Raw genomic sequence first — 1,051,012 nt, 5'->3', positions numbered from 1 at the left:
CCCCGATCACTGGAGGGCGCGGTTGCGCTGGGCGAGGTGGGGTCCCTCTGGAAGCCGGGGTACGCAGGGCTCCCGGGAAGAAGCGAGCGGAGAGGGCCGAGCTCCTGGCAGCCTTCCCAGCCAGGGTGCTCAGAGTCAGCTCCTGGCACACTTGCCTCCAGTTCGTCACGAAGGAATCGAAGGCAGCCCCAGTGCTCAAGGATTTTCCCTTCCTTTGAGCTCCTTGAAGCCAATACATGATTCATTCTTTCGCAGAATAATTTCGGAACTCGGTCTGCGCTAAGCATAAACTCTAGCCTTGCCCTAAAGGAGCGCACAATCAAGTAGCAAAAATAGACATGTAAACAAATTTCGACACAGTGCGATGACTGCAACAAAAAGAAGCATTGCGAGGTTAAATGTAAATGGGTAACATTAACCGCGGGGGGCGGGCGGGGAGCGGTAGGCCACTTGAAAGGCTTCGGGAGGGTAAGCACTGCAGTAACGAGTTTTAAAGACGAAGTGAAATTTGCTCCAGTGCATTTCCCGTAGAAAGATTGCATGTGGTCCCTGGTCTGACTGAATGGCGCAATTGGAGATAACCTGAACAGGTAAACTGATCGTAATAAAGGGTTTAAGATGGGTTAACCTGCACTCTGTCCTTCGGGCCATTGGGCTCCACTGCAGGATTTTCAGAGGCGTGCAGTTTCAGATATTTTTATTTTGTTTTTGTTGTTTTCTTAATTTATTTTTGAATATGTAACACACGTACTTGGTACAATGTTCAAGTTATAAAAGGGTATACACAGTGATCAGCCATTCTGTTTTTTCTGGTGGCAACTATGTTTCCCATTTCTTGTGTACCTTTTCAGAGTCTACAAATAGTACACATTTTATAAAAGATGGTCTTCCAAAAGATATCCTACAGCCCACTTACTCAAAGTTTGTTCCTGATCAGCAACACCCGGGAGCTCGTCAGAAATGCAGAATCTCAGACTCCATCCCAGAATCATAATCTGCCTTTTAACGAGATCCTCAGATGATTGTACGTTAAAGAGTGAGAGGCAATGCTATACAGCCATCCGTTGATAAAGAGGGATTGGAAGGAGGTAAGACAGAAGGCAAGGAAAGACTAGAATGTAAGGTCCCTAGGGCACAATCTGTCTTTTATTAAGTTATATCTCCAGCATTTGGCACAGTATCTAATACATAAGTAAATATTTTATGAATTAATAGAGAAGAACACCATCCTAAAGCAAGGCGGTGGCCAAAGAGGAAGGAACCAATCAGATAAATAGTTAAGGGTCAGAATCAACAGAATTTAGTGACTCTGATGATTAATTTTATGTGTCATCTTGGCTAGGCCATGGTACCCAGTTTTTGGTTAATCACTAGTCTAGTTGTTGCTGTGAATGTATTTTTTGTTTATGATTAACCTTTAAGACACAGATTTTTGGTAAAACAGATTACCCTCCATAATGTGGATGGGTCTTATCCAATGAATTGAAGGCATTAAGAAAACACACCGAGGGCTTCCCTGGTGGCGCAGTGGTTAAGAATCTGCCTGCCAGTGCAGGGGTCACGGGTTCGAGCCCTGGTCTGGGAAGATCCCACATGCCGTGGAACAACTAAGCCCGTGTGCCACAACTACTGAGCTTGTGCTCTAGAGCCCCCGAGCCACAACTACTGAAGCCTGCGTGCCTAGAGCCCGTGCTCTGCAACAAGAGAAGCCACCGTAATGAGAAGCCCGCACACCGCAATGAAGAGTAACCCCCGCTCGCCGCAACCAGAGAAAGCCCTCACGCAGCAACGAAGACCCAACACCGCCAAAAATAAATAAATTTTTAAAAATTAATTATTTTTATTTTTTTTAAAAAGGGGGGCTTCCCTGGTGGCGCAGTGGTTGAGAGTCCGCCTGCCGATGCAGGGGACGCAGGTTCGTGCCCCGGTCCGGGAGGATCCCACATGCCGAGGAGCGGCTGGGCCCGTGAGCCATGGCCGCTGAGCCTGCGCGTCCGGAGCCTGTGCTCCGCAACGAAAGAGGCCACAACAGCGAGAGGCCCACATACCGCAAAAAAAAAAAAAGAAAAAGAAAACACACTGAGGGACTTCCCTGGTGGCACCGTGGTTGGGAATCCGTCTGCCAATGCAGGGGACACGGGTTCGAGCCGTGAAGATCCCACATGCCTCAGAGCAACTAAGCCCAATGCACCACAACTACTGAGCCTGTGCTCTAGAGCCTGTGAGCCACAGCTGCTGAGCCTGTGAGCCACAGCTGCTGAGCCGTGTGCCACAACTGCTGAAGCCCCTGTGCCTAGAGCCCAAGCTCCGCAACAAGAGAAGCCACCGCAATGAGAAGCCGGTGCACCGCAATGAAGAGTAGCCCCCGCTCTCCACAACTAGAGGAAGCCCACGCCCAGCAACGAAAACCAAAAAAATAATTAATTAATTTTTTAAAAAAAGAAAAGAAAAGAAAACACACTGAGGAAAAAGGGATCCTGCCTACAGACTGCCTTTGGACTCTGCAGCATCAGCTCTTCCATGGGTCTCCAGCCTGCTGACCTGCCCTGCAGATTTGAGACTTGCCAGCTCCCACAATTACGTGAGCCAATTTTTCTTTCTTTTCCTTTCTTTTTCTTTCTTTCTTTCTTCCTTCCTTCCTTCCTTTCTTTCTTTCTTTCTTTCTCTGCACTGCACAGCTTGTGGGATCTTAGTTCCTCAACCAAGGATTGAACCCGGGCCCTCAGCAGTGAAAGTGCCATGTCCTAACCACTGGACAGCCAGGGAATTCCCTGTGAGCCATTTCTTAAAATAAATCTTTCTCTCTATATATACACATGCTACTGGTTCTGTTTCTCTGAATAACCCTGACTAACACAGTGACTGACTGGATATGGAGGAGGAGGGGAGGGGAGCTGTAGAGGATGATGCCTTTGGAGATTGAGTGGAAGTAACATCCAGCTATAGGTGCTCAAGTCAAAAACCTGGGAGCTATCCTTGCTTTCTTCCTCTCACTTACCCCTTAAATTTAGTCCATCACCAAGGTCTGTGAATTACTTCCAATGTTAATCTCGAATCCATGTCTCTTGCTACCACCTTAATCCAAGCTTTCTCTAGGCTGTTCTACTATAATATGCTTTCAATTGGTTTTCCTTCTTCTACTCTTCCCTCTCCACAGTCCATTCACTATACACCAGGCAGTTTATTTAAAAAATGTAAATTAGATCATCACACCCCTTCCTCCTAGTTGAAATCCCTTTAGTGGCTTCTTGGTGTTTGTTTGTTTGTTTGTTTTGGATTTAGATTCTGAAACTCCTTATGATGGCCTACAAGGCTCTGCACCATCTGACTCCTACCTCCCACCAACCCCCTTATGATGCCATTCCGTCTCATTAACATCATTGTTACTGGCCCTCTGAGGCTACTAAGCCTTTTCCTATTTTTGGACTTTGTGCTTGCTATTCTTTCTGTCCACAGTGCTCTTTCCACACCTTTACATGGTTGGCTTTTCTTCCTCCAAAATTCAGGTGTTACCTTTGTAGAAAGTTCTTCCCTGTTCTCCCTCCAGCAAGGGGCCTCTCCCAGTTACTCATCTTGTCGCTCTGGTTTTATCATAGCATTTATCACAATTTCTCATGACCTTGTTTCCTTATTTAATATCTGTTTGGAGCACAGGTATTTTGTCTGTGTTCTTTGCTACTGTATTCCCAGTGCCTGGCATGTAGTAAATGCTCCGTAAATGTTTCTGAAGATGCCTGAATGGTGTTTCTCATCATAATAAGGAATGAGGATAGGTTAAGTTTTTGGCCACACAGATCTTGACATTCCTCTGAGGCATCCAAATAGAAATGTCTAGTATATATTTGGAACTAGAGAGGTCTGAGCCACAGATAGAGGATTAGGAGTTATCTGATGATGGGGGTGGATGGAATCAAGTGAAGTAGAGGCCATCTGAAGATAGGATAGAATGAGAAACCTTGAAGGACATCAACATTTAAAAGTAGCCAGGAGAAAAAGGTATATAAAGGATAGTAAGTTAAAAAAAATTTTTGTATCCTTCCAATTCTACTACATTTTTTAATACAAATTTTAAAATGCTATGCAATATAGTATCTTTGAAAATTCACTGTTGTAAGTCAGGAGACCTGAGTTCTAAACATTCAAATGATCAGATTATATTGAACTGAACACTGGACACTTATGGTGAGGAGTGGGGAAAGCTCACAATGATTTCTCCTTTTCTGGAAATCATCCTAGTATACAAGAGTAGGTGGGCTCCCCAAGCCATTCTACTCCCTTACCATAGCTGATTTGAGAAGGGGGGTCAGAAGCAGATTATCTATGAATCTAATGAAGCTGTAGCTTCAGGGCCCCTCATTGCATAGGCCCCTTCCATTCTTCAAGAAAGCCCTCCAAACTGTATATGCTTCAAGCTGTATAAAATCTGAATCTGCCCCTAAGTGGGATATAAATAACCCAGTGGAACCATCAAATTATCTGGTAGCTAGTCTCCAAAGGTGGCCCTTTAATGAATAGTATCCAAGCCCTTATATAATTTTTGAGTCTGGGGTAGCCCTATGATTCATATTTAACCAGTAGAATAGGACAGAAGTGACACCCAAGGTAGGCTATAACAAGCCTTGCAGCTTCCACCTGTGCCTTTTGGAATGCTCACTCTGGTAGAAGCCAGCCACCATTTAAGAAGTCTTATTACCCTAAGATTGCCATGCTGTTTCAAGATAACTTTACAGAGAGCCTGTTTAGGGAGAGAGAAGTATTCAGCAAGCCCCTGGCTGTTCCAGATTATCCCAGCAGAGATGCCAGACATGGGAGCAAAGAAGTCATCTTGGACATTCAATCTAGTTGAACTGTCAGATGATTCCATCCACAGCTACCCTTTTTTTTTTTTTTTTTGCTGTGCAGCTTGTGGCATCCTAGTTCTCTGGCCAGGGATCAAACCCGGGCCCCCTACAGTAGAAGCTTGGAGTCCTAACCACTGGACCACCAGGGAATTTGCAATCCACAACTACGATCGCAACCACAGAAGACCCCAAGCAAGAGCTGTCCAGTTGAGCCCAGCCAGCCCACAGATCTGTGAGAGATAACTTATCTTAAGCCTCTTAAGTCTTGAGGTGAATTGTTATACAGTGATAACGGAAAGATTCTCTTTCCCAGGACTTTAGAATTTGGAACTCAAGACTCTCAGGGCCTGGGAGTTGGTGGCAGATGACAGCAGCCTGAAGGAAAGACCTCCTGATGAAGTGATGATTTCCCAAGCGACCTTACTTCCTCTTGCCTTCCCTTGAGGTCCAGTTGTCTAGCTCTTCCTTAAATGCCATGAGGTACGCCAGTATCTTTCTAGTAAATTCCATTATTGGCCTCAGCTAAAATTTTTAACAAATACATCATAGTAGTCTTATCTGCAGATAAGAAATCTTGAGAGGCTAAGCTCTGGTATACTTCAGTCTGTTTGGCACATAGTGGGCACTTAATAACTGTTGAATGACTGCATGAATAAATTTCTAGGCAAAACTGGTTTTTTCCTCAAAGAAAAACTCGCCCATGAGGCCATTGTTTCTCCTCATGAAAGGTAGTCTCAAAAGAAAATTAATACAGCTGCACCCCAAGGAAAGCTGCTTTTTTAATATATTACTAGTAAGCCCACAGCATTTTAGCAATGACCTGAACTAGGAAATAGTAAATAATTGGCTAAGAAGGTGCCAGATTCAATCGAATATCCCAAGGTGAAGACTCAGGAAAGCAAGCTTGTATATTTCTGAAGTGGTAGTACAGTCATCTGTATTTACTTGCCTGAAGATGTTCTAAGACAATGTACCTTCAAACAAACAAAAAGTGTTAACAGAAAGAAGGTGAAATATAGGGGAGGTGAGGCCAAAGAACAAGATTTGGACAGTCCCCAGAGAAAAGGCTAAGCTGACCTGCAGACTTCTGGCAGATACCTAGCAGAGATGAAGATGAGGGCATCCTGTTGACTTGATATTAGCCGTTATGATTCTCTTTCAGTAGACCTTCTCTCTGGTTCTACCCTTACCAAGCTGGCATCGGACTGTGATTTAGTTTCATAAGGAGGTAAATGAATGGAATTGATATTTGGTCTAAAAATTAGTGTTTTGTGAGTTTAGTTAGTGTGAACCAATTCCTCTGAATTTCATCAATTCTGAGTTGCACATTCAGAATCAATTTTCTGGACTTATAAATTGAAGTTCAAACTTTGAAATATGAGCTCATTCATTATATCATGTATTCAACAAATAATTATTGACGGCCTACCCTGTACCAAGTACTATTCTAGGTTCTGGGGTGTTAACTTCACGGTATTAAACCACATGCAATTGAAAATAGGGTGTGAGAGTTGGAGGTGCTATGCAAAAAATATGTGGGCTATATGTATGCTTCATTGATAAAGTTTTGAAACAGAAATTGAGAATAGAATTTATTCACAGAATTGTGCATGCTGCTTTTTGAAATAAAGAAGCTGGGAGACAATTGTCAAGAACTCTGTGCTGGAGACTTCGATTATTCCTTAAAACTAATCTGTGATCCACACGCTAATCTCTAGGGAAACCCTATAATCACACATAACACTATTCCCATCTTACAGATGAGCAGAGTGACTGATCAGTGTTTGTTGAACAAATTAACATCAAAACCTCTGCCTTTAAGAAGCTTCATCATTAAAGCCATAGGAGAGTAAATGCCAGCAGAAAAGAAGCAGGGCTGCTTATGGCTTATTTTTAAGTGAAGTGCCTTAAGCACCAGACTCAAAATCTCCTAAAGATGAAATAAGGCCAGGCTGAGGAGGCGGTTTTAATTGCAAATAGAACCAGATTAAAACTCATTTATAGGGACTTCCCTGGCGGTCCAGTGGTTAAGACTCCGCACTTCCAGTGCAGGGGGCACAGGTTCCATCCGTGGTTGGGGAACTAGGATTTCACATGCTGGCCTGCTTGGCCAACCCCCCCCCCAAAAAAAAACCACTCATTTATAAAATACCAAAATCACTGATTTGATTTACATGATTTGATGTAGAAACAACTAATGACTTTTTCAATTTTAACCCTCCTCCCCTAAAGAGCCTACCCAAGACGTGAAATGACGGCATCTGTCTCCTTTCAACTCCTATACATTTTTCCATACTTAACTTTTATATGGTGCCATAAAATCCTAGAGTACCTTCCCATTTCTATCATTAAGCTGGGCAAGCCATACTTTCCCTAGAACTTTACCAATCTCCGACCTCATATTGTCCATTACGATGCTACCCAATACATTAATACATTACATTACATTGGGTTAATACATTAACCCAATACATTAACCATATTATCGTGGAGAAAGGAAATTCTTTGTGTGGAACGAATTAAGTCAACGTCTGTATTTCTTCAAACTGGTCTCCCACTCAATCTATTCCATATTCAGCAGTCAAAGTGATCTTTTTAAAACAAATCTGATTATTTACCCCCTTGCTTAACTTCACCCCCTCCCCCAACCAAGCCTGGCTTAATATTCTTTCAATAAATGTTCTACAGATCTCAACTTAATACTTCTTCAGCCAATCCAAGCCTGACTTCAGATTAGATTGTGTTATTAGCCCTCAAAGCCAGTCTTTTCGTTCGTGTTCCTTTTCCCAGCAAATGTCAGTCTCCACTGCTAGCCTGTTAGCTTGAGGGCAGTGTCAGGTTTGCTTTCTTCTGCCATCCACAGAGCCTAGCACAGTTAAGGCAGTGTTTTTAAACGACTTTTTAAACGACTTTTACTGTCATCAGAAAGGCTACTTACAGCTACCTTCAACAATTGTCATACACCAAATATAACATTAAAGCTCAGTATATGGGAGCCACTAAAAGCTCTAGTTCATTTGGTTCACTGATTACTAAGAGACTTCTAACTCGGCAAGTCATTTACATGAGCCTGCTACCCCAACTACTTACTTCTCAAGCCATTTAATACTCACTCTTTAATTTCCTCATCCTCCATTTCTTCCTTCGCAGTTAGCATTATTTTCATCCAAAATGTTCTTAACCAGGGGTCCCCAACCCCCGGGCTGCGGACAGGTACCGGTCGGTGGCCTGTTAGGAACCGAGCCGCACAGCAGGAGGTGAGCAGCCGGTGAGCAAGCGAAGCTTCATCTGTATTTACAAGCTACTTCCCGTCGTCCCTCGTATTACCGCCTAGGCTCCGCCTCCTGTCAGCATTATGGTGAGTTGTGTAACTATTTCATTATATATTACAACGTAATAATAATAGAAATAAAGTGCACAATAAATGTAATGCGCTTGAATCATCCCGAAACCATCCCTCCCGCCGCCACCAGGCCGTGTTAAAACCGTCTTCCACAAAACTGGTCTCTGGTGCCAAACAGGTTGGGGACCGCTGTTCTTAACAATCATAGGTGACCTCTCCATTACCACTTCTCCAGTCTTTCTTTCCAGACTGCTTGCTGCTCATGTCTTTCTTAAAAAAACCTCCCTGACATCTGTGGTATTACAATAACCTGATTCTACTGCTCATTTCTGCCCCCTCTAGCTTCAGACATCTCCCAACACCCTGTATAGATCTCACACACCCTCAAGAAAATTAGCTGCTTTAACATTTCAGTTCTGGTAGTTATTTGTATACATGTTTCACCACCCATTTTACAGATGAACAAATTAAGGATCAGAGAACTCCTTTGTCTAGTAAGTGGATGAGTTCTTAAGTTCTTTTGAACTTCAGGTCTTTTGACTCTGAACTTTCCTTTTTATTACCCATACTCCTAAGTCAGCTATTCCCAAGTCCAGTCATTTATTTCTAAAGGCCTACTGCAGTGACACTCAAACCAGTCTGTGTGCATTACACTCCTTTCAAGCTCAGGGAAAATAGTTATCAAGTCTCATCCCAGCCAGGAACTGGGGCGGGGGGGGGGGGGGATGAGAAAAATGAAGAGATGTTGGTCAAAGGGTACAGACTTCTAGTGGTTTGAGGATCTAATGTTCCAAGGATCTAACGTATAGTATGGTGACTAGAGTTAACAATACTGTATTTAAGTCTCATCACAGAGATTGGGGTGGGACCAGCTTGCTATTTTGTTGTTATACTGGTTCAAGTTATTTAGCCCATTACATCAAGTATAATTTCATTTTAGCTCACCATAATCTGGTTCTTTCTTGCCATTTTCTCTCTACTTTTTAAAGCTAACCACTTCATTATTCAGGTTTTATGCAACTTCTGCACTTCTGGTAGTTCCAGAAATTAAGAATGTTATTCCTCCTAAAGTCATTACTTTGAGTAATGGTAATTAAGAGAGCTAGATTCTAATCCCAGCTTTGTGATCTTGGGAGGACACTTTTCTAGACACATTTTACATCTGTAAAATAAAGATGTACCCTTAGAAGATGGAATTTCCTTCTAGTTTAAATATTGGATTGTTAAACTCTAGGGCCTAGTTTGTACCACAAGCTTTTGCACTGAGTTAATATATTCTTTTATAAGAACACTTTGTTGGCTACATTCATTTTATAAACTAGGGAAAGCTTTGTATTTATGTACAAACATGATTATACAAAATGCCAATGCCTTGGGAAATAGCCTGTGGTAATGATACTTGAATTCAAGTCTCCTAGAACAGCTGTGAGGTCTTGGGTCACAGCCCTCTCTGAGCTTGTTTCCTTATCTGTTTTTTCTGTATCTGTAACATGCTCTATGTTCCTTACAGATCATCGAAAGAGAAAGCAATGTGAAAAAACTGTGTACTTGTAAACAAAGCACTATACAAATATAAGTTGTTAGATATTATATTGTTTCTAATGGCTGATAAAATATCACCAAAGAAAAGTGCTTCCATAAAAGTTTTATTTATCCCCACAACAACCCTGTGAGGTAGGGTGATCAGGGCATTTGAAGATGAGAAAACTAAATCTACATTACTTGTTCACGGCTATACTGCATAGTAAATATGTAGAAATTAAATTGAATATTTTAAATGTCCATGACTTTATATTGATTCATGTGGAAAAAGGCAGAGAGAATATTAACTCCCCCCTACCTTAATGCCAAAAGGACACTGCCTTGAAAAATCCCATTTCAAAAGATGAAAGTAGTATTTCATTGCTTATTTCTACAAAGATTTATAAAATAAAAAAATAGTGAAATATTTTACAGTTAATATATATAATGGTCTCATTCAGGGATATGTCCTTCAGCTGTGTATATGATCAACTATTCCAAGTGCTAGAAAATGCAAACTCTTAAAAAGTATGAAAGACATGAATGATAATAAGCAGTAACCTCAATCTTCTTTATTATTCCTCCATGCATCTTGAATAAGTTCTGTGAAATCTGGTCCCAGTTAAAACAAGAAAAAAGAAAACTCTACCACAAAGAGATGTCTGGTAAACTTAATTTTGTTGCCTATTCTCAACTCCCAAACCACTGTCACATTAAGTAAAGTAGTGATTTCCCAAATCTATGAGAATCACTTGGAGAGCTTTCAAAAAATACGAAACTCTCAGGCCCCACTCTAGACCCAGTGAGACAATTTGGCAGAGGTCAGGCCTCAAGAATCTGTATTTCAAAAGCTCCACAGAGTAATTCTAATGAAGAGTCAGGTTTGGGAACCAGTGATATATTTTAAAATACTAATAACTAATATAAAAACCATAAAGTAAGTATAAACTTGTTGCTCTCATCTCCCCTTTTAAAAATTTCTCAAAACACATAACCCTGGAACTCTTGCCTCTGGGCAAGTAATTTCAATTCAAGATACAGAGAAACATTTTATAAAAATGTATCCTAGTGAATGAGACTTGGATTCCAATAATAATTTAAATAGCATTTAAATATAAGATACTGAGTTCTGTGGTTCTTATTCTGAAATTTTTAAAATGTATTTTATACAGGTTCTTAGCAGGCTTTTAACTCAGGGGACGACATGAAAAGTAATGACATAATCAAGCACATAAGCACTGAAAAAATACTATACTCAAAAACAGCTCATGAGAGGAATAAGAAAGTGAATGAATGACAACCTAAGGCCTTTTGGCCCATACATTTTTGTTCCCAGTCCACTCTTCCCCTATAAGGGGAAATAAAATAAACATTCTTTCCTAGTTACTTGGCATAGTTATTTGGTGGGTGACTATTAACACTAAGTTAATTTAGATACACAAGTTTAAAAGAGATAACAAATAAATACCTAGGAAGACAAAGAGAAGTCAGGTCAGAAAACCTTAACTAGCTAATGATGTAGTATATAACACCATCATGTTAGGACAATTAAATGAAGGCTTCAGTGTCCTTTACATTTCAGCTTTATGTGACTGACACAAGACGTGGAAAAGATCTGGTCCTTATGAAGAAGTCTGTGCTCGCTGCAAAGATTTGTAGGGATAATGAAATGCTTTCTTCACCGATGAGATGAAGTCTCTGTTTTTCAGCAAGTTGACTAAACAAAACAGTAAAAAACAAACTTCTTTAGATGGTTGAATGCAAGTAATATCTAGTTGAAAAAGTCATTGGCCAAAGATAACTTTTTTTAAAAAAATGATTCTATGTTTAACCATCCCCCCCCAAAACCCAAAAAACAAACAAACCAGGAAAACCAAAGTAATATAAAAACACAATGTACACATCCATTTTCACTGACAGTTACAAGAAAATAGCCATTTATAGAAGTTACAATGCTTTCAACAAATGCCCCCAAAATTTTGGGAAACAATAAAGCCATCAGGTAAATAAATATACATACTAGCTAATATAAAACAATTTATGCTTTTAAATTGTTGTCAACTCTCTTTTAAGACCCAAGGAGAAATATGGTGCTATAAATCTGATTAGGGCTACATATATTACATGGAATTAAAAAACACAACTGATTAAAACATCCTAACAATAATACAAATATTTAAAAGAATGTCTTTAAAAGTCAGACATTTACCACTGGAAATATCACAATTATAATATGTACTTCAGAGTCGTAATGTGTATATAGGTCACTTTTGCTGTGTCTTATCAGGTATCCATCTCTCCTGCATTTACTAGTCAGTTTTTAAGAGTTCATGTTTTCTGTGTGAACTGAAGAGGCTGGGCACATCTCAATTCATAAACACCTCCATTTAACTAATGGAAATGTTTAAGGTAATATCTACCAACAGATAAAGGAAAGAAGGGGTAATAAGATAACACATTTTAAAGTGGAGGAAGCTGGATAACTGTCTCTATAACTTATTTTAAATTTTGTATTAATAACAAATTTAAAATGACTCAAATCAAGTAATGAAGAAAAAGAGACTGAATTGATCTCAAGAAATTTTCTCAGGATATATAAAATTCTCCCTTAGTTTATTTCTTTACAGAATCTTGTTAGGCTTGATTCATTTGTCAGTCAACTTAAAGGAGCTCTGCTAGCAGGGGATCAAAAACAGCTTTACCAATAAAAGATGATTAAAAGTTGTTTTTAAAGTGCCTATAGGCACAGTGGTATATATAGGTGCTTACATTTCCCTTTTAGTTGTGGGAAAGCCCGTTGAGACTGTCTATTTACTTAATCAGAAAAGCTTTCAGCAATTATAATGCAAGCTGAAAGTTTAGATCCTGTATAGGTTTTGGGTTTTGCTGTTTGAACATAAAAAGGGAGCAAGGAGAAATGTAACCAGGTTCACAATTTTGAGCAAGAGCATATGTAAAGGTAACATATGTACATTTTATTTCAAGAAAGACAGAAGACAAACAGCATAAAGATGCCCAGATGCCCTAAAGATAAATACATTTCAAAGATTCTCATTAAAATGAATCTGTAGTATTTTTTTCCTGCAAGCAAAATACCTTTCTTTAAATTAAAAACAAACAAACAAAAAAACCCCCAGTATTCTGAATTGCAAATGCTTTTGCTTTTTTTTTTTGCAGAAAATCTGCCATGATTATTTTTTTAATGAATAAGGATTTTCCACAAAACAGGCTTGCTCTACATGCTAGATTTTTAAACAGTTCAGTGACACAATATGCTAACTACATACACAACAGATAATACAGTAAGAAAACACTCAACCTGATGAAAAGTTAAAATCTTCATTAATACACTGAAAATTGACATAACTCATGCCTTTAAAATCAAAAATACAAAAATTAAATGTTTTCCTAAAAAGATTTCCTTATTTTAAGGATTCATTTGAAAATGAAGCTGCATGTAATTTGTACAATAAGTTGTACAAGTAAACAGGTAATATACATAAAAAATTAAGTGACATACTCCTCAATTATCAGTTGTCCACCTTTAATTTCCAATACTGTACTTTCTTAACAAGCATACAAAATATCAAACTTCTCTTTAGAAAAAGTGCCGTTCTTTGACATCCTTTACACAAAAACAGTCTGAGCCTGTGGCATGATAATGCAGTTGAGAGGCAAAGCATACTAACTTTTACAAATTCTACCTTCCATAAAAAGCCTCCCGAAAAAGAGATTACACGCCACTATAAAAATATCAACCTCTTGTGGTAGCTGCATTAGAGAACCAAGGCTTGAAGACTATTTTCATATAGCATAGAAAACCACTATGAGAACATATTAACTGCATTGGTGGCTTGGGAGTTTACTGTGCCACAGGATTATGCATAGCTACTGTAAGGTACCAAGACTGTTACACAGAGTTTTAATTGATTGTAACTGAGAGCATAACAGAGGTACTACCAGCCCATGCAAAGTAACTAAAAATACTGAATCACTGTGCTGAATACTTCATTCCTGGAGAAAACCAAAGGCATCAGTAACCAAATCAAGCCCAACAGGTGACCAAACTCATTCTCCTCAAAGATTGGTGAGCACAGTGAAGTCTGAGGTATACCTTTTATCCATCAAATCTGTGTGCCACTGCAAGATATTACCACTTGGGAACACATGCCATCACAATGGTTTAAATCTTTTGAATATTAGTCATTCATATATTCTTATCTACCCAGTCTCTTGATTTTTGAAAAGATTTCACCTACAGTAGAATATTACAGAAACAAAATATAAATGCATGTTCTAAATGAAACTTACATGGACTAAAAGTAGAGAATATTTTTAAACAAATATACAATATGCAGGCAGACAAAGCAGGAAAACGGCCATTCAAATGTATAATAAAAAACTAAAAATTGACTATTTCCAGAAAACTATGAAGCGCCTCAACTAAAAGGAATGCATAATGAAATTCTAATCTAATACAGGTCAAAAATGTAAAAAGGTTATAAACCTTAACAGGAAAAATAAAACAACTTTTACTGGCCATTCCTGTTGAAATGAGAATTTTAAAGTAACAGAAAAGTGGCTACAAACCCACTTAGAGCACCAAACAGAGAGAAAATAAAAGTCCATTTTCATCTCTGTTATTATCATAAAATCCTGTGTGACTACAGGTCAAACTGCTGGTGGCAGAAACAGAATTCTTTATAAACTGCAGATGTCCTGTACATAAAAAAATTTCACTGGAAGTTGCACTAGTTCTAAAGACTCTTCTGTTTTAGCCTACCTACTGTATGTATTCAATCTGAGATAAAGTCTCTTTCTGTAACCCTTGATTATTATTGGGCACCAAGATAAGAAAAGCAAGACGGGGTACAAAAATGCAAAATTTCAACAGTAATGGCAATGTTTTTGTCTTAGTCCAAAAGGGTCCTGCATTCTCTCCCCCTTCAGTGATTTGACAAGTCTTTGTACTTAATCTGGGGGCAGCAAATCATGCAAGCGAAATCGGTCTCTGATGTGAGGTCGAACATCTTCATTCTGTGTGGAGAAATAGACATTTTAAAAGCCACGTAATTTCAAAGACATGATCCTCATAACATTATGAACATTCTTACTTTGCAAAGAAACTATACCACCATTTATCAATATTTTATAATTTACATTATTTTGTTTGCCAAATAAAAAGATACTACACAGAAGCAGTTAAATTTAGATTAAAAAAAAAAGCCTATCATTAATGTATTAATTTTGTAAGAACAATTATGCAATAAGAGGTCAAACCAAAAGACAGGTAAAGCATTCAGCCAATGAATTCTACTTTATATAGTAGTTTTAAAATTAATCCATGGACACAGAGGAAAAAGTTCCCAGAATAAAGTTTCAGTACCATAAGCATTAATTCTAGACCTGAACTACAAAATCAATTTAACACAACTAGTTAGTAACAACTAGTTAGCAAGAGGAAGTCTGATAAAATAAAACATTCGATATATAAATTTTTAAATACTGATAAACATAACTTTATATAGTAGTTTTAAAATTAATCCATGGACACAGAGGAAAAAGTTCCCAGAATAAAGTTTCAGTACCATAAGCATTAATTCTAGACCTGAACTACAAAATCAATTTAACACAACTAGTTAGTAACAACTAGTTAGCAAGAGGAAGTCTGATAAAATAAAACATTCGATATATAAATTTTTAAATACTGATAAACATAATTTTAATATAATTTATAAGTTTCAAAAATGCTTGTAATCTTTTTTCAATCTCTACCCTAATGTCCCACCATGTTGACTTAAAGTTAGTACACATAAAGCAACTGAAAATATTTATTTCAACAGAGTTAAAGCAACAAAAACCTAATAAAAAGATAAATGATAAGATAGACTTACCAGTTCTACTAGCTTCTCCAGAAATGGAATCAATTTTAGAAGTTCATTGTCATTTTTATCCATAAACCAGCTTTCTATAGGGATTCCATTAGATAGCTAAAGTGAAAAATAAGTAATTAACTCTTTTCATTTACATTTTGCCTACTTTGGAAAAGCTTAAAAGTAACAGATTTTAGTAAACATTAATCAGTAAGTTCCTCTGAAAAAAGGAATGCCATCAGAGTTTATGTCTGTCATATTCTTTGACAGCTTAATAGTGCAAGAGACAGATGTTAAGGAAGGAACTGAAACATAATTGGTTTTTCAGAGTAATTTATTCTTAGTGTATATAAAACTTAATAAGAAATATTCATTAAAACAAGTTTTGCATTAACATAACTAAAAACATTATTCATTCAAGAAATATTATTAGTCAATGCTAGGCATTCTGAATAAAGGAATTTTACCAATCTCAACAGAGAATACTATTAGAAAGCATATACTCTTACACAGGGACTGTGTCCCATTATTTTATTCCCAGCAACTAGCAAGATAACCTGAAACATAGTAGGAACATAACAAGTTGACTCAAAGGTATTTCATTGGTCTAAAAACAAAAATACAAACCATATTTGTTTTATAGTAAATATTCTCTAGGATAAAATATCTTTTAACATTTATGCAGAACACTGTGTTTGAGATGGAGGATAACTGAAATTATTTTATTGCCGAACCAATTACCAATTCTTAAAAACATTATTTCAAAATGCAAGTGAATAAAAGTAGTGACCTAAACTGAACATACTTCAATACCATATGCAATTTTTCCCCTTGTATTCTTTTTTACGTTTTATTATGGACATTTTTGAAACAGAAAAGTTAAGGGCAAAGCTTGTTTCATCTACACCCAACCCACTTTCCACCATTCCAATTCTGCACTGATTTATTCTGAAGAAAATCTCAGCCATATCACATGAACATACTCATAATGTAAAATATATCTTGCAAGGATGGCTAATCTCTTGTCTGTCTGTCTGCTATCTATCTATCTATCTATCTATCTATCTATCTATCTATCTATCTGTCATATGCTGTGCTGTGTGGCCTATGGGATCCTAGTTCCCTGACCAGGGATGGAACCTGGGCCCTCAGCAGGTGTAGGTGCTGAGTCCTAACCACTGGACTGCCAGGGAATTCCCTCTAGTTGAATTTATATTTCTAAGAATCATTGACAAAGGGTACAAACATATTGACAAAATAGTCTAAGAAAATATTTTGAAACGCCAAATCAAACAGACCAGAAGAACATGGTTAAGCTATTCATAATTCTGAAACATGTTTACAATCAAATTACTGATTTAACAATAGATAAGAATGCTATTAAATGATATATATCTTATAGTCGCTTCTTAGGGATTTACTACTTCAGATTTACTACTCAGATTTTTATGTATGTTGTACTTCATTTAAAAGAAAAATTTCCACAAGGAATATACTAATTTGGCATTCCTAATTCTAAAAGATGACACTAAACAGGGAAATTCCACCAGTGTAAATTCTGTTATCCCATCATATCTTTTGGCAGCATTTGTCTGAGTTTGTTTAGCAACCCTCTTCCTACCTGATATGCAAAGGCTTGTGGTGAGTTGTCAATTATTATAGTTTTTGAAAGATCTCTTCCAAGGATATTTAAGTCCTTTATATAGTTTCCTTGTACACAAACACAATGTTCGCGGAAAAGCCGGTGCCTAAACATAAAAGTAAAAACAAATTAACTAAAAAAAAAAAATATATATATATATGTAAAAAGCACAACATATACTGAAACACATATACAATACACATACCATAGGCTTTTCAAGTTAAGCCTTATCATTTTCTCTCACAAAGGAAATTCAAATACAAGTGTGGGCCTAAGCTTTGGGCTATAGTTTTATTATAAAAATTCTTAGCAGGCTTCCCTGGTGGCGCAGTGGTTGAGAGTCCGCCCGCCGATGCAGGGGACACGGGTTTGTGCCCCGGTCCAGGAAGATTCCACATGCCGTGGAGCGGCTGGGCCCGTGAGCCATGGCCGCTGAGCCTGCACGTCCGGAGCCTGTGCTCCGCAACGGGAGAGGCCACAGCAGTGAGAGGCCCGCGTACCGCAAAAAAAAAAAATCCTTAGCAATTATTGAAACCTTACAACCAAATATTACCATGCCTTAAAGAACTTTGTTTTACCCCAAAATGTTATATTAAATGATAAAGAGGGATTAAAAACTCTGTAAATTGTTTTTGTAATTTATTTACCCAGGAAAGCTCAGTTCAGATGCAGCATCTGGTTGTCATCGAGGTCCTGCTTTTTAACCAATTTTCCAGATGGTTGACTGAGGCACAAGGAGGTCAAGTGACTTGCCCAAGGTCACACAGTAAGTCAGTGGTTAGCCCCGCATTGGAACCCAGGATCCTCCTGGCTCCCAGTCCTTTGCTCTAACCAGAAGACCACACAGCCTCCCTATCCCTGCACATGCCAGAACAGAAAATATAAGAAGGAATGTTTCCGTGTTGGCATTTTAAAAAAATGTTTTTAGTTTCTCTTATAGTTTTTGAGGAAAGGTGCAGAGGCCAAAACATTCCATCATTTCAACTTTTCCCAAACACCCATCTTTATTTTAATTGCATGCGTGTATGTGTGGGGGGTGAGAGATCATTTGAAAAAACAAGGATTGAATGAAAAGATGAATTCAGATTTAAGTATTACAAATGTAAACTTATCTTTCACCAATGAAACTGAAAAATGCTATATCATTTTAAAAAGCTATTAAGGTTTTATAATAATATTTATATACTTGTAATAATTAATCTCCATTTAGCACTCAGAATATTAGATTCTGACTATTACTAATAACTGATACAGATCACCTTGAAATACTCCACTTTGCATACATTAATTTATTTGGTAGTTTGGCTTCCTTGTGTCTTAATCCCACTATACAATTTTTCAGGAGCTAGGGCTTACACATACCTATATTTTGAATTATCCAATTTCAAGAAAGGGGAATTTTCTACCAACAAAATCTGCCATAGCTCTAACAACAACAAAACTGATATTTTAATCAGGGCCAATGGTGATGGAAAAGTGGAAGAATTTTAAAACCAGACAAAATGTAGTATAAACAGTTCTTTTTCCCTTATTACAAAGAATGCTTTTAATTAAATGTTCATGAGTTAAATGATCACCTACCTCTGAAAGGTTTAAAGACAGTCCTACTTTGAAAAACATAAGACTAGGCAAAAGAATTTAAGTCCTGGTTGGACCTAAATAAGATTCCATATTTTATTTGTATAAACATTTAGATACAAGGAAATTGGAGAGGCAGGTACAGCACATAACTGCAAATCACTATTGATAACTCTTCTCCAATAGCAGCAAATTCATCAGACACAGGAGACAGCTGAATATATATATATATATATATATATATATATATATATATATATATGGATACTAATGATTATTTTAATTAAATTATACTAAACCCCTTCCAGTTATTCAGGAATCTGAGGGTCAATAGCATGTATTTGCAGTTTTAGAAAGAAACTGCTTTTGCTAGTCATCAAATTTGCATTCGGGATTCAGAGATCACAGGAATTTCTGAGTCTACCTTGTCACCAACATAGATGATTCCCTAAAGCACTCTAACGCATTCAATATACTGTTCAAAAAGTTTTTCCTGTTTTAACTTTCTCAAAATACAACTAGATAAAACAAGTTTAAACTCCCAAATGTGTAGATTTTATAAAACTAGTTTAAAAGAGGGGTTTTAATTTGTAACGTAACTGTGTGACTATGATTTGTCCCCTAGTAAAAATGAAAGCTCCAAGAAGGAAGGGCTTGTGTTGCTCACCACTATTCCCTGGAACATTGGAGGTGCTGAATAGAAATCTTCAGAATAAATGAAGTCATGAGAGCAAAATCACTTGTATGCTTTTATAAAAGTTAGGTAAAATGAGCATAAATTATAATATACTTTTATGAAAAGAAAATACCATTTTCATTTGTGTGTCTGAAGCTTGCTTATATGGAAGATAAAGTGGAAACTGACTACAGGACACATTTTGATCCTTTAGATTAAAAAAAAAAATCACATTCTATTTACAAGGGGAAAATCTCCTAAATGTGGACATTAGGAAAAGCCTTTCACCATAGCTGAAACCACTCAATAATATAGGTACTTTTAACAGTAGAAATTAAGTTTAGGATTTTCCACTAAGACAGTATGGGAGAAAGTATTCAAGACAATGAACACCCAGCTATTAAAGCTTTTAGGAGGCTTTTGTGGCATCTCAGCTCTTGATCAAAACTCAAACATTAACTCCTATACCTTAGAGGATGCAGCAAGACTGCTGAGTCTGGGTATCTCACTTCAGTTGACAGAAATAATGAAACTAATTTTCAAATTGTTTTAAATTCCCATCTAACCAGGAAAACACTCCCATCTAACCAGGAACACACTGCATCTGCTGGCTCAGGACACACACAAGGAACTGAGTCCAGATCAGCAAAACCTGAGTGACTAAACCAACTGCAATTTCCAATTAGATTTCATGTAACATTTTCTTTCCATGGAAGATAAATTTGCTCTTGAAAAAAGCAAAAGTTTAATTTGATCCTTTTTTTTAAATTAACTTTTATTTCTCTAAGCCATTAAAAAGATGACAACACATGCATTATCTCAGAGACAGAAGGAAGTGAAAACATCATGCACACAGTGAAAAATTCCACATACCCCCAATTTCCCCTCAATCCCAAAAGAAGTGAGGATACAGATGTACAAGTGAATAAATACATTTGATCTTTGTATCCTTTAAAGAACGTCTGTCTGGAGTTAAATAATTAGGAACTCTTAAAGACTTCTGGGGCTTAAAAAAAAATTCACTTATTTTCCCCATTTAACACACAAATCTCTATATATGCAGCCAACTGAAAATGGCTATCAAAATTAAGTAGAAGCATAGTAATTTCATAGATCAGTGTGACAGACATTTCCACTATTTCTTAATTAAATTTACCTGACCAGTTGCTTTTTAGGGTCTAGTATGTTCAGTAACTTGTCTGCATACACCTTCTTAGAAGCAGTAAAAAGAATGATCTATAAATTCAGGGGAAAAGAAGTAATCATTATACATGATCTAAATATGGGTACTATATTGAATAAAATAAAAATACTTATATAATTAGCTTAAGTATATTTACCTCATACATCTGAGACATTCGTTCCAGGAATTCCCTGAAGAATGGTCTTAATCTCACGTAAACCTGAAAAAATACAAAGATAGGCTTCAGCAAACAAACATATAAAACAGGAACAACTTATTTATAAGGTATGTTCTAACTTTGGATATAATTTAAAAGTTCATATGTTAAGGTAATACAAAAGTTTACTAAGTACCACTCAACCAAATATATTTCACATACACCAAAAGTTACTTAAAACAATCTTTTGGTAGGGTAATAATAATCGTTGGTGATCATTTCACTTTTTAATAGTTAAATAGCAGCATATAATAGTACTTCATGGAATATAATTTTAATAAACATTTAAACTAAAAATGGCAGGTTTCCCTCTGAGATTTTGATCCACCAATCAGCTCCATCTTCCAGCCAGGTAGCATCCATCCAATTATTAGGCAGGCTGTATATCCACCTCTAGCTGACCTGTCTCAATGACCTTCCTCAATAATTACTCAGAATTTCTTCTTAACAATCACCTGCTAAGAGTACCTTTATTTTAAATTTCTATTAAGGTAAATAATGTTCAAGAAAGAGATGTCTGGATTGGTGGGTTTAAATAACTGGAATTTTTCAGAAATCAATCTTGTTCTATACTTACTGATTCAGATGTGGTATCTAAATTAGCACTACTGGGCTACTTGAGATTGAAAATGTAACAGTCAAACACACCAGTTATCAAAATCAACTGACAATATCAGGAAAGACTACAGTACCCAAAGAACTGACTTAAATACATTATTTTCTTATTTCTGTCTTCTTTTTGCCTACATTTAATGTAGCTCTTGTAATATACTCAATATTCAAAAAGCACAGAAATATAAGCCATGAGCAACCACTAAAACTGATTTACAAAAGAATATGACTCCTTTAAATTGTATTTATTTTGTGACAAAAATTTATAAAAAGAAAAGTTTGTACTCTACTCAAAGGTGATTATTAACATCAAAAAACATGAACAACAAATACTTATAGAATGCCTATGCACCAGATTCACTTGATTCAGATTTTTTTTAAAAAGCTGTGGTGGCAACAAATTCAAAATTTAGGCTTCATGGAATTTAATTTTGTTGTCAATACACATCTAAACAAAAATGCCCTTATGATAAAAATCTAGTTCTAGGAATATTTTAGGGCAGAACAGGGAAATCAGGCAAAGGATATTAGGAGGTAGGGACTATGTACTACCAGTCTTTGTAAGTTCTGAAGCCCAAAGGGCGTAAGACAGTGCCAAATATATAGTAAGTACATGATAAAAATCTGTTAAGTAAATTAAATATAATTGCCTGAACTTAAGCAATATAAACAAAATAGAGAAAGAGAGGCAAGGCTACATACTACACAGGGACAACTACTGAATTTCCTTAAGAACCGATCACTTGTGGAAAACCAATTTCAAACATTAATATGCTAATAATATCACTCTATCCCTGCCTACAGGCTAGAATAATAAAGGTTTACTCATTTTTAAGCCTATTAGGCAGTTTATCTCAGTATCTTGACTAATCAAAAACCAAGTAAGCCACACACCCCCACCCCTAGCAAATAAATATGACGAAATCCTTAGTATCCAATCCCTATCACTTAGGATGAGGTATAAAATTTTTAACTAGAGTTGTGCTTCTAATTAATTTTAACATTTACATTGTGAAATATTTGGTATAGTCTGGTTTAGTTTTCAACACACCTTATTTGTTTGATAATCCAAGTAACTGATAGATTTAGATATATTACTACCTTAACTGACAAAAACCCACAATTCGGCCAATACTTTTTTTCAATTACCTTATCTCATGGAGGATGATAAACCATGAACCATCAGAGCCTTCTGTTTATTGCTAAGAAGGCTTATCAGTTAAATGCATTTAATAACCAAAAATACTTCATTTTTGCATATGTATAAATGTTTTCATTTGCTTTCAATATCCCTGCTATCACTTGCTCCATATTGTAAAGTAAAATAAGCAGGGCCTCTACAATTTGGGATTTGTCTCCTTTGAACACTAAAACACTTCCACTGTAAAGGAATACTTCTATTTAAACAGTATTATCTAAGCATAATAAGTGGAGCACTGTACAAAGGTGTCATTTTCCAACTTCTTACACAGTGACTTCCAGATTATGTCAAAACTATAACTTCATTATGCATTCTACTACTTTGACTATACTTAAATATAAAACACATCTTAAAATTTGATATTACTTTCATAATGTACCTGTTCACTGGGGATGAAAGGTGGCACTGAGATAGAGGAATATAATGCTAGAGTGTTTCCTTACCATGAGAATAGAATAACTGTTGACTGTAAATGTTCCTATTCTCAGAACAGATTCACCATTTGAAACACAGGAAGGTGTTTCAGGATTAAAAGACACAGGCAGAAACTGAGATGGTTAGCGGCGGGGGGGAAAAAAAAGGACTGTAGAAAGGTACAAAGTAACAGCAAGCCAGGATGTGGTTGGGACCACAGGAGGTTCTGCCATGTGCTGAAAAGGTAAAATCTCAGAAAGAAAAATAGAAATAGAGACATAAGGCTTCCCTGGTGATGCAGTGGTTAAGAATCTGCCTGCCAATGCAGGGGACACGGGTTCAAGCCCTGGTCCGAGAAGATCACACATGCTGTGAAGCAACTAAGCCCGCGCACCACAACTACTGAGCTTGTGCTCTAGAGCCCATATGCCACAACTACTGAGCCTGCGTGCTACAGCTACTGAAGCCCGCGTGCCTAGAGCACATGCTCCACAACAAGAGAAGCCACCACTATGAGAAGCCCATGCACCGCAACAAAGAATAGCCCCCACTCGCTGCAACTAGAGAAAGCACGTGTGCAGCAACAAAGACAAAACACAGCCAAAATAAATAAATAGATAAATAAATAAAATTTAAAAATTATAATAAAAAAAGAAATAGAGACATAATGCCAACAAGGTCTAACTCATTTGGATGGATATATTAAAGCAGAAATATATAGAAGTTAAGAAGCACTAAGCACTGTCCAGTAGGAAATAAGAACAATTTTAAGGTATGTATAATACAGTGAGACTACGATCACTTATTGTATTAGGTCAGAGATATACAAACATACAGATACACACATAGACATGCTTCCAAATGCTTCAAAATCTATTCCACAGATGCTCTTAACTCCATTTTTCTTCTCCTAACCTTCTTGTAACAAAGATTCCTGTCCCAAGCTGCCTACTTCCTATTTTCTACATTCTTCTACTACTTAGTACTTCAGAAACCATCCTTCTTCAAACCTGCAATTCTTCAAAATGATGTAGTCTCTCAAATGTAAGACTAGGCCATAAGTTTCATTTCAGGCTGGTATACATATATTCCTCCAAATATACAGCAATTATTCTATCTACACAACAAAGTTTTAATCTATCACTAAACCAAATATATTTTGAAAAAGTCAGTTTTAAAATAATGCATAATACTGTAATAATGAACAACTGTTATACAAAAATACCATACCCAAAACATGTCTTAAATAAGACTGCCTACTACCCAAAGATGTTCATGTTATGAAATGTTTATTATGTAAAATTTTTGTACATTTCATGCTCGTGACTCTATTTTGTAACTGGAAGTTTGTACCTCTTAATCTCCCTCACTTACTTCATTATATGTTCATGATGTAAACTTTTAAAACAAAATCTACTAGAATAATGTCTGCAAAATAGTGATAATGGAACTAATCTTGTATAATATATTGTGGGCTGATTTTACCAAAACTTAAATTTTATATAGAAAAATGATAAATATATTATAGAAAAATAATATTACATTAACAGTACACGAACACTACTTGATTTGAACAATATCTGACAGTCAGCCTGTACTTTCTTTAGTACAAGAGGATGTCCTATAACTGTGCATGATCCTAATAGGCAATAAATGGTTAATGGAACTAGATTTAATAGTCATTAAAATAGCAAGCCAGTTATAAATTAATTATAAATATTTTCTGACAGTCTGCCTAAAGTCAAATTCATGTCTAAGTATGCAATGTCAAGTTATATATACGAATTTCTGACTATTAGTTTACCAAACCATTATCTAAGTTATCTAGGTAACTTTATGAGCACGACCAAAAAAAGGGGTAGGGGGAGAAAACATCCAAAAGATAAGCAATTTCAATTTGTGGGCAAAATTGAAAAAAAATTTCTTATATGTGGATCTTTTTAGGAAGAATATTTCTAAATGGTTTTAAGCACAGATAATATGACCCTAACATATTCAAAAAGAAGTATCTTTAATAGTTTTTCCATGAAATCCTTTGAACTTATTGCTACACTGTTGCAGAAAGGAAAACAAAAAGATAAATTTGGTGGTATTCACCTACTTAAGAGTAGGCACCTTTAAATAAAAAGATGATTGGTGGATGCTATCTATTTAATCAGCAGTAATAAGTTAAAACAGTAGAAAACTAACAACACTGAACAATGTGAAGAAGAGATGCTACAGGTATTAGCAGATACCACAGGCATACAAGGGGCTCTACCATTTTTTTTTAACCCTTCTGCACACTTCTGTTTCTTTATCTATAAAATGGGTATAATAACAGTACCTATATAGTGTTGTTTATTAAATAAGTTAATACATATAAAGCACCTAGAACAGTGCCAGCACACTGAGACTCCTAATAGCTATTATTACTATCCACTTTATTATTTAAAAGTAATCAGCCATAAGGAGAATAGCTGGAATGAGTAGGATTTTATGTGGGCAGAACTGGGCAACCTCAACTCAAAGAGAAAGCCATATCTATACTTTAAGAAGACGTAAAGTCAACTGATTACTTAACTATTTAACTTAGTTAACATTGTCTTAGCATCAATACCAGATCATAGAGACAAAACCCAAACCTTCTCCATAGAAAGAGGGTTGCTCAGATAGGCCTTGTGGAGGCCTCAACTTCATAACCCATTGGGTAATTTTACAAGTCACCTTTTGCTTCACACAGTTCCAATAAGAGGCTGCTGGGGATAGTATTTGTAGGTGGATCAATCTGAGGATGAATAGGTAAATACTAAAACATCAGAACCAATAAAAATAAAAACAAACAAAGCCCCCAAACTAAAACCTTCTGCAAAACCTTATACTGTATTAAACAGAAATAAATTTGAAAAGATATTTTCTTATGGAGTCCCAAAGGGATAAAGTGCTTAATGTATTCATACAGAAGGTATATTAAAAATTAGCAACGAAGCATACTTTTCAAGTCATGGCCATTTACATACATATATAATATATATACAAAATACATATACAATTTTTGAATTTAAATATGTATGTACACATATTTGTGTGTATATATAAAATATTAATGTGTTTATCTTAAAGTCAAGTTTACTCATTTTAAGAGCAAAAAAAAAAAACCCCCACAAATGTTGCCTTTAAAAACAAATTCTAAATTTTGAAGCCTCCAATTTAATATGCTTAGTAATCAACTGTCACATCTCCTATATTTGCAGAATATTTTTAGTTACTGAACAAGAATTTTCTGTATTTTTAAATGAACTTCTTCTAATTTTAAGATACATTTATAAAGAATACAAACCATGATGAAAAAATTAGTGCCAATGACTAGCTATAAGGATGGAAAAATTACTTTAAAATTATTTAAAATATTGACTCACAATTAGTTATCAAAATATTCTTCCCTACCAGATATAAAATATTACTTTTATCCTCAATACTGTGTCCATGACCCCAGATGTTTTAAGGAACAAAATACATACTACTTTTTTTTTTTTTTTTTTTTGCGGTACGCGGGCCTCTCACCGTTGTGGCCTCTCCCGCTGAGGAGCAGAGGCTCCGGACGCGCAGGCTCAGCGGCCATGGCTCATGGGCCCAGCCGCTCCGCGGCACGTGGGATCCTCCCAGACCGGGGCACGAACCCGTGTCCCCTGCATCGGCAGGCAGACTCTCAACCACTGCGCCACCAGGGAAGCCCTACATTCTACTTTTGTACAATAAAATTATACTTTATGAATGTCAAAACAAAATGCCTCTTATTTAGTATCAATTTAAGTCAGAGCTTGAGGGGAGGAAAAACTTGATTAGGTGTTTACTAACAAAACTCTTCATTTAAACGATTGCTTTGTTCTTCGTGAAGCAAAAATAATGCTGACTCTTCTTCCTAGACTGGAAAAGAGATGCCACTGACCCTCTACTTCTATTTTTCTGTGGTATAAAATATTTGAGATCCTTATGAAAATTATCCTAGGTTGTAAGTTTCCCAAGAAAACAAACTATAATAATGAGGAAGAGGCTGAGCTTTGCTAACATGGGGCTTCCCACCCACCTCTCCCCCCAACTTTTCCCATAAAGGCAACCTCTACTATTAAAACAAAGCATCCTTTATCAAGTAGCTCCCTACAAGATCCTATCTCTCCTTGAGTGCTTACCACAATCTGATTTCTGGACAGCTGACCCAAAGTTTGTTGATTTTACTGATCTTCAGAAAGCCACTGACTGGCTAAAGTCTTATTGGTGAACAGAGTCAAAAATCAGATGCCCCTGCCATACTTTACAGAATGAGGAGTTGGACAACACAGTTACGTTTGGTTGCACTGTAGTGAAACATATGAGGCATCTTCTTTTTGTCTTCAATTAGCCACGTTTGGGCTGAGTAGCTCTATTACATCTTCAAAAAACTGAGCTCCAGTTCTTGATGGAGACAGAGGAAGGTCATTGAGGAGGTGGTTCAGCTCAAGAGCTAAGTGAAAAATCTGTCTTTTGATTCAGTCCTGCTTGTGGATAGAAGTCATCTTCTGGATGGAAGAGGGAGTGAGATGACCTAGAGTCTTGAATTGGTGGATCTGCAGGAACAGAAACTAAATACAGTGGAGACCTCTTAACTGAGTAACACCACGAGATGGATTTCCTGACAATGTGTCAATATAAGCTAAATATAAAAATTAAAACATGTGCATTGGAACTGATCACGCACTTGTTTTTCCAGATATCAAATGCATTTGTACCATTCTATGAATAAATACGTTTCCCAATATCTAACGGTAAAACAATTCATGGAAAAGCTACCAATTAAGGGAGAGGAAAAGACCCATTCAAACAAAAATCCATATACTTTGCCTTTGTGAATGCCACACCCTCACTTTAAAAACTCAGTTCTTCTTTCAAATGACTTTTTCTCCATATACACAAACTATGATCTGTCTATCCGTATAGTGTCAGTGGTAACATATATCAAAATTTTAATTTGAGTTGGATCTTTTAGGTTTATCTCCTAGAGAAATGGAAATTCAAATACATTCAACGTACTAATTGAGGCTTGAATAATCTACATCCTCATATATTCTAAGTCTTGCATTAACTAGGTTGAGTCCTACTTATCAATCAAAAGAAGAGTGTATATCATGAAGTAAGGCAATCTTTAAACGTGAGTAGTGACCACCTTAAATTTCCCTCAAACTTTCATCTGAATAAACCTAAGAAAGCCCATAAGCAGGTTACAGTGGACCTAATTTTAAATCTCTCTATATATTAACAAGAATTCTAACGAACATTTGATTACTTACTTCCACTTAAAATTTGAATATGTAAATTTATTGCATATACTCTCATAATTATTAGACCAAGGGTCAGCAAACTATGGCCTTTGGGCCAAATCCAGATCATCATTTATTTCTGTAAATAAAGTTTTAATGGGACACAGTCATTGCTTATTCATTATGTATTGTTTAGGACTACTTTCATGTTACAATGGCAGAAAAAGTAGTTGTAACGCAGACTGCAAAACCTAAAATATTAACAACTGGCCCTTTAAAGGAAAAAGTTTGCCAACCCCTGATACAGACCATTATCAAAACATACATAAGACAACTTATATTTTAAATTGTTTTGAAAGAAAGAGAATAACAAATAGAATTAACATTAGATATGGTTCTACTATAACAAACTTACCATAAACAAAAAGCAAAAGTAACAAAAGTCCCAAGAGGAAACTTTATCTAGCTTTGATTCAGATGAAGAATTTGATCCTATCTTAACATTATCATTTTATTTTTAAGAGTATATACATAAATGTTATGGAATTGACATATTCAAGAGTATGTAAATGCCATGAAACTGTTCCCCCTTAAAAATGGTTAATTTTATGTTGTGAATTTCATCTCAACAAATTATTTTTTTAAGAGTATATACAGTATTTTACAGGTTTCTACCTTTAAGTGGGCCACATTATACTGTAGTGGTTAAACATGTAAGTTACATCTTACCTAATAATGTGGTTTCTCCAAAATCTCTTAGATCATCCCAGACCCTTGTGTATATTTCTTCTTTGCCAGTAGATGGAGACAACACCACTGAAAGTTTAAAAGACATCATTCCCTGTTTAAAGGGAGCTTGCTGGTCTGAAAACTGGGGGAACCCTAACCCAAGATTTCTTCAAAGTTATTTTTTAAAAAGCAGACAGAATGGCTATGCCAAAACTAGAAATCCAGTATTAACTATGGACATCCTCAAAACTTACTGAAAGGGAACTAAACTCTGTACATGATGTAGTAACTAAATCATTTTAAAATACAATCATCTCTATAATTTTTAAGATTCAAATTTCCTGCTCATTGCTCCTGATTTAGGTTAGCTCATTTAATTTTCCTGTTTCAGAAAGTATAACTCAGATATATAAGAAAAAGAGTTCTTTGAATTCCACAGAGGTAGATGCAGTACATATGAAGTTATTTTTATATTAGTCATATGCACTGCTAGGAGCCTTTTATTCAAAATAAGACAACTGTCTGGATCCATAGGAAACAGTAAGAATTTTATAAAGAAGAGAACTAAAGAAGAAATGGTGGAAGCAATAAGAAAAAAATTCAATTTTATGGTCACACTGAAAAGAAATACACTCATGAAAGGGAAATCAAACTCATCTACTCTCCAAGTTTCTTATTTCACTACTAAAAATTATGTAAACAGACCAAAACCATCCATCAGAAATAAATTTCAAATCTGGAAGCTTAAGAAATCACATCAAAATAATTATTTATAGTTTTCAGTAACAGTTTTCTTTTCCAAATTCAAAAGCCTGAAAGCCATTGTTTTTAAGGGCAATTTTGAACATAAAAACAAGGTTATCAAGCTAAAAAGAGAGAACATATTGCCATGCTATTTATATTTGCCACAAGACTCCTGTCCTTGAATTACACTAAACAAGAACAACCTATTTGGCAGAAAATGTCTTAAGAAAAAGATTTACCTTAAACAAGTAATATACAGTTAAAAAGGAATTCAAAACCCTAAAATCCCTCATTTTTATGTATATTTTGCTCATCCTCTGATCTACATCAGAACTAAAATCAGTTTACATAAAAGGGAAATAAATATATTGATAGTATCCAGATATTACCATATCTACAGTACCTTTCTAGGTTAAACCAGAACTGACAATAACTGCTTAAATCCTCTTATGACTGATTACAAGATAACATAGGTAAAGTAGATCCTGAACCACAAACTATTCAACTCTAAAATTTTATGATTTCCGAGCTATAATAACTATTATGTGCCAAGAAAACTATACACATATTCTAACTGCCTATTAAGAGCACATAAACAACCATAAACACCTTTTCATTGTTCACATGGTAAATGTTCTGTGACTTTATTTAGTTAATCCTTGGGTTGGCTTCCACCTGCTAAACAACAAAGTTTTTGACCCTTTCCCAATCCTTCAACAACTGGTATATAAGAAGGTAATGCTAGTTCAACAACAACCTCCATGAACAGAAAGGCACGTCGTAGTTTTTGAAGTGTATTCATATATATTAATTCAAATTATATGATAGGAAAATCTGAAACATAAAGTAAAACCTATGGTCAACACACATAGTCTGCAGTGAAATGTAAATGGTATTTGTATTTTGCACTGTTACCTGTCCATCGACACAGAGGAGGAAGAAATACTTATACTCTAATTTTTTAAGTAAAGCAGTAACTAGAAGAGTGTCCTGGAATTCTGTGATTAAAATAAAGTAGATCTACTACACTGCAACCTACACACCATATTACTACAAAAGGCAATAAAAATGACCAACAAGGAATAAGGTTTCTTCCTATTAATTGGGTTTTGGAAAAACAACAACAACAACGCCAAGTGTTAACCTGGCAAGCTCTCGGGGACCTAAGATGTCAGTGTTCCTGCCTCCACCTGCTGGCAAACAGGTTATGAAACTAGCAGAGAGCAATGGGTAAAAAAAGTTCACATTTTTTGGGTAACATTTATGTTGTTTTATGTAGTTATTTATTTAGCATGATGCTACTTTGTGTTACTAAATCATTAAAATACAGATGAAATCCATTAGGAATAAACACATTAAATTTCACCAAAAAAAAAATTACAAAAGATTTCTTTGTTCAAAATATCTAACAGGCCAAAACTCAAGTTAAAAAGTTTTAATTACCTGATAAATGACATCTTGAAAAAGGACTGGAAAAGTAAGTGCTGCATCTTCTAGCTCATTTAAACTACAGTGTACTAGTGTTTCATCCTTAAAATAAAAAGGACATATTGAATGAACCAAGATATTACGACATTTCAATTGATAATTTTATGTATTCATGATCACCAAAAACATTTATTAAAGCACCCATTCATACATGGAATTTTATATTTATAATACATTATTGTGTGTGGCATAGCAATCTGGGATAGAATTTTCTAAGTCACTTGTTCTCATGTGTGGCTGCTAGAACAGCAAGCAGCATCAGCATCATCTGGGAACTACTAGTTAGAAATGCAAAACCTCCAGCTCCATTTTTTATCATTCAAACTCAGCAAGGAGTAGAGAGGAACTCAGCAATCTATGTTCCAATAAGCCTTTTAGGTGATTAGGATGCATACGCATGTTTGGCAACCACTGTTCTGAGTCCTGCAGTTGCCAACTTTCTGTTAAGTAAACCACATATAAACTTTCTTAATTTTTTTTTTTACAATTTGCCAATGGAAGTTTAGTATCTAACTATTAAAAAAATATATCTTCTATTTATATATAGCTCCTTATTCTTAAACCTTTTATAAAGAATTTTATTTTAGAAAATGGATATTTCAGTATCTGTTGAACATGTTTCATAGACATAAACATTGTTTAACTAAATTAGCAGTCAATCAAGACTTCTTTCTCATCTTTGATTACCAAGCCCTGTTTTCTCATGAGGAAAAGAAGGTAAGGATCATTCAACGTAAGGTATGTGCAAATATGTATATTTCTCAAATCCTGAAGGATAAAAATAAAGGCTTCCATTTGTAGAAAGTGACAACACTTAAAAAAATAAAGCTGCTAGTAACTACCCCCCAAATTTTTCGATATGTTTAAGATGAATTAAAATGAAACACAAATGCTCATACCTTGTGATTCCACATCTTATTAGCTGGAGTGTTTCTTTTAACCTAAAGTTAAACTCTGGGGAGGCAAAGAGCAAAAAATACTCTAGATATGCCTCCTTTTCTTTTTCTTTTTTTTTTTTTTTTAACATCTTATTGTAGTATAATTGCTTTACAATGTTGTGTTAGTTTCTGCAGTATAACAAAGTGAATCAGCTATATGTATACATATATCCCCATATCCCCTCCTTGAGCCTCCCAATCCCACCCCTCTATGTGGTCACAAAGCACCGAGCTGATCTCCCTGTGCTATGCAGCTGCTTCCCACTAGCTATCTATTTTACATTTGGTAGTGTATACATGTCAAAGCTCACTTTGTCCCAGCTTCCCCACCCCGCCATGTCCTCAAGTCCATTCTCTACGTCTGCATCTTTATATCTGTCCTGCCACTAGGTTCATCAGAACCATTTTTTTTTCGATTCCATATACATGTGTTAGCGTATGGTATTTGTTTTTCTCTTTCTGACTTACTTCACTCTGTATGACAGACTCTAGGTCCACCCACATTTTCTTTTAATAGCATATCAGAGTACACAATTCAAGGTATTCCCTTAGTATCTTTAAAAAAGGTATTCTCTTTCTTCTAATTGAATCATAGCTAATTCTACTTTCTTCATCTACAGCCTATCTAAATTTTGATCATTCTTCTTTACCCAATTCTGTAAAATTACTCATTTATGCTCACCAATTCTTATCTTTCCCTCTCTATTTACCTCCACATTGGATTAAAAATTATATGGCAAAACTTGCTATCATGACATCAACTGCTAACATAAAAATCTAGCAAAATCTTTTTCAGTTTCTGTACATCAAATCTAAACTACTCATAATCAGTTTCAAAATTTTTCTTTTTTTGCCTACTTATCCTCTAATAAACACCTTAAATACTTAGGCCTTCTGGATGCCTATTTTATTTATATCTCTTTGGCTAGGCAAAGGCTAAGGTGCTCAACTCTCAAAACAACTATATATGCTAGTTAAGATTTTAAAAATATGCTTTCCCTTAAGATAAAAAAAAATTTTTTTAATAAGAACTAAACCACATTTCCAACTATAGGTTACTAGTAACAAAGGCTTTTAAATAGTAAAATGTTTTCCAGTATTATATAATAGATACATATTTTTGCTAATATCAAGAAATTGCCAGCAGATGGTAAATAATGGTGACCATATATTAAATTTGGTTAGGAAAAGATAAGAGATACTCAGTTTTCAAAGCTCTTCTGGTACCCTAAAAAAATATAAATTTTAAAATTCATACCAAGAGAGCATATTAAAGGTTTTATTAGTCAGCATTAAGAAGTCATGCTTTTGAGAGTCTATTAATAAAGTTATTAGTATTAGATAATACTAATACTTAGTATTAAGTATTACATAGATTGCCCCTCCCCCCAAAAAAGGAACAAGAAAAGGAGTATGGTCTTGCATGAGGTTAACTCATTAAGACCTAGGTCCTTCAGGGGAACATGACTGTGACTCCCCCACACCCCAAAAAGGTTGAAATCTAGCCATGAAATTAGAATTTATTGGGACATTAAAAAACAAAACAAAGGGTATAGGAGTATGGGGGCAATAATTAATTTAATTTAAATAGAAAAATAGTGAAATAGCGGGGGTTGTTGGGGGAGAAAAAGAAAGCCTAATTTATTTTCAAAGGGTACTGGAAACCAACAAATTGGGGAGGCCCTGGCATTAGACTGTGCTTAAAATAAAAACATTTCAGAACACCTAAGACATGTTTTTATAGTAAATGTATGTGTAAGGCTATTCATTCACTTGTATTCTTTTAGGTATTTTGGGCTAGTATTTTTAAAAAAGAATTTAACGCCTTTATTTTCCCTAACTCTACAGACAATATACTTACCAAGTCTAAAACTAGGGAGAATTCTGGTGTGCTTCTTGTCTTCAATGGAAGGGCAGGTTTCCTATTTAGTTGTTCTTCTGTCAGTGGTGGAACATGTTTGATGAAATAATAGCTATAAATCAAATTTTAAGAAAATTTCAACATTTCTACTTTTTTGTAAATATAAAACATATTACTAAATTCAGCCCATCTTTAAGTTTTTAATTAAATAATGCATATTTAACCGAGTAAACCAAACTTATAAAACACATAAGTAAAACTGAAAATATACAAATTAGTATTTCAGTAACTCAGCAAAGTATTAATACCTACAGGTCAAATGCTCTTTGCAATATACCATTTAGCCACCCCTCTACACATGTACTTTCATTCCTTTCAAAGAGAGAAAGGGAAAAAAAAAAAACTCACGGGTCAAATACTTCCCAGTCTTCTTCATAGGTGGCCTCTGCGTGGGCTGATGAATAACCACTATCTGGAGTTACTGGTGCTATTTAACAAAGTGAAAAACAAAATGTTGCTTTTACTCACTTAATGCTTCCATGAAGTATACATTTTTACTGCTTTTATTAAGATCTTCCTGAAGCCCTGTGTATTTTAGGTTAAAGATAAGACAGAAATAATTTGTAAACAGTATTTAAAAGTAAATTTATAAACACATAGATCTAACTCTGGATCCAAAGGAAAAATTTACCATTACAGACAAAGTGGCAAGCTATATCATGGCTAGCAAAATTTAAATCCCTAACAGCTAAGAGAAAATTTACTACTTACACTATTTCCTACTATTTACTACTTACACTGTGGAGTATATTATTAGGAAAATACACTCCACAAAATTTCCATTTCTAACTGGATGATGTTTGTATGTATAACCATAAAAATTTCATGGTGCTCATAGCAGTAATACTTCACAAAGTGCACAGTACATACAGGCAGTCAATATATGTGTGCTGACAACAGATCCCGAAGGTAGTTTTAAACCTAAGATCCATGAACAGGCTTTAAGAGGTCTACAAACACCTAGACTTATGAAAAAATGTTTTATGTACATTTTTACAGGATTCTCAAGGTTGTCTATGATCTTAAAAGTTAAGAAATTATGCTGTATATAGAAATCAGTGCTTTAGAAGACCCATTATTTTACTTCTCATTTACAAGCAACTTAAAAATAATCAAGAAACAATTCTGTATTCCACGACACATAGTCCATTCTAAGTTTGAATTAAAATTTGATCAATTGATAAAGCTTTAGAAATTATGTTAGGAATTTTCTAAGACAATATTTACAACTTAAATTCAATGAGACAATGATAACTTACAAGCTAAACAAGTAATGTCTTGGAGATGAAAGTTTAAGGTGGATGCTAGAGACTGAATGTTTGTGTTGCCCTAAAATTCATATATTGAAACCTAATCCCCAATGTGATGGTGTCTGGAGATGGAGTCTTTGGGAGGTCATGAGGTCATCAGGTCATGAGGGTGGAGCCCTCATAAATGAGATTAATGCTCTTTAAAAAAGACCCCCAAAGAGCTTGCAGAGCTTCTGGCATAAGAGGACACAGTAAGAAGACAGCTATCTATGAACCAGAGAGCAGATCTTCACCAGACACTGAATCTGTTGGGGCTTTGATCTCAGATTTCCTAGACTCCTGAACTATGAGAAATAAATTTCTATTGTTTATATGTCACCTAGTCTAATGGTAGTTTTTTACAGTAGCCTGAAAGGACTAAGACAGTGGGCCTCAATAAAAATTGCTGTACTCTCTCTATAGGAATGGAATACTGGTGGATAGTAGTCTTTCAGGATAAAAACTTATGTTTTTTGCTATTACCATGTATTAATACCTTCTGAGACAGAGCCAATACAGTATGTATGTTCAATAAATGACAACAGATATAAAGCAGAATTTTTGTTCATTTCTAACAACTTTATGCCAGTAACAGTTCATTAGCACAAGGGGACAAATGGAAAAATATATCTTCCTACCACTTTACTATTTCAAATTCCTATTAATCTCAGAGAAAGGGGGACAGGAAGTAATTAGTATTTGAGCACCTCCATGCTAAGCATTTTTCATATTTCACCTCATTTAGCTTTCAAAGCTCTAAATTATTATTACCATTTTAAAGCTAAGAAAACTGTCTCAGAGAGCTTAAATAAGTTATCTAAAGTCACACAGATAAGTAAATGGTAGAGCCAGCCTCCTTCCTTCTTGTTCTCTTTGGCTATGTTCTTGAAGTTGGGGAAAAGTACCACTTTTGTCACTCATACTCATATTTGAAGATCAGCAAAACTTTTACTTCTTCCTTTCATGATCCTCCCAGAGTAACTGCAATGAGCCACCTCAATATCTTGCTCATTTATTTGTAACAGCACTCACCACACTGTACAGTAATTTTTGTGTATACTTGGCTCATCAATTAGATCATATACTCTTCAGGGTCAATGGGCACATCTTAGTCATCTTTATAAATAGTGCCCATCACAAAAAGTACGTGTTCAATTAAATGTTAGAAAAACGAATGAATGAGACAAATGGAGTAAATCTTACTATTCCCCTCTAGAAACTAAAGTTATAGAAATCCCTTCCGGTAGGCACAGTTGTCAGAAAAAAATGAGTACAAAGGTTTATGTAGAAGCACAAAAACAGAAAAAACATCAAAGAAGTCAAAAGCCCTGGCTTTGGGGCTTCCCTGGTGGCGCAGTGGTTGAGAGTCCACCTGCCGATGCAGGGGACATGGGTTCGTACCCCAGTCCGGGAAGATCCCACATGCTGCAGAGCAGCTGGGCCCGTGAGCCATAGCCACTGAGCCTGCACGTCTGAAGCCTGTGCTATACCTTATCATTCACTAGCTTGTAACAACAGGCAAAGTAATCAGCATTAGATTTGCTTGTTACGTTAAGTATTATTCTTAAATTATAACATTATAATTAAACATTATCAATATTAACATTTTATTTATTATTGATTGATTGAGTGCCGCACCACACGGCTTGTGGGATTTTATTGGGTTGGCCAAAACGTTTGTTCGGGTTTTTCCCTCAAGATCTTACAGAAAAACCCAAACTTTCTGGCCAACCCAACAGTTCCCCGACCAGGGACTGAACCCGGGCCCTCGGCAGTGAGAGCACAGAGTCCTAACCACTGGATAGCCAGGGAATTCCTTATTTGACAAATTTAAAATAAACCTTGGACTTTCCTGGTGGCACAGTGGTTAAGAATCTGCCTGCCAATGCAGGCAACATGGGTTCAAGACCTGGTCTGGGAAGATCCTACATGCCTCGGAGTAACTAAGCCCATGCACCACAACTACTGAGCCCACGTGACACAAATGCTGAAGCCCACGTGCCCTAGAGCCCACGCGCCGCAATTACTGAAGCCTGCACACTCTAGGGCCCGTGCTCCGCAACAAGAGAAGCCACCTCAATGAGAAGCCTGCGCACCGCAACGAAGAGTAGCCCCCACTCACTGCAACTAGAGAAAGCCCGCGCACAGCAACGAAGACCCAATACAGCCAAAAATAAATAAAATTTAAAAAATAAATAAAATAAACCTTAACTCTATTATGCTGCTTTTCTTTCATACTGATACAGGGTTGCACTGTATATAAGTTTCATAGTTGTATGCATTTTTTCTTTAAATGTATCATGCTGTTTCAATGATTTTTTTTCAAGTTTCCCCTTTATATCAGAGAGATCATCATTTTGCTTCCTTTGCCGAACTTATTTCTCAACCAATATATATGTACTAGGCTCTCTCAAATATCTGGCACCATAAGGAAAAACAAACAAATCTAAAATAAAAGTCTAAGAACTTCTCCTGGGAAAAGATGTCCATCCTCAGTTTTATTTCTGCTTTTAATCATAATGGAATACAATTTCATCTTTTAGCCTTATATGTCTACCTACCACAACCCTCAGAAGTAACAAATGCTGACCTCACATGTTTCTACATTTCCATAACAACTGGCTCAGGGACCTAACAATTATGTTAGGCCTTTAAAAGCATCCAGAATTAGGCTGCAAAGTTTGTGTATAGGAGAGACCCAAGAACAGAAGCTTCTTCTTTGGGAATGTCATCTGTATATGAAACAAATCTGAAGGTATGAGACTACCTCTATGTAGGGACTTCAGACCTTAGGGATCTAAGACTCGTGCAATTATAATAAATATGTTCATAAATGTAAGCATATTATTTTGTTAGCTGTGTTAAATTTCTCTAAGGGGTAAGACCGGTACACATAATTAAACTGTAAAGTGACTAATATGCAGTCAAAATAACCTTAAAAAAATTCAATTTCAAAATGACTGGATTTGGGGGGAAAAGTTTTATTACCAGTTTTAATTTTATTAACTTCAAGGAAGAAAAACTTATATATTTAATCTGCCTATTTAAGAAAAAATACAGTAGTATTTTTACAAACTATTCATGAAAATGTATAAGAAAAAAAGGAATCTTATTTACCTGTAAGGGGTGGGATATCACGATTAACTGTTTCTTCTGCTTCTTCTAAACCATTTATTGATGACCTCACTTGAACTGCTTGATTTGAGTAAGCTGCTCCATTAGCTGATGTAGTAGTACTGGTAGTGATTTCATCCACCTGTTCCATATCAAGCTGTTTTACTATCTCTTCAGCTTCCACAGCCTGTCCTGGGGAATCGGATCCTGATGTTCCTGAAATCATGATTAATTGTACATTAATCGTCACTTAAAAGCTCACAGTGGGTGGGAAAAGACGGGAACAAACTTAAAACAAGTAATAAATAAGCCTTAGAGAGCTAATGCACAGTATAGTGAATACAGACAACATTATATTATAATCATCAAACCTGCTAAGAAACTAGTACTTAATTACTCCAACCACCAAAAATAAAGAATAATTATATAACATGATAGAGAGCATATGCTAATTATCACTACGATGATGATCAAATTACAATATATAAATTATCAAATCAACATGTTGTACACTTTAAATTTATACAATGTTACATGTCAAATATATTCAATAAAAATTCATAAATATTTAGAAAAACTAAATGGAAAAGAAACAAAGCTGAGGATACCATTATTTAGTGACTCTTTACTAGACATTTCAAAAATAAGGAATAAAGACTATTATAAGCTAGAGTAATATTTGTGAGCAAAGTTTTCTTAAGAGTGTTCAAATAGCTTAGAAACACCCATTTATAGTCAAACAAGTCAATTTAGAAGTTTAAAATTTTTAAATGAGATATAATTAACATAACATTGTATAAGTTACAGGTGTACATATTGATTTAATACTTTATATACTGCAATATAATTACCAACTGAGCGTTAGCTAACACCTCTATCCTGCCACATAATTATTTCTTTTTTGTGGTGAGAACATTTAAGATCCAGTCTCTTAGGAACTCTGAAGTATATACAGTTGACCCTTGAACAACATAGGGGTTAAGGGCACTGACCCCCATGCAATCAGAAGTCTGAGAATAACTTTACAGTCAGCCCTCCATATCCACAGTTCCACATCCTCAGATTCAACCAACCACAGATTGTATACTATAGTATTTATTGAAAAAAATCCTTGTATTAAGTGGACCTGTGCAGTTCAAACCCATGTTGTTGTTGGGTCAACTGTCATACAGTATTTTTGACCACAGAACTTCTCTTCATTAAAGCAAATATCATTTATTAAGTACTTACTATGTGCTGGGCAATACACACAGCACGCGCGCGCACACACACACACACACACAATTTTCCATTATCCTCAAACAGCTCCTGATCTTTCTAGTACTAAGCATCCTAGCCATTTTGTGCAGTTGTAATTTTTAAACCAGAGACAGTTCTCTAAAAATGAGCTAACTGTTCCCCTAACCATGAGAACCTTTTTATTCAAAGACACAAGAACAATTTCTCAACGAAATTCCATCTCAATAACAAAGATAGAAGCTAGTTTCCTCATTATATTCAACCATCCCCTAGATGAACCCACTGCCCAATTTTTCTTCCACTATGGACTGACCCCAAGTCTCCATTTCTTTATGAAATCCTCTGAATGTCATTGTCAACAACAAAATCAACCGCCAATAACTCTCAACTTCCTCACAGAATATTCTTTCTCCCTCATTGCCTCACATTTAACCTTTTTCCAAAAGACATCTCTTTTCCTGATACCCTTCCCTCAAAGCTGTTTATTCTCCCATACTTGTTTCTCAATCAGAATTCATTTACCTCCACTGCCGCCACCAGATCATTGGTTTTCCACTAATGTGTAAAAATGTTTGCTCCTTCGAGATTGCTGTCACCTGGCTATACAATTCTTCGCTTATGCCCTCTGCTGTCACCTACCATCTATTGCCAGCATCCTCTCTCAATCTCAGAGGAATTTAACACCTAGATACCAGTTTACTGCTCTATTAAATGCCTATATAGTTATTACAGGTGATGTCAATGACTCATCCAATAACTAACCCTCAAAGGTCTTGCCCTATTTAGCCCCAACTACATTCGTAATGCTCTTTAGTAGTTATTACCATGGTTACAACCTGGACACTATCACAGAGAAACTGTTCACCTCTGAAACCTATAATTCAAATAATTAATCTCCTACCACGACCTCCTAATCTTCTAATTAGCTATCTAACTATCTATCTAATATTTCTATTACATGTGATCTTCACTTTTGATAAAAGCCAATCTCTTTTATCCAAACACATCCCTCAGTGGCTTCTTCTCCACCCTCCTCATCTAGTTAGACTTCATGGTGTATTATTTAAACCACTCTCAAGCCAGCAGCCTCACTGTCCTCGCTTCCTTGTCTTTCCACTGTCATTCATCATAGAAATCCCTCTTGAATCAATCTAACAGGCTTCTCAGGCACTAGACCCAGGTAATAAAGAAAACAATAGAATTATAAAGACTGATTGTACTCCAAATAAAATCCTCTAATCTTAGCTACGCCTATAGCATGCTGCTCAGTATTTCTGTGTGTGAGTCATTCAGCTTCTTTTACTTATACCCAATAGCAAACATTCTAAACCTTCATTCTCTTCAATCCCTGCCACCAGGACCATCTCAGCAAAATGATACCATGTCCTCCTTCAAAGAAAAAATTCTATCAAACATGAACTACTGTTGCCCAAATGTTCTTTCCTCCAGCATCAGAGAAAAATGTCTATTCTCCTTGTTTCAATTCTAATCCTTCTACCTGTTCTCTTGATCCCATCCCTATCAGTAGATCCTAGAAACTTTCTTCATGAGTTTTTCTTTTTCCCTTATGTTTAACCTATTAGACCCTTCCCTGAGGCTTAACAACATGCTTGCTTCTCACAAACACAAAACATCCCTTGAGGCTTCATGACCTCTCTAGTTTTTCTCATATTCAAGTTCCTCATAACAGTAATCTATATGTGCTGATCCCTTTCTTACTCTCCATTTCACTCTTTTAACCCATGGATTAGGCTGCCAACTCCAATCACTCCTCTGAAACTCTTCTGGCAAACGAAACCAATGACCATCTAATTACCAGGTTTAATGATACCTTTTCAATGCTCATTTCCTTTCCTTCTATCTTTACAATTGTTTGACCCTCGGTTTGACAGTCTCTTCTTTTGGCTTCTATGACTCAGTTTCTCCTGGTTTCCTCCATTTCTCCTTTGTTGGCTTCTTTAGCTTTGTCCAGTCCTTAAATGTCTTTCCCCAAGATTCTGGTCTTAGTTTGATGAACCAAATGGACCATTTAGTCCACTGGTTTCAATTAATATTTGTAAGCTAATAATACCATGCTCTACTGCTTATTCAGATTTCTAAGCCCCATACCTGAATGACAAATTGTTAGTAGACATTTTTATTTGGTCGTTTCAAGGCCTCTCAGGCTCAGCATGGCCCAAATTAAATTCAATTATCTATCTCCCAGGAACTTACTTTTCTCTCTTGAAAATCTAATGTGTACATCTTACTCTCTCTCTTCCTTCACCTCCAATCTGTTTCCAAAATTTGTCCATTTGCATCTTTGATCCTTCTTTTCTTCTCTAATACTACAAGTAAGGTTGTATGAAGTCTCACATGGACTACAAGTCTACTAATGTTCTCCCTGCATCCAGCCTCTTTAGAATTTAGCCTACATGCTACTGACAAATAGATCTTTAGAAAACACAAATCTGGGCTTCCCTGGTGGCACAGTGGTTAAGAATCCACCTGCCAATGCAGGAGACACGGGTTCAAGCCCTGGTCCGGGAAGCTCCCACATGATGCAGAGCAACTAAGCCTGTGCACCACAAATACTGAGCCTGCACTCTAGAGCCTGTGAGCCACAACTACTGAGCCTGTGAGCCACAACTACTGAAGCCCGCACGCCTAGAGCCCAGGCTCCGCAACAAGAGAAGCCACCGCAGTGAGAAGCCCGCACACTGCAACAAACAGTAGCCCCCGCTCGCCGCAACTAGAGAAAGCCCACACACAGCAACGAAGACCCAACACAGTCAAAAATAAATTAAAAAAAAATAAAAGCTGTAAACTTAAAAAACAACAACAACATAAACCTGTTCATATTACTCACAGTTTAAAACCTTTCATTCATCCCCCCATGACTAAGGATAAAGTTCAAAAACCCTACAAAATTGGCTCTATAATCTGACTTCTTTATAATTCTCCTATCTTATCCCTTCCCATGCACTCCTCAAATCTGATGCTCCATCTGTGACAAACTAATTTGTTTCTGAAATACACTGTACCTTTGCTTACACTGCTCCTTCTACATGGAATGCCCTTTACCATCTTTCAAGATTCAGCTTTTCTATGAAGCCTTTTGTGAGCCACCACCCAGAATACAGGACCATTCCATTCTTTGAATACTGTTCCATACCTCTCTCAAGGCACCTATAAAAATTTATTATACTTATCACAATGGCTGGAACATAGTAGATGCTCAATATTTGTTGAGTGAACTGGACTCTTCACTCCTCACATTTAAGTATAACTACCCTTTCTCATGGATTAAGAGGCTCAAGAGTTTAAAGAACTGGTCCAGTGTAACATAAGTAAACAGTGGCAGCTGGGAACAAATTTAAAACAAGTTTATCTAACTCCAAAGCCTGTTCTTTTCCCACTACACCAGCATTTCCAAAGATGTTTTAGGAGGCACTAGTTCTAAAAGATGTTAAGATGTTAACAGATGTTCCACACAAGAGTACTTGGTCAGATATGTCTAGGGAATACTGGGTTAAACAAAGTTAAAGGTAGTTTTTTGTTTCTATTCTAGGACTTCACAGTTCTTTAATGTGCTAATATACATTACTTCTGCCCCTACATCATCTTGATTTTACAGTGCACCATTCTGCCTTTTAAAAATTGCTTTATCATCCAGAAATCAGGCAATAGTTATTTAATGCCTATTTCCCATGTGCCCAATACTGTATCAAACAACATGGCAGATGTAAAAATAAAGACATGACCTCTTGCCCTCAAATAATCTAGAGACTAAATTATCATGTATGAAATTAGACATTAATTATCAGAAAAAATAGGACACCAGATAATTTTAAAAAGATATGTTGAGAAAGAGGCCATTTTTAATTTTTTTGCAAAGGCATACAATGGGAACCTTCAATTCATGTGAATTGGGGTAGTTTTACTATTTGTCTAAACTGAAGATTCCCTACGGGGGGAAAAAACAAGCAAATGATAATAAAAATAAATTGTATTACCAAAAAAAAATCTGGTTTCAACTCACTCAAAATATTCAACAAATTATACTTTACTAATCTAGAATATTGAAAATGCTTCTCAATTCTCTCCTGTACACACTCTAAAGATGCAGAAGTCATCCCAACACAGAAAAAATAATACTTTCCCTCCAGCCCAAAGTTTATCATCTAGCTTTTCAGATAGTTAATTAAACATAACCTACATTTATTTCAGTCACTAAAAAAAAAAAAAAAATGCCTTTTAGAAGCTGTGTATTTTGGGGACTTCCCTGGTGGTCCAGTGGTTAAGAATCCACCTTCCAATGCAGGGGACTTGGGTTCAATCTCTGGTCGGGAAACTAATAAGATCCCACCTGCCGCGACGCAACTAAGCCTGTGTACTACAACTACAGAGCCCACACGTCACAACTGGAGAGAAGCCCACGTGCCGCAATGAGGAGCCCACACACCGCAACGAAAGATCCCGTGTGCCACAACTAAGACACGATGCAGCCATAAATAAATAAAGTAAATAAATATAAAAGAAAGAAAATATATTCTTTAAAAAAAAAAAGTCTGTGTATTTTTAACGAGGCTGAAAACAAACATAAGATGCTAACAAAAATACGCCAAAAAAATCAAACAGATCTTTTAAAAAGCCAGGAAAACGATTAATCTTTTAAACCCAAATTATGGTTAATGACTTATATTTACCATTTTTATTTGCTGGTGAAAAAAAGTTGAAGACAGGAGAAAATATGGTCCCCAACAATGTAGTCCTTGGAGGACTGCCAGAGGAAGGATTATCTTCTAATTTTCCATTTTGTTTTACATGCTGATTTGTCATTTCATAACTACCAGCTTCTAAGAAAGAAACAACAAAAATAGTTGCAATCTAGAAAACATGACTTTCATAAATGTGTTCTAAACCATTATTATAAAAATAACTTTTTCCCTCAAAATACATAAGGAAAACTGATGAACATTAATGTTAAAAAGCTTATTATTTCAAGAAATCCTGAGGTAAATCACTTGTAAATCAAATGATCTTTACAACAAATTTATTTATAATGGTTTATAAATGCTAAAATTTACTGAGTTTTTACAAAGTAGATTTATATCTGGAATTACACAGACTGAAAGTCTTCAAATCAACACAGTGTAACAGAAAATGAAATAAAACTCTTTGTAAGTAAAGCAAGCAAGTTACAATATGAAAAACACAAATGCAAGATTTTGTCTTTGTTTATTTACATTTTGGGATGCTGCCTACTTCACAAAACTTACCCCCCAATCTATTTCTAATGAGTAACAGCTAAATAAATAGAGGCAACTAGTTCTACTGAAGCAGAAGACTATATATACAGCAGTGTCAAAAACTACTTATAGATATTGTGAGGCACCATTTCAGAGTAGTTAGGAAGAATAACCAGTTTTTTTTTAAGTTTCTTATAAATAAAAGAAATTTAATGGGTTTTGGGAAAATATAAAATACAAATGTCTTAATAAATCATCCTTGACCCTCCACAACTTTAGCACATTTCTTTCCTTCTTTGTTAGTGCTCTTTTAACTTGTCTATCCCTTTTCCCCCTTATGGTCAATTCTAACAATGGAGATACATCACTGCATTAAGAGGAAAGAGGTAGGGAATTATTATCACTGCTGTGTTTAAAATAGTATTGGTTAAAAGGTAGCACTCCATGCTCTAAAGTGCTATTCTGTATAGGTTTCTCTGCTTGTCCATCTTTTTTTTCTCCTTTTTGACTTTGAGGAGCTTGTCAGCAATACAATAAGATACTGATCTAGAAAAGGATTTATAAATAGCAACAACACTATTGGCTTTTGGGCTGGATAATTCTTTGTTATGGTAGGATGTCCTGTGCATTGTAGGATGTTTAGCAGTGCCCCTGACCGTCACCTGCTAGATGCAAGTAGCAATCCCTCCACAGGTTGTGACAAACCAAAAAGGTCTCCATACACTGAAAAGCATCTGCTAGGGGACAGAAACACCCCTAGTTGAGAACCGCGGACCTGAGAGCTTCAAGCCCCCTCTATAGCTCTGAAATTCCATAATCCAGAAACAAATTCTTTGTACATATTTCAAATAAATTAAGTCACAATTATTACCGCTTTAAGAAATGAGTTTCATATACATTTTCATGCTAAACAGTATAAAGCTAGTTGCTCTGCCTTTGTCACTTTAATTCATCAAAGTAGATTTACATTAGGAAGGTAAATTTTTATTTACTTCATGCCACTAATATTTAATACAAAGAAGATTACAAAAATAAGGCAGAAATTGCTCAAAGTAGATTTTTAAAAACAGAACACAAACATGTCAAGTGAGAACTCTTACACCTAATAAAGCAATATGTAAACATTAACAAACCTCCATTTACTTGACTTTTCCGTCTTACTCGAGATATCTGTTTGTTAGGCTTTTCTCCTGCTCTTGGTGTTGATGTGATCAAATTATTATCTATATCACGTTCAATTCTACTCCGTTTTGAAGGATTTTCTCTCTCTTCCTTAAGATATAAAAGGGAAAAACATGCATTGAACAGTCATTCTGCTTTACAGGTTACTTTTTTTTTTTTTGCCACACCACGCAGCTTGTGAGATCTTAGTTCCCTGACCAGGGACTGAACCCGGACCCATGGCAGTGAAAGCACCGAGTCTTAACCACTGAACTGCCAGGGAATTCCCTACAGGTTACACTTACCATTATCAATTGATGGACACTTAGATATGGTTGTTTCCATATCTTGGTTACTGTAAATAATGCAGTGAATATATATATATATATATATATATATGCATATAACACACACACATGTATACATACATACATAACAATGGAATATTATTTAGCCATAAAAAAGAATCAACTCTTGCCACTTGCAACAACATGGATGAACCTAAAGGGCATTACACTAAGTGAAAAAAGTAAGAGAAAGACATATACCATATGATCTCACTTACATGTGGAATTAAAAAGCAAAAACAAACAAAAAACAAAAACAGCAAGTTCACAGATACAGAGAACAGACTGGTGGTTGCCAGAGGCAGGGAGGTGGGGATGAGTGAAATGGGTGATAGGCGTCAAATGGTGCAAAAGGTTATAAAATAAATAAGTCGCAGTGATATAACGTACAGCATGGTGACTACAGTTAATAATACTGTATTGCATATATGAAAATTGCTGTGAGAGTAAATCTTAAAAGTTATCAGAGAAAAGAATTCTGTAACTATGTATGCTGACCGATTTTAACTAGACTTATTGTGGTAATCATTTTGCAATATATAAAAATACTGAATCAGACTTCCCCGGCAGTCCAGTGGTTAAGATTCCACGTTTCCACTGCAGGGGCACAGGTTCGATCCCCGGTTGGAGAGCTAAGATTCCACATACCGTGTGGAGCAACCAAAAAACAAATTGAATCATGCTATATATCTGAAACTAATATAATGTTGTATGTCAACTATGCTCAGATTTTTTTTTTTTTTTCTTTTTTGCGGTACGCGGGCATCTCACTGCTGTGGCCTCTCCCACTGCGGAGCACAGGCTCCGGACGCGCAGGCCCAGCGGCCATGGCCCACGGGCGCAGCCGCTTCGCGGCACGTGGGATCCTCCCAGACCGGGACACGAACCCATGTCCCCTGCATCGGCAGGCGGACTCTCAACCACTGCGCCACCAGGGAAGCCCAGATTTTTAAAAAGATAAAATATGTTGTAATATGCTTTCTCCTCTTTTTTCATATCCAGGAGAAACAAACAGAATTAATACCTAACAGTAGAAGAAAACACAGAAAAAATCTGACAGTCGTATTTATTAACGTTATTACAATACACAAATATAATTACAGCATCCTCACAATTCAGATTCTTTCCCCAGGGTCCGTTAAATTTTCATGCTACTGAAATACTGAATCTCACAATGTGGTCTAAGTTTCCAGCAATTTTCCTTACTTTTAGAATTACTCAAAAGAACAGGAGTCATTTCCTTGAGCGAACCCGACTGGAATTTGCTGGCATTATCACACAGTCCCAAAAATGACACAAAATTAATAGGGCCTGCCACTGCCACACACCTAATGTCAATTCTCAAAATGTCCAAATTAACACTAAGGAGTCTACTCCTTAACAAAGCTCTCTATTCATTTCCTTATATGGGGCAAATTCACATGACCAGTTTACACTATTTTTGCAATATAGAGTTATCATAGTTTGACTTAAAGATTTTTTGACTTTACAGTGATGTGAAAGCAATACGTATTCAGTAGAAACTGTACTTAGAATTTTTAATTTTGGTCTTTTCTCAGGCTAGCCATTTGCAGGTACTATACTCTCTTGTGATGCTGGGCAGCGGCAGCAGTAAGCCACAGTGAGCCACAGCTCAAAGTCAGCCACTTGATCATGAGGGTAAATAACTGACACACTTATAACCATTCTGTATCCATGCAACTACTGTTTTTCGCTTTCAGTATTCAATCAATTACATAAGACATTCAACACTTGTGATTTTGCCCAACTGTAAGGTAATGTAAGTGTTCTGAGCATGTTTAAGGTAGGCTGGACTAAGCTATGATGTCCATCCAGTAGGTTAAGTGTCTTAAGTGCATTTTCAGCTTACAACATTTTCAACTTACAATGGGTTTATCAGGACTTAACTAAAATATTATACTCCATGCAATAACCTGATTTTTCTCCATTTATACATCCATCTTCCTCATCTGTACAATTTTTCTAGAGTCACCATCACATGAGCAATCTTCTTCCATTACTGTAATACTGGCCTATAATTCCTTGCTGTTTTAATGAAAGTACCCAAAATCTTTTGATAAGGATTAGATTTTTCTACAACAAATAATAATACAGTATACTACTATGCATTTTCTGTAAGTTGAATATTATTATTTCTGAAACAAACCTTGGTATTGTAAATGGCCCAAATTACAATTCCCTACCAGGATCAAAATAGAAAAAAGATAATACTGTAAGTATCATCCAATACAGAATTTTACATTTACTCACCAGTTTCTCTAATTTTAGGTAGGTTCATCAAAACAATCTCATTAGCACAAAATAAAGCCTCAGTGATCCACAACATAATTCCTCAAATTTTTACTGTTTATTATTCCCCTGCATTTAAAAATGATGAATAGGAAGCCTCAAATCCCAAACACTGGATCTTTATTACAGGAGAATTATAGGGGCTCTTTTTATAAAGTCCTTCAAGAACAGAAACAATGCTGTAAAGCCTCACTACACTAAGCTCCAGCATTTTCTTGAAGTCTCTTAGTACATCTGGTATAATGTAAATACATACATACATTCCTGGAAACTTTGCACTCTGCAACCCTAAAAGTAACAAGGCTTATGGGGAAAAAAATGGGTCCAGAACAGTAGAGAGGGGTACATTGGGGCAGATCAGCCAATGCCCCTGTAACTCTGTAACCACAGCACTAAGAAAACCAATGATTGGGACCTCCAGAGATAACTTGCACACCCCAGTTAAGCAGCTAAGAGCAGCTGAAATGCTTCCTCAGAGCTTAATAAAAGGTATTAGAAGCAAAGAAGTAGAGGGGCTTCCCTGGCGGCGCAGTGGTTGGGAGTCCACCTGCCGATGTAGGGGACACGGGTTCATGCCCCGGTCTGGGAGGATCCCATATGCCGTGGAGCGGCTGGGCCCATGAGCCATGGCCACTGGGCCTGTGCGTCCGGGGCCTGTGCTCCGCAGTGGGAGAGGCCGCAGCGGGAGAGGCCGCAGCGTTGGAAGGCCTGCGTACCGCAAAAAAAAAAAAAAAAAAAAAAAGGAAGTAGAAACAAGGGTTTATGGGAGCTGAGAAGTGGAGCTTTAAGCCAGGAAGACTGCTAAAATGGACAAAAAAGGAAATGCAAACTGCCATATGAAAAGAAGAGTCCCTGCTAGAGCAGGGTGTACCTCTCTGAGAGGGAACCCCTTACACAACTTACCACTTTTAATTAAAAACTCTGTGTGCAGTATAAAATTCTACCCCCATTATTCAGGATCCCCCTGTCCAGTTTAGAAAAAATCACGTATAAACCAAAACCCACCCATGTTATACTGAAACTACTTCCCTATTTACCAACAGTATATATAAGCTAACTTATAATATGCAGGTGCCCCATATAACAGAAAAGGTTATACTGTGGTCAATTGAGAATATATTCAAATACTTGAGCTTACATCTCTAAAGAGAAAGAGGAAGCTGTTAAGATCAGGATTCAAGGTCTGCAGTCATTGACAATAAAATTCCATCCTTCAGAATAATGCATTCAAATGTCTGATGATGCTCCAATTCTGAAATGTGTCACCAAATCCTACTCTTCCTTAAACATTCAAGTATATAATTTGGGGACATTTTTGGATATAGTATGATTTTTAGAAGAGGAACTAGGAAAAACAAGATTTCTACATTACTGTACATTTTTAAAATTTAATAACCCTACAATGTCTTGTCTGGAATTTGTATTTTTCAAAGTTGTCTCTTAAGATAGGCTTTTAAAGGGAAAATCTTGGGAAGGTCATATTCTTAAATCTCTGAATCTCAAAGGAAAAATACAGAGAACTAAAGAGGCAACAAAACCCCAAAAGCCAATTTACAACAAAAGCAGGAAACAAGGTTTCTCCCCCAAACTCCAAGCAGATGAGAACAAACCAACAGTCATAACACTGGAGTAACCATCTGTACCAGTGCAGAAGAAAGCAAAGGAATGCAACATGGCATGAGACACATCTGAGAACAGGAGAAGCCCCAAATAGCTAACAGGCAGATATTCAATTGAAAGCATGGCAGGCCAATTTAATGACAGCAGATGAAATAAGAGGGACTTTGCTGGTGGTCCAGTGGTTAAGACTCTGCACTTCCACTGCAGAGGGTGTGGATTCCATCGGGGAACTAAGATCCCATGTGCCGCGCAGCGTGGCCAAAAAAAAAAAAAAAATGCACACGAGAACAGACAAAAATTATATACCTTTATTTCAAAAAAGACAAAAAGAGTTAAGAAAGTGATACGACATATACATCAGAGTTAGAAAAAACTCAGTAACAGAACAAAATAATTAGAAATAAGAGAAAAAAATTTTTGGAAATAAAGACCAAACTAGAACAGACATAAAAGTGAGTAAATAGAATAGATTATGCCTTTAAGAGAAAGAGAAGGTAAAATGGGGGAGGGGGGCTGGATTTTAAGACATCAAAATGTGTCTAGCACTGAATATGGACAAAGAAGATCCAACAGACAGAAAACAGTAGGCCGAGACGGAAGCCAAAACAAGAGCATATCAGAAAGTTTTCCTCAAATAAAATATCTGAAATTACATACTGAAAGAGTACACTAGTTTATTTATTTATTTATTTTTGGCTGCAACCACTGTGCAGCTTGTGCAATCTTAGTTCCCCAACAAGAAACTGAACCCGGGCCCTCGGCAGTGAAAGTTTGGAGTCCTAACCACTGGACCACCAGGAAATTCCCAGAGTATACTGTTTAACTAAAACTATCAACCCAGAAAAACAACTACCAAGATCCTAAACTTAACAGAATTTAAAGAAAACAAATCCTTTGGAGAACAAGGCAAAATCCATTTATCTACATAGGGAAAATTAGAGTACCATCAAACTGTGAAAGCAATGCTTTTTATGCTGGAAGAAAATGGAATAACATTTTAAAAAATCAAGAAGAGAAACTGTGAGACAAGGATTTCATATTCAGTAAAACTGATTTTTAAGCACAGAACTCAGATAATAGTGCCCATGAGTGCTTTGTGTGGCAGCTACCAGAAAATGAGCTTTCAACAACAAAAATGACTACAGATCATAACTAGAGGACTGAGGATAAGCATTAAACATACAGAACACATGTAGAACCTGTGTAAGATAAATGAAGATTAAAAGATAGTATGTAGGACTTCCCTGGTGGCGCAGTGGTTAGGAATCTGCCTGCCAATGCAGGGAACACGGGTTCGAGCCCTGGTCTGGGAGGATCCCACGTGCCGCGGAGCAACTAAGCCCGTGAGCCACAACTACTGAGCCTGCGCGTCTGGAGCCTGTGCTCCGGAACGGGAGAGGCCGCGATAGTAAGAGGCCCACGCACTGCGATGAAGAGTGGTCCCCGCTCGCCACAATTGGAGAAAGCCCTCGCACAGAAACGAATACCCAACACAGCAAAAATAAATAAATAAATACATACATACATACTTTATCAGACCACGTGTTGTAATTTAAAAAAAAAGATAGTATGTAATGGCTTCAGGCTCAGAATATATAAACTGTTAAGAAAAATTGGCAAGAGATAGTAAATACATAAATTTTTTAAATTGTTCACTTTAAAAACATTCTGAGACAGAAAAGCTGACAATTCATTTCCAGCTGATCTCCACAAGAAATAACAAATGAAGTTCTTTAGGCATAAAATAAATAATACCAGATGGGATCCTAAATTTGCAATAAGGAATGAATACCACTACGGCAAATCTATGAGTAAATACAAAAGATCTTTGTGTTCAATATTTCTACTGTGCTTTTACTGTCTTCAACACTAACACCTGCTATAGTCTCTGTAGTCTCATTATGATCCAATAAATTATTCTGAAGTCTCAAAGTTTTATTTTTTTTCTCTCTCTCTATGTATATACGGAAACATAGTAAGAGTACTCTTGTTTTGCTTTGCAATATTATTAAATTTGGTTTTTAAAATTTCACCTAAAAGTTATTTTAGAATTTAGTAACTCTTTTTAAATAAAAGAAAATTTATAATTTAGAACTAAGAATAGATTGTTGGATTGAAAAAGGGAGCTGGGCGACTTGTAAATTCAATCCATTACTGCAAGTGATGAAAAGAAACCGACATAGAATTCTCTAACTCATGAAAGGGGGGAATATACTCTAAGAAATAACTGAACGAAACTGTAAATTACAAATGAAAATATGATAAAACTAATGTCCCTTTGGCTGTAAAATTAAGTTGTCTTATGCAATAGAACATATTCAAATAGAATTATGGTGCCGATTCAGTTGCATTTGAGAACAATCATTCCGTTTTAAAAACAGAAACTCAATATTTTAAATGTACACATGATGAGATCTTTAAAAGCCAAAAAGTTATAGCTTTTCAAACTTAAATTACAAAACCCAGTGAGATATCTTAAAAAGTTATCATATTGCATTGTTCAAAGAAGTGTACATAACTTACGAGAAACTTATAAACTCTTGCACAGTAGTTTGTGCTGAAGCCTGCTCAATAAAAGTCGATAAAAGAGGGACTTCCCTGGTGGTGCAGTGAATAAGAATCCACCTGCCAATGCAGGGGACACAGGTTCAAGACCTGGTCCAGGAAGATCCCACATGCTGTGGAACAACTAAGCCTGTGCGCCATAACTACTGAGCCTGCGCTCTAGAGCCCACAAGCCACAACTACTGAGCCCGCAAGCCACAACTGAGCCCACGTGCCACAACTACTGAAGCCCACGTGCGTAGAGCCCGTGCTCCATAACAAGAGAAGCCACCACAATGAGAAGCCCCCGTGCTGCAACAAAGAGTAGTCCCCACTCGCCACAACTAGAGAGAACACGTGCGCAGCAACAAAGACCCAACACAGCCATAAATAAATAAATATATAAATTATGAATCTGGAAGGTCTTACCTTCCAGATGAGTGTATGTTTTAAAAAAAAAAGTCAATAAAAGAAACAGGCACTTCCACTTTCTAATGATAAAGTAAATCATTGAATTAAAGACTTAACTGTAAATACAGAAAATGAGTTAAAATCTGGTGTGTTGAATTGCACTTTAGCCTTACTAATGTGGTTGGACTTTCTGTTTTGACTGTACTTGTCTGATACTAGTATCAACTAATCATCAAAAATTGTCTTTACTGTGAATGCGTGGTAACAAACACAAGTGGTAAATTATTTTTTTAACATCTCAATTTATCCTAGAATTACTTATGCCAAAATTTGCAATGACTGTGCAAAAAAAATGGTTTATAACTACTGCCACCTTAGCACAAATCAAGGCACTGACACCCAATAGTTATTTTTCACTGCCATGCACCTGCATGGGGGAAAAAAAGCCAGCTCTACTTAGGAAGGTCCATGATGAAAATGTAAAATTAATTAAATCTCAACCCTTAAATATGTGTTCAATTCTATATGACAAGATGGGAAGTACACACAAAGCGTTTCTGCTGCCAACTGTGTTTCCACAACTGTCTTGAGAAAAAGCATTAGTGTGACTGAATTGTAAGCTGAATTAGACCATTTTTTCTGATAGAAAACTATCTTTACTTGAAGTAGATTATTTTCTGAAAAGTGAACAAAGCAAGCCTGTCACTTCAAGAAAAACTGATACTTCTTGCTGCCAACAATAAAATTTGAGCATTCAAGCAAAAACTGAGATGTTTGAAAACTTGGACAAAGCACCATGAGACTGACAGCTTCCCAATACTTAAAGATTGTTCTGTTGAGATCAGTGGGGTTGTTTAGAAATGTGATTTTTAAGTATTAAATAATGAACTATGTCAATGTGGACACATATGTGGAAGATCTACATAATTCAGTGAACCAATATTTTCCAAATAATCAGTGCATGATGTTACAAAATCATATATAGATAAAAGATTCATTCCAAGCACAAGACAGACCAATGAAAAGATCATTGTAGTGCTCTCAAATTCAATCTTGGAACAAGAACTTAAGATACTGCACAATTTGTCAAGTTTTGGTATAATATCTGCAATTATCTACAAAGAATATTAAAATACTCTTCCCTTTTCTAAATACATGTATGATTTTCTTTATATGCTTCAATGACAACAAACTACCTTCTATGAAGTTTCGATTAAAGAGGTTTATAAAACTGTAATGTCATGTTTCCCACTAATTTCCTTTTTGTCTTTAGAAAATAGTTAAAATATTATTTGTATCAACATGTAGGGTTTAGAATTATAATTTTGATATTTTCAAAATTCCTCAGTTTTAATATCTAATGAGATATATTGACAGATATAACCCACATAAACAAATGTTCTTTAGGGTTTCCAATCATTTATAAGAAGGTAAAGGATCCGAAGTTCAAAAGGTTTAAGAACCACTTGCTCAAGAGGGACTACTGATGAAATCACAAGAGAAAATTTTAAAAGTCACCCCCAACAAATGAGAAAAAAATTTGAGCTGGAAGGTGGAGCTGACAAGTGAGAGCCAAAGGGTCCAGAGTTTCTTTGGGGAATGATAAAAGTGGTCTAAAATTGACTGTGGTAATGTCTGCGTAACTTTGTGCATATACTAAAAGCAACTGAATTTATACCTTAAATGGGTGAGCTTTATGGTATGTGAATTGTATCTCAATAAACCTACCATAAAAAAACACACATATATCATATAATCCAGCGATGTCAATCTTAGTTATTTACCCACGTTTAACCTAAATATATGCCCACACATGGATTCAAGACTGAAATATTCATAGCAACTTCATTCATGATAGCCAAAAACCAGAAATAATCCAAGTGGATAACAAATTATGACATGTGGTATACTCATACAACAGAATACTACTTGGAGTACAGGAGAGGGAGGGGATAAATTACGGATACATGCAGTAACATAGATGAATCCAAAAACTTTATGTTGAGTGAAGGAAGCAAGACATGTTATATTCATAGGTCACTCTAGAAAAGATTTATGCAATCTAGAATGATAGAAAGCAAATCAATGGTGTTTAGGGTGATGCTGTGAGACTGTCTGCAAAAACTCCAAGGGTACTTTTTGGTCATGGGTGTACAATTCTGTTAAAATTCATGAAAACATATACTTTAAATCAGTGTGTCTTATTGTGTTTCATTATACCCCATAAAGTTAATTTTTAAAAAGTCAACATAGGAGAAAAAGTGGAATTCTAAAAGATAACTAGTTCACCAAAAAGAAGGCAGGATAAGAACAGAATAACAAATAACAAATGGGATAAACACAGAATAAATAACAAGATGGGAGACTTTAAACTCAACCATATTAATAACTACATTAAATGTAAATAGACTAACCATGCCAATTTAAATATAAATACACAGTGGAAAAAGGTGTATCATGTAAATGGTAAGCAAGAAAACTGTGTGGCTTTATTAATATTAGGCCAAGTAAACCTCAAGGCAAATAATATTACTAGAGATAATGAGGGACATTTCACAGTGGTAACAAGAACAATTTACACCCAACAATCATAAATGTGTATGCACCTAACAGAGCTTTGAAACACATGTAGCAAAACTGACAGAACTGAAAGACAAGGCAGACAAATTCACAATTAAGAGTTGGAGATTTAAAATAAGACACAGAAAATTGGAGTATTATCAACTAACTTGACCTGATATTTATAGAACTGCACTAACCAATTCCAGAATATGCATATTTTTTCAAATACATAAGACATTCACCAAAATAGTCTATATGCTACAAAATATCAAGACACCAAAGAAATGAAATCATACAGAGTATATTCTTAGATAACAATAATATTAGATTAGAAATAAACAATTAGAAGATATCTAAGAAATGCCCAAATATCTGATCTGGAAATTAAATAACACATTTCTACATAATCTATGGGTCAAAGAATAAATCACAAATAAGCTAACAAAAATATAGTCAGAGGACTTCCCTGGCGGTCCAGTGGTTAGGATTCCGTGTTCCCAATACAGGGTGCTCAGGTTTGAACCCTGGTCGGGGAACTAAGATGTACCACATGACACACCCCCCCCAAAAACACACACACACACACACACACACACACACACACACACACACACACACACACATAAAATCAGAATATGTGGGAAAGCAGTACTCTGAAAATCATAGCTTTAAATAGTTGACTTAGAAAAAAATTAAGGTGTAGTATTAATGACCTAAGCAAGGGGCTGGCAAGCTACAGTCCAAACGCCAAGTCCAGCACATTGTTTTTGTATGGCCAGCAAGCCAAGAGTAGTTCTTATATTTTTAAATGGTTGGGGGGGGGGAGAAAAGAACGATAATATTTTATGACTCATGAAAATTATGGTGAACATCAAATATCAGTATACAAAGTCATGCTCATTCATTTACGTATTGTCTACAATGGAAGAGTTGAGTAGTAACTGCAATTACAAACAATATAGTCTGCAAAGTCTTAAATATCACTTATCTGAAATATTCACAGGAGAAGTTTACTAATTCCTATTCTAAGCTCCCACTTCTATGAGTTAGAAAAGTAGAAGTAAACCAGATAAAATAGAAGAAAATATTAAAAATAAAAAGCAGAAATCAATTAAACAGACACTGGAAAGAAAAGAGAAAATGAACAAAGACAGATGTTGGTTCTTTGAAAAAGTAATGAAATTGATAAAGCTCTAGGAGCAAAACGAATCAAAACAAAGATAAATCATAAATTATTCACATCAGGAGTGAAAAGAGGAACATATCATTACAGATCCTGCAGACATTATTAGGTTAATGCAGAAATACTGCAAAGACTTTACACCTAAAAATTTGATGACTTTGATGAATAGACAAATTCCTTGGAAAACACATGACCAAAACTGAAGAAGAAATAGAAAAGCTAAACAACCCCATATATATTAAAGAAATCAAATTTATAATAAAAGCTATTCCATAAAGAAATCCCAGTCACATTCCAGAAATTCCTCTCCAGAATTCATCAGTGCATTCTACTCATAATTTAAGGATGAGATAATACTTAGTCAACACAAGTTCTTTTAGAAAAAAAAAAGCAGCAGAGGAACAGTTCTTGACTTGTTTTATGATACCAGAATAATCCTGATCCCAAAATCTTAAAGCATTACAAATCAAAACTACAGACCAAAACCCTCATGAACACAGATGTAAAAATCCTTAAAACAAACCCAGCAGCAAATCAAATCCAGCCATACAAGTTTGGTTTTCCATTCAAAAAAATTTATGTTCTACTCCACATTAAAAGAGGAAAATCTGAAGAATATCTCAATAGATACAGAAAAGTCTTTGATAAAACTCAACAACATAATAAAATCTTATAGCAAACTATGAACAGAAGGGAACTTCCTCAAACTGATAAAAGATAACTACGGAAAACATTTAGCTAACATCATACCTAATGTAAACAAACTCTCTTCCCCTAAGATCAGTAACAAGTGTTTGCTCTCACCACTTCTACTAAACAATGTACTAGAGGTCCTGACCAATGCAATAAATGAAGAAAAAGAAATAAAAGGCCTAGAAATCAGAAAAGAACAAGAAAATTATGGTTATTTGGTATACGATTATGTATGTATAAAACATTATGAAATCTTAAAGAATAGAATGATTAAGTGAATCTAGCAATTTCACATAGTACCTGGTCAATATAGAAAAATAAATTATATTTATATATATTAGCAACAAACAGAAAGTAAAAACTTTAATGTATTACAGCATTTAAAACAGCATTGTAAAACATCAAATGTCTAAGAATAAAACTAATGAAAGGTATGTAAGACCTTGATATTAGCAGGAAAAAATTAAGAACACCTATATTAACATAGAGATATATCACGATCATGAAGTGGCAGACTCAATATTGTTAAGATGTCCAGTCTCACTAAATGATCTACATGTGATGCAATCTCTATTATAATTCTAGTAGGCTTTTCTGGAGAAACAGACAAGCTAATTCTAAAATTTACATGCAAGGGGACTTCCCTGGTGGTGCAGTGGTTGGGAATCCGCCTGCCAATGCATGAGACACAGGTTCGGGCCCTGGTCTGGGAGGATCCCACATGCAGCGGAGCAGCTAGGCCCGTGCGCCACAACTACTAAGCCTGCGCTCTAGAGCCCACGAGCCACAACCACTGAAGCCCACACACCTAGAGCCCATGCTCTGCAACAAGAGAAGCCACCACAATGAGAAGCCCATGCACCACAATGAAGAGTAGCCTCTGCTCGCTGCAACTAGAGAAAGTCCTTGTGCAGCAACAAAGACCCAATGTGGCCAAATATAAATAAGTTAATTAAAAATAAAAATAAATGGTAAATTAATCTAGTTGTTAAAGAACTCATCTAGAAAGACGTTCTTTTACACAAACAAATGAGATTTAACTTTGGAAGGAAGAAAATTCCCAAATATAACTATGAAGCTTAGTAATACAAAGGTTAAAGAGAACAAAGTTTTCATCTAATCATGTTTTTCACACTAAGGAGCACAACCCATCAGTGGATCATAAAATCAACTTAAAACATGAAAATCACCTTTAAAAGGAGAATAAGAAACAACAGCATAGAAAAGAAAAATCAGAACACATTAAGTATGTTATGGGTGAGTTTTGTTTCATATGTATGAATGTAGTATATAAGATGTTATTTCTTTCTGTGGATCATAGTTAAAAGATCTAAAAACACTGATTTAATGTAACAGGAAACTGATGACTCCTAACTATGACAGTGTAACAGTATTTAGGTAACAGAGAAAAAGACAATTTTGTTATGGGAAAACTCTAGAAACCACCTATTTAGAAAGGAATAGAGAGATCACTGGTATAAAGCAAATACATTTTAGTTGTGAAGTCTTCTTTCACTTCAAATATATATTAGGAATCTCATCATGCTAAAAGCAGAAAGACTGAGTATGAACACTTCCTGAGTACTCTTACTGACAATTCATAATTCTGAAATGAGAGAAGTGGTATATCCTTGAATCATAAAATCTAGATCTGGAAGACATGAGAGATTTCATTCATTCTATTACAGTCTGAGTTGTGTCCCCTAAAATTCCTATGTTGGAGCTCTAACCCCAAAAGCCTGAGAATGTAGTCATACTTGGAGACAGGGCCTTTAAAGAAGTAATTAAAGTGGGATCATTAGGATGGGCCCTAATCCAAATATGACTAGTGTCCTTACAAGAAGAGGAGATTACAAAACAGACAACACATACACCAAGTGGCAACCATATGATGCCACGGCAAGAAGGTGACCATCTGAAGTCAAGGAGCGAAGCCTCAGAAAAAAACCAACCTGGCAACACCTCATCTTAGATTTCAAACTGCCAGAACTGTGAGAAAATAAATTTCTGCTGTTTAAGCTACCCAATCTGTGATATTCTGTTATGGCAGACTATTACATACCCTAGTAAACTAATACACACCTCTTAGATGAACAACATATGTTTAAATTATCTAAATACTCTCATGGCTAACTTATGCCAAGTTAGGACTAGAATACAGATTAAAACTTATAAGGAAAATAAAAATAGGTCAGTGAGAGTAAACTGGCAAGAATACCAGCAGCCATTCAAACTGGAAATCATACAGTAAAGAAGAGCAAAAAAGTTGGCCCATATGCAGAGACCAAGTTTCAAAAAGCCAGATTCATAAGACAGGCATGAGAGCAATGTCAGACACCTTAGAAGAAAGACAACTCAAAGAAAAAAGCAAGAAGACTTGTCTATAAAGTTCAATTCTAACCACATAACTTTAAAAGTCCAAAAGAAGAGAAAGGAAAGGTACCAAAGAAACCAGTGGCTGCATAGGGAGTTATCTAGCTAACTTGGATTTTAAAAGGACACTTGTAGAAATAAGAGAAGCCGTCTATCATCCAGTCAGAAAGACTGAAGACAGAGGATGATGATACATGCAAAAAGTACTAGGGAAAAAAAAATTTCCTAGAAGAATAAGCCTCAAGCTTTGAGCTGATGATAGAATATAAATAAATGACAAAATCAGCAGCATAGAAAGACTCAATTCTTATTTACTTTCATCAAGAAAGTTTTCAATCCTTACACAAGACAGGTGATGCTATAAAGATATTATCTAGCTACTTTGAGACAGAACGGTATAGGAAAAAGAGCACAGATATCAGAGTCAAATTGTACCTGGGTTAAATCCCAGCATTGTCACTTATTGGAAAGGCAGTAGTGCATATTGTTAAATAATTGACAACAATTACTATAGAAAAACCCTGAGTGTTTTAATTGACATGGGCAAAAATGTGCTGACCAACAAAGAAGATCTAAAACTACTAAAGGAGAAAAAAGAAAGCATGACATGATATATGATATAATATAATCCCACATTAGTAGAAGTATGTCCAAATCAACGGAAATAAATATGAACAGAAGTCAGAAGACATAGGAAAAACCAATGTTCGCTTCTGGTTGTTACCTTTCATGAACAACAGAAAAGGGTGACCAAGGTGGTGATCTATATCATATATGTCATATAATGAAAACTAGAAATATTTAGCCAGGACAGTGACTGAGGGTTTGTACTTGCACATGAAGAAAAAGAACCTATGAAAAAGTAAAGGGTACGGGCTTCCCTGGTGGCGCAGTGGTTGAGAGTCCGCCTGCCGATGCAGGGGACACGGGTTCATGCTCCGGTCCGGGAAGATCCCACGTGCCGCGGAGCGGCTGGGCCTGTGAGCCATGGCCACTGAGCCTGCGCGTCCAGAGCCTGTGCTCGGCAACGGGAGAGGCCACAGCGGCGAGAGGCCCGCATACCGAAAAAAAAAATAAAAATAAAAATAAAGGGTAGGTATATTTTCTTCAAGATAAGGAAGAACTTTACAACATTTAGAAGTGTTCAGAGAATGAACTGACATATAGTGATGTTCTCATCAACAGAGGCTAATGATAACCCATACGGAATTTAAAGATTCAGGAATTCATGTTTCTGGAAGGAATTTTATCATTGTTATACAATAATACTAGAATACTTCTAGGCTCATGTAAATTAACTCAAAGAAACTTAAAAATTACATTTAAAATTAACAAAAGAAATTTTACTTATATTATTAGAAAAACAAAATAAAACCACCAAAACGAAAAGGAAAATTCTAACACAGAATACTTCTAAACCTTGGCCAATAGTTCACAGTTACTAGGCATTTTTAGTTCTATGATGACAAAAATCTATCACTATGAATAAACCGTCACATTGATTTATTTTTCTACTTATCAAAGTGACAAACTTACATTATAATAAGAAATTTATCATATATATAATAATCCCAAGAAAGAACATAAGAGTAGGCAACAGTGATAACAAAATCTACATACAATGAATGATAATAACATTATCATTAATGCATTAAAATTTCTCAAAATGCTTTTCCACCTGTTTGCCATCTAATCTGAAAACAACTCTGAGGCAGACAAAGCAGTTAGTATTAGTCCCATTTTACTGTCTTCCTGAGGCTAAGAGGGGCAAATGCCTTTCCTCAGATCATTTAAGTTGGTCCAGAGTAAGAAGTATGAATCTAGAGCATATGACTCCTGGTCAGTGTCCACATGGCTTGCGGGATCTTAGTACCCCGACCAGGGATTGAACCCGGGCCCATGGCAGTGAAAGTGCCAAGTCCTAATCACTTGGACCACCAGGGAATTCCCCATTCTTTCTTTAATAACTTTTGTTTTCTCATCAATGAATAATACATTTTCATTGTACAAATGTTAGAATTCAGATAAATCATCTCCCTAATTAGACAATGTATTAATATTAACAAGAAACTTTAACTTATCTTTGAAATGAAAAAAAATGTAAGTAAAAGAAATAATTCAAGTAAATAAGAAAAAATTTATTTTACTTCCCATAATTCTAAGTTGAGAAAACAGAAGGCTAAGTGGATCAGTTAAGTAGAATAAATAATGTTTTCTTGACTGACCATTAAATATTTTACATGTCAATACTCTTAACATCAAAATGTAGACACATTCCCTTAAATAGGGCTCTAGCAATATTAGATTTCTCATCTTTACATGCTTAAAGAAAACAACCTAAACTTCATTTTTAATGATATAATTAAAAGGTAAAACCATTACTTTGGGTGTGCTTCCTTTAATGAATTTTTTAATTGAAGACAACAAGCCAGTTTCATTCTTCGGTGGTTTTTCTCCTCCTGAAGGCAGGCTATCATCAACCTCTGAATATTTCCTCTTTGCTCTGGCAGTGCGTTGTGTTTGGATTTGATTTGATTGCTGAGAAGCTTTCCGTGTTCTCAGCCTCATCTTTTATGGGTGCCACATGTAAAACTATAAGAGAAAAATAATACAGGTTATTAAAATTAAACCTAGCATACCGATATGTGCCCAGCTTATATAATAAAAATATCTTGATTAAAAAGAAGTCCAGGTCTATAAGGGATTGAAATAAGAAACTGACATTTTATTTATTTATTTATTTTGGCCATACCACACATGACTTGTGGGATCTTAGTTCCCCAACCAGGGGTTGAACCCAGGCCCTCAGCAGTGAGAGCACGGAGTCCTAACCATTGGGCCACCAGGGAATTCCCAAGAAACTAACCTTTTAATTGAAACGTGTAGTGCTTTGAATTTTATTCCGTTCTCCCAAATAACCTTCCCACAACTTCTGAAATATTATATCCTATGATCTAATAGAGCGTACATGTTCCTTCCAGGGCACTATGCTGCCTCCACCCATGCTGACCTTATCATTCATTTAATCACTCATTCATTCATTCAACAAGTATTTATTGGGCACTTACCATATTCTAGGCACTGGGCTAGGTAAGTGCCTAGTAAAACAAGATAGAGAAGGTTTTTACCCTCTGGAGCTTACAATGTAGTGGAAAAAACCCTTAGTCAATGAATGAATTAATTCCAAGAGCACAATTCTAAATATCAACAAGTATACAAGTATCAATATAACAAGAATGACTGGATCATTTTGTGGTATTTGATGTTACCATATGTAATGATCTTTTTAAGTGTTCAATTCAGTAACATTTATTAATTTGTGGTGTTGTCCAACCATCACCATTATCTATTTTCAGAACATTTTCAATCACCCCCAGAGGAGACCCCATACCTATTGGCAGTCAATCCCCATTTCCCCCTGCCCTTAGCCCTAAGCAACCACTAATCAATCTACTTTCTGTTTCTATGGATTTCCCAATTCTGGACACTTCATGTAAATGGAATCACACAATATATGGTCCTGTATAACTGTTTCTTTCACTTAGGATAATGTTTTCAAGGTTCATCCATGTTGTAGCATGTATCAGTACATTATTCCCATTTATGGCTGAGTAATGTTCCATTGAATGGGTAAGACTACATTTTGTTTATCCATTCATCTACTGATGGACATCTGTGTTGTTTCTACCTTTTGGTTAAGTGTGAATAGTGCTGGAGGGAACATTCATGTACAAGTTTCTTTTTGACCACCTGTTTTGAGTTTTATTGGGTATGTAACCAGGAGTGGAATTGCTGGTTCATGTGGTGATTTTATGTTTAACATACTGAGGAACTGCTGTTTTCCACAGCAGCGGCACCATTTTATATTCCCACCAGCAATGTACAAGGTTTTCACTTTTTCCGTATCCTCACCAATACTTGTTACTTGTTTATTTTTTTATTATAGCCATTTTAGTGGGGGTGAAGTGGTATCTCATTGTGGCTTTGATTTGCATTTCCTAATGGCTAATGATGTTGAGCATCTTTTCCTGTGCCTGTTGGCCATTTGTTTGTAATGATCCTTTAAATACTAAATTCACATCAGACAGAAAATATGAGGCCATCGATTTGAACTCTCTCATTTCACTGGTGAGAAAATTAATGGCTGGCAAAAATTGTCCCAAGACTTAGAAGTAGTTGAGAACACTGCCTGAATTATAATCTGTGAAACAGAATACAAAAACTACTACACTAATAATTAAGAGATATTAATTAGGTCTAATCCTACTTCAATCATAGCTAAGCTATAGCCACTTAAATATTTTTTCACCTGTATAATGAATACATTATTTATCTTACCATCTTGACGCTCAAAATGAAAAAGGAATTAGAAAAGCTATAAAGTGCAGAGAAGAGTAAAACTACTCACAACAGTGAATGCATTAGCAAAAAAGTCTAACCAGTTAAGCACTCTAAACTCCTAAAGGTGAAGAAATTCTTGGCAAAGAGTAGGGTCTTCGCAGACAAATTAGGAAGCTTAAGAAGTCGTGTCTTGGGCTTCCCTGGTGGCGCAGTGGTTAAGAATCTGCCTGCCAACGCAGGGGACATGGGTTCGAGCCCTGATCCGGAAAGATCTCACACGCCATGGAGCAACTAAGCCCGGCACCACAACTACTGAGCCTGCGCTCTAGAGCCCGTGCGCCTAGAGCCCATGCTCCACAACAAGACAAGCCACCACAAGAAGCCTGCGCACCTCAACGAAGAGTAGCCCCTGCTCACCAGAACTAGAGAAAGCCCGCGGTGCAGCAATGAAGACCCAACAGAGCCAAAAACAAAAAACAAACAAACAAAAAGTCATGTCTTTAGTAATGCAACACAACAGTCACAGAAAAAAAGTTAGGACCCCTCCCTTTTTTAACATATAGAGACTACACACACACACACACACACACACACACACAATCTACTCCAACAAAAAAGTCCCAACCTCAAAGGCTTCACCAGAGGAGTCCTAAAATATCTTTCCAAACAACCATTTGTTTTTCATCACCAAATAGTGTTCAGTTTTAAGTTGTCATCCCCAAATAAAACATACTGCCTTTTCTCCTAAAGAGTCAATGTTAACTTCTAAAGGGATTTACTCAAGGTATGTATTATTTACTTAAATAACTCTATTTACAGTGTATAAATTTTGTCTAATTCCTTTGTTCTTCAGCACAGCACTCCTTAAAAAGGAAAATTCCCATAAAGCAAATGCATGGGGTAATTTTTCAAAAAGAAAGTTATTTGTATTCAATTTCTTTAAAAATCTGTAAATTTTTTTTTAATATTTTCAAAAATACCTACGGGTGAACCTATCTTAAACCCAGAATCTTTAATGGAAATTTAAAAATTTTATGAAATAATATCTTCATATAAAGTAGGTCTTAAAAGACTAAACACATATAGCTAGTTCAGTCCAAGGGGTTCAGCTCATTAAAATTTAAATATTGGTCACCTGCTACCTGTATGGTAATAAAAGGATAAAAATGATACCTCTTCCCATGAGAATCAAAAAGTCTAACAGGCTAAGGATAGATACACATCATAGTGTATATATAAAATGCTAGATCACTCTTCATGGAGAGTGAAGATTTTAGGCAAGCTTAGGAGAAAGGTCCTCTGAACTTAAAAATAACCAGTCACTGGAAAGAAAGACAAGAGCATTTAAAGAAGGAGGCTGAAATATAGAGGGTTTTAGTCCATTCCAATAATGAGTTGTAAAAGGTATACTTAATAGTTATAAAAGGGCTGGAGCAGTAAAGCCCTCATGAACTTTTGAAACTGACCATCAAGACTAAAATCTTACAAAGTATGTTCCTTGACCACAATTATAAATCAAAAACAAAAGAAATCTTAAATAGTACCATATACTTGAAATTTTTTTAATTTATAAATAAATCATGAGTCAAACAAGAATTCACAAGGGAAATACAAAATATTTTGTAATGAAAATTAACAAAAAGAGAGCACATCAAAATTTCTGGGATGTAATAAGCAGCACTTAGAGGGAAATTATAAACATACATGTATCTAACAAGAGTCCTCAAATATATAAAGTTAAAATTGTCAATCAAAGTGAAAAACAGGCAATTCAACAAGAGTTGGAGGCTTTAATACTCCACTTTCAAAAACGGATAGAATAACTAGACAAAAGATCAATAAGGAAATAGAAGACCTGAACGATTCTTGAGACCTAAGAGTCATATACATAGAACACTCCATCCAACAACAGAATACACATTCTTCTCAACTTACAAATGGAATATTCTCCATGAAAGACTACATGTTAAGACACAAAACAAGTCTCACCTTTAAAAGAACTGAAATCGGGTCTCCCTGGTGGCACAGTGCTTAAGAATCCACCTGCCAATGCAGGGGACGTGGGTTCCAGCCCTGGTCCGGGAAGATCCCACATGGTGCAGAGCAACTAAGCCCATGTGCCACAACTACTGAGCCTGCAGTCTAGAGCCTGCATGCTACAACTACTGAAGACCACGCGCCTAGAGCCCGTGCTCTGCAACAAGAGAAGCCACCACGATGAGAAGCCCGCACACCACAACGAAGAGTAGCCCCCAGTCGCTGCAACTAGAGAACGCCTGCACACAGCAATGAAGACCCAACACAGCCAAAAATAAAATAAATAAATTTATAAAATAAATAAATAAAATAACTGAAATCATACAAGTACATGATTTCCAACCACAGTGGAATTAAATTAGAAATCACAAGGAAGGAAAGTTGAGAAATTAACAAATGTGCAAAAATTAAACAACAAACTCCTAAATAAACACTGTGTCAAAGAAGAAATCACAAGGGGAATTAGAAAATACTTCACAATGAATGAAAACAAAAACACAGCACACCAAAACTCATAGCATGCCCCTAAAAGCAGTGCTCAGAGGACAACTTATAGCTGTGAATGCTAATATTTTTAAAAAGACCTCAAATCAATAAAAAAGCCTTCTAGCTTAAAAAACTAGAAAGAGAAAAGCAAACTAAATCTAAAGCAAGCAGAAGAAAGAAAATAATAAAGAAATAGAACAAAAATAAATCAAACAGATAATTTTTTAAAAAACAATGAAGCCTAAAGTTGGTTCTTTGAAAAGAGCAACAAAATTGACAAATCTTTAGAACTAGACAAGAAAAAAAGAGAAAACTCAACCTACTAAAATCATCAATGAAAGAAGTGACATTAATACCAACTTCACAGAAATAAAATGGATTATGAGAAAATACTATGAAAAACTGTACAACAACAAATTAGATAACCTAGATTCAATGGACACATTTTAAAGAAGACACAACTAAAATGACTCAAGAAAAAACAGAAAAAGACTCATAACAAGTAAAGAGATTTAATTAATAATAAAAAAATACTTGCCACAAAGAAAAGTCCAGGACCAGGTGGCTTCACTGGTAAATTTTACATAATGTTTGAAGAAGAATTAACACCAATCTTTCTCAAATTCTTCCAAAAAATTGAGGAACACCTCCCAACTCAATCTATGAGGCCAGCATTACCCTGATACCAAAGTCAAACAAAGACACTACAAGAAAACTACACATCAATATCCCTTAGGAACATAGACAGAAATATCCTCAACGAAATACTAGCAAACCAAATCCAGCAGCTTAATAGGAGGATTACACACCATGACCAAGTGGTATTTCTCTCAGGAATACAAGGGTGGTTTAATATGAAAACTAATCAATCTAATACACCATATTAAAAGAATAAAGGAAAAACTCCACACAATCATCTCAGTTGATACAGAAAAAGTATCTGACCAAACCCAACATCCTTTTCCAATAAAAATACTCAACAAGGGGCTTCCCTGGTGGCGCAGTGGTTGAGAGTCCGCCTGCCAATGCAGGGGACACGGGTTCGTGCCCCGGTCCGGGAGGATCCCACATGCTGCAGAGCGGCTGGGCCCATGAGCCATGGCTGCTGAGCCTGCGCGTCTGGAGCCTGTATTCCACAGCAGGAGAGGCCACAACAGTGAGAGGCCCGCGTACCGCAAAAAACAAAACAAAACAAAACAAAAAAAAAAACACCTCAACAAAGCAGGAGTAGAAGGGAATTCGTACCCAATAAAAGACATCTACAAAAGCCCCAGAGCTAACATCATACTTCATAGTGAAAAGCTAAATGCCTTCCTCTTACGATCAAAAATAAGACAAGGATGTCTACTCTCACTACTTCTATTCAACATTTTACTGGAGGTTCTAGTCAATTAAGCAAGAAAAGAAAAGAAACCTATGTCAGAAAGGAAAAATAAAACTACCTCCTTGTAGATGAAATGCTCTTATACAAAGAATAACTATAAAAGCAATAACCATAAAAGGAAAAACTGAATAAACTTGGCTTAATAAACATTAAAAATTTTCTGTTCACCAAGACACCAGTAAAAAAAAATCAAAAGGCAAGCAACAAACTGACGCAATATTCATAAAACATGTATCTTGTAAAGCACTTGTATGCAGAATACAAAGAAATCCTAAAACATAACGAAGACAAACAGTAGAAAAAAATGAGCAAAAGATTTGAGAAGATATTTCATAACAGCTAGATAACTTGCCACAAGCATATGAAATGATACTCAATATTATTTATTATCAGAAGTGTAAGTTAGAAACATAATAGCATACTAATCCGCATCTACTTGAATCGTAAAAAGTATTGTACAAGACTGACAACAATAAATGGTAGCAAGGATGTAGAACAATGAGGACTCTCATATTTTGCTGATGGGAATGTAATTTTGGTAAAAGTTGAGCACTTTCTAATAAACAACACATAGCCCTCTGATCCAATAATTTCACTTCTAAGTTTTTAAACAAGAGAAATATAAACATGTCCACAAGGTACTTTTACCAAAATGTTCCTGGCAGCTTTATTTACAATAGCCCCAAACTGGGAACAACGAAAATGCTCAGCAACAGAAAGATGAATATTGTGGGTTTTGCTTTGTTTTTTACAGTGGAATAATAATCAGAAACAGAAAGCAACAATTACTAATATCATCAACAACATGAAAGAATCTCACAGACACTGAGCAATGGCAGACACAAAAGAGTATGCATTTGGTGATGGCATTAAAAAGGCAGAGGCAAAAATAATCTAAGGAGAAAAAAAAATCAGAATAAAAGTTGCCTTGAGGAAAGGAAATGTCCTATATTGTGATACGGGTGTAGATTTGTCAAAACTTACAGCTAAGATCTATGTATTTCAAAGTATATAAAATTTACCTAAATAAACACCTGTAAAAAGTTCTTATGAATAACAACTAACCAGGTAGGAGTGGGTGGAGGTATAGATCAAAGAAGACAGACAAAGTGTTAATAACTACTAAAACTGAGTGATGGTTATATGGAGATTCATGATACCATTGTTTACTTTGTGCATATGTTTGATATTTTCCATTAAAAAATAAGAAGAACAAAAATCCTGACTATGAGAGCTACTGACAGGGTTCAATACAAGGAAACTGCCGAATATAGTCAAAACAGAGTAGGACAGAATCAAATGAGAAAAGCAAACAGAATACTAGAAAAAGAGGGAAAGAGGAACATAAACTAAGCAATCTCAGAGAGCAGTCCTCCACATTTTCAAACACTATAAGAAAACAAAAGAAAGTTCCACTTAAGCCAAAACCTGTCTTTAACCAAAGCTCCTTCTAAAAGTTTAGGAAGACAAATTTCACATTAAAAAGTAACAGAAATCAGACCAGAGCCCATATAGTTATCATAAGAAGAAGAAAAAAGAGAAGCAGAATAAAATCCCTAATTTCCTACAAACAATAAAATTATAAAAAGTAACCCCATAAAGACAGATCACAACTATAAACCACTTCCAAGGAAAGGTTAAAACCACTAATATAAAAACAAATTTAACTGGAATTCAGGGGGTGGGGATGAAGTGACAGAAGTCAGAAAAAAATTAAAAAGTAAAAAAAAATTATTTCATAAATGAAGACTAAAGAAAAAAGAACAAAGAAGTAAATGAACACAACAGAAAAAAGACATATTTCTAAACATTAAAAAAATGCAGATTCAAGAAAAACTGATCAAATATTGAAGAGAGTCAAAGATCAGACACTCAAAAGTACAACAAGAAAACTTTCCAGAAACATAAGTTTGAAACCATGTATTGAAAGACACAGACATGAGAATAGCAACCCAAAAAGACAAATACCAAGACAGTCTAGTATGAGCTACTAGAACTTTAAATTACTGAATTTTAAGAAATGGGGGAAAAATTCTTTGGACATATAGGCAAGATAGACATAGGCAAACTTTTTCTTACAGAATCAGAAAGCAAATATTTTAGGCTTACAAACCATACGGTGAAAGTTATATGAAATTCAAATATCAATGTCCACAGCCATGCTCACTGGTTTCCAAATTGTCTATGGCATTGCATAGCATAAGCAGCCAAAGACAATATGTAAATGAATAGACATAGCTGTGTACAAAAAAAGTGTTTACAAGCACAGGCAGTCAGCCCATGGGCAGTAGTTTGCAGACCCCTGATTTAGGCATGCACTAAGTGACTTTATAATGGACAGAATATGAGACTATTCTAAATTTTTCAATAGCAACGCTTTATGCCAGAAAAAAATGGAGTAACATATTTAAAATAAATTAATCAAGGGAAGAACATGTAAACTGGCCTTCCCTGGTGGCGCAGTGGTTAAGGATCCGCCTGCCAATGCAGGGGACATGGGTTCAAGCCCTGGTACAGGAAGATCCCACATGCTGCAGAGCAACCAAGCCTGTGCGCTGCAACTACTGAGCCTGTGCTCTAGAGCCTGCAAGCCACAACTACTGAGCCCGTGCGCCTAGAGCCCATGCTCCACAACGAGAAGTCATCACAATGAGAAGCCTGCACATCACAACGAAGAGTAGCCCCCACTGGCTGCAACTACAGAAAGCCCACCTGCAGCAACTAAGACCAAACGCAGCCCCACCTCCTGCCCAAAAAAAAAGAACATGTAAACCAAGGATTTTACATCCAACAAAAATAACCTGTAAAGGGACTTACCTGGTGGCCGAATGCCAATGCAAGGGACATGGGTTCGATCCCTGGTCCGGGAAGATCCCACATGCTGTGGAGCAACTAAGCCCGCGAGCCACAACTACTGAGCCTGAGCCCTAGAGCCCGTGAGCCACAAGTACTGAGCCCACGTGCCACAAGTACTGTATGTAGCCCATGCACCTAGAGCCCACAACAAGAAAAGTCACCACAATGAGAAGCCCACACACAGCCCCCCTCGCCACAACTAGAGAAAGGCTACGTGCAGCAACGAAGACCCAATGCAACCAAAAATAAATAAATAAATTTATAACAAAAAAAACAAAAGATAACCTGATCAGCCCCATATTTAAAAAAAAATTAAATTGCAGGAAAAGTCTCCAACATAGAGAATTCCAGACCCAGATGACTTCACTGGAGAATCCTACCAAACATCTTAATAAAAACAAAACAAACAACAAACTCTTCCAGAAAACAGAAGGGAACACTTCCCAACTTGTTTTATGAGGCCAGCATTACCTGACCAAAACCAAAAATACATATCAATTGGGCCAAATACTGATCAGAAATTGCCTACATAATATCTGCAATAGTCTAATTTTATTACCTAAACATAAAATATAAAAGGAAGAGTTTTACACATACATATACAGCCTCATCTTGCTAACTCCACTACTTATGTTAGAAATTAACCATCCTCTAGGTTCTTTAGAGCTCCATTACTAGATAAATTCTTTTCTATTACCAGTAAAAATAGAATTAATACAAGTAAAGATTGGGAAATGAGTACATCAGGGAAATAAATCTACTACTAATGAATGAAGTAGATACAATTTAAGTAGATTACATCACAAAACAAACATAGCAATGGGTGCAACAACATTTTAAGCTTAAGAACTCATGACATTGGGGGGCGAGTATATAATGTAAAACATTTCCACTTTTCAACATTTGAACCAGATCTCATCTCAGGAATAGAAAAAGCTGATTGTTCAGCAATTTAAAACCAAGCAATTAAGTTTGCTTTCTATGTATCTGCAGCCCAGCTAAAAAGATTGGGCGTGGGGGCCTCTTCCAAATTGCAACATTAATTCTTCTAGCTTTTGTATCATCTATAAATTTCAGACTATCATCCAACAGCTTTCTCAACACTTTCACTCTGCACCTCAAATTCAACTTACCCAAGGCTGAATTCACCTTTCTGATCCCACCCCATTCCCAAACCTGCTCTTCCTTTTGTATACTTCCTGCTGTATTCCTTTTTAGTTCCCTGAGCAGGGATGGAACAAGAGCCTCCTGCACTGGAATTGTGGAGTCTTAACCACTGGACCGCCAGGGTAGTCCCCCTACTATATTCTGTTTTTTTTTTAATAAAATGAGCTCAGCTTTTTTTTTTTTTTTTTTGGCTGCATTGGGTCTTCGTAGCAGTGTGTGGGCTTCTCATTGTGGGGGCTTCTCTTGTTGTGGCTCTAGGTGTGTGGGCTTCAGTAGTTGTGGCATGCAGGCTCAGTAGTTGAGGCTTGTGGGCTCTAGAGTACAGGCTCAGGAGTTGTGGCACACAGGCTTAGTTGCTCCGCGGCATGTGGGATTTTCCCGGACCAGGGCTCGAACCCATGTCCCCTGCATTGTCAGGCGGATTCTTAACCACTGTGCCATCAGGGAAGCCCCCCCCCACTATATTCTTAATCACAAGTAATCTGCCTAATCAATGAAGCCAGAAACCATCCTAAACACCTAGTCATTCTTCCCTTCCCTTGTCCCCTACAGTCAATCACCAAATCCTCATGATTCTACCTCTAAAATATTTCTCAGTCTTCCCCCTTTAAATCCATCCTCTGCACTCTACAAATCTGCCTGTTCCATCCCACGAACTCTCTTCAAAATAAAGACTAAACTCTAGCAATATATATAAAACCCTCCAAGATCTACCTCTCCAAGTCTTTTTTCACTGCTATTTGCTGCCTCACTCTTTGCACTCCAGTAATAATAGTTTCTTGCCCACACTGTGCTGTATCATGCTTCTGCTTTTCTCTATACCTCAAATATTCCTTCCTTTCAACTAATTCTTATCCTCATCATTTAAAGCTCAGCCCAAGTATCATGCACCCCAATAAGTAACCACCCCCACATGCCCATGCCTGTGTAAACTGGTGATTATCTCTCCTTAGCTCTTAACAAATCGTACTGAAATAATCTATTTATATTATCTTTAACTGCACTAAACTGTAAGAGTGTTGAAGGCCGAGATCTTATCTGTAACTCCAACAACCCGGTACACATGAAAGCTCAACCTTTGTTGAACTGAACTATAATTTTTCTCATTTCCCTCAAAGAGACAAGAGAATAGGGGAAAAAATATGTCACTGAAACACAAAATCCTCACTGCAGTAATCAATTCTTGCTCACAAAAAGAGCAAGAATAAAACTAAAAATATTCCTTCCTCATAAGATTTCCTTCCTTTTCACAAAATCCCTGACCCCAAGCAATATTTGATGACAATTATGGCTGCAAATTGTCTTGTGCTAACAAGATTATAATAATGATACAAGCATAAAGTCAGTTGATAGTTCGCTGTTGAGGTCTTTAGTACACAATTTTCTATCAAAACAACAAAACAGCACATTATATATGAAGGATTCTTAACAAATTATCTAGGACTAATCTAATGTGCATTCTTTCAAATTTTTGCTGAATAAAAGAGAGAAAAGGGAAACGAAAGTGGACAAAAAATATGAATAAGAAAATTGTAAAAAGATCACAAATCAAACTTTAAAGGCAACAAAGTCTGGGTTTCCCCATAAAATTTAGGCATATATAAGTTATAAATTGCCTATATAAAGAAAATATGCATGCAAAGTTCTGGAGTAGGCTCCTGAGGGAGTTACTAGAGGAAGAGCCCCTGGACTGGGCGGTATCAGTCCTGAATCTATCACTAGTTAGCTGTAACACTGATTAGACACTAATTAAGTCATGCAATCATTCTAGCATTTCATTTCCTCAACAGCAAAAGAAGTTATTGGACTTCAGATCTATGCATTTTACTACATGTAAATTTTACCTAAAAAGAGAGCTGTCACAACAGGAGATGAGTCATTAATTAATCTGAGCTGTTTTCATCCTTCTATCACATACAACTTATCTAGAAGCACCCTAATTAAGACCAACACTTACTACATGTTAAAAAGTCTTCAGATCACTCATCATTAAGGAAACAAAGACTAGACGACCCTTTTAGTCTCCTCTAGCTCTAAATTTCTGAGTTTGTTAATTTATAGTCTATTATAAATGGTATCACTACTCAATTTACACTGATGAAAGAAAAAGCTAAAAATCACTGCCTTAGTTGACACCAAATGACAAAAATATCAGTATCTGTTTTCACTATATTTCCAGTTGAATAATCTGAAATCAACAGGTTCAGATACTACAACTGTCCACTTTTACTCTCCTTCCTTTACTACTTTCCCAAGCCCTTCATTGAATGACTTTACAGAAAGAAGAGATTTCTTGGTCCCTCCCACTTATCACCTAATGAAAGTCAAAAGTCAACTAGGGCAGGAGGATTAAGTAGAGGAGGATTATATAAAGCATCAACTCCAAGACAGGGAGATTCTTTTCCTTGAACCCTGCCCAACAAAGTATGTGATAAAGTGGTCTTTTTAGGTTATTATTATGTGATACATAACTTTCTCTCCTTTTTTAAACTAGATAATGGAATTCTTCAAAAACTACTAAATATAAACATAATCAAAAATATTTGAAAAAAAAAAAGCTGCTGAGTTGGGTTGATAAAATTATGGCTCTTCTTCCTCTTAAAGTTTTCTTCAATGAACAACAACCAAAAAAAAAAAAGAGTTTTTTCTAAAACCATGGTCAATTAATTTTCTCTGGGTTGTTAGATTATTGATGACTAAAATGCTCAATGAAAATATGAAATGATTTTTTAAAGATGGCATTATTTCGTTTGTTGATCACTGAAAATACAGCCACTCACATACATGTTTTAAAATACTATTATCAGGACCCCAACTTAAAACTTTGCATGTACTCACCAGAAATACCATTAGGGCAAAATCAATATTTGTTATGTACTGAATGAGACAGTATGTACTTCTGCTGAGGACAGACTTGTATTTCTCTCACCTAAGCTTTAAAGCAACAGTAATTTGGAGACTGTTCTAATTTTAACTAACTGCAGTAAGTATAACGTACACATCTTGTAAAAAGAAGCATTCTATTACACAGCATGAAAGAAATTCATACCAATAAAACTTTATAACAAAATGTGCTATTTTAGAAAAAATATAGTTATGAATTCATAAGAACTGAGTACTATAATATTCATTAGAAACTTGTCAAAAGCACATGGGAGGGCTTCCCTGGTGGCGCAGTGGTTAAGAATCCACCTGCCAATGCAGGAGACACGGGTTCGAGCCCTGGTCCGGCAAGATCCCACACGCTGCAGAGCAACTCAGCCTGTGCGCCACAACTACTGAGCGTGCACTCTAGAGCCGGCGAGCCACAACTACTGAAGCCCACGAGCCTAGAGCCCGTGCTCCACAAGAGAAGCCACCGCGATGAGAAGCCCATGCACCACAGTGAAGAGTAGCCCCCGCTCGCCGCAACTAGCGAAAGCCCACGCAATGCAACAAAGACCCAATGCAACCAAAAAGAAATAATAAAATCATATTAAAAAGCTATTAATGAGATTTAAAAAAAAAAGCACATGGGAAACCTGTCACTCCAGTGTATCACTTTTCATCATATTACTATCCTTTCTATGGAATATATTCCAATATATGCAATTTTTAAAATTTACAGGAGTTACCTGTATACATGCAAGTTACAGTGTACTTATCGGATACATTAAAGAAAATTTGAAGAATAAAAAAGTGAAGTTAATTTTGGCAGAATTTTCCTAAGAATGCTTTTTAAGTAGTTCTCACCAAAATTGGGCAAGGGGAGAGATATAACTATTCCTTCAATAAAAGCTTCTATTTAAAGAAATTAATTTTATATTCAACTTACTCTCAGGCCAGCAGAAATACGGAACTCTCAGAACACATTAAGTTGATAATAAAAGAATCAATGAGATGTTGGCAAAAAGGAAAAATAGTTATTAATTAAAAATCTTTGAGTACCTGAAATAATTTCCTACTATTCTTATTAATACTACCTACCAAAGAAAAACTAATCATTATGATTGAGATAAACCGAAGACAAAAAGTTTTAAGAAGAGTTTTAAGAATTTTAATCTAAATTACTAGTCAAAGATGAGGTAAGATCATAATTCTCTAACAGAAGTGCCCTCTTGTTTGCTACTACTTAAAAAGCAAAATAAAGTAAAATGGTATATTACCAATGAGGGAAAAACGCATGATTGTTTGAAATGTGATTATATTTTTCAAATAATTTTTATCAGTACATCAGAAAATTAAAGGATTTTACTGTATAATTATCTTATTTAACAAAATACACTAAAGCAGGTACTTGTAAAGTCAGTGTGAAGTTAATCAATTTCAACTCAATAGAATAAATCATATATATTTGGGGAATATCAGAAAGAAAGCAATTATTACTGAAACAAATAATCACAGTTGCTCTCAACTGAAAAGATACTTATTGGTTCTGTATATTTTTCTTTAACAAATAATATACTCTTCTTTTAATAAAATATATTTTGAATTCCTACTTAAACATTACTTTAACTGGTCAACACGAGAAACTTAAAATATCATGTCATGATGCTAACAGATTCTTAATATCCCTTTCTTATTTATTTTTAGCAATGATTCTGCCTTTTTAGTTTCCAATTTCTCCATATAGAAGTATTTAGTCCAAAGAAAGAAAACATTCTTCCTAAACTATATATAAGCCACTATTACTAAGTATAATCCCAATTATTTCTGAAGTATTCAAGTGCCTTCTATTAGTACAATTTTACATTTCTTTAATCAAAGTAATAAACACAGTTCCTTGTCCTAAAATTATTATAGCTATTATGGAAACCTGACTGCTAGAACCTCAAGTCAAAGCACAGTTGATGATTCATGTTTAATCTAGATAAACTTCCTTTTCTATAATTTCTCTAAATGAATACAGGAGAGCCTATGATTACCATAAAACCTGGGGTCCCTAATATAGTTAACTGGCCTACTGTGACCTTATATTAAAGTTAAAAGACTTTTTATGTAAATATTTTACAACACTTTCTTTTTCAATGGCATTTTAGTGCTTTCCTTCACTCTTTTCTAAAAATACCATACTAAATGGGGACCTGCAGATGAGGTAAATAAACAAAAGGGCAGGCCAAAGCTATAAACCACGTTTGTCCTTAAGGTCCTTCTTTTTGGGACCACACTTAGTCTCACTCCTCATTACTGTCAGTCAGATTCACAAGATTCCCAAAGGACCCCAAGAGGCCCAAGCTTCCCACTATAACTCTACTCCCACCATGCCTTTCTCCCTCAGACAATGTTCCTACATGCCACACCTCTCCTGATCACAGCCAATGCAAAGAAGCTTACTTCTGTTGTTCCACTGCCTCTGAACCGTCACCTGTTTGTGGTATCAGCAAATTTATTTGATAAACTAATCTGTGCTAATATTGCCAATAAAAGGCAATAGTTTAAAGTTTTTCTTCCAGAGAATCTGTAATTTTAAACGAAACATTTTAGAAAGAATTCCATAACACAAAGGAGAGACACAAATAAAGTTTGGCATTGGCAATTCTCAGATTATACCACACAGTCAACCACCTAGTCCACCTATTTGTAATGTAGATCCAATTATAATTTAATACAATTTAAATTAAAAATTAATGTAGTCATAAACCAGTAGTGAATATATGTCTGGCTTAGATATATGTCTCACAGCAAATGTAAAGTGGAAACTAAAAGTTGTATGGTTTTATCTTAAGTCCCATCTCTGTTAAATCTTCTCATCTTCAAAGCAGAGCAAATGACCCCTGTAGCCAATCCAGTTAAAATGGTCAGGTAACCTACACAAAAGAATTACTTAGAGAATATCATATATGAGGTCTTCTTAGAACATCTGGTATTTATGACTTTCTACTTTATGCTTTTACAACAACTCAGTAACTTACAAATTTAGTTAGATATTGTTTATTCAAACCACTTTTTCTTTATCGCATTAATCGAAAAATCTCTTATGAATGAGATAAATTTATACCATTTTATTCAATCTGCAATTAATCCTATAGTTACAAGTCTAGAGTCTAGAACATCCTTTCTGAACAAAAGAGCCAAGTTTTTTTTAAAATCAGAATTGGATGGATTCTGCTAATATAATAATCTTGTGAGGAATCCTCTTGACCAGAAATCTCAAACATCGGATCAGCTAGATGAATTTCGGAAAGATAAAACACCCCTAATTCTTAATTTCTTAATAGTGAGAAAAGAATAACCTTACTAGCTCAAATGAAGTGTCCAAGAGACACTACGTAGAATATTATAAAACCCACCAATTCTATTTGGTTTTTCTATGCAATCCTATTTAGAACTTCTGTACAGCTACAAGTCCACAAAGGTTAAGGACTATACCACTTAGAGCTTTCACAGCCTTTCAACGTATACTGGGAAGAATATTAAAAGAATCAAATGAATGAAGAATTAAAACAATTTGGAAGAGTTCTTGAAGACGAAGTCTACAAACAGTGCTCACTCAGCGATCCGTAAAACAAATTTTATTTAAAACATTAATGCTTCATAAACTACCCAAAAAGATCATTAAAGTACAGATAAAACCTACACTAGACCAATAATTTATTTTACATCCTTTTAAGTCAAATATTTGGCCCTATTTTTTAAACAAATTGACTGAGCAAGTACCCAGTATGCCCTCACCTCCACTTCCCACCCCCTGTTCTTTTGGTTTTGAAGAGAAGTATGAAGTTCAACACAATCCTAAAAGACTGCTTCACCTAAGAGCTACATTTTGCCTTGACTTTCTTTATGACCTTGGGGGGGAATCTACTAAATGACAATTGTAATAATGTTTGTGTGTTCCTGTTTATTAATGAAATTTAATCCTAATATGCAAACAACAGTGAAGTCTTTTAAACTGAACCTAGAGAGCTGAAAGCCTTTGAGTTACAAACATCAAATGACGTGTAATGTGAACCACATTTTCAAAACTTAATTTAACTAGTTAAAAAAAAAAAAACTACAAAGGCCCCAAATTCAACAATATTGAAAAAACAAATTCTGAAAAATACCAACAGTCTCCTTATTACTTCTCTTTATGGACAACCGGTCTGCAATGTGGAAAAGAACAAGAAGGAGGAATAAAAGTAGCTTTAACTAGCCATTTCCTTGCTTTTATAAGGATAACAGCTGGACAACAAATGAAAACTTAAAACTTGGCAAAGAATGGGGAGAGAGTATATAAAGAAATCTACAACCTGAAAATTACGAAGATAAATCTATCTTTTAAGTCACTAATTGTATACCTATGTTAGGCAGTAATCTTGGTATTGCCTTATTAGCATTGGAAAGGTAAATCCCTGCCTTGGAGGAACATCTACTAAGTACATTTCATTTCAGGATCTTAGTGCAGTTTACGAGCAAGTATCTCTGTACGTTTCCCTAAGGTACTCTAAAGTGCTTAACATCCTTCACACCTCCAGCCACCACTCAAGTGATAAGTAAATAAAGACGATTTACTTATACAATTATTTACCATGGAATTCTAGTCAAGAATACAAAAATAAGCATCTATACAGGCATTTGATACCCAAAGAAAGTGTAGAATACGAAGTACAGTAAGATTCACCCTTAATTGACCACTACAGAAACCAGAGGCCTTCCACATGGGCTGTTCTTTACCACCACTCTTAATTTGAAAAAGTTAACAATGTCAACTCAACATTTTAACAGTAGACAAACAGAACTTAGTGAAATCTCTTCTTCCAGATCCTCAAAAGGTATTTATAAAAACTGAGATAGAGCAACGCCCTCCCCCCGCAAAAGCACCCTACTAGAAAGAATGAAATACCTAAAACGTCAGACGGGTCAAGGTTAGAAAAGCTGATCTAACCCAATTACCGGGAGGGACGACCACAGGTTTTGGGACTACGAACGTGAGATCGGGATGGGGGTGGGTAGCAAAGTGAAATCTAACCCCAGAAATCACAACACAGGCCGCAGCCTGAGAGCCGAAGCTGGCGGGAAGTGAGCTCCCTTTCTGTTCCCAGGGGAAAGTCCAGAGAAGAGCGGCTCCACACAGCGGACGTACGAGGCGCCAACAGTGCATGACTACCAAGGCGCCGCAGCCGCTGGAGAACCCGGTTAAGAAGGGGAGGAGATCCCGGCAGACGGCCCTGGAAGAGAAGGACTAAGACTGGGAGCAGCGGCAGCGTCTGGACGAGTGGGATTACCTAACTGTGACGACAGAGAAGTGTCCTCAGGCTCCGGCGATGGTCCCGACTGCGCAACGCGTGGTGTCTTTCCCGCTTAGCCCGCAGCAGCAACAGAACCAGCTCCTTCAGCCAGTCGCCATTTCCCGCCTACCGACCTGCTGCACCGCACGGACGGGGACCCGGATGGAAAGCGGCCTCTCCGCGCAGGCGCTTTGACTTTCTCCTCCCCCTCCCGCCACAATTCCGCGAGGTGGGAGGGAAGGAATGCGGGCAGCCCCAGCGGCCAAAAAAAAAAAAAAAAAAGCCACCTCCCCCCCGCAAAAAAAAAGCCAACAAAACAACTTTACTTCCGTGAAAAGCGTTAGAGTTCCTGCCGCCGGAAGAAACTCAGGAGCTCGAGAACGCAGGACCCTGGAACGGGATGAAGTAACAAGGACAAAATCTATCAGGCTATGGCAGTGCCTGGGGGATATTTGTACTTTAGGGGCCTCCGTAGCTGTGTGTAGTGGTCGCAAGGGGAGTAGGGAGTAAAGCGTTGGGAGCGGAGAGGCGGGGACCCGAAGGACGGTTTTTTCCTCCCGCTGCTAACGGAACTGTTTAGGCAGAACTGGGAGGGGGAGGGCGCCCTCGCCCCGGAGGCGGGGCTTAGGAACGCCTCGCGCAACCTGGCGACTAGGGTTTAGTAACCCGGGCTCGCCAGGTGGGTGGAGCCGAGTGGGACCGGGTGGTACTAACGGCTTGGCGCGCAGGAGGAGGTAGTGTGTAGACAGTACTGCCAGAGGCCAGGTTAAGACGAATCTTTCGTCTTTCCTGGGATACTGGTGGCCCCTGAAGATCCTCTTTCCACCTTGTTACCTAGAGGGCATAGCAGTTGCTCGTGGGTCATAGAGACCCACGCCACGCGTGTCGGCGGTGGTTCTGCTAAGTCAGATCATTCAGATGAATGGGTTGCTACCTGCAGGCCTGGTCGAAGGGCTGCCAACCTCACGAGGTGAAAATATATCAATCCGGAGCGTCCAGTCCTAGCTGAATGGCAGAAAACCAAGCGTAGTGATTGGTATCTGTCTACTAAAACTCCGGACCACTCTCGTTATTCAATCAAGAAATATTTATTGTAAAACCATAATGTGTTAGAACCATACTACATGCAAGGGATATAACAGTGAACAAGGCAGACACAGACACTGTCTTCCCAGAGTTCACAGTTTATTGAAGAAGACAGACAAACAGAATTTAAATACCGTGTGATAAAATGACTACAAGAAGGAGTTCATGACAGGCCTTTGTAAGAGCACAGGAGGTCTGGAAAGGCTTTTCATGAGATGATATCTAAGAGAGACAGAAAGACTTGATGTTACAAAGGAAGAGTGTCTAGGTAAAGGAAACAAGAGATGGAAAAGTCCAAATATGAGATTGCGTTGAGCATTTGGGGAAGTTGTTCTGTGCACCGGGGATGGAGAAGTTGAGGGGAAGACAGTGGAGAGAGATGAGGCTGAGAGGTAGGCAGAGAACATTGTGAATCTGGTTGTTGCTGTTTGAAAGTGTGGAGCAGGTGGGTTGTCTTCTGAAAGCCTTATATTCTACAGATCCTGTCTGTCAGAGCTCAGAATTCATTTGGATCCTAAATCTTCCTGCTACAAGAATGCTCTGTATGTGACATTTATTGAGAGCCCGTGGTATACAGCATGCAGAACTGGCAACAGTCCACAAAATAATAGGTTACTGTAAAACTAATTGAAAATCAACAGATAATTAATAATTATCCAGTGTGTATTATGGAAAGCAATAGAATATAAAGTAAACAGTTACCCCAATTGATTACTAAAATAATTATTAAATCAGGTTAAAATTGGAAATATTTCTGAAGAAAAAATTCAAGTAGTAATTGTTTCAAACCTTCATTCCTAAAACTTAAGTAAAATATGCTATTTACAAAGCGCTTTTATATGCATTTTGATTCTTCCAACTCTGAGGGATAGGTAGGTGATATTAGTCCCCCCATTCTTTAGTTGAAGACACTGAAAATTTTTTTAAAGGGGGGAAGAAAAAGGGAAAAACAGATACCTTATCCAAAGACAAGTGCAGTCAGCTAGTAAGAAATACAATCAGGATTAAAGTCCTCCTCCTGCTCACTACATCACATCCTACTGTGTCCTATGACAGTGTTACTATTGTTAGATGTTAAGATTAGAAAGGTTACTGGTAGTAAGCCTAAATGCTTTTGCAGTTTCGTTAACATTTTAACACCGTTTACATCCAGCGGTCACTTTCTGCTAGCCTTTTTTTCTGCAGCATCAAAAGATCAAATGAGATTATTTATGTTTTCCTTTCTCCTTAAATGGTAGTTGTTAATGTCATTAAGCTTCAATAGCCCTGTCCAAGATTTTAGAATAAAATAAAGGTTTAAAAATATGGACTTTAAAAAAAGTGTGAAGTATATTTAGATGGAAAGCATTAACCATAGGAAAAAAATAATGCAAAAAACTAGCGGCATGTATCTTTTTTGGTTTTTTAAATAAATTTATTTATTTTTGGCTGCATTGGGTCTTCGTTGCTGCGCGTGGGCTTTTCTCTAGTTGTGGCAAGCGGGGGCTACTCTTCGTTGCGGTGTGCAGGCTTCTCATTGCAGTGGCTTCTCTTGTTGCAGAGCACAGGCTCTAGGCGCATGGGCTTCAGTAGTTGTGGCACACAGACTTCAGTAGTTGTGGCTCATGGGCTCTAGAGCACAGGCTCAGTAGTTGTGGCGCATGGGCTTCGTTGCTCCGCGGCATGTGGGTTCTTCCAGGACCAGGGCTCGAACCCGTGTCCCCTGCATTGGCAGGCGGATTCTCAACCACTGTGCCACCAGGAAAGCCCCTGTTTTTTTTTTAAATTTAATTTATTTTATTTTTTTTATACAGCAGGTTCTTGTTAGTCATCCATTTTATACACATCAGTGTATACATGTCAATCCCAATCTCCCAGTTCATCCCACCCCACCCCCCACTATCCCCCCTTGGTGTCCATACGTTTGTTCTCTACATCTGTGTCTCTATTTCTGCCTTGCAAACCAGTTCATCTGTACCATTTTTCTAGATTCCACATATATGCGTTTATACGATATTTGTTTTTCTCTTTCTGACTTACTTCACTCTGTATGACAGTCTCCAGGTCCATCCATGTCTCTACAAATGACCCAAGTTCGTTCCTTTTTATGGCCGAGTAATATTCCATTGTATATATGTACCACAACTTCTTTATCCATTCGTCTGTCAGTGGGCATTTAGGTTGCTTCCATGACCTGGCTATTGTAAACAGTGCTGCAATGAACATTGGGGTGCGTGTGTCTTTTTGAATTATGGTGTTCTCTGGGTATTTGCCCAGTAGTGGGATTGCTGGGTCATATGGTAATTCTATTTTTAGTCTTTTAAGGAACCTCCATACTGTTCTCCATAGTGGCTGTATCAATTTACACTCCCACCAACAGGGCAAGAGGGTTCCCTTTTCTCCACACCCTCTCCAGCATTTGTTGTTTGTAGATTTTCTGATGATGCCCATTCTGCATGGTGTGAGGTGATACCTCATTGTAATTTTGATTTGCATTTCTCTAATAATTAGTGATGTTGAGCAGCTTTTCACATGCCTCTTGGCCATCTGTATGTCGTTTGGGCGTGTATCTGTTTAAACTGTTCAAAACTATGCTATATGAAAACATTAAAAATAATCCTATTTATCATTTAATCACTAAGTAATGTAATACAAGTATCTTGAATCTTCAACAGTCTTTCAGTAGATCCCTTATTCCAGAATATATGGAATATATATTTACATTTTACCTGATATATAAGGCATGTGCACTTCAGAATCCATTCTAATTAATTCTATCTCTATGAGTTATATGTTTTTTATCACTCTTATAGCAACTCACTAAGAAAGTAATATTTATAATAAATATTAAGATATCAGAGCTGTCATCTAGCTCCAATTTTGCAATCACTTGATGGCAATGACCATCTAAAACATAACATGGTCAAAACTAAATTTAATTTTCTCTCAAACTTGTTTCTCTCTCAGTGTTCTCCAATTTACAGAATACAGTTTTTCTTTCTTATGTCTAACATCCAATCCATTGTAAATGCAATAATCTAAACCTTTGAAATATATCCTGAATCTAAACACTTTTCATCACCTCAGCTACCTCCCTAGTTCAAGAACCATCATCGCTCACCTGGAATACTGTTACATCGCTCATCTGTAAGTCTTTAAAGTCTTCCTGCTTCATTCTTTAACCTCCTTCAATCTTTCCAACACAGTAGTCAGACTGATCATTTTAAAAGTCTTTATAAATTTTCCATCACCCTTAAAAAAAATCCAATGTCTTTACTATGACATGAAAAACCATTAGCTGACTCTTGGCTACTTCACTGACTACATTCCCTACCTCTTGTACTCCAGTCATATTGGCCAACTAACTGTTCTTTGAAAAAGTGTATTCTTGCATAAAGGGCTTTGTATTTGTTGTTTCCTCTGCCTCTAATTCTCTTCCCCCAGACCTGTGCTATTCAATAGCCACTAACCACATGTGGCTACTGAGCACTTGAAATGTGGCTAGTGTGGTGGAGGAAGTTAATTTTTAATTTTATTTAATTTTAATTAACTTAAATTTCAAAATTAATACTTGAGTGACTGCTTAACAGTGTTTACATTTAGGGTAATGAAAAAGTTCTGGAACTAGATAGTGGTGATGGCTGCACAACACTGTGAATTTACTTAATGCCACTGAATTGTACATTTTAAATGTAAATGTGCAACGGTAAATTTTATGTGTTTTTTACTACAAGGAGCTGAAAACTTAGGTCCACACAAAACCTGCACACAAATGTTTACATTAGCTTTATTCCTAATTGCCAAAACTTGGAGTAAACAATATGTCCTTCAGTAGGTGACTGTGTAGAAAACGGTGGTACATCCATACTATGGAATATTATTCAGCTAAAAAGAAATGAGCTATCAAGCCATGAAAGGACGTGGATGAATCTTAAAATGCATATTACTAAGTGAAAGAAGCCAATCTGAAAAGGCTATATACTGTATGACTCAAATTATATGACTTTATGGAAAACTCAAAACTTTGGAGACAGTAAAAAGATAAGTGGTTTCCAGGGGTTTGGTAAGGGAGGAGGAATAAGTGGAACATAAGGGATTTTTAGGGCAGTGAAACGATTATGATACTATAATGATGGATACATGTCATTATACATTTGTCCAAATCCATAGAATGTACAAGTATTAATCCTAACATAAACGAAGGACTTTAGCTGATAATGATGTGTCAGTGTTGGTTTATGAATTGTAACAATTTTACACTGGTGCAGGATGTTGGTGGGGAAAGCTGTGTGTGTGTGTGCATGTGTGTGTGCACGCAGGAATAGGGTATGTGGTGACTCTGCTTTCTATTCCATTTTGCTGTCAAGCTAAAACTGCCCTAAAAAGTAAAGTCTATTTTAAGTATGCTTGGAACCTGAGTATGTAAATATACTTATTCAACTGTAAGTTTAATGAACTCTAAATACCAATAAAATATTTTCAGTGGCAATTTAGTGTCCAAAATGAGATGTACTGTAAGTACAATATATACACTAGATTTCAGATTTAGTACAAAAGAATGTAAAATATCTCAGTAGTATTCTCTATTGATTTCATGTTGAAATGGTAATATTTTTGGTTAAATATCAGAATTTCACCTGTTTTTTAAAGGTGGAGAAAAATTTATATAGGTGACTTGCATTATTTCTATTAAGTAGTTTTGCATTATTTCTATTAAGTAGTATTTCTATTAAGTAGTTATTCAAATGGCTTGTTCTCACACCACCTCTTCAGAAAGGCCCTCCCTGATTATCCTATCTAAAATAGCACTCTTCCATCACTATTTATTCAGATCTATTTTTCTCATAGCATTTATCACTGTGAGTATAGAAAATAATTGTCTATCTCTCCCTCTGGCATATAAGCTCCATGAAGGCAGTGACTTTGTCAGTGTTGTATCCCCAGTACTCAGAACAGTTCTCTACTTAATAAGTAATTGAAAACATGATCCATGTTCTTTCATGATGGACTCTTTAGGCTTATGTGTTAGGGAATGGAGTGGACAGCATCTTGAATACTTAATAAATATTTGAAAAATGAATCCCAAATCCACATTTCGGGGTCTCTCAGCATTTCAGCCCTTCATTTCCAAACACTTACAGAACAACTACATTTATATTTCTTTAAGTTCATTCTATTGCCATCTCCAATCTGCTATTAAACCCATCCAATGAATTTTTCATTTCAGTTATAGTACTTTGCAGTTCTAGAATTCCCATTAAGGTTGGGGAACTCCTATAAGCCGAGCAGCCAAAAAACAAAAAAAAGATACACACACACACAATAGAATTCCCATTACATTTTTTGTAACTTTTGTTTCTGTGCTGAGATTCTCTATCTGTTCACTCATATTTTCATTTAATCTTTGAACATATTTTTAATACCAAGGCCATCTCAATTTTTCTAAATATGGATCACAATTTCTTGTGTCTTTGTACTTCTAGTAGTTTTCCATTGAATACCAGATATTGTGTATATCTTGTAGAAATTCTGAATTGTGTTATCTTCTTCTGAAAAGTGATGATTCTTGTTTTAGCAGGTACTTCAGTTACTGAGTGGTCACCTTAAACTAGTGTAGGCTTGGTTTTATGCTTTGTTAGTTCTTATCTGTGGAAAGGAGTTTCATAAGTTCTAACTTGGCAGGACTCAAATCTCCATACTCTGTCTCCCATGTCAATGGTGTCAGAGCATGTTAGGGCAGTCTACAGTAGGTCTTACTCTAGCGCATGGTCTTTACTCCTAAGGTGCAACCTTTCTAGTGTTTCAGCTGGATGCCACAGTTGTTAAGGAGATTTCCATCATGTCAGGCCCAGACACCCAATGTCCCTTAGCACTCTTTTTATGCCAACACTGCTTGACCTCTGGTATCTGTTCCATTCTCAAGTTTGTCACAACTGCTATTCGGTACACATGAGGTGGTTTTGCTATGGTTATATACAGCCCATCCTCAGCCATGGACTTGTGGGGACCCCTCTATATGGATTTCTGGGGCCACCTCTCTGAATTGCTTCCTTCTCCCATAATTTCCAATATTTCAGCTGCTCCCCACTGTGATCTCTATCTTCCTGGCTTAGCACTCCAGCCTCTTTACACCACAGGAAGCCTGGTGATTGTGGGGCTCAACTGCTTAAGTTTCCCTTATCTCAGAAATTTCAGTTTTGTGCTACCTGAAAACAGTTGCTTAATATATCTTGTCCAGTTTTATAGTTGCTCCTAATCCAGGAGGTCTAGGTAAGTTACTAAATCATAGCCGGAAGCAGAAGTCTCCCTTCCCTCAAATTTTCTGAAGTGGAACTAAGAGGAGGAGCCCCTTTAAAGTGGCAAAACTAGGAAAACATGACCTGCTAGAAATCTTGGTTAGAGCTTTGAGCAGGGGAGCCGGTTGGAGAGAATGAAGAACAAGTAGAGGGAAGCAGAAATGGGAGCTGGTGAAACAAGTTGGCAGCATTCAAGTCCTTGTTTCAATTGTCTTCAAGTCCAGGAGACACCTGCCCTATATGCAGTTTGCTTACATGGACCATTAAATTCCCCCTTTTTTTCTGGGATAGTTGGTTTAATTTTCATTTGGAACCCTTAGCGAGGAGAATCTTTTAAAACGAACTAGATGTATTCCAATTAGAACTGAATGTTGATGGCCCACATGTGATGTTAAGACTCAGTAACCTAAACTTTGGAAATTTGTGTCACACTGTTTATCTTATTAAAACCATACGGTAAGACATGTGAAAGAACGGAAGTTTCCAAGGTCAGCCATTATGGGAAGTGACTACCTCCCTCATGTTTTTGTTTTTATTTTTTTTTTAAACATTCTCTGCCCTCATATTCTAGCAAATTTTGTTGTTACAGGATGATACAAATGAGAAGTCAAAAAGTCATACAATCTTATTTTTTTAAATAAAGGTATATGTTTGAGAAATGACTTTGAAGTCATATTTACATTTTCCCTGGAACCATCTTCCCATGTATATTTTATATGCTGCATATTCTCTTTATGGGTCAGTAACAAATAACCTAAACTTACGAGGTTCTCCCTAATCTTACCCCTTCCATACCTCTTTAGCCTCATTTGTCTTCTCCTTGCTCATGATACTCTAGCCTTACAACTGCAATGTTTCAGTTATGTGAAAACCTGATTATTTGGAACTTTATAGACCTTGGAACCTTGGAACTTTGTTTTATTTATAATAGCTCATCACTATTTAAAATTATCTGATTCAAGTATTTACCTGTATATTGTCTGACTGCTCCCACTTGAATGTAAGCTCCATGAGAACAGAAACCTGGTCTACCTTATTTACTACAGTATTCTTACTACGTAGAACAACGCTGGACACATAGGAAGCACTCAGAATTTGTTGAATAAACTAGCATTACAGTAAACAGTGCTAGTGTAAAAATTTCTGCCATTCCAGTTTAGCTTAGCTTAAAATGAATTCTAAATTTACTCAAATTTTAGTGTTAAAATCTAACTGCATCACATGAGTGTGATGTGTGTATATGTATCAGAATCAGCAAAATAGTAAAACAAGTTTAATTTTTAATTTATTAGAACCCAGTAAGTGATGGTTTTAAAAGCAGAGTTTCCATCAAATTAACACTTAATTCAGGGCAAAAATACATTTAAAAAACGTAAATCTTAAGGCAGAAGTAAAACGTTATAAAACCAGCATGTCTAATACAGACTGTAGAATGTCAGAATTTTAAGAGATTCACATAGTATTTTATAGCACTAAAATGTTAATACAGTCAAAAATATTATCAATTGATCCAAGATTTCTCAGTTTATAAAATGTCTAGACTGCTAATTGAAGAAATTTTGCTGTGTAAGTAATAGCTACCATATAACCAAGTGATTGTTTTTATGACAAAGGAACTAAGGCAGGAAATTTCATGGTTTTCATTTGTAAAGATTTTACAGTATTAAATATAAAGTATTACTAGGAATTTGTTTTAGATTCATCTTCCCACCCTAACTTCCAAAAGGTGTACATCAATTCCCTTTAACTCCACTTAAAAAAATCTTGTGAACTATCATACCTATTCATTATAGGCCTGACTCTACAGCAAAGCCATGAATTACTAACTTTGATATGGTAGAAAAAACAATTTTAGTAAGTCACTACATCTTTTCTGGGTTGCTAAATAATTTAAAACTGAAGTCTAAGAATTTCTGCACCTCCAATAATTGAACAACCTTTTTTTGTTTTGTTTTTTTTTAATCTCTGTAGGTTTGAATTTTGACTAGAACCTGAGTACGGGGGGGAAAAAAAAGCATCTCATGTTCATGTGCAATTAACAGTAGCCCTTCTGAAACACAGAGTTAACAAGCTTAAATTTCTCATGATCAAAACCTTTTATTTGGGGGGAGGGGGATAAGATTTAGAAGTTCTTTCAATCAGAAAACAAGGATTAGCTAGCTTACACGTTCTACTGAGGAGTGTCAAAAAAGACAAATGCATTTAAAATAATGTTGTAAGTCTAGCAAATATGAGGTTTATGGGTTCTTAACTAACATGTTAAGTAAATACAAAGGTTCTTCATCTTTATTACAAACTTTTAAGCTATTTTAATAAAATGGCTGTAGATCTCACTGTACTTCTACTTATCTGTGCATTAATAAAAATCTGTTAAAATTGCTTATTTAATACTTCTGAAAAAGTCTAGTCAAATAAGATCACTAAAACTACCAGAGATGCTTTGAAATACTGATTGCAAATTCATTTCAAGGTTGATTTAGCCTCTTTCAGAATCTGGCATTTAAATCATTAATATCTTCACCAACTTTAACTCTGAAAATATAAAAATTTTAGCCAGTAACGGTTAAACCGTACTGGTATTACCTGAAAAACTAAAAATTGAAAATACATCATCGATCATGCATTTCACAATTTCATGAACTAAGTAAGGTAAAACTCATAAATATTATTATGTCTTTGCAGGTTATCTCAGCTTCCATCAGGCCTCAGCTGAAAGCTTATCTGCCGAAACACATCATTACTCATGTAAAATAAAAAGAGTAGGGAAGTGATTTTGTACATTGCTGCCCAGTGTTTGGCTTTCAGGTTCCCCTCTTTCATGCAACTATTCTAGGTATGATTCCTTGAACAGCATGAGATGAGGGGTGGATAGAACAGAACACCTGTTGGGCTAACAGCATGTATTAGTGTATTAAAAGTTTTCCAGTTGAATAATTGTTCTCTTTGTGGTTATGCTATGTGCAACATATAAACTGTACAATCATTTTTCCTGTTTGTCTATTTGTGGAACGAATTAGCCTCAATAAAATGTAAAATATACATTAGTTTGCTTTAAATGCAAAGATTACAGTTTTGCTTACTTTGTTTTTGGCTCAACTGTAACATAACCCCAAAGTCTGCTTTAATAATACAATATGAAAAGTTCACATATGTACATGGGTACATTCTTCCATTTAAAATTTTCCTTAAATCTATCTCAATGTATCTTTACAACTGATACAACTGATCTTTACAACAAAAGTCAAAATCGACAAAGTAGAAATGATTCCATTTTACAGCACTTTAGGTTTTCTGAAGTTTTCCTTTACGGCTTAAAGGGCATCATTGAAATGTTGCTTTCCATAGTCTGCAGGATCCATTTGCAGTTCTTGTTCTTCATCATCTGTAAGGAAAATAATCAGGTATCAAGAATATTATTTTTAAAATCACTTACAGAAATCCAATCAAATAATCTCTCTCTTTTATTTTTTTCCTTCAGCCTTAATGTAGTTTTCTACTCGTTATCTTACACCTCTGTAAATGCTGTTCTGTTTCTTAGTTGCTTGGCAAATGAGTGAAAAGTCTGTAACTGTTTTGGAAAATCACTTAATTTTAACAAATCTTTTGATGATAGAGAAAAAAGAAAGGAGGGAAGGAAGAAAAGAAGAAAAGGTGGGGGGAGAGAGAAAGGAAAGAAGAAAGGAAGAAGGGAAAAGAAAGAGGATGAAAGAAATAAGTAGAGCTAGATAGTTAGCAAAGCTTTAGGATTCCACAAGCACTGAGGAATTGATCCTTTTATGTAAATATATTATTTCTATATAGATGAAAGTCCTTTAAATTAAAGCTTTGGTAGAAATTGTTCTTTATACATTTTCATGCCTTTAAAAACCAAACATTTTTTCTAATAGTAAAATTAATTCATAGTCATCAAGTAAAAATTAGAAAATAAAATAAAAGTTACTCATGATCCCCAAATTTAGCGTTTAAATGAATTTCTTTGCTATTCTGCAAATAGCTTACCAGCAACTTCCTAAATGGAGTATGTTAAAAAACAACCTTTTCTTTACTGAAAAGAAAAAAACTATTACACAATATTATTAGACACTAACATCCTCAAAGTCACTTTGAGTAGCTATACTAAACGACTCCATATAGTGCTTCAGAGTTCGACTTATTTGGCTATTGACAGGTTTTTCTGGGTCCTTCTCGGCTATCACCTGTCACTTCACTACTCTCAGCTTAACTACCAACAACAATTCTTCTCTTCCTTTCTAATTTTATAGTTATTTCTATCTTCAAGTTTTGAAATAAGAATGCTCAGAGTATTAAAATTAGTATTTTAATTAGAGCTTAAGAGGCTCCCTTTTTAGTACATTGTTGTTTTTTTTTTTTGCGGCACGCGGGCCTCTCACTGTTGTGGCCTCTCACGTTGCGAAGCACAGGCTCCGGACGCGCAGGCTCAGCGGCCGTGGCTCACGGGCCCAGCCGCTCCGCGGCATGTGGGATCTTCCTCGACCGGGGCACGAACCCGTGTCCCCTGCATTGGCAGGCGGACTCTCAACCACTGCGCCACCTGGGAAGCCCGTACATGGTTTTTAATGACATCTTTTGGCTCCTCCACAGCCTTAAAAATTACTTTTGTTACTTTCTGGTTCACAGTTACAATTACCCAATAGTTTAGTTTTTGATATATTGAAGTATTACTATCATAACTGTCTGGGTATATATTTTAAAGAGGGGTTGGATTCCAAATTCATATGTATACTATAGCTATCTCCAATCTATTCTTTTAGGTTTGATAGCTTTTCCACTCTCAGCTTCTCTAGTATATTGTATGGTAACATTTTGTTCAAGAAAGATGCCATGTGGTGTATGTACTCTGTACGTGTATTTGTATGTACCATGTAGTGTAAGTACTATGTATAAACTTTCCATAATGACGTGTTCTTATTTCTTCTTTACATTTAGTTATTAGAAATGCCAAACAAACCAACTTTCTCTCACCTTTCAATAACTTTCCTGTTAAATTTACAGAAATTCTCTTTTAGAATTGCAGGCAATCATTCTTCATATTATAGCAAATTGATCTCATATTTTTAATACTGTAATTCAATAGCAATGATAACCCCAAATCTGTTAGGTGCAAAGGCTGAAATTACATCCATAATCACATTTGTATTTTGAAAATATACTAATCATTCTCTTATCAAAGAACTCTTTGTACTTTAAAAAATCATCTTGGTTTTAAAAAGGAAAATAATCACTGGCACCTCTCCAGAAAGCTCTCCTTAGAACCCATGTTATGGGACCTCACCGTATGGCTATAAACACATCTTTTAGGACTTTAGTAATTAAACGAAGACAATCACCATGGAGCAGTGGGAAAAGCTACTACATAAAGAAGAATTTCTAGAAATTTACAGGAAAGTTATTCAAAGGAAAAAATGATGTTACTTTTTGAGATTTTTAAATTAATTGTAAAGAGAAAACAAGATAACAGCAAAGGTCTAGGAACAGAAAAACAGAACCCTAGTCCTGGCTCAGGCACTTAACAAACATGATCTAGTTCCTAAATCTCTTTAGACTTCTAATTACCTTCTCAGTAGACTAGGGTAACAACTATTTTTCCAACTTCAAAGTAAATTAATGCATAGGAAGGCAGTCTTTACTTCCAAAGTCCTCTATAAATATAAGGAGGAGTTCGTTGGTTTTATTAACTTATGCTCTTTAGCAAAGTTTTAATATGGCGCCTTCACATTGCTTTTTCATAATTTCATAGGACTTCTGATTGCCTTTCTCTTACACTGAGCTACCATTTACATTAACTAGAGTCTACTTTCAGTGTAGCTATTCTAACCAGAATTCATGTTTCTACCAACAACCTCTTTGCATTTATCTATGACAAAATTACCTAACCAAATCTGATATACAATAACAGCCACTAAATACAATTATATGGACTGATATTTTATTTCATTTTACAAAGAAGCAAAATCTGTAAATAACTCATCAACATAAAGTGACTATTAAATATAAAGATATTTATAATTTATCAAATAATTTCTAAATTCCCTCTTAAGTCAAGAAAGGACCACCTCCATAAAGCAAGCTCTACCAAGCAAGAATGCCTTGGGGAAATAAGGCAGTGAGCCTCCATTAAAATGTACAAATTAGGGCTTCCCTGGTGGCGCAGTGGTTGAGAGTCCGCCTGCCGATGCAGGGGACACGGGTTCGTGCCCCGGTCCAGGAAGATCCTACATGCCATGGAGCGGCTGGGCCCGTGAGCCATGGCCGCTGAGCCTGCGCGTCCGGAGCCTGTGCTCCACAACGGGAGAGGCCACAACAGTGAGAGGCTCGCGTACCGCAAAAAAAAAAAAAAAAAAAAAAAAAAAAAATCCACAGGCCAAAGTGCAATTGTCCTCTAAAGCAGGCATCCCAGGGAAAAAACTCTACACTTGCTTTTACTTTTTAAAAAATTATTTTATTTAACACTTACACAGTGCTTACAGTGTGAAAGATCCTGTTCTAAGTGCTGAATAAATATTTAAATCATACAATCCACATAACAATTGTTGAGTTAGGTAACTATATTTATCCCTATTTTACAGGTAAGGATTTCAAGGCATAGAGGTATAGGTAATTCACAAGGTCACAGAGCTAGTAAGTGGTGGAGCTAGGATTAAAATCTAGGCAGTCTGGCTCCAGAATCCAGGCACTTAGGCACTATGCTAAACTTCCTTCCATAGGTATACTTAGTAATGTGCATTTCATATTCTATTAAACAAACTTGGAACTTCTATGGCATTAAAGATAAGAGTAAAGGGAATTTGTAAACATCCATATCCTTTTTATAATAAAGAATAAATTAAAAGATATATCTATCAGATGTGTAGTGTTTCCAGAGTTAATCTTTTAGTTAACCTTTTCATTGGATCATTAGCAGAAGTCAGGGAAAAAATGTTTACACCAATGTAAATAAAATATTTCTTTTAGGATGCTTCAGGAAACCAGGAATTAAAAATCAAAATAAACCAGGATTGTAAACACAGGAAAAACAGGCTTCACTTAATTCTACAGAAAACACTCTGCAGGCAGTACTGACCCAAATGATCAATATGCACAAACAGGCATCAGAGATAAAGCTGGAATTCTTTAGCTCCCTATTGGCAGAGATGCTGTCAAAGCCTCCATTTCATAATCCAGAATTTCGGAGACCAAAGTCAGTGTCTTTAGCTGAAGCTAGAACCTCAGTCCTGCAGCTGGAATGTCTAATACTAGGGACCCAACAGCTTGAGAAAAAACAAAACAAAACAAAAAAACACAACTGCTTCTAATACCAGGGAGAGCAGAGCAGAGCCCCTACTGGTAGAAACATTAAAGTGCTTCTGAAGTGCATGCCTCAATTTTTGAAATCTCTTGCTGCAGAGTTTCAATGGGAGCATAAAGTTTCCACTTTTCTTTCTAGGGTTTGGGGGAAGATGTTATTTTAGATGCTGAAATATGAAACACATTTGTCCCTAATACATGTGTTACAGTGAATCCACTATGAATGTGACCACAAAATTTTAGAACTAAGAAGGATCATCTATGTATTCTAGTTCAACACCCTTACATTACAGATGAAGAAATGGTGGCCCAGAGAGTATAAGTGACTAGAAAAGCAATACACAGCTGGTCTCCTAGTTCTAAGGCTAATGGTTTTTTCCACTCTACTGCCTGCTTTCGCTGAAAATGCAAACTGACCTAGGAACCCAACCATTATTTTTACACTGAAGCTATGAAGAAATGCTTTTAAATACTCTAACTTAATAATAAACATTTGGAATACATATTGTTGATAAACTAGGGAAGAACCATAATTCTCACTCTCCACTTTTTAGACAGTTAATACTATACCTAAAGAATCTCTGAAAACATGTTTAAAATTATTTGGTTTTAAATATTCAAGTCTCCAGTGTTCCTTTTTAGTCAGTTCACCCAAACTTCTCTCTCTGTATTTGCTGGAGCAGATGTTCTTACATCTTTCTGTTCCCTATGATGAAGGAGTCCCTTAGTAGCTGCACTATCCTTCTGCTGCTATCATTTAGTGAACCTCAAAATGGGATAAAAAAAATGTTAAATGGCAATCTCCAGCTCAAGTAAGATTCACTTGCAAATGAGGAAACCCCCAAATTTAACCATCCCCTCCCTACTTCATTGAGAATATCATCTTAGGTCATTTCCTTATATTCCTTAGAATCAATGGATTTATTCTCTTGTGAAAGGAAAAGGAGGGGTTGAATGAGGGTACCGGGGACCTAAAGTAGAAAGTGGCAATGAGAACTAGGGGTGGGAGAGGGAGAAGAGCATAGGAAAGAGAGAGAGAAGGCACTGAAGATAAATGTATCTATTATGGATAAAAATCATAAAAATATCAAATGAGAACTTTGTGATAAAAGTCATCAACATTAAGATAGCCAAAATATAAGAAATAATTTTCAATACCACTGAAATTAATTGTTCTAATAAAAACCTCAAAATTATACAATGAGATGATAGAAACTTCTATGAAAGAAAAACAGAGAATGTTTAAAGTGTAAACCAAGCAAGATTATAAGACAAGAAGTTAATGGGTTATTAACCTAGTCACAGTTGTAAGAATAAAAACTCAATGAGAAAGGCATAAAATGATCAGTTAACAGTATTTATTGAGGGCCCTAGGTACGCTAAGGACTACTGTGGGGGTGGGGGCTGAATATGAAGGCAGAAAAGGATACAAACAAAATAGAAGGCAAAATAAATGAAAATTCCTGCCCTCCAAGAGCTTACAATCTAATTGGTGATACGATATGCATGCATGAAAAAGCCTTAAAACTAAGTTATAAATAATTGCAAATAAATATAATCCAAACAAATTACAAAAGCAATGAGAAAGAAATGGTAAGATTTATGAAAAATGGATGAGATTTTAGAAAAATGGATGAGTACAATTTTTTCACTGATACCAAAAAGTGTTTGAGAATTTCTCATTAACATCCACATATAACTCCTAGCATTTATTAATCTCTTTCTAATCCAATAACCATTCTTCCCAAACTAGAATGTACTAACAAAATAATGCCTAGGTGGAAGTCAGAGTCTCTAGTTTTCCTTTTTCTATTAACTATGTAGTATTCTAGGACAACTATATTTTCTTCTGAGTTTTACAGAAACAATTCTTGTCAGGAACCTAAATAACATTTAATTACTTTAAAAAGAGTTAAGGAAGAAATCAAGATAGGTTACATTGAAAAATATTTCATGCAATGTATTATAAAATTGAATACTTCACACATTAAGTTCATAGTCAATTTTTATAGAAAAGAGAAAAAGCTCCATAAATGCTACTAAATGATATAAGCAGGCAGAAAACAGGCCTAAGAACTTGCAATAAAGCAACATACTCTGATATGCATGCGTGGGTAGGGGTGCATGCAAACAAGTGGATTCTGAACTTTCACTAAGTTAAAAGTTCAGAAGGAACACAGTTAACAAGGAAAATATGTTGAATCTGTGTATTAAACACAAAACAGACAAAATCTTCAAAAACTGATTGTTTAGTATAAAGTTTAAGCCTCTCAGAACAAATGTCAAAAACAGCCTTCCTATGCTGAATCATTAGTGAAATAATCCTGTCTTCAGTGTGGATGAGACCATTCCCTTTGTGGCTGTCTGGTTAATATCTGTACTTAGAATGATGAAATGCTTTCAGATGAGAAATTGGAAAAGATTTTTTTTCTGGGAGTATTTGCCTTAGGTAAAGTCTAGAGCCATTTTAAACAATTTAATTCTAAAATTTCTGAAGAGTCTGAGTTTCAGATTGTAACTATAAACACTAATATATATCACATAATAACTAAAAATGAAAAAAATTAAAATGATTTATTTAAAGGTCTACAAATACCACTATCATAAAATTGTTTTCCAAAATAAAATTGAAAAACTGCACAGAACCTCTCTGTATTAAGACTGTACTGCTATTAAGTGGGGAAAATTCTACACAAATTCAACCAAAAAACTTAGAGGTGGGTTTCACGGTCACAGCATGGAGGCCAGGCCCACGCTCACCTTGGACGTCTTCCTCTCCACCATCACCATCTTCTTCCTCATTGTAAGCCAGCTCAGCCTGCTTGTCTGCCTCATACTCACCTACGTTACCATCATCCCCATTATAATCCGCCAGTTTAGAGCCATGCTGCGGATCAACAGGGGATTCATTCTCATCAAAGAATCGGCCTGTGAAGTAGGTAGAGGATTAATTCAAGAGTGAAGAGAGAAGAAAAGAAGGGACCTATACTGGAGGTAGACCAGAAAGTAGATAAGTGAAACCTGGCAATTTTCAGGATACTGGTTATAAAAAAAAAGATACACTTTCTGAAGGTTATCCAAGATAAAAGGAAATAAGAATGAAGACCGAAAATAATTTTATTTAAGAATTTCTCTTTTGTATTAATTCCAGTACTTGCTGCTTAAGGTTTGAATGTTTTCTAAAGAAAAGGGCACAATTTTCAGAATTGTTTTCCTAATAACCAACAACTTCTCTGATAGAAGTATTTGTCTAATTTAACACTTTAGGAGAAGAATAAATAATTTTATTACTAGATACAATACATATTTGAAATCTGTAGTCATTTACTGCTTTGTGAAATATCACTTTCCACGAATAATTTTGATAACTTTTCTTATCAGAATAAATGAGTACCGTGTAAGCTAGTTTTTTTTTGGAAAATAAGACAAACTAACATACTGGAGGGCTATTTTAAGTTTCTTCACTAACAGTGATTCACTATAGTCATGGATTTCCAAGGAGGGATGGCAAAGAGAGTAAACTATCAGAATCCCTAGTGGTATGTGTTTTGAAAAACATCCCAAGTAATTCTGATTTATTCTTTCTCATTTCCTGAACAATATTTCTAAAAGTCAATGACAGAGGAAGCTTAAGAAAGTTGACTGACATGAGGCTGTTATATTATATTCATAGCAATTAGAAATCAAGAAGAGCAACAGACATAACACCTACTGTAGAAAGCTATTCAACAATATTCAACAAATGGACATTGAAAATAAAAATGCTAGGCAAACTAAGGTGTGACTCACAACACAAGTTAAACTCTACTTTGACACTGAAGTGGCAAAAAAGTAAATTTTAGTAAATCCCTAAAATATGAATAACATTAACTTACTGATGATGTAAGAATTTAAGACTTTTTTAGAAATTATAAACATTTTCTATGATAGGTTTAAAATTTTTCAAATTATATTTTTAAAATCCACATTGCAATGAGACAAACTTCCTCTGCTTGGAAAGAAAAGTTAAGTACAAAGAGAAAGAATTATGGAGGTATTGGTCAATTCTACAGATGGCTCACCACATCATCAGGCCAATATATTTCTAATTGCTGTGTAAAGAGTCATTCAGGAAACATCAAAATACATAAACAGCTTATACAACTCAATATCAAAAACACAAACAACCTGATTAAAAAATGGGCTGAATAAACATTTTCCCAAAGAAGACATACAGATGGCCAACAGACACATGAAAAGATGCTCAACAATGCTAATTACTAGAGAAATGCAAATCAAAACCACAATGAGGTATTACCTCACACCGATTGGAAAGGCTGTCATCAAAAAGTCTATAAATAATAAATGCTGGAAAGGGTGTGGAGAAAAGGGAATTGTTGTGCCCTGTTGGTAGGAAAAAGTAAATTGGTGCAGCCACTGTGGGAAACAGCATGGAAGTTCCTTAAAAAACTAAAAATAGGGCTTCCCTGGTGGCACAGTGGTTAAGAATCCACGTGCCAATGCAGGGGACACGGGTTTGAGCCCTGGTCCGGGAAGATCCCACATGCTGCAGAGCAACTAAGCCCGTGCGCCACAACTACTGAGCCTGCACTCTAGAGCCCGCGAGCCACAACTACTGAGCCAGCATGCTGCAACTACTGAAGCCCGCATGCCTAGAGCCTGTGCTCTGCAACAAGAGAAGCCACAATGAGAAGCCTGTGCACCACAATGAAGAGGAGTCCCCACTCACCACAACTAGAGAAAGCCTGTGCACAGCCAATGAAGACCCAACACAGCCAAAAGTAAATAAAATTAATTAATTAATTAATTAAAAACCTAAAAACTAAAAATAGGGCTTCCCTGGTGGCACAGTGGTTAAGAATCTGCCTGCCAATGCAGGGGACACGGGTTCAAGCCCTGGTCCTGGAAGATCTCACATGCTGTGGAGCAACTAAGCCTGTGCGCCACAACTACTGAGCCTGTGCTCTAGAGACCACGAGCCACAACTACTGAGCCTGCATGCCACAACTACTGATGCCTGTGCACCTAGAGCCTGTGCTCTGCAACAAGAGAAGCCACCGCAATGAGAAGCCTGCGTACCGCAATGAAGAGTAGCCCCCGCCCACCGCAACTAGAGAGAGCCCACGTGCAGCAATGAAGACCCAAGGCAGCCTAAAATAAATTTAAAAAATAAAACAAAACAAAAAACCCCCCTAAAAATAGGGACTTCCCTGGCAGTCCAGTGGTTAAGATTCTGCACTCCCAATGCAGGGGGCACAGGTTTGATCCCTGGTCGGGGAACTAAGATCCCACATTTGGCACTGTGTGTCCTAAAAAAAAAAAACAAAAAAAAACCTACCATATAATCCAGCAATTTCAGTCTTGGGTATATATCTGAAGAAAATGCAAACACTAATTCAAAAAGATACATGTACCCCCCAATGTTCATAGCAGTATTATTTACAATAGCTAAGATACGGAAGTAATCTAAGTGTCCATCAATAGGTGAATGGATAAAGAAGATGTGGTATGTATATATATATATATATATGTATATATATATATATATACATATACATATATATATATATATAATGGAATACTACTTAACCATAAAAAAGAATGAAAATTTTGCCATTTGCAACAACATGGATGGACAGGGAGGGTATTATGCTTAGTGAAATAAGTCAGACAGAGAAAGATACATACTGTATGTTATCACTTATACGTGGAATCTAAAAAATAAAACTAATGAATATAACAAAACAGAAACAGACTTGCAGATACAAAGAACAAACTAGCAACAACGAAGACCCAACGCAGCCAAAAATAAATAAATAAATTAAAAAAAAAAAAGAACAAACTAGTGGTTACCAGTGGGGAGAGAAAAGGGGGGAGGTGCAAGATAGGGGTAGGGGATTAAGAAGTACAAAGTACTATATATAGCATAATTAAGCTATAAGGATATATTGTCCAACACTGGGAATAGAGCCAACATTTTATAATAACGTTAAATGGAGCATAATCTATAAAAATTTTGAATCACCACGTTGTACACCTGAAAATAATGTAATATTGTAAATCAGCTATACCACAATAAAAAAAATAGTCAATCAGGAAAATAGTTAAAGAACAAATCATACTCACATAGGCTTTTTTTTTGGCGGGGGGGGCGCAGTTTACAACAGGAGACTGAAGTAAATGGGGATAATGAAAAAGAGCATAAAGTCATCTTAAATCTATTCTAGAATAGAGTTGGGTATGTACAATAAATAAATGGAAAAGTTGATAAAACAGAGTTAGAGAAAAGAAATGGATATACACGAGTTAAGAAGGAAAAAGAGTAACAAGAGAAGAATAGGTAAGCTATTTGTGAGAAAGACCCTGTCTCCTAATGATAGTTATACAAAACAAAACATTTTGGTGTCTTTTATTATTATCTGTTTCTCTAATGATAACATAAATGATGCCAATGTAAGAAAGAAAAAAGGGAGATTTATAGAAATCTATATTTTCTTTTTTTAATATGGAATATTATGGACAAAATACCTGGAGCAGTTAAATCATCTTTATGCAATGTGAAATTGCTGTTTTAAATATATAAACATTTTGATATGGTACTTACTAGTGAGTTTCTCAAGGTACACTATTTCCTCCAAGAAAATATTTTCATTTTTTATGAAATTATGAAATATAGAAGACCAAAAAATTAGTCTAAAAAAGTTATTGCAAAATATAGTTAATTTAACTAAGATTATAAGGACATGGTATATTAATCAAAGAAATGGTCGACCTGTACCTATTATGATATTCCAACAGAACAATTTACAAAGTTTCTTCTCTTTTTTTAAAAGGTGTTTGGTGTTCTGACTAGCCTGAATTCACTCATAAAATTTCCATACTACAATTACAGTGACCTACAGAGATAATAAGAAAATCACTAACAAGAATGGATGACCACAATAGTAATTCATACAGTACAATAGACAACAAGAGACAAAAAATCAGAGCCAACTACATAAAATTGCCAGTCAAGTTGGGGATATCAAACTTCACAGTAGACAGTGAATGAATATGGCTATATAAATAAAATGCATGATGCTGATCAATGTAACAGACTGCTAAATTATATATTAGGCATCATATTTGCAAAAAATTATACAAGGGAGAAATCAGTGTGGGTTAGAGCTAGAAAGGAAGGTTTCAAAAAAGAGGCAATCAGGTTTCTATAGTGTAGTGGTTACCATGTTTGCCTCACAAAAAAGAGGCAAATATATTGGACCATGACAGAGAGAAGGAAAGGAGCATTCAAATAAGAACGAAGATGGAGTATTCAGGAGACAGTAAAGAGATTAATTTGACTGGATTTATATTAGGAAGCAGAAAGATGAAGTCTGAAAGATGAAGTTTGAATTGGGAATAATTATGGAAGACCTTTAAAGTCAGAGATTTTAAAAGGCTTCCTATATCTACTTCACAAGGTCATTGTACACTGCAAAGAAAGGCTTGTCTTCAGGACTGGTCCTTGGCTTGATTGTGGGATATAACTTCTGAGTCCTTGAGCCATGCTTACCAGTTTGATTGGACAAATTTATCCTAATGAAGTGATTCATGGTGAATATTTTTTTGCTAGGCGGAGGCAGGCAGGTCTAGAGTCTGAATAGCTGACCTCAGTCACGTGGGCACTACATGACTACATGAGGATACTACATGAATGACCCCAATAAAAACCCTGGACACCAAGGATCACATGAGCTTCCCTGGTTGGCAACACTTCACATGTGTTTTGTCACACTTCTTTGCTGGAGACTGGAAGGAGACACCTGGAAGCTTACATCTGCTTTTTCCTAGACCTTGCTCCATGAGCTTTTCCATTTACCAATTTTAATCTCTGTCCTTCTGCTGTACTAAACTATAACTGTGAGTATTATAACTCCTCTGGGTCCTGTGAACTCTTCTATTGAATCATCAAGACTCAGGGTGGTCTTGGGGGACTCCCAACACAGCATCTTAATATATCTGTTCTGCAACTTGCTTTATTCCCTCCACATTATGCTTTTGAGATTTACCAATGTTGATAAATGTAGCTTTATTCATTTATTTTAACTCCTATGTGATTCCACTGTATGTCTGGTACATACACCTTGATGTTATCATACTGATGATTGTTTTCAATTTTCAATGTAATAATAAATATTCTTGTACATGCCTCCTTATATATAAGAACGTTTGTAGGTAACATATTAGGTGCTAAATTGCATGGTATGTACATCTTCTCACACTTATGATCGATTTTTTTGTTTGTTTTTTTGTGGGTTTTTTTGCGGTACGCAGGCCTCTCACTGTTGTGGCCTCTCCCGTTGCGGAGCACAGGCTCTGGACGCGCAGGCTCAGCGGCCATGGCTCACGGGCGCAGCCGCTCCACGGCATGTGGGATCTTCCCAGACCAGGGCACGAACCCGGGTCCCCTGTATCGGCAGGCGGACTCCCAACCACTGCGCCACCAGGGAAGCCCTATCATAACGTTTTGAAGGTTCATCTATGTTGTAGCATGTGTCAGAATTTCATTCCTTTTTAAAGCTGAATAATATTCCATTGTACATATATGCCACATTTTGTTTATACATTCTTTTGTTTAATACTTGGGTTGCTTCCACCTTTTGGCTATTGTGAATAATGCTGTTATGAATATGAATGTACAAATACCTGTTCAAGTCCCTGTTTTCAATTCTTTGGGGTGTATACCCAGAAGTGAGAAGCCTCTTTTATAGTCCTTTTATTTTCATGTTTTCTACATGTTTGTGTTTAAGATTTAGTTGTAAACACTATATATAGCTGGATTTGATTTGCATATCTTTTTATCATCTCTTATAACAGGTAACTTTAATCTGTTTATATTTATCGTGGTTTTTGTAGTATTTGATCTTAGTTCTTTGACTTTACTGTTTGGATGCCTTTCTTTGAATTTTCTTCTTCCTTTCTTTCAATATTATCTCCTATTCCTCCTCTACCCACTTAGTACATCTTCATTTTGTCCTTGTTGTCCTCATTAGCTGGTATAATATTCTATGTTGATAGTTATTTTCTACTCATCAGGATGAAGATATTATTCTATTATTGTCTGGCATTTAATTTGCTGATGAAAAATCTGCTGTCAATATAATTGTCATTCCCTGGAAACAATCTATATTTTTTGGTATCATTTAAGATTTTTCCCTTTATTTTTGGATACTCTGAGGTTTTCCTACAATGCCTAAAAGCAAAGACTTTTTTCATTTATCCCAGGCATATCTGATCTAGCAATTCATGTCTTTCTTCAACCTCAGAAAACTCTGAGCACTTTAAAGTTTTCAAATATTGATTATCTACCATTTACTCTATTCTCTACCCAAAACTCCTATTAGACACACATATATATTCTGTCTCTCTTAACATCTCTGTCACATATACATATGATATATACTTATCTCTATGTCTTTGCTACTCTGTGCTACGTTCTTGTTGAATATCTCAGTACAAGATTCCTAATCAGTCAGTCAATTATGTTCATGGTCTATCTCATAAGTTGATTTTTTATTTCAATGATTATACTTTTCATTTCTAAAATGTATAACTGGTTTTTATAGCTAACTGTTTTTGTTTTATTTCTGCCTGTTTCTTAATCTCTTCTTTTTTTGAATAAGTTATTTCGTCATCTCTCTTTGAGGACCCTTAAACACAAAAATAATTTTCATGTTTCAATTGTTGGTATGTTGGCTCTCTTAGCATTAACATTTTTCATATATTTGGGGGTTTTGGTTTGCTGATTAATTTTCAGTGTGGATGTGTGTATGGGGGGTGGGGTATTTGTGTTTTTTCTCTTCTACCCTCTCTGTGTTCACCTATATTATCTATTCATTTTATTTTATTTAAAATAAAATTATTTTGTTTTATTATGTATTCATTTTAGAGATGTCCCAGTTCCCCAGTCTAGGATAAGATTTTTAAATCACATTTCTGAGTTTCTATACCATGATGCTATTTGGGATAGCACAGATTCATTACAGAACTAATAGTGATGTGGTATGACCATGCAGTATGGTCATAAGGCTGCATCTGCAGGTTTCTGGCTCCATAAGCCTTCAGGTTGCTAAACACTGTAGTTCTTGATGGCAGTCAGCAACATTTATTTTCTGCTTCCTCTGCCAAGGAAGATGGGGCCTTATTTAGATCCTGGCATTAAGCAATAAGCCTGGCTCCCATTATATTCTTTTGCTCTTAAGAGTCAAATTCCTTGAAGCCTCATTTCCAGACCTGGAACCTAATAGGTCTAATCATTCATTTCCTTTCATCATCGTGTATTTTTGTTTCATTTCTTTTTTCTTTCTTTTTTTTTTTTTTTGCGGTATGCGGGCCTCTCACTGTTGTGGCCTCTCCCGTTGCGGAGCACAGGCTCCGGACGCGCAGGCCCAGCGGCCATGGCTCACGGGCCTAGCCGCTCTGCGGCATGTGGGATCTTCCCGGACCGGGGCACGAACCCGTGTCCCCTGCATGGGCAGGCGGACTCCCAACCACTGCGCCACCAGGGAAGCCCCTGTTTCATTTCTTGACCACAGTAATTTTTAACATGTTTTTGAGATTATCAATATCCTTTTAGTTCTCTCTTTTTACATTTTATCGATTGTTATCTGTGTGAGCAGAGTGGATATCTCAAAGGTGATAAACCCACTAAGCCATCTAGATCAGAGGTTGAAAAATACTTTAAAAAATCCATACATAAAATCATGTACTCTCTGATACACTACCTTGTCTCACCAAGTTGTTCAGGGGAATCATTAACCACAGTTAAATAAATGAATTTCTGCTGCTACTCACCCTGGAGCAGGCATACAGAAAAGCCCATATTGATCAACAATCACCACCTACTGTTTTGAAAGTCCTTGTGACTTTCAGTACAGGGCTGACATTTGAAATGAACTGTTTTCTCAGTTCAAGGCATCTAAATATATAGAGTACAGCCCTCCTAATTGGCAAACAGGTGGGTCTTCCATGAATTCTCCATTTCAACTACTTTGGAGGATGTCTGACTATTTCTTTGAAGTGTGCCTCCAGGATACTCTGAAGTATCCCCTAAACTATATTTTGTATCACCATATAGACTACATTCTATATTTTAAATTAAACCAACACAAATATATTTTCTAAATAATGGCAAAACATGCCAACAACTTACCTAGCCATTTTTGCATGATGTGGCAAGACAAAATTAAATTTATAAAAAATGTATCAATGTAAGTGTGATATATTAAGTTATAAAATATGCTAAATTTAAAACTGTCAAAAAAATTGTTGTGGTTATTGTATAAAATCTAAGATTAAAAAAAAAAAAAATCTAAGATTTTCCCCCTATGTCCAGTAGTCAGTTTCAACAAAATTTTCAACTTGTTCTAACAGCATATCATTTAGTATCTACAGGATCAAATACTTTTATATTCATTACCTACTTACACTTCTATTATTTGTACTTATTGATCTCTATATATACCTTTGGTCTCTAGATGAAGTAAAATTAGATGACGATATGGACTGAGATTATAACTGTCTCCATGATGCAAAAGGAGTCAGGACAGAAAAAGAGATTTCTTCACATACTCAGACACTTTCTTCCTACTCCTACTTCATACCTTTCATTTATCAATAAGGCCTCATTATGATAACAGTGTTCTGTCTCTGGCATTTTTAACGCAGTACCTTTTTTCTCGAGACTACCATCTCCTCACTTACCATTTTTCAATATTACTTCTCAGTCTAATACCCCTTGCTCGCTAACTTTCAGGTAATACTTCCCTCTCAAGCCCAGTCTAACCTCATGTACCTTTCTATACTGCCATGAGGTTAACTACAAGGTTTCTAACATACAGCTAAGCCCCTGCCCTGGATCAACTACAAGGTTTCTATTCTATATTCTCATGTTATAGAAAGGGGTCACAAACTCAAACGCCTCCAAGTATCAGACAAGCAAGATAACTGGATGTATTATGTCAAAGTGGGATTATGAGAAATGGGACAAGGCAAGTCTCATTCTAAACAGAATAGTCATAATCAGTTCCAGTGATTATGTCAAACAATCTGGTTTAAGAGAATTAGAGACTGGGAATTTTACATGAAATCTCTTGACTTTTAAATACTGGCAACTATTTCAGATTTTTAAAAATCACTGTGTGGACTGAACAAAACTAATATGCTAGCTGGATATGGTGAAGTGTCATCAGTTTTCAATCTCTGCAAAGAATTATTTTTGCTATTTAACAAAGTTTTGGAAACAGAACATATAGATCTAGCGTAACACAAGATCACTTTCTTCAAATTCCACTAAAGCCTGGCCATTCCTATAAGCCTTAATCTCCCTAATGAACAAATACACTTATCCCTCATCTGCTATTCTAAACATTCTCTTTTACCTATTTTGAATACAGATGGAAAAGTGAAGTTAACAATTAAAACTATAGAGGGAACTCCCTGGCAGTCCAGTGGTTAGGACTCCATGCTTTCACTGCTGAGGGCCCAGGTTCAATCCCTGGTCGGGGCACTAAGATTCTGCAAGCCACACAGCATGGCCAAACAAACAAACAAAAACAATTAAAACTACAGAGAAAAATAATGCCCTTAATGCTTATTCATGAAGAATAAAGTCAGAATAAAATGGCAAAATATTTTTAGAAGACAATAGAAATGGAAATTTAGTATATAAAAACTTAATACACACAACGAAACAACAGAGGAAAAATTGTGGTTACAAATGCATAATGTTTTGCCTAACAGGCGTTTGATAAAAGTTTGTTTATAAGTTAATATATTAGTAAGAAAGAATTAAGTGTGAAGAATTAAGTATCTGTCCAAAAACTTAAAAGGGGAATAAAGTGACAAGTCACAAATAGCAAAGAATAAAATAAAAGGCAGATTGAAAATTAAAAAGTGGCAAAATTAGTAGTTGGGTGTTTGGAGAATAAAAAAAAATTTAAACAATCCATAAACTACAATTTAAAAAAAGAGAGAGACTATAAAAGATTCAGGACTAAGAATTTTAGAATAAAGAAATTAAAAGTAGGGAACTTCTCATGTATCATATAATTTATGACCAAGTAATCATTTTGATTGTGTGACTAACTACAGAAATATAAAATTCCAAAAGTAATGCAGTAAGTTTAACAAATGTTTACTATGTACATGCAAGGCTGGGAAAATAAAAAAGAATAAGACACAGTTCCTGCCCTTGTGAGTTACCACTCTAACAGAGAAGACATGTATACAAACAGTTATAGGATTCAGGACACACTACCCAACATTGAGGTACTTTAATCTTTTGTTTTCCAGATTTAAGGAAACCCTTTGCTCTTATCTCTTAAGCTATCTGTAACACAGCAATTTGGTGTTATTTATCTTTATTCACAAAAGTATACTTTTGTGAATAAAGATAAAACAACTACTTTTTCCGCTACCTAATCCCTCCAGAATTCAGGAGCTCTTAGTCAGAAATCTTGTTTTCATGGCAATATAGTTATTTTAAGTTCAGTAAGAATCTGCTCTCCTTGTAATAGAACACATTTGGAAACTTTGGCTATATTACCAAGGCTCTGACTAGAATGTCATATTTGAGAATGATACATAAAATCAGATATGACCAGACAGCTTCATGGAACTAGGGCTGGGTTTAAAGTGTCAATACTTATAAAGTGCCCCCATCCCCCCTCGGAAAAACCAGCTTATACCTGGTATACAAAGTTCCCAGCCTTACAGATGAATAAGGAATGTCACTTCCTGGCAGGCCCAGGAACTTCAGGATATCTTGTGAACCTCAAGAAGATAGGAATTGTCTCTAGGTACTGCAGGCGAAGTCTGAAGGCGAGTCTCTGGCTTGGCTTCCTCACCTCTAGAGGCTTTTAAAAATCCAATCTGAGAATCCTTATGAAAAGTTCCAGCAAAGAAAACTCAAAAGACCTATGTGGTCAATCACTATTCTTGTACTCACATAAATAATCAGGCCAAGTTTAATGAGACTAGACTTATTTTGAAAAATAGTCTTTGATTATCTTTGATAGAAATGGGGTGACTATAGAGAGAAAAATGATGCTTCAATAGAAAATGACAGTAAACCCTTGTGGCTATTAAATACTAGTCCTATTTATTGTCTTTAAGATCTTGTTACCTACCTGCAAACTAGACTAGATGCGGAATCCTTTTAGTTTCCTTCAATATCTGGCTGCAACTCTCCAAATTAAAGTTTCCAATTTTTCTCAGCCCTTCTAACTTTGAATCATTAAAACTTAAAACTGTCCTTTTCCTAAAGCCTTGCAAGCTGAAGATGGACAGTTTGATATAAACTTCAGAGAAATCACCACAACAGTTCATGTATGGACAACCTTTGTGCCTGTTGCCATTTAGGCCACTTAGAAAGTTCAACAGATCACCTGATGACATTACCAGATATTCAAGGAAAAGCTGTTATATTGCCAATGCAATATAAAGCATCTGAAGGTGGTTCAGGTCCAACATCTAGAAAATCTTCTTGATTGACTGTCTTCTGGACTAAAAAACCGAGTTTACAGTTTGTACCAACCATTAACCTTTGTTTTTCTTATGTTTTCCTTGAAATACCCAGGACTGAGACTAGTTCAATGGGTTATGGAGCAAGCTAACAACTCAGTTTCTGGATTGTGAAACTTCATATGGAACTTTCAGACAGGGGAATGACAGGTTTCAGGACATGCAATCTGAAAACACAGCACCTTGAAATATCAAATATTTCAAGCTGAAGGAATTTGAGAAATGGCATGTGCAGAAAGGACTTTCTGACCTTCCCCTGAAGCAGGTCATAAAACCCTCATGTGAGTGGTATCCTCCCTATACCTGGAGTAAAGGAATATCCTTATATCCAAGACAGAAGAACATCAAGAAGAATCTGAACAAATGAGCCTTGCTAAATTTCTCCCAGTTTACTACAGTTACTTCATATCCTTTGTCCTATCATATCTTTCCACTCTTCATCAAGCCTATTACAAAAACATTCAAAGCTAAGTATTTAGCATTGATTGGAAAAGGAATAGTTGGTCCTAAAATCTGCCTGTACCATAGTGAGATACCAGATTGCACTATTTAATTATGTAGCAGCTAATTAAAAAAAACCCAAAGGATTTGGAAGGAATATTCAGCTGTCTAAGACTCCCATTAATTTGGGCAAGATAAATACATTTCTTTTGAAGACCGAATAACAAATTTGTTGAAGGGTTCTCAATTGGAGGGGGAAATGGAATATTACTCAGCCATAAGAAGGAACGAAAATGGGTCATTTGTAGAGACGTGGATGGACCTAGAGACTGTCATACAGAGTGAAGTCAAAAAGAGAAAAACAAATATCGTACATTAACGCATATATGTGGAATCTAGAAAAATGGTATAGACAACCTTATTTGCAAAGCAGAAATAGACACAGACATAGAGAACAAATGTATGGATACCAAGAGGGAAGGGAGAGGTAGGAGGAATTGGGAGATTGGGACTGACTTATATACACTATTGATACTATGTATAAAATAGATAACTAATGAGAACCTATGGTATAGCACAGGGAACTCTACTCAGTGCTCTGTGGTGAACTAAACGGGAAGGAAATCCAAAAAAGAGGACATATATGTATACGTATAGCTGATTCATTTTGCTGTATGGTAGAAACTAACACAACATTGTAAAGCGACTACACTCCAATAAAAATTAATTAAAAAAATAATAAATTGGAAGGGAAAATTAGCCTAATAATATAGATTTGCACTTTGAACACTAATCTAGAGGAAACAAAAAGTAGGCAAATATGTTCCCAATTCTGAGTTAATTATTAACTCGGAGGGCTGAGCCCATGAAGTTCCAGACATGAATAATGATCACTCATTTGTATCAAATCTATAACTTGTTTATTGGCAAAGGAAACCTCTTCTTTATGAACGGGTCACTAAACACGTTTTAGACTTCAGAGATAATTCATGAAAAAAGGAAACTTTTGCAGCATATTGACATTCTCATTTACCATTTCAGTTACTTGGAGGTAAAACTTACCCTAATGTTAATCTAAAATATTAATCTTGAAAATGGATTTTTAAGAAAGAAGATATCACTCAAAATAGAAAAAAGACAAAAAATACTACATATACATTTCATTGATTCTAAGATGGACTTTTTCACATTTAATACTGCTAACATCAGGATACATCTTCAAATCAGTGATGTGTCATAGTGTAACTGGCAGCAACTTTTTTCCTTTCTTGGTGGTAAAAAAAAAAAAAGTGTGTTGGGACTTCCCTGGCAGTCCAATGGTTAAGACTCCACACTTCCTTTGCAGGGGACACGGGTTTGATCCCTGGTCAGGGAACTAAGATCCTGCAGGCTGTATAGCGTGACCAAAAAAAAAAAAAAAAGTGTTGAACTTAAAATTAATGACTTTCAGATTCAATGAAATATGTGATCTGTCTTCTGCCTTTCTCTGTTTAAACTGAATGGATATCTCTCCCTCTGCCTCTTTTTTCCTGCCTTTAAAAATGTATCTTAGGGATTTCCTGGTGGCACAGTGGTTGAGAGTCTGCCTGCTGATGCAGGGGACACGGGTTCGTGCCCCGGTCCAGGAAGATCCTACATGCCACGGAGCGGCTGGGCCCGTGAGCTACGGCCGCTGAGCCTGCGCGTCCGGAGCCTGTGTTCCGCAACGGGAGAGGCCACAGCAGTGAGAGGCCCGTGTACCGCAAAAAAAAAAAAAAGTATCTAAAAGAATCTCTTACTTTTCTCTAATATTTGCATGAGTATTAAGTGTTGTGTGTATGTATATATATTTTACATATACATATTATGTAAACATATAATTTTATAGTTAGACATATTATTATGGAATATGTTGAAATTAGGGAATTTGAAATTATTTCACTAAGGGGAGGAGACAAAAGAGGAAATTCTCAGTAAAAGGGCGGGTAAACTCATACAGTATTTCCATAATCATGTTTTGGTTTGTACCAGTAGTTTATTGCACAATGACCTGTAGAGAGCCACCTTGATACTGACTGAAAACAAAACGAAGATTAAAAACTTTCTTGGGGGCTTTCCTGGTGGCGCAGTGGTTGAGAGTCCACCTGCCAATGCAGGGGACACGGGTTCGTGCCCCAGTCTGGGAAGATCCCACATGCCGCGGAGCGGCTAGGCCCGTGAGCCATGGCTGCTGAGCCTGCGTGTCCGGAGCCTGTGCTCTGCAACGGGAGAGGCCACAACAGTGAGAGGCCCGTGTACCGCAAAAAACAAAAACAAAAACAAAAACAAAAAACAAAAAAAACTTTCTTGGATATCATGTTCCAAAAACTTTTTATTCATCTTATATTTTTTCTCAGTTATATCCAAATGATGTCAGTAATAATAATGCCAATTTCTCTAAACTAAACCACTTCTGCATAAATCATTTTTATAATGTAAAATGATTAAATTTTCTGTACTACTACAGTAATTATTTCACATATATATTAAATTTTTAAAAAAATAAATTTTAAATTTATTTAAATTTTTAAAAAAATAAAAATTCAGGTTTAACCATTTATTTGGGTCTCCTTTTCCTTATGAAGGGCCCTGTGTCACGTTAAATAAATTTGTAGGTTTTTTTTTCCTGTTAATCTTTCTCAGTTTAATTTTCAGACCCAGCCAGGGATCCTCAAAAGGTCATGGAAAAATTTTTCCTCCCCTTCAACAGTTAATTACAAAATGATGTGGTATATACACTAATGATAATATGTTCAATGGATTGAAGTACAGTTGACCCTTGAACAACATGGGGGTTAGGGGTACTGACCCTCTGCATAGTCAAAGATCTACATATAATTTAAAGTTGCACCTCCATACATGCAGCAACCACATCCTCAGATTCAATCAACCACAGACTGTGTAGTACTGTAGTATTTACTAGTGAAAAAATCCACATATAAGTGGACCCATGCAGTTCAAATCCATGTTGTTTAAGGGTCAACTATACAGTGAGAGGGGAATGATTGATTTGGTCAAGACAGTAGGGATATGAGAAGGGCTTTATCAAATAGATGCCAGCAGAGCACAGCTTTAAAGTACAATTAGGAGTCTGCCAGAAATAGAACAAGAAAAGGAACTATTAAAGAATTTTTCCAAAACTTTAAAAGTATAGAGGAGGTCGTGTGATACAGTGAAAAAGCAGTGAACCTGAAGATAAGGGACCTAGATAATAGTCCTGGTTGTTCCACTATTTGCCTCAAGTAAATTAAACACTCTGGATCTAAATTTTCTTGTCTGTAAAATGAAGAAATCACATAATAGTGGAGTCTCAAACTTTAATGTTAATATAAATAAGGTCTAGGGTAGGGTCCGAAATCTTAACAATCACAGGTGATGTGGATGCTGCTAGTCCAGAGTAGTGAGTAATAGGGCATTAGATTATCTCTCATGGTTCTATTAGGAAACCATTGACCAAAACCACCCACCTTGGCCAGACATGGTAATAACCACCTGCATGAGTAGTCTCACAACAGGAGGTCCTGATAATGAACACAGTGCTGCCACCACAAACCAACCAGGAGAATTTGGTTCCCAAAGAAGGGAGGAGACACCAGTCCATAATATGTCCTGCCAACCTCCCAGAAACCCTCCTGCTGGAAACCATCTTGACTGAGAGATGCACACGCCATCAGGAAGGGCCTTGAATAGGACCAAATATGGGCACAGGCAAGATGATTGGCCAGAGACAACCCAGAAAGCTAACCCTATTACCATAAAACCTGAGACTGCAAGCCAAGTGGCAGAGCAGTTATCCTGGGTTCCCTTACCTTGCTGCTCTCTGCTCGAGCACTCCTTTCCAATAAAGTCTTTTGCTTTGCCAGTAAATGCATCTCCATGGACAATTCATTTCCAAGTGTTAGACAAGAGACCACTCTAGGGCCCTGGAAGGAGTCCCCCTTCTGGTAACAGTTCCTTGTATATACCTTAAATATTTGTTTTCTATTCTATTCTATTTTATTTTTCCTTTTTGGTCACTCTGCACAGCATGCAGAATCTTAGTTCCCCGACCAGGGATGGAAACTGCACCCCCTGCAGTGGAAGCACAGAGTCTTAACTGCTGGACTGCCAGGAAGTCTCAAATGTTTATTTTAAATAATTCTTCTACTATATAGAAACTTTTAGGCAAATAAGATTTTGAGAAGGATAAAACCAAAGAAGAAAACAGTAAGGATTTAAAAAAAGGATAAAATTGTAATTAAAACTACATTTGAGGCTAGTCATAGAACTTGATAAACTGACAGTGAAATTCTTCTGGAAGAACAGAGAAAAATTTAGCTTTTTAAAAATTTTAAGGTAGGTTCAGATTCTTATAAAGCAATGTAATGAATGTGTATTTCCTATGTAATGAAGCCTCCATAAAAACCCATGGAGATTTGGGGAGATTGGCATGCTTGGAACAGCATGGAAGCTCTGTGCTGTCCTATGCAACTCTTCCATATAGCTCCTCCTGAGTTATAGTTTTTATAAGCTGGTAATCTAGTAAGTAAAATATTTCTCCGAGTTCTGCAAGCTGCTCCAGCAAATTAATTGCACCCAAGAAAGTGGCTGTTGGTACCTTAGATCTTCATCCAGTCAGTTAGAAATATAGGCAACAATCTGGACTTGTAATTGGCATCTGAAGTGGGGGAGGACTGAGCCCTTAACCTGTGAGATCTGAGGTTATCTCCAGGTAGATAGTGTCAGAATTGAGTTAATCTGTAGATACCCAGCTGGTGTTAGAGAATTGCTTAGTGGTGTGGGAAAAACCCACACACATTGGAACTGGCATCAGAATCGTACCATATGCTAGGGATAAAGACAAGAAATGGAAAAAAATGGAAATTCTAGAGAGAGATAAAAATAGTGAAAGAATTTAATGTGAATTTATGTGTGTACAAGATAAACCAGAAGTAAATATCACAAAGGGAAAATAAATAATAATCCTGAGACAAATGGTTATCAAGATAGAGAAAACTAAATTTGGATCATTGTATATTCCAAAGAGGTCAAAGAATCCATTCGTGGTAAAAAAAAAATAAATGAAAATTAAGTAGTATATTTACGGCCAGAAAAAGGACAGATGATTTTCAATAAAAGAAATGAAAGTTGTCGTAAGAGTCAAGATGGATATGTTGGAATATACACAAATAAAAACCTATTGTGTTAAGTTCAGCTAAGTTGCAGGATACAAAATCAACAAACAAAAATCAGTCATTACTGGAGAAACGTGGAGGAAAGGGAACCCTTATGCTCTTGGTAGGAATCTAAATTGGTGTAACCGCTACAGAAAACAGTATGAAGGTTCCTCAAAAAATTAAAAATAGAATTACCATATGATCCAGAAATTCCATTTTGGGTATTTATCTGAAGAAAATTAAAACACTGACTTGAAACAGGCACCCCCATGTTCATTGCAGCATTATTTACAATAGCCAAGATATGGAAACAACCTAAGTGTCCATTGGTGGATGAATGGACAAAGAAAGTGTGGTATATATATGCAATGAAATATTATTTTGCAACAAAAAAGAATGAAATCTTGCTATTTGCAACAACATGGTTGAACCTTGATGGTATTATGCCAAGTGAAATAAGTAAGTACCATATGATCTCTTTTATATGTAGAATCTAAGAAAAAGTAAAACAAACAAATAAAAATCAAGCTCATAGGGACTTCCCTGGTGGCACAGTGGTTAAGAATCCGCCTGCCAATGCAGGGGACACAGGTTTGATCCCTGGTCTAGGAAGATCCCATATGCCATGGAGCAACTAAGCCCGTGAGCCACAACTACTGAACTTGTGCTCTAGAGCCCGCAAGCCACAACTACTGAAGCCTGCATGTCCTAGAGCCCAGCCCGCGAGCCCGCGTGCTGCAACTACTGAGTCCACGCACCGCAAATACTGAATCCTGTGTGCTCTAGGGCCCATGTGCTGCAACTACTGAAGCTCCTGTGTCTAGAGCCCGTGGTCCGCAACAAGAGAAGCCACTGCAATGAGAAGTCCACACGCTGCAATGAAGAGTAGCCCTCGCTTGCCACAATTAGAGAAAGCCTACAGCAATAAAGACCCAATGCAGCCAAAAAGAAAAAAAAAAAAAAAAATCAAGCTCATAGATACAGAGAACAGATTGGTGGTTGGCAGAGGTTGGGGGTGGGGACATGGGAGAAATGGGTGAAGGGCCGTCAAAAGGTAAAAAGAAAAAAAAATGTAGTTGATGTAAAATACTCATAAAATTTTTGAATCATATTCAAAATATTGATTTTTTATATATATATACACATATGTTTATGTATATGCTAATGTATATAACATAGGTATATTTTTACAGTATATTTAAAAACACTATTATTTCTAAAAGAGTGAAAATAAAATACCATTCTAAGATGAACCCAAATATTAGCAATTCTTAGAAATCTGCATTAAAAATTTTAAAACCAAAAGCCAAGTAAACAAATAAATCAGTCATATTTCTATGCACTAGCAATGAACAATCTGAAAAGGAAATTAAGAGAACAATTTGATTTACAATAACATAAAAAAGAATTAAATGTTTAGGAATAAATTTAACCAAGGAGGCATAAGACTTGTACACTGAAAACTACAAAAACTGCTGAAGAAAATTAAAGATACCCTAAATAAATGGAAAGACATCCCATCTTCATGGATTGGAAGACCTAATATTGTTCAAATGATAATACTCCCCAAAGTAATCTACAGATTTAATGTAATTCCTATTAAAATACCAACTGTCTCTTTAGTAGAAATAGACAAGCAGATCCTAAAATTCACATGGAATTGTAAGAGATGCCAAACAGTCAAAATAATCTTATAAAGAAGGGCAAAGTTGGAAGACTCACAGTTCCCAATTTCAAAACTTACTACAAAGTGACAGTAATCAAAACAGTGTGCTCCTGGCATCTGGTCTCAATGGAACAGAATTAAGAATCCAGAATAAACCCATACATGTGTGGTCAACTGATTTTCAACAAGGATACCAAGACTGTTCAATGGAGAAAGAAGGTGTCTTCAACAAATAGTGCTAGGACAACTGAATACTGATGCACAGAAGAACACAGCTGGATCCTTACCTCATATCGTATATAAATATTAACTTAAAATAGATCAAAAACTTACATATAAGAGCTAAAACTATTATTGTTGTGACCATTTTACAATGTATACAAACACCGAATCATCATGTTGTACACCTGAAACTAATATAATATTGTAAATCAATTATATTTCAAGTTAAAAAAAGAGCGAAAACTAGAGGTTCTTAGAAGAAAACATGACCTTTTTGATTTGGCAAAGGTTTCTTAGATATGACACCAAAAGCATGAACAACAAAAGAAAAATAGACAAACTGGACTTCATCAAAATTTAAAACTTTGTGCATCATAGAACACTATCAGAGAGTGAAAAAACAAATGATAGAATGGGTAAAAATATTTGCATATCATACATCTGATGAGGGTTTAGTATTCAGAATATATAAATAATGCTTAAAACTCAACAGCAAAGACAAACAACCCAATTTAAAAATGGGCAAAGGACTTGAATATACATTTCTCTAAAGAAGATATACAAATGGCCAACAAGTACGTGAAAAGATGCTCAATGTCATAGTCATTAGGGAAATGCAAATGAAAATCACAGTGAGATACCACTTCACAGGCACTAGGATGGCAACAGTAAAAACAACAGCAACAGTGGAAAGTACTGATAGTGCTGACAGGGATGTCGAGAAACTGGAGCTCTCGTGCATTGCTGATGGAACCGTAAAATGGTGCAGCTGCTGTGGAAAATAGTTTGGCAGTTTCCTATAAAGCTAAACATAGAATTACCATATAATCCAGCAATTCTACATCTAGGTACACACTTAAAGAATTGAAAACAAGTGTTCAACAAAAGCTTGTAAATGAATGTTCATCGCAGCACTATTCACAATAGCCAAAAAGTGGAAACAATCCAAATATCCATCTACAGATGAATAAACAAAATGTATTCATACAATTGAATATTATCCAGCCATAACAGAAATAAAGTCCTGATACCTGTGACAACATGGCTGAACTTTGAAAACAGTACGCTAAGAAAAAGAAGCCAGACACAAAAGGCTACATATTGTATGATTCCATTTACATGAAATATCCAGGATTCCAGGTGAATCCATAGAGTCAGAAAATAGGTTAGTCATTGCCAAGGACTGTGGGTAGGAGAAAATGGGGAGTGACTGCTTAATGGGTACAGGGTTTTCTTTTGTAGTGGTGAATACTTTCTGGAACTAGACAGTTGTAATGATTGCACATTATAAATGTACTAAATACTGCTGAATTGTGCACTTTGGTGAATTCTATATGTATTTTACCACAATTTTAAACTTATTTTTAATTTCTAAAAAAATCATTTGCATGATATAATAAAGTCTCATATCACAAAAGGCAGAAGAGGAAACTGCAGTAAAGTTAATTTATCAAAGGTTAGCATCTGAATTATTGATAAAGATTTGACAGAAAGGTACAGGATCAATCTCCAAAGTTATCAGGCTCAGTGGTCAAAACTGATGCACAGATTATATACCAAGATATAATTATAATATAATTCCTCACATAAAAATGGACAGGCCACCAGAAAGTAAATGCCTATTAAAACACCCTTAAGGAATCATTATATTCTAAATGCCTTACAAAAGAGTTAAAAAGCAAATGTGGCCAGGCCTTAGGGAAAGAAATAAATATAAACATCTCTAGTGACATTGTAAAACTGTTCTAGAGAACAATCTGACATTATGTAACAGGAGCTATAAAGTTAGTCAAGTACTTTGACCTAATAAATTCAGTTAGGGGACTACACTTTTAAAGGAATACCCAAAGTAGGAGAAGCAGGAAATAATTTGAAAAAAAGATATTCATAATCACGACATCTAACATAAGAAAATACAAAATAATTTAAATAATCAAAGAGTAGAGCTAAATGAACTATTATTATTGCCTAAACACAATGGAATATATGCATATGTCTATGTGTGTGTATATGTATATATGTATATTTTTAAATCATAACTATTTGATAGGTTAAAACACAGGTAAGAAATAATGCCAAAGTAAATCACAAAATAGTGCTCACATTGATTTCAACTCAATATATACATTGAAAAGAATTCAGAGTAAGATTTTAAAACTCAATAGGCTCTTTTAGAAATGAATTGTTGGGAATTCCCTGGTGGTCCAGTGGTTAGGACTCCATGTTTCCACTGCAGGGAGCATGGGTTTGATCCCTGGCTGGGGAACTAGGAACCCACATGCCACACGGCACAGACAAAAAAAAAAAAAAAAAAAAATTGTGGAATGTAGTAATTTCCTGGTGATCATTTTCCAATCACATTCTTTACCCAAAGACTGGTTAAAAAAAAGAGAGGTAAGACAACAATAACAATTTTTATAGAATAAACTATAAGTAGAAGAAAATCTTAAGTGATCAAATTAAGATATTTTATCTTAGTAAGATTCTGACCTTACTATAAACCTCTTTTTGTTGAGAAAAAAGTTTTGAAGCCAATTCCCCAACAAGATTTGGAGGAAATATTTTTTCACTGTATTTAAAATGTTAACCATATTCTTGTAAAAAAAAATATTTTTTATATAATACTTTAGTCAAGATACATGGATACGCTTTAAAATGTCAAGGAAGGAAAGTCAATTAAATGTACACAAACTATATATTCATATAGATGCAGAAATATGAATAACTGTCATAAGACCAATTTAAAAATGTAACACTGTGCAGTTATCACAGTACAAACAACCTGTGTACAAGTAAATACCTAAACACTGCTCTGAAGAGTTGTTGCCATAGAAGCCATCATTAAAAGTAAACAAAAGCAAACTGGAGCTTTCAGACATTCTGTCTAGTCAGAAGTTGAAGGGAAGAAGCCTTAAAAAGCAGAAGCAGTGAAAAGTACAGTTTAAGAGAGCTGGTCTAAGAGCCACTGTCCTGTCCCCAATTGTGTCTACTACTGGAATTTTTTTTTATACATCTTGAAAATCTACCAATTAGAAAATTATGCAGATTAACAGGTACTGTCCATTTATCATAATCAATACCTCTGAAACAATTAAGCAGTCAAACATTATTACACAGTATTATGAGTTTGTTCAATTTCTTTCACTTCTAGCACCTAAATGAAGCAAACTGCCATTGCAGGGAATGGAAAAGGAAACAGCATTGAACTTTCTACCATGGCAGTCTTTATTTCTTCCAGAACTCATTTTTCAAAACTCTTTATCTTCCCTCCTTTCTAATCAAAGTTTTCATATATTAGCCTAACAAAATATATCTTCTCTCACTTCTCAGAAAAATTTTACATTCATAAGAACTAATAGCATTTTTAAAAATCAACTCACCTGAAATTTATTTTTTAACACTGGAGAACAAGAGAAGTTTTTGAAAGTGTTCTTTAAAATATCTCTATCCGTTTAAAACCTATTTTTCTTTTAAATTTTATAACCGTCATACTTTCTCTTTGTATGTATATAACTTCACTATACATCCATTAGTTAGAGATTATAATAATAAAGACCTTAATTCAGACTTGTAAATAAATATATTATATTTAAAGAAATCTTTTCAGCATAATATTCATCAACTGATTCTTACTTTGCTTCAATTTATGGAGATCACCGGCTCGATCCTTAGTAGCCTGCTTTAGAATACCTGCTTGAATTCTGGGTTCACTCTCCAAGTTAGGGCCTGGAATTAAATGTTGAAGAGGATTGGAAGGCTTCTGTTTTGAAGTTCTGGGGTTTCCATTGTGGTTTACATGAGAATCTATGGCATAAAAACATCAAATTAAGGTCATATTTTGCAGAAGAATTTCATAAGATGTATCTGAGAAAAGGTAAGACACTTATCTGATACTGGGTAGTCAGGTAGCTTTTTTTTAAAGCTTTATTTCATTTCTTTAATCAAATCTTATAACCATTGTGATTTTAGTTGTGTGAAGTTTACTAATCATTCCCAGGTGGGTATCTTTAGTATTGATTATAAACCTATTCATCAATGGAATATACATCAATAGTAGAAACCCAAAGATTAAAATGGCAGTGATACCTGTAACTTTTCTTCCCTCCAAATTCTATATTGCTGTCAGAAATCTCCAAAATCCAATAAGGTTTTTAGAATTTCTAATCTTAAAGTTATTTTCATCTACACAGCGACATAACTGTTAACTCTTGATTCTTTCTTATTAGTATCTCCTGGATATAACTTTTCTTTCCCCCACCTCCCTTTTTAACTCATCAAAGCCTCGATTTAGATCTTTATTACAATTAATTTTAATCATACCAATTCTCATTTTAGGGGAACATTTCTGTAAAACTGAGTAGGTATTCAGTAGAAAACACACAGATAAGTACAGAGTAGGGAGTTTAATACAGGCGGATCTCATTTTATAGAAGGCCTCTGTGAGATAAACTTGAACACATTTTGGAGAAGGTAAAGACATATATACTGGTAGTGATGAAAGGGAACGTAGTCCAGAGTGGCAGAACAAATAATTCTCCCACTCTTAATAGTCCAGTAGACAAAGTTCATTTTGTAATGATCTCTCCCTGAGCTTTTTTTTTTTTTAATGAATCAGTTATATATACACATATGTTCCCATATCTCTTCCCTCTTGTGTCTCCCTCCCTCCCACCCTCCCTATCCCACCCCTCCAGGTGGTCACAAAGCACTGAGCTGATCTCCCCATGCTATGCGGCTGCTTCCCACTAGCTATCTACCTTACGTTTGGTAGTGTATATATGTCCATGCCACTCTCTCGCTTTGTCACAGCTTACCCTTCCCCCTCCCCATATCCTCAAGTCTGTTCTCTAGTATGTCTGTGTCTTTTTTCCCGTCTTACCCCTAGGTTCTTCATGACATCTTTTTTCCTCTAAATTCCATATATATCTGTTAGCATACAGTATTTGTCTTTCTCTTTCTGACTTACTTCACTCTGTATGACAGACTCTAGGTCTATCCACCTCATTACAAATAGCTCAATTTTGTTTCTTTTTATGGCTGGGTAATATTCCATTGTATATATGTGCCACATCTTCTTTATCCATTCATCCGATGATGGGCACTTAGGTTGTTTCCATCTCCGGGCTATTGTAAATAGAGCTGCAATGAATCTCCCTGAGCTTTTATCAGTCGTTTGACAATATACAAAGTTACCTAGAATAATGAATGATACTTCACTGTGCTGCTAAATGACATGTTTTATTCACTATGTAACAATACATGACCAGAAAATTGATTTTCAAATGGAATTTTAAGAATAAGACTTCATACCTGGAACCATATTTGGGGAGAGAGGTTGTCCAATTGGCAGATGGGAGATTACTTGATGACTTTCATATTGAGAAAAGGAAACAGGGGGTTTCTTTAAAGCTAAAATTAAAAACAGATCCATATTATTCCCCGTGATATTTTGGTTTCTAAATACCAATCACCATGAATCTGTTTACATTGCACTAATCCTATGATGCTTACTCTAATTTTGTAATCCTTATAATTGGTATATTAACTAACTAATTTATGGTTACTAATTGATATATTGCACCATCCATCACAGATTTTGATGATCAATAAATCTGACCAGAATACAAGATAGGAATTCTGTCTTGTTCATCACTATATCCCCAATACCTAGAATAGTGCCTGGCATATAACAGGAGCTCAATTAAAATTTGATGAATGAATAAATAAATGAATCTCTTCAGATACAGTGAGACCTTTTTATATGGATAGCATAAATAAAAATTGACATTTATAGATTAGGCAAAGCTATGAGAATATGCTACTCTAAGCTGCTCAGATTTTAAATAAAAACTAAATATGACTGATTCAACAAGTTCAGATTTTAGTTTTGAAAAGGGAATTTTTTTTTAACATCTTTATTGGAGTATAATTGCTTTACAATGGTGTGTTAGTTTCTGCTTTATAACAAAGTGAATTAGTTATACATATACATATGTTCCCATATCTCTTCCCTCTTGTGTCTCCCTCCCGCCCACCCTCCCTATCCCACCCCTCTAGGTGGTCACAAAGCACGGAGCTGATCTCCCTGTGCCATGTGGCTGCTTCCCACTAGCTATCTATTTTACGTTTGGTAGTGTATAAATGACCATGTCACTCTCTCACTTTGTCACAGCTTACCCTTCCCCCTCCCCATATCCTCAAGTCCATTCTCTAGTAGGTCTGTGTCTTTATTCCCATCTTACCCCTAGGTTCTTCATGACCTTTTTTTTCCCCTTAGATTCCATATATATGTGTTAGCACATGGTATTTGTTTTTCTCTTTCTGACTTGCTTCACTCTGTATGACAGTCTCTAGGTCCATCCACCTCACTACAAATAACTCAATTTCGTTTCTTTTTATGGCTGAGTAATATTCCATTGTATATATGTGCCACATCTTCTTTATCCATTCATCTGATGATGGACACTTAGGTTGCTTCCATCTCCTGGCTATTGTAAATAGAGTTTCAATGAACATTCTGGTACATGACTCTTTTTGAATTATGGTTTTCTCAGGGTATATGCCCAGTAGTGGGGTTGCTGGGTCATATGGTAGTTCTATTTGTAGTTTTTTAAGGAACCTCCATACTGTTTTCCATAGTGGCTGTATCAATTTACATTCCCACCAGCAGTGCAAGAGTGTTCCTGAAAAGGGAATTTTTAAGTTTTGTACAAAAAGCTTTACTAGCCAAGATGTACTTATTTAGAGCTGGGACTTTCTTCTCCCTTAAGAAATAAAGGCAATAGGGAAAGAGATCATTTTTCACTCACTCCACTGCAACCTTGGGCAGCTTAATGTGACAGAAAGGCAGAGAGCAAGAAGGAAACTAGACAGAAGGCAAACAGATAAAGAGAAAAAAAAATAGAGAGCCCATCTATAAGATATGGTTAGTGGCACATTTTATTCTTCTAAAACTTTGGTGTGGCAGACACGATGCTTTGTGACCCCATTTCATTATATTTTTCCTAGGCACAGAGGAAGATAAGCCTTCCTTACTTTTATGTGCCACGAAACTGGGTTCTAACCGTAAGACTGTAAGTGAAACAGAATGTAAGTGAAACAGAATGAGTCACTTCCAACTATGCCAATAAAATCTTCTGTGCAAATCACCTACAATCTCTCTTCCCTTCTGTCACAAATTAGGAGGCTACATATGAGGATAGTGGCATCAAATAATGGAAGAGGACACTGCTTAGAGAGAGCTGCAAAGAGAATCATGCAACCTGCATCAGTCTGTAATGTGAACAATAAATGAAACTTTATTGCTTTAAGCAATTGCAATTTGGGGATTATTTGTTAGTACATAACAGCCTCGTCAGTCCTAACTAGTATACTTGGGTTATTTTTATAATCCTCAAAGTTTATTTCGGTGACTGTATTTCATTTATTATTATATAGATTTCTAAACTTAAGGACCCAAGAAGTTTAAAATTCACTCTAAGAAAGCAACCCATTCAAATTTACAGAAAGTTGAGGTTTTCTATATCTTACTGTGTTCCCCCATTTCCTTGTTCGTATTGCCAGCTGCAATGCCCAACACTCACCACTGCACGTAAGACAGCTAAATAACAACAATCAGCTAACATCTTTAAAGAGCAGTACTTTCCCAGGTTTAACACCATTTTGATTTGCTAACAGACTCTGAGAACAACTAAGCATCTGGTAGATATACTGGAAAGAGAAGTCAGTCACAATGTACAAACTTGTGGATCACTGTTGGACCCTAGCTGGCTCCAGTACTATATAAACCAAAAGACAAGAGAGGGTACTTTCAATACTAAACAGGAAGTGATCATACATGTTCTTAGCTTTATTTAATAATGCCTCCTGCCCAAGAACAAGATGACTATTCAGAGGCAAAACTATGAAGATTTATATAGGTAGAAAAAGCTGGATTAAAAAGAGCCTTTATATATGGGTTCGATCCCTGGTTGGGCAACTAAGATCCCACATGCCATGTGGTGCAGCCAAAAAAAAAAAAGAGTCTTTATAAAACATCCAGAGGAGTTTAGAACTGATATACAGGCATACCTTTGTATTGCAGGTTCAGTTCTAGACCACTGCAATAAAGTGAATATCACGATAAAGCGAGTTGCATGCATGTTTTTGGTTTCCCAGTGCATATAAAAGTTATGTTTACACTATACAGTAGTCTATTAAGTGTACAGTAGAATTATGTCTAAAAATCAATGTGTACACAACTTAATTTAAAAATACTTCATTGTTAAAAAATACTAAACATTACCTGAGCCTTTAGCAAGTCGTAATCTTTTTGTTGGTGGAAGGTTTGAAATATTGCAAGAATTACCGAAATGTGACGCAGAGGCAATGAAAAGAGCAAATGTTGTTGGGGAAATGGCACTGATAGATTTGCTTGACAAAGGATTGCCACAAACCTTCAATTTGTAAAAAAACACGATCTGTGAAGTACTGTAAAGCTAAGCACAATAAAACACGGCGTGTCTGTAGCAGAAACTATACAGTCAAGCCTTGACATCCATGGGGGACTGGTTCCAGGACACCTGACCCCACCCTCATGCTCAAGTCCCTTAGTCAGTCTTCCTTATTCATGGTTCTGCATCTGAGGATTCAAACAATCACGGAGTGCAAATACAGTATACAATCTGAGGCTGGTTGAATCCACCAAGGAGGAACCTGAGGACATGACTGTGGTAATATGGAGCCTTATAAGTTTGACGTGAATTACTACATTTCTGTAAAAATTTATAAAAATATAAATGGGAAGAAATTTAAAATGAGCTGTAATTCCACCACTTAAAGATAACCACTGCTACCATTTCAAGATTATCTGTTTTGTTTGTTTTTTTCTGTACATTACACCATATACCATAAACAAAATTAGGATACCATCATATATACTATCTTATAATCTGATTTTTTATTTAATATTTTATATACATTTTTCTATGTCATCCCATTTTCTTCTACAGCATTCCTAAATGGTAGTACTGAATCAAAACTTCCAACTTACTAGGTTTGGCTAGAAAGATCTGGGTAAAGAATTGCCACAAGGACTTTAGAGTGCCATAAACTGCATCAGCTAAGCTAGTTGGTGGACAGACTTTTACTACTTAGGAAAAAGTAATGTGTGTTCTGTAAACACTTTGGTTTCTATGCTTTCACTGTGACTTTTTTGTTTATTTTCTTAGAAAAGTTCCTTTAAAAAAAACTCCAGCCTTTTTCTTTTGTTGAACTAAGGGGAGAGGTGATTTATTTATATCCAGGACAAGACAGAGGCTTTCCCAGGAGCCAGAATTAACAGTTACAGTTAGTGGTACCAAAACAAATGAAGATCCGGAAAATTACTAGTGGACTTGGACACAAAATAAGACTGCTAATCTTGCTCTCCGATTTTGGATAGGATTCTTCAGACTTTTTTTCTATACACATTCAAGTATCTAATTTTTCCTCCACAAAAATGAAATTATATTGTACGTGCTTCCTTGTAACCTGCTTTTTTTCATTAAAAAAATCATAGGTATATTGGGAATTCCCTGGCAGCCCAGTGGTTAGGACTCTGCACTTTCATTGCCGGGGGCCCAGGTTCAATCCCTGGTTGGGGAACTAAGATCCCACAAGCCACATGGCTGGGCCAAAAAACAAAAAAAAAATCATAGATATATGTATATGTTAATAAAAACAGCTCAACACTATCTTTTTTAATGACTACATATCACATCTATGGATAAAACACATTTAATGAACTAATAAGCTTACCTATAACATTTATATGGTCTTCAATTTATTATTATAAATAATTTTATGGTGCGAATTTTTGTAACTACATGATAGAGTGAGTTCTCAGGGAAGTACTAAACACTAGGTCAATGACTATGTGTACTTATTAAACAAATTAAGAGAAACAATAAATGTGAGCTCAAAGACAACTGAAGTCTGGGAAAGAATTAAGACACTGAAAAGAATGCAAACAATTATATATGATATTAAACTTATAATCTGTGATATACTTTACTCAGGTCCTCTCCATTGACGACCACTGAGAGCCAGGGGAAAACATACAAGTCAACAGAGAATAGCATGCTGCTATCAGATAATATCATGAATAACTAGGCTGTTAAAATATATATCATTGATAAAGCCATTATTAAGCAAAATTACCAAACATAAAATGGTGAAACCTATTTAACATAAAGATAAAATACCGGATACACTAGAGCACATAGCTTTTATCCTACCACTATGATACTGGGTTTTGTCTTTTTTATAAAGGAGAGCTATCAAATATGGAAATTCAATCTTTCAGCAATACTTTTTTTTTACATCTTTATTAGAGTATAAGTGCTTTACAATGGTGTGTTAGTTTATGCTTTATAACAAATTGAATCAGTTATACATATACATATGTTCCCATATCTCTTCCCTCTTGCGTCTCCCTCCCTCCCACCCTCCCTATCCCACCCCTCTAGGTGGTCACAAAGCACTAAGCTGCTCTCCCTGTGCTATGCGGCTGCTTCCCACTAGCTATCTACCTTACATTTGGTAGTGTATATATGTCCATGCCTCTCTCTCGCTTTGTCACAGCTTACCCTTCCCCCTCCCCATATCCTCAAGTCCATTCTCTAGTAGGTCTGTGTCTTTATTCCATTATGGCCATTCTGACTGGTGTGAGACGATATCTCATTGTAGTTTTGATTTGCATTTCTCTAATGATTAATGATGTCTTTCATGTGTTTGTTGGCAGTCTGTATATCTTCTTTGGAGAAATGTCTATTTAGGTCTTCTGCCCATGTTTGGATTGGGTTGTCTGTTTTTTTGTTATTGAGCTGCATGAGCTGCTTATAAATTTTGGAGATTAATCCTTTGTCAGTTGCTTCATTTGCAAATATTTTCTCCCATTCTGAGGGTTGTCTTTTGGTCTTGTTTATGCTTTCCTTTGCAGTACAAAAGCTTTGAAGTTTCATTAGGTCCCATTTGTTTTTTTTTTTTTTTTTTTTTAACATCTTTATTGGGGTATAATTGCTTTACAATGGTGTGTTAGTTTCTGATTTATAACAAAGTGAATCAGCTTTACATATACATGTGCTCCCATGTGTCTTCCCTCTTGCGTCTCCCTCCCTCCCACTCTCCCCCTCCCACCCCTCCAGGCTGTCCCAAAGCCCCGAGCTAATATCCCTGTGCCTTGCGGCTGCTTCCCCCTAGCTATCTACCTTACTACGTTTGTTAGTGTGTATATGTCCATGACTCTCTCTCGCCCTGTCAAAACTCACCCTTCCCCCTCCCCATATCCTCAAGTCCGTTCTCCAGTAGGTCTGCGCCTCTATTCCTGTCTTATCCCTAGGTTCTTCATGACATTTTTTCCCCTTAAATTCCATATATATGTGTTAGCATACGGTATTTGTCTTTGTCTTTCTGACTTACTTCACTCTGTATGACAGACTCTAGGTCTATCCATCTCATTACAAATATCTCAATTTCATTTCTTTTTAAGGCTGAGTAATATTCCATTGTGTATATGTGCCACATCTTCTTTATCCATTCGTCCAATGATGGGCGCTTAGGTTCTTTCCATCTCCGGGCTATTGTAAATAGAGCTGCAATGAACATTTTGGTACATGACTCTTTTTGAATTTTGGTTTTCTCAGGGTATATGCCCAGTAGTGGGATTGCTGGGTCATATGGTAATTCTATTTGTAGTTTTTTAAGGAACCTCCATACTGTTCTCCATAGTGGCTGAACCAATTCACATTCCCACCAGCAGTGCAAGAGTGTCCCCTTTTCTCCACACCCTCTCCAGCATTTATTGTTTCTAGATTTTTTGATGATGGCCATTCTGACTAGTGTGAGATGATATCTCATTGTAGTTTTGATTTGCATTTCTCTAATGATTAATGATGTTGAGCATTCTTTCATGTGTTTGTTGGCATTCTGTATATCTTCTTTGGAGAAATGTCTGTTTAGGTCTTCTGCCCATTTTTGGATGGGGTTGTTTGTTTTTTTGTTATTGAGCTGCTTGTAAATTTTGGAGATTAATCCTTTGTCAGTTGCTTCATTTGCAAATGTTTTCTCCCATTCTGAGGGTTGTCTTTTGGTCTTGATTATGGTTTCCTTTGCTGTGCAAAAGCTTTGAAGTTTCATTAGGTCCCATTTGTTTATTTTTGTTTTTATTTCCATTACTCTAGGAGGTGGGTCAGAAAGGATCTTGCTGTGATTTATGTCATAGAGTGTTCTTCCTATGTTTTCCTCTAAGAGTTTGATAGTTTCTGGCCTTACATTTAGGTCTTTAATCCATTTTGAGCTTATTTTTGTGTATGGTGTTAGGGAGTGATCTAATCTCATACTTTTACATGTACCTGTCCAGTTTTCCCAGCACCACTTATTGAAGAGGCTGTCCTTTCTCCACTGTACATTCCTGCCTCCTTTATCAGAGATAAGGTGACCGTATGTGCGTGGGTTTATCTCTCGGCTTTCTATCCTGTTCCATTGATCTTTCTGTTTTTGTGCCAGTACCATACTGTTTTGATTACTGTAGCTTTGTAGTATAGTCTGAAGTCAGGGAGCCTGATTCCTCCAGCTCCGTTTTTCATTCTAAAGATTGTTTTGGCTATTCGGGGTCTTTTGTGTTTCCATACAAATTGTGACATTTTTTGTTCTAGTTCTGTGAAAAATGCCAGTGGTAGTTTGATAGGGATTGCATTGAATCTGTAGATTGCTTTGGGTAGTAGAGCCATTTTCACAATGTTGATTCTTCCAATCCAAGAACATGGTATATCTCTCCATCTATCTGTATCATCTTTAATTTCTTTGATCAGTGTCTTATAATTTTCTGCATATAGGTCTTTTGTCTCCTTAGGTAGGTTTATTCCTAGATATTTTATTCTTTTTGTTGCAATGGTAAATGGGAGTGTTTTCTTGATTTCACTTTCAGATTTTTCATCATTAGTGTATAGGAATGCCAGAGATTTCTGTGCATTAATTTTGTATCCTGCTACTTTACCAAATTCATTGATTAGCTCTAGTAGTTTTCTGGTAGCATCTTTAGGATTCTCTATGTATAGTATCATGTCATCTGCAAACAGTGACAGCTTTACTTCTTCTTTTCCGATTTGGATTCCCTTTATTTCCTTTTCTTCTCTGATTGCTGTGGCTAAAACTTCCAAAACTATGTTGAATAAGACTGGTGACAGCGGGCAACCTTCAGCAATACTTATTAAGTGCGTACTGTATGCTAAGCACCGTTCTAAAAATCTGGAGATTCAACGGTGGACAAAACAGACCAAGTTATATAACAAGTAAATTTAAAAGTATGTACATGGGGTGACCCAACACTGGAGCCTGCCTGGGCTCTTTGGTAGGGCTGGTGGCAGACTCTGGGAGGGCTCACGCTGGGGGTTGCTTCCCCAAACTTCTGCTGCCGGTTTCCTTGTCCTCACGGTGAGCCACGGCGACCCCCCACCTCTGCAGGAGACCCTCCAACAGTAGCAGATTCCACATATAAGCGATATATGATATTTGTCTCTCCGTGCCTGAGTTGCTTCACTTAGTATGATAGTCTCTGGGTCCATCCATGTTACTGCAAATGGTATTATTTCTTTCTTAATGGCTGAATAATATTCCACTGGTATGTACCACATCTTCTTTGTCCATTCGTCTGTCAGTGGATATTTGGGTTGCTTCCATGTCTTGGCTATTGTGAACAGCGCTGCAGTGAACACTGGGGTGCATGTATCCTTTCAAACCATGTTTTCCTCTGGGTGTGGGCCCAGGAGTGGGATTGCTGGATTGTATGGTAGCTCTAGTTTTGGTTTTTGGGTAAACCTCCATACTGTTCTCCATAGTGGCTGTACCAATTTATATTCCCACCAACAGCATAGGAGGGTTCCCTTTTCTCCACACCTTCTCCAGCGTTTGTTGTTCGTAGACTTTTTGATGATGGCCGTTCTGAATGGTGTGGGGTGATAACTCATAGTGGTTTTGATTTGCATTTCTCTAACGATTGGTGATGTTGAGCATCTTTTCATGTTAATGACAATATATTTTTAACAATATTCACCAGATCCAATCAGCCCTTGATTTATTTCTATTGTATTAAAATGCTATTTTACACTTGAAACTAATATAAAATTGTAAATCAACCACACTTCAATAAATTAATTAATTAAATGCTACTTTAAAATAAGTATGTACAGAATATAATATAAATGTCAGAGTGAAAATGTTATGCATAAAGTAAAACAGGGACGTGTGATAGAGAGTAGTGGGACACTCTATTCTAGTTGGTTGGTCAGGGGAGGTATTTCTGAAGAAGACATATTTGAGCAGAGGTATGAATGAAACGTGAAGGAAGACTATTCAGGCAGAGATCAGTAAGTACAAAGGCCTTGAGACAGGAACATGCACAGCACATCTGAGGAAATGCAAACAAAGCAGTGGAGGGAAAGCATAGAAATGAAGTCAGAGAGGAGAGGAGGAGCCATATTAGAGACAACGAACAATAAAAAATGTTAGGATAGGTAGTTAGGGGGCTGAGGGCTGGTACTAAACTGGTAATTCCAAAGGAAGCAGTAATAGTACTAATTATAATAATAGTAGCTCCCGCTTTCTGAATACTTAGTATGAACCAGGCAATAATCTCATGTCACTCTCAAATCTATCTGAGATAGATATCCCCTTTCACAGATGAGGAACTGAAACTCATGACAGTAGAGATGAGACATACCTCTCACTTGACTTAAAAATTCAAAGTAGTCATTTCTGGAGAACCTGGCTGATATGCTTACAAAAGGTAATAGGAAGTTTAGGGCTAATCCTCCTCAACTTCTCTATTAGCCCTCAGCTGCAGTCTTTACCCTGAGAACCAAAAAAGAAGTATATTTGCCTTTCACTCTCATTTTCTTATTTCAGTGACAGCTACAATCTTTAAAATGTTCACATTCCTAGTTTTCTGCCTTACAGGGCTTCACAACCCAGTGCCTGTGACGATGGAGAAGGAATATGGCACTAGTAACCAGTGGTGCTCAAATCTGGCAACACTTTAGTTTTACAGATACCACCCCGGACATACTGAATATCGGGATGGTACCTACGTATCTGTATTTATTAAAAGCTCCAAACGTGGTTCTGTTGCACAGCTAAGAGAATAAAAGATAGAATAAAAAGCATGGGCTTTAGAGTTAGACCAGGGCTCAAATCATGGCTCTGTAATTTATTAACTGTAAGACTTTAGTGCCTAACTTCTTAAAGCCTCAGTCTTCATCTGAAAAACAGGGATAATGCCATCTGCCTTGCATGATCAATGTGGGAAATAAGTGAGAATATTTGCTAATAGATTATGATAGATGCCTAGAAAATAGTAGGTGTTCAACATATACTAAGTATTTAGAGTTGTCAAAGTTAAGCATTTATCACTAAAATGAAAAAAGAATCCAAGATTCAGGTTGAGGAAACAAAAACATTTAAATGTAAAACTACCAGCCCTAACCAATTTATTGAGCCTCCTGATTACACAGTTTGCTCACACTTAGGAATCCTGATGAATGTTTACTTATAGTAATGTTTCTGGAAGTTCACGAAACTCTGATCAGTAATTACCCATTAAAATAGTAATCATTCAGAAGCATGAATGCTCAATACAAAACAATGATGTAACATTCTTATGTTATTTTGTTCTGCGTACATAAACAGATGTAACATGTTTGTAACTGCTCAAATGTTGACCAGTGGAGCCATCTCAGCCCTCTAAGAAATACAGGTACATGTCTATAGAGACTATTAAAATGATGTTCTCATATGGCTTCTAAGACCTGGTCTGTGAACTCAAAATTCCTTCATACTTAAAAATCCATTTATATAATTTAAAAAGAATAACATGGACTTCCAATGCTAGCCATGATGTAATAACCAGTACTGGACTTACCCTCTCTCATATCCTAAACAATTTTTAATATGGACAAAATAGATAAAGCATTGGACAACCAGAGTACAAGACCAATTCTTAAAAGAAGCGATATACATGAGATGAACAGTCTCAGTGAGCAGAGGAAGCAGATTGGGCTGCTGAGGTGGCTGGAACCTGTAGGACAGAATACTATAGAAAAAGAAGCTGTGTGAAATGGGGGACAGAAATCTGCATGGATAGTCCCCTTGGGTCTCTGGCCAAGACCTGGGCTGTGTATACATACGGTGAGATTCTATGGGGCCTAACACACAGTACCTGCTGCAGGGCTGAGAGCTGAACAAAAAAAACAGAGGTCATGTAGCACTTGGAGACGACTGGATCTCCGGCCCACAGTACAGAATCTTCACTGAGCATCTTGGGCATTCAAATGAAATGCTAAAAGTCTACTTTAAAAGAAGGGATCACACCTTAGAGTTAAGGGCCATGTCCTCAGACTAAGAACAAAATCAACACTGACCTGCCCAAACAAAGCATAAAACCAAGCCTAACAGATTTAACTGTCTGTAACTTAACTGTCTGCAAGAAAAAAACTCAGCACCCTTTAAAAGAAGACAACAAAATCCATTCATACAGTACATGATAAAGTTACTAAGCATATAAAGAAATAGGCAATACCACCCGTAATCAAGAAAAAAAGCAATCAACAGAAACAGACTCAAAAATGATCCATTTGTATAAACTAGCAAACAAGGACTGGTAAACAACTGTTTTACACACACAAACACACACACACACAAAGATTTAAAGGGAAAGATAGGGATATCCAACAGAGAAGTGGAAACTAAAACAAGAACCAAATGGAAATTTTAGAGCTGAAAATACATCTGAAATGAAAAACTACACTAGATGGGTTCTGAACAGCAGTCTAAACACTGCAGAAAAAGGGGTCAATGAACTTGAAGACAAATCAAAGACATTAAAAAGTTGAAAGAGAAAAATTATTGTAAAAAAATGAACAAAAACTTCAGTGACATGTGGGACAATATCAAGCAGTCTGCAATGCATGTACTTTGAGTCTTAGGGAAAAAATAGGGCAGAAAAATTTCTAAATAATATTCAAATTTGAATAAAGGCTGGAAATTCACCAAATTTGGTGAAAAATATCACCCCCCAGATTAAATAACCTCAGGGAATTCCAAGCAGAATAAGTACAAAGAAAAACGAGACCAAGGCACACCTTAGTCAAACTGATAAAAATGAAAACTAAAGAGAAAAATTTTAAAGCAGTTAGAGAAAACGAATACACACTAATACAAAAGCACAACAGAAAGAATAATGGTTGACTTAGAATCATTGTTGGCTAGAAGGCAATGGAACTGTGTCTTTAAAGGGCTGAAAGAAAAAAAAACAACCATATTTCTATATCCAGTAAAAATATCCCTCAAAATAAGTATGAAATAAAAATGTTTTCAGATAAACAAGAGTTGGAAAAATTTGTTGCTAGAAGACCTGCATTTCAAGAAATGCTTAAGGAAGTTCTTCAAGCTGAAGGGAAAATGATAATCAAGATAGAAATTAGAATCCATGGGAAGGAATAATGAGCACTGTTTAAGTGGTAAGTATGTGGTAAATATAAGAGACCATAATATTTTCTTCTCCCATTTTCTTAAAAGGTTTTTTTAAAAAAATTATTTATTCATAATTTTGGCTGCCTTAGGTTTTTGTTGCTGCACGTGGGCTTTTCTCTAGTTGCGGCGAGTGGGGGCTACTCTCCGTTGCGGTGCACGGGTTTCTCATTGCGGTGGCTTCTCCTGTGGCAGAGCACGGGCTCTAGGCACGCGGGCTTCAGTAGTTGTGGCTTGCGGGCTCAGTAGTTGTGGCTCGCAGGCTCTACAGCACAGGCTCAGTAGTTGTGGTGCACGGGCTTAGCTGCTCCGCGGCATGTGGGATCTTCCTGGACCAGGGCTCGAACCCATGTTCCCTGCATTGGCAGGCAGATTCTTAATCACTGCACCACCAGGGAAGCCCTTAAAAGGCTTTTTAAACCAAAGTAATAATGGAAACACTGGGATTTTTAACATATAGAAATACCATATATGATAACAACCGCACAAAGAATGAGGCAAAGTAAATGGAATTATATCTCTGTAAGGTTCTAACATTTTACCTGAAGTAGTACAATACTATTTCTAATTATACCATGATACGTATAGGATGCATATAGTAATCCCTAGAATAACCACTAAAACACAATACTTTAGAAGTATAGTTTTTAAAAAGTGAGAGAAACAGGTACCAATTAAACCCTCAAACTCACTGAGTCCTATTCTATCCTATTCTCCCTGGATGATACTTGCTGGTTCAAGGCTATTTTGATTCCTTTTTTCTTAATTGTGGCCAATATAAATTGTGGCCCCATAAAATATGACACTGAAAGAAATGTCTTTCAATTATAAACCAAATGTATCATTAGAAGTTTATGTAATTATGTACCTTTACTAGCAGTTTCCAGGAATATGTACAATTTGATAATGTGCTAGTATTTCTCCCCTACAACAACAATAAAAAATGCCCAATTTTACCTGATTTGTTTCTTCTATAACAGGGATCTTTGAAAACTTTTTCTTAAAGCGCTAGATAGTGAATATTTTAAGCTTGTAGTCCATACTCAATTCTGCCGTTCTAGCACAAAAGCAGTCACTGACAATACACAACAAATGAGCATGGTAATATTCAGTAAAACTATTTATTAAAACAGGCAACCAATCTGTAGTTTGCCAATTTCTGTTTTACAAGATGCCTAAAAGTCTATTTACAATGATTTAATTTGTTAAAATATTTTAATGTGTTTTTATAAATTTATATAATTTTTCCTCTAAAAGCTCTAAACTTTAGAGAAAGAACCTTTGCCCCCCCAAAAAAGATTAACTACACTGCTTCTTTAAAACATAATCTTCTTTTTTCTTCTCTCAAATATTGCTATAATTATCTCTTTAATTTTTAAAAAAATATTTATTTTTGAATAGGTATTTAATAAAATTACCTCATAAAAGTTTGAAACCAACATTCAAAAGGTTATATAATGAAAAGTCCCCTTTTCATCTCTGTCCTCAGTCTTCTTCCCCAGAAACAAACCCTATTACCAGTTTCAATTAGAGCAGCACTATCCAATAGGACTTTTTGCAATGATGGAGACGTTCTATATCTGTGCTGTCCAATACAATAGCCAGTAGCCACGGTGACTATTAAGCCCTTGAAGTGTGGCTAAGTTTGATCAAGGAACTGAAATTTTAGTTTTATTTAAGTTTAATGAATTTAAATAGCTACATGTGACCAGCGGCTAATGTACTGATATTAGGCAGTACAGACCTAGAGAATCCTCTGAGAGCAGTGGTGTTCTAGGTTGGCTACATAATACAATCACTTAAGAAGCATTTAAACATTCAGAGCCCTAGCCGCAACTCAGATCAAATATATAAAAATCTCTGGAGTGGGACTCAGGCATCGGTTTTTTTTTTTCTTTTTTAACTCCCCAGTGATTCCAATATATGGCCAAGGTAGAAATCTTCTGTTCTAGAAAGTTAATTATCTTATAAATAGAGTAGCTCTACCTAGAAAGAAAAGCAAACTTTTAGAAAACCAAAAAGGTTTTCTTTATAAATTATTAATTATAAAAGAACTTCTGACTGCTTAGGTACATAAAAATCTTTATAACTTTATGAGGTTTTCCCCAAAGTAGACCATTAGAGGCAATTTTTACTGAGATTAACTAGCTCTTAAAACTAGAAAGAAGTTTCCAAGTAAGAAATAAGATTTTCCTCTCTGTTGATATGCATGATATGGAAAAGGTATTTGCATTACATACTATTAAGGAACTCTTAAAAATCAATAAGGAAAATACTAACAATCCAATAGAAAAATGGGCAAAAATGATTACCAGGCAAATCACAGAAGAAGGCAACAAAAATGGCCAATAAACATACGAAGAGATGTTTAACGTCACTCATACTAAGGCAAATTTAAGGTACCATTTCAGATTGGCAAAAAGTTTAAAGTATAGCAAACCCAAATATTAGTTGAGGATGTGGATAAACAAAAACTGTCATATATTACTAGCAAAAGTGTAAACTGATATAAGTATAGTAAAGCTGAAGATACTCTATAATGTAAGAATTCTACTTTTAAGTTCATATCCTTGTGCACAGCTTTGCAACTACTGTGCTGGGAATTGTTTACAGACTACCAGTGTGTTGACCTACTGATCTCCTCAACCCTCAGTGACTGGGTAGGACTTGGGACAGCTAGATCTCTAGGCCTGTCCTCTAGTCAGCAACAAGCTCACCTTTTAATCTCAATGTACTAATCAAATACTAGAAGTATCCAGAGACTCTCAGGTGCGGAAGAAGATATACATGAGAATGTCCACTGTAGTATTTGTTTGAAATAACAACAACAAAATAAACACCTGGAAGTGGCCTAATTGTTTATTATATATGAATAGATAAATTGTGGTATATTTATACAGTGAAATAATTATAACTGTTAAAAAGCCACAGGTATAACGCAGGTAAGTCTCAAAAGCATAATACCGATGGGAAAAAAAAGTTGCAGAATCATATAAACAATGACATCATTTATTTAAAGTTTAAGAAAGCAAATAAAACAATACGTCATAGTTTTACAGATGTTTACAAGTGCAGTAAAAGTCGAAAAACATGTATGGAAATTGATACACACCAATCTCAGCACAGTAGTTACCTCTGGGGAAGAAGAGACAGGATTGAGATCTGGAGGGTACACAGGCAGGCTTCAGTTTATCAGTAATGTTTTATTTCTTTAACGATAACATCAATAACAGAAATATCTGAAACTAATGTGGCAAAATGTTACATTATCTTTGTGTATTTTTTTAAAGGGCAGTGGATACTTGAGTATTCACTATGTTATTTTCTATCTTTTTCTGTATGTTTGGAATGTTTCTGAATCTAAAAAAGTTTAAAAACTAGTGATATAAATATGTAACTGCCTAACATCACAGGTGCCTAAAATATCCAGGTCAAGAAGGTAATGGGTTAAACTACAAGACTCCTGTAAAATCTTGTGACAAGCTCCAAATCAACATTAAAAACAAACAAAACAGGGTCTCCCTGGTGGCGCAGTGGTTGAGAGTCCGCCTGCCGATGCAGGGGACACGGGTTCGTGCCCAGGTCCGGGAGGATCCCACATACCGCGGAGCAGCTGGGCCCGTGAACCATGGCCGCTAAGCCTACTCGTCTGGGGCCTGTGCTCCATAGCGGGAGAGGCCGCAGCAGTGAGAGGCCCGAATACCGCAAAAAACAAAACAAAACCAAAACCCATTAAGGTTTTTAGCTCTATGGCTTTGGAAGCTGAGAAGCTGAAGCATCGTGCTAACCATAGGCGCATGCTATATAGCCCTTTACTGTTTCAGAGCTGTATTTTAAGATAGTTCAGCACTGCTCTGCTATAGTTTCTAGTACAGTCTTGGCTATCGTAAACAAAACTGCTATTAACACATAAGGGTCTGTTTTTAAATTACAAGGATGGAAAAAAAAATACAAGGATGAACTGTTCTTCCTTCTACTTCCTCTGTGGGATTATTGCCTCATTAGGGACTCCACATACACACCAGAACTTGTACTGGCATTAAGAATTATGACATAGATTACTTCAGGGAGAAAAGACAATACTCAGTAAAAGGAGTGACAAGGAGATAAAAATATGTTTCTAATAATATAAAATAATCATGGTAATAACAACAGCAGCTAAGATTTATATAGCACAGGCTATATGTCAGGCACACTGTTCTTGGTGCTTTACATTTAAACCTCACATCCACCCTATGAGGTTGAAACTGTTGTCCTATTTCACTGATAAGGATAAGGGCAAATAAATGATCACATGCCTGTTAAAAGACAGAGCCAAGGGTCTGAATCCAGCAGTTTGACTCTAGAGACCATTGCTCCACTGCTAAAGATATTCTGGTAATTCAGCCATACACATTTACTGGGACCTTGCCATGTTTACCATACTGAGAGCTCAAGGTACGAAGGTACAACATGGCTCTCCTTTATGTTTGCATCTAACTAGACTCTACAGCTCAAAGTTTCTTTTTACCAGTGACTATATCAAAATAACTTTTATACTGAAAACAATTCTCTAAATAATTAAGGATAACTGTTATGAACAATGATTCTCAAAGCAAACACCAACAATTCAAAGAGGTTCAAAAATTAATCCAGAAGACTTCTGGTTTCTGGTTCTGCATACAAGGAGCTCAGAAGTTGCCACTCTATCCTAACAACAAGAAAAAAGCTAAACAGTCTGAAAAATCAACAACTCTTCTTGGGTCCATAAGAAAGAGTAGGACACAGGGCAAACTACTACCACCATGATTAGAGGGACAGGCAAATATGGGAGTCTTGGTTTACAAGAGAGACTAATGAACAGAAACTGCCATAGAAGGCAGTGACGGTACCAAAACCTGAACTGTAACTAATTAATTGCCAGAGGCTCAGTATGGGCAACTCATAGTTAAAACTCTAGGGGGACCCAGTCACAGAGGGGGCTCCCTCAAAGCTGTGAAATTTATCTCCAGGAGCTCAACTAGGTTCCCATAGTAAATACCGAGAAACATCCCCTCGGGCAGGGGGAGGGCAAAAGGAACCATTTTTGAAATACACCAAAGCACTCAGTTCTCTGTCTGCCCTCCGCAGAAACTAGTTGAACAGCGCCTAAACTGCTAGGGCATTATCAGAGTCTAAATGACCCGGGGAAGGGAAATACCCAACTCCAGCCCACTCTAGCCACTCTGTCTCACCTAAGGGGGGAGGAAAAAAACTGAAACACTTGTGAAGTTCAGAGTCCAGAGACACAGGCTTGCTAAAAGCCTGGGACCTAACATAGGACTACAGAATGCTTTCCCTCCCCGACACCTCACCACCACATTACTAAAGACCTATTTACAACAGTTTCTTTTCCCTGGTATATCATGTTAAGGTATCAAGGAAAAATTACAAGGCACACTGAAAGGCGAAAAATGCAATTTGAAAAGAGTAAGCTTCAGAACCACACACAGCAGAAATGTTGCAATTAACAGACCAGGAATTTAAAACTGTAATTAATATGCTAAGAACTCTAATGGATAAAGCAGACAGCATGCAAGAATAGATAGGCAATATAAGTACAGAGACAGAAATCCTAGAAAGAATCAAAAAGCAATACTAGAGATCAAAAACACTGTAACAGAAATGAACAGTGCCTTTGATAGGTTTATTAGTAGACTGGAGAAGGCTGAGGAAAGAAGCTCTGAGCTAAAGGATATATCAATAGTATCCTCAAAAACTGAAAAGCAAAGAGGACAAAGACTGGAAAAAAACAGAACCAAATACCTAAGACAAGTACAAAAGGTGTAACATATGCATAATGAGAATACCAGAAGGAGAAGAGAGAAAAGAACAGAAGAAATATTTGAAATCATAATGACTGAGAATTTCCCCAAATAAATGTCAAACCCCAAACTACAGATCAAGGAAGCTCAGGGAACACCAAGCAGGATAAATGCCAAAACTAACAAACAAAAACTAAACAAAAAAACTGCTCCACAGTATATCATTTTCAAATTACAGAAAATCAAAGATAAAAAAAAATTAATTCACTTGTACACTGTTGGCGGGAATGTAAATTGGTGCAGCCACTGTGGAAAACACTATGGAGGTTTCTCAAAAAACTAAAAACAGAGCTACCATATGATCCAACAAATGAAAGGACTAATACTTCATGCATTTGGACCTCAGACACTCAGCAGTTTCAGCCACATACAATGAGCTATATAACCACAGAAGTGATCACAGAGATGGAAAAGGAACAAAAACAGCTAAGAAGGACCAAAGACGTGCTGTTTCTTCCTATTTTCCACCATAATATATTGCAGTCAGCAGGGAGGGGTACCTATGATAGCTAAGAAAAATAGAAAAACTGAATGTGATTAGGATAGCAGCAATGATACAGACCAAGTGGAAATGGACAAGAAGTAGACACATTAATGGAGAAAAAGATATACACTGAACAGAAGTAGCCATAAAACAAGGGAAAAAAGTGAATAAGCTATTTAAAGTGTCGGGTGATTAACTGAAAAGAAACGCCAAGTCCTAAAAACCTATATAACGGTATTACTATGCCATATTAAAGCACATCAACAACACAGCAATCTAGGAACATTTAGCCTGAAAGAAATAAGCCACACATACTTTTAGTAAACATAAGTAACTAACATAGCATAACTGTCATGAGAAATAACTCTGAGTCATCAAGAAAAAGTTCAAATATGTTTAACGCTTTTTTCTTTATGCTTGACTCTTAAGGCAAAAACAAGTACTTTATACATTTTAGCAAAATTTTTCATAAAAATATATCCAAAACATTTATATCTTGAGTTAGTTAACTGGAAATATCAATCATCCAGATATCTGTGACTTTTCTCAGGTGTTACTCAGAAAAACAATAGTCACATGATGGGCTTCCCTGGTGGTGCAGTGGTTAAGAATACGCCTGCCAGTGCAGGGCACACAGGTTCGAGCCCTGGTCCGGGAAGATCCCACATGCCGTGGAGCAACTAAGCCCGTGCACCACAACTACTGAGCCTGTGCTCTAGAGCCCGCGAGCCACAACTACTGAGCCCACATGCCACAACTACTAAAGCCTGCGTGCCTAGAGCCCATGCTCTGCAACAAGAGAAGCCACCGCAATAAGAAGTCCATGCACTGGGACTTCCCTGGTGGCGCAGTGGTTGAGAGTCTGCCTGCCGATGCAGGGGACACAGGTTCATGCCCCGCTCCGGGAAGATCCCACATGCCGCGGAGCGGCTGCGCCCGTGAGCCATGGCCGCTGAACCTGCACGTCCGGAGCCTGTGCTCCGCGACGGGAGGGGCCACAGCAGTGAGAGGCCCGCGTACCGCAAAAAAAAAAAAAAAAAAAAAAAAAAGTCCATGCACTGCGATGAAGAGTAGCCCCAACTTGCCACAACTAGAGAAAGCCCATGTGTGACAACAAAGACCCAACGCAGCCAAAAATAAATAAATAAATTTATTTAAAAAAAAACAAACAATAGAGTCACATGAAAAATAACATGATCACTTCAGTTAAATATTCTAATAACTTTTACTTACCAATGGGAAGATCTTCAGCTTTTGCAAGGTCATTCTCTTCTATTCCAGGCATTCCTGCATCACCACCTCGTTTGATTTGTTCTGCCCAAGTAACAGTAACAAAAAATATAATTTTATATTTTTCATTACATAAATTGAAAATATTTTGAAGGAATGTTATAATAGTTTGTAGAGCAATAGGCTATATCAAATGAATATCTTTATATCTTGCTTTGGACATAGTTGTAACTCTATAAACTTACTGTTTTTTCTTCTCTATTAAAGGATCCAAATTTGAAACAGACACCTAATCATAATGGAAGTAAAATCAAACAATATTCTTTATGATTCAATAATCCACTTCAAAATGAGAAAAATAATAGTTTTTCTATTAACACAAACTATTAGAAACTATTTCTAATAGTTTTTCTATTAACACAAAATAATAGTAATACCTTTCCCATGTGGAATATGATTGCTTGAGGGTTCTTCATGCTTGCCTGCAGCATTCTCAGCAACTTTTGGAATGTTTTTAGGTACTGCATGATGGTTTATATCCAATCCATTTCCATCTTTTGATTCAAACTTGTGGGCCTCTTGCTGTAAGATTTGGTAACAGTAAGTATTTTTCAGTTCAAAATGTGAAACTACTGAAACAACTATTAACTTAATATTCTGAAACAATTCATGTTTTTGAAATACATACCATGGGTCTAAATTCTAAACACTTAGAGATGTGGGATATATTATTTTCTGTTCAGTTTTCATACCTGATATGAATTCAGAGAATAAGTAATATTTTTTAAAAGTCTCTATCATAAATGGCCTAAAATTTTAGGCAGAGATAATTCCCTTTGGCTATGCTGATAATTCTCTTTGGTGATTCTGTGAGAAGACAGTCTTGCTGAGCACTGTAGGTTGCTGTGGAGGCCTACAGTTTGGCACAGTCTTGGGTGCTGTGGGCAGAGTGGATTCTGTATAGGCATATGTTGTAATCGAGTAGGATAGCAGAGAGCAGGAGGATGGCACACAGGTGTCCCCTCAAGTGTGATAGATGGCTACTGACATTGTCAGGCTTTTCCCCAAGTAGAAACAGCAAGGGTAGAAAACAAGCAAACTTCTTCCCAGGTGCACTGGCCACTCAAGCATAGGAAGGAACGGCAGAACAATGCACAAGCCAGTGCTCCCTGTAACCTGCTTCAACTAACCATATCTCCTCCTTGGAAACTTGAATCTTCAGGTTTATGATTAGGTCTGACTCAATTCTGTGGGGGGCCAGTTTCCTCTTTTATATTGGTTGAGTTGCCTCAGTGGAAAACTGGGAGAGGCAAGGAGTCAAGTACACATGCTTGGGTTGCCATATTAATATTTAATGCATAATAATATTAACATTAAATGTTCTGTCAACTCTAAAGCATTATGCAGTGCAATCATTGGTAACATTATAAAAAACAATAGTACTAAAAAATCTATAGAAAATCTAGAAAAATAGGAGGCAAATTGTAAGAATTTGTCACAATAAAGAAGAAAGGGTGCTTTGACAATCAAGTGTAGGTATTCCAGTGTATCTGGCAGATAAAATCAACAACAAACATTTGCACTGTGTTTCATAGTTTACAAATTGTTTTCAAGTCTATCCTTTAGTGGAGACAAATGAATAGTTTTGGGAAAAACAAAATAAAACTGAGGCTTAAAGAAGTTTAAGCAGCTTGTTCAAGATTACAAAGCTAGAGAAGTGTGGAAAAGGGATTCAAACCACAGTCTTTCTCACTCCCACAGTTTTTGGGAACTTGGTAAGCGATAGCCAATTCTGAGAGCTTAATTTATGATGAGTGAAATGATAAACTGAAATTTCTGAACATGTCAGTATGAAGGCCAAAGGTGAGAAAATCGTTGAGGTACAACCTGAGCAGCCATCCTGCATCTCTCTGCATTTTTGCTATAATGCTACATCATAAGGCTACTTCCATAATATTCCACTGCTTTTTGATGTGGATAAAACAAACAATAATAAACAAAACTTAAAAGTCAACAAACTAGTGGTCAAAAATACTTCTCCATTTAAAACAGTTAATAAAGATGTTGTCCCTTTGATGCATTATTAACGGCAATACCTTTACGTGAATGGACAATATTAAATACTATTAACAAAATAAGATGGCTTCCTAAATGCAGTACTGTTGATTTGGTAAGGGGGCCACCTAATTGTTTTTTTGTTTTTTAATAAATTTATTTGTTTTTTTATTTTTGGCTGTGTTAGGTCTTTGTTGCTGCGCGAGGGCTTTTCTCTAGTTGCAGAGAGTGGGGGCTACTCTTCGTTGCGGTGCGTGGGCTTCTCATTACAGTGGCTTCTCTTGTTGCGGAGCGCAGGCTCTAGATGCGTGGGCTTCAGTAGTTGTGGCACGTGGGCTCAGTAGTTGTGGCTCGCTGGCTCTAGAGTGCAGACTCAGTAGCTGTGGCACACGGGCTTAGTTGGCCCACGGCATATGGGATCTTCCCAGACCAGGGCTCGAACCCATGTCCCCTGCACTGACAGGCGGATTCTTGCATATGGGATCTTCCCAGACCAGGGCTCGAATCCATGTCCCCTGCACTGACAGGCGGATTCTTAACCACTGTGCCACCAGGGAAGTCCCCCTAATTGTTTTTTAAATAAACTTCTTACTCTGAAATAATTTAGATTTACAGAAAAGTAATTACCCATCTCCCAATTTCCCTTAATATTAACATCACAATAGCACAGCACATTTGCAAAACTAAGAAACCAACATTAGTACATTATTAACTAAACTCCAGACTTTACTTAGACTTCACCACTTTTTCCATTAAGACCTTTTTCTGTTCCAGGATCCAATCCAGGATACTACACTGCATTTATTTTATTTTATTTATTTAATTTTTTACTACATTGCATTTAAGTACTCAGGTCTTCTTAGTCTCCTCTGGTTTATAACCATTTATCTTTGTAGTATGAAAGCAATAAACAAATGAGTGTGGATGTGTTACAATAAAATTGTATTTGTAGACACTAAGATTTGAATTTCTTACAACTTTCCCATGTCATAAAATATTCTTTTGACTTTTTAACCATTTTTCAATGTAATGACCGTTTTTTGCTGATGGGCAGTTAAAAACAGGCAGGAGGTTGGACTTAGTTTGCTGACCCCCTCCCCAGAGTAATTTCCAAGACAGGAATGTACTTAGTTAAAAAAAAAAAAATCCCTCAATACAACTTATGCTTGTTTCATATAGCTTACAATGGATTTGTTCCTACGAAAAACAACTCAAATTTCACAGAATCAACTAGTTATAGTAGTCGAAGAACAGAGAATGAGAATGAGGAGTAGATTAGGCAGCTGGTATGTCACCCTACAAAGGAGAAATGCTCTTAAGCATCTCCATTCCTCCCCACCTTGCTCCATTTAGGGCAGGATAAGTGCAAAGAAGAACTGGAGTAGATATTAGCTAATTAATAATGTAAAAATAGCCTAATATAGAAGAGCAGAAAGGGAGAACTACACTTGGCAGGAAAAAGGAAAAAGCTTATATACGTGCTTCTTGGGAGAAGAGAAGAGAGCAAATTCATCCCATTATTTATATACTGGGCTTGTAATAACACAATTGCAACAGCAAGCCTCTTGTTCCCTTCCTTCCGTGTTCTACTATGCTCCTCTAACCATCCAGTGTTTCAATAATACCTTCTGGCTGCCCTCAATGCCACCTAGGTAGCTCACTCAGGCCTGCCATCTTCCAGCAATCTATCCCCATGTCTCTTCAAGGAAGACTGCAGATAGGCAGCAGCCATTCCACTTTATAGATTAAAAAAAATGATGCCCTCAATATCATGCTGCAAAATAGTTGAAAGAGCAAAGAATGAAAACCTGGTTTCCTTAGCTTCTAGTCCTTTAGATGAGATGCTGCCAAAGACCAAGAAAAATACTTTTCACTATTCAATCTCTCTTAACTCTAAATCACAAGACTTTATACAAACCACAGCTAGTCAGATTAGATTATAGTGTATAAAAAAATGAATGTCCTAATGACTAGTAAACTTCAGACAAATTCCCTCCATTTCTAGCAGGACTTTCATAATATATATCAACTGGAATTGTATGAACTAAAAGAATTTGCCACCCCCAAAATATGAATCAAAATAGTGGCTAGTGTTTCATTTCTGTGTTTTAAGAAAGGAATTCAGAATAACAAAGACTGATAATTAAGGAAAAATTTTCTCAATTTTTTTCTATTTCTCAAAAGCATAAAATAGCAAATAGTTGATTTTCAAGTAAAATGATCATCCACTTTACAACCTAAGAAATAAATAGCAAAAATTATTTTTAAAAGTCAGGTAAAAGATATTTAGCTCAAAATTAGTTTTAAGAGTTGAGGTTATACTTTTGTAAATGTCTAATTTACTCAGCAGTAAAGCCACTGCCAGTCACTTTTAGAATTAGGCAGGCTAAAATACTTAAAAATATAATGTTTTATAACAAAAATACAAATTTTAACTTCTAAATTTTAAGATTTATAACAAGAACATATTTTAAGTATTTTAAAAATTTACCTTTTGTTCCTGCAAAAACTGGTCTGCTAACTTTTTAATATTTTCTTCATGCTGTGCTCTTAATTCCTTGATCTGTTGTCCACACTGAAAACTAAATTACAAGTCATTCTTTTAGACTATTATTTTGGATTGATTCTCAAAGATGTCTAGAAGTTGAAAACATACATTTATAAGGATAAAGCATTCAGTTAGCAGGGGAGTGGGTAGGGAAGGACAACGAGCAGACATAAAAATAGCTCACAGTCAAAATTCTTACAATATTTGAACCTTTAACAGAGGATAAAAATATTGATAAAACTAATTAAAAAGCAGAAATTAGAAAGATGAAAATTTATTTTTATAAGTTGCATTTATAAAGAAACAACTGTCAAAGTCAACTTCAATCATAGAAGAGAAAAACATTTTAGAAGAGAAAACTGTAAGACCAATATATAGTAATAGATAAGAAAAGCTAGAATTATAAGAGTTGATAAGGAGTGGCAGCAGATGATTCATCAAATAGTACTTTCAACGCAATAATAAAAGCCTAAACCATAAGAAGAGCAACAATGGAAGAAACTAATAAAGAAGAGAGAATGCAACCAGCAAGAGAAAATGTAAAGGAACAAAACACATAAAGATTGTGAATTTCCACTGGACGAGTGGTCAAAGAATACAAATAGATCATTCATGCAAAAAGAAACAAAGAATACATACACAGAAAAATGTTATCTTCCACCATTTAAAATGCAAATTAAACTTCTTATATGTATATATAGTACCATCTTATTACTATACTAGCAAAATTAAGTTAGAAATATAAAAGCCAATGTTGGTGGGGCTACAGGGAAACATTTACATTATAAATAAGTATAGTCATTTTACAAAGCAATCTTTCATATATGTGATAAGAGCAACAAGATCAATAAAATATTCCACCTCAGAAGTTCTATATTTGAGAATATAACCAGTGAAATAATGTAAGAGGGAGAAAATGCTTTTTGCACAAAGATTTTTATAGTTGATAGTCAAAGATTTTTATAGTGATAGAAAAGGAAAACTCCTACAATGGTCCAGCAGTTGGGAGAGATTAAACAAGCTTTGGTACACTAACATGCTGGAATAATATTTCTTTAATCCTAAAGATATATGTAAAATTACTGAATACTATTAGATTAAAATACATATATGTAAGTAGATGCATATTGATAACCTACAAGAGTAAGAAGTCAGAAATGGATAAACAGTTTAAAATACAGTGAATCTTTCTAATTTTTGGTGTGTAGACCCAAAAATACCTTTAACTGTAAAACTGATTTAATATACAATAAACCCTTTTAAAGAGTAATTCTAGAAAGGCCCCTAAGAGGCTTCCCAACCTCATCACCAACAGTGCAGAGGTGTAAGCAAAGGGACTGAAGTGCAGAACAGGAGAAGCAGCTGGTGCTTAGTCCCTCAGCTAGTCTGGGGATATCTTCCACTGCCAGCTTTATCTTCTGGATTGACCCTCAAAAAGAACCACAGAATCTTCTTTCAGTCTTTGCCACATCCCATTCAATAAAACTCAGACCTTGAAAGATTTTCTGTCTCACAATGAACTCTACTACATGGGTAGATTCAACATGCCTTGTAAGAGATATTTTCATGTTGTTCAACGTATCAAAATAAAAGAGTGATTTCAAAGAGGCATAGAAAGATAACAGAAAAGGAACTTAAAAGACCTAGTAAAATGAAAGAAGAGAAGAAAAACAAAAGCCAGAAAGGAAGAAATGAATTGAAAGTTGGACAAATATTCAAGATTCATAAATATCTGTTGCATGTAGCATCTTACCTCTCATATTCTAACCTCTTCACGAGGTAAGTACTGTTCTTCCTATAGTCCTGGAGCTGGTCTTCTTGTCGAAGAAACTCCTGACGAAGCTCAGCGAGTTGCTCTATCCACAGAAGGTAAAAATCAAAGGAATGAAGTTTACTTTACTGCTTCCCATTGAGAAGGTATGGGATTTTCAAAAATTATATACAGGAAGTTAAATTTATATAATTAGTACCACATTTAATTGCCTTTCATACACATGCATGGGCAATAAAACAAGATAGCCTCAGTGGTTTCACATAAATCAGAAATATTAAAAATATATACATCTTTTCACATTATGTAGACAATATGCTAAGTTGTAGAAATAGTACAAAAAGAACTATCTCTCTAAACCTTATTGCTTTATAAAAGTAGGGAAAAAATCATATTTTTTAGGTGTATTGGCTATGGGTACAGAATTCAATTCATTCTAAATCATACTTGATTCCCAAATTAGGTACCAATCATTTTAGATCTCATTTCTAGTTCTGCTACTGAGGTTTAGGTCCACATATACCAAAATTCCATTTTCAAAGCTTATAACCTCCAGACTACAGCTAAAAGTTTTAGCTGTAATGAATAACATGAAATTTCCAACTGGACAGTAAATTAAAAGCTGGACCAGATCCCCTTTGGGAACCTTTAATCCATCATCACTGGCCCCACATTTTCTAGTTACTCCCTCTTTATCTAACCCTACAAATAAAAGAAATTCAGCCAGAAAAGAGAAATGTCAGTTTCTTGGATAGAGGATTAAAAAATTAGCCAACAGCCTTAGAAGTTAAGCAAAAGTAGTAAAGAAAGTTTTAATTTTTATAAATGGGAACAGAGGTCTATTCTGTATAAGCAATAATGACTTATTAAGATTAAAGTATAATATCTAACCATAATGTACAATATTATAACGATAACATAACATCTACTTTTCATAGAGGGCTTACAGAAATAATCTTGTTACTTTAAAGGCACTCAAAAAATGCTTGTGATGTAAGTTTTTAAAAAGATATAGGGCTTCCCTGGTGGCGCAGTGGGTGGGAGTCCGCCTGTCGATGCAGGGGACATGGGTTCGTGCCCCGGTCCAGGAAGATCCCACGTGCCGCGGAGCGGCTGGGCCTGTGAGCCATGGCCGCTGAGCCTGCGCGTCCGGAGCCTGTGCTCCGCAATGGGAGAGGCCGCAACAGTGAGAGGCCCACATACCGCAAAAAAAAAAAAAAAGATATAAACATATATTTATAATATAAATCTTTATAAAAAGATATATATCTTTATACCTTTATAAAAAGATATATCTTTATAAAGATATTATCTTATAATATCTTTATAATATCTTATAAAGATATTATATCTTTATAAAAAGATATAAACATATATTTATAATATAAAATATATCCATGTAAAACAGATGAGAATAAAAATACATCAAAATGCTATCAGTGATTACACTTAGTGGTGGGATTCTGAGCATATTTTTTTCTCTACTTTCTAAATTTTATTGTGGAATCATAACTATGGATGACAAAAAGTAAAAATGATAAAGTCACATGAACATTTGCTGAAGTATATAAAGTTTAACAATATGCATAATAACAGCTATTGTATAGTATTAATAATCAAATATGAAAAGTAAATGATTTACATAAAGTGCTTATAGGTAGTAAATATGCTTGCTTATTCAAGCCACATTTTTATTATTATTTTTAAAATTTATTTTTAAAAATTTATTTATTTATGGCTGTGTTGGGTCTTTGTTGCTGCACGTGGTCTTTCTCTAGTTGTGGCGAGTGGGAGCTACTCTTTGTTGCGGTGCACGGGCTTCTCACTGCGGTGGCGTCTCTTGTTGTGGAGCATGGGCTCTAGGCACATGAGCTTCAGTAGCTGTGGCATGTGGGCTCAGTAGTTGTGGCACACGGGCCCTAGAGCACAGGCTCAGTAGTTGTGGTGCATGGGCTTAGCTGCTCTGCGGCATGTGGGATCTTCCCAGACCGGGGCTCAAACCCGTGTCCCCTGCATTGGCAGGTGGATTCTTAACCACTGCGCCACCAGGGAAGCCCTATTATTTTTATTTTAATTGAGATATAACATTGTGTAAGTTCAAGGTGTACAACATGTTGATTTGATTCACTCACGTATTGTGAAATGATTACCATCATAGCATTAGCCAACATGTCCACCATCTCACATAATTACCACTTTTTTGTGGTGATAACATTTAAGATCTACTGTCTTAGCAACTTTCAAGTATATAATACAGTCTTGTTAACTATAATCACCATTCTGTATATAGATCACCAAAACTTATTCATCTTATAACAGTTTGTACCCTTTGACCAACATCTCATTTTCCCCACACACCTCCCAGCCACCTCCCAGTAGAACGGTAGCCACCATTCTACTCTCTGTGTCTATGAGTTTAGTCAAGTCACATTTTAAATTTCTCTGCTTACTCTATTAATTCTCCAATATATAAACACGGTTGATTTCTGTAGTTTTTCACATTACTCCCACCTTAGATAAAAGTAACAAATCTGAGGTCAGGTATCCCTGAATAACATATTCAGCTTGTTACCTGATCTCTGGTCCCATTTACTAAGAAACAGAGGGCTAGAGGTAGCAGAACTCTGGCCTCAGCTATGGATGTTGAGTCTACAGAAACAATGAGATCCCAGCAGGAGGCAGTGACAAAAAGCCTTGTAGTTTACAGACAGTGTTAGCCAGTTCCCTGAAACTGTACTCAAGAAGGAAATATTTTAGAATTGAAAGTTACTACAATTTAAAAAAAAAAAAAGAAAAATCAAATCAGCACTACCTAGTAGCTACTAGGGAATGGACCTCAACTGGTGGTCAGGACTCATTCAGGCTTCTTTTTCCTACACAGTAAACTAACTGAAGCAGCTAAGTTTACCTTCAGAATGAACCTGAGGCTTAGTATGATTTTAAGATTTGGGATGGCTTCTCTGCCTCCCCACAAAGTTTCTCACTAACAATATTTGAAATACCTTTATCAGGAAATAAAGTTTTCATTTTTAAATGGAGATAAAAGGCTTAAAATTCAATTGACAGAAAAATAGAACATCAGTATGAGTGAGTTCCAGTCCATGTAAAATATCAGATTCTAACCTATTTGAATACAGGGAAAGGATTAAAAAGCATGCAGCAGATTGATGCTTTGAGTGGGCCAAAATAAAGACTTGAAAGGGGACAAGTAGAGTTCTCTGGTGGTATAGTGGTTAGGATTCGGTGCTTTCACTGCAGTGGCAAGGGTTCGATCCCTGGTTGGGAAATTGAGATCCCGCAAGCCGCGTGCCGTGGCCAAAAAAATGGGGGCAAGGGGAGTAAACAGATCAGAAAGCAAAACTAAAGACAAAATTTTCCTATATCACAATTTTACTTTCAACTGATTGCCATGTGTTTTCTTCATTTTAAACCCAAAGATACTCTGTGTCTAGTGTGGCTGCTCTAGGTCACCACAGCAGGATGCTCAGAGTAACTTTTTTTTTTTTAATTTTTGGCTGCGTTGGGTCTTCGTTGCTGCACGCGGGCTTTCTCTAGTTGCCGCAAGTGAGGGTGCTACTCTTCGTTGCAGTGCACAGGCTTCTCATTGTGGTAGCTTCTCTTGTTGGGGAGCACGGGCGCTAGGCTTGCAGGCTTCAGTAGTTGTGGCACGTGGGCTCAATAGTTGTGGCTCGTGGGCTCTAGAACGCAGGCTCAGTAGTTGTGGTGCATGGGCTTAGTTGCTCCGCAGCATGTGGGGTCTTCCTGGACCAGGGATCAAACCTGTGTCCCCTGAATTGGCAGGGGGACTCTTAACCACTGCAACACCAGGAAAGTCCCCAGAGTAACTTAATATGAGATCAGGTCCAAGGTTGATTGTGCAGGGTAGTCTAGCTCTGACAGTAATATCATGGTATGCTATAGAAAGATATGGCCATAATCTCTCAATTTAACTTCTAGGATGATCTTTTAAAGCCAAAAAAAAAATTTACTTCTGGAAATTTTTTATTGCAAATTTTCTTTCAGTAATAGGAATAAAAATAAGGTAAGCTACTCAAAATAAATCAGTGTATAGTAGAATGTTAATTTACTTTCTCAGGCATTAAAAACCAACCCTAATCCTCTTATTTCCAAGAAAATATTAAAAGATTTTTTTTAGGATCTTGATGTGTATTAATTCCATTATATCCGACATTAATGTCAATGAAAACAGTCAAATACGGATTTTACTGTCAACTTGTCAAGAAGTTTGTTTCAGCAGAAAGTTTCCAGGGTGCAAAAGTCACATTAATGAAATTCAGTCTCAAGCATCCAAGCTTCAGTAACTGCACTAAAACCAAAAGTTGCATGGTATGAGTTCAAATCAAAGCTTTTTTCTCTGCTAAAGATCATCATCAAAATTTCAAAACATCTCAAGATCTACTTCAACACATACAGCAAAATAAAGATTTTTACTCAGTAACATAGGCTGTCATTTTCTCTGACATGTACTAGCAAAACCCATAGGACTTCCTATTCAACGATCTATTACTATTTAATAAGAAATATACTTTGATGACAAGCAAAATCATTTGTAAAAATTGCAAGCTGGAAGCAGCACTGACAGTGTGCCATCTTCTGTGTCATCCTGTGCACTCCTGTGAGTCAAAAAGAGTAGAATATGGACACAAATGCAACAACAATTATTGTGGCCAACCAGAAAGTAAATTTTTAACAGAAAATCAAAGCTGTTCTAAATCATAGATAGTAAAAAATTAATAATTCCTATGTCTGGGTTATAACACACAAATGATATTTCCTAATGGATTTGCTAGGTGAGAAGCAAAATTTACATAAATTACAAAGTCAACTTAGGTTGACTTCTTCAAGAGGATGTTTGAAAATATATTACCTGGGATTTCCCTGGTGGTGCAGTGGTTAAGAAGCTGCCTGCCAATGCAGGGGGCACAGGTTCGATCCTTGGTCTGGGAAGATCCCACATGCCGAGGAGCAACTAAGCCCGTGCGCCACAACTACTGAGCCTGTGCTCTAGAGCCCGCAAGCCAAAACTACTGATCTCGTGCGCCCCAACTACTGAAGCCCGTGAACTCTAGGGCCCGCATGCTGTAACTACTGAGCCTGTGTGATGCAACTACTGAAGTCCATGTGCCTAGAGCCTGTGCTCCACAACAAGAGAAGCCACTGCAATGAGAAGCCCACACACTGCAATGAAGAGTAGCCCCAGCTCATGGCAACTAGAGAAAGCCCACATGCAGCAACAAAGACCCAATGCAGCCAATAAATAAATATAAATAAATTTGAAAAATATATGTATATATTACTTAATTCTATCTAAATAGGTTTAAAATGGTTATATATAGTTATGAAATTAGAGAGCAAGTATTACCCACATATATAAACTCAGAGTCACTGCATGCAAAGTTTTAAAATATATAGGGTTGTAATCAAAAGGTATGAGGGAAAAGCGGGATAGTCCTCAGACCCCAAACTCCAAAGGCCAGTGACAGTGTGAAGTAATGTAAGCAGGCGATAGAGCTTGTTCTCTTTACCTATTATTTTTCATAAGAGCTTTAGTCATCTCCTATCACTTCATCTAAGTGAAAAAAAATCTGTCTTTCTTTCTATCTATCTATCTACCTACCTACCTATCTATCAAATCTGTCTCCAGGTTTCTTCCCAGTTTTTGTTGCAGGTTTCTTTGATCCTGGGGTATGTAAAACATTAAGTTTGGAGGATTTTTCCAACGCATCCCTAGATCGGAATGGATTATTTTAGCAGACTGGACACAGAACAATCATCCTTAATCTTTTCCCTAGAAATCTGACAGTCTCCGAAGTTACACCTCAATTTTCTTTGAGGATTCTTCTAACATTTCATTGCATGAACTCTGTCTACAGCACAAGATTAAAATGCAGACCTCAAATATTAACTTGCACTTATTATATATAAAGTAACATTAAAAAATTTTCAATATATCTTAAGACAAAAGGATAAATGTTTTGCCATCAGAGGAGCTTTGTTCAAAAATCCTATTTCATTTAGCTGTTTAACTTGAGGATTTCTTAATTCTTCAGGATTTTAGACATTTAGTGACCTTTATCTTTAATCTGTAATTAAGTTTCTTACCCTTTAAATGATGTATGTCTGCCATCTGATATGATATGTTGTTCTGCAGTTTAACCTGAAAAAAAAAATCATTTTCATTTTACTAAAGAATATGTAGTTTTGCTCATATTTACTTTTGTTCCCTCATATTCATTTTGAGCTTGATCATAAGTACAAAAGAAAAATCCTTAAGTTATGCATAACACACCACTTTCCAAAAAGAATTAGAAATAAGTTCTGATTTTGTAATACTCATTTTAAATTTGCACAAGAATATTCATTTTACTTAATATATAGTATAACAATTTTCAAAAGTTTTTAAGTTTGATTCCAAAGGTGATTTGGAGGATGAGACCATATGAAAAAGAACAAACATCTTCCTTTCTTCATCTCCCAAACATTCAGAGGGTACCTTCCTTTGGAGAAGAACCACCAATGCTTCTCCAGCTCTTTTTAGGGTAAAGGCAGTCTGAAATCTCTACCTAGAACTTGAACAACAGTGAAGAAGAGCACCTTTATCATCAAAGCCGTGTGGATGAAAGGCTCTTGGTGCTGCAGCCAGGAGTCAGTGCTGTGCCTCTGAGGTGGGAGAGCCAACTTCAGGACACTGGTCCATAAGAGACCTCCCAGCTCCACATAATATCAAACGGCGAAAATCTCCCAGAGATCTCCATCTCAACACCAACACCCAGCTTCACTCAACGACCAGCAAGCTACAGTGCTGGACATCTTATGCCAAACAACTAGCAAGACAGGAACACAACACCATCCATTAGCAAAGAGGCTGCCTAAGATCATAATAAGTCCACAAAACCCCCAAAACACACTACCAGACGTGGACCTGCCCACCAGAAAGACAAGATCCAGCCTCATTCACCAGAACACAGGCACTAGTCCCCTCCACCAGGAAGCCTACACAACCCACTGAACCAACTTTAGCCACTGGGGACAGACACCAAAAACAACGGGAACTACGAACCTGCAGCCTGCAAAAAGGAGACCCCCAAACACAGTAAGATAAGCAAAATGAGAAGACAGAAAAACACACAGCAGATGAAGGAGCAAGATAAAAACCCACCAGACCTAACAAATGAAGAGGAAATAGGCTGTCTACCTGAAAAAGAATTCAGAATAATGATAGTAAAGGTGATCCAAAATCTTGGAAATAGAATAGAGAAAATGCAAGAAACATTTAATAAGGACTTACAAGAACTAAAGATGAAACAAGCAATGATGAACAACACAACAAATGAAATTAAAAATACTCTAGAAGGGATCAACAGCAGAATAACTGAGGCAGAAGAACGGATAAGTGACCCGGAAGATAAAATAGTGGAAATAACTACTGCAGAGCAGAATAAAGAAAAAAGAATGAAAAGAACTGAGGACAGTCTCAGAGACCTCTGGGACAACATTACACGCACCAACATTCAAATTATAGGGGTTCCAGAAGAAGAAGAGAAAAAGAAAGGGTCTGAGAAAATATTTGAAGAGATTATAGTCGAAAACTTCCCTAATACGGGAAAGGAAATAGTTAATCAAGTTCAGGAAACACAGAGAGTCCCATACAGGATAAATCCAAGGAGAAATACGCCAAGACACATATTAATCAAACTGTCAAAAATTAAATACAAAGAAAACATACTAAAAGCAGCAAGGGAAAAACAACAAATAACACACAAGGGAATTCCCATAAGGTTAACAGCTGATCCTTCAGCAGAAACTCTGCAAGCCAGAAGGGACTGGCAGGACATACTTAAAGTGATGAAGGAGAAAAACCTACAACCAAGATTACTCTACCCAGCAAGGATCTCATTCAGATTTGATGGAGAAATTAAAACCTTTACAGAAAAGCAAAAGCTGAGAGAGTTCAGCACCACCAAACCAGCTTTACAAAAATGCTAAAGGATCTTCTCTAGGCAAGAAACACAAGAGAAGGAAAAGACCTATAATAACAAACCCAAAACAATTAAGAAAATGGGAATAGGAACATACATATCGATAATCGCCTTAAACGTAAATGGATAAAATGCTCCTACCAAAAGACACAGACTGGCTGAACGGATACAAAAACAAGAACCATATATATATTGCCTACAAGAGACCCACTTCAGACCGAGAGACACATACAGACTGAAAGTGAGGGGAGGAAAAAAGATATTCCATGCAAATGGAAACCAAAAGAAAGCTGGAATAGCAATTCTCATATCAGACAAAACAGACTTTAAAATAAAGACTATTAGAAGAGACAAAGAAGGACACTACATAATGATCAAGGGATCGACCCAAGAAGAAGATATAACAATTGTAAATATTTATGCACCCAACATAGGAGCACCTCAATACATAAGGCAAACACTAACAGCCATAAAGGGGAAATCGACAGCAACACATTCATAGTAGGGGACTTAAACACCCCACTCTCACCAATGGACAGATCATCCAAAATGGAAATAAATAAGGAAACACAAGCTTTAAATGATACATTAAACAAGATGGACTTAATTGATATTTATAGGACATTCCATCCAAAAACAACAGAATACACATTTTTCTCAAGTGCTCATGGAACATTCTCCAGGATAGATCTTACCTTGGGTCACAAATCAAGCCTTGGTAAATTTAAGAAAACTGAAATTGCATCAAGTATCTTTTCCAACCACAATGCTATGGGACTAGATATCAATTACAGGAAAATATCTGTAAAAAATACAAACACATGGAGGCTAAACAATACACTACTTAATAACGAAGTGATCACTGAAGAAATCAAAGAGGAAATCAAAAAATACCTAGAAACAAATGACAATGGAGACATGACGACCCAAAACCTATGGGATGCAGCAAAAACAGTTCTAAGAGGGAAGCTTATAGCAAAACAATCCTACCTTAAGAAACAGGAAACATCTCGAATAAACAACCTAACCTTGCACCTCAAGCAATCAGAGAAAGAAGAACAAAAAAACCCCAAAGTAAGCAGAAGAAAAGAAATCATATAGATCAGATCAGAAATATATGAAAAAGAAATGAAGGAAGCAATAGCAAAGATCAATAAAACTAAAAGCTGGTTCTTTGAGAAGTAAAACAAAATTGATAAACCATTAGCCAGACTCATCAAGACAAAAAGGGAGAAGACTCAAATCAATAGAATTAGAAATGAAAAAGGAGAAGTAACAACTGACACTGCAGAAATACAAAAGATCATGAGAGATTACTACAAGCAACTCTATGCCAATAAAATGGACAACCTGGAAAAAATGGACAAATTCTTAGAAATGCACAACCTGCCAAGAGTGAATCAGAAAGAAATAGAAAATATGAACAGACTAACCACAGGCAATGAAATTGAAACTGTGATTAAAAATCTTCCAACAAACAAAAGCCCAGGACCAGGTGGCTTCACAGGCAAATTCTATCAAACATTTAGAGAAGAGCTAACACCTATCCTTCTCAAACTCTTCCAAAATATAGCAGAGGGAGGAACACTCCCAAACTCATTCTACGAGGCCACCATAACCCTGATACCAAAACCAGACAAGGAGGTCACAAAGAAAGAAAACTACAGGCCAATATCACTGATGAACATAGATGCAAAAATCCTCAACAAAATACTAGCAAACAGAATCCAACAGCACATTAAAAGGATCATACACCATGATCAAGTGGGGTTTATTCCAGGAATGCAAGGATTCTTCAATATACGCAAATCAATCAATGTGATACACCATATCAACAAACTGAAGGAGAAAAAACATATGATCATCTCAATAGATGCAGAGAAAGCTTTCAACAAAATTCAACACCCATTTATGATAAAAATCCTTCAGAAAGTAGGCATAGAGGGAACTTTCCACAACAGAATAAAGGCCATATATGACAAACCCACAGCCAACATTGTCCTCAATGGTGAAAAACTGAAACCATTTCCACTAAGATCAGGAACAAGACAAGGTTGCCCACTCTCACCACTCTTATTCAACATAGTTTTGGAAGTTTTAGCCACAGCAATCAGAGAAGAAAAGGAAATAAAAGGAATCCAAATTGGAAAACAAGAAATAAAGCTGTCACTGTTTGCAGATGACATGATACTATACATAGAGAATCCTAAAGATGCTACCAGAAAACTACTAGAGCTAATCAATGAATTTGGTAAAGTAGCAGGATACAAAATTAATACACAGAAATCTCTGGCATTCCTATACACTAGTGATGAAAAATCTGAAAGTGAAATCAAGAAAACACTCCCATTTACCATTGCAACAAAAAGAATAAAATATCTAGGAATAAACCTACCTAAGGAGACAAAAGACCTGTATGCAGAAAATTATAAGACACTGATGAAAGAAATTAAAGATGATACAAATAGATGGAGAGATATACCATGTTCTTGGATTGGAAGAATCAACATTGTAAAAATGGCTCTACTACCCAAAGCAATCTACAGATTCAATGCAATCCCTATCAAACTACCACTGGCATTTTTCACAGAACTAGAACAAAAAATGTCACAATTTGTATGGAAACACAAAAGACCCCGAATAGCCAAAACAATCTTGAGAACGAAAAATGGAGCTGGAAGAATCAGGCTCCCTGACTTCAGACTATACTACAAAGCTACAGTAATCAAGACAGTATGGTACTGGCACAAAAACAGAAAGATCAATGGAACAGGATAGAAAGCCGAGAGATAAACCCACGCACATACGGTCACCTTATCTCTGATAAAGGAGGCAGGAATGTACAGTGGAGAAAGGACAGCCTCTTCAATAAGTGGTGCTGGGAAAACTGGACAGGTACATGTAAAAGTATGAGATTAGATCACTCCCTAACACCATACACAAAAATAAGCTCAAAATGGCTTAAAGACCTAAATGTAAGGCCAGAAACTATCAAACTCTTAGAGGAAAACATAGGCAGAACACTCTATGACATAAATCACAGCAAGATCCTTTCTGACCCACCTCCTAGAGTAATGGAAATAAAACCAAAAATAAACAAATGGGACCTAATGAAACTTCAAAGCTTTTGTACTGCAAAGGAAACCATAAACAATACCAAAAGACAACTCTCAGAATGGGAGAAAATATTTGCAAATGAAGCAACTGACAAAGGATTAATCTCCAAAATTTACAAGCAGCTCAATAACAAAAAAACAAATAACCCAATCCAAAAATGGGCAGCAGATCTAAACAGACATTTCTCCAAAGAAGATATACAGATTGCCAGCAAACACATGAAAGAATGCTCAACATCACTAATCATTAGAGAAATGCAAATCAAAACTACAACGAGATATCATCTCACACTAGTCAGAATGGCCAACATCAAAAAATCTAGAAACAATAAATGCTGGATAGGGTGTGGAGAAAAGGGAACACTCTTGCACTGCTGGTGGGAATGTGAATTGGTACAGCCACTATGGAGAACAGTATGGAGGTTCTTTAAAAAACTACAAATAGAACTACCATATGACCCAGCAATCCCACTACTGGGCATATACCCTGAGAAAACCATAATTCAAAAAGAGTCACATTCCACAATGTTCACTGCAGCTCTATTTACAATAGCCAGGAGATGGAAACAACGTAAGTGTCCATCATCGGATGAATGGATAAAGAAGATGTGGCACATATACACAATGGAATATTACTCAGCCTTAAAAAGAAATGAAATTGAGCTATTTGTAATGAGATGGATAGACCTAGAGTCTGTCATACAGAGTGAAGTAAGTCAGAAAGAAAAAGACAAATACCGTATGCTAACACATATATATGGAATTTAAGGGGAAAAAATGTCATGAAGAACCTAGGGATAAGACAGGAATAGAGGCGCAGACCTACTGGAGAACGGAATTGAGGATATGGGGAGGGGGAATGGTGAGTTTTGACAGGGCGAGAGAGAGTCATGGACATATACACACTAACAAATGTAGTAAGGTAGATAGCAAGGGGGAAGCAGCCGCAAGGCACAGGGATATTAGCTCGGGGCGTTGGGACAGCCTGGAGGGGTGGAAGGGGGAGAGAGGGAGGGAGGGAGACACAAGAGGGAAGACACAGGGAGCATATGTATATGTATAGCTGATTCACTTTGTTGTAAAGCAGAAACTAACACACCATTGTAAAGCAATTATACCCCAATAAAGATGTTTAAAAAAAAAAAAAAAAAAAAAAAAGAAGATGTGGCACATATATACAATGGAATATTACTCAGCCATAAAAAGAAACGAAACTGAGTTATTTGTAGTGAGGAGGATGGACCTAGAGTCTGTCATACAGAGTGAAGTAAGTCAGAAAGAGAAAAACAAATACCGTGTGCTAGCACATATATATGAAATCTAAGAAAAAAAAAGAAAAAGGTCATGAAGAACCTAGGGGTAAGATGGGGACAAAGACACAGACCTACTAGAGAATGGACTTGAGGATATGGGGAGGGGGAAGGGTAAGCTGTGACAAAGTGAGAGAGTGGCATGGACATATATACACTACCAAACGTAAAATAGATAGCTAGTGGGAAGCAGCCGCATAGCACAGGGAGATCAGCTCCGTGCTTTGTGACCACCAAGATGGGTGGGATAGGGAGGGTGGGAGGGACGGAGATGCAAGAGGGAAGAGATATGGGAACATATGTATATGTATAACTGATTCACTTTGTTATAAAGCAGAAACTAACACACCATTGTAAAGCAATTATACTCCAGTAAAGATGTAAAAAAAAAAAAAAGAAAAAGTTTTTGAGTTGAATATTGGTTAATAGTATGGTTTTTCGAAATCTTACCAGAAGATTTTCAACTCTATATTAAGAAAAGAATTGTTTGAATCAATTAATGTCAAGTCAAAAATAATTATTGTTTATCAACATCCCACAGGATGACAGATACTACACAGGACTCATTGCTGCAGTCACTGTCCTGTAGGTGCCAGTATACAAGAGCTCCAGGAACTTAAAGTGTACCAAAATATGACTCAGGTTAAGGCTTACCACTTTATTTAAAAATTAAGACAAGGCCTTGGATAGCCAGGATATCAAAGAACTACTTTGTCTCCGTTCTTGCTTAAACAGGTTTCATCTAATTGTAAAATGCAACTAAAATACTATAAACAGGTTATCTTGTCATCCTCAAGAGTAACATTATTTTGAAAGGTGCAGACTGATTCATACTGATGAAAAAGCAGCACCATGAGTGGCAAAATGATTATGCTAAATACCACTTCAATCTCTCAAGAAAAAAACTTTAACTTTTCATTTTGAAATAATTATAGGTTCATAGGAAATTGCAAAGATAGCACAGATAAATCTGATATACCCTTCACACAATTTTCCCCAATGGGTACATCTTATACAACAATATGACATCAAAATCAGGAAACTGACATTGGTACAATGTGTATGTATATAGTTCTATGCCATTTTATCATATGTATAGATTCATGTAGACACCATCAAAATCAAGATACAGACCTATTCCACTGTCACCAATATCTCCCTCATGCTACCCTTTATAGTCAAACCTATCCTCCTTCCCCACTATACCTGATCCCTGGTAACCACTAATTTGTTCTCCATTCCGTAATTTTGTCGTTTCAAGATTATATAAATGGAATCATATAGTATGTGACTTTCTGAGATTTTTTTCAATCAACATAATTGTATACATCAATAGTTCATTCCTTTTTATTGCTGAGTAGTATTCCGATATGAATGTACAATAGTTTGTTTAAGCATTCAACTACTTTAGAACATATTGGTGGTTTCTAGTTTTTGGCTATAACAAATACAGCAGCTATGAAAAACTGTGTACAGATTTTTACATGAATATTAGTTTTTATTTCTCTGGAATAAATGCCCAGGAGTGAGACTGCTGGGTTGTATGGTAAGTCTATGTTTAGTTTTTAAAGAAACTGTCATGTTATTTTCCAGAGTGTCCATGACATTTTCAACTACGTTTTAAGAACTTATTGTGCCAAGGTACTGGATGGGAGAGTATAAAACAATTAGAAAACATGAGAGCAGTCTCAAAGAATCAGTAGGCAAGGTAGCACCTAAACTAGTATAATTACTGTAGGATTTCAGAGATGATTCCTACCTAATATGATCAGGAAAGTTTCTTGGAAGGGGTCTTATCCGAATTAGGCATTGAAGGCTAGGTAAAACTCTAAATAAGTAGAAAAAAGCATTTCAGATAGAGGAGGTGGCATAAGAAAAGGTACAGAGGTAAGAAAGCATGAGACATGTATGAAGACCCCACCAAGGTACTGTTTGGCTAAAGCACATGATACAGGGAAAACTATAATAATGAAGAAGGTTGGGAAAAAAAAGACTGGAGGGCCCTTCCACTGATATGAAATGTCCAGACTAGGCAAATCCATAGAGACAAAAAGTAATTAAAGGTTGCCAGGGGCTGAAGGGAGGGGGAATGAAGGGTGACCTCCTAATGGGCGTGGGGTTTCTTTTTGGGGTGATAAAAATGTTCTGGAATTAAATAGGGAGATGGCTGCACAACTTTGTGAGTATACTAAAAACCTCTGAATTGCACACTTTTTAAAAAAAGGGCGAATTTCATGCTCTCTGAATTATATCAACATTTTAATGCAAAAAATAAAAATGCTGAGGGTACTATGGGGCACCATATAGGAAACTGGGGATAAAATAATGGATAAACACTAGGCACTCAAGTTTACTATTTAGAAGACACAGTCAAGTAGACAGGCAATTATAGTAAAATAAGTGCTATTATTGGATTCTACAGACAGGATGGCAGAACTTAGTAAAAGCATTTAAATCCAGCCTTGGGGGAATGAGAGGAGGTTTCTGGAGATGATGATAACTGAAATAAGTCCAGCAGGAAGAATAGTGGTTAGCCAGGTGGAAGTAGGGAGAGGGTAAGGAAACATGTGTCAAAATTTCGAAGTGAAAAACACTGCACATCAGAGAAACTGCAAGCACTTCTAAGCAGTTTTAAGCTGGAACAGAGAGTTGGGGGAAATGACAAGAAATATGTCTAGAAAGATAAGCAAGGTCCACATTACAAAGCGTCTTGCCAAGGAATGTGGATACATTCCACTGGCTATGGTCAACTTTTAAAGGACTTCAAACAATGTAATGAAACCAAATTTGCATTTTAAAAAGTCAATCTGGCTTCAGTATGATGAGTGGACTAGAGAGACAAGACTAGAGAGACCAGGTAAGACAGTAGGAGAATGGGGGACTACTGTTGTTTTTCAAGTGAGAGAAAATGTTCCTTCAAGCCAGGGGTGGGCAAATTATGCCTGTGAGCCAAATCTAGCCTGCTGCCTGCTTTTGTATGGATGGCAAACAAAGGATGGTTTTTACATTTTTAAATGGTTGGAGAGAAAAGCCAAAAGAATATTTCATGAATTATATGAAATTCAAATTTCAGTGTCTATAAATAAAGTTTTATGGGAAATAGCCCCATCCATTCATTTCCATATTGTCTATGGCTGCTTTGGAGCTGCAGTGATTGCAAAAAAGATCATATGGACTGCAAAGCCTTAAGTATTTACTATCTGGCCCTTTATAGAAAAAGTTTGCCAATTCCTGGTCCAAACTAACAGAATGAGAACAGAGACATAAATATATGTGAGAGATATTAAAGGGGAACAATGAATAGTCTAACTGATTGATTAGATAGAGGAGTAAAAGAAGAAACATTAAGGATGATGTTTAAATTTCTAGAGTAAGGGGACTAAGGTAAGACTGCAATACTCCATAATAGGGAAACACAGGAGAAACAGACTTGGGATGGGAGGGAGAAGTGGGGACATGATTCTTTTTCAGATTTGGACCTACTGAATTTGAGGCACTTGTGACACACCCAAGAGATCTTTAGTAGGAAGTTGGACATATGGGTTTAGAGCTTGGGCATAGATGATTTGAGAGTTATTCGCATACGGATGGCGATTAAAGCCATGGGAATGATATCACTGATGAAAAGCTGCAAGAGGCAGCAGGAAAATCTGATACCAACAGCTATGTGATCTGCTGACTACTAAGAACTGCTTTCTAATAACTTCTAATTAGCCTATGTCTATTTTCTTTCCCGTTTCTTTCATAGTAGGCCCCCACCCACCCCAATCCGTGGTTTTGCTTTCTGTGGTTTCAGTTACCAGCAGTCTGAAAATTCCAGAAATAAACAATTCATAAGTTTTAAATTGCGGGCTGTTATGAGTAACGTGATGAAATCTGGGTGACACGCTCCGTCCTTCCTGGGATCCCTAACCATCAACATCACCCGCTCCTAACATCCAACCACTCACAGTGCCATGGCTCGATGGTCCAAGATCACCCAAAGCAAGTGATCCTCCTTCTAACCTAGCAGCAAAAAAGTCAATAGTAGTTTAATGCTACATCATTCATCTCATTTCATCTCACCACGCAGGCATTTTATCATCTCACATCCTCAAAAGAAGGGTGAGTAAAGTACAAGATATTATATTTTGAGAGAGAGAGAGACCACATTCATGTAACTTTGATTACAGTATATTGTTATAATTGTTCTATTTTATTATTAATCTCTTACTGTGCCTTATTTAGAAATTAAACTTTATCGTAGGTATGTATGTATGTATGTAAAAAACATAGTATATATAGGGTATAGTACTATCCATGGTTTCAGGTATAAACTGGGGGTCTTCATATGCATCCCCCAAGGATAAGGGGGGATTATTGTATTTTCATGATCCAATTTCTTTTTACATTTTTTGCCCCTCCAAAGAACATAGCCATCCTTTATTTTTGTTTTCAACAAGTTTGCATTACTTTGTTTTTTATCCATTTTTATGATGCTCTTCCAGCTTCCTGTACTCTATTTTAAATTTACTTTTGAACAGCTAGAGAGATGCTATTCTTTTTCTTTTTTTATTATTAATTAATTAATTAATTTTGGCTGTGCCAGGTCTTAGCTGCGGCCTGCGAGATCTTTAGTCATGGCATGCGAACTGTTAGTTGCGGCATGCATGTGGGATCTAGTTCCCTAACCAGGGATTGAACCCGGGCCCCCTGCATTGGGAGCATGGAGTCTTAGCCACTGGACCACCAAGGAAGTCCCCTATACCCTTATACTCTTAAAAATTTTTTTAATGGAGATGGGGGAATTCAATCTACAGACTTCAAAAATAGTAAAGGATATTATGAGCAGTACTACTTTATTCTTATCACTTTAATTTTCTCTTCAATCTTTTTAATTGAGAATGGAGACGCTGATCCCAATGGCTCGTATATAAAGTCCTCCCATTTCAAAAGCTGCTCTGGAACTATATATTTTACATGGTATTAAAGAGAAAATCACAGCTTGTCTAAATAAAAGCCTTTCTTAATCCAAACAGAATGAATTTATTTCCCACCTCATTCTTTTGCCATGCAAGGATTTTCCAGTTAGCTTCTAAGACCCACTTTATGGCATATTGTTTCCTTGGCATCTCATGTTCTCTATTATTCCTGTCAGTCTTTCTTTGCACAAAAATCTTATATTCAGGGTTCAGTATTATCAGGTACCAGTTCCCAATTTCTCTCACTTCGTATTAATACTAGTTTCAGTGCGATGGTTATCTCACCTTCCATATGCCTTTGAACAGAGGCACAACAGATTTGCTCATAGATCTCTAGTAGATCATTAATCCCAGTTCTCTTCCTTCTAGAATAATTTTATTATGCTGCTCAGTTTTAGAATCTAGATGTCTGCTACTAAATTACCTGTTCATCTTTTTGACACTGCAATATTACAGGCATCTGATATCTCTTCTCTCCACATATACAACCCAATCCCCAAAATTCTTATCTAGCTCCTAAAACAGTTTGACAAAGAATTCCTCTAACTTTCAATCTTATCCTTTTAAGGCAATCTGAATGTGTTTTTACCTACCATGGCACTCCCTTGTATTTTTGCAAAATCTAAGAATGTAAAGCAATGACTTAATTTTGGCTTTAATCTTATGTTTTCTACCATCTTGGATCTGTTTAAAGACTTCTTCCACTTGGCTTCTGATTTTTAATGTTTTCTTCAATGTCTTCAATCTGTTTTTCTTTACTTTTATGCTTCTCATTAATCATTTCTGCATATAGATAGGTCTCTTTAGTTCTTTAACTTCTTTGGGTTTAACCCTCTGAGATCCTTCATTTCTTTTAATACTTCTACCACCTCCTCACCTTCAAAAGGAAGCTGATCATTCCTCCTCATAGTTTTAATTTCCTTGTGTTCTACCAGGAATTTGCTTATGTTCTAAATTACTCTATCAAAACTTCTGAGCTGCTGAGAAATTAATTTGAGTTCTCACTACTGCATAATTAGAAAAAAGGTATTTCACTTTACCACATATATGCTCTGTTGAACTGGCAATGCTATAAAATACAGATGGTCCTCTGCACCCACCATTTTATATAAGGAACTTGAGCATACATCTCTGCACAGGGGCTCCTGGAACCAATCCCTTCAGTACCGAGGGACGACTATACTTTCTTTTCTTTCTAAGTATATTCCAGACAAGTAACAGTATATAAACCCTAAGAAGTATTATTTAATCCTTATTTTATAAATGGATTCTCATTAGCTTCTTAGGTCCTTTCTTGGTTACTTTCAGACTTTCCCCATAATATCCTTATTTACAATATGCAAGAAAGATACCAAATAATCATTTTCTTTTTAAATTTCTTTGGGGATGAGAGATAGATGTGTTTAGACAGACACACACACACACATACATTCAGAAACACAGCCCCATCTCTTTGCCTAATGTACATCTATGGTCAGATAGACTCCAACCCAGATTCGAATATATCCTCCAAACCCCCGCAATGCTCAAAACGCCTTGCCTGGCTTCAGAGTCTACTGAGGAAAGCTCATATTCAGTCCTTTCAAAAACAAAACGTTCTTTTATCACATGCAGCCCTATTTCCAACCAGACTGTCACTTTGTCTCTTTTCTACCCCCAAGGTTCATCAGAAATGAGAATTCCATGAGACCAGAAACTGTCTCTCGTTCATCCCTGTGTCCAGTGTCTGGCATACTGCCTGACCCCAATAAACACTCAATAAGTGTTTGCTGAATGGCTCCTTAGACTTTTGTGTTCCATATTCTTTGTACTACATGCTATCCTACCTGAAGCTGTACTTTAGCCCTATTTATATAATTCTAATTATCCTTCAATACTTCTGAACTACCTCATTTATTTCCCTTTGTTATCAACTTCACTGCTGTAGTTAGGCTTCACTTTCCCTCTCTCCTTCTGTAATACTTGTTTCTCCGGGATTTGGAGTCCATCTATAACAGGCCGATTATCCATGCTTCCTTTGGCCTTTTCCATGTTAATCTCTCAAAATGTGTTTATGACCCTTCCTGCAACCTCTTTTTTCCTTCTTCTTCTGAGGCATGTGTTCTTTATCTCTTTTTTTCAGTAAGAATTATCCTCTCCTGATATTTTCCTACAGCACTTCTTAGAGCTCACCCTCAGCTACTTCATTTATTTTCCTCTAATCTTTGTTCCTCTAATACCTAAAACTTAATCTTTATATTTCTACCCCCTCTTTTCTGAAGCTCTCTTAATGCTTTCCCCATCCCACATGGCTACTGTGAATTAAGTTTGGGAGCTGTTACCAGCTCACTTGCTCTGCTTTTCTTTTCATTCTGGGACCTTGAAAATGGCTCAGCTGTGCATGCTTCACTTTCATTATGACCTGTTCTCAGGCAATCAGCACAACTATGACCACTGATCCCAAAGATTACATACAATTGGCTTTTTAGAGATGTCATTTCTGGCTCCTTTTTCTCCACACTAGAAACATTTTTCCTGATTATATCTCATACTCAGATGATTTCTGGAAACAAAACTATTTTCTGTAATATAATTGCCAAACCTGGCTGATGCTCAGAATCACCTGAGGAGCTTTAAGAAATATATATCCTTGCCTCCCCAACACCACTTCAGTCCAATTCAGCAGTCTGGGGATGAGTCCAGGAATCTTTTTTTCTAAAAAGCTAAAGTGATTCTGATAAGCAGCCATGTTTAGCAATTACTCATCTATAGTATGTCTCTGGCTGGCAACTATACCAGCTGGATCAAAATGGAATAACATTAATAATAACTATTAAATGCTTATTCTGTGCCAGGCCTTGTGCTAAGTGCTAATCAAATATTATTGCATTTAGTCCCCACAACCACCCTCTGAGGTGGACTCTCCATTTCACAGATGAGGAAACTGTGCTCTATATCGTATGCCTACAGTAGATTCTGGATATTCTCCCAAGCAGTCCCAGACCAAAGTCTGTGCTTATGACTCCCATGCATATACTAGATCAGTAGTTAGTAGGTGTCTATAACCTTTTTTTCTTATTCCTCATACATTGCACACATGTAATTCAGTCAACATTCCAAACACACTTGCAACTTTTACTTGATCTGTCAAAGAATTAGTCTCTCTTGAAGCAAGTTTTAGTTTAAACTAGACCCAGTTACATTTTTAAAGAGAATAAGATAAGCAAGGTCTTTGGTCTTAGTTGGCTACAATGAATCACTACAAAGGTTTTTTATTCACTCATTCTTTTTTTTTTTGATAAGTCATTTATAATGCATTTACTGAATATGCACTATGTGCTAGGCCTGAGGATACAAAGTATTTGGTTTTGGTCTGTTAAGAAGAGTCACAAAAAAATCACTAAAGTTTGTTTATTCATTCATTCTGTCAGCCAGTCATAAAGAAAGCATTAATCGAACACCTACTAAGTGAAAGACAGTGTAGAAGGCCTAGAAATACAACAATATACAAGAAACAGGAGAGAGGTCTGGATAAAGGATACACATTTTGGAGTCATCAGCGTAAATGAAGTTTTCTGAGTGATTATGATTACTTAGGAAGAGAGTAGAATGAGAAGAGGATCTCAAATAGAAAACTATGAACTATAACACTTAATGATGAATAGGAGAGAAGCCAGTAAGGGAGACTAAGAACTGAGAGAAGAAAAACGGGAGAGTCTAGCATGATGGAAGCCAGGAGCACAGTGCTAGGTAAAAAGATGCTGAGAAGTTGGGTACAGGGAGAGAAAAATGCAAATGTGGACAAAGACAATTCTCTGTTCAAGAAATGTGATTGGGAAGGGGAAGAAAGACTCAGGTATATTTTAAGTGCTGAGGAGCAAGTATAGACAAAGGGATTGAATATAAGAGGGAGACTGGATTAATAACAGGACGAGGTCTTTGAAAAGGTAGAGGAGATTGGACCCCGAGAACAGGTGGAGAGGCTGGTCCTGGAGAAAGGATGAACCCTTCTTTATTCTAACAAGGAGGAAAGACATACAGGTGGAGATGTAGGTATGCCTGCAGATTTGGTAGGGTAGTAGTTCCTGTTCAATTCTTGGTCAAGCGGGAAACAGGATCACCTGTTGAGCTCAAGGAGAAGAGGAGTTTAAGGCAGGCAGGGGCTGAGGAGGGTAGAAGTTTGAAAGTTGTTGGAATGAGTGTGTTGACTAGATATATGTAATCTGTAAGGTGCTCATGAAAATCCAGTTGGGGTAGCTGATCATAAATTTCTGTAAGTACCAGTATGGTTGTATGAATTTCTCCACCTGCACTTGAAATAGACATGTAAAAGAATAATGGCAAGAAACTAAAACAACAGACCATTGAATCTTAGCTGTATAGAGAGGAAAGTAAAGAATGAATAGGGATACTGGAAAGGAAGAAGAAAAGGATCAGCAGTCTAGGTGAAGTTGAAAAACAAGTATAGTTTGTTCGGCAGTTCTAATCCTTTTTTTTTTTTAACATATTCTCCCAAGAATATGCATGTTTGAGGTTCACAAACTTTCAGTTTCAAGGATTTGAAATCTTATGTCAGGTTCATGTTACAATGAATTAATAATTAAGGCCTTTGGTAGTCATTAATGTTGGCAAATATTTCTAGCTCTCATCCCAGGCACTTTGTAGGATTGCTCCTCCCCATTCTTCTGAAATTGGGTTAAGGGAGGGGCAATGAAATGTGAGCAAAATGACAGGAATTGCGTCCAGGCATAAGCAATTATAGGGAGCACAGTTCACTATTCTCTCATTCTACCAAAGCCACCAATGTTTCAGATGGTGACTGCTCAGTCCTCTAGGGTCATAAAAAGACAAAGACACAGAGCAATGCCTCCAGTAGACCCACAAAGGGCATGATGAATGAGTGATCAATTTTAAGCCACATAAGAGGATGCAGATGGAGGACTATGAAAGGGAAGGAGAGAATGAGAGATAGGTAGGGAAATCAAGGCAGATTTGGAAGGGAAAGCAAGGCAGACCTGGAAAGTATGAGAGCAAGAGTCTCTTCCCCACCTGCCATATCCAGCCCATAAGACATTTCCATTTGCACATCCACTAATACCTGAAACTTGAAATGTAAAAAAATCAAAAGAGTTTCTCCACAAATTAGCACCCTTGTCAACTTTCCCATTACTTTCAGTGGCATCATCATCCTTTTGGTTCTCCTGCCTCTTACCTCTTCTCATCCTATTCACCAGTCCATTAGTGCCTACAACTACATGCCTTCATATGCTGCACAGGCTATCACCAAGTCCGGGGAATTCCCTGGCGGTCCAGTGGTTAAGACTCGGCACTTTCACTGCCATGGGCCCGGGTCGGGGAACTAAGATCCCACAAGCCTGTGCGGCATGGCCAAAATAAATAAATAAATAAAATAAATAAAAGCTATCACCAAGCCCTGGCAATTCTTCTGCAGTTTCTCTCAGATCTGACCCTTAACCTATTCTGTGTTCATGGCAACCACCTACATGGACTATTCTCATCTAGCTGCACTAGAATATAAGCTCCATAAGAGCAGAGAACTTACTTCTTTGGTCACCCCTGTATCCCCTGGAATACTGCAGGTACTCAACATTATTACTGAATAAATAAGTGAAGATATCTAATCTATCAATTGTCTTTTCCCACTTTTATTTATTTTCTAGCCATAGTGAGTAACATCTTTGGAAAAACTTTGTTTTCCATCATCTTTCTTCTAGTCAAGATCTAACAATAGAATACTACTGACCCTGGCATAGACTATAAAATTCTTCTACTGAGGATTTAATGCCTTCCATAAGGTGGGCACCACTTTCTCTAGCCAGTTATCAGAAATGATCACTTTGACATAGTCAAGTTAGTTTTACCCATCTCTAATAATTAAATTTCTCTTTCCTATGTCCATTTATCATCAGCAAATGGAGTATCCTTCCCTTTCCTTTTTACTACTACAAATTACATTGCCTCCTTTAAAATCAGAACCAAAACTTAAATTGATTCTATAGTAGCATGATGTTAATTTTTACAGATAAGAATGTCATTACATTCACTGTCCCCCATCCTTCCAACAAGCTCCCAATTTTTTACGCTATTAGGCCCTATTCATACCTTCCACTTCCAGGTCCCCTCTAATTTAGTCATATCCAGCTACCTCCTGCCAAGACTACACACTACTGTTGCCAAATCCTGTTTTAGGTCTTGAGGGCACATTTAATTTCTTCCTATGTTGATTATTCAGTATATATTTATTGAGTACCTATTTTGCATAAGTCACTGTTCTAAGCACTGGGGATACAGCAAATCAAAAACAGAAAAACATTCCTGCTCTTGTTGATGGGGGTGGCTACAATAAACAAAGAAGTTACAGAACACATTAGAAACTGGTAACTGCTGTGGAAGAAATACATTAGAGATGGAGAAGAGGGGGGAAGGCCTCACCAAAATGGTGTTATTTGAACAAAGACTTGCAAGAGTGAGAATTACCATGTAGCTCTCTGGAGAAAGAGTGTCCTAGGCAGAGGGCATGAAGCCCTACCACAGGAGAATGATTTCTATTTCACAGAACAACAAAAAGGCCAGTGTGGTGTGAATGTTGTGAGCAACAAGAAGGGTAGTAAGAGACAAGGTCAGAGAACTGTGAGCAAAGCAGATGGTATGGGGCCTGTGGACCACTGTAAAGACTTGGACTTTTCCTGCAGTTGAGATGGAAGCCACCGGAAGCATCTTGGGCAGATAAAGAGCATGATCTAATTGACATTTTAACATGATACTGTGTTGAAAATGCATTGAAGTGGAAGCAAGGAGAGAAGGAGGCCAGATAAGCCATCACCAATACTCTAAGCAAGAGATAGTGGTAATTCAGACTGGGGTCGTAGTAATGGGGGTAGGGAGAAGTGTTTGGATTCTGGATATATGTGTTGTAACCTGGGCCAACAGAATTTGCTGGTAAGTTGGAAGTGGCGGTGAAAAATAAGGAGTCAAGAAAAACTCCAAAGTTTCTGGCCTGATAAAAGAAGGAGTTGCCATCAACTTCGTTGGGGATGGCTCTGAGTATAAGATCTGGGGTATGGGAAAGATCAGGGGTTTGGCTTTGGACAGGTTAAGTCCAAAACTGTACTTGCCATCCAAGAGGAAATAATGGGTAAGGAGTTCAAGATGAGTAGGGATATCAAGCCAAGAATTCAAGAGAACAGTTTGGATAAGAGATATAAATTTGGAAATCAACAGTATATAGGTGATATTTAAGTAGGTGTTAGTAGGAGCTCTCCAAGAGACTGAGTATAGATAAGGAAGAGGTCCAAGAACTAAGCCGTAGTTCTTGAGGAGGAACCAGAAAAAACCTCCTCCTTTGAGGAGGAACCAGAAAAAAGTATGAGAAGGACTGGCTAGAAGGCAGAAGGAAAGCTGGATTTCCGGAAAGCCTGTTTCAAAGAGGAGGAGAAGGAAGGAGTAACCAACTTATCAAATGCTGCTCATAGGTGAAGTAAGATGATGACTATGAATTAACAAGTGGATTTAGCAACACTGAAATCACTGGTACCTTGAAAAGGACACTGGTGGTATGGCAGGGGCAAAAGCCTGATTAGAGTGGATTTAAGGGGAATGTATTTAAGCTGTTTCCAGCATAGGCTGCGAGAGGAATTTACTTCCACCAATAATCCTTCTACTTAGCAGAAGGCCAATAGGATTTCAGCTCACTTTCTGTGAAAGTTACCTCAGTTGATCATACTCATTACTTTCAAGTAAAAAATTCTATGGTGGAATTAGTCCTTGGTCCTCTGAAATGAATTTTTCCAGAAATAACTGTATTAGAAAGCTCACTTCAGTTCTTAGCACCTAGAGTGAGTATACATCCTTGATTTTCTAAAGGTTCCAATTTAATATAATTTTGTCCTGTTAATGAAGGGGATTCTTTGTATGTGCAATTAAACATGATTTAATTTTATGCCACTATAAGAGTTTTCATATTAAAGTTTTTTCTCAAATAAAAAAGAAATTCAGGGGACTTCCCTCATGGCAGAATGGTTAAGAGTCCCCCTGCCAATGCAGGAGACATGGGTTGGAGACCTGGTCCAGGAAGATCCCACATGCCGCTGAGCAACTGAGCCCATGCGCCACAACTACTGAGCCTGCGCTCGACAGCCCATGCTCCATAACGAGAAGCCACGTGCCGCAACAAAGACCCAACACATCCAGAATTACATAAATAAAATAAATAAATTTATTTTTTTAAAAAAAGAAATTCATTTTCAGCCAGGGGGCTGGGACAAGGGGAAAAGGGGAGTTTTGTTCATTGGGTATAGCATTTCAGTTCTGCAAGATGAAAAAATTCTAGGGATCTACTGCACAACAATATGCATATAGCTAACATTACTGTGCACTTAAAAATGATTAAGGTGGTAAATTTTATATTATGTGGGGTTTTTAAATCACAATTTAAAAAAATTCTTTTACAGACATCATATCCTGCTGTCAAATAAATCTCTAATTGGAGGCATTGCAGGTACCAGAACAATGTTTGAGGAGTAAAATGTGTTTTGTTTGGGGGAGGGGCACCATTTAAGGAAGTAAAACCTGTTAAGAAATTTTTCTCACTAAGCTGTAATATAGTTTCCTCCTTTCCTCCAGTTAAAGAGATACTGTACGGCATTAGGGCAGCAGCATAAGCTATAAGAATGGGTTATTTATAAGCAGAATATGTATAAGTACTAAACTACCTTGCAGAATTTTATATGAAAGTTCATATCTATATTCTTTAGTCATATAGTCTTTCAAGTTTTTTCCCAGGTCTTTTTAGTTGGAACTCTCTTTCATCCCTTGATCTTAGCTGCTCTTCTCTGGATCTTTCTTAAAACTTAAATCATGTAATCGATACTGAACAAAGTTTTGCAGGTATGGAAAGACTGTGATTATACAGAGGCCCAATAGCATATTGCTTAAAAGAACAAGCTGTAAGGTTAAATTGCCTGAGTCTGAATTCTGAATCCATGACTTATTGGCTCTGTTACCTTAGACATACTGCTTAACTTCTCTGCACTTCAGTTTCCTTATCTGTAAAATGAGAATATGATCTGCCTCATCGGAGACAAATGAATGTTTACAATATCTCCTCCTCCCCCCCACAAGTAGTAAGTTCTTCATAAATGTTAGCTATTATTATTATGTAAAAGAGTAGAATGTCTACTTTATTGTTCCCAGGACCTAGCACAGCAGTCCCCAAAAGTTAGCCTTTTTGTCTAAAGTAGTATATTGGAAATTTCACAGAATTTCCCAATTTATTACTTTATCCCCACTTCCTTTTTTTGATAGCTCAGAGCTAATTATCCTATAAGTACTGTGGATTATTTTCTCCTAAATGCTTCCACTGAATCTTCAATTTTTTCCCCCAATGCATAGTTAATGATCTTTCTGTGGTTTATCCCCTTCAACAGTACCATCTGTACACTATGAACTTTTTCTAAATCATTCATTAAAAATGTTAAATATGACCAGTTGCAAAAATGATCTCATCCTCCACCGTTTATTATTCTCCGAGAAAGTAACCATGGTACAATGGAAAAAATACTGGATTAGAAATCAGAAGACCTAGGTTTTAATTCCAACAATAGGTATGAGACCAGAGGAAAATCACTTTTAAAAGCTTTAGTTTTATCTATACAATGGGAACTACAAGCCCTATCTACCTTATGATTTCATTGTAAATATCAAATTAACCAGCCTTTCAGATCTATTATTCTCTATTCTTGCTGCCATTGTTTTAAAATTAGGCCCATAGTTCTTGCCTAAAATTCTGCAGTAACATATTTCCTAACTGATCTTGACTTCAATTTCTTTTCTCTACAATTATTCTCCATACTATGCCCATAATTATATTTTCAAAATACAAATTTGATTATATTGTTCCCCATCACCAAGAGGGTGATTAGTATGGCATTATAAAGATTCTAAGAGTCTGACTGTAGACAGCCCAGAAATAAACCCCCACACATATTGGTCAACTGATTTTTTTTTTATGGTGCAAGATACTTATTTTTTTATTGGAGTACAATTGCTTTACTATGTTGTGTTAGTTTCTGCTGTACAATGAAGTGAATCAGCTGTATGTATACATATATCCCCTCCCTCTTGGACATCCCTCCCCCGCACCCATCTGGGTCATCACAGAGCACTGAGCTGAGCTCCCTGTGCTATACAGTAGGTTCCCACTAGCTAGCTTTCTCACACATGGTAGTGTATTTATATCATTTGGTAAACTGATTTTTCAATGCTAAGACCATTTAATGGGAAAGAAGAGTCTCTTCAACAAATGCTGCTGAGACAACTAGATAACCACATGCAAAAGAATGAAGTTGGACCCTTACCTTGCACCATACAGGAAGATTAACTCAAATGGATCAAAAACCTAAATTCAAGAGCTAAAACTATAAAACTCTTAGAAGAAAACAGGGGAAAATCTTCATGACCTTCAATTTGGTAATGGTTGTTTAAATATGACACAAAAAGCACAGGCAACAAAAGAAAAAAATAAAACTATATTTATCAAAATTTAAAACTTTTGTATATCAAAGGACACTATCAACAGAATGAAAAGACAACCCACAGAAAGGAGAAAATATCTGCAAATCATATCTCTGACAAGGATTTAATATCAAGACTACATAAAGAACTCCTACAACTCAACAGAAAACACATCAAAAATGAGCAAAGGACTTGAATAGAGATTTCTCCAAAGAAGATAAAAATGGCCAAGAAACACATGAAACAATATTAAACATCATTAGTCATTAGAGAAATGCAAATCAAAACTACCAATACCACCAGGATGGGCTATTACTTAAAAAAAAAAAAAGGGAAAATAACATGTGTTGACAGGGCTATGGAGAAACTGGAAACCCTGTGCATTGCTGATGAGAGTGTAAAATGGTGCAGCCACTGTGGAAAACAGTTTGGTGCTTTCTCAAAAAGTTAAACATAGAATTACCATATGACCCAGCATTTCACTCCTAGGTATATACCCAAAAAAACAGAAAACAGAGATTCAGACAGACTTATACACCAGTGTTCAAAGAAGTATTATTCACAATAGCTAAAAGGTGGAAACAACTCAAGTGTCTATCAACAAAAGAATGGAAAACAGAATGTGGTATATACATACAATGGAATGTTATTCAATCGTAAAGAGGAATGAAGCTCTGATACACGCTAAAACATAGATAAACTTTGAAAACATTATGCTAAGTGCAATAAGCCATACACAAAGGACAAGTGTGGTATGATTCCATTTATGTGAAGTATCCAGAATAGACAAATTCATAGAGACAAAAAGTAAAATACGGGTTACCAGAGGCTGAGAGAGGGAGGCAGTTATTGCTTAATGGGTACAGAGTTTCTCCTTGGAATGGTGAAAAAGTTCTGGAAATAGATAGTGGTGATGATTAAACAATGTTGTGAATGCCACTAAACTGTAAACTTAAAAATGGTTAAAACAGTAAATTTTATGTTATGTAAATTTTACCACAATAAAAAATTAATAATAAAGAGTCTGGCCCTAAAGAGCTTTATCTGCAGCCACAAATTCCCTTCCTTCTCACCAACATGTACCTTGCATTCCACTCTCCTATTGAACTGCTTGACCTGTGAAGGTACAACACACTTTCAAGCTTTCCTGGCTTCATTTATGTTCCTTCTGTCCTTACCCCTTTCTAAGTTTGGTGAACTACTCTTCATTAAGATTCATCTTTAGTGAATCTTTTCTTTCCTGACTTCCTGAAGCAGTTAATCAATTGTTCCTTAATACTTTCAAATCCCTTTGTAAACAGTTCTGTGGCATTTAATCATGCATTATGAATTATTTCTCTATGTGTATCTCCCCCATTAGATCAAGTTCCTTGAGGACTAGTAATTTTTTTTAATATTCTTTTTTTAAAATTGAAGCATAGCTGATTTATATATCCACTGTTGAGGACTAGTATTGAATCTTATTTTTCTATCCCTAGCACCTAGCACATGGTAAATACTCAACTTTCCCATATAAATGACTTATGCTTATAATGTGCTTTGAAAAATCACAAAGCACTATATCAGGAAAAGGACTTATTTCATTTTACCCTTTGTGAATTTATTTTAAGTTAGTTTCCAGTTTATGCAACAAGTCCCTGATGATATGCAGTATACAAGACAACTCAATTTTTTTCATTATGCTCCCATTAACTAATCCTAAGGTTTTCTTCTCTTCATATAAATGCTAAATTGAACCAGGAGAATATTTTTGAGTTCCTAAATGAACAAAATACTAATCTAGATGTACTATCATATGTTACAAAAAAAGGATACATTCTATGTATGCCAGAAAGATAATGAGGTGATAATGAGTGCCTTTACATCAGAATATTTTGATTATGTCTTCCAGAAAAGTAGTGTAATCAGATATGTGGATAATATCTGTGGTAGCCCCAGCACATATCTATGCATGCTTTAAGAGCCAGTGCAGGAGCTTCCCTGGTTGCGCAGTGGTTAAGAATCCGCCTGCCAATGCAGGGGACACGGATTCAAGCCCTGGTCCAGGAAGATCCCACATGCTGCGGAGCAATTAAGCCCAATGCACCACAACTACTGAGCCTGGAAGCCACAACTATTGAAGCCCATGTGCTTTACAGCCTGTGTGCTGCAACTACTGAGCCTGCGCGCTGCAACTACTGAAGCCCGCACGCCTAGAGCCCGTGCTCTGCAATGAGAAGCCACCTCAATGAGAACCTGTGCACCACAACAAAGAGCAGCCCCTGCTCGCCACAACTAGAGAAAGTTCGCGTACAGCAACGAAGACCCAACGCAGACAAAAAAAATTTTTTTTTAAAGTAAGTTTAAGAGCCAGTGCAAACTGCTGAATCAATCATCAAATATTTACTGAGTCCATACATAGGGCATAGTACCAAATATGTTAAGTGTTTACAAAGTTTAGACTAGATTTTTTTTTTTTTTGCGGTACGCGGGCCTCTCACTGTTGTGGCCTCTCCCGTTGCGGAGCACAGGCTCCGGACACACAGGCTCAGTGGCCATGGCTCACGGGCCTAGCCGCTCCGCGGCATGTGGGATCTTCCCAGACCGGGGCACGAACCCGTGTCCCCTGCATCGGCAGGCGGGCCCTCAACCACCGCGCCACCAGGGAAGCCCTAGACTAGATTTTTATAGTCAAGAAACTCACAATATAAAATTGGAAGACATGAAAAAACAGATCCAGTATAAATGTTCAGATATGGTTATTCACTCAACAGTTATTTATTAACTGGGTATAAACCAGGTACTTAAAACATATGCAGATTAAGAAATATGGACTCTTCCTCAAGAATCTTAAACATTTATTAAGCAATATTATGACAGGGACTGTGGGAATACAAAGATGAACAAAACATACAGCCCTATTTGGCCCACAATCTAGTTATGGAGAGACAATCATAAGTAAATAATTGCAGCAATTAACACTGGTGACTCTTCCTCAAAACTCTTTCCCTTGACCTACATGCCACCACAGTATCCAGCTTTTTCTTCCTCTCTCAGGCTACTCTTTCTCAGTCATTTAAACCTGCTCCTCCTCTACTATACCCTTATATGCTGCAAAGCTCTGTCTTACATATTCATCATCTCACTCTATAACCTGGACCATTCCTATGACTTCAACGACGAAAATCTTTTCCTAGCTTGTCTTTTCTACTGAGTTCCAGAAGTGTATTTTCAACTGCCTACTAGATATTTCATAGATTCCTCAAACTCGACTAACCTAAAATTGCAGTGTTCTCAAACTAACTTCTAATCTAAGGTTCCTACCTCAGGTCATGGCACCACAACCAGTATCACCAGTATCACAGGATTCATCTTTGCCTCCCCATCACACATCAAATGTATTACAAAATTTTGTTAAATTCTATTTCTCTCCATTTATGTGCCTTAATGACCCAGTATTTCTCCATCAGTGTACCACTGGCATTTGGTGTGAAACAGTCCTTCATTGTTAGGACTCTCTTCTGCAATACAGAACATCTAGCATTCCTGGCTCCACACCTAAATGCCATTAACACTCCCCAGTCATCAGTACTAACAAAAATGCCTCCTGAGGCTGGTATTGCCCAGGTTAAGAATTATGCTGTGGGCTTCCCTGATGGCGCGGTGGTTGAGAGTCTGCCTGCCGATGTAGGGGACATGGGTCCGTGCCCCGGTCCAGGAGGATCCCACGTGCCGCAGAGCGGCTGGGCCCGTGAGCCATGGCCGCTGGGCCTGCGCGTCCGGAGCCTGTGCTCCGCAACGGGAGAGGCCGCAGCAGTGAGAGGCCCGCGTATCGCAAAAAAAAAAGAATTATTCTGTGCTTACCTGAAGACTCCATTATCTCTCATCTGTACTACTAAAAAAATTCTTTAATAAAAATTTTATATTTATTTTCCCTACATCTACTTTTTCTCCCTTCTAATCAATTCTCTATTCTGCAGCCAGAGTAGTGTTTTAAGCTCAATTTGCTCAAGTAATTCCTCTACTTAAAATCCTTCAATGTTTCTGATCTGAGGAGAAAGCATTTAGTCTTTTGCCATTAAATATATAGTTAGCTGTGGGGTTTTGATAGACATCTCGGATGAATATGAGGAAGTTTCCTTCTATTCCTATTGTGCTGAGAGTTTTTATCATGAACGAGTGTTAAATTTTGTTAAATGCTCTCTCAGCAAGGATATCCAATCCCACTTCTATTTAACATTGTACTGGAGGTCTTAGCCAGTACAATAAAGCAAGGAAAAATAAAATAAAAAGCATCCAACTGGAAAGGGGGGAAAAACTGTCTTTATTTGCAGATGACATGATCCTGTCCAGAAATAATTTTAAAGTATCTACCAAAAAAGCTACTACTAATGAGTTCTAATGGCTTTTTATAGAATCCTTAGAATTCCTTAGATTCCATTAGTGCTAGAACTAATAAGTTCTAGTGCAGGGAAATGACCAATATATAGAAATTAATAGCACTTCTACACACCTGCAAAGAAGTGGAAAATAGAATAAAAGACACAACTCCATTTTTGATAGCATCAAATACATGAAATACTTGGGGATAAACATAATAAAATATGTGAGTCTGAAACACTGAAAATTATAAAATGTTGCTGCAAGAATGTACAGAAGACGTAAACATAGATATACCACGTTCATGGATTGGAAGATTCAATATGGTTAAGATTCAGTTCACTCCAAATTGATTTATAGACTTATTATGGGTTGAGTTGTATCCCCCAAAAGATATGTTTGAGTCCTAACCCCCCCGCCAATACCTGTGAATGTGACCTTACTCAGAAATAGTGTCACTGCATATGTAATCAAGTTAAAATGAAGTCACACTGGATTAGGGTAGGCCTTAATCCAATATGACCAGTATCCTTATTAGAAAAGAAAACAGAATTAGGGAAGAGAACACCATGTGTAGCGACAAAGACACACAGACGTTTTGGGAAGACAGCCATGGAAGATGAAAACAGAGACTGAAGTTATGCTGCCATAAGCCAAAGAACGCTTGCAGTTATCAGAAGCTAGAAGAATCTTCTCCTAGAGGCTCCAGTGACAGCATAGCCCTGTCAACACCTTAATTTTGGACTTCTACTCTCCAAAACTGTGAGATAATAAATTTCTATTATTTTAAGCTATCCAGTTTGTGGTAGTTTGTTACAGCAGTCCTAGGCAATTAATACACATAGTGAATACTCAAAAGTTATTTTATTTGTCGGCAAGATAACTACTCTTATATAATAATATATAATTTTATATATTTTAAAACAATATAGATATAGGTATATAATGTGTGGCAAAATAGTTTATTGGAAATGACTTTTGAAATCAAACAGACCTTTGAGTTTAGAATTCTGCCATTCTCTCACCTGCTTGTTTCTTCCACCACAAAATGAGAAGGATTAATGGAAATACATAAAAGCCTGTCCAGTACAGATTTTTTTTTTTATAAATTTATTTATTTTTGGTTGCATTGGGTCTTTGTTGCTGTGCGCGGGCTTTCTCTAGTTGCGGAGAGCAGGGGCTACTCTTCATTGTGGTGTACGGGCTTCTCATTGTGGTGGCTTTTCTTGTTGCAGAGCACGGGCTCTAGGCACGCAGGCTTCAGTAGTTGTGGCGCACGGACTTAGTTGCTCCACAGCATGTGGGATCTCCCCAGACCAGGGCTCGAACCCATGTCCCCTGCATTGGCAGGCGGATTCTTAACCACTGCACCACCAGGGAAGCCCTCCAGTACAGATTTTGACATTTAATAATGTTAGTTTCTTTATTTCCTGGGTGCATTGCTATAGTTAATCTTGAAGAAATTTGGTCTTTTTTTTTTGGCCACGCCACGCAGCTTGCAGGATCTTAGTTCCCCAACCAGGGATGGAACCCGTGCCCCCTTCAGTGGAAGCATGTTGTCCTAACCACTGGACTGCCAGGGAATTCCCTGGTCTTGTATTAAAACCCTAATATATTAACTGACAAAAATATATTGATCACATAATGTACCCTGTACTACAAAGTTCTTAGAAACATGTCCCCACTTTTCTTTTTTTGGCTTCCTTTCTTATTTCCATATTTCTCTGCATTTTCTTTTTCCCATGATAAGGGTCAGAGTAATCCCAGGAGGTTTCATGGAGATCATAAAACTAACTGATTCTTGAAAAATGTTGGCTAGGATTCAGTTATGCAGAGAAAACCTAAAAGAACATTCAAGGAGATTCCTTCCACCCACTGCACAGAGGAAAAGAAACAATTCATGTTCTATAATGTGGCAATGTAGTATATGTCCTCTGAAGCAACAGGGAGTACTTGTTTAACTGTGACTTCATAAAGCAAAAACTGTTTTTTGTGAATGAAGACCTAAGGTTTCCGCATTTTGGCTTCTTACTTGGAAGAGAATTAACGCTCCCTTTGACTAAAGTTTTTGTCCATCTTGGCACAGGCAAGGCATGGAGTAATTTTAATTTCTCACAGTGCTTCAATTTTCTCTTTCTGATTCTTAAAACTTTATCTAACTTTCTTGCTTTATTTTTTCCTGGCCAGGTAGCTCCTTTTGAACAGTGTTTCCTCAGAGATTTTGATCAGTTGCCTTCCATGTCCCATTCTTCCTCTCTGCCAAACTATGTCCTTCCCTTAAGGATGACTTCAAAACTTAACTCTAGGAAGACTTTTCTATTTAATATGAAATAATTTATTTTCTCTTTACAATTTCAAACTTACATATCTAATTTAAATCAACTTGGGAAAAAAATTCTTCTCATTTGATGATTAACAAAGGCCTAATCCACTAACATTTTCCACTCTTAACTATCTTAAGTTAACAGCTTGACTATCTTTAGCATTTTGTACTATAGATCTCTCTGGTCCCTCCTTCCTGCAACTTTTCTCCTTAGCTTCAATAACACCCATTTCCTCTCATCTGATCCCTCTCCCACTCAATGTTTATACACCCTGTGCTTCCATTTTTAACCCCAATTTCATTTCTTTATTTATATTTGAGCCTCTATTTGGGGTCAGTTCCTATGCTACATGCTGTGGATACAGCAGTGACCAAATGAACAAGAGACAGATACAGTATACCTATGGAGTTTACAATCTAGCAGGGAATATGAGGGGAGGTCCTAACATTGCTTAAGGGGTTGGGGAAGACATTTCTGAGAGAGTTTTAGATGAGTCCTAAGAAAGATTAGGCTTTAGTGAGGTAAAGAATTAGTGAGAGGTTTGAAGAAATAAGGAGCTTGGGAGAGATGAGAAGGGGGTTCTGAGTGTAGGGCACTATGTTTCAAAGCACAGAATAGGGAAAAACATGGAAAGTTTGAGGATCTGAAAATTCAGTATGTGGTGTGGAGGGAGCTAAAAGAATAGTAATATTTGATACTGGACTGCAAGGCTGAAGTCATACTGTGAAATTATCTGTGAGCTATGTTAAGGGTAATAGGAAGCCATTGATTGGCTTTCCCACAGTTCTACTGCATGTTTTAATTTTTATTTTTTAACAACTTAGTTCTTGTATAATTTACATACAGTAGACTGCATCTATTTAAAGTATGCAATTTGATGACTTCTGATAACTTTATACATCTGTGTAACCACCAGTACAATCAAGATATAGCACATTTTTACCACCCCCTCAAAGTTTCCTCTTGCCCCTTCGTCTTCCCTCCCTCCACCTCTGGCTTCAAGCAACAACTGTTCTATTTTCTACTATTATGGATTAGTTTGCTTTTTCTAGACAATTATATAAATGGAATCACAAGTATGTACTCTTTTACATTGGTCTTCTTTCACTCAGCATAATGTTTTGAGATTCATCTATGTTGTTGAGTGTATCAATAATTCATTCCTTTTTATTGTTGAGTAATATTCTGCTATATGAATTTATCACAATTTGTTTATCCATTCACCTGCTGACGAACATTTGGGTTTTTCCAGTTTTTGGTTTTTGTGAATATAGCGACTACGGGTATATGTGTATAAGTCTTCGTGTGGTCATATGTTTTAATTTCTCTTCAGCAAATACCTAAGAGTGAAATGGCTGGGTCATATTTATAACATAAATACTTAACTTTAAAGTTATATTTAACTTTATAAGGAACTGCTAAGTAGTTTGCTAAAGTGGTTGCACCATTTTATACTCCCACCAGCAGTAAATGAGAGTTGTAGCTACTCTACGTCCACACTAACACTTGGTATTGTCAGTCTTTTTGTATTAGTCATTTTAATGGATATGTAGTGGTGTCTCATTGCAGCTTTAATTTGCATTTTCTTGATGACTAATTTTATTGAGAATCTTTTCATGTGCTTATTTGCTATTCATAAATCTTTGATGAAAAGTCTGTTCAAATTTCTTCTCATTTTAAAAAATCGGGTTGTCTTATTATTGAGTTGTAAAGGCTTTATTCGGACGCGCAGGCTCAGCAGCCATGGCTCATGGGCCCAGCCGCTCCGCGGCATGCGGGTTCTTCCCAGACCGGGGCACGAACCCGTGACCCCTGCATCGGCAGGTGGACTCTCAACCACTGCACCACCAGGGAAGCCCATGTAAAGGCTTTTTATATACTCTGGTAAAATTTTTTTCTTCCAGTTTTAGTCAGATATAATTGACATACAGCACTGTATAAGTTTAAGGCGTACAGCATGATTTGACTTACATACATCATGAAATGATTATCACAATAAGTTAGTGAGTGTCCATCATCTCATATAGATATAAAATGAAAGAAATAGAAAAAAAAGTTTTTTTGTGATGAGAACTTAGTATTTACTCTCTTAACAATGTTCATATATATAACATAGAGCAGTGTTACTGATATTTATCATTTTATACGTTACATCCCTAGTACATACTTATATTATAACTGGAAGTTTATTTTGATCTTTTGACCACCTTCATCCAATTTCCCCTCCCCTCATCCCCTCCCTCTGGTATGGTAACCACAAATCTGATCTCTTTTACTATGAGTTTGTTTGTTTGCTTGTTTTTGAAGTATAAATGACCTACAACACTGTGTTAGCTCCTGTTGCACAACACAGTGATGTGGCATTTCTATACATTTCAAAATGATCACAATAAGTCTACTTACAATATGTCACCATATAAAGATAACACATAGTTATTCACTATATTTTCCACACTGTACATAACAATCTATATCTATGTATAGATATGATTATTTTAAGTTGCTGGTCTCTTAAGTTCAAACGCATTTTAACAACCCCGCATTTTTACTCCCTGCCCCCACATTCACTGGTTTTGACACCATATTTTACATCTTTTTCTTTTGTGTATCCCTTAAACTGCTCATTACAGATATATACGATTTTACTACTTTTGTCTTTTAACCTTCCTACTAGCTTCATACATGACTGATTTACTACCATTATGGTATATTTGCCTTTATAAAGAGACTTTTCCTTTTGTAATTTTCAGGTTTCTAGTGGTGGTCTTTTTTTTTTTTTTTTTTTCTAGTGGTGGTCTTTTATTTTTCACTTAGAGAAGTCCCTTTAACACTTTTCTGTAAAGCTAGTTTGGTGGTACTGAACTCAAGGCTTCTGCTTGTCTGTAAAACTTCTGATCTCTTCATCAAATCTGAATGAAAGCCTTGTCAGAGAGAGTATTCTTGGTTGTACGTCTTTCCCTTTCATCACTTTAAATATATCGTGCCACTGCCTTCTGGCCTGCAGAGTTTTTGCTGAAAAGTCAGCTCTAAGGGAGTTCCCTTGCATATAACTTGTTGCATTTCCCTTGCTGCTTTTATTTTATTTTTTAACATCTTTACTGGAATATAATTGCTTTACAATGGTGTGATAGTTTCTGCTTTATAACAAAGTGAATCAGCTATACATATACATATATCCCCATATCTCTTCCCTCTTGCATCTCCATCCCTCCCACCCTCCCTATCCCACCCCTCTAGGTGGTCACAAAGCACCGAGCTGATCTCCCTGTGCCATGTGGCTGCTTCCCACTAGCTAACTATTTTACATTTGGTAGTGTATATATGTCCATGCCTCTCTCTCACTTTGTCCCAGTTTACCCTTCCCCCTCCTGTGTCCTCAAGTCCATCCTCTAGTAGGTCTGCGTCTTTATTCCTGTCCTGCCCCTAGGTTCTTCATGACCTTTTTTTGGGTTTTTTTAGCATCTTTATTGGAGTATAATTGCTTTACAATGGTGTGTTAGTTTCTGCTTTACAACAAAGTGAATCAGCTATACATATACATATATCCCCATATCCCCTCCCTCTTTTTTTTTTCTATTCTTTTTTTTTAAACATCTTTATTGGAGTGTAATTGCTTTACAATGGTGTGTTAGTTTCTGCTTTACAACAAAGTGAATCAGCTATACATATACATATATCCTCATATCTCCTCCTTCTTGCATCTCCCTCCCACCCTCCCTATCCTACCCCTTTAGGTGGTCACAAAGCACCGAGCTGATCTCCCTGTGCTATGCAGCTACTTCCCACTAGCTATCTATTTTACATTTGGTAGTGTATATATGTCACTGCTACTCTCTCATTTCATCCGATCTTATCCTTCCCCCAACCCCGTGTCCTCAAGTCCATTCTCTACATCTGCGTCTTTATTCCTGCCCTGCCCCTAGGTTCATCAGAACCCTTTTTTTTAGATTCCATATATGTGCATTAGCATACAGTATTTGTTTTTCTCTTTCTGACTTATTTCACTCTGTATGACAGACTCTAGGTCTGTCCACCTCACTACAAATAACTCAATTTTGGTTTTTTATGGCTGAGCAATATTCCATTGTATATATGTGCCACATCTTCTTTATCCATTCATCTGTCGATGGACACTTAGGTTGCTTCCATGCCCTGGATATTGTAAATACTGCTGCAATGAATATTGAACCACTGATCTTTTTATTCTCTCTGTAGTCTTGCCTTTTTTAGAATATCATATGGCTGGAATCATATAGTATGCATCCTTTACAGATTGGCTTTTCACTTAGTAATGTGCATTTAAGTTTCATTTCTTTTTAACTGATTAATATTCTTCCATTGTCTAAATGTACCACCATTTATTTATCCATTTACCTACTTAAGGACATCTTGTTTGCTTCCAAGTTGTGGCAATTATGAATGAAATGATATAAATGTATGTGTGCAGGTTTTTGTCTGGGCATAAGTTTTCAACTCCTCCTGGTAAATACCAAGGAACACGACTGCTGGGATGGTACAATGGTACAAATGTAAGAAACCCCAAAACTGTCTTCCAAAGTATCTGTACCATTTTGGATTTCCAGCAGTAATGAATGAGAGTTCCTGTTGCTCCATGCCCTCAACAGCATTTGGTGTTATCAGTGTTCCAGATTTGGGCCATTCTAATAGGTATGTAGTGGTATCTCATTGTTGTTTTAATTTGCGTTTCCTGATGACATGTGATATGGAGCATCTTTTCATATGCTTATTTGTCATCTGTGTATCGTTTTTAGTAAGATGTCTGTTAAGCTCCTTGGCCCATTTTTAAATTGATAGCTGTGTTTTTTAGAGATGTATCTCTATAGCCCCATACATTGCACCCTTCTACCCATACCCTATGACTTTACTTATATTGAAATTACATGTTGTCTTCTCTCACGCTAGGCCATGAGCTCCTTAAGGGCAGGAACTGTGGCTGATTAATCTTTTTATTTTCAGCATGCCTCCCAGCTCCTGGTATGTCTGGGTGTTCAGGAAAGCTTTGTTGGACAGAACTGAACTCAGGCCAGTTGTGAGGTGTACTGTATCCTTGGTGACATGGGTGGGTGGGGAAGGCTGGAATATGTGATTACATTTCAACACCAATTCTCTGACGCTGACTGGGTTGATTCAGTTCTGACACTAACTACCCAACTACCCAGAGTTAACACAGTCCCCACAAGTTAAGGACACAGTCCCACAGGATTACCCCTTCCCATATCAGACCCCAGCCACAATTTTCAGGTATCTCCAAGAAACCCACACTTCTGCCTGGCTGTCTACAAATTGGGGGATTTGCATGATCTCCTCAGGTTCGGAAATATTTTAGAATACCTCACAGAACTCAAGAAAAGCAGTAAACTTGTGATTGCCCTTTTATTATAGAGGATCCAAATGAATAGCCAGGTGAAGAGGTACGTAGGGCAACAGCATGGGGGAGAAGAGGGTGCAAGAGCATCCATCCCTGTGGAGTCAGGGTGCCCTCCAGTACATCAATATATTCATCAATGAGGAACCTCCCCGAACTTCACTGTTCAGGGTTTTTAATTGAGGTTTCACTGCATAAGCATTATTTTTTTTTAATTTAATTTATTTTTTTATACAGCAGGTTCTTATTAGTCACCCATTTTAATGTCAATCTCAATCTCCCAATTCATCACTCCCACACCCCCGCCGCTTTCCCCCCTTGGTGTCCATACATTTTTTCTCTACATCTGTGTCTCAATTTCTTCCCTGCAAACCGGTTCAGCTGTACCATTTTCTAGGTTCCACATATATGTGTTAATATACGATATTTGTTTTTCTGTTTCTGACTTACTTCACTCTGTATGACAGTCTCTAGATGCATCCACATCTCTACAAATGACCCAATTTCGTTCTTTTTATGGCTGAGTAATATTCCATTGTATATATGTACCACATCTTCTTTATCCATTCGTCTGTCGATGGGCATTGAGGTTGCTTCCAGGACCTGGCTATTGTAAATAGTGCTGCAATGAACATTGGGGTGCATGTGTCTTTTTGAATTATGGTTTTCTCTGGGTATATGCCCAGTAGTGGGATTGCTGGGTCATATGGTAATTTTAGTTTTAGTTTTTTGGGTTTTTTTTTTTTGCGGTACGCAGGCCTCTCACTGTTGTGGCCTCTCCCATTGTGGAGCACAGGCTCCAGATGCGCAGGCTCAGCGGCCATGGCTCATGGGCCCAGCCGCTCTGCGGCATGTTGGATCTTCCCAGACCGGGGCATGAACCTGTGCCCCCTGCATCGGCAGGCGGACTCTCAACCACTGCACCACCAGGGAAGCCCTATTTTTAGTTTTTTAAGGAACCTCCATACTGATCTCCATAGTGGCTGTTATCAGATTACATTCCCACCAACAGCACAAGAGGGTTCCCTTTTCTCCACACCCTCTCCAGCATTTATTGTTTGTAGATTTTTTGATGATGGCCATTCTGACTGGTGTGTCCCTTGCTGCTTTTAACATTCTTTATCTTTAATTTTTGCCACTTTAATTACAATGTGTCTTGGTGTAGTCCTCATTGGGTTGATCCTGTTTGGGACTCTCTGTGCTTACTGGACCTGGATGTCTGTTTCCTTTCTCAGGTTAGGGAAGTTTTCAGCTATAATGTCTTCAATTATGTTTTCTGTCCCTTTCTCTCTCTCTTCTCCTTCTGGGACCCACACAACGTGAATGTTAGTATGCTTGATGTTGTCTCAGAGGTCTCTTAAACTGTCCTCATTTCTTTTTTTTTCTTTTTTCTGTTCAGCTTCAGTAATTTCCACTACTCTGTCTTCCAGCTCACTGAGCCATACCTCTGTATCATCTAATCTCTTGTTGATTCCTTCCAGTGTATTTTTCATTTCAGTTATTGTATTCTTCATCTTTGTTTGGTTCTTTATATTTTCTAAGTCTTGTTAAAAACTTCAAACATCTGCTCATCCAATCTTCTCCCAAGTTCCCTGAACATCTTAACAATCATTACCTTGAATTCTCTGTTGGGTAGATTGCCTATGTCCACTTCACTTATCTTGTTCCTTCATTTGGAAGATATTCCTCTGTTGCCTCATTTTGCCTAATTTACTGTTTTTATTTCTAAGTATCTGTTAGGTTGGTTTCATTTCCCAACCTCGGAAAAGTGGACTTTTGTAGATGTCCTATGCGTCCCAGCAGTACACTCCCCTCTGGTCACCAGAGCTATATGCTCTAGGGGTGCCCCCTATGTGGGCTACATGGGCCCTTCTGTTGTGGTGGTCTGTCTACTGCAGGCAGTCTGGTAGGTGTAGCTGGACCCCAGCCCTGTTGGCTACCAGGCTGTGCCTTGTGTGGAGGCTGCTGGCCACTGGTTGGTGATGCTGGGTCACAGGCTACTAGCTGAGGGCCCTGGGGTCCTAGGACTAGTGTTGGCCCACTGGTGGGTGGGGCCAGTTCCTGACACAGCTGGCTGCAGGGTCCAGGGTGTCCCAAAGCTGGTGTTGGCCCACTGATGAGTGGGGCTGGATCCTAGGGTAGCTGGCTAAGGGGTCCAAGGTGGTATCAGCCTGCTGGTGGCTGGGTTTGTGGCCCAGGGGGTGCCGGGGGCTAGTGCTGACTTGCTAGTGGGCTGAGTGGAGTTCCCGGGTCTCTGGTTGTAGGGCCTTGGTGGTCTAGGAGCTGGTGTTGGCCTGCTGGTGGGCAGGGCTGGGGCCAAGTGGGTATTAGGGCTGGTGCTGCCCTGTTGATGGGTGGGCTGGGTCCTGGTACAGGAGACTGCCTTGATATAATTCTTCTATCAGATAAATGTATCGTGAATATTTCTTCCAACCCATGACTTGCTTTTTCTTTCTTTCTTTTTTTAAATAGTGCCTTTTGAGGAGGAAAGTTCTTAATTTTGATAGTCACATTTATCTGTTTTTTTCTGTATGGTTCATGCTTTTTGCGCCCTCAAAATCCATGCCTATCCAAAGTCACAAGTATTCTCCTGTGTTGTCTTCTAGAAGATTTATAGTTTCAACTTTTACATTTAGGTCCATGATTCATTTCAAGTTAATTTTGCATATGTTGTGAAGCAGCACAACAGTATACAACACCACCACCCACCCCACGACCGTAAAGATATCCAGTTGCTTTAACATCTTTCGTTGAAATGTTTCCCCATTAAATTGTCTTGGCACTTTTGCCAAAAATCAATTGACCATATATCTGTGTGTCTATTTCTGCACTCTATTCCGTTCCAGTGATTTATATGCCTATTTTTTTCAATAATTCCACACTGTCTTGATTACTATATCTTTATAATAAGTTGTGAAATCAGGGAGTATAAGTCCTCCTACTTCGTTCTTTTTAAAATTGTTTTGGCTATTCTAGGTTATTTGCACTTCCATATACATTTTAGAAACAGCTTGTCAGTTTCTACAAAAAAATAAAATAACTTTTAAAAGTCCGCCAGAGCTTTTATTGAATCTTATATTAGTTTTCTACAGCAGGGGTCCCCAACCCCCGCGGCACAGACCATTACTGGTCCACGGCCTGTTAGGAACCAGGCCACACAGCAGGTGAGCGGCGGGCGAGCAAGCAAAGCTTCATCTCCTGCTCTGCATCGCTCACATTACCGCCTGAACCATACCCCGCCCCCCTCCCGTCTGTGGAAAAACTGTCTTCCACGAATGCAGTCCCTAGTGCCAAAAAGGTTGGGGACCGCTGTTCTAGAGCCATTATAACAACGTACCACAAACCCAGCGACTAAAACAACCAAAAATTTTCTCTCACAATTCTGGAGGCTAAAAGTCCAAAATTAAGTTGTCTGTAGGGCCATGCTTTCTATTTGAAGGCCCTAAAGGAGGATCCTTCCTTGCCTCTTTCTTAGCTTCTAGTAGTTGCTGACAATCCTTGGCATTCCTTACCTTATAAATGCATCACTCCAATCAAGGCCTCCATCTCCACATGGCCTTCTTCCCTGTATTTCTTTTTTTTTTCCCCTGTATTTCTTTATGTATCCAAATTTCCTCTTCTTATAAGGACACAAGAAATTGGATTACGGTCCACTCTAATCCAGTAACCCATAACACTTTGTATCAGCACTAAGGACTATCAAGAGATTATTGGAAAATTTTTAAAATATGGTCCTTCCTCAAGCAACTTAAGATTTTGTTGAGAAGACAAAGTCAACACCTAAGAAACTATTAGTGAAAAATGAAAAACAAAATAAATTAGTGTGGCTCAAACAATAAATGTTACTTGTGTACAAAGAAAAAAAAAAAAAAGCATCCTCCAGGTCAGAAGTCCCAGAGGGCTTCATGGTCGAAGTACCAAAAGATTAGTATAACAGAGAAACAGAAAAGAGGCAAGAGGTAAGAGTCATTAACAGGAACAAAGGTACAGAAACAGAAATTAACATGACACAGAAAGGCAGGTGGGGAGACAAAGGTAAGCAAAGCAACATGTCTGGAACACAGTTTGGGTCAGGAGACAGTGGGAGACGAAGGTAGATGGAGGCACTCCATGGAAGACCTTAAAGGTTAGACAGCAGAATTCTGATTTGACACAGTGAGTGATACAACTACTCTGAAACTAAGGTTTGAGGAAGATCAGGTTTGATTAAGGGGGAGAACTAACTGAAAGAAATAGAGTCCAGGGCAAGGAGGCTAGTTAGGAAGCTCCTGCTTCCTTTCCAATCAATTCTCTATTCTGCAACCAGAGTGATGTTTTTATAAACTCAATTTGATCAAGTAACTCCTCTGCACCTTCACTGAATATGAGATGCTGAAGGAATCAAAGATGACACCAAAATTTCTAACCTCCACCTTAATAATAGTTGCATGAGCTTTATAAAGACCAAGAAGGTAGGAAAGGGATATATAGTTTGGAGAGGAGGTATGAGTTTTGTATGGCTTATGAATAATTTGAGGTAGCAATTAAACAACAGCTAGAATTTGGCCAGATTATGATGGGGGAGGCAGAGGCAAAGGTAGGAGTTTTCATGTGCAGCATATTAAACAACCGTACAAGGCTGATCTTCAAATTACAGAGGGATAGGCAGGCTTCAGGGAGTCAGCTGAGACAAGTATGAGAGGAGTTAACTAAGCCTAATTAGAAGTGGCCCAGGAAAGGTGGCAGGGGTGGAGTCAGACAACCAGGAGCAAAGGGTGAGGCAGGTTGGCTAGAGCTGGGACGGATCTTAAGCAGGAACACGGACAGAATCCCATCCTGGAAAGAAGTCAGGACAGAAATAAGGAAGAGGTTGTGGAATAGTAATAGCTAACATAACACTTATTAAACATTTCTCTTTTTTTTACTATGTGGTAGGCATTGTTCTAAACATTTAAAAGAATTTATTCACTTAAACTTCAAAAGAGTGAGAGAGCTAACTATTACTGTCCTTATTTTACAGATGCGGAACCAAGGCACAGAGAAGTTAAGTGATTTGCCCGGGGTTCTACACATAGCAAATGGCAGGCCAGGATTTGAGACCATGGTAATGGACATCTACTCTGTGCTAGGGTTTTTACATATACTTATTTGGTATGTGTATGAGTGTTGTGTACACACACAAACGCAACGAGGATTTTTTTGGAAAAAAAAAAGTAATATGCTACCCACCCTCCTTTCTGGCACATGACCTTTCCCCTATTCAAGCAAAGGTACAATATATTACTGCCATCAAGGAGGATTATGGTTGTTAAAGGGAAAAAGAGGTCATTTACTGTTCAGCTTCAAACCTAAAAACTGACTTTTTTTTTTCATCTGTAATAAAACAACAGTTTTGGGAAGGTCTTTTTCTACATTCTAACAGCTTCTTTTATTTATCAAGAGCTTGACTTGGCCCACCTGGATCACATAACTTTGGTACAAGATACAGGCAGGAAGAATTCAAGTTAGGAAAAGAGAAATAACCAACACCTAGAAAATAGAAGAAAGGGTCTTTCTCAGTCAGTGTGTGTGTCACTGATTCCCCCTTGTTATGGGCTGAACTGTATTCCTCCAAAACCCATATACTGAAGTCTCAACGCCCAGTACCTCAGAATGAAACCTATTTGGAAATAAGGTCTTTAAAGAGGTAATTAAGTTAAAATGAGGCCATTAGGGTGGGACTGTAATCCAATACGACTGGTGTCCTTGTAAGAAGAGGAAGAGACCCCAGGGATGCAGGAGCACAGAAGGACAACCATGAGATGAAAAAGCAGCAAGAAGGTGGCCATCTGCAAGCCAAGGAGAGAGGCTCTAGAAGAAACCAACCTGCTGGTACTTCAACCTTGGACTTCTAGACTCCATCAGAGTTTATGTTACATCAGAACATAAATTTCTGTTGTTTTTAGCCAACCAGTCTGTAGTATATTGTACGGCAGCCATAACCAACTAATACACCCCTCTAGGCTGAAACTCCTTAGGGAGGAAGGCAAAAAAATAAGGTAAATGTGGGGGGAATCCCAAAGAAGTGGAGCTTATTTCTCACTTCCATGGACAATTTCAAGCTCCCTTAAAGAATTTCTGTGTTCTAACAGCCCAGATAACAGACTGAAAATGGCAGGATAGAATAATAAATTAGAAGATGTCCAATGTCACCTTTCCGATTCCTGTGGAGCAGGGATTCCTAGATTCCCAAAGATAGCCTGACAGTTGCAATGAGTACACCTAGCACCTAGACTTTGGTCTCTAATACCATTTTCCAATAAAAGTAACTAGGGCTCCGTGGAGAAGGAGTCTAGGACTGGGGCAGGAAGTATATAAGATAAGCCAGAAGCATCTTGTAGTGCCAGAAAGTAGGGGTTTGTCACAATGATGGGGTATTATGTCAGAGGGATACAGGAGGCAAATGAAAGAGCTCCCAATGGCCAAAGTTGGAATGATTTGAGCAACAAAATAAAGTAGCACTGGATTATAACCTAAAGTATAAAATAAATATCCATGAATCCATACTGATATAAATAAATGACTGAATAAATAAATAAGGGAGAAGAGATAAAGGTCCAAGTAATTTATATGCAGAAGAATTCCAAGTAATTTATATAGATACTCTGCCCTTAAGGAGATAGAACATAACTCCCAATTCATTAAGTGTACATAGTAACTTCCTTCCAAAGAGCACAGCATGGAAAAGGAGAAAAAGAGAGTAACTTTACAGTGGAGAAACCTGACAAACACTACCTCAAGCCAGGTGATCAAGGTTAACATCTAGTGATAAGTCATTTTGAGAGATGTTCCCTTGATACGATGAGTATGGCACTTTATCTCTGTGGTCTTCCTCCCCAAAACCATTACCTGAGTCTAATCCTGAGAAAAGCATCAAACAAATCCCAACTGAGGGACATTCTACAAAACACCTGACCAGTGATCCTCAAAACTTTCAATATCATAAAAAACAAAGTCTGGGGACTTCCCTGGTGGTACAGTGGATAGGACTCTGCGCTCCCAATGCAGGGGGTCCATGTTCGATCCCTGGTCAGGGAACTAGATCCCACATGCCTGCCAGAACTAAGAGTTCGCATGCTGCAACTAAGGAGCCCGTGAGCCGCAACTAAGGAGCCTGCCTGCCACAACTAGGACCCGGTGCAACCAAATAAATAAATAAAAAACAAAGTCTGAAAAAACTGTCACAACTAAAAGAAGACTAAAGAGACATGACAACTAAATGTACTGTGGAACCCTGGATGGGATCCTGGAACAGAAAAAGGGCATTAGAGAAAAACTGAGAAAATCAAATTAAGTATGGACTTGTTATTAATAATGTATCAATAGCGATTCATTAATTATGACAAATGCACCATATTAATGTAAGATATTAATAACAGGGGAAATTAGGTGTGGGGTATGAGGAAACTGTTTGTACTATCTTTGCAATAATTCCATAGATCTAAAATGTTCTAAAATAACAGTTAAAAAAGAAATGGTAGCCAGAGCAAGGACTGCCTTGCCAACACCCCCTCAAAACACATCATACCTAAGGCAGCTAGCTCATCAGGGCAAAGGGATTTTTGGTGTGGAACATCTATGGAGTGGAGGCGGGAAGGGTATATAGGGAGGTGATGCCGCCATAAGATCCTGGTCTCCAAAAAACTGTGAAGCAAATACCTAGTCAGGCGTCCAAACACCACTGTTGATACTTAAGATAAAGACCCTTGAGGAACCCCAAAACCACGTGCAGATTTGAGGTCACTGCCCACATTGCCCTGGGGACACATAAGATTTAACCTATACCTCAGACACTACGGTGACAATGAGAATATTAACAGTCAGGATACCTTACTTAGCTAAGGAACTCTCAACTTGACTGGCTTAAACAATATGGAAATTTTTTTATCTTATATAACGAGTGCCAATATTCTATTGTAACACTCCACTCTGCCATCTTCAGTGCCTCAGCCATTCCTTAGCTAACTCTCGTGGCACTCCGGTTGTCTCAATTTCAGGTATCACATGCAGAAGCAACACTATCTGGCAGAAGAGACCATCTCTTCATTTTGAAGAGTACTGCTCAGGTACTTTGTAGAATGTCCCTGAATATGAGTTTGTCTGATGTTTTCTTATGATTAGACTGGAGATTTTTGATTTGGGGTAAGATAACCACAGAGGTGCAAGTATGACTCTTTTAAGGAGCAAGGAAACTTCCCTTCATGACTCACTAGCCAGCCCCTTCCTAAACTAATCACTGGGAATAATGAAATTACCATAATCAGTTTAAACCAATCAGGACTTACCCCTGAGTCACAGAGAAGGATATATACCAAACAAAGGGGGTATAAATGATTATTGAGGGGGCCAGCACCAGTGTGTACTATAGGTAAAAACCCTGAAAGGCAGAGAGAGCCTTTACTTTAAAGAGACTACATTAATGATTAAACATTAAAACAAGTCTATTTCAAAATGGAAGACACTTTTAATTGTCAAATTTACTTCAACACTACCACCACCCAAAGGGATTTTAGACCATTTATAGAAAATAAATCCCTCCTCTCAGCTATTGAGGGAGTAGCAGGAATAAAGGAAACACCTCTGAAAGACAAATTTCATCTACAGTTCATCTAGACCAAGACAACCCTTTCTATTAGCAACTCAAAGCCTCCTCATTAACCCCAGGAACATACACTCACAAGCTCTCCAACGAAGATGCTATAGCTAGTTCAAAATATAAAACTGACATGCAAAGAAGAGGTACAGATTTGTGAGCCAGCTGCATAGAATATTAGCCAAACAATAGTTAAGATACCTGGGGCAACATTTCCCAAACTAGTGTGCTTTGCTACATTCTTCTGTACCATGGTAACAAGTAGGCCATGAAGACAGTAGTCGGTGATCAAATTAACTGACAGAGACTAAGTTAAACAAAATTAAATAGGTTTCTTTACTAATACATTTCTCAGAGCCTTTATATGCTAGCAGGCATTATGAATTCCAAGAGGAGGATATACTGTTTATATTATTTAACATTTCCCTCCAAAAAGAAGGCTTTTCTCCTGACCATCTACAAACGATTTCTAGGACAGCATTCTGTTTAACACCACCTTGAGAAATACTGCTGTAAGGGGAAAGCAAAGGCCCAAGAATAAAGTCCATTACTATTACACTGTTGGAGGGGGGAAAAAAAATCCATCAAAGAATATAGTGAAGAAGGCAGGAAGCAAAGCCGGAGAGTTCAATGATACAGAAGCAAGAAAGGAGATAGTTTCCGAAAAGCTAGAGACAATCAATTACTGAGAAATTAAACAGAATGAGAATAAAAATGTTTTTTTGGATTTGACCAGGAAGACTGACACCTGTGACCTTCAAGAGAATAGCTTCAGAGAAGAGGAGGAAAGAAGGATGGCATACAGAATTTAAAAAATTAGGATGGGGATGAAAAAAGAAATAGATGAAACATTTATAGACCACCCATAACCGAAGTTTAAAAGTGAAAATTTAAAAAGACATTGGTTGGGGCTTCCCCGGTGGCGCAGTGGTTGAGAGTCCGCCTGCCGATGCAGGGGACACGGGTTCATGCCCCGGTCCGGGAGGATCCCATATGCCGCGGAGCGGCTGGGCCCGGGGCCCGTGAGCCATGGCCACTGAGCCTGCGCGTCCGGAGCCTGTGCTCTGCAGCGGGAGAGGCCACAACAGTGAGAGGCCCAAGTACCACAAAAAAAAAAAAAAAAAAAAGACATTGGTTGATTGGGAGAAGGGAGTATATGGAAGAATAAAAAAATTTTAGAACAGCGAACACCTACATATGGTTGAAGGTAAAAGTGAAAACCTACTGAAAGAAACTGATAATTACAGTCCAGTAGATGGAAGAAATGGAATCCTGAGTATAAATTACTAAAAAAAACTTATCTTTCTTTCCAGATTGGAGAGAATTTGAATAGTATGCCTAACCATTCCAAGACTGAAGACCTTGTTTTAATACTACAAAATTTCATGGATTTCTGCCTATTCCACCCAACAGAATTTTTCAGTCTATAGAGTTCAGTATGTATTATGTTTGTAAGTTTGCTGAGCTCTTGCTCCTCTCAGAAGCTGTCTCTGTTATGGTGAAGGTGTAGGTCATAGAAAAGCACTTACCTGAGGGCTTCAATCTTCATGAAATAAGAAACAAGGTAGAGGTTGGTGACAATAAGGAAGTTGGAAGCTCAGGAGATTTTAATTTATAATGACTTACTACAAATGATTTTAATATACAAAATAGAAACTTATAATAGGAACACACACAAAAAAGTGTGAAGACTACCAAAAGAGGGTCCAGAAAGAAAGGCATCTACTTATCCCACCCAGAAATTTACTGTGGTAAATCAACAGAAGTTGCATAGGTCATAAGTTAACAACATAGTTCCCAATATGCTGGTGAGAACAAAGACTATTCAGCGGCGGGTCTAATTACAGTCTAGCTTTAAACTTTTAAAATTTAAACTTAGTATGGCCTTCGAACACCAACCCTAATAGTCAGGCATACAAAATTTCATTTTTATTTCCTTTCAAGATCAATGAGGACAATGACATGAGATTCTGTTGCTTAGAACTTATTTCTAGGTTCTACCTTTTCGGCTAATTTCACTAACCATTCAAACTGAGTACATAATTTTGGATTATCTATGTCCAAGTCACAAGTGGCTCACATATGGCTCCAGAGCCCATCTATCGTAACATTTCCATCACAAAAAAGGCAGTAATATCCGACTCTTTGCTTAATACATAGCCCCATAGAGATGTAAGAAAACTCAGACTGCTTTAAAAAATATATGGTGACCATCATAAGTAGAGGAGGCCCCATCCTTTAAATAAATTAGTTAATAATAATCAGTGTGCACGGAATAAAGGATAAGGTAACACACCAAATCCGGCAGCCTCCAGATTTGTGTATCTGTAAACGTAAGGCGGCCGACCACATAGGCCAGATGATTACTACTGCCAGCTCAGCAGCTGAGCTTGGAGAAGAGGCGGCATCCACGCACAGGCCACTCTTGAGAACCAAAACTTACAGCCAGTTTCATCTGGCAGGGACTGGAAAATGTGGCAGTGATTAAACCGGTTAAAGTCCGACAGAAATAGGGTTGTTAGCGGTAAGGGGAGCCTCTGAGGCTTCAATTCTGGAAGGCATAAGGCAGCCACGGCTGGGCGAACACCCCCACCGCGGAGCTGGAAAAAACTGGGGGTTGAGGGGAGAGGGCTCGTCCTTACCTTGTCATCCTCGCATCTTTTCCCAAGGCCCTCCCTGGCCTGCAGCCGGCTGCTGAGCCGGCCGTAATCGGCCTCTTTCTGGTCAATCTGTTTCTTGTGCGAGTCCACCAAGAGCAGCAGGTCCGAATTGCGCTTCTCCAGGCGCCCGCGAGCCACCTCGGTGCGCTGGACCTGGCCCTGCAGCTCGGCCACCTCCTCCTGAAGCAGGACGTGGCGGGAGGAGATTCTCCAGTAGTTGAAGGCGAGGACCGCGATCACCACCAACAGGACCACCAACACGAAGGAGGGCAGGCGGCCGGCCCGCCTGTTCGCCCCGAAACCCACCATGGGGCCGAACCAGGCTGTACCCCGGTGCCTCGGCGCCGACGCCTGCAGGAAGACGCTCAGGCCGAGGTGGCTGAGTTGCCTGGGGGACACGGCCCCAGGGCCGGCTGAAGCCGGAGGCGGGCCGATTTGCCCGCCCGCGAGCCGGAGAAGGGGGCGGGGCCGCAAGCCGCAGGCCCCTCCCCGCCCCCCCCTTCAAATCCTGCCGCAGCGCGTTCCGCAGGCGCTGAACTAGACCCCGCACCAGCTGGGCGGAACCAGGAGAACCCAGCTGCCCGAAACCCAGGTCCAACACTTCAGGGTTAGGGGGCGGGGAAAAGAGCCGGAAGGGGGTGGATTTAACTCTGGCCCCGCCCATTGGCTGGGTCTGGGTCGCCAAGGGGGCCATTTCCTAGTTTCCGCCAACGCCCCCTCTTCTCGCGAGAAAGTGGGCTTTTCTCGCTCTTCTCAGTCTTATCTCGCGAGGGTTATCTCTGTCTGGAAGAGTGTTGTGATGATTTTGGCGGTCTGGGTTAGTACTTGTATACCTGAACTGGAGCCCCTTCGGCTTTTACCTGCTCAATCCCCTTGACCCACGGTCTAGGGAGTGCCTACCATGCCAGGGCCCTCGTGAGTGTTTTTGTTTTTGAGGACATCTGAGGTTGCGACCGCTATGTAAGGAAAACTTAGGTGAGCTGCGGGCAGAATGGGCGACTAGATTTTGTATTTGCTTCAGTAGGTTTTCTTGCTTGTGCTAACGATGTGGAGAGAAAACAATAACCAGATAGAAAAATACCATGAAATTGTGGTGCCCCAAACATTACGGGGGAAAGCAAGAGAAACTAAGTTTTATGACTGAAAGAGGTGGTACCAGCCTGGTCTCCAAGGTTACTGCTTTCACTAATGGAAAGAACTTCAGAATGTATGAGCCCCTGTTCCTAAACTCACTGCTGCTTTTGCCTCGAACTGGGTTTCCAAGTAGAAAGTCCAGAAGCTGCCCACAATGAATGATAACTTATGCTGTTACTGACAGCAAGCACGGTCTGGGTTAGATATAGTAGCTCTCTTACAAATTGTTTTTGCATACTTAGTCTCATCTTATCCTCTCAGCAACACAGTTTTACAGATGAGGAATCCAAGACACAAAGATGTACCAAAAACTTTCTCAAAGTCCCATATCTTGTTTGAGACAGAATTAGGCTTGAATTCGAGTCATTGGTCTCTAACATCATTGCTCTTTGCATTATACCAGGCTAACTGTTGCTATACGTTCGGCATTAATTACAGTGAGGCAGAAAAAGCCCTCACCTCTTTTGTGTTTTCTGCATATTTGTCCTCGCATTAAAGTTTTTTTTTTAACATCTTTCGCATAGAAGTTTTAAAAGTTATTTGGCTCTTTCCTGTTTAAGGAGAAGATGGAGTTGCTTTATTTTTCAGACCTCAGGTTCAAGAATGAACATAAACCAACCAAACGCAAGAACTTTGGTATTTTCATTCAAATCAGAGTGGTATGATTTTGAAGTAAGAAGACTTGTTATCTTTGAATAATTATTCTATGTTTCCTGTCCATTTCAAAAATAAAGTTTCTTGCCTAATAGTCCTAGAGTAGCCTGGAAGAATTATTGCACCCTGAAAGAGTGATGATTTCTCTCTCACAAATACAGTAAAAAAAACACCAAAATTATTAATATTTAGTCCACATCAAACGTGAGCCCTTTGCTCTGGCTTCATAAGATCTAAGAAATCCCCTCCAGTCTCAAAGGACAAGCAGACCTTGGCAAAAGGGAGCAAGGCAAAAATGGGAAATCCTCGTCTATCAATTTCATATTGACTTTGCTTTGCTTAGCCAGCAGTTGAAACTATAAAGTGACGTTAAACTGCTTAAGATGTTTCAGATAATCTTTCCAAAAGTGTTTTCATTTTTATGTGGGATTCTAGCATGTAGAAGTATAATATTATTGTACAAAACACATTCACATACATTTTTTTCATCAGATGCTTAAAAGAACTATTTGGTACCATTATTCCATTTTACAGATGTGGAAGTAACTTGCCCAAAGTCATACATCTAATAAGTGGCAGGGCTGAAGCTTGAAAAACAATCCTCTTTCCACTCCTCCCCCAGGGAGAAAACATTTTTTATCTGTTTTGATGGTTACCTCTTTGAGTTCTTCCCTCTACTAACAAACCCAATCAAGATATCATGAAGACAGTGTATAAGTGCTCTCCTATAGATGGTTCTGGATTAGGCTTTAAACTAATTGAGGTAAAAGTCAATTCCTTAAATCAGATGATCGAGGTTAACAACAACAGTGGTAAGTCATGTTGTTAGCATGTACCTTTGATAGGATGTGATGGAAGTAGCACTCTGTGGTTTTCCTCCCCAAAACTCATAACCCTATCTAATGGAACTCTGGAACTCTGTAGTATTTTTACAGGTTTTCTGTATTTCTAAAAATTAGTTATAGAAGTTCCTATTTGGGGGGATATCTTTTATGATATCAAGTATGGATATAAATATATTCATATAATTGGAAAGGCAGTATAATCACAGATAAATAATGTTTTAAGATTTAATAGAGGACGTCCCTGGTGGCACAGTGGTTAAGAATCCACCTAACAATGTAGGGGACATGGGTTCGAGCCCCTGTCCATGGAAGATCCCACATGCCGTGGAGCACCTAAGCCTGTGCACCACAACTACTGAGCCTGTGCTGTAGAGCCTGTGAGCCACAACTACTGAGCCTGCGTGCCACAACTATTGAAGCCCCCGCGCCTAGAGCCTGTGCTCTGCAGCAAGAGAAGCCACTGCAATGAGAAGCTTGCGCACCACAACAAAGAGGAGCTCCCGCTCAACGCAACTAGAGAAGGTCAGTGCGTGTCAATGAAGACCCAACACAGCAAAAAAAAAAAAAAAAAAACAACCCTTTCTAAAAAAAAAACGATTAAATTGAAGCGTAAGAATCTATTACCCAGTGGCAAGTGAGGTTAAATCATAGGAATTTTGCTTTTATATGGAGCTCATTTTCTTGAGCTCAAAACACTGTTTGCCATATATTGTCTTCAATATATGTTGACTCATAAAAAATTTGACTTCCTGGATTTGAGCAGAGGAGTAGTTATTTTATAGCTTATTCTTCAATATTTAGGACATTGAGTAGGACTAGGTTAGAGAAGGTAGCAGCTTGTAGAAATAGAAAATACACAGATGTGTAGGCAAGTTCTTTCCATTGTAAATAAAACTAACCTAAACTGGTTTAAGCAATAAATAAGTAAAATTATATATGTGTGTGTGTGTGTGTGTGTGTTTGTGGGTGGGTGGGTGGGTGGGTGCATAGATAGATAGATACTAGGGTAATTTACAGTACTATTGGAAGAACACCAGGAACTGGGGTCTTTCTGTTTCCACCCTTTTCTTGGCTTTATTCTCTCCTACTTCAGATGGCCCTTTTCCTTGTAGACAGGAAATGTGGCCCCAGCATCCAAAGGGACACATCCTGCCAGTTCCAAGATCTGAGAAGCAAAGGAGTTCAGTTTTCTAGCTGTCAGTACAAAAATGACCAAGGAAAGGTTCTGGTTGTCCAAGCCTGATCGTGTGCACGCCAGTTGTACTTACCACTGTGCCCAGGGAGCTGGGGGATTATGATTGGCCCAACATAGGGCACTCCTCTATTGCTAGTGGGCAGTCTGATACCAAGAAACAGAAAGAGTTGGGTAGAACTAAACAAATAATGTCGTGGCTTGTGGGATCTTAGTTCCCCAACCAGGGATTGAACCCGGGGCCCCGGCAGTGAAAGCACTGAGTCCTAACCAATGGACCACCAGGGAATTCCCACAGTTTTCTTGACATGTATTACCTCCCTTCCAATTAAGAACAGTGACTGAATAAAGACATGGTGTCACAGGTTGGGTTCCCCAGGAAACAAATTCTGAGATGGAAGTTAGGAAGGTTTTTTTGTTTTTCGGGTTTTTTTTTTTTTTGCGGTACACGGGCCTCTCACTGTTGTGGCCTCTACCGTTGCGGAGCACAGGCTCCGGATGCGCAGGCTCAGCGGCCATGGCTCACGGGCCCAGCCACTCCGCGGCATGTGGGATCTTCCTGGACCGGGGCACAAACCGGTGTACCCTGCATTGGCAGGCGGACTCTCAACCACTGCGCCACCAGGGAAGCCCAGGGAGGTTTTTTAAGGGAGTGTACCTAGGATCACCACCCATAGAAGAGAAGGGAAGGGAAGAGAGGAAAACAGGATGGGCAGAGGGAGAAGCTGGGCTGCTATAAAGTCTCAGTGAAAACCTCAGCCAACTCCCTGAAGAGCACTGGAGCTGGGATGTCCCTTCAGAGCTGTCCTGCGTTGGAGGGGTCCAGACCTTTATACCCCCAGATCAACCAGGTTTTGGATGGCTAGGGGGAAAAGTCACAGTCACAGGAAGTGGTATGATGTCATGCATGGAGATGGATGCTATGATGTGCCACTCAGATCCCATTTCAGGAATGAAGGACTTTTTTCCCCAGCTGCTGGGAGTGCTGTCAACAGATAGCCCTCAGCTATCAGCCCACTTCAGAATTACCTCAGCTGAAAAGGGTTACCTTGTGAAAAGAATGCCCCCTTCCCATGGCAGCCAGTACTAGTCAAGAGAAAACACAGTCAAGTTACTTCCCTATGTCAAACCCATTTCCTACAGTTGTATAGCAAGAGGCAGTATACTGTAAGGGGTAATATGGGCTCTGGAGTAAGAATGTGTGAATTAAAAGTCTCTCTTTGCCTCTTAATAAGTTTGTAACATCAAGCCAGCTACTTAAACTCAGAACCTCAGTGTTCTCATTTCCAAAATGGCCTATCAGTTAGGATAAAGTTTGGCTCCATTGAAGGGAAAAAAAATAATAACTTAAACAAGATAGGGTTTTCTCCTTTCTCACATAAAATAAATTGAGAAGCAGGCCATCTGGAACTGGTATGGCAGGCTCTTTCCAACTCAGTGCTCTGTCATCCCTACAGTATGGACCTCATCTTCACTTCCAGACATGACATTCTTGGTCCAGGAAGCAGGAAGGAGAAAGGGTATGCCCTTCTCCAACTATTAAGAAGACTTCTCCAAATGTACATTTCCACTTCTCATTGCTCTGAAGCTAGTCACACAGTCACCACCCTGAGACCAAGGAGGCAAGGAAATATATCTTACAGCAGCAATGTCCTCATTTGAAAATTAGGGTCTTTTAGTGAAGGAAAAGGGAAGAAAAAGTATAAGGAAGCAAAAACAAACTGTCACAAAGGGGGGTAATCATAATTCTTATTTCATATGGTTGTTGTGTGAACTAAATGAGTTAATACATGTGCAGTACTTGGAACAGGCACTTAGCAAGTATTCAATAAATGTTGCTACTACTGCTGCTGTTACTAGAGCAGTGGTCCTCAGTTTGTGGTGGGGGCATGAATGAATCTATACGTTCACTAACCTTTGTCTATATATTGAATAAATAATTTCTACAAAATCTAACTACTTTTTTAAAAAGAATCTGAGATGATATTGTGATGAATAAAATAAAAACTTATTTAAAATTACTAGTGACTTCATAAACTTTTCCATTATATATTTTCTTAATCAGTGAACACTGAAGGTATAATTACTGTCACATGAGTATCTGTACAGTTTCTGACATTAAAAAAGAAGTTCTTAGAGTCAAAATATTGGTAATTTCGGGACTAAAGGGCCGTGGTTTTGGTAGGACTGCAACCCAGCATCTATCAGCCTTTCCAGCCTTATTTTTTTCCCTATATCTCATGCCCTAGCTCTAAGGATATCCTGTTTTTCATGCTATCTTATGTCTCTGATGCTTTGTTTGACTATTTCATATTGGAAACCTTCCGTAACTTTCTTTTTTCACTACCATTTATTCATTAATTTCTTCATTATTAATAACAATGTTACAAATATCTCAGATACCCATGTGATCACAATTATATTATTACTATAATAGTTGATTAAGAAAATACTTAATTGAAAAGTTTATTATGAAGTGAGTAATGCTTGTTTTTTTTAATTGAAGTATAGTTGATTTACAGTATTGTGTTGGTTTAAGGTACACAGCAAAGTGATTCAATTATATCAATATATGTATTTCAGATTATATTACATTATAGGTTATTACAAGATATTGGATGTAATTCCCTGTGTTATACAGTAAATCCTTATTGCTTATTTATTTGATGTATAGTAGTTTGTATCTATTAATCCCATACTCCTAATTTGTCCCTCCTTTCCTCTCCACTTTGGTAACCATAAATTTGCTTTCTATAAGTCTTTGTTTTATATATAGATTCATTTGTATTATTTTTAAATTCCACATATAAATGATATCATATAGTGTTTGTCTTTCTGTCTGACTTCACTAAGTATAATATTCCCTAGGTCCAACCATGTTGCTGAAAATGGCAATATTTCATTTTTTATGGCTGAGTAATATTCCATTGTATACATACACATATATATACCACATCTTCTTAAGCCAATGATCTGTTGATGGGCACTTGGTTTGATTCCATGTCTTGGCTATTGTAAATAGTGCTGCTGTGAACATTGGGGTGCGCATTTCTTTTCAAATTAGAGTTTTTAATTTTTCCAGATATATATCCAGGGGTGGGATTGCTGGATCATACAGTAGCTCTATTTTTAGTTTTTTAAGGAACTTCATACTATTTTCCATAGTGGCTGCACTAATATACATTCCCACCAACAGTATACAAGGGTTCTCTTTCTCCATACCCTCTCCAGCATTTATTATTTGTAGACTTTTTGATGATAGCCATTTTGGCTGGTGTGAGGTCATACCTCATTGTGGTTTTGATTTGTATTTCTCTAATAATTAGCAAAGTTGAGCATCTTTTCATGTGCCTGGTGGCCATCTGTATGTCTTCTTTGGAAAAGTGTCTGTTTAGATCTTCTGCCTATTTTTTGATTGGGTTGTTTGTTTTTTTGATACTGAGTTGTGTGAGCTGTTTGTATATTTTGGATATTAACCTCTTGTCAGTTGCATCATTTGCAAATATTTTTTCCAATACTGTAGGTTGTCTTTTCATTTTGTTGATGATTTCCTTTGCTGTACAAAATCTTTTAAGTTTGAATAGGCCCCATTTGTTATTTTTGATTTTATTTATTTATTTGCTCTGGGAGACTGATCTAAGAAAATATTTCTATGATTTGCATCAGAGAATGTTTTGCCTATGTTCTCTTCTAGGAGTTTTATGGTGTCATGTTTTATATTTTGATCTTTAAACCATTTTTTTTTTTTTTTTTTTTTTTTTTGCGGTACGTGGGCCTCTCACTGTTGTGGCCTCTCCCGTGGCGGAGCACAGGCTCCGGACACGCAGGCTCAGCGGCCATGGCTCACGGGCCCAGCCGCTCCGTGGCATGTGGGATCTTCCCAGACTGGGGCACGAACCCGTGTCCCCTGCATCGGCAGGCGGACCCTCAACCACTGCGCCACCAGGGAAGCCCCCTTTTAAACCATTTTGAGTTTATTTTTATATATGGTCTGAAGAAGTGTTCTAATTTAATTGATTTACGTGCAGCTATCCAGCTTTTCCAACACCACTTGTTGAAGAGATGGTCTTTTCTCCATTGTATATTCTTGCCTCCTTTGTCGTAGATTAATTGACGATAGGTGCATAGGTTTATTTCTGGGCCTTCTATTCTGTTCCATTGATCCATATGTCTGTTTTTTAGGCCAATACCACACTGTTTTGATTACTGCAGCTTTGTAGTATAGTCTAAAGTCTAGAAGGGTTATCCCTCCAGCTTTGTTCTTTTTCCTTAGGATTGCTTTGGCAATTCTGGGCCTTTTGTGGTTCCATATAAATTTTAGGATTGTTTGTTCCAGTTCTGTGAAAAATGTCATGGGTATTTTGATAGGGATTGCGTTAAATCTGTAGGTTGCTTTGGGTAGTATGGCTTTTTTTTTTTTTTTTTTGGCTACATTGGGTCTTCACTGCTGCACACGGGCTTTCTCTAGTTGTGGAGAGTGGGGGCTTCTTCATTGTGGTGCGCATGCTTCTCGTTGCAGTGGCTTCTCTTGCTGCAGAGCACAGGCTCTAGGCGCACGGGCTTCAGTAGTTGTGGCATGTGGGCTCAGTAGTTGTGGCTTGTGGGCTGTAGAGTGAGGCTCAGTAGTTGTGCATGGGCTTAGTTGCTCCACGGCATGTGGGGTCTTCCCGGACCAGAGCTCAAACCCGTGTCCCCTGCATTGGCAGGCAGATTCTTAATCACTGCACCACCAGGGAAGTCCCAATATGGCTATTTTAACAATATTAATTCTTCCTAATCCAAAAGCCTGGAATTAAATGAAAAATTTTAAACTTCACTATTGTGGCACTTTGTTATTGGAATCCTACTTTGTTCAAGGCTTTATATCATAAAATGTGCATTAATTAAAATTGACTAATTAATTAATTAAATATTATTTGAGTGCCTGCTGTGTACCAGATAGTGTTGCAGGTAGGAGGAGTTGCAGAGCATACAGCAGAGACAGAAATGTCCTCCTGAATCTTTCAGTCTCTTCTTCCTTTACCAATACCCAACAAGGAAACTACTCAGTCTACCTCCTTTAAAACACCTCCTTTTGACACCTCCTATGCCTTGCTGCTCCCAAGTAGAAATGACCATTATCTTATTGTGCCTCCACGATGTTCTTTAGATTTCTACCATAGCAGTTTATTTTTCTGTGACATATCTGCCTCCTACTAGACTTTAGTAGGTGTTTTTCTGAAGGACCATATTAACTGATAGTATGGAGTAGGCTGTGATTTTGTTTTGACCTCACATCATTAGGCTTTCTTCCCCTTCTCCAATGACTGCTCACTTCTTTCTTCCCAGTTTCTTTGGATTTGTCTAAAACACTTTCTGAATACTCTCTTAACCATTTCACCTTTTAAAAAAATATTCTGGAATTATGGAATTTTAGAACAGGAAGAGATTTTAGAGACTACCTGATTTAAAATTTCCAGTTTATATGTGAAGATGAAAATCCAGAGAAGTAGTGTGACTTGCTCAAAATCATTCTAATGGTTAAAGACCAACCTCGGATTAGAATCCAAGCTTTCTTCAAGATCTAGTATAAATCTTCTCTCTCTCTCGCTCTGAGATCTTCAAGTTCCAGCTCAGCTCATGTCTTTCTCTTCTGAATTATGCACTAATTGTCCACAAACTGCATCACTTTGGCAATAATCATTTAACCTTACATTGTTACTCTACTCTTTCACATTGGTGTATCTTGCCTGGCCAGTTAGCTATGAACTCCAAAAAGCACACATTTTGTCACTTTTATTTTCTCTCTTCTTAGCAGGTAGCACAGTAGATAGTAGACACATAGTAGGAATTCAGTAAATATTTTTACTAATTAATCACCACTTCTCACATACCTTTCCAAAATATAGTGGGTCTTGTTCCTTAACATTTCGCTTCTATTTCCTTTGTAATTTTTAAAAACCAGACTTAGATTCTCGGCAACCAATGAAAAGACGGTCATGCCTCGGCTCAGTATGCTGCAATGTATTTTTTTCTGGACTTGGCAGAAAACCCAAGGTTTCTGCCCTATGTTTTTTTTGTTTTTACTGCATTTCATCTAATCTTCTAGCTCTTGGTGGCTTTCTCTGCTAGACATTGTTCTGTAATGACCCAATTAAATATGGCCCCATTTAATGTAGTGGAACCTTATGTGGGGCTAATTTCAAGTGATCATCCTGTAATTTTCCAAACCTTTATTTGTTAATTTTGGTTCCCTGAAACAGTGTCCTTGCTGCTGATGCTAGTATGGCACCACAATAAATCCTCTTGCACTGATGTTCAGGCAGAAGACACAGCTGTGAGGAGAGCTAGTCATGTGTCATATAGTGCCCTTTAAGGGATCCTTGTTTATCCGTTGTCTGAGCTTTAAGTAGAAGCTAAAAGCTTTTTTTTAAAACCTACATAATTTTTCACTGAATCTGTTAGTTTCAGCATGTTGTTTGTGTTGTTTTCAGCAGTCCAGTCCCCTGATCTATATCAAGTAAACATGATGATGGATTGAACTCACTTCGCTGTTCCTGTTCAGGTACTATTTTGATTTGTCAGTATCTTGGAGAGGTAGCACATGACATCCCAAGACAGAACAGAAGCCAGTGTTTGCAAAAGAACACATTTTTCAGCACAGTAGTATAGTAACTTTGAAATACTAATATGTTTTGAAATATGTCTGTGAACACTTTCTTATTAACATTATATCAGTGTACACAGTGTTCTTTCTTTTGACATCTGGACATTATTAGGCTTATTTAAAATCTATATTAAAAATCATTGGTATTTTAAAGAAAATCTGTTCATTTCCATAGCAAAGTAACTTATGTCAAATGATATGTGATTAGATGACGCCCTGTGTACCCTGTGCTATTTCATGCCTTCGTGCCTTGAACGCACACCCTTCTCATTCTCTTCCCTTGAAAGCACTCCCTTCTCATTCTCTAAGCCTTTTGTGATCCTGTTTGAATGTCTCTTCCCCAACGATTTCTTCCTTGTGTCCTGCTACACCTAACATACATGATATTACACTTATTATACCTGTATTACAGCTATTAGTTTACATATTTATCATCTTGTTAGACTTTGAGATCCTTAAAGATGAGAATTTTGTCCTGTTTATCTTTCCATCATCTAGTGCTGTGTCTCACATATATTATGTTTAATGAATGAATGAAAAAGATTTATTCCCTCTGGATGTAGTTGGCTCATCCTTAGTCACTCTACCACATATAAGGAAAATCCTAAAAGTCTAAATTTTTCTTGTTTTTTTTTAAGAATGGAAATAATTTAATATTTTCTCTTCATAAAAATGAAAAAAATTTAGTAGTTTACCTTCCTGTTTCTGAAAGTAATGCATGCTCAAAACAACAGCAAATCAGATAATCAGAAAGGAAAAACAAAAAGTGAAAATTGCCCACAATTCCACCCATCCAAATGTAACCACTACTAACATTTTATATAGATCTTTCTTTGTATAGATCTTTCCTGATTTTTTTCTGTCTACATACATACACATACAAAATATTAAACAAAATTTTTGTGACCTACTTTTTCACTTAAAAATACCTTGGAAGCAACTTTCCATGTTAATCAAATTAGCACTACATATTCACTTTTTTTTTTTGTTTACGTCTTGTCTTTTTAAGCAAATGAATACTTTTATTAACATGGTAAATTTTTTTTTAAACACACGGTAGGGTTTTGACCTCAAATACTTGTCAGGTCTGCTACTGAAATGAACTTACAGCTAGACAACTTATGAATCTTGAAGAAACCTCGTCCCTGTTCTGTCTAGGGTCCAAAACAGACAGCCCTTGCTTTTCTTCCCCAGACCCTCAAAGGCCTTTGCAAATATCTCTTTCATTTTATGTCCAGAATCCCCTGAAATGCATCAGGGTATTACATCGATTATATAGAATACCAAGATCTATCTTGTCTCCTATTCTAGGTTCCATGTCACATAAAGCTAAGTTAGGTTGTCCAAACAATATGACCAGACAGGTTACATCAGTGTGCCACATAAAACTTAAAATTTGAACAAAATACATCTCTCCTCCTTTGTTCTCACGGAGAAATTAAAGTTCCCAAATACAGTACCATCCTTCAGCCCTTCTTCTGATTCATCAGTCCTAGCCAGATCAGTCCCATTCACATTCCCAGTTGAAGTCTGATCCCTTCTTCAGCTTCTTTAGCAATCACTAAAGAAGGAGTCGTCTTCTAGAAATAATGCAGCTCCTTCAGCACCTTCAGGGCTGGAGAACTCCAACTCTGAGTCTCTTCTGTTACACACAGACCTGAAGTTCCAGGGAGCTATCAGGTCACACAATAAAGAGCAAAGCACCTCAAAATTTTAGGTTAGAAATAACGAAAGCCCAGGAACAAATGTGACTGCTGCAAGAGCTTACAATCTAGACCCTAATTCTTGTGAGAGCATTTTCCAAATAAAAGTTACCTCCCCAAAGAAAAACATTTAACAGTCAAAACTCACATTGAGGTCATTAACCACAGACCATAGCAGAAACATGGTGTAAGTGAGGACAGAGCGTAGACAGAGAAAAAAAGAGAAAACAAAAGGCTCTCTGGTTTCAGCTTCTCCAGGGTGTCAACCAACCTCCATCAGTTGACCAGAATCCATTGGCTGTAAACGGCTGACCCTCCTTCAGGACGACTCGCTCTTCTCTATCCCCCAGAGCAGCTCCACCAGCACCTCTGCCATCATCGCGATCTCCTTGGCCTTCTCCTCCGCCTTCTTGCACCGTTTGGTCCCTCTGCCCTCGACTCCGTTGTCCGCGTTGTGCGATGGTTGAGCGTGCTCTCCTCTGAGGCCTCCACCTGCATCTTGATCTGAATGAGCATACTATCCATCTCCCACAGCTTGCTCCCGTTCTGCAGGTAGGCTCTCCCGTGCTCGCGGGTGAGCGCCGCGATGTCCTCGCGCATCTCGTTGATGACCGGGAGCAGGAACTGCTCAAAGTCCTCCTCGGGCTCCATCACCTCCACCTCCTCCGGCTCTGCCAGCTCCGCGATGTCCAAGGACCGCATCTTCCCAGCTATTCCGGAACCGCAGGATGCAAATCGGGCGCAAAGAAGCAGAGGACCTACATATTCACTTTTGGTAAATGCATAGAAAGGTATATTTTATTTTCTTTAACCAGTCCCTATAGATGGACACCAAGGTTTTTAGGTAGATTCTTACGGTTGCATAGAACAAATACCACTCTTCCAAGACATTTAAAAAATATAAATAAGACCCTTTTCTCAAGGAAAAGGAGGGTGTATTATAAGGATGTATATAGATTGGAAGTAGAACCAGAAGTGCATCTATCAGGAATAGAGCTCTAGGAGCCACCTTCTCTTTCCGGTGCCTCTATCTTTCTTTTCCCCATATTTCCCTAATAGTCCCTTCTTCCTCAGAGTGTTTGCTTCCTCTAGACATCCACTGGCACTCCAGACTCTTAATGTATGCCATTTCTTCAGCTTCTGTTCCTGCTTCTCAATCTGTAGAAGTTCAAATATTTTCATCCCACACCCAAAGGATGGTCTTGTACATGCACTCCACTTTGGATCCCCTGGTGTAGAGACTAGAAAAAGAAGTGGCAAGAGATGAAGATGAAGAGATAAGTGAGGGCCAAATTATGGAGAAGTTCATATTAAGGGGTCTGGATTTTTACCTAAGAGTAATAAGAAGCCATGAAAAAGTTTTAAGAGAGAGTGATGCAATCAGATTTATGATTTAGAAAGACTTTTCCAGCCAAGTGTGATTGTGCCTCAAGTATATAGATGGTATACAGAGGGCCAGTTAGGAGACTGTTGCGATAATTCAGGTGAGAAATGATAGAGTCAGGGAAACAGTTTTTAATTTCGGCCACTGGATCACTCCTGGGCCATTCACTGAAATAGAGAACCCTGGAGAAATGGTCAGAAGTTTCTTTGTAAATTAACTTGCAGCCATTTTTATAGCTGCAGAAATCTTTCCAGCTGTAGAGAAAACTGCACATTGCTTCACTACCTCCCTGAAGATCTTCACCTGACAACCTCAGATCTTTCTGTTTTCTCAAATCTATGCAAGAGCTGTATGGGGATGTAGTTGTCTTCAGTTTTAAGCTGTGAATCTCACTTTCACTCCTCTGGCTTTATCCTCTATCATATTGAAATCAATTTTCTTGACTGAATACCATGTCATACCTTTCACCTCTTCCTGCCAGTGTGTAAGAGATACATAAGAAAAAGTACAAAGTTTTCTTCTAATAATGAACTCATAAAGTGTGATCATCCCTGTGCCCCCTTATTTCTTCTTCTTCTTTTTTTTTTTCACTCTCTGGGAGGCTGCTTTGGAGGAAACATCTGTCCAGGCTGTTCTTCACTTCTAGGAAATATTAGGGATGATTGACTGAGGCTTTGAGAAATGAATTCCACAGGAAAAGGAAACAAGGTTCTGGTTTAGTCAGCTAGCTTAGTTAACATGACAAAAAATTCCCTTAGCCCAGGAGGGGAATAGTAGGTAGCACCTGGAAAGTTTCATTATGCCTGGTGCTCCGCGCATCTGCCTTTTATTCCCCAAGCAGGACCTATACGAGCAAGACTGATGGCCAGTTCTCCATCATGCTTGCAGCAGGAGACCTCTCTCCACTGCCTTTCTTCCTTTTCCTCTTCCACTAAGGGGTAATTTTTGAATGGGAGCAAATTAAGTCAAAGAATTTACTACCTTGAAACACTGCTTGTTAGAATAAATGTTTTATTGCTTTTCTGCCCTTGGGGTAAGATCAAGCGTAGAATATATGTCTTAGCTATAGTATTATTTACATATAACTTCGGGTAAAGTAGCAAGACCTGGCCCATCTCACCTAAATCCATTGAATTATTCCTTCAAATCGTTATCCAAGGATTAACGAGTATTTACCTCTTGATTAGAACTTCTTTAAAGATTGTTTATATGTCCTAGATTAGAGCTTTCTTAATGGATACATAGAAACACCAATTCCATGGGAATGCTCAAAAAGTAGATGGGGGTGGGGAGCATGGGTCCATGGGGCAAATCATTTGGGTAAGCACTTCATTCTCAACCTTCCTCTTGAAGATTCACAAATTACATCAAGTTATTAAAGTCCTGAGAAGTTTTATAATAAAGAAACCTATTAACTTTTTAAACAGTTTCATTAAGATACAATTTACTTACCATAAAGTTCACCCATTTAAAATGTATAATTCAATGATTTTGATGTATTTTCAGAGTTTTACAACCATCACCACTAATTTCAGATCATTTTCATTATCTCAAAAGAAACCCATAAGACGTCATTCCCCATCCTTCTGCCCCACAAGGTCTAGGCTTATTTCCTTTTTCTACAGGTTTGCCTTTTCTGGGCATTTCCTATAGAGGGACTCATACAGTATGTGGTCCTTTGTGACTGTCTTCTTTCACTTAGCCTAAGGTGCACTTAGCTGTCTTCTTTTTTTTAATTTTTTTGGCTGTGTTGGGTCTTCGTTGCTGCATGTGGGCTTTATCTAGTTGCAGCGAGTGGGGGCTACTCTCTGTTGCGGTGCACGGGCTTCTCATTGTGGTGGCTTCTCTTGTTGCAGAACACGGGCTGTAGGCACGCGGGCTTCAGTAGTTGTGATGTGTGGGCTCAGTAGTTGTGGCTTGTGGGCTCTAGAGCGCAGGGTCAGTAGTTGTGGTGCATGGGCTTAGTTGATCCGTGACATGTGGGATCTTCCCAGACCAGGGCTCGAACCTGTGTCCCCTGCATTGGCAGGCGGATTCTTAACCACTGTGCCACCAGGGAAGTCCTAGCTGTCTTCTTTCTTAGCTGTCTTCTTAACATAAGGTTTGAGGTTCATACATGTTTGTAACCTGCATCAGTACTTCATTATTTTTAATTTATTATTTATAAATAATGCTGCTATAAACATTCATGTACAAGGAAACCTATTAACTTTGCATGTGTTGAATAGCAAGATGAGACTGTAGCCATATGCCTGTGAGCATTTAGACATCATAAACTGTCATTTGATGAGCTAAGCTGTCACTGGAAAAATATTGTATTAGCTTAGGCTTAGGTTGTTCTTCTTCCACAAAATAATGTATATAAATTATATCAAAGGGAAGGAAAGAATATATCAGATGTACTATCATGTTACAAAAACGTTTGCATGCTTACCACTTTATAATATTTCTAGTAGAGAAGAGAGGAAACCTATCTTTTAGTGCTCCAGATGAGAAGGAAGAAGTAGTGGTTGGATGTCTTCATTGTCAATCTTTTTTTTTTTTTTTTTTTGGGCGGTACACGAGCCTCTCACTGTTGTGACCTCTCCCGTTATGGAGCATAGGCTCCAGACGCACAGGCTCAGCGGCCATGGCTCACGGGCCTGGCCGCTCTGCGGCATGTGGGATCTTCCCGGACGGGGGCACGAACCCGCGTCCTCTGCATTGGCAGGCGGACTCTCAACCACTGCACCACCAGGGAAGCCCTTCACTGTCAATCTTGATTAAAAGAGACGAAGGCAGGTCATCCGGGAGGCTGCAGTGACCAGGTCATGTCTTAAGGAAAATGTGGGGTCAATCTCTAGCTCTGCTTTCCAGAGAAAAGCACCAGGAGCAGGTGGCTAAAAAACCAGTGTGGGTAATATCCAGTGATTACTTAATGCTCTCGTGAGTAAAAAAAAATCAGGGAACTATGTTTAAAAATCATTTTAACTGGGCTTCCCTGGTGGCGCACGGGCTTCCCTGGTGGTGCAGTGGTTGAGAATCTGCCTGCTAATGCAGGGGACACGGGTTCGAGCCCTGGTCTGGGAAGATCCGACATGCTGCGGAGCGACTGGGCCCGTGAGCCACAACTACTAGGCCTGCACGTCTGGGGCCTGTGCTCCTCAACGAGAGAGGCCGCGACAGTGAGAGGCCCGCGCACCGCGATGAAGAGAGGCCCCCACTTGCCACAACTAGAGAAAGTCCTCGCACAGAAACGAAGAACCAACACAGCCAAAAATAAATATAAATAAATAAATTAAAAAAAAATCATTTTAACTGATGCCTGCCTCTTCGAGAACTGACTTTTTCACTTAACTGAACCTACTAATTAATTTGGGTCTTGGTTTAAAAATCCTCCTCTTTTTTTTGCCATATCAATTGCCAACTTCCTTGGAATTAATGTTCCATGGAGCGTATTTAGGAAATGCTGCTCTAGTTGCCTCTATTTTTAACATCATTCCATGAGCTAATCACTTCTCTTTGGGTCAAAAGCTGTGATCTTTTTCCAACAACAATCATTTGAGCCTTCATAAAACATCAAATACAGAACCTAACAACCTGGCCATTTCCCTATATTTGTGTCCTAGGACAGTTCAGTTAGTTTCTAATGTATTCCTACCTAGGGTCAAAATGATTTATGCTCTTTAAATGAGTAGTCAAAGTCCTGAAATTTAAAAACTGATCTAACATCACTCTTAAAGGAAATGTGGATTAACTGAACTGACAGTGTACACGGTGGCCAAAGTAGAGCTATAAACTCCAGAGGTTATATTTCTTTCTTTCTTTATTTTTATTTATTTATTTATTTTTGCGATACGCAGGCCTCTCACTGTCGTGGCCTCTCCCATTGTGGAGCACAGGCTCCGGACGTGCAGGCTCAGCGGCCATGGCTCACGGGCCCAGCCGCTCCGCAGCATGTGAGATCTTCCCAGACTGGGGCACGAACCTGTGTCCACTGCATTGGCAGGCGGACTCTCAACCACTGCGCCACCAGGGAAGCCCCTAGATTACTTTAAATCATATCTTTTCTAAAAGAGAACAGGGATATAACTTCTAAAAGCAGGTCATATAATACTATTGAAAGCTGTTTACAACGCATATTCTTTACTATAGCAAATTTACCTTTCTAATTATGTTTTGTTTACAACACTGCTAAATTTTTCTAATAAGCCAATTGTTCTCATCGTTTTCATTGTTGTTGTTCTTTGGCACACATGAAGGATGATGATCACTGATGTGACAGTGTTCTAGGGTTATCTGCAATTGCCAGACAAGCTGCAATTCTATCCCTTTATTTCCAATTCATGAAAACATATTAGAATGCAGTGATGTTATAAAAGGAACTACTACTTACTTTTTCTGGTAGGGAACTCAGCTGGGTTTAACCAAGCTAGTAGTCCTCTTTGAAAAAAGATCTCAAACAAGTCAAAATCAGAGCCAGACATATTTCCAGTAAATTAAGGATGAGATGAGATGGGAGTAATCAAGGTGCAATAGAAGACAGATTTCAAGGAGAGATTGCCTCTTAGAAAGAACTCATCCCAAAGGAAAAAGTAATTAAATACTGCCTTTCTCAGTTTAGACCTCTTGCCTTTTGGACTGGCCTTTTAAATATTATACTTGTACCACTGATAAACCTTGTACTACAGGAAGGGTTATTAAATGACCATTACCACAGAATCAGAGAGCAGAGCAGTGAGGGCATCACCACACGGAAATGTTCACAGCTCATCCTTATTTGGTTTATACACTTTATCTGCCCAAGCCTTGCTGTTTTTCGTTAGGTTTCAAAACTTTCCCAATCTTGCTGCTACCACGTGTCTCCATTGCTGAGAGTGAGAGACATTGAGTCCCATATTGATTCTGAAATTTAAAAAATTTAAAGTTTTAAAAATTTAAAAAAAGCAAGCATTCTTAAAAGTGACCCTAATGACATTTTGGGAAGTTAAGTCTGTGTGTGGGGCTGTCCTGTGCACTGTGGGCTGTTTAGCAGTATTCCTAGCCTGTACCTGCTAGATGTCAATAGCATCCCCTCAGTTGTGACAACCAAAAATGTCTCCAGACATTGCCAAATATCCCCTGAGGGGGAAGATGGCCCCCAATTTGAGAACCACTGTGATAGAGGCGTGAAATATCCTTTACCTTTTAATTTAACTGACAGAAAGAGAAAATGTAATTAAAATAATATTTTCTAAGGAAACTCTGGGGGAGAAAGCAAAACACAAAAGCATAGCATTAATAAATAGCTGTGAAGGTTATTCAACATTGATAATGTACATCATGCCACTGAATTGTTCACTTAAAAATGGTTAAAAAGGTGAACTTCATGTTATGCATATTTTACTACAATTTTTTAAAAAAGCATAGCATTGGTCAAGTATAGAGATTTCTGAATCTAATTGAACTAAACTTTAATGACAGATGAGCATTATAGTATAGTTTGTCATGTACCTAGATTGAGGTTCTTTCCCTTGCCTTAGCGTTGTCTGAGGAACTCTATCTGAAAGCCCATTTCTTTTTTTTTTTTTTTTTTTTACGGAGCACAGGCTCTGGATGCGCAGGCTCCAGACGCACAGGCTCAGTGGCCATGGCTTACAGGCCCAGATGCTCCGTGGATTGTGGGATCTTCCCGGACTGGGGCACAAACCCGTGTGCCCTGCATCAGCAGGCGGGCTCTCAACCACTGTGCCACCAGGGAAGCCCTGAAAGCCCATTTCTTAGGAAGCAAATATTTTAATATCTGTTTTGTGCCAGGTATCTGAGGCAGATCTCCTAGCATCAGATTAGGACATTAGGCTGCTGATTAGTTTATGGTTCACCATCTGAAAGGACCATTATAATAGAAGGGATATTGGAGATCATCTTGTTTTACAGGTAAATAAAGTTGAGGTCAAAACAGGTTCAGTGACTTAAGCAGGATCTCGGAGCTCCTTGAAGGACATGCTCCTTGAATGATCAGGACCGAGATATCCTGCTTAGAGTTCAGTATTCATGTTGCCAAATCACTCTAAAGCCTGTCCATAGAGATATATTTTTATCAGAGACTGCCAGTGCCTTTTGTGAATTATAGTCATTTTTATAAAGGGGGAAAGTGTCTAATGGGAAGAAAATGAATGCAGATTAACTGGAGTGAAATCATCTAAATATGTCATTGAGAAGTGACTGAGGAGCAACAGCTTCTGTTTTGAGGAAATAAGATATACTAGTTCTACACAGTGAGATGGATATACATTTGCAGTGTTTTAAAAGATTTTGAAGACTCACTTTCAAAAAACCCTATTTCAACCATGCAGTTTAATTTCTGTTCTCTGGGCTTTCGCAGCAGTGTTTCCTGGCTTTGTTCACACTGCATCCTGACCTGGAGGTGCCTCCCCCTCTTCAACACCTGCGGACACCTTCTCTTTACTTAAAACACAGATCAAATATGAAACCTTCCCTGAACTTCAGTTTCCCTCCAAGAAGGAATTAAACATTTCCCTCTCCATATTTCCATAGCAACTTACACACACAGGCATTTCACCTACAGTTGGTTTTCATATTGCAAACTGGATGTAATTAAATACATAGAGAACGTGAATTGCAGTGCCTAGACTGGTTGCAGGTTCTATAACATGATGGTGCTATGGAACTGCTGCTGCTTGTTGCTATAGAAACGTAAGGCTGAATGAATGGCTGGCGGCTCATTTTGTGAACTGGGCTGGAATTTCTTTTGCATCTTATTTCACTTGTGTCTCATATCTTTCATTACAATGGGTAATAAAAGTGATAACAGTGTGTATAAGAAGTCCTGGTTAATGATAACATTGTGTAGAGCTAGGAAAATAAAGGCCATGACTTATGCAAAAGTCAAGGGTAATAAATTCTTTGAAAAGATATGCAATGTCATTAGAGCTGCTGGATTTCATATCATTAGAGTAAATGTTAATAAGATTTAAAAAATTATCTTTCTGGAACATAAGTGCTTGGAAAATTTCAGGGCCAAAGATGAAAACAGAAATAGAAAAGCTTCAGTGTGTGAAGTTAAAGGCCCATGAGAAAGGTTCAGGCTTGTTTTTGTCTGTTTTGATCAACCAATCTGTTATTTTTAGGCCACAATAACAAAAACATCTTCATTGCTGAAAATACTGAAGAAAAATAACTATTATTTTTCTTTGTTATATCTCAATTCTTCCCATTGAGACAATCACTTAAAAATTTTTATTGAAATATAGGTGATGTACAATATTATATAAGTTACAGGTGTACAATATAGTGATTCATAATTTTTAAAGGTTTTACTCCATTTATATTTATTATAAAATATTGGCTATATTCCCCGTATGGTACAATACATCCTTGTAGCTTATTTTCTACATAATAGTTTGTACCTCTTAATCCCCTACCCCTATATAGCCCCTTCTCCCTTCCCTCTCCCCACTGGTAACCACTAGTTTGTCCTCTATATCTGTGAGTCTGCTTCTTTTTTGTTATATTCACTAGCTTGTTGTATTTTTTAGATACCACACAGAAGTGGTATCATACAGTATTTGTCTTTCTCTGTCTGACTTATTTCACTTAGCATAATGCCCTCCAAATCCATCCATGTTGCTGCAAATGGCAAAATTTCATTCTTTTCTATGGCTGAGTAGTATTCCATTGTGTGTGTGTGTGTATATACATACATATATATACCACATCTTCTTTGTCCATTCATCTGTTGATGGACACTTAGATTGCTTCCCTATCTTGGCAATTGTAAATAATGCTGCTATGAACACTGGGGTACATGTATCTTTTCAACTTAGTGTTTTTCAGTTATATACCCAGGAGTGGAGACAATCACTTTTATAATGCACTTTTTAGATAATATAACATTTAGTAGGAACCCAACTAATGCAAATAGCAGAATGGTATCTTTATTTGCTGCTCACTTAATCCTACCTTGTAATACTTTGTGTATCTCTCATCCTTATAAGATTATAAGCTTCTTAAGGGCAGTAATCATGACATGCATCTTTGATTGCCATTCTTCCCTTGGCTTCAGAAAAGGAGCACCAAACCTAACATATAAGTGGTCAATACTTTTCTCCCCTCTATGGAACATAACGGGGATTAAAAAGATCCTGCTTTTTTTAAAAAACCTTTTTTGTTGTGAAATAGAACTATCATTTAGCAAAGTGCACAATACAAAAATGAATAGCTCATCAAATTATCCCAAAAATAAACACCCATGTAACCACTGCCGAGCTCAAGAAAAAGAACATCACCAGCAACTCTCTCTCAATTACTATCTCCTTTGTTCTCCCAAGGGTAACCATTTTCTTGACTTCTCTAAGCATGTGCTCTAAAACACTGTTGTTCAGTCTTGCCTGTTTTTTTCAAACTTTCTACAAATGGAATAACACATTATGTATTCTTTGGTATCTAGTTTCTTTTATTCATCCTTATGTTTGTGAGATTTATCCTTAATGTAGGTATAGTCTGTTTGTTTTCATTTGCTGTATATCATTCCTTGTACAAATATATCACATTACATTTTTATCCATTCCACTGCTGATGTCATATTTGGGTTGTTTCCAGTTTGGAGAGGTTACAAATAATACTTGCATGAACATTTATATACATGTCTCTTTGGCATATATATGCACACATTTCTATTGGGTATCAGAGTGTTGAATTGCTGGGTCATGGGATATGTCCTTAACTTTAGTAAAGTCAAATTGTGGTTGTATCACTTCTGCCAACAGAGTATGAGAGTTCTTAGAGCTTCACCTCTTTGCCAACAGTTGTTATGGTCAGTCTATTTAAGTTTAGCTATTCTGGTGAATATGTAGTATTACCCATTTGCAGTTTTAATTTGCATTTCCCTGATTACTAATGAGGTTGGGCAAATTTTATATGTTTATTGGCTATTTGATATCCTCTTTTGTGAAATGCCTGCTCAAATCTCTTGCATACTTTTCAACTGGATTGTTTACCATTTTCTTGTTGATTTCTAGCAGTCCTTTATGTACTCTGGATACAAACCCTCTGTCAGTTATATACATTGTAAAGTTCTTTTTCTTTTTGCCGATTGTTTTTTCATTCTCTTAATAATGTCTTTTGATGAACAGAAGTTCTTAATTTTAATTTGAGTCAGATTTATCAACTTTTAAATTTATGTGTCTTGTTTTTGGTGTTTCCTTACACCAAAATCATGAAAATGTTCTGTATTATTCTCTAGAAACATTTTTTGACTTTTAAGTTTAGATCTGCAATCCACCTTGAATTGATTTGTATGTATGTTATGAGTTAAAGGTTAAGTTTCCTTTTTTCTCCCCAAGATTCAAGCATCATTTATTGAAAAGATTGTTCTTTCTGCACTGCTCTGCAGTAGCACCTCTGTTAAAATCAAATGTTGATCAATGCATGAGCTCTGTATTCCATTCTATTTGTCTATCCTTGCACCAACACCACACTGTCTTAATTCCTAAAGTTTTATACTGTGTCTCTATATCCAGGAGATTAAATTCTCTTTTCTGGTTCTTCACAAGGGCCTTGGCTGTTTTTGCTACTTTGCCTTTCTATATAACTTTTAGAATCAGTGTGTCAAGTGGCGCTTTCATTTCTCTCATAAGGCTGACTTTCAGCTAAGTTTCTCTGGGATGATGTTTAGTTAGAGCTTTACTGGCACTAGCACTTTGAAAGGATATGATATAGTGGAAAAAACATGGGCTGTGGAGTCTGACTTGAGCTGGAGTTTATCCCTGCCACTCTCTCTTAGTTGGGCCATTAGAAGGGTTTGGGCTAGTTTTTGTCTGTCTTGATCAACCATCTGTTATTTGTAGTCCACAGTAACAAAAACATCTTTATTACTAAAATTACTATTAAAATTCAACACTGCACAGGTTTGTTGACATCACGATAAATATTTCTCAGCCCAGCTCAGGAATGTGTCAAAGCTATCACAACAATGCTGCAGACATCGTATCAGTCAACTCTGAGCATCCTTACTCATGTATCATAACTGTAGCTTGTGCCTCGACTTTTTAAATTTAAACATTTGTAGTTGCTTATAAACCAATTAAAATTTTTTTCCTATTATCTTTTTACCATACTCCCAGGACAACATTTTGACTCACAAGACATATATATCATATATTGAAATTATAAAGTTATGATGAATACCCATGAATCTAACATCTGATATCCAAACTACGTACTCCTCCTCTATTATGTTAACTGGTTGCTTACTCAAGCATCTTTGAGAACTCGGCCTCTCTAATTTCTATTATTAGATTATTTATTTATTTATTTTAAATGAAGACTTTCTTTTTATTTTATTTCGATTTTTCTGGCCGCACTGCGTGGTATGCAGGATCTCAGTTCCCCCACCAGGGATGGAACCCTCGCCCCCTGCAGTGGAAGCGCAGAGTCTTGACCACTGGACCGCCAGGGAAGTCCCAATTATTAGTTTAATAGTCACTTAAAATATTCTCAAACTTAGTGTAGACAGCTGCATCCAGCTTCAATATGTGGTTACTTTTCAGTTCATTAGTGCTATGAAATCTGTGAACATATTTATTTAGAAGAATTGGCAGGCAGGCAGTTTTGTCTCCAATTCTATCTACACCTCTAAGTGTCTGTGTGTAACTGTGGCTGCATATGGCCTCTTACACACATTCAGAAATGGATCCCAGTCTCCCCCTTTTCTCTGTATCTCTCTATCTTTCTCACACACATATATATTCAGACACACACAAAGAAAAGGATCTAGAAAAAAAAAGATAAAAACAACTCTTATCTGATCCACTTACCATCTGCCCTTTCTATCTATCACTGAAAAATTGGGTAAAATGTTCAGTCTTGTACTCATTTCCCTCTTTTAGTCCCTATTCTCTTATTCGTGCTGGGTGGGAGACAAAGTTGGTGTGCAAAAAGGCAGTCTCTTATTTCCCACTGCATGATTTCCCTTTTCAGTCATTCCATGCTGCTGTCAGCTGACAGAAACCGTCAAGAGACTCTGTTTTATGGTTATGCAGGGAACTCTGAACATTTTGTGGGAGGTGTCTTATAGGAGAAAAGTAGAGAGGCTGTCAGCCACTGCTATTATTGCCATCCTGTCACCAGGTGGCAAAGGTAAACCTGTTCTGTCAAATAGCCCAAAAGCTTATCAGAGAGGAAAAGACTGATGTGTTTATAGCATCTGAGCTTATACAACATGCTCAATTAATTCATGGGATGTTTTATTTTTGAATTTGGCTCTTCAGTTTCAGGAACACATGTCTTTATGGTTGTAATCTTTTGCTTCCCCCTTACCTTGATATATGCATATGTATCTGTGTGTGTAATTATGTGTATATGTAATATACATCTATATATGCATCTGTATAGCATAGTTCAGTTCAATAGGCATTTATTAAGTACTTACTATGTGCCAGGCATCAAGGATGCAGGATGAATAAAATGTGGACCCTGCTCTCAAGGAGCTTATGATCTAATAGTATTTGTCTTTCTGAAGGGAAGATTTCATACGTAGTGATTGTGTTTGTTAAGTTATACCACACAGAGTATTAAAACTTAACAGGACTTTCCTTCAGCTATAGGAAGCAGAAGAGAACTAATTTGTATATTATTTACATACAGCTTTTACTTTTAAAATTAAATACAAAATAATTTTAGGCTTACAGAAGAGTTGCAAAGATAGCACAAATCTATATTCCTTACATCCTTCCTATACACCTATATAAGAATTCCTATATACCCTTTTCTTAGGTTCCTCTAATGTTGGCATGTAGCCATGGTACATTTATCAAAACTGGGAAATTAACGTTGGTACATACTATTAACTAAACATAGACTTAATCTGGATATCAGCAGTTTTCCACTAATATCCTTTTTCTGTTCCAGGAGCTGATCTAGGCTCCTACATTGCATTTAGCTGTCATGTCTCTTTTAGTCTCCTCTGATCTCTGATAGTTCTTCAATCCTTCCTTGTCTTTCATGACCTTGACACTTTTAAGTATTGCAGATCAGGAAATTTGTAAACTGCCCCTCAATTTAGGTTTGTCTGATGTTGTCTCATTATTAGATTGAGGTTATAAATTTTTGAGAAAAATCTCACAGAGACAATGTCCTTAACACATCCTTTATCAGGGGTACGTGATATTGACATGTCTTATTACTGGTGATATTAACCTTGATCATCTGGTTAAGGTGCTGTCTGCCAGGTTTCACACTGCAAGGTTACGTCTTTTTTCTCATTGTAATTGAGAACTGGAATTTTGTCTTTGTAATATTCCACAAATATTTAAGTTAATAGTTTTAAATTTACAGGAAGATTGCAAAAATAGTACATAGGGTTCCCATATACCCATTTCCCCCTATTGTTAACATCTTACATATACATTTGTCACAGCTATTGAGCCAACATTGATACATTACTATTGACTGAACTCCATACTTTATTTGGATTTTACTGTTTCACTCAATGATTTGATTGATCTTGCCTGTAGCAATTGTTACTGTGGTGTTCTAATGGTGATTTTCTATTTGCCTCATTTTTTCTACATCATTAATTGGAATTCTTCTGTGAGGAAGAATTGTTCCTTCTCCCCCATTTATTTGTTTATTTACTTATTTAATCATTTATTTATATCAGTGTGGACGCATGGATATTTATTCTATTCTTCAGGTTATAATATAATGCTATTATTATTTATTTTGTTTGATCAAATTCTTCCAGCTCTGGCCACTGGAAGCTCTTTCAGGTCACTTCTGTGTCCTTTGGACATGCTCCTATCTTTTTTCCTTTTTTGTGGGGGAGCCCTTCCTTACTTTCTGGCACTGTGTATGCAATTTTTATGTAGAGCTAATAGACACTGTCATTTAGGAGGCTATCCTTTCGTTAAATACTTATTAATTTCTTCCTTGGTTGACATTTTAACTATTTTTCTTTCCTTACTCTTATCATTCAAACATTATGAATATCCTAAATTACACTGAAAAGTCAAGTTGTGGAAAATACACTGAGAAGGGAAAGAGGGTGAGATCTATGTGGACAGGGCTTGCTTTCCTATTCCTTCCTTTATTTATGGTTGTGGGCAAGTTGTGCAATCTCTCTAAGTCTCAGTTTACTCATCTATAAAATGGTGATGATAGTACTAATATTTACTTTGCAGAGTCATAAAAATTAGATGACTTAAATTTAAATTTACCTGGTGGTCCAGTGGGTGAGACTGTGCTCCCAATGCAGGGGACCCAGGTTCGATCCCTGGTCAGGGAACTAGATCCCACATGCCACAACGAAGATTCTGGCACAGCCTAAATAAATAAATATCTAGATGAGTTGTGTCTTAAGATAAAAAAGTACCTTGTTATTTATAAAATTTTATATAAAGGTTATAGAGTTATCTCTGTATCACAGCACAAGGGCACTGTATCCTATCCTTTTAATTATTTGGTACTGGTTGTTAAGGAAATGTTTTTATGATTACACAGAGAGGTCCATTCAAGTGAGAATAATGAACAATTGAAATTGTACTAGCCAAAAAAAATGTGCCTGGAACCAGATTAATGTATTTACTCAGATGCAATCTCATTTCTATAACTCTATTCATTCGGAAAACCCGAGGATTATACTAGTAATAAGCATGACCCATCTGTCTTTCAGACATAAAATGAAGCTTTTGTCCTTATTAAATAAAACTATGTCAGGATCAAATTCTTTTTTTCCAAAGGCATGCAATATGTTTCCTCAACCAATATAAAACATCATACGGAAGCAATTCAAGTTGTGGAGTCTGGTTGTTTGCTCAGAGCAATCACCCACCTGTTCATCAGTCAGTGAGATTTTTAAAAATTAATTAATTAATTGTTAAATAAATAAATGAAGACTGCGTTGGGTCTTCATTGCTGTGCGCGGGCTTTCTCTAGTTGCTGCGAGCGGGGGCTCCTCTTCGTTGCGGTGCGCGGTTTCCTCATTGCAGTGGTTTCCCTTGTTGCAGAGCATGGGCTCTAGGGCGCGGGCTCAGTAGTTGTGGTGCACGGGCTTAGTTGTTCTGTGGCATGTGGGATCTTCCCGGACCAGGGCTCGAACCTGCGTCCCCTGCACTGGCAGGTGGATTCTTAACCACTGAGCCACCAGGGAAGCCCCTGACTTGACCAAATTCTTGATGGACAGCGAATGACACTGAAGATCAAATAAGTGTTCTATGGTGCAATGTTTGAAAGAAATTCAACATAGAACATTATTAATCCTTTAAAAATGTTTATTAGAAGCACACAGTTCCCCCGATGGTTTAGTAAATCTAAAATAACCCAGTTATATACCATCTAATCTTTTGTATGTGGTAAACTAAAAATTGGGGCTAATACAGTGATGCTATTGAAAACCTCCAGCTTCTGATTCTAGCCTCACTTTGGGCCCTTTTCCCTCTCCCATGAAGTCTTAGGAATGGCACGAGGACAGTGATTTTGAAAGGATCTGCAGCATTATCTATAAAGCAAAGAACACAGGCCAAGAACCCAAACTGGTTTACCACATAGTAGCCAGAGGGTCTCCTCTTGACTCCAACTCTGGCCTTATATTTCTTGCCTGCATTTTTTACTATTTTCAGCACAAACACCGAAGGATTTGAACTTCAAACTTCTCAAATTGAACATGATTGCTACATATCTGCCTAAAACAGAAAAGTGGTCGATAGTTCACCCCTTCCTTGATTTTTATGGCTGTGGAAAAACGGAACCAGGCTGCACTATGACATTTCAGCACTAAGTGGAGCCAGACACCCAACTGCCTTAAAACTTACAAATCAGCAAAGAGCACAGCCCTCTTAACCTGAAAACCTGACTTTGCTGGGGTTTTACAAATGGACAGAACTGGAGTTTTATGGTAAATCATCTGTTTAGTGTATTTGAATGCTCAGGCCTCAGGGGACAGACACCAGGTAAACAATTTGTTTAGCTCATCTCACGTGGATTAAAGAAAATGTATCAAATAAATACCAACTAACCAACTTGTTCGTACCTCAAGATTCCCACACCCTCTACCCTTTGTTACAAGCTTCTGCAAGACAGGGGGCTAGCCTTTGGTGGTTCAGATTCTGTTCTGCAAGGCTAGAATGGGCCCATTTGGGGAAGAGCCCTGGCTAATAGGAAGATTTGTGATAGTGTTTGGGTAATGCTTTTGCAAGTAACTATGTATTTGACATGGGGACAGATTTGTCCAGTGCAGACTACTGGGTTGTGGGAGTGGGAGCCTGTCATGGGGTGATGAGTATCTGTAGGTGACTGATGGAGAATAGAAAGAGTCACAAGCCAATCTCATCTAGAAACTTGGCACAGACTGAGCCACCATTTAATTCTTGAGAGACCCTGAGAACCTAAGTATAAAAGAGATGAGCTTCTTGCAATTATTTTTCTGCTTTCTGCCTTAGTTTCCTTGTCTGTGAAAAGGAATAAGAATGCTTATTCCCACTTCCACTTCTATTTAAGGATACGGTGAAATGGGGTTACAAGGTTTAAAAATCCCTATTTTTCAGCTTCTGGAGACTAAGCAGACTTTAGCTTTTTAAAAAAATTTTATTATTATAAGCAGACTTTATCTTATGGGTGAGGAACTTGGTGTGATATGCCACATTAAAGTCAAATGCATGTGGAATCTGGGGGGTAGGATGAACTGGGAGATTGGGACTGACAAATATACACTACTAAGTATAAAACAGATGACTAATGAGCACCTACAGTGTAGCACAGGGAACCCTACTCAATTCTCTGTGGGACCTAAATGGGAAGGAAATCTGAAAAAGAGGAGATATATGTATATATATGGCTGATTCACTTTGCTGTACAGCAGAAACTAGCACAGCATTGTAAAGCAACTATACTCCAATAAAAATTAATTTTAAAAAGTCAAATGCATGTGGAATCTAAAAAATAAAACAAACAAATGAATATAACAAAACAGAAAGAGACTTACAGATACAGAGAACAAATTAGTGGTTATGAGTGGGGGAAAGGGAGAGAGGGCAAGATAGAGGTAAGGGATTAAGAGGTACAAACTACTTTGTATAAAATAGTAGTAAATAAGATAAATAAGCTACCAAGATATATTGTACAGCACAGGGAACATAGCCAATATTTTATAAAAACTTTAAATGAACTATTATCTATAAAAATATTGAATCATGTTGTATGCTTGGAACTAATATAATATTGTAAATCAACTATACTTCAGTAAAAAATTAAATTAAAAATTAATTAAATAAAGTCAAATGACTATTGGAAGCCCAGTCCTGAGCTTGTCCTTACAGGATGGCTGATGGACTGAATGGACAAATGAAGTGCTTCCTGAGGCTTTCTAATCCTACTTTCCTTTATTTACACCTTTGTTCAATGAACACTTACAAGTGCCTACTTTATGTCAGGCTTGTGTTTGGCATTGTGAAGCCAGCCATGAAAACCTTACTCTCTTTCCACAAGAGATTGTCATCCATGCGTGGAGACCAATAAAATTGCTAACAGTTGTAGGGGAATAAAGCAGGTGCTATGACAGTGTGGGAACGGGGTTCTGTGGGGATAAAGTCTCACTCAGACTGGGGTCAGAGAAAGCTTCGAAAAGACTGTGGCATTTGAGTCGAACCTTGCAGAATATAAACAGACAACAAAGTGGAAAAGCTCAGAGGCATGAAACAGCCTACTAGTAGCAATATCTAAGCTACAACTCAAAAGAGTATATAAAGAAGGGCTAGAACGAGTAGTACAGAACAGACTTGCCCTGAAAGGGATCACAGAACTCACAATGAGATCCTGTTTGTCCATTTACTAATGCATCGGTTCCATTTGACTTATTAAAGGAGGAACTTCTGTGGACATTCTCTTCCAACTTAATGGTTGGAAGGAGTGGAGTAACTGTCTATGGCTAAGTCCCTAAGGGCAGCAAAGAAAAGTGACCTTGCTAACACTATTAGCTCAGGCCCTTTCTCTCTCTTCTTTCACTGTCAATCTCCTAAAATGTGTGGTCCACAGTCACTGTCCCTACGTCCTCCTCTCCCATTCTCTTAGTAACTTCCTGGACTTTGACTTCCATCCCTAAGAGCGCTTTCTATAAGAAAACCAGTGTTATTTTTTCTGTCAGTTTTATTTAGTTCATATTCTCTCTCTCTCCTTTTTTTTTGGCCGTGCTGTGCAGCATACAGGATCTTAGTTCCCTGACCAGGGATTGAACCCATGCCCCCTGCATTGGAAGCTCAGAGTCTTAACCACTGGACCACCAGGGAAGTTTTCATATTCTCTTTTCAGCAACATTTATTCTGATGACCACACTCTCTGATGGACAAACCTCTCTTTAGTGTCTTTTGATGGTTCATCACTCTATTTCCTTTGTCAGCATGGCTTCCCCCTTTTGTCCCCACTGTGTGTGCCCCTAAAGCAGTGTCCTTGGCCTGGCTTTATATTCATTCTCTTGCTCATTTTTATGCCCTCCTAGTCTTCTATATCTTCCCCTCCCAAATTCTAAGAGTTAACTTTAACCTGTGCTTAATTCAAAAGTCATGATAGTATGCAGGTTAAAAGCATGGATTCTGGTGTCAGAGTTCAAATACTGGCTCTGCCACTTACTAGCAGTGTCACCTAATTTCCCTATCTGTAAAATGTGGATAATAATAGAACTTAACTTCATTGGATTGGAGGATTAAGTAGGCTCCTGTGATATGCATAGAATAGTGCCTGTTACATAGTAACTACTACATAAATATTAACTATCATTATTATTATGTTCTAGATCAAGTTTTTAATCTGCTTTTAGTACATCTCCACTTGCATGCCCCTTGAATCTATTTCTTACTTTCAATTCTACAGCTTCTTTCTTCTCCTTGTAGAGAAGTGGCTAAGAGTACGGTCATTTGAGTCAAACATGGATTAATCTACTTCTTACCAACCATATGACCTCCTGTGACATACTTCAACTCTCCAAGCCATCTCCTCATCTGTATCTATATCATAGGATTGCTGTGAGGATTAAATGAGGTAGTATATGTGAATAAGATGATATAAACAAAGTAAACAATTAACAAATAGTAGTTATTCCATTGTTGTTACCACCAGATCTTCTGCATTTAGCACAAATACTACATCTTCCACAAAGCAGCCTCAGTGCTCCACCCACAGTGCTTACCTCCTGCTTCTGAATGTTTGTAGCATTTGTGATCTGTCCCACTTATTTGACAGTTAGCTTATTTCACTGTATATTGTCATTTACCATTTTGTTAATTTGTCTTCTCTTCCTGGTTTAAGTGTAAGCTCTTTGAAGATAGGGACCTTGTCTTACACCTCCTGTAGCTTTAGCATCTAGCCCAGTGTTTGGTAAATAAACTGTGATGGACAATCCGTATTCTCGTCAAATTTCAAATGCCAAATTGGAGCTGATTATCCACTCCCCATCGCAGTTCCCCTGACTCTCTGTTAAGAACCACTTCGATTGAAACTGGGCCACCAGCAGTGCAAGGGCCAAGTCCTAACCACTGGACTGCCAGGGAGTTACCAAGAACCACCTTTATTTCTAATCTCCTAGTTTAGAAATCTTTGACACTGCTCATGAATTTCTTCTGTACAGAATCTTCCTGAGTTCCATTCATTCTGCGTGTGCCTGGCTCAGTGCCTAACACATAGTACTTGATCAATAAATGTTGAATAATGATTGAATAAAAATTACTAGATTTTGGGCTTCCCTGGTGGTGCAGTGGTTGAGAGTCCGCCTACCGATGCAGGGGACATGGGTTCGTGCCCCGGTCCGGGAAGATCCCACATGCCGCGGAGCGGCTGGGCCCGTGAGCCATGGCCGCTGAGCCTGCGCGTCCGGAGCCTGTGCTCCGCAACGGGAGAGGCCACAACAGTGAGAGGCTCACGTACAAAAAAAAAAAAAAAAAATTACTAGATTTTAATTTTATATGCTTCAGATTTGCCTCTTTTCTTTATCTCTAATGATACCACCCTAGTCCAGGCCCTCATTGACTGTGTCCAGAATATTGAAATAGCTTTCTATCTGGCTTTCTAATTTTCTTCTTTGATTTTAATATAGTTTACCTGTTACTGTTATACAAATATTCCTAAAATACCATTTCTATGCACAAATATTACCTCATTTAATTCTCACAACGACCCTATGAAGATGGTTTCTCTACTGTTTGTGGAATCAGCTTATCCTCTGAGGCTAGTTTTCAAGATCTTCCACAGTTTGGTCTCACTCTACTTATGCCAGTATTTTCTCTCACCAATACCCCTCACAAACTCCATGCTCCATCCCAAGCTTACAGCACTAGTTCTACATATTTTCCTTCACACCCCCTCCTGATATCATGCCAAATCCTGCTTTAATCAACATCTCAATCATTAAACACCTTTATCTTTTTTTAATTTTTACTTCAAAATTTATCCATCTTTTAAAAAGAAAATAGGATCCCATCAGAAAACTTTCTTGGACTGTCGTAACCTTCATTTATTTCTGTCTTCATATAACTCCCTTGTAAACTTACATAACTTCCATATAAAATCTTTATTATCCTATTTACCTTTTAAGTATTTATTCCAATTTATTACTATATAATTATTTTATGTGGGTTAGTTAGCAGAGTCTGCCTATTTGTATCATACATCTGTTAAGAGAAGAATACATGAGTTATAAGTCTTTGTGTGTTCTTCTGTGTCTATGTGAGCTGAGTATATAGTAGAAGCTCAAAAACACTTGGTTGATTAATATTGTAGAAGTTAATCTGATGAAGTTGGTATTTCGGGAAACACAGCTTTCTCAAATCTTAATCCAAGATAAGATCCGTGATGTTTCCAAATAATTTAATCAAATGTCAAATTATATTGTCTCTAATATTGACTAGAAGGTAAAATATCATGGTATCATTTATTTTAATAAAAGCAAAGTTTGCCATTGATGAAAGCTCTGTCACAGATTTATCCTCTTTTGTATGAATGTGATACCTAAAAAAAGTTTCATAAAAGGAAATGAGAAATTACAGAAACCAAACACCATTTAAAGTTTCTGTTTCTAAATGCCAGATCAACAAGTAAACTCAAGGATGTTCATTTTAATCCTTCTAACACTAATACCATGGAGAGCTCATGGCTACTCTCCTACATGATGCATCCAGGTTCTGGACATGCCAAGACCTTAGAATTTAAAGGAATCTGTTAAGTCCAACCGCAGTGCTAGTTGTGATTTTTGTTGAATGCTAAGAAGGGCATTCTGCTATGAGAAAGAAAAACAGAGACTATGAAGTATTTTCCTTTTAAATCCTGGTAGAAATCTGAGGTTCTGTGTCTTGACATAGTGTGCTACACTGTTTTATTCAGTTATGCTTTAGGGAAATAGTACATGTATTTGTGTAGGGAAAGGGGGAGCTTTAGATGCTATCTTCTTTCAGGCTATCCTCTATCTCTCCTTGAGTATGTGGAAATTACCTGGACAAGGTTTCCTGTGCTTAAGTAATCCTTATCTCACCTTTATGGTTTTCGCCAACTATTTTTCCTTTAAATTGATTATTTTTATTTACATACATTTACCTTAAAAGAAGAATGTCTCTATATCACTCCTGAAAATAAAAAAAGTTTCTATTTTCATAAGTAGAATGTAACCATAAAGATAAATGTAACAAACACAAAACCTTTTCATCAAATTCCAGCTAGACACTTTTGGTCTCTGAGCCCAAGACTTGACTCACTCTTTGTTACAAAGGAAGATTAGTAGATCTTAGAGAGGTGTTAACACGGATTGATGGGACTTCCCTGGTGGTCCAGTGGCTAAGACTCTGCACTCCCAATGCAGGGGGCCTGGGTTCGATCCCTGGTCAGGAAAGTAGACCCCACATGTATGCCACAACTAAGAGTTTGCATGCTGCAACTAAAGATCCCATGTACTGCAACTAAGACCCGGCACAGCCAAAATAATTAAACAAATATTTAAAAAAGACATATTGATGTTAAAATGAAATTTTTGTTCATGCCAAAATCAATGTTACTAAAAGAAAAGTGAAAGGAAAATAATTTTCTCATTGCCCAAGTTAGTTATGATGTCATCACTGCAAAGCACTTAAAATTATCTCCAGCATGCCCCAGCTTGGGATACACTAGACTAGAAGAGAATTTAAATTGAATCACTTTTTTAAAAAACTGAGGGAGAATCCCAAAAAAGAGGTATCCTTATGCCGTCAAAGACTGTCATACACTTCTATTTTCAAATCTGTAAACACAATTTTGTTAGTTTTCATTTTTATTCTAGGATCCCTCATTACAAAGGCGAGGGCTAAGAAAAGAAGGCCTTTCAATGTACCTACATCACCTTTTCTGAAAACTCAGATAAAATTCATAGAGGTCATTTACCTACTTAGAAGTTAACAAATATAATCAATATTAAGCTATAAACCAAACCTTGTCTTGTAAGTCCACTACAAGCTGAAGGGAAACAAGTCAGTAGAGGTACAAGAGAGAAACATTTTAGAATTGTAATAGAGCAATTGGGAAAAGACAGGAAGGAGAAAAGAAGTGCATTAGGAAACCTGGGTAGGTCCAAGTAAGTTTTCTATTATTATTATTATTTTTAACCCCACAGGAAAGCCATTTTAATTTCAATATTTACCGAAGACTTTCTGAGTTACAAATTAATGCTGACCAAGTAGGAATACAAGTGCATGTTTGTAAAAGTTGGCCCCATCAGTGACTTTTTTTTTTTTAACGTCTTTATTGGAGTATAATTGCTTTACAATGGTGAGTTAGTTTCTGCTTTATAACAAAGTGAATCAGTTATACATATACATATGTTCCCATATCTCTTCCCTCTTGCGTCTCGCTCCCTCCCACCCTCCCTATCCCACCCCTCTAGGTGGTCACAAAGCACCGAGCTGATCTCCCTGTGCTATGCGGCTACTTCCCACTAGCTATCTATTTTACGTTTGGTAGTGTATATATGTCCATGCCACTCTCTCACTTTGTCACAGCTTACCCTTCCCCCTCCCCACATCCTCAAGTCCATTCTCTGGTAGGTCTGTGTCTTTATTCCCGTCTTACCCCTAGGTTCTTCATGACCTTTTTTTTTTCCTATTATTTTTTAAAAGGAGCTTTCAAAGTAGGATGATTAACTGTCCTAGTTTTCCTGAGACTGGGGGATTTCCTAGGACATATGACTTGCATAATTGGGAAAGTCCTGGCAAACTGAAAGGAGTTGGTCACCCTCTTTCAAAAGCTTCCTTCAAGCATACATAATAAGCAGCACAGAAGTAGATGTTTTCCTCCTGTGGGTGTAGGAGGGTGTACGAGATTATGCGTATAGAGCATCTGATAGACTGCCATTCCCAGAGTCCAGAAATCACTTTGGGAATATTAAGTATCCAGCCTTTTTCCTAAAATTATAATTCAATTTTATTGAATGACGAAAGGGATGTGTCCTCTTCCAACACTTTCCCCCTCTATTTACTATCTGTCATCTAAGTGCTAAGTGCCACACACATAGTAATCCTTCTAGGGATTTTGGGGCATTATCTGTATATGGTGGAAAAGTAACCAAAGGCATTTGAATAGGAAAACTCTCCAGTTCAGCATGGCAGTGTCTTTTCACAAATCATCTACTTGTCTTTTGAACTCTTGACAATTTATGACAATGTACTTAAATTAATCACTGAAATGCCTTCTCTGTGAAAGACTTTTGTTAATTTAATTCTAAGATCATTTTATAAACCACATGTAAAACTGAGTTATACATTTCTACTTTGTTGAAAATCAAGATTTGAGGTTTTTCCAGATCTGTGCCTTGAAGATATCAATTTTCTATAGGGAAATAATTACCATGAAATTTTAAATTGTACATTTTCCAAGCACGTCTCATTAAAACTCTAAAAGAATTTTCTAGGTGGAAAATACAATACAGTATTAATATTCCACAATTCACTATATAGTAACATCATTTCTTCTTCTTAATGACATTCTTCTCATTCATTTATTGCATTTTTAAAAAATTAGTGAACACCTTCTTTGGGCCAGACAGTAGTAGGAACTGTGGATACAGGAACAAGACAAAGTCCCTGCCTTTGTGGAGCTCACATTCTGGTGCCCTTGCGACATTTACAGTGGGAAGAATAGGAGAAAAAAAGTCTCTAAGGCATGAAGCTCTGACTACTTAGGAGAAAAGGATTAGCTAGCCAAACAGATCTTGTCTATTTTTTAGTCTTCAGACCTTGGGAATCAAAGGAAAGGAAATCAGAATAGTTTAGAACAAGAAATTATTCATATTGGAATAGAATCAGAATAAGAAGAAAATAAAAAGCTAGACTCGCTACCCTTTCTGTCTTCCTTGGAGTAGAGTTCCACAAAAAGCAATCATTTGATATGGACATAAGGTTACCTTCTCTTGTCCCTGAATCTTTTCTAAAGTTCTTGATAAACAGCTTTGTTTAATATATCTTGTTTCTTAAAAAAAAAAAAGTTTCACTATTCATCTATTACACACCTTCAACTTTGCTTTCATGGATAAGCTGCTATGTCCATGAAATTCTTCAGAATATCAAGAATTTTACTGGGCTGATTTTTTCAAGCAAAATTTCTTTCTATTGTTACAGGGCCTCACCTCTAAATAAAGAAAGAAAACTATAGGTCATTTCGAGATTCTTTTGGCAAAGAACACAACCACTATTATACACAATAATAATATATTTATTAAGCATCAACTATGTGCAGGAAATTAAAGATAGTAGAAAAGATAAGTAAGGCACAATCCTTGGTCTTAATGAAATTACCATTAGTGTGTCATGTGCTAGGGACTAGTGGAGTTGAAAAAGTATTCAGGAGGATTCTGGAGTAGGCAGAAATTATTCTGTTTTTCCTTACTAACAAAACTCTGATTTTGACCAAGAGTTCAGCCTTCCATATGCCTGAGGAGAAACAAATCCAATTCTATATTGAATGCTTGATTAATCTAAACTGATCAGGATAATCCCTCCCCTTTTCATGTAACTGGCTTAAAAAGAGGTATGTGAACCAGTTCTAACAAGTCATAGATGTTTGTTGGAAGCTTCTGGAAAAAGACACTCTTATTGTTCTGGCTGGATGTTAAGAGGTAGGATGTAGCCTCGATAGCTATTGACAACTATCTTAAGACCACTGAGGAAGAGGAAAGGGTAGCCTCAGAATGAAGCTGATATTAAGGAAGACAAGCAGATAGACGGAAAAAACTTGAGTTTTTTAAAAAATAAATTTATTTGTCTTTATTGATTTTTGGCTGCGTTGGGTCTTTGTTGCTGCGTGTGGGCTTTCTCATGGTTTTGAGCAGGGGCTACTCTTTGTTGCGGTGGGCGGGCTTCTCAATGCGGTGCTTCTCTTGTTGCGGAGCACGGGCTCTAGGCACACGGACTTCAGTAGCTGTGGCACGCGGGTTCAGTAGCTGTGGTACGCGGGCTCAGTAGTTGTGGCTTGCAGGCTCTAGAGCGCAGGCTCAGTAGCTGTGGCGTACGGGCTTAGTTGCTCCGCGGCACGTGGGATCTTCCCAGACCAGGGCTCGAACCTGTGTCCCCTGCGTTGGCAGGTGGATTCTTAACAACTGCGCCACCAGGGAAGCCCAAAACTTGAGTTCTTGATCACATAATTTTTCCACTGGGTTAACCAACCCTGAAAGCTTCTCCCACATCACTCTGGCTTTCCAGTTTTGTGAGCCAATATACTTTCTTATTAGGTCAGTTTGAATCATGGTGAGGTTATTTACAGAGAACATCCTACTTGGATGCAGGTTCCAACTTTCAAAGACTTATAATCTAGTTGCGGAGGCAGGACTTACCATATTTCATTGACTCTGTGATGTATTTCCTTTACCCACACATTAGCATCTCTGAAATCAGGATGTATCTCTGAAATCAGGGTAGTGTCGTAAAATTGTTCTCAGCCAAACGGCAGCCTTAACATAGTTGTCAATGCTTGTGCATGCGTGCATAACCTTCGTTATACCATTCATATTACTAATGTTTTAATTATAGGTATTACTTGAAATACATATATTAAGTTTAATTGCCATTGAAAATTAATCATAATTACGTCGTGATTCAGAACTGAAATAAAAGCTTGTTAAGTCTGCAGAAATGCACAGAAACAGCAGTGAAACATACATTTTATATAAATGGGGCAATATTCATCCTTGGAGGAATTACAATTCCATAGTTTCTTGCAAATACTTTATATAGGATCTAGGAAAGAAAGATACCCACAAATATATGAAACTGCATACACTCTGTTACTGAGATGCATGCAAAAGGAATGCCCATCATACGCCAAACAAAGCACCTGAAAGTAAGAAAAAAAAAGTCAAATTCTTTAGAAAAGATGTAAGAAATTTCAAAGTTGTGAGGGGCTTGTGTTACGAATTCATGCATAAGGCACTGTGCCATAGAAAATAGAAATATTATCAGCCGTCTTTTTTTTTTTTTTTTTTTTATGCGTTACGCGGGCCTCTCACTGTTGTGGCCTCTCCCGTTGCGGAGGACAGGCTCCGGACGCGCAGGCTCAGCAGCCATGGCTCACGGGCCCAGACGCTCCGCGGCATGTGGGATCCTCCCAGACCGGGGCACGAACCCGTGTCCCCTGCATCGGCAGGCGGACTCTCAACCACTGCGCCACCAGGGAAGCCCTATCAGCCGTCTTTTGCTTGTAGGAATCTAATTGTCAAATTGGTTTTTTAGGTAGATTGTGGCTATACCAGCTGTGTATGAAAATTCATTTTCCTGAAATAGGGGAAGAGTTTTTAATTATTCAACTTTCTACTATTATTTTTGTACTCAAAATCCAGATCAGCGGGACTTCCCTGGTGGCGCAGTGGTTAAGAATCCACCTGCCAATGCAGGGGACACGGGTTTGAGCTCTGGTCCTGGAAGATCTCACATGCTGTGGAGCAACTAAGCCCACGCACCACAACTACTGAGCTTGTGTGCCACAACTACTGAAGCCTGCGCGCCTAGAGCCTGTGTTACATAGCAAAAGAAGCCACCACAATGAGAAGCCCGTGCACCGTAAGGAAGAGTAGCCCCCACTCGCCTCAACTAGAGAAAGCCCACGCGCAGCAATGAAGACCCAATGCAGCCATTAATAAATAAATAATTAATTTTAAAAAGCCAGATCACCTTCTTTTCTTTAGATAATTGAGGCATTTTGTTCTTTAAATGAAAGAGCAGCACTGTTACTGGAGATAATGTTATTCAGCCCTGATAAAAATCTGTTTCAAATACTGCATGGTATCACTTATATGAAGAATCCAAAAAGAAGTCAAACTCATAGAAAATGAGAATAGAAAAGTGGTTGCCAGGGTTTTTGGGGTGGGGGAAAAAGGGAGAGGTTGGTAAAAGGGCACAAACTTTCAGTTATAAGATGAATAAGGCCTGAGGAGCTAATGTATAGCATAGTGACTATAGTTGATAACACTATTGTATAATTGAAATTTTCTAAGAGCGTAGAACTTAGATGTTCTCACACACACACACACACAAAAGAGAAAAAGAAAAAGAAAAGACAAACGTGAGGTGATGGATGTGTCAGTTAACTCTTTGGGGGGAATTCTTTCACAATATATACACGTATATCAAATCATCACAATGCAAGCTTTAAATATCTTACAAGTTTGTCAATTATACCTCAATAAAGCTGAAAAAAAAAACCTGAGAAAACCACTCGAACTTTGGAACTTGCACCTCTCAGCATAAATTTAGCTGAATAGATCCTTTCTTCTCTTGGAATTATCATCTGTAGTATCCATAGGATAACCTGCATTCCCTTGGAAATGCTTATGTGCAGCAGGACAGAGGTTTCTTTATTGCTTGTGTGTTTAAAATGCTTACAGACATATTGAGAGTGTGGAGAGACTGCTATCTACTGGAACTAGATCTCTAAACAGTCCCTAAGTGATCTCTCTTCCACTTTTCTCCTCTTTTATTTAATTCTATACAATAGAGAATATCCTCTAAAGCCAGATCTGATCCTCCTGCCTGTGGAATAAGACACAAATACCTCAGTCTGATATTCAGTTTGATAAAGCCAGCCTACCTTTCCAGCTTTGTCTTGCACCATCCCCTTCCAAACGTGCCATACCTCAGTCACAGTGGAGTACTTGCCTTTGCCCAAATCTACCTGTAGTCTCTTCTCGGCATACCTTGGCTCCTCCTTCCTTGTAGAATCCTTTCCCACCATTCTTCCTGTTGGAGTTCTTCCCATCCATCATGTGTCAGCTCAAGTAGTGCTATTTTACATCTTCTTACTAAGAGTTAATGTTTCCCTTCCTTATTTTCCTATCACTCTCATTGCATGTCATGTCCCTCCTACGCTTAGTTTATCTTGTATTAAAATTAAAAGTGGGGTGTGTGTGTATGTTTGCTCAACTAGACTGTGGTTCTTCTGAGGGCAGTGAACAAATTTTTAATTAATTTTATTCATTCAATAGTGAATGGAGGTAGCCACTGTCTTAAATGCACTAATGAAACTTCTGGTCAATCAGAAAAGTCAGACATTGGGACTTCCCTGGTGGCACAGTGGTTGAGAATCTGCCTGCCAATGCAGGGGACATGGGTTCCATCCCTGGTCTGGGAAGATCCTACATTCTGTGGAGCAACTAAGCCCATGCACCACAACTACTGAACCCGTGCACCACGACTACTGAAGCCCGAATGCTCTAGGGCCTGTGTGCTTCAACTACTGAGCCCGCATGCTGCAACTACTGAAGCCTGTGCACCTAGAGCCCGTGCTTCACAAAAAGAGAAGCCACCGCAATGAGAAGCCTGTGCACCACAACAAGGAGTAGCCTCTTCTCGCTGCAACAAAGACCCAACACAGCCAAAAATTAAAAAAAAAAAAGAAAGAAAAAGAAAAGTCAGACGTTAACCAATAATTATAAGTGTGTTCAGTATAATGATGGAGAAATGCAGGTTTTAACAGGAGCATACAATAAGGGGACATAATTTAGTCTGGGGAATTAGGGAATGCTTCCTGGAAGAAGTAATGTTTAAAGTGAATTCTAATGGAGAGTAGGAAATAGCTAGGTGAAAGTGAGAAGGAAATTGAAAAAGTAGACGGAACAGTATCTAAGATTTCAGAAAAAAACGATGTGTTCTAAGTACTGAAAAAAGTCAGGGTTATGGAGATTTAATGAAGGAGGGGGAGTGTGGCATGACATGAGACTGATTGAAGTAGGCAGGGGCTTCATCATGCAGTCCTAATAATTTATTATTTTATCCTGGGGGGAGTAGGAAATAATTGGAGTTTTTAATAAGGGGAATGAGGTCAGAATTATGTTGTTAAAAGTGCACTTGGCCTTTAATCCATTTTGAGTTTATTTCTGTGTATGGTGTTAGGTAGTGTTCTAATTTCATTCTTTTATATGTAGCTGTCCAGTTTTCCCAGCACCACTTATTGAAGAGACTGTCTTGTCTCCATTGTATATTCTTTCCTCCTTTGTCACAGATTAGGTGACCATAGGTGCACGGGTTTATCTCTGGGCTTTCTATCTTGTACCATTGATCTATATTTCTGTTTTTGTGCTAGTACCATACTGTCTTGATTACTGTAGCTTTGTAGTATAGTCTGAAGTCAGGGAGCCTGATTCCTCCAGCTCTGCTTTTCTTTCTCAAGATTGCTTTGGCTATTCGGGGTCTTTTGTATTTCCATAAAAATTGTATAATTTTCTTGTTCTAATTCTGTGAAAAATGCCATTGGTAATTTGATAGGGATTGCATTAAACCTATAGATTGCTTTGGGTAGTATAGTCATTTTCACAATATTGCTTCTTCCAATCCAGGAGCATAGTATGTCTCTCCATCTGTTTGTGTCATCTTTGATTTCCTTCATCAGTGTTTTATAGTTTCCTGAGTACAGGTCTTTTGCCTCCTTAAGTAAGTTTACTCCTAGGTATTTTATTCTTTTTGTTGTGATGGTAAATGGGATTGTTTCCTTAATTTCTCTTTCTGATCTTTCATTGTTAGTGTGTAGGAATGCAAGAGATTTCTGTTCATTAATTTTGTATCCTGCAACCTTACCAAATTCATTGATTAGTTCTAGTAGTTTTCTGGTGGCATCTTTAGGATTTTCTATGTATAGTATCATGTCATCTGCAAAGACCTAAATGTAAGGCCAGATACTATAAAACTCATAGGAAAAACACTCTTTGACATAAATCACAGCAAGATCTTTTATGACCCACCTCCTAGAGTTATGAAGATAAAAACAAAAATAAGCAAATGGGACCTAATTAAACTTAAAAGCTTTTGTACAGCAAAGGAAACCATAAACAAGATGAAAAGACAACCAACAGAATGGGAGAAAATATTTGCAAATGAAGCAACAGACAAAGAATTAATCTCCAAAATACACAAACAGCTCACGCAGCTCAATATCGAAAAACCAAACAACCTAATCAAAAAATGGGAAGAAGATCTAAATAAACATTTCAGCAAAGAAGACATACAGATGGCCAAGAGGCACATGAAAAGATGCTCAACAGCACTAATTATCAGAGAAATGTAAATCAAAACTGCAATGAAGTATCACCTCACACTGGTCAGAATAGCCATCATCAGAAAATCTACAAACAATAAATGCTGGAGAGGGTGTGGAGAAAACGGAACCTTCTTGCACTGTTGGTGGGAATGTAAATTGATACAGCCACTGTGGAGAACAGTATGGAGGTTCCTTAAAAAACTAAAAATAGAACTATCATATGACCCAGGAATCCCACTACTGGGCATATAAGCTGAGAAAACCATAATTCAAAAAGACACATGCACCCCAATGTTCACTGCAGCACTATTTACAATAGCCAGGACATGGAAACAACCTAAATGTCCATTGACAGATGAATGGGTAAAGAAGATGTGGTACATATATATAATGGAATATTACTCAGCCATAAAAATAATTGGGTCATTTGTAGAGATGTGGATGGACATAGAGTCTGTCATACAGAGTGAAGTAAGTCAGGAAGAGAAAAACAAATATCGTATATTAACGCATATATGTGGAATCTAGAAAAATGGGACAGGTGAACCTACTTGCAGGACAGGAGTAGAAAGGCAGATGTAGAGAACGGACGTGTGGACACAGGGAGGGAAGGAGAGGATGGGATGAATTGGGAGGTTAGGTTTGACATAAATACACTACCATTTGTAAAATAGCTAGTGGGAACCTGCTATATAGCACAGCGAGCTCAGCTTGGTGCTCTGTGATTGCCTAGTTGGGCGGGATGGATTGGGGGAGGGAAGTCCAAGAGGGAGGGGACATGTGTATGCGTATGGCTGATTCACTTCGCTATGGGGCAGAAACTAACACAACATTGTAAAGCAATTATACTCCAATTTAAAAAAAAGCACACTTGGCTGCAGTATGAATAGATTGGAGACACACGAGTAGATGGGGGAAGGCCAGTTTCTTTAAAAATTTAATTTATTTAGTTATTATTTATTTTTGGCTTCATTGGGTCTTTGTTGCTGTGTGCGGCTTTCTCTAGTTGCGGTGAGCAGGGGCTACTCTTCGTTGCAGTGCACGGGCTTCTTATTGTGGTGGCTTCTCTCGTTGTGGAGCATGGGCTCTAGGCTCATGAGCTTCAGTAGTTGTGGCACATGGACTCAGTAGTTGTGGCTCGTGGGCTCTAGAGCGCAGGCTCAGTAGCTGTGGCACACGGGTTTAGTTGCTCCATGGCATGTGGGATCTTCCCAGACCAGGGCTCGAACCCGTGTCTGCTGTATTGGCAGGCGGATTCTTAACCACTACACTACCAGGGAAGCCCTGGAAGGCCAGTTTTTTGTTTTTGTTTTGTTTTTTGGGGGGAGGGGAGAGGTTGGGACTAGTTTTATTTGTTTGTTTTTTGTAATAATCCAGGCAAGAGACAATGTTGACTTAGATTACTAGATCTTTTTATGTCCTACAATATTGAATACAAGTGCTTGTTTCCAGTATAGTTAAGAAATGTTTCTTGAACTGAAGTAAATTAATTGACACATCTCATATAAACCACAAGACAGTGTCAGGAAGGCATTTCAAACAGTTAGGCATTCTTCTCCAGATGACCTCCTCAGGTCTGTGAGCCCCAGGTCCGATCAGCCCAGAGCAAACCATTCCTTCTTAGGTGACTCCTGGAGATTCTGTATCAGGAAGAAAATGCTGTAGCTTAAACTACTGCCAGCCACATTTTAAGGGAAACTTCTCTGCAAAGGTCACTTGTTAAGTATTGGTGGAAATGACATTCCTTTCAGCTTCGAGGAAGGACGCTCATACTTTCTCATTAGCTGCCTCTTGCTTTGGTTGCTAATGTTTCAAAATATGCAAATAAAATCTCTCCCTTAGCTTACTGCATAAAAACAACAGCTTATGCTTTTAATCTTTTGTGAAGTTAGAAGATCAGTCCAGGTGTGATATTTGATTATCTTGTGTCAGAGATTTCTTATGCTTAGTAATTTTTTTTATAATTTCAAGATAACCATTTATCACCAAAAAGGGAAGGTGTGTATGGGTATGCATAGGTGCGATTCAAGAAGAAAAGTAAAGGAAAATTCTTCTTTGTTACATTTTTACCTTGAAATGAACATAATTATAACATATTAGAAAATATTTTAAATATTTTTTAAAAAGAAAAGAACATATGAGCAGATATCAGAGGACAATAGCCAGTTATCTAAGGCATAATTATTCAGGGCAGCTGGGAGATATACCTATATCTATATCTATATGCTTTCAGATACCAAATATTACAATATAATTTTTTTATTGGGGTATAGTTGTTTTACAATGTTGTGTTAGTTTCTACTGTACAGAAAAATGGAGTTCCCTGTGCTATGCAGCAGGTTCTCATTAGTTATCTATGTTACACATATTAGTGTATATATGTCAATCGCAATCTCCCAACTCCTCCCACCTCCCCGTTTCCCCGTTGGTGTCCATGCATTTATTCTCTACATCTGTGTCTCCATTTCTGCCTTGCAAACTGGTTCATCTGCACAATTTTTCTAGATCCCACATATATGCGTTAATATACGATATTTGTTTTTCTCTTTCTGACTTACTTCACTCTGTATGACAGTCTCTAGGTCCATCCACGTCTCTACAAATGACCCAGTTTCGTTCTGTTTCACGGCTGAGTAATATTCCATCGTATATATGTACCACATCTTCTTTATCCATTCATCTGTTGGTGGACATTTAGGTTGCTTCCATGACCTGGCTATTGTAAATAGTGCTGCAGTGAACACTGGGCTACATGTGTCTTTTTGAATTATGGTTTTCTCAGCTTATATGCCCAGTAGTGGGATTGCTGGGTCATATGATAATTCTATTTTTAGCTTTTTGAGGAACCTCCATACTGTTCTCCATAGTGGCTGTATTGACTTACATTCTCAACAATACAAGAGGGTTCCCTTTTCTCCACACCCTCTCTAGCATTTCAATATAATTACCTTTTGATTAAGTTTCTTTTCATTGTGACAAAACAAAAAAAGTTAATCCCTCCTTCAAACCTAGTGTTCTTATCTGTAAAATGGGGATAATATTATGTACTTCATGAAATTGAAAGGATTAAAATTTTTAAATATTATATTTTAAAAGTACATAAAATATTTGATTAATGAAATAATATATAGAAATCATACTAAGATGCTCTGCATAGCTAGTCTCTTCTACTCAACCTGAAAGATTTGATATTATTAGGAATGATTACATTACAGATTGGATTAATGGAAATTTTTAGACAAAAATTTTCTGGCTTTATTGAAATATAATTGATATATAATATTGTGTATAAGTTTAAGGTGTACATGTGTTGATTGATACATGTATATATTGCAAAATGATTATCACCTTAGCTTTAGCCAAAAGTATCCTCACATCACATAATTACCATTTCTTTTTTATGGTGAGAACATTTAAGATCTTCTCTCTTAGCAACTTTCAGGTATATAATATAGCATTATTAACTATAATCACCATGCTGTACATTAGATCCCCAGAACTTATTCACCTTACAACTGTAAGTTTGTACCCTTTGACCTAGACAAATTTTTAAATAGTTGCAATTAGTCTTTGGTTCACTTGTCTGCTCCTTTTCATTCCTCTGCTACTCCCTGGTTCATCCTCTTCCATATTCCTGGTGTCCTCATGATGATTTCCGGTTGCTCTTTGCTTCCTTCTGCAGCCTTTTCATACCTAACCGCTCCCAAGGTATTTCATGATATATTCCAAAATGAGTTATTTTTTCCCCTAACCTTATTTAAACTCTCAACCTCTTCATGGGGCTGACTTTAGCTAAGTGTTAGGAAGAAAGTACTCTTACTAAGCTAATTTGAATCAAAGCATTGGTTAATTTAGTCTTTATGAGTATATTTAATTTTGAAAAGAGAAAAGTCATTAATGTTACTTGTGTCTTGGTAGTGGAATTTTAAACTCTGTAAAGGAGATTTTTTTAGGTCAGGTAACAATTTAACTAGCAGTAGTTCTCAAACTTAGTTGCACATTGGAATCATTTGAGAAGCTTTTTAAAAGATGCCTATTGCCAAGACCCTACTCTCAGAGATTCTAATATAATTGGTCTGGAGTGTGGTCCAGGTATTGGAATTTTTAAAGCTTCCCAGAAGGATTCTAATATGCAGCTAGGTTTGAGAACCACCAGGTTAGAATGAGTGCCTTGATTTAGCTTTCAATACTAAAAACTTTCCATTTTTCTGTTATGTGAGTTCCATACATATTAATTGCTGTATCTGGTAAAATGAAGACTGGGAAAAAATTTAGCTGAAAGATAATAGAGAATAATTATAATTTAAGTGTCATCAAATCCAAATCCCATATTTTACTAATGATGAAACAGACTCAAATGATTAAGGTTACACAGTTAGTTGTAGAGCCAGGAAATATTTACATGGCAAACAACAGGATATTTTAAAATATCCTAAATGCTTCTTTTTACTTTTAGAAATTTAATTTATTTACTAATGGACTAAACTTACTTTAAAATAAGATACATTATGCAAATGACAAAAATTCAAACAATGCACAAAGATATAAAATGAAAAGCAAATCTCCAAACCCACTTCAAATCTCACTTTCAAAGTTACTTTTTAAAAAATAATTTCTCCACGAGGAGTATAACCATTACCTTCCACAAGGCGGCAGTATTGCTTACTCTTCAACAATCTCCCTGAAGGCCTGATACTTCCCTAATTGTCCAGGGTGGGCTATGAAGACTCAAATTCTCCCAGAGGCAGAATTGGGCCCTGGTACTAAAATGCCACATCAAAGCCAGATTCCTGATTCACAGTGAAATGCAGATGTGAGCAAAGAACTGCACCGGACAGAGCTGTAACTGTGTGGAGAAACATTAGGAATAGATCAGGGACTGAGGAAACAAATGGAAGCACAGGGCAAGGTGCTGTCTGGAAACCTACCAGTTGCCTCTCTCTGTGGAGGTACTAGAAGGGCTTGGGTCCAGTTTTGTGAAAACGTGCATCCAACTCTGTCTTGCACAAAATTTTCCCTTTACAACAAACTGGTCTGAGGCTGTAGGACCCAGTCAAGGGCTTCTATGCTATCCCTACAGCTCCAGGAGTCTGTGGGCTACTGGAAAAAAGCCTGGATCTTTTGATAGTGTCCTTGTAAAAAGTGCTGAGGCGATCATGTTTGGGTTTCCCAAACCTGGTAGATTCCCAGCCAGGAACAGGTGATAAAAATCACAGATGCTCTGGTTTTTGTCATTAACTTCTAGAGACATATGATGTAAGGAGAATGATTTTTAGACTTTCTATGTGGTGTAATGTATCTACTAGAATAAAAAGTTTATTACTGGTGACATCTTTGGGATCCTAAGACAATGACCCTTCTTTGTGACGTTCAGGAATAGGCTTCTCCATGACCTAGCAGGGGACGGAACTGAAGAAAGTCATAAAATGATTAGATCTTAGGAAGAAAAACTCTTTTCATTTTTTAAAAAAAGTGTTCCTTTATTCGGCTTTGCCAGCTCTTTGTTGCAGCATGTGGGATCTTTTTACTTGTGACATGCGGGACCTAGTTCCTTGAGCAGGGATCGAACCCCAGCTCCCTGCATTAGGAGTGTGGAGTCTTAACCACTGGACCACCAGGGAAGTCCCAGAAAAACTCTTTTTAATGTCCTCAAAGCCTTGAGATTGTTGAGGCAGGGATGGGGCCTGGGGCAAGGAATGGACTATGAGAGAGAAAGGGTTATAGGAGGGAAGCTCTGTCCCCAAGGTGAATCCAGACAAACGAAAGAGAAAGAGATATGTGAGAAGCACATGATGGAATTTGCAAGATAAAGCTCTAATAACTTCGGATCTACAGTGATCTATTAGGGATCATTTGGTGTAAAGGGTTTATTCTCCAACACAGAACATAGAGCAAGGACCGAGAACTCGGATTTTATTTTTCCTAATCAAAGGACTCTCTAAAACCGTCCAAATGCTTAGACCAACTTGTAGTTCAAAAGGTCTTTTGGTAACCAATGGCAGTTGGCGTGCCTAATCGCAACAAGAAACAAGACAGACATCATGTTAAATATTCCTTGTCATAATGTCAATTCAAGTTAAAATCCTTACTTTCCACAGGCATTATTCCTTTCAGGGCCCCCTCGCTATATCTAAATGATATGCCTGATTTTAATTATGAAGTTATATTCTTTTTTGTTTTGTTTGTTTGTTTGTTTCACTGTATCCAAACTTAATCCTAGATTAGGGCACTTGGCAATGTGTCCAGTCATCATGGTTTGTAATTCTGACCATTTCCTTCATGAGGCTTGGAAATCTTATATAGTCCTGGCAGAAACTTGATTGATAAACAAAAGAAGTGAGATGTTGACCTGCATTTTCTGGGTTTGAAGCTACAATAAGTTTTGCACAGGGTATATAATGTAGTTAATGTGTATTTCCAAACCTCAAACTGGAAATATGAAACCTGATCAAAAGTCAGTGAGGAAAACCTGATCTGCTCCAAAAGACAATTAGGAGTATCCACTAAAAGGATTCTTGACAATAATGCAAGCAGAATGCCATGATTGTTGCTACAGAGTTAGTAGAACCATGAAAAAATATTTTAAAAAATGACCACTGAGTTCTTTTAATTTCACCTTAATTCAAGTAAAAGATAGATGTAAAAACCAAGAAGGGAATAGCATTGCCAGTGCCATGCCATGCCCTTCCTTGCCGTGAAACCAGGTGCATGGTAACCAGGAAAGATGCTCTTAGTGATCAATAAGAGCGTGTGTAACCCTTTCTTATTGTCTGAGAGGATTTCCTGCTTTGTATACTGCCCATCAATATCTGGTTCCCCTTCTTGTGGGAGGATTAAAGTCTGATGAGCTCAGGTGTCACCATGTGACTTACTCTGGCCATTGAAATGTGAGTGGAGGCTTTGGGGGTTCCTCTGGCATAAGTTTTTTTTTTTTTTTTCAAATACAGGACTTCGTTTATTAATAAAGTAATCATTATTATGCTTTTTGGAAAAAAAGTCTAAAAATGTTCAGCCTTCATGTTAATGTAGGTTAGGTCACCCAAAAGACAAAGCAAAGATAACATTAAGTCATGGTCCAGGGTTACCCTTATGAGAAACAAATACAAGACTTATGGGACTTGATATATAAAAACAACCAAAGTAAACTGTATTTCAAATTTGTTTATATAAAAACACATTAGGGGGACTTCCCTGGCGGCGCAGTGGTTAAGACTCCACGCTCACAATGCAGGGGGCCTGGGTTCGATCCCTGGTCGGGGAACTGGATCCTGCACGCATGTTGCAACTAGGAGTTCGCATGCCACAACTAAAGGAGCCCACATGCCGCAACTAAGGAGCCGGTGCAACAAATTAAAAACAAAACAAAACAAAACAAAACAGTAGGAACTTCCTCGGTGGTACAGTGGCTAAGAATCTGCCTGCCAATGTAGGGGACACAGGTTCGAGCTCTGGTCCGGGAAGATCCCACATGCTGTGGAGCAACTAAGCCCGTGTGCCACAACTACTGAAGCCCACGCGCCTAGAGCCCATGCTCCACAACAAGAGAAGCCACTGCAATGAGAAGCCTGCGCACCGCAACGAAGAGTAGCCTCCGCTCACCGCAACTAGCGAGAAAGCCCGTGCATAGCAACAAAGACCCAACGCAACCAAAAAAAAAAAAATATATATATATATATATATATATATATATATAAAAGATCACTTTAAAATAGTGTCCATCTTTTCTTTAAATGAGCATAGACTAATCTGCAGTCATGGCATAAGTTTTAAGAGCCAGAGCATGCTTTTTTTTTAATGTTCCCTCTTTCCTCTGCCATGATTACTGGTAATATTCCACATAGAAGTTGCTCCAGCAGCCTGGGTTCTGGAGTAAAGATCATGATGTAGAGCTGGGCTCCTTTCCTGGTTTCTAATGCACATGTTGTTGCAAGCAAGGTGTATACTTTTTTTGTTTTAAGCCACTGAGATTTTGGGTTGTTTGTCACTGCAGCGCAACTGACCCATCCAACTTCATTGATTTGTTCAGTCTACTACATACATTCTCAGTGGGAATACTACTGCCCTCAAGGGGGCAAAAATTGGTTCTTAGAGGGCAAAAGAGCCTTACTCTTCTTGTGTATAAAGCACAGATATACATGCAGTAACAAGTATACAATATATCTGTGGTATTAAATTTTCATGGGGCTGGGGATGGGGGAGACCTAGGGAAAAAAATGTCTAAAAAGGCTCATTAGGAGGCAATAATGAAATAATGGTTGAGAAACATTGGTCTTTAAGGCAAAAAGTAATGCTCAGCCTGTCTTTATAAAGTCTAATCCAGAGATTCTCAACTCTGGTGGCACATTTGAAGCTCCTGGAGAACTTTTAATTTAATTTAATTTATTATTATTATTTTGTTGTTTATTTTTGGCTGCTCTGGGTCTTCACTGCTGGGCATGGGCTTTCTCTAGGTGCGGCGAGTAGGGACTACTCTTCATTGTGGTATGCAGGCTTCTCATTGCAGTGGCTTCTCTTGCTGCAGAGCACGGGCTCTAGGCACATGGGCTTCAGTAGTTGCAGCGCGCCGGCTCAGTAGTTGCGGCACACGGGTCCTAGAGCACGTGGGCTTCAGGAACTGTAGCTTGTGGGCTCTGGAGCACAGGCTCAGTAGTTGTGGCACACGGGCTTAGGTGCTCCGTGGCATGTGGGATCTTCCTGGACCAGGGATCGAACCCATGTCCCCTGCATTGGCAGGTGGATTCTTAACCACTGCACCACCAGGGAAGTCCCTGGAGAGCTTTTTAAAAACACTGATACCCACGTGTGGTTCTCAGAGATTCTAATTTAATTGGTAGAATCCACACATTGGTATTTTTTTTTAAAGCTCCCAGGTAATTCTAATTTGCAAACAGGGTTAAGAACCACTGGACCAGACATTCTCAAAGACAAAGCAGCATTGCTTCCCCTGGGAGAGGTGCCACACAAATAGCAGAGAAATAGCACAGTGCACTGGAAATGGCTGGCATGGAGTACAACTCACTTCTATTTTAGAAGGGCTATTCTGGCCTCACACCAGGTAACAAAAAGCTGGATTCATCAAGAAGAGACAGCAATGTCCAATTTCTGTATTTTATCTTTCCCATTTCATGACGCACTATTTGAATGCAGAGGGTCCTTTATGACTCATTTGGAAAACATAAGAAGGGAAAAAATATGGCTGTAGTTATTCCTGGGCTAGTACCCATAGTCAGCATTTTCTTCACAGATGCAATTTGGAAATCATCTCTGTCTTCATCTCCTAAAATTTAAAATTCTTACTGAGTTAAAAGCTATTCAGCATGGAACCTTCTTTATCGTCTATAACTAGGGAAACTCTAGATGCCAGGGGGACACTTTCACATAGATTGTGAAACTTAAAACTTAAATTAACTTTTTTAAAAATTAAGAAGATAAAACACTTTCTCCTTCTTAGAAAGGGGTCTCGGTGGCTAAATGACAGTGATGAAGGATTATCATGGCTGAATTTGGTCATTAGATGTATCATCACTTATTCTTTCCTGAAATGTCACTTGGAATTGACAATGATATGGCTGTATTTTTTTTCTTTTCTTTTTCTTTTTCTTTTTTTTTGATATGGCTGTATTTTAATGAAGTGACTCCATTTCCAACCAGGAAGTCAAAATTATAATGTGTTGATTAGCAAGTATATGACTTTATATTTTCCTTTTACACATCTTCACAGGAGATAGCGTTTACATTGTTCTCATTTATTTGGAGGTTCTAACTAAAAGGTGTAGATTGTCTTTCTTGATGTTATTTTTGGTCACTGAGTACCTAGTTTAAGAGCAAGGGTGGAGATATTTGCAGGCATTTCTTGTGAAATTTCTTGAAGCTGGAAAATAAAATTTCTAGGAAATTCTTCATGAGGAAGAGAGAGTCAGCATCAGTTGTACAAGTTGACATGTGCTTACAACTAGCTTGTCAACACTTTGTTGATGATTTTGGCACAGGCAGAAAAGAGAAAATCAAGTGTTTAAGGTTACCTTTAGAGACAAGGATGGATTTGAGATGCAGAGATGGATAAAATGTGGATCCAAGAAGGTTTAAATGCTAACTGATCTGTAGTTCTAATTCTAATCTAATTCTAATTCTAATCTAGTTCTAATCTAATTCTGAAGAATGGCAACAATGTGTTGTAATAAGTCCCTTTCAAAATGCCTACCGGCTCCACTTACTAAAGGGGGGAGAGCCGCTCAGTGTCATATGATGCTGCTCCCCTAGCCATAGCTGATTGGACAAGGAGTAGACATGTGACCTGAGGTTGGGCTAATTACATTCTCTCTCCTGGATATTTGGAATTGGGATGCAATCTCTAGCTAGTTTTTCTTGGGCAATGGAGCTAGTAGGTGATAAAGAGCTGGGGCTAGACTGCCATTTTCTACCAAGGGGATGCTGAAGCAGAGAAAGCCAATCTTCAAAGAAAAAAGGTATTACTGAGCTTAGAAGAGATGAAAAGAATACCTTTAGTTCCTGACTTTCAAGTTCCATGTCAAGTCCCTTGGCATGTGAAGTTCCATGTCAAGACCTGGCTGCCCCACCGGCTTTGGTTCCACTAGATACTCCTGTATCCTTTTAATAAGCATCACCCCCTGTGCTTGAGTTAGTTTGAGTGGGTTTCTGTTCCTTGCAAGCAATTATTGCTGATTACAACAGTGTTCTTCTCCACAAAGAACAGCTAAAATCTATGAAAGACATAGGCCACATTTACTGCAGACGTTCAGCTTCTTAAAATTTTGCTTGAATTATCCACATTAGTCTTCTGGTGGATAAACTGGCTGTTTAGTGTAACGGATGTGGCAGGCTTTGTGAGCAAATGGGTCAGAAAGAAATGCTGAATGCCATGAAATCTTTGGAACAATGGGCACATGTTTTACCATACATGTTCTAAACAAAAGGGCAAAGATCCAAACATGCAAAACCTTATGGTTGCGTTTTTCCTTCTTTAACCTAATTAAGCTCTTAATAATATAGTAGATTTAAAGGAGATATGCATAGCAATTTAATGTCTCCATTATAAAGGGTTTAAAAAGATGCTAAGATGGATAGAATAATCAGCTCTATCAGTTCCATTAATTTCTAGCCCCCTTTTGCTTCTGCTTTAGACCCCTGACACCAATTATGCAAATTTGCTCACACAGTGCCTGGTTGCTTTTGCATAGTAATTTAAATGTAGGTGTCTTATGGAGACAAAAGGAAATGCACTGTCCTTTTCAAAATTTAGAATTTGAACTGATTCACTGATTTTCTTCCTGTGGAATTACCAGGCAGCTGGAGAAACAGCTGGACCAGTTTCTGAATACCAACAAAAAACCTCAAGTCTGAATTACAATAGGGGTTTTTATCAGAATTTTATAGTATTGTTTAATAAATACAAAACACACTTTAGTAGTAATTGGCTACTTTCCTGTTTACATTAGCAAATGAATTATGAAGATGAAGGCAAATGTGCTAAGAGTTGCTTGATTCACAGAGAGAAATCGTTTTGGACTTTATTTTAAGGATTACAGAGTCCATTTTGAAGGAGGATCTAAATTAAAGCCCTTACCTAACCTGTCTTAGTTTCCTAGGGGCAGTATAGCTTAATGGTCCTTGAGGATTGCTTGGGTTCAACACCCAATTCTACTAGCTATGTGACCTTTGGTAAGTTATTCAACCTCTGTGTGCTTTAATTTTCTCATTTGTGAAGTGAGGATAGAACAGTGCCTACTTCATTGAGTAGTTGTGAGGATTAAGTGAGTTAGTTTATATGAAGCACTTAATACAGTGCCTAGCATACAGTAAGTGTTATTAGTCATTATTGTAACCCCAAATGCAAAATCTTATGTTTGCCTAAAATTTCAGCCAGTGGAACTAATTATTCCGATTAGTGCAATATCCTTTCAAACCCAGTTAGTGACTCAAAAGTAGGGAAATAGACATATGTTTGCCTTTTTACAGGCAGACCAGTGTGCGTAAGGAGGGGTATAGAGTCATGCATGTATAAGCTGCCTTGATCTCAAAGATCAGGCTTCCTACTTCCTTATGAGAAACACATTCTTCCCAGTAGGTTGGCTGGATGACTGTCTTATCTTCAGACAGGGCCAGCATGTTCTGGTTAATGGTTAGTAGACAAGGTACACTGGGTCAAGATAGGTACAAGGTGGACCCAACTCTGCAGATTCTGGGAGGAAATCCTTGCCTCACTGATACACATCAGAAGGGCATGGAAATAAGGAAGTGAGGGTATCTTGGGGAAGCGGTTGATAATAAGGAGAAATAACTCGAAGTTAGAGAGTTTTTCTGAGTTGGATATCACAGTGCTAGGTAATACAGGAGAGGGACTATTCAGAGATCTAGAGAGACAACCTGCTGTTTGTCTTTTTTTTTTTTAACATCTTTATTGGAGTATAATTGCTTTACAATGGTGTGTTAGTTTCTGCTGTGTAACAAAATTAATCAGCTATACATATAGATATATCCCCATATCTCCTCCCGTTTGCATCTCCCTCCCACCCTCCCTATCCCACCCCTCTAGGTGGACACAAAGCACTGAGCTGATCTCCCTGTGCTATGCAGCTGCTTCCCACTAGCAGCCTGCTGTTTGAATCAGGGCTGTTTGCAAATAGCAGCATCTGGAATGGGAGGGACTATTAAGAATACATTAAACCCTTTCTCAGAGGGACTGTGATTTTTCGGTGTATCAAGATGAGGGAGCTAATTAAAGGAGCCATAAGGGAATTGAGATACCAGAAGTTGGGGCTGGATCTCACCAATTGGACAGAACTGTGTGTCAGAACTGGAGCGTGTGACTGGAACCATAGCAGCAATGACAGATTACACTGGTTGTTGGGATAAAGATTGGTTACGATGGTCCTAGGGGTGGTTGGGGTAGAACCTTCATGTCCAATGGGTCTACCCGTATGGATAAGGATAAAAAAGGCTGGAAGGGGGAGGGAGAAAAGAACACCAGGATGTTTATGAAGGAGTGAGGGAGTCCTTTAGGTAGTTCCTTTTGTCTTCTAAACTTTGAGTCACAGAAAGTACCATTGATCTTCTGGACATTTTCTCATTTAAGGAATGGTGGTCTTAAAGAATGCCTTACATCAGTCTGGGCAACATCTCTGAGTGACGCGTAGGAGAAAAAAATAAAAAGAACTGTGGTCCCTACAGAATTACTAGGCTTCTCCTGGCAATAAACTCTAGAGATTGGAAGTTCCCCCCCACTCTCTCTCTCCCTTTCTCTTATGTCCTTAAAATACCTGCTTCCTAGCATGCAAGGAAGAGCTAGGCATGACATAAAAATCTACTTTGAAAATTCCTATTTTTTGATTACCAGATTAGGGAAGCACAATGGCTCTTGGAATCAGAATTGCACTAGTTGCAAAGGAAAATGATCTTCTATGAGAGTTGGGTGCTGCGCAAATATCCTTGTGGTTGCTCTTGAGTTAATAAGCCTCCCTAACTATCATTGATTATAACTACTTCCTGTTGCAGAAAAGAATTCCTTTTCATAACTACAAACATAACCTGTTGCCTAAATTATGTAAGTAGAAACCAAGCACATGGAAATCAGAGACTAAAAGAAGAGCATTTGGTATTCAATTTACATTTCTGAATGAATGAGATGCTCAGTGTGCATTACAAGATAATGATAATGACAATGGTTAGGAATGAAGGAGGAAAAGGAAAGGGAAAGGGACAGAGAAAGGCAAGAAACAGCTGTAACCTTATGGCAGCTGGCTTACCAATTACTGCTGCTGAAGCAACTGCAATACACTGTTTTCAATTATTCGGAGGCTGGTTCTCCAGTTTGTATATCACCTCAGGTTTTTGCTTCAGATGTCCCCTTCTACCGATTGCCCTTTAGTCATCCATTTAATGGCTATTAATCCACAGGGAAGATGAGGGAACAAAAGAGATTAATGTTAGCTAAAACTTTCCCAGTGTTTTCTTCATTTCATTCTCACAGCAACTCTATAAGAGAGGGTCTATTATCCCTGTTTCACAAATGAGGGAACCGAGGCCTAGCAATAGTCCCAAGGTCACAGAGCTAGTATGGAGCAGAGCTAGAATTTGAACCATGGGCTGTCTGAAACTAGAGACATGCTCTTACCCATTACATTCTCCTACTTCCACGCTACTCAGACTTCTAACTTGTTTCCAGTCATTGTAAATGTTCCCAGTGCTTTATAGTTTATAAATGTTTCCTTCCCTCCCTCCCTTCCTTCATCCTTTATTTTGTGTGTGTAAATGTGTACTACTTTGGTTTATTATATTCATTTTCTTCTTGTATCTTTTGAGTTGTTAAGCCTCAAGATGCCCCTGTGTTGCAATGTTTTGCAGTCAAAACGTTCTATAAGGCCTATTAAAGAAAACAGCAATTTCCTAGGCCCCAATTTTCTCAGTCCCCTCCCCCAGAGGCAATAGCTGTCAGCTAGTTCTGCTGTTTCTTTTGGTATTTGTCTCAGTATTTCTAAATAATATGCTTATATTGCTTACTTGTTGATTTTTTTTTAATTAGGTGTTTTATGAAAGATCTTTCAACTACCTCAACCCCAGCCTACCCCAATCACACACCTACACACTTTCCTATCCATTCTTTCAATATAGTTATATCATTATGTTGGTTAAGTTAAATCAATATTTATGTTATTATGACTATGTAAATGCCTACATACTATGATTACCTTTCTTTTTTGTTTTTCATGGAGTTATACATGCTTTGTTTTTATTTTTCACTTACTTTGTTTTATTATAATTATCACTACCTCATAACCAAATTCTCCCCCAAAGGTGTATTTCTTTTCAATATAGTCAGACACATTAGGTAGTCTATAAATTTCACCTTCTTTGAAACATCTAAGAGCCTTCTGATTTTCTCAATTCGAAAGGATACATGCACCCCAATGTTCAGTGCAGTGCTGTTGACAATAGCCAAGACATGGAAGCAACCAAATTTCCATTGACAGAGGAACAGATAAAGATGATGTGGTACATACATATACACAATGAAATATTACTCAGCCATCAAAAAGAATGAAATATTGCCATTTGCAGCAACATGAATGGACCTGGAGATTATCATACTAAGTGAAGTAAGTCAGACAGAAAAAGACAAATATCATATGATATTGCTTATATGTGGAATCTAAAAATATATATATATATACAAATGAACTTATTTACAAAACAGAAATAGACTGACTTAGAAAATGAACTTATGGTTACCAGGAGGGAAAGGGGGGTGGCGGGGGAGGAACAGATTGGGAGTTTGGGATTGACATGCTGTATTTAAAATAGATAGCCAACAAGGACCTACTGTATAGCACAGGGAACTCTGCTCAATATTCTGTAATAACCTAAATGGGAAAAGAATTTGAAAAAGAATAGATACATGTGTATGTATACTGAATCACTTTGCTGGACACCTGAAACTAACACAACATTGTTAATCAACTATACTCCAATATAAAATAAAAGTTTAAAAAAGTAAAATAAATAAATAAATAAATATTTTTAAAATTTATTTTTGGCTGCATTGGGTCTTCATTGTTGTGCATGGGCTTTCTCTTGTTGCAGAGCATAGACTCTTGGCGCATGGGCTTCAGTAGCTGTGGCTTGTGGGCTCTAGAGCGCAGGCTCAGTAGTTGTGGCGCATGGGCTTAGTTGCTCCGTGGCATGTGGGATCTTCCCGGACTAGGGCTTGAAACCTGTGTTCCCTGCATTAACAGGCGGATTCTTAACCACTGCGCCACCAGGGAAGTCCCATCCATTTTGACTCTGATTCTTCGAGTAGACTTGCTTCACAGCTGTCATTCTGGGATCAAACTTGACCACTATTCTGAGAATTTACACATCTCTTTCTTGTGTTAGATCTCATTTCCAGAATCTTACATCTTAATCAGCTTTTGATAATTTTTTCTTTCTTTTATCTTCTTTCTTTTTTTTCCTCTTTTTCAGTAATGATTCCAAAATTTCAGTGGCTAACAACAAAAAAGATTTATTTCTCACTTTCATTAGATATCCTCTGTAGGTTGGCTGCAGCTCTGCTCCATGTTGGCTTCTTCTCAGGACCCAGAAGCAGTCCTGATCTGGCCCACACCAATCTTTTGGGAGAGAAAAGAGCAATGATAGCCATCATTTCCACTTACTTTTAATTGTTCAAAGCAAATCAATAGCCAAGTTTGATGTCACTGGGATGGCAAGTAAAATTATAACCCTGATAGAGAAGGGCAGGGAATTTTTTGAACACATAACACAATCTACTATGTGTTCCTATTTCTTGGTTTGCTCCAACATTTTTGGAGAACCATCCTCCAGTAGCTTCCTGAGGAAGGGTGCATAAGAGTTAAATTTGTTGAGATCGTGTATTTCTAAAATGTCTTTTTACCTGATTGACAGCTAATTTATATTAGCTTTGTATAACTTTTTTCCCTTCTGGAAGTTTATTTTTGTTCCTTAAGTTCTGAAATTTTACAGTGGTGTGTCATGGTGTGGATTTGTTTCCATACATTGTGCTGGATAGTTGGTAGACCCTCTAAATTTGGAAATTCATGTCCTTCAGTTTAGAAAATTTTCTTGAGTTATGCTTTTGATAATTTCCTGCCCTCCACCTTTTTTTCCTTATTTGTAATCATGTTTATTTTTCATGTCTCCTATTTTATTTTATATTTATAAAGGTTCTTTTTAATTATCTGAATGTGTTTTTTTCCTAAATGGCATTTGGTACTTATTTCAGGAATGCCTTATCTTCTCCTATCTCTATTAGGATATTAACTAATAATTTGCTTTTTGAACATTTTATTTTTCCTGCTTAGTCTTTTCATCCTTCAAGTTGCCTGTTTCCTTTTCGTTTTGGTCTCTACATTTTATGTTAGAGGAATTACTTAAACTCCTTAAATTTCTGGTGATGCCACCCCCAGTTCAGCAACTCTATTTTGCTCTCTCCAGAGAATTATTTTCCAATAAATAGACAAAAGAAGTCTCTTGGCTGCTTAGAGTTAGGGAAGGGAACTGTTTGTTAAATGGACTTTCAAACAATCTTCCTGTTTTCAGTCCTGTCTCCACTTCCTAAAGCACCTGTTGCATCAATTTCTAAATATTTTGTGGGTTCTACATGCAAATCAGATTGCTTCTCAGCTTTCTCCTTTGCTGGATATGGATTCAACTTTCTTGGGTCTGCTCAATTATTACTCACCCATATGCTTTCTGGCTCCCAAAATGTTATTATTGTGGTTCCTCTTCACTCACATTGGTCATGTAGGTTTATGTTTTTTAAAAATCCCTTACTGTTGTTTTAACAAATTTGGAGCAAAAGTAGAGGTAAATGCATGTGTGTTCAACCTGCTATTTTTAAGCAAAAGTCTTATGACTCTGAGAACAACCAGGGAAAACATTAGCATCCCCATTTTATAAATGAGAAACAGAATTCAAATGACTTGTCAGGATTACACAGCATATAATGCTAGATCTAGGGCTTGTATTCATTCTGGACTTTTGACTCCAAGTTCAATGCTCTTTCCACTAAATTCCTAAAAAAGAAGGTTGTATAATGTAGTTGTTAAAAGCACAGTCTTTGGCACCAGAGACCTGGGTATGAGTCCAGGTCTTGCTTCTTCATAGCTGTATTCTTTTGACGAATTGTTTTGTCTCACTACAATGAAAATTCCTCATTTATAGAATGGGGATGATATCAATAGCACAACCTCACCATAGTGTTGTGAGGATTCATTTAGATAATTCATGTAAAGTACCCAGCAGAGCTTCTGGCATATAGTAAGTGCTCCCTTATTACTATAATGGAAAAATTGAAATGATAAGATATAATAATGATTTGCAGTTTTAATTAACTGAACTATGTTCAGGGAAACTTTTAAATTAATTCTGCAGACATTTACTGAATAATTAGCATGTACACTGTGGAATGTTTATTTTTGCTTTCTCTTGTATTTGAACCTCTTTATGAAAACATCTTTGATTAGTAACTACTCCAAAACTAGTTGAGCTTGGATGACAAATTTCTGAGTAAGGACAGAAGAATCGGCAGGATCACAGATTTTCTATCCATCAACCTAATTAACAATAACAACAAAAAATGCATTTACAAAGTCCAAAATTCACCAGCAGCTAAAACAAGGTAAAGGACGAAACCTTACACATAAATGAAAAAATTTTAAAGGCGACCAATATGAGAAACAGTATTCTGGTTCAGTCAGGTGTGGCTACTCACCCTGCCCCTATTCCTCAGAAGCAGAATGAGAGGAAAAAAGGGTGGGGGATTTTTAAATTATTTTTTTTAATTGGATTATAGTTGATTTACAATGTTATGTTAGTTTCTGCTGTATAGCAAAGTGAATCAGTTATACATATACATATACCCACTCTTTTTTAGATTCTTTTCCCATATAGGTCATTACAGAGTACTGAATAGAGTTCCCTGTGCTATACAGTTAGTTCTTATTAGTTATCTATTTTATATATAGTAGTGTGTATATGTCAATCCCAATCTCCCAATTTATCCTTCCTCCCGAGTGGGGGGGATTTGACAACATTCTGAGGTTCTCCCTCATGCCTTCACTAATGTGTGAAGAAGAATTCTTAGGGTGTAGATAAGCAACCTTGGGGAGGGTGGAGAAATGGGGGAATCTAAGAAAACTGTTTTAGAATGGAAGCCACCATAAACCACCATGGGACCTCAGCAGTGACAATAAGGGCCTCCAGAGCTTTCCACTTCCTCTTTCCACTTTCCAGCTCACTGGGCTGAGCAGAAGGACTGATACAAATTACACAAAAGTGTAATATACCCCTGGCTGGTTAGATTGGGCTGGGTTTAGTCATTTACTGACTCCCACAAGAGAGCAGAAAAATAAGGGCAACACTCAGCACAACTTCCCTCTTTTCTTCCCCTTATCCCACATCTTCATTTTAGAGCAAATTGACTAGAAAACAACTCCAAACTGGGAGAAGAAATACTGGCACATATCAGAGCAAATTGAAAGTCTGAAGAGTCTGTCCATGCTGAGCATGAACTGGATAAAATATAAGGACATGACTACTATTCAAGCATGGTAGAAAGAAACATGATTTTTGAAAGAGAGGTGAAGAATCTAGTTTAGATGGAAACAGCTGTTAAAGGAAAAACCAGAGCTGGATGGTAGTTAAAGTGTTTAAAAACAGATTTTATTCAGAAAAACTATTGTAATAAAGGAAAATAGTCCTCAGTATAGAACTGGGCTCAATTCTGAATACAGCAAGGAAAAGTGGAAATTTATAGCTAAGGAGCAGGATGGGGATTGGGGGGGTGGAGTTGGGGGTCAGTGAATGAGAAATTACTAAGAGGAAGCATCAGGCATAAGGGGGGATTCCACCTAAACCAACCTAGCAATATTCTTGCTGAAGGCAGGCCAAGGTGATCAGACATTATCTGGGGGATGATAGGTTATGAGAAATTTGGTAAGACGTTGAGGATGACTGGATATTGAGTTTGGGGGATTCTGGCTAAACCGACTTAACAGGATTCTTGCTAAAATTAGGTATACAAAGACAGACAAAAGTCCAAAAGATGGAAAAAAATCCAAAAGGTGGAAAAAAGTCCAAAAGTCGAGGCCTGGTTAGGAAGGGGATCCATAGGGGCCAGACTAAAGTTTGGTCAAGGACAGACTCTTTGTTATAACCCAGAGAAAAGAAGCATATTCCTTAAGACTATTTTGTTCCATAGACTCAGTAAGAAATAATATTCAATACAATAAGAGGTCCAAGATGAGATGTTAAACAATAGAATGATTGAGAACCAAAATAATATCATTACAGATCATATAAATAAATTTCAACAGCAAGGAACAAAATAAAATTGGCTGAATATTAGGTTAATAGCATGGAGGAAAGATTTGGGACAATCACAATGAATAAAGAGGGAAAAGACATAGAGATTTAAGAATTTAAAAGAAATGAAAGATACAGTCAAATATAATCCAATATTGGGCTAATTGGTGTCCCAGAGGAAGAGAACTCAACAAATTAAAAAATAATAAGAGCTATTGTACCAAAAAACCCACCATCTTACACCAGGGAAAATTGATTTAGAACAATTAACATAGAGGTATGTTCTGATTAAGTTCTTGAACTTCAGGGTTAACTATATAGAGCCTTCAGCCATCTTAGAAGAAAAGAAAATCACCTATAGTGGAAAAATTTTGACTCAACTCAGACTTCTCCATAGCAAATGTCAGGAAAAAAAAGACATAGGAGCCATGGCTACAAAATTCTGAGAGAAGGAACGTGAACAAAATGTGAGCCACAAGTAGTATTTCTGTTCAAGTATTTGTTCAAGGCAACAGGCAGACAAAAGAAGAACTCAGGGAATGTGGCCATTAAGCATTCTTGAACAAACTACTTAGCGAAGAAATCCCACCTATCAGGATGTGAATAAAAATAAAAAACCCAGAATGATGTTGCTAAGATAAAAGGATTGGTGGTAAGCACTGAATCTATTTGAACACAGAAGTGAGACTAAACAACTAGAGTAAATATGGTTGCCAAAAGCTGTTAAACCCTGACAAAATAGAAATAATATAAGCCACAAAAATTGGATGTTGGTGTACAGAGGGTGGGAGGAAGTATAATAATGTTAATTATTTCATTTTCTGAGCATGTATTGACACTATTAAGAAATATGGGCTATTCTGATTTCTTCTTGTTTATATATTTTCTTTGCCCATATTTTTGGGCTATTTCTCATATCTTTGCTGCCATGCCCCTTTATATCTTTTTTTAAAACCAATGTGCATTGAATATTAATCTACATAAACTGAATACTTAATAAATGTTGCTGAAGTAATTTTGCAGACTGCATGGGACTGTAAATTCTATGAGGATGGAGAATATGTTTTATTCATCTTTGAATTCTCTCAGTACCTGGCATAGGGACTTGCATATTGTAGATCACTAGTAAATTATTTTGAATAAATGAATTAATTTGCTTTGTTTCATATACATTTTGTTGCTAGAACAATGGCTGGCTGGAAATATAAGGAAAATGAACCATAATTGGAGAATACGATAAAGCCTGTCACCCACATCTGAGAGACCTATTATAAACGCTTCTGATGCCTCATTAAAGATATTCTATTGTTTTCAGAATGCATTTTCCCCCCAGTAAATAATCTCCATTTGCTCTAATTTAATCATTCATACAGCTATAGGAATGATCATTTCCAAACACAGATCTGATCCTGTCACTTCTCTCCTTAAAAACCTCCCATGCTCCCCTACTGTCTGAAAAACAGAATCCAAATTCCTAAGCATGGCATTGAAGGTCCTATATGATCTGGCTTCAGTCCATCTCTTTCCAGCCAATTCACCTCACATGTTGTCCATCCAGGGGTACTTGCAATTTTGGGAACATGCTATACACATTTGTGCTTCTATATCTTTGCTCATGCTGTTTCCTCTACTTAAAATGTCACTTCTCATCGCATATCCTTCTCTTCTCCTCCTGTCTGCAGCCATCATGACACTACTCCATTCCTTAGGACCCAACTCCATTGCTTTCTCTTTTAGGCTTTGCTGTCTCCCACGTGTAAATAATTGTACCATTTGTTGTTCTTCCGCAGTAATTCGTTCATGCTCCATGTATCATATTATACCTAATTGTACATATATTGAACACACTCTCCTAGATTGTGAACTTCTTGGTTTGTACATTTCCTTTTCCCATGTTCTTTGGTCTGTGTCTTATGTGTTCTAGAAAACTGTCACGGAGTATGTGCCTGACACATAGTAAATGCTAGATAAATGTTTGTAGTTTGGAATTTAAAAACCACATGCATTTCTTATATTTCCATATAAAGATAATTCTTTTAAGTAATGAGGGCTAAACTGAAAATCCTAAGGGTTGGTAGAAGGTAGAAAATCTGTCTCTTAAACTGTGGTTTTCTGTCCTGATAAAAGGGAAGCCTTCAGAGGTAGACTGCTCTGGGAAAACTCTGTGAATTGTTTAGTTCCTCAAATTAAAACAAGTATACATGTATTACTCTTGGAAAACTATAAAGTAACCATTAAACTGAATGTAGATGCTTTAGGCTGAGAAGCAGTGCTCCATTTGGATACGTAAATCTTTGTGTGTAGAGCAGGAGCATGGCTTCCCCAGACATTGTTGCAGAAGAGAAGAGAACTGTTTCTTTCTGTTGATTTAGACCATGTATGTGTCAATATATTGTTGTTTCTGTAGAGATGTGGATATCCTTGTTTGAGCCCATGCCCTTAGGAGAACAGATGCTGAGATCTAAAGGATATAGGAAAGCAAAGACAGGCATGATCCTTACTGTTTCCTGGAGAAACAATTACGCAAAGGTACTGAACTGGCTTTGGTGAGGCTCTACCTGTAAAGACTGAGGACCTACATGTAAAGACTGAATAACTTAGTCTTTGTGAGAAATGTGCTGCTGCTGGACTGTTATGTTCTAAGGTGATAACCCAGTTGGGTCCGAGATCAAGGCCACACCCCTGGGGATGTAGGGTGGGGTTTCCTCTGAAGGAGTAGATATTCCCATGGTTAGTCATCCTAGGGAGAAGTTGCACCTGGGACAGAAAATGGGAGTTTGAAAGTGGACCTTTAACTGGGTGAGGAGAGTTGTTTTCTTCTCTGAGCTTTATAGTGGTTGGGCCCATATGCGCAAGACATGGTTGGAGGAACTCTTGATTAAGAGGGGAGATGTATGGACCCAGACATATGGACCCAGGCTGGAAACTCAACAGTAAGGCAGGCCTGATCTAGTCCATAAGGGCTCTGAGAGTAGCCATGTCATTCTTATGTTTGTGATGTCCTGGGGAAGAGAGGGCACTGCCCCTTCCTGCCAAATCCCAAGGCAATGCTGAAGATTGCATTGGTTGGAGAGAGCTCAGTGTTCCAGAACATCAGGGTATGGGACATCTGAAGCAGAGGCAGAAATAGTTCAGTTATTTCAGGAATATGTGGGTGACAGCACCTCTCCTGGGGACTCCTCTATAGTAGAGAAGGGAGGGGAACTCTAAAGGGGGCTGGCTGACATCCTGATAATTTGGAAGGTGGGAACTCAGAAGTATTGTAGTTGGGGTTTTTTTCGGGGGGGATTTTATTTTAAATATGACCTCCTTTATAGTCAAAAACTTGAACGCTATGACACTCTGATTCTCAAGGACATATGAGGCCTTTTATTGAACAAATCCTTTCCATCTTGGGCATCCTGTTCAATAGACTTGAGAAAACCAAAGGTAAACAAAGTATTCTTCCATTTGATTTTATATGAACCCTCTCTTTTTAGTTCCCCTTAGGCCTCTGTTCTCAAGTCTTATTGTAGAGGCATACAAGAAACCAGAAACTGATAGATTCTTGCTTTTCTTCCATTATTTGTCCATCCTCTGTTTTCTTTACAAAGTGTTCTGTTTCAGAGAGTAAGGGAGAGTTTTAAGTTTTTTCTGGATATTATGCATAAGCATGGATGAGTATCTGACTGGTCTTTCAATGAGGAGAACATCTAAGCTGACATGATTTTCTTAGGCTGAGCAGGAATGTTACTTGATGCATAGGCATAGCAGCCACAATCTTATCCCTGTTGATTGTATTTGTGGTCATACTTTGAAAAAAGGCTGCATTCAGTTCTGTAGAGCTTTTCTGGATTCATGGTGCTTTGTCTTTTTATTCTGACAGCTGATTATTTGCATAACTTGGTAAAGAGGCCTCCCTACCATCACATTACTGGCTTTCCTCTAGCTTTTTGAATATTTTTTCTTGCTCTCTTAGATTTTACATCAAATACCAACTTTTCCCTCAACAAAAGTTCTGCCTGTCTGAAATCTTTCATCATCTTCTTCCAACTACACAACAAAGCTGAACTCTGTAGAATATCACTTTGACACATTAATAATTGCACTTGTCTCTAAGACCTTCCTGAAATTCTCTTAGTTTCTTCTCTTGGGGTTTAGATGCTGTATAGTATCTATCAATTCCATTTACTTCATTTAAAAAACATCTATTGAGTATTATGTTGCAGGCACCAGGCTACCTGCTGGAGCTATGAAATAGAGGAGCTCACATCTGGTTTTATGGCTAGAATACTTGGCTCACTGCTTCTAGTTTCTAAACTAACTCATCCAGGATTGCATTGAGAAGAAGAACCTCCTCTTATGGCTCCTGAATGCCATAGGGGAGAATGTAACTAATGAGGAGAGCAATCCAGGTTACTGAGGTGATAAGCAATCCAAGATACAAAGGGGGGCAGGGTGGGTCACATGCAAAAAAAAAAAAAGGATAAATTCTGGAGTCCAAAGACACTAGGGAAGAAGCATACTTTAATGGTCAGGCTTTTTTCTCAGTTAACATTGGGTTTTATTTTTGTTATGTTATACCTACAACCAACAGTGTAAATGAAAATAACAGGAAATTATGTGTATTTCATTATTTTCAATTAATATATTTATTACAGCATTAACGTTGTTGATTTGATCCTTTTGTAACATTTCCTTCCATTAAAATTTTTTGAGGGAGAATACTGTCTCTTAGTGAAATTTTTATAAAGAACATGAGGTCTTTAGATATGAGGTCAGAGAAGGCAGGAGACAATTTTTTTCCTTTGTGATGTATACCTCCTTACATACTCTGGCGTTTTGTTGAGGAAGTACGAAGACACGATAATTCTAGTTCTAAAGGTGTAAGGAAAGGGTTGATCCTTTCCTCTGTATTATACCGGCGGAAGGAGCACGTCTCAGTCTCTTCCTTTTGTCTTCTGAAAATAAAAGGAAGGAGGCAAAGGGTGTTTGAGTGGAGGGTTTTCTAGGGGTTAAACCCTGGTGCTTCAGACCCTCTGCGAACCCAGCAGGTTTTCCTTAAGTAGCTACTGTAAAACATATGTTCTCCAAAATAAGAGAGGTAGAGCAGAGGAGACCGTCGGGCTGCCTTGCGATACAGCGCAGGTCGGGGTAGCCGCCTGGTCCAGAGCCGAAGGTGCTTGCATTCTGCAGGTGCAGGGATTGTGAGCTCTCACCGCTCCGGCTCCCGAGAGGCGAGAACCGAGGCGTTGCAGAGTGTGGGACTTGGCCCCTGAAGCAGAGGCCAAATGTATTCCAAACAGCTGACAATGATCGAGCCGGGTGCCCACACCTGGTCCGGGGGCGGGGAAGTAGCATCTACAGGAACCGCAGGGAGAAAAGGAGCCCCTGGTTTGGGACGCCAGAGGGCTGGTCCGGCTTGTCTCGGTCCGACTGCTTTCCCGTGATTGCTTCCCCAGCTTGTCCATCATCGCAGTGCCCTATTTCTACTGGCTCTACTGTCTGCCACTCGGTTCCGCCGCGCTGACCCCCATTGGGCCCCTCCGGCCGAGGCCCCGCCCCACGAGCAGGACACGGGCAGTAGGGCGCGGAGGAAAGAGAGCCGGGCGCTTGTTCTGGGCTGTGGGGAGGCGGTGGCGGAGAAGGAGGAGGAGAAGGAGGAGGAGCTGGGTCAGCAGGAGGCAGCGGCGGTGTCCGCGCTGGGGTGATGGTGCAGGTGCTTGGGGCCGGTGCGGAGCTGCCTGGCTGAGGGGCGCCTGGTCCGGGGTCCGCAGCGCCGCCGCGTCTCTCCCGGGGGCGGGCGGGCGGGCGGGAAGATGCTGAGCAGGTTGATGAGCGGCAGCAGCAGGAGCCTGGAGCGCGAGTACAGCTGCACCGTGCGGCTGCTGGACGACAGCGAGTACACCTGCACCATCCAGGTCAGTGCCGCGCCGCGCCGCCCCGCCCGCGGGACCCCCTCGTCCCCCGAGTCTGGCCAACTTGGCCCGCGCGTCGCTCCAGACCCCAGCGCTTTGTCCACCCCTGGCTGCGGCGGACGGCCCCGGTGCAGGGCGCCTCTGCCTGAGCCCCAGTCCGGGGCTGGGCACTCGGAGCTCGGCGCTGCTGAGAGGCGAGTCCTCGCGTTCTGAACCCCCACCTCGCCCCCTGCCCTCTCCCGAGGTGAGGACGCTCTATCCTGGCTCCTCGAACCCGCCGGTGTGGGGAGCACCTTCCTCGGGCGTCGGGAGGGAGGCTCTTTCCCCGGCCGCCCCGTCGGGGGGCGCAGGTTTTGACTCTCCGGCCCGGCAAGGACGGCTGGAGGCTTTTCTTACATCTCTTTGGCTGGAACGATAATGGTGTGTGTCATAATTTGCCCCCCGCCCCCCCCTCCCCCCCCGCCCAGCATTTGTGAGTCAGAGCTCTCAGAAGGTAGAATTGAACGCGTAGCCCATGCAGAGTGGCCTATTGAAGGGGATACCAGCCCTCTGGGCTTTAAAGACTTAGGCCCCCCTCTGGCCTTTCTCTCCCCAAATCTTATTCAGCTGGGCAATTCTGGGGGGCGTGAGGTAAAGATTTAGCAACAAGTCTCAGCGATTTGAGGGTTGGCGTTGGTGAGAATCGGTGACTTACAAAAAAACGCCAACAATACGATAAGGCTGCACAGCATTTCTTCAGAACCTGGTATTTTTGAAGGGATTTTTACAACCTCTCGCTGCGTGGCACGTCAGGAGTAGTAGTCTTTCCCAGGAATGCAGTCACAGCCCTCTTCCTCCTTTATAAAGTAAGAGATAGAAAACATTAACAATGCTCCGGTGTTTAGTTCACCAGCCAGGAGGATCCTGCGCTCACTGCCGAAAACTGCCCTTTCTGGAGAAGCAAATTGAGCTGGACCCAGAGGGTCTCACCTCATCCCTTGCCTTTGCAGCAAAAAACCCGAAAGGGCTTCTCACCTCAGATGTGGCAGACAAAAACTGACGGCCGGGGTCCTACTCTCTTTGTCTCTTTCCCCGCCCCCCTCCCCCATTAATTTTTTTCGCTGACAATGCTCAATAGCGGAAAATAGCGGTGGGTGAGAAAGACGCTGGATAGTATATGAGAGCAGCTGCTCTCTGCTGACTCTGTGCTCAGGTCAGCCTTCTCTCCACTTTCCTTATTCTCCCACCTCCAAAACCAACTCTGGGCATGAGTGCTGACTGCTGCCAAAGATCTATGAGGGTAGAGAAAGAGAACAAAATCTCTTTTTCAGGCCACTTAAATACAGATTAAGCAGTCATAAAGATGCTAGCCATCAAGTGAAAGGATTTTTGTAGTTGAATATGATATAGAGATGTTGTGTATTATTTCCTTACTGAATGAGTGTCATGCTACTTTTTGTTTCTATTGTATCTTTATGTGTCATGTACAGTTTTTTTTTTGTTTTTTGGTGGTGGGCTTAGAGGAAACATGGATTGAGTGGACATCCTTACCATTTGAATACATTGTGCAGAGCTTTTAAAGTCTTTATTCTTTGTTTTAAAATTTAAAGCATTTACACAATAGCATATCAAGGGCAGTGTGAGATTTAGACTTCATGAGTCCTAAAAATACTTTTGGGATATATGGTGAAATAAAATTTCTGGGACAGATCATTAACTTTTGCCAAGATATAAAGTACAAATGAAACACAATTCATGTCACCTGTCCATTTAGTGATAACCTTGTGGTTTTCAGGTATCACAAAAAGGCAACTAGTTATTTTTCCCAGATAGTGGAAAACCCAGTTGGCTTATTGGTATTATACTTGTGGGTGGTATTTATTACTGTTGCGAAAAATATTTTTAAGTTGAGGATGACTTATTGGATTTATGCTTGCTATATGCTACTATGGTTGTATTTATTTTCCTGCTGGTCTTATTTTACATTATTACAATTTAATATGTTATAAAAATGTAGGCCACTTAAAAAAATTAAGCTTGGTGTAATATGACCATACTGTAGTAAGTGTTCACTATCTAGATATGTTAATGATTGTGCATTGTGATTCTTGCATGAAATTTAAAAAACACATGAATTCTAAAGTATGTAATATTGTCATTCTTTGGCACTACTATTGTGAATTGCTTTTGTTTTTACCCATGTGAGGAAATGTGGAAAATAAGACAATATTTTATGTGAAATTAATATTTTGTGCATACACCTTTTTTGAGCATTAGAGATTGAGCTTTTCTTAGCAACTTTTCCCGCTTGTATATTTCTAGTGTGTGTGTGTGTGTGTGTGTGTGTGGTGTGTGTTGGAGGGGTGGCGAGAGAGAGAGAGAGAGAGAGAGAGAGAGAGAGAGAGAGAGAGAGAGAGAGAGAGAGAGAGAGAGAGAACGAGAGTGAGCACATATGCGCTTATTTGTCAGACACTGGGCACAGGGTCTTTTAAATCAGTATGTGAGCTACTTACTGGGTTAAAGCAGTATTTACAACATTTAGGAATTGCAGTACTGTATATTTAAAAAATTGGTGATAATTTGACCTCCTTTTCCTAAAAGTATTGTATGGCATATTTTTCTTTAAATAAGGTATTTATTTTAGAAAAATTTCAGTGCCTCTTGAGATCATCAGAGACCACTTAGGGTATTACAGAATCAGAAATGTATCACTGGGTTAGAGTCATAATAGCTACATTTGGTAAATTTCAGTTGTAGGAAATTCTATCAAAGTGTTGGTCTAGCCTTTCATATTGCAGCAGTTATACTGATCTGGCATTTAGGATGTGATTATTAAGGTAATGAAAATGCCTTATATCTTCTCAATGAAGGTTGCCACAGTTACCAGACTATTCTTTTATTCTTTCTGATATGTGAATGTAGTTGTAGACCATGAGAAATGAAAGTATACATAGGAGGGTTGAAGTATAATTGCTCCCCTGTGAAGAACATTGTTAACAGCTCCCTGCCAGTTTTGAAGGTCATTGCCTCATAAATGCAGATCTGGTCCATATTTTTCACACATCTGTTTCATTTAAGCACATATTTATTTACTTACCACATTTACTATCTTACTTTGTTATTTTATTTGGGAGAAAATAGGAAAAACGAAAAGGCTACCTACTATCTTTGAACTCTCCGAATGGAGTCATTTAGGTGCTTAGGCATGTAATATCTAAAGAATAGATTTTTAACTATCTTTCAGGTTATAACAGCTTATAAAATATTAAGAATATATTGCAGAAATGCCAGTAGAAATATGTATTGAAAAATATATATTGCCAAGTCAGAATATTAATCACTTTTTTTTGGTTATTGCTGAAAAGTAAAGCTACCCTAGAAATGAATTTGATTTTACTGGGAACACATTAAAATAACAACTGATTAAGCAGCTAGGTTAGATTAGTTTTTGCAGTTAAATAAGGTGCAACCATAAATGAAATGTGTGTGCAGAGGCAGTTCTAAGTGGAACCAAGATGTGGATTTGATTGTGGCTCAGCCATTTAGTAACTGTGGGACATGGAGTAAGGGAGAGAATATTGAGGGAGAGAACAAATGTATTGATCCTTGCACCTGCCAGGCACTTCGCCTGTATTATTATCTCATTTACCTCACATCAGTGTTATGGATTGATTTTATACCCATTGTACCAGCTAAAGAAAATGGGATCATGGATTGGTGGGAGAGCCTATATTTGTTGAATGGCTAACTATGTACTAGGCTTTGTGCTAGGTGCTTTGCTTATACCTTACATCAGCCGTTGAGAGGTAGGTGGTATTATCCTCATTTTACAGATGAAAGATAGTCCCAGATGATGGAACTTGCTCAAAGCTAGTAGGTGGCTGTACTGTATTTAAACCCCAGCCCTTTTGTCTCTAAATCCCATCGTTATTCCCTCTATCCATTCTGACTCCTTAAGTTACTTCACCTGTCTGTACCTTAATTTCCTCATCTATAAAATGGAAATTTAATACTTATTTCTCAGTAAAGAGAAAGTTATTTGGAGATATCACTACAAATAATAAGGAACATTTAAATAGACTAATATACTGTACTTATATTGTGCCTTATTCTATTCAGTTCAGAAATAGAATTGAGAAATGTTTTACTTTTTTAGAAAAATAATTGAACTTAAGCTGTAAGGCCCCGTAAAATGATTTCTGATTAATTTCAGTAAAATTGTGAAATCCAAGACTGGCATAACTGAAATCTTTATTAGAACTCTTCTTTAAAATCAAGAGTTCAGGTTTGCTTTCCTTCTGTTCTACCAAGTCTTAGGCTTTAGAGAGGCATTTATTGCTTGGACCGTGATTTGTCTTTTCTAAGAACTTCTGCTTCTTGGTAAGTGGAATCCTTGGTTTCATTAATGCAAAAAGGATGTTCTTAGAGAATTAGGATAATTTTATTCACAGAGAAAAACACAAGGCTGTTGTATTTTCATGAATATTGGTTTTTAAAAACTTTATTTTAAAAAGTAATTATGCTGTCTCAGGATCTCTGTTACAATAGCAAGTCAGTTAGAATCTAATTCTTAAAACTAAGTTCCAAAATTAGCCTTCTAGGATCCTAAAAGCACTTGTATTCTGTTTCTTAATTTGTATATTAAAACATTTATTGTATAAAACTAATGCAAATTAGTCTTTTCAGTACAGAAGGTAAATTCTAGATGTGTATTTATGCTTTCATTCTTTTTGTTTTTGAAGAAGTCCTGTTTAAGAAGTGTCATTGGCATCCAAGAGAAACCTAGATGCAATCACTACAACAGATTTTACTCAAGGGTATTTGTATGAACTTGCATTCTGTTAGGTGCTTGGAATGAATATGCTAGATGAGGCAATTCAACATAGTGTACAGAGCATGTGATTTTGAGTCCTCTGTTTATACATTGTCCAGAGACTCGTGTATCATGTCTGTGATATTAATATCATATTTAAAAAAGGAAATGTTTGCCAAAATAAAATCAGACAACCTGAAGGCAATAAACATTTTTCATGTTTGTAGTGGTTTATGTGTAATTCTTAAAATGTGTAATCCAAAATAAGTAGCAAGGCATTAGCTTTAGAGGCAATTTACCAATGATATAATAGTTACTATATTAAAATATTTTGGATTATTTTAAGAACTTTATTTTCTGATAGATTATACTTTAGAATTTATAAAGGAGAGAGTAAGAGGAAGCTATAAATCTTAAACCCCAAGAATCATAGCACCTAGTTCAGTGCCTTACATAGTTCAGTAAATACTTTTTCTAATTTGTTTGTGCTACATGATTGCTGTGTTAACTACAACACTTTAAAATTTCTTCTGCCTGAAAACAATAAACATTTTCTAACAATCGTATATCCCTTTTTGTAGTTTCATCCCATCCCATTTCAAACCATTTTGCTCTGTAGCCCCTCTCTCTGGTGAGAAGTACAGTATGTAAATGTGGTATTTTATGAAGCCTGCTAACTTTTTGCAGTTATCCTTTGTTGAATTAGTGGAGCTTCAGCCCACAGCTCCTATGATTTTTTTCATTTGTCTGTTAGGATTTCAAGCCTTTCAGGTGCCCTCACTTCCCCCATCTCTGCAGGTTCAGAAGGCTTACAGCAAATGAATACTGTGTAGTACGGTGCTTCATGGAGCGTTAGAGGTCTGGCAGAATTAGGGTATTGAGCATACGGTTCACCACAGCCACAGAACCCTCCTGCACTCCTTTCCTCCAAGTCAGCACTACATAAAGCAACTTCCTCACAGCCTCATTTTCTAACCTGTTATCTGGACAGGAAGTGCACCATGCTTTGCAATCTGTTTCTAATTTTGTCTATTTTATTTTATTATTTTTTAAAATAAATTTATTTATTTGTTTTTATTTTTGGCTGTGTCGGGTCTTCATTGCTGTGCTTGGGCTTTCTCTAGCTGCGGAGAGCGGGGGCTACTCTTCGTTGTGGTGCACAGGCTTCTTATTGTGGTGGCTTCTCTTGTTGTGGCTCACCGGCTCTAGGCGCACGGGCCTCAGTAGTTGTGGCACACGAGCTCTAGAGCGCAGGCTCAGTAGTTGTGGCGCACAGGCTTAGTTGCTCCGCGGCATGTGGGATCTTCCCGGGCCAGGGATTGAACCCGTGTCCACTGCATTGGCAGGTGGATTCTTTTTCTTTTTTTAACATCTTTATTGGAGTATAATTGCTTTACAATGGTGTGTTAGTTTCAGCTGTATAACAAAGTGAATCAGCTATACATATACATATATCCCCATATCCCCTCCCTCTTGTGTCTCCCTCCCACCCTCCCTATCCCACCCCTCTAGTGGTCACAAATCATGGCAGGTGGATTCTTAACCACTGTGCCACCAGGGAAGCCCTATGTCTATTTTAAGTTGAATTCATCTTCTCTCTGATAGCCTCATCTGTAACATTCTGTTGGACTCTGCAGATCCTGTTTCTTGGAGCAGCCTCCTGTGGGTCACTCTTCCTCAGCTGTGCCTAGCCAGAGCTTGTACAAGATATATGAATATCATGGAGGATTGGCAGCAACCTTATAGCTTCTGTATCTCACCTACATGGTGCTCAGGGAGGAGGGTGCTGCTCTCCAGGAGGCCCAGTGGCAGTTGTTGCCCCTCTGTTTTATGGCCTTGATCCTTGGGGCTCAAGCCAACCACCTGAATGGTTTTCTTATGCAGCTGAGAAATTTGGAGAGTGCTGAAGCATCTCCATCCTATGCTGTACAGTGAGTGGTATTTCCCCTAAGAAAGCAAAACACCTTGTCATACGTCCATCCTAGCCATTGAAGCAGGCCTTCCGTTCCTTTAAGACCCTAGGCCCTGGTGGCCAATAGAACTTTTGAAGCTTTTACAAACATTTTACATGTATTAGAGCCAAAGAAAGTCTAGGAAGAGCAGTTTCTCTGGGAGGATAATCCCCAGATTTAAATTATGGAACTCTTGCCTCCCAAGGCCATCACGTGACGCTCATTACTGTTGTCAATATTTTGAACAAGATAGGCCCCTGTATTGGTCTTTCACCAATTATAATTACTGTACTATTTCTAGGGATGGTGTTTTACTCTGTGGTCTTTCCAGCTTAATTGCATCATATCCTAGATTTGGAAGGTAGGAACCTGTAAGGAATCTTAGGTTCAAATTCTCTAGGCTTTTGCTTGCTACTGTCAGAGTAAACATCAACTGTGTGAATCAAGTCCTCTAAGGAGATCCTTCCGTGCCATGCTCATACAGGCAAAATAATTGGGCCACATGCTTGGCAACCACTGAGTTTGTGTACAATAGCTCCATTCACTTGTCTACAGAAAACACCCCTTTGACAGTGATTATAGCTTTCATCCCCCTCCTCTACTTCTGACTCCCTGCATTACCATGACCTCATCTGTTGGTCTGTATTTAGAGGCACTCTGGACCACTCCAGAAATGCTTTAGGACTTGTTCTTGTATGTTAAAGATCATTTCAAGTTAGGCAACGACTGCCCACCAGGGGAAGCCATTCAGGATCAGGACCAAACTTAGCTATTCTTATGCCTTATTTGAGCCATCTTACTGTGTCACAACTCGGGTTTTCTTCCTTTTGTAGAAATTGTGAACCTTGTGAAAAGCAAGGAGAATAGAGTGGGGGCGTTAAACCTTCTCAGTGGTTTAAAAGTGTGGTTCCTGGATGAGCAGCATTAGTTTCACGTGGGTACTCGTTAGAAACGCAGACTCTTGTCCCCACTGCAGACCTAGCAAACCGGAAAGTTGGGGCATGGAACTCATCAGTTTAAGTCTTTCAGCTGAGTCTTACGCTTGCTGAGGTTTGAGAATAGTTACTACTTGGTCACACAGATATTTAGTAGATAACATTGATGAGTATTGTTGATTGACTGGATATAAAAACTGAGGGAGAAGGAGAAGCCAAGAGTGAATCTCATATTTCTGACTTTTGATTTATTTCTGAATGGCCTTAACTGATTCTCTACCCTTAAAAGGTAAAAAGTTATTTGCAGATATGCATATCTGTCTTCAAGTGGGCAGGATTCTAAAGATGGTTCATAATTCCAATTTGATGCTCTTATATTTATTGGTTAGTTTTATTTTTTGTCTTTCCTGACCTACAAATGATATGATTATTTCATATTTGTATACTGTTTTTCAAAGAAATCTTCACAACTTAAAGCACTGGGGGAATAGGAGGAGTAAATCTCCCTGTCGTCCAAGGACTTACAACCTAGAGAGGGATTATAAACATGTAAATAGCAAACTATAAAACATCACAGAATTCAGGGCTAGGGCAAGGTGATATGCTGTGGCAGTGCACATGTGGGGGACTTGAAATTAAATATTTCTCAAAGGAGGTGAGATTTGAACTAGGTCATGAAAGATTGCCAAAAGCAGAAAATGGGCTGTGTGGATGGGTAAAGGGCATTCCAGGCTAAGGTAACAGCAGGCTACTTCTAGGTAGAAAAGCTAAAAATGTAAAGCCAAGTATGCTTAGTTTTTCCTTTACTATGTTGATTTGACTTACTCTGGTACAGTTGAGTCAAACGACAGAAATCTACTTGCCTAGGAAAAATTACTGTCAGCAAATTTCAATCATTCTTGACATGCTCAGAGGAATCAGTCTAAACTAAAAATAAATGCATAAAGCTGGCAATGAATTAAATCTAATTCCAAAACTGTGTAACACAGATTAAGATTCTTCACAAAGCAATGGCATCATATAAAGAAAAGGTAGATTGGGATATCAGTCTTAATTCTGTGACTGCAGCAACTAAGTATGAATTTTATTTTCAAGAGACGTCATCAGTTTAGTTATCTGACAAAAAAAAGAGGGTATCAAATTCCAACATTCAGCTGTTGTTTGAAAATCCTTTGACTAATACGGTGTAGCCTAGACTGTGCATTAACAGTTAGGAAATGTAACCCGTGGAGCCCTAAAAGGCACTTTTCAGCATCTCTATTCCCAAACCTAAGTGGCCACCCAAAATAGCTTTTCTGGAGGACAGAGGAGTGCTTCCCTGGATTCTCGTGTGAGCCGCTGCCTGCTGGCTCCAAAGTTCCCAGCCCTACACAGGGTGCACTTTTAGCACTCAACACAGTGCCAGGCTGGAGCTTTGGGGATGGGAACCTCCAAGAAAGCACTGTTTGGCATTTGGGCAATCAATGTTCGGCAGAATGCCAATGCTAATAGGTTATTTTGCTCTGGAAGAGGAGAATAAGGAGGGATAGTCTAAAGACTGATGAATAGGGGAATGACTGACAATACAAGCACTCCATTTTTTTGGCAAGTTTAAGGAGGCTTGCTGTGAAATGGTATTATGGGGGCCAGTTAAATTAGCAAAGGCCCACAGGCCCAAGGCCTGAAAGAAATAGTGGTACCTCAAAACAGCATGCCCTAGGGCACACTCAAATGTCTGGCCACTTTCATTGAATTTGTGGTAGGAGAAAGCCAAATCATTAGGAATCTTCTCAGTCTGGTACTCCCTCCAGGCACTGCATAATCAGGCAAATTATCCTTTGCCTCTAGGCAGGTGCACAGCCTTATTTCTCTATAGCTTGATTTAACTCAAGGGCCTCTAGTCTGGGTCCTAGCTTAATTCTGAGGACACCTAAGTGGAAGAGTTGGCTTCAGGAGTCCCAGAGGATTCCAGATACTCTAGTGAGGAGGTGCTACCAAGATTCTTATTTTGTCAAACATGAGCCAAGCAGGTAAGAACATTGATAACAACACAAGGAAGCAGAATTAATCAATTCACCTAAGGATCTCAAGTACTTCTGGGGGATAATTGAGGCTGGAGAAGGCATCCAGCCTGCCCTGTTTCAGATTTTTGCCTCTAGAAAAATCTAAAAGCCCCTGGAGTTATTACGGAATTGGAGGTTTGTAGGTCCGGAGGACCTATGGACTGGCAATGATGTGTGGGATGTTATAAGACATGTTGAACCTACAATTTCACAGTATACTCTCATCTGTACAACAGAACATCCCATCAGCTCTTTGGGAGGCCACTCAGGAAATTTGGCTGTTGAGAGACAAAAATCTGATCGAAACAGAAAGTAGTTCCAGTCCTACAGTGCAGCTTCTTCAATCTGTGTCCAGTTTCAGGTTCTGGTACATATGAAGTAGGTTAAAAAAAAAAGTGAATGAGAGTTTGCTTGGTATAGCTGTAGGACATAAGTTACTGAGCTAACTATTGTAATGTCAGATTTTATAAGCAGAATAGCTAATCAACACTTTCTTTGCTTGTTTTTGCTTATTTTTAAATACACCTTGGATAATTTAGACAAGCTTGTTTAAATGAATACCCATAGTACAGAAAGCACATCTAGGAATTGTCTTCTAATAATTTTTATGGTAAAGGAGAACACATATTACCTGTATTCCAATTTTTGATTTTGGGTATACTAGACAGCCTGATTATTCTAAGGAGACAGATAGAATGCTATTATATTGTCTTGCTGCAAATTAGATCTTTTAGTGTATCATTATAAAATATTATGGACTATTCCTACTAATAATGTATCTCATATAAGATACCTTTAGCTTCTGGTCAAAAGAAAATGACAAAAGAAGTAGAAAAACCTTACTTTCTCGTTCTGGTTTCCACAATTTTATTTCCTACCATCTTTTCTGACATGATAGCTCTTCTGTCCATCTCTTATTATGTCCTCTGTTTTATGCTCATTTATACTTTGGGCCATTCATTTAATACAATCTCTTATCACCACTTCTAATTGGCATCACTGCCAAGGTATACCTTTGCTTATGGTCAGATTCTTTGTGTGGTGGCCACACCTTCTGTTGGTGGGGGGAGGTGTTAAAAAAAGATATAATCATAGTGTATGTATATATACACTGAGGCATAATGTGGTCCATATCCTTTAATTTCATTATTTAACACAAAAGTGTATATTTTAGTTAATTGGAATTTGAGATAAGACAAACAAATGAAAGTCTGTATTGTATAAAATGGTATCTTGAGACTGGGCTGAGTATTATATGTTTAGAGTTTTCTATTAAATTTTTTGCAGTTTTTTATACTTAATGGATTAATAGACCTAATGAGACTCTATGTCTACTGTGACTTCAGGTCTGGTTCTTAGGGAATGGATGGACATGGTAGGGCTGCCCATGACCAGGAAAGTCTTTACTCTGGACAGCTAAAGTCAGTGAAACTGGATGGAGAGTTAAAATAGTTGACTAAAGGAAGAAACAAAAGATTAAAAGCAGAGAAACAGTCGGGATAAAGCAAGATGAGCCTTATGCAGAAATACCTGGTCAGAATTTGGAGGGAGAATCTGGAGAAGAAAGTTGGGGATAATGAAAGAATATTGAAGATCTGTGGGTTGGCCAAAAAGTTCTTTCGGGTTTTTTCTGTAACATCTTACGGAAAAACCCAAACGAACTTTTTGGCCAACCTGATATTTTTTGTTGTTGCAGCTGAATGTGATAGAAGAGCTTAATGGTTTAAAGGAGGCCTCTGGGCTTGGCCCCCATGTTGGGGTGATGTTTAAAATATTCAACAATCAGTGAGTCATGGTGAATACCTACTTCACTGACCAAGACTCTGCCAGAGGGCACTGAAGTTGGGTCTAGAGCCAGACACTAAATAGTTAGTGCTGAATCATGGGAGGTGGGGTTGGGATTGGTCCCAGGGCAGAAGGGAGAAGCCTCTCAGGGCAGAGGCTATTTGTCAACTGATAGAGATTTCAACATTTTAATGACCGTCATGGTCTTATCCATAGCACACCAAGCTGAATTCACTCCTCACTCCCTCAGGCTTCTTCTGTTAGGTGGGATGAGATGGGAACTTCCAAGAGGCCACAAGAGCTCAGGTGTTTCTGAGGTAAGATAGGGATCTGGATGAGTTCAGTTTTCCTCTTTGAACTCTAGCCTCAGTGATGGCAGGAATCAGAGCTCCTACATTGCCTTCCCTGGCTCTCCATTTGTGCTTGCCAGATATGGGGTCCTAAAGGTCTAAGTTTTACCCTCCTGCGGAGTGGCGAACCAATTCTGACCTTTCTCATGCTTCCAAAATGCACCTCTGATCATTTTCTTTTTAAAATTCTTCAAGCTTTTCCCATTGCCTACTGGCTTACAGCCTTTTAGCTTGGCATAGGAGGTCTTCCATCATCTCTCTGCTGCCTCCCTTCCAGCCTTGTCTCCTATCATCTTCCATATGCATTTTCTCCTGCTGCATGAATCATCAGCCTCTCATTACCTCCTTATTCCACGGTAGACTCACTCCCCAGTGTTGCTGGGCAGTGCCTTGGGGGACCTTATTGTAGCACTTACCACATGTAAGTAAGTGTAAATGTAAATGTTCATTCACGTTTTCCTCTCCTTAGACTGTGAACTGTTGGAAGGGCACAGATTATATCTTTGTACAGTTAGTAGGTAAGGTCTCATGTTGGGGCCCAAGAAATGTTGATAATAGATGTGCATGAATGAAAAATGTTATCTCTGATAAAGGGGATTATTAATAATGCAAATGTAAGGTTACCTCTGACTTGAACTGAATAGATTTTTAAAAATGAACAGTGATTTCCCTGGTGGGGCAGTGGTTAAGAATCTGCCTGCCGGGCTTCCCTGGTGGCGCAGTGGTTGAGCGTCTGCCTGCCGATGCAGGGGACACGGGTTCATGCCCCGGTCCGGGAGGATCCCGCATGCCGCAGAGCGGCTGGACCCGTGAGCCATGGCCGCTGAGCCTGCGCATCCAGAGCCTGCGCGTCCGGAGCCTGCGCGTCCGGAGCCTGTGCTCCGCAACGGGAGAGGCCACAACAGTGAGAGGCCCGCGTACGGCACAAAAAAAAAAAAAAAGAATCTGCCTGTCAACGCAGGGGATGCGGGGGTGAGCCCTGGTCCGGGAAGATCCCACCTGTGGCGGAGAAACTGAGCTCATGCGCTGCAACTACTTAGCCTGTGCTCTGGAGCCCACGAGCCACAACTGCTGAGCCTGCGTGCTGTAAATTCTGAAGCCTGCAGGCCTAGAGCCTGTGCTCCTCAACAAGAGAAGCCACCACAATGAGAAGCCCGTGCACCACAAAGAAGAGTAGCCCCCACTCGCCACAACTAGAGAAAGCCCGCACGCAGCAATGAAAATCCAATGCAGCCAAAAATAAAATAAACAAATTTATTTTAAAAAATGAACATATCAGATTTTCTGGTCTTTAGAGATACGTTATGGTGACTTCAAAAGGTGGTGATTTAGTGGTGATGGTTGCACAACTCTAGGAATATACTAAAAACCTCTGAATTGTACACTTTAAAATGGTAATCTTACGTTGTGAATTTTATCTCAATTCACACGTCAATTTCTTGGTTTTGACAGTGTACTGCAGTTATGTAAGTTACCACTGGGGGAAGCTGGGCAAAGGACACATGTGACATCTTTAAACTATCTTTACAATTTTTCTATTATTATAATAAAAAGTTTTAAAGAGTGATTAAATTAGTTTTCTTGAGCAAATATGTTTATTATTTAGTTAGGATTTATGGTTTAGAATGACTGTAGAAAGTTTTCTCACTTGATTAGGATCCAGTTACTTTTTTTTTTTTTTTTTGTGGTACGTGGGTCTCTCACTGTTGTGGCCTCTCCCGTTGTGGAGCACAGGCTCCGGACGCGCCAGCGCAGCGGCCAGTCACTCCGTGGCATGTGGGATCTTCCCGGACCGGGGCACAGACCCGTGTCCCCTGCATCAGCAGGCGGACTCTCAACCACTGCGCCACCAGGGAAGCCCCCTAGGATCCAGTTAGTTTACAAAATTATGTAGGATTATTTATAAGTAGATACATTTTGACATATGATAACTTGAAAATACAGTAAGTTCAATTATATTCTAATAAGATAAATTAAGGGTTTAGAAATATCTCAGTAGTCTTTTTTGCATCCTTTTTTTCCTGTTCCTCTCCTTATAATGTTTCCCTGACATAATTAATTACAGTTAAAATGAATGTACTGACAAATTATGCATATCATAAATGGTGCCATTCTTATGTGTTAGAGAGTTATATAATGACCATATTATGTATCTTAATTGTAATATGTGTTAATTGATCCATTTAAAAATTTATTGAGTACTTAACTGTGTTTCTGGGCTCTGTGGTAAGCACTTTATATGCATTCTTTCATTTAATCCTACCTATTTAATAGAAAATATTATTGCCCCTAGTTACAGATGAGTACAATAAGGCTTAGAGATGTTAAACAGCTCCCCCAATGTTACACAGCTAGTCAGTGTGGGAGCTGGGATTTGAACATGGGTCTCTGACCTCAGAGTTGTTCTAACACACTGCTCTGTGATGAAGCAGGCAGTATAGTCCAATGGGGAAAACACTGATGTTGGGGAGTCAGGAGACCTGTGTTAAATGCCTGACTCTGACTGGTTAACTTTGAGGCCTTGAGCAGGTAACTTAAGCTTTAAGATGCAACTTAACCTCTCATCTGCAAAATGAGGAGGCTCAAATAGAAGACCCCTCAAGTCTCTTTTAGCACAGACATTTGTCCATGGCTCAGTAGTGTTTTTCTTTGTGTTCCCTCTGTGAAGGATATTCTTTATAAATGCAAATGTTCCTTTTAAAGAAAGAGATGTCAAAAAAGAGGTTGGTGACTGCTTCAGTCTATTATCTGGCCCTAGGTTTTGCAGAACACAAAATATAGTTTTATCTACTCATGCAACACATTAGATTCTGGGGGATTGACTCATGCTAATCAAAGTCATAAGAATTTTTTTTTTTTGTAATCCAGAATCTGTTTGTTAATTATATAGTAGGGTACTGAATACTAGTTTCTGTCATTGTAGGCACTTCTTTTAGCATCAGAGACTTTGGAAAACCAAATTAAAAGCTTTTTTGGAAGGCAAAGAAAATCAAACTGTTTTGAGGGATATTCTTCTAGGTTGTGTAAAAGCCTTATAAACTTATCCCTGCTCCATACTAGAGTTCTAGTAATGATGTATCTACCAGAATCAGTTTTTCTATCTCCCTTGAGGAGTACTTACTAAATGCTGATAAAGTCTTCTCTTTAGCCCTCCCCCATTTCATGAAGATTATGCATTAACATGTACATATGTTAATAATACATCTTCAAATTTTCTTTTTCTTTTTTTTTTTTTAAAGTTATATCCAGTCTAGAGGATACTCTGTTTACTTTGATTAGGCTTAGGTGTTTCTCAGGACTCTATTTGAAATGCCATTTTCCCCCCTAAGTTAGTGGACTTAGCCAGAGAACTTTCTTTAATTTTGCCTGTATTTCAGAGGGAGGCCTTTTTTTAAACTTTGATCTCAAATTTTAAGGGGGGGTTCTGCCATAGTCCTCATATATCACTCTATCATAGACAGTATTATCTTGATGACATCAATAGGAGGCATCCTCTACATATGCTATGGAATGTATTTTAAAGGTTTCCACTATTTTTTTGCTCTCAAGTTTCCAAATAGTGTTTTCTGCATTTTCTATAATGTAAACTTGCCTATTATAAAAGTCAGTACTTGATTTACATAGACTAAAAATTCACTCCTTTATAGGTGTACAGTTCTTTGCATTTTTTTTTTTTTTTTTTTTTTTTTTTGCGGTACGTGGACCTCTCACTGTTGTGGCCTCTCCTGTTGCAGAGCACAGGCTCTGGACACGCAGGCTCAGCGGCCATGGCTCACGGGCCTAGCCGCTCCACGGCATGTGGGATCTTCCCAGACCGGGACACGAACCCGTGTCCCCTGCATTGGCAGGCGGACTCTCAACTACAGCGCCACCAGGGAAGGGAAGCCCCTCGGCAAAGGTTTTAATTTCTCCATCAAATCTGAATGAGATCCTTGCTGGGTAGAGTAATCTTGGTTGTAGGTTTTTCTCCTTCATCACTTTAAATATGTCCTGCCACTCCCTTCTGGCTTGCAGAGTTTCTGCTGAAAGATCAGCTGTTAACCTTATGGGGATTCCCTTGTATGTTACTTGTTGTTTTTCCCTCGCTGCTTTTAATATGTTTTCTTTGTATTTAATTTTTGATAGTTTGATTAATATGTGTCTTGGCGTGTTTCTCCTTGGATTTATCCTGTATGGGACTCTCTGTGTTTCCTGGACTTGATTATTTCCTTTCCCATATTAGGGAAGTTTTCAACTATAATCTCTTCAAGTATTTTCTCAGTCCCTTTCTTTTTCTCTTCTACTTCTGGGACCCCTATAATTCGAACCTTGTGCCCTTTTGTGGTCAGTCTCTTCCCCCTTCCCTGGATCTATGTCAGCCACTAATTTGGTTTCTGTCCTTATGGTTTTGCCTCTTCCACAATGCCATATAAATAGAATCATACAATATGTAATCTTTTTTTTTCTTGCAGTACACGGGCCTCTCACTGTCGTGGCCTGTCCCGTTGCGGAGCACAGGCTCCGGACGCACAGGCTCAGCAGCCATGACTCACAGGCCTAGCCGTTCCGTGGCATGTAGGATCTTCCCGGACCGGGGCACGAACCTGTGTCCCCTGCATCGGCAGGCGGGCTCTCAACCACTGCGCCACCAGGGAAGCCCAATATGTAATCTTTTGAATCTGGTTTCTTTCACTTAGCATAATGCGTTTTTGAGATGCAAATTATATATCATAAAGTTAATCTGTTTAAGGTGTACAATTCAACAGTTTTTATTATTTTTACAGAGTTGTGCAGTCATCAGCATAATCTAATTTTAGAACACTGATATCACTTCCAAAAGAAACCTTGTACCCATTAGCAGTACCCTATTTCCAGTCTCCCTCCTCCCAACTCTCTGCCCTAGGCAAACTCTAATCTACTTTCTGTCTATAGGTTTGCCTATTCTGGACATTTCAAATAAATGGTATCACACTATATATGGTCTTTTGTAACTTTCACTCCCTCTTCCCAACTCTCTGCCCTAGGCAAACTCTAATCTACTTTCTGTCTATAGATTTGCCTATTCTGGACATTTCAAATAAATGGTATCACACTATATATGGTCTTTTGTAACTTTTACTTGGCATAATGTTTTTGAGGCTCATCCAGGTAGTAACTTATATTAGTACTTCTTTTTTATTGCCAAATAGTTTCCCATTGTGTGGACATATCACATTTTGTTTTTCCATTCATCAGTTGATGGAAATTTGCATTGTTCACTTTCTGGCTTTTAAAAATAATGCTATGATCATTTATGTACAAGTTTTTGTGTGGATATGTTTCCATTTCTCTTGGATATGCTGTGAACATTTGTATACAAGTTCTTGTGTGGAAATATGTTTTTATTTCTCTTGGATAGATACCTAGGAGTGAAATTGCTGTGTTCTGTGGTAACTTGATATTTAACGTTTGAGGAATTGCCAAACAGTTTTTCAGAGTGACTGCATGAGAGCTCCAGTTTCTCCACATCCTCTCCAATCCTCACTGTTGTCTTTTTGATTATAGCCATGCTATGAGTGTGAAGTAGGATCTCATTGTGGTTTTAGTTTGCGCTTCCCTGATGACTAAAGATGCTGAATATCTTTTTATGAGTTTATTAGCCATTTGTATATCTTTTTTGAGGAACATCTATTCACTTTTGCCCATTTTTAAAATGGCTTGTCCTTATTATTGAGTTGTAAGAGTTCATTATATATTCTGGATGCAGGTCTTTTATCAGACAGATGATTTACAGATATTTTCTCCTATTCTGTGAGTCGTCTTTTCATTTTCTTGATGATATCTTTTGAAGCACAAAAGGTTTTAATTTTGATGAAGTCCAACTTATCAATCTTTTTTATTGTTTGTGCTTTGGGTGTCATATGTAAGAAATCACTGACCTAACCCCAGAAAATTTTCCTGTATTTTCTTCTAAGAGTTTTGTAGTGTCAACTGTTACACTTGGGTCTATGGTCCACTTTGAGATAATTTTTGTGTGTGATATGAGATAGGGATCTAAATTTATAGTTTTACATGTTGACATCCAGTTGTCCAGCAGCTTTGGTTGGAAAGACTATTCTTTCCCCATCAAATTATCTTGGTCCCTTTGGTTCAGGCTCAATTGACCATAAACGTATGTGTTTATTTCCGGATTCTTCTATTCCATTGATCTATCTATATGCCAGTACCACACCACTGTCTGGGTTACTTCAGCTTTGTGGTAAGTTTTGAAATCAGGAAGTGAATCCACCAACTTTGTTCTTTTTTTAAAAAATTAATTTATTTTATTTTATTTGCTTTATTTTTGGCTGTGTTGGGTCTTCGTTGCTGCATGTGGGCTTTTCTCTGGTTGCGGCAAGTGGGGGCTACTCTTCTTTGTGGTGCGCAGGCTTCTCATTGTGGTGGCTTCTCTTGTTGGGAGCACGGGCTCTAGGCACGCGGGCTTCAGTAGTTGTGGCACGTGGGCTCTAGACTGCAGGCTCAGTAATTGTGCCGCACAGGCTTAGTTGCTCCGTGGCATATGGGGTCTTCCCCGACCAGGGCTCGAGCCTGTATCTCCTGCATTGGCAGGCGGATTCTTAACCACTGTGCCACCAGGGAAGCCCCCAACTTTGTTCTTTTAAAAGATCATTTTGGGGACTTCCCTAATGGTCCAGTGGTAAAGAATCCGCCTCCCAGTGCAGGGGATGTGGGTTCAATCCCTGGTCGGGGAACTAAGATTCCACATGCCACCATGGCAACTAAGCCCCCATGCCACAACTACTGAGCCTGTGTGCCTCAACTAAAGAGCCTGCGTGCTGCAAACTACAGAGCCCACACACTCTGGAGCCCACGCACCACAACTAGAGAGAGAAAACCTGCACGCCACAATTAGAATGAAACCTGGTGGAAGGAAAGATCCCACATGCTGCGACGAAGATCCCACGTGCTGCAACTAAGACCCGATGGAGCCAAAAAAAAAAAAAAAAGATCATTTTGACTATTCTTAGTCCATTGCATTTCTATATGAATTTTAGGATTTGCTTATCAATTTCTGCAAAAAGTCTGGGTGGAATTTTGATAAGAATTGCACTGAATCTGTAGCTCAATTTGGGGAGTGTTGCAATCCCCTTAACAATATTAAGTCTTCTAATATATGAACATAGAATGTCTTTCAATTTATTTAGATATTTGAAAACAATGTTTTGTAGTTTTCAGTGTAAGCATAATGCTTTTGAGATTCCTTCATGTTACTGCATGTATCAGCAGTTTGTTCCTTTTCATTGCTGAGTACTATTCCATTGTATGGATGGATCACAGTTTGTTTATCTGTTAACCAGTTGATGGATATTTGAGTTAATACTATTTTTGGCAGTTATGAATAAAGCTGTAAAAGATATTTGCATACAGGTTTTCATTTCATTTGGGTAAGTACCTAGAAATGGAGTTACTAGTTGTACATAAGTGTGTGTTTACCTTTATAAGAAACTGCCAAACCGTTTTCCAAAGTGGTTGTACTATTTTGCATTCCCACTGGCAATATATGAGAGTTCCAGTTGCTCCAAATCCTCAGCAACACTTGGTATTATTAGTCGTTTTTTTTTTTTAAAAATAACTATTTTGATAGGTGTGTAGTGGTATTTCATTGAAATTTTCATTTGCATTTCTCTAATGACATATGCTATGGGACATAAAATTCATGAAATCCTAGACTTTTGGAGTCAGAATAAACATGAAAGAGTTCATTACTGGTTTTTATGCAGTGTTCTTCAGACATATCTCATGGGCTGTCTGAGGCTGGGGGAGTTGGGGGACTGAGGAGCATTCTGACTGGGTGTGGATCTGAGTTCCCTGACCAGAAGAGCTGTACTTTTATCATTTTTTATATTGAATTTCCATGTAACACGTCACTAGAAAAAAGATACCTCTGTGAAAAAAATAATGTTTGAAAGCTAATGAACTCACTCTCTTTTTTAGAGGACAAAACTGCGACCAAGAGAGGTAAATTGACTTAAGCTCATATAGTTAGTTTGGAGTAGGCTCATAATCCAGTGATCTTTATTCTACATTATATTATCTTGTCATAAGTAAAATTCTAGTATTTGTTGGCCCATGGAAGAATTATGATAAAAAGCATCAAGATTTATTAAAATCATAAGTATTTAAAAAAACAAGTTTCTTTTATGCTGAAAAATAGTACATAGAAACTAAGTCATCTTTCATGAGTTAGTTGCACTAAGGAAGTGTTTTTCTTTCTTTAGGAAACCAGTTTCTAGTACAAAACCTTTTAAAATTATGTGCTTGGTTTCTCAGTGTTGTAGAAAATGTGGCACAACTGTCGGAGGTTATAAATGACAATACATTATGGAAATAGGTGACGGAACAAGCAGGGATTTGCCTTGGGGAAACAGACATTATATTTTCTTATCAGTTTTGACAAACACCGGCAGTGGCTCATCAATGTTGAAAGGGTAAAATTGAATTCATTACGCACAATCATAAGGTTAGAATAAGTTATGTTTTATAAGAAGCATTCAGTTCTGAGATCCTTCCTTTATTGAGGTTTTTCTAGAAATTACTAGAGTGTGAAAGCAATTCTCTATTGACAGTTCTGAGATTGGCTGCAGGACTGATGAGTAGGCAGTGCATGGTTAGATTGAGCAGAATTTTAATAGAATGCCTTTGGTGGATTTGAGTAGAAGTTTTATTTAATAATGGTATTGTGAAAGGTGCATCATATTTGGATTCAGAAAACTTAAAGTCAAATCTTAGTTCTGCTTCATACTACCTCTGTGACCTTGAATGAGTCACTTCTGTGACTTTTTCATTTTTTTAAAAAATTCAGTTAGAAAGGATGACAGTGATATCTGCCCAGGCTACTTCCCAGAGTCATATGAGGAGAGAAAAAAATAAGAAAAACATATAAGGTACTTTGTAAATTTTAAAGTATTGCTCAGCTATAGTATCATTATAAATAATAATTTTTAGAATTGTGATATACAAGGTTTTTAAAATGGTTTTTCTTCCTGATATTTGGCCACAATTTACTTGCATTCTTTTTTTTAAATTGATGTATAGTTGTTTTATAATGTGTTTCAGATGTACAGCAGAGTGATTCAGTTTCATATATATCTATTCTTTTTCAGATCCTTTTGCCTACAGGTTATTATAAGATATCAAATGTAGTTCTCTGTGCTATACAGGAGGTCCTTGTTTACCTGTTTCATATATAGTAGTATGTATCTGTTAATCCCAAACTCCTAACTTATCCCGCCACCCCCCTTCCCCTTTGGTAACCATAAGTTTGTTTTCTATGCCTGTGAATCTATTTCTATTTTGTAAATAAGTTCATTTGTGTCATTTTTAAAGGTTCTACATATAAGTGATAACATATGATATTTGTCTTTCTCTAACTTACTTCACTTAGTATGATAATCTCTAGGTCCATCCATGTTGCTGCATTATTTCATTCTTTTTTATGACTGAGTAATATTCCATTGTATATATGTACCACATCTTTATCCATTCATCTGTCCATGGACATTTAGGTTGCTTCCATGTCTTGGCTATTGTAAATAGTGCTATTATGAACATATGGGTGCGTGTATCTTTTCGAATCAGAGTTTTCGTCTTTTCCAGATATATGCCCAGGAGTAGGATTGCTAGATCATATGGTAGCTCTATTTTTAGTTTTTAAAGGAAACTCCATAATGTTTTCCATAGTTTCTGCACCAATTTACATTCCCACCAACAGTGTAAGAGGGTTCCCTTTTCTCCACACCTTCTCTAGCATTTATTATTTGTAGACTTTTTAATGATGGTCATTCTGATTGGTGTGAGGGGTTACCTCACTGTAGTTTTGATTTGCATTTCTCTAATAATCAGTGATGTTGAATATCTTTTCATGTGCCTGTTGGCCATTTGTATGTCTTCTTTGGAGAAATGTCTATTTAGGTCTTCTGCCCATTTTTGGATTGGGTTGTTGTTGGTTATTTTGTTTTTTGTTTTGATATTACGCTGTATGAGCTGTTTGTATGTTTTGGAAATTAATCCCTTGTTGGTCACATCATTCACAAATATTTTCTCCTGTTCTATAGGTTGTCTTTTCATTTTGTTTATGGTTTCCTTTGCTGTGCAAAAGCTTTTAAGTTTAACTAGGCCCCATTTGTTTATAATTTGCATTCTTTTTGCCTCTGTCACATGTCTCTAGTTTCTGGGGGAAGTTCTGCTCTGTCCTTTGTCTTCTTCTTTCTCTTTCAAATAGGTGACCCTTTCTCACTGCTGTCTATTAGAAAAGATGACTGTGTTAGTTTTTTCTTAAGGACAAGATGAGTTGTTTTTTTTAAATTTTGTACAGATATTTAGCTTAAGACGCCTGGCTGAAGTATTAAAGCTGTAAACTGCATGTGGGTTTTCTTATTTGGTATTGAATTTCCCTTCCTCGTGGTTGTAGAGTTTCTTGTACTACTGCCTTTTCTCTGGGCTCTCCGCTTCCTTTAGGTGTGTTTGACACCTAATATACTTTTGCCTTGGTTATGCCCATTTGTTGGTTTGTAATGGAATTCATGATACCTTATCACGATTTAGTTTGTGGACATGAATGGTGGAATCATATATCTCAACTCCCCCAATACTGACAAGAAGAGATTTCATTTGCTGATCTGACTCCTGTGTCTTAGATGGAGTTAAGGGTCTTTGTCAGTCTTCAGAAACCGTAGACACTGGAAACAACTTTCTTCTGTGTTGGTGAAATGGAAGTATTTTCTGTTTCTGATATCTGAAGCTGATGAAGTTGTAAATTGTAGTGTTGTTTCTTTTTCTTCCTGGTTAAGAGAAGAATAGAATTTTACCAGAGGGTTTTCAAAGTCATTTTGAGTGGCCACTATCTGTCTTATTTCTTTTTATTCAAGTTAATTTAAAAAAAGTTGTATATTTTAAATATTACTGATACAAATGAATATCTTGGAGAACAGTCATATCTGGCATGAAATACTGTTTCATTGTTAGGAGATTTATTTATGATTTTTGTTAGGCTTGCCTTCATCATTTGGAGTAATATTTTTAAAGTAACAAAACATTTCATTTTTTAAAATTAGAGGCTAGTTTTTAAAAAGTCACTGAATTTAATTCTGAATTAAAGCAAAGGAATAGAAATACTAGTGTGTTCATGGTTTATTTAGAGTTACTACTGGGTTACGTTATACTTTGTATTTTAGAAAACACCATTTGTGTACTTCAATAAAAAGGATATATAGGTTACAAGTTTGAGATTAACAGATACACACTACTATATTTAAAATAGATAAACCCAAAGAACCTACTTTATAGTACAGGGAACTATATTCAATATCTTGTAAAAAGCTATAATGGAAAAGAGTTTGAGAAAGTATACATGTACATGAAACTGAATCACTTTGCTGTATACCTGAAACTAACACAACATTGTAAATCAACTATATTTCAGTAAAAAGAAAAATTATATATAGGGACACTGTGTTAAAAGGCAACAGATAGTCATTTAAGGAATATTCTTTTCAGTGATGATGTTCTAGGGTTATTTTGTTCATGACAGTCTTTCCTGAGGGTTGGGAAAACAGAGCCTGGGATGGAGTAGATGAAGGTGCCTGTGCCAGTTGAATTCCTCATTGAGAATTCAAAGGTTGGCATATGCTGTAATCATTCATATGTAGGGGAAAATCATATCTTGGCCTAGAGAAATCTAATTTCTAAAAATACTACAGGGCCAGCATTTTCAGTGTGCATTATTATATGCTCCATAGTATATTAAAAACAAAAACAGAAATGCTGGGTCCCTAAATACAGCCTTGCAATTATAACCAAAAGCTTACAGTGTTGAATACTAAGTAGATCAGAGAAATTCATAACCAGCAAAATTGGGCAGTTTGAACAGCTTGATCAGTAATTTGGCTGCCAGTAGAATGACTTCTCTAAAATATCACTTATCAGACTTAATTATGGCGGGAATTATAATGCAGCTTTCATATTTTTCACTCATGTATACATTAAATTGTATTCTAAGAGTGTCACAATTTTGTGATAACAGTGTATTTTGTATTTGGATGTTTTACACAAAAAATGTGCATTAACGTATTTTAAGAAGAGCAGGTTCTTCTGCTTAGGGCTATAGGGCATCTTTGTGGGCTCTTAAACATTTCTGATTGTAGGCATGTATCTCCTGACCAAGCTGTGAGTACTGTAGATTTTAATAGTTATGTGTGTGTGTTTTTAACATAGCAACATAAATAGAATATATCAATTAAAGCATTATCAGCTAGAGTAATATAGGTATATCTTGAGTCACAGAATAGATGACTTTCTAAAAAAACTGATTGTAAATGGAAGCGTTTTTAAATGAACTATTCATGAAAATCTGTAGCAAATCCTGTTGTTAAATGAAAAATCATATATAAAGTAATACATAACTCAACCTAGTTTTCATGGTAAAGGTGTTGTATAACCAGCTAGGTAAGATAACTCTTTCTGGAATAGCAGACAAAAGCCAGTGGTTTATCTAAGGGCATAAGCTCCATCAGAAGTTGCTGACAGGGGTCAAAGACAGCCTGCTTTGTTTGCAAGAGGTCCTGGGCCTCGAAATGCTTTGGGGGCCAAAAAGAGACTGACAGTAAATGTAAGGACTCTCAACTCTACTGAAAGGGGAAAATCTTGGGAAAATGGAGATTTATTTCCATGTTTAAAGAGACAGCTGAGAACAATTAGGTAGTCTTAAAAAATGGTGGGAAAAGCAAGTTTTGGGAAATCTGTATTTGAGAAGAAAACCTCCAAAAGTAATATTTAAAAATCAGAAGGAAAAATTTATACACTAATCCTGTATTCTCTCCAGGCATAAAAGGGCCTGTAGCTTCTATATACAAGGCAATAGGCAAAAGACTGAATATTATATTCCACCTCTGCATGTGTTTCAGTAATGATAGTATTTTTTTCTATAACATGAAGGGAGTATTAGTACTATATATAAATAGGGAAATAGCTATAGTTACCATATTTTTAAAAAGTATATTCAGGGCTTCACTGCTGGCGCAGTGGTTGAGAGTCCGCCTGCCGATGCAGGCGACACGGCTTCGTGCCCACGTCCGGGAAGATCCCACATGCCGCGGAGCGGCTGGGCCCGTGAGCCATGGCCGCTGAGCCTGCGCGTTCGGAGCCTGTGCTCCGCAACGGGAGAGGCCGCACAAGTGAGAGGCCCGCGTACCGCACACACACACAAAAAAAGTATATTCAGATAGTCTAAATTTGGTATTATCAGAAATTATATGCAAATAGTTACCATATTTTTGGCTAAAAAAATTCCACATTTTGTCATTGTGTTATATTGGAACGCACATATTTTGATGAGTTGTCTCAAGCAAGGGTCTCCAGAAATCTGCTGCTGTCAAGTAAACCCCTATAAAATCTGACACAGCAGGTCCTGGAGTGGCTTCATATTACACCTGCATTTACTTGGAGGAGATGTGTGCTTGAATATTTTCAGGATAACTGTTCTCAGCAGCTCTCTGCCAGCCCCTTTCCCTCCTTTCAACTCTATTTTCTTAGGAACTTCATTTCTCTCAACTCCCCCTTCTACATGATGATCTTAGGTCTCAGGGATTTTTTAAAAAAGAGGTCTTTTCTACTCAAAATATTTTTGGGGGATTCCAGTTTCAAAGGAATCATTTTGTTAAAGGTAATTTTCCTGTAGGGTCTGGAGGAATGGAGGAGAATCTAAGGGACCATTTTATATTTTCTTTTTTTAATTTTATTTTATTTTTATTTTATTTTTTTTTGTGGTACGCGGGCCTCTCACTGCCGCGGCCTCTCCCGTTGCAGAGCACAGGCTCCGGACGCACAGGCTCAGCGGCCATGGCTCACGGGACCAGCCGCTCCGCGGCATATGGAATCTTCCCAGACCGGGGCACAAACCCGTGTCCCCTGCATCGGCAGGCGGACTCTCAACCGCTGCACCACCAGGGAAGCCCCATTTTATGTTTTCTTGATGGAAGACAAAGGATGTAGAGTGTCCTGAAGGAGTACATGCAAGGTGAGTATAAGAAATGATTAAAGCCTTTCAGGAAGCCTGGAGTAATTGGAGTTGAAGAGAGTAAGTTCAAGTGTAACACAGAAGTAAGTGGTTTATTAGGTACATATGTTTTATACTTGTCAATTTCTATTGAATAAAATGAAAGCTGCCTCATCCAGGGCTCATGCATTTTCCACGTGAGTTCTCTGGCCATGATTACATGTGAGCACAGGAGAGATCAAATAGAGCAATTTGAAGTAGTAAGTGATAGGGAGGAGTAGCCTAGGAGATCCTGAAATGGTATCGATCAAGGAACAACAGGGAGAGGAGAAACCTTTGAAGTAAAGGAGGCCTGTAGCAGCAGGTGAGTGTATGATGGAGTAGCACTTATTTAGTCGGCTTGGCAGAAGAGGAACTAGGGCATTAAGATCAGCACCTAGGAGGGAATCAGAAAAAGGGTGGGTAGAGGTGGAGTAAATGTAAAATCTGGATTATCAGACATGAACTATCTGGGGGAAATCAGTCAATTCCAGTTCTTTGCATTGTCCCAGCCTCTAAATATAATTGCACCTACAATTTGAACTCTTAACTCCCATATACATTTAAATTGATTCCTGGATTCTGATTGGGCAGTAAAGATACAGTTTATGCTCACTTTCAAATAGTGGAGCTGTTTAAAAAAAACAGGTTTTACACCAAATTAACTGTTCTTGTCATTACTATTATAATTTCCGTTGTGTTTGCCACCAAAAATAAAACTGGCTCTAACACACAAAAATCAAACACAAGAATTCTGAAATTCCTTTTAATTTGGCAGTGAGCAAGTCTGTATACATGTGATTTTTCCCACTAGTCCTTGTGAGAACTTAATCAAATGAGTGATCTTCTATGTGTGAAAGAACTTTAAACTCAGAAGGATCCTCATACACAGTGTGGACTTCAAAGTTTTAGAGATTAAAAAAAAGATATTAATTGCATTATAACATTAATTTCCTCTTAATTGAGAAATCACTCAGCATGAGACTTATGTTTAAACAGCTGTATAAACTAAGTCATGGTCATTTCTGTTTAGTGCAGTCATTCTCTTGCTGCAAGAGGTGTGCTTTCTCAGTGCAAACAATTTAATTTATTCTAACAGTTGTCCTAGTAGTTAAGTAAATTATTCCCCCTTTTTAATGAAGAGTTGCTTATCTATTATTGATTGGCAATAGAGTTTCTAGTCACTTTACTTGATTAGAAGATTGAACTGTTAATTGACATTAGCATCAGATTTCTTAGAACAGAGGATAAATAGGATCAGTGTTCTGCTTTGTTGAACATGGACTTTCAGTGACTTAACTACAAATTTGAAGTTAAATTTTATTAGTACTATGCCTCATTAAAGTGCTTAGAATGCCTCAGAGAGAGGGGACTTGGAATGGATATCATTGTCACCCATAAAATACTCAATAAATATCTCTTATATGCTAGGCACTAGGCCAAGTACAGAGGATGAAGAATGAAGAAGAAAGTCAGGGCCACCAGGATCCAGGTGTCTGGGGAAGAGAGCATTGTTGCTGTACGCTCCTTCTTGGACCATTGTCAGTAATGCAGATACTCTTCTCTGCTGAGCATTTTTCTTAATCCAGTGCACCTAGGCAGTCCATACCAGTTGCTTGGCAGTGAAACCTGTCGGCCCGTTTGTCTACTTATTATTATATTGAAAAGTCCAATTGGTAAAGACAGATTTATTAGGAAAAAATTACAAATTAAGGAGTTAGTTGGATTGAAAAATGCCGAAAGATATTAAACCTTTGGTCTTTGCTTCAGTTGGAATGATTCATTGACTTTCAGAAATATCTGAGTTTAGATAAAAGCAAACTCAGAAGGCAATTTCTCACTTTGGAAAAACTTTAATTTCTAAGTTAGCAGTAATAGGAATCACTAGAAGAAATTAGAAATATTTGTTTAATCTTTGCATGGGGAGAGCTTTCTAAGCATAAAGATAATGGAAGAAATAAAAAAGAAAGAGATCAGGGCTTCCCTGGTGGCGCAGTGGTAGAGAGTCCACCTGCTGATGCAGGGTACACGGGTTCGTGCCCCGGTCCGGGAGGATCCGCATGCCACGGAGCGGCTGGGCCCGTGAGCCATGGCCGCTGAACCTGTGCGTCCGGAGCCTGTGCTCCGCAATGGGAGAGGCCACAACAGTGAGAGGCCCGCGTACTGCAAAGAAAAAAAAAAAAAGAAAGAGATCAAAAGATATATCACATGAAAATTAAAATTTTCTTCATGTCAGAGACATCAAAAACAAAAGCTAAAAGGTAAGCAAAAATTCAGGAGAAAACTTTGTAGCTAATATGGTAAAAGATTTATATCCTTAGTAATAATAATAAAAACTCCACATATAAACACTAAAAAATAACCCAATAGCTCAATGGGGAAAATGCCACAAAGTGGACAGTGCAGTTGGGAATTATAGTTGGCCAATAAACATGTGAAAAATGTTTACTTCACCTTCATTCATAAGCAAAAAACTATAAATTAAAATGAGATGCCAGGTATTATGATTTAAGTTAGCAAAAACTAAAAAATAATTCTCAATTATGGTAAGAATACACTGAGTAAAAGTTTAAATTGGTGCGGTCTTTTTTGAAAAGATTGGCAAGTTTATTCCTAGTTCACTCTCCCAAGGAAATGATTAAAAATACAGGAAAATAATATTTATACTAAGGTGTTCATTAGAACATTATTTATAAGAGTGAAAAAATTAAACTTATATATAAAATAGAAGAATGGTTAAGTAAATTACAGTATGTCAGAAGATAGAATAATAGAGTTAATCATGTATACAAGGATCTGGTAATTTGAAAGATAATTTTATAAAAATTTAAATGTGTATTATAATCTGAACTATACAAAAATATCAAAAGATACACTAATTTCCTGTGACTGCTGTTGTTACCACAAACTTGGTGGTTTAAAACAACAAGCATTTATTCTCTCATAGTTCTGGAGGCCAGAGGTCCAAAATTAGTATCACTGGGCTGAAATCAAGGTGTTGACAAGGCTGTATCTCCCTCCAGAGGCTCTAGGGGAGAATCTGTTCCTTGCCTCTGCCAGCTTCTCGAGGCTGCAGGCATTCCTTAGCTTGTGACTGCATCACTACAGTCTCAGTTACGCTGCCTTCTCTTCTGTGTATAACCTCTCTTGCCTCTGTTGTATAAAGACACTTGTGATTGCATTTAGGGCCCACTTGGATAATTCAAAATGATCTCCTGAATTTAATTTAACTTAATCAATCTTATAAAGACCTTTTCCAAATAAAGTAACATTTTCAGGGATTAGAAATGATATCTTTGGGGGCAATTATTCAGCCTATTACAGAAGGTTATACATCAAAATTTTGATGGTTATTATCTCTGGGTGTTGTGATTATGGAGGATTTAAATTTTATATCTTATATCCTTGTCTTCCAGGAAGACTCAGGGAAGTAATATTAACTCCATGAGCTTCTCTCAAACTCATGATTTAAACTTATGATTTAAACTTTTTTGAAATCTTTGACTATCAGGTCACTCTGCTTGGAGGTTCAGAAGGGATTTAAAACATTAGAAATATGACTTTTTTCCCCTTCAGTTTTATGATGGTTATTTGATTTAGAAGTTGTACCCTATTGGGACAGATAAACAGAACTCCATTATTATTTGTCCTCCTATGGATTGCTTTTCAAAGACTTTTAACCACTAAACTATATTTACTAATAATTAAATTTTTCCATTTTAATTAATGAAGGACATATATACATGCCAACTAGAATTTCTGATCATTATGAATAGCCAAATACAAAGAAATCTTGAGTCAATATAGAATTTTCACTGGGCTATTTGAAATATTGAAAATACCTCATAGATTATCACTATTATTCTCTTTACTGGTAGTGGCTTTAATGGACATCTTTATTCCTAAATGTTCTGAGAACTCTGGGTTGGGAGCACCCTTAGAATTTATTTCTTAAAATATTTTTTTTTTTTTTTTTTTGCCGTACGCGGGCCTCTCACTGTTGTGGCCTCTCCCGTTGCGGAGCACAGGCTACAGACGCACAGGCTCAGCGGCCATGGCTCACGGGCCTAGCTGCTCCACGGCATGTGGGATCTTCCCGGACCAGGGCACGAACCCATGTCCCCTGCATCGGCAGACGGACTCTCAACCACTGCACCACCAGGGAAGCCCTCTTAAAATATTTTAAATAAATATTTTAAGTTATTCTCCTCTTAGGGAAGTGTAGTATGACTATAATCTACAAAATTAATCATTGAATCAAAAGTTAAACTTGTAAATTCCTCCATCATCTTTGATAAAACCATCTCTACTTTTGTCAGCATCCTTTAACTTTTGGACATCGTTCAGAATTTGTTTTTATATTATTAGCTACCCCAATCTACCTTTCATCTTCAACTCACTTTCTACTTTGCTTAAACTGTCTTCTAACTTTAGAAAGAAGCAAGTGTTCCATTTCATTTTGATGGACAGATAGCAATGTGGTGAAATTTTAAGATGTAAAGACAAGAAAGCTTAGCTGTGTTTGTAACTGTAGATGCAAATAAGATCTCATCCTTTCATTTCTGCTCAAATTTGGTAGTTCTTGAAGTATCTTCATTCATTTCCAGAGCCATGCTGGAGTTGGGTACCCCAGGTTGCTGGAAGGTTGAAATTATTCCCATCCAGCTGAAGATTTCTATCACTAACATTGCTGCAGTTGCTACTATTATGAAACCCTGTTATTCTCTACTCCTTTGAATTCCCCAAGTCCTTTCTTTAAGAAGTAAAGAAAATGAGGGGGAACTTGAATATTAGGTTTGAGACTATATAAAAAATGGTTAGCTTGTGGGGTAGAGAGTGGATTTCAATTCCTTAGTTTACTTTGTTTTGTTAAAGGTCAAGGTGGCCTTTGATAAGTCACATATAACAAATATAAAACAAAATATAGCAAATACATGTTACATTTTACAGTAGAATTGTAACATGGCAGGAAGATTTCCTGCCTCAAGTAGTAAGTGTGATATAACCAAGTTCAAGATCTCATTTCTGCGGTTTATTGAATGCTGCAGTATCTAGCTTTCCCTGATTTTATACATATTGGATAATATCTCCATAATTTATCCAGAATAGTATTATTTCACCAATACTAGTTATTTTAAGTGAAATAAATTGACTTTCCTTAGTATGGGTATAAATATGTACCCTGATTACCTGGGGATTTTAATTTTATTATTTTTAACCTTAAGTTACATTTAATTATGATCAATGTCTTTGACTGGAATCCATGTGCTTGGGAAATATGTTTGCAAAATTTTTGACCACAAAATAATAGGGTTAAGCAAATCTATAATTTTGAAAATCTCAAAAAGCCTTCCAAGACATATTAGAATCTTGACAAGTCTTGACAAGGATGCTTATTTTTAGTATGACCAGAGGGAAGTAGAAGTGGAGAGGTCAGCGTTTATGTCCAAACCGCATCAGCAGAATTAGGGTTAGAATTCTTTGTTTCACATAGAAGTGTTAAGATTTTTTTTCTGAGCCAGTATTTCTTCTACATATTGAAATGTATATTAACTGTATCTGTTTTAATACTTAGGGGTCAAATGGATTGTAACAGCCTTAGACCATATGTTCATAAACTTGAGAGTCATGAAGATAGATTAGGAGTATGATTTTTCTCCTATAGGATGAATTACAAGATGAAAACAGCCTTGGAATTGCTGTCGAGTTAGGAACCTAGTTAATTTAAGAGAGGAGGTGTTACTGAAGTAGCATTCTGCTTTTTATTGCATCCTGCTATAATGATACTGCTAGGCATAGGAGAAACAAAAATGTACATATATATATTTGTTGAATTTTTTCTCCTGAAGAATTTTTCTTATAATTTTCTTGGAAATTGGGAGGGATGCTGTCTTTATTTTCATAAATGCGCCGAAAGGAGATATTTGAAGAAAAATATATACATCTGAGCATATATCAGTTTTAAAAATAAAACGTTTTATGCTAGAGAAAATACCATATTTCCTCTGTTTTGTCCTAAGATTCCCGCCATTTAAGCTTCCAGAAGGTAGAATATAACTATTTTGATATATTTCTATGTTTCAAAAGAGGTTGCTGTAGGAGAGAGCTCAGATATACATCAACTGGTGAATGGATAACCAAACTGTGGAACAGCCATAAAATGGAATAGTACTCAGCAATAGAAAGGAACAAACCATTGATTTATGCAACAAGATGATGAATTTCAAATGTCTTTTGCTAAGTAATAGAAGCCAGACACGAAAGGGTTTTGGATTATATAATTCTATGATATGACATTCTGGAAAAAGCAAAAATATAGGGACAGAAATCACATCAGTGATTATCAGGGGCTGGGGCCTGGGAGAAGGAATTGACTAAAAACGTACAAGGCAGCTTTTCTAGATGGTGGAAACATTCTGTATGTTCATTGTGATAGTGGTTATATGATTGTAACATTTGTCAAAGCACATAACTTAAAAAAGGTGAATTTGACTTTTTGTAAATTGTACTCCACTAAATCTGACCAAAAAAGTGTAAGGTATACTGAGAGGGTCCTCAACAAATATTAATTTATGGGAATTAGATTAATATCTGCTACCTGCTAGCCATTAGCCCATTGTATCAAAGTTCTTACTTGCAAGCAACAGAACTGACTGGCTGATTTTAACAGAAGAGAAATTTATTGATAAGACATTACACGGCTCAGAAAACTTATAGGGAGGATACAAAGCAGGTTTGGAAAATGGACAACAGCAAGGGAAGCTAGAGAGCACCCAGAACCAAGAATAACACTGTAGAGCCTGTCTGGAAAAGACACTGCTGTCTCTGTCTCTGATGCCACAACTTGCCTCACTGTCACCAAGGATACCGGAAACTAGGTACCAGTGTCACATTCCTGCCACTTCTGCCCCTGTACACTTGATATTGGTGCTGCAACTGTCTTAGCTGCCTGTGTCTGCCACCAGCATGTATTCTCTTTGGTCCCTCCTTCTTCACTGTCACAGCTTCAGAGTAAAGGTCCAGGGTAGAAGTGTTTGGTTGGCCAAGCCAGAGTCATATGCTGTATTCCAGCTGCAAGGAAGGCTAGGAAAGTGAGTGTCTGATGTTTTCAGTTTCTACAGTATCTCCCACCAAGACCCAGAAAGTTAGAAGGCAGTTATGCTGGGCAGAAAAATCCATTATTTCTATGCATCCATCAAAATATGAACTAAATTTTAAACTTTACTTTCTGTAGCCCTTATCCTGCTAGTGAATAGGCTAGCATTCTGTTAATTTTTATTATTGTATGATGCTGTTTATGATTGTCACAGTCGACTTTCATATATGATCTTTGATCTTTAGGCTAATTTTTGAAAGACTTTTCTTTTTTTCTTAGAGCAGTTTTAGATTTATAGCAAAATTGAGAGGAAGGTAGAGGGATTTCCCATACACATGCATAGCTTTCTCCATTATTAAGGCTGCTTTTTTTCTTTTAAAATTTTATTTATTGAGACAACATTGGTTTGTAATATTATATTTCAACACTACAGCATGCCTACCACCAAAAGTTTAGTTTCCATCTGTCACCATACTGTTGATCCCCTTTACCCATTTCTCTCACCTCCTCACCTCCCTTCCCCTCTGGTAACCAATACTCTGTTCTCTGTATCTATGTGTTTGTTTTTTCACTTATTTTCATTTATTTGTTTGTTTTTTATATTCCATGTACAAGTGAAATCACATGATATTTGTATTTTTCCATCTGATTTCTCTCAGCATCATACCCTCAAGCTTTATTCATATTGTCACAAGTGGCAAGATTTTATCTTTTTTATGGCTGAGTAGTATTCTATTGTGTATATATATATATATATATATATATATATATACCACATCTTTATTTTATTTTATTTTTTAACATCTTTATTGGAGTATAATTGCTTTACAATGGTGTGTTAGTTTCTGCTTTATAACAAAGTGAATCAGTTATACATATGTTCCCATATCTCTTTCCTCTTGCATCTCCCTCCTTCCCACCCTCCCTATCCCACCCCTCTAGGTGGTCACAAAGCACCGAGGTGATCTCCCTGTGCTATGCAGCTGCTTCCCACTAGCTATCTATTTTATGTTTGGTAGTGTATATATGTCCATGCCACTCTCTCACTTTGTCCCAGCTTACCCTTCCCCCTCCCCGTATCCTCAACTCCATTCTCTAGTAGGTCTGCATCTTTATTCCCGTCTTGCCCCTAGGTTCTTCATGACCATTTTTTTTTTTTAGATTCCATATATATGTGTTAGCATATGGTATTTGTTTTTCTCTTTCTGACTTATTTCACTCTGTATGACAGTCTCTAGGTCCATCCACCTCACTACAAATAACTGTTTTGTTCCTTTTTATGGCTGAGTAATATTCCATTGATATATACCACATCTTATTTATCCATCATAAATGGATAAATTTATCCATTCATATGGTTGTTTCCATATCTTGGCTATTGTAAATAATGCTGCCATGAACATAGGGGTGCATATTTTTGAATTTTTTTTGTATTCTTCAGATAAATATCCAGAAGTGGAATAGCTGGGTCATATGGTAGTTCTGTTCTTAATGTTTTGTGGAGTCTCCATATTGTTTTCCATAGTGGCTACTTCAGTTTACATTCCCACCAACAGTGCATGAAGGGACATTCCCTTTTCTCCACATCCTCACCAGCACTTATTTCTTGCTTTTTCAATAATGTAGGCTGATTTTAGTTTAAAGAATAATTCTGAATCTGCAAAGAATGACCAATAATATGTGCTTCAAACATGGTGAGTAGTCAGTAAATGTTGTTAAACAAATCCATAAAAGTTAGAAAAAGTATATTTTTCTATAACCAAAAAAGTGTGATTAAAGATACAAAAATAATCAGTACACAAAGAGAGTGTACCGTGATCAAGTGCTGGAATCTCAGGCTAGATCATCATTTGGAAGTGCATTAGTAGACTATTATATCAGACGTTGAAATGAGAAAAATCTTGGACTTGTCTTCTCGCAATCTGCTAAGATGACCACCACATACATGCACTAGTAAGGAAGGATGTTCCGGGAAACCAAAGAAAACATGATGGGGGTGGGTAGACATTGTGTGGAAGGAAGTGAGGCTGTAGAAATGAAAGGTGGAGAGGATAGTGAGGAGCAGGAGATAGAGAAGCCTCTTGTCTTGCTTTCCTAAGAGACGGTGCCCAGGTTAAGGAGCAGCATAAAATGGAGCATGCAGGTTTGAAAGACTTCTTGCTGGAAGAAAGGCAGAGATAGAGAATGTGGGGTTAAAAATGGATAATGATGTCTGTCGACATTTAATTTGGCTCTTATGACATGAAGTGGAGGCACTTGACTAGGCAACCTTCAGGGCCTCTAATCAGCTGCACATTCACCCCATGCAACAAGAGAAGAGGCCTTGTTAAAAATCTTAGCACAGTGGAGAGGAGAGGGAGACAGCAGCTTTTGACCCTAACGTGAGACCCTGCAAAAGTTCTGTTCATGAGACATTCACTTTCTTCTCTTTCAGATCTGGTTAAGAATGAACACTTGGACGTTTCACTTTATGTGGATTTAGTTAGCATCTTGGCAATCTTACTTTTTTTCTGAACAATGTGTTTGTTGTTAGTTTCATGATGTTGGTCGTGTTTGTAACTTATTGCTGTTTTCCCATATACAAATAGATATTTATGCACTTTCTGAGGTCTTACCTTAATCCTGACTTTCTAAATGTTCTTAAATGTCCCAGATATATATCAGCACACTTTGTTTACTAGCATTTGCCTTTTAAAAAGTGAAATATAAAAGACGTAATTTAGTTACCATACAATTCACCCTTTTACAGAGTACAGTTCACTGGTTTTTAGAATATCCACAAAGTTGTTTGTCTATTTCCACTTTATATTTTTATTTTCACCACCCCCAAAAGAAACCCTTTACCTATTAGCAGTCACTCCCCATTCCCTCCTATCACCAGCTCCTGGCAACCACTTATCTACTTTCCATCTCTATGAGTTTGCCTGTTTGGGAAATTTCATACAAATGGAATCATGTAGTATGTGGCCTTTTGTGAATGACTTCTTTTACTAGCATAATGTTTCCAAAGTTCACCTGCTTGTAGCATGTATCAGTACTTCATTTCTTTAAAAAAAAATTGTGGTAAAACATAAAAAATACAAATTTTATCATATTAACAATTTTTAAGTGTACAGTTCTGTGGCATTAGGTACGTTCACATTGTTGTACTTCATTCCTTTTTATTGCTGAATAATATTCCATTGTATGGATATACTACATCTTGTTCATCTACTCATCGTTTGGCAGACACTGGATTGTTTCCACTTTTTGGCTGTTATGTTCTGCTATGAACATTTGTGTACCAGAATTTACTTTCAATCTGAAATATTTCAATCATGGTGAAGAAGATTGAACTTTGGACTTGTATTTTAAGTGCACCTCTTAGACTGATGAGGTAATGTTAATGTATTCCTGGGCAATCACCTAACTTCTCTTGGTCTGAGAGCAGGTGGTATTGTCCCCATTTTCTTTCTGGTTTTTTTTTTTTTTGGCCGTGCCATGCGGCACGTGGGATCTTAGCTCCCCAAACAGGGACCGAACCTGTGCCCCCTGCAGTGGAAGTGCAGAGTCCTAACCACTGGACCACCAGGGAATTCCTGGAAGTTGGCTTTTAGAAAAGAGGGAAAGAAAGGAGGGATGCTTGGGCAGCTGTAGACTGAAATTCGAAGTGAATCTTTGGGCTCCACACAGTTTCCTTCCTCTTTCTGTTGTCATCCCTTATTCTCTCATCGCCAGCACTCTCTTGCTGCCTCATTACAAGAGTTCCATATGACCCAGCAATCTCACTACTGTGCATATACCCTGAGAAAACCATAATTCAAAAAGAGTCATGTACCAAAATGTTCATTGCAGCTCTATTTACAATAGCCTGGAGATGGAAACAACCTAAGTGTCCATCATCGGATGAATGGATAAAGAAGATGTGGCACATATATACAATGGAATATTACTCAGCCATAAAAAGAAATGAAATTGAGCTATTTGTAATGAGGTGGATAGACCTAGAGTCTGTCATACAGAGTGAAGTAAGTCAGACAGAGAAAAACAAATACCGTGTGCTAACACATATATATGGAATTTAAGAAAAAGAATGTCACGAAGAACCTAGGGGTAAGACAGGAATAAAGACACAGACCTACTAGAGAATGGACTTGAGGATATGGGAAGGGGGAAGGGTGAGCTGGGACAAAGTGAGAGAGAGGCATGGACATATATACACTACCAAACGTAAGGTAGATAGCTAGTGGGAAGCAGCTGCATAGCACAGGGAGATCAGCTCAGTGGTTTGTGACCGCCTGGAGGGGTGGGATAGGGAGAGAGATGCAAGAGGGAAGAGATATGGGAACATATGTATATGTATAACTGATTCACTTTGTTATAAAGCAGAAACTAACACACCATTGTAAAGCAACTATACTCCAATAAAGATGTAAAAAAAAAAGAGTTCCCACTGCTCCTCCTCTTCCTCACTTTCCCTCGAAACTCTCCCCCAGTATGATTAATTGTCAGCTTCTTTCAACCACCTAAGTGACCAATAAACCTATTTTGCTTAGTTTGCTTTTGGTGGCAGGAGGTGTGTGTATATGTGTTTATTTGTTAACTTAAATGAAGGTGTAAATGATGGAAATGCTTTGTAATCTAAGGGAGAGATTTTGAGGCAGGACAGGTTTTCTTCATTCATACCACTCAACCTATTGCACCTATTTACTAAAAAAAGACACTTCAAGTAGGGAAGGAAAAGAGGAGTCTGAGGTTCTTATAACCCTTTAAGAAAGTGTGTCTACCTAAAAATCCCAGGAAGGAATGGCAGAACGTGAGGCTTGTAAAGGTGACAGACAGTTCATTACAGATTCACAGAAAGCAGTCTCTCAGCTGAATCCCATATCCAGAGAAAATAATCATTGCAGTGGAGAGTGTGTAGAAGGAGGGGAAGGTATGGTGGAGTAGAGGGCAGTTTTAGAGTTTGGGACATTTAAATAGAAGCAGAACTAGTTAAGATCAGTCCCATCTTTGATGGAGAAAGAAGTTGATCACCGTATAACATCCCAGTGCCTTCCTGGAAATTACCAGTGGTAGTAATTTATACAATCACTTATTGTTTGCTTAATTACCATGCATCACAGCAATGATTATGCATTGTAAAATTATTGTGTTTTATTTTATTAGAAAACGGTACATAACCTTTTTAGCTAGGCATGTTGCTCAATTACTCTCAATAGAAAGCATTACTGGTGGGTAAGAGTATTGATATGCAGGTGAGACTTTGTGGTGCTCTTTAAGTCATAGCATGTTTTTTGGCAATCATTTAATGAAGCAATGTGCTAGACCCTGAGGGTGTTACAGTGAAAGCCAAGGTCTTAGCCTAAACAGGCTTATGATTAGGTGGGTGAATGTCAAACACCATAATAAACTGTGCTAAGTATTCAGAGGTATAGACAGGATACTTTGGGACGCTTGGCTCAGCATGAGACTGGTCAGGGTAGACTTTCTAGAGAAGTAACAGTTGAACTGTCTTGAATAGTAAGTAGGAGCTGTTTGGGCACAGAAATTGGGGGAGGGCTTCCCTGGTGGCACAGTGGTTAAGAATCTGCCTGCCAATGCAGGGGACAGGGGTTAAAGCCCTGGTCCGGGAAGATCCCACATGCCGCGGAGCAACTAAGCCCGTGCACCACAACTACTGAGCCTGCGCTCTAGAGCCCGCGAGCCACAACTACTGAGCCTGCGTGCCACAACTACTGAAGCCCGTGGGCCTAGAGCCTGTGCTCTGCAACGAGAGAAGCCACCGCAATGAGAAGCCCACGCACCTCAACAAAGAGTAGCCCCCACTCGCGGCAACTAGAGAAAGCACAGGTGCAGCAACGAAGACCCAACGCAGCCAAAAATAAATTTAAAAGAAAAGAAAAGAAATTGGGGGAGCTGTGGGACATTACAGGTAGAAGGAATAGCATGGGCACAGGTAGAGGCGTCTTTGCCTACATGTGTTGCCACCTCAGGAAGGGACCGATAAGCATCCATGGGATGGTAAAGGAGATAAAAAACAATACATTTGATCCTGCTGACAAAGAGCACATGGTTCACTTACTAGAGATGTATTTATTCTTTTGTGCCACCAGGGTGTCCTTTAGCAAATTACCTGCCTCTTCCATTGTGCAATATGGTACGCTAGTGGCTTGATAAAATTAACACCCCCTCCACAAGTGAGCAATTTACTTTCTTCTTATAAAATCAGGGCTGGTAAATTGCTTTGTATTCTTTTAGCTGGTTATATAGGGTTTTTTTTTACAAGTTGTTTTTTTTTTAAACAAAAATCCAAAGAGAATTTTATGGACAAAGAATCTTCAAACAAAATGCTTAGATATTCCTAGTTGTCATGAAAATGTGCTTAATTGGTGATGATGGATTTAATATTTAATAGTTTGAAAAGCTCCATTCAAACCTAAATGTCCAACAATAGGGGACTGATTGAATAAATCATGATATATTCTCAGATACTATTTAGCCTTAAGTATGAAGTTATGGAAGAATGTTATGACATAGATGCTCACCATGTTGCTGAATGTCCAAGAGTGGTCTACAGATGGGTTAGTGAATAACATGGTATCACTTTTCTAAAATGTGTATTAACTGGTAAGCTCCAGGCCTCAGTAGCCTGGAAGAATGAAACAGGTCCTTTTTATGTTCTCCCAATGATAATAACCCATCTTGCCCTTTCCTTCTTACCAACCTGTCAGATTCTGGTCTATCCTGTAATACCTCCCAGTTATTTCTGAGAGTCCTAAATGTGCCATATTATTCGTCTTTGGCTCATCCTTGTTGATAGATGCTACCCTTGATGAGCCTCACTGAAGGTACTGCTGAGAACCTCAGGGCCTTGACAGAGAAGCTGCCTCTATTCAGCATGAGTCTATCAAATCCCTTAATTCTGGTGTGCCAGAGAATTGCTTGTTCTTTTCAGAGGTGGGGAAAAGTGGCTTCCTCCACAGAGCTGGGCTTTGTTGCAAAAGTCCACAGACCTACTTAAGAAATCCTGCAATTCCTCTAACTGCTGGTCTTCATCCTTTATTCACAAGGGTTCAAACTTGGAAGATCACAGCAGAAGTTACCGTGCTGCCCAGTCCACCTGCTTTCACTCTCTGGGTGAATGGCATCATCATCTGCCTCCTTGTTCCAGTCAGAAACCTGAGGCATTCCAGACTCATCCCGATCGCTCACATTTAGCCTCCAAATTTTCTTTATTCTTTTGTCTTTCAGTCTTGGAAATCTGTTAATCCTTTTTGTCTCCACTGCCTCTCCAGAGTTCAGGCCTTCATTTCTCATCTGGATTATATTAATAGCCTCCTAATCATTCATGAAGCTTCCAAGTCTTTCTCCTCTTCTGAGTTAGCTTCCACATTCCATTAGCATGGAACACATAGCCCTTTAGGGTCTAGCCTTGATACAGCTCCATCCTTTTCCCTGCCACTCAGTCTCTCTATAGATACCTTATTTGGTGTTTCTACTCTCTCAGACATCTGTGTCTTTTAAAAAATTTTTAATAAAATATATATAACATAAAATTTACCATTTTTAAATGTACAATTTAGTGGCATGAAGTACCTTCACAATATTGTGTAACCATCACCACTGTCTATTTCCAGAACTCTTTCATTGTCCCAAACAGAACTGCTGTGTCTCTTTTGCCTCACTGCATGGCACGTGGGATCTTAGTTCCCCAACCAGGGATGGAACCCATGCCCCCCGCAGTGGAAACGTGAAGTCCTAACCATGGCACCGCCAGAGAATTCCCTGAACTGCTGTGTCTTTTACATGCTGCTTCCTCTAAGTAGAATGCCGTGTCCCTCCACTCCCACCCCTGTTCCTCCTAAGGATCTCTCCAGACTTGAATCAAATGCCACCTTGTCTGAGAAACTTTCCACGATTCCTTAGACTTGAGTTTGGTGTATGCTTTTTTGTCTTCCCATGCCACTCTGGACATACACCTATCATGACACATCTACAATATTATGATTGTTGGCTTATGAGGCTCTTTTCCACTAGACTTTGAGGTCTTTGAATGAGAAGTCTGACTTTGAATAAAGAGTCTTTTTTCTCTGCATCCTTAGCTTCTAGCATTGTGCCTGCTGTGAATAAACGATTGGACTCAGCTTCCTATCAGCTAGGCAAATTAGCACTTGCTCACATGCTAGCATTGAATGAAAATCAGGTAGCAGGTCTAAAAGAAATTTCATAAATATAGGCTCTTTCTCCTTTTCATTAGATATTCATGGAAATTTGCTTTTGAGGGCTGCTTTGAGTATGTAATTTCTCAGGCAGTTAGACATAGTCTCCTATACTTATGATTTTAATGGGTGAGTGATGGGTTGAGTTAGGAGTATACAGTAACTGGGTAAGGGGGGATGAGAATTAGGGAGAGTAAAAATATTACAAAATGCTGAAAGTATAATATGTGTGGTCTTCAGTATCCAGAATAGTGAGTTTCCAAGACTGCTTTTTGTCAGGTTATGAGGTATAAAAGAAGAAAATGGATGTCTTATTTTGGTGCTATTGGATGGAAAATCAGAGAGAAGACACTGGAATGAGTCAAGGTACTAGGCAGGGTTTAAGGGCACAGCAATTTCTTTTTTTCCTTCTGTCCAATTTTTTTTTCCGAGGACAGAAAAATAGACAGGGACAATTCTTAAAAGACAGAGCCACTACTAATTCTGTTATGGCGTCCCTAACTTCTCATGGTGGTAGTTCAACGTTTCACTTCCGGTTATACCTCACCCTGATGTGAGATGCTTTGTCAGAAGGAGTGGGACAGAGGCTCCAAAATTCCTAGAATAAGGGCTTCCCTGGTGGCGCAGTGGTTGAGAATCTGCCTGCTAATGCAGGGGACACGGGTTCGAGCCCTGGTCTGGGAGGATCCCACATGCCGCAGAGCAACTAGGCCCGTGAGCCACAACTACTGAGCCTGTGTGTCTGGAGCCTGTGCTCCGCAGCAAGAGAGGCCGCAATAGTGAGAGGCCTGCGCACTGCGATGAAGAGTGGCCCCCGCTTGCCACAACTAGAGAGAGCCCTCGCACAGAAACGAAGACCCAACACAGCAAAAAAATTAATTAATTAATAAAACTCCTACCCCCAACATCTTAAAAAGAAAAATTCCTAGAATAAAACTTAGATATGTGGATCTATCATTCATGCACTTTTATTTCACTTCCTTTTGCCTTAAATTGAGTGGAGTAAAATGCTAAGCATACCATTTAAAATCCTGTTCAGCCAGCTGCTCAGCTAGAAAGGTCAATCTTCATCACTCCATTTACACTGAACAAACATATTTGTGGCAGCAAGAGAAGAGATCTGAATCAAGAAAAAAAAATGAAGTCCAGTAAAGTGATTCAATTGTCTAATCAAGCATCTGACTTGAACATAATTTGAAGGGTCCTTGAAGTTTCTTTTTTTTAAAGGCTTGAAATCAGAAATTTGCAGTTGGCACAACATGAGTCATGCAGATCTGATTGAGGTTCCTGCATTTTCTTTTTCTTTCAGCTCTTGAGTTGTACTCTTTTATTTTCTTTCCTGTTTGGAGTCCAGTGGAAAAAGGAAGTGAGAGTAATTTAAAGTGAAATTATATGGTACATTTGCATATTGTAGAACTAGTGGTATTTTGGATTTGCAATTTATGATATAAATGACTTTGCAGTCATTGTTTTTCACACAATACGTTTAGAAATTTCTGTTTCAGCACATTGAAAGAGTAGTGCCTTGGTAGTGTGACTTACCTGTTTAGGACTTTTAAAGTCATCATTGTTACTTAGATTCTTTTTTTTTTTCTTTTTTAGCTCTCTAACTTAAATACCGATAAAACAACCTGATTGTCGTTGTAAAATGCCTGCGTCTAAGAATTTAGCCTAATTCACCCACTAGTAATTTAGGGCCACATTGTGCATTGATGTAACTGAATGTCTTTTGCTCGCCAAAGATGTCATTTCAAAAGTAAGTAACAACTCAGAAGAAGGGTGTTCAACATGGATCCTTTCTTCTAGCATGCTTAGCAAAAGCATTTGGTTTAGGGATGTTCTATTTTTTCTGAACAAAGCTGATGTTGTAATTTTGTTGATTTATTTATCTGAAAATGTGTATAATTTAGACGAAATGCTTTTCAAGAAAGAAAGCATGTAGGCACTGCTGCCTGCAGGGTACTATAGTGGTACGAATAATTTAAACATCTATTAGGACTTTGATATAATCAAATGATCCACAGTTATTTAAAGAGGAGTAATTCTGAAGATTTAGTCCTTAATGTGAGGGAACCTCATAGATCACAAATATAGAATATGTCTTACACTGATGCTGATGGATTATTCTTGAACATTTGGCCAGTGGGGAGTGCTTTGGATCCTTTAAGTGTTTGTTGACATGAACTGTGCTTTGTAAATAGAGGTTGAGGGTGGGGACTTCTGAAGAAAGGAGGCTTCATGCAGAGACTTAGGAATGAAACGTATCTGAAGGCATTTGAATTCAGCTCAACATAAAAATAATGTGTGCAAAAATTATTGTGTATGTTTAACATGATGTAGAAGATGTAATCATAATGACATTTGAAAATTTGAGAATAGAATGAAAAGTTGATCTCTGTCCCATCCCTGACCTCTCGTCTCCCAGCTTGCTTTCTCAGTGGCAACTAATGTTACTAGTTTCTTGCATATCTAGAAGTGTCAATTTAAAAGATGTTTTCCCAGTGTTTATCACAGTGCCAAACAAAATCCCATTTTCATATTTCCAAATAGCAGGGGAAGAATGTGCCTTAGCTTCAGAAGCAAGAGCCTACCTGGGGCATATAGGTATTCTTCAACTTTAATACATTATGTGTTACTGGAAACACATATAAAAGTCAAATATGTGAACCTCAAAGGAAAGTTTGAGTGCCAAAGCTACTACAAAATCCTGAACTTTGTGCTTACTTTTTAAATTTATTTATTTTTTTATTTTTTGCGGTACGCGGGCCTCTCACTGCCGCGGCCTCTCCCGTTGCGGGGCACAGGCTCCGGATGCGCAGGCTCAGCGGCCATGGCTCACGGGCCCAGCCGCTCCGTGGCATGTGGGATCCTCCCGGACCGGGGCACGAACCCGTGTCCCCTGCATCGGCAGGCGGACCCCCAACCACTGCGCCACCAGGGAAGCCCTGTGCTTACTTTTTAAAGAACAATCTTTGATGACCCATATTTACAGTTTAAAAAATTATTTGTACATGTACTTTTTGTTTTGCTTTGTTTTTGCAGTTGGGCATTTAGTTGACTGGCTTTTGTCCATTGAGACAAAACATGGTCTTTTTCGATACACTTAAGGTTTTCATCTTTGCCTCAGTGGTTCTGCCTTTATGATAGTATACTGTTTATCATTACTATCAACTCTTTTTTTCTCCTTTCCTTTGGAGAACTTTCTGCATATTTCATTACACTCCTTACTGCATCTAGACAATGGTCACTGTAAAAAAGTGGGGGAGGGATTAAGTTAGTGAATTTAAAAAGTTTAACCTTTTGAGACCATAGAATGTTATTATGGATGCAGGTTTAGGGATATTTTAAAATTGAGAAGATAATTCTAGGTCAGAGTTTCCCAAACATGTTGACCATGGAACATTTTAAAATGTAAAAATGAAATATATGAGATGTATAATTAACATGGATTGACATATAGCAAAACTATTTTACAGAGGAGTTAGTTATTGCAAGAAATGATCAGAATTTGAATCTTTTGCTGTTTTCTTTGTTATAAATATATAGTGTTAGTCCACAAGCAAAAAGTTTAATTAAGAACAAAAATAATTAAAATATTGCAAGATAAAAATATTTTATAGTTTTTTTTTGGTTTTGAAATATAACCTAAAAACCACATTAAAAATGAAAACAGTATTTTTGTATTTTATACATATCCACTGTTTACTCTTAGGAACCATGTTGCTCAGTCTGATTCTCATAGCAGATGTAGCATCAAACCTATTCATTAATTTTGTTGGGAGTGTTTTCTTTTTGTAAAATTTATTTTCTTTTATTTTTTGTGGGAATCTTAGTTGCAGCGCGCGGGGTCTTCATTGAGACATGCGAGCTTCTCTCTAGTTGTGGCGCACAGGTATTTTTCTTTCTAGTTGTGGTGTGCGGGCTCCAGGGAGTGTGGGCTCTGTAGTTTGTGGCACGCAGGCTCTCTCATTGAGGCGTGCGACTTCAGTAGTTGTGGCGTGCAGGCTTAGTTGTCCTGTGGCATGTGGGATCTTAGTTCCCCGACCAGGGCTTGAACCCGCGTCCCCTGCATTGGAAGGTGGATTCTTTACCACTGGACCACCAGGGAAATCCCGAGAGTGTTTTCTTACAGCATAAGAACATTTCAGAAAAGATTTTTATAACAAAGGGGAGAACATGAACTGCAGGTTTACAATCATCTACTGCTCTTGAAGTATGCAGCTCTGAAAATCATAAATTGTTTCATGTTGGACAGCTCACCTTCCAATTTTTTAGAAACCAAGTGCTATGATTATTACTTTCACATTGAAGGGGTCTGGCTTTTTGCTCGCTTGGGTCATCATGTATGGATTATGAACTAGCCATAGGTCTGTGGGGAATAACTAAGAGTGGTATAAATATTCAATGTAATAAATAAAATATCACAAATATATGCTGAAACAAAATGACAGGATTCACAACATAGACCAGCATTTATTTGATTGGCAATACATGTTCTGTGTAACTGTTTGTTGGAAAATACTCTGGGTAAATGACAGGTCAAACTTTCTTGGCATTGTCAGTTATTTTGCTGTTGTGTACCATTTCTTTTTCTCCCTCACATTTTAAAAATAAACTTTTAAACCAAAGTACAGTATTTTTTACACACATATATTTATATAGGAAAGTACAAATAATAAATATATAACTAGATGAGTTATCACAAAGTAAACATATCCATGTAACTAGCACCCAGATCAAGAAACAAAATATTACCAATACCCTGAGAAGCCTTCCTCATGACTCATCCTTCTCCCCCATTACTGCCTTTTTTTCCTACCAAAAGGTAATCGCTATCATAATTTCCAATAACACGTCACTTTCGCCCATTTTAAATTATTTTATTATGTGTTCTTTTGTATCTGTTTTTATCCTCAATGTAATATTAGTCCAATTTATCTATGTTGTATATGTCTGTAGTTTATCTTAATTACTGTGTTGTATTGCAGTGTATAAATATACCATAGTTTTCTATGGACTTTTGGGATATTCTCTTTTTAGAGCTATTACAAATAATCCTGCTATGAATATTCTCATACGTATTTTTTGGTGTGTATACATGGTATATATATCTAGGAGTAGAATTGCTAGGTCATACAGTATATTTATATTCAACTTTAATAGATCCTACCAAAGCTTTCCTATGTTGCTTTACAATTTAAGTTCTTTTCAGTGGTGTATGTCTGCTACACTGCATTCTCACCAACACATGTTATTATCCATCTTTTATTTTAGTTGTTCTGGTAGGTCTGTGGTGGTGTCTCATGTTCGTGTTAATTTTATATTTCTCTGATACCTAATAAAATTGGACATCTTTTCATATGTTTATGGATGTCTTTTTAGTGAAGAATCTGTTCAAATACCTATTTTTCTTTTTACATATAGCTTTACTGAGGCATAATTCACATACTACACTATTCACACATTTAAAGTGTACAATTCAGTGACTTTTAGTATATTCACAGAGTTGTATATCCATCACCACATCAATTTTAGAATGTTTTCATTGTGCGAAAAAGAATTGCTCTCCTTAGCTGTCACTACCCAACCCCTCCTCTCAGGACTCTCCTCCCTGACCCATTGGGCCCGTGGCAACCACTAATCTACATTCTTTCTGTATAGATTTGCCTATTCTGGACATTTCATCTAAATGGAATCATACAATATGAAGTCCTTTGTGACTGGCTTCTTTCACTTAACATAATGATTTCAAGGTTCCTCCATATTTCAGCATGTATCCTGTACTTCATACATTTTTATTCCTGAATAATATTCTGTTGTATGGATATGCCGCATTTAATTTACACTTTCATCAGAAGATGGGCATTTTGGTTGTTTCTACTTTTTGGCATAATTATGAGTAATGCTGCCATGAACATATGTGCATCAGTTTTTGTGTGCTAGCATATGTTTTTATTTCTCTTGGGTTGTGCATTGTTTCTTAAAGATTTGTGTACGACAATAACTGTGTAAAGGTGTTTACCGTTTTGCCTAGATATATTTAAAATAAATTTAAAAATAAACATTGCTAACATCTATTATGTTGAACACACATTTTTGTGGAATACCATTGTTCCAAGGAGCACAGTTTGAGAAAGATTTCTAAGTGGTCGTGCTCTTCAGTATGATGGGATGTGAGGACAACAAGGGTGTGAGCCAGGAATCAGAGAGTAGTAAGTACCAAGTATTGGACTCTCATTTCACAGAAGCTATTTTAGTTTGGATTTCATTGTTGAAGGAACCGTAGTCAATACTGTGTGTTATTATCTTCTCTTGGAATGGGATAGAGGGTAAATAAGGATTTTATAGAGTCCAGAAGATCTAAGAAACAGCCTTTGAAAACAATTAGGAAAGAGCTGTGTGATTTCTAGAATTTTTCTATGAGGTATTTAGGGCTTTTCATCTTTCAAAGTTGTCATAAATTTATAGAATTTGCTTCATACAGGCCCTTTCTATAATGCATCAGAGTATGAATTATCAGAATTTCAATGTCAAATAGAAAAGACATTGTATAGTGGTTGCAATAAAGGCTTTATCCATAAAGTGTTGCCTGTTTTGCAATGAAAACAGTTCACTAAAACTTAATTAGCAGTATATACCAAGCAATTTTCACTCAGAAGCATCTTATAAATCTGCTCTGATTATAAATCATAAATACTGTTTTACACTATTGAGTATGATTAAAATCCAAATTAATCTCAAAGAAAAAGCTTTGGTTCCCTAAGTAGCCAAACATGTAAGCAGATAAAGAAGTAACATGGTGATTAGGGAAAACTAAAAACTTGTGTACTGTATTGGTTGGTCTGTTCTTAACACCTGTTTTCTAAGTCATGTTAAAAGACAAAGTTATTTCAAGTTAAGTTCACATCATAGTGAAAATTCAATTCCATTCTCAGTGTGTGAAATCATAATGTATTAATTTTTTACATGGTAATAGAGCATTAAATTTTAAGTTGCCATTTCCGTATGGTAAACTTCTTTAGTATGATGTATTTTTTTTCTAATAGAGATGATTAAAATGAAAGACAAGGAGCCAATTATATTTTATTAGTGGCCAAATGTGTTCACTAAATTCCATGTGTTAAATATTGAACTTTCTCATTCAGTTTGGCAGAATTATCCTTGGTAACCATGTGTCCCTGTGGCTTATTAAACATAATTGGACTCCTAGTGTGTGATCAGAACTGTAACTGTAACATGCTGACGAATCCCAGACTCTAAGGAGTGACTTTTAGGATTGGGTTTCTTAGAACTGAAGTCCTGTTCAGATAAGTTTTACACTGAAATGGATTTCACTCCCAAATTTTGTGTTTTGTAGTGTATGTTTCATCTATGTTTCCATTTACCTTTCCTGCCAAACCTTATTCTAAACCCTTACCAGCAATTAAGCCCTGGTAGTTTTAGTGATATAAGAACACCACGTTTATGAAACTCTTGTTCTAGCAAATGCAATAGTGAAAAGTAATATACTAATTGAAACAGCGATTTTAAAGAGATGCTGGATTTTTTTTTTAACATCTTTATTGGGGTATAATTGCTTTACAATGATGTGTTAGTTTCTGCTTTATCACAAAGTGAATCAGTTATACATATACATATGTTCCCATATCTCTTCCCTCTTGTGTCTCCCTCCCTCCCACCCTCCCTATTCCACCCCTCCAGGCGGTCACAAAGCACCAAGCTGATCTCCCTGTGCTATGCAGCTGCTTCCCACTAGCTATCTACCTTACGTTAGTTAGTGTATATATGTCCATGCCTCTCTCTCGCTTTGTCACAGCTCATCCTTCCCCCTCCCCATAGAGATGCTGGATTTTACAGAGTTAAGTGCTAATGAGCACCCAAGGTGATGGTGCCATAACGGATAATCATTTCTCATTCCCACCTTAGCCTATGGTGAGTAGTTGGTGCGCTCAGTTCTGTACAGCTATCTCCCAGCTCTCTGATGGCCTGGAGCATTAGGACTGCAGGACAGATGTTTGCAGGAGGCCTCTATGGGTAGGTCTGTGAACCAAAATCAGTAGTGAAGCAGCAAAACCAGAGAAGTAAACTGCTGTAGTTTATATATCTTCGTGGGAGTCTACTCCAGATATTTTTATTGTAAATCTTAGTAAACTGAAAAGAGTAAGAGTTTTCTGCCTCCAGAACAACTTATTGGGATAAATTCATCAGTCTGTGATGGTGTGACTCTCATCAGGTTTCAACCAAAACTCTTTTCCTCTCTTGCTTTCCAACAAAGATCAGCTTTCTTTGCAGCCTGCCACAGTAAGGGAACAAGCATGGGCTTCCTCAGTCTTCTCACAGTTTGGAAGGCTTGGACATCATATGAACTTGACTCACTCTGTTGCAAGTTCCCCTTCTAAAAGGATTTTGTTTGGAGAAAATGAATGGAATGTCTTAAATATAACAGTGGAATATTTATGAATTATGCAAGCATTCAAATGTCAGTTGCTGGGGACTTCCCTGGTGGCACAGTGGTTGAGAATCCCCCTGCCAACGCAGGGCACACGGGTTCGAGCCCTGGTCTGGGAAGATCCCACATGCTGTGGAGCAGCTAAGCCCGTGTGCCACAACTACTGAGCCTGCTCTCTAGAGCCCACGAGCCACAACTACTGAGCCCACGTGCCACAACTCCTGAAGCCTGCACGCCTAGAGTCCGTGCTCCGCAACAAGAGAAGCCACTGCAATGAGAAGCCCATGCACCGCAACGAAGAGTAGCCCCCGCTCACTGCAGCTAGAGAAAGCTCGTGCGCAGCAACGAAGACCCAACGCAGCCAACAAAAAGAAAAAAAAGTCAGTTGCTTATGGGAAAATGTGTTTGAAATAGATTTGCACTAAATGGTGGTTATGTTTTCAATCTAGTCCACAGAAACCATTTAGCTCAGGTTGTACCTGTGAAGAGAAGTTGTTATCATCTAGGATCTTTTAGGGTGCCTGAACCACCAAGTCCTCTGGGCCCAAGACACTTGATAGCTTAAAGCTTTGTATCACATGAAGTCCCATGAGTGAAACAGTGGTGACTCCTAAGTGCATTCCTTCCTCTGCTCACTGATTCATTGCCAGGCCTTTCTGTCTCCTGTGTCTCAGCCTTGCCCATGTCTAGTTGGATAAGAGGCAGTGAGCAGTCAGCCCAAAGGCTGATAGAATCAGAGGCTGAGTGGGCCTTGTTTATTTACAAGTTCCTTTTCCAGAGGGGTTTTACTTAAAAAAAAAATTTATAAAAACAACATCTACTCTATAGATATCCTCAACTTACAAAGCTCCTGTTCTTAAGCAGAAGCTATGTTTTTTGGTTTTGTTTTGCCTTTTTTTTTTTTTTAAGGGAAACAAAGAGAAGAGAAGCCCTGCAATGACGTGTGAAGAACACTGGCCTGGGAATCAGTACAGTCAGTTCTTAATTCTGACTTTGTGCTCCACATTTGGAGCTTGTGCCAACCCCTAACCTCTGTTTGTGCATGTGTAAGAGGCAGAGATGTGAAGGAAGAATCTAAGGACTCTTCCAGTGCCCAAATACTATGACCATAGGGCCCAATGTGTTCTACACCTTCCTAGAGTTTAAGGCTTTTGTGAAATGTCATTGCAGTGTCTGATGATGGCCAGTGAAGCTCGAGGAGGATGAAAAAGAATGAGTCCTACTTACAAGAGTGAGACCTTAGAAAGCTGTGATAGTGGAGCCTCATGGCCTGGTTCTGGTTCCAGTTTCACTATGAAGTAATCATGAGACTTCGGGCTCTTGAACTCTTTGGGTCTGTTTTTTCCTCTTTAATGTTTAAAGTTTAGGTGGCTTCTAGATTATCCTTCAGCTCTCAGATTCTACTGATATCTCCAAGGAAATAGGTATTGAATGGTAATCCTAACATCTAAGTGATTCAGTCTTCTTTGCAAGGCTTCTGGTGTAAAGGAAATCACTGCACAGAAGCAGACAAAGTACAAAATTTTGAACACCTACTGTATTAGACACTGATAGGCTCTGGGAGACTTTCATAGTCACACACAGTAGCTGGCTGTAATGTTTAGGTTTAGGAGTTCTGTGTTTCCATTTCTCATTTACAATCAAGAAAAAGAGCTTCAGGCAAAGATAATACTGTCTATTATCCAGTATTGCACCGGACCCCTCTCATGTAGTTTGTTGGGAAATATCATGTTTCTTTGGTCTCCAGAATTAGTTTTTACAGTTAATAATTCTCTAATAATATCTTGCTTATTAATGGAACCCTTGGAAAGGTGCTTTAAGTAGCAAAATGTTTATTCTAGCTCATGGTTCTATATGGTTGGTGAAAATTTTGGGCTGTGTGTCCCTCTCTGTATACACAGTATCTTTATAGACAGCTGATTTCTCAGTCCCAGAGTAAACAGCCTGGATTTTTGAGACACTAAGAAAGCTAGATGGAAGTAAATCTTGTAAGTGCTCGTGTGAATTCAACATGAAGATCAAATGAGAAGTGTTTCAAAGTTGGCTGTGTGAGGATGGCAGAGTATTTTCTAATCTCCAGTTTCAGTGTTTGGGGTGTGCTGTGCGTGATACTTTCTTTGTGGTCAGGCAGGGCACCTCCTGTTATCTTGGAGCTGAGTTTTATAACTCTTTCTGGACTTGGAACACATTGTTTACCCTCCCCTTAGGAAGAAGTACAGAATTTGTCCAGTTGTATTCCAGTACACCTTCTCCTAATTTAAATAATCAAAGTAATTATTAATTCAGTTAACCTTTTATATTTATCACCCTCCCCATACTCTTTTCCTTTCCCGAGGGGCTCCATTTCTTAGAGTTATCATTACGAGAATGACAGATTTTAAAGAAAATTTCTGGCCTACACATTGTGGAGATGTATATACATATTTTCATAATTGTAAGTCCCCCATAGAGATTCTAGTAATTATGTTATAACTGTGTGGAGTCCTCATAATTTGTTTTTTTGTAATTTATGCTAATTTATAATGAATATACTTATAAAATTCTTAATAAATTGTTGTGAGCACCTAAGAGAAGAAGCACAAGTTATTTATGCTATCATGGATTCACCAAAACCAAGTTATGTCGGACTCATCTCACTTCTTCTTGGAAAGGTTTAGTAGACCGATCATGGAAATGCAAAAAGCAACGTTTAGCTAGAACTCAGTAGGACATTTACCCACATGTCATAATATTTTTGAAGGCCAGATGGAAAAATATGGACTAACTGCTAATATAATTAGGTAGATTAGTATTAATCAATGGAAGAAATTTTCTGTTATCATACCTCTAGGGTTCTCTGTTTAGAACTTCTTGATCAACATTTTTATCAGTTCTTCACATGAAGCCTTCTATCAAAGACATGCTTATTGATTTTGTGAATGATGTAGTGTGGGAAGGGATAATGAATATATTTGATGACGTAGGAAGATATGGAAACGGTCCCCAAGGATAAAGACAACTGGCTTAATTTAATGATAGCATTAAATAGATTTAAGAATAAGGCCCTGCACATGGAGGAAACAAAAAAACCCTATACAAATGAGCCCAGAATATGAGAGACTTGCTTAAGTGTAGCAGGCATGAAAATGACTTAGAGGTTTAATAGATGGTGTGTACAGTGTTCATCAGTCCTATATTGTCGTGACCAAGTAAAGCTAATGTGGGCTTAGGTAGACTGTGTTACTAGAAGTCTAATAACAGGACTGGGAAAGTGATGCTCCCACTCTACAGCTTCCAAATTACAAGGAGAATTCAGTTTGAGTACAGAGTGCCCTTGAGGAGAACAATTAGGATTGTTTAGAGCCTAGAAACTGAATCAAGAAAGAAAGTCAAAGGAACCACAGTGTTATAATTCCTTTGGAAACTTTTACAGTTTTGCTTTCACATTTAGGTTTTTTTTTTTTTCTTCTCCCATCAGTTTTACTTGGCTGTATGGTGGGTATCTAATTTGCCATGTACATAGCCAAGTATCCCACCAACTTTTATTGAATAGTCTATTTCCCCCCTCAGTTTGGAGTATCACCAGTGTCCAATATCCAGTTTCTGTGTGTGCACTTGTCTTTCCATTGGTTTGTTTGTCTATCCTTAGGCCAGTATCTCATGATTTTAATTATTTTACCATTTTCTTCAAAATTATCTTGGCTATTCTTGGCTTTTTATTCTTCTTTGTGAATTTTAAATATTTATTTATTTATTCATTTGGTTGCGCTGGATCTTTTCTTTTTTTTTTTTTTTTTGTTTGCGGTACGCGGGCCTCTCACTGTTGTGGCCTCTCACGTTGCGGAGCACAGGCTCCGGACGCACAGGCTCCGGACGTGTAGGCTCAGCGGCCATGGCTCATGGGCCCAGCCGCTCCGCAGCATGTGGGATCTTCCCGGACCGGGGTATGAACCCGTGTCCTCTGCATCGGCAGGCGGACTCTCAACCACTGCGCCACCAGGGAAGCCCAGCGCCGGGTCTTAGTTGTGGCAGGTGGGCTTCTTAGTTGCAGTAGGAGGGTTCCTTAGTTGCGGCTCGTGGGCTCCTTAATTGTGGCATGCGAACTCTTAGTTGTGACATGCATGTGGGATCTGGGATCTAGTTCCCTGACCAAGGATTGAACCCAGGCCCCCTGCATTGAGAGCACGGAGCCTTATCCACTGCGCCCAGGGAAGTCCCTTCTATGTGAATTTTAGAATGAGCTTGGTGAGTTCTATAAAAATTCCTTATTGAATTTTTACTGGAATTGTGTTGATTTTTTTAAATGGAGTAATTTGAGGAAAATTGATATAATTATTCCATCAATTATTCCTGTTTATGAACATGATATATTTCTATCTTTAGCTCCTCTTTGAGTTTTTAATACAGTTTTATACTTTTCTTTAGCAGATTCTTACACATAATTTGTTGAATTTATTTCCAGTTGCCTTATAGTGTTTGTTGCTTATACTTGATTTCTTTTTATTTTTTCTTTTTATTTTTTCGGTACTTGGGCCTCTCACTGTTGTGGCCTCTCCTGTCGCGGAGCACAGGGTATGGACGCACAGGCTCAGTGGCCATGGCTCACGGGCCCAGCCGCTCCGGGCATGGGGGATCTTCCCGGACCGGGGCATGAACCCGTGTCCCCTGCATTGGCAGGCGGACTCTCAACCACTGCGCCACCAGGGAAGCCCTTTGATTTCTTTTTTTAAATGACATTTTGAATTGGTTACTACTGGTACTTAAGAACACTATCAATTTTTATAAGTTGATCTTATATCCAGCAACCTTGCTGAATTCTCTTTATTCTGATTGTCGATTCCCTTGGATTTTTTATGAGAGTAACGATAACATGCAAATAATGACAGTTTTGATATATCCTTTTAAATTCTTTTATCTTTATTTTTTTCTTACTTCATTACACTGTCTGGGACCTCCAAAACAATGTTGACTAGAAGTGGTGATGGTGGATATCATCATTCTATTCTTGACTATCCCTCTTTACCACTTTAGTTGCATTTTTACAATGTTTGATATGTATTGCTTTCATTATTGTTCGGTTCTAGTATTTCATAATTTCTATTTTGATTTCATCCCTATGAGTTATTTTTTAGTACATTTAAAATTTTCTAAACATATGATTGTTCTCTATTTACTTTTTTTTTTTTTTTTTGCGGCACGCGGGCCTCTCACTGCTGTGGCCTCCCCCATTGCGGGGCACAGGCTCCAGACGCACAGACTCAGCGGCCATGGCTCACGGGCCCAGCCGCTCCGTCTATTTACTTTTTATTGTTGATTTCTGATTATCTGTATTGTGCTTGAGGAATGTGATTAGTATGGGATTTATTCTTAGAAATTAGTTGATGCTACCTTTGAGACCTAATATGTAGTCAATATTATAAATGTCGTGTGTGTGCTTAAAACCAGTGGTTTTTCTTTTTCTGTTTGGTATTGGGTTTTTTTTGTGTGTGTGAGTGTGTATGTATAACATCAAACTTAGTGTTGTGTTAAATTTGCTATATCCTTAGGGAATTTTTGTCTGCTTGATTTGTCAGTTTCTGATAATGTTAAAATCTCTCACCACAATTGTAGTTTTGTTACTTTCTCTTTGTTAATTGCATAAGTTTCTGTTTCCTATACATTTGAGAGCCTATATTATTAATTGTATAAGTTCATTATATCTTCTTTATTATTATATAATGTCTTTTTTGTTCTTATTTTTGTTTTATATCTTAAGTTCTATTTTGTCTGTTAATATTGCTTTGCCAGCTTTCCTTTGTTTAATATTTACCTGATAAATTTTTTCACCATCTATTTTCAAATTTTCTGGATCATTTTGCTTTAGATGTGTCATTAATTGGATTTGTTAACTAGTCTGTCTTTTAATAGATGAGTGTGTCTGTGTTTGTGTGTGTGTGTAGAGAGAGAGAGAGAGAGAATTGAACTCGTTTTTGCCATTTTTACTTTCTCTTTATTTTCTTTTATATTACTCTTGTAATTTAGATTGATAAAATTGTCAGTATTTTGGTTCCTCCACTGATTTTAGAATCCATAGATGGCATTTCTGTTCTTATCGTGGTTGTTCCTAAGTTTTTAATATTCACACAACTATAGAATTTTATATCAGAGTTTAAAAGGATCTTGGTATACTTGAACATTCCCTTCTTCTTTTCTAGCTCCACTTGTAAAAACTGCTTTATTAAGATATAATTTGCATACCTTACAATTCATACATTTAAATGCACAATTCAGTGTTTTTTAGTTTGCTCATAGGGTTATGCAACCATCTCAACAATCTAATTTTATAACATTTCTGTCCCACTTAATTCTGTACCCTTAAACAGTGTCTGGCCTACTCCCCATTTCCTCTCCTGTCCTCCCAGTCCAGGCAACCACTAACTTCGATTTGCGTATTCTGAATATTTCATATAGATGGAATTATATAATATGTGGTTTTGTTTGTTACTGGCTTCTTTCCACTTAGCATAATGTTTCAAAGGTTCATTCATGTTACCACTTTTCTTTTAATCATGAAAAATTAGTTATTTTATTTATAGTCTATAATTAGGTACATTTGATAATACATTTTCTTCTCTTTATTTTTGTGTGTGTCGGGTTTTAGTTGCAGCATGCGGTATCTTTTGTTGCTGTGCGTGGGCTTCTCTCTAGTTGTGGCGTGCGAGTTTTCTCTCTCTAGTTGTGGCACGCGGGCTCCAGAGCACATGGGCTCTGTAGTTTGCAGCACACAGGCTCTCTTGTTGAGGCACGCGAGCTCAGTAGTTGTGGCGCGTGGGCTTAGTTGCCCCGCGGCATGTGGGATCTTAGTTCCCCGACTAGGGATCGAACCTGTGTCCTCTGCTTTGGAAGGCAGATTCTTTACCACTGAACCACTAGGGAAGTCCTGGTAATACATTTTATCAGTTTGTGGGAGCATCAGTATATCTTGATTCCTTTTTTGAGCTCTTCTTTCTGAAGTTCATCCTAAAATATATCAATTCCTTACTGAGAATCTGTTAGTGGAAAACTCAGTCTTTGTAGGTCTTAAAATGTCTTTATTTTGTCCTCATTCTTATGAAGATTAACTGGGCATTGAATTCTGGCTTGACAGTTCTTTTCTTTTAACACTTTGAACATATTGAACAATCTAGCTCCATTACCTTCAAGGCATCTATTATTGTTGATAAAGTATCTGCTGTCAGTCTAATTGTTATTTTTTGGGTAGGTAATATTTTTTATGGCACCTTGATCTTCTGCAGTTTCACAATTATAGGTCTCGGTGTGGATTTATTTGTATTTATCCTGATTAGTACTGAGACTGCACTTTGTCTGTGTTTTATGGCTGTTTTTCCTTTATCTCTTTGAGGATCCTAAACACATTTATTTTAAGGTCATTTCAGATTGTTCTATTATTTTCATTTTGTCTTGAGTGAATTGATTTCTCAGTAGCTGATTTTTTTGGTAATTGTGGTGTCAGTTTTCTTCATGTATTTTGGAATTTTGGTTTGAGAGCTTACCTTGAGTGAGAATTATTACCTATCTCACCTTACCCAGTCTTGACTAACAGTTTTGTGGTTGCCTCCATCTCGTTCCACTAGGTAACTCGGATTCCTGATCTTCATAATAGTCATGATAATGCACATCCAGCCATTGAGCTAGCAAGTGGCTGGCTTGGATCCTGCCTTTTTTGGTGTACAGTTTCACATAAACTGATTTTTTTCAGTCTCATTTCTGGAGTTCTGCCCACTCCCTGATTTTAAGCAATGAGCCTGGCTCCAGTTCCATGCCTTAAGTGAGGCACTTTTAATTCTCATTAACCTACAGAAGCTGAATTCCTGGCCCTCTTTGCTTGATTCCAGACCTGGAGCTCATTAGGCCTCACTCACTGCTTTATGTTTCTGTTCCATTTGTAGTCCCTGGAAATATGTGTTTTAACCAATGTATTACAATAGAATTAATATGATTTACTGTCATCTCCTTGTATGGCATTTATGGTAGGTGGAATAACTGAGTATCTGTTTGAACCTCCTTCTAGTATGCCTTCCTTTACCACAGAGACTGAAAAGTAAAAATTACCACATAGGTTTCCTTACATCTAGGGTTCCTGATGTGATTCAGATTGCACTAACCATATTCAGTTCTATGAGACTTGAATTCAGAGCTGAGTTAAGTGTAGTATATAGTATAGGGATAGGATATAGTACACGTGGCATCACTTTTGCTGGAGCAGATCCAGTGGCTTAAATTTATGGCTATTTTTGGTCCCCAAGTTGCAGCCCTTAGTTTGTTACAGCCAGCATTTCTGGCAGCAACTTCCTGATCTCTAACTGAAGCTAAGGCATTGTGTTCTTAGAGCCAACAATCACATTGGTGGCTGCCTAATTCCTGGACTGTGGCTAAGGAGGTGTAATCTGGGCCAGCACTTGGCACAGGAGCACCCTGCTTCCTTAACTTTCTGATGGTGGCAGAGGTGGCAGTTCCCTTGGCAGGCCAGTTCTGTGTGGATTCTAAGACTTGTTCCTTAAAGTTCAGTATAGAGGCTATTCTTCCAACCCTCCCAATAATTGTGTTAGCATCTAAGTATTAAATCTGATTCTGCTTAAAATACTAGAAGATTTTCATACCTGCAACTGAACCCTAGCTAATACAGCAGCTAGGATTTTACATTTTTTACCTTTTATTTTTTGTGTATTGCTGTTACATGAGTAGTGCAGTAATGTGGGGGTCGGGGGGTGGGGGAGTAGGGAGCAGTGTGGCCTCAAAGTGTAAACTTACACAACTGTCTTATTCAGACTCTCTGTCTCTAATATTTTTCAATTTCAAGCACTTTCCTTTAGGTCCTCAACATGTAAAACTCTTTTGATTTGTATAGTTGTCTGAACCATAATATTATGAAACTGAAATAAAATGGTCTTTGTTACCCCTAAGGAGAAAGAAGACAGTATGTATTCAAGATTCCAATACAGTCTGATTGGCCTAAAGAAACTTAGAAGATGTAACACATTTTTCTACCACTGGAAGGTAATGAAAGGTTATGCTCTTTGAAGACTATGATGAATTAATATGACCAAAAAGTTAGAAAACACCATATAGGAGTAACTAAATCTTACTCTCCCTGTTTTCTTTCTACTTTTATATTTTATCATAGCCAGACTGCTAGTTATATACCTAGAGAAATAAAACTCTTCTCTAGGATTTATAGAATAAAAATAAATATTCACTCTAGCCATCTTTGTGAAAGGGTTCTGGGATTTCTGACATTCTGTTTTTATTAAAATGTTATTTGCATTTGTTAGGAAATCTTCTATTTCATAATTTTCCTGGCATGACTTTGTGGTTACCAAAACTTACCTGTATCAGGTTTGCATTTTAAATAATATTGTGACTCCTGTCCAGGAAATAGGCAGAAGTATCTTTAAAATGTTATGCCTCATCTACAAACACGTCTCATTGTTCCCTTTCATTTGTAGTTATTTAAAAAATTATGCCAGACTCATAACACAGAGACAAGTTTATAATACAGTGAAATCTAAAACAATTAGGCCTTAAAAACATGTCTACATTATAATTACAACTTTGAAAAATTATTTATGCATAGGACTAAGGACTGGAAAGAAATATGAAAACAATTGGAAAGAGATGATGCATTCTAGAGGGCTTGTTTTGTTCAGAGTAGGCTTGTTTTGACTCCTAGTTTCTGCAATCTGCCTTTCCGCTCCCCCGTTTGTGAGAACTAGGAAAACATTTATCTCTAGGCTTCTGGCACTCTTTTTTGTCAATTGTAAAAAATTATTGAGAGTAGTTGTGTGAACAACATGTCTACATTTTTTTCGATATTCCGAGATGTCATTTATATAGACTTGGGGACTCAGGCTCATTTAGCTACAGTTATCCCTGTTCTGGAGTTCCAATAGCTCTTCTTAGATGCATAGAAAGTAGGGGGAATAAGGGAAGGAAAGGACCACTGTATGAGGCAGAGAAAAAAGAAGCTCTCAGTTCCTGTTTGTCTCTCTCCTTATCCAGATTGAAACTCCACTTGGCAAGGATAGAAAAACCTTGATTAGAAAGAAATTAAACAAACGCAAGTAATAAATTCCATATATTTGGTAAGGGAGCACTTCATTCATCGAGCACCTACTGTGTCCCGGGTTCTGATCCAGGCACTGAGCATGTAACGGTGAACAAAGCAGACAAAATCTTTGCCCTCATAGTACTTTTGGTCTAGTGGAGTAGATAGACAACAAACAAATAAATATAGAATATAATATTCAGTAGTGATAATACTTTAAAGAAAAATAAAGCAAGGTAAGAGGATAGAAATACTCTTTAGATAATCACTGAAGGCTTTTCTGAGATGGCATTTGAGCAGAGAGACTTGGACTGAGATGAGGGTCCGGGCTATGGGGGAGAGGCCCTGCAGCCTGAAGCAACAACAAATGCAAAGGTCCTGAGTTGGCAGGATGCCTAAGTGAGAAACAGCAAGAAGGCTCCTGTGACTATAGAATGAGGGAGCAAGGGAAAGAGCAACAAGAAATGAGGTTAGAAACATTAGACCAGATAGCTTTTTGGATAGACAGAAAGTTTGGGTAGCTTTAAGGCTAAAACCTGGCTTGCATTCATCCTTTGGTCAGTAGAGGTCATCTGTGCCAAAGAAACAAAGCCCTATTTATTTATTTATTTACTTACTTAACTTTCTGGTAGTGACATTACTGTGAAATTTGTAGCATAGAAATAAGAATTTCTTTTCAATGTTAACACCAACAAGTTTATGCCAACTGGTTTCCTGCTTGCCTGAGTCAAGGTTGTAAGTAAATCTGTGTATCTGTGTACCCTGTGCTTCGAAGTTCTAATAATGAAAAGCTACACAAGAGATGCTACGTTCTCTCCCTTTTATTTAATTTATTTATTAACATCTTTATTAGAGTATAATTGCTTTACAACGGTGTGTTAGTTTCTGCTTTATAACAAAGTGAATCAGCTATACATATACACATATCCCCATATCTCCTCCCTCTTGTGTCTCCCTCCCACCCTCCCTATCCCACCCCTCTAGGTGGTCACAAAGCACCAAGCTGATCTCCCTATGCTCTATGGCTGCTTCCCACTAGCTATCTATTTTACATTTGGTAGTATATATAAGTCCATGCCACTCTCTCACTTCGTCCCAGCTTACCCTTCCCCCTCCCCGTGTCCTCAAGTCCATTCTCTATGTCTGCATCTTTATTCCTGTCCTGCCCCTAGGTTCTTCAGAACCATTTTTTAAAAAATTCCATATATATGTGTTAGCATACAGTATTTGTTTTTCTCTTTCTGACTTTCTTCACTCTGTATGACAGACTCTAGGTCCATCCACCTCACTGCAAATAACTCAATTTCATTTCCTTTTATGGCTGAGTAATATTCCATTGTATATGTGTACCACATCTTCTTTATCCATTCATCTGTCGATGGACACTTAGGTTGCTTCCATGACCTGGCTATTGTAAATAGATGTGCAGTGAACATTGTGGTACATGCCTCTTTTTGAATTATCGTTTTCTCAGGGTATATGCCCAGTAGTCGTTCTCTCCTTTTAGTTTATCCTCAGTGGATCCATACAATTATAAACCAGTTTCTATCCTATAACTTGTGTTAGCTACTCAAAGTTTGGAAGAAATAGGTACCTTCTGAAGTGCTAACCTTACAAATTCCCAAATAGGCTTCACAACTCTAACAGATGATACATATATATTATGGAAAGATTTCTTCTAGAGTCATTTGCTGTAATTTTGAACAAGTTTCACTTTGCCTGGACTGCACCAGACTTACCCCTTTTCTTTTTAGTTTCCCAGAGTCACCTGAGAAGAGCTTTCCCTTTGTGGGTGGTATATAAGTCTCACTTGGAACTACCTTGGAGTAGTAAGACTGAAGTATAATCCTTGGAAAAAGAGGTAGACAAGAATGTAATCAGAGTCCTGAGGGAGGGATCTAATCTGCATTGCCCGTTTGGGAAAGAAGGCTACGAAGATGAAGCAGAGCCATTGAGGTCCAGTGGGCAAGTCCTGTTGCCTCCAGGGATTGACGGGGATGCCAGTCTCTCACGGGTCTCACTTTGCACAGGGGCACAGATGTGGTAATGACAGGTGGTAGCAACCTGCTGGGGCATGATGGATTTACAGGGGAGAGGATGGTTCTGGTAGTAGTGTAGCCCACTTGGAGGTAGTACCATTGGCTGCAGGAGGAGTGATCTTACTAATCACCAAGCAAGGCTCAAGGCATCCCATCATCTTTCAAGGGGAAGGGAGGGATTTGTGTGGGAGAGAGCATCAAGTAAGGGATATCTTAGCTGACATTGTGGATATTGACATTGAGGATCCTTGGTTGAGCTCCCCAAGCTGGGGTTCCTTAAGGAACACCTATTATAAAAGTTACCTGAGTCATTTGTGTCACCCGTGGCTCATTTGTTCCTTGCCAGAAGTCCACGAGAAGGGTCCTATTCACTATCCTGGGGAAATACTGCAAGTCAAAGCTTCTAGACTGACCTTCCTGCTGGAGGAAGAACAGTGCTGTGAAAATCAGACAGCAAAAGGTTCTTCCTTCTGTTCTTGGCTCTAGTTAAGTCTATTTTTGTGGTGTGGACTGTTGTGGGGAGCTTTATTCTTAAAGCTTATCCTGCAGAATCTCTTGATGTCCTTGGAAATGACTTTAAGCTGTCTCTTCTTGTTTGGAGCTAATGGGATATTGAAGCGGAAATTGAGTTATATTGTCATCTGGGGACTGCAGGGAATCTCTAAGGATTACTTTCACTTTTTGTTTATTTTAAATAAAAAAATACCTTTGAGGTATGGATGGCAGGGTAAAGACACAATTACAGGAATTGCTGTCACTCCTCACTGGATTCTTCAGTCACAGCACAAAGTTGTTGCTATAGTTCCATAGCCCTGGGGATAATGTCTGTGATTCCTTTGCTTATTACATTTTTGGGACAATGCTTCTTGCACTTGCAAAGTCTGACTTATGGTAAATCAGAATGGTCAGATTCCAAGTGTATGAAATGGTAATTAAAGTGCACAAAAATTGGGGTTTTGACTTTAGAGGCAAAATTCCTTTTTACTAGATGGAGTTTCTTGAATTGACTTTTAAAAATGGCATGTAAGTAGGTATCTCTTGGTTCATTTTACGTTGGGGAAAAATGGTGAGCATCTTGAACATTTTTCCTATATAATTGACTTTGATCCTTAAGGGCTATTTGGATTAGGGTTAGCCTGTGGTCTCAGTTGTGTTATCTTTTTCAAAGTAACACTTGTTTGAGATCTTATAATGTAGAAATATTTTATGCCCAATACTGTTGACTTTTGTTTCTGTAAGAGTGTTAGATCTCGACTAACATTCTGCTTCTATATCTTAATCAACTTCATAATCCTGTTCCTTTTTCACTGATACTTCTTTGTGAAACTTAATTTCTTAACTCTTTAGTACTAAATAATACAGACATAAAAATAGTTGCCCATCTTGGACATTTTTTGATGAGTACCCTTTTTCTCTCAGGAGAATCATTAAAATATGAGTTTCTACAAATTACTGCCATGATCCCATCTGTACGTTGGGGGTGAAATTTTTACCTTTTCTGTTCCTTGGTACAGCTGCTGAAGAAATTAATCAAACATGGAAGTATAAGTAAAAATGGAGGCAGAGTGGGAAAAGCCAGATTCCTCCAGCTGCCTCCTTCATAGTACTAAAAGCTTGTTCTCTTAGAATGACAATAACATCTGCTGGGTTATTTTTATTAACGGGTATCATTAGGGAAATAAGAGCCAACAGCAACGAAGTTGGGATTGTTTAGTAGTCATGGAAATGGGGGGTGGTAGTGGTTAGTCAGTGCTTTTCCGTTTCTGGAATGACCAGTGACCACTCCAGATTGAGATTTGGATATTTGTCTCTTATGACTTCCATAATAAAAAAGCATTTATTAAATGACTCTGTGTGAAACATGTTCTGTTTTGTGCTATATAGAGAGAGTGCTCCTTTCTGGTTCTTTGTGATTTGAAGTGAACAGTCACAGAATGAACACTCACTAGGATCAAACATCAAACAGATACTTGAAGTGCTTATAATGTGTGAATGCAATAGCCCCCAGTGATTGGTATGAGGGAATTTTATTAATTTAACAATCCAGTGGCTGGATGTTCCCTTCACTTCTTGTTACTTAGGAACATTTTTGTAAAGAAGACTGATTTCCACAACGATTTAAGTAATGGCAGGTTGAAGGATTGGTTGGCTGAGAGTAGGAGGGACACAGTGTGTGAGACTGCCAAGAGACAGGATAGAATGATGGGCTGGCAAAGAGAAAGAGGATTAGAAACATTCTAATGAGGAAAGAGTCTATAGGAGAATAAGAAGAGCTGAGGGTCCTTGAAGTGCAGTGACAGGAGTGTGAAACTCAGATTAAGGAGTTGGTTCCTAGTCAATAGGGTAATGTAATGTTCCTGCAAAAGTTTGTGAAGGGATCTCACCAGTGCAGAGGGAAAAGAATCTGTGTTTTTTTAGACTCCCACATTTTATTAGGAGCTGTATGACACTTTCTTGAATATATCATAGTCTCTAGAACTGTGGCATTTAGTCTCAGATAGCATGCTCTAATACAGATCACATACAAACTTACACTATTTTAAAGATTTATTGTATCAATTTATGCATTTTAGTTTTTTATCATGAGGTTTAAGAAGAAGGTTAAATCAAAATTTGTAGAAAGTAAAACCCGTCATAGGGGAATGCTAGTATCTCTAACACTCAGCCTGGATTTTGAAGCTGTCAGTTGGAGCCATATTTCTTTTTTTTGTTTGTTTGTTTGTGGTATGCGGTCCTCTCACTGTTGTGGCCACTCCTGTTGCGGAGCACAGGCTCTGGACGCGCAGGCTCAGCAGCCATGGCTCACGGGCCCAGCCGCTCCGCGGCATGTGGGATCTTCCCGGACCGGGGCACGAACCCGCGTCCCCTGCATCAGCAGGCGAACTCTCAACCACTGCGCCACCAGGGAAGCCCTGGAGCCATATTTCTTGAGATTTTTTTTTTTAACTGACCTAGCTGGATTGTGTCATTTTAATATGGTAACATATATATCAGATATAAGGACAAAATGAACCTCTTACTGATTATCACTTGGGAGAAGGTTCAGAGAGGTGAACTTTTAATGATACTTTGGTGTACTTATGATACATTTGTCCCACAAAATCATTGAAGTAGCTGACCTGACTTATATTAGTTTTTTGATACCATCTGATTGCAACTCTGTGGGAATTTCTTCAAGTGAAAGGTAATTTATGGAACTTACTGATAAAACTACTTACATTTGAAAAAGCTTCTTATTGCTTTTAGATACACTCAGGAAAGGCCAAGATGTCCTAGGCTTCACTGTTAATGTTGTGCTTACCCCATAGTCAGTGGTGGCACTGTAGCAGTGAGTCAATTCAAAATGACAGGAAAAAGAGGACTACTATGGCAAGATTGGTGCCGGTGCTTTATTCAGTGATCATTGACACTCAAAAGAGGTCATAAAAATGATGGTGGAATTTTGAAGATTGATGAGAAAGAGTGAGATTTTTTTTTTTTTTTTTGCGGTACGTGGGCCTCTCACTGCTGTGGCCTCTCCCGTTGCGGAGCACAGGCTCCAGACACGCAGGCTCAGCGGCCATGGCTCACGGGCCCAGCCACTCCGCGGCATGTGGGATCTTCCCAGACCGGGGCACGAACCCGTGTCCTCTGCATCGGCAGGCGGACTCTCAGCCACTGCACCACCAGGGAGGCCCAAGAGTGAGATTTTATCGTCTTCATATTCTTTTTTTTTCTTTAGGAAAAAAGAGCTTTTATTTCTTCTGAATGTCAAATCAAAAGTACTTAGTATTCATCAGACCACCCTCCTCCCTTCTAACGTCTAAGAATTTCGGGATCTCAGAAGTTGTAGCTGAAACTTTATCCTCAATTCCAAAGGCCTCGAGGTAAAATAAAGGAACTTAAAAATCAGCTTACGGCTTTCCCTGGTGGCGCAGTGGTTAAGAATCCGGCTGCCAATGCAGGGGACACAGGTTCAAGCCCTGGTCTGGGAAGATCCCATATGCCGCGGAGCAACCAAGCCCGTGCACCACAACTACTGAATCTGCACTCTAGAGCCCGTGAGCCGCAACTACTGAAGCCCACGCGCCTAGAGCCTGTGCTCCGCAGCAAGAGAAGCCACCGCAATGAGAAGCCCGTGCATCACAACAAAGAGTAGCCCCCGCTTGCCTCAACTAGAGAAAGCCCATGCACAGCAAGGAAGACCCAACGCAGCCAAAAATAAATAATAAATTAATTAATTAATTAAAAAAATCAGCTCAACCTCAGCATTTAGAGAGAAACTGAACCAAATCATCTATCATCTACCTTGGAATCACTTAACAAGAGCACAAGGTACTAGGGCAATAATCAAAATGACTCTGTGAAAATCAGTCATATCAGATCTATTTCCTGTTCTGTAACAGAACGAAAGACCCATAGACAAGGATGAAATAGTTACTTTCTTTGTTTTAAATAAATTTATTTATTTTATTTACTTTATTTTTGGCTGCATTGGGTCTTCGTTGCTGAACACAGGCTTTCTGTAGTTGTGGTGCGCAGACTTCTGTTGTGGAGCACAGGCTCTAGGCACAGGGGCTTCAGTAGTTGTGGCACGTGGGCTCAGTAATTGTGGCTTGTGGGCTCTGGAGGGCAGGCTCAGTAGTTGTGGCACACAGGCTCAGTTGCTCCGCGGCATGTGGGATCTTCCCGGACCAGGGCTCCAACCTGTGTCTCCTGCATTGGCAGGCGGATTCCTAACAACTGTGCCACCAGGGAAGCCCTAGTTACTGTTTCTTAATTTCAGTAAGCTTTCGATTCTGACTCATGAGACATTTTCATTGAAAAACTAGAAAGCACCCTTTCATGAGTGTAAGAAACTGCACAGAAAAAAAGAATACAGTAAAAACAAAAATTTATTTATATTTTTCCAAATTAATTGCTGTCCTTTGTCACCAGATGTATTTTTAATTTCTGTGTCAACGTCTGTCTTACTGATATATTGTAGTTTTTATAACCATTCTCCTACTGAGGGGTACTTGTGTGATTTCTAGTTTTTCACTATTCTAAATAGCACATCTAAGAACATCTCTATATAGATTACAGTCATCCCTTAGTATCCACAGGGGATTGGTTCCAAGATCCCCATGACACCACAATCTGTGGATGCTCAACTACCTTGTATTAAATGGCATAGTACAGTCGACCCTCTGTTTCTGTGGGTTCCACATCTGTGGATCTGGAGAGCCAACTGTATTTTTCTTTTCCCTTCTTCCTTCTCTCTTCCTCCCTTCTTTCTTTTTTTAGGGTACTGAATATTTCTTTACATTCCTCATATTGCCAGTTGGAATTACTGAATCAAAAAATATGAACAATTTTATAGTTCTTACTGATTCTGCATTACTGATTATTTTTCAGAAAGATTGAATTGACTAATAATGTCACTAAGTCAAAATACAGTTCATTCAGCATCAGATTTTATAATTTCTATTTTGTTAGTTAAGCAGTAGTACTTAAAACCAATTTTAATTAGCGTTTCTTTAATTTCTAATGGTGTATTTTCCCACATGATTGCTTTCTCATTTGTATTTTCTTTTTCAAAATTTTTTCCTTTGACCACTTGTGAGTGATTTTTAGATGTTGTCCTTATATAATTGTATACTTCTTTTACATTTTTGGACAGCAAATCACATTTTCATTTATCACATTTCATTTATCACATTTTCTCAATTTGTATTCCTTTTTGTTTTTCTTTATTACAATTTAGTAAACTGATGTTTTTATTTTTTTTCTGTGAGATATCTTCTTAATCACCACAAAAGGTTAATTTTCTGGTTTATTTTACTATTTTTAAAAATATTCAGTCATACACATATACAGATATACTAGGCAAAGTATGGATCCAAATAAATTTTTTGTACTAATATTCAGTTATTTCAACATCTCTTAAGTGGTGAGTCCTTCTCCAAAATGTTGGGTTGCTACTGATTTCTCACTTGCTATGTATTAAATAAACAATACCAAATAAATCTATCCCATTCCGTGGGTCACTTATTCTCAAGTCTGTGTCATACAATTTTGATTAATGTTCATTTTATTGTATCCATAAATAATTCTTTTTTTCATAAATAATTATTGCCATCTTATTTTCCATGTTTCATCAGGCTGATAATCAATGAAAATACAAAAATATTTTAACTGGTATTAAATTAAACTTATTTTTACTTTAGGAGTTTTATCTTTACAATACTTAGTCTTATCAGCTTGAAGTGTAGCTTTTATTAATTAATGTCTTCTTTTATTCTACCATTAAGTCTCTTTCCTTAAATAAATGTCTTAAATTTTGTTAAAATAATGTCTGTTTCAAGGTTTTTTACCTTTTGTTAATGAATTTTTATTTTTCACTACATCTTTATTAATGGTTACATGCAATTTGAATGCAATAGGAATGCAATTTGAATAAATGTATTTTATATCTTATAGTGAGAAGTATGGTATTGACTAGACTATTTTAGCTATCATATAAGGAATATTTTTTAAAAATGTTCTCCCATGAAGCCTGGAAATACCCAAGAAGGGTACAGCAAGTTATAGAATTTACCAAGAAAGGGTCTGACAGAAGGTGAAGAGGGGAGGGAATAGAAGTCAAGAAACAAGCCTTAGAGATTTGGTGATCGGACTGTTGTCTACCTATTAGAGACTTCCCGTCTTAGTTTTACTACATTTAGACCAATGATCATTGGCTTAAAGATTGAAACTAGGTCAGTAGTTCAATACTAGTGTGGCAGTACTTTTTTAGTGGTCTTTCTCACTTTGTGAAAGTCCTTTTCTCCCTCTGATAGTTGTTTGTTACTCTTTTTCTTCCATAGCCAACCACCTTGAAAGATAGCACCTTCTCTTGCTGTTTTTACTTCCTTGGCATTTATTCACTTCACACTCACCAGAATCGGGCTTTTGCTCCCACCCTACTGAAATGCTGTAGTTAATGTTGCTAGTGATCTTCTAACTACTAGATGCTGGAGATGCTTTTTAGCCCTTATCCTATTTGGCCTTTTTGCAACATTTGACACAGCTAACAATTTCTTCTGTGATGCTTTCCTTTAAATCAATCTAAATATTTCTTTCTCTTTTTCTGTTCATTCTTTTCCACTTCTCTGAGTTTTTTTTTGCAAGTTCTTTTTCCTTCCTACATGCTGGGGATTCACAGAGGTCTATACTTGAATTTCTGTTTCTCACTCTATACTTTCTTTCTGGGTAATCTTACCCTTGGCCTCAGTTTCCACTACCACTTAAGACACTGATGACTACCGAACCTATATGTTGATTGAGTTCAGGCTGTGTTCCCAAGCATGAGGCATGTACACTCAAACGCAACACGTCCAAATTGAACTCATCATCATACCTCCAAAATCCTCTGCTCTGACATAATCCCTATTTTGAGGCAGTGTCTTTATTGTCCATCTGGTTACCTAAGCCAAATCTATTACTTATCCTATAATCCTTCTTCTGTCTCACTTATGCATCAATCTGTTACCACATTTTGTCAGTTTCATCTTTGAAATCTCTCTTAAATCTGGCCCTCCCACCCTACCTCCTCTGCCACTATCTTATTTCAGGTCTTCATTATTCTTGCTCAAACTACAGTGGCCTCTTACTTAGGCTCCTTGCCTCTAGACAGTTCTTTCCTAATTAACCTGTGCAATGATTACAGAGAGATCTTTCTAAAATCCAGTATGCTTATGCCATTCTTTTTCTTGGAATCCTTTAATGGTTTCATTATTGTCAGAATAAAGCCCAGACTCCTTAGCATGATCTATAGGTCCCTTTATGATCTGAGTCCTCTGCACCTGTCCACATTATGTCCTGATCATCCCTGACAGGTGTTCTATGCTCCGGCCATATTGAATTATCTGTACATCTCTTGACCATTCCTACTTTGTGTTTGCACATTCTGTTCCCTTGAGATATGTTCCCTCTTCTTTACTTAGTCACATCCTTTGAGAGGCTCACTCATTCATTCAATAAATACTTTTTACTACTTGCTATGTGTAAAGTACTATTCTAAATGCCAGAGATAGTAATAAATAAAACAGAGAGGAGGGGACTTCCCTGGTGGCGCAGTGGTTAAGAGTCCGACTGCCAATGCAGGGCACATGGGTTCAAGCCCTGGCCCCGGAACATCCCATATGCCACAGAGCGACTAAGCCCATGTGCCACAGCTACTGAGCCTGTGCTCTAGAGCCTGCGAGCCACAACTACTGAAGCCTGTGCGCCTAGAGCCTGTGCTCCGCAACAAGTGAAGCCACTGCAATGAGAAGTCCACACACCGCAACGAAGAGTAGCCCCCGTTCACCGCAACTAGAGAAAGCCCACGCACAGCAACGGAGACCCAACGCAGTCAAAAAACAAAACAAAACAAAACAAAAACTTATAAAAAACCCCCCAAAACAGAGAGGAATCTTTCTGGAGCTTTACATTCTAGTAGAACTAGAACTGGGTTAGGTGCCTTTGTCCTCTCACAGTGCCTTACTCCTCTTACAGTGCCTTACTCTTTTTTTAAAAAATTTTTTCTTAAATTCAGTATGAAGTAGATGAAGTTAGTCTCTGTGATGCTGGCGTTTCTATCAAGGGCCTTTCTTCTCATATCCTTCCCTGGAGATAGCATCACTGCTAATGCATAAAAATTGCCCTCTCTGTCATCCATTATCAAAACCTGTTCTTATGAAAGGACCTTAAATTTATTCCTTTTATAGAAGGTAAAAATGAGAGTTTAAAGTATTGTCTCTCTCAGAGATATTCCATTCCAAAAGGCCAGAGAAACCTTACACTTGCATCAAATTGCTTAAGATCAAGTTTAAATTTTGGAGCAATCTGCATTTTTCAATACTGTTAAAACTGAAAAAAAGAGAAAGAAAGAAAGAAAAAGGCATCCTGATATAGAACCAGTTAGGTTATGGTGGGTAGTCACTCTGAGTCTGAAGTCAGTGGCCTTCAGTTTTTTACATTGTGACGATTTCATGAGGAACCTTGAGCCCATTCATACTATTTATTTTATCCCTAGTTGTCAGCTAGGGAGAAAAATACTGTTTACTTCCTTTTCTTGGATCTTGGGAAGGTTGGTGAGCCATTTTGGAGGAAAAGTGCCATATAAATCTAATAAATCAACGATAATAATTTAAAACTATTCCTAGAGGAGAGGCTGTATACAAAGTTCTCTGTAACACCTTTGTGAATCACGTTGGGGATCTGATTGAATTTGAGTTTGTGACTGCCTAGTTTATGAAGATTATCTGCTTGGGGCTTGGGTTTGAATTGTATTTTGAATGAGAGAAGGAAATAATCTGATAAATTGAGGTAAGAATTCAGTGAAGTGAAAAATATAAGGGTAGGAAAGGAAGAAGAGATAGGTTCTTGGAAAAGTGAATATGGGCAAAAGTGATTGAATATGGATCTAAGATATTGTAGAAATGGTAAATGGCGTTCCTATGATAAAATAATAGAGAGTATTAAGCAAGGTTGGCCTTGTAGTGGTCAGAGGAGGAGACTGTCAACATGTTTTGGATTTTTAGGAGCACCAGAAAGACATCTCCCTCTGCCCTAAAGTATATTTTCCATTTACTAGGCTAAACATTCTTTGAAAGATGTCTTTGACCTTGTGCAATGCAAATGTGTGTAGAAAGAAAAACACCTTATGCTCTCTATAAATTAACTTGGTCTGCTTTGAAATTTGGCTTAGATGCTGCCCTGGAGTTATGTACTAATATCGAGTTGCCTGTGACCTATTAAAGAAATTTAGGTACCAGAGTTTTCATAATTGCTTCTTTAGTTTCTTCCTCATAGTTTTATTCTAAATCACAAGTGGAGAATTACTAGAATATATGAACCCGCTTCAATCACTACCCCTAGTAAACTTCGTTAATCTTTGAGATATTTGTTTCTGCAAAGAACAGTGACAAAAAATGAAATGGAATCCAGGTTAACTAATTTTTATTTATTCCTTCCTCTAATTCCTCAAAGCAGACTGTTAAGGCTGTGTGTACGTTTTAGAGAGAGGGTAGAAGACATATTAATGATTGAAAGCTGCTGCTATATTTAGAAATGCCTTTTATTGTTTGGAACATACGTATCTTAGACAAGGGAAGAAGTACATATAGCTGCTAGAACCCCTGACTATACCTACACCCTGTTCCCTTCTACCTCTCCTGGCCACCCCAAGTCCCTCACCTTCATGAAGGACTAAGGCCCTGCTGGATCATCTCTGCAGAGTTGCATACAGAGAAGCACAATCCAGCAACCAGGAGGAATTTAAAAGGGATCTCAGTCTTGACTTGCTTCTCTCAAAGAATATGAAATAAAAGTCTAGTTATGTTTTTCACAATCCTCTTTATTCTTTTCTCCAGATTCTTTACCTTAGGGCTGCTCAGACACCCCTCCCTCACTAAAAGACTGAGCTATTTCTAGCACCTCAACCTGATTTTTTTGTTCTCAGCTACTCTCTCCAACTCTTTATTAGATGGGCAAACTTAGTTTTTCTGGCTTCTTTAATTATTTTTCTCTATTCCTTGCCCATTATATTACATTCTCTACATTACATTGTCTGCAACAAAGGTGAATCCAGAAACTGACAGAATAAGCAGGCATTCTTCCTTCTTCCCTCTCTGGTTCTGCCCTTCTCTGTCCATTCTCTGGATTCTGAACCACAATAAGTCCTGGGAAACTGGGCAGTACAAAATAGAACTTTCCTTAGAGGGCTGTGAAAGGGGTTAGGGCAAGTTGAATGTGTGGAGACAAAATGCATTTTAGTTTTCTCCTCCTTCTCCGAGGAGGAGTACATTCACACTTTAATAAATCTTGTTGTGGTCATATAAGGTTGCTTTGAGGATCCCGGAATTCTATTTTCTGGGTCCAAGAGAGCAAGGATGCAGACAGAAAAGAAGAGAGCAGTAACCAGCAGCAGGGGAGGGGGGAGCATAAAGGAGATAGTGCTGACCTTTTCTCCCTCTCTCCCAACCTTATTCAGTTGCAAGCAACAGATTCCTTCTTTAATCCTTTAGCTGTTTAATGGAAGTCTTTTATGCTGGCAGCATCACGTCTAACTGGCACATTCAGATCCTCCGGCTGTTATAGCCTCATAGTCAGGGTGGAGGCTCTGCCAGTTGTTAAGCAAAAAAAATATCTATATCTGTATCTCTGTATATATCTATATATCCTGAAACATTCTTCCATATCCTCAAATAAATCATCTTTCCTTCTCTTCCTTATGCCTGCCACTTCCTCTGGTTAACACATATTATAAGACACTGTCATATTGGAGAAGGCTGGCCGTCAGATAGGGGTGATGGGAGAGGGCCTGAATTGTCAACAAGGGATAGCTTAGACTCCTATGCTAATATTAGATGCTTTGATCAGTCATCTTATTAGCATAATCTGGAGAAGAAATGACCCTGTCTTACTGTACCTGGTGTACCTTTTCATCCTGACGATTGCCTCAGAACCTCCATATGCTCCTCATTCAACTGACTCTAAATTTGAAGCCCCCTGAAACTGCACCTACCTTCACAGCAGTTTTTTCCTACAAGTGTTTAGAACTCAGTTTTCCTCTGATCTTTTTCTCTGATCTGAATCCACCTGCTTCCTATCCTTTGAGAAATTCTCAAAATTTATGATCTGCTTAGCAGCACTCTTCCTTGCTTTCACTGAAATTCTGAATTTATTCTTTTAAAGTATTTTCTTTCATCTCATTGGGTTTAGGATAGGAAGGTGTTTAGATGTGTGTAAAGCCTATCATCTCGATCCAGTCTTAGTTTTTATTATTTTACATATATTTCTGTGGTTTTGCTTAATGTCACCCTTCTATGTGTGATTGACTCAAAACATTATTAAAAATCTGAACATTATTTATAGTTTTCTTTGCTAGAAAGAAGCACATTTCCAGCTCAAGCTTATTAAAATGTATAGAATTTGTTAAGTTGATTTTGTAAGTCAATCCCAGATTTAAAAGAATAAAGTGCATAAATGTGTGAGTAATACAAATGACTACTGTTTTCATGGAGATAAAAGTTGACATTGATAACAAACTTTCTTACTGCTTTATATTACATGTGACTCGTGGACAGTTTTGATAGATCTCTGATATGATAAGAGTGCATTGCATTTGTATAATTTGACTTATGTCCCAGTATTTTTTGTTTTTAAACATTATAACACAAGCATTTTTCAGAGTTGCAGAGCAGAGTTCAAACTGGCAGACTCCAGGCCAAATCCAGGCTATACTCATGTTTTGTTTGACTCTCATAATATTGGCTCACTCGGTGTTGTTGTTGTTTTAGATTGAATTAATTGCCAATGTGTGAATGTCAAAATATTTCACAAAGAGATCCTGACTTCCAGATGCTTTTGAAAAATCAGAAGATTTGGCAGCACTGGGTCCACCTTCCCCCATGGCAGTAAATGACTGGAGCTGAGTAGTGGCTGCCCTTGTTAGCTAGGAGTTCACCATAGTCGTCATCATTCCCTGTTGTCTCTTAAACCAGTCTGCTTCTATCTTTATTCTTTCTTTCCTGATCCTGTGGGCATATGAGTTTGTGACCCCTGCTCTGTGTAGTCTTTATAACCATTGTTTTAAATTATTATGAAACATCTATAGAGTAAGTATACTATTATAATGATCAGTTTCCTTTTTTTTTAAAGTGTATATAATTCTGTGATTTTCAACTTTGTAAACATATTTTTCCACATTGGCATTATACCCTAGATGCAGAAGTATAGATTCAGAAGAATGAGAACAGTTATATGGTTCTTGATAAATATGCAAGTACCTCCTCAATAAAGATCGCTAAGGCTGGCTTCCCACCCACGCTGTCCTGGTGGGGATGACATCAGTTTAGTTCTGGTTTTTACTTTTGTTGATCCAATTAGTAATCAAAAGATGGCTTGATGAACATAGAATCAGAATAAAGGGCTCCAAGTAGTCTTCTTTTTTAAATTTGATTTTTATTTTATATTGGGGTATAGTTGATTTACAATATCATGTTAGTTTCAGGTGTACAGCAAAGTGATTCAGTTATACATATACATATATCCACTCTTTTTAAGATTCTTTCCCCATATAGGTTATTACAGAGTATTGAATAGAGTTCCCTCATTTATATTATATATGTATATATAGTATATGTTAATCCCAAACTCCTAATTTATCCCTCCCCACCGCCTTTCCCCTTTGGTAACCATAAGTTTGTTTTTGAAGTCTGTGAGTCTCCAAGTAGTCTTGAAAGTACGTTTCATTATACTTCAGTGGAGACTGATATGTTAAAGTTGCTTTTATAATACAGAACATCTGTCTCTCAAACTCACAATGCCTGCTGAGTCAGTATCCGTTTCCCTTGGACACAGCAGGGTAAATAGCACCAAATTCTTCTTTGTAACACCTTTCTCACCTTTCTAAAGTATCCACTTATACTGTTATCTTCTTTTAACACATTCTTGCTTCATATAAATTTCAATAACATTAGGTTACAACTTTGTTTTAAATAAATCATTTTTGCTGAGATACCAAATCATCTTATTGGACTTGGGGTAGAGGAACCCAAATAACCCTTTTAATGATCGATGACTTTTACAGAGAACTAATGCCATCCATTATGTTTACCCTTTGTAGATTCATGTTCAGTTTTATCTTCCAAGCTTTGGGTAATCTTTATACCGGCATTTGTTTAATACTTCACAGTTCCCCAAATAAAGTTCACATATATTATTTTATCCCTTTCAGTCCCTTTGTCAGTCCTCTGAGACAGAGTATCATGATCCCTATTTTTGAAAATGAAGAAACTGATGATCAGAGCATGTAAGTGACTTGCTTAAGGTCAAAAAGACAGTATGTAATGGAGTTGAGAATTAAACCATGATTTTCTGACTTCAAGTCCCTGTATCCAAAGTAAGCAGTAGTCTGGAGTCCAGGAGATCAAGTAGAACCCGACAGTGATCTCAGTGGTTCAGAAACTAGAAGGAGGCATGATCCTAAGGTGCAGATTGTTCATTTGAAGGTCTTCTGTGCTCCTGCTGTGACAGCAGGGTTGTCTGGATATAAGTGGTGGAGAACTCTACAAGAGGGTTTCTCAGGGAGGTAGTTGCAGCCTGTTTGTGAGAGTCCTGCAAATTTGGTATGTTTTGGTCCTGTTGGGGCAGCTGCAGGGCAAAGGCTGAAGAGAGACTTTCTTACAGAACCATTCCTAGAAAGCCCCTCTTCTCATCTGGCTAGACACAAAGATACTCGCTAGTAAAGCTTAACTTGTCCCTGAAGCATTTTTATTTTAAAAGATGATTTAGAGATAAGACAGAAGGGAAAAATCAGAGAGGGTGGGATGGTAGATAGGGGATTCTTTTCTCATTAAGGTTTTTTTCAATATTTTTTCAAGATACTGAGAAGATAGAGTTATGAATTTTAAAATAATGAACAAAATGCCTAATATAAGGAATTCCTATATTCCCTTTAGGCTTTTATTCTCTTAAAATTATTTCTAAAAGCATATAATAGATTTTTGGATAAAACTAATTTTATTATAAGTTCATTCTAATTCCTGTACACTTAAGATAGTCATTACAGCAAAACTTAAATATAAAAATGAGATCTATTTCTGTCTCCAGGGACCTCTGGCATTTTCATATGAAGAGGGAGGGAGAAGTATTCAACAAATAATTTTTCTGGCATATGGGTCTCCAAGTTGGTGAATATATTTCCTACCTTGTTATTACACCCCAAATGACTGAGAATGGAGCCCGGGGGGGATGAAGTGCATCCACTTCTTTTGTAGAGATTAGAAACAAGATGCTTATTGTCCTACTTCTTCAAAATGTTCAGAATATGTGATTAAGAACAACTCTAAATGCTTTAGAGTTGAAAGAAAGTTGGAATCTGGCTCCTGTAGGCCTAGTGACCTTGAGATTTACAAAGAAGCTTAAAGAAACCATATGTCTCTATTGAATGGTATGTTTTTGAAATCTTTCAAATGTATCCGTACATTTTAGCTGAATTAGTTTATATTCAGAGCATATATAAATCATAATTAGAACTCAACTAATCTCTATTGCAGCAAAATCATCATTCTAATCTTGGTGGTTGAAACCTTTGTAGGGATGGAAAATTGTTTTCCATGAAGTCTGAAGTGATTACTAGATTTGTATTTAGCTTTAGTAAAAATTTGAGACTACCTTCAAACCTATGGAACTTTTCAACATGCAAGTTATTCTAAGGGAAAAAACCTTCACATGATCTGCAAATGGTACCAAATGCATTTCCAAATGCTACCAAGACAAACAGACATGTCTTCATAAATAAGAAGTGTCCTATGGACATTAAAAATTCTTTATATTTTTAGATCTAGAGGTCTTCTTCCTATGAGTCTTTTTTAGCCTTAGGGTAACTATCATGAAAGGATGCATACACAGTCAGTATCTCAAGGATACTGCTAGCAGCTGCATCAAAATATTCTTAGGGATTTTGTTTATTGACAGGATAAAACCTGAAGATCAAGAGAAATAAATTGATCAGGGCCTTGCAGGAGCAATTTATCACTCTGCAATACCTTAGGCAGTTTCTGAAAATGCATGCTGGCCGGAAGTTTTTTAATTACCAAAACCATCAGATCATTTGCTTGGTTCTTGTAGAGTCAGTGAAATATGTGACTGGGTAATGGAGTCTGTCCAAGAAAAAATGAGCTAAGCACTGTGCCTGGCCCTGTCCCTGTTGCAGATGGAAGGCCAGATGAGCAGGGGCAGTCAGTCGCCAATCATCAGGCTCATATATATAGAAACACATGCACATACATACACGTATATATGCTACATATATATATATATATATGTATACATGAGAGTTAAAATAAGAAAGAAAAGATATTTTGTAGTGCATAACAAGACCTTATATTTTCAGTGGGTTGCATTCCTGGAAAAGGCATTCTAAGTGGAAATGATTTTTAATTCTAATTTGGTTTTCCTTTCAAAGTAACATTATTATAGGGGTTATGTTCTTGACTAGAGGAGAGATACCTGAGTCTCTATACAATTGGCTATAACTCTAATATATAATCAGCTATTAATGATAGAAAAGCATAATAATAATAGCCAAGCACTTTTCAAAGATAATATATTTTCTCATTTAACTTCTCACATTGTTATCTTCATTTTGCAAATGAGGAAAGTAAAGTTTGGAGAGACTCAATAATCTGAGGAAGATCATAGGGCCAGGAAGTACTACAGCATGGATTCATTAAAGGGATTAGAAAATGCTTATTCCTTGAGAGTTTCAGGGATAGAGATATAAAGAGCAATGAGAAAAATTGAGGCTAGGTGGATTATAATGGAAAAGAAGGCGTGCTCTGTGCTTTTGCTGAATTGAAAGCAATAATGGGATGTCTTTGCCAGAGGGTTGTATGAGTGATTTACTTTGCTGAATGGCAGTAAATTGAGGACTGTCTGTACTATAGTCGTAAAATATATGAAATTCTGCAAAACGTAGCTAACAGGAAAGAATGTGTTTTGCCTGGGTAACAATGGTAGCATCTTAAAAATAGCTTGGGGCATCATAATGGATAAATACCTGCTTATTGCAATAGGATGTGTACTCTATGGTGCAGATTTGTTCTTGGTGCATGATGACATCAGGCATATCTATAAAATAGATTAGAAGAGTGAAGGTAATTATGAAATGTCTATGAGCTATTCTATGAGCTGGAGTATTCTAGAATAGTCAGGATGGGACAGACTTATGCCTAGTATGTAGAAAACTGGATAGAGTGTTACTCTTATACCACCAACAAGAAAAAGAATATAAAAACCATAACTTTTCTTGAACCTATCAGATAACTGAGGTTGCAAGGCAATCAACTAGCCTAAAAGCTAGGAATATATAGGTACCTCCAAGGAGAGACAGGATGCAACCACTGTCTTACCTGTGGCAGAGCATGGGAGGAAGATGGGACCACTACATAAGTGAATAAGAACTCAGCAATAAATTTTAACAAATTATTAAAGGTGGAGTGTGGGCTAGGATGAGAGCATAGAACACCTAAGAGTTGCAGACACAAAGGGTATTTGTACCTACTTATAGTTCATATCCAAGGCCTTCTGCTGTATATTCTTTGGAAAGTTTTGGAAAAGGGGTGGGAGACCAGGGAAATCCTCCCTTAGTTCTGCCGGACTGGGGAGGGGAGTAGTTGCTGCAGTGGAAAAGATACAAAGCTCTACCCATACCGTTCTCTAAGAAAAAAAAGCCTTCATTTGTTTGGAGAAAACAGCAAACCCTGTTGCACCCCAGGGGACATGTATAAACCTACTGTGGCTGGGGAAAAAGGAAATAAAGTACCCTCTACCTGTGGGGGAATAAGCGGAAACCATCTGGGGCCCAGACCATTAAAGGTCTCCTACATGGTGTATTCAATAAAAAAAATTATGAAACACACAAAAAAGCAAGAAAAAAACAACCCACTGTCAAGAGACAAAGAAATAAACAGAAGAAGACTTAGAGATGAGCAAGATGTTGGAATACTTATAGAGGGAATTTAAAACAACTACGATTAGTATGTTAAAGGATCTAGTGGAAAATATGGACAACATAAATGAACAAGCAGGGGGTTTCAGCAGAGAGATGGAAACTTCAAGAAAGAATCAAATGGCAATGGTAAACATAAAAAACACAGTAATATTAATGAAGAATGCTTTTCATGAGCTCATCAGTAGACTTGCCATAGCTGAGGAAAGAATCAGTGACCTTGAAGATAATAGAAATTACCCAAACCAAAAACACCAAGAGAAAAAAGAACGGGAGAAAAGCACTCCAAAACAGAACAGAGCATCCAGGAGCTCAGGGGCAATATCACATGGTCTAACATTCTAATGTACCATATAATTGGAATCCCAGAAAAAAAAAGACAGAATGGGCAGAAGAAATATTGGAAGGCACATGATTGAGAGTTTTCCACAACTGGTGAAATGGAGGATGTTAAACCATGGATCCAAAAAGCTCAGAAATCCCAGGTAGGATAAACACACACATATCCTGCCTAGCCATATCATATTCAAATTTCTGAAAACCAAAGATGAAGTGAAAATCTTGAAGGCAGCCAAAGAAAAAGGCACATTATATACAGAAGCAGAGATATTAATTAGAGCAGACTTCTAGTCAGAAACCTGGCAAGCCAGAACACAATGAATAACATCTTTAAAGTGCTGAAAGAAAAGAAAGTCTGTCAATTCAGAATAGACTTTAAGTGAAAAACTGACACAAGAAACAAAGAAGGATATTAAATAATGATAAAGGGTCAGTCATCTAGGAAGATAGAACAATTGCTTATGCACCTAATAACATCAGAGCACCTAAATATATAAAGCAAACATTGACAGAACTGAAGGGAGAAATAGACAGCAATACAAAAATAGTTGAAGATTTAGTACTCCACTTTCAATAATGGACAGAACATCCAGACAGAAAATCAATAAGGAAACGTTGGACTTGGATTATACTTTAGACCAAATGGAACTAAAGTCATATACAGAACATTCCATCCAACAGCAGCAGAATACACATTCTTATCAAGTGTGCACAGAACTTTCTCCAGGACAGATCACATGTTAGGTTACAAATCAAGTCTTACAAAACTTAAGAAGACTGAAATCATACTGAGTATTTATTCTGATCAAATGGAATGAAACTGGAAATCAATAGCAGAAGGAAAACTGGAAAATTCACAAATATGTGGAAATTAAACAACATACTCTTCAACAACCAAAGGGTGAAGGAAAAATTTAAAAAGGAAATTAGAAAATATCCCAATACAAATGAAAACAAAATGCAACATACCAAAATGTATTGGATGCAGCAAAAGCAGTACTAAGAGGGAAATTTATTGTGATACATGCCTACATTAAAAAAGAAGAAAGATCTCAAACAATGCAACTTTACACCTTATTATGGAGCTAGAAAACTTCTTAGATTCCTTAGTCTTTAGAACAGACTAAACTCAAAGTTAGCAGAAGGAAGAAAATTATACAGATTAGAGCAGAAATAAGTGAAATAGAAAACAGAAAAACAATAGAAAATCAGTGAAACCAAGAGTAGTTGTTTTTTTTTTAAAATTAACGCTTAGCTAAGAAAAAAGGAGAGAAGGGTAAATTAATAAAATCAGAAATGAAAGAGGAGACATTATAATTGATGCCACAGAAATAAAAAGAATAATGAGATTACTATGAAAAACTATATGCCAAAAAACCCAGATAACCTAGAATAATTGGATAAATTCCTAGAAACATGCAGCCTATCAAGACTAAATCATGAAGACGTAGAAAGTCTGAACAAGCCTATAACTAGTATGGAGATTGAATCAGGAATCAAAAACCTCCCAACAAGGAAAAGCCTAGGATCAGATGCCTTCACTGGTGAATTCTACCGAATTAAGGAAGAGTTAATGCCAAGCCTTTTCAAACTTTTCCAAAAAATTGAAGAGGAGAGAATATTTCCAAACTTATTTTTTGAGGCCAGTATTACCCTGATACCACAGCCACACAAAGACACCATAAGAAAAAACTACAGGCCAATATCCCTGATGAATATAGGATGAAAATCCTCAACAAAATACCAGCAAACTAAATCCAACAGTACATTAAAAGGATCATACAGCATGAACAAGTGGGATTTATCCCTGGGATGCCAGGATGGTTCAACGTACAAAAATCAATGTGGTGCAGTACATTAACAGAATACATCTCAATAGATGCAGAAAAAGCATATAACGAAATTCAACACCCTTATGCAAATACAACACAAAATGGTTTAAAGTCTTAAACATAAGATATGAAACTGTAAAACTCCTAGAAAAAACATAGGGGAAGAGTTTTATGACATTGGTCTTGGCAATGATTTCATGGATATGACACCAAGAGCACAGGCAGCAAAAGCAAAAATAGACAAGTAGAACTATATCAAACTTAAAAAAAAAGCTTCTGTACGGCAAACGAAACAATCAACATATGGAAAAGGAAACCTATGGAATGGCAGAAAATATTTGCAAACCATATATCTGATAAGAGTTTAATCTCCAAAATATGTAAGAAACTCCTACAGCTCAATAGCAAAACAAACAAACAAACAAAACCCCACCTAATAACCCAATTAAAAATTAGTTAAGGGGCTTCCCTGGTGGCGCGATGGTTAAGAATCCGCCTGCCAATGCAGGGGACACGGGTTCGAGCCCTGGTCTGGGAAGATCCCACATGCCACGGAGCAACTAAGCCCATGTGCCTGCACTAAAGCCTGCACGCCTAGAGCCCATGCTTCGCAACAAGAGAAGCCCCGCAACGAAGAACAGCCCCCGCTTGCCGCAACTAGAGAAAGGCTGTGCGTATCAACAAAGATCCAGTGCAGCCAAAAATAAATAAATAAAATTTATAAAAAAAAATAGTTAAGGACTTAAATAGACATTGCTCCAAAGACTACAAATGGCTAACAGATACAAAGACTACAAATGGCTAACAGATACATGAAAAAATGTACACCATCACTAATTATCAGAGAAATGCAAATCAAAACCATAATAAGATATCATTTCACACCTGTCAGGATGGCTATTATAAAAGATAACAAAAAACAACAAGTGCTGGTGAGACTGTGAAAAAAATTGGAACCCTTATGCACTGTTGGTGGGAATGCAAAATGGTGCAGTCACTATGGAAAACAATATGGAGGTTCTTTGAAAAATTAAAAATAGAACTACTGTATTATTTAACAGTCCCACTTCCGGGTATTTATTCAGAAGAATTGAAATCAGGATTTCAAAGAAATGTTAGCACTCCTGTGTTCATTACAGCACTATTTCCAATAGCTGTGATACAATCTAAATATGCATCAACAGATGAATGGATAAAGAAAATGTATTATATACGTACAATGAATTATTCAGACTTTAAAACGAGGAAATTCTGCAATATGCAACAACATGGATGAATCTTGAAGACATTATGCTGAGTGAAATAAGCCAGTGACAGAAAGACAAATACTGCAAGATTACACTTATATGAGATATTTAAAATAGTAAAATTCATAGAAACAAAGATTGGAATGGTGGTTGCCAGTGGCTGAGAGAAAGGAGGCTTGGGGAGTTACTAATCAACGGACATACAGTTGCATTAAGCAAGATGAATACATTTTAGAGTTCTTTTGAACAACATTGTACCTGTGGTCAACAATATTGTACACTTAAAAATTTAAGAGGGTAGTTAAAAAAAATTTAACAGGGTAGATTTCATGTTGAGTGTTCTTACGACAATTAAATAAAAGTTAGAAAAGGGGAAAAAAGATAACTTCTTTGTTATGTATATTTTACCACAGTATAAGATAAAAGAGGAAATCAAGATTTTTCAAGAGGATACAAAATAAATGGACAGAAATCTCTGGCATTCTTATACACTAATGATGAAAAATCTGAAAGTGAAATTAAGAAAACACTTCCATTTACCATGACAACAAAAAGAATAAAATATCTAGGAATAAACCTACATAAGGAGATAAAAGACCTGTATGCAGAAAATAAGACACTGATGAAAGAAATTAAAGATGATACAAATAGATGGAGAGATATACCATGTTCTTGGATTGGAAGAATCAACATTGTGAAAAATGAGTCTACTACCCAAAACAATCTACAGATCCAATGCAATCCCTATCAAACTACCACTGGTATTTTTCACAGAGCTAGAACAAAAAATGTCACACTTTGTATGGAAACACAAAAGACCCCGAATAGCCAAAGAAATCTTGAGAATGAAAAACGGAGCTGGAGGAATCATGCTCCCTGACTTCAGACTATATTTCAAAGTTACAGTAATCAAGACAGTATGGTACTGGCACAAAAACAGAAATATAGATCAATGGAACAGGATAGAAAGCCCAGAGATAAACCCATGCACATATGGTCATCTTATCTTTGATAAAAGAGGCAAGAATACACAGTGGAGAAAAGACAGCCTCTTTAATAAGTGGTGCTGGGAAAACTGGACAGCTACATGTAAAAGAATGAAATTAGAACACTCCCTAACACCATACACAAAAATAAACTCAAAATGGATTAAAGACCTAAATGTAAGGCCAGACACCCTCACACACTTAGAGGAAAACATAGGCAGAACACTCTATGACAGAAATCACAGCAAGATCCTTTTTGACCCACCTCCTAGAGAAATGGAAATAAAAACAAAAATAAACAAATGGGACCTAATGAAATTTCAAAGCTTTTGCACAGCAAAGGAAACCATAAACAAGACCAAAACACAACCCTCAGAATGGGAGAAAATATTTGCAAATGAAGCGACTGACAAAAGATTAATCTCCAAAATTTACAAGCAGCTCATGCAGCTCAATAACAAAAAAAAACAACCCAATCCAAAAATAGGCAGAAGAGCTAAATAGACATTTCTCCAAAGAAGATATACAGATTGCCAACAAACACGTGAAAGGATGCTGAACATCATTAATCATTAGAGAAATGCAAGTCAAAACTACAATGAGATATCATCTCACACCAGTCAGAATGGCCATCATCAAAAAATCTACAAACAATAAATGCTGGAGAGGGTATGGAGAAAAGAGAACACTCTTGCACTGCTGGTGGGAATGTAAATTGATACAGCCACTATGGAGAACATTATGGAGGTTCCTTAAAAAACTAAAAATAGAACTACCATATGACCCAGCAATCCCACTACTGGCCATATACCCTGAGAAAACCATAATGCAAAAAGAGTCATGTACCACAATGTTCATTGCAGCTCTGTTTACAATAGCCAGGACATGGAAGCAACCTAAGTGTCCATCGACAGATGAATGGATAAAGAAGATGTGGCACATATATACAATGGCGTATTACTCAGCCATAAAAAGAAATGAAATTGTGTTATTTGTAGTGAGGTGGATGGATCTAGAGTTTGTCATACAGAGTGAAGTAAGTCAGAAAGATAAAAACAAATACCGTATGCTAACACATATATATGGAATCTAAGAAAAAAAAAAAGGTCAGGAAGAACCTAGGGGTAAGATGGAAATAAAGACACAAACCTACTAGAGAATGGACTTGAGGATATGGGGAGGGAGAAGGGTAAGCTGTGACAAAGTGAGAGAGTGGCATGGACATATATACACTACCAAATGTAAAATAAGTAGCTAGTGGGAAGCAGCCGCATAGCACAGGGAGGTCAGCTAGGTGGTTTTTGACCACCTAGAGGGCTGGGATAGGGAGGGTGGGAGGGAGGGAGACGCAAGAGGGAAGAGATACGAGAACATATGTTTATGTATAGCTGATTCACTTTGTTATAAAGCAGAAACTAACACACCATTGTAAAGCAATTATACTCCAATAAAGATGTTTAAAAAAAAAGAATAATCAGAATGAAAAGAATGAAAAAAATAGTGACAGCAATACTTCATAGTTAATGTGATTAGACAAGGTTCAAGCCATGTCCTCAGAGTTTAGAAATTAAAATTATTCAAGGAGCATAATCATTAAGGATAATCACATACAGGAATAATAATATTAAACTTAATAACAACAGTAGCTAACATTTATTTAGTATGTGTTATGGACCCAACACTATGATGAATGCATTAGCAAACACTTTTTTGTAAGGGACGGTAAATATTTTTGGCTTTGCAGGCCACATACACTTTCTTTTGCATATTACTCTTAGTTTTTTGGTTTGATGGTTTGGTTTTGTTTTTACATACTTTTTAAAGCGTAAAAACTATTCTTAGCCTGAGGACTATACAAAAAGCGTCTGCAGGCTGAATTTGGCCTTGGCCTGTAGTTTGCCTATGCCTGGTCTTAACGTTGAGTTTTTGACCCAGCACATATGACTACTTAACAAAATTCAAACCAGTTGTATATCCCTGAAAAGTTTGTAGAAAAGACCAAAGCCAAATGTAAGTTGAAATTTAATTGTCATATTTCCATGGCTTTTGTGGCTGTAGAAAGGATACTATCACAACATTAATGAAATAATTTAAATCATCTACCACCCTAGCACTGTAACCAAGTTCGTATTACTTTCCAATCCTGGCCTTCATGCAGCATATTTTAAGGACACTAACTTTTAATGTATTTTCAGCATGTAAAAATAACTTCAGCATTCCTATTTTTAAAATCTTATCATTTTTTATGATCTAATAGAATGTTAAAATTTTTATCAGTTGGATTCCAATCATGCAGCTTCATCAGAGCTGTCACTTTTTTTTTTCTTCTCTAATCACATAACATTTGAGCAGCTTTTTTCAGCCAATGATTATAAGGCAAGAGAGAATAGAGTTCCACAGAGGAGAGTCCTGTAAAAAAAGAGCACGTGAGGATTGAGAATGTCAAAAAAGGTGGGAATGGGGTGGGATAGAATAGTCAAAATGGTGCACTTCATACCTAAAAGATCAATTTCTATTTAAGATTTTGTTCAACTTTTGGCCTTCCGTGTCTTTCTTGTTTTTGGTTTTGTTTGTGCAGTTACTTGTAGCTTCTTTATTATTTCTCCTAAGACTGGTGCTGATGTACTTTATTACCACTCTTCCTTTTCTTTACCTTCCTGTCTCCAGCAGTTTTCTCTACTATGGCAAGGTTGTATCTCCCTTCCCATCTTAGATCTTTTCATTTGCCCATTACCCTTCCCAAATACTTTAACTATTTTGTGAATGAAGATACATTTTCTAATTTAAGAAACAAATGAAAACTCCACTATACCCTATGTTGTGGTCTGGGGCTCTTGGGGGTCCCTGAGACCCTTTCAGAGAGTCCTTGGAGTCACAGCTATTTTCATAATAATGCTAAGAATTATTTACCTTTCTAACTTTCTTGAATTAATACATGTTTTATTACAAGTTTATCCATTTTAATTTCTAATATGGTACATATTTATTGATATCCCATATAAACAAAAGCTTTTAAAATCCTTAATTATTTTTAGCAGTGTAAAGGCATCCTGAGACCAAAAAGTTTGAGAATGACTGATGTATCCTATCCTATCAGCAAACATTGATTAAGCACCTTTGTATTTTCAGGCAGAGTTCTAGTCCCTTGGAATAAGTGGCAGAACTTTCCCTCAAACATCTCACAGTTTAAAAAGGGAGAGGTTGGTAAAAAGGTACAAACTTTCATGTTTAAGATGAGGGACTTCCCTGGTGGGGCAGTGGTTAAGAATCCACCTGTCAATGCAGGGGACACGGGTTCAAGCCCTGGTTCGGGAAGATCCCACATGCCACGGAGCAACTAAGCCTGTGTGCCACAACTACTGAGGCTGCTCTCTGGAGCCCGCGAGCTACAACTGCTGAGCTTGCAAGCCACAACTACTGAAGCCCGTGAGCCTAGAGCCCGTGCTCCGCAACATGAGGAAGCCACTACAATGAGAAACCTGCACACCTCAATAAAGAGTAACCCCTGCTCACCACAACTAGAGAAAGCCTGCACGCAGCAACAAAGACCCAACACAGCCAAAAATAAATAATAAATTAATTAATTAATAAAAAAAGATGAATAAGGTCTGAAGATCTAATGCAAAACATGGTGACGGTAGTTGATAACACTGTATTGTATAATTAAATTTGCTAAGAGAGTAGTACTTACATTTTCTCTCTCATACACACTCAAAAAGTGAGGTGGTAGATATGTTAATTAATTAGGTGGGGGCCTCCTTTCATAATGTATATGTATATCAAACCAACCCTATGTACACTTTAAATATCTTACAATTTCATATATCAGTTATACTTCAGTGAAGCTGAAAAAAAGAAGCACCTCACAGTGTAGTGGAGAAGACAGATTCCTCAAGGAATAAGTATAGTTGGAGGCAGTAAGTGCAGAGATAATCATATATCATGGGAATCCAGAGGGAAGGACACTTAACTAATCATAATTATGGTGATGGTTGTAGAAGGGATCAGTGAGAAGCTGGAACCATATCTGTTAAGCCTTCCCAGAGGAGTTGACCACTGAACCACTGATTTTAGAAATCAGAATGAGTTAGCTAGGTGGAGGACTGTGATAGGCATTCTCAAGGAAGCAGCAGGAGCCAGGGAATGGAAACAAAGAAGAGTGCAGTGTGTGCCGGCAAACACAGCCAGTCTGTGTTATTGTGTGTTGGGTGGGTCTCAGGGAAGAGTGGAGCAGAGGCTAGAGGTGGCAGCTAGAGGCTAGAGAGATCTTAGCCATTTTTGGCCTGTTAGGAGTTTGGATTCCATCTTTAGAAGGAAAGGACCTTTTTAATTTTTTTAAGCACATATTCAGTTTTAATGCTTCTTTCTATACTTGAAGAGTTTGGTTTATTATAACAATATTAGCTAATTATTGAGCGTCAGGTTAACTTCTGAATATTTCACATATATCAACACTTTACAGTCATCCTCATTTTACATATGAGAAAATGAAAGCTCAAAGAGGTTAAGGATACATAGCCATCTAGAGGGTGAAATGATAAATTTAAGTCCAGGCAGCCTTGCTCCAGAATTGGCACTCTTCACCGGTATGCTGTCGCACCTCTTGTATAAAAGAAAAGGAGAAAGGGTAAAGTTCTGAGAGGTGAACAGCTGGTTACAAAACTGTTCTCAAAAATGAAAACTAGCTCTGTGAATGTGCTAAAAACTACCGAAGTGTGCAGTTTGAAGGGGTGAAATTTATAGTTGTGTGAGTTATATCTCAATAAAGGAAGATCCTTATGTTGAGATGCATAGAGCTTTTATAGATACAACTCAGATAATAAGTCTCTGGCTTATATTCTAATAATAAAGCCCTTTTATTAACATTCGTTGATAGACATTTAGCAAATGGGATCTTAATAGGCTTCTGTGACAATAACCCCTTGGGAGCTTCAAATGCAGGTTATGAGGTATATGTGTAAATTGGGTCACAGCCCCTACTTGGTTATATGTGGAAATTCAAAGGTTTCTGCGGTGAATGTGTATGAAATAAGCTTGTTCCATATTGTGAGTTTGTCCTTCTGCTTACTTTTATACTACTAACCTTCCAGTGCATTCTCTGCCTTGTGTTGTCCATATATGGATTTATGTTTTTGCTTTAAAATCAACGGCTAATGTCTTTTGATGTTTGCTTGTAAATATTGGTTTCTCATAGGCTCTGTGATACCTTGAAACAATAGGCGGAAAAATAAGCTTTAGTACCTACTTGTTTTACTACAAATTGAAAAACATTTTTGCAAGTTTACTGTCTTTCTTTGGCAAGCACTTAACTTAATTTTTCTGTGGAACAAATTTAACCATAACTTTAAAAAACACAGTAATAAGCTTAATAGGAAGGAATTGTGTGGTAAATATTCACCATCCATTTAGTTCTAATGGGCAGTAATGTTAACATATTTTCTTGTTAAAGCTAATGAATGTAAAAAGTATTTCCATTTTTTGAAAGGCTAAATTGAGAACTGCTAGAGCTAAGTAGGATAGCCAGGAGAGCAGAATGACAGGCAACACATAAATAGTGGAAAGATGAACCAATCTTAAATTCCTCAACTCAGTAATAAATGACAAAACATGTTAGCAAATCTGCATCTTTTTAAAATTTTTGCAGCCATTTAAATCTAACTCTTAACAGTTTCTTACAACTAGCACATTTGTTTTTTAAGACATCTTGCTTTTCAGACCTTTGAAATAATTTGAGTGATAGGCTCTTGCCTAATGTATATCGTAGTAATAGTGGTATTGATATGAATGTTTTAGCAACATTATTCATAATAGCCAAAAAGTAGAAACAACCCGAATGTCCATCAACTGAGAAACTGGGTAAATAAAATGTGGCATATCCATACAATGGAGTACTATTTGGCAATATAAAGAAATACACGTTGCAACATGGATGAGCCTTGAAAGCATCGTGCTAAATGAGAGAAACCAGTCACAAAAGACTACATACTGTATGATTCTATTTGTATGAAATGTCCAGTATAGGCAAATCCATGGAGACAGGAAGTAGATTAATGGTTGTCTGGGGCTGAGGGAGAGTGGAGCTGGGAAATGGGTATGACAGCTGATGGGTGTGGGGCTTCTTCTTGGGATGATGAAAATGTTCTAAAACTGATGGTGGTAAAGGTTGCACAACCCTGTGTATATACTTAAACCCACTGAATTATATACACTTTAAATGAGCGAATTAGTCTGAGTTATATCTAAATAAAGCTGTTTGATCTGTCTATTCATCTATCTCTATCTCAACAGTTAGAGCGATAACTTGAAGATTGAAAAGTTTGAAAATGCATGTTGTGAGGGGAGGTAGAAAGCCACAGACTATATAAAGTACAGAATATGTCTAATCAAAATTATTCCATAAAACTGCTTCATAATTTGAATTAGAAGGACGTTTTTCCCCTTGGAAGGTAAAAAACCCCTATATCTTGTGGTCATTTTATTACTATTTAATTCCTATTTTCTCTCTTTCTGGGGGAACTTTGGACTCTGACAGGTCTATGTTGATCTGACAAGGTCTCAGAGACTAGCACTGTTGCAGCAGTGGATACCCGAGCTGGCTCTTTTCCTAAGGCTATACTGGCATTTGGGCAAGTGACATGCGGACAATGAATGCAATATATCAGCCACAGAGAGGTTTTTCTTTCTGAGTGACCATATGTGTCTTCTTGCCCTAGCCAGGTCTCTCTTTCTTGGACAACAGAAGGAAAGCCTCCCAACCATAACTGCTGGTATTCTCTTCTATCCCTCTCCCAGTGTCCCAGGGTATGAGGGTAGGCACAGCATTTGTTCCAAAGTCATCATCTCCTTTTGTCCATTTCCCTTCATTCCTTTTAGGTCTCCAAGCCTTGGACCAAAAGATTGTGATTGATGAGCTTTCTGACTTTTTTACTCTTTCAGGCACACACAGTGGACAGCTGGGAGCCCAGCCAGGTTCTCTGTCCAGTTGCTTGTCTAAGTGATCCCCAAGTGAGTCAGTGAGCCCTTAAGTCCAACTCTAACCATCCATTTGATTAGTGGGGTGGGTAGGCTGTGGACTGGAAATGCTTTTCACCTCTTACAAAGTACCTTTAAATTCTTTTTTGTCCTCAAGACAGAATGAAAGTTTACTTGGGAGTTTCTGGAAAGTCTCTTATCTTCAAACAAACAAGCAAATAAATAAAAACTACGTTTCATTTCAAGCTAGGTAAATTTCTTCCTTTCCTTTTCCTATCAAAAAGTAGTCTTCATTTTCTTACCCTGATTTCTCCATGGCTCTTTCAATTTAGCTTTTATTTCTATTGATTTGCTAGATCTGTTTACCAGAAATAACATTCTTATAAATTGAGGACCTCCTTCACGCCAAAATCCCCAATCTGCATTCTACTTGACATTAGTGATAACATCCAGACGACTCCCTCCTTCTCAGAACTCTCTCTTCCTTTGACTGGAACTCAACTGATGCTTATTGGATTCAATAACATTTCCTCACACTGAAGCATCGAGGCTTACTTGTTACTTTTCAGCTGATCCATCTTTGTCTCTTGCAATGAACTATGTATTTCTCTCATCCCCTAACTGGAGTATTCTCTTAAGGCTCTACATGTGGGTGCATGACCAACTGCATCTGGTTTAAATCTAGACCTTGTGGTCCAGGGTAGTGGGTGTGTCCAACAGGTTAAAGGTACCTGCAAAGAATGGATAATGGTGCCAAGTGGACTGCTTCTTCCATTGAGTGTGATGTGGCAAGCACTATAAAGATCGATTAACAAGGCTTTTCAACAAGTCAGTATCACAAAGCTTTTCAGCCCTAAAGTACCTTAAGCCAGGGTTCTCTAGACTTTAGAGAGCTCAGAATCACTAAGGGTAATGGTTTAAAATAGAATTCTGGACCCTCTCCAAACCTGTGATTCATGCTCTCTTGAAGTGGCTCCCAGGAATCTGCATTTTTAAAAAAGCATCCAAATGATTCTGATGCACTTGTTCCATTCATCATTATCAGAGCAAGCAATGCCACAATCCCCTTTCCTTTAGTTATAGGCTACATCCCTAGAGAATAAGGAGGAGCTAATAGTAATTTGCAAAATATGGTATAAGTTGCCTAGGGCCTGGAATATATCTATTTCTGAAATAACACAGTACTCACCACCTTATATTTCTTCATCCTCACCCTGGGAACAAGTACATTCATTGCCATTCTTTATAGTGAAGATCTAAAGAGAGCAGGCATACCAGTTCTATCAGTCTATTTCTACCTTCACAGGAGTTTCAGAATCATCTGTAAAAGGCCTGGAATCCAGAAGCACCCAAGAGAATTAGCAACAAGAAATATATAGTAAGTAGGTTAGTTAATGAGGTTATGGTGTTAGTGTTGTTTCACATCGTTTAAGATACTCCACTATGCGTATATTTTGGGGAAAACATGTATATCCTCTAACATTCTGACTTGATTTGGTTTGATTTCCTACACTGCCCACTATCTACAAGATTTCTCTGTGCTCCCCTTCCTGGGGGAAAGCCCCATGGAGTTATATGTATAGCTGCTTGGTCACAAAGCTGGCTTCTCCAGCTTGGCAGTGCAAGGCCTGAAGAACTAGTTTATTTACAGCTGCAGGAACTAGTTCTCTGGTCTAGACCCTTTAGTCTAACAAGTAGAAAGAATCCAGAAATATCAGGGTTCTGTCCCTTCAGCAAATTCTTTGGGAGGTAGACTCTCAACGTCAGAAGTCAAAGTGCCTGTGGTTCACATCTGCCTTTGGAGATACCAGCTCCTCACGTGGTGTCTCATTGACATCGTTGTCACTTTCTTTTGTTACAAGAGACCTTGGGTGTGATGTGAGGTCACTAAGATGAATAATGTAGGAGTGGTTTTTAGTTCAGAGGAGCAACTTGTCAACAGCTTGTATTTTTATTATTTTATTTTTTAACATCTTTATTGGAGAATAATTGCTTTACAATGGTGTGTTACTTTCTGCTGTATAACAAAGTGAATCAGCTATAAGTATGCATATATCCCCATATCTCCTCCCTCTTGTATCTCCCTCTCACCCTCCCTATCCCACCGCTCTAGGTGGTCACAAAGCACTGAGCCGATCACCCTGTGCTATGTGGCTGCTTCCCACTAGCTATCAATTTTTTTTTTTTTTTGTAGTACGCGAGCCGCTCACCGCTATGGCCTCTCCCGTTGCGGAGCACAGGCTGCGGACGCGCAGGCTCAGCAGCCATGGCTCACGGGCCCAGCCGCTCCGCGGCATGTGGGATCTTCCCAGACCGGGGCACGAACCCGTGTCCCCTGCATCGGCAGGCGGACTCTCAACCACTGCGCCACCAGGGAAGCCCCTAGCTATCTATTTTATGTTTGGTAGTGTATATATGTCCATGCCACTCTCTCACTTTGTCCTAGCTTACCCTTTCCCCTCTCCGTATCCTCAAGTCCATTCTCTAGTAGGTCTGCGTCTTTATTCCCGTCTTGCCCCTAGATTCTTCATGACTGTCCTTTGTTTTTCTTAGATTCCATATATATGTGTTAGCATACAGTATTTGTTTTTCTCTTTCTGACTTACTTCACTCTGTATGACAGACTCTAGGTCCATCCACCTCCCTACAGATAACACAATTTCGTTTCTTTTTATGGCTAATATTCCATTGTATATATTGCCACATCTTCATTATCCATTCATCTGTCGATAGACACTTAGGTTGCTTCCGTGTCCTGGCTATTGTAAGTAGAGCTGCAAATGAACATTTTGGTACATGACTCTTTTTGAATTATGGTTTTCTCAGGGTATATGGCCAGTAGTGGGATTGCTGGGTCATATGGTAGTTCTATTTGTAGTTTTTTAAGGAACCTCCATACTGTTCTCCATAGTGGCTGTATCAATTTACATTCCCACCAACAGTGCAAGAGGGTTCCCTTTTCTCCACACCCTCTCCAGCATTTATTGTTTGTAGATTTTCTGATGATGGCCATTCTGACCGGTGTGAGACGATATCTCATTGTAGTTTTGATTTGCATTTCTCTAATAATTACTGATGTTGAGCATTCTTTCATGTGTTTGTTGGCAATCTGTATATCTTCTTTGGAGAAATGTCTGTTTAGGTCTTCGTACCATTTTGGATTGGGTTGGTTTTTTTTTTGATATTGAGCTGCATGAGCTCCTTGTAAATTTTGGAGATTAATCCTTTGTCAGTTGCTTCATTTGCAAATATTTTCTCCCATTCTAAGGGTTGTGTTTTGGTCTTGTTTATGGTTTCCTTTGCTGTGCAAAAGCTTTGAAATTTCATTAGGTCCCATTCATTTATTTTTGTTTTTATTTCCATTTCTCTAGGAGGTGGGTCAAAAAGGATCTTGCTGTGATTTCTGTCATAGAGTGTTCTGCCTATGTTTTCCTCTAAGAGTTTGATAGTTTCTGGCCTTACATTTAGGTCTTTAATCCATTTTGAGCTTATTTTTGTGTATGGTGTTAGGGAGTGATCTAATCTCATACTTTTACATGTACCTGTCCAGTTTTCCTAGCACCACTTATTGAAGAGGCTGTCCTTTCTCCACTGTACATTCCTGCCTCCTTTATCAAAGAAAAGGTGACCATATGTGCGTGGGTTTATCTCTGGGCTTTCTATCCTGTTCCATTGATCTGTCTTTCTGTTTTTGTGCCAGTACCATACTGTCTTGATTACTGTAGCTTTGTAGTATAGTCTGAAGTCAGGGAGCCTGATTTCTCCAGCTCCGTTTTTCGTTCTCAAGATTGCTTTGGCTATTCGGGGTCTTTTGTGTTTCCATACAAATTGTGACATTTTTTGTTCTAGTTCTGTGAAAAATGCCAGTGGTAATTTGATAGGGATTGCATTGAATCTGTAGATTGCTTTGGGTAGTAGAGTCATTTTCACAATGTTGATTCTTCCAATCCAAGAACATGGTATATCTCTCCATCTATTTGTATCATCTTTAATTTCTTTGATCAGTGTCTTATAATTTTCTGCATACAGGTCTTTTGTCTCCTTAGGTAGGTTTATTCCTAGATATTTTATTCTTTTTGTTGCAGTGGTAAATGGGAGTGTTTTCTATATTTCACTTTCAAATTTTTCATCATTAGTGTATAGGAATGCCAGAGGTTCTGTGCATTAATTTTGTATCCTTCTACTTTACCAAATTCATTGATTAGCTTTAGTAGTTTTCTGGTAGCATCTTTAGGATTCTATATATATAGTATCATGTCATCTGCAAACAGTGACAGCTTTACTTCTTCTTTTCCGATTTGGATTCCTTTTTTTTTCTTTTTCTTCTCTGATAGCTGTGGCTAAAACTTCCAAAGCTATGTTGAATAAGAGTGGTGAGAGTGGGCAACCTTGTCTTGTTCCTGATCTTAATGGAAATGGTTTCAGTTTTTCACCATTGAGGGCAATGTTGGCTGTGGGTTTGTCATATATGGCCTTTGTTATGTTGAGGTAAGTTCCCTCTATGCCTACTTTCTGGAGGGTTTTTATCCTAAATGGGTGTTGAATTTTGTCAAAATCTTTCTCTGCATCTATTGAGATGACCATATGGTTTTTCTCCTTCAATTTGTTAATATGGTGTATCACATCAATTGATTTGTGTATATTGAAGGACCCTTGCATCCCTGGGATAAACCCCTCTTGATCATGGTTTATGATCCTTTTAATATGCTGTTGGATTCTGTTTGCTAGTATTTTGTTGAGGATTTTTGCATCTATGTTCATCAGTGATATTGGCCTGTAGTTTTCTTTCTTGGTGACATCCTTGTCTGGTTTTGGTATCAAGGTGATGGTGGCTTCGTAGAAGGAATTTGGGAGTGTTCCTCCCTCTGCTATATTTTGGAAGAGTTTGAGAAGGATAGGTGTTAGCTCCTCTCTAAATTTTTGATAGAATTCACCTGTGAAGCCATCTGGTCCTGGACTTTTGTTTGTTGGAAGGTTTTTAATCACAGTTTCAATTTCAGTGCTTGTGATTGGTCTGTTCATATTTTCTATTTCTTCCTGATTCAGTCTTGGCAGGTTGTGCATTTCTAAGAATTTGTCCATTTCTTCCAGATTGTCCATTTTATTGGCATAAAGTTGCTTGTAGTAATCTCTCATGATTTTTTTTATTTCTGCAGTGTCAGTTGTTACTTCTCCTTTTTCATTTCTAATTCTATTGATTTGAGTCTTCTCCCTTTTTTTCTTGATGAGTCTGGCTAGTGGTTTATCTATTTTGTTTATCTTCTCAAAGAACCAGCTTTTAGTTTTATTGATCTTTGCTATCGTTTCCTTCATTTCTTTTTCATTTTCTGATCTGATTTTTATGATTTCTTTCCTTCTGCTAGCTTTGGGGTTTTTTTGTTCTTCTTTCTCTAATTGCTTGAGGTGCAAGGTTAGGTTGTTTATTCGAGATGTTTCCTGCTTCTTAAGGTGGGCTTGTATTGCTATAAACTTCCCCCTTAGAACTGCTTTTGCTGCATCCCATAGGTTTTGGGTCGTTGTGTCTCCATTGTCATTTGTTTCTAGGTATTTTTTTATTTCCTCTTTGATTTCTTCAGTGATCACTTCATTATTAAGTAGTGTATTGTTTAGCCTCCATGTGTTTGTATTTTTTACAGATCTTTTCCTGTAATTGATATCTAGTCTCATGGCGTTGTGGTCGGAAAAGATACTTGATACAATTTCAGTTTTCTTAAATTTACCAAGGCTTGATTTGTGACCCAAGATATGATCTATCCTGGAGAATGTTCCATGAGCACTTGAGAAAAATGTGTATTCTGTTGTTTTTGGATGGAGTGTCCTATAAATATCAATTAAGTCCATCTTGTTTAATGTATCATTTAAAGCTTGTGTTTCCTTATTTATTTTCATTTTGGATGATCTGTCCATGGGTGAAAGTGGGGTGTTAAAGTCCCCTACTATGAATGTGTTACTGTTGATCTCCCCTTTTATGGTTGTTAGTATTTGCCTTATGTATTGAGGTGCTCCTATGTTGGGTGCATAAATATTTACAATTGTTATATCTTCTTCTTGGATCGATCCCTTGATCATTATGTAGTGTCCTTCTTTGTCCCTTTTAATAGTCCTTATTTTAAAGTCTATTTTGTCTGATATGAGAATTGCTACTCCAGCTTTCTTTTGGTTTCCATTTGCATGGAATATCTTTTTCCATCCCCTCACTTTCAGTCTGTATGTGTCTCTAGGTCTGAAGTGGGTCTCTTGTAGACAGCATATATAAGGGTCTTGTTTTTGTATCCATTCAGCCAATCTGTGTCTTTTGGTGGGAGCATTTAGTCCATTTACATTTAAGGTAATTATCAATATGTATGCTCCTATTCCCATTTTATATATTGTTTTGGGTTCGCTACTATAGGTCGTTTCCTTCTCTTGTGTTTCGTGTCTAGAGAAGTTCCTTTAGCATTTGTTGTAAAGCTGGTTTGGTGGTGCTGAACTCTCTCAGCTTTTGCTTTTCTGTAAAGGTTTTAATTTCTCCATCAAATGTGAATGAGATCCTTGCTGGGTAGAGTAGTCTTGGTTTCAGGCTATTCTCCTTCATCACTTTCAGTATGTCCTGCCACTCCCTTCTGGCTTGTAGGGTTTCTGCTGAGAGATCAGCTGTTAACCTTATGGGGATTCCCTTGTGTGTTATTTGTTGTTTTTCCCTTGCTGCTTTTAATATGCTTTCTTTGTATTTAATTTTTGACAGTTTGATTAATATGTGTCTTGGCGTGTTTCTCCTTGTATTTATCCTGTATGGGACTCTCTGTGCTTCCTGGACTTGATTAACTATTTCCTTTCCCATATTAGGGAAGTTTTCAACTATAATCTCTTCAAATATTTTCTCAGTCCCTTTCTTTCTTTCTTCTTCTTCTGGAACCCCTATAATTCGAATGTTGGTGCGTTTCATGTTGTCCCAGAGGTCTCTGAGACTGTCCTCAGTTCTTTTCATTCTTTTTTCTTTATTCTGCTCTGCAGTAGTTATTTCTACTACTTTATCTTCCAGGTCACTTATCCGTTCTTCTGCCTCAGTTATTCTGCTATTGATCCTATCTAGAGTGGTTTTAATTTCATTTATTGCATTGTTCATCGTTGCTTGTTTCATCTTTAGTTCTTGTAGGTCCTTGTTAACTGTTTCTTGCATTTTGTCCATTCTACTTCCAAGATTTCGGATCATCCTTACTATCATTATTCTGAATTCTTTTTCAGGTAGATTGCCTATTTCCTCTTCATTTGTTAGGTCTGGTGGGTTTTTATCTTGCTCCTTCATCTGCTGTGTGTTTTTCTGTCTTCTCATTTTGCTTATCTTCCTGTGTTTGGGGTCTCCTTTTTGCAGGCTGCACTTTCGTAGTTCCCGTTGTTTTTGATGTCTGTCTCCAGTGGCTAAGGTTGTTTCAGTGGGTTGTGTAGGCTTCCTGGTGGAGGGGACTAGTGCCTGTGTTGTGCTGGATGAGGCTGGATCTTGTCTCTCTAGTGGGCAGGTTCACGTCTGGTGGTGTGTTTTGGGGTGTCTGTGGCCTTATTATGATTTTAGGCAGCCTCTCTGCTAATGGGTGGGGTTGTGTTCCTGTTTTGCTAGTTGTTTGGCATAGGATGTCCAGCACTGTGGCTTGCTGGTCGTTGAGTGAAGCTGGGTGCTGGTGTTAAGATGGAGGTCTCTGGGATATTTCCACCATTTAATATTATGTGGAGCTGGGAGGTCTCTTGTTGACCAGTGTCCTGAAGTTGGCTCTCCTACCTCAGAGGCAGAGCCCTGACTCCTGGCTGGAGCACCAAGAGCCTTTCATCCACACAGCTCAGAATAAAAGGGAGAAAAAGTAGGGAGAATTAGTAGAAGTATGAGTAAAGAAAGAAGGAAAGGAGGAAAGGAAGGAAGGAAGAAAGAAGCAAAGAAGGAAAGAAAGGAGGGAGGAAGGAAGGATGGAGGGAAAGAAGGAAAAAAGACAGAAAGAAAGATGATACAGTAAAAATAAAATAAAGTATAATATAGTTATTGAATTAAAAAATATTTAGAAAAAAAAAAGGGACGGATAGAACCTTAGGACAAATGTTGGAAGCAAAGCTATACAGAGAAAATCTTACACAGAAGCATACACATACACCTTCACAAAAAGAGGTAAAGGGGGAAAAATCATAAATCCTGCTCCCTGAGACCACCTCCTCAATTTGGGGTGATTCGTTGTCTAAAGGAGGGAAGGAAGGAAGGAAAGAAAGAAAGAACGAAGGTAAAGTATAATAAAGTTATTACAATTAAACTTAATTATTAAGAAAAAGAATTTTTAAAAAAAAATCATGGACGGATAGAGCCCTAGGACAAATGGTGGAAGCAAGAGTATACAGACAAGATCTCACACAGAAGCATACACGTACACATTCACAAAAAGAGGAAAAGGGAAAAAAATCATAGATCTCGCTCCTAAAGTCCACCTCTTCAATTTGGGATCATTCCTTGTCTATTCAGGTATTCCACAGATGCAGGGTACATCAAGTTGATTGTGGAGCTTTAATCCGCTGCTTCTGTGGCTGCTGGGAGAGATTTCCCTTTCTCTTCTTTGTTCTCACAGCTCACAGGAGCTCAGCTTTGGATTTGGCCCTGCCTCTGTGTGTAGGTCGCTGGAGGGCGTCTGTTTTTTCGCTCAGACAGGACGGGGTTAAAGGAGCCGCTGATTCGGGGCCTCCGGCTCACTCAGGCCGGGGGTTGGGGGATGGGGGAAGGAGGGGCACTGCGTGCGGGGCGGGCCTGCGGCGGCAGAGGCAGCGTGACATTGCAGCAGAGGCCGGCGTGACGTTGCACCAGCCTGAGGCCCGCCGTGCGTTGTCCCGGGGAAGTTGTCCCTGGATCCCAGGAACCTGGCAGTGGCGGGCTGCACAGGCTCCGCGGAAGAGGGGTGTGGAGAGTGACCTGTGCTCGCACACAGGCCCCTTGGTGGCGGCAGCAGCAGCCTTAGCGTCTCCCGCCCGTCTCTGGGGTCCGCGGTTTTAGCCGCGGCTTGCGCCCGTCTCTGGGGTCCGCGGTTTTAGCCGCGACTTGCGCCCGTCTCTGGGGTTCGCGCTTTTAGCCGCGACTTGCGCCCGTCTCTGGGGTTCGCGCTTTTAGCCGCGGCTCGCGCCCTTCTCTAGAGATCCTTTAAGCAGCGCTCTTAAACCCCTCTCCTCGCGCACCAGGAAACAAAGAGGGAAGAAAAAGTCTCTTGCCTCTTCGGCAGGTGCAGGCTTTTCCCCGAACTCCCTCCCGGCTAGTCGTGGTGCACTAACCCCTTCAGGCTATGTTCAAGCTGCCAACCCCAGTCCTCTCCCTGAGCTCCGTCCAAAACCAAAACCCGAGCCTCAGCTCGCAGCCCCGCCCGCCCCGGCGGGTGAGCAGACAAGCCTCTCGGGTTGGTGAGTGCTGGTCGGCACCGATCGTCTGTGCAGGAATCTCCCCGCTTTGCCCTCCGCACCCGTCGCTGTGCACTACTCCACGGTCCCCAAACTGCCCCCTCCGCCTCCCGCAGTCTCCGCCCGCGGAGGGGCTTCCTAGTGTGTGGAAACTTTTCCTCCTTCACAGCTCCCTCCCACTGGTGCAGGTGCCGTCCTTATTCTTTTGTCTCTGTTTTTTCTTTTGCCCTACCCAGGTACGTGGGGAGTTTCTTGCCTTTTGGGAGGTCTGAGGTCTTCTGCCAGCCTTCAGTAGGAGTTCTGTAGGAATTGTTCCACGTGTGGATGTATTTCTGGTGTATCCGTGGGGAGGAAGGTGATCTCCGCGTCTTACTCTTTCGCCATCTTCAAGGTCCCCCCCAGCTTTTAGTTTTATTAATCTTTGCTATTGTTCCCTTCATTTCTTTTTCATTTATTTCTGATCTGATCTTTATGATTTCTTTCCTTCTGCTAACTTTGGGGTTTTTTTGTTCTTCTTTCTCTAATTGCTTTAGGTGCTAGGTTAGGTTTTTTTATTTGAGATGTTTCCTGTTTCTTATGTTAGGTTTGTATTGCTATAAACTTCCTTCTTAGAACTGCTTTTGCTGCATCCCATAGGTTTTGGGTCGTCGTGTCTCCATTGTCATTTGTTTCTAGGTATTTTTTGATTTCCTCTTTGATTTCTTCAGTGATCACTTCGTTATTAAGTAGTGTATTGTTTAGCCTCCATGTGTTTGTATTTTTTACAGATCTTTTCCTATAATTGATATCTAGTCTTATAGTGTTGTGGTCGGAAAAGATACTTGATACGATTTCAGTTTTCTTAAATTTACCGAGGCTTGATTTGTGACCCACGATATGATCTATCCTGGAGAATGTTTCATGAGCACTTGAGAAAAATGTGTATTGTGTTGTTTTTGGATAGAATGTCCCATAAATATCAATTAAGTCCATCTTGTTTAATGTATCATTTAAAGCTTGTGTTTCCTTCTTTATTTTCATTTTGGGTGATCTGTCCCTTGGTGAAAGTGGGGTGTTAAAGTCCCCTACTATGATTGTGTTACTGTCGATTTCCCCTTTTATGGCTGTTAGTATTTGCCTTATGTTTTGAGGTGCTCCTATGTTGGGTGCATAAATATTTACAATTGTTATATCTTCTTCTTGGATTGATCCCTTGATCATTATGTAGTGTCCTTCTTTGTCTCTTGTAATAGTCTTTGTTTTAAAGTCTATTTTGTCTGATATGGGAATTGCTACTCCACCTTTCTTTTGATTTCCAATGCATGGAATATCTTCTTCCATCCCCTCACTTTCAGTCTGTATGTGTCCCTAGGTCTGAAGTGGGTCTGTTGTAGACAGCATATATACGGGTCTTGTTTTTGTATTCATTCAGGCAGTCTGTGTCTCTTGGTTGGAGCATTTAATCCATTTACATTTAAGGTAATTATCGATATGTATGTTCCTATTACCATTTTCTTAATTGTTTTGGGTTTGTTATTGTAGGTCCTTTCCTTCTGTTGTGTTTCCTGCCTAGAGAAGTTCCTTTAGCATTTGTTGTAATAATGTCATATTTTTGTTATCTGACTACTGTCCTGCTCTACGTTAATAGATACATCAAGGAGGTGGAAAGCAGTCCACTTCTCTTCATCTGCAAAGCAAGCACCTTTACTATAAATAGCAAATAGTTGTTTTAGAAACTCAAAAGATAATTTTTTACCATCTTTATTGGAGTATAATTGCTTTACAATAGTGTGTTAGTTTCTGCAATATACCAAAGTGAATCAGCTATACATATACATATATCCCCATATCTTGTATAAAGTGTTGTTTTGCATGGTTTGTAGACTTGTTGGGAAAAGGTGGCTTTGTCTAATTATGCCTGATATGTAGACTAATTACTCTAATATGTGATTTTTAAAGGAATTAAATGCATGTACAAAAATGTAAGCAGTAAGTTATGGAGTAGGGTCTCCCTTTGAGTCACAGTTGTGACTGGGTCTCTTTATGAGGCATCAGAAATATCAATCAGATGACCGTGGGTGAGGATATGACACATTTGCAGTTGGGGTTCACAGGCATCCAACTCTGTGAGTGAAGGGAGACCCAAGGCCCTGGCAGAAGCTACCTCCTGGACTGTTTTTCTGTTGTTTTCTCCTTTTGAAGAGAATATGCTTTCTGTTCAGTGAAGAGTCAAGTGACCAGGGAGAGTCACACACATTGGCGTTGAAGCTTAGACTTTTTATTTTGTCTCTTTTTTTTGTTACTCTGAACTTTTGGTAGTGTGACGTTTCTTTTTTTAGCTGCTTTAGGCATCTGGCTCCCGCTGATGCACATACCACAGGGTCAGGCCAGGTCTATACTGCTGCAGGGCCTTTCTCCTGTAGTTTAAGAACATGACATTTTACATCAGGATGCAGTATACATGTCATTCAAAGGCCATGCTGCAGCTCCTGGAACACAAAGACTCACTGAGTTTGCCATGGTTGCATGCAAATATTTGATAAGTCAAATGCCTGTCTGAAACAGTTTGTTAGGCTGTGGTTGGAGGAAAACAAGAACAAGCTAAAATCAGTTGTTTGGGAGGAATATTTGGCATGGTTTCTCTGCAGTTGGGCAAACATAATTTGTCCGTGTACTCAGCTGGGCGCACAGTAGCAGTCCTTCTTTCCACAGAAGGAATTTGCACACATTAGACAAGTTACTGGTCTGAATCTCCAGGACATACATAGATCATTCCCATATGTGTATTTGTTTGTACACACACTTGTATATTATCTTAATATATAGCGTTGAAAGCAGAGCCTCCCCTGGGCTGCCTTGCGTTCTTCAGAGAGCCTCCTTGTAGTTGACACTTGCAGCACCTTATACTTCTTCCAGAGTGAGTACACGTGTCAGGCTGCTGGGTGCTCTGCTTCTCATCTGCCTGACCTGGACACTTTCATAGCCATGTCATTCCAGCAGTTCAGATCTGACCTCGAGGAAGTCTTACGGCCCTATCCCTCCCCTTAGGTTTACTGTATGCTCACTCATCAACCTTGGCAAAGTGGATTTTACCATCAGAAGTATCCATTTATTTTAGAGAAGAGGGTAGTTTTATTGGACTTCTTGTTCTCTCACTAGCTTTTGTGGAGAGAAAAAAGAATCCTGTGTTCCATAAACTAAAATGATAGCATTATAATTTTGTATAAAATTGTCCGTGATTTAATTAACGATTATCAGTACGTCTGTGAATAAACTCCTCTTTACATCCGTCCTTTACTTTTTGGCGGCTGACTCACTATCACGTTTTTTTGTACTTTCCAAAGCAGACCCCACACTTTGTGGTCTGGAGCCCCATAATCACAAGATGTGACAAGGGTCACTCACTATCATCCCTCCTTCTTACTGTCTCTTTTCTTGATTCTGACGTTTCCCAGGGAGTAGTAGACATGTGGAAAACACAGTGCCGACTGTTTGCACAGTGACCTTAAGCACATTTGCGGTTTATGAAATGGGCTGATCAAGGACTGCCCTTTTGAAAACTCCCTTCTACAAAATTTATTTCAAAGAAATATACGACTAATTAATTCTTCAATAGTACGCTGGGGAATCTGCTTCAGTATTTTTAAAGTGTACATACAGGAAAAGTGCTGCATGTGTGATCAAATAGATCACCTTGAGTTGGAATCATGGACATGATTTACTCTCACATTTATGGATGGCATGTTGGTCAGCCTTCCTGGGGTCTGTTTTGGGTTAAGGTGGGCTGTCAAGGCCGGGCCATACCCCGTCAGGGCTGCTTCTGGGGGCAGCATACAGTTGGAGGGGCTAGGGCAAGAAGGGGAGAACCTAAAGGGGCAGGTCGTTTATTATGGGTTTCCAGTCAGCTACGCCAGGAGGAACAAGGTAGCTGAACTCTGGGAAAGCTCCAGAGCCTTGTTGCAGGAGGGTGCATTTGGAGAGGAGCCAGAGGGTTTAATGAAGGTCAGAAAATGTGAGCCAGAGGGACGATGAAGTACAAAGGGGAGTCAAAGCCTGGTTCAGCAACATCTGACAGGGCCTTCCTCTTGAGTGTGAAGCTCAGGGGTCATTCTTAAAGTCTTGCTAAACTGTTTGGGGAAACTGAATCCTCTGGGGATGTTCATTATACAGAGTCCTCAGCCTGTTTCTCAGAGATTCTGACTTAGTAGGTCTGAGATGGGCTTCTGGAATCTGTGTTTACCAGGGTTCCAGGTGAGTCTTATGATTGGGTAATTTGGGGAAACACTCTGCAGCTAGACTACATTCATTTTGTTAGATGGCTGTGCTGGCTAGCTCCTCAGGGGTCCAACGAGTGATGAACAGTGAATCACTGCATCATGGTAATATGAAATCTGTGGATGTGATAATTCCATTGATGCTTTCTAAAGAGGCCATTTCAATGTGTCCCTCAATGAATTTTCCTAGAACTGTTTATTAGCCCACTTGAAATTTGTTAGATGAACTTGGTCTGATTAAAGACAGGAAAAATGGCTTCTCTGTACTCATGGCCCCTTCATGTTCCAAAATGTCTTTCAGAATATTCATGTCCATGTATCAGCAACTCAGAGTGAATACTAGCTGTAAAATGAAACAGGAATCATAGGCTTTGGATTTACATCGTGGACATAAAACTTCTAAATATGTGTAGCCTAAAATAATTTGTGCTATAGTCAAAATAAAATGTTGAATGGAATGGAAAATAAACCTCTTAGCGTTCTGTACACTGATGGTGGACAACTTGTGAGTTGTAGGAGCTTGATTAACACTGGAGGGTTTCCAACACACTGGTAAGTGGGAATTTTGTGGCTCAGTACAATGTTTATGTCTTAGTTAGGACTAGCTGGCTATAGGTGTCTGAAGGAAACTTGAGCTAGCCTTAGCAGATAGAGGGGTTTATTATAAGGATACAGGGGTTGGAAGACCCAAGAACAAGAGAGCAGATACTGCAACTAGGGAACAAATAGGAAGCCAGCACAGACCTAAGGGGTTCTTGTGTTCCTTCTTCCTATGCTTTTATTTGCACATCTGCTTCTTTCTTATCTATGTATAGACCTAATTTCTCTGCACCACTGTCCATTTGGTAGAAAAAGGACTACCTGATAGTACCCAAGTTACTGTATTATCCCTGTTACAGTTCCAGCCTCATGGAGACCTTCCTTGACTTTCTCATGGTTCTTACTCCAGAGTCTCAGGAGAGGAAATCTGATTGGCCTGGCTTTAGTCAGTGTGCATCCCTGGGCTCATGGTACATCCAAGGCTGCCAGAGTCCATATATCTCTGGAAATATGGAATGGAATGTGGAAATGCGATCCCTGAGAAAGGAAGATCCTTGTGATGTGACCTGCTCACCCCAAAACACAACTACTGCCAATATATATTGTTGAAGATTTCTGTGATTTTTTTTTTCCAGTGGGGCTGGATTATATTGCTCCATTAAGATATCAGCATGGTGGCAGATATCAGCATTGCTTCTCTTCTGTGCTTTTGCATACGCTAACAAATTTAGTCATTCCTGCCCTTCTTCACCTGACTGACCCCTATTCATGTTCAACTTTCATATTACATAACTCTTTTCAGGAGAAGAACTCATCAGTCAGTTTTCCTTGCTTCCGTATGCCCCTCCCTTCCCTTATCCCTGATGAGATAAAGTATTTTTGGCCTGAAGGATGAAAGGAAAAAGAGTTTAGAAAATGTACATATCCTTGAAAATGAGCCCTAGGCCCTGTACTTCCTATCTAATTTGTACAAGTTTCCATGCTGATAAAAGAGAGCAAGACAGGGCTACAAGTAATACACGATTCCTATAACATGAAGCAAAATGGAAGTTCCAGAAGAACAATATAGGAGGAGATAGCATTAGGATATAGGGTCAGTGAAAGACTTTATGAAGGAGATTTCACTTGGGACAGGCCTTGAAATACAAGTTGACTTGCTGGAGGTTGAGGTAGGAGGAGAGAGAGGATTCTAGGTACAGAGGTCAGAATAAACAAGAGCATAGATGTAGCAAAATTCAAGGTGTGCAAAGCTCATTTCACTAGAACAGAGGGTAAAGGTGCATTAGGAGAGTAATCTAGAAAGGGTCACTTAGAAAGGGTTTCCTTTTTTGGGCAATGGGGAGCCATTGACAGATTTTGGACAGAAGAATTACATCATTAGAATATGTGAGGTCAAAAACCTGTGTGCTTTTTTCTCTGAATCTTTGGAGTCTAGCATTGTATCTGATACAGAGAATGTGTGCTTAATAAATATTTGCGAATACAGGAATGATCAGAACCATATTTTAGCAGCATTAATCTAGCAGTACCAGATGGAGTTATAGGGGAAGACTGGGAACTGCAGGAGCAGTTTGGAGGTGAATAAAGTAGTTTGCATGAGAGTTAATGAAGACCTCTCAGCTAGAACAGAAAGGATGGAGGCTTCCTGTGAGATACTGTGGAGGTAGAATCTGAACGACCAGAGATACACACCAGAGGGAAGAGACCCTTTCAATTAAGAGACTGGATTCCTAAAGAGATTGAGGACCACACAAAACCTACATATTACTGTTTTATGAGAGAAAAATATGAAATATTTTATTCACCTGACTTTTTAAATTAAAAGTTGAGAACATTAAACCTAGACCAATCAGAAGCGATTTTTTAAAACTATACACTTCAAGGTCTGCCTCTTTCCCATCCTTGTGTCGTCATACAGTACGGCTCTCTGTTGATGTTCCATGGAGGAGGCCTGAACTTTATCCTAAAAATCTTTCATACATGGGCCCTCTTTGTATTTTCCCCTTCTCCTGTTGACTGAGGGGGAACAGGAGAGAGGGGAGGAGGGGCTCAGGCCGCACACTGTTCTAAAGAAAAATAGCACAAAAACTGCCAGTCAAAAGAGAAAACTTCCTGTGGGCAGAAGGAAATTAAGAGTTTGAGGTGGCCTAGGGTTTCCTTTCTCCAACAACAAAGTTTGTGGAAAAATGAGTCTTTACTGAAACAGCCACCCTTTTTATAGGGGTAGAGGTTGTAAACCTCCTAAAGATACCCTTCTGGAGTTTAGCACTGTAGGGCGCTTTCAATCACCGATTCCCATTTTTTCCCCCTCTTAAAGTCTTGTTCACATTCATGTGCTGTGATTTATCTTCTTCCAGAGCCACTTGTGTTCAGGAAGGAGGAGGTAAATTACTAAGAGAAGCATTCATTAAGGATTGTATCATAAGCCCTCTGCTAGGTAGTGGTGATGACGAGTCAGTTGTTCTGGTTTCTTGCACTTGAGGAATTTATAACCCTGGTTAAGGAAACAGGGGAAAAAAAAAAAAATATATATATATATATGAAGTAAGTAATATTACAAAGCATATACTAAGTGCCAAATAAGCCTGATTTCATACTGTTTGCTTCATAAATGGATCAGAACCACCAGTCAAGTACACTGCACCACTTAAGTGGATTTAATTTATCATTTTCTTCTCCTTAAGAAAAACACTTAAGGATTTCCTAAAGATCTCATTGAGAGAGAAAATCATGTTTGACAAATTAAATAGAATACAATTATTAATAGCTTACCGTTGCTGTAAATTGATCTCAATGGCTTGGGACTTGAATTATGAAACAGGTTCTTTGATTTATGTTGTAACTCCGTTGCCAAATGTTTCCATAGTTACAGTGCTCTTTGTGCAAGGTCCCGGAGCTGGTTGTGTTAGATAGTCTCAAATTGTCCATTTTCTCAGTTTGCATATTTGCAGTCTGTAGCAATGGAAAGAATTCAGTAGTTGTGCTAGGGATTCATAGTGCTGTTTTTAAAAATTTAAAACAAGGAGGGTAGAGTGATTAAAATATAGCACTTTCTTTGGAAATGAGTACAATAAGACTTAAAGACGCACATCTTCAGGGGAAAATTGCAGTTATTCATCTCTCTGGTAATTCAGAGAAGGCTTCCACTGCATTTTGTCTTTGGTAAAAAAGTATCGAGCGGGCTGAGCTGGCTGTTGTGGCTAAATATTGTATGTGATGAAATATAGTTACACGTCAAAGTGTAAAATCTGGCTATGATACACATAACTAATGCTGGTAACACATGTGGGGCATCTAAAGTGAGAAGTACTCAGTTATTTTTTTTATGTCATCTCAATAATTTTACAGGTGAGCCTTCTGAAGCTCTAAGAGAGGAGTTAACTTGCTTATTTATGGCCTTGCAGCTCAGAGGTGGGATCTAAAAGTGTCCACTGGTGTGTCTGACGTTCACCAATACCACAGATTTTCAGATTCCTGGCATTGCCATAGTCTGCCTCTGGCTTTAACTCCAGAATAGCTGAGTTTCACGTGGAGACTGGAGTAGTTCCCTAACTCACAAATTTAGTTCAAGTAAAGTAAGTGATGGAGGTGAGTGTTCATGTGAGCCTGTGTGCATGCATACACACACTCATGTGTACACTGCTGAGGGACAGTGTAGGCAGTCTTTGCTGTGCTCTCTCTTTAAGATGAAAGGAAGAAGGTTGGAAGACAAAATTTCATTAGGCCCTTAGGTCTAATCAGCTACTTTCTCATCTCTGTAGACTTATAATATGCACTTCTGATGTCTTGACTTAGCTGGCTGCATGCACTGTGGACATCCTCCAATGAAGGTGTTGCTATTCCTTACATCCCAATTATTTTCCTTCTGCCTGCTCTGACTGCTGAAAGCTACCCCAATAAAATGCCACCTGTTAGGAAGTGATCAACTTTTTAAAGGACAAACAAGAGCATGCCTGTTTATCTCCTGGGATCTCTGGTATTGACAAGGAATGGTCAGTTCCACATTACATATAAACCGTTGTAATAGCTTTATGTCGGCTTTTTTCTTTCTTATTTTACATAGAAGAATGGACCCACACAGAAACATTTCAAAGCATGTCTGAAATTGTGAAGTAGGTTAGCTGAGGGCAAAAATAAATGTGGGAAATATAGGTAGATCTGGAGTCCCAGAGGCACTGCCTTTCTTTTCCTTATTTATACATTCTTTCTGTTATATCAGACAGCCAGCTTTTATTTTCTCTAGAATTCTATCTCTGAGTTTTTATTATAAGTATACATATAAAAATAGAATTAATATGAAAGTTTATCTACAATATCAGATGGATCAAGTATCCATTTGCTTTTTTACACTAAGGGATTCCTTGAATAAGCCATTTTGATTAGCCATTTTCAGGAGAAAACCACTACTCTACTGAGTGGTAGAGCTTAATGGTTTAAAGGGGTAGGGCCTTGAAGTCAGACAGAACAGGATTCAAATCCCACCTCTGACAGTGCTGCTGTGTGACTTCAGGGAAGCTAGTTAACCTTTCTGAACCTCAGGTCTAATAGTAGATCTTGTTTCCCAGAGTTTCTGTAACAGTGAAAGGTCATGCATAGTGCCTGGCCTGTGATATGGAATGAATAAACGGTAGCTGTTAGAGTCATTTTCCCTCCTTAACTCTAGTCCTCAGTACCTCTAGGACTCAGTACCTCTAGTCCTCCTTAACTCTAGTCCTCAGTACCTCTCTGGACACATAGGTTTTGAAGAAAGGAAGAAGATAACAAGCTAGAAGGGATGACCTGGAATAGTTGGTGCCACTCAGAGGTGTGCAAGTAGAATCAGACTTGTGGAAGAAGAATCAGGGCATCATTTCTCTCTTTCAAGTCCCAATATTGAACCGAAAAATACTTAGGTAAGGGAGTATTATACTTATCCTGGAGTGGCCTTAAAATGATTGAATTGTTACCACGTATTTATGATTCCACTTATATGAAATGTCCAGAATAGACAAATCTGTAGAGACAAAGTAGCTGAGGAGTTGCTTAGGGCTGGTGGGGAGAGGGTTAGAGGGAAGTGGGGAATGACTGCTAGTGGGCGCAAGGTTTCTTTTTGGGGTGATGAAAAATATTCTAGAATTGATTATGGTGATAATTGCACAACTCTGTGAATACACTAAAAATCATTGAATTGTATACTTTAAAATTAATTGTATGGTATGTGAATTGTATCTCAATAAATTTGTTTAAGAAATTGTTAGATTCTTCCCTGTTTTGTCAACTAGAATTCAAGTTCAGGGGGGGAAATTGAGGAAAAGCCACTTGAAAGGTCATACAGGTAGTAGATAGCAGAGTCAAAGTTCAATGTAGCTCCAAAACCTGCACTTAAGTAGAGAATGGACTTGAGGACACGGGGAGGGGGAAGGGTAAGCTGGGACGAAGTGAGAGAATAGTGTTGACATATATACACTACCAAATGTAAAATAGCTAGTGGGAAGCAGCTGCATGGCACAGGGAGATCAGCTTGCTGCTTTGTGACCACCTAGAGGGGTGGGATAGGGAGGGTGGGAGGGAGACACAAGAGGAAGGAAGTATGTGGATGTATGTATATGTATAGCTGATTCACTTTGTTATAAAGGAGAAACTAACACACCATTGTAAAGCAATTATACTCCATTAAAGATGTTAAAAAAAATCAATAAACTCTATTTTGTCTGATATGAGAATTGCTACTCCAGCTTTCTTTTGACTTCCATTTGCATGGAATATCTTTTTCCATCCCCTCACTTTCAGTCTGTGTCCCTAGGTCTGAAGCGATTCTATTGTAGACAGCATATATACAGGTCTTGTTTTTGTATCCATTCAACCAGTCTATGTCTTTTGGTTGGAGCATTTAATCCTTTTACATTTAAGGTAATTATCAATATGTATGTTCCTATTACCTTTTTCTTAATTGTTTTGGATTTGTTTTTGTAGGTCTTTTCCTTCTCTTGTGTTTCCTGCCTAGAGAAGTTCCTTTAGCATTTGTTGTAAAGCTGGTTTGGTGGTGCTGAATTCTCTTAACTTTTGCTTGTCTGTAAAGGTTTTAATTTCTCTTTTGAATCTGAATGAGGTCCTTGCTGGTAGAGTAATCTTGGTTGTAGGTTTTTCCCTTTCATCACTTTAAATATGTCCTGCCACTCCCTTGTGGCTTGCAGAGTTTCTGCTGAAAGGTCAGCTGTTAACCTTATGGGGATTCCCCTGTATGTTATTTGTTGCTTTACCCTTGCTGCTTTTAATATTTTTTCTTTGTATTTAGTTTTTGATAGTTTGATTAATATGTGTCTTGGTGTGTTTCTCCTTAGATTTATCCTGTATGAGACTCTCTGTGCTTCCTGGACTTGATTGACTATTTCTTTTCCCATGTTAGGGAAGTTTTCAACTATAATCTCTTCAAATATTTTCTCAGACCCTTTCTTTTTCTCTTCTTCTGGGACCTCCATAATTCAAATGTTAGTGTGTTTAATGTTGTCCCAGAGATCTCAGACTGTCCTCAGTTCTTTTCATTCTTTTTTCTTTATTCTGCTCTGTGGTAGTTATTTCCACTATTTTATCTTCCAGGTCATTTATCCTTTCTTTTGCCTCAGTTATTCTGCTATTGATTCCTTCTAGAGAATTTTAAATTTCATTTATTGTGTTGGTCATCATTGTCTGTTTGTTCTTTAGTTCTTCTAGGTCCTTGTTAAGGGTTTCTTGTGTTTTCTCCATTGTATTTCCAAGATTTTGGATCATCTATACTATCATTACTCTGAATTCTTTTTCAGGTAGACTGCCTGTATCCTCTTCATTTGTTTTGTATGGTGGGTTTTTACCTTGCTCCTTCATCTGCTGCATATTTCTCTGTCTTCTCATTTTTTTTTAACTTACTATGTTTGGTGTCTCCTTTTCGCAGGCTGCAGGTTCATAGTTCCCATTGTTTTTGGTTCTGCCCACAGTGGGTGAGGTTGGTTCAGTGGCTTGTGGAGGGGACTGGTGCCTGTGTTCTGGTGGATGAGGCTGGATCTTGTCTTTCCTGGTACACAGGGCCTTGTCTGGTGGTGTGTTTGGGGGTGTCTCTGAGCTTAGTATGATTTTAGGCAGCCTCTCTACTAATGGGTGGGGTTGTGTTCCTGACTTGCTAGTTGTTTGGCATAGCGTGTCCAGCACTGTACTTACTGGCCGTTGGATGGAGCTGGGTCTTAGCGTTGAGATGGAGATCTCTGGGAGAGCTCTCGCTGATTGATATTACATGGAGCCGGGAGGTCTCTGGTGATCCAATGTCCTGAACTCGGCTCTCCCACCTCAGAGGCTCAGGCCTGACACCCCGCCCGGAGCACCAAGACCCTGTCAGCCACACGGCTCAGAAGAAAACTTTTATTTCCCTTTTCCTTCCTGCTTCATCTAGTTTCACTTGCTCATAGGGTGCAACATAGAGGGCTCGGACCCAGCACTTCAGACCAGAGTTCCTAGTGCAAAATGGCTGCGCCTGGCACCTCAGGTCAGTGGGCGTGTGAGGAAGTGCTGCGCATAACACTCTTTAATCATTTTCAAATGTACAATTCAGTGGCATTAAGTACATTTACAGTGTTGTGCAACCACCACCACTATCTAGTTCTAGAACATTTTCATCACCCCCAAAGGACACTCCTTATTCATTAAGCAGTCACTCCCTGTTCTGTCCGACCCAGGCAACCACTAGTCTGCTTTCTGTCTCTATGGATTCACCCATCCTGGGTATTTCGTATAATGGAATCATACAATATGTAACCTTTGGTATCTGGCATCTTTCACTTTGCATAATGTTTTCAAGACTCATCCACATTGTAGCATGTATTAGTACGTCGTTCCTTTTTATAGCTGAATAATATGCCATTATATGAATATACCACATTTTGTTTATCCATTAATCTATTGATAGGCATTTGGATCCTTTCCACGTTTTGGCTCTTGTGACTATAAGCATTCATGCACAAGTATTTGTTGGAACACCTCTTTTTAGTTCATTTACGTATATACCTAGGAGTGGAATTGCTGTGTCATATGGTAATGTTATATTTAGTTTATTGAGGAACCTTTAGTATCCCTTTAGTCATGTTAAGATATTGTATAACCCATAAAGATATTGCTACTTGTATTATAATTAAACACCTCCCTTTCTTTCCTAGAGCTAATTGGTCAGCAGGGCCTCTCAATTCTACCTCTGAAACTCCTTTTCTCAACTTCACTTAAGCCATCAGACTCTTAATGTATCTTACCAGACCAACTGATGATTGTGTGACTTGAGCAAGTTATTTATCCTCTCTGTCTCAGTTTCATTATTGATGAAATGTGGAATAATCTCTATATAGAGTTATAATAATTGAGATAATACATGTAAAGCTCTTTATGCTGTCACATTAGGACTCAGTGAATGGTAGCTGTTATCAGTAGTCTTCTGACTTGTCTTTCTTCCTCAAGTTTGGTTTCCTCAGATCCGTTAGCCATATTGCTGCCAGAATAATTTTCCTAAAATGCAAATTTGATCATGTCGCTTCCCTGCTATTTTCAGCTTTATTGAGGTATAATTGATAAATATTACTTTATGTCACAACTCTCTTTGTCTACAAGATAAAGTGCAGACTCCTTAGCTTGATTAAAGACCATATTATTTGGCTTCTCCTGTCCTGTGTGGACCCTTATATTTTCAAGACTATTGTCTGCACACCCAATATCCACAGGGTTTCCAGAGCAACAGATCATTTATTTACTCTTCTGTTTTCTTCGCTTAATGTTCTGTTTTGGTCTCTGACGAGTTTCCTTATTTTCTTGAAAACTTAGCTATATATTTAAAAGTATCTTTGCTAAATTTTATTCTGAGTTTCACTGAGCTATGTTGGAGGAAGCTTTTCAGGTTCACTCTATTGTCATAAATAAAAAGTCCTTTTCATAGTTCTAGTCTCATCTCCTATCTGTCCCATTTGCCTTCATACAGGACTCCTCTGGGACTAGAACTGAGGTTAATTCATCTTTATGTGCCTAGGGTCTGGAACACAGTGGTTATATAATATCTCTTTAGTGAATTAATGTGTATTCTCCAGGCTACAATGTTTATTTGGAAGACTTTTTCACTTTTAAAAATTCACAACAAACTAATGGCTGCAGTTGTTAAATAATGATCTATATAAATGCCAGCTGCTAAGTGAAGTTTGTGCATATGGGAACATTTCCCAGTAGCTGTATTAGACTTCAAAGGGTACATGTCTTCGTACTCAGATCACAGGCATTTATGTATCCTGATCCCGGGATGTGGTTTACGCATGCTGCTTCCCCAGATTGTGTACTGTAGTCACACTCTTCTAGCAGAATTATATTTATAATTTTTATGTGAGTGATGGCCTCTGAGTTTTATAACTCATGGAAGTATTCTTAGTGTTGCTGTCAGTTATTCACTAAGGACATAACAGCAATTAATGTCTCAGGTTTCTATAGTTCTTTTTAAAAACTTTATAGAGGTATAACAAATATCATACAATTCATGCATTTAAAGCGTACCATTCAGTGTCTTTTAGTATATTCACTGAGTTGTGCAGCCATCACCACAAGCAATTTTAGAACATTTTTATGCTCCCCTGAAAAGAATCCTTGTACCTATTTTTAGTCTCTTCTTCCCTCAGCCTGCAAACCACTAATCTACTTCCCGTCTGTATTTGCCTATTGTGGACATTTCATAGAAATGAATTCATGCAAAATGTGGCTTTTTGTGTCTGGCTTCTTTTACTTAGCATGTTTGAAAGAGTCATCCATGTTGTAGCATGTATCAGTTCACTTTTGAGGCTAAATAATATTCCACTGTATGAATATTCTATATTTTGTTTACCCATTCATCCATTAATGGCTATTTAAGTTGTTTCTACTTTTTATTTTTTTTAATTTTTAAATTTTGGCTGCGTTGGGTCTTCAGTGCTGTGTGTGGGCTTTCTGTAGTTGAGGTGAGCGGGGGCTGCTCTTCATTGCGGTGCGGGGGCTTCTCATTGCGGTGGTTTCTCTTGTCATGGAGCATGGGCTCTAAGTGAGTAGGCTTCAGTCGTTGTGGCTCAGGGGCTCAGCAGTTGTGGGGGCTGAGCACAGGCTTAGCCTGTGGGCTCAGGGGCTCTAGAACACAGGCTCAGTAGTTGTGGCACATGGGCTCTGTTGCTCCATGCCTGGTGGGATCTTCCCGGACCAGGGATCGAACCCATGTCTCCTGCATTGGCAGGCGGATTCTTAACCACTGTGCCACCAAGGAAGTCCTTGTTTCTACTTTTTAGCTCATATAAATAATGCTGCTGTGAACATTTGTGTAAAGTTTTTTTTTCTGTGTGTGGATATATATTTTCATTTCTCTTGTGTATATACTTGGGAATAGAATTGCTGGGTCATATGATACCTCTTTGTTTAACCATTTTAGGAGCTGCCCGACTGTTTTTCATAGGTCTTTTAACTTAAGAAAATAATAAGTACATCTACTGATTTATCTTTATAATATCTTAGATATTTAAAAAAATTGTTCTCCTCTCCATTTTAGAAATGAGAAAACCGGGGCACAGGAAATGGAACTTGTTTGCCAGAGGTCACACAGCTAATAAGAGTCATGTCTTCTAACACCTGTAGTGGCCATCTTTCTCTTTGTGTTTCTCAGCTGCTATCTGTATCTGGCTGCAACTATAAGGTGGGGGAAACAGAGCTGGATAGCAATGCATTACAAATATTAAAAAGTATAAACCTCATAAGTTAATATGATCTTAGTTATGTTAATAGAAACATCCAAATACATGTTTGAAAGAAGGGAAGATATAATCCTTTTGTCTTTAGCACTTAACTGTCCCATGGCTAAAATGTTAGTTTCCATCTGGGATGACATACATTAAGACAGGTACTGTCAACCTGGAGTTCGTTCAGAGAAGAGCAGCCAATGAAAGGCTTCAACACTATGATATAGGAATAAAGGCTATATTCTCCAGTGATTGGCATGGAGAAGAGAGAAGACTTATAAGAACATGATAGCTGTGGGAATTCCCTGGCGGTCCAGTGGTTAGGACTCTGCACTCTCAGTGCCGAGGGCCTGGGTTCATTCCCTGGTCAGGGAACTAAAATCCCACAAGCCACACGGCGTGGCCAAAAACAGCAACAACAAAAATTCTGAAGTGCTGGGGGGTCAGGAACACCATTCAGTCCTCAATAAAGGTCATTATAAAAAAAAAAAAAAGAATGTGTTAGCTTCCTTCAGATTAGAAGATCTGTCATGTGAAACATTTGGAAAAAGGTTGAGAGCTGTGCTATCTTGCCCCAGAGGGAAGAAGCAGGAAGTTTCAAGGAGATAGATTTATTCCAACATTTATATCTGAATTCATATCAGAATAATTTCTGACAGTTGGAGTTAATTGCAAATGAATTGGGCCGCCTTGGGAGTTCTTGTAATTCTCCATCAATAATAGTATCCAAACAGGAGCAAGATGACTGCTAGTAGGGAATTCTGCAATGGTGATCCAGCATCCTGTGGGTTGTCTTAGATCATTTTTGAGGTTCCTTTCAACCAAGAGAAACTGGTTCTTTTATGTCTGAGAAGACAAAGGTAGAGGAAGTTAACTACAGCCTGGAAAACGGTGGGCAAGTATAAGGTAAAGATGGGTATATTATCATTCTCTTGGAATTTGGTAGCCAAATCATAGAATTTTAGAGCAGTGAAGGACCTCATTGATCAATTTGGCTATGCCTCATTATTATATAGATGGGGATACAGATACAGAGATTATTCACCATACTCATGGTCAAATACTCAATTACTGGCAGAGTCTGGACTAGAATCCATGTTATTTAAAAATAAATAAAATTTTTTAAATTAAAAATAATAAAATAAATGAGAATTATTCATTTCAACAATTAAAAGAAAACACAAATAACTTGATAGAAATACCAATAAATCCAAGACTGGATTATGACAAGATCCTTAATGTATTATTAATGAAAGCTAGGTATGTTCAGGATGTCTTTCTAACCTTCTGAGGACAAGATCAAAGAGTGAATGACAAGCTTTACCACAAAACTCACCCTGATGCCGCTGTCAGAGAGAAGACATTGAACTGAATGAACCATTGATTTGACACAGTATGGCCCTTTAAACTGTGTTCTATGTCTTTGTGTTTTTTCTGTCTTTGCCTTTATCATTGTTTTTGAATGTCTTATTGTTTTCCTAGTTTGATCCCACCAATCTTGTTTTATTCCAGGTTCACCTTTTTCTGAGTGTCTTGAATGTGTAACACACACAACAAATGCATTAAACAGCAAAGGATTCAAAACTTCTAACATTGATAACAGTAAAGCATTCAAGAACAATGAAATAAAAACAATGGGGAAAAAATCTTGGGCTCAGCTGAAGCCCTGCTAGGAGCATGCCAGCCAGTTATGAGGCCTGTGCAGGACGACTGAAGTGGTCAGGTTACAGGTAGATGTGCCAGACTATGGATAGACAGCAGTTCTGTCCCCCAAATTTAAATACATAGCCTGAAAGTATTGTAACAATTAGTAACCTTGTAAGACTGTCATGAGAAATGAAATCTAATCTTGATCATTTTAAAAAATATTTTAAGAGGAGTTTATCAAATAAATTTTTTTCCTTAAAATGGATGCTGTTTAGGGTACTGGGGACATCTTGATTCTCTTCTGCTCTTCCCTGTGGGATTTCATTATCCTAATCTTTCCCATAGCATCCTAAAGAGAGTATTAGGATAGTTTGCATATTTCCAGGTCTCTTTTCACTGTTTGTTATCACAGGAAATATCCTGTGATACTTATACATGTCCACTGAGGCCCAAAGGTAAAAGAAGGGCATTTTAATCCGTCTTTTAAAGCATATGATCAGAAAGTGTTTGAGAAGCCTGTTATGAATTATGAGCATTTTCAGTAAGTCATTGACAAACTATCTTCAGCCACCAAATCCTGTGAAATTTAGTTTCATAATTGCGTCACACTCTTTGATACTCCTGTTGGAGTCAGTATTTACTGGGGAAAACACTAACTTAATTGCCAAACTTTCTCTTGCCTCCTTTCAGCACACCTGCAAAGTGCTTATCATAATGGGGATTACGCTTGTTCCAAACGCTTGTTCCAAGGAGAAGCTCTCCTTTTGAATTAGCCAATTAGCCAGTGTTTCATATCTTATCTTTCATTCCCACACCTATGAATTTTTTCCCTCCAAGTACCGACACTTATCTGTGAGCTTGTAAATTGAAAAGTATGTATTCCTTTGCTAGACATCTCATCACTGCATAATATGACCTTCAGCTATGCTTTCAGGAAGTGATTATTTATGTCTGGGTAAAAAAAATCTGCAGGCTGTATGTGGAAACAGATTTAAAAAAAAATTTTTTTTTTTACAGAAACCTCCCATCTTACAGTGTTTCTTTTCATATGAAACAACATAATCTTCAACAGAAATAAAAGAACACTGGAATGAGATTTGTGCAAAGCATGTTTCTGAAAAGTCAGCACATTTAGCTGTCAGTTATGGACAAAATCACCAGAGATAAAAGCACTGATCCCTCCAGGGAGGAGGACTGATTGTTACACAGCAAGAATCCTGGCTGACCCAGCATGGTTCAGTGAGGGAATCTCACCACCAGAAAAGTCACCCGAGAGTACTTTTTTATTTTTTTAACATCTTTACTGGAGTATAATTGCTTTACAGTGGTGTGTTAGTTTCTGCTTTATAACAAAGTGGATCAGCTATACATGTACATATATCCCTATATCCTCTCCCTCTTGTGTCTCCCTCTCACTCTCCCTGTCCCACCCCTCTAGGTGGACACAAAGCACCGAGCTGATCCACCCGAGAGTACTTTTAAAAAATGCACTTGTTTGGTTTTGCCATTTCAGACTTATTCTTGGTTGGTGGATAGAGTGTTTTTGAAGGAGATTTGCTGCAACCTTGAAAGTCACTTTCCTTGCCTCTGTTCTGATGTGGGCTCATGGAGGAAGGGGCCCTTGACTTTGTCTTATAGAGTTAACATGAGCAAGAGAAAACTGGATGAAACTTTGATCAGTCTTAAGAATGACCATTTATGAAAATGAATAGTTTTATTGTCCCCATAGTACCAAGAAAATGAAAGAATTAATGGGAAAAGCAGGTTTTAGAGTAATTTCAAAGCCTACTGCCATTTTGCAGATCATGAAAGACCTTAGGATATTGGTGTTGATGTTTTGGGTTCACTTTCCTTCCTCATTGTCCTCTGAGGCTGTATATATGCAGCAGATGGACCAGATTGTGGCACAGCTGACCTATTAATTTTTACCATATTCATTATTGGAAACTTTCATTGGTTGTGCTGCAATTCACATCAGCCACTAAGATGGCCAAAAGTAATGGATTTTTCAATGCCTTACAAGCCATTCAATTATGGCACCAACAGACGGACAAAATGTCAGTTCAGAATTTTATTTGAGAAGGGATATAAATCAGTGTGAGTCATAGTAATAATTTTTTTTATTAATCCTCTGAGTTCCTAAGCAAAGAGAAAGAATCACAAACGATCTTAGTAAATGTGAAATACATTATAAGTAAAGGAATGACCAAGTTCATTTTTGTATGTGAAAGAATATAACTAGTGACATCTTTGTGTTTATTATTACTGGCTTATTGCTAGATTCCACCTAACAATCTCTTTGTTTCCTGGAACAGATGATCTCAGATCTCTTAAAGAATCACAATACTGACTTGCCTTTTGATGTGTAGAACAGTGAATTTCGAGGTTATACATCCTTTCCCAAGTTCGTAGTTGAGGATTTTAAGCAGTCAGTAAAGGCAGAACATTAAAGGAGAGAAAATCCAGAACAAGCTGTTCAAAACTAGGAAATTATGTAAACTTAATTAACTAGGGCATCAAGGGAAGGGCTATGGAGTATAATGAAATATTTTTGAAATGAGGCAAAGCAGCCAAACTAAAACAAGGTTAGCTGAAGTTAGTTGAAGTGTTTCCAAAAGGAAGGGAGGGAATATCCTCTCTGCAAAAGGAGCACTGCTTGACCTTGTGCCTTATTTTTGGCTGTGAAACTCTGTGCCATGATTCTCAAGAAGGGGTGGATGTACAAGGAGAGTCTGGAGCTTGAGTGAACCAAAAAAGGGGAAATTCCTGGCTTGTACTTTTTATTGAATGATATTCATGCAGTAAAATGGGTTCTGAAATATAGACTTTATGGTCCAGCTGTAAACCTCTGACCTTCCATTTACAAATGAGCCAAAATGATTAGCCAGGATTTAGAAGAAATCTGTATATTTCAGGTGTAAGTAGGCCAGATGGAGAAAGACTGAAGGTTCTGTCTAGTGCTCAGATTCAGTTCAGTTTTTTTTTTTTTTAAAGGGAAAATTTATTTATTTTTGGCTGTGTTGGGTCTTCGTTTGTGTGCGAGGGCTTTCTCTAGTTGTGGCAAGCGGGGACCACTCTTCATCGCGGTGCGCGGGCCTCTCACTATCGCGGCCTCTCTTGTTGCAGAGCACAGGCTCCAGACGTGGAGGCTCAGTAGTTGTGGCTCACAGGCCTAGTTGCTCCGCAGCATTGGAACTGTGAGGTACCATTGACATGGATGTGCTATAACCTGTCATCCTTGGCTTATAGATCTCCCCAGGGGAAATGTTCCAGGACAGTGAGCAAAAGAAATGTTTTCTGGGGAAAGAATCAGGGCAAGAGCATTGTGATTTCAGACGTCACAATTTTTCCCTCTAGCAGTCTATATCCAAGAGCAAATCTATGCCAGCCAAGCAGATGAATCTGGCATTTCTGAATATATGTGATGGCTGGAATTAAGATTTCTGGTGAAAACTATGGGCCTCTATCAGATACCCCTTTCTGGACATCTCAGACTGAGAGATGACTGGAAGAGGGATTGTTTTACACCCAGAGACCAGGAAACTTCTATTCTTATTCATAGAGCTTTTCATTTTTCTGAGTGTTTCCCTCTGCCTGTCAGGCCTTGTGTTCTCACAAATTCCTGCCCTCACACCAGGGGAGAGAATAATTGAATTTAGATAGTTGGTTTTTGAGTTGGACCAATACTTTCCATATGGAACTTCCATAGAAGAAATGGGTCAAATAGAGGACATGCAGGGGAAGCACCTCTGAATGCTCACATGGACACATACATATTTGTTTTGATATGTTAGAACCTATGTAAAAGGAAAGTACTGTCTAAAATAAGAGGATAGTGTTCTATAGTCATATCATCATTTGAGTATCACTGAATGTTTTTAAAAATAAATTTATTTATTATTTCATTTATATATTGTTTCTGGCCTCATTGGGTCTTTGTTGCTGCGCGCGAGCTTTTCTCTGCGTGACAAGTGGGGGCTACTCTTCGTTGCAGCGCGTGGGCTTCTCATTGTGGTGGCTTCCCTTGTTGCAGAGCATGGGCTCTAGGCACGTGGGCTTCAGTAGTTGTGGCACATGGGCTCAGTAGTTGTGGCTCATGGGCTCTAGAGCGCAGGCTCTGTAGTTGTGGCACATGGGCTTAGCTGCTCTGCGGCATGCGGGATCTTCCTGGACCAGGGACCGAGCCCATGTCGCCTGTACTGGCAGGCGGATTCTCAACCACTGCACCACCAGGGAAGCCCTGAATGTTTTTTTATTAAAAGTTTCAAAAAGCAGATTGAGTCAGAGCTCACTTAAATTAAGAGGGGAAACACTTGTTCTTTTATGATGCTTAAACTCTATATTTGCAAATAGAGGATTAAGAAACATATCCTTTAATATATGTAATAAACTACAACTATTCAAGGGTTGAACAGCATTTTGTTGGAAGCAATTTATTTTCCATTAAAACTGACACCAGGGGCTTCCCTGGTGGCGCAGTGGTTGAGAGCCCGCCTACCAATGCAGGGGACACGGGTTCGTGCCCCAGTCCGGGAGGATCCCACATGCCGCGGAGCGGCTGGGCCCGTGAGCCATGGCCGCTGGGCCTGCGCGTCTGGAGCCTGTGCTCCGCAGCGGGAGGGGCCACAACAGTGAGAGGCCCACGTACCGCAAAAAAAAAAAAAAAAAAAAAAAAAAAACTGACACCACTTAGACTTTGCATTTTGAGGTCTACTTGTCTAAGACCTCATTTCTATCCTATACTTTAAAATTGTTGCTCTCCCAGCCAGGGAAATGATGTTTTCTGGGCCTGTGTATGATGGCTCTGTACCAAACCAGCAATGTGTAGTAACCTTCCAAGGCCTGTGTGGTTTTTTAGAGATTTATTATATAGAGGGAAGAAACAAGCATGTTCTATTTTATACTATTTAGGAACTAAGAATCACTCTTTTCCCTCAGGATTCACTTGCACTGAGGCCTAGACAGAGAAAATCTGGCTCTTTGTCATCCTGAACTGCCCCAGTCCTTGCTTTAGCTTGTAGCCTACAGCCTCAGGAGGGACCCCAATACTCCATTTCCTTGGTGTTTGAGGTATAAGTTCTAGATTTCTGAAATGTACACCTAGGAATTCCTGGTGATGGCATAAAAGCTGACATCATTATGAAAAGTGGGCAGGAGGTATTGTGCCCTTTGTGAGGAAGTTTAAAATTTCTTATATCCTACCTACAATTAAGGGGGGAATCATAAATTAAAACACCACACCACCAACAACCAACTTCCCCATTAACAAATAAATAGACTTCCTATACCACAATTGGAAGACACCTAATAGATCATCCCCTTTATTAGACTGTGGCCGTGGGCTTCTCAATGTTATCCTTGTAATACTAAGGCCTAGAGGAAAACCTGGTACAGGTAAATAATAAATATTAGCTGAAAGAATAATTCAGTGACCTAGCTCTGTGATTTGCACTTTTTTCTTTGCAAAGATCTTTTAAATTAATTTTGTTTCCCATGGCCTCCAAATTTTGAAAGATTTCCTGCTCTGCATTAGGTAATAATTTATTTGTTTTCTAATTTTATTGACCAAAGCCAACCAGGATTTCTGGTCAACGTGAGAAAATCATGGTTAGTTAGGACTGTAATTCCAGCTCAGAAAAAAAGAAATTTGACATTTTAGTTAGATGATGTAACAAATAAGCTTTTTGAAATAAAAGTAACTTCCAGCCCAGTATTACTTTTTGGAAGTCTCCTCTGAGTCTGAGCATGCAGACTGAAAATTAATGATTTAGTCTAACCTACTCATTTTATAGATAAACTTGCTAAAGTGTAAGGAGTTAGGGTGAAATGATTTATGGTAAAGCCAGACTAATTGATTCCCATTTCGCAGTTTAAAGAGTCTGGTTAAGATGGGTATATAGGCTAAGGCTTAGAGAGGATATTTAGAATGAGGCCTTAAGCACCTGGCTCTTTTTTTTTTTTTTAACATCTTTATTGGAGTATAATTGCTTTACAATGGTGTGTTAGTTTCTGCTTTATAACAAAGTGAATCAGCTGTACATATACATTTATCCCCATATCTCCTCCCTCTTGCGTCTCCCTCCCATCCTCCGTATCCCACGCCTCTAGGTGGTCACAAAGCACCGAGCTGATCTCCCTGTGCTATACAGCTGCTTCCCACTACACTTGGCTCTTTTTTATGAATAATTTTTGGATTGTGCTGATTAAAATAGGTTACAGATAGAATCTCATTTTAATACACACTTTATTATCTCACATCTAGTTACATATAACATAATTGCATATTTCAGTGATCTAGCTCATAGTTCATACTAATGTTTTATTGTTATGGATCACAAAGTTCTTCCAGGTTAAAATAATTCATATGAATAGATGTCATAGAGCAGCGGTCCCCAGCCTTTTTGGCATCAGGGACTGGTTTCATGAAAGACAATTTTTCCACAGACCAGGGGGAGGGATGGTTTCGGGATGATTCAAGCACATTACATTTATTGTGCACTTTATTTCTATTATTATTACATTGTAATATATAATGAAATAATTATACAACTCACCATAATGCAGGATCAGTGCGAGCCCTGAGCTTGTTTTCCTGCAACTAGATGGTCCGATCTGGGGGTGATGGGAGACAGTGACACCCGAAGTGTGTTGCTTATGTCCAGTCTACTCCGTAAGATGCGGCTTAATTGTCACTTGCCACTCACTGATAGGGTTTTGATATGAGTCTGCAAGCAATTGATTTATTATGGTCTCTGTTCAGTCAAACCTCCCTGCTAATGATAATCTGTATTTGCAGCCACTGCCTAGCATCACCGCCTCAGCTCCTAGATCCCTTGCATGTGCAGTTCACAGTAGGGCTCGAGCTCCTATGAGAATCTAAAGCTGCCACTGATCTGACAGGAGGTGGAGCTCAGGCGGTAATGCAAGCAATGGGGAGCGACTGTAAATACAGATGAAACTTCACTCGCTCACCCACCACTCACCACCTGCTGTGTGGCCCGGTTCCTAACAGGCCACAGACCAGTACCGGGAGTTGGGGAACCCTGTCATAGAGGACCCATTTTGTCCAAGAAGGATGTGGGAACACCCTCCTTATGGCCCCAGGAGAGGGAATTGCTTGAGGGTACATGTCATCAACTTGAGATCAGGCCAATGGCAGCCACAACATATAGACTCTTGAGAACAGTGGCATCAACCTTTGTAAAGCCTACAGAGAAAACCAGGGGTGAAACTATGCAGCGAAGCAAGGTCAAGGATTTGAAGTGGGTCAAGATTCTAGTGTCTATGTTGTTTTGCATTTTTGCTGTTATTAGCATGTCAACATGATAATAGATGGTCAGTTAAGTTTGAGTGTCAAAATTATTATTATTATTTTTGCGGTATGCAGGCCTCTCACTGTTGTGGCCTCTCCCGTTGCAGAGCACAGGACGCGCAGGCTCAGCGGCCATGGCTCACGGGCCCAGCCGCTCAGCAGCATGTGGGATCCTCCCAGACCGGGGCACGAACCTGTGTCCCCCGCATCGTCAGGAGGACTCCCAACCACTGCGCCACCAGGGAAGCCCCTAGTGTCAAAATTATTAATCACAAATCCCTATTCATGCAGAGAATATGAGGAAGTCATACAATGGGGAGAGAAATACCAAAATTTATCTGAAAGATGAACTCTTTACAATTTTCATGTTTTAAAATGTTATTGAGGTATAATTTATAGATAATAAAAAGCACAGATTATTATTTTTTTTGCTAGCAAAAATTTGGGACAGTTTTATCTTTGAAAGAGGCAGCATCTAGCATCCAGAATCATAGTCCAATTAATGGAATGAACATCTTCCAACCTGAACACAGTCTTTTTTTTTTTTTTTAAGGAATTCCTTTATTATTTATTTATTTTTGGCTGTGTTGGGTCTTTGTTTCTGTGCAAGGGCTTTCTCTAGTTGCGGCAAGCGGGGGCCACTCACTATTGTGGCCTCTCTTGTTGCGGAGCATAGGCTCCAGACGCGCAGGCTCAGTAGCTGTGGCTCACTTCGGGCCCCGTTGCTCCGCGGCATGTGGGATCTTCCCAGACCAGTGCTCGAACCCGTGTCCCCTGCATTGGCAGGCAGATTCTCAACTACTGCGCCACCAGAAAAGCCCTGAACACAGTCATTTTGACGTTAGTATGACATAAAGGAATATAACACAGCAAATTCTGGAGCCCTACAAAAGCAAAAACAATGAGTGCTTGTCACTGGAAGTTTTTATAATGGAGGTAAGCAGTAACCAATTCTGAAGTTGATTAAATTGTCTGTGACAACATTTCTTTAATAAATTTTACCTTTTTCACTTCTGAAGGACAGGATAGTCTAGCGATGTTTCAAAATCCCTTATTTAATTAACAAAGGAGAATCATGCAGGCACTATTGTGACAGACAAGTAGCAGGAAGGTGCAAACATTTGCAAGGTGGTGTGGATTGGTCTCTTCTTCCACCAGGCAGTCACAACACATAAGAGGCATACCCTGCTCTTTGTTTTGAGTGTTTTATGTCACACATAGGTTTTAGAATTATTAAAAGAGAACTGATGAGGTTGATAGGTCCAAAACATGTTTTCTATCTGTTTGTACAATAAGAACTCTTAAGAAATATCTTAAAGTTAAAAAGAAAATCCAGCATTAATAGTAAGGAAGCAGTTTTTGCATATAAGCACTTGTGTGTAGTGGAATATGAAAAGATTTTTTTTAAAAGTTTTCCTAATTGTTAAGAATATGATTAGTGTACCTTCATTAAGATAATGAATGACACAATTAAGATTCAAATAAAGCTTTATGTCCTGCAATGATGGAACAAAGCTTAAAGAGATGACATTAAACAAGTAAATATAAAATCCTGAACTTAAATTCCAAAAGTCAACTCTGTGTATACAAGATGGAGACGATAGCATTTTATGGCAAAACCCCCAGAGATTTTAGTTAATTATAAGCTCACCTAAAGCAAAGTGGTAAGACAGTAGCCCCAAATGCTTATATTAAGTTACATCTAATATGGAGGAGGGAGTTTTACAGTACACTTGACTATTGTTGCCAGAACTTTAGTATTGCGTTCCCTTCTGGGGGTTACATTTTAAGAAGGATGTCAACCAACTGAGGCATACTGGACAGATGGTGGCAAGGTAATGAGGGGACTGAAAAGTTCCCGAGAGGCCAAAGCAGAGTAACTGGGGGAAAGCATAAGTAAAATCATAGTTCTTGCCTCTGGGGAAAAAAACCTTAGAGATTATTTAATCTGGAGCTCTTACTTTTGACCTGAGGAAACTGGTTCAGAGAGCTGTGTCCTGAGTCATAGGACAAGACAGGAGCAGACTAGTTTCCAGAAGTGCTACATGATGAGAGAGCAGGTGCCAAATATGTGACATGCTGTGTGGAAGAGGGCCCAGATGTCTTTCATAGCTTGAAAAGGCAGAACCAAGACTAGTGTTTGGAAGTTGAAGGAAAGATTTGAAATAAAAATAGAAGCAACAACTTCCTAGTGATTACAGATGCCTAAAATTGGAATAGATTGCCTTGAAAAGCAGTGAGCTGCCCATCACTGGATATGTTCAAGTAAAGGCTGAGAATGTTGTTGAGGTGATTCCTTCTGTGCAGTAAAGGTTGGATTACACTAGTTTATTATTATAGCCCCTTTTAATTGCTAATAAGAGCTAACATTTATTGAGTACTTATGGATTGCTATGCTCAAGTAGTGTATATGTATTATCTCATTGAGTCTTATAATATTGATGATACATGAGGAGGCTGAGGCCCAGAGAACCACTTATTTTTGCCTATGGTCACATGGTTAGTAATTGATGAGGTGGGATTCATATCCAGGCAGTTGGGCTCCAGAGCCAGTTTTGGTAATTTCTGTGCTGCAGCTGACCCTTAACTGCAGTTCTCTGACTCACATAAATATGTATTAGATTTATTTAGATCCTTTCTTTCATGACTTACAACATTTTTGAACGGAAGGAATCTCTCAATGAGAGGGCCCAGCTTGCATTCGGGGGTCTGGTTTCTTATGGGATTTAGTGTTATGAATGTGCCCTGCAAGCCTGTGTGCATTCACAGTCCTTGATAATAAATCCTCTGGAAACAGCCAGCCGTTTGCAGTTCCTGAGCCATTTCCGTAATGGTAGAAGTTATATTAAAGTACCATTTATCATTAAGAGAACTCATGTTCCCAAATCTACTCACTTTACATATATTTTTAAAAATTCTCCTTAGTAGGTATTCTGATCCCTGTATTATAAATGTGAAAACTGTATGTTAGATTTTGATCAACCTGACTCCAGCCCAAACTGAACTATTTTTTAATTGAACTTTTTATTTTGAGATAATTGTAGATTCACATGCAGTTTTAAGAATTAATACAGAGATATCCAGTGTACTCATCCAATTTCCCCCAATAATACTTTGCGAACCTATAGCACAATATCACAAGGAGGATATTGACATGGATACAGTCAAGATACAGAACATTTCCATTACCACAGGGATCCCTCTTATTGCCCCTTTATTGCCACCTTCCTCTCGTCCACCCTCCTGTCCCTCACCCTTGCGACCACTAATCTATTCTCCATGTGTATAATTTTTGTCATTTTAAGAATCTCATATAAATGAAATCATACCTCATATAACCTTTTGGGATTGTTTCTCTTCACTCAGCATAATTCCTTAGAGATTCATCTAGGTTGTTGTAGTTAACAATAGTTTTCTTTTTATTGCCCAGAAATATCCATGGTGTAATGCAGTTTGCTTAACCATTACCTGTTAAAGGACATCTGGGTTGTTTCCAGTTTTCAGTACTATGAATAAAGCTGTTATAAACATTTGTGTAAAGGTTTTTGTGTGAACAGAGGTTTTCATTTCTCTGAGATAAATGTCCAGGAGTGAAATTGCTAGGTTATATGGTAGGTTGGTGTTTAGTTTTATAAGAAACTGCCAAACTGTTTCTTAGAGTGGCTGTACCATTTTACAATCCTACCAACAGTGTATAAATAGCCCAGTTTCTTTGCATCTTTACCAGCATTTGGTGTTGTCATTATCTTTTATTTCATTCTGAGAGATGTGTAGTGATATCTCATTGTGGTTTTAATTTACGTTTCCCTGGTGGCTAATGATGTTGAACATCCTTTCATATGCTTATTTGCCACATGTGTATTCTCTTCAGTGAAATGTCTGTTCTTTTTTTTTTTTGGCCTGTGTCCTCATTGGATTGTTTGCATTTTTACTGTTAGGTTTTGAAAGAGCCTGAACTTTTATAGATATCCATTTCAACAATGTGCTCTTCATTACCTCTGTCATACCTGTCTTGCCAATACCCTGCTCAGGGTAACTCCCATAGCCTGACTTGTGTGACTTCTTATAGCCTGGAAAAGTTGTGGTTCCATTCTGAATATATGTAGAACAAAATACAGGTTGTCTGAACTTACAGCTGCCTAACAATCTTTTTTTCTTAGATATAATTCACATGTCATAAAATTCACCTGTTTAAATTGTACAAATCATTGATTTCTAGTATATTCACAAAGTTGTACAACTATCACACTGTGTAATTCCAGAACATTTTCATCACTGCAAAAAAGAAACCTTGTCTCTATTAGCAGTCACTCTGAATTCCCCCATTCTCCCTTTCCTCCAGTCCCTGGAAACCACTAATCTACTCTTTGACCCTGTGGATTTATGTGTTTTGAACATTTAATATAAATTGAATCATATAGTATGTGCCCTTTGTGTCTGGCTTCTCTCAATTAGCATAATGTTTTCCAGGTTCATTTTTAAGGTTCATCATGTTGTAGCAGGTATCAGTACTTCATTCCTTTTCAGGACTGAATAATACTCTACGGACACATCCCACATTTTGTTTATCCATTCATCAGTTAATAGATATTTATTTCCACTTTTCAGCTATTATGAAGAATGCTGCTGTGGACATTTGTGTACAAGTTTTTGTGTGGACATACAATTTCATTTCTTTTGAGATATACCTAGGAATGAAACTGCTATGTCATATGGTAACCCTATGTTTAACTGTTTGAGAAAATGCCAAACTCAAAATGGCTGCACTGTTTGGCATTCCCACCAGCAATGTATGAGAGTTCCAAGTTCTCTACACCTTCACCAACACTTGTTATTTTTATTACAGCCATTTGTTTTTGATTATGATCATTCTAGTGGGTGTGAGATGATACCACATTGTGATTTGCATTTCCCTAATGACTAGTGATATTGTGTATTTTCACATAGGCTTATTGGCTATTCGTAATTCTTTGGAGAAATGTCTATTCACCTCGTTTGCCCATTTTTAAATTGTTGAGTTGTAAGAGTGTTTTTTTATGTATTTTGGATGCGAGACCTTTATCAGATATAGGATTTGCAAATATTTTCTCCCGTTCTGTGGCCTGTATTTTCGCTTTCTTAATGGTGTCCTTTGAAGCACAAAGGTTGTTAATTTGGAATAAGACCATTTAAACTATTTCTCCTTTGGTCGCTTTTGCTTTTAGGTATCTTAGCGATTTTTAAACTATGTTCTTTTACTCTTTGTTATGGCCCCTTTGATCTTTTCCAAGTGCCCCCCATTCACAGCAAGTACCCTGTCTCCCTAGTTCCTTTACGCAGATGAACTTGCCTCCTTCTTTCTGAGAAGGCTGCGATTATTGGCCATAATTTCCCCAACTTCCTTTGTCTCAACTTCATAAGTTTCTATGTATTTTCACTCTCCCTCCTCTTGTCACATCCTCCTTTGAAATACAAAGTTTTGCTTTTCCTTGTTAAGATGAACACCTCCACTTGGGCTATTTCATCCTCTCCTCTCAGACTTTGATTCAATGATTGGACTCTCTCTCCTTCCTAGCGTCAATAATCTCTCCTTCTCTACTCATCTTTCTTTTCTGCCTTCATATAATCTCAGGTCTCTGTTTCCCCTTTAAAGAAAAATAAGGGAGGGGGGACGTTCCCCAGTTTTATTTTTCCTTTAACCTAACAACCTCTTTGACTTTTCCCTTTACTTTTTTTTTTTTTTTTTTTTTTTTTTTTTTTTTTTTTTTTTGCGGTACACGGGCCTCTCACTGCCGTGGCCTCTCCCGCCGCGGAGCACAGGTCCCGGACGCGCAGGCTCAGCGGCCATGGCTCACGGACCCAGCCGCTCCGCAGCACATGGGATCCTCCCGGACCGGGGCACGAACCCACGTCCCCTGCATCGGCAGGCGGACTCTCAACCACTGTGCCACCAGGGAAGCCCTTCCCTTTACTTTTAATCTTGAAGATGTTTCACCTCATCTAAAATATTGCAGTAACCTTCTCAATGGTCTCCAAGTCCCCAGTCTCCTGCTTTGACTCATCTTACGCACTTTCCATCAGATAAATCTTCCCAAAATGAAGTTCTTAATCACCTAACTCTCCAGCCTAAAAACTTTTGATGACTCATTTAATACCAAGTTATCTACAGGACTCCCCAGACTAATTTAATTCAAAGTCTTTATAACATCCTCTCAACTCTGACACATCTGGACAACTCACTCTGCCCTGAACACAGCCCCTTAGCTTCCTGCCTAATGTCTGCTCCCCAGAATACCTGTTTTCCTTACTCTTTTCCTATGAAAATTCTGTCTTTACTCAGAGGCCTCTGTCTTTTTTCACCATCTCATCCCCCTTCCACCAGAGGGCACTCTCTAACCTGTATACCCCTACCACACTGCAAACTTCTATGTGGCCCTGATTATTCTGCCTTGTATTATAACTCTTTAAAATAGATTGTAAGCTCTCTGAAGGCAGAGACTACTAGCTTGTCCGTCTCTGGACCTTCTCTAGTAACCAGACAGGGCTTTAGATCTGTAGGTACTGAGTAAGTATCTCTTGAATTGATGAAATTTGAATTGAAAACAAGAACCAGGGCACCCCACATCCTTGGAGAAAAATCTGGAAAAGATAAGGCAGAAAACATGAGGTAGACAGGGATTGGTGAAGCTGGGCAAGTAATTTCTGCTTTAGCTTTACAGTGAATCAGAATATAAGCTCAAAACCTCATTTTTCTGAATGTCAGTTTTAAAACTGATCATTGCATAGCAGATATATTCTTTATTTTCAAAACACCAAGGGTAAAAACCATATATATATGTGCATATATAAATATGCACACACACATACACACATATATATATGTAGCAGAACCAGTTGAGTAAAATGATGTAGAGTCACTTTATGTGACAAGTTGAATAATCTGTTCAGAATCATGGCCCTAGAATTGTTAGGAAGGGTGTCATGTTCATCTCCCAATTACGGAGAAAGGAAGTAGCGAATTGCAGGAACTTTTATTCTAAGTTATTAATCTACTTATGCCTCTCTAAAGGGAGAGGTAGAGGCAACTTTCACATTTTCTTTATATCAAATTTATTGGATGAGAGAAAAAATAAATATAATTTTAAAGACTTTTAAGGAACCTTTGCTTTATCTTCAGGTAAGAGTGCTTTCCAATTTTCTACTGCTACTTTTAAGTACATTATGAGTATCCATACAGTGAAATACTATGTAGCAATTAGATATGTTTTCACAAGGAAAGATGTCCACAATATATTGTGTAAAAAGAGCAAGTCCCAGAAATATATTCAGTATTCTCCCCCTTTAGAGCCTATTAATATATAGAAGATATATTTGTAAATGTATAGAAAATTATCTGGAATAATATACACCAAGCTCTCAACCATGGTTAACTCTGGGGAAAAGACTGAGATTGAGGGAAGGAATGAAGTAGGACTTTTTATTCTACATATTTCTGTTTTATTTAAAATTATATGTGCTTTTATTTCTGTTTTGGTTGGGTTGGGTTTGTTTTTCTTGAAAAAAAAGCTTCCTAAATACAAAAATGTACAAAGATAATAATACAAATGAGATATGTTATTTTCATACTAAAAGTGTGTATTTTATACTTACAATACACCCATGCACCAATCACCCAAAAGGAAGAAATGTACTTTTTTTAATATTTGCTTTAGAAATTTTTAAAAATTAAAATTATATGGTTGAAATCACCTATATTCTCTTCCCAATTCTATTCCTTTATTTCCCTCCCTGAGGTCAATAACTAGCCTCAATATCTGGCCATGTCAGTATCTTCAGATCTAGTTCAAACATTTTTAGTACTACAGTGGGCCCTCCATATCTGTGGGTTTCATATGTGCACATTCAATCAACTTCAGATCAAAAATATTTGCAGGGGGGAGTCCCCTGGTGGCCTAGTGGTTAGGATTCTGGACTTTCACTGCTGTGGCCTGGGTCCAATCCCTCTCAGGGAACTGAGATCCCACAAGCCATGCGGCATGGCAAAAAAAAAAAGGGAGGGGGGAATTCCAGAAAGTTTCAAAAAGTAAAACTTGAATTTGCCTCGTGCCAGCAACTATTGAAATAGCATTTACAGTGTATTTACAACTATTTGTATATCATTTACATTGTATTAGGTGTTACAAGCAATCTAGAGATGATTTAAAGTATATGAAAGGGTGTGCGTAGATTATTTGCAAATACTATGTCATTTTATATAAGGGAAATGAGCATCCACAGATTTTGGTATTCATATGGTCCTGGAATCAATCCCCCACAGACACTGAGGGAGGAATATATATAGTATCCAGTAATATGAATATATCACAACTTATGTCACCTTCCACAGGTGGATACTTGGGTTCTTCCCATATTATTTTTTGTCTCATGGATGGTTCTTCAATGGACATCCCTGTACGTGTCCCTTTACATACCTGTGTGAGAGGTTTTCCAGGGCAGGGCTTCCCAAACTTTTTGTCTAAGTCAAAGACAGAAAAGGATTTTTGCATGGCAGACTGTGCTAAACAGATGAGAGGTAAATGGCAGGGTCTCTGGCTAAGCCCCACTGCCATCCTGAGGGCTGAAGGAGTCATTATTTAAGTATACCAGGACCATCTTACCACATCACACCTTTTGAGAAATTCTGCTCTTGGGCCTTGTCTCTCAAACTTTTATTTTATTTAAAAATTTTTATTGGAGTATAGTTGATTTACGCTGTTGTGTTAGTTTCAGCTGTACAGCAAAGTGAATATACATATACATGAATATACATATACATGAATATACATATACATATACATATATACACTCTTTTTTAGATCCTTTTCCCATATAGGTCATTAAAGAGTATTGAGTAGAGCTCCCTGTGCTATACATTAGGTCCTTATTAGTTATCTATTTTATATATAGTAATGTGTATATGTCAATTCCAATCTCCCAGTTTATCCCCCCCTTTACCCCCTGATAACCATAAGCTTGTTTTTTACATCTGTGACTCTATTTCTGTTTTGTAAATAAGTTCATTTATACCATTTTTTTAGATTCCACATAAAAGTAATATCAAATGATATTTGTCTTTCTCTGTATGACTTCGCTCAGTTATGACAATCTCTAGGTCCATCCATGTTGCTGCAAATCTCAAAGTTTTAATCTTGTTAAAATGGAGATTTTGATTCTGTAGGACTGGGGTTGGGTCTGGGATTCTGTGTTTTAGGTAGTGCTAACGCTTTGAGTAACAAAGCTCTATTGCTGTGTTGTCCAGTATGATAACCACTAACCACACATAGCTATTGAACACTTGAAATGAGGTTAGTCTGAATTGAGACATGTTGTAAGTATAAAATACACACTTTTTGTATGAAAATAACATATCTCATTTGTATTTTTATATTATTACACATTGATTATTAATTTCATATTGAAATGATACTATTGTGAAATGTATTGAGTTAAAGAAAATATATTATTAAAATTAATTTTCCCTATTTCTTTTACTTTAGTTTGGCTGCTGAAACATTTTGAATTACATGTGTGGTTTGGTTTACATTTCTTTTTTTTTCTTCCCCCTGCAAAAAAAACAAAACAAAAAACAACTAATGCCCAGGACCTACCCCCAGAAACATGGACTCATGTTTTCTTTCTTTCTCTTTCTTTCTTTCTTCCTTCCTTCTTTCCTTACTTTCTCTCTCTTTCTTTTTCTTATTTAAAAAATTTTTAATTTAATTTAATTTATTTTTTTATACAACAGGTTCTTCTTAGTCATCAGTTTAATACACATCAGTGTACACACGTCAATCCCAATCACCCAATTCATCACACCGCCATCCCCCCCCCGCGGCTTCCCCCCCCTTGGTGTCCATACGTTTGTTCTCTACATCTGTGTCTCAATTTCTGCCTTGCAAACCAGTTCATCTGTACCATTTTTCTAGGTTCCACATACATGCCTTAATATACGATACTTGTTTTTCTCTTTCTGACTTACTTCACACTGTATGACAGTCTCTAGACCCATCCACGTCTCAACAAATGACCCAATTTTGTTCCTTTTTATGGCTGAGTAATAGTCCATTGTATATATGTACCACAACTTCTTTATCCATTCATCTGTCATGGGCATTTAGGTTGCTTCCATGACCTGGCTATTGTAAATAGTGCTGCAATGAACATTGGGGTGCATGTGCCTTTTTGAATTATGGTTTTCTCTGGGTATATGCCCAGTAGTGGGATTGCTGGATCATATGGTAATTCTATTTTTAGTGTTTTAAGAAACCTCCATACTGTTCTCCATAGTGGCTGTATCAATTTACATCCCCAGCAACAGTGCAAGAGGGTTCCCTTTTCTCCACACCCTCCCCAGCATTAGTTGTTTGTAGATTTTCTGATGATGCCCATTTTAACTGGTGTGAGGTGATACCTCATTGTAGTTTTGATTTGCATTTCTCTAATAATTAGGATGTTGAGCAGATTTTCATATGCTTCTTGGCCATCTGTATGTCTTCTATTTACGTCTTCTGCCCATTTTTGGATTGGGTTGTTTGTTTCTTTAATATTGAGCTGCATGAGCTGTTTATATATTTTGGAGATTAATCCTTTGTCCCTTGATTCGTTTGCAAATATTTTCTCCCATTCTGAGGGTTGTCTTTTCGTCTTGTTTATGGTTTCCTTTGCTGTGTAAAAGCTTTGAAGTTTCATTAGGTCCCATTTGTTTATTTTTGTTTTTATTTCCATTACTCTAGGAGATGGATAAAAAAAGATCTTGCTGTGATTTATGTCAAAGAGTGTTCTTCCTATGCTTTCCTCTAAGAGTTTTATAGTGTCCAGTCTTACATTTAGGTCTCGAATCCATTTTGAGTTTATTTTTGTGTATGGTGTCAGGGAGTGTTCTAATTTCATTCTTTTACATGTAGCTGTCCAGTTTTCCCAGCACCACTTATTGAAGAGACTGTCTTTTCTCCATTGTATATCCTTGCCTCCTTTGTCATAGATTAGTTGACCATAGGTGCGTGGGTTTATCTCTGGGCTTTCTATCTTGTTCCATTGATCTACCTTTCTGTTTTTGTGCCAGTACCATATTGTCTTGATTACTGCAGCTTTGTAGTATAGTCTGAAGTCAGGGAGTCTGATTCCTCCAGCTCCGTTTTTTTCCCTCAAAACTGCTTTGGCTATTTGGGGTCTTTTGTGTCTCCATACAAATTTTAGGATGGTTTGTTCTAGTTCCGTAAGAAATGCCATTGGTAATTTGATAGGGATTGCATTGAATCTGTAGATTGCTTTGGGTAGTATAGTCATTTTCACAATATTGATCCTTCCAATCGAAGAACATGGTATATCTATTCCTTTGTTGGTATCATCTTTAATTTCTTTCATCAGTGTCTTATAGTTTTCTGCATACAGGTCTTTTGTCTCCCTAGGTAGGTTTATTCCTAGGTATTTCATTCTTTTTGTTGCAGTGGTAAATGGGAGTGTTTCCTTAATTTCCCTTTCAGATTTTTCATCATTAGTGTATAGGAATGCAAAAGATTTCTGTGCGATAGTTTTGTATCCTGCAACTTTTCCAAATTCATTGATTAGCTCTAGTAGTTTTCTGGTGGCATTTCTCTATGAATATATCATGTCATCTGCAAACAGTGACAGTTTTATTTCTTCTCTTCCATTTTGTATTCCTTTTATTTCTTTTCCTCCTCTGATTGCTGTGGCTAGGACTTCCAAAACTATGTTGAATAATAGTGGTGAGAGTGGACATCCTTGTCTTGTTCCTGATCTTAGAGGAAATGCTTTCAGTTTTTCACCATTGAAAATGATGTTTGCTGTGGGTTTTTCGTATATGGCCTTTATTATGTTCCCTCTATGCCCACTTTCTGGAGAGTTTTTGTCATAAATGAGTGTTGAATTTTGTCAAAAGCTTTTTCTGCATCTATTGAGATGATCATATGGTTTTTATTCTTTAATTTGTTAATATGATGTATCACATTAGTTGATTTGCGTATATTGAAGAATCCTTGCATCCCTGGGATAAATCCCACTTGATCATGGTGTGTGATCCTTTTAATGTGTTGTTGGATTCTGTTTGCTACTGTTTTGCTGAGGATTTTTATATCTCTATTCATCATTGATATTGGTCTGTAATTTTCTTTTCTTGTGGTATCTTTGTCTGGTTTTGGTATCAGGGTGATGGTGGCCTCATAGAATGAGTTTTGGAGTGTTCCTTCCTCTGCAGTTTTTTGGAAGAGTTTGAGAAGGATGGGTGTTAGCTCTTCTCTAAATGTTTGATAGAAATCACCTGTGAATCCATCTGTTCCTGGACTTTTGTTTGTTGGAAGGTTTTTAATCACAGTTTCAATTTCATTACCTGTGATTGGTCTCTTCATATTTTCTATTTCTTCCTGGTTCAGTCTTGGAAGGTTATACCTTTCTAGTAATTTGTCCATTTCTTCCAGGTTGTCCATTTTATTAGCATAGAGTTGCTTGTAGTAGGCTCTTAGGATGCTTTGTTATTTCTGCAGTGTCTGTTGTATCTTCTCCTTTTTCATTTCTAATTTTATTGATTTGAGTCCTCTCCCTCTTTTTCTTGTTGAGTCTGGCTAATGGTTATCAATTTTATTTATCTTCTCAAAGAACCAGCTTTTAGTTTTATTGATCTTTGTTTCTATTTCATTTATTTCTGCTCTGATCTTTATGATTTCTCTCCTTCTGCTAACTTTGGATTTTATTTGTTCTTCTTTCTCTAGTTTCTTTAGGTGTAAGGTTAGATTGTTTATTTGAGAGTTTTCTTGTTTCTTGAGGTAGGCTTGTATAGCTATAAACTTCCCTCTTAGAACTGCTTTTGCTGCATCCCATAGGTTTTGGATGGCTGTGTTTTCATTGTCATTTGTCTCTATGTATTTTTTGATTTCCTCTTTGATTTCTTCAGTGATGTCCTGGTTATTTAGTAACATATTGTTTAGCCTCCATGAGTTTGTGTTTTTTATGTTCTTTTCCCTGTAATTCATTTCTAATCTCATAGCATTGTGGTCAGAAAAGATGCTTGATATGATTTCAATTTTCTTAAATTTACAGAGGCTTGATTTGTGACCCAAGATGTGATCTATCCTGGAGAATGTTCCGTGCACACTTGAGAGGAAAGTGTAATCTGCTGTTTTTGGATGGAATGTCCTATAAATATCAGTTAAATCTATCTGGTCTATTGTGTCATTTAAAGCTTCTGTTTCCTTATTTATTTTCATTTTAGATGATCTGTCCATTGGTGTAAGTGAGGTGTTAAAGTCCCCCACTATTATTGTGTTACTGTCAATTTCCTCTTTTATAGCTGTTAGCAGCTGCCTTATGTATTTAGGTGCTCCTATGTTGGGTGCATATGTATTTATAATTGTTATATCTTCTTGGATTGTTCCCTTGATCATTTTGTAGTGTCCTTCCTTGTCTCTTGTAATGTTCTTTATTTTAAAGTCGATTGTATCTGATACAAGTATTGCTACTTCAGCTTTCTTTTGATTTCCATTTGTATGGAATATCTTTTTCCATCCCCTCACTTTCAGTCTGTATGTGTGCCTAGGTCTGAAGTGGGTCTCTTCTAGACAGCATATATATGGGTCTTGTCTTTGTATCCATTCAGCAAGCCTGTGTCTTTTGGTTGGAGCATTTAATCCATTCACGTTTAAGGTAATTATTGATAGGTATGTTCCTATGTCCATTTTTTAAATTGTCTTGGGTTTGTTTTTGTAGGTCCTTTTCTTCTCTTGTGTTTCCCACTTAGAGAAGTTCCTTTAGCATTTCTTGTAGAGCTGGTTTGGTGATGCTGAATTCTCTTAGCTTTTGCTTGTGCATAAAGCTTTTGATTTCTTCTTCAAATCTGAATGAGATTCTTGCCGGGTAGAGTAATCTTGGTTGTAGGTTCTTCCCTTTCATCACTTTAAGTATATCATGCCACTGCCTTCTGGCTTGGAGAGTTTCTGCTGAGAAATCAGCTGTTAACCTTATGGGAGTTCCCTTGCATGTTATTTGTCATTTTTCCCTTGCTGATTTCAATAATTTTTCTTTGTCTTTAAGTTTTGCCAATTTGGTTACTATGTGTCTCGGCGTGTTTCTCCTTAGGTTTATCCTATATGGGACTTGCTGTGTTTTCTGGTCTTGGGTGGCTATTTCCTTTCCTATGTTAGGGAAGTTTTCGACTATAATCTCTTCAAATATTTTCTCTGTCCTTTCTCTCCTTCTTCTCCTTCTGGGACCCCTATAATGTGAATGTTGTTCGTTTAATGTTGTCCCAGAGGTTTCTTCAGCTGTCTTCATTTCTTTTCATTCATTTTTGTTTAGTCTGTTCCGCAGCAGTGAATTCCACCATTCTGTCTTCCAGGTCACTTATCTGTTCTTCTGCCTCAGTTATTCTATTCTGCTATTGATTCCTTCTAGTGTAGTTTTCATTTCAGTTATTGTATTGTTCATCTCTGTTTGTTTGTTCTTTAATTCTTCTAGGTCTTTGTTAAACATTTATTGCATCTTCTCCATCCTTGCCTCCATTCTTTTTCCGAGGTCCTGGATCATCTTCACCATCATTATTCTGAATTCTTTTTCTGGAAGGTTGCCTATCTCCACTTCATTTAGTTGTTTTTATGGGGTTTTATCTTGCTCCTTCATCTGGTACATAGCCCTCTGCCTTTTCATCTTGTCTATCTTTCTGTGAATGTGGTTTTTGTTCCACAGGCTGCAGGATTGTAGTTCTTCTTGCTTCTGCTGTCTGCCCTCTGGTGGATGAGACTATCCCCATTAAGGAATTTTTGCTGAATAAAGATTTTCTTGTACTAGTTTTAAAGTTTTACACCTCAAATTTAGACCTTCTACCTATTTGGTGTTTATTTTTGTATAGAATGTGAGGTAGAGATCAAATTGTAATACATATAATTTTGCATGTGTGTTTCCAAATGAAGAGCCCGTTATCTCACCCATTTATTGAACAGTCCATCGTTTCCCTGATTCTTTGAAATCTTTCCTCTGTCATATGCCCAGGACCATATCTATTTCTCTGTATTGCTTTTCTTTCCCAGGATAGTTGAAGATAGGCTTTCAAGGTCACTAAAGTGATAGGAAAAGGTTAGAAAGTCATCCTAATAGTGATATGAGCAGTGGATTATGCCTGAGTTGACAATATAATTTTTCCTCCTAATTCACTTTTGAGAATGAAAGTGGATTCTTAAGATAATTAAAATACATAATTTTTAAAGTATTTATTGACTGAAAAATGGTTTTATTACATTAGTGGACTGTAAAATAGCCTGTTCAAAAACTATTTTCCTGAAATATTTTTTTCTAATACACATATACATTAAAACAAAAATTAAAAAAAACTGTATATTGATTATCCAAACTTGCAAAAATAACAGTCAGAACAGTTATTCTTGGCATACTCACATACTCTATTTTCTTAACTATGTCTGTATCTGTTAGCATGTCACTGGTCTTTTTCTGAATTATATATGTCAAAATGAACTTACTGTTTTTAGTATTCTTACAAAATTGCTCAGTTGTCTTCACAGTTACATTTTATGGCTCATAAATATGACCTTATTGACTCTTCTGTATAAACCACAATATTATTAATTGAAAAAAATACTTCCTCTAAGATGCTGAGGTACTTGATAAACTCATTACAAATTCTTTTAAATGGAGAATATTTTCACTTTTGTTTTTATATTAAAATATATAAGTACATGAATAAATTCATGCCAGTAAGTTTGACAGCTTAGATGAGACGACAAATTTCTTGAAAGACACAACCAAAGCTCACTCAGGAAGAAACAGATAACTGGAGTAGCCCCATCTTTTAAAGAAAGTCACCTGATAGTTAAAAACCTTGAAACCAAACCAAACAAACAAAAACTCTAGTCCTAGGTCTTCCCTGGTGGTGAAATGGTTGAGAGGCCGCCTGCCGATGCAGGGGACACGGGTTTGTGCCCCGGTCCGGGAAGAGCCTACATGCCACGGAGTGGCTAGGCCCGTGAGCCATGGCCGCGGAGCCTGCGCGTCCGGAGGCTGTGTTCCGCAACAGGAGAGGCCACAACAGAGAGAGGCCCGCGTACCGCAAAAAAAAAAACCCCAAAAAACAAAACTCTAGTCCTAGATAGATATACTAATAAATTTTACAGTCATATACAAACTCTTCCTGGGTGGCTTTTTAAAAAAGAAACTGACAAACTGATGCTAAAAATCGTATGGAAGTACAAAGAACCTAGAATAGGTTCATAAAGGACTTATGTCCAGAATATATAAATATCACAAATCATTAAGACAATAAACTCAGTTTTTAAAATATGCAGAAGATTTAAACGCTTCACCAGTGGAAATATATAAATGGTCAATAACCACTTGAAGAGAACCTCAACACTGTTAGTCATCAGGCAAATGCACATTAAAACCACAATGGCAGCAATACACACCCACTAGAATGACTGTAATTAAAGGTTTATAATATCAAGTGTTGTTGAGAATCTGGAGGAAGTAGAGTTATTGTGTACTACTGGCAGGAATGCAGTATGATACACCCTCTTTGGAAAGCAGTTTGGCCATTTCTTTTTTTTTTTTTTTTGCGGTACGCGGGCCTCTCACTGTTATGGCCTCTCCTGTTGTGGAGCACAGGCTCCGGACGCACAGGCTCAGCGGCCATGGCTCACGGGCCCAGCCACTCCGCGGCATGTGGGATCTTCCCAGACCGGGGCACGAACCCGTGTCCCCTGCACCAGCAGGCAGCCTCTCAACCACCGTGCCGCCAGGGAAGCCCGGCCATTTCTTATAAAGGTCAACATACACTAAGAATATGACCCTGCAGTCCCACTCCTAACGTATGTCCACATAAAGACTTATATGTAAATGTGCGTATCAGCTTTAATCATGAAAGTCCCTAAGTGGAAATAGCCCATATGTTTTTCAGCAGGTAAACTGCAGTAAATTCATATAATGAAATGCTACTCAGCAGTACAAAGGCAGAAACTTCTGATACAGGCTACAGTATGGATGAATTGCGAGAGCATTATGGTAAATGAAAGAAGCCAGAAACAAAGGATTATATACTGTACTATCCAATTTATGTGAAATTCTAGAAAAGGCAAAACCTTAGGGACACAGAACACATCAGTGGTTGCCAGGGCTGGAGAGCGGTGAGGGGATTGACTGCAAAGGATACAGAACTTTGTGGAGTGATGTGAATACTTTATGTCTTAATTGTGGTGATTTTTACATGATTGTACACAGTGAGTCAAAACTCATTGAACTATATATACTTCAGTATTATTATTATTTTATAAATTTATTTATTTTTCGCTACATTGGGTCTTCTTTGCTGTGTGCGGGCTTCCTCTAGTTGTGGTGAGTGGGGGCTACTCTTCATTGCGGTGCTCAAGCTTCTCATTGCTGTGGCTTCTCTTGTTGCGGAGCATGGGCTCTAGGCACACAGGCTTCAGTAGTTGTGACACATGGGCTCAGTAGTTGTGGCTCATGGGCTTAGTTACTCTGCAGCATGTGGGATCTTCCCGGACCAGGGCTCGAACCCGTGTCCCCTGCATTGGCAGGCGGATTCTTAGCCACTGTGCCACCAGGGAAGTCCGCTACTCACTTTTGTTGAGGTATAATTTACATATAACATTGTATTAAAAATAAACTTTTTATTTTGGAATAATTTTAGATCTACAGAAAAGTTCCAAAGATAGTACAGAGAGTTCTCACTTATCCCTCACCTAGTTTTTCCTGTTGTTTACAGCTTATATTTCCATGGTACATTTGTCAAAATTAAGAAACCACTGTTGCTACATTACTGTTATCTTAACCAAACATTGTTTGGATTTCACTTGTTTTTCCACTATCGTTCTCTTTCTGTCCAAGGATCCAATTCAGGGTATCACACAGCATCCTGTCTCCTCAGTTTCTTCTGGTCTGTGGCAGTTGCTCAGCCTTTCCTTGACTTTTATGACCTTGACAGTTTTGAGGAGTATTGGTCAGGTATTTTGTGAAATATCCCTCAGTTTGGATTTGTTTGACGTTTTTCTCATGATTCAACAGGAGTTATGGTTTTAGGAAAGAATACCAGACATGTATTCAGTCATTAAAAAGAATATCCTGCCTTTTGTGACAACATGGATGTACCCTGGAGAGTGTTACGCTAAGTGAAATAAGTCAGACAGAGAAAGACAGATACTGTACATTTTTACTTACGTGTGGAATCTAAAAAAGCTGAATTCAGAGAGTAGAATGGTGGTTGCCAGGGGCTTGGGTGTGGGGGAAATAGGGAGATGTTAGTCAAAATATACATACTTCCAGCTATAAGATGAATAAGTTCTGGGGACTTAATGAACAGCATGGTGACTAATTAACAATACTGTATTATATAGTTGAAAGTTGTTGAAGAGAGTGGATCTTAAATGTTATCACCACACATACACACACACACACACACACACACACACACACACACACAAGTAATTATGTGAGGGGATGGATGTATTACCATAACTTTATTATGGTAATCATTTCATTATATATATATGTATACATATGTGTATGTGTATATATATATATATATATATATATATATATATATAAATCTTTGCAATAAACTTACATATATTATATGTCGGTAATATCTCAGTAAAGCTGGGGAGGGGGAAGAACCCCAGAAATGAAGTGTTCTCATTAAATAACATAAAGGGATATACATGCTATCAGCATGACTTATCACTGGTGATGTAAACCTTGTCACCTGGCCAAAGCAGTGTTTGCCCGATTGCTACACTGTACAGTTACTCGTACCTGCCCCCCACAGCCTACCACCATACTATTTGCTATACTTCTTTGGAAGCAAGTCACTAAGTCCAGCTCACACTCAAGAGAGAGGAGGGAAGAATTAAGCTCTACCTCCTGCAGTGGGAGTGGCAGTATCTACATAAATTATTTGGAGTTCTTTTATAAAGGAAGACTTATCTTTTCTCCCCCATTCATTTATTTACTCAATAATCTATTTATATCAGCATCAACTTATGCTTATTTATTTTCTACTTTGTGTTATAAACCAAACTATGTTATTTATTTTATTGCTCAGACTGTTTCAGCTTTAGCCATTCTTTCGGGTTGGCTCTAAATCCCTTTGACATGCTCCCATCCTTTTGATTTTTTAGTACTTCCTTACCTTGTGGCACTACTGTTTGCTCCAGGCTTATGTTGCATTTTCCCCCAGCCTTAGGATCATTCATTTATCCAAGGAACCCTGATTTCTTTTATTGTAGAATGGTATTTAGAAACCAAGATCTGGGTGTGCTCACTGCTGCTAGAGTGTGACTGCTTCTAGTCTCCCTCAGCAGACAGAGCCAGGAAATGGCTCCATGCAAACCCATGTAAAAGGACATATCTATAATTATTTCTGCATCTATCTTCATACATATATTAAGCTGAACATGAGTTTATACTCATGTCTTTGACTCTAATAACATCTTTAACTCTAACCCAGGACTACATGGTTTATTCTGGCCTTCTTCCCTTGCTTCCTCTCTAACAGTAAAAAAACTGGCTCCCACCATCCACCACTCATTTACTTATTTGTTCGACTCCTCTGTATGTGCAGCTACTAACTTTTGATGTAAATGCCAATACTTCTTCAAAAGGATTATATCTTCTAGTTTTAGTATGGATGGTGATATCTCTATCCCTCCTATGGTAGATGGAAGATGTCAACAAATACTTTGTGTAGGGTACTTGCTCATAATCCACTTACTTGAGAAAGGAACTTGGGACTTAATTTTTCATTAAGCATGCACATTTTAAACGCTCATTGATGCTGAAAGAGTTTATTACAAATTTAAAAAGCATCACCAAGCAATAAAATAGTCTTTGTTTACACCAGTAAAATAAATGACAAAAGCACTGTAGAAGGAATGCTCTACTGTTCAAATATTTTACAGCAGGACTGCTCAGGTTGTATTTTCTTCACGTATATCTAACCTGTGACTTAATATATTTCCCACTGACCCTGGAGGCCTGGTAGCTTTGTGCATCTCACAACACATGGATGGCATGGGTTACAACATGATTGGCTGGTTTATCAGGCAGATGGCAGGGGACAGCAGCATCAAATACTTCTCCTGTGAACACTCAAGACAGGAAAGAATGAGTTGTGCCTAGCCACTTGTGTTCTTGCACACTTCATTTTACCAGCAGGCACCTTGCATGATGTCTTTGAAAGGGCAATGTTAGTTATTTGTATCAGGAAATGGTGGTGGAAAATGATTGCTGGTCATCATGCAGATTTAACACCACTTGTCACCACTAGACAAGACCATGGGAGAGGCTGGAAGTTCAAAGCAAAGAGCCTGCTAAACCTGTCCCAGCCCATCCAAGTGTATTTTATTGCAGTGAAAAATACTTTTTGAAAAGTAGATACTCTGATTCAAATGTCAAACTCTATGGAATTCCCTGATTGGCAGCTGTAACCTGGACTGGGTGACAGTCCAGGATGAATGATCACACATTTATGACCTAGCCGAAGTTTTAAACACTTTAAAGTACAGTGGATGATGATAACACTCTAGCCAAAGGGTCAGACTAATAGTGGCAGACCATGGGTACCCTTTACTGCTTTTTTTAAAATAGATCTTTATTGGAGTATAATTGCTTCACAATACTATGTTAGTTTGTGTTGCACAACAAAGAGAATCAGCCGTATGCATACACATGTCACCTTATCCCCTCCCTCTTGAGCCTCCCTCTCATCCTCCCTATCCCAACCCTCTAGGTCCTCGCAAAGCACCGAGCTGATCTCCCTGTGCTATGCGGCTGCTTCCCACCAGCCAAATACTTTACATTCAGTAGTGCATATATGTTGATGCTACTCTCACTTTGCCCCAGCTTTGCCCTCCCACTCCATGTCCTCAAGTCCATTTTCTATGTCTGCCTCTTTATTCCTGCCCTGCAACTAGGTTCCTCATACCTTTTTTTTTTTTTTTACATTCCATATATATGTGTTAGCATACGTTATTTGTTTTTCTCTTTCTGACTTTACTCTGTATGACAGACTCTAGGTCCATCCACCTCACTACAAATAACTCAATTTTGTTTCTTTTTATGGCTGAGTAATATTCCATTGTATATATGTGCCACATCTTCTTTATCCATTCATGAGTCGATGGACATCTAGGTTGGTTCCATATCCTGGCTATTGTAAAGAGTGCTGCAGTAAACATTGTGGTACATCTCTTTTTGTTTTTGTTTGTTTGTTTTTTAAAGTGTTTCAGAAAAACATTTTATATACTACAGACAAATTATTTTTATTATCTGCTAAAATAGTTTCCTAAGGCCATTTTCTTTTTTTTTTTTTTTTTTTTTTTTTTTGCTGTACGCGGGCCTCTCACTGTTGTGGCCTCTCCCATTGCGGAGCACAGGCTCCAGACGCGCAGGCCCAGCAGCCATGGCTCACAGGCCCAGCCGCTCCGCGGCATGTGGGATCCTCCCGGACCGGGGCACGAACCCGTGTTCCCTGCATCGGCAGGCGGACTCTCAATCACTGAGCCACCAGGGAAGCCCTTCTTTTTTTCTCTAATATCTTTATAGAAGTATAACTGCTTTACAATGGTGTGTTAGTTTCTGCTTTATAACAAAGTGAATCAGCTATACATATACATATATCCTCATATCTCCTCCCTCTTGCATCTCTCTCTGCCACCCTCCCTATCCCACCCCTCTAGGTGGTCAGAAAGCACTGAGCTGACCTCCCTGTGCTATACAACTGCTTCCCACTAGCTATCTATTTTACATTTGGTAGTGTGTATATGTCCATGCCACTCTCTCACTTCATCCAAGCTTACCCTTCCCCCCCCGTGTCCTCAAGTCCATTCTCTACATCTGCGTCATTATTCCTGTCCTGCCCCTAGGGTCTTCAGAACCTTTTTTTTTAGATTCCATATATATATATGTTAGCATATGGTATTTGTTTTTCTCTTTCTGACTTAATTCTCTGTGTGACAGACTCTACGTCCATCCATCTCATTACAAATAACTCAATTTCATTTCTTTTTATGGCTGAGTAATATTCCATTGTATATATGTGCCACCTTTTCTTTAGCCATTCATGTGTCGATGGACATTTAGGTTGGTTCCGTGTCCTGGCTATTGTAAATAGTGCTGCAATAAGCATTGTGATACATATCTCTTTTTGAATTATGGTTTTCTCACGGTATATGTCCAGTAGTGGGATTGCTGTGTCATATGGTAGTTCTATTTTTAGTTTCTTAAGGAGCCTCCATAGTGTTTTACATAGTGGTTGTATCAGTTTACATTCCTACCAACAGTGCAGGAGGGTTCCCTTTTCACCACACCCATTCCAGCATTTATTGTTTCTAGATTTTTTGATCATGACCGTTCTGACTGGCGTGAGGTGATACCTCATTGTAGTTTTGATTTGCATTTCTCTAATAATTAGTGATGTTGAGCATCTTTTCATGTGCCTCTTGGCCATCTGTATGTCTTCTTTGGTGAAATGTCTATTTAGGTCTTCTGCCCATTTTTAAACAGGATTGTTTGTTTTTTCAATATTGAGCTCCATGAGCTCTTTGTATATTTTGGAGATTAATCCTTTGTCCTTTCATTTGCAAATTTTTTCTCCCATTCTGAGGGTTGTCTTTTTGTCTTGTTTATGGTTTCCTTTGCTGTGCAAAAGCTTTTAAGTTTATTTAAGTCCCATTAGTTTATTTTTGTTTTTATTTCCATTACTCTAGGAGGTGGGTCAAAAAAGATCTTGCTGTGGTTTATGTCAAAGAGTGTTTTTCCGGGCTTCCCTGGGGGTGCAGTGGTTGAGAGTCCACCTGCCACTGCAGGGGACACGGGTTCGTGCCCCAGTCTGGGAAGTTCCCACATGCCGTGGAGTGCCTGGACCCGTGAGCCATGGCCGCTGAGCCTGCATGTCCGGAACCTGTGCTCCACAATGGGGGAGGCCACAACAGTGAGAGGCCCACGTACCGCAAAAAAAAAAAGACTGTTTTTCCTATGTTTTCCTCTAAGAGTTTTACAGTGTCTGGTCTTACATTTAAGTCTTTAATCCATTAGGAGTTTATTTTTGTGTATGGTGTTAGGTAGTGTTCTAATTTCATTCTTTTACATGTAGCTGTCCAGTTTTCCCAGCACCACTTATTGAAGAGGCTGTCTTTTCTCCATTGTATGTTCTTGCCTCCTATGTCATAAATTAGGTGCCCATATGTGCGTGGGTTTATCTCTGGGCTTTCTGTCTTGTACCATTGATCTATATTTCTGTTTTTGTGCCAGTACCATAGTGTCTTGATTACTGTGGCTTTGTGGTATAGTTTGACATCAGGGAGCGTGACTCCTCCAACTGTGTTTTTCTTTCTCAAGATTGCTTTGGTTATTCAGTGTCTTTGTGTTTCCATACAAATTGTAAAATTTTTTGTTCTAATTCTGTGAAGAATGCCATTGGTAGTTTGATAGGGATTGCATTGAATCTGTAGATTGCTTTGCATAGTACAGTCATTTTCACAATATTGATTCTTCCAATCCAAGAACATGGAATATTTCTCCATTTGTTTATGTCATCTTTGATTTCTTTCATCAGTGTTTTATAGTTTTCTGCGTACAAGTCTTTCACCTCCTTAGGGAGGTTGATTCCTAGGTATTTCATTCTTTTTGTTGCAGTGGTAAATGGGAGTGTTTCCTTAATTTCTCTTTCAGATTTTTCGTTGTTGGTGTATAGGAATGCCTGAGATATTTGTGCATTAATTTTGTATCCTGAAACCTTACCAAATTCATTGATTAGTTCTGGTAGTTTTCTGGTGGCATCTTTAGGATTTTCTATGTATAGTATCATGTCATTGGCAAACAGTGACAGTTTTATTTCTTCTTTTCCAGTTTGGATTCCTTTTATTTCTTTTTCTTCTCTGATTGCTATGGCTAGGACTTCCAAAACTATGTTGAATAATAGTGGTGAGATTGGACATCCTTGTCTTGTTCCTGATCTTAGTGGATATGCTTTCAGTTTTTTGCCATTGAGTATGATGCTTGCTCTGGGTTTGTCATAATTGGCCTTTATTATGTTGAGGTAAATGTTGCCCAGTTTCTGGAGAGTTTTTATCATAAATGGGTGTTGAATTTTGTCAAAAGCTCTTTCTGCAGCTACTGAGATGGTCATATGGTTTTTATTCCTTAATTTGTTAATGTGGTGTATCATGTTGATTCGTTGGTGTATATTGAAGAATCCTTGCATCACTTGGATAAATCCCACTTGATTATGGTGTATGATCCTTTTAATGTGCTGTTGGATTCTGTTTGCTTGTATTTTGTTGAGGATTTTTGCATCTATGTTCATCAGTGATATTGGTCTATAATTTTTTGTGTGTGTGATATATTTTTCTGGTTTTGGTATCAGGGTGATGGTGGTTTTATAGAATGAATTTGGGAGTGTTTCTCCCTCTGCAATTTTTTGGAAGTTTGAGAAGGATTGGTGTTAGCTCTTCTCTAAACGTTTGATAAAATTCACCTGTGAAGACTTCTGGTCCTGGACTTTGATTGTGGAAGATTTTAAATTATAGTTTCAATTTCATTACTTGTGATAGGTCTGTTTATATTTTCTAATTCTTCTTGGTTCAGTATTGGAAAATTGTACCCTTCCAAGAACTGTCCATTTCTTCATGCTTATCCATTTTATTGGTGTAGAGTTGTTTGTAGTAGTCTCTTATAATCCTTTGTATTTCTGCAGTGTCAGTTGTGATTTCTCCTTTTTCATTTCTAATTTTTATAATGATTTGCATCCTCCCCCTTTTTTCTTGATGAGTCTGGCTAAGTGTTTATCAATTTTATCTTCTCAAAGAACCAGGTTTTAGTTTTATTGATGTTTGCTATTGTTTTCTTCGTTTCTATTTCATTTATTTCTGCTCTGATCTTTATGATTTCTTTCCTTCTACTGACTTTCTACTGTAATATTTTTTCTTTGAATTTAATTTTTGTTAGTTTGATCAATATGTGCCTGGTGTTTTTTTCCTAAGGTTTATCCTGTATGGGACTCTCTGTGCTTCCTGGACTTGGGTGACTATTTCCTTTCCCACTCTAGTGAAAGCTTCAGTTGTGAAATGCAGGGGAGAATGTGGCAGTTTGGAAAGTTATATTGCATGTGAGACATTATGTCCAAGGGCTATGGAGGATAGAGAGAGAATCATCAAATAGTTCCTTCCTTCATTGAGCTTATATTTTTAAAGGGATTTAAAATGTTTTCACATAGGGTCCTGTCTCATTTACTCTCTAGAGCGCAGGCCCTTAAGCCAAGTATTCTTAGATTCAGATTTGGAGAATAAGTTAGTATGACAGGGATTTTTTTTTCTTATTTTATGTAATTAAATGGCTTCTGACCTTGTCTTCTTTTAGATCGCCCTTATAGAATTGTCATTTCTGTCTTCTTATCCCATTATGGAATGAAATTTCTATTGTGTGAAGTCATTAGGGAATAAGCCATTTGAGGACTAAAACAGTACGTTTTCCATATAGTTGAGGATTTGATGATTTATGTTCCCAATTTTTTACTTTAATTTTGAATGAAATTGTTTTAAGAGGTGCCTTTATTATTATTATTGGGGTATAGTTGTTTTACACTGTTGTATTAGTTTCTGCTGTACAGCTGAGTGGAGTTCCCTGTGCTATATAGCAAGTTCTCATTATCTGTTTAATACATATTAGTGTATATATGTCAATCCCGATCTCCCAATTCATCCCACTACCCCTTTCCCCCTTGGTGTGCATACGTTTGTTCTCTACATCTCTGTGTCTATTTCTGAAGAGATGCCTTTTTAAACAGAGATTTTTTTTTTTTTTTTTTGGCCACAAGGCATGTGGGATCTTAGTTCCCCAACCAGGGATCAAATCTGTGCCCCCTGCAATGGAAGCTTGGAGTCTTACCCACTGGATCACCAGGGAAGTCCCTAAACAGAGAATGTTTATCTTGACTTGATCTCTTCTTGACTCAGGGTCATGTTTAGGAATGTTAGTATTTTGTGCTGTGCATATATATGGCATGGGGACATGGAGCTGATTGATGTAGTTTGCAGCTATGTAGCTCTGCACCGTGGACAGCCCCTTCTCCCCAGGGGCCCTTGAACTGCCTTGGCTAGCAGGCTTCTGGGTGGATGTGCATGTCCTTAGGCACCTTTTGCTTTCTGTTTCTCCCCTGCCTTCCAGGGCTGTTGGTGAGCTGGTAACTCACTGTTGGTTTAGACCGTAGAATGAGTTTCTTTTCTGCCTCTTTTGTAACTGGCTTTCTTCTGTGCCAGTGTCTGCCACTTGCAGCCTTGCTGCCTACCCTGTCATTGTTTGTAATCTCTGCTTCTGCTTCCGGTCTCTGTTGCTGTCTGACAGCTCTCTCCCCTTCCCTTGTTATCTTTTTCTATCCTTTCTCTTCTCCTTTGTGCTCATGGACATTATCAGCAAACCTGAGGAAGCCTTTTCCTACAAATAGCCATCTGATCAGTCTGCAGCTCTTTAACACTTTGGGCTGTTTTTGTAGCCAAGTATTCAGGGGCTGACTCTGAACGTCAAATACTTTAAGAAAAATGGTGCTTCTGAATTTGAAAACAAGGACTTGTCGAGACTTGTCTCTATATAAACGACGTTTTATTCTACCTCTTGTGAAGTGTAGTCATCCTAGAGTGTATTTCTTGTTTACATAAGGTAGACTAATTTAGTGTTTATATTTCTTACTCTTCTTGAATGGATCCCATTATTTGTTTAGTTTTCCAGGGTACGGCAGCATATTGAATTGATATTCTCAAATGTTTGAGGCCCAGAGAAAAGGCCAACTCTTCCATGAAGTCTTCCTTAACCTTCCTAGTACCTGTTCAGACTCTATCACAACAGTTATTCACCTGGCCTCTCAGTATGCATGTTATCTCTTTACCACGTTAGGGGCTGTTTGAAGTAGAGGAGGGAGTGGGTATATATTGGTGTCATTTTTGAATTTCCTTCTTTACTACTGCTCTTAAAACAGTACCTTGTATATAATAGTTGTCCCAAAAATGTTCTGTTGAATTGAATAACCCACTGTTTCTCCCAGATCCCTTTTGTAGTTTGTGACTGTTGCTAGTTGAAGGCCTCTCCCATTTGTGTCATTTTGCACTTGGTCACACTGAATCTCCTCTGCCAGTTGCCCAAATTCCTAAATTCTTCTTGATAGTCTGTCCCCAAAGAGTCTGGCTCTTTGCTGCTTAGGGGAATTTAGTGTCAAACAGAAACCAGATAAAGTTACTATGTAAGTCCTCTTCTACAGCCTTTTAAAAGATATAAATAAGTTCTTTACAATTCTCTGTCCTTAGAAATAAATGCTCATTTGTTCTTCACACATTTTTTTTTTTGTCTCTAAGCCAGTTCACTCCCCACAATAAAATAGGCCCAGTACTTTTAAAATAACTTTATTGAGGTATAATTCACATATTACACAATTCACACATTTAAAGTATATAATTCAGTGTTTTTTAGTATGTTCACAGAGTTGCGCAACCATCCCCATAAACTAATTTTAGGATATTTTGATCATCCCCGAAAGAAATCCCCTGCCCATTATCAGTCAGTCTCCATTTCCCCAACTTCCAGTCCCAGGCAATCATGAATCTACTTTCTATCTCTATAGATTTGCCTTTGCTGAACATTTCATATAAATGGAATCATACCATATGTGGTCTTTTGTGACTGACCTTTTTCACTTGATACTACTGATTTTTAAAAATACTCTTATATTTATAACTTTCTACAGAACACATGTGTCCTTATAACTCTCATAACTCCTTCTGTGGCCTACTTTTATTGGATTTGTGATATTTGGTTAAGTTGCAAAATATACTGTCACACATCAAATAACACTGGCTGCTGATGGTATTGAAAATGGCCCTGTTTCAGAGCTAAGAGAATTTTGCACAAGATTCAGTTAAAGTTATATTTCATAAGGCTGTTCCAAACTATTGCTGTGATCAAATGAATTGGAATATAATAGGACTCCATGGTTTTCACACTGACCCATCTTCTCATGGGTTATGTGAGGCTTTGGATTGTATAATTCCTAAGGATCATAAAGCACTGGAGCTGGAAGCAACCCAGCAGTCATTTGGCTTAATCTCTTTTCTCTAACTCCTATCCCATTTCACAGATCTCAGAATGTTACAGATCCCAGAAGGTCAAATAGCCAATTAATAGAGCCAGTCATAGCAAGATTAGAACCAGTGTATCTCAATTACTAATCCAAGCTTCTTTCCTTTACTTCTTTTTGGCCTGATTGCTGTTTTAGCCTGGGTTCTCTAGAAGCCAGAGCCTGAGGGCAGGAATTAAATGAAGATTTATTTGGAGGTACAATCCCAGAACACTGAGAGTAAGGGGAAAGAGATGAGAAGTAAGAAGCTATGAGAAACAAAGTAAAGTGATTGGATTGCCGTGACTGTGTCATGATGATCCTCAAAGGGATTAAGCTGGTTGTTCAGCAAGTGCATATACTTGACCTCATGTGGTGTCTCCAGATAGGGTAGATGAACAGTTCGTGGGAGCAGGGAGGGAGAGGAAATGTATCTGTCTGGACCCTTTCTGCCTGCTGTTTCCGATTATCAAACGTCATCCTGTGGTGAGTTAAATTCATAGTTCTGAGTTGTGTCATCCTGCTTCACCAGTGGTCACTTGGAAAGCCAGATTCCATGCCCTGGTGTAGGATTTTATCCAAATTTGGAAGTAACAGGAGAATCCGGAAACTTAGGGCATATGGCTAACTAGCCATCAATATGGGGGATCACCCCCTCACCCACGGTGTCCCTGGTTGGCTTCAGGAACAATGAAATAATGGTCTGGAGGGGAATTGAGGAGGTGCAGAAGCTATGTTTGATGTCTTGGCAAGATAGTATCCTTCCTAGCCTAGGTTTCTGAAGTCATTTATGAGCTAATATATCTGAAGGATTTATTTAGATTGACAGTAACAGTCTTTGTTCTAACAAGATAGTTTTTCACATTGTCGTGGTTGAGACTCTTCAGAGTACTGAATATTTAGAAACCGGTAACGAAAACCTTGAGTTAGGAAACTTGTTCTCTCGACCACCTCTCTTCTCTACAATAAAGAGAACATCTGGAAAGGCTTTTCATAATTATAATTGCTCAGTACCTAGGTTTCTGTATCGTTTGCCCCACATGGAGAGATTTCCTCCGCCAGTTACATTCTTATTCTTCTCCAGCCTATATTGATATTTCTCCTGCTCTGACCACTTAAAGTTTGCTTTCCCTGTATTTACCCTACTCTCTCTCATTTATATATCACTTCAGAATTATTCTCTCCTAGTTTGATTCTATGCTAATTTGAATGTCCTTTACTTTTTGTAAATCCTCCCACTGCCTAGAATTATGAATGCTTGTTGACTGTCCAAACATAGGTTGGAGTATTGGGTTTATTTAGGCTAAGCTGTCCAGCAGAATCTGGACAGTGGACAAAGAGATGATTAAGTCTTTAAGCTTTCCAGTGAATAATTGCTAATGAAAAATTTAGTGAGTTTGAAAAGGTTTGAAGATGAGAGAGGATCATATATTAGTTAATGAATAAGAGAGGAGGTTATTTCATTGTGGGGACAAATGGTAAGAAATACCAGAACAAGAAGGGCAAAAACAGTGGTTAAATGATAACTGTGGTATAGAAAATGAAGATCACACAAAGAAAAGGGGATTTGTAACAATGACATTTGTAGAATTAGAGAATGTCAGAGCTGGAGGAGACTCTAGATATAATTTAGTTCAATCCAGTTCGTACAAGTAAAAAACTGAGGCTGAAAGAGGTTGAGTGACTTAAGGCCAAACCACAGGTTCAGATCCAAGTTTTTGAACTGAGGTTTTCAGTCAGGTGGTTGTTTCATACCTGCTTTGTACCACAAAGTACCACATCTACTATAAGTATGTTCCATACTTCTTTTCCTGAAAAGCTTCTACAGAATTATTTTTACTATTTGGTGTTTTTTTTTTTTCTTTTTACCACTGTACTTGGTAAAATGAAAGGTACCTGAGTTTTTATTTACTTTTAATGTTTCCAAATACATTTGGTATTAAAGCTTAGAGTTTATGTAATGACTTCACACTGACAGTGTAGTGTCAGGTGAAGGGTTTCAACAAGAAAATCAAACCATTTTTGTAGCTGAGGATAGTATTAATAGTTTAATAAAAGCATTTTAATGGTTGCTTTTGTCATAAGCTTCCTTTCAAGACCGCATATAAACCCAAATCAGATCTTAAAAGAGTCCAGTGTTTGTCTGGAGTTCAAACAGTTGCTCTTGTATGATCCTTCTGCAGTGCTACTATAATATGTTGGTGCCAACGGCGCCAATTCTGGGCCAAACAAAATAAAATCCACCCCCCATCCCCTGTCTTTATCCAAGCTATCCTAACCCTGTTCCTGGTCACAAGACTTTATGAGAGGAACGTGGGCTGAATTTCAGACCCCTATGGCCAGGTGCCTGGGGCAATTCACAAACTGTGAAATCTTAGGAGACAGCTCAACATTTTTGGAGGCAGATCCTTGTGTACCTTTCACCTTTGTGATTCTGGGATTACCATTATGAAAACTGACATATTAAAATTGTATCCTAAAGAGTTTGCATCTGTTTAAAATATGGGTAGAATCTAATTTTTAAAAATATATCCAGTTCTCTATAAAGAAGCTAATTTCATTTTCTGGAGGACACCCCTGTGAAAATAGCATTTAGCTGATGGTCACAATCTATTAAGGAAATAATTCTTCGTATTAAATGTTTCTTCATTCAAATCAGTTTCTGTAATGAAGATGTTACTTTGTCACTTATGTTTAATTAGTTAATGTGTATTTGAAGAGAGTCTTGGTAAAATCTGGCAGATTTTTCCAAGTTACAGTGTTTCAGATTTTTGTGGTTCCAAATGGCTTTGGAGAGCACACAATTGCAGGGAAGGTGATAGGATGGAGGCCAGGATGTGGGCTGTTCCTGCACCTTAATTCTTTCTTCCCTCAGTGCCTCATTTTCCACCTATGGGCCAATAAGTGGGAAAATGAGATAACATTAAGCCAATCTTGTTCTTCATATCATTAATAGCTGTTAGTCCTTTACTGTAACTACTAGAGATTTTGTGTTTTTCAAATAATGAGTAATGGTATACACATTATGTTCTGTTAAGTGGTTGAACACAAGAAGGTAAACAACCGTACACATATCCCATTGGAGTGTTTTTTTTAAAACGCACAATTTTAATAGTAGTAACTAACATGGTTGTTGCTTACAGTTTGCCACTTGCTTTCACATATGTGATGACATTTAATCCTGACTACAACTTTGTGAAATAGGAATTATTATTAATCTCATTTTGTGGGTAACTTGATTTCTCCAGTGCCACTTCTCTTCCATTCTGTATCCTTTCTTACGCTATTTTATCTGTGTTCATGGCTTCAGTTATCACCTAACTATATCAAATTTTTATCACTAACCCTGAGCTGTAGATTTTTTTAATCCAGTGATATTTTTGGCCTCTCCATTTGGATGTCTCATGAATGCCTCACATTCAACAGACCCAAAACTGAACTCATGGCCTTCCTGTCAAACTTGGTTCTCTTCCAATGTTTTCCTTATTAGTGAATGACATCACCATCCACCATCCAATTGTGCAAAGCTAGAAACTCAGTTCTTGCCCTTAAACTGTTCTTTCTCTTGCCTCATACCCAAAATGTCAGAGTTCCCTCAACTTTGCTTCCTATGTACTCCTCAAATCTGCCCACTTCTCTGCATCTCCACGGCCACCACTCCAATCCAAGCTCTCCAGCATCATCTCTTTATCCTGCTCCAGTAGCTTCGTGATTGGTCACCTCATACTGGAGCTTTTCGCCCACCCATAATCCATTCTCCACGCAACATCCAGAATGATCTTTACAAAACACAAATCTCAAGATGTCTCTACCTACTTCCACTCTGCTTAAAACCTCAATGAATTTTACTTCAGGAACTTCCCATTCCTCTTAAAATAGAGGCAAAATCTTTATTTGGCAAGGACTTGTGTTCTAGTCCCTGCTTCCCTTCCATCCTCATCTTTTGCCAGGTTCCTGAGCTCCCTTCTCTGAGCTTTTCAATACACCATGTTCCCTCCAGCCACTGCCCATTGCACGTGCTTTCCCTTTGTTTGGAATTGTCTTCCTTCTGCCTTTTACCTAGTTACCTGCTACTCTGCCTGATTTTAGCTCCCTGAATCCTAATCTACAACAGATCTAGACTCCCTGCAGTACTCTCTCATGCTGTCTTTTACCTCTTCTTATGCACTTAGCACACTTGCATTGCTGTGATATTTTAAAATTAATATTCATCATTCTCACAAGACCATGAGCTTCATGATATCAGGGACTGTGTCTGGTTTTGTGTACTCTTACATCCGTATCAGCTAGGATTGTACCCAGCACATAGTAGGCCCTCAACGTGTGTTTATGAATGAGTGAACAAATGAATTTGATATCCTCTAAAGCCTTTTCTGGTCCTAACATTCTATGATTCTATAAGAGGCAGAGAAGTATAGGGCTAGATAAGTATTGAATGGAGTCTAATTGTTCACTCTTTGTAAGAAATGGTAACAATGTCTTTTGTTGAGATGGAAACTGACCCACGAGAGTGGTGCTTCCCAGAGATCAGAGTAGAAGGCTCTAATATCCTTCCTAGGCTCTATCACAGGGTGGCCTGATCAACATTTTGATTCTGGAAATGGAGAGAAATATTGTATAAAAAGAAGTGGCTGTAGAAGCAATGACACTCAAGTAACAACAAGTAGAGCTAGCACACAGTTTTTTGGATGCTACTACCTTTCTCCAGTAAAAGGAACCCAAGATCCTTGGAGAAATGGCTGATTCCAGGACTGGGGCAGGACATATACAAGATGAGCGTAGAGCATCTTTTAGTGCCAGAGAGTAAAGAAGCGCTCAAAAGAAACTCATATGGTGGGATATGTTAAAGGGACACAGTAGCCAACTGAATGAGTTCCTAATGGTCAAAGCTGCAACAGTTTGAGCAACAAAATAAAGTAGTGTTATATCATAACCCAAAGTATGAAATAAATATACATGAGTCTATACTGATATAAATAAATGAATAAATGGGAGAAAATAGAAAAATCTGTAATAAATAAATGGTGATGAAAAGACAAATCTCCCATACAGGAGAACCCAAGTAATTTATGTAGCTACTTTGCTGTCAAGAAGGTGGAACATAAATCTCTACTCCTTAAGTGTGTGCTGTACATAGTGACTTCCTTCCAAAGCATACAGCGTGGAAAAGGGAGGAGAGAAAGAGTAACTTTACAATGTAGAACCCTGACAAACACTACCTTTGCCAGGTGATAAAGATTAATATCCACAGTGAAGGTAGTGTTCATAATACACACCCTTGATATGATACAATAAGAATGGCACTTTAGCTCTGTAGTTTTCCTCTCCCAAACCCATAACCCCAGTATGATCATGAGGAAGACTTTAGACAAATCCCAATTGAGAGACATTCTGCAAAATACCTGACTAATATTCCTCAAAACTGGCAAGATCATAAAAAACAAGAAAAATCTGAAAAACAGTCACAACCAAGAGAAGCTTAAGGAAACATGACTACAAAATGTAAAATGGTTCCTCGGATGGGGTTCTGGAACAGAAAAAGGACATTAGGTTAAAACTAAGAAAATATGAATAAAGTATAGATTTTGGTTAAAAATAATATATCAATATTAGTTCATTAATTGTGACAAATGTGCCATACTAATGTAAAATGTTTTAATAGGAGAAGAAACTGGGTATGGGATAAACGTACTATCTTTGCAAATTTCTGTGTCTCTAAAACTGTTCTAAAAATGTTTTAAATTATTTAAATGTTCTTTTAAAAATGTAGCTGAATATATAAACTAATTAGGAGATGAAAGATAGGGAAAAGTTAAAGAACACTCTGAATTTCAGGGTCAATTAAGAAATCATCAGTTTAAGATCTAATTGTTTGCTTTGTCAGTTTATCTATTGCCCATTTGGGGTAAATTTGGGGAAAGTTTTTCTTAAAGGAAAATACTCTTTATTCATCAGATACCCCTCAAGTATAACTTTCCCATAATTTTTTGTTTCTAGCGTTTTTTTCTTTCACTTGAGCTGAAAAATTCTAAAAATGTAACCACCCCCTTTTTGGCAGTCTGCTGAAGTTGAGAAGAAACCATTTATATGGAAACTAGAATAGCTGGTATTCCAGACGAAAGTAATAAGCTTCGGCATTAACAATTCATGGATGTAATTTTTTGTGACGGTTATGCTTTATATTAATCTTCTACTGGTGTTTCTAAATTTGATATTTTAAAAACTCCATTCACTCAACTAAAATTGATTGTGTGTTCATGTACAGGGTGATATGGTGATCAGGAAGGTGACTTGTACACAGATCCTGCCCACAAAGAGTTTATAGTTTAGTGCTGGAGACATGACATGTTTATAAACAAATATACTATAAAGTAGAGGGTTGTAACTTTCCAATAAAGGTGTAGATAAAGTGCTATCCAAGATGATTAGTGGAAAAGGTTACTCCAAACTGGAGGGCTCATGAAGGAAATAGTAGTTTGACTTGGTCTTAAATAATTGCAGACTCCACTAAGGCAGAGTTTATGTATTATTAGTTTCTGTACCTTTAGCACATAGTAGGTATTAAATAACATTTGTTGGATGACTGAAGAATTTGTAAATGTGGAGATGGGAGGAAGGAAAGACATTATAGTCCTACCTATTGCTTCTAACAATGTGATATAAGACTAACGTCTGTGTATCGTATTTTTTCTTTGCCTCATTGATTATTTAGTTGATAAATTAGTTTGATTCTGTCACTTTCCATTTCTGCATCTCAACAAATACATTATTTATGAATACATTATTTACAAAGGCTTTTACAGTGACTTTCCAATGGCTAGGATATGGAATGAAGGAGCAGAGCCAGTCCTCTATTCAATAAGGGGGCTCTATTTTTTAGGAGTCCACTGTCCAAGTTGAGATTTATTCAGGTAGCTTATACTTTCATTTGCCTTTCTTCTTTGGGCTACTTTAAGGCTTGTGGAACTCTCTACCAGATAGTGGTACAAATTCAGGGAGAAGTAATAAAAATCAAATGAGTCATCTACTTCTTAGCAACTCTGGTCAGGGTTCTGGTGAAGGAGGTTAAAACTATATCTAAAATAAATATTGCATATCATCTGTGGATTTCAGTTACATGGGTTCTTTCTCTCATTTCTGTGGATTAGTAAGAGGTAGCTGATAGCATATCTCAGCCATTTTTAGGAGGGTTTCCCTGTTGGTTGCACTATTGTAATTTGGTTTTTTAAGTGACCCAAGTTTTTTATCTACAGGTAATAGCAATAATGCGTGCTGCCTTTCCTTCAAGAAATACAAAGTGCTTTAACAGTGGGTCTCTAGGGATACAGCTATAATAAAAACCAGCATAGGTATGACACCAAAATCATAAGTGACAAAATAAAAAATAGATACATTAGACTTGATTAAAATAAGAAACTTTTGTGGTGCAAATGATACCATCAAGAAAGTGAAAAGACTGTCCACATAATGGAGGAGAATATTTGCAAATCGTTTAACTAATAAGGGACTTGCATCCAGAATATATAAAAACTCTTACAACTTGATAATAAAAAACCAACCTAATAAAAAATGGGTAAAGGATTTTTAACACACATTTCTCCAAATAAGATATACAAATGGCCAATAAGCACATGAAAAAGTGCTCAATATCATTAGTTCTTATGGAAATTAAAATCAAATCAAAACCAGAATGAGATACTGCTTCACACTCCCTAGGATAGCTATAATAAAAAAAGTCGATAATACAAGCCTTGTGAGGGTGTGGAGAAACTGGAGCCCTCATATATGATTGGTGAGAATATAAAATGGGACAGCAACTTTGGAAAACAGTCTGGCAGTTCCTCAAAAAGTTAAATATATAGAGAGTTACCATATGATCCAGCAATACAACTCATAGGTATATATGCCCAAGTGAAATGAAAACATATGTCCACACAAAAACTTGTGCACAATAATTGGAAACAACCCAAATGTCTATCAACTGAGAAGTGGATAAACAAAATATGGTGCATCCCTACAATAGAATATTGTTTGTCAATAAAAAGGAAGTACCAATACATGGTACAACACAGATGAACATTGAAAACATGCTAAGTGAAAGAAGCCAGACCCCCAAAGGTCATGTGTTGTATGATTCCATTTATATGAAATGTCCAGAGGGAAGAGATATGGGAACATATGTATAACTAATTCACTTTGTTATAAAGCAGAAACTAACACACCATTGTAAAGCAATTATACTCCAATAAAGATGTAAAAAAAAAAAAAAAGAAATGTCCAGAACAGGCCTATCCATAGAGATTGAAAGTAGACTAGTGGTTACCAGGGGCTGGTAGGTGTTGGGAGGAATGAGAATTAGCTGTTAATGGTTTCTTTTAGGGGAGAACAAAATGTTCTAAAATTAGATCCTGGTGATGGTTGCACAACCTTGTGAATATACTAAACACCACTGAATTGTACACTTTAAATGGTGAATTGTAAAGTATGTGAAGTGCATCTATCTTAATAAAGCTGTTGTCCTCACAGTAGAGACAGTACTGGCATGGTAGACACCTACAGCTAAATCTAAATGTCTTTAAGAAAGGTTGCATCCAGTATTGGTGTGGAAAAGTTATAGGGTAATCTTTTCTCAGCCTGCATGGATGCTCTACTTCTTGAATTTTAGAATTAAGGGAAATTGAATTTGGCTAACCTTAATATAGCTTTCAAATGTATTAAATTTATACATTGTGTTTCCAAGAATTAGCAAACTCCAAAAATGTGGAAAGGTTAGGAACTGCTTAGAAAAATTGTAGTGACCATTGCTATTCTTAGAAAAGCAATTACACCAACACTGTATTTCAATTCCAGAGCCAACAGAAACTGTGTCAAAGTAACCTTGCAAACACTAGGAAAGCTGCTAGGGAGGAAAATTGGGAAATTAAATTAATATTAGCCTCTTGAGTCAGTTCTTTTGTGTGTGGTCCATTGTACTTTTCTGTTTGCCTTGAATTGGCTTTGGTAATTAGATATTGAATTAAGGAAATAGATGGAAATGTGTACTATATGGAAATGACCTTGTAGCAATAAAGCTCATAATACATTTTCCATCATTTGTCTTCAAACATTTTTTCTGCATGTGTGATTTGTCTACTTCCATTCTTAATGTAATGTAATAGCACATCTGTAGCTATTTATTATTTTTCCCCCTTTTTATTTTCTTTGACTTCTCTCCTACTTGGTCTCTATTCAGAGCTAAATTTTATTTTATTTTATTTTGATTCTTTTCTCTCTCTTTTTAAAAAAATTAATTATTTATTTTTGGCTGTGTTGGGTCTTTGCCACTGTGCGTGGGCTCTCTCTAGTTGCAGAGAGCAGGGGCCACTCCTCGCTGCAGTGCCCGGGCCTCTCATTGCGGTGGCCTCTCCTGTTGCGGAGCACAGGCTCCAGGCACGCGGGCCTCAGCAGCTGCACCGCATGGGCCCAGTTGCTCCACAGCGTGTGGGATCCTCCCAGACCAGGGCTCGAACCCGTTTCACCCGCATGGCAAGTGGACTCCCAACCACTGTGCCACCAGGGAAGCCCCAGAGCTAAGTTAAACATGCCAAAATCTTTTCCTTTTGTGGAATATTTGTACAGGGAAGAATGAGACACCTCCCTCCCTTCTTCAATGAAAGGAGATCCTCGTTCATTCATTCAGGAATTGTCTATTGAGTGTCTACTCTGTACAAGGCATTAGGCGAGGTTGTGGGTTTTTCTAAAATAATCAAGGAGATTACTGCAAAGCTGAGCTCTGAAGTACATTTTAATGTTAACATCACAGTGCTATAAATGATGGTAGCAGCAAAGAGACAATACCATTGTAGGTAAGAAGAAATAGATAATTCCATTGAACTCTCTGTGACAGAGTGACAAATGGCAACAGACCTTGTTCAGGCCCTAATCATGAGCTGAAGAATGACTGTATTTCCCAGGGGTGAGATAGTGCTTTGACCTGATGTTAAAGCCAGCTGTTCTCATATTCAGGATATAACAGCATTGTATTCACATATCAAAGAGAGTGGATGACAAATATTATATTTCTCCTTTCTACTCTTCTCCTTCTGCCCTTTTCTTATACTTCTAAATGTCCTTTCTGACCATTCTTATCTCAATTTTATTTCTCCTCCTTCCATATTACTCTCTGTTGAATAATAGGCTTTATTACTAGTTTTAGTGTCACTGATATTCCTTAACAAATTGTCTGGTTTTCCATGTTGAGCTTAAGGGACATATGTACATGTATGCACAAATATTTACCTAGGCATAGTCAACTTTTTATTCCATTTTCCCATTCTCTTTTTGCCATTTTAAGTTGTTTTAACTATGGTTGATGTGGGTTGAGTAGTCTTTTGGTATGAATCATTTAAGCATAGTCCGAGTACAAGATATACACCAGAGGGGGAAGTGAATCTGTCATAACATCTTAGCCATTTCTCTCATGTTAGGAAAGACAGCATGACAGGAGAATGAGTCCTTGCCGTAAATGCCATATCTAAAAATCTAAGGTTAAATTGAAAAATATCTAGGAAAAATGGTGGAATTTGCTAATTATTCAGTAATGTCACTTGTAATCATCTTGGAGGAGAACGATTGCCTTCCTGGACACATCTGACTGTCTAATCCAAGAGAGACTGAATTCCACCTAATAGGATTTTATAAATTATTGGATAAGACTGTACTTCAAGCTGAATTGGATAGTTAACTAATTTTTCCCACTAACCAGTGAATATAGGTTTGGAAGGAAAGTCAGAGTAGTTCTAAACAAAATAAAGGAATTTTATTTTCCTTTCCACATCTGAGTCGTAGTGTGAGCTGTTATGTATCGCAGTTATGTTTAAGGGGTGGTCAGAGGAAGTGCAGTCATCAAAGGAGTTTGAGACAGAATGTTCAGAGGTAGGAGATCAACACAGGGCATGTGTTAGTGGGAAGTAAAGGAAGCAAGAGTTTAAAAAAAAAAGCTGTAGTCATTAATGTTGAATGGTGCTTAACAGGGAACATGATGATTGAGATGTGCCTGTTGGATTCAACAACAAGGAGGTCGTTAATGGCCTTTGTCAGAACCTTTTAGTGACATGTGGGGCAAGGATCCTCATTAAAATAGAAGAGTGAATAGAAGATGATAAGGTTGCTGACCAGCACTGCTTCTACTCACTATTGTACTGGAAGCCCATGAATAAAGCAAAACAAACAAAAACGTGTAAGGCTTAGAAAGAAACAAAAGTAATGTTGTTACAGATGTTATGGGTTTTTTTAAATTTTCTATTAGAAAAATCCAAGAGAATCTACAAACTACTGGGTACAAGAATACATAAAAATCAGAATTTGATTTTTCTTCAAGTGCTTGGCATGTATTATCTTGTTTATTCCTCTTAGTAACTACAATGAAGTACAGTGATCATCCCCATTCTATTGGTAAGGAAATTGTGGTACAGAGAGGTTAAGCAACTAACACAGTCACACAGCCATGTGGGTAAGAGGATTTAAGCCCAGGCAGTCCAGCTGCAAGGACCCAAACTCTTAACCACTGCTCTCTACTGTCTTCAAGGACAGGGACAAACTACTACTACAGTAGTAGTTTCCAGGATACAAGGAAAGTTTTTCTGTTTGTTTGTTTTCTTAGTTTAAAGATAGGTGAATGTTGAGTGAGTGTGTGAGTGATGAGGATGAGAGCGACTGATTAATGAAACTTAGGTCTGAAGGAGACAAAAAGAACGAGATTTTAAAAGCCCTCAGGACACATTCATCCTTGGTCAGAGAAAGGATGCCTCCTCCTCTGACACTAGTTCAAGAGTGGTTATGTCTGAAAGAGATGCAGAGTTTGGAGTAAGGCATTTCTGGTGGTGTTCTATCCCGTTGACAAGTGCTGTCTGACTGGATGTATTAGGAGCTATTCCTTTGATTTTTGTGACATGTGGCGCAGTTTCTCTCGCCAGCGGCTTCTCTTAGGTCAGCACACATTTCTCACTTAGTTCATCCAAGCAGTGCCTTTGGAGAGAGTTTACTATGGGGAAGGTCTGTCAGGAACACACATGTGACATTTTTGAGTCATTCTATTTAGTTGGCTCCAGGACAGAATAAGAGCCTCTCAGCTGATGAATAAAAAGTACTGGACTGACCTCACCTTCCTGAGATGCCTGAGAATAGCACAGGGCTGCTCGGGTTTGTGATATATAAACAGCAGATAGATTTTTCAATATAGGATCAGAATTGTTCAATCGGCAAAGAAACAATGGGTTCAAAGGAAAATATAGTAAGGTACCAACCTCTAACAAGAGAAGCATCCACATAATTGCACATCACTGATGGTATAGATCCAAAGGTGTCTCCAAATTCTGTTAGGTCTGTGGTATACTGACAACACTCGTAGGCAGATAATAATCAACAGACATTCTTTGGATAAGAAAGTAAAATATTCTTTAGGAAATAAAACACATTTTGACACCTTCAAACAAACGCCAGAAGAATTTGGCAAAAGACGTTGCGGCAAGTGCCAGAGTCTCAGTCAGCCAGGATGCTGGGTGCTTGGCTCACAGCCAGTCAGGCACATGTAAAGATTAAGGGGTACTTCTTTACACCATCAGAGTAGCACTTAGGATAATGCTCCAGATGTATGTGTTCAAAATTTGAACTCAGACCAAGCCTCAGTGGTGTAGACTTATTCCATGGTTGATTTCATTGCTCAGTGATTATAAATTTCTTAAGAGACTCTGTGGCCTTTTGTCAGCATGCCATGGCAAGACAACAAAAAATTTAAACTATGGATTTATGTAGAGTATCCTCTGGGCATGGGTACTGTATCTTGTAACTCAGCCAGCTCTGGAAGAGCCACCTGTGGCAGAAATTTTTTTTTTTTATAATGGCAGTTTGTACAGAACATGACCAGTGTTGGAAGAGTAACATTTTTTAAAAACTTATTTATTTTATTTATTTATATTTGGCTGTGTTGGGTCTTCGTTGCTGCGCGCGAAGGCCACTTGCTCTAGTTGCGGCGAGCAGGGGCCACTCTTCGTTGTGGTGCGCGTGCTTCTCATTACGGCAGCCTCTCCTGTTGCGGAGCACGGGCTCCAGGTGCGTGGGCTTCAGTAGTTGTGGCACGTGGGCTCAGTAGTTGTGGCATGTGGGCTCTAGAGCGCAGGCTCAGCAGTTGTGGTGCACAGGCTTAGTTGCTCTGGGGCACGTGGGATCCTCCCAGACCAGGGCTCAAACCCGTGTCCCCTGTGTTGGCAGGTTGATTCCTAACCACTGTGCCACCAGGGAAGGCCAGGTCTTGGACTGAAGTCTGGAACCTGCTGCGTGTGCTGGGAGGAATTTGGCAATTCTAGTTGTAGGACAAGGTCTTTGGCAAATATGGAAATGGAGAAAAGGAGGATTCCAGCAAGAAGCCAGTGGAAATGGGGACTCTTGGAGTAAGCATCATTCAGTGTTTCAGGGAGTCATCTTCAGGGCCTGAGATCACCAAAAGAGGGAATAGATACATAAGAGGACAAGGACAAGTTCTCTAACCTGGGTACAGGGAAAGTAGACTCCTAATTACAAGCAACCAATTGCTAGGTTAGAGCTAGACTGAGCCTGATAGCAGAACTCATCAATATTGGACTAGGGCTTCCTAAATCTCTTTGCTTTCAGCTCCCAAGTTTCAGACTGCCCTAAAGCCTAGAGAAAGAGCTAAATCTGAAATAGCTGATGTCTCTGAGGATTTGGTTTGGAGGTTGGGGCCCGGGTGGAGGGACAGGGAAGTAGGCAAGCCCTACATCTCCCTGCCCCAAGCAATGCTAAGTAAGGGGGATATATTTTCCCTGAGATAGACAGATAAGCCCATTAACTCTCAAAGGAGTAAGAGAGGGAACACAGCTTTCTGTCTATAATCCCTTACTGTGAAATTGATGCAGAAACAGGTGCTAATGCAGGTGGTAAATGAGAGGAATATGACTCAGTTTACTGGTCTATAGAAGTCTGTGAACTTGAGTGTAGGCCAAGTGGGCCGTCAGGGAAAATACAGATGTTATTAGGTCAGGGGAAAAAACCATTTAAGTAACTAGTCAGATCATTATAACTAGAAGGCCTGAAAAACTAAACTACCTTGCTGGAAAAGGAGGGTTGAATGAACAGAAGTCATCCCTGCGTGATAGGTGACCCTTAAGATCCTATTGTGGCAAATTATATCACTGTTCTTTTCAAGGAAGCCAGATTCAATTAGATACCTGCCTGAAAAGTATATTTTCATTATCGAAATTGGAATCTTTTTCCCGACCAGACTATTGCCAAGGAAGCAAGAGCAACAACTTCAACTCTACAGCCTGACTAAATTCCAGAACCCTGTGTGACCAGGCAAACTCCTGAAATCTTTCTAACCACCAGTTTTAGATATGCTGTGTCTGTGACCTATTGTGTTTTCCTGTATGTTGTGAGTGCTGCATGGGAAAATTTATGCTCTAGATCAAGTAGGTACAAATGAATCATAATCACCATTTACCGAACACTTATTAGATATCAGACACTGTGCTAAGCCCCAAACATGAATGATCTTATTTAATTTTTGTAAATCTTTAGGGACAAACTATTTTCCCTGTTTTATAGAGAAAGCTAAACTTAGATCATATAACTTGCCCAAAGTCACCAAGTTAGTAAAAGAGCCAGAATTTGAACTCAAGGAGTTTGACTGCAGTGCCTATGATTTTAATCATTATATTCTCTTGCCTTTCCTCTTTCCACTTTTGAAATTAAGTCAGAACTAAAACCATTTTTTAAATATTAGAAATGTTTACCTGTGTCGTTTCCTGAAGAAAAAAATCTTACAAAACAAAAGGAAATAAGGGGATAAATGAAAGCCTCTATTGAATATACACAGTGCAAATTATATCACATGAAAATATTAAGCATAGAGCTCACTAATGCCATATCAAGAAAGGGGCTTGTGGAAAAACGGTCATTTGTGATATTTGTGGAGACGCCTCTTAAAAGAGAATTTGTCCTTTATCATCGTTTGAAAAGCTTTAGTAGTCTATTTTCTGGCCTGCTGCAATATTTAAAAAGCTTCCAAGGGACCTGGTCAGTATGTGGCCTGCTTCTGGCCGTATAATCTGTAGAACAGGGACAGAGTAATCATTTGAGAAATACAAAAGTTGTCCTTGTCTTTAGTTTCTCTAATGTCTTTGTAACATTCAGGTAATCTTAAAGTTAAGGCGGGGACTTCCCTGACGGTCCAGTGGTTAAGACTGTGCGCTTCCACTACAGGGGGCACGAGTTTGATCCCTGGTGCGGGAACTGAGATACCACATGCCATGCCACAGCCAAAAAAAAAAGTGAAGGCAGAAGAAGGTGTATGGTGATTGAGGAATACCATAGAAATAGCCACCAAATACCGGAGTGCACAAAATAGAACAAAAGAGCATTAACATTATTAATTTTGTTTTAATATTTTCATTGGGCAATAATGGGATCGCTATAATATCCACAGTTTTGTTTTTTTCCTTCTTGGCCCTGCACAGACTTTAGGTTCTTGCTTATTTCAAGAAATTCAAAAACAACCTTCATTTGCACTGTCTCGGATAATTGCTTTTGTCAGCCAGGGCAAGGTAGCGACGTGTGTGGCCGCACCCACCAGGCGGGCAGGGCCCAGAGCTCTGCTGCCGAGCACATGGGTGTCTAATCACTCTGCCAGGCCTTCTGGTTAGGACACTCAGTCAAACTAACAGCTCTCCTGCATGCTCAGGTCTTCTCCTTCCTTCCCTCTTTACACTGGCCCTTTGTGGAAAACTACTAGTAAGACAGCTCTTATCGTTTTAACAGAGAATAGATTTCTTCTCCCTCTTTATTTTTTTTATTATTTCTTTCCTGAGATTAGATTGTTATTTTTATTGGAGTATGGTTGCTTTACAGTGTTGTGTTAGCCTCCACTGCACAACAAAATGAGTCAGCCATACACATACAGACATCCCCTCCCTTTTGGACTTCCCTCCCATTTAGGTTGCCACAGTGCACTAGGTGGGTTCCCTGTGCTATACAGCATGTTCCCATCAGCTGTCCATCTTATACATAGTGTCAATAATATATGTGTGCCAATCCCAGTCTCCCAATTCCTCCCTCCACACCCCTTTCCCCCTTGGTATCCGTACATTTGTTCTCTACGTTTGTGTCTCTGTTCTGCTTTGTAAATAAAATCATCTATACCATTTTTCTAGATTCCACATATATGTGTTATTATACGGTATTTGCTTTTCTCTTTCTGACTTAATTCACTCTGTATCACACTCTCTAGGTCCATCCACGTCTCTACAAATGACCCTCTTTAGTTCCCAGCCATTCTTCTCTCCTGCCTGCCTCAGACTTCACATTCTTTTGTTCAGTATCCCTCGTCCAGCACTTCCATCCCCCTCCCTTCCATGTAAGCTCAAGTGTCAGTGTGACAGGAGACTGCAGGACCTCCTTCAAACTCTCCACAGAGTCAGGCCATTCCAGCCTCTCCTCAGCCTCCTCCTTCACCTCCTCTTTTTGGGGAAACGGAGTGGGATCTGTGGTGTAGCTGAGCTTTGCTAACAAGGCGGAGTTGCCTGTGATTTAGCATTTAACTAGGAAGAGAAACATGCTCGCTTTTCCCCAGCATAGGTTCTGTTACCGCAAAGCTTGAGCATGAAGCTTACGGGGAGCTAGAAACTTCACTGAGCCCATCCGTGTTTGCTTCACTCATCCGGGGCTTTGGAGTTATTAACACATTAAACATTTCTATAAAGCAGTGCTGCATTTTATCATAAATCATATCAGTAACAGTAGGTATTTTCAGCTGTACCTTATACTCCTGCTCAAGGAGAAGTAAATATAGAAATAAACAAATAGTAGAGGGCAGAATGAGGCGGCTTTGTGATTCTGCTCTTTTTCATATCCTGGGTGTAGGATTTCATTATGCAAATCTTATCATAGCACCAATTTCCTCTGTCCCCCTCCCTTAGCACCCCCCCCAAGTTCAACAAAAATTAATTTCATTTAATTTTTTAAAAATTAGTGTTCTAATGACCACACATGTTCATTCTCATTTAGTCTGTCTAAAATTATGCCAGGAATTCTGTTAAGGAAGTATATACAACAAACATCAGCTATCAACTTTTTCATTTGTTTCCCATGTTCAAAACTCCCTGAGAGATCAGGCTACCCAAGGCAGAGTATTCATGACTCATTCATCCACTTATTCATTCATTACAGGAAACATTGGAGGCTAGCATATAAAAATGAATAAGACATAGTCCATACGCATGAAGAATTTATAATCCCAAGGAGCTTTTTCATTCATTGATTCATTCAGTACTTGCTGATTATGTCCTCAGGTGTTCTCACTTGCAGAACACTCTGGCTATGCATCAGAATTACCTGCAGAGCTTTTAAAAATCAGTATTACCCAGGCCCCACCCTACTTAGAACTGCCAGGCATCTGTCTATTTTAAAGCTTCACAGATGATTCTGGTGTACAGCTAGGATGCTGAGAAACATAGTTCATTGTGGAAGTTCATTGTTTCAGTCAGCACACATCTCCACCTCAGTCCTGTATAACCTTGTATTTTATTTACCATGTTTTCTCTGTCATTCTTTGTGATGTTCTGTGTTATGAATCCTAGCCACTGCAATGCCGACAGCCTGTGTAGCTCCAACGCTGAAATTGACTTGGGACAGGTAAAATCAAGTTGCCACTAAATGCCAAAGTTAGTTTATTGGTTCAGACATCACCCATTCTGGTTCCATAATGCTCACTGCTTTTCTGTTGTGACTGCAAGGTTGAATCCTGCACAGCTCTTCATGTTTTTCTCTTGAGGCAAGAGGATACTGCAGTTATCCAAAGGGCTTTGAAATGGGGAACCAGATGTAAGTTAAATATGGTGGTAGGAGCCATGTCATAAAGATTATAAGCTTGTTTTAGGAATGAAGTGGGGACTGTGTTGGCTTAATACCAAGAGGATACTGGCATTGTCTTTTTTTTTTTTTTGGTAATTAATTAATTTCGGGCTGTGTTGGGTCTTCGTTGCTGCCCGTGGGCTTTCTTTAGTTGTGGTGAGTGGGGGTTATTGTTCGTTGCGGTGCGCAGGCTTCTCATTGCGGTGGCATCTCTTGTTGCAGAGCACGGGCTCTAGGCACGCAGACTTCAGTAGTTGTGGCACGTGGGCTCAGTAGTTGTGGTGCACGGGCTTAGCTGCTCCGCAGCACGTGAGATCTTCCCGGACCAGGGCTCAAATCCGTGTCTCCTGCATTGGCAGGCAGATTCTTAACCACTGCGCCACCAGGGAAGCCCCAGCATTGTCTTCTTAATTAAGTCTGCCTGGATGATATAGCATTACCTGTTGATCAGTTTCCTCTCACGGCCTCTCATTCATTCCTTCATTCAGTGAATATTTATTGAATACTTACATCAGGCACTGTGTTAGGGCTGCGTATATAGTGGTGAACAAAGTAGAAGTGGTTCTACTTATTTCTTTGAGCCTTCCCAAGAGACTATATAGCTTCATAATTTTGTCAGTATCACAGTGTCCTTTCTCCTGAGCTTCTACCCGCTGATTAGCAGGGAAGACAGATTACCTAAATATCCAATCTCGTTTAAAGCTTAAGCTGATGCAGTGACTCAAACTGTCCCTTGAGGTAGTATCACAAATGACAGGCCTGTCCGTCTCTGGGTCTCAAGGGCAATGTCCCTCATCCACCTGAGTGCTGCTTCTTTTGCTGGCATTACAGCTGAAATATGGCTGTAGGCTGCCTGATCAGAACCCGGTAGCACTCTTGCTGGCTGGGCTTCACCTTGGCTTCTACTGGTTGCATATCCCTGAGTCTGTGCTGCATCTGCCGTCCTCTCTCCTCTTGTAATCTTTCAGGGTCTGTGCCTTATATGACCTATGGGAGCTCAGGACACCTGAATCTCAGGCTCTTCTCTGCCAGCCCTGCTACAACACTGAGTCGCTGTGTCTGTGCCCCATGTGGTGGTGAAGGCCACTGGAGAGTTGATCTTGTCCTGGAGTCTCAAACAAACAAGAAGAGAGGGCAGGCACTCAGCATTTGGTTTCATCCTCTCTTAATAGACTCTGCAGGCAGAGGAAATGAGAGCTGCTTTGCCGCCCTTCCCCCAGTCTCTCAGAGTCTGGAAGGACTGGGCTTTCTCTGACATTATATCCTCTTCCTTCCATAGACCTAATGTGGCTGAATAGCTGGATGGAATATCTTCTCCACATTCTCTTTTATGTAGACTTGTTGATATAGCAAAGGGAGAGGTAAAGAATTTTGGAAAATCCTCTCGCAAGACAACTTGGCTTGCCAGGCTGCTGTCTTTAGGCACGTTGTAGATTCTGTTGTTGTGTGCAGTTGTTCATTCTCTGTTCCTGTTGCCATGTGACTTGTAGCACCTCCTATGAGAAGAGTACACATCCTTGCCCCATTGAAGTGGGGCTGAGACAAGTGATTTTCATTGGTCAATGGCATGTGAGCGGATGTGATAGAGGCCACATCTGAGCAGAAGCTTTGAGAGTCAGTGCAGGTCTCTTGCACCACCAGCCCTCATGTTCTATTTCTTCTGCCATGAGGGTGGCATGACCAAAACAGGGACTTCTTTGTCAGCCTGCGTCACAGGATGAGCTGACACTGGATGTGGCCAAGCTCTAATGTGAGTAAGAGATAAAATTGTGTTGCTATAAGCCACTGAGATTTGGGGTTATTTGTTACTGTAACAAAGCTGACTAATATACGCCATAATATTTTGCATATCAAAAGCCAAATGTCACTTCCTTCTTTCTATTTCTAGTCCTTCTCTAATAAATCGTAATCTTTCCCGGAGCAGATGGATGCCTTGAGCTAGACAGGGTGAAGGTTATGCATTCAGAAAGGCAAAAGAATAAAGCATCTTAATTCTTTTCAAAATATTGCCAAGTTACATACATAAAGAGAGGAACTTCATATGGAAAACAAACTGTGATTTTTTGGTTTTGTTTGTTTTTGATTTGTGTATGTTTTGCTTTTGGGTTGTTTGCTCCAAAAGAAAGAAGTAATCACCATTGTATAAATACATGGTGGTATATGCCATGCATACAGCACATCTAGGTGACAATTAGAAAGTGGTTATTAAAGAATAGAAAGTAACATTTTGAGGTTATGGTATTGTTACAGAGACGTAATATGTAGAAGAGGGTGCTAACCTCATACAGTGGCGGGTAAACTCTGGGCTGTGATCTCAGAGTTGTGGTCCATAGTTTGTGACCAACCACAGGATCCCTTCTGTCCTTATGCATGTGATTGAGTTCAAATTCCAACAGACAGCAAGGATTCTTCTTGCCATTTTTCATTCTGTTGTATTTTAGGGACTTGCAAGCAGGTAAGACTTATTTAGTGGTGAATACACCTGCTGTTCGTTTACTTATTGCAGAGGCAAACAAAAGAACTGGAAAACAATGAGGAAAGAACTGTTGGTCCCGCAGTGATTATTTTAGCTACATCTGTGCACACAGAGTAGTCACCATGAGCAGATAAATTTTGGAAAAGGTAGAAAAACGTAGCTTTTTCCTTTAGAAATGCCTAGGGTTCTGCTGGATTTGAGTGATCAGAATTTCCCTGCTACTGTGGTTCATTTCTGGTTTTGTATACAGAACTGCCCACTCTTTTCTGTTCGAGAAAAAGCATTTCGCCATGCTCAAACCTGAGATTTTCTAAGAAAAAAAGTGAAACTGAGCAGGACCCCGTGGGGCCCTCCTGGCTACAAAAACCCCTCTTTGTTCCCTGTTTTCTTGTTTGTAGAAAAAATTTTAAAAGGCTTTCTCCTAGGCCTTCCCTGAGTTCCAGAGAGCAGGCTCCAGCAGTTAATAGGACAACAGAGTCACAGGACTCTTAGTTCCTCCTGAAGAGCTATAGATAACAATCTGATGCATATCTTTGAGTTATTCTGCAGAAACTAAGACCCCCCCACCCAGGTGGAGGATGATGACTGCATGCTGACCACAAGCACATAGACCCCAGACAGGTTGGAACCAGAAGGTTCAGATTCTGGAGACATCACCCTACTACCTCACCATCAACCAATCAGAAGAGAGTCACATACCCTGCAGCACTCACCCCAAATTTTGCCTTTGAAAATTCTTCCCCGAAAGAATTTGGAGTCTTTTGAGCATGAGCCACCCATTCTCCTTGCTTGGCCCTTGCAATAAACCTTTCTTTGCTCCAGACTCCAACATTTCTGTTTGTTTGGTCTCACTATGCATCAGGCACATGAACTTGGGTTCAACAACAAGAATAACAGTCCTACTGTTATTGAAGTCCAACTTCAGATACTTTGTCTTGATGGACAAAGTTTACAGCTGGACCTGATAACAGGTTTGTAGGTCAGTTCTCTCATGAGTACATAAAGTATAAACTTTTAAGAAAACAGTAACATAAGGCCTAATTGTTTTTAAAGTAATTGATCACGTACTATGAATTTGGAAAGAAACAAACTAGCTCATGAGAAATATAGTAATAGATATTTTAGTATATTCCAGTACAGTCAAATGCTATTTTAAATTTAAGTAGATAAAAGTAGATAATAAGTGGAGCACATTTTGTTCAAGACAAAATATATGAAATTTTTTTTTTTTTCTTTTTTGCGATACGTGGGCCTCTCACTGTTGCGGCCTCTCCCGTTGCAGAGCATAGGCTCCGGACACGCAGGCTCAGCAGCCATGGCTCATGGGCCCAGCCACTCCGTGGCATGTGGGATCTTCCCGGACCGGGGCACGAACCCGTGTCCCCTGCATCGGCAGGTGGACTCTCAACCACTGCGCCACCAGGGAAGCCCAAAATATATGAAATTTGTTTCATTCAAAAAAAAGAAAATTAGACTGACAATGATTGCCTGAGCCTATATAAGCAAAGGCAATGAGGCAATGAGAAAAGGCTGTTTTTTTTTCTGGGTCAGATTTCAGAACTCATCTTGTTTAAGAAAGAAAATCATACCTGCTGATCCCCAGAAACTCAGTAAGTGAGCAGCCACCAAACCTGGCTTTTCAGAGCAGCAGGCCCCTTACCTGTCACTCATTTGGCATCTACATCTATTTGCTTTACCTGTACTTGTCAGATGTTCCATCTCCTATTCTCCTAATGCACCTTTCTCTGAGTAATTCTTCCACTGAGTCCTGTGCACCAAATTTTATTCCAAAGACAACAGTATTCCATATTTATACTCAGAATGCTAATTAATCCATGAGTTACCTTTTAGTGCATAGAATACTCTTATAACCAGAAAAATGAATGCTCACTTCCTGAGTCTGATTTATTCGGTTGTCCCTATACCTTGGCAGACTGGAGATAGATGTATCTAATCTCCACACCTCTGCTTTGTTTCCTAGAATGTTCTTCTCCTTCGTTTCTATCTTCCTCCAAGGCCCATTCGCACTCCATTCCTCCATGAAGCCTCCCTCACTCCCTCTGGACCCCAGCTGGATGTTATCACTCTCATCTCTGCATTGTGATAGCATTGAATTACTATTTTTCTCATAGGGAATGTTAATGATATTTGGGTCTATGTTATGGTTATTTGTATACATTGTGTATCTCTCCTGTTAATGTTGATGGTGATAGCAGTTACCATATTTTGAGACCTTTCTGTTTGCCAGACCCTGGGCTAAACACTTTATACCTCACAATAACTCTGTGAGTTAACTATTATTATCCCATTTCTGCAAATGAGGAAATTGAGGCTAAAAGAGCTTAAGGCAAGGTGAGCCAAGGTCATAGAGCTAAATATAGTAAAGTCTGTTCAACTCCAGAACGAATGATTTTTTTTTTTTTTTTTTTTTTTGCGGTACGCAGGCCTCTCACTGTTGTGGCCTCTCCCGTTGTGGAGCACAGGTTCCGGACGCGCAGGCTCAGCAGCCATGGCTCACGGGCCCAGCCGCTCCGCGGCATGTGGGATCTTCCCAGACCGGGGCACGAACCCGTGTCCCCTGCATCGGCAGGTGGACTCTCAACCACTGCACCACCAGGGAAGCCCTAGAACCAATGCTTTTAATCACTCCTCTGCTACTGAGTTATGAACTTCTTAAGGTTGGGAATTGAGGGGGAATGGAGCAAAACACATTTACTGAATATCTAATCTGTGCCTGATGCTTGAGTAGGGGCTTTCAGGTGCATTGTTTGTCATGTGAGGTAATGCTATCTTTTCCATTTTCAGATGATTATCGTTCACTATAAACAAAATTTGAAAAGACAAGGAATAGACTTTGAGAAGATACTTATAGTACATGTAACTGGGAAAAGACCGAGAGCCAAAATATAATCAATAAGGAGAAGACCGATTTCCCAATTTAAAACATGAGCAGAAGACATGAACAGGAAGTTTACTGCAGGAGAAACCTATAATAGACAAAAACACATGAAATGATACTCAGCCTATTTAGTAATTAGGGAAATAAAAGTTAAAACAATGAGATACCATTTCATACCCATAGTGTTGGCAAAAATTAAAACACCTGTTGAATGAGAATGCTCCTACAATGTTGGGTGCAAAAGAAAATGATGGAGAACAATTTGTGATGGGAAAATTATCATGCCCTGTGACCAGCAATTCCACTTCTAGATATATACCCTAGAGAAATTCTCTCAGGAGGCAGGTTCAGTGCCAGTATTATTTGGGGAATGGGTAAACCGTGGTATTTTCATAAAGGAAATCATAGGGAATTAAATGATCTGCCAGACATCTGGGGTTTTTTCCCCTGTATTTTTTCTGTGACTGAAATATCTTATAACTTAAAAGATGAAACAAAACCTAGATTGTAGACCATGTTTTGTATATTGTAACACTTAATGATCATTTATTGAATTAAACATTTGTGTGCACAATGTTAACTGCAGTCATAGGATACTGAATGCTTACTTATTCCTAGGTGCTGTATGTACCTCACACTCTTTTCTTCTTTTCCCCACAACAACCCTGCAATGCAGGAATTGTTAGACTAGCTAGTAAATGAGGAAAATGAGGTCCAGGGAGGTAAAGTATGTCTTCTTTCTTGATCTTGCTGATTCTCAGAAATCCACAAAGTATTACTTTTGTCTCTTGAAAGCATCAATGCTCCATATCTTAAAATCAGGAAATAACTTGATCTCTCAGAAGAGTCCAGTTTAATATTAGTAAAAATGAAATTCAAACACTATAAATGTTCTCAAAGACTTTCATGTTTGGTAATTCCCCTTATAATTTCATTTTTAGACCCTTGGAAGGATCTCTGCTTTGTTGGGAGTGTGAGAACCATAAATAAGTCCAACTTCTTTTAAAAGGGGCTTTAAAAGTTCACTCTACAGTTTTAAAGTCTAGATGTAAACAGATGTTGAGGGAGGAACTTATTTCTGAAAAAAAAATAGATGAAAAGGTGTTGTGCTAAAACAGCATCTTTCTCACAATGAGACATGTTCCTCATCACAGGGTTCAGGATGCTTTGCAGTGGTCTGCCTGTTGTTAACCTCCCTGTCTGGCAAAGCTGTTTTCTATCCAAAGCCCTTGGCTTTCTTATTCTTGCCTCTGAGCCTTTGTACATGCCATTTTCTCTGAATAAAGTGTTTTTCTCAACATCATGGCTTAGGACTCCTTTGTCAGGCTATCACTGGTAATGCCTCATTTGTAGCAATTCCTAAGACAAACTCTAGATGGGAGGTACTAGAGGATCTGGGGAAATTTAGGAGAGATGAAGATATCCTTGGATATCTGTTGTCGAGGTGGTAGCTACATTTACAAGGCAGGGACATCTCTCAGAGACCCTTGATCACAACCTAGGAGTGTACATAATTGGTGAGGCCCAAGAAGGGGACTTTTTTTAAAAATTGAAGTATAGTTGATTTACAATATTGTTTTAGTTTCAGGTGTACAGCATAGTGATTCAGTATTTTTGCAGATTATACTCCATTATTGATTATTAAAAGATAATGGGGGGCTTCCCTGATGGCGCAGTGGTTGAGAGTCCACCTGCCGATGCAGGGGACACGGGTTCGTGCCCTGGTCTGGGAAGATCCCACATGCTGTGGAGTGGCTGGGCCCGTGAGCCATGGCCACTGGGCCTGCGTGTCCGGATGCTCCGCAACGGGAGAGGCCACAACAGTGAGAGGCCCATGTACTGCCAAAAGAAAAAAAAAAGATCATGGGTATAATTCCCTGTCCTATACAATAAACCTTTGTGGCTTTTCTATTATATATAGTAGTTTGTATCTGTCAGTTCCATACCCCTAATTTGTCCTTCCCCCTTTCCTCTCCCCTCTGGTAACCACAAGTTTGTTTTCTGTATCTGTGAGTCTGTTTCTGTTTTGCATATATATTCATTTGTATTATTTTTTAGATTCCACATATGTGATATCATACAGTATTTGTCTTTCTCTGACTTATTTCACTTAGCATAATATTCTCTAGATTCATCCACATTGCTACAAATGGCAGAATTTTATTCTTTTTATGGCTGAGTAATATTCCAGTGTGCGTGTGTGTGTGTGTGTGTGTGTGTGTGTGTGTGTAAAACTTCTTCATCCAATTATCTGTCGAGGGGGCACTTGGGTTGCTTCCATATCTTGGGTATTGTATATAGTGCTGCTGTGAACATTGGGGCGCATATATCTTTTCAAATTAGTGTTTTCATTTTTTCTGGATATATACTCATGAGTGGAATTGCTGGATCGTATGGTAGTTATATGTTTAGTTTTTTAAGGAACGTCCATACTGTTTTCCATAGTGGCTGCATCAACTTACATTCCCACCAACAGTGCAGGAGGGTTCCCTTTTCTTCACATCCTCTCAAACGTTTGTTATTTGTTGACTTTTTGATGATGGCCATTCTGACAGGTATGAGGTGATTCCTCATTGTAGTTTTGATTTGCATTTCTCTAATAATTAGTGATGTTGAGGTTCTTTTCATGTGCCTGTTAGCCATCTGTATGTATTTTTTGGAAAAATATTTATTCAGGTCTTCTGCCCAGTTTTTAATTGGGCTGTTTGGTTTTTTTTTTTCTTTTTTTTAAATTGGAGTATAGTTGAGTTACAATGTTGTGTAAGTTTCGGGTGTACAGCAAAATGATTCAGTTGTATGTATACATATATTCATTCTTTTTTAGGTTCTCTTCTCATATAGGTTATCACAGAATATTGAGTAGAATTCCCTCTGCTATACAGTAGGTCCTTGTTGGTTACCTATCTTATATATAGTAGTATGTGAATGTTCACACATTACTGATTTATCAGTAAGCTGCTGATTTATCCTTCCCCCTCAAATTTCCCCTTTGGTAGCCATAAGTTTGTTTCCAATATCTGTTAAGTCTGTTTCCATCTTGTGACTAAGTTCATTTGTATTATTTTTTTAAAAACTAGGTTCCACAAATGAGTGATACCATATAATATTTGTCTTTCTCTGTCTGACTTACTTCACTTAGTAAGATAATCTGTAGGTCCATCCATGTTGCTGCAATGGCATTATTTCATTCTTTTTATGGCTGAGTAATATTCCATTGTATATGTACCACATCTTCTTTGTCCATACCTCTGTTAATGGATATTTATGTTGCTTCCATGTCTTGGCTATTGTAAATAGTGCTCCAGTGAACATTGGGATGCATGTATCTTTTCAGATTATGGTTTTCTCCAGATATATGCCCAGGAGTGTGATTGCTGGATCATATAGTAGTTCTCTTTTTAGTTTATTAAGGAACCTCCATACTGTTCTCCACAGTGGTTATACGAACTTACATTCCCACCAACAGTGTAGGAGGGCTCCCTTATCTCCATACCCTCTCTGGCATTTATTGTTTGTAGACTTTTTGGTGATGGCATTCTGACTCCTGTGAAATGATATCTCATTGTACTTTTAGTTTGCATTTCTCTGATAATTAGTGATGTTGAGCATCTTTTCATGTGATTTTTGGCCATCTGTATGTCTTCATTAGAGAAATGTCTATTTAGATCTTCTGCCCATTTTTTGATTGGGTTGTTTGTTATTTTGACATAGAGGTGCATGAGTTGTTTGTATATTTTGGAGATTAATCCCATGTTGGTCGCATTGTTTGCAGATATTATCTCCCGTTCTGAGGGTTGTCTTTTTGATTATGGTTTCCTGTGCTGTGCAGAAGCTTTTAAGTTTAATTAGGTGCCATTTGTTTATTTTATTTTCATTATTCTAGAAGGTGGATCAAAAAGATATTGCTGCAATTTATGTCAAAGTGTGTTCTGCCTTTTTTTTTGAGTTTTATTATTATTTTTTAAAATGTTAACATCTTTATTGGAGTACTGTTGCTTTACAATATTGTGTTAGTTTCTGCTCTCATTTCTTTTTATGGTTGAGTAGTATTCCATTGTATATATGTGCCACATCTTCTTTATCCATTCATCTGTCAATGGACGTTTAGGTTGCTTCCATGTCCTGGATATTGTAAATAGAGCTGCAATGAACATTGTGGTACATGTCTCTTTTTGAATTATGGTTTCCTCAGGGTATATGCCCAGTAGTGGGATTGCTGGGTCATATGGTAGTTCTAGTTTTAGTTTTTTAAGGAACCTCCATACTGTTCTCCATAGTGGCTGTATCAATTTACATTCCCACCAACAGTGCAAGAGGGTTCCCTTTTCTCCACACCCTCTCCAGCATTTATTGTTTGTAGATTTTTTGATGATGCCCATTCTGACCGGTGTGAGGTGATACCTCATTGTGGTTTTGATTGGCATTCCTCTAATGATTAGTGATGTTGAGCATCCTTTCATGTGTTTGTTGGCAATCTGTATATCTTCTTTGGAGAAATGTGTGTTTAGGTCTTCTGCTCAGTTTTGGATTGGGTTGTTTGTTTTTTTGATATTGAGCTGTTTTGCATATTTTGAAGATTAAACCTTTGTCAGTTGCTTCATTTGAAAATATTTTCTCTCATTCGGAGGCTTGTTTATGGTTTCCTCTTGTTTACGGTTTCCTTTGCTGTGCAAAAGCTTTTAAGTTTCATTAGGCCCCATTTGTTTATTTTTGTTTTTATTTCCATTTCTCTAGGAGTTGGGTCAGACAGGATCTTGCTGTGATTTATGTCATAGAGTGTTCTGCCTTAGTTTTCCTCTAAGAGTTTTATAATGTCTGGCCTTACGTTTAGGTCTTTAATCCGTTTTGAGTTTATTTTTGTGTATGGTGTTAGGAATTGTTCTGATTTCATTCTTTTACATGTAGCTGTCCAGTTTCCCCAGCACCATGTATTGAAGACACTGTCTTTTCTCCATTGTATATTCTTGCCTCCTTTATCAAAGATAAGGTGACCATATGTGCATGCCTTTATCTCTGGGCTTTCTATCCCTTTCCATTGATTTATATTTCTGTTTTCATGCCAGTCCCAAACTGTCTTGATTACTTTAGCTTTGTAGTATAGTCTGAAGTCAGGGAGCCTGATTCCTCAAGCTCCATTTTTCTTTCTCAAGATTGCTTTGGCTGTTCAGGATCTTTTGTGTTTCCATACAAATTGCAAAATTTTTTGTTCTAGTTCTGTGAAAAATACCATTGGTAGTTTGATAGGTATTGCACTGAATCTTTAGATTGCTTTGGGTAATATAGTCATTTTCACAATGTTGATTCTTCAGTCCAAGAACATGATATGTCTCTCCATCTGTTTAATCCATCTTTTTCTCCATCATCTTTAATTTCTTTCATCACTGTCTTAAAGTTTTCTGCATACAGGTCTTTTGTCTCCTTAGGTAGGTTTATTCCTAGATATTTTATTCTTTTTGTTGTAATGGTAAATGGGAATGTTTCCTTAATTTCCCTTTCAGATTTTTCATCATTAGTGTATAGGAATGCAAGAGATTTCTGTGCATTAATTTTGTATCCTGCCACTTTACCACATTCATTGATTAGCTCTAGTAGTTTTCTGGTAGCATCTTTAGGATTCTCTATGTATAGTATCATGTCATCAGCAGACAGTGACAGTTTTACTTCTTCTTTTCTAATTTGGATTCCTTTTATTTTTTTTTCTTCTCTGATTGCTGTGGCTAACACTTCCAAAAGCATGTTGAATAATAGTGGTGAGACTGGGCAACCTTGTCTTGTTCCTGATCTTAGTGGAAATGGTTTCAGTTTTTCACCATTAAGAACGATGTTGGCTATTGGTTTGTCATATATGGCCTTTAATATGTTGAGGTATATTCCCTCTATGCCTACTTTCTGGAGAGTTTTTATTATAAATGGGTGTTGAATTTTGTCGTGAGCTTTTTCTGCATCTATTGAGATTATCATATGGTTTTTATCCTTCATTCTGTTAATATGGTGTATCACATGGATTGATTTGCGTATGTTGAAGAATCCTTGCATTCCTGGGATAAACCCTACTTGATCGTGGTGTATGATCCTTTTAATGTGCTGTTGGATCCTGTTTGCTGGTATTTTGTTTAGGATTTTTGCATCTATGCTCACTAGTGATATTGGCCTGTAGTTTTCTTTCTTCATGGCATCTTTTTCTGGTTTTGGTATCAGGGTGATGGTGGCTTCATAGAATGAGTTTGAGAGTGTTCCTCCCTCTGCTGTATTTTGGAAGAGTTTGAGAAGGATAGGTGTTAGCTCTTCTGTAAATGTTTTGTAGAATTCACCTGTGAAGCCATCTGGTCCTGGGCTTTTGTTTTTTTGGAAGATTTTTAATCACAGTTTCAGTGTCAGTGCTTATGATAGATCTGTTCATATCTTCTGTTTCTTCCTGGTTCAGTCTTGGAAGATTGTGCTTTTCTAAGACTTTGTCCATTTCTTCCAGGTTGTCCATTTAATTGGCATATAGTTGCTTGTAGTAATCTCTCATGATCCTTTGTATTTCTGCAGTGTCAGTTGTTAGTTCTCCTTTTTCATTCCTCATTCTGTTGATTTGAGTCTTCTCCCTTTTTTTCTTGATGAGTCTGGCTAATGGTTTATCAATTTGGTTTATCTTCTCAAAGAACCAGCTTTTAGTTTTATTGATCTTTGCTATTGTTCCCTTCATTTCTTTGTCATTTATTTCTGATCTGATCTTTATGATTTCTTTCCTTCTGCTAACTTTGGGGTATTTTCATTCTTCTTTCTTTGATTGCCTTACGTGTAAAGTTAGATTGTTTATTTGAGATGTTTCTTGTATTTTGGGATAGGATTGTATTGCTATAAACTTTCCTCTTAGAACTGCTTTTGCTGCATCTCATAGGTTTTGCGTCATTGTGTTTTCTTGTCATTTGTTTCTAGGTATTTTTGATTTCCTCTTTGATTTCTTTAGTGATCTCTTGGTTATTTAGCCTGCATGTGTTTGTATTTTTTACAGTTTTTTTCCCTGTAATTGATATGTAGTCTCATATCATTGTGGTTGGAAAAGATACTCGATATGATTTCAGTTTTCTTAAATTTACTGAGGATAGATTTGTGACCCAAGATATGATCTATCCTGGAGAATGTTCCATGGGCACTTGAGAAGAAAGTGTAATCTGCTGTTGTTGGATGGAATGTCCTATAAATATCAATTAAGTCCATCTGGTTTAATGTATCATTTAAAGCTTGTTTTTCCTTATTTATTTTCATTTTGTATGATCTGTCCATTGGTAAAAGTGGGACATTAAAGTCCTCTTCTATTATTGTGTTACTATTGATTTCCGCTTTATGGCTATTAGCATTTGCCTTATGTTTTGAGGTGCTCCTATGTTGGGTGCATAAATATTTACAATTGTTATATCTTCTTCTTTGATTGATCCCTTGATCGTTATTTAGTGTCCTTCTTTGTCTATTGTAGTAGTCATAATTTTAAAGTCTGTTTTGTCTGAAATGAGAATTGCTATTCCAGCTTTCTTTTGCTTTCCATTTGCATGGAATATCTTTTTCCACCCCCCGACTTTCAGTCTGTATGTGTCCCTAGGTCTGAAGTGGGTCTCTTATAGACAGTATATATACAGGTCTTGTTTTTGTATCCATTCAGCCACTCTGTGTCTTTTGGTTGGAGCATTTGATCCATTTACATTTAAGGTAATTATTGATATGTATGTTTCTATTACCATTTTCCTAATTTTGGGGGGAGGGGTTTTGGGGGTCTTTTCTTTCTCTTGTGTTTCATGCCTAGAGAAGTTCCTTTAGCATTTGTTGTAAAAGCTGGTTTGGTGCTGCTGAATTCTCTTAGCTTTTGCTTGTCTGTAAAAGTTTTAATTTCTCCATTGAATCTGAATGAGATCCTTGCTGGGTAGAGTAATCTTCGTTGTAGGTTCTTCCCTTTCATCACTTTAAATATGTCCTGCCACTCCCTTGTGGCTGGCAGAGATTCTGCTGAAGGATCAGCTGTTAACCTTATGGGGATTCCCTTGTATGTTATTTGTTGCTTTTCCCTTGCTGCTTTTAATATTTTTTCTTTGTATTTAATTTTTGATAGTTTGATTAATATGTGTCTTGGAGTGTTTCTCCTTGGATTTGTCCTGGATGGAACTCTCTGTGCTTCCCGGACTTGATTAACTATTTTCTTTCCCATGTTATATAGACTATTTCCTTTCCCATGTTAGCAAAGTTTTCAACTATAATCTCTTCCAGTATTTTCTTAGTCCCTTTCTTTTTCTCTTCTTCTTCTGGGACCCCTATAATTTGAATGTTGGTGCGTTTAATGTTGTCCCAGAGGTCTCTGAGACTGTCCTCAGTTCTTTTCATTCTTTTTTCTTTATTCTGCTCTGCAGTGTTTATTTCCACTATTTTATCTTCCATGTCACTTATCCATTCTTCTTCCTCAGTTATTCTGCTATTGATTTCTTATAGAGAATTTTTAATTTCATCTATTGTGTTGTTCATCATTGTTTGTTTGCTCTTTAGTTCTTCTAGGTCCTTGTTAAGTGTTTCCTTTTTATTTTTCCATTCTATCTCCCAGATTTTGGATCATCTTTACTATCATTATTCTGAATTCTTTTTCAGGTAGACTGCCTATTTCTTCTTCGTTTGTTTGGTCTGGTGGGTTTTTACCTTGCTCCTTCATCTGGTGCATATTTCTCTGTCTTCTCATTTTGTTTAAGTTACTGCATTTGCTGGCTCCTTTTCACAGTCTCTTGTTCATAGTTCCCGTTGTTTTTGGTGTCTGTCACCAGTGGGTGAGGTTGGTTCACTGGCTTGTGTAGGCTTCCTTGTGCCTGTGTTCTGGTGGGTGGGGCTGAATCTTGTCCTTCTGTTGGGCAAGACCACATCCAGTGATGTATTTTGGGGTTTCTATGAACTTAGTATGACTTTAGGCAGCCTCTCTGCTAATGAGTGGCGTTGTGTTCCTGTCTTGCTAGTTGTTTGGCATGGGGCATCCAGCACTGGAGCTTGCTGGCCATTGGGTGGAGCTGCTTTAACCCCCTCCTGTCTGGGTGGGGAGCAGATGCCTGAGAGCGGCCTACACGCAGAGGCAGGGTCAGAACCAAAGCTGAACCCCAAGAGCTGTGCGAACAAAGAAGAGAAAGGTAAATTTCTCTGTGCAGCCTGAAGAGAAGTGGATTAAATCCCCACAATCAACTTGATGAACCCTGCATCTGTGGAATACCTGAATAGACAATGAATGTTCCCAAAATTGAGGCAGTGGACTTTGGGAGCAACTGTAGACTTGGGGTTTGCTTTCTGCATCTGATTTGTTTCTGGTATTTATGTTTATCTTAGTTTAGTTTTTAGTGCTTTTTATCATTGGTGTATTTGTTTATTGGTTTGGTTTCTTGTTTTTTATATTTTTTAATTTTTATTTTATTATTATTTTTTACTTAAAAAATTTTTTTTCCCTTTTTTCTCTTTTTGTGAATGTGTATGTGTTTGTTTCTTTGTGTGATTTTGTCTGTGTAGTTTTGCTTTTACCATTCGGTTTGGGGTTCTATATGTTCTTGTTTTTTTTTTTTTCCTTTGTTTTTTCTTTCTTTTCTTCCAAGCCATGTGGCTGGCAGGGTCTTGGTGCTCCAGCCGGGTGTCAGGCCTGAGCCTCTGAGGTGGAAGAGCCGAGTCCAGCACCTTGGACCACCAGAGACCCTCCGGCCCCACGTAATATCAATCAGCGAGAGCTATCCCAGAGATCTCCATATCAACACTAAGACCCAGTTTCTAAGAGTTTTATAGTGTCCAGCCTTACATTTAGTTCTTTGATCCCTTGAGTTTATTTTTGTGTATGGTGTTGGAAAATGTTCTAATTTCATTCTTTTCCATGTAGCTGTCCAGTTTTCCCAGCATCACTTATGGAAGAGACTGTCTTTTCTCCCTTGTATATTCTTTCCTCCTTTGTTGTAGATTAATTGACCATAGGTGCGTGGGTTTCTTTCTGGGGTTTCTATCCTCTTGCAGTGATCTGGGTTGTTTGTTTTTTTGATATTGAGTTGTGTGAGCTGTTTGTATGTTTTGGATACTAGTCCCTTGTCAGTTCCATCATTTGCAAATATTTTCTCCCATTCTATAGATTGTCTTTTTGTTTTGTTGATGGTTTCCTTGGATGTTCTACAAAATTTTGCTTTTAAGTTTAATCAGGACCCATTTAGAAGGGTGCTTCTTCCATCTCCCCACTGCAACATTCCTGCATATCTACAGATCTAACAGCTATTGGACCTACAGACTCCTCCTACCCTAGTCTCCCATCTTCATTCTCTCCAGAACTTGCTGCATCTTTTTTTTTTTTTTACCAAATTCAGCATCTTTATAGAGTTTAAGCTTTGGGGCATTTTTTTCTGATCCCCATACAGCTGTTCTATAACAAACAGATATACCTCGGAACTTTCTGATACCAAGCTGATAATTACTTGCTTATACGGAAAACAGTATGCTGCTGTAGAAATAGTGCTAGAACGCTAGAGGATCTAGAGTCAGGGCTGGCTCTTCCATTTCATGTATGACCCTGAGCCAGTCTCTCTTTTCCCTCCCTACTAGAAGGAAGGCAAGCTCATTGGTGTGCTGGAGCCAGGCTGTCCTGGCTCACAAAATCTGTTAAATTTTCAGTAACATTGTCAGCTGTTGCTTTTCAAAAATTATTCAAGCATCAGAATATTCCTTATTTATTTCCTGCTGTCTCTTTTGTAACTGTGTCTATATATATATAATATAAAGTTTTTCATTTTAATCATTTTTAAGTATGAATTTCAGTTACATTAAAACAATTCTGTGAGTTGCCTTTTGTGAGCTAGTAAAAAACATGAAAATTATTAGAAATTAAATTATAAAGTTATATTTTAAAAATATAGGTGGAAGGGAGGTGCAAGTGGGAGGAGATATGGGATATATGTATATGTATAGCTGATTCACTTTGTTATAAAGCAGAAACTGAAACACCATTGTAAAGCAATTATACTCCAATAAAGGCGGTTAAAAAAAAGAAGAAAAATATGAATGCTCAAAACTTACCATTTTATGATTATCTATGCTCTTCAGTGTATTTACATCTATTACATCTAAATTGTGGAAATACTATACAATGGTGTACTACTGTACTTTTTTTCCCAACTCTGAGTTCACTGACTTCATATTGATAGCATAAAATTGGTCATGGTAGGAGTATTTATAGCACTGAAATCATCAAACCTACAAATCAGCGTTTGGTTTATTGTTTTGTTGATGATCTAAATTTAAGAAAATGGTGGATAAAATGTTAATAATTTATTGTCTATGGCTATTACATAGCGAATAGCACAAAAAATTGAGAAAATATTCTTCTAATGTTTGAAAACTATTAATTTAGCAAAGAAGTCACTCAGACTATTGAGAAATGAGTGAAGTTCCAACATATGACTTTGTTATTTCAATTCTGTCTTATTATAGTAAAGGAAATGTTAAATCATAAGTTCTTGGTGACCCTACACTCAAAGAGCTGGTTGTTAAATATTTATAAATATACCACTGATAAAGCTCCATAAGAGCAGGAACTTAGTCTTGTTCATCACTGTAAACAGGGATCCCAGAAAAGTACCTGGCTTGTTGAACAAATGAAGACACTTAACTTCTCAGTGTCTCAGTTTCTCATCTGTAAATTAAGGACAGTGTTCCTAAGCTGCTTCCTAGGACAGTCTTCCTTTGAGACCTGGGGTGAGGGAAGAGCCAAGGTGATAGTAAAGATGAAAGTGCTTTATAAACAAGCAGCACTAAACAAATGTAAAGTAGTCTTATTAAAATATGGTGTGATATGATAACATATATTGAATATATACTTTCTTCATATGTTGATTAGAGGACTCTTTAATGAAATAAGGATTTTTATATAAATCATTTGCTTCACCCAAAGAAAACATATATTCACTTTATTTCTTTAAATACTTGGCAGTCTTTTCTTTTGCCTGATTCAGTTGTAGGTGGTCTAGAAAATACCAGAGAAATATATTCCTTGCACTGAAAGAGTGTATGATCTGCTACTCTGCCAAGGACTCTAATTTTTTTTTCTTAATGAGATGCCAAAGATATTGTGAGCAGCCTTTCTGGTTATAAAAACTCTTCTTCCCCTGCCTTTAAAGTAGCATAGATTTTCTTCTCCAGGGCATCTTGGATGGTGATGTTTGATCATCATTAGTAAGCATTTAATAGATGATCACTGTGTGCACTCACTGTGCTAATAAGAATGTCAACATTATGATTTACAAACTTGGGTGAAATACAGCCTGTTGGAGAAGAAAAATAGGCAAGCAGAGAGGCATTAGAAATATATATCCACAGCAACTATTACCCATCTCTCTGCCTCTTAACAGTCTGTCTTACTCTACCAAAAATTATTTCCCGGAATAAATTGTGTATGTCGGGAGGGACATGGGGGACAAAGGGATAGTGCTGGCTTGAGATTTATAAGACAAAAGGCTCTTTTGAACTAAATGAGAAAAAAGAATGGAAAAGGAGAGGATTAGGGCTGTGGAAGCTAGGGCCCTCTCTTCCCACCCTATATACTTTGTCTCACCCCGTAAAATTGGACTAGAATTCTTAGGGGTACAGTCACTGGCTGGTGCCAGTGGACTTGGTATTAAACAAGTACATAGTTTGAGAAGTTAGTGACAGGACATTTTTAATGATTATGGCCCAAAGTGGTATTCTTTCTTTTCAAGGCTCCATATGCATAGACCCCAATCAGATTTTCCTGCTAAGGCTTAATCACCCACCTGCCTAACCTTAATCAAATTGTTCCTCATCACTTTATAAAGAAGGCCATTAAGAGTAGCTCCACACTTTATTAAAGGAGTTGGCCCTCCCCCTTTTAAAAACCTATATCCCACTGAGACATGGAACAGAGTTGTGTTTACAGCTTAACCGTTCCTTTGAGACAGAAATGATATTTCATATTTATGTATTACATTTATATTAACTTTTGTGGAAAGTGCCTTTTGAAGTTTATTTCTATTAAGGCTCAAAGTCTAATCCCTGGTTCTAAACCACATTAAATACTTTGATGGCAGCCTGTGCTTTGAACAAGTATTTCAAATAGATAACATTAACCTAAATAATCCTGCTGCCTAATATACTCTCAGATAAAATATTGATTTAAATGCTAATATAGATGTACAAGATTCCATTTGCTTACTGCTCTTTCCTTATACACAAAAATGTATGAACATTTAGCCTTTTCTAGACAGTGAGACTTGTTCTGCAGCCTGCAGCAGGGTTTGAGAGCCATGTTTAAGTTCCCAAAGGCTTCATGCTATTAGATCAGTGACTTGCTAAAATCAGCGCTTGATTGATTTACAGTATACCCTGTGACCCATACTGATTAATATACAAAATAAGCAGTCAAATACAATCATGATAATAGAGTTGGATCTGAAAGGCCTTAACAGTTTACAAAGTACTTGCAGATACATGATCTCATTTGATCCCCTCAAAAATGCTGTGAAGTCGATACAGCAGGTATTATCATCATCCCTTTTTATCGAAGGCCACCCTGTTTCTAAATAATGGAGCTACACTTGAACCCAAGTCATCACGCTCCAGGACCTGTGCAGTTTCCACAATACCATGCTATGTCTATCACCTGTTTCAGGATATAGTGAAGAAATACATTATTTGCATATAAAAATATTAACTATGTTATAAAGACTGTGATGGTTTCTTGGAAAACACTTCAGTGGCATAGCAAATTCCTGTTACATGGCTTGGTACTTGTTGGTCTCAGTGTTCTAAGCAGTTTTAGTCATTTTTAGTGTTTTCCCCTTTCTGATCAGATCTGCCACGTTTTGTCATCACTCTGGGTTTGCAGATGTTGTTTGATGAGATTGCTCTGCAGAGGATGAGAGAATGGTGAGGACACCTAGCATAGCTGATAAGCAGCTTGGTTTTGAGGCAAAAGAGAGCAATGCTTCTTTGGGTCCTGTGAACTGGTAGGAAACCAAGGGGTTAGTCTTTTCTATTAGAAACTCTGTAAACGGAATTTCACCACATCTCGTCACTCCCTAGACCCAAATACTGTATTCTAAACCTTACTCTGTGCTCTAGCAAGATAATAAGGGTAATGCACATATAAATCAACCTTTCATTTACTTAAAAGGATAATCCTGCAGTAAAGGAGGAAATGACAGCTAGTCTGATCTTCGAATACTGGGCAAAGGGAAACCGTTCCTAAGCACACAGTCCTTCAATATGACGTAACCTTTTTCATTTAACAAACAGTTTCCCCTAGTAATTCTTTGTGCTGGCAAACCATGAAAGGAAGCATGTGGACTTGGCAGTCCAACCCTGAAGTTTGTGTCTAAAAAATTACTGCAATTTATGTACCAAGGGTCCAAATGACGTTTGTCATTTGGCTGGGCAAAGACATTTCTGAAATTAAAAAGGATGACCTTATTTCACTTAGTGAAATGAGATGAACTCTTTAATGGAACCCATTTTGAATAGTTGTTCATAGGGCAGCACTGTCAAAAAAAAAAAAAGAGCTGAATTTATATTCTTCTGTATCATCAGAAGAAAATACACTCCTAAAATAAGTCTAAGATTTGCTTGGTTCTCATTGAGAACCTCAGAGTACCATTTTACAATTCCTATTCCTAGATGGTGATTTGGCACAATTTTTTTCCTTTGAGGTAAAAACAGTGGTCCCAGTACAACTGAAGATAGTACTATGCTTTTTATTGATATTTAGTAAACAGTACCCACCTTTTTTTCTTCTTGCTCCTTAATCCTTAGGAAGGCCTATAGTTACCGAGGTTGAATATGTTTTTAATATTCATTTAATATCACATGTATAACATGTAATTAGCAACTTATTAGAAGCCTAATGTGTTTGTTTAGTTAACACTTAAACACCCCTTGTACATCACAGGCACTGTGAATTTATTTAATCCTCCTACAACTCTTGAGGTAAGGACCCTTATCCCCATTTTACTGGGATACAGAGAGGTTAAATACCTCATCTGACATCACAAAGCTAATAAGTTGGGAGCTGCGGTTTGAACCCAGGAATTCTGGCTCCAGGGGCCTTGCACTTGACCACTATGCTATAGTGCTTTGGCCTTAGATGGGCTGCCACAGGAAGACTCCTTTCCTCAGTGTTAGCCCTGCCTGAGACAAGTGCAGACTCTTTGCTACCTTGACCCCTACCCACTCCAGTCTCTGTCCTCACCTGCTCCAGTCATGCTAATGTTGAACATGTACTGACAAAATAGGTTGGACCAACCCTAATGATAGTCTCTGTTGAATGTGTCCCAAACTCTCCCATCACTCTCCTCTCATCATCCCCTTCCTTTCACCCCTCTTTCTTTATAGGACTTCCTATAAAGTGAGAAGTGAGAAAATGTCAAGGATAGCTGGTACTTAATTTGAGTTTTCTTTCAGAGCTGAGGGAGAAATTCCCGTTTGGCAACCGAAGTTAGAGGATGAACCATAGGAGAGGTCATTCCTGGTGACTAAGCTGGGACTCAGAACACATTTTCCAAAAGAAACATTTTTATATATGGTAGGTCGTTTTTATGAGTTATTTACTTTCAGGACAGCATAGACCTATACTTCATTTATCTGTTGATTCATCAGATCATTTGTTCAGCAAGTTTTTAAAGAGCACCATGTGCAGGACTTCCCTGGTGGCGCAATGGTTAAGAATCCGCCTGCCAATGCAGGGGACACAGGTTCAAGCCCTGGTCTGGGAAGATCCCACATGCCGTGGGGCAACTAAGCCCATGCGCCACAACTACTGAGCCCGCACACCTAGAGCCCGTGCTCCACAAGAGAAGCCACCACAATGAGAAGCCCACACACCGTAACAAAGAGTAGCCCCCGCTCACCGCAACTAGAGAAAGCCCACCCACAGCAACGAAGACCCAACGCAGCCAAAAATAAATAAATTAATTAATTAAAGCTAAATAAATACGAGGCGCTAGGGACCCAGATTGCCACCATTGGATTAAGTCCATGGCTTGGCTGGTCTGTAGAACCTAACGCATTATTTATGGCATTGAATCTATGAGAAAAGAAGCACTGATGAACTCTGGGAAGGTACCTCTTTCATAATGTAGGTATTGTCAGTAATGACAGTCTTAACTTCAGATATTTGAGAAAAATTTAAAACTTGGAAATGCAAACTGCAAAATATTGACTTTTAGAAATCAATGTGTGCTTTCATTTGAGAATGAACTTTTTAAAAATATGATACCTTTCCAGTAACCAGTTAAACCTGGATTAATTTATATACCCAGCAAGTGGACATCCTATTAATTGAGATCAGTGAATGACACTAGTGGCAAATACTGTGATTCTTTCCCCCAATGCTTCTCAACATCATATCTTTTCAGTGCAGATGTTTTAGAAGTTGGTCACTGAATTTGGAAGAGCTATATCTGTGTTATGTTTTTCTTTCATCTATAAATAGAATGGTTAGGCGTATTTAATTTGGTAGGGAAACTTTATCGTTTAATGCCATTTTCTGTTACAGACTTGATATGGCTAAATACGCTTAAGTTCTAAGATGGTTTGTCACTAAATGTAATTAGAGTGTGTAGCTTTGCAAAACCTAAAGGTGTCAAAAGAATGATGCTGTCTGCAATCTTTAGGGAGATTTAGAGTCTCTGCAATACCCAGGAAGACTTTGGAAGTATGCACACATATAACCATTCATTCACTGGTGCACATATACGTACTTGTGGCACTGATATCTGCCTGTCCCACTTCTGCCCCAGCTCCCCTGATGCTCCCTGTTATCTAAAGGCTCAAGATCCAGATTTATTGGTTCATTAGGAGCAAATCCTGTCTGGAATGAGTCTTTTGCTTCCAATCCTGGCTGGTATTCAAAAAAGTATTTAGTCCTCTGGACCCTTGCATGAGCATCAGACTTCAGTCTGCCTATCTGATTCTGCCATGTGAGGCCAGTCTCCCTACCAGGTCTTTCTGCCCACCTCCAGATAGACTTGCACGGACTTCCCAACGATAGCCACCAAACACCGAGAACTGTTGTACTAAAGTCTTGACAGGATCCATCCTGCCGTAAACAGTTTCATATGTAGTTACTCCTCATCACTTATCTTCCATGTTCAGGAAGCTGGTCATAAGTGACCCCAATACCTGCATAGGCATTTCTGCATTAACACATTCACCCATCCTCTGGACTACTTTCTGTCTCTCTCTCAGTAGCCTATCAAAAGTATCTTCATCCCACCTCTGTTTTGAATCTCCAGTGATCTCCACCTTGTCCTCATTTTCCTGTTTCACATATAGACATTACCACACCACCTAGCACCTGTAGGGTATTGTTCCTTTATTTTCTCATCTATGTCAGCCTTGATTCTTCTAATGAGGTTGTAAACTCCTGTGAGTTCAGAAACGATTTCAAATGCTTCTTTTGTGTTCCTTATTGTCTCTATCAATAATAAATACTTGTGGGAGGGAGGGAGACGCAAGAGGGAGGAAATGTGGGAACATGTGTGTGTGTGTAGCTGATTCACTTTGTTGTAGGGCGGAAACTAGCACACCATTGTAGAGCAATTACACTCCAATAAAGATGTAAAAAAATAATAATAATAAATACTTATTTCAGTAAGTAACCTTGATAATGTCCAGTGACATAATAAAGAGTGATACAGTTTTTGAGCCCTTATTATATATTAGGCACCATGTACATTATCCCAGTTAGTCCTCACATCAGCTCTATGAAGTAAGAACTATTATTATATCCTTTTTCAGTTGACACATTGACATTACACAGTTAGGAAGTGGTAGGGGTATAAGGATTTAAACCCAGACCTGTCTGACTCACAGCCCATGAAAATAAACAGCTACATTTCTTTGTCTTCAGTATATCTTTGCCTGGGGAACAAAATCTAGATAAGCAATAACCTGCTAGGAGCCTGGGGTTTCCTAGAGGGACTTACTCATTCGTTTTGTCAATATTTGTCAGTGTCTATTGAATCCTTAATAGGAAGAGGCTTTAGAAACTTGCACATAGCAGTGAGGAGTGTGGACAGATGGTGAGTTCAGTGAGGAAAAAGAAGAAGCAAGCAGTAAAGATAGATGGACGCTCACAAATATGAATTGAACAATGCATACGTTCCCTCTTTTTTGTTTAATTTTATTGGAGTATTGTCGACTTACAATGTGTGTTAGTTTCAGGTGTACAGCAAAGTGATTCAGTTATACATATACATATATCATTCTTTTTCAGACTCTACCCATATAGGTTATTACAGAATATGGTGTGGAGTTCCCTGTGCTATACAGAAGGTCCACTCATACGTGGAATCTAGTTGTAAAAATGATACAAATGAACTTATTTACAAAACAGAAACAGACTCACAGATTTCGAAAACAAATTTATGGTTACCAAAGGGGAAGCCTGGAGGGGGGCATAAATTAGGAGCTTGGGATTAACATACACACACTACTATATGTAAACTAGATAACCGTTGCTCCCTCTTTAATCCTTGAACTTGAAACCTGATTTGTGATCCCACCACAAGTCTAGTGAAACTGCACCTCTAAGCCCTACCAGCATTTCCTTAAGTCCCATACTCTGATCTCTGTGTGGCACTTCCCATTGTGACCTCCCACTCCTTCCTGAGCCACTTGCCTCCTTTGTTTTCTGTGACAGTCTGCTGAGTCTCAGATTATTTCTCTGATGCCTACTCTTTTCGTTTTGTTGTCTGGCCCTTTTTCTCATCCTATATGCAGGCATTCCCTCAGGTTCTGTCCTTGACCCTCTTCTCTCCTCCTCCTAAACTCCCTCCCTTGTAGATCTCATGCATTTTCATGGTGTCAGCTCCCATTTGTATGCAGAACGCTCTCTAATCTGTAGTTTCAGCAATCCAGACCTCTCCCCAGGGCTTTAGCCCCACATGTCCAACAGCCTGTCAGGTAGCTTCACTAGCACTTCAGTGTGTCCAAAACCACACATCGTATGTTTCTCTCAAGCCTCCTCTTTCTCTCCTGGGGACCCTATTCTTGAATGACATCAGCATTCTCCAAGTCACCTTTGACTCATCCTTCTTGCTGATCCCCACAACAGTCAGTGGCCTGGACCTGTTGATTTTATGTCCTAAATATCCGTTGCCTCTGTCTCTTAATTTCCATTCCCACAAACTTCATTACTACCTGATTAATCTCTCCAGAGAATAGTTCTGATCATCTTTAATTCTCTATTCAAAACTTTCAAGGATATAAAGTATTAAGGAGAAAGAAATGAAGAGAGGGAGACAGGGAGGAAAGAAAAGAGAAGAGGCCTCCTTAGCTGGCCACCCAAGGACCCAACCTTCACTCCTTCCTTCCTTGATCCACCAAGCACAAGCAACAGACCCTGCTGCCAGTAGCAAATATTCTCACCACCTCTTCTAAGAACATGTATCTGTACCTCTCTTTCTCACTTGAATTACAGTTATTAGCATTTATGTTTATCTCTACTACTAGAGATCTTGGGCTCTCATCTTGTTCACTTAGTACCCCGCGTACCCAGCACTGTGCTTTAACGCCTAGTAGATACTCACAGAAGCACTGAGAATGAAGTGTGACCATGACTACACCTGCCCCCAGTTACTGCTCTTTTGCTCAGCATAAAGGGTAAATGGAAGATTTCTCCATTGTATGCATGTTTGCTTTACCCCTTTTTTGCTTCTTCCCTTGCCTCTGTCATAAACATGGTTTGTGGGGTCTGATTTAGGGGAGAGGTTCTTGTACAGCTTCTTCTATGAGGTTAGCCATCACTGTCACTGTGGCCTTAAAGAACCTGAGTCATGATTATTTCTGGGCAACTCACTGGGTTCTGTAGCCACTTTGGTCTATTGCTGAGTGTCAATTGGGGACAGAAGGCGGCTTGCTGCCCTCTGGAGTATTTTGGGTAATTCATAGCCAAGCCATCCGTAGCAGAAATTTCCCTCAGCAGGACAGATGCAGCCAATTCCAGAGATTGAATCTGTCCTCAACCACAGCCTGATCAATCTTAGTGGATAGTTCTCTTATAAATAGAAATGAATCCTTTTGGCCAACACGGTGCATAAATTGTGTAATAAATATTTCAAAATCCCTTAGAAGTTCAGGGTATGCTATTAGAGGAGTAGCCTCTGTGCCCTGACTAATATATTCACATTCCAAAAAGATACCTCATAAATCCCTGTTTATTCCTGGACAGGGTTCTTGTTCTTTTTGTTGCTTTTTTTAAAACATCTTTACTGGACTATAACTGCTTTACAGTGGTATGTTAGTTTCTGCTTTATAACAAAGTGAATCAGCTATACATATACATATATCCCCATATTTCCTCCCTTTTGCATCTCACTCCCACCCTCCCTATCCCACCCCTCTAGGTCACAAAGTACCGAGCTGATCTCCCTGTGCTATGCAGCTGCTTCCCACTAGCTACCGGTTTTACATTTGGTAGTATTTATAACTCCATGCCACTCTCACTACGTCCCAGCTTACCTTTCCCCCACCCGATATGCTCAAGTCCATTCTCGACCTTTGCGTCTTTATTCCTGTCCTGCCCCTAGGTTCTTCATTACCATTTTATCTTCCTTTAGATTCCATATATATGTGTTAGCATACGGTATTTGTTTTTCTCTTTCTGACTTATTTCACTCTGTATGACAGACTCTAGGTCCATCTACCTCACTACAAATAACTCAATTTTGTTTCTTTTTATGGCTGAGTAATATTTCATTGTATATATGTGCCACATCTTCTTTATCCATTCATCTGTCCATTGACACTTAGGTTGCTTCCATGTCCTGGATATTGTAAATAGAGCTGCAATGAACATTGTGGTACATGCCTCTTTTTGAATTATGTTTTTCTCAGGGTATATGCCCAGTAGTGGGATTGCTGGTTTGTATGGTAATTCTATTTTTAGTTTTTTAAGGAACCTCCATACTGTTCTCCATAGTGGCTGTATCAGTTTACATTCCCACCAACAGAGGAAGAGGGTTCCCTTTTCTCCACACCCTTTCCAGCATTTATTGTTTCTAGATTTTTTGATGATGGCCATTCTGATTGGTGTGAAGTGATACCCCATTTTTGTTTTGATTTGCATTTCTCTAGTGATTATTGACATTGAGCATCCTTTCATGTGTTTGTTGGCAATCTGTATATCTTCTTTGGAGAAATGTCTGTTTAGGGCTTCTGCCCATTTTTGGATTGGGTTGTTTCTGTTTTTGATATTGAGCTGCATGAGCTGCTTGTAAATTTTGGAGATTAATCCTTTGTCAGTTGCTTCATTTGTAAATATCTTCTCCCATTCTGAGGGCTGTCTTTATGTCTTGTTTATGATTTCCTTTGCTGTGCAAAAGCTTTTAAGTTTCATTGGTCCCATTTGTTTATTTTTGTTTTTATTTCCATTTCTCTAGGAGGTGGGTCAAAAAGGATCTTGCTGTGATTTATGTCATAGAGTGTTCTGCCTATGTTTTCCTCCAAGAGTTTGATAGTGTCTGGCCTTACATTTAGGCCTTTAATCCATTTTAAGTTTATATTTGTGTATGGTGTTAGGGAGTGTTCTAATTTCATTGTAGCTGTCCAGTTTTCCCAGCACCACATATTGAAGAGGCTGTCTTTTCTCCACTGTATATTCTTGCCTCCTTTATCAAAGAAAAGGTGACCATATGTGCATGGGTTTATCTCTGGGCTTTCTTCTATCCTGTTCCATTGATCTATCTTTCTGTTTTTGTGCCAGTACCATACGGTCTTGATTACTGTAGCTTTGTAATATAGACTGAAGTCAGGGAGCCTGATTCCTCCAGCTCCATTTTTCTTTCTCAAGATTGCTTTGGCTCTTCAGGGTCTTTTGTGTTTCCATACAAATTGTGAAATTTTTTTTTCTAGTTCTGTGAAAAATGCCAGTGGTAGTTTGATAGGGATTGCATTGAATCTGTAGATTGCTTTGGGTAGTAGACTCATTTTCACAATGTTGATTCTTCCAATCCAAGAACGTGGTATATCTCTCCATCTATTTGTATCATCTTTAATTTCTTTCATCAGTGTCTTATAATTTTCTGCATACAGGTCTTTTGTCTCCTTAGGAAGGTTTATTCCTAGATATTTTATTCTTTTCACTGCAGTGATAAATGGGAGTGTTTTCTTAATTTCACTTTCAGATTTTTCATCATTAGTGTATAGGAATGCCAGAGATTTCTGTGCATTAATTTTGTATTCTGCCACTTTACCACATTCATTGATTAGCTCCAGTAGTTTTCTGGTAGCATCTTTAGGATTCTGTATGTATAGTATCATGTCATCTGCAAACAGTGACAGCTTTACTTCTTCTTTTCCAATTTGTATTCCATTTATTTCTTTTTCTTCTTTGATTGCTGTGGCTAAAACTTCCAAAAATATGTAGAATAATAGTGGTGAGAGTGGGTAGCCTTGTCTTGTTCCTGATCTTAGTGGAAATGTTTTCAGTTTTTCACCATTGAGAATGATGTTGACTGTGGGTTTGTCATATATGGCCTTTATTATGTTGAGGAAGGTTCCCTCTATGCCTACTTTCTGGAGGGTTTTTATCATAAATGGGTGTTGAATTTTGTTGAAAGCCTTTTCTGCATCTATTGAGATGATCATATGGTTTTTATTCTTCCATTTGTTAATATGGTGTAGCACATTCATTGATTTGCGTATATTGAAGAATCCTTGCATTCCTGGGATAAACCCTACTTGATCATGGTGTATGATCCTCTTAATGTGCTGTTGGATTCTGTTTGCTAGTATTTTGTTGAGGATTTTTGCATCTATGTTCATCAGTGCTATTGGCCTGTAGTTTTCTTTCTTGGTGACATCTTTGTCTGGTTTTGGTATCAGGGTGATGGTGACTTTGTAGAATGAGTTTGGCAGTGTTCCTCCCTCTGCTATATTTTGGAAGAGTTTGAGAAGGATAGGTGTTAGCTCTTCTGTAAATGTTTGATAGAATTCACCTGTGAAGCCATCTGGTCCTGGGCCTTTGTTTGTTGGAAGAATTTTAATCACAGTTTCAATTTCAGTGCTTGTGATTGGTCTGTTCATTTTTTCTATTTCTTCCTGGTTCAGTCTTGGAAGGTTGTGCATTTCTAAGACTTTGTCCATTTCTTCCAAGATGTCCATTTTATTGGCATATAGTTGCTTGTAGTAATCTCTCATGATCCTTTGTGTTTCTGCAGTGTCAGTTGTTACTTCTCCTTTTTCATTTCTAATTCTTTTGACTTGAGTCTTCTCCCTTTTTTTCTTGACAAGTCTGGCTAATGGTTTATCAATTTTATTTATCTTCTTAAAGAACCAGTTTTTAGTTTTATTGATCTTTGCTATCATTCCCTTCATTTCTTTTTCATTTATTTCTGATATGATCTTTATGATTTCTTTCCTTCCGCTAACTTTGGGTTTTGGTTAATTGCTTTAGGTGTTAGGTTAGGTTTTTTATTTGAGATATTCCTTGTTTCTTAAGGTAGGCTTGTGTAGCTATAAACTTCCCTCGTAAAACTGCTTTTGCTGCATCCCGTAGGTTTTGGGTCGTGTTTTCATAGTCATTTCTTTCTAGGTATTTTTTGATTTCCTCTTTGATTTCTTCAGTCATCTCTTGGTTATTAAGTAGTGTGTTGTTTAGCCTCCATGTGTTTGTATTTTTTACAGATTTATTCCTGTAATTGATACCTAGTCTTATAGCGCTGTGGTCAGAAAAGATACTTGATACAATTTCAGTTTTTCTTAAGTTTACCAAGGCTTGATTTGTGACCCAAGATATAATCTATCCTGGAGAATATTGCATGAGCACTTGAGAAGAAAGTGTAGTCTGTTGTTTTTGGATGGAATGTCCTATAAATATCAGTAAAGTCCATTTTGTCTATTGTATCATTTAAAGCTTGTGTTTCCTTATTTATTTTCATTTTGGATGATCTGTCTATTGGTGAAAGTGGGGTATTAACGTCCCCTAATATGATTGTGTTACTGTTGATTTCCCCTTTTATAGCTGTTAGCATTTGCCTTATTTATTGAGGTGCTCCTATGTTGGGTGCATAAATATTTACAATTGTTATATCTTCTTCTTGGATTGATCCCTTGATCCTTATGTGGTGTCCTTCCTTGTCTCTTCTAATAGTCTTTGTTTTAAAGTCTATTTTGTCTGATATGAGAATTGCTACTCCAGCTTTCTTTTGATTTGCACTTGCATGGAATATCTGTTTCCATCCCCTCACTTTCAGTCTGTATGTGTCCCTAGGTCTGAAGTGGGTCTCTTGTAGACAGCATATATGCAGGCCTTGTTTTCTTATCCATTCAGCCAGTCTATGTCTTTGGGTTGGAGCATTTAATCCATTTACATTTAAGGTAATTATCGATATGTATGTTCCTATTATCATTTTCTTAGTTGTTTTGGGATTGTTATTGTAGGTCTTTTCTTTCTCTTGTGTTTCCTGCCTAAAGAACTTCCTTTAGCATTTGTTGTAAAAGCTGGTTTGGTGGTGCTGAATTCTCTTAGCTTTGCTTGTCTGTAAAGGTTTTAATTTCTCTTTTGAATCTGAATGAGATCCTTGCTGGATAGAGTAATCTTGGTTGTAGGTTTTTCCCTTTCATCACTTTAAATATGTCCTGCCACTCCCTTGTGGCTTGCAGAGTTTCTCCTGAAAGGTCAGCTGTTAACCTTATGGGGATTCCCTTGTATGTTATTTGTTGTTCATCCCTTGCTGCTTTTAATATTTTTTCTTTGTATTTAGTATTTGATAGTTTGATTAATATGTGTCTTGGCATGTTCCTCCTTGGATTTATCCTGTATGGGACTCTTTGTGTTTCCTGGACTTGATTAACTATTTCCTTTCCCACATTAGGGATGTTTTCAACTATAATCTCTTCAAATATTTTCTTGGTCCTTTTCTTTTTCTCTTCTTTTTCTGGGACCCTATAATTCGAATGTTGGTGTGTTTAATGTTGTCCTAGAGGTCTGTAAGACTGTCCTCAATACTTTTCATTCGTTTTTCTTTATTCTGCTCTGCAGTGTTTTTTCCACTATTTTATCTTCCAGGTCAGTTACCCGTTCTTCTGCCTCAGTTATTCTGCTATTGATTCCTTCTAGAGAATTTTTAATTTCATTTTTTGTGTTGTTCTTCATTGTTTGTTTGCTTTTTTAGGTCTTCTAGGTCCTTGTTAAACGTTTCTTGTATTTCTTCCATTCTATTTCCAAGATTTTGGGTTATCTGTACTGTCATTACTCTGAATTCTTTTTAGGTATACTGCCTATTTCCTCTTCATTTGTTAGGTCTGGTGGGTTTTTACCTTGCTCCTTCATCTGCTGTGTGTTTCTCTGTCTTCTCATTTTGCTTAGCTTACTGTGTTTGAGGTCTCCTTTTTGCAGGGTGCAGGTTCGTAGTTCCCTTTGTTTTTAGTGTGTGTCCCCAGTGGCTAAGGGTGGTTCAGTGGGTTGTGTAGGCTTCCTGGTGGAGGGGACTAGTGCCTGTGTTCTGGTGGATGAAGCTGGATCTTGTCTTTCTGGTGACCAGGACTGCATCCGGTGGTGTGTTTTGGGGTGTCTTTGACATTATGATATTAGGCGGCCTCTCTGCTAATGGGTGGAGTTGTGTTCCTGTCTTGCTAGTTGTTTGCCCTAAGGTGTCCAGCACTGCAGTTTGCTGGTCATTGAGTGGAGCTGGGTCTTAGCCTTGAGATGGAGATCTCTGGGAGAGCTTTTGCTATTTAATATTACTTGGAGACAGGAGGTCTCTGGTGGACCAATGTCCTGAACTCAGCTCTCCCACCTCAGAGGCACAGGCCTGACACCCACCAGAGTACCAAGACCCTGTCTGCTGTATCACTTCCAGAGATGAGCCAAAGGAAGTACTTAAAGAAAAGATCAGCAAATCCATTTTTCAGAAGGTGTCCTTGCTATCAGTTTGTCAAGGATGTCTGAATCCTGTCTTCAGAGAGCATAGTAGAGACAGGCTCTCCAGTTGAGACTCCTGGGCATATATCTGCTAGTGTTGGAGGGTCTCCTGCAGAGGTGGGGGGTGTCTGTGGTTCACCACGGGGAAAAGCACACTGGCTGCAGAAGTTCTGGGAAATACTCCTTGGCATTGAGCCCTCCTGGAGTCCACCATTAGCCCCACCCCTAGACAGCATTCTTATTTGAATTTCTGCCTTCTTTCCTACCCTGATGAACGACTTAGAAAGGAACATAAAGGTATTATCACCTTTTCCCATTAAACTGAGGACCTTGGGCAAGTTCTTGCACCCTATACTCTGGGCCTCTCCTCTTAGTACCCAGCAGTACACAAAGCCCCATAGCCCCTAGGAACCCAGTGCCTCCAAAGAACACCATAACTTTAAAAAGCTAAGGAAAGACAAAAGTCTCTCCCATCTTTAACATTTCTTTTCCACTCCTATGAAGTTTCCCTCACTCAAATCTAGTGATAACTTCTTAGAGTGGTTCTTACTTTCTGAAACATTATCATTCAGATTTTCTTGATGTACTGCTGGGGTCCACCTCCTCAGAAACCTGGAGGAAGGGGAGAGAGTGTGAGCTGAGGCAGCAGTGACTCATTCATTTGTTCTTTACTCATTCATTTATTTTTGATGGTTCAACAAACATTTTTTATGTATTATTTTCTAGGCACTGAGATTTGATGATGGGAAAGACATGGTTCCTGCCCTCAGGAAACTGTTAATGGAGGTGTGCCACTAAATAGTGAAATGTAATGTTTCTTAATTTTTTTTTTTTTTTTTTTTTTTGCGGTACGCGGGCCTCTCACTGTTGTGGCCTCTCCCGTTGCAGAGCACAGGCTCCAGATGCGCAGGCCCAGCGGCCATGGCTCACGGGCCCAGCCGCTCCGCGGCACGTGGGATCTTCCCGGACCGGGGCACGAACCCGCGTCCCCTGCATCGGCAGGCGGACTCTCTGCCACTGCGCCACCAGGGAAGCCCTCTTAATTTTTTTAAGTCAGAGTCTCCTTTGAGAATTTGAAGAAAGTATTAGCTTTTCCTTCCACCGCTGAAAATAGATACACACAAACTTCTGTATACAAAAACCGTTGGTGAACCTGATATTAAAAATACCTGGCCTGGTAGGTGCTGGGAAATGCAGTGTGTTAGGATGTTAATCTCCATTTTGATCGGTAGAAGGAGAACTGGAAGGTTTTGTGTGTTTGTTTGTTTGTTTCTTTGTTTGTTTTTAAAGAGTGCAAGATACTCAAGGACAGGGTTTGCGTCATGCACATTTGCACTGTGCACGATGCCTGGCACATAGTAGGTGCCCTATGAATACTTGTTGACTAAGTCAATAAACACTATCGCCTTAGGTAGTTTCTCTGGGGCAAAAGCTATGGGTTTTTAAAAAATATTTATTTATTTTATTTATTTGGTTGTGCCGGGTCTTAGTTGTGGCAGGTGGGCTCCTTAGTTGTGGCTTGCCAGCTCCTTAGTTGTGGCATGTGAACTCTTAGTTGTGGCATGCACGTGGGATCTAGTTCCCCAACCAGTGATTGAACCCGGACTCCCTGCATTAGGAGCATGGAGCCTTATCCACTGTGCCATCAGGGAAGTCCCTGGAAGGTTTTTAAATAGTGCTCTTAAAATTGTCAAGTTTGTCAAATGTGTACATTAACTCCAAATGAAATTATAGGCCCTCACAGTATTATAGAAATTAAAAGCAGAAGCCTTACGTGTAGATTCACACAGGTTCTATAAAAGCTATACAATTTTCTCTGGAACTTTTTTTATTTTTATTTTTTGCAACACGCGGGCCTCTCACCGCTGTGGCCTCTCCCACTGTGGAGCACAGGCTCCGGACGCGCAGGCTTAGCGGCCATGGCTCATGGGCCCAGCCGCTCCGTGGCATGTGGGTTCCTCCCGAACCGGAGCACGAACCCATGTCCCCTGCATCGGCAGGCAGACTCTCAACCACTGCGCCACCAGGGAAGCCCTTCTCTGGAACTTTTATTTGACATTTATTGAAGTCCCTTGGATCACTGGTATGGTTGTGTTACTTATTAAATATCTGTCAAGGACACCTTCCTCCTTGGGAGAATATTAGTCTGAAGTATGAATATGAGAGTCATTGGCCCAAACTGCTGTTATAGGTTAAAGACCAAATTATGGTTTATAGGAAATCTTTAATCAAACTACACAGCCAAAATAGGAGATGAAGTAATTCTTGAGGCTAGGTCTCAAAAATTGATTCATTCAACATCACCAAATATTTGTTGAGTGTCCACTGTATGCCAGGCACCATTCTGGACACCTGGAATATATCAGCAAACAAAACAGACAAGAATTCATGCCCTCATGGAGCTTAAATTCTGGCAGAGATTCAGGGATGGAGGATAAGCAATAAATAATTAACATAATCAATGAGTAAATTACATGGTATGTGAGAAGGTGATTAGTGTTACAGAAGAAAAAAACTTAGAACAGCATGAGGAGGATAGACTGCTAGGGGGGTGGAATGTAATCTCAAACCCAGGAGTCAGGGTGAGCCTCATTGAGAAAGTGAGATTGAACACTTGTGGGAAATGAAGGAATTGTTTTTAACAGAGGATTCAGAGCAAAGGGCTTAAACGGCAGTGTGGCTGGAGTGTTTGACAAATAGCGAGGAGTCTAGTATGCCTGGAGTAAGACGATGGAGACAGAAGTTAGAGATGAAGTCAGAAAGGTGTAAGAGGCCAGATCATGTAGGGCCATTTTAAGCCATTGACTTTGGCTTTTACTGAGTAAAAGAGGAGGGCATTGCAGGGTTTTAGCAGACAAGTGATTTACACTTTATTTTATTTCTGTTTTTAAAATTTTTTTATTAGAGCATAGTTGATTTACACTGTTGTTTTAGTTTCTCCTGTACAGAAAAGTGTATCAGTTATACATATATCCATTCTCTTTTAGATTCTTTTCCCATATAGGTCATTACAGAGTATTGACACAAGTTCCCTGTGCTATACAGTAGGTCCTTATTAGTTTTCTGAGTGAAATAATTCAGAGAAAGACAGATATCATATGATATCGCTTATATGTGGAATCTAAAAAAATGATACAAATGAATTTATTTACAAAACAGAAATATAGTCACAGGTGTGGAAAACAAACTTATGGTTACCAGTGAGGGAAGCGGGGGTGGGGGATGGTTGGGGATATACTGGGAGACTGGGATTGAAAAAGACACACTACTATATATAAAGTAGGTGACATATTTTAAAAGGACATCTCTGGCTCCTGTGTTGACAAAAAACTGATTAAGAGGCAAGTAGACCAGTTGGGAGAAATCCAAGCCCAAGACAGTGGTGGTGGCTTGGATCAGCATGGTTGGTAGAACTGGAAGTAATGGGAAGTGGTCAGATTCTGAATGTATTTTTTTTTCTCTTCATTGGAGTATAATTGATTTACGATGTTGGGTTAGTTTCTGCTGTATAAAAAAGTGAATCAGCTATACATATACGTATATCCCCATATCTCCTCCCTCTTGGGTCTCCATCCCACCTTCAGTATCCCACCCTTCTAGGTGATCACAAAGCACCAAGCGGATCTCCCTGTGCTATGTGGCTGCTTCCCACTAGCTATCTATTTTACATTTGGTAGTGTATATATGTCCATGCCATCCCCTCACTTCGTCCCAGCTTATCCTTCCCCCTCCCCGTGTCCTCAAGTCCATTCTCCACTTCTGCATCTTTATTCCTGTCCTGCCCCTAGGTTCTTCAGAACCTTTTTTTCTTTTTTTTAAGATTCTATACATATGTGTTAGCATACAGTATTTGTTTCTCTCTTTCTGACTTACTTCATTCTGTATGACAGACTCTAGGTCCATCCACCTCACTACAAATAACTCAATTTCGTTTCTTTTTATGGCTGAGTAATATTCCATTGTATATATGTGCCACATCTTCTTTATTCATCTGTCGATGGACACTTAGGTTGCTTCCATGTCCTGGATATTGTAAATAGAGCTGCATTGAACATTGTGGTACATGACTCTTTTTGAATTATGGTTTTCTCAGGGTATACACCCAGTAGTGAGATTGCTGGGTCATATGGTAGTTCTATTTGTAGTTTTTTAAGGAACCTCCATACTGTTCTCCATAGTGGCTATACCAGTTTACATTCTCACCAGCAGGGCAAGAGGGTTTCCTTTTCTCCACAACCTCTCTAGCATTTATTGTTTGTAGATTTTTTGGTGATGGCGATTCTGAACGGTGTGAGGTAATACCTCATTGTAGTTTTGATTTTCATTTCTCTAATGATTACTGATGTTGAGCATCCTTTCATGTGTTTGTTGGCAATCTGTATATCTTCTTTGGAGAAATGTCTATTTAGGTCTTCTACCCGTTTTTGGATTGGGTTGTTTGTTTTTTGATATTGAGGTGCATGAGCTGCTTGTATATTTTGGAGATTAATCCTTTGTCACTTGCTTCGTTTGCAAATATTTTCTCCCATTCTGAGGGTTGTCTTTTCATCTTATTTATGATTTCTTTTGCTGTGCAAAAGTTTTAAGTTTCATTAGGCCCCATTTGTTTATTTTTGGTTTTAATTCCATTTCTGTAGGAGTTGGGTCAAAAAGGGTCTTGCTGTGATTTATGTAATGGAGTGTTCTGCCTATGTTTTCCTCTAAGAGTTTTATAGTGCCTGGCCTTACATTTAGGTCTTTAATCCATTTTGAGTTTATTTTTGTGTATAGTGTTAGGGAGTGTTCTAATTTCATTCTTTTATTTGTAGCTGTCCAGTTTTCCCAGCACCACTTATTAAAGAGGCTGTCTTTTCTCCACTGTATATTCTTGCCTCCTTTATCAAAGATAAGATTACCATATATGTGTGGGTTTATCTCTGGGCTTTCTATCCTGTTCCATTGATCTATATTTCTGTTTTTGTGCCAGTACCATACTGTCTTGATTACTGTAGCTTTGTAGTATAGTCTGAAGTCAGGGAGCCTGATTCCTCCAGCTCCATTTTTCTTTCTCAAGATTGCTTTGGCTCTTCGGAATCTTTTCCATACAAATTGTGAAATTTTTTTTTCTAGTTCTGTGAAAAATGCCATTGGTAGTTTGATACTGATTGCCCTGAATCTGTAGTTTGCTTTGGGTATTATAGTCATTTTCACAATGTTGATTCTTCCAATCCAAGAACATGGTATATCTCTCCATCTGTTTATATCATCTTTAATTTCTTTCATCAGTGTCTTATAGTTTTCTGCATACAGGTCTTTTGTCTCCTTAGGTAGGTTTATTCCTACGTATTTTATTCTTTTTGTTGCAATGGTAAATGGGAGTGTTTCCTTAATTTCCCTTTCAGATTTTTCATCATTAGTGTATAGGAATGCCAGAGATTTCTGTGCAGTAATTTTGTATCCTTCTACTTTACCAAATTCATTGATTAGCTCTAGTAGTTTTCTGGAGGCATCTTTAGGATTCTCTATGTATAGTATCATGTCATCTGCAAACAGTGACAGCTTTAATTCTTTTCTGATTTGGATTCCTTTTTCTTCTCTGATTGCTCTGGCTTACACATTCAAAAGTATGCTGAATAATAGGGATGAGAGTGGGCACCCTTGTCTTATTCCTGATCTTAGAGGAAATCGTTTCAGTTTTTCACCATTGAGAACGATGTTGGCTTTGGGTTTGTCATATATGGCTTTATTATGTTGATGTAAGTTCCCTCTGTGCCTACCTTCTGGAGAATTTATGGCATAAATAGGTGTTGAATTTTGTCAGAAGCTTTTTCTGCATCTGTTGAGATTATCATATGGTTTTTCTCCTTCAATATGTTAATATGGTGTATCATATTGATTGATTTGCGTATATTGAAGAATTCTTGCGTTCCTGGGATTAACTCCTTTTAATGTGCTGCTGGATTCTGTTTGCTAGGATTTGGTTGAGGATTTTTGCATCTGTGTTCATCAGTGATATTGGCCTTTGGTTTTCTTTTTTTGTGACATCTTTGTCTGGTTTTGGTATCAGAGTGATGGTGATCTTGTAGAACGAGTTCGGGAGTGTTCCTCCCTCTGCTATATTTTGGAAGAGTTTGAGAAGGATAGGTGTTAGCGCTTTTCTAAATATTTGATAGAATTCACCTGTGAAGACATCTGGTTCTGGGCTTTGTGTTTTGGAAGATTTTTAATCATAATTTTAATTTCTGTGGTTGTGATTGGTCTGTTTATATTTTCTATTTTTTCCTGGTTCAGTCTCAGGAGGTTGTGCTTTTCTAACAATCTGTCCGTTTCTTCCAGGTTGTCCATTTTATTGGCATATAGTTGCTTGTAGTAATCTCTCATGAGCCTTTGTATTTTTGCAGTGTCAGTTGTTAGTTCTCCTTTTTCATTTCTCATTCTGTTGATTTGAGTCTTCTCCCTTTTTTTCTTGATGAGTCTGGCTAGTGGTTCATTAGTTTTCTTATTTTCTCAAAGAACCAGCTTTTAGTTCTATTGATCTTTGCTATAGTTTCCTTCATTTCCTTTTCATATATTTCTAATCTGATCTTTATGATTTCTTTCCTTCTGCTATCTTGGAGGGTTTTTGTTCTTCTTTCTGTAATTGCTTTAGTTGTAAGGTGAGGTTGTTTATTTGAGATTATTCTTGTCTCCTAAGGTAGGATTGTATTGCTATAAACTTCTCTCTTAGAACTGCTTTTGCTGTATCCCATAGATTTTGGGTCGTCGTTGTCATTTGTTTCTAGGTATTTTTTGATTTCTTTGTGATCTCTTGGTTATTGAGTAGCATATTGTTTAGCCTCCATATGTTTGTAGTTTTTACGGTTTTTTTTCCTGTAATTGATATCTAGTCTCATAGTGTTGTGGTTGGAAAAGATACTTGATATGTTTTCAATTTTCTTACATTTTCCAAGGTTTGATTTGTGCCCCAGGATATGGTCTGTCCTGGAGAATGTCCCATGAGCACGTGAGAAGAAAATGTATTCTATTGTTTTTGCATGGAGTGTCCTATAAATATCAGTTAAGTCCATCTTGTTTAATGTGTCATTTAAAGCTTGTGTTTCCTTATTTATTTTCATTTTGGATGATCTGTCCATTGGTGAAAGTGTAAAGTGTTAACGTCCCCTAGTATAATTGTGTTGCTGTCGATTTCCCCTTTCATGGTTGTTAGCATTTACTTTATGTATTGAGGTGCTCCTATGTTGGGTGCATAAATATTTACAATTGTTATATCTTCTTCTTGGATTGATCCCATGATCATTATGTAATGTCCTTCTTTGTCTCTTGTAATAGTGTTTGTTTTAAAGTCTATTTTGTCTCATATGAGAATTGCTACTCCAGCTTTCTTTTGATTTCCATTTGCATGGAATATTTTTTTCCATCCCATCACTTTCAGTCTGTATGTGTCCCTAGGTCTAAAGTGGGTCTCTTATAGATGGCATATATACGGGTCTTGTTTTTGTATCTATTCAGCCAGTATGTGTCTTTTGGTTGGAGCATTTAATCCATTTACATTTAAGGTAATTATCGATATGTATGTTCCTATTACCATTTTCTTAATTCTTTGTGTTTTTTTTTTTTTTGTAGGTCTTTTCTTTCTCTTGTGTTTCCTGCATAGAGAAGTTCCTTTAGCATTTGTTGTAAAGCTGGTGATGCTTAATTCTCTTTAATTTTGCTTATCTGCAAAGTTTTTAAGTTCTCCATCGAATCTGAATGAGATCCTTGCCAGGTAGAGTAATCTTGGTTGTAGGTTTTTCCCTTTCATCACTTTTAATATGTCCTGCCACTTCCTTCTGGCTTGCAGAGTTTCTACTGAAAGATTAGTTGTTAACCTTATGGTTTTCCCTTGTATGCTATTTGTTGATTTTCCCTTGCTGCTTTTAATATTTTTTCTTTGTTTTTACTATTTGATAGTTTGATTAGTATGTGTCTCAGCATGTTTCTCTTTGGATTTATCCTGTCTGGTACTCTCTTTGCTTCCTGGACTTGATTGACTATTTGCTTTCCCATATTAGGGAAGTTTTCCACTATAATCTCTTCTAGTATTTTCTCAGATCCTTTCTTTTTCTCCTCTTTTTCTGGGACTGTTGTAATTCGAATATTGGTGCATTTAATGTTGTCCCAGAGGTCTCTGAGACTGTCCTCAATTCTTTTCATTCTTTTTTCTTTATTGTGCTCCCTGGCAGTTATTTCCACCATTTTATCTTCCAGCTCACTTATCATTCTTCTGCCTCAGTTATTCTGTCATTGCTTCCTTCTAGAGTTTTTTTTTTTTTTTTTTTTTTGCAGTACGCGGGCCTCTCACTGTTGTGGCCTCTCCCATCGCAGAGCACAGGCTCTGGATGTGCAGGCTCAGCGGCCATGGCTCACGGGCCCAGCCGCTCCGTGGCATGTGGGATCCTCCCAGACCGGGGCACGAACTCGTGTCCCCTGCATCAGCAGGTGGACTCTCAACCACTGCGCCACCAGGGAAGCCCTAGAGTATTTTTAATTTGAGTAATTGTATTGTTCATCACTGTTTGTTTGCTCTTTAGTTCTTCTAGATCCATGTTAAATGTTTCTTGTAGTTTCTCCATTCTGTTTCTGAGATTTTGGATCATCTTTACTATCATTAGTCTGCATTCTTTTTCAGGTAGATTGCCTATTTCATCTTCATTCATTTGGTCTTGTAGGTTTTTACCTTCCTCCTTCGTCTGTAACGTATTTTTTTGTCGTTTCTTTCTTTTTTTCTTTTTTTTTTGAATTGTGGTGCTGTATTCCTGTCTTACTGGTTGTTTGGCCTGAGATGTCCAGTCCTGGAGTTTGCAGGCAGTTGGATAGAGTTGGGTCTTCATGCTGAGATGAGGACTTCCGAGAGGCCTCACTCCGATTGATATTCCCTTGGATCTGAGTTTCTCTGTTAGTCCAGTGGTTCGGACTTAGAGCTCCCACGATAGGAGCTCGGGCCTGACCTCTCGCCTGGGAACCAAGATCCCACAAGCAAGTGGCAGGTGAAGTAATGGTCCCTCAAAGACACAGACATCCAAATCCCTGGAACCACCTGGGTGGTGTGTGGTGATGGACCCAGATCCGCTGGAGTGGCAGGGCGGCAGCCTGAGGCGCACAGGGTGGCCTGATGTCCTCAGGATCAGAGCCAGGTCATCTGCGCTGCCTGCACTGCCCAGTGCGCCAGGGACTCTACTTGGGCTTGATAGGCGTCTGTACCCTGGATTCATGTCCAAGGCCCTGAATGTATTTTGAAAGCAGAAATGTCAGTGTTTCCTGACAGATTAGATACAGGGTATGAGAAAGAGAGAGAGAGAGAGAGAGAGGAAGAGTCAGGGATGAATGCAAGGTTTTGTCCTGAACAACTACAAGGATGGAGTTGCCATCACCTGAGATGGAAAAGGCTATGGGTAGAGCCCATTTGGAATGAAAGATCAGGAGCTTAACTTCCAAGGGTTATATGACTTGGGAATTCTTAGACTACTTTTGGTGTCTCTGGGATTTAGCTCATAAGTAAAGTGAGAATAATAGGAGCCAGGTCTCTCACTGTCAGAAAAGGGAGTTACAAGTATGGCAACAGGGAAGACCGGAATAAACCTTGTGATGTTGCATTGCAATTAGAGATATCGTTGTGAATTCATGGTTTTTAATATATAGATACATAGGTATAGAAATGGATATAAATATACACTCTCAAACATACTTTCTTAACTCCATCACTGAAAAGGCCGGAAAGGAATGACATTCCACTAACAGTGAGCACACAACACCTAGATGTAGGTTTTTAAATATCATTCTGCACTAAAGACATCAGGTACCCTGGAGAAACAGCTGATTCCAGGCTGGGGCAGAGGAAGGTTCAGATGAGCCTGGGACATCTTACTGTGCCAGAAAGTACTCAAGTAATGATAAGGACATTACTTACGTCAAAAAGACACAGGAGCGAACTTAAAAGGATTCCATTGGCCAAATCTGGGACTATTTTAGCATCAAAATAAATAGTGATAGTAATAGATTATCGCTCATATAATAAAATGAGGTCCATGAGTCCATACTGATATATAAATAAGTGAATTAAATGGGAGATAAAGAAAGCTCTTCTTTATAGTATAATGCCAGATGATAAATGAGTAAGGAATGGTAAAGTTAGAAAAATCACCATTTGACAAATATGAAGGTAATAATTGATTTATGCAAGAATTATCAATGGGTCCTAAACTAATGGATAAAAATTTGATGAGGAATAGCATCTCTACATAGCCTCAAAGCACTTATTACAAAGGAAAATAATAATTTTACAGTAGAGAAACCTGGCAGCTATCATCTAACCAACATTCATATCACCAGAAAGGGGACAGACTAACATCATGACCTCCTTATATGGTGCACTGAGAAGGACATAACATCACTTTTGTAGAATTCCTGCTAAAAATGTACAGCCTCGATCTACTCATGAAGAAACCTCAGACAAACCCAAATTAAGAGTCGTTTAATGGATCTAGAGTTTATTTTGCAAGATGAAAAGAGTTCTATAGAAATTGGTTGCACAACTATATGAATATGCATACTACTACTGAAGTGTGTACTTTGAAATGGTTAAGACAGCTCTATATCAAAACAACAACCCAATCCAAAAATGGGAAGAAGACCTAAACAGACATTTCTCCAAAGAAGATAGACAGATTGCCAACAAACACATGAAAGGATGCTCAACATCACTAATCATTAGAGGAATGCCAATCAAAACTACAGTGATGTATCACCTCACAGCAGTCAGAATGGCCATCATCAGAAAATCTACAAACAATAAATGTGGAGAGGGTGTGGAGAAAAGGGGACCCTCTTGCACTGTTGGTGAGAATGTAAATTGATACAGCCACTATGGAGAACAGTATGGAGTTTCCTTAAAAAACTAAAACTAGAACTACCATATGACCCAGCAATCCCACTACTGGCCATATACCCTGAGAAAACCATAATTCAAAAAGAGTCATGTACCACAACGTTCATTGCAGCTCTATTTACAATATCCAGGACATGGAAGTAACCTAAGTGTCCATCAACAGATGAATGGATAAAGAAGATGTGGCACATATATACAATGGAATATTACTCAGCCATATAAAGAAACAAAATTGAGTTATTTGTGGTGAGGTGGATGGACCTATAGTCTGTCATACAGAGTAAAGTAAGTCAGAAAGAGAAAAACAAATACTGTATGCTAACACATATATATGGAATCTAAAAAAAAAAAAAGTGTTCTGAAGAACCTAGGGGCAGGACAGGAATAAAATCGCATATGTAAAGAATGGACTTGAGGACATAGGGAGGGGGAAGGGTAAGCTGGGACGAAGTGAGAGAGTGGCATGGACATATATACACTACCAAATATAGAGTAGATAGCTATTTGGAAGCAGCTGCATAGCACAGGGAGATCAGCTCACTGCTTTGTGACCACCTATGGGGGTAGGATAGGGAGGATGGGAGGGAGACTCGAGGGAGTAGATATGGGGATATACGTACACGTATAGCTGATTCACTTTGTTATAAAGCAGAAACTAACACACCATTGTAAAGCAATTATATTCCAATAAAGATGTTAAATTAAATAAATAAATAAGATGGTTAAGATAATAAACTATATTATGTGTATTTTACCACAATTTTTTTAAATCTTCAAAAATTTAAGGAACATTCGATAAAATATCTTCAGTAAATCATGAAAGGCGAAGACGAACTGTGAAACTGTCCCAGATGATAGAAGACTAAAGAGACATGACAACTAAATACAGTTTGTGATTCTGGATTGAACCCTGGTTAAGGAGGGAAAAAATACATATAGTAAAATATCGGGACAATTGGCTAAATATGAACAAGGCCTGTAGATTAGATAAAAATATTGTGTCAGCATTACCTTCCTGATTTGGATAATTGCACTGTGGTTATGTTAAAGACTGTTCTTGTTCTTAGTAAACATCACAAGCATTGGGGGAGTAATGAGCCATTATGTTTTCAACTTACACTCAAATGGATCAGAAAAACAATAATATATATGCATACATATATGGGCAGAGAAAGTATGCTTAAGTAAATATGGAAAAATGTTAACAATTAGGGAATCTGGGTGAAGGGAATACAGGATTTCTTAGTACTATTCTTGCAAATTTTCTATAAATCTGAAATTATTTGAAAACAAAAAATTCCAAAAAGGAGTTCATTGTTGGACATGTGGAGTTTGAGATATCTAGTAGACATCTAAATGGAAATGTCATGCAGGCAGTACCATGTTCTGGAGTTTGAGATACAAGTCTGGGCTGAAGATAAAAAATTGGGGGTCTCCATTATAAATGGAGTTTAAGGCTATGAGAATTGACAAGATTACCAAGGGAGTAAGTTAAGGTAGAATAGAATCAAGAATTGAGTCCTGGAAGAGTTAACTACTTAATTTATATTTCCCTCAATAATGCTCTTTACTTCACTTTTAGTCAGTTATCCAAGATGAAGAACTTGGGATTTGTTTAAAAGCCAGTTGTGAAATGAGAAGAAACACTGTTAACAGCTGAGGAATGGAATTACTGTGTGTCTCCTATCTCCAGTATTCGATGACCCCAGCTCATTTTTTTCCCCAGATGTTTTGGTGCCTAGTTGCCAGCAGGTTGTCCACAGAGAATATCTGTGTTCTAGAAAGTGAAGTCATCTTGCGTGGCAGATGGCAGCTGGATAGAAATAGGCCTGCCTGTTTCACAGCAGGGCAGAACTTCGGAGTGCAAACAGTCTTTCATTCAAATCACAGGCAAACTTTCGGATGCTAAAATCAGCCCTCATCTCACAAGCTCCTCTCATCAGTTTCCTGGTAGAAAGCAGCTGTGCTGCTGTGGATAGAAACCCCTGGCTATCCATGATTAGATCTGAAAGAGCACCCTCTTGTTTCCCCTTTAGTGTGCAAGCCCTAGTGTCAGCCATTGTGAACAGCAGTGGGATTTGGGGGGTTGTACTTAGAGTGAACTAGAGAGCCTAACAGTCATGACAGACATCATCCCCGCCAAATGCTGGATCACATATGCATTGCCTCTGATCAGTCTGCTTGTTTGAAACTAATGTCAAAGGCAATGTGTAGTGTTGGCACTAATCTTTGACAAGAAATGAGAAATAAAACCTTTGTTCACTGGTCCAAAGATTTGCCATCAGAGGACCTCTGTCTATCCTTTGATACCTTCAGCGTGCCCTGGAAATTATTTCTATACTCATCTTCCAGGAAGCATCATTCTTTCCAACTGACCAATAACAAGCATATCTAAATCTCATAGAGCACTTTGTAACTTACAGGCCCTTGTGTATCCTTTATCTCATTTAATCTTGATAACAGAACTAAAAAGGAGTCTTATCCCCATTTTGTAGAGAAAGAAACAAGCTAAAGATCATATACCATTGGTAAGCAGCTGTGACTCTTTTCCCTGACGAATTGGTGTAGAAAGTATCAAAGTTTCCACATTGAACCAGTTAAGGAAATGTAGTTTTATTAATCCCATTGTCTAATAAAGTCTCTCCAATGTGATAGAGAAAATACCTCACAGAAAACAGAGGAGAAAAAATTTTAAAGACCTACTAGATGCAGATGGGAAGTCTCAATCTCATGAATCTTGAGAAATGTATCTTTTGTTGTTGTTGTTGTTCAGAAATAACAAGTCATTTGGGCTGAAATGATTGTTGCTTGTGTTGTGTATGACCATCCTGGTTTTTCTGAAAGAGTGGAGATATTTTCTTGTCATCATTGGCAAGTAGCCTCTAAATTATATGGAGAAAACCTATCATTGTTAGACTTCACTATCATAAAGTCTTATCACTGGAAAACAAGCCTAAGGAATACAGTCGCTCACTTTGGTGATGGAGCTACATCAAGAAAACTCAGGGGAAGGAAGACAATAGGCAAAGAGACAATTTCTTGTGTGGAGAAAGACTAGGTTTCATCGGCAGTTCTGGCATCCTAGGTTGTTGGCGGTAGGCACCCTGAAGGGGATGTGATGAACTACAGGAGAATGCATTGGTAGGAATATATCCTTTACAGCTTTACTGCAGAATGAGTTATTTCTATTAAGTGTGATCCATTCTGCTTTCCTAGAACCAGAAATATGTTTTCTTGAGAAATGTCAAGAGTACTGTTTGTGTGTGATTTGGGGAGAGGAGTGGGCAGAGAACAGGACAACAATGACACCTGGTTTTAGAGATATAGAGCAAAGATGCTGTAAAATACTGATATATGTATTATTTTTTTAAAAAAACTCTGTACATGATTCTAATATGTAGCTAAGGTAGAAAATACTGTTCAAGAGCAGTGATTCTCAAGCAGTGATATCAAGCAGTGATGTGCAAGTGAGTCATCTGGGGATCTTGTTAAATGGTAGTTTCTGATTTCAGTAGATCCAGGGTACAGCCTGAGCTTTTGCATTTTTAATAAGCTATCAGGTGATACGGAACACTTTGAGTAGCAAAATTCTACAACAAAGGTCCTCAAACTCTGGCCACACAGTAAGATCACCTGGAGAGACTTCTAGTATCCCATTCTACATGTAAGGAGCTTGGAAATCGCCATCCTGTCCCAAAAGTAAAAAGCTGAATAGACTAAAAATTCAACAACTCTTCTTGGATCCAAAAGAGAGGAGAGAATACAGTGCAAACTACTGCCTCCCAAGACTGGAGAGACAGGTGAATACAGGAAGTCGCAGCTTACCAGAGCAGAAACTGTCAACGGAACCAGTGTCCTGGTAGAAAAACCTGAGCTATAATTGACAAATTGCTAGAGGCTCAGTATGGACAACTGTGAGGGTTGAAAACTCCAGGGGACCCATTACAGAGGAGGTCTCCCACAGTTTTGTGAGATTTACCACCAGGAGCTCCTCCAGGTTCACACAATACATGTCAGAGAAAAATTCCCTCATGTTTCCTGCAGAGCGGACTGAGGGGTGGGAGTGGAGGTGAGGAGGGGGACCATTTTTAAATACACCAGAGCACTCTCTTCTTCTTAATAAGGCTGACCCTCAGGAGAAACTAGTTAATTAGAGCCTAAGGTACTCAGATAATTTCAGAGCCTAACTGACCTGGGGAAAGGAAATACCCAACTCCAGCCCACTCTAGCTATCCTATTCCCCCTAAAGGTGCCGGGGGCGGGGGCGGTGGCGGGAGGGGAGAAAACTAAGAAATACTTCGGAAGTTCACAGTCCAGAGGCACAAGTTCACAAAAAGAATGAGACCTAATCACCTAATCATAGGACTTTAGTATGCTTCCCTCTCCATACACCTTACCATCACATTATTAAAGGCTTATTTAGAGCAGTTCCCTGTACCCAGTACATCATGTCCAGCCATCAAGAAAAAATTACAAGGCATTCTAAAAGACAAAAAGCACAATTTTAAGAGATAGAACAAGCTTCAGAACCAGCCATAGTAGGGATGTTGGAATGATCATACTAGGAATTTAAAACACCTGATTATTATGCTAAGGGCTCTAATGGATAAAGTGGACACCAGGCAAGAACAGGTGGGCAATGAAAGCAGAGAGTTAGGAATCCTAAGAAAGAACCAAAAAGAAATGCTACAGATAAAAACCACTATAACAAATAAAGAATGCCTTTGAGGGTTTATTAGCAGACTAGACATGGCTGATGAGCCATGAGCTTGAGAATTTGTCAATAGAAACCTCCAAAACTGAAAATCAAAGAGAAAAAAGATTGAAAAAAAAAAAAAGAACTGTATATCCAAGGACTGTGGGACAACTACAAAAGGTGTAACATATATAATGGTAATACCAAAGGAGAAGAAAGGAATAGATGAAATATTTGAAATGATAATGACTGAAAATTTCTCTGAAATTAATGTCAGACACCAAAACATAGATCCAGGAAGCTCAGAGAACACCAAGCAGGATAAATGCCAAAAAAACTACACTGAAGCATATGATTTTCAAATTACAGAAAAATCAAAGATAAAGAAACAATCCTGAAAGAAGGCAGAGAGAAAATAGCCTTACCTATAGAGGAACAAACAATTACGTAAACTTCTCAGAAATCATGAGAACAAGGAGAGAGTGGAATGAAATATTTAAGTGGTGACAGGAAGAAAAAAAAAAAACCGCCAGCCTAGAATTCTTTATGCTCTGAAATTTTCTTCAAAGTGAAGGAGAAATAAAGACTTTCTCAGACAAACAAAAATTAAGGGAATTTGTTGCCAGTAGACCTGCATTATGAGAAATGTTAAAAGTTCTTTAGAGAAAAGGAAAATGATATGGGTCAGAAATTTGAATCTACATAAAGAAAAGAAGACCATCAAAGAAGGAATAAGTGAAGGTAAAAATAAAAACTTTTCTTAATTGATCTAACAGATCACAGTGTTTGTATATACTTACATATATAAGTGAAATGAATGACAGCAATGATATAAAAGACAAGAGGGAGGAATTAGGATTATTTTAAGATACTGCCCGTGGTACAATTGACCCTTTTACTTATTTTTTTTTTTTTTAGTTGTGTTGGGTCTTTGTAGCTGTGTGCAGCTTTCTCTAGTTGCATCAAGCGGGGGCTACTCTTTATTGCACTGTGCGGGCTTCTCATTGCAGTGGCTTCTCTTATTGCGGAGCACAGGCTCTAGAGCACAGGCTCAGTAGTTGTGGCACACGGGCTTAGTTGCTCCACAGCACGTGGGATCTTCCTGGACCAGGGCTCGAACCCATGTCCCCTGCATTAGCAGGCGGATTCTTAACCACTGTGCCACCAGGGAAGTCCCACAACTGGCCCTTGAGCAACATGGATTTGAACTGCATGGCTCCACTTATATGCAGATTTTTTTCAATAGTAAATACTACAGTACTACATGATCCACAGTTTGTTGAATCCCCAGATGCAAAAGTGTGGATTCAGAGGAAATGCAGATATGGCAGAACCGTGTATACAGAGAGCTGACTGTATGTTATATGTGGATTTTCAACTGTGCAGAGGGTCAGTGCCCCTAACCCCCATGTTGTTCAAGGGAAAACTGTATATTGCAAACTCTAGGGTAACCACTAAGAAAAGTAGAAGTCGAGTATAACTGATATCCTAAGAAAGGAGAGAAAATAGAATCATATGAAATGTTCAATTAAAACCACAAAAGTCAGAAAAAGAGTGGAAATAAAAATACGAACAAAGAACAAGGGCAAGTAGAAAACAGTAACAAATATGGTAGATACTAATCCAACTATATCAATAATCACTTTGAACATCAGTGGTCTAAATGCAACTATTCAAAAACAGGGATTGTCAGAGTGGATCATAAAACAACACCCAAATATATGTTGTCTACAAGAAACCCACTTTAAATGTAAAGACACATATAGACTAAAAGTAAATGGATGGAGAAAAATATACCATGCTAACCTGAATCAAAAGAAAGCAGGAGTGGCTATATTAACTTCAGGGCACACAGAGCAGATTTCCAAGAAAGTTATCAGGGATAAAGAAGGGCATTACATAATGATAAAGGAGTCAGTTTTTCAAAAAGATATGACAGTCATTAATGTGTATGACCTAACAACAGAGTGCCAAACTATGTAAGGCAAAAACTAATAGAAGTGCAAGGAGAAATAACTCCATTATTATGGTTGGAAATTTCAGCACCCTTTTATCAGAAATGGAGAGATCCAACAGGCAGAAAATCAGTAAGGACATAGTTGAACTCAACACCATCAATCAACTATATAGAACGGACATCTATATACTACTTCACCCATCAGAAACAGAGTACGCATTATTCTCAAGCTCACATAGAACATTCAACAAGATAGACCACATTCTGGGCCATAAAACACACCTTAAAATATCAGAAATCATACAGTGTCTGCTCTCAGAACACCATGGAATTAAACTAGAAATCAATAACAGAAAGGTAAATCTCTGATAACATATGGAAATTAAATGACACACTTCTAAATAACACATGGGTCAAAGAAGAAATCTCAAGAGAAATTTAAAAACATTTTGAACTAAATAAAAATGAAACACAGCTTATCAAAATTTGTGGCATATAATGAAAGCAGTGCTTAGAGGGAAATTTTTAACATTGCATGTACTTATTAGAGGAATGATCTAAAATCAGTAGTCTAAGTTTCCACCTTAGGAAACTAGAATAAGAAAAACAAGTTAAGTTCAAAGTAAACAGAAGAAAAGAAATAATAAAAATTAGAATGGAAATCAATGAGATTGAAAACAAGAAGTCAATAGAGAAAATCAGCAAAACCAAATCCTTTTATGGACATTAAAAGGATAATAAAGGAATACTGTGAAGAACTCTATGCCCACGAATTTCATATCCTAGATGAAATGGACCAATTCCTTGAAAGACGTGATTAGCCTAAACTCTCACAAGAAATAGACAATCTGAATAGCCTACATCTATTAAAGAAATTAAATAAATAAATAATAGCCTTCCAAAACAGAAAGCACCAGGCTCAGATGAGTTCTACCAAACATTTAAGGAAGAAATTATACCAATTTTCTGCAATCTCTTTCAGAGGATAGAAGCAGAGGAAATACTACCTAAGTCATTCTATGGGCCAACATTACTGTGATACCAAAACCAGAGAAAGACATTACAAGAAAAGAAAACTACAGACCAGTATCTTTCTTGAACATAGATGTAGAAACCCTCAACAAAATATTAGCAAATTGAATCCAACGATGTACAAGAAGAATTATATGTTATGATCAAGTGGGATTTATCCCGGGTTTGGAAGGCTGTTTCAACACTCAAAAATCAATTAATCCTTCAGATCAACAGGCTATAAAAGAAAAATCAGATGATCCTATAAATACATCCAAAAAAAGCACTTGACAAAATCCAACACATTTATCATAAAATCTCTCAGTAAATTCGGGATAGAGGGGAACTTTTTCAACCTATTGAGACTACCTACTAAAAACCTTCAGCTAGTGTCATGCTTAATGGTGAGAAACTGAAAGCTTTCCTACTAAGATTAGGGTCAAGGGAAGGATATCCCCTCTCTCTATTCCTTTTCTTTTCTCTTTTAATTGAAGTATAATTCATCTACAATGTTGTGTTAGTTTCAAGTGTACAGCAAAGTGATCCAGATATATATATATATATATACACTTTTCATATTCTTTTCCATTATAGGTTATTATAAGATACTGAGTACAGTTCACTCTGCTATACAGTAGGTCCTTGTTGTTTACCTATTTTATATATAGTAGTGTGTATATCTTAATCCCAAGCTCCTAATTTATCTTTCCCCCCTGCCCCTGCTATCCCCTTTGGTAACCATAAGTTTGTTTTCTATGTCTATGAGTCTATTTCTGTTTTTTAAATAAGTTCATTTGTATCATTTTTTTAGATTCCACATGTAAGTGAAATCTTATACATATATTTGTCTTTCTCTGTCTGACTTCACTTAGTGTGATAATCTCTAGGTCCATCTATGTTGCTCCAAATGGCATTATTTCATTCTTTTTTATGGCTGAGTAATATTTCATTGTATATATATACCACATCTTCTTTATCCATGCATCTGTCAGTGGGCATTTAGGTTGCTTCTCTGTCTTGGCTATTGTAAATAGTGTTTCTATGAACATTGGGGTACATGTATGTTTTCAAACTATAGTTTTCTCCAGATATATGCACAGAAGTGGGATTGCTGGATGATATGGTTAACTCTATTTTTAGTTTTTTAAGGACCATAATGGCTGCACCAGTTTACATTCCCACCAACAGTGTAGGAGGGGTCTCTTTTCTCCACTGCCTCTCCAGCATTTATTATTTGTAGGCTTTTTCCTTTAAAAATTGTTTTTCATATTTTATTTTGTGGGAACAGTGAACATAAGGAAACCAATTTTTCCACCTTTATTGAGATATAACTGATATACAACATTGTGTAATTTTAAGGTGTACAATGTAATGATTTGATATGTATATATATTACAATATGATTGCCACAGTAAGGTAAGTTAATATGTCCATCACCTCACATAGTGACAATTTTTTTGTGTGTTGTGAAAACTTTTAAAATCTATTCTCTTAGCAACTTTCAAATATACAGTACAGTCTTGTTAACTTTAGTCACATTGCTGTACACTACATCCCCAGAACTTATTTATCTTATAACTGGAAGTTTGTACCCATCACTGCTCTCAACATTGTACTAGAAGTACTGGCTAATGCAAAGACAAGAAAAGGAAATAAAAGATGTATGGATTGGAAAGGATGAAATAAAACTGTCTTTGTTCACAAATGGTATCATCATCTATGTAGAAAATCTGAAAAAAAATTGATGAAAAAATTTCTGGAACTAGTAAGTGAATATACCAAGGTTTCAGGATATAAGGTTAATATACAAAAGTCAATCGTTCTATATATCAGCAATGAAAAAGTGGAATTTGAAATAAAAACACAATACCATTTACATTTGTGTCTCAAAAACGAAATACTTAGGTATATATCTAACAAAATATGTACAAGATCTATATGAGGTAAACTATACAACTCTAGTGAACAAAATAGAAGGAGAACTAAATAAATGGAGAGATATTCCGTGATTCATTGTTAAGAAGACTCAAAATTGTCAAGATGTCTATTCTTTCCAACTTAATCCATAGATTCAATGCAATCCCAATCAAAATCCCAGCAAGTCATTTTGTTGATGTTGACAAACTGATTCTACAGTTTATATGGAGAGGCAAAAGGCCTAGAACAGCCAGCTCAATTTTGAAGAAGAACAAAGTTGGAAGACTGGCACAGCAAGACTTACTATAAAGCTACAATAGTCAAGACAGTGTGGTATTGGTGAAAGAATAGGCAAATTGATCAATGGGATAGAACAGAGAACATAGAAATAAACTCACATAAATGTAGTCAAATGATCCTTGACAAAGGAGCAAAGGCAAGGCAATGGAACAAAGATAGTCTTTTCAACAATGTGGTTGGAAACCTGGACATCCACATGCAAAAAAAAAGTGTGTAGATACAGACCTTGCACCCATCACAACGATTAACTCAAAAAGGATCATAGACCTAAATGTAAAATGAAAACACTATAAAACTCCTGGAAGATAACATAGAAAAAAACTTAGATAACCTTGGGAATGGTGATGACTTTTTAGACAACACTAAAGGCATGATCCATGAAAGAAAAAAATAAGCTGGACTTTATTAAAAAGAAAGACTTTTGCTCTAGGAAAGACAGTGTCAAGAGAATGAGAAAATAAGCCACAGACTGGGAGAAAATATTTGCAAAACACTTATCAAACACATCTGATAAAGAACCAAAATACAAAGAACTCTTAAAACTCAACAGTAAGAAAACAGCAACTCTATTGCTAAAATGGTCCAGAGACCTTGACAGACAACTCATCAAAGAAGATGTACAGATGGCAAATAAGCATGGGAAAAGATGTTCCACGCTGTATGTCATCAAGGAAATGCAAATAAAAACAATGAAATACCACAACATCAAATGCTGGTAAGGATGTGGAGCAACAGGAACTCTCATTCATTGCTGGTGGGAATGCAAAATGGTACAGCCACTTTGGAAGACAATTTGGTGGTTTCTTATAAAACGAAACATACTCTTACCATACAATCCAGGATTTGCGCTCCTTGGTTTTTACCCAGAGGAGTTGAAAGCTCGTGTCCACACAGAAACCTGCACACAGATATTTGTAGCAGCTTTGTTCATAATTGCCAAAACTTAAAAGCAACCAAGATATCCTTCATGAAGTGAGTGGATAAATAAACTGTGGTACAACCAGACAATGGAATATTCTTCAGTGCTGGAAAGAAATTAGCTAGCAAGGCATGAAAAGACATGAAGGAAACTTAAATGCGTATTACTAAGTGAAAGAAGCCAGTCTGAAAAGTCTACATAGTGTATGATTCTAACTATATGACGTTATGGAAAAGGCAAAACTATGAAGATAGTTAAAAGATCAGTGGTTGCCAGGGGTTAGGTGGATGGAGGGATGAAAAGTCAGAGCACAGAGGATTTTTAGGGCAGCGAAAATACTCTGTATGATACTATAATGATGGATACATGTCATTATACATTTTTTAAACTATTTATTTGGCCACACTGGGTCTTAGCTGAGGCACGCAGGATCTTTGTTGCCGCACATGGGGTCTTTGCTGCCGCGTGTGGGATCTTTGCTGCAGCATGCAAGATCTTTAGTTGCGGCATGTGGGATCTGGTCCCCTGACCAGGAATGGAACCTGGGCCCCCTACATTGGGAGCGTGGAGTCTTAACCACTGGACCACCAGGGAAGTCCCACATTGTCATTATACATTTGTACAAACCCATAGAATGTATAATGCCAACAGCTAACCCTAATGTAAACTATGGATTTGGGGTGATTATGATGTATCAATGTAAGTTCATCAGTTGTAACAGTGTACTAATCTGTTGGGGGTTGTTGATAATGGGTGAGTCTATGCTTGTTGGGGAGCAGGAGGTATTTGGGAAATCTCTGTATCTTCCTCTTAATTTTGCTATGAATTTAAAACTGCTATAAAAAAAAAAGTTGTAAAAATCACCTGGTGAGCTTTAAAAAAAAAAGAATAGTGGTCCCTACTCAGACCTATGAAGCCAGAATCAATAAGAGATATGGTTCAGCAAGCATGGGTATTTTTTTAGGCTCCCCTGATGATTCCATTCTGTGGCTAGGTTTGGGCACCTTGGTTCAAAATCTGCATTGTACTAGCATCTAACCACTTGTGGGTATTTAAATTTAAAAAAATTCACTTTCTCAGTTGTATTAACCACATTTCAAGTGACTTAGATAGTGCAGATGTGGAACATTTCCATTAACACTAAGTTCTATTGGCCAGCACTAAAAAATCTAGAGCAACTCTATACAACAAATATTCTGAAAGGAGAAGTTCTCTTATTTCTAAAACTGTTGCATTCTGTTCTCTTAGTTTAAAAAAAATCAAATTTCATCTAAAAAGAGGCTGGATAATAGTAGTTACTGTTTTATTTTAGTTTATAATAGTTATTTTCAGAGAGCCCTGTTCTCCCATCTCCTAGTAGAATCTTCTGTGAGCTTGTGAAAGAACACATTGGTTGAACAGTATTGTCCATTCTTTGTAAGTAGAGATACTTATATCAGAAGTTGAAGCAAGGTTTGTACATGTGTGATAGGGAGCAGGCTGAAGCATCTCTCTTTTAAACTCAAAGTGTTTGGTGACATTTGTATATTAATGTCAACATTAAATTTAAATGAAAAATTAAGTAATTAATCTTATTATAATTTTATAATTATTTCTTTTAAGAATTCACAACTTCCTCTTCAAAGAGACAATTGGTCATTCTCAGGAATGCCCAACCAAAATTGGATTGTTTCTGCTGTAGGGACAATTCTCAAGTCTGAAACTACACATCAAATTAAAACAAAACAAAAGCAAGGAAAACTGAGAAAAGCCTCCCATTAGAAGCCTGCTGAAAGAACAGTTTCAATTCTGATGTGACACTCATTTATGGAGAATATTTGTAGTCTCTACTTCTAAATCCAAATTTATAACAGAAAACAAATATTCTACTACCAGTAGTATTTTTTTAATCAAAGACACCTTGTCTTCAAGTAACTCATAGTTTAATGAACTTCTATGTCTCTCATATTTCATCTTGTTGGGAGCTATGTGCAGTCAGGGTTTGGGTTTTGTCTATCACATGTTTTCTCCCTGGAAATCTAGTAATTGGAAGAAGGCTGCAGGGAGCTAGGACATTATAGTGTATTAGAGATTTCATTATCGAGCCATCCCCTGAAAAATATTGGAGTAGATCTCAAGTTTAGCAGAGCTAATACATAAATGGAGATCAGAGAATGGGAGAATGGAGAACAGTTCAATGTCCTGTTTAAAAATATCAAGTATTCCCTCGCTTGGTCGCCCCGATCATTCTTAAAGGTGAAGAGATTGTGTGTTTCTTGTGGCAACAATTGTCTGGATTATAGTTCAAGAATTGTCAGTACTGAAGAGAGCTCCAAAGGTCCATTTTTGTCCTTACTGTGAATGATTTGTCCTGGGAGGGTGTTTATAAGCCTGGTTTGGCAATAGGTTTTTGTGAGTATCTATGCTTCAGACCCAAGCCAGGGCTCTGAAGCAGTGCTGGTCTGAGTGCAGAGAATGTAGCAGTGGCAGCAGCAGCAAGGACCTGTCCCAGGCACTCAGGGCTCATTTGTATGGATGCACTGATGCTGTGGGAGCTGCATACATCAAAGTTACTGCAGTCCCCACCATAGAGCCTCATGGAAAACAGGATTGTTCTACAGCTTTGCTTTCCCATCAGAGTTCCGCTTCATAATCTAACGCCCTTTAACTAGAGAGGATCTGGGACAAAGAGAGCTGAATGTACAAAGCAAAGAACAATTTAAGTACAGTGCTCAGAAATAATTGGCAGCTTAGGGTAAGATAAAGTCCCACAGTGGTACAAATCATAGCATCTTAGCTCTGGCAGAGACCTTAAAAGGTCATACAGACCAGCTTCCATTGCCTGTCTTCAAAACTTAAACCATTCCAGGTGGATAAGAACTGATTCTACGTTTTAGGCCTTCCAGAAAGAAAATTACACGGCTCCCTTTGGAACATGTTCTGATATATAGTACCTTTTTCACTGTAAGTTCATTCTTCATTGAGCCCACATCAGTCATATTGCAGTTAAAATTAGTTTTTACTTGTTCATTCTTTAGTGGAGAGGTATAATGACTAGTCAGTATCCCTTATATAAAAGTCCCTGAAGATCCGCCGTAGTTAAATTACCACTTCAACCTTCTTTTCAGTGACAGAAATCTGTTTCCTTACATATTTTACTATAGCCTATTTTTTTAGTCTCTTACTTATTATTACTTTCATCTTCTCCTTCAAGTTCTTCATGTCAGTCTTCGGTTGTAATATCTCAACTGGATCCTGTATTGTAGGAATATCTGACAAGTACTTAGTATAATGAGAAAATCACCTCATGATTCCTAAATACCAGAGGTTTTTGCTTTGCACAGTAGTGTACAGTCTCCTGCAGGCTGAGACTGTACAGTGTGGTCTTAATAATCAGTGGGAAAATTATGATACATGAATGTGTGTCAAAACCTTTAAAACACTGTTCCTGTTGGTTATAAATGTATAGAGAAATAAAAAACACAGTCAAACTAATATTAGTATACTGTAATTTAAAACATTAAGAATTTAAGTGTTTTATTTCTTTGTAAAAACTTATCCAGAGTAGTTCGAATGGTGCTTGCCTTCTTCTTGTCGTGTAACTTACCATACTGGGCACACATGCTTTCCATGCCTTGGCAATTTGTTAGACTCCTTCCCAAGTTTGGATCAGCTTCAAACACTTTTTCCCTTGTGCTATCAATGTCATGCAGTAGCTCCAAGAGTTCCTTTAATGTGAAGTTTTTTGCCAGCTTCACTTCCTCTGGGACATCTACTTTTCATCACAACCACTTTCCTCATTTACGTTGATTAGTTTGCCTTCCCTCAGTTCCTTTGGTGCATATCTAGTCTCTCGAATGGTAGCAGTGTCAACAGTCCCACACTTAGCTCTTTCTTCTATAACACTGTATACATTCCAGCATTATCGCTTTTTTATTCTTTGGTGCACATTCGTCTTTGTTGGCCAATTCTGTTTTCCCATTATCAGGTTCATCACTGGGAGACAAGGAGACAACCCCACCGGACACTTTGTTGTTTGTGTGTGAACTTGAATAACAGGCCCACAGTGACCAATCACCAACAGACTTTGAAAGAAGAGATGTGATTTGTCACTGATCATGACGCACATTTGTTTTTTATGTTGTGATTTGTGAACTGAAGAGCTAGCAGTGAAATGAGTACCTTATGCTACTATCCCATGGCAGCTGAAATTTAAACCCTGTTCTTGGAGCACTTGTGTTATTTAGCTAAACTATTATAACTGAAATTCTTGCATTTTACAACCACACAAAATGAGAATGGCCTTATTCAATTCCTACATCTACCCCCAGGTTAGTGCTAATGTTCTGGTTCCTGGGTCAGTTTGTTATCCACTCTAATAACACTTAGGTCTTTTTCTGACATACGACCTTGCCAACTTCATCTTAGTGACATTTCTTTCTTCGCCAGGGGTACTATTGATACATTAGGTCTTTCCTCTTTGATTTTATACTTTTGGTTTCCACTAGAGAGCACTCCTTCAGTCTCTAAAGTTTTTTGGAATACTGATTCCCCTCCCAAGTTTATTAGCGTTTGCAAAGTAAATATTTCCCCACTCATTAATGTGAAATACTAATTATCCTCACAGAATGTCAGTTCCTTATTACCTCCCAGGTTGACCCAGCCAATTCAGAGTAATCATTTTGGTCATACAGTTCAGTCAGTTCTGTTAGCTTAAGGCTAGTGGTTCCCAGATATGGTTCATCATTGGGTTCTTCCAAGGAGCTTTACAAACAGCTTCCCAATCCCTGTAAGGGACTGGTGAAGGGCCTGGGAATCTGTATATTTGAATGCTCCCCTGTAATTAGCTAGGTTTGGTCTGTAATATAAACTATGTTTTCCTAGTTCTTAGTAACCTTATCATAGACTCATAGAACTTTAGAACTGACAAATACATTAGAGATCATTTTGTCAAACATACTCATTTTATAAATGAGAAAAGTAAGACACAAAGATGCCAGATGACTTGGCCATGGTCTCATAGTTACAGACAGAGTGCAGATTAGAACCCATGTTTCCAGACTCTGAATCTAGTACTGTTTCTACCTAATTTCCATCAGTTGGGTCACAGTCAGAATCACTGACTATCATCTTCAAGCTCTGCTATGGCAGTCTTTTTTTTTTTTTTTTCTGGTTATGAGTGTATCTGTGCATTAACTTTTGAGGAGAGATGCTTAACTAAGGTTCTCCGTAGCGGATGGGACAGTGGTTGAGGCAAAGATTTTTTATGTAATAGGTGCTGTGGGCCCTGGAGAAGCTCTGGGAGCCTCAATTCAGTCCTGCTCTGGTGCTTACTCTCTGCCTGCTCTGTGTCTGCCCACTGGTGCCCAAGCTGCTGCCTCTGATGTGCTTAGATATCTGTTTGAGTTCTACACAGCATTTGTTTCCGGAGGCTGTTTGTGTAACTACAGATACTGCCTGACAGGAGAGGAGGAAGGCTGGGTGGGGTGGGAATGTCCTATTCTGTGAAGCTTTCTCTATTTACATCAGCCGTTCTTACAGCTAAACGAAGACTCTAGCCTTCAGGTTTGTTGACAAGGGAAAATGAGTCTGTCTGTAAATCTGAGAGAAGAACTAAGGAGTCAAGCATATATCCCTTTGATATGTTTTATGAGTTCATGAAAAATGAGTGGGAACGCTGAATAGAGTGTATGAACAGTTAATGTTTACATACTGAGCCTGGCATGAAAAAAACAAAAACAGAATTTGTCTACCTCCTAATCTCTCTGAGCTGCCCTGTCACAGGCAACGGTGTTTGAAATGCTAATGTGTCTAGTAGCCATTTTATAGGAGGAGGAGCTGCATAATCCTAGAAGCTGAAATCCAGGGACTTCCTTATAAATTTTCCCACCTTCTCTCAAGCATGTGCTGCCCTCATCCCAGCCTCCTGCTAGGCCCCAGAGGATGAAAGATAGTATTTCACTGAATCATGGCATTTTAGAGCTGGAAGAGGTATTAGCATTCTGTTTCAATTCCACATTCTTAGTTTTCTCCCCTGAGACCCCAAGTGGTCAACAAACTTGGCTACAGTCACACAGCTTGTTTGGAGCTAGACTTGACTAGAGCTCAGGTCTCCTGATTCCCAGGCCAGTGTGGTTATGGCTGCATCATATTGCACATAAAAACATTCTCAGACTTCTTTTAATATGAAATCCTAGTGATTTGGCAATTGTGAATTTTGGTAGCTGTGACAGACTTTTAGAGAGATGGGACTGCATTGTTATAGCTGGAGAAGTCAGATCAATACTTTTCTGCTAAATAGAAGATAGAATTTGGAAAGTATTCAGTGTGGCTGGAATTGAGATAGTAGGTCCCTGCAAGTGGCTAGGAGATGGACCTGGGCTCCTTGCCTAAAACCAGGGGCCAGAAAGGAACTGTCCAGTTTCTGGTAAGGTACTACTCATTTGGTGCGGGGTCCCAAAGTTAGGCTACTTGCAAAGTGCACAAGCCGCAAGCCAAGGAAACTAATGTGTAAACTGGTCCAAGGACTGAAGACAAAAAAAACAAAAAAACCCAGCCATGCTCACAGCCTCTCCATTGAGATAACTTTTCAACTCAGGGCACCAGAAGGAGTCTCACAAAAGGCAGCTCTCACTGGAGATGAGCTCACAGAGGGAAAAATAAAAACCCACTTGCAGACAGAACCAAGAACCTACAGGTAATAGAGCAATGAAAGGAACTTTAACATAAGTCTGCTTAAAATGTCAGGAGGTAAAGGAAGAAAGTCTTTATGTGAACAGGACATTAGGAAGGATGTTCTTCATTAGCCAGCTGATTCTAGGCAGGGGTATTTACCTCAAAGGTAATGTTTCTGGGATTGATTTTATAGGCAAATCACAGATTTGAACCCATTGAGTATTCCTTGTTGGTGGTGATTTTCCCCCTTTTAAATCATTTTTGCCTTTTCCTAACTTCACCAGAACTGATGAATAAACACCATTCAGCTTCTAAAAGCACACCCAGCTTCCCTGAGAGTGGGTTCCCTGTATAGACTGCCATTGGGATTACTTAGTCCTTGGAAGAACTGGTTCTGCAGTGTCATCTCCTCCACATCCCTGGTGTGTTCCATCTCTGATTTATTCTGACATTTCCAGCTTAGTCAGTATTGCAGGCTGAAGCTATTAAGGTGGCAGACCCTACCTTCCACATTCTTTTACATGACTCAGGTTTCCAGAAAGTTCTTTTAAGAAGTTGAGACACTCCTATCTGGGCTACAGACTGGAACCGTGAAGAATTATCCGTGAGGACCTTTCATAGTAGCATACTCTTTTAAAAACATTAACAGGCCCTACTGAGTAGGTGCAGAAAAGGTTCCATTACTTGTTTAAGTTATGGCTCACCCTGAAGACTGAGACCAAAATGTACAGAAAACACCTATTTTGATTATGTATAGATGCATCCTATCCCAGGATAATGAGAAGGGAACAATCATCTTAAAAAGCTAGAACATTTGAAAAAGAAAGCGGGGGAAATTTAATTTGCAAGTGAATGCTCAGTTTTATCTTTCCAAGTAAAGGTTAGCATAAATTAATAAAAATTTTTAACATCAAGTCGTACACCCTGATAAACAAAGAAACATTACCTTCTGTTCTCTGGGAACTATACCAGCAGTCTATTTTAGGTAATAATTTTCTTTTTATTTTCTATTTTTTCTCTAAAAGCTTTTCAGTATAATTTGTGAAACATCAAAGTGTTCTTTAAGAACTTCTTAGTCGGGTTCTTGAAGTCCCATTTTTCCCCCAGTGAAGTATGAAAACTGAGTCCTCTGAACAGAAAGTAAAGTCTGCCGGCAGGTTCCCTGTATGTATATAGAACCAGGTGTCTTCACCCCATTCTGTGAATCCTGTATAGTTCTCAGTAGTCCTGCAGTCTGCACACTATATTTAGTTACCTGATGTTTTCCATCACTTTCTAGTCCCTGACCTTGCCTAAGCAGAGACCAATTCAGTCTCAATTTGGTATTTTTAGCTGGTCACTAGTTCAAGAGTTTCAAAATGGTATCTGTCAAAGACTTTCTTCATAACATTTAGTGAGGACCAGGGATAATATTACTGGGTTTTCCTGTAAGTGGTGCCTTTCCAGTGAAACTTTAAAGTAAGATACGTTTAAAGGTCTTCCAGTGCTGCTTTTTCATTTTCTCCAAAGAAAAACCATCATGAGAAAAAAATAAAATAAAATAAATTAAAGGCTGTAGTGTCCTGGCTTCATTCTACATGAAAGTGTTTAATTTTGCAATAAGTAAAACCTTTTCTTCACTACTTTAAAATTCTTGGAATCCATGCTTTCTTTTACTTTTGAATTTTATTTTATTTATTTTTTTTATACAGCAGGTTCTTATTAGTCATCCATTTTATACATATTTAGTGTATATATGTCAATCCCAGTCTCCCAGTTCATCGCACCACCACCACCCCGCGACTTTCCCCCATCCATGCTTTCTTTAATGAGGTAGATTATATGGCATTTTATAAAGTTCTCTGACATCTTTATAAGATAATTTTTCTACTACTATGAGGTATTTTTCTCTTTCTTCTCCAGAATACAAGATGGTTCTAAGAGCTCACACAATCTTACTATTAATGTAGAAGATAGATATTCATTAAGACTTGTATAAACTTCAGAATGAAACTATGCTTTTTCCCCCCTCTGTAGAAGTATTCTTTTTTTTTTTTTTTTTTTTGGCTGTATGGGACTTCGTTGCTGCATGCGGGCTTTCTCTAGTTGTGGCGAGTGGGTGCTACTCTTTGTTGCGGTGCGCAGGCTTCTCATTGCGGTGACTTCTCTTGTTGCAGAGCACGGGCTGTAGGCGCCTGGGCTTCAGTGGTTGTGGCACGTGGGCTCAGTAGCTGTGGCTCACGGGCTTAGTGGCTCTGTGGCATGTGGGATCTTCCCAGACCAGGGATCGAACCTGTGTCCCCTACATTGGCAGGTGGTTTCTTAACCACTGCACCACCAGGGAAGTCCCTGTAGAAGTATATATATATTTTTAGATTCCATATATATGTGTTAGCATATGGTATTTGTTTTTCGCTTTCTGACTTACTTCACTCTATATTACAGACTCTAGGTCCATCCACCTCACTACAAATAACTCAATTTCGTTTCATTTTATGGCTGAGTAATATTCCATTGTATATATGTGCCACATCTTCTTTACCCATTCATCTGTCAGTGGATGCTTAGGTTCCTTCCATATCCTGGATATTGTAAATAGAGCTGCAATGAACATTGTAGTACGTGACTCTTTGAATTACGGTTTTCTCAGGGTATATGCCCAGTAATGGGATTGCTGGGTCATATGGTAGTTCTATTTTTAGTTTTTTAAGGAACCTCCATACTGTTCTCCATAGTGGCTGTATCAATTTACGTTCCCGCCAACAGTGCAAGAGAGTTCCCTTTTCTCCACACACTCTCCAGCATTTATTGTTTGTAGATTGTTTGATGAGGGCCATTCTGACTGGTGTGAAATGACATCTAATTGTAGTTTTAATTTGCATTTCTCTAATGATTACTGATGTTGAGCATTCTTTCATGTGTTTGTTGGCAATCTGTATATCTTCTTTGGAGAAATGTCTATTTAGGTCTTCTGCCCATTTTTGGATTGGGTTGGTTGTTTTCTTGATATTGAGCTGCATGAGCTGCTTGTAAACTTTGGAGATTAATCCTTTGTCAGTTTCTTGATTTGCAAATATTTTCTCCCATTGTGAGGGTTGTCTTTTCGTCTTGTTTACGGTTTCCTTTGCTGTGCAAAAGCTTTTAAGTTTCATTAGGTCTCATTTGTTCATTTTTGTTTTTATTTCCATTTCTCTAGGAGGTGGGTCAAAAAGGATCTTGCTGTGATTTATGTCACAGAGTGTCCTGCCTATGTTTTCCTCTAAGAGTTTGATAGTGTCTGGCCTTACATTTAGGTCTTTAATCCATTTTAAGTTTATTTTTGTGTATGTTAGGGAGTGTTCTAATTTCATTCTTTTACATGTAGCTGTCCAGTTTTCCCAGCACCACTTATTAAAGAGGCTGTCTTTTCTCCACTGTATATTCTTGCCTCCTTTTTCAAAGATAAGGTGACCATACATGCGTAGGTTTATCTCTGGGCTTTCTATCCTGTTCCATTGATCTACATTTCTGTTTTTGTGCCAGTACCATACTGTCTTGATTACTGTAGCTTTGTAGTATAGTCTGACGTCAGGGAGCCTGATTCCTCCACCTCCATTTTCCTTTCTCAAGATTGCTTTGGCTATTTGGGGTCGTTTGTGTTTCCATACAAATTGTGAAATTTTTTGTTCTACTTCTGTGAAAAATGCCATTGGTAGTTTGATAGGGAGTGCATTGAATCAGTAGATTGCTTTGGGTAGTATAGTCATTTTCACAATGTTGATTCTTCCAATCCAAGAACATGGTATATCTCTCCATCTGTTTATATCGTCTTTAATTTCTTTCATCAGTGTCTTATAATTTTCTGCATACAGGTCTTTTATCTCCTTAGGTAGGTTTATTCCTAGGTATTTTATTCTTCTTGTTGCAGTGGTGAATGGGAGTGTTTCCTTAATTTCTCTTTCAGATTTTTCATCATTAGTGTATAGGAATGCAAGAGATTTCTGTGCAGTAATTTTGGATCCTGCTACTTTACCAATTTCATTGATTAGGTCTGGTAGTTTTCTGGTAGCATCTTTAGGATTCTCTATGTAGAGTATCATGTCATCTGCAAACAGTGACAGCTTTACTTCTTTTCTGATTTGGATTCCTTTTATTTCTTTTTCTTCTCTGATTGCTGTAGCTAAAACTTTCCAAAAAAATGTTGAATAATAGTGGTGAGAGTGGGTTGTTCCTGTCTTGTTCCTTGTCTTGTTCCTGATCTTAGTGGAAATGGTTTCAGTTTTTCACCATTGAGGATGATGTTGCCTGTGGGTTTGTCATATATGGCCTTTATTATGTTGAGGTAAGTTCCCTCTATGCCTACCTTCTGGAGGGTTTGTATCATAAATGGGTGTTGAATTTTGTCGAGAGCTTTCTCTGGATCTGTTGAGATGAGCATATGGTTTTTCTCCTTCAATTTGTTAATATGGTGTATCACACTGAATGATTTGCGTATATTGAAGAACCCTTGCGTTCCTGGGATAAACCCCACTTGATCATAGTGTATGATCCTTTTAATGTGCTGTTGGATTCTGTTTGCTACTATTTTGTTGAGGATTGTTGCATCTGTGTTCATCAGTGATATTAATTGGCCTGTAGTTGTCTTTCTTTCTGACATCTTTGTCTGGTTTTGGTATCAGGGTGATGGTAGCCTCATGGAATGAGTTTGAGAGTGCTCCTCCCTCTGCTATATTTTGGAAGAGATTGAGAAGGATAGGTGTTAGCTCTTCTCTAAATATTTGATAGAATTGGCCTGTGAAGCCATCTGGTCCTGGGCTTTTGTTTGTTGGAAGATTTTTAATCACCGTTTCAATTTCAGTGCTTGTGACTGGTCTGTTCATATTTCCTATTTCTTCCTGGTTCAGTCTCAGACAGTTGTGCATTTCTAAGAATTTGTCCATTTCTTCCAGGTTGTCCATTTTATTGGCCTATAGTTGCTTGTAGTAATCTCTCATGATCCTTTGTATTTCTGCAGTGTCAATTGTTACTTCTCCTTTTTCATTTCTAATTCTGTTGATTTGAGTCTTCTCCCTTTTCTTCTTGATGAGTCTGGCTACTGGTTTATCAATTTTGTTTATCTTCTCAAAGAACCAGCTTTTAGTTTTATTAATCTTTGCTATTGTTTCCTTCATTTCTTGTTCATTTATTTCTGATCTGATCTTTATGATTTCTTTCCTTCTGCTAACTTTGGGGTTTTTCATTCTTCTTTGTTTGATTGCTTTAGGTGTAAGGTTAGATTGTTTATTTGAGATGTTTCTTAAGGTAGGATTGTATTGCCATAAACTTTCCTTTTAGAACTGCTTTTGCTGCATCCCATAGGTTTTGGGTCGTCGTGTTTTCATTGTCATTTATTTCTAGATATTTTTTGATTTCCTCTTTGATTTCTTTGGTGATCTCTTGGTTATTAAGATATATAATTGATATCTAGTCTCATAGTGTTGTGGTTGGAAAAGATACTTGATACGATTTCAGTTTTCTTAAATTTACCAAGGCTTGATTTATGACCCAAGATATGATCTATCCTATCCTGGAGAATGCTCCATGAACACTTGAGAAGAAAGTGTATTCTGTTGTTTTTGGATGGAATGTCCTATAAATATCAATTAAGTCCATCTTGTTTAATGTATCATTTAAAGCTTGTGTTTCCTAATTTATCTTCATTTTGGATGATCTGTCCATTGGTGAAAGTGGGGTGTTAAAAGTCCCCTACTATGATTGTGTTACTGTCAATTTCCCCTTTTATGGCTGTTAGTATTTGCCTTATGTTTTGAGGTGCTCCTATGTTGGGTGCATAAATATTTACAATTGTTATATCTTCTTCTTGGATTGATCCCTTGATCATTATGTCCTGTCCTTCTTTGTCTCTTGTAATAGTTTTTGTTTTAAAGTTTATTTTGTCTGATATGAGAATTGCTACTCCAGCTTTCTTTTGATTTCCATTTGCATGGAATATTTTTTTCCATCCCCTCACTTTCAGTCTGTATGTGTCCCTAGGTCTGAAATGGGTATCTTGTAGACAGCATATATACAGGTCTTGTTTTTGTATCCATTCAGCCAGTCTATGTCTTTGGGTTGGAGCATGTAATGCATTTACATTTAAGGTAATTATCGATATGTATGTTCCTATTACCATTTTCTTAATTCTTTTGGGTTTGTTATTGTAGGTCTTTTCCTTCTCTTGTGTTTCCTGCCTAGAGAAGTTCCTTTAGCATTTGTTGTAAAGCTGATTTGGTGGTGCTGAATTCTCTTAGCTTTTGCTTGTCTGTAAATGTTTTAATTTCTCCATCTAATCTGAATGAGATCCTTGCTGGGTAGAGTAATCTTGGTTGTAGGTTTTTCCCTTTCATCGCTTTGAATATGTCCTGCTACTCCCTTCTGGCTTGCAGAGTTTCTGAAGAAAGATCAGCTGTTAACCTTATGGGGCTTTCCTTTTATGTTATTTGTTGTTTTTCCCTTGCTGCTTTTAATGTTTTTTCTTTTTATTTAATTTTTGATAGTTTGTTTAATATGTGTCTTGACATGTTTCTCCTTGGATTTATCCTGTATGGGAATCTCTTCACTTCCTGGACTTGATTAACTGTTTCCTTTAACATATAAGGAAATTTTCTACTATAATCTCTTGCAGTATTTTCTCAGTCCCTTTCTTTTTCTCTTTTTCTGGGACCCCTATAATTTGAATGTTTGTGTGTTTAATGTTGTCCCAGAGGTCTCTAAGAGTGTCCTCAATTCTTTTCATTCTTTTTTCTTTAATCTGCTGTGCAGTAGTTATTTCCACTATTTTATCTCCAGGTCACTTATCCGTTCTTCTGCCTCAGTTATTCTGCTATTGATTCCTTCTAGAGAATTTTTAATTTCATTTATTGTGTTGTTCATCATTGTTTGTTTGAGTTTTAGTTCTTCTAGGTCCTTGTTAATCGTTCTTGTATTTTCACCATTCTATCCAAGATTTTGGATCTTTACTATCATTATTCTGAATTCTTTTTCAGGTAAACTGCCTATTTTCTCTTCATTTGTTAGGTCTGATGGGTTTTTACCCTCTTCATCTGCTGTGTGTTTCTCTGTCTTCTCATTTTGCTTAACTTACTGTGTTTGGTGTCCCCTTTTCGCAGGCTGCAGGTTCATAGTTCCCATTGTTTTTGGTGTCTGCCCCCAGTGGCTAAGGTTGGTTCAGTGGGTTGTGTAGGCTTCCTGGTGGAGGGAACTAGTGCCTTTGTTCTGGTGGATGAGACTGGATCTTGTGTTTCTGGTGGGCAGGTCCGTGTCTGGTGGTGTGTTTTGGGGTGTCTTTGACCTTATTATGATTTTAGGCCACGTCTCTGCTAATGGGTGGGGTTGTGTTTTTGTCTTGCTAGTTGTTTGGCTTTGGGTGTCCAGCACTGTAGCTTGCTGGTCATTGAGTGGAGCTGAGTTTTGGCATTTAGATGGAGATCTCTTGGGGATTTTCGCCATTTGATAGTAGGTGGTGCTGGGACATCTCTGGTGGACCAATGTCGTGAACTTGGCTCTCCCACCTCAGAGGCACAGGACTGATTCCTGAATGGAGCACCAAGACCCTGTCATCCACATGGCTCAGAATAAAAGGGAGAAAAAAAGAAAGAGAAGAAAATAAAATAAAGTTATTAAAATAAAAAATAATTATTAAAAATAAAAAAATCTGTAAGGTAATAAGAAAAAGAAAGAAAGAAGAGAGCAATCAAACCAAAAAACAAATCCACCAATGATAACAAGCGCTAAAAACTATACTAAAAAAAACACAACAGACGGACAGAACCCTAGGACAAATGGTAAAAGCAAAGCTATACAGACAAAATCACATACAGTAGCATACACATACACACTCACAATAAGAGAAGAAGGGGAAAAAATATATATATCGTTGCTCCCAAAGTCCTCTGCCTCAATTTGGGATGATTCGTTGTCTATTCAGGTATTCCACAGATGCAGGGTACATCAAGTTGATTGTGAAGATTTAATCCACTGCTCCTGAGGCTGCTGGGAGAGATTTCCCTTTCTCTTCTTTGTTCGCACAGCTCCCGGGGTTCAGCTTTGGATTTGGCCCCGCCCCTACGTGTAGGTCACCTGAGGGCGTCTGTTCTTCACTCAGGCAGGACGGGATTAAAGGAGCAGCTGATTTGGGGGCTCTGGCTCACTCAGGCCGGGGGGAGGGAGGGGTACGGATGTGGGGCGAGCCTGCGGCGGCAGTGGCCAGCGTGACGTTGCACCAGCCTGAGGCGCACCGTGTGCTCTCCCGAGGAAGTTGTCCCTGGATCACAGGACCCTGGCTGTGGCGGGCTGCACAGGCTCCCGGGAGGGGAGGTGGGGATAGTGATCTGTGCTCGCACACAGGCTTCTTGGTAGCTGCAGCAGCAGCCTTAGCATCTCATGCCCGTCTCTGGGGTGCGCGCTGATAGCCGTGCTCGCGCCCATCTCTGGAGCTCCTGTGAGCGGCGCTGTTAACCCCCTCTCCTTGCACACCACGAAACAAAGAGGCAAGAAAAAGGCTCTTGTGTCTTCGGCAGCTCCAGAATTTTTCCCCGGACTCCCTCCTGTCTAGCTGTGGTGCACTCGCCCCCTTCAGGCTGTGTTCACGACGCCAACCCCAGTCCTCTCCCTGGGATCCCACCAAAGCCCGAGCCTCAGCTCCCAGACCCCACCCGTCTCAGGGGGTGAGCAGACAGGCCTCTCGGGCTGGCGAGTGCTGGTTGGCACCGATCCTCTGTGCGGGAATCTCTCTGCCTTGCCCTGTGCACCCCTGTTGCTGCACTCTCCTCCGTGGCTCCAAAGCTTCCCCCTCGACCACTAATGGTCTCTGCCCGTGAAGGGCCTTCCTAGTTTGTGGGAACCTTTCCTCCTTCACAGCTCCCTCCCACTGGTGCAGGTCCAGTCCCTATTCTTTTGTCTCTGTTTATTCTTTCGCCCTACCCAGGTACGTGGGGGGGGGTTCTTACCTTTTGGGAGGTCTGAGTTCTTCTGCCAGCGTTCAGGAGGTGTTCTGTAGGGGTTGTTCAGATGTATTTTTGATGTATTTGTGGGGAGGAAGGTGATCTCTTCCGTCTTACTCTTCCGCCATCTTGAAGCTCCATTCCCCTGTAGAAGTATTCTTAGGGAAGCCCTATCTCAATAAATGGAACTTCCATCTATCCATCACCCCTCATGGTCCTTCTATCACCAAGCCCCACCCACTTTACTTCCTAAAGAACTGTCAAATCCATCCACTTCTCATCTTTTGCCAGAGCCATTGAAAGAGCCTCCTAACTAGACTCCTGCTGATAATCTTGTTACTTTCTGATCACTCACAGTCTGATCCTGTCACTCCTTTGCTTAAAAAACTCTTCAGTGGCTTTCTTTTGCTCTTTGGATAATATCTCAGATCCTTAACATTGTCTCCAAGGCTCTGCACCAACTGACCTCTATCTCCTTTCGCACATCTGCCCCACTCGGGGCTCAACCATAGTCTTCCATTTTCTTGAAAGTACCTCATTCCTTTTTGATTCATGGCCTTTGAAAATCTGTTCTTTATACCTGGAGGGCTCTTCTCCTCATTCCCTTTAAACTTGGATATCTTCTATACTTCCTTCATATTAGAGCATTTCCTCAAAGACTTCCCTAAACCCCAGTCTAAGGCAGATCTCCCTCATTATTTCTATCCTGTTGTCCCTGTAGTTTTCCATCATGAAACTTACATAGTAGATTTGAGGATTTGTAGACTTGTGGATTATTATTGTAAATTCAAAGACAGCGGAGGTTATACCATTTTGCTTATTATCCTATCTGCAGCCACAAGCATAGTACCTGGCAGGGTAGGTCGTGAATAAATGTTTTTGAATGAATAAATTAATTAATGCCTCTTACATATAGTATATAATGAATACATGAAATGAGCACCATCCACAACTATGGTTGGCCAGGGTCAACTCCAGCCCTAACTTTACTGAAACCCTTTCCTCCATTAAAATAGCATGTATTGGGCTTCCCTGGTGGCGCAGTGGTTAAGAATCCGCCTGCTAATGCAGGGGACACAGGTTTGATCCTTGGTGCGGGAAGATCCTACATGCCACGGAGCAGCTAAGCCCGTGCGTGCACCACAACTACTGTGCCTGTGCTCTAGAGCCTGCAAGCCACAACTACTGAAGCCTGCTTGCCTAGAGCCCGTGCTCCACAACAAGAGAAGCCACTGCAATGAGAAGCCCACTCACCGCAACAAAGAGGAGCCCCCGCTTGCCACAGCTAGAGAAAGCCCGCACGCAGCATCAAAGACCCAATGCAGCCATAAATAAAACAAACAAACAAATAAATTTTTAAAAGTAAAATAGCATATATCTTCATTCTCCTAGGATGCTTCCAACTGGGAACCAGTCTTAATATCAAGAAGACTCTGATTTCTGATATATGGTTTAGGTGTTTATGTTTTCAGTGATTACTTCATTTCACGTGTAAGGGGGAAAATGATCAAGAGACTAGATGGGATGTCAAAGTAGAACACCGTAAACCAGGGAGTACTGAGAGACAGCCAGGGCCAGGTTCTAATTGAGTGCTTCCTTGGGTCTGATCTTAAGGGACCAAAACAACTTCAGTGGTGGCAGAAAAGACATTAGGAAGTGAATAGGGAATTGGTAAAGACTTAATGGGGGATATCATGTTAGAGATAATGAGTTATTTTCACTAATACTAACTATTCGTAAAGAGGGGCGCATTTGTTTTTCTAATAAGAATAATCTAAAGATTGGACGACTTACACCCAGCCAGCATTGTCCATTTTCTGAAGGAGTTCTGCACAAGTGGAAGGGAGAGCTCTCTGTTACAGGAGCTGAGATAGTTGAGATTCTAGTTATTGTTAAGCAGAGGTGGGTTTTATTGACTCAGAGAAGCACTTAACTGCTAAGTGTAGTGAATTAGCTTTGATTTGGGGGGAAGCATACTTTGTAGGGCCTAAATACCTTATTAAAAGCAATATAATACTACATAAAAAGAATAAACAAGTTTCTTGGGAAATCATGGTTATAACCGACTAAATTTATAGACTAGTATTTCAAAGTGGCAACTGGAGGAATTCAAATGGAACATCGGCGATTCTGGGCAGTGCATTGGGCTTGGAATTCAATCATAATCTGTTATTTCCTGGTTGCCTTACCCTAAATACTAAATACTCTGTTCTCCAATTGGAGATTGGTTTTGTTCTTCAAGTCTTGATTTTCACATCATTGCCCAACACCTGTGTTGTTGTTGTTGAATAAGAAATATTCTGCCTTATCTCACTATTTTATCATTCTGGGGTACTTTCCAGGCTTACCTAACATTTGTGAAAAACAGTGAGTAAAAGTAAGCAGAGATCACTCCAGAAATTCTTAATGAAACAGAAAATATACAAACATATTCAGAGCATCTGCACTAATGCCTCATGACAATCCATTTGGACTTTTAGGGCTGGAGAGAAAGAAATCACCCGACAGTTTTGTGTATCACCACCTAGGTTTCTTTCTGGTCAGTAATGGTGGTGATGTTTCCAGATTTGCTATCTCCTCCCCTGACCCCTGCCCCAATCCATGTGGAATAAACTATTTTAAATCTGGAAGGAGGTTGCCTCTTTTAAGCCATGGAAGACTGAGTTTAAGTCCCAGTCCCTTGACTTTAGTGTCTATCCCTTCTCCTGGGAATGGAATCCAAATCATTATGGGTCAGTATATACCTGTAACAGTCCAGGATTATAGAAGCTGCATGAACATGCCATGGGAAGCAAATTGAACCCTTTGTGTAAGCAGTTTCTACAGTGCCAGAAATAGAATGTGTTGCCCTCAAAAGTACAGGCTTATTTATTTAGGGAACAGTACTTTGCCAATACAGGGAATTGTACTGCCAATTTAGGGAACAGTACTTTGCCAATACAGTTCCATATTCCTTTAAGCAAACTTCACGTGTAAAAACTATGTTTATTCAATAGTGAGGGCTAAAGAACTTTTTGTTTTAAAGGCTTTTTTTTTAAAGTTGGCCCATGTTTCATCTAAAAAACAAACTTCCTGATGTAGTTTTTAAAACCTTTTTATTATAAAATAAAACACAGACATGGAAGACCATGTAAACCAAATGTATGGCTTAATACATTATTATAAGGTGAACACCACTGCTTTGGACTGAATGTTTGTTTCTCCTTCCAAATTCATAGGTTGAAACCCCCATCCCCAATATGATGGTATTTGGAGTTGGGGCCCTTGGGAGGTAATTGGACCATGAGGCTAGGGCCCTCATGAATGAGATTAGGGCCCTTATAAGAAGTGACACAGAGAAATCACCTGTCTCTGCCATGTGAGGACACAGCAAGATGACCATCTGTAAACCAGTAAGAGGGCTATCACCTGGTACCCTGATCTTGGATTTCGCAGCCTCCACAACTGTGAGAAATATATGTTTGTTGTTTATGCCAGTAATTTATTAGAGCAGCCTGAACTGGCTAAAACAGTCATGAAGGTCATGAAAAAGAACTTTGCCACCTGTTGGATAGTCCCATCTGTATGCCCCAACTCAGTCATAGCCCTTTCCTTTCCTGATTAGTAACTACTGTTCTAACTTCTATAGAAATCACTTTTCCTTGCATTTTTATCATTTTATCACCCAAATGTGCATTCCTAGACACTATTTTAGTCATGTCCATTTTTCTTAATGCATTTTAAAGTATTTATTTAATTTCTAATTAACTTACAATTTTTTAGGGAAAATCTGTTGTATAAAAGAAGGTATACATTAAGTCCACTTATCTTTCCCATTGTAGTAAAGGCATTTGTGGACTAAAATGTGTTACCCTCACTTTTGAAATTCATGGAGAATAGCCTAAGCAATTTGCTTGCCTTGTTCGTATGGGCATGTAAAGGGCATCCCCAGTAGGTATGACTGACTGTCTTCAAAAAGGAAAAGAAGAGAAAGAAAAGGGACAGCCCTGAAGAAGAAAATCTTAAGGGACAAGGAAATACATCCTCAGCTGTATTAGTGTAGCAATGTGAGAGTAAACGGAGAGAAGGGAAAGGAGATAGTGTCGCATCCTACCAGCTCTCAATTTGCTTAGACTCTGAATTCTAGAAAGCATAAATATTATAGAAAGAGTAAATGGTAGATGAAAGATAGAATTAGGAATCAGGATGTGATCATTGCAAACATTCCCATACCCCATCTCAAAGGGAGATTATCAATATAAATTATACAGAAGAAATAAATATGACCAAATGAGTAGTTTGGATATAGGGCTAATGGTATAAAGGATAGTCCCTAAAACTTCAGTTGGAACCACATAAAAGTTTTTAAATGAAATTAGATGTATTAATAAATAGCATCATTTTCCACAGCCCTTCAAAAGTGCAGGAACTTTTCCAATTTGCACATAGATTGTATTCAAAAACTTTATTCTAAATTGGTTCATAGAAACCTACAGTATATTTCTCCAGAGACATAACATTGTAAGTGGTGATGTAATTTTTAGGTTAGCCCACAAAATATCATTGAACTCATGGGACAACTGATGAACTGTACTTTTGTGATAAAAAACAGCAGAAATACAAGTAGTACAGTACAGGTTGTAAAAATGAAACCCAATATTGAATAATGCACGTATTGAAAATTTTGAATGAGGTACCTAATGAAAATCACATTATCAGAGGCTAATATGGAAGTTTTTTTAAATATATTTCTATATTTTATTTATTTATTTTTGGCTGCGTTAGGTCTTCATTGCTGCATGGGGGCTTTCTCTAGTTGCGGCGAGCGGGGGCTACTCTTCATTGCGGTGCACGGGCTTCTCATTGCGGTGACTTCTCTTGTTGTGGAGAATGGGCTCTAGGCGTGCAGGCTCAGTAGTTGTGGCTTGCGGGCTCTAGAGTGCAGGCTCAGTAGTTGTGGCACACGGGCTTAGTTGTTCCACGGCATGTGAGATATTCCCAGACCAGGGCTCGAACCCATGTCCCCTGCATTGGCAGGTGGATTCTTAACCACTGTGCCACCAGGGACGTCCGCTAATATGGAAGTGGATGGAAAGTTTTACAGTGATTTTGAAGTAGGCTTTTGGACATTTTCAGGAGCTGTATACATGACTCACTAATTTTTTATCTATCGTTGCTGCAAGTCATGTTGCTTTCATGTTCATTGAAACCAGTATATAACTAGATCTTATTAGCTATAATTTAAATCATTTTTGTATTTACAAGTTGAATGAAGAGTGAGAGGAGGAGAAAGGAAAAAATGATTTAAATGTTTTGAGTTGGAAAAGAATGTATGAGGATATAGGAAAATAGAAAGAAATGTGTGGGAATTGTGGACACTTTTTATTTTCTTTATTAAGCCTTTAACAGTAAATGTGTTTACTTTTATAATGAAAAAAATTTTAATTTTCTTTTTAAAGAATGTGTAGTATGAGGAAAACATTGCCGAGGTGGCATTAACTAAATTGGAGTTCAGGAGGGAGATGAGTCATCTCTTTGCAGGGACAATTGAAGCTATAGAAGTGGATGGGAAATCTCAGACTTCATAGAATAAGGAAAGAGATTAGAAGAAGAAACCATGGGGAACACCAACATTTAAAGGATGGAAAAGAGAAAGAGCCTAAAATATAAAACAGGAGACACATCAGACAGGATAGTATACTGGAAGCCGACATGGAAGAATGCTTAAGACGGAGGTATTTGTCTATGATGTCAATCCACAGAGATGAGGAAAGGCCAGGGGTGCTCACAGGCATGGCTAAAAAGACCAAAACCATCCCTTCCATGCTCCCAGGATTCTCTCAGTTGATTCCTGGTGAGGAAAAGATGCTCCTTGCTGACTGGCAAGATTGTGGGCACTCATAAGAATGTACCTGTTCATCAACCTTATCATTACAGGCCCACAGCACTGTACAACCCAATCACAAATTACACATAGTAAAACTGATCACATATCCAATGTCAGGAGGACCATTTTCTTTCACCTACACAGGGCTCAAGTCACAATTAGCTTTCTTCCTCCAAAGAGTGTGATGAACAAACAGTATATGAATCAAGAGGATGCTAGCCTAGAGCAAGCAACCTAGGAAAAAAGTGTACGTCTGTTTCTGGGCTCTTTATTCTGTTGTGTTGATCTTTTTTTTCTTTCTGTCAGGACTACACTGTCCTGATTACTGTAGCTTTATAAATACATTTTGAAATTAGGCAGTATTAGTCCTCCAAATTTGTTCTTCTTTTGCGATATTGTTTTGCCTATTTTAGGTCCTTTGTATTGCCACATGAATTTTAGAATTGGTTTGTTATTCTTCAAAAAAGAAGCCTGCTGAGATTTTGACAGTAATTACACCGGATCCATAGATCTGTTTGGAGAGAATGGGTATCTTAACAATACTGAGTCTTGAAATCCCTGAACACAATATATCCCTGCATTTGTTTAGGTTTTCTTTAATTTCTCTCAGCAATGTTTTGTAATTTTCAGTGTAATTGTTAGAGTTTTTAAAATTGCTAATCACTTGCATGTGAAATGTTATCTCATTGAGGTTTTAGTGGAGGTCCCTGATCACCACTGAGATCAAGCATCTTTTGAGTGATTATTGGCCCTCAGGTTTCCTCTTCCCTGTATTGCTTTCATGTTGACCCTACATTTTATTTAGCAAGAATATCTCCATTTGGGTGTTCTTAGGGTCTCCTGTTTTTCATCTATCTTTTGTTTTTATTGATAGTTGAATTTTTTGTTGTTGTTTAGCTCTTGAATTCTGATATAGTAATTTAGACTTTGGGGCAAATACCTCTTTACATCTTTTCATTTCTTATTTATCCTCTGCTATTTTCTGCCAGTAGGGAGTTCCAGCCTTTCTCATGTGCCCTGGATGCTCTAGCTTAGATAACTTTTGAGAACTCTGATTTGAAAGCAAAGCAGGAGGTCACTTAACTTGTCAGCGTCCCTTGGGCAATGCCTAGTTTATCTCTTTGCTCAGCTAATCTGCTCATTCCTCATGGTTCACTGCGCTGGACATTCTGCGATTCTGTTCCAACTGAGCATATTAAAAGAGAGAGACAATTCCGCATCACTGGGCAGAACTTGGGCAGCCTGAGATTCTCACCTTTGAGGCAGCAGGCACCTTGGCAGATTGCTCAGCAGCTCTGGGAGAGGGTTGTCAGAAAGCACAAGAGCCTCAGTCATTGTTCTGTGAACTTGCTTTGAGCAGCAAAAGGGATCTGCAGATAAAAATTTCTCAAGAAAAATTTGGTGATTGATTTTTTTGATGATCCATGTTTCTTTTTTTAATTAATTAATTTATTATTATTTTTTGGGCCGTGCCACGTGGCATCTTGGTTCTCCCAGCCAGGGATTGAACCCGTGCCCCCTGCAGTGGAGGCACAGAGTCTTAACCACTGGACCACCAGGGAAGTCCCTGCTGATTGATTTTAATTAAAAAGTTTGATTTCTGTTGGTTATAAAAGAGGCTGTCTGTGATTTCTAGGTCAGAGTCCTACATGGATCTGGTTATGTCTTACAGAATATTCTTTATGTTATTAAAGTTTGTAAATAATTACGTTTTGCTTTTCAATACTTCAAACATTTGTTGAGTACCTACTGTATGCCGAGCAGTGTGTCAAGAATCTACACTATCAGGGTGAAGACAGCATGGTCCTTCCCCTAAAAGGCTTAGAGATACCAGAATGTAGGTAGGAGTTAACTAACTCCAGTGCTTTCTCAGAAAAAGAAAAGGAAAGGTAAAGGCATTCTAAGGCACAAAAAGCAAGCAGTCTTATAGAAACTTGGTCAGGAAGAGTAGATCTAGAGAATTAAATGAATACCTGCAACATGTGATTTCTAGACGACTGGAGACCAAAAAGAAATATTGAAAGAAGTTGGCAGTCAGAGATTTCTGTGCTCCCAGACCCTTGCTCATGCTGTTCTCTTCCTAAAATGTTTTCCATGACCCTTTTCATTTGGCCACCTCCCACTCATCCTTAAGGACTCACCTTAGATTTTATTTCCTATGGGAAAGCTTTCCTCCTTATCTCCCATTTCAGCTAGGGGACCTTCTTATGTGCTTTCATAGCACCGTAACATATGCCCTTACTGTTCCACTTATCACACTGCATTGAAAGTGCCTCTTTATTTGTCTGTCTCCTCCCAGTAGACCACAGATATATCTTGCTCACCATTGTATTGTACCGTGTTGCGTCTAGCACTGTATAAGGCACGTGGCAGGCACTCATTAAATATCTGATGAATAAATGAATAAACAGTGAAGTGTCTGATAAGTAAATGAACAAACTGATGAACAAATGAAGGGTGGGGAGGGGGAGCGTTTAGCCCAGAGAAAGAAAAGGCCCAAATATAAGCATAAGGCTAAGGGCCCTGAAGCTGGAGGGGTACGTACTACTATTAATCAGTAATTGGAGGAGTGTCTCATTTTCATCATGCTACTGATTGTTGTTGGCCCCAGTCTCCTCCACAGTTCAAGTTCAAGACTTGGCAAGAATTATCAAAAATTGATTATGTGCCTAGTTGTGTATTAGGTGTCCTGGGAATTATGGTCTCTCCCATAAAGTGCTTGCAGATCAAGCTGGTGCCTTCTGTTGTTATCTAAGTGAAGGCACTACTGAAAAAGATGGGATTAAGACATAGAGCTCCCTTCTAGACTTATTTGATCTATTAAGCAACACCTTTCAGAAATGGTTGTTCAAATGGCTGTAAATCAAACTCACCTAAAAGATGACTCTCCAACTTGGTGAAGTACCTTGTTCAAAGTCAGTTCACCATAGCTATGACCTTTTCCTGGCTTAGCTGTGGAGTGACTTCCCAAGAAGTTAATTTGATATGTTTTAACAGGACCCTAACATACTGAAACAGTGGGCTAACATCAACAAAAAGAAATGTACTAGCATAATAAGTCTCACATTTAGTTCTAGCAATTGATTGCACAAGTAGAAGATAGTGGAGGTCTAGCTTAGTAAAGGAATGCTTGAAATGGGGTTCTAGATATCCACAAATTGAACAATGTAAGTTTCTCTTAAATCAAATACTGGCTTAGGTTTTTTTAAGGGAACTATAATGTTCAGATCAAGATTTAATAGCTTTGGGGCTTCCCTGGTGGTGCAGTGGTCAAGAATCCACCTGGCAATGCAGGAGACATGGGTTCGATCCCTGGTCCGGGAAGATCCCACATGCCGTGAAGCAACTAAGCCCGTGTGCCACAGCTACTGAGCCTGCACTCTAGAGCCCGCGAGCCACAACTGCTGAGCCCACGTGCCACAACTACTGAAGCCCGCATGCCTAGAGCCCTTGCTCTGCAACAAGAGAAGCCACCGCAATGAGAAGCCCGTGCACCGCAACGAAAGAGTAGCCCCCGCTCAGTGCAGCTGGAGAAAGCCCTCAGGCAGCCACGAAGACCCAACGCAGCCAAAAATAAATAAATAAATTTATTTTAAACAAAAGATTTAATAGCTCTACTATCTCATAAAGCTCTAATATACTTGGACTATCATGTTCAGTATGATCTTCTGAGTTAACGAACATTAGCAAACCAGAGAATAACACAGGATATTGACCAAGATCTAGAAATAAGTCATGTGAAGATCCAGTTGTAAGAATTAGGTATTTAGCTTGGGGAAGGGAAGACGTGGAAGACATGGTATAGTACAGTGTCAAGTATCTGAAGGGGAATCTTGTGGAAGCCTGAGTAGAGGATATTTCATTTCTTTCAGAAGCAGAGCTAGGATCAGTGGGTTGAACTTACAGGAAGACATTTCTTCTCATTGTCAAAAAGAACTTGCTGCAGTTAACAGTACTCAGAGGTGCAGTGGAGTATGTATGTGAGCTGATGAGCTCTCTATCACTCAAGTGGAGAGTGGAAAGCCATCACCCTGAGATCAGGGCTGTATAGTTGTATAGGTTGGTTGGTACACAGGGCACCCGGCCAAGGGGGCAACTAAGGCTGAAATCCAGCCAGTGCTGCAGTAGCTGTATCATGCATCCTGGCATCGGTCCCGCAGAGGAAGAGGCATCTTTTTATAGTTCACCAAAAGATACTCCACGTCTAGCAGATACAGAGAGATTTTCTCATCAGGTGAGAGAACAGATTAGTAACTGCTAACTCCCTGCCAACTTTTATCATTCAAGAAAATAAAGTAAAAAAAAAAAAAAAATCCAAGCAAACAGATTCCATTTAACCCAGAGAAGCATAATTTAATTATGCCTTTCAAAGTATTGATGCATTTGAAGGGCTCCTTAACTCTCTCCACATGACATTCTTTGCTGTGCTGTGCAGGAGGGAATGAGAGGGATGGAGTTCGGTGGTCTTCCATGCTTATTAGTAAGCTCTCCCAATAACAAGGTTTGAGCTCTGCTACATCCGAGGCATATCCAGTGCCTGTCATATCTTTCTTTGGAGATGAAGCACAGTTAAAATGTTTTCCACTGAAAATCCTTATATTTAAGTGTAAATTTTTAAAAGCAGGATATAAAATTGTACATATAATATCATTTCCACTCCACTGCATAGAAATTTTCTTGAATCAAAGACAACAAAATAATAACAGAGATCTACTCCCTGAGGGATGGAATAATTGGTGAGTTTTATGTATTTTGTAAACGGAAAACAAATACTTTAAAACAATCTTTCCTTCACCTTGAAAAATATACATTTTAAATGTTTCATTTCACCTTATGCCTCCACATATGATATAAGAAGAAAAACGGTCTCTTCTTTTTTAACTTCGCATGACCCAAACTTGTCTATTATACTGAGCTAATGGGTTGGGTCAGTTCGGTGAGTTACCCCTGGTATGTCTAGGTTGATCGTTGAAGTATAGTAGTATCTAGTAGCACAACAGAATTTGAATTTGATTCATCCTCCCACCCTGTCAGCAGATTACTCACCAATGGGATTCACACCTTCTACATTCTCAATTCTTCGATTGCATTACTACCACATACTACCAAAACAAAGTGCAATTAAAATCTTTGGGGGAAAAAAGACACCTCATCGACTGAGGAATTGATCCTGGAAATGACCTTCAGAAACAGATGGGGTAAAATGCTATATCCAAGAAGAGTGAGTTTTCCTAGATTCCATACATGTTGAAGCAGGAGAAGGCATAAGTTGCAAACAAACATCTGATGCAGTACTTTCGACTCCTAAGCTGTGTTCTGTCTCCAGTGCAGTGCTGGAAGAGGAGCATTTCAAAGACAAAGAATGGAAGCATGAAGCAGTTAGCAAGAGTAAATTGTCGGAACTGCTGGCAGCAGATAGGCCACGAGCATCAGGCCAGCAACCCAGGGTGTCTCTGATATTTCTGGGAATAGAGGTTCATCTTAAATCTCCACCTGGTTCTTGTTTTAATTTTAGACCTCTCTTTATCTAGTTCATCAATCACATTACAATGGAGTAATTGTAGAAAATTAAGCACAGAATCCAATTTCCCCTTTTTCTTCTACCCTCCCTTTTGTGATTTGCGTTTTGTCAGGTGCAGTCTGTGTCTCAGCTAGGACACTCGTGTGACTGTGTGTGTGTGCAGCAATCTGCTTTGACTTCACTCTTGTATATGATCCAGGCGCCTCACCAGCTAAAGGGCGTGTTCCAATTGCTAAGACACTGCCAGGACAGAGATTTGCCACAAGTTCCTGCAGACTCCCACTGAAAACGGATCCTCACTCTGGGGAAGGGACAGAAAAACTGGCAATAATTAAAGCCAGTTGGCAGGTTTTATGATGAAAGGCGCCGGCTGAGGGAGGAGGTACTTATATTAGAAAGTACAAGAAATAAAATTACATTGCTCCAACAAAAACATATTTATAACCATTATAGTTCTTACCTCCAGAAAATCTTAGAGGGTTAGTGTCATTCATCTCTTTTTTTTCAGTTGTGGCATGCGGACTCTTAGTTGCGGCATGTGAATTCTTAGCTGTGGCATGCATGTGGGATCTAGTTCCCCGACCAGGGATGGAACCCTGGCACCCTGCATTGGGAGCGCGGAGTCTTACCCACTGGACCACCAGTGAAGTCCCTTATTCATCTTTTCTTAACCAGGAAACTATCCAGTTAACTAGTAGAGGCCCTTCCTATTCCCACAGGCGCAGGCTTATCAGTGGCATACGTTCTATCTGGAACATTGTATGGATTTGGTTACAGGCCACATACAATCCTCTCAGATCCTAGTTACAGTTATTTATTTGCTAAGGCATTTAAAATGAGCCCCTTTTAAGAAGACCTTTCAGTGTTTTTGAGCATATGTGACAATTTTCAAGAATCAAGTATTGCAATATTTATTTGTAGAAATCCTACTAATTTATATGGAGAAATACCACCTAGGGGGAAGGACCACATCTGTCTTGTCCATCATCTGCATCCTCAGAATCTCACACAGAACCTGGGCACAGTAGATGTTGATCAAATGAATGAATGAGTCTGCAAAGCTATCAAATTCTGAATAATTAAAGAATCAAGACAATTTAAACCTCTTTTTTGGGTGTCTGTAACAAAGTATATCCTTCTCTCTAAATCTGAATTAAGGCCTCTGGATATAATCGATCAGTCCTTATTCACCCACAGTCCTGTCTCACCCCAGGTAACATAAAATAATGTTACTTTAGGTACAAATTCAGAATAAAAAGACAACTTACAGGATTTGAGGTGAAAGCAAAGACTTTTCAGTGTCTTTCAGTTATTAACTTTAAAATTCTAAATAGAATTTTTTTCCTAAGCAATGTAAGAATAAATGATTGTGGGAAAAAAAAGAATAAATGATTTTGAAATGATCATGCCCTTAGCAAAAGAAATCCTTTTGCAATTTTAGGAAAAACTTGTTAAATATAGGAATATATTTTTCCCTCTGAGTACAGAAAGAAAAACAGTTTTCCTTTAGCCAGTAAAATTGCCCTGCATATTCCATACACATTCAAACACAGTAGAATGACATAGATACAAGGCATTCTATTAAAACCACCTTTAGGAAAGCTACAAGCGCCTCAGGTACAGTAAACGGACTATCATCATTCCAGCTTGGAAAAAGGAAACATACAGAATGAGAGTCAGAAGAACAAAAGAAATATATTTCATTTTTCATGTACCAGAGGTAGCTCGAAAAAATGAAATTCCCAGGAAATTCTGAGAAAGGGGTCAGTTGCTTTGCTGTTCACTTTCTCACATCTCTGTAAGAAAAGAAGTGCTCTGCGAGGCAGCATACATCCTCCTCAGTTTTTCAGTTAAAGCTAAAGATAGAAAATATTCCATTTGTAAGGAATACAACTGATTTTGAGTTCTTCTTTAAAATATCAGCTGAGCCTTAAATGTAAAAGAATCATGATGTGATTTGGAGGATTTGCTTCTAATAATCAGGGATAGGTAGAGTACAGATAGGTAGAGTACAGATGAGACTAGATTAGCTGTGAATTTATCATTGATGAAGCTGGGTGATAGGCACACAGGAGTTCATTATACTGTTCTCTCTACTTTTGTGTATGTTTGAAATTTTCCATTAAAAAAAAACTAAACATATTAATCCTCCAAAATGGAAAAAAAATTTTTTTTGACATTGGCATGGTAAATAGCAGACACATGGAATATGGAATCAGAAGTCCATTATATGCAGGTCTCCGTCCCAAAATGTACTAACAGTGTGGCCCTGTATTAGGTACTGCAGGTCTTCAAACCTCAGTTTCAACATCTAAAAAATGGAAACAATGCCAAACTTATCTAGCTCATAGGGTGTCATGAGGATAAATGAATGAATATTTCTGAAAATACTATGTAACTTGTAAATTTCTACAAAACTGTAAAGTTAAATAATTCTTTTTTTTTTTTTTTTTTTTTTTTGCGGTATGCGGGCCTCTCACTGTTGTGGCCTCTCCCGTTGCGGAGCACAGGCTCCGGACGTGCAGGCTCAGCGGCCATGGCTCACGGGCCTAGCCGCCCCGCGGCATGTGGGATCTTCCCAGACCGGGGCACGAACCCGTGTCCCCTGCATCGGCAGGCAGACTCTCAACCATTGCACCACCAGGGAAGCCAAATAATTCTTAATTGAACTATAAACCTGTCCAAAGTTGTTCGTGCTTTACTTTTCCCACACTTAACTAAACCAGTTCCAGCCAGAACCAAGTTCACGTCTTTCTGTATCTATAGCAGCAGAACAAAACTGAAGTATCATCTTCTTCTTCCTTCCTTCTGCTTCCATCAGAGATCTGAGCTGCTCCTCTAGTCAACTCCTAACTGACTTTCCTGCCTTCTTTATGGCCCTCTGCAATCTTCCTGCAATCTACTGCCAGAGAAATCTTCCTAGAACACCACTTGGATCATGTGATTTCCTTGCTCAGAAACATTCCTGGATCCCCACTGCCCATGAGATTAAATCCAGTTTACTTAACCACCCTTTCAAAGTCTTACTCTGTGGTGCCTTTTTTCCCCATTTCTCCTCTAAGGATGCAGTACCCTTTTTCTCCCTGTCTGCCCAGAGTTTATCAATTCCTAAGAATCAGTCTAAATCCTTCTTCCTCCAGGAAGTCTTCCTAAACCTTTCCAGACCATATAATGTCTCCTTTTTCTCAGTTTTAAATATATTTGATTTGGCAAGTAATTGTGTATTCCTTCATGATATCACTTTTATTGTTATATTAAATAGTTAATTATCCCTGTTGTTCCTTAACTTCCTTCGTGGCCTTTTCTATTAGATTACAAACTCTTAGAAGGCAAGAACTGTAACTTTTGTGTCTTTCTGCATCAAGGCCCAGTGCTTTGCATATAGCAAGTACTTTGATTAACCTTTTCAAATATTACCCTCTGCTTCCATCATAGTCCCTGGTGAGGCCAATAGTTAGCATATTAATACTACCCTCATTTGTATTTCTTTGGATCTTAAAAATGACCTCAATTTTTTTTTTTTAGTTTTGCATGATACCTTGTAGAGTGGCATCATGGGGGAAAAATTCAGTCTTAAGTGTTACACAGATCTAAATTCAAATCCCAGCCTAGAGACATTAGCTATGTGAAATCCTGTCAATTTACTTGACCTTCTGATTCCTTGTCTTCCTCAATCATATAATGGAAACGCAGTAATAATACTTGCTTTGCACAGTTTGGCACAATAGATGTATAGTACCTGGCCAGTGATCCGCAAAAGACACATATTATCTTAGTGTACATCATATGGTTTTGACAGGTTGTCAAAGTGAAGGATCATGGTTATATCTAACTCTTGTGGGTTAGGATACAGAAAATAATAAAACAGAGTCAGGAAAAGCCTCTACCCACTTCTCCAAGCCCTGCCTCCGTGCTCTCTATTTGCTCTTGTGCATCCTTAGCCATAAGGATTATGGGCTAAATATAGCTGGAATCCCTAATGGTCAATTTAAAAAGTCCTAGGTCCCCAGGCCATTTTTCATCCCATTCTGTACCAGGTGAGTCCCTTAGTACTTCTTTGGAGGCTCCCCCTCAACCTAAACCATAGCTCAGTCATACCCTCATTATTTCCTTGCTCCTTTATTTCATATCAACCCTAATTATACTTAGTTCTCCTGAATTCTTCTACCTGCAGTTACATGAGGTTTGCCAGCTCTGAGTCTGAACCATGGGCTGTAAATCATAGTGTTTTCATTTATTTAGTGATCCAAGGTTGCTTCTTCTAGGCAAGACCCAAAGCAATGATAAAGACAGACTTCAGTCATAAAGCACAATGTTGTCAATACTTGAGGATATGAAACTAGCAAAATACAAGGTCAAAAGAGAATTATCATCATCTGGAATTGGCCGTTAGGTAATATTTTTTCTCCACTGAGGGCAGGCTTCTGGACATGTGCTTGCTTATGCATAAGAAAAAGAGTCACTATGTGAAAAAGGCCAAAATCTAATATGCCGTAATAGAAAAACCTTGTTATATCAGGATTCTGTCGTTATGGGCATTTTTTTTTCAATATTTAATGCTGTATTATTTCATGATTGAAAAAGAAAAAGTTCAGGAAAAATGGCCATAAAAACATTAATTATCAAAGAAGCGAATAGGGAAAATAACATCACAAGATTATCATGTTATTATATGTAAGGACTTCTGATTGTGAGTCTGACCCACTGTATGGAATGACATTTCTGAGATGGAGCCCTTGTGGCTAATCTGTTTAAAGTTGATCTATAACCAGTGAATGGTCAGTCATCTTGCTTAATCTATGGTTATAACAGAAGTTGCATTCACAAATGCTTTTAAATTTTATATAGGTTACATTTTTTTTTTTTTTTTTTTTTGCGGTACGCGGGCCTCTCACTGTTGTGGCCTCTCCCGTCGCGGAGCACAGGCTCCGGACGTGCAGGCTTAGCGGCCATGGCTCACGGGCCCAGCCGCTCTGCGGCATGTGGGATCCTCCCGGACGGGGACACAAACCCGCGTCCCCTGCATCGGCAGGCAGACTCCCAACCACTGCGCCACCAGGGAAGCCCTAGGTTACATTTTTTCAAACACAGTATTAGACTTCAATTTGTTCACTTTTGCTCCTCAGCCTTGAGTCATAGAAAGGGACTCAAATTCTAAATTATATTTGTTTTTCTACTGCTCATTATCACTGATATGTTTTTTACTTATCTTTACTTATCTTTTATCTTTTATTGATTGCAAAACAGACCGAAGGAGAACTGTTAGTTTCCATTATATGGATCTCTTTTTTAAAAAATAATCATCTCATTGAAGAATTTTAGTGAGTGTGTGAATGTAAATAACTTGCTCTTTCATTAGTACCAAGTAATGGGTCTTGCCAACTAGAACCCGTTAAAAGGGAAAATAAATATTGACTAACTCCACTCATTGTATTTGCTGGTCTTCTAACAAGCAAGAAGGTCCAGAAAAAATTTCAGAGGATTGCCAGGAATCTCAATAGAGACAGTATAATTGTCAGTGAAGTCCCCTTGAAATCCAAAGGCAGCCATATGTCTGTGGATCTAAATCATACACCCATAGAATGATGGAGTATTAGTCCTGGCAGGGACTTTGGTAATCAGCTAGACCAGCTGATTACCAAAGAGACATAAGGTAGTTGGTGTCCCAGCCAGAGTAAGAACTCTTGGGTCTTATCTCCCAGTTCACCACGCGCTCACCTCACTACTTTATTTGCAAAGTTTTCCATGTCAACAATTAATATAAGTCAATTGTGATTATTTTCAGGCATGTAATAGCAGCTTTGCTAACACTACCTCAATATCAGTCAATTTCTTTGGAACTGCCAGGACTGTATTTGGTTTATTTTTAAAGCCAAGCAGTTCTTTAAACCTTAAAATATTTTGTTTTCAAAACCTAAAAGGCTCTTTATTTAGTCCATGATGAATATTTGACTAGTGTTAAATTTATCATTCTGGCAGTACACACATTGTACTTGTCAATTAATTGTGACTCATCAAAGAATGTTTTGATGTTGAGTCCTTGGCTAACAGATGGCTCTCTTGAGAGGAATTGAGGTAGTGAGCTATGAGGTCCAAGGAGAGAGACTTCTTACATAATTAGTCACTAGAGGTTGTTTGAATTTGTAAGAAAGCACAGTCTTCTGTGATGGTGGGGGCTGGGCTTTGTACTAAGGTCAGGAAGGCCTCTTCTTTTCTACTCTGTTCATAGAACGGATGGGAGTTGACAGCAGTGTTGCTGGTGTGCCAGGTGTGATTTGGATTGACATGAGTGGCCAGCAGAGAGGCACAAAGTCCAACACTAGGATGTTCTGTTTCTATAGGGTCTGTCATCCTGGAAATTCTTAGTCACAGAGACCACCACACAGGAAAGAACAGGCACTCGAGTAATAGTGGTACCAATAAGAACTTGGTAACAGAATGTGAAGCAACGAACCCTGCTTTTAAAAAGCATCATTTCAGAGGCAACAGAAACATGCAAAAACATATCCCCTTTCTTTTTACTCTTTCTTTCACCTTTTCCTTTTTTTTTTCTTTCCAAGATTACTTTTCCCTACCTTTTTACTTAGGTCCATCAATGGTACTCAAGGCATGAGCAGCCCTCGGTACCACATTATTCAGCATCTATGTGCCAGCCACTATGTTAGCATGAATCTGGCTACATGAGAATTAGTCTGATAGTCTGAGTCTAGTGCGTGCACCATTGAGTCATTCTTTGGGATGGCATTTAGTGCTTTTTTAATTTATGTAAGAAAAAAGGAACATATATTATATCATAAATGGGATGAAGAAAAACCTGAAAAAAATTCAAATTCTCTTAGATGTATTCTAGAAATGATCACAAACAGCTTAATAGGTGACACACACCTAACCTCTCTGAGCCTCAGTTTCTTCATCTATAAAATAGGATAATAATACATACCTCATGGAGTTACATGAGAATTAGGTAAAATGAAATTATCACAGTGTCTTGCCCACAGTAAGGACTCAGTAGGTGGTCTCTGAGTTTAGAAAGGGAAGTAAACTAAGTAAGTAGCCAGTGATGTTTACTTGCTTGCTAGCACAAGGAAACATGGGGGAAATGATAAGGAATCAAGGCAGACTGGCAGTTGAATTAATAATCAATGAGAAGAGGCTATTTTAAAAGGGTGTTTGGCAAGAACATGGCATTCAAAATCAAGTGATCATGCTTTCACTGTACATCACTGGAGTGTTACTTCCGTTTGGGGCTACAAGACTTCAAAGCACTAAGAGAAGAATTAAATTAAGTAATACAAATGTCTGAATGCCTTCTGGAATGTCAATAAGGAACCGTGGAGAGAATCAAGGATTTGGGGTAGAGAAAATGGATGTGAGCCTCTGCTCAGCATTTTCTAGGCACCTAACTAGAAATTATCACAAATACTTTAATAGGCAACACATAGCCTCACTTAGCTGTCACATCTGTAAAAAAGATTAAAAATAATTTTTAAACCTCTGATAATTTCTGTGAATATGCTTTGCAAATTGCAAAACATTGTATGAATCACTTTTTAAGGCGATAATGGGGGAAGATATTTACTCCCCTCAAAAAAGGCTGACTAAACTGCCTCCTGATATTACAGCTAAAAGAATAAATAAGGGATAGATGATGGTAATTCTTGTGTTCATAGAGGGTAGAGTACAATGTACAACTGTACAATCAATGTTGCAGAGACAAAAGAAAAAAAGCCTAAATATAAAGTTATGTAAACAGTGGCCAACAATGAGCATTAGTAATCCCCTCCTTGTTTATACCTTTCCTAAAATTCATAGACTCATAATTCCCAGCCTTTTTGGAAGGAGACACACACACACACAGGAAGAGTGCTATATAGCATCTTTAACAAATGAAAATGGTTTAAAATACATTTTGTTTGATGCCTTGGAGTGCTGCAAAGTTAAGGTTCAGAGACCATAATATAGGCAGTTTCATTTAGGGATATTTTAGTTGACATATGACCCAGGAATGGGATCATAGATTGAATGACTTTTTGAGATTACTTCAATCTATTTTTCTTAGTGGAGCAGATGTTTCTAAGTAACTGACACATTGAAAACTTTGGAGCAGAAAATATGTCATCTCACATCATGTGTATTTTAATTGGTTTGATTTCATTTATTTATTTATTTTCTTACATCTCACAAAACAGCTGAATTTAAAAGAAGTAAATGAGGAAAATTCTGATTTCCCTTCTGATGAGCTCTTTGTATGAGAGCTGATTTAGTCCCTTCAATACTTGAAGGGACTTAAGGGAGGAAAACTGTGTCTGGATTAAAACGTTAAAAATAGAAAACATAAATTCCAAGATTAAGTCCCTTGAGTTACTTGACATTTGAAGTAATTTCCCCAAAGTAATTTCCTTTGTAAAGGTTTATAAATTTATGAGAGAAAATACCTTATCCTAGCTAGAGATTACTGTGTCAATTAAGAATAAATAGGGATTAGAGAAAACCAAGCATTAGTTTCGAAATGGATCTACTCTAAGTGTGATGGGACCATATTCAAATTATTAAGTGAAACAGTGAATGTATGCCCTCCTTTCTTCTTACCCAAGGCTTGAATAAGTGCATCTGTGAGTGATTTTCTAAAAACTCCTTGTTTGCATGTACTAGTTACTTATCCTTATATCTTTGCCTTGTTTGTCGGGAACTTCCCACCAAAATACATGAACTCCAAATGAATCCCAAGTTATCCATCTGCAATTCTGAAAACATTTTGGTTCTCTCATACAGCCAAGACCTCAAGAAAACAGTCTCTGAAGTTGCCACCTTATTCTTGGTTATAACCAGAGTAGATACAACCCATTGGAAAACAAGCAACATACAGAATAGAAAAATAATGTGTTCCTTTATTGAAAACTAATGTATTTTTCCCAGAGGTTGATTGCTCATGAAATGTATTAAGAAGCTGTATACTTAGCAAAACAAACCTCACTCAAGTTTTATGGTTTGCTAATCTACACACAAGAACAGCCCTTTTGCAAAGCAGGTACCCTTCAGCAATTTTTCCATAATACCCTATATACATACATATGTATGTACATACATACAAAAATACAAATCAGACTTTCAGGCGTTCACTGTAGAAAACTCATAAGATCAACAAGAAATCCCTCATGATAACTGAATCTCTATTGGCTTTCTTTTCTTGGTCAAATGCATAGCATTTTTGGTTTGAGATGATAACTTTATTTTAAGCCTGAGAGAGCAGTTGACTTGCCCTTGGTCTAATGATACTGAGCAGCTGCCAAAGCCTGTTTCACATCCACGGGAGAAGACTGTCCCCGGAGAGGGGACACATAACCATGCATGTCTCTTTCAAGATGTTTCTTTGGGTACCATGTCAAGAAATGACTTTCCAAGAGGAGAGAAGGATGTGTGTTTGGCTTTTTGATTACGCCTCTGTGCACAAAGGAGAGACTGTCTTAAAAAGCCGAGACTTTAAGAAAATTCTTGTTACTTCATTTGTATTTACAGTGCACTTAAAGCTCAGGACAAAATTTTGGTTCGTTTGATTTTTTAAGCAAAATATACCAAAGGCCAATAAGTGAACTCACATATACAATAAAATGACATTTTTTCTTCTAAGTTCCAGAATCAAAAGGGACATAATTTGCAGTGGGGGATGCAGGAAGGGGAGGCATAGTCCCTTTGACCAATAACAATTATAGCTTCCATTTTCTGATGATTTATCATGTAAAATGCTTAGCAAACTTGGACTTCCCTGGTGGCACAGTGGTTAAGAATCCACCTGCCAATGCAGGGGACACAGGTTCGAGTCCTGGTCCAGGAAGATCCCACCTGCCACGGAGCAATGAAGCCCGTGCACCACAACTACTGAACTGTGCTCTGGAGCCTGCAAGCCTCAACTACTGAAGCCCGCGAGCCACGACTGCTGAGCCCGTGTGCCACAACTATTGAAGCCCGCACGCCTAGAGCCCGTGCTCCACAACAAGAGAAGCCACCGCAATGAGAAGTCCGGGCACCGCAACGAAGAGTAGCCCCCACTCGCTGCAACTAGAGAAAGCCTGCATGCAGCAACAAAGACCCAATGCAGCCAAAAATTAATTTTTAAAAAATGCTTAGCAAACTAACACATACAAGATACACAATATTTGTTAAATGAATGAGTGCTAGGTGTTGTGCTAGCATTTTGTATCATTTATCTCCTTTAATTTCATATGAAGATGCATATATATCTTCATGATAAACATAAAGAAACTGAAACTTCAGTTAAATAACTCATCCACTGTCACACAGCTACTGAGCCTGGCAGCTGGGATTCCACACTAATCTGATTCCAAAACCTATACTTAATATATCACATCTACCTACACACACACACACACACACACACACAGTGTCTGAGTTCACTGTCATTTCAGATTGTCACTTGTTTCAGACTGTCTTATTGCCTTTTCTGTACTCTCCCTGTCAGATTTACTCAACACTATTTTATATTCATTTGATCTCATTTCAAGACATTCCCTAAACCAGACCCTGTTGTACTAGAAAACACCACTTTTTCTGGGAAATGTTCTTCCCGTTCTTCATGGAGCATCTTAAATTATGTCATCCCAGAATATCTTTCCTGAATATGTTGTATTTTCCTTGAGCCTACAACATACCCAACTCCTTTTTCATCTATTCATTATTTCAGTATTTATTAGTCCCCCTCCACATTCACTAATCTCCTATTTTCATTTATCCAAAATTTTAGAATTATTGTTTCAGAACTAGAAGGAACTTCATCAATCACCTATTCCTAACTCCCAATCAGTTTGCCCAGCTTTGCTCACAGCACATCCCTGAGAGAGGAAAGCTGTGCCTCTGCTTAGTTACTGCCATAGTATGTGAGTGCTCAGTATGGTCAAGGCTACCTGGAAGAATAGCAGGGAGGTACTGTGAGAGGTTCCAGCCTAGATAAGATGAAAATAATCCACGTCTCTTGAGCAGTATTCATGGAGCACTCACCATGGACAGGGCATTACTGCCAGGTCTTGGGGTGGGCAAACAGTGAGTAAGACACAGTCTCTCCCCCCAAGAAACATAGTCTAATGATTATTCTTTGGAGGGGAATGAGCGTACTGCACAAATGTCTGTAAAAAAAGGCATGAGTTTAGAGGTGAATGTTTTGAGGCTTTAAAGGAAGGAAATATCATTGATAATTGGAAGGAATCAGAAAAGACTTCATGAAGAAAGGTAAATTTCATGTTAGGCCTTGCAGGACGGTGGGAACAGTCTTGCTAAAGGGACCCTTTCATCCCCTGCTAGACAAGCCTGTCTCATCAAGCTGAGGGAAGGTGGATGTGGCCAATGCCAAGCTCAATAGAAAGACATGCTACAGAAATGCAAAGTAAAATGTCATAGTTATTGTTCAGATATGGCAAGCCAGGATGAGTCAACTCCCCTCCCCCACACACATTATCACGTATCAGCGTGAGTAAAAAGCAACACCATTCACCTTTTAGAGTCATTCTTTGCCTTACCCTTTAATATTACTCATCGTACTTTGACCCCCAAATTCTCACTTTGCCTTCTTGCTCAGCCCCTGTATTTGGGGTAGGGAAGCACATAGGGCCAACTGAATAATTTGGGGTCTGTAAAATAACTTTTGAGTCACTGTCTCTCACAGTGCCTGGATGAGCCAGGGGTGATGCCAAGTGCAATGATGAGCTTGCCCATCTGCTTTGGGCTTCAGCCTCCAGCAGGCCTCCATCTCCTAGGTAAGCGTACAGACAGAGGCGTCTCTAGACCAGAAGGTCCTGGATCACAGTCTGTGCAGTTCTGTGCCAGTCCCCATGACAGCATGAGAGCAGGAAGGGACGAGAGGTGCACAAACTGAATAGCCCTCTTCCTGATGATATTTAATTGAATCTGGACACTGACAAGGCTTGGCTGAGTAGCTTTCTTCCCATCACGTGCCGCTCAGCTCTGCCAGATTTCTTCTGTAATGAGCATTCCACCCAGGTAGCACAGAACTTTTTCATTGAATGAGACCTTGGGTGAGGATCAAGAAACCTGAGAATTGGTTTCAGTTGTGCCATACACTTTAGGCAAGTCACTTAACATCTGCGAATTACATTTTCTTCATTTATAAATTAGGAAGAATACCCATCCTGCCAGTCTCTGTGAATTTTTTATCTGAGACTGTAAAAATCACATAATAGTTGAGAATGCCCTTTGAAGGGTTAAATATGTGCTGAATATTACGATTACTAGAGTCTTACTATTAACACACCCAAGTGCAAAAAATACCACTCATGCAGGTAACAAATGAAAGGTACAATGTGGAAACTTGCTAAGCAGTCTTTCTGTTTACACAAGGAGTATAAATTGTAGCTAAGGTGTGAGGTTACTGTCTGTTGTTATTGGCCGAGGAAGTTGGAGATGAAATGTGAGGGAAGTGGGTGTGAAGGTCAGATGTGTAAGGAGCAAAGAAGGATCTACAAGGCTTAGTGAGCAACGTGGTCTATGGTTGATCAGTGACATCAGTATAGAACAGTAATCGGCAGTGTAGACCATAGGAGTAGAGATTCTCCATTTGTGTTTTCCTATTACTCTCTGACAAAGCCTTCTCATTATTGATCTTCTTTTGGTTGTGGAATGGGAGCGATACTTGCTTCCTAAGTCTGCCTGCCTCTACCACCAAGAACTGGGTCTTGCTTGGACAGGGCAGGGGCGATGCTACCAGAGAGAAGCCCAGAAAGCAGGAGCGGGGACTCCGTAATGCAGCTGTCCTGTCCCCTCTTCCACACTCTACCTCGGCAGCTTCTGTGGAGTTTTGCTTCCCTGGGAATGCTCTGAGAATTCTTTAGCAGAAACCAAGACTGTGCTGCATGTCCTCTCTCTCATGGCCCAAAGCAGAACTGCAAGTAGAGAACAGTCATTCCTGAGACCACAGGACAAAGCCTCAGTGGAACTTCTCAGGGTCTAGCCCCTGGCTTCTGGGGTTCCCCAGCAATAGGAGGCAGAGGCCCATCTTGCTGATTTAGATAATTTCCCAAGACCAGATTTAACCTGCTTCCAGCAGCACTGTCTTTATGCTGCTTTCTGTTGACCTACAGTCTTCCTCAAGGAGGCAAATAAACTATTTTTCAACTCCATCCACTTCTCCCGCTCTCTACCCTTCCCCGATGGATTGTCCCAGGTTCCAGCAAAGCTGCATTCGGCAGCCTCTGAGTGAGGTACACGCTGCCACCCGTGTCCCTTTGACCATCCTGATTAAAGAGGACCCAGCTTAGAAGTTGCAGGCTCCCTTTCTTTTCATAGAACATTTTCTTGAGAAATGTCAGGAAAGTGCAGTCCTTATCCCTGAAAGCTATTCTGCGGTGCTGAAGCCTGGGTCACCCAAGCGTTCCCTCTGCATGATGGCCACGCTCCCAGACTATCGAAAATGCAGCAGTGCACTGAGAGAGACAGTCTGCTGAGGTGTTGTTGGTTTGCAATACCCTGATAAGGAGATTTCATTCCCTCCTTGCTGGCAGAGTTATATAGAGTAATTACATAAGTACTGCTGTGACACTGGGTGGAATCTCATTAAAAACTGTGTAAAGAACAATTGAGTTGTGGTGGAGAATATTCATTTTATTCCAGTTGACTATAATCCATATAATAGAGCATTAGCCTGAGCACAAATGCTGGTGTTGCTCTGATAAATGTATTTGGAATATATATTCAGTGCAGCATTTGCTTATGTGGAGCATGATAAAAAGTCGGTATGGGGCTTCCCTGGTGGTGCAGTGGTTGAGAGTCCTCCTGCCGATGAGGGGGACGCGGGTTCGTGCCCTGGTCCGGGAAGATCCCACATGCCGCGGAGCGGCTGGGCCCGTGAGCCATGGCTGCTGAGCCTGCGTGTCCGGAGCCTGTACTCTGCAACGGGAGAGGCCACAGCAGTAAGAGGCCCGCAAAAAAAAAAAGTCGGTATGGGGCAGCTCCAGATTTTCCCACTTGGGAAGGAAGCTGCTTGCTGTGCTGAGCAGATTGTTATGTGACCCCACTCGTCCTGGAAGAGCCACTCAGCCAGCTTGGATGGGACACTGTATGGCAGTCTGACCACATGGGAACTCCGAACCACTCACACATATAGACAGATGCACTTACAGACTTTGGCCTAGAAGAATGTGCTCCATTCACAGTTTAGGCTTCCCCCCAAGACGGGAGAGAGGCCTGGCCAGGATAGAATTTGTCATAGGTTAGTGTTTATTTTTAAAGAGATAGTGGGCAAGCCCTTTTTTAGTGTAAGGGTGTTTTTGGTTGATGGCATGTGAGTTATCCCTACTGAATATCACTCACCATAACAAACAAGAGCCATTCTAAACAGTTTTCTGATATGGCAGCCTAATACTCAAAAGCACTGAGGGGCAATAATATCCAATACATTTATACACCTTTCTGTGTATAAGGTGCTTTCACATATATTATGTCATCTGGTGTGTGGAGAATTGAGTATCTATGTTTAATTATTCCAGAGCACAGATTATTTAATACCTGAAGTCTACATTATTTTAGTTTAAATATTTTTCATCACAAAAAAATTACATCATGGAACATTGAGAAATTATGAGAAAAGTTCTCAACCTCAGCATCTTAATACACTAACATAATTTGCTCTTATTTCCTTCTAGTCTTCTTTCTTATTCACTCTTGTACGTGTAATCATAATGCTCTACATTGTTAAGTGCTTTTCCTCTGTAGGTCTCCAGACTGTCCCACTTGAATTTTATCTGTTCTCATACCATGTTTAAAGGAAAGAAACCAAGGTTAATCAATCTCTGTTTATATGAAGAGCATTATATTGTAGAGTATATATCCCCCTTGTTCAAAGTCAGTGTCACTTTGCTCATAAAGTACCAAAAAGATGGTTAGGGGAGCATTCATTCTGTTAAGCACTCAGTTTCCCTCTCTGGTTATGGAAACATCTGGGCAAGGCAGCTGGAGAAAACCACTTGAGAATCTGGAATATGCTGTTTCTAGTAAGGATGCCCCAGCTGCGCTTTGTTGTGCAAGATCTCTTCATCATCTCAGGATGCCAGGTCCCAAGCTGAGCTCACTCGGGGGACTCAGCTCCATCGAATGGGAGTGCTTGGCCTCTGCCTGCGTCATTTAGGAGCCGCAGGTAAAACTGAGGTTAAGAAGCACAGTTGATGCCTCTCTCAGTGTGACCCTGCCAAGAGAAGAGTGTGTGTGTGTGTGTGTGTGTGTGTGTGTGTCCATCCACAAGCATTCCTGAGACAGCTGAGAGAGAGGGCACAGATCCATCATCCCCAGGGACCTGTCATCAGCTTCCATCCTGGTGTAGTTCAGGCATGGATGTTCATCTGTGTGAATGCATCTTTTAAAGGGTGAAGCCAATATCCCCCCCAGACTATATCTGACTTTAAAGGGTGAAGCCAATATCCCCACTGCTCCCCTTTTTCTTGAGGAGAATAGGAATAGGTGTAGGATCTCCCTGGTCACACCCCTCCAGCCTCACCCCTCCAGCCTCCCTGTCCTGCAGAAACACTTCAAGCACACAGGGCCTCTAGACCAGATATTTGAGTGGGTTTCTGCAGGCGCTATACCAACTGCTGCTACCTCTGCTGGGAGGGCTGAGGCCACGGAGCAGCAGGCTTATAAGACAGTGTAAGACAACCTCCTAGACCTCCTTCATGCCAGGAAGGAAGAAGGAAGCAGTTAGAGACACTGAGGCATCCTTGTGTTGAGCAGCTCATCGTTGCGATGGCCAATACAAGTTCCAAAGCCCCTGGCTCCCTGACAGGTGCCTCCGTGCCAAGCCATGGCCTCCAAGCAGCATGCAGATGTATTCTTTCTTCTTTCATCCCTTTTTTTCCTTTTAAGTAAGCAGAGCTCCCTAAAGCGCACTTACTCTCCAAATATGTACACGGCAGGATGTGAGAGATCACTTCTGTCTGTAATGGATGCCTTGTGTCCAAGGTATTTTCCTGTGTATCGTGCTGTTCAATTTAGGACTCCTAATGCATGATTAATGTGTGTTTAAACAGTCATTGCCTAATCAGACTGCTTCACCTTTGGGACACTGGTAAGTATACAAAGCAGACCTACAGAAAACACCATCAGCTTGTGCAGAATAATCCCCCAATTCCAGTGTTATACAAGGAGTGAACATTCTGAGGCTCAAAAGGTGCCCATCCAGTGCTATGGTTTCCACTGAGCTGCATATGACTTCTCAGTTTTCAGAAACTGGATTTCAGAACCATTTGTTTAATTCAGTATTTGTTGAACATCTACTGGGCAAGGCTCCATGAGTTCCAGAAAGGGGAATTGGATGCGGGCCCTACTAAAGGGAGCTTACAGTCTAGTGAGAAACAGAATATGTTTATGAATAGTTACAGCGCTGAGTGGAAAGTTAGGAGGGCCTTAAGACTGATTTAGAAAAGGGATGGAAAGGCCATTGTGAAGGGGGCCTCGTGTGGACCATGAGTGTAGATGGCAGCAGATGGGACTGAGGGGAAGGCAGGGAGTAAGGAGCTTGCAGTCACTGCGGGGGTGTCAGAAGCCTTGTAGGGGCTTTGCAAGGCCTGAGTCATCCACACAGGCAGGAGGAGGTAAACTCGCTTGAGGGCCTGCAGTGCCCCCAGCTGTGGGCCTCCTTGAGTTCTTGCCCTGCGGGCTTCACCTACTGGCCACTGGAGCCCTATAGCTGCTGCTTTTGGCCTGTATGGCTGTGAAGTGGGAGACGTGTCCCAAAGAGAGGTCCCCGAATTCTAGATACTTATTCACAAAAATGTGATTTGAACCTAACGATCTGTGGACAGATGGCAAATAAGAAAGAGACTAAGGTGGCTGACTGAACATTTTAGTCATTTTCATTTCATCTCATTTGCAGCCCATCCAGGTCCTTAGAAGATGTGCTTGTGACTCACCATGGAGTCTGAACCCTTAAAGTGGGTCATGCCTGAAAAATGGATGAGGACTCTTGCTCTGAGGGATGTTAGTGAGGGGACAGTGTCGGACCTGTCCTTTTCTGAGAATTCTTAGAACTGCTTGCATATAAATAGAGTCTGAAAGAAATGGAAACTTGGCTTGAAGATGTCTTATAGGGAGAGAGTATTGGTATGTGTGTGTATTTATACGTACTTTGAAAAAAAATTGCACTCTCTTTCTGGAAACTGCTTTAGAAGTTAGGCTTATGATTGCTACATGATTCAACCACCAAATTACTGAAATGTTCCCCTCAAGGGGTATTTCACATTTTGTAAAAATTTTAGTATAATGAAGTGAATATGTCAAAAATTCAAACATTTTAAATTCTTTCACTTATTCACGTTTGAATTTAGAAGAAAGGATACCTTCAGGTAGGTTTCTTTTTCTTCCTTGACTTAAAAATAATAGTGGGTGTCTGAGACAAACACCCAAGAGGACTCGGGACTTCTACTACGGTGTCCTAACAGATTTCCCAGGTAGCAGCCAGGTGTTTGAGTACCACACACTTTCAGTCCCTTTTATCCTGTCAACTAATTTTTGGTTATTTTAGTAAATGCCATATGGCACAGTGATTATGTATTTGGGTTCTATGGTTAAATTGCCTGGTTTCAACTCCCAGCTCAGTCACTGACTGACTATGTGATAATTATCACATTACCAACCTTCCCTGTGCTTTAGCTTTCCTGTCTGTCTAATGGGCTTGATGATAGTGCCTGTCTCATATGGTTGCTGTGAAGATGAAGAAGTACATTAGTGGAGCGCTTAACATGGGGCCTGACACACAACTAGCACTCAGTCAGAATTGGCTTTGTTTCTCCTTCCCTCCCCGCCTCTCTCATTTATCCACCTGCAGGAGGATAAACACAAGGATGGCTATTTATAAAACATCAGCCTGGCCACTTTTTAGCTTTTGCTAACAGCTGGGGTAGAAGGTTTTGAGTGCTAGAGGTATTTGAAATGTGGTTAGGGTTTGAGTTGTCTCTTAATTTTCAAATATCCCAGCTGCCTCTGCCTCATCAACAGGAAAATTTAATTTATCAAAACTTAAACTTTCCCAGGACTACACTGTCTATCTGGCATAATGTGCAGCTGTGCTTTCTCCCTGGATGTGCAGTTTCTCCCGTCTTTGCCTTTCTGAATCTCTCTGTCAGTGATTCAACTCGCCAATTCCCTTGACTCCATCTCCCATCTTCCTTCATCATTTGTTCATTCTTGTTTTTTTTTTTATGCCTTCCTTATTCCTTGAAACCTCCTTAAAACCAGAGATCATAAAAACCATCATTTTAAAATCAGAATTTTAACTTTTGAATGGATTTTCTTTTGTAAATTGCTTCTTATAAAACAACACCTAAACTCTATGGGAAGGCAGTTTTAACTGTCAATGTTTGCCTAACTCAAAATTATCAGCATGAAATCGAGATGACAGCTTCTAAATATATGGAGTTTAGAGCACAGTATAAATGGAAATTTTTGTAGCCACGCATGGCTTTTTGTAATCTACCAATAGTATATTTCCTAGCTAATATTCTTCACACATAGGCTCAGATCCAAGATAAATATCCAGCAGCCATCCCTGGGTAATGCTTGCTAAAAATGAATCATTCAAGACATTTATGCCAGGAAATTTAGATTTTAAAGGATATCATATGATAAAACAGAAGTTACTTAAGTACTAGTATTCACTAAATTCTACTCAAGTGATAATTTTAAAAGCAGTCACTTCTACAGATATTTTTTTTTCTTTTGGACCAGTTCACCCCAAATTGACAAGGTGTTTAGGAATTTAAAAGCTCATACTCTTTAGCATATGGGTGAACCAAGATAAGTAGTTTACTGTTTGAAATGGTGTCATTCAGTGTTTTAAAGACTGAAATTGCCTATGAGACTTCCAAAGTATCTACTTTAATTAGCTTTAGTACATAAATTAACCAAGTCATCATTCAGAGGGTCTCTGTCTTTAAAAATGAGCTGGAAGAGTTTGAGGAACAGAGAGGTGGCCATTTGATCACCATATGGGCAAAGAGGAGAACAAGACGAGCCCGAGACCCTCTTGCGCCCCTGGAGCCCCTGCCCCATCTAACAGGACCCTTCCTTTAAACAACCTTTTCCCTCCACTGCCCCAGCCTCCAGACCTTCCCTCCCGAGCACAAGACAACCCAGCCTCTACTCCGTTTCCTCTCCCCAGTCACTCCCAGACGTATCTTTCATGTTTTCTTTTGCATTTTACATTAATATGTTAGCAACATCCCAGAGGCTGTGTGCTGGGCGAAAGAGAATGAACAGTGGCTCTGAGCCTGAAGTTCCTCATCTGAAAGATGGAGAGGATTAGAAATAATGTGTGTAAATTAGAAATAATGTGTGTAAATACAGTGTCTGGCATATGGTTAGCTCAGACTCTGCTGTCCTGAAATGCTCCCCTTTCCTTCCAGTTATTTCCACGTGTATATGAATATGCAACTATGACAGGAGAAAGCTATTAATTTATAACTGTTTACAGTCATGCTACACACCCACACACATATACACACCCCACCACACAATGAGGAAAAGAATCCTGCTGTCGAGCAGCTTGACTACACTGTCTTTGTTGTGATGAGCAGAGAACTGGAGAGAGCTGCAGATTTGAAGCAGTCGAGAGCTTTGCCTCAAAAAAGAGAAGGGAAGAGAGCGAAGGGGCTGGACGAGCCTGGAAGAGGGAGACATGAGGAGGGATTTGAGTAGCTGCTTGAGGAAGTGAGACTTGGGGGAAGACATTTTAAAAGTCACTTGGGGGAAAGTTTTACTCTCTGTCGTGCTGTGTACCCCTTGCTCCACTCCCTAAGAAATGTTCACAAAGGCTGCATTACAGTTCAGGATGTTTGGAGTTGGGTGCATGTGGCTGAGCATACGTGATATTGAAGGTGTTTTTGGTATCAGTGTCCTTGCGGTTGGCGCAGAATGGGAGTGTGACAGGTTCAGGTTCCAGCAGCTTCTTCCTTCCTATTTAATATTTAATGTTACAGGCCAATGTAAGTTCGTATTTTTAAAAAATTAAATTGAGACTTCCTGAGTGGTAATTTAAATCACTTCCCCTCTGCTTGCAAGTGGCTATGACGTTGGCTTTTGTGTAGTACTCTTTCTAGTTCTTTGGGTTCAGGAAAATTTTTATTTAAAAAAAAATAGCATCAGAATTTTTAGTGAAGGAGGTTTCTGCTTCCTTTAATGGCCAAGTACTTCCTATTGAACCCACTCTCCACAGACAACAACTATAAATGCTGGACAAACTATAAAACACAACCACTTTAAGCCACTGGAGCATGATTGGAAAGCAGCAGAAACTGAAGGAGAGTCTACTCTTGGGAGAAGGAGACAGCAGTGGGCAAGCTTCCCATTCTTTTATGGCTTTTAGCTTGAGGGCATGTCGCATTTGGTGTCACGTAAGGCAGTTAAAACCCATAGAAACCCACAGTTTCTATCGAACCCACAGAGGTCAGAGTTTGAGTCAGCCACAGCAGCTGGAAAGTGAAGAGGAAAATCCCAGAAAGGAGAGATGCAGATAAGGGAGCCCCAAATTTTGTGCATAAATTCTGCCTAAATCTCTGGCTGACCCTTGACTATGCACGCCTGGGACAGACTCCAAGGAGCCCAGCTAAGCCTAAAAGAATCGAAACTTTATATCCTCTCTAGGTAGCATCTCCTTTTTTAAACAATGCAAATAAACTCTTGGTTTATTGAGCATTTAGTTTGGTGTGTGGCTGTGTGCTGGGGGAATTTAAATATTGTTGAAATTTGACTTTGAGACTATCATTTCAGATACTAGTTGAAATTCCATACACATATGAAACCATAACACACATGTATATGTGAAAACATTAAATAACACAAGACCACATTCAGTGCCAAATGTCTGCCATACACAAAGTGGGACTTTGCCCTGAAAGAGTTGTATTCGTTCCCTAGAGCTGCTATAACAAACAGTCATAAACTGAGCGGCTTAAAACAACAGAACTTTACTTTCTCACAGTTCTAGAGACTGGAAGTTTGAAATTAAGGTGTCAGCAGAGCGATGCTCCCTCTGAAAGCTCAGAAGACTCCTTCCTTGCCTCTTCCTAGCTGCTAGTGGTTACTGGTATAGCCCTGCGTCCATTTTCATATGGCTCTTCTGTCTGCGTGTCTGTCTCCACATGGGCTTCTTATAAGGACACTATCCACTGGATTTAGGGCCCACCCTAATCCAAGATGACTTCATTTTAACTAAATAAGTCTGCAAAGACCTTATTTCCAAATAAGGTCACATTCTGAAGTTCTTAGGTAGACATGAGCTTTCAGGGAGGGAACGCTATTCTACCCAGTACAGAGGGGAATAAAAAGTATTGTGAAATATCCAGAACTTTAAGTTCTGGGTCTAATTAATCCTTAAGTATTAAAGTACTCTCTGTCTTATGGAACACTATTATTCAGGAAAGTGTATCGTGTGCTATGATTACCTAATTACTCATGACTCATCTGTATTTTAACTTTTATATATGTCATCATTGGAAGTAACAATTTATTTTTATCATAAACATTTAAAATTAAGATACCGCTAATTAATCCTGGACTTCTCCTGGCCCCTTCCCCCTTCCATTGTTCCAAATGAGTAAGGTTAAATGAAGCAGGGGGAGAATAGTGTTATAAAGCCCTTGACAAAATCTGTTCTCTAAAGCAAAGCCATTCCATTAAGGAGACCTAAATTTAGATTGTCAAAGCCCCATAGACTGAAAAGCAAGTTGTTAAAACTTATAATGAGTTTCAGTGTTGCTACATTTGGAAATGTCTGCATCTCAGCAGTAGCCCTTGTACTAGTATGCTCTAGAAGAGGGAGGGGACAGTAAAGGACTCTTGTCTTTGAGGCTATAATTTCAGATATTAGTTGGAAGTCCATGTTTTTAACCTTCACTGATTCTTAAATTGTAAACTCCTAGCAGCTGTAATTTGTAAAAAGCATTGGGGCAAATCCCCTAATGACAGATCAGAGATGACTGATTTAAAATATTTAATTCAATTTAGAAGAACCAAAGATGAAGCATCCTCTTCCTCCTTCTCCCTCCACCCCTATGCCAGCCACCCTGGCTTTTTCTTAACAATATCCCTGGAGTTAGAGAAAATTCAAATGAAGCTTTTGAGATTCAGCTTAAAGTGAAAACATTTTTTTTTGACATCTTTATTGGAGTAAATTGCTTTACAATGGTGTGTTAGTTTCTGCTTTATAACAAAGTGAATCAGTTATACATATACATATATCCCCATTATCTCTTCCTTCTTGCATCTCCCTCCCTCCCACCCTCCCTATCCCACCCCTCTAGGTGGTCACAAAGCAGCGAGCTGATCTCCCTGTGCTATGCGGCTGCTTCCCACTAACTATCTGTTTTACATTTGGTAGTGTATATATGTCCATGCCACTCTCTCACTTTGTCCCAGCTCACCCTTCCCCCTCTCCATATCCTCAAGTCCGTTCTCTAGTAGGTCTGCATCTTTATTCCAGTCTTGCCCCTAGGTTCTTCATGACCATTTTTTTGTTTGTTTTTTAGATTCCATATATATGTGTTAGCATACGGTATTTGTTTTTCTCTTTCTGACTTACTTCACTCTGTAGGACAGACTCTAGGTCCATCCACCTCACTACAAATAACTCAATTTCGTTTCTTTTTATGGCTGAGAATATTCCATTGTATATAGGTGCCACATCTTCTTTATCCGTTCATCTGTCGATGGACACTTAGGTTGCTTCCATGTCCTGGATATTGTAAATAGAGCTGCAATGAACATTGTGGTACATGACTTTTTTTTTTTTTTTTTTAAGTATCAGTTGTCTTCCAGTGATCTGACTCTTACTTTATTTATTTAGTTATTTATTTATGGCTGTGTTGGGTCTTCGTTTCTGTGCGAGGGCTTTCTCTAGTTGCGGCAAGCGGGGGCCACTCTTCATCGTGGTGCGCAAGCCTCTCACTATCGCGGCCTCTCTTGTTGCGGAGCACAGGATCCAGACGCGCAGGCTCAGTAATTGTGGCTCACGGGCCTAGTTGCTCCGCGGCATGTGGGGTCCTCCCAGACCAGGGCCCGAACCCATGTCCCCCGCATTGATAGGCAGATTCTCAACCACTGCGCCACCAGGGAAGCCCCATAGCTCTTTTTGAATTATGGTTTTCTCAGGGTATATGCCCAGTAGTGGGATTGCTGGGTCGTGTGGTAGTTGTAGTTTTAGTTTTTTAAGGAACCTCCATACCGTTTTCCATAGTGGCTGTATCATTTTACATTCCCACCAACAGTGCAAGAGGGTTCCCTTTTATCCACACCCTCTCCAGCATTTATTGTTTGTAGATTTTTTGATGATGGCCATTCTGACTGGTGTGAGATGATATCTCATTGTAGTTTTGATTTGCATTTCTCTAATGATTGCTGATGTTGAGCATTCTTTCATGTGTTTGTTGGCAATCTGTATATCTTCTTGGGAGAAATGTCTGTTTAGGGCTTCTGCCCATTTTTGGATTGGGTTGTTTGTTTCTTTGATATTGAGCTGCATGAGCTGCTTGTAAATTTTGGAGATTAATCCTTTGTCAGTTGCTTAATTTGCAAGTATTTTCTCCAGTTCCAAAGGTTGTCTTTTCGTCTTCTTTATGGTTTCCTTTGCTGTGCAAAAGCTTTGAAGTTTCATTAGGTCCCATTTGTTTATTTTTTATTTTATTTCCATTTCTCTAGAAGGTGGGTCAAAAAGGATCTTGCTGTGATTTATGTCATAGAGTGTTCTACCTATGTTTTCCTCTGAGTTCGATGGTGTCTGGCCTTACATTTAGGTCTTTAATCCATTTTGAGTTTATTTTTGTGTATGGTGTTAGGGAGTGTTCTAATTTCATTCTTTTACATGTAGCTGTCCAGTTTTCCCAGCACCACTTATTGAAGAGGCTGTCTTTTCTCCATTGAAAGTTCTTGTCTCCTTTATCAAAGATACGGTGACCATATGTGCGTGGGTTCATCTCTGGGCTTTCTATCCTGTTCCATTGATCTATATTTCTGTTTTTGTGCCAGTACCAAACTGTCTTGATTACTGTAGCTATGTAGTATAGTCTGAAGTCAGGGAGCATAATTCCTCCAGCTCCGTTCTTCTTTCTCAAGATTGCTTTGTCTATTCGGGGTCGTTTGTGTTTCCATACAAATTGTGAAATTTTTTTGTTCTAGTTCTGTGAAATATGCCAATAGTAGTTTGATAGGGATTGCACTGAATCTGTAGATTGCTTTGGGCAGTATAGTCATTTTCACAATGTTGATTCTTCCAATCCAAGAACATGGTATATCTCTCCATCTGTTTGTATCATCTTTAATTTCTTTCATCAGCGTCTTATAATTTTCTGCATACAGGTCTTTTGTCTCCTTAGGTAGGTTTATTCCTAGATATTTTATTCTTTTTGTTGCAATGGTAAATGGGAGTGTTTTCTTGATTTCACTTTCAGATTTTTCATCATTAGTGTATAGGAATGCCAGAGATTTCTGTGCATTAATTTTGTATCCTTCTACTTTACCACATTCATTGATTAGGTCTAGGAGTTTTCCAGTAGCATCTTAAGGATTTTCTATGTATAGTATCATGTCATCTGCAAACAGTGACAGCTTTACTTCTTCTTTTCCGATTTGGATTCCTTTTATTTCTTTTTCTTCTCTGATTGCTGTGGCTAAAACTTCCAAAACTATGTTGAGTAAGAGTGGTGAGAGTGGGCAACCTTGTCTTGTTCCTGATCTTAGTGGAAATGGTTTCAGTATTTCACCATTGAGGACGATGTTGGCTGTGGGTTTGTCATATATGGCCTTTATTATGTTCAGGTAAGTTCCCTCTATGCCTACTTTCTGGAGGGTTTGTATCATAAATGGGTGTTGAATTTTGTCGAGAGCTTTCTCTGCATCTGTTGAGATGATCATATGGTTTTTCTCCTTCAGTTTGTTAATATGGTGTATCACATTGAATGATTTGCATATATTGAAAAATCCTTGCATTCCTTGGATAAACTCCACTTGATCATGGTGTATGATCCTTTTAATGTGCTGTTGGATTCTGTTTGCTAGTATTTTGTTCAGGATTTTTGCATCTATGTTCATCAGTGATATTGGCCTGTAGTTTTCTTTCTTTGTGACATCTTTGTCTGGTGGTGGTATCAGGGTGATGGTGGCCTCGTAGAATGAGTTTGGGAGTGTTCCTCCCTCTGCTATATTTTGGAAGAGACTGAGAAGGATAGGTGTTAGCTCTTCTCTAAATATTTGATAGAATTGGCCTGTGAAGCCATCTGGTCCTGGGCTTTTGTTTGTTGGAAGATTGTTAATCACAGTTTCAATTTTAGTGCTTATGATGGGTCTGTTCATATTTTCTATTTCTTGCTGGTTCAGTCTCGGAAGGTTGTGCGTTTCTAAGAATTTGTCCATTTCTTCCAGGTTGTCCACTTTTTTGGTATAGAGTTGCTTGTAGTAATCTCTCATGATCCTTTGTATTTCTGCAATGTCAGTTGTTACTTCACCTTTTTTATTTCCAATTCTATTGATTTGCGTCTTCTCCCTTTTTTTCTTGATAAGTCTGGCTACTGGTTTATCAATTTTGTTTATCTTCTCAAAGAACCAGCTTTTAGTTTTATTGATCTTTGCTATTGTTTCCTTCATTTCTTGTTCATTTATTTTTGATCTGATCTTTATGATTTCTTCCTTCTGCTAACTTTGAGGTTTTTTTGTTTTTCTTTCTCTAATTGCTTTAGGTGTAAGGTTAGGTTGTTTACTTCAGATGTTTCTTGTTTCTTAAAGTAGGATTGTATTGCTGTAAACTTCCCTCTTAGAACTGCTTTTGCTGCATCCCATAGGTTTTGGATGGTCGTGTTTTCATTGTCATTTGTTTCTAGGTATTTTTTGATTTCCTCTTTGATTTCTTCAGTGATCTCTTGGTTATTAAGTAGTGTATTGTTTAGCCTCCACGTGTTTGTAGTTTTTACAGATTTTTTCCTGTAATTGGTACCTAGTCTCATAGTGTTGTGGTTGGAAAAGATACTTGATACGATTTCAGTTTTCTTAAATTTACCAAGGCTTGATTTGTGACCCAAGATATGATCTATCCTGGAGAATGTTCCATGAGCACTTGAGAAGAAAGTGTATTATGTTGTTTTTGGATGGAATGTCCTATAAATATCAATTAAGTCCATCTTGTTTAATGTATCATTTAAAGCTTGTGTTTCCTTATTTATTTTCATTTTGGATGATCTGTCCATGGGTGAAAGTGGGGTGTTAAAAGTCCCCTACTATGATTGTGTTACTGTCAATTTCCCCTTTTATGGCTGTTAATATTTGCCTTATGTATTGAGGTGCTCCTATGTTGGGTGCATAAATATTTACAATTGTTATATCTTCTTCTTGGATTGATCCCTTGATCACTATGTACTCTCCTTCTTTGTCTCTTGTAATAGTCTTTGTTTTAAAGTCTCTTTTGTCTGATATGAGAATTGCTACTCTAGCTTTCTTTTGATTTGCATTTGCATTTGCATGGAGTATCCTTTTCCATACCCTCACTTTCAGTTTGTATGTGTCCCTAGGTTCTTGTAGACAGCATATGTACAGGTCTTGTTTTGTATTCATTCAGCCAGTCTGCTCCAGGTTGGAGCATTGAATCTTACATTTAAGGTAGTTATCGATATGTATGTTCCTATTCCCATTTTCTTAATTGTTTTGTGTTTGTTATTGTAGGTCTTTTCCTTCTCTTGTGTTTCCTGCCCAGAGAAGTCCCTCTAGCATTTTTGTAACGCTGGTTTGGTGGTGCTGAATTCTCTTAGCTTGTTTGTGAAGGTTTTAATTTCTCTGTTGATTCTGAATGAGATCCTTGCTGGATAGAGTAATCTTGGTTGTAGGTTTTTTCCGTTTCATCACTTTAAATATGTCCTGCCACTCCCTTGTGGCTTGCAGAGTTTCTGCTGAAAGATCAGCTGTTAACCTTTTGGGGATTCCCTTGTATGTTATTTGTTGTTCTTCCCTTGCTGCTTTTAATATTTTTTCTTTGTATTTAGTTTTTGATAGTTTGATTAATATGTGTCTTGGCATGTTTCTCCTTGGATTTATCCTGTATGGGACTTTCTGTGCTTCCTGGACTTGATTAACTATTTCCTTTCCCATATTAGGGAAGTTTTCAACTATAATCTCTTCATATATTTTCTGCATCCCTTTCTTCCTCTCTTCTTCTTCTGGGACCCCTACAGTTCGAATGTTGGTGCATTTAATGTTGTCCCAGAGGTCTCCGAGACTGTCTTCAATTCTTTTCATTCTTTTTTCTTTATTCTGCTCTGCAGTAGTTATTTCCACTATTTTATCTTCCAGGTCACTTATCCGTTCTTCTGCCTCAGTTACTCTGCTCTTGATCCCTTCTAGAGAATTTTGAATTTCATTTATTGTGTTGTTCATCGCTGTTTGCTCTTTAGTTCTTCTAGGTCCTTGTTAAACATTTTTTGTATTGTCTCCATTCTATTTCCAAGATTTTGGGTCTTTACTATCATTATTCTGAATTCTTTTTCAGGTAGACTGCCTATTTCCTCCTCATTTGTTAGGTCTGGTGGGTTTTTACCTTGCTTCTTCATCTGCTGTGTGTTTCTCTGTCTTCTCATTTTGCTTAACTTACTGTGTTTGGTGTCCCCTTTTCGCAGGCTGCAGGTTCGTAGTTCCCGTTGTTTTTGGTGTCTGCCCCCAGTGGCTAAGGTTGGTTCAGTGGGTTGTGTAGACTTCCTGGTGGAGGTGACTAGTGCCTGTGTTCTGGTGAATGAGGCTGGATCTTGTCTTTCTGGAGGGCAGGTCCACGTTTGGTGGTTGTTTTGGACTGTCTGTGTCCTTATTATGATTTTAGGCAGCCTCTCTGCTAATGGGTGGAGTTGTGTTCTTGTCTTGCTAGTTGTTTGGCATTGGGTGTCCAGCACTGTAGCTTGCTTGTCATTGAGTGGAGCTGGGTCTTGGCGTTTAATGGAGATCTCTGGGAGATTTTCGCCATTTGATATTACATGGAGCTGGGAGGTCTCTTATGGACCAGTGTCCTGAACTTGGCTCTCCCACCTCAGAGGCACAGCCCTGACGCCTGGCTGGAGCACCAAGACCCTGTCATCCACACGACTCAGAGTAAACAGGAGAAAAAAAAGAAATTAAGAAAGTAGAAGGTAAAATAAAAAAAATAAAGTTATTAAAATAAAAAATGATTATTAAAAAAAAATTTTTTTAATTAAAAAAAAGAAAGAGCAACCAAACCAAAAAACACATCCACCAATGATAACAAGTGCTAAAAACTGTACTTAAAAAACAAAAGAACCCTAGGACAAATGGTAAAAGCAGAGCTATACAGACAAAATCACACACACAAGCATACACATACACACTCACAAAAAGAGAAAAAGGGACAAAAATATATATATCGTTGCTCCCAAAGTCCACCTCCTCAATTTGGGATGATTCGTTGTCTATTCAGGTATTTCACAGATGCAGCGTACATCAAGTTGATCGTGGAGATTTAATCCGCTGCTCCTGAGGCTGCTGGGAGAGATTTCCCTTTCTCTTCTTTGTTCGCACAGCTCCCGGGGTTCAGCTTTGGATTTGGCCCCGCCTCTGCGTGTAGGTCACCTGAGGGCGTCTGTTCTTCGCTGAGACAGGATGGGGTTAATGGAGCAGCTGATTCGGGGACCGTGGCTCACTCAGGCCCGGGGGAGGGAGGGGTACGGATGCAGGGCGAGCCTGCGGCGGCAGAGGCCGGCATGACGTTGCACAAGCCTAATGCGTGCCGTGTGTTCTCCCAGGGAAGTTATCCCTGGATCCCGGGACCCTGGCAGTGGCGGGCTCCACAGGCTCCCGGGAGGGGAGGTGTGGATAGTGACCTGTGCTCGCACACAGGCTTCTTGGTGGCGGCAGCAGCAGCCTTAGCGTCTCATGCCCGTCTCTGGGGTGCGCGCTGATAGCCGCGGCTCGCGCCCATCTCCAGAGCTCCTTTAAGCGGCGCTCTTAATCCCCTCTCCTTGCGCACCACGAAATAAAGAGTCAAGAAAAAGTCTCTTGCCTCTTCAGCAGCTCCAGACGTTTTCCCGGACTCCCTCCTGGATAGCTGTGGTGCACTAGCCCCCTTCAGGCTGTGTTCATGCCGCCAACCCCAGTCCTCTCCTTGGGATCCGACAGAAGCCCGAGCCTCAGCTCCCAGCCCCCACCCGCCTCGGCGAGTGAGCAAACAAGCCTCTCGGGCTGGTGAGTGGTGGTCGCCACCGATCCTCTGTGCGGGAATCTCTCCACTTTGCCCTCTGCACCCCTGTTGCTGCGCTCTCCTCCGTGGCTCCGAAGCTCCCCCCTCCGCCACCCATGGTCTCCTCCCAAGAAGGGGCTTCCTAGTGTGTGGAAACCTTTCCTCCTTCACAGCTCCCTCCCACTGGTGCAGGTCCTGTCCCTATTCTTTTGTCTCTGTTTTTTCTTTTGCGCTACCCAGGTACGTGGGGAGTTTCTTGCCTTTTGGGAAGTCTGAGGTCTTCTGCCAGCGTTTAGTAGGTGTTCTGTAGGAGTTGTTCCACATGTAGGTGTATTTCTGATGTATTTTTGGGGAGAATGGTGATCTCCATGTCTTACTCTTCCGCCATCTTGAAGCTCCTCCTTAAAGTGAAAACATTGTACACCTGTCATAGCTAATTTGACAATAAGTGCCAGTCATTCTCTTAATATATCTCTTGAATAAGAATCTTAGAAATGAAAAAATATTGCCTCCAGAACGCCTGCTGATGGGCTAAATCTTGAGATGTACTGTGTTTCCTATGCCTGGAATTGACTCTGCTTGGTGTGAAAGTTTTCACCAGTATACCACTTGAAGTTAGTGCTGAGACTCAGCTGCTGGGACAAGAGGAGCATTCACATAGGTTTTTGTGCACAATTAGTTTCAGTTCTACTCGCCAGTCTAAGGAAAGGGCAGTTGGAATGGGGTTGTTAGATATACTTTACTACTTTTATTTTATTTATTTATTTATTTTTGCGGTACTCGGGCCCCTCACTGTTGTGGCTCCGGACGCGCAGGCTCAGCAGCCATAGCTCACAGGCCCAGCCGCTCCGTGGCATGTGGGATCTTCCCGGACCGGGGCACGAACCCATCCCCTGCATCGGCAGGCAGACTCTCAACCACTGCGCCACCAGGGAAGCCCCACTACTTTTATTTTTACAGCTTTTATTGAGTCAAGATTATTTCCTTGAGTGCCTGCTATGTTTCAAGGATTAGGCATACCAGAGAAGTAAGACAAGGTCCCTGTTCCATCCACCCTGCCTCCATGACAAATTAGTAGATCATTACAACACACGGAGAGGGAGGGTATGCCCAGAATGCTATGGAAGATCAGAGAAGGGCATCTAAAACTAACTTTAAAGAAATGTACAAATCTCTGTTGATACAAACATGACTTATATGCCTTGAAAATTGAATTCAATCATGGTACCTATAAGAAGGAAATGTATTCTAGCAAATATTTTTTTGAGATAAGATTTGCCAAAAACAGCGTGCTCTAAAAATAAATCAATGTAATGACTGATCTAGGAAATCTTAATTATTTCCTTAATTAATTCAATAGTTGGAGCCCTGAAAGAATTAATGACCCATTCGCCAAAGTCATTGTGATAATACTCAATTTAAAGATAGCTTTTCAACCTATTCTCCCAGCCTCCTTGCTGAACTGAAATTGTGGAAATTGTCCTCCGTTTCTACGCATTCACAGCCCTCTTCAAACTGGTCACTGAAACACTGTTTATTCTGCCACCTAAATAGTTCTTTAATCCATCCCATTTTTATTCTCATCACCATTATTGTAGTCTGTGTGTCCATCAAAGCTCATTTGGATTGTTACAATGATTTTCCATCTGGTCTTCCTGCTTCTAGTCTTACCGTCTTCTAATCCTCCTCCACCAACATGAAATCTACTTACATCTTATTCCCACTTAAAATCTTTCCAACCTTTGCCATCATTGACAGAATAAAGCCCTTAGGATGGCATATGTGGCCATTGACCACCCAGCCCTTGTCTGCCTCTCCGTATTTCACCTTGATCTCCTGCAACAGACCTCCTTGTGCCATGGCAGGTGGTAAAATTCCTAGAACGTGCCCTGCTCTGGACATGCTGTTCCCTATGCCGTTCTCCCACTCGTAGGCTGGCGAGCTCTATGCATCCTTCAAGACTCAGTTAGTAAATCCTTCTCTTTGTGAGGTCTTTCTGGTAGTCTAATTCCATCACACTATCCCTGTACCTTGTACAATACCTCTGTTATGACATATATCTCCTCACCGTAATTTGTGAGAAATTCTTCCACTCCCCAAAATAAGGTTCACCTCTAGTTAATGGAAAATTGAGGGGATCACCCCATCACTCTTCATCTTTGGAGTCCTCCTGGGCAGGGAGAATAGGTATCAGTAATATGGCCTCAAAAGATTTCTTACTTGAAGTTCAGGGAGGACTTGAACACACTGAGGGGCTGCTCCAGAGCTTATTCCACTGACTGTGTCTCTTACACAGTCTGATGTCACATGCTTTCCTAAGTAAGTACCTTTGATGAATTGAAAAGAGCACCTCAGAGAACAACATATAAGACACTCTGCCTGGGGAGAAAGACCCGCAGGGCCAAGTAAACTTGCCAATGATGCATCGTTTTGCTGAGGCAGCAGATTTTCTTGTCGTGAGCCGACGACTTCCTCTGGCCTATAGATGTCATGTTAAACTTTAACGATATCTGGGCTTCCCTGGTGGCACAGTGGTTGAGAATCTGCCTGCTAATGCAGGGGACACGGGTTCAAGCCCTGGTCTGGGAAGATCCCACATGCCACGGAGCAGCTAGGCCCGTGAGCCACAACTACTGAGCCTGTACGTCTGGAGCCTGTGCTCCTCAACAAGAGAGGCCGCAAGAGTGAGAGGCCCGCGCACCGCGATGAAGAGTGGCGCCCGCTTGCCACAACTAGAGAAAGCCCTGGCACAGAAACGAAGACCCAACACAGCCAAAAATAAATAAATAAAATGTAAAGTTTAACGATATCTGGAGTGTACAAAGGAAGAACAAAATAGGGACTTCCCTGGTGGTCCAGTGGGTAAGACTCCACGGTCCCAATGCAGGGGGCCCGAGTTCGATCCCTGGTCAGGGAACTAGATCCCACATGCTGCAGCTAAGGTCCTGCATGCTGCAACTAAGACCCGGCGCAGACAAAATAAAAATTTTTTTTTAAAAATTGATAACAGCCTTTGGGGGTATAGAAAGAGTGCATATGACCTCTTGTGTTACACCCAGCTCTTGCCTCAGCTCCCCCAAATACCTAGAGATTTGGGATTGGTTACCAGCTGATCTCTAATCTCCTGGATATAAAGATTTGGAAATGTTCTGATCCAAAAAAAAACCTAAAAGAAAAGTAAGAAGAAATCTGGCTTTAAATGCTGCTTATTCATCATCTTCAAATATTGTCGACTGAATTACTGGCTTCCTGTTAGGTTTTGAGGATTTTTCCCCTTTGTGTATCTTCATGGAGAAGCCTGGCATCTCCACTTTTTCCAGCAGGAGTGGTTTTCTGCTTGAAGCAGGCCAATAGTGTCCAGGTCTAAGAGATCTAAAGAGTCAGAAAAAAATTCAAGCAATGGGCTTAGCTATGCATTTAGACATAGAGTCAGAGGATTATAAATCCAACCCAAAGCTGCATAGAAGTATGGAGCTGTAGGTTGCTTCCGCAGGGGACATACGAGAAAAATCGAAGGATGGCAGTTCAGCATAATGGAAGGAGTGTGAACTTTGGGGCAAGGTAGGCCTGGATTTGAGCCCCACATACTAGTTGTGTGGTCTTAGATATGTCATTTAACTCCACTAAGCCTTGGTTTCCTCTTTGGTAAAATGGGATTAATAGAAACCTTTGTTATGGAATTGTTAGCATCAGAGAGAATGCTTGAGGAATGCTTTGCACATTTCTCTTAAGAAATGGTAGTTATGATTTTGGGTTTGTGTTGAGAGTGATATGATAGACTCTGATGTTCCACCCAATCCTCTGGGAGTGCTGTTGGCAGTGGTCTACATCCAGTGACTGCTCAAGCAGGGGTGTACAAGGCCTGGCTATTTTGGTTCAACTTGAAATAACTCTGAAGGACCATTCTAGCTCCAGAGCTCTCCATAGTTCAGCCAAGTCGACACTAGGCCTGCATCGCAGCTCACCTTCTCCCTCTGCCCACTCCACCTTTCTTTCATAACTTTCCATGGGTGTCAATTCCAAGAGCACTCCTTAAAAACATCCTGCATGCTAAACTCCATCCCAGAGTCACTTCCTGTATAACCTGACCTGTGACAAACGACAAGGCAGGTATCCAATCCTATGTTATTAATCACCCATTGATCTGAAGCCCAAAGAAGATCCTGGGCACCTAGGTGCTAGGTGTCGGGAAATATTTTAGAAAGACAGGCAAAGCATCAGAAAAACTGTAAGGGAAAGAGGAAATACCTAGAGACATGTGGAATTTGCCCATGGGAATGTGTCTGATAATTTACAGAAATTTAAAACATCCTAGGGCTTCCCTGGTGGCACAGTGGTTGAGAGTCCGCCTGCCGATGCAGGGGACACGGGTTCGTGCCCCGGTCTGGGAAGATCCCACGTGCCGCGGAGCGGCTGGGCCCGTGAGCCATGGCCGCTGAGCCTTTGTGTCCGGAGCCTGTGCTCCTCAACGGGAGAGGCCACAACAGTGAGAGGCCCATATACTGCAAAAAAAAACATCCTAAATCCTATTCCACGTGATCCCAGGAGCATGAAAGTGTTTTCCAATATCAACTTCCTGAAAGGAACTTGGCTCTGAGATTCACATCAATATAATTACACATATGTAATGATTAGTCTTTTCCAGTATCGAACTTTTAATTCCCTTTTCAATGGCAAGGACCCAGCTAGAGACCTTCCTGGAAGCAGAGCTGTGTTTCCCTTTCCCATGACTGTGTGTGGGTGACCGAGCAGTTATTTTGGAGCCGAGCTGTACTGCAGGCCACTTTCTGTTGCCTGGTGGCGTTTAGGCTGGGAGCCCCTTGTACCACTCAGGTGCAGGTGGAGTTAGAATCAGGAGGCCGGACAAAAGGTAATACTTGGGACTCCAATCCTGGAATAAGTTCTAGGGTTAAGTTTGACTCTGCTTTGGACAGGGACTCCATCTCCAGGAGCAGTCTTATCCCAACACGATCCTTCTCTGTTCTTTCCTACACTGATCTCACTGGGTATTAGGAGTTGAAGACCCAGGAGGACCTCATCAGGGAAGATGAGCTACTGCTAGTCTTCAGCTAATAGCCTGGTCATATCATTTAGTAGCTAATCAACAAACACTTCCTGAGGATCAGGTACAAGGCCCTGGGCTGTGCGCTGTGAGCGCAAACACTGGGGAGCACACTTCTACCTCTCCTGGTAACAGACAGGAACGGGGACATGAACATGGAGAGGCAGCAGTAGGACGGGTGCATGGTACACACAGTGAGTGCCAGGAGATTGGAGGAAAGAAGATGGCTTTTCCCAAGTCACTTTTTCAGATGTCTCTAAATCCCATGTCTCTGCAGTCCTGAGAATGCTCAGGCAGTGCCTTGCCCATGGGAGGCCCTCAATAGATATTTACTGAGTTGAGCATTTTTCCCAGGGGTTCGTCATCCATTTTTTGGCCTTCAAATGACACAATATTCAGTTTGCAGCAGATGTGCAAAATTTTTTTCAGTGGTGACTTCTCTGCGCTGCCATACGACCCTCAGGGGACTCTTGGTCTCAGTACTGGTGGCCTTGCTGTGCAGAGGCACAGAGATGACAGGGGTGTGCCAGAGACCTCGGGAGTGCTGCTGAGCTCAAATCTCCCACCTCTCCTGCATTCACCGCTACTCTTCAGGCCGAAGAACTGCTGAAGGAGCTCTGGCACACGTCCACAAGTCTTGCCACCTCCGTTTGCTCTCTCCACCATACTGCAAGGCCTAGACCGTGGTTTCACCTGATGTCCTGGGGAGGTGATCACCCCACCCCACCTCCAGTGCATGTGAGGAGATACATTTCCAAGCCCAGGAATTATTCATAGACCAAGAGGTACCTGTTGCCGCTCAGCCACTGAAGTAATTATATCTGGAAGAACCCTCAGGAAACTTAAGCTCAGGGACTGGGAGGGCACTTACCTCAAAGCACATCCTTGACTTTTATCTCAGCCCAAGTTCAGAGGCTCTGCCTCCGGGCAAATTTAGGATAGTGTGGGATGAGGTTGGAAGGAACACCTTATCAGCCCCTTCCCATCTCTGTCATTCTCTACCCCTTCTTTACTAGACGGTTGAAGAGTTCTCAATCTTATATTCAGGGTCATGCAAAGAAAACTTCATTCCCCTCCCCAACCCCAGACTGTCACCCCTAAGGCCCTTTCATACAGAAATTCAGGAGCCCCACTGCCGCCTGGGATGTAGTCTAGGAAACAGTGGGCCTGGGGAGGACAGAGGGAGGCACAGCCTCAGCATCCAACCTGAGAAGACCCTGCAGCAGTTCCCTCTGTGTGAGGCTGGAGGTGTGCACTGGAGGATCTAAGAGGATTTTTTCTGTAGTTTACAGCGGAATGTAAAATGACCAGACTCGTAGTGGGATAACAGTTTCACATAATGGTCTTCACTGTCTGAGGCCTGCTAGAGGCAGTTTCCAGAATTGAATGAATTCTGTTTAGTTACTCTTCCCATTTACTTTGAGCAATGGCCCTGAGTTTTTCAAATTAATTAAACTAGTGATAAATGTCTTAATGAACATCCACCTTGTAAAGCTACCTGATTACTCTTTTTTGTTTTTTGGTTTGTTTTTTTTTTTCCACTTATTTTATCCTCACTTAAGAGAAGATGGACCTGTAGTGTGATTACTCTGGTCAGCTAAGAACAGAATCAGAGACTCTGGGCACATAAAGGCATAAAGGGACACAAGGTCATTTACACAGAGGGAAACTGAGACTCAGAGAAAGAAAGGACTTGCCCAAATTCTCTTGGGCTCAGAATTTGCTTTTCCTTACTCCCTCATGTCCCTGCTGCCCCAAACTCCCTGCTCAAAGCTGAACACAGAAGACTTTCCTCCCTGGCATGGAACATCCTCAGGGCACCTATCCCATACCCATCTACTTCCCCACCCACTGATGGAGGAACGTCTGAATCCTCGCCCAGGAAAGAGGAAGGAGAAGGCTGGTCATGACAGCCAAGACGGAAGTCTGACTGAGAACCTTAAAGAGCACAGATGCAGGAAGGAGGCAGCAGCAGGCACGGGCCTGGGGCAGCCACCAGCCCACCTGCTTCCTAGACGAGAGACCCTAGAGGCCAGGGGAGGAAATGTTCTGGAACAGACTCCCTGCCACTGATGGCAAAACTGGGGTGAGAAGGGAGCTCTATCTCTGAATTAGGTTTGATGATACTTGCCAGCTTTATTTTCTGATGATGTAGCTCATGGCAAAAGGGCAGTGAATTTTGTGCTACTTAGCCATTGAAAGTAAATGGTGATTGGGGACTTGAACTTTCCAGCCAGAACTGGGCAGCTGCCCACTGTCATGAAAGGTAGAGTTTGAAAAATCTGGCAGGAAGGAGCAGAATTCCTCTGTAGTATTGAACCCACAAGCCTAGTGCTCTGAAGTTGGTACTCTTGGTACATGAGAACATGAAAACTGAATAAAAAGTGAGAGTTGTGGGACTTCCCTGGCGGTCCAGTGGTTGAGACTTCGCCTTCCAATGCAGCGGGTGCAGGTTCGATCCCTGGTCAGGGATCTAATATCCCACATGCCTCACGGCCAAAAAAACACCAAAGCATAAAACAGAAGCAGTATTGTAACAAATTCAGTGAAGACTTTTAAAATGGTCCACATCAAAAAAAAATCTTTAAAAAATAAATAAATAAACTGAACACTTGACAAAAAAAGAATTGTGCTGACAAAGCAGGAGCACAATTCTAGAGTGGTATTAGTCCTGGAGTTCAAATATCCACTTTTTCTCCCCCTTATCCCTGCAGTCCTTGCCCCGAGAGCTGCTAGTGACCAACAGGTGCTGGAGAAGGGTGGATCTAGTCCCATGATCCCCAGACCATCAGCATGGGCATCACCTTGATCTTGTTAAGCCCCATCCCAGACCCACTGGGCCAGATACTCTGGGAGAGGGGCCCAGCATTCTGTTTTAACAACTATCCAGGTGATTCCAATGCAGGCTCCAGTTAGAACCACTGGTCCAGAGCATGGTATGGTTCTGAATTTGCTTATTAAGGAAACTATTTTCAAGAGAGCTAGCCATTGCCTCCTACCTTACCTCCCCGCTCCATCCCCCTCCACCACTGGGACAGCTGCTATTGGGAGATCTGGGGTTTGCCCTATTGCTTTCCCAGGCCTCAGCATTTGTAAAATAAACCATCTTTCCACCACCTGCTTGGTTTCTGGCCCCAGCTGTCTCACTCATCTCCTGGGACTTCCAGTTTTGTTGTTCCAGTGAGGTTGTCTCCACTTAAATGGTGGGAAGGGGGTCATTCATCAGTGTGGCTTTGTACCATCAGTGGGACCACAGACCAAGAGCCGGGCCCTGGACCCTACCTCAGAGGCTTCTCTGCTCTGATGAGAGACTTTTCAAGGGAGGCCCTCGTTGTCCTTCTCAGGAGAAGCAATGAGAATGACCTGCCTGGTCCTAGCTAGGGACACCAGCAGCTGTGAGTGACTGAGTGAGCTCTGGGGAACTTGGGACTCCAATCCAGGAGCTGTGAGCTCTGCTTGTTCGTACCTCCCCCTTTACCTGCCAGCAGGATGGGCAGTCACCTGCGGACTGCAGGGGGAAGAGTCTGAAGCTACAATTCACTCTTGTAGCTTTAATGCCAAAGAGAACCAATTATGGTTTTTGAAAGAGATCGGCGCTCTGGAGTAACTTAAATACACTTTTCCAATTTTTTTCTTTTTTTTCTAATTAATGCCAAGGCATTAAAAGGTATGGTGGCTGTTGGAACTGTGTCGTGTCTCATCCTCCACCTCACTCACTCCTTCCCGAGTGTTAGGAGCGTGTCGAGAGCATTATCAGAAGAAGCTCTGCCTTTGTCCCCGTGGAATTAAATACAGCTGCCAGGCCTCCGAGGGGTTTGGGTTGATGGCATATATTTGATATTTTATACTTTTCTTCTGACCTAGTCTGGGGAAAATAGCCTTGGGATATGGAGAAGATGCAAATCTGTGCCTTGAGAGCCCTGCGGGGCAGATTTCCAAAACAGTAGCCAACCCCATAAGCTCGGGGACACTGCACAGGTGGACGTGTAGCCAGGACCCACCTGAGCATTCTTGTCCAGGGAGGACTGGCCTCTGTTCCGTGAGTGCACAGCCCCATCGCTAAGGCTGTGTTATGTTCAAGTCCATTCAGCCTAAGGGAAGAAGGGGCCACAGGAGACAGAGGAGGTTGGTAGGGAAAATACACAGGGTTTTTATGTATATTATGTCTCTTGTTTTGAGCCTCACAATAATCCTTTGAGAGATGTAGTGTTAATCTTGTTTTGTAGCTAAGGAAACAGAAGCTCAGAAGGATTAAGGGACAGGTCTGAGGTCACAAGCTGAGAAGTGGCAGAGCAGGGCCTTGACTCCAAGCCCAGGGCTCATCCTCAGTGAACCTTCCCAGGGCCCTTCCCCTCTCTGCTCCCTTTGCCTCCACGTCAACTCCAAGGGAACGTGAGTGACCTGATAGGGTAATTGAAAAGGAGACTGCACCAGGACTCGGAAATCCTGGACTCTTCATTATTGGATGTGTCCAGCCTAGAACCCACCACATTTGTTGGTACTGGCCAATAAACAGTTTTCTGCTGAGGGGCAAGGAGACTGGGGGGAAGGCTGCAGGATTATGAGAACCAGTGAGGATGCTGAGCTTGACATGGTGCTCCTGACCGTGGCCACCGAGGCCACTCCCCTTAACCCCAGAAATTCCCAGGCTTGACAAATAGCATGTGCATTTGCCCTTTACAAAAAAAAAAAAAAAGGCAATAAAATGTGTTGTCAAACTGTCTTTAGGGTTGGGTGCAAGGGGATGTCTATTGTATTTCCTTTTTAAGTAATTTATTTTACTGAAGTATAACTGATTTACAATGTTGTGCTAATTTCTGCTGTACAGCAAAGTGACTCAGTTATACACATAGAGACATACTTTTTTATATTCTTTTCCATTATGGTTTATCACAGGATATTGAATATAGTTCCCTGTGCTATACAGTAGGACCTTGTTGTTTATCCATTCTATATATGATAGTTTGCATCTGCTAATCCCAAACTCCCAGTGCTTCCTTCCCCACCCCCACCCCCACCCCCTGCCCCTGGCAACCACACATCTGTTCTCTATGTCTGTGAGTCTGTTCCTGTTTCGTAGATAAGTTCATTTGTGTCATATTTTAGATTCCACATATAAGTGATATCATACGGTATTTGTCTTTCTCTTTCTGACTTTCTTCACTTACTATGATAATCTCTAGGTCTGTCTATGTTGCTGCAAATGGCCTTAATTCATTCTTTTTATGGCTGAGTAATATTCCATTGTATATATGTAGCATATCTTCTTTATCCATTCATCTGTTGATGGACATTGAGGTTGTTTCCATGTCTTGGCTATTGTGTATAGTGCTGCTATGAACATAGGGGTGCATGTATCTTTTTGAATTATAGTTTTTTCTGGATATATGCCCAGGAGTGGGATTGCTGGATCACATAGCAACTCTATTTTTAGTTTTTTGAGGAACTCCCATACTCTTTTCCATAGTGGCTGTACCAGTTTACATTCCAAGGGGTTGTCTATTTGCCCCAAAACGCTGGGCTTTCTTTACAAATTATCTGAAGCAACGTTGTAGGCATAGTTGTATGAGAGGGTGAGTGTGTATGTGTGTGCGTGTTTGTGTGTGTGTGTGTGTGTGTGTGTGTGTGTGAGAGAGAGAGAGAGAGAAAGAGAGAGAGAATATGAGCTTCACACAAATACAAAGTGTTGAGTTTTTTTCTAACAAGCCTGGCTGAGTTTTCAGTAATTCTATAGCTGTGATATGACTAGTCCACTGAGGTATTCAGCACTGGCTGGAAAAATACAACCAAAATTTATTCCATCAATAGCAAGAAACAGTGACGCTTCAAAGAGTCACTTTACTGTAAAAGTGGCCTCACCATGAGAAAGATAGACGAGTTTGCTTTCCTTCAGGCCCAACTCAGGTTTTTTGTCCTTCTGGTAACTTCACCAGATACAAGGAATCCACATAGGAATGGGGACACCTTGGCTCTTGAAGCATTGTCACTGATATCTCAGTAAGTCTAGCCCTCTCGTTAGCCCTGCTCTTACAAGCTCTACGACAGCAGGTTTGAGGATCTGCTCAGAGGGTCTTAACTGCCCTTGTTGAGTCTGGCTTGGACCATCTATGCTAACAGAACACGTAGTCCTCCCTCCCATGCCGTTGACTTGCACACAGTGACCTCCACGTTCCAGACGGAATGTGTTTTGCCTGCCCCACGTGCATGTCCTCTGCCTACCACACCATGTGGCGCTGAGCTCAGCCAGTTCTCTGACCCAAGCAAGGACTGCCAACAGGGCTGCCTGAGGCCCCATGCCTGGCATCTGAACCTACAGATATCTATTTGCATCATGAAAAGCACCCAGTTCCCTCAGTTTGCCTGTAGAATGGCTGGTTATTGGTGCAAGAAGGTGCTGCGTTTGTTAAGGACTAGCTGGGGCCAGTGGCTGCAGGAGTCTGGGTGACCACTGTTCCTCTCTCCCTCTGAACTCTCTGGGTGACCACTGTTCCTCTCTCCCTCTCTTCCTCTCTCCTCTCTCCCTCTGAACTCTGCCTTCCCTCCTCAGGGCCGGACCTCTCCCTCAGGAGCCACATGGCCACCTGGCTCCAGGGCAGCCTCCTGGTGCTACATTCTAGGTACCAAGTACCTGCACGGGCTCCATCGTTCCCAGCCTAACTGCCGAGCTCTCGAGTCCATCTCCTCTGAGAGTAGGGAGCGAGGGCCTGCATGGGGCTAAGCTCTGGCCCTGCTGCACGGGGGCAAACAGCTATATGACACAGTACAGCTGCATTTCTCCCTGCAATTACCCTCCCTCATCTTCTACCAGAGCGAGCTGGCTGCTTTTCTAGCCGCAGCCTCAGCAGTTCCTGGGCAGATTTTGTTGGTTTATGACTAAGCAAGAAAAGTGGGCTCCTGGGCCAGAAGCTCGGCAGGAGTTCTGTCCCTTCAAAGAAAATGTAAATTGGCATGGAAGGTGCAGAGGTTAAGAAATCTGGGGGCCTGCTGTTAGCATTTGTGCCCCTCTCGTCCCTGAGCCTCAGAAAGCCAGGCCACTTGTAGTGTGCGAACACAGGGGCAGGACCGCACCCCAGTGATTGATTCACACTTCTCAGCTCAGTGTACTCATGCCCCGGCCCTGAGAAGATGAGCTGATGTGGCTGTTCCTCTGTGACATTAAAGTGCCTTTTTTTTTTTTTAATTTATTTATTTATTTTTGGCTGCTTCAGGTCTTCGTTGCTGCGCGTGGGCTTTCTGTAGTTGCAGCGAACGGGGGCTACTCTTTGTTGCGGTGCACGGGCTTCTCATTGCGGTGGCTTCTCTTGTTGCGGAGCACGGGCTCTAGGTACACGGGCTTGAGTAGTTGTGGCACATGGGCTCAGTAGTTGTGGCTCGTGGCTCTAGAGCACAAGCTCAGTAGTTGTGGCACGTGGACTTAGTTGCTCTGCGGCATGTGGGATCTTCCCGGACTGGGGCTCGAACCCGTGTCTCCTGCATGGGCAGGCGGATTCTTAACCACTGCGCCACCAGGGAAGTTCCGACATTAAAGTGCTTTTACACAGCACCTGCTCCTGAACCTGGCAGACGGCTGCACACACATGCCTTTAGACGACACGGATAAGGAAAGCCAGCAAGTCTTTGGCCTACAAGAAATGTAAATGTAAAGTTAAGACAGAAAAGAGGCTAGGATGCCATCCCACCCCTAGGGTGCTGGGTGCCTTGTCCCTCCCTCTCAGTCCCCCAAGGACAACTTGTTCAGCTCTTGCTTCCTCCCCCAGGCACCCCCCATCCTGGCATGGCCTTTCCGCACCCCTGGACTCTTGTGCTTTTGGAGGGCAGGTGCCCACCTCCTGCAGCCTTCCACCTCCCCTCTGCCTTCTTGAAGGGCCGTGAAACCATGGCCAGCTCCCCTTTAACTGCATGTGGCCCAGGATCTGAGAAAGTTGTGATGGCTCGTGCCCCCTTCACGACTCAGGTAGTTTTTACTTATAATCTACCTGCCTCACAGGTAAGCTGGATTGAATAAGGCCCAGTGAGTGGGGAGCTTTCTACATGTTAGCTCCTCTTATCTGGATGCACCATGCCAGAGTCCCTGGGATTGACCCTGTGATGGGTTAAAAAAAAAAGCGGTTCTCCTACCCAAGGGTGTTGACTGTGAGGCAGAAAATGCAATTAACCTTGACCAGTTTAGGTCACTGGCCCAAGCCTGCTTACTGCTTGCTGCTTCAGTGCCTTCCCTAAAGAACAGACAAACCATAGAGAACTAGAACCAGGCCCTCCAGGAAGGAGCACCAATATGAATTCTCTTGACCTCTGAGTTTCAAAATGATTCTAAAGGGCTCATGAATCATTCTGAGCACCATATAGAGAGAATTAAAAGGATGCATGTGTACGTACTATTATTTTCAAATGTGTGTAGGTGCTATTGTGGTTCATAAAATGTAAATTTAGTTTTTAGATGGGTGCTTAATACGTTATTTTGACCCACTAATGTCCTTGTGAAGAGAATAACCTCTGAGGTTTAGCTGGATTAGGGTGCTCTGCCTCAGCTCGCTTGTCCTGAAGATAAACGGCCTCAGGCTTGGAGCCCCGACTTCGTGACTAAACAGTAATCACCTGTCAGCGTGAGTGCCTGTTTCTCCAGTATAATCAATGGCACAACATTGAGCACACAACACACGGGTTAGCATAGCACCAGGGCAACTGCCAGCAAAGGGAAAAGGAGACAGAACTCACTGGACTTTGCCGTCCCACCAAAGGAGAAAGCTGGCTGCCAGAGAATATTCCAGAAAGCCCCAACTTAAGGCAGGGAGACCACGGAGAGGGAATCCTAGGACACGGCTGGCATCTGGAAGTGCAAGGCCAGGAAGTTTTAAATTCCTAAACCCTAGGCCCTGCCAGAGGCTTGCTGTAGAAACCCACCATGAGGGGGCAGCTGAATGTGACTTCCCCCCCAAAGACTGCCTGGGGCCACTCCACCAGCCACAGGAGTGGGTGCTCCAAGGGAGGGGCGATTGCAACTCTGTGTGAAAGGTGTTCCAGCGGCTCTCAGTAGATCCTGCCTTTGTGTTTCTTCTGGGGTTTTAAACTTCATGGGATTCCGCTCTAAGGAGGAACTCTGCTCCTACCTTTCTCCCTTCCTTCCCTCCAGCCTTGGAGACACAGCAAGGGAAGATGCTTGTCTTCATTGGTCTCCACAAGAGCCTCGTAGCTCAAAACCATGCCTCCACCACGGGTAGGTGGGAACCTGAGGGAACTCTGACTTCATGGTGGGGAGCAGGGGTTTCACCAGATGCTGAGAAATAATGATAAAAAGATCCTTTTTCACTGATAAAGGGAATGTACAATGGGATGTGTCTTTTTTTTTTTTTACAACTACCTAAAGAGAAAAGCCATGCTTCCTTTTTCTTCCTGTGAAGTGGAAGAACTCTGAGGTTGGATCTGCTGAATTTAATGTTCTTACCAGCTAAGAGCCCTACAAGTGTATTTGAGCTGACAACCCATGAGTATGAGTTGTTTTTGTGGAAGACATGATTCTTTTTTTTTTAAACATCTTTATTGGAGTATAATTGCTTTCACACAATGGTGTGTTAGTTTCTGCTATATAACAAAGTGAATCAGCTATACATATACATACATCCCCATATCCCCTGCCTCTTGCATCTCCCTCCCACCCTCCCTGTCCCACCCCTCTAGATGGTCACAAAGCACCGAGCTGATCTCCCTGTGCTATGCGGCTGCTTCCCACTAGCTATCTATTTTACGTTTGGTAGTGTATATATGTCCATGCCACTCTCTCACTTCATCCCAGCTTACCCTTCCCCCTCCCCGTGTCCTCAAGTCCATTCTCTGTGTCTGCGGGAAGACATGAGTCTTATCAAAAGTCCATGTGATTTCTATCACAGAGGCGCAATTTCCCCATGGCTGCCCCAGGCTTCTGCTAATATGGCTGTTGTATGTAAGGAAGCGAACTTCTTCAGCCATTAAAACTCACACCAGGAGGGACAAATTAGGGGTATGGAATTAGCAGATACAAAGTACTATTTATAAAATAGGTGAACAACAAGGATATACTCTATACCTCAGGGAATTATACCAATTATCTCGTAATAACCTGTAATAAAGTATAATCTGCAAAAGTACTGAATCACTGTGCTGTTCACCTGAAACTAACATAATATGTAAATCAACTATACTTCAATTAAAAACAAAAAAATCACCCCAGCTGATCACAGTACAGTAGCCAGCTTGGTGCAAAGGACAATTTGTAGAGAAAAATATTCATAATATGCAACTGTCTCTTAGTATTCCATTTCAATTGCTTTGAGAGAGATAATAGTACAGGACATGCTGCCTGAGACAGGGTTAAGCATATTTTCTCTGTTCCCAGAACCTTAAAAATGACTTTAAACTCTTCCCACACTCTGGGGCATCAGTAAGGAAAGAGTTGACAGCCCCTGCCCACAGTGACAGTTGTTGACGGAGTCCTTTGAAAGACCTGGTTTGTGGCCCACTGCCCTGAAGTCCCCGTGTGATTCATAACAAGGCTCTGTTGTGAGAGTAGCTCTTGCTGGTGGGAGACAGAAGGGTGTAAGAATGGGGCCAGCTGCCTCAAGGTTATGTTGTGGGCGGGAGTGTGAGGCCGGCAGAAGAGCAGGGGAGGTGCCCACATGGCACCACCTTCCTTAGTTGAGCTGTCCACTCACTCATCCTTCCAATCCTGCAAGGGTAAGCTTCTTAAGATACTTGCTGAGAGATCTGATATCCTGCCCTAGTTCTCCTTGGCAAAGTATAGGGTGAGCTGGCAGAAGGGACAGAGGTGAGGGGTAAACCTTTTGAGGTCTTAAAGATCTGTCCATTCCAGGAGCAGGGCCAGGTCCTTCTGTAATTACCCATGGCCTTGGGCCTTGTCATAGGTGAGATAGTTTGGATCTTATAAGACCACCTTGATTTGCATGTGGAATTAAACACAGACCCACCAGAGACGGGCATCTCAGCTGAGCTGTGGAGACCACTGGGGACAGGCCCAGAGATGCTGTCTTGCAGAGCTCCAGCTGTTCTGACACTTCCCTGCAAGTCATTCTCCCAGCTCATCAGAGATACCCAGGCAGGTCCCTGAAGAGAAGGTTATGGGTTTAGAAGTGGCCTAATTTCTTGACATTGTGTAAAACCTTTTAGCCACCCCTCCACCTTCTATCCATTGATTCAACAAATAATTATTGAGGACACACCGGCCATATGCCAAGCCCTGTGCTAAATTCTGGGGGAGGGCTCCTACCCTCATGAAAAGTATGGTGTAGAAAGGGAGCAGATGATAAATAAGTAAACAAATCAACAAGATAATGACAGACTGTCAGTGCCATGAAGGAAATAAACAGGATAAATAAATGAGATAGACAGTGACAGGGAGGGGCTGTTCTGTAGGGAAAGACCTCTCTGCAGCAAGGACATTTGAGTTGAGACCTCAAGGAGATGAAGAGCTGGAGGAAGGGCATCCCAGGCAGAGGGGGGTACAAAGACACAGAGGCAGAAAAGCCTTGGCATGCTCAGGAACAGAGAGATGGTGGCCGGAGAGTGGTGAGAAGAATGATTTGGGGTGAGTTCAGAGAGGAGGCAGGAGCCAGGTCGTGTAGGGCCTTGGAGGCCGCGGTCAGAGCTTGGATTTTATTCGGAGAGCAAGAGAAGCCCCTTGCTGACAGTGTCACACAGGAGTGGCAAAGTCATTAAAGATCACTGTGTGCTCGCTGCAGTTAAGAGCTGTGAGGCATATCTATATGTGCTGCTACAGAAAGAGTCACAAGATACTCTACGTGGGGAAGAATCCCAAGAAGCAGAATACAGTATAAAATATGCTGCTGATGTCTTTTTAAAACAGGAGATGTATATGTATATAGGCTTGCCCGTGTATAAAGTAACCTCATTAAGGATACCCAAGAAGCTGGTGAGGGTTTGCTTCTGGGGATGGGGAACTGCAGCCTAGGTAAAAGGGAGACTCTTCATAGTATATTCTTTTGTAAGTTTGAATATCTTACTACGTGCCTGTATTACTTATTCATTAAAAAAAGACAGTTTGTCTAAATTGCAGTCACCCTGGCCGTCATGTGGAGAGAGGGTGAGCACAGAAGCAGAGGACTGGCTAGTAGGCTCTGGCCGTGGTCCAGTTGAGAGGTGGTGGTGGCTTCACCTAGGGAGTTGGTGATGGGGATGCAGAGAAGCAGGAGGATTCATGATGCACTTTAGAGGCAGAGCCAGCTGGACTTGGTGAGTTCCACACGACAGTCCAGAGGAACGCTGTGTGCATTATAGGTGGGAACTGGGCCTACCTGACTCTTATCTGCCTTCTCTGTCATCTTTGTGGAAGGAAGGGTTCTTGGGCTCCTTCCAGGTGCTGAAAGCCTCAGAATTCCTGAGAATGTTGAATCCATCACAATATGGAGGACATAGTTATGGACATGTGCCCCTTTCACATCCTCATGCAACTGTTACAAACGATTTTTAATGACCATCAAAACAAAGTTACACTGAAGAAGCCCGCCCATTTCTCAATGGAGCTTGCTTTCTTTGCAGAGAGATGCCAAAGGCCAATACCTGTTTGACCTTCTTTGCCACCACCTGAATCTGCTTGAGAAAGACTATTTTGGGATCCGCTTTGTGGACCCTGATAAGCAGCGGGTAAGTCAATATTCAAAGCACAGTTGGAGGAGAGGGTTGGTCAGTAAGCCTGAGGCCCTGAACGGTCTGTGTCACTCATGTTCAGAGTTTAGCCGCAGGAGTCGGGGACCAACCGGACCCTGCAGTTCGGTGTCATCTCTTCAGATCATATTGTGAGACGTGGAAGACCCCATAGCAGAGCTCAGCCGGAGTGGTCCATCGTTTTTTAGATGCTGAAATGGCAGCCTCGAGAGCTGAAGTGATTTGCCCAAAGCTGCCCAGTTAGAGTCAGGGCAGCTGGACAGGTGTTGTGGTCTCAGAGCCCAGGTAACAAGCTGAGGCTGTCCTGCCCGTCTCTAGTAAATGGGCTGATTCGCCTTGTTCTGGTTAGGAAGGGTCTCACCTGAGTGCCACAAGAACCCAATCTGGGCAGGACAGAGATGGAGCCGAACTGACGCGGGCTTTTCAGCCCTTGCAAATCCTGCAGTTCTTGTTCTGCTCTACACAACGTGGGCGGCTCTACAGACACAAGGCATTGACAAGGACTGTGATATTCTGGACAGATACAGAAACAAGGCCCCTGACTACTCCTCCAGCTTCATCTCCCCAACCGTCTCCACCCTGCTGTGGCCCTACCAGATGATACTGTGGCTCTCCACACACGTCAGACTTCTCCTCTTCAGAGCCTTCACCTGTACAGTTCTCCTCTGGAACATCGCTTCCCCTTTCCTCACTTCTCTACTCTCCACACTTTCCTTCTGGCTAACTCCTTCTCACGTGTAAGGTCTCAGCTTAGGCTTTGACTTCTTCCCGGAAGCCTTCCCTAACCCCTACGCTGACTGAGGGGCCCCTCTGATGTGCCCCCATGTGCCCTGTTCTACCCCTATTGGAGTAGAACTTATTACACCATGCTGGTATCGCCTGTTTGATTACCTGTGTTCCTTGCAAAAATATGAGTTCCACGAGGGCATGGACTTCATCTCATTCATCACTGTAACCCATGGAACTAGCACAGGGCCTAGAATGCAGTGGATTCTCAATAAATGTCTGCTGAAGGGATGATGAGTGGGTGAGTTAGTGGGTTATAGTGCCATGTTCCTGCCCTCCACTTGCCCAGCTACCCTTCAGGCCCACACCTGCAGTTTCTATAACTTCCGTCCATCAGCCCTTTGCTCTGTGTGGGGAGGTTCTCTCTGGCATCCCCACCGAAGTGGGAAAGTATGCAGAAGCATTCAGGCCTCACTGCCTCCCTTCCCCTCACCCACTGTCGTCTACCATCCTCCAAAAGCACTGTCACCACGAGCCCCAGAGGGCCCCCCTTTCATGGGTCCACACATTTTTTTCATAGCTCCAAACATAAGCTTCATCTCTGTCACCACTGGGGACCTTGGAGCCCCGGAGGGTGCAGCCTCCCACCAGTGCCCAGGGCCACAGGTAACTCCCTCTCCAGGCCAGAATCAGGTTGTGTTTTTTGTTTCATTCATTCACTTATTAATTATTTGGCTGCATCAGGTCTTCATTGCTGCTCCCAGGCTTTATCTATTTGCAGCGAGCAGGGGCTACTCTTCATTGCAGTGAGCAGGCTTCTAACTGCAGTGACTTCTCTTGTTGCGGAACACAGGCTCTAGACACACGGGCTTCAGTAGTTGCAGCACGTGGGCTCAGTAGTTGTGGCTCGCGGGCTCTAGAGCACAGACTCAGTAGTTGTGGCTCATGGGCTTAGTTGCTCTGCAGCATGTGGGATCTTCCCAGACCAGGGATCGAACCCGCGTCCCCTGCATTGGCAGGCGGATTCTTAACCACTGCACCACCACAGAAGTCCCCAGGTGTTGTTTTGTTGTTTGATGCTCTGAACCGCTGTGTCTCCAGGTCACATTTAGGGTTTTATGCTGAAGACTTGAGCTGTAGGAAAGAAACCAAAGCCTGAATCTGTTTCCTTTGACAAGCCGTGCCCCACTTTGCTGCCATGTTTCATTCCTCCTGGCTCAGCAGAATTTTGAGCATCACCAGTGTTTGAGGAGTGTTGAGGTCAGCCCCTCACCCTGTAAAGGCCCCACTGTCTTGGCATAAATACTATCCTTAGCTCTGGACGATAGTATAAGACCCCCCAAAGTGCCACGACACCAGGAAGCTACATGTCCTCACATGCTCTAGGTGTCCATTCACTCTGTAATGGTAGAGTCTTAGACTGTTTTTACAAAGGGATTTTGTTGTTGTAGTTTGTTTATTTTTGGGAGTCAGAGCTGTTTCTCCTTAAGAAGGAAGACCAGTTACCCCAAGGTCTCTTCATCTCCCAAAGGCAGTTGGCATATGAAGAAAAAAGGGTAAAATGTATCCTGTTCATTATTTTTTAGTTGGATCAGCATGTGCTTGAGGAGGATAAGAGAGTATGTTGAGATGACAAAGATTAAAAGCCAAAGGAGACAGAGAAAAATAAGGAAATGGGGAAAAGGAGAAATAAACTTTCACGGAGTGACTCCTTTGTGCCAGGCTCCACGCTGGGCACAAATCTAGATCTTTCAGCCAATGGACGTTGAGTGATGAGGTGTATCAGGCACGAAGCGAAGAGCTTCACATGTGTTATTCGATCCTTATCATGAATGAGATGAGTATCCGCAGTTATACCATCCATTCTCCAGATGAGTGGACGGTCTCGGGCAGGTTATGTAACTTGCCCAAGGCAAGTGGCAAAGCCTGTCTCCTGCTCAGACCTGCCTGATGCCAGAGCCTGTGTGGTTTCTGGGGGTTCCATGCTGAATTCATACCCTATAACCTCTAAAGTGACATGATTCTGTGCTTTTATTGAGGGTTTAAGGAGAGCAGGGAGGCTTGAGAGGGTCCTTGAGAGCTGTGGGGTAATGGACCTGTAAAGAATTGTCCTAGATCTACTGATCACGATAGAGATGGAGGAGATGAGCTCCCTGCCCCGCCCCACCCCAGACCTCTTCCCCTGAGCACCAGGGCGGCAGAGCCCAGCGCTCACATCCATCCCATCATCGCTTGCTCTGCAGGGGTCTCCATGGGGTCTGAGATTTCTCTGGTCCCTCCTGGAGGAGCTGCCCTCACTCCCTCTCCCCTGTTCCTGACTCAGGCCCTGGTCTCAGACTATTCTCACCCTCCCCTTCAAGCCCCCAGAGTCTGAAGATTGTACCACCTTGGCTCCTTCACCCAAATGCAGGAGGAAGCTCCGCTCTCTGAACCTTCTTTTTACTCTTCTCCTGACCCCAACTCCCCAACCCAATGTTATCAATTTGCTAGTAATTCTGGGACCCAGATATAGGCAGACAGCTGCAGAAGGTAACTCTGGCCATCACCATATTTGGGGGATCCTGTCAAGATTTCTCTACCAGACCCTCTCTTGGACAAGCTTTCCGCCTTCTTTCCACCTGCTCCCGGTCTCCTCCAGCCTCACTCCTTTCCGGAGCTCGCACTCCAGTACAAACTAAAGTCTTCTCTCCAGCTATTGCCAAGGGGAATAGCCTTTCGTCATCCAGCCTCTCTGCCTTCTGCTGATAATGGATCTATCATTGCACTTAGCTTCTATCTATCTTCGTTTATTTATTTTAATCTATCGGTCCAGTGCCTCAGGGCATTTAGTTTTCTGAGTCCCCAACACTTGCTGTGTTCTTCTCACTGTCCAAACTTCTGGTGTGCTCCACACAGACAGGCCTCCTCCACCATCACAGGCATGGTCTGGAACCCCAGTTGTTTCCGTGCAGTTTCATCTCCTTGCCTTTGCTTCCCTGTGAAGCCAAGCCGCGGTGGGCCGTGTAATGTGAGAAGGACCTCTTAACCACACTGAGTGGCTATAATGAGTTGCCAGCCTCGTGGGAACTCAGATCAGAGGAAGCAAGAGAGCAGGATGTCAGCCCAGATTATCCATGTGGAGCTGACAGGAGAACTAGCTCTTGGTGGGTCCATTAACTGTGTGACCCACGGCCCAGCCCAGAAGGTGAGAGCTGGGCATCGAGGGAGGCCAGGATGCGTCTGCGTGGCCCTGCCTGCTTTCCTGCCAGAGGGAGGACTCTGCCAGACGTTTTACTAAATAGGAGTAGTCAGAAAAGAGGGAGGTGTGGACCTGGTTCCTTCTCCTGTTCTACAGCTGCACATTGAACACTGAGCTGGGCACCAGTGATACAGTGGTAAACAAGATAGAATTTTCTGCCCTCACAGAGCAGTGGTTTTAAGCTACTTCCAGATAATCAAGCCCCAAATATCAACAGTTCTAGCTCTCTGCAAATTAGCAAGGTTCCTGATTATCATAAAAGCAACAAGCATCAATAGTGCATTTTATAAGGCATCCATGTAGAAGTGGGAAACTGATATAGAACGTTCTTGTTGCTTCCTTTCCCAAACGTAAGTGCCATGGGAAAAAATGCATTGCTACTATGTCCTGCCTCTGTGAAAATCCAGGGGAAACAGGATACTACACATTGATTGTGGTTAGTTATCTTATGAAACTTAGATTTTAAACATCCCTGGATGCCAAGGAATCCTGAGGATGTATTCCCTAACACAAGGGTTGGCAATGCGTTGCTCAAACAAAGATCAGATATACACCAGCCATCCCTGCCTTCTCCACATTTATGAAATTCCACCTGCCAGTGCTTTCTAGAGCTGCTACCAATAGCCTCTGTGTGTCATCCTGTCCCCACTGCATAACACAAACACAACCCATTAAAGGGAGTATTTCCCTACTAAAAAGCCAGGTGGGGCTCTGTCCCCATCACACATAGGTGCATTCATTTGTGCCTACGGGCATGCCAGAAACATGGCTTGGAACTCTGGCGCCCTACGTTGGAAGGCGGCATTGCCAGGGAAGCCCAGAAATGGCATCTGAAGCTGGATCTCTTCCCCCCTTCACAGCTGGTTCCATGGGGAGCTTATTTCAGAAAATCATATCATTCTGTACTCTCCAAGCCTACATATCACAAGCTTCTGAGCTGCTTTCACCCTGGGCTACAATCTGTCTAGTTTTTTAAATTGAATAAAACAAGTTATATTTGACACTGCTTCTCATTAGGGCTTTCTTGTTCTGTGTTCTCTGTTTCAGCATTGGTTGGAGTTTACAAAGTCTGTGGGGAAGCAGTTGAGATGTAAGTATTGTCCATGAAAAGACGGAAGCCTCACCCCTGGGGAGGGTGGGAGGAAACCTCCCACTTGCAGTGAGTCTTGGGAATTTTCCACTGTTCTAAGTGTAAGTTGGCCCTAAACATGTGAAGATTTTCTTCAGATGGTTCAGAGACCTGTGCATCCCAGTGGGGCGGGGAGCCCAGTCATCTTCCTGGGAAGGTCTTCCCGATGGGCACCTCTTTTTCTCTGCAGCCCAGCCTCCATTCACCATGTGTTTCCGCGTGAAGTTTTACCCTGCAGACCCTGCTGCCCTGAAAGAAGAAATAACCAGGTAAGGCTGAGCCCATGTCCCTCAGCCTCTAAGACTTGTTGGAGAGGATAGGAAAGAGGGACTGTAGCTTCCTAGATCCTCTACTTTGGAAGCTCCCAACTCTGATAGGCAAGGAATTCTTCCTAAATATAGCCTTACTTCTATATTTCATTTCCACATGCTCTCTTTGCTCATCCCCTCAGCAGAACTGCAACGGAGTGAGCTTCTTTCCTTTAAGAATACTTCACCTTAGGGCTTCCCTGGTGGCGCAGTGGTTGAGAGTCCGCCTGCCGATGCAGGGGACACGGGTTCATGCCCCGACCCGGGAAGATCCCACATGCCGCGCAGCGGCTGGGCCCGTGAGCCATGGCCTCTGAGCCTGCGCGTCCGGAGCCTGTGCTCCGCAACGGGAGAGGCCACAACAGTGAGAAGCCCGCGTACCGTTAAAAAAAAAAAAAAGAATACTTCACCTTAAACTGGTCATCTGCAAAAGGGTCTGGAGTAATGAATTAATCAAAAGCATTTTTTCTTTTACCAATGATGTGGCCACCATGGATGTTTTTGGAGACGGCCGTGTTGCTGCTTATTTGGGGGCTTGAAATAGACTCCAGCGGCCTAATGTACTTGGGAAATGGCAAAGTAGGACGCTGAAAAACGAGCTGGGAAACACTGAAGATTTTAAATCCAAGTGGGTGACCTCCCATGTGCTTATGGATCAGGCCCGTGATAAACTCTTCATTGTGGGGATCGTGTTCTGTGGCAGGCAGCTACAGGGAATGAATCCTGTCTCATCCAGCACCACTTGGGGATGAGAAAGAACCTCTGTGCCCACACCATCCTACAAGAGGGTCAATGAATTGGAGCTTCAAAGCTCCCCCACGGGTTTTGTGTATCTAAGCCAAATTCACTCTAAAAGTCTGACCTCAGAGATTTAGAACTCTCTGAAATGGGATCTTAATTTTTATATTAGAAAGATGTAATTTGGACATTAGCAAAACCTTGATGTTACCTTGTAAAGGGTGGAGCCCGAGGTGAAGAGGTGATGCCAGGGAATCCTAGAGCCGTGGAAGAGACAGCTCAGCCAGCTCTGCCCCCACTCCCTAAAGCCTTACAGACAGCAAAGATTGGGATGAGGCCATTGCCTCAGAGACTGCTTGTCCTCTAAGGCCTTGAGACCTATTTCTAGATCCCGAACTCCACATGAGCCCCAGTGGAGGTTGAGGGGAATCTTGCGAAGGAATCAAAAGGATCAGGAAAGTTGTTTCCTCCAGATGCTCTGAGTGCACCCACCACCCACTTTAAAGCACTGAGGACAGTGAAGTGTGTAGTTACAACCAAGTCTCGTGCTCCTTACTGGGCACATGGAAACTGCAGGCTCTGCTCATCCATGTGGAAGTGGGTGTGGCCCCTACTTTGCCTGTGAAAACCAAGCTCATCCATATTAATGAGCAATCCTGTAGCTTTAGGCAGGAGAGTGAGGGTAGAACCACTGTGTTTAACAACTTAAACAGAGAGGAGTTTTGATAAAGCACTAGCCTGCCCTGCTCATGACTTCCAGAGTGCTTGCCACAGTTCTGTACCTGCCCCTCCTTCCCCGCTTCCCTCCGCCTCCCCCCTTTCCTTTCCTCCCTCCCTCCCCACCTTTCTCTCCTGAAAGAGGTGATGGTGCCAGGGCAGACCCAGAAGTCCACGCTCCTGTCCACATGTCAGGGCAGATTTAACACAACTTTGTTGAGAGCCTAGCACCTAGCCTCCTAACACCTCGCATCAGGATCACCTTTTCTGCACCTCACTGGACCAACAGTAAGGATGAGAGGGTTTGATCTAACAACTCAGAGGGCTGCCAGTGACAGCACGACAGACACACGGCTTTCTGATTTGATTAAAGGACAAAAATATATAGTTCTCTTGGCCCTTAGGAGGAGGTCTTTTTCTTTTTTAAGATTTCTTTTTGATGTGTGGACCATTTCCAAAGTCTTTATTAAATTTGTTACAGTATTGCTTCTGTTTTATGTGTTGGTTTTTTTAGCTGTGAGGCATGTGGGATCTTAGCTCCCTGACCGGGGATCAAACCCACACCCCCTGCTTTGGAAGGCAAAGTCTAAACCACTGGACTGCCAGAGAAGTCCCAGGAGGAGGTCTTAACAATACAATTTTCTAAAACAAATGTCACTACATGATACTAATGTACAGACCCTCCTACCCAAGGAGCAGCATAGACCAGGAGGCTCAGATCCTGTTTCTGCTACTTCTTGGCTATGTGGCCTTGGACATAAAATAGTTAACTTCTCTGACCTTCAGATCCCTTATTTATAAAATGAGGATAGTAATAGTACCTCCCAGCTTCGTTGGGAGGATTAACCACTACATGGGGTCTTGTACTTCTTAATACACCCCCAGGGAGCCTGGCACTGAGCAAAGGCTCACTGTTTACTGCCAGGTCGATTACATGGTCCGTGGACCTCAGGGGCTCTGCATGGGGCACAAGTACAGTTGGTTCTGGCTTTTCTCCCTTGTTTATGTGATAATCCCCACTCCTTTTCTGTCCTAGCTAGAGTCCTAACACTTAAGCAGCTAACTTGTGAGGACTGGGAAAGCCATGGCCAGGCCTCTCTCCAAGTCAGCAAACTTCAAAGACACTGGCAAGCATGTGAGCTCCTGCCCCTTCCGCATGCAGCTGTGCCCATCATCCTCGACTATTTTCCCCTTGCTCTCTGCCTCACCAGCCTTCCTTCCCTAGAGGGCATTTTCCAAGCGTTGTCAGGTGTGCGGACCTCAAGGTGCCTGGGCCTGATTTGGAGTCTTTGTGCCTCCCCCTCCCTGAGGCGTTCTGTGGAGGCCCTGGTCTTCGCTGCGTCTTTATCCTCATTCACATCCCTGCTGCTCTTAAAAGAGTGGGTACCTGCCCCGGCCTCATTCAATACCCATAATTCATTACTGGCTTAGAGCTCTCCACCCCACCTTCCTGCCAAACTAATTTAGCTGTCAGTGTGGTTTTTTCCCTGGCAATATCAGTCCTAAATTTCGCTGCCGTCTCAGCTACTCCCATAAAGCCAGGCTTAGAGGAGGGGATGAAGAAGAACTGTGCTTCAATTTATCTCTTGGACTCTTCCCAGATGATAAATTTAGTTGCCAAATCCTGATTAATCTCTTTTGTCATTTTTTAAATAAATAAATAGATTTTCTTGTCTGAGCTAGAGACAAGGCAGAGAAAATGGGGATTAGGCACCAGATAGGCACCAGATTTAGCTTTTAACAAGGGCTGCAGGTGTTCGAACTCATTGAAAGATCAAGTAATAGAAGGAAACTGAGTGCACATGGGGCCCCGCCTTCCAAGGAAGCAAACTGCCTGACACATGTTTGAGCAGGTGCTCAAAAAATGTTAATAGACTTTTCAGGTCATTTATTTTTTTTAAAAAGTTAATAGAGTTTATAGGTAATGTATTCCATCAGTGAACATCACTTGAGCCTAGCTTAGGCTAAGATGGGTTGGCAAACTTTTTCTGTAAAAGACCAGATAGTAAGTATTTTAGGCTTTGTGGGCCATATGGTCTCTGTCGCAACTAATCTGTTCTACCATTGTAATGCGAAAGCAGCCACAGACAGTACATACATGAATGAGCCTGGCTCTGTTCCAATAAAATGTTATTTTTATCTCACTGGGGACTCTGGTGGCAGGTTTGGTGTGCCAATCCTGGGAGAAGGAATCAAAAAGATCTGAGTTCAAATCCCAGGTGGTTCTTTAACTAGATGTGTACAAGGCAAGCAACAATATCTCTGATCACTCCCTTTCCTCATGTATGAGACAGGGATAAAAACAGTAGTCACCTCATAGAATTGCTGAAAGAGTGCGCGTGTGTGGCACACAGCATGCACTCAGTAAATCACTGCTATATTGTCTCTCTCCACTGGAATGCAAGCTCCATAAGAGTAGGGACTCTGCTTCGTTCTCTGCTGTATTCCCAGCACCTGTGGCTGTACCTGGCACATGTGTGTGCTCAGAACTAGATGGATAGATGGATGGGAGGTTGGATGGACGGATAGAGGGATGGTTGAATGGATGGATGGATGGATGGATGGATGGGTTGGTGGTTGGATGGATAAATGGATGGATGGATGAATGAATGAGTGGATGGGTGGGTGGGAGGGAGGGTGAATAGGCACAGGATGTATAGGCTTTCTAGAAGAATATTAAAAGTGACAAAGCGTATTCTCTAACTCCAAGGAGCCCGCAGTCTAGTTTGGGGGAGGAAGACATACTAAACGTGATCATAGTTAGGAAAAGGGATGGCAGAAAATAGAGGAAACCAGGGGCAAAGAATCTAATGAAGGAAGACAGGGCCAAAGGATCTTTTGGAAGAAACTCTTCAGGAGCTGCCAGTGCTTTCCAGAGTTCAGAACCTTTAATTGTGGAAACATCTCTGGATTCATCCCCATCCTCTGATATCAGAAATCAGAATGCCAAAGCCAGTTCCTTGGATGTACATGTTCCAGAAATACATAGGTTTTTCTTGGTCATCTTTTTTTTTTTTTAAACCCTGAAGAATCTCTCTTTTTTTTTTTTTTGGCTGCATTGGGTCTCTGTTGCCACATGCGGGCTTTCTCTAGTTACGGCGAGCGGGGGCTACTCTTCATTGTAGCACGCGGGCTTCTGACTGCAGTGGCTTCTCTTGTTGCCACTGGCTCTACACGCACGGGCTTCAGTAGTTGTGGCTCACAGGCTCCAGAGCGCAGGCTCAGTAGTTGTGGTGCACCGGCTTAGTTGCTCCACGGCATGTGGGATGTTCCCAGACCAGGGCTCGAACCCGTGTCCCCTGCACTGGCAGGTGGATTCTCAACCACTGCGCCACCAGGGAAGCCCTCCTTGGTCGTCTTTTAGGCTCTCACACACTCTGCCTTTGGATGGTCCTCCATCAATTTAGGACAACCTGGCATTTAAACAAAAATGGAGGTGAGGTAAAGCCTCTTTGAAGCCAGAAGGAGATAGGCAAAGTTTAACCAAAAAAGTGTCCTAAAGAGAAAGCTTTTTGTCTTAAATCTGGTCTAAAGCTGATTTCTTTTTCATTCCAGTGAGAATTTCTCTCTGATGACAAAGAGTTCCCCTGACTTCATTTAGGACCCTTTTCTCCCTAACCATAGCTCACTGAATCACCATGCGGGTTCTGCTTCCTCAGCTATAAAATGCGAGAGTTAGGCTCTGTAACTCCTACTATGAGGGTCTGAGACTGGGGAGCCCAACCAGCCTGCTCATTATGAGCTGCTCATTATAAGCAGGCTGATCCCTTGCCTGACAACTCAGTGGCCCTGGTGACAATGACTCAGGCAACAAGATAGTCTTCCTTAGGCCCTTATGTCACAGGGGAGACCATGCCAGGGCCTCTTGGGAATAGGTCTAAGGATGCTATGAGTCATGTGGGATGTATTTTCATGACCAACAACACTGAGTCATTGGTTACCTCCTTAAATGAACAAAACACAAAGCTTGACGGAAGCTGCTGGGGGAGAAAAGGGAGGGGGGACCCCTAGTTAGTGTAACTGTCAGTTGATTCTTTCCTGAGCTCATCTCATCCTCTGCAGACTGTGGTGTGTTTCTTTAGGATGTTGACTTGCCCCTCCATCCCCTCCCCCTCCAGTTGCTGCACCATTGCTTGACAGTGTTCCCACGGCCTTACCCTTGACCTCCCTGTAGCTGTTCTACCTTCTGAGGTCTGAAGGAACCCCGCCCAGCAGCGGAAAAGCCTTGTTTCCTTTCCAGCTCACCTGAGGCACCTGTCATGCACCTGTCATGCACCTATCGTGGTTCTCACTGCGAGGAGGAGCGTGTCCCCCTTGGAGCTCTAGAGGAGCCTTTTCAAACCCAGCAGCACCCATACACTGACTCTCACATGCTCCTCCCCGGGGTGGGGGGTGTTCTCACCACCACATTGAGGACCACCATCCAGAGCCTTTGAAATATCTCCTTCAGTCCTGTACATGCAGCCCCTGAATTTTGGACACAGACAAGCAGAGAGGTGTGGGAGGAGTGATGCATCAACTCAGGCCCCGGGAGTGATCTGTAAGTAAGAGGCCAAAGGCTTGCTGCTACATCCTGCCAAAGCCGGTGGAAGGTGGGAGTTGAAGCAGTGAGAGGCAGAGAGCACTGCCCCCTTCCTTCCACACACCTGTGGCATTTCTTCATGGGAAGCAGAGTGAAGAGAAGCTTGATCTGGTAGATCCAACTTAAAAAATTACTACTCATTGCACGATGTCTTTTTCCTTCAGTTTTCCTTGGGGCCGAGTGGGAGTGGTTGGGATAAGAAGGGGAGTTCTTGTTAACTTCCAGACCACAGTAGTCACCTTCCCCTCGGTTTGGGGAGGGCAGTCCATCCTGATGTGGTCAGAAGGATGCTTGCGAATTTTCTTAGGACAGTCCTTCATGCATTTTAATCTATGTACAGATCACCTGGGGGTCTTGCTTAAATGATTCAGTAGGTCTCAGATGGGCCTAATTCTCCATTTCCAACAAGCTCCCAGATGCTGCTGATACCCCTGTCGTGTGGGCCACACTTTGAATAGCAAAGCTTTAGGAGAAAAGGTTCGATTGCGCCTTCGTTTCTATTTAATGACTTGAATCACCAAAAAGCCCCGAGCTCTCAGACACGTGCTGGTGCCCCTCCTCACCCCAGAAGTTGTGCTGTCATTGGTCCTCTTTCTTTTGAGCATTTTCACATGATCAAGTGGGCATGGAATCCTCTGTTTTATTCTTCAGCCTGAAAACAGAAGCAATAGAAACACCTCTAGTTGTCCAGGGAGTGCCCAATTTCTTTTTGGTTCAAACTGATGGAATTTAAGGGAATTTTACCATATTCCCATTACTCCTGTGAGGATGCTGTAGTTATCTATGGCTGTTTAACAAAATGCCACAAAACTTCACTTAAAAGTATTTCTCATCTCTGAGTGTCTGTGGGTCAGGAATTCAGGAGTGGCTTAGCTGGGTGCTTCTGGCTCAGGGTCTCTCCTGGGGTTGCAGCCAAGTGGTTGGCTGGGCCTGTGGTCATCTGAAGGCTTGACCAGAGGATTCAGTTCCAAGATGGTGTACTCACATGGCTGTTGGCAGAAAGCTTCAGTTCCTTGCTAGCTGTTGGCAAAACGCCTTGGTTCCTCACCATGGACCTTTCTATAGGGCTGCTTAAGTGTCCTCGAGCAGAGTGAGTGATCCAAGAGAAGGAGAGCACAAGGAGGAAGCTGCAGGGACACTATGACCTAGTCTCAGATGTCAGACACTAACTACCACTCCTGCTTTAGTCTGCTTGTTAGAAGCAAGCCACTGAGTCTAACCCACCCTCAAATGGAGTGAATTAAGCTCTACCTCTGGAAATGAGGAGTATCAAGGAATTTGTGAACTTTTTTTTTTTTTTTAACCATGCCACGCGGCTTGTGGGATCTTAGTTCCCCAGCCAGGGATTGAACCCACGACCTCAGCAGTGAAAGTGCAGAGTCCTAACCACTGGACCGCCAGGGAATTCCCTGTGGACATATTTTCAAACCACCACAAATAACCCCCTGTCAAGGAGCCGCTGTGGTAGGTGACTCACTTAAGGGTGTGATACCCCAGGCCTCTGCTCTTCTCAGGGCACCTGTGAGGTTGTGAACATCAGAGACCCCACTCCTTGTAAAGACCTTTCAGAATACAACATCAACAGTTCCATTCCATGGCAACAGAGTCCACCCAATTACTTGTGAAACTACAAAGCACTTATAGTGCAAAGAGGGTAGAATAACACAGTGATGAAGAGCCAACCTCAGTCCTGAATTTGAATCCTGGTTCTGCCACTTACCAGTTATGTGCCCATGAGAAAATCACTTAAGCCTCAGTTTATCTTAAAAAAGGGAGATAATAACAATATATATCTCAAAGTGGTATGGAAAATTAGGTGAGATGCTGATGTCAAGTGTGTAAGTCCTGGACTGGGAAATAGTAAGTGTTCAATACACATCAGCTACTATTAGCTGTTCTTGATAGCCTGCTTCCACCTGAGGTGAGCTTCCTACGGTTGAAGAAATATTAGCCACAAGTTTGTGCATTTCCTTCACCGGTGCCTCTTCTTACACCTTATTCAATTTCTGAGAGGTCTGGTTGACCTCTGCCCATAATGAGGGCCATTCCACATATGGACAGATTGACTTGGCAAGCCGAGGCAGAACTCTCCCCAGGGCTAGTTCCTTCACCACCTCTCTGCTTCTTAAGAGGCAACGTCAGCGAGAGTCCAAGGCGGAGAGAGGCCCCATCAGCCCCTCTCTTATGACACAGGTTTCTTTCTCGGCACTGAATTGAGCGGGGCCGGCTCCTTCCAACTCCCAGCACTGGGGGACGATGCTTTTAACCAGGAAGTGCCATTTTTGTTTTGGTTTTTGTTTTTGCGGTACGCGGGCCTCTCACTGTTGTGGCCTCTCCCGTTGCGGAGCACAGGCTCCGGACGCGCAGGCTCAGCGGCCATGGCGCACGGGCCCAGCTGCTCCGCGGCATGTGGGATCTTCCCGGACCGGGGCACGAACCCGTGTGCCCTGCATCGGCAGGCGGACTCGCAACCACTGTGCCACCAGGGAAGCCCGCCATTTCTGTTTTGAGCTACAGAAGGAAACTGACAGGTTGTTTTGAATTGAACTTCAAAATCAGTTCAGGGCAAAGTGCTTGAAAGAGCCTTCAGGGAAATGGAAAATGTTATTTGTTTTGTGGTATGTTTTGAGATTTTTGTTTTAATGTAGTAAAAGTGTCCTGACAGAGATTTTGATAGGCTTATATTACATATTTATGTCTTTAAAGCAATCAAAGAAATCCTTTATAGTTCATTTTCTGTTTTCTCTCCAGGTATTTAGTCTTCCTGCAGATCAAAAGGGATCTGTACCACGGCCGCCTCCTCTGTAAAACATCAGATGCTGCCTTGTTAGCAGCTTATATCCTTCAAGGTAATGACTTTTGACAGGATAAATTTGCCTTTCATGCTAAGTACTGATTACATTATTTCAGTTACCGCAGGTGACTACTTCTTGGATATAAACAGTATCTAACTTGAAACAGAGCCCAAGTTAAAAGACTTTGCCTGGACTCCCTAGTCCCAGGAAGCTCTGACCACACAACCTTAAATCGTTTGTACCTAAAGTCTTTCTGGCAGCCCCTTCAGACTCTGTTTGGGGGGGTGGCTTTCCTTGCACCCTTGGTCGATAAAGTTATCGAGACTCTGGAGAGTAATCCAAATCAGCTTTTTCTTGTCTTTTTATTCAAATCTCAAAGATGTGAAGCACCTTGGAATTCTGGTATCTGTTTCAGAGACCTTTCCATTCAGAGTGCTCTAAGTTAGAAATGTTTCCAAGTAACAAACCCATTTTCTAACATGCAAAGAAGGCAGAGTTGGGGTTGTACTCAGCCAATACCCAGACTGGCGGTTTTTGCAAAACAGTGGGAAAGGTACGTACTCTTCGTAGGTGATCCTTTCTCCTTTCGTGAAATGCAGGGGACTTCTAAGTATTCTAAGTTCGTAGACTTCTCTTAGTCCTTTGGCCTGAAGCTGTCACTGGGTTATTTTGGACCATAGCACTAAAATCATGAAGTTTCTATCAAAGAATCTGAATTCATAATCAGAAATCTGTGAACTCCAGGAAGCTACTTTGTGAACAGAACCTAAAAAAATGCTTGCCAATAAGAAACGAAAGTTCTTCTGGCAAAAAAAAAATATCACAGCTGCGTTAAGAATGTAAAAGTCAGCCTATTGCAACTTTGACTTCTGAGACTCCTGTTTTTAAAAACCTCCTAAGCCTGAAGTCTAGAAGGTACTTGCCAACTTTAAGGTACCCAAAGATACTCCTTTCATTTTTTAAAGGAAAACCTGGTCCCATCTAAGTGAAATTTTAAACTCTAGTTTTACCCTGACAACCATATTGAAATTTTCTTTTTTTTTTTTTTTTTAATTTAAAGAAGTTATTGGTATCCAACATTGATGTTTCCCATTTGGAGCTTTCTAAGTAAAATCATAATAAATGACTCCATGGCTCAAGATCACTTCAGACTTTAAGCCCAGGGAAACCTTTAGTCTCTTGCTAAATGACAGAAATTCCCGAGTAGTCTGGAAGGCACTGTGAGGAGACCTGTGCCACAGGACAATATTCAGTTGTGGAAAAAGGGCACATTTTCCTCTTAATATTTACTCCCCACTCAAGACTTCTCACCTGCACTGGTTGTGGTTCTCACTAGGGGAGGAGAAAAGACAACCACAAAGCAGCTGAACTTCTTAACGTCCTTTCTCCTGACACACACAGTGTTCCCTGTGGAATGCTGCATGTGGAGAAGGCTGGATTCTGACCTAGGACCACATTGTAGGGAGTAGCGTGGGCCCACTGGCCCCCCCCCAGATCTGAGATCTCAGCAGCTTTGGGGATGGACTCTCTCTGTGAATCTGCAGGACGAGAAAGCCCCACCCCCTGCTGGGAACGGAGAAGTCAGCCTTAGGACCTGGTGCTCCTGAACTCAGCGGCCCTTTCTGCTTATAGCCAGTCTTCCCACTCTGCAGCCCTCTCCGGGGGGCCTGGCACCTGTTCAGCCCTCAGTGAATATTTATTCAAATGTGTTCACTTGATTTGATTGGGACTGAGAGTTGAGTTCTGAGTTTGGGTCATGGTTCATTCATCATTTTGCTGTGTCCCTGCTAAAATCCTCAAAACGAGATTTAGTCTTTGGATGTGGCTCAGGCCCAAAAGCTTTCTGATCAAGCTCACAGTTTTCTGTGCTGCCACAAAGAGCATTGTTCTCAGGCTCTCTTCTGGGAGCCTGTGGGCCATGGTGCAGACTTCTGCTCTTTTATTGCAAATTTACATGTGGTGACCTCAGAACGCAGGGTCAGCTCTACCTTCTCTACTTGGCCTTGATAGCAACTCAGTGTGCACACCTGGGGAAACAAAGGTGGGCCTGCTCCTGAGGAACATGCCCTCTGCCCGACTCACAGCTGTGCTCGGATCCACTGTTCTTTGCAAATGTGGTGCAGACTTTAGCTTTTGCTCTCTGTGTTAATCTCTTGTTGTTTTGCCAGTGATGATTTACCTATCTCCACAACTGTTTTCCTCTACTTTCCTTTTGCAAGCGGAGATTGGGGATTATGACCCAGGAAAACACCCTGAAGGCTACAGCTCCAAGTTCCAGTTTTTCCCTAAACATTCAGAGAAGCTGGAAAGGAAGATTGCTGAGATTCACAAAACAGAACTCAGGTGCGTGACACTCGGTTCAGGCCAGGCCACCGTCTCCCTCACAGCCTGAGCACACAGCCTCTGCACTGCATCCTCTGCTCCTGCAGACCCAGCCTTCCTGACTCTGGGATGTACCATTTTCAGTGATCCACTGACAGTACAACCTCAAGGCTCCCTCTCCAAGAACAGTGGTGTAGGCTGAGGCTTAAAGGCAAGAGAGAAGCTATATAGGTAAGGAAAATGGAGAAGGATTGGCCTCTGAAAGGTATTTGCTTCACTAAGATAAATGAAGAGACAGAGGGAAGAATCATGAACTGGGGAAAAGGAAAAGGAAAACGTAAACAGCAGAAGAGGGAAGAGAGGAGTGGTTAAGTGGGGATGTGAAAAATGGGCAACCCTCTGACCTTGGTCCGTGACAGTGACAGGTGGCTTCTGGATCAGTGGATGGGACCACACAGGGCTGGCCTGATTCATAGCTGGTGTGGGTACCTTGAGAGCACCTCACTCAAGGGTATGTCTTCAGCACTGCTTCCTCAACCCCACACCCCTGCACTGAGGGAAGGAGGGGGGATAGAAGCAGCTGGAAGCAGGAGGCTTGTCCTCCTCAGACTCTCCTAGGTCACCCAGAATGTGCCACATCCCATAAGATAGCATCAGTGCATCCTCTCACCCATATGAAATAGTGTTTTCTACAAAGGTTGGTTTTTCAAAAAGCCACAAAAGGGTGTTTAGGCTCTACTTTGTATGGCACACTGGAGCACAGATTCCCCAAACTGATAAACTAAGAAAAAATTTATGTACAATACAGCATTGTAAAATAAAACCTGCTATCATATTAATACCATGCAATTAAAAAAAAATCTTTTCAAATGTTTGTGTAACTACCTTTCTGGGGAATGACAATGTCCAAGGGGTGGGAAAAAGATATTTCTAATGATAACATTAACCTTAAACTAGTTCCTACCTGATGCCCCCCAAACAAAAAATCTTCACCTTCACTCAAAGATTTTACCAACAAATACGTCCCCACAGCCTCTTTAGCCATATAAACAGACCTCCTGCCCACTGTATGTGGTTGGACTGGTCCCCACCCTCCAGAGGAATGGAGACACCTACCAGAGGTGGAATCCTAGCCGCCTCCCACCCCTCTCCCTGTGCAGGTGCTGCCCCAGCTCCTCCCATCACTCTTAGGGAATAGTGGCCCCTTGTGGTACAGGTCAGAATAAACACATCTGTGAGGGCTCCTGGCTCATTAAAAGGAGAGATCAAGGGTGTGCTGGGACAGCCGGAAGCCCCTGCCAGGAGGGTTTTAGGAGATGTCAGAGCAGTGGGGACAGTCCTCCAGAAACCTCATAGAAGTCAGGGGATTCCTCAGGAAATGATGCCCACTTTGAGGGTCCCAGAGGGTTGAGGGTGAATGCAGCCCACGGAGCCCTCCAGTCTCCACACAGGGAATAAGGAGGCTCCCTGGAAAGGGTAGCGGTGCTCAGCTGCCTCTGGTGCCCGGTCCTTTGCCTGCTGCGCCAGCATTTTCCAAACACCTTCCCCGTGTCTCAGGTGCGCTGGTGGGTGTAAACATCTGCATTGTACCAAATGCCTCCTTACACAGGTACTACTTACACAGGCTCGGCCTCACCTTCGTAATGTAAAAGTGTGTCTGTGTTTCCTTTCTGCAGCTCTAACGTGTGTTCCTTGAGGGCCCAGGCTGCACTATAGTTTATGGTGTATTTCATACAGGGCAGCACAGAAGCTGCTGAGGTGCTGATTGATTGATGCCTCTCCAGAAAGACACTAGAGGGAATCTGGTCTTCTTCTCCCTCAGGCTGGCTTGTCTTCCTGCCCTGCCATATTACTTGAGACAAATGATAACTTAGAAAGTTTCAGTCCTGCCCACCAGCCGTCAGAGTTGTTGACTTGACAAACTGCCCACACCTCCTCATACTGAAGCCAATCCCACATCTGTAGAAGGAGGTCAGCTTCCCAGGGCACTGGACCCTGAGAGAGCCTGTGGTGATCCTGCACTGGTTCTGCGTGGAGCCCATCCACACCCCTGCTAAAGAGGCAGCCAGGAGGGGAGTGATGCTGAAGGCCTCTTCTTCAGATGGCTTGGTGTCAGCGCTGGTTTCTTCCATTTTTCTGCTTGTTTCCTTTTCACAGTCATCACCCTGTGGGCAGACAGAGCTATTGTGGAGTCTGGGGAGCTCAGCACTGTCTTCTGTTGCATTTCTTTACCCTCCATTCCTGTGTTCCCATTTGGTAAAGGAAGAGGGTTAGGCAGCAAGATATACAGGTCCCTTCTTTGTGTTTCAGTCTAGATCAGATGGCCTGCAGCCAGCCTACAGATGTATTTTTTTTCTGCCCCCATAGTACTTAAAACCGAAATGCCACATAAAATTCGGTATCTGTGAATTCTCTTTAAAAATCACACCTGGGCTTCCCTGGTGGCACAGTGGTTGAGAGTCCGCCTGCCGATGCAGGGGACACGGGTTCGTGCCCCGGTCTGGGAAGATCCCAGATGCCGCCGAGCGGCTGGGCCCGTGAGCCATGGCCCCTGAGCCTGTGTGTCTGGAGCCTGTGCTCCGCAACGGGAGAGGCCACAACAGTGAGAGGCCCGCGTACCGCAAAAAAAAAAAAAAAAAAAAAAAAATCACACCTAGCAATGATGGTGTGACCACAATCCAAGACTGCATTCCAAGACTATAGCTGAGGAGCAGCTGCCCTCATTAGACGGGGTGGCACTCCCAGTTTGCCCTAGTCCCCACCACTCCCTATTGTATTACACTCAGCCCATGTCATTCATTATGTAGCCTGCCTCACTCTGAAGACTTACAAGGTTTTGACCCTAGATAAGAGTCTCTGAAGTCGGTCCTAGGACGGAGCAGGGAGCACACTCTATGGAAAAATCGGAGTGTGAGACACCCTGAGCACTTCCTAATTGAGTTTACCTCAGGGGAACCTATGGGAGCAGGAAATCCTGAAATCATCCCGTTTTCTTTATTCCAGTGGCCAAACACCAGCAACATCAGAGCTGAACTTTTTAAGAAAAGCGCAGACGTTGGAGACATACGGAGTGGACCCTCACCCGTGTAAGGTAAGACCCGCCCCCATGGCCGGAGACTGTGCTGACCTTGCCCCCTCTAGGCAGGGGTCCCCGGTCCGTGGCCTGTTAGGGCCGCACAGCAGGAAGTGAGCAGCGCTTCATCTGCTGCTCCCCATCGCTCGCATTACGGCCTGAACCATCTTCCCCCTGCCCCCATCCATGGAAAAATTGTCTTCCACAAAACTGGTCCCTGGTGCCAAAAAGGTTGGGGACCGCTGCTCTAGAGGGTGACAGGCAGGGAGGGACCACGCGCCTGTGCCACCCGCCCCTTCAATATTGGGATGATTGGCTTTTTTAGTGACAGACGCCAGAGAAAATGTCTCGTTGTGAAAACTCCTCTGGTTTCCACGCTGCATGATCTTGTGGTGCCACATCGATGTCAGAGGGTCCGGGGCAAAGTCCATGGAAATAACAAATTGGAAACCGGGGCCCCACTTAGGCAGCAGTGGGTAATTTGGTGGAAGTGAAGAGAAGAGGAATGGGGGAGGCCCCCCACAGGGAATGATCAGAGGCTGCTCAGCGCACTGCCCACCCTTCCCTGACCCGTAATCTGTTTTCTTTCCAAGAGTGGGTTTTTATTGACTGCAGCGGCCTAAGTCACTGCATGGAACTGCAGTGGAGTCACGTTTAATTCCCTTATGCGCGTGTGAGGGCAGGACAGGAACCAGCCAGGGAGGCTCTGCCCAGAGAGGAACCTCTGTGATTACTCACTAGCATTTCAGAGACGAGCTCGGGCAGCCACTCGAGACTGTGGAAAGCAGTGAAGACCCGTGGCCTCTTCCTGTCTCTCTGTGGCCGGGTCCCTGCGCTTCATCTCCTCATCCCAGCTGCTCTGACACTTCTGGTCTCTGCCTCAGTTTCTCCAAATCTTTGCCTCTCTCTTTCCACTACTGGAGAGACCCCAGTATCACAAGTAAAACTGATTCTCAAACACTTCTTCCTAATAAGTGAGGGGCACCATAAGTTTCCAAAAAAAATTAATAGAATAGAAACCGAGGAACCCAGTGATGTGGAGGCAGAGTTGCGTTTCCCTTGGCCACTTGGTGAGGAGATGGTGATGTTTTTGTTGCGTAGGATTTAATGCCAAAACTTCAAATATGAACTTTGAGAACATTCTGGCACTCAGAAACCTGGTCACCCTCCCAGCTCCACAGTTCCCTATCTACCAGCACAGCCTACTGAAGATAACCCCTGTGCTCTTGGGGGCCAGCACTGTCAGAAAACACATTCATGCCATTTTATACCAAAAAAAAAAAAAAAGAAGACATATGGATATTTACAAATGAATTAGCAAAGCTTCCTGAATAATGCCTTGTGTACAACCGATGTAGTTTAACTTGCATAAATTCCTCAGATACTATCAGCAGGGGCCTGCAGAGGACTGACTGACAAGAGCTTTGGAGTCAGCTGGCCTTGGCTCCAGGGCTGGTCTCCTCCTTCCTGGGGCCTTCAGAAACTTCTCTGAGCCTGGCTTTCCTCATCCGTGTTAAAGTCAGCAGATACTCCGCACCTGTGCTCCCTGAACTGCTGAGTCACTTCAGGACCTGAAAAGACAACAGCTGCCTTCTTCTCTTCTCCGCCATCCTATGTGCGGCTGGATTTGCTCCATGTCTTCTCACAAGGCTCACAGGTCTTGTCTTCTCACAAGACTTTCAGGATCAAGCAATTCCTGGCCAAGAAGCAAAAGCAGAATCACCCCATTCCCCAATGGGTTCGAATGAAAACTGGTAACAAAATGAGGTACAACTCCAAGAGAAGACATTGGAGAAGAACCACGCTGGGTCTGTGAGGAGCCTCGCCTATGAAGTGGCACACATTTATGCTGTGTCAAGGTCACTTGCATCTTACCATATCACTTTGAGAACATCACTACCGTCTGACGAGCTGGGTGTGTTTTATTGGGAAAATTATTTTTCTCTTTGCGTGTTTCTGCACTAGTGCTTTGGTTTAGTAGTAAATATGTGAGACCTTTGGTTAGAAGGAAAAAAAAAAAAAGACATAGCTGCCTAAAGATAGATATGGTCAACAGAAGATGCCAGGTCACCTCTGCATTTAACCCCACATCTGTCCAGTCCCATTGAGGCCACACAGAGTGCCCACCTCTTCAGAGATGGGTCCCTAGGCAGGGCTGTCACCTGATGGCACGTGGAGGTGGGCTGACGGTGAACCTGAGCATGACAACTGAGTGTAGCAGGGTGGGGATTCTCTGCTGTTGCCTATGGGGGTCTGGAAGCTACAGCGGCACCCAGCTTGGTGTCCAGCCCAAACCCACATGCACCCTAGGACTGCGGGGGTCCTGGCTCAGGCCTGTCTTTTGATGACTCTGTCCACCAACAGACACAGAAGTGAAGAGGCTACAGGAAGGAACCGGCTTTCATACCAGGCACTGCACAAGGCCCAATCCCATATATCCTATCATTTCATCCCCACGGCACCCACTCCTAGAAGGAGAGAGGGAAGAGAGGTTTGTGGCACACCTTCCCTAGCAGGCCCACTGGAATCCTTTCACATTATTTTCTTATCTAATCCTCATGCCAGCACCGGGAGGTAGATATTATTCTTCCTGATTTATAGACAAGAAGATGAAGAAGATGAAGTTTCCAGGAGGCCACAGTGTACAAGGCCCTGAGTGGCAGAGCAAGAATATATGAACTAAGGTCACTTCCTGTTGCTGTGTATCTCTATGGAGCAGAAGCCCCCAGGAGACTTCCTCTGGGGAGAAGGTGGGAGCAGTCATCTTGCTGGGATTCCGCTCCCTTGTTCCTGGGCCCCGTACTTCTTGCTCACCCGGGGCCACGTCAGCGCCCTGCTGCAGACCCTGCGGCTCATCTCATTAGGCTCTGGTTCAGGATTCCCTCGGCCCTCCTGAGGAAGGAGAACAGTTTGGGAGCCTTTACTCTTGTCATTAAGTAGAGTCACTTTGGTGATAGGCTACCAAGCCCTCGCCTTAATGTTGCTACAAGGAGAGCCGAAATAAGCTGGAGTGCTTGGTGTAATAGATACTGATGATTTCTATTAACAGAGAGGCAATTACTGGAGCTCTGGGAATCTGGGGCACACAGCCCTAGGGAGGACAGAAGAAGAGGAATCGTTTCGATAATTAAATGAGATCAGACCAACGCTTCGGATGGGCTCTGTTCTCCTGGACTGATTAAGAAGCTGCTGTTCTTTCTGATGGTTTCTTTCTGCCCAGAGGGCCCTTGCCTGGCCCTGGGACTAGGAAGAGGATATCCTACCCACTCTGGGAGGGACAACCAGAGGGCTCCAGTAGCTAGCTGTCTTACACTAATACCCAAACTCTGAACTTGCACAAGCTGTCCTGAGCTCTCTGCCTTTCCACTGACCCCCAACTCCTGGCAGGAGCCCCTAGCAGACCAAGCCTACAGCTGCTGGATGAGGAGGATGGAGCAAACCACTGACAGCACAGTGTTGCATCTGCTCCCCGGCCCTGACACCTCTCCAACCTCTCACCATCTTGTTCTTTCCAGGGGGCCTGGGACTGGTTGTTTGCCTTGGGTCTCCTGCAGGCCCAGACTGTGGCCTCCTGCCCTGTCAAGGATTTGAACTGGTCGGACCCACCACATGAGCCCAGCCTTATCATGAATCATGAAGGTGCCATTTATCGAGAGCCTCCACATGCCAGCCACTTACACTATCTCATTTAACCTTATTTATTTATTTTTTTTGGCCACGCCACACGGCATGGGGGATTTTGGTTCCCCGACCAGGGATCGAACCTGTGCCCCTGCAGTGGAAGTGCAGAGTCCTAACCACTGGACCACCAGGGAAGTCCCAATCTCATTTAATCTTTACAACAACACTGCCAAGAAGACATTCTTGGGCTTCCTTGGTAGCGCAGTGGTTAAGAATCCGCCTGCCAGAAGACCTAAATAGACATTTCTCCAAAGAAGACATACAGATTACCAACGAACACGTGAAAGGATGCTCAACATCACTAATCATTAGAGAAATGGAAATCAAAACTACAACGAGGTATCACCTCACACTGGTCAGAATGGTCATCATCAAAAAATCTACAGACAATAAATGCTGGAGAGGATGTGGAGAAAAGGGAACCCTCTTGCACTGTTGGTGGGAATGTAAATTGATACAGCCACTATGGAGAACAGTATGGAGGTTCCTTAAAAACCTAAAACTAGAACTGCCATACAACCCAGCAATCCCACTACTGGGCATATACCCTGAGAAAACCATAATTCAAAAAGAGGCATGTACCACAATGTTCACTGCAGCACTATTTACAATAGCCAGGACATGGAAGCAACCTAAATGTCCATCGACAGATGAATGGATAAAGAAGATGTGGCACATATATACAATGGAATATTACTCGGCCATAAAAAGAAAGAAAATTGTGTTATTTGTAGTGAGGTGGATGGACCTAGAGTCTGTCATACAGAGTGAAGTAAATCAGAAAAACAAATACCGAATGCTGATACATATATATGGAATCTAAAAAAGAAAAGGGTTATAAAGAACCTAGGGGCAGGACAGGAATAAAGACGCAGACGTAGAGAATGGACTTGAGGACACGGAGAGGGGGAAGGGTAAGCTCAGATGAAGTGAGAGAGTGGCATGGATATATATACACTACCAAATGTAAAATAGATAGCTAGTGGGAAGCAGCCACATAGCACAGGGAGATCAGCTCCGTACTGTGTGACCACCTAGACGAGTAGGATAGGGAGGGTGAGAGGGAGATGCAAGAGGGAGGAGATAATGGGGATATATGTATATGTATAGCTGATACACTTTGTTATAAGCAGAAACTAACACACAATTGTAAAGCAATTATACGCCAATAAAGATGTTAAAAAGAAAAAGAATCAACAAAAAGAGTAAAAAAATAAATAAAAGATGTGGCAAATATATACAATGGGGTACTACTCAGCCATAAAAAGAAACAAAATTGACTTATTTGTAGTGAGGTGGATAGACCTAGAGACTGTCGTACAGAGTGAAGTAAGTCAGAAAAACTAATACCGTATGCTAACACGTATATATGGAATCTAAAAAAAAAAATGGTTCTGAAGAACCTAGGGGTAGGACAGGAATAAAGATGCAGACATAGAGAATGGACTTGAGGACACGGGGAAGGGGAAGGGGAAGATGGGACGAAGTGAGAGAGTAGCATTGACATATATCCACTACCAAATGTAAAATAGATAGCTAGTGGGAAGCAGCCGCATAGCACAGGGAGATCAGCTCCGTACTTTGTGACCACCTAGAGGGGTGGAATAGGGAGGGTGGGAGGGAGATGCAAGAGGGAGAGGATATGGGGATATATGTACACATATACGTGATTCACTTTGTTATAAAGCAGCAACTAACACAACATTGTAAAGCAATTACACTCCAATAAAGATGTTTAAAAAAAAGAAGAAGAATCCGCCTGCCAATGCAGGGGACACAGATTTGAGGCCTGGTCCAGGAAGATCCCACATGCCACGGAGCAACTAAGCCCGTGTGCCACAACTACTGAGCCTGTGCTCTAGAGCCCGTGAGCCACAACTGAGCCCACATGCTACAACTACTGATGCCCGCGTGCCTAGAGCCCGTGCTCCACAACAAGAGAAGCTACCACAATGAGAAGCCCGTGCGCCGCAACGAAGAGTAGCCCCCACTCGCCGCCACTAGAGAAAGCCCACGCGCAGCAACGAAGACCCAATGCAGCCAAAAATAAATAAATAAAATAATAAATTTATTTTAAAAAAAAGAAGACATTCTTGTCTTTTTAAGATGAGAACACTGAGCTCTGAGGAACTAACTAACATGTCCAGTGTTAGTGGCAAGGATGGTACTGGGACTCAAACTTGGAGTTGTGGAGTTTCAGTGCTGTGCTCTTTCAGTTATCATTCATGGTCTTCCATCCGGAGAGGTGGCATTTATTTAGGAACAAAGCGGGACTCACTGCCAGTTCTGATCAAGAGAGGACGAAAGACCTACGAGACTACTGAAATCATCATAGAAAAATGTAATGTAAATTCACCAAATGGCTTTATGTCTGTTTTGTATAGATAGACCAGGAGAAAATTGATTTCAGCAGGGTCTAGGTTAGGTCAACCACACAAATAAAATGATAGTGTCACTCCGTTGCTCTTAAAACAGGATCATTACTTTCATAATCCAGCTACCAAAGCTCCTCTCTAAATAAACCCACTCCCCATTTGACACGTTGCCCTTGACCTCAGAGAAGCAGAACAAGAAGCATCAGTGATGGCTTGCCCTCACCCTCAGGTGGGCCCCTCTTGGCTACACTGCGGGGAGCGTGTTAGGTTTATTGCCAAAATGAAGAACTAAAGCCACTTAAGTGGCAAGTTTCTGCCCAGATTTCCATTTCTGAGCTGTCACGGGTTGATGCCAAGCCTCTTCCAGGGTGCCTGCCTCCTCCTCCTCCTCATTTCCACTCTGGTTTCTTGTGGCTGTGTTTCAGTGTATTAAAACTGGGTGGTTTTCATGATTGATTGAATGTGAAGGTCCCCAGCTGTAAGCCCTTTCAGGAATGGGCACCACTGTCTGGAAGAGCGTATGGAATCTTCTTCTCTCAGGTTTTTTAAGGATAATAGAGGCTTCGTCCACCCAGACTGAATTAGTTTCAGTTGTGCACCAGAGAGGGGATGGCTGACTTTGAGAGGCATAACAACCAAGAATGCTGTGGTCCTGACTCAGACACATCCAGGATGTCCTCTGGGGAGCAGCAGACAGAAGCCTACTTCATTGTATCCAGAGGTAGATCTGGGCAAAGATGGCCAGATGTCCCTATTTCCAAGAACCAGTCAGTACTATGATTTCCAAAAATCCTTTTCCAGACAGAGTGATCATCTTAGGGTGAACATTTGATGATGATGTATTGATGCAGGTCAAGTTTGATGGTGGGTTCCCTATGAACATGAATGACTGTGCAAATCCATCCCCTCCTCAAGAAAAACACAGTGGCCTTGTCCTGGCAGTACATCATTTAGGCCATCTCCCTAAAATCGGATGGAAGTATCGATAGTATTTCTTGGAGTATGTATTATTGTCCTCATCTTACAGATGAGGAAACTGAGGTCCAGAGAAGCAAGTAGAACCAAGGCTGAAGCTTCTTCCACAAGGATGAAAAATTGAAAATAGATTTGTCACCTCACAACCATAGAAGCAAACTAAAGTCTTTTGACTGTTACCTGATGTAGAGCAGGCCTGGCGATATCTGCTGTGGGGCTGTCAAGACCTGAGTTTTTATTCCACCTCCCATATAGTTAATGGCTCAGTCCTGTGGGTGCTGATTGCATTGGGATGGGCAGGGGACAGGGAGGAAAGACAGAATCCAGCTTGATAAGATGGAAGAGCTGAGGAGCAGCTTCCTGCCATCTGTGTCACTTCTCTCCTCATCCTCATTTCCTTCTCTTTCTGTCACATAGCTTGTCCTTCCACATACAAATCCAAAGGGCAGGCTCACAAGGAGAATGGCTCGTTAGATGAAAGAAACTGGGAAACTTGTGGCTGCCTGTTTGTGTTTTCACGCTGGTCCACGCTCTTTTTTTTTTTTTTTTCGGGTGTGCTGTGCAGCTTGGGGGATCCTAGTTCCCAACCAGGGATTGAACCTGAGCCCTCAGCAGTGAAAGCAAGTGTGGAATCCCAACCACTGGACCACCAGGGAACTCCCTGATGCTGGTCCAGATGTGAGGTTTCTTGCTGTAATTCCAATCCCATGCCTCATGTGCCAGAGACGAGTAGCAAACATCCCAGCTGCCCGCACTGTGGATGCCCACGTGCCAGGGCCTTGCAGCTTCATCTGCCACTATTGCCTTGGAAGCAGTTTGGATAATTGCTCTCTTCAAATGGGAGGATGGATTGGGATTGCACAAGGCGCTATTATTACTTATTGGGATAATAAGTAATACTTATTGGCATCTAATAGGGATTTACTCCCAGTTTGTTCCCTGTTCCAAATCAGCCAGTCTGGTCAGGAGAGACTGTTCCCCTCTAACTCCAATACCTGCCTTCACTTGGAGGCCGGCCCTGTGGTGTACGGGCGGTGCAGATGGCCAGCGCCACCCAGTTCATGGGAGGACCTGCCCTTCCCTTTGCTCTGGCCAGAGACAGGCCTGTCACTGCGATGACTCTCACAGATGTCCTTCCCCTCCTGCCCACTTCACTTTTCCCCCGGACCCTCAATGTATCACCCACATCCCCCTTCTCCATGGTCCCTAACAATGAGTAACTTCTCCCTTTCTACCTCAACTTCCCACACCCTCTTTTCCTAAATAGCAAAATTTAAATCCATCAGCATCAGGAAAAATAGTAAAATGTTAGGCTTTTTGAAAAGAGATTCTGTATTGAGTTCAATAAACTCAGCTAATCAGTAGCAGCTATAATATTATTAACAAGAACACAACCATTAGCATTTATTGGGTGCTTACAGAGCACAGCCTAAGAGGCAGATGATATCATCAACCCTGACTTGACAGCGAGGGGCCTGAAACACAGGGCAACGAAGGGACCTGGCTGAGGCCACACGGGCGGTGAGTGCAGAGCCAGGACCTGGGCTGACTGACCCGGAGCCCGTGGTTCTGGTGCAGGTGCTCTTCTACCGTTGCCCACAGGGGCCTGGAGTGTGAGACCTGGAGGGAGGCCTTCCCTGCCCACTTCGCTGCTTCCCCTCCCTCCTCTACCATCCACAATCCATCCACAAGCCTCTGCAGGCCCTGCCCTTCCTTTCCATCCTTCCGCCTGTTCTTCCTCCTGGGCCTGTCCTTCAGCAAGCAGCAGAAGACACCTTCCCCCCTCTGCCCCACTGTGCCCTCCCCTCGTTCTGCTCACGTGTGGGCTTCCCCCCGCCCCCGGCAGCCACACTGGTCCCTCTGGCCCCCACCTCACTGCCTCACACATTCTCCTGATAAACGTCTGCTGCAGGCCTGTTCTCTGAGTACAAATAAGGTAAGGCCTCCACCCTCGAGTCTCTGTCTAAACCCGCAGTTGTAGGCCTTCCTCGGGTCCTGCCTGCACAGTGAGCTGAAAGCCGCCCGGTGCCCACCCTCCAACCCTGTGGGCAGAGCCCTCCCTCACCCACTGCCGCCCCGCCCCCAGGCCAGCCTGCCCAGTTAGTGCCGGTGCCCCCTGTGAGGGACAGTGTTTGTGTGCAGTGCTGGCGCTCAGCTGTTAGCACCCACCACCAAGCCCTGATGACAGGCAGGGGGAAGCCCAGCCCCGTGGCTTCAAAGTATCTCCATTCAGGTTATTTTTAAACAGCATTTTGCTGTGCCCATGGGTTGAATGACACTGTGCTTGCAGCCAAATGTTGGGGTCACGACAGACCCTGAGGAAAGGACAGTAACAACTATACATTAATTCAAATGTCTGCAAAATATATATTTAGTTTATTTCCTGGGCCCAGATGCTCACACCTGTAATCCTGACTCTAAGAGATAGCTTTAAGGCAAAACTGCACTTTTCCTTGAGGCAAGGCTCATGAGGCCCTGCAGAGGCCCCACTGTTCTTAGGACTGATTAGGCTGAAGATCTGTGCCAGGGAGGCAAAGCCTGAAGGCCGGAGAGACTAGGAGAGCCTGACAGCCACGGCCCACACTTGCACCCATCACACCAGGGGCCTGGCCCCGACGCCATGGCACTATCTGAGCTGTGGCCCAGACAAGTGGCCTGTATGCCCATTCGATCAGCAGCATGGCATAATTTTCTGGCCACCTGAACACACACCCTGACAGAGCAGATTCTCACCTGCGGCCGCTATCAGGTGAGAGAATATAATCGTCACCCAGCTTTCTGTGCCCCATCCCAGGCTAGAAAAGACCTGGGCCTCCTAGAGCTCATTTCCCACGTGATGGAACCAGGACCTACAGCTTCTGCACCTTCTCCCCTCTTTACCCAGTAGAACCTTAAGCCTTGTGTTTACCAACTGATAGTGACAGGTGACCAGGAGGCCTCTTTGTTGGTTCAGGCACCACAGGGCTGGCGATCGCTGTTCCACTTGGCCAGTTGCTTCTTATATTTTCTTCCGCTAAACTTTCCTGAGGGAGCCCAGTGTGTCAGGCCATCATGATAATGATAACTGCTATTCTCTCTCTCATTCACACAGAACAGCTTTCTCGAAATATAATTCACACATCAAAAAAAATCCATCCTTTTCAAAGTGTGCAGTTCGATGGTTTTTAGTCCATTAACAGAATTGTGAAACTTGTGAAACAGTCACCACTATCTGATTTTAGAACATCTTCATCACCATCAAAAATAAACCCTGTACCTATTAGCTGTCACTCCCTACCTCCTCTTCCCCACAGCCCCTGGCAACCAGTAGTGTACTTTTTGTCTCTCTGGATTTTCCTGTTGTGGATATTTCATATAAATGCAAGCATACAACATGTGATCTTTTGTAACTGGCTTCTTTCACTTAGCATAATGTTTTCAAGGTTCATTTGTGTTGTTACAGGTATCAGTACTTCATTCCTTTTTACTGCTGAATAATATTCCATTGTGTGGATGTACCACATTTTGTTTATTCACTTATCAGCTGATGGACATTTGAATTATTTCCACTTTGCAGCCGGTATGAATAATCCTGCTATGAACATTCATGCACAAGTTTCTGCGTGAACATAGTTTTCAGTTCTCTTGGGTACATACCTAGGAGTGGAATTGCTTGGTCATATAGTAACTCTACGTTTAACAATTTGAAGAACTTCCAAACTGCTTTCCAAAGTGACTGCACCATTTTACAATCCCACCAGCAATGTGTGAGGGTTTGTGGTTCTCTTTGGATATTCACCACAGCTTTCTAAGATTGGTAGTATAATCTACAACTTACAGTTAAGGCCACCGAGGCTCAGAAAAGGTAAGTAACTTGGCTATTACTTCCAAATGCCAGGCTCTTCCCTCTGTGACCAACGGCCAAGTATTAACCCTGTATCCCCAGTGAACAACTGTGTTTCTCACCCTTTTACCTCTATGCCTGCATCACCCTGATGAGAAATCTTTATGTGTTACAGGACGTGTCAGGAAATGCTGCATTTCTGGCCTTCACTCCTTTTGGGTTTGTTGTTCTGCAAGGAAACAAGAGGGTCCACTTCATTAAATGGTGAGTATCTTTATTTCCAAAACAGGCTTTTTATACCTCACCAACTGGGGAGGGCTGTGGTTCCCATGTCCTATGTCTGTGATTGGGCGAGTTCTGGTTCTGAGCCCTCTCCAAAGCCTTGCATCCATAATGGTAACTGACGAAGGTAGTGGTCTCTTCTAGGGATCCTATGCTTCCACAGGGGTGTTCCTGAGAGCCAACAGCCTCTCCAGAGAGAGAAAGGTATGGAAAGTTGGTTTCTGGGTAGGATGAGACGTCTAGAGCTGGAGCCAATGTTAGGGAAGCAAAGTTCCCATGAGAACTAAGTCCTTGGGACTGTCCCCCGCTGAGGACCATAGCATCTGCAGGGATGTTTACTCCTTACCCACTCTCCTAACGAAGGAGGGCTTGCAATGACCCCTGGGGCAGATACAAGTTACCCTGTTGCTCTGGCAAAACACCCTCCTCAGACCAAACCCCACGGTGGGCACTGCCTGCTGGAGCACAGATGCTGCTCTGTCTCCTGTCCCTCTTCAGGGCTTAGGTGTCCTCAGCCTCCAAGAGTCACATCCCCACTCTTTCTTCCCTCCCCTGCCTCTCCCACTCCCAATTCTAGCAGGCAAGAGCCACTGCTGCAGCCACAGCTGCTCGGAACTGCTTCCTGTCCGCCCACCTGTTGGGGTCTGTTCTGCTGCGTGGCTCTGTGAGCCGATGCAGCAGACTCTGGTTTGTTGATGGACGTTTGGCTCTCCTAGAGACCCTTTTTCTGGCCCATGCAAACATCTTGCAGCCTCATGTTGCATATTTTACTAAGCCCCTGTGATCTCTGAACCTTCCTGGGCCTTAGACTGCCAAGTCTAAGCTGGCCAGCTCCTCTCAGGGGCTTGGACAGGTGTCTTTCCTTGGCCCAGCAGAGCTCAGCCAGGGAAGCCTGCTCCTGTCTTGTTTCCTCCGCCTTCTCAAGAAGAGCTAGCGGGGACCCTGATGACAGAGATGCTCCCTGGTGAGCTTTCTGCTGGGGATGCTGCAGGCTAGCTCTCCTGCGACATCCTCTTCAGCTCCCCTGTGCGCTTGTGGACAGACACCCCCTTTCCAACCCTTGTGGCTCTTGTGAAGCTTGGCGACATGATCAACCACAGTGCTTGTGAAACTGCTCCCCAGACATGCCCGGCCAGGCCCCGTTCCCCAGAAACCCCCTTCCCAGGGCGGCCCGCTGCACTGGGCTAACCGGTGTGCTCCCCAACACGCCCATTTGCTACCCCTTCTCAAGCTGGCCCACTCACTGCACTTCTTGGGTGAAGATGGTGAGGGTTTGGGGTCTTCTGTCCAACAAGATACTTTTCAGAAAAAGACAGTGAACAGGGTCAGGCCACCGCTCTCCCAGGGAGGAGCACTTGCTATTTGGAGACCTCTGGGTCATCTGATGTTCCTTAGAAGGCCCGGATCCTGGCCACACTCCAACCAGGGTAGCTGTCTTTATGAGGTGGCTGGTAGGGGGCATTTTAGCTAGAAACAGGTAGGACACACCGGGGCCTGTAGTCCCTAAAGTATCTTTACCCTCCAGAAGCCCTGCTGCTCACTGGGTTGTCCCAGACCCTTTTCCTTCTATAGCTTCTCTCACAGCCCATTTCTTCAGGACGTCTCTTCATATGCCTCAACATTAAAGTAATAGATGTAAATTTAATCACACTTCCAATAGAAAATTTCCTACTTTCCTATCTTGCTTGTTGAAGCCTAGGATGATCTGTGTGCTTGTTTATATATCAATCAATTGATATTTACTGTATTCTGTATGTGTATGAGAGATTGATTGATTGGGAGGGAATCTAACAGGGAAGGAATCCCATGTGGGATTACTAGTACTAGCTCAGAACTGGTGGTCAGAAGTTGTGAGCTCTCATCCTGACCCAGCTATGATTTCCAGGGAACAGGTGACCTTCCTCTGTCCCCTGAGTTTTGTCCTGTAGTAAATTGGGTACATTGTTTTCACTACCTTTCTGCTACTTTCTAGGATATTGAGGAAATCTCCCTAGAAATCGCAAAGAGGAAGAAGCCAAGTGGAGGCAGATATGCATGGTCACACCTCCTTGGGGGGTCCCAGTTAGGTAGAAAAATAAAGGCTCTGCCCCCAGTGAGGTAGGAGGGCCTTCAGGCTCCAGAGGGTAGCTGTGTCAGGCCAATGGAAGGGAAGTGAGGAGTGACCAATGCTGAGGCCTAGTTCTCTGGCTCTCAGGGACATCCACCTAAGACCCCAGTCATTTTTCCATTTTGTAAATGTAACCAAGGCTGAGAGCAGTATGTGGAGGTGAGGTCTAAGTCGTGCCATGTACAGTAACCATGTCACTTCTTCTGATTTGTGTCTGTCCTGCGGGTGGATGTACCCCAGTATCCTGTTTGCCTCTTTTACTGCAGCCATTCACTGGGCTGGTGGCTTCAAGGATTTTTCTACAAAAACCCCTAAGCCCCTTTCCTGGTCAGTACGCTGCATGACTGTTCCATGTAATCTGTTCTCTCTCTTTGGTATGTTGCCCTGCCCCCCTCCCTGAGATCGTTTGACATTTGTCTGCATTAAACTGCATTTTCCATCCAGTGGCACAGTCACCTGAAAGACTCAACTCCCTCAGAACCTGGTCGCATTGTTTTTCATTATTTGCTGTTATCTTGAACTTTGGCCTCATCAGCTACCTGTGGCATCTTACATTTGACAGTCCCATCAAGATAATGCACCTGTGTTATGAACCAAATCCCGAAATGGCCCAGGACCACTCTACCTAGACTCACTTCCCATGCAAACGTTTCCCTTTTACAGCCACTGTTGATGAGCCCGAAATCCTCCTATCACCCTATTATTATAGTGTGATTGACCAGAAAACTGTGGATTGAACTGTTTCAACAACTGTTCTCTAAGGCCCCTGCGCTGCTGTCTTGTTTCAGTTCTAATTTTGGCTAAAACTGTGTCTGTGCCTGGAGCCCCTTCCAGTCGGGGTGGGCTGTGCATCTACAAGACTTAGCTGTGAGCAAGCAGCCCACAGTGAGATGACGGGCGCTCTCTTTGTGCTTCTAGGAATGAGGTGACCAAGCTGAAATTTGAAGGAAAGACTTTTTATTTGTACGTAAGTCAGAAAGAGGTGAGTGCTGGCTTCCTTCTCTTCAGGGAGGGCTGGGGCACTGGGGTGGCTCCTGATGGCCAGGGCTGAACCAAAGTGGTCCATCCAGGCAGAGCTAAGCCCCCTGCATGCCAAGCCGGGACCAAGTTCAAGGCTGGAGGTGAGGAGACATGAGATGACGACAGGTGGCTGTAGGTCCTGGAGCACAGGGACTTCCTCAGGGATGCTGGTGACCCTCACAGGTTCCATACCTCCAGGAAGTACAGAGTAAGATTCTTTTACTTCCATATGAAAATTCCAGGAAGATAATACCAAAAAAAAAAGAAAGAAAGAAAGAAAGAAAATTCCAGATGAGAGTGCCACTTTCTCTGGGGAGGGCTCACTTGGTTCAAGCGGTGCCAGCAGAGACTTACTCTGATTGGACCTGCCAGGTGTGCCCTTCTGCACTGAACTCAGCTCTGTCCTGTGGGTGCTGCAGGCTTCTCTTCCAGCCAGCAGCCCCTTCCCCGTCTGAAGCCTCTCCCTGAGAGCACTGGGGAGCCTTCAGACAGCTCAGGGCTCAGTGTCCTGGGCCTCTTCACCCTTCGCTTTGCCATCCACACTCAGCTGTTTCTATGTGGGATTTTTTTGTAGGAGAAGAAAATTATTCTCACATATTTTGCTCCAACTCCAGAAGCCTGCAAGCACCTCTGGAAATGTGGGATAGAGAACCAAGCCTTCTACAAGTGAGTGGACACCTGGGATGGGAACTGCCTTTATCAGGGCCAAAGCCATAGAAGCTACTTTTAGAGGAACAATGGGCAGGAAAGTTTGAGAAACTCTGACAAAGGAGACATGAGATGACAAGGCTGGGCTTCCTTATAAAACTCAGACCCCTTTCCGGGTGGCTGTCTGTACCACCTGGAGGGTCAGAGCTGATGTCTGGGAATGTGTGTCAGCGGAGTTGCCCAATGTGTCTACCTTGCGATGTCGTTGGACAGCCCCAGTGGCAAAGCAGTTCTGGGTCTTTTTCCAGGGTAAGGCTTGGGCCAGAGAAAGCCCACAGGTGCCTGACTTGAATAAAGCTGGCCCCTTGGAGCCATTCAGAGCCAGAATACAAGAGCTCCATGAAGGAACAGGCACAGCCCAGAGCAGCTCCCTAAGCCTTGGAGAGACTCTGAGGCCCGCTCCCCAGTGGGTGGCCTGGTGCTGAGCTGGGGTTGCTACCAGCCCTTCCTGGTGTGTCACTGACAGAGGTGTTGCCAGTGACAGGCCAAGTGCTCAGGAGCTGGGGGTGGGGTAGCTGGAGGAAGCAAGGACTTGACTGTTACTGAGATAGCAGCTTTGGGGCAAAGGAGAGAGGTTAGCTTACCAAATGATTTTGTAAAGTATATTGAGGCTTTTGTGCCCAGTTTTCTTTGATGAAAAAAGTTGTTATAAAAGCATTACGGAGCAACGAAATAGCCCATCGAGAAACGGGTGATGCCAGATGAAGTATATTTCGCTAAAACCCTTGGTCTTGTTCTTAAAATAGAATGCCATGACTTACGCTTTAATAAGCTGCATCTTAATCAGAACAATGTAAGACAGAATGTGTGGTATACTCCTCTCCTGACAGGCCATAGCTCTCCCTCCAGTAAGGAGGATCCAGAGCAGCGTTGCTCTGGGCTGGGAGGGCACCGTCTTCCTCTCCACTCAACAGACTCTGCTACCTGCTGACTGCTGTGGGATGCTGGCCCCCACAGGCTGTTTCTTGGGCAGGCTTTCTGAGTTGTATAATAAATTCTGTGCATTTGATACCAGAATCAGGGGTGAGTTGAATGGGCAGCCTGAATTCTCACCTGAGTGGGCTTCTTTCTTCTCATGGAGAAGACACTCGGAAGACTTTCATGTGGTCACATTTCCCTCCTATTCAGTCCCTGGCTGTCCAAGGAAAGCCGAGAAAACATTTCAGTGCCATTTCTGGAGGCCCTCCTTTGTTTTTCCGTCTGAGCCATGGGAACAGAATTGTGCTTCTGAGCCTGTGACCAAACTCAGTTTCTGAGTCTTTCCTTAACAGATTGCCCACATCCACACTGGAAAGCAAGGCCGCTTTTCACTGTTCTCCATGACTACTAATTAGGTGTTAAAAGCCTCTAGCCTGGGTCAGACCCTCATTTATGCCAAGTCGCTAGCAGGAGCCACTTCGGCCTCACTCAGAGTGTCTGTCATGGGCAGATCCCTGCCCCGCTTTTGGCCTAGTGCTTTGAAGGGAGCCGGTCAGGCTCAAGAAGGCGCTCAGAAAAAAATAACTTTACGTGTCTAACACGTATTAAATATTTTAAACCAAAAAAAAAAAGAAAAGGAATGTGCTCAGACAGGAGAGTAAGTAGGCTCAGAGCCTCATGGAGCCCTGAGACAGGTGGGGATGGTGTCCCCAGCACCTGCTGTTCATGGATTATAGGGACAACTCCCTAAATATTCACTGCCCGCTCAGGACAAAGGCTTCAGACCAGTTCAGTTCCCAGCTGGGTTAGCACTACAGGCACCCAGGACATGTTGTGGATGGGGTCAGGTCTTAGGAGATTCAATCTGGGCAGCTCTGCCCATGCTTCCCTTTCTAAGTGAGAGGAGTACAGGGATCAGAGCAGTCACTCAAGGGTGGCTTCCAGAGTCTCCACCTCAGCTGTTCACAGCCTTGAAAGTGGTGTTAATGGGCTTTCTGGGGGAGGGCAAATGGTTCCAAGTTCAAACAAATGGTGGAACTTTTATTAAAGTTCAGCTAGTTTCTTCACTTCACGACTTCTCAGAGTCTCTAATGTGACAATATACTTTAGGTTCTCTCCAAGAAGGAGATGGAATAGGAAGGGCACTACTCTCTTCTCCACCCACAGTTACCCAGACATGGACACGAATTCTCAAATACTAGGACTGGAAGGGACTCCTGAGGTCAAGCAGTCCCAGCTCCACCATTTTATAGATAAGACTGAGGCTAAGAGAGGAAAAATTTGCCCAGGGTCACACTGCTAACCAGTGGCCTGGCTGAGATTCAGCAGGTGGCATTCTCTTTCCCTAACATTTATTCTCTCAGTCCCCATGGTGAACCCATGAGGCACTCTTGGGGAGCCCTCACTCTCCTAACGTGGAAGTGGATTGCAGCACGCCTGTCCATAGCACTGAGACTGTGAACACGGCCCCCAGGTGCTAAAGGAGTCAGAGACAAGCAGGGCTGTGAAGGGCCTTTTCCTGAGGGGTTTTTTCAAGTAGCCTTTGGAAGGAGCTGGGGACACAGCCTTAGGCTGTAAGGCATTGCAGACCATCTCTCACACTGGACTTTGCCTTGCTGCAGGCTGGAGAAGTCAAGCCAAGTCCGCACAGTGTCCAGCAGCAATTTATTCTTTAAAGGGAGCCGGTTCCGATACAGGTAAATAGTGACAGTAAGTAACCGTTATGGACCTATTTTCAGACCTTCTCTGGAGAAGGGTGGCCCAGTGGTCCTTATCCTGAGAACAAAGACACTGGGAACCTCCAGAGAAGTGTGAGGTTTCCATCCGATTCTCCTGTCTCCTAACCCTTTGACTATTTCTTTCCTTCCCTGCAGCCGTTTGCCTGTAGGGGTTAAAATGTGTGTCTTCTCCTGCCCTTACAAAAGCAGCAAAATAAGAACTGTACGAGTGATTCCTTTCATTTCTATCTAAAGATTTCATTTTTTTGCAATATTTCTGGAACACGCTGGACAATGAGGAATCATCCCTAAATGAGGATGGAAGATCCCAAAGACCGCAGAGACAGAGAGCTGTCAGGACGCCTTAGAGCTCTTTACCCCAGCAAGCAAGCCCTACTCAGTGGCCTAAACATTGAGAAGGGGTAGGCCCAAGAGGCCACTTCCCAATTCAGCTCAAGAATCTGAGATCTTACAGAGGAGCTCAGTCCTGGAACACTGTCTCATTTCTTGTTGCTTGTTTTATTTATACTACTTATAGTGGCCGAGTTGCAAAGGAAGTGATGGAGTCCAGTGCCAAGATCAAACGGGAGCCACCAGAAATACACAGGTAGGCACCAGGGGCTTATCCCCAAACCAGGTCCAGCTCAGATCTCGGACTCTTAAAAGAGCCAGCAGTTTGAGTACTGTGAAGATTCTGGCCATGATGGCTTCCAAACAGGTCAGCAGGGTGAAGAGACCCATCTCAGCCAAAGGCATGGGAACAGGATAACCCTGGAGAATGAGGGAAGGTGGGCTAATGCAGACAGTAGTACATCAGACCCAGGAGCCACCTTCCTGGGTAATTCTCTACCATCATCCCAAGCCCTGAAATTGGTCATAGACCTTGGAGGACATGCCCAAGCAGCAAGATTTCATTGGCTCTGGAAACAGTGCATTACAGGAAGCCAGTCACACTAGGTCTGAAATAGTTTCAGGATCCATGCTTTATGTATAACTGTAAATCCTAAATTTCCAAGAGGCCATCTCCTAAAACCTGGTAAGACTGAGGGAGAATATGATTGGCCAAAAGGTCTGGGGTTTGCCAACCAGACTGACCTCTGGGAATGGGAGCATTACTACCTGCCTTCACACGGACCCCCCCCCCCCCGCCCTCTGTGGGAAGTCAGGGGAGGCCGCATATCAGTCTTAGGCACATTTTTAGGAGCACCGCATATCCTGGGGTTCTACTCTCTGACAATCCTGCCCGGGGACCAGTGGCACCACTGCCACACTAAAGAAAGGTTCGGGTAGGTCTGGGATATAAGGAGGTTGACAAGTTTGAAGTAGTGTCTCTGACTGGGATTCAGGGACTAAAGGCAGAAAGCAGGTATTAAAGATTTTTAAAAACAAAACAAACCTTAACACAGCCAGGCAATCCTCAGGCAATTCTAGTAACCAGTCCTCAACTCTGAGTCCTGACCACATTTGTCAGTGCACTAAGTCAACAGAATTCTTTTTTTCTTTAACCTCAGAGCAGGGATGGTCCCCAGCCGCAGCTGTCCCTCCATAACCCATGGCCCAAGGCTGAGCAGCGTCCCCAGGACCCGGAGAAGAGCTGTTCACATCTCCATCATGGAAGGTGAGCATGAGCTCTGGAGAGGACCTGGGGTTCCTCCAAGTTGTCACCTGGACCGGTTCCTCACAGGGACCTTGAAAAGAAGTGAATTTCACTAGAGACAGCAGCAAGTTTCTCCAATGGTAGGGAGAATGTTTCATCCAGTCAATGGGAACACCAGCTGGGTGTCAGGTGAAGGGTAATTCCATCCAGCCCTGATGAGCTGTGGTCCAGGAGGGGTTTGTAGATCTGAGAGTATTAGACTAAACCTTTGGGAGAGAACCACCATCAAAGGCCTTATTTATGTGAGTACCTTAGTTGCTGCATTTGTAAAACCCCATGGGTTTCAAGGAAGCTGATGTACATGCAAGTACTTTAAAGAGATGAAAGCATTTACTGGGTAGGCAGCAAGCACAATGCAAAGAGCCCTGGTTAGGAAGTCAAGGATGAGGTCAAAATAGGAGCTCTGCCACACATTTTCTGGGCAGGTTGCTTAACCTCTCTGAGCCTGTTGCCCCCACTGTAGAAAGGGGTGGGGGGTGGGGGAAGGTGCCTTGGAAACTCCCAAGTATAATGGCTATGCAAGGTATGGAATTATTGAGGTCTGGCCATCATCAGACACAGCCCCCTGGTTTTCCCTCCTATCTTAGGCTGAGCGGGAGAAGTGAGCCCAGCTGTCTTATTTTGGGGTGTGCATCTCAGGAAAGTGGACTGTCTTCTCCTCTTTTGAGGAAACATAACTTTCTCCCCTCTCTGTGGCCCTTGTTCCCGTCTGTCCTGAGGCTGAAGCCACCAGGTTCATCCCAAGGCTCTTGCAGAAAGTCGGGACAGCTGTCCTCCCAGAGAAAAGGCCACCCCCTGGGGGAAGCTGGCCCTAATGTAGGTATCGCATAGGAGAGCAGCCTCAGGCATTACTGCTCCCCAGCATATGGAAGAATGTCCAGTAAAACCAGCATTCCCAGAAGAGGGAAGACTGAGGCCATCCATGTGGGGATATAACTCATTTGGAGTAGCTGCCAAGCAGGGTTAGCAAAACAACTCAGAGGTGGGGAGAACCATCCTCAAGCTCCCCCAAGACGAGCTGTGAGGCTGCCTCAGTTCCCAACCAGCTCTGGCTGTGCCTTCAGCCTCCTCCCAGAACCTGTCTTCTCCCATTGTAGCAGCAGTAGGCTCCTCAACATCCAAAACTGTCACCCATGCTTACAAAATGCCAGGGGAGGGTGCAGAAAGCTATTAGAGCAGAGACCCCCCACCCCACCCCAGGGCCAGGGCACGGCCTCAAAAGCTTAGGCTCAGAACTTCACAGCTGGCAGATTATAACACAGCAGGCCTCCACGTGCTACTCCCCAAGCCAACGTGCTCCTTACACCCCATGTCCAGTGGTGCCTATAGACAAGCACAGTCTTCATCCCTGGTCATGGCCCTCGAGGCCCATTAGACTCAGAAGGGCGTGGGTAGAAGCTCAGAACTGCCCTGGCAGGAATGAAACTCACAGGCAGAATGTAATTCAGGGTGAGGAGAGGCAGATGTACATCTGGTTTGGATGTGAAAAAAAATACAAGATTTTAGCAGTTGAGCAGCTCTATCAGTGCAGGGATCATCAAGCCTGGGGAAATAAAGAATGGATTATTTCAGGAGGTGAGAGTTCAGCTGCAGTTTTGCCTTTAAAGCACCTAACACGGCTGACCCTCACTGTTCACCCCAACCAGGCAGGGAAGGGTGAGAGGGACTCAATGGGGACCTCAGAGGAAGGACACAAACCATCAAAACGCCCAGGAAGTTATGGACATTTGAAATTGGTTCATGCTCCATCAGGGATTGTCTTTCCTATAGTCCATATGGCACACAAATTAATATCACAGAAACCATTTGCCTTTTCCAGGGGAAAGCTTTGTTTGCTATCTCCAAAAACAGTGGGGAAAATTGCAAAAGACATTAACGTAACGTTACAGTTTGAATGAAACCATGTAATCTCAATGAACTGAGACCCTTAAAAAGAAGACTGCGTTGGTTGGCCCTGCCCTCTGCTCTAGGAGATGCCAAGATAACACATGTTATTAGCACAGGCCTGACCCAGAGAGGACATTCAGGTATGTCAGTTCCTTTCACCCATTGTGCCCCATGGGGCAGCCAGATAAATAGCGTAGATCCCAGTGGAGGAGGGGACGCAGCCCATTTCCAGCCCCAGAGCCACCGCCTTACACTTCAGAGCCACCCAACCCAAAGCCATTTTCTTTGTAGCTTCACGTCCTGGATTTTCTGGTACAGTCCCGATTTCCCCTACTCTCTGGGATTATTCCCTGCCCTCTCTGTTCCTCACCCTCTGAGAGGTCTGGGGCCCTTATACGGGCCTCAGGGAAACAGCTACTGGCTGGGAAACCATTACCTTTTATAGCTCTAAGTCCTTCTGACTGAATCCAGTCCCCTGATAACGCTGGCCTCTCAGAGCTGCTCTTTCCCTGCAGCTCAGTCTGCTCTGAGACTCTCAGAGCCAACCTTTTCTCTCCAGCATGGGAGGCACTGCGAAAGGGCTGCCATGGCGTGAGATCAGTTGGTTTCCCATCCTTTCCCTCTGTACCTTCCCCGCCTGGCTGGTTCCCATGAAGAGATCAGCTGATTTCCACTGAAAAAGTACCTGCCTTCCTGGGCCACTATGGGGAAGAGTCTGATTAAGATTCACACCAGAGTCCGAGTTCAGCTCCGGTTGACTAATCACTGCCTTCGGCCCCTGAGTGTGCGCATCCTGAGGATGGGGCCCCGGCTCCAGGGTAGGCTCCTGACCACTGTGCCCCCTGGCCCACTGGGAGCCACCTCTGGGCAAGGCGATCAGCTGGAGCACCTCCAAGGTAAAAAGACACCCTCTGTTTTGCTGTGCCACTCACCCAGATCCCACCCACGGCACCCACCCCATCCATCCCAGAATAACAGGTTTGAGGCGAGTGGTGGTTTCTAGTGAAACCTGAAATTCTGTACAGGACTAACCTAGCATAGGAATAACCTTAACTTTATAGGTGAGGTCTGTTGGGGGAACAGAAGACTAACATTTACTGAGTAATTTTGTTTGTCAGGCTCTCTACTTAGAAATACATATGTAGCCATTATCTTGTTTACTGAGAGCACCAACAACTCACTATAATGTGGCTTCTGGTGTCCCTCTGATTAGCTCTTTCTGATGTCACAGCCTTTGCCCCTCACCTTCCCCAGCAGGCTTAGGGCTGAATTGTAGGCCAGGCTATGATTGCACTAAGTGGCTTCCGGCAGCTATGCTGGTCATACATTGGAAGATCTGGTAGTCAGAGCTGTCCTTGTGAGGGGACAGCCCTTGAAAGGGTGTGAGGTGCCCTGTGCAACAGGGCTGAGGTTCCAGAGAACAGGGAGCCAGAAGAGTACTTGGGAAAGGAGCTGAGCCAGCAACATGTAAGATCAGAGCCTGGAAAGGTTTGTTTTATCCGAAACCCATTTCACACTCCCAGGTACGTGTTTCTCATGCTACACACACGCAAATGAGGGAAGAAGGGAGGAACACTGGGGAAAACAGAGAACAGAGGAACATCAAAGGCTCTGGAACAAGGGACAGGCTCTTAATTTCACCTTATTTCACAACAGTTTCTTGGGCAATTGGGACCTAAGTCTAAGGCAGGTGCAGGCTGTTGACTTAATTCATCCTGGCCTGTTGTTCCACTCCCCGGAATCCAACTGCATGATCATTAGCACCATGGAATAGAAAGAGGCTTGGATTCTAACCTTGTCTTTGCCAGTAACAACCAACCACGTGACTGTAACCTCTTGCCCTCACCACTTCATGAAGTTGTTTAAAGATAAAATGGAAGTGCTTTAAAAAGTTTTAAACATTATACAAATTTAAGTATCTTATAGCATAGGGACAAAGGAAATACAGCCAGGACCGTGCAGCTTCTGAAAGCAGGAGCTGAGAGCTGCTGCTAATATACTAATGGTGAGGTGGTGGGGAGCAGAGGCAGATAGCAGGGGGCTGCCATCTCCCCTACCCATGCCAGCCACTCGTTCGTAACCCAGGGTTCGTTCCTATGGAGAATCTTTTACTGTGTGTATGCCGAGACGGGCTACAGCAGGCTGGGCAGGCAGGCGGCCTGGCTGCAACTGGCTACCTACCAAGGAAGCCAAGGAAGACGAGATACACTATTTCTGAAATGTTACTGGCACCTTTTAAAAGAGACCTTGGGGCTTCTGAAGCCAGCCCAGAACCAGAAAACTCTGTAATTGGCCCTGGTTAGGTCTTACCTTTACTAGCTGGGTGTCCAGCTGTCTGGGGCAGTCAGGGTCGATTTCAGAACAACAGAAGGGGACGAGCTTCTCTTGATGTGGACCACAAAAGCAGGGAGAGCCACTCTGGGACCACCAACATGGCCAGGAGTAGAAAATACAGACACTGAACTTGAAAACAAGAAGCCATTTCCTTGGGAGCACTATGACATGGGCCACACTTGGTGACTCAGCTCTGACATCCTCTGGCCTGGGTGGCTGCTGTTTGGTTGAGGGGGGTAACCAGCTCCTGTTCTTCCCTACTAGAACTTTGAGCCCTGGAAAGAAAGAAATGTTCCATCTAAGAAAGTAAAGAGATAATGAGTAGTTTTAGGGGTAGAAGACCCTTCCTCCTAACTAATGTAAGAGAATTTCCCACTGATGCAACAAGATCGTCTCAGAGACCACTCTGTACTCTGGAGTAGCTAAAGCAAGGGGAGCTGTCAGCCTGTTCTGGACCCGGCTCAGTCTAAGGTGAAAAGAGAGGGAGAGCACTTAGGAAGAGATCAGGTTTTTACCTCCCACAAAGTCAGGACAGCTAGAGCTGGGTGGCTGAGGAGACTGATAGCAACTGCAGAAATCCAAAAGATGAGCTCATGAGCTCAAGGAGCTGTGTGCCGTGTTGTTAGGAGGACACTCGGCTCCAGAATCTGTATTTGATGAGGCCCAGCTGGGCAAAACACAGTCTCCTCCACATTCCTGCCTCTCAAGGCCCTCGGCTCCCTGAACCATGACCCCAGCTCTGGTTGGGTCAGGGATAGTCTGCGATTCTCTTTCAAATTGGGCTAAAGCCAGGCCCAAGACACCAAAGGCAAGAAAGGCAGAATCTTTAACCAATATGGCCAAAACTATAAGCAAAAAGAAAGAAACTTGCAACCAATGCCACTCTGGTTCCTGCTGCTTCTCTTGTCCTATTCTTGATACATCAAAACAGAGTGCAGTGGCCATTGCTACTGGTCACGTGGGGCGTGCAAAGGGGCTTCTCCTAAGATTTTAGTGACCTGATAAAGCAGGATAGGTGCTGCCTCCGCCTGACAGCGAAGTGGGTGCCGGCACACAGAAGGCCTGCTCATTTTCCTTTTGCCTTTCCAGGCCTCGAGTCCCTACGGGACAGTGCCCACTCCACCCCGGTACGTACCTCCTCCCACGGGGACACTTTCCTGCCTCACGTGAGAAGCAGCCGGGCAGACAGCAATGAGCGAGTCGCCGTGATCGCGGATGAGGCCTACAGCCCTGCAGACAGCGTGCTGCCCACCCCTGTGGCCGAGCACAGCCTGGAGCTGATGCTGCTTTCCCGGCAGATCAATGGGGCCACCTGCAGCATTGAGGAGGAGAAGGAGTGTGAGGCCAGCACCCCAACTGCTGCAGAGATGGAGGCCCTTGGGGGAGAGCTGAGGGCCCTGTGTCAGGGGCACGGCAGGCCAGAGGAGGAACAGGTGAATAAGTTTGTTTTAAGTGTCCTCCGTTTGCTCCTTGTGACCATGGGACTCCTCTTTGTTTTGCTCCTCCTCCTGATCATCCTTACTGAGTCCGACCTTGACATTGCCTTTTTCCGCGATATCCGCCAGACCCCCGAGTTTGAACAATTCCACTATCAATACTTTTGTCCCCTCAGGCGATGGTTTGCCTGCAAAATCCGCTCAGTGGTGAGCCTGCTCACTGACACCTGAGAAGGCATGAATCCTCCCAATAACTAGCCAGGTGGACCAAGGAGCCCGGCTACCCATTCCCAGCAATGGGACCCATCGCGGAACCATCGGCACATGTACCAAGTCCTCCTCTCATGACTCAAAGTCCACAGCCTAGGAGGGTCGTTTCCCAGAAGAAGAAAGGGATAGGCTCATGCCTTGTCTAAACTAACTGGGAAAACTCATTTCCTTCAGAGGTTCTTTCAAGAAAGGCTCGGCAACTCTGTTTCTCATCCTCCCAATTTGCAGGATAAAATTTTTGGTTTTGAATTTTGATTTTTCATAGATGTGTATTATTTTGAAAATATCAAAAATAATTTATTTTATTATTACTGATTCTCGCAGTAGTGTCACCTAGTAGATGGGACACTAGTTGGAGACTAGAGAGCTGTTGTCTTCTGTATTCTGCAGGAGCTTTCCTACTCAGTTCCAGTAGACTCATCACTGCAGCCTCAGCGGGGCAGGCCAGGGGTCTGGACAATGGGGACTGTCTAGGTTTTCTTCCCAGACAGAGCTTTTAAAAAAAAAGTAAACATCGTGTAGAATGATTAAATGGAAAGTTGCTTCTTATGACGGTCTGAGTTGGATTTTCTTTTCCTTTTATTTCTTTCAAATCTGAGCAGAGTGGGCATCTGAAGGGACCACCACTACAGCAGCAGGGGTGGGGTAAGTCTGTCCCCTTAGACTAGATCCTAGTGGGCATCACCATGAGTTTTGTATAATGAACTTAGACTTCTGTGAGGGTTTTTTTCTGAAGACCCTCAAGACTTTTACAGTGCTCCAGAAGCATTAGGTGAATTTGGTGGTGCCAGGGATAGAACTGTCAGAAATGCAGGACTAAGTGTAGTTAACAGAAACCAGAGCTAAGGTACCTGAGAGACCATTGAGGTCACAGAGCAGTACTTATTTTGTACAACACCATCCCCCCCAAAAAAGACTATTTCAATTTATATTTTAACAAACAAAATGTATTTTCTTATCAATTCGTATTTTGTTTTTACTTTATGGATTAAGAAAAATAGAGCCTGACGAACTTAAACGACACAAGGAAGAAACTGATCCTGAGAATAAAAAGCTTCAGAAAATAGAATTCCAAGATCAACAAACAGCCTGGGAAGGGACCAGGAAAAGAATCTCTTTAAATAGGAGTTCTAAGAGATGCCTACAAAAGGTGAATGTGGCAGAGACCAAGATTTAGATGTAGAAATACTGCCCCCTAGCGTCATCCTCTGCACTGGGAAAATGAAAGTTGTAGGAAAGCACTTACCATCCTTGCCGAGGCTCCATGCAGAAGAGCAGCATGTGGAGGGTGAGTGTGGGGTCCGAGGCCCGAGCTCTGCAACTCTTACAACCACTCACACACAAGATCTTGTTTTCATCTCAGGGAGAGATTTCTAAGTCATCTGGGGCCTGAGGACTTACGTAAGGACAGTCAGTGGACATATTCCTGGGACCCACATAACAGTGGAGCAGCTGCTGACACCCTGTGAGGCTGGGGAGCCTCAAATGCAGGACAGAATGAGTCACATGTAGATCTGCTTTCCCCTAGTTTGTCCTCTGAGACAGCAGAACCATGTCCATATATAGAATCTAATAGCCATGGATAAACGGAGTTTTTCCTTTTTTAAGGTTGGGGGTGGTGCTGTGTTTCAAAATTTTAATTGCCCTTTTATCTAGACCAGGGGTCGGCAAACTTCTTCTGTAAAGTGCCAGATAGTAAATACTTTTTTTATTTATTTTGGTTTTGTGGGCCATACTCTTCGGCAACTACTCAACTCCGCCATCTTATCACAAAACAGCCATAGGTAATACATAAACAAAGGAGCAAAGCTGTGTTCCAATAACATTGTTATTTATAAAAACAGACAGTGAGCTGAATTGAGCCCACAGGCCATAATTTGCCAACCCCGATCTAGACAGTAAAACTGCTCCTTACCAGTGTGTAAGCAGAAAGAGGGTCAGCTCTGCTCCAATTCCTGACATGTGTTAAAGATCCGGGATCATTTCCCAGTAGAGGCACTGGGGTTGCTTGTTTAAAGGGTGCTCGAACAACCAACCAGCAAAGAGATGTCTGATGCCAAGATGAGCAAGATCAACCGCTGGAATGCTCAAACGCAGCCAGAATCTAAGCATGGAAGAGGGCCTGTCTGATCATTTCCATACCAGCAACAATTTGGGCAGAATTACAAACATCTATTTTAAAAGTGACAAGACAAAATATGAGGGAGAGCCTAGTAAAGATTAGGGATCGCTTAGAACCAACTAGCCACTGCCACTTGTCATCTACACAGGAAAGGCTATATTAGCACAGGATTGGAGTAAAAAGTAGACTCAGAGAAGAAAAGGCTGTCAGGAAATAGGGGGCTGGTTTTAACCTGGATATCTACTGTCTTATGCAACATAGCAGATTACCTTTTAGTGTAGTGTTCCTACCTCAGTCTGTAGAATATGGTGTTTCTATGCAGTGAGTGATAGCCTCGACTCTCACCTTTCATATTCACATTAAAGAAAGATGCAGTATTCCATATCCTGGTACGTACTTGTGTCTAGAGTTCTAACAGTACAATAGTCCATGCCACTTCCTACAGCTGGATTTTGCTCTCTGAACAGAAACTTTTGGGTTATTTTTTTCCAGGGCTTATCCCACAAAATACAGATAGAAAGTTTCCTTCAATTTGCTTTTCAAATAGTGCTTGAATAACAAACTTCCTTTGTTGGTGACTAGTCTTTTTTGCTATCTCCCCATCATTAAAAATTGTTCAAGTTTTTAATCTGATTTTACTGTGTTCCACTATGTCTCCTATTTTCTCTCAAAATTAGTTTTGATCTCATTGTAGAAAAAGCAGTGGTTTCCACAGCTTCATCTATCAGAGGAAATAAAACTCTTACTAAAGAATAGTGTACTGCATCTTTAAGCAGAAGGTAAACTACCTGCAAATGTGAATTTCTTAGTTTCATTAAAAATATATATAGTTGTTAACCTTTTGTGTGCCAAAAATTCTAAGTTACATTTTCCTTCAAAGCAATGTACTTTTTTCTACATATGCAGTATGTAGTTAGCGTAAAATCATTGGTGCCATGAAAATTATTTTTAAACGTAAATAAATATTTAAATATCATAGAAGAGTGGACTCTTTTTTTTTTTTTTTTAACTTACAGCCTATCTCACTTTCTCCTCCTTAAAATTAACAACACATAGATAAAAGGATACCAGTGGGATTTACACAGCTGACTGCTGTCTGCGACTGGAATTATTTAAAATAATCATTTTGTTTATAGCCATCTATTATCCTTGTTCTTCCCCCCAAAATAAATACTATTAAGAACTTAGAAGCTGTAAGTGTGGAATAATTTTGGAGATGAATTGGACCACATTTTTCTTATGAGGAAAACCAAGAAATGATTTTCCCAAGGTTACACACAGTCTCAGAGCCCAAAGGAGAATCTAGATGGTCCAGCTTCTGCACCAGTGTTTGTAAGCCTGGAGTAAGAGAGAGAACAGCAAACACTTCCTATGAAGGGAACAGAATGATATCACCACTACAATTACAAACCTCATATTTACAACTTAACAACATACATTCCTTTAACACTATCTCTTCTGATTCTGTAACCATCACTCTGTAGCTATGGACTGGTAATGGCCTTCTGAATTCCATGAGGATAAAAGGTGAGACTAGGGTCCACTGTACTAGCTTATTATCTAATCTTCCTATTTTCAGTTCTACCTGCCTTCCAACCTTCCATTCTGCCACTAGATCATTTTCCTAAAGCACTGATCAGGTTATGTCACTTACTTCCAAATTTTAAGAGGTTCCTATTACCTTTAAAATGATATCCAGGGACCTCCCTGGTGGCACAGTGGTTAAGAATCCACCTGCCAATGCAGGGGACACGGGTTCAAGCCCTGGTCCGGGAAGATCCCACATGCCGCGGAGCAACTAAGCCCGTGCACCACAACTACTGAGCCTGAGCTCTACAGCCTGTGTGCCTAGAGCCAGTGCTCCACAACAAGAGAACCCACTGCAATGAGAAGCCTGCACATCACAACAAAGAGTAGCCCCTGCTCACTGCAACTAGAGAAAGCCCATGTGCAGCAACGAAGACCCAATGCAGCCAAAAATAAATTAATTAATAAAAAAATAAAATGATATCCAGTGCCCTGTCCCCAGGGAAGTTGTGTTTTTTTTTTAATGACAGGAGTCTCTGCTTAAAGTGATCTGAAGAGTAAAAAAGCGTGAGAACCACTGGATGCAAGTGGTTTCCCATGATCCTACAGACTTACAGCTACAGCCCTTTTTATAAAAAAAATTAATTTACTTATTTATTTATTTTTGGCTGCATTGGGGTCTTCGTTGCTGCGCACGGGCTTTCTCTAGTTGCGGCGAGCGGGGGCTACTCTTCATTGCGCTGCGCAGGCTTCTCATTGCAGTGGCTTCTCTTGTTGTGGAGCACGGGCTCTAGGTGCGCGGGCTTCAGTAGTCAGGGCACGTGGGCTCAGTAGTGGTGGTGCCCTGGCTTTAGTTGCTTCGCGGCATGTGGGAGCTTCCCTGACCAGGGCTTGAACCCGGGTCTCCAGCATTGGCAGGCGGATTCTTAACCACTGTGCCACAAGGGAAGTCCCTACAGCCCTTCTTTGGATAACTAATGACGACTCACCTATGCACACATCCTTTCAAGGCCCCTGCTTAGGGTGCCTCAACCACAACCAAGCCCCTCTACACCTGAACACACTTCTGGTTTTAGCTCATGAACAGGCTTCCTCTACACACCCCTACAACATGCTGATGGAGTGGAGTAAAACACACAAAAGATACTTTTAAAACATTTCCTCTTGCACAGCTTCCATTTTAGGAAAACATACCTTAAGATGTTTTACTCCTCCTGTGTAACTGTGCTAAATATTATCTTCCTCACAAAATTCCACCTTTTCATTTGAAAAGTCAAACATTTACAGCCACATGAACCAGAATTATGGGTCTATGCTGTCTTAAAACTAAAACTCATTACTGGCCATCAACTCTGTACTAACAAGGAAAAACAAAAGTACTAAATCAGAAGGGACAGCCTAACAAACGAGACGCCTACGTTTTTGGAATCTGAAGACAGAGTGCATATACTTCTTCCTCTCAAGTTTGATACAGAAGGCACATGTTTCTGCCCTCCTCCTCTTCTCATGTACTGTACACTGGCTGAAAGTATTTAAACCTTTGTATCCACAGCCCTAAAGCTCTCTGCTTTCCTGGAGAACTACCTTTGCAAAGTCTTCTCTGTGGAAAGGTTAACTCAAAGGACAGAATACTAAAATGGGTCTTAAGCAATTCAGATTCTATCAGTTCCTAATCATTTGTGGTCTCTCTTAGTCTGACCAACTCTCCATCCACCCCAAATGAGATCATCTCCTTCCTCCTTAACATCACATTAAAAAAGGTCAGGCATCTCAAAGAAAATAACCACAGAAGAATTCAGAGCTTACATGCTTATGAGATGTTATAAAGGCCAGCTAACAAAAAAGGTTTATCTGGAAGGGAGAGAGCAATCATAATACACACATAATTACAGAAGCCACACAGCTTTAAGCGAGTCTCTGGGAGAAGTGCCTTTCACAACAGAATACAGTTTAAGGATGTCCTAAGGGAGGCAACTGTCCTTTACGTGCTTTCTAGATTTAAACAATTGCTCCTTTATAGAGCTTATCACCAAGAAACAAGTCCCCCACTCACCCTCCTTCTCTCCTTCCTGCACCGCCTCAAGAAGACAGAACTCTGTTAAGTAGAATGGGATATAAATAGCACAGCTGATGAAGCTACAATGGCAAAAGAAACCAGAAAGGTGAGAAACATCAAGAATTTGCTAACATTTAGTGCAGAAGCCAGGCAATTAGCACCAAGTATACCACCAAGTATTCAAAGCTTAAGTGATAGTACTAATTTGATTGAGAGTAGTTTTCAACATCTTAAAAGAACAACTCCCACAGAACTAGCTACTCTAGAACCTGTAAAATTAAGTGGCGTGGAAAAGGGAAAGGGAGCCTAAAGGTTTCATTTACTATTTCCAGGACAGTTTAAATATACCTCAACCTCACATAACCTTACTTTTTGCATTTCATAAATTAATATTTCCACCTTGCTTATCAATTCCTGTATTCATATCACCAAGAAAATAGAGAAATCCTATTCCTTCTAAACTCCCACAATGTATTAATAAACTAAGCCTCAAAACTTATTTAGACTTTATTTAGAAGGAAATTATTTAAGAAAAAAATGTTCTTCAAGGAAATGAAACACGTCACTTTATTTCTGTGATATACAAATATGAAAAGTTAATATTTCCTCTTAGAAATCAAACATATTGCTGAAGCTATTTACAACAGGCTTTCAGTAGTAGTTTGGCAATGAAGAACAATGGAAAAAGTTGGATAGGTAAGGTCACACAGTAATATTAGTCACTGATTTAGCAATATCCAACAACAGACACATTCAAATTGCCATAGCTTCTGAAAAAAAAATTTCATGAAGAAATTCCAAAAATGGTATTTCATAACACTTCCCCAGGTTATTGAATCTCCTCTGGAGAGTTTAAAGACAGGGACAGATAAGGCTGTCTATGACTTTCTAAGTCAGGAGCTTTTACTTCTTTAACCATGACCCACAGTACCACAGTAATAAAGAAATACATTTTACATCAGAATATACGTATGCATGTATACCTACAAATATGTATGCATAGGGAACTAAGTTTCACAAAAGAATACTTACTCTAAGTTTGCTATTCTTTACTATTTCTCTCCTTTTCATTTTTGTAGACACTGTTCATGGCCACTTAACTGATTTCATGTGAACAGCTACAAACCACAGTCTGGGAAACACTGGTCTGAAGGTAATCTCATACTGGATTACAACAATCAGGTAGATCCAAACCCTGTGCCTACAAGCCCTGGGATTCCTTGGCTGTGTCTCAGGAGCCATGTAGAGGAGCGGGAGGGAAAGGGTCAACACACACAGACACAGGCCCTGCCCAAGTGAACCAAAGCTTCTCAGCAATTTCTTGGGATTTCATGTAAGATTTAATTTAGAGGCAAGGGGGAAAAAAGGTGCTCAGTTTAAAAACTCAAAAGTTTCAAAGTCACTGAGTTAGATGACCTTTCAGGACCCCTTCCAGTGTATGAGTCTAGAAATAAATATTTACTGCAAACTATAAAAAAAAACCCCACAAATCTATATATCACTATAGAATCAAAACCACAAAAACAACCAAAATACTGATCACCCAAAGCTTTATAATTTATGTTAGAATTTCTCAACATTCTGCCTGATTAAAAGTGCTGAAGGCATCACAGTCTCCCCTTTTAATTCCCTTGCCATCCTATAGAAACAACCTCCAAGCCTTCTCTTACTAAAAGTACCTTCTGCTCACAGTTCTTATTAACAAAGCAATTTTATATTTGCTAAAAATAGAACATATTACCAAGTAAACAGACTAAGCCACGTGAATTACTGGGCTCCTTAGACACTGATTAATTTGAACAAATCAGTGTTGTCAAACCAAAAACTCCGCAACTTTCTTAATTCATAAAAACATGTATCCTCCCACTGGAGTTACCTCCAGCCAAAATATACCGAGTTGGGTGCATAGCGTTGATGGAACACACAGAGGAAAGGCATTCTCCACCAAGAAAAGAGTGCACCCACTTTCCTCTCTCATGGAAGATTTCCACTCGCCGTGGATGGGCCATACTGCCGACTATGATACAGTCTTCTTGTTTAGGGTCCCACACAGCTTGGAACCTGGTCAGCCATCTCCCAGTAATGGTGTTGTGCCTAGTGAAAAAAAACGATTTTTTTAAAGGACAGTAGTGTTAAATAACTCCAGGTAGCATGGGCAGAGGGTTAAGATGGCATTGCTCCTAAATGCTGATATTCTCTGCCAAGTTTCTTTTCATTAAGTTACTGCATCACCAACAACCTAATCTCATCCTTCATGCAAGACTGAAACTCAGGACAGAGATGATGTATTCTGCATTTTTGAATCTCCAGTGCTGGATATAGTGGTTTGTGCTCAGTGGATGGTCACTAAATGTCTATTGAAATGGCACCTTTTTGTTCACTATTTACTAGCTCAGTGGACTCCCCTCCTTTTTTCTAGCACATGCAAACAGAAGAAGACCTAGAACAAAGAAATATATAATCTAGGTTTTTGCTGTTTTAACAGGATCTGCTATTTCCCATATTTGTATTCCCCTAATAACCAAACCCTGAAATCATTTTATGTTCCATACAACCTTAAAGTTAAAAATACATCTGGAGCTCAAAGAAGAAATCACAAGGGAAATTAGAAGATATCTGCAGACAAATAAAAATGAAAACACAACCTACCAAAATCTATGGGATGCTGTGAAAGCAATAGTAAGAGGGAAATTTACAGCAGTAAACATTAGAAAAGAAGGAAGATCTAAAAATCAACAATCTAACTACCCCTCAAGGAACTAGAAAAAGAAGAACAAACAAAACCAAAAGACAGCAGAAGGAAGGAAATAATAAAGATTAGAGCAGAGATAAATGAATTAAAGAATAGAAAAACAACAGAAAAAAAATAAACTAGGAGTTAGTTTTTTGAAAAGATCAACAAAATTGACAAGCCCTTAGCTAGATTAAGAAAAAAAAGAGAGGAAATGCAAATCACTAAAATAAGAAATGAAAATGGGACATTATAACTGATGTCACAGAAATTAAAAAGATTATAATACTATAGACAATTATACACCAATGAACTGGACAATCCAGAAAAAAATGAATGAATTCCCAGACAAATGACTTCCCTGGTGGTCCGGTGGTAAAGAATCTGCCTTGCAACGCAGGGGACACAGGTTCGATCCCTGGTGGGGGAACTAAGATCCCACATGCTGAGGGGCAACTAAGCCCATGCACAACTACAGAGCCCACACACTCTGGAGTCTGCACGCCACAACTAGAGAAAAGAAACCCCACATGCCGCAACTAGAGAGAAGCCTGCATGCCACAACTAGAGAGAAGCCCGCACACCTCAACGAAAGATCCTACATGCCTCAATGAAGATCCCACATGCTGCAACTAAGACCCAACACAGCCAAAAAATAATTATTCTTTTTAAATTCCCAGACACATACAATTTACCAAGACTGAACCATGAAGAAATAGAAAATCTAAATAGAACTATAACTAGTAAGGGGATTAAAATAATAACCAAAAACTTCCCAACAAAAAAATCCCAGGACACGGGCTTCCCTGGTGGCGCAGTGGTTGAGAATCTGCCTGCCGATGCAGGAGACACAGGTTCTTAACCCAGTCCTGGAAGATCCCACATGCCATGGAGCGACTAGGCCCGTGAGCCATGGCCGCTGGGCCTGCACGTCTGGAGCCTGTGCTCCACAACAGGAGAGTCCACAACAGTGAAAGGCCCACGTACCGCAAAAAAAAAAAAATAAATAAAAATCCAAGGACCAGATGGCTTCACTGGAGATTTCTACCTAACATTTAAAGAAGAATTAACACCAGTGCTCCTCAAACTCTTCCAAAAAATTGAAGAGGAAGGAACACTTCCCAATTCATTCTGTGAGGCCAACACTACCCTGATACCAAAGCCAGACAAGGAACCTACAAGAAAAAAAAAAAAAGCCTACAGACTAATATTCCTAATGAATATTGATGCAAAAATTCACAACAAAATACCAGCAAACCAAATTCAACAGCACATTAAGAGGATTATACACCATGACCAAGTTGAATCTATACCTGGGATGCAAGGATGGTTCAACATATAAAACTCAGTTAATGTAATATACCACATTAACAGAATGAAGGAAAAAAATCATAAGATCCTCTCAACCAGTACAGAAAAATCATTTGACAAAATTCAATACCCTTTCATGATAAACACTCAACAAACTAGGAAGAGACAAAAACTATCTCAACGTAATAAAGGCCATATATGAAAGGCCCACAGCTAACATAATACTCAATGATGAAAAACTGAAAGCTTTTCCTGTAAGATATGGTAAAAGGCAAGGATGCCTACTCTTGCCATGTCTATTCAACACAGTATTGTAAATTTGGTAGGACTAGAAAACTGGGTAGGACTAAAGACTCCACAAACACACAAAAAAACTATTTAAACAATTTCAGCAAATTTACAGGATACAAAAATCAACACACAAAAATCAGTTGCATTTCTACACACTAAGAATAACCAATCCAGAAAGGAAATTAAGAAAACAATCCCATTCACAATAGCATAAAAAAGAATAAAATATTTAGGAATAAATTTAACCAAAGATGTGAAAGATTTGTATACTGAAAACTACAAAACATTACTAAAACAAACCAAAGAAGACACAAATAAATGGAAAGACATTGTGGTTGTGGACTGGAAGACTTAATATTGTTAAAATGTCTATACTACCCAAAGTGATCTATAGAATTCAATCAATGCAATCCTTATGAAAATCCCAATGGCATGTTTTACAGAGATAGAAAAAAAATCCTAAAATTGATATGGAAACTCAAGGAACTACAAACAGTCAAAATAATCTTTAAAAGGAAGAACAGGACTTCCCTGGTGACGCAGTGTTTAAGAATCCACCTGCCAACGCAGGGGACACGCGTTCAAGCCCTGGTCCAGGAAGATCCCACATGCCACAGAGCAACTAAGCCCATGTGCCACAACTACTGAGCCTGTGCTCTAGAGCCCACAAGCCACAACTACTGAGCCCGCATGCCGCAACTACTGAAGCCCATGCACATAGAGCCCATGCTTCGCAACAAAGAGAAGTCACTGCAATGAGAAGCCCGCACACCACAATGAAGAGTAGCCCCTGCTCGCCGCAACTAGAGAAAAGCCCACGCACAGCAACAGAGACCCAATGCAGCCAAAAATAATTTTAAAAAAAGAACCAAGTTGGGGGCCTCATATTTCCAGATTTCAAAACATACTACAAAGCAACAGTAATCATGACAGTGTGGTACCTGTATAAAGACAGATACTACAGACCAGTAAACAGAATAGATCCCATAAATGTACATGTACATGGTCAAGTGATATTCAACAAGGGTGCCAAGACCACAAAATGGGAAAAGGACAGTTTCTTCAACAAATGGTGCTGGGAGAACTGGATATCCACATTCAAAAGAATAAAGTTGGACAATAATCTTATATTATATACAAAAATTAACTCAAAGTGGATTAAAGACCTAAACATAAGACTTGAAACTATTAATGAAACAGAGAAGAAAACATAGGGGGAAAGTTTCAGGACACTGGATTTAGCAATGATTTCTTCAATATGACACCAAAAGCACAGGCAACAAAAGCAAAAACAGACAAATCTACATCAAACTTAAAAACTCTGTGCATCAAAGGAAACAATCAACAGAGTGAAAAGGCAACCCACAAAATGGTAGAAAATATTCACGAATCATATATTTGATAAGGGGTTAATATGCAGAATATGTAAGGAATTCCTATAACTCAACAACAACAAAAACTATGCAATTCAAAAACGGGCAAAAGACTTGAATAGACAGTTCTCCAACGAAGATACACAAAAGGCCAACAAGCAAATGAAGAGATGTTTAACATCACTAATCATTAGAGAAATGCAATCAAAACCACAATGAGATATTACCTCCTTAGGATAATCACTAACAAAAGAACAGACAAGAAGTGTTGATGAATATAAAGAGAAATTAGAACCCTGGTGCACTACTGGAATGTAAAATGGTTTGGCTGCTATGGAAAAACAGTACAAAGATTCCTCAAAAAATTAAAAATAGAATTATCAGATGATCCATCAAAATCCCCCCTTCTGGGTATATATCCAAAAGAATTCAAAGCAGGATCTTAAAGAGATATCTTTACACCCATTTTGTTCACTGCATTATTCACAATAGCCAAGAGGTAGAAGCAATCAAAATGTCCATCAGCAGATGAATGGATAAAGAAAATGTGGCACATACAGACAGTGGAATATTATGCAGCCTTTAAAAGAGGAAGGGACTTCCCTGGTGGCGCAGTGGTTTAGAATCCGCCTGCCAATGCAGGGGACATGGGTTCAATCCCTGGTCCAGGAAGATCCCACATGCTGCGGAGCAACTAAGCCCATGTGCCACAACCACTGAGCCTGGGCTGTAGAGCCCTCAAGCCACAACTACTGAGCCCATGTAACACAACTACTGAAGCCCGTGCGCCTAGAACCCATGCTCTGCAACAAGAGAAGCCACTGCAATGAGAAGCCCGCACACTGCAATGAAGAGTAGCCCCAACTCGCCTCAACTAGAGAAAGCCCGTGCGCAGCAACGAAGACCCAATGCAGCCAAAAATAAATTAATTTTTTTAACATCTTTACTGGAGTATAATTGCTTTACAATGGTGTGTTAGTTTCTGCTTTATAACAAAGTGAATCAGTTAAACATATACATATGTTCCCATATCTCTTCCATCTCCCTCCCTCCCACCCTCCCTATCCCAACCCTCTAGGTGGTCACAAAGCACCGAGCTGATCTCCCTGTGCTATGCGGCTGCTTCCCACTAGCTATCTATTTTACTTTTGGTAGTGTATATATGTCCATGCCACTCCCTCACTTTGTCACAGCTTACCCTTCCCCCTCCCCATATCCTCAAGTTCATTCTCTAGTAGGTCTGCGTATTTATTCCCATACCTAGAGTCTGTCCTACAGAGTAAAGTAAGTCAGAAAAAGAAAAACAAATACTGTATGCTAACACATATATATGGAATATAAGAAAAAAAAAGAAATGGTCATGAAGAACCTAGGGGCAAATATGGGAAAAAACAAATTAATTAAAAAAAATTAAACAGGAGGAGATCTTGTCACATGCTAGAAATATGGATGAACATCGAGGACATTATGTTAAGTGAAATGAACCAGTCACAAAATGACAAATACTGTATGATTTCACTCATATGAAGTATCTATAATAGTCAAAATCATAGAAATGGAAAGTAGAAAGATGGTTGCCAAGGTCTGGGAAAAGGGGGAAAGAGGAATTAATGTTTAATGGGCAGTTTCAGTTTTGCAAGATAAAAAAATTCTAGGGCCTCCCTGGTGGCACAGTGGTTGGGAGTCCGCCTGCCGATGCAGGGGACATGGGTTTGTGCCCCAGTCCGGGAGGATCCCGCATGCCGCGGAGCGGCTGGGCCCGTGAGCCATGGCCGCTGGGCCTGCGCGTCCGGAACCTGTGCTCCGCTTCGGGAGAGGCCACAGCAGTGAGAGGCCAGCGTACTGCAAAAAAAAAAAATTCTAGAAGTCTGCTGCACAACAACATGAATACACCTAACACTATTGCTCTGTATACATATAAATAGTTAAGATGGTTAATTTATGTGTTTATAACCACAACTAAAAATAAAGTAAAAAAATTTTTTAAATATATTTGGGGCTCTTTACTGCTCTCCAAAGCAAAAAGCAAAGCACTGCCTTTTTATTCTCTATATTGTAACACCATTAGCAACCCTTTCTTACTAAAGAAGTATGAACAATGGAGAACCACATTTCCCTCTGCCACTCAATGACCCTATCTCTACTGACCTGTGAATCATCACACTGGATAATTTTAATATGCATTAGAAACCAATAAACTGGAATTAATAAAGTTTGAAAAAGGAAATGAAGAGGGAAATTCTGTGAAAAAGAAAACAAACATGCTTAAATATAGCCTCTATAGACTATAAAACTCATGAAGCAACAATCAACATACATTGCACACCCTGTCCCCAACTTCATAAATACTAATAAAGAGGTATGTCTAGGAAGAAGGCATTGCATAAAGTTTGATGTAAAATACATACATTAAAAGTAGCAGATGCAAAAAAAGGGTAACCAAACAAAGTAAGTGGGAAGGTGGAGAGGCCCTCCAAGCCCAGAACAAACAGGTGCAAATAAACAGAGCTTCAGCTAGCCTCCCCAGCAAGTAAGTCTCAATAGGATAACATGAGTAATTCAGGTTGGAATAAAGTCACTCACCTTAACCAAAAACAACCACCCAGAGGCAGAGAACAGCTACTGACTAAAAGAGATTGAACCTCTTTACAGAAACAGGAAACCTGGAAGCAAGAACCCTTCTGTATAGGATAGGAACTAGCAACCTGGAACACTGGAACAATGTAATACAAAATCAGACCTATTACATCTCCTTGACAATCAGATGTCCAATGTATGCACTCCAACAAAGACCTCATAGTAATCCAGGGTCTACTTTATTTGGCACATGGAAACCTACCTGATGGTGGTGAGAAGAGGAATCTTCGAGGATATACAGCTGCTGTCAAAGATTCTACAAAATAAAGAGCAAGAATAAAGGAGCACACTCTTTATTGTTTCTTAATAATTTTCTGAAATATTATCAGTATATTTAACAAGCTTTTCACTGGTTCATGATATGAAATATGATTGTTATCTTAAAATATATAGGATCAGGCTCTAACAAATCTCAGCTAATATATTTACAAAAGTTACAAAGAATATTATAAAATTCAGTGCTTATAGTTTAGTGTGGAAATTACTTACTTAGACATTATTACTCCAAACTTAAATGTACATTCTAAAGTGATAATCTAGACTCTATATTCAGATTCACAGTAATATAAGTCATACATAAGGGATGTAGTCTGAAAATGCAAAAATAACCTAAAAGTGTATGCATGTATCAAGGGAGACTCATCAGTTGAGGGCGTGATAGTGTCACTTCCAGATTCTGGCAAGACTAAGACTGTCCAGTGACCAAGGGGAGGAGTTCTTGTGGGGCAACTGGAGGTATCCAGAAGCCTCCACTAGGTACCCTGGCAGACAGAAACTAACCGAATCATCACCACCTCCCCCTTCTCCTTGTGCCTAGCTATTCCACTGAAATTTCTTGGCACTAGAGCTTATTAACTAATTAGATTACTAGAAAGCCAAATCACTAATGGCTAATGTAACAAGAGTAAACTCTGCAGTGCAAATGAACAGGAATGGGACAAATAAGTAGCCCTTAACACAAAGAAAACTACATGGGTGGAAAGGGGACACTGAGCTGCCACTGTCTGGTGACTAAATCTCTTAATGTATTACCTGGTAATACTTACACACTTTACTAGAAATTAACCGGGTACCTGTCACACACTATAAACCATGTTCTTCCCAATAGATGTGTCTAAACAGAAATTAGGTGCCTTTCTAGAGCCTGGCCCACAGCATACATTTAACAGATACTTGTTGAATGAATAATGAACGAATTCCAAAATCACTTAAGGTAAAACTCTCATAAACAGAGAATTGCTTGCAATGTTAAGCAAAATCAGAGATTTCAGAAGAGAACAAAATCATTTCCTTTGTGATTGCATTAACATTCTCCACATCTTTTTTAATTGGCATTATTTTCTATTTTTGTTCAATTGGTTTATATTACATTTTAAAATCCTTTTTTAGGAAGTAGCTATAGAAAGGTATCAAAGCTAAAACCATAAAATTTTATCCAGTAGTTTGTATAAAAGCCCAATTTTTGCTACCTTTTCTGCCTGCCCATGGCCTGGGGCTCTGCAACTTCGATTCAGCACTTCACTTGTGGGGTAGACCCCACTATCTCCAAAGTAAGAGCTTCTCCCTATGCTAAAATTATCTCCCTTCCAAGATATCACAAGCCTGATTTCATCTGATTTCAGTGCTAAAAGCAAAGACTGACATCACTCTCCAGGGTAGCTACAGACCTTCCCTGCCAATCTCAAGGAAATCTACAGATCCCAAAACTGCTGAAAAGCCATTAAGTACAGGTCATTGATCTTTGGAAACCTAGACATGACTATGAAACAATAACGCTAGTGATTTAATAAGGAGCAATAGTCAACAAAGCTACTGTTTAACACAGTAACTACAGACTCTAGATTCCTTAACAAGTATTTCTGTCTTCCCAATTTACCTCAGCTTACAATCAGCACATGTGGTTACTACTCTGTTACCAGTAAGAGGTGAAAAATAGGCAGAAGCGATGCTCTTTGTGTGTTCAGTCAAAGAAATCAAAGGCTTGATTCTACTGCGATTCAGGAACCTTGCATCATAAATATGAATATCCCTGTAACAGGAGGAATAATTCTCAGTGTTGTCACAGTACACATAGTAAGACTCTACAATAGCACTGAACATAAATTAGACACTCAAATACTCACTACATTGAAGAACAGTTAAGACAGAACCCTCTAATCTTCTATATTAATTTAGAAAACACTGGTATAGAGTAAGAAATAAGAAAAATTTCAAAATTATAGCATATATATGTAACCAGGTGGGTACAGAGAGACAAGATTCTAGCTGGTTTTCTAATCTATCCAAGAAAAAAGTTAACACAGACCAAGAAGTTATAGGTCACATGGAACTTTTATATTTTTTACGTACGTTCTTCTCAAAAGACTAGAAGTAAACGCATGAGGCCAAGGAAAACAAAAATGTATATTTTTTCAACACTTGCGCTATTAAATCCAAAAGAATCTCTCATTTTAAAAATAATCACGTTAAAAAAAAAAAAAAAATGCTCAATCAGTGTAGAAAGGAAAATTATTTGGTCTGTGGGTATTACAAAAAAAGTCAGAAGTCTTTGACCACCAAACTAAAACATTACTCCTAACATTAAAAGGCCTAAATCATAAAATTTCATGAAGGACATACCTTAATCCCGCAGTGATAAAATACTGTCTATGCACTGGGTGGACATGTACAGTTCTTATTTTGCTCAAAGAAGAATTGATAAGTTTCTCACAAGAAGTTCCAGGCGTCCGCCTATCCACTAGTGACATACTTCCATCCCAGTGACCTACTATTAAAGTGGAGGCGTCTTCTGCCAAGAAGTCAAAGGAGGAAAAGCTACTTCTTTCATCTCTATATACCTAAGGATATAAGTAACAATCAACTTATGTAACACTCTTCTTTTAAAGAAAGCCAATGCATAAATTCTTTGTTAAAAGGGTAACAAAACACTTAACCCAAATAACCTCATTTATCCTCCCATGATCCCCACAAGAAGCATAGGGCAAAATGGTAATCTCCTTAGATGGAAACTAAGGCACTGATCAGCTGTGAGACTGCAATCAAACAGCCCATCCACCCATGTCAGGGCTACATCCCAAATCTCTTAAATCCAATAAACCTCAGATGCAGATCTACCCTGTGAAACTTACTAGGAAATGGACTGAATCTGAATCTTACCCAGTTGAAATACCTTAATATACCAAGTAACTTTGCCAACTAAGTCCAAGGTATATGGCTTGAATGCTCACCTACTCTTGGTGGAAGTGTAAATAGATACAAAATTTTTACAGCAATCAGGACACATCTATCAAAATATTTAATGCTTATACATACCCTTTGACCCAGTAATTTCACTAAGATATATATAAGGATGCTTGCTGCCAGACTGCTTATAACAGCAATAAAAAGCAACCTAAAACGTCCACCAAAAAAGATCTGGTTAAATCATGATGGTACATCTCTACTTTGAAATACCATGCAATGCTAAAAAAGAATGAGGTAGATTTGTGCTATTAACTGTTGAAGATATACTAGTAAATTAAAAAAGCAAGTTGCAAAAAACTATGTATATAGTGTGAACCCATTAGCACAAAGAAAAAAATCTGTATCTATATGCTTGTAAGTATATGTGTACTTTCTGGAGGCATACACAAAAAATACAAAGGTTACTTCGGGAGAGTGGGAATGGGGAAAGGGCAAATTTAGTTTGCACACCCTATTTACTGTAAGTTTGTGGGGGTTTTTTGGTTGCACTGGGTCTTCGTTGCGGGCTTCTCTCTAGTTGGGCGTGCAGCTTTAGTTGCCCTGCGGCGTGTGGGATCTTAGTTGCCCGACCAGGGATCAAACCTGTGTCCCCTGCATTGGAAGGTGGATTCTTAATCACTGGACCACCAAAGAAGTCCCCTACTGTAAATATTTTATCATGAGCATGTATTATTGTTATAACTTTTTAATCACTTACAATCCACAATGTTATTACTTTGGGCTTAGGGCTCACACATATAAGGAGTAAAAAATAAATGTTGTAGAATGTGTCAGTACTCAAGTAAGAGAGAATTACCACAATTCTTTTCACTTAATCATGAATTGCTACTGACTTTTAGTTTTAATAACAAGTATTACTATAAACTGAGATTAACAAATTAATACACCAAAGGTATCCCAACCCCTATACCAAAAAAGCCCAATATACACAAATGAAACTTGACGTATTCAGTCATTATATTAAAATGGTTAAGTGCAGGGGATTTGGAGTCAGAGAGACTCAAGTGCAAATTCTAGTTCTGCCTTTTCTGTCCTTCAGCAAGCTAATAAACCACTTTACCTCAGTTTTTTCAACTGTTAAATGGGGAGAACATTACCTATTTCATAGGGTGTTATTAGGCTTAATAATATATACAAAGCACACTCAGGTTAGTACCTAACACAAGGTAATTGTTCAATCAGTAGTATCAGAAGCAAATTACTGATACATGCAATATCATGGATGAATCTTAAAAACATTATGCTAGGTAAATAAAGCCAGACACAAAAAGCTACACACCATTTGATTCCATTTACTTGACATTTTAGAACAGGCAAAATTATAGGGACAGTAATCACATCAGTGGTTGCCAGGGGCTTGAGGAAGGGGGAGAGGACTGACTACAAAGGGTCATGAGGTAATTTTTCCAGGTGATGGAAATTTTTTATGTCTTGATTGCAGTGGTGGTTAAACAGGTATATACAACTTGCCAAAACTTATAAAAGTGCACACCTAACAAAGGTACATTTTTCAATATGTACTGTATACCTCAATAAACCTGACTTTTAAAAAAATAAATAAGTGGATAACTCTTACAACTCAATACTGAAAACACAGATAACCCAATTAAAAAATAGGCAAAAGATCCAAATTTCTCTAAATAATTACAAATGGCCAATAAGCAGATGAACATGCTCAGCATCATTAATCATTAGGGAAACGCAAATCAAAACCACAATGAGATACCACTTCATACCCACAAGGTTGGCTATACTCACCAACAACAACAAGCGTTGGAAAAGATGTGGAGAAATGGGAACCCTCACATATTACTGATGAGTATGTACAACAGCGAAGCCAGTTTGGGAAACAGCTTGGCAGTTCATCAGAATGTTAAACATAGAGTTAGCATATGACCCAGCAATTATACTCCCAGGTATATACCCAAGAGAAATGAAAGCACACAAAACTTGTGTATGAATGTTCATAATGGCATTATTCGTAATAGTTAAAAATGGAAACAACCCAATTGTTCATCAACTAATGAATGGATGTGTAAAATGTGGTACAGCCACACAAGGGAATACTATTCAGCCACTAAAGAATGAAGTACTGACACATTCTACAACATGCATGAACCTTGAAAACATTTTGATAAGTATAGAAGCCAGTCACAAAAGACTATAAACTGTATGATTCCTTTTACATGCAATGTCCAGAACAGGCAAATATGCAGAGACAGAAAGTAGATTAGTGGTTTTCTAGGACGAAAGGGGAAATCGGGAGTACTTGATAAGCAAGGGGTTTCTTTTGGAGGTGATAAGTATTCTAAAATTAGATTGTGGTAACAGTTTCACAACCCTATAAATACACTAAAAACCACTGGATTTTACACTTTCGAATGGTATGTGAATTATATATCTCAACAAAGTTGTATTAAAAAGTAAGTACAGGGCTTCCCTGGTGGTGCAGTGGTTGAGAGTCGGCCTGCCGATGCAGGGGACATGGGTTCGTGCCCCAGTCTGGGAAGATCCCACATGCCACGGAGTGGCTGGGCCCGTGAGCCATGGCCGCTGAGCCTGCGCATCCGGAGCCTGTGCTCCGCAACGGGAGAGGCCACAACAGTGAGAGGCCCACGTACCGCAAAAAAATAAATAAATAAGTACAATCAGTTATTATTAAGTGGCTGATAAAACATAGATGTACCTTCAAATTTCAAACTCCAACCTTCCTGTAAGAACATAAACAAATACAAAACAGAATGTGACTTGCATACATAACTATATGGTATGCATTAATAACCAAATTGCTACCATTAAACAGTTTAAAGAGGACTTTTCACAAAAATTATTTCATTTAATCCATGATTAACAGCCCATCCATTTCCAATAAGGATTTTAAATATCAATGTTGCTCTTAAAAACCTATTTTTTAAAAGGTAAAAATAGAAATTAAAAGAAAAAAAAGCAAAGACACTAGTAAAAAAAGAAACTGTTTCTTCTAATTGTCAGTAATTAGGAAATCAAGTCTGACCAGCAACACATTAACAGTCTTGAAAAGTCTTTTTTTCATATGGTTAAAAACAGACTTAAAAGAAATTAAACATCCTCATTTTTAAAAGAAAACTCAAAAACTATTAGCTCTCAAGAAGAGAGAAAAAGCCTTCCCAACTGTAAGAAAGATCATTTTAGGAGTTCAGTGAAGAACAAAAGCAGTTACATATTATACTATAGCTATTAAAATAATTAGTTAAAAACTCTTTTATAAGTAATTATGAATCATCTATACATAGAATATTAAAATAATGACAAAGACAGAATGCGTTAACTTTGAGTACTGGCTTACATAAAAAAATTAAGGCATAAAATTAGATCATCAATTAGTATTTATGATGATAAGCCATAATCAGTGATGATACCCTGTTTTCTTCATTGTCTATCACATATAAAATGCTCTTATACGGAGGACCTCTAAAAACTTTAAAAGTCCCATTCGAAATAAGCTAAAGAATGAAAACCTACATCTAAACCATCCTAAATTTCACAAAGATTAAAATCCATATAAAAAAGAGTTTGATTTGTAGGAATTCTCTTAATGAGGAAATCTGATATGGTTAAGCAAATCTGAAAGCTCACTTGAAATATGTTTGTTGTAACATTAAGTAGTAGATATTTAAGTAGTAAACCAAAATGTAATCACTGGGATCCAATATTGTGAGGATTCCTCAGGCCTTTGGAAGCTTCTGGCCTACCCAACCAGAGATCAAACCAATTTGAAAACCTCCAAGGGGTAAGTAGTCTGGTTAACTTGGTAGGCTATCTCTGGGAGGATGGACAGTCACGAGTAATGAGACCAACATCTTTCAACTATTCTTAAACTTCAACTTAATCTTACCTTGCAGGGGTTAGGCTAGCCCAGGAAAAGACCTTATCCTCAATAGGTGGTTATGAATAAACCTGGCCTAAGATGTTCTGATAAACCCGCTTAGGTGTCCATTTCTTGCCAGAGTACAATTATATGACATCAAATGGCAGTTTTTCATTCTAACTTCACCAGATAAAAACAGCTGAGCTAATCTCTCTACCATCAGCTATACATGGCATATAAGAGATGATAAATCTTAGCTAGAAGACAGAAAACCAAATTTTATAGTTTCTGTGTTATATTACTGGCCAAAAGTTTTGGACAATGTATTATAGAACTGTTATGTGATGAATTTCTCTAGTCTTTGTTGTCATATCTAAGACTCATCCCCACAAAATTCATATCTGCCAAGGCTAGAAATAATGAACAAAAGTATAATAATATTCCAATATTTTTTCCTGAATAAAAGAGGACAAGTTTTAAGCCTTAAAACAGAATAAGTTATTTTATTTAAAAGCTTTCTGCAAAAATAAAAAATAAGAGCAAAAACTTACTATGTACCAGGCTCTGTTTTAAGTAAATGCTTTATCTACATTAACTCATTTAATCCTCATGACAATCCTATAAGGTAGATACTATTACCATTCCATTTCAAAACTAAGGAAATTGAAGCACAAAGAGGTTATGCAACTTACGAAGTTCACACAAATAGTAACAGATGGGATTTGAATTTAGGCAGTGTAGTTCTAAAGTCCCTATTCTACACCATCTCACCCAGTTTGATGGTATAATATAATCATTCATGTGGCATTTCATAAGGAATCCAGAATATCACCTGAGGTCCATATGCAAACATGTTAACATTTACCTCCTCAAAAACAGCTCTGGAAAAATCCCCACAGCGTAATGTGCCATCATAGCTCAGTGACAGCAGGTGAGCTGGATTGGCAGGCGAGAAGTAAAGACAGCTAACTGGTTGACTATGGGGTTGAAAAATATAAACTCCATCTTCTTTAGGTTGGTGAGTCTGGAATAGAGTTGGGGGGTGGGGAGAGAGACAAAAACTGGTGAAAAGCAGTAATATTTTCTACATCATTATGTCATTAAACTATTTGTTTGTATTATATTCAGTCTTAGTCTATAATTGTACCCACCTTCCCACTCAGAAAGTCAGAACTAGAAACTTTAGACTCTCACTAAGTTACTTTTTCCTAATTTTCAATCCAACAAAATTAAGTCACATTTATTTTAATAGTTTCCAGCTTTTTGCAACTAGCCAACTAGTTTTTCATAATACAGAGGGGAAAAAATTACTGCTTATAATGACTTCAGTTCATAAAATTCTCAGGAAATGTGAAATTTACTTTTATTTCACATGCAGGATAATTCCTGACTACCAAAACTTCTATCAATACCACTCCCACTTTGCTTGCTAAGTGTGCTTCTATACGAGTATGTCATTCTCAGCTCAATTTTCATAAGGTGTTTGGTCCTGGCACAAAATGAGTTTTAAAAATATTTTAACCCCTAAATGCCCCATGAAAAATGCATGTGCTTGAGGGACCTCCCTGGTGGCGCAGTGGTTAAGAATCTACCTGCCAATGCAGGGCACATGGGTTTGAGCCCTGGTCTGAGAAGATTCCACATGCCGCAGAGCAACTAAGCTCATGCGCCACAACTACTGAGCCTGCACTCTAGAGCCTGCAAACTACAACTACTGAGCCTGCGAGGCACAACTAGTAAGCCCACATGCCACAACTACTAAAGTCCACGAGCCTAGAGCCCATACTACACAACAAGAGAAGCCACCGCAACAAGAAGCCCATGCACAGCAACGAAGACCCAACCAAATATAAATAAATAAATAACAGCCAAAAATAAATAAATAAATTTATTTTTAAAAATACATGTACTTGAATTTCAGTAGTGATATTACTACTTCTAAGGATTATTGTTTCCACAACTGGATTAACAGCTCCGAAATCATCATTTTTTGGATTTTGATGTTATATTCTTATGCCATATGTCATATTATGAACCAGAACAACTTTCATCTCTAAATCTAGCTTAGAGGGCTATGAAATACTCAAACACTTTTGTTTTCGTCTTTTTTATTTAAGTTTTTAAATAAAGAGAAAAAAAATTTAAAGAAAATAAAGAAACATGAAAAGAGAAGGAAGGAGAAAAATTACAATCACACAAACTCCTCCTCCTACCCAGAGTTAACCACTGTTAACATTTTGGCATATTTATCTATAGCATATATTTTTTAGAAAAACAAAACTCTCCATTGTTATAAGGAACTCAAACAAATATACAAAGAAATATACAAAGACAAAAGTTTTGAAAAATCATTCAAAACCCAAAATTGACCAAAATTATCATTAAAATACTAAGTGATCATTAAAGATGTCTATACATGGGGCTTCCCTGGTGGCGCGGTGGTTGAGAGTCCACCTGCCGATGCAGGGGACACGGGATCGTGCCCCGGTCCGGGAGGATCCCACATGCCGCGGAGCGGCTGGGCCCGTGAGCCATGGCCGCTGAGCCTGCGCGTCCGGAGCCTGTGCTCCGCAACGGGAGAGGCCACAACGGTGAGAGGCCCACGTACCGCAAAAAAAATAAAAATAAATTAAAAAAAAAAAAAAAAAAAAAAAGATGTCTATACATGTACTTATTTATACAGATAGGACGACAGAGAAGAAATATAGAAAAAAAAATAAAAAGGCCACTTTAAGTAGTATTAAATTTAACTATACTTTAGGGGCTTCCCTGGTGGTGCAGTGGTTAAGAATCCACTTGCCAATGCAGGGGACACGGATTCAAGCCCTGGTCCAGGAAGATCCCACATGCTGTGGAGCAACTAAGCCCATGTGCCAGAACTACTGAGCCTGCACTCTAGAGCCCTCAAGCCACAACTACTGAGCCTGTGTGCGACAACTACTGAAGCCCGCATGCCTAGAGCCCATGCTCTGCAACAAGTGAAGCAACCACAATAAGAAGCCCACACACCACAATGAAGAGTAGCCCCCGCTCGCCACAACTAGAGAAAGCCCACGCACACCAGCGAAGACCCAATGCAGCCATAAATAAATATAAAAAAAATTTTAACTATACTTTAAAATAATAAAAGAAAATCAAGCTGAAGGAATTTTTGAACTTCGAGTATTTCTTTACAAGAGCTATCTCCTAAGAAGGAAAAAGTAGAAAATATAAAGCAGTTTTAGTCATTACGCTTTTTAATTTAACTATGTATGTCTCAATTTTAGACAATTTCTATTGACTGAGAACATTATTCTCATGCCTCCTTCAATCTCCCCTTTCTCCATCTCTATATTTTGTTATTTTTGTTTTTTCAAGGTTAACAACATTCATATCCAGTTCTGTAACCATAATTCATATGGCTGTTTAATATTAGTTCTGTATTTAAATATTTATTTCATTTATTTTTGGCTGCGTCAGGTCATAGTTGCGGCACATGGGATCTTGATTGCAGCACGTGGGATCTTTCATTGCAGCACACAGGCTCTTCATTGTGGCACGCGGGTTTCTCTCTAGTTGTGGCGTGCGGGTTCTCTCTTTCTAGTTGTGGTGCGTGGGCTCTGTAGCTTGTGGCACGCGGGCTCTCTAGTTGAGGCCCGCGGGCTTAGTTGCCCCACAGCATGTAGGATCTTAGTTCCCCAACCAGGGATCGAACCCACGTCCCCTGCATTGGAAGGCAGATTCTTTACCACTGGACCAGGGAAGTCCCAGTTCTGTATTTAAATAGATTCAATACTCATCATCAATTTTTCTGTCAAGCTTCTCCATTCCTGAATCCTTAATTTTGATTTACTTTCAACTGGCCAAGATTTGTTATCAAGCAGTTTTTTCCAAATAAACTCATAGGTCTTCAATTTCTTGAATTTTTTCAGATGTGAAAAGACCTACCTGCTGTCTTTACATTAGAATAATATCTTGGGCTGGGTATGTATTCCAGGCCACACTTCCTTCTCTCAGAACTTTGTAGACATTACATGAAATGTTGCTGTAGAAAACTGAGGCAAACCTGGCTTTTCCCCTTGAATATAATTTGTTTTTCCTGCCTAAAGAATTCTTTATCCTTTAAGTCCAAATCTTCCTAGAACATGGCATACACACTCAAATCTGCCAATCTAATTCTGTCTTTGCAGAAAAGTTCTCTTTGAATATATTTTCTGTTACATTTGTTGGGTCATCTTTGACTGGCTTTCCTTTCCTTTTTTTTTTTTAATGAATTTATTTATTTATCTATCTATCTATCTTTGGCTGCCTTGGGTCTTGCTACTGCACACGGGCTTTCTCTAGTCATGGCAAGTGGGGGCTACTCTTCATTGTGGTGTGCGGGCTTCTCATTGCAGTGGCTTCTCTTGTTGCGGAGCACAGGCTCTAGGCACATGGGCTTCGGTAGTTGTGGCTCATGGGCTCTAGAGTGCAGGCTCAGTAGTTGTGGCACACAGGCTTCATTGCTCCATGGCATGTGGGATCTTCCTGGACCAGGGATTGAACCCGTGTCCCCTGCATTGGCAGGCGGATTCTTAACCACTGCACCACCAGGGAAGTCCTGGCTTTCCTTTTCTATTGGCTTTTCTCAAAAAACTTTTTTCATCTGTGTTTGAGATTACCTCAGATATTTCCTTTAATATCTATAATTTCATTTTCAGCCATGTCTATTCTGTTCCTTTTGTCTAACTTATTAGTTTTACTGATCTTCAATTTGTTTCCTTAGTTCTACAGTCTCCTTTTTCATTTCATTCTGTTGTTTTATCACCTTATCTTTGAGTCTTATTTTACCAAATTAATGTTGATATTAACTTGCTCCACAGCAGCACTGTCCAAAAGAACTTTCTGAGATGACAAAAATGTTTTATGTATGCACTGTCCAATATGGTATCCACTAGTCGTGTGTGGCTATTAAGCATTTGAAATGTGCCTGGTGTAACTGAAGAACTGAATTTTCTATTTTAATTAATTTAAAAATAAATACACATATCCCCCACTTTTCAAAAGTTCGCTTTATGCCACTTTGCCCTTACAAACACCTATATTAGTACCTATTTTTGCTAACTGAAGGGAATCCAAAGAAGATTTTTGCTTTTGTGAGAAAAGGTGAAAAATGAAAATAGTATTCAATGTTTGTTTTGCAGGAAGTTGTTACAGAGGCTTTATGTATAAAGCTATACATCTGACCTCTACCCACCTGTACAGCTTCCCCCTATTCCACTCATCCCTTCCGTTTATGCCTCTGCTGTTTATGCTCTAGCCACAGAGGCATTCTTTCAGAGGCATTCTTCAAGTCCTTAAATGTATCAAGCCGGCATCCTCCTGCCTAAGGTCCTTGACATGCTGTTCCTCTTGTGTGAAATGCTCTTTTCCCTTTCTTTGCTTGGCTTACTCCTACTTAGCTTTCAAATCTCAACTCAATTCTCACTTCCTCAGGGAAGCCTTCCCTGATCCTCAAAATCAGGCCAGTTCCCCTGTTATGTGTTTTTATAACACTACTTTTCCTCCACTCCATTAATCACAGTATATAATTCACTCCACTTATCAAACATGTAATTATTTCATTCATGCTGCTTTTGCCACTAAATTCTAAACTCCATAAAGACAGAGACAATCCTTCCTCACAAATATGGATGGGGAGTCATTAGAATAGTACTTAGGGGACTTCCCTGGTGGCTCAGTGGTTAAGAATCTGCCTGCCAATGCAGGGGACACGGGTTTGAGCCCTGGTCCGGGAAGATCCCACATGCTGTGGAGCAACTAAGCCCATGCACCACAACTACTGAGCCTGTGCTCTAGAGCCTGTGAGCCACAACTACTGAGCCTGCGTGCCACAACTACTGAAGACTACACACCTAGAGCCCGTACTCCACAACAAGAGAAGCCACCGCAATGAGAAGCCCGTGCACCGCAATAAATAGTAGCCCCTGCTCGCCGCAACTAGAGAAAGCCCACACGCAGGCTTGACCTGATACAGCCAAAAAATAAAGACCTAACACAGCCAAAAAATAAATATAGAAATAAATTTATTTAAAAAAAGAGTACTTAGCACAAAATACTCTATAAGTGTGGAATGAATGAATGGGTGGGGTGACCGAATAAATGACAGCTCATCTTTTGATCCTAGGTGAGACTAGGAATCTGACAGAAGGTTGAGAGGAAAACTGAGGGACTGCCAAGACAGTACAATGAAGTAAAAGGCTTTTCAACAAATAGTGCTGGGACAACTGGATATACACATACAAAAAGATGAACTTGGGCCCTTACCTTACAGCATATACAAAAATAATTCAAAAAAAACAATTCAAGATGGATCAGTGAACTAAATGTGAAAGCTGAAACTATAAAATTTTTACAAAAAAATTTTTTTACAAAAAAACATAGGAGAAAATCTTTAAGACTTTGGGCTACACAAAAGATTTCTTAGATATGACACCAAAAACACAGTCCATTAAAAGTTTGATGAATCGGACATCACCAAAATTCAAAAATTTGCACTTCAAAAGATAGCATTAAGAAGATGAAAAGAAGAAATATTTGCAAATCACATATCTGATAAGGATGTGTATCTAGAATATACAAAGAATTCTTACAACTCAACAAAAAGACAAACAACCCAATAAAAAATTGACAAGATTTGAATAGACATTTCATCAAAGATCCAAATGGCAGGAAAAGATTCTCAACATCATTAGTCATTAGAGAAATGCAAATCAAAACCACATGGAGATACAACTTCACTAGGAAGATACCACCCACTTGAAAGGCTATAATCAAAAAGACAGATAATAATAAATGTTGGTGAGCATGTAGAAAAATTTGAACCCTCATACATTGCTGGTAGGAATAGAAAATGATGCAGCCACTTTGGAAAGCAGGGTGACAGTTCCTCTAATGTTAACCAGTTACCATATGACCTAGCAATTCTACTCCCAGATACCTACCCAAGAGAAATGAAAACACAGACCTACACAAAAATGTGTACACAAATGTTTATAGTAGAATTATTCAGAATAGCCAAAAAGTGGAAACAACCCAAATGTCTATCAAATGATGAATGGATAAACAAAATGTGGTAAAATCAAACAATGGAATACTATTCAGCAATAAAAAAAGAATGAGGTGCTGATAGATGCTATAAAACAGATAAACCTTAAAACTATGCTAAAAGAGGGACTTCCCTGGTGGTAAAGAATCCACCTCCCAATGCAGGGGACACAGGTTCAATCTCTGGTTGGGGAACTAAGATCCCACATGCTGTGGGGCAACTAAGTCCACGTGCCACAACTACAGAGCCCACGAGCCCTGGAGCCTGCACACCACAACTAGAGAAAAACCCACATGCCACAACTAGAGAGAAGCCTGCGCGCCACAACAAAAAGCACTCGCCTCAATGAAAGATCCTGCACGCCTCAACAAAAGATCCCGCATGCCTCAACAAAGACCCCACATGCTTCAACTAAGACCCAACGCAGCCAAAATAAATTAATTAATTTTAAAAAAACTATGCTAAAAGAAAAATGCCAATATAAAAAACCACATATTTTATGATTCTATTTATATGAAATGTCCAAAAAGTGCAAATTTGTGGAGATTTGCCTGGGGATAAGGGTAGAAACAGGGATTAAATGTAAGTAGACACGAGGAATCTTATAGGAATGATGAAAATGTTCTAAAACTGAATTATGGTGATATTTACACAACTCAATAAACTTATTAAAAATCATTAAACTGTACATTTTAAATGTGTAGATTTTATAAAATGTTAATTATACCTCAATAACGCTAAACTTTTTTTTAAAAAACGAGGGGAGTTTCGGAGTGAGCACAGGATAGCCAAGATAATGGTTTTAGACTCGCTCAGTCTGTTAATGAGATAGCCAGGTGTCCTGAAAAATTAGAAAGTTGATAAAAATATTGGACTACAGACACCCAATAATACAGATTTTTGGAGTCACCAGAAAAGACATGACAAAGGGACTTTCCTATATATCTTCAACACACTCTGAAAAGATCTTCACTTGACTATGCTAATTCTCTATTTTTCCTTTTCTAAGTTCTTCAACAAATAGTCTATCCATTGCTTCCATTTCTTCTTCCACCCCATACTTTTTTTAATCTCCTAAAGTCTGTGTTCCTTTCTTACCTTATTGTTGAAGCTATTCTCTCAGCTCACTTATGATACCTTATTTTCAAAACTAATGGCCCTTTTTCTGTTCCCATTCTTTTTAACTCATCTAAAAAAAAAAGCCCTGTCAAACTCCGATGCTTGAAATTCATCTCTTAGCTTATACAACCTTATACCATTTCTGGTCCTCTTCCCACTTCTCTGCTTCTGTTTTCTTTACCAAATCCTTTCACCTCCTACCCCCACTCACATTTTATCAAAATAAGGGAGAACCTAATGCTCCCAAAATAAGAGAGAATTTGGTTTTCATTTCTTCTCTTCTCACTTACAAAATCCATTTTATTTATTAACCCCAAACCACTGCAAGTCACCATGATTTCTCCATCTCCATTAATTGTCCTTATGGCATTTTTCAGGTCTTTGTTCTACTTCCCCAATTAAAAACTAAGTTCAGAGAACATTAACTCGGCTTTCTTCAATTCTGTAAACACTGAAAGCAATCAATGCATTATTATATGTACAATGAATGAAAGTCAATATCTGTTTCTAACTCATCAAAAAATGACTAGGGGTGCAGTGGTTAAGAATCCACCTGCCAATGCAGGGGACACGGGTTCGAGCCCTGGTCCGGGAAGATCCCACATGCCACAGAGCAACTAAGCCCATGCGCCACAACTACTGAGCCTGCGCTCTAGACTCCGTGAGCCACAACTACTGAGCCCATGTGCCACAACTACTGAGCCTGCGTGCCTAGAACCCATGCTCTGCAACAAGAGAAGCCACCACCATGAGAAGCCCGTGCACCGCAATGAAGAGTAGCCCCCACTCCCTGCAACTAGAGAAAGCCCACACGCAGCAATGAAGACCCAATGCAGCCAAAAATAAATAGACAAAAAATAAATTAATTTTTTAAAAAAATTACTAGGATCATCCTAAGAAGATCCTTGGGAAGATATTTTGATCCAGCTTGGAAACTATATATATATATTTTTTTTTTTTTTTTTTTTTTTTTTGCGGTACGCGGGCCTCTCACTGCTGTGGCCTCTCCCGTTGCGGAGCACAGACTCCAGACCCGCAGGCTTAGCAGCCATGGCTCACGGGCCCAGCCGCTCCGTGGCATGTGGGATCCTTCTGGACCAGGGCATGAACCTGTGTCCCCTGCATTGGCAGGCGGACTCTCAACCACTGCGCCACCAGGGAAACCCTGGAAACTATATTTTAAACATAATTAGAAACCTAAGAACTTTGTATGATCTTTTCATATACACATTTAAAGTTGTAATAAACTTTCCTGGCAGGAATTTATGCCCAGATGACTAAAGATATTCAAGCTAAAAATGTTAAAGTTCTACAAAGCAAATTTAAATTCCTCTAGGTTTCTAAAATTTGGAATCACAAAGCACAAAACTATAAATCTCAAGTGACATCTAGAAACACATGGCTCTAGGCTATTCTTTCACAGACTATTTGCTTCAAATGTTAATATCTTCAAAACAATTAATAATAACTTACCAAATCCCAAAGCCCAACTTGTCCAGATCTGGCCCCAGCTGCCACCAAAGTTCTAATTTCTGATGGGTGGAGAGCCATTGAGAATATTGGGCCTTTGGTAACTTTATAAACAGTATCTTCACTAATGATCATGCCATTTAAATTGGCTTTGTAGCTGAGAAGATTAAAAAGTTAAATTTTAGAAGTAAAACCAAACTCAGTAGTCAAGACAAGTAAAAGATGATTCGAAAAAGTAAAATCACAATTAGTAAATGTGGGAAAATATGCAACTTCCTGGCAACCAAGGAAATCAAACTAAACAATGGGGTACTATTTTTCACTTATAAAAGCTAAGAGGCTATAGTTAAACATACATTCATATATATTGCTAACAGCAGAGTAAATTCATTTAAGATTTTCAGAAATTTTTTAAGAAGATTTTGGAAAACAATCCGGCATTTCCTAAAAGCCATGAAAATGTCCATAATATTTGACACATTAATCTCACTTCTGGAATCTATCCTAAGGAAATAATCGACTATCACAATATAAATTTCAACAAACACACATACAAACAATCAAAACTAATTAGAAAACAATTTCAAATACCAAGGGAGTAAGAGGAGGTTAAGTAAATTCTACCTGCTAAATCAAATATTATGCAATTATTCAATAAATTTAAAGACTCTAGTAACATGCAACCACAATGTTAATAGAAAAGCATAATGCAAAACTGTACATATATTAGAACATAAAAAAGTAAAAATGTATGTGATATCACTCATTTATTAAACACTGAATGAATATATACTATGTGAAATGCACTTTTCTGGTTATTGAGACAAAATCCATGCATTCATGAAGCTTATATCCTAGTGGTATTGCATATGGTGATACACGAAAGGAAATATACAAAAACAACAGTTGTTAGGGTAGAAATACGATGGATAATTTTTCTCACCTCTTTCAAATTTCCTGTTATGGTATAGTCTTTAAGTTATAAAGATCCCAGAAAATGTAAAACAAAGGCAAGGAATTTTAACTCACCTTTTAATGCTAGATAACTCCTTCTCAGTGTTTTTACTTCTTGTCTGAAACAATGGGAGAAACCAAAGCACTAAGTTAATATATGTACTAGAATTTGCTTAACAGATGATTCTAAAAGCTTGGGCTTACCCTCCCAAGTGATACCTTGCTCACTTCTGCCCAAGTCTGCAGAAATCCTTTAAATAGTTCACTGTTATCATCTCGATTTTCAGAAGTCATTTCTAAAGGCCCAGGAGGTAACAAAGGCTGTTATAAAAAATAAGAAAAAAAAGTTGGTTGTCGCTCTGCCCTAGAATGTAAGCTTAAGATTTCTTACTACTTTACTTTCAATACCAACAACAGTGGTGACACATAGTTAGCATTCAAAAACAGTTGTTCAATGAATGAATGCCAATTATCCTGTAAAGTAATAACATGTATTATCTCATTTAATCCCCTTAATAATCTAGTGAATGAGATATCACATTATAAAGACAGTGGAATGAAACTTAGAGAAGTTAATTTGTCCAAAGTTACACTGCCAGTACCTGGGAATTGATTCAGATCAATTCAATTTCATACCTCAAAGTTATTACTCTATGTGTTTTTTATTTTTTTAACTGAAGCATAGTTGATTTACAATGTTGTGTCCATCTCTGCTATACAGCAAAGTGCCTCAGTTATACACATTCTTTTTTCCTATTCTTTTCCATTATGGTTTATCACAGGATACTGAATATAGTTCCCTGTGCTATACAGTAGGACCTTGTTTACCCATCCTATATATAATAGTTTACATCTGCTAATCCCAAACTCCCAGTCCTTCCCTCCCCCACTGCCCCCCCCGCCGGCAACCACAAGTCTGTTCTCTGTTTCTGTGAGTTTCTGTTTTGTAGATAAGTTCATTTGTGCCATATTTTAGATTCCACATATTAAGTGATATCATATGATATTTGTCTTTCTCTTTCTGTGTGTCAGTGTTTTTTAAATCACAGGTTGTAACCCATAGGTCATGAAATCATTTTAATACATTACAACCAACAGTGTGTTTTAGTAACTGAGAAAAGAACAGACTAGGAAATACAAAAGTGTATCACATGTAGTAAGGATAAGTATCATTTCACAAAAGTTTTGTTTCGTGTGTGTGTGTGTGTGTGTGTGTGTGTGTGTGTGTGGAACGGGTTCAATGCAAATGTATTTCTTATCATGGATGGATGGAGGCTTCAAAAAAATTTGAAAGCTACTCTTCCCCTAGTAACTTAATTTGCAATTAGCTCTCAAAGCACCAGGCTAATCTTCCAATTTAATTAAGCACTTAGATACAAAGTATTAAAAACAGTAGGTGCAATTAAAAAAAAAAAAAAACCAGTAGGTGCTCCTGAATAAAAAATATACTCATAATCTTATTTAGACAATAAATTTGGTAAATAAAACTCTTTCCACTCACTGACAGAGTAAAATTAAACTACAGTAAGAGAACCCCATCACTACTGACATATATTATTTATTACTAATAATATTAATAACTACCATTTATTGCTTACTAAGTCCTTAATATAAATGTAAGAAACTTTATAGATACTATATCATTTATCCCTCACAACACCTCTTTGAGAGGTTTCTGCTATTGTTGCCATTTTAAAAATGGGGAGGGCTTCCCTGGTGGTGCAGTGGTTGAGAGTCTGCCTGCCAATGCAGGTGACAAGGGTTCGTGCCCCGGTCCAGGAAGATCCCACATGCCACGGAGCGGCTAGGCCCGTGAGCCATGGCCACTGAGCCTGCGCATCCGGAGCCTGTGCTTAGCAACAGTAGAGGCCACAACAGTGAGAGGCCCGCGTACCGCAAAAAAAAAAAAAAAAAATTGGGGAAACTGGGGCTCAGAAAGACTAAGGAATTTACCCACAATCCCACACAGGGTAAGTCTGCAGAAATATAGAATCCAAGCCAGTCTCTTACGAGTTTGAAATCTTACTCATTAAACCATACAACAGCCAAGTATTAAATTAATGATGCACAAATTAAACATAATTTAATGACTTTTTACTCTACTTTCAAACACTTCAAATTTTTGAGTATTTTATTGGTTAATATATTGTATTTGCACTCTTTCTTACATTTTCATCTGCTACTAATATTGGCTGGGTTGGAGTTGCTGGTAATGAAACTCCTGAAGGATCGACTTTTAGTAATCGCATTGACCTTCTACATCCAGTCTCATTTTCTTTCTTCTTAGGCTTCTTTCTAAAGGAGTGGGGGAAAAAATCATGTTATACTCATAAAAGTTATATGTATTTATTAATACCAAGGAGATAACGTCTAGTAATCTATCTCACAGATATATTCACACATTGCAAAGATGTATATACATGGCTACACTGATTTTTTTTTTTTTCTTCGCCACACTGCACAGCATGTGGCACTTTCCCAACCCAGGATCAAACCTGTGCCCCCTGCCATGGAAGCATGGAGTCTTAACCACTGGACCACCAGTGAAGTCCCTACACTGATTTTAATTAAAAGCCTGGAAACATCATAAATGTTCATCATGGGGAAGTGAGGGGTGTTAAATAAATTATGACCTACATACCTAGCACAATATTATGCAGTCATAAAAAAAGAAATAGATTTTTGTGTGCTGATATGACATGAACTTTAAGATACAAGAAGCAAAAACAAGGTCCAGCACATGTTGAATATGGTTCCATTAGCTTTTGTTTTGTTTTGTTTTGTTTTTTGTTTTTGTTTTTGTTTTTGTGGCACATGGGCCTCTCACTGCTGTGGCCTCTCCCGTTGCGGAGCACAGGCTCCGGACACACAGGCTCAGCGGCCATGGCTCACGGGCCCAGCTGCTCCGCGGCATGTGGGATCTTCCCGGACCAGGGCACGAACCCGCGTCCCCTGTATCAGCAGGCAGACTCTAAACCACCACGCCACCAGGGAAGCCCCCCATTTGCTTTTTTACAAAATATATACACATACATTTGTAATTGCTGAGATTACCTATGGAAGAATACACATGAAACTATTAACAGTGGTTTCCTCCAGGGAAAAGGCCTGGAGAACTAAGGTCCAGGATAGGAAAGAGACTTAAATGTTTCATTGCATTGCCTTCCATATAGTTTACTTTTTAAAATCATATACATACCCTACTTTTTTATGCATTATTTTTTTATTTTAAAAAAGTAGTTCAGAACTTCCAGTTTCCAGTTCCAAATTTAAAGAGCTTGAAAGTCACTGCACTGTCTATCAAGTAAAAAGCTGAACAGACTGAAAAATCAACTCTTCTAGGATCCTTAAGAGAAATATAAGGGCACAGTAGAAACTGCTGAGCCTACTATTGGAGAGACAGACAGGCAAATGCAAGAAGTCATGGCTTATTGGAGTAGACTTAGAAATGGAAACCATCATGGGAACCAGCAGCAGGGTAGGAAAGCCTGAACTGTAATTGACCAATTGCTGGAGGTTCAGTGTACACAAGTCTGAGAGTTAAAAACTCCATGGAAAACTAGACAGCTACATGTAAAAGAATGGAACTAGAACATTTTCTTACACCATATACAAAAACAGGTTCAAAATGGATTAAAGGCGGGCTTCCCTGGTGGCACAGTGGTTGGGGGTCCGCCTGCCGATGCAGGGGACGTGGGTTCGTGCCCCGGTCTGGGGGGATCCCGCATGCCGCAAAGCGGCTGGGCCCGTGAGCCTATGGCAGCTAAGCCTGCGCATCCGGAGCCTGTGCTCTGCAACGGGACGGACCGCAGCAGTGAGGGGCCTGCATACCGCAAAAAAAAAAAAAAAAAAATGGATTAAAGGCTTTAATGTAAGACCTGAAACCATAAAACTCCTAGAAGAAAACACAGGTACTACACTCTTTGACATTGTTCTTAGCAATATTTTTTGGATGTGTCTCCTCAGGCAAGAGCAACAAAAGCAAAAAATAAACAAATGAGACCTAATCAAACTTAAAAGCTTTTGCAAAACAAAGGAAACCATCAACAAAATGAAAAGGCAACTGACTGAAGGGAAGAAGATTTGTGCAAATGATATGTCCAATAATGGATTAATATCCAAAATATATAAACAGCTCATACAACTCAACATCAAAAACAAAAAAAATCTGATTAAACAATGGGTAGAGGACCCAAAGAAGACATAGAGATGGCCAATAGGCACAAATGAAAAGATTAGATCATCAGGGAAATATAAATGAAAACCACACTGAGATATCACCTCACACCTGTGAGAATGGCTATCATCAGAAAGACCACAAATAACAAGTGTTGGCAAGGATATGGAGAAAAGGTAACCTCTGTACACTGTTGGTGGGAATGTAAATTTGTGCAGCTACTGTGGAAAACAGTACAAATGTTCCTCAAAAGACTAAAAATAGAACTACCATATTATCCAGTAATTCCACTCCTGGGAATTTATGCAAAGAAAAGAAAAACACTTGTTCAAACAGACACATGCAGGACTTCCCTGGTGGTGCAGTGGTTAAGAATCTGCCTGCCAATGAAAGGGACACGGGTTCGAGCCCTGGTCCGGGAAGATCCCACATGCCACGGAGCAACTAAGCCCGTGCACCACAACAACTGACCCTGTGCTCTAGAGCTCATAAGCCACAACTACCGAGCCTGTGCGACACAACTACTGAAGCCCATAAACCCTAGAGCCCGTGCACCGCAAGTATTGAGCCCATGCACCACACCTGCTGAAGCCCGCGTGCTCTAGGGCCCGCATGCCACAACTACTGAGCTTGTGTGCTACAACTACCAAAGCCCGTGTACCTAGAGCCCATGCTCTTCAACAGGAAAAGCCACCGCAATGAGAAGCCCACACACCGCAACAAAGAGTGGCCCTCGCTCACTGCAACTAGAGAAAGCCTGCACGCAGCAACAAAGACCCAGTGCAGCCAAAAAAAAAAAAAAAAATACATGCACCCCAATGTTCATAGCAGCATTTTTTATAATAGACAAGATATGGAAGCAACCTAAAAGTTCATCAACAGATGAATGGATAAAGAAGATGTGGTATGTATGTATGTATGTATATATATATATATATATATATATATATATATATATACACACACAATGTAATACTACAGAGCCATAAAAAAGTGAAGTTTTCCCATTTGCAACAACATGACTGAAACTGGAGGCTATTATGCTTAGTGAAATAAATCAGACAGAAAAAGACAAATACTGTATGTTATCACCTACATGTGGAATCTAAAGCATAAAACAAATGAATTAATATAACAAAACAGAAACAGACTCAGATATAGAGAACAAACTAGTGGTTACCAGTGGGAGAGGGAAGAGGGGAGGGGCAAGATAGGGGTAGGAGGTTAAGAGATACAAACCACTTTGTACAAAATAAATAAGCTACAAGGATATATTTATAGCACAGGGAATACAGCCATCATTTTATAGTAACTATAAATGGAGTATAATCTATAAAAATTTTAAATCACCTGAAAATAATATAATATTGTAAATCAACTACACTTAAACTGTACTGCTATGAAACCTAATATGAAGACCAAAAATCTGAAATGATCTCTGGCCCATGGCCTTAAAAAGACTGTAACCAGTTCCCTTTAACTTAAATGTTACCACTTTAGCTTAACAATGAGGTATAAAACAAAACCAAGTATACTTGTTATATACTTGGTTAAATACTGGTTAAATTTACCAAAGACTCCTCCAGAAGTCTTTGGTAAATTTAACATTCATTATTAACTTTTATAGTATTAAAATATTATAAGTAATGTGCCAATTTCAAAGTCCTCTAAATCTTTTGTCACAAAGATATTTATAGCACTGTAAACAGAACTAAAGCCTGATATCATATATTATTAAAACTGACATTTATCTCCAAAAGAATTTGACCTATGGTGACTGAACTCCGAAAAAAGTAAAAAGACTGGTAGTTGGAGAAAAGTAGATCTCTCACATTACTTAGTCAATGGCAGCTCCATTGTAATCTAGCCTTAATCTTTTTGCTGAAACGATCTAAATAACAAAAGATCCATAATAAAAATATTTTTTAAAAAAGAAATGAGCTATTAAGCCATGAAAAGACATAGGAGAACCTTAAATGCATATTACTAAAAAAAGCAGCCAACCTGAATGAAACTACCTACTGTATGATTCCAAATACATGACTGACATTCAGGAAAAAGCAAAACTATGGAGACAAAAAAGATCAGTGATTGCAAGGGGTGAGGGTGATAAGGGATGAAAAGGCAGAGCACAGAGGATTTTAGGGCAGTGAAATACTCTGTACATTATAATGATAGATATATGTCATTATACATTTGTACAAACCCAAAGAATGAACAACACCAAGAGTGAACCCTAAGGTAAACTACAGATCTGCGGTGATTATGATGTATCAAGGTAGGTTCATCCTTGGTAACAAACGTATCACTCTGGTGAGTGATTCTGATAATGGGAGAAGCTATGCATGTGTCGGGCAGGGGATGGAAATCTCTGTAACTTACTCTCAATTTTGCTGTGAAACTAAAACTGCTCTAAAAATAAAATCTTAAAAAAAAAGAAACCTCAAGGGGGCCTCACCCCCACAATTTTGTAAGATTTATATCCAGGAGCTTGACCAGGCCCTCAAAGTAAATATCAGAGAAAATCTCCTCATGCTTCTAGCAGGGGGAGGAGAAAAGGAAGAATTTTGAAATAGGCCAGCACTCTGTTCTGCCCTCAGGAGAAATCAGTTAACCAGAGCCTAACCTGCTAGGGTATTGTCAGAGGCTAACTGACCTGGGGAAGGGAAATACCCAACAGCAGCCCACTCTTGCCATCTTGTCCAACCTAAGGAGAGAGGAAAAAAACTAAAACACTTGTGAAGTTCACAATCCAAAGATATAGGTTCAGTCAGAGACTGAGAACTAATAACAAGACTACAGAATGCTCCCCTCCCCCAACATCTCACCACCACATTGCTAAAGACCTATTTATAACAGTTACTTTTTCTTGGTACATCATGTCCAGTTATCAAGAAAAAATTACAAGACACACTGAAAAGCAAAAAACACAATTTAAAGAAACAGAGCAAGCTTCAAAACCAGACATGGCAGAAATGTTGAAATTACCACACTAAGAATTTAAAACAACTGTGATTAACATGCTAAGGGCTCCAATGGATAAAACAGACACCATGAAAGAACAGATAAGCAATGTCAACAGAAGGATGTAAATACTAAGAAAGAACCAAAAAGAAATGCCAGAGATCAAAAACACTATAATAGAAATGAAGAATGCCTTTGATGGGCTCAGTAATAGACTGGACATGGCTGAGGAAAGAATCTCCGACCTTGGGGATATCTCAATAGGAATCTCTAAAACTGAAAAGCAAGGAGAAAAAGACAAAAAACAGAACAGAATAACCAAGAACGTAGATAACAAAAAAGTATAACATATAAATAATGGGAATACAAGAAAGAAAAAAAGTAACAGAAGAAATATTTGAAATAATAACTGAAAATTCCCCCAAATTAGTGTCAGACACCAAACCACAGATCTAGAAAGCTCAGAGAACATCAAGCAAGATAAATGCAAAAACAAAAATGAAAACAAACAAAGAAATCCTACAACTAGGCAATTCATTTCCAAACTACAGAAAAATCAAAGATAAAATCCTGAAAGGAGCCAGAAGGAAAAACCACTTTACCTACAGAGAACAAAGATTGAAATTAAATCTATCTTCTCAGAAACCATGCAGGCAAGGAGAGAGTGAAAATATTTAAAGTGTTGAGAGAAAAGAAAAACCCAACCTAGAATTCTGTACCCTGGGAAGTTATCCATCAAAGGAAAAGCAAATTAGGAACTTCTGAGACAGTGAACACGGAGAGATGCTAGAAGAGTGATGCTCTCAGAGAGAGATGGAAGCTCCGTGCCATTTCCCCATGCCTTGCCTGATGCATCTATCCCATCTGGCTGGTCCTGAGTCATATCCATTGTAATAAACAGCACAAGGTGAGTGGTGCTCTTGAGAACCTTCTGTGATTACTACTCACACCTTTTCCAGGGACACTTTCTTAAAAGGACCAACAAGCATCCAGTTTACTCAGATATAATCCCAGATTCATGGAGTTGTTGCTGACCAGATTACACCTGTATCACTAAGACTGGAGTTTCCAGACAAAAAGACAAGATGGCACAGTAGAAGGAACTGAGCTCACCTCTTCTTACATAATCACCAAAATCACAACTAACTGCTGAACAACCATCAACAAAAACACGCTGGAAGCTACGAAAAGATACCCTACATCCAAAGACAAAGAAGAAGCCACAAGGAGCTGGTACAAGGGGCACAATCACAATAAAATCAAATCCCATATCTGCCAGGTGGATGACTAACAAACTGGAAAATAATTATACCACAGAAGTTCTCCCACAGGAGGGAGAACCCCACATCAGCATCTACAGCCTGGGTTTCTGGCAATGGGAGAAGAAGCCCCCAGAGAACCTGGTTTTGAAGGCCAGTTTGATCGCAGGAATTCCACAGGACTGGGGAAACACAAATTCCACTCTTGGAGGGCACACACAAGGTCTCATGTGCACCAGGACTCAGGGAAAAAAGCAGTGACCTCATAAGAGACTGTGCCAGACCTACCTGCCAATAATGGAGGGTCTCCATTGGAGGCAGGGGTGGCTGTGGCTCACTGCAGGGACAAAGACACTGGCAGCAGTAGTTCTGGGGAGTACTCATCAGTGTGAGCCTTCCTGGAGGCCACCAATTTCTCACCAAGACCTGGCCCCACCCAACAACCTGAAGCTTCCATTACTGGGACCCCATGGCCAAACAACCAACAGGGTGGGACACAGCCCCACCCATCAGCAGACAGGCTACTTAAAGTCTTCCTGACCACACAGCTGCCCACTAAACACACAGCATGACCCAACCCTGCCCAACAGAGGGACAAGACCCAGCTCCACACCCCAGTGGGCAGTAACCAGTCCCTCCCACCAGAAAGCCTGCACAAGCCTCTTAGACAGCCTTATCCACCAGGGAGCAGGCAGAAGAAGGAAGAAGAAATACAACCCTGTAGCCTGCATAATGGACACCGCAATCACAGGAAGTTAGACAAAATGAGACAGGAGAGAAACATATCCCACACTAAGGAACATGATAAAAGCCCAGAAGAACAATTAAATGAAGTGGAGAAAGGCAATCTACCTGAAAAAGAATTCAGAGTAATGATAGTGTAGATGATCCAAGATCTCAGAAAAAGAATGGAGGTACAGATTCAGAAGATACAAGAAATGTTTAATGAAGAGCTAGAACTAAACAACAAACAAACAGAAATGGACAATACAGTAACTGAAATGAAAAATACACTAGAAGGGGGCTTCCCTGGTGGCGCAGTGGTTGAGAGTCCGCCTGCCGATGCAGAGGACACAGGTTCGTGCCCCGGTCTGGGAAGATTCCACATGCCACAGAGCAGCTAGGTCCGTGAACCATGGCCACTGAGCCTGCGTGTCCGGAGCCTGTGCTCCACAATGGAAGAGGCCACAACAGTGAGAGGCCCGGGTACAGGAAAAAAAAAAAAAAAACACTAGAAGGAAGCACCAACAGAATAACTGAGGCAGAAGAAAGAATGAGCAAGCTAGAAGAAAGAATGGTGGAAATCACTGCTGCAGAATAAAATAAAAAATAAAAAGAAATGAGGAAAGATGGTGGAGGAGTAAGACGTGGAGATCACCTTCCTCCCCACAAATACATCAAAACTACATCTACATGTGGAACAATTCCTATAGAACACATACTGAATGCTGGCAGAAGACCTCAGACTTCCCAAAAGGCAAGAAACTCCCCACATACCTGGGTAGGGCAAAAGGAAAAGCAAAGACAAAAGAATAGGGATGGGACCTGTACCTCTGGGAGGGAGCTGTGAAGGAGGAAAAGTTTCCACACACTAGGAAGCCCCTTCACTGGTGGGGATTGGGGGAGATGGAAGTTTCGGAGCCACGGAGGAGAGCAGAGCAACAGGGGTGGAGAGGGCAAAGCGGAGAGATTCCTGCACAGAGGATTGGTGCCAACAGTACTCACCAGCCTGAGAGGCTTATCGGCTCACACACCGGGGTGGGCGGGGGCTGGGAGCTGAGGCTCGGACTTCAGAGTTAAGATCCCAAGGAGAGAACTAGGGTTGGCTGTGTGAACACAGCCTGAAGGGGGATAGTGCACCACAGCTAGCCAGAAGGGAGTCTGGGAAAAAATCTGGACCTGCCTAAAAGGCAAGAGACCATTGTTTCAGGGTGCACGAAGAGAGATGATTCAGAGCACCGCCTAAATGAGCTTCAGAGACAGGTGCGAGCCGCGGCTATCAGCAGGGACACCAGAGACGGGCATGAAATGCTAAGGCTGCTGCTGCAGCCATCAGGAAGCCTGTGTGCAAACACAGGTCACTATCCATACCTCCCCTCCTGGGAGCCTGTGCAGCCCACCACTGTAGGGTCCCATGATCCAGGGACAATTTCCATGGAAGAACACATGGCATGCCTCACACTGTTGCAACGTCACACCGGCCTCTGCCACCACAGGCTCTCCCTGCATTCCATACCACTCCCTCCCCCAAGTCTGAGTGAGCCAGAGCCCCCTAACCAGCCACTCCTTTAACCTGTCCTGTCTGGGTGAAGAGATGCCCTCAGGTGAGCTACACGCAGAGATGGGGCCAAATCCAAAGCTGAACCCCAGGAGCTGTGTGAACAAAGAAGAGAAAGGGAAATTTCTCCCAGCAGCCTCAGGAGCAGCAGATTAAATCTCCACAGTCAACGTGATGTACCCTGTATCTGTGAAATGACAACAAATCATCCCAAAATTGACACAGTGGACTATGGGAGCAACTGTAGACTTGGGGTTTGCTTTCAGTATCTCATTTGTTTCTGGTTTTATGTTTCTTTTAGTTTAGTATTTACAGCTTATTATAACTGGTAGATTTGTTTACTGATTTGGTTGCCCTCTTCTTTTTTACATTTTATATAATTTTTTTCCCTTTTTCTCTTTTTGTGAGTGTGCATGTGTATGCTTCTTTGTGTGATTTTGTCTGTATAGCTTTGCTTTTGCCATTTGTCCTAGGGTTCTGACTGTCCGTTTTGTTTTTTGTTTTGTTTTGTTTTTTTGCGGTACGTGGGCCTCTCACTGTTGTGGCCTCTCCCGTTGCGGAGCACAAGGCTCTGGACACACAGGCTCAGCAGCCATGGCTCACGGGCCCAGCTGCTCCACGGCATGTGGGATCTTGCCAGACCAGGGCACGAACCCATGTCCCCTGCATCGGCAGGCGGACTCTCAACCACTGCACCAACAGGGAAGCCCCGTTTTGTTTTTTAGTATACTTTTTAGCGCTTGCTATCATTGGTGAATTTGTTTTTTGGTTTGGTTGCTCTCTTCTTTCTCTCTCCTTTTTTTTATTACTTTTTTTTTTTAATTTTTTTCTATTTTAATAACTTTATTTTACTTTATTTTTTTTTTCCTTTCTTTCATTCTTTTTCTCCCTTTTCTTCTGACCCATGTGGCTGACAGGGTCTTGGTGCTCTGGCCAGATGTCAGTCCTGAGCCTCTGAGGTGGGAGAGCGTAGTTCAGGACACTGGTCCACCAAAGACCTCCCAGCCCCACGTAACATCAAACAACAAAAGCTCTCCCACAGATCTCCATCTCAACGTTAAGAACCAGTTCCACTCAACGAACAGCAAGCTACACTGCTGGACACCCTATAGCAAACAACTAGCAACACAGGAACACAACCCCACTCATTAGCAGAGAGGCTGCCTAAAATAATAATAAGGTCACGGACACCCCAAAACACACCACCGGATGTGGTCCTGCCCACCAGAAAGACAAGATCCAGCCTCATCCACCAGAACACAGGAACCAGTCCCCTCCACCAGGAAGCCTACACAACCCACTGAACCAACCTTACCCACTGGGGACAGATACCAAAAATAATGGGACCTATGAACCTGCAGCCTGTGAAAGGGAGACCACGAACAGTAAGTTAAGCCAAAATGAGAAGGCACAGAAATACAAAGCAGATGAAGGAGCAAGGTAAAAACCCACTAGACAAAACAAATGAAGAGGAAACAGTCCACCTGAAAAAGAATTCAGAGTAATAATAATAAAGGTGATCCAAAATAATGGAAATAGAATGGAGAAAATACAAGAAATGTTTAACAAGGAACTAGAAGAACTAAAGAGCGAACAAACAAGGAAAAACAACACAATAAATATAATTTAAAAACTCTGGAAGGAATCAATAGCAGAATAACTGAGGCAGAAGAATGGATAGGTGACCTGGAAGATAAAAGAGTGGAAATAACTACTGCAGAGCAGAATAAAGAGAAAAAACATCAAAAGAATTGAGGACAATCTCAGAGACCTCTGGGACAATATTAAACACACCAACATTTGAATTATACAGGTCCCAGAAGAAGAAGAGAAAAAAAAAAAGGGACTGAGAAACTAATAAGAACCTGCTGTATAAAAAATAAAATAAAATTCAAAAATTCCCCCCCAAAAAATTAAATACAAAGAAAAAATATTAAAAGCAGCAAGGGAAAAGCAACAACATACAAGGGAATCCCCATAAGGTTAACAGCTGATCTTTCAGCAGAAACTCTGCAAGCCAGAAGGGAGTGGCATGGTATAATTAAAATGATGAAAGGGAAGAACCTACAACCAAGATTACTCTACCCAGCAAGGATCTCATTCAGATTCGAGGGAGAAATTAAAACCTTTACAAACAAGCAAAACCTAAGAGAATTCAGCACCACCAAACCAGCTCTACAACAAATGCTAAATGAACTTCTCTCAACAGGAAACACAAGAGGAGGAAAAGACTTACAATAACAAACACAAAACAATTTAAAAACTGGTAATAGGAACACACATATGGATAATTATGCTCCAAACAAAAGACATACACTAGCTGAATGGAAACAAAAACAAGACCCAAACATACGCTGTCTACAAGAACTCACTTCAGACCTACGGACACATACAGACTGAAAGTGAGGGGATGGAAAAAGATATTCCATGTAAATGGAAATCAAAAGAAAGCTGGAATAGCAATTCTCATATCAGACAGACTTTAAAATAAAGACTATTACAAGAGACAAAGAAGGACACTACATAATGATCAAGGGATCAATCCAAGAAGAAGATATAACACTTGTAACTATTTATGCACCCAACATAGGAGCACCTCAATACATAAGGCAAATGCTAACAGCCATAAAAGGGGAAATTGACAGTAACACAATCATAGTAGGGGACTTTAACACCCCACTTTCACCAATGGAAAGATCATCCAAAATGAAAATAAATAAGGAAACACACGTTTTAAATGATACATTAAACAAGATGGACTTAATTGATATTTATAGGACATTCCATCCAAAAACAACAGATTACACTTTCTTCTCAAGTGCTCATGGAACATTCTCCAGGATAGATCACATCTTGGGTCACAAATCAAGCCTCACAAACTTGAGAAAGTAAAAATCGTATCAAACATCATTTCCAACCACAACGCTGTAAGATTAGAAATCAATTGAACAAAAAAAAAAAAGTATAAAAAAACACAAACAGGGGCTTCCCTAGTGGCGCAGTGGTTGAGAGTCCATCTGCCGATGCAGGGGATACGGGTTCATGCCCCAGTCTGGGAGGATCCCACATGCCGTGGAGTGGCTGGGCCCGTAAGCCATGGACGCTGAGCCTGCACGTCCAGAGCCTGTGCTCCTCAACGGGAGAGGCCACAACAGTGAGAAGGCCGCGTACAGCAAAAAAAAAAAAAAACAAAAAAAAACCCCACAAACACATAGAGGCTAAACAATGCACTGCTAAATAACCAAGAGATCATAAAGAAATCAAAGAATAAAGAAAAGAATACACAGTAACAAATGACAATGAAAACATGATGACCCAAAACCTATGGGACACAAAAAAAGCACTTCTGTAGGGAACTTTATAGCAATTCAATCTCACCTCAAGAAACAACAAAAAACTCAAATAAACAATCTAAACTTACACCTAAAGCAATTAGAGTAAGAAGAACAAAAAAAACCCCAAATTTAGCAAAAGGAAAGAAATCATAAAGATCAGATCAGAAATAAATAAAAAAGAAATGAAGTAAACCATAGCAAAGATCAATAAAACTAAAAGCTGGTTCTTTGAGAAGATAAACAAAATTGAAAAACCATTAGCCAGACACATCAAGAAGAAAAGGGAGAAGACTCAAATCAACAGAATTAGAAATGAAAAAGGAGAAGTAACAACTGACACTGCAGAAATACAAAGGATCATGAGAGATTACTACAAGCAACTATATGCCAATAAAATGGACAACCTGGAAGAAATGGACAAATTCTTAGAAAAGCACAACCTTCCGAGACTGAACCAGGAAGAAATAGAAAATATGAACAGATGAATCACAAGCACTGAAATTGAAATTGTGATTAAAAATCTTCCAGCAAATAAAGGCCCAGGAGGGACTTCACTGGTGGAGCAGTGGTTAAGAATCCACCTGCCAATGCAGGGGACATGGGGTTCAAGCCCTGGTCCGGGAAGATCCCACATGCCGCAGAGCAGCTAAGCCCGTGCACCACAACAACTGAGTCTGTGCTCTAGAGCACATGAGCCACAACTACTGAGCCCACATGCCACAACTACTGGAGCCCACACACCTAGAGCCTTTGCTCCACAACAAGAGAAGCCACTGCAATGAGAAGCCCACACACCGCAGCAAAGAGTAGCCCCCACTCACCAAAACTAAAGAAAGCCCGCACGCAGCAACGAATACCAAACACAACCAAAAATAAATAAATAAATAAACAAACAAACAAACTAAAGGCCAAGGACCAGATGGCTTCACAGACGAATTCTACCAAACATTTAGCGAAGAGCTAACATCTATCCTTCTCAAACTCTTCCAAAATACAGCAGAGGGAGGAACACTCCCAAACTCATTCTACAAGGCAACCATCACCCTGATACCAAAACCAGACAAGGATGACACAAAAAAAGAAAACTACAGGCCAATATCACTGATGAACATAGATGCAAAAATCCTTAACAAAATACTAGCAGTTTGTCCTATAGTTTCTTAACTATAAATGAAAAATGGATCTTGAAAATTACACATATTGGTTTTTTCACTTGATATATCTGATTTGTGCTCCTCCAAAAAAAAAAATACTAGCAAACAATTCAACAGCACATTAAAAGAATCATACACAAAGGGCTTCCCTGGTGGTGCAGTGGTTGAGAATCTGCCTGCCAATGCAGGGGACACGGGTTTGAGATCTGGTCTGGGAGGATCCCACATGCCGTGGAGCAACTGGGCCCGTGAGCCACAACTACTGAGCCTGCGAGTCTGGAGTGTGTGCTCCTCAACAAGAGAGGCTTTGACAGTGAGAGGCCCGCACACCATGATGAAGAGTGGCACCCACTTCCCACAACTAGAGAAAGCCCTCGCACAAAAATGAAGACCCAACACAGCCAAAAATTAATTAATTAATTTTTTTAAAAAAGAATCATACACCATGATCAAGTGGGTTTTATCCCCAGAAGGCAAGGATTCTTCAATATACACAAATCAATCAGTGTAATAAACCATATTAACAAATTCAGGGAGAACAACTATATGATCATCTTAATAGATGCAGAAAAAGCTTTCAACAAAATTCAGCACCCATTTATGATAAAAACCCTCCAGAATGTAGGCACAGAGGGAACTTACCTCAACATAATAAAGGCCATATATCACAAACCCACAGCCAACATTGTTCTCAATGGTGAAAAACTGAAAACATTTCCACTAAGATCAGGAACAAGACAAGACTGCCCACTCTCACCACTATTATTCAACATAGTTTTGAAAGTTTTAGCCACAGCAATCAGAGAAGAAAAAGAAATAAAAGGAATCCAAATCGGAAAAGAAGAAGTAAAACTGTCACTGTTTGCAGATGACGCAATACTATACATAGAGATGGTGAGATATACCATGCTCTTGGATTGGAAAAATCACTATTGTGAAAATGACTATTCTACCCAAAGCAATCTACAGATTCAATGCAATGTCTATCAAATTACCAATGGCATTTTTCACAGAACTAGAACAAAAAATCTTAAAATTTGTATGGACACACAGAAGACCCTGAATAGCCAAAGCAATATTGAGGAAGAAAAATGGAGCTGGAGGAATCAAGACTCCCAGACATCAGACTATACTACAAACCTACAGTAATCAAGACAGTATGGTACGGGCACAAAAACAGAAATATAGATCAATGGAACAGGATAGAAAGCTCAGAGATAAACCCACACACATATGGTCACCTTATTTTTGATAAAGGAGGCAAGAATATACAATAGAGAAAAGACAATAAGTGGTGCTGGGAAAACTGGACAGCTACATGTAAAAGAATGAAATTAGAACACTTCCTAACACCATACACAAAAATAAACTCAAAATGGATTAAAGACCTAAATGTAAGACAAGATACTATAAAACTCTTAGAGGAAAACATAGGAAAAACACTGACGTAAACCACAGCAAGATCTTTTTGACTCACCTCCTAGAGTAATGAAAATAAAATCAAAAATAAGCAAATGGGCGGTCCCTGGTGGTGCAGTGGTTGAGAGTCCGCCTGCCAATGCAGGGGACACGGGTTCATACCCCAGTCCGGGAGGATCCCACACGTTGCGGAGCGGCTGGGCCCGTGAGCCATGGCTGCTGAGCCTGCGTGTCTGGAGCCTGTGCTCCGCAACAGGAGAGGCCACAGCAGTGAGAGGCCCGTGTACCACAAAAAAAAAAAAAAAAAAAAGGACCTAATTAAACTTAAAAGCTTTTGCACAGCAAAGGAAACCATAAACAAGACGAAAAGACAACCCTCAGAATGGGAGAAAATATTTGCAAATGAAGCAACTGACAAAGGATTAATCTCCAAAATATACAAACAGCTCATGCACCTCAATATCAAAACAACAAACAACCCAATCCAAAAATGGGCAGAAGACCTAAATAGACATTTCTCCAAAGAAGACATACAGATGGCCAAGAGGCACATGAAAAGATAATCAACATCACTAATCATTAGAGAAATGCAAATCAAAACTACAATGAGGTATCACCTCATACCAGTGAAAATGGCCATCATCAAAAAATCTACAAACAATAAATGCTGGAGAGGGTGTAGAGAAAAGGGAACCCTCTTGAACTGTTGGTGAGAATATAAATTGATACAGCCACCATGGAGAACAGTAAGGAGCTTCCTTAAAAAACTAAAAACAGAACTACCACATGACCCAGCAATCCCCCTACTGGGCATATACCCTGAGAAAACCATAATTCAAAATGACACATGTACCCCAATGTTCACTGCAGCACTATTTACAACAGCCAAGACATGAAAACAATCTAAATGTCCAATGACAGATGAGTGGATAAAGAAGATGTGGGAACCCCGTCCTGTCTGAGCGAAAAAACAGACGCCCTCCAGCGACCTACACGCAGAGGCAGGGCCAAATCCAAAGCTGAGCTCCTGTGAGCTGTGAGAACAAAGAAGAGAAAGGGAAATCTCTCCCAGCAGCCACAGAAGCAGCGGATTAAAGCTCCACAATCAACTTGATATACCCTGCATCTGTGGAATACCTGAATAGACAAGGAATGATCCCAAATTGAAGAGGTGGAATTTAGGAGCGAGATCTATGATTTTTTTCCCTTTTCCTCTTTTGGTGAATGTGTACGTGTATGCTTCTGTGTGACATCTAGTCTGTATACTCTAGCTTCCACCATTTGTCCTAGGGCTCTATCCGTCCATGACTTTTTTTTAAAAATTCCTTTTCTTAATAATTAAGTTTAATTGTAATAACTTTATTATACTTTACCTTCGTTCTTTCTTTCTTTCCTTCCTTCCCTCCCTCCTTTAGACAACGAATCACCCCAAATTGAGGAGGTGGTCTCAGGGAGCAGGATTTATGATTTTTCCCCCTTTACCTCTTTTTGTGAAGGTGTATGTGTATGCTTCTGTGTAAGATTTTCTCTGTATAGCTTTGCTTCCAACATTTGTCCTAAGGTTCTATCCATCCCTTTTTTTTTTTTCTAAATATTTTTTAATTCAATAACTATATTATACTTTATTTTATTTTTACTGTATCATCTTTCTTTCTGTCTTTTTTTTCCTTCTTTCCCTCCTTCCTTCCTTCCTCCCTCCCTCCCTCCCTCCTTTCTTTCCTTCTTTGCTTCTTTCTTCCTTCCTTCCTTTCCTCCTTTCCCTCTTTCTTTACTCATACTTCTACTAATTCTCCCTACTTTTTCTCCCTTTTATTCTGAGCTGTGTGGATGAAAGGCTCTTGGTGCTCCAGCCAGGAGTCAGGGCTCTGCCTCTGAGGTAGGAGAGCCAACTTCAGGACACTGGTCAACAAGAGACCTCCCAGCTCCACATAATATTAAACGGTGGAAATATCCCAGAGACCTCCATCTTAACACCAGCACCCAGCTTCACTCAACAACCAGCAAGCCACAGTGCTGGACAACCTATGCCAAACAACTAGCAAAACAGGAACACAACCCCACCCATTAGCAGAGAGGCTGCCTAAAATCATAATAAGGCCACAGACACCCCAAAACACACCACCAGACGTGAACCTGCCCACTAGAGAGACAAGATCCAGCCTCATCCAGCACAACACAGGCACTAGTCCCCTCCACCAGGAAGCCTACACAACCCACTGAAACAACCTTAGCCACTGGAGATAGACATCAAAAACAACGGGAACTACGAACCTGCAGCCTGCAAAAAGGAGACCCCAAACACAGTAAGCAAAATGAGAAGACAGAAAAACACACAGCAGATGAAGGAGCAAGATAAAAACCCACCAGACCTAACAAATGAAGAGGAAATAGGCAATCTACCTGAAAAAGAATTCAGAATAATGATAGTAAGGATGATCCAAAATCTTGGAAGTAGAATGGACAAAATGCAAGAAACAGTTAACAAGGACCTACAAGAACTAAAGATGAAACAAGCAACGATGAACAATGCAATAAATGAAATTAAAATCACTCTAGATAGGATCAATAGCAGAATAACTGAGGCAGAAGAACGGATAAGTGACCTGGAAGATAAAGTAGTGGAAATAACTACTGCAGAGCAGAATAAAGAAAAAAGAATGAAAAGAACTGAGGACAGTCTCAGAGACCTCTGGGACAACATGAAACGCACCAACATTCGAATTATAGGGGTTCCAGAAGAAGAAGAAAGAAAGAAAGGGACTGAGAAAATATTTGAAGAGATTATAGTTGAAAACTTCCCTAATATGGGAAAGGAAATAGTTAATCAAGTCCAGGAAGCACAGAGGGTCCCATACAGGATAAATACAAGGAGAAACACGCCAAGACACATATTAATCAAACTGTCAAAAATTAAATACAAAGAAAGCATATTAAAAGCAGCAAGGGAAAAACAACAAATAACACACAAGGGAATCCCCATAAGGTTAACAGCTGATCTCTCAGCAGAAACCCTACAAGCCAGAAGGGAGTGGCAGGACATACTGAAAGTGATGAAGGAGAATAGCCTGAAACCAAGACTACTCTACCCAGCAAGGATCTCATTCACATTTGATGGAGAAAATAAAACCTTTACAGACAAGCAAAAGCTGAGAGAGTTCAGCACCACCAAACCAGCTTTACAACAAATGCTAAAGGAACTTCTCTAGACACGAAACACAAGAGAAGGAAATGACCTATAGTAGCGAACCCAAAACAATATATAAAATGGAAATAGGAACATACATATCGATAATTACCTTAAATGTAAATGGACTAAATGCTCCCACCAAAAGACACAGATTGGCTGGATGGATACAAAAACAAGACCCTTATATATGCTGTCTACAAGAGACCCACTTCAGAACTAGAGACACATACAGACTGAAAGTAAGGGGATGGAAAAAGATATTCCATGCAAATGGAAACCAAAAGAAAGCTGGAGTAGCAATTCTCATATCAGACAAAATAGACTTTAAAATAAGGACTATTAAAAGGGACAAAGAAGGACACTACATAATGATCAAGGGATCGATCCAAGAAGAAGATATAACAATTGTAAATATTTATGCACCCAACATAGGAGCACCTCAATACATAAGGCAAATACTAACAACCATAAAAGGGGAGATCAACAGTAACACATTCATAGTAGGGGACTTTAACACCCCACTTTCACCCATGGACAGATCATCCAAAATGAAAATAAATAAGGAAACACAAGCTTTAAATGATACATTAAACAAGATGGACTTAATTGATATTTATAGGACACTCCATCCAAAAACAACAGAATACACATTTTTCTCAAGTGCTCATGGAACATTCTCCAGGATAGATCATATCTTGGGTCACAAATCAAGCCTTGGTAAATTTAAGAAAACTGAAATTGTATCAAGTATCTTTTCCGACCACAACGCCATGAGACTAGATATCAATTACAGGAAAAGATCTGTAAAAAATACAAACACATGGAGGCTAAACAATACACTACTTAATAATGAAGTGATCACTGAAGAAATCAAAGAGGAAATAAAAAAATACCTAGAAACAAATGACAATGGAGACACAACGACCCAAAACCTATGGGATGCAGCAAAAGCAGTCCTAAGGGGGAAGTTTATAGCAATACAAGCCCACCTTAAGAAGCAGGAAACATCTCGAATAAACAACCTAACCTTGCACCTCAAGCAATTAGAGAAAGAAGAACAAAAAAACCCCAAAGCTAGCAGAAGGAAAGAAATCATAAAAATCAGATCAGAAATAAATGAAAAAGAAATGAAGGAAACAATAGCAAAGATCAATAAAACTAAAAGCTGGTTCTTTGAGAAGATAAACAAAATAGATAAACCACTAGCCAGACTCATCAAGAAAAAAAGGGAGAAGACTCAAATCAATAGAATTAGAAATGAAAAAGGAGAAGTAACAACTGACACTGCAGAAATAAAAAAAATCATGAGAGATTACTACAAGCAACTCTATGCAAATAAAATGGACAATCTGGAAGAAATGGACAAATTCTTAGAAATGCACAACCTGCCAAGACTGAATCAGGAAGAAATAGAAAATATGAACAGACCAATCACAAGCACTGAAATTGAAACTGTGATTAAAAACCTTCCAACAAACAAAAGCCCAGGACCAGATGGCTTCACAGGTGAATTCTATCAAACGTTTAGAGAAGAGCTAACACCTATCCTTCTCAAACTCTTCCAAAATATAGCAGAGGGAGGAACACTCCCAAATTCCTTCTACGAAGCCACCATCACCTTGATACCAAAACCAGACAAGGATGTCACCAAGAAAGAAAACTACAGGCCAATATCACTGATGAACATAGATGCAAAAATCCTCAACAAAATACTAGCAAACAGAATCCAACAGCACATTAAAAGGATCATACACCATGATCAAGTGGGGTTTATTCCAGGAATGCAAGGATTCTTCAATATACGCAAATCTATCAATGTGATAAACCATATTAACAAATTGAAGGAGAAAAACCATATGATCATCTCAATAGATGCAGAGAAAGCTTTCGACAAAATTCAACACCCATTTATGATAAAAACCCTCCAGAAAGTAGGCATAGAGGGAACTTTCCTAAACATAATAAAAGCCATATATGACAAGCCCACAGCAAACATCATCCTCAATGGTGAAAAACTGAAAGCATTTCCACTAAGATCAGGAACAAGACAAGGTTGCCCACTCTCACCACTCTTATTCAACATAGTTTTGGAAGTTTTAGCCACAGCAATCAGAGAAGAAAAGGAAATAAAAGGAATCCAAATCGGAAAAGAAGAAGTAAAGCTGTCACTGTTTGCAGATGACATGATACTATACATAGAGAATCCTAAAGATGCTACCAGAAAACTACTAGAGCTAATCAATGAATTTGGTAAAGTAGCAGGATACAAAATTAATGCACAGAAATCTCTGGCATTCCTATATACTAATGATGAAAAATCTGAAAGTGAAATCAAGAAAACACTCCCATTTACCATTGCAACAAAAAGAATAAAATATCTAGGAATAAACCTACCTAAGGATACGAAAGACCTGTATGCAGAAAATTATAAGACACTGATGAAAGAAATTAAAGATGATACAAATAGATGGAGAGATATACCATGTTCTTGGATGGGAAGAATCAACATTGTGAAAATGACTCTACTACCCAAAGCAATCTACAGATTCAATGCAATCCCTATCAAACTACCACTGGCATTTTTCACAGAACTAGAACAAAAAATTTCGCAATTTGTATGGAAACACAAAAGACCCCGAATAGCCAAAGCAATCTTTAGAACGAAAAAAGGAGCTGGAGGAATAAGGCTCCCTGACTTCAGACTATATTACAAAGCAACAGTAATCAAGACAGTATGGTACTGGCACAAAAACAGAAAGATAGATCAGTGGAACAGGATAGAAAGCCCAGAGATAAACCCACGCACATATGGACACCTCATCTTTGATAAAGGAGGCAGGAATGTACAGTGGAGAAAGGACAGCCTCTTCAATAAATGGTGCTGGGAAAACTGGACAGGTACATGTAAAAGTATGAGATTAGATCACTCCCTAACACCATACACAAAAATAAGCTCAAAATGGATTAAAGACCTAAATGTAAGGCCAGAAACTATCAAACTCTTAGAAGAAAACATAGGAAGAACACTCTATGACATAAATCACAGCAAGATCCTTTCTGACCCACCTCCTAGAGTAATGGAAATAAAAACAAAAATAAACAAATGGGACCTAATGAAACTTCAAAGCTTTTGCACAGCAAAGGAAACGATAACCAAGACCAAAAGACAACCCTCAGAATGGGAGAAAACATTTGCAAATGAAGCAACTGACAAAGGATTAATCTCCAAAATTTACAAGCAGCTCATGCAGCTCAATAACAAAAAAACAAACAACCCCATCCAAAAATGGGCAGAAGACCTAAATAGACATTTCTCCAAAGAAGATATACAGAATGCCAACAAACACATGAAAGAATGCTCAACATCATTAATCATTAGAGAAATGCAAATCAAAACTACAATGAGATATCATCTCACACCAGTCAGAATGGACATCATCAAAAAATCAAGAAACAATAAATGCTGGAGAGGGTGTGGAGAAAAGGGGACACTCTTGCACTGCTGGTGGGAATGTGAATTGGTTCAGCCACTGTGGAGAACAGTATGGAGGTTCCTTAAAAAACTACAAATAGAATTACCATATGACCCAGCAATCCCACTACTTGGCATATACCCTGAGAAAACCAAAATTCAAAGAGAGTCATGTACCAAAATGTTCATTGCAGCTCTATTTACAATAGCCAGGACATGGAAACAACCTAAGCGCCCATCATCGGATGAATGGATAAAGAAGATGTGGCACATATACACAATGGAATATTACTCAGCCTTAAAAAGAAATGAAATTGAGCTATTTGTAATGAGATGGATAGACCTAGAATCTGTCATACAGAGTGAAGTAAGTCAGAAAGAAAAAGACAAATACCGTATGCTAACACATATATATGGAATTTAAGGGAAAAAAATGTCATGAAGAACCTAGGGGTAAGATAGGAATAAAGACGCAGACCTACTGGAGAACGGACTTAAGGATATGGGGAGGGGGAAGGGTGAGTTTTGACAGGGCGAGAGAGAGTCATGGACATATACACACTAACAAACGTAGTAAGGTAGATAGCTGGGGGGAAGCAGCCGCAAGGCACAGGGATATTAGCTCGGTGCTTTGGAACAGCCTGGAAGGGTGGGATGGGGAGAGTGGGAGGGAGGGAGACGCAAGAGGGAAGACATATGGGAACATATGTATATGTATAACTGATTCGCTTTGTTATAAAGCAGAAACTAACACACCATTGTGAGGCAATTATACCCCAATAAAGATGTTTAAAAAAAAAAAAAAAAAAAAAAAGAACTGCTGCAAACATTAATGATATCTCTGGCAAATCTTCTTTCAAAAAAAAAAAAAAAAAAAGAAGATGTGGTACATATATACAAAGGAATATTACTCAACCATAAAAAGGAACAAAATTGGGTCATTTGTAGAGATGTGGATGGACCTAGAGTCTGTCATACAGAGTGAAGTAAGTCAGAGAAAAACAAATATCGTATATTAACGCATAAATGTGGAATATAGAAAAATGCTACAGATGAACCTATTTCTAGGGCAGGAATAGAGATGCAGATGTAGAGAACGGACATGTGGATGTGGCGGGGGTGGGGGGGAAGGGTGGGATGAACTGGGAGATTAGGATTGACATATATACACTACAATGTGTAAAACAGATAGCTAGTGGGAACCTGATGTATAGCACAGGGAACTAAGCTTGGTGCTTTGTGATGACCTAGATGGGTGGGATGGGGAGGTGGGGGGTGGGAGGGAGGTCCAAGAGGGAGGGAATATATGTGTACATATAGTTGATTCACTTCGTTGTACAGCAGAAACTAACACAACATTGTAAAGCAATTATACTCCAATTTAAAAAATAAAAGAGGGGACTCACTACAGATCCTATGGACATTAAAAAGGTAATAAAGGAATAATATGAAGAACTCAATGCCCACATATTTGAAAACCTAGATGAAATGGACAAATTCCTTGAAACATACACTTTGCCAAAACTCATACAAGGAACAATCTGAAAAGGCCTGTACTTATTAAAGAAATTGAATTAGTAATTAATAACCTTCCAAAACAGAAAGCATCAGGCTGATACAGGTGCACTAGTGAGTTCTACCACACACTGAAGGGAAAAATTAAACCAATTCTCTACAATCTTTTTCAGAGGACAGAAGCAGAGGGAATACTACCTAACTCATTCTATGAGGCTAACATTACTGTGATACCAAAACCAGACAGACATTACAAGAATAGAAAACTACAGATCAATATCTCTCATGAGCCGAGATGCAAAAAACCTCAACAGAATATTAGTAAATTGAATCCAACAATGTATAAAATGTATTATAAACCACAACCAACTGGAATATATCCCAGGTATGCAACACTAGCTCAACACACAAAAATCAATTAATGTAATCCACCCATCAACAGGCTGAGAAAAAAAATTGCATGATCTTATCAATAAATGCAGGAAAAGCATTTGGCAAATCCCAGCACCCATTCAGAATAAAAATTCTCAGTAAACTGAAAATAGAGGGGAACTTCCTCAACGAAATAAAATCTACAAAAAACCCTATAGCTAACATAATATTTAGTGGTGAGAAATGCCAAGCTTTCCCACTGAGATCAGGTACAAGGCAAGAATGTCCTCTCTCACCACTCCTTACCAATACTGTCGGACTTCCCTGGTAGCGCAGTGGTTGAGAATCCACCTGCCAATGCAGGGGACATGGGTTCGAGCCCTGGTCCAGGAAGATCCCACATGCCGTGGAGCAACAAAGCCCATGCGCCACAACTACTGAGCCTGCACTCTACAGTCGCGAAGCACAACTACTGAGACCACATTCCACAACTACTGAAGCCCGTGCGCCTAGAGCCCGTGCTCCACAACAAGAGAAGCCACCGCAATGAGAAGCCCGCATATCACAAGGAAGAGTAACCCCCTCTCGCCGCGACTAGAGAAAGCCCGTGCGCAGCAACGAAGACCCAACACAGCCAAAAATTAATTAATTAATTAACTAACAACAACAAAAAAATCGCACTGTGGTGAAAGTTCTAGCTAATGCAATAATAGAAGAAAAGGAAATAAATGGTATAAAGATTGGGAAGAAAGAAATAAAACTGTATTTGTTCACAAATGACATGATAGTCTATTTAGAAAATTCTAAAGAATGGATAAAAATATTCCTGGAAGTAATAAGTGATTATAGCAAGGCTGTAGGATACCGGGTTAATATACAAAAGTCAACTGATTTCCTATATACCAGCAAGAAACAAGTGAAATTTGAAATTTAAAATACAACCCATTTAAATTATAAACCAAAAAAAAAAAATACTTAGGCATAAATCTAAGAAAATATTTATAATATTTATATGAGGAAAACTACAAAACTCTGATGATAGAAATCAAAGAACTAAATAAATGGAGAGATTATCCATGTTCTTTGACAAGAAGACATATTGTCAAGATGTCAGTTCTTCCCAACTTAATCTATAGATTCAAAGCAATCCCAATCAAAATCCCAGCAAGTTATTTTGCAGATATTGACAAACTGATTCTACAGTTTATACAGGGAGGCAAAAGACACAGAAGAACTAACACAATATTTAAGGAGAAGAACAAAGTTACAGGACTGACTACCCAATGTCAAAACTTACTTTAAAGCCACAATAAGCAAAACAGTGTGATATTGACAAAAGAAACAATTCAACTGTCCATCAACATAGCACATTCATACAGAAGAAAACACATGATGAAGTAAAGCTGTACACATCAACATGAATGAATTTTAAAACATAAAGATATAAAAATGAGCAAAATAAAATCGCAGAATATAAAAATGGCACATTATATGTCAATATAAAAAACAGGACAAAATAAGCAAAATACTTTTTAAATATACATTCACAGGTGGTAAAACTATAAATAAATGCAAGGAGTGATTATCACAGAATTCAGCATAATGGAACTTCCTTGACAGTCCAGTGGTTAAGAATCAGCCTTCCAATGCAGGGAACATGGGTTCGATCCTTGGTCAGGGAACGAAGATCCCACATGCTGCGGGGCTACTAAGCCCGCGTGCTCTAGAGTCCACGCACCGCAACTACAGAGAAGCCCACGCACTGCAACAAAAGATCCCGTGTGCCACAACTAAGACCCCACACAGCCAAATAAATAAATAAATAAGAATTCACATAATGACTGTTATCTGGAAGGAGGGCCTTAAGAGGCACTATAAATTTCTATTGACCTGGATGGCAAGTACATGGATGGGTGCTTGAATTACTATTATTTTTTCAACTATACAAATACTTCATATGTGGGGACTTCCCTGGTGGCACAGTGATTAAGAATCCGCCTGCCAATACAGGGGACACGGGTTTGATCCCTGGTCTGGGAAGATCCCACATGCCACGGAGCAACTAAGCTCACATGCCACAAGTACTGAGCCTGCACTCTAGAGCCTACTTGCCACAACTACTGAAGCCCGTGTGCCTAGAGCCACTGCTCCACAACAAGAGAACCCACTGCAATGAGAAGCCCGTGCACCACAACAAAGAGTAGCCCCTGCTCACTGCAACTAGAGAAAGTCCACACCCACAGCAACGCAGACCCAATGCAGCCAAAAATAAATAATAAATTTTTTAAAAAATAAATTGATTAATAAAAAAATACTTCACATGTACTTCTTTGTATGTATAATATATTTAGTAATTTTTAAAAACTTAAACCCCTCCAGATTGGCATAATGCCAACTTTACAGATAAGGAAAGAAAATTACATAAATTGTCCAAAGTTAATACCATAGCTATAAGTTGCTGGATTGAAACTTGAAATCATGTTTGCCAAATTTCAAAAGCTATGCTCTTTCCTCTATATTACATAACTTCTGCTCTATCTACTGGATACTAATACTTATACAACTACTAAGTACTGGATTTCTGTGACTTAGGTGAGAAAAACACCACTAATCTTTGCTAATAGGGCTTCCCTTAGTGCAGTGGTTGAGAGTCCGCCTGCCGATGCAGGGGACATGGGTTCGTGCCCCAGTCCGGGAGGGTCCCACATGCCATGGAGCGGCTGGGCCCGTGAGCCATGGCCGCTGAGCCTGCGCGTCCAGAGCCTGTGCTCCGTGGCAGGAGAGGCCACAGCAGTGAGAGGCCCGCGTACCGCAAAAAAAAAAAAAAATCTTTGCTAATAAAAAATATGCAAATATAAGCTAATGACCAATTGACAACAGAACCGGTGCTATTATCTTCCAGTGTTAATGATGTTCCTCCTGTAACAATTTTTCACACTCGCGGATACCTGGTCATAATTAAAGGTTTAGCTTTTCTCAAGCTAGCTAACCTGCATGAGAATCAAACCAATTAAATGATGCTACATTTCATTAGCATCTAGCACTAAAAAAATGGTCTACTGATGCCAAGATTTTCAGTTTCTTCTCTTATACATAAGCCCTGCTAAAATGAAGAGCAGAGAACTTAACCTAAGGAATCCTGGAGTTCAAATCCTGAAGCTTCCACTTAAGAACTACTTTGACCTTGAGCAAATTATCAGTACTTTACCTCTTTGAGCCTGTTTTCTATCCCACAAAATTTTTGCCAGAAATAAATGAGATAATGCAGTATAAAAATTTTAGGTCACTGCACTGTATTTCATAGATGTGCAACAAATGCTCATTTCTTTCCTTTATTCTAGGAATGGGAAAGAAAAAACAAATTGAGAAGCAAAAAGATAGCCAGAAAAATAAAGTAGAAGAATCTTTAAGAACAGTTTCTCAGGCAAAAATAAGAACAATTTAGTGGTAATAAAGATTTCCCTCCATTAGCAGCAGTAATAAATATAAACAAAATTCAGCTCTCAAGATTCTATTTCCTGTATAGTCCTTTGATGAAGATGAGAACTTTACAGTTATTAAAAGGTAGCATTCCCTCAGAGTTCCTATAAAGGATTAAGATTAAATTACATTAAATTACAGAGTTTCTGATCTGCTATTTATTTTACTATGTTGAACCAGTTTTTCAAATTATAAAACTCAGCAATATATCATGGTACAGGAAATGTAAACCAAATCTTTTACCTTTTGGATTCAGGAGGCTGTCTCTTCTTTATCATTTCACGGAGTCTTGCAGCTGACTGCAAAATACACAAAACATACACACGTAAAAAAACACTATCTTATAACTACACAGCTTACCTTCTAAAATATTAGGTATCTGCTACTGTTTCCACACTAAACCAAGATCTATATAGCAACTAAAGAACCGTGAGATATACCTGTTCTTCTAGTAGACATGAGGCAAATACACTATCAATAATAAAGACAAGTATATAATACTATCTAATGTACTGACATTCTGATACCTTGGACCAAGTTGCTAACAAGTTTACATCATTAAACATTTATCAAATATACTACAAATTTAAAAGTTTAAATTCTACTACAGGCAATCCTACTTTGGTGTTTTCCAGAAAAGTTGCAGGTTATACTTCCACAAATCAAATCAGAATTTCTGTTAACTAAAATCAAAATCAGATATACTTTTGTCTAAATTATGAATTTTCAACTGTTAGTGACTCAACAATTTAGTCCCTTATATTAACTCACCTTCCCTCCCCTCAAGATGCAAATACACACTGAATATTTAGGAATCTGGTATTCAGAGAAACCAAATGGTTATTTAATAAAGCCACGGATTTAATGTATTTTGGGGGAAAACATCACACACCCTCCTAAACAGCTATTCTCTCATACATAGAAATTTTACCCCAGTGTGAAGACCTTCAGTGTAAATTATACCTTTAGTAATAATGATTATAAAACATTAGCATACTTCTGGCCACTTATCCTTAAAGTTTCCTATACAAAGCATATTCCCATATATTCTTTTTTTTTTTTTTTTGGCCTTGCCACGCTGCATGAGGGATCTTAGTTCCCTGACCAGGGATTGAACCTGCACCCCCTGCAATGGAAGCTCGGAATCTTAACCATGGGACTTCCAGGAAAGTTCCTCACATCTATTCTTAAAGTTTAAAAAAAAAGCCGTCCTCTCTCTCCTCTACCACACATCCCTTAACCCATCTCTCCCACTTCACCTTTAACCTTTAGTTAAAGCAACCTCTTGGAACATACCCTGTTTCTTTGAATCCAAGACAACTATTCATAAGACACCATTATCTTATGTACTACCAAAATGGGGTGAGGGGAAGCTGCCAGTTATAGTTCTAATATGCCAATTTCAAAAAAAAATGTCTTGGAATCAATAAAATATGGTAACCTCTTTCTATTAAGTGAAAATCTTGCTCCTAGCTTTACCCTCCCTCATTTGACACTATGAAACCTGATACTATGAGTATTTTATCAACCTACTGGCAAGAGGAATAGTATCTCAGTTTTAATTAGAAACTCCACACAAACCTCAGACAACTGAAGAGAAGCAAAAAAGTTTGCATTTTCTGATATGTTCTTCAGTCTCTTCTTTTCGTATGGTGACAATCCTGAAAAATCATCCTATGAAATTACACCAAAAAGATTATGTTACTTTATATAATCCATAGCAAAAGTGCCTCGCAAAACTAGTTGTTGCATTCTCCACATGTATATTTTCCTTTGAATTGCACCTACTCTAATTATGTTATCTTATCAAACAGGACATAATCTTTGCTGCATTGAATATTGAGATAAAGAGTCTGAGTTTCAGATAATCACAGAATATATGTATGGCTTCCCAATTAAATAACAAGTGATCTGATGTCAGAAGTCAGGTAGTGTAACCTAATAGCACATTACTTCCTACTGGCCGTTAATTGTACTATTTCTCAGTTATCTTTTTATTAAACAAAACAAGAAAAAACTCAATAACAGAAATTTTAAAATTCATTGAAATGGTTAAAGAAATTCAGAAAAGAGAACAAAGAAAGAGAAACACATGGGCAAAAAAGACAACTTTGAACTAGAAAATCTTGGAGGTCCAATATCCAACTAATAGTTGTAGGGGGAAAAAAGGAGCAGAGAAAATGGAGAGAAAATCATTAGAGAAATAATACAAGAAAATTTCTCAAAACTGAAGAAATGAGGTACCAGATTAAAAGGGCCTGACATGTATGCAACACAATGAATGAAAAAAGACTCAAGCCTAGGCACATCATCACAAAATTTCTCAGTTCCTGAGATGGGTGAGTTAAGAGAAGATCCCAAAAGCTTGGAGAGGGAAAAATAGACCACAAAGAACCAAGAATCAGAATGATACTAACTTCTCAATATTGAGGAAGCTAGAAAACAATGAAAGAATGTGTTATAAATGATAAGGAAAAATTATTTTCAACTTACAGTTCTAAATCCAGTTAAGCCAGCAATCAAATAAAAAGCATAAAGACTTTTTCAGACATGCAAACTATCTTTCATACACCTGTTTTCAGGAAGTTACTATAAGCTGCACTTCATCAAAATGAGATAATAAACCAAGAAAGAGAAAGACAGGATCCAGGCTACAGAAGCTCCAACACAGGACAGATAAAAGAAATTTAAAGGAAAGCAGTAAAAAGAAGGCCAAGAAAGAGTAAAACAGTCCAGAAAGAAGTAGGAAGATGGAGGGCCCCAGAAAATATTTCATGAATAAAATATATATATACACATGAAGCCATTAGAATTATGTGATTTACATTGAGAGAAATTTTGCAACTCAGGTAAAGCTTGGACTATACGTAATAAGGATCTGGGAAGGGAAAACATGGGGTGGGGCGAGAAGGGGACAACACACATGTGTAAACTTCACTTTCCATAGTAAGTCAATAGATAATATGGGGGAGAAAAGCTAAAATGGCTTAAAGTGCAATTTGTCTGTTGAGCAGCAACCACAAATAGAGAGGTATGTGACAGAAAACTGTTGGCTGTTTTGATTTGTTCCTGTGTATACATGTGTGTACATATGGAATTACCTCTATGTAAGATACATATACACACACACGTGGAATTATATGATGTAAACACATATGTACATGCATCAATTTGACCAAAATAAAGATTTTTCTCACACACACATAAAATAACAGTGGCAGCAAAGGTTATTTTGACATTGCCTTTAAAATTGCTTCTCAGAGAAAAACATCACCACCATCATCATCAAGAACTTCCTAAGAATCTATTTCGAAATGGTGCATTTGGAGATCAAAGAAACAAATTTAAATGATTCTACTTACCACAGGAAAAATTAAGAAAATTAACAAAAATCATCAGACATTTTTTTGAAGTATGTGTAATTCAAACTATTCTCACCCATTACACACCCCTCAAAAACTTGCAACATCAAACACTGAGCAAAGAATATCAGACAAAGTGGGCTCTCAAAGTAAATATATTATAGAAAATAGATATCTTTTTAATTCCATTATCTTGACACTTGAGAAGTTTCTGCATCTATAAAACAGGAAAAGAAATGCTATCTTTAAAAAAACGAAAGAAGGAAAATAACTTGAATTTAAAATACGCAGGGGCTTCCCTGGTGGCGCAGTGGTTGAGAGGCCGCCTGCCGATGCAGGGGACACGGGTTCATGCCCCGGTCCGGGAAGATCCCACATGCCGCGGCGCGGCTGGGCTCGTGAGCCATGGCCGCTGAGCCTGCACGTCCGGAGCCTGTGCTCCGCAACGGGAGCGGCCGCAACAGTGAGATCCGCGAATCGCAAAAAAAAAAAAAAACAATAAAATACGCTTGGGGGCTTCCCTAGTGGCGCAGTGGTTGAGAGTCCGCCTGCCGATGCAGGGGACAGAGGTTTGTGTCCCGGTCCAGGAAAATCCCACATGCCGTGGAGCGGCTGGCCCCGTGAGCCATGGCCGCTAAGCCTGTGCATCCGGAGCCTGTGCTCCACAACGGGAGAGGCCACAACAGTGAGAGGCCCGCGTACCGCAAATGCTTCACGCCAAAAATTTACAAACTGTATGAAAACAAATACAACATTCTCCAAATGACAAAACTGTAGAGATGGAAAACAAATTAGTGGTTGCCAGGGGTTAAGGATGGTGAGAGGGAGGGCAGTAGGCATAACTATAAAGGGGTAGCCTAACAGAGATCTTTGTAGAGATGGAGTATTTCTGTATCATGATTGTGGTGGTGGCTACATGAATCTATACATGTGATAAAATGATACAGAACTATACACACACCTTATACCAATATGAATTTCCTGGGTTTGATATTGCAATGTAGTTATTTAAGATGTACTCATTGGGGGAGTTCCCTGATGGCCAAGTGGTTAGGACTCTGCACTCTCACTGCCAAGGGCCCGGTTCAATCAAAAAACAAACAAGATGTCCTCACTGGGAAAAACTGGGTGAAAAATACATGAGACCTCTCTGTACTACTTTTGCAAATTGCTATGAATCTGTAATCACTTTGAAATAAAATTTTTTAAAAATATACATTTCTCAGCTAACATCATACTTAATGGTGAAAAACTGAAAGGTTTTCCCCTAAACTTCGGAACAAGATAAATATGTCTGCTCTCGCCACTTCTGTTAAACATTGTACTGGAAGTTCTAGCAAGGACAATTAGACAAAAAAGGAAATAAAAGACATCCAGATTGGAAAGGAAGAAATATAACTATCTTTATTGCCAATGACATAATCTTATACGTAGAAAATCCTAAAGAATCCACACAAAAAAATTAGAATAAATGACTTCAGCAAAGTTGTAAGATACAAGATCAACATACAAAAATAAGTTGTATTTCTATAATTATCAATGAACAGTCAAAAAATGAAATTAAGAAAACAATACCATTCATAATAGCATCAAAAAGAAAAATATACTTTGACACAAATTTAACCAAAGAAGTGCAAGGCTTGTACACAGAAAATTACAAAATATTGAAGGAAATTAAAGAAGATCTAAGTAAATGGAAAGACATCTCATGTTCATAGATTGAAAAACTTAATATTGTTAAAATGGCAATACTTCCCAAATTGACCTACAGATTCAGTGCAATATCTGTCAAAATTCTAAATGTCATTTTTGCAGAAATGGATAAGCTGATCCTAAAATTCATATGGCAATGCAAGGGACACAGAATGGCCAAACAATCTTGAAAAAGAAGAACCAAGTGAAAAGACTCACACTTCCTGATTTCAAAACTTAACTACAAAGCTACAGTAGTTAAAACAGTGTGGAACTGGCATAAGGATAGGCAGATAGATCAACTAAATAAAACTGAGTCTAGAAATAAACCTATATACCTATGGTGAATTTGTTTTCAACAAGGAAGTCCAGACATTCAACGTGAAAGAAGAGTCTTGAATACAAATGGTTCTAGGACAAAAAGATATCCATATGCAAAAGTATGAATTTGGACCCCATCTCATATCATATACAAAAATTAACTCAAAATAGATCAAAGACCTAAATTTAACAGCTAAAGCTATAAAATTCTCAGAAGGAAATATAGGTGTAAGTCTTCATAACCCTGGCGTAGGCAATGGTTTCTTAGATATGACACCAAAGCACCAGCAACAAAAGAAAAAATAAACTGACCTCGAATTAAAATTTTTAAATGAAATTTAAATTTAAAACATTTGTATGTCAAAGAACATTATCAAGAAAGTGAAAAGAAAGTCCCAGAATGAGAGAAAATATTTGCAAATAATATATCTAATAAGGACCTAGTGTCCAGAATACATAAAGGACTCTTACAATTCAACAAGACAACTTAGGGGCTTCCCTGGTGGCGCAGTGGTTGAGAGTCCGCCTGCCGATGCAGGGGACACGGGTTTGTGCCCTGGTCCAGGAAGATCCCACATGCCGTGGAGCGGCTGGGCCCGTAAGCCATGGCCGCTGAGCCTGCGCGTCCGGAGCCTGTGCTCCACAACAGTGAGAGGCCCACATACGGCAAAAAAAAAAAAAGGACAACCTAGAGGACACCTTCAAGATGGTGGAGGAGTAAGTCATGGAGATCACCTTCCTCCCCACAAATACATCAGAAATACATCTACATGTGGAACAACTCCTACAGAACACCTACTGAACGCTGCCAGAAGACCTCAGACTTCCCAAAAGGCAAGAAACTCCCCATGTACCTGGGTATGGCAACAGAAAAAAGAAAAACAGAGACAAAAGAATAGGGACAGGGCCTGCACCTCTGGGAGGGAGCTGTGAAGGAGGAAAAGTTTCCACACACTAGGAAGGGCAAAGCGGAGAGATTTCCGCACAGAGGATTGGTGCCGACCAGCACTCACCAGTCTGAGAGGATTCTCTGCTCACCTGTTGGGGTGGGTGGGAACTGGGAGCTGAGGCTCAGGCTTCGGAGGTCAGATCCCAGGGAGAGGACTGGAGTTAGCCGTGTGAACACAGCCTGAAGGGGGTAATGCGCCACAACTAGCAGGGAGGGAGTCCAGGAAAAAGTCTGGACCTGCCTAGAGGCAAGAGACCACTGTTTTGGGGTACGAGGAGAGGGGATTCAGAACACCACTTAAACAAGCTCCAGAGACGGAGGCAAGCCACGCCTTTCAGCGTGGTCACCAGAGATGGGCATGAAACACTAAGACTGCTGTCGCAGCCACCAAGAAGCCTGTGTGCAAGCACAGGTCACTATCCACACCTTCCCTCCCAGGAGCCTGTGCAGCCCGCCACTGCCAGGGTCCCGTGATGCAGGGACAACTTCCCAGGAGAACACACAGCACACTTCATGCTGCTGCAATGACACGCTGGCTTCTGCCACCACAGGCTCGCCGTACATTCTATACTCCTCCCTCCCCCCAGCCTGAGTGAGCCAGAGTCCCCTAATCAGCTGCTACTTTAACGCAGCCCTGTCTGAGCGAAGAACAGACGCCCTCAGGTGACCGACACGCAGAGGCAGAGCCAAATCCAAAGATGAACCGCAGGAGCTGTATGAACAAAGAAGAGAAAGGGAAATTTCTCCCAGCAGCCTCAGGAGCAGCGGATTAAATCTCCACAACTTGATGTACCCTGTATCTGTGGAATACCTGAATAGACAACGAATCAACCCAAAATTGAGGCAGTGGATTTTGGGAGCAACTGTAGACTTAGAGTTTGCTTTCTGCATCTAATTTGTTTCTGGTTTCATGTTTATCTTAGTTTAGTATTTAGAGTTAATTGCCATTAGTAGATTTCTTTATTAATTTGGTTGCTCTCTTCCTCCTTTTTTTATATATATATATAGAGAGAGAGAGAGAGATAGATAGATTTTTTTTCCTTTTTCCCTTTTTGTGAGTGTGTACATGTATGCTTCTTTGTGTGATTTTGTCTGTACAGCTTTGCTTTTACCATTTGTCCTAGTGTTCTGTCTCTCCGTTTTTGTTAAGTACAGTTTTTAGTGCTTGCTACCATTGGTGGATTTGTTTTTTGGTTTGGTTGCTCTCTTCTTTCTTTCTTTTTTTATTATTTTTTCATTTTTTTATTTTTAATAATTTTTTTTTATCTTAAGAACTCTATGTTTTTTTCTTTCTTTCTTTCATTTTTTTCTTGCTTTTCTTCTGAGCCATGTGGCTAACAGGGTCTTGGTGCTCCAGCTGGGTATCAAGCCTATGCCTCTGAGGTGGGAGATCAGAGCTCAGGATGTTGGTCCACCAGAGACCTCCCAGCTCCATGTAATATCAAATGGCAAAAGCTCTCCCAGAGATCTCCATCTCAACGCTAAGACCCAACTCTACTCAACAACCAGCAAGCTACAGTGCTGGACACCCTATGCCAAACAACTAACAAGACAGGAACAAAACCCCACCCGTTAGTAGAGAGGCTGCCTAAAATCATAATAAGGTCACAGACACCCCAAAACACACCACTGGACATGGTCTTGCACACCAGAAAGACAGATCCAGCCTCATCCACCAGAAGACAGGCACTAGTCCCCTCCACCAGGAAGCCTTCACAACCCACTGAACCAACCTTGGCCACTAGGGGCAAACACCAAAAACAACGGGAACTACGAACATGCAGCCTGCGAAAAGGAGACCCCAAACACAGTAAGTTAAGCAAAATGGGAAGACAGAGAAATACACAGCAGATGAAAGAGCAACATAAAAACCCACCAGGCCAAACAAATGAAGAGGAAATAGGCAGTCTACCTGAAAAAGAATTCTGAGTAATGATAGTAAAGATGATCGAAAATCTTGGAAATAGAATGCAGAAAATAAAGAAACGTTTAACAAGGACCTAGAAGAACTAAAGAGCAAACAAACAATGATGAACACAATAAATGAAATCAAAAATTCTCTAGAAGGAATCAACAGCAGAATAACTGAGGCAGAAGAACGGATAAGTGACCTGGAAGATAAAATAGTGGAAATAACCACTGCAGAGCAGAATAAAGAAAAAAGAATGAAAAGAATTGAGGACGGTCTCAGAGACCTCTGGGACAACATAAACACACCAACATTCAAATAATAGGGGTCCCAGAAGAAGAAGAGTAAAAGAAACGGACTGAGAAAATATTTGAAGAGATTATAGTTGAAAACTTCTCTAATATGGAGGAGGAAATAGTCAATCGAGTCCAGGAATCACAGAGAGTCCCATACAGGATAAATCCAAGGAGAAACATGCCAAGACACACATTAATCAAACTAACAAAAATTAAATTCAAAGAAAAAATATTAAAAGCAACAAGGGAAAAGCAACAAATAACCTACAACGGAATCCCCATAACCTTCCAAGAAACAAAAGCCCAGGACTAGATGGCTTCACAGGAGAATTCTATCAAACATTTAGAGAAGAGCTAACACCTATCCTTCTCAAACTGTTCCAAAATATAGCAGAGGGAGGAACACTCCCAAACTCATTCTACAAGGCCACCATCACCCTGATGCCAAAACCAGACAAAGATGTCATTAAGAAAGAAAACTAAAAAAAAAACTAAAACTAAAAAAAAAAAAAAAAAAAAAAAAAAAGAAAGAAAACTACAGGCCAATATCACTGATGAACACAGATGCAAAAATCCTCAACAAACTACTAGCAAACAGAATCCAACAGCACATTAAAAGGATCATACACCATGATCAAGTGGGGTTTATCCCAGGAATGCAGGGATTCTTCAGTATACGCAAATCAATCGATGTGATACACCATAATAACAAATGGAAGAATAAAAACCATACGATCACAATAGCTGCAGAAAAGGCTTACAACAAAATTCAACACCCATTTATGATAAAAACCCTCCAGAAAGTAGGCACAGAGGGAACTTACCTCAACATAATAAAGGCCATATATGACAAACCCACAGCCAACATTGTCCTCAATGGTGAAAAACTGAAACCATTTCCACTAAGATCAAGAATAAGACAAGGTTGCCCACTGTCACCACTATTATTCAACATAGTTTTGGAAGTTTTAGCCACAGCAATCAGAGAAGAAAAAGAAATAAAAGGAATCCAAATCAGTAAAGAAGAAGTAAAACTGTCACTGTTTGCAGATGACGTGATACTATACACAGAGAATCCAAAAGATGCTACCAGAAAACTACTAGAGGTAATCAATGAATTTGGTAAAGTAGCAGGATACAAAATTAACGCACAGAAATCTCTTGAATTCCTACACACTAATGATGAAAAATCTGAAAGTGAAATTAAGGAAACACCCCCATTTACCAGTGCAACAAAAAAAATAAAATATCTAGGAATAAACCTACCTAAGTAGACAAAAGACCTGTATGCAGAAAACTATAAGACACTGATGAAAGAAATTAAAGATGATACAAATAGATGGAGATGTATACCATGCTCTTGGATTGGAAGAATCAATATTATGAAAATGACTATACTACCCAGAGCAATCTACAGATTCAGTTCAATCCCTATCAAGCTACCACTGGCATTTTTCACAGAACTAGAACAAAAAATTTCACAATTTGTATGGAAGCACGAAAGACCCCAAAGCCAAAGCAATATTGAGAAAGAAAAATGGAGGTGGAGGAATCAGGCTCCTGGACTTCAGACTATACTACAAAGCTACAGTAATCAAGACAGTATGGTACTGGCACAAAAACAGAAGTATAGATCAATGCAACAGGATAGAAAGCCCAGAGATAAACCCATGCACATATGGTCACCTTATTTTTGATAAAGGAGGCAAGAATATACAATGGAGAAATGACAGCCTCTTCAATAAGCGGTGCTGGGAAAACTGGACAGCTATATGTAAAAGAAAGAAATTAGAACACTCCCTAATACCATACACAAAAATAAACTCAAAATGGATTAAAGACCTAAATGTAAGGCCAGACACTATAAAACTCTTAGAGGAAAACAAAGGCAGAACACTCTATGACATAAATTACAGCGAGATCCTTTTTGACCCACCTCCTAGAGAAATGGAAATAAAAATAAACAAATGGGACCTAATGAAACTTAAAAGCTTTTGCACTGCAAAGGAAACCATAAACAAGACGAAAAGACAACCCTCAGAATGGGAGAAAGTATTTGCAAATGAAGCAACTGACAAAGGATTAATCTCCAAAATATACAAGCAGCTCATGCACCTCAATATCAAAAAAACAACCCAATCCAAAAATGGGCTGAAGAACTAAATAGACATTTCTCCAAAGAAGATACACAGATTGCCAACAAACACATGAAAGAATGCTCAACATCAGTAATCATTAGAGAAATGCAAATCAAAACTACAATAAGGTATCACCTCACACCAGTCAGAATGGCCATCATCAAAAAATCTACAAACAATAAATGCTAGAGAGGTTGTAGAGAAAAGGGAACCCTCTTGCACTGTTGGTGGGAATGTAAATTGATACAGCCACTATGGAGAAGAGTATGGAGGTTCCTTAAAAAACTAAAAATAGGTCTTCTCTGGTGGCACAGTGGTTGAGAGTCTGCCTGCCGATGCAGGGGACACGGGTTCGTGTCCCGGTCCGGGACGATCCCACATGCTGCAGAACAGCTGGGCCCGTGAGCCATGGCCGCTGAGCCTGCCCATCCAGAGCCTGTGCTCCACGACGGGAGAGGCCACAACAGTGAGAGGCCCACGTACCGAAAAAAAAAAAAAACACAATGAGGGGAGACTTCCCTGGTGGCGCAGTGGTTAAGATCTGCCTGCCAGTGCAGGGGACATGGGTTCGAGCCCTGGTCCAATAAGATTCCACATGCCACAGAGCAACTAAGCCCATGCACCACAACTACTGAGCCTGCGCTCTAGAGCCCATGTGCCACAACTACTGAAGCCCCTGCGCCTAGAGCCCGTGATCCACAAGAGAAGCCACTGCAGTGAGAAGCCCACGCACCCCAAGGAAGAGTAGTCCCCGCTCGCTGCAACTAGAGAAAGCCCGTGCGCAGCAACGAAGACCCAACACAGCCAAAAATTAATTAATTAATTAATTTTAAAAACCACAATGAGATACCACTTCGCATCCACTAGTATGGCTATAATCAAAACAATTAAGGACGGCTTCCCTGGTGGCACAGTGATTAAGAGTCCGCCTGCCGATGCAGGGGACGCGGGTGCGTGCCCCAGTCTGGGAAGATCCCACGTGCCGCGAAGCCACTGGGCCCGTGAGCCATGGCCGCTGAGCCTGCGCGTCCGGAGCCTGTGCTCCGCGACGGGAGAGGCCACAACAGTGAGAGGCCTGCGTACCGCAAAAAAACAAACAAACAATTAAGGACATTAGGTTAAGTGAAATAAGTCACTAAAAGACAAATACTATATGATTCCACTTATATGAGGTACTTATAACAATCAAATTCACAGAGACAGAAAGTAGAATGGTAGTTTTCACAGGCTGAAAGGAGGTAAGGGAATGGGGAATGGGGAGTTATTTAATGGGTATAGAGCTTCAGTTTTGCAAGATGAAGAGTTCTGGACATTCGTTTTACATCTATGTAAATGTACATAACACTACTGAACTGTACACTTAAAAACAGTAAAGATGGTAAATTATACATTGTGTATTTTACCTCAATTTAAAATTTCAATTTTTAAAAAAGACAAACAATAATAAGTATTGTTGAGGGTATAGAGAAATTGGATTTTTCATAGTGGTTATGTAAAACTGGTGCAGTCACTTTGGCAAACAATTTGACAATTCCTCAAAAAGTTAAACACAGTTACCATCTGACCCAGCAATTTTACTCCAAGGTATATACCAAGAGAATGGAAAACATCACACAAAATCTCACAAATAAATGCTCATGGCAGCATTATTCTTAAGAGCAAAAAAGTGAAAGCAACCCAAATGTCCATCAACTGATGAATGCATAAACAAAATGTGGTATATCCATACAATGGAATATTATTCAGCCATAAAAAGGAATAAGTACCAATACATGCTACATGAATGAATGATGAAAACATGGTAAGTGAAGCCAGACCAAAAAAGCCATATATTGTATAATTCCATTTATATGAAATGTCCAGAACAGGCAAATCTATAGACAGAAAGTAGATTAGTGGTTTCCAGGGCTGAGGGAGGGAGGAATAGGGTTTGTAGTCACTGCTAACAGGTATGTGGTTTCTTTTTGGAGTGATGAAAATTTCTGAAATTGGATAGTTTAGTATGTATAGTATGTATACTAAAAAACACTGAATTACACAATTTAGTAAATTTTATGTTATGTGAATTCTATCTTAATAAAAAAATAAATATATGCTTGATGACAGAAACCAGATATTCACATAGTCTTAAAGTATCTTCCTCAAAGTATTTAGTAATTACAAAGGGAAAAATAGTAAGTTTACATTAGAGAATCCTGGCAGACACCACCTTAGCTAAATGATCAAGGTCAACATCACCAGTAAAATACCAACATCATGTATACCCTGATATGATGCACTGAGGAGGGCACTTTCATTTCTGTGGTATGCTTCCCCAAAATGCAAAATCTTACTCTAATCATGAGAAAACAGCAGATAAACCCAAATTGAGGTAAATTATACAAAATAACTGCCCAGCACTATTCAAAAGTGTCAAGGTCATGAAAGATTGAGAAACTGTTTCCAGATCTACAGAGACATGACAACTAAATCCACTGTATGATCCTGGACTGGATACTGGAAGAGGAAAAGGATATTAGTTGGAAAACTGGTGAAATCCTAATAAATTCTGTACGTTAGTTAACAGCACTGTACCAAGGTTAATTTCTTAGTTCGATAAACATTCTATGCTATGTATGATATTAACAAAAACTGAAGACGGGTGAAAGATAGGAGAATTGTCTTTACTATTTTTGCAGCTCTTCTGTAAGTGTAAAATTTTCTCAAATTTTTTTAAAACTGTTCAGAAATGCTCCATGACATTAAAATATTTAATAGAAGGACTGAGAGATGAAATTTAGCAAACTTCGCAGAAAAGGAGAATAAAATTCTAGACTTACAGGCACTTGTCTTTGATGTGACAGAAGCCACCCTTCACCTGAGCACAAATAAGCTTATAAACTAAATTACTTTTCCTAAAGCATGGTACCACAAAGCCTTAACCATTTTACCCCAAAAAGATAATTATCGAAAGGGAAGAGAACAAAAGAATGAAATGTTCTATAAAAGATGTGAGCTCGGGCTTCCCTTGTGGTGCAGTGGTTAAGAATCCAACTGCCAATGCAGGGGACATGGGTTCGAGCCCTGGTCCGGGAATATCCCACATGCCGCAGAGCAGCTGGGCCCGTGCATCACGGCTGCTGGGCCTGTGCTCTGGAGCCGGCGAGGCACCACTAACTACTGAAGCCCGAGCACCTAGAGCCCGTGCTCCGCAACGGGAGAAACCACCGCAATGAGAGGCCAGCGTACCACAACGAGGAGGGGCCCCTGCTCACCACAGCTGCAGAGGGGCCGCGCGCATCAGCGAAGACCCAATGCTGCCAAAAATAAATAATAAATTTATTTTTTTTAAAAAAAAGATGTGAGCTCTTTCAGCTTGTCCTAAGAAAATATATGCTGAGCATTTATGACTCTGTCTCCAGTCCTACCTCATGCTCTAATTTCTGACCCTGTTTACCTTACATCAAAATAAAATCTGTTTTAGGGCTTCCCTGGTGGCGCAGTGGTTGGGAGTCTGCTTGCCGACGCAGGGGACGCGGGTTCGTGCCCCGGTCTGGGAAGATCCCACGTGCCGCGTAGCGACTGGGCCCGTGAGCCATGGCCGCTAAGCCTGCGCGTCCGGAGCCTGTGCTCCGCAGTGGGAGAGGCCACAGCAGTGAGAGGCCTGCGTACCGCAAAAAAAATAAAAAAATAAAATAAAATCTGTTTTATATTAGCCTCATATACTCAGAATCTTACAGTTTAAGAGGCCAAAGAGATAATCAAATCCACTGGCTCTCAAAGTGCAGTCCTGGACCGTTGTCTCTAGGAAGCCATTTTAGACATGCAAATTCTATACCCACTTCAAAACTTCTGAATCAGAAACTGGTGGTGGAGCCCTGCACAGGAGTTTTAACAAGCCTCCCAGGTAATTCTGATATAGGCTAAAGTTTGAGAACCACCAATCTTATCCAATTTCCTCACAGTAGAAGTGATCTGCTTAAAGGTACAAGGTTTCTTAGAAGCGGCCATGACTAAAACCCAGGCTTCCAACCCCCAGTCCAACGCATTTATGACTTAGCCCACCCTGTCCCACCACAGGTCCTAGTTCATTACAACACCGCTTCAATTATCCCATCTCCCTTTCCCTACCATCATTTTCTGTTCTAGTTCCATCAACTTTTCATCATGTGGTAGGGTTTTACCTTGTCTTGCATAAAATTTGTCACTTTAAATGAAGTACAACACTCCCGACAGGCAATAGAAGCCAAAAGAATTAGATGCTTAATTCCTTAAACTGATGGAACTATTATTTTAAATAGAATTAGTGTTTCTCACGTATCTTCTCTACTCCATCACTTGTCTCCTTTACATAATTAAAGGAAATATTCAGCACATGAATGCAATCAATTAATGGTGATTTTCCTACCCTGACATGGAGTCATTCAAATGCTGTATGTCCCACAACTCAGCTTCTTCTGGTACACTGTGCATAAATATGTAAAGGTGAGCATGACACCATAAAGTAGAAGTAAGCTCAAAAATAAATGCAATAAGCTGAGAGGAAGAAAAAGGGAAGCAGAGTGAAGATTAAGTCAATCCCCTCTTTCACAAATCGAAACCAAGAGTAAAATTAACCCAAGGAAGTTATGTTATACATTTAAAGAATAAAATTTCAGTTAAACATAAATTAGATGACAAAATAATCTGTTTGAGCTAATGAGACCCTTGATAACCTTAGCTTATCAGAACTTAAAAACATAATTTTAAATACGAAAAATTTGAATAAGCTAGTAATTAAATTCTTACCATGCCTGGTGTGGTACCTTCATCACTGTCTCCATCCTGGCTGCTTTCTGTATCAGCACTGAGAATCACTGTATCTGAAGTGCTCTTGTATTGCCACTTGTTACTTTCAGCATGAACATCTAAGGATGATTTTTGCAGACTGGATTCTGCCTTGGAAGATGTGGCTTCCATCTTTGGGGTTAAAATTCTTCTGCAAGTTTTCTTTATTTCAGCCTTCTTACATTTCTTACATGCCACTTCATTGTTAGAATTCTTATCTAATAGGGATTTGGAGTGCTTAAGTTGATCTGGCTTGTAGCTACTGAGTGAAAAGGGAACAAGATACACCTTAGCTGTTTTTCCTAAAACTGTAGTCTGTACTGGTCTCAGAGACACATAAGCGATGTTTTGGTTTTCCTTATATTCATTCACCTATTCAGGTCAATAAAGGAAAACAGAGAGTATTAAAATTCCAGGTTTTAAGCCTTTTCTTACAGATCTGCATAAATAAATCTAATTCCTATTTCATAATGACAACACAAAGCCAAACTGATAGCCTGGAAGGAAACCTTTTTCCCTCCAAAATCTAGATACCTAATTCATTAACCTGAATAGAATTATTTATTATACTGGACACATTTCTTACCCATGAGTCGGCCAGACCAATAATAAAAATGACGACAGGGGCTTCCCTGGTGGCGCAGTGGTTGGGAGTCCGCCTGCCGATGCAGGGGATACGGGTTCGTGCCCCGGTCCGGGAGAATCCCACATGCCGCGGAGCGGCTGGGCCCGTGCGCCATGGCCGCTGAGCCTGCGCGTCCGGAGCCTGTGCTCCGCAGCGGGAGAGGCCACAACAGTGAGAGGCCCGCGTACAGCAAAAAAAAAAAAAATGACGACAATTTGTAACTGAGGAGACTGAGTAACTGGAATTATTTCAAGAGTGGGAAACTGACCATAACGACTGCAAAAGCAAATGCAGGCTTCCGGATCCCAGCCAGGCACTATTTTGGGGGTTATTGATAAACATCTTCCTCAATGCTGAAGGTCTACTTTCCAGAGGAAAACCAGGACAGGCATCCCCGCTTATGTTTTAAAGCAACACCCCCAAAAACCCGTTAAACTGAGAGATACCCCAGGGAGCAGGAAAGTTTTAGAGTCAGGAGGTGCCGGGTGGCAAGTCCTCCCATCCTCCTCGGCCTATGCCCGGCACACCCCTCACGAAGACTGAGGCAGGAACACACCCGAAAGAGACAAGCCTTTTCTCCCATTCACCTGGAGTCGCTGTCTGGAGCCCACCTTCTCCTCGGCCTCTGCGCGCGACCCAGACATCCTCCCTCCGCTTAGCAGCTGGCGTCTTCCCGCCAAGATTGCGGCGGGAGGCGGGGATGGGTGGAGGTGGGAGGGGTGGGGAGGGGTCCGGGGCGGAGGAGGCCAGGGCGGCGCAGGAGGGTTCCAATCCCAGCCAGTGGGAGGGGGAGAGAGCACTGGGCGTTACATTAGTCTCTTAAAGAGGCAAGGTTGCCAGCCTCACCACAAACTCAAATTCCTCAGGGAATAGAAGGGACCGAATCAACATTTTTACCTTGGATCCCGGTGATTTTGATACTGCTGATGCCAGTATCTCACTTTGAAAAACACCTGCGCCTCTCCTAAGGAAAAACCACCTTGCCTAGCAACGTGAACCTGGAAAAGATTCAGGAGCACTTAAATACCATATGAAATAGAGAGGCAATGAAATCAATATATATGCAGCCTTTACCTCAGCCCCTAGTTCCTTGTAATCCCACCACCAGAAAATTATGCCCAATGGCCACCGTATTTTCTTCCTGGGAATAGAAGCTTTTTTTTTTTTTTCAAGAGCTGATAACTTCAGCTGGTTTAAACTTCACCCACCAGTTAACTAAGTTGGTTTAAACTTCGCCCACCAGTTAACTAAGATTTAGTGACGACCTTACAAAGCCCAAAGACTGGGGAAATGTTTTAAATAACTTTTGTGTCACAAAGCATCATAAATAAGATTTCAGGGCACTGTATTTCTTATAGTCACTGCCATATTAAACTTTTTTTTTTTCCTATTTTCTGGGTTGCCGCGAGCAGAAACAATTGCCTTCCCAACAGATTTACTCCCTCTGGATAGCATAGTTTTGGAGCTGATGAATTTATAACAAATTTCTATCTACTCTTTTACAGTCCTTTTCTTTATAGCTCAAAACTGCTCCCTTGGTTGGTTACTTGAGTTATCCACTGTTCCTTGATCGAGACTTGCCCAATTTTATTTCTTCTCCCAGCTGAGGCCCAATTTTAGGATACAGGTGAAATAATTTGAGAACTAATCCTATTAACAGCACCTTTAAAGCCCTTCAGGAACTTGCACACTCCTTGACTCAAAAATTACTGATAAAATCAAACTTTTCATGGTGTCTGATATATACCATGTTATTTCTGGACTTCAAGACTTTGCTCAAGCTGTCCCTTCTCTCCCCACCACAGCAGTTATAAAACCCTTTCTACAGTGACAGTGTTCTGACTACCAATTAGCCTATGTTTTTTAACACAACCCAACTAGTAAATTGGGATTATTTCAGTTACTCTTCTATAAGCCCTAGAAGACTTACTAAATGAAATTCAAGTTCCTGGAGGAAACAAGCCTTTCAACAATATTCCATACTCCTTAGAGAAAGCTAAGCGCGGTGCTTTATAATTACTTATGGACTTTTATATACAAACATTTCAGCCAGGAATATGTTTTAATAGGCAGTCTCCAGAAACGGAAAGAACTGTAAAGCCTAAGAGTGTTCGGATTTCAGGCACTGTTCTAAGCCGCCTGGGGGATTTTTTTTTTCTTGCCACTTGCCCTCACGTGACCAAAAAATACCTCACCACAACCCGCTCAGCCTCATCAACTGAGCTAATCAGGTGCTATTAACAGGATTTCTATTCCGATTAAACGCTAACTCTGAGCTTTCAACAATCTGGACAAACCGCCCTTCACTATCTCCTCAGTTTCTTATCCCTCACTACCCGATTTTCCTTGGCTTCAAACCAACCCTAACGAGCGAAACCTTTCATTCAGCCTTTCCTCGCCGCAGGGTCTCAACAGCAAAGCCCAGCGGAAGCAAATTCCCGCCAGAAAGTGCGTCCAAATACTGCGAAACTGAGGAGGCCAGGGCGGCCTACAAACATGCGCAGTAACAGACTCGACGTTCTAGCCGTAGGCGCCCAGACGTCCTCCACAATCCCACAATCCTCTGGTCGCATATTTCCGGTTTTTCTAGCTCAGCCGGAAGTGGTGTCTCTATCAGTGGCGCAGCAGTGTACAGTGGCCTAAGTGGAAGAGGTTTTTTCAGTTCGTTGACGTTGTTCTGTTCTGTTCAGTTTGGCATCAGTCAAGTTTGGGGAGTCACTGCCGCTGCCGTCAAGATGTCGGTCCCAAGCTCACTCATGAAACAGCCGCCCATTCAGTCTACGGCTGGGGCCGTCCCGGTTCGCAATGAGAAAGGTACTGTGCTGAGCGGCTTTCCAGTCGGATCTTACCTCTTTCCCCAGCATATTCCAAACCTACCCCGGGCCCACCACCTCAACCCCAGCGACCCTTACGATCTTGCCCCCTATTTCTTCGACTTTCCCTATCAAACTCGCATCCAGTCGCGTTGCTTAGGGGAAACAAAAGCTACTTCCGTCTCATCCTGTTATTAGAGCCTGTGTGCTCTCTCCTACAGCAAGCACCCTGTTGCCTTAGCCTCCACCAATAAGTTAGACTAATAAATATAGTGAATGCCAGCTGTTTGCAAGGGGTTGTGTGGGATACAATCCCTCTTTTGTTATCCATAGTCTGTTTTTGATGCTTCTGTAACTCTTATCGTTGTTAATTACATGTCCATTTCCCTCTACTGCATCATAAGCTCATAACCTCCTTGAGGCAGGAACTCTGTCTTATTAAACTTTTTATCCCTTGAACCAACGCAGTGCCTGTATTTGTTAAATTGAATACAAAATGGTGTAAGACAGTGGTGTAAGGAACTCATAGTCTACTAGATGTGAGACATGCAAAAAGAGGCACATTCTAAGCAGCTGTATGGTCTTTTGCACCTATAATACCTGTCACATAGGTGATACAAACGAAGTGCTTAGGGAGGGCAGAGAAGGAATAATCGCTTCAGATTGGGGTATTTAACTTGATCTTTAAAGGATGGGTGCAGATGGATGAAGGAAAACTACCTGTTTGGGAAGTCAGACTGAAAGTTAGAGTTTTTTCAGTAAAGTATTTGAAAACTAATGTCAGTTCTTTTTTTAAAAAATATACGGTACCTATTCTTGTGCAACCTGCCTTTTTTTTTTGACTCAACATGTTTTTTGAGACGTATTCTTTGAATACATGAAGATCTTATTCATTCATTTTAACTGTTTATGAGTTCCATTATATAATTAAACCACAGTTTGCTCCCTGCTGAGGGACAGTGTTGTTTTGTTACTTTTTCTCCTGTTACAAACAGTGCTTAAACATGTCTCTTTAGTGCACTTGTGTAAGAATTTCTCTAGGGTAGGGTGAACCTACATTGACACATCATTATCACCCAAAGTCGGTAGTTTACATTAAGGTTCACTCTGGTGTTGTACATTCTGTAGATTTGGACAAATGTGTAGGGACATTTATCCATCATTATGGTATCACACAGTATTTTTACTATGCATTTAAGGTTACTTCGTATCTTTTCATGGCTTGATAGCTCTTTTTTTTTTAAATTGCTGAGTAATATTCCATCATCTGGATGTGCCACGGTCTATTTACCCATTCACCTAGTAAAGGACATCTTGGTTGCTTACAAGTTTTTGCAGTTATGAACAAAGCTGCAGTAAATATCTGTGTGCAGGTTTTTGTGTGGACATAAGTTTTCAACTCCTTTGGGTAAATACCAAGGAGTATGATTGCTGAATCATACGGTAAGAGTATGCTTAGTTTTGTAGGAAACCATCAAACTATCTTCCAAAGTGGTTGTGCCATTTTGCATTCCCACCAGCAATAAATTAGAGTTCCTGTTGCTCCACATTCTCAACAGCATTTGGTATTGTCAGAACTCTGGATCTTAGCCAGCCTAATATGTGTGTAGTGGTATCTCATTGTTTTTTTAATTTGCATTTCCCTGACGACATATAATGTGGAACATCTTTTCACATGCTTATTTGCCATCTTTATATCTTCTTTGCTGAGGTGTCTGTTAAAGTCTTTTATTTACCTCACCTTGTTCTTCAGAATTGTCTTGGCTCTTTTTGACCTCCTGTTCTTCCATATGATTTTTAAATCGCCTGAGAACAGCTTTTAATGAAATTGCATTAAAATTATAGATCACACATTTATCGATCAACTCGGGCACAGTTGCCAACTTCTCATCCTTGAACATGATATATTCCTCCGTTTATTTTGATCTTTTATATCTTTAAATACAATTATATTTTTTCTCCTAAAGGCCTACATCATTTGTTGATTTATTCCTTAGTATCTTACAGATTAGTTGCTATTGTAAATAGTATTTTTTAACTGTATTATCTAATTATAGGTAGCCAGCGTACAGGCACATTTATTTTTATCTAACGTTTATCCAGCATTCTTCTTGAATTTTTTTTAGCTTATCTGTTGGTTATCTTGTATTTTCTACATAAGTAATCATATAGTCTGTAAATTGTGGCAGTTTCTTCCTTTTCAGTTCTTACCTTTTATCTCCTTTTCTTATTGCTCTAATTAAAACCATAATATAACGTTGATTAGAAGATATGATAGGGACAACCTAATGATGCCCACTGTTTTTTAAAGGAATGCTTCTAATGTTTCATCATTAAATATAATGTTTGCTGTATCTATTGTTAGATTATGTCACTTTAAATGTATAAACTTTATTTTTTTAATTTTTATTTTGTTGTGATTTCTCATTGTTTGTTTTTTTTTTCCGGTATGCGGGCCTCTCACTGTTGTGGCCTCTTCCGTTGCGGAGCACAGGCTCCGGACGCGCAGGCTCAGCGGCCATGGCTCACGGTCCCAGCCGCTCCGTGGCATGTGGGATCTTCCCAGACCGGGGCACGAACCCGTGTCCCCTGCATCGGCAGGCGGACTCTCAACCACTGCGCCACCAGGGAAGCCCTCTCATTCTTTTTTTAATATTTATTTTTTAAATTTTTTAATTTTATTTATGTTTTTGGCTGCGTCGGGTCTTAGTTATGAAATGTGGGCTCTCTCGTTGAGGCACGCGAGCTCAGTAGTTGTGGTGTGTGGGCTTAGTTGCCCTGTGGCATGTGGGATCTCAGTTCCCCAGTCAGGGATTGAACCCGCATCCCCTGCATTGGAAGGTGGATTCTTTACCGCTGGACCACCAGGGAAGTCCCATAAATATATAAACTTTAAATAGTACATTACTTTTTTCCCTGTTAATTTTCTAAGGTTAAGCCATGCTTGTAGTCCTGGGCTAAATCCTGTTATGTCACTATAGCTTAGAGGGGTTTTTTGGTTAGTTTTTACATTGCCTGAATACATTTGCTATTATGTTATTTAGTATTTTTGTATATGTTCATAAGTGAAATCTACCTAAAATTTTCCCTTGAATTGTACAGTTTGGTTATCAGGGTTATATTCATCTTATAAAATATGTTGGTTAGTTTTCACTGATTTTCTGTTCACTGGAATTGTTGGTATTTGTAAAAGACAGATAATCTACTCTTGCAGGTTTGATAGCACATAAGCTAAAAGAAAAGAAGGTAGAAATAAAGATTAGAAGACGGCGTTATATGGTAATTTATAAAGGCTGCCACGGAAAAGTCTCAAACTAAAAGAATGAACAGTATTTTAATTTTATATTCCCACTTAAGTCATCCTTACTGTGTGCTGGGCACTATTACAAATAATTCGCTTAAGCACATAGTTGAGGTGGAATAGCATGAATTTGTGTTGGAGGTAGTCTCCCTATTTGGGGGGACTTTTTCTATTGTTTCACTGCCCGCCTTCCTCCACTTCATTGTACCCAAGCTAAGCCTCATTATCATTAGTGTTGGTGTTCAAAAGAATGCCTTCGCGTGACTTGGCCTTTGTAGGAAAACAGCATTAGATGAATAGATGGTTGGGTAATGGCTCTCTTCTTCTCCTGCTTGGACTCTGGTTTGCCAGGAATACAGGGCTCTACCTGGAAAGGCCAAGGGTTGAAGGACATTGGGAAAGAGGCTACTGAAACATAAGTTATTTTTCTCACCCAGGTGAGATTTCGATGGAAAAAGTGAAGGTAAAACGTTATGTGTCGGGAAAGAGGCCAGACTATGCCCCTATGGAGTCCTCAGATGAGGAGGATGAAGAGTTTCAGTTCATTAAGAAAGCCAAAGAACAAGAAGCAGAGCCTGAGGAACAGGAGGAGGATTCATCTAGCGACCCTCGGCTGCGGCGTTTGCAGAACCGTATTAGTGAAGATGTGGAGGAGAGGTAATGACTAGGGTTATGTTTCCCTGGACCTGAACCCCTACAGGTTAATTAATAGGAACAACAGCAGTAATAGCTAATACTTGAATAGTACTTACTATGTGCCAGGCACTGTTCCAGGTATATTACATTTACTAATTCTTGTAATCCACATAATAACCTTATGAGGTAGGTACTGTTATCCCCATTTTTATAAGTGAGCCAACAGGCACAGTGGGGTTAGGAAAATAACTCATTAAGGTGATGGAAAACACAGACCGTTGGTTGGTTTGTTGATGAGTCTTTTCAGCACAAAGATGTTTTATAAAATTTGAGAAATTTGATTTTATCCATGCATTTATTCTAAAGGCCAATGAGGAGAAATGACACTGATGAAGTAGGAAAAAGGGACTGATGTCGAAAAGGGAGGCTCCCAATGAGGGGTTTTGTGTATTGTGTATTGACTGAGACATTACCTTACAGAGGAGGCCAGAGGCCCCAAATTTTCACAGTTCATATTGTCTAAAGGAGTTTTTTCACAGAGCCCTGGGCCCAAACAATTCTGTTTATTTTATTAAGTAGTTAGATCCAAATGATTTAATAAATATTTATGTCCTAGCAGCTTAGCCACTTGAAAAATATAATATGTATAAAAGAAAAAACATTTTTATTTCGTTTTTACATAACCACAGTTACTTACTACTGGGGTTTGTGTGTCTCTTGGGCACTGACAACTTCTCAAACCTTAGAGTCACATTGGCACTGTCACTCATTTCCTGTTGCATATTGATTTCATGCAGTACTTGCTTTTTATCACAGCAGCCCAAAAATCCCAGTTTTACTAAGATATATCATTGAAAGGAAACATAGTGTGATCTACTGTTGAAACTGTGAACTACCTTGAGCTTTAAAATATATCCCAGTGCACCCATCTATGTTTGTTGCAGTGCTCCAGGGTGCCTCAGCATACATGTAATGTTTTGGGTCCAACTTGACTATTTGTTCTAACACTTTGAGTTAGTTTCTTTAATCTGCCCCTTGGTTTCCTCATCTCAAGACTTCAGTACTAATAAAAGCAAACATAATGTCCAGGTGCTCTGTGACTAAGGAAATGTGGTTGATGTCCCTTCGTTTTTGTGAGGTTGGTGTTACACTTGGACACTGTCTTTCAGATTGGCTCGACATCGGAAAATAGTGGAACCTGAAGTGGTTGGAGAAAGTGACTCCGAAGTGGAAGGAGATGCTTGGCGCATGGAACGAGAAGATAGCAGTGAAGAAGAAGAGGAAGAGATTGATGATGAGGTATAATTTCGGAAAGTGGGAAGTTCTTTCTGGATACAAGAAAAAGTTAGGGCTTGTGCTCCTTTGATGAGGCCTTAAAGGCGCAAGATATCTGCTTTAGGCAGACGTCTGATCCAGTGTTCCCTGCTTATTGGGGATAGGATTGAAATAGAATGGTAGTAAACATAAAATAGATAGCTAGTGGGAAGCAGCCGCGTAGCACAGGGAGATCAGCTCGGTGCTTTGTGACCATCTAGAGGGGTGGGATAGGGATGGTGGGAGGGAGGGAGATGCAAGAGGGAAGAGATATGGGGACATATGTATAACTAATTCACTTTGTTATAAAGCAGAAACTAACACATCATTGTAAATCAATTATACTGTAATAAAGATGTTAAAAAAAAAAGAAATAGAATGGTACTAAGTTGCATTTACTCATATCAGAATTTGTTGAGCTTGATGAGGTTAAAATAAAAAGACATCTCAGAGCACATGCCAATTAGCTGACTGGCTTGGACATGTAACTTGACAGGAAATAGAACGGCGCCGTGGCATGATGCGTCAACGAGCGCAGGAGAGAAAAAATGAAGAGCTGGAAGTCATGGAGGTGGAAGATGAGGGACGTTCTGGGGAGGAGTCAGAATCAGAGTCTGAGTATGAAGAGTACACAGACAGTGAAGATGAGATGGAGCCTCGCCTTAAGCCAGTTTTCATTCGGAAGTAAGTATCTCATAAATCAGGCCTGAATCCTGGAAATAATTACTGCTTTCCAGGTCTGAAGATGGAAGCCTCTTTTCCCTCTCCTGCTCTTCTGAAATGTAAGCACCAAGGAAAAGTCTTCTGCCCAGTGCCCCAACTCGGCAGGGTATTTGCTGAGGAATATCTTGTTAGCAGGGAGACTGAGTTTGTTTTCACATCTTCTTTTCCACTTAAAGAAAACATACCTGCCAAGGTGTTATATTCTTTTAAACACAAAATCAAGCTTGAAGAGCAAATTCCTATTCCTTTCCTAATGGCTAGAAATCCTAGAGTCCAGCAGATTTCTTGCTATTCAGGCAATTCTCAAAGATGAATGGAATTTTGATGCTCTGAAAACCAGGAATGACTCCCATTTTGGGCTCTTTGCAAATAATAGAGCCAGAGATTGTTGGGCTTTGTCTGGTTTGGATGGGACTTAATTTAGGGGAACAGAGACCTCCACTCTAAGGGCTTTGGGTAATTAACAGGACCTCTGTGCTGCAGGAAGGACCGGGTAACGGTTCAGGAACGTGAGGCTGAAGCATTGAAACAGAAGGAGCTGGAACAGGAGGCCAAACGCATGGCTGAGGAGAGGCGCAAGTACACACTCAAGGTACTGGAGGTAGCTGTGAGGATTGAATGCAAGGAGTTGTGTGCTTAGGTCTGTCTGAGGAGAATAAGGAAATCCAACAGTTGAACTGTTCTCCCTATCCAGATTGTAGAAGAGGAGACCAAGAAAGAGCTGGAGGAGAACAAGCGGTCCCTGGCTGCACTGGATGCACTCAATACTGACGATGAAAATGACGAGGAGGAATATGAGGCGTGGAAAGTTCGGGAGCTAAAGAGAATCAAGAGGGACAGAGAAGATCGAGAAGCGTGAGTAATAGGATGGGCCTTGAGTTAAATACCACTGGTGGGACAGGTTCCTAGTAGGGTAGCTGTGAGGCTCCACACCTACTATGAGTTCCATTCTAGCTTCCTTTAGGGTTCCTGCAACTGGGTGGGTTCCCCATACATTGGAATGTGGCTTTTACAATAAAATCAGGGAAAAGAAACGCATTTTGTCCATGTTTCTCCACAATAGAGTGCCAGCTGATACTCCCTTTAGTAGTTTCCTAGTAGACACACACAAGTTACTCACTGTAATCAGTTATCTGTTGTTGCATAACAACCCAACCCAAAAGTAAGTGACTTGAAACAATTATTTCTCATAATTTTGGAGGTTGGCTATGCAGTTCCTCTGCTGATTTCACCTGGGTTCTCTTATGCAGTTGCGTCCAGCTGGAAGATTGACTGGGCTTCACTCATGTGTCTGGTAGTTGGCTCTGTCAGTTACGATGCCTCACTTCTTCTTGAGTAGGCTAGACTAGTTTCCTTACATAATGGTCTCAGGGCAGCATTCTAAGAGGGCAAAGGTGGAAGGTGGCAAGGTCTTTTGAAGCTCACATATCATTTCTGCAAAGGGACATGCATACTGTGAGGGGAAGAATTTGTGGCATTTAAATAATCTACCACAATCACTGTGATAGAGCAGAATCATTTCTGAGCTGCATCACCCATTCCTAAAAATTGATAGGAATGAGAGAGGGTAATCCCAGATTATAATCCTCAATAGAAGACTCTGTCCTCAGCCTGAAGTTTCTAAGGTTTTTTTCCTGGGCGTCAAGGAGTCCATGTACCCTTTAACATTGTATGAAAAATTATGTGTTTATTTGCATTTTTTGAAGAAAAGGAATCTATGACTCTCCACCCCAAAAAAAGGGTTAAAGTCATGCAGTTTAATTAATGAGGGTGATCCTTGGTTTGTGACATATAAGCACATTACTAAAGAAATACCAGTAAACTCTTATACAGAGTTATTTGTTTTTTAACATATAAATTTATTTATTTATTTTTGGCTGTGTTGGGTTTTCGTTGCTGCACATGGGCTTTCTCTAGTTGTGGCAAGCGGGGGCTACTCTTTGTTGCGGTGCATGGGCTTCTCATTGCGATAGCTTTTCTTGTTGCAGAGCACGGGCTCTAGGCACCCGGGCTTCAGTAGTTGTGGCACACGGGCTCTAGAGCGCAGGCTCAGTAGTTGTGGCACACGAGCTTAGCTGCTCCGCGGCATATGGTATCTTCCCGGACCAGGGCTCGAGCCCGTGTCCCCTGCATTGGCAGGCAGATTCTTAACCACTGTGCCACCAGGGAAGCCCCCAGAGTCATTTTAAATTTTTGATTTTTTTTTAACTAAGAAGGCTTTTTAGGGAAGGAGAATTAGTAATGTTATAAAATCAAGCAGTGGTAGTATGTCTAAACCTCAGAAAGGCTAGAATCAACTTTCAAAAGTTTGCAAAACCTGGTCTTGCAAGCATAATGAAGACTCTATCACCCTCTTATTTATTGAGCTCCCGATCTTGATTCCTAACAGGTAATAACTAGAATTGATGAAGATGAATGATGGTTGAAAGGAGCTGGGACTGTGTCATATTCAGATAACTGGGTCTTTCTGAAGCTAAAATGATACTAATAAATAGTTTTGTTCTCTGGACAGGCTTGAAAAGGAGAAAGCAGAAATTGAACGCATGCGAAACCTGACTGAGGAAGAGAGGCGAGCTGAGCTTCGGGCAAATGGCAAAGTCATTACCAACAAAGCTGTTAAGGGCAAATATAAGTTCTTACAGAAGTATTATCACCGGGGTGCCTTCTTCATGGTAAGAAGTGAAAAGAGAATGGGAAAATGGGGCAGTAGGAATAACTCCCCATTTCCCTGGTCCTGGGATGTTACTTCCACTTGCCAGTGGTCAACTTTCTCATTTGCTTTTTGCCTCTGAAGAATACAACACCAAATAGAGGAAAGCATTGGCAACAGGATTTTAGATGTAGCAGCAACTGTTCTCTTTTGGCCCCAGCTCTCAGAAGGAGGAAATGATGTAATAGAAGAATTGAGGAACTGAAATACAGAGTGATCTATATAGATACTAGACCGTTTGGGTTCCCCAAATCACTTAGATATCATTATCCATAGCTGAGTGAGAAATTTTGGTTATGAGAAAACCAGGCTCTGCAAAGAGCTTTACATTAACTCATGTTTGGGTGGCATAAGTTTAATTTACTTCATTCTGAGCTGACAGAAAGTGACTAAGTCTAACCAAAAACACTGTTAATTATCTAACCATTATGTGTAATGCCATCATCTTTTTTCTTCATATAAAAACCAAAGTCAAAATATCAGTCTGTTAACCCTGTATAAAGTGAAAAGGACTTCCAAATTATTTGGGTTAGCACTAGTGATAATTCCTTAATAGAGAGATAGCAGGAAAGGGAATGGGAGAATTGGTTACATTTATTACTCTAATAGCATGTGGTTTGTCAAACTATTTCCTGATGTTAAAGAAGTTTTTATCAAAAACTAGACTAGCTTTTTCAAATGCTGTATAGCAAACCTTAAATATCCCTACTGCCCCTAATTCCTGCCTTTCACGGTAGAAAAATTTTAAAACTTCACTGGAGGATTCCTTACTCCTCTCCCTCCATAATCAGTTTCAGTCTGTCTGCTCAGCAGGAAATGTTTGCTTATTATGTAGTTTTCCAGCCCATGTGGCTTTCAAGATATGAGTCAGTGGAGATTATGAATTAGTTCTTATACTGCTTCATAAAATATCATTGCTTAAGCATTTCAGCAGCTTTAATAATCAAGCTCCTTAAGGAAGCAGTGCATTGCTGACTGTGACACATAAGGAAAGGTTTATGTGAGTCTTTTGGTGCACATACTCAAATATCAACTCTTCTCATCTGGACAAGGAGAGTGAAGTTGAAATGGCTTCTGAGATTAAATGAGGGACTCTCAGACTCTAACAAGGAGAAAAGTTGGTTTCAGAAAACTGTTTAATTGTCCTACCTTTAAATTGGCGTTTCTATAGCTGAAGGGAAAAAGATTACTCCAAAAGTATGTTTGGTTAAAGGACTCAGCTCTTCCATGAAACTTTCCTTAACTAAAATGGTACTATTTTAATTCTTTCAGCACATATGTTTATGATCTGTATCATAACATTATAGTCTTACTTATATGTTGATTTGAAACTATTCTCTATAGTTATTTTATACAGTTCATTAAGTAAACCTTTTGAGCATTTACTGTATGAAGGGTACTACTGTTAAGCACAGCTACAGGTTGTATAATCCTTGCCCTCAGAAGGCTTACAATCTAATAATAGAGCTAAGGCAAATATCTACTGTAACATAAGGAACAGTGAAAGTACTAAGGGACTTCTGAAGAGAGAGGTGTTATATGTGGTAGAAGATTGAAAAGGGTAACATCAAGGAGGTGACATTTAAGATATATAGACTTCCTGGAACTTCCCTGGTGGTCCAGTGGCTAAGGCTCCACGCTCCCAATGCAGGGGGCTCAGGTTTGACCCCTGGTTAGGGAACTAGATCCCGCATGCTGCAACTAAAAGAAAAAAAAGATCCTGCATGCCGCAACTAAGGATCCCACGCGCTGCAAGGAAGATCCCACGTGCCGCAACTAAGACCCAGTGCGGCCAAATAAATAAATAGATCTTTTTTTTTAAAAAATTAAGATGTATAGGCTTCCTGACATTCAGGGGGGTAGGAAGACATTCCATGTAAAGGAACAAGAAATGGAGGCAAAAAGTATCATCTGTAAAGGCAAAGGAGTAGATTAAGGCTACACAGCATTTGGCCTTGACTACTACACAGAGGAACTGTGCTTATTTAATAGAGAACCATTGAAGGTTTTTGAGCAGGACAGAGGTATAATGAGAGTTGTGTTCTAGAAACATTAATCCCATGAAATGTGTAAGATTGATTGCAGGGAAAAGCTATAATAACCCAGGTAATGAGAATCTAGGTAATTGAGAGAATGTTGGTCCTATTAACAGAAGTTAAGTCAGGAAGAGGCTGATTTGGAAAGGTTAGGGATACAGTTTTCACTTTAGATGTGAGTTTGAAATCCCAGAATACCCAAGCTAAGATGTGTATTGGGCAGTAGAAGAATCAGGATTGGAGATTTGAGAGGCCTGTACGAAGTTGAAATCATGTGAGTGAATGAACATGTTGAGTGCAGAGAAGAATACAGCCAACCTTCAGGAAATGTCTATACTTAGGAAGGAAAAAGATAACACAAGGGAAAAAAAGATTATCATCTCCTCAACTAGATGTAAGCTCTTGGTTCAATAGGTTCAATACCCTCTGCTTTCTTTTTATCCCTTGTTGTAAAATTTAATAAATTTGTAGTTTGAGGGACTTCCCTGGTGGTCCAGCAGTTACGACTCTGCGCTTCCACTGCAGGGGGCACGGGTTCGATCCCTGGTCAGGGAACTAAGATCCCACATGCAGCACAGCACGGCCAAAAAAAAATGAATTAAAATAATAAAGTTAAATGGTTTTAAAAAATGATCCCTAAAAAAAAATGTAGTTTGAATATATGAGAAATAAAACCACAAGATTGATAAGACTCTTTTCTACAGGATGAGGATGAAGAAGTATACAAGAGAGATTTCAGTGCACCTACCCTGGAGGATCATTTCAACAAAACCATTCTTCCCAAAGTCATGCAGGTATGGGGTACCTTAATGACATGAGAGAGAAAAGTAACGTATTGAGGGCTGTGACATGATATGTCTGGTGGTATAACTCATCATCTGTCCTAACAGGTCAAGAACTTTGGACGCTCTGGTCGTACCAAGTACACCCACCTCGTGGATCAAGACACCACCTCCTTTGACTCAGCATGGGGCCAAGAGAGTGCCCAGAACACAAAGTTCTTTAAACAAAAGGCAGCTGGGGTACGAGATGTATTTGAGCGGCCATCTGCCAAGAAGCGGAAAACTACTTAACTTATTCTTCCAACTATGGGACACAAGGGGAAATCTCAGCATCTGGTCCTTGATTGTTTTTACTACTATTTACATGGCCCCTATATCCAGCCTGCTGAGCCTACTGCCATACTTGTTACACTGGGCAAACCTAGTCTTTGAGGTGCTTTGTGAGGTTTGGACTCATGCTGAGAAACCTGCAGAAAAGCACTGTCCAGGTAGGATTAGAGGCTCCCCACTTAGGACTGTTTCTGAGAAATCTTCAACTTCATTATTGCTCTGGCTTCCCATATTCACTTGGGACTGTTCCAGGTTTCTTTTTCCAGCCCTTAGTTTGGGTTAGAAAAATGGATGGGCATGTAAGCGGACAATGCATTACTTCTACCGTACAGGAAATCTAAGCTCATTGAAACCTGTTTTGCATTCTTGAGGTAAATTTTTCTAGATGAACATTACTTTTTGATCCATTTATGTGTGTGTGTGTGTGTGTGTGTGTGTGTGTCAAGAAATAAAAGAATCATACACCAAGAGGTTTTTTAGCATACCAGAAATAAAATGTGCAGGCTGACAAGTATCTACCTATTAACTAAAAAGACAGCAGGGAATTGTCAGGCAAATTATGTTTCACATTTTAATCATCCCCTTTGATCTCAGAAACCAGCACAGATGCTAGACAGGCTGTACTGTAAGTGGCACCTAGATTTATTCCATGAGCAAATGTGTACGTGGTTGTCCTTGCTGTCTAAACTGTAGCTGTATAGAACAAAACAGGACACATGAAATGAGGAATCCATGTAGCATACTGGTATCTTCTTGCCCAGCTCATATATCGAGGGCATAGTGCTGTGAGTTGCAATGTAGCGACAACATGTTAGACGTCACTGGCAGAGTTAAATTTAATTTTTTCCATTTAATATTTACCACATGACCACCGTGCATGTGGCAGAGCATTAGGAGTCCCAGGGGTTATAAGGAATGACATTTAACCAGTGGGAAGACTATCTCTAAATTGCATTAAAAAATGAGAAGGGGGGGGACTTCCCTGGTGGCACAGTGGTTAAGAATCCGCCTGCAGGGCCTCCCTGGTGGCACAGTGGTTGAGAGTCCGCCTGCTGATGCAGGGGACACGGGTTCGTGCCCCGGTCCGGGAGGATCCCTCGTGCCGCGGAGCGGCTGGGCCCGTGAGCCATGGCCGCTGAGCCTGCGCATCCGGAGCCTGTGCTCCACAACGGGAGAGGCCACAACAGTGAGAGGCCTGCGTACCGCAAAAAAAAAAAAAAAAAAAAAAGAGAATCCGCCTGCCAATGCAGGGGACACAGATTCGAGTCCTGGTCCAGGATGATCCCACATGCTGCGGAGCAACTAAGCCCGTGTGCCACAACTACTGAGCCTGCGCTCTAGAGCCCGAGAGCCACAGCTACTGAGCCCACATGCTGCAACTACTGAAGCCCATGCACGTAGAGCCCGTGCTCCACAAGAGAAGCCCCTGCAATGAGAACCCCGTGCATTGCAACCAAGAGTAGCCCCCGCTCACCACAACTAGGGAAAGCCCGCGCGCAGCAAGGAAGACCCAACTCAGCCAAAAATAAATATCTCATTTTAGAAAATGAGACAGGCAAGGTCTTTTCACAATCTTTAAATGCCCCACTAGAAGAATCACTCATAAATCCTTAAATGTCCTAGAATAAAAATACGAGTGCAAATAATTACTGTGAGGTAATAAACACAGAGATGAATATGTCACTTGTATGTGCCAGAAGGAGATACAATCTAAGAATTATCCTAGAGCCAAAATGAGAGTGAGAGCTACATTCACCTGCTCATGAATTCTTACAACCTATCAGATCTATGTATCATTTTATAGTTGAGGAAACAAGCTCAGCAAGGGTGAGTTGGTGATCAAAAATTTGATGATCAACTTTTAAAGTAAAATTGCTTTCTCTCCAGGTTAGAAAATGGAATCCAAGGTGTAAGTGTTGTGGTTCAGAAAATATTAAATCAAAATCTTTCATAAATTCTATATAAGACATAACCTTTGATAACTTCTATTGTAGTTACCATGTTCCCACCTCAGTACCTAAATTCTAACTCACAGTGGCTTATGAACTGGATTGGTGACTTAAAACTATATACAGTGGCTCCTAGGCAGGTACTGGCCTTTCAGCTGTTCATAAGCTACCCTAAAGACACATGCCATGGACTACAGTACACTTTGCTGAGACTCTAAGTGTACCTTGAATGCTGTTGAGAACTAGTCATATGAATGAGCCTGATCTGCCACATAGCATCTGCATCTGAACATGAGGTACTCTTCTACACTGATCCTTCACATAGGTTCATTAAGGGTTATACTCCAACATGTAAATTTCCCACAACAAAATACAATGTGATATACATTGCACTTGATCCAAAATGATAAAACTGCAACTTGGAAAAAAAAAAAAAAAAACACGACATCTTTATTGAAATAAGTTAATCCAGTGGGTAGGTCTGAGAAAACACAAATCAGTTGGTTAGGGCAATAAGAGCCTCTACCACATTGCCCATGTGTTCCCTCAAGCTCCGTTCTGCTGCTGCTCGCGAGATCTCCATCTCTGTCATCTGCAGGAAAAGGATCAATGATTTTACCCAAGTCTCCTCCCGGGCATTAATGTGCCAGCAAAACATGAGGACTCAACTTGTTTCAGGAAACAACCCAAATTAGACAAAGAAACCGCCCCCACCCATACACTAGTTAGACATTACTACTCACTATCAGCTCCAGATCTTCCTTCTTGATAGTGACTTTTGCCAGTTCCTTCTCCCTGCAAATATTCATATACTTAATCCTCATTCTTTACCTCCATCATAAACTCCCAGAAAGGATTTTTTCCAGCTGTGCCTTACAAATAAATGACTCTTGATAAACACTGTTGACTGAAAATACAAAACGACTCCCACCCTCTCACCTAACATCCCATCCCATCCCCTGGAATATTTACAGCAGGCAGCAGGTGTTGCCAGGAGGCCTTTCCTTCCACCAACAAGAGTAAAGTTGTAAATCTTAGATCTGCAGAAATGGGTGATAGAGTTGAAGAACAGTACAAGGTACAAAGGCCTAACGATGGCTTTTTTTGTCTGGGGGAATGAGAGGGGCCCGTAGGTAAAACGACTTACCGCTCCTGTTTGGCTTTCTGCTCCCGGGACCGTCTATCCCCAATCACGGACATGGCCTACGGGAAAGAAAGATCTAGTTACTGCTCTGCTTACCCACAATTCCTAATAATCTAAAATACCAGTAACAAGCGGGTGAGGTGTGTATTCACGATGACGAGCGTACCAGGAACCGGGACCTACGTTTAATTCAACTCTGTGCACCTGAGACCCATTTTAAACCCAATCTCCATCAAGTTCCTTTTCGCAAGCGGCGGGCTCCAATGACGGTTCAGTTTCCTTCTTGCCTCTTCCCGCCATGGAGATGGAGACCCGTCCTGGAGCTGGGCTTCCAGTTTCAGCCTCCCAAGCCCCTTCTGCTCTCATCCCTCCCAGACAGGCTCCCGGCCAACCTCACCGTCTCCAGATTGGAACTCTGGATCTCCTTCTCTTCAGCATAGTCGGTGACTCGCTCCAGGTCCGCCGCCCCACTGTCATGTTTCCGTGGCTTCTCTGGAGGCCGCTCCGGGCCGCTGGTCTCAGTCTCCAACTCCAGCTCCACGTCCCCCTCTGTCGCCATGTCGATCCCACCACGCCGCGCCAGAGGCCCGGCCCCGCCTCAGGAAGACTTCCGGTAACTGCCTCGCAACTTCCGCCGGGAGAGGAGGAGGCGGGACCGGCCCTGGGCCACACCTTCTTTGGTGCTCTGGTTCTAGAACTTCAGCGAGGAAACCAGTACGCCTCTCAGACTTCCTTTCGGGCTTCTAGTGTTGCTTTCTGCCAGGCCGTGTCCCAGACCTAACCCGTCACCACTCCAGGCCTTCCCATCCTTCCCTTCTCTTCACCTAGGTCCAGCCCACACACCCCAAGGAATTCTGTTCAAGGTGGATGACGTCTAATCCTAAACCAATTAAGAATGCTAATCTACAAGCCAGATATGCAAACTACTCCCTGATCTGGGGAGAACAGACTGAGTGGCCCAAGGACCCTGGGGAGAAAGTAGTTTCACAGGGACATTTGCATTTACCACATCCTGAAGGTCGGTGTTCTTTTCCTGATGTCCCTCCCCATTCTGCCTGAAACTGGGTGACCAGCCCCGTCACAGCAGGAGTCCAATGGGCTGAGGACAAAAGAAAGCTACTACTTTCTCATCTTCCTTCCATCTGGTGGACCTGGGCCTAATCCCTGGGATAAGGATGGTGGGTGCAAAGGCGGTCACAAGCTCCAGCACCTCCCTCCGCCTGGCACAGCAACGCAGTGGAGTCAGCAGTGTCACAGTGAGTCTTCCCTTCTATCAGGTGAGAGGGTACTGGAGCAAGCGCTATCTGAAAAAATGGAAGGGAATGGTGGCTGAAGCTGGGGAGGAAAACCCATGGGAGCTGATAAAGATGATAGGCCTTCCTTTCACTTGTGAGGCCCTTCTGCTTCTTTGCCTCCAAGACTACTTGATCATTAAACCTCTCCTCCCATGTACCCGGTACCGGATATTTAGATCCTGGGAAAGATTAGAGGCCAGATGTGACTTAGGCTTTTAGAAAGTTCTGCTCAAGCCTGCAGTTAAGCTTTTATGATGAAAGCTCTACTTGATGTCAGTGGAAGGCAATCCTAAATAGCTTGGAACCAGACAGTCTGAGAATTCCTGAGTGAAAGGAGAGAAGAGAAGGGAGGGGGAAATTTTGGAATTCAGCCTCTTGGGTTAACCTCACATGTACATTAATGTAAGCCTTTCCTCAGCAAATCTCCACCTTGCTGCCCTGCATCTGCTCTCCCCTCAGGTGCTCTGCTGTGGGCCTGCTCCCTGTACCTGCTGCTGCCATTCTAGGTGACCCCCTCTCACGGAGTCTCCTTGTAGCCGGCTGTTCTACATCCTCCTCCATGTGGGGACCTCAGCAGTCTGCTGCCTCCTGCTGTCAAGGATGGTAGTGCAAAGAGTCTGGGGCAAGGCACATGGGGTAAGTGGGAGGAGGTTGGGGTGCAGCAGGATAAAAGGAGAAACCCTGAGATAAACAAGAGATTCAGGTTGGGGGAAGGGGACAAATGAGTGGACACACCCATAAGAAGAAGGTACTTCTCTATGCATGATGACTTGCCCAGCCATTTCTCACATGTACCTTCCCTCCAGATCCAGATGCCCTCAGGGCTGTGTGCCCATCTGTTTGGCCACTCTCACTGCCCAGTGCTCAGCGGCTCTGGGGCTGTATACTGCATATGTACAGGAACTGCCACCTTTCGCCTGCTGCAGGCTGTGCTGTTGGTCGACCTCCACTCCCCCACCAGCCTGAGAGCACAGCTGCATAAGAGGTGTGTGTGTATTCTTTGGGTGGGGAGGGGATGAGAAGGGAAGTAGACATAAGCTGAGTAAAGGAAATTCCAAGATGAAGTAACAGCACTGTAAAAAGACAGAAAACAGGTTTAAGTCCCTGCTTCCACTATACTTGCTGTGTGACAACAAGCCACACACTTATCCTCTTTGACATTCTAGTTTCTGAAATGGAGATAACAGTGGGGTTACTATATGCAAATCTTTTGTCAACTCTAAAACATTGTCTGGATGTTTTTATTTAGGTATCTGAAAGTCAGAATTTGGAATGGGCTGTGATGGGCCCATCTCCAGCCCCTCTCACATGGGACTGGTTCCTCCCTTCCTATACTTAGTTGTCTCTTCTCTCCCTTCCTATAGTTCTGGCTTTCTCCTTTGCCTTCCTCCACTGGCACTGTTCACTCTCCTTTGCCTTTTCTTCTGAGTCTGGTTTTCTCTTTCCCTATTAACCAGCTTCTGGCTCCTCAAGCTGCTGTTCCTGCTAGGTCTCTGTGCTGTTGCCTTCTGCATGCCTAATGAGCATCTCTTCCCAGGTACCTTCCATCTCATCCTGATCAGCGGAAGTAAGCTAAAATATTTTCTAAGAAAAAAAGAGGGTAGGAAGAGGACCAGGAGTAATGATATGATCAGCTACATTTCCCCACTGGTGCCTCACTTGCAGCCTGGCATTACATTGGCATCTGTAGAGGCTTCACATTCATCCTGCTGCAGTTGGTGCTTTTTACAGCCTTTGTCCATTCCTGGAACAAGAACTGGTAAGGAGGACATAACCCTAAAGGCTTCCTGGGAAGTCTGACATTACTAGACCCAGTTGGGTGGGGCAAAGGACATGACAGTTTGATGGTCCCAGAGCTTACCACTAAGCAGTACCGAAAAACTCAGGAATGTGAAATGACTATGGGCCAGGTGGGATGGGTAAGTCTCACCAGTCTTTTGGAAGAGGGGAAATAGTTGATAATGGGTAAAAAGAAGAGTTGGAGCGCCAAGCCATTGCCCACCTCCCACCCCTAGGCAAACAGGTGCAGCCCAAGACTGCCGCTGGTTCCTAGCTGTGCTGCTGACCACCCTAGGATTCTACAGCATGGCAGGTGTAGCAGCTGTGCTTCTGTTCCACTACTACACACACCCAGATGGCTGCCTGCTCAACAAGATGCTGCTTAGTCTGCATGTTTGTTGCTGTGGTCTCCTCTCCTTCCTCTCCATCGCTCCCTGCATCCGCCTCAGTGGATACATGCCTTGCAACATTCCAGATTTTGGGGACCTTTGGTATAGCAATTTCATTAGCCTCCCTACCTCAGTCAATTCTCTGCTTCCCCCAAATGGTGGGGGGACAGAAGTACAAGTGAGGGTAGAAGGAAATTACTACCCTGTAGGCTAAAGCAAGGATTCCCATTCTCCCCAGAGCAGCTCCACTCTGGCCTTCTACAAGCCTCTGTCAACAGCTGCTATATCATGTACCTGACATTCTCTGCGCTATCCAGCCGTCCTGCAGAGTGGTAAGGACAGGACATGGATTTCCCCACGCTAAAACCTTTTTTGCTCCTGCCAAATACCTAACTATTTGTTCTTACCACCTTTCTCTTCTGTTACCCCTTCTCAGTAATCCTTCAAGGACAGAATCACTCCGTGCCTGCCTGGCCTGAGTAAAATGGAACCCCAAACACCAGATACTTCTCTGGCAGTGTTGAGTGCTGGCATCATGTATGCTTGTGTGCTTTTTGCTTGGTGCATAAAGGTGTCAAGGGAAAGGCGTGAGAGAAGGGAGGATGCTCAGGACAGGGAACGATGGTCAGGAGACTGTCTGGGACCACGGTTTATTTAAACTTTAGAGCAAGATAAGAGGAAAGCTCCCCATGAACAAAAACAACTTCTAAGAATAGCACTTGTCAGATGATCTGTATGAGATGAAGGGGGTAGGGGAAATGACTTGAGAATTTTTAAATGTATAAAGACTTCAAGGCCCTCACATGAAAAGATTTCTAAATCTTTGGCGGAGCACAGTACTCTCCTGAGAGTTACTAATATGGACCAACCAGCTAGCAGTAAATGCCCTCAGGCAATCCTGCTATCTGCCTGGACCAGCTTGAGAATCATCTCTTCCTTCTCAGCAATGAGGCTTTCTACCTTGCTGAGGTATTTGGGCCCTTGTGGACTGTCAAGGTTTACAGCTGTGAGGTCCAGGTGAGGATGGAGATCACAATATCCCCAATACCCCTCCCCCCTCACACACAGTCACAGACACACACACATCCTATCAACCTCTACCCAGAATGCTCAGATTCTAGCTGCTATTACCTTTTATTGAGTACCCACAATGTGCTAGGCACTGTGCTAGATACTTTACATACATAATCTCATTTAATTTAATCCTCACAACAACCCTGTGAGGTAGGTATTTGCTCCATTTTACAAATGGAGAAATTGAGGCACAGAAGGTTAAACATCTTACCAAAGTTCCCATAGCCAGTTATATATGGAAGCTAGAATTTGAACCCAGGTGTGCCTCCACTTTTTACACCACACCAATCTTTTCAAAGAAGAGGAGTTTCCTATACTGTTACCCAGACATTCTTTCTAAAGTTATTCCAAAACATGCTGCCTTTTGTTTTACAAAAGCCCTCACTCTGTTTCTGCTGCCCTGAAACAGTGCAGCCAGAGGAAGGTGAGTGTCAAGTGAGGATCCATAAGTGTAGATTTCTGCAGAGTGCCAAAGAGCCCTCAAGTGCCTTCACAAAAGATGGGGGAGGAGGGAAGAGGTGTTTCAGCAGCACTGCTGCCAGCAGTCCTTTCCTCTCTCCAGGGCAAACAGGTGGGGCTGCCAGGCCAGCTAACCAAGAGACCGCTCCAGCTCCTCCAGTGCAAGCCCAGCAGCTTTCCTATAGCTATTCTGCCTTCCACTTCGTCTTCTTCCTTGCATCACTCTATGTCATGGTTACCCTCACCAACTGGTTCAGGTAGGATGGAGGCGGGCCTGGGACACTCTTCTGAAAACCTAGTTGTTTTAGGGAAAGAGCAATTCAAGGCCAGTCCCGAGTTCTCAGGACACACACGTGGGTCTACCATATACCATACTCTTCGGTGGGGTGGTAGGACAGATCTAAAAGTCATGGCCCTCCCGATTCTCTAACCAGACACTTTAGTTCCACAGCTATGAGGGAGCAGAACTGGAAAAGACTTTCACCACGGGTAGCTGGACTACCTTCTGGGTCAAGGTTGCCTCATGCTAGGCCCGTGTACTCCTCTATCTGGGGCTGCTACTGGCACCATTCTGTTGGTCCCCAACCCAGGACCCCCAGCCTCCTCTTACCTTCAGGTGACACTGTCATGGCGTCAGTATTGCCAGATAACAAATATCCAGTCTAGGTACTTTTAACAAACTGGGGTTCCCTTCAAATTGTACCCCTAACCCACAGGAGCTGTCCAGCCCAACAAATACCTCAAGGACATAATGGGTAGTTACCTCCCTTTAGGCTAAAGTCAGTAGTATGTCTGACTTGAAAAAAGTGGCCATACACACCCTAATGCCCTGGGCAAAGTATCTGACACGCTGGAGCTACCATTACGTCTTCACCCCAGCTCAAGAGCCTGACTCCCAAGTCAGCAGCTCAGGAACCAGCAGACAGTGCGGCACCAGCTCCTTCCTGGCTCTCATGGTGGAGATGGGGGCAGGGAAAGACCAACAGGGACTGAAGTCTTACTTGGCTCTGCCCTTGGAGATAAAAAGGAAAATAAGGAATTCAGCCCTGGGTACAGGGATTTAAGAAGCCCAGAACCCTAGAACAAACCAGGACACAGGAAGAAAGGAGCACAGAGACTACCCTAGGTTTTAATCCTGATGTTGAGGTCAAAGGAAATGGGACGACAAAAACCACCCTCACATGAGGAATGACAGAACAGAAGAGAATGTGAACACTTGAGAGCAGCTAACCATGGGAAGTCAGTGAGCAGCAGGATCTGGGCCAACTTCCAAGCAGACAAACAAACTGAGGAAGAATGAGGAAGAGGGGCATAAATTTAGGTCTTGCAGCCTTCCTTCTTAGGACCTCAACTCCATCCGTAGGATGATGTTCAGGGTCTGAGTGGGGGACAAAAAAAATCACAGAAAAGAAGTCCCTAAGGCTCTTAGAGTATTTCTCTACCACATACCCAGAATACCTGTTTGTTGCAGTACAAAAAAGAATTTTTTCCTGTGATGTTTCACTTAGTCTACATATCCACATCCTTTTAGAGTCTGAAGTTCTCTCCCCTCTTGGTGGGAAAGGGCAGCCATTCCTCCATCCCCATCCCCCCAAATCCCCAGTCAAACCAGGCGCTCAAGGAATTACAAAGCTACTTTTAATACTTTGGGGTGAGCCCCACAGGAATAAAAAACACTGGGAAGGAGTAACCCCCTCACCCCCAGGAGTGGCCCAGGGGGAGAGAGGCTACCTGAGGGGAAGGAAGCACAAAAGGGACTCGCTGCAGACTCTGGGCAAAGGGAATGCCATCGGTGCTGGGACCTGTGAGCACTACAGGAGAAAACGCGAGCGTGGTAGGACTGGCTCCAGGCACACAGGCGAAGGGCAAGAGGGTTGGACACGAAGCCACAAAGCTACTTGGGTTCCTCCTTCTTCTCGTTTGCCTTTTTCTGCTTCTGCTGCATGATCTCCGAGTCCCTGGGGGTAGAGATGATGGGGCACTGGGAGGTACCAGAGGGCAAAAGGGACAAGATGCAGGGGGATGAAGGGCACAAAGGATAAGATGGAAGTGGATGGGACAAAATTCAGCATGTGGCTGCTGTATTCCCACCCTAGGAGAACAAGAGGAAGAGAGCTGAGGCTCAAAAGGCAATCAGTCTCTATCTGGCTATTGCCCGAGGGGTCAGAAGTCTGCCCACACAGGCCCAAGGCTATTCTGTGCTGAGTACCACACCCAGCAACACCAGTGAGAAGGCTGGGAGAAAGGAGGACAAATGAACAGCAAGGAGGGCCAAAAGTACTGGGCTGTCATAACCACCACTGCATTTGAAATGTGAAGCTCCCTGCCCTTGCCCTTAAGGTCAGACCCGGGGGCACTCAGAAATCAGACCGAGGGCAGCACCCGCCCCAGTCCCTTCCTATAAGGCTGTGACCTAACAATTTAAAGGGTGAGAGGAATAAAACCCTAGAGGAAACAATGCACTCTGCCCCTCACGACTAGTCCAGATGTAAGCTCTGAGCTAACTCTTTCCAGGTACAACCCTTGGTCTAAACCCAGGTCTCACCCCACCCCTCCCCTCTCCTCCCCTCCCTGGGGCTACCTCTGCTTGCGGGCGGCAGCAGAAAGCCCGTCATCTCGGCGCTTTCCCTTAACCGAGTCGCTCTGCTTTTTCATATTCTTCTGGCGGGCGAGCTCGCGCTGGTTACCGCCTAGAGAAAGAAGATAAAAGGTGAGACGAGAGGGCCTTTCTGGCCACACACCGGCGACCCTCTCCCCTCACCGGACACTCGTACGGTCCAACACTTCATTCCTGGGGCGCCGACACCGGCCTTTTTCGGGGCCTAGGCTGCAGATTGGGCGGAGGGGGTAGCTGCCACAGGGCAGGTCAAAGTGGGGAGTGGACGGAGGACGGTCCTGAGGAGCCTGCTAGAAGCGTGCTTCGAATTTCGGGGCAGCATGGGGGCCCAGACAGGGGGTGGCGGTATGTGTAGACGGTCTGGGTCTCTGTGGGGGATGGGCAGGGATCTGGAATGGGGGGATCTGGGTTTATCACAGGGGCGCAGGGCTTCTCCCCACACCGCAGAGCGTCGGGGAGGGCCTTTGCCTGACGAGGTGGGGAGGTTCTCAAGAAGTGTCTCGGTGGGCAAAGGGTCGACTTCCGGGCTCCAAGTGTGAGGGTCGCTAAACAGCGCTCCTAGAGAAAGGTCTCGTTGGGGAAGCCAAAACGAGGTCAATGCCGAGGTTCGGCAGTCATGTTTAGGATGGAAAAGGAGAAAAGGGCAAGAGGAGGGGGTCTCAGTGCTCACGGGTCATGGCGACGGCAGCAGCTCCGGCCTGCCTCCGTTGCGTCCCCTCGTTCAGTACGACGTTGCAGGCCCCGCCCCTTTCTCGAAGCGTAACGAAGTTGTCTTTTCCTCCCCGCCCCTTCGCGCCCGGGAGCCGATTCCCATTGGACAGGAAGAAACACGTGGAGGCCGCGAGCCACGCTGGAGCTCGGGCGGATAACGGGCGGAGGTTCGCAGGCCGAGCGCGCTGCGTGGGGCGGGGCTTTCCGAACAAGTCGTTAGGTCGGGAGTGGAGAAAGTAGGCCAGGTCACGTGGGCAGAGTGGGGGCGGGGGTGTGGAGGGGTGCGGGTGGCTAGGTTGTGCTCCCGCGGGCTTGGGAACGTGACCTGGCAGAGTTCCCTTATGCGGGGATGGTTTGGGACACGGACAGACTCACTCAGAGGGAACGTAGGGGGAACAGAGGGCTGGGGGTTCGTGGGGGCTGAAATGGTCCGGCCGGTGCTGTTACCAAGACTCTTGGACTAAACTTACCCCTGTTATCTAGGATCCCCCCCCAACCAACCACCTGTTTAGACACTTGAGTTTGCATACTATGTAAAATCGTGTACAAACGCAACTTCAGAAACCCCTAACCAGATTGTTCCCCCATCCCAAACTCCTCCAGTATAGAAATTCGCATCCACATCCCATATGTCCTAAAACTTTGGTCCTGTTCATATCCCCATGGAAGCTTCAAATATGTAGCTTGGAATTATTGGAGGACCCAAAAATCACGGACTATGGAGTTGGATCAGGAACTAAGAGATTGGAAAATCCACATACTATGTCCATTTCTCCCTCCAGCATTTCCCCACTGTACTGTACTATCTCCACCATATCCACCAACCACACCTGGTTTGTAATTCGCAATTGAATAGGGCGGGAAGCTTAGATTTCCCACTAAAATCTCTCTCGTTCCCAGTTTCACTAATCTGTGTACAAGACTCCCCACCAGTCCCGAGGAATTCACGGGATAAAGGAGAAATGCTTAGGAAATCTCACAGGAAAGGACTGGTTGTAAATTTTAACACCTGATTCTCTCCAGCTAGTGCCCACAGCAGAACCAAGCTGAGGCTGGCACTTCAGAATGGCTTCTTTCTCAACATAGAGCTGAGGGAAGACAATAAACCTCATTCAGTACCATCCTCACAATTTTTGCCATACCTACGTATCACTTGAACTACTACTATTTATTACTTTAAAAATTTTTACCACAGTTGTGGGTTTTTTTTTTGTTTTTTTTTGTTTTTTTGGCTGTGCTGTGTGGCTTGTGGGGATCTCAGTTCCCCCACCAGGGATTGAACCTGGGCCTCTGCAGTGAAAACACCAAATCCTAACCACTGAACCACCAGGGAACTCCCTGTATCAGTTTCAAATGAAGGATGTAACCCAAACTTCATATTCCTTTAGTAAATTTAAAATCAGTATCACCTGCCCACAAACAGAAAGTAACTATAAAAAGAAATACAATGAAAAGGAAATATATTATTAAATTCTACCAAAATAACATCAATGTCAAAGCTACTGAACCTGGGGCCTGCCCTCTCTTTCTCAGAGAAAGAAATTAACAAGTGTTATAGAGGTAATAAGGCATAAGTCTCCCAAACTGAAGCTTTTTCTTGACATCATCAGAATATTGAGAAGCATTTAATTTTTATACTTTCAGTGTTACTTACTGCTATGTCTCTATACTACTAAAATTACTTCTTATATCACCAGTAGCATATCTCCCACCCTTTGGTACATACCAAATGTAATAGATCAACATTGGTGGCACACGTAACAACGTGCAAATTCTGACTCTGCTACTTACTGGATTTGATTTTGGACAATCATTTTTTCCATGCTTCAATTCCTTTATATGAAAAATGGGAATAATATCTACCCCTTAGTGTTGTGGAAAAGATTAATATAGATAACTTAATATAAAGGACTTGGCCTAAAATAGGCACTTGGTTAATAATGTCCTCTCCATCTCCCTTTGGCAAGTCCTAAAACCTCTTCATTCTCCAAAGTAGTAGCCAGTCTCTGAAATGGCCCCTAATGATCCCTCCCTTCTGCTATTCACATCCTTGTGTAATCCTCTCCCACTCTAAATCAGGGTTGGTCTATGTGACCAATAGAATATGGCAGGAGTGATGGTATATCACTTCTGATGCTAAAAGACATTGCAGCTTCTGCTTTCCTTTCTCTCTTGGATCACTGGCTCAGGGAGAGCCAGCTGCCATGTCAGGAGGAGAGGCCCATGTGGTGAAGAACTGTGTCCACCGGCCAACAGCCAGAGGGCAGAGAAAACACCTCCACTTTAACTTAGCACGAGGTTGAGAGTTAGGGACCCAAGGCTCTGAGAGAAGGAGGTGAGGCAGGATTTAGGGACCCCACATACAAAGTGAGAAGATGAGGAAACTGGACTTCAAGGGTGGGGACAGCATCTGCAGACCTATAGCAACAGACTGACCACAGTTCACAAAAAGAATTTGGACTATCTGGCTTCCTAGCCCCCAGGTTCCAATGGGTCCCCTTGCATATAGAGAGACTACAGAGCCAGCCCCATGGAGAAAACTGAGCTAGCCAGGGATGAGTGAAATAGTGCAGGATGAGGAAGCAAGTTCTCTTTTGGCACCTGCTACCTCTTTATCAACTCCAGCTGCTCAGGTGGGTGAGAGAGTGGAACAACCCTGTAACCAGTCTCCTCTTATTAACTCACCCCACTGTACCCCCATGCTCAAGAGTCTATTTCCAATCCTAACAGAACCTAGGCTGGTTGCCACACCTCCCTCCAGTCTAACTTTTCCAGTAATTGCCAAAGAAATCACTCATTCTTTCAACAAATATTCATTGTGTTATGCACCAACAATGTACCAACTACTGCATTAGTCATTAGGTATACAGTGATGAACAAAACATGTATATCTCCATACTCACGGAACATATAGTGTAGAGAAGAAGAAACAGCTCTCTCTCTATATATAATACATATATAGGTATTCCTCTGTGTGTGTGTGTGTATATATATATATATATATATATATATATATATATATATATGCAAATCAATTGTGATAATTGCTTTGAAAGAAATGAACAGATTTTACACAAGGATGATATTCAAAAGAGTTAACAGGGCACACAGCATAAGCACCTATCCATCAAAATAGATGTCAGTTTAACCTGAATAAAGACTATCTGTGAACAATTTTTCTACCTCTCCTGGTAAATCATACAACTGCTGGTTCTGTGAAGGGAGTATATCTGTAGACCCTAACTTTGATTAGAGAAGTGAAGCAAGTGATAACTGGGCTGAGGCAAAAGGAGGAGGATTTAGCCAGGGCAAGGGGTGGGGGGAGGCGGGAGAGAACATTTTAGGAGAGGAAACAGCATGTGTGAAGGCCCTAAGGCCCTGCTCCCTCGGGCCATCCCATCAAGAGCCACAAGGTTAGTGGGTAGGTAGGTAGTAGGTGAGTCACTAATGCCTAGTGAGCATGCTTTGAAACTAGGTCAGGGAGAAGGTAGGGTAGTGATATGATCTGAGTCACTCCTGCTAATACCACTACTCGGTAACATTAAGTGAGTACTTATTAAGTTTACTTTTCTTATTTGGGCCTTACAATGACCTTTTGAGGTGTCATTATTCCCTTTCTACATATTTAGAAACTTTGGCACAGGCAGGTTAAATAACTTTCCCAAGGAAGCACAGGTAATAAAGGGTGGGGCTGAGAGTTTAACCCAGTCACTGCTCTTCAGCAGCAAGATGTAAATTTTGAAGAGATCACTCCATGGAAGGAAAGTGGATTAGAGCAGGTAAATGGAAATGGGGAGACCAGTCAGGAGGCTATCACAGACATCCAGGATTCTAGGCCTAATTGGGTAACAGATAATTGAAATGCAGTTCAGACCAACCGGGGCAAAAAGGGGAATTTGTTGGCTTACATAACCAAACTGGGTCATGGGCTGGGGTGTGAATGACTAAAACCAATGACAGGGGGATGCCTCCCCATCTCTTTGCTTTATTTTCTCAGATCCAGATCCCTTGACATGATAGGAAATGGCCACCAATGGTCCCTGCCCTCACATATCACAGTGTGACCAAGAGAGGGGGTCTGAGTCTCTTCCTTTAAATTCAGTTTTTAAAACCCCAGGACAGGACTCTGATGGTTTAGGTGCCTACCTTTGTGGTGAGGAGGTGGTGTGGGGCAGGATATAATGAGAGTAGCCCCCACCAGAACCATATGGTTAGTATGGGGAAGGAACAGTTTTATCAAAGAAAGGGAGTTTGTTCCCCAGAAAAGGAGGATGCTAGACAGATCAAACAAAAGATGTCCATTACATCAGGGAACAGAAGATAGCCACTTGGACCAAAATGGTGGCAGCAGAAATGGCAAAAGTGTGCAGCTTCAAAATATATTTTGGGTATTCAGTTAGAGAGGAAGATACTATTGATTTCTGGGTTCTTCAAATATTAAGTATACACCTATTAAGTGCAAGACACTTCTAGGCAGTGGGTATACAGTGGTGAACAAAACTGACATGGTCTCTGACCTCATGAAGTTAACCCTTTAGTGGGGGAGACTTAAAATTCACAAGTAGCCAAACCAAACAGTATGAAGTTACAACTTGTGGTAAGTGTTAAAAGAGAAACAAAAGTGCAAGGACAAAGAATAATGGGAGATACCCACTTCTGTGGTGACTTTTTTTTTGGCCACGCAACGCAGCTTATGGGATCTTAGTTCCCCGACCAGGGATCAAACCCAGGCCCTTGGCAGTGATAGCATGGAGTCCTAACCACTGGACCACCAGGGAATTCCCTGTGGTGACTTTTCAACTGAGGCCTGTAGGAAAAGTAGAAGAAGGCTCCAGAAGTACAGCTGAATTCCAAACATTAATAACATCCCTCCTTTAACAAGGAAGAGCAATACAGTTTTAGGAAATTCTTTCCCTCCCTATATTCCAAAAGTGGTCCTGAATGACTAAGTCAATCAATGTAAACTCATCACTCTTAGCATTACTGGCTCAGGATTGCCTAAACCATGCATGATATTCACCTTGTGACAGTTATAGGTTTAAGAGTTAGCATATGACCTAAATTGGCCTTATCAGACCAAAGGGAAGGACTTTTGTTCCATTGTGGAGACAGACAGTGCTCTCTCCCACTGACTTGAATAAGGATTCACATAACCCTTACTGCTTTTGGCTTCTATGACCTTGAAGGACAAGCCTTAGGTTGAAGCAAAGTGAGTGGCCGGAGGAAACTTGGTCCTTGATGATGCTCTTGGGCCACTGAATACATCAACTATAATATTTGTTCTCTCGCTGAGCTTCCTGCTATGAGAACCACCATACGTATTTGTTTTTTGTGTAAGCTGCCTTGAGTCAGATTTCTGTAACTTCTGCCAAATACATTTTAAGAAATACACAAACAATAGAAATAGCATATGCCAAGGCCCTGAGATGGGAAAAACCTTGAATAATTAGAGAAATTACAGAGATCACATAATGAAATGATCCAGTAAGAGTATCTTAAAGTGCAACCAGCCCTCTCCATGCATATTAAGCTTCTAGTCAGATTTTAGTGCCTTGCTTGTAGAGATGAGTAGATAGCTGAAGATCAGCAAGCATTGGAAAAAACACTTTTAACATAAAAATAGGCCAAAACAAAACAGAAACAGAAAATAAGGTCTTAAAGGATCAGAAACAATTCCAGAAACAAAAGAAAGTGGGAGGGGGACCATAATTAGTAACCTTAGAAATGAAGGGGATATTGAACAAAAACAGGGGAGCTATAAAAAACAAACATTCAGAGAATAATAAAGAGCTCTTGGAAATTGAAAATATGATAAAAGCATTGGAAGATAAAACTTGAAGAAATAGTCAAGAAAATTGGGCAAAAAGATAGTGATGGACAGGAAAAAATTTAAAAATTAGGCAATCAGTTCAGGAGGTCAACGTCTGTATTATATGAGTTTCAGAATGAGAGGGGGCCCACTGAGTGCCCAGCACAAAGAATGAGAAAAGATCGATGCCACAACATACTAGAACACTGGAGTCACAGAGAAGATCCTAAAGGTTTCTGAGATACAAAATAGGTCACATACAAAGAAAGGATGAAGAATCAGAATGGCTTCAGACCTGTCAGCAGCAACACTGGAGTCCAAAAGACAGTGAGTGATGTCATCAAATATCTGAAGAAAAATAACTAACAACCAATTTTTTTTTTACTCAGCCAAGCTATCAATTAAGTAGAATAGAATAAAGACACACAGTCTCAAAGGACTTATCTACCATGCACCCTTTCCAGGAAGCTATTGGAGGTGTACACCAATATGAGGGGGTAAATCAAGGAAAAAAGTAGTAGAATTCAGGAAAAAAGGGCATCCAATATAGGAGATAAGGAAATCCCCAGGCTGTTTGAAGGGAGACCCCAGGATGATAACTTCGCAGCAGGCTTAGAGAAGCAACTATTTCAGAGTGGAACAGGAGAATGAAAGGGTCTGGAGGTGTATATATAAGGAAAAAAATGGAAACTTATAAAACTGATAAGTTTTATAACTGATAAAACTGATAATATAACTGATTATATTTGAATATATGAGGAGGAGATTTCCACTTCTAGAGGAGCATATTAGAATTAATTGATATAAAAAAAGAATTAATTGATAATAAGTACATACAGGGGCTTCCCTGGTGGTGCAGTGGTTAAGAATCCGCCTGCCAATTCAGGGGACAGAGGTTCGAGCCCTGGTTCAGGAAGATCCCACATGCCATGGAGCGACTAAGCCCGTGCGCCACAACTACTGAGCCTGCGCTCTAGAGCCCACAAGCCACAACTACTGAGCCCATGTGCCACAACTACTGAAGCCCGCGTGCCTACAGCCCATGCTCCGCAACAAGAGAAGCCACTGCAGCGAGAAGCCCGAGCACTGCGATGAAGGGTAGACCCCGCTCTCCGCAACTAGAGAAAGCCCGCGCGCAGCAACGAAGACCCAACGCAGCCAAAAATAAAATAAATTAATTAAATAATTTTTTAAAAAGTACATACACAACTAAGTAAACAAACCAAAATAGGGATAATTATTAATATCAAGGGGGAAACATACAAGAAAGGAAATGTAAACAGTGCACTGTGTCGCAGCTTGTAAATAATATTTACACACTCATAAAATGTAAACATTCATTATTGATCTAACAAAAGTAACATTACTACACTAGGAGGATGAAGAGAGAAAGTACATGCATATATATGGAGAGGATGGGAGAGCTAAAGTCCTCATTTTTAAGATAGAAACCAATGGCTAATATCTGACACTTAAAAAGCCAGAAATGGCATGATACTTAGAAAAAGCAATAAATGCCAGAAGAAACAGTTAAAAGAGTTTTAACTTCCTTTAAGCAGTAGAAAGCAGAAAGGAATAAGGGATAAATATTTTTCATTATGTCTTGTATGGAACTTATATGTACATATATAACTTCCATAAAGACAAATAAATACTATAAAAACCCAACCATGGGGCTTCCCTGGTGGCACAGTGGTTAAGAATCCGCCTGCCAATGCAGGGGACAAGGGTTCGAGCCCTGGTCCGGGAGGATCCCACATGCTGCGAAGCAAGTGGGCCCGTGTGCCACAACTGCTGCGCCTGCGCTCTGGAGCCCACAAGCCACAGCTGCTGAGCCTGCCTGCTGCAGCTGCTGAAGCCTGCACGCCTAGAGCCTGTGCTGCACAACAAGAGAAGCCACCGCAATGAGAAGCCCACACACAGTAACGAACAGTAGCCGCCCCCCTCCCCGCAACTAGAGAAAGCCTGTGAGCAGCAACAAAGACCCAACGCAGCCAAAAATTAATTAATTTTTTTTAAGAAGTCAAATTTAGGAGGGCTTCCCTGATGGCGCAGTGGTTAAGAATCTGCCTGCCAATGCCGGAGACACGGGTTCGAGCCCTGGTCCGGGAAGATCCCACATGCTGCGGAGCAACTAAGCCCGCGTGCCACAACTACTGAAGCCCGTGAGCCTAGAGCCTGTGGTCCGGAACAAGAGAAGCCACTGCAATAAGCATGCGCACCGCAACGAAGAGTAGCCCACACTCTCCACAACTAGAGAAGGCCCGCACGCACCAACGAAGACCCAATGCAGCCAAAAATAAATAAATTATTTTTAAAAAGTCAAATTTAGGGAGTTCCCTGGAGGTCCAGTGGTTAGGATTTGGTGCTTTCATTGCTGTGGCCTGGGTTCAATCCCTGGTGGGGGAACTAAGATCTCAGAAGCTGTGGGGTGTGGGCAAAAAATAAAAATCAACTTTATTGAGGTATAATTTACAGACATTAAAATAGATACATTTTAAGTGTGCAATTTGATGAGTTTTGACAAATGTATAGATAATTTGAGTTAGGGTGAAGGGCATTAAGGTCATCTGGGATTATGCCCGTCCAGGGATTTAGCAGAGGTATCCTAGCTAGGAAGGAGAACAACACCAGGGCTCTTAGGAGACATACCCAAACAGGGACAAGTGGTGACACCAAGGGCTGACATGAGATTGGTCCTGGGGTTTCACTGCACCAGGATCTGGACCTCCAGAATGTCTGGAAACTTCATGGCACCTCTTGGTCCTCCTGAGGGAGTGAGCCTGCTCCCTTTCACACCAGTGTCCACCAATCTCACGTGTATAGGCCAGGAAGGGAGACCTGGGACTGAGTTCTCCCTCTCCTCTGCCCTGCAACTTTCCTGCCACCAACCACGGCCCCCATCTCTGCCCATCGATGGGGGGCGCTCCGGCTTGCGACAGCCAAGCTTCACTGCTGCCAAAAACGGGCCCTGATTTTCTCTCCATTCATAGTTAGAAACCGGCTTCGGGTTCGCTGCAGTACGTCGGGCAGGGAAAAGCAAAAGCTCTAGGCCAGGTGTTGGCGTCGGGAATCCCCCTTCGGGTCCGCCAGCCTCCGGTCCCTTGGGGCTCTTGGCGTGATGGGCTGGGCCCGCCCAGCAATCAGTCGCTGTCGCTGTCTACCGCCCCTCTGCGTCTAAAACCCTCGGGGATTGCAGGTTCAGCTTTACTTAGAGACCGAAACTCTTTAAGTGTTCAGGTTAGGTGGAAAAACTGAGGCAGGACTGGGGACTCTAGTGAGAGGTCTGAAGCTGGCTGCAGACTTTCTCCCCGGAACTGGGAGAGCACCTTCCGAAAGCCCAAAAAGCGCATGCCAATCCAAGAAGAAACCGCTGGGGTCGGTGCTAACATCTGGGGGAGAGCGAAGCGCCGCCCACGCGAGCGGGAAATCCCAGAGGTGGGGCTGGCTGTGGGTGGGGCCTGGGGTGGGGTCCCGGCGGGGGGCGGGGCCTACCTGGGTTACCGGGTGTGCCAGCCCAGCCCTGCACAGCGGAGGTGGTAGTGGCCCTGGTCTGTGGCTCCCGTCCTATTTGCTCTGAACCTCGCAGCCATGGAGGGACCCCAGGAGCTTCTGAGTAGGAAGCTCCGTCTCTGCTTCACCCCCGCTGCCCGGACCAGCCTCCTGCTGCTCAGGCTCAACGACGCGGCGCTGCGGGCGCTGCACGAGTGTCAGCGGCAACAGGTACGGCCGGCCCGGGCCCCATCCTCTCCCTCCCCTACCCCTCGGTTAGTCGGGCCTCAGCCGGCGACCGTGCCGAAGGGGCCTGGGGATGGGAAGCAGCATCCTCAGTCTCCGGCCTCCCCACCTCTCCAAGTGAAGCCTGCGAGGCAGGTCCCCCCACCCCACCCCACCCCCACCCCGGGCACCCGACGCCGGATCCGGGACGCTGCTTCACCTGCTCTTAGCTCAAGTCTGTGCTCTCCCTCCAGGTTCGGCCAGTGATTGCTTTCCAAGGCAACCGAGGGGTAAGCGCGGGCCTGGGGTGTGTGGAGGTGGAGTGCAGGGAGAACAGACATGGGCTCCAGGAAGGTACCATCAGGGCGGGAGGTTGAGGGCAGCCAAGGTCTGAGGAAGTTTCGAGAATTGAACCCCAAATGGGGCGAGGGGCTGCTGGGTTGTGGTCCCAAGAGGCTGCGGTTGAAGAGACTGTGCCGTCTTAGCCTCCTGAGGAACTCAGGCCCAGCTGCACCTGGTGTGCTAATGAGCCCCGTGGGACCCATCTTCAGGCTTCGGCTGGCTCAGGGAGGAGTGGCATTCATAGTAGGAGGAGGAAATGACTTTCATAGAGCTTACAGTCTCCTTTCACCCACAGTATTTGAGGGTCCCAGGTTCTGGCTGGTCCCGCCTCTTTTCCTTCATAGTGTCTCAGTGTGGCCAGGAGGGCCCTGGTGGTGGCTTGGACCTTGTGTGCCAACATTTAGGCAGGTAAGGAGAACAGGTAGCAGGTAAGAAAGAGTTTGTGCAAAGTCCGGGAAGGGGATATCCAGAGGTGCTTCAGAGATCTCCACCTTCCTGTTTTTTGTTTGTTTTTTGTTTTAAACTACTTCTTTCCAGATCTGGGCCTAACCGCCTCCACTGCCTGGGTCCACTCAGGGAGCGCCTCACTATTTGGGCAGCCATGGATTCTATCCCAGCCCCATCTTCAGTTCAGGGACACAACCTGACTAAAGATGCCAGACATCATGAGAGCTGGCAGAACATGGGAGACTATTCTGCAGGAGACACAATTTCACAGCCACAGATGGCACTAGAAGAGGTAAGGCCAGAAACTGCAGGGAGTTGGGATAAGGTGGGGCAAAGCCTGAAGCCTAGGGAGCCAAGTGCCCCTGCCACTTTCCCTGCCAGGTGCCAGATCCACTGGCAAGCAGCCAAGGACAGTCACTCCCAGGATCCTTGAGGGAACACATGGCACAGTGGGAAGTGAGGTACTTGGGGGCAGGGTGGGACTAATCTGGGAAGCCCTGGTATTGTCTTCTCTAATCTCCACCCTAAATGCTGTAAAAAGGGATCTAGCCCTACCCTTGGCTTCATCTCTCCCATTACCTCTTCAAAAATCCTAGGAACCAGACCCATCTTCCAAACAGAGAGCCTGATCAGGTACTGCCTTCCTCTGCTAGCCAGAAACACGTGGACAAGGTAAGTTGTAATAGCAAGGGTGTTTCAAAGAGAGTTGTGTCCAATGAGGCTAAAATCTAAAAATTGGGACCTTATCATTTTCATGCTCCCAGAGCTCATTATATGGAAGTAATTTTTATTATTTTAGTTTTTTAATTTTTATTTTTTTATTTTTTGCGGTACGCGGGCCTCTCACTGCTGTGGCCTCTCCCGCCGCGGAGCACAGGCTCCGGACGTGCAGGTTCAGCAGCCATGGCTCATGGGCCCAGCCACTCCGCGGCATGTGGGATCTTCCCAGACCGGGGCACGAACCCATGTCCCCTGCATCGGCAGGTGGACTCTCAACCACTGCGCCACCAGGGAAGCCCAGAAGTAATTTTTAAGAGGACAGAATAGGAGGCTTCTGGCTTACTGTTCATGTGACCAAGATATTTTCTCCAACAGAAACGTCCAGCACCTGCAGCTACTGTAAAACTAAAAGAAAAGAGGCTCAGACCTCTGTCTCTAGCTCCAAGTCCCCTACAAGGACTGCCTAGTCAGGAGCTACAGGAGGGAGAAGATTGGGAGCAAGAAGATAAAGATGAAGACATTAGCCCCAGGCTGGTGCACAGTCCCTCAGTTCAAGCAGGTGAGTTAATGGGAGGAGGGTGAAACTGCCATCGTGGGGGGGAAAAAAGCTTATCATTACCTTCATGTCTTGCTTCCTTCCTAGACTCTGAATCCCCAAGCCCTGAAGAGGTACCAGATTACCTCCTGTGAGTCCCCTGCCATTTCCAATTTTATCAAGCCTTGTGCATATGAGATATTAAGGTAAACTTCCTGGGAACTGGAAGCTTTGGGGGGCAATGATATTGAAGGTGACAATACTCTGCTCCTGGCAGGCAATACAGGGCCATCCACAGTGCAGAACAGCACCATGCTTACAAGCAGGACTTTGAGACAGATTATGCTGAATACCGCACTCTGCATGCCCGTGTTGGGGCTGCAAACCAAAGGTTCAGAGAGCTGGGAGCAGAGATGAAGAGCACTCAACGAGGAACTCCAGAATACAAGGTAAGGGCTGGATGGGCCCAGGCTGGCCCCTGAGCTCTACTGGCCGTAAACTCCTGGCTAACTGCCCATAATCCTGTTTGTTCAACAACCAATGTGACAAGCAAGCCAGTTTTGAGGGAAAAATTAGTCTGTATAATTTGGTAGAATGAGAAGGGAAGTTCCTTCACTCCCTAAGAGAACTGGAGCTTTTTTCTTAAGGTTAAACTTGGTGCTAACATTTTCTGTTTCAGATGCTGGAAGAAAAGATAGTCCAGGAATATAAAAAGTTCAGGAAGGTAAGACCAGGCCTGGGAATGGTAGCAAAAAGGCAGAATTGACTCTCTTTTTTGACATGGATGCTTTTTCTCTGCAGCGGTACCCAGGTTACAGGGAAGAAAAGCACCGCTGTGAGTACCTGCATCAGAAATTGTCCCACATTAAAGGTCTCATCCTGGAGTTTGAGGAAAAGAACAGGGGCAGCTGAAGATGACAGAGGGCTCTTTACCCTCTGCCCAGTGTGCTATGAAGGAACAAAGCAGCTATTAACTAGAGTACAATTGTCTGCTCTTCTTATTGCTGAGTCCATGGTGGGAAGTAGGAGAGCTGCTCTAGGTTCTTAAGGTTTTTCATATTGCCATACTTAAAATTTTAGGGCATGGGCACAGTGCCAAGACTCCACAGCTGTGCCCAGGAGACTAGGAAAAGTAGCAGAGACTTGGCTTCTCCACCTTTAGTTCAGCCAAGTTATTTTTAAATCCTAAGAAATGATACCATTTCCAGGACAAGATACCTTGAGAACATCAGAATTTACTTGGTAGCCTCCCTGAAGAAACAATGAAAACTTTTGGTAACAGAACTAAAGGAACTTGTAATACAACTGGATATAATGGGAAAGGGCTTGCTTGGGTGTTACCCATGTACTGAAAGTGAATTCTTTTACAAACATGGCTAAAAAATTAAAACTGATTGCTTCTGTGTCAAGTTTATGTTTTCCTTGAATCCTCTTACCCTTGGCTGTGTATATGAACCAGTTCTGGGGCTCCCTAAAAAATCAGATCCCCAGATCCCAGCCCAGGTCTTATGAATTAGAATCTCCCAAGATTATGGTTAGGCATCTTTACTTTTTCAAAGCACTATGGATGATCCTGATATATATTTTGCTAAGTGGCTCTGTCAAATCTTGTAATTCAGTGGTCCCCAACCTTTTCGGCACCAGGGACTGGTTTCATGGAAGACAATTTTTTCACAGACTGGGGCAGGGGGCAGGGGGCGGTGGCGGTGGTTCAGGCGGTAGTGCGAGCGATGGGGAGCGGCAGATGAAGCCTCACTTGCCGCTGCTTACCTCCTGCTGTGCGGCCCGGTTCCTAGCAGGCCACGGACCGGCCCAGGGGTTGGGGACCCTTGTTGAAATTGGTAACTAGAGGATACAGTAGGAATAAAGCTCTCCTTTTCCAAACATGGAGGTTGAGGATCACTTGCAACTGGGGCTATCTGGAATTATCCAGTAACTGAAATCTATAACTGTGGATAGGATTTGGATTTACCCACAAAAAGGAAGAGGGAAATGGTTCAATTCATTTGAACCAAAGATCACACCAGTTGTATCCTTTTCGTTCCTCACTGTTGCATAAGAAAGTGGATGTTTCACTCACAACGAGGAGTGATACTGCCTTTCCTAGTTCCGCTGGAGAAGGAAGTTAATGACCACACCCTGGGCTTTGGGGGAGAGAGCTGTACCCGGCAGTGTCAGCAATTCTTGAAACAACTTGGATAGAACCCCAACCTGATGCCACACCCACACAGGGCATTTCTGGGCAGAGAATAGCCCTTGGGAGATATAAACATGCTCAGCTACATGGCAAGGATAAACTGCAATCCATCCTTAGGGCATGGGCAGGCCAGAAACAGCCCAACAAGAAAGGTCCCTCACCTGTTCTAATCATCAGGCTAGGGTCCTGTGCAATAAACATGTGAGGATAGAAAGAGATGAAATCTGGAAAGGAATTACAGGTGATAACTGGGTCCACACCCAGTACAGTACAGCTGTATTGACCATTATGGCAGTCACTAGCCCTACATGTGACTGTTTAATAAAAATTTTAAATATGGTTTCTAGCTACATTTCTAATGCTCAATAGCTACAGGTATTGGGCAATGAAGATTATAGAACATTTCTATCATAGCAGAAAGTTCTACTGGACAGCGCTGGTCTAGAGAACCTCTGCTTCCCCACCTCGTGGAGAAAAGACAGTATAAAGGGGGCGCATTTATTGTCACTGTTCCAAATGTACAAAAAAAATTAGAAAATAACCCCCACCTCAATCCCCCCCCAACATTCCCCCCAACACAAATAATTTTTCCCAAAACCACAAACATAAACTGGTTCTGGTATTCTCATAAACAGTGCAGCTAAGAAACAGTTTAGAGAAAATTTTAACAGGATTCAGATTATATCCATTCTGTCCTCTCAGCCCTGAGAGGTAATAATCCCATAGGGGTCCCAGTCCTCCCCAATGGTTTTCCCATCTCTCGTGGAAGAGTCCTTTTACAAAGTGTTGTGTTTGGCTGCTGCTTTAGAGATCCTCCTGTGCCTTCTTCTTCTTCTTGGGTTTTTCTTCTTGAATTACAGGGGGGTTTGTAGCCTCTCGCTTTAGATAGCTAATAAAATCACTTAATTCACGGCCACCCTGAAAACAGAAAGATAACTCTGAAAATTTAACCTTTCAAAGAACTGTGGATTTTCTTTTTCCCCAATAGGAAGACTTGAATTTTTAAAAGCACATTAGCAACCACATATATGGACCATGAGTTGAGTTTCCAGTTACATAAACTCAAAGAACTGAATATGTGTCTGTGTGTGTGTGTGTGTATGTATTTGTGGGGAGATGAGACAATGCACTTACTTCATATTTCTTTGGATTCAGTTTCTTGTTGGCTGGAGAGAAGTAGATGGTAGGAAAACTGGCAAAAGAAGAAAAGAGTTGACAAATTTCAGATTCCAGAGTAACTCTGACATACACTTTCCTAATAACTGCTTCTAGGAGTAACTTCTCTTCATGATTTCTAATCTGACCAGATACTATTTTCCATTGGTGGCTACATTACATCCTATCAAAACTCAGAAATATGAAAGCTCACAAGGTCTGTGGCAGTCATGTGGGCCAATGCTGCAGAACTTTAAGCCAGGAAGGCATTGGTGGTTCTGTGCTCAACTGGAATATGAGGACTCTCCAAACTACGCGCAATACAGAAATGGTTTACAAGCTTATTTTTTCCTATCAGTTACCTAGATACTTTTACTAGTTTTTAATCTACTTACCCTCTGACTTCATATGGAGAAGGCACATCATTGGCTGTGGCATCCATCTTGGCTATGACAATATTTGGGTCTTTTCTGAGCTGTTAATAAAAAGGTTAGATCTTGAAATTTCAAGTTTTCAGTGACTGAGGGACATAGTCAATTTAGGACTTAAAACAATCTCATTCTTTAAAAGCTTGGATAAGTTTTGCTGCTGAGATAGGAAGAGTAGTGATACTTGCACACAATATCAAACTTTCCATAAACTTCCCTTTTCTCTCTTGGTTCCTACACATTAAGACTCTATATACAGACACCTTCAAAATTACCTGGCCTAAATAAGATACTATAAGGGCTAAGCCAAGTGATATAAGATGAAGGAACATAATGAATTCATATAAGCCACTATCAAAATTCAGATGCCAGGATACTTTTAACCACAATCTAGATTGAGTCTGAGGAGTGGAAAGGTAAAGCAGGTATCTGAGGCATTGTACAGGCTCAGAGGGCAGTCAGGAGAAAGTGAGTAAACAGTAGAGAGTTGAAAAAAAATCTACCAGTACTTAGGTTCTGAACTAATAAGGGTAACTAAATAGCCAATGCTGACTATGTATGTAAACTTCCCAACTCAAATTTAACTTCAGAATATGGTTCACACTTACCTTCTCTCCCAGTTCTTTATACTTAGGCTCCAGATTCTTACAGTGACCACACCAAGGAGCGTAAAATTCAATCAGCACATCTTTATTTTCATCATTCACTATTTCATCAAAATTCTCTGCTACCACTACCTGGGAAACAGAGAAGATTCTCTAGCTGGTAAGGCAAGTTGTATACATTCATGAGCTATATTTGTTTCTGGACCCAATCCCTCTCAAATTTGTTGTGTTGCCATTAAAAATATGAAACCCAACTCATATTTATAGACTTTATTAAGATATTACTATTCCCCAGAAATCAACTCATTCCCATGTCTGTCACCTGTCAGACTAAGTTCAGGAAGTCACAGGAAACAAGTGCTACCCAACTCTTGCTTAAAATAATCTCAGAACAACAATATTAAAGCTATTCTTAAAACTATTCTATTACGGGTTAGCTTGCTCTGCCCTGAAGAGTAACCTAGCCCCAATACAAATATCATCAGAAAATTCTAATCCTGCCCCTATTAAGCATAATGAACTCTGACAATGCTTATTTTATGATGAGGGAGGTGAGTACAAACAAAAACAGAAACTGAGTAGCCAACATGGTCTTCACTTAGCACTTCCCAGTATTTTGGGAATAAAGAAATGAGGAGAGACAGCTATGTAGGGGCTTGGGGAAGTTGTGTGCGCCTCACCTTTACGGGCCCATCATTGCTCTCTGGGATAGGCTCAGACTTCAGGTATCTCTTCAGGTTGCCATCAAAGTAATCCTGCAGGAATCTCTCAAGAGCCTTGCCATCGCGCCTGGTATTAGAAAAACAAGGGATCAGTTTTGTTAACTTGCTCCCACCACTGAGAAAACTAAAAACCATTTCTTAGAATAGTTTCTACATAGTTTAAATTTCAAGGCTAGGAAGTAACTGGAAGTTTAAAAAAAAAAAGACAGAGCCCTTGTTTCTCAATATGCAGAACTACAGACTGAACAAGAAAGCAACCACCTTCTTGTATTTCTAGTGTGTTCTTTGTGGATTAGAAAGGTCAGAGAAGGAAGAAAACATTGGTCCTTCTGGAAATTCTATTCTGCAAAAGAACCAGGTCCTATTTTGTTGCTCTGGAGAATAATGCCTATCGTTTTTTTTGTTGTTGTTGTTGTTTTTTTTTTTTAACTGATTTCACTCACAGGAAGATTTTCTCTTGTCTTAATCTCCCGAAGTCTCAGAAGGTGATAGTCAAAACTGTCTGGGGTCTTAAGATCTTTTCTATACCCTGAGTTTACTTTAGGCCAATGTGGTATTCCAAGAAGAAAAGACATTCTGTAGGGATGGGAGGGGACTGGGTTGGTCTGAAATTACATCAATCTCAAAGAGACTGTCTAATGTTCTCTATTTACTATTTTTAATGGCAGGGTGGAAATAATCATGTAAGAATTCCAAGCTGCCATCCTTTTGTTACTTTTCAAAATTTATTAAGAATCATGATCCTTAAATTATCTATAATTAATTGAGAAAAGTGACCGTCATATGTCTTGATTACAAGACCTAGCTTCACATTCCAATGTTCTTCTTTTTAAATCCTCAGTAGTGTAAAAGGCTTTAATAGTTTCTTTGCAGAATCAAATCCCAAACCCACGCTAACTTGTAACTCACGAGAACTCCTCCTGCATGACAAACTTCTCTCCTTTTGCAGTTCTGATAGCAACAACAGGAATCTCTCCAGTAGTGCTTTCCAAGCCAAAATCAGAAAGTTCATGGCTAAAGGTTTTGCGGCTAGCTACAGCAAAGTTGAGTTTCTTCCCAGCATCCAGGAATTTCTTTGCCACCATCATCACTCTATAGGAAACAAGAGATATTTATGCCAAGATTATACCAGGGTGGTAAAGCACTTCTAAACCAAGAAGCAAGAGACTAGAAAGCAAAATTTCATAGTCCCTGCAGCCCTATGGAAACAGTCTGAACTTGTGTTCTTGGGCAGTGACATAGGATTATGGTATACTCCAGTGTCTTACTGAACTTCACTGCCAAACTGTTGGTACCCAAGCAAATAGTCCATCCCCACTGAAACTTGTTATATTATATAACTATAAAATATTGCAGGCATAATAACTAACCCAAAAAGAAAATTTATAAGGATAAAATACACTGAGGGTCTCAGTGGGCAACAAGGCACAATGTGTTAAAGGACATTTTAGATAACATTTGCATCTTTTATTGTGAGGTCAGGAATCAGCTGTGTCACACGGCAAACGAACACCTATGGAAGATATGCCTAACAGATTTTGGAAATAGTTTATTTATCCTTACAGCTTCAAATCCCATTTTCTTATCTGTTCTCACATCACACTTGGTAATAGGATAGTTAGAAGGAATTGTTTATGCACTGGGTAAACTTATTTACAAAGGGGAAAAATTATTATTACCTGTTTCTCCAGTAGTTGGAACCTTTAGCATTCTTTTCATAGTCCACATCATAGTAGGCCATAAGTAAGTCCTTGCCCTGTATCAAATCTTTATTGTCTTCTGTCATGTGAGGGCAGATACCAAAACTGAAATGATACAATCCATTATCAAATTTGGCTGGTTTATAGCTATGTTATGGAATTATCATAAAGTAACTGACAGCACTTAAAAAGGAAAGAAATTTTCAATATATAGGATAAGTACTGAGTAATGTAACTTATAGGACCACAATAGGAGTTCTAGGACCCAAACATTACTACTTTAATATAAACTCAACTATTATCATTACAATCCCATGAATGAGGCTATTTAATCTAAAACATGGCTCTGCTTAATAAATGAGATAAACAAACTAAAATGAAGCCAAGAAATCCCAAAAGTATAAAGAGGTACTCACATGTTTTCCTGAATAAATTTTTTAATCTTTCCACTGGTCATTTTCTGCTCTGTATATGCCACAGTCCTGTCCTCAAACTTGTTCATCAGATGTGACGGACGAAACAAGGTGATACCCCTTTAGAAAAAAGTCTTAGTAAGTAGACAGCAAAAGAACTGTCTCCCACCTTTTATTTAAAGCTCAGACTATCTACGCTTGCTGCCACTTCTACTATCACCATTTCAGCACATAAGGACTCTTTTCTGGGACCACAGCCTTGGCAACATGACCTTCTCATCAAAGCTAAGGAGCTAACCACCTTAATTTCAAGTGTAATAATTGGGTATGATGATTTAATAAACCTGGGTTGCAAAGTTAGAATACCTTGGTTCTAATACTTGCTCCACCACTAACTTCAAAGACCTCGGGCCAGGTATCAATTTAATTCTTCTGGGCTTCAGCTTTTACATCAGTACAAAAGGGGGTTAGAGTAGATAATTAATTTCCAAACCTTTAAAAACAAAACCCAACTTACCCCAAAGCCCCAATATGTACAATAAAATAAAGCAGAACTTGCTCTTACTGGAAGGTACCTTGCCCTGCCAGTCTCATTGAAAATTCAACTCTCCCACACAGTAAGAAAATTACTTCATTAGAGAAAATATATTTAAGATTCCTCCCAGCTGTAAAAATTCTATAGGTAGGTATATGATTATAGATAATATTTAGCTTGAGTCCATTAAAAATTTTTTTGTTCTAGATTTCTCTATATGAATAAACACAGTTTACAAAGTTTTCTCTTCCTGGTACTACGTTGCCTCTCTCCCTAAACCAAGCTTTCCTCATTCCACCGGAACACTTGAAGGAAATTCCTTCTTTTTTTTTCTTTTAATAAATTTATTTATTTATTTTTGGCTGTGTTGGGTCTTTGTTGCTGTATGCAGGCTTTCTCTAGTTGTGGCAAGCGGGGGCTACCCTTCATTGAGATGCGCAGGCTTCTCATTGCGGTGGCTTCTCTTGTTGTGGAGCTCGGGCTCGAGGCATGTGGGCTCAGTAGTTGTGGCTTGCGGGCCCTAGAGCGCGGGCTCAGTAGTTGTGGCACATGGCCTTAGCTGCTCCGCGGCATGTGGGATCTTACGGGACCAGGGCTCGAACCCGTATGCCCTACAGTGGCAGCCGGATTCATAACCGCTGTGCCACCAGGGAAGCGCCCTTCTTTACTTTCTAACCCTTTTTTCAGCTAAAACTGAACCCCAATTTGGTTCTGAGTCACAGGTTTATATCTAGTACAAGCGTTCCCAGAAAATATCACTATTCTAACTATCAATATCTTGCCTCTTGCTTCTTTCATTCCTCCTCCCCACACTATACACACCTGTATACAATTTTATCACTTGTTTTGGGCTAGGTGTCAGCACCTTTAAGTTCTTATATCCCTCTCTCCACTCTTCCAATGTTAACCATTAACTTTATGTCAGTTAAAACACAGGCATTTTCATAGTATACAAGGAAACTACATAGCAAAAAGGGACCTAATATAAACACGCAGGGCAACCAAGAAGGTGACTATGTCTCAGATTTTTTTTAAAAGCATAGTTACCAATTTCAGAGCAGTTATTGTCCAAAATTGAAATCAGTTCTAAATGTGATCTTTAATGATGTTATGGCATTGGGGTACACATGAAAAACTTAAGACACCCTTCATATAAGGTCTACACATGAAGAACTTAAGACACCCTTCATATAAGGTCTTCTAATTAAGACTTCTGATCAGAGGCTGAGAGGCCATTTTTTTTTCCTTTTTTAAAAAAAGATTTATTTATTTATTTACTTGTCTGCCCTGGGTCTTAGTTGCAGCGCGTGGGATCTTCGTTGTGGCATGCGGGATCTAGTTCCCCAACCAGGGATCAAACCCAGGCCCCCTACATTGGGAGGACAGAGTCTTAGCCACTGGACCACCAGCGAAGTCCCGCTGATAGGCCACTTTTTTTTTCTTTTTTGGCAGTATGCGGGCCTCTCACTGTTGTGGCCTCTCCCGCTGAGGAGCACAGGCTCCGGACGCACAGGCTCAGCGGCCATGGCTCACGGGCCCAGCCGCTCCGTGGCATGTGTGATCTTCCTGGACCGGGGCACGAACCCGTGTCCCCTGCATCGGCAGGCGGACTCTCAACCACTGCGCCACCAGGGAAGCCCTGATAGGCCACTTTTAATGACAAGTGTGAGAGGCAGACACAGTGAACAAATCTAAGGGTAACAGGCTGATATGTGGTGTGCTTAATGAGCCACAAGTGGCTCCACATCATTTATAGACCTGGTGTCTCTTAATCTAAAAGGCAGTAGAGGCTCATGGTTAAGCCCAACAACGTTGCAGCTAGACCTTCTAGCTGCAAAAGTTCAACCCTGCCATTTACGGCATGTGAAGCTTAACCTCTTTGTGTGCTTTCTCCTCTGTAAATGGAGATAATGACAGCTCTGTCTCAACAATTTAAGAGGATTAAAAGAGTTAACAGTACATGGCACATAGTAAACACTGCATATTTTTTTAAATATAAATAACACTAACCCTTGTCACACTTTTCTTTTTACTCTATATGCTCACCTTGAGTGATCTCATCTAGTCCTATGGTTTCAATAACCACTTACATGTGGTTGACCTATAAATCTTTTAATTCAGTTGAGAACTTTTCCTGAATTTTAGTCTCATTTATCCAATTGTCCAATGGGTCTTCACCACCGGATGTCTCAAAACTACTCAAATTCACTGTGCCAAAATAGAACTCATCATCATTCCCCCCAAATTTGTTTCTCTTCGTCTTCTTCATAGCTTGATGATGATTGGCCCAGTTATCCAAGTCTTTAGAAACCTAGACTTACTGTAGATCTGCCCTTTCTCACACTTGGCTAGGGGCCAAATCCTATTGTCTACATTTTTTATACACACTCCTTCTTCTTCATTGCCCCTACTACTGCCTTAATTTAGATTCTCAGATGTCACCCTTAGTTTAGACTCTCTTGACTGCCTTGCCATCCCTCCCCTTTCAAACCACCACTATATGGGTGCCAGTGTCTTTTCCGCTGAAAACACAAAATTAATCACATTACTGTCTAGCTCAAAGTCTTTCAATGGCTCTCAAATATCTAAAAGATAAAATCTAAATTTTTCTGTATGGCACTTAAGGTTTTCTATAATTTGGTCTCTGCTTACCTCTCCAAGCTTACCTTTCACTATGACCTCATCCACGAACAATACTCCAGCAGTACTAAAGGTCCCAACACGCTTAGGTTGTTTCACATCTCGGGGCCCTCTCTCCTGCTGCTCTATCTGGAATAATCTTTATCCCCCACCATAACCTGCCTGGAAAAACTTATCTTTCAAGATATACCTCAAAAGTTACCTCCTCTACGACATTTTTTGATACGACTCCCCACCCCACCCCCAAAAAATCATTCCCTCCTCTGTACTTCTGGTATACTCTGCCTAATTTCTACCATAATACATATAATGCTCACTTACACTTGTATTTTTAAATATATTCACTGTCTCCCATTACTAGATGCCCCTCAAAGGCAGCAACAGTTTCCAGAACTTAGCTTACTGCCTAGTATGTGCACAATAAAGCTTTTGGAAAAACTAGGCTTAAAAACCACCAGTTCACACAATAGCACTTGGTCAAGGTGCACATTTACAAGGGCATTTAACTCAGTTACTTACTCTCCATCATCATCATACTTGTTCACCAGAGACTCAACACTGGTGTGTGCAAATCGGTAGTTATCCCTCAAGTTGCTGGCTGCTTTTAGAAACTCAGAGTGAGCGTCACTAAATAAATCCTTGAAAAAACCTATATAGAAAATGTCAAACACAAGGAAGAAACAGTAAGTGCTGAGACATATTCAAAACTTTAAAATTCTTCTATTTTTTCAGTCTTTATCTTATTATGGATAAGCAAAGCAAGATAGATAGGAGGATTGGGTCTGCTTTGCCATGAGTACTGAGGATATTTGATGAAATATTTAGGATAAGAATTCTTTCTCTACCCTTAAAAAAATACTTTTTTGAGGAAGCCAAGGGAGAGAATTTGTTAGGGTTCAAGTCTTAATTCTAGTTTTTCACAGTTGAAAAATTTGAGCAAATTGCCTAACTCCTTAGAGTCTTAGGGACTATTTCAGGTGTCAGAGGATTAAATAAGGTAGTATGCCAAAATAAAGTGTAAATTAATTCACCATATTTTTTTCTATGTCTTATTTGTCTTTAGAACTTCAAATCTAGTAAAGTGCCCGAAACCTCAGTGTTTATTAAATGTCTACTTATGGTTAACTCCTTGTAAAATATACAGAATCAATATCCAGATAAGAAGTGACTTTTAGTCAAACTTAAATGATAAACCATCCTCTACTGCCAGAAACTCAGTTTTATTACAGTAATTAGGAGATTAAGAGAACACACGCTTGTATGTTTAAATTTATTATTATTTTTTTTTTGCGGTACACGGGCCTCTCACTGCACAGGCTCCGGACGTGCAGGCTCAGCAGCCATGGCTCACGGGCCCAGCCGTTCCGCGGCATGTGGGATCCTCTCGGACCGGGGCACGAACCTGTGTCCCCTGCATTGGCAGGCGGACTCTCAACCACTGTGCCACCAGAGAAGCCTTAAATTTATTTTTTAGTCAAATGTATTATGCATTACATTTAAAACAAAACAAAACAAAAAACACTCAAGATGTAGAATGTGTTTAATTGGCTCAAGTTATTTTAAAAATAATGAGATATTGCAACACCCAAGAAAGCAAAGATTGCTGTAAAAACATACACAAATCCTAGCAATTTGATCTTAAATTGTAAATTCCCCTACAACTGTGAAAATAGCAGACACAGAGGTTTATCATTTACTTATACCCTCCCACCTTAAAACCCCATTTTTAGTTTTAAGTACTCTATTATTTGAGTTAAATCTCAGGAGTTTAAGAAGTGATAGGAAAAACTGAAGCTATTCCTATTTCCTTTAATTGACATTAAATCTTTACACCTGAAAGAATACCAGGCCACTCAAATAAAACACCAATTTTTTCTACATTATAGTAATGCTGACCTAATTTTGTGAGTTGTCTTTTCAGCTGCCCCCAAGGTTTCCCAAACAGTTTTAACTTTATTGTTTACTCAGACATAGAGGGCTTTTGAAACCATGTTGATGATTTTGTGGCATAATCAAATTTGCTACTCACCCACCACAGAAGCATCTTTATCACTAATGAACTTTTCAAATTCTTCCTCAGTCCTGAGACCAACTGAAGCTGGTCCAGCCTGCTTCTTCAGGTGGCTGACAATTCCATCTTAAAAGACAAGATGAAAGATTATAGCAACACAAATTTATAATTTTTGAAAAGGTAATCATTCACATGATTTAAAGTTTAAAAAGTTCAAAAGCATATACAATGAAGTTTTCTTCCTATCCTTTTCCTTGTGATCCAGTTTCTTCCCTATAGGATAACATTTCAGTTTTTTGTATATCTTTCCAGACATATTATTCAGAAACAAGCAATTACATATTTATTCTTTTCTTTTCTCCTCAAATGGCAGCACACACATATGCTGTTCTGTATTTTGTTTTTGTCATTTAACATAGCTTAGAGATAATTTATGTCAATATACGTAATGAACTACCTCAATCTTATTTATAGCCACATGGTGTTTCATTGTATGGATGTACCACAATTTATTTAACCAGCCACAACTGATGAACATTTGTTTCCAATTTCTTGCTACTGTAAATGATTCTGCAATAAACAACCTTGTACTAGCATCATTTTACACATGACCGAGTGTACCTGTAGGGTAATTTCCTAAAAGTGGATTCACTGGGTCAAAGAGTACATGCATTTATAACTGTTTAACTGCCCCCCCAAAGAGACTGTACTTATTCATATCCCTGCCAGTGATGTATTAAAGTGTTTATAACAATACAGATAATACCTTTGTGCATGTTGTTCTCTGCCTAGAACAATCTTTCCCCAGATATCCACCTGGCTTCCTTCCTCACCTCCTCCTTTAGGTCTTAACTCAAAATGTCATCTTCTCGGGACCTCCCTGGTGGCCCAGTGGTTAAGAATCAGCCTGCCAATGCAGGGGACACAGGTTTGAGTCCTTGTCCGGGAAGATCCCACATGCCACGGAGCAACTACGCTTGTGAGCCACAACTACTGACCCTGTGCTCTGGAGCCCGCAAGCCACAACTACTGAGCCCACGTGCCAGTTACTGAAGCCCGTGCGCCTAGAGCCCATGTACCGCAACAAGAGAAGCCACCGCAATGAGAAGCCTGCACACCGCAACGAAGAGTAGCCCCCTCTCATTGCAACTAGAGAAAGCCCGCACGCAGCAAAGACCAAATGCAGCCAAAAATAATAAATAAAAACAAACAAACAAAAAAGTCACCTTCTCAAGGAAGCCTTCCCTAACCATTCCTTGTAAACTAAAACCTATTCAACCCCCAACACTCCCTTATCGCCTGCTTTATCTTTCTTACAGCACATTTCATCCATCTAATACTCTATCCTTATTTATTTTTGTCTGTTTTGCTGATATACACCTAACTCTAAGAATAATACCTAACACATAACAAGTTCAAGAAATATCCATTTTGCAAATGAATTAAACAAACAAATCCTTTATTCTTAAATGGCACAGTCACATGTAGTCTTGCATTTTAAAAATAGAAAATGCAGTGCCTTGGCTATCTTGTTTCAGGGTTTAACTATATACAGGTCAAACTATGCCACGACCCAGATCCACCCAAATCACATTTTCCTATTTAGGTGAAATGTGCTAGGTAAGTAAAACTGTTTAAAAATAATAATCACATACAAAAACACAAAAAATCTTTTACCCTTTAAGTCTATTTGACAGACTATTATTCTATTTTCTTCTGGGCTCCGTGCTACTCCTCTGTAATACTCCACCTCTCCCACCCCTTTCTCTTCTGAGAACTCTAAGGATTTGCTGACCGACTGAGACAGAGTACTGTTTAACTGTTTCAACATGATTGAATCTATTTTGCTTCTTTTAGAGGTTTTTCTTTCCTTCTCTCTCCATTCATGATTTTTTTTTCCTCTTAAATGTTTTCCTCAACTCCTCACAGAGGAGGGGTTGTGTCAATAGGTAAACTGATATTGCATATGAATTTTTTGGCCTGCAAGGGGACTGTAATTACTATATCACAATATAAATTATTATAAAGAACTTTACCTCAGGGATATGATGAAAAGTGTTACGTTTCTCCCTGAGTATTTAAAATTCTCTGGGAAGTATAAAGGGAGGGCTGAGTAACCAGTTGAAGCAGGAAGGCAAACAGCATAGTTCTTAGAATACATGAATAAAATAATCCATCTTAAGTAGCCAAACATCTGATCACCTAGTCAGATGCTGAGAAATACTTGAGTTTAAGAAATCTATGTACAGCCCAAGTGAGATTATCTGCCTAGCAGCAGTCTGGTTGGGTTCACATACAATATAGTTTAGACCTAAGTCCAGAGAAAAACATATCAATAATTCTAACTGCTAACTCTACCCTGAGCTAATAAAATCTGAATCGTAACATGTGTTCATTAATGCTTTTAAGATCAGGAAAAAAAAAAAATGAAGATTTTACCTTTTGTTCTTAGACATATCAAATTTTGAGTGTTGGCTAAATGACCTCACTTGGGCCAAAATATTTATTCATGCATTGAAGAGTTATTATCTACTACATGTGGAGGACCTAAGTACTGGGGATAGAGTAATAAATAAACCAAACAAGGTCTCTGATCTCTTGGAGCTTACAATATAAGTAAATCTCCAAATAAATCCCCAAATAAATAATACAATAAATCTTCAAATAAGTAAACAATTTAAAATATCAGATAGTAACCAGTACTATGCAGAGAAATAAGAGGATGGTAAGAGTATGACTGGGTGGCTACCTTAGGTTTGGTGGCCTGGGTAAGCATCTGGAAGAATTTTTTTTTTGGGGGGGGAGGGGGGCGCTGTGCTGCGCAGCTTGTGTGATCTTAGTTGCACGACCAGGGATCGAATCTGGGCCACTGCAGTGAAGCGCCAAGTCCTAACCACTGGACCACCAGGGAATTCCCTGGGAGGTGAAATTTAAGCCAGGATCTGAATGAAAAAAAGGAGCAAGCCATGCAAACATGGGGGAAGATCATTTCAGGCTGTGGACACAGCTAGGGCAAAGATTCTAAAGTGAAATAGTCTTAAGTCTTAATAGTCTTAAGAGTTAGACAGGAGCCATCTTATGTACAGCTTTGTATATGAGTATCAATCATACATGCTGAAAAATTTCCACATCACCTAAAATGCCCAAACTGAACAAACCCCTTTCCTCTCACCTTTTCATAATAAAAAGGTAAAATATGCCTAATTATTTGATAGACTCAAGATAAAACTATCCAAAACATACTTTCTTATTAATTATGGGCCCTATGTAGAGGGCCAGCCCACTTACTTCCCAAACTTCACCTGTCATCCTTGCTAATTATATTCCAGCCACAAGGTCTTTCTGTCCCTTGAACATATCAAGCTCAGTTATGCCTTAGGGTCTTTTTGTACCTATTTTCCCTCTGCCTGGAAAGCTCTGGTCCACATCTTCTCGTGGTTAGCTCCTTCCTATCATTCAGGTCTCAGCTCAAAGGTTACTTCCCTGATCACTCATAATGTGGTACTCCCAACCCCAATCACTATCACATCAGTTTTATTTTTCTCCTCTAATGCTCTTATCACTAACTGAATTTATCTTATCCACATATATTATTGACATTAAAAATTTTTTAATTGTGGTAAAATATACATAACATAAAATTTACCATCTTAACCATTTTAAAGTATACAATTCTGTGGCATTAAGTACATTCACATTGTTGTACAACCAATCTCCAGTACTGTTTTCATTTTGCAAAACTGAAACTCTATTCATTAAGCAACTCCCCACAGCCCTTGGGAACCACATTCTACTTCTATCTCTGTGAAACTGACTAGGAATCTCATATAAGTGGAATGACACAGTATTTGTCTTTTTGTACTGGCTTATCTCACTTAGCATGTCTTCAAGGTTCACCCATGTTGTAGCACATCAGAACTTCCTCTTTAAGGCTGAATAATATTCCACTGTATTATATACAATTTACATATAATTAATTATTATTAATATACTACATTTTGTATATTCACCCACTGATGGGACACTTGGGCTGCTTCCACCTTTTTGCTATTGTCAACAATGCAGCTATAAACATGGGTATACAAACATCTCTTCCAGACTCTGCTTTTAATTCTTTTAGGTATATACCCAGAAGTGGAATAGTGGATCATACAGTAATTCTATTTTTGTTTTTTTAGGATACACCATTCTGTTTTCCATAGCAGCTGCATGCACCACTTTATGTAAGTCCACAACAACAGTGCAGAAGGGTTCCAATTTCTCCACATCCTTGCCAACACTTGTTCTTTTTTCTTTTTTTTTCTTTATAGTAGTCATCCTAATGGATGTGAGGTGGTTATCTATATATTTTTTAAAACTTGTGTGTTGCCTTCTTCTCTTCATCTCCCAGAATGTAAGTATCACAAGAGTAGGAACCTTGTCTGTTTTATTTATCAATAAAGTCTGGGCACCTAGTATATCTGGACTATCTGGCACAGAGTAAGTACTGAATAAGTATTTGTCAAATAAAAAAATGCTAGTAAACCTTATAAATCAAGTTCAAGTATTTTCTACATTACTTACATAATCTGTTCAGTTACAGAAGTCTTTTGTTAGCTTCCAAACTGACCTCTTAGGTGAGGAATTTTTAAGACTTAAAGTATCTTGTATAGAAAATGTCATGTTCCCACTACAAAGAACAGGGTACTTAAACAGATCCAGTTTCCAGAATGTAATCCAGGATCCTTACCAGCAGTCCTTGGCCCATCATAAGCACCTGCTTCTTCACCATCTCTAAATATCTTCAGGGTTGGATATCCACTCACTCCATACTTATTACAGGTGTTTGTATTGGCAGTACAATCAACCTAAAGATTAAAATACATGAACCACTTGTTATCCAAAAGCCTGCTGCAGGCTCTTCCTATATTCCCAAAATATTAAGAGTGGTCAAATCAAAATATCAAGCAATTTTTGACACATCCTACAGAATATTAGATTTTAAAGGCAGACTGGTGCTTGGCTAGCTACCTCAGAACCACCTAAGGAACTCTAAAATTTAGATTCCTGGGCCTCATACAAAATGCACAAATGACTATTTAAATTCTGCACTTAGAGTCTCTATTGTCTAAAGCAGTGTTCTCCACCTTTTTCCTGCCCCTCAGAATATGCAAAGGATAAATCACTTAAATTAGAAATAGTGGCTTACTTTGATAATGATTATAATCAGTGGGATGTATCGATATATATCCCTTAGGTGGGTTGGGGTATATTTGATTTGGCAAGTCACCTATGGTTATTAGCAAAGGTACTGATACTTAAACATGCTCCCTGAGCTAGTCTTGATTCTGGGCTAAACTATAACATGATAGATCTAGTGAGACCTATCAGGAAGAAGAAAAACAACTTCCATCTATTTAGCCACTTATTCGAAACTAGGTAATGCCATCAGCACTTTGCATGTATTATCTCATCAATCTTCATATGATTCTGAGGTATGATCCCAATACTTTAACATAAATTAAAGTTCAGAAAAGTAATGCATCTATAGTAACAAAGACTATAGCTACATGAAGCAGGAACAAAATCATGACTGAACTCTTTTTTTCTATGGCAAGCTGCCACAGAACATCAGGATTAAAAATAGTTTTCAAAAACAGTCCTGGGCTTCCCTGGTGGCGCAGTGGTTGAGAGTCCGCCTGCTGATGCAGGGAACACGGGTTCGTGCCCCGGTCCAGGAAGATCCCACATGCCACGGATCGGCTGGGCCCGTGAGCCATGGCTGCTGAGCCTGCGCGTCCGGAGTCTGTGCTCCGCAACGGGAGAGGCCACAACAGTGAGAGTACCGTATACCGCAAAAAAAAAAAACCCAAAAAAACCCAAAACAGTCCTATATATGTATGAACTATTTATCTGAGGCTGGCCGAGATGTGAACTTTTAGACCGGAGCAACTAGGGGTTTACTACATAAAATTCGGGAAGCATTAGTTTGACTGTAAAAGCAAATACTAAGTTTACAGTTGACCAGTTAGTTAATACTTAACATCCTCTGGTCATCTTCCTATTCCCACCATTTTGAATAGCGTATAGTAACTTAGGGAACTCATTTACTCATTGATAATTTTCCTCTAAACTTGACTATTGTAATTTTACTTTCCATGTTTGCCCCTTAATTTTTTTTTTTTTTTTTTCACTGTACGCGGGCCTCTCACCGCCGTGGCCTCTCTGATTGCGGAGCAGAGGCTCCGGACGCGCAGGCTCAGCAGCCATGGCTCACGGGCCCAGCCGCTCTGCGGCATGTGGGATCCTCCCGGACTGGGTCACGAACCCCTGTCCCCTGCATCGGCAGGCGGACTCTCAACCACTGTGCCACCAGGGAAGCCCCCCCTTAATTTTTATTTACCATATATTTTACTTCTTTCTTATGCCAGCATTTCCCTTAGTTTCACTACTTGTAATCTTTTGAAACCATAATTAAGTCAGTTGTGTATTTGCCCAGAAACTAGTGTTCCCTCTTCTTCTTAGCACTGTAAGCATAAAGAAAATCAATGTTAATTTTTACCTACTACTATTTAAAATACCTCATTTCCTTTAATGAAGAATCCACCTATACTCACCTTTGCTAATGGGACTATTCCTTTTAATCTCGTAGCTGCAGCTTCATATTCTGGGGCAAGCTTTTTGCAGTGTCCGCACCTATACAGATATGTTGAAGAAAAAAGGCAAATATATCCTGTAAGTTTGTTAATTTTGTTTCTCTGGGAAGAATCTCAAATTATAATACCACTTTTGACTAGTAGCTGCTTCCAAAAGCAAAAACATCACCTGAACAACATCCAGTACTGATAAGGTAAATCAGAGCTCTCAGAGGTAAAGCTACCTTCTCTAGCCTGAGGTCGACTCTATAGGACTGGCTCAGTCCAGAGCAGCATCTATGTTCTCAAAAGTGCAATGGGGGGCTTCCCCGGTGGCGCAGCGGTTGAGAGTCCGCCTGCCGATGCAGGGGACGCGGGTTCGTGCCCCGGTCCGGGAAGATCCCACGTGCCGCGGAGCGGCTGGGCCCGTGAGCCATGGCCGCTGAGCCTGCGCGTCCGGAGCCTGTGCTCCGCAACGGGAGAGGCCACAGCAGTGAGAGGCCCGCGTACCGCAAAAAAAAAAAAAAAAAAAAAAAGTGCAATGGGGTGGCGATGGCGGGGGTAAATTAGGAGTCTGGGATTAACATATACACATTACTACATATAAAATAAACAAGGGGGCTTCCCTGGTGGCGCAGTGGTTGAGAATCTGCCTGCCAACGCAGGGGACACAGGCTCGAGCTCTGGTCTGGGAAGATCCCACATGCCGCGGAGCAGCTAGCCCCGTGAGCCACAATTACTGAGCCTGCGCGTCTGGAGCCTGTGCTCTGCAACAAGAGAGGCTGCGATAGTGAGAGACCCGCGCACCGCGATGAAGAGTGGCCCCCATTTGCCACAGCTAGAGAAAGCCTTCACACATAAACGAAGAGCCAACACAGCCAAAAATAAATAAATAAAATTTAAAAAAAAAAAACAAAAAAAACTTATCCACTCTTTAAAAAAAAAAAATAAGTAAAAATAAACAAGGACCTAGCACAGGGAACTATATTCACTATCCTGTAATAACCTATACTGGAAAAGAATCTGAAAAAGGATAGATATATATATGTATAACTGAATCACTTTGCTGTACACCTGAAACTAACACAGCATTGTATATTAACTATACTTCAATTTAAAAAAGAGATTAAAAAAGTACAATTGAGCCCTGAAAACTGTAGTCAGAAGTATAAGCCACATTAAAGAGGGAAAGGGCTCAAGCCCTTTTGACCAATTAATGAGGATAAAATAAAGGGCAAGACAGTAATAATCCCATTCCTGGTAGCATTTCCAAAAGGAAGGTACGTATTTTTCCTTAGAAAACCAGCACTCTGGTTCTTAAAAATATATTGGTTGAAACCTTATAAGGTCCCAAGTATGATATTAACTCTTTAAGAGTCACGATCAAGTACTTTTTCTCCATTCCTTGAATATGACTCTGACCAGAAACCCAGTTTGAGGGGGGTCAGTCGGATAAGGCCCAAAAGGTGCTCATTTGATATACTTTAGCAGCTCAATGGAGGCTTTTTTCCTTCTCAGCTGAGTTTCAACATAGCATGAGAATGACATATTTAAGACAGCAAGCTTGATTTTTACAGCTACACAGTTCACCTGACTATAACTACTGATGAAGATAAAGCATTATTTCAGTTAGAATATTTTCCCAGAGGGCCATCATAAACACCTGTTCCTCTGCCCAGAAAGCCCTAACAGTCCCACAGGCACACTGTACATGCAATGTGGGTAGGGGCTTATCAGTACGCAACTAGCACCAGCTATGTATCATCTCTTCAAAAGCCAACGACTTGCAGAGGGATCACTGGGAGAACGTGATTAGTTCTGTGACCTCCTCACGGACAGCAAATATAGAATTAGAAAACAGAAGGAAGGAAACAGAAGAAATTTGAGCTGACATTTCATAGCCGAAGTCTCAAAATTTATTTTATTAAGTAATGGATGGATAAGTAACTTGGAAACATTCTGCCCCCAAAACTTGTTTAAAACAAAGAATTCTAAGAATTTATATTCTTCTAGGTCTTTAGAAGTCCTATTCAAAAATAATCATTAGAAAGCTTAACTGAAAGAGTGATATAAAAAAAGACTATAATATTAGATGTTGCTTAGAGTCACATACATATTTACTAAAAGTATAAAAGAACCAAAGGATAAAAACCAAATTCAGGATGGCCAGTGTGTAAGATGGGGAAGGGATACACAAGGGACTTCAACTTCAAGGGCTTTATTTTTTAGACTGGGTGGTGAATAAATGGTATTCCTTATACTGTGTTTCACAGATGCACCTTTTGCCATATCTGAAATTGGGATGTGTCTTCAATCGTGTCACAGTTTCATTGGTAGCATTTCTCTTCGTGAGACATAAAATATATTCACATTATATCCTCTGTATTCCATAGTAAATTAAAAATTCATGTACGTGGGTTGTAACAAAACTACACAAATTCCAACTGATTTAATAAAATAACCAATTTATCTGATAAACCTAAGCTTTTGGGAACATAAGGGTGCAAAGGTTAAAAATGAATGTGTGTTAAAGAGAGTAAGAATTGGATCTGGGCCTTAAAGGTTTAAGGCTTCAGACAGGATGGGGTAGGGTATTTTAGAGAAGGGGAAGAGTAGGGCAAAGTTAAAATTACTAGTGAGAATGATGCATTCAAGAGAACTATGGGGACTTCCCTGGTGGTCCAGTGGTTAAGAATCTGCCTTCCGGGCTTCCCTGGTGGCGCAGTGGTTGGGAGTCTGCCTGCCAATGCAGGGGACATGGGTTCGTGCCCCGGTCCAGGAAGATCCCATATGCCACGGATTGGCTGGGCCTGTGAGCCATGGCTGCTGAGCCTGCGCGTCCGGAGCCTGTGCTCCGCAACGGGAGAGGCCACAACAGTGAGAGGCCCGCATACCGCAAAAAAAAAAAAAAAAAAAAAAGAATCCGCCTTCCAATGCAGGGGACGTGGGTTTGATCCCTGGTTGGGGAACTAATCCCACATGTCACAGGGCAACTAAGCCCGTGTGCTGCAACTACTGAGCCCGTGCGCTCTGGAGCCCATGCGCCGCAACGAAGAGTCAGAGCAGCCAAAAAAAGAAAAAAAAATAAAAGTAATTAGGAATAAATTTATCAAGAACTGTACACTGAGAATTACAAAATAATGGTTAAAAAAAAACAGAACTATGAAGGGCTTTTATTTTTGGTTAAGAGATAATAAATGTGTTATATGTATTAAGAGATTTCTGTTGAATACGTATGTAGTAATTGTTAAGAAGACAGACAACAGATTTAAGAAGTTTCACCTCAACTACCTTTAAACACCTGAAAAGAAAAAAAAAATAGTACAAAATAATTAGGCCAGACCAGTGGGTCTCAAAACAGATGCATATAAAAAATATCCATTAAGCATTTAAAAAAAAAAAAAAAAGAGGGACTTCCCTGGTGGCACAGTGGTTGAGAATCCGCCTGCCAATGCAGGGGACATGGGTTCCCCTGGTCCAGGAGGATCCCACGTGCCACGGAGCAACTAAGCCCATGCGCCACAACTACTGAGCCTGTGCTCTAGAGCCCACGAGCCACAACTACTGAAGCCCACGTGCCTAGAGCCCATGCTCCACAACAAGATAGGCCACCGCACTAAGAAGCCCGTGCATCGCAACGAAGAGGAGCCCCCGCTTGCACCAACTAGAGAAAGCTCACGTACAGCAACGAAGACCCAACGCAGCCAAAAATAAATAAAATTAAATAAATTAAAAAACAAAACAGAACAAAAAAACCTGTGCGCCTAGGCCCCACCCTGGGACTTACTGAATGATTCCTCTAGGAATCCAGGAGATAACCAGAGGTGTAGGGGGAGTGTATATAAGTGGCAAGGCTGGGACTGAAAACCATTGCCTTAAGCATTGTTAATATCCACAACATCATCAAATGTCCAAAGGGAGGACCTGTCTAACAAGTTCCAATAAGGCTGGAGGAGATTGTCCTCTTTAAATTCACCAGGAATGGAAATTAGGTGGATTTTGAAGGTGATCATCAAGTTTTACCACTACTTCTTTCACCAACTACTAGATAATACTAAAACACAAATAATCCCATTCACCTTCAGGGATGGCACCCAGCAGTTAATAATGACTCCCAACATATACTCACCCAACAATCATTACTTCATCCCTGTCATGTGCCTCATGCTACTTTAGCCTCTGATAGAAGAAAAACTGATATAGTCCTTTCCCTGTAGGAACATCAGTCTGGCAGGGGTGATAATATTATTAGGTCCCAATGGAGAGGAGGGAACAACCAGTTAGTTGTTCAGGGAAGGAAGAAATCACTTTTGAGCTAAATCTTGTTGAAAAGATCAACTGGGGGTGGGGAGGGGAGGGAATTCCAAGTAAAGGAATCAATATGTATAAGAAGAAATATTAAATATTCCATTTTATACTATCCACGTAGTCTTTTTCTATACTCTAGAAACACTGTGTATCAAATATCATCAATTAATACTACTGTCCTAGAGGGCAGGGCACAAATCTACAACACAGGTAGATGCTGAAGACTTAAGACTGACTAATAAATATTCAGAAATTATCACAAACATTTAAATAGTTCTATTTACTTCCAGAGAAATTCAGATACTCCCATTCTTACAAACTATATAGATGATTGACTCCATAATGGAAATATTAGTCTACAGAGTCAGCTGTAAAGAAATCTTTCACTTTCACTTGTAAAATGAAAGTGGAAAAAATACCCTAAAACAAATGAGAAAAACAACTTGTTCAAAATGGGTCCATTTTACTCTTAATAAGGATTCTTTAACTGTTCCTATCTAACTTATAACAGCAGTACAAGGCAGTTAGAGAGCATTTACAGCTGAGATATTAATAAATAAAAGAGTTGAATGTGGAGAAATAAGGACATCATCAACAGACTTCCTTGATTCCAAATTACTCATTCAGAAAACTGATCCTTCTTGTAGGCATTGTGGAGGATGACTTACCTTCCAGACCAATTACATGGAGACACCACAGCAGTGATCCACCCAACTTTAGGGATACTTTAGTGCATGATGGGATATGTAGTTTTTAGGGAAGCACATGCAACAATTTAAAGTAGCATAGATCACTTTCAATAGGGGAAAAAAAATCTGCTTTAAGCTAATAGTCTAATAGCCCACAATTCTCCAGCAATTCACTTCATGTGGACCCCTGTAGTCACAGAGGCACCTCCCAGTTTTGATACAACTCCATACAGCCATTCTAATTACAGTAACACCCCCTCAAAGCTAACAGCATGGTTACATGATTGGGAAGGGTTGTTTCTAAGAGAACAGTGATTTCTAGTGACGTGTAAACACCACCTATGATGTGTAATCAGTACTGCCAGTTAGTCGCGGTAATGCCCTGGATGCAAAACCTGTCAGAAGCTGAAAACAAAATGTGCTGCCTCTAAGCACACCCTTCTGGCTCAGGTGGTCTTCATTATAGGACTTCTAGTGTAACCCTCAAGTCAGCTGAGCCCCTGCAGAGTGAAGACCAGAGTTAGAAGCAAGTGAAAGTTATCCACTAACTTTCTTTTACTGAGACTTTTGAATACAAATAGTTTTTAATTAAGGGTCACTGTGGCAGGAGAAAACTTAAGTACTGTAATTAGCGTGGTTATACTGAGCTGTCCCCAGCGTTAAGATAATCATTGTTTGCTATGGTAAAGATGTGGGAGTTAAAAAAAAAAAAATAACAACGCTCAGGTTTACTGGGTCAGAAATCCTATTTGGTCTTTCCCCACTCCCACCCCACCCCCAGCTTTTTATTTCCAGTTAGTTCTATCCTAAGTAATTTACATCCTAGTTCAGTTAAAGCACTCTCAAGTGGAGTATTTCTCCAACACTGATTACTTTCTCACTGGGGTCTTCTTTGGCATTTTTCAGAAATCCTAATTAAAACTGACCATTTAGACAGATCCTGACGGAATTACTCGGTTCACCTACTCTTTTTAACGGAATTCTGATGGTGCTGAGAAATGATCAGTTTAATGGAGAAAGTGTGCACATGGCGATGGACAAATAACTGCCTTCCTTAAGAGAACACTTATGACCATTCTGCAGCCACTCTGACCTTGGCTAGAAACCAACGGCTGCGTGGGGCAAGAAGAAAGGAAGTATCCTGGGGGCCCACGGCCTCTGCACTTGGTGAAACGTTGGCTTCCAACAATATAAGGCCTTGAGATGCCTCGTCTATAGAATGGAAAACAGTAAAACGGACTCACCCAGAAACTCTAAAGATACCAATCGAGGGAGGATGGGGTGCAGGGGGTGAAACCCTCTGCAGATAGGAAGTGCCGCAGGAGCACCGAGGTAAGGATGTGGCCCTGCGCGAGAGGGGCCTTCGCGTTCTCCTTCTCGGATCTCGCTCCCAGGCCATCAGTACCGACGTCTCCGCTCTCCGCGAGGCAGCTCGGCTCCCCGGTGGGTGGAAAACCTGCCGGCCTCAGCCGGGCTCGGGGGAACGATGGAGGGCGCCGGCGCTGCGTAGGCCCTACCGTCCCCGCGCCTTCGCCCCCTGCCCACCCGGCCCTCCCTCTCCCGCCCCGGCTAAATGGCCTCACCAGGGGGCGAAGAACTCGACGAGCATGAGGCCTGCAGAGCCCGTGTCGGAGATGCGACTCTCGAAGTTGTCGTCCGTGAGTTCCAGCACGTCAGAGGCAGCGGCGAGGCGGGTCGCGGCGAGGAGCAGCGCCAGGCCCGGGAACAGCGCTAGGCGGCGGAGGCGCATGGCGACTAGGTGAAGCTGCGGCGGCGGCCAGGAGGGTCAGGGTTCGGCGGGGACTGCGGAGGCCGGGCAGAGAACCACAAGCCTTCAGGCTGCGCTCGCGCGTCTGGCCCAGTCGGCCCCGCAGCCGGAGGTCCCAACCCCCCAGCCCGGCTCGGGCCGCAGTGTGGCAGCCGCCGATTGGCTGTGCGGCGCCTGCGTCGGGCGGGCGGGACCAGCTGGTAACGGCCGAGTGGCCGGAGAGCGGGCCTGGGCGGAGGCGACGGGCGCCGGGGCGAGTGAGGCCGGGAGGGTGCTGGCGCCCGGGCCTGGTGCTGGGGGTAGGCCCGGGGCGAGCCGGAACCCAGGAGCGGGCGGGCTGGCGGAGCAGGACTTGCGGCGCTGGGAGCCGACCCTGAGCTCGACCCGCGTGGGGAGAGCCGAGCTCAGGGGGCGTCAGAGCCGGAGGCGGAGGAGTGAAGTCAGGGCTGAGTGGGCGGAAGAGAGCCTGGGCAAAGGTGAGGCCCAGAAGTGGGAATTGAGAGAGGGAGGGGCACCCGAGGGAGCGCGTTGGAGTGGACACACTTGGGACGGGACACATTTTCAAAATGTCAGGCTGTTGCATTTTGTCCAGTTCCTCTTAACTCGGTCTTTCTTTTGGCGGCAGTCCTAAGCCCTCCCACTGACCCACCTCATCGCATTACCTGATACCCTCAGGTCCAGGTGGTGCCTGAATTCCTCTTTGTCCGACCCCGGGATTCCTGCTCTTTGTGGCTGCTGCTTTTAACTAGAAATGCTGTCACACAGGTGAAGGTGTCTGTCCACTTAGTCAACTACGCAGATTCTCTGTAATGACTCCTGTCTCATTTGTTTCAAAAAGCCTTGAGGGCTTCCCTGGTGGCGCAGTGGTTGAGAGTCTGCCTGCCGATGCAGGGGACATGGGTTCGTGCCCCGGTCCGGGAAGATCCCACATGCTGCAGAGTGGCTGGGCCCGTGAGCCATGGCCGCTGAGCCTGCGCATCCGGAGCCTGTGCTCCGCAACGGGAGAGGCCACAGCAGTGAGAGGCCCGCGTACCGCAAAAAAAAAAAAAAAAAAAAAAAAAAAAGCCTTGAGTCTGGGTACAATGTTTGTCTTCTTAAGGGCAAAGAGGTTGGGAGGAAGGGAAGAGAACCTCTAAGGCTTGGTGCAACTCCAAAAATGAAATGACACTCGATTCTTTTATTTTCTTAACAGGCATGGCCACTTATCACCCAGTAGGACACATGCAACTGCCCCGGGCTGATGCCATTCGTTCCCGACTCATTGATACTTTCTCTCTCCTTGAGCATCTGCACGGCTTGAGCCAAGCTGTGCCACGGCACACTATTCGAGAGATACTTGGTCAGCAGCCTGTTTCTCACTAGGATGAATTTAAGACTCCCATCCACACCCTCCAAAGAGTAGGAAGCAGAGAGGCAATTTTAAGGGTAGAAATTTCAGGGGAGATTGGTTTGGTTGCTAGTTTGGAAGTTACACCAAACTTGATAAATCAAAGGCTTTATAAATAAAACTCTGGATCCAGGAGATGGAACCCGTGCCGCTCACTTTTAGGCCTAGGGTAACTATTAGCCCTGGCTGACTTGGAAGTTTCTACCAAAGACACTTAAAACTTTGAGGGTTGAACCTGCAGCCTTTATTCTGGGCATGGACAGTGTTGGTCATAAGCAATAGGTGAGCTCGTACTCCAAAATAGTATTAGTTGCTGTGTGAAGGAGCAGCAAGGTAAGCCCCTGCACTAGGGGACCCATTATGTAACCAGTGTTCCTGCCCCCAATCCTACCTGCTCCTGATACTCCCAAAGGCTTCTTTTTATATTTATCCACTGTCCCTTTTTTTTTATTTTTGGTGTAGATCCTTCCTGTCAGAAGAAACTTATGTTGGGAGATCAACACCAGCTTGTGCGCTTCTCCATAAAGCCTCGTCATGTAGAACGGATTACACATGCACAGAGACTGATGAGTACCCTTCGAGTGCGCTGCAGCGAGAGTCCACCGCTTTCCTTGTGGGCTGGTTGGGTCCTTGAGTGTATCCTTTCATGCCACTCATTTTTATCCCATGGCTTTACGGTCTCTCTTGCCTCATCATCTGCCTATTGACTTATTTTTCCCTTCCCAAACTCCATTTTCTTCTCATTCTCACCGGTTCTGTTCTTGACCTAATTATGTCACCTGCCTAAACCAAAAAGAACTCCACTCTATGTTTTCTTAAGAGAAAACAGGTCCTCTCTTCAGAAACTTTATCATCTTCCTCATCTTTCTGAATACAATTGTACTGATGGTTGAAATAGGTGAGAACTCACATTGAATGAAAGGGTGGGAGTCATTTTTCCTTTTAAGTTGATCATTTTACACATTTGAATGTTATTTGAATTGTGATAGGGACAATTATATTAAGTCTCTTGGAGTAGGATTTGTGCAACTGCTAAGACCTAGAAACATTTGAAGGGCTCTCAAGTGTAGTAGATAGAAGGTAGTGTAGACACTTAGAGGTGGGGTGTAGTAGTCTCACAAGGAATTGGAGACGGGAAGACCAGTTGCATTTCTTGTGTTAGTCTAATTTGAATGAATCTTTTCTAATAGAGATATCAGTACCTATCAGCAAGTGATCCAACATTTATATTTTTACAAATATGTTTAGAAAGATTAAGTACAAATAAGAAAACTCACGATGTATGTAAAGTTACAACTAAGATATTAGATGAGCCAAAAATGACTTAAAGAGTAGATGACTCTAAAACCAATCATAAATTTTACAATTTTTTTTTTTTTTTTTTTTTTTTTTTTTGCAGTATGCGGGCCTCTCACTGTTGTGGCCTCTCCCATTGCGGAGCACAGGCTCCAGACGCGCAGGCCCAGAGGCCATGGCTCACTGGCCCAGCCGCTCCGTGGCATGCGGGATTCTCCCAGACCGGGGCACGAACCGGTATCCCCTGCATCGGCAGGTGGACTCTCAACCACTGCGCCACCAGGGAAGCCCTAAAACCAATCATAAATTTTATGAAATGTATTAAAAGCAAAAGAATGTTTGGAGAATCAATGACCTCATTTGATTATCATCTCAAACTGCTCAGAAAGGACAGTAGAAGTACTCACTTCCATGTTTCATCCTCACTATTTTGGGGAAGTTTCCCACTTTAAAAATAGTCTTTTGGACTTCCCTGGTGGCGCAGTGGTTAAAAATCCGCCTGCCAGTGCAGGAGACTATGGGTTCAAACCCTGGTCCGGGAAGATCCCACATGCCACGGAGCAACTAAGCCTGTGCACCACAACGACTGAGCCTGCGCTCTAGAGCCCTAAGAGAAGCCCGTGCACCGCAACAAAGAGTAGCCCCCACTCACCGCAACTAGAGAAAGCCCGCGCAGCAACGAAGACCCAACACAGCCAAAAAATAAATAATAAAAATAAAAAGTAAATTTTAAAAAATAGTCTTTTAATGGAATCAGGGCAAAGGCATTTAAATACACAACAGTATTTGGTGTCATTGACCAACTGCGGTATGCTATATGCTTTGAACTGTTTTATTTCCTCCGCACAGTGATGAGGGTTTTAAATTAAGTCACCCACATTTCCTATTTCTTGTTGATAATGATAATTGGCAAGTATTTGCCCTGTGGGATTAGAGATATAGATTTCAGCCTTGGAATGAAGTAAATAACAGTAAATATATGGGATTCACTGGATCTAACAGACAAATCAAAATAGAATAGCACTAACCATTCTTTTTGGTAAAACAGCTGAATATGAAACATGATCACTGTGCCAGAGGATAGGTGGATTGCCTGAATGGGAATCACCTGGCAAGCTCATGAAAATTGTATCTTATTAAGTACATTCTCATGGTAGAAAGGCAGGAGGGATTTTGCAAAGGGATATAATTTGTGGCAGATTTCTTTGAATAGACTAATTCGTGTGGTAAACATTAAGACTTTGTTTAGACTTTTAAAAAGCAATTTTCCAGATCATAAAGAATGCTGTTATAGATAAGGAACAAACAGTTCTCTAGATCAAAGCTCCCCATTCTTTTTCATCTTATGATTTTGTTTCCCAAAAAAAATATATAACCTTGAAAACCTCCATAGTAATTTTAATCATTTTACTTTATCACATTTTTTCTGTGATATGGAGAAGCAAGTTGAAGTAAAAATGATAATTTAGACTAACATGTTGTTAAATATTATATTTTAGTGTTTATTATTATATAATTTTAATAATCATAAAATGTAAGCAAATTTTTACTTTTGCCATTTTATAAGTGATCATGCGTTTTTTAAAGAATATATATGATTTGTCTACAAATGAATTTTTAAGTGACATTATATATTAAGTTCGGTTTGGGGATCAAATATATTTAATTTATGGGTTTTTTTTGTCTGTGTCAAGTGGCTTGCAGGATCTTAGTTGCCTGACCAGGGATTGAACCTGGGCCCATGGCAGTGAAAGCACCGAGTCCGAACCACTGGACCCTGGACCCGAACCAATTCCCTATGTATTATATTTCTAAATTTTCTGTTTCTTTTAAAAAGTTTAGATATAATGTATATTATTTTTAGGTTTACAACATTGTGTATTGTATGTTAAATACATGTTATATGTTAAAGTGTAGGTGGAAATTTAATTATGTGTTTGGGCATAAAAAAAGAAAAAAAATCTTCTTCCACAATGATATTGGTAATTCTACTTTGCACTTTAAACATCAATGGGCTTATTTTTATAATTTTCATATTTTGTTTCTAAATGGTGAGAAGGTGAGAAAAGAAAAAAGATTTGGCTCATTTGCAAGCCCTTCTCTGAAAATAACACATTGTGAGTGTGAATAGTTCTTATTTCCAACAAAAAACTGAGTACAACATTATTATAATTTAAACACTGATTTTTGAGGTTCTAGAGATATCTTGATGTGCCATATAAAATTTTCTATCAGATGAATGCAATTTATAGAATCTGATGAAGAATTGTCTTGAGATAAACTTGCAGAATTATTCTTTTGCTCTTCATTAAGTTGTATTTCAACATCAGTGTTCCTTACTTCATTAATGTAATTAGCCAAAACATTGCTAAAAGCAATAACAATTTAAAACTGTAAGTGTCAAAATCTACACAGCCATTTGTGTTGTTCAGGGTGATTGAGTATTCTCTTGTCTCTATTAACTGCCAAGCATATCAGTCATAGTGCATTTGGAGGCTCTCAGATTGTTCTGTTTCAAAGAGAAAATTTTATTTAGCTTTTAAACCTATTTTGATCTCAGTGCTTTTTTTACAGCATGATATACATCTATTAAATGTATAGAAGAGGTGAAGAGGGTTGAAAGATGAAGGCAAATGAGTTAAGGAATTGAAGTCAGCAAATAATTAGGTTCTAGAGAGAAAGTATAGGATTCAATTTGCTTTGCAGAATAAAATCAATTTTAGGCAGAGTAGAAAGGGGAAGCTTTAAAAGTAACAAAAAACCAAGTAATTTCTTATTATAACCTAATATGCCCCATGAATCTGGCTTCTTGTTCCTAGATGTGTTATAAAACATTTTCCATATCATGGCCCTACATTTGCATTCTTTTCTCAAGGCCTATTGCTTCTTCATGAAGTTTGGTACCAGGGTAACAGAACAGACAGGGTTGGTGGTCATTAAGAGAGCAATCCTTTGGTGGCTCTCTGATCCCAGAGTGGGAAGGCAGTAACTTGCAGCTGTTAACACGTACCAGTACCAGAGGAGATGAGTTGTAGCCATTTTTCATGTTCGATTCTATCCTCCCCTGAATTTCACAGGCTGAAGCAACAACGGCATTAAGAAGAGAAACTCAAAAGAAAAATGGCATAGCAGTGGGCACAACTGTGGTTTTTAACAGTTGCTGATCATTCTCTATCATTCAGCTTCCTGCTTCTTTACCCTTTACTCATCCTTTGCTCTATTCTCACAGAATTGCTCGAATCCTCAAATACCCAACTGTGGCCACTGAAGCTGACTCTGGAGGTGGCAGCTTGGTTCATCTTGCTTGTTTTCATCTTGGAGATCCTTCTTATGTGGCTATCCAGCTTTTTCCTCTTCTGGAAGAATGCCTGGAATGTCTTTGACTTTGTTGTCACCATATTGGTAAGGATAGATATCCTGAAGATTAGTTTACTGGGCTGAAAAATGTGCCTATGTGAATCAAAGACAAGAAAAGTTAAGATACTTAGAGCACAGGAAGAAACAAATAGAAATGTATCTAACCTCCTTATTTTGATTTTTTTCTTCTCTAAAAGTCAGGCATGGTAGGAGTTGTTGGTATTAGGAGCAAGGAAGAATCTGATCACAACATTAACCCCAGCAATAACATCTACCAGTTACTAACCACTTACTAAATGTCAGAAACTATCCTTTTTTTCATGCATTTCTTAAAATTTGAGCTCCACAACAACCCAATGAGTTAAGCACTGTATTTATCCCCTTTTAATGTCTGAGCAAGTTGAAGTGCAGGGTTTAAGTAATTTCTTATAGAAAGGCTGAATAGGAAACAGTCCCCAGAGAATGCTTTTCAAAGGATAATGACCAAGGAACTATGACAATGAAGAGATAAAGAAGGGGCAACTGTGCGTGGGTGCTTTGGGGTATATTTTACTCATGATCTGTGTGTTTCCTACAGTCCCTGATTCCTGAGGTTGTGGTGCTGGTAGGGGTAACAAGCCATTCCGTATGGCTCCAGTTGCTGAGGATCTGCCGGGTGCTAAGGTCTCTTAAACTCTTTGCACGATTCCGTCAAGTTCGAGTCATTATTTTGGCCCTGGTCAGGGCCCTCAAGGTGATTTGACTACTGCAGCTGTATCAAGTGGGCAAGGTGGATAAACATGGGGGTTTAACATGAAACAGTCTGGGTGGATGAAAGAAGGCAATGAAAGACCCTGTGAAATGTTGTCGATGCGAAAGGGCTAGGGACAGGCTGCTGTGTTCTAGAAATGACTGGGCTCAGGCTAGAAGTGAGGGTTTGGTGGGGGATTTCCAGGGTGGGTCTGACTAGGCTGTAGGTGGAGATCAGCCTAGTCTGGCCCAGCTCTGACTCAAGGTCATGGCCTCTAGAGCATGACCTTCCTCTTGATGTTGCTGCTCATCTTCTTCTACATTTTTGCCGTGGCTGGTGTCTACTTCTTCGAGAATTACACCCGTTCAACTCGCCAGGACCTGGAGTATCACATGTTCTTCTCGTAGGCAGGACTGGGGGAAGCCTGGGTTGGGGGAGAGAGTTTGGGCATGAGGCTGGGAAGCCAGTCCAAAGTACAGTAATACAAAAAGTATAATATATTGTAAAAAATGGGAATAGAGCACAGTAAGGAGAGGTAAAGAGAAAGCAGAGGAATGGTGAGTGGTATTAGCTCCAATTTTGAGGATAGGTCAGGTATTCCTGGTTTGCTTTGGGTTTTGCAAATTCAAACATACCCTCACCTTTAAATAGCAGTATACTCCAGGGGTTAAGCCCTGGTTTCTGTCTCAGTTACCTCTTTTGAAAAATGGTATTAAAAGTGGTACTACTTCATAAGAGTGTAGGGATAAATGAGGTAATTCATTTAAGCATTTAGCACAGCATTTCACACATTGAAAGTGATCAGTAAGTGTTACTATGACCTCAAACATGGTCACTGGTTTTACCCCAGTCTCTTAAATGTAGAGATTACACATGCACATACTTAAATTCTTTCAAAAGTAAAATCCTGATAAGCTTTTTGTCTAGAGGACACTGATTACTAGTAGAAAGTCAATTTGGATTTAGAGGAGACAGTGTTATTTGTGAATTGGAATCCAATCTTGTCAGCACCTCTCAGGTCTCTATCTTAGACTAACAGGTAGTTTTGTAAGAGTATTGACTTGGGGAAGTCCTAGAATTCATTCTGTTCAGGCTCTGATGTTTTCAGTAATATGTATATTGAGGGATAAGAAGGAAAATTTAGATATCTTCCTGAGACCTTTTGTGATATATTCATTATCATTCATTATTTGGAATCACATGTTTATGTCACATATCTGTCCATTTACTTGACTGTCACTTCATGCCAGCAAACTAAGTAGGCACGATGTTTGCTGAATTTGTGACTTTCCGTTAGGCGAAGTCCATAGAACAGTGGAGAATGAACTTAGAAAAAAATGATGTGTAATTGGTGATTCAATTTTTAAACATTCAGTTAATACCTACGTATTGAACACCTACTGTGCCCCAGGCACTGATGGAATGGTGAGAGCTATTTATAGATTATTCATGATAAAGGAAAACCTAATAAAACAATCTCAAACCGAAGAAAGATTAGGTAAAAAATTGAGTATGGTAGAAAAGGGGCTAAAGTCAGAGCAAACTACAAAGAAATGCTCTTATGTTGCTTTGAGAGTAAGAATGATAGTGTTTCTTAGAGAATTAGCTCTCTCTGTCTATACACACACCTCCTTTTTCTTTAGGGACCTGCTGAATTCCGTAGTGACAGTGTTCATTCTCTTTACTATGGATCATTGGTATGCACTGCTTCAGGATACCTGGAAGGTGCCTGAAGTCAGCCGTACCTTCAGCAGCATCTATGTCATCCTCTGGTTGTTACTTGGTTCCATTATCTTTCGAAACATCATAGTAGCCATGATGGGTAAGCATAGAAGAGGTGAAACTTGGTGAGAGGGGTGTTTGGGAAGAAATTAGAGCGAAAGCTAGGATTGGTGAATTACGGAGAGAGAGAACCTGATGTAACAGGAAGGTGCGGGGCCTGGAATGGATATTTCACTTGGTTTCTCCCCACCCAAGCCCTCTCCCCATGTCTAGTCACCACCATCTCCCAACTCCTAATGGCCCTTTGGGGCAGTTACTAACTTCCAGAATATCAGAAATGAGCTGAACGAGGAGATGACACACCTGGAGGTTCAGCACAAAGCCGACATATTCAAGCGTCAGATTATCCAGAGGTCTGCTTCCCCATTTTCAAACCCAGCTTTAGTTCTTGAGGGTGCCCTGATCTCATTCTCTGTTTCCGCTCCTTGGCCGCAGTGCCATTTTCCCCTTTGTGACAGATTTGCCTCAGAGTTAAAATTCCCCAGCTCTAAAATATTGCGTGATTCTTTATCCACTGTCAGGGCTTCCCCACTCTTTTTCACTCCTTTACTACAACTTATTCTCCTCACTTGATGATCAGAATTCTTTTTTCCTTACTACACTCCTGCTTCAGTGTAACTCTCTTCACTCTTTTGTGTTTTTTGCTTTGCAGGAGACAAAACCTAATCCCCGAGGCACAGAGGTCAAGCGTTAGCAAAATGGATGCCAGGTTAGGAGTGTATATGGGAAGTGGGATGGACACACATGAAGGAGGAAAGGGTAGGAAACCAAAGGTGAAGATTGGCTTTGAGAGAGAATTCATTCATTCAATATTTATTGTAGTGGGTTGAATGGTGGCCTCCAAAAAGATATGTCCACGTTCTAATTCCCGGAACCTGTGAACATGACCTTATTTGGAAAAAGGGTCTTTGCAGATGCAGTTAAATTAAGGATCTTGAGATGTGATCATTCTGGATTATCCAGGTGGGCCATAAATCCAGTGACAAGGGTCACTGGATTTAAGAGACAGGAGAGAAGACATAGACATAGAGAATAGGAGAAGATGTCAAGATAGAGATAGAGATTGGAGTGATGCAACCACAAGCCAAAGGAAGCCAGTAGATGCAAGGCAACTGCCAGAAGCAAGAAGCAAGGAACCTTCTCCCTTTGAGATTCCAAAGGGAGTATGACCCTGTTGACACATTGATTTCAGACTTCCGTCTTCCAAAATTGTGAGAGAATAAATTTCTGTTGTTTTAAGCTACCAAGTTTGTGGTAATTTCCTACAGCAGCCACAGGAAACTAATAAAAGTACCTTCCGCGAAACATGTTATTCAAGACCCTGAGTGTTCAGCAGTGGACAAGAGAGCAGAAAGAGAAATAAGAAATCCATCAACAAATAATTATTGAATTCTTATTAGTTGCTCAGAGTATATCAGTGAACAAAATAAATAATAATGCCTGTTCTCATGGAGCTTATATACTAGTAGGAGGAAAGAGACAGTAAACAATAATCATATTAATAAGAAAATTAGCACATTAAAATATAAGCCTTGAATATAAAAAGAATGTATATATGTGTGTATAACTGAGTCACTTTGCTATAAGCAGAAATTAACACAACATTGTAACTCAACTATACTTCAATAAAAAACAAATTTAAAAATAGGATAAGCATTATAAAAAAGTAAAAAGTAGAACAGGTTAAGGGGGATTGGAGTATAAGAAGGGGGTTTCATATGGATTGTACTTTTTTTTTTAAAGGGCTTCAAATGCTTGGCATTTATTTATTTATGGCTGTGTTGGGTCTTCATTTCTGTGCGAGGGCTTTATCTAGTTGTGGCAAGCGGGGGCCACTCACTATCGTGGCCTCTCTTGTTGCGGAGCACAGGCTCCAAACGCGCAGGCTCAGTAGTTGTGGCTCATGGGCCTAGTTGCTCTGCAGCATGTGGGATCTTCCCAGACCAGGGCTCGAACCCGTGTCCCCTGCATTAGCAGGCAGATTCTCAACCACTGCGCCACCAGGGAAGCCCTGGGTTGTAATTTTAAACAAGGTAGTCAGGGTGGCCTCTGAAAAGGTAACATTTGAGCAAAGACTTGGAGGAGGTCAGGGGATTACTATGTGGATATCTATGGGAAGAGTATTATAGGCAGAGGGAACAGCTAGTACAAAGGTCCTAAAACAGAAGCATGCCTGGTGTGTTTGAGAAATAGCAAGGAAGCTACTGTGACTGAAGCAGAGTAAGTAGGGGGGGAGAATGATAGGAGATGAGGTCAGAGAGGTAATGGGGACCTGATCCTGTAGGGCTGTGGGGACCACTGTGAGGACTTAGGCTTTGATTTTGGGTGAAATGGGGAACATAGCAGAACAGTGACATGCAGTGACTTACACTTAAGAAGGATTAGTCTGCTTGCTGTGTTGATGATAAACTGAGGGAAGAATAAAATAAGCAGAGAGATGAGTTAGGAGGCTATGCTGCTATACAGGCAAGAGGCGTTGATGGCTCAGACCAGAGTGGTACTAGTGAGAAAAGATATTTTGGGGCTTCCCTGGTGGCGCAGTGGTTGAGAGTCTGCCTGCCGATGCAGGGGACACGGGTTCGTGCCCCGGTCCGGGAAGATCCCACATGCCGCGGAGCGGCTGGGCCCGTGAGCCATGGCCGCTGAGCCTGCGCGTCCGGAGCCTGTGCTCCTCCTCCACGGGAGAGGCCACAACAGTGAGAGGCCCGCGTACCGCAAAAAAAAAAAAAAGATATTTTGAAGGTAGAGTCAACAGGCTTTCTTTTTTTTTTTTTATTAATTATTTTATTTTATTTTTTTATTTTTGGCTGTGTTGGGTCTCCATTGCTGTGTGCGGGCTTTCTCTAGTTGGGGTGATCCGGAGCTACTCTTCGTTGCGGTGTGCGGGCTTCTCATTGTCATGGCTTCTCTTGTTGCAGAGCACGGGCTCTAGGCGCACAGGCTTCAGGAGTTGTGGCACGTGGGCTCAGTAGTTGTGGCTTGCAGGCTCTAGAGCTCAGGCTCCGTAGTTGTGGCACATGGGCTTAGTTGCTCCACGGCATGTGGGATCTTCCCGGGCCAGGGCTTGAACCCGTGTCCCTTGCATTGGCAGGCGGATTCTTAACCACTGTGCCACCAGGGAAGCCCTCAACAGGCTTTCCTGATGGATTGGATGTGGGGTATGAGAGAAGAATTAAGGATGAAAGTTCTGACCCAAGCAACTGGAAGGGTTGATTAGCTGAGATGGGGAGGGCTGTGGGTGGAAGAGGTTTGGTGGGCAAAGAGTTCAGTTTTGATTGAATTTGAGATGTCCTTAGACATTCAAGTGGTGCTAAGTGAGTAAAAGTTGTATATACAAGTCTGGATTAAGGAGCGAGGTCTGGACAAGAGGCTTAAATTTGCATCTGGTAGGCATTTGAACTCAGCAGATGAGATCACCAAAGGAGCAACTGTAGATGGAGAAGATATAAAGAGCTGAGCCCAAGTTCCCTCTAATATTAAGAGATGGAATCGAGGGGGCAGAGGCTATAGTTGTGGTGTAATAGGCATAGGGCCAAGGGGTGGGGGGCTAAAACTTTGCAAAATAAGGTGGGGTGTGGAACGTGGAAGCCCGAGTAAGATTGAGCACAGACGTTATGTGGTGAGGGGCACTAATAGGGGTACATGACACGGGATAATTTAGGTTGAATGTGCTTAGATTTTGGGAGCAGTTTGGCCTTCATTGCCTTAACTCCTAGCTTTAGGCCAGGGCCAGAATCAGAATAACGAAAGAACCAGCCATATTGTGTAAATGTATTTGAAGCAATAAAATTTTGCCTTTCACTTACAGAGATGCCAATCAACAATGGGAATCTTTGGACTTAACAGAAGCTTCTAAAGAAGAGTCCAAACACAGTGCCACTAAAGAGAGTTCAAGAGCATCTAAGTCAAAAACAAAGAAGTCCTTGTCAAAAGTGAAGAAGTCTGCATCTTCCTCTTCCTCCTCATCTTCATCTTCCTACTGTTCCTCTTCTTCTGGCTCCAGATATTATGACCCTATTGGTAAGCCGAGGGTTTCTCCCAGTTGAATTCAGACTCCTCTTCTCCATGAGACATCCCATTCTTAATAGGAGCTCTCCCACTATGCACATTTCCTGATTTTCTCCACCAGTCCGATTTTCTGGCCTTGGTTACTTTCTTCACGCTTCTTCATTTCCCCTGTGCTTCTGCTGCACTTTGGGAAAGTATGGTTGTGGCTCTCTTTGTTTATTGTAGAAGTGGTGTCTTGGTGATACATACTTTTCTCTCTCTCTTTCCTATATCTTCTTTCATCCCTGCTTTCTCCTCACCTGCCCCCATAGAGTTTATCAGCTTTTATCCAACTTCCACGAATCTAGATATGTTTTTGAGAAGCATTTCTCCCTCCAGGTCAGTTGGACTGGGAGACTCATGTGCACCAGAATCTGCCTGGGCTAATGGATATGGATCAGGATGAACGTGTTGTTTGGCCTAGGGATTCACTCTTCCGATATTTTGAGTTGCTAGAAAAGCTGCAGTATAACCTAGAGGAGCGTAAGCAGTTGCAAGAGTTTGCAGGTATGGCTTTAGGGCAGCCATGGAGACCAGGAGTTAAGTCCATTGGAGTAGCATATATAACTGGGGAGAAGAAGGGTGTTTGCTATTTTGGCCTCAGCCTCTGAATTTCCACCTCACACCTAAAAAAGGCAAATTCACGGTTTAGTATGTCATATTCTGGGCATATGTCCAGATTTCTTCTAACCTAGTGAGGACCTGGCAACCTTGCTTCTCTGGTAGGGGACACCTAAATCCTGTTAGGTCTGAGAGCTTATTTCACAAGAGAAGAGTATCCAGTTCCAGCTGCTGGAAATTAGGATAAGGTGGGCTCTCACTCTCTTTGGGCAACCTACCCCCTTTTTTTTTTTTTTTTTTTTGCAGTACGCGGGCCTCTCACTGTTGTGGCCTCTCCCGTTGCGGAGCACAGGCTCCGGACGCGCAGGCTCAGCAGCCACGGCTCACGGGCCCAGCCGCTCCGCAGCATGTGGGATCCTCCCGGACCGGGGCACGAAGCCGTGTCCCCTGCATCGGCAGGCAGACTCTCAACCACTGCCACCAGGGAAGCCCCAGCCTGCCCCCTTTTGTACATGTTTCTTCTCTTTGAAGGTCACCTTTCAGACCTCAACAGTAAGGGCCTCAGACTCAAGTTCAATAGCTATGGGGATTAGACAGTCAGCAGAAAGCCCACAAGTGCCCACTGTCCTCAAGAGGTTTATGAATTACAGATTCCTCTTCCTTTCAGTCCCTTCTAGAGTCAAGTCTATGCAGAGAAAATATGTGATCAAAATAGTAAAGTTTAGGACTTCCCTGGTGGTCCAATGGTTAAGAAACCGCCTTCCAATGCAGGGGACGCAGGTTTGATCCCTGGTCGGGGAGCTAAGATTCCACATGCCATGGGGCAACTAAGCCCATGCGCCGCAACTACTGAGCACGCGTGCCACAGCTAGAGAAGCCAGCGCGCCTCAACGAAGATCCTGTGTGCTGCAACTAAGACCCGACACGGCCAAATAAATAAATAAATGTTTAAAAAAAATAGTAAAGTTGGGACTTCCTGGTGGTGCAGAGGTTAAGAATCTGCCTGCCAATGCAGGGGACATGGGTTCGAGCCCTGTTCCAAGAAAATCCCACATGCTGCAGAGGAACTAAGCCCGTGCGCCACAACTACTGAAGCCTGTGCACCTAGAGCCCGTGCTCTGCAACAAGAGAAACCACCACAATGAGAAGCCCGCGCACCACAACGAAGAGTAGCCCCCGCTCGCTGCAACTAGAGAAAGCCTTTGCGCAGCAATGAAGACTCAACACAGCCAAAAATAAAATAAATTTTTTAAAATTCTCTAAAAAAAAATAGTAAAGTTTGATTTAAGCTGAGAACTACCTGCTCAAAATTATTTTCCCTAAATTTCTCATTTGAGATTTCACCACCTAGAGATTAATTTGGATCAATGAATTTTCCCTCTAAAATTTGAAAAGTTAGGGGCAATTTTTTTTTAACAATTTAATGTGGATTAGTGTTATCCTCCTAATACCTAGCTGAAGTCAACCCCAAGTGAAAATATCAATGGGGGAAGAGGAATGTGTGTGTGGTGGGCACAGGAGAGCAATAAGAGGAATTTATAACATTGGAACATGGAATTTAGAGCAGGATGTCAGACAGGCTTTGCCTACTTCGAATATTGCATTGTTATCCTGCTCTTTCCAACTGTCCTCAGCTCTGCCTCCCCATTTGTTCTGGGGAGAACGGGGTGAAAGGGCGACGAAGGTAGCAAGATGGCTCCCTTAATCCTGATTAATTCATCTGTGGCAAAGAGGACAGACTCATATGGCTTAATTTAGGGTAAAGATTAGTAAAACTTTTTTTTTTTTTTTTTTTTGCCTCTCCCGTTGCGGAGCACAGGCTCCGGACGCGCAGGCTCAGCGGCCATGGCTCACGGGCCCAGCCGCTCCACGGCATCTGGGATCTTCCCAGACCGGGGCACGAACCCGTGTCCCCTGCATCGGCAGACGGACTCTCAACTACTGCGCCACCAGGGAAGCCCCAAGATTAGTAAAACTTTGAGTGGAAACCTAGAACCCAGAAAAACAGGGTCTTCACTAAACATTTGTATGTTCTGAATATTCTTACCTCTCCAGCTTCACAGTCTGTTTCTTTACAGTGCAGGCACTGATGAATTTTGAAGACAAGTAAAGCTGACAGCGGATGGCTTCGCTATCTTTGGCAAAAATTAATGAAGGGAAGTGTTGGAAATGGAGAATTCAAAGTATAAATGTCTGATAAATCCTGCTGATAATTGTACAGTGGTCTGTCTCTGAGACATAGGGGATACTGAAAGATATAAGATCAGGTGAAAGTTCAGATGCCAGTGAGGCCCATGGTCCTTGGCTTTCTACCCTTTCCACAGCTCCTGAATCTCACTCTTTCTTTGGCTTTGTCACTATAGCCCCCACCTTTTCTATAGCATCTACTTCCTGCTAGAGTCCTAATTCCACCTTCTCCCTCACTGGTGGGTACAGGACCCTGGGGGTTGGGGGTAAGGAGATCCCAGGAGCTGTGAGTGTAACTAATTGAGAACTGTTGTTTCCCTTGCTACTCTAAGAACATTGCTTCTCCTGGGCACCATTAACTTCAATCAAACATCATTTTCACCTGTTTCTGTGCCGAAAGAGTGTCCCTTTATTCCATTTCCTTGCCTTTTCTGAGGGCATTGATTCTGTTGTGTAGGGGGCGGGGCAAATCAGTATGTCCCACAGATTTTTTAGAGTCAGTCTATCTCCTGTCAGAGTAGGAACACCTTTTATATAGAACATCACTGAAAGGGGATTATCCAATGTTTTAATGTTTCTAGTTACTGGTGACTTATTATCTAGAGGGCATCATGTTCCATTGTTGGATGAATCAAGTCTTTAGACGTTTATTATTAAAAATTCTATCACTTACTGAGTGCTTAACATATATGAACATACACATGTATGAAGAATACATGAAACACTGAATGGTGTTCTTTAAAATGGTAAATTTTATGTGAATTAGATCTCAATTTTTAAAATAAAGTAAGAAAAGATTATTTGAAACCAATAACCAACATTATGTTTCAAGGAAAAGCATTTTAGTCATTCCCCATAAAATGTGGGACAAAACAAAAATATTTTAAAAATAAATGTCAATATATAATATTGTATTAAAATCTTATAATAAGAAATAAATACTTGGAAAGAAGAACTACAAATACTATTTTTAGACACAATTGTATACCTAGAAACCCCAGAGGAATCAAATAGAATTAGAGATAACAAAGAATTTCCATTAAGTACAAATAGAAGAATTGAGGACTGGAGAGAGAAACCTGGGAAGCAGGAACACTTAAGGGATAGGAGGAGGAGGAGCCAGAAAAAAGCCTGAGAGGGAAGAACTGAAGAGACAGGAGGATAATCATTCTAGAGTAATGTTCCTAGAATTTCAAGAAAGGAATGGTCCAGTAAGATCTGGATTGGAGCATCCGTTGAACCCAGCAATCAGAATACAATAAATATAATAAAACAATAAGGAAGTTTTAATAAATCTTACATGTGCTATCCACAAAGTACATGCTCATCGAGCAATATCATTGAGTGACTTTGCTCAGTGTGGTCTGAGGACCAGCAGAATTGGCTTCACCTGACTTGTTAGAAGTGCAGAATCTCAGGTCCCATCCTCAGGGCCTGTTGAATCAGGTGTTACATATGCACATTAAAGTTTCAAAAAGCACTGCTTTATAGCTATGTGATGACTGATCCCTTTCTGCTTTCTATAGTTAACCTTCTCAAATGAATGGCCCATGCATGCTGCCTCATTCTTTAACTCCTTCCTTAACGAAAATGATCTGGTTTCAATTCTATTGGAATGGAATTTATTTAACAAATTTGAATTTTTCCTATGTTCCTATGTTCCAGACACTGTTATAGGTGTTTGGATATGTCAGTGAATGAACAAGACAGAGATCCCTGCCAGTCCTAACTAGCTCCCCATAAGATCCCCAAGTAATAAATAACTTCTATGAAGACAGTGATTTTACCTCCCTCTGTTTTTTTCCCCAAATTATCTTTCCAGCAGCCCAGAGCTGTGTGATAACATCTGCTCAAAAACAAAACCAAACTTTTTTCTGACTAAATAAAAACATTTTAAGGTCTGAGGATCAAGCCCCACTGGCAATGAATCCATTACTCCTCCAGCTTCCTTTTTTATCCTTGCCCTAACCTAATAACCCTGCTATAACTTTTCCAGTATTCTCAAGTCAAGGAAGAGATTCAGGCTCTATGCCAGGTAAGTATGAAGGTTCCTCAGGAGCATTTTGGAAGTGAAGTTAGGATTTAGATATTGTGATACAATTGAATTTTTTCACATATGGTTTGTATTAAGCTTTTATTTTGGAACATGGTTTCCCCCTTTGATCTTCAATTATCACTCACACTGTCAAATATCAATGGATGGATACATAACTTTTTTTTATGTATGGTGTTTTATGTAAGGTGTTTCTGTTTAAGGACACCTTATTTAATACATATTGTTGATTCATTAGCATTGACCTCTGTCAACAACACTATAACTCATGCTTGAATAAAGTTTATCAAACACACGTTTTCTCTGTAAGGTGCATCACAGCCTTCCTGTGCTTAGGAACACTAGAAAGCACTTCAGCACTAAGCTGGGGGACCATTTTAAACAGTGAAATCACCAACATAAAGCACTAAAATGCTAAAATTGTGGCACTAAATAGATCATGAAAAGGACACTGATTTACAGTATGAGAAGAAGGTGGAGTATTGCCTTGTTTCCCATCCAAGTACTAACCAGGCCCGACCATGCTTAGCTTCCGAGATGAGATCAGGCACATTCAGGGTGGTACAGCTGTAGAGGAGTATTGCCTTGTTTGAACTCAGCTGGGAATGTACACATCAGGCGACTCAAATTTTTTACCACTCTGCAGATGTCTGTGAATGGTTGTGAAAATGCCATAGGTATGGATTTTGGGGTCACAAATAAATTTTAGTGAGTGGAGGAATCTACAACAGAACTCAAAAATGAGAATTTACTCTAAATGCTGTGTGATAATCTGGAGCTTTAGGCTAGTTGGCCTTATGACGCTGCCATCTCAATGTGTGGTTTCTCGGTTACCTCAACAGGGAAGAGATTGCTGGAGCATCATTCACTAGCTCTTAAATTCTTTCGTCATTCACTATCCATTAGCCAGAACTAATCACCTGACCCCACCTAACTGCAAGAGATCTGGGGACTGCTTGGATCCTTAGTGAGCAATATATATCTATGTTTAAGTTACAAAAGGCAAACCAAAAAGGGAGAAAAACAATTGCACTTTACAAAGGGAGGCCTCTGTTCTAGTCAGACAGAAAGTGCCCTGTGGTTGATTTGGGAGATTGAGGATGCTTCATATTTCTCAACTCCTTTGGCTCCTTGCAAGTATCTCCATTCCAATTGCCAGATCACAGAGCATTCCAATCACCCCACCACTCTAATCCATTTCACTTTAGCAACACACATGATTAATATCGTGCTCTGGACCCCCGTAATTTCAGTTTGTTGGCTCTGGTTTTCTCTCTTTCCATTTGCTCATCTGAGGAGTGGAACTTGTCTCGCTTTTGTTGAACCTTACCATGGTATAAGCAGTAACTTGCTTGTATTGAATAAGGCTGATATCTTTGCTATAAATCCTAAGCACGTCATCCTCAGTTGGCAGATAGCCTGAATCCTTGGCAGCCACAGGATTGCTTAACCTGATTGCTCCATCATCATGTGGAGTGCCAAGAATTTCCCCTCCTGGGTTGAGGGCGTCCTCATTGTTCCCCTCTCTGCTTGACTCAGCTAGCTCCATACTTGTTCTAAAGGTCTTTCACTCAAGACACTACTTCTTGGTGACAATTTCTGTACTAATTAGGACTCTTCAGTTTCAAATAAAAGAATTCATATTGAGCTAGTCTAATAATAATAGTAGTCACATTTAGTGAATGTTTATTCTGTACCAGTGTCTGGCACATAATGGGTGCTTACTCTTTTTGAATGAATACCAGGCACTGTGCTAAATACTTTAAAATGCCTTATCAAATTTAATACTCATGACAACTCTATACTAGTATTTCTCCTTTTTACAGAAAAGAACACTGTGCCACAAGTTTAGAAACTGCCCAGGACACACTGCTAGTATATGCTGGAGCCAGGACTTGAGCCCAGCCATCTCATTTTTTTGCTACCCTATTAGCAAAAAGGAGAATTTATTATAAGAGGGTTGTTATAGAATCAAGGGCGGAAATTCAAGTGGATTGCAGAATGGGCTGGAGCCAGGAGCTAGAAAGCTGTTGGGAACCCAGGCCGTATTCTTCCTCTGATTCTCCTCTCTGCTTTTCAGACTAGATGTACCTTTGATAAGCAAAGAGAAAATATTGGCAAAGTGATACAATAGATCATTTCACTGGTTCTAACTTTTTGACTCACCTTGGAAAATCCCAGCACTGCCCTCACCTCCTTTGATTGCGTGGGCCAAGGTATTCTATTTCTTTGGGCCTCCATTTCCTCATCTATAAAATGAGAAGTTTTTTTTTTTTTTTTTTTTGCGGTACATGGGCCTCTCTCACTGTTGTGGCCTCTCCCATTGCGGACCACAGGCTCCGGACGCGGAGGCTCAGCGGCCATGGCTCACGGGCCCAGCCGCTCCGTGGCATGTGGGATCTTCCTGGACGGGGGCACGAACCCGCGTTCCCTGCATTGGCAGGCGAACTCTCAACCACTGCGCCACCAGGGAAGCCCTAAAATGAGAAGTTTTTACAAGAGGATTCTTCAAGTCCTTTCCAGCTCTAAAATTCTATGATCGTGGGCTTCCCTGGTGGTGCAGTGGTTGAGAGTCCACCTGCCGATGCAGGGGACACGGGTTCGTGACCCGGTCCGGGAAGATCCCACGTGCCGCGGAGCGGCTGGGCCCGTGAGCCATGGCCGCTGAGCCTGCACGTCCGGAGCCTGTGCTCTGAAACGGAAGAGGCCACAACAGTGAGAGGCCCGCGTACCGAAAAAAAAAAAAAAAAAAAAAAAATTCTAGGATCGTAAATGGACCTTCCAGGACAGAGGCACATTAATAATGGATTTAAACGTATGGGTTTGGGCTTTAGAGAAGGGTTCTAAGGAAAGAAGGACAGAATATGGTTTGAGTGGAGCCTGTGGTGAATTACTGTTTAGAACTGGTGTCAGGTAAAGGCCTTGGGGGCCTTAAACGGAGGGCAGAAAAGACTTCTCACCCTGACCAGATCAGAGAGATGGATCTCTCTGATCTATGAGCAGTTTCTGTGTGTGTGTGTGTGTGTGTGTGTGTGTGTGTGTGTGTGTGTGTGTATGCATGTGGGGAATAGCCCCCTTGCATAGTTACTTAATCTGGTTTATTTCTTTTCTCACCTCAGAATTTTCTAAGGGCTTTCTCCTGGGCCACAGGAAGAGAGCCAGAGGGCAAACCCAAACACTTGAATGGCCTGATGAGCAAGTCACTCCTCTCTGTGTCTATTTTCTTATCCACAAGATGAGAGGTTTGGTCTGTGTGATCTCTGAAATCCTGCCCAACTCTTTAACATTTTGTGGCTCTGAGTACTGAATCAAAAGCCCCTCTCTTCCTGAATGCTCCATCCTTAGACCAGACCTTTGTCTTCATTCCTCTTCTCTGTTTACATCTGCTGCCCAGATCCATGCTCCTGGCCCCCTTTCTTCTTCAATTCCCTCAAATTCTACTTGCTTTTTAGCTCCTTTGGGCCCTCTTTTGTTCTTATATTTCTATTGTTGTTTATTTAATATTATTTATATATATTTCTTATATTTCTGCAGACCCTCCCAGATTACACTCCTGATCTCCAGAACTGCTCCATCTCTATGTCTGCCTACTCCTATCTGCATCCTGGCTCCTCACTGAAGTTATATCCTTGGGTTCCTCTGAGGGCCCCCTGGGATCCCCTATCATTGGTCCCTCTGACAGGCACACCCTTCTCCAAAGCCAAAGGATCAGGTATTCAGTGGCTCAGGTGACAAACCTGCTGTCAGGTTACGGATATTGTTTCCTGAAAGACCACACTACAGTGTCAGTGGAGACTCAGGCTGCCTGCAGTGCCCTGCCCTCACCTGGCTATCCCACACAAGGTGAGAATAACCAGAACTCACCTCTAGTACCAGCGCTTACCTGGAAACATGGCTCTGAGCCTCTGGGCCCTGGTGCTGCTGCTATCCTGTGGAGGTGAGAGGAACAGTGAGCTGGGCTGGGGATGAAGGGGATGGTTGCTGGAAAGAGACTTAAGAATGCAGAGATTAACTGGTTCGAGAAAAAATAAAGGGGCAAGGAAGAGGGGCAGAGACTGGAGCTAAGGGAGAAAATGAGGGTTAAGAAATCAGGCCAAGACTTACTGTAGGTTGTTGAAAGGGACTCAGCTCACCATCTTTTTCACCTCATCTTTATATCTAGGCAGGGACTGGGCTCCAGGGCAGGGCTGAATTTGGGTTCCAGGCTTTTCCCCTTCAGTGATCTCTGGTTTCTCTTCTTACAGTGACTCTGGCCCCTACTGGGCCTCAGTCCCTGGACCCTGGTCTCTCCCTCCTGAAGTCTTTGCTCTCCGTTCTGGACCAGGCTCCACAGGGGTCCCTCAGCCGCTCACGGTTCTCTGCATTCCTGGCCAACATTTCTTCTTCCTTTGAGCCTGGGAGAATGGGGGAGGGACCGGTGGGAGAGCCCCCACCTCTCCAGCCCCCTGCCCTCCGGCTCCATGATTTCTTAGTGACGCTGAGAGGCAGCCCAGACTGGGAGCCAATGCTGGGGCTGCTGGGGGATGTGCTGGCACTGCTGGGACATGAGCAGACCCCCCGGGACTTCCTGGGGCACCAGGCAGGTGTGCTGAGTGGACTTGCAGAGGTGCTGCTGGGAGCCTTAGTTCCCGGGGGACCCCCTAGCCCTACCCGGCCCCCATGCACTCGTGATGGGCCCTCTGACTGCGTTCTGGCAGCTGACTGGTTGCCTTCTCTGCTGCTGTTGTTAGAGGGCACACGCTGGCAGGCCCTGGTGCAGGTGCAGCCCGGCGTGGACTTCGCCAATGCCACAGGCCTCGATGGGAGGGAGCCAGCCCTCCACCTTTTGCAGGGTCTGTTGGCTTTGCTCACCCCAGTGGGGGAGCTGGGCTCTGAGGAGGCTCTTTGGGGAGGTCTGCTGCGCACAGTGGGGGCCCCCCTCTATGCTACCTTCCAGGAGGGGCTGCTCCGAGTCACTGACTCCCTGCAGGATGAGGTCTTTTCCATTCTGGGGCAACCAGAGCCTGATGTCAATGGGCAGTGCCAGGGAGGTGAGTGCTGCTGGGTCTGGGGCTGGGCTGTGGCAGGGCAAGGAAGGGTGAGACTGGGGTAGTTCTCTTCCTTACTCTTTCCCTCCTAGGCAATCTTCAGCAGCTGCTCTTGTGGTAAGTAACAGGAGAGGAGTTCTGAGGGATTGGGTGTGGGACGTCATCAGCCTCCAGAGTGGAAGAGGAAACTGATGGGAGGGGTGTAGTTTACAGGTTTTTGAGTGTGACTATCGAGGTTGGTGTCCCAGCTCTACCTCTTCCTAGCCATGTGACCTTGGGCAGGTTATAGCCTCATTCTATGCCTCAGTTTCCCCACTTGGGAAATATGGATAATATTAACTACCTCAGAGTTTTTGCAAGGGATTAAATGAGTTGATACTGTATGTGTAAACCACTTAGAACTGTGCCTTGCACATGGTGCTTGATAAATGTTAACTAATAAAGATGGGGTATGGAAAGAAAGGACGGGATTGCTTCCTCCACTCCTTACTGTTTCAGTACAACAGTGCCAGAGCACAGGCGGACATATTCAGTTGCTGGGCAGATTTCCTGATCTGTGGCCAACCAAGGGTTGTGTTTAAGCTGCCTAAAAGCGTATGCAGAAAGGAGAAAGAAGGGGGCCAGGTGGACAGAAGGGACTCTAACTGCTCCTAGGTGATTTTTGTGCCTTGGCGGGACAGATCTCTCTCCCCTTTCCCCCCATTCCAACATTTAAACCAGTAACACCAGTACTCCCAGTGACCTCACTTTTGGAAAAGCCTGTGCTTGCCACCCTCCCTGCAGGGCTCTGGGCCGGGGCCAGAAGTCTCAACCTGAGGACATGTAAACTGATCAGATGCTCACCTGCTCCTCCCTCTGCATCCAGGGGCATCCGGCACAATCTCTCCTGGGATGTGCGGGCATTGGGCTTTCTGTCTGGATCGCCACCTCCACCCCCCGCGCTCCTCCAATGCCTGAGCACAGCTGTGCCTCTGCCCAGGACTTCCCAGCCCTCAGCCCACATCAGCCCTCGCCAGCGGCGGGCCATCTCTGTGGAGGCCCTCTGCGAGAACTCCGCAGGCCCAGCACCGCCCTACAGCATTTCCAACTTCACCCTCTACGTGATCTGCCAGCACATTAAGCCTGTCTCCCCGCAGCCCCCTCCCAGCACTGCTGCCATCTGTCAGACAGCTGTGTGGTATGCAGTCTCATGGGCACCAGGTGCCCAAGGCTGGCTCCAGGCCTGCCACGACCAGTTTCCCGAAGAGTTCCTGGAGGCAATCTGTAGCGACCTCCCCTTTTCCACCCTGTCGTTTCCCAACCGCCGCTTGGTAAAGCGGCTCTGTGCGGGCTTGCTCCCACCCCCTACCAGCTGCCCTGAAGGCCTGCCCCCTGTCCCCGTCACCCCAGAGATCTTCTGGGGCTGCTTCTTGGAGAACGAGACTCTGTGGGCTGAGCGGCTGTGTAGGGAGGCGAGTCTGCAGGCTGTGCCCCCCAGCAACCAGGCTTGGGTTCAGCATGTGTGCCAGGGCCCCACCCCAGATGTCACGGCCTCCCCACCCTGCCACATTGGACCGTGTGGGGAACGCTGCCCAGATGGGGGCAGCTTCCTGATGATGGTCTGTGCCAATGACACCATGTACGAGGCCCTGGTGCCCTCCTGGCCTTGGCTAGCAGGCCAGTGCAGGATAAGTCGTGGGGGCAATGATACTTGCTTCTTGGAGGGGTTACTGGGCCCTCTTCTGCCCTCTCAGCCCCCACTGGGACCATCCCCACTTTGCCTGGCCCCAGGCCCCTTCCTGCTTGGCATGCTGTCCCAGCTGCCACGCTGTCAGTCCTCTGTGCCGGCCCCTGCGCACCCCACACGCCTACACTATCTCCTGCGCCTGCTGACCTTCCTCCTGGGTCCAGGGGCCGGAGGGAAGGAGGCCCAGGGGATGCTGGGTCAGGCCCTGATGCTCTCCAGTCTCCCAGACAACTGCTCCTTCTGGGATGCCTTCCGCCCCGAGGGCCGGCGCAGTGTGCTGCGGACAGTCGGGGAGTACCTGGAACAGGAGGAGCAGCCGACCCCCCTGGACTTTGACCCCACTGCCAGCTCCAGCTCTGGTGTAAGCAAGATGGAGCTGCTGGCCTGCTTCAGCGTGAGTGATCTGCCAAGGTGAAAGCTCCTGGAACAGAGGGAAGGGCCTCCATGGGAATTCTCTACTATATTACTGAGAGGCAGGAGTGTAGTGCAGCGGTTAAGCCCACAGCTCTGGAGTCATACAGGCTTGGGTTTACATCTTAGTTCTGTGATCAACCCTGGACAAGTTTTTAACCTCTCTGAGCAATATTTTTGTCATCTGCAAACGAATGGGGAGAATAATGGTGCCACTCTTTTTAGGGTGGCTGTAAGGATTACATCAGATAACACATGCTGTGGCCTTAGCACTAGTATATGATATAAAAACAATATATAATAAATGTTATCTCATTATTCTTCCTGACTTTTTGATTTTCCCCCTTTCTGCTCTGGAAAGGAAAGGGATCAAGTTAGAGGGCTCTAATTCTGTCCCTAGAGAGTGAGAATTGGAAACTGGCAAAATATAGGAAGATAAGGCAGAAATGAGAAAAATTCAGGGTGATTGCAAATCAGAAGAGTTGGGTTTCAGGTTCAACTATGCCACAAGTGTGGTTTTAGGTGAGTAATTTAATTTGGTTTTCCTGGGCTTCAGTTTCTTCTCTGTAGAGTGAAGGGGCTGGAATATGTGAATACCTTAGTTCATTCATTGAGTTCTGCTTACTTGTAAGGCACTTTGCTAGGTTCTGTAGGGAATATAAAGATTCCTTACTCCATGTTAGGGCCCACTTTCTCGAGTCCTGGGACCAGTGAAATGTAATAATTTGGTTCATATCTACAAGTATTTACTGAGCCAACTATGGCCCTGGCATGGGAAAGGCTATAGCAGACATGGTCCCTGACCTAAAGGAGTGTAACATCTGAGCAGACACACATACTAGCTTCGGATGAAGGACAAGCATTCTAGCAAGTGGAGTTGGAGTGCCTGGGGAAGCCGCAGGAGGGACAGAGGAGACAGCTCTCTTGGCATCTTGTCTGTCTCCCCTCCAGCCTGTGCTGTGGGATCTGCTCCAGAGGGAGAAGAGTGTTTGGGCCCTCCAGATTCTAGTGCAGGTAACAGATGCGGGGGGTGGGGGGGCAGTATGCGGGTGGCCTGAGGTCCCTGCCCAGTGAGGCCATAACCACCATGACCTCCTACTCCCAGGCATACCTGCACATGCCGCCAGAAAATCTCCAGCAGCTGGTGCTTTCAGCGGAGAGCGAGGCTGCTCAGGGCTTCCTGACGCTCATGCACCGTTCCTGGGCCCAGATGCAGGTGGGCACGGAGGGAGAAGGGAACGAGGGTGGCGGGGGAAATCTAGGAATCAAGAGCACCTGGAACCAGGTAGGCAATGGGCTCGCTCTAGCAGAAGGAGGAACTTAGCAGGGGAGATGGCCAGAAGAGTGGGCATCCCCAGAGCCGGCATTCATTCCTGTGCCCCCACAGGTGCCACCATCTGAGGAGCAGGCCCTGGGTCGTTTGACAGCCTTGCTGCTCCAGCGGTACCCGCGCCTCACCTCCCAGCTCTTCATCGATCTCTCACCACTCATCCCCTTCTTGGCTGTCTCCGACCTGATGCGCTTCCCACCATCCCTGTTGGCCAATGACAGTGTGTAAGGACCTTGTACCACTCCTCCTGACCCTGTCAGGGTCAGGCCAATCCCCCCCACCTAGAGCAGCCCCTTCGATTAAAACTGGGGAGTCTCCTTCCTGTCCGTGACAGCAGGTCTGTGCAGAGCCAGGGAACAGGGCCAAGGGCTAAGACCCATTACTCTCCCTAGCCTGGCTGCCATCCGGAATTACAGCCCTGAAATGAGGCCTGAACAGAAGGAGGCTCTGGCACGGCGACTGCTGGCCCCTGAGCTGTTTGGGGAAGTACCCGCCTGGCCCCAGGAGCTGCTATGGGCAGCGCTGCCCCTGCTCCCCCATCTGCCTCTGGAGAACTTTCTGCAACTCAGCCCTCATCAGGTATGTGGACGATCCTTTATTTGACTAGGCTGTTTTCTGATAGGTGGGTTGGGAGTCAGTGGCATGTCTCCTAGTCCCACAGTGACCCCAACACAAGCTGACCTTCCCCATCTCAGATCCAGGCCCTGGAGGATATCTGGCCAGCGGCAGGTCTTGGGCCAGGACACGCCCGGCATGTGCTACGCAGCCTGGTGAACCAGAGTGTCCAGGATGGAGAGGAGCAGGTGCGCAGGTGAGTGGTTGTGGGACCGGTGATCACGGCCAGAGCTGGGGAGAGGTAGGTACAGCTGCCATGATGGGTTGGGGTCCTAGAAAGGAAGGGGCAAGAGAGTAGGCAGTGGCCCCTGGCGGTGTAGGGCTCCAGGAGAGAGGCCTGTATCTGGCATCCATATTTCCTAGTTTAGCGGTCGGAGTGCTTGCTCCATGTACCCACATGGTCCCCGCCTTAGTACCAGCCTCAGTGAAGGCCAGCTTCGTGCCCTCTTCAGGCTGGGGCCCCTCGCCTGTTTCCTGAGCCCTGAGGAGCTGCAGAGCCTGGTACCCTTGAACAATCCAATGGGGCCGGTAGAACGGGGGCTGCTGGAATGTGCGGCCAACGGGACCCTCAGCCCACAAGGACGGGTGAGCCCCTCGGCACAGGCCTACAAGACTCCAGGCTTCCCGTGGGGGGTGGTCTGTGTGGAGGATGTGCCCAGTCATCTCAACCAAGCTTGAGCACAGTTGGTGCCAGCCCTTGCCCCACCTTGGCTACCTTCATTCCTTACTTCCTTACTCCATGGCCATTCTTATCTGTTACCACCCCTTCGGGACCCTGCTCCATCTGGTCTGTCCTTTGATGTCTTGAACCCAATCTGCTCCTCTCCCATCCCTGGTTCCAAGCCATTATCCAGGCCCTGGGAAATCCAGATGTGGGATTAGAGAGGAGGCTTAAGGTTCACCTGTCTTTTCTCTCTAGTCCCAGACCTTCTTTGGTTACAGGTAGCATATGAACTTCTGGGGGTGTTGCGCTCATCTGGAGGAACTGTGCTGAGCCCCCAGGAGCTTCGAGTTTGGACCCCTCTCTTCCCTCAGCTGGGCCTCCGCTTCCTGCAGGAGCTGTCAGAGCCCCAGCTTAGAGCCATGCTTCCTGCACTGCAAGGAACCAGTGTCACACCTGCCCAGGTGGGCCTATCTCACTCCCTGGCTTCCATCTGCCACCCACGGAACCTCAGTCAAGAGAATTACATTCAAGGATACCATTGGGCCCCCTGAAGCCTCCTTTTCCTCTGTCCCAAGGAGGACTCCCTCAACCCCATTCCTCAGATGAAGAAGAGCCCAGAGCCAGGCTGGTCACTGGTGTGGTAGAGAGGGAGCTGGAAGTTTTGGAGGGCGGGCCCTAGGGACCTGCTTGGGACCTGGCTGCCAGGACCTGAGAGCTGTTGTTTCCTGTCCCATCCTCCCTTAGGCTGTCCTACTGCTTGGACGGCTCCTCCCTAGGCGTGACGTGAGTAGCAGCAACTTCTCAACATCCCCCAGAGCTCTCTGTCCACCCCCCTTTCCCTGGCTCCCTCTCAGCTCCCCTCATACCTGCCGCCTTTCTGTACTGTGATTGTCCTCTTCCCTACCACCTGGCCCAGCTTCTTCAGGCCTCTTGTCTCTCTTGCTCCCCAGCTGTCCCTGGAGGAACTCTGCTCCTTGCACCCTCTGCTTCCAGGCCTCAGCTCCCAGACATTCCAGGCCATCCCTAGGCGAGTTCTGGTTGGGGCCTGTTCCTGCCTGGCCCCTGAACTGTCACGCCTCTCAGCCTGCCAGACTGCAGCACTGCTGCAGACCTTTCGGGTATGAGAGCAGCAGGGAGGATGGCCAATCAGGGATGAGGGCTCTGGTTGGGAGGAGGGCATCTTCCCTGTGCCCAGGGAAGGCCCCTCAAACCTCATCACTTTTACACACACACACACACACACACACATATACACGCATCTAATTCTCGTGCAGGTGAAAGATGGAGTTAAAAACATGGGTGCAACAGGTGCCAGTGCAGCTGTGTGTATCCCTGGTCAGGTACGTGTGGTTTCTCCTGACTGAGCTCCTCTCCACATCCCAGGGCTGTTTCATATGGCTGGTGCTGCCCCACATTCTCTCCCTGCAGTGGCCCCGAGAGTCCAAGCTAGCTCTGCGCCCACCAAGACATTCGTAGCTCTCCCCAGAGCCAGTTGCAGGACAGCATGACATCCTAGAATGTCAAAGCCACAAGGGTCTGAGAAATCTTCCAGGCCAGTCATCCTGTTTTCAGATAAAGGGACCAAGGCTCTGAGAAACTGAGGGAGTTTAGTCCATCAGGTGCCTAATCAACAGTGACACTTGACCACAACCGTCTTTTATGTGAAGGCTCTTGGGTGTGCCCTGTTAGAGTGGCACATGCCATTCCACCCTTCTCCTAGTTTTGGTCCCTTCCTGCCCCCATGGTTCCCCTACTTCTTTGAGGCCTGAGTCCAGACCCTTTCACCTATCACTACACTGCTACACCCACCCCACCGGCAGCCTATCCCCACCACCTGGCCAGACTGCCTGCTGCCTCTGCTCCCACTAAAGCTGCTACAGCTGGACTCTGCTGCTCTTCTGGCTAACCGAAGGCATTACCGGGAGCTGCCCTGGTCTGAGCAGCAGGTAATTCTTCCCACTACCCCAGAACTCCCTTCTCTCACTATTTTCCACCTCCCTCACCCATCCCTCAGACATACGGCACATTATCCCTAGCATCCCTTATGATGTGACCTGCTTTGCTCTTTCTTTTTCCCTCCTCCCTATTGCCTATTTTCTGTCTCTCTCTCTCTCTGTCTCAGCAGTGGGCATTTGGGAGAGTAGGAGGCTGGTGGGACCCACAGGGTGGAGAGGCAGCAGTGGGTCCAAGGCATCATAGGTCCTTGGGCAATATCTCTGCTGGGAAGTGGCTCCTCTTTCTTTCTCCTGTAGGCACAGTTTCTCTGGAAGAAGATGCAGGTGGCCACCAACCTGACCCTCAGGGATCTGCAGTGAGTAACTTGTGTTGAGCTGTGAGTTTAATTCAACTAACATTTTTTGAGTGCTTACCATGTGCCAGGCACCATGTGATATGTGGAGGAGTGGGGGTATGAGGATCAATGATGCATAGCCTCAGCCTGGGGGTCTTCTTCTGGCTCCTCCTCCCCTGACCCTCCTGCCCTTCCATAGCACAGTATCTATCCTGATTGGGTTCAGGTCCTAGCCCCATCACCTGTTTGTGATCTTGGGCAAGTCATTTAGCCTCTCTAAGCTTCAATTTTTCCTTCTGTAGAATAAGAATTAAAATGGTACCTTCTTACTACCACAGCATTGTAAGTCAACTATACGCCAATAAAAATTTTAAAAATAAATAAATAAAATGGTACCTTCCTATAGGTTGTGAAGATTAAATGAGATAAGGCATAAAAGGTACTTAATACAGTGTCGGGCCCAGTGTAAGCTTCTGGTAGACATTTGCTAATTAATCCTTCAGAGCCACTGACCAAGCAGGAATAAACAGGAGTTAAGTATCACCTTACTTCCACCCACAGTAAAAGAACCATGGGCTTCTGAAGACATGGCTCTAGTCTCACTTTACCACATTTCTAGTAGAATGATGCTGGGAATGTCATTTGACCTCTGTAAATCTTTATTTTCTTCTCTGATAAACAGTGATTATGTTGTGGGAAGCCAGTGAGAATATCTATGGAAAGATATTTCTCAAACTGTAAATTACCGTAAATGAACATCTGTACTTGTGTTGAGAATGTTGATATCAAGGAGCAGACAGGCTGTGGCACGTGTTGAATGAGCATCTACCCACTCACACATCTACAGGGCTCTGGGTACTCTGGCAGGGGGCATGTCCTGTGAGTTTCTGCAGCAGATCAACTCGATGGCAGACTTCCTTGAAGTGGTACACATGATCTATCAACTGTCCACTGGGGTTCGAGGGAGCCTGGTGAGAGGGGTGCTTGCGCATTAGTGGGAGCAGGGAGGCGGGGACGCTGGGTATAGAACCCAGCCTCTATGCTCAGCTCTGTCCTAAACCTGCTTCCCTACCCTGTCCTACAGAGGACCTGTATCTGGGCAGAGCTACAGAGAAGGATGACAATGCCAGAGCCAGAACTGGCAACCCTGGGGCCAGAACTGAGTGGGCTGGACACCAAGCTACTCCTGGACTTACCGTAAGGCTACAATTGGAGATACTGGATTCTCAGAAGGCTCAACCTAGGGTAGAAGATCTGCCCTTAGGAAATACCTTAGAGGTGGTGTTTTTCTGTCTGGTGGTTCCCTGACATCAGTTACGGCCTAAATCAGAGGATTCTTTTCAAAGTTGTGCTAGGGGAACTTTCCTGGTGGTCCAGTGGGTAAGACTGCATGCTCCCAATGCAGGGGTCCCAGGTTCGATCCCTGGTAGGGGAACTAGATCCCGCATGCATGCCGCAAGTAAGAGTTCGCATGCTGCAACTAAGAAGTCCGCATACCGCAACTGAGTCCGCATGCAGCAACAAAGATACCGCATGCCACAACTAAAGATCACACATGCCGCAACGAAGATCCCACGTGCTGCATCTAAGACCTGGTGCAGCCTAAATAAGTAAATATTTTTTTAAAAACGAAAAACAAAGTTGCTCTAGGTATTGACTGGCTCCCCAAACAAGGCCCCAGCATGGGACACCTGAGCGTGGCAACATTGTGATGTGAGCTGCCAAGCAATATATATATATATTTAATATTTATTCGGCTGCGTTGGGTCCTAGTTGCAACACATGGGATCTTCATTTGCTGCGTGTGGGGATCTTTAGTTGCAGCATGCGGAATCTTTAGTTGTGGCATGCAAACTCTTAGTTGCAGCATGTGGGATCTAGTTCCCTGACCAGGGATTGAACCTGGGCCCCCTGTATTGGGTGCATGGAGTCTTAGCCACTGGACCACCAGGGAAGTCCCCAAGCAATCTTATTATAACCTAGGCCACATTAATAGAGGTAGAATATTTAAAATGAGGGAGGTAGAAGTTCCCTGGTGGCCTAGTGGTTAGGATTCCGGGCTTTCACTGCCATGGCCCGGGTTCAATCCCTGGTCATGGAACTGAGATCCCATAAGCCACATGGCATGGCCAAAAATAAAAATAAAAAATGAGGAAGGTAATGATTCAATTCTGCCCCACAGGACTGTAGTCTGCTTAGGGAACTGTGTTCTTAATATGTTCAGAGGAGTAGGTAAAGATAAAATGTATGAAGCATGTGATAAATACCTTCAAATACCCCAGGGGCTATCAAATAGAAAATAGATTGGCATGTTTCTGAATGGCCCCACTGGGCATGACTAGTACCAGCGAATGTAAATCAGATTTTTACACAATATGAGGAAAATTGTGGTAGTGAGTTCCTGGCCACTGGAGCTATTCAAGCCTAGTCTGGATGGCCCCATAGCAGGAATGTTGTAGAGCAAATTCAAGTATGCATGAGGAGAGAGAAGACTAGATGAACCTAAGGTGGCTCCTAAACTAGATACTCTAGGAGTTTATGAGTATCTCACTCACAGGCTTCTTTTCCCATTTTGCCCCCATGCTCACCCCATTGCCAACTGAACTGTAAGTCAGAGTAGGAAAAAGCTGGTGTTGGTCTTTCTGGGAGGTGACTCCATCCTTACATTTTTATAGACCTTCCCACAGATTTTGGCTTTTGTACTACTTGTTCCAGTTCCAGACTTGGCAACCCTAGATAGAGTACATGGTGTCACTTCTGATTTTTTGGCAAAATGGCTTTTTAAAAAATGCCTTTCAAATCTATTTAAATATATTGGTTCTTGGAGATAATTTAGAATCCCAAAGACCTGGATGAGGTGAAAGATCCTGGACCATGAGTTGGAAGACCTGTGTTCCTCATTTGTGAAAGAGAGATGAGAAAATACCTCTCTTACCCCCAGGTTTTGCCATAGAATCAAATGAGATAATGCCTAAAAGAACTTTGTCAATTGTATAGTGCTATACGAACGAGAGGGGACCTTCTCACAATAAGTAGAGGAAGGGTCGTACTGTGGAAAACAGGAACTGAGATTAAGACCCCACCATTTGATCTCTTTGAACCTCAGTGTTTAATAAAATGGGGGAGGGGACTTAGTGATACTTAATATTTGGGGCTTTTGATTCCATTAGATGAGGTAGGATTGTTTGTTACTTCTCAAGAAGACTGGAAATATGTCACTCCCTTTGTTCTCTCCCTGCAAGCACTGTGGTGGGAACTGGATCTGGGGCTTCCTTTCCAGGGCCACAGGGTTTGGTCTAGTGTTGCCTCTTGTCTGGGCAATGTGGCATTCTGTGGTCCCTTCTCAACTTGGCTCAATTCTGAGTCCCCCCACTGTCAAACTGCTATAGGATCCGGTTGATGGACAGACTGTCCAGTGAATCCATTATGTTGGTGGTGGAGCTGGTACGAGGCACTCCAGAGCAGCTGCTGGAACTGACCCCACTCCACCGGGCAGCCCTGGCAGAAAGGGCACTAGAAAACTTGGTAAGAGTCCACACCATCAGACTCAGAACTGTAGCCTGGGCCATTCTTACCACTCAGACAATGCTCTCTGTCTTCTAGGCCCAGACCTGAACTTTTGCTGCCAAACAGGTTTTTGTCTACAAGGCCTTAGCCCCTAGATCTACCTCTGTGTTCCATTCCTTGATAGTCTGCTTCATGTTTCTTGTCCATATATCCCTTGGAGTATAAGAATTCCTTGGATTCCACCTCCCAGTCTTCCTGCCTGCTCCTATTTGGGCTCATTGTTTAGAAAAGTGCACAATGACAATGAACTTCATAGGGTCTTGGGTTGGGAGCTGGAGGGAGGCAAGGTCAAAGGTCTTGGTGTCTTTATCAAAGAGACTGGTCCTTTGAGACAGCAGTGCATTGTCCCAAGGCCTGATGCCCCTCTCCAGGCTCCAAAGGAGACAACAGTGTCAAGGGAAGTGCTGGAGACATTGGGTCCCTTGGTTGGATTCCTGGGGATAGAGAGCACACGACGGATCCCCCTACAGATCCTGCTGGCCCATCTCAGTCAGCTGCAGGGCATCTGCCTAGGAGAGCCATTTGCCACAGAGCTGGGATGGCTGCTGTTGCAGGAGCCTGTTCTTGGGTACGGACCTCCGGGAACTTCAGATTCTAACTCATTCTTCACCCACCCTCTCAACCACCCTTATCAGTGGCAGCCCATTCAATATGCTTGAGGTCCTTGGAGCCCTGAGTCCCCAGTCCCAGCATGTCTTTCCTCTTCCTTCTCACAGTTCACTCAGCATCCCAATCCCTGATCTTCTTTCTGTCCCTCAGGAAACCAGAGTTATGGAGCCAGGATGAAGTCGAGCAAGCAGGACGCCTAGTATTCACTCTGTCTCCCGAGGCTATTTCCTTGATCCCCAGGGTGAGGTGAAGGAACAAGGGAGGGAGTAAGAGTAGAGAGGGGACTGGGGAGCTGGTTCCAGGGAGCTAAGACCAAGGAAGTTGAGGGCAAAGGGTGTGAAGCCCAAATTTAGCAGGGGGGCGGGGACTGCTAAAAAGAGACAGGACTTTGGAATTACAGCTGTAGCAGCTGGCCCTGACCTGCCCGGCTCTGCCCACCCTCCTTCTACCTTCTCACCCAGGAGGCCTTGGGCCCAGAGACCCTGGAGCGGCTCCTAGAAAAGCAGCAGAGCTGGGAGCAGAGCAGAGCTGGACAGCTGTGTGCAGGGCCACAGCTCACTGCCAAGAAAGCAGCCCTGGTAGCTGGGTTTGTGCGGCCCACCGCGGAGGATCTCCCAGGTGAAACTCCCCACATGCCCATACATGTAGCATGGTGTACAGGAAAGAGTTTCCAACAATGCAGTCAGACTTGTGCCCTTTAAGCAGATTTGTATAACTTCTCTCTAGGCTGGGGTTTTCTAACGTATAAAGCACAGAGGTGTGAGGGATGATCTTCAAGGTCTCTTCTAGTTCTAGGGTTCTATAGCTCTGGGAATTTATAACTCATTATATTTTTAGCCCAGGACTCCCCTTTCCCTGCTCGCTTATCCCTGTTAACAGCTAACTCAGCTCTAGGCTTGATTAAGCGTGGAGCTCTCTCCTGGGAAGACGCTTAGGATGGAGGAAGGTGACACTATGGGGCTAGGGACCTGGGTTCCAATCTAGATCTGCCATTCAGTCCTTGAGCAACCCCGTCGGTCTTCCATCTATACAATGAGGGACTTATCCTCTCCAGTCACTTGTTCTAATATCGAGTCCTATAAATCTCACACTGTAGTAATCCCTTGAGCCATGCTGCCCATATTGCCCTGTCCTTCAAAGGTTGGGGGGGGGTCATTCCATCTATAGCTATCTCTCTGGGCATACTTTAGTACTACACTGACACCCTGGCCCTGCCTTCCCCCTTTAGAACCTGTGCCAAATTGTGCAGACGTACGGGGAACATTCCCATCAGCCTGGTCTGCAACCCAGATCGCAGAGATGGAGCTTTTAGACTTTGAAGACTGCCTAGCACTGTTTGCAGGAGACCCAGGACTTGGGCCTGAGGAACTACGGGCAGCGATGGGCAAAGCAAAACAAGTTAGTGATGGGAGAGTCCAGTTGGGGTTGGAGGTGGAATAACATAAGGAAGCCGGTTGGGTGTGATATGGAACACAAGGGAATGGATAGCTGGGTGAGGGGTGGGGGACATAGGAGATAAAAGAATTAGAGGGTTTGGATCCTGAGTAGGAAGTCAGAGGGGATGAATACTGAGGGAAGGAAGCTAGTGAAATGGGTAGAGGGACTAGAGAAGTGGTTACCAAACTTTAGTGTGTATCAAAGTCATCTAGGGAGCAGGTTTTTTAAATGCTTATTCGAGGATCTCATGCTAGACTCACTGAAGAAGAATCTCTGAGGATGGGGTCTGGGCATCTGCATCTTAACAGTCACCGCCCACCCCCAAACCCCAAGTCTGGTGCACGTAAGAGTTTAGAACTCATGGACTAGAGTCTGCTATTCTTCACTACTGAGACTCTAGAGTCTTTTAATAACACCTGAGTCAGAGGAACCTTAATCCAGTCCTCTCATTTTACAGTTGAAGAAACTAAAGACCCAGAGAAGGCAAGTGATTTGTCCAGAGTTACACAGCTAAGGTCATAGGCAAAACTAAGACCCAGCATTCTGACTCTTAATCCAGTGCTTTTTCCATTCACACTCTTCCTCTCTTTCTCTAGTTGTGGGGTCCCCCTGGGGGATTCCGTCCTGAGCAGATCCTGCAGCTGGGTCGGCTCTTAATAGGTCTAGGAGAGAGGGAACTACAGGAGCTGAGGCTGGTTGACTGGGGTGTGCTGAGCACCCTGGGGCAGATAGATGGCTGGAGCTCCATCCAGGTAACATCTTCTCTCCTCTCTACCACCTTCCAAACACCCATCCCACAGATACAGGCCTCTAGGGCATCTAAAGCCCAAGGAATTTCTTTCCTGTGATCCTGCCTGGCCATTCTTTCTATCTTTTCCTAATACCCCATACTAGTAGCCTTAGGAACTCTGTGATTTATTCACTCTGAGGCCCTGGACACATAATACTTCCTTCTGCCTCCTTTCCCTTTGGCCTTCTTTTTTTCCATCCTTCTCTTTTTTGGATCCTCAACCTTTCCCATGGCCATTGGATCTTCAGGTCTTTTTATTTTTAAATAAATTTATTTATTTTATTTATTTATTTTTGGCTGCGTTGGGTCTTCATTGCTGTGCGTGGGCTTTCTCTGGCTGCGGCAAGCGGGAGCTACTCTTGGTTGCATTGCATGGGCTTCTCATTGCGGTGGCTTCTCTTGCTGCGGAGCATGCGGGCTTCAGTAGTTTTGGCTCGAGGGCTCAGTAGTTGTGGCACGTGGGCTTTAGAGCACAGGCTCAGTGGTTGTGGCGCACGGGCTTAGTTGCTCCGCGGCATGTTGGATCTTCCTGGTCCAGGGCTCAAACCCGTGTCCCCTGCATTGGCAGGCAGATTCTTAACCACTGCGCCACCAGGGAAGCCCAGATCTTCAGGTCTTAATAATAAAAAATCCAGTAGCACTTGTCCCTTCCCTAAGCAGTTGCCCATCCATGACTTCCCCATGACTTCTCTCCTTATCCTGTGGCCTCCACCCCCACCTCAGCTCCGGGTTGTGGTCTCCAGTTTCCTGAAGCAGAGTGGTCGGCACGTGAGCCACCTGGACTTCCTCCACCTGACTGCACTGGGTTACACGCTCTGTGGACTTCGGCCAGAGGAGCTGCAGTATATCAGCAGTTGGGAGTTTAGGTCACCTGTGGAGGAGGGTGTGGGTGGTGGTGCTGAGGGAAATGTGGGCTCACTGGGGAGGGAAGGATCATGCAGGAGTGGTCCCATGGAGGAAGGGATCTCACCTGAAGCCATTTCTACCATCAACTCATGACCATGGACCCTTATCACCATGGCTGAATCCTTCTCCCTTCCTTCCCACTCTTCCACAGCCAAGCAGCTCTCTTCCTGGGCAACCTGCATCTCCCGTGTTCTGAGGAGCAACTGGAGGTTCTGGCCCAGCTCCTTGTGCTGCCTGGTGGCTTTGGCCCAGTCAGTAACTGGGGGCCTGAGATCTTCACCGAAATTGGTACAATAGCAGGTAGGGAGACTGGGCCACTGCTGCTGCTGGTTGTCAGGGGTTGGTTTCCATACCATGGATGGACTGGTTGGAGGACTGCTCTGGAGTTCTTAAGGTGGGAGTCTGAGAAGGCATTTAGGTAAGAGGTTGGAGATGTGTTGGGGAAGGTCTATGGTAGGATACCTTGGGATTATCTGGAGAAGGCCAGTATAAGATAACATTTGCATGCCCATCCCACTTGCTTCAACAGCTGGAATCCCAGACCTGGCTCTTTCAGCACTGCTGGGAAGACAGATCCAGGGCCTTACCCCTCTGGCCATTTCTGTCATCCCTCCTCCGAAATTTGCTGTAAGTATTGATGGAGTGGGGTCTGGGGTGACCACAAGAGAGCCAGGGCCCAACAAGGGCTACAGTGGATGTCCTGATTCTTGCTTCCACCCCTAGGTGGTGTTCAGCCCCACCCAGCTATCTAGTCTCACCAGTGTTCAGGCTGTGGCTGTCACTCCTGAGCAAATGGCCTTTCTGAGTCCTGAGCAGCGACGAGCAGTTGCATGGGCCCAGTATGAGGGGAAGGAGACCCCAGAACAGCAGGGTGAGTTCCCAACTGCACAGCTTGACCCACCAACCCCTGACCCAGAATCTGAACCCTAACTTGGTACTGGTTGGCTCACAGAACCCTTCAGGGAGGTCCTGGAGTGAAGGGATCTACAGGCAGATAGTTTCCAAGTATCAATGGCTCCTGTGGAGCAGAGCTGTGATATTCTTTCCATTCTCTGTCTCATTATAGGTCGAAGCACAGCCTGGGGCCTCCAGGACTGGTCACAACCCTCCTGGGCCCTGGCATTGACCATCTACTTTCTTGGCAACCTGCTATGAGCCTGTCTCTGCAGTTAAAGAGAGAGATTGTTGGGAAAGACATTTTAAGTAATAATGAATAAAGTGCAAATGGAAGTGCAATCTAATTATCCTCAGGAAGCTGATGAGGAATATGGGTAAAATGCTAATGCTTTCCACCCACCTGAGAATCAGTGTTCCTGGCATGCCATATCTGGAGTCTCTTTCCATCACAAATAATCCCACTGCCTTTTTTTTCTTCTGGAGGCTAGTTCCTCCTCATCCCACCATTAGAAATAACACAACTGGAGTGTAGCCATTAGTCTTTACTAGGACAGAGGGAGTGAGGGGGGAAAGGGAGGATCCAGAGTAAGGAGAATGGGCCACTGTTAGAATGGCAGAGGTCCTGGGAGTCTTGAGTCATCTGCTGGGGATGGGAGTTAATGCTTGTTGGGGAGAGGCGGAGGGACGCGGATATCCTGGCCTCTCTCCAGACGCCGTTCACAGTCAATCAAATAGTTTACTCCATCGATGACCAGCTGCACCAGCTCCACCTGAAGGACACTAACCCTTGATCTCTGCTTCCCACAATCTGACTCTCTTCCGCACTGATTTGACTGCTCTGGGAACTCATTTCCAATTTCCTCCCCACTCAACCTGAATTTCATTTCAGATTCTATTACATTCCTGAGGCTCACTCCCTGTCACATCTCAACCCCCACAGACCTATCCCGAATCCCTAAGAATCTCACCTCTGACTTGCCCAGTCGGTCCAAATTAGAGATGTCAATGATGTTGCCTGTGGCAGCTGTGTCCACTCCTCCAGTTCCACGTTTTTGGAGTCTTAGGTTCTCTAGGATCTTTGGGAAGCGGCTATCCTAGAGGGGAGATAGAGATTGGGGGGCAGGGTCAACACAGGCAGAGATTGGTTCGACCTGAAAGAGCCCTGAACCCACTCAGAGCTCTTCCCCTTGACTCTTTAGCTACACTATGTCTGCTCCTTTCCAAAATGCCCAATCCCTCCCACCCATACACAGCCACCTTCCTCCTTCACAACCCTCTAACTCCACAACTCCTTTACTTTGCTTAGCAGGGGCAGTTTGACGTGCACTCCTGCCCGAAGTCCAGTGCCTAGGTTAGACGGACAGGTCAAGATGTATCCCAAACGCTCATTCCACATGAACTCCCAGCCACGCTCCTGGATCAGCCGCTCCACCTGAGTGCAGAAAGGCTCTGTTAGTGAAAAGTCAGGGATATGCTAGCCTTCCCTTAGCTAGACCCACAGGAACTCTAGAACTATGTCTAGAAACAAAGACTTGGGATGTGAAAGAATGACACTGAATTTTTTTTTTTTTTTTTGGTGGAAATGGCTCATTATCATGCATAAAAGATAATTTTGATGTTGCAAGCCCATAATGATGAGATTGTGCAAAAATATCCTGTGTGGAAGAAGAGAAACCTGAGGGAATGATGCATTAAGGATCATCTAGGGAGATGAACAGAGGTGGTAAACTGAACTGAGTAAAGATCGATTATTCAATGAGTTCTGCATGCATTGACATCTTTACTTTGCTAATGAGCCTAGAGCTTGGAAGGTTCTTTCAGCCAGAAAATGAGGTTGTAGGCTTTGCAACAGGAAGAGGCAAGGGAGCCTGTTAACTGTGGAAAGAGCACATGTGAGAAAGCAAGAGGAAGGTGAAAATGGAGCAGAAGAGCCGGATTCATAGTTGTGGAGGGTGGGGAAGGAGTGTGGGAAGCATGTTTTTGTTTCACGTAAGCATCCTAATCATGAAGATGACTGTTACGAGTTGAAGAGACTGGAGATCTGCCGGAGTTGATGGACATGAAGACCACTACCTAACCTGAGTAAGGGGACGCTGTTCCTAGTTCAGAAAGAACCATGGCATAGGGGGATATTGTATATGATGAACAAGGGGAAATTCTTCCATCTAGAATAGTAACAGCAGTTAACACTTAGGGAACACTTATTACGTACGGGCCATGCACTTTACATGCATTATCTCACTTAAACCCCACAACTTAAAATGTAGGAAGTCTTACTCTCCCAATTTTACAGATGAGAATACTAAGGCATATAATTTAATATGTTACCTATTACTTGCTAAAAATAACAGAAACTTCCCAGGCAAGATCTAAACGGAAGAGGAGCTCTCTCCCTTTACAAGTTCAAAATAGAACTGTATACATGAGAAAATACAATAAGGATTGGGTTTATGGGGATTTGTAATCTGGAATTGAATATGGAGACCTAATCCATATAGGACTGAGGATTCAGTTCAACTCCTCACGCAGAGCAACGCACTTTGGAACTTAGGCCATTCCATCCTCCACCTTCCCTGGTTTCCCTCCTACTCTCAGCTTAAAATCTAGACATGCTACTTTAGCAAGAATGACAGAATCCAGAGTTAAGGCCTACCTTGGCTCCCAACTGGGTGGTTACATTAGAATCATGAGCATACCAATCTCTCACTCCTTACATCCATCCAGGCTTAAACCTTTTCCTTATCTGCACATCCCACCATCCCACACCACACCCCCCAGACACTGAGCCACCATCTCATTTACTCCTTCTTTGCATTATTTGGCAACTGCTTTATTTACTTCCTTAGATTCCTGACATTCTTTCTCTCTTCCTATTCTTAGGGTGACCACATATCCTGGTTTTCCCTGGACAGTTCTGATTTATACCTCTTGTCCTAGAGTGATAGGTGGTGATCCTTTTCACCATCAAAAGTATCCTGGGTTGGTTGATAAATTATATGGTCAGTCTACCATTTTTCTTTTTCTTTTTTTTTTTTGTAGTATATAGGCCTCTCACTGTTGTGGCCTCTCCCATTGCGGAGCGCAGGCTCCGGACGCGCAGGCTCAGTGGCCATAGCTCACGGGCCCAGCCGCTCCGCGGGATGTGGGATCTTCCCGGACCAGGGCACGAACCCGTGTCCCCTGTATCGGCAGGCGGACTCTCAACCACTGCGCCACCAGGGAAGCCCCAATCTACCTATTTAAATTTGTTTTTTCCTCAAGTCCTCCCACCTAGTTCCCTTATACACTCTTGTCCGACCTCTTTGAGGCCTCGGCAGAATCTTTCAAACACTTTCTTCATGTTGCCACCCTTCTCCATGGAGATGACCCGTGTATGATCCTCCTCATTCACCCAGATCAAGAAGCTCTTCTCATTGTTGTGCCTGAAGGCAGGAGAGAGGGAGGGACAGGTATTAAGAGGCAGGGCAAGAATTGGGGGAGATAGAAAAAAAAGGGCACTTATAGGGGCAGGGGGTAAGCTAAGCCTCATACCAGATTCCACGAGCATCTGGCCAGTCTCGAGCCATTCCTGCTGCGGTCAATAATGGGGACACAGGTTTATCAAACAGGAAGTGGTCCTGGGGAGAGTAAAGGGACTTGGTTTAAGAATCCTCACAGTAGCGCCTGGGCTTCTCAGAGCCCATCTACCTCATAGGGCCCAGCCTCCCCTGACTATTCTTTCCATCTGCCCCTCCCGCCCAGTTCGCTCTCAAAGCCCCTCACATCAATTAGCTGCTGCTGCTCAGCCTCTGTCATCTCACTGAGCCGATAGTAGCGTCCAGCCAGGTCACCCTTCAGGCCACTCAGTGCCTCCACCACAACACGCTCCACCTCTCGTCGCTCTGCCCGGGTGCAGGCTGGAGGCAGGCTGAGACCCCGGATACTTCGGCCAGTTCTGACTCTTGTGGACAATACATACCTCTCATCAAAGTAGCCAGAACGTATCTGGGGAATCAGAGAAATTAATGTAAGTCACAGAAACACAGTGGATGGGAGCTGAGGGCCTTTGGGAAGGAGAGACCTTAAGGACTAGAGGGGTCCTCATTGCCTGCACTGGAGGAAGCCCATTGGGCAAGCACTCCAACTGAAAGGGCATTGTAAACCCTCCCCCAAACCTGCCCACCTTGGGGGGTAGCCATTCTCATCCGCCCTCTCCTCTCTACAGAGGCTGCTCCTGAACATACAGTTCTTTCCCCACACAGACTAAAAGCTCAGCAGTATAATGACTATGAGTCAGGGTATAATTACGGTTGAAGGGACTGAGAAACAGAATGTTGTATATAAGGCAATGCAAGTCAGAAGTGGAATATTCGACCTACCTTGCTGGCATCCAGGTCAGTGGTATGTTTCATCGTCTGGGGGTTATATCCATTGTGTCGTTCTTGGATCACAGGGTCAAACAGCTCAGCAAATACCTGAGGGGCAGTTCAGAGGAAGAGGGTGGTTAAGGAGAGGGAATCCCTTCCCAAGGTTTAGTTGTGGATTGATTTCACTGGGTGAGAAAACATGAGTATGGATGGTCCAGTCTTAAGGGTAAGTGAGGTCTTTAGGGGAAAGGAGCTGGGATTACTGGGGAGATAAATTGGGTCACCAGGGGAACTCTGGGGGCCCCCTACCTCATAGGTCTCCTCATCACCAGCTACCATGCCCACAGTCTTGATGAAGGGGTGGCCAGGGTTGTCCACGCCAGTCTGGATACATTGATCTAGCGTCCAACCAGTGGGTGTGGTCTTGTCGCAGAGCCGGGCATAGACTGCTGGGGTCAGGTGACTGGCCATGCAGTTGTTGTGCTTTCGGAGGTCTGGGTACTCAGCACTAGGGAGGGGGTACCAGTAACCATGGAGGGAGGGCACAGGGGGCCTAGACCCAGTGCACTCAGCTGGGAGCATGTCTGGCTTTGTTCCTTGGGAGGAGGGGAGGTTAGAGGGAGGCTAAACCTTGGTAATCTCATCAGGGACTTTCAGGATCTATTCTTTCCCAAGAGTTCTAGCTTCCTCTGGCTGGAGGCTCAATTCTCCCAGATCTGCTCAGTTCTTTCCTCCCATGGACACAACATTAGGGATGGGGGGAGGGGAAAGACTAAGGAGGGGAATTCAGGAAACGGGAGAGAACAGCAGGAAAAGGAGATGGAGGAGAGCGGAAAGGATAGTTCCTGGTCTCTCAATTAGGAATTTGGGCAGGGTAGGTGCAACCAGAACTCACAGGGCCAGAGCTGGCCTTGGGGGTGGGAACTGCGGGCTCCAAGTCCTCAGGAATGCTTTCACCTTATGGTTTTGGCCTCCATCCCCACCCCCACTGAGGTTTTCAGACTGTCCAGCGCCTGTACTCCAGAGCCTTCGTGACTATAACCCTTCTCTATTGCCCAGGTCCCCATCTCCATCCCCGTCAGCAACTACCCGTCCCCCACCCCCACCCTCACCCGGGCGCCTGAGACACTGATACCTCGGGGGATACAGCCTCCGTCGTTCGCCGGCGGCTCGAACAGGTTCCGAGCGGAGAAGAAACCCAGCGGCTAGAGACCCAGCTCCAGCCAAAGCCAGGAGTCTGAGCCCCGGGCGGGCAGACAGGAGACGAGAGAAGGGACCAGCCATGGCTTGAGGGTCTGGTTACGGAATCCCGGAGTAAGAGCTGGCTCAGGGCAGGAACCGGGAGGGAGGATGCAAACAGGCTGACTGAGAGCCGGAGGTGGGTGCGAGGCTGGAGTCGAAATGGAGGGAGGCTGGAGCGGGAGTGGAAGCCGGTGCCGACCAGGCTGCAGAAGAGGCGCAATGAGCTAGCGGCGGTCGGGCGCAGGAGAGGGAAGCAGAGCTGCAGTCTCCAGGGGTGGGGCTCATGCAGGCCCCGCCTTCCCGCCTGCCACGGCCCTAGGTGTGCGGGGGCAGAGGGCAGGCACCACCCACCAGGTAGATTAGGAGGACTGGAGATTCGCAGCCTTAGGCCGGGGAACGGGCCCACCTGAGATGAGGTCGCCCAGATTTCAGCACCAAGTAGAGGACAGCACCCAAGGGGACAGGAGAGACCCGAACACCCTTCCCCTAAGCCTCCCGGTTTAATAGGAAACCCGTTTCGTCGCCCTGTGGGTGTGAAAGCGTGACACTACCCAACCTCTTCTCGTTTTTTCGGCCTGCCTCAGCAACCTCTCCATCTTCCCAGGGGAGGCGGCCTCGGGGAACCGTGGAATAAACACAGATACCAGAGGAAGACAAAGAGAAAGCACACAAGTAGACGCTGAGAAAGACACCAGCTGCCTCAAGGTCACCTTTTCCTTAGAACCAGGAAGAGGACCAAAGCTCCTCCCTGTCACACCTGTGCTCTCCTTATAAGGTTGTGGAAGGATTCCGGAGAGAAATCAGGGAAACAGGAACTCTTACCCCATCTGTGCTGTGTTGCCCGCCCCCACCCTGCCCCCAAGTCTGAAGCCCTGCTCTGTCCTTCCTCCACTTCTCATGATCCCCCACTTTTCCCCCTCCTCTGCCCTCCTCCCCATCTCCTACTTCACCTTTGATCTTTTACTTCTCAGAGTCTTTTCCAGGCTCTGACCAGTTTGCTGCTCACAGGACTCCCTCTGAGTATTCTCGGCAGGCTTGCCTACCTGTTGTTTGTGCTGGGCGTGGGGCTGGAGTTGGGCAAGGAATTATTATGCTTTCTTCTTCTCTCCCTTCTCCCCGCTCTCTGTAGCTCCCAGTTCCTGAGCTGAAGGGGAGTGTAAGGTGACGTGAAGGGTGTGGCGAGATGACGAGGTGTAGGACGGAAACAGGCAGGCACAGGTTCCCAACCACCACACGTGTTTCCTCTCTTGGCTCCCTAATGCTGTTTAATCCAGACTGTAAGGAGGGGTGTCCAAGGGCATGGGGTCACCAAGGAATCTCTGCCTTCCACCTGGTCCCTTCTCCTCCTCCCTCCTCACAAGGTGCATATTCATATTTGAGAGGGCTTTGTTCCCATATCTCCAAGTGTGACTTGGGTATGACTTGACCTTTGTCCTGGCAGAAGGAGAATGAATGCTTGGAGCTGAAATAGAGATGTGGGCTTCAGTATGGAGGGTCAGTTAAGATGGGGTAGGCATGGTGGCATTAGCCCATTCTTTCAGGTATTGATGACAAAATATTGGCCCTCTGTACACGGATGCCGAAACGAGATACAGAGACAGAGTTTTGGAGGAGAAAGAAATAGTAGCTTTATTCTTGGAGGGAACACAGCAGGCTAGCACCTCAAGAACTGTGCCCCCCTCCCTGTGGAATAGGGAGTGGTCTTCTAGTCAGGGCTCATGGTGGGGGGGTAGGTGATAAGGATCAAGGCAGTGACTGGGCTTGCATTCTTCTGACGGGTTGGTGGTGAGGTAAGTAGGAGTCAGCAACATCAACCTTCAGGTTCCAGCTGGTCTGGGGTCTGTGGGCAGCATACCCACCTGGAGGGGTTTCAGTATCTGCAAGACAGCTCAAAGATATCTTTGTGTGTGTCCGTTGATGGGGAACCAGGACCTTACCCCAAGGCTGCACTAACTGTTTCTCTTGACTGTTTCTCTCTTGTCTTGCATCCTCTCACTTCCCTGATTAACAACTGCTTGAACCTGCCTATTGGAAGTAGGGAAAGGTCATGGAGGCTGAATGAAGGCTATTTCCTGTAATCAAAGACATGGGGGACACAGAAAGTCTTTGTGCCCAGGAGCCCCACAGGGCCCTGCTCAGTATCATTACCTTGGTGTACCCACAAGACAGCAAGACACTTGTTAATCTTAAGGGAGAGGATCTGAGAAAAAGAAATTCCCTTCAAGTTGTCCACTGGCCTCACTGATGAGACCCCACTCCATCCCTTTACTCTCATTTCATTCATTCGTCTCAGGCTTCCCTAGTGCTCCTTTTCCTTTCTTCCTCATTTGTGGGTAGCCTTAGTAGCCAATTACCTCTCTTCCAGGTCCATCAGTTCCTTCTTCTCCTGGTAAGACAGTAATAATCAGAGAATAGATGGAGTTCTGCAGTTGTGTTACCTGAAAACTGGGTTCACCTTTTGGTGGGTGTCAAGCCAATAAACCCAACCAAGCCAAAGATCAGGAGAAGGAAGGATTTATTATTACTTGCCACAAGTAAGGAGAACACCAGGGATCTCTCCCAAAGCAGCGTCTCCCCGAACAGCAAAATCTGGGAAGTTTTCAGCTAAGGATACATGCATATTCATGAAGGGGTGAAACTGAGCAGGACCCTATGGAGCTCAAAGATGAATTATTATGTATATCCTTTAAGAAATCAGGGCCCTGCCCCAAGACTGCACTGTTGTTTCTTGACTGCTCCTCCCTTGTTTCTGCATTCCCTCCCTTAAGATCATTAATTACTGAGACCTGTTCAAAGGCAAGCATTGTGGCCATGCTTATATCACAAAATGGCTTAGGCCAAAATGGGTTCTCTTATATCAAGAAAGCCATTCCTGGTTCTCTTTCTCCAGTGACCCCCTAACCTAGCTGCTTACACTAGGGACAAAATGGAGCAGGACGCTGTGGTTCCCTCCCAGGTACAAATCCCTTCTGTGTCCCCTGTTTCTTGTTTGTAAGAAATAGGCTTCATTCAGCCTCCTTGACCTTTCCAGAGTTTCAAGGGCAGATTCAAACAGTTGCTAATCAGGGAAGGGAAGGGATACAGAAACACAGAGGGACAATCAAAAAACTATAGTGCAGCAATTAAAGCAGGATCTTGGTTCCTCCCAGAGGAATATTCATAACAATATCCTTGAGTTCTTCTGCAGGAACTAACCCCACCTCCCACATGGAAGATGGTAACTTCAGGCTGAATAACAGAGTTCTGGAGCACTGCCCTGTTACCTCACCACTAACCAATCAGAAGAAAGTCACATACTTGCAGCCCTCACCCCAAATTTTGCCTATAAAAACTTTCCCCCCCCCAAACCATCAGGGAGTTAATGGGGTTTTTGAGAATGAGCCACCTGTTCTCCTTGCTCGACCCTGCAATAAACCTTTCTCTGCTCCAAACTCTGGCCTTTCTGTTTGTTTGGCCTCACTGTGCTTTGGGCACACAAACTTGCGTTGGGTAACAGAACTTGGAATAGTCTTGACCAGGGAAACCTGAGTGAGGATGCAAAGATAATAACAATACAAACATACACAAAATGCTTTCATATAATCAGTACCCTATGGGTTAGGGTTTTCTAGTCCCACTCTCTCATAGGTGAGAAAAGAGGGGCTGAGGGAAGTTCAATGACTTGTCCAAGGCTGCACAGCTATTAAAGGCAAGAGGGCAAGCAGAGTGTGGAGATAGGAATCCACTTGTTCAGCCTTCCAAATCCATCCATCGTCTTGTCTCCTCCATAAGTAAGTCTCTTTTCCTTCCCTTAACTTTCTGATTTGTTTCTCTGTTTTTGTCTCTAGCCTCCCTTTCACTCCTCTAGTCCATTAACATTTGCAACATACATTTATTGGATCTCTACGTCTATCATATCCCGTTTTATTTTACAAAACGAACAGAAGACTTGGTTTTGTCCTCATGGAGGTGCAATGGCACAGACTCTGCCTCTTCCTCTACATCTCGCTTCCCCCCACTTCGTCTCACTGGAAATTTCTCTGTCTAGACCAAGCATCTGGACTGTGGCGACGCAGTTAGAAATCAGAAAAAGAACAACAGGTTGCACTTCCTCCTCAGAACCACTAGAGGCCACCATCCTCCGCGCAGAAGCGCCGGCCAACGCAGCCTGACTCTGCTGCCGGTGCGCGCCCTCCGCTGATTGGTGGCGCCGAAGAGAAGTCGTGCTTTGATTGGGCCGCTGTCAGGTGTCGCTGCCGGCAGGTTCGGGTGCGCGAGCGCAGGGAGGCGGGTGAGTGAGGGCCGGGGGCGGTGGGGGAGTGGCTGGGGGCTGGGGGCGGTATCTGAGGGGGTGGACTGGGTAGAGTGGGCTCCTTCGGTGCCGAGGGCCCTGGTTAGGAGCGGCTGGGGGCAGCTCTAGAAAGAGACCCAGCGGAGAGGCCTCAGTGTCAGCGAAGGGAGAGTGAGGCGGGGAAGGCGGGGGCGGGCAAAAGGCTAGAGGAGTCGGGATGGGAGGTGGTTTTCGTGACCCGGAGCTGAGTGAGGAGAGCGCAGAGGAGGGGGTCAGCGAGAGAAGAGATGGGCGTGTGAAGGTCTGCGTGAGGAAGAGGGGGTCCGGCTGAGCCAGGGGAGTCTGCCGGGGAGAGGGTCAGGGCGGGCAGGTCTGTGTGAGGAGGCGTGGGAGTGGAGTCAGACCGGAGGCTCGGCTGGAGGAAGGGGTTGTTTCAGAGAGGAGAGAGAAGGTGAGCCTGGAGGGAAGGCAGGTTGGGAAGGAGTGGCTCTCAGACAGTCTGTGCGGGGGAGCATTGAGGGTTCCATATAAATTTGTTACCAAGTGTGGTGACTCATCTGAGGGTTTGAAAGACTGTTTAAGGCTGGGGAGTCAATGAGCGACAGGATTAGTTGTATTGTTGATTGGATCGGTTGATTAGTGATGTAGGAGGGGGCAGTAGTTAGGGGAGTCAATGAAGAGTCCTTTTAGTAAGTTGGGGAAAGAAGGCAGTATGAGTGAGTTGATACCGAGAACAAGGGCATCAGCACAGTTCATCAGTGGCATAATAAGGGTATGTATGAAGCATTAAAAACTGCATCAAGAAGGAGAGAAGGGGTCCACTGTTGAAGGAGATAGTGTTTGTGGCCTGAGGAGTTTTAACTGTGTTGGAAGTATTCCCGCCTGACCCTGTACTGACCTTTCTCTTTCATCACTGATGGAGCCCTCCATCAAGTGCAGAAGTGCATGGTGGTTAAAGAAATTAGAGGATTAGGAAAGCAGCCCTAAATTCTAAGGGATAAAGAAGTTACACAGTTTACCCTCCCTTCAGTCCCTTCTCTAGATCTGATTTAACATAGATGTTCCTGAGAAGATTGCCCACCTGCCCCTCCCTCTCTCCTTACCTATTATACTATCTCCTGCTTCCTCCCCTCCCCTCCCCTCGCTCCCTTCCACACTGATTCAGGCCCCAGTAAGACTGCCCTTTAGCCTACTGTAGAGTCTGAAGTTTAGAGTCTGAAGTTTTCTTTTGCAACAAAGTATTAGGGGAGAGGGGGAAGGGGAGAAGAGCACAGAAAACAGGGCAATGGCTCTTGGAACACCACATTAAATCCCAGCTTCTCGCAGAGGTACATCTAAATAAATCCTGGCTTATTTCATAGCTATTTCTGTCAGGCTTCTATTTCTGCTTTGTTAACTATGAATTTAGACCTTTCATCTCTCTTCAGCTCCATATTTGTGAACAGATTCTCCTTTGCCATTCAATTATCATCTCCTGTTATAGAGTTATAATAGAATTTCAAGAATGTGGCAGTGTACATTCAGTAGAAAACCGGGAAAGACCTAGTGGAAGAAAGTGTGGAGGGTTAGGAATCTTAGAGAAAGCTCCTGCTTCAGAGAAAGGATAAAGCGTGCAACAAAATTCTGCTTGCTTAAACTATACAGGGACCTTGGGAATGTCACAAGTCATGGAAATTGGGTCAGGTCACGAAAAAGGATTTCAAAGAAACAGGCTATAATCAGGAGGAGTGTGTATGTATAAGACCTGCAGTGTACAACTGAAAACGTTAAGCCTAAGGAGAATGTTGTGCCCTCACGGTGGTTGAGCAACAGAGAAAAGCAGATGGTGAAGACTAGAAAGGTCAAGATCTATATAAAGATTAGCTATAACTTTCTAATCAAAGCTTCAAACTCACTTGTAATGGAAGGGTTTAAAATAAAAATACGGAAAGTAAATATTGAAGACTAAAAACCTATAAGACTAAATTACTCCATTTACTTGAGGAGTTTTTGGCTTTCATTAGAGCCATTGGTCAGTATTTCTGAGAACTTTTGCAGAATGTAGAAAATTGCAGATGTGACTCAATTTCACTTTTGGAAAAAAATAACAGATACCCGTGTCCCCACAATTTAGTATTAACGGATGTTAACCATTTGTATATTTGCTTCAGAGTTTTCTTAATTGAAATAAACATTATAGATAAGGTTGTGAGGTTCCATTTGAATCCTTCTCAGTTCTGTTTTCCCCTCTGCTCAGAGGTAACCACTATCATGAATTTGATGTCTTTCTCTCCTGTCTGTTTTTATACTTCTAATTATGTATACAGCCATAAACATATGTTGTATTTTTTATTTGTACAAGTGGAATTGTCCTGCATGTATATTTCTGCAGTTTGCATTTGGAAGCTGTTCATGTTATATATAGCTTTGATTCATTTTTTAAAAATGGAAATATAGTTAATTTACAATGTGTTAGTTTCAGGTGTATAGCAAAATGATTCATATATATATATGTATATATACATATATATATATATATATATATATATACAAGGTATTGAGTATATTTCCCTGTGCTATACAGTTGGTCCTTGTTGTTTACCGATTTTATATATAGTAGTAGGTATATGTTAATCCCAAGCTCCTAACTTATCCCCCCGATTCATTTTTAATAATTGCTGTTAGTCAACCATTTGTAAACACAACATTATATTTATCCATTCTTCTACTTGTGACATCTGAGTTGTTCTCGGTTTTTGCCATTACCAGCAGTAAGGTTATGAACATCCTTGCAAGTGTCTTTTTATGTGGGAGAGTTTCTCTACAGCGGAGTTTCTCAACCTTGGCACCACTCACATTTTGGACTGGACAATTCTTTGCTGTGGGGGTATATCCTATGCATTTTAGAATGTTGAGCAGCATCCTTGGCCTCTACTCACTAGATGCCAATAGCATCTCCCCAGTTGTGACAACCAAAAGTGTCTCCTGACAAATGTCCTTTGCACAGTATAATCACAGTTGGTTAAGAACCACTGCTGCAGGTGTATGTATGCAGAAGTGGAACTGCCAGGTTGTTCTGACTCAATTTTAAGTCTTAAGATATTCTCACTGATAATGGCTCTAGGCAGGATTTTTTTTCCATTGTAGCTTCTGGTATGAAGGACCTTGGGCTAGACCAGCCTTGTGTCTGTTGTACCCTGAGATGGTAGAGAGAAAATTGAAATTTCAGTTTGAGAATGGGTTGGAGCCTGTTGTATGGATGCCTGTATCCTCAACTTCCCAACTAGCACTAGACCTCTTTCCTTGAACAGATTTTCTGGAACTGAGCATCTCTCTTTTAAGGTAAAGCAGGTGAAGGAGAGATGGGGCATAGGGGATTTTTATGTTCTGATTTAATGTTTAGAACATAGGGTGCCCTCAGTCAATGCTTTTTTGAGTTAATCCTTGGTATGAATGAAGATAGGGGTTAAGAGCAAAGGCAAATGAACTCTCTTATTCCTCTGCTCTTGAATTAAATCACTGAGTTCAACACTACTATGGGGAAGTGGAGAAGGGCCAGGAACATTTTGGAATGAATCCAAAGTTGAAATGTCACTCTAACCTTCTCTTCTGGTAGGAATCAACAGTAGCCTTCCATGAGGAACTGCCTTTCCCATTTGCTGCTGGAGTTAACGGTTTTTCCTGCTGGCAGAATCAGGGACATGCCAGCACTGTAAGGGTTAATCTACTGATCCTCTTACCAGTCTCATGGTTGGGGGTGGGGTGAGCAGGGAGGAAAAGGGAGACCTCGATTTTCTCTTAGGGATCTTTAGTCATCTCAAGTCATATCCCACATGCCTCCTTTCCTGTTGATCCTTCTCACCATAGCTTTGTTTCCTGTTTCCCCTAGTCCCCTTGTAGTTCCCTCTTATTTTCTCATTCCCCATCCCCCATCCCCATGCACTGCCGTGGGGCTTGGATTCTGAACTAACAGGGATACATACCCTCCACTGCAGAGCGGGATGAGTGGGTGCTCCGGCGGGGATGTGGTCATTGCCGGCCAGTGAGGGCGAGAGCGCCACAGCCCACTTCTTCCTTGGAGCTGGAGATGAGGGGCTGGGCACCCGTGGAATAGGCATGAGGACAGAAGAGAGTGACAGCGAGCTCCTTGAGGATGAGGAGGATGAAGTGGTAAGACCAGGGAAAACGATGATGTAACTTGGTTCTGGGACCCCTGTCATAGTTGAGATTCCAGAGGATGGAGACACCTCTCCCCATTCTTCCCAAATGCGTAGACTCCCTGTCATAAACAGGCCCTATTCTGATTAAGGGGAAGGGCAGTGGAGATTGGTTAGATTGCCTCTCTTTGAAGCCCCTACCCTTATGCCCTCCTCCTGTTGTCTCATTATTATTGGTTCTCCTACTCTTCTGCCGAGTACACATTTCCTACTGTGGCAGTAGGAATACCTGCAGGTACCCCAATCTAGGCCTAAGTTAGGAGGTAACCTTAACCCCATAGCTCCAAAGTCCTGGCAAGAAACTCTGTGCCCTAAGGAGATGAAACCGTGTGTTCCCTGATAGGAATGGTTTAGGTGGGAAGTACCTGACAGCACTTCCTCTCTGTAGCCTCCTGAACCTCAGATCATTGTTGGCATCTGTGCCATGACCAAGAAATCCAAGTCCAAGCCAATGACCCAAATCCTAGAGCGACTCTGCAGATTTGACTACCTGACTGTTATCATCCTGGGAGAAGATGTGATCCTTAATGAACCTGTGGAAAACTGGCCATCCTGCCATTGCCTCATCTCTTTCCACTCCAAAGGTTGGTGTGTGTGAAGGAAAATGAGAAGGAATGGTGTTGGGAATGCTGGACTGGGAAATGAGGCTCTTACTGTCAAATAGTAAAGAGGCCATCAGCTCTTCCCAACACACTAGGGAACAGTGCAAAGGGGTTTGTTCTCCCTACATCTTGGAGGACTTGCCGGTGGTAGTTTAAAGCCCATATTTGAACCTCAGGAAAGCTCTAAGATTCTTAGGTCTCTGACAGAATTGGTCTTTGGAAGGACCCTAAAAATAATTTCTGTTGGGCTTCCCTGGTGGCGCAGTGGTTGAGAGCCCGCCTGCCAATGCAGGGGACGTGGGTTCGTGCCCTGGTCCGGGAAGATCCCACATGCCACGGAGTGGCTGGGCCTGTGAGCCATGGCCGCTGAGCCTGCGCGTCCGGAGCCTGTGCTCCACAACGGCAGAGGCCGCAACAGTGAGAGGCCCATGTACTGAAAAAGAAAAAAAAAAAAAAAAAAAAATTTCTGTTTTACTTTTTTCTGATGGATATTCTAGACTTGGGAAGTTGGGCAGGAGGATGAGTGCTGGGTTGGATGGGTAGTGGAACTCAGTGGCAACTAATAGCTTTAATATGTTTATTTCTCTTGCTGTTTTCTCACTGTCTCTTTCACTTTCTTCCTTTGGTCGCTCTATTTCCTTTCTCCATCCCAGGCTTTCCTCTGGACAAAGCTGTTGCTTACTCCAAGCTTCGAAACCCTTTTCTTATCAATGACCTGGCTATGCAGTATTACATCCAGGATAGGTATAGCTTTCTGTTGACTGGTGGGATGGGTGGCCCTGAGATCATGCCTGTTTAGAGAACCCACTCTGGGAGGGGCAGAGTCAAAGAAACATGCTTAATTTTTGTACCATACCCTGTTGAGTTCTGTACACGGGTGTCTCCCAATTCCTGAATGAATGAAATCCCTAGCCTCTCCCCTGGTCACCATCCCCCACCTCTCCCAGCTAATTTATTCGGGGGTGACAGGAGGGAGGTGTACCGGATCCTGCAGGAGGAGGGTATTGATCTGCCTCGATATGCTGTGCTCAACCGTGACCCTGCCCGGCCTGAGGGTGAGTACCTGGCCTTGTCCAGTCCTGCCCTGCTTTCTACGACTTAGCCCAGTTCTCCTTCCTCTAGACGTCTCCTATGTACCACCCGGCTCAGTGAGGCTTTGGTTACTGGATTATGGGTAGAGCTAGAGCCATGGGTCTTTGGACAGAACCTTGGACCTCTTATATAGATATTAATTACCATATCTATTATTAAGATATGGTCATAGCAACTTGAGGGTTATGGAGATTACAACTCAGAGAAGTGGGAGTTGGAAGTATTCTTAGGCCCTAGGAATGACCACACGCCTACCTTTCAGAGTGCAACCTGATTGAGGGTGAAGATCAGGTGGAGGTAAATGGAGCCGTCTTTCCCAAGCCCTTTGTGGAGAAGCCAGTGAGTGCAGAGGACCACAATGTTTACATCTACTACCCCAGCTCAGCCGGAGGAGGAAGCCAGCGCCTCTTCCGTAAGGTATGGGAGACATTTGGGCATTTGAGGAGGCAGAGAAGTAGAAGGGCGAGAATGAGGTTGTGGGGAGGGAAGCTGGAGGATTTGGGGACAAGTTAAAGGCAACTTTTTTTTTCCCTTCCTTTTTCTCCTGAAGATTGGCAGCCGGAGCAGCGTTTACTCTCCTGAGAGCAGCGTCCGGAAGACAGGGTCATACATCTATGAGGAGTTTATGCCAACAGATGGCACAGATGTCAAGGTTATGGTGGATACAGGGATTTAAGAGGTTATAAATATCTGGGTGGGGTGGGGTGCTTGGGAAGCAAGTGGAAGTGTATGGAAGTGGTCGTAGAAAATAAAGTATGAATGTGATGGGTTTTCATATGCAGGTGAAGGTAAGAAGTGGGGGAAGTAGGTATTTACATTGTCACTATCAGAGCAAGGGCAAGAGTGACATGGAAAATGGAATACTGTTGGTAAGTTATTTCTTAGTAAGGACTAGGCAATAGTTTTGGAGTCCTGTGGAGAAACCTTCATAATGATACTAAAGTAGAGCTCAGTAAGAAAAATGTCAGTCTCCTTGTTCATAAAACTTGGGGATTTGTTGGTTTTGTTTTTGTTTACTGTGAAACTAGTCTACAGACATAGTGCTCATATTGTCTTCTCATATGCAGGGTGAGCTGTGGGCATACTCAGTGATGCTATGTACCTGCAGGTGTATACAGTGGGGCCAGACTATGCCCATGCTGAAGCCAGAAAATCTCCAGCTTTGGATGGGAAGGTCGAAAGAGACAGTGAGGGGAAAGAAATTCGATATCCAGTCATGCTGACTGCCATGGAAAAGCTGGTGGCCAGGAAAGTCTGCGTAGCTTTTAAGGTGGAGGAAGTCCCCTTGGCGGCGAAGGGGAGGGTGTGTGTGCTGGGGGCGGGGGGTGGGAGGGATACAGGAGAGGGGCTGTGGAATGAGGGGGGTGCTGAGAAGGAAGAGTGGCTCTCTTGTTCTCATCTTGCTTTTATCGCCTGCAGCAAACGGTCTGTGGTTTTGACCTCCTTCGTGCCAATGGTCACTCCTTTGTGTGTGATGTCAACGGCTTCAGTTTCGTCAAGAATTCGATGAAATACTACGATGACTGTGCCAAGATTCTGGGGTAAGGGGCACAGTGGTCTGAGCTGGGGAGAATGGGCTTAAAGAAGAGAATTGGAAAGTTTTTACTGTATAGGCATGCCTCGTTTTATTGAGCTTCGCGGATACTGCGTTTTTTTTACATATTGAAGGTTTGTGGCAACCTTGTGTCAAGCAAGTCTGTTGGCACCATTTTTCCAACAGCATTTGCTTACTTTGTGTCTCTGTGTGACATTTTGGTAATTCTCACAATATTTCAAACTTTTTCACTATCATATTTGTCATAGTGATCTGTGATCATTGATGTTACTATTGCAAAAAGATTACAACTTGCTGAAGGCTCAGATGATGGTTAGCATTTTTTTTTTAGTAAATTTATTAATTATTTTCGGGTGTGTTGGGTCTTCGTTGCTGCGCGCAGGCTTTCTCTAGTTGCGGCGAGCAGGGGCTACTCTTCGTTGTGGTGTACAGGCTTCTCACTGTGGTGGCTTCTCTTGCTTCAGAGCACGGTCTCTAGGCGCGCGGGATTCAGCAGCTGTGGCACGCAGGCTCAGTCGTTGTGGCTCACAGGCTCTAGAGCACAGGCTCAGTAGTTGTGGCGCATGGGCTTAGTTGCTCCACAACACGTGGGATCTTCCCAGGCCAGGGATCGAACCTGTGTTCCCTGCATTGGCAGGTGGATTCTTAACCACTGTGCCACCAGGGAATCCCGATGGTTAGCATTTTTTAGCAATAAAGTCTTTTTTAATTAAGATATGTACATTTTTTTAGACCTAATTCTATTGCACACTTAATATACTACAGTATACTGTAAACATAACTTTCATATGCACTGCAAAACTAAAAAAACTCCTGTGACTCACTGTATTGCAATATTCACTTTATTGTGGTGGTCTGGAACTGCACTCACAATATCTCCGAGGTATGCCTGTATTTTAAATATCGTAAAAATGGTTTAAAAGTGACAAAGGTGAGAATGCCCTGGCGGTCCAGTGGTTGGGACTCCGAGCTTCCCCTGCAGGGGGCGCGGGTTCAATCCTTGGTCAGGGAACTAAGATCCTACAAGCCATACAGTGCAGCCAAAAAATAAAAAAGAATATAGGGCTTCCCTGGTGGAGCAGTGGTTAAGAATACACCTGCCAGTGCAGGGGACACGGGTTTGATCCCTGATCTGGAAGATCCCACATGACACGGAGCAACTAAGCCTGAGCGCCACAACTACTGAGCCTGCGCTCTAGAGCCCACGAGCCACAACTACTGAAGCCTCAGTGCCTAGAGCCCATGCTCTACAACAAGAGAAGCCACTGCAATGAAAACCCATGTACTGCAAGGAAGAGTAGCCCCCACTCACCGCAGCTAGAGTAAGCCCGCGTACAACAACGAAGACCCAACGCAGCCAAAAATAAAATAAATTACTTAAAAAAAAAAGAATATAGTTAAAGCCCCTACATACCCCTTACTAAGTATATCCCCTTCCCTCCCACCGCCCAGAGGTAACCAGTCCTTTATTTGGTCATTCCCATTTATATATTCGTATTTTTATTACATATATGGGGTGGCTTTCGCATGTTTTTAGATTTTATATTAATGTATTTTTCAGCTACTTGTTAGTTTTTGTGAGCTTCATTCATATATATAGTTCTGGTTCATTCATTTTCACAGGGCTTCTTTGCATTTCTCCTTCTAGGAACACCATAATGCGGGAGCTTGCCCCGCAGTTCCAGATCCCATGGTCCATCCCCACAGAAGCTGAGGACATTCCCATTGTCCCTACCACATCTGGCACCATGTGAGCAAAAGTAAAAGTTAAAAATCGGGAGTAACCTACTTAAGGCATCTGTGTCAGACCAGTGGTTACTTCCTGACCCTGTGCCATCTGACTGGTGGAGCCTACCTTTATTCCTAATCTCAGATAGTTTTTCCTCTGTTCTTTGACCCGTTGGGTAGGATGAAATGGGAGGCAGTGTGGGGTGGGACTGGGGAGAGGCTCTAACAACATTCCCTATCTTAGGATGGAACTTCGTTGCGTCATTGCAATTATCCGTCACGGGGATCGTACCCCCAAGCAGAAGATGAAGATGGAGGTGACACACCCAAGGTGGGCAGAGTATCCTAATCCAGACAAATAGGTGTTTGTGAAGGAAATGGGGAGGGGTACCTCCCAGAGGCTCTTGTCTGTCTCAGCCCGTACTGAAGCTTCTCCTTATTTCTTCAGGTTTTTTAGTCTATTTGAAAAACATGGTGGCTACAAGACAGGGAAATTAAAACTGAAGCGGCCCGAGCAGCTACAGGTAAGGTGATGAATCTGCCTGGGAGGAGCAGTGCTACAGAAAGATAGAGGGTATGGGATTGGGGGCCTCAGTGAGAGACCAGGATGAAAGCCTAACCAGCCAGGACTTGGCCTCCTGCACAGATACCCTGTTGTTTCCTCCAGGAGGTGCTGGACATCACAAGGCTGCTATTGGCTGAACTGGAAAAAGAACCAGGTGGTGAGATTGAGGAGAAGACTGGGAAACTGGAGCAGCTGAAATCTGTGCTGGAGATGTGAGAAAGGGAATAGGAAAGGGGGGCCACTAGCAGTGAGAATTGGGTGCTGGGGTAGAAAGTAAACTGTGAATTTATCCTGCAGGTATGGTCACTTCTCAGGCATCAACCGGAAGGTGCAGTTGACTTACTACCCTCATGGAGTAAAAGCTTCTAATGAGGGGCAAGGTAAGATGTAATACCCCTTTCCCATCACCACTCACATCTCTTATTCTTGAACCCTTAGATGACCTCTATCCCAAATTACCTTTCCGGGCTCCTCAGAAGACCTAACATTTAGATGTCCCCACTATTTTCCTTAGATCTAGACCTGTTCACTGCCCCTTATTCCCGCAGATCCACAGGGGGAGGCTCTGGCCCCATCCCTATTGCTGGTACTGAAGTGGGGTGGAGAACTGACCCCTGCTGGCCGTGTTCAGGCTGAGGAGCTGGGGCGAGCTTTCCGCTGCATGTACCCTGGAGGACAGGGTGAGTGTTTTGTAAATACCTAGCAGGGCTGAGATAAGATGATTAGAGAATAAGTTGGGGAAACAAGGGACAGAGACAATAGGGAAGTTAAAGGGGAAATGAGCATTCTTGGGTATTTACAGCCATCCATTCCTGGTCTTCCCCTTTGCCCCCAGGTGACTATGCTGGCTTTCCCGGGTGTGGGCTGCTTCGCCTCCATAGCACCTTCCGCCATGATCTCAAGATTTATGCCTCTGATGAGGGCCGTGTCCAGATGACTGCTGCAGCCTTTGCCAAGGTGCACACTACAGTCCACCCACAGTTCCAGCTTCCATTAGGTAGAGAAGCAGAGTTTGGAGAACTAGTTGGAAATTTCAGAGTGTTTGTGTGCCATCTCAGAGAAGTTTCTGCTTGTGTCTGACTGCATTCTTTTTTTTTTTAATTGGGGTATAGTTGCTTTACAATGTTGTGTTAGTTTCTCCTGTACAGCAAAGTGAATCAGCTGTATGTACTGACTGCATTCTATACTACTGAGAATAATTAGTGGGGTGGGCCCCTTGACCTATACCCCAACTCCCAAGCCAGCTCTCATTTGATCTCTGGGACCATCGTAGGCCTAGGGGAACTAGACTGGAAGGAAAACTAATAGATTCTCTGCTCCCCCTCTAGGGCCTTCTAGCTCTAGAAGGGGAGCTGACACCCATTTTGGTACAAATGGTGAAGAGTGCCAACATGAACGGGCTCTTGGACAGTGATGGCGATTCCCTGAGCAGCTGCCAGCACCGGGTGAAGGCTCGGCTGCACCACATTTTGCAGCAGGATGCACCCTTTGCCCCTGAGGATTATGATCAGGTCAGGCTCTCCTAGACTTTGTGCCCAACACAGCCCAATCCCCAAATCCTAGAATTCTAAATAATAGTGATCCGTAATGGCACTTACTGTGTGCCAGGCACTGTTTTATGTGCTCTCCATGTATTGTGTCATTTAATCCTTACCCTTTGAGATAAGTATGGGTCCACAATCTGTCATCCACAGTTTTGGAAATGAAAAAGATTTTTATAACTTTGCCACCAAGATTCGTTTGACAGCAAAACCCGACATGGTAAGACTCTTTCTAATCCCCATTTATCCCATCTAGTGTAAATAGTCATACATTTTGCTACAGAAATAGAAAAGTGTTTGGTTACGTCCTAGGCCCTGCTGGAGGTGTTATCTAACATGTGGCATATGCACCGTATTAACTTCTTAAAGTCCCAAGAATTCTCAATTCCAAAACACAGCTGAACCCAAGGATGTTTCAGTTTATCTGTTGCTGTATAAAAAACTACCCCAAAACTCAGTAACTTAAGACAAAAACCATTTTATCACCTTACAGCTCTAGGCTCAACTAGTCTTGCCTAGGGTCTTCCCTAAAATTGCCCAGCTGCTGTCCAGATGTTGGGGCTGGAACCGTCTGGAGGCTCAACTGGGATGCTAGGATGGCTGGGCTCTCTCCCTCCTCGTGATGTCCCTGTCCCTGTAGTCTCAGAGCCTCTCCTCTCCATGTGTTTTTCCCATGTGGTTTTTCTAGCAGACCAGGGATCAAATCCATGCCCCCGGCAGTGGAAGCATGAAGTCCTAACCACTGGACCATTAGGGAATTCCCCAGACGGATTTCTTAAATAGTAGCTTAGGACTCCCCCATACCAGAAACTTTCAAGATTTTTTAAAGTGTAGGCCCAGAATTAGCACAGTATAACTTTATTATTTTTTGTTGGTTAAACAGTCCCAGGGTCAGCCCAGATTCAAGGGAAGGGGAATGTGACAAAGAATTAATGGCCATCTTTAATCCACTGTAAGAACTGTGGACCGGTACTACATTTCCCCCCCTTTACAGATGAGGAAGCCTAGGCTCAGAAGAATTTAAGCAGCCTTTCCAAGGTCACCCAAGGAATCTAACTAGAGAGCCCAGGCTGTTAGCCTCACAGTATTAATCACAGTGGATGCCACTACCCAAGCCATTCTTTTTCCTTTTTCCTATGTATCCATGCCATGATTGACTGGGGATCATGTGCCAGACAATGATTTTCTACCATCCTCCTACTCACAGCTCCTCATTTCATAACTGCTGTGTAACCATTTTTGATAGATTCTTAAATAAGCAAAGTAGCTGAGCACATTGACTAGAGAATGGCATTTTCTGTGTTCTTCTCTGAGCAGGCCTTGATAAAGGGGCAGGACCTTGCTGCCTTATTTTCCAATCCATTGCTCAATGTCAAATCCAAAAAAGCTAAGGTATCTTTCCTTTTTCCTTGCTTCCTTTTGCCAGCAAGAATGGAACTTGTGAGGACCGAGGTAGAATGAGTACATTCAACCTGCAATCTCCTTTCCCCCTCCCCATCTTCATTGACTGTGACCATCCTAAATGCTTGAGTTGGAACTTAGTTCTGAGACAGCACCTCTACTCCAGATTCAAGCTAGCATCTTGTTTAGAGGAGTAAAATAGTTATGTCTATTACCCACTCACGAAAACATTCTGTGGGGATTTTGATTTAATCTGTATTCCTCAGCATTTTCCGTGCTTATTTTAGAACCCCCAAGAAAAGAACCTAGATCTATTTTATTTCCTCTGACTCCAAGACTTTTAAGATGACCCATTCTTAGATGACTGTGTGCTAGAGCAGTCCCCTCATCTGAACTGCTAGTGTTCCCAGTAGCGTAAGAATGCTCGTTGGGGGCTTCCCTGGTGGTGCAGTGGTTAAGAGTCCGCCTGCCAATGCAGGGGACACGGGTTCGTGCCCCGGTCCGGGAGGATCCCACATGCCACGGAGCGGCTGGGCCCGTGAGCCATGGCCGCTGAGCCTGCGCGTCCGGAGCCTGTGCTCCGCAATGGGAGAGGCCACAACAGTGAGAGGCCCGCATAGCGCAAAAAAAAAAAAAAAGAATGTCTCGTTGGGGTGAGCCAACAGACAGAGCTTATTTGCAGTCAGTCTCTCTGTAATAAGCTCACAGCAATCTAGGCAACTGGCACTGAACCTGTCTTGCTTTTCATCTTTCTATTCTCCACAGCTGGCTCCCACTGGAAGCACTTCCCTACTCAACTCCATGGCTATAATCCAGAATCCTGTGAAGGTCTGTGATCAGGTATTTGCCCTGATTGAAAACCTCACTCACCAGATCCAGAAACGGATGCAGGACCCCAAGTCTGTAGGTGGGTTTGAATACTACTATCTTCCTTTCAAGATCTTGGGTACGGATGGGTTCCTCAGGCAATCCTGTGTCCTCTCCTAAGTGTCTGGGACACGTCATCCTCATCTCTCTGGTTCTGCTTCAGATTTGCTAGGGTCTTTTGTTAGAGGTGAAGCCTTTGGCTCTGTCTGTCTGTCTTCCTTCCAGACCTGCAGCTTTACCACAGCGAGACACTAGAGCTAATGCTACAGCGTTGGAGCAAGCTGGAGCGTGACTTTCGACAGAAGAGTGGGCGCTATGATATCAGTAAGATCCCTGACATCTATGACTGTGTCAAGTATGATGTGCAGCACAATGGGAGTCTGGGACTTCAAGGAACAGCAGAGTTGCTCCGTCTCTCTAAGGCACTGGCTGATGTGGTCATTCCCCAGGTGTGTCTCACATAAGGGATGGAGCCTGGGGCTAGGGGCACTGCAGAAGGAAGGAGAGAAAAGGCAGGAAGGAGGGGCGGTGTGGGAACCAGGGGAAGGAAACTTAGAAAAGGAATTAGCTGTTACAATTAGAGCTACAATCCTGGCTCTGAGGAAGCCCAAGAGGCTAACTGAGGAAAAACCTGGAGAGGGGGAATGTGGTGATGTTGGAAGAAGCCCTAGACCTGAGGTGAAGACAAGCATGATCTTGGACCTGGGAGTATAAGGCAAGAGGAAAACAAGATTCATTGAGGTGCTTATTCCTGGCCTGTGGCCCCTAGGAGTACGGGATCAGTCGGGAGGAGAAACTGGAAATTGCTGTGGGCTTCTGTCTTCCACTGTTGCGGAAGATACTACTTGACCTGCAGAGAACCCACGAGGATGAGTCTGTCAACAAGCTGCACCCCCTGTGAGGGAGGGCTGGGTGGGGTGCTGGATGGAGGGAGGGGCATGTCAGGGAGCTCTTGGGGGAACCCAGGCTGGGACAGCTTGGGGAACCAAGAACGGGAGGGGTCCTGGGGTGGAAAAGAGAGAGAAGTCTTTGAGGCGGGAGGAGGGAGTTTGTGGAGGGCTGAGAAGAGGACTGGCTGACAGTGTGAGTGACTTAGCTGCTGTCTCAGGTACTCCCGAGGAGTGCTCTCCCCAGGCCGCCATGTTCGAACACGTCTCTACTTCACCAGTGAAAGCCACGTCCACTCCCTACTCAGTGTCTTCCGTTATGGGGGACTTCTTGATGTAAGGATCCTTTTTCCTTCAGCCTATGAACATCTTTTCCCAGCGTTCTTTTACTCTCCTCCTCATGCTTCTTTTTTACTGCAAGCTTCCTCTGTTCTCCTCGTCTCCCCGCCCATTCCCTGACTCCCTCGTCCTTGGGCATTAGCTTACCTCTTCTTGTGTTCGGTAGGAGACCAAGGATGCACAATGGCAGCGAGCTTTGGCTTATCTTAGTGCCATCTCAGAGCTCAACTACATGACCCAGATTGTCATCATGCTTTATGAAGACAACACACGGGTGAGGAGCTAACAGGGCGGGGTGAGGAGAGGCCCCCTTCTTTCTTCTCCATCCCCTTTTAGGGAAAAGCTTTTTTATGCTTAGATTCTGTAGAATCCAGTTAGGTGTGGTACCTAGGTGCAGCATGATAGAGAACATCCAGGAGGTTCCTCCTGGAACAGAAAACATGTTTTGGGTTGGTGTTGAGCCAGAGAGATACCAGAGAACATAGCTCTGGCATTAGGGAGGGTATGGAATTTGAACAATGTTACAATGAGTCTTTTTCTCTCAAACATTGTTACACATACACCTTCTTCATCTGGCTCCACAAAGATATCTTTAAATGTGCTGCTGTATGCACTGTAGCAAAGCTGAATTCCTGTGGGAGATGGATAGGGAGGGGGACAGTTGTAGAACTGGAAGTTGGCAAGTCCTATGGAGGTTGAGAGTATGAGCATCCCGTAACACTAGACTGTAGTTAAAGGGAGCTATTACTGTAGAGGGGTGTAAGACGCTGAAACCTCAGCCCTGGGAGGATGTGTCCTCTTGAGTTCCTCTCTGTTGTCCCTGCCTGGTCTTCCACCACCATGTCCAGCTTCTCCAACTGCCCTTTCATCTGGTGATGCCCTAAAGGATCCCTTATCAGAGGAGCGGTTCCATGTGGAGCTGCACTTCAGCCCTGGAGTGAAAGGTGTCGAGGAAGAAGGCAGTGCCCCAACTGGCTGTGGATTCCGTCCAGCCTCTTCTGAGGTGGGTCAGAGTGCTGGGATTTGGGACTGGAGGATTTAGGAACCAAGTGATGGGAAACTCGGAAACAGTACAGGGAGGTTAAAAGGGTTGGGGAGAATTGGATTAGGAGGCTGGAGACCATTAACACCTCTCCTGTCTATGCCTGTTGTTGGGTAGAATGAGGAGATGAAAACAGACCAAGGCAGCATGGAGGACCTGTGCCCGGGGAAGGCATCAGATGAGCCAGACGGAGCATTGCAGACCTCACCCCAGCCCTCTGAGGGCCCTGGCCTCCCAAAGAGATCACCCCTCATTCGTAACCGCAAAGCCGGCTCCATGGAGGTAATGGGAGGGGCTTGGGAGAAAGAAGTGGTGGAAGTGTTCATAGGACAATATCCATGAATCTCTGAATCCCCTCAGTGGAATTCTTAGGACCTTAAACAGAGTCTTCCTGCCCCTGATGGATATGTTTCACTTAACCTCTCTTTCACAGCTGGTCTCCCAGGAAAGCTCCTTTAAGCTGGTTGCTACTTCTGAGGTTAAAGAGATGCCAGTGAGGGGTGCCTGAGAGATAAGGACTTTTAGAGACGAGATTGAGGAGGAGGCCTCTGGATGAATTTGAGAAGGCAGTTCTTTAAAAGGAAATATAGTAGAAAAGCGTGTACTCTGGGCTAAAATCCCAGTCTGATAATCAGACGCTGTGTGATCTTGGACAGGTACCTTCTCCAAGCCTAAATTTTTTTCATCTGTAAAATATAAGTAATACTCACCATATAGATGCTTAGTAAACAGTAACAATGATAACAATACAGTTGATATTGAAGGCCAGGCCCCCTCCATCTCTTTATTGTCTTGGGTAAATATTAAAGCTCAGATTGTAGTAAATATCACTTTGCTAAAAATGGCACTTTAATTTAACCCCTTTAGGGTTATCTATACTCTCATCCCAGAAAGGGAATCAAGTCTCGAGGTCTATCTATCTCCCCTTTGTTCTGATGAGGTTTATCAGTCTGGGCCTGGTTCTATTTCTCTAGCCTAGAGGAAAGGACTGTTGTAAATCTCACATTGTGTCCTGGAGTAAAAACCAAAGTTTTGGTCTTTTCCTGGAGAGATCCTTTCCCTCTTTGGCCCAATGACACTCTTTTTGACCCCATGACTTATCCCTGTCTCAGGGACCATGACTTTCTATTTTGGGTCCTGCTTTGACAGATGAATCTGTTCACTTGGCTTGGTGCCTGCTCTCTGTCTTAAAGGAATTGGTCTTTCCATTTTGAAATATCTCAGAAGAATCTATAACTAGCTTACATAGGTTCAGACAAAGGTTTATGGTTCAGATTTTGGAGAATGCTGAGAAGACAAACTACAGTCTCTCTTCTAGGCTCATCCTTTTCTGCCTGATTATTTTAAGATGGACTTGAGGTCATGAATACTCAGAGTTTCCTTAGGTGGGGTATGCGTCATATTTTCTTTGAGGTGTAAGTTAACTTAGTATCCATAGTACATTAGTACACTGCAGACTCATGTGAATAGATCAAATGGACAGAATGACATATGATCTTCCACTAATAAACTGCTCCTCCACATCCAGTGTCTTCCCCATTCACATCGTCTGCCAGTCTCTGGCACTATTATGTTGGATCCCCTTTTTTCTTCTGATTTAAAGCAGTCAAGAGACAGGCAAAGCAGAGCTCTCAGTGTATCATCTCTCAGACTTGATGAAATTGACTTCTTTCAGGCCTATAGGAAGCTTTCTGTTGTAATCAGATTCCTTCCTCTCAGTTACTAGTGCTGCTTATACCATGGCTACCCAGGATGATGGTTGCCCACGATATGCTCCTCAGCTTTGCAAGAAAATCTTCTCTCTGCTCTTTGGTCATACAACCTTTTAGTATTAATATTTCCTCTCCGTGTTCTATAAGTACAGGCATTGGTAGTCTTATTCTTATCAACTACGACCCTTCTTTCCATCCTTTCTTCTCCTGTCATCTTATATTTTTGGACTGGTTTAGAATACAAAATCTGTGACCTTCAGAGCAGCTGTGCCCTAGGCAATCATCCTCTCCAGCCTTACAACTGCCTCTGCCCAATGGGCCCAGGGCTTTGGGGAGCCTGGGGTGTAAGGAGCCGTGACCGGCTTTCCACCCGGTCTGATTGCAGGTCATGAACATGCAGTGCACGGGGAACCTGGACCTGATCCCCTTGCGGGGACGGCGCCGCCGGAGGTCAGGGGACCTCCCCCGGCCTTCCCCAGCCATCGGCCTACAGCCCCGGGCTGTGTCCACCACTCACCTGGCATCCTGCACACAGGTGTCCCTCCATACTTCATCTTCCCTTATTGCTTCTATCTTTGCCTTTTGGGACTTTGGGACTCAGAACACTGTTGAGGTGTGTGTGTGTGTGTGTGTGTGTGTGTGTGTGTGTGTGTGTGTGTGGTGTGGGTTATGTGATTGAGCCCTTGTGGGCTTTTCAGAAATCCATTTCATGTCTCCAGGAGTGGAGGGGAGGGCTTTCGGTTCAGATAAGAAACTGAGTATGGCTGCCGTAGCCACAGCTGTCCCATGGAAAGAAGAGAGCGTAGCCAGACTTCTTATTGTGGCTGAGCTATTGTGATTTGCTTTCTGAGTTCTATGGAGGGATATAAAAGATTAAGGTACCCTGCCCTGCTAAGCACTGAGAATGGTTGAATAATGATTTCTCAGATTTGGGATTAGAGGGCTGTAGGCACAGGCATCTTGGAAATAGAAGTGCTTTCTAGTATAGAAGGATTCCCTGGACAGTTTCCTCTGTAAAGTATACTCTTAGACTTTGCATTCCTCTTCCTCATAAAAATCCTTAAACTTCCTGACATTGCTTGGTTTTGTAGGGGCAAGAATTCAGGACCTGGGTTTTAGACTTCTCAGTTGAGGTGGCAAAACGGTAATTAACATAGAGTCCTTTTTCTCCAGGTGCTTTCTGAGACTTCGTCCTCGAGGCCTGGTGGCTACCGACTCTTTTCATCTTCACGGCCACCAACGGAGATGAAGCAGAGCGGCCTAGGTATGGTTTTCCAGCATCTCTCATCTGTTGTTGGGAAGGGGTGTCTGTCTGTTCTTTAGAGTTTTATTGTGGGGAACCTTAGTCATGGGAGTTGGGGTCATCTAGTCAGTGGAATTGTTGGGTGGGGCTAGGGAGGATGAATTGGGAGAAGCCACATGTAGGTGTGAACTTTGATCCCAGATGATTGTTTGCATTCCAGGAAGGTGTCTGTCTTTTGGTTTACTACACAACGCCCATTTCTCTGGCTGAAGGGCATTTTTCTGGCTTCCCCTCTTATTCCTTATCTGTCCCTTCAGTCTAGCCCAGACATTTAGGGTCCATGGAGACTCTGACTCTTCAGAGTTATCAGAGACAAAGCTATAAATAGAGGCACTTGTGAGACGCTCCCTTCCCTCAATAACGGTCATATTCCTCATTTGGAGAACTTGTGCCATGTCTTCCTTTGAGACCTGTGTTTATTACATCCTTGCTCTGGCCCCTCCTACCTCCGTGCCCTCCCCTTCATCCTCTTTTAATCCTGTAATTCTTCTTCCTTCCTTCCTGAAAATTGAGGGACAAATCTGAGACTGGTGTAGTGGCAGAGGCTTCTCTCAGGACTTTGAGGGAATGTCTCTTGATTTTTTTGATTCCTGGAGAGGGGTGGAGAACATCATTCAACCTTTCCTAAGAACACAGACTGCAGGAAGGACCAAGCCTCAGAGGGTATTGTATTCTTTGGGAGTGGGGAGGGGTCCTTGGGAGGGACTATCTTTGAACACAGCACCTGTGAGCTATTAACCAGAACTGGCAGGTAGAGACAGTGGTGTGGGGTCTAGACTGGGTCCCCTGGCTCTTTCTATCTTGTCCTATTATTCTCTCCATTTAGCTCCTTTCATTTTACTGTTGAAAGAGAAAGGTCTCCTTGGCACCAAATTTCTTGGCCCCAAAACGGTCAGCATTTGGACCAGAAATGGGAAGAAAGGTTTTTGGTAATTTTCCAGGCTAATTTTATGGGATTAGATTGCCTTCTAGATCAGTAAAATTAGGTAGATTGTTTGGTGCATGAAAAATAAATGACAAATGTCTGGATCTGTGAATATAGACTTCTTTTCCCAGAAACCCCAGAAGAGAATAGGTTTCAGGTAGGTGGGAAAGAGGATAGGTGTGTCTGGCCCAGTTAAAGGGGAGTGCTGTCAAGAACAAGGCAGAGGCATGAGTCTGGTTGACAGATGGTGGTGGTAAGGTAAAGACTACCCCCTGAGATGATCCAAGACTGGACACGGCAGGATTGGTGGGACTATGCCAGAAAATTATTTCGTGGAGGAAGTAAATGTAGAACAAAGCTTGGGGGTGAGCTGGGATATAGCCAGCTAGTTCCAGCTTCTCTGAAAAAAGCAGACATATTTAGCAACCCTTATTTCTCTCTGGAACTCTATTCTTGAGCTTGTTTGAACATGAAAGGTAGGAGAAATTGCTGCACAGAGGAGTGGTCCTTAATTCCAGGGTGGAAATTATCAGCCATCTGAACTTCTTGATTTATGTGGTGACCCTGAAATGCTGGGACCCCTGAAACCATATCCCCTCTTTGTGGGCTCAAAGGAAACTGACGTCTCCACTCTGTCTATTTCCCCTATGAATGTTAAGTTCCCAAGTCAAACCCAGGGTCTTGGCTAAGATGGATTTGGAAGTAGAGGAGAAAATCCCACAAACTGGAGTGTTAATCTTGTTTCCTCCTGCCCATTCTCTCCTGTGGGCTATAGTAGGAGACGGGACCATGGGAGTCCCAACCCTACTGTCGATCAGATACTTGGGACAGTGACTAGCTTGATTTATTTGCTTCAGGGATTTTTCAAGTTTTATTTACTCCACTTACTGACAAGAGTTCTCTTTGCTTTCTTTGAACTTGTGTGTGTGGGCATCTGGCTTTGAGCACAGGACTTACAAGACAATAAACTTTCGAGAGTAGATAAAACATCTTTTTCGCTGTTTTCTGCTCACGAGGTTCTCCTGAGTAGGGTGTTCAGCGGTTAGTAGGCATGTTCTGCGTATAATCACCTGACCCTTCACATGCCTTTCAATTTGTGTCCATTTTCACTTCAGAAACAATGCTCTGTTTTCTTCTTGATGAAAAAAATTACTATTTCTTTTCTAACTGAACACAGTTGATCCTGAGTCAGGACACCTGGATTCTAGTCCAGCTTAGCTCCTAACAAACTGTATGACCTTGAACAAATGAGATCCCTTTTGAATGTCAGTTTCTTCATCTCTAAAATAAGAAGGCTGAACTGGATGATCTTTGAATCCATTCCAGCTTCAAAAACTCAGTGAGTCTCATACTTTCTTGGGAAAGGTAAAAAGGCCTAAGGGAAAATAGAAGGGAGGGAACGTTGGATGAAAAACTTAGGAGGAATTGGAACTTATGAGAACTTTGAATTTGAGTTGAGTACTCTAAACTTAGTCTCTAGTTTCAGTCAAAGTTTCTTTCCTTTTAAACAAATAAGGGACTCGATTTCTGGGTTCTTCAAACCCTAGAATTAAATTGAATTAAATTAAACTGAATTAAATCTAGGGAGATCTAGAGGAATCTACCTATTCTTTGAGCATTCCTGAGAGCCACCTAGTGAGCATAGTTTATCCCTTTCAGTAGCTTTGAGTCCCCTAATATGACTAACCCTGTATTTGTAGTGGCCTCTTGTATCTGCCAAGTAGACTTTCAGGAGCATCCTCACTTTGCTTGCCCGGTGTGGCTGTGGACAGTAGTGAAAGCTGTTTGTGGTTATGTGAAGTGGCCACGTGGTGGTGGCTCTGAATGGTTATGTGTGTGTGTCCTGATGTTGTCATGTGAAATCGTGCGTACTTCTGTGTGGTAATTGCAGCTTTGCGTGGCTACTAATGCACTCCCGGCCTTGCAGGCTCACAGTGCACGGGGCTGTTCAGCACCACAGTGCTGGGCGGCTCCTCCAGCGCCCCGAATCTTCAGGACTACGCCCGCAGCCAAGGCAAAAAGCTACCACCTGCCAGTCTGAAGCACCGAGATGGTATGTGGGTGGGTTTTGGGGGGCAACTCTTTTCTTCATTTGTCCGCCAGCAAGGACACAGCTCAAGAACAATTCACGCTTAAGATGGCGCTTGACACTAGCCTTATGACAAGTTTTCTGCATCAGTTATAGAGGGGAGAAGCAACCAAGACCCCATCCACCCCTCCATTTGCATTCCCTCTCGCCATACAAATACTACTTATTTATGCTTATCCCTTCATAATCAGCCACATACAGCCCTGCTACATCAATTTACTCCACCTTTGTATTCTTTCCTGGATTCTGGCCTGTAGTGGTAGGGACCAAGGAGGATGATCCACGGTCAGGAAGAATGCAGTGGAGCCTCAATTAAAATCTAGGAAATCAGGGATGGGGAAGTTGTTCAGCCAAGGCAGGAAAAATGATATGGAAAGAGATTGGGGGAAGTGATGAAAGTTTCTACAAAGATTTTATTTCTTTGTAAATGACCAGAAAGAGGATGTGGTGGTGAGATTAGGGTTGTTTGTGGGACCGTATTATGGTAGAGATGACACATGGATTCCTGAGAGGAGATTATCCAAAGGAAAAGATTGAAATGTGGTAGTAAGGAATCTAAGGGGCGGGGGTGGGAGCAGGTCGTATACTAACTGTAAAGAACAGAGTATATTGTGAGCAAATTCCAGAGCAGAGGGTGGGGACAGCAGTGGGTATAATCCCCGTGATGTCTTTTCTCCCCAGAGCTCTTGTTTGTCCCGGCCGTAAAACGATTTTCTGTGTCGTTTGCAAAGCATCCGACTAACGGTACGTTTGCTTCTGACTCAACGTCATTCCTCCTCACCATGTCACCTCCAGACACTTAACCTCTGAGTTCTGACACTGACTTTCCCTCTCCCTCCACTGTGTTGACACCCTGCTGTCTCTGAACCACTCACTAATTGTCGCTCTTGGGATATATCACTTGTTGTGACAGACCTTAGCCTTGGCTGCAGCCTGGCTGCCCGATTCCTGGGGCAACTCAAGGTCTTATTTCCATGGTCACCATCATCACCATTGTGTCACTTTTTTCAGCATCATCACCGAAACATGAATTAAACCTCTTCCTTTCCCATCACATGACTGCCAGGCTTTGTACAAACATGATAATGGTTCCCCTTCTTAGAAGGAGCGTAGTATTACCTATATCATCCCCATTTCTTCTCTCTATTTGTTTCCCCAACTCCTCAGCTTATGTAATTTTGATCTTCCTGTTTTTTCACCAGCTCTTTTGTTGGAGTGGATGACTAGTTTGCTCCCCTTTTGGAGCAGTGCTGCAGTTCCCAGTTCCCAAGCCTACCCGTAAAGGCATTAGTCTTGAGTATATTGTTTTCCATCTCCATATTCCTATCTCCTACCATTGTGTGTATTTTGTGTGGCTCTTGTGCTCCTGACATCTGCTTTACGTCACTACTAACCTAGGGTCTGAGCCTAGAAAACAGGAGTCCAGATTGATTTGGGATACAAGAAAGAACAAAAGGAGTAGGAGGTGTTAGGTAAAGGAAAAAGAATTGTGCCTTGAGGGTTTCCATGTGGTTTCCATGCAGCCCCAGCCTACTTATGGCACTGCAGTCTCCGAGAAGGGGAAGTGAAGAGTTGAGATGTCTACTGGAGATTCCGGGGGAGCTTAGGAATAAATAATATTTCAAGAATACTGAAGAACAGGGTCTGCCCACACTAAGGTGGGAGAGTTTAGAGATTTGCGTAAACCCAAAACTGAAGGGCTGTGGTCTCTTTGTAGGGTATGGCAGAGGAACCCAGGACTTACTCCTTGCTTTATCCTTTATATCCTTAGTTTCTCTCTGCATTGTATCTTGTCTTCAAGGTAAATCCAGTTTTGTTAGATACGATTTTCTTCTGTTCAAGAGCTAAGACTCTGAGGAAGGTAAAATTAGCTTGGCTTCCTGGCTGAAAAAACTCTAGGTGCTGATCACCTGCTCCTTAGACAGTGGCAGCTGCTAGATTTTAGCCCAGTAAGGCCATACATCTCCACTAGGCACTGGTGAAATCTCCCTATGTTGACTAGCTTATACTTGCTCAGTTTATACCCCTACCCTCCACCTGCACTCCTGTTTGTGCCTGTGACAGGAGCTTCCCATTCAGAGTGGCGTGACTGTGCCTGCACAGTTAGCTTCAAGCTCTTCTGGCCTTCGTGCCACAGTCATCTCCAGAGTAGACCCTCAGGCACCAACCCCAACACTACAGCCTGGGATTTGGACTTAGGAGACTTGTTACTTAGGGAACAGAAGATGGTACTAGGAACTTGGGCCCCTGACATCAGAGCTAAATCACAACTCTCCTAACTCTTAGGCTCTGTGAGAAAAGATCCAAATTCCTAAAACAGATCCTCAAACCTATATATCTCTAGTTCCCTGAAGGCTTGGTTAGCAGCCTCACCAGTAAAGAAGAATTAATTCTACCAAAAGGGGGAGAGGAAGAAAGACCTGGACAATTATAGTGCAAGAGAGTAAATTCAAGATCTCCTCCAGCACCCTGCACACAACCTCAGGGCTCTGCTGGCCTTTGTTCTTCTTGTACTTGAGCTTGGAGGCTAAAGTGCCTGAGAAGCAGGAATCTAGGAGAAAAAGATTTGGAGCTATTATGTCTCTTGCTGAAGATTATCTAGATTTAATTTGGCCCTCAGGACAATATGAGGGCTCTACCCCATGGCCAAACGTTACTGGACTGACTCAGCAATTACAGAGTGGATGCTCTGTCTGCAGTTGCTTGCAGCAGATTAGTCACAACAATGTGCCAGCCTACTGTCCATCACCACCATCTCTTTGCCATGATGTGTGGCTTTGAAATAGCAGCTGGAAGAACTGGACCTGGCTTTGGAAAGGAGGCAAGGCAGTGCTACTTCCTTGCTTTGATGGGAGAACACCCCTCAGCCCATCCCTCCCTCTATTCCTGATAAGCTTCTGTTACATCCTGTGACTACATCAAGTATATAAGTATGGCCCATTAGTAAACTGCATGCTGAACTTACCAAGGTGAACTAATATAGTGGGAAAGAGACTGTGTCTCTCCCTCATCCAGAATGTCAGAGTGTACCCACCAGATCTGCCAAGCTCATTCTCTTCTAGGGACCCACACAACTGTATGACCATTGGTACAGAAATCTCTCTTGACATCCAGACTAAGGTCTCTGGAAACCATAGTCTCATGGGATCACCCTGTGGAGCCCATTCTGGTCTGGGAGTTCTGAGCAGTCATCCTCAGCTACCTAGATCCTACTTTCTCTGTACCCTATTCCTGTTATCAGTTAAGACCCCGTACCTCTTCCAAGATCTTTTTCCTACTGTTCCTCTTAAACCCCCTTCCACATGCCTTTCACTGCCTTCAGCCGTTTGCAGCTGAATCGCATATATCCACAAAGTTTGCCAACCAGCTAAGCTAGTAAGTAGTTTCGGATTAAAGCTTTTCCACTCGTCTAGCTGAACAAAGTGCAGTTAAACTCACCAGCAGTGGGAAGAAAATATAAAATTATCTCTTTTGGCTTCTATAATTGATACAGTGTCCCTTAAGACTTACGCAAACTTTTTTTAAAAGTCTATGTATTTGAACAAGAATGAAGGATAATTAATCAATATTGGTATTTTCACATATTGATTCCGTTTTTTACATGCTGTTTTAAAGGACACCTGGTTTCCTGCTAATCTACGTCAGTTACCTAACACAAGCCTTGTCTGTGGCTATCTTAGAGTCTGGTCCAGGGAGCCCAGCCTGAGTCCTCAGGAGCTTTTTTAGCTTCAAATTTTATCTTGATAACGTATACCACTCTTGACCCTCTTCTCTGAGTGACTTCAAATCTTTTCATCTCTATCCCAACCTCATAAATACATTCGTTTGAGAAACAAGCCCTAACTAGGGTTTGCCCAAGAATGATTGGGGACACTGGAGTTCCTAGCTACAGAACTGCCAGCTCACCCCATCCAGAACGATGTGACTGCTGTCTGCAAGCACTAACTGAATTGTGCACAACGAGAAAGGAGAGGGCCTGCTGTATGATGAGGTCTCACGTGCCCCTTCTTCTAGACTCACTTCTTTTAGACTTCTTTTAGCATGATGCCAATACTCTTCTCCCCTGCAAGACATGTCCTGTGGCTCTGACCATCTCTGCTTCTCTCTTACCTCACCTTGGAGCTGAGTGGCCCCACCTCCCAGGAATGCTTATGTCATCCAGTACCCCCCTTATTGTCTCTCCCTCTTCTCTTTCTTTATCTTTGTGCTTCCTGCCGTGGTTCCCCCAACCCCTCCAAGAGCTGCTGGATGACCAGCACCCTGTGGTCCGGTTGCTGCGCAGTTTTTCCTCTGACTGCACAGGGGGCTGGCCAGTCTCCTTGGATGCCACGCTGGCGCATCACCTGCACCAGTGCTCCTACCACCTGCGCCTCTTCCGGAACTGGCTGCACTCAGGCCAGGATGATCCTGAGTGCCTCTACGGTACCCCCTGCCACCAAGCTGGCTGCTGCCACTACCCTGGCTGGGACTGACTGCTTTGCTTCTTGCACTTTTGGCAGGAGAGCCCACCTATTCCTTTCTCTTATTTACTCTAAGGTTATGTGACTTGCATTTAGTTGCTTGGATGGGATTGGGGCCAGACTGCCTGGTAGCTGTAGCATTGGCTGCTCCTCCCCTTCCTGTTCTCCTTCCTCACTGCCTCCTAATGTTACCTATTCCCAGTGCTATTTGGTACAGGAGTAGTCTCTTGCCCTGGAATCTATTCTTATCTCTATGACCCTCTACTACCACCATCTTCAAATCCAAATGTTTTTCTAGCAGTTCTGAGAAGCTGGAGACTTACCTCTCCTGCCCTCCTGCCACTAGAGTACAGGGGGAAATTGAGGCACAGAGGTCTCAATTGAATCCTTGAAGAAAACAAGGGCCGAAGGTTAGAAGATGGTCAGGTATAATCCTTTTGAGTTATATAGGTTTTAATCATTGTCAGACAGGAAGCTGTGTCTTGAATAGATATTGCTGTCCTGCCTACCTTTAATCCATTTAAGGAGATATAAAGGAAGCATAGGAAATATTGGGGACTAAAAAAGTGGTTGAGATGTATGCTTCCTGATGCTCTAATGGGGGCATTTTTTTTTTTTCATCAACAGGCCCTGGGATTAGAGTTACACATTTAGGTTTACCCTTCACCCTACAATGTAGATCTACATTGGAATTGTTGGGTTCAGAGCAGAGAATCGGTATTTATTCTTTTTTCTAGGGGGTTTGCCTCATTTTCCTGAAGGAATAGAGAAAAACTAGCAAGTCTGGGGTCTTCAGTGAGAGCAGAGGAAAGAAGCTTTGAAGTGATGAAAATAACCAAGAAAGAACTTCCATCCCCCAACCTGTTCATACATGCGGTTTTCCTGAGCTGAGCTTCATGTGTATTGCATGCCCTCCTGCTTCCAGTATTCTAGCCTTTCTACCCATATCCTAAATCTGCATGAACCCCTCCTCAGATCCCAAGCCCTCCTCCGTAATCTGGTTCTCTTGTACATGATCCCTGAAATCTGCTGTTTTTTCCCAGCTCCATGACCTCCCTACCTCTCATTTAGACCTGCAGTTTCACCCCTTACCTCTGGACCTTTGTTTTATTTCCCCCAGAAAGTACAAGAGGAGTGTAGGTGCTTACCTCATTGGGATTCTGTTGATTTTTCCATGCAATATTGCAGGCTTTCCATAGGTAGGATAAGAGGTGATTTGATTCACCCAGAGGCCTTAGCAGGAAGACTTTTTAGAAAATCTGGAGGTGACAGAAATAGACTCCTATAGGGGCTCTAAAGAGTTCCCTCTCCTGAGAATCTTGGATACCCCACACTCCAAAAGCCAAAAGCCACAGACACTCCTGATGGTTCTCAGGCACCCTCCATGCTTCCTTGGCCAGTTGGGGTATATCCAGCAGGAATAACATTGACTTTGCCCATCTCTTTTCTAACAGGATTTGAAGGGTGCTCCATGGTGCCTACCATTTACCCCCTGGAAACACTGCATAATGCCCTTTCGCTGCGTCAAGTGAGTGAATTCTTGAGTAGAGTCTGCCAGCGCCACACTGATGCCCAAGCACAGGCATCTGCAGGTATGGAGAATACTCTTATCTTATACCACTATCTCTGCCCCCACTCCCATGCTTCCTAGAACATGAGTAATAAATTAAAAAGATAGGCACTCTGAAAAAGTAGACTTGAAAAAATGTTTAATTGCATAGGTTAACTCAAAAGCATAGAACTATCACTCCTTCCAAAGTTAACTTATAAATTTAATGTGATCTCAGTAAAAATAGTACTGTTTTTCTAAAGTCAGACAAATTGATTTTGAAGTTGTCATTAAAAAAAAAACACACAAAAAACCAAGCAAGAATAGCCAAGGAAATCTTGAAAAGAAGAGCAATGAAGTCATGCTGGCCCTACCAGATTTTAAAACATTTTATAAAACTTCTATAATAAAAACAGTGTAGTATTGGTACATGAATAAACAGAGACCAAGCAAACAAAGTAGAAAATCCAGAAATAGTTGAAGTTAGCATTTCAAAATACTAGGGGAAAGACAACCTTTAAGAAATGGAGTTGGAAAGTTAGTAGAAGGAAAGAAATCATAAAGATCTGAGCAGAAATAAATGAATTAGAAACAAAGAAAACAATAGCAAAGATCAATAAAACTAAAAGCTGGTTCTTTGAGAAGATAAACAAAACTGATAAACCTTTAGCCAGACTCATCAAGGAAAAGAGGGAGAGGACTCAAATCAATAAAATTAGAAATGAAAAAGGAGAAGTTACAACAGACACTGCAGAAACACAAAGCATCCTAAGAGACTACTATAAACAACTCTATGCCAATAAAATGGACAACCTGGAAGAAATGGACAAATTCTTAGAAAGGTATAACCTTCTAAGACTAAACCAGGAAGAAATAGAAAATATGAACAGACCAATCACAACTAATGAAATTGAAACTGTGATTAAAAATCTTCCAACAAACAAAAGTCCAGGACCAGATGGCTTCACAGGTGAATTCTATCAAACATTTAGAGAAGAGCTAACACCCATCCTTCTCAAAATCTTCCAAAAAAACTGCAGAGGAAGGAACACTCCGAAACTCATTCTATGAGGCCACCATTACCCTGATACCAAAACCAGACAAAGATACTACACAAAAAGAAAATTACAGACCAATATCACTGATGAATATAAATGCAAAACTCCTCAACAAAATACTAGCAAACAGAATCCAACAACACATTAAAAGGATCATACACCATGATCAAGTGGGATTTATCCCAGGGGTACAAGGATTCTTCAATATATGCAAATCAATCAATGTGATACTCCATGTCAACAAATGGAAGAAGAAAAAAACCATATGATCATCTCAAAAAAAAAAAAAAAAGGGAGTTGGGGGACTTCCCTAGTGGCACAGTGGTTAAGAATCCACCTGCCAATGCAGGGGACACGGATTCGATCCCTGGTCCGGGAAGGTCCCACATGCCTCGGAGCAACTAAGCCCGTGTACCACAACTACTAAGCCTGTGCTCCACAGCCTGTGAGCCACAACTACTGAGCCTGCGTGCCACAACTACTGAGCCCACATGCTACAGCTACTGAGCCCACATGCTGCAACTACTGAAGCCCACACGCTTAGAGCCCTGTGCTCCACAATAAGAGAAGCCACCGCGATGAGAAAAGCCTGCACACCGCAACGAAGAGTAGCCCCTGCTCACTGCAACTAGAGAAAACCTGGGCACAGCAAGGAAGACCCAATGCAGCCAAAAATAAATAACTTTATTTTTTAAAATATATATATATTAAAAGGAACCAAACAGAAAATCTGGGGCTGAAAAGCATAATAACAGAAATGAAAAATTTACTGGAGGACTTCTTAGAAGGTTTGAGCAGGCAGAATTAAAAATCAGCAAACTTAAAGATAGGCCAAGGCGGGCGCCGCCGTCAGTCATGGCCTGACGCTGGCATGCTGCGCGTGTCCCGCCCCTTGCCGCCACTAGTAGCTCGCCGGCCGGCGGCCTTGCTCGGCCCTCGGCCTCACTCGGCCCTCAGCTCAGTGGCGGCGTCGGAAGGCGGCCCGGGCCCTCGCAGGCCCATGGCAGCGGCCGCGGTGTTGCCGGGCGTGGGCGGGCCTCCCGCGGGCGGCGGCGCTGGGGGCGGGCGGGTCCCCACTGGGTGGCTGGGCAGTGGCACGCCTCGAGGGCTGCAAGTTCGAGTACCTGATGAAGAAGCGCTCGGTGACCATCGGGTGAAACTTGTCGCAGGGCTCGGTGGACGTGAGCATGGGCCACTTGAGCTTCATCTTGCGGCGCCACCTCGAGATCTTAACGCCCCCAGGCGGCGGCGGCGGCGGCGGTGGCCATCCTGGGGCGGCCCTGGAGCCGTCGGCGCAGCCCGGGCCCGATGCGGGTGGCAACTTCTACCTGCACTGCCTCGGCAAGAATGGCATGTGCGTGGACGGCGTGTTCCAAAGGCACGGGGTGCCGCTCCTGCAGCTGCCGCGCATGTGCATATTCAGGTTCCCGAGCACAAACGTCAAGATCACTCACCTTCACTGCCCTGTCCAGCAAGAAGAGGGAGAAACAGGAAGCGCCCGAGTCCCTGGTGAAGCCCGTGCAGGCTCACATCTCCCCACTGACCATCAACATTCCAGACACCATGGCCCACCTCATCAGCCCCCTCCCCTCCCCCACAGGAACCATCAGTGCTGTGAACTCCTGTCCATCCAGCCCCCTGGGGAGCAGGGTCTTCAGGGTACAAAATGGGCCGTGTGGTACCATCTGACCTCAATTTAATGGCCGACAACTCACAGCCAGAAAATAAGAAGGAAGCTTCAGGTGGAGACAGCCCAAAGGATTATTCAAAGCCACCTTATTCCTATGCACAATTAATTGTACAAGCAATTACGATGGCTTCTGACAAACAACTCACCCTAAATGGAATTTATTCGTACATCACGAAAAACTATCCCTACTACAGGACTGCAGACAAGGGCTGGCAGCTATACATAGGCTGACATACGTATCTTTTTGAAGTTTGCACAGAGATGGTTTTCAAACTTTTCCTGAGGAACCCTTTCTTCAAAAGATACCTCCTCCAGTTGGCCAGTATACAAAACAGATGAACACAGTGCTGCCCTGTTTCAGTGGTCCACCTGTACTTCCAGCCTATTCCTAGGCTGTCTGTGAATCCAGGCCTCCTCAGAGGACACTTTGAAATTGGTGCATAGTATTTCCATTGTTTAGCTTTTAATTTGTTTAATTTTTAAACCTCTACATTGTGTATGTTTTTCCTCTGCATGTCTGTTTTATGTGTGGCCATTTACTAGGTGTTTAGCAGGATCTCACTAATTAAGACAGTATGGGAAAGGGTAAGTTTGAAGTATGGAATGGTAAAAGCATAACAAAAGGGAGAAGAAATGTACATTTACAAATTTTGAATTTATTAAGTAACAAGGAATGGCTACAGAATTCCTTTGAGGCTTAATGAGTAAATGATCCTTTGAAAAATGCATCTGTTGAACCATAACCATAATCAAGTGATGTGGGTGGGGTGGGGGTGGGGGTAAGCCATTCTGTTTAATGGAGGGTAAAAACTTTTTTCTTCTACCTGCAGATGTATAAACATGTTATAATAAAAATAGTGTTCCAGCCAAAAGAAAAGGTAGGTCAGTTGAAGTTATCCAGTCTGAGGAGAAGAAATAAAAAAGAATGAAGAAAAGTGAACAGAGCCAAAGATACTGTGGGTCACCATAAAACATACCACTGTATGTATAATGGAAATCCCAGAAGGAGAAGAGAGAGAGAAAAAGGCAGAAAAAAATTTTGAAGAAAAAATAGCTGAAAACTTCTCAAATTTGATAAAGACACAAGTCTGTGTGTCCAAATAGTTCAAACTTCAAGAAGGATAAATGCAAAGAGATCTACATTGAGACACATTGTAATCAAATTGTCAAAAGACAAAGAGAAAATGTTGAAAGTGGCAAGAGAAAAGCAGCTTGTCACATACAAGGGATATTTAATAGATTAACAAGGCACTCATCAGAAACCATAGAGGCCGGAAAGTAGTGGGGTGACATATTTAAAGTGCTAAAAGAAAAAAACGTCAACCAAGAATTCTATATCTGTCGAAACTGTTCAAAAATGAAGGGAAAATTAAGACATTCCCAAATAAACAAAAGCTGAGGGATTTTTTTTAAAACATCTTTATTGGAGTATAATTGCTTTACAATGGTGTGTTAGTTTCTGCTTTATAACAAAGTGAATCAGTTATACATATACATATATTCCCATATCTCTTCCCTCTTGTGTCTCCCTCCCTCCCACCCTCCCTATCCCACGCCTCTAGGTGGTCATAAAGCACCAAGCTGATCTCCCTGTGCTATGCAGCTGCTTCCCACTAGCTATCTGTTTTACATTTAGTAGTGTATATATGTCCATGCCACTCTCTCACTTTGTCCCAGCTTACCCTTCCCCCTTCCCGTGTCCTCAAGTCCATTCTCTAGTAGGGCTGCGTCTTTATTCCCGTCTTGCCCCTAGGTTCTTCATGACCACTTTTTTTTTTTTTTTTAGATTCCATATATATGTGTTAGCATACAGTATTTGTTTTTCTCTTTCTGACTTACTTCACTCTGTATGACAGTCTCTAAGTCCATCCACCTCACTACAAATAACTCAATTTTGTTTCTTTTTATGGCTGAGTAATATTCCATTGTATATATGTGCCACATCTTCTTTATCCATTCATCCGATGATGGACACTTAGGTTGTTTCCATGTCCTGGCTATTGTACATAGAGCTGCAGTGAACATTGTGGTACATGACTCTTTTTGAATTATGGTTTTCTCAGGGTAGGGTATATGCCCAGTAGTGGGATTGCTGGGTCGTATGGTAGTTCTATTTTTAGTTTTTTAAGGAACCTCCATACTGTTCTCCATAATGGCTGTATCAATTTACATTCCCACCAACAGTGCAGGAGGGTTCCCTTTTCTCCACAGCCTCTCCAGCATTTATTGATTGTAGATTTTTTGATGATGGCCATTCTGACTGGTGTGAGATGATATCTCATTGTAGTTTTGATTTGCATTTCTCTAATGATTACTGATGTTGAGCATTCTTTCGTGTGTTTGTTGGCAGTCTGTATATCTTCTTTGGAGAAATGTCTGTTTAGGTCTTCTGCCCATTTTTGGATTGGGTTGTTTGTTTTTTGATATTGAGCTGCATGAGCTGCTTGTAAATTTTGGAGATTAATCCTTTGTCAGTTGCTTCATTTGCAAATATTTTCTCCCATTCTGAGGGTTGTCTTTTCATCTTGTTTATGGTTTCCTTTGCTGCGCAAAAGCTTTCAAGTTTCATTAGGTCCCAATTGTTTATTTTTGATTTTATTTCCATTTCTCTAGGAGGTGGGTCAAAAAAGAATTTTGCTGTGATTTATGTCATAGAGTGTTCTGCCTGTGTTTTCCTCCAAGAGTTTGATAGTGTCTGGCCTTACATTTAGGTCTTTAATCCATTTTGAGTTTATTTTTATGTATGGTGTTAGGGAGTGTTCTAATTTCATTCTTTTACATGTAGCTGTCCAGTTTTCCCAGCACCACTTATTGAAGAGGCTGTCTTTTCTCCATTGAATATTCTTGCCTCCTTTATCAAAGATAAGGTGACCATATGTGCATGGGTTTATCTCTGGGATTTCTATCCTGTTCCATTAATCTATATTTCTGTTTTTGTGCCAGTACTGTAGTGTCTTGATTACTGTAGCTTTGTACTATAGTCTGAAGTCAGGGAGCCTGATTCTTCCAGCTCTGTTATTCTTTCTCAAGATTGCTTTGGCTATTCGGGGTCTTTTGTATTTCCATACAAATTGTGAAATTTTTTGTTCTAGTTCTGTGAGAAATGCCAGCAGTAGTTTGATAGTGATTGCATTGAATCTGTAGATTGCTTTGGGTAGTAGAGTCATTTTCACAATGTTGATTCTTCCAATCCAAGAACATGATATATCTCTCCATCTATTTATATCATCTTTAATTTCTTCCATCATTGTCTTATAGTTTTCTGCATACAGATCTGTTGTCTCCTTAGGTAGGTTTATTCCTAGGTATTTTATTCTTTTTGTTGCAATGGTAAATGGGAGTGTTTTCTTAATTTCACTTTCAGATTTTTCATCATTAGTGTATAGGAATGCAAGAGATTTCTGTGCATTAATTTTGTATCCTGCTACTTTACCAAATTCATTGTTTAGCTCTAGTAGTTTTCCAGTAACATCTTTAAGCTGAGGGATTTTGTCAGTAGTAGATCTGCCCTACAAGAAATGCTAAAAGGAGGCTTTTTGGCTAAAATGACACTGAACAGAAATTTGAAGCCATATCAAAAAATAAAGAACTCAAAAAAAAAAAGAAAGAAAGAAGAAAAAAAAAATAAAGAACTCTGATAAAAGTAACTACACTGGTAAATACAAGAGCCAGCATTATTGTATTTTTGGTTTGTAGCTCCCCTTTTTGTATTTTTGTTTCATATGTGACAACATGCAAATGAATAAACCAATCATTATGTCTGTTTTAATGGGCACACAATGTACAAAGATATAATTTATGACAATAACAAGGTGGGGACTGAGCTTTATAGGAACAGAGTGTTTGTATGTTATTGAAGCTAATCGCCATCAATTCAAACATTGCTACTGACCTTACAGAAATAAAAAGGATTGTTGAGAGTACCATGAACAATTGTATGCCAACAAATTAGATAACATAGATGAAAAGGACAATTCCTAGAAATAAACTCTAAAAACCGACTCAAGAAGAAATAGAAAATCTGAACATACCTATAACAAGGAAAAAGACTGAATCAATAGCAAAAACTTCTCAACGAAGAAAAGTCCAAAACCAGATGGCTTCACTGGTGAATTCTACCAAACATTTTAGAAAAATTAGCCCCAGTCCTACTCACCCTCTTCCAAAAAATATAAGAGGAGGAAACACTTTCTGTGAAGTCAGCATTACCCTGATACCAAAGCCAGACAAAGACACCCTAAGAAAAGAAAACTACAGGGCTTCCCTGGTGGTGCAGTGGTTAAGAATCTGCCTGCCAATGCAGGGGACATAGGTTCGAGCCCTGGTCTGGGAAGATTCCCACGTGCATCTAAGTTGCAGAGCAGCTAAGCCCATGAGCCACAACTACTGAAGCCTGCATGCCACAACTACTGGAGCCTGCATGCCTTGAGCCCATGCTCCACAACAAGAGAAGCCACTGCAATGAGAAGCCCATGCACCACAACGAAGAGTAGCCCCTGCTTGCCACAGCTAGAGAAAGCCCGCGCAGCAATGAAGACCCAACACAGCCATAAATAAATAAATAAATTTAAAAAGAAAAGAAAAGAAAACTACAGACTAATTTCCCCTATGAGTAGAGAGGCAAAAATTCTCAACAATCCCCCCCCACAAAAAAATTTCTCAACAAAGTATTAGCAAACCAAATCCAACAGTACACATTAAAAGGATTATACTACACCATGATCAAGTGAGATTTATCTCAGGAATGCAAGGGTGATTCAACGTAAGAAAATATGTCAATGTAATACACTACATTAATAGAAGAAAGAGAGAAGAAAACCAATCATGTGAATTGATGTGGAAAAGCATTTGGCAAAACCCAACACTCACCGAGCTAGGAACAGAAAGAAACTTCCTCAGTGCCATAAAGGACATTTATAAACAACCCCTAGGGACTTCCCTGGTGGTCCAGTGGTTAAGACTCCGTGCTCACAATGCAAAGGGCTGGTGTTCGATCCCTGGTCAGGGATCCCGCATACTGCAACGAGAGGAGCCTGCATGCCACAACTAAAGGAGCCCAAATGCTGCAACCAAAGATCCCACATGCCACATCAAAGATCCCACATGAGGCAGCGAAGATCCTATGTGCTGCAACTAAGACCTGGCATAGCCAAATAAATAAATAAATATTAAAAAACAAAACAAAAACACAGCACAAATCATACTCAGTGGTGAGAGACTGAAAGTTTTCCCCATAAGATCAGGAGCAAGACAAGGATGCCCACTTTCACCACTGCTATTCAATATTCTACTGGAAGTTTTAGGGAGAGCAGTTAGGCAAAACAAACAAACAAAAAAAAAGGACCTAAATCGGAAAGGAAGAAGTAGTAAAACTGTCGCTATTCACAGAGGACATAATCCTATATAGAGAAAATGGAAAAGAAACCCGAAAAGAACTACCAGAACTAAAGAACAAATTCAGCAGTGTTTCAGGGTACAAGATCAACTCACAAAAATCAGTTGTGTTTCTATACACCAGCAATGAACAATCCAAAGGGGAAATTAAGAAAACAATACCATTTATATTAGCATCCAAAAGAGTAAAGTACCTGGGAGCAAAATTTAACCAAGAAGTTTAAAGACTTGTACACTGAAAACTGTAAAACATTGCTGAAATAAATTAAAGAAGACCTAAATAAATGGTAAGACATTCCATGTTCATGTAGAATACATAACATTTTTAGGATGAGAGTACTCCCCAAAGAGATCTCCATTGGAGATTAAATGCAATCTCCATTGGAATTCCAATGCACTTTTTTGTAGAAATGGAAAAGCTGACCCTCAAGTTTATATGGAATTGCAAGGGGACCTGAATAGTCAAAATAATTTTGAAAAAGAAAAAGTCAGAGGACTCACATCTTCTGATATTAAAACTTACTACAAAGCTACAGTAATCCAAACAGTGTGGGATTGCCATAAGGATAAAGTTAGAGACCAATGGAATAGAATCAAGAGTCCAAAAATAAACCCATACTTCCATGGCCAGTTGATTTTCAACAATGTTGCTAAGACCATTTAATGGGGAAAGAATTGTCTCTTCAATACATGGTGCTAGAACAACTGGATACCCATATGCAAAAGAATGAAGATGGACCTCCCCCACCTCATACCATGTACAAAAGTTAACTCAAAATGGATAAATGGCCTAAATATAAGAGCTAAAACTGTACAACTCTTACAAGACATAAGATAAATCTTCATGACCTTAAGAGTTAGCTAATGGATTCTTAGACAGACCAAAAGCACAAGCAACAAAAGGGGAAAAAATAGATAAATTGGACTTCACCAAAATTTAAACTTTTTGTGCATCAAAGAACATGAAAGAAAGGGAAAAGACAGCCTATAGAAAGGGAGAAAATATTTGCAAATCATATATCTGATAAAGGTCCATAATGTAACAATTCAACAGCAAAAAGACAAACAACCCAACTTAAAAGTGAGCAAAGGACTTAAATAGACACTTCTTCAAAGAAGATATACAAATAGCCAAGAAGCACATGAAATAATGCTCACCCTCAGTAACCATCAGGGATATGCAAATCAAAGCCACAATGAGGTACCACTTCACACCCACTAGGATGGCTATAATTTAAAAAGAGAAAGAGCAAGCAGAAAAGTGTTAGTTATGGCATGAACAAATCAGAATTTTTGTACATTGCTGGGGGAAATGTAAAATGGTGCAGCCCTAGTGGAAAACAGTTTGACAATTCCTCAAAAAGCTAAATATAGAGTTACTATCTGACCCAGCAATTCCACTCCTAGGTATATATTCAAAAGAAATGAAAACAGGTACTCTAACAAATATTTACACACAAAAGTTTATGGTGACACTATTCACAATAGTCAAAAGGTGGAAACAGCTGAAATGTGCGTGAATGGGTAAACAAAATGTGGTATATACATACAATAGAATGTTACTGAACTATAAAAAGGAATGAAGTACTGATATATGTTGCTATATGGATGAACCTCAAAAACACGGCAAGTGAAAGAAACCAGACAGAAAAAGTCACATATTGTATGATTCCATTTATATGAAAGGACTAGAATAGAGATAGAAAGCAAATTGGTGGTTTGCAGGGGTTGAAGGTAGGGTAGAATGAGGAGTAACTTCTTTTTTTTTTTTTTTTGCGGTACATGGGCCTCTCACTGCTGTGGCCTCTCTCCCGTTGCGGAGCACAGGCTCCGGACGCGCAGGCTCAGCGGCCATGGGTCACGGGCCTAGCCGCTCCGCGGCATGTGGGATCTTCCTGGCATGAACCCATGTCTCCTGCATCGGCAGGCAGACTCTCAACAACTGCGCCACCAGGGAAGCCCAGGAGTGACTTCTTAATGGATATGGGGTTTTCTTTTGGGGTGATGAAAATGTTTTGGAACTAGATAAGGTGGCAGTGGCACAACACTGTTGATGTGCTAAATGCCACAGTATTATACACTTTAAGATGGTTAGCTTTATGTTATGTGGCTTTCCCTTCAATAATAATAATTTTAAAAAATCATGCAAGTACTAAAAGTAGGAAGGGGTGATGGTGATAAATTCCTTTATCACCTGAAAGTAAGGAGAACCTAATTCTGACTCAAACTCAAATTCGGGAAACAATAGGAAAAGATTGATAAACTAAGCCATATAAACATTTTTTTATATGTTGTAAAACCAATAGCAACATCATAAGCAAGGAAAAATTTTTTCTGCAATTTATATCACGTATAGGCTTAATCATCCTAAAATACAGAGAACTTTTACATATCAGGAAGGAAAAGACCAAAAGTGTGATTTTTGAAAAAGGATAGTTTACAAAGAAAGAAATACAGGTGGCTGTTACACATGTGAAATGATGCTCTACCTCGATCATAAGAAATATGCAAATTAAAACTACACTGAGGGACTTCCCTGGTGGTGCAGTGGTTAAGAATCCGCCTGCCAATGCAGGGGACACGGGTTCGATCCCTGGTCTGGGAAGATCCCACATGCCACAGAGCAACTAAGCCTGTGCGCCACCACTGAGCCTGTGCTCTAGACCCCACGAGCCACAGCTACTGAGCCCGTGTGCCACAACTACTGAAGCCCGTAAAAACCTAGAGCCCATGCTCCACGACAAGAGAAGCCACCACAATGAGAAGCCCGCACACCACCACAAAGAGTAGCCCCTGCTTGCCGCAACTGGAGAAAGCCCGCGTGCAGCAATGAAGACCCAACACAGCCAAAAATAAATGAATAAATAAAATTTTTTAAAAATTAAAAAATAAATACAACTACACTGAGATATCATATCTCACCTATTAGATTGTAAAAAATCCAAAAGTTTGATAACACATTCTCTTGACAAGTCTATAACGAGAGAGGCAGTTCCATACACTGTTGGTGGGAGTGCAAAATGGTACAACCCCTATGAAGGTAAATTTTGTAATATCTCAGAGAATTACAGATACAGTTACTCTCTTATCTAGTAATACAATTTTAGGATTCTATTCTGAAGCTACTGTACACAAAGTTGAAATAACATTTGTATACAGTTATTGTGACATAATTTATGTTGTTTATTTATTATTTTTGGAAACAACCCCAAAGTTCTTCAGTACAAGAGTGGTTGAATAAACAGTGGTATGTCCACTCAAATGAGTACTATGGATCTGTTAAAACTAATGAGGAAGGTCTATGTGTTTTGATATGAAGTAATCTCCAGGATATATTGTTAAGTGGATAAAAAAAGGTGCAGAATAGTGTTGATAGTATGTTACCTATTCTATAAGGAGGGGAAATAAGGGGAAAATATACATATTTGCAAAAAGAAATGATAAAAGTAGACACCAGAAACTAATAAAAATGTTTACCACTGGACAGCAATAGGAATGGGGCTGAAGGGCATGAAGAAAAAGGAACTTCCTCTGAATATGCCTTTTTATAAACCTTTGACTTGTGAACCTGTAAATGTTTTTCAAAATATAAGACTAAATGAAAAGAAGTGAATCCTAAAATTGGGGAAAAAAATGGAAAGAAATTACCCTAACTTTATATCAAAATAGTAACATAATCACACAGGGAAAATAATTTTTCAAATAACTTTGGAATACTGTACTTTGACTGTAAATCCTTTAGTGGAACAAAAAGAAATATAAAATAATTTTAATCCTCATTCAGTGGTTTAATTGTTAGTAGTGATATTGATACTATTTTGAAACATATGTCGTATGCACACACACATATAATAGAGTAATGTAAATAAGTAATTATGTTTCTGTTATTAGGAATAAGAATTCTCAAAGTAAGATAAATTATATATAAATATAAATTCAGAAGATTTTTAAAGTGCTGTAATGTTAAATTTGAATTGAAAATATCAATATGAATTCCATTTTTTAATGCTTTTTCTAATATCATGCATCAGAAGAAGTATCAATGAGCTCCCTTGGCACCTAGATTTTGGTCTCTACATATCATTCCCCACTAAAAGCAACCAGGATTCCATGGTTGGATTCCTGGTCTAGGCCCATGTTTTTTAACCTTCTTCTTTTTTTTTTTTTTTCTAAAATCACACCCCCTCCTACAGAGCCTTTTTAGACTTTTTTCCTCCAATCACTCCCCACCACCTGAAATTTTTTTAATACCACAGATAAACTTTATGTCTGTTTATGTATTGTAGCCATTTGATGGACCACAAACCAGTGGAATATCTAAGTTTTTTCACTTTCACCAAGAACCAATTTTATTGAGGATGCATGATCTAGGGCAAGGAAAGAACAAGGTGATCCTGAGGCATGTTGTAACAGAAGCAAGGAAGCAATCAAGCCTGAAGAGGCTCCCACTGACCAGAATTGGAATATTTTAGCATTAAAAAGAATAATTTATTGTAATTGATTAAAGTGGACTGAACATGTAAACATCTACAAGCTCATAATGAATCTTACAAAAAAGAGAACAAAAATAAAATAAAATAATAATCATCTGTCACTATTGATGAATACTTTTCACCAGCTCTTTCTTCTGAAAACTAATTAAAGGGAAATAAACATTTATCCTTCCTTTTCAGTAAGAACTGCAGTTTAATGTAATCAAATGGCCCCAGTTGAAGAGAGAAAGCTCTTCTTTACAGAAAATATGCCAGCTAATAAATACAGAATTGATAGAATTAGAAAATCACCACTTGATAGTCCTAATAAAGTAATTAAGGATCATCAGTGGATACTAACACAATTAGGTGAAATGTTGATCAGGTTCCACAGTGCCAAAGGATTATCTCTAATCAGAAGGGGAAAACTTTACGATGGTGAGATCTCATGGGCCCCACTTTAACTTTGTTAGTAAGTTTAGCCTTAGTGGGATAATGAGACATTATGTTCATCCAGTATGATGCAATATAAAGTACACAGGATTACCTCTTGAAGTATTCTTGACAAAGTTATTTATTTATTTATTATTTTTTTTGGCTGTGTTGGGTTTTCATTGCTGCGCACGGGCTTTCTCTAGTTGCAACAAGTGGGGGCTACTCTTCGCTGTGGTGCTCAGGCTTCTCATTGCAGTAGCTTCTATTGTTGTGGAGTACCGGCAGTAGGGGCATGGGCTTCAGTAGTTGCAGCATGTGGGCTCAGTAGTTGTGGCATGCGGGCTCTAGAGCGTGCAGGCTTCAGTAGTTCTGGCACACAGGCTTAGTTGCTCCGCAGCATGAGATCTTCCCAGACCAGGGATCGAACCTATGTCTCCTGCATTGGATTCTTAACTACTGCACCACCGGGGAAGTCCCAAAGTTATTTAAACTGAATCATTGAACCAGTCGGAATGGCCATCATCAAAAAACCTACAAACGATAAATGCTAGAGAGGGTGTGGAGAAAAGGGAGCCCTCCTACACTGTTGGTGGGAATGCAAACTGGTGCAGCCACTATGGAGGACAGTATGGCGGTTCCTTAAAAAACTAAAATTAGAGCTACCATATGATCTAGCAATCCCACTCCTGGTCATATATCCAGAGAAAACTGTAATTTGAAAAGATACATGCACCCCAATGTTCATAGCAGCACTATTTACAGTAGCCAAGACATGGAACCAACCTAAATGTTGATCGACAGATAAATGGATAAAGAAGAAGTGGTACATATATACAATGGAATATTACTCAGCCATAAAAAAGAATAAATAATGCCATTTGCAGCAACATGGATGGACCTAGAGATTATCATAGTAAGTGAAGTAAGTCAGACAGAGAAAGATAAATATCATATGATATCACTTATATTTTGAATCTAAAATATGATACAAATGAACTTATTTATAAAACAGAAATAGACTCATAGCCATGGTAAACAAATTTATGGTTACCAAAGGGGAAAGGGGGGAGAGGGATAAATTAGGAATTTGGAATTAACATATACACACTACTATATATGAAATAGCCAACAAGAACCTACTGTATAGCACAGGTAACTATATTCAATATCTTGTAATAACATATAGTGGAGACAAATCTGAAAAAGAATATGTATACACATAACTGAATCACTTTGCCATACACCTGAAACTAACATTATAAATCAACTATACTTCAATTTTTAAAAAATTATCAAAATATCAAAAAAATTATTTAAAATGTAAGCATTTGTTTTTACACTAAAAAAAGAAAAAGAAAAACACCTCAAATGGACTTCCCTGGTGGTGCAGTGGTTAAGAGTCTGCCTGCCAATGCAGGAGACACGGGTTCAATTCCTGGTCCAGGAAGATCCCACATGCCGTGGAGCAACTAAGCCCGTGCACCACAACTACTGAGCCTGAGCTGTAGAGCCCGTGAGTCATAACTACAGAGCCTGCATGCCACAACTACTGAAGCCCATGCTCCTAGAGCCCGTGCTCCACAACAAGAGAAGCCACCGCAATGAGAAGCATGTGCACTGCAACGAAGACTAGCCCCCACTCGCCGCAACTAGAGAAAGCCCGTGTGCAGCAACAAAGACCCAACGCAGCCAAAAATAAAAAATTAAAAACAAACAAGAGGGCTTCCCTGGTGGCGCAGTGGTTGAGAGTCCGCCTGCCGATGCAGGGGACACGGGTTCGTGCCCTGGTCCGGAAAGATCCCACATGCCGCGGAGGGGCTGGACCCGTGAGCCATGGCCGCTGAGCCTGCACGTCCGGAGCCTGTGCTCCACAACGGGAGAGGCTACAACAGTGAGAGGCCAGTGTACCACAAAAAAAAAAAAAAAAAAAAAACCCAAGAAAGAACACCTGAATCATTGAATCAAGCCTTTTGTATCTGTCAGTTTATAGGAAATACAAGGGATAGTGAAACAAGTTAAATGTTTCTGTGAGGAAGCAATCAGACAAATCCAGAGTGTAGAATGTGACATTCTGTGAGACAGCTGGCCTGTTCTTTTCAAAAAGTCACTATGAGGGACTTCCCTGGTGGCACAGTGGTTAAGAATCCGCCTGCCAATGTAGGGGACACGGGTTCGATCCCTAGTCCAGGAAGATCCCACACACCACGGAGCAACTAAGCCCATGTGCCACAACTTATGAACCTGTGCTCTAGAGCCCGCAAGCCACAACTACTGAGCCCATGTGCCACAACTACTGAAGCCTGCACACCTAGAGCCCATGCTCCACAACAAGAGAAGCCACCACGATGAGAAGCCCACGCACCGCAACGAAGAGTAGCCCCCGTTCACCGCAACTAGAGAAAGCCCGCAAGAAGCAACGAAGATCCAACGCAGCCAAAAATAAATAAATAAATTTATTTTTTTAAAAAGTCAGTATAAAAAAATAGGGGGGAGCTCGATTCTAGGTTAACACATTGTTGACTGGGGGATTTTTGCAGAAACTAACACCTGTGGCCATAATACATCTCCAGTCAAAAATGTGTTAAAAGAGACTTTGGAGACATAATAAAATGGAATGCATAGTTCATGTTTGGATCTTACTATAAAAGACATTTTGGGAATAATTGGGGGAAATTTGAATATGGATTGGGTACTAAGATGATATTAGGGTATTTTTAAATTTTGTTAAGTTTATTAATGGTGTATGGCTATGTAGGAAAATTCCTTATATTTTAGAAATGAATACTGAAGTATTTAGAGGTGAAATGACTCATACTGTTCGTCATTTATTTTAAAGAACTTCAGCATGAAGAAATAGATGAAACAAATACGGCAAAATGTTAACATGTTAAATATAGGAGATGAAAATATAGGTATTGATTGTACTAGTCTTTCAACTACTTTTATTTTTTTTAATATATTTATTTATTTTTGGCTGCGTTGGGTCTTGGTTGCTGGGCACGGGCTTTTCCTAGCTGCTGCAAGAGGGCACTACTCTTCCTTGCAGTGTGCGGGCTCCTCATTGCAGTGGTTTCTCTTGTTGCAGAGCACGGGCTCTAGGAGCATGGGCTTCAGTAGTTGTGCCATTTGGGCTCAGTAGTTGTGGCTCACGGGCTCTAGAGCGCAGGTTCAGTAGTTGTGGTGCATGGGCTTAGTTGCTCCGCGGCATGTGGGATCTTCCCAGACCAGGGATGAACCCGTGTCCCCTGCATTGGCAGGTGGATTCTTTCTTTTTTTTTTGGCCATGTAGCACGTGGGATCTTAGTTCCCTGACTAGGGTTTGAACCCGCACCCCCTGCATTGGACGCACGGCATCTTAACCACGGGACCACCAGGGAAGTCCCAGCAGGCAGATTCTTAACCACTGCGCCACCAGAGAAGTCCCTGAACTACTTTTTAAAAATTATGTTTGACAATATTCATAATATAAAGTTTAAAATATTAAAAATGGTTTGTATGAAGGGTCCCTAGGAAATGCTGCTTCTCAGCCTGAGGAAGTGTAAGTTGGTTTTCACTTATATTGACAACCTGTGGTTCTTGAATTCTTCCTCATAGCCTTTTTTTTTTCTTCCCTCTCTCTCCCTCACCTGTCCAGCCCTCTTTGACTCTATGCACAGCAACCAGACCTCTGATAGCCCGTTTTCTCCACCTCGCACTCTTCATTCACCTACCCTGCAACTCCGGCAGCGCTCTGAAAAGCCCCCTTGGTGTAAGTAATTGTTTTAGAACTGCCTAGAGAAGGCCAAGAGGGAATGGAGGGATTGGTGAATAAGAGACTCGTCACAGGAGGGAAACAAAGATGAGGGTTGAAGGACCAGGAGTAACCAGGCAGGGAAGCAGTTGCACTTGCTGTTTCCAAGATGAAGGGCGGATCTGTTTATTCTCTCTCATCCATCGCTTCTGTCCTCCATGTGCCCTCTATCTCCTTGGAGGGGCTCCTTAATGATAGTGGCTCAGAGGGTCCTTTAGGGAAGAAAAGATGAAGGCTGCATTCTCCTCAAGTCCCCATTTGGTCTCTACAGCTTTCTCAGTAAAAATGACTTGGGAGGAAACCTAGATATATAGAAAAGCTGGGAAAAAGAAACTAGAATCTGCTACTACTTTCTACCTGTCCCTTCTTTCAAGGTGTCTGTTTTCATTTGTAAGTTCAAGTTCAGGTGCTGCTTTTTCCCATCTCTTCTTTATAATATCTAGCCTATCACTGTTTATCCTTGGTAACAGTGTGAACAGTGGAGCCACAAGGAATTCTTAGGGTAATTGTAGAGGGGGAGAGATACCAGTGGTGACCAGACGGGATAAGGCCCAGAGACACTGGCAATGGAAGAATCCTTCCCTTATTCGTCCTACCTCCAGGGACTATCTAAAATCAAACATTATTTTAATTGGATAGAACTGAAGCAAAGATTCATATTTTTAGCATTGGGGCAAACAGTTGTAGAATTTTGCCCTTCTCCTATCACCCTCTATGCAGAAGAAACTTTCCTTCCTGACACCAAGAATTCTTCCCCTGAATTTCAGATTATCCTATATTCCCCTTGCCATTGGTCCTTTTACCTCTGTCCAATAGTGTTTATAGGTTCTGTGCCCTAGAAATCTTATCTTTCTTCAACTTCTGTTTCTGTCTGAACTCTTTGATTTGTCTGAATCAAACTACTAGCTGAATATTAAGGTTACTTCTATCCTTGGGTGAACTCAGCTTACACATGTTTTCTTCTTTTTTAAATCTCAGTATCAGATGTATAGCCTCACTGGTAAACATTTTCTTTAGGGTCTGTCTGTCTGCCCTAAATAGGCCTTGTTGGCCCCAAACCACATTCCTCTTTTTTTTTTTTTTTTCCACTTGAAGCATGCCTCATATAATCCTTTACTGCAGCGGTCCCCAATCTTTTTGGTATTAGGGACTGGTTTCGTGGAAGACAATTTTTCCACGGACCAGTGGGGAGGGGCATGGTTCAGGCGGTAATGGAGTGATAGGGAGCGATGGCAAGCGGCTGGTAGATGAAGCTTCTTTGCTAGCCCACCGCTCACCTCCTGCTGTGCGGCCTGGTTCCTAACAGGCCTCGGATGGGGAGGGGGGCGCTGGGGACCCCTGCTTTACAGAAAATAGATAGCTGGCATTCCTTAAATTCAATGACTGTTGGAGCCTTTGCAGACTCAGGTTTACCAGCTTCCCTGGTTCTCATTGATGACAAGCTATTCAGGTGTCCCCGATTTCCAAAATCTATCATTATTGATATCAGAGTGCTTTAAAGCTACAGTACCATCAATTAGTATGATATTTACAAAGGGAAAAGTAGATTAGTCCCCTACTAGAGATTAATGAAGAGGTAGAAGTTGGGGTAGGAGTTGTCCCACAGTGTAACTGAAGACTCTAAGGCCTTCATTTACTACTGTCAAGATCTAGGAATTAGTTTTTATATTTTATATGTATATAATATCCATAAGCCTGTAACACTGTATGTCCCAAGACTTCGAGGGTCTTAACCCTGGATCTGTAGATGGATTTCAGGGTAAAGTCTATGAACCCCAGGAATTATATGTAAAGATGAGGGGGAATATCCATATGTACATTTTCCTGGGAAGATAGTCCATGACTTTCATTAGAATTTCAAAGGGGCTCAGTGACCCCCAGAAAGGTTAATTAAGAACTGCTGCCATTAAAAAAAAAATAAAAGAACTGCCGCCATTTAGAGATTTCATGGCAGTCTTCCATCTTTGAGTAAATCATTTTCCTTCCTATTATTCTGATTCACAAAGTTTTTCTACATTTTCCTGCTTACTTGTCTCTTGGGCAGTAAATAAAGGTTACCTCTGCCCCAGAAATGTGCTTTAAAGAAATAATTCTTAACAAAAGATATACATCAGATTTAACTGGGAGTGTTTCAACATCCCACACCTTTACCCTAAATGTAGAATTAGAATCTCTGGAGATGGAATCTGGAAATATCTATTTTTAAAAAAAATTTCCCATAGTTTTGGTATGTAACCCTAATTATGAACCACTGGTATGAAGTGTTCATATGCCTCCAAAGTAAGAATGAGGGGCCATGGGAATTTGGAGTTGGAATGGGGGTACATTTATGAAAGAACTGGATGAAGTGGGCCTCAGCACTGTCTCCTGAAGTCTTAGATGTCCCTTAGTGCCACTCCTGTAGTATACCTTAGGCCAAAGCAACAGTTCCTGGGCTAGGCTAACTTAGGAGTCTCTGCATAACTTAAGAAGAATTTAGACCCTCTTTCCCGAAGACATGAGTAATATAGGCCGTCTGTTCTGGCATTTGAACTACATACATAGAACCTACTCTTCCATCTTGTCTGACTTGGTCTCCTGACTTTGCTTTGCAGACAGCAGTGGCCCTTCCAGCACTGTGTCCAGCGCTGGTCCTTCCTCCCCTACTGCAGTGGATGGTAACTGCCATTTTGGCTTCAGTGATCACCCCTCCCTAAATTCACATGTGACTGAAGAACATCAAGGCCTTGGGCTGCTCCAGGAGACCATTGGGAATGGAGCACAAGAGCTCCCCATAGAAGGGGAACAAGAGCCTTTTGAACGAAACCAGTCCCCACAGGAACCACCTGTGGAAACCAGCCAGCCATGCCAGAAGGTTGCTGAGGAGGTCAGCCAACCATGCCAGAACATCCCTGAAGAGGAGGTCAGCCAGCCATGCCAGGAAGTCCCTGACATCAGCCAGCCATGCCAGGAGAACCATGATGATGTTAACCAGACATGCCAGGAGGTCCCTCAGATCAGCCAACCATGCCAGAATGCCAGCCAACTGTACCAGAAAGTCTCTGAGGAAGCTTGCAAGCTTTGCCAGGAGAACTCTGAGGAGGTCAACCAGCCACGCCAGGGGGTCCCTGTGGAGGTTGGCAGGCAGGTCCCTGGGTTCCCTGTAGGGGTTGGTGGCCTGGCCCAGGAAATTCTCGTGGAAGTCGGGAAACCAGCCCAAGGGATCCCTGAGGAGCTCAGCCAACCATGCCAGGAATTCTCTGGGGACATTGGCAGGCTGGCCCAAGAGGCTTCTGCAATCATTTTGTTGTCTCAGGACATCCCAGAGGTTGATAAACCATCCCAAGAGTTCCCTGGGGAGGGTGATCTGCATGTCCAGGAGGTCCCAGAGGAGGTGAATCAGCAGCAGTCCTATGTGTTCCCTGAGTTGATTGACCAGCTGTCTGGAGAGGATGTTCCTGAAGTCCAGTATCCATCTAGCAATGTAAACCCTCAGAGCCAGTCTCTAGCCTGTGACCAGAACTCACCCCTTCCACCAGCAACATGTGATTAATCATTTTCTCATTTGTGGTGTCACACTATACCAGACATTTGAGCTAGCAAATTTTTCTGTTGGCTAACTCACCCGCCAGCATTAAGGCCTTGGATCTCACCAGAGGTGTCTGAGGAAGCAGTCCTCTTGGCATGAAGCATACCTGTGCCAGAGCTGGGCTTGGGGAGGAGCCAACTTCAGGTTAAAGCAGCTGTTGACTTCTCACCCAGCCATTAGACTTGAAAACGATTTCCTTCAAGAGGTAAATGGGTCTATCATTACCTAACTTTCTCTGATCATCCCAGGAAATCCCAGATTGGTAAAGGAACTGCCACTTAACTGCTGAAGACAACACCTGGGGATAGCAAGTGCAAAAAGGGACTCCAAGGTCTCTACTTTTCCAGAAAATATTCACAACTTTTCAAGGTACCCTTAGACCATATGCGCATTCAGGGGACTCTTGTCTTTGTTAGTATCCTCAGGTGGGCCCAGGATGGCTGTCTGAAATGTCTGGGAAAAAAGAGTTCCTTTCCCAAACAAATATCCGTCATGGCCACAAATTTTTAGATTGGGCTTATGGATGTTTCCATATCATCCCCAGGTGCCCTCTCTGCCCTAGTCCTGTTCCTCTGGGCAATAGCTCTAGGGAAAAATAGGTATTAGATTGCTGTGAAAATTTCAGAGTAACTACTTAAAATGCTCTGAGGGTTCTTGGCCAATCTGTAAAGCTGGGCCTCCTTTTGTTGTGGGACTATATGGCTTAGGAGATATTGTAGTAGAGAAAAATCAGGTTCTATTTTAAGCAATCAGCAGAGATCAGTATTGTACAGACATGAGCAAAGATTATATATATATTTCTGTAGTCGAGTCAGGGACAGACTGGCCAAAGACCAAATACTCCAGGGTCCCCATAGGATTTGTCCTCATATCATTGTGTCTTTAAGGCCAGGTGTGATTATGAAGCTTTTCCCAAAGATCTGGGGATGGGGATGGGGATGGGGGTGAGTAGGAGGGGTAATGTGGTCATTGGAGTTGGGGGCCGGAACATTATGAGTGCTCAATAAATATAAAATAATGAGAATAGTCAACCATAATAATGGTGGTGATGATGTCCTTGTGAATTCAAGAATGAATGACTGGGGACTTCCCTGGCGGCACAGTGGTTAAGACTCTGTGCTCCCAATGCAGGGGGTCGGGGTTCAATCCCTGGTCAGGGAACTAGATCCCACATGCATGCTGCAACTAAGAGTTTGCATGCCACAACTAAGGAGGCTGCTGGCCGCAACTAAGGAGCACCTGTGCTGCAACTAAGGAGTCTGCGAGCCACAACTAAGACCTGGCACAACCAAATAAATAAATATTAAAAAAAAAAAAGAATGAATGACTGTAGGTCAGTCATGTCTGTGACTGAATTAATCTGAACCAGTCAAAAGCCATTGTAGTTGAGCAGGAATGGACCTTAAAAATATGGAGATTGAACATCCCAGGAGGTCCCTATGGCAATCAGCCTACAATCCCAAAATTTCTTAAATAAATAGTGTTACCGGGAAGAGAGGTTCTATCTCTGTGAAGCACCAAAGGGTACAGTGCCTTCTCACCAGATCGTTGGAATCACCCTCTTAATTTTTAACTGATGCTTGGGAGTGAGTGTCAGGAGTTGATATAAACGGCGTGTGCTTTCTTTACCCTCTTGATGTCTTTACACTGGGAAAGCCTAGAACACTAGGGGGGCTGGAATATCCCCCTCCGCATGTATTCACATTCACAACTTGGCCTTTCCTGACATACCCAGGACTATAAAGGGTTTCACTGCAGAGGAAAATCCAACATTTTATAATATTTCATGGAAAGCCTGACTGCACAGGTGAAAGCTGTTTACAACCTCAATAGCCTCTGGATCTCTTAGGGCCCCTCAATTCCTTACCTCTTTGGTGTTCTCCTACGCAAGGTATCTGATGCTGGTTATTCGGTCCTTAGCTCTTGACCCCATGGTATGCAGATCCCCTTCCCAGGAGGCCCCCTGCCTTTCTTTCCTCCCCAAAACCAAATGTATTACCCATACTTGGGCATTCTCAGTTCCTATTACCCATACTTGGGCATTCTCACCTATTTTCAGAAATAATGCTGGCTTCCCATAACTTTTTCTCCCTTCACCCGCCCTATATTCTCTGGCTTCCCTGGGTCCTGGAGCTGCTTCCAGTCATCAAAGGCATCAAGATAAATGACCATGCTGGTAGAAGCAGAGTTAGAAGCCAGGGCCCAGCAACTAAGCAACGTGTGGAGTCAGAAAAGGCCTAAGCAGCACTACGGCGTCTGTAATGAACTTGATTTATTGTTAGAGTTGGAGGTGGCTCCGTCACAGCAGCTGGGAACTGTAGCAGGGACGTGTGGGAGGGAGCAGAGCACAGCAGCACGAGAGGGTGGGAGCTAGGAAGAACACAGGTGGTCTCGTTTTGGTTTCCACAGTCATTTGGCAGAGAAGCTGAGCCCTGAAGAGCGTCTGGATTTCTCAGTCCCGCAGTCGTCTGGCAGGGCTGCTTATTGGCTTGCTTGGGGTGAGGTCCTCTCCTGGGGTGGTATTTTCGGCCTGTTTTCATCTCACTCAGTAGGAGTTAAGACCTAGCTCAGCTTCCTCTCCCTCTTTCCTTCCTCCCTCTCATTTTCCCCAAGTCCTCTGGCATGGCCTCCACCTCCCCGATCCTCTGTCCAAGAGTCTGGGTCTGGAAAAGTAGCCAGCGTTCCCATTTCAGCTGCAGGATGGCATAGTGGAATGTTGGGGGAGTCACACGTTGCTGGGGTGTCAAATGTTAGGATGTCAGGCAGTGGCTTTTTAACCCATTACACACCAGGCCACAGCAGGGGACCACATGCAGATAAGCCAAGCAGGTATGAGAAGGGATCAGGAGAGTTGGAATGGGTGGGTGAAAACTTCATAAGGTCAGGGAGCTTGGAAGAAGTCTGCGATTGGGGCTGGGCTCTCCTTGCTCCTTTGTGCTGCCCAGTAGGCCTGGTCTGGGCACAGCTCTGGGATGTGAATGGTATGAAGCAGGGGCCGGGAGGATAAGCTCCTTTCTTCTCTCACCAATCTGTTGGTCAAAAAAGCTTCAAGTTTTGGATTGAAACATTCAGATACGGAGAGAAGCAGTGGGACAGTGTAGCAGCAGCATACCCCCAGAACCCTGCTGGGACCCAGACTCTGGTGGGGAAGGGAATGGGAGATGGAGGAAAGGATGCAGCTCTGGCAACCTCACTGACAGTATCCTGCCCCCAGGTCACATAAATTACTATTGGAAATCCTTCCTTGGGATGCTAAATACATAGATTAAGATAAAGAGGTCCTTGGGGTTGGGGATATGATCTCCCTCCATGAGGGAGGAGGTTGCTCTCTATCCATCCTCACTCCCCACCCAACACCAGCATTAGGGAGTGCTAAGAGAGGGTGTCACTCCAGGGTTCTCAGGCATCAGATGACCTTGTATCCTAATTTTGCACCCTCCCCCTATCCTAATCCTGTTACCTTTGGTTTTGAGACTCCTTTCAGGCATGGATGAAGGGGGGGCACAACCCCTCCCGTTTAGCCCAGCCTAAGTTCCCACTAGACATCCTGTCCCCCTCGCCCCCCTCAACTCCCATGTCCCTCAACCCCAAAGGACTCAGCATCAGCCATTCTCTAAGGGGGTTGTGGGAGCAGATCCTTGGGGAAGGGAGAGTGGTTCTTTCAGAACTCAATCTTGCAGGCTGGGAAGGACTCATCCTGCATGACCACGGTGCTGCTGCTCGCCAGGACCAGAACGTTCAGTTGTTGCTGCTGCTCATGAGTCTGCTGGTACCACTCACGAGTCACCTCCGTGTCGTGAGTAGGGATCAGAGTTACCTAGGTGGGAGACAAGACATGCCTGAGGTGAGGATGTGAAGCCAGGGGATGGGGCACCTGATGGTCCAGGATGTAGTCCCACTCCCGGAGAAAGAACTCAGTCCTTGTATTTTATTATGTTTTATTTATTTTTCTGGCCGCGCTGCGCGACATGCAGGATGTCAGTTCCCCGACCAGGGATCAAACCTGCGCCCCCTGCAGTGGAAGCGCAGAGTCTTAACCACTGGACCGCCAGGGAAGTGCCCCTCAGTCCTTTTATAAATAGAGACTGTGTTCCATTGCTGCCTCTGAGTAAAGTTTGACCAGACTACCTCCTTGGTGCTTCTTGCCACTCACCTGAAGATTCTCCCCCCACTGGGCCTTGCCCTCCAGCAGGGCGTCCAGCACAGCCCGGCTCGGCTCGCCATTGGCAGGGTCATTCCCACTGACCACATAGTAGGATGCACGCACTCGTCGGAAGAAGTCAAGGTCAGCAGTCTTGCCACTGCAATGATTCGGGATATAGGCAAGATCCACATATACAGGGGGGCCAGAGCTGCCCTTGGAACCCAAGGCCGCTGTAGAGACAACACAGGACTCATTGTAGAGGGAAAGTAGAACTCTTTTGGCAACCTTCTTCTTCCCTCCCACCCTCCCTCTCTTCCACTGGAGCCCTTGACCAGCCACACCCAGCCCCAAACCACAATCTCTCCCACTTTCCATGTTATACTTACTTGGTCCTGCCTTGAGTCCATTGATTAGGCCTTTGGACATGGGGCTGTGTCCATCCTTTTCCTCTGCTGGGGTGACCTGGCTTGGAGTGCTGCGTGGTCGGGGTGGCACCCGGGATGCTCGATCTGCAGTCCCTTTACCAGGAGTGGGTGAGCGTTTTCCCCGAAGATCCAGACGCTGGGCAGGAGACGCTGGCTTGGCCCTGCCTGTGGCCCTGCGGCCGACTCTCCCCTGTGTCTTCTCCTTCTCCCGTAGCCTCTCTACCCTTCCAGACTCTGAGCTGAGCCCCTCGGGGTCAGCCATGCACACGTCAGGGCGGGGAGGGGATGGGCGAGGGTCTGGCTGGGGGATAGGGGGTGGGTCATGGCCAGGCCTGGGATGGTGAGTCCCACTAAACCCACCAGCTTTGTCCACAGGCAGGAAGTCCCCATCTTCATCTGAGTCGAGGGCTGCCTCAGCTGTGATGGATGGACACTCCTCAGTTTCTGGTGGAACGTCAGAATCTGACTGCGAGGAGCCTGAGTCGCTGACTGACGTCGGGGGTGTCTCATCTGCCACGGGGCAGGGGCCCCCTGTGGCCCCTGCAGCCCCCGCCCGACGCCGCCCCCCTCTCCCTACCAGCCGAGCTTCCTCAGTTAAGAGGTCACTGTCATCCGTGGATTGAGGCAGAGGTGGGTTCAGGAAGGATGGAGAGAGCTCCCCACGATGCGGCCGGGGCTCAGCAGCACATCCCTGGGGCCCAGCCTCCATCTCAGGGGAGACACTTCTAGGTTGGTCTCCAGAGGCCCCTCCAGGGCACAGTGGCTGCTCAGGGGAGAGCAGTGTGTCAGGCCTGGAGCTCCTCTCGGCTCCCTCAGGCCAGGCCCCACGTTCCCAGGCGGGACAGGCCTCAGCCTTTCCTTTCTCAGCCTCAGCTGGGGCAGGGCCTGGGGGCTTGGGGCTGGTTTCAGTTGGGCCATTGGTGGCACGATCCCTGGAGGGGCCCTGTAAGGGGCTTGGCTTCTTGGTGGCTCCCCCTGAGCACTCCAGGCGGCAGGGCAGGGTGCCCTCATCCATGTCTCCAGGCAGGCTTGGAGCCAGAGCTGGGGCCAGGCCCAGTGAAGCTGGAGGTGCTGGGCTCAGAGAAGTGAGGTCCCAGAGGCCGTGGGCAGCTGGTTCCATTCCTGGGACCAGCTCTACAGACCCTTGTTCTGCAGCCTCCAGGCTGGGAGGGAAGCACTCAGCCACACTCGACATCACAGGTGTGGTGGCCTCAGAAGAGGAGCCTTCAGATAGGGCTGGTGAGGCAGGTCGCGGAAGACTGGAGAGAGGGGCCCCGGGAGAGCTGGGTGATGGGAGCTGGGGCAGTGAAGAGTCCAGGCTGGGGGCCTTGGTTACTTCTAGGTACTCATCATGCCGGGCTCTGGTGGGGGGCCCTGGGGCCAGAGCCAAAGCTCGGTCACCAGAGAAGGCAAGGGACCCACAGGGTGCTGAGCGGGGTTCTGCTGGAGAGGGCAGCTGTGGAGGAGCTGGCTGCAATGAGGAGAAGCCAAAGGCTGATGCAGGGAAGTCCAGGCTGGGTCGGGCAGGACCCAGGTGGGAGTCCAAGGAAGGGCTGGTATGTGCCTCACTTTCAGGCCACAGGGCGGAGGGGCCTGCAGGCATGGGTTGCGGGGTACTTGGGGGCTGGGCCTCTTTCTCAGGCTGCTCCCGAGCCCCCTTCTCCAGCTCCAAGTCACTTGTGCTGTCATCCCAGTGACCACGGCCTGGTTCCTTGGGGGATGGGGTTCTCCTACCTGGGCTATGGCTCAGGATGTTACCATTAAGTGGGGGGCTTGGGCCTTTGCTCTGGGGGATAGGAGCACGGGGGGGTATTGCAGGTGGGGTGAGGCTGGGATCCACGCTTGGCCCTGGCTCAGGCTCCTGCTTGGGGGGTACGGTGGGTCCCGCCAGAGCTGCATAGCTGAAGGTTGGAGTGTCGAATTGGAGGTGATGGGGTGAGACAGGAGACGAAAGCTCCTTCTCTGCAGATGTGCATTGGCCAGCAGCCTCCTCCTTGGTTGAGATATGTGGGGGCCAATCCCCAGCTGCTCCAAGTGGAGGCTCTCTAGTGGGGCATGCAGGGCCCAGCCCAGTGAGCATCATCTGCTCATAGATGTCTGCATACTGGAAGCTTCGCTCATCGGGATAGGGTGTGGGCTCTCTCTGCTCTGGCTCCGTCTGCTCGGGCTCCTTAGAGGCATGGCTAGCGCTGGCCTCTGGGACCTTTGACCTGAGGGGGCTGCTGTCAGGAACCCCAACCCCACCTTCTTCTTCCCTTTCCCCTTCAGCCTTGCGGTAGTCCTTCCCTAGGGGGGAGTACGGCCCGCCTTCCAACTCAGCTGCCCCCTCCTGCACTGCAGCCACCACACTGTCATACTCGGCTGTGTCCCAAGAGAAGGGCGCAGGAGTGAGTGGCTGTGGGGCAGGTGTTGGGGGAGCTGGAGCTGGGGACAGGGGTGCAGGGGGCAGGGGTCTGTCCTTGGGCACCCATGGTGGGATGTCAGCCAGCCATGACGGGGTGGTGGGCTCATTCCTCATGGGTGGCATGGGCTTAGGATCTGGGATAGGGCTCTCTTGTCCTGTGGCCAGCGGAACCCTCTGTCCAACCATCTCAGGTGGGGAGGCCGGAGGAGAGATGATCTCAAAAGGGGAGCGAGTCAGCTTGTCCTCTTCCTCTGGTGGCAGCCCAACTGGTGACTCAGCAAGCCAGCGCTCCACCTCCAGCTCCTTCTGTGGTGAGGGCTCCTGGAAGCCCTTAAAGTCTGAGGCCCAGGGACTCTTGGGTGTAGGCTCCAAGGGGGGCACTTCCTGCTCATCATCCGGCCCCTCATCGAGGAAAGTGCTCTCCCGCTCTTCTGTGAACCGTGGCCGGGCCCCCTGGCCACCCAGCTCATGAGGGAACCAGACCTTCCGCTCACAGCTCAGCTCCCTCCAGTATGTGTCCTGTTCCAGGACCACATCCTCTCTGCCCCTCCAGTACCTGTCCTCCTGCTCAGGAGATGTGTCCTCCCATGTCCGGGCAGGCTCCTTCTGTTCTCCAGCTGGCTCTCCTCTGGCTGGAGATGTTTCTTGCCACTCCTGGACCACGTCCTGCTCCTTCCAGTACTTCTCGTCCTGCTCCCGGGCCTTGTCCTCCTGCACTGGGCTCTCTTCCAGCCCCAGAGCTTTGGTCTTCTCCAGCAGAGCTTCTTCCTTCTGTCCCACAGCCTTGACTTTTTCTGGAGATTTTTCCTCTAGGATCTTCTCCTTTAGTGTCATGGTTTTATCCTCCTGTACAGGACTCTCCTGCTCCTGAGTTTTGTCCTTCTCTTCCAGAATCTTGTCTTTTCGTTCAACAGCCTTTGGACAAATGTTTTGTTCCAGAGCTTCACCCTTCTGTTCTAGGGCCAAGTATTTTTGTTCTAAAGCCTGGTCCTTCTTTTCCAAGGCCTTGTCCTTCTGTTCCGGGGCCTTGTCCTGCTCAGGGGCTTCATCTTTCTGTTCTAAGGCCTTGCCCTTCAGTTCAGGGACCTTGTCCTCTGGAACCTTGTCTTTATGTTCAGAGTCTCTGACTTTTTGTTCTAAGATTTCATCTTTCTCTCCTGGGACCTTGTCCTCCTGTTCCAAGGTCTTGTCTTTTGGTTCTAAGTCTCTGTCTTTAGGTTCTAAGTCTTTGTCTTTTCCTTCCAGGGCCTTGTCCTTTTGTTCCAGGGCTGTGTCCCTATGCTCTAAGTCTCTGCCTTTTTGTTCCAAAGCCTTATCCTGCTGTTCCACAGCCTTGTCCTTTTCTTCCAGAGCCTCATCTTTGCGATAGATGGCTGTACCCTTCTGCTCTGTGACAGTATCCTTCTGCTCCAGACTTTTGTCCTTCTGCTGTAGGACTTCATCCTTTGGCTCAGGTCCCTTCTCCTTCTGCTCTGGGGGTCCGTCTTTCAACTCTGGAACTTTATCTTCCCACTCCATGGCAATATCCTCCATGGCAGGGCTCAGCAAGGACTCAGGACTCTTGGTGAGGGAGCTATCAGGTGTCAGAATGTGTTCACCAGGGATTGTGATCATTCCAGGTGACTGCTTCCCATCTCCCAACAGTGTAGAGTGAGAGAAGGAGCTGGCAGGTAATTTTCCGTCAGGGCTGTCATCTGTGACGTCTGCCTGTGCAGCATATCCACTGGTCCCATCTGTGGGAGGTGACACTGTGGCTGCACGGGCTTCTGGAACAGACACAGGGGCTAGGCGGTGAGAGGTGTCCTCAGTCTGCATCAGAGGCCCTTTTTCTTCCTTTCCAAGGGTTAGTTCCCCAAACTGGAGGGTGCCAAGGCTTTCTGGAGACAGCTGCTTAGAAGAGATATCCAGAGAGGTCTCCTTGCTGGGACTCTCTTCTGAGAGAGAAAGCGACCGGGTGTCTTCTGGAGATACCTGTGGCCAAAGGTCTTTGTGTAGGTGCTGCTCTGTCAGGCCACAGGGAGACCTAGGGACGGCTTCTTGCTTGGCAGTGTCTGGGGAGACCACACTGAGGACAGAGGGGGACTCCACCTCTTCAGGGGAGAGGCCTCGGTCAGGAAACCGGAGCACCTCATCTTTCTGTGGTTCACCAGGTTCTTGGTGTGATGTTCTCAAATCTCTGGGAAGGGCTTCTGTTTCCAGAATTGGCCCTGTGGGCTCTCCCGCCTCCACAGTCTCAAAGACTATTGCTTTGTCCTCTTCTGGCAGCAGTGGGACGGTACAGCCTGCATGTCCTCCAACAATGCTGATGGGTGCTTCCTGGGCCTGGGGGCTCCTGGGAGGAGGCAACGTTCCCTCCTCCTCTGGTGTGCCCTCTTCAGGCCCCGGCTTGACTGTCCCTTCTGCAGCATCTTCCTTGCCCACACCTGGTGTATGCTTAGTATCTCCCCAGGAGTCTGCTTCCTGAAAGTCTTGGGGCTCAGACTTTTCTTCCACTGGGGACTGATGAAAGGGCGTGTGGGTGGCACTGGGTGGGCCAGATGGTGGGGGAGAGGCCATCTTCACTGTGCTGTCATCTGGGCTGAGGCAGCGCTCCTCCGCTTCTCCAACGGCTGGTTCCCCGGGATGTAGGGTGTGGCCAGGGGCAGCAAACATCAGGGGTTCATACTGATCGTGAAGTTTCTCAGACATCTGTACATTTGTGGTCTCCTCCTCTTCCTCTTCCACGGCTCTCTCTCCAGACAAGCCTCTCTGTACAATCTCTCCTCTCTTCTCTGACTCCCCAGTCACGGAGAACTCCTCACAGGGTGGTGATTTGAAACCTTTGTCTTCTTCCAGTGAGGAGGTGGGTGAGATGGTACCAGCTGATGGCACGTAGTCCAGGCCCTGAGTGGCTTCCGTGTGGGAGGAGGGGATGCTTGTGACTGTGTCAAGCAGCAGGGAGCTCTTACCTGTCTCCTCTGTCTGGGGAGCTGTGAGTGAAGCCACGGACTGGTCCTCAGCCACGGATGTGGCAAAGGAAGAAAGCTTGTCACACTCAGTGATTGAGGTGGCCGAGGACACATGCTCCTCTTCAGCCAGAGGGGCGGCCACCATGTTGGGGGGGTAGGTGAGTTCCGACTCTGGCGCTCCATAGCCTTTGCTGGGGGTGGTGGGAACAGCAATGTCTGCAGGCTGGCTAGCCTCAAAGGGGCCAGGACCTTCAGGCCCAGGGAGGTCATAGGTACCTGTAGGAAATCTAGGTGGAGCTGCACGCTCCTCCGGCTCATCATGGATCTCCTCATCTGAGATAGTCTGCTCGGTCTCTGAGTAGCCAGGGATTGTCTCGTCCTGGATGTAAGAGACGTGCTCAGTGGCTCCTGCAGGGGTGGCCAGGCTACTTAGGAATGACGAGGTCTCCTTCTCAGGGGCCTTGCCTTGGAGTCCTAGTTCCTGGCCCCCGAGAGCCTCCCTGCCCCTTGGCGTTACCTGCAAGGCTTCTTGCATATGTTTTTGGTAAAAACCCTCAGCCTTTGTCTCTTCCTCTTCCTCCTCATCTGAAGGGTGCAGCTCCTCCATTTCCTCTAACTCAGCCTTCTCTATCACATCCTCCTTTACCTCAGGTTGACTTTCCTCTCTGGCTTCTTTTCTGTTGGGGAGCCCCTCTGATTCCTTTGCCTTTTTATCCTCCCAGGGGGCTCTCTCTTTCTCTGTTTCAGCCCCAGAGTCTGGGCCTCTGTCCTTGCTGCCTTGTTCCTCAGGGATGTCTGGGACAGCCTCTTTCTCCTTTATCACAGGCTCTTCTGGTTCCAGCCCTGGGACAGAGGGTGGTGCCCCCGGGGCCACTGTGCTTGGGAGTCCCTCCTCTGCAGTGTCTGGGGGGAGTGGTTTCTCTCCTAGTCCTGTGTCCCTTTGTTCAGCCAGCAACCCCGTCTCCTCACGCTTCAACTCCTCGAAGTCCTGTGTGAGATCCTCTGGTGAAGACAAGGCCAGCTCCCTTGTTGGGAATGGTGCAGCCCCCTTTTGGGCTGGGGGTGTCCGGGGCTCAGAGGACAGCTCCTTCTCCCCACGGGCAGCCCGGCTCTTCTCCATCTTGACTCTGCCGGGGGCCTTGGCTTTGTAGAGGGTCTTACGTACCTCAGGGGTAAAGGGCTTCAGGTCTGGCTTGGAAATCTTTTTGACCTCAGGTTTGGTATCTTTCCTCTTCTCCTCCTTCTTGGCATCCTTCTTTTCCTCCTTCCTTCCTTCATCCTTCTTGAGCTCCTTCCTCTCCTTCTTGATCTCTTTCTTCTCTTTGTCTTTTTTCTCTTCCAGCTTTGATATCTTTTCTTTCAGGTGCTTCTTCCCCACCTTGTCTTTGATCAGCTTTCGCTTCTCTGCCTTCAGTGCCTCACTCGACTCTGTCCTCACCCTCTCAGGCTTGGCAGGCTTCTCTGGGGGCTTCTCAGATGACTCCTTTACCTTCTTCTCTGTCTTGGCTAACTCCTTGGCCAGTTCTGAGCGGGCCTCCTTGGCTCCCTCTTCGGCCACCTCCTCCCGTTTGGCCAGCTTGCCCACGGCTGTCTTGGTTGTGGCCTTGAGGCTCTCCTTGCTATCAGCCCGCTGTTTGATTTTGCTGGGTTTGAGGTTGGCAGGCACAGCCCCAGTGGCCAGCTCCTTCTGCGTGGCCACGGGGTAGCGCAAGAAGTCCAGGTGTCGAAGCTTTTCCAGGCCCTCCAAGATCTTGTTCTGGGGAGCATTCCCTGGAAAAAGCACGCGCACAATCTTCTCAGTGGGGTTGGCTGGTAGCCAGACCACCAGAGCAGTGATGGAGGTCAGGTAGGGCACTGAGATCTCAGCCTCCTTCCCACTAGCCAGCACAATGCCTGTCTTAGCTTTACTGTTGCCTGCCCACTTTTGCATGAGGAACTGCATCTCCTTGCTATCCTTGACAGGGTTGAGGACGTACATGTCCAGGCGGCCCACACCCATCTTGTGGAAGAGGGTCAGCGGCTCGATGGTGTTGCTGACCACACGGTAGAGGGGCTCGGCCTGGATGCCTAGGCGGTTTAAGTGCTGCAGAGTGAGGCAGGCCTCCTCAATGCTGCGCTTGGCCTTCCGCGAGGCATCAGGCAGCCGCAGCTTATCGGGCACGTTGAAGAAGACGACTCCAAGCTCGGGGGAGATGAGGTTCTTCACCCAGTCACTGTAGCTGCTAGATCCCTGGGACTGCTCCTCCTCCAGTTCTGCCACTTTGCGCTGCAGGAGTCCGTTGATGCCTGGCAGGTTGTCTGCCCCGATGTGTGTGAGCAGCACGGAGTCAATGCGGTCCAGGTGCCGCACCAGCTTCCAGAAGCAGGACTTGCGATCAGAGCCACCATCCACCAGGATGTTGAAACCATTAACGGCAAAGAGGGCAGAGTCCCCGCGGCCGCCAGGGAAGATGTAGCAGCATGGCTTGGAGAGCTTGAGGAAGCCCCCTGAGGTGGGGGGCTCCAGCAGGTCAAAGGGGGATGGCACATCCACGGTCTCAGAGACGTACTCGGAGAACTCAGCCACGCCATCCATGGTGGGCAGCATGGGCTCAGGGTTTAGCCGGAGGTGCAGGGTCTCTTGGGAACTGGATAGTCCCAGGTGGCTCCAATCACCCTCCCCTAAGCAGGACACAGTGAGGAAAGCCTGGATCCCAGGGTCTCTATTGCTGAGCAATTGGGCAATCTAGATGAAGGGGAGATAGAAGGCTGATCAGGTCATTGGGGTTATCGCAAGCCAACTCAGACTCAATCTGCTAATCTCCATCTCTCTCTGAGGTGATCTCCTACCATTCTGCCAGCATCCCTGGTGGTCAAGGAATGTGGGATTTTCCCTTCCTTGGATCCCTCCCCACAGCTCTAGTCCTACCCCATGTTCTGTTCCTCCTAGACACTCAGACATAGAACTTACCTCTGGGTTTTGAAGGACCTGGGCAAAGTTTTGATAGGAGTAGGTGCCACTCTGTAGGATGAGGTCTCCCCCAGGCTCTAAACTTTGCCCACTCAAGATCAGTAGTTTGTGAGCTGATGGGCTGCTAAGGAGGTGGTGAACCTAGAGTGGAAGGAGAGGACTGGTCACAGAGAGAGGAAGCCCAGGGAAGGGCACAGAATGTTCCTGGTCCCCCTCAGTTCTGCAAGGACACGCTCCCCACTGGTAGCCCCACAGCACCTCCAGGATGGGGCTGGGATTGTGAGGCAGCTTAGATGGCAGAGAGAGGATGGCTCAAAGCCAAGTCCGGGAATTCCTGGCCTTACAGCAGTAGCACTGGCAAGGGTGGGTTATGGCACTTTCAACAGGCCCTTGTGGCAAAGCACAGGCCCTGGCCTTACCTCAGAGCTGATGCTGTCGGCACTGGGGTTTACCAGGACGATGGTCTCTAGGATCTCACTCTGGTGGCAGAGGGTCCTCTGGCCTGAGGGAGAGATGCAGGAATTTGTACTGAAGGAAGTGGGTATAGACTAAAATGGAGAGGCATTGTGTAGGGCAGGAGAGGAAAGAATGCACTGTCAGAAAATAGGGCTTAGGGGAAAGAGGAGCCTGCTTATCCTGAGATCCTGCCACTCTGGCTACTGCTGAGTAAGGTCTAGGGACTGGCTCCTGCAGCCCTTCCCTTTCAGGGTTTCCTCCTCCCCTCTCCCACAATGGCTGTCTTCTCCCTCCCTTCATCTGCCACCCCCTCTGCCTGGAACTCCCGCCTCAGACTGCCCTGGAGACAAGAACCTTTTGTCCCTGTCTGTCCCTCTCGAGCACTAAGCTCCTGGTGCTGCCTGGGGATGGGGGGGCGGGGCTCAGCTGAAGGGAGGGCCTCTCGGAGGATGGTCCTCACTCAGCTCTGTCCTCACTAGCTTGCCTCTGCCCTGGGCTTTCTTGCCAGAGTGCCTGGAAATAAGGAGATGGGTGCTTCTGTGCAGTGAGTACAGACTCCTCATCCTCCTTTCAAACACCCATCCAAGGCCAGAAGTCCCATTCGAAAAGACTCAGAAAGTCTATGCTATCTAAACCCTTGGGGGTTGGTTACAATGCAGAGGAGAAATAGGACCTCTTGTTCTGTGCTCTGGTTCCTCAGAGGCCGAGCCTGCACTCACAAACATGCACACAATCATACTGTTTCCACCACCAAAGGTTTCACAGCTCCCCATCCCACCTCACCTTCATGTCCCCAGGCTCCAGAAAGACCTGGTTCACTCCCCACAACCCATCCCTTTCAAACAGTTTCTCCTCTCATCCTTGCACCTCTCCTGTGGGCCTTCTGTCATGGAGAGGGGAGTCTGGGATTCACAAACAAGAAACAGATAAGGCAGGAGAGGTTCAGAGTATTCCCCAGGCTATGGAGGAACATAATACACCATCCCCTCTCTACTTCCCTTATCCAGGCTCACATGAAACACCAAGCAATGCAGCAAAGAAAAAAAGCGCCAGGTTAGACAGGAGATCCTGAAGAAGGATGCTGCCATCCCGCTCCTGCCCTTACCAACTGCAGCACACAGTGGATTTACCTTACAAACATGGAGTTGAGCAGATGGTCTGGGGAGTGGGCTGTCTGGAGGATATTGGTGGGAGGACACATAACCTGTCCCCCAGACCCTCTTCTGTGACCCAGCGCTCTCTCCTCTTTCTGGGGCTCAGACAAGAGGACCCTGGGGCCAGGGCCTTTGTTAAGCGGAAGAGCGATGGTGCCAGGATCAGGCAGATCTGGCAGCACCGGGCTGCAGTTGCAGCTGCGGGGGAAATGAACTAGGGATGGTGTCAGAAGAACAAGCCCCGCACAGGGTAGGTGGGGCCCATGAGGAGTTCAAGCGTTCTTTTCTATTAACTTGGGAGTTGAGGGACACTTTGAGGTCGGTTCAGAGGATGAGAAGCACCTCAGAGACACGCACGGGCAGGGCTTGGGCAGGTGAGGGATGAGGGATACACCACGGTTCGGGGAGCCGCTGGCCCTAGGCTAGCTCTAAGCAGTTTAGCTTAGAAGGGCAGTTCCTCTCCCCCCACACCCACCCGCCACACGCACCACGAACACACAAGGTCACACATTTGAACTAGGAGGGCCAGAAAGAGAAAGATCGGGGGCACGGATGGATTTGCTTTCTATCTACTACCTGCCTTCCCCAGTCTACCATTCCCTGCAGTCCCCTAGACTGGCTTATAACCATAGACCTCTCTGATCCCAGTACTTGCCTTGGCGCAAGACCCTGCCCCTCACCCATGTGCTCTCAGGCTGTGACTGGCAACTACACGGTTTACACCTTGTGCTCCTCCTTTTCAGGCCTGGCGGAAAGCCCTGTTTCTCTCTTCTACACCCCCCCACCACCCGCGATCCCACTGGAGGCAATTGACTTGTCTTCCCTCCTTCTTCGGAGAGGACACCTGGTGAGGCAGGGGCCCGTCCCTTTGCCAGAGATGGGGCTGGGGGGTGGGCTGCGGGTGCTGAGGCTGAGCGGGCGGGAGGGCAGGTGTCTCCGCAGGGAGGCGGCCGGGGAGGGGGGGGGCGCCCGGGCAGCTGCAGACTGCCGCAGTGTGTGCGCGAGTGTGAGTGTGCGCGCTGAGCTCAGGCTCCAGCTCCGCCCCCACCCCCACCCCCCCCACCAGCATGACAAGTCATTTTCTTGGCTGCCTCTACACGGGGGGCGGGGAGCGGGGGGACGCAGAGAGGGAGAAGGAACTGGCTTCTCTGTTCAGAGCCCCCATCTTGGGAAGGGAAGCAGAGATGAGGTGGGGTGGGAGGCTGTGACTGGGAACCTGTGGGGTTGACAGGACGGGGAATGCGGGGCAGCTGCTGCGGAGGGAGTGCTTTCAATCTCCGGAGCGGCCTCTCCATCCCCGGAGGGAGCCAGAAAGGGGGGCTCACAGCCCAAGTTTCAAGCTCGTCGCAGGGAATGGGTGTGGGGAGCACGCTGCAAATAGGTTTTGGTCTGTGAGGAGTCGCATGCCACGTCTTAATGACCCTTTCCTTCCTTCTTTTCCATAGTGTCCCCACCTTCCCATACTTGGCAAAAACTCGCAGTCCCGTTCACCCCCCAGCATAAGAGCAGCTGAGCAATCTAGCAGCTGACACCCAGAGACCCTCCCATCAGGTGCCTTCCCATAACATCCGCCTTTCCCTCAGATTCTTCTGCCCCCACCAAAGACAGAGCCCCCAAACGCCACCAGAGCCCCAGGCCTCGGGGCAGAGCCAGTGACACCACCCTCTGCGGCTGCCCCTAGGCGGCTGGCTCCCAGCTCAGCTCAGCCCAGCTCAGCCCGCGAGGTGGCCTGTCACGGTCCCGGCCCCGGCCCCATTGGCTTCCACCTGGTTCTGGGTCCAGGCTGGCCCCACAGCCAGTTCATCTCCTCTCTCTGTTCCCCCACCCTGCCCACCCCGCTGGGCTAGTTCCAGACACACCAGATGAGGTATCAACTCCCTTCCCATTACCCGCATCCCACCTCCCTATCACAGCATCCCCCGTGCCCCACGCCAAGCCCTTTAGTTCGGTTCGGTTCTTACCCTGGGGTGTGGGAGAGAGACCCTCATCGAGGCTGTGGCTCCGGCCTCAGCCGGCAGCTTCGGGGACGAGTCTGCGGCACTAGGGGTGGGAGTGGGGGGGGGGGGCGCTTGATGGTGAGGGCGGCGCCAGGGCGGGGAAGAGGGGCTGGTCCATGACGAGGCACTGGAGACTTAACTGTTTCTTTGCCTTCACAATGTCAGTGATCTGGTGCTTCTGCTTGGCTGGGACCTGAGGAGTTGTCTAGCAGCTCAGAGCCAGGGTGGTCTCCAATGGCCCACAGGGCCCTTCTCCCCCAACCCCGCTTAGTTAAGAAATATTCTTTTAGCATCAGCCAAAAGACCAAAGTCCTGTGCTGCATACCGGGGGGACGTAGGAGGTATGGGCTGCTTGGGCCCTCCCCCCTTCTCTCTGGAACCATCTGCTGCCTCTCCCCTCAGACTCAGGGAGTGACCTTCAATCCCTGGAGGAGCAGGAGACAAAGAGGCTGGGGGCCTGAGAGCATGGGGTAGGAGTGAGGGGGGACTACTTGAGAAGGCTGGGGACGACTGAAGGGAGGGAGTTGCGCTGAGCTCTGCTGGCTTCTGAGCCACAGCTGTAGAAATGGGGTGGGAGTGCAGAAATAAGTCTCATTTTAGGTTGGAGGGTAGTTTGAAATCCTGGAGTGGACACATGGTCCTTAGTCCATCTCTAGCCCATCGGGGGTGGGGCACAGGGGCCCTAAGACCGCATACAATTCTGTGCCGATGCAGCACAGCACAGCAACCACACAGGCACTGATACTTGGGATTCTTGGTCATTGGGTATGAAGAGGCATTTTCTGAAGATTCAGGGCACTTTCTGCCTTTCAGTGAAATAGTTAAAGGGATGAAGGAAAATCACCAGGGCCCCAGGCGTACAAGATTTTCTTACTCTAGGCCAATTATTAAATGTCACAGAAAGTACTCTTTGGACTAAAAAGATCTTGTAATGACTTTGTAGGGTGTTGGGTCCCTGTTCTCCTTGTCTCTGCACTTTGCTATGTCTCTTTGATGTCTCCATTTTATAGGATCTTAATCCTTCTAACATTGGCCCTGTTTCCCTTAGTCTCTACCCCTGTCTCAGATTTGGTGACACGTGCTCTAGGACTCAAAGAGAGGACCTGGAGAGCTCCAGCACTCAGTTCCAACGGGGCAATGCTCATGTCCCCCTGCCCTCTTCCCTTCCATCATCCCTCCCCAGTCCTGGCCGATTCCTACTGCCTTCCTCACAATGACATCCACCCACTCTTAGCCCAGCACCAGCCCCACCCTTGCCCCTGGCTGCCAAGAGCAGCTTTTGAAGGTCAGAGAAGCCAAAATAGTCTGTGCTCTCAGCATCCCCATCCCCCCTAAACTGCCACCGGAGGAGAGGAGGAGCTGAGTCACCAGTGCAAGGGGGGGAGGGGGACTCCAGAGGGGGAGGAATCCTTGCTGAGATCCGGGGATGCAAAGCAGCAACATGGCAACAGCCCCACTTGGATAGAGGAGGCCAGCTACAGAGATATACAACACAAACCAGGCTGAGTTCTGAACATCACAAAGGGGAAACACCTCCTTTCTGCAACTTCATAGTTCTTATTTCCTCCCACCTCAAACCTTCCATCTCCTCCCTGCTTTCTGGAGCTTTCTGGAGTGTGCAAAGAGGGAAACTTGAGTAGATATGTAGCTTGAGAACAAAATAACATTTCTCAGCCCAACGCAGAGCCCACCCTTATTCTCAGCTGTTACCCCCAAGGGCCACACCCTGGGCAAGGTTCCAACTCACAGTGGAGTTTTCCTTCAGCCTTCACCCTCTGAACAGCCACTCACCACAACCACACCTCCACCCGCTGTGTTCCTTGGCTCTGCTGCAATGAAATGGTGAGACGCCAAAGATGAGAGGGAGGCCTGAGCTCAGACACAAAGTGAGATCGCAAGTCCTGGATTTGAGACCCCTCTCCACCATTTTACTAATCATGCTTTTCAACAAGCCACTTAAGCCCTCTGAAAGCTTGCTTCCTGAATTATAAAATGAGTGTAATATTAGTACCATCCTCCAACAATGCTATGAGGAGTGAATGACATAAAAGATGAAAAAGTCCTTCATTCCTAGAATCCTAAACCTGCAATGCACAAATACCACTGGAAGTCTGTCTCCCTTTTGTGGAAGATTTATGAGAGGTCACCTAGGTGATCAGGGAAATCCTAAACCAGAATCTCAACTCTAGAGTAACTTAGCTCCCAGGTAAACCCAGGTGCCTGGGAGGTGCCTGCAGGAAGGGACTTAAAATACTCTTCATGTCCCTCCTTTCCTATTTCTGACAGCAATGCAAAACCCAGTTCTAGGGGCCAATGAGCTGTTGTATTAATTCACAATAGTCTTCATGTTTGCAGAAGTAAAGGAACTAACACTTCCTGAGTGAGTGCATCAGTGGTGATGCAGAGTCAGACAGAAGGCTTCCAAACTGGTCCTTCAGCCTGTGTTTTTTTAGTCCTAGAATATCCATCATGAATTATAAATTATGAAGCCCTCTCCCTTTCTTATATGTGCCCAATAGTAGAAGTAGTATTAGAGTGTTATTTAAGCTCAGTTTCCCACTGTTCTAGTCGTTTCTGGGTTTGTTTTAAAATGCTTAGAAGCTCCAGATTTTTTTGCAGGAGTTAGAAAGGAAGGCTCCAAGTCACCACTGGAGACAAAAGTGGTACAAAGCCTTTACCACATTTGACCACTAGAAGGAGCTGGGCCACTGACGCTCCATCAAAGGGTCCCCTCCTTTTCTGTGTGTGTGTGTGTGTGTGTGTGTGTGTGTGTGTGTGCGCACGCGCGTGCGTGCGTGCGTGTGTGTGTGTAGGGGGTAGTGGCAGGTGGCAGGAATGATTACACTCTCCCTATCATAGCAAGATAAATTTTTGTCCTCCTTTTCAACATTTTGGCCCAGGGCTTGAGGAGAAGTGAGAGGGATGGTGGCCCAGCCTATGGGGTGGGCAGAAAGGATTAAATCATAAGGTACTAGCATATTCCACTGAGCCCATCCCAGCAGCCTGGTTCCCTTTGCCTCCCCACTAATGGAGGCTGAAGGGAGGGGAAGTGTCTGCAGCTGCTCTGGGCTGTTGTTTGCGGGGACAGCTGAAAGAGGAGCCAGCAGGGGTGGGGCTGTGGCTGTCTTGGGCCTTGTGGGGTTTTCCAGGAAATTCTCCACTATTCTCCCGGGACATACACAGGCCACCATGAAAATGTCCAAACATAAAAAAACTCAAAAGTAAGCCCTGATCTTGGGTATAATGGCCCTAAGCCTCTTGAGAACACCATGGTAAAACTCTGCTTGAGAAGATCTAGTAGGTGCTTGTATATCAGTGCTTTTTTCTGAGAGGTCCCTGAGAGTAACTACGCATCTCCCTGTAAGTGTTTTCCCAAGCATCCCCAAGTCTTAATCTGAAGAACGGCTAGGTGTTTTTGTTTAAGTTCTATTCATTCTTACATCGTTCCAGAAGGCATCCTACTCTTACATCCGTGTCCAAAAGGACAAGGTTGGAGAATTCAGTGTGAATTAATAACATCAGCAGATACTCCCCAAACTTCAGTTCAGTCATTAATTTCATGCTGCCGTCCCTTTATCCAGCCTTGCACCAAAGCTCCTAGGATTAATCAAGTGGTAAAACTGTTGATTTTAAAATTATTAGAGCTAATAGAGGAAGCCAAGAAATGAGTAATACTAAACAGAAGGCAGTCTCAAAACAGTGACTGGTTACCTTCATAGGAAGCCAGTCACATCAAGAAGATGCCAGACTCACATTTTAAAAATGCTGCACATATTCCTAAGATAATGGAGCATTCGTCATATTAACCATGTCTTCTCTCTCCAGGAGCAGCAGAGGAGTAGGTGATCAGGGAAATGACCAGCCATGTGGCAGTTAGCAGGAGGAGCAGGAAAAGAAGGGAAGTGACTATCTATTATGCTGGATAATTGAGAATTATCTGTATAAGATACGAATTCAGTCATTTGATGGCAGTGACTGTTGAGTTGGGTGGATTTATATTCCGTAAAGACACTGGTGTATGAATTGGTTTGTCAACATTTACCAATAACATGAGCAGATGCCCAGCACTTTTATAATGGGGTGTAGGGCTTTCTGCAGTCTCCCCACAGATATTGTTGTGGAATAATAACTCCTAAAATATTATTTTCTCAAATTCCTGACCATTTCTCCCACACAGCAGAATGGGAAGCTGCATCCTGTGAACTTTGATCTCAGTGCCAAACCTCAAAGTATGACTAGTTCTTGCAGCAGTAAATCCAGGAAACCCTGCTTCTACTCTGGATTTCATGGGCTCATCAGCCTTTGGTACAAGGTTTCTGCTCTGCTCTGGACATCTGTTGACTGAGCCAAGGGAGGAGGCAGAAACCCTGAAACCTGGAGCCTGTGCAGCCTGAGGGAAACTGCTAAGCAAGGATCTGGGAAGGTGAGTGGGAGGTTCAAGGGTCTCTGCAAAGGGAAGCAAGGAGGCCAGGGCATACAGAAAGGGGAACAAACAAAAAAAAGGAATTTTTACTTGGGAGATGACTGATCACTCAAGAGGTACCACGTTCCCTTACTGCATGTCAGTGGCTGTCCATAACCCACCCTCTTCTCAGGTAGAAATTATGTTCTCCAGGCTTCCTCCACCATCATACCATCTGTCTGCGAAATGTACTGGGTATGTGGGGATAGTTAAGGAGCTTTACAACTTTCCTCTCAGGAGTCCCTCCCTCCCTGACCCAAACTTCCCACAAGGCCAGTTCTGCCAGGGAGAGTGGACTTCTGCTCTTCTGTGACCAGCCCTCACCCAAAGGACTGAGACAAATGACACTGGTCCTAACCTTTGACCTCTGAGGAGAAGTGAGCTAGATGCCGGGTAATGAAGAGTCTCAATTGTTGGTTCAAGTCAATGGATGATAAATCAATGTTCCAGGAGAGAATCCCTGTGAGAGAAAAAGAAACAAAGAGGGACCTAGATAAGGTCAGAGGGATTGGACTTGTGGGAGCATTTCCAAGCTCACAGAAGGGGTAAGGAGAGGGAGGGGATAAGGACGGCTGCCATGATCAGCCTCAATGATGTCTTTAAGAAATGTGGCTAGTGCCTATGTCTAGCTCCCATCCTGTGCCTTTCTTGGGCTTTGGTGAGCCAGAGGGAGAAGTGCAGAGTTTAGGCTAAATTTGGTCATTAATGAGTTTGTATGTAGGAATTTTCTTGCACAGTTGCCCAATTGTGACAGAAGTGACACCCAAGGGCCCGTTCCCAGATACTAGGGACTGCCTTCCCCATACAGGTAAGTAGGATTCTACACTCTCCTTCTGTGGCCCCCTCCTTGCCTCCACTCCCCCGCGGCATGCTTCCACCCGCAGGTGGCTCCGCAGCACTGCGCCACAGGCAGTGGAGGACTGAGGAGCTTGTGGCCACGAAGGTCACTCTCTCAGGTTGGCCGCTGGCACTGGGATATTTGAGATTTGTCTGCGGCGTTCAAAACGCACCCTGTTCCTGTTCAGACGCCCTAAAGAAGAAACTAAGGTAGGGACATGGACTCTCCACGGGATGGTGACGACTTTCAGGACCTCTGGCCCAAGACACTGCGGGAGGGAGGGGTGTAACCAGAGGGCCCCCCACCCAGGCACTGCCCAGCTCCCCCCTCCTCCACGCTCCCGCCTGCCTCAGGGAGACTGCGAACGCCATGGGGTGTGCGGGAAGGATGGAGATGTGAGATGTTGGCAGCTTGGGAGGATATGAACGCGTGACACTGAAGATGCAGGTGACAGGGGCTGATGATTCAGATTAACAGGGTGCGCAGATCTCAGGAAGTGCACGCTAGGGATGGAGGATGCACATGGCAGAGAAGCACGGGATGGAGGATGTCCCGAGCGCAGCCAGGACAGCAAGCTCACCTTGCTCAAGGTGGGCCCGAACGGCCCTCAGCTGATTCTCTGTACCGATATCGCCGATCACGATGAGCAAAGAGTGTTTCTGCAGGTCCCAGCGTGCCGCCGCCACCGCGGCTCCGGCCTCGCACAGCGGCTCCGCGGGGTTCTGAGCCAGCAGAGAGCCGGGGCTTCGGAGCCCTAGCCCGGGACTTGTCTCCATGGCAACGTCGAAAGGCCGCCGGGGCCCAGCCTCGGTCTCCATGGAAACTCCGTTGGAGTGCTAGGCCGGCAGCATCCGCTGCAGGGAGAGTGCGCGCGGTTCTTAAAGGCCGGCGGCAGGAGCCGCTCATTGGCTGCTGCCTGTCAGGGGGCGGACCGTTGGCGCCGCAGGGGCCGGGCTGGGGCCGCGTGCTCTGGCTCTGCGGTTTCGCTGTGCCTGGGGGGCGGGGGCGTGGCTGTCCCCCTTCGCCCCCAGTCGTTTTCCAGAGGGAGCTCCCACTCTGACTTGAGTAGGGATGGGGGCTCTGAGGGCCGGGTGGAGGGGCGAGTCTATTGCCTCGGCGCCAGAAGAAGCTTCTAGTTAGGATATTTCCCGGATAAGTGCTGTCTGGCAATTCCGCAGCCTCGCCCGAATTGAGGGGAGCCATCTTGTCCCTCTCTGACTCTGAGTTTGTTTGGGTGCATCGTTCTTTGTCGGTGTGTTTGTATTATCATTGTCTGGAGCTTTTTTTTTTTTCCTTCTGTCACTGCCTGCCAGGGTCCTACATTGCATCCTTGGTGTTTCTGTCGTCATTGCCTCAGGCCCTGGGTGTGCTCTGGAAGGCTGTGCAGTATTGGAGGGACAGAATGACCTTCCGGCCCTGAGTCCCTGGTGAGTTGTTATTCCGAAGATAGTGGTTGGCTCATCGCCATCTCTGCTGAGTGCAATGAGCTCAGACTGCAGCAAGGGGGGTTTGAGTAAAACCCAGGAAAGACCTACCCAACTGCAAGTAATGTGACCCAGTGAGTTGGGTAACCTTGGGAGACAATGGTATTACTTCCCCCAGGGAATTCTCAAAATAGAAGGGGCAGTGTTTGAACCAGTGAAGAGGTTGGCCCTTCCAAAATTAAAAACAAAACAAAACAGAAGAAAAACCAGGGGATGTGAAAGAGGACTGAGGAGGCTGGCACTGTTTTATGACTGACTGGAACATCCTTGTAAAAATGGTGTGGTGCTGTAAGTCTACCCTCCCCCTTTCCTCAGTGTGTCTCCACCACCTACTCTGCACTCCAGTGTCTTCTTTTACACAGGATACTGAATCATTCTGTATGTGTATGTATAAGACAGAGCTTGTCTTTCACCCTAGGGCTCCAGCAGCACTTTTTGGAGTCCCATTTGCCTTATACTTTCCGGATGTACAGGGAAGAAAGGAGCAGAGTACTTGATTCAGCAAGGCTGCATGTGAACTACTGGAGGCCTCCTCTGGAGGCCCTGAGGAGTATTGGACAGTGTCTGCATTTTGAGTACCTCACAGCAGTCCTGGTTCCTATCATGGAACATGTATTTAGCAAAATATCCAATCCATTCTGCAATTTGGATATGGCCCTACCTGAAATGAACATAATATGTCAATTACATCTCAGTTTTTAAAAATGGACAGGGCCCTGAAAATCCTTTTTGTAGCAGAGAGGGAGAAATAGTACTGGCAGAACATAAGACGGTGGGGATGCCTCACCCTATATGACGCATGAGACAATGCTCTGCTACACCTTTACCCCGCAATTTGCAGATCTGAATCTGGCAAAGAGCACAGAGAGATGTGCAGGCCTCCTCTTCTGCAATCAGAAAAGAGTGCCACGTGGAGGCAGAGCCAGAATAGGTTGTAGGGAGAGGAAGGGGATAGTTACCATAGCAACTGTAGAGATGAAGCCTTTAACTAGCACAGGGCCTCAGTATAATGGTCAGCAGCAGTTAACCATAGGCTCTGCTTTCAAGTCTGACAGAGAGGTTAGACAATAGATATGAATGGTATAGGGAAGGACCACACACTGATTAGATGGTAGGGGCAGAAATTCAGGCCAGTGATCTCAGACCCTGCTAGAATTGGCTTTTTTAATAATTAGAGCTGCAGGGGACTTCCCTGGTGGCGCAGTGGTTAAGAATCCGCCTGCCAATGCAGGGGACATGGGTTCGAGCCCTGGTCCGGGAAGATCCCACATGCCGCGGAGCAACTAAGCCCATGCGCCACAACTACTGAGCCTGCGCTCTAGAGCCCGCGAGCCACAACTACTGAGTCCGCGTTCCACAGCTACTGAATCCCGTGTGCCTAGAGCCTGTGCTTCGCAACAAGAATAGCCACTGCAATGAGAAGCCTGCACATCGCAACAAGGAGTAGCCCCCATTCGCCGCAACTAGAGAAAGCCCGTGTGAAGCAATGAAGACCCAATGCAGCCAAAAATAAATAAATTAAATAAATAAACTTAAAAAAATAATAATAATTAGAGCTGCAAATACAGGTTATGATAGTACTAAAAGAAAACTGTGGAGTGTTAGCATCTATGCTCCAGAATTTTACAACTGAAGACAGAAACCACTGATCGACATACGTACAATGCATCGAAAGCTGAATAAAATCTTTAAAGAAATACATTTATACATGAATTGAGAAGTATATGAAGTCCTATTTTGTGTTTAGGAATAGTTTGCTGTGGCAGGAGCATTCAAAGACCCATCCATTTGAGAACCTATGATATACATGATTGTGAGGCACATGCAGTAGTGTGTGCTGGTTATAGAGCCCACTGTAGTATTTCATTTTCCTGTTTACCCCTTGAACTGACCAGGTATGATCTTTTGGGAACTCTCCTATTCTCTATTCTCTTCCACACTCTTGTCATACAGCATTGGTAGATATAGCAGTTACAACCAATGCTTTCCAAACTATTTGTGATGAAGGACCCTTGAATCGTGGAAGGGTTCTCTAAGGATCCATCACTGAAAAAGGAAGTTAGAGGGGGTGTAAAAGGAAGACGGTATTACAGGCTCTTTCCTTGGGTATGCACTGGAGTGGGCATAAGGCAGAAGATATTACAGATCGTAAATTGTTTGAAAGGTAACGGTAGCCTTGGCTAAGTTTAAGCCACTTAAGGGATTCTCAGCCCCCAGACTTTTGTCAGTTCATAACATATGGTGATAAATACCCAACAGGTAAATCATATACATGCTTAACAAAGTAGGAGGGGCATCTCTAAATTTTTTGTGGAAATAATTTCATTTTTGGTATTTCAATGATTGAAGTTGTCCTCATGAGAAAATCAGAAATTTATTGGAATTAATTACACTCATCCTGAATTATGTATGCGTGGGAGAGGAAGGTACCATAATCCTTTCAATGCTTAGGGTCTCCATAGGACTTAAGCTAGCTCTGATAATTCATAAAGAAAAAATACTCCTCCCTGCTAGCCCAATGAATGTCATTAGTTTTTCTGGGGATATGAGCTCGTTTGGCAGAATTCCAGCCTGCTTTGCTGGATTGCATGGTCTTATCAACCAAAATATCCAAAAGGAGGTGTATGCAGCTCACATTCCCATCCTGTACTCAGTTCTGCCTATAAAGCATTCTTTACACAGAGAGAGGTGTGTTGGATTACATGACTGATGTGCCAGAAGCTTATCCTTGGCTTTTGAGGAAAATGCTATGATCATAATACATACCAGCAACCATAGGGTCACTTCTTAGCATGAATAGCTGGTTTATCTGCAAAGGCACTGAGTGAAATAACCTCTAATGGGGTACCGAGTAATCTCTAAAAAGTTTGAGATGGGGAAGAAGTCTGCATTTATTACTCTATCTAGTACACAGAGGAAGCCCACAATAAACGTTTGTTGCATAATTTTCCTGATTATTATTTTTTCCCTAAGTAATGGGAAGAGCAAAGGCACTGGGTTTACCCTCCTTGTGCAGAGCATTGCAAAGGACAATGAAGAAACTTCTCCTTTTTCCTCCCTCACTCTCCACACTCTTCTTTTTAAGAAAATGATTCCTAAATGTGAGAAAGAAACATTTATGGATACTATTTTCTCTTTTCCATTCCATTAGCATCTGAAATGAAAGTTAGTGTTTGGCTGTGGCCTCTGATAACACCTCTTCCTTTAGTCTGAATAAAGCTGCCTCTTCCTGTAGGGATTGCTAAGGATTTTCATGTGATGGTTAAGAGGATGGAGGTACAGAGAATCTATATGTAAAACTTAGTTTGGAGGCCATGCCTGTGTATGAATTAAATTTTGCATCGGTTTTTTTCGAGATATATAATAGAGTTACTTTCCTTCAAGGTATACTTGGGTTGCAGAAATTTTGTTCCCTTTGCAATATTACAAACTCACAGATACTTTGTCTTCTCATCAGTTCTTTCTTTCTATCTAATATTTATTTATTTATTTAGGCTGCACCAGGTTTCAGTTGTGGCACGTGGGATCTCAGTTGTGGCATGCATGCGGGATCTAATTCCCTGACCAGGGATTGAACCCAGGCCCCCTGCACCGGGAGCGCAGAGTCTTACCCACTGGACCACCAGGGAAGTCCTCATCAGTTCTTTCTTGAAGATCCTTCATCATACGTCCTAACTTCCATTTCTAATGATACCTCCTGTAAGTATTTTGCATTAACCCCTTCATTCAGTCAATCTGAGCCATTTGCCTTTCCCTCGGCCATTCTTTTTTTATAAATTTATTTTTTTATTTTTATTTTTCACTGTGTTGGGTCTTCGTTGCTGTGCACAGCTTTCTCTAGTTGCGTCGAGCAGGGGCTACTTGCAGTGCACGGGCTTCTCATTGTGGTGGCTTCTCTTGTTGCTGAGCACGGGCTCTAGGCACATGAGCTTCAGTAGTTGTGGCACGTGGGCTCAGTAGTTGTGGCGCACGAGCTTAGTTGCTCCACGGCATGTGGGATCTTCCTGGACCAGGGCTCGAACCCATGTCCCCTGCATTGGCAGGCGGAATCTTAACCACTGCGCCACCAGGGAAGTCCCCATTCTTGAACTTTCTGTTCAGGCTGCATCTCTTTCCTTGAGTGTGTTGTTACCCTTAATTCTCATCTAGAGATTTACCTTTATGATTTACTTTATTTGTGGAATAAGGTTCCATCTCATCTCACAAAAAATTTAAGGAGTATGGCCTAACTCAAATAACTGCCTCTCTGAAACTGACTTCCTCACTTGCCAACTGTGTGAACTTAGGCAAGTTCTCATCCTCTCTGTGCTTCAGTTTTCTCATCTGTCAAATTATTCGTAATAGCACCCCACCTTAAGGATTATTTTGATAATTAAGTGGGACAATCCTTTAAATATGCTTAGAACAATGCCTAGAATTCATTTTTTAAGTCATTCATCCAGTAATATTTATTGAGCACTTACTGTGTGCCAGCAAATAAAACACAAAGATCCCTGCTCTTGTGGTGCTTATGTTCTAGTCGGGGAGACAGATAATAAATAATAAATAGGTATATAGTGTGTCAGAAAGTGATTAGTTCTGTGGCAAAAAAGAAAAAATATGGTAAGGGTGATTGAGAATGCTGGAGCAGGCTGTGGTGATGGGGAAGAATGGTGAAGGGGCAGGAAAGATTGCAATTTTAAAGGGGCTGGTCAGGGTGAGCCTTATGAAGATGAGACTTAAGCAGACTTGAAGGAAGTAAGGGGGTTGGCCATTTGGGTATCTGGTAGTGAGTCTTGTAGGCAGAGAGGATAGCCAGTACAAGGTCCCTAAGGTAGGGGTATGCCTGGTATATTCAAGGCATAGCTGGAGCCCACTGTGGCTGGAGCAGAGGAGTGAAAGAAAGAGGAATAGGAGATGAGATTGGAGATAATAGAGGCCAGATTACATAGGGCCTTGTAGGCATTGTTAGGACTTTGGTTTTTACTCTGAGTGAATTAGGGAACATATGCAGGCATTTGAACAGAGGAATGATATGGTTTGATGTAGATTTTTACAGGATCACTTTGGCTGCTGTATTGAGAATAGACTGTAGAGGTTGTAAGGATTAAAGTGGGAAACCACTCTCATGATGTCCAGCACTGGACTCCGATCACCCCTGAGGATGAAGTGCCTGCCGGACTTTGACACCTGGGGATCTGAGGCGCCCTGGTTAAAAATAATAATAATACAGTGAGAATCCAGCCAGGGGACTTGCAGTAATCTTGGTGAGCAATGATGTAGCTCAGATCAGAGCAATGTCAGTGGAGATGGTGGGATGCTAGACACACAGTATTTTAAAGGTAGAGCCAATCTGATTTCCTGCCTCCCAAATGGGGAGTGAGAGAGAAAGAGAGTAAATAGTGACTCCAAAGTAAATAACCTGTCCCAGAATATATTTTTAAAAATCTGCAAATCAATAAAAAAAGACAACCCAATTATAAAGTGGCCAAGCAATTTGAATGGGTTTTCACTAGAGATGATATACAAATGACCAATAAGTACATGAAAAAGTGTTTAACATCATTAGTCCTAAGGAAATGCAAATTAAAATCCCAGTGGGGAGTCCCCTGGTGGCCTAGTAGTTAGGATTTCGGGCTTTCATTTCCATGGCCAGGGTTCAGTCCCTGATCAGGGAACTGAGATCCCACAAGCCGCGTGGCACAACCAAAAAAAAAAATAATAATAATAAAAAATAAAACCATAGTGTAACATCACTTATCCAATAAAATGGCAAAAGTTAAAAGACCAATAACACCGAATGTGAGCAAGGATGTGGAACAACTAAGACTCTTATGTACTGCTAATAGTAGTGTAAAACGTTATAATGACTTTATTAAAGTATTTGGAAGTTTCTTATAAAACTAAACATCTACACTGTGACCTAGAAATTCCATTCCTAGGCATTTACCCAAGAAAAATCAACACACGTATATCCACAAAGAGATTTGCGATAGTTGTTCATAGCAACTTTATTCATAATTGCCAAAACCTGGAAACAACCCATCCATCAGTAGGAAAATGGATAAACAAATTGTGTTACCTTCATGCAATAGAATACTACTCAGCTATAAAAAGAAACTACAAATATACACAGCATATATGAAAAATAAAAACCATTATGCTGAAATAAAAGAAACAAAACACAAAAGAATATTTTTTTGGTCTCCTGAGAAATAGATACCAAGACGTGATTAGATGTGCAAGAGATTTATTGGGGGAGTATATTGGTTATCTATTGCTTTGAAGCAAATTACTCCAACATTTAGCAGCCTAAAACAACAAACATTTATTATGTCACATAGTTTCTAAGGATCTGAAACCCAGGAGCAAATTAGGTGGGTTTTTTTTTTTGCTGTACGCGGGCCTCTCACTGTTGTGGCCTCTCCCACTGCGGAGCACAGGCTCCCGACGCGCAGGCTCAGCGGCCATGGCTCACGGGCCCAGCCGCTAAGCGGCATGTGGGATCTTCGCGGACCAGGGCACGAACCCGTGTCCCCTGCATCGGCAGGCGGACCCTCAACCACTGCGCCACCAGGGAAGCTCAGGTGGGTGGTTTTGACTTAGGATTTCCTGTGAGGTTACAGTCATGATGTCAGTTGGGGTTATGGTAATCTGAAGGCTTGAGGCTGAGGCTGTATGATCTGCTTCCAAGATGGCTCATTCACATGGCTGTTGGCAGGAAACCTCAACTCCTCACCTTGTAGGACTCTCCATAGGTCTGCTTGAGTATCCTCATGACAGCTGGCTTCTCCCAGAGCAAGTGAACCAAGAAAATAAGGAGGGAGTTATAATGCCTCTTTATGACATAGCGTTGGAAGTTAGGCATCATCACTTCTGCCTTGTTTTATTTATTAGAAGCAAGTCACTGAGTCTAGTCCACTCTCAAGAGGAAGGAAATTGGCTCTACCTTTTGAAGGGAATGTCACTGAATTTGTGGATATATTTTAAACCACCACAGAGAGAGATCAAGGGAAGGCAGAGAGAGCTTCAGACCAAGATACAGGTCTGACATGTGTGGAAAAAAGAGAGGAAAGGAATGAGGATTGGAAAGGAAGAGTCTTATCCTACAGCGTAGGTCCCAAAAAGGTTTGGCCAGGCAGATGAAGAATCTTCAAGTCAAAGGACCTGTTGGAAGACTCCTTTTTATCACAGGATTGGGCCTGCCTTTGTAGCCCTTTTGTTCTCTGGCATTGGCTGGGATTAGCCTATGGAAGTGTGGCTTTGGTGCAAAGGTGGGAGTAGGTCCAGAGGGGCAGCAGGTGTGGTCACCAACCAAATATACTCTCTGAAAGAAGATTTCAGTGATGCGTATTCATGATCACCACAAGTGCATACTGTATGAATAAGTTTATGTGAAATTCTATATAGAATGGGCAAAACGTATCTACAGTGATAGAAAGCAAATAAGTGGTTACTGGGGCTGGGGAGGGGATGGGAATTGATTGCAAAGGGGTACAAGGGAATTTGGGGTGATGAAAATGTGCGGTACTTGATTATGGTAGTGGTTACAAACATATATACATTGTGGAGTTCATCAAACTCTATACTTAAAACAGGCACATTTTATTGTACATAAATGATGTATAAAGTTTACTGAAAAACACGATGAACTACCACTTCACATTAACAATACCAAATGTTAGTGAGGATGTGCAGCACCTGAAACTCTCATATGTTGTTAGTGGGAGTATAAAATTATACAACCATTTTGGAAAACCGTTTGTCAGTTTCTTATAAAGTTAAACAAATACTTATCCTATGACCCAGCAGTTCTACCCCTGTATATCAGCCCAAGAGAAATGAAAACGTATGTTCACAAAAAGACTTATTTATGAATATTCATAGGAGGTTTATTTATAATGGTCCAAAACAACCCAAATATCCATCAATAGGTGAATTGATAAATTGTGGAACATGTATACAAAAGAATACTACTGAGCTGATACATGCAACAACATGGTTGAATCTCAAAAATGTATTGCGCAAAGAAGATGGATACAAAAGACTACATACTGCATGATTCCATTTATATAAAATTGTTGAGCAGCAAAACTAATATATAGTGATAGAAATAAGAATATAGTTGCCATGAAAAACTCTCTGGAGTGAGGAAAATGTTTTATATCTTGACTGGTATATAAGTTTAATAGATGTTTATCAAAACTCAGTAAATTATACAAATAGGCTGTGCATTTCACTGTATTTAAATTTTACCTCAATTAACAAATCAAAATGAAGAAAGCAGTCACTAAAAATAAAAATAAAAGTGAAATAAATTAACCTGTTTATTGGTAGAATTCTTTCAAATGACTTTAAAATATAATAGTTTTAACTGTATATTATTTTCAAAAAATTTTATTGTGATAAAATACACATGTGGGACTTCCCTAGCGGCACAGTGGTTAAGACTCCCAGTGCAGGGGGCCTGGTTTTGATCCCTGGCCAGGGTACTAGATCCCACATGCATGCCACAACTAAGAGTTCGCATGCCACAACTAAGGAGCCTGCATGCCGCAACTAAGGAGCCCGCCTGCCGCAACTAAGAAGCCTGCCTGCCACAACTAAGACTCGGCACAACCAAATAAATAAATAAATAATAAAATAAAATACACATAAAATTTACCATTTCAACCATTTTTAAGTGTACAGTTTAGTGATATTAAATATGTTCATAATGTTGTGGAACCGTAACCACCATCCATCTCCATACCCTCCCCCACCTTTTTTTTTTTTTTTTTTTTTTTTCAGTACGCGGGCCTCTCACTGTTGAGGCCTCTCCCGTTGCGGAGCACAGGCTCCGGGTGCGCAGGCTCAGCGGCCATGGCTCACGGGCCCAACCGCTCCGTGGCACGTGGGATCCTCTCGGACCGAGGCATGAACCTGTGTCCCCTGCATCGGCAGGTGGACTCTCAACCACTGCGCCACCAGGGAAGCCCCGTAGCATACTTCTTAATCGTACATTTTTATGGGATATACCCAAAGGAAAGAAATGAACTGCAAAAAATGTTAAACTGTTTTCATTTGCCATCTTGTTAGTAATATTGGGTTTTTTCAGAAATGGTTTTATATATGTAATAGAATAGAAAATAAATAAATCGTGCTAATGTTATCAGGAACCAAGATGTTGATTATACTAGAAAGAGATACAAATATAAAATCAAGAAAGTTGGATAAAATCCCTGAAATCCTACATTTAGTTAGAAAAAGGCAAACTGACCAACTCAGTAGCAACAAGCATCCAACCATCCAAACTGTGGTCTTTAAATGCCATTTACTACTAAATGAACTAAGACTTCTTAGAGAAACATCTGATTCTAGATCTGAGGCAGGAAATAAACAAGATGAACCTGGAACATCTTGTTATATCAGAAAGCAAGGAAGCTATCCAAGACTACTGGAATCATGTCAAGAGAAATCTGGGGCTAATCTGAAAGGACTTCCACAGCTCAACGATGGGACAATATGCTTTTTACTTTTTTTAAAATGTACTTGGGTCCTCTTTATTTTTTATTTTATTTATTTATTTATTTTTAGCTGCGTTGGGTCTTCTTTGCTGCGCGTGCGCTTTCTCTAGCTGCGGCAAGCAGGGGATACTCTTCATTGCAGTGCGTGGGCTTCTCATTGTGGTGGCTTCTCTTGTTGTGGAGCACGGAGCATGGAGCACAGGCTCTAGTGCATGGGCCCTAGTAGTTGAAACATGCAGGCTCAGTAGTTGCGGCCCACAGGCCCTAGAGCACACCAGCTTCAGTAGTTGTGGCTCGCAGGCTTAGTTGCTCCACGGCATGTGGGAATCTTCCTGGATCAGGGATCGAACGCATGTCCCCTGCATTGGCAGGTAGATTCTTAGCCACTGCGCCACCAGGGAAGTCCCAAGGGACAATATGCATTTCAAAATGAAGAATAATTGCAGTGGGTTGAAGCACACCAAATGTGTTAAAACCCATAGTTCATAGTGATACTAAAAACAAAAATCTCATAAGTCATCCAGTATGCTGGAGAATTTCATTATTTAGAGAACTATTCTCTATTACATGAGAACCTCAACTCATTATTTTGAAAACTAGTAAATCAAAGGAAAGAATCAAACATTTATCCTGCCATTCCTTAGGTAATCAAATATTTGATGAAGGGAAAGTTCTTATTTATAGAAGAATTCCAGCTAATGAATAAAGATAGTGTTCTAAAATTAGAATATCACTTTTTTACAGCCCCTCATGAAATAATGCAGCTAGATAACGATTACCAGTGACTGCTAAGCTGTCAGGTAAAAAGATGGTAATATTTGAACCTATTAATCAATTGTAACAGAACAAAAATACATTAAACCAGATGTTATATGCCTCCTGATGAGATGCAATAGGAAGTTTATACCAGTTATTCTTACCAAAAAAAGGAACATAAATCTGAACAAGTATACCTATCTGTTCATTTATAAAAAATAAAAAACTTTATTTATTTTTATTTTATTTATTTATTTTTGGCTGCATTGGGTCTTCCTTGCTGCGCGTGGGCTTTCTCCAGTTGTGGCGAGCAGGGGCTACTCTTCGTTGCGGTGCGTGGGGCTTCTCCTTGCGGTGGCTTCTCTTGTTGCGGAACATGGGCTCTAGGGCACGTGGGCTTCAGCAGCTGTGGCGCGCAGGCTCAGTTGCTCCGCGGCATGTGGGATCCTCGTAGACCAGGGATCGAACCCATGTCCCCTGCACTGGCAGGCAGATTCTTACCCACTGTGCCACCAGGGAAGTCTGGAAAATACTTTAAATACTTTAAATACTTTTTCTGATTGCACAACAGGGATGCGATCAGAAAAATCCACAAAGTTGGAAATTTTACAGAACAAACGATGTGATTTCATCAACAAATAAATAAATTGCAGGAAATAAAAAAGAGGAAGACTTACAGATTAAAAGAGGCCTAAGGTAAGTATCATCCAAATGCAATGTGTAAACTTTGTTTGGAATTGTAAAAAAAAAAATTATGAGACAATTGCAGAAACTTGAACACTATATATTTGATAATATTAAAAAATTACTGTTAATTTTCCTTGGGTGTGTTAATGATATTATGTTTAAAAGATTCTCTATATTTAACACACATACAAGTATTTATGGATGAAATGATATGATGTCTGGGATTTTCTTAGAAATAATCAGTTGGGGAGAAGTGGGTGGGGATATAGTTGAAACAAGATTGGGCATTTATTGCTGGAGAGGGTGTGGAGAAAAGGGAACCAACCACTGTTGGTGGGAACGTAAAGTGGTATAGCCACTATGAAAAACAGTATGGAGGTTCCTCAAAAAACTAAAAATAGAGTTGCCATATGGTCCTGCAATCCCACTTTTGGGCATATATCCAGACAAAACTGTAATTTGAAAAGATGCATGCACCCCAATGTTCACTGCTGCAGTATTTACAATAGCCAAGACATGGAAGCAACCTGTCCATCGGCAGATGAATGGATAAAGAAATTGTGGTACACACACACACACACACACACACACACACACACACACACAATGGAATACTACTCAGCCATAAAAAAGAATGAAATAATGCCATTTGCAGCAACATAGATGGACCTAGAGGTTATTATATTAAGTGAAGTAAGTCAGATATAGAAAGACAAATACCATATTATATCACTTATATGTGGAATCTAAACTGTGACACAAATTAACGTACCTAAGAAACAGAAACACACTCACAGACATAGAGAACAGACATGTGGTTGCCAAAGGGAAGAGGGGAAGGGGGAAGGATAGATTAGGAGTTTAGGATTAGTAGGTGCAAACTATTGTATGTAGAACGGATAAACAACAAGGTCCTACTGTATAGCAGAGGGAACTATAGTTAATGTTCTGTGATTAAATCATAATGAAAAAGAATATGAGGGCTTCCCTGGTGGCGCAGTGGTTGAGAATCTGCCTGCCAATGCAGGGGACACGGGTTCGAGCCCTGGTCTGGGAAGATCCCACATGCCGCGGAGCAACTAGGCCCGTGAGCCACAACTACTGAGCCTGCGCGTCTGGAGCCTGTGCTCCGCAACAAGAGAGGCCGCGACAGTGAGAGGCCCGCGCACCGCGATGAAGAGTGGCCCCCGCTCGCCGCAACTAGAGAAAGCCCTCGCACAGAAACGAAGACCCAACACAGCCATAAATAAATAAATAAATAAAAAATTAAAAAAAAAAAAAAGAATATGGGAAAGAATGTATGTATATGTATAGCTGAATCACTTCGCTGTACAATAGAAATTAACACCACATTGTAAATCAACTATACTTCAATAAAATAATTTTTTAAAAAGATTGGGCATTTGTTGATAATTGTTGAAGTTGGATGATAAGTACATGGGTTATTTTTTCCTTTCTATTAAAAAAGAATGTCTCTAAGCTTTTTGTTATAAACAGCAGGAGGGATGAAGTTGCCATCAACTGAGATGGGGAAGGCTGCAAGTGGAGCAGATTTGATAGAATGAGTTCAGTTTTAAACATGTCGAGTTTAAGATGTCAATTGGACATCCAAAGGGAGATATTGAATAGGCTGTTAGGTATATAAATTCAGGATTTGGGAGAGAGGTCAGGGCTAGAGATATAAAGTTGGGAGTCATTGGTATATAAATGGTAGTTACAGCAATGAGACCGGATGAGATCAGAAATGAGTGATACTAGACAGAGCTTAGAACACAGTAAATGCTCAATAATATTCATTATAACCACATGATTAAAATTCTTTCTTTTGATTTCTTCTTTGCACTCCTACAGCACTTCTATTGTATTTTGTATTATAGTTATTTGTATATCTCTCTTTGAAGAATATGGGCTACTTATTTGCAGAGCTTCCACCAATTTGGGCTTATCTGATGTTTCCTCATGATCAGATTCAGATTATGAATTTTGGGCAGGAATACAATTAAAGTGATGTTGTTTCCTTCTCAGTGTATCATATCAAGTGACACGTGATGACGTTTTGTCCCCTTACTAGTGATGTTAACTGGGATCACTTCATTAAGTTACCAGATTTTTTCACTGCAAATTTACTACTTTCTGTTTGTAATAATTCAGTACATTTTAGGGAGATAGTTTGAGACAATGTAAATACCCCCTTTTCCAGCATAGTACTAGTTTTAGTATCAATGATATTTATTTATTTTAAATCATCTTTATTGTAACACATTAAAAAGTGAATGAAACATAAATGTACAGATGTATGAATTATAAATACAGTAAGTCCCCTACAGATGAACGAGTTCCATTCTGAGAGCGTGTTTGTTAAGTCCAATTTGTTTGTAAGTCCAACAAAGTTATCCTAGGTACCCAACTAACACAGTTGGCTATATAGTACTGTACTGTAATAGGGTTTTTAAAAAATATTTATTTATTTATTTATTTTTGGCTGAGTTGGGTCTTCGTTGCTGCACGCATGCTTTCTCTAGTTGCGGGGAGCAGGGCCCCCCTTTTTTCTGCGGTGCGCAGGCTTCTCATTGTGGTGGACTCTCCTGATGTGGAGCACGGGCTCCAGGCTCACGGACTTCAATAGTTGTGGTGCACGGGCTTAGTTGCTCCGCAGCATGTGGGATCTTCCCGGTCCAGGGCTCAAACCCGTGTCCCCTGAATTGGCAGGCGGATTCCTAACCACTGTGCCACCAGGGAAGTCCTATAATAGGTTTATAATACTTTTCACAGAAATAATACATAAAAAGCAAACAAACAAAAAATAAAGAAAACATTTTTAATCTTACAGTACAGTACCTTGAAAAGTACAGTACACCAACTTGCAAACAGGGACTGGCATCGAGTGAACAGGCAAGAAGAGTTAACTGCCTAGTGGAGGGAGAGGAGGTGGAAGATGGTAGAGCTGAAGAATTGTCAGCAATAGGAGACGGAGGGCAAGCTGCAATTTCACTCGTGCATGACGTTGTTGGCACAGTTTCTGGTTCCTTGCTGGAACCAGAGGCACGTTCGCATCTTTGAAAGCTTGCAGCTTGAAGGTTCATATGTAGGAGACTTAACTGTAGTACACGTGTGTAGTGCCTCTAGTAAGAAAATAGAATTTCCAAGCACCCCACTTGGCTCCTAAAGAATTACAACCTCTTTATACCCTCTAAAATTAACCACTAGGCCTGACTTAAATGTATATATATATTTATTTATTTATCATTTATTTATTTTGGCTGTGCTGGATCTTAGTTGCGGCACGTGAACTCTTGTGGCATGCATGTGGGATCTAGTTCCCCGACCAGGGATCGAACCTGGGCCCCCTGCATTGGGTGTGCCGAGTCTTACCCACTGGACCACCAGGGAAGTCCCTAGGCCTGATCTTTATTGAATCAGATAATTTCTTTATTATTTTTTTATGATTTAGGTATGCATCTTTATTAAAATTTAGTTTTGTCTCATTGAAAAACTTTTTTATTATAGTAAAATACACATAACAAACTTTACCATTTTAAACATTTTAAAGTGTACAGTTCAGTGGCATTAAGTACATTCACACTGTTGTGCAGCCATCACCACCATCTCGCTCCAGAACTTTTACATCTTTCCAAACTGAAACTCTGTGCTTATTAAACAATAAGTCCATATTCCTCCCTTCCTCCAGCCTTTGGAAACCACTGTTCTACTTTCTGTCTCTGTAGATTTGCCTATTCCAGGTATATAAATGGAATATAAATGGAATCATACAATATGTGTCCTTTTGTATCTGGCTTATTTCACTTAGCACGTTTTCAAGGTTCATCCATGTTGTAGCATGTTGGTAACACTCTTGATTCTTATTCTGTAGTACTGGCCTCCAGGAAATTAGGGATTGGAAAGAAAAACTGAGAGGGAGGACAAGAGCCAGGAACTCTGGAGTCATGAGATGAGAATTTTATTTTATTTTTTAAATTTATTGTTTTTTAATTTATTTTTTATTGAGGTAACATTGGTTTACAACATGTTTCATGTGTACAACATTATATTTCTACTTCTGTATACCCTACTGAGTGCTCACCACCAAAAGTTTAGTTTCCATCTATCACCATACAGTTGACCCCCTTAGCCACTTTGTCTTTACCCAACCCCTTCCCCTTTGGTAACCCCTACTCTGTTCTCTTTATCTATGTGTTTGTTTTTGTTTGGCTTGTTCATTTATTTTTTGTTTGTTTGTTTGTTCCTGTGGTATATGTCTCTCTCCATCTGACTTCATTTAGCATAATACCCTCAAGGTCCATCCATGTTGTCACAAATGGCAAGATTTCATCTTTTTTTTAATGGTTGAGTAGTATTCATATATATATATATATATATATATATATATATCACATCTTATTTTCATCCATTCATCTGTTCATGGGCACTTAGCTTGTTTACAGGATGAGAATTTTAAAGAGGAGGGAATCAGCAACACTATCAAACATGATAGAGGTCAAAGCTAATAAGATAACTTGATAAGAAATTTTCAGAATCAGTTATTAACAAACATTTTTAGAGTAACTGCTTTGTTCTAGGCACTAGATTTATGGAGGTTAAAGCTAGATTGCAAAGGATTATGGAGTTACTGGTATGGAGAAAGCAGAATTTGGAGGGCAACGACAAAAGAAAGGCCTGGAGCTTGATAAAGAAGTGGAGTGGAGGGGAGATGCTACTAGAATGTGGAGATTTGAATACTTCTATAAGGAGAGGGAATGAGCCAGAGAAGGTAAAATGGCAGGCCCCATCAGTATTCAGATAGACAAGGATTCCATTTTGTTCCCCCCTCATACCACAACCTTCTGTTTCTACCTCTCTCTTTCCAGGTAAGCAGCTTCTGGTGGAGTTGAGCTCTTTGGATTAAACATTTGGAAAGGTGGAGTCACAATTGTGCTTGGTGTTGTGTGTTTGAGAGACTCGGGTTGATAAGAGGGCCTCCAGCTAACTGGTTGGTTGGAAAATTAAGCAACCTTGAAGGGGTGGCAGTGTGCTGCCTTGGTGGGGTTCTGCTAATGTGCCTCCAGGGCCTTATCTATATTTTGGTGTGGCAAAGTTGGGGCTCTGGAAATGTTTGAAAAGTGGGTTAAACTGAACAAGGATGATAAACAAAGTGTGATATATACCTACAATGGAATATTATTCAGGCTTTAAAAGGTAGGAAATTCTAACACATGCTATTAAAATTACAACATGGATATACCTTGGGGATATTATGCTAAGTGAAATAAGCCAGACACAAAAGGACAAATATTGTATGAGTCCATTTGTGTGAGGTACCCAGAGTAGACAAATTCATGGAGACAGAAAGTAGAAGGGTGGTTGCCAAGGGCTGGAGGGAGAGGGGAATGGGGAAATAAATGTTGAATGGGTACAGAGTTTTAGTTTGGGAGGATAAAAAAGTTCTGGAGATGGATGGTGGTGATGGTTGCATGTCAATGCAGTTAATGCCGCTAAACTGCACATTTAAAAATGGTTAAGGCGGTAAATTTCATGTTATGTATATTTTACCACACTAAAAAAAAGCATAGGGGGGGCTTCCCTGGTGGCGCAGTGGTTGAGAGTCAGCCTGCCGATGCAGGGGACACGGGTTCGTGCCCCGGTCCGGGAAGATCCCACATGCCGCGGAGCGGCTGGGCCCGTGAGCCATGGCTGCTGAGCCTGCGCATCTGGAGCCTGTGCTCCGCAACGGGAGAGGCCACAACAGTGAGAGGCCCGCGTAACGCAAAATAAAAAGAATCGGAGCCGTGTGGCAAAATGTTAACAACATGTGAATCTAGGTGAAAGGGTTTATGAGAGATCATTATACTGTTTTTTTATTATACTATTTTTGTAACTTTTCTGTTGCTCTGAAATTTTTTTCAAAATAAAAAGTTTACTTAATATTAACAGGAGGACGTTCTGTAGAGGTAAGGTATAGACCAGTTAGAATTGCTTCCACTGCAGGGATTGCAGGTACCTAGTAAGCATATAAGCCTGGTGTTAAGAAGCTAATATAGTATCATAGGCAATTATTGACTACCTTAGGCAATTTATTTTCACATTTTAATCATGTCATCACCTTTTTGTTGACTTAACTTCTTCATAAGGATGTGGAATTGACAACTTTTCATTTTTCTCCTCTGTTTTCTTCATATTATTTTAATTATTATGAATTTCTAGAACACTAGGGACACCCATATTTAGTATTCAAATAAAAATACAAAGAGAACAAAAAAAGTTTTGTATCAACTGTTTTGCCATTTCTTTGTCACTGTTCTCCTCCATCATGGATATATAAAACCTCTGCAGTTAGACAGACTGGGTTCTCACAGATTCTGAGATATCGTGCAAATTACGTCATCTCTCTAAGCCTTAGTGTCCTCATCTGTAACCCTCAAAGAGGAGGCTTTTAGGTGAGAAAATGAATGTAAAACAGAGCAGAATAGGGACTTCCCTGGTGGCGCAGTGGTTGAGAATCCGCCTGCCAATGCAGGGGACATGGGTTCGTGCCCTGGTCCAGGCAGATCCCACATGCCACGGAGCAACGAAGCCCGAGAGCCACAACTACTGAGCCTGCACTCTAGAGCCCGCAAGCTACAACCACTGAAGGCCGCGCGCCTAGAGCCCGTGCTCTGCAACAAGAGTAAGCCACCACAATTAGAAGCCCGCGCACCACAACAAAGAATAACCCCTGCTTGCTGCAACTAGAGAAAGCCCGCATGCAGCAACAAAGACCCAACGCAGCCAAAAATAAATAAATAAATAAACAAACCAACAAAAAAACCCAGAGCACAATACCTGCCACATAGTATAAATGTAATACGTGTTAATAATGAATTATATCATTGGTATATGACTGGGCGTGATTGTTTAGGTCCAAGTGCAGCAGAAGGCAGCCTAGGGGTCAGAATAATTCTATGTTAGATATAAGTCAGTTTGTAATACTTTCATATTGCAGCTTAAAAGGGATATGTGATAATTTATCATTAAATTTAGTACTTATCCTCAGTAAAGTTCTCTGCCACTGAGCTTCAAAACTATGAGTTTCCAGAGGAAAACCGTGAAGCAAATGTAAAGATTGGTGAATAGTGTCTGTGAGGTAGGGTTAAACCATCTGGGGTTCTTTTACTTAGAGAAGTCTGTGAGGAGACCTCAGAAAAAGACTATTAAACTAAGTATGTAGTATTTATGTTCATTGTTTGATTGGTAGAATTATTGGAACAGATGACATGATCCCAGCCTTAGGAGAATTTGTCCAGGTTTTAAACTTGCCGATTAAAGACAATATGAATGGGACTTCCCTGGTGGTCCAGTGGCTAAGACTCTGCTCCCAATGCAGGGGGCCTGGGTTCAATCCCTGGTCGGAGAACTAGATCCCGCATGCATGCTGCAACTGAGAAGCCCACGTGCCAAAACTAAGACCTGGCGCAGTCTAAATCAATAAATGAATATTTAAAAACGAGGATACTAATGTAATACAAATTTTAAAAATGAGATAACGAATAAGATATTTTAAAAAAAGAATTTAGGTTAGATAATTAGAAGAAAATTTTCAGGCAATGAGGTCTGTTAAACTTCAAAGTGAGTTAACATAGTGTCTGATGGAATTTTCTGACGGAATTTTCTCCTCTGGAGGGCTTTAGAGGTAGATTAGATTTCTCAGAGGTGGTCTAGGTAAAGATGCACCTGTAGATAGGCAGATATGCTGATGGTCCTTTGCAGTCTAAGAGTCAATAAAGGACTTTGACTCACCTGACTCTAATCAGTCACAGCCTCAGTGGGTAACCATCCTGCCTGCATTTTCTGATCTTTTTGGGTAATTTAATGATTAATTTCATTATCATCCTGCTTAACAAGGAATTCACAGTTTTGTTTTGGTTTTTTTAAAGCTCTTGTTCTATTTAGTAATGGGAATGGCTCAGGCTCATTTATTTATTTTTAGTCATAGTTTTTAGTATATAGTTTTATAAGTTTTGACAAACATACAGTTGTTTGTCAAATGAGCAAGAAAGCCTGCTTATTTATGTCTTGCTTGGTGATGGGAAATGCAGTAGCAGGACAGAGAAGGGAAAAATATACTGACTTTGGGGAATTTTTATGGTAATCAAGGTCAAGATTTGTCACATCAGGACCTGATTGTTGGTGTCCTCTCACATCGAACAGATGAATTCACTTTGTCTACCGAGTGTAGTCAATATTGACCTTACCTGTTTTTTTCAGGATTAAATTTATTTGGTCACTGGTATTCTGTAGCATTGGTTGGGGGGGGGGGAAGAGAGGAATCAATTATAAATGATTTCAAGATTAAGAAGTGGGATGTGTCTCTGTGTTCTCCATTCCACTTATTGCTCCACTCATAAAACATTCTGGGGACCCTAATTATATTCTAGTTATAGCAACAATAGATTCTAGATTTTTCAGGAAAGTTTCATTTCAAAGATTCTGTCCTTTTGTTCCCATAAGTAACATATACTGAGATGACATGCTTTGTTAGGGAGAACATTCGTTGGTAGGAAGCTCCACTTCAGCTTAGCCTATATCAGGTATTGAATTGGTTATTTACAGAATTGGAGAATCATGGTTGGGCTGTGCTTAAGTCATTCTGAGGCTGGGGTAGAGAGAGAAAATTACTTCCTATTGAATGCCTACTATGTATATGCCTGGCAGTGTGCTCGGTGCTTTCCCTATTGACAGCTGCTCTGGCTAGAATTCCATCCCAGATCCAACCACCACTTAAAAACAAAAATCAACACCCCCTGCAAAAAAACCCAGAAACAAAACCATATTCCTCATGGAGCCTCTTTCATTAATACAAGTCACAGCTGCCACACCCTCCATAAGACTGCGGCACCATAATTAGGATAATAGACTCTCAAGGCTTCGAGGGACCTTTGAGGTCATCTAGTTAAAGGGGCGGCAGCTGTTCTCTTCACCACCGAGTCTGACAGTTACTGTGCTCAATTGTCTCAACCGGACGTGCAAAACATGTCTGGGTCTATGGTCTCTGTAGGCTGCAATTCCACAAAAGATAGGTCAACGATAAGCAAATGTGAAGCTTCAACTACGACGTTTCAGACTGGAAAGGGCAATGGGGGAAAATATGGCTTACCGGGGCCCTCAGACAATGTAAATGGAAAAAAAAAAAATTTTTTTTTTAAAGAACTGTTAGAGACGTAATGTGAAGCCCTTGAATTCGCGTAGAGGCCTACAAAAGGGATCCTGATTGACCCGGTAAACCCCAAAGAGTCCTCTCTCTTCAGTTTCACCAGCTCTGAAATTCTAGCCATCCTGGATCCTCTTTGCCCTTTTATTAGAAAGCCGGGAAACCCTCTCCTTTTCCACGGAAGAGGGTGAGAGAAGGGGCCTTATGGTGCATGAACGATAGAAAATTGGTCTTTTCTCTTATGTCTGACTAGTGGTACAAACAACCGTCCTGGAGGCAGGGGAATATATTTCACGCCCTCTCAAGGTCCCTTCGGTTCAAGGATACTGTCATTCTCCGGCTGTATTAGAGGTACGGCCTGCAACGTCCAGGCTGCCATGGAAACACGCCGCCGTGTTCCTTTTTCTTACGTGGGGCGGGGCACTCCGCCCAGCCACCAATCATCCACAGGTTTTCTTGAGTGGCGGGCAGCAGCAGCGAATGGGCGAGCCGATACCGCGTGACGCGACGGGAAAGGGGGAGTTCGCGGCCCGTGGCGGCGGTGGCTACAGCGTCGACCTGGGGATCGAGCTGGAGGGACCTCGGGAGCGTGCGGAGATCTCTAGCTGGAGCGCGAGGGACCTCCCGCCGGGATGCCTGGTACTGTTTGGAGAAAAGTGGGGGAGTACTAGGCTCTGAAGGCTTGGGTTTCGGGTCTGAAAGGGGATGGCCGACCGGAGGGGGCGGGGTGGCAAGCATGGCGGCGGTGACAGGGAAAGGGTTGGAGGGCCCTGAGGAGGGGGTGGGGTAGCCCTAGCTGGAAAGGCTGGGTGGTCGTGAGGAAGCGTGAAGGCCTGTGGGGGTTAAAACGAGCAGAGATTACAAAGAAGCCTTTTGCGGGGTGGTAGAGGCGCCAGAAGGACGTAGGGAGAGTTGTGGGGGATGGAAAAAGGGGCGGGGAGAGAAAAGGTTAGGAAGGAGGGGAAAGGGTGTCTACGGGAAGGTGATGGAAGGGGGAGAGAAGGATAGGCAGGCTGATTGTAAATAACGAGGAAATCGGGCCTTGGAAGGTATGATAGGAAAGTGATTGCAGCGATTATAATGTTCTAATTGGAAGAGTCCTACACTGGTCCCCTTTTCCAGGTCTTGTACTTCTGCCTCATTACTTAAGCTCAGACTGCATGAGGAAGGCTAGTAGGTTACACAGAACTGATCTTTTGTTATTCCATTCCAGGGGAGCAGATGGACCCCACTGGAAGTCAGTTGGAGTCAGATTTCTCTCAGCAAGACACTCCTTGCCTGATCATTGAAGATTCTCAGCCTGAAAGCCAGGTTCTAGACGATGATTCTGGTTCTCGCTTCAGTATGCTATCTCGACACCTTCCTAATCTACAGACGCACAAAGAGAACCCTGTGTTGGTGAGTGATAGGTTGCTTGGAAATGATTGAGTAGATTTTTTTTTTCCCCTAATCTAGACCAAGCTGCAAAGTAAGTACTTAGGAGATCACTATCTTTTGGATAAAGTTGGCTGGAAAATAAAATCATTTTCACAAAAATATGTATCATTTTGGATTACTTCATATATAGTATATTATGAAATGTATATTTCATATTATGTACATATGTATGTATACATTATGAATGTATATTTTGTATGTATATTTTCTGGGATGTATATTATATATGTATATTTTCTAGGATGTTGTGTCCAATAGTGAACAAACAGCTGGAGAAGAACAAGGAGACAGTAATAGTGGCTTCAATGAACAACTGAAAGAAAACAAAGCTGCAGGTGAGGTCCATTTTGCAAGGGTGCTCTTGTTGGAGCTGGGTGGATATAAACATTATGTGGTTGTGGTGAATGTATGTAAGGAAGTCTGGCACAGTATCTGGTGCACAGGTACTCAAAAGGTTGGTTTTCTAATGTAGCTGATTAGATTGGTATTGTCTGCATTCTTGAATTTGTATTACAGTTTGGTGGTAAATGCCTTTTCTGCTAATATCCACTTATTTTTTTCAGAGTCTATGGATTCTTCTCATTTGGACACATGTGGTTCCATCAGTCAGGTCATTGAACAGTTACCTCAGCCAAATAGGACAAGCAGGTATACTAGTGTTTGAAGGAATTTATTTAAGTGTATTAGTGGATCAGTTTTTTTTATCTGTACCTGTTGTCTCATTCCAAGGATAAAAGGATTAATCTTATTTTTGTGAATTAGGGAGTGGGATTTGAGAATTGTATTAACTAGCATTCTGTTGGTACTGATAGCTGGAATCTCTTTTGTGAGGTGGTAACATTTTTTTGCACCTACGTTATTCAGATTGTGATCTACCTTGTGCATGTGAAACAAGCATTCCTTATTCTTAGCTTGGATATGACTTATTACTAGAAAAAATAATCAAAAAATATTTAGGTATATTATCAAAACAGTTAAGCATGGTTTCTACCTACCAACCAAAGAACCTTGCCAGTTTTAGACCCAGAATGTTTAATTCATACCCTAAACTGTATTCAGTTTTTACTTTGTCTCCTGTATATCTTTACATTGTCCATTTATTGAGTTTATCCTCTATGTTCGGCACTAGATGGGATGTTTGATATATACTGCCATTTAATTTCATCCTTAAAGCAGTTGTACGATGAACACATTATGTTACTTCCCTTACTTAGGAGGGGAAGTGTTAGGCAACGAAGTTAAAAACCTTGCTCTAGAATGCATTGCTAGTAAGTGACAGAGCTGGGCTTTGAGTCCTTCTGACTCAAGTGCCTCTCTTTCTTTTTTACTATTCAATACCCAAATTCTCCTAAGATCAAAGGAGAACGTAGGAGTCTTGGGGGTGGTGGAATAGAAAAGGGAGGTAGTCAGAGAGGAGGATGTTAATATGAGGTGAAAGACTAGGGTTTTATCTCAAAAATAAGTGCTTTTTTGTGTGTGTATGTTTGTGTTCTATTTAACACTCTGTGTTCCCACTTAAATTTTTTCTCTCAAATCATCAGTTGGATGCTTTAGAACAATCCCCAAATTGGTGGACTTATTTTGGCCCTCAGGTGGGTTCTAGTTGGCCCACACATAGTTGTAAAATATATTTGAATTAGTTGATAGAACTTAAAAATAGGGAAATTTCACATAGAACTTAGATTTCCAGCTTCTGGGATTACTAGGCCGGAAGTAATGCAACTGTTGTATTATTGGCAGCAGTTGGCGGGAGCTGTGATTAGCCAGCCTCTGCTTAGATAGGGCATGAGTGCTATGGTCTGTCATAGTGCCTGTAACTCACTGTTGTATTTGGACACTGAGGCCAGGTATTCTTTTTTCATTTATCCTAGGGCTTGTGCTTTTGTTCTTAAACCCAGCCACTTAACTCATTTATGTTACCTTTCTTTGCTTTTTGTAGGCATTTAAGTTTTTGTGATACCTCTTTAGGAACATGTGCCAGGCTTATCTGTGTTTTTGTGGCTCGGCATCTGAGTTTGAACCAGTGGGGACAGAATGCATGTGTACCCCTTGTTATAAATTAATGGTACTGTTTGAGAAGTCTCATGCTACTTCTTTTCCCTTTTTGCCTCAAGGTGTTGCTCTTTCCTTAAAAAAAACACTTGAATGCTTACATTTAGTAAACGTGCAGGCACTGTGGTAGGTGTTTTAAAGCATGTTTGCCATTATGGAGCTTACAATTTAATAGGGGAAGCAGATGTTAAATAATTACATAAATAGCTATTCAGTGAGAACTGTGATCATTGTAAAGAGGAAAAAAATAATATATAACCTAACATGGGGGATAAGGGAAAACCTCTTTGAGAAGGATGATCTAAACTATAAATACAAATTTGTTAGGCATAGTTGAAGGGCTGGGGAGAAGTGTGGCATGTGGGAGGAGGAGCTTTCCAAACACAGGGAGCAGCATGTGTAAAGGCCACGAAAACCGCAGAGAATGTGGGGTTGATTCCAAAAGGGGTTGACTTCAAAGCACATGTATACTGATATCTTTATGTTGTCTTTATTTATTAATGCAGATATTTTGAAAAAGGCTGTTTGTGAACTTTTATATATCATAAAATTCCAAAAGATCTTCCTCTCTTATCTAATGTCCTATTGTGATGTAAGCCTGTGGTCCTAAACATGAAGTGTCCTAAAATATGATGCTGAGGATATTTTTATTTCCCTGTTAAACATTTGAGAAAATTGAGGTGATTGTAGATTCACATGCATTTGTAAAAAATAATAGAGATTCTTTGTGTACTTTTCCCAGTTTCCCCCAATGGTACCACTTTGCTAAACTATAGTATACTTTCACAACCAGAATATTAACATTGATAAAATCCAATGAACTTATTCACATTTCCCTAGTTTTACTTGTACTTATGTGTGTGTATTAATTTTTATACAGCTTAATCACCTGTGTAGGTTTATCCACCACTGAGGTCAAAATGCCGAACAGGAGCTCCAGTGTTGCCCTTTTATAACCACACCCACCTCCCTCTCCTGCACATGAACCTCTGGCAACCGCTAATTAAGACCATCCTTTGGGGAATTCCCTGGTGGTCCAGTGGGTAGGACTCTGTGCTTTCACTGCTGAGGGTGTGGGTTCGATCCCTGGGTGGGGAACTAAGATCCAGGAAGCCGTGCAGTGGGACCAAAAAAAAAAAGATCATTCTCCACTGGTAAAGTTTTGTCATTTAAAATGTTATATAAATAGGATCATACAGTATATAATCTTTGGGGATTGGCTTTTTTCAATTAGCATAAGTCCCAGGAGATCCATCTGAGTTGTTGCATGTATCAGTGGTTTGTTCCTTCTTATTGCTGAGTAGTGTTCCATGGTATGGATGTACCACAGTTTGTTTAACCATTTGCCTATCGAAGGAAATCTGGGTTGATTCTAGTTTTTGGCTAATGTAAATAAAGCTGCTATGAACATTTGCATACAGGTTTTTGTAAGTCTTCATATCTCTAGGATAAATGGCCAGGTGGGCAATTGCTGGGTCATATGGTAGTTGCCTGTTCAGTTTTTTTAAGAAACTGCTGAACTGTTTTCTAGAGTGGCTGTATCGTTTTACAGTCCCACTAGCAGTGTATGAGACATCCGATTTCTCTCCATTCTCACCAGCATTTGGTGTTGTCACTATTTTTTATTTTAGCCATTCTGATAAGTGTGTGATGATATCTCACTGAGGTTTTAATTTGCATTTCCCTAATGGCTAATGATGTTGAACATCTTTTCATGTGCTTCTCTGCCATCTGTACATCCTCTTCAAGGAAATGTCTGTTTATGTCTTTTGCCTATTTTCTAACTGGATTTTTTTTATTGTGTTTTGAGACTTCTTTATATATTCTATATATTAGTCCTTTGTAGCATATGTGGTTTGCAAATATTTTTCTCCTACTCTGTAGCTTGTCTTTTCATCCTCTTAAGAGGCTTTTTCCATAGAGCATGTTTTTAATTTTGATGAGATCTGTTAATTTTTCTTTTTTTTTTTTGCGGTACACGGGCCTCTCACTGTTGTGGCCTCTCCCGTTGCAAAGCACAGGCTCCGGATGCACAGGCTCACGACCATGGCTCACGGGCCCAGCCGCTCCGCGGCATGTGGGATCTTCCCAGACCGGGGCACGAACCCGTGTCCCCTGCATCGGCAGGCGGACTCTCAACCACTGCGCCACCAGGGAAGCCCTGTTAAATATTTTTAAGAGTGATATAAATACATAATTTTTTTTAAAAAGAACTTATGGAAAGCAAAGAGTCCATTCCCACCATTGGTCCCCTTTCACAGAGGTAATGCTTTTTAAGTGTTTGTGCTTTTATTTCTTTGGGAGGTTATCTTCCTAGCTCTTAATACTGTTGTAAAACTAAGTAACACTGTTGTATTACCATTTCTTGTTTTATCAAATTAAGACACTTGAGTTCCATAATGAAAGATGAGGTTTTAACTCACAACAACATTCTCCTAATTTTTGATGATAATTGTTTTATTTCTTTCATTGGCTACTTCTGTATTTCTAAACAATATATTTAAACCTTTGTTTTCTTTTTCCATCAGTTTTGGATAGTGGAGAAAAGTTTAATATCAGTACTATTTTTTGTCTATAATTGGATTAATTTCAAGCCTCTTCTGATTCACCTAATCATTCTAATTAAATATTTATTATTTCCTATATGCCAAGCACTGTTGAGTTTTGGGGATACAAAGTGATCAGAAGAGATAAGAAACCTTAGACCTTAATGGAGCTTACATTCTGGTATGGGATATAGCAATACATGATAGATAAGTGAAAATATATAGTATCTTAGACTCTGATAGGGCTGAAGAGAAAAATAAAGCAGAGAAGGGGATGGGAAACATCAAAGGAATTGCAGGTTTAGGTAGGGTGACTTAGGGGATGCTTTAGTGATGTGACATTTGACTAAAAATCTTAAGTAAGTGATCTCTGCTATTATTTGGGATAAATGTAATCCATGCATAGAGAACAGCAAATGCAAAAGCCCTGAGAGAAGCATGTGCCTGGAATAATTGAGAAATGACAAGGAGGTTAGTGTGGCTGGCGTGGAGTGCTTGAGAGGAGTGAGAGAAGAGGTCAGGGAAGTAAAGAGGGAACCAGAATGTATAAAGCCTTATGGATCATTGTGAGGAATTTGGCTGTTACTCTTAGGAAAGTATTTAACGGTTTTGAGCAGAGGAATGACATGATCTGACTTAGATTTAAACAGGATCACTCTGGCCGCTGGATCAAGAATAGACTGAAGAGTATACAATTTTTATTTGTCCATTATACCTCGATAAAGCTGGGAAAAATAAAAATTAAAAAAAAAAAGCTCTTCAGATTAAATTTAAAAAGGAATAGTCTGAAGGGAGAGCAAGGGTAGAGTCAGGAAGACCTACTAGGAGACTACTGAAATAATTTAGGCAAAATGTGACAGTGGCTAGACCAGAGTAGAAGTGGATGAGGAGTGGCGAGATTCTGGGTTTTTGAAAGTATGATTCAAAGATAGATTGGATGTGAAGTATGCAAGAGATGAAGGAGGTAACAGTGATTCCATGTTTTTCATTTGGGAACTAGAAGAATGGAGTTTCTGTTAATTGAGATGAGAAGACTGCAGGGGAAGGTCAGTTATAGACCTGTTACAGTTGAGCTGCCTTTTCAATTGCCAGTTGGAGGCAGTTGACAATGTGAATGTCTGGAGAAGGTCTAAGCTGGAGATTTAAAATTCCAGAGTCATAAGCATATGGATGATGTTCAAAGCCATGAGTCTGGATAAGATCACTAAGGGGGTGAGTTGTAGGTGAAGAAGAGGTCCAAGGACTCACTGTGCCTACGAGCATTAGGAACTTGAAGAAAACCACCAAAAGAGACTGAGGTGTGTGGTTTGTGCTGTCTTTCATTTGCTCTTCTACTTTTTGTCATACACACTCTTGACTTTTCTTTCCCTATGTTTCCTGAGGTCAGGCATCTGGTCCTCCCAGTTGTGTAGGTAACATTCTATTTTATATTTGTGGAAGTCTTTATTCAGTCCTTTTTTCTCTTCCTTGGATCATGGTCCCTAACTTTGCAAATTTATGTTTTCTTCTCTTTTATGCTTATTAAACTTATGCTTAATGGTCTTTATATGAAATGTTACAGGAGGCAAAAATGTCATCTATAATTCTGCCACCCAGAGGCTAATTGCTGTAAACATTTTGGCTTATTTTCCCTGTTGTTTTTTGTTGTTGTTGTTGTGCATTTGATATACATAGTTGACACATGGGAAGTAAAAGTTCGTGTGTTTCCTGACCTTTTTGCTTAACAACATGAGCAATTAATTTCCCCTGCAATTAAATAACTAAATAACATTTGCCCCTAGTTTTTTATTTTAAAAGTTTAAACCCACAGTAGAGATGAAAAGATACTATGCATTTTTTCAAAAGATACTATGCATTTTTCTGTGTGTGTGTATAAAATATACTGTTTTGAAACAAAGTTGCAGAAATCATAGTTCCCCTCAAATACTTTAGCATTCATCCCCTAAGAAAAATATTATCCTATACTATCATAATACCCTTATCACACCTAAGAAAATATCGATTCTGTAAAACCTAGTAATAAGTGCATATTCAGATTTTCCAGGTTGTCTCAAAGATGGCTTTATTTTATATATATATATATATATTTTTTATCCAGTATCCAATCCAGATTATGGTTTACATGTTGCATTTGGTTGTTTTGAACATTTTTAATGGCTGCATAAATTCCATTTTATGGATTATGAAATTAGTTAATCATTTACCTACTGTTGGGCTTACAGTAGGTTGTTAGTCACAGTGAACTTCGAAAGTAAGTTTGTATAAGGATCTCATATTTCAAATTATTTTTTACAGTTGAAATTACTAGGTGTGAACATTTTTTAGAGATCTTGATACATATTTCCCAGTTGTTCTGCAGAAAGGTTCTATTAGTTTATACTCTCATAAACAGTATGTGATAATGCTAATCTCACCTCAGGTTTGGGCAGCACTGAATAGTAGTACAGTATTTACAGTTTTTCTTTTCTAATTTGATTGGCAACAAGTGGTTTCTCTGATTTCTTACATTTTTTTTTTTTTTCGCGGTACGCGGGCTTCTCACTGTTGTGGCCTCTCCCTTTGCGGAGCACAGGCTCTGGATGCGCAGGCTCAGCGGCCATGGCTCACGGGCCTAGCCGCTCCGCGGCATGTGGGATCTTCCCAGACCGGGGCCCCAACCCGCGTCCCCTGCTTCGGCAGGTGGACTCTCAACCACTGCGCCACCAGGGAAGCCCTGATTTCTTACATGTTTAAAGATACTTGTATTTCTTTTTTTTGTGAGCTGTCTTTTCTGTTGTTTGTTTATTCATATCTTGAGCTTCTTCTTACGAGTTCCTTGTATATTATGGAGACTATTCTTTTGTTATATTGTTGCAGATATTTTTTCCTAATTGTTATGTGTGTTTTGTTTATCGTTTTTTGACCTGTGATGTCTTCTTTTCAATACACAGACCTCTTACCTGAATTTTTTTCAGCCACTGTGGTTCTATGTTATGTAGTCTAAGAATTTTTACTAAAATTCTTTTGTGAACTGTGTTCTATTAAATAGATTTTTTTTTTTTTTTTTTTTCTTTTTTGTGCTACGCAGGCCTCTCACTGTTATGGCCTCTCCTGTTGCGGAGCACAGGCTCCGGACATGTGGCCATGTCTCAACGGGCCTAGCTGCTCGCAGCATGTGGGATCCTCCCGGACCGGGGCATGAACCCATGTCCCCTGCATCGGCAGGCAGACTCTCAACCACTGCGCCACCAGGGAAGCCCAATAGATGTATTTTTGAGCCCCTTCTCTGCACATCTAATGCACATCTTCTCTTGTCACTTGTCAGTAATTCTCTTGAGTGCAAGATTTTTCTATCCCTGCTCAGATTTTTTCAGAGAAAGATAAAAATCAAGTATGTTTGTTTCTTCCTCTGTCTCTTATTTGTATTACTTAATTCTGTGCTACAGTGTTTTGAGTTGTTAACCTTTTAGGTGCCTTTTGTAGAAAGAAGCAATAATGGGGTGAGGTTTTTTACTTTTTCAAATTTGCTTAAAACGTGGTTGGTGTGTGGGGAGTCACAATAAAATTTAAAGAGTTCTTTGAGCAAAATATCCCGGCCTATCTGCGAACACATGATTGTGTCTTTTTGCTGTATAGTGTTTTGGGAATGTCAGTGGAATCTGCTCCTCCTGTGGGTGAAGAGAAGGAAGAAGAGGTGGAAGAGAAGGAGAAAAAGGAAAAAGAAGGAGATATTTCAGACGATACCACACACTCCCTTGGTGCTGAAGGTAGCTTTATGCCTTTTTCAGGATAGTAGATTGGTCTAACCCCTTTAACATGAGCATGCAGATGTCTAAATTTCTCCCTTTTATCAGGTTATAGATTTCTTATCATTAAATTGAGAATAGTCATTAGGAAATTTGCTGGTAGCCTAAGGTAATCCACCTAATTTGGTGTTCAGGAATTTTTAGCTCATTTTTTAGCCCCCTTTCTGCATACTGACTCCTACTTCTTTTGTATTCATTTGTTTTTCAAATATTTTGGGGATGCATGCCTTGTGGGGTGAAATTACAATATGAAGTACAGTGCTCTCCGCGTGTGTGTGTGTGTGCGTGTGCGTGTGTGTGCGCGCACACACGGTAGGGGGTGGCTTATGTATTTCTTTAGAAAGTAGAAATAGTCTACCTTTATTAGGTGCTTGTAAGGTTTTATGGTACACAGTTTTTGCTTCATTATGCATTTTCCCCCTTTGCTTTTAGTGCTTTTATTCTTAATTTTATTTTGAAAAAATTTGGGGGTCAGGGCTTTGATGTGAAAGAATATGACCTTCTTTTGCTAAAGGGCAGCACCTTGCATAGTACATAATGTTGTGGTATGATACCTGATTTATTGGGGTTTTCTTCTAGATCCTGCCTCATCACAGCTGGGCTTTGGGGTTCTAGAACTTTCCCAGAGCCAGGATGTTGAGGAACAAACTCTGCCACGTGAAGCAGACAATCTACAGTCAGTAACCACCAACTCTGCTTATACTAGGCTATCTGATGTGGATGCTAATATTGGTACGTAACATGTTTTCTGGCATTTAGAGTTTGTTTATAAGTATTTTCCTCCCATGCTAGAGCTAGTTGTTTTTTCCTTGATACATCTTATAGCTATCTAAGTTAATATAATCTAAGTTAGTATAGTAAGGTTGTAGCGTTGTCTGGCGAGTACTTGTCAGTTGATGGCTTGCATACTAAGGTTTTTTGTAAGTGGGTAATTGGTTATTTTCCTTTCTGGAATGATGCCTGTATATATTTTCAGTTTGTATTTCTTTCTTTAAAATCTTTGCCTTTTAACAAGCATTTGGGACTACTTCTAGTACTTTGAAAAATTAAATATTTCCTTCCTGTCTTCTTCTAAAACTTTAAGCAATTAAGCATGAAGAACAGTCTAATGAAGGTATCCGCATGGCAGCACAGCCCAGCAAGGATATCCCTGTGGCACCACAGCCCAGTAAGGATGTACCTGTGGTAGAAGAGCAAAATTCACCACCTGCAAGGTAAACCAAGTTCTTTCTAAAAACTATTTTTGGGTTTCTGCTATCGGGTTACACTCATTTCACTTGGCCAGGTGGAAACTTTTTTAGAAATTCTTGATTTTTTTTTCCCCCCCTTGCCCTGGGCATATTTATGGTCCAGTAGAAACATTTATTGTTTATGAATTCTCATTGTGTCATCGTATCTTTAGGCATATTACAAGCCCAATTTATTGCTGCTTTAACTGTAAGGATGATCCCTTAATCTTTGGTTGTTACTTCTCCTCTCTGTTCTTTGTCTGCAGAGGCACTATCTCTCTGTGGTCTGTCTTTCTAAATTCTCTAGTGTTGTAAGAGTCAAAAGAATATTATATTTGAAAGTCTACTGTTTTTATACTTGAGGAGCACCCAGATTGCTTTGGGTCCTCAGGTATCCTGCATCTGGTAGCTTATGGCATAGATAAATAGGGAGGTATTCTTTTCCTGTGTCTTTCAGGCTCTTAACTTGGTGGGAATTGGGCAGTATACCTTTGTTCTGCCTATGGTGATTGTTGTATGCAAAACAGCATTGTCTCTGGTCAATACCTCAAGTTTAGATATGGCAGAGGACAAGTGGGATGCTTCCATTTTGAAGGAGGGAATGAGTAGACATTTAGTATTCTTTTGTTTCTTCCTTCAGTAGAAACAGTGGGGAATGGGGTACTGAATAAAGTTGAATATCAAGAGAGGTTGTCTTTCTTTTTTTTTTTTTTTTTTTTTTTTAGGTTGTCTTTCTAATGCAAAACACTCAGTTTAACGTTCCGCTTTTCCTTAGGAAATTACTCTCTAGGTAGTTTTGCTATCGTGTTTACTCTGGGGAATGGTAGAGTAGGTGAACCGCCTAAGTCTCTGGAACGGAGCCAGCAGTGAGTGTCTTACATGTGTAAGTAGTATTTGTGTGAAGGAGTCTTGGTTTGGGGCTTGGGTTGAGTAGATCAGATCAAAAAGGTCAGCAGAAGATAAAGTGTGTGGCTGGTGCAGAGGATGATTTACATCCAAGCTCTTTCTGTGGGAGGTCATTGTTCTGGCATTGTTGCCGTCTGGATCACACTGCTTCATGTACCTCTAGATAACAATGTATGAAACAAAAATCCCTAACTCACTTATCAGAAATCTTGGACAGCATGCAGCACTGCAGTGAGCAGAGTGGAAAAGAGGTATTGCTTTGTGAGAGACTGAGACACACTTTGAAATGGGCTGAGGGCTTTGCATCATTATAAAATTTTGAAATTAAAAAAGGAAAACACACAAAACAGGAAATGCTTCTTTGTTCAAAGATGAAAGCCTTTGAACATAGTAACTTTTTCTCCTGGTGATATGAATTTCCTAGGTCAGAGGACATGCCTGCTAGTCCCAAAGGCTCTCTTGCTGTTGTGGAAACAAAAGAACAAATATCTGTCCAAGAACTTCTGGAAGGTGGGATGCAGATTCAGAAGTCACCAGAGCCTGAGGTTTTGTCAACTCAGGAAGACTTGTTTGACCAGAGCAATAAAACAGGTACAAAGAGTAATTCGTTGCCGTAGCTCTTCTTTTCTGAAGATCTAAACTTTTATTTCTGTTCTGAGGGTACTGTCTTAAGTCAGAAGGCACTTTATAGGTGTGCAGACTTGTTTGTGGTATGGAAGGAAAGTGCGTTTCTAGCTGATTAATGAGAAGGGCTTTTTGGAAATAATTGCTATTTAGCGTGTGTTAACATAATTTTCTTTCTCTTTTGGAAATGGAGATACTGAAGAATACTAGCTAATAATATGGCAGATTTAATGTTATGGAAAGAGTAGCTATTTCTGTTATCATAAATCTTCAAATCTTAAATATCATGATAATTAAGTGAAGATTTTCATGTTCACCTGGGTAACAGTCACTTATTCATCTGTTTATTAGTTCCTCTGCCACAAATAGGAAGTTATGGTCCAGCAGAAAGAATATAATACCTTTAGAAGGCTAGAATGGTATTTGTTTCACCTTTCATTAACCCCCACCAGTGCCCCATGCTGCAACCTCACAGAGCCAGAAAGCTTCAGTAACAGCAAAATATGATGTATTGGTTGTAAGTAGGGAGGAAGAGGTGGTTATACTCCTGTACGATGCTGTGAATGTGTGCAGGACATACAGAGCATCACCAAGAAACCTTTTCTGGTCTCTCATTAAAGCTACAAGGTTGTATTTAAGAAATTTCTTTATTCTTGCAATTAATACAGCTGATACTCCATTTGGTGCTAAGGAGAAGGGACCAACAGGAACCTCTTCATAGTACAAATCAGTAATGACTGCTCATATATCCTTTTACTTGTGCTTTAGTATTTTTTCTGTCTTTTGAGGAGCCCAGGTTCTAATCATAAAAATTGTTGCGTTCATATCATCAGGTGTCATGCACATCGTTTTGACTTCTCCCATCTGCATCATGGCATGAGCTTTACTTCACCTTAGTTAGACCTTGGAATAAAGGGCTCGCTTGCTGTCTTATAATAGAAACTTGACCAGAAAGAAGAGCAGCCAAGGAGAGGTTTAAGCGTCCTGGCTTTTCTTCTCCAAGCTTTAATCATGACAGAAAGGACTAAGGAGTTCTTTTCGTCAATTCTTTATTAAAGAAACCCATAATTCATTAGGGAGAGGATGTTTAATGGTCACTCAAGATTTGCGTTAGCGTGGCATTCCACTAATTGTACTGCAGTTAGAAAACATTTTCTGCCCTCTTGGAACATGGGTGGATATATGAATATTATGCTTTTTGTACTACTGAGTGTGTTTTGGTTTTTGTTTTTTTGACAATTCAGTAATGTCAATATGAGAAGTAAATGCAACTAGAATTTTTTTTTTTTTTCTCAGTAGCTTCTGATGGTTGCTGTACTCCTTCAAGGGAAGAAGGTGGGTGTTCTCTGGCTTCCACACCTGCCACCACTTTGCACCTCCTGCAGCTCTCTGGTCAGAGGTCTCTTGTTCAGGAGAGTCTTTCCACGTAAGTAAGCCTAAAATAACCCTTTCAAGGAAACATGTGCCTGATGGTTTTAGGCTAAGGTTGAAAGAGCTAAAGTTGGTAGTCCAGAAGTCTTTTTGAAACTGAAAAGTAAACTCTAGGCTTGAGAATTTTGGGGAATAAGAACTTAATGGAATTATCGAAGGCAGGTAGATCTGCTTTCCCATTTGGAGATTTTAAAATTGTAGCCCAAAGGTTTCACCAGGAAAGAAACTGCCCAGTTATTTAGAGACTGTTACACGTCCAAAACAAGCTGCCTGCTGCTCCATTTGCCTAGCAGTTCTTCCCATTTAATGGCATAGGGGTGCAGAAGAGGTTATGCTAGAGTTGACAGTAGTTGGATTTCTTTATCCGTATTAGGGCAAAGAGGTTGCTTTTTTTTTTTTTTAATAAGAATATACATGATCTTTCTCATAATAGGCAAAAAATGGAGTAAATATTTGTCTCAAATCTGCAGATGAATTAATTTTTTTAGCACTATCTCATCCTGCTTTTCAGTCATGATGTCCTTGTGTCTGGTCATTTACTTTCTCTTGTAATCATATGGCTTTTCCCTTAATCTTTTTTTTTTTTTTAATTCTAATTTTGGATATGTCTGGTGTGAGAAATAGTTATTGAAGTATTGTTCATGGCTCTTCTACCAAGGTCGGTTAGCTGTTTGAGAGAAGCACTAATAAGTACTTGAATGAGTTACAGATATTTTTGCTGTTAAAAAGTAGAAAGCAAGTGCGAAGCTGTAGCTGTGGTAAAATAACCTGTGGCTCTCTCTTTGTATAAAGGAATTCCTCAGACCTTGTTGCTCCTTCCCCTGACGCCTTCCGATCTACCCCCTTTATCGTTCCTAGCAGTCCCACAGAGCAAGAAGGGAGAAAAGGTGAGCTCTCTTGATCTATCTGTTGATCTCAGGTTAGAAGAGGGGCAGCACTTATTCTGCCTTGTGAAGTGTACTGTTCCTTTACATGTTAGAACACTGTGACCTCAACTATTCGCTAGGACTCATGTCTAAGCTTCAGGGGAGTGGCCTAGTGTTAAGTGCTTTCCTCAGTTCTTTGCTCTTCTAGCACTGATTCTTCTGAGAGTTCTCTATTGACAATTTAATTTTTGAAAAGACCCTTAAGGGAAAATTGTTCAAGTTGAACTCAAATGAATTATCAATAGTATAATGAAGACCTTTATTGCTATTGGCCTAATAGTGTCCAGCAACATGGTAGCATGTTACTGGTCAGAGGGAACCAAAAATTGTTTCTTTTGTTCTTTATAGGTTATTTCTGCTATTATCAAAGCAGTTTTAGCCAAAGAGTGGTTAGGAGCAGGTGGTAGAAATTTTGACTTAATTCCCTTCCTCCTTTGAGGACCTAGTGATTTTATATTATTTTATAGACAAGAAAGTTTTTCTTTTTACTTAATTTATGTCATTATCTAAACCTCTTTTGCTCTCTTCTAGTCTCCTATCCAGTCATTCAAGATATTTCTAAATTTTCCCTACTTCTACAAAGTCTTTTCCAATAAATTCCATGATTTTTTCCCTTTTCATTCTTTCATATATCAATAATAGTACAATAGCTAATATTTATTGAACACTTATTTTATGCCAGGCACTGTTCTTTTTGCTTCTCTTTCATTCTGGGTTCTTCTGTTTGTTTCTTTTTTTGTTTGTTTGTTTTTTAAATCCTCACAACATTCCTAAGAAGTAGGTGTTACTTTTATCCCCATTTTACAGATGAGAAAATGGAGGCACAGAGAGATTTCACAACTAAGTCCACAGAGGCAGGATTTGAACTTGGGCAGCTGCCTCCAGAGCCTGTGCTCATGGATTTTCATTTACCCATGACAAAATTTAATCTTAGACTTTCTTCTGTCACAAAGTTTGTGTCTGGCTATTTTCTCTTGAAATCAATGTAGGTATCCAAATGGACTAATATCATTCTAAGCATAACATGATTAGTGATATCTTCACTGAAAAATAAAAGTGAATCCATTCTACAAAAAAGGCTGTTAATGCAAGTTAAGTTTGGCTTATCCTTAGAACCATTTTTTCTATCTGTAGTGTGAACACTGAAGATATATAAAAGTAATTATATTAAAAATGCTCTCTCCCTGAATGTAAACATAATTAGTACTTACTGTGGAAAGTTTGGAAAGCATATGGGAAAGTAATGAGAAGAAAATAAAAATCACCTGTGATACCACAGTCCAGATATAATTAGTATTTGGATATGTGTTTCCTTTCAGAGTGTTTTCTATGCATAAATACAAAGAAGTATGTTTACACAAGTGGGATCATGTTATGTATATGATTCAGTGTTTTTTTTTCATGTAACATTGTATTTTCCTTTGTTAATTTTAGATTTAATGCATTTGCTTAATATGTGCATAACTGTGCAACTTTGTATGCTTTTTTGTATTTTGTTGTTGTTGTCTAAGAATATTAACCTAAAGCCTTTTTATATGTAGTGCTTAGAACAGTCCTTAATAAGTGCTTTGTCATGGCAATAAAGATCAAAAGGTGTAATGAAAATACCTAACACAGCTGTGGTAGGGAAATAAAGGCCTATAACATCAGTTCCCGAACCTAGCATTAGAGTGGAGTGTGCATTTGAGGCCAAGCTAAGCAGCAGGGGTAGGTATTGGGGTGGAGGTGGGGCGGGTACCTGGTAGCATGAATGTGGATTATAGGGAAAAACTAAATGGCATAGGTACTTTGTGAGAGTGGTCTAATGGAAGCCTGTTTGGGGTCAAGCTGTAAGATAGGGGAAAAGGGGTTGATGAATCAAACACCTAGCAAGCTAGGCTGGTTCTGAGGAAGATCCTGTTAGCCTACAGGTGGGTAGGATACTATACGAAAAGCAGTGTTTTGTGTTTTGTTTGTGTTTATGTTTCCCTCCTGAGCAATTTGTCTCAGGATTAGTGTCCTGTACTTTGTTCTTTGATAAATCATTGCTGATTGTCATTGATAGATTTTTTTTTTTCTCCTTCTCTATTTGTCCTGGCATCCACCTCTCTGCACTTAGCAGTTAATGCAAATAAAATGAGTTCATAAATACGTAGATATTTACTTAGAGTGATGAACAAGTTCACTGCCTTTCAAGGCCTGTGGTTAAATTAGGTGCCATTAATCTGGGCATTCCTATGCAAATGTGAAAACTGAGCTATAATCAGGAAAGGGTCTCAGAGGAACCTAGTTAATTTACTATCATATGGATGGATGGGTATCCCTAGATGAACCCTATTTTAATCTATATCTGAGTATTTTAGGAGTGTGGACTTCCCTCCCCCAGGGGAATAAAGTGTTGCTAGATTTCCAGGACTCAATCTTCTATTAACCTATCAGCTTTTCTGAAAATTGTCACTGTTTTTTTTAGGGATGAAAATATCTGAATATAATTGTTATTAGTGGTATTGGAACATGAATAGTATTGATGAGTGCTTATTTCTCAATTTGTGTTTCCTATTTTAAACTAGATGAGCCAATGGATATGTCAGTGTTATCTGAAGGGGGAGAGTCTTGTCAGAAGAAACTCAAAGGTGATGAACCGGTAGGGATAGAAAACCCCCCTCTCCCACCTGAGCCCACTATATCACCACAAGCCTCAACACCGGTATCTCAGAGCACACCAGTCTTCACTCCTGGGTCACTTCCTGTTCCATCCCAGCCTGAGTTTTCTCATGTGAGTATCATAGAAAAAGTTTTTTCCTTCTAACATCTTTTTTTTTTTAAACAACTGTATTGAGGTATAATTTAGAAACCATAAAACTCACCCATTTTAAGTGTATAGTTTAGTGATATTTTAGTAAATTTACAGAATTGTGCAGCTGTTATCAGAATCTAGCTTTAGAACATTTCCAGGGTCATCTAACATCTTGATGTACTTTTTTTTTTTTTTTGATGTACTTTTTATGTTTGAATTTTGTACTATGTCTTTTTTTTTTTTTAACATCTTTATTGGAGTATAATTTGTACTATGTCTTTAACTTCTTAAAAATGTTGCTTTGAAATTGAAAGGGGGCATTAGTCATTATTCTGCCTTAACGCATGAACTTCTCACTAAATCAACCCTAGGCTCTCCACCAGTTGTCAATATCTCCTTTCAAGATGTTCAGGGGCCTCAAACTTTTTCATTTCGGAGAAACCACTTTTGGAGCCTCCTGAGTTCTAATCCGTGCTATTGCCTTCTATTCCTGGTATATAACTGTCACCTCACTTTCATTGTCTTTGGAGATTGTCCTTACCTGTCTTTGTGTTGGATTCCTCTTGGGCTCCGTGTCTTCTTGCTTGGTTTACTCCCTCGTTTTGATGGAGGACATTCTTTAGTAGCATACTTTCTACCCTCATACATGATTCATAGTTTGTAGGAGTATAGAATTTTAGGTTGGAAATAATTTTCCTTTAAACTTTTGAAAGCATCGCTCTACCATCTTCAGACTTCCAGTGTTGCTGTTGAGAAGTGTGGCCAGTTTGATTTTGATCTTTAATATGTGAGCTGTTTTTTTTCCTTACTGGAATCTTGTAGATTTTTCTTTTTATCCCCAGTGTTCTGAAACTTCCAGACCCTTGGCATAGGTCTGTTTTCCTTCATTGTGTTGGTAAGCCCTCTCAATCTAGAAACTCAAGCCCTTCAGTTCAGGGACATTTAATCATTTAATTTCTTCCCCTTTGTTCTTTTTTTTTTCTTAATGGAGTACCTGTTGTTCGGATATTCATATTCCTAGAATAGTCTTGTAATTTTATTATTTTGTGTCCTACTTTCCATCTCTCTCTCCTTTTGTTTAACTTTCTGGATGATTTCCTCAACTATTTTTTTTTAAAACTTAAAAAAACCCTCACTTTATTGAGATATAATTCACACATCGTGTTGTTCACCCTTTTAAAGTGTATAATCTAGTGGCTTTTAGTATATTCACAAAGTTGTATAGTTATTTACCAGAGTCTAATTTTTTTTTTTTTTTGCGGTATGCGGGCCTCTCACTGTTGTGGCCTCTCCGGTTGCGGAGCACAGGCTCTGGACGCGCAGGCTCAGCGGCCATGACTCACGGGCCCAGCCGCTCCGTGGCATGTGGGATCTTCCCGGACCAGGGCACGAACCCGTGTCCCCTGCATCGGCAGGCGGACTCTCAACCACTGCGCCACCAGGGAAGCCCCAGAGTCTAATTTTAGAACATTTTCATCACGCCCGCCCTCCACTCCCAACAAAAGACCCCATGCTTATTAACAGTCACTCCCATTTCCCCCACCCCCAGCCCTAGTCAGTCACTAGTCTACTTTGTATCTCTATGGATTTGCCTGTTCTGGGCATTTCACATAAGTGGAATTATACAATATGTAGTCTTTGGTGACTGGTTTCTTTACTGTAATGTTTTCACAGTTCATCCACGTTCTGACATGTGTCAGAACTTCATTCCTTTTTATTCTGAATAATACTGTGTATGTACATACCGCGTTTTATTCATCCATTTATCAGTTGATGGACATTTGGGTTGTTTCCCCTTCTTGGCTATTATAAATAATGCTGTGTACATTTGTGTGCAAGTTTTTGCGCGGATGTGTATTTTTATTTCTCTTGTATATAATTAGGAGTGCAACTGCCAGGTTCAACCATTTTTTTAACTTTCTCTGAGACATTAATTTCTACTCTTGGATTTTTCATTTCTATACTCTTTTTTTTTTCCTTGAATGTTCTCCCTTTTTTAAAAAAAATAGCATTTTGTCATTTCATGGGTATACTATCTTATCTCCTTAATGATATTAGTAATAGTTTCTGAGAAGTTTTCTCCCTGCAGTAGTCACTATTTCTTCAAATAGATTTTAGTTAGTTTTGTTAGTTTTGATGTTTGACTTTTAAAGAGGCTTTCCTCAAGAGTCTGATAATAATCCTTGATTTTCTGACTGCTTTAAGAGTGAAATCCCAGAAAACTGATTAGAAGTTCTGAATTGGTGGTTAGTGCTTCATGTGTCTGGAATTTACTGTAGTGTGATATGCAGGGCCATTTTTGGGGTCCCCTAATGTCAGTATCTTGATTTATTTTGTCTTGTTCACGTTCCCTCCTGTCTGCCATTGCTTTAGAAGTCTGTGATGGAAGAGGACTGGGGGTGTTGAGAGGCAGGTGCAGGTTCCATTGAATATGTAAATTTTTATTTAATCTCCCTGTTTTCAGTCTGGTACTTTCTGATAACTGTGCCTCTTTTCCTCCAGTTCAGGGATGCTCTGTTTTACCCTCTCCAGGGCAGAGGAGGGTCAGGAAGAGCGAATCTGGGGATTAAACTGCTTCTTAAATAGATTTCCAGCCAGTGTTCCTCCTGTTTTTAGCACTACCCTCATCACCACTTCCAGAGTTACCTGGGCTATTGCCAAGTCCTGAATCTTTTTTGGGACATGGTAGTTCTGAGGTATAATTTGGGTTACTTCTTAGCTTTCTCCACTGCTGTCTTAGGAATTCAGTTTTCACTAGTCTGCTAGATGGATGACCACTCTTGCAAAAATTTTATTGTGGTTATCTGTTCTCTTTTTCTTTCTTCTTTTTTTTTTTTTAATAAATTTATTTACTTATGGCTGCATTGGGTCTTAGTTGCTGCGTGCGGGCTTTCTCTAGTTGCGGTGAGCAGGGGCTACTCTTCGCGGTGCGCGAGCTTCTCATTGCGGTGGCTTCTCTTGTTGCAGAGCACGGGCTCTAGGCTCACGGGCTTCAGTAGTTGTGGCTCACGGGCTCTAGAGCACAGGCTCAGTAGTTGTGGTGTACGGGCTTAGTTGCTGCGCGGCATGTGGGATCTTCCTGGACCAGGGCTCGAACCCATGTCCCCTGCATTGGCAGGCGGCTTCTTAACCACTGCGCCACCGGGGAAATCCCTGTTTTTCTTGAAAATGCATTTAAAAAAAAAATCCCTTTACCATCGCTTAGTGGGATTTTGGAAGAGAGTTAAAGAAAATGTGTGTATTAAATCCACTGTTTTTATTTGGAAGTTCCGTACTTTTTTCATTATGTATCAAACTCCTTACATGTTAGTCTTTTTTTTTTTCTTGCGGTACGCGGGCCTCTCACTGTTGTGGCCTTTCCCGTTGTGGAGCCCAGGCTCTGGACGCGCAGGCTCAGTGGCCATGGCTTACGGGTGGGATCTTCCTGGACTGGGGCACGAACCCGTGTCCCCTGTATTGGCAGGCAGACTCTCAACCACTGCGCCACCAGGGAAGCCCACATGTTAGTCTTAATGACTCACCTTTGCACATCTGTTATTTCTTCTGTAAATTGGTTATGGAAGTCCAAGTGAACCTAATTTTGATGTTGTAATATCTATTTATTAATTTTTGTTTGCGTTGGGTCTTTGTTGCTGCACGTGGCCTTTCTCTAGTTGCGGCGAGTGGGAGTGGTGGCTTCTCTTGTTGAGCAGCATGGGCTCTAGGTGCGTGGGCTCAGTAGTTGTGGCTCGTGGGCTCTAGAGCACAGGCTCAGTAGTTGTGGCACACAGGTTTAGTTGCTCCGCGGCATGTGAGATTTTCCTGGACCAGGGCTTGAACACGTGTCCCCTGCATTGGCAGGCGGATTCTTAACCACTGTGCCACCAGGGAAGCCCCATGTATTTCTTTCTTTTTTTCCTAATATGTTTGTTAATTTCATAGCCTCTTCGACCCTTCACCAGGATGTGAGGGCTGAGGAGAGGATTAGGAGAAAATAGTTTGATATTTAACACTTTCTCATTCTTGATATACGTATTAATTTGGGGATGACAAGTCAGAGTATGGATGATTGTTTGTGTGGCTCCTAAACTGTGTGTGTGAGACCAGTTTTTGACTGGTTGGATACTATGGATTTATGTCTGTTGAATCTAGACTGGTTGACTCATTGAACGAAGTCCTGACAGTTCTTCGTCAGTCTTTATCCAGAGCCCTGAGGTGGTTTTTTCACTTAACTTTGTTATTCTGACTAGGCCTTCAGGGAGCCTCAGCGCTGTGGATTATTAGGGGCCAGACACTCGGAGGCTAGATCCAGGCAGTCTTAAGAAGTACAGCTTATTGATAGGCTGGTTAGCCCCTGAAGTTTTACTTTGCTAACTGAAATTATACATATATTGAAAAAATTCTGTAAAAGATATCACGTAAGTATTTACTTTGATAACACTTAAAACATATTCAGAATGTGGACAACTGCTTAATGAATATGAGGTTTCCTTTCCTTTTTTTTTTTTAAATTTATTTAATTTATGTTTTTTTTGGCTGCATTGGGTCTTCGTTGCTGCACACGGGCTTTCTCTAGTTGTGGCAAGCGGGGGCTACACTTTGTTGTGGTGTGCGGGCTTCTCATTGCAGTGGCTTCTCTTGTTGCAGAGGATGGGCTCTAGGCACACGGGCTTCAGTAATTGTGGCACGCGGACTCAGTAGTTGTGGCTCACGGGCTCTAGAGTGCAGGCTCAGTAGTTGTGGCACACGGACTTAGCTGCTCCGTGGCATGTGGGATCTTCCCCGACCAGGGCTCGAACCCGTGTCCCCTGCATTGGCAGGCGGATTCTTAACCACTGTGCCACCAGGGAAGTCCCTGAGGTTTCCTTTTGAAGTGATGAAAATGTCTTCATTTTCATTTCAGTAGATAGAGGTGGTGGTTGCACATTGTAAATATTCACTTTAAAGTGGTTATTTTATGAGTTTGACTTTTAAAAAGGTATTTATAATTTTATTAGCAATGTCTTAACTATAAGCCTTTGTAAAATGACTTATTTTTTACAAGAAAAGTAAATACATTTTTCTTGTAGAGTGTGTATAATATACAGATAAGTGAAAATAAGATCATCAATTATCCTGTCTCAAGTAACTGCTCATAACTTTTTTGTTTTGTTTTTCATAACTTTTTAATAGTATATATTTATTAACTTAAAAAAATGAAAATTATATAAAAATGTATAGACCACAATAAAATATATATTCATATATGTTTTAACTAAAAACTTTTCTATTTAATGCATAGCCTGAATGTTTTTCTATATTTTTAAATACTCATCTACAATTTTGTGTAATTACAAAGTATTCCATCATGTAGGTGTATCATAATTTTTAAATGAATCTCCTATCAGTGGATACTTAAGATATTTTATATTATTTCCTTTTCCAAATAATAATTTTAGTACTGAACAGCAAGCACTGTAGCTAAATCCCAGTGTATTTTCATCAAATAATTTCCTGGAACTGGAATTATTGGACTAAAGGGTATATAAAATTTCAAGGCTGTTGTCGTGTATTGCCAAATTGCCATTAGAAGTGTTGAACCAATTTATACTCAGTCATGCCTCAGAGTATATGAGCAGATTGAAATTTAAGACTATTTTTATAATCTAAAAGTGTAAACAGTAACACCAGACATTGAAATACCAGAAGTTATAGAATATACAGAATGTTTGGCAACCTATTTTGATTCCTCATTCCCTTAAAAATAGGAAATGAATGCCTTACCAGCTATGTCTAGAGCGTTACAGCATTTATGTTAGGCAAAATAACAAATTAAATTCTTAATAAAAACATATTTTAGCTTTGGGTTATTTTCTTTTTTTTAAGGTATTATTTACATAAATAAGAATGCCATTTTAAATGTATAGTTTGATGAATTTTGGTAGTTGTATACAAATGTATAACCACCATCACCATCAAAGTACAGAACAGTTTCCTCACCCTAAAAAGTTTCTTCATAATCCTTTGCCCCCATCCACTCTTCTACCCTAGGCAAGCATTCATCTGCCTTCTGTCACTATAGTTTTATTTTTTCAAGAATTTCATATAGGTTTTCCCTGGTGGCACAGTGGATAAGAATCTGCCTGCCAATGCAGGGACACAGGTTCGATCCCTGGTCCAGGAAGATCCCACATGCTGCAGAGCAACTAAGCCCGTGTGCCACAGCTACTGAGCCTGCGCTTTAGAGCCCGCAAGCCACAACTACTGAAGCCCGCGTGCCTAGAGCCCGTGCTCCGCAACAAGAGAAGCCACTGAAATGAGAAGCCCGTGCACCGCAATGAAGAGTAGCCCCCGCTCACTGCAACTAGAGAAAGCCTGTGTGTAGCAACGAAGACCCAACACAGCCAAAAATTTTTTTAAAAATTTCATGATTGGAATCAAAAGTGTATGGTGTTTTGTGTTTGAGTTCTTTAGCCTAGCATATTTTTGAGATTCGTTCATATTCTGGCAAGTTTTAATATTTTAATCCTTTTTTTTGTTGAGTAGTATTCTGTAATACAGATATCCACAATTTATTTATTCACCAATTGATGAACATTTGGGTTGCTTCTAGTTTTGGGCTATTATGAATAATACTGCTGTGAACATTTGCATACTACATCTTTGTGTGGACATATGATTTTATTTCTCTTGGGTTAATTACCTACAAGTACAATTTCTGAGTCATATGGTAATATTAATGTATGTTTAACTTTAGAAGATAGTACCAAACTGTTTTCCAAAGTGGCTCTAGCTTTTGCATTGCCACCAGCAGTGTATGACAGTTTCACATCCTAACCAACAGGATGTAGTCTTACTACCTTCAGCCTTCCTTGTTGGTATGTAATGGTATCTGTTGACTAATATTATTGTAAACTTTGAATTTTACATCTTTATGAATGCTAGCATATTTTGAAATAGTGGGATGTGAAATAAGGACAGGCATACCTCATTTGATTGCACTTTGCTTTATTGTGCTTTGCAGATAATTTATTTTTTACAAATAGAAGGTTTGTGGCAATCCATCATTGTCGGATGACATTTAGCATTTTTTTAGCAATGAAGTATTTTTTAATTAAGGTATGTACATCTTTTAAAGACATAATGCTATTGCACACTTAATAGACTATAATGTAAACACAACTTTTATGTACACTGGGAAACCTAAAAATTTGTGTGACTTGCTGTATTGTGGTGGTCTGGAACTGAACCTGCAGTATCTCTGAGTTATGCCTGTATATATTCCCACTTTGTGAGAACCGAAGTGAACTGTGTAGGCATATGTTCACGTGATTCCTGTATAATTGAGGGCCCATCATACAGTGTATGATATGATTTTAGTAGTGGTATACAGTTAAATTTAAGTGTCTTCCTACCTAAGTTAATACCTTTAGGCTTTTGTTTGGATTGTGCTTATTCTAGATCAATGATTCACAAGAAGAGCATTAAACAGTGACTTGTGTTGATGAACAGGCTGGTGATTATGGCCCTAGATTTAGAAATTTTAGAATTGAAGGATTAGATATAAAAGAAATACGATTATGACAAAATGATTATTTGTGTCTTTTTGTTCTTCCCTAGGACATTTTCATTCCATCTCCAAGTTTGGAAGAACGATCAAATGATGAGAAGAAGGATAGAGGTTTGCATAGTTCATCTTTGACTGTTGAGTATTCTAAAACTTCAGAGACTGAACCAAAGAATTCCTCTGAGGATCTTGGGCTTTCTTTGACAGGGGATTCTTGTAAGTTGATGCTTTCTACAAGTGAGTATAGTCAGTCCCCAAAGATAGAAAGCTTGAGTTCTCACAGGATTGATGAAGATGGAGAAAGCACACAGATTGAGGATACGGAACCCATGTCTCCAGTTCTCAATTCTAAACTTGTTCTTGCTGAAAATGATAGTATCCTGATTAATCCAGCACAAGATGGCCAAGTAGAACTGAATCAGAATGATGATAAAACAAAGAGGGTTAACACAGAAAGCAGAGACGACATTAGTATTTTAGCTGATGGTTGCAAAGGCAGAGAAGAGACTGTGGCGGAAGACGTTTGTATTGATCTCACTTGCGATTCAGGTAGTCAGGCAGTTCCCTCTCCAGCTACTCGATCTGAGGCACTCTCTAGTGTGTTAGATCAGGAGGAAGCTATAGAACTTAAAGAACATCATCCAGAGGAGGGGTCTTCAGGGTCTGAGGTGGAAGAAATCCCTGAGACTCCTTGTGAAAGTCAAGGAGAGGAGCCCAAAGAAGAAAATATGGAGAGTGTTGCATTGCACCTTTCTCTGACTGAAACTCAGTCCCAGGGGCTGGGTCTTCCAAAGGAAGTCCCCAAACAAGAATGCCAGGAAGCTATGGAAGTTGAAACCAGTGTGATTAGTATTGATTCCCCCCAAAAGCTTCCAGTACTTGACCAAGAATTGGAACATAAGGATCAGGAAGCATGGGAAGAAGCTACTTCAGAGGACTCGAGTGTTGTCATTGTAGATGTGAAGGAACCATCTCCCAGAGTTGATGTTTCTTCTGAACCTTTAGAGGTAGTGGAAAAATGCTCAGATTCTCAGTTGTGGGAGGATGATGCTCCAGAAATAGAACCATGTGTTGAGAATAGAGCGGATACCCAAGAAGAAAAGAGTGCAGAATGTGAAGGAGATCTGAAATCAGTGACTGCAGAAAAAGAACCTGTAGAGGCAGACTCTTCACAGCCTCCCTTGACTTTAGTGAGAACAGGTGATGCTCCAGGACCTGGCCAGGAAATGCAGCAGACCCAACCAAAAGAGACAACAGTTAGCACATTAAGGGAAGACTCAAAAATGGCTAATACAAAGCAGCTGGACTCAGGTGTAGGGGCCCAGCCACTGGAGAAAGCCTCTGCCCATGCCTCACAAAGCTTCTGTGAAAGCTCTAGTGGTAAGTGTGATTACAAATTGTTCTGTGTTTCCAACCAAATTATAATTTGGAATGGAAGGTAGGAGAGAACCACATGCTTATTACATCAGGGCTGAAAATTAACTTGGATTTATGTTTATGAGCAACCAATAATAGTTGGGATATTTAAAATTTGGGGTTGTATTTTTCTTTTGTAGCTGTAATTATTTTTAGAATCAGAGATCAGTTGAGGTTTTTATCAGCTTTATAACTCAGGAGTAATCAACATGAATTTTCTAAGTATTTAGAAATTGTACCAATCTGGTATTTTCTACTTAGGTTCCAACCTTGTTCCATATTTTTATATTTTGAGAGTGGCTTTGTAGTACAGGGATCTTTTTTGATTACCTTACACAGTTAAATCATATTCAAAACTCTGTGGATTGTTTCTTCCTTATGGGCATTAAGTAAACTTTCTAAATTTGGTTCAACATATATACATCTTAAACCTTAAACTGGGAAAGGTGTTAGCTTGTGTTCTTTATAAAGTCAAGAATGAGAATATAGATTACTTTCTGAAATATTTCTAGAATGTCATGTATGACATTAGCTGAAAAGAATTCAAACTTTCTGAATGTCCAAAGTTAGTATAATTTAAAAACAAAACAGGGACTTCCCTGGTGGTGCAGTGGCTAAGAATCCGCCTGCCAATGCAGGGGACACGGGTTCGAGCCCTGGTCCAGGAAGATCCCACATGCTGCAGAGCAACTAAGCCCGTGTGCCACAACTACTGAGTCTGTGCTCTAGAGGCTGTGGGCCACAACTACTGAAGCCCGTGCGCCTAGAGCCCATGCTCCGCAACAAGAGAAGCCATGGCAATGGGAAGCCCGCACCCTGCAATAAAGGGTAGCCCTCATTTGCCACAACTAGAGAAAGCCCATGCACGGCAACAAAGACCCAATGCAGCCATAAATCAATTGATAAGTAAACAAAGCAAACTCCAAAAACAAAAGAATAAAAACAAAATACAGACTTAAGAAAGCAAGCTTCTAAGGATATGGAAATGAGAAACAGTATTTAGGTAACACCATAGCTATCAGTATGGGTGATCATACCTTTTGGCGTTCCTGGAACAGTCCCGTTTATACTTCTTGTTTAGGAGTGATTATTAGTAGTACTTTTTTTTAATCTCAAAATTCCCCCTGTTCATTAGGCTTTATATTCATGAATATTTTTTTTCCTCTTCAGAATGAGAAATGTTAGAGCTGAGAAGGAGGTTAGCCGATATTTGAGTTCAGTCTCTTCTTCCTAAAGTCATGTGGCTAGTTAATGATTGAAGTGGAACTAGAACTTAGGTCTCCTGATTCCCAAGTCTATGCTTTTTCCTACTATAAAACTGTATGATATAGTTTCTCTGATTCTGTTGAGTTATGGTAAAGAACTGTCTGAATGACCTAATATTCTATATTATTGAAGATTTTTATAATTTCATTACATCTAAATACTGTTGTCGATCTAAGTCATGTTTTACAGGAAGGTTGCTTTGGTTGCTATACAGAAAGAATCGTGGGTTGGGGAAAGGGGGAGACTTCAGGCAGACAAAGTAATTGATAGGTTGTTGTAGTAGTCCAGGAATGAGGCATTGAAGACCAGATAAGGGTAGTGGCAGTGCTGCCTGTATAAGAGCCAATTTTCCATTAGGTTTTAGTGATGTGTTAGATCAGTGGTGCTAAGATAACTTTTCATAAATAGTCTTCTGTAATTAACGCCTGCATATTACATTTGCGTATTATGGTTTGTCACGTAGAAGGATGTACTTAGAGATTTTATACATATTTTCAGAAGTCTGAATGGTCGATCATAATGTGAGGGATGGTTCCTGTCAAGAGAGCAGAATAGGTGGTTGTTCCAGGAATGAAAATTCTATAAAATATATCTTTGGAACGTATGATGCTTTGTGAGGTGGTTTTTTTTTTAAATTTTAGTTTCTGTATATTTTTTAAGTTCTTTATTAACTTAAAGGACTTGCTTTTTAAGGAGTTGCCAGAGAATGAATGCTTACCTATCAACCCATTTCTTTTTGCTATAACTATGGTGGAATCCTTTGCCATTTAGATAATGACGTTGAGATTCTCCACTTCTGCTTTTCACAGTTTCTTTAGCAGTGCATGTGTACTTTTCATCCTTTATTTCTAAAGTCCATTCATTTTCTCTTTTCATCCCTTCAAGTTGCTAATTCATTTTCTTTCATGTAGATGTAAGAGATGTTTTTTGTTGTTGTTTTGTGATTTTGAAGAAAAAATATCAAGGTGTGCTTGATATTAAAGATAATGAAGGGTGGAAGTGGAATGGGAAGAGATGAAAGAAGAAAAATGTGGTATAATGAGAAATATATTTGGTCTTCATCCAGTTCCTGGCACTGAGCTCCTAAAACCCTTGTAATTTCCTAAGTGATAGGAATAAGCTTAAGCCCTTTCTGTCACACCTGAGTAATGCTATTGAGGTGATTTAGGGTGGGATCTTCCCTACATAGCCTCAGGGATGGGGCTGTTCACCAGAAAGACAAAGTGATTGGAGGGTTGGAACTTCCGGCCCCACCCACCAACTTCCTCGATGGGGGTGTGGGGATTAAAGCTCTATAAAAACTCGTGAACAACCAAATTTGATGTTACCTGGTTGATAAATGAGCCAGGAGGGTATCTAATCCCAGTTCTAAGGGAGACAGAAGTTCCTGCTATCAGAACCCTCTGGACCTCACCCTATGTACCTCTTCATATAGCTGTTCATCTGTGTCCTTTATAATAAATTGGTAAACATAAGCAAATGTTTCTCTGAGTACTACAAGTAGCTCTAGCTAATTAATGGAACGTGAGGAAAGTGTCATGGGAACCTGCAGTGTAGAGCCAGTTGCTTAGAAGCACAGGTAACAGCCTGGACTCTGACTGATGTCTTAAGTGAGGGCAGTCTTGTGGGACTGAGCCTTTAACTTGTGGGATCTGATGCTACCTCTGGGTAGATAGTGTCAGAATTGAGTTAACTTCGTAGGACACCCGCTAAGTGTGTGCTGGGAATTGGAGAATTGCTTGACGATGTTGGGAAGCACATTAGACAAACTGTTTTCACAAGGAATAGTGACTGGGTATGCCAGATTATAGTTATCTTGAGCCATTCCAGGAAAGTAAGTACAAATTTTCATCTGTCAGGTTTAAGAACAGCAATCTGGAGTAATTCTTTTATTCTCCCAAACTTAGTCGTTTTATTAAAAGAGATAATTAGGAAATCAGAAAATGTGATTTTGGCAATTTGCTGATTCTGATTAGAAATTGGAACTGAGACCTAGTTAAAAAGTAAAGTTTTGTCTCTTGACAAATGTTTAATTTAATAATGACTAACCGAAATGTGTACAATGGAGATGCTCATATATGTGAGATTTACCATTGCACAGAGATTTAGATATGAACACTACCGCTGTGGCCTAGAGTGAAATGCTGGTCAGTACTGCGGAACTGTGAAACCCAAATGATTTCTGTTAGAACCAATGAGTATTTTGAAGTCCTTTAGCCCAGCGGTCCCCAGCCTTTTTGGCACCAGGGACCGGTTTCTTGGAAGACAGTTTTTCCACAGATGGGGTGGGGGGTGGGGCGGAAGGCGGGGGTGGGGGGGGTGGATAGTTCAAGCGGTAACGCAGGCGATGGGGAGCGGGCAGCGGCAGATGAAGCCTCGCTTGCCGCTGCTCACCTCCTGCTGTGCGGCCCGGTTCCCAGCAGGCCCAGTGGTTGGGGACCCCTGCTTTAGCCCATGAAATCCTTTGTCACCTCTTTGAGTAGATTGTAAATTTTAAATATTAACATCAGATTTTAACATAGAGAATCCTACAGATTGCTAAAGCTTATAAGTTAACTCCTTGGGTTAGCATTACACAAAATTAAAACGTCTAGATTTGAAACTATCCAACTTTGTATCACTGAGTATCCCCATATGTACTTACTGTCTTGAGGCTCAGATGTTTCTCAGTTCCTTTTGACCCCATGTTCCTCAGGCCTCCAAACTTTTGGGCTTCCTCTGTTTGCCTGGCCCCTGGTTGTCTACTTTGTGTCAGTCCTGTTGATGGTTGTACAGAGCAGAGAAAATAGTAGGAAATTGGTTGAGAGGCCTGGTGAGGGGGGTTGGGAATGAGGCAGAATTTGGGAGCAAAGGAAAAGAATAATTGAGATATTTCTTGCAGTTCTCCTCACTTTTGCTTTTTTTATACTTCTGTTTTGGTTTCCTTTTTGTTTATCTTTGTTTTGTTTTTTGTTTTCTTCAGAAACTCCATTTCATTTTACTTTGCCTAAAGAAGGTGATGTTATTCCACCATTGACTGGTGCAACTCCACCTCTTATTGGGCACCTAAAATTGGAGCCCAAGAGACACAGTACTCCTATTGGTGAGTGATTAAAATGTAATGATGTTTAAAGCAGAATTTCTGAGATATCATTCTTTATGCCAGTGATTCTTTTATATCTGAGGAGTTGGGCCTGCCTGATAAGATTGATTTTTGTCTTAGGAAGAATAAGGTTGTGGTGTCTGATTCCATGAGTTTACTCCCAGGAGATGTTGAGCAGTGATGAGAGGAAGGAAAGAAAGGATGGAAGGAAGGAAGAAAGAATATTTATAAAGATTTTATTCTATTACTTGCAAGGCCATAGACTCTGAGTGCTAAGCAATGATACAGAGCTGTTTGATGAGGAAGAGGTAGCAGGTAGGGTAGAAGTACTGTTTATTCAGGACCTTGGCTAATCAGTCTGCTGCTTGACAGGGGAAGAAAATTTAGATCCTCCTTCCCTGAAGCAGCTGGTAGTCTTCTACATTAACCTATTTGTTTTCTCTAGTCAGTGCTGGGAGGTAACAATCATGCCGTCTGGAGTCTCCTGCTACCTATGCTTGATGCTGGCAGATGTGGGTTGGCTGAGGGCTCATGCAGCATCCTTTGTCCAGATGCAGAAGTGGAACTGAATCCTGTTGCTCTTCTTAAGACCAGGTGTCAATACTAGTGCGTAGTTGTTGATACTTGTGACAGGATCTATCCTAGGAATCCTCTTCAATCCTGCAGAGCTATGGAGCCAAACAGGCAAATTGATGACCTTGAATTGTTATTTTTCATATTTGTATTTTAGTGTTCTTTCTTCCTTCCTTCCCCCTGCCTCCCTTCTTTCAGGTATTAGCAACTATCCCGAAAGCACCATAGCAACCAGTGATGTCATGTCTGAAAGCATGGTGGAGACCAACGACCCCATGCTTGGGAATGAAAAAGGAGATTCTGGGGCTGCCCCAGAAATGGGTGATCAATTGTGTCTGAGAATGAAATTGGTCAGTCCTGAGACGGAAGCGAGTGAAGAGTCTTTGCAGTTTAGTCTGGAAAGTAAGTTTTATTTTGTGTTAATCTTGGGTAACTGGTAGCTCCACATCTTCTGGAAGTATTAATTATCTTCTAGTTTTAATGATGATACTTTTATAATTATAAATGTATTTGTAAAGTCTTATTCTCATGAATTTAATTCTTTGTTTTAGGCTAGTCACTGTTAATGTTACTGCAGATGTTCTGTTTTGTAACCTCTGTGGTACTGCTTGTATCTCTGTATTAAACTTGTGTCTATATAAACTAATTGGTTTTCATAATCAGAAGGAGTTCAGAAGTGGGTAGAAAATTTACGATTGTGGATTCACATTGTAGGTTTATGTTAGCTATTTCCCACATTAATTGCAAGTTGTTTGGTGTGGCTAGAATACAGAGAAGGTATGAGGGAATGGCTGCAAAGTCGGGACTAGATTCTGAAAGGCCTTTTACATCATGCTGAACAGCTGAAGAATTTTAGGCAAGGGAGTAATATGATCAGATTTGCTTTTTTTAAAGGATCAGCTGAATGTTTGAAAAATTTGTGCCTTTGTTCATCATTCCTTTCCTTGCCCATTTTCTATTCTGCTGCCTGGCAAATGCAGTCTTTAACCAGGAAGTGGGGTCATTAGTAGTGGGGATGGAGGTGAGGGGATGAATTTGAGAGATGAATAGTAGAATAGAGAGGACCTTGGGACCAGTTAAATATGGAAGCAAGAGAGAGGAAAAAATATAGAATGACTTTATATCTACATTTTGTTTTCATGATAGCACTCTGAAATAGATATCCTTATTTCCATTTTATTGGTGAGAAAACTGAGACTAAGAGAGGTTTTAAACCTGAGGTTACAGTAATTGGTAAGAGGTGGAGCTGGAGTGTGAAGCAGATCCATCTGACTCTAAAGCTTATAATTCTTCCATTAGGTAGTTTGTAAAAGTGGTTTAATGGCGTTAGAAGAGGAAGTTTTATAAAGGAGATTGTAAAGGAATATTCCAAGAAGAGGACTAGGAGAGTATAACGCCATGGAAGCCTAAGGGAAGGAGAGTTAAAAGAAGACAACAATGTTATATGGAGAAGTGAGGGTCTAGTAAGATATATCTGAAAATGTACACTGGACTTGGCAATTAGGATCCATTTGGTGACTCTAGCAAGAACTATTACAGTATAGTGGTTTGGGTAGGAGCTATACTGAAGGTAATTGAGGAGTGAAGGGGAGGAGAAGAGGCAGCAAATGTATTCTACTTTTGAGAAGTTTATGTGAGAAAGGAAGAAAAAATATGGCAAGTTAGAGAGAAATACAGGACTGAAGGAGTTTTTTTTTTTTTTTTTTTTTTTCATTTTTAGACTGAGGGATACCTGAGCAGGTTTATAGATTGAAAGGAAATCTCCAAAAGAGAGATGGGTTAAAAATGAGACCCCTGAGAGAGAGATGGAAGGGGAGCTTTCAAAGACCACAGATAGAGTGAGTGGACTTGAATACGGATTTCTCATTCTCTGAGACCAAAGAAAAGAAATTTTAGCTAATATATTTTGAGTTCTTACTATATGCCAGGCATATATTCCATACATGTACAGCTCATTAAATCTCATAACAAACCTGTAAAGTAGATCCTATTGTTATTCTCATTTTACAGGTAAGGAAACTGAGGCACAGAAAGGTTGGGCATGTTCTCTAGAGTCACACAGCTAGTAAATAAAGTAGCCTGAATTCAAAGTAGTTCCAAGAACCAGAAGTCTGGTTCTGAATTATAGTGCTATTCCGTTTCTCAGTGCTTATTGATTTGAAAATTAGAACCTCAGTAGAAATAAAGTATTTCATGTTTCCATCCTTACTGTCATCTTCTGTGAAATCAAGTAGGACTTACCAAGAGAGAGTACATGGTAGCTTTGAATCTTTAGATTTGAAATTACAATTGGGAAGACCTTAAATGGAGCTAAATGTTAAAGATGACCATATTAGTAAATTTTCCTACCTTTCCTGATAATCGGGCACCATACTCACAGTTTTCCTCATTTTATCCTCACAACAAACCTATGAGGGTTGGTTTTGCAGCTTGTGGGATCTTAGTTCCCAGACCAGGGATTGAACCCCAGGCCCACAGCAGTGAAAGTGCAGTGCAGAGTCTTAACCACCTGGACTGCCAGGGAATTCCCGTGTTGGTCCCTTTTTATCCCTATTTTATGGATGAGGAAACTGACTCAGAAGATGAAATTTACCCCCAGGTTGGACTGCTAAGTGCTAGAGCCAGGGCCTGAACCAGGTTTCTGTATCAGAGCCAGTGCTCTAACCACCAAACTTCAGCTGCCTCCTTGATGGACTATTCAGATTATATTGGGTTATGACTTATTTTAGAAATGTTTAAAAATATTTGTTATTTTCTCTAAGGCTGGAATGAATTGTAAATGAACAAATTTTAATCCCTAGGCATTAGTAGCATTGCTTTGAGACTATAGGATTCTTTTCAGTATGACCTTTAATTTTTGCTACAGATTCTTTCTTGAAAATGTGTTTTATTTTTCAAATATCTATCCCAAAAGCACTTTGGGAAGAACTTGAGTACCTTCTATGTATGGGTTCTTTTAAAACTGTACACTGTTTAAAATTTGTGCATGAACCTGAGACATTTTCCTACATAATTGATTTTATTAAAGTTTTTCCTTTTTAAAAAAATTTTATTGAAGTTGATTTACAATGTTGTGTTAGTTTCAGATTAATAAACGTTTTTAGAAGTTTTTTAAATTTGTTTTAAAATTTTTAAATTAAAATTTTTTTGTTTATTAATTTTGTGTTTTTTTACTACATAATTTTTTTACTTGTATGAGAAGAGATGGATTGAGATTCAGAAGTTTCATTTTCATTTTTAAATGTTACTGCTTAGTAATTCATTATATTGTATTTCTGGAGAAACTGAATAGTCTCCTGTAGGAAGTTTGAAAGAAAATTGGTAGAAGTCAGAAAGACATACCTGGTGGCGCAGTGGTTGAGAGTCCACCTGCCAATGCAGGGGACACGGATTCGTGCCCCGGTCCGGGAGGATCCCACGTGCCGCGGAGCGGCTGGACCTGTGAGTCATGGCCGCTGAGCCTGCGAATCTGGAGCCTGTGCTCCGCAACGGGAGAGGCCACAGCAGTGAGAGGCCTGTGTACTGCAAAAAAAAAAAATGTTAAGTCTTTTCATGTTCACTTATTATTCTTACCCATTTCCTTTTTATTATTTGTTGCAAATACTAGTAAAGCAGGTTTTTATTTTTCATTTTTATTATTATTTTTTTATGTCATAGTGAAAGGAGGCCTTCAGAAGCTTCTGAAATCCAAGCATTATTTTAGAGTATCATTGGGTTTGAGCAGGTTTTTAAGAGAAGGTTTTAAGGTGTGATACTGAGTTCTGTTTCTCTTTCCTTTCTTTACTTGCTTTTGTTTTTATTCAGAGCCAGCAACTGGTGAAAGAAAAAATGGATCTACTGCTGTTGCTGAGGCTGTTACCAGGTAACCAGAGCTGGTTGCTATTTAGAGGAGTTTAATATACAAAGCCACTGGTAATGAGGGGAAGATAATTTATCAAGAGAGGAAAAAAACTTAAAATGAAACTTCAGCATAAAGGATTTAGCAGTGTGTTGAATGTAACCCTAGGCTTTCTTATTAATACTTTAATAAAGCTTTTGCTATACTTAGAATAAGATATTTAATGGTGTTTCCCTTTCTCCCTTTTGTTCATGTGGGAGTGCCATTTTTTCTTTTTCTGTGGGTGAGATTGAGATTGTTTTTGCTATTGGTGAGGAAACAGGGTTAAGGAGATAGCCATAGACCTTTTTCCTTTTACAGTCAGTCGCCGCCCCCCCCCCCCCCATAGCCTCAGGCCATTTTCTCTTCTGCCTGCCAAATTAGCTACAGCCTTGAAGTGTTATTTTTGCTTTGTCATGAATGCTGTAATGCTTTGAGGATGAGTATGACCCCATCCTGAGGCTTTGGTGGTAAGCTTTGCCATCTGGTGGCCCGTGAGAATAGAATTATTTCATTGGTTTCTGGCGTGAGTCATCCAGTATGAAAATACTACCAGCGGTTGTTGAAATATAAGTGAGGATTCTTAAATCAGGCTAGACAGGTACTGTACGTAAGTAAAGCAGGCTAGGTGCAAGAGCATGAAATGTTGACGATGATGGCCAGCTGAACGTGTGTCCCATTTAAAAGGGGGGGGGGTAGCCCTTGCTCATTTCCAGCCGGTCATTACCATGCACACCTACTGCTGCCAAATCTTTAAATTTGTAAAGAGAAATCAGGATTTTTAAAAATAAAATTTCCTGCTTGTCTGTAGACTAAATTTGATCCTTAGTTGGAAGTTTCTGACCCATCTGAATCCTTTGATTTGTACCAAGCTGTGTCTAGAGAGATTGGTTGTTTTCTGAGTTTTTGCATATTTAATCTGAAAGATAAGTACCTTTGAATCCTTATTCAGTTGAAAACTCTTTAATGATATGTTGAAGAAATCTCTTTGGTTTTAACAGAATTGTGTACCCGACACAACTTGTTATTAGTCTGTACACGTGCTTGTTAAGAGAGAACAGAATATGCTGCTGAAGATTCCTGGATCCTTTGGATGGAATGTAGGGATGGAAAAATAGGGGGAAAACTTGAGGCAGAGGGTTGGATTGGTGGATCATGGAATGAGATTCACTGGTATTGTTGTGAAGCAAATTTTGTATATGAGAATCTAGATTTTAAGAATCTTTGACTATTTACTTAACCATTGGGTTCACCATAAGAAATCATTTAAAGTAAGCTCTGTAGCACGTAGCACAGTTTAAATGATCACTGCTTCCTCTGCATTTAGGTGAAGCAGTACCGCTGTTTTTAAGTGTTGTCTGTAACTGGGCACTGTTCAGATTACTTGCTGCCATCTTATTTCTCTCTCACACATTTCATTATTGAAGGTTTCAAGCATATACAAAAGTAAAGAGAATAGTATAATGAACTACCATATATTCATCACCCAGTGTCAAAAATTACCAACTTATGACTAGTCTTGATTCATTTATAAATACTTCCAGCACTCTCCTCTCCACTGGATTATTTTTAAGCTAATTCTAGCATTATATCATTTTATCTGTAAATATTTCAATGCTGTCTCTAAAAGATAAGAATTCTTTACTTTGAACTTAACCACAGTACTACTATCATGCTTTTAAAACTGATATTGATTCCTTAATGTCATCAAATATTTGGTATTCAGATTTTTCAGATTCAGAGAAAGGATTTTATTCTCTCTGTGCCTAAAAGGATAATTTCCAGAGGTACTTTTCCTTTCAGAACTAACACAGTATATTGCTTTAATTTGTTTCTTAGTCCCCAGAAGACCATGTCTGCGTTTAGCTGTGTCTGTGAAGCCCCGCAAGAGGATGAGGCTCGAAGTCAGGATTCCCCCTCTGTACCCATCAGGCAAGCATTATTTTCATAGCATCTTTTGGGCTACATTGATTCACAAAATGGTTGGTAGCAAAATCTGGAATATACTGCTACTGTTTTGTGAACTTGAGCTTACTCTTTTATCTGAGGGACTGTGACATATTCTAGGTGGATTTATAAATAAGATGTCAGAAATTTTATTAAATATTTTATAGATATAGATTTTTGTCTTTATCTGCCAGTTCTATCAATTTAAAATGATTCAGTCTTCATAAACTTATGAAAATATATCATTCTGTATTTCTAAGATTATTTCCTTTTACTTAGTTTGAAAATGTTTACTTTTTTAATTAACTTTATTTATTTATTTATGGCTGCGTCAGGTCTTCTTCGTTGCTGTGCGCGGGCTTTCTCTAGTTGCGGTGAGCGGGGGCTGCTCTTCATTGCTGTGCACACACTTCTCACTGCGGTAGCTTCTCTTGTTGCGGAGCACTGGGCTCTACGCGCGTGGGTTTCAGTAGTTGTGGCTCGTGGACTGTAGAGCACAGGCTCAGTAGCTGTGGTGCACAGGCTTAGTTGCTCTGTGGCATGTAGGATCTTCCCAGACCAAGGCTCGAACCTGTGTCCCCTGCATTGGCAGGCAGATTCTTAACCACTGCGCCACCAGGGAAGTGCCGAAAATGTTTACTTTTAACAGACTTTTTATTTCTCTTTAATTTCCCATATGGCAAAACTGAGATGTTCAACATCTAAAATTTAAAGTTTGTCAGACTCGATGGAATTAAAAAAATCCCATAATTTCTTTACTCCTTCATCTCTTAGAACAGCTCTGAAGTGGGAAAAAAGTTTTTGAATTACAAAGTATTTCTTCTCCATTAGAAAAGTATCTTGTTTGGAATATGTGGTTCTTATATTTAGTATAGGGAAATAAGTAATGGCAATGGAATAAGTTTGTATTATTATGTAGTGGAATCTTTTATCTCTAGAAATCAATGATTTTGTAATTAGGGAATATAATAATGTTTTGTCAACAGGTATATTCCTAATAGTGTTATTTGCAACATAATTTCTTTTTTTGTTGGCTGCACCGTGGCTTGCGGGGTCTTAGTTCCCCAACTAGGGATTGAACCCACGCCCTCGGTAATGAGAGTGCAGAGTCCTAACTACGGGACTGCCAGGGAATTCCCTGCAACATAATTTCCGTGTTCCTTACTGATAGAAATATTTAAGAGAAACATGTCAGTGCTTTTATTGGACATTCTGATGATTAAATGTGAACTTGTTGGTATTTTTGGGAATCAGATAGCCCAGATGATATCCTCTGTTGTATCAGGAAGCTTGTTAGGCGAAATGCCACCTTGTTTTATTCCAAAAATGGTATGGTGTTGACCCAGCAATTAGGAAATTAATTGATCGCATCGTATTGCCTTCCTATTTTAAAATAGAGACTTTTTTTTTAAACAGATTTATTGGAGTATAATTGCTTTACAATGGTGTGTTAGTTTCTGCTTTATAACAAAGTGAATCAGTTATACATATGTCCCCGTATCTCTTCCCTCTTGCATCTCCCTCCCTCCCACCCTCCCTATCCCACCCCTCTAGGTGGTCACAAAGCACTGAGGTGATCTCCCTGTGCTATGCATCTGCTTCCCACTAGAGACTGTTTTAAAATAGACTAGGATGCTGGTGATTTTTGTTCAACCTTGGTAGAACAAGGGCCTGAGAATCCAGCTGTTTTTTGTTGTTGTTGGTTTTTTAAAATTTTATTTATTTTTTATTTTTGGTTGCGTTGGGTCTTCGTTGGGGTGCACGGGCTTCTCATTGCAGTGGCTTCTCTTGTTGCAGAGCACGGGCTCTAGGTGCATGGGCTTCAGTATTTGTGGCTCATGGGCTCTAGAACACTGGCTCAGTAGTTGTGGTGCACGGGCCTAGTTGCTCTGCAGCATGTGGGATCTTCCTGGATCAGGGATTGAACCCGTGTCCCCTGCATTGGCAGGCAGATTTTTAACCACTGTGCCACCAGGGAAGCACTCCAGCTGGTTTTGATTCCAGTTCCTCCGCAGACAGACCTACACTCAAAACAGAATGGTTAGAAGTTTATTAAATATGGAGGTTTTTTCTTCCATGTTTCACTTTGGATTAATTTTACCCGGGCTTTCCCTGCTAAAATTTGCTTTCTTTGCATCAGTTTCTAAATCTGACATACAGTGACCAGAGTAGAATTGTGTAGCTGGAACTAATGAAGAAAGAGAAGTGTGGTCCTTCTTACAATTATTGAGTTTCTTCTGTCTCTTTTCTGGTACTGAAGTTTCCTTCTTTATTGTTTCTTGGGAGATTAATATACCACATCTTTATGATAGATGTTTCTTGGAGGGAAGTGACTGTGAATTGAACATCATTTATTTGTTTGACTGATGCTAACCCAAGAAAGATAGATACCAAAATTCTGGTATTTGACAGGAATCTGCTGAATATTGCTGATGTTGCCATGAGATACCTTTAGTCTTTAGAGAGAGAGGAGTTCCAGTTAACAGTTTGGGAGAAAAAAGCAGCCTAATATTTGTCAATTAAGAATTAAAAAGTCAAAAATAAAACAAAGAAAAAAATAAAGCTTTGTTTTAGAAGTAAAACTCTATTCAGAAGTTCTACACTAAATAAATAGCTTCTGAGGTAAAATGTCTAGGCTTATTTAAAGTGCGGGGAACAATGGTAATTGAATTCTTGAAATGGTTAATCAAGTCTTGTCCCTTCTAGCTTTTGGCTCACTTTCATTATTGCTCAGCTCTTGATATGTTAGATGTCTTAAAGATTCAAACATGGGTATTCAGTTCATACTTTGTCTTATGCAGCTAATATCAATTGAGCATCTGCTGTGTATCTAGCACTGTGCTAAGTAATTTATATGTATGATCACTTATAAACCAGATAGGTGTTATTCGTCTGTCTTCTGGTGATCTTATTCTTACCTATTCTTCACTGGACCATATATCCTCATTCAGTTGAGGTTCCTGACAGAGAAGACACAAGCTCTAACAACCAAATGCATACCAGGCTCTCTTTGGCTAGAACTCTTTTCTAAATCCCACTTTGATCTCCTGTTTTGGTAAACTGAGCTGCGCAAGATAGAAACCTCAGAGACTTCTCTTTTTCTCTTTCTTCTCCAAGATCCAGAGCAGAGCAAGCCCCAAAGAGTTCTTCATGCTTCTTTTTTCTGTCTACCCAGGTCAGTTCAGCTTCTAAGGGTGAGAGCTCCTCCCAAGTTGGGGACAGCTTTTTCTGTCTAGATGGCTCCATCTTTCTCTGGCCAAACACAACAGCATGTGACATAGTTTCTAGACCCTTTATCATCCTGGATGTTATCTTCTGGGTATATCTCAGTTTATGCTTTATAAAATATGATGACCTGAAACATTTCAGATGTTTTTCCATGGTCAGTTCAGAATGGGTTCTTTTTATGTTTATTTTGGTTATTATATATTTAACGCAACCTAAAAATGCATTAGTATGTTGTTTTTTATAGTACAGTGATGCATTCAACTTATGGTTTACTAAAAAGTTAGAAGTTATGGGCATTTTCTATATGATGAACACAGTTATACAATTAGTTAATCTGAAAGTAGATTTTTGCAGTTAATTGATTGAGAGAACATTCTTTTGTTGAAAGTAAATTTATTAAGCACTTCATTTTTTTTTAAATTTATTTTTATTTGTTGGCTGTATGCGGGCCTCTCACTGTTGTGGCCTCTCCCGTTGCGGAGCACAGGCTCCAGATGCGCAGGTGCAGTGGCCATGGCTCACGGGCCCAGCCGCTCCACGGCATGTACGATCTTCCCAGATCGGGGCACGAACCCGTGTCCCATGCATCGGCAGGCGGACTCTCAACCACTGCGCCACCAGGGAAGCCCTAAGCACTTTATATTAAACCCCGTGTTAAGTGTTTTAAGTGTGGAGATGAATAAGATGTGAATGTCAAGTTTCTGTGTAACCTGCTCACTTGGAGTTAATCTGGGCCTATTTATTCTGGTGTATTGTTGAGAGCATTTAAGAAAGCTCCTAGGCACCTCAGGGCTTCATGGTATCTGGTTTGTAGGAGACATGCATCAAATGCTTGTGGGATATATGAATAAATCACTGATAGCCAAATGGGAAGACTAATGAAAAGAAAGACCCTGAACTGTGAGGAACCAAGTCATTCTGAAATGGTTAGTTGTAGATAATGTCAATATAGCTAGCAAAGATAGAATCTCACCTACAACTCTTTCCTTTACAGATTGGGTTTCTTTTCCTAAAATTATTAGTCAAGGGGCGTAATGAACAGTATCTAGAATGCTAGGAGTCATTTAAGGAATATTAGAACCATTAATAAAGCCAAATGAGACATCTTGACCTAATTGATCTGTTTTGAAGTAGATCCCTAAGTTGCCTACAGTGTCTATGACTTTAATAATGGTTTTGCATCCTTTGTTTACCTTGTTTTCCTGTGTTAGTTTTCAGAGTTCATAGCTAATGGAGAGAAGAAATTTTATGGCTATTTTACCATCATCGTGGAATAGTCCTGTGCACCGTTATTTTTTCACAGGAGTGAAATTATGATGAGAAATCTTGTAAGGTCATATACTCGGTCACCTCATTTTCACCCTTCCCCACATATCTCAGAGTGTCAAATTATGGTTCCCCCTTGACACACACACACACACACACACACACACACACACACACACACACTCACACTCACGTATACACTTGCTTACTTGATATGGTTTCTTTTTTTTGACATGGTTTCTTTATGTTCTTGATTTTCAGGGGAAACTTGCTGCATTTTCCAAGTACTCAAGATGAAGAGGAGAAGGGAAAATTAGAAGGTGACCAAAGGACCAGCCAGAGTCAACAGCCTATGAAGCCCAGTAGTCCTGTCAAAGACCCTGCTTCTCCTACCTCCCTGGAGATGGCCACACAGGAGCCATCCAGTCCTCAAGGGGAAGCAATGGAGACAGATATGCCAGAAGGCCAGAAAGAAGGACAGAATACCAGTCAGGAAAAATCTAGTGAAGCCTTGATTGAAAGGCCCAGCCAAAATAATGTAGGAATCCAGACCATAGAGCATTCCCTCTGGGTCCCCGAAACTGTTTCAGCAGCAACTCAGACTGTAAAGAATGTGTGTGAACAAGGGACCAGTACAGTGGACCAGAACTCTGGAAAACAAGATGCCACAGTTCAGACTGAGAGGGGGAGTGGTGAGAAACCAGTCAGTGCTCCTGGGGATGATACAGAGTCACTCCATAGCCAGGTGAGAGAACATACAGGGTACCTCAGGGGCCCTGTTTTCAACTTTCTGGATTCCCAGAGAATTTAAGTTGTGGTACTTGTACTTAATGATAATTCTTAACAGTTTTATACAGACCAGTGGTTAAAGGATAAAAACAATTCATCCAATATTGGGATAGGGTAGTGAAAATTATGGGTAGCTGTAGCCAATAAGATAATCTTTCAGGGAAATGGAATAGTGCTAGAGTTTGTCAAGTAGGTCTTTACTGGAAGAGAAAGCCAGGAATATAGTCTGGGTCCTGTAATACTTTTCTACATTCAATCTTTCCTTCTGCCATCATTTCTCATCCTCCTTTATAACCATAAGAGCTAATTGATTGTCCCCCAAGTCTATTTAACCAATGTTCCCAGGAACTGAGAGAGTAGAAAGTAAAGGAGGAAGGAGTAGAAGAAGCATGAAGGATAGTTTATCACAGTATTGTAAACAAAGAACACTAACAGGGAAAGTCCCCAGGTGACCAGGGACTGCAGAAAGAGGCTAGGAATAGACATACTGGGAAGAAAAGGTTTGGGGCTGATGAACGTGAGACTGGAAGAAGAACAGCTTCTTGGGAATAGAGTAGGGAAGTGTAGGTACTAGTGAAAATTGAGTGGGTAAGAAGTGGTGGTAGTAATGTACATGCTAACAAGAGGAAGTTCATAAAATTTCATTAGTAATAGTGGTTAAATTGCCTTTTCAGTTGCTCTGGTAGATCATCTTCACTTGGGATCTGCCTAGGAAAGCTTCACTAGTGATGTGCCTCTCATTCGAATGGTCCAAGTTGTTTGTTTTATAAAAATAAAATAATTCCTATTTATTGAACACCTACAGTATATCAGCATTGTGCTCAAGACAACCCATGAGGTTGGTATTATTATTCCCATTTCACAGGTAAAGAAACCAAGCTGAAGAGAGGTTAAGTAACTTGCCCAAGATTTTGCCATCAGTAGGTGGCAGAACTGGAATTTGAACTCAGCATATCTGACTTCAGAATCGGTATTCTTTTCATTATGCTATGTTGCTTTTCTGTTTTTAAATCACAGCTTGTGTAGTCTTGTTCTGTTTATCCATGCCTCTCCAAAAATTCTGTTTATATTAGCCTTTTATAGTAACACAGCCTCTGAGACCTAAGACCTTATCAATTCAGGAAGTTTCAAAATAGCATAGCCTTTTGGATATAGGGGCTGTAGCACATCAGACCCTATTTTGCAGCTGTTTATTTTCGCCCTTAATTTAAAGTGTTTGATTCTGCCACATAGTAATTAGGTTTCTCTGCCTTTATAAAAAGAGTTTATCTTAAAGACAGCAATCATGTGGGTGCCACTAGATTGTATTTTCTTTTACTTCTTCATATTCTCCCTCTGTCAAAGAGGGAAATAATCTCTGTTCCTGTCTCAACATGATGATGGGAGCCAGTGAGCCAGAGCTCAGGCTTTGGAGTCAGACAGCATCTGGATGTTGTGAAAGTTGAGATAAAGTTTGCAAAGCTCTTAGCACTGGGTCTGGCACACAGTAAATGCTCAATATGTGTTGGCTACTGCTACAACCTATTGATTATTATTGTTTTAACTACTACTACTGCAGCTGTTACCAGCACAACCACCACGTATGCTGTACTACTACTATGTCATACAGAGTGAAATGACATATTTAAGAGCTAGTTGCTCCTGCTAAGGAAAGAAAAGTGCTAAAAAAAATACAGATGCAGATTGGATACAGAGTTTCTGTTGAGAAAGATAAAAAAGTTCTGGAGGTGGATATGGTGATGTTTTTACAATAATGTGAATGTACATAATGCTACAAACTGTTTATTTTAAAATGGTTAAAATGGTAAATTTTATGTTAAGTATATTTTACCGCAATTAAAAAATATAAATGGTGGGTACAGTAACAGAAATTGGGGTTGGTGTGCCATCTTTTGAAGAATGGTTGGAAAATGAGGAATGCTGTATGGAGGTTTTCCAAGCATCAGTGCTTTTTTATCCCTTGCAGTCTGGGTAGGACTCAGTTCAGTACTCAGAGAAAAACATAGGCAGCCTACATTTGACATTCCTTACATTTCCATTTATGTGTCAAGTGGGCCTAAAGCCAGGTTTTCTATGAAGTGAAAGTGCGGTTTTATTTTTATTTTATCTTCCCTTAATTATAACAAGATCCTCAAGCTATTTATCTTTACAGAAAACTCTTTTCAGAAGACTATTTGAAGAGAGTAAGCATAACTTTCTTTTTATCTGCCCTTTTTCCCTTCTCTCCTTTCTTATTCTATCAGACATGTTTATTTAGGTATCTCTCTTGAAGTGATCATTTGTCTGGCTGTTGTAATGGAAGAATACAGGGAGGCTTTTTGGCCGCGTTTCAGGGACATATAAAGCGCACTGAAACCTTTTAGACCCCTGTGTGTGCAGGCAGGAAGTCCAGGCTGCCATGGCTCTGATACACCCTGATGACTGACGTATGCCCTGACCATTCATTAACCAGAGTTGTATATACAGAAGTATTTTAAGGAATTGGTTGAATAAGTTTCCACGCATTTTATTTTATTTATATCTATTCACATAATTTTAGTAGATATTTCACCCCTAACATGAAGTTGGAGTGCAAACTATTCAGAGTAATTACTTTAGGTAAATTACTACCACACTATCAGGAAAAAACCAGACTCATTATTGCAGTGGTAAATATAACTCTTTTGAAAGACTTAGATACCTTGACACTGACTGCAGAAAGTAAAATCATTCTACTATAGGGGAAATAAGGTGGGAGAAAAAAGTGTGCATTTCCTCTCACAATTGCAGAGCCATGGGGTAGAAGGGGGGTGGGGGGCTTGGATATGGATAAATGTGATCTAGGTGTTATGAGAAAACATGTAGGTAACAGTTGTCATAAAAATGTAGGGTCTTATTTAAAATATATAACTGATTATGGTGCAACTAGATATGAAATCCTAATTTGCTAATGTTCTCTGTTTCTGGACACTAGCTCAACTCTTTAGTTACAATCTCTTATTTGGAATAGATCAAATATTTCATATTTAATTCTAGGAGAAATCAGTGTGTCTTGTTCCAGGTATAAATATACCGTAGTTTTCACTTACTAATGCAGAAAAAACAGACTGCACTGAGACTAACAGATATTATTGCTTTATATAAAGTTCTAAAGAATGCCTTCCTTTTATCTGAAGAGCCTGTTGTAAGTGTAAACTTGAATGCTGATTGACAAGTCGGCAACAAAATCAGAAGGATTACAATCTCAATGTGCTTTTAGGGGGTCAAAGTTTCACTTAAATATCCTAGATATAAGTGCTAGATGTTATGCTTTTAATTTAGGCAGGAATAGGTTGTTTTAGGTGAAACTGATACAGACATTTCCTAGCCTCTGGCTAGACAGCTGGTCCATCCCTAGTGTTACCTATAGGTGAATAGAAACAAAGCAACGGGAAAATTCCATCACATTAAATTCATGGAACCTCTGAACAGTGCTCATCATGAAGCAGTTGACTTGTGATTCTGACAGTTTGCAATGAGACTCTCTATTTTTTATCATAGGGAGAGGAAGAGTTTGATATGCCTCAGCCCCCTCATGGCCATGTCTTGCATCGCCACATGAGAACAATTCGTGAGGTTCGCACACTTGTCACTCGTGTCATCACAGATGTGTATTATGTGGACGGAACAGAGGTAGAAAGAAAAGTAACTGAGGTAATGTACACTGTGGGTCTATGTGGCAAATTTTTTTCAATAGAAGAATTACCCTGGCTCTCTACCTGCTCCCCTCTTCCCTATACAACTAGCTACTAACACTGTTTTCTTTAATCCTTTTATGAGAAAGATATAACATCTGGGCTAGAGTTCTGAGTTCTGTCTTTCCCAACTATGGGTTTGCTGTTTGACCTCTGGTCACTTATTTAACCAATCCCATCATGCATTCTGTATCTATAAAGAACAGATTGATAAATCTCTCTCATGTGTAAAGATTTTATGTGTTAAAAAAAAATTTTTTTTTAATTGTAGTTGATTTACACTGTTGTGTCCATCCCTGCTGTATAGTGAAGTTACTCAGTTATACACAGAGACATGCTTTTTTTAATATTCTTTTCCATTATGGTTTATCCCAGGATGTTGAATATAGTTCCCTGTTACGTGTTATTTTTAATCCGTGGAAACTAATGAAGTGTAGAACTCCCTGCTTAGCTGCATGTATTTTCTCATCGTTTCCCACTGTTTTCTCACGTGTTACCATTTTTTACTCATTGGTCTTAGTTTCCATTTGTGTGTGGTTATGAACCTGTTAGTAGGAGATGTACCTTTTTTTAAAAAATTATTTAATTTATTTTTTTGGCTGCGTTGGGTCTTTGTTGCTGCGGGGGCTACTCTTCAGTGTGGGCTTCTCATTGCGGTGGCTTCTCTTGTGATGGAGCACAGGCTCTAGGCGCACGGGCTTCAGTAGTTGCAGCACTCGGGCTCAGTAGTTGTGGTGCGTGGGCTCTAGGGCTCGTGGGCTTCAGTAGTTGTGACGCACAGGCTTAGTTGCTCCACAATATGTGAGGTCTTCCTAGACCAGGGCTCGAACCCATGTCCCCTGAATTGGCAGGCAGATTCTTAACCACTGCGCCACCAGGGAAGTCCTGGAGATGAACCTTTATTTCTTAGTAGGATTCATTATGGACTCATTCCCAGTGTCAGCATAATATTGGTGTTTATTGACTGTTATAGTGTACAACGTTGTATGCTGACTTTGTTTAGATCTAATACTTGCTGAGGTTAGAGAGATTTTCTAGAATTAAAGATCTGGCACTTTTTTCTTGGTATATATGTTAATATCTGGGAACCATTTTAGTAATTGATAAGAGGCATAGCTATTCTATTCCTTAGTCAAGCACTTTTCTTTAATTCTGCCAGCTAGCCATATAGGAGGTTGTGCTCAGGGAGAATTAAACTGGTGTATAGTTTTATTTATTTTTTTTGAAATTTTAAAAATAAATTTATTTATTTATTTGCCTGTGTTGGGTCTTTGTTGTTACGTGCGGGCTTTTCTCTAGTTGCGGCGAGCAGGCTTTCTCTAGTCGCGGTGAGCGGGGCTACTCTTCATTGCGGTGCGCGGACTTCTCATTGTAGTAGCTTCTCTTGTTGTGGCGTGCGGTCTCTAGAGTATAGGCTCAGTAGTTGTGGCGCACGGGCTTAGTTGCCCTGCGGCATGTGGTATCTTCCCGGACCAGGGCTCGAACCCGTGTCCGCTGCATTGGCAGGTGGATTCTAAACCACTGTGCCACCTGGGAAGTCCAAAACTGGTATATAGTTTTAAGTGGAACATATTATTGCTATTGTTCATTATTGGGCCATTGTGGCCCTCATGTCAGAAAGGATTTTATATTAGTTTGAGAAATTGTCTTTTTTTTTTGGCCATGCTGTGCAGCTTGCAGGATATTAGTTCTCTGACTAGGAATTGAACTTGGGCCCTCGGCAGTGAAAGCATGGAGTCCTAACAACTGGACCGCCAGGGAGTTCCCAATTCTTTATTTATTATACACTAAGTTCCAGAAATATTTCTTTTTAAATGTTGGTTTACCTTCAGTTTTAGTTTATGAAATTTTTTTCAGTGTTATTACTATTTTGGAAAAATTGTGAGCTTAGCAGCTTTATAGAAAAAATTTGCTTTCATGAAAAGTTTTTGTAACTGTTGTAGTCTACACTGAACTATGTGCCAGGTACTAGTTTTAAGTGTTAAACATATTACTTTATTTAATATTTTTTATGGTGCTTTCTAAAGTATATTTTTGGAAACAGCAGGCCTGCTAGATACTCTGAGAGGGAAAACAAAGTTCCATGGTCATAAATATTAAATTTGAGAAAACACCTAGTGCTGTAACTGCCCCCTCCCCCACCATGGAGATTCACAGTGCATATTACATTAAAGGGTCTAAGAAGCCCTCCAGTAAAGATATCTATTTTGGGACTTCCCTGGTGGTCCAGTGGGTAAGACTCGGTGCTCCTAATGCAGGGGCCCAGGTTCAATTCCTGGTCAGGGAGCTAGATCCTGCATGCATGCCACAACTATGAGCCTGCATGCTACAACTAAAAGATCCCGCACACCACAACAGAGACTCCACAACTAAGAACCGGCGCAGCCAAAGTAAATGAATAAATATTTTTAAAAATCTATTTTATTATGTAACACAGCATTTCCTAAATTTATTTGACTATTGAACTTTTTTTTTTTTGCGTTACGCGGGCCTCTCACTGTTGTGACCTCACCCTTTGCGGAGCACAGGCTCCAGATGCGCAGGCTCAGTGGCCATGGCTTACGGGCCCAGCTGCTCCGCGGCATGTGGGATCTTCCCAGACCGGGGCACGAACCCGTGTTCCCTGCATCGGCAGGCGGACTCTCAACCACTGCGCCACCAGGGAAGCCCAGCATTTTTTAAAGTAATGTGTATTATACACCTATGTTACATAGCTTGGGAAACACTTGCCATAATTAAATAAAATAGTAATAGCAACTAACGTTTATTGAGCACTAGCTATATGCCAGGCACTCTTTTTTTAAATTTTAAAATTTTATTTATTTTTTACACAGCAGTTTCTTATTAGTTATCTATTTTATACATATTAGTGTATACATGTCAATCCCAATCTCCCAATTCATCACACCCCACCACCCCACCACCTTCCTCCCTTGGTGTCCGTACGTTTGTTCTTTACATCTGTGTCTCTATTTCTGCCAGGCACTATTCTAAGGACTTTTACGTGATTTAACTCATTTAATTCTCACAACTAAGCTGTGAGATGGATATTGTTATTCCCATTTTGCACTCAAGAAACTGACATAGCAAGTTAAAATCACTTGCTTAATGCTACAAAGCTAATAAACAGAGGAACTAGAATTCATCCCAGGCAGTCTAATTCCACAGCCTGCATTCCTAACTACTACACTGTGCTGTCTCTTAAGAGTGAAAGGGATGTGTGTCAAACGGAAGGTGTGTGTAGTAGTTCAGAAGAGGAGGAAACGTGTCTGAAGAGAATTTTGATAAAGCCTTTCTGGGTGAGGGCCGGAAAGTACTTGAGTTGGACACTGAAGCTTTTAGATATTGGGAGATACAGGGAAAGGGTGTTCTATATAGAAAGAAGGCTTGGTGAGCAAAGGCACAGAGGCAGAAAGTAAAGAGCACACATGTGGGAACAGTACACTTGGTGGGCAGCCCAAAGATGTGTAGAGGTGTGAAGGTGGACAGGTTGACGTCAGAGGATTCTGGGAACTTTCCTTCCCTCATCTCTTGTAGCCTTTGTTTATCGTATTTTAAAAATTTTATTCATTTATTTACCAGCAGCTTCTTTTTTGCTGTGTTCCTAGTACTATGGCGGGCACTGAGACTAAGAAGATAAAAAGACAGGGTCTCTGTTCTCTTAGGAGCTTATTTACACTTGACATGCAACAAATCCAGAACTTGTGGTTGCTGTAGTAGAGGTATGGAAAGATGTGTTAGAAAGAGGGGCCAGAGCCTGCTAGCTTACCTGAAGGTGACTAAAAGGCCTCACAGAAGACGTAGTGCTCAAAGTGCGGCAGATGAGATTGAAGGGCAGGGGAGAAGGACGCTGCAGGCAGAATGAAAAGGTTTGTAAATATGTAGACAGCATGGCATGCTTAATGAATATTTAGAATGTGACAAGGACGGTAGGGTAGGGAATTGTGAGAGAGGGTGCTCTTGAGGTTGGTAGGGGCCCAGAGCATAAGGCTTTGTATATCATAGAAGAGAGTTTAGATTTTTATCTTCTGTGTGATGGAAAGCCTTTAAAGAATTTGGGGGAAAGGGATGACATGCTCAGATTTGCATGTTGGAAAGGTCCAATTGGCAGCAGTGTAACAATTGATTGGAATGGGAGAGGTTAGAGGCATAGTTCAGACAAGAGGCAATGAGTGTCAAATTAGGACAGTGGTAGTGGGGATTGAGAGGAGGGAAATAGATGTAAAAAAATACATATATAGAAGGTGAAATTGATAGACTTTGGTGAATTCCTACATGTGGGGATTGTGGGAGAGGGAGGAATCATATATGATGCCTGGGTTTTTTGCCTGGGCAGATAGATGGTGGTACCATTTACTGAAGAGAATATAAATAGGACACTGGTTTGAGAGAGAAGATCCTTCATGCAGTAAATATTTACTGAGGACCTCTTTTGTGGCAGGCACTGTGCTATTTTGAGGATAAATCCAGGAAAGAAGATGGTCACTACTCTGTCTTAATGTGGCCTCTGTAGTCTAGTAGGAAGGACGCACAGGAAAAAAATAAGCAAATACATTAAAAAGATCATGAGGCCACCTTGGAGCCTGGGCCCAAGTCATTATAAGAGCAAGGGCTCAACTTTTGAACAGTTGCAAAGGCAGGTATAGTTAGCTACTGTTCTTTGGGCCTACTCTCCAACTGAGACATAGCCTGGAGTCCCAGCCCTCTAGGCTGGTCTTGCCCCTGCTCATTTGCCGTGTCCAAGAGAAGGAGTTGACTTAAGTTCTGAGCTCACAACACCTGCTTTAGTCAAGTGGCCTTGGCAGATTATGCTAAAGAAGGCAAGTTGGATGATAGGAGATGGTAACTGGAGAATGGTGAGATTTCTGGAGGTGGTGCAGCTTCTGGTAGTGACCCTGGTAGTAGCAGATGGCTGAGGTAGAGTAGAGGAAAAGGTTAATGGTGGTAATTAGATCAGGAAAGATTGTTGCTGGATGGGTCATCTGATGGATGTTAGCCTCGGAAAATGACAGTGGAAGGGAGGCTGTGAACCAGGAGTGTAAGGTGTTCATGCATGAAGAGTCAGTAATTGATAGAATGTTGGTGAGTAACAATGAGGGAAGAAGAGAGTTTAACAGAATGGCAAATAATGATTTGGTAGGAGCAAGAAGTGGGGAGTTAGAAATGATCTGTTAATGGCAGTGGGGAGCAAGGAGGCCTCTCATCTCCAAACTCTTGAATTGAGGTTTGGTTGAGAAAAACCAGCCCATGCTACAGAGAGCTGCAGGGGATATGAGTTACACTGGGGAGGTCCAGGATTCATTCATTGAAGGCAAGGAAATGAAGAGAAGATGACAGATTGAGTTTTGGATCGGTTAAACTGCAGGTGTCCCTAGTACATACAAGGGGAAGAGTTTAGTAGGCATTCGCATCCGTGAATTTGGAGCTGAGTCATCATTGTATTGTTGGTAGACAGGCCGGAATAGTCAGGTAAGACTGGCCAGAGGAATCATGGGAGAGTGAGGGAAGGAATGAGAAGGGTCCTGGGAAATACTAATTTAGAAGGAATAGGCAGAGAAGGAGGAACCAGAAAACAAGTACAAATAGAAGTAGCTAAAGAGGTAGAATGAAAGGAAGAAAAAGTGACTTTATAGATTTTAGAGGAGAAGAGATTTTCAAGAAGGGAGTGGTCAAAAATAATCATTTAATCATCTTATAGCATTATTTAAACATGTGTGCATTGCATACTGTCTCCCAGAGAGATTGTAAACTCTTTGAGGGAAGAGTCTGTCTTATACTTCTCCATATTTTCTCTGATAATTAGCACAATAAGGCATGAACAGGCTAGAGTAGGAAAGCAAATGTGCAGCACCTGTGCTGTAATTTCTCAATCCTGTGCCCATAGAGGACATTGCTGATTGGTCCTAGAACCTTTCCTCACTAAACCTGGGAATTAGCCTTAGTGGCTGCTTAAAACTGAGCTCCAGGCAACCACTACCAATCCATCAAAGTAGGCATGTGAGTGAGATAAAGTCAGTTTGATATTACTGTCCTCTGTAGATACCGGAAATTCATATATTTTGATTATTGCCTTTTTGGTTTTCATTTTGGTAAACAGTGATACCATTATATAGCTGTTTTTGCCTATAATTTTTAATTTCCTTGATCACATATTGAAAGGTAATAGAAAATATCTAATTTCAAAAAACATGTAAGGCTACCCACTGCTATAATCATGTACCCAGAAGGGCTCCTGACCACTTCTTCCTCTAACCTACCTACTTCCTTACCTTTCTTCTGTTAGACAGGGAATTACCTGTGTCCTCTGGGTTGGAATCCTTGCTGGGTTCTCAGCAGCCAAAGGTTGTGAACTTGTCCAGTAAAAAGATAATTTAACTTAGCTCAGGATAGAGGTCTCTTTCTTCTGATCTAGTATCACCTTCATTTTATTTTTTATGGAGATATGTATTCCCTGTAGAATGCACAGGTCTTAAATGTTCAGTTCAGTGACTTTGACAGTTATATGTAATCAGTAGTCAAAGCAAGATATAGAACATTTCCATTACTCCAGGAAGTTCCCTCCTAATTCCCACCTTTCTGAATTGAAATTTCTTGCCATTTAGGATTTTCCAACTATCACATGAGCATTATGTTATTGTGGCTTTTTTAAGCTCTCTTGTATCCATTTCTTCCTTGCAGGAGACTGAAGAGCCAGTTGTAGAGTGTCAGGAGTGTGAAACTGAAGTTTCCCCTTCACAGACTGGGGGCTCTTCAGGTGACCTGGGGGATATCAGCTCCTTCTCCTCCAAGGCATCCAGCTTACACCGCACGTCAAGTGGGACAAGTCTCTCAGCCATGCACAGCAGTGGCAGCTCAGGGAGAGGAGCCGGACCACTCAAAGGGAAAACCAGTGGGACAGAACCCGCAGATTTTGCCTTGCCCAGCTCCCGAGGAGGCCCAGGAAAACTGAGGTGCAGACAGGGTCTCCAGAGAGAGAGCCACAGCAGGGGCAGGGTTGCTGACGTTTTAATATCATGGGAAAAGGGGAGTAATGGGAAGTCCCCACATCCTCCTCCTAGGATAAATCAACTCCTCTTCCTCCCCTTTCGTTCCTCTTCTATTTTGGGTTTGCATGGGAGGTAGGGTGGAGCCCTCTGGGAGGCATACTTCCTGAGAAACTGTAGAAAACAGGTGAGGGGACTTTGGGAAAGCTGGCACATATTCCTGTCCCCCAGCCCCCATTTTCTGCAGCCTATGAGTGTTTTGGTTGGGAGTACAGAAAGTTTGGGGTAGCGGCCCCAACTTGACACATTCCCTAGCTTTTTGTTTTCCTCTACAGGTATCCAGAGCCTGAAGTACGAGAGAAGGCAGGGCAGAAATGGATGTGCTGTTTTTGAGGGCAGCAGTAGGAAGCTTTGTCAGGAGGGAGTAGACTTGCATAGAAGGATGTCCTTTACTTGTTACCCTGTACTCCTGCTCCCAGCTGATTGGGTGGTGGGTGTGTGGACCAGCTTCCTGCTGCCCTGGAGGCTCAGCACGTGTTGGCCTGGCATGTAGTCTGAGGACCAAGGGGAGACTGTGAAGAAAGGATCCAGTAGCAGGTGCTATCAGACTAACCTGTCTTCATTCTCTAGTCCTAGAAAAGGGGTCAGTCAGACAGGGACGCCAGTGTGTGAGGAGGATGGTGATGCGGGCCTTGGCATCAGACAGGGAGGGAAGGCTCCCGTCACGCCTCGTGGGCGCGGGCGAAGGGGCCGCCCGCCTTCTCGGACCACTGGAACCAGGTACCCGGGTAGTGTGAGATACACTTAGTCTATGACTTGTTCAGAAAAAAAGGGAGTAGAGAGAAGAGAGGGGAGTAGAGAGTATGTGGGGTGTCAGGAGGGAGAAGAGGGGCCCACACTGACTGGGGAGTGGGCAGGGTTCAGAGTGAGGCTGCTGAGACACCAGGCTTCTGCCTGTGATGGGTTAGCAAAGAATGGGCTGGAGACCCATGGACAAAGGAGTGGGAAAATTGGTAGATAAGTACTGCTCTCTGCTTATTCTCACTGCCTTCTCCTTTTTCTTATCTCTCTTTAGGGAAACAGCTGTGCCTGGCCCCTTGGGCATAGAGGACATTTCACCCAGCATGTCGCCAGATGATAAATCCTTCACCCGTATTGTGCCCCGCGTGCCAGACTCCACCAGACGAGCAGACATGGGTGCTGGTGCTTTGCGTCGAAGCGACTCTCCAGAGATTCCTTTCCAGACTGCTGCTGGCCCTTCTGATGGCTTAGATGCCTCCTCTCCAGGGAACAGCTTTGTAGGGCTCCGTGTTGTAGCCAAGTGGTCATCCAATGGCTATTTTTACTCTGGAAAAATCACACGAGATGTTGGAGCTGGGAAGTATAAATTGCTCTTTGATGATGGATATGAGTGTGATGTGTTGGGCAAAGACATTCTGCTGTGTGACCCCATCCCACTGGACACAGAAGTGACAGCCCTTTCGGAGGATGAGTATTTCAGTGCAGGTAATAAAAGAGGCAAGACCTCTCTTAACACCTCTCCAATCCTCCAATACCAACAGCGTTCACTGCAGCCTGAGTACTTTTCTGTGTTCTCTAAAGTCGTATTTCATTCCTAGCACTGGTTACTCTCACCCCTGGCTTTTTTGTTCTTCTTTATTGCTTATTTATTTTTGAATAAACTTCTTATTTTTGAAAAATTTTATATATGCAGAAAAGTTGCAAAGTACAGAGTATTAATAGTATATAGAGTTCCCATGAACCCCTCACGCAGCTTTCCCGTTTCCCTGTTGTTAACATTTTACGTTAGCATGGTGTGTTTGTCAAAACTAAGAAAACTACCTTGGCTCATTACTATTAACTAAATTCACAACTTTTTTGGATTTCACCAGCTGTTCCATGTCGTTTTTCTGTCCCAGGATCCAATCCAGGATTACTGTATTGCATTTAGTCCTCATGTGTCTTTTTATTTTCTTTTTTTAAAAAAAATTTATTTATTTATTTATTTATTTTTGGCTGTGTTGGGTCTTCGTTGCTGCACGCGGCCTTTCTCTAGTTGCAATGAGCGGGGACTACGTTTTGTTGCAGTGAGTGGGCTTCTCATTGTGGTGGCTTCTCTTGTTGTGGACCGCGGGCTCTAGGTGCGTGGGCTTCAGTAGTAGTGGCACGTGGGCTCAGTAGTTGTGGCTCGTGGGCTCAATAGTTGTGGCTCGCGGGCCCTAGAGCGCAGGCTCAGTAGTTGTGGCTTGCGGGCTCTAGAACACAGGCTCAGTAGTTGTGGCACGTGGGTTTAGTTGCTCCATAGCATGTGGGATCTTCCCGGACCAGGGCTGGAACCCGTGTACCCTGCATTGGCAGGTGGATTCTTAGCCACTGTGCCACCAGAGAAGCCCCCTCATGTGTCTTTTATTCTCTGATCTGTAACAATTTCTGAATCTTTTCTTGTTTTTCATGACCTTGACGGTTTTGAGGAGTACTGGTCAGGTGTTTTTTGAATGTCCTTCAGTTTGGGTTTGTCTCATGTTTTCTCTAGATTGGCGTTATGGGTTTTTGAAAGGAATGCTGCAGAAGTGAAGTGTCTTTCTCAACACATTGTATGTGGGAGGGCAGTATGTGGGAGGGCAGTATGTGACATCCAAAGGGCATCTCTGCTGATATTAACCTTCATCATTGGTGAAGGTGGTGGTTGCCAAGTTTCTCCATTGTAAAGTTAGTGTTTTTCCCTTTCCATTTTCTATTCTTTCACCACTGACTTGTAAAGTTACTGCCTTTCTTGATGGGAACCTTAGGTAGCTGAGTGTGGCAAATATATTGAGATATTTTTGCTTAGGAGGAGGTTGTTAGTGCTGTGTTTGTATGTCTGCACACCCATCACTTACTCTCTGGTTTGGAAAAATGGTGCCTTTTTTTTTTTTTTTTTTTTAAATCGGTACAGTTACTGGTTTTTTTTTTTAAACCAGTGATGGTGAGAGATTTCTGTCTGTTATGACTGTTTCATGTGCCCATTCTTTGAATATATTGCCTCTTTTCTGTGAAGTAATTTGGGAATACATGTTTGCATTGAGTTTGTCATTTAAAAACATCCTTTTTCTGGGGGTTTTTTGGAACAAGGATTGATATATAATGGGCAAAAATGCCTCTATTGAAGTCTCTTCAGACTTTCTCGTGATTTGGACTCCTGAGTAGTTGCTCTTTGCCCCTTTATTTCATTGTCATATGGGCCACTTCACCTTCTAGTTCTGGATAACACTTAGCTCCATGTAGCATCAGTTAGTAGCACATGGATTGAGATCTTTTATGACCTGTGACTTACATAGTTTGTATCAAATGCACTTGTTCCTCTTTCTGGTGTAAAGCCTCTCTTGGAGGTCCACATTAGGCCCTCTTAAGAGAGAGGCAGTTCTCTATCCTGAGTGAATTATGGCATACAGGGGAGGGGATTCTGTGTCCCATTTATTGAGGCTGTCTGCTAATGTTAACACTAGACAGCTTCTAGTTCTAGTAGCTCGTCATTAGTGTGAAGTGTATTGTTGGCCTTGGGCCTCTTTGTGCTCTTGAGGGGTCTTTTTGATTTAGAGATTTAAGCCAGGAGATGAACAAGCAAAGGGGAAAGAGAGTGATTCTGTGGCATAGGTAAGGGAGAGAACCAAGGCCTGCTTTCTCCTCTATCATTTTTCCCCCTTGGTGCATGCTCTGGGTTTCTTTAGCCCTTCATTTAAGCACAGGCTAATGGGAGAGAACAAATGAACCCTTCTGTTCATAGGAATGAAAAAGTATTCACATTAGTGCCCTGTTTTTATATCATACGTGTGTTGCATTTATGTTTATATTTATATATGTATCTTTTTTATAGGATTGGAAATGGGTCTTGCCCAAGTTCACACAGCTTGGTGGTAGCAGAATTAGGCCTAGGCTCAGGTCTTCTAAATTCTAGCCCAGTTTCCTTTTATACCCCACATCGTGTTCCTTCTAATCTAGAGGCCTTATCTTGAGGTTCTGAATCAGAACAAGAGCAGAAAGGTAGATAATAAGGAGGGAAGATTAGGGAGGAGATGCAGGATTTAATTTTTTCCTTTCTCTGCTCTATATCTCTATTTTGATTTTGCTACACAGACACATGCTCTCTCTCTTTGAATGATGTCATCTTTCATCTACAACTTAACTCAAGAATTATCACCCAACCGCCAAAGAAACCAAGAAGGAAAGGTTTAGTAAAGTTGTAATGGGACTGTTTAACAAACCACATGCCGTTTCACTTCAAGAACCATTTGAGCCGCTAACAACCCACAAAGGCTGGCTTTAGGAAGCTTTATTTTTTAACTAAAGGGCTCCTTCTGCTGAGAAGCTTCACGGTCCAGTCCCTGGGTGTCTACATGGACCCTAAGTGGTGCGGTGTCTGGGATTGACAGCCGGGGTTCTGTTCAGCCCTAACTGCAGTCCTCTGTTGTACCTCCTCTAATTCCCTGACTCAGGCCTGCTCTGAGTGGATGCTGAACAGCCTAAACAGCAAGCTGCTTTTATGTTTTTCCTACCCAGGAGTGGTGAAAGGGCATAGGAAGGAGTCTGGAGAGCTGTACTACAGCATTGAAAAAGAAGGCCAAAGGAAGTGGTATAAGCGAATGGCTGTCATCTTGTCCTTGGAGCAAGGAAACAGACTGAGAGAGCAGTACGGCCTAGGCCCATATGAGGCAGTGACGCCCCTCACCAAGGCAGCAGATATCAGCTTAGGTAAGACCTCTGCTTCCTGAACAGCTAACTGCCTCTGGACCCTGGCCTGCTTGTGGTAGGAGGAGTGGTTTGTAGAGCAATCAGTAATGCTTCCCTGAATCTTACCATTCCTTGGTCGTTTATGAGATGGTAATGAGCCAGTTTTCTTGGAGCCACTTCATAGCTCTGTTTTCTCGCCGAGACCAAATAGTAAGTCCTCAGATTTTTTTTGGCCTCCCCAGTTCTATAAGGGACCCAGCACATTTTAGTCATGGCAGAGACTGAAACAGAAAATATGGTGGCCTTAAAAGAGGCTTCCTGCCCCCATGGGAGGTGGGGGAAAGGGTGTGGCGGTCTCTGAATCAGGCTGTGCCCAGCTTCTTGGCGTTCAGGGCCTCAGACCATGGGAGTTGACTCACCTGCGGCTTATCCTCCCATAGACAATTTGGTGGAAGGGAAACGGAAGCGGCGAAGTAACATCAGCTCCCCCACCACCCCCACTGCCTCCAGCAGCAGCAGTACAACCCCTACCCGAAAGATCACAGAAAGCCCTCGTGCCTCCACCGGAGTTCCCTCAGGCAAAAGAAAACTTACCACTTCTGAGGAGGAACGGTCCCCTGCCAAGCGAGGCCGGAAATCTGCCACTGTGAAACCTGGTGAGTGCTCCCTTTTGCCTCATTCTCCCTCAGACCACAGCAAATGCAGGGTCAGCTGCTGGAGAGACGGAGCCTGATACATGCAATGGCTCCTCCGTCCCGGTTACACAGCTGGAGTCCTGCACAAACCTCCATCTCCCAGCAGAGTCCAGTTGGGTAGATAGGAAGCCGGGTCTTGATTGGCAACATCCGCTGACCCCTGTGTTGGTTCTAGGAGAGAGAGGAAATGTAATGCATTTGAGCAGATTCAAAATAGGTGAAATTTTTCGTAGACCTCTTCCTTTTCCTGGCACCATCTCCGTCCAGAAGCTCTGCTCCCTTCTCCCTTGTGCTCAGGGCCCTTTGGCTTTCCCGGATGTCCTATTGAAAGCCAGTACCTTGGCTTGTATCTCGCCTCTCCCTACCTACCCCCAAATAACCCCTTTCTAGTCCCTCAAGTCATATTAATAGAGGAGTTCAATCCATTTATTGTTTACTGGGTCTCTGCTGTGACCCAGGCCCAGCCACTGTGGCTTCTGGAGACACAGAGGTAAAGTCCTCAGAGTCTGCCCCAAGGGTGCTTTCTGAGAAGTTCATTGGTTGTTACATCGTCCTGGCACCAGAGCTGCTTTTGTTTCCTGTGTATTTGAGTTGTGTCATCTCCATATCTATCTAACACCTCTGCTGTGTTTCAGGGTATGTGAGGCATGGAATTAAGTGCGTCATACATACTACCTCATATAATCCCTATGAGGTATAGGTGCTAGAATTCACTTTATAGTTGAAGAATCTGAGGCACAGAAAAGTTGGCTAACTTTCCCAAGGTGACACGGTAATCCAGAATTCAGACTCAGGCAGTCTGATTTTGAAGCCCAGGCTTATACATGCTACATCAGACTGTTCTCCTGCTGCTGGTTTTATTTTAGGGAGGCATGACCTGTCTGTCATCTTAGCCTCCTAATGAGCCTCCTATAATGAGCCTGCGATTCAGCTTCTCCAAGTCAGGTATTTGTTTTCTTCTCGAGGATTTATTGGGGCACTCCGAGCACGGGTGATTCACTTACCTACTCCCAGGTGTTGAAAACTGGGGCAGTTGAAGCAGGCTGTTTTGATATTGTTCCATCAACACGTAAAAACACTTTATTACAAAGTTCTGTGCACTGTTCTGGTGAGGGTCAGGGATAGGGTGGGAGTATCTGCTGGGGACATTTCTTGGTGAACCCACTTTTTCAAAGGCTGCTTCAAGATATCACATATCCTGGGGAAATCAGGGCACTGGGCAGAGGAAGTGGGCTGAAGATTTCCAAACATGTTTCACTTTTACTTTATCTTTGTATTAGAATCACCTTTTCTGCAGATGACCTCAGAAGTATTTGGTTTGGCTGTATAAAAACAATACTAGTTGATTTTCACTTATGAAAATAATGTATACATTGTCATGACTGTAAAACTTAAATACATAGAACTTCTCTGCACTGCAAACTTGTTCCTAGGTTGTTGGCCATAGGATTGGTCTTTGGTTTATAGCTCAAAGAAGTTCATCAGGACACTGCCTGCACATCCCATCGTGCCCAGGAATGGTCTGTACCCTGTGCCTCTGTCCTTCGCAGGTGCAGTGGGGGCAGGAGAGTTTGTGAGCCCCTGTGAGAGTGGAGACAACATGGGTGAACCCTCTGCCCTGGAAGAGCAGAGAGGGCCTCTGCCCCTCAACAAGACCTTGTTTCTGGGCTATGCCTTTCTCCTCACCATGGCCACAACAAGTGACAAGTTGGCTAGCCGCTCCAAATTGCCAGATGGTCCTACAGGAAGCAGTGAGGAAGAGGAGGGTAAGACCCTAAGAAGCCCTGAGGGCTCTAACACGTGTACTTCCTTCCTTTCCATTCACTTTATGAACCATCTGTAGAGGAGGAAGAGCAAGTGGCAACTGGAATCACGGTCAGGGAAAATTTAACCCTGCTTCTTGGTTTATAGACTGTTCTCACAGAATTCCTTTTAGTGATCAGTTCCTCAAAACAATCCTGTGAGGCAGACAGGAGATAGATGTTACCCATTTTATAGACGCGGAAACAAGCTTGGAGAGGTCAAATAATTGCTTTTTATCCACGATAATGGTAGACTTGGGACTTAGAACCCAAGGTTCACTTTACCTACTACAATCAAATCATCCATGTCAGTCAGGTTTCTGAATGCCCTGCCATCCTTCCCATTTGTGTTCTAGGGGCTAGAGTGAAGTTCATTCTCTTGAGGTTTGTGTGTAAGACTGGGAATGTGAGGTACCCAGTGTCCCAGGGTGATTTCAGAGAAAGAGCCTCTGGGCCTTTTCAACTCTTGTGTTTCAACCTTAAACTAAACCTACACATTTCTATGTTGTCTGTTACTCAGGGTTTGAGTAGACTGCAATGGGGAGAGGTAGAAATTATTTGACATGTCTAAAGAGTGTGTGATCTAGGAGAGAAAACTGGGCAGGTACAAATATACATTGCAATATAAGTGACTGACAGCAGTGCAGTACCCAAATGTGTCTGCAAAGACTAACAGTCCAAGTGGAATGATGTTCTACAAGTTAGAGTTCTGACTAATGCTGAGTCTTGCAAGAGGGAATCGAATCAGGGAACATCGTTATCAGAAAATAGCACCAGCTGCAGATCTGTGATGGTTGGCGCTTCAGGTATGTGGATGATTTTCTTTTAAATTTATTTATTTTATTATTTATTTTACTTTTGGCTGTGTTGGGTCTTCATTGCTGCACGCGGGCTTTTCTCAAGTTGGGGAGAGGGGGGCCACTCTTTGCGGTGCACGGGCTTCTCATTGTGGTGGCTTCTCTTGTTGCGGAGCATGGGCTCTAGGCGTACGGGCTTCAGTAGTTGCGGCACACGGGCTCCGTAGTTGTGGCTCGCGGGCTCTAGAGTGCAGGCTCGGTAGTTGTGGCACACGGGCTCAGTTGCTCCGCGGCATGTGGGAATCTTCCCGGACCAGGGCTCAAACCCGTGTCCCCTGCATTGGCAGGCGGATTCTTAACCACTGCACCACCAGGGGAGCCCCTGATTTTCTTAATTAACCAAAGCTATATCTCACCAGCTACAGCTATGTGGAGATCTGTTCAGGGACGTGGGAAGGGTGGTCAGGGAGTTGCAGTTGAGCTTTATACTATCTGGAAGGTGCACAAACAGTCGTGAGTATTGAGGCTTTAGGGTGTGGGAGCGGGTGTAGAGTGGGGGGGTTTCAAGATTAAGTGTGGATCAGGCCTAGTTTGTCAGACAGAATTCAGATAGGTACAGTGGGAAATGAGGTGTGTGAGGAGTTTCTTAGCCAAGAATGTAGTTTGACTTTGATCATAAGGGATTGGGAGTCCCTTGAGGTTTCTGTGACGAGGTGTGTCATGGTATCAAAACAGTTTTCGTGGTCTGGTTTTGCTTTCACAATATTGATGGACTCTAGTCTTTATTCTTCAACACACTCCTAGCCCTTTCCTAGACCAGGACTTCACAAAGCAGCTCTATAGATGTTTTATTTGTTGATTGGTACCACATGCCTAAGAAAGCTAGCTTTGGTATGAGATGCAAACTGTCAGATTCCTTCAAAATCTGTGAGCCTGTGTGAGATTTAATAAACCTGAGAATTCCCTCCATTCCCCTTTGCAGATATATCACGTTTTTAATCCCATTCTTGTAACCATGTGTGAGGGGAGGTAGGTTTTGTCTAAATGAGGAGGAATTTGGACAGTTTTTTAGAGGGATCTCCATGTTTCTTATAGAAAGTGTGGTTATGGTGAATATGTCTGCTTTATGTTGCTCCTTCATCCTTAGACATTGCCCCAACAGTACCAAAATCCTTTGATATTTTTGATATATGAGAATGTTTAAAGGTTCGTCTATCTCAAGAAGCCCGAGATGTTTGTATTAGAATGGTCCTCCACAGAATTACAGTTTTTAAGAAACTATGTGGTATATCTTCCAGATAAATGGGAATCTCTTTTATTTGGATCAGGAGCTCAGTAAAATATTTGAATCAGTCTTGTGAGACATATTTAGTAACGAGTTAAGAATATGGCACCTAGTCTCGTCAGGTGGCACACCATCAGGGACCCATCAGCCACAGGGATGGACTCCAGAGTTAGGTTTTAGTACCTTCATCCTTTAGATGATGGAATTAAAAACCTGTTCATTTTAGCCTCTGGTTGGCAGGGCCATTCATGAAGTCAAAAGTAAATGAAATCCAAACTAACTGAGAAAAATTAGAGAAAGGGACTGCCTAGACAGGGTAATATTTGATTACACAAATGCAGGAAATATAGATGGGGATTAAAATCTAAACAGGTTGGGACTAGAAACAGTCCTGGATTAAGTTAGACATGAAATAGAAGTCTTGAGACAAATAAAGAGCTGTGCGGGCCCTTGGCAGTGACTCAGCAGCAGAGTGCTGGAACTGAACATTGTGGCATGATATATTGATATGGGTCGAGGATGCCACGGCAAAACAGAAATAGTCTTGCTGTATTCTGAGTTTCTTATAACCCTTTAGAGTTTCCAGTTTCATTTTGAGTTTTCATTTTCAAGAAAAGAGCAATAAAAGTGAATAGGCTGGCCAGTCAGACCTAAACAGAGGCCTGAGTTTGGGGCATCAACACTGCCTGAGCAGCACCAGCAGCAGGGAGGGCACCAGAGAGCAGGGGGCTGGGCAGCCTCCTCAGGGGGTCTGCTCCAGCAGGTTTTACTACGGGTATCAGGGGGAAGGGAGTGGTCTTGTCACTGAACTTTTATACATTTGGTTGGGTTTTTTATTGGTGATAAGTTCAATAGAGCTTAATTTCTACAATTTCCTAATTAAATAAAATATATTTTTTAATGTGTTATTTATATAAGAGGAGCAGATGACGAGAAAACAAGCTCAAATTAGATATTGGTCAAAAGAAGCAATTTCTAATTGCCTAGGGTCATTATAGCTTCAGCCTCATCTCTCATAACTTCTACTTCACCCTCAAGATTATAGAGCAGGGCTTCCCTGGTGGCGCAGTGGTTGAGAGTCCGCCTGCCGATGCAGGGGACATGGGTTTGTGCCCCGGTCCGGGAAGATCCCACATGCCACGGAGCGGCTGGGCCTGTGAGCCATGGCCGCTGAGCCTGCGCTTCCGGAGCCTGTGCTCCGCAACGGGAGAGGCCACAACAGTGAGAGGCCCGCGTACCGCCAAAAAAAAAAGACTATAGAGCAGTCATTGATGTTCAGTGTCCTGAGGTACTTCAAGACCATCAAAGGGAGATAGTTTTCAGTAAAAGGTTGAATCAGGATTTTCTGGCTAAACTTCACTTTAGTTAAATTTTAGAAACCCTGTTTTCTTTGAGCATTTTGGTTTATCAAAGATTTAGTGTATAAGGGGGTAAAATGCTGATGAAATTTGAAGGCTTTATTATAAAAAGTGCTAATCAGTCATTCTTCATCTCCAGAGAAGGCAGAATTAGAGGAAATAGGCTTAGTTTGCAGAAGGAGAGATTTAGGGTAGACATAAGGAGGAACTTCCTGATGGTAAAGGTTACTCAAGTTGGAGTACAGCACTGTGGGAAGTGGGTGCGTGTCCATCCCTGTGCACAGTCCCATGACTCATTCTTAGTATAGAAACCTTTGATGTTTTCAGGTGTAGGACCTGCCTCCATTTCTCATCTTACCCCACCCCTCCTGCTCTTTCCCTTCTTTTGGCAGCATTTTATAGGCCTCAAGACAGATCTCTTTCTGACCCATGGGGAAGCCCTTCACCTGCATCTTTGGGATACAGTGCTGTGGAGATAGCTGGGGAGTAGAAAAGGGGGCAGTAAGAAGCAGGCATAAAGTAGCAAATAAAAAAGCAGCTGGTAGTAACTATTATCTTGGTTATATCTCTTTAATAGAATTTTTAGAAATTCCTCCTTTCAACAAGCAATACACAGAATCCCAGCTTCGAGCAGGAGCTGGCTATATTCTCGAAGACTTCAATGAAGCCCAGGTGAGGAGTTTCTTTGTGTAGATTCCCAAAGGGGCAGTGATGAGAAGAGTCCACTTGCTGTACCGAGAAGAAGGCTGATAGGGGCCAGGGACGATGGATACAGTTGCTAGAGATTTCAGGAATTGGGAAACTGCCAAAACATTGTTGCCTGAAACAGAATTTTTACTGTGTACAAGGAAGAGAAGTTAGAACCTTCGGTTACTTAATAGCTGTGGTTCTGTTGCTGGGACAAAAGCAGATTAAAATTGGTGTTTAATAGCAATCCCTGTTACAGTGTTGGCTAAATACTTGGGGTTTGGTTGTCCCTTGAGGATTTAAGCCCCCAGAAAGCTGCAGGTGAGGCAGGGGGATTATCTAGGGAAGCTACTTGGGCTTTTTAGTGAGAGAAGAGGCCTTGAGCAGAAGGACAGACTCAGTCACATTTTGGATAGTATATGGAAGTGTTCAGATCTGTTCCCTATGACTCATTAAGGCTACTTACTATTCAGGGGCTTTCCCTAGAAGTCACTAGACCCATGGGTGCCGTTCCTTTTCTTCCAGTGTAATACAGCCTACCAGTGTCTCCTAATTGCGGATCAGCATTGTCGAACCCGGAAGTATTTCCTGTGCCTTGCCAGTGGGATTCCTTGTGTGTCTCATGTCTGGGTCCATGATAGTTGCCATGCCAACCAGCTCCAGAATTACCGCAATTATCTGCTGCCAGCTGGGTACAGCCTCGAGGAGCAAAAAATTCTGGATTGGTGAGTAGCTGAGAGCCCATCTAGAACGGCAGACAGGAAGACAGCAAGCTTGCGGAGGGGGAGAATCTAGGAGAGTAAATATTTCTAGAAACTAGAATGATCATAGGAAAAATTACAGAATTTCAGTGGGTTTGAGATTATTTTAGCAGTTCATCTAGTTTATTATCCTAGAGTATATTGGTGAGGGACCTTTTGAAAATGTGTGAGATTTTCATGTAGATTCAATATTCTCAACTTGTTTTAAGCAACACGTTTAAAAATACAGGCTCAGGAGCATGATTTGGCTTAAACTTGGCCTCAGGATAAACATGGAAATCAGAAGGGGTAGATGAGAAGGTCAGGATCCCAGAAAATACACATCATTCAGAGAAAGAGGGAAGGGGCGGGGGGTGATACCCTAATGCAGGGCTATTGAAAGCAGTCAGCTGTACCTGCGTCCCTTTGCAGAAAGGCTGTCGTTGGATATTATCTGTTGTGCTGTTTCTCTGACTCCTTCGTAGGCAACCCCGTGAAAACCCTTTCCAGAATCTGAAGGTACTCTTGGTATCAGACCAACAGCAGAACTTCCTGGAGCTCTGGTCTGAGATCCTCATGACTGGGGGGGCGGCCTCTGTGAAGCAGCACCATTCAAGTGCCCATAACAAAGGTACCTGAAAAGTGTGTGTGTGTTGTTATTGCTCCAAGGATGTCCGTGACCCGTAGCACTTAGGCCTTGTGGTCTAAGTCTCAGTCTTGATAGGCTGACCTTACCCGTGTTTCTAAGAGAAGGAAAGTACCACCTTCAAGAGGTGAGCCAACAGGAGTGACGCACCGGGCTGTTTATGCTTCTCCTGGTGTCTACCGGTATACCTGCTAAACTCAAGGCCAGCACATAGTGATTGTGACTTTTCACTTTTGGTTGTGATCACTGGCACTGTGTTTGACATGAAGGGCTTGGGCAGAGCGGGATATACTGGTGAGAAGGCTCATCTGTCTTTTAACTGGAGGACTAAATTGAGTCTCCTTTCCTCACTCACCTTCCCCTGCTTCCTGCAGATATTGCTTTAGGGGTATTTGATGTGGTGGTGACGGACCCCTCGTGCCCAGCCTCGGTGCTGAAGTGTGCTGAAGCATTGCAGCTGCCTGTGGTGTCACAAGAGTGGGTGATCCAGTGCCTCATTGTTGGGCAGAGAATTGGATTCAAGCAGCATCCAAAATATAAACACGATTATGTTTCTCACTAAGGATACTCGGTCTTACCGGTTTTATTCCCTGGTGTTGTGGAGACTGTGTTTTAACCAGGTTTTAAATGTGTCTTGTGTGTAACCGGATTCCTTGCATGGATCTTGTATATACTTTTATTTGCTGGACTTTTATGATAAAATAAATGTTGAATCTCTGGTTGTAGTAACTGGGATTTCTTCATCCATTTCTTTGAGCTTAATCTCAACAAATAGCAAGACAAACATAGTACCTTCTCTGCAGTTTTCAATGGGCTTGTTCACTGTAGAAGGACAGCTAGCCAAGGAAAATAACAAGGAGTGAATTTTTTTTTAAGTTTTCTGTGGTATCATTGTCTGTCAAAAGATTAACCTGGGCTGTCTAAAATTCAGCACTTTCAAAAACCTGATTTTACAATAGGCCCAGATTTATAGTTGTGGCAGAAGTTGAGTGGAATTGGGCACAGCTCTTAGTTTTCTGTCAATGAAAAAAAAAAAAATCTCTCTTTAGAGCTGAGCTAACAGCTGACCTGTGGGTACTGTACTCTCAGCCAAAAGGGTAAAGGACCAATTGTTGTGAATGGGTGGTGACTATAAACGACGACTTGCTGCAAGGATATAAACATGAGAAACAGTGATAACACTTGGAAATGTTTGTTAGAAGCGCTAGCCAGAGGTCCAAAATTTTATTACGGTTACTGTTACAGTTGCAGGAAGCTGTTCCTTCTGTACTCCTAGCATCATCCCTGTTGATGTCCTCTCATTCTCTAAAGTGGGCTTAAATATCTTTTTTTTCTTCCAGATAGTAAATATTTTAGGCTTTTTTGGCCATTTGGTGTGCCACAACTACTTATCTTTGCTACGACAGCATGAAAGCAACTGTAGACAATAGGTAAGCAAATGAGTGTGACTGTGTCCCAATAAAACTTTATTTACAAAAACAGGTGGCTGGCCATAGTTTGCTAACCTCTGCTCCAGAGGAAGCAGTGGAAGGGGTCATCTTTAGCTGGCAATTACAGGGAATAAGGGTATATAGTATGTGGTGGAAGATGTAGAGATGAGGACCAGATTGAGTGGCTACACACTGAGGCCAGAATGCTGCATTCTTTTTCAGTTTGGAGGGGGTTATTCAATGAATATTTTGGTTCACACTGATATGAAGATTGATGGTTATCAGTGATGGTTGAGCCAGATTACTCCTGTGGTCCTTCTAAGTGGGATAATTAGACCTGCATCTTTCAGTATTCTAAATCTAACTATTTTTTTTCTTAAGGACCTTTTTTCTTTGTTAAAAAATACTCTGAATACATTGTCAATAGCCAGAATTATTACCCTCTGAAATTATTACCCCTGAAATAATTGGAAGTTACTGGTAAAATTCTTCAGATTCACAGTTTTGAAGATCCTTAAGGATAGGAGATGCTCAGTTTTAATTTCTGAAAGAGGAAAGGAGGTCTGTGGGGTGTGGGGAAGCCTATCTTACCTGGTGCCTTTCTTGCTCAGTGGTAACAGCCAGAATTTGACTTATTAATAAATGTAATTCCTTTTTCACATGAGCCATTTAACGTTCTGATCTGTATAGCTTACTGCTGTGTCTCTCCCAGTTTGAACAGTACCTAGGCATATAGGTGCTCAGTAAATGAACATATCCAACAAATGTTCTCAATGTAACGGATCCTGCATGGTCAGCAGAGGGAGGGCTGACGCCACAAGTCCTCCTTGGTGGATGGGTTAAGAACTCCCCTAAGGTGGGGCAGGTGCCCCTTCCACATGGGAAGGAGGGGGGAGGATTTGTATCCATGGATGTTCAATAACTGCTTCTAGGAGAAAAGGTAGAGCTTTTCCAGTAGCTGCAGACATACACTGTCTGGCCAGAGAATGGGATGTTTGTTTTGAATCTTCTGTTACAACGCAGGGGATTGACTTACTTAGTTTGTGGACCAGAAATTCTCACATCCCGAAACTACAAAAGAAAAAAAAAGAGTTGCATCAAAATAAATATCATGCTTTCCCAAGATTTTCTTCAAAGAAATATGAATCAGGGCAACCTGTGATCTAGATAATCTCATCTTAAAATTCTTCTTGCTAATAAAATCACTTAGGAGATATCTGCTTGACATTTCAGAGAGAGAAAGCAGAATAATAAATTGCTTTTTTGAATGGGACAGACCTCTGAGAGAAGACATCTACCACTGAGTCTCACTATTAGATTTTTAAAAAGTTTGGAGTTAGAAGGAGCAGTCCCCTCCTTTCAGAGGCAAAAAGCTGGGGGGCAGGGAGGCTGGGGTGGGGGATGCCAAGGCTGCACGGCCGGTTCGCGTCACACTAGGGACTGACGCCCTGCCTCAGCGCCAGGAGTGTTGGTTCTTTACTCTGATGACTTTGACGGCAAAATAATCTTCACTGATGATCAGACATAGCCCTTCTCTCGCTGAGCCTTACTTTGCTTGTTTATAAAAGGAGGGTAATTTGGACTAGATGATGCCTAAAGTCTCCTTCCAGCTCTGGAATTCTACAACTCGTTACAAAGCCACACAGACAGTCCACTGAGTGCCCCAAAGGCAGTTGTTCCTACCTGCCCAGGGTGCCACCAGCCTGGGTGTAATATTTGTTATAATCTAGTCGTAACAGTAGTTGAGCCAAATCCGAGTTGATCTGATGATTGCGAACACTGGAGAGAATCTTGAATAGGAGTGAAGACTGGCGGCTAAAACCCTGCAGAGAGAAGGACTCAAGCTGTCATTCCTCTTAGACTTACCAGCTGTCCATGTGGAGTGAAGGGGCAGGGGAGATTCCTTGGAAAAGCCTTGCTGAAAATTCCACAGTACCAACTGGCCTTCCCCATTCCCATTTCTATTAGCTCCTAAAATGACTTCTTCATACCGAGTCCATAGAATGCATGACTTCCTATGAAAGTACTCTCATACTCAGTAGGAATTTAGCAGCCAGCTCCAACTTAATATATTCTGCTGTGTACTGGGGGTGGGGAGAGCCTGTGTTTCCATTACAGGCAGATAATTATAATCTCAGTGAAACAGAGGGTTAGTTCAAGGAAGTAAGGAGGCTGGATGTTAGAAAGTAAGAACAAAGCCAGTGCATATCTGGTGGGCTGAATAAACTATCCAGGGCTGAACTATATTTGAACGCTCAGGCAGCGCATAATTATCTGCTTTAAAAACTGATACCGACATTTTTTATCTTATTATTTCTGTGTGTATGTATTGGGGAAATGTTTTAACTGACTCAGAGGAAAAGATCACGATTTCCCATCCACAAAGCCACCTCTGTCCTTTGGACAGGGCTGCTTACCTTCAGTGGCCAGGCTGACTTACCTTCACCAGGATGCTCAGCTGGGCGGCCCCACGTTCATCCAGTGGGCCCAGGTTCTGACTGACCAGCGAGCAAAAGCTGTGGCAGAGATCTAAGATTTCATTCAGGCAGTGAAACACCTAGCCAGGAAACACAGTTGACGTTAGGAGAAAAAGGAAGATACACCTGTGAAATTAAAGATTTGGGAAAATAAGAGCCAACCTATTCCCATTCTCTACATCTGACCTCAGGAGAGACAATGCAAGTCCTGCCAGCCCCTCAAAATGCAACATGTGTAAAACACTCTTCCCTTCCAGGCAAAGACACTGTCATTCTTAGTCACCCTGCACGAAGCCTCCACTCGAGCCACATTAAACTAGTCGTTGTCTCTGGGACCCACCGAGTGTGCTCCCACCTTGAGCTTTGCTTTCAGTGTTGTTCCCTGTGCCTGGGATACTCTCCTCAATACCAGCTTGAGTCCTACTCATAACAGCGTGCTCCCTTCCCCACCACAGCCTTTAGCGACCCCTTGCTTCCCTCTCCTCTATATTATCTGTACTGTTTACTTGGCGTTTGTTCAGGCCGTCTGTGTTGTTACTGATCTGTGATGTATGTAAGTCCTGTTTCTCCAACTAGATTGTGAGCTCCTTAAGGGCAGAGCCATGACTTATACCTCTTTGTATCCCCAGTGCCTTGCATACAGTAAGCACTCAATAAATATTTAATGACGATCACCTGCTCTGATATTCTGCTTTTCCCAAGGATGCTCTCATACTGTACAAGGACAGTCTACCTGTGACAATGGTTCTTGGTTGTTTTCAATTCACAGAACCCTCTGGAGTGGCATCTACAGAACTCACTCTCCCTTAAAAATAACAGCAGCCCCAAATACCAGAACAAAAGAGTGTGGCACAACTGAGGAATAACAAGTAGCTCCCGTCAAAGATAAAGCATAACTGTTCTATTAGAATCTACAAGGGGTCATTTTCATCTTCCTGCTTTTTCATCCTTGAACTAGAATCAGCTTGTGAACTTTCAAAGATTGGTGCCTGGGTTCTACTAATTTAAGTGCTCTGGGTCCTAGATTACTTTAAAGCTCCCAGATGATTCCCACGTGGGTCCAAGGCTGAGAATAACTTCCCTGAGGGAGATACACAATATATGTATGTACATATGTACACACACACACACACACAGAGGGAGACACTGCTCTAGTTGTCTGTGAAAACAACTTCCAAACTGGTCGATCCTGATCCACAAGATTTCTAAGAAAGTAAATTCTACATGCTTTTCATTAGTGTTTCTGTGGTGTCAGAAAGGTTTTTAAAAATTTCTTTAAATCCTTCCATCTGAGGGTTAAGCATATATTCTTTTATCTATAGCTGCTCACCACATCTTGTGATATAGTATTTTAGAAATTCAAAGACATTTAAGTTCCTTTTTAGTATTCCCTCTTAGTTTTGCTTTATAAGTTGTTAAAAATGTTTAAAGACAGAGATTGGAAAGTTGCTTAATGATAGTTCCATATCCTGGCAAGTGCCTAAGGGAACAGTCAGGCTAGAAGCAGTCTGAGGAAACTAACCAGCCCTACTTACAGGTTTCAACAAGATAAAGGACTGGGCCAGCAAATTGCTCAGGAAGTGGTCGTGAGCCAATCGGATGCTTTCAAAGTCTCGGGTAGAATTGATTTGATGAAGCAGCTGTGAGAACTGAGACTCCAGCACATCAACCTGGTAGACAGTTGCACAAATGATTTTAGTACCTTGCATAGTCTAAGTACTCAAGAACATCAGATGCCTGAGAGGATGAAACAGGAACTCTGCCCCCACTCACCTTCCTCCTATCCAAGCCCTTTGAAAGCTGAACGAAGACCCCCTTATGTTGCCTCGCCCTGTAGGAAGTCGTCTGCCTACTTCCTGACGACCTCCAATGTCTTGGCAGATCTCACCCCCACACCCCCATCCCCCGCACGCCACATCCCCTCCGCCGACTGACTTGGTTAAGTCCTATGGGATTCCAGAAGTTACAGCAAACTATAAAATAAGGTGGCAACAATAATTAAATACTGCATTACTGATAAGGACCTTAACTCCTCCTTCTCCTTCATCCACTTATTTCCATTACCCTCTAAAATGCCCCCCAAGAAACATGCCTAGTGATACAATCCATGAATTTTCTCAAATTCCAGTTTTCCACCAAATGCAGGATTCTTCTTCAATGACCCCTGCCAACCTCCTGGACTTTTTTTTCTCACCCCTTCCTTCTACTCATCCCTCAACACAGACCTGGAGGTAGTACTGAAGATTATCCACCAAGAAGGCCATGTGATTTCTTAGGCGCCACTTGACTGCGTCGGTCTGGTTGGACTTGAGGTGCTTGCGCTGCATCTGTAGGGCCCAGCAGTGCTGCAACTCAGCTTGTACCCGGCGCACACTCAGCAAGTACTTGAAAACAACATTGTACCTTGACAGAAACACCAGACTATTCAAGATAAAAACTTCACCCCCTCAAGCCCCACCTGCGTGACAAACCCTAGAACTCTGTGCCACCCATTTCTCCCCAAAAGGCAGGAAGGATATAAGTTTGCCTAGAGATGGGAACAGATAAACTGGTTTATTTATATGATGGAATATTGCACAGCCATTAAAATGAATGAACTTCAGCTGTACAACATAAAATGACTCCCAGCAATATGATTTTGAATAAAAAAGGGAAATTTAAAAAGATTACATATAGCCTGATACCTTTTTTTGTAGTGCTTAAAACAACTAAATAGAAAAAATATATATACTTTGGGGGAACATATATAGATGTCATAAAACTGTGTAAAAAGGATAGAAGGGGCTTCCCTGGTGGCGCAGTGGTTAAGAATCCGCATGCCAGTGCAGGGGACACGGGTTCGAGCCCTGGTCCAGGAAGATCCCACATGCCATGGAGCAACTAAGCCCATGCACCGCAACTACTGAGCCTGTGCTCTAGAACCCGCGAGCCACAACTACTGAAGCCTGCGCACCTAGAGCCCGTGCTCCACAACAAGAGAAGCCACCGCAATGAGAAGCCCGTGCATCGCAACGAAGAGTAGCCCCCGCTCGCCGCAACTAGAGAAAGCCCGCGTGCAGCAACGAGGACCCAACACAACCAAAAATAAAATGCATATAAAACAAACAAAAATAAATTTAAAAAATTAAAATTTATAAAAAAAAAGAGAAAACATGGAATTTAGGGTAGTGGTCACTTAGGGTTGGGGGAGGCAAGGGGGCAGGGCTGGGAAGGACCACACAGGTAGATGGACATTACTGCCAGTGTTCTAGACTTTGTTCTAAAAGTGGTTCTGTGGCATTTGTGTGTGTGTGTGTGTGTGTGTGTGCGCGTGTATGAAGGAGGAAGGAGGGCCCTGCATGGACAAATAAGAATGTGTTGGGAACCAAGGATTTTGGTTGCTGTGATTCTCTGTCCCTGAAGCCCACAGAAGAGGAGATAAAATTGAGGGCTCTGTGGGGAGTGGGGGTGGGGAGGGATAGGTTAGGAGTTTGGGATTAACAGACACACACGACTATATATAAAGTAGATAACCAACAAGGACCTGTATAGCACAGGGAACTATATTCAAGATAATAACCTATAATGGAAAAGAATCTGAAAAAAAAGCATCATATATATGTATATGAATCACTTTGCAGTACACCTGAAACTAACACAACATTGTAAACCAACATACTTCAATTAAAAAAGAAAATCAAGGGCTCCCCTCACAGAGCTCTAGGTAGCTGCCTGATATTGAGCCCTGTACCGAGAAGATGCACGGGAAGAACAGCTGATTCCTGGTGGAACTGGGCTTATTTACCTATTCTTAGGCTGGCTTGCATAAGATAACCTGATTCCATCTGCCTTTAAAAATTATTTCTAATGGAACAATGTACTGAAAATAGTACACCTTGTTTGTATTCTGATTTGAACAAACCCAACCATAAGACATTTTTTAGATAATGGGGGAAATTTCAATGTGGACTGGATATCAGATAATAAGGAATTATTGTTAATTTTACTGGGTGTGATAATAGCACTGTAGTTATGTTAAAAAGATGCCTTTTTTTTAAAAAAATTATTTTTGGCTGCATTGGGTTTTTCTTGTTGGGTCTTCGTTGCTGTGCGTGGGCTTTCTCTAGCTGCGGTGAGCGGGGGCTACTCTTCGTTGCAGTGCGTGAGCTTCTCATTGTGGTGGCTTCTCTTGTTGCAGAGCTTGGGCTCTAGGTGCACGGGCTTCAGTAGTTGTGGCACTCAGGCTCAGTAGTTGTGGCTGGCAGGCTCTAGAGCGCAGGCTCAGTAGTTGTGGCGCACGGGCTTCGTTGCTGCGCGGCATGTGGGATCTTCCTGGACCAGGGCTTGAACCCGTGTCCCCTGCATTGGCAGGTGGATTCTCAACCACTGCACCACCAGGTAAGTCCCAAAGATGGCTTTTTTGAATTGCACAGTGGTGGAGTGAAATGACATGTCTGGGATTTGCTTTATAAGGCTCTGGCCAAAAAAAAAAGTGGAGATGAAACAAACAGCGTGATGTTGCTAGTTACTGAAGATGGATGATGCGTCCATGGGTGTTTGTGATAGTCCATACTTTTGTTTATATTTGAAAATTTTCAAAATAAAATGTTTAGGAAAATACTTCTCAGCTTGATTTCTTCAAGGGTGTTAAGAGCATCTCAAGTGAGAAGGAAAGTGGACTGGGAGCTACGGAGGCTCTTTGGACAGAGTCCAGGCAGCTTACTTATGTGGGCTGTGGGCTCTGCGTCTTCTCCCTAAACCAGCTTTATCTTTCCAGTTTATGTCTAGTCTCTCATACCCTAAGCTGCTCTTCCCCCCAAAAGTAGCTCTTCCCCCCAAAAGTAGAGGGTTATGAACAGGAATGGAGAGGATGAAGAGAGGCCAGAAACTGGCAGCCTGTAAATTGCTCATTATTTTGCAATTAAAAAAAAAAAAAGCTCTGATGGGGCTTCCCTGGTGGTGCAGTGGTTGAGAGTCCGCCTGCCGATGCAGGGGACACAGGTTCGTGCCCTGGTCCGGGAAGATCCCGCATGCCGCGGAGCGGCTGGGCCCGTGAGCCATGGCCGCTGAGCCTGCGCGTCTGGAGCCTGTGCTCCGCAACGGGAGAGGCCACAACAGTGAGAGGCCTGCGTACCACAAAAAAAAAAAAAAAAAGCTCTGATGGTTTTAAGGGTTTGACTAGCCCACTCATCCCAGCATCCACTACTCCTACCGTCTCACATCTGCAGCTTCACTTATTAATGTTATCTGTCCGGCCCCCGAAGGCATCTGAGTTTGCAGCCTCTGACTTACAGACTGTTAAAAACCAGCTGGGGGACTTCCCTGGCAGTCCAGTGGTTAGGACTTGGTGCTTCCACTGCAGGGGGCCCGGGTTCAATCTCTGGTCAGGGAACTAAGATCCTGCAAGCTGCGTGGCGTGGCCAGAAAACAAACAAAAACCAGTTGGCTGGCTGTCTTGCTCCCAACCAATTCTACTCCTGATAATTTCTTCTCGTGGAAGTAAGATGGGTAATAATTACCTGTGAGAAACTCAGAAATACTCACTTTTCCAGGACAGCAGGTGTGAAGAGAATGTGTAGTGGCCACTGCACTTTATAGGAAAGACCTAGGGCTGCCCAGCCGGATGCAGGGGCTTCCCGGGGAGAAGTTTCCCGAGAAGGCCCTTCTCTTGCCTGAGTAGCATCTGTTAAGAACAGAGAAGATGACTTTGCTCATCTACAACTAGAGTTTCAACAAGGTGAGGAACATTCATGAAATGAGCGCTCACTCGAACCTGCAGTGTCAGAAGCATAAAGGGGATACAAAGGGGACTTGTAGAAGGCAAGGAAACTCCTATGAGGTGTTCTCTTAGGAGGTCTTTTAGAGATTCTTTTTTTAGTCTTAAAGAACTGTGGCTATAAATAAACAGAGACCATTCCAGCAGCATGACAAAAACAAACCAAAACCATGGCCTGGCCATCTCTTAGCCTCTCTTGACTTCCCTTTTCTTTTGTGTAAGATTAGGGCACTGGACTAGGTGATTTCTAAGGTCCAAAATGATATGGTTTCTGTGGAAGTGGATGGAAGCAGAACAGATAATGACCAGTAGGAGCAGAAAGACTCAAGGAAGCACAGCAAACCTTTATGCTCCTTTCCATGATACTCGATTGTTAAGTGCAACAGAGGGAGGAGGTTGTCATCATCTAGCAGCACCTTGTGTGCTGACTGTTGGAAGGCCACATTCACATCTGCAAGAAAGAACACATGGGCTGAGAGAAGGCTTGGTTATGTAACAAATCCAGACTCCCCTGGCTTTCCACCTCTCCTGCAGCCCACCTATCACTAATAGTAGGATACGGTAAACAGTAGTTGCTTCTGCCTGACTAGCATGCATTCCTTCTCCTGTTGCTGATAACAGCGCCCTGGTTTTCCTTGGAGAATCACCCCTGTCCAGAACAATCCATGTAGTTCCAGTGGGGTGGACAATACCTGACCGTCAGGGTAGGCAGGTGACCCAGGAACGATCTGCCTTGTTACACTATTTTGTTTAGGGATATGAACATGACCCAAGCCAGGCCAATCCAGAGGCTCTATTCAGATTCTGAAAGAGGGTAGCTATTTTTTATTCAAGATAAACACGGACTCAGTAGGATGTGAACTTGGTTGCAGGCCATCTTGCTACCATACGGAGCAGGCCTGTCTCAGAAGAAAAGGCAGAGGTGAAAGATGGAATGACAACCAAGTCCTGAAGGTGTCATGTAAGCCTTGGAGCAAAACTGCCTAAAGCCATCTTACCTCTGACCTTTTCAGTTATGAGAATCAATAAATTCTCTTTTTTCCTTTGCTTAAGTGAATTTGAATTGGGTTTTCTTGCAACCAAGAAAGTCCTATGTAAGCACAGTGGACATCTATTGTTTTATAGAGCTAGAAAAACAGTAACCCTGTCTCCCCTCCTGCCCCACTCCCCTCTTTTTTTTTTTTTTTTTTTTTTTTTTTTTTTTGCGGTACGCGGGCCTCTCACTGTTGCGGCCTCTGCCGTTGCGGAGCACAGGCTCTGGACGCGCAGGCTCAGCGGCCATGGCTCACGGGCTCAGCCGCTCCGCGTCATGTGGGATCTTCCCGGGCCGGGGCACGAACCCGTGTCCCCTGCATCGGCAGGCGGACTCTCAACCACTGCGCCACCGGGGAAGCCCTCCCCTCTTTTTTGACTCTGATCCTTATGTAACTCTCCTCAGGTAGTTTGATTGGGAATGGTAATCCTTCCCGTTGGTCAAAGGTGAACACTTTGCTGAAGTAGGCGTATCTTCCTTTTTTTTTGCTGCACCTTGTGGTAGTTCCCCGACCAGGGATTGAACCCGTGCCCCCTGCAGTGGAAGCGCAGAGTCTTAAACCACTGGACCACAAGGTAAGTCCCCAAAGTAGGCGTTTCTTAGTCTGACCTCTTTGATACAGGGATAGGTATATGATCCAGTTGGGCTAATCAAAACCCTTTCCCTGGAATCCCTTAACTTGCTACCAGAGAGACCAGGTTTGACTCCCCCAGTAGACTCTGTGAGGTATGTTCCTGGGAGCTGCTGGTGGCCATGTGGCCAGATGGGACTGGAAGGTCATCAAAGAGCACACAAGAGGCACAGACAAGATAAGGTAAGAGAGAGAATCCTAGCAATCCCTAGTTTCAGTTCTCAGGACCAGATATATCCCTATCCCGCTGGAGTTACAGGTACAATAGCAAATACACTCCCCTTTTCTACCTAGGTTAGTTTTCCACCACTGACAGCCTAACGAGTTCTAATACAACAAGTGGCCATAAGTCCCAATATGGAGACTTCCCTGGCAGTCCAGTGGTTAAGACTCCACGTTCCCAATGCTGGGGGGTGGGGGGCACGGGTTTGATTCCTGATTGGGGAACTAAGATCCCATGTGCCACATGGCGTGGCCAAAAAAAAAATAAAATCTCAATATGTCCCTTAAGAAATAAATGGCTATAATCTGATGAGATGAAATACTGGTTTGAAGGCCTGTACCAACCCTTTCAGGAAGAGTCACGAGCTGAAGCTGCTCCCAGTAACAACAGTGTGAGCCTACCTGAGTGGCCTTCCATTTTGGAAACACTCTCTGTAACTCACTAGGCTGCTCCTATGTGGCCCAGGCCTAAATGGTTTGGCAGCAGCTAAGAAATACACTACAACTTCAGTAAGCTGGTAATTTTTGGGCCCCAGGGCAATTACCATGTTCAGTTACTGCAGTGGGTGGTGTTTTTAACATGTGTTGAGCTGTATCAATGAAGGCCTGAAACAGTTCTCCACGTCCCAGAAGGTAAAAGTCTTTAATGATCTGCAGAAAGAATTTCAATTTACAATTCAGTAATCCAGCAGAGCTTTTCACTATCCTACGAGAATTATGCATATAATTTCCAATTTCATCAGCGTGAGCGCAACCTACAAAAGGTCGTAGGCTTTTGGCATTTTAAAGGGACATACTTAGTAATGGCAGGATGACTGGTGTGTCTTTGATATCATTTATTCAATGAAAGCACAATAATGCCAGAAGAAAGTAAGCCGAAGCTTTGAACTGTAATAAACCTGTAGCATTAGATGGAGTTTGCCCACTTGGATGAGGACATAAGGAGCCACTCTGGAAGTCTGGGGACAGGCAACCAGTACTCTCAGGAGAGGATAGAGAATAACGTCATTGTTCACCAGCATCATTTTAAGAGTTAAAAGAACAGCTAAGCTATTACCTTCAGCTGACCCAGTAAATCTGACTCTTCCACCATCAGCTTCCAGAGATGCTGTGAAAAGAACCAATAAAACAGCGTCAATTGAGGACACAGGGTGGGAAGGGGAAGCTGGGACGAAGTGAGAAAGCAGCACTGACATATATACACTACCAAATGTAAAATAGATGGCTAGTGGGAAGCAGCCGCATAGCCCAGGGAGATCAGCTCGGTGCTTTGTGACCACCTAGAGGAGTGGGATAGGGAGGATAGGAGGGAGACGCAAGAGGGAGGAGATATGGGGATATATGTATACATGTAGCTGATTCACTTTGTTGTACAGCAGAAACTAACACAACATTGTAAAGCAGTTATACTCCAGTAAAGATGTGGGGAAAGAAAAAAAAACAGGGTCAAAGTTTCATTACAATGAAAACTCCTATAAAGAATGGTTTTGTACAAATCCAGCAAGGTATTGGAAAAAAGAATATATACCATGACCACACTGGGTTAATCCCAGGAATAAAAGTCTAACAGTTAAAAAAATATATGAGATGGAAATATTCTGGAATTAGATAGTGGTAATGGCTGCACAACATCATGAACATACTAAAACCCACTGAATTGTACCTCTTTTTATTTTTTATTTATTTATTTATTTTAAACATCTTTATTGGGGTATAATTGCTTTACAATGGTGTGTTAGTTTCTGCTTTATAACAAAGTGAATCAGCTATACATATACATATGTTCCCATATGTCTTCCCTCTTGCATCTCCCTCCCTCCCACTCTCCCCATCCCACCCTTCCAGGCTGTCACAAAGCACCGAGCTAATATCCCTGTGCCTTGCGGCTGCTTCCCCCCAGCTATCTACCTTACTACGTTTGTTAGTGTGTATATGTCCATGACTCTCTCTCGCCCTGTCAAAACTCACCCTTCCCCCTCCCCATATCCTCAAGTCCGTTCTCCAGTAGGTGTACCTCTTTTTAAATGGCTCAAATGTTTAACTTTGTTGTGTGAATTTTATCTCAATAAAAGTTTTAATATGAATATAATTCACTACATTAAAGATTAAAAAAGAAAAATCACGATCACCTCAATGGATGCAGAAAAAGCATCTGATAAAACTCAACATCTGTTCATGATTTTAGAAAGAAAGCAAACAAGGAATAGAAGGAAATTTCTTTATTCTGATAAAGGGTATATACCAGAACCCCACAGCAAAGAACCTATTTGATGGTGAAACATTAGAAGAAATTCCTTTAAAGTCATCCAACATTGTACTAAAGACTTGCCAATATAGAAAAAAAAAAAAAAGGAAGAAACAAAACTGTTATTATTGACAGATAATATCACTCACTACCTGCACAGAAAGTCCAAGAGAACTGACATATAGATTATTAGAACTGGTAAGAGAATTCGGCAAGCTTGGTGACTGAGATACAAAAAATCAACTACATAGCCATTACCAGCATCAAAGGATGCTGACTAGGATTTGCCCCGTGAAGTGATCAATGTCGTGAAGTGATCAATGTTGATTCAGGATTCCTGGAATCTCCACCCTGGTGCTCATCCCCTTTGCCTTCTCTCACTGGAACTGATACAGATTAGGAACTGGCCTTTGGCCCTTCTCTAATACACAATACTAGACAAAATAGCTGACATCCCCAGAGGAATATAAGCACACAGGTCAAAATAATTAGACATGGGAAGAGTAAAAGAAATACAACAGACTAGGTAACACATACCATCTGAAGCAGAAGTTTTAGAACTGACTGAGTGGCTAGTATAGTGAGATATCCCCTGTAAGACTGAGGTTTCCCATACCCCAGCTGTTCAGAGTACTGCCTGTTACTGGCGCTTTTGGCTCAAGGGAGCTACCTTGCCCATCGTTCCCTCCTGAGGAACCAATTTCTGATAGATGCAGAGGTATAATGGCCTAGCCCTCTAACCTCAATTTGGGACATCTCTGAAGGGCCATTCTAGCTTCAGAGCTCTGCATAAGATGGCCAAGTCTTCTGCTGCAACCACATCACAGTTTATTTCCCCTCTGTACTCAATCCTGCTTCCCTCACTTCTTGCCAAATCTCAGTCACAAAATCTGTTTCCTGGGGAAATCTGACCTTTGACACAGACCAAAAATTTTAAATACTCTTTACAAATATGCTTAAAGAGGTAAGTGTAATAGCAATATAAATATACAAAAATAAATCATAAAAAAGAACCAAGATGCTGGATCAATTGAATATCCATATGCAAAAAATTAAAACTTGATCTATACCTTGCACCACATACAAAAATTAAAGTGATCATAACCCTAAATGTAAAACTAAAACATATTAAGTTTTCTAAAAGAAAACAGAGGAGAAAATTTTTGTGACTTTGGGTTACACAAAGGTTTCTCAGACACAACACCAAAAGCATAAGCCACACACAAAAAAGAAATTGACAAAACTGGACTTAATCAAAATTAACAACTTCTGCTCTTTGAAAGACACTGTTAAGAGAATGAAAAGACACGTCATAGACAGGAAGAAAATATTTGTAAGTCACATATCTGATAAAGGACTTACATTCAGAATACATAAACTCTCAAAACTCAACAGTAAGAAAATAAAAACAAGAAAAAATGGACAAAAGTTTTGGACACTTCACCAAAGAAGATATATGGATGGCAAACAAGTGTATGAAAAAAATGTCAACATCATTAGTCATTAGCGGAATGGAAATTAAAACTACAATGGGGGAATAATCCAAATGTCTATGAACAGATGATGGGAAAACACATTGGTATGAACAATGGGATACTACTCATCAGTAAAAAAGACTAAACTATCAATATATGCGACACGGATTAATCTCAATTATGCTCAGTAAAAGAATACGTAGGAATAAATTTAACCAAGAAAGTGAAAAATCTGTACAACAAAACAAGTCTTTGTTGAAAGAAATTGAAGACAGCACAAATGGAAAGACATTCCATTTTCATGGATCAGAAGAATTATATTGCTAAAAAGTGTATACTATTCAAAGCTATCTATAGATTCAACACAAACCCTGTAAAAATTCTTATCAAAATTCCAAAGGCATTCTTCACAAAAATAGAAAAAAATACTAAAATTTGTGTGGAACCACAAAAGACTCCAAACAGCCAAAGCAATCCTGAGAAAGAATAACAAAGCCTGTGGTATCACACTTCCTGACTTCAACTATACTACAAAGCTAAAGTAATTAAAAGAGTACGGGACTTTGGGACAAGATGGCAGAGTAGAAGGGCCTGAGCTCACCTCCTCTCACGAAAACACCAAAATCACAACTAACCGCTGAACCACCATCAACAGAAAAGTACTGGAACCTACCAAAAAGATATTCTACTTCCAAAGACAAAGAGGAAGCCACAATGAGATGGTAGGAGGGGTGCATCTGTGATACAATCGAATCCCATACCCACTGGGTGGGTGACCCACAAACTGGAAAACAATTATATTGCAGAAGTTCTCCCACAGGAGTGAGAGTTCTGAGCCCCACATCAGGCTCCACAGTCTGAGGGTCTGGCATCAGAGGAGGAGCCTCCAGAGCATTTGGCTTTGAAGGCTTGATCACAGGAACTCCACAGGACTGGGAGAAACAAAAGCCACTCCTGGTGGGTGCACACAAGGTCTCAAGTGTACCAGGACCTAGGGAAAAAGCAGTGACTTCATAGGAGCCTGGGCCAGACCTACCTGCTGGTCTTTGAGGGTCTCCTGGGGAGGCAGAGGGCAGCTGTGGCTCACTGTGGGGACAAGGACACTGGTGGCAGAGGTACTGGCTACTCACTGGCGGGAGCTGTCCTGGAGGCCACCATTTTGATGCCAAGACCTCACCCCACCCAACAGCCTGAAAGCTACAGTGCAGGCATGCCTCAGGCCAAACAACGAACAGGGCAGGAACACAGCCCCACCCATCAGCAGACAGGCTGCAGTAAAGTCTTCCTGAGTCCACAGCCACCTCTAAACCCACCCCTTGATCCAGCCCTGCCCACCAGAGGGACAAGACCCAGCTCCACCCACCAGTGGACAGGCACAAGTCCCTTGCACCAGGAAGCCTACACAAGCCTCTTAGACCAGCCTCATCCACCAGGGGGCAGACACCAGAAGCAAGAGGAACTGTAATCCTGCAGCCTGTGGGGCTGCAAACACAGAACGTTAGATATAATGAGGCAGCAGAGGAATATGTTCCAGACGAAGGAACAAGATAAAACCCCAGAAGAACAACTATGTGAAGTGGAGATAGGCAATTTACCTGAAAAAGAATTAGGAGTAACGATAGTAAAGATGATCCATGATCTTGGACAAAGAAGGGAGGCACAGACCGAGAAGATACAAGAAATGTTTAACAAAGGGCTAGAAAATTTAAAGAACAGACAAACAAAGATGAACAATAACTGAAATGAAAACTACACTAGAAGGAGTCAACAGCAGAATAAATAAGGCAGAAGAACGGATAAGTGAGCTGGAAGACAAAATGGTGGAAATCACTGCCACAGAACTGAATAAAAAAAAAAAGAATGAAAACAAATGAGGATAGTTTAAGAGACCTTTGGGACATTAAATGCACCATCATTTGCATTATAGGGGTCCCAGAAGAAGAGAGAGAGTAGGGCCTCAGAAACTATTTGAAGAGATAATAGCTGAAAACTTCCTGAACATGGGAAACGAAACAGTCACCCAAGTCCAGGAAGTGCAGAGACTCCCTTACAGCATAAACCCAAGGAGGAACATACCCAGACACATATTAATAAAAATGACAAAAATTAAAGACAGAAAATATTAAAATCAACAAGGGAAAAGCAACAAATAACATACAAGGGAATCCCCATAAGGTTACAGCTTATTTTACAGCAGAAATTCTGCAGGCCAGAAGAGAGTGGTATGATATATTTAAAGTGATGAAAGGGAAAAACCTACAACCAAGATTACTCTACCCAGCAAGGCTCTCGTTCAGATTCAACAGAGAAATAAAAAGCTTTACAGACAAGCAAAAGCTAAGAGAATTTTGCACCACCAACCAACTTTACAACAAATGCTAGATGAACTTCTCTAGGCGGAAAAGAAAAGCGCACAACTGGGAACAAGAAAATTACAAATGGTAAAGCTCACCAGTAAAGGCAAACATACAGTAAAGGTAGAAATCATCCATACACAAATATGATATCAAAACCAGCAATCGCAGGGCTTCCCTGGTGGCGCGGTGGTTAAGAATCCGCCTGCCAATGCAGGGGACAAGGGTTGGAGCCCTGGCCCAGGAAGATCCCACATGCTGCGGAGCAACTAAGCCCACAAGCCACAACTACTGAGCCCACATGCCACAACTACTGAAGCCCGCATGCCTAGAGCCTGTGCTCCGCAACAAGAGAAGCCACTACAATGAGAAGCCTGCACACCGCAACGAAGAGTGGCCCCCGCTAACCACAACTAGAGAAAGCTTGTGCGCAGCAACAAAGACCCAATCCAGCCAGAAAAAAAAAAAAAAAAAAAGAATGAAATTAGAACATTCTCTAACACCATATACAAAAATAAACTCAAAATGCATTAAAGACCTAAATGTAAGACCAGATACTATAAAACTCTTAGAGGAAAACATAGGCAGAACACTCTTTGACATAAATCACAGCAATATCTTTTTGGACACCCCCTTCTAGAGTAATTAAAAAAAAAAAGGTAGCTAATGAAACTTAAAAGCTTTTGCACAGCAAAGGAAACCATAAACAAAATGAAAAGACAACCCACAGAATAGGAGAAAATATTCGCAAATGAAGCTACCGACAAGGGATTAATCTCCAAAATATACAAGCAGCTCATGCAGCTCAATATCAGAAAAACAAACAACCCAATCAAAAAATGGGCAGAAGATTTAAATAGACATTTCTCCAACGAAGACATACAGATGGCCAAAAAGCACATGAAAAGATGCTCAACACTGCTAATTACTAGAGAAATACAAATCAAAACTACAGTGAGGTATCACCTTAAACCAGTCAGAATGGCCATCATCAAAAAATCTACAAACAGGGGCTTCCCTGGTGGCGCAGTGGTTGGGAGTCCACCTGCCGATGCAGGGGTCATGGGTTCGTGCCCCGGTCTGGGAGGATCCCACATGCCGCAGAGCAGCTGGGCCCATGAGCCATGGCCGCTGGGCCTGCGTGTCCGGAGCCTGTGCTCCGCAACAGGAGAGGCCACAACAGTGAGAAGCCTGCGTACTGAAAAAAGAAAAAAAAAAAAAATCTACAAACAATAAGTGCTAGAGAGGATGTGGAGAAAAGGGAACCCTCCTACACTGTTGGTGGGAATGTAAATTGGCACAGCCACTATGGAGAACAGTATGGAGGTTCCTTAAAAAAATGAAAATAGAGCTTCCATATGATCCAGCAAGCCCACTCCTGGGCATACATACAAAGAAAGCCATACTTTGAAAAGATACATGCACCCCAATGTTCATAGCAACGTTATTTACAATAGCCAAGACGTGGAAGCAACATAAATGTCCATCTACAGATGAATGATGAAAGAAGATGTGGTCCATATATACAATGCAATATTACTCAGCCATAAAAAGAGAATGAAATAATGCCATTTGCAGCAACATGGATGGACCTAGAGATTATCATACTAAGTAAGTCAGACAGAGAAAAGACAAATATCATATGATATCAATTATATGTGGCATCTAAAAAAAATGATACAAAAGAACTTACTTATAAAACAGAAATAGACTCACAGACTTAGAAAACAAACCTATGGTTACCAAAGGGGAAAGGTCGGGGGTAGGGATAAATTAGGAGGTTGAGATTAACATATACACAATACTATATATAAAATAGATAATCAACAAGGACCTACTGGATAGCACAGGGAACTTTACTCAGTACTCTGTAATAACCTACATGGGAGAAGAATCTGAAAAAGTACAGATGTATGTATAACTAAATCACTCTGCTGTATATCTGAAACTGACACAACACTGTAAATCAAATATACTCCAATATAAAAAAATAAAACAGTATGGAACTGGCAGGAAAAGACATAGAGCAATGGAACAGAAAACTTAGAATCAAAGCCAAGGGACAAGGGAGCCAAGAACACCCAAGGGCAAAGGATAGTCTCTTTTCAACAAATGGTGCTGGGAAAACTGGATAAGCACATACAGAAAAATGAAATCGGACCCCTGTGTCACACCATGCACAAAAATTAACTTGAAATAGATCAAAGACGTAAACATAAGACCTGATAGCAGAAGAACTCCTAGAAGAAAATGTAAGGAAGAAGTTCTTCAACATTGGTCTTGGCGGGACTTCCCTGGTGGTCCAGTGGTTAAGACTCCACACTCCCAATGCAGGGGGCCCAGGTTCAATCCCTGGTCAGGGAACTAGATCTGGCATGCTCCAACTAAGAGCCCGCATGCTGCAACTAAAAAGAGATCCTGCATGCTGCAACTAAGACCTGGCGCAGCCAAATAAATAAATAAATATTAAAAAATAGAAAACAGTGGTCTTGGCAATGATTTTTTTTGGATGTGACACCAAAAACACCAACAACAAAAGAAAAAGAAAACACAAAGTGGGACTATATCAAACTTAAAAGCTTCTGCACAGCAAAAGAAACAATCAACAAAATGAAAAGGCAACCTACAGAATGGGAGAAAATATATGCAAATCATATATTTGATAAGGGGTTAAAATCCAAAACACAGAAAGAACTCATTCAACTCAAGAACAACAACCAAAACCCCCAAACAATCCTGCTGAAAAATGGGCAGAGGCTTTTTTCCAAAGAAGACATCCAAATGGCCAACAGGAACATGAAAAGATGCTCAACATCACCAACTATCAGGGAAATGCAAATCAAAACCACAATGAGATATCACCTCACACCTGTTACAGTAGCTGTCATTTTTTTTTTTTTTTTTTTTAATTTTTTGGCCACGGTGCACGGCATGTGGGATCTTAGTTCTCTGACCAGGAATTGAACCCGTGCCCCCTGCAGTGGAAGCATGGTGTCTTAACCACTGGACCACCAGGGAAGTCCCAAATAAATTTAGATGAAATGGGTAAGTTCCTTGAAAAGTAGAAAATACCAAAAGTGCTACAAGAAGAAACAAATGTCTTAAATAGATTAATAGGTTTTAAATATATTGAATCAGTGAAGATTTCCTCTCCTAAAAAAACCTAACATACATAATTTTTCAGGTTAGTTCAATCAAACTTTCAGTAAAAATTCTTGTCTTACATTAACTGTTCTAAAAAACAGGAAAACAGTGATAGAAACCAAGCTCATTTTATAAGGCCTATATAATCTTTATTCCACAACCACATAAGAACAATACAGGAAGAGAAAAGTATAGTCTATTTCACTAGTAAATGTAGATACAAAAATTCCAAACACTGTTTTGGCTAACTAAATCCAACAGTACATTAAAAAATAAAACATCGCGCTCAAGTATGGTTTATCTCAGGAAGATTCAACATCTGAAAATCTAAACAGGAATTTACCTTATGAATAGACTGAAGGAAAAAAAGAACTCAGAGCAAAAAACTGCACATTAGGGCTTCCCTGGTGGCGCAGTGGTTGAGAGTCCGCCTGCCGATGCAGGGGACGCGGGTTCATGCCCCGGTCCGGGAAGATCCCACATGCCGTGGAGCAGCTAGGCCCGTGAGCCATGGCTGCTGAGCCTGCGCGTCCGGAGCCTGTGCTCCGCAATGGGAGAGGCCACAACAGTGAGAGGCCTGCGTACCGCAAAAAAAACAAAACAAAAAAACTGCACCTTAACTTTTATAGAATAAGCAGTGATAAAATTCAACATCTATTTATTATAAAAACTCACAGCAAACTAGGAAAAGAAGGTAATTTTTTTAAACTTGATAAACTCATGTGCCAAAGCCTACAGCAAACACTAAAGTAATAGAGAAACTTTAGATGCATTATCTTTAAGAGCCAACAAATCAAGGATGCCCATTATCACCTCTATTGTTTAACATAGCTTATATCAACTATCAACCCAGCTGTTGAATGCCGTACTAGAGATTCCTAGTTAAGGCTGTAAGAAAAAAAAGAAGCAAAAGTTGAAAAATTGGAAGGAAAACTGTAAAACTTTCAATAATTGCAAATGATATGATCATTAGTGAGGAAAATCAATAGAATTAACAGACAAACCATTAAAACTAAAAAAAAAAAAAAGACTTCAATAAGTTGCCAGGTATAAGATTAACCTACAAAAATACATACCACAATTTTTCTATATAAGTAGTAACCAACTAGAGATAAAATTAACCAAAAAACCCTATTACGTATCTAGCAATTAATTTTTAAAATATTTTTGTTGAAGTACTAAAATACATACAGAAAAGTGCACCAACTGTAAGCTTACAGCTTGAAGAATTCTCACAAAATGAACACACCTGTATAACCAGCATCCTGAAAGGCCCACCCATGTCCTTTCCACCTACCAAAGGCAAATGCTATCCTGACATCTAACACCAGATTAGCGCTGCTTGTTTTTAAACCTTATATAAAGATTCATATGGTATGTATACCTTTTTAAAAAATGAAAAAGGAGAGAAAGAGATCCAAAAGGGGGTGAGTATGATATGTATTTGCAAGACACTGTTCCCTTTTCCTCCCTGGTACACTCTCTTTTTATTACTTTAAGCTGTTATTATTGTTAGAATTATAGCTGTCAAAGTATTAGCTTCCAAGAGTCTGAGCTTCAATTCTTGTCTATCATTTTTACAAACTGGAAATATAATTTTGAGCAACATATGTGTTTCAAAATTTCCCAAGGAAACAATTTTGAAATTCTATGTTATTCATTTAATAAAATTTTACTTTCCTCCATTAACTATATTTCCTAAAGAGTTACCACAAAAATGATAACAGAAGAGAAATCAAGTCAGTAAGATGAAAGGGAGTGAAGGCACCAGTCCCCTAGACAACAGCTGCCTTGGCTATAGATGGAGAGGCAGTGTCTTGAAAGTCTGAATGGACAGAAATATGTATTCTGGGTAGTTTAGATATTTACTTTTCCATAAGGAATCAAATCAAGTGATACTTCAAGGTCACCTCAAGATCTAATATTCTATGTCTACATCACAGCTCTGTCTCCAGTGCCTTGGAATTTTTGAGATAGTGACCAGAAAAGGAAATCATATTCATGATAGATTACTGTGCTTCCAACATGAGTATATCTGACACTAATCTTAGCAATTTTAGACACTGACCCTAGTGCCCCTGTGCTTCAAAATCACCTGCAGAGGTTTGTTGATTGGCTGGTGTAAAAACAAGTACCTACCAGTACTGACTCCCTCCTGACCTGAGTCAGAAACTCTGGAGGTAAGGATTTGGTGCAAGTGCATGTTTTCAGATTTCCCCATGTCATTCTATGCATAGCCAGAGTTGAAAACCACTAATAAGTTAACACAACTAACAAAAGATCTCATTTCACATTATCACACACCTGTGCATCAAATCTTATTATACGCCACAGAACATATGCCCATTTGAAAAATTACTGGTCACAATTTAAGTTGGTGGATGAAGCACAATTCACTTAAAAACACTGAACTAGGAGTCAAAGACTTGTTTCTGAGCTCACCTTTGTTACTCACTATGTGACATCAGAGAAGTTAGCTTTCTGAGAATTATTTTCATTTATAAGAATGGAAAAATATTACTTGTTCTGCCTTCCTAAAATTATCATATCCATAAATTAAGGGATATGTAATAAAGCCATTCTAAAATATAAGTAAGGCACTAAATTTAGTCAGAATCAGTTGATTTCCTGAAGTCATTGCCAACTATACAGACAGACTCAAAATGCTGACAGTCTGAAATGAAACCAAGACCTCCCTTCATTCAACTAATTAACTAACTAGCTAACAATCAAACTCCTGTCAGGGGGGAAAAGGCTAAGGCAGTTCTATTATTAAAAACAGAGAGAATGCTTTTATTTTCTACTTCCTGCCCTTCAACTCTCTCAATTCCCTCCAAGCTAAGTTCTAATCACATTAAGAAGAAACAAAAGTCAAGTACTCAATTTTGGGGGAACTAACCTATTTTCTTCCAAAGAAAATATACTAAGAAAGACAAACCTCAGCCACAGTACTACGTATACGATCCACCACCTGCTCAAAGTCCACCAAGCTGAAGAGGGGTTGCTGCTTGAGACGATGCAGCTCTGCAGCAAAAGTGTCCTCCTGGTTTTTCAAAATGGATCCTGCAAAACAGGAAGGCACTGTCAAAGGAAGACAGGGAACCTGCACAGGCAAGGGTTTCTCATCCCAGTGCCACAGCTATTTCACCTGCTTCTCAGGTAAGCATGTCACTCACAGCTGTGCTGAAATCTCAGAACATAGAGGTCAGTAACCACCCACCCTGCCCAGGCAGACTTTGGGGCCACACAGCATCAAATCAGCCTTTGAGGATGGGGTACAGTTGGGCAAGGAGACTCCTACCTTTCCTAGTCAGGTTTACATTTTGATTCTCAAACATCTGGACAGATTCTCCAACAAACAGGATTTTTTCAGCAACCCTCACTGGAATGTAGGACGGCAGAATCTCCACTCGCAGAGAAAACTGCTTTAGAGATGGTGCCAGCATGTTCTCTTCTTCTATCAGGCGCTGGTCAAAGAAATAATCCGTATCAGAGATGACGTAGGAAGTGAGAAAGGGAAAGCAAGGAAACATCCGGCAGGTCTCCCAACCTGTGATTTACATTTTCTAGAAGCAGGGACTTTAAATATGAAGTTGCATAATTGTTACATTACTGGTGCTAGAGAAATGTATTCCATTTTTAGGCAGCAAGATAGCATGGTGGAAATAGCAGTGGTTTTATTGACATTAGGATTTTAGCCCTCTGCCTTGGCTACTGTGTAAAAACTTGTGCAGGGGCTTCCCTGGTGGCGCAGTGGTTGAGAGTCCGCCTGCCGATGCAGGGGACACGGGTTCATGCTCTGGTCTGGGAAGATCCCACATGCCGCGGAGCGCCTGGGCCCGTGAGCCATGGCCGCTGAGCCTGCGCGTCTGCAGCCTGTGCTCCACAACAGGAGAGGCCACAGCAGTGAGAGGCCCGTGTACCGCAAAAAACAAACAAACAAACAAAAAAAACTTGTGCAGTAGGTCTGGAACCCAGTCTCCTTACTTGTACCATGGAATAATTGATCTTTGTTTTCTTCCAGATCTACATGTCTACGATTTATTATCTTGTGCATATGCCTGCTCTGCCCAGCTCTTTACGCAAGCCTGACTCATTTAGCCAAGTGGTTCTCAAAGCCTGGCTCCTGGACCAGCACCATTGGCCTCACTTGGGAGCTTGTTAGAAATGCAAATTTTCAAGCCCCTCCCCAGATTTACAGAAAACCTGGGGGGTAGGCCCAGCAGTCCGTGTTTTAACTAGCTCTCCAGGTGATTCTGAGGCACTCTCCAGTTTGAGAACCACTGATCTAGCCCACTCACCACCCAATCACTCAGGCCCCTTCTGTTCCCTGACTTGCTTTTGAGTTGACCCTTATCCAGCTCCAACTGGAACTTTAGGCTCCATACTCCTGACTTTGATCTCTGCTATTCACCCTTTTAGTTTTGGGCTTGGGTGCTGGTGTGCCTCGGGGCACTATCCTAGACCCTCTTCTCCTCTGGCTCTCAACACTCTTCCTAGACAATCACATCTTCTTCTAAGGCTGAACTGATCATCATAAGAGATATTTTTAATCTTTCTGCATCACAGGACTCTGCAATTATAACAGCTACGGACCTTCCAGAAAAATATATAACCGTACACTTCACAGACCCTCTGATGCCACTCGTGAACCCCAAATTAAAAACTTCTGTATGCCGATGACTCCTAAGACTTTAAACTAGATTACTCCCATGAGCTCTAGGCTCAGCCCACTGGTCATTTCCTACAAGTACCTCAAACTCAATGTGTCCAAAGTTAGACCCATCTTCTTTCCCCTGACACCAGCAATCCATGTTCCTTATCATCACCACTCGCCCACTACTAAAGGCAGAGACTTGGGTATCATCCTTGATTCTTCCCTCTGGACCCATAGCCAATCAATCACCACGACCTACCTGTTCCAGCTCCTTAATATCTCTCAAGCCTCTTTATTCTTCACCATATTTACTGTTCCCACCCTTGGTTTAGGCCACCATTATTTTTCAGCTAATGTCCCCAACATTCTCCTAACTGAACTACTTGCTGCTAATCTTAATTTTTAAAAAAACGATTCCCCACACAGTTTCTAGAGTGATCTATCATAAAGTCTGATCTAACATACAGAGGTAGGTTAACCTCTTGCCTAAAATTCTTCACGGTTCCCAGCTCTCTTCAGGCTCAAGTCTAAATTCCTTCCCATTGTTTACAAGGGCTTTCATGATCTTACCTCTGCTCATCTCAAAAGCTTCATTGACTGCCACTTCCCACACCCGCCCCCCACTGTCCCTTACACTCTACATCTCAGCCTTTATTTACCTGACTCTCTCAATTGAATTACTAATGGTTCCCCAAATGAGCCAGGTCCTTCATGGCCTCTGTATACTTTACACAGTCCTTTCCTATGCTTGGAATTTTTTTTTTTTCTTTTTGACCATGCAGCATGTGGGATCTTAGTTCCCCGACCAGGGATCAAACCCGCACCCCCTGCATTGGAAGCTTGGAGTTTTAACCACTGGACCGTGAGGGAAGTCCTCCTCCCAAACTCTTTGCAATTTAGACATACATTCCACTGAAAAGCCTTCTCTAGTTACTCTAAGACCATGTTCCCAGGATACCCATACTTACTCTTTCCAGAGCACTTAGTACACTGTAATATATCTTCCACTAAACTATAAGCTCTTTAAGGACAGGGACTACTACATTTTATTTGTTTATGCAGTTGTGGCATGTGGAACAGTACCTGGCATGTAACAGGCATTCAATAAAACGTTGTAACAGGATAAATGAATGGATGAATGGATAAGAACAATACAGGACTTTGGGGAGTCTAATCAAAACTCTAAACTGCGTGTAAAAGCTCTGGGTACCTACAAGACTACCTGAAGAGACAAGACTTATTCTCTTAAACGTGTATACCAGGAAGAGGGGAAACAAAAGGAATCTCACAAATATATTTTCTATTTTATAGTCTCACATTGTTAGGCATTAAGTATTAAGCTGAGATAAAGCCAAGTGTTTACATCTAAAGAATTTATGGAAGGTATCCAGGCTATGATGAGCTGGGGGCTGGGGGCAGGGGCAAGTCACCAAAAGGTCATCTAGCTGTAGACTTTTCCGACTCCTGGCAGGAGCAGGCTAGGCTTCTGGTTGGGCTCTCACCAAGTCCTGGAGTTCTCTCAGTTGTTTTCCTGTCAGTCCCCCAATGCCCAGATCCTCCTCATCCTCTTCTGGCTGGGCACTGACATTACCAGAAGATGGACCCTGTTTGATAAAGAACTCTTCGTGCTGGTCCAAGAGGAGTCCATGTAGCATCCAGGCTGAGAGCTGCTTATACATGACCCCGTGACACACGGCCAGGATTCTGAGTGGAGAGGAAAGCAAGAGCCTTAGAAGTCCACTAAGAGGACACTAAACCCATGCTTTAAACTGCTACAGGATAAACAGAGGCCTGAGGGTTTGGTCAGCAGAAGGGAAATGACCAATTAAGCTAAAAATAATTGTGCTATTTTAACTTAAATGTCTGCGGATGAACTAAGTGGTTAAATTTCCAAACTTGTAGCCAGTGTACTAAAGTCTGAAATGTTCAGTAAATGTTCTGATAGTCTTTTAGAAGAAGCACATTTTTTTCCCTCTTTTTGAGTAAAGTAAGTTTCAAAATGGATGATTCCTTTTAAAATTAAATGGACTTACAGGAGTCTCTTTTTGGCTAACACAGTATTAAATTAGTTTTTATTTTTGTTGGAATCACATAAGGAAAGTAGATTCAGTATGTGAGAAGCTGATATACCTGAAAAAGTATTATCCAACAAAATCCAGAGACTGAAACAAAATGCAGAAAGGTTGCTGGAGAATGGGATATATTCACATGGTCTCAAGGGATCACATCTCAGGTAACATATTAATGACAAAGGGGAAAACGTCCCTCTAAAACAGAGAGATCTGGTGGAAAGCACCTAAACCAAGTGATGAAACTTAACACCAGTAATAGGACAAACTTACTTTTTGTGCTGATATGCTGTAACAGGAAATAATATGACCTATGTAGTATTCTTGCCAAAAACGTTCAACCTGAATCTAATCATGAGGAAATAATCAGAAAAATCCAGATTGTGGAACATTCTACAGGCAGTCTTTGATCATACTCCACATTTAATACAGTTGTAATCATAAAATTTTGTATCCTTTTTTTAGATAGTATTATAAAAATATTTTTACATGTTGTTATAGTATTTGTAATTTTAATTGCATTATAGTCTATCAAGTGAATATATCTTTAATCAGCTTTCTTCTGCTGGTAATTTTCTAATTTTTTTTAAAATTTCTTAATATAGTAGACAACATTGCAGTGAATAATGATTATGCATATGGTTATTTTCTTCTTTTGAATAATTTTGTTAGGATAAAATTTTTAAGAGTGGCATTATAAGATTATAAAGCTACTCAAAATACACGTTTAGACGTAGCTAAGCATAATCCAGCACATGTAGTGGAAATTCTCCAAGGATAATGAGATCCAAAAATGAAAAAGGACTGCCTCAAGGTCATCTAGAGCCTTGCTTTGATACTCAACACTTTATTAAAACGCCCTTTTTGCAATTTCTGAGCCACCGTAAGGATTACATGGGCTCCTTTGCTCATGGGGCTTTTCCATCCTGGTCATAACTTTCCCCAGAAGGAAACCTGAGATGACCTGAAAATAAAACTTGTGCAAAATCAAGTCACCTGACCACCCACTCCGCCTCCCAACCCCAATGAAGCTGTGACTTACTTTTCTAGTGCACTGCGAACAGGAGGCAAACCTCCACAGCTGTGTTTGTACACTGTTTCCAGGATTTGACAGCCATGAATCTGTGGAAAATACAGCCTTGTCAAGCTGAATTGCATTTTAATAGTTCATGTAGCACAATCTCATATTCTATATTCCATTCAGAGGGCACAATCTGCAGAGAATGGGGATAAACTTTCTCATAAGATTTTTGTATAGTTCTGATTCTGACTCCAATGCCAATGTGTGGGGGGTTTTCCCACACTACCAAGCAATCCTCTGACACCAGCTTGGGTGTCCTACAATCCAACTCAATTCTGATACTATCCACCCAGAGATAGCATCAGATTCCACAGGTTAAGGGCTCAGTCCCTGTCCTCCATTTCCGACGCCAATCACAAGTTCAGGTTGTTCCCTGTGCTTCCAACTGGCTGATTAATAGATCAGAGGTTCCCCCTCCCTGGATTCCACTAATTTGCTAGAGCAGCTCACAGAACTCAGGAAACCCACTTATTCACTAGATTACCTATTTATTATGAAGGATACTAAAGGATACGAGTCAACACCCAGATGAAAAGGATACACAGGGCGAGGTCCCGAACAAAGGAGCTTCTGTCCGGCATGGTGGCACATAGAGGCACTCTGGCTCACCAATCTGGAAGCTCTCCAAACCCCGTCCTTTCTGGTTTTTATGGAGCCTTCATTACACAGGCAGGATTAATTAAATCACTGGCCATTGGTGATTGAACTCAATTTCTAGCTCTCTGCCCTCCTCTCTCCCCAGAGGTCAGGTGGGAATGGTGGGACTGAAAGTTCCAACCCTCCAATCACGTGGGTGTTTACCCTGGCAACCAGCCCCATACTTAAGTGCTTTCCCCAAATCACCTCATTAACAAACTCAGGTGTGGTAGAAAGGGGTTTGTTATGAATATCAAGTCACCTTTATTGCTCTTATTACTTAGGAAATTCTGAGTTTTAGAAGCTCTGTGCCAGAAACGGGACAAAGACCAAATCTATATTTCTTATTATAATCACAACATCACAATAGTTGTTGTCGAAGTATGGACCCTCCACCTCCCTGCCCCTCCCCATCCCACCCCATCCCCCAGCAGCATCTGCATCACCTGGAAACTTGTAAGAAATGCAAATTCTTGGGCCTCACTCCAGACCTACTGAATCAGAATCTCTGGGGTAGGGTCCAGCGATCTGGTTTTAACAATCTGCTCCAGGTGATTCTAATGCACAATGAAGTGTGAGAACTACTGCACTAAGGAAAAACCAGAATCATTTAGAGTTGAAATTCCAAGAAAGCTCTTACTTCAGATTAAGGCCTAATCCAGACTACTTACAAGGTATATACACTTTTCTAAAAATCTGCTTCCTCTTTCAATGTCCTTTTGCCTCTGCTTTTTTTTTTAACTGCTTTATTGAGGTATAAGTTATATACAATAAATTCACCTATTTTAAGAGTACTTTCAACAACTTTTAGTAAATTTACAGCATTGTGCAACCATCACCGTAATCCAGTTTTATAACATTTCCATCACTCTAAAAGGATCCCTGTGCCTGTTCGCACTCCCCCATTCTCACCTAACAACCTCATTTTTTACAGCCTTAGCACTCAGCTTCCTACAGCCTCCTCGGCAGGAAGGAAGGTTCACCCATCTGCAATCCCTCTACTCATTTTCCACTCTCCTTTCTTTGGCCAACGGAAGCTCAACGTCAACTGAGATGTGCCGGCATGTATGGACCCTTACACTAACCCCACTTACCTAGAAGTTCCCCTCCAATTTTGGGAGATGGTTTAGTAGAGTGGTTAAGAGCATAGTCTTTGGAGTCAGACAGCCCTGGGTTTACATCCTAGTTGTACCATTTACTACCATCTGTGTGACCCTAAGCACATTCCTTAACCTATTTGATTTTTTAGAGGATTGATTGTGATAATGTATGTAAAGCATTTAGCAGAGTGCCTGGTATGCAACAAGTGCACAATAAAAGCTCGATGTTATTTGATGAGGGCCATCAGCTTTGCAGGGTCAAACAGCACCTCCCCTGCTGGCTCTGCTAGCACAGAATGAATGCAGCAGAGGGTAAGTTTCTTATACAGCAATAAAATGAAGTAGCAACCTGGCAAACTGACTAGCTAACTAGTTATATTCAAATGAACACTCTTAATAAGCTAAGGCACAAATCTAACAGCTTAAGAACATGAATGAACTAAACATATTTAATCCATCTGTCTTTTTTGATCCAATTATGAACCAGCAGATTCTTCTTCTAATGTAAAATCTCAAAGCATCTCAGAATTATTAATTCTACCCAGAAAAGACATTCTCTGGACACTGGAGACCCTAACTTTTCAATGCATATGATAAAAACTTGTGATAAGAATAGGCATATTTAACTAATAAAATAAACATCTGGGTTTCACCCAATGATTTAAGAATTCTCAGAAAACTGCCAGTACCCTAACGATAAACCTACTACCTTCTTTCTAAGGATTAACTTTCTGCTTCTCTTCAAGATCCATATCCAACAGTTCTGAATCCTTAGTGTAAAATGCTCTCACCTCCAAGTATCTGTAGCATGTTCTCTTACCCAGCAGCATTCTTGGGTATATGTATTATCATTTCCCCCACCTTCTGGACCAGGAGGTGCTTAAGGGCAGGGTCCTAACTTATTTTTGCATTCCTGATACTTAGCATGATACTCAAGCAGATATCACTGAATGAATAAATAAATAATAAAAACTTCTGAAAACTAGGCTCTTCAAAAAAGAATGTAAAGGAAAATTAATTATGAGTATTTCCTTGGTGCTTACCAGAGCAAAAGGAAAAAGGAAAATTCTCACCTTTTGACTTTTAATTTGTTCTACTACAACCATCACAGAGGGGAAAAGGAGCTGGAACTGCAAAGGAGAGAATAATTAGGATGGTATATAATCAAATACAAGGAAAAAAAATTAACTCAGGAAATGCCTTTGTTTCTAAATAGTCCCACTTAACATAAAGATGGCAATACCACAGAACAGCCAAGATCCAGTATCCTAAGGCAATTTGCTACAGGGGTTGGCTGCAGATAGAAAGGGAATGGCAGACAGAAGCAGTTTCTATGTTTGAGGCTAGCATAATTGCTAATACTGAGGCCAATCTAGAGCATTAACATCACACAGTAAGTTTTCACTAAATTTGGAACTTTTCAAACAGTTCTGATCTAGGAAAGCATACAAAATATCAAATGCTGGGCTCTGAATCCAGAAGGAAAAAAGTTCTCAAAAATAATATTTTAAGTTAGATTATTCTAATGATATCAACAGATTCCAAAGCATTTTGTTATCTGGGCATCATACCTGATCTAAGGAGTAATTGACATGTGATATGGAGAGATGGGGGTCAGCCAGGAACTGCAACAAAAAAACACTCTGATTATGGCTCCATATAAAATATCTTGAATCTATTTCTTCTATGAAAACCAGAAGCGAATGTGAGAGTAGGCTTAGGGTTCATTTTAGGGTATTGAGAATTGATCATTTATAGAAGATTATTAATGTTGATTTTCAGGTGATAACAAAACCAAAGCTAGGGCTCTTCTAAACTCACTCAGGAACCTTTGCCGTGATCCACTTGCCACTTTGATCATGGCTTGGGCAATCACAGAGAGCACACTTACCCTCCAGCCACGCAGAAAATAGCTCATTCTTAACCACCTGACCGTATCAAAGGGCATTACAAATCAGGAACATGCCCTCATCTGCTGTCCCAGAGGTGTTCCTTCCCGTATTTCTTCTCACCTCTTGTTCCAAATCAAGCAGTGCTTGGCGATAAGGCTGCAAAACTGAATCCAGCCCTGTACAGAAGGCCCTTAGGTAGATTCCATGTGACCCACCTTGGCCCTGCTGAGATGGATGGTGATCCTGAAATCAAACAAAGAAAAGTCAACTTTTCAGCTCAGACCCTGAAACCCAAGGAAAACATTATCCTTTATTAATGGCATTTTTTTGTTTAAATAATTCCCTATCAAAGCAGTGCTTCAATGAGAGGAAAACCTGACTGAAGAGACCTTTTAAAATGTGATAATGTTTTCATTTTCCAAGTGGCTCAGATGTTACAAACAACCAGGTATTACTCCATACTGTCACTAGAGGTTTTTCAACAACTCAGTTCTAACCTTATAACTTCTAGCTTAAATCCCTTTGGTGGTTTCCCCTTGCCCCAGAATAATATCTAAACTCCTCTACATGGTATACAACTTCTGGCCCTTACTCTCTAAAATTATCTTTAACTGCTTCCAACTTCACATCTTCATTTACAAATTACTCAGCAGTTCCCTGAATGTGCCTTGTTTCTATCTCTCACCCCTGTGAATGAGTGTGGTCTGCTTGTAACTCATGTTTGTGACAAATACGTACTCTTCCTGCAGGACCCAACTCCAGCATCTCTTCCCTGAAAAGCCCTTTCTAACTCTCCCTAGGGAATTAATAGCTCCCCTTTGTTGCTTTCATAGCATCCCTGTTTAGTGCTGGAACTGAACTTTTGTTTATCTGTCCCCTCACTAGACCAAGAGCTTCATGAAGCAAGGGCCCATACTTTGTTCATCTTTGCATTTCATTTCCTAGCACAGTTCTTTGAACAGATGGTAACTATTTACTGAATAAATAAAATGACCTCAGTCCTCCTTCTAACAACCCTTCTCCTGCCTAGATGGCAATTCATCAAAAACACGAACCTGATAGCCAACATGGGGAGTGAGAAGACACTCACCAAGAGGCTATTAACAAATATGGTTTGTCTTTCAAGAAAGCTGCAGTTTCTTTGTAAAAGCATTCTTTTTCTACACGGGGGAATTGCAGTTAACAGTTGACTAGAGGCCATGATGACTAGCCTTTCTGGCTATGTACTGATTTGCATGGTCAGGCTCTGGTGGTGGTAGATACCATAGCAGGATTCAGCAACAAATGTGGTAGGAAGCTTGGGCTCAGAGGTTATAAGGCACACTGTAGCCAGAGGATGCTGCAGAGGATACTAGTAGTTCCTGGAGATAAATGTTCCCAGCTATAATAAGAATACCACGGGCATAGGGTGAAATAGACCAGATTGGCTTACAACCAGGTGATTTTGTTTTGGTTGTGTCATTCCAGAGAACTGAATGTCTTCATTTATCACAAAATGAAAGAAAAAATGAGACTGCTTTTACTTTTCAAAAAAGAAAGAGGTACTACAAATATCTTTAGAATTTGGGAAAGTAGGAATTCACATATAACTTGCACATAGTCACACGAATATAGGACAGGTTTGGTTTTTTTTTAAGTGTTATATACAAACACTTAAAGAGCCCTTTTCATCTATATTAATATGTATACAGGTTCCAACTTTGATCATTGTGTTCTCATTATTATGACTTCATAGCAAACTGGCACTGATTAGGTTTTTTTAAATATAAATTTATTTATTTATTTTTGGCTGCGTTGGGTCTTGCTGCATGCAGGCTTTCTCTAGTTGCGGCGAGCAGAGGCTACTCTTTGTTGCAGTGCACGGGCTTCTCATTGCGGTGGTTTCTCTTGCTGTGGAGCATGGGCTCTAGGCAGGCAGGCTTCTGTAGTTGTGGCACATGGGCTCAGTAGTTGTGGCTCGCGGGCTCTAGAGCACAGGTTTAGCAGTTGTGGCTCACGGGCTCTGTGGCATGTGGGATCTTCCTGGACCAGGGCTCGAACCCATGTCCTCTGCCTTGGCAGGCAGATTCTTAACCACTGCACCACCAGGGAAGTCCCTGGCATTGATTAGATTTTAAATTCTTTTCTCTGCAACAAAATCTGTTTGAATCAGAATCCCTGTCCCAGAGATGAAAATATAAGGCATTATTCTCTGACTCCTTTGTCCCATAGATTACCACCAAGGGCCTGACAACCAGTTTATATAACAGGGGCCAGGTGGTACTGACTGCATTGTTTCAGAAAACTATCCTTCCTTTTCCTTTCTAGAAGTCTCTGCCTTTCTCTTCAACCAGAATCATTCTTTCCACTGGGAAATAGTCATCATTAAATCAGAGTCACACAATGCAGCAATCTTCTTACTTACCACTGACAGAATTGCAGACCATTAAAAGTAAAAAAGAACTTTAAAATTTCTCTTTAAAAAAAAATTTGAGTTCTACTATATGCCAGGCACTTCACATGAATTACCTTGTTTAATCCCCACAACCCTATTAGATAGGTACTATCTATCCCCATTTTATAGGTAAGGAAACTGAGCCTCAGGTTACTGCTGAGCAGTCTATGGCCAGTAAGTGATGGACAGGAAACAAATCTTTGGCCACTACACTATAAAGCACTGACTTCCAATTAATTTATATTAATCAATAATATTTATTAAGTCTTACCACATGCCAAAACCTTCTCCAGTTTAACTCTTATTCACAAATAAGAAAAAGGAAGCCTGAAGATTTTAGTTGCCTGCCTCAATGCAACTACGGTAGTTAGAAGCAAAGTGGCAAAGGAATTTTAAATAATGCTTTGTGTTTTCACCTCTGGGACTGGAACTCTGGTCCAGCTCAAACTGATTTAATTCAGGTCTCTTAAAACTTGGGCAAAGTATACTTTCTCTTACATCCATCTGCCTAAATTGGTCCCCATGTATATTTTCCCCTTGTTTGAGGTACAGTCACCTTGCCTTCACTTGAATAATTCCAGTGATGAGAAGTTCATAACTTCTTGACACTTACATCACATGAATTACCAATGGATTCACTGAAAACTTAACATAGCTCCAGCCCTGGGGAGGTGTACGTTCCCTGAGAACAGGAACCTACCTGCTGCTGCACATGGCCCGTGTACTGTTCAATGAACTCGGTGAAACGAATGTAGTCTGTGCCCAGCCGGCAGAGTCGATTCAGGACACTGGTTTCACTGGGATGGAGAAATGGGAAGTCCTGTGACACCTGCAGGAAAGGAATAATGCTAAAAACGCTGATGCCCGCTACTCACTGCTCACTAGAACGATTGTCTCCCTTTGCAAGACGGCTATTTAAGACTGTTAAGTTCTAGATAACAAAAGTATTTCCAAATCACTACAAAGACGTTGTTCCCCAGTTCCAACTTAGTTATTTATTGAAATAGGCAGTAATGCATGGTAAAGAATTTAAACAGTACAAAATGGTATACATGAAAAATAAGTCAACCTCTACAGAGGCAGCCACTACTACCTGCTTTTTTTTTTAATTTTAGTATAAATATTATATTGGTTTCAGGTGTACAACATAGTGATCCAGTATTTTTACAGATTACAAACCATACTAAGTTATTATAAAAGACTGACTAGGGGCTCCCCTGGTGGCACAGTGGTTAAGAATCTGCCTGCTAATGCAGGGGACACAGGTTCTATCCCTGGTCTGGGAAGATCCGACATGCTGTGGAGCAACTAAGCCCGTGTGCCACAACTACTGAGCCTGTGCCCTAGAGCCCGTGAGCCACAACTACTGAGCCCACGCGCAGCAGCAATGACCCGATGCAGCCCAAAATAAATAAATAAATAAATTTATTTTAAAAAAAGACTGACTATATTCCTGTGCTGTACATTACATGCCCGTGACTTGTTTATTTTGTAACTGGTAGTTTGTACCTCTTAATACCCTTCACCTATTTCATCCCTCCCCCTATCCCTCTCCCTTCTGGTGACCACCATTTGTTCTCTGTATCTATGCATCTGTTTCTGTCTATGCATATGTTTGTCTGTTTGTTTTGTTTTCTAAATTCCACATATAAGTGAAATCATAAAGTATTTGTCTTTCTCTGTCTGACTTATTTCACTAAGCGTAATATCCTCCAGGCCCATCCATGTTGTCACAAATGGCAAGATTTCATTCTTTTTCATGGCTAAGTATATTACCTATTCCTTATGGAATTTTCCTGGGATGGTCTATAAGGATATATGGGGTTTTTGATCTGGTTGCAACAAAGTCTCTTGAGCAATATTGCTCACTCTTGGTTCTGCAGATTCCAGAGGTTTCTCAGACATATTCTTAGGATTTACAAATTCTCTATGAAAATTTAAATTTTGTTTTCATTTTGATAAAAATGTAAAATTAATGTAGCATATTATAATCTGTAAAAGCACCTTGTAACTGGACATATAATTTAGTGTCCATATTTTCATTTGTATTTTTAATTTAAATCATGGCCAAATGATAGCCTAGTATGGTATGTAAAGATTTCACAGCAGTTCAAGCAGAAAAATAGTAGTGGGAGAATGTACTCATTCAATCAACTAAGAAAAAAATCACAGCAAAATGTACATAAAGTTACCATTTTAGCCATTCAAGTGTACAGTTTAGTGGCATTAAGTGCATTCACTTTGTTGTGCAACCATCACCACCATCCATCTCCAGAACTTTTTCATCTTCCCAAACTAAAACTCTGTACCTCTTGAATGATGACTCCCCATTGTTCCTTCCCCCACACACCCTGGCAAGTACCCTTCTAATTTCTGTCTCTATGAATTTGACTACTCTACAATATTTATCCGTTTGTGACTGGCTTATTTCACTTAGCATAGTGTCTTCAAGGTTCATCCATGTTGTAGCATGTGTTAGAATGTCTCTCCTTTCTAAGGCTGAATAATATTCTATTGTATGTACATGCCACATTTTGTTTATTCACTTCATTTGTCTATGGACATCTAAGTTGCTTCTGCCTTTTGGCTATTGTGAATAATGCTGCTATGAACATGGGTTTACAGATATCTATTTGAGTCCCTGCTTTCACTTCTTTTGGGTATATACCCAGGAATAAAACTGTGGGATCATTTGGTAATTCTGTGTTTAATTTTTGGAGGAGTCACCATATTGTTTTCCACAGGGACTGAACCATTTTACATTTCCACCAGCAATGCACAAGGGTTCTAATTTCTCTACAACCTCACCAACACTTGTTATTTTCTGTTTTTTTTGGTAGTAACCATCCTAAAGGGTATAAAATGATATCTCATTGTGCTTTTTTTTTTTTTTGCGGTACGCGGGCCTCTCACTGTTGTGGTGTTTCCCGTTGCGGAGCACAGGCTCCGGACGCGCAGGCTCAGCGGCCATGGCTCACGGGCCCAGCCGCTCCGCGGCATGTGGGATCTTCCCGACCGGGGCATGAACCCGTGTCCCCTGCATCGGCAGGCGGACTCTCAACCACTGCGCCACTAGGGAAGCCCCTCTCATTGAGCTTTTGATTTGCATTTCCCTAATGATTAGTGATATTGATCATCTTTTCATTTGTTGCCCATTGTATATCTTCTTTGGAGAATCAACCAACTTTTAGTGACTACGTACTTATCCCAGGCACTGTGCTAACATTCCAAGATTAAATAGTGAACAAAATCAGACATATTTACTACTCCCAAGGAACTCAGAATATTTCACATTCATATTGTATTTTGTGGAAGCCATCTTTATGTGACAGTAACTGTAGTAATAAATAGGCAAAGAAGAATTTTTCTGTTACTGATTCCACAAGAATTTGATTAGGAATCCATTTAATGTAGATTTTAATGACACAATGCTAACCATATCTTCAAGTTAACAACTTAAGAGGTAGCATGACATAGTCCTTAAGAACTTGATCTCTGGAGCCAGACTGCCTAGGTGTGAATCCCTGAGTTGCCTCTTACTTGCTTGAAATCTTAGGCAAGCAATACCCCTCTGTGCCTCAGTTTTCATACCTATAAAGATGATAATTGTGAGGATTAAATAAATTAATACATGTAAATCACATGTGCCAAGCACATAGCAAGTGCTCAATACATGTCAGCAATTTTTTATTTTTAGGACAGCTCTACTCCATTATTAAGTGATACTCCTATTAAAATTGGCATTTGAGGGCTTCCCTGGTGGCGCAGTGGTTGAGAGTCCACCTGCCGATGCAGGGGACGCGGGTTCGTGCCCCGGTCCGGGAAGATCCCACGTGCCGCGGAGCGGCTGGGCCCGTGAGCCATGGCCGCTGAGCCTGCGCGTCCGGAGCCTGTGCTCCGCAACAGGAGAGGCCACAACAGTGAGAGGCTCGCGTACAGCAAAAAAAAAAAAAAAAAAAAATTGGCATTTGAGCAGTGTTTGTTGGCAGAGTTTTAGAAAAGTTCCAGGTCTGGTTACTCTGAAACAACAAACGATACCTTAAAGTTATTGGTATCATTTGGTACAACCTACTTATATGAACAGGCATTCTCTTCATTAGAGTTACTGAAGTCAAAATAGAAAACAGCCAAATCTGCAGAAAAGTCATTCTACCATTTAACTCAATGTTGACAATTTAGTTTTAGCAAAACAACAGTATATATTACATTAGATCAGTGGTTCTCAGTGGGGGCAATTTTGCCCCCAAGGGATATGGTAATGTCTGAAGATATTTTTGGTTGCACAACTCAGGGTATACCACTGGCATGTAGCAAGTAGAGGCCATGGATGCTGCTAAACATCCTACAGTGCACAGGACGGCCCCCACAGCAAAGAATTATCCAGTCCAAAACGTCAGTAGTGCCAATGCTGAGAAGCTGCATTAGATTAACGTCAATTTGAATTGATCAGTTTGGTAGTTTTATTTACTTTGTAAAAATAACTGGTTTTACAGTTGTTAAAGAGCAATATGCTTGAGTTTATACTTAGCTTAATGTGTATACATATTCAATATTACAATAAACTTATTTTTATCAACACTGGGCATTCATGACAATTTTTCCCTTTATCGAAATGTGAAAAACACCGTTCTGCAGAAAGTATGCAATATTTGCTGATTTTGGTGGAATTTTTTTCTTTCACAAATAGCTTAATACCTACTATGTGGCAGAAACTGTACTAGGTGCTCCTGGTACATCTATGAAGAAGACCACTGTGGTCTTAGCCCCCATGGGCAATCTATGTGAGAGAAAGACTAAACATAGGTAACAACAATAAATAATATGAATTGTGATGTCCTATAAGGGAAATAAACAAGTTGCTGTGATAGAAAATAATGGCATAAGGAGTATACTTAAAGAGGTGGTCAGAGAAGGTTTTTCTGAGAAGTAACTTTAAAGCTGAGAACTTAAGGAGGAAAATATCCGATTGAGACATTTTTATAAGAAAAAAAGGAAGGCAGCTATTGTTCCCATATTCTTTCGTCTCTTTTTACTTCTGACAGTCAGGCACAAACAATTACCTCCTGAATATTTTTCTCCTATATTCCTGGCATTGTGCTAGTTTTACAGAAGAAAAGAAACAATAACAAAAGCAATCTGTTTGATTTATAAGTTTTATAGACCAAGAATGTATATTTTCTGCTCCTCTACAGCCTATACTACCAATTCTCATAGGAACAGGCATGACTTTGTGATCAGACAGAGCTAGATTCAAATCTTGCCTTATCAAGACTAGCCACCATAAAGTTCTCTGAACTTCAGTTTGCTCATCTGTAAACTGGGGCCAACAATACCTAAGTTACTAAGTTATGGAGATGATTAGAAAATATTACTGGAAGCAGGAGTAGAAAAGAGTGGTTCAGATACTGGAGCCAGACAAAACTGGGTTCAAAAGGAAACAGAAGCTTTAAATGACACAATAGACCAGATAGATTTAATTGATATTTATAGGACATTCCATCCAAACAGCAGATTAGACATTCTTCTCAAGTGTGCACGGAACATTCTCCAGGATAGATCACATCTTGGGTCACAAATCAAGCCTCAGCAAATTTAAGAAAATTGAAATCATATCAAGCATCCTTTCTGACCACAATGCTATGAGATTAGAAATGAATTACAGGGAAAAGAACGTAAAAAACACAAACTCATGGAGGCTAAACAATACGTTACTAAATAACCAAGAGGTCACTGAAGAAATCAAACAGGAAATCAAAAAATACCTAGAGACAAATGACAATGAAAAAAAGACAATCTAAAACCTATGGGATGCAGCAAAAGCAGTTCTAAGAGGGAAGTTTATAGCTATAAAGCCTACCTCAAGAAACAAGAAAAATCTCAAATAAACAATCTAACCTTACACCTAAAAGAACTAGAGAAAGAAGAACAAACAAAACCCAAAGTTAGCAGAAGGAAAGAAATCATAAAGACCTGAGCAGAAATAAATGAATTAGAAACAAAGAAAACAATAGCAGAGATCAATAAAACTAAAAGCTGGTTCTTTGAGAAGATAAACAAAATTGATAAACCATTAGCCAGACTCATCAAGGAAAAGAGGGAGAGGACTCAAATCAATAAAATTAGAAATGAAAAAGGAGAAGTTACAACAGACGCTGCAGAAATACAAAGCACCTTAAGAGACTACTACAAGCAACTGTATGCCAATAAAGTGGACAAACTGGAAGAAATGGACAAATTCTTAGAAAGGTATAACATTCCAAGACTGAACCAGGAAGAAATAGAAAATATGAACAGACCAATCACAAGTAATGAAATTGAAACTGTGATTAAAAATCTTCCAACAAACAAAAGTCCAGGACCAGATGGCTTCACAGGTGGATTCTATCAAACATTTAGAGAAGAGCTAACACCCATCCTTCTCAAACTCTTCCAAAAAACTGCAGAGGAAGGAACACTCCTAAACTCATTCTATGAGGCCACCATCACCCTGATACCAAAACCAGACAAAGATACTACAAAAAAAGAAAATTACAAACCAATATCACTGATGAATATAGATGCAAAAACCCTCAACAAAATAGTAGCAAACAGAATCCAACAACACATTAAAAGGATAATACACCATGATCAAGTGGGATTTATCCCAGGGATACAAGGATTCTTCAATATACGCAAATCAATCAATGTGATAGACCATGTTAACAAACTGAAGCAGAAAAACCATATGATCATCTCAACAGATGTATTAAAAGCTTTCAACAAAATTCAACACCATTTATAATAAAAACTCTCCAGAAAGTTGGCACAGAGGGAACCTACCTCAACATAATAAAGGCCATATATGACAAACTCACAGCAAACATCATTCTCAATGGTGAAAAACTGAAAGCATTTCCTCTAAGATCAGGAACAAGACAATGATGTCCACTCTGACCACTATTATTCAACATAGTTTTGGAAGTCCTAGCCATGGCAATCAGAGAAGAAAAAGAAATAAGAGGAATACAAATCGGAAAAGAAGTAAAACTGTCACTGTTTGCAGATGACATGATACTATACATGGAGAATCCTAAAGATGCCACCAGAAAACTACTAGAGCTAATCAATGAATTTGGTAGTTTCAGGATACAAAATTAATGCACAGAAATCTCTTGCATTCCTATACACTAATGATGAAAAACCTGAAAGAGAAATTAAGGAAACACTCCCATTTACCATTGCAACAAAAAGAATAAAATACCTCGGAATAAACCTACCTAGGGAGACAAAAGACCTGTATGCAGAAAACTATAAGACACTGATGAAAGAAATTAAAGATGATACAAATAGATGGAGAGATATACCATGTTCTTGGATTGGAAGAATCAATACTGTGAAAATGACTATACTAGCCAAAGCAATCTACATATTCAATGCAATCCCTATGAAATTACCAATGGCATTTTTATGGAACTAGAACAAAAAATCTTAAAAGTTGTATGGAAACACAAAAGACCCCGAATAGCCAAAGCAGTCTTGAGGGAAAAAAATGGAGCTGGAGGAATCAGACTCACTGAGTTCAGGCTATACTATAAAGCTACAGTAATCAAGACAATATGGTACTGGCACAAAAACAGAAACAAGATCAATGGAACAAGATAGAAAGCCCAGAGATAAACCCACGCACCTATGGTCAACTAACCTATGACAAAGGAAGCAAGGATATACAATGGAAAAAAGACAGTCTCTTCAATAAGTGGTGCTGGGAAAACTGGACAGCTGCATGTAAAAGAATGAAATCAGAACACTCCCTAACACCATACACAAAAATAAACTCAAAATGGATTAGAGACCTAAATATAAGACTGGACACTATAAAACTCTTAGAGGAAAACATGGGAAGAACACTCTGACATAAATCACAGCAAGATCTTTTTTGATCCACCTCCTAGAGTAATGGAAATAAAAACAAAAATAAACAAATGGGACCTAATGAAACTTCAAAGCTTTTGCACAGCAAAGGAAACCATAAACAAGACGAAAAAACAACCCTCAGAATGGGAGAAAATGTTTGCCAACGAATCAACGGACAAAGGATTAATCTCCAAAATATATAAACAGCTCATGCAGCTCAATATTAAAAAAACAACCCAATCCAAAAATGGGCAGAAGACCTAAATAGACATTTCTCCAAAGAAGACATACAGATGCCCAAGAAGCACATGAAAAACTGCTCAACATCACTAATTATCAGAGAAATGCAAATCAAACTACAATGAGGTTATCACCTCACACCAGTTAGAATGGGCATCATCAGAAAATCTACAAACAAATGCTGGAGAGGGTGTGGAGAAAAGGGAACCCTCTTGCACTGTTGGTGGGAATGTAAATTGATAAAGCCACTATGGAGAACAGTATGGAGGTTCCTTAAAGAACTAAAAATAGAATTACCATATGACCCAGCAATCCCACTACTGGGCATATACCCAGAGAAAACCATAATTCAAAAAGACACATGCACCCCAATGTTCATTGCAGCACTATTTACAATAGCCAGGTCATGGAAGCAACCAAGGTGTCCATCGACAGATGAATGGATAAAGAAGATGTGGTTCATATATACAATGGAATATTACTCAGCCATAAAAAGGAATGAAATTGGGTCATTTGTTGAGATGTGGATAGATCTACAGACTGTCATACAGACTGAAGTAAGTCAGAAACAGAAAAACAAATATCGTATATTAACACATATATGTGGAACCTAGAAAAATGGTACAGATGAACTGGTTTGCAGAGCAGAAATTGAGACACAGATGTAGAGAACAAACGTATGGACACCAAGCGGGGAAAGCAGCGGAGGGTGGTGGTGGTGTTGTGATGAACTGGGCGATTGGGATTGACATTTATACACTGATGTGTATAAAATTGATGACTAATAAGAACCTGCTGTATAAAAAAATATATATATTATTCAAGTCATCCAATGATGGAATGACCCAGTTGACTGTATGACTGATTTGACTAATAACAGAGTGATGTAACAACAACGACAAAAAAATTAAATAAAAATTCAAAAAAGACATAGTTTGAAAGTAAAAGGAAGGAAAATGACATACCATACAGTAAACATAAAAATCTGTTTTTCTGTCAGGCTTGGCTATGTTACTATCAGACAAAGTAGGTCTCAAGAAAAGAAGTATTACCAAGGATAAAAATAAGGCTCAACAAAATTCTGAAAATTTGAACTCTGACAGAGTTTGTTCTCTGACTATAATGCAGTTAAATTAGAAATCATTAAGATATCTAGAAAAACCCCTCCAAATACTTGGAAATTAAACAATACAAATCTAAATAACCCATCAGTCAAAATATAAGAAAATAAAATAACAGGCATGGATTTGAATTTCTGCTTCATCACTTACTATCTTTGACTTTCACAAGTAACTTAACTTCACTTTGCCTCAGTTTTCTCATCTTTAAATCTAAGTAAACTGGTTAAAATCACTCCTAAATCTTAAAATATATCAGATTTGTGTTTTGTTTCAATCCCACCACCAATAACGAATGCAGATTATTTTCAATGGTAATAACAGCGATAAACTCTATATATACATAGAGGACACTATTATTTTTAAAATACCCTTTAGATGTGAAAAGATGTTCAACATCCCTACTTATTAGAGAAATGCAAATCAAAACTACAGTGAGATACCACTTACACCAGTAACAATGGCCATCATTAAAAAGTCTATAAAAAAAAAAAAAAAACTGGGTTCAAGACCAAGTTTGCTAATTGCTACGTGATCCCTGACACCGGGAGTTAATCTCTGAAATGGAGATAGGTGGTTGTGAAGATTAAATGAGATAAAGCATATAGCACATAGCCCTTCCCCCTCACACATTCCTGGTTACATGAAGGCCCCCCTCCAAATTCTCCTAGTGCAGAAATTTCCCGGGTGAGGTGTAATAAGGGAAACACTCTCACTTTTTCGTCCAACAAAACTGTCTGAACCCTTATTGTGCGTCAGGCACTATGTATTTGGACTAGCTTTCAAAACTCAGTTTAAAAGCACATACAGGGCTTCCCTAGTGGCGCAGTGGTTGAGAGTCCGCCTGCCGATGCAGGGGACACGGGTTCGTGCCCCGGTCCGGGAAGATCCCACATGCCGCGGAGCGGCTGGGCCCTTGCGCCATGGCCGCTGAGCCTGAGCGTCCGGAGCCTGTGCTCCGCAATGGGAAATGCCACAACAGTGAGAGGCCCGCGTACCGCAAAAAAAAAAAAAAAAAGAAGGGAAAAAAAAAAGCACATACAATTACTGAGCCCTCCGGTTACCTGCCCAGGGACAAGCCCCTCACGCCTCGGCCCCTGCAAGCCCCGCCTTCTCGGTACCTCAGACTCCTCCCCTTGGCACTAGCTCGCTCCACCCATTCCGCTCTCGCTAGTTCCCGCGCACTGAGGCGGACAGTACCTGCAGGCCACTCCGCTTGTTCCAGGTGAAAATGGACCCTGGGTACCCGCTCAGAGCCAAGAGCAGTTCGTGGATCATTCTCACGGCCGACCTCGAGTCCCTATATCCGTCGCACCCTCCTCCAGAGCCTCACCAGGCGACCAAAGAGGCGAGCGCTCCCTCCACTACACGCACAGAGGACCCCGGAAAGGGCAGTTCCTCCTGACTGTACCCGCCGAGACTACTGCTGAGGAGAGCTGACGGGAAGCCGGGAAGGGGTCGGCGTGCCGCGTCCCGGAAGTGAGCCGCGCTCGCCTGGGCCCACTTGCAGGCTCCAGCTGGTGCTCCGCAGGAGTCGCGGGAGCTTCCCTCGCGCATGCGCCTCCAGCGCCCGGGTCGCCCGCTCGGACTTCCGGTTTGGGAGCTGAACTGGAAGGCTGGAGAACCCGGGCTGGAGCCCTACCCCGAGTGGGTGAGGCTAGCCCGCGGTCAGAAATGCGGGTGGGTTGAGTGACAGCCCGAGAAGGAGAAGCTCCCAGGGGTGGGTCGGAGGGTGCTCTCAGGGCGCTTAGCCCGGTCGGAGGCCTCTGGAGGGGCTCACGACGGCTTCCGAGAGTGACCTGGCCGGAGAGAGAGAAGACAAAGAGGCCGGAACCCCGCATCCGCGAACCTTGCAGCCCTCGGAGCGCCTGGCCAGCACCCGAGCTTGTCCTCAGGAGACCCATGACTACTGCCCCTTCGGACTCCCACTCTCCACCAACTCAGTGGGACTCTCCCCAAGCCCACCCGGCCCTCGCTTCAGGAGCCCAAACCAACTTCTCTCAATGCGCGAGGTTTCCATTCAGTAGTTCCCGGCTATTTACTGAGCGGTTACTTTTGCTGTGAGGGAGAACAAAGACCCAGTATTCAGTACTTGATTTTTGTTTGGGGTGGGAATTGGTAGTGGTGGAGTCCGAGGGGGCGGGGCGGACGGAGAGGGCCTTGGGAAAGGACGGCGGAGGTACTGGGGGAGATCAGCTGCGACCCGCTGGACAGAGGCTTTTTGTTGCCTTCAGCAGGATGGTGACATGCCTTTAGAACCACTCGAGCTCCCATATGGTTCGAACACACTATGCTACACTGGTCGGGGGAGCTTCAGTGGGTCAGATTTGGGGGAGGTGGAAGAGGAACAGACAGTACTTTCTATTCTTTGCTGCTTACCTGGGCTGCCCTGCAAGTCGCCCAGAAATGCAGCTTTTGAATGGTCTCTCACCTTCATGCTCGGTTTTGGCTTGCTGTCCTGAAGTTGGTGCTACGTGGAGCATCTGTGAAGTCAGGCCAGCTCTGGCAAGACTTCAGACATATGAGTATGTTCCTTCTGATAGTGCCATCTCTCTCTACCCTAGGAGGAAACTTCTTACAGAGAGAGACTCATCTGCAGGTGATTCTCCAAGGACATGAGAAGATGGGTGTAAGCTGTGGAACCTAGACCCTTAAGTGGAGGGAAGCTGCTTTCTGCTGTGAACGATGGCCAAACCCACCCTGAGAGGGAATGGCACTAACTCTGAGACCTTCCGACAGCGCTTCAGGAGATTTCATTACCAGGAGGTAGCTGGGCCCCGGGAGGCTTTCAGCCAACTCTGGGAACTTTGCTGTCGGTGGCTAAGGCCGGAGGTGCGCACCAAGGAGCAGATTGTAGAATTGTTGGTGCTAGAGCAGTTCCTGACCGTCTTACCTGGGGAGATCCAGAAATGGGTACAAAAGCAATGTCCAGAAAGTGGAGAGGAGGCAGTGGCTCTGGTGGAAGAATTAGAAAGAGAGCCTGGAAGACCTGGACGTTCGGTGAGCAGGGAGGGGGTATTCAGAAGTGTGTGACTGGGCAGGGGCAGGATAAAAAGCCAAATTAAGGCCCAGTCAGATTTAAAGTGGGGCACAGTCTCCCTTGGTGATGCTTATACTTCTGGTCCTTTACTAGGTAACTTTTTCAGATAGAGCTTATCGGGAGATGCTACCTGGGTGTACCTTTGCTAGGTATCATAACGAGTTATTCATAGTTTCATAGTGTTTTACTTAATAGGGAAGAAAGGGGAGTTATTTTTTAGCCTGGAGTCGGGTTTACTATTTTGATCTTTTTCTTTTGTAGTTCCAGCTGCTCTAAGCTAACAGTAATGGACTAAGAAAGACCCTTGTTCACTATTAACCACCCCCCACCCCAACCCTAGCCATGTCCGAAAAGGATGATTTCTTTTGGGGTAATAAATAATCTCCTCTGGGAATACCCCTCATTATGACCTTGCAGTGACAATTCATGGGGGTTGTTTCTAGGTCACAGTCTCTGTGAAGGGGCAGGAAGTGCGCTTGGAGAAGATGACACCCCTGAAATCATCACGAGAGTTATTAAGTGTTCGGCAGGAGTCAGTGGAACCCCAGCCCAGGGGTGTACCCAAGAAAGAGAGGGCAAGAAACCCAGACCTGGGACCACAGGAGCAGATGAACCCAAAGGAGAAGCTCAGACCTTTTCAAAGGAGCGGTGAGGAGTAGATTTATATGGGTAGATAGGATGCCATTCTAAATTGGGAAGTAGGGTTGGGAGTAGTGAGTGGGAAAGGGATTTCAGGAAAGAGTAGAAATAGAGTATGCAGTGCTGGGGACCTCCTGAAGGCATATAGTTTAGCTCTCTGCTGCAATTCTTATATTTCCTCTTTTGATAAGTCTGCCAGAGGATGGCTCCCTAGTTTTTCCAGAACTTGAAATTTCTTTCCTCCTGGTAATGATGACACTACGTCAGTATTTTCTAGATAAAAATTCTTTTCTATACTTGAAAGCACATTTTCCTTTTAGTCATTTCCTTTCTCCATATTAAACTATATTTGTTTCTTTCTGCTTTTCCCCAGAAGCTCCATTCTTCAGACCTACTAAGTTTTTGTTACTCTCCCTTAGAAACTTTAAGTTCTCCAAATAGCATGTTAGTTGTGGAGAATTAAATTATATATATTATTCCAGTAAGGGTCTGGTAGGTAGAAGCAGAGTAAGAATTTTACTTCAGAATTTCACTACACTTTCTTTCTGTATAACTCAACTAATGATTGTCGTTCACTTGATACTCCCTCGTCTCTTAAGAGCTTTCCCCATTGTCTTTGTGCCTAGTTCTTATTCTTAAACTTGATTTTGTGGAACTTGTTTTTCTTCTTTGTACTCTGCAGAACTCCATTTTGTGTGTTTTTTTCTTTGATCACTTCAACTTGTTGAGGTTGTTTTGAATTCTGATCTTATCATCTAAGACGCTAGGCTTCTCAGCCAGTCTGGTAGTGGTCTCTGTTTAGTCATCCAGATGCAATCCCTCAACTGCACACACAGACTTGCAGAATTAATCAGTTTTAAACACCTACCATGTGCTCAACACCTTGCAGGGTACTCTGCAATGAGAAAAGGTGCCTATCCTCAAAAAGCCTATAATATGATTGAGAACACAAAAATGAACATAAATATGTGCTGAACTGAACTGTATTGAAACAGTGCCAAACAATGACTTGTTACTCAATTGTGTGAGTACAGTAGGGGTTTGGCAGAGTGGGAGACGAGGGAGGGCTGTAGGGAAGGCTTCATGGGGGCACTGATGGGTTAAATTTCGATAGAAGGGAGGGAGTTAAAGGAAAGGCACACAGTGGTGAATAAACATGTGCTGTGTTTTGGAGAGGAGTCTGCTTTGAACGGGCCATGCCTGGTAACCATTCAGGTTAAGGTTTGGCAATATAAACAGCATGTGAGCTGAGGAAGCAAGAGCCTGGAGTTAGGTAGGACAGTGACTGCTGCAGTTACCCAGGTGTGAGAAGGTAAGGGGTCTAGACTTGGATGGTGGCAGTAGGAATAAAGGATATACTAAGGGAAAAACCTTTTAGAACTTCGTGACTCAGTGTGAAGGAAATGGAAGAGTTGAAGACAGTCTCCCCCTTGAAATCACTCTGAGTTTAATTCTCTGGCCCCAAGTAGAGAACTACAGCTGATCCTTGAACAACGTCAGTTTGAACTGTGTGGGTCCACTCATACATGGATATTTTTCAATAGTAATTACTACAGTACTGTGGTTGGGTAAGTCTGCAGATGTGGAGGAACCGTGGATCCAGAGGGCCTGCTATGAGCTGTACTTGGAATAACCCCCACGTTGGTCAGCTGTGTAGGAAGCAGGAGGTGACTTTCCAGCAGTGCAGGACCTGCCTACAAGTGGTTAGGAGAGCTAGGGAGCAACTTGGAACAGAATTATCTGCTCTGAACACACAACAGAACGTTTTCCTCTTTTGTCACCCTGCTCTGGAAAGTAAAATATTTCTCATTTTTTGAGGTTTCATGTGTTTTTCCCCACTTTCTTCAACCCATTGAACTTTCTGAAAACATTTTCTTAGATACTTTGCTTTATAAGCCTCTTGGATAAAAAAGGCAGGTCTGAACTCAGAGATGTTTTTTATGATCAGTCCAAACTATGATATCCTTTGTTTGCTTCCCTGCAAGCAGGATTTCCATTTCCTAAATCCAGTGTGGTCTCCAAGTTGGAGCAAGGAGAGCCATGGATCCCAGATCTGGGCTTCAAGGAGAAGGAATTCCCAAGAGGCAGTCACACAGGAGACAAACGAATGCATGCTGATCTGTTACCATCCAGGAGAGAGAGAAGAAGCTGGGTGGAACAGGATCACTGGGGCTTCGAGGATGAGAAGGTGGCAGGTGTGCACTGGGGCTATGAAGAGACCAGAACTCTCCTCGCAATTCTCAGTCAAACTGAGTTTTACGAGGCTCTCCGAAACTGTCATCGAAACAGCCAAGTGTATGGGGCTGTGGCTGAGCGGCTCCGGGAGTATGGGTTCCTCCGGACCCTGGAGCAGTGTAGGACCAAGTTCAAAGGTCTCCAGAAGAGCTATCGGAAAGTCAAGAGTGGCCACCCACCTGAGACCTGCCCCTTCTTTGAAGAGATGGAAGCCCTGATGAGTGCCCAGGTCATTGCCCTGCCCAGTAATGGCCTGGAGGAGGCAGCCTCTCACTCTGGCCTGGTGGGCAGTGATGCTGAGACTGAGGAGCCAGAGCAACGGGACTGGCAGCATAAGGAGGGAGAAGATGCCATGGCTGAAGAGTCTGACAGTGAGGAAGTGGGCCAGGAGGCCACCCCCCAGGACCCCGACAAGTCCACCACACCCGTCCTTTTCCGAAGCCCAAGTGGTAAGCTTTTCTTCTTGGGGTTTTAGGATTAGACTGAGGAGTTATGAGACTGGATGTGGAGTCAGGAAGCTTAAAGTCACCTGCCAGCTTTGTCACTTAGCGAACAGAGGCATTTCTTAGTTCTCTGTGTATTTCATTCTCTTTTGTGGGAAAATCATTGAGCTAATAGTAAGTAGAGAATAATTTTAGATATTTTAAAGAAGTACACTCAGAGAATTCAAGAGACTCCTGAAAAGGAGTATCATTCCTTCCATTTCTTTCTTAAAATATTTTTTCCTGATTATAAAATCACTGAAGGCTGAGAAAAACTTGGTACTGTATTATCTTTAAGGAGACCTAATATTTGTTGAGCACCTTATATGAACTGGTGTTTTATCTTTACTTCTCCAAACTCAAGGTCAGTTTATTATGTGTTCCTTTTTACTTAGAAGAGCATAGTGAAGGACTGCCCAAAGTTGGGGAAACATTTTGTTTCCTCTGTGAGACCTGCAACACACATTGGCATTTTAACAGGACTAAGAAGTCTTGCAGCAAGAAACCTTGCTTAACACTCTGCTGAAATATTTGCCTGTGGAACCATTTTAAAATATCACTTATTACTGTTGATGTAATTTGTACAACCATGTTGCTATGGGAAGAGCACCAAGTATGAATCAGGAGACTTCGTTTCTAACCCTGACCACTAATCAGCTGGGTGACCTCGCACAGCTATCTGGCCATTTCACAGTTTGCGTCCTCAACTGGAAAATGTGGCACAGCAGCAGGACTACTCTAGAGTTGCAGTTCCACTGGGAACAGTTATGTGTCCCTTCCATGTTTTATTATATGTGTTGTTACTTTTGTTCTGTTCTAGTCTTCTTCTGTCTTGGACTTTTTCTTTTCCTTTTTAAAATAAATAAATAAATAAATTTATTTATTTATTTTTGGCTGCGTTGGGTCTTCGTTGCTGCACGTGGGCTTTCTTTAGTTGCGTCGAGCGGGGGCTACTCTTCATTGCGGTGCGCTGGCTTCTCATTGCAGTGGCTTCTCTTGTTATGGAGCACGGGCTGTAGGCACGTGGGCTTCAGTAGTTGTGGCATGCAGGCTCAGTAGTTGTGGTACACAGGCTTTGTTGCTCCACGGCATGTGGGATCTTCCCGGACCAGGGCTCGAACCCATGTCCCCTGCATTGGCAGGCAGATTCTTAACCATTGCACCACCAGGGAAGCCCTTCCTTTTCCTTCTTAAAAAAAATTTTGGGATTTCCCTGGTGGTCCAGTGATTGGGACTCTGAGCTTCCACTGCAGGGGGCATGGGTTCTATCCCTGGTCTGGGAACTAAGATCCTGCATGCTGCATGGCCTAAATTAAAAAAAAAAAAATTTTTTTTTCCCCGTTTTGTCACTGGAATAAATTTCGGTAAATCACAAACATGGCACATGTGCTAGCTGCATTACTTGCAGTGAGTGGAGGGTAATGGAAGCGGTGTAATCTCCAGCTAGCTCTCAAGTGGGAGGAAGGCTCTTAGAATCTTCCTTCCCTCTCCCTTGGGTACCTTCAGGGAGCAGAGCCTGTAGTCATCCTGAAGAAGTACTGCCCAAGCTGGGATGGCCTGCAGCATTAGCAGAGTTCAGGCCAGAAGATGCTATCTGCTCTGCTTCCTTCCTCTTTCTGGCTCTGCCACTCCTTCACTCCTAAGATGGTGCATAACTACAGGTTCTTATCTTGTACCCTTCAGGTCTTTGCTATTGCTGGGTTGGCTTTTTTTGAGATTGTGGCAAGTGAAGAAGGGCCGTAAAAGGGATTGGATTAAGCAGCAGTGTGATTCTTAAAGAGACTCTTCCTTGGGATTTTGAGTCATTCTATGGGAAACTTAATTCATAAGGAAGTAGGACTGGTAGAAAAAGATCAGAGAATTTAGGGATGGCTCATGGCTGACAGTGACTGATTGTGGGTCTTCTTCCCCATACCAGTTATTTTCTAATTAGGATCAGAATTACCGGAAGAATGGGGAAATGCATTCTGTACACCTGCCTCAGAGTACATAACGATTGTTACAGTGATAAGGTGGAAAGGCCTCTTTGGAACAGAATGTAGTTATAAAGGTCTCTGTGAAATTGATATAGGATATAGAGAAGCAGAACATTCTGAGAGTTTGTATTGATTTTGGAAACATGAGGTGTTTTTACTTTTTCACCTAGGAGCCCGAGCTTAGGTGATTTTTCATGATGCAGATGTTAGGACTGAGGAATTGAGACTATAAAGCCTTGGATTAAGTGGTGCTGAAATTTCTCTTCTGGTGGCAGGTGTACACTGGGGCTATGAAGAGACAAAGACCTACCTTGCAATTCTTAGTGAGACTCAGTTTTATGAAGCCCTCCAGAACTGCCACCGCAACAGCCAGTTGTATGGAGCAGTAGCTGAGCGGTTATGGGAATATGGCTTCCTTAGGACACCAGAGCAGTGTCGGACCAAGTTTAAAAGCCTCCACACCAGCTATCGGAAGGTCAAGAATGGCCAAGCACCAGAGACCTGTCCCTTCTTTGAAGAGATGGATGCTTTGGTGAGTGCCCGGGGTGCTGCCCTGCCCAGTGATGGCCGGGAAGAGGAGGCAGCCTTGTGTCCCACCCAGGAGACCAGTGAGGCCGATGCCGAGAAGCAAGCCGAGGAAGCAGATGAGGCCATAGAAGAAGATTCTGAAGATGATGAAGAAGATACCGAGGTACCCCCAGAGGCTATGACCCGTGCTCCAGTCTTATTTCAGAGCCCCAGTGGTAAGATCCTTTCACTTCTTAAGGTAGATATAGCAAATAGCAAAGGGAAGGCAGTGGGATTTAGGAGAAAAATCATGAGATTGAAGACCAGAAGTGGCCTCTACACCCAGCTCTCATGTATTCTTATTGTGACCACCTTCTCTCTTCTCCATGTTTCCTGTCTATTATAAAGCAGCTAGTTTATATCCCCTATTCACTTGACCTGCCTCCTCACACTACAGCATCAATCTGAGATGGCTGCAGACTTTGTAAACTAGCCATCATCTGCATGTGACCTGCTAGGTTACTAGGCAGTTTACCTAGCAGGGAATCTGAAAGCCTACACTTCCCAAGTAGCATGTCATATACCCATAGATGGATGAAGTTGATTTTTAAAGTTCATTCTCATTTGTTTTTTCTTCTAGTTTCAGCTTGTAAACCAGCTGTATGCTTGCTTTATTCACATATATGAAAACCTGATAACCTCTTTCTTCAGACACACTTATGCAAAAGTCTGAGATTTCTGAGGGAACTGATCCTTTGAATCTCAGCTACTGTATAAGAAAAAGAACCCCAAAACTTCATTATGGCTTCCCTCCTTGTGAGGAAAATTATTCTGATTTTGGAGTCACACATATATATGTATGTGAATCTAGACTATGTTGTTTATTAGTTGAGTACCTTAGAGCAAGTTACTTAACCCTGTAAATTCGCTCATATGTTAAGACCTACCTCATAAGGTTGATGTAAATGAAGTACCACAGTGAAGCACTTAACACAGTGCTTGGGCATTTGATAAATAAGTTTTCTTTTCCAAAAGTTCTTTAGATCAGCATTCTTTAAGTGTGTTCCACAGAGCATCGATTCCATTAGAGAAGTAAAACATCAGAATTTTAACAGATGGTAGTTATTTGGGATCTAGAGCTCCCTAATTTTTACATTTAATCATCTAATGTGATGCTTGCTTTACCCTGGTACTTAACTGAGAAAATGGATAACTTTTAAAATTCTATTCTTATGTCAGGTTTTGAGGCTGGATTTGAGAATGAAGAGAATCTAAAACGGGATATTGCTGAGGAAGTACAACTACACAGGACGTTACTTGCAAGGTCTGAGAGGAAAATTCCCCGGCATCTTAATCAAGGTAAAGGCATTGAGAGTGAATGTAGATCAGGAAGACAGTGGGAGAAGACCCCAGGGGAGAGAAGAGGAAAACCAACATTCCCAGAGAAGAGTTTAGGTAAAGTTCTAAGTCATCAGAGACCTTACTTGGGGGAGAGACCCTATAAATATCTCAGATATGGCAAAAGCTTTGGTCCAGACTCCCATCTCATGCATCAGATATCCCCTCAAGTAGAAAATCCATATAAATGTGCTGACTGTGGGAAAAGCTTCAGTCGGAGTGCACGCCTCATTAGACACCGGAGAATCCACACTGGAGAGAAACCTTATAAATGTCTTGACTGTGGGAAAAGCTTCCGTGACAGTTCAAATTTCATCACCCATAGAAGAATCCACACAGGAGAGAAACCGTATCAGTGTGGTGAGTGTGGAAAACGCTTCAACCAGAGCTCAAGCCTTATCATTCACCAGAGAACCCACACAGGAGAAAAGCCCTATCAGTGTGAAGAGTGTGGGAAAAGCTTCAATAACAGTTCTCATTTTAGTGCACATCGAAGGATACACACAGGAGAGAGACCCCATGTGTGTCCTGACTGTGGAAAGAGTTTCAGTAAGAGTTCTGACTTACGTGCACACCACAGAACGCACACAGGAGAGAAACCCTATGGATGTCATGACTGTGGCAAGTGCTTCAGTAAAAGTTCTGCTCTTAATAAGCACCGAGAGATCCATACACGAGAAAAGCTTCTCTCACAGCCAGCCCCTAAGTAAGCCCCTGAGGATCTATGAAGAAAACAGTCTCATCACATGTATTGAAATTGTTTAGAAAAGTCCTCCAATAGTGAGATCCATCTCCTAATTTGTGTCTGACTAGTTTAGGAAATACTCTAGAATTTACCCCACTGTTCGTTCCTATGTTTCTTCTGGATCTAGAGTCAAATTCCCAAAGCATCTTAAGAATGAAAGGAAGATTTCATTCCCTCTCCTTGCCTTTATTGACGGCAACACCTTTCCCTCTCAGTGCCTATGTTGTTCCCTTAATAGAGAGGACACAGTAGTAGATCCTATGAGTGTGACGTGCACCCTTCTTTACTCATCCTGTTATAGACTGCATTTCAACTAGAAAAACCCATCACAGCAGCATTTCATGGAGAAGTAGTAAGAATTCTCATTGAATGGGTGTAGCTCTTTATATAGCAATGGAAATGCAAAGAAGAATGACTTTTCCTGCTCACTTAACCCCGTGCTCAGAATGATATATTTGTCATGCACATTCTTCCTTTACCTTAAAGGAGAGTTTAAGTGTTCAATTTGGTTCTGACCTATAAGTCATTTTGTCAAGAACCTAGGTGTGCTATATGGGGAAACAATGTAAACCTCGTATAAATATTGAGGTGTGAACCCTGGATTTCTTAGTTTCTTCCAAGCTCTAGAAGCTTTGGAATAGAAAAATACTGTATTTACAGCGTCTGGTGTGATTTTATTTTTCTGGTCCATCTCATCAGAATTTCATGTGTCCCTTGTGGTCCAGAAGCTTAAAGAGCAAGCCAGTTGGATGCGGTGACAGGGAAAGCAGTTAGAACTGCCAAGAGGGAATTGTCCATATTCCACACACTCTAAACACATGGGCTAGTGTCATGCACCCTGTGGACATAATACTGACCTGCAATGCGCAGAGGCCACTTGCCACATTCCCACGGACTGCGAAAACAGACCACTTTCTGCCAACAACTCTTTACCCTAATGGTAAGGAGGACAGATTATCTGTGGTCAGTGGAGTTGACAATACTTACACACACACATACACACATATTCAACTGTATACATCTACTTTTAAAAGCAGCTGTTCAAATGCAAGTGTAATTCTGATCTTTATGATCAAATAGTATTGAATTAATTGCCCACATGTTCATAGCAGTATGATGAGCAGGTACAGCACAAGTTAAACAGACCCTGTCCTCTTCCTTACAAACTAAAACAGATGACACTGACATGGACAAATAGTGCACATGTATAGCTGCAACAGTTTTAGAGAAATCTAGAAAGCTAGGTAGTAACACTATGCATAAAACTTGAGGTCTGATGCATTAGAGTTTGGAAAACATTTAAGAGGTATTTTCTTCTCTTTAATCAGGAAGGCTTCATGAAGCAGGAAGTGCTCAGAGGGAAGGTTACTGGGTGGGATGAACTTTCCAAAACTCATTGCAAAATTGAGTGCTGAATGGGTGAAAAATGGGAAAACTGGGGAGCAAGGGAGCAGAGGGCAAAGGACAGACTGTAAGGAAGGTTAGACAAAGCTTGGAGTAGCACAGAATTGGAGAGGTAGCAAGATATGGGCCGTGCAGAAGGCAGAGAGGGACTGGCCTCAGCTAAAACATGGAGTGCCAGGCAGATCAGGAGATGGGCTCCCATCCTCCAGAGTAAATCAGGTACTGTGCTGTGCTTACTGACAAGGACACAGCTGACTGGCACTGGGGAAGAAGTATGAGCAGTCTTAGGGGACTAGCTCCTATGGGAGACGAAGGTCAGAAACCAGTATCTTAAGAAGATACTTCAATGGGCAGTTCAGAGGAAAGAAGAACGTGAGTGATGGCCAAGGCCTGGGATAAGTAGCTGCATCATTAGTCACATTGAATGAGTGGGGATGGGAATGAGATCTGAGAGAGAAGTGGGGAGGTAGAATTTTCTATAATCCATAGCTTACTGTGGTAGATGAAAGATTAGTTAGGGTTCTGGTGCTGAGGGAATTTCCTAATTCCTAACTCTTACGAATTAAGGGGAGATGGTGTCTCAATTATGTTGCCTAAGCAGACAGGAAGATACAAGAAACACGAGTCTAAAGCAATGCCTCGGGATCTGAGATAGTTTAGGAAGTGTGCTATAGTGTTTTTTTAAAAATGAGATCACTTGTCTTCAGTATATCTATGTATAGTCTTGTGGGAAAAGCACTGGTTGTGGTACCAACAGATACAAATTCTGGTTCCAAATGTCTTATGTGTAAGTCAACCTGCCTCCATTTCCCTTTCTGTAAAGCAGAACAGTGTTTACACCTTAATCTGCCTCTCAGGGATACCATGTTAATAAAAATTCTATCTATAAAATGCCCAGTGGTTCTCTAGGTGTTTTTTTAAAAAAATGTATATATGCAAATTATGATTAAGTTGTTGCTGGTAGGAAAAGATAAATCTTTACCTGCTTTTTCTGGCTGCCTGTGTGGGGTTACTACAGGTATGCCTGTCTGAATCTTTATGTTCTAGGCTGAAAAACAAATTAGAATGTGGTAAAATAGAAATAAAAATCTTTCCTTAGTATCTGTATCCATATCCATTGGGACCCATCATAGCTGGGCATGGAGAATGAGTCAATTTTAAAAGACCCAGGACCAGCCCTCCAACCTCCAGATGAAGAGAATGTGCAAAAGGAATAGGGCAAGAAAACCATAATTCACAGTCATGTACCACAATGTCCACGCAGCTCTATTTACAATAGCCAGGACATGGAAGCAACCTAAGTGTCCATCGACAGATGAATGGATAAAGATGTGGCACATATATACAGTGGAATATTACTCAGCCATAAAAAGAAACGAAATTGAGTTATTTGTAGTGAGGTGGATGGACCGAGAGACTCATACAGGGTGAAGTAAGTCAGAAAGAGAAAAACAAATACCATATGCTAACACAGATATATGGAATCTAAAAAAAAAAAAAAGGTTCTGAAGAACCTAGGGGCAGGACAGGAATAAAGATGCAGACGTAGAGAATGGACTTGAGGACACAGGAAGGGGGAAGGGTAAGCTGAGATGAAGTGAGAGAGTGGCATGGACATATATACACTACCAAATGTAAAACAGAAAGCTAGTGGGAAGCAGCCACATAGCACAGGGAGATCAGCTCGGTGCTTTGTGTCCACCTAGAGGGGTGGGATAGGGAGGGGGGGAGGGAGACGCAAGAGGGAGGAGATACGGGGATATATGTATATGTATAGCTGATTCACTTTGTTATACAGCAGAAACTAACACACCATTGTAAAGCAATTATACTCTAATAAAAATGTTTTAAAAAAAAAAGGAATAGGGCAAAGGCAAAACTCTTACCAGGGAAAACCCAATTTTATCTCAAACTAGCTCACAAACCATTATCTGCCACCCAATCTGCCACTCCTGAGGATGGAAGAAGCAAGAAATAATACATAGTCTTCAAACATTCTAAGAAAGAGAAACCAAGCCCACTGATGGGGGAGCAAGAGGATCTATGCACCCCTCCCTTTTAATACTCGTTCAGCCTTTGTAGGGACAGACTGGATGGCATGTGCCGCAGAGGAAGCAAGAATATATTAGGAGCTGGACAGTCATATCTGTTCTCATCAATTGTTTCCTTAGTGCTATTATTTCTTTTTATTTTCCCCATGCTATCATTCTTCCCTTTATTGCTTATTCTCTATGGCCAGTGCCACAGAACTTAATACACACACACACACACACACACACACATACATACATTCGTATATATACACAGAGGGAGAGATAGAGAGCACTGCCATTTCTCTTTTACTGTAATCTGAGTATAGAGGCTGTCTTGTCAACTCTGTAGAGAATTATTTTTATGGTAACCAGGTAGGGGAGGGAAGATGAGATATGAACATAAGAATGGATCAATTCTCTCTCCATTGTTCGGTTCAAAATCTAAAATGTATCTTGACTCCAGGAGGATTAATCATGAGAAGGGCAAAGGCAGATATCAGAAGCTAGCTTTATCTGTCACTTAGGGTCACCCACCCAAAGGAGATTAACCCTGGCTACTGGGATTCACAAAAATGCGTGGTATCCCTGGAGTCCACAGTTCTGGGGAATACTTAAGTGAAAGGAGTCCGATTAAAGTAAGCACAACAAAATACAGAGCTGTCATCACAAGCTAGATGGCTTAAAGGTTTTGGCGACAATCTGTTTTTCCTTCTCTCTTCACCTTATTTAGACTAGTAATTCCAAAACTTTTCCTGATGAGAACCTACTTTGATTTTCTTGAAGTTTCATGATCACTAATGAAGGACTGTTAAGTCAAAATCACTGCTGGAATGGGGAGTTCAGTGAGCAGCAACTTTGAAGTCCCTTCCTGTAAGCAGCATGGAGGTGAGCCATGGACGACCTCAGAGCCTGCCAGTCAGTTTAAGAGAGACTGGGCATCCGCCATGAGTAAGGTGCTAGTGTTGGAGCCCATGGCACTTGGCTGCTATGCTTCCACGGGAGGGAGCAGTGGACAGCTTACTAAGTGGCATACAGCAGGGAGATCTAGGTTGTAATACATACTCGGAAGTAGTTCACCTCATTACAGCTTAAAAATGGAACACTTTTGGCTTCAGATGATTCCACTTCTTCCTCAGATCAGACTTGGTGCTGTCAGAAGCAAAGATGTAGCTGATGGATTCATAAGACAGATCCCACACCTGCGACTGGGTCAAATGAAATGTTTCAGCTGCCAGCTGGTACTCTTGAGAAAGGTGTGTTGCAAAAACACCCTTATCATCGGTCTGCCAACATAAGCAAGAAAGTTTCAAAATGAACGAGGAAGTGATTTTTTAAAAAACAACAGCTTTCGTTTAGAGTATTTTCCTATTTACCATGCTTCTTTTAAGAATTTAAACAGGGGCCTATAAATATACCCATGCACATCTATGACTGAACAGGCTTGTTTATCCTTTTTAAGAACAAAAAATAAAACACCAGGGCAGTGGCTCTCAACCACGGCTGCATGTTTAGATCACCGAGGGAGCTTTTAAAATGTATCTGTGCCCAGGACTCCCCCCAGATCAATTAAAGCCGAATCGCAAGGGCTGGGTGCTGGGCATCAGTATTGTTGTTCCCCCAGGTACTGTCCAGGACCTTTCCCCGTAGAGCCAAACCAGAGTCACGCTGGCCCTTTGCAGCCTCTCAAGCCCCAATCTCTTCTCACACCTCCACTTGGGCATCACCCCCAAGGTGTGCAAGGCAGCCAGCTAGGTAGTGAATGTCTGACCTATGGCAACTCAGGGACTAAAGAGGAGCAAAATACCTCACAACAAAACACCTTACACAGATCACGGCAGGATGGAGAATGCTGTACCAGAATCCAAAATGATGCTGCTTATAAGATGGAACTGTCTGACTTTTGACGTTCGAGGTCAAACAGAGTTCTAGATGAAGAGGGGAAAGGAAGAAGCCTCTTATTAAAAGCAGATTAGTAGACTCATTCACTGTCACCAAGTAGATACATGAGAAATCTTTCCAAACTATGCTAATTTTCAGTAGTTCATTATTTTACAAAACTGACCTTTTCTTACATGTGAAAATTTGTAGTCCAATGAGTGTAGTTGTGTGGGAACTATGTGCTGCAGCTCATGGCAGGGAATTAACATCCCCTTCACAGCCCTGTGCTTCTCCCTTTCTTTTACCAAAGAAGGAGAGGAAAGAGGGGTGTGATAAGCCAGTCACCATGAAGAAGGCAGGGAAGTATCGTGATAGGGGAGCAGAAGGAATCTTTGAAGGGTTGCTGCACTTCTTCCTGGTCTTACAGTGGGAGCTAAAGTAAAGGTAAGAAAATGGTAGCACTGTCGAGGGTTACAGTATTATAAAAAGCCAAGAGCAGAAATGGACTTCTATGGCTTCAAAGAAAACCTCTAAACTCCTTTACTCAGACAACCATCCATTCACTGCCTGCTGCAAGTCCATCTTAAGAACGACTTCTATGATTATAAAACTCCTGGCTTGAAAAGCTATGCCCAGCTCCCCAGCCAGAGTAAAATACTTCACTGACTTGACTGATGGCATCTGCTCCCTTGAGTAAGGCGGCTGCAACACAGGGCCACTCAGTCCCAGCAATGGCAAACCCAACCTGCCCCTGCTGAGAGCAGAGCTGGGCCACCACACCAAGTAAGATCACTATGCAAGTGGTTTCCAAGATCCTCTACTTTTGTAGAGGTTTAAAAATTTCCTTAGTAAAAAGAAAAGAAATCTCACCCATTATGAATTGCTGAAAAACTCTATGTTAGTTAAAAAAACACACCCACACAGGTGTTACTGCAAATTGTTAAATTTGTAAGTTCAGTGAATTCATCATTCAGTAAAGAGGTTTTCAGCCAACTGCTTCTTTCCCTCATCAGAAAGGCCTTCCCCAACTATCCAATCAAAAGTGTTTATCTCATCTCTATTCTACCGGCCTGTTTAATTTTCTTCAAAGAACCTAACACTGATATTTTCTTGTGTATTTGCTTACTGTCTCTCTTACCTATGCTAGAATATAAGTTTCTTGAGAAAGAAACATTGTCTGTTTTGTTTACTGCTGTATTCCCAGCAATTTGAATAGTGACTGGAACAGAGTAGGCACTTCATAAGTATTTGTTGTTAAATAAAAATAGCTCCAGGGGGTCTTCCCTGGTGGTCCAGTGGTTAAGAATCTGCCTTCCAATGGAGGGGATGCAGTTGAATCCCTGGTTGGGGAACTAAGATCCCATATGCCGCAGGGCAACTAAACCCATGCGCCACAACTAGAGAAGCCCACGAGTTGCAACAAAGACCCAGCGCAGCCAAAATAAATAAATAAATAAAAATAAAAACCTTACAGCTAACATTATACTTAATAGCGACAGACTGAATGCTTTTCCCTAAGATAGGGAACAAGGAAAGATGTAAGCTCTCATCACTTATTCTACAAAGTAATGGTGAATAAGTTAAGTTCAGCAATGTCACATAACACATGATAAATATAAAATAATCTACTGTATTTCTCTATACTAGCAATGAAAAATAAAAAAAATTAATTAATAAAATAAATTAATTAAAAAAAAAAAGCTCCAGGTATACACATGCAGACAAGCTAGTGTGTGATGGTTAACAGACATATAAAAATATACTTGGAATCTTGCATAAGTCTTAATTTTTAACTAAATGTTACACATTTTCACAACATACGTAAATTGGTCAAAGTCATTCCAAAATACTAGACGACCTTATTCCCTCAATATAATACCTGGTTCCAGGAACTGGGGAACGTGGCAGTGAACAAGACAGATAAGGGCCCTGCTCTCATGGAGCTTATACTCTAATGGGAGCTAAAACTTCCTGTTACTTAAATGAGGCTGAGAAAGCATCACTTAACTTCTAAATGATATTTATATATTTAGAACAGTGCTTCTCTACATATGAGTTGCAACCTGGGGGCTGGGGAGGAAGGGACAGTGAGTTGCCTGGAGGACCTAAAGCCTTAAGCCTTACCGAGCGGTATCTGGTGTTGCCTCACAAAGTCCACCAGATCCAGGGATCCTCCCTCCAAGGAGTTGAGAAATGTGCCGTGCCCGATTCGGTCAGGAAGCAGGTCCAGGAGTACTTGTGTTTCTTTTTTTTGGTTTGGAATCTCAAAAAAAGGGGAAAGAGGGCATCAATAACCTCTTTTAGTGGTTCTTAAAAGTACTTTTTTCTATAGCCAGGTATTTTGTCCCTCTGGGAAGGTAATGCAGACATTCTGGGAAGCTGAACCACTTAGACCTTCCAGCTCTCTTCTTTGCCTTTTATCTTCCCACTTATTTCCCAGTATTCTTCTAGATTCATTTTGATGATAGTAACTATGGAGTCAATAGCCTTTTCACACACATTCTCCTTTAAACCTCACAAGAATCATACAAAGTATTAAGATGAAGAAATCAAAACTCAGAAAAAGTAATTTTCAAAAACAAAATCTCACAATTCTATATGCATATGTGTGTTTTGTGTTGTGTATATGTCTTCATACATATTACAAAAAGGGATAGAAAAAATATATATAAATAACAAAACTGTTAATAGGATCAACTCAGGAGCAGAACTAAGGGGACCTTTCATTTTTTTTTTCTTTACTTCTACTTTACACTATTTCTGTACACGTGGATTTTCTTCAGATACATATAACTTTTGTAGTTAAAAATATAAAGCATTTTAAAGAAAAGCTGTCCAGGCTCACAGAGCTAGTGAATGGTGGAGATAAGGGTGAAACCTGGCTCCATCTGACTCCGGGGCCCAGACTCCATCCACATACAGTGTGCTCATGTTCTATCTAACGACAAGGCTAGCTAAGTGCAAACCACAACCACCATGAAAATGTCTGGCTGTGCTCTTCATCTCCTAGATAGCCTAAAAGACAAACAACCATAACATGTTGAAATGAAATGTTTTATATCCAATGGACCAAACAAGAAAAGCCACAGAAATTAAGGTAAAGAGCAGGTTCTGATGCTGTGCACAAAGGCCAGAGGTAACTGGCCTCATGCTGGCTGTTCTGTTATCCTGACCAGTGAGTGACTTCAATCTGGCATCAGTTTGGTCAACTAGAGGGTGTCCTACACAAGAAAGATCTTTTGATCAGAGTGTGGAAACATGGATCCTAGATTTTAAGTTCTGCCACTAGATTACTGACTCTCTGCTTTGTAGACATGAAAAAGAGCCAGTACTGACACGAAGCTCCCATTTTTCTCCTAGTCTTTAAATCATGACCTTAATTCTCAAAATAATCATACGAGGTAAGTAAACTAAGTATTATTTCCTGCATTCAAGAAACAAATTCAGGGGCTTCCCTGGTGGCGCAGTGGTTAAGAATCCGCCTGCCAATGCAGGGCACATGGGCTCGAGCCCTGGTCCAGGAAGATTCCACATGCCACAGAGCAACTAAGCCCGTATTCCACAACTACTGAGCCTGTGCTCTAGAGCCCATGAGCCACAACTACTGAGCCCGCATGCCACAACTACTGAGCCCGCGTGCCACAACTACTGAAGCCCGTGTGCCTAGAGCCCGTGCTCTGCAACAAGAGAAGCCACCAATGAGAAGCCCGCGCACCACAACTAGAGAAAAGCCTGCACACAGCAACAAAGACCCAAGGCAGCCAAAAATAAAAATAAATAAATAAATAATAAAAAAAGGAAACAAATCCAAATTCATCAAGTTGTATAATTATGTATAGCTTTTTGTATGTTAAAAAAAAGAAAAAACAGAAATAGGTAGAAGTACTGAGGTAGAAAGTCAATCCATCTGTAAAATGGGGAAAAGTCCAGGAGAGTCCCTTGGTTGCCTCACAGGGATGTGCTGATTAAGAAAGTGACTGTTCTCCAGCTACTCCCTGTGCATTATCTGCACTGTGCTCGTGCTGCCAAGGAGCTGGTGCCACAGGGGCACTTGATCTTCTGCTGAGCCTTATAAAATGATGATGAGCTACTTCCTTTCTTGCCAGTGTATGTGACACATTCAGGTCCCTTCCCTGCAAGGACAGGTGAGACAAACTCATGCTTTTCTCAGTGTCATCTTACCGCTAACAAGGCTGCTGATATAAATTCATGCATTTTCTCTAGCAAGCTGTCAATTAAGCTGTTTTAAGGACACAACCGTAGTGCACATCAACAGCCAACCCCAGGAACCACAAAAACAAAGGAACAGTAACGTGAGGGACTAAAGCAAGTTATGCCTTCATCATTATAATTTACACAAAAATATTTCTACTTTTTTCTAAAAATGTTTTCCCAAGCCAGGTCTATCTTTAGCCATGTACAAATGATTATTATTTTCCATTAATTATTTTCCATCGTAATCCATCCTCTCCAGCCTAATTTTACAATATTATTTACCTCTGAAAGATGCAATGCCAACTTCAGACCTGATTTTTTAGCTTCTAAAAGAGGTTCCAAGAAGTCTTTTGCTTGTCTTACCTTGAATACAAAAGTTAAAATGAGGATGTATGAGTACAGGCAAACTGAAGAACTGGGTACTCTGTCTCAATAAAAAAAGAAATAAAATAATGGCAGAAAAAAAACGGCAGATGGACTTATTTGCACATTTTGTTTATAAAGTATCTACAGTGTGCTAGACATGTTAGAGAATTCAAAGCTGGCACAGACACAGTTCTTGCCCTCAAGAATCTTAAGTATCAGTGAACCTGATGACAATCAGCTAAGCTTGATATAACAGTCACCAAATTTTACGTTCGGAAGGATATCTAGATATCTAAAGCTAAGAAGAAGAACTCACCTGATTCAGGAACCAGCATGATTTGTAAAGAAAGCTTCTATCAAATGGACGGATGAAACAAGGCCGGAACAGCCCAGGTTTTGACAAAGCCGTAAGAACCAGGTTCACAGGACTCTCTATTTCAATGGTTTTCAACTGGGGTGATTCTGCCCTCCAGGGGACATTTGGTAATGTCTACAAACATTTTTGGTTGTCACAACTAAGAGGGTGCTGGTATCTATTGGGTAGAGGCCAGGGATGCTGCTAAACATCTTATAATGTACAGGACACCCTCCTACAACAAAGAATTCTTTGGCCCCAAATGTCAGTAGTGCCACAGCTGAGGAACCCTGCTTGAATCTGACCAAGAAGCTCTAGACCAGCCTTTCTCAACTGGGGCTTCTGTGAGACAATTAAGCCCTAGCCATAATTAAGCATTAGACATGGATTACATGTTAATAAATTAACTTCTCTAGTAGAATGGTACTAGCTGTGAACCAAAATAAAATAATCATATTGTCATGCAAATCTTTTTCTCTTTTTTTAGGGGGCTTAATTCTTTCACAGAACCCTGTCTGAGAGCAGTTGCTGTAGACGTTCTGGTCATCCAGGGCAGGATAGGGCTTCATCCACACAGAGAGTCTGCTGGACCTCTGGAGAAAGCAGGATGCTCCAAGCTAATCCTCATCCCACAAACTGATTCTACCTTTTAGAAATAAAATATGTTTTGGAAAAGTAACTTACAGTAGGGTCTCCACTGAGGTCAAGGCCAAGAACTGTATCCTCAGTAGAAAGGAAGAACTCTTCAGCAAGTTTAACAGTCTCCTTGGCTACTGAAGGGCCACCTCTTCTGTCGACTGATATCAAATACCTTTGATACAAGAAAAACACAGTTGAAAATGAGTATTGATTGTGTAGATGAAAAAGACAACTCTTGAGTATGGCCAGAGAGGTATGGCAGGCTACATGGAATACATCTTACTGGAAAAGTACAGCCTGACTAACTTGACATCTTACTTTGCCATAAGGAATGAGACATAAATTACTAAACAGCACCAAATATCTAGTTAGTGTTCAAAGTTCTATCTCCTGTTTTTTTGTTCATGTATTTGTTTTTTACAGTTTGATTCGGAATCCAACTAAGGTCCACACATTGTGTTGGTCAATGTGTCTCAAGTCTCTTTTAATCTATAGCCACTTCCCCCATGCCTCCACCCTCTACCTCACACCTCCCCCCGGCCTCTTTTCTTGAATTTATTTGTTGAAGAAACCACATCATTTTTCCTATAGTTTCCCACATCTGATTTTGCTGATTGAATCCCCATGTTGATAACATGTTCTCCTGTCTCTTGTATTTCCTATGAATTGGAAACTGGATCTAGTCTAGAGGCTTAATCAGATCAGATTCAATATTGAGGCAAGAGGATTTCATATGTGGTGATGGTTCTTTCATCAGGAGGCTTAGATCCCTTATTTCATTAAGGGTTACAAGACTGGTAATATTCTAATTCTAACATGTATCCAATAGCTGATACAAATTCATTCTTCATACATTAGCTGGATTCCTACAAGGAATCAAATACCCAGAGAACCCCTGTTAATATTGTATAATTTTCCTCTAGCATTTATTAGTTTATCTATTTATTCACAAAATAAAGAAATCCCTCCAGCATATATTTATTTACAAAATCTGGATCAACTATATATAAAATGCAGTCTTTTTTTTTCCACTTAACAATTTCCCCTGCCATTAAATGTTAGAAAACAATATAAATCATATGAATATAACATAATGTAATTGTTCTCTGATTGTTGGACATTTTAGGATATTTTCTACTTTTTGTTATAAATAACACTACTGTGAAGAATCTTAACATTAATCAATCTATTTCCTTTGGATACATTTCTAGAACACAGTTACTGGATCAGAGAGGGAAATTCTTTTTATAGATCTTAATACCTCTTTAGAGAGGTTTTATTAATTACATACGCTCACCAGCAGTGTGTAAGTTCACAAACACTGGTTAATACTCTTTTTGGGGAGTGGGGTACCTGTTGAAATGGCATTGTAATATTTCTTTTTAAAATTATTTGATTAGTGAAGTTAAATAGTTTTCTATACATTTATTGGCCATTTGTATGTCTTCTTTTCTGAATTCTCTTGTCTTTTGCCTGTTTTTTTTTTTAATTGGGGTATTAGTCCAGTTAAGCTTAATTTTGAGAGATTTTATAGCCAGAAACTATACAGTTAGCTTTCTTCCTTTCTTCCTTCAAGGACTTACTGAGCCCTAATTATGTGCTAGCTCTGTTCTAAGTACTGGTGGGGTAGTGGTGAATCAAAAGACACGGGCCCTGGCCTCACTGCATTGACACTCTAGCGGGTGAGTGTGTGTATACGAATAAAACAAGAAGACTTCTGATCTTGTTAAGAAGAGTGCCATAAAGGAAATAAACGGGGTGACTAGAAGATGTGGGGAGGCACTTTAGATAAGGTGGTCAAGGAAGGCCCCTCTGAGGAAGTGACAGCCACACTGAGACCTGAATAATGAGAAGCCAACCACGTGAGGATACAGTGGAGGTGTGTTCTAGGCAAAAGTAACAGGAAGTACAAAGGTGCTGATGTGGGACAGTCTTGGACTACTTGAGGAACAGAGGGCGGGCCAGTGCATGATACGTGACCAGTGGTCCAGATAAGGCTGTTGAAGTAAGAAAGGCAGCCACATGGGACCTTGCAGGCCATAGCAAGAAGCCTGGATTTTCGCTGAAGAGCCATGGGAAGCCATACTTCACAAGAGCAACAGGACTCAGAACTTTACTGCCACACGAAAAAATTCAGAATTGCATTCTCAACTTTAAACAACAAGGTTCTTGACTCTGTTTTTTATTAAAAGATAAAAATCGGTTATTGGTTGATTTATAAAATCCACTATACTCAGGCTCAAAAGAGTAAAATTTTCACATTCTAGTATTTTAAATGGTGACTACTAAGGTACAATGCTTCTTACCTAACATCAATGTCTATGTTTTCTTGTTTGGACTGTTTTATACCCTCAAGTACAGATTCCACATAAGTCTTTTTAGTCATTCCTGGAAAGGACACAAATAAAACATTTTTGAAGAGATCATCAACTACTTCATCCTTCAACATTAGCATCCCTATATGAACAAATACATTTTCATTTTATGTGTGATACGGGTATGGTTAAAGATGAGTTATGGATACATTTTAGTAAATACCATTTATACTTTAATAAAATTGAAAAAAAATGAAATACTAGAAAAATGAAATTTTAAAAAAAGACATAAAATTCAAGCTTGTTTAAAAATTATTCTCAAATTCAACAAACATAAAGTTACTCTCGGGACTTCCCTGGTGGCGCAGTGGTTCAGAATGCGCCTGACAATGCAGGGGATACGGGTTCGAGCCCTGGTCCGGGAAGATCCCACATGCTGTGGAGCAACTAAGCCCGTGTGCCACAACTACTGAGCCTGTGCTCTAGACCCTGCGAGCCACAACTACTGAAGCCCACGCACCTAGAGCCCGTGCTCCACAAGGAGAGAAGCCACTGCAATGAGAAGCCCACACACCGCAATGAAGAGTAGCCCCTGTTCACTGCAACTACAGAAAGCCTGCGCACAGCAACGAAGACCCAACACAGCCAAAAATAAATAAATAAATAATCAATTTAAAAAAAAACAAAAAACCTACTCTCACAAATTGCCATAGAAAGTTTAAATGCTTGTTCTAACAAAACAAAAATAACAAAAGCCCTTTTCTGGGAATTCCCTGGTGATCCAGTGGTTAGGACTCTGTGGTTCTACTGCAGGGGGCATGGGTTCGATCCCTGGTTGGGGAACCAAGATCCCCATGTGCATAGTGTGGCCAGAAAAAAAAAAAGAAGCCCTTTTCTAAGGCCTGTCCTTAAAAACAAAAAATGCCAGAAAATGTTTTCTCTACTAGCAGAATGTTTTCCTGCTTGTCCAGGAAAAAATCCTCTCCCTCAACCCTGCTCAGACTCAGTGTTTCTCATCCAGGGCACTAGAGACGTTCTTTCAAGTTCAGGTGCTCAAGTCCTCCTCTTCTGTGGGTCTCTGAAAAAGTACTCTCCAGAACAACCTCCTCTAAAATACTCTCATACCCCAGTTATAAAATGTTTACTTTTGTTTTGTTTTGTTTTGTTTTTTGCGGTACACGGGCCTCTCTCTGTTGTGGCCTCTCCCGCTGCGGAGCACAGGCTCCGGACGCGCAGGCCCAGAGGCCATGGCTCACAGGCCCAGCCACTCCGCGGCATGTGGGATCTTCCTGGACCGAGGCACGAACCTGCGTCCCCTGCATCGGCAGGCGGACTCTCAACCACTGTGCCACCAGGGAAGCCCAAAATGTTTATGTTTAGTGGAAAATCTCTAGAAAAAACACAGACAATTATAAAGAAGAAAAATAAAAATAACCTGTAATCCCACCACTCACAGATAACCACTGGCTGTTTTTCTAAGTGTGTGTATATATGTAAACATATAGATAGATAGATAGATAATTTTGAACAGATGAGATGCTACTAGGTATATATGTATCCTGTTCCTTCATTTAACACTGTATTCTGAGCATGTCTTCACGTCATTAAAGTGTCTTTGCAAATATTTTTAATGGTTGCCAAATATTCCATTAACTTTTATTTAACTATTCCCCTACTGCTGCATACTTAAGGTGACATTCCCCTTTGAATCTCCATTTGAAGAGTCAACTAGCCCTAATAATTGGCAGGTCTCTTCTTTCCTTCCCTTTCACTATCCTCATCAGGATCCTACAGTTTAAAAATGTGAGATAAGAATCTTCTGCTGGGGGGAGGAATAAATCGGGAGATTGGGATTGACATATACACACCAGTATACGTAAAACAGATAACTAATAAGGACCTACTGTATAGCACAGCGAACTCTACTCAGTACTCTGTAATAATCTGTATGGGAAAAGAATCTAAAAAAGAGTGGATATATGTGTATGTATAACTGATTCACTTTGCTGTACAGCAGAAACTAACACATTATAAATCAACTATACTCCAATATAAATTTAAAAAAAAAAGAATCTTCTGCTTGTCTCATTTCAGCACTTACTTTACTATATGCAGTTTCAAAAATTTTACCCCCTGAATGATGCTGGGCTACACATATCAGGGTGCAAAATGATCTGGTAGGGCCTCTTTAGGTCACAGACAAAGTGCTAAGGAGGACCCAAGGGCACTACAGAATATCTCCTGATGCTGCTCTTATGGAAAGAGCGTCCCAGGAAATTTCTCCAGATCACATCCAGATCCACTCATCTCCATCCAGAGAGGTTTTGCCACATCACAGCTTGCTCCTGGCCTAAGATACCATCAGTCCCTGAGACGTGAGTCAATAACCTTCATTTCAGTGATTGTCATGAAATGTGATTCTGCATCCACTCATTGTCTCACAAGTGCCTTGATGCAGGGAACTCGAACGAGCATTTGTTTAAGACAATGTAACTATAAGGAAAAAGTGTTCTTTTCTCAGAGTGAGAAAAATAAGAACAAACAAAATGTTTGCAGGTCTTTTTATTTCCCTTCAACAGACAATACCTGACCTGATTTTTTTAAGTTAAGAATAACTCACTCTGGGCTTCCCTGGTGGCGCAGTGGTTGAGAATCTGCCTGCTAATGCAGGGGACACGGGTTTGTGCCCTGGTCTGGGAAGATCCCACATGCCATGGAGCAACTAGGCCCGTGAGCCACAACTACTGAGCCTGCGCGTCTGGAACCTGTGCTCCGCAACGAGAGGCCGCGATAGTGAGAGGCCTGCACACGGCGATGAAGAGTGGCCCCCGCTTGCCACAATCAGAGAAAGCCCTCGCACAGAAACGAAGACCCAACACAAGCAAAAATAAATAAATAAATTTAAAAAAAAAAAGAATAACTCACTCATTAATAACATACATCATTAATGTACATCAGAAGATTTGGACCACTGACCCTACAATAGTGTAAAAGTAAATACTTCATAGTCTCAACTTGCAAACACATGCATCATCAAAGCACATGAGAAAAAAGATAGACATCTGCTGAGAAGTAGTTAGATTCTACCTGTAGCATCTTCTCTGGGCGTGCTCCTTAGTTCCAGGTACTTGACACCATCATCTGCAAATTCTTTAATGACATCTTTCGTGACCTGATAATAAAGGCAATGTATGCAATATTGATTATGTTAGTGTAAGCAACCCCATGAAAATGCCACGTGCTACAGCTTTATTTCATGCATTAAATTTGATTTGCAAGTAGTGTTGGGAGTCTCCCACATGGTGAGGATGACCTGCTTTGTCACACCCCTGGTGGAGGCTGTGACAAAACTACCACATTTCCAATAGCTCCCCTTACCCAGCGCCCATACTCACATGAAATCCAAATCTGGACATCACCCACACCTTTTGTTTCTCTTCTCCCCTTTTAACCATTTCTCTATTTCCTAATGAACAGCAGACTGATAAAACAGAGGCAAAACTAAAACCAGTAAAACCACCTATGAATGTATACTATTTGAAATTTCATTACATATGGAAATAAACAACTAAAATGATTAGGTAGTACTGATGTACCATTTAAAGTCATGGCTTAAGATTCTTATTCAAGCTATTTAGGGATAAGTTGTATTTTTCAAGAATTTCTTCCGGCAGGGTTAAATTCCCCCCAGAAGTACTTAGGAAGATTCTTCTTAGGCAAAGAAAATGGGTGATAAATTTGAGTAAAACTGTATCCAATCTAGCACAAAACTCAACAATCCAAAAATTACTAAATCACCAAGATAAATGACATCTAACAGCTGAAGGCATGTTTTCCTTCATTGCCATCAACCCTAAAATATACCAAATCTAGAAGAAAAAAGGACCAAGTTAGAAATGCTGTGACAACCAGCCCTAGTTAGTCCTTACAGCTGGTATCCTACTCTTAACCTGCTTTGACCATGTGCACATGGGCATGCAGGTGCGGCGTCCTGGCCAAGGAACAAGGCTGGCTGGTTGCGCAGATGGTGCCTAACTGGGTGGCCCCGCCTTGGTGGATTCATTGCAATCCAAGATCTGGGCCTCATCTTTTTTCTTTACACTAAAGCCAAAAAAGGAATTTATTATAATATGAATATAATGGGTGGCTTGGATTCACCAGGAGGTCTGGAGAATCAGCCTCAGAGATTACACAGCTCAGGACAACACAAAAGCATTCAAAATCACGTGACACTCCTGGACCAAGCAAGACACCACTGCTTCCTCCACCACTGAGCATAACCCTGCAGCCTCTGCAGCAGCATCACAGGCACTGGACCCCATAGCACTGCTGTCTCAGGAACCCCATGATGCTGCCACTGCCACCACCAGAGCACAGGCCTCATCTTTGCAGGTTGAAGAACTCACATCTTATCATTGCTCCAGAACTAAGCAGACCCAGAGACACCCTACCCCAGCTCACAGGAAACTTAACACAGAAGCCTATTTGTAATGTATGAATTGCCAACGAGGGTGGAAGTGAGGGTGTGAAGCGATCCTATCTACTATCCAGGGCAACCCCTTTCTTGATGGTGAGGTACGTGTGAAACCAAATAGAACAACAGAAGATTGCTGGCAAATACTGATTGAGAGCAATGGGAGGAAGATTTCTCTAGGCCACATTAAGGCCTGTGGAATCATCTCTAGCTCATGTCCAAGAACACTCCCCTAGGGTCCATATCCGTGTTGGCCAGATTCAGCCCTTTCTGCTCCATGCAGCAACAGGTACCGAGGGCAACTCTTGGCACTTTGGGCTTTCCTCTTCTGTGCGCTGGACTGAGAACATCTACTCAAGTACTTTCTTCAGATAGAATCCAACACGATTAAGTTTCTGCTTTCTCCAAGAATGGTAAGACTGCACATCTTGAATGAGAAAGAACATGGGCTCTGGAATCGGACAAAATAGTCAATTCTGCCACTTACTCGCAGTGAGTGACCTTGAACAAGTTACACTTAACCTCTTTAGGCCTCAGTTTTTTTCATCTGCAAAAAGGGAACAATAAAAATGCCCACCTCGATAGGGAGGGTGGGAGGGAGATGCAAGAGGGAGGAGATATGGGGATATATGTATATGTATATAGCTGATTCACTTTGTTATAAAGCAGAAACTAACACACCATTGTAAAGCAATTATGCTCCAATAAAGATGTTAAAAAAAAATGCCCACCTCAGAAAGTCATCTTGAGTTAATATTATTTCAGTCACATTTCAATCCTGTCTCTTTGAGATTACACCCAGTCGCCATGACTTGACTGTTAAGTGATCCCCACTCAGTCCCACATCTGTAAACAATCTCTTGGCTTACTCCCACACATGATTCATTTATTATATGTAAATGTTATTAATTTCACTCTCTGGGGCAACTCACTGTCATCCTCTCGACCACCTACAGGTGTTCGTCTAAGTAGCACTAAATCAAATGCTACAGAATCTTAATTCCTCGCCTCATTTTAATAAAGCTTTTTACCAACTTTGGAAGGAATGAAACAATGAGCATGGCATATGATACCCATGGAGCTCTCAGAATCTAAAATTTTATCAGGTTTGCTCTGTTACACGCAACAACAGAAAGTGAGACAGAGCCTCCTGTGGTGGACATTCCTAGCAGGGTTCAGTGGTACCTGCTGAGTGGCTGATTAGACAATGCTCCCTTGGGTTCCTATAAATCCCTGTGCATGTCTGTAACACAGAGCTTACCTCATGATGTTGGATTTATCCTCTTATGGGTCTGTCTTTCCAGCCTGACTATAGATTCCTGAGGGGCAGGGACCATGCTGATCTATCTTTTTTTTTTTTTTTTTTTTTTTCTGATCTATCTTTATATCTTCCAGTCTTTAGCAGGGTGCTTGGAACATTGTGGGCACTTAGTCAACTTTTGTTGAACTAAACTTTTAGAGTTAACCCTCCTCCAAAAGGTGATTAATTTATTTAATAACTACCATGAGGATCAGTGTCAGCCAAGGAGGAAAATTCTTTCTTGACCAGTCAAAAGTCACCTCTCCAGAAACACAGGTTATACTTCTTACTTTGCATTTTTTCTAAGGGTTAAGAACACTGATAGGATTCTGCTTCTCTCCAATTACAAAGAGAATATTTAAAAATGCCAACCTGGTCAGATCAATATACAGAAGCCAGTCGGCCATATCAGACTCTAGTATCACAGAGCTTTAGCTAAGGCAACACAGTGGAGTCCTCTAGCTCTTCATCCCCAGAAGGAAGGCACAATTTCCCTAGGGATTAATCATTCAATCTGTAAGCACCTCTTGGACTTCTTCATTCTCTATAATGTCCACCCAGGGGCAGTTCAAAGTATCCCAAGCAATACATGTAAAGTCTGGGTCAGATATTTCATATATATATATGTAAAACAGGACAAGATTTTCTCCTCCACATTGTCCACTACCTAACAGAAGATTCTGATCTTGATTCTTTCCTCATATCTTTTATAATGAACGTATCTTTTGATATTAGCTCTTAGGCAAATGTCTTACATTATTTTTTAAAAGAGTTACCATAAAAAAAGCCAGAAAACATTTTTCATCAGATTCTTGATGACAGCAAAAGGTCACGTGCAACAACAGAAGGGCATCAATTACTTACTAATTTTTAAACCAGTCTAAAAATTACTTCATTTCTCACCATTAGAATATCTTCAGGGCCAGTAGTAAGCTGATGAATAATTTGAAACATCTGGAAACATCTGCAACATGAAAAGTTTTAACGTACTTTAGTCATCAAAAACTTCACTAAATTAACTGATTTTAGGCTAATAGTAATCATATATTTATAAAGAACTAGAGAATAGGTTTTTCAAAAATTACATTGATCTGGAGGGATAATCAAATGACAGAAAATCATACGTTACTTTTAAGTGGGAAGTAATAGTTTCCCTTCTCCACCCCCCAACCCCTACCCCAAGTGGTAGTAGGAAACTGGGGAAAAAAACCAACAAGTCTATATTTTCAAGTCTAAAGAATATTATAATATAGTGTAACTTCACAAACAATACAAATCACTAAAAATACTGTCAACAGTCTGACAGTTGGAAAAAATGCTATATGTCAAGTTATACTCTCCATACCAGATGGCTACCCCATTTCTTTAACTACAAAAATCTGAATCCTTACATACTATTTACAATCGCAAAATAGAGAAAAAAAGAAGTATGTCCACAATCTCCCCAAACTCACTCTTCTAAAGTTCTTTTCTTTCCCTTGTCAATCATAGTCATCTGATAGTGGATTTTAAGACCTGGCTTCTTGGCTATTAACTTCTTTATGGTATTGGAACTAATGGATCCATTCAAGTGGGCATGAAGTTCCTAAATTAAGAATACAATCAGTAAAAACTTCTCAAGTCCACTAGATTCATAGCATCATACCAGGTGCTTGATGTTTGTAGTCTGTACTAGGCAAACTGCCTACTAGATGTAGCTATATAACTTTTAAAATGTACAAAGTTTGGAAATTCTACTTATAAAATGTACTTGTCTTTTGTGAAAAGAAACAACACAGAAGTCATTATGATTAACAACACTCCAGATTCCTTGGTTGAATTCTCACCACTTTAGGTAATTCTGAGTAAAAGGTTGTCTTCCATGGCTGTTGTTCTTCTGCCTCCATCATGATTTAGCAGAATAGCAAGGTCTTTCTCCAAACACTTATTCTTGGCATGAACAATACAATGTGCTTCAGTCAGTAAGTTCTGTGGTCTTGAATTTCCTTCAGATTGCTTCACTTCCACCCATTTTGATAAGATAAACAGTATGCATAGTTCTGGGCTCAGCTTCACCTATTTAAACGAATGTGAACATTTTCAGATGTTGATGCAAAAGCAAAGAAACAGGTTTGTTAATTTACTCCTCTAAAGACAAAAGCTACTCCAAAGCTAACTTAAGTGAGCCAACAACCTGAACAAGAAATAAGAAAAGCCCTCAAGCTGGTAAGGGGTGAATTAAAATCTGAAATTTAGTAGGGTATATTCCTTTACCTATTAGCACTTTCTAAAAACTACTTCTAAAACTAGAAATTTATAAGACCTATTTTGGGTCCAAAAGTTTACATTTTTGACCTATTTAAAATATATAAAGGAAGAGGCATTGGAGTCGGATGGACCTAGATTAATCCTTTTACCACTTCTGCTCTTAAGTAGCTGTGTGGCCTTAGTCACTTTTAACCCCATGGCTTCAGTTTCTTTATTTGTAAAAATGGGATAAAAATTCGATAAAACTGCAGAGTAGCTGTGAGGATTAATAAAGTACTTTAAATTCCTCTCTTCTATGTTCCCACATAATCCAGTGACTACCCTTAACTCAGCACTTTATCACACTGCATCTCAATCACTGATTTACTTGTCTTTCTTCCTCACCAGACTATATAAACTTCCTAAGAACAGGGACTATGGCTTATACTACCTCCCTAGCACCTGATAGGGATAGAGTAGGATAATTAAACAGTTACTTTAAAAATCCCACTGAAGGATTAAAGACAGAAAGGGAATTTCAAGGGAGTTCGGGAGACTGTTGTAAGCTAACGACCACTTAAAAAAAGAATCCACTAACCTAGCAACAATCTACTCTACCTTGAAGGAAGAACAGGTGCATCCAAGCATCAGACGCACTCAAGCCACAAACCCTGATAGTTAAAACACAAGACAATAGATACCGGTCTGAATCTTGTTACGTGAAGTCAGGGAGTTAATAGTCTTTGAAGAGCAGCATTTCTTTGTGTAGCCAAGACAGAAATACAGGGAAACAAACTAGGTGAAAGGGGACATTATACTGAAACCTGATATGAATTACCATATTTTAGTATATGTTACCACCTTTTTGCTAATATACATATGATTTAAATAGCAGCATGACAGTCCTGGTTAAACCCTTCAGGGCCAAAGGAGAAAATAATGATGTAAGCCTTGACGTCTGCCCAAGAATGAGGAAGAAGGTGGTCTTCCCCTCCCAATTTTCTTTTGTTTATAAAAATGAAGCCCTCTCAGTCCTGGGGCAGAGCCTTCTCCCCTGCCCGCTTGCATTTCTTACAAGCATTCCATGCTAATAAACTCACTCTTTGGGAATTCCCTGGCAGTCCAGTGGTTAGGACTCGGCGCTTCCACTGCACGGGGCTCAGGTTTGATCCCTGGTGGGGGAATTAAGATCCCACACGCCGTGCAGGCGCAGCCTAAAAATAAAAAAATAAACTCACTCTTTGCCTGCCACTTTCCCTCTCAATGAATTCTTTCTGCGCCAAGACAAAAGTACCTGAGTTTCAGTAAGTTCTGACGCCATGAGAGCGGTTTCAATTAAAAGACAGCGGGAACTACTGAGCCCGTGCGCCACAACTACTGAAGCCTAGAGCCCGTGCTCCACAACAAGAGAAGCCACCGCAATGAGAAGCCCGCGCACCGCAACGAAGAGTAGCCCCGGCTCACTGCAACTAGACACAGCCCACGCACAGCAACAAAGACACAATGCAGCCAAAAATTAAAAAAAAATTTTTTTAAAAAGACAGTGGAAAAAAAAAAAAAAAAAAAAAAGACAGTGGGTTCGAGTCCCTCCTAAGTCAGGGATCATGGGTTCAAGTCCCAATCTGAGGTGCAGGTGGGTTCGAGCCCCAGCCCGTGGGTTTGAGTCCCACCCGAGAAGGAGTGCAGTTTCACACCTAGCACAGTGCCCAGCATTTTGTAGGTGATAAATAAATCCTAATTTCCCTTTACCTCTGAAGGTGGCTTATAAATTAAGACAAAATTCCAAGTGAAATTTAGTGATTTTCAAAGTATGGTCCTCAGATATTAATGATGATGACATTGATAAGAATAGCAGTTTCCATTCAGAGCCTACCAGTTAAGTGGCAAACACTTTTAATAATATTATCTATAATCCTCCCCATAAGCTTGCAAAATAAATATTTTCACCACATTAAAAATCACTAAATTGATACTGAGAGGGTTAAATAAGTTACCAAGATATTAAAATGGGCAATTAAGAAAATAGTTTGTAGAGATCTAGACAGAGCCATATAAATCCACAGAAAGGCTAACCCAGTATGAGATAAATTTCAACAGAATTTCAATAAAATGCCGTAGTAAGTGCTTAATAGTAACAAATGAAAAAAGATAGACTATTTAATCAATGTTTAATATCTCTACTGAAGTACATAAGAGATGTCAGTAACACAGAAAAACATACCTTGACATAGTAAATTTGTCATAAATTGACAAAAGTAAATGTTAATCAAAATATTCCCAAAATTATTCCTTAGAAATTGATTTTTAAAGTTCATGTGGAAGACTTAACTTGTAAAATTATTCAGAAAAAAATCTGAAGCTCAGAAGAATACCCAATATGGGTGAAGGTGAGAGTCAAAGTTCTGGTGGAGCAGAACTTGGTATGATATTTTTGGAAGGTACTTTGGCAACACACACACACACACACAAACCCACATACTTTTTGACCCAATAATTATACTTTTAGGAATTTATCCTGCATCTTATAGGATACGTACAAATACACTTCTTGTAGCATTATTTATAATAGCAAAAAATTGGAAACAACCTACATGTCCATCAGTAGGGTACCGGTTAAATTAATTGTATACCCATCCAACTGAATATCTACGACTATATGGAAAGACTTCTATAATATAGTGTTATTTCCAAAAAGTAAGTTGCAAAAAAACATTGTTCACAAAGATGACCTTTATAAACAAAGCATGTGTGTATACACACACACACTCTTATTTATATATATCTTTATTCCTAAAATAGGTATGAAAGGATACATAGAAAACTGTTCGCACTAGAAAGTGGGTTGGAAGCGGCAAAGGTCAAGGGACAGAATTTTATTTTTACTTACCTTATAAAGTTTTGTGCAATTTGAAGGTTTTACAACTTGCATGTAATACCTGATTACTTTTTGAAATAATTTTAATAAATTAAAATTTAAGTAATAAATTTAGATAATTCACTTATTACTTTTAATAAATCAATTAAAATAATTAACAAATTATTTTACAGAATTGTTCATAAAATAAATAACTTTTACAAACCTTGCAAAACAGCTTTATTAATATGAATTACGAGAGAGAAGAACTTTTACGTTTAGACAACAGAAAGACAGCCCGAAAAAGCATTTAGGACATTTTACATAGCAGGCTGTTAACAAATGTTACAGATGGCTAACTTTTCGTATAAATTTTCAATCCTACTCTAGGATCCTGACCTGATTTTGTGGCACATTTCAAACCACCCTCCAGATTGCCCCTTAACTAGTCATGAGTAAATTTACTGACCCAATAGCTACAATGTTAACCTATGGAAATTTGAAAGCCACCAAAGCAAGCATAGCTTTTACACATTTTTAAAAATTGTTTCACTGATCATTACCTAAGCTATTGCTATCAACAATTCCATGCCCTGCCAGATTCAGTCTGCCTGAGCTGGCTTTGGCATAGATCAGAAGCAGGTGGGGTGGGTGTGATGTGCCAAACGGCAACACATTAAGATAAGATCTTTCTACATTTGTACTAATATTTCATCAAGTTAGAGCAGGGCCAGAACCAGGTCTCCTGTTCTCCTGGTGCAGGGGTCCCCAACCCCCGGGCCACGGACCGGTATTGGTCCCTGGCCTGTTAGAAACCGGGCCGCACAGCAGGAGGTGAGCGGTGGGTGAGCAAGCGACGCTTCATCTGTATTTACAGCCGCTCCCCCTCGCTCGCATTACAGCCTGAGCTCCACCTCCTGTCAGCATTATGGTGAGTTGTGTAACTATTTCATTATATATTACAATGTAATAATAATAGAAATAAAGTGCACAATAAATGTAATGCGTTTGAATCATCCGAAACCATCCTGCCCCTCCACTCCTGTGGAAAAATCGTCTTCCACAAAACCGGTCCCTGGTGCCAAAAAGGTTGGGGACCACTGTCCTAGAGAACTTTTTTCCTCCCCGCCCTCCACTCCTGCCCCCAAAAGGGAACTCAGGTTAATAAAAACACTTGTTACTATTTATTAAGCACTTAGTATGAGCCAGGCATTCTGCTAAATGTCTTGGATGGTAATTTTACTTGATTCTCATAACAACCCATGAGGTATTACTGTCTCATTTTACAAAAGAAAATATAGATTTTTAACAAATAACCAGAAAACAACTGTAAGGCACCCAAATCACAAATTTTGCTCCATTCTCTTTCTTCTTGAATCATTTTTCTTGATCTGTTCTTTACCAAAAAAGAAGTATTTCTAATATATCATGTACATTTTACTAACTTGTCATATAAAAATTCATTTCTACAGCACAGTATATTTTTCAAAGTCCTACAACTTTTTTTTTCTCTTTGACCCTCAATAATCCCTGAAACACCACACAAAGCAACGCTTAATCCCCTCATTTTAGAAATGACTATCTCAAAGTCCAGCAAGCTCAGGGGAGTCCTTCTCCCATTCCAATTCCAAACTCAAGCGTTCCATAGACCCAGCTGCCTCAGGCTGAACTTTACAACTCAGTCACTACCTTTATAGAGACAACGAAAGCCTTCAGACATGAATTCCCTCTATTTCTCTCTGCTTTCCCTCACACTTAAATTTATCTTTATCTATACCCCTTCTTCCCTCGTGAATCAGAGAAAGAGGATTCATTCTCCTGTCCCCAAGACTAATTTGTGCCCAGGATCCCATTCCTTCCTATCTATTCCAAGTCATTACTCCACTAATCTTCTCACTTTTCTGTTCATCAACCTCTCTCTCTCCAGTTGCTAATTTCCCTCAGGGAACCACCAGGTAAGTACAGTACTTGCTTCCACCTTAAAAAAATAAAAATGAAAATAAACTTTCTTTTATCCCCCATTCCTCTTTAACTACTGCCCTGTCTCTTCTTTCCTTCTGAGCTAAACTTGAGCTGCCTCCATTTACTTATCTCCCATTCATTATAACATGGATTCTGCCCTTACTACTCCACAGAAATTGCTCTCCCTAAAGTCATTACGAGCTCTTAAACACCAGATCTAAATGACACAGTTCCAGTATCCAAATCCAAACTGGCTGGACTCCAAAACTCATGCCCTTCACCATTATGCTATGCTGCTTCAAGGTAACCATACTTATAGTCATCCTGATTTCCTTCTCCATCTCAGTCACCAAATCCCAATTAATAAGTTACAAATCCCGTAAATATCTCTGCAAGCGATTTCCTACGGGTGACGACTCCCAAATACTCAAATTAGAAACTCGATTATTTTAAACCTCCAAGACTCAGACCGTATCAGAGGGAAAAATCACCTCTCTTCTATGATTCCCTCTTCCACAGACATATTCAACTTTGTCCTAGAAAACAGAACTTTGAACGTGGAGGGGAATGTCATTTTACAGCTGAGAAACAAAAGGCTGAGTGGTTTACTTATTGTCAGCTTAGCACAGAGCCCGGAATACAAGGGAATCAATAGTGTACATCTGTGGGGAAACATTGATTGGGTGAGTCACAACTTCTGTAAAGGTTTCTTCATTTTGCACCTGGCCTCACTGGCTTGTTTTCAGATTTAAATGGGATCTCTTAGTAAGTACTCGTAGTTAGCATCCGAGGAGCGACCCCTTCTCCTTGCCCACCAAAGTCAGTGGTTCTAACCCTGCTTTGCCCCTACCAGACACTCAATGCAGACCCTGCCGTCCAAGGAGCTCTGGTTGTCAGTCCCCACAGACTCACCTCTTAAAGATTTTTGTCAACAGTTGAGTAAACTTATGACAGCTTAAATTTTCACTTCAGACAGGAACGCTTGTAGAAAAGTAACAACCCGCGCTTCCCTGACACAGTCCACGTGTCCACAATAAGCTGCAGCCGTCAGTCTTGCCGCCAAACCGCAGTCCCAGAGAATCAAAGAAATGTCAATCACAGCCGAACGTCAGCACCAGCTGCACCCTCCTCAATACTGATTGGCGAGGTGCGCTCTTCCCGGAAGTGACGCACACCTGTCCAAGGAAGAGGCGTCACGGAGCGGGGTGCCCGGGGGTGATTTTTCCGTACAGAGTCCGCGAGGTGGCTACTGGGAAACGAAAAGGCAACTCACCACCGGGACCGACCGTCGCTCCTGAGTTCCCTAACCATGGGCCCGCGGAGCCGCGAGCGTCGGGCCGGGGCAGTGCAGAGCACCAACGACAGCAGCGCCGTCAGCAAGACCTCTCTGGCTGCGCGCGGGTACGTGCACGACACCTTCGCCGCCTTGCTAGTTCCAGGTACCGCGCGCCGCGCGCCGCTCATCCACCGCGGCTACTACGTCCGCGCACGCGCTGTGCGGCATTGCGTGCGCGCCTTCCTGAAGGGGACGTGCGCGGTCCCCGGCGCGCCTCGCGCCCAGATCGTGTCGCTCGGCGCTGGCTCGGACTCGCTGTATTTTCGCCTCAAAACTGCGGGCCGCCTGACCCGGGCTGCCGTCTGGGAGGTCGATTTTCCGGACGTGGCACAGCGCAAAGCGCAGAGGATTCGAGATACGCCGGAACTGTGTGCGTTAACCGGGCCTTTCCAGAGCGGGGACCCCGGGTACACGTTGTGCTTTGAGAGCTCGGACTACTGCATCCTGGGCCTGGACTTGCGGCAGCTGCAGCGATTGGACCACGCCTTGGGCACCGCGGGCCTTGACGCAGCCGCACCGACTCTGCTCCTGGCTGAGGCTGTGCTGACCTACCTCGAGCCGGATGATGCCGCGGCCCTCATCGCCTGGGCCGCACAGCGTTTTTCTAATGCCCTTTTCGTCGTCTACGAGCAGATGAGGCCACGTGACGCCTTTGGCGAGTTCATGCAGCAACATTTTCGGCAGTTGAATTCTCCCCTGCATGGCCTGGATCGCTTTCCCGACGCGGAAGCCCAGCAGCAGCGCTTCCTTCAGGCCGGCTGGACCGCCTGCCGTGCCATGGACATGAATGAGTTCTATCGCTGCTTTCTTCCCGCAGAAGAACGCCGGCGCGTGGAAAATCTCGAAACTTTCGATGAGTTTGAGGAGTGGCATCTGAAGTGCGCCCACTATTTCATTCTGGCCGCTTCTCGGGGAGACGCCCTCTCCCAAACTCTGGTGTTTCCACCCTCAGAGACGTTTCCTCGGATAGATCCTCCTTCCCCTTCAGGAATTTTCCCTGCCAGTGTAGTCACTGGTGATAGCCAGGGCCCACACCTTAAGAGATATGGCCACGCCTCGGTCCTTTTGAGCCCAGGTCTTATTCTCAGTGCTGGAGGATTTGGAGAGCAGGAGGGGCGACATTGCCGAGTGAGAAAGTTTCACTTGCTCTCAAGATACTGTGACTTTGAATGGAAAGGCAACCAAATATGCAGTTGGGGGATTGGAGCTCAGTGGGATGGACGCCTTTATCACACCATGACAAGACTTTCAGATACTCAGGTTCTGGTTCTGGGAGGGAGACTGTCCCCATTAACTCCAGCCTTGGGGATTCTCCAGCTTCTTTTTTGCAAGAGTGAGGATAATAACCCTGAGGACCTAAATGTCACAGTCACAAAGGTCGGCCCAGAAGAAGATTCCACTTTGTCATGTTGGCGCCACTCAACAACAGAAGTGTCCTATGAGAATCAGAGATATTTGTTTGTGTATGGGGGCCGCAGTGTGGCCGAACCTGTACTAAGGGACTGGCATTTCCTACATGTGGGGACAATGGCTTGGGTCAGGATCCCAGTGGAGGGAGAAGTACCTGAAGGTCGGCATTCCCACAGTGCCTGCAGCTGTCAAGGGGGAGCCCTCATTGCTGGAGGTCTAGGTGCTTCTGAGGAGCCGTTGAGCTCTGTATTCTTTCTGAAACCAGTCTCTTGTGGATTCATCTGGGAATCAATAGCCATCCAGCCTCCCATTACCCCAAGGTACTCCCACACAGCTCATGTGGTCAATGGGAAGCTTTTGTTGGTTGGAGGGGTCTGGATTCATTCCTCCTCAGTTCCTGGAGTGACTGTTATTGATTTGTCTACAGGACTGAGCTTGGAGTATCAGATTGACACAACATGTGTGCCATGGCCGTTAATGTTACACAATCATACCAGCATTCTCCTTCCTGAAGAGCAACAGCTCCTGCTCCTTGGAGGTGGTGGGAACTGCTTTTCTTTTGGTACCTACTTCAACCCCTGTACAGTGACATTAGACCTTTCTTCCTTAAGTGCTAGGCAGTAAGGACTGGACTTGTGATATATTCAGGACCCACTAAAGTAGACAATAAAGCTTTCCAAAATAGTATTTGACTCTGGCTATAGATATTACCACTCCCCTGTTCCCATTCCTTTTTTTGTTTTTGTTTTTTTCTGTTCAGTGCAAAAAGAAAAAAAGTTGTTTAAACACACACCAACATTCAAAGAGATGGTACAAAAATAAAACATAAATAGGCCTATCTGAAGAGAGTGGTCATACAGTCCTAGAGTAGGAATTGGGGGCCTTTGGGTCCCTGTATCTAGTTTACTGGTCTTCCTCCCATTTTCTAATCTGAGTTTATCCATTTACTGAGTTACAATGACCTTTAGCCTAAGTCAAGTGAAACTTTTCCCAATGCCAGGTTTTGTGATTTTAGATGGGACCTTGGAAGAAGTTTCACACAGATCCTTGGTAAGAATACAAGGCTGAATATACGTGAAGGGACATGGTATTGACCTCATTCTTCATGTATGAAACCTGAAATGAACCCAGTTGCAGTTTGATTAAAGGATTGTGCCATTTAGTGCAGCAGAGAACTCTGTGATAGCTTTAATAAGACACATTCGTATGACTTCATTGACACATGGTTTTGTTCCATTTTTTTGCCACCGGTTCTATATTTATTTAGAATTATAAGTGCTAATAAACCAAATATTTGATTTCTCAGCTCATTTTGTATATGGTATGAAAATGTTTTGCTCCAGATCTACTCCACCCTTCACTATGTTCTGTGTCCCAGGAGGCCAACCTTTATGAATTGCATCAATGAGTTTACTTGTTCTCTGGTGTTTGGTGAGTTCCATCAGTCAGAGGTACCAGAGAGGGATGGTTGGACAGTGAGAGTATTCCAGGTGTTTCCCCTACCAGTCTGCAAGTTGGCATTAGCTGCATTCTTTTTTTTTTTAAATAAATTTATTTATTTTTGGCTGTGTTGGGTCTTCGTTGCTGTGCGCAGGCTTTCTCTAGTTGTGGTGCGTGGGCTTCTCACTGCAGTGGCTTCTCTTGTTGCAGAGCACAGGCTCTAGGCGCATGGGCTTCAGTAGTTGTGGCTTGCAGGCTCTAGAGCGCAGGCTCAGTAGTTGTGGTGCACGAGCTTAGTTGCTCTGCCACATGTGGGATCTTCCCAGACCAGGGCTCGAACCCGTGTCCCCTGCATTGGCAGGTGGATTCTTAACCACTGTGCCACCAGGGAAGCCCGCAGCTGCATTTTTTTCGTAAAAGCCACAGCTCCTGTCATGTAGTCTTCTATAAGGTATAGCTCTAATTCTGCATCACTCCAAAGAATTCTGTATCTTAGTTGCATTAACCATATTTTAAGTGTTCAATAGCCACATGTGACTAATGGCTACAGTATTAGACAATATAGATGTAGAACATTTCCATCATTGCAGAAACATCTGGACTCCACTGAGGTACTTCACTATCTTGACTTGGTTTCCCTTAACCCTGCTAACCCCTTTTAATTAGTATCTTCATTAAACTCTCAACTATCCCCTTTAAATGGACCATCTTTCCTGGTGAGCCTTGTGAGATCATGAAACATCTTAGGTATTCATCCTTAAAACTTGAGCCTTAATTTGTCATCTAAATTGTGAATACCTTGTGAAATTCGTGTGTCAAAAGGTAGTGGCTTTGTTGGTACTTAAGTGTACCACTTCAGTATTTCTTGTTAGTCTTCAATCCTTGAAACCTTAATAATAACTTGAGATTCTACAAGTACCTAAATTCTACAAGTACTATCAATGTTAACATCTTGATGGACTTAGTATGACCGAGAATCTTTTTTCCCTAATATTTTAATTAACAACTTTGCATATAAATGCATGAAAAAAGTGTTCAATATGAAAACCAAGTAGCAAACACAAGCCTAGTGTATGGAGAGGGCAATGTTGGCTCTGTTGGATGAAGGTTCCCAGGAGAAGACAAACTGAATAAACTGTTGTTTAACTTCAGCTTCCCTGAGACTGCACAGCCCTTTCTGGGAGAGTTACTAGTTACTGTCATGAGTCCTGGTAAACAAAGGACTTAACTATGGCTAGGCATCTGCAAGGCTATCAGTGGGCCAGGTACTAGGTTACTGGCAAGACTGTGACTGGAAGGGGAAAAGGCTGCGCTGTATTTTTTAAGTTCACCACAAGCCTACCTCCAACTTTTAGGAGCAGATCAAAGCAGAACATTAATGAAGTGAGTATTCTCAGCTATGTAGTAGTTAGTACCAGAATTCTAACCTAGAAATAACTCCAAAGCCCAGGGTATCCCTTCCATTATGTTACTTCTTAGATGGTACCATCAACCATTACTATATCATTACTTTGGGGCCATATAGAGGGGTGGGGGTGGGAGAGGGAGGCTGTCAGGAGAATGTGGATGTATGCCAGACCTAAATTACTAGCACAGTGATGCCTATTCTCTCAAGTGCTGCCCAGTATGGCACATTGTGAGTAATTGGGCTTGTTCCACATTTCTATGTGATTACCGGATTAAGCATGCCCTCCACCTCTGACCCTACACATGCATCATACTCAGTTAAAGAGTTATTCATTTCTCAAGCTCTACTCTTTAGAGCACTTAGAGTTTTGTCCTCAACATTAACTCTGTGCCTTTGGAGCAGCACTCAGAGGTGCTGGATCCCAGTTTCATAAGAGTAATCCACAGCAGTTAGAGATGTGGGCCAGATTAAGAACTGAAGTTGGACTATGTTTTTTGTTTCTCCATTTCACCTCTGAATATCTTTGTTTTAAAATTCTGGTGTGGAGCTCTGGGGTAGTTATGAGAGTTATCAACTTCTTGATTGCAGTTTCCAGCTGATCTTCATCCCTTTTTGCTCAACAATGGATCATGGTTACCCCATATCCATTGGAAATGAAATGAGTTCACTTTGCCAAAAGGCTAATCTGGGGGAGTAGGAACATGCATAAATGTGCTTGCGAGCACATGAATACAGGATTTTCCTATGACGTGCTGATGCTTCACTGGGTATGACTTGGTGTGTAACTCTCAAAGTAAGTTTAACAGGGAGAGGAAAGACCTTGCCCTAATATTTATGTGAAAAGTCATTTGCCACCTAATTTTCAGACTAAGACTGGGAAATAAATTGTAATAAGAATTATTTTTAGGATATTACACTACATAGAGCTTTTCTCATTCCCTAGCTTTTGTCCACATTTTTAGGCTTTTCTAATGAAAAGAGCCTCAACCTCTGATTCATATTTAGACTTGCTATTTCAGGAAAAGTTAGCAAAACTGATCTTTCTTATTCAAGGATACCTCAGCAATTTAAGGAGGAAAAAAGCTTTGCCACCACCCTTCCTCCCCCATTGTATTGCTTTTTCTAATTATCATTTCTTTCTCTATTAATATTTATTATACATACTATGTAATTCTTCATTGGCAGCTTTTTCATAAAGCCAGAATCTGACATTCCCTATCTCACAAGCTTCATCCCCTGCCACTCCTCCTCCCCTTATTGACATCCCACTTATATAGGAAGTATACCTGGGACCCAAAGGACAGAATATTGTTACATGCTTCCATTCTTTTACTTACCGTGTTCTCCCTGTTGGGACTCTTAAGACTGCCTCTCCTACCTTACTCTCAACCTCACTATCCCAATTTTGTTCATAAAACTCCTACTTGACTCAAGGCTTATCTTTGGAAATCATTCCCTGGTTCGAATCCACCACCCTTTCAGGCTGGGATGGGTTACTCTTCTGTGTTGCCAGAGCACCTTGTAACTATCATCCATATTGTGTTATAATCTACTTTCTCGTCTGTCTACTCACTAGATTGAAGATCCTTGAGGGTAGGGATAGTATCTTATTCACCATTGTATTTCCAGCACCTGGAAATACAGATGTCAACATCGGAATTGAACAACGATCTCTCATTGTTGGGGTTGAACATCACCAGATCTTTCTCATACCTTTTTAATGTAATATATCCTGTGCCACTGGCTTCCTGGGGAAGAACAGAGTAGCACTAGTGAAAAATAATACAATGACACCCCAAATGCAAGCCTGTCATGCAAACCTGTGCCCCTGGTCAGAAGTGCAGAGAGAATCAGCCAGAACCTTTAGAACACAGCTGTGATTATAAACACCTGCTTTCGGGAACCCCTCTCTTAGTCCCACTGCTTCCCCCATCTTCCACTCAGACATCTGGTGGGTAGTGACAGAGATAAGTAACCACAGAGACAGTGGATTTTTTTTCTTATTTTAGAAGAAGACTAGCATATTAACCACATCTTAACTATAAAGAAGAACCACTCCATAGTGACTTGAGCCTGCAACCTACCCTCTAGCCCAATTTCCTTTGAGTTTGCAGTTTGGGTAAGATTTGCTTGTGGTCACTTTGGGTTTGAGCTGACAACCTAGACTCACACCAGTGTCATCTCGACTAGAGCACACAGCATCGAAGTTTCTGTACCCTGCTATGTGTTAGCCAACAGCTCATTGAAAAAACCTTATTGTTAATGATAAAATGAACTTATTTACAAAACAGAAACAGATTCACAAAGAAAACAAATTTATGGTTACCAAAGGGGAAAGTGGGGGAGGGATAAATTAGGAGTTTAGGATTAGCAGATACAAACTACTATGTATCAAGTAGACAACTGAATCACTTTGCTGTAGACCTGAAACTAACACAACATTGTAAATCAACTATAGTCTAATATAAAATAAAAATTACATTTTAAAAATAAAATAAATGACAAGGTCCTACTGTGGAGCACAGGGAACTATATTCAATACCCTATCATAAGCCATAATGGAAAAGAATATGTATATATATGTATAACTGAATCACTTTGCTGTACACCAGAAACTAACACAACATTGTAAATCAACTTTACTTCAATTTTTTAAAAGGCTATAGATTAAAAAAAAAACCTGTTGCTATTTATTGTGTATATGCTCATTATAGAAATATTTAAAAAGCAAGATCTGATACATTTAAACATTTTCCAGGACTTTCTAACCATGTTGGGGTTACACTGTATGTCTTTTTTATAAGCTCTGAATAAAAATTTTCACAGCCACAAACAAAGTTAACTTCAGGGGGATAGAATCAAGTGATTGATAGTTCTTGTGCACGACTTGTTCAGCTGGTGTCTGCATGACAGTTCCTCAGTTGATGAATCTCCTCTTTGATGAGTGAGTGCCTTCTCTTGCTATATCTGATAAGAATCACTTCAAGTCCCTAAGGTTACTAAGATTATGAAACTAAGATATATGGTATTATTCATGCTATTTTTTTTTACAAGATGAAAGCTATGGTCTACAAAATCAGCTCTGGGGAGACCTGAGAAAAAGAATGAGCAGGTGAAGAACCAAAATACTGCTACCCAAGGTAGAAGAGAAGTAAATACAAAACTGAGGAGCACAGCAAATGTGTAGTCATTGGCAACCTGAATTACTGTTCTCTCATCCTGAAGAACTAACCAGATAGAACTGTAACAAAAATTCATGCTGGGGCTTCCCTGGTGGCGCAGTGGTTGAGAGTCCGCCTGCCCATGCAGGGGACACGGGTTCATGCTCCGGTCCGGGAAGATCCCACATGCCGCGAAGTGGCTGGGCCCGTGAGCCATGGCCGTTGAGCCTGCGCCTCCGGAGCCTGTGCTCTGCAACGGGAGAGGCCACAACAGTGAGAGGCCCGCGTACCGCAAAAAAAAAAAATTCAAGTCCGTTCTCCAGTAGGTCTGCGTCTTTATTCCTGTCTTGGGGAGGGGGAAGGGTGAGTTTTGACAGGGAGAGAGTCATGGACATATACACACTAACAAACGTAGTAAGGTAGATAGCTAGGGGGAAGCAGCCGCAAGGCACAGGGATATTAGCTCGGGGCTTTGTGACAGCCTGGAGGGGTGGGATGGGGAGAGTGGGAGGGAGGGAGACGCAAGAGGGAAGACATATGGGAACATATGTATATGTATAGCTGATTCACTTTGTTATAAAGCAGAAACTAACACACCATTGTAAAGCAATTATACCCCAATAAAGATGTTTAAAAAAAAAAAATTCATGCTGAACAACTATGCCAATGGCAGCTGTGTAGTTTAAGCTCATGGGATTTGGAGTCAGATAGACTTGGGATTGAATCCTGGCTTTCTTCCTTACTGGCATGTGACCTTGGGAAAGTACTTAACTTCTGTAAACCTCAGTTTCCACGTCTGTAAAATGGGTGGTATAATAATGGTACCCACGGGCTTCCCTGGTGGCTTAGTGGTTGAGAGTCCGCCTGCCAATGCAGGGAACACGGGTTCGTGCCCCGGTCCGGGAGGATCCCACATGCCGCGGAGCGGCTGGGCCCGTGAGCCATGGCCGCTGAGCCTACACGTCCGGAACCTGTGCTGTGCAACGGGAGAGGCCACAGCAGTGAAAGGCCCGCGTACCGCAAAAAAAAAATAAATAAAATAATGGTACCCACATCAAAAGTTGATGAGAGAATTTTATAAGACAATGTAAATAGTGCATTTTAGCACAGTGTAGAGCATACAATAAGGCTCAGTAAATGTTAGCCCAGGACATGGCACAGGTAGGGAGGGATATTCTACAACCTCCCCTGAGTAGTTTTTCCCCAGTGCTTAACCAGTAAGTCCAATATATAATGACTGTTTAACACTGTGCTAGATCTTAAGCGGAAGAAACGTGGTCTCTTCTCCACAAGAAGCTTACAATATAAAAAAAAGAATACACACGGAACAACTGGAGAACAATTAGAACGGACAGTGTAATGTTCAGGAACTCACAGAATATCCTTGAGAAATCAGATAAAGGGTTTGAGAGATGTTACACAGCTGCACAGGTAATTCTTGGCAAAATGGGTTTTGACTGGCATGAGAAGGAGTAGTCAAAGGATGCATCAAGGATAATGTGAGAAAAATGCCTCGTATGGAAAGGATGGATAGAATATAGATGAACAGAGGCGAGAAGCAGGGCTTCCCGGGTTCAATTGTGATGATGCTTTTGGAATGCTTCCCAACACATTTTCTCTTCTTGATGATTCCTATTTGGTTCCCTTAGGTCACATAGCTTTTAACCCTAGGCTGTGAGGCTGGAGTACAAAATAAGGAGATAAGACATAAGAGAAGCACCTTCTAGATGGAAAGGGAGCTAAAGGTCCTCTGGTCCTGGAAGGGAGAGGAAAGGAGAGATTATGGTGATCATCCGGATGACACACAGAAAGATAAGAAGCCTAGAGGGGAAGACAAAGTATACAAATGACTATTTAGAGTGTGATCAGTGCTGTGAAGGAGAATCCAAGTGTTCCAAGAGAGTAAATATGGGGTTTCAGCTAGTTAGAAAAAGCTTCTGTGAGGAGTAACATTTCTACGGAGGTCTGGAGAGATGGTAGAAAGCGTGATCAGGGAAAGCATGGCTTGCAGAAAGACTTTAATTTGGGAATTTGGTAATTGGGCAAACCACCAAAAGATCAGAAAGCAAGTGAGAGGTAGAACTGTGGGCAATAGAGATGGAGATGTGGTCAGGGTAAATATGGTGGCAGAACATGTGAACTACTGGAGCAATGCAAGCCATTGGTGAGTTTGAAGCAGAGGTATGATCCAATCAGTTTAGGTCATATGTGGTGTCTTCAGTCTCCCTGAGAATAATCAAGCCAGGAGTACTGACAAGACTAAGATTGAGTCTGGACTTTGCTATGACAGTTTCTCCGTGGTCATGAATGTCTCCACGAGCATCTTAGCAACAGATGTTGACACATGTTCTGTCACTCAACATGAATCTCACATTCTGAAGGATCATAAATATTATCATTATTACCAGTGAAACTGACAAATGTTTATAGAGAACTTTAAGGCTTCCACAAACACTGTCTACTTTATTCTCAAAGGAGCTCTGTGAAGTGAGCACTACTATTAGCCCCATTTTACATAGGAGTGAGGCTCTGGTCAATGCTTCCTTGCTTAAGGTCAAATAAAGTAAAAAAAATCTCAGAAGGCCTGGAGCAGTATCTTAAACCAGGTTCTCTAACTCAGACACCTCTGTTCTCTCCATTTGGTCACACGACCTTCAAATAGCAGGTTCCAAACAGCTAATGAAATTTCATAATATTTACAAGGATGAGTAAGAAATCATATGAATTCAGGGGATGGGTGGGGCTAACAAGTTCAATTTTGAAGATACTGAATCTGAAGTGACTGTAGGATCTTCAAGTGGAGAACCCAGTAGACACATATTAAGGGTGTGGAGCCAGGAGAGGATTATAATGTGTCCATATCTATTTTAGAGTTAAAGATCTCAGAGCTTGCTGTCTTCTTGTGGGACAAATCCAATGGATTAACCTTAACAGAGGTTGGTCTTTTATCAACATAGAAATGATTTTATGGTTAAGGCGCTTTTTTGTTCTGGAAACTAAATTTAAAGGTTGACTGTATTGGGCTTTTGTCTTTTAGGGGAAAAATCTATAGAGTAAACAGAAATAATATGAGCAAAGAACATGATTTGCAAAACCATAATGAATATTGATCATAACTTAATCAAATGATTATAACTTAATTAAAAATTAGTGGCCCAATATAGTTGCTTTGCTAGATTCCAGGTGGGGTTGGCAATCATGTATAAGAAGCTGATGTGGGAACTATATTCAATATCCTGGGATAATTAACAAACTGAAGGAGAAAAACCATATGATCATCTCAATAGATGCAGAGAAAGCTTTCGACAAAATTCAATACCCATTTATAATAAAAACCCTCCAGAAAGTAGGCATAGAGGGAACTTACCTCAACATAATACAGGCCATATATGACAAACCCACAGCAAACATCGTCCTCAATGGTGAAAAACTAAATCATTTCCACTAAGATCAGGAAAAAGACAAGGTTGCCCACTGTCACCACTATTATTCAACATAGTTACGGAAGTTTTAGCCACAGCAATCAGAGAAGAAAAAGAAATAAAAGGAATCCAAATCAGAAAAGAAGAAGTAAAGCTGTCACTGTTTGCAGATGACATGACACTATACATCGAGAATCCTAAAGATGCCACCAGAAAACTACTAGAGCTAATCAATGAATTTGGTAAAGTAGCAGGATACAAAATTAATGCACAGAAATCTCTTGCATCCCTATACACTAATGATGAAAAATCTGAAAGTGAAATTAAGAAAACACTCCCATTTACCACTGCAACAAAAAGAATAAAATATCTAGGAATAAACCTACCTAAGAAGTCAAAAGACCTGTATGCAGAAAATTATGACACTGGTGAAAGAAATTAAAGATGATACAAATAGATGGAGAGATATACCATGTTCTTGGATTGGAAGAATCAACATTGTGAAAATGACTATACTACCCCAAACAATCTACAGATTCAATGCAATCCCTATCAAACTACCACTGGCATTTTTCACAGAACTAGAACAAAAAATCTCACAATTTATATGGAAACACAAAAGACCCCAAATAGCCAAAGCAATCTTGAGAAAGAAAAACGGAGCTGGAGGAATCAGGCTCCTGGACTTCAGACTATACTACAAAGCTACAATAATCCAAACAGTATGGTACTGGCACAAAAACAGAAATATAGATCAATGGAACAAGATAGAAAGCCCAGAGATATACCCACGCACATATGGTCACCTTATCTTTGATAAAAAGAGGCAAGAATATAGAGTGGAGAAAAGACACCTTCTTCAATAAGTGGTACTGGGAGAACTGGACAGCTACATGTAAAAGAATGAAATTAGAACACTCCCTAACACCATACACAAAAGTAAACTCAAAATGGATTAAAGACCTAAATGTAAGGCCAGACACCATCAAACTCTTAGAGGAAAACATAGGAAGAACACAGTATGACATAAATCACAGCAAGATCCTTTTTGACCCACCTTCTAGAGAAATGGAAATAAAATTAAAAATACACAAATGGGACCTAATGAAACTTCAAAGCTTTTGCACAGCAAAGGAAACCATAAAGAAGACGAAAAGACAACCTTCGGAACTGGAGAAAATACTTGCAAATTAAGCAACTGACAAAGGATTAATCTCCAAAATTTACAAGCAGCTCATGCAGCTCAATATCAAAGAAACAAACAACCTAATCCAAAAATGGGCAGAAGATCTAAATAGGCAGTTCTCCCAAGAAGATATACAGATGGCCAACAAACACATGAAAGAATGCTCAACATCAGCAATCATTAGAGAAATGCAAATCAAAACTACAATGAGATATCATCTCACACCTGTCAGAATGGCCATCATCAAAAAATCTACAAACAATAAATGCTGGAGGGGGTGTGGATAAAAGGGAACCCTCTTGCACTGTTGGTGGGAATGTAAAATGATACAGCCACTATG

At 40.7% G+C, this 1,051,012-nt stretch overlaps 20 protein-coding genes, 3 non-coding genes and 2 pseudogenes across 40 annotated transcripts; 13 read left to right on the top strand and 12 right to left on the bottom strand.

Moving 5' to 3' along the window:
• Positions 1 to 12,659: 12,659 nt before the first annotated feature.
• CTDSPL2 (CTD small phosphatase like 2) lies at positions 12,660 to 80,899 on the bottom strand. The gene is made up of 13 exons (XM_065871986.1): positions 80,726 to 80,899; positions 62,654 to 62,863; positions 46,201 to 46,339; positions 44,525 to 44,674; positions 38,601 to 38,813; positions 34,543 to 34,621; positions 34,135 to 34,246; positions 31,291 to 31,377; positions 20,815 to 20,877; positions 20,631 to 20,710; positions 17,200 to 17,326; positions 15,600 to 15,695; positions 12,660 to 14,742 (listed from the first exon to the last, which is right to left on the bottom strand). Exons 2-13 carry the CDS (start codon positions 62,837 to 62,839, stop codon positions 14,677 to 14,679), a joined length of 1,398 nt encoding a protein of 465 aa, XP_065728058.1. The 5' UTR covers positions 62,840 to 62,863; positions 80,726 to 80,899; the 3' UTR covers positions 12,660 to 14,676.
• An 8,458-nt stretch (positions 80,900 to 89,357) lies between these two features.
• Positions 89,358 to 200,537, bottom strand: GOLM2 (golgi membrane protein 2). 2 transcript variants are annotated; one of them, XM_065871582.1, is made up of 10 exons: positions 200,153 to 200,479; positions 155,055 to 155,109; positions 148,914 to 149,016; positions 147,104 to 147,194; positions 142,995 to 143,139; positions 142,561 to 142,641; positions 122,770 to 122,868; positions 121,093 to 121,263; positions 98,155 to 98,322; positions 91,401 to 91,471 (listed from the first exon to the last, which is right to left on the bottom strand). In XM_065871582.1, exons 1-10 carry the CDS (start codon positions 200,477 to 200,479, stop codon positions 91,401 to 91,403), a joined length of 1,311 nt encoding a protein of 436 aa, XP_065727654.1. The 2 variants fall into 2 exon arrangements, with proteins under 2 accessions (XP_065727655.1, XP_065727654.1); XM_065871583.1 differs by lacking the exon at positions 98,155 to 98,322 and having other exon boundaries at positions 89,358 to 91,471; positions 200,153 to 200,537.
• Positions 200,538 to 212,663: 12,126 nt separating this feature from the next.
• Positions 212,664 to 213,046, bottom strand: LOC136119254 (MORF4 family-associated protein 1-like; annotated as a pseudogene).
• Positions 213,047 to 268,727: 55,681 nt separating this feature from the next.
• Positions 268,728 to 611,922, top strand: FRMD5 (FERM domain containing 5). 5 transcript variants are annotated; one of them, XM_065871164.1, is made up of 15 exons: positions 268,862 to 268,963; positions 566,310 to 566,414; positions 571,447 to 571,489; positions 571,719 to 571,797; positions 580,625 to 580,722; positions 582,888 to 583,011; positions 585,994 to 586,081; positions 597,093 to 597,181; positions 600,225 to 600,288; positions 600,901 to 600,992; positions 603,575 to 603,649; positions 604,209 to 604,277; positions 605,182 to 605,288; positions 610,638 to 610,981; positions 611,857 to 611,922. In XM_065871164.1, the coding sequence occupies exons 1-15, from the start codon at positions 268,862 to 268,864 to the stop codon at positions 611,920 to 611,922; spliced, it is 1,545 nt and encodes a 514-aa protein (XP_065727236.1). The 5 variants fall into 5 exon arrangements, with proteins under 5 accessions (XP_065727234.1, XP_065727236.1, XP_065727237.1 ...); XM_065871165.1 differs by lacking the exon at positions 611,857 to 611,922 and adding an exon at positions 611,161 to 611,208; XM_065871162.1 differs by lacking the exon at positions 611,857 to 611,922 and having other exon boundaries at positions 268,728 to 268,963; positions 610,638 to 611,803.
• On the bottom strand, positions 589,807 to 589,878 carry TRNAG-UCC (transfer RNA glycine (anticodon UCC)). The gene has a single exon. It is a non-coding gene; the product is annotated as a tRNA-Gly (tRNA).
• Positions 611,923 to 617,731: 5,809 nt separating the features above from the next.
• On the bottom strand, positions 617,732 to 688,355 carry WDR76 (WD repeat domain 76). 2 transcript variants are annotated; one of them, XM_065872185.1, is made up of 13 exons: positions 688,295 to 688,355; positions 687,048 to 687,460; positions 673,195 to 673,287; positions 671,857 to 671,912; positions 645,170 to 645,296; positions 643,221 to 643,322; positions 643,077 to 643,120; positions 642,051 to 642,204; positions 633,258 to 633,416; positions 627,922 to 628,139; positions 627,179 to 627,331; positions 625,505 to 625,558; positions 617,732 to 619,053 (listed from the first exon to the last, which is right to left on the bottom strand). In XM_065872185.1, the coding sequence occupies exons 1-13, from the start codon at positions 688,353 to 688,355 to the stop codon at positions 618,798 to 618,800; spliced, it is 1,890 nt and encodes a 629-aa protein (XP_065728257.1). In that variant the 3' UTR covers positions 617,732 to 618,797. The 2 variants fall into 2 exon arrangements, with proteins under 2 accessions (XP_065728257.1, XP_065728258.1); XM_065872186.1 differs by having other exon boundaries at positions 687,048 to 687,458; positions 688,299 to 688,355.
• Positions 688,356 to 690,273: 1,918 nt separating this feature from the next.
• Positions 690,274 to 702,870, top strand: MFAP1 (microfibril associated protein 1). Its single transcript, XM_065871910.1, has 9 exons — positions 690,274 to 690,525; positions 694,263 to 694,482; positions 695,631 to 695,760; positions 696,272 to 696,459; positions 696,982 to 697,090; positions 697,193 to 697,353; positions 699,011 to 699,170; positions 701,949 to 702,038; positions 702,135 to 702,870. Exons 1-9 carry the CDS (start codon positions 690,447 to 690,449, stop codon positions 702,315 to 702,317), a joined length of 1,320 nt encoding a protein of 439 aa, XP_065727982.1. The 5' UTR covers positions 690,274 to 690,446; the 3' UTR covers positions 702,318 to 702,870.
• Positions 702,871 to 704,727: 1,857 nt separating this feature from the next.
• On the bottom strand, positions 704,728 to 706,026 carry HYPK (huntingtin interacting protein K). 2 transcript variants are annotated; one of them, XM_065871263.1, is made up of 4 exons: positions 705,847 to 706,026; positions 705,453 to 705,508; positions 705,049 to 705,100; positions 704,728 to 704,897 (listed from the first exon to the last, which is right to left on the bottom strand). In XM_065871263.1, exons 1-4 carry the CDS (start codon positions 706,006 to 706,008, stop codon positions 704,802 to 704,804), a joined length of 366 nt encoding a protein of 121 aa, XP_065727335.1. In that variant the 5' UTR covers positions 706,009 to 706,026; the 3' UTR covers positions 704,728 to 704,801. The 2 variants fall into 2 exon arrangements, with proteins under 2 accessions (XP_065727335.1, XP_065727337.1); XM_065871265.1 differs by lacking the exons at positions 704,728 to 704,897; positions 705,453 to 705,508 and having other exon boundaries at positions 705,041 to 705,100.
• Positions 706,027 to 706,624: 598 nt separating this feature from the next.
• SERINC4 (serine incorporator 4) lies at positions 706,625 to 711,065 on the top strand. The gene is given in 14 exon segments (XM_065871714.1): positions 706,625 to 706,726; positions 707,204 to 707,380; positions 707,551 to 707,729; positions 708,202 to 708,281; positions 708,410 to 708,503; positions 708,760 to 708,971; positions 709,151 to 709,235; positions 709,338 to 709,373; positions 709,375 to 709,473; positions 709,857 to 709,929; positions 710,181 to 710,183; positions 710,365 to 710,410; positions 710,549 to 710,702; positions 710,897 to 711,065. Coding segments are annotated over 14 exon segments (1,509 nt in total).
• Positions 711,066 to 712,061: 996 nt separating this feature from the next.
• On the bottom strand, positions 712,062 to 713,848 carry SERF2 (small EDRK-rich factor 2). 3 transcript variants are annotated; one of them, XM_065871262.1, is made up of 3 exons: positions 713,733 to 713,848; positions 713,027 to 713,135; positions 712,062 to 712,403 (listed from the first exon to the last, which is right to left on the bottom strand). In XM_065871262.1, exons 1-3 carry the CDS (start codon positions 713,737 to 713,739, stop codon positions 712,340 to 712,342), a joined length of 180 nt encoding a protein of 59 aa, XP_065727334.1. In that variant the 5' UTR covers positions 713,740 to 713,848; the 3' UTR covers positions 712,062 to 712,339. The 3 variants fall into 3 exon arrangements, with proteins under 3 accessions (XP_065727334.1, XP_065727332.1, XP_065727333.1); XM_065871260.1 differs by having other exon boundaries at positions 712,062 to 712,537; positions 713,733 to 713,739; XM_065871261.1 differs by having other exon boundaries at positions 712,062 to 712,426; positions 713,733 to 713,739.
• Positions 713,849 to 723,085: 9,237 nt separating this feature from the next.
• On the top strand, positions 723,086 to 726,752 carry ELL3 (elongation factor for RNA polymerase II 3). Its single transcript, XM_065872091.1, has 11 exons — positions 723,086 to 723,305; positions 723,554 to 723,589; positions 723,937 to 724,049; positions 724,179 to 724,380; positions 724,470 to 724,549; positions 724,685 to 724,760; positions 725,184 to 725,367; positions 725,452 to 725,494; positions 725,621 to 725,792; positions 726,023 to 726,067; positions 726,145 to 726,752. Exons 1-11 carry the CDS (start codon positions 723,174 to 723,176, stop codon positions 726,253 to 726,255), a joined length of 1,194 nt encoding a protein of 397 aa, XP_065728163.1. The 5' UTR covers positions 723,086 to 723,173; the 3' UTR covers positions 726,256 to 726,752.
• Positions 726,753 to 728,024: 1,272 nt separating this feature from the next.
• Positions 728,025 to 751,272, bottom strand: PDIA3 (protein disulfide isomerase family A member 3). Its single transcript, XM_065872120.1, has 13 exons — positions 750,944 to 751,272; positions 744,346 to 744,424; positions 742,479 to 742,596; positions 737,768 to 737,875; positions 736,258 to 736,387; positions 732,567 to 732,683; positions 732,130 to 732,255; positions 731,360 to 731,542; positions 730,409 to 730,517; positions 729,732 to 729,860; positions 729,091 to 729,170; positions 728,675 to 728,732; positions 728,025 to 728,458 (listed from the first exon to the last, which is right to left on the bottom strand). Exons 1-13 carry the CDS (start codon positions 751,108 to 751,110, stop codon positions 728,345 to 728,347), a joined length of 1,518 nt encoding a protein of 505 aa, XP_065728192.1. The 5' UTR covers positions 751,111 to 751,272; the 3' UTR covers positions 728,025 to 728,344.
• CATSPER2 (cation channel sperm associated 2) lies at positions 750,660 to 766,504 on the top strand. Of its 2 annotated transcripts, none has more exons than XM_065872119.1 (13): positions 750,660 to 751,119; positions 752,321 to 752,467; positions 752,978 to 753,151; positions 753,345 to 753,413; positions 757,041 to 757,213; positions 757,746 to 757,901; positions 758,177 to 758,301; positions 759,542 to 759,720; positions 759,934 to 760,033; positions 760,333 to 760,389; positions 763,489 to 763,700; positions 764,067 to 764,234; positions 766,367 to 766,398. In XM_065872119.1, exons 2-13 carry the CDS (start codon positions 752,323 to 752,325, stop codon positions 766,396 to 766,398), a joined length of 1,590 nt encoding a protein of 529 aa, XP_065728191.1. In that variant the 5' UTR covers positions 750,660 to 751,119; positions 752,321 to 752,322. The 2 variants fall into 2 exon arrangements, with proteins under 2 accessions (XP_065728191.1, XP_065728190.1); XM_065872118.1 differs by lacking the exon at positions 750,660 to 751,119 and adding an exon at positions 751,570 to 751,899 and having other exon boundaries at positions 766,367 to 766,504.
• A 5,915-nt stretch (positions 766,505 to 772,419) lies between these two features.
• STRC (stereocilin) lies at positions 772,420 to 789,055 on the top strand. The gene is made up of 29 exons (XM_065872192.1): positions 772,420 to 772,465; positions 772,773 to 773,558; positions 773,648 to 773,672; positions 774,421 to 775,675; positions 776,644 to 776,706; positions 776,798 to 776,908; positions 777,080 to 777,246; positions 777,415 to 777,601; positions 777,718 to 777,833; positions 778,090 to 778,222; positions 778,580 to 778,762; positions 779,046 to 779,084; positions 779,252 to 779,419; positions 779,576 to 779,641; positions 780,122 to 780,247; positions 780,554 to 780,612; positions 781,439 to 781,562; positions 781,676 to 781,788; positions 783,981 to 784,116; positions 784,530 to 784,726; positions 784,918 to 785,008; positions 785,229 to 785,385; positions 785,996 to 786,165; positions 786,801 to 786,956; positions 787,718 to 787,860; positions 788,052 to 788,200; positions 788,430 to 788,527; positions 788,624 to 788,771; positions 788,967 to 789,055. Exons 1-29 carry the CDS (start codon positions 772,420 to 772,422, stop codon positions 789,053 to 789,055), a joined length of 5,301 nt encoding a protein of 1,766 aa, XP_065728264.1.
• Positions 789,056 to 789,334: 279 nt separating this feature from the next.
• On the bottom strand, positions 789,335 to 795,545 carry CKMT1A (creatine kinase, mitochondrial 1A). Of its 5 annotated transcripts, none has more exons than XM_065872534.1 (10): positions 795,429 to 795,545; positions 794,279 to 794,588; positions 793,453 to 793,651; positions 793,156 to 793,251; positions 792,560 to 792,781; positions 792,329 to 792,414; positions 792,096 to 792,219; positions 790,095 to 790,229; positions 789,766 to 789,891; positions 789,335 to 789,567 (listed from the first exon to the last, which is right to left on the bottom strand). In XM_065872534.1, the coding sequence occupies exons 2-10, from the start codon at positions 794,425 to 794,427 to the stop codon at positions 789,454 to 789,456; spliced, it is 1,251 nt and encodes a 416-aa protein (XP_065728606.1). In that variant the 5' UTR covers positions 794,428 to 794,588; positions 795,429 to 795,545; the 3' UTR covers positions 789,335 to 789,453. The 5 variants fall into 5 exon arrangements, with proteins under 5 accessions (XP_065728606.1, XP_065728605.1, XP_065728608.1 ...); XM_065872533.1 differs by having other exon boundaries at positions 795,336 to 795,445; XM_065872536.1 differs by lacking the exon at positions 795,429 to 795,545 and adding an exon at positions 795,336 to 795,403 and having other exon boundaries at positions 794,279 to 794,555.
• A 7,112-nt stretch (positions 795,546 to 802,657) lies between these two features.
• On the top strand, positions 802,658 to 846,879 carry PPIP5K1 (diphosphoinositol pentakisphosphate kinase 1). Its single transcript, XM_065872366.1, has 29 exons — positions 802,658 to 802,804; positions 803,240 to 803,435; positions 804,107 to 804,197; positions 804,423 to 804,508; positions 804,808 to 804,962; positions 805,096 to 805,197; positions 805,654 to 805,815; positions 805,965 to 806,086; positions 807,749 to 807,850; positions 808,073 to 808,159; positions 808,277 to 808,352; positions 808,496 to 808,605; positions 808,691 to 808,773; positions 808,942 to 809,073; positions 809,229 to 809,350; positions 809,722 to 809,904; positions 812,101 to 812,242; positions 812,428 to 812,651; positions 812,972 to 813,099; positions 813,311 to 813,425; positions 813,595 to 813,702; positions 814,315 to 814,431; positions 814,588 to 814,752; positions 817,356 to 817,446; positions 820,338 to 820,463; positions 821,181 to 821,243; positions 826,414 to 826,551; positions 843,192 to 843,305; positions 845,942 to 846,879. The coding sequence occupies exons 1-29, from the start codon at positions 802,658 to 802,660 to the stop codon at positions 846,877 to 846,879; spliced, it is 4,425 nt and encodes a 1,474-aa protein (XP_065728438.1).
• Positions 828,438 to 829,487, top strand: LOC136143591 (forkhead box protein K2 pseudogene; annotated as a pseudogene).
• Positions 846,880 to 850,576: 3,697 nt separating the features above from the next.
• Positions 850,577 to 869,511, bottom strand: MAP1A (microtubule associated protein 1A). Its single transcript, XM_065871439.1, has 7 exons — positions 869,274 to 869,511; positions 868,214 to 868,315; positions 860,206 to 860,288; positions 859,787 to 859,927; positions 851,446 to 859,561; positions 851,069 to 851,289; positions 850,577 to 850,732 (listed from the first exon to the last, which is right to left on the bottom strand). Exons 1-7 carry the CDS (start codon positions 869,509 to 869,511, stop codon positions 850,577 to 850,579), a joined length of 9,057 nt encoding a protein of 3,018 aa, XP_065727511.1.
• Positions 869,512 to 875,276: 5,765 nt separating this feature from the next.
• Positions 875,277 to 875,365, top strand: LOC136119728 (small nucleolar RNA SNORD88). Its single transcript, XR_010655689.1, has one exon. It is a non-coding gene; the product is annotated as a small nucleolar RNA SNORD88 (small nucleolar RNA).
• Positions 875,366 to 891,498: 16,133 nt separating this feature from the next.
• Positions 891,499 to 957,107, top strand: TP53BP1 (tumor protein p53 binding protein 1). Of its 3 annotated transcripts, none has more exons than XM_065870915.1 (27): positions 891,499 to 891,684; positions 891,965 to 892,058; positions 892,287 to 892,371; positions 899,937 to 900,067; positions 900,686 to 900,838; positions 901,191 to 901,320; positions 902,666 to 902,832; positions 904,162 to 904,291; positions 905,089 to 905,183; positions 907,772 to 907,977; positions 915,577 to 916,903; positions 921,168 to 921,287; positions 922,059 to 922,262; positions 925,665 to 925,722; positions 927,577 to 927,669; positions 932,440 to 932,923; positions 936,487 to 936,639; positions 943,359 to 943,630; positions 944,294 to 944,443; positions 944,739 to 945,169; positions 948,200 to 948,391; positions 948,811 to 949,026; positions 950,616 to 950,831; positions 954,885 to 954,979; positions 955,520 to 955,719; positions 956,220 to 956,365; positions 956,755 to 957,107. In XM_065870915.1, the coding sequence occupies exons 1-27, from the start codon at positions 891,508 to 891,510 to the stop codon at positions 956,940 to 956,942; spliced, it is 5,913 nt and encodes a 1,970-aa protein (XP_065726987.1). In that variant the 5' UTR covers positions 891,499 to 891,507; the 3' UTR covers positions 956,943 to 957,107. The 3 variants fall into 3 exon arrangements, with proteins under 3 accessions (XP_065726987.1, XP_065726988.1, XP_065726989.1); XM_065870916.1 differs by having other exon boundaries at positions 950,622 to 950,831; positions 956,755 to 956,942; XM_065870917.1 differs by lacking the exon at positions 944,294 to 944,443.
• TRNAR-CCU (transfer RNA arginine (anticodon CCU)) lies at positions 938,896 to 938,967 on the top strand. The gene has a single exon. It is a non-coding gene; the product is annotated as a tRNA-Arg (tRNA).
• A 925-nt stretch (positions 957,108 to 958,032) lies between the features above and the next one.
• TUBGCP4 (tubulin gamma complex component 4) lies at positions 958,033 to 1,001,752 on the bottom strand. The gene is made up of 18 exons (XM_065871510.1): positions 1,001,467 to 1,001,752; positions 991,716 to 991,844; positions 988,702 to 988,824; positions 988,261 to 988,314; positions 987,763 to 987,819; positions 984,915 to 984,994; positions 983,306 to 983,507; positions 980,448 to 980,613; positions 980,085 to 980,209; positions 968,986 to 969,036; positions 968,474 to 968,579; positions 966,386 to 966,493; positions 965,811 to 965,949; positions 962,513 to 962,690; positions 961,823 to 961,957; positions 960,251 to 960,367; positions 959,494 to 959,633; positions 958,033 to 958,881 (listed from the first exon to the last, which is right to left on the bottom strand). The coding sequence occupies exons 1-18, from the start codon at positions 1,001,542 to 1,001,544 to the stop codon at positions 958,869 to 958,871; spliced, it is 2,001 nt and encodes a 666-aa protein (XP_065727582.1). The 5' UTR covers positions 1,001,545 to 1,001,752; the 3' UTR covers positions 958,033 to 958,868.
• A 1,199-nt stretch (positions 1,001,753 to 1,002,951) lies between these two features.
• Positions 1,002,952 to 1,011,253, top strand: ZSCAN29 (zinc finger and SCAN domain containing 29). Its single transcript, XM_065900197.1, has 5 exons — positions 1,002,952 to 1,003,266; positions 1,003,750 to 1,003,954; positions 1,005,934 to 1,006,629; positions 1,008,914 to 1,009,381; positions 1,010,385 to 1,011,253. The coding sequence occupies exons 1-5, from the start codon at positions 1,002,952 to 1,002,954 to the stop codon at positions 1,011,251 to 1,011,253; spliced, it is 2,553 nt and encodes an 850-aa protein (XP_065756269.1).
• Positions 1,011,254 to 1,015,404: 4,151 nt separating this feature from the next.
• On the bottom strand, positions 1,015,405 to 1,032,268 carry ADAL (adenosine deaminase like). Of its 2 annotated transcripts, XM_065872086.1 has the most exons (10): positions 1,032,094 to 1,032,268; positions 1,031,722 to 1,031,852; positions 1,031,171 to 1,031,231; positions 1,027,581 to 1,027,665; positions 1,024,485 to 1,024,566; positions 1,022,224 to 1,022,350; positions 1,021,101 to 1,021,181; positions 1,018,728 to 1,018,866; positions 1,016,550 to 1,016,650; positions 1,015,405 to 1,016,008 (listed from the first exon to the last, which is right to left on the bottom strand). In XM_065872086.1, the coding sequence occupies exons 1-10, from the start codon at positions 1,032,154 to 1,032,156 to the stop codon at positions 1,015,814 to 1,015,816; spliced, it is 1,065 nt and encodes a 354-aa protein (XP_065728158.1). In that variant the 5' UTR covers positions 1,032,157 to 1,032,268; the 3' UTR covers positions 1,015,405 to 1,015,813. The 2 variants fall into 2 exon arrangements, with proteins under 2 accessions (XP_065728158.1, XP_065728159.1); XM_065872087.1 differs by lacking the exons at positions 1,015,405 to 1,016,008; positions 1,016,550 to 1,016,650; positions 1,021,101 to 1,021,181 and having other exon boundaries at positions 1,018,717 to 1,018,866; positions 1,032,094 to 1,032,156.
• Positions 1,032,269 to 1,038,618: 6,350 nt separating this feature from the next.
• LCMT2 (leucine carboxyl methyltransferase 2) lies at positions 1,038,619 to 1,040,736 on the top strand. The gene has a single exon (XM_065872615.1). The coding sequence runs from the start codon at positions 1,038,619 to 1,038,621 to the stop codon at positions 1,040,677 to 1,040,679; it is 2,061 nt and encodes a 686-aa protein (XP_065728687.1). The 3' UTR covers positions 1,040,680 to 1,040,736.
• Positions 1,040,737 to 1,051,012: the final 10,276 nt, after the last annotated feature.

This window comes from Phocoena phocoena, chromosome 2, assembly GCF_963924675.1.
Source record: "Phocoena phocoena chromosome 2, mPhoPho1.1, whole genome shotgun sequence".
Classification (NCBI taxonomy): domain Eukaryota; kingdom Metazoa; phylum Chordata; class Mammalia; order Artiodactyla; family Phocoenidae; genus Phocoena; species Phocoena phocoena.
This window is presented reverse-complemented; position numbering and strand designations above follow the sequence as displayed.

What these genes read in the sequence shown, in the direction of transcription:
- SERF2 (XM_065871260.1), bottom strand. An exon ending in GCTGCCGCCCGCAAGCAGAG is followed by an intron (nt 712,538 to 713,026) that starts GTAGCCCCAGGG and finishes TTGTTCTCCTAG; the next exon opens with GGTGGGAATACAGCAGCCAC.
- MFAP1 (XM_065871910.1), top strand. Translation starts at nt 690,447, where the DNA reads ATGTCGGTCCCAAGCTCACTCATGAAACAGCCGCCCATTCAGTCTACG. An exon ending in CCCGGTTCGCAATGAGAAAG is followed by an intron (nt 690,526 to 694,262) that starts GTACTGTGCTGA and finishes TTTCTCACCCAG; the next exon opens with GTGAGATTTCGATGGAAAAA. An exon ending in AGTGAAGATGTGGAGGAGAG is followed by an intron (nt 694,483 to 695,630) that starts GTAATGACTAGG and finishes ACTGTCTTTCAG; the next exon opens with ATTGGCTCGACATCGGAAAA.
- CKMT1A (XM_065872532.1), bottom strand. Translation starts at nt 794,427, where the DNA reads ATGGCTGGTCCCTTCTCTCGTCTCCTGTCTGCCCGCCCGGGGCTCAGA. An exon ending in CCAGATGCTCGTGGAATCTG is followed by an intron (nt 792,220 to 792,328) that starts GTATGAGGCTTA and finishes TCCTGCCTTCAG; the next exon opens with GCACAACAATGAGAAGAGCT. An exon ending in TCTGCCGAGGCCTCAAAGAG is followed by an intron (nt 790,230 to 792,095) that starts GTCGGACAAGAG and finishes TTCTGCACTCAG; the next exon opens with GTGGAGCGGCTGATCCAGGA.
- MAP1A (XM_065871439.1), bottom strand. Translation starts at nt 869,511, where the DNA reads ATGGAGACCGAGGCTGGGCCCCGGCGGCCTTTCGACGTTGCCATGGAG. An exon ending in TCGGGCCCACCTTGAGCAAG is followed by an intron (nt 868,316 to 869,273) that starts GTGAGCTTGCTG and finishes TTTCTCTCACAG; the next exon opens with GGATTCTCTCCTGGAACATT. An exon ending in AGGTCCTTCAAAACCCAGAG is followed by an intron (nt 859,562 to 859,786) that starts GTAAGTTCTATG and finishes CCCTTCATCTAG; the next exon opens with ATTGCCCAATTGCTCAGCAA.
- ADAL (XM_065872086.1), bottom strand. Translation starts at nt 1,032,156, where the DNA reads ATGATGGAGGCAGAAGAACAACAGCCATGGAAGACAACCTTTTACTCA. An exon ending in ACTCAGAATTACCTAAAGTG is followed by an intron (nt 1,031,853 to 1,032,093) that starts GTGAGAATTCAA and finishes TTCTTAATTTAG; the next exon opens with GAACTTCATGCCCACTTGAA. An exon ending in GCCCAGAGAAGATGCTACAG is followed by an intron (nt 1,024,567 to 1,027,580) that starts GTAGAATCTAAC and finishes TGTCCTTTCCAG; the next exon opens with GAATGACTAAAAAGACTTAT.
- CTDSPL2 (XM_065871986.1), bottom strand. Translation starts at nt 62,839, where the DNA reads ATGAGGCTGAGAACACGGAAAGCTTCTCAGCAATCAAATCAAATCCAA. An exon ending in TTAAAGGAAGCACACCCAAA is followed by an intron (nt 46,340 to 62,653) that starts GTAATGGTTTTA and finishes TTATATCTTAAG; the next exon opens with GAAGAGAGAGAAAATCCTTC. An exon ending in GAATGTCTCAGATGTATGAG is followed by an intron (nt 20,711 to 20,814) that starts GTAAATATACTT and finishes CTGAATTTATAG; the next exon opens with ATCATTCTTTTTACTGCTTC.
- PDIA3 (XM_065872120.1), bottom strand. Translation starts at nt 751,110, where the DNA reads ATGCGCCTCCGCCGCCTAGCGCTGTTCCCGGGCCTGGCGCTGCTCCTC. An exon ending in GAATAGTCCCATTAGCAAAG is followed by an intron (nt 742,597 to 744,345) that starts GTGAGTATAGGT and finishes TTTAATCTTTAG; the next exon opens with GTTGATTGTACTGCCAATAC. An exon ending in TAAAGATGCTTCTGTGGTGG is followed by an intron (nt 736,388 to 737,767) that starts GTGAGTAGCAAA and finishes TTTTCTATATAG; the next exon opens with GTTTTTTCAAGGATTTATTT.
- ELL3 (XM_065872091.1), top strand. Translation starts at nt 723,174, where the DNA reads ATGGAGGGACCCCAGGAGCTTCTGAGTAGGAAGCTCCGTCTCTGCTTC. An exon ending in GTGTGCCAACATTTAGGCAG is followed by an intron (nt 724,050 to 724,178) that starts GTAAGGAGAACA and finishes ACTTCTTTCCAG; the next exon opens with ATCTGGGCCTAACCGCCTCC. An exon ending in CACAGATGGCACTAGAAGAG is followed by an intron (nt 724,381 to 724,469) that starts GTAAGGCCAGAA and finishes TTTCCCTGCCAG; the next exon opens with GTGCCAGATCCACTGGCAAG.
- TUBGCP4 (XM_065871510.1), bottom strand. Translation starts at nt 1,001,544, where the DNA reads ATGATCCACGAACTGCTCTTGGCTCTGAGCGGGTACCCAGGGTCCATT. An exon ending in GTTCGCAGTGCACTAGAAAA is followed by an intron (nt 983,508 to 984,914) that starts GTAAGTCACAGC and finishes CTCTCCACTCAG; the next exon opens with AATCCTGGCCGTGTGTCACG. An exon ending in CACTGCAGTAACTGAACATG is followed by an intron (nt 966,494 to 968,473) that starts GTAATTGCCCTG and finishes TCTTTCTTGCAG; the next exon opens with ATGTGAATGTGGCCTTCCAA.
- ZSCAN29 (XM_065900197.1), top strand. Translation starts at nt 1,002,952, where the DNA reads ATGGCCAAACCCACCCTGAGAGGGAATGGCACTAACTCTGAGACCTTC. An exon ending in CAGACCTTTTCAAAGGAGCG is followed by an intron (nt 1,003,955 to 1,005,933) that starts GTGAGGAGTAGA and finishes CCCTGCAAGCAG; the next exon opens with GATTTCCATTTCCTAAATCC. An exon ending in CTTATTTCAGAGCCCCAGTG is followed by an intron (nt 1,009,382 to 1,010,384) that starts GTAAGATCCTTT and finishes TTCTTATGTCAG; the next exon opens with GTTTTGAGGCTGGATTTGAG.
- HYPK (XM_065871263.1), bottom strand. Translation starts at nt 706,008, where the DNA reads ATGGCGACAGAGGGGGACGTGGAGCTGGAGTTGGAGACTGAGACCAGC. An exon ending in AGAGTTCCAATCTGGAGACG is followed by an intron (nt 705,509 to 705,846) that starts GTGAGGTTGGCC and finishes TCTTTCCCGTAG; the next exon opens with GCCATGTCCGTGATTGGGGA. An exon ending in AGGAAGATCTGGAGCTGATA is followed by an intron (nt 704,898 to 705,048) that starts GTGAGTAGTAAT and finishes CTTTTCCTGCAG; the next exon opens with ATGACAGAGATGGAGATCTC.
- TP53BP1 (XM_065870915.1), top strand. Translation starts at nt 891,508, where the DNA reads ATGGACCCCACTGGAAGTCAGTTGGAGTCAGATTTCTCTCAGCAAGAC. An exon ending in ACAAAGAGAACCCTGTGTTG is followed by an intron (nt 891,685 to 891,964) that starts GTGAGTGATAGG and finishes TATATTTTCTAG; the next exon opens with GATGTTGTGTCCAATAGTGA. An exon ending in TGACCAGAGCAATAAAACAG is followed by an intron (nt 902,833 to 904,161) that starts GTACAAAGAGTA and finishes TTTTTTTCTCAG; the next exon opens with TAGCTTCTGATGGTTGCTGT.
- STRC (XM_065872192.1), top strand. Translation starts at nt 772,420, where the DNA reads ATGGCTCTGAGCCTCTGGGCCCTGGTGCTGCTGCTATCCTGTGGAG. An exon ending in CTGGGGTTCGAGGGAGCCTG is followed by an intron (nt 781,563 to 781,675) that starts GTGAGAGGGGTG and finishes CCTGTCCTACAG; the next exon opens with AGGACCTGTATCTGGGCAGA. An exon ending in ATCAGCAGTTGGGAGTTTAG is followed by an intron (nt 787,861 to 788,051) that starts GTCACCTGTGGA and finishes ACTCTTCCACAG; the next exon opens with CCAAGCAGCTCTCTTCCTGG.
- GOLM2 (XM_065871582.1), bottom strand. Translation starts at nt 200,479, where the DNA reads ATGGTGGGTTTCGGGGCGAACAGGCGGGCCGGCCGCCTGCCCTCCTTC. An exon ending in AGACATACATCATTTAAAGG is followed by an intron (nt 149,017 to 155,054) that starts GTAAGAAACTTA and finishes TTCTGTGGATAG; the next exon opens with AGCAACTCGCTGAGCTTCGT. An exon ending in CTCCCCAAATATGGTTCCAG is followed by an intron (nt 121,264 to 122,769) that starts GTATGAAGTCTT and finishes TTTATGCCATAG; the next exon opens with ATTCTCATGTAAACCACAAT.
- PPIP5K1 (XM_065872366.1), top strand. Translation starts at nt 802,658, where the DNA reads ATGTGGTCATTGCCGGCCAGTGAGGGCGAGAGCGCCACAGCCCACTTC. An exon ending in AGCTTCTAATGAGGGGCAAG is followed by an intron (nt 808,774 to 808,941) that starts GTAAGATGTAAT and finishes TTATTCCCGCAG; the next exon opens with ATCCACAGGGGGAGGCTCTG. An exon ending in GCAAAGCCGGCTCCATGGAG is followed by an intron (nt 814,753 to 817,355) that starts GTAATGGGAGGG and finishes CTTTTTCTCCAG; the next exon opens with GTGCTTTCTGAGACTTCGTC.
- FRMD5 (XM_065871162.1), top strand. Translation starts at nt 268,862, where the DNA reads ATGCTGAGCAGGTTGATGAGCGGCAGCAGCAGGAGCCTGGAGCGCGAG. An exon ending in AGTACACCTGCACCATCCAG is followed by an intron (nt 268,964 to 566,309) that starts GTCAGTGCCGCG and finishes CTTTCTTTGCAG; the next exon opens with AGAGATGCCAAAGGCCAATA. An exon ending in TGTACGTAAGTCAGAAAGAG is followed by an intron (nt 600,289 to 600,900) that starts GTGAGTGCTGGC and finishes ATTTTTTTGTAG; the next exon opens with GAGAAGAAAATTATTCTCAC.
- CATSPER2 (XM_065872118.1), top strand. Translation starts at nt 752,323, where the DNA reads ATGGCCACTTATCACCCAGTAGGACACATGCAACTGCCCCGGGCTGAT. An exon ending in CACTATTCGAGAGATACTTG is followed by an intron (nt 752,468 to 752,977) that starts GTCAGCAGCCTG and finishes TTTTTGGTGTAG; the next exon opens with ATCCTTCCTGTCAGAAGAAA. An exon ending in GAGTATCACATGTTCTTCTC is followed by an intron (nt 758,302 to 759,541) that starts GTAGGCAGGACT and finishes CTTTTTCTTTAG; the next exon opens with GGACCTGCTGAATTCCGTAG.
- LCMT2 (XM_065872615.1), top strand. Translation starts at nt 1,038,619, where the DNA reads ATGGGCCCGCGGAGCCGCGAGCGTCGGGCCGGGGCAGTGCAGAGCACC.
- WDR76 (XM_065872185.1), bottom strand. Translation starts at nt 688,355, where the DNA reads ATGTCTGGGTCGCGCGCAGAGGCCGAGGAGAAGGTGGGCTCCAGACAG. An exon ending in GAGTTATCTAGCATTAAAAG is followed by an intron (nt 642,205 to 643,076) that starts GTGAGTTAAAAT and finishes TAATCTTCTCAG; the next exon opens with CTACAAAGCCAATTTAAATG. An exon ending in CCAGAGCTGTTTTTGAGGAG is followed by an intron (nt 628,140 to 633,257) that starts GTAAATGTTAAC and finishes TTATATCCTTAG; the next exon opens with GTATATAGAGATGAAAGAAG.